Source organism: Pleurodeles waltl, chromosome 10, assembly GCF_031143425.1.
Source record: "Pleurodeles waltl isolate 20211129_DDA chromosome 10, aPleWal1.hap1.20221129, whole genome shotgun sequence".
NCBI lineage: Eukaryota > Metazoa > Chordata > Amphibia > Caudata > Salamandridae > Pleurodeles > Pleurodeles waltl.
This window is the reverse complement of record NC_090449.1, coordinates 916,035,454-917,099,706: the sequence shown is the minus strand read 5'-3', so window position 1 is coordinate 917,099,706 and position 1,064,253 is coordinate 916,035,454. Positions and strand designations below refer to the sequence as shown.

General features: G+C 45.2%; 1 protein-coding gene across 1 annotated transcript; it reads left to right on the top strand.

Annotated features, from left to right (window-relative positions):
- The first annotated feature begins 359,188 nt into the window (after positions 1–359,188).
- On the top strand, positions 359,189–1,050,754 carry LOC138262461 (ATP-dependent translocase ABCB1-like). Its single transcript, XM_069212356.1, has 24 exons — positions 359,189–359,235; positions 359,706–359,897; positions 382,923–383,094; positions 484,270–484,394; positions 496,897–497,074; positions 545,524–545,637; positions 579,414–579,524; positions 606,133–606,258; positions 609,860–610,063; positions 643,117–643,287; positions 659,980–660,141; positions 682,952–683,167; positions 728,439–728,582; positions 731,099–731,203; positions 733,767–733,844; positions 776,406–776,489; positions 776,576–776,779; positions 780,425–780,525; positions 851,766–851,906; positions 862,932–863,088; positions 899,962–900,159; positions 910,805–911,011; positions 999,831–999,977; positions 1,050,410–1,050,754. The coding sequence occupies exons 1-24, from the start codon at positions 359,189–359,191 to the stop codon at positions 1,050,608–1,050,610; spliced, it is 3,585 nt and encodes a 1,194-aa protein (XP_069068457.1). The 3' UTR covers positions 1,050,611–1,050,754.
- Positions 1,050,755–1,064,253: the final 13,499 nt, after the last annotated feature.

Here is a 1,064,253-nt window from a genome sequence, read left to right as displayed (position 1 = left end):
CCCACCTGGATACCACCCTACCATGAGTAAGCTGTAATGATGTGCACTGTACCTACCCCCTTGAGGTTGCTGTGATGCCCTCAAGCACCCATCCAGCTCAGGATAGGCCACCACCAGTATGCAGGACATCAGGGGGGGTCAAGGTTCGACGGGAACCCCTTCCTCATTGGGAGGCCATCCCCAGCTGGGCCTCCGCCGTCTTCAGTGCCCAACATCTCAGGTCCTCCGACAGTGGGTGCTCTACCTGCCGTAGACTCCCAGGGTCCGCACGTCCTTGGCGATGGCACGCCATAAACCCTTCTTTTGATGGGCGCTGACTGCAGAGGAAATACACACAGGAAAATAGATTTAGTCAAACAGTCTTGCCTGTTAAACTTATGGCTCATCATACTCTTTCACATCACCATTTACTGTCACGACCAACAGGAAGTACAAGTACACCATATTAGATAGGGAAAAACACATAGAACAGAATGGACTAGGAGCCATAGAGAGTAGGGAACAAGGAATGCTAGGAAGAGAAGGGTAATATGGGAAAGGCAGAAAAACATAAAGGAAGGTACAACCAGATGACAAGACAAAGAAGAAGAAAAGAACAGGTGAGTGGGGGGTCAGACCTGCCTGTGAGCATGGTGCGCTAAAGAAGAACGAGGCCCCATGCCCAATTTGTGGCCTCGGAGGGTGCAGAGCAGGCTGGGGACGTGGCGCGTTTTGGAACTGCATGCCACGGCCCGACATTTACACACACATGGCCCATCACACAAACAATACGCCACCCAGAGAACATCCACCCACCCCCCTTACACAAGGCCTTTAAACACACCACACCACTCCATGCATTCATGCCACATGCATTGTGCCCACAGTGTACTCAACTGTTGGTCTGGAGGCCCATACAGCAGTCCGTACTGGGGTAGTACCACTTCCACCAGTCTCTCCAACTCCGTAGAAGTGAAGGCTGGGGCCCTTTCCACAGTCACATGGGCCATGGTAAGTTCTACACACAGGTCATGGCAGCACATGTACTGTGGGTCCTCTCCTGTTGAAGATCAGGTAGTAAGTGAGGGATGAGATAGAAAATGGCGGTTACGTCCACGACGGTGCATACTGTCACCACCGGTGTAGATCACCATTGCCCCCGGTACACCATAGGGCCCAATGTTAACCAATAAGGAGTTGCAGGGCCGTTCCCGACCGCCTCCCACAACGGTGCACAATGTCAGCAGAATTACATCACTTCCACCTGTCCTTCCACACCGGACAGGCGGAAACTATTTCAGGTGGGGGGGTAGGCCCTGGATAATTGCTGCATCACTGGTGAAATTAGGTTATACTGTACAAATCACACTTACCCATTACAAGTTAACAGCATGCAAAGTTCTGTTGTAGCCCCATTGTTCAGATTGTGACCGGCTCCTCACTCTTTTGCCCCATAGATTGCTACCACTGTGGATGAATAGAAGATAGAGACATACCACTGTGTACAGACCCCTGGTGCACTTGGCAACAATGGAGGACAGGCACATTATCCTCACTTATAGACTTGACAGGGCCACAATCACAGAGCTGTGTGCACAATTGGAGCCTGACCTGACCTGATATCTGCTATCAGTCACCCCACTGGGATCCCCCCTCTTGCACAGGTTCTATCAGTGCTCCATTTCCTGGCAACTGACAGTGGGCTTGGCAGAAGGAATGTCACAGCCAATGTTCTGAATAGTGCTAACAAGAGTGTTGTCTGCCCGCATTAAATACATGTGCAGCTACATTGTATTTCCCCAGGTTGACGATTTGGCTACAGTGAAGGCCGAGTTCTATGCAATGGGACATATCCGCAACATAATTGGGGCGATTGATGGAACATATATTGGATTTGTACCCCCGTCAGAATGAACAGATGTTCAGAAATTGGAAGAGTTTCCACTCTATGAATGTATAGATGGTGTGCTTGACAGACCAGTGCATCTCCCATGTCGTTGCTAAGTATCCAGGGTTGTTGCATTACTTTTTTGTCTTGAGGAATAGCAGCATCCCAAATGTGATGGGCCAACTACAGAGGCACAGGATGTGGCTAATAGGCGAGCCCTTGTTCCCACCCAGTAGATGTTGGTGTAGGGGTATGGTGTGGGCCATATGGGATAGTGAGTGGCTAAATGTTGTCCCTCAAAATTTGCAGGTGACTCTTGTTACCCCAACCTATCATGGCTGCTGATCCCTGTGAGGAATTTCAGGACAAGGGCAGAAGAATGTTATACTGAGGCACATGGGCGAACCAGAAGGATAATAGAAAGGACCTTTGGACTCCTGAAAGCCATGTTCCAGTGCCTCCATCTAACAGGCGGATCCCTGTGCTACTCACCCAAGAAGGTCTGCCAGATAATAGTGGCATGCTGAATGTTGCACAGCCTTGCCCTGACAGGCCGTGTGCATTTTCTGCAGGAGGAGGAGGCTGGAGATGCCCGTGTGCCAGCAGTGGACCCTGTGGACAGTGAGGATGAGGAGGCAGAGGATGAGGATGAGGACAACAGAACAACAGAACATCAGTGATCAGACAATACTTCCAATGACACACAGGCAAGACAGTGTTACTTCACATTTCAATTACATTTGTTTGAATTTCTGTGGAACTGTCATTCTGTTATTTCCCACTTCTATGCCCACTTACTGTACCCTTTAACAAATCATTTTGCAGATGTAGGTGACCTCACATATGCTCCTGGTGTGATCACTGCAGCCAGCTACAGTTCATTAATCTATGCTAATTTTACGTACAGTTGAATTGCAATGTTTATACCTGTTTAAATGAATACATAATTGAAAGATTTGACATACTAAAAACGTGTTTTTTTCCAAGGGTGTTTAATGAAGTGCTAAAATATTGAAGGACAAGGGCAACGGGGTGGGGTGATGGTGGAGGAAAGTCCAGGGTATTGTTCCAGTCTTTTTGTAGCACAGGTGCATTGTCCAAGTGGGCATAGGAAGGGGAGCAATGGCAGTTCAAGGTGGACAGGGTGACAGAGTGGGACACAAGGGTGACAATCAGGAGAGTCTAATTTCCTGGCGGGGGTCTTGGCAAGCGTCTGTGGCTTCTGTCTGGATCACAGGGAACGTTTGCAGGGCGGTTCTCCTTCTGCAGGGGGGGGGTGCTGGTGGACTGTGAGTCCTGTGGCAGGGCCTCCTGGCTACTAGCGGCAGTGGAGGTGAAAGGCTGTTCAGATGTCTGGCTAGTGGCAGGGGCCAGCTGTTGTGTGCTTGCTTCCCTCATAATATTGGCCATGTCTGCCAGCAACCCTGCTGTGGGGATCAGGGTGTTGGTGATGGCCTGCAGGTCCTCCCAGATCCCCTGTTACTGTCCCTCCTGCAGCTGTCTGTTCTCCTGCACATTGTCCAGGATCTGGCCCATCGTGTCCTGGGAATGTCGGTATGCTCCCAGCATCTCTGCAAGTGCCTCCTGGAGAGTCGGTTCCTTGGGCCTGTCCTCTCCCTGGCACACAGCAGTCCTCCTAGTGTCCCTGTTGGCTTGTGCCTCTGTCCCCTGAACAGTGTGCCCACTGCCACTGACCTCAGGTCCCTGATTGTCATGGGTATGAGGTGTGGCCTGGGGTCCCTGTAGAGCTGGACACACTGCTGATTGATGTGTCCTGGGGACAGAGGTATGGGTACGCTGGGTGGGTGCTGTGGTGGTGTTTCCTGATGGGGGAGGCTCTGTGGTGGTGTGTGACTGGGCCTGGGTAACTGGCTGTCCAGAGGTCCCTGATAGGCCAGGTTGGTCATCCAGATCCTGAAGACCAGAGTTACTGTCATCACTGTGGGCCTCTTCTGTTGGGGCACTGGATGCTGCAGGAACCTCCTCTCCAGTGTCATTGGCTGGGGTACCTGTGGGGATGTAAATCATGTGTTATGGTTTCTGTGTCTAACATATTGTACATCCGTGGCTTGCCCTCTTTGGTTGGATTTGCCCTGGCAGCTTTCACTTGTGTACGGTGGTGTATGGTGGGATGATTAGTTCTCTATAGTGTGCATGCTTTAGTGATGAGTGTCCATGCAGGGCTGTGAACTGTCCATACATTGTTAGAGCTTGCAGGGATTGGCATTGGGATGAGTGAGATGTGATGGTGGGGTGTGTGAGTAGTGGTGGAGTTATGGGCGTGAGGGTGGGGGTATGTGATGGCATGCAGATGGGGGTGATAGTAGTAGAGAGTTGACTTACCAGAGTCCAGTCCTCCTCCTACTCTGGCCAGGCCCTCAGGATGCAGAATTGCCAATACTTGCTCCTCCCATGCTGTTAGTTGCGGGGGAGGAGGTGGGGGTCCAATGCCAGTCCTCTGTACAGTGAGTTGGTGTCTTGCTGCAATGGAACTTACCTTCCCCCGAAGGTCGTTCCACCTCTTCCTGATGTAATCCCTAGTTCTTGGGTGCTGTCCCACGGCGTTGACCCTGTCCACGATTCTCCGCCATATCTCCATCATCCTAGCTATCAACATCTGCTGAACATGTGCTCCAAATAGCTGTGGCTCTACCCTGATGATATCCTCCACCATTGTAGGAGGCTGGCCTGGCTTATAGTGGATACCTGATGGTACTTACACCTTGTACCAGGTCCAGTTATCCCTTATTAGTAGATTAGTAGTGTTCTAGCAGCTTAGGCTGATAGAGGTAGCTATAGCAGAACAGCTTAGGCTTAACTAGGAGACATGCAAAGCTCCTACTATACCACTTATATCATATAGCACTATATCATAAGAATCACAATACTCAGAGTTACTAAAAATAAAGGTACTTTATTTTAGTGACAATGTGCCAAAAATATCTCAGAGGATATCCTCCCTTAGGAGGTAAGTGAAATACACAAAATATACACACAAACCAAAATCAGGTAAGTAAACAGTTAGAAAAGTAGCGCAAACACTGTAGAATACAATAGGATGCAATAGGCTTAGGGGTAACACAAACCAAATACTAAGAAAGTGGAATGCAAGCCACTTAGAGACCCCAGGCCTAGCGTAGTGTGTAGAGGCTCACTGGGAGTGTAAGAAAACACTAAGGGTCAGATGTAGCAAGCAGTTTTGCCCATTCTGTGTCTATGGGAAAATGTGTTCGTACCTATGGCCCTGAGAGTGTCCAAGATACCCCACCCCAAGACCCTGAAAAGTAGGAGTAAAGTTACCCTACTTCCCCAGAACCACACTAAAATCATGATAGGAGATTCGGCAAAGACCTCAACAGACTGCAAAGCACTGAGGACAGATTCCTGGACCTGAGGACCTGTTAAGCAAGGGGAACAAGTCCAAGAGTCACAAAAGTGTCCGGGGGCAGGAGCTCACTAAACCCCGGGTGAAGGTGCAAAATGGCTGCCTCCGGGTGGAAGAAGCTGAAGATTCTACAACAAAGGAGGATGTCAGGAACTTCTCCTTTGCACAAAACATGTCCATGGCGTGCTGGAGGATGAAGATTTGTTTCCACGCAGAAAGACCGCAAACAAGCTTTGCTAGCTGCAAAAGTTGCGGTTGAAGGAAATGGGTGCTGCCCGGGCTCAGGAAGGACCAGGAGGTCGCACCTTGGAGGACGAGACAGAGAAGGTGCTCAGCAGCACAGAAAACTCATGCAGAAGCAGGCAGCACCCGCAGAAGCACCTGAACAGGCGTTCAAGAAAATCTGGGCACAGCAGTCATCTCAATGCTACAGAGGAGAGTCCCACAAAGCCGGTGGTCAACTCAACGAGTTGAGCAATGCAGAACAGAGTGTGTCTGGGACCTGGGCTATGCTGTGCCCAAAGGATTCCTTACAAAAGTGCACAGAAGCCTTAGCAGCTGTAGTTCACGCAGTACACAGGATTACTGTCTGGTGTGGGGTGGCAAGGACTTACCCCACCAAATTTGGACAGATGGACCACTGGACTGTCTGGGTCACTTGGATCCAGCTCCTGTGTTCCAGGGACCAGGCTCGTCAAGATGAGAGGGGACCCAGAGGACCAGTGATGCAGAAGTTTGGTGCCTGCGTTAACAGGGGGAAGATTCCTTCGAACCACAGGAGATTTCTTCTTGGTTTCCAGTGCAGGGTGAAGGCAGACAGCCCTCAGAGCATGCACCACCAGGAAACAGTTGAGAATGCCGACAGGAATAGGCGCTACAATGTTGCTGGTAGTCGTTTTGCTACTTTGTTGCGGTTGTGCAGGTGTCCTGGAGCAGTCAGCGGTCGATCCTTGGCAGAAGTCGAAGAGGGAGATGCAGAGGAACTCTGGTGAGCTCTTGCATTCATTATCTGACAAGAAACCCACAGGATAGACCCTAAATAGCCCTCTGAGGAGGATTGGCCACCTAAACAGGTAAGCACCTATCAGGCGGGGTCTCTGACGTCACCTACTGGCACTGGCCACTCAGAGGCCTCCTTTGTGCCCTCACACCTCTGCATTCAAGAGGTCTGGGACACACTGGAGGAGCTCTGGGAACCACCCCAGGGGTGGTCACTCCCCTTTTCTTTGTCCACTTTCACGCCAGAGCAGGGGCTGGGGGATCCCTGAACCGGTGTTTATGCAAGGAGAGCACTGTCTGTGCCCTTCAAAGCATTCCCAGAGGCCAGGAGAGGCTACTCCTCTCAGGCCCTTAACACCTATTTCCAAAGGGAGAGGGTGTATCACCCTCTCTCAGAGGAAATCCTTTGTTCTGCCTTCCTGGGACTGGGCTCCCCAGGCCCCAGGAGGGCAGAAGCTTGTCTGTGGGTTGGCAGCAGTGGTAGCTACAGTGAAAACCCCAGAGAGCTAGTTTGGCAGTACCCGGGGTCCATGCTGGAGCCCCAGGGATGCATGGGATTGGCACCCCAAATCCAGATTTGGCATGGGGGGACAATTCCATGATCTTAGACATGTTACAATGCCATATTCGGAGCTACCATTGTGAAGCTACATATAGGTATTGACCTATATGTAGTGCATGCGTGTAATGGTGTCCCCGCACTCACACAGTCCAGGGAAATTGCCTGAACAATGTGAGGGCACCTTTGCTAGTGCCAGGGTGCACTCACACTTAGTAACTTTGCACTTAACCTCCATATAGGTGACTTATAAGTTACTGAAGTGCAGTGTAAAATGGCTGTGAAATAACGTGGATGTTATTTCACTGAGGCTGCAGTGGCAGTCCTGTGTAAGAATTGTCTGAGCTCCCTATGGGTGGCAAAAGAAATGCGGCAGCCCATAGGGATCTCCTGGAACCCCAGTACCAAGGGAATTATAAGAGTGTTCCAGTGTGCTAATCAGAATTCGTAAACATTTGTAAAAATGGTCACTAGGCTGCAGTGACAATTTTAAAAGCAGAGATAGGATAAGCACTGCCTCAGTGACACAGTTAGGCACCACACAGGGAACACATTCAAGACATAAACTATGAGCACTGGGGTCCTGGCTAGCAGGGTCCCAGTGAGACATATAAAACACACTGACAAATAGGGTTTCCACTATGAGCACTGGGGTCCTGGCTACCCGGATCCCAGTGAGAGAGTAAAAACACCCTGACATATACTCACAAACAGGCCAAAAGTGGGGGTAACAAGGCTAGAAAGAGGCTACCTTCCTATAACCATGACCCTTAGATCCTCCTCTGTGAATCTGGGGTGTCTTTGTGGTGCCAAGGGTGTTGGGTGAGGTTTGAAGGTGAGGGTCTGTTGGGTAATGTGTTGGGGTGAGTGATGTGGGGTGCGTGAGTGGTGTATAAGTGGGAGTAGTGTGTGGCTCTGGTTGTCTCTGTGGTCTTGCTGTCTCTCTGGTGGCAATGGTTTGTAAAGGTAAAGGGTTGTGGGAAATGTGGGTGTGTTGTTTATGGTGGTGTGAGTGGCTGGGTGTGGTGTGTGTATGGGTGTCAGGTGTGTGTTGTTTGTATTGTCCAATGTGGTGTTTTGTTTGTGTATGTCCATTCTGAGCACGGCAGTAAGTACCGCCAATGATTTACCACCTTTGAATGTCCGCCATGGTGATTTGTGGGTCATAATGTGATGGGCGTTGTTCTGTTGGTGTAACAGTGTGGGTTTTGATGCCGCCAGTTTATCACTGATCTTTGGGCTGGCGGATTTGTGTATGTGGCTGAATACTGACGGATTGGTATATGTGTGTCGTAATATGGTGAACGGATATCCGCCGCGGCGGCGGTAAGTTGGCAGCAGTCAGCGTGGCGGTAAGTTGGACATACCAACAGTGTCATAAAGAGGGCCAAATTGATGGATGGAATGCTAGAATTAATTTCAGCCAACAGCAATCACTCAGGCTGCATCCCAATCCATCACGTCTGTGCCCCCATGTCACCTTAGTTTGGACCTATCCATATGTAAATCAGTCTTAACCCTACTCCTCATGGAAACAGTCCACGCCAGACTGCCAGGTCAGGTCCTCCCAACTCCCCAGAGCAGAGAATACCTATGACCTGTTTCTTCTAAGTTAGGTCTCTTAAGCCATTTGTAGCTTGGTTCTAGTAGTGCAGTGAGTCTGGAATCCATGTATGGCTATACTTAACACACTTAGGGTGTCAAATGCAAAAACAATAAGGTGATTGATAGAATTCTTGAATTAATATTAGACACTAGCACTCATTCTGGCCACATCCAAATCCATCATTTTCTTTGCCCACCATACCACCTCAAATCAGTCTTGACCCTGCTCCTTATAGGAACAGTCTAACCAAAACTTTCAGACCAGGTCCTCCTGAAGCAGAACACAAGCAACGTAGGACCGGTTTTGCCCTAGTTAGGGTTCTTCAGCCAGGTATTACATTGGATTTGTATGCAGCCATAGCTGATTGCAAGTAGCTGAGACTAATTCAAACATTCCATCCATTACTGTTTTGTATCCACAGAACAGTGACAACAAACCTTAAAAAGTTACAGAATAGAGAAACATCCTGAATATTGCTTCCTCGAAGAAACACAAATATTACATTACAAACACCACCGTATAAGCATCTTTTGCAATTATTTTTCCTGAAATGGATATGGAAAAACACACAAGCACAAAAAAAAGAAAGGCTTGAACATATAACATATAACAGAAATGTACACTATTAAATAAACAGCATGTAAAATATGTATAATTTCCTTATTAGCACTTCTTGTCATCACTACCTCCTCTGATATTTTTATCAAAACTGTTACCATAATACACTACTATGACATTTCCTACATCATTCTTGATTTTGTGGACTTCTCCTATGAGGCCTTCCTGTCATGCTAGGGTCTCACTTTTATCTCATCAACTACAATGTCTTCCTCTTTATGTGTATTGTTAATTTCTTACTGAAATTATGACCAATGCCTCTAGTAGAAATGTATTCTAAAACCTTAAAAATTAGCATGACAGCCATTATGATTAACATGGTTACCATTAATATTGTCAGTATTTTAATTAACAACACCTTACCCAATTCTGTAGGTGGTATACTGGTCGCGGATTGCTGACATAAGGAGACTGTTGCAGGAGCTAATGCACAGTGTACAATGGTGTAGCCATGGCATGGCCATGGAATATAGGTAAATTACACACACACACACACTCTATCTTAGTCCACCTGCACAACACACTACACAACACACTACACACACACTATTATCCATTGCGATTCTACTACAACACAACTGGTACATGCAGAAAACACACATTGTCATACATCCATAGCACACACACACTATTAATACTACACCCATATACAACACAACCACAACAACCAACACAACTACAAAGTAATCTACACACAGACAGTCACAGAAGAGCAGAAGTACACACACCACGACAACAACCACTACACAACAAAATACTCCTGAATGTTGCACACAACAACAAAAGGCACAACCAAACATACAGAACAAATGTCAGACCCACACGCAAGTGGCACACATACTGACACACCCACATCACCTACTCCAGCTCCCTGTGCCTCAACTAGTCAATCCACTAACATATACATACAACCACGGACTTACATACACAACTGGAAACACAATATTGCAAGTAAAGTTGCCATTGCTATCTGCACACATGGCTATAGTTGAAAAGTGTGATGTGATCGTTATTTTTGCTCAAGTATTCATTTGATAATGAATACTTACACTAAAATAACAATTATGGATGTGAGTGATTTGTGTATCATACCAGTGTGTCCCTATCAATGTCTGACATAAATGTTTTCCAGACATATGCATGTCACAAGTATTTTTAGAAAATTACTATGATGTATATGACTGCAGTGGTCCAGAGCTCATGTGCAGTGACCAAACAATGTACATAAGTAATGCGGAATGCTTATATTTAAGTCTGGTGACAGCGAGTCATGTGTCCTCCGTGGTCTAGTGGCAGGAGCAATGACAGGTCTTGTCCAGTTGTGTCCATTTGGAAACAGAAGTGAAAATGGGAAACAATATAGGTTTTTACCTCATTTACCTTCCAATCTGCCAACTCAGGTGTGGAGGTAACACTGCCACAGTTATCTTGGTGGGAAGGATCTTGTCCAGTTGTGTCCAGTTGGAAACAGAAGTGAAAATGGGATAAACTATAGGTTTTTACCTCATTTACCTTCCAATCTGCCAACTCAGGTGTGGAAGTAACACTGCCACAGTGCCTTGGTGGGAAGGCTCAACGTAATGTGCTTGCAGGTAAGGGTGGCTGGAGTCCTGCCGCCAGCCACTGTTTCCAATGGCACCATCAATATGCATGGGTTTTTCTGATGGAGTTGCAGGACTTGGTCAGTCTTTCGCCTATGTTACTGCCAACATCTTATTTGGGCAGGCAGACAGCCAAGGCATCAGATGGGTCTTCCAATGGACAAGCAACAGCAGGACCATTACTAACAAGATCTAAATCAGGACCTTTGTCACTTTATAACTTGGCAAGGATAATTCTGTGCTTAAAAACCTTTCTAGAAAAACAGACATTAGAGGTGAGCAGATTCAGAATGTCACTGGTGTTGTAGGGTGAAAAAGTAGCAGCAAGGAGCTCTTGGTAGTTCCTGAGTTTAGGTGAACAGTAGCTCCTGTATAGAGCACCCTACAATACCAGCAACACTCTGAATCTGCTCTTCTCAAATGTCTAGTTTTCTAGCAAAGTGTTAAAGAAGAATATACAAGGAATGGATTTACCTCAACTGTAAGTTTAAAACTGCAAATCATGAGACTGAATTTGATAAAGCATTGATGTATGGAAATGTTTCATAATTGTCCATGATCATCTCAGAAAAGCATGGATACTGTACTGTTCAGATACCTTTCGTTTTTAGGTGTGAGTGTGCCATTCGAGTTTGCAAAGTTTTCCCCACTCAGCGCACCGTGTGGAATTCCGGAAAAAACCTGAGTTTTTTCTCTTGATCGTGCTCACCAATGTTCAGTTGTCGAGTGAGAGAAATTGCTAAATTGGCAAGCGTGAGCAAGTTTTCTGAATGTGAGAGGTTGCAGTAGGCCGTGACCGCTCAAGATGAAAAAGCTGCCACTTACATTGAGGAAGCTGCCACTTGAGTAGAAAATCTATTTGAGCAGCAGAAAGAAGTTAGTGCCCTCTGGTGCTCCATGTGATGCCTTCCCCACTGATTTTACAGAGCAGGAGAAACTCCCGCACTGAAAATCAGTGTGCGCAGCGCAACTTTCCCAAACTCCGCTGCCCACAAAAATCCGCAAAGCGCGGTGGAGTTTTTTCAGCATTTCACAGAGTTCCGTGCAGCACAACTCTACAAACTCCACCCAGGCCTAGTCGTTTTTGCCAGCATGTGTTAGCTGATACTCCCAGCTCGACTTTAGTTATCCTTACTTGTAAGTTAGGGTTTGCATTACTGATATCTGTATTAGATATCTCACTGAAAATCTTTCTCACACTTTGTGCCCATCATATTTCACTATATATTATCTCATTTTGATACAGATTGACACTTTTTTAGGTTGAACAATTACTGATCTCACCCCAAAATCTAATCACTATCCACTCAGGCGAAGTAGTTCCAGGCAATTAGGTCAGTCTCCATTCTTATGGCTTAGATCATTCCTCAGAATTGCAGAGGAAAAAGGTTTTTGAAACATATTCCCTCTTCGAGGTACTTATCCTAAAATATTTGGCACTTAAACAAAGTAATTCTACATCATATTGAAATTGATGATGCTTGAAATCATATCAGGGTAGGTTGATAGAGCAGGTCTTTCAGATAGACAACCTTAGTTTTGTTACATTTTTTGAGCCCACACAGAGGGGAAAGTGCACTTACTTTGAGGAATTCAACATGCTTTTCTACTGCAATTTCTTCCCGAAGCACATCCCTAATAATTTATACCTATTAACTACTTCCTATTCTTCATAACCTAAGTGCAATTTATTATTTCCGCTTCTTTTTCCTAATGCCAGAACTTTGGTTTTGTACATATTTATCAACATTTTTTAAAAAACCTCTAGTTTCCTCAGGGTACCAATTTCTGTCATATCCATCATGACATGATATGATAGTCATTTAATTTAGGGCTGAAACCATTTGTTCCTGCTAAAGCTGTGTGTAAATCAGCTAAAAACAAATGAAAAGGAAAGTGGGACCAAATCAAATCAAATCATTAACATTTATAAAGCGCGCTACTCACCCGTGCGGGTCTCAAGGCGCTAGGGGAAAGAGGGGGTTACTGCTGCTCGAAAAGCCAGGTTTTTAGGAGTCTCCGGAAAGCGGAGTGGTCCTGGGTGGTCATGAGGCTGGTGGGGAGGGAGTTCCAGGTCTTGGCCGCCAGGAAGGAGAAAGATCTCCCACCCGCCGTGGAGCGGCGGATGCGAGAGACAGCAGCGAGTGCGAGGACAGAGGAACGGAGGAGGCGGGTGGGGACGTAGAAGCTGAGGCGTCGGTTGAGGTATTCCGGTCCCTTGTTGTGGAGGGCTTTGTGTGCGTGGGTGAGAAGTCGAAAGGTGATCCTTTTGCTGACTGGGAGCCAATGCAGGGGTCTCAGGTGTGCGGAGATGTGGCTGTTGCGGGGTACGTCGAGGATGAGGCGGGCCGAGGTGTTTTGAATGCGTTGCAGGCGATTTTGGAGTTTGGCTGTGGTCCCAGCGTAGAGGGTGTTGCCGTAGTCCAGGCGGCTCGTGACGAGGGCGTGGGTCACGGTTTTTCTAGAGTCGGCGGGGATCCAGCGGAAGATCTTGCGGAGCATGCGGAGGGTGAGGAAGCAGGCGGAGGACACGACGTTGACTTGCTTGGTCATGGTGAGAAGAGGGTCCAAGATGAAGCCGAGGTTGCGGGCATGGTCTGTGGGGGTCGGTGCGGTGCCGAGGGCCGTGGGCCACCAGGAGTCGTCCCAGGCGGATGGGGTGTTGCCGAGGATGATGACTTCCGTTTTTCCAGAGTTCAGCTTTAGGCGGCTGAGCCTCATCCAATCTGCGACGTCCTTCATACCCTCTTGTAGGTTGGGCTTGGCGCTGGCGGGGTCCTTGGTGAGGGAGAGTATAAGTTGGGTGTCGTCGGCGTAGGAGGTGATGATGATGTCGTGCTTGCGTACGATGTTGGCGAGGGGGCTTATGTAGACATTGAAGAGTGTCGGGCTGAGTGATGAGCCTTGAGGTACGCCGCAGATGATCTCGGTGGGTTCTGAGCGAAACGGAGGGAGGTAAACTCTTTGGGAACGGTTTGAGAGGAAGGAGGCGATCCAGTCCAGGGCCTGGCCTTGGATCCCGGTGGAGCGGAGGCGGGTGATTAGGGTGCGGTGACAGACGGTGTCGAAGGCAGCTGAGAGGTCGAGGAGAATGAGGGCGACTGTTTCACCGTTGTCCAACACTCACCCCAGAACTCAATCCATTCTTAATCAATATTTTATGCAGCAATGTTTCTTCTGGACCTACTTCTACTTGTGCTCACTGTTCTTGTGTAATTCTTGCAGAATTATAAGAAGGCCATTAGGCATTTTTTTTGTTGCTACCATTGCTCATAACTGTTTGTGGTACACCAGATCAAATGTGCAAGTCTACAAAACAACAGAATATGTTACCTCATGAACTTTAGGGCTACTGACCACAAACTAAATAAGTGTCCAACAGTGGAATGCTCCTCTTGTGAACTCCCCTGTTCAATTGTGATTATATTTGTGGTTTCTTTCCATTCTTTCGGTAAGCTCAAGATGATTTTAGAAAATCATTTTTCTCCCAAATCTAATAAACCTCTTGGCCACTCACCTCATCGCTCTTAAAAATTAGTTTTATGATAGCTCCATTGCAGCTTTCTGGGAATATTCCTGTCTTCTATGTTATTTGGAATGACAAATAATACGCCTAATCCACCAGTTGACATTTGTTTTAATAATAATTGTCAGTAGATTACCAGGACCGTTACTATCAGCTACTATCTCTTTTCTCATAAGAAAAGTTTTGCTGCACAGTAGATCAACATAGAAACTAGAATATGGTTTCTCCAAATAAGTTACCTGTGTATCTTACCCTACCAAGCATCTTCCCTAACTCCTTATCCATCCCATGTTAATCAAGATTCCAAAGCCTTTTTAACAATTTTAGTAGCTTTAACATCAATTATGTTTTTAACATTTTTCATGAAATGCATTATTCCTTTAATTATTAGTCTTTTGTAATCTCTTTTTAATGTGAGGAGGAATGCTTTGTTTCACTGTCCCCTGGGAAGATATAATCCACCATACCTAAGCAAAGGCCTAAAGTTGGGGATCTAGTATGTGAAAAGGTTGCTCTGAAAAAGCAGTTTGGTCCTTCTTATCGTGCACCGGTCCCAGTCTTCGGAATATATGGTATCAGAACTGTCATTCTACCACAGTTGGGTGGTGCTAAAGAAAGCCTCTTTCTATTTTGTGATAATGTCAACTTACACCATGTGGCCGATCCTGCACAGCAGATCAAGGGGAATAGCCAGAAGTTCCTGAATCCCTCTCAACACTGATCAAGAAGTTCCTCTACAAGTTGTGAGCAGCAACACTGACACCTCTCCGAGCTTGAGAAGGGTGGAAAATGATCTTGCATTAGTTACACTGACATGTTTCTAGAAATCAAAACAGAAATAATTGATCGGTTTGACACAACTTCAACACAGACGGATGGCGTCATTTATTCTGAACCACCATGGGAAACACCCACCAGTTCTCCACCTACAAACACAGCTCCAGCTTTTGTATGAACTGCTTCTGGATACCTTGCCGAAATCAACGACTTGAAGCAACGTACTTTATTCTTTATGGAATTATTTGTGGCTTTCCTTGACTGTACTGGCTTTGCTTCTTTGGACTGGGTTTGTTATAACATTCTTTTAATTAATACATGGCCATTTCTGAATTATAATATGTTGCTGCTGAAAGTTCACCAACAGAAGAAAATGCGTCTCTGTGATTCTTGTAGTTAGGAAAATTGGAAAGTCCGGACGTAAAGGGAGGACATTTTCTCTTGCATAATCAACCCATGCATTCATCACCAAATAAAGGGGACCTTTTCCTTCCTACTCAACTAGGTTAAAAAAAACATGCATGCAGAAAAAGATAATCTATTTGGCAACATTGTTTAACATTTATAAACGTTTACTCAGCTGGCCTCTCAGGAATGACACAACCATGCATGCTAAATATGCCATTTAAAAACAGAGCAATCCTAGCAAATTATTTTATAAAAATTGCCAATTCAGCTTTATAATTGTCTGCATTGTTGTATGTATATAAACATTTATAACAATAATGAATTCAGGATTAGGGGCAGAGTTATACAATTGTGATAGACACGCCAAAATCAATGTAATCTTAACCTTTAACACTGCACAATTGCAGGCAACCTTAGTTGGTGTCAAGGTCAACATGCTCCTAGAAGGTCAACCTGAGCTTCTTTTTTAAAGCATTTCTTTTTACTTGTAGAAATCCATCAATAGGGGAGGATTCTTTGTACAGAAAAGTCTACTTGAAACCTAAGATCCCAGATCAATAATTTCCTAAGTCCGTATACATTTCAGGAGAGTATTGGAATTCGGTGCAAAGTGGCAATATCTTATCACTCAAATTACCAAACTCATGATCTGTTTCATCAATGGAGGTCAAACAGGCAGATCGGTTTTAACCTGTGTATCCTGTTTACCTCTGCGATAATCTTCTGTTGGAATTGTGACCTTCACGGACCCTTAGTTGCCACTATCTACCTGTTTTATTCACTTTTTTATGCCTTTATGGTAAGATAGGGTAACTGGATTTTTCAGCAAAGAGAAATTGTCACCAGTGGATTCTCAATTCACAGTTTCTGTGAGATAAATGTGATACCTTGATTTAATATTTGCCCCTCTGCCTTTTGCAAAGCTTCTATTACTATCCGTGAGAAGAATAAAGTATTTGTGACCTGATTTCCTGTTTTACTTGTTTTACACCCCATGAAAACCTCCTAATTTATGTCATTTAAAGAAAGTGCTTTTAAGCTTAGGCATTTAGAAAAGGCATAGAGCAATTGTTACCTTCTCAATGGGTTTAATTGTCATGTTCTGTTGCTGATGCTTTCCATTTAGAGACCCTGAAGGGCAGATTTATACTTTTTGCAGCAAACCTGCGTTAGCGCAGGTTTGCTGCAAAAAGTACAGGGCTGGTTAGGTTCATTCCTAGACGCCGCCCGGGCGCCATATTTTAGGAATGGTGCTAGCCGGCGCTAAGGCCCTGTTAGCGTACCTTGAAAGGACACTAACAGGGCCTGGGAGGCAAAGGGGGAACCAATGTTTGTGCGCCAAATTATGGCGCTACACTGTTTAGAGGCAAAAAAATGCCTCTAAGCAGTGTAGTGCCATTTTCTGGCACTCAAGCCCCATGGACATGGCTCCTGTCTTAGTAAAGACAGGAGCCATGCTCACCACCCCAACGGCCATGCCTATGGGACAAATGTCCCCTTGGCATGGCCAATGGGGCCAGCGCTGTGCAGAGGGCCCCAAGTGCCATTGGACAGAAAACAAAATACATACCCATCAGTGGTTGACCTTCTGGTGTGGGTAGGGGTGGGTGGGGTGCCCCTGGGGACAGGGAAGGGCACCTGTGGGCAATTTCCATTGTCTATGACCAAGGAAATCTGCCTCCAGGTCCGCTTATGCCTGCCCTGACCCAGGCGTTAAATAATGGCGCTAAGCAGGGTTAGCGCCATTATTTAAGGCCCTCCTCCTCCTGTGTGTGATGTTTGCATGAGAGAATAAGTAGGGCTCCAGGGCCCTTGAGGCATTTTTTGCCCTGGAACACCTACCTTGCAGCTCATTGATGCAAAGTAGTTTTCCGCAGGCAAGAAATTATATTAACTCCAATATTTTGGCGCTAGATATGTCTAGCAACTAAATATAAATAAGTTTGCACCAGATTTGCGTAAAACAAAATAACGCAAATCCAGCGCAAACAGAGTAAAAATATGGGCCTGAGTGTCTTTTCAGCCTGTTACACTATTTCTTTATTTGAAACATTTTTTCTAGCCTCTCTTACATCTGTCAGGGGTCCTTCAAATCCATCTTATTAACTGTAGAACCATGCAGTCGTTCTCTACTACCTTTATTTTTAAAAACTGGGAAGATTTTATTATCAGTTTTTGATGCTCTTCTTCCTAACTGCAATGATTGTCACTTCTACTTACTTGGTTTTATCACACATGTAGGATATTCCTTTTGTTCTTGCAGTGTTCTTATTACTGCAGATTTCTTTTCACATTTACATTTAAGTGGACTTTATCTTGTTGCTCATCATTTTTTTAGGGTATTTAAATTTCCCTTCTTTAATTTAACATTCCTATATTTTTTGCTGCCCTCAAGTAAATTATCCTGGAGCATGTGGGATGTAACTTTTATAAGCCATGTTTGACCCCCAAGTTTTGATTAACATTAGCCCTTTGGAGGTGTAAACTGAGGGGTAGGTTCTACCCTTTTTAATAACTCTGCAATTTCCACCATTGACCCTTCTTACAATTTGTTCTCATCCTTTCTTTTATTTGGTCTCACTAATAATGGCATATAGGTAGTAATTTATTTGAGTTCTGATGCTAGTATCTATAAATGTGATTTGTGATAATTTAAAACATTTTTATTTAATATTATATCTTCAAAAATTCCTTGATGAGTTTTTTGCTGTGGCAACATTATATCTAACACATAAGAAATTGAGTAAACTGACATCTAAAGTTTCAGTGAAGAATTGGGGCCATGTACTTAGACTCTTCCTTTAACAGAAGAAACAGTTGATTGGGAGATCACATCACTATTACTTGGATGATTTTTTGGCACTTCCTATTTTGCATTTAAGTCATTAGAGCTCTCAGCCAAATCCCCTTTTTTCTCTTCCTTTATAAATCCATCTATCCGGGTCATAAATAAACATGGTAATGAGAAGAGTCTAGGTTTGGGTCGACCCTTGTTAATGTCTATCATATTTGTTAAACTCAAGTCTGCCCTGTAGTTGAACATGATACCGATAAACTCAAAGTCTTCACATTCACGTATATTGGATCCTGTCATTGATAATACATTATTTTGCTCCTCGCTCATTTTGCCTCTATAATTAGTAGTTGATGGCATTGGCTCATTCTGTTTGGATTTGCTTTAACTTTTTTTTTCTTTGATCCACTTATGTTGTTGATTACGGAAGTGCCACTTTCTCGTAACATTCTACCCTGATGTTGAAGATCACATTCTCATCCTACACTTCTCAGTTGAGATTTGTTACCTGCTGTCCTTTAACTTTATTTGGTGGTATTATTAAGAAAAAAAAGGAACTTATACAGTCCTTTTATTACTCCAAAAATATATTTCTCAAACCCCCCAAAACACCTAAAGGAGCCTATTACTATTCCTACCTTACTTCAAAAAGAGTGATCCTTTAACAATATCACTTGTTTGATCTCCCTTATGAGCTCTCAGGGGCTGCCAGTCTCTCAAGGCTGCAAGAAGGTATCTGGTTCCTTGCCCACAAAGCAACACAGCCACACAGGAGTCTCAATGTTTGTTGTCTCCTCAGAGACTTTCTCCCAGATATTTCTGACCTCTGTAAGTGACTGTGGTCAACTGTGAGCAGGCACATTCTCCAACTTGTCTCCCTGCTAATGCTGAGGTCTGAGCATAAGAAAGGAGCATTCGGTTCTGGCAGTGCAAAGTAGGCCGGGGCAGGGGTGAACTGCTGCCACCAAATCTACCAATATTATGTAGTCCTGTGATGGTTGTCACAACATGCTGTTCATGTTGTGGCCAGTCAATTCAGTGGGTACCATTGAGGATCCCCATGTGCCCCTGAGGACCATGGTGTACTCATTCTTCACCTTTATGTTTTTCCATTCATTTTCTGGTCACATAGAGCATTACCTTGAGTTATGTATCAGCTACCACAACATATTGTTTATGTTGTGACCATCCAGTCAAGATTGATTAGTCCCCTTGAAATTGGGCAATCACAACATACATGAAAACTAAGCGCCATATTTACAAGAGGCCTGTGTTTCTAGTGCGTCACTTTTTGTGACATAATGACAGTGCAGGCTGCCAGTATGCCACAAGGCATACAAGGAAACATAAAGCCATATTGCATGACTTTAAATGGCCTTCTAGATATGGAGTAAGGCAACATAGCACAAGTCGCTGCGCTGCCTCACTCTGCATCATAGAGGCGTTCCTTGGGTGCTACTGTGGGTGTTCCCACACAACACCCATGGATTTTAACGCATTCACAGATTTACAAGGTTTTGTAAACCTGGGAATGTGTCAAAAGCCTATGCCTCCCCAGGGGAATTGTATGGGAGGTGCAACAGGGAGAAATAACAGTATTTCCCCTCGTTTTAACTCTTTCTATGTGTGCTGCATTTTGCACCACACATAGAAGGATGAAACCACCTGAATTGTCTGTGTTTGAGCAGAAAGGTGCCCCTTCCTTCACAAAAACAATCGTCCCCGCAATGCAGATACCCTTGCCCCATGGTGCAATGATGCCTGCATTGGCGCATGGCAGGCCATTGTACACCAGCCCAGGGGGAGAGGACAGAAATGCACCCCATCTTCTAAATACAGCACATTTCTGCCTTTTCCCGGTGGTGCAGGGCAGGAAGCAAGGCACTTGCTGCGCCGCCCTTCACCTTGGTTCTTGTAAATACAGTATGGTCCTAACAGTCCAATTATACCTAGTATTTTAAATATGAGCCCCTCTTTAAACGTTTATTTCTTGAAAACTGCTGAAAATATTTACACCAAGTCACAAAATGCACATTTTCTGAGTAAATTGTAACTTTTTGCTAAAGTTGCTGTAATTCCAATTTGACGTTTTTATGTATCAGAGATCGAAATTTCCTATGGGAATTAACATGGGAAATTATACTTTTGGGCCACTCCTGTTTTTCGTAGCCCATGACTTTACAGATCAGCACAAAACTTCCAATGAAGTAGTTGAGGCCGATGATTTAGTTTTTGGAATGTTGTTGTAGATTGGTCAAACAGCACCAAAGCTATTAGTGAAACAATATACTCTCTTGTTATGGAAACTTTGATCTAACTACACAATACTATTTACTATTTATTCACACTGCTTGGTGAAGGTGCAGCATGGCAAAAGATGCATTGTAATGGTGGCTTACCCATTTAATTTAATTTAATTTAACCCATTTAATTTAACCCTGGTCAATTCTTCACTTTGTTTTTTAGGTGTGCTCCTCGCCCATTTCACACCTGTACATTATCTAAATGCAGTAAACACAAACAGCTTTTCTAAATCAGTTGTCAGATACGTTGCTCCATCCAAAAGGCTGGATCCTAGTTATATCTGACAAACAGGGCACCTTGGTGTGGAACTAACTGCAACTATAACAGTTAGGAAACTTTTCACAGCAGCATGCCTATGCCGCTGACGGGAACAAAAAAGATGGTAGCTGATATCTCTGGAAATAAAATAAAAAAGTATTTCCCTGAGAAAGATAACAAGCTTGCGCACTGGAAACAGTTTTGCTTTTATTTCCTATTCACTTCACTCACACCGTCCTCCACTCATCATGCACTACACTGACAGAGACACTCACTAGCAGACCCTACAGTCACACAGGTACAAGATATATCTTGCAGTCACACGTGCACAAGACTCACCCTTCACTCACGCGGGGACCCACTCATCCTGCATTCACAAGGGCACCCTCTGCGGTAACAAATGCACAAGATTCACCTTGCACTCATTGAAGCAAACTACTCATCCTGCACTTACTGTGAATCAGTAATAGTGAAGTTAGTGTTCTCATTATCTCAGTGGCATTTCATAAAAATTACAAGTTCCTTTTCTGTCAGCTCTGCACTGTCAGCTTTACAGGTACGGTTTCCATCTTTCGGAAGGGCCAGATCACATTAACTAATCAAGGGTCGACAATGTTGTGGTACAGTAATTTCATGTAGGGTCTCTTAGGGCTGCGTCTTATCTTTCTAATTGTTCAACATCTACATTATGCCTCTGATGGCTGTCATCCCCTGCTAAGGGCATAGGGTCTCATTTACGAGGCCCTAGCAGCACACTGCGCCACCGAATTGTCATTTTTTTTTACACTCTTGTGGTGCAGTATGCCAGTCCATATTTACAAGACCACGCAAAGCCACCTTGCATGGCTTTTTATGGCCTTGTAAATATGGACCCATTTCGTGCAGAACACTGCATGAAAGGGGCATTCTCTGGGTGTTGCTTGGGGTGTGCAGCTGATGCATTCCCAGATTTAAAAGACTGGGAATGCGTCAGATTCTTATGCCACCTGAGGGGTGGTGTCAGAATGATGCAATATGAAGAAATATCTTTTTTTACTCCTCATCTCATAGATACAGCACATTTCCACACTTTCCCGGTGAGGCAGAGCAGCACAGGAAGGCACTTGGTGCGCCACCCTGCACCACAGGCCTTGTATATGAGGCCCTTAGTGTCTGCATTTATTCTGATGATACCCAATTACCCTTTAGGCTCACAAATGTATCCACTGATGTTTCTTCTCATGGAGACTGCTTTTCAACAGTGGATACATGGGTGGGATGACTTTGGCTAAATCTCAACACTGATAAGACAGACTTGCTCATAAATAGAGGCAATCGTTATGTTTAGCATATTCATTGACACTCCTCTCTTTATCCTTCTAAATGTGGACCTGTTCCAAAGCCTGCTAAACATGTCATGAGAACTGTACCAAAATTGGTGGAGATGTGCACTAAGGCCCATATTTATGGGCTTTTGAAGTAGGGCAGCACAGCAAATCACCCTGCTGTGCTGCCCTGCGTCAACAGGAAAGGGCAAGAGTGTTCCATATCTATAGCATACTGTGCATTCCTGACCTTCCCCACTGCACTGGCACAATTTTGACAGCCTAGCACCAGCACAGGCAACTTGCACCATAGTGCAAGGGTGTCTGCATTGCATGCAGGATTGTATTTGTGCGAAAAGGGCACCTTTCTGCCCAAAAACAATCCTGGGAGGCTTTTTCATCTTTTTATTTGTTCTGCGGAATACAGTACACACAGAAAGAGGGCAAAACAAGGAAAAAAAAGATATTTCTCCTCATGCTCCTCCCTTGGGGAGGTGTAGGGCTTTGGCGCATCCCCAGGTTTACAAGGTTGTTGAGCGGGAACACCGTCCACAAGTTGCATAGAACACCTCTCTTAAACAGAGTAAAGCAACGCAAGGATTTGCCCTACTCGCCTTAATCCATGTCTATGAGGCCATTCAAAGCCACACAGAGTGGCTTTGCGTGGCCACATAGATATGAGTGCAAGGTTTACACCGTTGTTGCATCACAATGGGCTCAAAAAAATTTCCCCAAGTATCCTTAGTCACCTGAACATGTGTTTAATGCATGCATCATCTTCACCAATGCTATTAATTGAGAGTAGACAGGTGTGTGTGGCTTCTCTACATAGATTCAATGTCACATTACTTTAGTAGTCTCTATCAAGGTATTAAAACCTGATGTTTGACACAACTTCGAATTGGAATTGTTCAAAACCAGGCTGCACACATTGTACTGGTGCACCTAGCTGTGGTCACACTAAGTCAATTTTGAAGGCTTTACATTGTCTGCTGTTTTCTCACAACATCTGTATAGTCCATTGTATTCTCCATGGAATATCTGCCAATCAGACGGTTTTGTCCTCCTTCTTCTTTGAGCATATATAAAGGATTACTGGAATTATGAGATTTTGTGGCTGCTGTATTTCTGTCAAAATCCGTCATCTACTGTACAATTTGCAAATTTTTTAAAAAATGTTGTTTCTACTTCAAAAGTAAATAAAATAGTGGCAACACATGATGAGTGAAAAGGTTGACTAATAAGCTGACTCCTTTGCCCAGGTAATAATAACATATAAACATATAAAAACTCCAAAACAATGAGATAACGCTAACAGGGGCTTCATTTATGAGGCCCTACCAGCACACTGCACCTCCGGAGTGTAATTTCTTTTACGCTCTGATGGTGCAGCGTGCCATCCCATAGTTACAAGGCCATGCAAAGCCACCTAGAATGATGGAACAGGAGAAATATCTTTATAAAAACACCTCTTGTGGTTGTTTTTGTGCAGGAAGGTGTCCCCTTCTGCACAAAAAGAATCACCCCGAAAATGTGGACACTCTTGTACCATTCTGCAAGGTTTCCTGTCTTAGTGCATGGCAGCCATTTGTGCACCAGCTCAGGGGGAGAGGGCAGAAATTCATCATGTGTTGTATATACGGCGCATTTCTGCCCTTTCATCATGGTGCAAGGTGGCGCAGAAAGGCGCTTGCTGTGCTGCTCTGCGCCACAGGCAGGGGTGTAGCTTGGTTAACAAGATTGCGATGATGTGAGCTTCTAATTTTCTAACAGTCACATTATAGGAAAAGCAGGGTGTATGGCAGGGGCTTAAGGAGTAGTGGAAAGGGAGAGCAATGGGGTTTGGTAGGGGTAAAAAGTGGGAGAAACACAATGTTTTGTAAAACAACCAACCAAAACAAAGAGAGGAAGAGACTGTGTGCTTTTTGTCTGTGTATGTAAAACAACTCGGTGAAATCCACAAGACAACTCACTGTACTGAAACTGCTTGTATCCAACAATTTATCAGAAAATGCATTTATTAGGAGGTTATAGCACCCCAAACACCTCGTCTGAAGCTATGCCCCTGGCCACAGGCCTTAGAAATTAGGCCTCATAGTCTTCTCTGTGAATCATAAAAGGGATATATTGGAGGGTAATATGCTGCGGCATGAAGGATTTGGTGCAATAAACAGATGCTCACATTTAAAAAAATCTCATTATCCTGCTGTTGAGATTTCTATTGTTGAAATAATTTGTTTGCTTTTAAATACCCAAATGGAGAAGATAGGAATGTTCCATATCTTAGTAGATACGCCACATTCCTGCCTTCTCTCTGCTTTGGTGCACAAGTGGCTGCCAAGTGCCAAGCAGGCATCCTTTAACCATGGTCCAAGGGTTCCTGTGTTGCAGGCAGGATTATATTTGTGCAGAAAATGACATGTTTCTCTTTGTGTGCTGCAGAATGCAGCACATGTAAGATGAGATGAAAAAACAAGGATAAACCAATATATTCCTCCTTTTTATGACTCCCCTGGAAAGGTTAACCATTTTTATGCATTCCCATGTTTAAAAATGTTAGTATATTTGGGAACACTCTCGTTCTACCTATGAAATGCCTCCCAAGGACAGAGTAACACAAGGCAGCGACTTGTGTTGCCTTGTGTTACTTTAGATTATTATGTCATGCAGAGCCAGCAGGGTGGCTCTGTGTGACACGGTACATTTCAATTAAAGTCTTAGGTTGCCCTTCCATCAACTAGCATGATGCAAGGGCAGCACAAGACCTTGATAAATCTGACCCTCAATGTGCAATTGCACCCATCCTAGAGCTAAAATTGTATATAGCAGTTTGTTGAAGTATTGCAATTTCCGTATATAAATCATTTGAATGAAATTTGATTTTGCATTTTTGTACACAGATTTTTTTTGCTGGTACAATGGGTTTTGCCCTACTGCCTCAATTATGAACATTGTTCTTGGTGTTCTTGTGACTGTATATGAAAAATATAAGATTATCAAAAATATCAGAACCTTGACAAGTCACTCATTTTTAGTAACACTAGGTATATCATAATATCACAGTTTATATTATATGTGACCACACAAAAAATCAACACAAAAGGATGGTAGACAGAGTGATTAAACTTTTCAAACACTCACCCCTAGTCACAGATCTGGGTTTAATCCATTGTTCTTTTACTCACCATGACACCCCAGTTTGCACCCAATCATATACAAATCATTATTGACCCTACTCCCCATGGGAACAGTCCAGCCTGAACTAATGAAAGTGGCATGACAGTGGCATAGTGAGCAAGGGACCCCCTAGGCATTCCCTACCTAACTTACGGTGACCTTAACAACACAAACGGATGATGGATGGAGTGCTGAAACTTTTCAAACACTCCCCATCACAGATCTGGGCTTAATCCATTGTTGTTTTGCTCACCATGTCACCCCAGGTTGGACCCAGCCATATGCAAATCAGTCTTGACCCTGCTCCCTATGAGAACACTCCAGTATGAACTACAATGCCTCCTCTCAGTCAGACAAGTTTGATTCCAGTGACACAGTGAGCAAGGGACCCACATCTGGGCATACGCTGGCCAACATACAGTGACTCTAGCAAAACAAGAGTCACCCCAGTCACAGATCTGATTTTAATCCATCTTTCTCTCACTCACTATGCCCACCCCAGTTTGGACCAAGCCATATGCAAATCAGTCTTAACCCTGCTCCCCATGGGAACACTCCAGTACCAACTGCCAGGCCAGGTCCTCCTGGATTGGGTAAAAGCATCCTGGGACTGGCTTCAGGGAATCATCACTCATCAGCCAGGCTAACTTGATTCCAATGACAGAGTGAGCAAGGGACCCACATCTGGGCATACACTGGTCAACTTACTGTGACTCTAGTAACACAAAAGAATGATGGACAGAGTACTGAAACTTTTCAAACACTTACCCCAAGTCACAAGTCTCAGTTTAATCCATTGTTCTTTTGCTCATGATGCCACCCCGTACGTATGCAGCCAAATGCAAATCAAACTTGACCCTGCTCCCCATGGGAACAGTCGAGCCCAAACTGCCAGGCCAGGACCTCCCTCGACCTGAAACCAGCATCCTGGTACTGGTTTCAGAGTATCATCCCTCATCAGCCAGGCTAGCTTGTTTCCAGTGGCAAAGTGAACAAGGGACCCATATCGGGGCATACCCTGGCCAACTGATGGCAACTTTAGCAACACAAAAGGAGGAAGGACAGAGTGATGAAACTTTTCAAACATCCACCCACAGTAACAGATGTGGGTTTAATCCATTATTCTTTTGCTCACCATGCAACCACAGTGTACACCCAGTCATATTCAAATCAGTCTGTGACACAGCCGTATTAACTAGCTGTCTGAAAAATGATGCATGCTAAGGAAAAGTCACGCTAAGCGTGACTGGCGTCAAAATGTTAACGTCTGTTCAAACCAGGTGTTAAAATGACTCTTTGGTACAGATACATAAGGAGAACACACACAAAACACCCAGGCAACCTGTAAGACAACATGGATTTACTCTTTCTGCAGTTTGCAGCACCAAGAAGATCACCCCAAACCCTACCATCACCACAACATCCACCAACACACCTCAATCATCACCACCCGCACCACAGAGGCAGTGCAGGAAAAAGGAGTGCATCTACTACCAGCTGATATTCCTGATTGCCCTCAGGGAGGTAGAGGTCACCACCTTCTACCGGCTGCGAAGGGAATCCATCATCCAACTGCTCCAACTCATTGCATTCAGACTGCAGGCTACGGTTGACAGGGCGACCAACATGCCACCGCTGACCAAACACCAGGCCATGCTATATATGCACCTCCCAGACCACTGCAGCATGAGTGGGAGGAGTATCCCAGCCATCCCTGTCAGCATTCCTCTCCTCTGTCCTAGATGCTATCATCCGCCTCACACCCCACCACATCCTTTTCCCTAACACCCAGTAGCAGGAATTAAAACAAGACTTCTATGCCATTGCTGGATTTCTTAATAAGCTGGGTGCCATGGACTGCTTGGTCTACTCAAGGGGTGGTTTCGCTGCCTGGACTAGACTCCTGTATCCCCGCCCTTTGTCTGCAAGATAATATTGGCCTGTGCAATGCTGCACAATGTTTGTGTCAGGATGAATGTCCCCTGGGATGAAGAACAAGAGGCAACAAGAGATGGGAGGGATGATGAGCCACTGTTGGAAAGTGGATTAATTGTAAGGGCATGGAAGTACCTACATTTAGCAATAGGCCACTGACCCCCACTATGTCCAGTTAGGTCTTAATACATTAATCCTAGCTCAACCCTTGGTAGCTTGGCAATGAGCATCAAGGCTTAACTTAGGAGACAGATGGGTAAAGCATTTAAAAATCACAAAACAGTAAATAACTTTATTAAAAGCACCATACAAATCCAACACCAGTTTATGAAAATAGATTTTAGTTTTATCTTTAGAATGACACCAAAACAATTAAAATCGGGTAAGGGGAACCGGACACACAAACTATTAAAGAATTAATGTTTTTTAGCTCATAGAAACTAAAAGCACCAATCTGGTCATCTTGTCGCACTCAACAGTCAAAATTTGAGCTCTTCTCGGCTACAGCAAGTGGGAGGCATCGGTCAAAAGTTTAACTTCAAATTAGTCTTCTTTTGAAGATTTTTCTCACTGGGACGAAGTCACCAATCCAATCTTAACTCCTGGTGCCATCTTTGGGTACGTGTCACAAGAGACCTCCATGAAGAATTCTACCTTCAAACGTAGACAATTTTTCAGGATGGAAATCTTTGTCCGGGCCGAAGTTAAAATTGGATCTGACGTCCCTGAAGCCCTCCTCTGAAACGCTGCTTGGGAAGTCCTTGTCAACTTTTTACATTCAGACTTTGTCACTTCTTTGGAGTTTTTTCTCTCTGACGTCGGACAACCTTCCACAGCAAGCTGATTTCAAGTCAACGTCATGGGATTGCCTTTCCAGGTGTCCCAGGTGAATTCCTGGAAGTCTGAGGCTCTGGATCTTTTCAATGGTACGAACCTACAAGTCAGGCCAGGTCGCAGTTGAGGTAAGCCAACTTGACTTCTGACATCCCAGGGAGCAACATTCCTTAAAATCCAAAATGGCAGAAACTAAATTCTGGAGGTTAGGTCCACCCACTGGTGTGGCTAAAATTCCTTAACACACACCTTTCTTCCGCTCTCCTAATCTAATCAAGGTGGCACCTGATTGTCTGGGTTTGTAGAAAATGGGGGAGGTCCTGAGCTGCTCCAAAGTCCTTCCCTCCTTTGAAGACCGGTTTGGCTGCTCTCCCCCATCCTGTTTCACCATCTGCTGAGGCAGAACTCCTCCCCCAGGCACTTCCTTTGTCTTCAGCCAGGCCACTTCATACCTCATCAAGGAGGCTGGCCAAAAAGAGAAGGGCACTACAGAGCTGAAGTTGGCAACTTTCAGATAGAGTTCTAAAACTCTTTTCCTGAACTAGTTATATTAAATTCAACAATGGCAAGTTGTTGGATTTATTATAACAATATGTTTTATACCAAACTTGAAATGTTTAGCTCCTTTTGGGACATTATTAATTTAAAATAAAGTCTTTCAATTTTAGCCTATGGAGCCTATTCACTACAATGAGGGGGAATTAATTTGGCTATTTTTCCTCACTAGGGCCATCTTTTATAAGGCCCCTGCTTACTGTTACACTGCACCCCATCCTAAGAGCCTTAAGGGTTACCTATATTTAAAAATAAAGTCTTTTAGGACTTTTTGAAGTACTTTTAATTCCAGTCACATTTGGAGATAACATTAATTTAAAAGCAGCCAGCAAGGCAAGGCTGCCTTTAAAATGACACTGGGCACCTCAGCAGTGCACCTATGAGCACACTAGCTGTGCTGGGGTCCTTGAACCCACATGCCCTACTGTTATACTTTTCATCCTTGCCGTGGTCTCCCTTAACTTTTTGTCTCTGTTTCCTAGGTTGTTGATGAGTGCTGGACTCTATTTTTTCAGTTTTTGTTACTCTGGGCACTTTACCATTGCTATCCAGTGCTAATGCTCTTATACAAAATGTGTATGTAATTGGTTCATCCATGATTGGCATATTTGATTTACTGGTAAGTCCCTAGTACAGTGCACTGGAGGTGCCAGGGCCTGTAAATCAAATGCTACTAGTGAAATACTGCTAAATTTGTTTTTCACTGTTGCAAGGCCTATCCCTCTCGTAGGATAACATGAGGGCTAACTTTAAATATGATTAAAGTGTAGATTCCATTTGGGAGTAGATAGACATGTGGAGTTTGGGGTCTCTGAGCTCACAATTTAAAAATACATCTTTTAGTAAAGTTGATTTTAAGATTGTGTGTTTGAAAATGGCACTTTTAGAAAGTGAGCATTTCTTTCCTTAAACCATTCTGTGACTCTGCCTGTTTGTGGATTCCCTGTCTGGGTCAGTTTGATAGTTGGGCTGTATGCACCTCTCTCTAGACAGTGACACAAAGGGAGCTGCGGTGTAGCCTGCATATCCTGATGAGCCATCTGTGCTAGGAGGGATGGTAGGAGGGGTCACTCACACCTGAAAGGGCTGTGCCTGCCCTCACCCAATGCAGTTTCTACCCCCCTGGTGTGTGTCTGGGTCCTGGCCTGGGCAAGGCAGGATTTCGCAAACAAGAGAGACTTTTCTTTGAAGTAAGCCCACTCCAAAGGGCAAAATGGGTAAAAGAAGGGCACACAAAACCACAGACTTTAGGACACTTCAGGAAACCAAGAGGAACCTCTGCCTGGAGAAGAGCTGAAGAGCTGAGGAAGAAGAGCTGCCCTGCCTGTGACTGTGCTTTGTGGAGCTATCATGCAGTTGCTGCTTCTGCCTGTGCAGGAGGACAAAAACTGGCCTTTGTGTGCCTTCCTGCTTCTGAAGAGCTCTCCAAGGGCTTGAAATTGAGCTTGCCTCCTGTTGTTGAAGTCTCAGGGACAGCAAAGAATTCTCTCTGTTAGCACGTGGAGCATCTGCTGAGACTCCTGCCCTGCCAAGTGGTGCCCTATCCAGTTCCTGGGGCCTTGAAAGGAGAAGCTGGCAGGCCAAGTTTGAGAAATCCATGCACAGACTGCCGTGCAGGCAAAATTTCCACGCAACCTCCAGAAAAACAATGCACCACCGGCTTTGCGGCTGAAATCGACGCTCCACCTGCAGCACGGCTGGGTGATCGACTCATGCGGCTGGAGAAACGACATGCAGCATCGCTGACGGAGGCTGGTGAGATCGTAACCCAGACTGCACAGTTTTTGGATCACCGTGCAGCAGAATTTGTGACGCAAACATCGCTGGGCATGTAAAAACAACGCAAAGCCTGCCCGTACTCGAGAGTGCTTGTCCGGATCGACGCATCGCTCTCCTGTGGTGAGAAGAAACGATGAACGCCGACCCGACCGAAGGAGAAATGATGCACGGTCTTGCTTGTGAGTGATATCGACTCATCGCATGCTTCTTTCAATGCACATTCACCTGTGCGGAGTTATTTTTGACACGACCCACGTACATTTTCATGTTAACAGCATTAGCATAGTGTTTAAAAGAACATGAAGACTCTTTTTACATTTTAATTAATAACTTGACTGGTCTATGGTGGATTTTTTTCGTTTTGGTCTTGTTTTGTTTAGGTAAATATTTTCTATTTTTCTAAACCTGTATTGTGTCATTTTGCAGTGTTTTCATTAAGTTACTGTGTGTGTTGGTACAAATACTTTACACCTAGCACTCTGAAGTTAAGCCTGCCTGCTCATGCCAAGCTACCAAGGGGGTGAGCTAGGGTTAGCTGAGGGTGATTCTCTTTGGGCCTGACTAGAATGAGGGTCCTTGTTTGGACAGGGGGTAACCTGACTGCCAACCAAAGGCCCCATTTCTAACATTGGTGATCAGCAGATGGGATTGGACTTGAATTTGTACTTGACATACAATGATTAAGTATACACTACTGTTTTGAGTTCAGACCACTACGTGACCACATACTACTTGTGTTGCGATTTTTGCTTTTCTCTTTGGGGCTTCTTTTTTTTTTGTTCTACTCTTGCTGATCCCTTGATTGACTTTTTTGAAATTTCATTTGGGAACTTGTTTTTCTGCCTTTGGAAGTTTGCACGTTTTAACTCTTCATCATGTCTCAATCTGGAGATGCATCAGCTGGAGCTGCTTTAGATCTAGAGAAATTGGAGAGCAACATTGTGGCTCAGTTGAAGCAATTCTGTAAAGATTTTGCCTGTCCCATTAAGAGCTCATCCAAGAAGGAGGAGCTGCAAAAGGCGCTGAGGGCCTGGGTGACAGCCAAACAAGCTGAGGGGCACACAAAGGAGGAGCAGGAAGGGGAGGAAGAGGTGCAAGTCACTCACGGTGATGTAGTGGGTGGGGCTGTTATGTACAGAGAGATAGTCTCCAGGGCAGGGAACCGTGTGTCATCGATGGGTCTGACTCCTGAAGAGTTACAGGACAGACAGGCACAGAGAGAGTACCAATTGGAGCTGGAGAAGCTCAAGATCAAGATGGAGAGGGAGGACAGAAGGATGTCCACTGAGGAAAAGAAGATACTGCTGACTCATGAGCTTAGCTTGAGGGAGGTAGATCAGAGGAGCCAGTCCAGTAGAGATAGTGGCAGCAATGGCACAGTGCAGCCTGAGAGGAGGGTGCACATTCCAAAAGACCTTGTGAAGGATTACAAGAGGGAGGATGACATATACTTGTGGTTCAAGGGGTGTGAGTCTGCTCTCCACATGAATATGGTTCCTAAAGTTCATTGGGTTCAGCTCTGTGAAGTACTTTGAGGTAGAGGGGAAGGATACCCTGACAACCTTAGGGGATTCTCAGGAGCTCACTTACCCTGTCATGAAAGATGCCCTACTCACAAGATATGGTCTCACCCCTGAGCAGTATAAGGAAAAGTTCAGGTCATATAAGAGGAAGTAATCCCAAACATGGTTGGAATGTGTTGATTCTTATTGCAGGTCACTGGATGGTTGGGTGGAGGGCAGTAAGGTAACAATGTATGAGGGGCTTTAAAATTTGATTGCTTGGGAGCACTTGTACAGTTTATGTTTTCGAGAGGAGCCCCAGCATCTAATTGACAGCAAGCTGACTGATCCCCCCAGGAATCTTGCACAGGAAGGGGACTGCTGGGAGAGCACCAGGGTCCTCAAGAGGTATTGGGGAGACCACGCCAAGGGCGGGCAGGGTCCCTCTCAGAAGAAAGGGGGGGTAAGGGTAAACAGAGGGAGTTCTCTAAAGGGCCCCAATCTGATTCCCAGGGTAAGGATTCCCAGCTCCCCAGTGAGAAGAAGCCATGGTTCTCCAAAGGGAAGTCAGTGGCAGGGGGAACCCCACGTAAGTGTTATGCATGTGTCCAAGTGGGTCATGTGAGGTGGGACCCCAAATGCCCCAAGGGAACACCGGCACCCACAGGTGCACAGTCCCAGGTTTGGCTGGTGTAGCGCTTGGGGAGGAGTTGGTTCCAGGTGGGTGGGAGCCAGCTGAGATGACCCTTGTCTCACTTGGGGACAGTGAGATGGTCCAGAGAACCCTCATGCCTGAGAACACTAAGAAGTACAGGCAGTGGGTGACCATCAATGGACAGAGGGCGGAGGCTCTGAGAGACACTGGAGCCAGTGTGACTACAGTGAGGAGTCACCTGGTGTCTGAAGAGCAGATTTATCCCCGGCTACTTCACCAAGTAGTTGCAGTGGACAACTCAGAGCACCTGTGCAGAGTGGTGCAGGTTTCCTTTGAATGAGGGGGGAGGTTTCAGGTTCCTTGAAAGTAGCTGTGAGTCCAACCATGCCTGTAGATTGTTTGCTTGGCAGTGACCTAGAGCAGTGAATCCCAACCTTTTTATCGCCGTGGACCGGTAAATGTTTGATAATTTTTCCGTGGCCCGCTTGTTTTGATTTAATAATTTTAATTTAATTGTATTTAAACATGCCTTCAAGATTTGAAGACCTCGGGCGGCCCGGTGCCAATTGATCCGCGGCCCGGGGTTTGGGGAACACTGACCTAGAGGATTCCCCTTGGAAGGAGGTGGCACACAGCTCACACTTGGAGATGTTGGGTCTGCCTGGGTGCGTATACATATCCACCAAGTAAGTGGCAGCCCGTCAGGGTGGTCAAGAGCCCCAGGAGCCTGAAACAGTGGCCCAGGGGACTGCCAAAAAGAGGAAGGGCACGGGGTGGGGGAAACCGGCTCCAGAAGTTCCCACGGTCCGGGAGGAGGCGGAGCCTGAGGGTGACGCCCTGGAGCCTACATGGAAACAGGTAGCTGAACTGGGGGTGGTCCCTGAGCTGTCGCTGTGGCAGCAGGAAGGGGGGCTCACCAGGGAAGCATTCTGTGCAGTACAGAAGACATGCCCTACTCTGGAGGGTTGGCTGCAGACTAGGTGGCTGGCAAGGAACCAGGATCTCACCTGATCTACTGGGAGGACGATGTCCTGTATAGTGAGTCTAAGGTTCCTGAGCCTGGGTCAGCCCGTGTGCTGGTGGTACCCCAGTGCGTCAGGGCCTTCCTACTGGGGTTGGCTCATGATGTGCCTTTAGCTGTACATTTGGGGAGGAACAAGACCTTTGTGAGGCTTGTCCCCCACGTTCATTGGCCCCAATGCGCTGGCACTCAGATGCACATTGCAGGTTTTGCCAAACTTGTCAGGAAAGTGACAAGAGTAGGGGGAAATTTAAGGCTCCCCTCCAATCTTTTCCTGTTGTTACCATCCCCTTTGAAAGGGTTGGTATTTAGATTGTGGGGCCTCTGGATCCCAAGACAGACATGGGCAACAGGTTCATCCTGGTGGACCATGCTACCCGGTACCCAGAAGTCATTCCTCTATGGTCAATCACCTCCCCTGTGGTGGGTTGTGCGCTGATGGGGGTTTTTACCCGCATGGGGTTCCCCATGGAAGAGGTATCAACTTCATATCTACGTATGTGACGTCTCTGTGGAAGAAGTGTAGGGTAACCTACAAGTTCAACACCCCTTACCACTCCCAAAGTAATGGTCTGGTTGAGAAATTCAACCGCACCTTGAAAGGCATGATCATGGGCCTGTCAGAGCCCTTGAGGCAGAAGTGGGACAACCTCTTGTCATGCCTTCTTTTCGCTTACAGGGAGGTACCTCAAACTCAAAAGGGACTTGGGTTTAGTCCCTTTGAGCTGATCCATGGCTACCCTGTGAGGGGACCTTTAAGTCTGATGAAGGCGGCTTTGGAAAAAGCTCCTAGTAAACCCCCCCAGGATGTATTTAGCTACATTCTGGCTCTGAGAAACCAGACTGCCCACTTCAGGAGTCTCGCACAGGAGAACCTGGAAGTAAGCCAGGAGGATATGAAACGGTGGTATTACCAGAATGCCACTCTAGTTGAGTTTCAACCTGGTCAAAAAGTGTGGGTGATGGCGCCAGTGGAGCCTAGGGTGCTCCAAGACATCCGGACTGGGCCTTTTGAGGTGGTGGTGTACAAGAGTGAAGTCACCTATCTGGTGGACATGCAGACTGCCAGAACCCTTTAAGGGTCCACACTTTGAGCGGACTGAACTGTTCATGCTCCTTGCAACAGATGATGGGGTGGAGGAAGAGAGTTTGCCTCTTCCTGACCTCCTGTCTGCAGGAGAAATAGATTGGTCTGTGGAGGGAGTGATATTCACCCCCTCCCTGACTGCAGAACAGCAGAGAGACTGTCACCAGGTGTTGGACAGTTTGCCTTACTGTTTTCCCAGATCCCAGGGGTCACACACTTGTGCACACATGATGAGGACATTGGGGACAGTCCACCCATTAAAAAGAAATTTTACAGGGTGACTGACAGGGTCAGGGCTAGCATTAAGGATGAGGTATCCAAAATGTGAACCCTAGGGGTTATTGAGCATTCCAGCAGTCCTTGGGCCAGCCCAGTGGTATTGGTCCCAAAGGCTGCTGCACCTGGTGCCACTCCAGAACTTAGGTTCTGTGTGGAATACCAGGGACTCAATGCGGTCAGCAAGACTGACACACACCCCATCCCCTGAGCTGATGAGCTCATTGATTGGTTGGGAGCTGCCACCTACCTCAGCATGTTTGACTTAACGTCTGGGTACTGGCAGATTGCCTTGACTGAAGGGGCCAAGGAGAGGCCTGCATTTTCTACCACAGGTGGGCACTTTCAATTTAAAGTAATGCCATTTGGGATGAAGAATGCCCCAACCAACTTTCAGAGGTTGTTCAACCAGGTGTTGGCTGGGCTGGATGAGTTCAGTGCAGCCTACCTGGATGACATTGCTGTTTTTAGTTCTATATGGGAGGAATATCTGCAACACCTCTGCATAGTGTTGGAGGCCCTGCAGAAGGCAGGCCTCGCTATTAACGCAAGCAAGTGCCAAATAGGCCATGGTTCAGAGGATCCCTCGTCTACCGTCCTCCCGGACCTCGCGCCCCTTTCAGCGACACCATCGCCGACTTCATCTCCCCGCACGCCCTCGCCTCACCGGACTACATCCTCCTAGGCGACCTCAACTTCCATCTGGAACAAAACAACGACCCCAACACCACCACCCTGCTCGACAACCTCGCCAACCTCGGCCTCAAACAACTGGTGAACACTGCCACCCACATCGCCGGACACACACTCGACCCTATCTTCTCCGCCAGCAAACACGTCTTCTTCAGCCACGCCTCCGCCCTTCATTGGACCGACCACAGCTGCGTCCACTTCACATTCCGACGCGAGACCCGCCACCTCCGCACTCAACCCATCCCTCGCCGACAGTGGAACAAGATCCCTGAAGAGCAACTGTTCGCCGCACTCGCCACCAACCAACCCACCCTCACCACCGACCCCAACGTCGCAGCCCTCAACCTCACAAACTGGATCTCCAACTGCGCAGACAACCTTGTTCCCCTCAAACGCTCGCAGCGACAGAACAACACCAAGAAACCCCTCTGGTTCTCTGACACCCTCAAAGAATCAAAGAAAACTTGTCGCGCACTTGAGAAAGCCTGGCGCAAGGACCGCACCGCTGACAACATGACCGCCCTCAAGAACGCTACCCGCAAACACCACCACCTGATCCGCACTGCCAAAAGGAATTTTTTCACCGACAGACTGGACAAAAACAGCCACAACAGCAGAGAACTCTTCAGCATCGTCAAGGAGTTCTCCAACCCCAGCGCCAACGCCAACGCCGTCACGCCCTCACAGGATCTATGCGAATCCCTCGCCACTTTCTTCCATCGCAAGATCAGCGACCTCCACGACAGCTTCGGACACCAGACCCAACCTAACACCACCGAACCCACATCCCCGACCATCACCCTCAACAACTGGACCCACATCAGCACGGAAGAAACCAAATCCATCATGAACTCTATCCACTCCGGCGCCCCTTCGGACCCCTGCCCGCACTTCATCTTTAACAAAGCCGACAACATCATCGCCCCGCACCTCCAGACCGTCATCAACTCTTCTTTTTCTTCTGCTACCTTCCCCGAATGCTGGAAACACGCCGAAGTCAACGCCCTACTAAAGAAACCTACGGCTGACCCGAGCGACCTGAAAAACTTCCGCCCCATCTCCCTTCTGCCTTTCCCAGCCAAAGTATTAGAGAAGACCGTCAACAAACAGCTGACCACCTTCCTGGAAGACAACAACCTGCTCGACCCCTCACAGACCGGATTCCGAACCAACCACAGCACTGAAACCGCCCTCATCTCAGTCACAGACGACATCAGAACCCTGATGGACAACGGTGAAACAGTCGCCCTCATTCTTCTTGACCTCTCGGCTGCCTTTGACACCGTCTGTCACCGTACCCTAATCACCCGCCTCCGCTCCACCGGGATCCAAGACCAGGCCCTGGACTGGATCGCCTCCTTCCTCGTAAACCGCTCCCAAAGAGTCTACCTCCCTCCGTTTCGCTCAGAACCCACTGAGATCATCTGCGGCGTACCTCAAGGCTCATCACTCAGCCCGACACTCTTCAATGTCTACATGAGCCCCCTCGCTAACATCGTACGCAAGCACGACATCATCATCACCTCCTACGCCGACGACACCCAACTTATACTCTCCCTCACCAAGGACCCCGCCAGCGCCAAGACCAACCTACAAGAGGGTATGAAGGACGTCGCAGATTGGATGAGGCTCAGCCGCCTAAAGCTGAACTCTGAAAAAACTGAAGTCCTCATCCTCGGCAACACCCCGTCCGCCTGGGACGACTCCTGGTGGCCCACGGCCCTCGGCACCGCACCGACCCCCGCAGACCACGCCCGCAACCTCGGCTTCATCTTGGACCCCCTTCTCACCATGACCAAGCAAGTCAACGCCGTGTCCTCCGCCTGCTTCCTCACCCTCCGCATGCTCCGCAAGATCTTCCGCTGGATCCCCGCCGACACCAGAAAAACCGTGACCCACGCCCTCGTCACGAGCCGCCTGGACTACGGCAACACCCTCTACGCTGGGACCACCGCCAAACTCCAAAATCGCCTGCAACGCATTCAAAACGCCTCAGCCCGCCTCATCCTCGACGTACCCCGCAACAGCCACATCTCCGCACACCTGAGACACCTGCATTGGCTCCCAGTCAGCAAAAGGATCACCTTCCGACTTCTCACCCACGCACACAAAGCCCTCCACGACAAGGGACCGGAATACCTCAACAGACGGCTCAACTTCTACGTCCCCACCCGCCCCCTCCGCTCCTCTGGCCTCGCACTCGCCGCCGTCCCTCGCATCCGACGCTCTACGGCGGGTGGGAGATCTTTCTCCTTCCTGGCGGCCAAGACCTGGAACTCCCTCCCCACCAGCCTCAGGACCACCCAGGACCACTCCGCTTTCCGGAGACTCCTAAAGACCTGGCTGTTCGAGCAGCGATAACCACCCCCTTTGTCCCTAGCGCCTTGAGACCCGCACGGGTGAGTAGCGCGCTTTATAAATGCTAATGATTTGATTTACTTGGGACACCAGGTGGGGAGTGGCCAGGTGACACCCCTACAGCCAAAAATTGACACCATTCTGGCTTGGGAGCCTCCCAAAACCCAAACTGAGGTGAGAGGCTTTTAAAGTCTTACTGGTTACTACAGGAGGTTTGTCAAGGGATTTGGTACCACTGTTACCCCCTTGACTGAGTTGACTTCTAAGAAGCAACCCAAGAAGGTGATCTGGACAGAGGCTTGCCAGACCACTTTTGATGCCCTGAAGGCTGCCATGTGCACGGTGCCTGTGCTGAAGGCACCTGACTACTCCAAGGAGTTTGTTGTGCAAACAGATGCCTTAGAGCATGGATTGGAGCAGTAATCTCACAGCTTAATGAAGAGTGCTTAGATCAACCCGTAGCCTTCATTAGCAGGAAGTTACTTCCCAGGGAACGTAGGTGGATTGCCATAGAACATGAAGCGTTTGCTGTGGTCTGGGTGCTGAAGAAGCTAAGAACCTACTTGTTTGGGACTGACTTCTGGGTTCAGACCGACCACAGGCCCCTCAGATGGTTAATGCAGATGAGGGGTGAACATCCAAAACTGTTGAGGTGGTCCATTTCCCTACAGGGGATGTACTTTACGGTGAAACACCGCCCTGGTACAGAACACGCCAGTGCTGATGGTCTGTCCAGATTCTTCCGCCTTAGTGATGAGAACTCCAATGAGGTTGGGTAGTTGCTCCCCTCTTTCAGCTTGGGGGGGACATGTGTTAGACTTTTCATCCTTGGCGTGATCTCCCTTAACCTTTTGCCTAGGTTTCCCAGGTTGTTGATGTGTGCTGATCTCTGTTTTTGCTGTTTGTGTTACTCTGGGCACTTTACCACTGCTAACCAGTGCTAAAGTGCAAGTGCTCCTATACAAAATGTGTATGTAATTGGTTCATCCATGATTGGCATATTTGATTTACTGGTAAGTCCCTAGTACAGTGTAGTAGAGGTGCCCAGGCCCTGTAAATCAAATGCTACTAGTGGTAGCACTGGTTGTGCCACCCACACTAGTAGCTCTGTAAACATGGCTCATACCGCCACTGCAGTGTCTGTGTGCAGTTTTAAACGGCCAATTTGACTTGGCAAGTGTATCCACTTGCCAGGCCTGAACCTTCCCTTTTCTTATGTGCAAGACACCCTTAAGATAGGCCTTAGGTAGTCCCATGGGCAGAGTGCAAATTATATTTAAGGTAGGACATATGCTGAGGTGTTTTATATGTCCTAACAGTGAAATACTGCCAAATTTGGTTTTCACTGTTGCAAAGCCTAGCCCTCTCATAGGTTAACATGGGGGCTACCTTTTAATATGATTAAAGTGTAGATTCCCTTTGGGAGCGGATAGACATGTGGAGTTTGGGGTCTCTGAGCTCACAATTTAAAAATACATATTTTAGTAAAGTTGATTTTAAGATCGTGTGTTTGAAAATGCCTATTTTAGAAAGTGAGAATTTTCTTGCTTAAACCATTCTGTGATTCTGCCTGTTTGTGGATTCCCCGTCTGGGTCAGTTTGACAGTTGAGCTGTTTGCACCTCTCTCTAGACAGTGACACAAAGGGAGCTGCGGTGTAGCCTGCATATCCTGATGAGCCATCTGTGCTAGGAGGGATGGTAGGAGGGGTCACTCACACCTGAAAGGGCTGTGCCTGCCCTCACCCAATGCAGTTTCTACCCCCCTGGTGTGTGTCTGGGTCCTGGCCTGGGCAAGGCAGGATTTCGCAAACAAGAGAGACTTTTCTTTGAAGTAAGCCTTCTTCAAGGGGGAAAATGGATATAAGAAGGGCACCCAAAACCACAGACTTTAGATCACTTCTGGAAACCAAGAGGAACCTCTGCCTGGAGAAGAGCTGAAGAGCTGAGGACGAAGAGCTGCCCAACCTGTAACTGTTCTTTGTGGAGCTATCATACAGTTGCTGCTTCTGCCTGTGCAGGAGGACAAAGACTGGACTTTGTGTGCCTTCCTGCTTGTGAAGAACTTTCCAAGGGCTTGAAATTGGGCTTGCCTCCTGAAGTTGAAGTCTCAGGGACAGCAAAGAGTTCTCTCTGCCAGCACCTGGATCCTCTGCTGAGACTCCTGCCCTGCCAAGTGGTGCCCTATCTAGTTCCGGGGGCCTTGAAAGGAGAAGCTGGCAGGCCAAGTTTGAGAAACCAACGCACAGACAGCCGTGCGGGGAAAATTTTGACGCAACCTCCAGAAAAGAACACAAGGACTCTTTTTACATTTTAATTAATAACTTGACTAGTGTATGGTGGGTTTTGTTGTTTTGGTCTTGTTTTGTTTAGATAAATATTTTCTATTTTTCTAAAACTGTGTTGTGTCATTTTGTAGTGTTTTCATTAAGTTACTGTGTGTGTTGGTACAAATACTTTACAACTAGCACTCTGAAGTTAAGCCTGCCTGCTTGTGCCAAGCTACCAAGGGGGTGAGCGGGGGTTAGCTGAGGGTGATTCTCTTTTACCCTGACTAGAGTGAGTGACCTTGTGAGTGGACGGGGTTAACCTGACTGCCAACCAAAGACCCCATTTCTAACACCTACCATGTCCTGGGGACTTATAGGTAGGTAATTACTGCCAATTGTAATTTGCCTAATTCACGTATCCACTTTACACAGAGCACTGGCCAATTATAATTAGCCTAATTTGCATAACCATTTTAATCAGAGCACATGCCCTTAGACTGGTTAGCAGTGGCCAGGGCACCATCAGAGTCATGAAAACAACAGCAAAAATTGGAAAATGGAGGCAAAACGTTAGGGAAATTCTGCAATCAGCCCAGTTTTCCCACAGCCACCACATCAACCCGACCTTCAGAACACTGCTGGAGGTGCACTGAGACATGCACACGCTATGCAGAGCTTCTTTAGTTAACCACATGTGACTGTAGGCATGACTATCAAACATGTCAATAAATGAGTCAATCTAACATATGTCTTGGATTGTCAACCACAGCACCTCTTAAACAAAACGCACCCACATCCAGGAAACCATAAGTATGCCACACCAGTTGCCAATCAAGTGTGAACACTGTCATCATCCTCAAAGTACCAGACACAATGCACTGATCTCTGAAAAGTGTGATGTGTGATAAAAGCATTGCTTGTCAAACAAACATGTTGAACTGAAAATACTCATATCCGACAATGAATTGTCAGTACAAAAGGAAAATGGATAGATATTAATCCTGTGAGAAAACAGGGCTGATTGCAGAGGCCCCATAACTTTTTGCCCCCATTTTCCTCTTTTTGCTGGTGTTTTCCTGACTTTGATGGTGCCCTGGGTACTGCTAACCAGTCCCAGGGCCTGTGCTCTGTGTAAAATGGATATGCAAATTAGGCTAATTATAATTGGCTAAGTTAACCTACCTATAAGTCCCTAGTATATGGTAGGGCATGTAGGTTTAGGGACCACAGCATAGGTGGTGCACACCTAGGTGCATTGCTGAGGTGCCCAGTGTCATTTTAAAAGCAAGCCTGCCTTGCTGGCTGCTTTTAAATTAAAGTTATATGCAAATTCGACTTTGGAATTAAAGGTACTTCCAAAGTCTTAAACTACCTTATTTTTACATATAAGTCACCCCTAAGGTGTGCCCTATGTGCCCCTAGGGCTGGGTGCCATGTAACTATAAGCAGGGACTTTATAAAAATAGATTTATAAGCCCTGGTGAGGTAAAAACAGCCAAATTCGTTTTTCCCTCATTGAAGTAAATGGCCTTCATAGGCTAGAATGGGAAGACTTTATTTTAAATTTTAAAGTCTCCTTAAATGTTGCATACCAAGAATTTGGTATCAAATTAATTGTTGTAATAAATCCTACAACTTCCAGTTGTTGGATTTAATATAACTAGTTCAGGTAAAAAGTTTAGACTTTACCTAAAAAGTTGCCAATTTCAGCTCTGCATTGTTTTTGCTGCTGTGCTCTGATTGGCCAGCCTGCAGCAGCTTCTGCCAGGCTGCCTTGATGAGGTGTGAAGTGGCCAGACTTCACACAAAGGAATGTGCTTGGGGGAGAGAATCTCCCCTCAGCAGATGGTGAGGCAGGAAGGGGGAGGGCTGCCAAACTGGTCTTCAAAGGCAGAGAAGGACATTTGCAGCACCCAGCAACACCCCCACATCCTGCAACCCCAGACAGCTAGGTGCCCCCTTGATTAGATTAGGAGTGGGCAGGAGAGGGGTGTGTTTATGATTTTTAGCCACACCAGTGGGTGGGCTCAGCCAGATGTAACCTCCAAAAATCAGATTAATCCATGTTGGATTTTTAGAGACTGTTGCCTTCTGGGATGGATTTTTGCCACACTTCCCAGGAAGTGGTCATCACAGGGGGACGACCCTGTCCCTGATTGGAGAACCAGGGCCCCCCTGCTTTTCACCCAGTAGCAAGGATAAAACTGGCAGACCTGCACCCACACCTCAGATCCCCTCCAGAATTCAACAAGAAAGGAACTAAAGAAGAAGAAGGACTGCCCTGCTGGACCCCTGGCCTCCACCTGGACCCTGCACTCAGAAGGACTGCACCAGCTGCACACTTGGGCTTCACCACAAGAAGGACTTTGCCTGGCTTCAACTGGTTCAAGGAGGGACTCCCTGTTTGCTACAGGTGAAAAATTGCTAAACCAGAGTCCCCTGCACCAACTCCTGAAGAAAGCGACCAGCTGACCACTGTCCAGTGGCCAAAAAGGAGTTTGCGCCAGGTGCATTCTGGGAGTTGAAGTCCGCACCCCCCAAGGACCATCACAGAACTTCTGGACCCTTGGGGTGAGCTGTGGACCCCAAAAGAACCTTAAAAGAACATCTGGGTGAAGCCCCAGAAGTTTGGAAAAGATTTGAGAATTTTTGGAAAAAAGCTCCAGAGAGGGACCGACCCGCCGCGGAAATTCTAGCCGGCTTGCCTCAACCGCGACCCGGCCTGACTTCGTGGTTCGTCCCGGTAAAGAAAAACATCCAAGACTAAGTCCGAACGTAAAAAGTTGACCGGGACCTCCCAGCCATCGTTTCCGAGAAGGGCTCCATGGACGTTGGATCAAGATCCAGGTTTACCCCGGTCGAAGGATTTTCATCTCGAAAAAACGACTAAGTCCGAAGGTAAAAGTCTCCACCGAGGAAACCCACATCACGTATCCGGACAAGGGCTCCAGGAGGTCGGATTCAGCTGGCAGGTTCGTCCCGGTGAAGAAAAACTTCAAAATAAAGACTAAGTCAGAAGGTAACTTTTTAACCAAGGCCTCCCGCGACCTGTAGCCGAGCAGGGCTCCATCGCGGTCGGCCTGAAAGTTTGACTTTGCCCCGGTCGAGGTGCAACCAGATGACCCGATTGGCGCTTTTTGTTTCTAAGCGCTAGAAAAGTAATAATTCTTTAAAAATTCATATCTCCGGTTCCCCTGAACCGATTTTAATTGTTTTTGTGTCATTTTAAAGATAAAAATATAAACTATTTTTATAAATTGGTTTTGGATTTTTAAACTGTTTCCTGTGTTTTATTTAATTACTGTTTTGTGATATTTGAATGCTTTACACTTTGTCTCCTAAGTTAAGCCTTGACGCTCGTTGCCAAGCTACCAAGGGTTGAGCTGGGATTAATTTACTGAGACCTAACTGTACCTATGTGGAGGTTAGTGGCTTGTTGCTAGGTGTATGTACCTACCTGCCCTACCAATAACCCATTTTCCAACATAATTGGAAGCAGCGACGGGATCCTGTACTTGTGTTCAATATCACGTTACAGTTTTAGGTAAAACAAATAAAAAATCCTTTAAATTGTCCTAGTGCAAAAATTGTTTTTAATTTTTAATTTGGATTAATTTCAATTATTGAATTTTTTTAATTTTTCTAAATTCTTGTTTCCAATTTTTGCAAAAAGTTTTTGTTGACACAAAACTAGGGAACCATGGAGCTTGATCTGGCTAGCCTACCCACACTGACAGTAGTCCAGCTTAGGGGGTTGTGTATTGAAAGAGGGTTGCCTGCAACCACTGATCTCAGGAAGCAAATCCTGATCACATCCCTGACAGCATGGGCTGAGGCCCAAGAGGTAGAGTCAGAAGAAGCTCCAGAGGAGGGAGAAAGAAGGGAGGATGCAAGCTCTAACCACTCAGGGGAGGGAAGGCATCTGAGCCTAAGTGAGGATGAGGAAGAACGGTCCTCAGTAAACACAGTCACTAGGGGCAGATCCAAAGCTAGTGGTGGGAAGGGGGTCCTTTCAGGAGGAGAGAATCCATCCATCAGAGAAAGAGAGCTGGAAGCCCAGCTAGCATACATAGCTGTGGAAGCAGAGAAGCTGGCCCTAGAAAAGAAAAAGTGGGCATACAAAGAGAAAAGAGATGGAAGCAGCGATAAAGAAGCTGAGGTGTCCATGGGTGGGGGAGTTTGCCCCAGATTACCCAAAGGGGTGGTTCCTGCCTATGTAGAGGGGGATGGCATAGATAAGTGGCTGGGGGCCTTTGAGAGGGCACTCCAAATGAGAAGGGTTAGGCCCCAATACTGGGGTTCCCTTTTGTGGGAGTTGGTCCCCAACTCAGGGAGGGATAGGCTTCTGACCTTAAGGGGGGAGGAGGCAGATTCATACCCTAGTATGAAGAGGTGCTTAGCCAAGAAGTTTGGTCTGACCCCAGAGCAATATAGAATGAAGTTCAGGGACACCCAGAAGGTCAGTACCCAGTCTTGGGTTGACTTTGTGGACATTTCACTAAAGGCACTAGAGGGCTGGATTATTGGTAACAAAGTAGATACTTATGAGGGGTTATACAATCTGATCATGAGAGAGCACATCTTGACCAATTGTACCCAAGAAAGGTTACGCCAGCATCTAGTGGACTCTAAGCAGACCAACCCTAGAGAGCTAGGGGAGGCAGCTGATGAGTGGGTGAGAACCAGGGTGGTTGTCAAGTCCCAGGGGGGAGACTCCAAGAAGGGGGGGACAGGTCCCCAAAAACCTAAGGAGGGAGGTGGTAAGCCCACCACAGAGACTCCCTCTGTACCCCAGAACCCTAAGAGGGAGGAGAGTAAATCCCACTCCCACTCTGACAAGCAGAGACAGGGAGACCCAGGGTTAAAAAAACTCTTGGACAGTAGGGCTTGCTTTGACTGTCAGCAGACAGGTCACTTCAGAGGAGATGCAGCCAGTCCAAGGAAGGTGGTTAGCACTGGGCTGTCCAGTGTAGCCATAGAGGAGGATTCCTCAGATGATGAAGTCCTCCTAGCATTGAGCTGGGAAACAGGACCAGATGGTAAGCTGGTGATCCCTGAGGGTGGGAGTAGGCACTTCCACCACATTCAAGTGAATGGGATCCCTACCACTGGCCTGAGAGACACCTGTGCCAGTCACACTATAGTGAGTGACCGGTTAGTGACCCCAGACATGTATGTCCCAGGAAAGACAAAGAAAGTCAGGATAGCCACAGGGGAGGTCACCTCCAAACCTGTAGCCATAGTGCCCCTAGAGAGGGAGGGTATCCTTGACTGGATTAGGGTGGTAGTCAGTGCTGACCTTCCCCTAGATTGTATCCTGGGCAATGACCTCCCAGAGGTGAGTCTGGTCACAGATGGGGTGGTCGCCCAGGGCGCCCCCCCAACCCAAAGTCCTGGGGAGTCAGTCCCTACAGTTAGGAGACAGAAGTCCCCAAGAAAAGGAAAGAAGAAAAGGAAGGGTAGGCCACTCTTAAAGAGAGTTCCAGGGAGCCAAGGGCCTTCTGCCCAGTAAGGGGGGAGCCCAGAGTTGACACTGGTGAGGCCTCACCTGACCCCAAGGAAGTCCTGAGTAGTCAGGCAGCTGTCCAGATGCAAGGTGTTGCCCCTGCACTGACAGAAGGGAGAGTGGAAGGAGGGTGTCTGCCACAGGAGGTGGTAGCCCCACACTCTAGACAGCAAGAGGGGTGCCAGGACCCCAAAGTTGCCCCTAAAGCAGCTCAGCCACCTGTCAGTGGAGAGCTTAGGGTGTGGTTCTGGGTACTGACAGCTGTCAGTAGCCTCTGCTGGGTTCTAGCCTTCCTGGCAGCACTGTACTTGGCCTGGGAGGCAGACCCCAGGGCCAATGGCAAAGTAGGCCCCCTGACCCTATTGGTCATGCTGGGGTTGCTCAAGTGTTGGGTGACCTCTTTGGGTAAGCTAGGTGTTGCCCTAGCAAAGTTTGGAGTAGGGGAGGTGGGCACCTCACTACCCAAGTTGGCAGAGAGAAAGGAGGAAGACCCCCCTAGAGGAAAGTTTCAATTTGAGTTGGGTCCTTTGACTGTTAGGATGGCTTCACTACCCATAGGGAGTGATTCTGACAGGAGGATATAAGGCATAGTAGGCCCTGCAAAAGGACAGCCAGTTTTCTTCACTGTCTTCCTCGCCTAACAAGCCAGGAAGACTCTCCCAGGGTTGGGCTGAGTCTCCTGGGCGTGTGGGCTGGGGGGGGGGTTGTGTGAGAAAACAGGGCTGATTGAAGAGGCCCCATAACTTTTTGCCCCCATTTTCCTCTTTTTGCTGGTGTTTTCCTGACTTTGATGGTGCCCTGGGTACTGCTAACCAGTCCCAGGGCCTGTGCTCTGTGTAAAATGGATATGCAAATTAGGCTAATTATAATTGGCTAAGTTAACCTACCTATAAGTCCCTAGTATATGGTAGGGCATGTAGGTTTAGGGACCACAGCATAGGTGGTGCACACCTAGGTGCATTGCTGAGGTGCCCAGTGTCATTTTAAAAGCAAGCCTGCCTTGCTGGCTGCTTTTAAATTAAAGTTATATGCAAATTCGACTTTGGAATTAAAGGTACTTCCAAAGTCTTAAACTACCTTATTTTTACATATAAGTCACCCCTAAGGTGTGCCCTATGTGCCCCTAGGGCTGGGTGCCATGTAACTATAAGCAGGGACTTTATAAAAATAGATTTATAAGCCCTGGTGAGGTAAAAACAGCCAAATTCGTTTTTCCCTCATTGAAGTAAATGGCCTTCATAGGCTAGAATGGGCAGACTTTATTTTAAATTTTAAAGTCTCCTTAAATGTTGCATACCAAGAATTTGGGATCAAATTAATTGTTGTAATAAATCCTACAACTTCCAGTTGTTGGATTTAATATAACTAGTTCAGGTAAAAAGTTTAGACTTTACCTAAAAAGTTGCCAATTTCAGCTCTGCATTGTTTTTGCTGCTGTGCTCTGATTGGCCAGCCTGCAGCAGCTTCTGCCAGGCTGCTTTGATGAGGTGTGAAGTGGCCAGACTTCACACAAAGGAATGTGCTTGGGGGAGAGAATCTCCCCTCAGCAGATGGTGAGGCAGGAAGGGGGAGGGCTGCCAAACTGGTCTTCAAAGGCAGAGAAGGACATTTGCAGCACCCAGCAACACCCCCACATCCTGCAACCCCAGACAGCTAGGTGTCCACTTGATTAGATTAGGAGTGGGCAGGAGAGGGGTGTGTTTATGATTTTTAGCCACACCAGTGGGTGGGCTCAGCCAGATGTAACCTCCAAAAATCAGATTAATCCATTTTGGATTTTTAGAGACTGTTGCCTTCTGGGATGGATTTTTGCCACACTTCCCAGGAAGTGGTCATCACAGGGGGACGACCCTGTCCCTGATTGGAGAACCAGGGCCCCCCTGCATTTCAGCCAGGAGCAAGGATAAAACTGGCAGACCTGCACCCACACCTCAGATCCCCTCCAGAATTCAACAAGAAAGGAACTAAAGAAGAAGAAGGACTGCCCTGCTGGACCCCTGGCCTCCACCTGGACCCTGCACTCAGAAGGACTGCACCAGCTGCACACTTGGGCTTCACCACAAGAAGGACTTTGCCTGGCTTCAACTGGTTCAAGGAGGGACTCCCTGTTTGCTACAGGTGAAAAATTGCTAAACCAGAGTCCCCTGCACCAACTCCTGAAGAAAGCGACCAGCTGACCACTGTCCAGTGGCCAAAAAGGAGTTTGCGCCAGGTGCATTCTGGGAGTTGAAGTCCGCACCCCCCAAGGACCATCACAGAACTTCTGGACCCTTGGGGTGAGCTGTGGACCCCAAAGGAACCTTTAAAGAACATCTGGGTGAAGCCCCAGAAGTTTGGAAAAGATTTGAGAATTTTTGGAAAAAAGCTCCAGAGAGGGACCGACCCGCCGCGGAAATTCTAGCCGGCTTGCCTCAACCGCGACCCGGCCTGACTTCGTGGTTCATCCCGGTAAAGAAAAACATCCAAAAAAGAGACTAAGTCCGAACGTAAAAAGTTGACCGGGACCTCCCAGCCATCGTATCCGAGAAGGGCTCCATGGACGTCGGATCAAGATCCAGGTTTACCCCGGTCGAAGGATTTTCATCTCGAAAAAACGACTAAGTCCGAAGGTAAAAGTCTCCACCGAGGAAACCCACATCGCGTATCCGGACAAGGGCTCCAGGAGGTCGGATTCAACTGGCAGGTTCGTCCCGGTGAAGAAAAACTTCAAAATAAAGACTAAGTCAGAAGGTAACTTTTTAACCGAGGCCTCCCGCGACCTGTAGCCGAGCAGGGCTCCATCGCGGTCGGCCTGAAAGTTTGACTTTGCCCCGGTCGAGGTGCAACCAGATGACCCGATTGGCGCTTTTTGTTTCTAAGCGCTAGAAAAGTAATAATTCTTTAAAAATTCATATCTCCGGTTCCCCTGAACCGATTTTAATCGTTTTTGTGTCATTTTAAAGATAAAAATATAAACTATTTTTATAAATTGGTTTTGGATTTTTAAACTGTTTCCTGTGTTTTATTTAATTACTGTTTTGTGATATTTGAATGCTTTACACTTTGTCTCCTAAGTTAAGCCTTGACGCTCGTTGCCAAGCTACCAAGGGTTGAGCTGGGATTAATTTACTGAGACCTAACTGTACCTATGTGGAGGTTAGTGGCTTGTTGCTAGGTGTATGTACCTACCTGCCCTACCAATAACCCATTTTCCAACAAATCCCCATTTGATGCATTAGGGCCAAACTGCATGGCAAATTATATAAATAGTAGACATAAACTGTAACAGTGGATCAGTGTAAAATATATATTAAGTCAATGGTTCAAAGAATCATGAAACTGATGAGAACTCACAAATTCCACATCTTTTGCACTCACACGTATGACAAATAATATGTTTATTATGGATGACAGTACACCGGTATGTGTAGCACAGTGTCCAACAAATCTGTGATAATTTTGCATAGATGCCAATCAATGGCATAGCATGTCACACACTGCCGCCAAGATGTGTGAGTACAGCAGGACACAGAATGACTTGTAAATGTATGTCGGACTATGAGCTATAATTACCATTTGCCCAATCTACCTCTACTCACTGGGCTTCTGACAAAGGATATAGACTGCAGCTGTGGTGAGAACTCCTCACAAGCACACCCTTACATAAAATAAGTCATAATAATTACCCAAATGGGACATGCTACATTGTGGAGGAGACTTCCAGAGTGCCCAAGTATTACTTCGGTAGTCAGGATATGTTTAGGGGCTAATTAGCCTACTCTCCTCACCAAGAACAACTAAACCTATACTAGTGTGATGCAAATTTCAGAACACATGTGCAGGGCATAAACTTCCATGGCCCAATGACAATGAGGAGCATGAAGAATGGTGTGATGAGCATGGTGAAGATGGTGAGCAAGCACAAAATGTACCATCAATAGCAGCAACTTTGTAGATGTACCAAATACTAGTCACATTTGTGGTACATGTGTGAATGACTCACACATTATCAGAAGAGTGTGATTACAAAAAAAAGTGTTACTATGTAAGATAACACATATCATTACAATCAGTGTGTTACCTGCCAAGTCACAGTGTGAAAAAGACATCCTGTTTTCATATACCAAATTAAACTTTCTGAAAATGCTAGAGACTGACCGTGCCTATACCTTGGGGCTGCTGACCAGGCCTAAGGCTACTAAACTGAATAAAAGGCATATGCAGAAGCTGTATAAAGTACAACAGTAAATGACAGTCTCCTGTAAATCCCAAGTAGACTATAGGGCAAGGGGAAATCAAACTACCTATAAGTCTGTAGTAGATAATAGGGCAAGGGCGAATCTAACTACCTCTAATTACCTAGTAGATAATAGGGCAAAGGGGAATCAAACTACCTAAAAGTCCCTAGTCCCTTGCAGATAATAGGGCGGGGAAGTCTGCTGTATGTAAACTGTGATACCAGGTGCAAAGGCAATCTCCGAAGACAAACTGGCAATGTGACCCCTGATGGCAGGCCATTGGATGGGGGAACATGAACAAATTGCACCATTCATATATCCCTTCACATGTGTGTATTTGCTCTCGCAATACGTGCCTGCACTGAAGAATGTAAATCACCCTCCATTGCCTGACAGCCTGCTGTCTACACTGTGGGACACAGCACATACTGGCAGACGTCTGCACTGTCCTTGATGTGGGTGTGCGGCCCACATTCCAGGTCAATCAGATGGCATCCCTGGGGGTAAACTAAGCAATGGATTCAGGTACCAACACATAGTTGCCACATGGGGAAAGCCTTTAAAATTGTAGTGTCAAAGAACATAGGTAATATGCCCTATGTGTGATCTGATCCCTGTAATGCATGTACTTCCACCCATGTACACTTACAAAACATACATTGGACACATGGAAATAGAGGAGAGTGTATAACACTACTAATGACAGACAACACAGCAATCCACATGACTATAAAAGTGAATCCCACATGATACCATACATGGATACACATATTTTATCCATTGCATCAACAATATTGACACTTTGTACCAATTAGTGTTTTTTCAGCCATCAAGTATGCCAAAAATGTACACATCCCATTCAAAGCGTCAGAACTTCCTCATGGTGCTTCAGTATGCGTCCTAAAAAATCCACAAATTGACGTGTAGTGTCAAAAGAATTATGCATTGGCTCAAAATGTGCCCCATCAGCACAGGAAGTGATGCAATGAATCAGCCATGTTACAAACAAGGAAAAGTGAAGTTACTTTCACTTTCTCTTACACTCACAGTCTAAAGTTACTCTCACTTTCTCTTACACTCACGGTATAAAGTTACTTTCACTTTCTCTTACACACACAGGGGGTCATTCTGACCCTGGCGGCCGGTGGCCGCCAGGGCCACCGACCACGGGAGCACCGCCAACAGGCTGGCGGTGCTCCCACGAGCATTCTGACCGCGGCGGTTCAGCCGCGGTCAGAAGCGGCAAGTCGGCGGGCTCCCGCCGACTTACCGCTGCTCGGGGGAATCCTTCATGGCGGCGGAGCGCGCTCCGCCGCCATGAGGATTCTGACCCCCCCTACCGCCATCCTGTTCATGGCGGGAAAGCCGCCATGAACAGGATGGCGGTAGGGGGGGTCGCGGGCCCCTGGGGGCCCCTGCCGTGCCCAATGGCATGGGCACGGCAGGGGCCCCCGTAAGAGGGCCCCGCAAAGTATTTCAGTGTCTGCCTTGCAGACACTGAAATACGCGACGGGTGCCACTGCACCCGTCGCACCTTCCCACTCCGCCGGCTCGATTACGAGCCGGCATCCTCGTGGGAAGGGAGTTTTTCCCTGGGCTGGCGGGCGGTCTTTTGGAGACCGCCCGCCAGCCCAGGGAAAAACTCATAATACCCTCCGCGGTCTTCTGACCGCGGAGCGGTATAATGGGGGCGGAATTCTGGCGGGCGGCCTCCGCCGCCCGCCAGAATCAGAATCACCCCCACAGTCTTTGTTTCTGTGCTTGGGACTGGTTTTGTGGTGCTGTTAGTGGAGTGAGTAGTGCTGTTCATTGAGTCTTCTGTGCTGTCTGCTGTCCCTGTTGTGTCCCTGACGTCTGTTTTGTACTTTGTATTTGCATATTGTGTTGTATGTAACTGTCTATTGTTGGGTGTTTGTCCTTGGGGTAGATTAGTTCATAGTGGTAGTTGGGGGGTGTTTTTTTTTTCTTCAATCGTGAGTCTGGGGTGGAACATAAAGGGAAAGGGAAAGGCTATTGTCATGAGTGCAGAGGAGCTGGGGGCTTCATATGGCTGGTCACCCACTACCTGCCAAATATGGTGGCCATGGGCGGGTGACTGATCCTGGGCTAAAGGACGGAGTCATGGATGCTGTGGTGGGAGAAGGTTGCTTCCACATGCAGTGGACCTTGGAGGTGGAGCGGACAACCCACCAACTCAAGCATCGATGGGCAGACATCATCTCACAGGAAAGTGACCTCCTGGATTACCTCGGGATAGAGGCCAATGGAACTGTTGGTAAGTACACAATCTATGTGAGTGATTCCAGTATCACATTTGCAAGTAGATTTCTGCTGCCGATAGGGTCTCCTTTACTAAGTTTGGACAGAGTACAGGGTTGCAAGTCATGTTGCTGAGCTTAACAACATCACTGACAAGTACAGAAATGTGCTGTAAAAATGACATATGGCACATTCCTGTACTAGTCAACCTGTGATAACCCTCAAATTGATGATGAGTACCAATGCAGTCCCCTTTTTCTCATGTTGCAAGGCTACATGTTTGCCAAGGACAAGTGTACATGTGCTGAAAGGACATATTCCTGCCCATAAACAATCATCAATTGTGTTGTCCTTTGTCTATGTGTGCTGTAGATAGAATCACACATAGAAAGCTTGAAAATGTTGATCAATAAGGTATTCCATTCCCGTAGGGCCACTACAATGCTACTCCTGAGGTGATGTGTGACTCTGATGTGTTACCAGCCTTGTGTCAATGGCCAGACACACTGTGCCACATGAACACTCCAGACATGTTGCTCTGTTGATACAGGATGAAACTTGGACTAGTAACTGAGGCCCATTGTGTCAGTGGTTGATATATGTCAGGGATCAAATGCCATCACAACCTCTAAAATAATTCCACAGATAAATCATTATACAAAGGTTTACAAAAACTTGACTGTCACGCCCCCACACTGAGCTGTGTACCTAGTATACCTGTCGGCCACTTTTCTGTTAGCACCATGGTGCACATTTCACCAGATGTGCTTTGGGCAGCCTGGGGAAATGGGCACCATTCCTATTTTTGGCCTGTTGTCAGAGTATATGTTAACAGGTGCTGCCCTGGCAGATGTCCCTTAGCATTGGAGATCCAGTTTTGAGACACTTTAGTGGATCATGACTCATGTAGGTAACATACATAGTCATAACATGTTAAATGTCAGACATCTGATTATGTCACACATGTTTGTACCTGGAATGAGAATGTAGTGGTTTGGGGATGTAGAAAGCATGTATGTTTGTTGTCTTTGACCATGCAGCAATGGCATCCAACAATGTATGTTAAATGAGGAGAAAAAGATGTATAATTACTGTTCTATGTTGCATAGTCATGTACTTGTGATGACAGGAGTTCTGCTAGTCATAGCTGAGTGTGTTCTGTGAGTCATGTAGGTGCAGAGTGTCACTACACTCAACTAGCCTTCAATAATCTTGGGATAGTTAGTAATTTGTAAGCCTTACACTATGTACCTGAGACATGCATGAATGGTGTTATCATATATGTCTACATATCAGTATGGCCTAACAACGTATGACATTGAGACATGCCCAATGGCCCATTTGAGTTGTCACAACTACAAAGCTTTTATTCTTATTTGCAAGTCATGTGTACGTGCACTGTTTGACCACAGTGTTCATTGTTCAACATTCACAGTGCTATGTCGCATGTTATATCTTGCAGGTGGACTCAAGCCGTTTACTACTGAAGAGGTAGAAAGCTTCTGTGAGCCCAATGCTACCAATGATTGCCATCCTTTAGGTGTAATGGCTAGTGCAAGGATTGTGTGTGATGTTGTATGCTGTGTGCAATGCCATGTACAAAGTGCATGTTGACAACATGAAAGTGCATAGGCTATACATGTGTCTGAACAGTAAGGTGGAGGATGGTTCCAGGATGTGCCTTTGCATCTGACTAATGTCAAGGTGGTTCCAATTGCTGTAACTGAGGGCTCACAATTATGCTATTATGACCAAAGAGCAATGACCACAATGCCATGATCTGTGAGCATATGTGGTTGTGGCATCATAACTGAACATGGCAGGGCACTGTGTACCTGAGTAAAGCTTTCATATGCATAGATAGGCTGTTGTTACTCATGGTGCAATCTATGTCTGATGTGTCTGACTAGCCCACACATGGTGTATGATTAAAAACAATGATGACAGTAAGATCATGTGCCAGAAGTAAAGGGTCCTACACATCTATGCAGGGTGACAATATGTAGTTCACAGTGTGCCGCAGGAACATCACAGTAAGTAATGTACTTCCTGGACTGAGGACCATTTGAATATGGTCCTAAGATTAGCAGACAGTGGTCAACATGCCACACTTGGATTTGCATTTGAATTACCCACTCATGTGGTGTGATGCCCCATACTCTATGTTGTGTATGACAACATTGCTATCCACTGTAATCTTCAAAGATTTAGAAATGTGTGTTAGACAAGAGGGATGACCAAACCACAGTATCATATGACATGCCAGTACCACATTCAGCTTCAGATATGCTGGCCCTGATAGTCTACAGGATGTAATGCAAACAAGTACATACGTTGAACAGCATTAGCCATTGCTGTTCCAAAACCCCAAGGCAGATGAGATATAGGGTATGCATGCACCCACCTATTAAATGGCTGTGCTGCATGCTGGTTTGCAGCAAGGTGGCATGAATTGTGCACTCATATGTACAGGCAATGGGCTGCATAGTGGGAAACTTCCAGTTACTCAGGGAGTATGCTAGGTGTCATGGCACGGCTCACTATGTATGTATATGAGTGGATATGGGCGTAGTTTCATGTATCTGTGTGTGATGTGAGCGAGTTTTCCACCCTCCATTCTCACATATGATACATGGCACATGTTTATTTGGCCTTGCAATGTGTCCAGCTATGTGTCCTTGCCATATCAGGCACATAATTGTGTGAGACATGCCATCTAACCTACAGTCCTAGCTCAGATGACTTTGCTAAAATCCAATGGATCCAAGGGCACTGGAGTATGCAGAAGGGACATTGATGAGTAATGAAACATGATAAGTGTGCCATACCATGATCACAAAACAGCATCTATCATAAACATAGTCAGTGATCATTCAAAGATGTCACAAAATGTGCATTGCTATTGCATAACAGTTGTGTGGCCTTGATATATTGCCCCTAATCAACATGGAGATGATGGATACTGGGAAGATGTCTCTTCACTTTGCCCTCCAAGATTGTATTATGATTTGTGATATGCATCATATGATGTCTGCAGATAGTATTTACACTGAATGCTAGATCTTCATTATCAAATTAACCTTTGCATGACATGTATTCCTTCTTCTTACTCAGGAAACATGATCCCCTCCCAGAAGAGTAATTTGGTGAAAGGGCTGACTGCTATTGCCACATCCACCATGTACTAAAGGCCTTCAAGAGGATGGGGAGGACATATGACAGGGAGAGAGCATTGGGGTTCTTGAGTTCCTTTACCCAAGGAGGTCCAGCCATGGAACCAACCACCCACACCCGCCATGGAAAAGGCAGGTCTCAGGCCACAGACAGGGATGGGCCCGCAGGGGTAGGACCATCCATCTCCACTGCCACCACAACTGCCCCACCACACCACAGGCCCCACCAAATGTACTTTGGGAAGAATGTGAGTCGGACATTCAAGAGGAAATTGGCTACACAAAGTTACATTTGTCAACTCTGGAGCACAAGCTTGACCTGGTGATCATCATGCTCTGGGAGGCCAAGGCTGCTGTGATCAGGAAATGAGGAGCAGGATAGCCCAACTAGACACTTACCTCCCTTCCCCTTGTATATTGTTTTTTATAGTTGTGTTTTTTAGATACCTAGTGTTGGGAATTAAGTGTAGTGAATAATAGGTTTAGTCTGTAGTAGTTTTGATTAGGGGTGAGTACTTTAGTTGGGGTTTCTTATAATAGTTTGTTATTGGGGGTGATGTTTTAGGTCTGTGTACTTAAAAAAAAGATTTAAAAAAATCCCAAACAATATATATCTTTCTTTAGGCCTAGATGTTCAGTTAGATTACGTATAGCTGTAGTTACTGTTGTCCTTCTCTACAGATGTGTTTTAAGAGGGCTGGGGACTTGATGTTTATCATGTGGCATTAAATGTAGTTTTAGCGCAAGATCGATATTTATCCTAAAACATTTATTGTTTCATACATTATGGTCTTCATCATGATTTACCGTCTAGGATTTAGCATGTCTGCACTGGTTATGTTAGGTACCTGCATTTGGCTTCAAAACCAGTATTTGGAAATTTGTGTCAAGGTGCATTCCTTATGGGCAAGTACATGTCCGGTTGGTAATGAGATCCCACCAGTTATCTACAAACATCATTTAGCAATGTAAGTGACAATCTGGATGTGAATGGATACATATGCCATTATAGGTATTTATGTTAATTTGCTCTGTGTTGGTAAGTCATGGGACATGCATTTGTGGAATGTTGATGTCATTACACTCATGCTTAATCATCGATTTGTTGCACACCTACCTGCCCCTCACAGACTTAAACTTGCATCATTTTGTTGTCACACCAATGTGAGATTTACTGTCCTTGCTTAGACCAGCCACTTGTGGTGTGAGTTACATTAGCTGTCACTATGACTGCATGATACCTGTTGCATCACATGTTTAGGAGCCTTAAAAGCTGTTTTTTCATGAACTTGCGAATCATATTCATCAAGTATGTTCACTCAGTCTATGTGACTTTGTCCTGGAGTGCAATCCAAACGTATCCCTTTGGCTTCACACAATGCAACAGGTTCATGTTGTTCCTGCTTCAGACACACATACAACACCAAGGTTGTAGTAAGTGATTTTGTTTACATGTGTTAATTTACGTGCAATACTGATGTACATTCCATGAGACAACAACCCCAACTGATGTATTTAGCCATTGGATGTCCAGACAGAGTTCACGGGGGTGAACATGTCATGGAACACGTGTAGAAGAGGAGTGCTATAGTGAGGATGAGGGCCACATTGCCATTAGGGAAGGTTGGCCACAACAACAGTCCACATATGTGAGAGGTCAACAGTGGGAGATTCCAATTGAGGATGGTGCCAGGTGTTTTGACACTGGTATGATCTTAAGCACAGAGCAAAGGAGAAATGGGCCATGTGACACCAGCAGTTTTCCTGGTGAAAGATGTTCCTTCCATATCTTTATCCTCTGATGTATTTGGTGCCTCCAGTGACAGGGGTGTTGTAGGTGCTGAAGTTGAGAGAGGCACACACACATCAGGGGCTGAAGATGTGGATGCTGTGTCCATGGCAGCTCTCATCTGTGGGCACACATGAGGTAACACTACAGCAATGTCACCAGGAGCGACACCCAAGAAGGCAATGAGGAAGTCTTGTTTCCGCTCTTTGGACTCCAAGTAATTTTATATTGCCCCAGCCTGTTGGCAAAATTGCTTGTGGCACTTTGGTTGAGCATGTGCTCATGTCTCTGCGTCATGGCACTGGAAAAGTCAGCTAGGGAGAGTAAGTGCCTCGTATTCAAGTTGAGTTGTCCTTATTTGGACTGAGGCACCTCTGAACTGCCTCTAGGGTTCTCTCCAAAGTCTCCATTCCCATCCTCACCATATCTGCAAGCTCCTGCTGGACTCCCACCACAGTTCTTTGGAATGTAAGTGCTGGGTCCTCGGAGTCCAGGGCTGTGGTTGGGCTGGCTCGTGGTGTATATTGGGTGGCTCATCTGATGACCCTGCAAAACTGTCTAGCCTCCCTGGACTGGAGAAGGTGTCTCTATGGCACTCAGGATTTGCTGGAGGGTACCCGGATTAATGATTTGCAACTTGTCATCCACATCATAGGAGATGTCCAGGACAGACAGCTGGCCAGGAGGTATGGTGTCATCCTTTGCAATGAAATGGAGGTCAGTTAATTTTGAGCCTGCTAGATGTTGACATGAGTGATCAGGTTTACAATCAAGGTTTCCAAGGGAGCCCTTTACAGGCCTCATTTCCAAGGCCCTAGCAGCACACTGTGCAACAGCAGTGCCACTGAATTTGATACTCTGGTGGCACAGTGTGCAGGGCCCTAATTTTCAATGCCACACCACACCACACCAACTTGTGTAGCTTGTCATAGCCTTGTTATTGTGTACCCCTTTCATGCATTACACTGCATAAAAAGTGAGTTCCATGGGTGTTGATGTGGGTGTTCCTCTGAAACACCCATGGAATCCAAAGGAATGTGACACATTCCCAGATTGAGACATCTGGAAATGCACCAGATTCATATACAACCTCAGGAGTGGCACTGAAGTAGTGCAACGGAAAAATATTACATTTTAATCCCTTCTTTTTCTTATTGCAATATGTGCTGCATTCTTCAGCACACATAGAAAGTGGAAGACCTCAATCATGATTGTTCAAGTTCAAGAAAGTGTTCCTTTCAGCACATGAGCAATCATCCCTTCAACGCAGGCACCCCTACACTGTGGTGCAAGGGTGCAGTTGTTGGTGCTAGGATGCAATGAGTACACCATCATGAAAGAAAGTACAAGTACGTGTTGCATTTTGGTAAACACAATGCACCTCTGCACTTCCAAAATGATGCATCTCAGCACAGCAATCTGGCTTTAAGCATCACATTGCATATTTTCCTCATACATGGGGCCTTGAGTTGGACTGTGGGCATGGGTATTGATGCACAGTTTCACAAGATTTACATTACAAATGAATTGTTCTCACATGCACTGTGTGCCTGCTTGGAGGGGATGGGCTATGTCCTACTGTGTAGTTTATCTCACTTAAATTCCCCCATTTCATCCTAATGTGAGCTGTTTATCTGCAGAGTGTCACATATGATATGACTCAGGCCAATGCCATTGTATGTGTTCAGACCTCCTCAGATAAGGTAAGTGGCACACAGTGATCCTTCCCCAACTCATTCTTTCATTCTCACATGCCTACGACATGTTGATCATGCATGTCCACATTGAGTGGGACTACATGCTCTTTTGTAATAGACAGCAATTGTTGGCGCATCACCCCACAATGTAGTGGTGTTGTGATTGGTGGCAAGTCCCTACATCTGAATTCCACATCAGAGGGCCCACCCACTTCAGCCTAAATTCTTCCATGGGTCCCATGATTTGTGGTGTTTAGGTGTTTCTTCGTATCCCCTTGTTGAATCCCAGTTTAACATCCTCCAAATTGTACATGTGGCCATGAGAAATTGTTGCATCATAGTCCTTCCTGGATTGTGCTACATGCTCCCCCGGTCCACATGACATGCAGGTTGTGGTCACCAAATGGGTTTTTCTCTGCCATCGCTTCGCAGGTGTCCCACAAGCATTGCCCAGTCAAACCCAGTGGTGCATGTGCATATGTGTAGGTACCATGCAGTACACATGTCCATTACCGCTTACCAGTATGTACAAACTACCTATTCAAACCAAATGTAATTTTATGATGCGAAGTCAGCACCTAACATGCAGAGCAGTAGCAGTGTCCTACCATGCCCACAGATAATCATTAGTTTGTACACACATGGGCCAGTGTTGTACATTTTTCACAACACCCACCCTTAAAATGATAGCTTGTTATGAGTTCCTCTGGTCCCTTCCATGGCAGTTTACACCTCTGTGCACTCCTCTGCCAGCCATGTCAGCAGGGTGTAATTTAGTTTAATGAATGGCACAATAGACATGTCTCTTTCCATGTCCCTAAGTCTGTATGCCTCCTATTACCTATAGCTGACCCCTCTCAGATGAATTGTTTGCCCTGTGACACAACCATTCCATTCAGAGGATTTACATCCTCAATTAGTGGGCATAGGTCCAAGTGAGACCAAGTAGCTAAATGGTGCAAGGATACCTGCATTGGAGCTAGGCAGCAGTTTGTGCACCATAGCTGAGGAAAATACAGGGATGCCTTGAGTTTTAAGACATACTACACCTCCCTGCACTTTCTACATGACACAACACAGCAAAGCAAGCTGGCTGACTGCACTGCACCATTATCTCATACATGAGACACAAAGGGCCTCATTTACGTGGCCTGTGGTGCAGGGCAGTACAACAAATACCTTGCTGCACCGTGCTGTACCACCAGGAAAGGGGAGAAAAACACTATGGCCCTCATTAAAACCCTGGCGGTAAATCCTGCTTACCGCCGTGCAGAAGACCACCAACACACTGCTGCGGCGGCGGAATCCCGCTACAGCTCTTACGACCCACAGCTCCAAAATCCAGATACCCACACAAGTCCGCCATACCAAAGGTGAGTGATAAACTGGCGATAACAAAACCTCCACTGTCACACCAACAGGAATATGCCCACACTATCACAACCCACGAATCCACGTGGCGGTCTGTCAACCGCAGTATTCCATTGGTGGTACTCACCGCCGCATTCAAAATACACACACATTTACAAAACACAACAACATTGGACAAATCAAAATACACACACCTGATACACATTCACACACCACTCCCACACACCCAATCCAATATAAAACCCAAACCCACATCACCCACAAACCCTTACTACCAAAGTTGCGAAAGAAGGCCAGAGAGACACCACCAGAAACAAAACTAGCATCCACAGACACACAACATCATCACTCACACAACATCCACGCACCTCCGACAACACACACAAACACATTCCGTCACACATCACAACAGACACCACCCCACACATCACCCACACCACATCATGGCACGTCAACAACACCCCAGGTTCTCTGAGGAGGAGCTCAGGGTCATGGTGGAGGAAATCGTCCGGGTAGAGCCACAGCTCGGATCACAGATGCAGCACACCTCCATTGCCAGGAAGATGAAGCTAGGGCGCAGAATCGTCGACAGGGTCAACGCAGTGGGACAGCATCCAATAACAGGGGATGACATCAGGAAGAGGTAGAACGATCTACGGGGGAAGGTGCGTTCCGTGGTCTCCAGACACCAGATTGCAGTGCAGAGGACTGGTGGTGGACCCCCACCTACTCCCCCACAACTAACAACATGGGAGGAGCAAGTATTGGCAATACTGCATCCTGAGGGCCTCACAGGAGTAGCAGGAGGAATGGACTTTGGTAAGTCAACTCTTAACTACTATATCCCCCACCCTACCTGCATGCCATCACATACCCCCACCCTCACCCTCACTCCCATCACACCAACACCTCACATATGTCCCACTATCACAACCCACCCATCCCAACACCAAGCCCTGCATGCAACACCAAAGCATGGACACCCTTCACCAAAGCATGTCCACAACAGATACCCACACAGACCCCAAACCAAATATCACACAAGAACCTTGACAAGAATGAAACCACTGGAGTACAGGGTCACTCACGCATTGCACACGATGGCACACACAGATGCAATAATCATGCCTTTACACCCCTGCAGGACCCCTACCCAACGTCACCGGACAGGAGGTTCCAGACATGTCCACTCCCCCCACAGAAGAGGCCCACAGTGATGACAACAGCTCTGTACAACTGGATCAAGATGACCAGCCCGGTCCATCTGGGACCTCGGGACAGTCGGTTCCCCTTACACTGTCACAAGCCACCACAGAGCCTCCCCCTCAGGAAACACCAGCACAGCACCCACCCAGCGGGCCCATCCCTCTGTCCCCAGGACACGTCAAGCAGCAGTGTGTCCACCACTACAGGGAACCCAGGCAAACCCACCACCCCAAGAAAATCAGGAACCTGGGGGCAGTGGGCACATGGTTCAGGGGACAGAGGCACAGGAAGACAGGGGAACTGGGCGGACTGCTGTGCGACAGGGGGAGGACAGGCCCAGGGAACCCACTCTCCACGAGGCCCTTTCCAACATCATGGGAGCGTACCATCATTCACAGGAGACGATGGCAACGGTACTGGCCAACTTTCAGGAGACCCAGCGGCTGCAGGAGGAACACTATCTGGGATCAGAGAGGAACTGAAGTCCATCAACACCACCCTGGTCACCATTGTAGGGGTGCTGCAGGACCTTTTAGTCAACACCAGGAGGGACATTGTGGCACTGCAAGGGGCCCCTGACACTAGCCTGGATGATGAAACAGCCCACCACCTTTGCCGGCGCTAGTGGACAGGAGGTACCGCCACAGGACCACAACACCAGCACCACACCCCCTGCAGATGGAAAGCCACCCCGCAAACAGTCCCTGAGATCCAGGAACAAGACAGAGAACATTGCCAAGACCCCCACCAGGAAATGAGACCCCCGTAAATGTTATCCTTCTGTCCCACTTCGTCACCCTGTCCATCCTTAATCTGCCCTAGCTCCACTTCCTATGCCCCTTTGGACAATGCACCACTGAAACAAATAGACTGGACTCTGCAATAGACATTCCTCCACCATCAAACCTGACCATTTTACTACCCCCTCCACTTATTTGCACAAAAATAAACACACATTAATCACAAATCAATCTGGAGTCAGTCTGTGCTTTCACAAATGTGTATTTGCAACAACTATGGGATATAGCAATGTCAATTTTATTGTCAACCTACCGATGTAACACAGCTCTAGTCTGTAGGAAAGTCCTCCATTTTGACCTGGTCACCCCCGCACTTTTTGGACAGGTACTGGTGGTTACTGACTCTTGGCTGTGCCTTGGGTACTGCTTACCAGTCCCAGGGCCAGTGCTCTGTGTAAAGTGGATATGCAAATTAGTCTAATTATAATTGGCTAAGATAACCTACCTATAAGTCCCTAGTATATAGTAGGGCTTGTAGGTTTAGGGACCACAGCATAGGTAGTGCACCCATAGGTGCACTGCTAAGGTTCCCAGTGTCATTTTAAAGGCAGGCCTGTCTTGCTGGCTGCTTTTAAATTAAAGTTATATGCAAATTCAACTTTGGAATCAAAAGTAGTTCCAAAGTCTTAAACCACCTTATTTGTACATATAAGCCACCCCTAAGGTGCGCCCTATGTGCCCCTACGACTGGGTGCCATGTAACTATAAGCAGGGACCATATAAAAATAGTTTCATAAGCCCTGGTGAGGAAAAAACTGCCAAATGTGTTTGTCCCTCATTGTAGTAAATGGCCTTCATAGGCTAGAATGGGTAGACTTTATTTTAATTTTTAAAGTCCCCTTAAATGATGGGTACCAAGAGTTTGGTATCAAATTAATTGTTATAATAAATTCCACAACTTCCAGTTGTTGGGTTTAATATAACTTGTTCAGGTAAAGAGTTTTAAACTTTACCTGAAAAGTTGCTAATTTCAACCCTGCATGGTGTTTGCTGCTGTGCTCTGATTGGCCAGCCTGTGGCAGCCTGGCCAGGCTGCCTTGATGAGGTGTGAAGTGGCCTTTTTGATTCTAGGCGCTAAAAAAACAATAATTCTTTAAAAATTCATAACTCCGGTTCCCCTTATCTGATTTTATTCGTTTCTGTGTCATTTTAAACATAAAAATATAATCTATTTTTATAAATTGGTTTTGGATTTTCAATCTGTTTCCTGTGTTTTATTTAATTACTGTTTTGTGATATTTGAATGCTTTACACTCCGTCTCCTAAGTTAAGCCTTGTCGCTCGCTGCCAAGCTACCAAGGGTTGAGCTGGGTTTAATTTACTGAGACCTAACTGGACCTAAGTGGAGGTTAGTGGCCTATTGCTAAGTGTAGGTACTTACCTGCCCTTACCAATAACCCATTTTCCAACATAGTCCATGAGGTAATATAGCAGAGGTCACACAGTTGGACCCACATCTGTTAAATGGAAAGGCAAAGTGACAAGGTAGGGTCCATACACTAGGTGAAAGTGACAGACTTATGATAGTTCAAACAATAGTATGAGATGTGTGAGGCAGTGATATCTTCTTACCTGTGTCTCACTGGAAGTATTGCTGGATAACGTTGTTTCTGTTGTCAATATCTTCTTCTTCTGCTTCTTCTTCTTCACTGTCCACAGGCTCCACAGCTGCCACAAGACCTCCAGCTGGACCATCCTCCTGCAGAAAAGGCACCTGTTGTCGCAAAGCCAGGTTGTGCAGAACACAGCAGGCCACGATGATCTATCACATAACGTCTTAGGTGAGTAGTGGAGAGAACCACCTGTCATATGGAGGCACCGGAACCTAGCCTTCAGGAGGCCGAAGGTTCTTTCTATAACTCTCCTGGTTCGCCCATGTGCCTCATTGTAGCATTCCTCTGCCCTTGTCCTGGGATTTCTCACTGGGTCAGTAGCCATGACAGGTTGGGGTACCCAGAGTCACCTGCAAATGTCGAGGGACAACTGTTAGACACACACTAACCTGTAGGGACAACGCCAGACCCAGACAACTATTCACAGGGTATAGGGTCCTTGTCCTCACCTATTAGCCACACACGGTGCCTCTGGAGTTGTCCCATCACATAAGGGATGCTGCTATTCCTCAGAATGTAAGCGTCATGCACTGAGACAGGAAACTTGGCGTTCACATGGGAGATGTACTGGTCAGCCAAACACACCATTTGCACATTCATAGAATGGTAGCTCTTCCTGTTTCTGTACACCTGTTCACTCCTGCGGGGGGTACCAAGCCACATGTGTGCCATCAATGGCACCTATGATGTTGGGGATATGTCCCAGGGCATAGAAGTCACCTTTCACTGTAGGCAAATCCTCCACCTGAGGGAAAACGATGTAGCTGTGAATGTGTTTCAGCAGGGCAGACAACACTCTGGACAACACGTTAGAGAACATTGGCTGGGACATCCCTGATGCAATGGCCACTGTTGTTTGAAAAGACCCACTTGCCAGGAAATGGAGTACTGACAGGACCTGCAGTAGAGGGGGTATCCCTGTGGGATGGCAGATAGATGATATCAGGTCTGGCTCCAACTGGGCACACTGTTCATGGATTGCTGCACGATCAAGTCTGTAGGTGACTATTACGTGTCTCTCTTCCATTGTCGACAGGTCCACCAGCAGTCTGTACACCAGAGGATGCCGCCATCTCATCCAGAACCAGTGAAGAAAGGCATCCACTTGAGAGACTGTGGCTTTGCACTCCCCAGGTTAGAGCAGTGGGCAACCCACCCACTAGAAAGACTTGAGAGACTGTGGCTTTGCACTCCCCAGGACAGAGCAGTGGGCAACCCACCCATTGGAAAGACTTGAGAGACTGTGGCTTTGCACTCCCCAGGATAGAGCAGTGGGCAAACCACCCACTGGAAGTACTTGAGAGACTGTGGCTTTGCACTCCCCAGGATAGAAGTGGGCAACCCACCCACTGGAAAGACTTGAGAGACTGTGGCTTTGCACTCCCCAGGATAGAGCAGTGTGCAAACCACCCACTAGAAAGACTTGAGAGACTGTGGCTTTGCACTCCCCAGAATACAGCAGTGGGCATGGAGCCCCCTCGTGGAGCAGTGGCGTCGTGCATTCATCAGGCTGAGGTGCCCCCCCCCCGAGGTGCCTGTTTAATTTCGATCTGATGCCCCTGCAGTGTTCTCTCAATTTGGTGTCAGGTATCATGTGTGGGCCCAGTGGTCCACGAACAATGATTGGTGCACTATCCGGACATGTGTAGTTGGTGTACATAATTGTATATACTGTGTTTCAAGTTTTGACTACTGATTTATATTGATTACAATAGTTCAACTCATTTCCTTTTGTACTTGCGTTCTTCCAGGGGGAGGGTGGCGAGGTGTATATGTAATGTTGCAGCATGTATTTGTGTGTATGGTGTTGTGGGTGAGGGTGAGGGTGGGGGTGTTACGTGTTGCGGGTGTGTCACTCTCTTTTCCCTCCCCCCCTGTGTTGTAGGTGCAGTACTCACTGTGGTTGTCGCCACCGTCGTTGGAGCTCCTGATAAAGGAGCAGGAAGACCAGCGCTGGCAGTATCTGCAGTTCTGGCTCCATAGTGTCCTGGTTCCTCGTGGGGTGTGGATAGATGAGTGATTTTCCCTTCTGTGTACTATTTCAGCTGTGTTTTTGTTCGCATTGGTTCCGCCCTGGAAAAGGTGGCGGATTGGCATCTTGTGATAGGGTGGGCGGTACATTGTCTTCTGCCTGTCTGTTGGCGGTTACCGCTGTGCTGTTTGTTTGTACCGCTGTTGCAGTCGGAGTGTTAAAGTGGCTGTCTATGTTGGTGGTTTCCGCCGTGGTCGTAATCCCATTTTTTTTCCGCCGGCCTGTTGGCGGTATTACTGCCGCTTTAACACCAACCGCCAGGGTTGTAATGAGGGCCTATATCTACAAGATATCGTGCAGTTCTGTCCTCTCCCCAAGTGCTGGTGCACAAGTTGCTGCCTATGCCAATGCAGGCTTCCTTGCAGCATGGTTCAAGGATGCCTGCAATGTAGGGAAGATTGTTTTTGTGCAGAACGGGATACCTTACTGCACAAAAACAATCACAAGAGGTGTAGAATGCAGCACACATAGAAATAGGAAAAATGGGGAGAAATAAAGATATTTTGCCCCATTGCATCATTCTTACGCCACCCCTTGGGTGGCATAGGAATGTGAGACATTCCCAGCTGTAAATTTTTGAATGCATCAGGGCCCATATTTATACTTTTTGACGCTAAACTGCGCTAACGCAGTTTAGCGTCAAAAGATTTTGCGCCGTCTAACGCCATTCTGAAGCGCCATGCGGGCGCCGTATTTATGGAATGGCGTTAGCCGGCGCAAGCGGACCGGCGCTGCCTGGTGTGCGTGGAAAAAAACCACGTAGACCAGGCAGCGCCGGCGTAGGGGGAAAATGGCGTATGGGCGTCTTAAAATGGGGCAAGTCAGGTTACGTCGAAAAAATCGTCGTAACCCGACTTGCGCCATTTTTTTTCGACGCCCATCCCCCATCAACATGACTCCTATCATTGTAAAGATAGGAGTCATGCCCCCTTGCCCTATGGCCATGCCCAGGGGACTTCTGTCCCCTGGGCATGGTCATTGGGCATAGTGGCATGTAGGGGGGCACAAATCAGGCCCCCCTATGCCACAAAAAAAAAAAAAAAAAAATACTTACCTGAACTTACCTTAATGTCCATGGGATGGGTCCCTCCGTCCTTGGGTGTCCTCCTGGGGTGGGCAAGGGTGGCAGGGGGGGTCCCTGGGGGCAGGGGAGGGCACTCTGGGCTCATTTTGAGCCCACTTGTCCCTTAACGCCATGCCTGACCCAGGCGTTAAAAAGCGGCGCAAAAGCGCCGTTTTTGGCCACGCCCACTCCCGGGCGTCATTTTTGGCCGGGAGTATAAATTCCACGTAAAGGCCTGGGAGTCATTTTTTAAGACGGGAACGCCTCCCTTGCATATCATTAACGCAAGGAAGGGGTTCACGCTAAAAAATGACGCACTCTCCGGGCACTTTGGCGCCCGAAGCGTCTAACGCCATAGTATAAATATGGCGTTAGTTGGCGTTAGTTTAGCGTCGAATTTGCGTCGAAAAAAACGACGCAAATTCGGCGCAAACGGAGTATAAATACGGGCCCAGATTCCTTTAGGTTACATAGGTGTGGCAGAGAATCACCCCAAGCAACACCCATGGATTCCCCCTTTCATGCTGTGTTATCCATCAAAGGTGTCCATATTTACATAGCCATGAAAAGCCACGCAAGGTGGATTTGCGTGGGCTTGTAAATATGGGCGGCTACACTGCACCACCGGAGCATCAATAAAAATAACTGCTCAATTAGTGCAGTGTGCTGCTAGTGCCTCGCAAATGATGCCCAAAGTGAGGAAAAAAATAGAACAATGCTGCACTTCACACAATGAAGGAAGTGAGGTGATTGTTTTGGCCTGGGATGTGAAATGGTGGGAGGTCAGTGCACATTACATCTCTTTGCTCTTTAACCATAAGTGTACCAGCATACTATACTATAGCCTGCAGACAGTTCATTTTGGAACAGGGATGTGGCCCTTTTGACATTGCATAGATACCACATTGCCCCCTCCTGTGACTTATGCCGTGGTTGTTGTAGTTCATCATATGCTGCAGTGTCATGTCCTTGGACTCCTGTCACCAACTTGTCAGGGATGACAGCTGCCACAATCACCTCCATGTCATCTAGCTCCTCCTGGGGTGCTGGACTTCCACCTCCAGTCTGCAATGCTGGCCAATTTCTCTTCTGTTCTGATCAGTATGGGCTACCATATTGTCTCTTTCTTCCCTAACAGCAATTTTGAGGTGACGAAGAGCTGTTGTTGATGCTCCGTCACCTCACTGAACCTGCACTTCCTCTTCTTCTTTCCCTTCTCCTGGGAGTCTGTCTGGACATCCTGGCTGGTACTGAGATTGTTGGGCTGTCCTGGGACACTGGTCTCCAGGGGTCTCCATTTCTGCAGTGTCTCCCTTTTGTTCTGTTTGTAAAGCTACATTTTGCGGCTGTTTTTCTGACGCTTTTAGGCGCAAAAGTGCTGCTAGGCTTGCTGGTGTCATATTACGTGCCGCTAATCAAGCTAGCGTCACTTTCGCGGCACTAGCTTCTTTTTTTAATCTTTTTATTTTTTTGCAACGTGGTGCACAGACTTGAGGCACTTTTTGACACTGCCCCAATCCTAATGCCACGATACGCTGTTTTGTAAATACGGCACAAGGACGGTGTTACGATGTGTTGTTACACGTCGATAAAAGTTTTAACGCAACACTGCGCTGTGGTAGCGGTGCTTAATTTTTTGTACATTTTTTTGTGTGATGTTGAAACAAGTCAGCAGCATACGAGGGCAATATCCAAGGATGTTCACAGTCTGCAACCTTGTAAGCAACCTCAATAACATGGCCAAGAAAGCTGCTGATTAGAGATAACCGTCACGTTCAAGTCGAACAAACAATAAGGTCACCCTCAAATCAAGGTAATGCCATTGTTAGGTAAATCTAAAAAAAATTACATCGACACGATGCATTCGAAACAAATCTCCTTTTAGATAATCAAACAGAGTTACAAACCTCAGGTCTTGGATAGGTACATGTGATTTAGCTCTAACACGTGCTCCCAAATTAAACTTATAAAAATAGCTTTATTAAAGTTAAAATTGTGCTTGCCTCTCTGAATAGATACTTTCTTATCACCCACTAACAGTGCTACCTCTCAGCAAACTCTGCATAGGCACTCACCGTATCCAGCTACCATCATTTTTTAAAGAGATGTTGCTGACGTTTCTTGAGAAGACAAGCAGGCCTTAAACCTTAGTGATCTCTTCCATCATGTACAAAGATAACACAGTCCGCTGTAGAGTAAATCTAATAGCTGCCAGTTTATAGCTTTCAAAATAGTTAGTAATCTTAATTACTGGAAATGCTTGGAAATAACCTGGGGCTGATGTCTTTGCCTCCGTAAATGGTAAAGATTTAGGTGTTTTTATGCAGATAGAAATGCAATTTCCCAGTCTTTCAATATTTTGAGATTGTAATTATTCTTATATCCACTAGTCGGCGTTCTAGGATTTTCACTTCGCTCTGTTTCTTGTGTTTAGTATAATATTAATTTTTCACAAGCATTTCGAACAGATTAGAACGGTTGTTGTTAAGAATGTTTAATCCCATGTACAGGAACAAACGAAGATCAATAGCCCTGCTATATTTTTGCATCGAGCAACCATATAACACAATCGTGCTATATCATCCCTCAATCCGGTTCAACTTTAAAATTTCCTTTATCTTTGCTCATACGTGTTTGGAAAAACGCGGCACACCTGATTGTTTTGTGTATTGTAGCATGCAAATAATAATTAAAAATGCATTTACTTTCGTTTATCTACATTTGCTGAATATTAGTACCTCCTTGTATTTGCAACGTTGAAACTTCCTCCTGAACATTTTTTGATCCATTCATGAGGATTTCAAGAGAGTTGCAGAATTGAAAGAAATCGGTTATTCACAGCATCTATATATCAGTGAGTACTGCAGCTGTCACATAACTAGTAATAAAACAATAAAACATTGTTCTAATGAACTCTCAGAATTCACACTGATTTTGTATCTCGGGTGCAGGAGGCTGGTCTGGTTTGTAGTGGGTAGCTAAGGTACTTACTTGCACCTTATACCAGGTCCAGCTATCCCTTATTGGTGAAATGTAGGCAGTGTCTAGCAGCTTAGGCTGTCTAGAGGTAGCTGTAGCAGAGCAGCCAAGGCTGAACTAGGAGACATGCAAAGCTCCTGCAATACAACTATTGTTACAGAGTACTTATACACAAAAAAAGACAATACTCAGTGTTAACAAAAAAAGGTACTTTATTTTAGTGGCACAGGCCAAAAATATCTTACAGGCAATACTCCTACTGGAGGTAAGAATTATACACAATATAAACATTAGTAACCAAAATCAGGTAAGCAAACAGTCATCAAATAGTGCAAACAGTAGAAAATACATTCGATTGCAACGGGCCTAGGGGCAACACAAACCATATACTGAAGTAGTGGAATGCGAATGTCAAATTCCCCCCTGGGCAGGTGTTGTGTGTAGAGGGGCGCTGCAAGTGTAGGAAAACACCAAAGGTAAGTAAAGCACCCCACCCCAGAGCCCAGGAAAACAGGAGTAAAGTACAGCACGTTTCCTCAGAACACATTAAAAGTCGTGATGAAGAATTCTGCAAGAACCAGCAAGACTGCAAGCAACAAACAAAGGATTCCTGGACCTGAAAACCTGTGGAAAGAGGAGACCAAGTCCAGAAATCGAAGAAGAGTCTAAGAAGAGCAGGAGCCCCTGCCAACCTGGAGGAAGGTGCAAAAGTGGATTCTCAGATTAGAAGAAAAGTACAGAAATGCACCAAAGAAGATAGTTGGGGGTTCCTGCTTTGTGGAACAGATGTCCCATGTCGAGTTGATGGATGCAGGCTATTTGCATCGCTGGATTTCACCAACAAGCCTTGGCTCAAGCAAGTAAGCGGTTTGTGTCAAAAAGGAGCTGCCTTGACCCAGGAGGGACCTGGGGGTCTCAACTCAGGCTGAGCAGGCAGAGGGGGCTTTCAGCACTTCGGAGAGACCTCAGAAGACCAGGCAGCACTCTTGGGAGTCCCAGAACACATCGCAGAACTACACTGGAGGGTCCCACACTGCTATAGAGCAACTCGCAGGATGGAGTTCTGGGTACCTGGACTACGCTGTGCATGAAGAACGTTTGGAAGAAGTGCACAGAAGCCCAAGGAGCTGCAGAAGACGTGGTGCACAGGGGTACTGTTGCAGCACTGAGAGGCAAGCTCTTACCTCCACCAAATTTGGACAGCTGGACCTTTGGACAGTGTGGGTCACTTTGGTCTACCTCCTGTGTTCCAAGGAGCTTGCTTGTTGCCAGGAGAGGAGTCCCAGAGTACCGGTTGTCGTTGCAGAAGGGTGCTTGCGGAAGCAGGGAAGTGACTCTGTCACTCCACGGGAGATTCCTTCAGTTCTTCTAGTGCAGGGTGAAGACAGGCAATCCTCAGAGCATGCACACCTTGGAAACTGTTGCAAATGCTGACTGGAGCAGTAGTTGCAGGTAACAGGATTCGTCCTGGATACTTTGTTGCATTTACAGGAGTTCCTGGAGCAGTCTGCAGTTGATCCGACGGTTAGAAGCTGAAGCAGATGATGCAGAGGAATCCTGGAGGAATCTTTCCAACCGAATCTGAGGAAACACCCAGAGGAGAAACCCTAAATAGCCCTGACAGGGGGATTGGCTACCAACCCAGGTATGCACTATCAGGAGGGATCTCTGATGTCACCTGCTGGCACTGGCCGCTCAGAGGTCTCCAGAAGGTCCCCACACCTTGAAATCCAAGATTGCTAATGCTAGGGACACTCTGGAGGAGCTCTGGGTACCAACCCTGGGGTGGTGATGGACAGGGGATTAGTCATTCCCCTTTCCTTTGTCCAGTTTCACTGCAGAGCAGGGACTGGGGGTACATGAACCGGTGTAGACTGGATTATGGAAAGAGGACACCATTTGTGCCTGTCAAAGCATTTCCAGAGGCTCTGGAAGGACACCCCTCCCATGCCTGTAATACCTATTTCCAGTGGGAGAGGGTGTACCCCTCTCCTCAAGGAAATGCATTGTTCTGCCTTCCTGGGATTGAGCTGCTCAATCCCCAGGAGGGCAGAAACCTGTTTGTGAGGTGACAGTAGCTGGGGCTGCAGTGGAAACCTCAGAGTGCTGGTTTGGCAGTACTGGGGGTCATGGTGGAGCCCCCAGGGTGCATGGGATTGCCCCCCCAGTACCGGATTTGGTTTAGGCTGTCAATTCCATGATCTTAGACACCTCACATGGCCATTTTCGGAGTTACCATTGTGAAGCTACATATATGTAGTGACACATATGTAGTACATGCTTATAATGGTGTCCCTGCACTCACGAAGTCCGGGGAATTGGCCCTGGACAATCGGGGGCACCTTTGCTAGTGCAAGGGTGCCCTCATAAACAGTAACTTTGCACCTAGCCTTCAGTAAATGAAGGTTAGACATATACTTATAAGTTACCTGTGTAGTGAAAAATGTCTGTGAAATAGTCTGCGCACTATTTCACTCAGGCTGCAGTGGCAGTCCTGATGAAAAGTTTGTATGAGCTCCAAATGGATGGCAAAAGAAATGCTGCAGCCTAGAAGGATCTTCTGGAACCCCAAAGCCCTGAGTACCTAGGTACCAGATACTAGGGACTTATAAGGTGGGTCCAGTGTGTCAATCAGAATTGGAAAATGGGGTCACTAAACTATAGTGACAAATTCAGTAAGTAGAGAGAGAATGAGCACTGGAGTTCTGGTTAGCAGAACTTCAGTGACACAGTCAAGCATACTGACAACACATGTAGGCCGCAGACTATGAGCACTGGGGTCCAGGCTAGCAGGATCCCAGTGAGACAGTAAAAACACACTGCCAAATATGTTTTAAACTATGAGCACTGGGGTCCTGGCTAGCAGGATCCCAGTGAGACACTAAAACACACTGACAAACACTCACAAACAGGCCAAAAATAGGGGTAATCATGCTAGAAAGAGGTTACTTTCTCACATCGGGATATATTTTTTCTCACACTGTGGAATATATTAAATCAGCAATTCTTATTTTAGAAAACAATGCCTCATTCAGATTTATCTCTTAACCAATTATCCTGATATATGAAATTAAAATGCAATTATCTGATATACGTTGGAAGCATTGTGGTGTGCACAATAGCACATCCCTGACTGAAAACAGAGACCCGCAAAAGGCTTATTTCTTGATTGAGTTGAGAGAATTAGCCCCAGATATAAAACACAACAATTCTGTTATTTTTTATTACAAGTGGCTCACATATTCTTCATTTCATTTACTACATTGACGCATATTTATAAATTTTTCCCGGAAGCATACCTCTGCAGGCTAAAAGAGAACACGGATAGTGTTGGAAAATTCTTCTTTTTACTTGGTCACTCCCATTTGTATTGTGATCTGATGTTGCTGTTTTTTTGACTCACCTGGGGACTCTGATGACCATGTCCCAGTGCATGTGTTCTGAGCCCTGAAGCATGTTGGAAATGGCTATACTCTTAATTGGTAATTAGCCTATTTAACCCCTAGCCTGCTAAGCCTTTCCCTCTAGAATGCTGAGCCCTTTTATGGCTTTTTATGGTACTTCATACTTTTGCTTTCATATCTTTTATTTACACATAAGGTATCCTTGTCAAACTTGTGATCTCTTTACCCAACATGGTGAGGATTTTAAAGGTACCCAGGGATTCATTTACGAGGCCCTTGTGCCAGCGGAGCTTCACTTTTAGTGACGCTCCAGTGGCACAATGTCCTGTGACATATTAACAAGGCAGCATCAAGCCACTTTTTGTGGCTTAACAGGGGCCTTGAAAATACAGACCTTGACGTATATCACTTAGGGGGTCATTATGACTTTGGCGGATGGAAAAGCCCATCCACTGAAAAGACCTGACGGGTACGTTGCCTCCAGTGCAGCCCCCTCCCTGCTGGCCCCATTACGAGTTTCCCGCTGGGTCAGCAGGTGGAAACTGGGAAACAGCCTATAGCATTAACTCTGGCTCGTAATAGAGCCGGCGTCAATGCTGTAGTGCATAGAGTGCACCAGCACCCATTTCAAAGTTCACTGTCTGCAAAGCAGTCAGTGAACTTTGCAATGGGGCTGGCCAGGGGGGCCGCTGCACTGCTATGCCAATTGCATGGGCAGTGCAGGGGCCTCCTTGGGGCATCCTGCACCCTGTCTCCGCCAGCCTTTTCATGGTGGGATTACCACCATGAAACCACTGGCAGAGAGGGTGGTCGTAATCCCCAGGGTGATGTTGCTTGCAGCGCTGCCCTAACAGATTAGGACCGCTAGCACTGCCAGACCATCCTGTGGATGAAAACTGGCAGTGCTGGAAGTACGACTGTAGCACTACCGCTGAGGTCGTAATGTGACATTCGGACTGCCACAATGGCGGCGGTCAAACTGTCACCATGACCCTGGCGGTTAGGCGGCCAGGGTCATAATAAGGCCTTTATCATTAAAGGGGCGTGCAAAAGGAGTTGATGTGGGCATTCCACTGTAACACCCATTGGATTTTGATGCTACCCTAAATTCATGAGGAATCGCCAAAAACTAACGGCCCCCCAGGGGTGGCATTAGAATAGTGTGACAAGGGGAAATATTTTTGTTTCTCCTCATTTTTGTTTTTCTATGTGTGCTGCAGAATGCAGCACCGCATGTAGATCTCCGCATATTCTGGAACCTAATGTAACAGAAATGAAAGGAAAATGGGCTGTTTGAGATCTGCAGGCATTGTGGGTATTAAAATGTTGTTCATCCAGGCAAGGCACACCACCCTTTTCTCCTCCAGGTTTCCAGACTTCAAAAATGTCTGAGTTTGTTAGATTTCTTCAGGTGGAAGCCGAACCGAGCCCAAAAGTGCAGTCATTCAGCATGGTAAATTGGATTTTATTGGGATTTAGTGCCTCTCTGTTGGCCATAAGAGATGCTTTGGTCCCCAAAGAAGCAGGAAGATTGTTGAGGATTTAGGGTTAGGATAGGGCCTGATGTCAAGATGGACCAGACCTATCCCATTATTGTTTAAAAATTATTCCTGGTATCAAGACGTATTTCTGCCCACCCTTTCAGTGGTGGCAAATTGGAGCAAAACACATCTTGGGCACTGTAGGCACAAATAATGGTTTGCCACATTGAAGTCTCTTCCGCCTATTGGATGTTTTGCCCTCCAGGGGACACCCCCAATCAAAACCCAGAGGAACAAAAATTCTGATGCACCCATTCTGTGTGGGGGCACAGTGCAATGCTGGAATGAGTGGCCTCATGGCCCCCTTTTTTGCGTCTATTATTGACTTTTCTGTCCCACAGGTACAGATTGGAGGGCAGAAAGACTGTTTTACCTATTACAGGGTGATGAGACATCCCAACTCAATTATTTCAGTAGGGACTATTTTTCTCCTGATGTGTAGTAAGCTTTCAGTACCCCAGTAAACTCCTGCAATCTGCCCCAGGGTGGCAAAAACAAAGTTGCACCCATTCTGAGTTAGTGACAAGCCACAATGCCTAGCTGAGATGTCCATCTCAACCTTTTGGGCCTGTTTTCTCCCTGATGTTTGCTGCCCTTTCTGTCCCCTGGGAGAAGATTTTGAGTAAACATCCCTAATCTATCCCAAAGAGGCAGAAAGACTGATGCATCTGTTCTGGGGTAGGGGTATTATGCAATGCCTGGGAGAGCCTCCAAACCCCCTTTTTCTGGGAAGGGGCTATTTGTCCCCTGGTACCTAGAGGGTTTTCTACACCCCTGGGGCAGATGGGGGTAATATTTATGGGTTACAAAAACTGTTTTGCTAATCTGAGGTTTGGGCACAGGGCCTCATACATGGACAGATTGCCGCACCTGTTTTTTGTTATGAAAAGAAACTCCCTGGGGTCTAACTTCTTTCTGCCCCCCTGAGAGGGGCTGATTGGCTGTAAAGACCTCCTTTCTACCCAACAGGGGAGCAAGACTTTTTTTGGTAATATGACTGGTGGGGGCTCAGCTCAATGCCTAAGCTAGCTACCCAATCCTTCTTTGTTATACTAAAATTAGTTTCTGGGATCTATTGGGCTTTCTTCTCCCTCCTCAGGGGCAGATTGCAGGAAAGGATATCCTATCTGCCCTCTGGGGGGTGGGGACAAAAGTAAGACTTGTTAACTTGGGGTGGCTGCTACCTAACACATGATCTGTCAGGTGCAGGTAATAGGATGTACAGGGACATACACGCAAACAGATATCCTATATTTCTCTCACATGAATAAGCACTACTACACAATTCAAGCACACATTCAAATCTCATGCAGAACACTAAACACACTACACATAGGCTACATTATAAACTAACACTTTGGCAAATACACATCACTACTAATTTATTGAACTACCCAGGAAGCGTTTTAGGGGCCTCGTGAGGGTTATGATCCATTTTACAAACATTACAATGTAATACTATATGATACAGTACTTATGACCTACTTTGGTAAGGTCAATCCCTTGGTTATACTAGAAGCATTGGTGTGCCTACTGAATCCTTCCAATTAAGTGAGATGGCTTGAAATGAAAGTGCATTTCTGAGGACTATAGTGGAGGTCAGAAATTAAACGTTCATGACTGCATAGCATTTGGACATACAGCTTCAGACTATAAACGTGTGAAATCCTGAACTGGGAGGCAGTGGATGGCTCCACATGCTGTTGAAACATGGTCTAACTTTGTCAGCCATTAAGTGATGTTCTTTTTGCTTTGTGTCCCAGATAAAGAAAACAAAGGTGTACAATAGAAGGGGACGTCCAATAAATTTACAGAGAGAGTAATGCAGAGTTGAACCAAGGTTCTGGATCGGATCTAAGTGCCTGTGCACAAGCCGAGCCCTAAAATGTTTGCTATGTAAATCACACAAAAAACACCTGGCAAATATGCTAAAATTGCTTCAACATCCAAAAACTATATTTCTTTTCTGTGAAGCTTTGGCATTCATTTGTCACATTATAGTACTGTACTGAGAAGCACTTATTAAATGTAATGAAGGAAATAATGTTTTGGTGGCATTGCCTAAAAGCACACAAATTCAGTGGTGAAGCCATGATTTATCCAGGTTCTTTGGTTTCGCTTCATGCAAATCAGCCAGGAAATAAGTATTTTTTTGTCTTTCCTTATGTTAAGGCTTTATTTTTTTCTCTTTGTAAATTTTTTTTACGGTGAACTCGACCCAAGAGCTAAATTGGAGCACTTTACATGAGCACCAATTACATTACTCAAGGTCACATTCATTGCTTATAGGCACAGCAAGATTAAGTGATTTGCCCAGCATCCCAGAATTTTCAGCCGACATTGAGACTTGAACCTGGTTCCTCAGGTCCGAAGTCATCAGCATCAGCTCTGCAATGGTGAACTGTGCTGGATCTCATTCCAGCAGATATTTCTGGGCCGCGTCTGGCACATTGTCAGTAAGTGAGGGTGCTTTGTAATATTTAGATAAAGGTGGCTAAAAAACAAAGATCTGAAATAAAGTGCCATCGTCTCTCCTTTTATTCCCATTTCATCCGGGCTGGATCCATTTGGAAGCTAATACTTAGATAACACTAAAATAGAAGGGAACAAAGGTGCACAATCTATTACCATTTTAAAAGTACTTAAAAGAAACTATTGAAGACAGGATTTAAAATTTGTTCAAACCTCTCGGTACGAGATGTGCTTGCACTGTACAAATGTAGGCTTTATCTGTCTGTATGAGTAATTAGACAAATATTTATTTAAATAGCACACACTGTTTTTTTTTTTAATTGAATTCTTTTATGGCACTGTTCTTTACAATGCAGGAGTTCAGACCCGTTTTCAGGACATACAGAGGTACAATAAATCATACAAATGTGCAAATAGTGAACAGGAAATGTTACATAAGAGAATGAGGGTTCTAAGGTGTAGGAATCACATAGCATCCATACTTGTAAAAATGTTGTGTTAAGAGTCAATGGGCGGGGAAACAAAAAGTTATGATGTAAAATGTAACATGACTTTATTACTTCCCAAAGAAACCTTTCTTTGCAATTTTAAAATGACAGAATGAGAGGAAAACAATAAGGCTCTAAAACCATGACTTTCAATCTGTATGCAGCTTCTTGATGCTGATAAATAGATAACTGTGCTATATTAGAAGTATTGCAACTTATGAACTGGAAGCATCAAAAGCAGTTGCCCACTTACTTCTCTAAATAAAATACCAATCGGTGATCTGCAGATTACACAATGTGCAGGCACCTTAACCCTCTATGTTACTTTATGAGTGAAAACTAGACCCTGGCATAGTATTCCATTCTGTCAGTGGAATATAGGGAATCTGGGCACTTTGCGCTACGTAGGGTAATATGGAGTTCCCGAATTCCACATTCCAGCAGGGAGTGGAGTTCATTAGAACATGCGATATTTGGTTTTGGTGCTCGCAAGTGAAGGCCACGATACTTTCATGCTGCTAGCAAGCAATCTTGAGACTCTGAGTTCTCTCACACTGCTTCCAGCCCCATGAGACTTTGCATTCAATTGTGCTGCTTCCAGACACAATGGCAGCCAAAACAGTCCTGCTTGTGAGTAGATTTCTACTCGGGATGCATCTAAATCTAGTCAAAAAGAGGTTTTTGACTGTATTTTCTTTTCCAATGCACCCTTTAAGTTGTTGTTTAGTGTGAGAAGACATTTTCTTTTCGAAAAGGAAGGAAGTGCCCCAGAGACTCCAACTTCCTTTTCTTGTCCATCAGGTTCCTCCCAGTGCTTTGCCCATCTCTTGGTCACTTTTTCTCTTGGATTGTGAGGTGGAAAGATCACCCTCTTTGTCTCCTGGATATACCTTCAGATTTAAGGAATTCGTTTTTTTGTGAAATCACACAAGTAAGTTTCAAAACTATTGTATAAGGGTGGTGTTTGTTTGTTTGGGCATGCATCAGTATTTCTTTGTTCTTTAATGTGATTTTACCATGTTGTAGGGGTGTGTGGCCTGGAGTTTAATTATGGGCCTACTTATTATTTACTTTGCATTTTATTGATTTTTCCCCTTTTGTAAAGTAAAGTTGTTTCACAGCTCAGTATCTTTTCTGTATGTTTATAACATTTGCAATATTATTTTGCTATATGGCCTAGGTTTTCAATGGGCCATCCAGCCAGTAGGAGCCAGTACTAGTAGTCATCAGTGTTTTAAATCAATGTTTGTGTGGTATATGTTTTAAAACATCATTTAGGGCAGGGATGGCATTGGATTAAACTAAAATGTTGGCTATTGTTTGCATTTTATATACTTTTTGCAAACAGTGTATTTGTTGTGTGGTATGATGGCATAGGATCTGTGTTGTGAAATTTTTATAGCTCAGTTAATTTTCATGTTTTGAATTGCTAAATTAATGTTAGTGTTTTCTTCAGTCTTACCACCATGCCTCCTTATGGCCAGTGTGTGTGTGTGTGTGTGTATGTGTTTATGAACGTGTGTGTGTTTGTTACTGTACACCATTTGTTTTGTTCTCAATGCCGTGTGGTCACAGGCCATTTTGTGTAGTCTATGTCCATAGGCTTGCATGTGTTCTATGTTCTTCATGCCTCCTTGTTCACAGTTGATGTTTGACCATGTGGCTGGTGGCTATTGTGTGCATCCTGCCATGTCCTTTTGCCATAGGCTTGTATCTCTTCTTTGTTCCCCATGCCTCCTTGCGCTCTGTCATTGTTTGACCATGTGGCTAGCAGCCATTTTGTACATCCAGCAAGTGTCCCTTTGCCATAGGTTTGCATTTGTTCTTTGTTTGCCATGCTTTCTAGCTCCTTGTTGTTGTTTGACCATGTGGCTGGCAGCCATACTGTGCTCCAGCCAGTGTGTCTTTGACATAGGCTTGTGTGTGTTCTTTGTTTACCATGCCTCCTTGCTCTTTGTTGTTGTTTGACCATGTTGCATTGGTCATTTTGTGCATCCAGCCAGAGTTCCTTTGCCATAGACTTGCATGTGTAATTTGTTTGTCATGCCTCCTTGCTCCTTCTTGTTGTTTAACCATGTGGCTGGCAGCCATTTCATGCACCCAGCCAGTGTCACTTTGCCACAGGCTTGCATACAATCATTGGCAGTCATTGATCAATTTATGTGCTTAATTTAAGTTTATATTTACATGTCTTTTTTATTTCAATGTTTTTTAAATTTTCTATTTTAATTGTTGTCTATTATTTTTTTAGTTTATTTTATTATTTCAATGTCTGATTTTATTTTATTAATTCAATTTTTGATTTCATTTTATTTTACTTTTTAATTTTTTGTATACTTTTCTTTTTTTTTTTTAAATTTCTTGGTTTTATTTTAATTTTAATTTTAGTTTTTTAAATGTTTTTCAATTTTCTAATTTTTTTATTTATGTAATTTTATTTAATTTAGCAATAGGCCTTGTTCCATCCATCCATTCGTCCATCCATCCATCCATTCCTACATCCATCCACCAAAGGTGCACAGCTACGCTACAGCATTCGTTCCTTTAGGTGTATAATATTTCCATTTCCCCCGGATGCCCTTGATGCGGTGCACTGCAGACACATCAGCAACATAGTTACTTTTTTATTGATTGTTCCATTTTCCCTGCATGCCACTGTCGCAATAGGTTTTTTCAGGATCATTTCATTTACCCATGCACCTCTCTCTGAGTACCACAGGTGTCTCCTTTAAAACAGATGGAGATAAAGCAAAGAGTTATATCTGCATGTTGTGTGCCTGGTTTGAAATGCAATTTTATGGTGTAATAGTGTGTTTTGACTTTACAATGTTTGATTAAAATGGTATTTATTGCATAAGTGACCAACTGCAATAATATTGCATTTGTCTCTACTATTTCAACCTGCAACAATGCTGTATCACTAACTACATGTTTTTCTCACTTGGTTGCTTTTAGGTGCACAAGAGAAGAGTCATCACATTACCTGCAATATTGCCAAAGAGAAGCCTGTACAGTTACTTTGGTCCTCCAAATTCTTCCGTTTGTGCATCTTAGTGCTACTGCCAACTGAGAGCTAAAGATGGCCCCAAAGGAAGTTGCTCTTATGAAAGTGGTCAGTGAGAAGAAGCAGCTTTCCACCACCGATGTGCCAACTGTGATCTTTTTCAGGAGACGTGGTCCTGCCACACTGGCCTCCGGTAGGAACCTGGGACCAGCACTCCTGCATCAACAGCACCACCCCAATTGAAGCCCAAGACCATGCCTGCCACTGAGGCAGCAATTGCAAACATCGCGATCCCGATGAGCAGTGACGTTGAATTGGATTAGTCCCTTCACAAAGTAGTACCCAATCATTTCAGGAAAGAGAGCAAAGTTGACAGCAGCTGCAGCCAGCAATAGTAGGTCTTCCCAAAGATGGAGCACAAAGGAGGTCGAGCTTCCTGCTGAGCAAGAACCTCCACTTTTAGAATCCATGGCTCCCAGATCACCAGCAAGAAAAAGGAAGAGCGCTACTCCACCTTCTTCTAAAACTACCACTTCTGATGATAGGAGCATGGAGTGGACACAGGCAGAGTCTGTGAGCCGCCAAGAGAGGCAAGGGAACGGAAATGTTCCAGAAAGCCTTAGGGGCATATTTATAGTTTTTTGTTGCAAAACTGCACTAACGCTGTTTTGCATTGAAAGGTTTTGCACTGACTTGCATCATTCTTGAGTGCCAGCCGGGCACCATATTTATGGAATGGTGCAAGCTGGCACAAAGGTAGGCTAGTGTTAATATAAAATGACACCTGGGTGGGTGTGGCAGTATGGGAGAAGGGGGTTTTGCACCAAAAAATGACATTAGACAGGTTAGAGTAAAAAAAAAAGGACTCTAACCAGCCTATCATCATTTTCTGACGCAAGGCCATCCATACCATATGACTCCTGTCTTAGAAAAGACAGGAGTCATGCCCACCACCCAAATGGCCAGCACAAGGGACCAGGGTCCCCTGGTCATTGCCAATGCACCCAGTGCCATGTAGGGGGGCCCATTTCAGGGTCCCCAATGCCACTTTAAAAAAAATACTTACCTGTATTTACCTATACTTACCTGGGATGGGGTCCCCCATCCTCTGCTGTCCCTCTGGTGTGGGTGGGGGTGTCCCTGGGGCCCGAGGACAACACCTTTGTTCCACCATGGAAATAGGCCCACAGGTCCCCTAATGCCTGCCCTGACCCAGGCGTTAAAGTGAGCTTAGCGGCATTATTTAAGGCCTGTGCTTGATTTTAACATGGGGATAAATATGGCTCTAAGGCCATATTGTCATGTTTTGCATGGGAACGCCTACCTTGCATTTCATAGACACAAGGTAGTTTCCTGCAAGCAAAACATGACTTTAACTCCAAAACCTTGGCACTAGACAGGTCTAGCGCTAAAGTACAAATATGGAGTTAAGCTTGCGGCATATTTGCGTTAAAAAATTATGCAAATTCAGTGCAAACAGAGTATAAGTCTGGGCCTATATGGTTCAACGTCTGTTTCAGCAGTACAGACAGATCAATGATTTTGTCATTCTAAGAAGAGGGGGTGAAATTGGGAAAGCTATATCCATGGATATTGACAAATGGGGCCTAGTTAAATGCCTGAAACAGATGCTGCTCTCTTTTAAGGTTTTCATGTGGGAAGTTAGCAAGGAGGACAACATGATGAGCCAATCTATCCTATTGTTGCATCTGCTACAGGACCAACTAAAGAAGGTGTCTGAAAGATTCACATTTGGAGGTCTGAACAAAAACCCAGAAGTGCATGCCTTGGTTGAGAGTTTAAACTATCTGATGACTTGTAATGCAAGGATGCAAAATCACAGTTTCTCATCCAAAGAGTACATCTGTGCCACCCTACTTTATCTACACTACTAAAAAATCTTTCTTCTTTCATTCCTGAAGGGGATGTTTCAAAATAGGAGAGTTGGGTTGTTGAGCAAGCCAGAGAACTGGAAGAAGAATGGCTGGAACTTAGATCCCCTCTCCGCTGTTCTGGGGTCCCACCTTTAACTTCCAGAGAGGGCACTCTTGTTTCACAGCAGCCAACACTAACAACAAGAACAATGGCAACAACAGCATCATAAGAATCAGACCCTACCTCTGCATTGGCTTGGTTTCAAGTGACATGTCTTAAGTCCAGTGTAAAGGTGAAAGCAAAAGAGAATGAGCTAGAGGCAGCACCAATGATACTTCAGGGCATGTTCCAGGAGTAGTTGGATGACCCAAAAGCAGTATATGTGGATCAAAACCCATTGGTGTATTGGTATGGGAAGATGAGCTAACGGCCAGAGCTCAGCAGGTTGGTAATAAAATATCTGGCTTATGCTGTAGCCAGATTGTCTCCTGAATGTGTGTTCAGTGCAGTAGGTGCATTTGTTACAGTGAAAAGGACCAGACTCTTGCCTAAAAATGTGGAGAGGTTAACCTTGACCAAAATGAACTAGCATTTTATACCACCTGATTACACTGTTCCTGAAATACCACAAGAGAAAGGAGATGACAAATGCTGAGAATCAAGTGTGCTTGCTGAACATTTTCTGGGTGAACCACCTGAGTTGAAAACAAACATTTGAGGCATAAATGAAGTAAAATAAATATATCCCTTTTATTTTTAACAAACAGGAAAACAAACCCTTTCCACCCACAACAGGCACACCCCTTTTCCCAAACAAATAGCCATGTCCCCAAAATGTCCAATGAATGTCCAAAATGAAACCTGATCCCTACTCTCTCCCCATTCTCTCCACTCACAACATGTCCCTCCCACCCAAAAAAAGTATTAACAAAAAAGCTCAGAAGAGGGCATTGTAATTTTGGGCCCAGAGTTGGTCAGGGCTCTGCTTGATCCTGGTGAGCTGGCTCTCCATTGGGTCTATTCACTGCAGGATGCAGAGGAGTAATGCTGGAGGGGGTGGTAGCAGGTGCAGACAGGCCCCCGATAGCTGGTGGCGGTGCTGTTGATGAGATTTCTGGGAAGCTGGAGGCTGGGGCTGGCATGCTGCTGAGGAACTGGGTAATGGGTTAGAGGCAGAGTTTTCTGCCTCCTCATCTTCCAGGACCACCAGCCGTTCGCACTCAGCCCGGATGTTCTCCAGCCTCGGCCAATGCAGCAGGGTCACTATCTCCTGCCTGGTGGGTGGTGCTGGCTGACCAGCAGGAGTACCTATAGCAAAAAAAAAAAAAATGCCCCACATAAATACACTGACTGTCTGTTAGAAAAGGATTAAGGCAGAATAACAGTAGATTAAAAAAGCAGCAATTTGATTTTTTTCAAAAAGGCTTTTCTAATACCTAAGCAGACACTTTTAGTGGAAAAATAAAAATAAATTACCTCTCATTTATGCGAAAGGCATTATGCGCTATGAAGTATGTTACAGGGATGCTACCGCGATCCCGGGACTCGGCACAAAACAACTAGCAGACACCCGAAGGTGCCCCAGGGGAAATATGGAAATCCTTTTGCCTGATGTGCCTATAAACATCTGGGTCATAAGAGGAAGAGGTGTAGAGGAGGAGAACACCAGAAGTAGGCAGAGAGAGTAGACGGAGGAGAATGCTGGAAGGAGCCAGGGAATCCCAGAGAGTGAGAATGGGAAGCAAAGTGTATCCAGCAGCATCACCACCCGATAAGGAGGCTATTGTGTGGAGGAGTAGCGTGGACCCACCCATGATAGAACTCCACCTGCGGAAGCTAAGAGCACCGGAAAGCTCAAGGAGATGAGGCCGGCCTATACAGAGACCACTCAGGAGCTACAGAAGGACCAACCCTCCCACCACATCTCTGGAGGGATGTGACTGACCAAGGTACAGTCAGTGTTCAGGTGCACTGGACGGAGAGGGGGAGGAGGACGCAATGTGAAGGAAATGGTTGTGGGGGCGATAACTGGGAAAGAAAAGGAAGAGCATGCCAAAGCTCCCTCACGTAGCCTCTTAAGGAGGTCCCCCCCATTTTGTCATATATTACTTGTGTGACCACACTAGTGAAAACTTCCCTCTGTCCCTCCCACACAGGCCCTCACTATCCTTCCCAACCCTCCCATCTCAACCCCCTGTGTAAAAAGAAACCTTACCTGATGGGTGTTTCTTGATTATTCCGAGGGACAATTGCCTGTGATGTCCAGGAAGTCCAAGGAGATCGCTTGCAGACATTCTGGAGGAGAAAGAAATCAGAGGAAGAAGATAATTATCCAGAAAAAAGAAAGAGGGCAAAAAGGGCCTGACACCACATTAAGCAATTGAGATTTCTTGTCTATGAAAAGAAAAAGAAAAACCCTAAAGTCCTCTTCGTTGTAGCCCATTCTTACCTCCTTCAGCAAAGCGATCTAACCTCCATCTGAAGGCCATCCAGTGACAGTGGTGTCAGAAGTGGGATTTGGTCGCACTAGACTGGGGAAGAATGGAGCACCTCATAACTATGGATGAGATGGTATGACAACTTACAGAGGGGCAGAATGCTCTAGAGCTGGTAATAGTGGATCAAGTTAGGTCTTCCCAGAGAGATTGGGAACAAGTACAGGAGGCACTGAAATCACAAGTGACACTCATTGCCAATAATCAGTTGGAACATGAAACTATACTCCAAAAATTAACAAAGACCATCACCAGTTCCAAAATCCATCCCTAAGTACCGAGTTCAGTCCTTCAGAGATACTAAACCGGAGAAGACCCAGATACCTTCTTTGTCAATTTTGAATGGGTGGTCACAGAGAGATGGGGTCAGTATGTCACACCCCTGCTGACAGGGGAGATGCATACAGCATATCAAGCTGGCAACCCAGGGGGAGTAATCCCCTATGAACAAGTGAAGAAGGCCATCTTTGAGAGACGGGGATATGACCATGAGCATTACCATCTCATATTTAGGAGAGAGAAATGGAGCAATCATGAGAACCCTAGGGCTTTGTTCTATTTGGCACAGAACCTTGCCCTACGGTGGTTGAAACCCAGCAAAACCACAAAGGAAGAGACTATGAATAAAATTGTACTGGAACAATTTCTGGAGGCACTCCAAGTAGTACTAGGGGCTGGATTAGACAACACCTGATATAGCTGTCTAAGGGGCTGTGGATCTGGCATGTACCTACCATTGTTCTGTGGAATTCAAGGTAATACAAACATGTGGGCCAACACTCCAAGGTCTGACTGGAAAAAGCAACAGTCAACCCAAAACGACCCAGCCCGAACCACACAGTTTCACATGTCTATCAGGGAAAGAGATTAGTCAAAGTCTGCAATGTTACAACTGTGCCGAGTGGGGGCCACATTGCTTGAAATCATCAGCACAAAACATCCAATCCCGAACCCATGTAAGGAGGTCTCTAGGGCTATGGTATGGAATGCAGTGGAGACATAACCGAGCTATACATTAGAAATGAGGGTGAATGACAGTTGGTTTATGGATTTAATTGATTCCAGATATAAGCACTCCATAGTCAAAGCAGAATTAGTTTTGCCCAATCAGTGGAAAGGGAAAGAATAAACAGCTATAAGCTGTGTCCATGGGGCAACAAGGGGTTTACCCTGTGGCTCATATAGAGTTTGACTTGAGGGGCTAAAAAGAAGCACTAAAAGTTGGGACTATCCCACAGCTTATGCAAGATCTGATAATTGGCACAGATTATATTGATTTACCCTGCCTTAGAGCCCCCGGCCTCCCAATGGAGAAAGACCATGTTTGGCTTCAGCAAACCTCTTTTTCTGCCAAAGACATTTGAGGAGATAAGGAAAAGAAACAAATGAGTCACAGGGAAATAATAGACAGTACCTCTTGAGTGTTAGTGTCACCATCGGTGCCCTTTCTCCTGCAGACACACGGTAATATGGAAGCCCTGGGAATTTCCAAGCATGTCAAAGGGAGGATCCCACGTTGCAGCATGCCTGGGCTCAGACTGTACCCGCTTTCGAGGCCAAAGAAAAGGTAGGAACCTTTTTCTTTAAAAAACAAACTAATGTACAGAAACGTAGGAAACCAAAGGGATTCATGTTTTCAATTAGTGGTACCTCACACTTTTTTGCCACAATTTTTACATTTAGCTCACTGTCAGACGAGGGGATCATTGTGACTGAGAGAAAACAGAAGAATACCTTTTCTCCCAGTTTCATTGTCCGGGTGTCTATTCTGACATACGAAGATTGTGTGCCTCTTGTACAAGATGCCAAATGATCAATCCACCCAAGGTTCCTGAAGCACCCGACAACACCTACTGATCGTAAATGTAACTTTTACCCATGTACTGATGGGCTCAATAGGACCCTTACTGACGTCCTCTAAGGGATACCAATACATACTGTTTCTTGTTGATTATGCTAATCGCTAACCTGAAGCTCTCCCTTTAACTACTATGACTACCAGTTAGGTGGCCCAGGTGATTGAGTTATTTTCCAGAGTAGGATTGCCCAAAGAACTACTCACAGACCAGGGAACTCCTTTCATGTTCAAACTAATGGGTCAGATATGCCACATTCTGTGGATGAAACATCCTAGGACGTCGGTTTATCATCCACAAACAGACAGTCTGGTAGAAAGGTACAACCGAACAATCAAGACTCTAGTAAAAAAAAGTCATTTCAGATTCTGGGATAGACTGGGACAGAAAGCTACCCCTAGTACTCTATGTAAGTACCACCAATGCTCAATCATCTATCGGGTACAGCCCATTTGAATTAGTTTTTGGCCGGCAACCTAGAACCCTCTTAGATATGGCTGTAGAGCACTGAGAAGGAGAGGAGAATCAGGGGAAGGACCTCCTTGAATATGCTCATTTCCTTAAGGAGAAGGTTCACAACCTTTGGGCTGAGGTCCAGCTTCAAATGGAGAAAGACTAGGAGAAATATAACTATGATAGCAGGAATAAAGTAAAGGACCTTCAAATCGGTAGCAAAGTGCTAGTTTTATTGCCCTCTTCTGATATTAAGCTACTGGCCAAATGGCAGGGTCCCTTTTCCTTTATCTATAAAGTCACCCCTGTTACTTTTAGAGTGGATGTACCTCATGTCCACCATAGAGGACAGATCTATAACATCAATTTGTTAAAAGAATGGAAAGAGACCAAGTCTGAACCCATAGAAGCCAGGTCGACTCTTCTGGTGACTGACAAGCAACCCCTAGAGACTGCATTCCCCCAATAAAAAAAGATACAGTGACCACTATACCCCCTACAGGTGACAACTTAACCGAAACCCAGCAACAACAACTTCTAGAGTTGCTAAATCATAATGGAGATTTTTTTCCCAAACTCCGGGACAAACAACCCTTATACAAAATGAAATTAGCACCAAGACTAGGAAGACCATCCTGTTACAGCCATACCGGATTCCTGAAGCTAGATGAAAAACAGTAGAAGAAGAGGTTCAGAAAATGCTAGAGGGAGATATTATTGAACCCTCCAAAATCCCCTGGTGCTCACCCATAGCACTTGTACCGAAACAAAACAGCTCTGTTCAATTTTGCATGGATTTTTTAACAATTAAACTCAATATCCAAATTCATCACCTGCCCAATGCCATGAGCAGATGAGTTGATAGAACAACTAGGCACGGCTGAGTACCTCACGACACTAGATCACAGAAAGGGATATTGGCAGATACTCCTATCGATACAATATCAGGAAAAAAATGCCTTTGCCACCCCCTGGGGCCATACCATTTCAAAGCTATGCCTTCCGATTACATGGGCCCCTGCCACTTTTCAGAGACTAATGGACAACCTCTAACAGCGGCACAAAACATATGCTGCTGCCTACCTTGATGACATTGTCATCTATAGCCCCTTAAGGACCTCACACTTATACCATCTTGAGGCAGCTATAAGCGTCCTACGAGCCGCTGGCCTTACAGCAAACCCGGAAAAATGGTGTTTAGCCAAAGACTTGATTCAGTACTTGGGGTGCACCATTACTCAGGAACCATCACACCTCAAATAAACAAAGTAAAGGCTATCCAAGACCTTTCCCATCCAACCACAAAATGTGAAGTATGTTACTTCTTGGGTCTAGTTGGTTACTATAGTAGGTTTAGCCCTCGATTTGCAGACAAAGCAGCCCCCTCACTGATCTGTTACAAAAACAGAAGCCTAACAGAATAATTGAGTTAACGACGCAATAAAGAGAACGCTTTGACAATTTGAAGACTATTCTGTGTACTAGCCCTATACTAAGATGTCCAGATTTCTCCAAACCATTTATACTGCAAACTGATGCTTCCAATCAGAGCTGTACTCTCCCAGACTGACCATCTTGGTCTACTCCACCCAATAGTCTATAACAGTTGTAAATTACTACCTAGAGAACGACACTACCCTACTATTGAAAAAGAATCTCCATGTATCAAATGGGCACTAGAAGCCCTCCAGTACCACTTATTGGGTCGCCCCTTTTCACAGATTACAGACCATGCCCCGTTAACCTAGCTTGCCCACCATAAAGACACTAACCCAGGATTCTATGATGTCTCCTTGCCTTACAACATTTTTCGTTTCAGATCAGTCACTCACCTGGTAAAGATCTCAAAACGGCAGAATTTCTTTCTCGCATTCAGACTCCCTCATGGCCCGAACGTCCATGCCAGAAGGGGGAGTACTGTGACAGGGATGCTACCACGATCCCTGCACACGGAACAAAACAACCAACACCCGAAGGCGTCCCGGTGAAATTATGGAAATCCTGTTCCCTGAAGTGCCTATAAACATCCGGGTCATAAGAGGAGGGAGTGTAGAGGAGGAGAACACGGGAAGGAGCCAGGGAGAGCCAACAAAGGAGAAAGCCTGAAGAAACCAGGGAGAGCCGACAGAGGAGAAACCCAACAAATCCCGGAGAGTGAGACCAATAAGAAAATTGTATTCGGCAGCATCCCCACCCGACGAGGAGACCACAACCGAAAGCTTGAGGAGAAGAGGCCGCCCTATGCAGAGACCCCTCGGGAGCCACAGAAGGACCAACCCTCCCTCCGGAGGAAAATGGCTGACTGACGTAACCTCAGTGTTCAGTGGTACTTGTGGGAGAGAGGTTGGAGGACGCAATGTAAAGGGGCAGGGTTGTGGGGACGATAACCAGGAAGGAAAGGAACAGCATGCCAAAGCTCCCTCACGTAGCCTCAGTGCAATCATTAAGGAGGATTCCCCCCCCCCATTTTAGAACATATTACTTGTGTGACCACCCTGGTATTCACTTCCCTCTGTCCCTCCCACACAGGCCCTCCCTATTCTCCCCAACCCTCCAATCCCAACACCCCTGTTCAAAAATAAACCTTACCTGATGGGCGTTTCTTGAGTATTCCGAGGGACGGTCGCCTTTGATGTCCAGGAAGCCTGAGGAGACCACTTGCATACGCCCTGGGGGAGAAAGAAAGCAGAGGAAGAAGAGAATTATCAAGAGAAAAGAATGAAGGGAAAAGAGCCTGAAAACCCACTTTTGAGATTTCTTGTCTATGAAAAGAAAAAGAAAAACCCTATAATCCTCCTCGCTATAGCCCATTCTTACCTCCTTCTGCAAAGCGATCTAACCTCCATCTGAGGGCCACCCTGTGACAGAGTACAAGTTGTTCTGCCAAATTAATGGTGGCATCCTAGCCAGCGCTTCAGGTACTTTGCTAATGTCTGCAGCTGGGACAGCTCAGTTGACAATTATCTTTCTTTAATTCCAACAGCCCTGCTCTTCTCAAAATTCCATTCAATTATTTTCTACCCTGACTCCAAAGAAGTAGATGAATAACACATAAGATACTGATTTACCCAGATCACAAATGAAATGCAGATATATTATCCTGTCTGCTGTAAGTAGATGGTGGGGAAAATGATGCACTGCATTACAGGAAAAACTACAGGCTATATAGATTGTATTTTGCATGTTCGTCACTGAGTATCCCTAACACCAAACTTGAAATAAAAACAGGGACTTACTAGTCCCATTTTATTCACTGCCTTGCCTACCCCTCAAATTATTTCCAACAAATTTGTTTGCTGGGCAGTAAGGAAAGGAAACTTGACATACTCTATTGCAGGCAAGGCAAAGGGATTAGGCGGGTGGGTAGAGCTTTTTCTATAGAATAGAGGGGTTTCAATGATCATTGATTCATCATGTGCCTAAGCTTTGGCTTATTCAATCACTGTAATAGACATAAGTCTAAATAGAAAAAAATGTGAAGAGGCATAAAATAAATCTGTTATGGGAAACCATAAAATATATTTTGGAAACACTTCACATGGCCATAAAAATGTGCCACATGTCAAAAATAGATTTGTCATTACTTTTGGTAGTCTGGAATGGAATAACATAGGAAAAAATAAAGCAGTGAAGTACTAAGAGAGGTGCCTGAGTGGGCAGATGGAAACACACCTTGTGTGTTCGGTTAGCAATGCATTGAAAACGTTGTAAATGCTACATTAACTGAAGCAGACGCACATTGCACAGTCAACATTGCAGTCACAAATTGTACCATACTGTACTTCTTTGGTCATGGGTGGCGAAATTCCATGGGCAAGGAGGGCGTTGATGAATGATGATGGATAGGATACATATCTGCCTCACTTAACAGATACAGTAAGTATGGGGTTAGAAGAACACAAATTAAAATACCTCCCACTTTGAAGAATAGCTTTGATAACCAACCATAAAACAAAGCAAGCATAGGAGGTTAGCAGCATGTCCCTCTTCAGAAGAGCTTCCTTGTTTATTCATCCAAGTAATTATTCAAGTATTGTTTCATTCTTCATACTATATTAACCCATAGCCAATATGATTAAAGATTTACATTCTCTCATTCAGTCATTCACCAAAATGTCTAATTAATTATCCATTTATTCAGTACCCACCCTTTCTTTCAATCATCCTTTCATCCGTCCATCCATTTACCTAATACTCACCTACACATCCTTTCACCCACCCATGCATCCTTTTGTTTTACTCATTTCACCCATCCTTTCCTTTAACCTTCTGTTCTTTCTCATTTTCCATCAAGCCATCATTTTTAGCATTATGTGAGCTTTTGCTGAGTTGCAGATAGAAGAGGCCATAACTCAACCACCACTGTAGCTGGTAAAGTGAGGGGTTCGCCGATCACAAGTCACAAGGACACCCTTGTAGCTAGTGAGTATATTAGTAATTGTCAATAAGCAAGCAATATGACTTACCACTGCCAGTACCTGCCACCACTGCTCCCCCTGCTCCTGGAGCGGAACCTGAGCCGGCTGCACTCTGTGTGGCTAGAAAGAAAGATTATATATTTGCCTCCCCTTATTTTTTTTTATTAAAAAAATAAATCTGCACTACATCACTACAGATCGATTACCACTGCAGTATCTTCCATCAGAAATATCACTCTGGGCATTTTGTTGGTTTACTATGTTAGAAAACCCAGGTAGTCAAACCAATCAAAAACCTTTCGTAATGGAGGGGCAGAGCTATATAGCCTATGATGATGATGAGTTTGAATCATTGAAGTTCAATGAAGGGATGGAATAATTATGGTCAAAGAAAGACATATGGTGTCGGTTAGCAAAAGCAGTAGGACCTCACACTTTACCGCCCTGCTGCACTTTCATGGGAGCTGCTGGTATACTGTATAAATAAATTACAAGGCACAACAATGGAGGTTGGGGAGTGATCCATGGCCAAGGCCACTCTCTTGTTTCCTGTTAGAGCATGAGCAAGAAAATGAAATCCTTCTAAAAAAACATACGTGGTGAATATTATTAATAATACTAGCGTACTTGGGCCGGATATCTTAACAGTAGACTGTAACGTACTAAAAATCTGTTCTTAGTCTTACAGTACCACAAGACATTTAGGGGAGAGGGAAAGATTACCAACAAAGCAGAAGAAATCTACTGACTAGTAAAGACCGAAAAAAGTCAGCTACCCAAAAAAACATGAAATGAGGAAAATAAAGATAATGCTGGGATAACAGGATTTAAATAGAAATTGGATAGGGTAGTTGGGAAAAAAGGAGACAGTATAAACAAAGTACCAAAAGACAAATTAAAAGTAGTATAATAGTAGCAGGAGGTAAAAATGAGAGAAATATGAATAATAAATAATATAACTTACTGGGGTAACCAGAGCCCTCAGCAGAGCTGCTGGTGGTTGATGCCTTATCCCCAGCTCTTCCAGGACCCACCTTATCGCTGTCCCTTTTCTTGCCCTTGGGTACTGATATAAGAAATAAATAAGATTTAAAAAAAAATAGATGAATGGTTCAGTTAATCTCCATCAAATTATTATAACAGGCAATCACAGTAAAATTGTACTTATCAAAATCAAATTACTTATGGTGCTAGTAGCGACTATCGAGTTGGCTATACTAATCCTAAAACCCCTATTCCAAATGTCCTTAACAATAATGACATTTGGAACTAATGCATAGCAATGAATGATAGTTGATTCTATTCTAATTTCTCAAAACCCTTGACAGACCAAAACAGTATCCTTTTTTGAAATACATAGATGCATACTAGTCCTACACATCACTGTGAATATGCATGGGACTCTACAAGCTACACAAAAAAAGTGACAGAGAATGCTAACTCACTGATTTCACTAATTCACTATGGTGACAGGAGGACAGAGAAGTCTGCATTGCAATAGTTTCTTTAAAAAATCAGCCAAAGCAAGCGCCAGCGAGTATTATTACGTAGTGACGAGCACCTGCCTAGCTCCAACTGGATCAGATAATAATATTCTAAGCATAAACTAAATGAAACTTACCTCTGAGTGTGAGCAGCATGCTATTCAGAAAAAAGTTAGAACTGTAGAACACAAACACAATAATATAGTTAATACTTACAGAACTCTGGAATCTCTACGCCTAGCAGGTCAAGCTGGATTTGTTCGCAGTCGAGGATATCCGCCCAGTGGTGTGTCAGCTGCTGGGCGGTGCTCTGGACTTGGGTGGTGCACTGAACACACCTGCACACCCTCTTCCAATGCAGCCATTGCTCCCACAGGGTTACCACTGCCAGGCCTTCCGCCTGCTGCCAGCATGAAAGGGAGGTGGTACTGCATGTATAAAACTAATGCTGCCACCCCTACCTCACAGAAGATGGGTTAGGGCTGCACCCCTTGGTGGCACTGCTGCCCACAAGGTAGATGGCTGTTGCTGGCAGTTTGGGGGGCCTGGTGATCCCGCTCTCCTGTTCACCAGCACCGCCCTGCTCTGCCATTGGGCTGGGTGGTGGGGTGAATAAAAGAAACAGGAGAAGGAAGGAAGAAAGAAATAACTAAGGAAGTAAAGGGAAAAATAAACAAACATACACAACGTCACAAAAAGCCAGAAAAATGAAGACAATGTGAAAATACACAGACACAAATAAACACACTATCAGAATAAATAAAAATGAAGGGTGGATTAATTAGGAGGGTGGAAGATTGAAAAGATTGTTAAGGGATGAAAAAACAAGGCCCAGCATCAAAAACAAAGTAATAAACAAGATGGCCGCACCCATGTGAACTGCATTGTGACGTTTGTGCGTGATTGTGAATGCAAAATAACACTCCGCACTGCGTTTGATGCTAAACCTTTGCTCCCCCAGGTTAGGCAGGCACCAGTCCCAGTGGGAGAGGAGATGCCCCCAGAACACAGAGAAGGGGCTACTCATTTCCCTGGCTGAATCATTGGAATAGACACACAATCTCTGCTCCAGTGGAGAATGGGTTCATCATTCTGGGTTTAGGAAGGGGCATTGTGGGATTGTTTCAGTAGAGCACACAGGAAACAACACAAAAGTAGGTATGGTTACTCATGGGAACTTTTTCTCTATTGGTTAGGACGGGGCCATAAGTCTCTCCATCAACTGGCTTGAGCCAGACCTAAACATGGCACTCTGGGGCACCCTCCTCAAAACACTGCTGGAACCAAGCAAGGCAGAAGAGGGACTGAACCTGCTGTTAAGAACCTGTGAAGATTCCTAAATGCTTGTACCTACTCCTACTGGGCTGCAAGGGTCAGTCTGCTAACCTCCTGTTAAGCTACAGGGCTACACAAAACTGTAAAAAAACCTTTTCTCCTGAAGAGCCATGCTGAACACTTCTAACTGGACCTGCCCTAGTGCCCTGCTGGTGGCTTCTGCCTGATTGAGCCTTGGCCCCCAAGTGCTGTTACTGAGGTTCTGAGCCAAGGCTGTGTCAAAGTGTACCCTTGAACACATGGGACTCAGACACTTTTTGGCTTCAAAGACCTCCAGAGAATTGGGACAAACCTGCCAAGTGAATCTGATGAAAGTGCCTTGCCAATGGGCCAAAGATTAATGTAGCTCCCACTCTGAGCCTTTCTAAAGCAGCAAATCAGTTTCAGCAAGAGAATGCAGAAAGCGTATCTGTTATCAGATACAGCTTACAGTCTTGCACCACTAGAGGAATCTGAGCCCTAAAAAAGTGAATAAGGGCCAGATTTAGAGTTTGGTGGAGGGGCCACCATAATGTCCCCTTTGCAAAACTCTACATTAGACCCTAATCTTGATGTTTGGTGCTATTTGTATTAAAATAGCAGAAATAAATCATAAATCCCATTCCCTTAATCACATTTTTGCTCATTCAATTATTATCTATTTTTATAAATTGGAGTGGGATTTTTATTGTGTTTGTTCTTGATTTTTTAACTTCTTTTGTACTTCTAAATACATTATATATTTTCTTAAATTAATTTTGTCTTCTCTGTGTCATGGCTACCAAGGTTTCATTTGAGGATTAAATTATTGAAAGCTTTAGTTGACAAAACAAGAGTAGTGGCATTATTATTTGTCTTGGGCTTCCATGCACCACAACTAATAATACACTTTCTCACAAATAGTGCTACCAACAATTGCATGTCTATCTGACATATTACTTTTCTACCTTTCTATGGCTTATTTAACTATGAGTAGAGGGGTGCAACACCAAAAGAAAGTTAAATCATTTTCTATCATTTCCAGTTTTCTTTAGCAGGGGCTGTAATTTGGAAGTTTATGAGTGCATGACTTACTTAACTCTAAAGAGATCCTCGAGCCCTATGGTGTGGTACCACAATATTGTTGCAGTAAGATCGTCCTACATATCATTTCCCAAATATTGTTTGCAAAAATCTAGCTCTACTGGAGCAAATTACAGAATATCTACACCAAATAGAATCATAATTTTATATTCTAAATTTAAGACACAATAATAATGCCAGAGAATATTTCTGTAGGCAATATAGCATACCTAGAAAGCACCTATTTGTCGAATTGATTTTCACTGCATTTTCTTGAAAAAATAAACAGAACAGATCAGTAACAAGAGAAACAGCAGCATATCATTAACTCCATGGATCAGTTCAGTTTCACTTACGTATAATAGATGGCAGAATTCCACAGAGGCAGGTGTACAGTCAGTAACATGTGCACCAGTTCATGAGTTAGGTATGTTATCGATAGTGTGGGCATTTGGTATAAATCTGTGCAATAATTGGGTTCACATAGCTAAAGTGAGACAGTGCCAATCCATTGTAAATAGATTGATTGGAATTTGCAAAGCATACAAAGCATTTGAATGCAGGCAATTGAAGTTCTACAAAGGAAGATAGGCTGTTGTTCACCTGACAACATGGCATCTGCCTTCGAAGTCTTTCACACATGATGTGTGTAAGGGTCTCAGAAAGGTATCAGTGTAGGAACTTTTCCTATGCAATTTTAGATTTCCGTCACTCATCAGAAGCCAGCGATCACTTCAAATTTTGTTGGGTTCTTGGTTTAAGGAAGTATAGTATGATAAAGTGTGGATATTTTTTCATCCCATCATCAAGGTAAGCAATATTGTGGAGATAGAAAGTGTGTCTAAGGAGTGTTTCAGTGTCATTCTGTAGCAACTTTTCAATCTTCCTTGTTTGGTAACCTTGAAGAAGATAACCCTTGATCAAAACAGAGGACAGGATAATCCTTAAGCACATTGTTAACACAGAGAAAACTGATATGAATCCATCTGCTTTACTGGTTGAGAACATATATGCCAGAAAAGGGAAGGCAAGTTTACTATAACTAGGCATGTCAGGAATAGACAGTATGGAATGCCAGGTACATCAGTACTCTGTTCCAGAAGCACGAGAGAGAGTAAAGATATAGCCAGTATAGTAAGAAACCTGGATACTGGATATATACATGTTCACATTTTTTTTGTAATGATGATATGTGCTGATGCAAAGTCTGTAGCATGCCTCGCAGAGAACAGCGGTTGTTGGGCCATATATAAGGGTGTGAATCAAAATAGGCCAATGTTCAAGGAAGTAGAATCATTCCTTAGGAATAATCTTAGTGACTGCAGTATCTTTGCCAGTGATGTTTGTATTTTATATCCTTTCTAAAAACGCTTATTACAACAATGTGTCTCATCTGCTTAGTCAACATTGCTCATATTTGTTTTTGCAAGAATACAATCTCTTCAATAAACATTTGAAAATGTATTTTTGTATCTTTTCTTATTGACTCCTTAGGTATGCAAAAGTAACAAAAATGAAAGGTTTCACCCTGATTCCACTAATACCTTGGGGATCAGAGTGGTCCTGTTCGAGTTTACTAACATCTATTACCATGGACAGGCTAGGGGGTTAGATGTGGTACTATGTGTTAGCAAAAACAAACCAACATTTACTGATGATATAAGTAGATGTAGGGTCTAATTAAGATTTTGGCACAGGGGTTACTCCATCACAATAGTGACAGATATTCCGTCCACTGAAATCTAAATCTCATAGTTTGCCATGGGATTTAGGTTTCAGTGGATGGAATATCCATCACCGTTGTGCCGGTGTAACCCCTTTGGTGAAATCTAAATCAGCCCCTAACTCTCTATATTGTGAAGTTCTTGTTGACATTATACACAGTCCTACTAAACGTAGAGAAACCGAATCACATGGTGCCACCAATAGTCTAGGTCAAATACTTATTTAATGGGGCTCCTAAGTAGTTTTCTTGCATGTGCCCAAGGTTCATTTTTTCCTTTGATAAGGAGACGTCTGTGGTGATAAATATTTATCATTCTCAGCTTAATAGGAGGCACCTATTTACGTCTGTAGGTTGTTCAAGCATGACCTTTTAAAAGGGTTACTCCCACTATGGTGTTTCCATTCTTTGAATTCCATTCATTAAGTATGGCACAGAAACTCAATACTCCTCTTAATTGCAGACAAGCTATTACTATTCACTTCCCTTCTTGTTTGAGGCATACTAATAATAGAAGTATGGAAACAAGTTATCCAGTCTCTTGTTCTATTAAAATAAGCATACAGAATGCACTGCGCAATGGAATGCTTAAGCAACATGTTGTTCTCTGGAAGGAAGGCTTCATGCTGTAATAAGATTGGAACTGGTAGGTTTATATCATATTAATCACACTAATCCTAATCCCCCTGAATTTTCTCCTGATAAAAGAAAGAAGCACTGTACCGACCTACCTTAACCATATGACTCCCTGCTCCAATACTCAAAACTCTCTAATAAATACATTGGTCAGATGAGCAAAGAAGAATCTTCAGTTCAGGCACACCTTTCCTTGGATTTCTGATTTGAAGAAGGAAAGGACCTATAAAACGTTCTTTCTGTATGAGTTCCACTAATGTGTGGAAATTCTTCTAGCCTGATATTTCTTACTTACATGAGTGTCACCAGACCATTCAAGAGAGAATCAGATTGACCATGTCTGCATTGCCAAGACGTTCCTGAGGTCTCTGCAGGATGTGAGAGTGATAAGAGGAGCAGACATCGCATCAGTTCATCACCTTGTCATGGCCAGGCAAATGCTAAAGCTGAGAAAAAAAATGGATGGAACTGACAGACCAACAACAGTGATATAACATCACCTTCCTCAAAGATGCCCAGAAAGAAAGAGAGTGAACAGAGTTGATGCACAGAAACAGAGTGAATACTCAGTCACCCTCAAGTCCAGATTCCAAGTCCTGCAAGAACTAGAAGAGAACAGAGACCCAGCAAAATGTCAGTGGGAGAAGACCAAAGAAACAGTGACATCAACATACCAGGAGGTACTGGATACTAAGAAACCCCAGCATAATGAATGGATTTCCACTGAGACTTTGCAAAATCCAAGAGAGAAAGGAGAAGAAAGCTGCACTCAACATCAGCCAAATAAGAGCAGAAAAAGTGAAAGCTCAAGGCAAATACATCAAAACCAACAAGGGAACAAAAAGAAGCTTAAAAGCAGACAAGTGAAGACTCATTGATGGTATTTCCATAGGAGCCCAGGAAGCAGCAAGCCATGAAAACTTGAAAGAACTCTATGATATAACAAGAAAACTATCCAGCAGATACAACAAGCTAGAAAAACCTGTTTAAGACAAAGCTGTGAAGACAAGCATAGATAATGAAGGCCAAAAACAAAGATGTATAGAGGGCTTTAAAGAACCTCCCTGTCCCTCATTCTCTATCAGATATAAAGTCAGCTGCCAAAGACTTACCAATCGACTGCATTGAACCAGTCAAGGAAGAAATACGGCAAGCTATCAAACATCTGAGAAATGGAAAGGCAGCAGGACCTGACAACATTCCTGAAGAAGCACTATAGGCATACATTAAAACATCAGTAGGCATGCACTAACCCATATTTGGAAGCATCTGCAATTAGGAAAAGGTGCCATGAGACTATGAGGAGGGATAGATCATCAAGATCCCCAAGAAAAGTGAGCAGAATAACTACAAAAGCTCCAGAGGGATAACTCCTCTATAAACCACAAGCAAACAGAATAAAAGAACAAGTTGCTTCTCAGTTGAGAGACCAGCAAGCTGACTTCCGCAAAGATAGGTCCTGCACAGACCACACTGTGCATCATCATTGAGCATTTGGTGGAATGTTACTCTTCCCTCTATGTCAACTTCATCTGCCCTTTGGAAACTTCTCTGCCACTACAGAGTGCTAGATAAATTCATAAGAATCATCAGAAACTCTTATTAGGGAATGACCTCCAAGATTGTCTATGGAGGACAACTCACTGAAGCCTTCCAAGTGAGGACCAGAGTCCAGCATGGTGTTTAGCCCTTGCCTTTTCTCTTCATGCTGGCCATAAACTGGATCAGGAAGCATCCACAGCAAAAAGAAGAAGTGGGACCCAGTTAATACATTGAACGCAGCTCAACGGTCTGGACTTTGTTGATGATCTGAATCTACTCTCCCATACCCATCTGCAGATGCAAGAGAAGACTGGCAATGTGGCAGCCACAACATCAAAACTTGGCCTCGACATCCACAGAGGGAAAGCAAAGATCCTGAAAGCTAACACAGCCAGCACAATGGCAGTCACGCTTGCTGGTTCTGAACTGGATGAGGTTGAGGCCATCACCAGCCTGGGTAGTGTCATAGACAAGCAGGAATGCACAGACACTGACATCAAGGCAATAATTGGAAAAAGCAAGGGCTTCTTTCATTCAGCTAAAGAAGATCTGGTGCTCCAAGGAACCAACACTGCAAACTGCAAACCAAGATCAGGCTTTTTAGCACCAACATAAAATCAGTTCTTCTGTATGGACCTAAGCCCTGAAGAACCACAGTGACTACTACCAGGAAAATCTAGACTTTCATCAACACCTGTCTGAGGAAAATCCCTCATATCCCCCGGCTGAACAAAAGCACCATCAATGACTTATTGCAATAGACTTTCCAACACCCTGCTCATGAAGAAATCTTGAAAAGACACTGGGGATGGATAGGTCACACCCTCCACAACCCCACATCAAACACCACTAGTCCTGACCTAGAACCCTCAAGAGAAAATAAAAAGAGGAAGACAAAGAAACACCTGGTGTTGAGTCCTTGAGGCTGACTGCAAGGAGATGGGTTGTGTCTGCAGGCAGATTAAAAGAAAATCCCAGAAAAGAGATGGCTGGAGAATCCTGCTCAATAGCCTATAACCCATGTGAGGCAGTTGGAATTAGAAAGTAAGTAAGTTAGTTGAGTAAATCCATCCAGACTACTATTAGAACTGACAGTTTCCAGAAAGACTTCAACAACTAAAAGAAAAAGCTGTTATTGCATGTATATACAATTAAGCTGAAGTTGGAGATTTTCAACTTGCCAGATACAGAGAATCCATATAGCTTATTCCTCATTCAAACGTGGTTCACAGAAGAATATACCCCACATATTTGGCCAGATAGCTTGGTATTATATTCTTCTTTCTTATAGGCAATTGGTTAAGATTGGTGGAAGTGTGGCTTTGATTATTCTTAAAAAATTATTTTCATCACACTCCACCACCATAGCATTCCTGAAACTGACTTTTTAGCCATGAAAGTAGTTTGTTAATCAATTACTCAATTGTTTACTTATATATCGACCTCCAAATTACATGCCTTCTTTTTTTCCAGCAATTTTATGAAGCAATTTCTCCTTTTAAAGTAGATCATGAAAACATTATAATTAACGGAGATTTTAAGTGTTGGGTAATTGATGACAACATGTGCCAGAAGTCTAGAGACTTCATGAATCTCTTAATTAGTCTTAACCATGAATAACATTTGTCTACACCCACACATATCAAATTTCAAAGACCCAATCAGATTGGGGGGTCCTTCAGAGCCCCTCTTTATCACTGCATCCCATCAATATTGACATTAAGCCCCTCATTCAAGATTAAGGCAAAATGAATTGTAAAGTATATAATTACACCAATGACTCCCAGTTACTTTTAGACTGCGTGGTTCCCTTACATACCAGATACATTTTAACTCTCTTACTGGATGGGTAGTAACTTCCTAAAGCTTAATGCAAAAAAAAAATGTTATTTTGAATAACCAAATCAACTCATGGAATCCTTCAGCCTGGCCCTCTGAAATGGGGACACCTTAATCTCCTAAACATCATCAAAACGTTTGAGCATCATTTTTGACAACAAGCTTATGTTTAAACCTCAGATTGGCTCTGTAGCATCCTCTTCAGTGCAAGAGCATTCAAAGAATATGTCACATTTGGAGCTCTTCATTAGACATTTATATTCCTCTGCATACAATCACACACTAAATCACTGTCATTACCATTAATAAACACAACAGATTATGAAATCTCTCTTCTCGGTCTGCCTAGAACCATATGGGTCCTAGCGCACCTAGTCATGCGACATTGCATCTCACCCCTTGTTAAATAAAAAGTACAAAAAATAATTATATCAGAGCTCTTCGATAAGTCATCAAGGCCCTCAAAACAGTCAGCCAGATCGAATGGTATGAAATGGTTGAGAGACCAATGTTGTGGGTTCTGAAGCCTCATCTGGACTGTCAGGTGGCATTGCCTCATCAAATTTTGCAGGAGCTGCTGAACATTGAGATAAGTGCTTGAAGTATGACTAGTCCAGTGTGATGGTTTTTCAGGGAAATGGGCCATCACCATGTGTCCTTTACACGTCACCACCCTCAAAGGTTCAACATTAAATAGAGTGTTTGTTTCTCTGTTTTGTTTGTGCTTAACTAGAACCCAGTCACCTTCTTTGTTTACTGAGCTTGTTGATGCTGCATCTTCCTGTTCATAAGACATCAATAATGGTAATTTGTTACTTCTATGTGTGCTGCAGAATCCTTATTGCACCATGCTAAAGCCACTCTTGGGGTGGCGCTAGTTTTTGGCGCAGCCTCAGGTTTACAATATATCATAAATCTGGGGCAGCATCAAAATGCAATGGGTAATGTGTTGGAGCGCCCACAGCAACACCCATTGAATGCCCCTTCCACACTCAGTGATGTGTGTAAGGAGCCGTATTTACAAGGCGGCGATAAGCCACAAAAAGTGGCTTAACGCCGCCTTATAAAAATGGAGCAGGGCATTGCGCCACCAGAGCATCTCTAAGAATGATGCTCCTGTGGCGCAAGGGCCTCGTAAATGTGGCCCTCAGTCTCTTAGGCCTCTTTTGGCAGCTACACTGCACAATGTCCTTCATGGGCCTGTTCAAGGACTTGCTGTCATAGGCTCTCAGCTATGCTGATTATTGAGCCTCTCAGAACAACACCTTCATTGGTTACAGATCCTGTACATTCCTAAAATTTTGAAATTCAGGCCCATATTTATACTTTTTGACGCTAAACTGCGCTAACGCAGTTTAGCGTCAAAAGATTTTGCGCCGTCTAACGCCATTCTGAAGCGCCATGCGGGCGCCGTATTTATGGAATGGCGTTAGCCGGCGCAAGCGGACCGGCGCTGCCTGGTGTGCGTGGAAAAAAACCACGTAGACCAGGCAGCGCCGGCGTAGGGGGAAAATGGCGTATGGGCGTCTTAAAATGGGGCAAGTCAGGTTACGTCGAAAAAATCGTCGTAACCCGACTTGCGCCATTTTTTTTCGACGCCCATCCCCCATCAACATGACTCCTATCATTGTAAAGATAGGAGTCATGCCCCCTTGCCCTATGGCCATGCCCAGGGGACTTCTGTCCCCTGGGCATGGTCATTGGGCATAGTGGCATGTAGGGGGGCACAAATCAGGCCCCCCTATGCCACAAAAAAATAAAAAAAAAATACTTACCTGAACTTACCTTAATGTCCATGGGATGGGTCCCTCCGTCCTTGGGTGTCCTCCTGGGGTGGGCAAGGGTGGCAGGGGGGGGTCCCTGGGGGCAGGGGAGGGCACTCTGGGCTCATTTTGAGCCCACTTGTCCCTTAACGCCATGCCTGACCCAGGCGTTAAAAAGCGGCGCAAAAGCGCCGTTTTTGGCCACGCCCACTCCCGGGCGTCATTTTTGCCCAGGAGTATAAATACCACGTAAAGGCCTGGGAGTCATTTTTTAAGACGGGAACGCCTCCCTTGCATATCATTAACGCAAGGAAGGGGTTCACGCTAAAAAATGACGCACTCTCCGGGCACTTTGGCGCCCGAAGAGTCTAACGCCATAGTATAAATATGGCGTTAGTTGGCGTTAGTTTAGCGTCGAATTTGCGTCGAAAAAAACGACGCTAATTCGGCGCAAACGGAGTATAAATACGGGCCTCAATGTCATCCTCAAGAGGTCAAATACTCTTCTTCCACAACTGAGTTAAAATGATGTCTTTAAGAATGAGCATATTCTGTCGGCATTAGTAGTAGCAATAATGTATTCAAAGGATTAGCCTGAGAGCTTGCTGGACCTTACAATTAAATTAATGTGCTCTTCAGCTGTTTTGGATGTCAAACTGTGTCTGGGTAGAGGTACTTGTGAAAGTATCTGCAGAGTTCTGATTTTTACCTGGCTCATTTACAATCGCACATTGCAGTTGTAACCCCTACCTCTCAATAAGAGGGGGCATCTTGGCTTTCGGATTTCCAAAAATAGTGAGAAGCGCTTAATGGTCTTCAATGATGGTGAAATGTTTTCCATTTAGGTACAAATTAAAATGTTTGCAGGCCAAGACAACAGCCAGACTCTCCTTCTCTGGCTGAGAATAGGCATGTTCTGTGTCACACAGGCTTCAGCTGACATAGGCCACAATGTGCCTCTGAGCATTCAGATGGCCATTAGTTTGAGCATGGATAGCCCAAGGCCCTCTGTGTTTGCATTACCTTGATATCTGTGTGTAGCGTGGTGTTGAAATAGGCCATATCAGTTGCATTCTCATATGCATATTTTATTTTTCTGAGCTCTGATCACATTCAACAGACCACTAAAAAGGAACATCTTATTTTGTCAACTCTCTCAATGTGGCATTCATTGTAGCAAAGTCATGAATGTACTTTGAGCAATAACTGGCCATGTCCAGGACGGATGGCAGCATGGTAACATCTTGTGGGGGCTAGTAGCTGACAATATTTGTCATATCTGGATCATTAGTCATTTCCTATCAGATAAAATGTGCCTAAAGAATTTAAGCTTGTTCTTCTGAAACTTAGACTTTGCAGCGTTCAGAGTGAGACCTGCATCAGCAAGTAATTGGCACACTTGTGTAAGAGCTCTGTCATCCTCCTCCTGTGTCGCTCCAAATACAATTATGTCATCATTGTAGTTAAAAGCATGTGTGACAGGTTAAATTATCTGATGCAATACATCCTGAAAGATTTCTGCAGCTGATGAAACTCCAATGTTCAATCTTTTATATCTGAAAAAACCAACATGTTTTGAAAAAGTAGTTCTATACCTGCAGTTCTCTTCCAGCTCGAGTTGATGATATCATTTTTTCAGGTAAAGAAAATAAATGACTTTGGCACCATTCACCTGCATGATCATTCTGCTATGTGTGGACCAGGATGTCTTTCTCTCTATATAGCTTTGTTGGTCTGGTGCATATCAACACAGATTTTGACCTGGTGTACATCAACGCAGGTGTGCACAGCACTGCCTTTGTACTTTTGGAGCACCACCTCTAGGAGCAAAACCCATGGTGTAGCACTGGTGGAGAGCTCAATGATGTCATGCTTCAACAGCATTTTCAGTTCTTTCTCAACAGCTTCTTGCAAATGAAAGGCAATTCTGTGGTTCTGCTAAGCAACACAGTGAATGTCCTTGTTTATGTGAAGCCAGACTTTCATTGTTTTGAGTCTTCCTAGGCCATGGGATAACAATGGAAACTGACTTAAAATTTCAGACTGAGTGTGTAGATTGGAATTGAGCGATATCAGTACCATGTCAGCAGCTTTGACAAAGCTGAGTAGTCATGAATTGGATGAAGTTCATGGAAGTGCATGAATTGATGCTTGCACAGACACTGCTATGTATTTTATGGGCGCTGCAAATGATCCTTGAGTTTGCAATAGTTTAGAAGAAGCCATGTGTATACCTTTGTGTCTGATGGGTAAGTTATGGCACAGGAGACAGGTTAATTAACTTCTGAAGTGGCATGATGTTAATCGACACACCACTGTCAGTGATGAAGATTATGGGACAACCATTAACTTTTATTTTAATCTTGAGGTAGTGCCCAAATGAACTTAGTTGTTCCATTTGTCGATTTATATTTGCTATTTGTCTTTCCTTGCATGCAGTCAACATAACATGTCCTGGCGTCCTTTGGTTAACATCATCATTGGACATCCAGTTCCTTACTGGTGCTTAATAATGATGTCAGGGCACATTTGCCAGATGAGCTTGAATATGATCAAATCCGTCTGGTTTCTACTTGTTATATTGATATTGCTTTTTGGCCTTGACATGGTGAGAATGCTCCTGGAACTTTGGAGGTTCCACTTTATCTTCTTTCTGTGATGCAGTTGGTTTCTCTTTTGCTTTTGCATCTCTGTCCCATAGCTGGACATTTGCTCTTGTGGGAATATGAAAATCCACATTGGAAACATGCCTTTTCCTTCTTTGAAGATAACGAACTGTGTGCATCTGCTTGGTGCTGATACTTGCTTTTCAAGACCAGTGCTGATTTATTTTTTGCTGTTCCAGCTTCCATATCAGCAGCTTGTAGTCATTAGCATCTCTTGACATGCTTCTTCTGAAAGAGTTAGACCACAGCCATTGATAACTCTAAGGCATATGGCTCACTTATCATTAATTTCACTCAATTTACAGGGTTTGATGAGTACATCAGGTCTTTCAACAAACATGTTCATTGTTTCACCAGCTTGTTCTCCTGCCTGATTAAAAATGTACCTTTCATAGTCGATACTCAGCATCATATGGAACTTGGAATTCAAGGCTTCTTTGATCTGGTGGTATGATATTGCATCAGCCTGCAAGATTTTCAACAGTACTTCTTTTACTCCATCACTGTCAAGGTTCTTTAAACACCTTTTTAAATAACTGATTTTCTTATTGTCTACTTTTTCTAGGGCAATCATAAAGTCATTGAACATCTCAATCCATGTGGGCCACCTGGCACCAATATTCTGTTTTTTGACGGTGTTAAATGGTGGTTTCAGAAACACAGCTGAATCATACTTTGCTCCCTTTTCTACCACCTTTGAGAGTATATGCTGTTCAGATGATGGCTACTGCTGCCGACTGTATAAGGGCTGGTGTGGGGCCTCGATTCAAAACATGATGACTCTGAACTGCTTCTGATCGACTTGAATGCAAGTTTCTTTAGGGCACCTATCCCCTTACTCGTTGCCAGTTATAGAGTCATCGCCAGCCGAGGAGCATGCAAAGAACACATCACACATGGACCTCTTGATTAGATGCCTTTATTCCTCCACATACAATCACACACTAAATCACTGCTTTTGTCATAACAGTTTATACCCACAACTTAAAACTAGGTGTGGGTGGAGTTCACATAGCCATGCTACGTGGAACTCGGCAAAGTTGAAAAAAACACTGTTAAGCTAAGCAGAGATACGCTAGCTGGCGGAGTTTCTTGCCGTGCCTATTCGTGTGATGTTTAACCTCACTGTCAATTTGAAGTATGTCCTTGTGTTGGAATTCTCACGCAAACAACACTACGTGGTTCACATAGGCATGGCCATCTTGGTTCTTTTGCTTGCTATGGTGCTGGGGCCTACTTTTCTATCCCTTTATAGCTCTCTCATCCCTCTCTTTTAAAACCTATTTTTCCCTAATTTCTTTGTATTATATTACCTTTTCTCTTTTTATCTTTTAACAGTTCTCCTAATTTTCCTGTGTTTTTCTGTGACTTTTTTACTTTTTTAATCTTGCTTTACTTTTTTTCCCCTTCCTTTTTCCTAATCCTTCCTTATCTCTCCCCTCCCATCTCGAGTGCCGTGGCAAAGCACGGGAGCGGCAGCATCAGGCCCCAAAGCACAAGGTTCAGCCACCTTCCTTGCACGTGGCATGACATCAAGGGATGCAGTCCCACGCCTTATTTTCAGAGGTGGATGTGGCTGCCTTGGTGTTTTATGTGCAGTGCCCCCTTCCCCCACCTTGGCAACAACCAGCAGGCCTAGGCCTGGGTATGGCCTTCAGGAGTGCCAGCAACACTGAGAGAGGGTGCACTTGGCTGTGCATGGCTGCTCTGGTATCAGCTGACACACTGTTGGGAAGACACTTGAGATCGGGAGACAGACCTGCTCGACTTCCTAGGCATCAAGGTTGCAGGGCTTGGTGAGCAATAATTAATTATTAGTTGTGTTCTATGCTAATAATTTAGTTTCTTACCAAATAGCAAGCATGCTGATCACACGCATGTAAGTTAACTTTATGTTCCAAATATAATCATATGTGATCATCATCTAGACAGGTGTTCGGCACTACATAATTGTACTTGGTTTTGGCACTTGCTTGGGCTGATTAAAAAGTAATGCAGAGGCTCCTCCTGTGCCCTGTCTAAGATAGTCATCATTAATGCTATTGATATTAGTGAGTTTGCATGTTCTCTCACTTAATTTGTTTGTAGCTTGTACAGTGCCAACTGCCAAATAATTTCCCAGTGAAGTGTGGTAGTTTTTCATGCATCCAATCTATGCATTGAGAGTTTGAGAATGAGATGAGAACTGTAGAAATGATTCATTGTAATGTATTAGTAATTCCAAAATGTAATTTAGAAAATTTGGAATAAAGTTAGGACATTTGGAACAGGATGGTCCATGATACTAGTATTATTATTATACAGGCGGTCTGAACCTCTGATGTAGAAATGATACTGCGTTTGCCTTTTCCTTTAAAATATTCTTTGAGAGATTATTTATTAACAGTACCACAATCTTTTCTAAGTTTTTTCTTACATCATCCAGCATCCAGGGGCAGGAAGAGGGCTGATGATGAGGTGGGTGAGGCAGCTGAAGATGGCCCCTCCACAAATGCCGGGGAAGATGGCTCTGCTGGCACCAGTAAGTTCTCTTCTTGTTGTTAATATTAATATTTATTTCCGTAACTTTTACGGCTCTACACTTACACAATTATTTTCTACCTTTTTACTGTGCCTGTCTCCTATTTTTTTCCAACTCCACTTTGAATTATCTGTTTTGTGAATTCTTTTTATCCCTGCATTATTTACTTATCTTGTATATTTCAAGTTTCTATACTTCAAACTGTCTGTCTTCACTAGTCTGTCTGTAGCTTCCTTTCTTCTGCTTTGTCAGTGAGCTTTCCCTTTCCCCCTATGTGTCTAATCTTGTGGAGTGGTTGTAAGGATCAGAGAACACATGTACTGAAGAATGCATACCCATGACAAGTATTCTACACATGTTTCATGAGAAGGCTTTATTTTTCTTGCCCCAGCTCAATCATTAAAGAAAAGGTGTTTTTGAATATGGTCATGTAATTGTTTGTACCCTTCAGTGTTGTTAATATATTATTAGTATACCAGCAGTTGAAGACTGTGCACATTGGTTGGAAGTATGAAGAGGATGGCCCGTTGCATTAGCCATATGTCCTTCATTGAACAATTCTTGCAACCTTTTATTTCTCTTGAAAAACTCAGATTCATCATTGGCTATTTCTGCCCCTCCATTACCAACATTCTTTTGTTTTACTTGACTACCTGGCTTTTAAAAAATTGCCAACCACCAAAATGCCCATCTGATATTTTGATGAAGAGAAGTCTGTAACCAAAATATAGTGATGTATTGTGGTTGTATTTTGTAATTACACAAAAAAAATGGGGGAAAGCGTATGTGGCATTTAAATTGTTTAATGTTTTTTTTCTAGCTGCACCAACCACCAGTGCTGGGGCCAGCAGTGCAGACACAGCTGTTGGAGCGGATGAGAGAGGAGTCTCTGCGGTGGCAGTTGCAGGCGTTGGTGAGTCCTTTTGCTTGCATATTGACAATTAGTAATAGAGTTACTTCAAGGGTGTACTAGTGTTGTTGAGTCACTCATCAACACCTTACTTTAGCAGATGCAGTGGGAATTAAGTATGTATTAATGGCCTCTTCTATCTGCAACTCATCAGACTAAGGTTTAAATGAACTTGAACTATGATTTGTTTTGGAAAATTGAAAGAAGGATGGAAGTAGAATGGATGGATGAAATATAAAATGAGTGAAAGGATATGTGTGTGGATGAAAGGGTGCATAATAATCATATGGGTGGGGGATGAGGAGGATAATAGGATTCATGGATGGGTGAAGGATTGACAAAAGCATATATGGATAAAAGGATGCCAGCCCATATGGGTGAAAGGGTATGGGTGAAAGGATTCCATGCCTGGATGGGTGAATGGATACCTCAGTGGACTTGAGATCTTGTGTGGGTGAATGGGTAAAAGGATGCATAAGTGGTTTTTGGGTAAATGGATATTGGTGAAAGGTGAGTAGAAAGCCATGTTTGGAATTTGAATGGTTTTAAATGGCAAAAAACTGGAGAAGAACATTTAAAGCTTAGCTTAAATGGTGTGCATCAATGCCAAGGGTGATGAATAATAGCACTAGAAGAACACATTTGCAATGATGAATGGATACATGCTTGGAATTAAAAAATAAGGGAGCACTTCTGGATAGGGGGTTTCTTCTGACCTATTTTACAAACTTGGAATGATTTTTATCGGAGGTTTGATGCAAAGGTTTGGATGGTATTTCAGAATATTCCCTTAACTCACAATATTTTTCACGCGCGGCAGGTAAAATGTATCCCAGCATCCATTTACCATTGCCTACCTCCCTTGCTATGACCTTTCATCAGTGCGACCTTGATGACCTAATAGCTGCATGGTTCAATTCGGCAGAATCAGCACTACAATGTTAGTGGTGCAATATTCGTCTGTCAGCTTAAGTTAAGTTAATGTCTAACACTTTTCAATGCATGGCAATGCAAAAACAACATGTGTTTCCCTTTCCTCAAAGTGTCCACTGTGTCAGTCACTTCTTAGTACTTCGCTCATTAATTCTTCTTAAGTTATGTCCCAGTTTTCTAAATAATTTGAAAAATCCAAACTTTGTTTGTGCCACATTTCTCAAGGCAAGTGATAGATATAATTCATTATGGTTTTTATAATGGATTTATTTCTGTTCTAATTTTTCCCTTTCAACATTTGCCAACCACAATGAGTCACACTACTAACCAAACGTTAGGCACATAATGATGATGATGATGAGGTATTGATTGATCAGTAAAGTGTGTACTCTACTTACACATACTAATCCCCTTTACCTTACCCTGCAGTTGAGTATGTTAAGAAGATTCCTTTCCTTACTGCAAAGCAAATGTATTATTTTGGAAAAAAAAGTAGTTATTAGAAAGTATGGTAGAGAAGGGGCATGAGGATAGTGAGTAAAGTGGTCCATAAGTAAGTGCCTTGATTTTCTGGAATAGGATACTCTTTGACAAGGCGAATGCGCCAAACATAATCTATATCCCATTCCTTAATCCTTTCCCTGTACTGCAGTGTATCACTTTTCCCATTACCTACTTATGGCAGACAGGATGTCTGCATGATTGATCATCCTTTTAGTCCAGGTACAAATAAGAACAGGGCAATTGGAATTAAATAATTTTCTAGTACAGCTGACCCAGCTGCAGACAGTAACAAGTATGACTAGTGTTTACAATTTCTCATTTTTCTTTCTTGATATAGTTATTCCTGCTGGTCCACCATCACAACAGGAAATAGCAGCCCAGCTATGGTGGAAAAAGCTAGAGGTCATATGGGCTGAGTACCAGATGCTGGTGATCCTTAAGGAAGAAGAGGATGAGGCGACAGCAGTTGCTGCCAGTACTCAGGGTCCCAACCTGGTCCCAGCGCCTCAAGCCCAGCAAACTTACACCACAGTTAGAGGTCCATCAGGCACGTATGGAGGGCCTCCGCAAAAGAATCCTGGCCCGCGTTAACCTTTTGTTAGATGGGACTTGTTGTTGGTGGAGAGAGTGGGAATGGGTTTTTATGGGACTTTTCTTTTTGTCTGTTATTCTCAAACATTGACAAATGGACAGTTTTTCTTTGGAACATTGATTGGGGATAGAGGTGGGCCAGCTGTGGGTGGAAGAGGTGGGTATCTATTCTTTTTGTTAGGGACGGGTTAAAATAAATACTTGTTTACAGGTTCTTTATACCTAAAATCTGTTTTGTGGTGTTTTACTTTGCACTGCTGCCTTTACACAGCATGTTTTCAAAATCTGCTGATAGTGTATTCATTTTAGTGCAGCATGTTTTACAAATCTGCTGATAGTGTATAACAATTATTTATGCAGTTAGGTAATCTTGTCCTAATACTCACCTAGTCTCTGCACTGCATTCTACAAAAGTTTACTCATAGGAGTGTGGTGGTGAGATTTGCCATCGCTAATTATATTGCCTAAACTTAGAGTACAACAATGATCCATAATTCTCTTACCTAAATGGATGAAGAGAAGGCTGCGTGGTTTCTCAAGGTACCATGGCGGTGTAGTAGAAGCATGCTAACGCACTAACAGTGAACGCATCGGAAACGAGGTCCCACTCCACCTAGGTGAACTCAAATGAAGATCCTGCACACTGAGTTGTGGTTGCTTCTACCACATCCACCCCACCAAGTGTGTGATTAATCAATGGTGTAAATTATTAAGTAACACCTCAATGAATCACATGGTCCTGGAGAAGAGGGTTAGGGATTCGATTAATGGGTGAGAAAGAGATTTTGGGAAAGGTGTGACAAAAAGACAAACATTACACAAACACAATTTTACTTTGGGAAATGATCATCAGTCTGTTGTGGGAGGAATAGAGACACATGAATATGTATGACACAGATAACTTTACATTCTGTCAGCCCCAGTGAGACCTAAGTTGTATATACCTAAAAATGTTCGGTCACCTACTTTTCCAAAACAGTTCATATAATTATTCTTGGGGTGAAGCTAACACACACAGTTCTGAAAAAAGAAAAGAAAGTTGAAAGGAAAATGATACTAGTCTGTATTGCCAAATTGGGTGGTGCATCTGCAATCTTCTTGGATTGCTGCGTCAATCTTCTTCGGTGCTTTCCTGAAGCTGTCCGATAAGGTAAACATGAGTGTTATGGTGCAGGAGAAGAGAAGGCCTGCAGATTGTAAAACAGAACCGATAATCATGATATTGTAGAATCAAGAAGGATGGAATGAAAGGTAATCTTCATGAGGACTAGTGTACCAAGAAGACTCAGAGGTGGCAGAGCAACATCAAAGACCTTTTTGAACATTCACCAACATTCACAGACGAGTGTCAGCGTGTATCAGGATGATCATACTCACAACTGTCATGCTCATTAGAACATTTAGCCTAGAGCACTACATAAAGTCACATGTCTGTCTCCTCCAGTTTCCTAAAACAGGCCCCCTACCCAACCACATAGTTTCAAATTTGAGCCCACCAGCAGACAAACAAAGAAGCATTACATTTCCCAAATCAAGTAATTGACCCACCTCTTACCACTAGTCCACAGACTGGAGTAGGCCTCTCAGACTCATTCTCATTCCTCACATCATCCATGTTGATTTCCATGAAGTTGTTAACTTTCTTCGTCTGGCAGTTGTTTAAGTTGTCAAATCATGCTTGCTCTGATTCTTTCCTTCATGCTCCATACTCTGATTAAAGATTATTATGTCCAACTTCATAACAACTGCTCACGAGAGTCACAATCTCCCGACCCAATTGAGATAGAGTGACCTGTAACTTTTACAAGAGAAACATTGAGTAGTTTTGTTTTTCTGGACTAGAATTTTGTTTGGTAGCTAAATGGTCTGGTCGGGTCTTCTTTGACAAATGTGAACCAGAAAGCAAAGCACTAGAAAACCCAGCAGAGTGAGAATGCTAGCAAACAAATTTCCTAGGTGTCAAAGGGGAAGGGAAAAAAATCACCTTCAGAAAAAAATGTATCACCAATTGTTATTTTTATGCCACCAACATTGTAAATCGATCATGACACAAACACAAGCCATTGTAATATATTTAAACAATAAAAGCACTGACTCTCACCATCTGCCATCACTAGACATGTGCCACATGAACCATCTCAAGTCTCATCATTGAAACAAGAATCCCTCATAGAAATCGTCGAGGCATGTCACATTACTCACCTGTTCCAATCAAGCATAGTGGCACATTGCTGATTCTCTTCGATTCAGGACACGAAACACACATTGGCCAGTAAGTTATAAATCAAATATCTGGGGCAGTCCTGCTACTGGACAAAAAGGAAGGATAGGCACAGAATGGAGGAAGGCATTGTCTCTCAAATGTCCTTGAAATGATTTTTTTGCGGTTTGGGGGCTTCTTCAGTGCACTCTGGTCCAACTTCAATTTGGCCATAAATGTGCCTGAAACAGTCTAGTTCATTAGTCATTGAGGCAGCAACAAACAATAGAAAATAATAAGGTTCCACCAGCTAGTTTTTTTTTCTCAAAGCCGGTCATCAATAGTAGAAAGTAGAAAATTCTATGGTGCTCCCGGTCTAGTCAGAGAAGTGGAGATCATCCTCAAACTCAGGTAGTTCACCCAAAAGTTGGTCAGGTAACACACTACCATGACCTGAGTCCTAACTATCATCACCCTCATCCACCTGCTGTTACACTTCAGGTATGCTGTAATATTGTGGTATAAAGTGTTGATTCATTTTTATTGTGGTCACTCTCTTGATCTTTTGGTGAGAGAGATTGGTCCTTCTCACTGTGACAACCGCACCATCTGCACTGAACACACATTCAGCAGATGTGCTGGCTGCAAGGCAAGCCAGATACTTTATTGCCAGCCTGCTGAGCACTGGCCAATGGTGCTCCTGCCCATATTAAAACATCAATGTGTTTTGCTCGGGATAGACCTCCGAAGGGTCATCCAGGTAGGCCTGGACCAACCTCGCAATAGTCATTGGTGCTCTACCTTGCTCAAGCTCATTTTACTTCACCTCTGCAGTGGACATAAGCCCTGCCTTTAGAAACCAATCAAAAGCAGATTTTGGGGATGCTGCTTCTGTTCCTGTTGTTGTTTCTGGTGTTGATTCTGGTTACTGTGAGCCAAAAGCATTGTCCGCAGGCTCCATAGAAGTTGTAGGCAGAACCCCAGAAGAGGGCCTCAAATTTCCAGATTTACTTTTTCTAGGTCTCTGGCTTGCTCAGCAATCCATGTCTTGTAGGTTGAAAAAACCCCCATCAGAAAAAGGAATTAAAGTGGCTTTGTACCATGGGTCAAGAAATGTAGCACAGATGTAATGTTTGGATGACACAATGTTTCTTTGCAGCCTTGTATTAACAGATAAGCGAATGATGCAGCTCTCCACCAACTCCTGCACATCTGTTTTCTCATCCACACCTGCATATATTTTAGACACCCCTTTTAGCTGTTTCTGCAGCATATGCATTAGGATAGCTTGGCCCATGGTACAGTCCTCCTTGCTGACTTCCAGTGTGAAAATTTCAAAAGGAAGCAACTTCTCTATCAGACATTTGACCGGGCCCCATTGGTCCATCTCAGTGATCATGCCTTTCATAGTTGCATGATATATTCATTGATCGGTCTGTACTGTTTAAACAGATGTTGTAATATGTAATAAGTAGAATTTCAATGCACTGGCACCTCCTATATGAGGGCTTTAACTGCCATTCTATTATCAAGCTGGGTGATCCTCAACAGCTTGTGGGCTTTAAAAGAATGGCTAAATTGAGTGCAGATTCTTCTGCATGTGGTCAGTAAGTTGCTGACTCAAGTTTCTTTTTTGATGAATCCCTGTACAATGATGCGTATGCAGTGCGCCAAACACAGGTCCCTGAAATTACCACCGTCTAACATGGCCTTAACTATATTACTGCCACTGTCTGTGACAACACATCCATTGTTAAGCTGTCTGGGGCACAACCATTCAAAAACCTGTTGTTAAAGTCATCTAAGATGTTTGCAGCTGTATGTGATTCCTCCATGGTGAACATAGCTACTATTGCATGCTTCTGAGTGGCATTAAAAATGTCAGCTGTGTCAGCAGCTGCAGATATAATTTCTCTAACCCCCACAAAAGAGATCCAATATGCAGTGATGCACATGTAATCAGTGGCTTGGCAACTGGTTCATATGCTTGTTGTTAGGTGGATTGTGTGGACAGCACTCTGCTGCAAAGCTTATCCAACCAATTCCAGCACATTATGATGAAGCACTGGAACAGCAACTCTGGAGAAATATGTCCTGATGGAAACCTTCCATTTCAGGCAGATAGCCACCACAAATCCTAGATAACCCACTCCTTCCACAAAAAAAAGGGAGGTGGTCCAACACTAACATTTGAGCCAGCTTCCTGTTGTACAAACGTGCTCTAGAGTGGCTGTGTTCATACTGCCCCTCCTGCCTAAACATGGCAGTAATAGTAGCGAGGATTTTTTTCTTTCCTGGTGCCACTGATGCAGGTGACATAGAAGGTGGTGGTAGGCTCAATGTGCATCTCAGGGGGGAAGCCACTGTATGTTCTTGCCTTTATGTTTTGCCCTGACAGTGAGTCGTCCTGTGCCATTGCGATGTTGCTGATGTGGGTGACGATACTACTGCACTGCTGGGGATAGGACTGATTTGTGTAATGAAAATGTCACCCTATTTTTGACCTTCACTTTCCACTATCATCGGATCAGATTCCTTACTTTCAACACCTTCACTCACACCACTTGCTGGCTTTTGGCCGCTCAGGTGCTCCTCCCAGGGGATTGCATGATGTTTTCTCAAATGGGTTGTTTGGCCTCCGGTTTCATTGTTTGTACCAAGCTTACTCCAACTGGCACTTGCTTGGGAGATGGAGCATATGGCAATGTTTGGCTCCTTTTCACTAACTGCAAAGAAGTGCCAAACTTGGAAGGTAAACTTTCTAATACTAGGGCCACTGCCAATGTCTGAAGAAGTGGCAGTACGTGGATGTTGTTTTGATGACGTTTGCCTCACTACAATGCCTTCTTCTACTGAGGTGGTTGTGGATGTAGGTCGCACCTGGGGCCTTGTAAATATAGAATCTGGTGGAAGTGGTGGTATCTGTGCCACATCCCTCAGAGCAGGTTGAGAAGATGGGGTAATGTTTGACTTCGCTGGGCTAACATCCATGATGACTGGCTCATCATCAGACTCGTCATCCTCCTCTTCTTAATCCATAACTCTACAGCTTTCAGAAACGTTCCTTTCACACCTTGCCTCTCCTTGTGTGTCTCAGACTAAGGTGGCATCTAAATGGAGTCTTGATAATCAGAAGGGGGGCTTGAAGAAGAAGATGGCAGAGATATGGAAAGCAGGGGAGCTTGTGAAAGAGGGGCATCTTTGGCGTCTTGTGACTGAAGCTCAACATCCTGATGTGCTCCTACTTTGGAATGAACTGCTATTGCTGGCTGCGGCTATTATTGTCCACTGGCCCGAGTTTCCAGCAACAATTGGGTGCTACTTTGAGAAAGAGGTAAGTCCAATTCAATGTCACTGCTTATCAGCGTTCCGGTGAATAGAGAGGCTGCCTCTGTGCCAGACATGGGCTTGGACCTAGTTTGGCATGAGGTCGCTGATACGGGAGTGCTGCTCCCGGCTTGCTTGCCAGAAGCTGGTGCGGTAGGCACACATTTTTGCCCAAAAAAGGTCTGGAGTGACATACCAGTGGTGGGAAGCTCCTTTTTATCACTGGCTGATTTCTTGGTAGCAGCTTTCTTTGGGGCCATCTCAAAGCTGTCAGTTGGCAGTAGCAGTTATCTTCACAAGCTGAAGAGATATCCATTTGGTCGTGAGTGTGGTCAGCCATCACTTCATCATGCACAGGCCTTCTGTCTGGCAGTACTATGAGTGATGCTCTTACTCTTTGTGCACCTAAATGCAAACATCAAAGAAGGATCAGTGAAACGTGGCATTGTTGCAGTTGTATTAGTAGTAGAAACAATATCATTTAATGGTTAATTAACTAAAGGTATAAATAATTATGAAATACAGTGTATCCATTAGTAAAACCACACCAACATTAACTTTCATTATCATGTATAGTCATAAAGGATAAGAAAGAGCAACAACTCCAACATACAGAATGTAACTGTTAGCTTTATCGGTCTGCATCAAGTTAGCATGTGGCACTTAGGAAGGTGCTGGTGGCAAATGGAATAATAATCTTTGAATAATGTAATGTAGGGCAACTGTATGCCTATGACAGACATTGGGCTGATGAGGAAATGGGGAAAAAAATGAATGTCACTTATTTTTTAAAAATTCTAAAAACAAAAAACAAAATGTAAAATCCGTTTTAATATTATTATTATTATAAAACTTTTATTATAAAATTAAATAAAATAAGGTTTGTGAAATAAATTGGAAAAAAGGAATAATTTTTAATAAAAATAGATTTTAATTGCTGATGTACTAGGGGAAGGGGACGATCCTGAAAAAAAACACACAGGGATTTGAGAGGCAAGGATTGGTGGAAGTGAAAAATGCAAAAAAATTATATAATAAAATATAAAAATAACACACAAAAATCCCACCAGCCACATGGTCAAACAACAAGGATCAAGGAGGCATGGCCACCACAATAAAGAAGAGCATATGCAGACCTAAAACACACTGGGTGCATACACAAAATGGCCATCAGCCAGATGGTCAAACAGTAACCAGCAAGTAGGCATGGCCACCAGAACAAAGAGGAACACATGGAGGCCTAAAGCACACTGGCTTCCTACACAAAATGACCACCAGCCCCATGGTCAAACAGCAACTGGCAAGGAGGCATGGCCACCACAACAAAGAAGAACACATGCTGGCCTAAAGCACACTGACTGCCTACACAATATGGCTGCCAGCCACATGGTCAACAACAACCAGCAAGGAGGCATAGCCACTATAACAAAGAAAAACACTTGTATGCCTAAAGCACAATGGATGCCTATACCAAATGGTCACCAGCCACATGGTCAGACAACAACCAGCAGTGAGGCATGGCCACCACAACAAAGATGAACACATGCAGGCCTAACACACACTGGTTGCCTACATAAAATGGCCACCAGTCACATGGCCAAAAAACAACTAGCAAGGAGGCATGGCCACAGCAACAAAGAAGATCACATGCAGGACCACTTGCTGCCTACACAAAATGGCCACAAGCCACCTGTTCAAACAACAAGCAGGGTGAATAGAAAACAAAAAAACACATATAGGAAAAGGACTATAATTGACTATATAGAAAGGGCCCCTGGCCACGTGACATGGGGAACAAAGACAAATGGTGGCCTAACATTCTCATGCACTATTCAGAGAAGGGTGGCACTGGTACAGGAGAACAAAACAGCATTACGTCAGTAATTCCAGAAACTAAAATTAAAGGGACTAAACCATAATCCCACTATACACTGTTTGCAGAAAAGAAAATATATAATGCAGCCAAACAACTTTTTGTTATCTTTAATCCAATGCCATCCATGGAGTTTCAGTTCTACAGACAGCACAAACAGTTGTTTCATTATGCACCTATAACTTGTACTGGGCCTACAGCTGGAAGGCCTATTCCATTAGCAGGCTAGGCCACTTAACATTACCATGATGAATTTAATGAATATTTCACAATTTACAAAGCAAAACATGGAGAAAATGTAGTGAACTGTAAAACATTTTTCCTTTGTGGAACAAAAATACAAGTCAAATTTTAAATAGAACCCAAATGCAGGCCACCCCCCACAATACATACAAAATCGAAAAAAAAGTACAGATAAATCCAGGTGCATGGCCTCAATCAAACAAACAAGTTGTCCAGCACCTTTATCCAAGTGCTTTTTAACTTTCTTGTGAAATTTCAAATACAACAAAGTCCTTAAATCCAATGATATATCCAGGAGACAAAAAAGTGATCCTTTCAGCTTGAAATCCAAGTGAAAAGTGACCAGGAGATGGACAAGCCAGTGCTAGAGCCCCCTGGACAGGAACAGGAAGTTGGAGTCTCTGGGGCACATCCTGTTGCTGGTGAAAAAAAGTACTCTTCGCACAACAATATCGCAAAGGAGCAATTAAAGAATATTTTTCACTCAAAGTTGGAGATCTTGGCTGCTTTAGCTTCACCAGGTTGAAGCAGGAGTTGGTCGTGCTCACTCGTGCTCGCCTAAATCACAAAAGACTGCTCACAAGAGACAGTAGTATCTCATCTCACTTCTCGTGTGTGTGAAATGAAAGTAAGCATGGTTCAACAGCAGAAAAAACAGAAAAAAACTCTGCTACATTGCGGAGTCTAGCTGTAACTCTGCGTTTTCCGTGGATTGTGGAGTTGTCGAATTCCGCAAACTCCGCCAGCACAGCGAAGTTTTTCACCCAGGCCTCCTTAAAACATCCCATCCGATTGTACAATCTCTCTCCTAGGTTCTCCCAGAACCATTAGGGTCCTTGAACACACCTGCCCATATTTATAGTTTTTTAGCACCACATTTGTGCCGCTTTTTGACGCAAAAGAAGCCAAACTTACAAAATACAATTGTATTTTGTAAGTTTGCGCCACTTCTGCATATAAAAAACACAAATGCAGGACAAAAAAATTATACATATGGGCTCAAGTCTCACAACACTATAGGCTCTGTGATTTTAATCTGTTTCTTGAATCTTAGGAAAATCAAAATGGTATCCGGACACCTCACTCACAATGCCTTAATCTTAAAATCTTGGTGGTTATGGCATTAATCATATCTGGCTTGATTACAAAAATTCTTATAATCTTGGCCTTCCTAGGAACCCATCATGAAAATTCCAGATTGTTCAAAATCAGGCAGCCAGAGGTGTCTTTAAACAACATAGGAGCCAACATATCAGTCCTTTGTTGAGTCATCCTCACTGGCTCCCATTGGAACAAAGGATTACCTTCAAGGTCTGCTGCATCATCTACAAGGCTTTCCGCAATTAGGAACCTCCATTTTTACATAATAGAAATGTAAATACTTGCAAGCTATGAAATGCCTCTCTTCACGTTCCAATCTTTTGACTGTTGTACATTCAACAGGAATAGAATGGGTGGTGCTGGGATCTCCTCACAAACTCCCCCTGACTGTACAATCACATTCAGACTGATTATTTGAAATTTAGTTAAGAGCTTAAAATGTGGCTATTTAGACAAGCCTACTAGTCTTCATTCTCCCTTGGTGTGCATTCGGTTTGGTTTGGATTTCCTACTTTTGCCTAACACCAAGAAACAGTTTGTGGAACGTGTGCTTTACAAGTATATTTTAACTTAACACAACGTTTTCCAATCGGAATTACTACCTTGTCAGAACATGGTGACAGGTTCGACCAAAAGTGAGCTCACTTGTGTTCTCAGATAAAATGAGGGACACAGTAAAGATGGCCACCATGGAGCCATATGACCATTTATTTGTAGAATGAATTGTCATCTTCTGTATTATTCTGCATTGTATGTTTTGTCTCTTGCATATATAGTGTAGTATACACACGTAAATCACAATTGATCATCTTTTTTTGTTGATTTAGACCCTGTAGCTCACATGAAGGACCTGGCGACCCACTGAGACTGTCTGTGCTAGCAATAAATAAACTAAATATAACTGTGGTCACAATGCAGATAAAATGATGTTTGGATGAACGTTGAATGTGGGGTCTGGGCAAATTTGCAAGTGTCATGAATTGGATTATTGATTGAGGGGGGTTGTAGGAAAGTAGCCTCTTTCTAGCTTGGTTGCCCACACTTTTGGTCTGTTGGCCAGTGTGTTTGACTGTGTCTACTGGGATCCTGCTAATCAGGACCCCAGTAGTTCTGCTTTCTCCCTCTAAATTTGGCTGTTGCATACTGGTAATTCAGGATTTCGCCCACAATTGGCATACTGGTGTCCCCTTTTAAGTCCCTAGTATATGGTACCCAGGGCATTGGGGTTTCAGGGGATCCCTATGGCTGCAGCATATTTTTTGCCACCCATATGGAGCCATAGGGAGCCTATACAAAGGCTTCTTAAGGACTGCCATTTCGGCCTGCATGTAAAGGTGCATGCACCCTTTCACTGCCATTTACACTGCACCAGGTCACTTATAAGTCACCCCTATAGCAGGCCCTCCAGCCCTGAGGGGAGGGTGCAGAGTACCTGTGTGTGAGGGCACCCTTGCACTTGCAGAGGTGCCCCCATGACCTCCAGGACCATTTTCCTGGACTTCGTGAGTGCAGGGATGCCATTTTACACAGGTACTGGACATAGGTCAGTACCTTTGTACAGATACATAATGGTAACTCCAAACATAGGCCTGTTTGGTATCCAACATGTACGAATCATACACCCTTGCTTTTGTAAGCATTGGTTGGATGATTCAATGCACTCTGGTTGCTCCTTAAATGACTCCCAGTACTTCCATTACAGCCTTCTGAGGTTTTCCAAGCAGCCCTAGCTGCTGCCACCTCTCAGGCGACAGGTTAATGCCCTCTTGTTGCTCAAGCAGCTTGAGCTCTGGAAGGCAGAACAAAGGATTTCCTTTGGGAAAGGGGTGTCACACCCTCTCCCTTTGGAAACAGGTGTTACAGGCTTGGGAGGTGTAGCCTCCCAAACCCACTGGAAAAGCTTTGAAGGGCACATTTGGTCCCCTCCTTGCATAATCCAGTCTACACCAATTCAGGCACTCCCCAGTCCCTGCTCTGGCACGAAACTGGACAAAGGAAAGGGGAGTGACCACTCCCCTGTCCATCACCACCCCTGGGGTCGTGCTCAGAGCTCCTCCAGAGTGTCCCTGGGTTTCGTTATCTTGGATTTAAGGTTGGCAGGGAACTCTGGGAGCATCTGACTGGCCAGTGCCAGCAGGTGACATCAGAGCCCTCCCCTGATAGGTGCTTATATGTAAAGGTGACCTATTCCCCTTTCAGGGCTTTTTAGGATCTCTCTTTTGGGTGGTTCTTCAGATTTGGATTGCAAGACTCCAGCAGGAATCCTCGGCCTCCTCCACCTCAACTTCTCACTGAAGAAACTGTATCTGGACCCACCAGGGACTCAACAAACTGCAAAAAACAATGCCTTGGTCCCCTTCTTCCATAGGTCTTCAGGTCCAGGAATCTTTTGTTGTGTCTTGCAATCTCTTCTGGTTCTTTCATAGTCTTCTTTCTATTGTTTCTCTGTGTTCTGGGAAAGTTACTGTGATTTACTCCTGCTTTTTTAATCACTAGGGTGGGTTCTAGTACTTACCTTTGGGGTTTTCTAGTACTCCCAGCACCCATCTACACACTACGCTTGCCTAGGTGGGAAACAGACAGTTGAATGTCACTTTCCTAGGATATGGTTTGTGTTCCTCCAGGCCCATTTCGAACTATTGTGATTTTCACTATTTGCACTGTTTTCTAAATGTTTTTACAGCTATTTCTGCATTCTAGTGTATATAATTTGTGTATTACTTACCTCCTAAGGGAGTATAGTCTCTGTGGTATTTTTGGCATTTGTGTCACCAAAATAAAGTTCCTTTATTTTTATAACACTGAGGCCCATATTTATACTTTTTTTGTATACGCAAAAGTGACGCAAACTTGCAAAACACCATTATATTTAGTAAGTTTGCGCCGCTTTTGCATCAAAAAATTACACAAATGTGGCGCTAAAAAAGTATAAATATGGGCCTGAGGATTTTCTTTCATGTGTGTGAGCATTGTGTGACTACGATGGTATTACATGAGCTTGGCATGTCTCCTATTGAGGCGTTGGCTGCTCATCCACACTACCTCTAGAGAGCCTGGCCTCTAGACACTGACTACATTTCATTAATAAGTGATAACTGTACTTGGTATAAGGTGTAAGTACCTTTGGTACCCACTACAAACTAGGCCAGCCTCCTACACTTGCCATCTTTCATGTTGTGACCCACTTTGGACTTGAGGGCTAACATGTAATCAACTACATCCTGTGAGGGTTTTCTGGTAGCTTTTTCCCATCATTCATTGTACCACTGAGAGGTCCTCTTGTAAGGCTGAACATACATTCAAATGGGCTGAAACCCATGACCTTTTGTGGTACATTCATGTAAACAAATAGGAAGCATGGGAATTGGAAGTCCCACTTGTGTCTTAAGGGCTCTGGAATTCCTATAATCATACTTTTGAGGGTCTTGTTGAACCTTGCAATAAGCCCATTGGACTGGAGATGATGGGGTGTTTTGATCCTAGAGGTGACCCTACACTCATCCCACATTTCCTTCATGTATGCTGACATGAATGTAGTCCCTATGCCTGACAGTATCTCCCTGGGAAATCCTACTTGGGTAAAGATTTCTGCACAGAATGGACACTGCCTGTTTAATTTGCCCAGTGTTTTTGCTTTTTTGATCACCCAGTTTTAGACTTTTTACTGTTGGTGAATCTCACAACTAGTATCTCACCCATAGTAATCACATGGTAAATGGACTGCACACATTTACCACCAGTGTCCACCTTTTGAGATAAGGCTGCTGTGATGCAGTAAGGGTAAGGAGCACTTGACTCATTACATGTGGTCACATGTTCACATGTGTGAGGACTGCTCAGGTGAGACTACCATTGCGTGTGGCTTAGTAACTGCACATAGGTAGCCTGGCACCGAGGGAACTCTACAGGGTTAGATATTGAACTTTGATAGTCCTTATAATATTAGTGGGCACTCATGGATAAAGTCAGTATGGTTACTGATTTGTCTGTAGTGATACCTTACCATACACACAGTGGGAATCTGCCTTACAGTTCAGTTTTGCTTCCCTTTGGCCTACAATGCGCAGCAAGATATCAAACTGGGGTTAAAATGTGGACCCTTTTGAAATTTGCAATTCCCAAGCAGATGTATGTTAACTTTACGGATCCTCCAGTGTTTTCATATTTCTCTTGCTAAGCTCAGGATCAAAGCCCAGGTCTTCTGTCACTCTGCTGGGCCAAGTTAATTACATTGTTCCACAGCAGAGAGAACAAAGGCCTCCCCAAACAAAAAGTGTACTAAACAGTGTTTCACTCAGCGCCTGGGGAGGAAGGAATGGAGAAGAAAATCTGCATCCCTTAATTAGTTGTCACAGTATACCAGTGTTGTGACAGCCCAGGCTGCTAAACAAACAAGGAAGCCCTGACCTCTGAAGCTAACACAGGGAGGCTCCACTTTGAAGTTTTAGTTGAAATGTCCCTGGAAGTGATGTCAGTGAGAAGTAGAACTGAGGCCCAACAGGAGATGTGAGTGGTGACTTCTTGATGGCACCATCTTGAATTGTCCCAGCATGATGTGCAGGAGTGTTGGAATGGGGTAGAGGGGTGGTTGGCACACTATGATTGGCCAGAAGTACTAAGCTTCTAAAACTCTCCACCCTCATTCAAAACCTCTTGAACAAGGGAGAGTTGTTGCTATTGGAGGTGGACATTTTTACTGGATGGAGACAACACCATGGACAACTAGCCCCCCTGATGCCCTAATGGACTAAGGAATCTGACCCCATGACCAGTGGGTCTCATTGGGAAAAGGGAACCTGGTCCCCTTATACCTTCTGAGGACCATTTGGAGGAAGAACTGGACTTCTGTGCCCAATTAAGTGGAGAGAAGTCACAAATGGCAAGGAGAAAGGCTGGCACAGGGAGCAAATGGAACCAGATCCCTGCAAAGTGAGCCACCTTAGGGGCCAGGAAGGCCTGCTGGAAGGGCTTTAAGTGATTAATGCTCTCCACCAGGAGCAAATTAGTCCAGGTTTGTGTAAAATGGCCTGGTAAGACCTGAAAAATCACAGAGAAAATGATTTGAGCTTTGAGCATCAGTCAAGAAAAAAGTGTGGAGGTCCGCTGCAAGTCCTATTGATACACCTGGGGTGGGCCAGTGGCTTGTGGTTGACTCAGTTTTAGGGGATTGTTTCTTATACCCCCTGCCCACTTCCCACTTAATAGGAACATAGGCCACTATTTCAGGCTCCAGGTCCTTTTAAGCCCACTGAGGCAAACTTAATATCTTTGCATGGACCTTGAGCTCTACATCTTTATAAGTAGCATGTTTCAGGTCATTCCAAAACAGAGTCATAAGGTATGGCTGGTCAGACTACTATGTTTAAAGGAACAGAGACCTCACCTGACTCCAGGGAAAACAATGGCACAGGATGGTGACTGATATGGTTTTCAGAATTCGTCCCAAGATGGAGTAAGTTTAAATGATCTTCTCTGCAGAGGCTAGCTGACACTTGACACTACACTCTTCCCTTTGATGTAAGGACACTGCTTATAGTTCATAGTAGTTTCAGGGATGTTGGCCATGGGTTCCATCTTCATATCACTCAGCAACAATAGGGTAACCTCTGTCCACTTCCCAGTTCCCTCTGGGCCAACTTCCTTAGATTCAGGGCCCTCTCAGCATGTCTGTTCTCCTGCTCTAATGGGGACTAACTGTGAAATGAGACACTGCTCCCTGCCCTGGACAACACATTTGATGCCTCTCTTTGAGAAGAATACCCACTGGAGCATCCTCAATTTCATTTTTATTCTCCACTTCAATTTTATTCTCATTCTTCTCCAAGGTGAACTGTAGCTGGCTCACCTCTTCCCAATCTCTGATAACAATGTGGTAATCATCCTTCTAGCATTTCCTATTCAACTTCAGCCCTTGATGTTTGCTAACAAGCTCTCTAAAATGCTAAGGCTTTACATGTTAGCCAGATCCATCCCCATGTTCCCTGAAGCTTTAAGATGTAAAAATTGAGCACAAGACTTAATCAAAAAAGATCTAACAAAAACTAAAAGTCAATTAAAAATCTAAAAAGCCACTTTATTTTGTCAATTTTGAAAGGGGGTTTTAATTCCAACTTGAATCATTGTGTGGTAGTGGAAAACATAAACCCTAGATTCCACTGATGAGTACCAATATACACAAATGTATTATTATAATTTGGGGTCGGCAGTTACCCACCATCAGGAATAATAACACTAACTTCTCGGTGTGCTCCTAAAGTAACTAAATTAACTTGTGGTCAACCCCTTGGTAACTGGAGCAGAGCAAACAGGCTTAACTTAGAACAATGTTTAAAGTATTTATGAAGTACTGAAAGACTAATAAGGTCAAACTATCAAACAATGAAAATCTCAAACTATATTAAAATTAGAATAACATTTAATGAACAAATGACACTAAAACAATAAAAATCCAAAAAAGGGAACCAGAGATTTGAATTTTTAAACTTTTAGATAAAAACAGGGCCAAAAAGCACTAAGCATCAATGATGATCTCTGAAAGTGAAGACCAGGACATAAGTGCAATTTCAGGCCAACCATGATAGAGCTCGGTTCAGAAATACCAAATAGGTTCATTCCAAGCAAAGAGCCTACCTTCTAACTCAGGAGCAAGTTTGGTGATACAAGAGCGATTCAGGAAATAACACATTTGTTAAATGTTAAATAACACTGATTATGAGTGTTTACCACATACTGTGGAATCAGTATGTACTGCATGTGTTGAATACCAAGGGCATATTTATCAAAGTTTCGCATCGCCCTTGCTCTATGCAAGGTAAAGCAAGGGCAACACAAAACCTAGATGAGATTTACCAAACGACTCAAGGGCACATTGTGTGGCCCAGCTGTGCTTGGTAAATCTGAAGTAATGTAAGGCTCAGAGGTTGCTGCATTGCATTACTATGAATTATGCATTTGTGAAGGCATTTAGTGGGTGCAGTGTAGGTTTTCCCTTGCATCCACTCATAGATTATGGTCCATTGTTAGATTGCTAGATGAGTGGTAGACCCTGGAATGTGTCAATATACTACGTCTTACAAGGCAAGGCATAACAAAGAAAAACATCTTCACTTCTCCTTGTTTTATCTCTTTCAATGTGTACTGCATTCTGTAGTGCCCATAGAAAGAGGAAAATACCTCAATGGACTGTTTTTGTGCTGCAAGAAGTCCCTTAAAGAACTACCTGCCAGCAACACAAGCACCACTGCACCAAAGTGTATTCCCACTAGGCAGCCAAAAGAGTGCCAACATAAGGAGAGAGCAGGAATGTGCCATGTCTTGGTAGATGTGGCACACTCCTGCCCTCTACCTTTGACACAGTGCAGAGGATTAAGGTGTTTTGCTGCATTATGTGCAAAAATGATAGGTATGGGCCTAATGTGTGCTACTTACCTCATGTGGTAAATACCACACCAGATACATGTCACATGCACAAAACATCATAAAGTACCCATTTTCAGGCATTAGACATTTCTAGAGTTAGAAAATGAACTCTTAGACAGCATAAATATCCAGAGCAACACACAAAAGGACCTCAGGATGCACAGAAACAACCCCTTCCTGCGTGGGAATTTGCATTCATTCATTTCATTTTGAGTGGATAAATCAATTAGAGACTAGGTAAAGAGAATACTTTGCCATCCTTTGAGATCACTCAGTTACCACAAGCAGAAACCAACAAAGTATTTCATTAATGACCCTGGCAGGGAAAAGATGTACAAGGTCATGGATCCGGAGTAGATAGTCCTGGTGAAGAAGGTGGTAAGACAACTAATGTGCTGAAGGTGCCACGAAAACTAACACGAACATGCCTTTGAAAGGCGATAAAGGATAAAATAAATACTGTATCAACATATTAACATGATGTCATGAATATTAAAACAGTTTCCAACTTTTAAATGTTAGGTCCTCAAGAGAGTTGCCAAGTACACGCACTAAAGCATGGCAACTTGTGGTAGTTCTCTACTCAGCTATACCTGAAGCAGTAGGAAGAAAAAATTATGTCTATGCTCAACATGTGTGGAGTAGCAGACATGGAGAAAGGTTTTGAGATCAGTGGAATCCAAGATAACAGACATAAGTGTAAGGTTGTTAAAAATTGCTGCAAATCGTCATCGTTGTGAAGTGCTACCAATGTAATTTGGTACACATATTTACATTGTCCATGTTTGTGCTGCCATATGGGCTAACACCTCATTAACAGTAAAGTTGACATTTGGAGATTGTTCTGTGACAATCATAATACATTGTAATCATGATTATGAAGGATTGATTTGTCTGCTCAGTACATTCAGGGTGATGGGTAACCACAGTATGACTAATGTTGCTTCTCTGCAGGGTAATGGCATTATGGTTTGATCCGTGGCACGTAACACAACAATTCAGTATGCACAGGTGCACTTCACAAAGCATTTGCACATTAAGGCCTGGACTTACTAAGCCTTTGCGTCATCCTTGCATTGTGCAAGGCGTTGGAGGGCAACAAAAAGGCAATTTTGATTTACAAAGCCACGCAAGGCCTGAATTTCATGGCCTAACCTGGCTTGATAAATAATGTAACACAAAGAGGCAGCTTGCTGTGTGCTGCATTACATTTCTTCGTGGCATGCTTTCAGTGGATGGGGCATGGGTGCTTCCATATATCCACCAACGAATTTCACGCAAGTCCAGATATATTAAGGTGTGAAAGATGGAATTGTGTGACATCATCACACCTACCACTGAAAGGCATAATGTGGTGATATATGTTTATTTCTCCTTGTTACTTCCTCTTTTTATATGTGATGCATTTTTCATCTCACAATCAAACAGGCATATGCCTCTTTGGATTGTTTTTGTGCAGAAATGTGTCACTTACTGCCCAAAACAAAGCTGCCTTTAACACATACCACCTTGTACCATGCAGCAAGAGTGCCTGCAATGGTGCTAGGTAGCCCTAGGTGAGAGCTGAAAAGTGGCATATCTTATTAGATATGACACTTTACATCTTTCTCCCAATCATGCAATGCAGCAACTGTGATTGGTGCCCTGCAATGTGTGAACTTTTGATAAATATCTGCAGAATAGTGTTTTTTTTCCACAATTTAGCACCTGTGTTTCTGTTTTTGTGTGGCCAACAGGTGTACATGAGTGCAGTCAATTGACCCTAGAATGACTGAAAATCTTGCTTTAACATATTTGATTTGCTGGAATTGGCTGTGTGTGTGCCCACGGGGAACTGTGTTTGCTGGCTACTCATTCTGCACAAATCCTGCATCACTTCACAGAAATTTTCTGAAAGTCGACTAAGAAATGCATGGACCATTCCTACTGTCTGCAGTGTGGAGCCTGTTGAAAAGATTTGTAGCATTGCTAGCATTTTTTAGAGAGGGATATGGCAGTGGATCCCTATGTGTGGCTCCAGGGTATCCATAATGATGAAAAGATGTTTAGTATGGTGCCCATGTTAAGCCTGTATGTCCTCTGGATCTGAAACTGACTAATGCCTAGCTGTGTCAATCCTGGCTAAGCAGTTTTGGGGCACCATTTGAGGCCTGGTTCCATTTGCATGCTACATGGTTTATTGTAGCAAAATTTGGATCTGGCATAGCATAATATAGTACTGACCTAGAAGTGCTATAGCCACAGTGGTGCCTTGCTAAATGGAAGTGTGAACTGCTATAAACAGACTGTGAGAATTTCACCCATCCGTGGGTGTCTGTATAGGTTTGGCCGCATGTGTTGACTTTATTTGGTGACAGCATAAACACTGTGTTTTTGCATTATTGTTGGTTTTTAGTTTTTTGTATTATGTAATACCTGTTCTTTGATTTCCTACAATAGCAGCCTTTTTACCACCTTCTTTTGACTGGAGGTATTTTAATGTGGTATTTCCACAGATTTTCAATGACCTCTCATACATGTACTTGTATGTTATTTACCATACACATTATTTTTCACATGTGGGAAATATCACATGTGATACATAGCACATGAGATAAATAGGGAACGTCGACCACAGACATACTGTATTAAGCACATGTCATAAATACCACATGTGGTTTTTAACGTGATCTGACAAGTCTGTAACTTCATGCACATTTGGTAATGACTGCTATGTCTAACTCATACTCAGGGACTTTGAGCCTCATTTATGAGGCCGTATCAGCACACTGTGCCACCGGAGCGTAATTTTTAAAAGCTCTAGTAGCACAGTGTGCCAGCCCATATTTAAAAGGTGACACAAAGCCACCTTGTATTGCTTTTCATGGCCTTGTAAATATGGACCCCTTTCACGCATAACACTGAAGAAAGGAGCTTTCCATGGGTTTTGCTTGGGGTGTTTCCATGCAACACTCATGGAGCCCTAAGGAATCTGACACATTTCCAGATTTACAGGTCTGGGACTGTGTCAGATTCCTACGCCACCTCAGGGGTGGCATAATAGTGACATAACAGGGAGAAGCATATTTGCTTCTTCCTATCTCTTCCTCTTTCCATGTGTGCTGCATTCTGCAGCACAAATAGAAATAAGAAAACACCTCTTATGATTGTTTTTGTGCAGGAAGGTGTTCCTTCCTGCACAAAAACAATCATCCCCACAGGGCAGGCACCCTTGCACCATGGTACAAGGGTGCCTGGGTTGGTGCTAGGCAGCAATGTGTGCATCAGCACAGGGGGAGAGGACAGAAATGTGCCATATCTTGTAGATACAGCGCATTTCTTCCCTTTCCCTGTGGCGCAGGGTGGCGTAGCATGGCACCTGCTGCCTGCCATGTGCCATAGGCCTAGTAAATGTGGCCCCTAAGTTTTTATGGAGTTTAAAATCTTTCTGTGAAGCAAGCTTGAAGTTGAATGTTAGGATGGTGTTTCAAAACTGGACGCATTTGCTGTGGCGCCCTCCTGACAGCTTCAGAGATGTAATGCGGAGTTTCTGTCTCAGCCATGCAGTGCATGGCTAACTTTCATTCCCATTCGCACATGAGAGGCTTAGCAAATGAGCGTAAACAAGCTCAAATGATATTTGCCACATACTAGCACAATTTCTGGTCACCACGGAATCTTCAGGTGCCATTTAGTGATGCTTTGATCATGAGCAGTAACACAGCTGCTTCTCGAGTAGATAGAAAATACCTATACGAGCTAATGTTCTACTCAAATGAACAGTTCAGGCTTTTTAGTGCTGTTAGAAATGGGGTCTCTAGTTGGCAGAGGTATACACACTTGTCCAAGTAGAGACCCCATCTGGCTGCAATCCTTGTCAGGGTAAGTCACAACACAATCTAAATTATCCTGTGCCCACCCTCTGGTAGCTTGACACTGAGCAGTCGGGTTTAACTTAGAAGTCATTGTGTAAAGTATTTGTGCAGAACTTATACCATAACACAGTAAGAACACCACAAAAATACATCACACAGGTTTAGAAAAATAGAGAATATTTATCTGAATAGAATACTGTTGAAACAATGAAAATCCACTATACACAAGCAAAGTCAAACTTTTTAAAGATTAAATCCAACTAAAGCGCCTAGAAAACACAATAGCTCCAACTGGGGCTATCATGGCGTTGTTGACGGAGTCGTTCCCAACAATCTGACACTACTGGTGTCGGTCACGGAGTCACACAGACTCCCTGTTACAGTACCTTTTGAAAATGAAGAACAAGGTCTTGACACAGGGGCAGAAATGGGCATCGCCGGAGTCGGGGAGGTGCAAGTCCCTTACAGCTTCCAAGGAAAGAGGCGTCAATTCCATGCTGCGAAGCAAGTGCAGGTGAGGTGTCGGTTCTGTCCAGATGCAGGGGGAGATGATGCAGCGTTGATCTGTGATACGTCGATTCCTTGTGTGCTGGAGGGTCGCTAGCCCCAGTCTGTCAGGATGCGGTGTGTTGACTTTGCAGTGTCACAAAGACCCTGAGTGACGTTAGCGGTGTCGCAGCGACGGCAGACTTGCATTGCAGGCCGTAGTCATTGCATGCAGAGATGTCCATGGAGCGGGAGCAGGCTGTGGCATCGCTGGTGTCGCTGAAGTCATCCGAGAGTTACTGGAGTTGGGTACTAGCAGAAAGCTGTCCCTGAGACTTCAGAACAGGAGGCAAGCTCAATCCAAGCCCTTGGAAAACACTTTTGGGGAAAAGGCAGAGTCCTTCCAGCACAGCAGAAGCCAGCAGGTATCAAGTTAGCAGCAGGACAGCAGTCCTTCCCAGCAAACTAGTCCAGAGAGTACTTTGCCCAGCCAGGCAGGGCTTCAGGTGCAGGTCCAGAAGTGTCTGATTTGGTGGGGTCAGAGACTTCAAAGAGTGGTTTTGAAGTGCGCAAGTTCCCCTTTCAGCCCAGTCCTGTCTGACAAGGTCCCAGTGTGGAGTTATCATTCTATTGTGTGAGGGCAGGCCATTGGCCTTTGAAATATAAGTGTCAGGGCCTCCACCCTTCTAGCCCAGGAAGACCCTTCAGTATGCAGATGAATGCAGATGTGACCGAGTGTCTTGTGTTTGTGGTCGTCTGGGTGAAATGCACAAGGGAGCTGTCAACCAGCATAGACAAGACATTTGATTAGAGACAGGCTGTAAGGCACAGTTGGTTTTAATTGCAGAGAAATAATCACTTTCTAAATGTGGCATTTTTAAAATAGTAATATTAAATCCAACCTCGCCGATAAGCAGGATTTCCTATTACCATTCAGGCCAGACTAAATATGACCTGGTTACCCATTCAGATCAGAATCTACCACTCAAAAAAGTATATGAGGGCAGTCCTAATGCCAGTCTATGAAAGGAGCAGGTCTCACAGTATTGGAAAAACGACTTTAGGTGTTTTTCACTACCAGGACATATAAAACATGTACGTACAAGTCTTACCTTTTATCTACATAGCACCCTGCCCTATGGGTTATCTATGCCTACTTTAAGGGTGACTTATATGTAGAAAAAGAGGAGTTTAAGGCTTGGCAAGTATTTTTAAATGTTAAGTTGATGTGGCAGTGAAACTGCACACACAGGCCTTGCAGTGGCAGTCCTGATACATGGTTAAAGGGCTACCTATGTGGGTGGCACAATCTGTGATGCAGGCCCACTAGTATCATTTAATCTACAGGCCCTGGGCACATGTAGTGCACTTTACTGAGGACTTATAAGTAAATCAAATATGCCAATAGGGGATGAACCAATGTTACCATGTGTTAAGGGAGAGAGCATTTGCACTTTAGCACAAGTTAGCAGTGGTAAAATGCACAGAGTCCTAAAACCAGCAGAAACAGTGTCACAAAAGTGAAGGGAGGCAGGCAAAAAGTTGGGGGATGACTACTCTAAGGCTGTCAGGTCTAATAAGTGCGAAAAGCATTTATTTTTATTTTACTTTCTTTTCCAACAGGAATGAAGTGCCCCAAACACACCAACTTCCTCTTTCTGTCCGGAAGTCTCCTCTCAGTGCTTTTTCCATCTCCTGGTCACTTTTCATATAGCTTTCAAGGTGAAAGGATCACTCTCTTTGTCTGTTGGGACTCCACAACAAGTAAGTTAAAAAACCTTTGGGTAATGGTGTTGTTTCATAGAGGGCATGCACCAGTATTTGTATTTGCATTTTTATTACATTTTTTAATTCAATTGTAGTTGTTGGTAGCCTGGAGTTGCAGCAGGGACCTCTTATTTATTTTTGCATTTCATTTTTTATCTTTTGTAAAGGACGGCTGCACATATTTCTGTGGTGTATGTTGTTTTCAAACATCTATTATTATATGAGGGATGACATTGGATTAAATAAAAAGAAATGTTATTTTGTACTTGTTTGAAATGGGGTTTCTGGTTGGGAGTCAGTTTGTACTCTGTCCAAGCAGGGACCCTCACTCTAGTCAGGGTAAGGGAGATACACACCTAGGATAAACCCTGCTCTCCCCCTTGGTAGTTTGGCACAAGCAGTAGGGCTTATCTCGGAGGCAATGTGTAAAGTATTCATACCAACACACACAGTAATACAGTGAAAACACTACAAAATGGAAACCACACCAGTTTAGAAGAATAGCCAATATTGATCTAAATCAAACAAGACCAAAACAACAAAAATCCAACATACATAAGTCAAGTTATGAATTTTTAAATGAAAAAGCATCCTACTCCATAGAAAACAATGGCTGGGTTGGTGTTACCCAAAGTACTAGGTCTGCATCAAAAATAAAGATGCAAAAGCCAGAAAAGTTATGTGGCACTTTCTGGACAAGCACCTCGGGTCCAGGCAAGTTCATGTCGATTTTGATGCCCAGCAGTGATGCATGCGAAATCCGGTCACATGGTGATGAGGAACCGCAATGCATGGGGCTTGCATCGATTTCAGCAGCGGCAAGTAGGTGTTATGTCAATTGTCCAGCCGCAGTGCAGGTGACGCATAGCTTTCCCAGCAGCGACGCAGGTGGTACATCGATTTCTTAGCCACGATGCAGGTGGTGCTTCATTTTTTACAGTCGCGTTGCAGGTAGTACATATCATTTTTCCCTGCACGGCTCCTCTGCGTGGATTCCGCCTTGGTGCTACCAGCTTCACCTTTCAAGGTGCCAGGGACTGAAGTGGATACCACTTGGCAGGGTAGGAGTCTCAGCTGAGAGTCTAGGTGCTGGCAGAGGAAGTCGTTGATGGCCCTGAGACTTCAAAATAGGAAGCAAGCTCAGTCCAAGCCTTTGGAGACACTTCACAAGCAGGAATATATCACAAAGTCCTGTCTTTGTTCTCGTTCAGTCAGAAGAAGCAACTGCAGGCCAACCCAGCAAAGCAGTGTCACAGGCAGTACTCCTCCATATTTTTAGCTCTTCAGCTCTTCTCCTTGGCAAAGGTTCCTCTTGATTCCAGACGTAATCTAAAAGTCTGGGGTTTTGGGTCTACTACTTATACCCCTTTCTGCTTTTTTAAGTAGGTAAACTTCAATGGAAGTCTCTGTTGTTCACAAGATGCTCCCTTGCCCAGGCCTGCCCCAGACACACACCAGGGGGTTGGAGACTGCGTTGTCTAAGGGCAGGCAAAGCCCTTTCAGGTGTAAGTATAAGCTCCTCCCTCCCTACACTAGCTAAGGAGACTCATCAGGATGTGCAGGCTACACCCCAGCTCCCTTTGTGTAACTGTCAAGAGGGAATTCACAACAGCCCAACTGTCAGTCTGACACAGATGTGGAATACACAAGCAGGCAGAAGCACAGAATGGTTAAGCAAGAAAATGCCCACTTTCTAAAAGTGGCATTTCCAAGCTGACAGTCTAAAAAACAACTTTTACGAAAGTTGTATTTTTAAATTGTGAGTTAAAAGAGTGTCACAATCAATGCTGCAGATGCACTAGTAGCATCCGATTTATCAGCCCTGGGCACCTCTAGTGCACTTTACTAGGGACATACTAGCAAATCAAATATGCCAATTTTGAGAAAGCCCATTACACATACAGTTTACCCAGGAAGCACTTGCACTTTAGCACTGGTCAACAGTAGTAAAATGCCCAGAGTATCAAAACCAGCAAAAATAAGTCCAGCACACAGACAAAACATGGCAACCAGAGGCAAAAAAAAAAAAATGAAGATCATGCCAAGGATGCCAGGTCTAAGAGTACTTCAATTTTGTATGCAAAAAATGCTTTTTGGTGGAGCAATATCATGCCTTGGGAGAATGTTTCTTGCTGTAAAAATTGGCATACTTTACTTAATTTTAATTCTTGCCATTGATTGAAATAAAAGTAGTGTTTTCTGAAGCCTGCCTCAGTCTTGACAAGCAGCAGAGATCTGCTCCCAGACACCCAGAGATGGCATCATACCCTGCAGGGAGGGCCAAGGAACCCCTGATACTCTCCAGCACCAGCCAGCCCAGTCAGCAGCAACGACCACCTCTGCCTGCAGGGATACTGACCATGTGGGCCTGGGCCCCCGGGCATAATCTGGTCTAGTGCAGGTGGCCCAACCTTCCTCTCTGCCTGCTGCCTGGCAGCCACCACCTACAGAGGATAAGACTGGCCGTTTGCACCTGGGGTAGGGCCCAGTAGCTGGCTTTGAGTGGGGCATCCAGAGGCAAGAATGGGCAGCCCCGGAGGCCTAGCCGCTGCCCGCATATGCCATGAAACCAACGAGATGGCTCATCGGAGTCAAGATCTGTCCACTCACCCCGTCCTGCAAAGAAAACAGAGCATTGAGGCCATATAATCCCAGGGGACTACAGATGTAAAAAGGGGGGACACCCCCCAGAGCAGAGACACTCACACCCACACCAATAGTAGTAACATTAGTCTTCTTGGCCCAGCAACTCTGCGCTGCACCAGGCATTCAATCAACGTGTGACCAGCGCATGCCTAGGCCCTCGGCGAGAGTTGGAGTTGCCTAGTCCCCACCACTTATACGCTGAGAGGGCTAACCAAGCATCCCTGACAAGAGAGACATGAATACTTCCCTTACAGCCCATCATGCTCCATTTACTAAGAGTCAGATAGGGAGTGGAAGACTCGACTGCTGACACCCTGGCCTGCATGAGGTGAACCAAAAAAGAGTGGCACAGTGCCCTTTGCCACGATATGCTGACCCCACAAAAGAGCACCACCTAACACATCACTGACTGACTGGGGTGACTCTGCTGGACCAAAAATGAAGCCGCCCCTTGGTGCTCAAGATCTCCGTGCAAGACCCTGCATGGGAACAAGATATGAGGAGGTGAGGAGAAGACCCCCGGCGGAACGTATGTTCTCTCTGCCAGAGAACTGAAATACCAGCCTTTACTCACATCACATACTCTATGGGGATAATCCGCTTGTATACCAGCCAACCAGCATCAGGATACGAATAGCCTGGGAATCCGTCTTCAGGCTCACTGTATTCTCTCTTAGCATTACCCTTGGAGGTCAAGACTAACTACATAGGTGCAACTCTACCCACCTAACCCCAACAAGCATCCCCGACTGCCACAACCGTAATCAACCACCAAGGAGGTGCCAATGGCAACCACTCACTGCAGCAATGGGGACGCAGAAGATGGTAAAAACCCTTGTGCCCACCTTCATTAAGCCATTCATTGCCCCCGGAGTGGGAGACTAATGACTCACAACCTCTAGCTACCCCAAACCCGACTACCAAACTAGATACCATCCTACAAGCAATTGAATCTTCATGTACCTCAGTTGAGGTACGCATTGCAGAAATCTACGAGGAATTTGGACTCATCCGAGGTGACCTCAGAAAACTTGCTACAAGGGTTTCTAGAAATGAAACACACAATTGCCGAGCTAAAATTGCAAGCCACAACTCAGGAGCAGAACACACAGGATCTACTGCACAGAGTGCTAGGCTTGGAACACAGAGAAGAGGACGTAGAGGGCCGAGTCTGGTGCAGCAACATCTGCATGGTGGGCTTGCCTGGGGGAGCTGAAGGGACTGGCTCAATGATTGAATTCCTGGAAGAATGGGTGCTTCTAGGAGGCTGGCCTGGTTTGTAGTGGGTACCTTGGGTACTTACACCTTATACCAGGTCCAGCTATCCCTTATTAGTGAAGTAGTAGTGTTCTAGCAGCTTAGGCTGATAGAGGTAGCTATAGCAGAGCAGCTTAGGCTGAACTAGGAGACATGCAAAGCTCATGCAATACCACTTATACCTACACAGTACTTATACACAAGTAATGACAATACTCAGTGTTACCAAAAATAAAGGTATTTATTTGAGGTGACACAGTACCAAAATATCCTAGAGACAATACTCCTTCTGGAGGTAAGTATTATACACAATATATACACTAGACACCAAAATTAGACAAGTAAACAGTCATAGAACAATGCAAACAGTAGGAAATCCTATAGAATGCAACAGGAGAAAATAGGTCTAGGGGAAACACACACTATATACTAAAAAATTGAATGTGAATCATGAATTCCCCCCTAGACAAGTGTAGTGTGTGCAGAATCACTGGGAGAGTAAGAATACAGTAAAGGTAAGTAAATTATTCCACCCCAGAGCCCAGAAAAGCAGGAGTAAAGTACTGCACGTTTTCTTAGGAAACACTACACCTTATTTTTGGGATTTTGCAGCAGCCAATCAAGTCTGCAAAGAACAACTGCTGGATTATTGGACCTGAAGACCTGCAAAGGAAGGGGGCCAAGTCCAGAAGTTGAAAGAAGTTCCAGGAAGGACAGGAGCCCCTGCCAACCAAGTAGAGGCAGCAAAAGAAGCGTCCCTGGTTAGTAGAAGACTGCAGAAATGCACCGTAGAATGATGTAAAAGATGTCCCTCGTCATGAAGATTGTTGCAGATGAGATTTCGTGTTGGAAGGCACCAACAAGCCGTGGCTACGACAAAAGTGAAATTTTCATCTAAATGGCACTCGATTGACCCAGGAGGGTCCTGGGGGCCTCAACTCTGTGTGAGGAGGAAGAGAGGGCTCTCAGCACTTTAGAGAGCATCCAGGATGCCAGCCAGCACCTCCAGAAGCCACAGGATCCGGGTTCAAAGAAGGTGCAAAACATGGTTGATGCAGCACAACAAAAGAAGGCCCCACGCTGCCGGAGAACAACTCAGTGAGTTGAGCATCGCACGATAGAGTGCTGGGGACCTGGGCCAGGCTGTGCATGAAGGAATTTTGCAAAGAGTGCACAGAGGCCTCAGGAGGTGAAGAAGACACAATACACAGGGGTACTATCATTCTCAGGAAAGGGAAGTCTTACCTCCTCCAAATTGCATCAGCAGGACCTCAGTACAGTCTATGTCTATGATGTCCACCCTTTGTGTCCTTAGAAGCACACTCGTCACTGTGAGAGGAGTCCCAGGGTACCGGTCATCTCCTTGGAAGGTTCCTGCTTGGAGCAGGGGAGTGACTCTGTGTAGGAAAGTACCATCTTGCCTGGCATGTTACCCCCATTTTTTACTTGTGTGTCAGTTTGTTTTTGCCTGTCTCACTGGGATCCTGCTAGCCAGGACCCCAGTGTTCATAGTTGTGGCCTGAATGTGTTCCCTGTGTGGTGCCTAACTCTGTCACTGAGGCTCTGCTAATCAGAACCTCAGTGCTTATGCTCTCTCTGCTTTTAAATTTGTCACTGTAGGCCAGAGAATTAATTTACCAATTTCTATTGGCATACTGGACCCCCCTTATAAGTCCCTACTATATGTTACCAAGGTACCCAGGGCATTGGGGTTCCAGGAGATCCATATGGGCTGCAGCATTTCTTTTGCCTCTTATAGGGAGCTCAGACAAACCCTTGCACAGGTCTGCCATTGCAGCCTGCGTGAAATAACACACGCATTATTTCACAGCCATTTTCAGTGTACTTAAGTAACTTATAAGTCACCTATATGTCTAACCTTCACTTGCTGAAGGTTAGGTGCAAAGTTACTAAGTGTGAAGGCATCCTTGCACTAGCAAAGGTGCCCCCACATAGTTCAGGGTCATTTCCCTGGACTTTGTGAGTGTGGGACGCCTTTACATGCATGCACTACATATAGGTCAATATCTCTATGTAGTTTCACCATAATAACATCAGAATATGGCCATGTAACATGTCTAAGATCATGGAATTCCATGCATCCTGGGTGCTCCACCATGGACCCCAGTGCTGCCAAACCAGCTCTCTGAGGCTTGCACTGCAGCTACAGCTGCTGCCACCTCACAGACAGGGTGCTGCCCTCCTGGGGTCTGGGCATCCGAGTCCCAGGAAGGCAGAACAAAGCATTTCCTCTGAGAGCAGAGTGTTACACCCTCTCCCTTCAGAAAAGGTGTTACAGGCTGGGGAGGGGTAGCCTCCCCCAGCCTCTGGGAATGCTTTGAAGGGCACCAGATGCCTTTCCACATCATGGGCAAGGACTCACTGCAATACCTTTGGGGACTTTCCTTAATTCTAGACACCACCTCACACATCACCCACACCACATCATGGCACATCAAAGACACTCCAGGATCTCTGAGAAGGAGCTCAGGGTCATGGTGGAGGAAATCGTCCGGGTAGAGCCACAGCTATTCGTACCACAGGTGCAGCAGACATCCATTGCAAGGAAGATGGAGCGATGGCGGAGAATTGTCGACAGGGTCAACGCAGTGGGACAGCATCCAAGAACACAGGATGACATCAGGAAGAGGTGGAATGACCTACGGGGGAAGGTACGTTCTGTGGTATTCAATTACCAGATTGCTGTACAGAGGACTGGCGGTGGACCCCCACCTCCTTCCCCACAACTAACAACATGGGAGGAGCAAGTCTTGGCGATCCTGCATCCTGAGGGCCTCGCAGGAGTAGCTGGAGGACTGGACTCTGGTAAGGCAAATCTTTACTACTTCATTCCCCCCACCCCACCTGCATGCCATCACATACTCCCACCCTCACCCTCAGACACATCACCTCAACAACCCACAGATACCCCACTAACACAACCCACACATCCCAAAATCAAGCCCTGCATGTAACACCAATGCATGGACACCCATCACCAAAGCATGTCCAGTAGAGAGACTCACTCATGCCCCAAAATCAGCATTCACACAAGGGCCACGGCAATAACGCAAGCACAGGAGTAGAGGGTAACTCACCCATTGCACTAGATGGCACACAAAGATCCAATAACTATGCATTTACACCCCAACAGGACCCATACCCAACCTCACTGGACAGGAGGTACCAGACATATCCAGTCCCCCCACAGTAGAGGCCCACAGTGACAACAGCAGCTCTGCATGCCTGGATCAAAATCACCAGCCTGACCTCGGGACAGTCTGTTCCCCTGACACATTCACAAACCACCACTCAACCTCCCCCCTCAGGAAACACCACCACAGCACCCACCCAGCGGGCCCATCCCTCTGTCCCCAGGACACGTCAATCAGCAATGTGTCCACAACTACAGGGAACCCAGGCAACCCCACTAACACAGGAGGATCAGGGACATGGTTCAGGGGACAGAGGCACAGGATAACAGGGAAGCTGGGAGGACTGCTGTGCGACAGGGGGAGGACAGGACCAGGGAACCGACACTCCACGAGGCACTCTACAACATCATGGGAGCTCACCACCATTCCCAGGAGACCTTGGGCACGGTACTGGCCAAGTTTCAGGAGACACAGCGGCTGCAGGAGGAACACTACCTGGGGATCAGGGAGGACTTGAAGTCCATCAACACCACCATGGTCACCATTGCAGGGGTGCTGGCAGACCTTCTCAACACCAGGAGGGACACAGTAACACACCAACGGGCCCCTGACACTAGCCTGGAAGATGAACAGCCCTCCACTTCCGCCGGCGCTAGTGGACAGGAGGCACCGCCACAGGGACAACAGGTCATCAGCACCCCACCCCCTGCTGATGGAGAACCACCCCGCAAATGGTCCCTGAGATCCAGGAACAAGACAGAGAACATTGCCAAGACCCCCGCCAGGAAATAAGCCCCCCCCTGAATGTCACCCTTCTGTCCCACTTTGTCACCGTGTCCACCTTAAACTGCCATTGCTCTACTTCCTACGCCCCATTGGACAATGGACCTGTGAAACAAATAGACTGGACTCTGCCATGGACATTCCTCCACCATCACCCCAGCCCATTTCACACACCCCTCCACTTATTTGCACAGAAATGAACACACTTGAATCACAAAACAATCTGGAGTCGGCCTGTGGTTTCACTAATGTGTTATTGCAAAACCTCTGGAATATAGTAATGTCAATGTACTTGTTCACATACCAATATAACACAGCTGTAGGCCAGCAGTAAACATAGCAGAGGGCACAGTGTGGGACCCAGATCTGTGCAATGGAAAGGCAAAGTAAAAAGTCAGGGTCCATACACCGAGTGAAAATGACAGACTTATGCTAGCACCAACAACAGTATGAGATGTGGGAAGCAGTTACATCTCCTTACCTGTGTCTCACTGGAAGTATTGCATGATGATGTTGTTTCGGTGGTCGACATCCTCTTCTTCTGCCTCCTCTTCTTCACTGTCCATCGGCTCCACAGCTGCCACAAGACTACCATCTGGCCTATCCTCCTGCAGAAAAGGAACCTGGCGTCGCAAAGCCAGGTTGTGAAGCATACAGCAGGCCATGATTATCTGGCACACATTCTTCAGTGAGTAGAACAGGGAGCCACCTGTCAGATGGAGGCCCCCGAATCTGGCCTTCAGGAAGCCGAAGGTGCGTTCTATAATCCTCCTAGTTTGCCCATATGCCTAATTGTAGCATTCCTCTGCCCTTGTCCTGGGATTCCTCATGACAGGTTGGGGTAACCAGAGTGACCTGCAAATGTCAAGGGACAACTGTTAGACACACACTAACCCTTAGGGTCCACCCCATACCCAGACACCTATGTCAACTGTGTTGGGACCTTGGCCTCACCTATTAGCCACACACAGTGCTTCTGGAGTTGGCCCATCACATAAGGGATGCTGCTATTCCTCAAAATGTAAGTGTCATGCACAGAGCCAGGATACTTGGCATTCACATGGGAGATGTACTGGTCTGCCAAACACACCATCTGCACATTCATCGAATGGTAGCTTTTCCGGTTTCTGTGCACCTCTTCATTCCTGCGGGGGGACAAATGCCACATGTGTACCACGAATGGCACCAATGACGTTGATGATATGTCCCAGGGCATAGAAGTCACCTTTCACTGTGGGCAAATCCTCCACTTGAGGGAAAACGATGTAGCTGCACATGTGTTTCAGCACTCTGGACAACACGTTAGAGAACATTGGCAGTGACATCCCTGATGCCATGGCCACTGTTGTTTGAAAACACACACTAGCCAGGAAATGGAGTACAGACAAAACCTGCATTAGAGGGGGGATTCCTGTGGGATCGCGGATAACTGAAATCAGGTCTGCCTCCAACTGGGCACACAGTTCCATGATTGTTGCACGATCAAGTCTGTATGTGATAATGATGTGTCTCTCTTCCATTGTCGACAGGTACACCAGCGGTCTGTACACTGGAGGATGCCGCCATCTCATCACCTGCCCCATCAACGTGCCCTATGGAGGAGAACAGCGAGCAGAGGGTCATCCAACACTTAGGTATCAAATGTGTTAAATGCTAAAATGTAGGTAAATCGCAATGTGCTGGTATCTGTCTGTATTCCAGGCCTAGATAGGTGTGATGCAGTTGTTTCCCATCCCATGTGGCCCCCTGAAATGGCGGCTTCCTGACCTGTAAGGTGGGACAAGGGGAAATGAGGTAACTGTGCTGGCATTGTACACTGTCGCCGTGGGCGGTCGAAGACTGCGGTGCAATTCAGCATTGGTTAACATTGGGCCCTATGGGTCCCAGGAGCCAATGACGATGTACGCGGGCGGTGACGGTATGCACCGCCGGCGGACGTGACCATCATTTTCTTACTGTTCACTCACTTGATTCCTGACCTTCAACAGGAGAGGACCTACACTGCTAGCTGCTGCTGCGACCTGGGTCTGGAAGCGACAATGGCTATAGTGTCTGGGGAAAGGGCCCTTGCCTTCACTTGGGAGGAGTTGGAGAAACTGGTGGATGAGGTCCTCCCCCCAGTACACGCAACTGTACGGTCCCCCGGACAAACAGGTGAGTACACTGTGAGCATGGTGGATGGCACATGAGTGTATGGAGTGTTGTGGATGGAAGAGGGTGGGGAGGGGGACGGGCCAGTATGTCAGGATTGTGTGTGTATGTATGGCAGGGACAGGGTGGGAGGTGTTTGGCAATGCGTGAGATGAAATGTACAGGCTAGAAACATCCATTTTTATTTCACTTTTCCTCTAGGTCATCGCCCACCAGAAGAAGGCTATTTGGCATGCCATCGCCAAGGACGTCCGGACCTTGGGGGTCTACCATAGATGGAGCACCCACTGCCGTAAAAGATGGGAGGACCTGCGCCGCTGGAGCAAGAAGATGGCGGAGGCCCAGCTGGGGATGGCCACCCAAAGTAGAAGGGGTGCCCGTCGCACCATGACCCCCGTGATATACTGGATCCTGGCGGTGGCCTATCCCGAGTTGGATGGGTGCTTGAGGGCATCACAGCAGCCACAAGGGGGTGAGTACACTCTAATTCAGCTGACTGTGCGTGCATTACAAGGTGTCTGGGTGGGGGAGGTGGGCTGTGGGTTCTCCTAGGCCAGGGCGAACTTGGTAGGCAAGGTCCCTTGTCAGCCAGGCTCTGTGGCACCCCAACCCCACTACTGGTAATAGCCATCTACACCTAGTCAGACTCCTGTGACTTCTAGGTATGGAGCAGCAATTGGGCTTAGGCCTCCTCCCCATGGCCATGTGTATTTGCTAGGAAGTGTTAGTGCATGGCTTAGTGCAGAGGGCTGCTCCCTGTGTGTTGTGTCCTCCAACAGTAGTGGTGTTACATGCACTGAACATGTGTTTCTTCTGTCTTCCTCCCCCTTTTTGTTTTGTCTACCTGTTCTTGCGTGCAATAACATCATCTGGCGGAGGAGCAGTGGCACTGGAGCAGGAGGGAGCTGCAACCCACTTGGCCCTGGAGGGTGAAGTAACGTCATCTGAAGCCACCAGTGGGAAGGAGAGCGCGGGGAGCTCCACGACAGGGACAGGAGCATACACCAGCAACAGCGACTCCTCCTCTGATGGGAGCTCCCTTGCGGTGGCGGGCACCTCTGTGCCCACCGCATCAACAGGTACAGCCGCCACCCCCCTACCAGCACCGCCCTCCCAGCAGCCCCTCAGCGTGTGTCCCGTGCCCACTCACCCAGGAGGGTGGGCATCTCCTTCACCCCAGGCACCTCAGCCCCTGCCCCAGTCAGCCCTGCTGCCCTCAGTGAGGAGGCTATTGACCTTCCTGAGATCCGTCACTGTTGGGCAATCTATCATTTTGAATGCCATCCAGGGTGTCGGAAAGCATTTGCATCAAACAAATGCATACCTGGAGGGCATTCATTCTGGCCAGGCGACCCAACAGAGAGCATTTCAGGCTCTGGCCTCAGCACTGATGTCAGCCATTGTCCCTGTGTCCAGCCTCCCCCCTCTAACTTCCTCCACCGAGACCCAATCCCCTGTACCTCAGCCTATCCCAAGCACACCATCAGACCAGCATGCACACTCATCAACACACAAGAGTGGACATCCCAGAGGGAGAAGCCATGCCTTTCAGCCACCAAGGACTCCACCAAAACAAAAGGGGACAGTGGCAAGACACCTGTGGCACCATCAAAGGTGGGGAAGGGACAAAAGCAGAAGAGCAGGTCAGGACAGGGCATGGTGGCACCAACTGAGGGACTACTGTCACCCCTTCTGTCAACGACTACACCAACCTGTGCGCCGGCGAACACTTGTATCCTGCCCCAACACCAGCACAGCCACCAGCAACGGCACCAGCCCTGCCACCAGCATCGCCACCTGCACCGCCACATGTACCGCCACCTGCACGTCTGCAGCCTCAGCAACAGTCCCCAGCCATCCGAGGCTGCATGAAACGTCCTGCTGTGTCCCTCAACAGGTGCTGACACATGCACCACAGCCAGCACCGCCACCACAGACACCACAACAAGCACCGCCACAATCCCCACGACATGCTTGGACAGTGGCACCACTGCTGACATGGCTACCATCCCCAGTGGGCTGCCGTCCGAGGCTGGAGGAGACTTCCTTGACCCTGCCCAGCTTCCATGAGACATGACTCTCATTACTGTTTGCATCTGCAGGTGGAAGGCGAAGCCACAGCAGGGTTGGGTATGTCTCTGCCTCCATGGCATATCAAGCTACCTGTTCCTAGGCAATCTCGTAGCACACACACCCAGGTGAGGGAATGGGACCGGCCACACTGCATGTGGAGCACTCTGGGCACCATGCCCCCTCCAGAACCAATGGAGAAAGACATCCACTACCTCAGTCCTTGGCAGGATGAAGCACTCTGGGCACAATGCCCCCTCCTGAACCAGTGGAGTCTGTTATCCACTTGAGAGACTGTGACTTTGCACTCCCCAGGATAGAGCAGTGGGCAAACCACCCACTGGAAAGACTTGAGAGACTGTGGCTTTGCACTCCCCAGGATAGAGCAATGGGCAAAGCACCCACTGGAAAGACTTGAGAGACTTTGGCTTTGCACTCCCCAGGATACAGCAATGGGTATGGAGCCCCCTCGTGGAGCAGTGGCATTGTGTGTTCATCCGGCTGAGGTGCCCTCCTCCCCTTCCCCCTGATGTGCCTGTTTAATTTCGATCTGATTCTGCTTCAGTGTTCTCTCCGTTTCGAGTCAGGTATCTTGTGTGGGCTTTGCCCATGCATTTTGGGACCACTGGTTCACAGACAATGATTGGTACACTATCCGGACTTGTGTAGTTGGTGTACATATTTGTATATACTGTTTTTTGAACATTTACTATCTGATTTTTCATGATTACAATTGTTACAATCATTTAATTTTGTCCTTGCATTCTTCCAGGGGGTGGGTGGTGGATATGTAATGTTTGTGCATGTATTTGTGTGAATGGTGTTGTGGGTGAGGGTGTGGGTGGGGGTATTGCATGTTGCGTGTGTGTGTCACAATCTTTTCCCTCCCCCCTTCCCCTGTGTTGTAGGTGCAGTACTCACAGTGGTCGTCGTCACTGCCGTTGGTGCTCCTGATATATGAAAAGATACACCAGCATGGGCAGGACGTGCAGCTTGGGCTCTATGGCATCCTGGTTCTTCATTGAGTGTCGAGAGGTGAGTGGTTTCCCTTCTGTGTACTGTTTCCGCTGTGCTTTTGATAGCGTTGGTTCCGCCTCGGAAAAGGTGACGGATAGGCCTGTTGTTATACGGTGGGCGGTACTTTGTCATCCACCTGTCTGTTGGCTGTTACCGCCGCCATGGCGGTCAGAGTGTTAAAGTGGCTGTCTATGTTGGCGGTTTCCGCCATGGTCGTGATTCCATTTTTTTTACCTCCGGCCTGTTGGCGGTATTGCCGCTGCTTTAACACCGACCGCCAGGGTTGTAATGAGGGCCATAGTCTTTCACCTCATCTACCACTTTACAAATGTGCCAGTGGTCTCCAGTTGGCGATTCTTCCAGGAATTAAAAAAACTACTCAGAGATCTATTTTGGGTCAGGAGGTAATGGCAAGTGGCCTTGTGAAAACTCAATTTACCAGTAGGGGAGGGGGACTGTGTGCTCCATCAATTGAAAATTAATATTTGGTTGCCCAACTCCAATGGTTTGCCTGCTGGCTTGCAGGAAGGAACGTATATGAAACCAGTACAGGTGAGGGCCACTCCCCCTTCATGCCCTGCGCCAACCTCAGGCTTCCCTACGTCGCACAGCCATAATGTTGCACAAGGGTTTGCAAGGTTGCGCAATGCAAGCATTGCACCACTTTGTAAATGTGGGGAAAAGGCCACCGGATCGCCTCCTTAGCATAAAAAAAAAAATGTTGCTAGGGTGACTCAAAGTGGTGCAAGGGGCTTGAAAATGTGTCCCATAGTGTTTTCTTCATACTTTACCATTTTACCATGCCCTTTTCGTCTGGCTTATGTGTGTGTGTTTATGAAGAAAAACATTGTACACTTTATGTTATTATATATATAGGTGCGTTATCAGCCATCTGAATTTATAAAAGGTGGGATCAGATTCTCCAAGCTTTAGCTTCGGTTTTTTAATGCTAAACCAAACCTAAACTTTTTTTGGCATTCACAAACCAACATAAATAGGTATTTGCGTTGGTTTGTGTGGCAAAGTAACGAAAAGCAGTGTGAAATGCTGCTTCGTGTTACTTTGCATCAAGGATGCATTACATTGGTGGTACATGGACGTATCCGTGCTACCACCCATGCTTTTTGATGCTAAACCCTATTCTGAAACATCAGAGGAAAGGGTTTAGAGCCACCAATCAACACCTTTTAAAAGTAGGTGCAAACTTTTTTATTTCTACTGTCTTTTCTGATTTTGCATGTGTGCTGCACTGTACAGCACACATACATAGTGGGAAAAGCATTTGCACTTGTCTAGGCTTAGTATTTTGTACAGGAAGGATAATCTTCCTGTACAAAACCTATGCCAGACTCACGCACACAGACTAGCACTATGGCGCTAAGGTGTGTGCGTGGTGCACGGCAGCTGAAAACAGCACTGGCGCTAGGAAAAGGGGAGGAGAGTGTCATTTCTATCAGAATATGGCACTCTCCTGCTCTCTCCTTATCACACAATGGCCCTCAGCAACTTTGGATGCTGTGCTGCATTGCTTATCACCTACTAGAATCTGAGCCTTTGTTTAGAGTACCAACTGACTCTTCCAAACAAATCTTCTATTTAATTTCACATCTTGACACTGTTGACCAGTCGCATATATAACAGGTTGCTTAAAATAAACAATTTTCTAGCTTAGGCTTCAAGAATTTTCAGTTCTATTAAGGACACAGAGGCAAAGATTACTCTTTCATTATCTTTACTGTCATTTTTAGCAGCCATCAAAAGTCAGAAAAATAAAAGCTACATTACCCATGAACATGTTAATGCATATCACAGGGTACAATCACAATACAATATTCTTGTATAAATATTGTCTGCCAGAAAAGAGTGTCAACTTTCTTTGAAATGTCTCATAAGTACCAAAACCTCTTTATCAAAGTAAACTCAACCAAATTCAAAACTATTCTCAACAAGGATCTTGAAAAACTCTCAATCCCACGGTTCCAGAGACCCACCAGCCCAACATGAGCCTGCACATGAATGGATGGACAACCATCTTGAAGCAAAGAAAATCAAAGTCAACGGGACTTCGTCTCTTTGTCTACCTTTGTGAAATCACCAACTGACCTCAAACATCTTCTGGTCATTCACTGAAATAGTAAAAACTTATTGTAATATCCAAACAGCAAATACAACATCCAGTCAGTTACTACACTGTATTCAAATAACAATTAAATCAGAGTGGGAGATCCATAACAAATGTATTCAATAACATATGACAGCACATTGAATAAATGTGAAATATTATACAAATAGAACAGGTGGGGTAATCTGTGCCTCAGTGTCCTTAACAGAATTGACATTTCCTGATGTGTAAGCTAGAACAATTTGTTTTCTATGTCAGGACCGGAGGCTCCGAATATGCTTGTTTAAAGCTGCATTACTGCCACAGACGCTATGCCTACAATTGGTTTAGTAGACTTAGGTGACCAATCTGCAGCTTTCATAATGTCCTCTAAACTGGACACTGGAGCATATGATTCTGAAGCCATTGCTTCTCTGGCCGAATGCGCTCCAAAAACTGAGGAATCAATACCCACCTTCGCCAAGAACCATCTCAACCATCTGCCCAAATTAGCCGCTGACACTGGCTTAAAAGGTTTCTAAAGAGCAATTGGCAATTGACCCCTTAAGTCTTTTGTCAGTTCTTCAGAAACAGCCTCATAAGCCTTAAAGCATTGAACTACACACAGTTATGAATTATCTGGAAACAGGATAAGTTACCAACCAACAATTACACTCCAAATTACAAATTTACAAATTACAAATTACACTCATTACAAATGTCACACCCTCCATGGAATATACCCTACCTGCTAGATCCGCAGGCTCGAATGTCCGAAACCTGCTTACATGATATCAGACATAATAACATTGTCAACTTTGCTGAGATTTTCTTTTGCGATAGATATCAATTAGAAGGCCGTTTCTCCAAAAATCTCACCAATATATTAACATCCCAAAGTGAAGAATATTTAGGTTGAGGGGGAACAGATAAACAAATCCTTTTCATCACTTTCCAAAGCAAAGGATGTTCTCTTATTGGTTTGCCATCTACTGGTCATAGAGTTCATGTCCTTTGAAGAAATCGCTGCTGTTCTAACCCTTCCTATTCCGGGCCATAATGGTGTACGTTTATTGATAATCAGTAACAATTCCTGTGCAGAAATGAGGCAGGAGGAATGAAGAACAAGATGAGAAAAAAGATTCTGTAAAACTATAACATTGACTACAATTCACAGAATTCAACACACCACACCATGCACACGCCAATACTAGCAGATGGGTGTGGCACGAGGGGTTCATAGGTTGCACCCCAGCACTCAGAGGGGATCAACTGAGTGACTGACTGGATCGATTATTTAAGAAGTGCGAAGATACGTATGATTGCATGGAGGTTCCACAGCTGATCTTACATACCTCCCGCACACTGCCATGAGGATCTTCCTTTTGTTAAATATTCGGCCAGTTGCGATCGGGACTTACACCTGGTCGGCTGTTCCAGGAGGAGGGGCAGATACTATAAGTGCAGTTCTTCTTGGTGAAGTAAGTAGGGGGGGGCACGCATTTACCCCCTGGAGACATTTAAGATTTTGGGCACCAAGATAAAGGCAATGACCTTTTATAAAATATGTTCATACTATACAGGACATAAACCTTTCTCTTAACCTTGTTTCAATACATACTTGCATCCCAGCAAATACATGCATTACACCTGAGCCCAAAGCGGGACCGGGAAAATATATAAGTGGGGTGGCTGTGCATTTACCTGAAAAACTGTGGGGCACTGTGACAAATAAAAAATATTTTTTATTACAAAATATGTTATACAATAGAGGACATTGAATTCCCTCTTAACCTCGTCTAAATAGATACTTGTATTTCATCAAATACATTTGTCACCTCTGAGCCCAGAGCGGGACTAGGATAGAGAAAGAGGGGAGCCACACCCAGCTAGGTGAGTTCTACTATTACTTGCCACTGATATATATATAAGGTTATGACTCAAATACAAATAACGGGAGCAGTCTTAACCCCCTATCTTATTTGTTTTTGCATTTAGAGTGTGACAATAGGAGATGCCCACTTTGAACAGACCTGAGGTGAATAGGCCAAATAATCTATGTAATTTGCCATCTATGAACTAAAGTAAGATGGTGTGTAGGTGTTCTCTTTACTTCATGTGTGTCTTCTTTTTCATTCATGTGTGTACATTCATGTGTGTCTTTGTCACTGATACCTTGTATGTGAGTGTGATAATCCATAATGAGTACCACTATTCAGCTCCCAAATTGAATGAGAAGTCTCCCAATAATGGGGGACTAATACTACCGCCAGGTTGGGGCAAAAGTTTCTCAAAAAAACCTTAATTGCTTACACTTTCCAGTTTCTATTTTTTACTTATATTATTCCTCTCCATGGGGACTCTATTAAAAAGTAACAAAAAAAATAAGTTAGGTCAACCTTTGTTAGTGATTGCACCTACATGAAATATTTTTTTAGGTCTAGGATCTCAAATGAAGCCCTCACAAATGCCCAGGACCTTATTAGGCTAAAGAAATAATGGGCAGAAACATGTCGGCAGACAATATACATAGGGATAAAAGTGGACATTACATCCATTAAAACCTGTGGTCAACTTCTTGATGGAGGTGTTTTAATCATATCGGGGATGCCACCTTAATAAATGGACACTTTAGTGGTTTATCACTAGGTAGTTTTAAGTTTGTATCTGGACCTGAGTCTCTTGTCTAGTCAGAAAATATCTAAGAACTCCCTCAAGATAGCCCACTTGAAGGTTGAGTCCACCCAGGTAGTATCATCTTACCAGGGTGGGACAAGGGAGCCGATGATGAAGCATGCCACATTATGTGAGTAAGCCCACCTCATCCAAATGTTTTGGGATCCCTGGGTTTCCTAGAATAGGAAGGGCTAGAATGGAAGAGATTTCTTCAAAAGAGATGAACTCTAGGTCACAAATTTAGGAGTACTATGCAACAGATGTGCGAGTGATAGACATTGAGGCTAGCACGGCACACCTTTATGGCTCGGTCTTCCCCCTTTGTGTGTAATATTGCCATTTACTGGCACATGATCAGCAAAAATTGTGGACCAAAAATTGTAAACGGTCCTGTAAGCTAGACCCGAGACCGCTAGCTCAGACAAAAAATTCACAATCATGCTTACGTCTGCCTCCACGTGATCAAAACTCTGCACATCACATGAACCACTACTTGCCTCCAAGCAGAGGCATAACATTTATCGATGCCTGCTTCCCATGCCTGTCTGAGAAAATTAGCAGCCTTTAGAGAAAAGCCTCAGGTATTTTATCACTCTCTAAAACCATCCAGACCATTAATCATAGTTTTCCTGAGAGAATCAGTGGACTTTGGAGGCCCTCCGGGTTCAGCAGAAGATTTGGATGGGGAGAAAAAGAACCGGAGGAGCACAGGCTAACAGCAGGGCTACCGGAACCAAGGTTGAGCTCTCCAAAAGGCGGTCAGGAGAATAATCCCTCGCAATTTCCTACTGGAAATACCGAATCGCAAAATGTGACTCGCAAAAGCAGGTCGCAATGCAAAAAAATTGCTATTTTTGCGATTTCTTATTTTTGGTCTGCGAATGCCTTTCATGCATCGCAGACCACGTTTTTGCACTTGCAAACAGCCAAATTTTGCGAGTGCAAAAAAGTTTCATACATCTGGCCCTTAGCGTGTAAAATATATATATAGGGACGCAGATCCTCCGCAAATCCGGACCAGCGCATCCAGTCCCTGATTCACAGATCCGGTGGAAAAGCAAGCCTCTGATTGGCTGGTTGCAAACTGACAAAAAAGTTGCAGCCACCATTTTGTTTGTTGCATCGACTTAGGGGGTGGGAAAAGGAGAGTGTAAAAACACACAAAGGGTCAGGATACAGGTATCATGACCCCATAGGACAGGTAGAGGACAACTTGTGGGCAAAAAATTGCCCAATTATTATTTTGTCATCAATCCACAGAGTTGCAAACTTACAGGTGGAACTGTGGATCCGCGCCTGCAGTTCCATTGGTGGGACCGTGATTCCAGAGAAAATGAAAACAAAAAAAAACACTGCATCTAACCTCATGCCGCATACAGCCAAAGGTCATGTGAAGTATGGGTTTGGTTGCATTCAGGAGGGTTGGCCAATGGGCCTGGCTTTAGGCAGGGCCTATGGCCAACCCTTGTTGCGCACGGCCAAAGGTCGTGCGCAGCGCTACTTATATTTACATCTGTAAGTGGAAAAAAAATATAGAAAGTCACTGAAAAAAAACAAAGGTTGACGTTATTGTATAGTGAGTTAGTAACTCAAGTAACTATAACTCATGCCCTAAAGTACTATAACTTACGCCTGCGCCATGCACAGCTAATTACTCCACATATTACATTATTGATGACAACTTCTATGGCACAATTTATATTACTGCAACATTTTCAATAATATTATTGATGAGAAAACTGTGCATGGCGGGAGTGCAAGTTATCGATACTTTATGGTGCTAGTTATCATTACTTGAGTTACCCGTAACTATGACTGCTGGATTTCTATGGTTTTGTGCGAGGAATGTCGGAACCCAACTATAAAGTCCCTGTAAACCTTTAAACTTTGGTTTCTGTTTGTGAAAACACACATATATATATATATATATATATTTATATATATATATATATATATATATAGTTAGAAATGGGGTTTCTGGTTGGCTAGAGTATGCACCTAAGCTAGGCAGAACCCACCCACTCTAGTCAGGGCAATGGAGTTACACGTCCAAGATAAACCCCTGCTCACCCCCTTGGTAGCTTGGCACGAGCAGTCAGGCCTAACCCGGAAGCAATGTGTAAAGCGTTTGACCAACACACACAACACACATGGCACAATATACACTCCACAAAGTAAACACAACACTAAGCTATGTAAAAATAAACTGTATTTCAAAAAACATAATTAGACCAAACATTACATGTCAGTAATACCCTGTTACCTCAGCAGTTGTCAGACGTAACATAGGTTACTTATACTCTGCAAGAATAAGCAGTAGTCATAATAGAACACATAAGTACTCAGGATCCTGCAACATAAGCAGTAGTCAGGAATCACATTAAAGAAAGAAATGCTCTTGTCATAAACACATCATAAATATCCATAAAAGAAACATTAGAGAACATATGGCAAGTCATAAAATCATGTTAGCCTATTATGCACATAAAAGGAACATTAGCAAACATAAATGTAAAATCATAAAACTAGGCAGGTTAACATAATGTCCATACTAGGAGCATAAGAACTATTTAAGTCCTTTTTAAGTACCTGTATTATGATGCGGAGGCACATCCTAGTGCCAAGAAGATCGATATGGGGGGCTCCCAGCGTTTCTATGTGCAAAAACTGGGGCCGTTCATATCAAAGGGGGGGAGGCGGGACGCACCCCATCCGTTTCTTCTGGTGGTCTCCCTCCTGGGACCTGCACTCACTTGGGTGCCCCTCCCAGGGCCACTACGGGCCCCTCCACAAAAGGGGGGGCAAGAACCAAAAACCCCACAAAGGGGGAGAAGAAGAGATCTGGTGACACGGGGGCCTCCAATGAGGCATCAGCCCGCCTGTGATCTCTGGTGCTGGAAGGGAGGCGTGGAGCCTCCATTGAGGACTCCCTTCCCCCCTCACGCTCCTCAAAAGCGGAGGGGCCTGGTGGCGCTGGGACCTTCAGCGAGGCTTCCACCTGCTCTGAAACGGCCACACCTAATGCACTGCTCAAGCACACTGTCCCCGGCCACGGCAGTGAAGGTGTGCAAATAGGTGCCAGGTAGTGCCCCGTGGCTGCCTCTGGAGGGCCTTCCGTGCCCCAAGGGTACTGGTGGGATCACAGTGGCTCCAATCTTTGCCTGTTCCGGCACCAGAGGTACCAGAAGATGCGCTTGAGTAATCCGTGCTGCAGTGGTGATTCTCCCTCGCAGGGCCCTAGAAAGCTCTTCTCCAGGCGTGTTTTTTTTTCCCTGGGAACACAGCAAGGTGCTTATGAGCGCTTAAATGATGCAAAGAGGCACCTCTTGTGCTGGAAGCAAAGACAAGTGCCCTCAAGGCGCTATAGGACGCCAGGGAGCACTCCTGGTGCTGGTGATAGTTACAGGGATCAGGGGCCACAGCACACTGCCCCTGGAGACAGAAGAGGAGGGAAGCACAAGGCTAGCAGGCCCAAACCACAGGCCAGCACCAGGGATGCAGATGGTGGCAGTTCCTCCTAGTGACCTAGCAGGTCACAGGTCAACACAGCAGTGGCAGTCCAAGGTGGGTCCTGGTGAGTCCATTAAATAGCGTTCTGGTCCTGAAGATGTCCCAAGAATGTCTAAATTGTGGGGAAACATTCCCTGTACTTCTACTCAGTTTACAGTGTGTTTCACAAAGTGAGGGGAGAGGAGGGTCTGACCAGTTACAACTGTTTCTGGGAGTACCCCCTCTCTCCAGCACAGGCTCCAAACATCAGTTGAGTGTAAACGACCCTACTGTGTGAGGCCAGGGCACGGCCTGTACAAATGCAGGTGTGTCCCTCCTCTCCCTTCTCTCAGCGCCATGAAGACTATTAAGTATGCAGATGCACCTCTGTGACACTTCCACTCTCCCTGTGTACAGGCTGTCTGAAAAGCATGCACAAAGCCCAACTGCCACCCTGCCCAGATGTGGATTGGAGTCAGGCTGCAAAACATCATAGTCATAAACACAGAGAAATGCTCACTTTCTAGAAGTGGCATTTCTGTAATGATAATACAAAATCCACCTACACCAGTAAGCAGCAATTCTCAATATGATTACAACCATACCAAGCATGCCTATGCTACCCCTCATAAATCAGACAATACACCCTACACATAAGGCTGGGCATTTCCAATGCAATCCGATGAGAAGGCAGCACTCACAGTAGTGAGAAACCAAATAGGCTGTATGACACTACCAGGACAGACCACGCTACTAGGCACATGTCCTGTCTCCTACATACATGGCACCCTGCCCATGGGGCTAGCTAGGGCCTACCTTAGGGGTGATTAACATGTAGTAACAAGGGAGTTCTGGACCTGGCAAATAAATTTAGATGCCAGGTCCCTGTGGCAGAAAACTGTGCATACAGGCCTTGCGCTAGCAGGGCTGAGACAGGTTTGAAAGGTTACTGCAGTAGGTGGCGCTAGCAGCGCTGCAGGCCCACTTGTAGCATTGAATTTCTAGGCCCTGGATGTAGAGATACCACTTTACAAGGGACTTATGGGTAAATTAAATAAGCCAATTAGGTATAAGACAATCATACCAAGTTTACAAGGGAGAGCACATGCACTTCAGCACTGATTAGCAGTGATAAAGTGCCCAGAGTCATAACGTCAACCAGAAAGAGTCAGAAAAATAAGGAGGAAAAGGCAAAAAGTTTGGGGAATGACCCTGCAAAAGGGCCAGGTCCAACACACACACATATATATATATATATATATATATATATATATATATATATATATATATATATATATATATGTATATTTTAACCTGCTGACATGAACCCAGCATTGCTGTCCTTACCCTTCTGCTTTGATTCCTTATATTTTACTCCCAGCTTGTATCAATCTCTTTGCTGTTCAGCCCTCCTATGCATTACAACTAAGTTATAGTTCATAAATACAGGCATACACAGAAGAGGGCAAAAGCAATATTGATTTTATGTACTTCCAAAATAGCCATAATGCACAATAATGTATGCTCTAGGAAGCCCTTATTACTAAAGGCTTTAAGAGCAAGCGAAGCCACAAATCTGACTCACTCTATGTCCTTCGGAAAACTCAATTAATAGATATATCGATATCACAGTCTTATTTCAGGCAAAATGATAATAATTTGCCAGCTAAACCTTTGACATTCTTATAAGGTTCATTGAAGGTGCTGCTGATATCCAGTACTGATTCATTTGATTATAGAGCCCAGCTGGAAAATTCACTAAGTGCACAACACATCTCCGCTACATAATATTCCACATATTACCGACTTGATAATGATATGGAAAAAACATGATGATGCCTAACCAGTGCCTATGACATTCAGGCCATACAGACGGGTGACCCTGCTCACGCCACTCCTACAAGTGAAATCAATTCTTAGATCAATGTGGGTCTCATCAAAGCCGTTGTACACAGCCTGGATACAGCTGACCTAGTACCCTTGTATAATGAAGATCTGGTCATCTTAACAGAGACATAGTTCTGACAAAACACAATCACCACCTTCAATTACATTTCCACCAGACCACAAACTCATCCAGAGAAATCAAGGGCCAGATTTATGGAAAAGTGACGCGCTGCGTCACTTTAGAAACACAGGGATGCACCGATTTAAGTGAATAGGGCGCACCCCTGTGTTGCCCCCTGGGCTGATGCTAAATTTAGCTCCCAGCTCCAACTCAGGCATCCTTGCACCATCATGCAAGGATGTCTGCGTTGAGGGGTGTGATTGTTTATGTGCAGGAAGGTGTCCCTTCGCGCACATAAATAATCACTGATGGTGCTTTGGCACTTCTGTGTGTGCTGCACAAAGCATCACACACACAAGTGCCAAAATCTCATTTTCAAATGATTGTTTCTGTGCAGGAGGGACACCTTCTTGCACACAAACAATAATTTCTGGCATTTTGCTCTTTCTATGCGTGCTGCCTCAGGTTTTTTAAATTTCATAAATCTGAGCCAGCCTCAAAATGTACGCCCACAGCATCACCCATTGCACACCCCTTCCACGCACAGTGCTGCGTGGGAAGGGGCCGTATTTAAAAGTTGAGATTAAGCCACAAAATGTGGCTTAAAGCCACCTTGTAAATATGTTGCAGTGCTTAGTGCCACAGGAGTGGCACGAAAAGTGATGCTCCTTTGGCGCTTGGGGCCTATAAATATGCCCCCAAGAGTGTGTGACTGATAGAAAGCTAGTGCTGGGCTACAAGGTACAGCTTGCCTGTACTGAAGTGCCTGATGAACAAAACAAATATTCTAAGAGCATAATAGTCAGCTGCACAATGAACCATAGCAGATTATTCATCATGGCAATGACCTGGCAGCCACCAGGATACATTACCTCAACTTCGGATAAATTTAATAAGCTGAACCTTTATCTAAAGATCATGGCCAAGGCACTAATGGTACTGGGTGTCTTCAAACTGTGGTTCAACAAACCTTAAACAAATCGAGTAATGGATGACAATGCAAATGCTCTGTTATTCAACAAAGTAGTCAGTGGTCTAATGCACATGGCTGGATCAAACATTAGTGCCTAGATTCAACATAATATAGTCTATTGCAATGGTGCAGCCCCAGACCTGATCAGAACATTCTTTCATTTTTGTCAGCCTCTGAAATTGCTATATTTGCCCAAACCCAGAAGCTTATTCGATCTACAGCCAGTTCTGGTACGAAATTCTGAAAATTCAGCTCTGTGGAGTTCAAGACAGCCTATTGAGTATCCTAAACATACTCAATTATTGACAGAATTCAAGTTGTCTCACTAGGACAATTTTACAAGATCGTTTTCAGCTCAGCAGAGAAGCTATGCACATGCAGAACAAGCAAATCCAAATCAGACATCAAATTCACATATAAGGGTTAAGATGGGAGCTTGCTTAGCTGAGATACTGTTAATGGGCCTCATTCACAAGGCACAGAGTGGCACAGCAAGTGCCTTGCTGTGCCACCCTGCACCACTGGGAAAGGGCAGAAATGCGCCTTATCTACAAGATACGGCACAATTCTGTCCTCTCCCCCTTTGCTCACACACAAATTGCTGCCTAGTGTGGAATCACATTCTCCTGCATCCATTTTGGGCCTAGTAGGCCCTGTAATACACAATAAAAATACAGGCCTGTTTCTGTTGAACACCTTACAATGTTGAATTAGCTAGGCCTTGAAGAAATGTCTATTGTGCTTGAAACGCATTATGTTGCAAGGCTTGCTAAACTGACGGTCATCGCAATACACCACTGCATGCTAGCTTGCGAAATACTCACTGCTAAAAGTACCAACGTATGCACTTATGGTTCCTCTTTCTCCACATATAGATGTATCCCAAGACATTTGATTCAGTGGACATTGTGCAAGCTTCATGTCTATGATTCTAACCCTCATATGGAGCGTTATGAAGAATAAATGATAAATCACGTGTGCTGTATAGAAAAAATAATCATACGTGAATATCAAGAACCAATGAAATGTGTTAATGTGTCTGCGGTTTAATGCTATAAAAGATCAGGCATTACTTCCTTGTGCAGACTGTTCGAACTGGATTTAGGCTGCTCAGTCTCCATGTACATGTATTTCTCATTATGTCTTATTATTTCTGATTAAACCTTATCTAAGGAAGAGCGGGCTGGTCTTGGTTTGTTTCCTGAATTGTCTGGACCTGAAATACTCTAACTTGGCTTCGACGTCTGGTGGAGAATGCGGTTGGATTTATGGTTTAGTCTGCACGGCTCCTGCCTCTCTGCGGGGGAGGGGCAACGGTGCGTTGGGCAGGTCGGGCCCTCTCCGGGGCAGGGTGCTGGTGCTGTCGTGAGTATCTGTCATTTCCTCAGTCCCGTCTGTTTCTGTTTTAGTTTTTAGTTTTTTCTCTCTCTCCCTCTGTTGGGATTTGGGTGTTTGGCTTGTAAAGGGGGGAGGTGGGGGGTGATTCACGTTTGCATTTCTCAATGGAGTTGTGGATAATTGTAATTTATGCTATACCTATTAGCCTGCTGTTCTTTCTTGTTATGTTTTTTCTTTGTTTACGCTGGCATGCGGATGTTCCTGTCCCCATTAGTCCAGGCTCCTCTACAGTACCTCGTTCAGACATTCAGATGGGTGCCTATAGTTGTACATCGCATGCTGGAGTTTTGTGTTAATATTATTGTTTCTGCCTTATTGCGCCATTTCCTTCCCTCTTTTGTTCTCAGTGCCTAACGAATTTATGGTTCAGTAGTTGCTGTAAATATTAGCCAAGGGTTTCTCTTTATCCAGCGAGGCTACATGTGTGAGACTGTTGATGGTATGGTCTCGGTACACAGCGGGAGGCGCTGTGTGGCCACAACTTCCAACCGGAAAGGGTTGGTGCGGCATTTCCCAGCCAGAGGGGCTGGGGAGGAATACTCTGGCCGGAGGGAGTGGTAGTTGTCCACTCCAGCAGTGAGGGCAGGTGGTGCCCAGTGATTAGCGATTATCGAGTGGTAGTTGTCCACTACAGTGGAGTAGGCAGGCAGTGTTGTGTTCTTGCATATTTTTCTGCTCTGATAGCGTTGAAGTGTTGTGCTCAATGGGGGTGTCATATTTATTTATTTATTTATTTTTCCTGCTGGTTACATGAGGAGTTGGATGAAGTGAATGGATGAGGTGTAAGAAAAGGATGTTGGAGAAATCGACGGTGTGCATGACTTCTGTGTTAGGACAGTAGTGAGAATATAGTGAGGTAGGAGTGTGGGGTCCTGGTGGATGTACTGACATATAATAAAAGGGGTGTACTGACATGTGTATTAACTGACTGACTTAAGCTGCTATTCTATCAGAACTCGGAAGAAGTACTCGCCAATACCATTACAGTGACTGATTACTACAACTGACAGGGTCTGCCTGTGCACCACACTCTGCTGTCACCACGCAACAGCACAAAGGGTGGGAGGCACGACCATCACTTAGGGCAAGTACCTGTTTTTGTCTTATTGTTATCATATTGTCCTATATGTGATTGAGTGCACTGTTCACCATTGTTGGATTACCTGTGTGTCATCCGCCATGGATCTGGTCCGGGTTCTAATCCCATACAGCCGCACCCTGCCTCAGGGCAGGAAAGCAAGGGTGTTTGATCTTTGCCTTTCTCTCTTGACGTTTCTGTCATCTTTTATTCGCTAAAAGGATGCCGGTGTACGCCGTCACCAGCACCTTGGCACTGTTTTCATTCCAACTTGTGCTGCTTGCAGTGGACAAGGCTGCGTGTACTGTTGTGTGATTGAAGACAAGCTCTCCGCTTCACTAATAACAAATGCGGTTGGCAGTGCTGAGTTGAGTGCGGGTTTTCCTCATGTGCCATTTGATATGAGCGGCAAGGATAGCCGACTTCCTGGTGTTTCCTGGTGTGACCGATCTGTTTGCGTGAAGTGGTAAGGGAAAGCGATGACCTTTGTATTTAGCTATGGGGAACCCCTTTAGCAAGGAACATTTGAACACACACCAAACCACACCCCCTAGGGATAGTCCTGCCTACCAAGTAGCCGTTAAGCAAGGACTACATGCATTAATGTTTCTTGACAAATGGCTTAGACTGACGGCCAGGCGACCCGACTTACAGTTTTCAAGTAATGGCACATATGACATGAACAAGTTGTCATACTTGAGACAAATGCTGATTCAAAAGGGAAGTAAGATACGTAACCTCGAATGAGACTCTTTCTATTCCTGGGACTTTTGCCTAAGGGAACTCAGAGCAACAAATGATATCAAAGCTAAAGTGTGCAAGGAATTGGTTGTGCTGAAAGACGGATTATATTCTGAAAGACAGAGGAGCGAAGGGATAAAATGCTCGATGTGGTAGGAACATTCCCATGTTTTCCTGTGGTAGGTGCACCATCACAGGAACACAGTATGCATGGAACAACGAAGGAAGAGACCGAGGATGCACTAATTGAAGACATACTGATGGGGAGGTTGGGTAATGAGAATTAAACAGTGAGGTCGGGTAAAAAAGTGCACATTGAGCATTTAGTGACAGGCACAGAGCCTCCTGAGCTATCCCTGGCTTAGAAGGCTGCATCCCGTGAGCTCGCACATGGTTTAATAAAAGAGGAACTAACAAAAATGAACCTTGAACGAGTAACAGACTTTCAAATGCTGCAGGAAGTCAGAGAGGAAGCGGCCCACATTGCTCAGACAACGAACAAGGAAAGTGACAGTTTGTTGGCGCAGGATACAAAGAAAGGAAGTGGACCAAAATTGTTGAATACACATTGGAAACAGCAGTTCCAAGATGCCTCTAGGGACAGTAGTGTAGGGACAAAGGGATTGCATGAGATAATATGGGGATATGTGTTTTCACACATCACACGAAGCATTACATTAATATTATGACAAGGTTTTTAGACGGAAGTCTGTTTGAGAGGAGAAACAGCCTCACGGGGGGACTGGTGAAGGGGAATTCACCATAAAGTACTACGAGTGCTTCCCCCAGCACACTAAGAAAGACTAAGGGGGTTATTACAACTTTGGAGGAGGTGTTAATCTGTCCCAAAAGTGACGGTAAAGTGACGGATATACCACCATCCGTATTACGAGTTCCATAGGATATAATGGACTCGTAATATGGCTGGTGGTATATCCGTCACTTTTGGGACAGATTAACACCTCCTCCAAAGTTGTAATAACCCCCTAAGTTCCTGAAATCAGACAGAAAAAATTATTGTGCCATACTCACAGATCTCATTGATAGAAGACAGACATTTGCGGAGGTAGAAAGAGATAACAATAGAGAATACAGAGAGGAACTACTGGCCATGGCGCGATCAGAACTGATCGCCCTAGGCCGTAAGATGCACCAGATATATGCACACCACACCAACAGCACGAGTCCCCTGCTAACAGAATACAGTTGGGACACTTCTCAAATGAGTTTCACAGATGCAGATGTGCCATCCTGGGATAACGATAAATTGTCTGAAAAACTGGAATACGCTATATTAAAATTACAGAAATGGAAGGAATTGAAAGAAGGGTTAAAAGCAGCTCAGGTCCTGCAGAGCCTAGAGAAAACAAGGAAGGGACAGAACAGGTACAGACAAAGATGATGCCTCTGAGAGAAGTACCTTCGTCCTCCTTAGGAGAAGATGGCCATACCCCAACATATATCTATGTATCTTGGCACAGAGCTGACCTGTTTTCCTTCACCAAAGACTTCCCAAAATTATGCAATGAGCCACACAAATGATACACAGAATTGAATAGAATAGTGGCAATGGGAGAAATGCTCTGGAAGGATTTGAACATGTTATTCAGTATAATAATACCACCAGATTTATGGGAGGATTGTAAGAAGGTGGTAGGAGAGCAGGCAGAGGAACCAGTGAGGGGAAAAGGGGGGGCACCAGGACACGAGGTAGAGGCAGCAAGAGACAAGGTGATAAAATACATACGAGAAAAAGTACCAGAGGAAAATGTAGATTGATCTAAAATAATACATACAAAACAGGAGAAGAATGAGAGTGTGACAAGTTACTATAACCACCTTCTACAGGTCTACCAGCAGAGTAGTGGAATGAAGAACCCACTGGGTGAGGCGATGCCTGCGTTTGTGACCAACTTTGTATATGGATTACAGCATCCTATTCAAACTCATTTACAGACGTCTTTTGTGTGCTGGCAACAAGAACCCATTGACAAAGTGTTAGCAGCAGCAACGTATTGCGCAGACTATCAAACAAATATCCAAAAGGCAGATGATGAGAAATTGAAAAAGGATAAGGTAAAGCTAATGGTGGCACAAGAACTATTTTACAACAATAATCAAAGCCGGGGAAGGGGCAGGGGACAGGGTGAACGGGTGCCTTTCACACCCCCGCCAGGTACCACCTGTTTCCACTGTAACCAACAGGGACACTGGAAGGCAGATTGCCCCTTTTTAGCCAGGGGACAAAGAGGCAGGGGTCAGCAGAGACAACAACAGGGCAGTATACAACACGGGACACAACAGTTACCCCCACCTTATACTAACAATGCATATGATGTAGCCACTGTAAATGACCCGGCTTGTGCGGGTTGGGGGGTACATATCAAAACATTCCACAGGCCCCTCAAGGGGGGTATGGGTTTCCATATCCACCTCCTGTGGAGACGCATTTCACAGGCCCAGTACTGCTGGTTGATCAAGAAGGTCCATATGTAGATGGAACAGTGCTAAGCAGAACTGTGCCCTTCTTAGTTGACACTGGGGCCACTAGGCCAATGCTAAAGGTCTCTGATGTACCCAACGCACTATTATCAGCAACTCAAATAACAGCCATAGGTTTGACAGGACAACCTATGAATGAATACTTAATACATCCATTGAAATTCAAAGTAGGCCCTATCACTGTAAATCACCAATTCACTTTTGGGAGACACTGTTCAGTAAATTTGCTAGGAAGGGATCTCCTATGTAAATTACAGTGCACCATCAGCTGCTCACCTGAAGGGATCTTCCTGGAAAGCAAGGAGAATGGGATAGCATTGCAGGCTTTCATGAGATGTAACTCTGGAGGCAAGGGGCAAGAGCAAAGTCTCCCACAAGAGTTACCAGACTTGGTCCCCAGTGAAGTGTGGGCAAGGGGGCCAAATGATGTGGGAAGAATATTAGATTGTTCCCCCGTGCGAATGAAACTGTGCCCTGGAGCCCGTGTACCACGGGTGCCACAATACAAAATAGCCAAAGAGGGAGAGGAGGAGATAGCTCAAGTAATAGAAGAGCTTCTAAAGAAGGAAATACTGCGGGAGGTACGACACAGCCCCCGCAACACCCCTATTCTCCCCTTGACAAAGGCAACAAAAGGGCCAGATGGGTCCCCGGTATACCGATTTACTCAAGATCTTAGGCAACTGAACAAGGCAGTTATACCATCATTCCCTGTGGTTCCCAACCCAGCCACCATCATATCAAACATTCCCAGTACAGCTACGCACTTCACAGTCCTGGATCTCAGTAATGCATTTTTTTCAGTGCCTCTTCATAGGGAATCTCAGGGTCTATTCTGTTTCACATTAAAAAATAGAAAGCTAACATATACTTGTCTTCCACAGGGGTTTGTAGATAGCCCGACATTATTCTCGGACGCGTTAAGAGCAGACTTGGCATCATTGCACTTTGCAGGAGGATCAACTTTGATACAATATATTGATGATTTGTTGCTAGCCTCACCACCACGGGAAGCGTGTGTCCAGGACAGCGTGGCCCTACTCTGTCACCTTGCCATAAAAGGACATAAGATCTCCCCAAAGAAGTTGCAGTTTTGCCAATCAAGGTTGAGGTACCTAGGGCATGAACTGTCACCAGGGTCCAGGAGATTGCTACCAGATAGGATAGCAACAATAACTCAGTACCCCAGGCCACAAACAAAGAAGGAGGTGAGGGCTTTCCTTGGGGTGGCAGGTTACTGCAGACATTGGATACCGAATTTCTCCCTGATTGCCCGACCACTTTTGAATTGAACACACAAGGATGTGCCAGAAAAAGTACCATGGTCAGAAAACTGTGAAGAAGCTTTTCAAAAATTAAAGTTCGCATTGTGTGCGGCACCAGCATTAGGCCTCCCAGGTTACACCAAAGATTTCCACTTATTTTGCCATGAAGAGGGTGGTTGCTCCCTAGGGGTTTTGGCACAAAAACACAGCACCTTCTACCGCCCAGTGGCTTACTATTTGGCCACCCTGTAACCAGTAGCAGCAGGTCTTCCCCTGTGTCTGAGGGTGGTAGCAGTGGCTGCCTTAGCAGTGGAACAATCAGAGAACATTGTCCTGGCTCATACTTTGGTGTTACATGTCCCACACGCAATTGACACATTACTAACTACCACTAGGACCCAGCACCTGACAAATGCTCGCCTCTCACGCTATGAGTTGACACTATTGGCACCACATATAAGGATAAAGAGATGCACAACATTTAATCCCTCCTGCCTGTTGCCCACCGAAATGGCTCACGATGGTCCCACCATGGATAATTCTTTCCACGATTGTATTATGGCAGTCGACACACACACCAAGGTGAGGCCAGATCCCAGAGACATCCTATTCTCTGAGACCGAGGGAGATTTGTTTGTGGATGGTTCATACATTAGGGACCACACTGGGATGCTACAAGCAGCCTATGCCGTGGGGACGGCCAAAAGACTACTTGAAGGAGGAAGGCTACCAAAGATTAAAAGTGCCCAGGCAGCAGAATTAGTAGCACTAATCAGAGCATGCAAACTGGCAGCAGGAAAGACAACAAACATTTACACAGACAGCCAATATGCTTTTGGGGTCACTCATGATTTCGGTCAACTGTGGGCGATGAGGGGATTTCTCACTTCAGCAGGCCAACACACACAACATGCTTCATTGATTGTTGCCTTGTTGCAAGCTCTACTACTGCCCAGAAAAGTTGCAATTGTAAAATGCACAGCTCACACCTCTGCTAAGGACTATGTTTCTATGGGAAATGTTTTTGTTGACAAAGAGGCACGAAGAATAGCCCTCAGTGGGTGTGAGTATGTAATGGTCCAGGTTAAACCCACCACAATAGCTAAGGAGGAAAGTACATATTTTGATCCAAAATGTGTTCAACAGCAGGCTAACGAGTCAGAACTAACAGATTGGGAAAAGGGCGGTTGCAAGACAGATGGGGAGGGCGTGTGGGTGGGACCCAACAGTAAAATATATCTACCATCCACATTACTGTCCTCTATGGCACGCCTTTTCCATGGCCCCTCACATGTGGGTAGGGATGGAATGATACGACTGTTTTCACAATGTTGGTTTAATACTAAATTTCGGCAATATACAGAACATTTATGTAAGAGATGCACTGTTTGTGCACAGTACAACACGGGAAAAGGTACATCAACTGCTTCAGGCCACTTCCCACCGCCACATGGACTCCTTGAAAGCCTCCAAATGGACTTCATTGAGAGGTCCTGGGTATACAAGCTAAGATATGTTTTGGTAATAGTTTGCATGTTCAGCAAATGGACTGAGGCATACCCCACCAGGAACTGTGATGCACAAACTGTGGCTAAGTGCCTTTTAAAAGAGTTAATACCACGTTCTGGGGTACCGATTCTTTTATGTTCAGACAATATACCAGGATTCATTTAGCATGTTATTCAGGGCCTTTGGAAAGGGCTGGGAATAACACAAAAGTTGCATTGCGCATACCATCCACCCGCAGCAGGGGCAGTAGAGAGGAAAAATGGGGTATGGAAAAACAGAATAGGGAAGATATGCGCGGTGACTGAACTATCTTGGATTGATGCATTACCATTAGTGCTCCTTCCTTTGAGAAGTGCCCCTGATTTAGTCACAAAATTAAGTCCCCATGAGGTGCTATTTGGGCGCCATATGAACATTCCAGGCCACATGTCTGTTTCCCCATTGACAATAACAGATGATCTTTTGTTACAATATTGCAGGAAGATAACAGAGCCGTTACGCTGTCTTCACCGCCAGGTACTACAGGCCTTGGCAAAAGGAGGAATACCACCAGAACACAAACTACTGCCTGGCAACTGGGTTTGGGTCAAGGCCCACACTAGACGCCATTGCCTTCAACCACAGTGGAAAGGGCCTTACCAAGTCCTACTGACAACAGCCATAGCGGTCAAGTGTGAGGGTCTCAAATATTGGATCCACAGCTCACACACCAAGAGAGCCATTGGACCTGAGGACATCTAGCCACCACCTGCGGTACCCATAAAGATCACACCTGCACTGCAGGGGTACAACCTTCGATCAACAAGAAACACCAGACAACACTGACAGGGCTCCTCGTGCTGCACTCCTACAGGAGTCAGGAGGTGCAAGCGGGTCCTGCTGTGAGACTACTAGGGACTGCTCGTGCTGCGCTCCTACAGGAGTCAGGAGATGCAAGCGGGTCCATCAAGGAGTTCTTCATAGATTGCTCGTGCTGCACACCTCAGGAGAAGGATGGGTGCAAGCGGGTCTTTCCTGAATATCTACTTATATCAAGCAAGTTGTTTCAAGTGCTAGCAACCTCTGACACCACTCTGTGACGTGCCAACAAGAAGATACAAAGAATAAGAGAGTAACAGACAAGGAGTAAACAATGCAATTTGTGACACCTCGAGTATAATAATGCCTAGAAAAAGAAGAGAGGAGAAAAACTGGCCTATGGTACTAACTGCCATATGTACCCCAGTTCCAGCAATAATTATCACCATAGTGATTATTATATATCAAGGAGAAATATGAATCCCATATCTGGACCAAGAACAGTATATAAATAAATGGGTAAATGAAATAGGGATGACCATTGCTGTGAAACAAGAACAAGGGGAGAACTCTAGTGTGGTAGAAAGGGTGGGGAACAGGACACAGTGGATAAAATATACCAAATGGGAGGAATATGGGAACAATTACAAGGGTAATGCATTTGTGCAAATGGCGAAATGTATAAGGAAGTGGCAAATGTGTCAGATTGCTATATCTGTACACATTTACCCACCTCCGCCCAGGGAAGGACAGATTACGCTCAGATTCCTCTTCCCCAGTATGTTTCATGTCACATACTAAACAACATGTTTGCAAAGGAAGTGAATGGGACTATAAAGAGAAGGCCACCTAAAAGGAAGAGGAAGGTTGGAAAAGGGAGATTAAAGCGGGGAAACAGTAGGGGGGGAGAGAAAGTAAAGGAGGAGGTAGGATAAGTGTGTGTGGACAACTAATACCGGAAAAAGGTGAAACAGAGCTGCTGGAAGCATTCAACATAGGAAGAGATAAAGGTTATGCACGGGGAGAAGAACATAGATATATCACAAATGTCCCTTTCTATACATAAGGAGAAAAAGGGGTCATGGTGTTTTTGATACCTCAAAGGCAGCATCCCAAGGCCAAACACATTTTATGATAAGGTGTGTCGAATGGTTACACCAGTAATGAAATGCCCTGGCATACACTTCCCCAACCATAATAATAGCAGCATAAAGGTAGGAGATAGCACCTGCTCCAAATATTCTGATTTGGATAACATACGAAAGGGCCCAGAAGGTTTGTCTATAGGTCTCTCAGCTCCAAGGGGAATATTCATAGTATGCAGGACATCTGCATATTTTAGACTGCCTGCCGGGTGGCAGGGCTCCTGCTACCTGGTGTTCGTACTACCCCGAATTCTGCATATAACCAATTTGACCAATGCAACACAAGGGGCACCCGGTACGAAGAGGAAGGACACCTACTTGGTTGGATAGGTTCATAGCAGTGGAAGGAATATTTGTGATGCCATTAGAGATAGCACATTCAGAATATCAAATACACAAATTGGCAGAATTGGTGGAAACATTAGCAAGTTCTACAGCAGCAGCCCTAGGTAGCATTACTGAAGAACTTACAGACTTAACCCCTTCTGTGCCTTGGACGAGGTGACCTCGTCCAAGGCTACAGTTCACGTGTGCCTTGGACGAGGTCACCTTGTCCAAAGCACGGGAACTTGGGGGAGCGCTAGCGCGCCCCCTCTGTGCACCCCCCTCCAAGGCGGGGATGGAAGGGGAAGACCTTCCCCCGACCCCCCCAACCCCCCCTGTGACGTCAGCGCGCGAGCGCACGCTGATTTGTCACAGGGGCCTCCCCCATCGCGCTGGAAGCAGATGAAAAATAAATACTCAGCATTTCTCTTTCAATCACTGGGGGAGGCCCGGAGGGGCTTCAAAGGGAAGGAAATGTATTTCCTTCCCTTTGAAGTCTCTCTGAGGGTTTCAAAAGCCGGATTGCTTGCAGTCCGGCTTTTGAAACCCCACTAGACACCAGGGATTTTTTTTTGAAGAAAGTGACAAAAGGGAACGACCCCTAGGGCAAGGGTCGCTCCCGGGGGGGGGCATTTTTCAGGAAGGCCTTTTCTGCCCCCTGGGGGGGGGCAGAAACCTCTAGGCACCAGGGATCTTTTTTTTTTTTAGATGGGGAGCAACCCCTTAGGCAAGGGTCGCTCCCCTAGGGGGCAAATTATATTTAGGCCATTTCTGCCCCCCTTGGGGGCAGATTGGCCTATTTTGATGAGGCCAATCTGCCCCCAAGGGGGGCTGAAACCACTAGACACCAGGGAGTTTTTTTTCTTTGCGTGAATTTAACGCAAAGGGAGCGACCCCTTAGACAAGGGTCGCTCCCGGGGGGGGGAATTATTTTACGCCATTTCTGCCCCCATGGGGGCAGATCGGCCTATTATTAGGCTGATCTTCCCCCAGGGGGGGCAGAAAGCTCTAGGCGGCAGGGCAATTTTTTTTTGTTTTTTTTTTTTTGTTTGTTTGTTTTTTATAGAGATGGGTAGCGACCCATGAGGCAAGGGTTGCTGCCCTGGGGGGCAAATTGTATTTAGACCATTTCTTCCCCCCTTGGGGGCAGAAACCACTAGGCACCGGGGATTTGATTTGTTTTTTGGCGCCAATGTCACACAGGGGGAGAGACCCCGTAGGCAAGGGTCGCTCCGGGGCGGGGGTTGGGGGGGCAAATTTATTTTAGGCCATTTCTGCCCCCCCCTGGGGGCAGAAACCTCTAGGCGCCAGGGCAATTTTTTTTTTGTGTTTTTTTTTTTTTTGTTTGTTTTTTTTTAGATGGGGAGAGACCCATCAGGCAAGGGTCGCTTCCCTGGGGGGCAAATTGTATTTAGACCATTTCTGCCTTAGGTCAATCTGCCTCCAAGGGGGCAGAAACCACTAGGCACCGGGGATTTGTTTTTTGGTGCCAATGTCACGCAGGGGGAGTGACCCCGTAGGCAAGGGTCGCTCCCGGGGGTGGGGTCGTGGGGCAAATTTATTTTAGGCCATTTCGGACTATTATTAGGCCGATCTGCCCCCAGGGGGGGGGCAGAAACCTCTAGGCGCCAGGGCAAATTGTTTTTTTGTGTTTTTTTTTTTTTTGTCTGTTTGTTTTTTTAGAGATGGGGAGTGACCCCATCAGGCAAGGGTCTCTCCCCTGAGGGGAAAATTGTATTTAGACCATTTCTGCCCATCTTGAGGGCAGATTGGCCGATTTTAGGTCAATCTGCCCCCAAGGGGGCAGAAACCACTAGGCACCGGGGATTTGGTTTTTGGCGCCAATGTCACGCAGGGGGAGCGACCCCGTAGGCAAGGGGGGGTTGGGGGGGTCAAATTTATTTTAGGATATTTCTGCCCCCCCTGGGGCCAGCTGAGCTAGAGGGCAAAATCCACAGGTAGGCACTTTGCAAAAAAGACCTCTGTTTTCTGTGAAAAAATATGTTGTGTCCACGTTGTGTTTTGGGCCATTTCCTTTAGTGGGCGCTAGGCCTACCCACAGAAGTGAGGTACCATTTTTATCGAGAGACTTAGGGGAACGCTGGGTGGAAGTAAATTTGTGGCTCCTCTCAGATTCCAGAACTTTCAGTCACCGAAATGAGAGGAAAAAGTGTTTTTTTTGGCCAAATTTTGATGTTTGCAAAGGATTCTGGGTAACATAACCTGGTCCGAGCCCCATAAGTCACCCCATCTTGGATTCCCCTCGGTTTCTAGTTTTCAAAAATGCACTGGTTTGCTAGGTTTCCCCAGGTGCCGGCTGTGCTACTGGCCAAAATCCACAGGTAGGCACTGTTTTCTATGAAAAAATGGGATGTGTCCACGTTGTGCTTTGAGGCATTTCCTGTTGCGGGCGCTAGGCCTACCCACACAAGTGAGGTATCATTTTTATCGGGAGACTTGGGGGAACGCTGGGTGGAAGGAAATTTGTGGCTTCTCTCAGATTCCAGAACTTTCTGCCACAGAAATGTGAGGAATGTGTTTTTTAGCCAGATTTTGAGGTTTGCAAAGGATTCTGGGTAACAGAGCCTGGTCAGAGCCCCACAAGTCACCCCATCTTGGATTCCCCTAGGTCTCTAGTTTTCAGAAATGCACAGGTTTGGTAGGTTTCCCTAGGTGCCGGCTGAGCTAGAGGCCAAAATCTACAGGTAGTCACTTTGCAAAAAACAGCTCTGTTTTCTGTCAAAAAATGGGATGTGTCCACGTTGTGCTTTGGGGCATTTCCTGTCGCGGGCGCTAGGCCTACCCACACAAGTGAGGTATCATTTTTATCGGGAGACTTGGGGGAACGCTAGGTGGAAGGAAATTTGTGCCTCCTCTCAGATTCCAGAACTTTCTGCCACAGAAATGTGAGGAACATGTGTTTTTTTAGCCATATTTTGAGGTTTGCAAAGGATTCTGGGTAACAGAACCTGGTCAGAGCCCCACAAGTCACCCCATCTTGGATTCCCCTAGGTCTCTAGTTTTCAGAAATGCACAGGTCTCATAGGTTTCCCTAGGTGCCGGCTGAGCTAGAGGCCAAAATATACAGGTAGGCACTTTGCAAAAAACAGCTCTGTTTTCTGTCAAAAAATGGGATGTGTCCACGTTGTGCTTTGGGGCATTTCCTGTCGCGGGCGCTAGGCCTACCCACACAAGTGAGGTATCATTTCTATCGGGAGATTTGGGGGAACGCTGGGTGGAGGGAAATGTGTGCCTCCTCTCAGATTCCAGAACTTTCTGCCACAGAAATGTGAGGAACATGTGATTTTTTAGCCAGATTTTGAGGTTTGCAAAGGATTCTGGGTAACAGAACCTGGTCAGAGCCCCACAAGTCACCCCATCTTGGATTCCCCTAGGTCTCTAGTTTTCAGAAATGCACAGGTTTCGTAGGTTTCCCTAGGTGCCGGCTGAGCTAGAGGCCAAAATCTACAGGTAGGCACTTTGCAAAAAAGACCTCTGTTTTCTGTGAAAAAATATGTTGTGTCCACGTTGTGTTTTGGGCCATTTCCTTTAGTGGGCGCTAGGCCTACCCACAGAAGTGAGGTACCATTTTTATCGAGAGACTTAGGGGAACGCTGGGTGGAAGTAAATTTGTGGCTCCTCTCAGATTCCAGAACTTTCAGTCACCGAAATGAGAGGAAAAAGTGTTTTTTTTGGCCAAATTTTGATGTTTGCAAAGGATTCTGGGTAACATAACCTGGTCCGAGCCCCACAAGTCACCCCATCTTGGATTCCCCTCGGTTTCTAGTTTTCAAAAATGCACTGGTTTGCTAGGTTTCCCCAGGTGCCGGCTGTGCTACTGGCCAAAATCCACAGGTAGGCACTGTTTTCTATGAAAAAATGGGATGTGTCCTCGTTGTGCTTTGAGGCATTTCCTGTTGCGGGCGCTAGGCCTACCCACACAAGTGAGGAATCATTTTTATCGGGAGACTTGGGGGAACGCTGGGTGGAAGGAAATTTGTGGCTTCTCTCAGATTCCAGAACTTTCTGCCACAGAAATGTGAGGAACGTCTTTTTTTAGCCAGATTTTGAGGTTTGCAAAGGATTCTGGGTAACAGAACCTGGTCAGAGCCCCACAAGTCACCCCATCTTGGATTCCCCTAGGTCTCTAGTTTTCAGAACTGCACAGGTTTGGTAGGTTTCCCTAGGTGCCGGCTGAGCTAGAGGCCAAAATCTACAGGTAGTCACTTTGCAAAAAACAGCTCTGTTTTCTGTAAAAAAATGGGATGTGTCCACGTTGTGCTTTGGGGCATTTCCTGTCGCGGGCGCTAGGCCTACCCACACAAGTGAGGTATCGTTTTTATCAGGAGACTTGGGGGAACGCTGGGTGGAAGGAAATGTGTGCCTCCTCTCAGATTCCAGAACTTTCTGCCACAGAAATGTGAGGAACATGTGTTTTTTTAGCCATATTTTGAGGTTTGCAAAGCATTCTGGGTAACAGAACCTGGTCAGAGCCCCACAAGTCACCCCATCTTGGATTCCCCTAGGTCTCTAGTTTTCAGAAATGCACAGGTCTCGTAGGTTTCCTTAGGTGCCGGCTGAGCTAGAGGCCAAAATATACAGGTAGGCACTGTGCAAAAAACAGCTCTGTTTTCTGTCAAAAAATGGGATGTGTCCACGTTGTGCTTTGGGGCATTTCCTGTCGCGGGCGCTAGGCCTACCCACACAAGTGAGGTATAATTTTCATTGGGAGACTTGGGGGAACGCTGGGTGGAGGGAAATGTGTGCCTCCTCTCAGATTCCAGAACTTTCTGCCACAGAAATGTGAGGAACATGTGTTTTTTTAGCCATATTTTGAGGTTTGCAAAGCATTCTGGGAAACAGAACCTGGTCAGAGCCCCACAAGTCACCCCATCTTGGATTCCCCTAGGTCTCTAGTTTTCAATAATGCACAGGTTTGGTAGGTTTCCCTAGGTGCCGGCTGAGCTTGAGGCCAAAATCTACAGGTAGTCACTTTGCAAAATACACCTCTGGGATGTGTCCACGTTGTGCTTTGAGGCATTTCCTGTTGCGGGCGCTAGGCCTACCCACACAAGTGAGGTATCATTTTTATCGGGAGACTTGGGGGAACGCTGGGTGGAAGGAAATTTGTGGCTCCTCTCAGATTCCAGAACTTTCTGCCACAGAAATGTGAGGAACATGTGGTTTTGTTGCCAAATTTTGAGGTTTGCAAAGGATTCTGGGTAACAGAACCTGGTCAGAGCCCCACAAGTCACCCCATCTTGGATTCCCCTAGGTCTCTAGTTTTCAGAAATGCACAGGTTTGGCAGGTTTCACTAGGTGCCGGCTGAGCTAGATGCCAAAATCTACAGGTAGGCACTTTGCAAAAAACAGCTCTGTTTTCTGTCAAAAAATGGGATGTGCCCACGTTGTTTTTCGTGGCATTTTCTTTTGCGGGCGCTAGGCCTACCCACACAAGTGAGGTATAATTTTTATCAGGAGTCTTGGGGGAACGCTGGGTGGAAGGAAATTTGTGCCTCCTCTCAGATTCCAGAACTTTCTGCCACAGAAATGTGAGGAACATGTGTTTTTTTGCCAAATTTTGAGGTTTGCAAAGGATTCTGGGTAACAAAACCTGGTCAGAGCCCCACAAGTCACCACATCTTGGATTCCCCTAGGTCTCTAGTTTTAAAAAATGCACAGGTTTTGTGGGTTTCCCTTGGTGACGGCTGAGCTAGAGGCCAAAATCTACAGGTAGGCACTTTGCAAAAAACACCTCTGTTTTCTTTCAAAAAATGGGATGTGTCCACGTTGCGTTTTGGGGCATTTCCTTTCGCGGGCCCTAGGCCTACCCACACAAGTGAGGTATCATTTATAACGGGAGACTTGGGGGAACGCTGGGTGGAAGGAAATTTGTTGCTCCTCTCAGATTCCAGAACTTTCTGCCACAGAAATGTGAGGAACATGTTTTTTTAGCCAAATTTTGAAGTTTGCAAAGGATTCTGGGTAACAGAACCTGGTCAGAGCCCCACAAGTCACCCCATCTTGGATTCCCCTCGGTCTCTAGTTTTAAATAAAAGCACAGGTTTAGTTGGTTTCCCTAGGTGCCGGGTGAGCTGGAGGCCAAAATCTACAGGTACGCACTTTGCAAAAAACATCTCTGTTTTCTTTCAAAAAATGGGATGTGTCCACGTTGCGTTATGGGGCATTTCCTGTCGCAGGCACTAGGCCTACCCACACAAGTGAGGTATCATTTTTATCGGGAGACTAGGGGGAACGCTGGGTGGAATGAAATTTGTGCCTCCTCTCAGATTCCAGAACTTTCTGCCACAGAAATGTGAGGAACATGTGTTTTTTTTGCCACATTTTGAGGTTTGCAAAGGATTCTGGGTAACAGAACCTGGTCAGAGCCCCTAGGTCTCTAGTTTTAAAAAATGCACAGGTTTGGTAGGTTTCCCTAGGTGCCGGCTGAGCTAGAGGCCAAAATCTACAGGTAGGCACTTTGCAAAAAACACCTCTGTTTTCTTGCTGGCGTTGTACACAATTCTGCATTGGGTAACATTGGACCCTATGGGTCCCAGGAGCCAATGACGATGTTCGCCGGCGGTGACGGTATGTACCGCCCCGGACGTGACTGCCATTTTCTATCAGTTCAATCACTCAATACCTGATCTTCGACAGGAGAGTACCTACACTGCAAGTGCTGCTGTGACCTCGGTTTGGAAGAGACAATGGCTTGTGTGTCTGGGGAAAGGGCCCCTGCCTTCACATCGGAGGAGTTGGAGAAACTCGTAGATGGGGTCCTTCCCCAGTACACGCTACTCTACGGTCCTTCAGACAAACAGGTAAGTACAATGGGAGAATGCAGTATGGGCTACGCCTGTGTGGAGTGGGGTGGATGACAGATGGGGGGGAGATTGAGGCGTGCATGAAACAACGGTGAGTGCATGTGCCACATGGCAAGGGTAGGGATGGGGACCAATGACTGTGACGGTGCAGTTGGTAATAGCTTTTCTTTCCCCCTGTACAATTCATGTAGGTCAGCGCCCACCAGAAAAAGGATATTTGGCGTGCCATCGCCAAGGACATCTGGACCCTGGGGGTCTTCCACAGATGGAGCACCCACTGCCGTAAGAGATGGGAGGACATTCACCGCTGGAGCAAGAAGACGGCGGAGGCCCAGCTGGGGATGGCCTCCCAACGTGGGAGGGGTGCCCGTCGCACCATGATCCCCCTGACGTTTAGGATCCTGGCGGTGGCGTACCCGGAGTTGGATGGGCGCTTGAGGGCATCACAGCAGCCACAAGGGGGTGAATACACTCTCATTCTGCTGATTTTGCATTCAGTGGAGGTTTATGGGTGGGGGAGGTGGGCTGTGGGTTTTCCTAGGCCAGGGGGAGTGCGCTAGTTAGGTCCCCTTGTTCTGGCAGACCCTGTGGCACCCCACCCCACTTGTGTACAGTGCCAAGTACACCTAGTCAGGCTCCTGTGTCATCCATGTGTGCAGATGTAGGCCATAGCCTTGTAGGCCATGTCCCAGGGATTGAACAGTGGAGCTCAAGTGCGCGGCATAGTGCAGGGGGCTTCTGTGTCTGTCATGTCCGCCAACGGTAGCGGTAATGCATGCACTCAACATGTCTTTCTTCTGTCGTCCCCCCCCTATTTGTGGTCTCCCTGTTCTTGTGTGCATTAGCATCATCAGGCGGAGGAGCAGTGGCACCGGAGCAGGAGGGAGCTGCATTCCACATGGCCCTGGAGGGTGAGACAACGGACTCATAGGTCACCAGTGGGACGGAGGGCGAGGGGAGCTCCACGGCGGGGCAGGAGCTGACACCAGTGATACAGACTCATCCTCTGATGGGAGCTCCCTTGTGGTGGCGGCAACATCTGTGTCCCCCCATCTACAGGAACAGCCGCCACCCTCCCCTACCAGCACCGCCCTCCCAGCAGCCCCTCAGCCTTTGCCCCGTGCCCGCTCACCCAGGAGGGTGGGCATCACCTTCGCCCCAGGCACCTCAGCTCCTGCCCCTGTCACCCTTGCTGTCCTCAGTGAGGAGGCTATTGACCTCCTCAGGTCCCTCACTGTTGGGCAGTCTACCATTTTGAATGCCATCCAGGGTGTAGAAAGGTAGTTGCAACAAACAAATATATTCCTGGAGGGCATTCATTCTGGTCAGGCGGCCTTTCAGTGAGCTTTTCAGGCTCTGGCCTCAGCACTGATGGCAGCCATTGTCTCTGTCTCTAGCCTCCCCCCTCCAGCTTCCTCCACCTAGACCCAATCCCCTCAACCTCAGCATATCCCAAGCACACCTTCAGACCAGCATGCACACACGTCAACACACAAGGGAAGCTCTGCCAAAACATAAGCACCACACATCCCACAGGCACTCACGCAAGCGTCACACACATGCAGACACACCAACATCCACTGCCTCCACTGTGTCCCCCTCCTCCCTCCCAGTCTCGTCTACACTCACACCTGCATGCACTACATCTACAGCCACTACTTCCATCACCAGCACACCCACCACCACACCCCGCTCACGTGCAGTCACCACCCCCACTGCCATTCACACGTCCCCTGTGTCCTCTCCCAGTGTGTCTGTGACGCCACCTCCCAAGATACACAAACGCAGGCACACACCCACCCAACAGCAATCCACATCATGACAGCCTCCAGCACATGCACCTTCACCCAAAGTCACCAAACTGACACCTCCTACAACCACAACCTCTTCCTCCACTCCCAAACACCCTCCAGCTAACCGTCCCAGTGTTCCCAAGAAACTTTTCCTGTCCATCCTTGACCTCTTTCCCTCACCTCCCCCACCCCGTCAGTCTCCTAGGGCCCGACTCTCCAGGTCCCAACCTAGCACCTCAGCCACAACATCTCCGGGACCAGTGCTGCCTGAAGTCACCGGAATCTTAGAGTGCACCGGCCACCAGGGCAGCCAAGTGTGGCACGGAGCCACAGCACGGACAGCTCCTCACCTGTCAAGCATCAAAAGTTGGCCAGTGCCCGGCGGGAGAGGGGGAAGACTCCAGCCACCAAAGCCGCTCCCAGAGGTACAGGTGGGAGTGTGGATTCAGCTGCGACACCTTCCAAGGTGTGGAAGGGCCACAAGAAAGTCAGCAAGTCTGGGAAGAGCAGCACGGCAGAGAAGACCACCATCATCCCCGCTGCCCAGGAGGCCACCGCCATCATCCCCGCTGCCCAGGAGGCCACCGCCACCAGCCTTGCTGCCCAGGAGGCCACCGCCAGCACCAGCCCAGCTGCCCAGGAGGCCACCGCCATCATCCCCGCTGCCCAGGAGGCCACCGCCATCATCCCCGCTGCCCAGGAGGCCAGCACCAGCCCAGCTGCCCAGGAGGCCACCGTCATCATCCCTGCTGCCCAGGAGACCACCTCCACCAGCCCAGCTGCCCAGGAGGCCTCCGACAGCACCAGCCCAGCTGCCCGGGACACTACCGCCAGCACCAGCCCTGCTGGGCCAGACAGGACCGCCAGGACCAGCCCCGCTGGGCCATTAAGGACCGCCAGCACCAGCCCCCCTGGGCCAGACAGGAACGCCAGCACAGCACCAGCCCCGCTGGGCCATGAAGGACCGCCAGCACCAGCCCGCTGGGCCAGACAGGACCGCCAGCACCAGCCCCGCTGGGCCAGACAGTTCCACCAGCACCAGTCCCGCTGGGCCAGACAGGACCGCCAGCCCCGCTGGGCCATGAAGGACTGCCAGCACTAGCCCCACTGGGCCATGAAGAACCGCCAGCACCAGCCCCGATGGGCCAGACTGGACCGCCAGGACCAGACCCGCTGGCCATGAAGGACCTCCAGCACCAGCCCCGCTGGGCCAGACAGGACCGCCAGCACCAGCCCTGCTGGGCCAGACAGGACCACCATCAGCTGAGTCGCTGCCAAGGACCCCGCCGCCACAAGCACCGCTGAACAGGACACCGCTGCCTCAAACACCGCCGAACAGGACACAGCCACCAAAAGCACTGCTGAACAGGGCACCACCGCCACAAGCACCGCTGCCAAGGACACCGCCGCAACAAGCACCGCTGCCAAGGACACCGCTGCAACAAGCACCACTGGCCCATGAGGGCCAAGGGCACTGACGCTACTGAGTCCGTGACGAGCAGGATGAAGCACTCTGGTCACAAAGCCCCCTCCAGAACCAGTGGAGATTCACATCGACTACCTCTGTACTTGACAGGATGAAGCACTCTGGCCACAAAGCCCCCTCCAGAACCAGTGGAGATTCACATCCACTACCTCTGTCCTTGGCAGGATGAAGCACTCTGGGCACAAAACCCCCTCCAGAACCAATGGAGACTGTTATCCACTTGGTGACTGTGGCTTTGCACTCCCCAGGATTGAACAGTGGGCAAACCACCCACTGTAGAGACTTGAGAGACTGTGGCTTTGCACTTCCCAGGATGGAACAGTGGGCAAACCACCCACTGTAAAGACTTGAGAAACTGTGGCTTTGCACTCCCCAGGATGGAACAGTGGGCAAACCACCCACTGTAGAGACTTGAGAGACTGTGTCTTTGCACTCCCCAGGATGGAACAGTGGGCAAACCACCCACTGTAGAGACTTGAGAGACTGTGGCTTTGCACTCCCCAGGATTGAACAGTGGGCATGTGGCCCCCTCGTGGATTTGGCATTGTGCACTCAACTGACTGAGGTGCCCCCCCTTTCCCTTCCCCCTGAGGTGCCTGTTTTATTGCTATATGATGCCCCTGCAGTATTCTCTCCGTCATGTTCAGGGATTGAGTGTGGGCCTCACTCATACCTTGTGGGCCCAGTGTTCCACGGACTTCAATGGAGCACTACCTGGACTACTATTCTTGGTGTATATATTTGTTTATAGTGTATATATATTTTTGCGTACTGGATTTTAATATATTACAATGGTTACACTAATTTCCTTTTGCCCTTGCATTCTTCCAGAGGGGTTATGGGGTTTAACTGTAATGTATCATGCTGTATTAGTGTGTGTGTTGTCGTGGGTGAGGGTGGGGGCGTTGAGTGCTGCGTGTGTGTCCCTGTTTTTTCCCTCCCCCTCCCCAGTGTTGTCGGTGCAGTACTCACCGTGGTCTTCGCCGCCGGCGTTCGTGCTTCTGGTAGAGGAGCAAGAAGATAAGGGCTGGCAGGATCTGGAGTTCGGGTTCCATGGCATCCAGGTTCCTCGTGGGGTGTGTTGAGGTGAGCGTTTTCCCTTCGAAGTCCTGTTTCCGCCGTGTTTTTGTTCGCGGTGAATCCGCCTCGGAAAAGGTGGTGGATTGGTAGGTTGTGATACTGTGGGCAGTACATTGTCCTCCGCCTGTCTGTTGGCAGTGACCGCCAAGCTGTTTGTTTGTACCGCCGTGGCGGTCGGAGTGTTAAAGTGACTGTCTTTGTTGGCGGTTTCCGCCACGGTCGTGATTCCATTTTTTTTTTGCCGGCCTGATGGTGGTCTCACCGCTGCTTTAACACCGACCACCAGGGTTGTAATGACCACCTATGTGTGTTGATAAGGGTGTGCCCTTGCTGTTTGACCATGTTAATTAAGAAAATGTGTCATAAGGACACTGAGCACCATCGTAAGAGAAGGCATGATGATGAGGCCAGGAAAGATAATGCTATTGAAATGACACCTGTCCATCAGGATAATTAGACTGTCAATTAGTGTTTTCATTGGGTATCAGAGGGCGTAATGTGGAATCACATTCTCCTGGATCCATTTGGGCCTAGTAGGCCCTGTGATACACAATGAAAATACAGGCCTGTTTCTGTTGAACACCATACAATGTTGAATTAGCTAGGCCTTGAAGAAATGTCTATTGTGCTTGAAACGCATTATGTTGCAAGGCTTGCTAAACTGACGGCCATTACAAAACACCACCGCATGCTAGCTTGTGAAATCCTCACTGCTAAAAGTACTAACGTATGCACTTATGGTTCCTCTTTCTCCACATATAGATGTATCACAAGACATTTGATTCAGAGGACATTGTGCAAGCTTCTTGTCTATGATTCTAATCCTTATATGGAGCGTTATGAAGAATAAATGATAAATCACATGTGCTGTATAGAAAAAATTAATCACACGTGAATATCAAGAACCAATGAAATATGTTAATGTGTCTGCGGTTTAATGCTATAAAGGATCATGCATTACTTCCTTGTGCAGACTGTTCGAGCTGGATTTAGGCTGCTCAGTCTCCATGTACATGTATTTCTTATTATGTCTTATTATTTCTGATTAAACCTTATCTAAGAAAGAACGGGCTGGTCTTGGTATGTTTCCTGAATTGTCTGGATCGGAAATACTCTGACTTGGCATCTAAAGATCATGGCCAAGGCACTAATGGTCCTTGGTGTCTTCAAACTGTGGTTCAACAAACCGGAAACAAATCGAGTGATGGATGACAATGCAAATGCTCTGTTATTCAACAAAGTAGTCAGTGGCCTAATGCACATGGCTGGATCAAACATTAGTTCCTAGATTCAACATAATATAGTCTATTGAAATGGTGCAGCCCCAGACCTGATCAGAACATTCTTTCATTTTTGTCAGCCTCTGAAATTGCTATATTTGCCCAAACCCAGAAGCTTATTCGATCTGCAGCCAGTTCTGGTACGAAATTTTGAACATTCAGCTCTGTGGAGTTCAAGACAGCCTATTGAGTATCCTAAACATACTCAATTATTGACAGAATTCAAGTTGCCTCACTAGGACAATTTTACAAGATCGTTTTCAGCTCAGCAGAGAAGCTATGCACATGCAGAGCAAGCAAATCCAAATCAGACATCAAATTCACATATAAAAGTTAAGATGGGAGCTTGCTTAGCTGAGATACTGTTAATGGGCCTCATTCACAAGGCACAGAGCGGTGCAGCAAGTGCCTTGGTGTGCCACCCTGCACCAGAGGGAAAGGGCAGAAATGCACCTTATCTAAAAGATACGGCACAATTCTGTCCTCTCCCCCTTTGCTCACACACAAATTGCTGCCTAGTGCAACACAAGCATCCTTGTGCCATGGTGCAAGTATGGCTGCGTTGCAGGGATGACTGTTTTTGTGCAGGAAGGGACACACTTCTACACAAAAACAATCACAAGAGGAAAAAACAGGGAAAAATAAAGATATTTCTCCCCATTGCATCATTCTTATGCCGCCCCTGGGGTGACGGGGGAATCTGATGAATTCCCGGACTTGTAAATCTGAGAATGCATCAGATTCCTTCCAGTTCCATGAGTGTTGCATGGGAACATCCCAAGCAACACTTATGGGACACCCATTTACACAATGTTATGAGTGAAAGGGGTCCATATTTACAAAGCTGTGAAAAGTCATGCAAAGTGGCTTTGCGTGGCCTTGTAAATATATGGGCTGGCACACTGTGTGACTGTAGCTTAAAAAAATTATGCTCCGGTGGAGCAGTGTGCTACAAGGGTCTCGTAAATGAGGGCCAATGTATCTTGGAATACTTGTGGCACAGATTGATAAACAAGGAAGCAAAGGTCCGTTCTAAGAGACACAGCAGTGGCTGAGAAAATCCTGTCAGGATAACCAAAATGCTTTATTAGACAACATGCTTCAGAAAGACTCATAACCAAAAACAATCATTAATGTCTACCAAAACCAAGTTAATACATATGCTGTAAAAAATAACATTGGTTTCCTACTATCACTGTAGAGATCTATCACAGTTCAATGAGTCCAAAATAACCGAAAACTAAGACTAATACCAATAACCCAGATGGGTAATCTTACCTCACCATAATTTCATCAATGTCACCTGAAGAGTAACTAAATTCAACCACCTAGAAAAAGCCCACAAGAAATGTAAAGTAGTGATTTGTACTGCTTGTGCTGCTTTGCTTTAAGGAATTGGCATATCATGGGGGTTTCATGGGCATTCCCATGAAAGCACCCAAGGGTTTTGACATAAACTCTTCATCCACACTTTGAAGTCACTACATAATACTCACCCAGCATACCTCATCAATCGCGCCTGCTTTGATCTAGCTTCCAGACACCTCCACTTATCCTGACTCCTATTTGCACACGCATACGCAAAACCAGATATGGCAGTCGAGCCTTCTCCAACATTGCTCCTAAATCATGGAACGGTATACCATTACCTGCCACTACACATTAGAGCCTGCTCCTCACTTGTTGAATTCTGCAAGAATCTTAACTCCTAGATTTTTGACTAGCCCCACTAGATTCTAGGATCGACTGCGCTCACACTTATTCAGCAGCAGGACACCCTCCTGGGTGATAGTGCACTCTACAAATCTGCATAACATAACATAACATAACTGAAAGGGATTTGCATGATAAATGCATGCCTTCTCAAGGCAGGTGTAACTTTAAAGAAAAGTTTTATTTTCTCAAAAACTTTCTACTTTGTTTGTCTGCTATATTGAACAGCAAACATGCAAAGTTACTAAAGTGTTAAAATATGTCAAAGCATAGTAATCCTCTTCCAGTATAAATCCTATGCTTGACTTCACACACACAACTGCACTATGGTATAAGAAAGTGTGAATTGCCAGTACAACGGGAGAGAGAAACAGTGCCATGTCTGAGTAGGCTGTTATACTGTCTCTTTCACGCAATGCATCCCATCAACTTTGGTTGCTCTGCTGCTTTGTTTGAAAACATTTGCAAATTTGGCTTGTAGTTCGGATCCAATGGTACCAATGCTACTGTTCACACTTAAGTGAAAATACAAATGACAAGTATTGGGGTCAGCAGTAAACTAAGGGAAAAAGGAATGAGACAACAGAGAAAAAAACGGACTATAGATATCTTCAATGCACCAGACCTTCCTAACAGTCTCAACCTATGCTCTGAATGTGTGAATATCTACAATAAAAAAATATCTTTTAGATAACAGTCAACTGTAATATAATTCACTGATTCTACTATGTGATATGAAATACCTTGTGATAATCGCTGCATCACCCACTCTCCCAGGTTGTTGAGAACTGTATCATTCCTCAGAGCATAAAGGAGATAATCATTAGAAACACTACTTGGAAAGAACTGGGATGTAATATGTGTTCTAATATCTATAACAATATTCACCAGACATAGGCCCTGATTCCAACCCTGGCGGTCATGGACCGCCAGGGCCGGGGTTGGAGGATGCACCGCCAACAGGCTGGCGGTGCATCAAGGGCAATTCTGACTGCGGCGGTAAAGTGGTTTTCCCCTGCCCCTGTGAATCCTCCACGGCGGCGCTGCAAGCAGCGCCGCCATGGGGATTCCGACCCCCTTCCCGCCAGCCTGGTTCTGGCGGTTTTCACCGCCAGAACCAGGCTGGCGGGAACGCGTGTCGTGGGGCTGGGGGCCCCTGCAGTGCCCATGCCAATGGCATGGGCACTGCAGGGGCCCCCTAACAGGGCCCCACATTGATTTTCAGTGTCTGCCTAGCAGACACTGAAAATCACGACGGGTGCAACTGCACCCGTCGCACACCAGCAACTCCGCCGGCTCCATTCAGAGCCGGCTTCCTCGTTGCTGGTGCTTTCCCGCTGGGCGGGCGGGCGGCCTTTTGGCAGTCGCCCGTCCAGCGGGAAAGTCAGAATTACCGCGGCGGTCATTTGACCGCGCTGCGGTATTCTGGCGGGGGAACTTTGGCGGCGGCCTCCGCCATCCGCCGAAGTTAGAATGACCCCCATAATGTGGTGCAGGCATAATGTGGCACAAGGGGTTACAAAGTGGCGCAATGCAAGCATTGTGCCACTTTGTAAATATGGCACAGTGTTTCTGGCCTTCCAACGACACATTAGTGTAAAAAAATGACACAAATCTGGAGCTGGAACGGTGCTAGGCCCTCTTAAATCTGGGCCCAAGCCTTTTACTGTGCACCACACTTAGGTGGATGATCAAAGGAGGTATGTTGCACATCTGGCACCTAATTTGTGTGTCATATTTGTTCCACCCACATTGAAACTCTAGGAGATCTGGGGGAGCTACTCCTACAGTTTTCGAATTGAATCCTCCTACTAGGGGTAGATTTCAATCATATACTAGATGTGGAGATGGAATGGGATCCCCCAGGAGGTGGAGGATCTCACAGGCCGGGACTGCCAGCCTTCTTGGAGGCCATTTGGCAAACTCTCAACCAGGGGAGAAAGCAATTTACATACGGCTTGGGAGCACAGCACATCTCAATGTGCATTGATCACCACCTCGCCCCACATTCATTGTTGGTAGGCTTCCAAGATACCAGAATTATGGTGCGAGAGATTTCAGATCATGCACCTCTTTGTGTGGAACATTAGGGTCGGAGCACAGGGGTCAGAGAGGCTGGAAGCTGGACCCTTGGTATCTTAGAAATTAAGATATCATGGAAGACATCACAAAAAGCACAAAGATTTACTTCCAAGTAAACATGGGTACGGTGGAGTTAGTAGCCATGTTATAGAAGGCCTAGAAGATGGTCCTCCGGGGTTAAGCAATATCACTAATGGTAGGAGAGAAGCAGAAGAAAGGAGAAAGGGCTGACAGGCTTGCAGAGAAAATACTGCTGATGGAGGCTGATGGGGGCTCCTCCCATGCTGGGGTCGAGTGACAAACTATGGTTGAAACAACAGGAATTTAGGACCCTTGTGGAAAATAAGGCACCCAGCATCCGCCCTTGCCTCCCAAAGGAGAGTTTATGAAGTAGGAGATTAGGTGGTGTGGCTAATGGCGTGGCCATGCAGCAGAGAATGAGAGAGAAGTTGGGTGCATGAACTGCAAACTGAGGAGGATGAGGTAATTAGAGGCAATGGGGAAACTGCAGAAACATTTGCATGCTACTGCCGCTCCCTATATAGTTTACACACCACACAATCCCACACAGATATTAAAGAGTTCCTGGAGAGATCACTGTACAGGAGCTCACTGGGGAGGTTAGACAGGACATGGAGGTGAACATTAGTGAGTAAGGGATAAGTATGGCATTTAGGGGTATCCAGATGGGGAAAGCAGAGGGTCTGAATGGCCTGCCGTCAGAGCTTTAGAAAAAACTGGAGATTGAGCTAGTCCCGCATGTTGGAAGCTGGTTTATTAGTAGGGATTGCTAGATACCCACCACTAATAATAAGGTCACAATAACAATATAAGGTTCAGCTATGGTCTCAGTAAATTAATCCCTTGCCCAACCCTTGATGACTGGCAATGAGCAGGCAGGCTTAACTTAGGATATAATTGTCTAAAGCATTTACAAACACACATCAAACACAATACAAATCCAACACCATTTTATACAAATAAAAACGTATTTTTATGAGTAAAATGACACTAAACAAATAAAATCCAATGTAGGGAACCACAGATATGAATTTTTAAAGATTTAAAGTAAAACAATCCCTTTGAAGCAATTAGAGCTCAAAAGGTTACATCAGGCTGTGCTGGACAGGAATGAAGTCAAGAGTTTCCAGCTGCCTGCAATGTAACACTTTTACATTTACTTCCAGTAGTGTTTTTTGATGCAGGAAAGTGGTCAAAAACACCAATCAAAGGTCCCATAATCTCTGAATTGCTCCTTGAGATGTTGGGACTACAATTCCAAAAATGCACCTGGCCAAATCCTTAAAAGTCCTCTGAACACTGTCCAACTCCACTCATCTGGCAGGAGTTGATGCAGGTGACTCTTGGCAACTCCTCTATACCTGTCGCTTAGAGTTTTCTCCTGAATCCTTTTGAAGCCAGGCAAAGTCCTTTTTGGGCTGAAGAACAAAGTGTGCAGCAGGTGCAGTCATTGAGAGTGCAGTCCTCTCTTGTGAAGTCCAAGAGTCCAGCAGGGCAATGCTTCTTCTTCTTGTAGTTTACAGGCAGGGATCTTTTGGGGTCTACAGCACAAATTGAAGGGTCTAGAAACTCTGAGATGTTTCTTGGGATGTTGGGACTATGTTTCCCACAATGCACCTGGCCAGCTCCTTAATAGGCCACCTGAGGCTGTCTAGCTGGGGTCTTCTTGGTAGAAATGGTGCGGGTCGAGCTCTTTTAGCCTGTTGCTTTCAGGGAGTCCTCTACTTCACTTCTAAAAGCTAGGCAAATTCATTAGGGCTGCAGTTTCACAGTGTGAGTGCAGTCATTTGAGGTACAGACCACGTTTCCAGCAGGGCAGTCCTTCTTCTTGTAGTTTCTGGCAGTGTTCTGAGTTTCTGTGCAACTCTTCCATATTTATTCATATTTATCTAGTGTTCCTTGGCTGGCAAGCAGGAGGACATTCCTGCCCCTCTGAGGTGAACAAGTCCTGAAAACTGTGGCAAACATCAATCCCTGGAAGCACTATTCTTTCAAAATCCATGATGCAGAAGATCTCTCCTTGAGGTCAGGATCTGGCCCAATCTTCCTGACCCTCCCTCTTCAGCCCCTCTGCTAATCTAATTACTAGGGCTCCCATCTGGCTGGGGTGGCAGGAAGCGGGGGTGTAACTCTGGTTCCTGTCCAGCTGTCATCCCCTTTGAAGACCAGTTTGACCACCCAGTCCCATTCCTGCTTTTTGCAGATCTCGACCCACTAGATGTCTCATTGTCTCAATGAAGGCCACTTCAGGCCTTGTTAAAGCAGCTTGGCTCAGCCTTGCAGAGGCTGGACAATCAGAAAACGGCTGCTAGAAGGCTGGATTTTAGCTCACTGAAAAGAAAGTTTTATAAAGGATTTTCTGTGTCAGTTAGAATAAGCCTAACAGTGGCAAGTTATTGGATGTATTCTAACTATCATTTTGAGTCCAAGAAGGGCATTCTTAGCTTTTTCTATCAATAGTTATACTTTAATAAAGTGTTCCCATTGTAGCCTGTAGAGCTAATGTACTACAAAGGGGAAAAACTAAACTGGCAGTTTTTCCATCACCATGCCATATACAAGTCTTCATGTAGTTTACAGGCAGGGATCTTTTATAATGTCCCAGTTTATAGTTATAAGCACCCTGCCCTTGGGACATCTAGGGAAGGCCTAAAGAGTAACACATTTGTAAAAATAAGGTAGTTTGAGACTTTGGAAGTCCCTTTAATTCCAAAGTTGAATTTGCATATAACTTTACTTAAAAGTAGCTTGCAAGGCAGGGCTGGCTTTTAAATTGTCAGCAGGCACCATAGCAGTGCACACTTAAGTGCATTAATGTTGCTGGGCCGCTAAACCTACATGCCTTATCATATATTAGAAACTCACAGGTAGGTTGTCAGGCCAATTATAACTTTGCCTAATTTGCATATACTTGTAATCAGAGCACAGACCTTAATTAGCAGAGCCCAGGGCACTCTCAGAGTCAGAACCCCAATATCTAGTAGACACAAATGGGGTCACAAAGTGGGAGGACACTGTAAAAAAGCCCTGGTTCCTCACACTGCACCAAAGCACATGTTTTGAGAAGCTAGGCATCGGGGTGCTCTTGTGAAGGTCTAGAGACTAGTCACTATCTTCATAATCCACAAGGCCGGGAAGCTGCATAGAGATTGTGCATGTCTCCTACAAGCTCATTTTGTTCCTAAATGTAGAGGGGAAATTGCTTGCCAAACTCCTGGCCACGCACATTAGGAGAACTACAGAGAAGCTAAGGCACACCGATCAGTCAGTCTTTCTTCCACGCAGAGGGACACGGTTGAACCTTAGACAGTTATATGCCTATATTGAGGGCACTGAGGAGTGGTCTCAACTAGCAGTAGTCCTGTCGCTTGATGTGGCCAAGTCCTTTGACACAATTGAGTGGGAACACCTATGGGCTGGTTTGGAGAGTAGAGGCATTGGCCCTAACTATATTTGTTGGGTAAAACTGCTTTACAGTGAACCACTGTCACAAGTGAGAGTAAATGGGATTCAGTACTGTCCATTTCAGCTGCATCAGGGCACTCAGCAAGGGTGCCCATTATGACCAATGCTCTTTGCCCTGGTGCTGGAGCTATTGGCATGTTGAGAGCATACTGAACTGCTGGTGAGTGGCCTTATGTGGGGATGGAGTGGGAAGACAACATTTCTCTCTACGCAGATGATATCCTGCTATATGTGTCAGATCCCAAGATTTCCATTCCTAAACTGCTCCATAGATTTCACTTGCATGGTACCTACTCAGGGAACACAGTTACTTAGTGGAAGTCTCTTTCTATCCCATGTGTACATAGGCTGTGCAGAGAGATCTTCTGAAGGGCATGATGGTAGAAATGCTGGGATGTGCTGGATTGATTTAGAATGGATGTCCAGCATTGGAGATCACTCCCTCTTTCGCTTTTGGAGAGAGTGATAATGTTCAAAATGATTGCTTTACTGAAATTCCCTTATGTGCTGCAAAACACTCCATATCGGGTACCACCAATATTTTTCCAATGGGTAAATCAGATGCTTTGATGGCTTCTGTGGGATGGAGAAACATCCAGAATACCAATGAGTAACCTCATGCAAGGGTGGTATAGTGGGGGCATTGCTCTACCTGACCTGGAAAAGTGCTATTCCAGAACTGATACTGGTCAATGAGTGGGTTTTGCCCCTCTGATGAAGCCCTCGATCAGGGTGGACCTCAAGGCCCTAGGTCCCAGGGGTTTCCTGAGGGAACTATACTTCAGGAAGGGTTGCATGTCTCTCCCATCTCTGACAAGGGTTTTGGCTCCCGTATAGTAGATGGCAAATAGATACCTAGGATGGTAGGGTTGACCTAAGGAGATGACCCCTCTATGGGATAGCTGTTCTGTGCAAGCCACTCACCTGAATTCCAGGTGTTCGGATGGGATGATGAGAATTCCCCAATCCTGTTGAGTACTAATGTGACCGCGAAGAAGAGTACTTTACCCCATTGCTATTCCTCAAGGGGAAGGGGGCTTCAGAAGAGAAAAAAGAAAATACCAGTTTCTGCTTTGTGGACTGCAGAATAGCATTGCTGGACCCTGGACTATGTGTTGTGTTGGGCATCAGGACTTCTGATCCCTCAAAATAATGGGTTCTTGTTTTTTAGGATTCTTAGCTACAGTAGAATTACTTCATTAATACATTGAACTTGTATTAAGTATTGCGTAATTATTCATTGCATAATGTTAGTTATTGTTGACACATAGTGCATTCTTTACATATGTTTCTAGAAGGCTGAACAAATCTCTTCCTCTTTTGACAGTACTTTCACAGGGTCTCTGAAGCAATGTCCAAACTCCAAAGCAATCAACTTGATTAAAGGGCTTCTTTGTGTTCTAGCATAATCTCTAGCCAATATTAGTTTTGATAAACTTGCTCTATTTCCGATCTACTAATTCTCAGGGAAGCACTTATTACAGGAAATACGTCTTTCCTTAATGTCTATGTAGCCATATCTTTGATTCCTACCCTATTTATAAATCAAGCTAGTTTGTATTGTCATAAAATATTTAAAAGACAGAGCTCTGTTTTGTTTCATTGGTTTTAGTGCAGCATGCATTAAACAATTAATCTTTATTTAACTTGAAGTGAAGTTACTTGCTTGAAACCTTCAGAAGAACCCAAACTGTGTTTTTTCATCTTTTATATTTTCTCTCTTTTACAGTAAATACAGAATTGTTAGCAGAAGACTGAAGAGGAGAGCCAGGACTCCACAGGAAGCTAACAGAGGGCGAGGACTAGAGGCTGCCCGGAGGACAATCAATGATGGAACTCGATTGGAAGCAGGTCAGAGAACGAGGTACACTGGAACTCGTCTGGAGGTAGGCTGTGGGACAATGAACTTGACTTGCACTGGAACCTGACTGGACACAGGCTGGAGGACAACAAATTTGACCTGACTGGATACAGGGGAGCGGAGCAATAGTATGAAGTCAGACAAACCCTCAGACTCACAATCATCCTTAAATAATGAAATGTGCATGTGTGCCTTTTGGCAGTTGATTGCTTGTTAAGGAAATGAGCCATTATCCTCCTGATCATGGCACATGTTTAATACAGATCACATTGTGAAGAACACATGTTTTAGCAGTTACGGTTGGCACAAATTTAGGAGGTGAGATACAATGAGCATAATCAACAAGTATTGGTTATAATAAATTAGACATTTAACAAGCATTGGCTATTGTAAACTCGATATTCAAGGATGTAATGAATATACCCAAATAAGTCTGAATGTTGCAAGCAACAGCACCTTACTGTACTCAAGCTCTTGGACATGCTAGTGTACCCGCAACAATAATGATATCTTGGTAGAGGTGGGGAAACTCAATGGGATGGAACCTGTTAGGCATCTTGATTCTAGGAGATGTGTGGAGATGCAAGGACTTCATCAACTGGGAAGTGTTCCAAACAGAATATGTGAAGGCGCTCCAGGAAATTTTCAGGTATCATCAGCTGAAGTGTCTTCCCCAGTCTGGATACCCACTGATAACTACACCACACACAGAGAGATGGGTATTGCATCATTTTATTGGTCCGCATGTAACTGGAAACTCAATATTCTAAACCTGCACTCACTTCACTATGTTCTAACCCCTACGTCACAGTTCTATGGAGACCTTCCGGAGCCAAAAGGGTTTATTCATTCATAACTCGCACAACACTACATCTTCCCCTCTGTTAAATAAAAAATTACAATATGTTACAAATGAATTCACAATCATAGCTCTTGCATGCGCCTTCGTGATGCTCTGATTACTCATCCCGATTGTGTCTTAGGAAACTGGGTACTGGCAATAGTAGTGTCCTTGACAGTGCCTAATTTGTGCTTGTTGTTTCCGGTACGGAGCACCGGCACCTATTTTTGAGGGCCAACGCTTATTCTTCTTCTCAGGCATTTAGAGTGAGCTGAAAGGGTAGATGGTGGCTGTAAATGGATAGAGGAGGCCTGAGATGGCTTCAGGATTATGAAGCCTCAGTACTCAATGTTCCCACATTTAATGGCAGCAGCTGCGTGTTTAAGATTAGGGCTTTGAGCACCTGCACATTTTTATTTACAAATTAAGCACTAGTCCTTGATTTACATTGGTGATGGAAGAGCAACAGCAGAATGCTGAATCTTCAATTGTCCTTTCCAAATCAGTCTCTACATTGACATCAGTATCTGACGAGTATTGAGCCACGTATCTGAAATGTGAGGAATCTCATGTAATGGATTTTCAAGGACGTTGTGCAGTCACCATGTGTCCTTCACTGGTTATGACATGGAATGGCTCAGCATCAAATGGAGCATCAAAATTACATTTTCTCAGTTGATGGAGAAGCAAGCTATCTCCTCTTGTGAAAACAATGTATTTTGCATGTCCTCACTTGTCTGCATGGGCCTTCATTTTATTTATACTACCCAAGTTTTTGTTTGGTAGTTGTTTCTTCCTCTGTACTTGATCTTGTGGTGGCTCAATGAGGTGACTTGGTCATCATTGCTCTCCTGAACATCAAAGTTGCAGGGCTTTCACCTGTGGTCGAATGAGGAATTGAACTGTAAGCTCATAGGGTAGAATTCAAGACATTTTTACGTTTGAGCTTTTCCATTACAGCATGTTGAATAGTTTTCATTAATGTACTCATGAAATGTTTTACAAGGCCATTAGCCTGCGGCCAAACAGATGTGATCTTCTGATGCTTCATATGAAGAGACAGACAAAAGTCTGTTGAAAGGTGGATCATTTTCAGATTTTAAGATCGCAGGAATACCTTATGCCGCAAAGAAGATATCTAATCTCTCAGTTACTGTCTCTTGAGTTATTGATGGGAGATCTTCTATCAATGGAAAACAGCAGTATTCATCAAAAACCACCATCAGGTGATGTCCATTGTCAAGGGTTCCTAAAACGTCAACAGCAATTGTTTTCCACGCATGCTTTGGCAACTATGACATGCATGAAGGGTGTTGAGTAGTTTTTTGATGACATGCAGTTGCATAGATGACAGGCCTTCAACTCTCTTTCAACTCTTTCATCTGGATTAGAAAGGCAAACTTGGTCTCAGAGAGCTCATTTTGACGCAACGATTTCACAATGCCGTTCATGTGCCACTTTAGTTATCAGCTGTCACAGACTCTCTGGAATAACAATTCTCAAACCTCTCAGGATAATGCCTTCTTGAGTCATGGACAGTTCATATTTGCATTACTGAACTTCTTGTATTTGTTGTCACTGGCAAGAGGTTGAGTGTGCTGATTCCAAGGCTGTTATATAATAATGTTTTTTGGTTGTAAGATGTCATTATCTTGACTTATAGCTGTGAATATTTGCTTGAATGATTTGTCAGGAAGGGTGTTTAAATTCACAATGACGTTTATGTAGGCTTCAGCTGCTTTGAAAGTGGTACCCTGACACTGTATAGGCACTGTGGGTGGAGAAGTAGTCTAGGGGGTTTTGATCTTTTCCTAGATGATGCACAATTGTGTAGTTGTACTTTTGTAATTGTAGACCCCAAAGTTCAATGTGAGGTGGCATCTTGGCTTTTGGATTGGTAAAGGCAGTTGATCATCTGTCACAAGTGTAAAAGGCTTTCTATATAAGAACTTGTGCAAATATTCCAAGCCCACACCACTGCTAAATTTTCTGCTTCAAGTTGTGACTAAGAATGTTCAGTGTGGGACAAACATTTGCTTGCAGTTGCCACAATATTTTTTCAAGCATTTGGGTGTCTGCTGTGTTGTTCAAGGGTTCTGCCTAACTGACTGGGCTAGCATCAACAGCAACTTCTATATGGAGCTTTGGGTCAAAATATGCCATTTCAGTAGCATTCTCTATAGCCTGTTTGATTCTCTTAAAGCTTTGCTCGCATTCATGTGACCAACAAAATGAAACATTCTTGTTCCTTAAGGCTCTAAATGGAGCACTCACAGTGGCAAAAATTTGTATATAATTGGGACTGTAACTGGCCATGCCAAGAAAGGAATGTAACATGAAAACATGTTGTGGGGGACTTGCAGTTGACAATGCTTGCACTTTAGTGGGATCAGGTGTCATAAAGTTGATATCGGATTGATCAATGATGTTGCACATGACAAGATATTTTTATACACAAATGATACATTTTTAGATATACAAATGAAGTTGCATCATCACTGTTAGATTGCCCCGTCATGAACTCTCCGTCAGCCTCAGCATGTAGGTATGTGGCCAGGCAGACTCTGAGACCCAGGCCTGAAGGTTAATGACTGACAGGTTACAGGTGGAGTAACACTTAGCCAGCAGTCAAATGAACAAACAGGAAAACTTAGATCAGAACCCACAGATAGGCAGCGACACTACAATGGTCCCTAGAGATTGGCCCCAGTAAAGCACTTATTGCCAAAGGGACACATGCATTCTTAAAACACCATAAAGTTAGATGCCATATGTAGTAAGGTACACTTAGATATATTGGCACATACTCACTGGCCCACAATGTGTTCACTCCAGGTCAGGGCTCACCTGCATTCTATATCTGGAATTGTATCTATGATCCTTGACAACTGTTCACATTTTTATGGTTTTATTGCATCCAAAGCAATGTATAACATTAGCTTAAATTCAATGTACAACGGGAGACAGTCCTCAGACCCTGGTTCTGTAACTGCTCTTCCGGTCGTAATGTTTCATTGAATGATCTGTTTCCTGTTTTGCCAGATGCCTCTTGTCTTTTCTTTTTTCAGGTAAATTCTTATTCAAGCACCACACCAACACACCACTATAAAACACCCACCCACATTACCCACAACCCTTTACCATTACAAACAGGTGCCACAAGAGAGATAGCAAAACCACAGACACACACCACCATCGCCTATACACCATCCATGTACTCTACATCACATACCCCAAGACAGCACCCCACACACACTCACCCACACCACTCACACCACACGCATGGTACCTCAGCAACACCCCAGGTTCTCAGAGGAGGAGCTAAGGGTAATGGTGGAGCAAATCATCAAGGTAGAGCCACAGCTATTCAGATCACAGGTGCAGCAGATGTCCATTGCTAGGAAGATGGAGCTCTGGCAGAGAATCGTGGACAGGGTCAACGCTGTGGGACAGCACCCATGAACAAGGGATGACATCAGGAAGAGGTGGAACGACCTATGGGGGAAGGTACGTTCCAGAGCAGCAAGACACCAAATAGCTGTACAGAGGACTGGCTGTGGACCCCCAACTCCTCCCCCACAACTAACAACATGGGAAGAGCAAGTCTTGGCAATCATGCATCCTGAGGGCCTGGTAGGAGTAGGAGGAGGACTGGACTCTGTTAAGTCAAATCTATATTACTATCACCCCCCCTACCTTCATGCCATCACAAACCACCACCCTCAGCCTCACTCCCATCACTTCACCACCTCCCACATACCCCACCATCACACCCCACTCATCCCAATACCAAGCCCTGCCTGCAACACCAATGCATGGACACCACTCACAGACCTGAATGGACACCTATCACCACTGCATACACACTGGAGAGAATCACCTAGCCCACAAAATCACTACTCACACAAGGCAAAGCTGCCAGGGCATTAACAACCATACAGGGCAACAAACCTATGCGCAAAATGACACATGCAGAAACAATAACAGTGCATTTACATCCCCACAGGTCTCCCTCAGGTCCCCCACCCAAAGTCACCGAAGAGGAGGTGCCAGCAACATCCAGTCCACCCCCAGAAGAGGCCCACAGTGATGACAGCAGCTCTGGATGCCTGGATCTGTATGACCAACTAGGCCCATCAGGGATCTCTGGAAAGTCAGTAACCCAGGCACAGTCCCATACTAACACAGAGCCTCCCCCCTCAGAAAACACCAGCACAGCACCCACCCAGCGGGCCCATACCTCTGTCCCAAGGACACATCAATCAGCAGTGTGCCCAACACTACAGGGACCCCAGGACACCCCACAAACACAGGACGATCAGGGACCTGGGGTCAGTGGCAGCGGGCATTCGGTTCAGGGGAAGGGCACAGGACAACAGGGAAGCTGAGAGGGCTGGTTTGTGACAGGAGAGGGGGACAGGCCCAGGGAACTGACTCTCCAGGAGGCACTCAACAACATCATAGGAGCATACCACCATTCCCAGGAGACGATGGGCCAGATACTAGACAAGTTGCAGGAGACCCATCAGCTGCAGGAGGGACAGTACCTGGGGATCAGGGAGGACTTTAATTCCATTAACACCACCCTGATCACCATTGCAGGGGTGCTGGCAGACATGGCCAATGCCATGAGGGAGGCATTGGCACACCACCGGGCCGGTGACACTAGCCAAACCAATGAACAGCCTTCCACCTCCGCTGTTGCTAGTGGACAGGAGGCCCACCACAGGAACAACAGGTCACCAGCACCCCACCCCCTGCAGAAGGAGAACCACCCCACAAACGATCCCTGCGATCCAGGCAGAAGCCAGAGAATATTGCCAAGACCCCCTCCAGGAAATAAGACTCTCCTGAATGTCACCCTTGTGCCCCACTCCGTCACCCTGTCCACCTTGAACTGCCATTGCTCTGCTTCCTATGCCCCCGTGGACAATGCACCTGTGATACAAATAGACTGGACTCTATCCTGGAATTTCCTCCATCATAATCCCATCCCATTGCACATCCCCCTCTAATCATTAGCACTTAAATAAACACCTTTTGAATAAATACAAGTATGAAGTCTGTCAAATCATTTAACCATGTATTTGTTTAACAAGCTTTAAACACTACAATATAACTGTATAGTAATGTATACATAGGAATGGCCTGTAGTTGGCTGCAATCAGCACACCAGGAGCAATAGTGGTGCACAAATATCTGAAAATAGAGATGCCAAAGGGTACAGTAAGTGGCAGTAGAAGTGGGAAAATCAGCCTGCCAGTAACAATGTCAAATACAAAACTGTCAATGTAAAGTGTAATTACAGTGTCTTACCTGTGTGTCATTGGAAGTACTATCTTATTATAGCACTTCTGTTTTCCTCATCCTCATCCTCTGGCTCCTCATCTTCACTGTCCACAGGACCCACTGCTGCCACACGCCCATCTCCAGCCTCATCTTCCTGCAGAAAAGGCACCTGGAGACATAAGGCAATGTTGTGCAAAATACAGTATGCCACAATGATCTGGCACACCTTCTTCGGTGAGTAGTACAGGAATCCACCTGTTGGATGTAGGCAACGAAAGCTGGCCTTCAGGAGAATGAATGTTGTTTCTATTATTGTTCTTTTTCGTCCATGTGCCTCATTGTAATGTTCCTCTGCCCTTGTCCTGGGATTGCTCACAGGGGTCAGTAGCCATGAGAGGTTGGGATAACCAGAGTCACCTGTAAATATCGAGGGACAACTGTTAGACACACACTAACAATTAAGGCCCACACCATAGCCATACACCAACAACCTCTGGATGGGAACCAGGGCTCACCTATTAGCCACACCCAGTGCCTCTGGAGTTGAGCTATCACAGATGGAATGCTGTTCTTCCTCAGGATAAAGGCATCATTCACAGACCCAGGATACTTTGCATTGACATGGGAGATGTACTGGTCCACCAGGCACACTATCTGCACATTCATGGAGTGAAAGCTCTTTTGATTTCTGAACACCTGTTCATTTCTCCAGGGTGGGGACAAATGCTATATGTGCACTATCAATAGCTCCAATAATGTTGGGGATATGTCCCATAGCATAGAAATCAGCTTTCACTGTGGCCAAATCCTCCTCCTGGAGTAAAACGATGTAGCTGTGCATGTGTTTAATCAGGGCAGACAATACTCTGGTCAGCACTATTGAGAACATTAGCTGAGACATTCCTGCTGCCAAACCCACTGTCACTTGGAAGGAGCCACTTGCCAGGAAATGGAACACAGATAGGATTTGCACAAGAGGGGGATGCTGGTGGGCTGACACATAGCAGATATCAGGTCAGGTTCAAATTGGGCACACAGCTCTTTGAGTGTGGCCCTGTCCAGTCTATAGGTGATGATAATGTGCCTGTCCTTCATTGTTGCCAAGTCCACCAGGGGCCTGTACACAGGCGGATGTCTCCATCTCCTATTCATCCGCAGCAGTTGCAATCTAGGGTGCAAACGGTGAGTAGCTGGTCATTTCTCCATATTTCCAAACACTACACTGCATTGCATGTTGTGACTGTAACACAATATTGTTGTACAGGCCCAAATAATACCTATGTGTACTGTGATGCAGTTAGGTGCCATGGCCTGTCCCCCTCTTGAAATAGCATCCGCCTGTCCTGTATGGAGGGACATGTGGAAATTAAGGAATTCCGCTGATGTTGTGTGCCGTTGCGTGAGGCAGTCGAAAACTGTTGTGCAAATTCTCATTGGATCCCATTGGGCCCTATGGGTTACAGTGGCCAATGGTGAGGTACGCCGGCGGTGACAGTATGCACCGCCGCGGACGTGACCGCCATTTTCTATCTGTTCATCCACTTGCTACCTGACCTTCAACAGGAAAAGACCTACACTGCAAGTGCTACTGTGACCTGTGTTTGGAACGGACCATGGCTCGTGTCACTGGGGAAAGGGCCCCTGCCTTCACCGCTGCGGATTTGGAGAGACTGGTGGATGGGTCTTACCCCAGGACCAAATGCTGTATGGACCTCTAGACCAACAGGTGAGTACACTATGAGCACGATGAATGGGGCATGAGTGCATGGGGTGCAGTGTGTGAGGGCCTCTTGTGGGGGGGTTTGGGGTAAGGGCCCTGGGCAGCGTGCTGCATGTATGGTGGGCAATGTCTATGCGTAAGGGGATGTGAGGGCTATGGTGGGCCATGAGTGTAACAGGCAGGACGGTCTGACTGATACCTTTCCCTAAGTGTATTTCTCTGCAGGTCAGCCCCCATCAAAAAAAGGGTATATGGCATGCCATCGCCAAGGACGTGTGGACACTGGGGGTCTATGGCAGGCAGAGCACCCACTGTCACATACGGCGGGAGGACCTGAGATGCTGGGCACGGAAGACGGCAGAGGCCCAGCTGGGGATGGCCTACCAACGAGGAAGGGGTGCCCATCGAACCCTGACCCCTGATGGCCCGCATACTGGCAGTGGCCTATCCAGAGCTGGATGGGTGCTTGGGGGCATCACAGCAGCCACAAGGTGGTGAGTACAGTTCCCCAATATACTACTTGCGCGTGGTGGGCTGGCATCCGGGTGGGGGTTGTGGGCCTGTGGGTGCTCCTAGGCCAGGGCTGCCAGTACACGGTAGGGCCCATGTTGGGCAGGGTCTGATGTTAACCTCCTCCAAACAAGCTAGTAGGCCTCCACTAGTGGGCAGGGGTCTGTGAGTCTCAGGTATGCTGCAATTGGCATTAGGTATCCCTGTCCATGGTCTGGTGACTAGCATTGTGACTGGTAGTGCATTGCCTAGAGCGTAGGGCTGTTCCCTGTGTGTGAGTGTGTTGTGTACACCAATGGTGGTGTTGTTGCCACATTGACCAAGGGTATCCTTTGTCTCGTTTCCCCCCTTTTTGTTTTGTCACCCTGTCCTTAAGTGCATTAGCATCATCTGGCAGAGGAGCAGAGGCACCGGTGATGGGGAGAGCTGCATCCCACCGGTCCCAGGAGGCCGATCCACCGACGATGAGGGCACCAGTAGGACGGAGGGTGAGGGGAGCACCTCAGCGGAAACTGGAGAGGACCGTTCTGACAGTGATACCTCCTCCGATTGAAGCTCCCTGGTGGTGGCGAACACCTCTGTGCCCACCCCAACCACAGGTACAGCCGCCACCCCCGTATCAGGACCGCCCTCCCAGCAGCCCCTCAGCTTGTTTTCTGTAACTGCTCACCCAGGAGGGTGGGCATCTCCTTCACCCTAGGCACCTCAGGCCCTGCCCCAGTTAGCCCTGCTGCCCTGAGTGAGGAGGCTATTGACCTCCTGCGATCCATCTCTTTTGGGCAGTCAACCATTGTGAATGCCATCCAGGGGCTGGTTGCCTATTTGCAACAAACAAATGCATTCCTGGAGGGCATTCACTCTGGCGTGGAGGCCCAACAGAAATCAATCCAGGCTCTGGCCTCCTCCCTGATGGCAGCCATTGTTCCTGTTTGTAGCCTCCCCCCTCCAACACCTTCTGGCCAAAACCCATTCCTCTCAACCCCAACCTATCCCAAGCACACAGGCAGACCAGCATGCACCCAGAACAACACACAGGAGTGCTTCAGGCAAACACAAGCACCACACATCATCCCACAGGCACTTACACAAAATCCATCCAGAATCAGACATACCAACATCCACTGCCTCCACTGTGTCCCCCTCCTCGTCATCCACCTCCCTCCCAGTAGCGTCTACACTCACACCTGCATGCACTAAATCCTCATCCACATGCACCATCACGCCTATCACTACGCGCCCATCACTGGCAGTCACCACCCCCACTTCCATGCACACATCCACTGTGTCTGTGCCCCATCCTCCCAAGGTACACAAATGCAAGCACTCAACAGCCATCTACCTCACAACATCCAGCCCATGCACCTGCTCCCAAACACAGCAGACAGACACCTCCTACAACCACTTCCTCTTCCTCCACTCCCAAACCTTCACCCTCTTCCTGCCCCAAAGTCCCTAAGAAGCTTTTCCTCTCCACCATTGACCTCGTCCCTACCCCTCCACCCCCCATCCTTCACGTCAGGCCAGGGTGAAGAAAACCCAGGCAAGCACCTCAGTCACCCACTCCAGGGGCACGGTAGTGGTGACAGCTACGGCAGGTGGTTAAGCATCCCGGGCACCATGCAGCAACACTGACAGGGTGCATGCACCAGGTGCATCAAGGAAGGGTAAGGAGTCACCACGAGTTGCGACTAGGAAGGGTAAGGAGGCACCACCAGCTGCAGGTGTGAAGGGCAAGGGGCAATCCCCGGCTGCTGACAGGAAGGTCAAGGGGTCTGCACAAGCAAGCAGGAAGGACAGGAGGCCTGGTGCTGGGACTCATTCGGAGCCCCCACCACCAACCATGGTGGTTCAGCAGTCCGAAGCTGCAGAGGATGGGCTGAAGCCTCCCCCCACCACTGCCATCACCGGCACCAGCACCACTGCCAGCAGCAGCAGCCCCAGTGGGCAGCCGTCCGAGGCTGCAGGGGATGGCCTGGAGCCTCCCCCCACCACTGCCAGTACCGCCACCAGCACCGCTGCCAGCAGCAGCAGCCCCAGTGGGCAGCCGTCTGAGGCTGCAGGTGATGCCCTGGAGCCTCCCCTCACCACTGCCAGGACCGACACCAGCACCGCCACTGCCACCACTGAGCAACCATCACCGCTGTCAGACAGTGTGTAGTCCTGCCTCCATTGGCTGTTGTGCATCCTGGCCCCTGTAAATCCAGTGGGTCTAACACCCAGGAGAGAGACTGTGACCTTGCACTCCCCAGGATCTGCATCATAGGGCACAAGGCCCCCTCCAGAACAAATGGAAGAAGCCATCCACTCACCCCATCCTTCCCAGGATGAAGCACACTAGGCACAGGGCCCCTTCCCGAATTAGTGGAAGAAGCCATCCACTCACCCAATCCTTCCCAGGATGAAGAACCGTGGGCACAAGGCCCCCTCCAGAACTAGTGGAAGAAGCCATCCACTAACTCCATCCTTTCCAGAATGAAGCACACTGGGCACACGCCCCCCTCCAGAACCAGTGGAAGAAGCCATCCACTCATCCCATCCTTCCCAGGATGAAGCACACTGGGCACAAGGCCCCCTCAGAACCAGTGAAAGAAGCCATCCACTCTCCCCATCCTTCCCAGGATGAAGCACTCTGGGCACAATGCCCCCTCCAGAACCAGTGGAGAAGCCATCCACTAGAGAGACTGTGGCTTTGCACTCCTCAGGACCAAGCAGTGGGCAAACCACCCACTAGAGAGACTGTGGCTTTGCACTCCCTAGGACCAAGCAGTGGGCAAACCACCCACTAGAGAAATTGTGGCTTTGGACTCCCCAGGACCAAGCAGTGGGCAAACCACCCTCTAGAGAGACTGTGGCTTTGCACTCCCCAGGACAAAGCAGTGGGCAAACCACCCACTTGAGAGACTTTGGCATACTGTGGCCTTGCACTCCCCAGGACAGCGCAGAGGGCATTTTGCTCCCTCCAGTACCAGTGGTGTTTTGTCATCTTCGGGTGAGGTGCCCCCCCATTCCCTGTCCCCCTGAGGGGCCTGTGTATTTTTGACCAGATGCCCCAGCAGTGTTCTCTCTGTGTTGTTGCAGGAGTGAGGTTGGACCTTGGCCTATGTGTTGTGGCCCTGTGGCCCACAGACATTGAGTACTGGTCAGTGTCCCTCCATTTGTAAATGTATATATACGTTTGTAATTTAATGCACTTATTCATGTTCTTTAATCGATTTACACTCACTTTCTTCTGATCATTTTGTCCTTGCATTATTCCTGAGGGGTAAGGGGTAAATATGTAATGTTATTGCATCTGATTGTGTGTATGGTGTTGGGGATAGGGGGTGTTGAATGTTGCGTGTGTGTCACTCTCTTTTTCCTCCCCCCCTCCCTTGTGTGCTAGGCGGCAGTACTCACCATGGTCGTCTTCGCCAGCGTTGGTGTTCGTATTGCAGGAAAAGGTAGACAAGCACGGGAAATATGTGCAACTCGGGCTCCATGGCGTTGTTCCCTGTGTCTCCAGAGGTGAGTCCTTTGACTTCTGTATTCTGTTTCTGCCGTGCTTTTGATGTCGTTGGTACCGCCTCCGGAAAAGGTGGCGGATAGGCCTGTTGTAATACTGTGGGTGGTACACTATCTTTCGCCTGGCTGTTGGCGGTTACCGCCATGGTGCTTGTTGCTACCGCCGTGGCAGTCGGTGGGTTAAAGTGGCTGTCTGTCTGAGCGGTTTCCGCTGTGGTCATAATTCAATTTTTGTTACCGCCGGCCTGTTGGCGGTATTACTGCCGCTTTACCACTGACCACCATGGTTGTAATGAGGGCCATGGTCAAAGATCTTTAGCTTTGCTTTATTGAATTCACATTTCTCAGCATTCAAAGTAAAACCTGCATCAACTAGTAAATGACACACTTGCTTGAGAGCTATAGTGAAAAGCATTTTTGACACGCTGTATGATACATCGAATAACATCTTAAAAATCTCTGCAGCTGATGACACTCCAAAACTTCCTCAAGTTCCAACTGATAATGTCCTTAATTTAAATCAAAACAAGAGAAGACTTTCACACCATTCAATTTAATTAACATGTCAGCAATGTGCGGAACTGGATGATGTTCTTTCTGATTTGCCTTGTCCGCTTGACGCATATCTACACTGATGCATACACCTCCTTCAATGTCCTTTTTAGGTACTATCACTATGGGAGAAACCCATGGTATTGGACCAGTAGAGCACTTAATGATATCGTGTTTAAGTAATGATTCGAGTTCCTTTTCAACAGCTACTTGTAAATGAAATGCAATTCTTCTGTGTCTTTGTTCAACAGGACAGATATCCTCGTTCATAAGCAATTGTACTTTCAGTGACTTAGGTTTTCCTAACCCATGTAACAAAGAAGGGAACTGACTTACTATTTTGTGATGAGCATTCATGATGTAGTTCACTGAGATCAGTCCAATATTAGCATCTGTGCTGAAAATGAGTAAACAGGCTTTTGACGCCATAACTTGAAGCACATGGATGAACACTTGCACTTTTGTCTTCTTGTGTTTGATCGTCGCCATAACTGTTCAATAGCCCATGTGTATACTTTAGTGGTAATGGAAATAGTTCATTATATTTCCCTTCAAGCATAATGTTTATCAATGCACCGATGTTGACAATGAAAGGAATTCAACAACTGCATACTTTCAGTGTAATTTGCGGACAATGTTTGAATGATTTTGATGCTTTTTCATGTTGACTTCTCTTTGACTGCTATTTCTCTTGACATGTGGCCAGTCACATTTTTCGGAGGTGAACATCAACAGTGCACAATCACCTTCTTTATTTTCACTTGAAATTGATGCTGAAGCACTTTTTGATGATGATTTAGATGATGATCAACTTCTTTTGGTGTTGTTTCATCTCAAATAGTATTGTCCTAGGCTTGTTGTAATGCATTGAACAATGCTTCTCTTACTTTCAGGTGTCCATTTTTTCTTCCCCTGGTTACGCATTTACTTTTTCCTTCGCCTTGCAAACTGTTGCAAAATGGTTCTCCTTCCCACAGCCATTGCAAATCTCTCCAATGGAGGGACATTTACCTTTGTGTGTAAATGACAATCCACATCTGAAACAACAAATTATTTTTCTGTGGTGACATCACCTTGTGTCCTTCAACATTGTGTTTATGCTTGCTTTTCATGTTCATGACTGACTAACTTTGGGCACCTCAGGCCTCCATGTCAGCAGCTTGTCGACTGGCAAGCTCTTCAGCTTTGGCAATCTACAGGAGTTCATTGCACCATTTTTGGTATCATTTTTAACACCTGCTGAAAGCAGGCGATAAAAGGACACACCTATTGTAATCAATGGGCCTCCTTGCACTTTGCTCTACTAGTTTCAAAAGTGTTGAGGCTAGTGCAGTAAAGCAACACAATAGCATAAAAAATATTGACGTTTTTTTCCTAATACCGCCATGGTGCACTGTATCATAAATAAGGCATACACATGGTGGCATGGGGGGGGCACAAGAAAACTGGTGCTGCATTGGATGCAGCTCCAGTTTTCTTAAATTTGGCCCTAAGAGTTTCTCTCCACATTTGTTTTCTGAATGTATCTGACAGGCATATGTCAATACTCAGAGACCTATTGCTTTCTCAATATGGAATTCATGAAATGTACAGTGTTTGATGAGCCCATGTAGTCTCTAAACAAATGTGTCTATGGTTTCACCAACTCTCTGTCATTCTTAACTGAAAATGCACCTTTTGTAATCTACATTTGGCATTAGATTGAACTTGAGAATCAAGGCTTCTTTAATTTGACAGTTTAAAACTTCATCAGCTCGTGGCATTTTCTTTATGACTTCTTTTACACCTTCGCCAGCAACGTTCTTGAAGTATATGGTAATCTTCTTGCTATCTGTTTTTTCTAGCACATCACTGAAATTATCAAATGTCTCTATCCAAGCAGTCCATCTATTGGTAATAGTCTGCTTTTTGGTGGTATCAAATGGTGGTTGTGGCTTCTGGAAAGAAGCTGCATTATAACTATTACAGGATTGGCTGACACTGAAAATGGAGTTCTTTCTAATACTTTCTGCTGTCCACAAAGACCTGCTTCTTCTGAAATGAACCACCTCAATAGCTTTGGATTTTCCCCCCTCATCTCCATGAGCCACCCGAGAGGCCTGCGGTCAGTTTGCATACGAATGTGAGTACCAAATAGGTATGGTCCCAGCTTTTGAAGGGCAAAACCACAGCAAAGGCTTGCCTCTCAATGGCACTCAACCTTTGTTCTCTGGGGAGATGTTGTCTGCTAATGAAGGCAACTGGCTGATCAAGGCACTCCTCATTTATCCGTGACAGTTCTGCCCGAATCCCATGTTCTAAAACATCTGTCAAAACACACATTCCTGTGTGTAGTGAGTGGCCAGTAACAGTGGGGCTGAACATATAGCCTCTTTCAGAGTGTCAAAGGCCTTCTGACACTCAGGGCTTCACATGACGTTTGTGGCTTGTGTGTTCAAATGGGGGAGGTACACTGGTCCCATATTTGTGAACAAATCTTCTATAATACCCAGTCATACCAAGGAAGGCCCTGACCTGTGTCCGGGTTGTAGGAGCAGTCCAATCCAATATTGTTTGGATTTTGGCCTGGAAAGATTGTGCATGGCCTCCACCTAAAAGGTGACACAGGTACACAAGTGAACTCTTCCCTATTTGTCACTTACTGGCCTAAATAGTCAGGCTTGTCTGCTGCAGCACCTGAAGCTCTTCCTTCAGGTGGTTTAAGTGATCCTTCCAGGTAGAACTGTATACAGTTATGTCATCCAGATAAGTTGCACTGCGTTCTTCCAGGCCAGACAGGACCCTGTTCACCAACATTTGGAAGGTGGCAGGGACATTCTTTCAGCCAAAGGGTATTACTTCAAATTGATAATGTCCCTCTGGTGTGAAGAATGCTGACCTCTCCTTTGCTCTCTCACTGAAGACAATCTGCGAGTAGCCTGAAGTCAAATCAAATGTACTCAGGTACTTAGCAGCTCCTAACTTATCAATGAACTCATCAGCTCTTTGTGTAGGGTGAACATCATTCTTTGTGATTGCATTCAGTCCTATGTAGTTCACACAGAACCTTACCTTCTTCTTTTACCCCTGAGTCTTAGGTTTGGGTACCAGCACCACTTGACTGGCCCATGGACTGTCAGAAGGCTGAATTACCCAGAGTTCCAGCATCTTAGCTTCCTCTGCTTTGAAACTGGCCCTGACCTGGTCAGAAAACCTGTGCAACTTGCTTTGGAGAGGTAGACTGTCACCAGTGTCAATGTCATGGACCACCAAGATGTGAGACCAAGGGTCAGGGAGAACAGCCTGCAAACTGTTCCAACACTTGTTTGCAGTCTTTTTTCTACTGGTCTGTCAGCTTGGAAGAAAGTACAGCTCCCTTCACTGACCCATTTTGCGTAATGTGAGAGAGGAGGTTTGACTGTGGCTCAGTTTCCTCTTCTCCTCCTTTATCTGTGACAATAAGCATGGTCATGTCTGCCCTGTCTTAGAGAGGTTTCAACCCTATTGACATGCAGGACCCTGTGGACATTCATGGGGGTGTTCCGGTGGGTGTTAATGTCTACCAGACAGGTAACTTCACCCTTCTTCTCTAGGATTGGATGGGGCCCAGTCCACTTGTCCTGGGTGTCTCCAGGAGCTATAGGCTCCAATACCTACACCAATTGTCCGGTTGTGTTCCCAGGTATAGTAGCCTTCTTGTCATACCAGATCTTCATGAGTTCTTGCCTGGCCTCCAGGCTCCTGCTTGATTTTTAAATGTACTCTGCCATGCAAGTTTTCAGGCCTATTACATAGTCCAGCATATTGTCCTTGGCTTTCTTGTGAGGCTTTTTCCAAGACTCTTTCACCAGACACAATTGGCCTCTCTCAAAGTGCCCAGAAATCAATTCACAATGACTAAAACCAACCCCTTTTTGTGGGACCTCTCTGTAGGCAGACAGTATGCATGGTAAGAGAATATTCCATCTCCTCATGAATTTGTCAGACAAACCATTGACCATGCCTTTCAGGGTCTTATTGAAACCTTTAATCAGACCATTAGTCTGCTGATGATATGCAATGGTGAACTTGCAGGCGACACCAGTTTTTTCCGACATCACCTTCAGATAGCTCAACATGAAATTTGTGCCCCTATTTGTAACAGCATCCTTTGGAAAACCCACTCTGGTGAACACACCGAGTAGGGCTCTAGCCACTGCAGGAGCAGTGACTGTTCTGAGGGGAATTGCCTTAGGGTACTTTGTGCCACTGTCAGCTACCACCAAGATATATATGTTCCCTGATGCAGTTAGGGGGTCTAGGGGACAACAATATCTATCCCCACCCTCTTAAAGGGTGTTACAATCACTGGCAGTGGCATCAAGGGAGCCTTTGGTTGGCCACCTGTCTTGCCTCTGGCTTGCCAGATTGCACAGCAGCTACATAACTCCTTCACTTTGGCAGACATGTTGGAACAATAGAAATGGTTGACCAGCTGGTTCCAAGTCTTATTCTGGCCAAACTGACCTGCAAGAGGATGTCATAAGTTAGGGTGAGGAGGATTTCTCTGTACTTTTGGGGCACCACCAGCCTCCTGGTCGCTCCCTATTTGAGATCACTGGCCTCAGTACATATACTCCATCCTCTCAGTTGACTCTGTGGAATCGACTGATATCAGCCTTCTCTTGCCTAGAGGCTGTCTGCCTTAGGCCTTCAAGAGTGTGACACTCACTTTGTCCCGGACAAAACTCCTGTCTGTTGGGCACACCAGCTCCGGTCAATTCTGCCAAGTTGGACAGACCTTACAGGGGTGGAATTCCACCCTCAGAGATCCTATCCTCTCCCTAGGGTTAGATTCCTGCTGCACCTCTGGAGTTCTCTGGGTTCATTCACCAGACCAAGTGCTCTTTCTCTTGTCATAGAATGCTTGGTGCATTATTCCAGAGTTCAAAGTCCAGCCTTTCCCCTCCTGTTAAGCCTGTGACCTGGTCACAGCACATATCCACGCAGACGTAGTCATTTCTCTGGAGGATTTTCTCTCAACTTCAGGCGAGGCTCCTCATCAGGCCAGCATCTGATGCAACGCCATTGGCTTGCTTTTTCCTGGGGCCCCGGTCAAATCCTGAAAGTCTTGTCAACAGGGAAAATCTCCAGAACTTCAGCTGGGCATACCTGAAATTCAGGCCTGGTTGCTGTTCATTGGAAGTGACTTGACTCTCGTCAACTGATCAGTCACCTTGCATATCCTTTTCCTACAGTTGCTTCAAACGTCTCCAAACGTCTGGCACTTCTTCCTTGAGTTCGCCTTGATAGTTCAAAATGTCCCAATCACAAGTCCAAGGGTCTAGAAGCTCTGAGGTGGTCCTTGGAAGTTTATACTTCACTTCCCACAATGCACCTGGTGAAATCCTTAAAAGTCCACTGGAAATACTCCAGGCTGTGAACTTCTTCTGTAGATGGTGCAGGGAAGCTCTGTTAATCTGTTGCCTTTATTAAGTCCACTGCTTAATGTTTTAGAAACAAGAAAAAGTCCTCAGGGCTATAGTTCCCAGTGTGCAGCTGAAACAGTCCTTTCAGAGTGCAGACCTTTCGGGGTGCAGACCAGGTTTCCCAAAGGGCAGTCCTTCTTCTCCTTGTAGCTTCAGGCAGAAGATCTGAGTTGCTATGCAGCTCTCACAAATGTATTCAATGGTCTGTGGGACAAGCAGAGGGCACCCCAGTCCAGGGAAATGCAGGATGTCACCCAAAATCCTGGCAGCTTTCTCCAAAGTGTGGCATATTCTTGTCTCACAAAGCACTGCACTTCAAAAATCCAAGATGGAGGATTTCTCTCCAGCAGAGTAAGACCTGGCTAAATCAAATTACTGGTGTGGCTCATCTCCATTAAAACTAATTCTATTCTTTGGCCTGTGTTAGACCTGATAGCCTTAAGGTGGTCATCACCCAACTTTATGCCTCCATCCCTCCATTTATCTGATTCTGTTTTTGCTGGATTTAGGACTATTCACACTTTACCACTGCTGTTCAGTGCTAAAGTGAATATGCTCTCTCCCCTAAACAAGGTAGCATTGGTTACTACCCAAATGGCATGTTTAATTTACCTGTAAGTCTTTAGTAAAGTGCACTACATGTGCCCAGGGCCTGTAAATTAAATGATACTAGTTGGCCTGCAGCACTGATTGTGCCCCCACATAAGTTGCGTCTTAACCATGTCTCAGGCCTGGCATTCCAAGGCTTGTGTGTGCAGTTTCACTGCCACTTCAACTTGGTATTTAAAACGAATTGCCAAGCCTGAAACTCCCCCTTTTCTACATATAAGTCACCCCTAAAGTAGTCCCTAGGTATCCATAGGGTAGGGTGCTAGGTAGATAAAAGGTAGGACATGTACTTCTGTTTTTTACATGCCCTGGTGGTGAAAAACTCCTAAATTCATTTTCCACTACTGTGAGGCCTGCTCCTCTCTTAGACTAACATTAGAAATGCCCTCATAATGCACTCTTAAGTGGTAGATTCTGATCTAGAAGGAGCAGCCATTTCTTGTTTGGTATTGCCAGAATGGTAATCAATCAATCAATCAATCAGAGTATTTGTAAAGCGCACTACTCACCCATGAGGTTTTCCCTTACCAGGACATATAAAACATATTTTATAATGCCTCTGCTTATAGTTTCATGACACCTCACCCCTGGGGCAACTAGGGGAGCCAAATTTAAAAATAAGGTAGATTATCACGTTGGAAGTACCTTTAATTCCGAAGTCGAATTTGCATATATGTTATTTTTAAAGACAGTCTGCAAAACAGGGCTGCCTTTAAAATTGGCAGTAGGCAACCCAACAGCACTGCACATTCCAGTGCAGGAAATCGACTGGATTTCTAAACCTCCATGCCTATTATATAATAGGGACGTAAAGGTAGTTTGAATCCCCCTTGCCTTATTATATACTGGGGACTTACAGGGCTTTGTCATTGCCAATTGTAATTATACCTAATTACCATATAACATTTCGGTCAAAACACTGGACTTGGACCTGGTTAGCAGTGCCCAAGGCACAGTCAGAGTCAGTTACCACCATTATCAGTCAGAAGAAGTTGGGCTAAGAAGGGCTAAAAGGATGTCTTTCTCACAAGTGCATCTCTAAGGCTCTGTGACGTGCTGGCCTCTCGGTCATCTTGGAAAGTCTGTGGAATTGTGAACTCTTTCTTGGTCTCCATTGGACCCCTTCACTTTTTTGGAGACTTCTAGTGTTGTGTAGAGCCACCAACCGGCAGCTTTAGTGGTGTGCCACTTCAAGTATTGGACAGCTCAGTGAGAACAACCTCTGGGCTTCTTCTTGGATGAGGTAATAGAGCTATTATTCTCGAGACTCTGGTAAGTGTAATGACAGTTTGCTTTATTATAAATCGTTCTGTCAACTCGTGCTTTTATATATCCTTCTTGCATTTACCTAAGGCAGTTTTAGCTCTTTTTTTCTGTATCTGTTGGTGGCAACCTTTAGTGTTATCAATCCATACAATGTATGGTTTATGTTGCATAGTAGCACAGTACCTCTCCTTACAGCCTTGCCAGCAGGTTGTCAGCCAATGATGTGTAGACTCATCAGTGAAGCGTTCTTTATCTTCAAATGCTTCACACCTGCTGGAACTGTGCTTAATCTCCATATATGCCAAATTCTGGCTCTGCACTTTGACAGATGCACACATGGCACACACAAGCAGTTTGCTTGGACCACTGCAAACTCTTTTGGAGACCACTGTCAATCTTTGAGTTACTTGTCCCATATCTCATCACCAGTTGGAGTGTCTTCCCACGCCTGGGTATCCACCAATATCTGCATCAAACATGGAGATGGGTATTAAACATTTTTATCTATCTGTGAGTAACCACAAACTCAGCATTCCAAACCTGAATTTATTCACTACATTCTAACAATTACTTCACTGTTTTACTGAGTCCTTTGGGAGCCCTTTGGGTTCTGGCATTCATTACTCACCTGACACCACAGCCGCTAATCCTCTACTGAAGTTAAAACAGGTCTGAGAGGCAGATGCTGGGGAGCTAGAGGTGAAGGAGTGGGGAGAGGCTCTGCAGTCACCCAGAAAATTGGCAGGTGGGGACCAATTCAGGATAATCCAACTCTGTATACTTCACAGGTCCTATTCCATCACAATACTCAAACACAAGATGGACAAGGCCCATAGAGATAAGTGTGTCAGGGGTTACTAGGTGCTGGGGTGGTTTTACGTACTCTATGGAATTGCCCACGATTAGAGGGCTTTTGGATGGGAGTCTGGGAAGGTCTCAAGGAGGGAGTTGGCCTATCGACTGAGATCTCACAAAACAATTATTCAGAAAGTATACTGGATTGCTATCCACCCTGGGATTTGTGGTGGCTAAGAGAAATGTTGTTTGTCAGTGGAAACTGCTGCGCTGCCAAATGTTGAGAAGTGAAAATCGGATATGGACTAGTGCAGGGCTGCAGAATGCCAGGTCTATGAAAGTAGAGGATGTCCCCACAAGTGGGAGAAAATATGGAGCAGGTGGGTCAGCATTCCGGGGCCTAATGGATAGCCCATCAGGACAAGAGTAGCATCCTGCTTGTGATAAAGATTGTGACTTATAGATGCATTGTGTATGGAGAGGAGTTGTGAGGGGGAGAGGTTCCATACAGGAAATGAATGTAAAACTTGATTAAGTATCCTGTGAAATCAAAATGCTGCCATGGTGGTTTTGTTTGTATTTAATCACAAAATAAAAATTGGCCCAAAAAAAGTTTGTGAAATTAAGTTTGTAAGAATAATTGCAATACTGAGCTCATAGTTTCAGTCAAGATGATTCTAATATCAACTTGTTACAATCAAGAGGATGTGGCTCCAAAATAGAGTTCATAGCACAAAACCTGATGGTGCCCCTGTAGGATTCATAGTACAAAACCTGCTCACTCTAGCATAGAATATGCAGCAAAACCTGAGGACATCAACCAGAGTTCCAGACTATAGTGTTAATCGGTGTTCACTACTATTCTCTGACACGAAGAAATCCAACATGGCATAAAGATGCAAAAAAGCCTGACCCCTGACAACAAGTGTTCTGACTAAAACAATAAAATTAATTGCCAATAGTAGATGCCCTACAACACAAGGAATTTATAGCCAAAGAAGTAAGATGGCTTCCACCACTACAAGTATTGAGAAATGTCAGTGACATTTTGCAGTTTGTCTTCACTTTAGTTTTTTAGTTCCATTGTGTGCTTCTTGTAGCATAGACACCGGGTCCTCACACCCTTACTCCAAGCAGCACCTATGCTCTGTACAAATCTGTGGACTCCTCTGAAATTATGAACTTGTGGGCTCATGAAGTTCAGAGTTTTATAACATCTTCTTGCCCAATAACGCCAGGAGAATGGAGACCAGAGATCTTCACACATGTTATCACACAAACGTTCTAGAGGATATCACATATTCTATCATCTCTGAGCAGCAGATTTTGTAGTTTAAGAAGTTTATTGGTCTGTCGAATCCCTTCTTTGTATCAATTAAGGAGGCATTGAGCAAGGTCTCAGCATTTCTCCCCTTTACCTTGTTGATAAGCCATTCCTTTAGGACATAGGGAAGGTGACCTCTGTAAAGGGTCCCCTTTGGTTGCCAACTGCACTCTTTCATCACATATTGTAGGTTTAGCATGACCTGCGCAATGCTGGACTTAGGGGTGTTACTATTTTGGTAGCTGTCAAGAAAGATGATCTACAAGTTATGTGTCTTTGTGAGAAGAATGTGTTTCAAAAGAGTCTTCAGCTGCTCTTTTAAGTCCTTTACAAGTGTCCACTCATCCTTGGTAATTCAGTTCTATTGATTTTATTGTCATCCTATCTCTTTTTGGTAATTGTTCAGTTGTTATGGTAATCTTTAACAACTATAGCAAAATGGCTCATTTAATTTCATTAGCTGGTTTGACTACAGCACTGGAGATGGCTAAAGTCTTGGTGCATGATATCTTTTGTTTACATGTTCTTCAGAGAAATATGATTCTAATTGTTGCACTCAATATGTTTTTTATGTTTAGAAGGTCCTTGTGTAATAGTATGGGAATCGAACAAGAAGTCTCTTCTGGGTTTCACCCTCAGACAAATGAACAAACTAAATGATCAAGTGATGTTTGAATTCTAATTGGTCTAACTGGAAAAGTGTAATTTTATCTATGCAGTTTTTATATAATATTGTTGTTGATTTTTTTAATGGTTTCTCTCCCTTGATTATCATTTAAAGAATGCACCTTCTGGGTCTTCCTTATTGCTTATTGCATGGTGGTTCAGTTCCTACTTCATACCTCTCATCTCCATCAAGGAGACTAAAAATACTAATACTAATACTAATAAACCACTGTGGTTGCTCCAGATTCTGGGTGTGTGCATGAGGGACAGAGAAAGAGAGTGCTATTGCCTTGTGGGTTGGTAGAAGTGTAGACGGTGGTTGATGTAGTCTGGTACTTGATCATGTAGGGCTTTGTAGGCGTGCATGGGGAGCATTAAATTACATCTCTTCTGAATGGGAAGCCAGTGGAGGTTTTTGAGGTGGATGGTGATGTGGGTGCACCTTGGAATGTCCAGGATGAGTATGGCAACGATGTTCTGTAATGTGGGGAGTCCCTTTAGGAGCTTCGAGATCGGACCAGCATAGAGAGCAATACAGTAGTTGAGTCAGCTGGTGATAAGGGCCTGGGTGATGGTTTCCTGGTGCTGGCTGGGATACATCTGAATATATTGCAGAGCATGCAAATGGTGTGGAAGCAAGAGGAGGCAACTGCATTGATCTGCCGCTTTATGGTCTGCTCACTGACATGGATGATGCCAATGTTGTGAGTTTAGTCTGTAGGCAGGGTGAGTGGGTCCAAGTTCGGCTGGCCACCAGCTATGGTCTCATATAGAGGTGTTTTTCCCAAACATCAGGAATTCCGTCTTGTCAGAGTTGAGCTTTAGGGAGTTAGTTTTCATCCAGTCAGTTACGTTGGTCATGGCATTGCAGAAGTTGGTTCTAGTGGCGGCAGGGTCTTAAGTAAGCAAGAGGATCAGTTGAGTATCATCTACTTAGGAGGTGATGTTGACTCCGTGGGATCTAATGATGTCGGTCAATAGGGTTGTGTAGGTATTAAACGGAGTGAGGCTGAGGAATTAACCTTAGGGTACACCACAAATGATGCTCTTGGGTGCGGAGGTGAAAGGGGGTACTAGGATTCTCTGGGTGTGTCCTGTAAAAAAAGAGGTGATCCATTTGAGGGTGTCATTTTATTTTATATTCTGATGCTGTGGAGTCCGTTGATGAGGGTGTGGTGGAAGACAGTGTCAAACACAGCTGATAGGCCAAGGAGGATCAAGGGAGCAGTTTCCACAAAGTCAAGTAGTGCCCTGATATCATCAGTGGCAACGATGAGTGTGGTCTTGTACTGTGGGTCGAGAGAATGTCTGATTGGAAGGTGTCCAGTAAGTTGTTTTCTTCCAGGTAGCTTTTGAACTGTTGATTGGTGTCCTTCTTGAGTACTTTGGCCGGGTAGGGGAGTGGAGAGAAGGGTTGGTAACTCTTGAGTTTGTGAGGGTCGGTGGAGGTTTTTCAGGAGGGATTTGATTTCCCCATGTTTCAATTTGTTCAGAGTATCTGCCGAAGGGTTGGAGGTGTTAAGGATGCTGGTGATTTACATGCTGATTAGGTTGGTTCTGAGGCTGAATGAACATGTAGTGGCGGCATTGGTCGATGATTACCCTGGAGTAAATTTATGGTATGATGGCTGAGGTAGGTTGAGTAGTGAGAGGTGCTCATGCAGAGACAGTGTTGTTGGTGTGCACTGGGGCTGAGAGAGCTGAGGTTGGAGATCATGGGTTGGGGGGTCAAAGTTGTTGTACATGGTGGCGATCTTGCTGTGGAAGTAGTGTTGGAAATGGGGTCCTTCGTTGGCAGTCAGGTTACCCCCTGTCCAAGCAAGGATCCTCACTCTAGTCAGGGTAAGTCACACTCAATCCAAATTATCCTGCGCCCACCCTCTGGTAGCTATCCTGCACCCACCCTCTGGTAGCTTGGCACTGAGTAGTAAGGCTTAACTTAGAAGGCAATGTGTAAAGTATTTGTGCAATAAATCATACAATACCACCATATAGCACCACAAAAATACACCACACAGTGTCAAAATAATATAGAATATTTATCTGATAAGATGCAGGTCAAAATGATTAAAATGCAGTAAGTAAATGTTGAGCTATCACTGTAAAAGTGATATAAAGTGGCTTAAGTCTTTGCAAAACAAATACATGTCTGTTAAAAATAATAAAGGTATCTTGCAAGCACAAACACCTGGTTCACATTCAAATTCTCCAGAAGGGACCTGCAGACGAGGTGATGCGTGGAAAACAGGGAGGTGTGCATTGGTTTCGCCCCTTCGCACACCGACTTGTGCCATTAATTTCATGCAGGGGAAGGCTTTGTGTCGGTTTCCGGCATGCGGACTTTGTTCCTCTTCGGGTAGCAGGGTTTTCTGGTGCCCCGGGGACTGTGTGTGGAATCCTGGGCTTGCGGAGTGAAGTCACAAGTGCTGCACCGATCCAGTGGGCGTTGCATGGAAATTTCTCCCGCACGGCAGGCGCTGCGTCGATTCCTCTCTGGAAGTCGGTCTGCGTCATCCCGGGTCGGCTGTGCGTCGATCCGGTGGGCCATGCATCAAAGTTCCGGTCAAAGCACAGGTGCTGCGTCGATCTTCTCCTTGCAAAGTAGGGCTGCGTCATTCCAGTTTGACGTGCTGTGAATTTCTCACCACGGGGCAGGCTGTGCGTCGTTTTTAGCAGGCTGTGCATCGAATTTTCACCACACAAGGAGTCCAGTTGCAGGAGTGAAGTCTTTTTGGTCCTGAGACTCCAGGGAATAAGAGGCAAGCTCTATCCAAGCCCTTGGAGAGCACTTCTCAGCACAGCCAGGGAGCAGCAAGGCAGCAGGGCAACAGCAAGGCAGCTGTCCTTGTCAGAAAATCAGTCCCAGTGAGTCCTTTGGGCAGCCAGGCAGTTCCTCTTGGCAGGTCTGGTTCAGGAATACTTCACCAGCAGGTTTCTTGTCCAGAAGTGTCTGTGGGGTAGAGTGTCTACCCCAAGAAGTGTCTAAATTGGTAGGGTCAGAGACCCTGCTTAAATACCTAATTGTGCCTTTGAAGTGGGGGAGACTTCGAAGAGTGGCTTTGAAGTGCACAAGGTCCCCATTCAGTTCAGTCCTGTCTGCCAGGGTCCCAGTAGGGGGTGTGGCAGTCCTTTGTGTGAGGGCAGGCCCTCCACCCTCCCAGCCCAGGAAGACCCTTTCAAACTGCAGATGTATGCAAGTGAGGCTGAGTATCCTGTGTTTGGGGAGTGTCTGAGTGAATGCAAAATGGAGCTGTCAACTAAACCTAGCCAGGCGTGGTTTGGAAGGCACAGGGGGATTTAAGTGTAGAGAAATGCTCACTTTCTAAAAGTAGCATTTCCAAAATGGTAACATAAAATCCAACTTCACCGTTAAGCAGGATTTTGTATCACCATTCTGGCCATACTAAATATGACCTTGTTACTCCTTTCAGATCAGGATCTACCACTCAAACAGTATATGAGGTTAGCCCTAATGCTATCCTATGAAAGAAGCAGGCCTCACAGCAGTGTAAAAACACATTTAGGAGTTTTACACTACCAGGACATGTAGAACACACATGTTCATGTCCTGCCTTTTATATACATAGCACCCTGCCCTATGGGCTACCTAGGGCCTACCTTAGGGGTGACATATATGTAGAAAAAGGGGAGTTTAGAGCTTTGCAAGTACTTTTAAAAGCTACATACACAGGCCTTGCAATGGCAGGCCTGAGACATAGTTAAGGGGCGACTTATGTGGGTGGCACAACCAGTGCTGCAGGCCCACTAGTAGTATTCAATTTACCGGCCCTGAGCACATGTAGTGCACTTTACTAGGGACTTACAAGTAAATCAAATATGCCAATTGGGTATGATCTAATGTTACAATGTTTAAAGAAGAGAGCATATGCACTTTAGCACTAGTTAGCAGTGGTTAAGTGCACAGAGTCCCGAAACCAGCAAAAACAGTGTCAGAAAAGTGGAAGGAGGCAGGCAAAAAGTTGGGGGTCTAACACACAGCTGCTACAATTACTGCCAAGTATGTTCTGTGTGCCTCAGGAGTTTTCAACTCAGACTCTCACTCTAAGCAGTTTACAAATATTTCCTATTGAAAGAATGATTCAACAAAGAAGAAACAAACATTACTTTTCTGGAGCCTATTAACCATTTTAAGGAGCACGTTTTGATGAGTTAGAAGTATTTTTTTTCAGTACTATACAGCAATAGTTGCAAAGAGATTTTCTCAAAATCGAGAGACTCACACTAAATTATATTTGTAAATAAATATTTTCTTTTGCATCATTATGAACAGAATGTGTAAGAAATAACATTATAATCCTAACGTTATTGATAGATAGCTAATATACCTCATATGTCTGCATTTAGAACGAGCATTATAGGCTTTTTACTCCTTTCAATGCCCGTCCAGGAAGTCATCCTACTATCCATGTTAGGCTTGTCTCAAAGACAATGTGTAAAGTATTTGTACAATCACACACAGTAACACAGTTAAGACACCACAAAAATACTCAACACCAGTTTAGAAAAATAGCCAATATTTATCTGAGTAAAAACAAGACCAAAACAATAAAAATCCAGTATACACAAGCAAAGTTATGCATTTTAAAAGATTACATTTCAATATAGCACTTAGAAACACAAATGCTTCAATTGCGTGTTATCATTGGAGGCATGACAAAGTCGTTCCCCATAATGAGACGCCAATGGCACTGGTTACAGACATGCACGGACCCCTGGTACAGTATCGTTTAAAAGTCAGGAAATAAGCCTGTGCACGGAGTTGTGAGGCTAGGCATCACTGGATCAGGTGCGGCATCTGTCCCTTGCTGTGGGCAAGCTCAATCCAAGCACTTGGAGAAACTTAACAAGCAGAAAACACACAAAGTCCAGTCTTTGTCCCCTCTAAGGCAGAAGCAGCAAATGAAGGCCAATCCAGCAAAGCACACACAGCAAAGGGGCAGTACTCCTCCTCCAGCTCTTCAGCTCTTCTCCTTGGCAGAGGTTTCTCTTGATCCACAAGTATTCTAAAGGTCTGGGGTTTGGTGTCCAATACCCATTTCTGCCTTTGAAGTAGGCAAATTTCAAAGGAAAGTCTTTGTTGTTCACACGATCCTGCCTTGCCCAGGTCTGGCCCCAGACACACTCCAGGGGGTTGGAGACTGCAGTGTGTGAGGGCAGGATCAGCACTTTCAGGTGCGGGAGTCAGCTCCTCCCTCCCTACTCTATCCCAGGAGACTCATCAGGATATGCAGGACACTCCCTGGCTCCCTTTATGTCAATCTCTAGAGGGAATTCACAAACAGCCCAACTGTCAGTCTGACCCAGACATGGATTCCACAAGCAGGCAGATGCACATAATGGTTAAGCAAAAAAATGCCCACTTTCTAAAAGAAGCATTTTCAAACTGACAACCTAAAAACCAACTCTCACAAAAGATGTATGTTTAAACTGTGAGTTCAGAGACCCCCAACCTCTATATCTCTATCTACTCCCAATGGGAAACTGCACTTAAAAGATAGTTAAAGGCAGTCCCCAGGTTAACCTAAGGGAGATATAGTCCTTGCAATAGTGAAATCCAAATTTAGCAGTATTTCAATATCAGGGCATGTTTAAACACACCAGTACATGTCCTACCTTTTAAATATCCCACACCCTGCACATGGGGCTACCAAGGGCATTATTAGGGATGCTAAACATGTAGTTAAGGGGTGTCAGGAATCCCCAAGGTGCCTCCTGCATTATCTGTCAGCATCCCAGGGGATTAGGGTTAAATCATATCTCTGTTCTTGGTTAAACCTTCATGTTTCTAAGTAAACATAATGTGCTGTGTTACACAATTGTTTTTATCAATTCTTGTTTTTACCAATGCTTGTTTGCTAATGTGAGCAGGTGTAGACATGTGCTTCTAATTGGGTATGGTGTAGACATGTGCTTCTAATTGGGTGTGGTGACTCATCCACAAATGGAAACTCAACTGCTTTCCTGATTGGCTATAAATAACAGAGGGAAGCATGCCTCCTTGCTTGGCTTTGTTTTGCTTCCTGATCTCAGCATCTGATTTGGCAGTCCAGCCCCTGCTGTCATCCTCATATTCAGGACTTTTGAGGCAATTATTTGATCTGTTCCTGTACCAGATGACACCAGGCATTCGTCGAGCACTCTGGAAAAGACTGCAGCCAAGTGACTAGTATTCTCCAAAAAGTTTGTTCTTTGAGCGCCGCGCTTTCCTAGAACAGCTGGTGTATTTCAGACCTTGTATTTTGGCAAAGTGCTTATCTTGAAGAGACAAATGCACTTCTGAACATTCTACATTATTATTGTAGTTACTTGCCTAAATGTGCTTCTGGAAATCTGCTTGCGCTCAAGTACTCCAAAAAGAGACAGTGCAATTTTAAACAGAGCATTTACGTGACTTTTCTTTCTCTAATAACATAACTCTTGGATTTAAATTGTGTCATTCATGCCTGTGTTTCAGGTTTCAGGAATTTGCTTTTGAAGGGGTTTTCACACACACAGTGAAACCAAACCAAACTGTGCCACCCTAACTGTTTAAACCCAGAGTGGACATTTGTATTTCTTGGATTGTTGTTGTTACTTTTAATTTAACCTTATGCATGCAGGAAAGTTATATGTGATATAATTAATGCCCTTGTTTGTCTTTCTTGTGCATGATAAGTGCAACCACAGTACTAATTGTAGTGTGCAACATTGAATCTCTGTGAAGCCAGCCCTAGTGTTGCAGTACTTATTGATATGACATCCAGTTTGAGTTTTTGGTAATGCATTGGTGGTAATTGTGCCAACAGTTATTATTATCCAAGAAAAGTGCTGGAGCATCCAGGTGTTCTTCTACCGCTCCTGTGCCCATATAAGAAAGAGAGATTCAGTTTCAAGGAAGTTGAGTGCACTAACTCTACTATCACTCTGTCAACAACGACCTGCCCCCCGAAGATACAGGGTGCCTGGCTGGACCAGCAAGACGTGGCAGTGTTTTGTCTATTTCTCTTCTACTCCCCCTTTCCTTTTGGGACACCTGCTGGGGTTTCTGTGTCCACCAGGTAGCACCGAGAGATGTTCCAGGAGTTCAGGGGCATACCATCGCCCTTGCAGACATCCTACTTTTCAGGTCAGTGGCCCGTCTCAACAAAGGGAAGGTTTGGGCTATGCAAGTGCGTATACATGCCAGGTCAAATTGGCAGTTTAAAACGGCACACACAGACACTGCAGTGGCAGGTCTGAGCCATGTTTACAGAGATACTCATGTGGCTGCAGGCCCACTAGTAGCATTTGATTTAAGGCCCTGGGCACCTCTAGTGCACTTCACTAGGAAAGGGAAAGAGCAGACCATCACATGATATGGCACTGTTCTGTGCTCTCCGTGCATTGGCACGCTTTTGGCTGCCATGCAGGAATTCAGACAACCGTGCACTTTAAGTTTAGGGTGATTGTGTTGTGGAAAACATAGTTTCATTGCTGAAAAAGATATCTTCCAGTAAAAATAAAATATACTTTAAGGTATTTCCCAGTTTGAATGTATACTGTACCATCCAGCACACATGCGAAGTGGGAAAAACGAGGAGAAATTAAAACATTTCTCCACATTATGCCTTCCTGAAGGAGGCCCAGGACATTGGTGCATCTCCTTCTACAGTTCTTTGTAGCTAAGGATTAATATCAAAATAGATGGATAGTTTAATGGGAATGCCCATGCACCATTCATGGAATGCCCCCTTTTAACGCCTTAGCTGCTGAGCCTTCCCCCTCTGTGCTGAGCCCTTTTTTGGCTATTTGGGGTAGTTCATGCTTAGGCCTTCATACCTTTTTGTACACATAAGCTATCCATGCCAAATTTGAGTCCTTTTTACCAACATCCTAGGGATTCTAAAGGTACCCAGAGTTTGTGATTTCCTCTGGAGTAGACCAAGAAATTAGCCAAAATAGAGCAAACATTTTGTTTTTTTTTCAAAAAAATTGGAAAAAAGGGCTGCCGTAGAAGGCTTGTAGTTTTTCCTCTGAAAATGGCATCAACAAAGGGTTTGCGGTGCTAAAATCACCAGCTTCCCAGCTTTCGGGAAAAGGCAGACTTGAATCAGAAAAACACATTTTTCAACACAATTTTGGCATTTTTATGAGACATACCCCATTTTTACTATTTTTTGTGCTTTCAGCCTCCTTCCCGTTAGTGACAGAAATGGGTGTGAAACCAATGCTGGATCCCAGAAAGCTAAATATTTTTTAAAAACAAACACAATTCTGAATTCAGCAAAGGTTCCTTTGTGTAGATCCTACAAGGTTTTCCTACAGAAAATAACAGCTGAAATAATCAAAATATTGAAATTGAGCTGAAAACAACAGCCATTTTCCTTTATGTTTTACTCTGTAACTTTTTCCTGCGATGTCAGATTTTTTAAAGCAATATACCGTTATGTCTGCTGGACTCTTCTGGTTGCGGAGATATATAGGGCTTGTAGGTTCATCAAGAACCTTAGGTACCCAGAGCCAATAAATGAGCTGCACCCCGCAGTGGGTTTCCATTCTATACCGGGTAGGCAGCAAATCATTTGCTGAAATATAAAGAGTGAAAAATAGGTATCAAGAAAACCTTTGTATTTCCAAAATGGGCACAAGATAAGGTGTTGAGGAGCAGTGGTTATTTGCACATCTCTGAATTCCGGGGTGCCCATACTAGCATGTGGATTACAGGGCATTTCTCAAATAGACGTCTTTTTAACACACTCTCTTATAATTGGAAGGAAAAAATGTAGAGAAAGACAAGGGGCAATAACACTTGTTTTGCTATTCTATGTTCCCCTAAGTCTCCTGATAAAAACTGTACCTCACTTGTGTGGGCAGGCCTACCGCCTGCGACAGGAACTGCCCCAAAACACAACGTGGACACATCACATTTTTCCATAGGAAAACAGAGGTGTTTTTTGCAAAGTGCCTACCTGTGGATTTTGGCCTCTAGCTCAGCCGGCACCTAGGGAAACCTACCAAACCTGTGCATTATTTAAAACTAGAGACCTAGGGGAATCCAAGATGGGGTGACTTGTGGGGCTCTCTCCAGGTTCTGTTGCCCAGAATCCTTTGCAAACCTCACAATCTGGCTAAAAAAAACACTTTTTCGCCACATTTCGGTGACAGAAAGTTCTGGAATCTGGGAGGAGCCACTAATTTCCTTCCACGCAGCGTTCCCACAAGTCTCCCGACAAAAATGATACCTCCCTTGTGTGGGTAGGCCTAGTGCCCGCAACAGGAAATGCCCCAAAACACAATGTGGGCACATCACATTTTTCCACAGAAAACAGAGGTTTTTTTTGCAAAGTGCCTACCTGTGGATTTTGGCCTCTAGCTCAGCCGGCACCTAGGGAAATCTACCAAACCTGTGCATGTTTTAAAACTAGAGACCTAGGGAAATCCAAGATGGGGTGACTTGTGGGGCTTTCACCAGGTTCTGTCACCCAGAATCCTTTGCCAACCTCAAAATTCAGCTAAAAAACACCTTTTCCTCACATTTCGGTGACAGAAATTTCTGGAATCTGAGAGGAGCCACAAATTTCCTTCCACCCAGCGTTCCCCCAAGTCTCCCGATATAAATTATACCTCACTTGTGTGGGTAGGCCTAGTGCCCGCAACAGGAATGGATCACACAAGGGTCAATAGTAGTCCTTGCATGAGGGCTACTGTTAACCCTGGAGTGATCCATTCCTGAAGCAGGCACTAGGTGCAGGCACACAAGCAGGGTTGTGTTTTTATCAGGACAAGTGGAGAAACACTGGGTGGCAGGAATTTTGAGGACCCCTGCACATTCCTGTAGTTTCTGTGATAAAAAATAAAGGAAAAATAGTGGTTTTAATCAACGTTTCACTTTTGCAGGGTATTCTGGGTAAGAAAACTTTGTTAAATCCAAACACGCCACACTTACGTGGGCTGCCTAGGGTGTCTAGTTTTCTGAAATGTCTGCGTTTGGTAGGTTTCCCTCTATGGCTGCTGAGCCCTGGACCAAATACTTAGGTGACTGTCTTAAAAAACGAGGCTGTTTTGTGGTAGGTAATTTTAATGTCTCCACAATCCGTTTTTCGCTGGAGACTTAGTGAACTTGTGGCTCCCTGCAGATCTCTGGACTTCTGCTCATTGGAATGTAAGGCAAATGTGTTTTCTAAGCACATTTTGTGATTTCAATGGGATTCTGGGTGAAGGAAAACTGGTGAGAGCCACGCAAGTACTGCACCCTTAGACTCCCCTGGTACTAGTTTGTTAAAGTTAAAACACCACTCACACTGGTTGGTTTTAGCATCTCCAGAAATTATGGTTTCAAAGCATGAATACTTATCAAAGTATTTGAATATTGAAACCAAGCCTTTTGAAGGTGGGCCATAAAGCCACGTCCAGGCACCAACCTCTTTATGGTCCATTCACACGCCATTCACGCACAACAAACAACCTTTTCATACCGCCGGCCATGGGCCCAATCCAACCAATCACTGCACTCACATTCACCTACCACTGCCAGGCAAGAGCCCATCACATTCAATCGCCACAGAACGGAATAAGTTTGACTACATTTTACCACCTGTCAAGTAACTGCCTCCTTCTTCCTTAACATTACGAAATGCATGCGTAACAAACCTTTACTAATGACTCCTGTGACAGCCACCTGAGGCTCAGTAAGACATGTTTTTCATGCGCCTTTAACACAATCTCTGTGCTAAATCCAACTCCTTCCAGTTTGTGGATGCAAGTTGGGGGTGTCCAAGTATGCTGTACAAAGCGATTCCTCGAACTGAGTGAGCATATCTACCTTTGAAACTAAAGGAGACATGCTGGGGATTTCTCATGATGTTCCCTAAAGAGAAGGTCATAGGCTGTGAAAAAGGGTAGTGTTTGGCACACAGGGGAGTCCATGAGAATGTAGCATATGTCCCAGCCAACATTATGTGCAGTGATGTGACTGTAATGCACTTATACAGCAAACTGAACATCTACTACGTTCTGATGGAGGATGAACATGAAAAGCAGGTAAAACACTGACCTATGCAAGTCATTCTCCTTCAGTGCTGGAATGGCACCAATGGGTTTGAATCCAGAGATGTAGATGATGTACATCTGTAGTAACTTTACTATCTGCCTTCTAGCTGTGCAATATCCCTGTGAATGCACACTTACCATAAGCTTTCCTTACCCATTCATGTCTCTGTTCTCATCAGAGTCCTGACTAATCCTGTATAATTGCCAAGTGAACCTATACTAGTTTGTGGATGCAAGTTGGGGGTTTCCAAGTATGCCGTACAAAGTGATTCCTCGAACTGAGAGAGTATATCTACTGTTGAAAGTAAGGTAGACATGCTGGTGAAGAAAGGGTACTCCGTGACAATGTGGCATATGTTCTGTCCACTAGTATATGCAGTAGGGGGAATACAATGCATGTTAATGGAACAGAACACCTACCACGTTCTGATGGTGGATTTAGCTCTCAAGCAGTCCAAAAGGAAGTCCATGATGAAGTAGATGAAGTACAATTCTGTTGCTCCTTGCCTAACGAAGTAGTGGCCCATGGATGTTTGGTATCCATGCACTGCCACTGAAAGGATTACCCAACGGCAGCTCAAACTCAGTCAATTTCCCAGAACTTTGCTTTAGTATGATACAACGTAAAGCAAGTAGGGATACAGAGGCCTGGTTGTGATGGACACTGGGGACAGTAATACCGACTCTCCTGCTGCTTTCCATGCTTCGAGCACACTTTACAGCGACGACATGGACGATCCTTTTTGGGTGTTTTAGGAATGCGATCAGCAAAGTGTTGCTCCTGCAGCATTGCCACATCCTCCAGAACATGTGAGGTGGAGGATGCTGCTGCTTCTGTAACAGCAGTGAGGCTTTCAATTACAGACAACTGGAAGTCAAGGAAAGTCATGAGTCTTCCTGTGGTTGTCTGATGGTAAACAACATACGCATTATATGTTGCCATCTGAATCAGGTGGGTAAACAGTTTATTGTACCAAGGGCGAGTTTTCTGACACGCATTGTATGGTTGAAGAACCTGGTCGTTGTTGTTCACTCCGCCCATGTACTTAATGTGATCAAGTATTCAGATGGGCTTGTGGACTTCAGCCATCTCACCCCAAATCGTGATGGGAGAAGTGCTTTCATCATCAATTGTAGTGAGCACGTATACATCACGCCTGTCCAAGAACTTGACTGTAAGCAGTTCATTAGAACGCAATGCAGGACTCTCTGATTTCTGGAGCTTCTTGCAAACAAGCTCCTGCGGGAATCCTTTGCGGTTTCAACGAACTGTACCGAGAGCCACAGTGCCAGCTTTGTAGAGCTCATTAAACAGCTCTACTCCTGTATAGAACATGTCCACATAAAGGGCATAACCTTTGTAAAGAAGTGGCTGGACAAGTTCCCATACAATCTTACCTGTGTCCCGTAACGCGGGAGGGCAACCTACAGGGTTTAGGGTAGAATCCTTCCCTGTATGCACTGTCAAGCTGTACACATAGCCAGAAGAGCTCTCACATAGCATGTGCAGCTTTATGCCATAGCGAGCTCTTTTGCTCGCAATGTACTGTCTGAAAAGCAGCCGTCCTTTGTACAGGATCAAGGACTCATCGACTGCTATATTCTTTCCAGGAGTATAGATCTCTGGAAACCTGGCAGACAAATGTTCCACGACAAGCTGAATTTTGAACAACCTGTCATGGTCTGGATGGTCCCGGGGCAATGCAGCAGAATTGTCATTGAAATGCAGCATGCGCTGCAGTAGCAAAAAACGATCTCTACTCATGTATGGTGTGAAGATGGGAGTTGCCCAAACAGTGCGAGTCGTCCAGTAGGACTGCAAGGTGGGTTTCTGCACTAACCCCATTTTGAGTGTAAGGCCCAAAAATATCTTCAACTCTGCCAGCGAAGTGGGAGTCCACTGGCGTGCCCTAGAACGGGGCCCTAGAGTGCCTCCACGCTCCCTCAGAAAGTGGTCTGCACACAAATTTGTCTCTCTGTCTCTCTATGCTTGCGGCCGCAAGCATCTGCTCTCTGGGTTTGGCTAACCCAACGTTGTCCCGCTGCACAGAATGTGCTTGTGAAGGGACAGCATGGCTGTCGTCATTGTCTTCTTCAGACTCACTAGAAGAGGTGTCGTCGGATGGGACTCCGCCGACTGAAAAATCACTCCCAGATTCTGCCCCATTGTCCTCACCCTCAGATGCTGTCTCAGTATCTGCTGTCTCAGTCTCTGAGCCTACATCAGAACTGTCCTCCATAACCCGAGTTAGGGCTTGATCAGCAGTCATCCAACGAGATGCCATCTCCGCTACTGGCTAAACTGTCCCTCTAAATTACTAGCCTACGCAGAAGGTAGATAGTCACACAATTTCTTGTGGATATGTTTGGTGTGTACAATAGGAAATGTTGTCACCTTACCTTCGCTTCTTCTTCAATTCGGCAGAGTCTCTGAAAACACTGAAAAAAACAAAAAAGAATGTATTACTTCACCTTACCACATACCCATCATCACAGCCTTTAGCGCTGGTGGCACCCAGTGCGACAGTCATTTTTGGTGCTCTGCCTCCCATTACCTCCTCTTCCAGTTAGGCAAGGGTCGCTCCCCTGGGGGGAAAATTGTATTTAGACCATTTCTGCTCCCCTTGGGGGCAGATTGGCCGATTTTAGGTCAATCTGCCCCCAAGGGGGCAGAAACCACTAGGCACCGGGGATTTTTTTTTTGCCGGCAATGTCACGCGGGGGAGCGATCCCGTAGGCAAAGGTCACTCCCGGGGGGGAGTTGGGGGGGTGGGGGTGCAAATTTATTTTAGGCCGTTTCTGCCCCCCCTGGGGGCAGATCGGCCTATTGTTATTAGGCCGATCAGCCCCCAGGGGGGCAGAAACCTATAGGCGCCAGGGCAAAAAAAAATGTTGTGTTTTTTTTTTTTTTTTTTTTTTAGAGATGGGGAGCAACCCATTAAGCAAGGGTCGCTCCCCTGGGGGGCAAATTGTATTTAGACCATTTCTGACCCCCTTGGGGGCAGATTGGCCGATTTTAGGTCAATCTGCCCCCAAGGGGGCAGAAACCACTAGGGACCAGAGATTTGTTTTTGGGCGCCAATGTCATGCGGGGGAGCGATCCCGTAGGCAAGGGTCGCTCCGGGGTGGGTTGGAGGGCAAATTTATTTTAGGTCATTCCTGCCCCCCTGGGGCCGGCTGAGCTAGAGGCCAAAATCCACAGGTAGGCACTTTGCAAAAAACACCTCTGTTTTCTGTGAAGAAATGTGATGTGTCCATGTTGTGTTTTGGGCCATTTCCTTTTGTGGGCGCTAGGCCTACCCACACAAGTGAGGTACCATTTTTATCGGGGGGAACGCTGGGTGGAAGGAAATTTGTGGCTCCTCTCAGATTCCAGAACTTTCTGTCACCGAAATGAGAGGAAAAAGTGTTTTTTTAGCCAAATTTTGAGGTTTGCAAAGGATTCTGGGTAACAGAACCTGGTCAGAGCCCCACAAGTCACCCCATCTTGGATTCCCCTAGGTCTCTAGTTTTGAATAATGCACAGGTTTGGTAGGTTTCCCTAGATGCCAGCTGAGCTAGAGGTCAAAATCTACAGGTAGGCACTTTGCAAAAAACACCTCTGTTTTCTTTCAAAAATTGTGATGTGGCCACGTTGCGTTTTGGGGCATTTCCTGTCGCGGGCGCTAGGCCTACCCACACAAGTGAGGTATCATTTTTATCGGGAGACTTGGTGGAACGCTGGGTGGAAGGAACTTTGTGGCTCTTCTCTGATTCCAGAACTTTCTGTCACCAAAATTGAGGAAAATGTGTTTTTTTAGCCAAATTTTGAGATTTGCAAAGGATTCTGGGTAACAGAACCTGGTCAGAGCCCCACAATTCACCCCATCTTAGATTCCCCTAGGTCTCTAGTTTTAAAAAATGCACAGGTTTGGTAGCTTTCCCTAGGTGCCGGCTGAGGTAGAGGCCAAAATGTACAGGTAGGCACTTTGCATAAAACACCTCTGTTTTCTTTAAAAAAATGTGATGTGTCCACGTTAAGTTTTGGGGCGTTTTCTGTCGCGGGCGCTAGGCCTACCCACACAAGTGAGGTATCATTTATATTGGGAGACTTTGGGGGAACATAGATTAGCAAAACAAGTGTTATTGCCCCTTGTCTTTCTCTACATTTTGTCCTTCCAAATATAAGAGAGTGTGTAAAAAAGACATCTATTTGAGAAATGGCCTGTAATTCACATGCTAGTATGGTCACCCCGGAATTCAGAGATGTGCAAATAACCACTGCTTCTCAACACCTCATCTTGTGCCCATTTTGGAAATACAAAGGTTTTCTTGATAGCTATTTTTCACTCTTTATATTTCAGCAAATGAATTGCTGTACTGTATACATGGTATAGAATGAAAACGCACTGCAGGGTGCAGCTCATTTAATGGCTCTGGGTACTTAGGGTTCTTGATGAACCTACAAGCCCTATATATCCCCGCAACCAGAGGACTCCAGCAGACATAACGGTATATTGCTTTCGAAAATCTGACATTGCAGGAAAAAGTTACAGAGTAAAATGTAGAGAAAAATTTATGTTTTTTCACCTCAATTTCAATATTGTTCTTTTTCAGTTGTTATTTTCTGTAGGAAACCCTTGTAGGATATACACAAATGACCCCTTGCTGAATTCAGAATTTTGTCTACTTTACAGAAATGTTTAGGTATCTGGGATCCAGCACTGGTTTCATGCCCATTTCTGTCACTGACTGGAAGGAGGCTGAAAGCACAAAAAAAATTAAAAATGGGGTATGTCCCAGTAAAATGCCACATTTTTGTTGAAAAATTGGGTTTTCTGATTCAAGTCTACCTGTTCCTGAAAGCTGGGAAGCTGGTGATTGTAGCACCGCAAACCCTTTGTTGATGCCATTTTCAGGAGAAAAAAAACACAAGCCTTCTTCTGCAGCCACTGTTTCCCATTTTTTTGAAAAAAACGAAATTTTCACTGTATTTTGGCTAATTTCTTAGCCTCCTTCAAGGGAACCCACAAAGTCTGGGTACCTCTAGAATCCCTAGGATGTTGGAAAAAAAGGACGCAAATTTGGCTTGGCTAGCTTATGTGCACAAAAAGTTATGAGGGCCTAAGCGTGAACTGCCCCAAATAGCCAAAAAAAGGCCTGGCACAGGAGGGGGAAAAGGCCTGCCAGCGAAGGGGTTAAAGAGGCTTGATTTGAATCAAGACTACCAGCCTTGGTATTCACTGCACCAACATTTATTAGCGCTTTCTGACGGCTTCTGAGCAGAATTGTGGGCACCAGCAGCTGTTCTTTTTCAAAATACCCATTGAGGACTTCCAAGTTCCTTAATGAGTCAATCTAGGAATAGGCGAAAACAAAAATCCTGACAAAGCCGTCCTGGAAAGGCTCTCTTATAAAGCCTGTGTTTATATATGGCCCAAAACAGACCCATTTGTTATCGACGTACCGAACTACTTGACGCAGATGTCAGGGCTTTTGCAAAACATCTTTAATTTTTAGCACAATGGGCTGGTGTAAAAGAAAGAAGTCGACCTAACCAGGTAGGTTTTAGATGAAATTGTTTTACTGTGCACAATATATTTAGATTAGGTACCCTAGCTCACCCTTCAATGGAAAATAAAAGCCATGAAGTATATGTTTCACCAACTTTAATTGAGCTCGATGCAAATACTTGAATGCAACTTAAATTGACAAATGGAAATCGATTGACTTCAAAAATCTTTACTGTTAACAGCTTTGAGTTTGTACAAGGATGCATGTTGGCTCCTCTTTTTTTCACTTTCTAGAGTCTTAACCTATTATCAAATTGATAGCGATCCTCTTTAATTCGGAACAAGGAGATTGCAGAAGATATTTCTTTATTATATCCTACAGAGGGGGTTAGAAAGACAATTCAATTGCCAAGAGGAATATAATAAGTTCAACGGCCAGTCAAAAAATTAATAAAGTAAAAACAATGTCATTCTGGACTCCCAAACCGAGTTATGTCTGAATAATAGAAAATGAAAAACCAAAGAGCAAGTATACTTATATTGGACTAGAAATTGACTCGAAATTAAACTAGTTATTTCATAAGGAGAAGAAGAGAAGTAGATCAACTGAAACAACTCATGCAAGCATACCTTTTGGAAAAAAATAGAGAGGGGGTAAATGATCCTACATTTACTGTTTTAACCCCCAAAATACTTTATGTACTTTTATACGGAGCAATACTCTTGAAAAAAACAATATTGGATTTCTTGGATTTGCTATTTCTTAAAATTGTACGACAAACGTTTAGGAGGGGCTGCTGCTTTGCGGGGTTTAAATGTTAAAAATCACGTGCACTTTTCACCACAGCAGCAACAGTCGGACTACATTGCTTACAGTGCTGAGTGCCCCAGAGGAGCAAGGGGGTGCTGCTTTGCCCCAATTGGGCATTATAAATCCTGTTGCCGTGGTCAGGCGAAGACTGGGCCATGAGTGGTCCCATCTGCATCTGCGTCTGTCTGATCATGGAGGAGGCTGGGTCATCCCCCTTGGTCCTAGCTCTCAGGATCCTGATGTACTGCTTCTTCATTGTTTTCTTACTGTTGTATTCCTGTGATGGTGAAATGCAAAGTGCCTGCATCTGTTAAGGGTGAATGCAATTCTTTTTTCTTGGACAGATACATCAAACGCACAGTGGGCACTTTAAGCAAGGAACAGAACATGCTGAGTGCCATCTATCTGTTACTATCGCTGCTGGTCATGGGACAACTAACACCTGCAAAGACAGGCTGACAGGCTGTGTGTGGTACTGTCCCAGAGCCTGCCCAGGAGCAATTGCTTGTCATTGCCTTTCCATGCAGCTTCTCCAACTGAGCCTTGGCTGAACTCCAGTGTGGCCTTGACTTTGCCCCACAATAACTACTTCGGGCCAAACGAAATCACGCCAGGGAGTAAGGAAATTACACCCCTCTTTGGACTCTGAATCCAGCGTTCTTGATTCTGGCTCAATAGGTACTATTGTTTCCAGTGCTGTGGACTTAGACATTTTTCCAGGGAAATTACTGGACATTGTGAGGGGGTGGTTGAAAGCTTTCTTTATGCTATCCTTCCCCAGTTAGGGGTTATCGAGCTTTCAGGTTGCAAAAAAAATGGCACTTTACTTTCCCTGTCAGCCCAGTAGCCCAGCCAATTCACATGCAGGTGCCCAGGGTTTCCCATTTGTGACCCTGGATGCCTTTACATGATTATAATCTCCCCTTCAACTGCCTTGTGATAGCCAGATGGGTTGCATTCTCTCCGTCTGCACCATCATCTTCCACTACACTGCCAATCCCAAGTTGGTTCTGGGTCATGAAGTGTGGGAGGACTCCATATTGCAGTGGGTGACCCAAAGTCGGGCAGGTTGTCTGCCCTTGTGGTGGGCTTGCACCTCCCCCTGCTCCAAATGGCCGGCATTAATAACCCAATAAGGTTTACCAACAGTTCACTGGCTCTGTACGCCTCATCAGGGAATTTTACAAGCATACAGGAAATGTGTGGGTCCAAAACAAAAAGGGGGAGGGGCTTTCTAATGAGGTTGCTATTAATTTACCCCCTGCCAGTTGTCCTTATGTTGTGATAATGACAAATGTTTCTCCTCTGTTTCATGGCAATACTGAGTCACCAGACTAGTTAAGGAACAAAATCCTTCACTGGTTATTTTTCTGGTTTCCAAAGCCCACCAAAATTTGTTGACACATTGAATTGGGTGGATTGACCCTTCCAAATCTTTGAGGGGGACTGTGTTATTATTAATTTCAAACATACCAAGTTTGTGGATGAAATCATGCATAGGTCTTCATCTCACTTTCCAAATCCTAAGAATATTATGCTTCTCCCACTAGGTTTTTTCTATCACCACTTGATCCAAACACCTCATGGATCTGGTTGTCCATCTTCTGACCAGCTTGTTTCTGCCACTCACCCTTTTTTTCCTGCCCTTTCAAATAGGTTTAAGGGTTTGAATGACCTGCAGTTGGTTGATCGACACCCTGATTCTGAGGGTATTCCTCAACCAGCTCATTTGGACAGCTCTATTTATCATACTCATTCCCTTTGTCTTAACTGTGAGCCTATAGTCAAACCATTGCTCCTGTTTCATCTTTCTCTTAACCCTTCCCCACCAGCAAAGGTTATTGTCAACACCTTTTAGCCCACCTGTTTTAGCCACAGTACACATTGTCTTTGTTGGGATTTGTTGCTTCACCTCATAGACTATCTCTGGACTTCAAAATAAATGAACAGCCCCAGATTGGCTAAACATCATTTCTGCTGCACATACAAATTGCCTCCAGGAAACCTGGCATGTGCAGTTTACTAATTTTCAAGGTTTTTCGTGTTTATTTATTCTGCAATTCGGTCTCCATCATGCTGTGCCAAAGGTGGTTTGCAGATCTTAAGTTCCCATTTGTTACTTGATATCATTAGAGGGTCTGCTATTGTCTCTCCATATTGCCAGTTTGTGTTGTATTTAAGGGTTGGATCTGATTTAGTGATAATTCATTTCTATAATAATGTGTTTGACTCCACCCACAGTGATGTCATATTTGGTCTTGACGTAGACTTAGACATATTTCTGAGTTCAATTCATTCTAACTGTCTAATTTTATGGGCTGGTGATTTTAATATACAAAAAAGTTCTCTCCCAGCAAGACATATATGTGGCATAACTAATTCAGCAGGTGTGGGTGTTCCACATTTTCCACCCAACGCATATGAAAGTCTCTAAATTCTATAATGTTTAAACCTTATTTCCTCCTGTTGGAGAACCATACCATTTTGAATAGTGAAAAAGAGGTACAGGCACTACAATTGATCACTTTTATATCACTTTTTCTGTTAGTCACGTCATTTTTAATTTCAGAGTAATTCAAACTGCAGTGAGCAACCATAATCCAATTGTTTTGTCTGTGTCTCTTTGTGCCAAAAGCCGATTTTATGCTGTTAACCATGATTGCTACTAAATTTAAGTATTGTTTAGGCATCGAGGTGGATTATGTGGGACTGACTCATGCTTTAGAAACAATTGCTATACCCGTTAGACCGAGGACCTCCAAGTGACACAGTTGGTTTCACCACTCATGTACACAGGCCTCTAAGATGCAGCAGATCACCTTGCATATTTCTCCAAGTTACTATTCTGCTATTAAGCAACTAAGGAACCAATATAATGTGGTGTTAGCCTCTAGGAAAAAGATGCTTAGGGAAGAGGCTTTGTTTAATTTGGCTCAGGCAGCAGAAACCAATTATGTTATTTTGTTTTAGAGCATGATTAATGCCCCATTTTTAATAAAGCGATTGTGTCCCTGGATTACCCTTGTTTATACCTCTCCAAACACAGGTTGACCATTTCTCAAAGATCTTTGATCCATTCATTGAGAATGATTTGGAGTATGGTCAATCGACACCCAGGAACATATGCAAGAGCATCATTCTAACTAGTACTAGATCTGTTCTTTTTACCTTGGTTGAGGTCCCTTTAACTCTAGAGAGTAGTGTTAGGGGTAGAGCTGCCAGGGCTGATTGGGTGCTGGTTGATGCTTTGAGCTATAGGCGAATTATGAGGCCCCATTTTGACTTAAGAGTTTAAAGCTGTGGCTGAGGGTACAATACCTTCCAGTTGGGCTGATTCTATCATAGTACCCATTTCCAGGAACGGGGGATAGATCAGACCTGAAGTGCTACTGCCCAAACTCCCTTCTGGACTCCTCTGTGAAACTGCTGAGCAGGGTTCTTTGGAAGAGGTTGGAGCAATGGACCATAAATAATTCTATACTTTTGGAGGCACAGTATGGGTTCAGTAGGGGCTGGGGACAGTGGAGCAGTGTGTAAATTTAAATCTTCTCATTGGGAAATACACTAAGGCTAAGTCAGGTTCTCTTCACACGTGCTTTGCTGACCTTAGCTGTGCCTTTGATTTGGTTGATTATTCAGTTCTGTGGCATACATTGCTTTCACTTGGAGCCACTGAGAATATTTTTTTTTTCTCATACAAGTTGTATGAGAATTTATCTGCTAAGGTGTGCTACGGCCCACGGGGAATGATCTTCACCGTTCAATAACTTAAGAAGGAAGTTGGACGAGGCATTGTCCTGGCCCCATTTGTATTCTCCCTTTCTTATTCACTGTGCGTATGGTGCCCTCCAGACTCTGCAGGTCCATGTGCTCATAGATGCTGGATGTCCAGTTCCCATGTCCTTGTACGCCGATGATGCGGTTCTAATGTCCAGGACCACCATTGGTCTGCAGAGACTGCTGAACTACTTTGCTGAATTTATGGAGGTCAGAAAATTAAAGATAAATAAAACCAAAACATTCACTATGTTTTCTTGAAAACATCCAGAAGTGTAGGACATTTTCCATCAAGGGCACTCCTATTGGTCAATTCATTTTGTTATTTTGCCATCCTTTTTTGTAACAATAGATCATAGTCCAAACATATACAAAATGTTGAATCTAAAATGAGCAGTGTATGTGAGGGAGTTTCCAGGTTCTCCCATTAACTTGCCTGCCGCCCCTTCAGGGAAATGATTAATATCTATAAGGCTAGAGCAGTGTTAGCTGCTATGTATGATGGGGGCCTGTGGGGTCATACATCATGCGTTCCTCTTTAGGTCAGGGTGAATGCCTTTCTCAGGCGTCTCTTGTGTAGCCCCACTGCAACGCCATCTTCAGTTGTTCATAAGGAAGTGCGGTTAAAGAACTCGAAGGACCTGCTCTCACTTAGGGCGATTTTACTCTGTCATTCAATCTGGGTTAAAACCAAAAGGGCCTTCATGAAAGCTATAATTTCTGATTGTTTAGCATTAGACCATAACTTCAATATTCAGTGGTTTTTCTATACTACTGATATATGTGAATCATTGTTTGATTTCCTCATGCTTCAAGAACCTCTCAGCTTCCTTGCCTTTCGCAAGAGTGAGGTCAAGGCACCTTTTGTAGGTGTTAGTTTTGAAAACAGAGCCCGTATCAGTGGCAGAACAACTACTGTTGTTTCATATTTGGCGAATGCCTTCCTGGAGGGGTTTAAAATGTACCTGTCTCCGTGGACCAACATCGCTGTGTTTCAGCAAGACTGCAGTTAGATATAGTACATTATCTTGTTGTCTTCCTCACTATGAACCAGTGCTCAGGGACACGGTACCGTGCCCTTTTGATGGTATCTCAAAACAGAGAACCCATCACTATTATATTATTTTGTCAATTAAATGTTGGTTTAAGGAAATATATTCTGAAACTGATGGTTGTTGTGCAGATCATCAGGGATTACAATTTTGCCCTACGTTTTCTATGCACATATTTTTTATCATCTGCTCTTTTATGGCTTATTGTGACTGCGCCCAATACATTTTTCAATTCGACAAACTTTCAGTCTAAGCTTATCTACCCTTCATTGCAGGACTATGTAATTACAGGAGGCCGGTAATTTTTAACCACTTTAGACTGTTATCTTTTGCTGACAGACTGTGAGTTTTCTTTTACATAATTGTTAGTGTTTTTTACAGTTTGCAGCTACAGGCCGCGTTTTCCGTTCTAGGGCAGTTGTAGTTTACTCAACTGTCCACTTAGTTGCAAAGAGAGTCTTTTCTTTATATCCTATTGTGTCTTCCAGGTTTCCATTTTTGGGCTCCATCTTGAGGGCATTGCACACTCTATTTTGTGGCTGTTGTTATGTGCAGACCTACCTCTAATTATTTAGGGCAGTTGCACAGTAGATGCTGCCAGGGGAAAACCCGTCTAAACCCTTCCATGCCTCATCTCGGCCGAAGGGCAGGGACCTTTCTCAATATACTTTTGGGGTAAGGCTCATGTATTTTTTGGAGCTGGCTGTCTCCATTAAGAACTCGCTATTCTGCCTGTCTTGACTTTTAACAGCCTTTCTGCTCCTCTGAATCTATAAGCAAAGATATTATTATATTAAGAAAAGGATTTGTGGTATCTGATGATGAGTTAACCTATCTACTGAAAAACATTAATGGGCTTATTTACAAACCCGCATGCGCCACCACAGTGTTAAGTTTTTTGACACTCCTGTTGCGCACAATGCTGATCCACATCTACAAGGCCACCAAAGCCAACCTGGGTGGCTTTCGTGGCCTTGTAGATATGGTGTAAGGCAATGCTGCGCTAATCACTGTGTGGCCTCATAATGCTTCAGGGAGGTGTGCCTTGGGCATTGCTGTGGGTGTTCCCACTCAACACCCTTGGTTTTTGACACTGTACCAGATTTACAACATATCATAAAACTGGGGCAGCCCCAAAAACTTACGCCTACCCAGAGCAGGTGTAAGAAAGAAAAATGCATACATTTCTCCTTGTTTTTTCCTCTTTTCACAAGTGCTGCATTCTGCAGCACACAGGGAAGAGGTAAACACCTCTAGTGATTGTTATTGTGCAGGAAGACACCCCTTTCGGCACAAAAACAATCATACCAGTAATCATACCAACAACACAGACACCCAACGCCATGCGTTGGTGCTCGGTTGCAGTTTGTGCTCCTGCTGGGTGAAATGATAGCAATGCACTGTATCATGTAGATATGGTGCATTTCTTCCCTTTTGAATTGGCCTAGGGTGGCACAGCTAGATGACTTAAAATACAGAGGCAAAACTATTAGGAACTCGATTTGGAGTCACAGATTTAAAAAAACATTTCTCAGATTTAGATTGCTCTGTATTCCAATATTGAAATTTGAAAGGTCTTTGGAATGTTTTGCAAATAATGAAATGCACTGTCTGTATTATGCCACTGTGGAAACAATTGGGCACCTTTGATATCTTCAGCAATTTCACTTGCATACAACAAGCAAGTATTTAAAACCAATTTTTTTTTAAAGTTTTGTAAGGACGGTTAAAGACGCCACGCTTATGTGTTTCAAGGGTCCGAAAAATAAAAACATTGGCTGCACAATACAATTTCTAACTATCCTATAGAGCTTAATACACAGTGAAATCACACCGCACTTTAAGCTCATTAATTTTTTTGTTTTTTAAAAGCTAACTCCCGTGTTGTGAGTTTGTTCGTGAAAAACAAAACAAGTTTGCAGAGAGGGCACAGCAAACATGATACACTCTTTGCAAACGTTTCTGCCTTCTGAGAGAACCACAGTATTAGTGGCTGCTACGAAAGCTTAGCAATTCTTGAACATAGGGGGGGATCTTTAGCTAATGCAAGTTGTCCTTTTTGAGGTGAATGGTTCAAAGAGTGGTGCACGTTTGTCCTGTGTGCAACATGTTGGCTAGGTACAAGATGTTCAGAATGCTTCAAACACTGAAGCATATATTGAAGTTTGCATTCATTAAGTGTGGAGATGATAAGAGGAGTTACAGCTTAAATTCCCTACTTAGCCCTTTCTATGGATGATAACACATGCTTTACTTTTGAGGGTGTGCGCATTAAATATCCACCCGAGTATACTGATGGGACAGAATATTTAGGACAAACCATCAAAAAAACAACTGATAAGTAAGTTTAGATTTTCTACACCTAACTCCACATAGATACCTACACTGTACATATATAACATCAGGGCATATATATATGTGGAGTTATGACTAGGAAATCATTTCTTCCATATATGCACCAACTTTTCAGTATTTTGTCCCTTGATAACCTTGGCTTGATTTTCATCTACCACAATTTTCTTGGGGTCGATATTCAGTAATCCTCAAGGGAATGGACATGAATTTATGGGCTTGGAGGTGATCAATTATGCTTATACAAGCAAATCTTTAAATTCTATGCTTTGCCTTTCTAAACAGATAAAGAGGTTCCTACAGTTTAAACTGCCATTTCAACCTGGCAAAGTAAACGTTTTTGCCAGGCCCAAACCTTTCTTTTTAATACATATAATCCACTCATAATGTAGGCCCTGATCGGCCCATAGGGCATGGTGGGGTGTATTTAAAAATTGTACATGCACTTATAAAATGTAATAAGATAACAGCAATGTTATCCTATGGGAGAGATAGGCCTTGCATAAGTGAAATTAATGTAAGAGTTTTTTCACTATCAGGACATATAAAAAGTGAATGTCACACTTTTAAATACACCCCACCAAGCTCTCTAAGTCATTCAGAGCCTACCCTGGGGGTCACTTATATATGTTTTAGAAAAGAAGGTTTAGGCCTAGCAAAAGGTTTATTTTGCTAGGTTAAATGGCAGTTTAAAACTGCACACCTGCATGTCTCCTGCTTCTTTACGTTGGCACATCTCGACTGTTAAACTTAGGGCTTTCTATTGAATGTACACAGATCTAATGTCTTGGAGTTTACCTTGATGTACACGATGATCTAACAAGTTGTGTAGGTCAATGGGATTAATCTGATGATTTAACTTATGGTTCTAGCTGAAATGTTTTCCTACAGCCTTATAAATGGTCATATTTATTTTTACTTAGAAGCAAATCAGGTGCAACACAAACTTGATTCACAATGTTGTGTAGTCATTTTTTAGTATGCTCAGGCACAGCTATGATTTAAGTTGGTCTTACTTGCTTATGGAAGACATCTAGAGATATACTCTGTAAGACTCACATATGTGGGGGCATCTTTATGAGTCACTGGAGCGTCACATATTTTTGAGGTTCCGGCAGTGCAAGTCTCTCAACCATATCTATGTGGCCCGCCACTTGGCGAGGCTTTGCATCGCTCCATAGATATGGAGCAAGACAAAACAGAGCAAGTTGCTGCATTGCCCTTCTCTGAGCCCGGGAGGCATTCCACGAGCGTTGCAGTTGGTTTTCCCAACCAACACCCTTACATTTTAATGCTGCCCCAGATTTTCTAAATCATTTAAACCTGGGGAGCGCCAAAACATTACGCCTCCTCAGGGAAGGCGTATCGTGGAGGAAAACTTTAATTTTCCCTTAGTTTTTCCTCTTTCCATGAGTGCTGCAATTTGCAGCACATAAAGAAAGTGGAAAACACCTCTCAGGATTGTTTACATGTAGATAAGTATCCCTTCCTGCACAAAAAAAAATCCTGCATACAATGCAGGCACTCCTAGGCACCCTTGTCCCATGGTGCAAAGGGTGACTGCATGGGTGCTAGGCAGCCAATTGTGTGCCAGGATAGGACGAAAGGACAGGAATGCACAATATTTTATAAATACAGTGCATTCCTGCCCTTTCACATTGGCATAGGGCACTGCAACAAGAACACTTGTGGCGCTGCCCTATGCCAATTCTACATAAACATGGGCGGTGGAGACCTGATGCCTGGTTACGTTAGTACATCATGAGGGCTAGGCTGCGGTTGCTTTGAATCAGTGTATCTTCTATTCCATCTCTTCTAAAAGCAGGGGTTGAAATTGGGATCTTTAGAATAAATCTGGCAATTTAAGTAGATCTGGGTAAAAGTAATGCAGCTTTAAACGAAAAGGAATGTTTTTCACCCAAGCTTAATTGTGATGCACAACATGCAAAATGGGTCAATTCCCTGTTCTGGAGGCAGAGGGGGGCGTGGACCGATATTCATGTGTGTGATTTTGATAAGCCAGCTAGCTACAAAAGCAATCTGAATATAATTGTTACTGACAGAAAGGATTCAGGAAGGACCTTAAGACCTAGCTCTTTGACTGAAGCTCGGAGGACAAACCCGCTTAGCACCTTGAGACCCTTAAGGGTGAGTAGTTGACCTTTACAAACCCTGATTGATTGATTGATTGACAGAAAGCTAATTGTGCTGAACAAATTCATTAGGCAACAGGCCGTAACTGAAAGAAAACTATTAGAGCGTTTGCAGAATACATAAATGAGGTACATGTTAAAATGCTATGCTTTTGTGCAGAACGCTTTACACGTGGTGCAACTCATGGCAATTTCATTTTCATCTGGCAATATTTTGTTCGTTCCAACTAATTTCACACTGTGATCCAGAAGTTGTGCTCTGACCTTTGTACTGGAAATCATTGCAAACAACATTTGAACTGATTACCAAGTCTATACAATCTGTACTATTTGGATGATGTAAGACTGATACAGTACTGGCCAGCGTGTATGTAAAATTCTGAGGAACCAAAACAAATTGAAGAGAAGTAAAAAGAGGGAATTTATTGTTCTACTAAACTGTAAAAAATCTACATTAAGTATTGATTGACTGATACGTCCACTACAAATGTCTAAAATGTGATCATCGAGAGGCCAATGGTATTTTTATGACTTTTAATTGCAAACTCATCCCTGGTGAAACCAGGGTGTCTAAGCACTTATACCTTAGTTTTAAGTTACTAAATAGTTCCTGCTTTGAGTTTGCCATTTTGCGTTCCAATTGTGGACATATTTACAAGTCCAAGTATTTGAAGTGTATTTGTCAGGCCAATAGCACCACACCACACTGATGTGAGCAGTAAAGCATGCCAATTCTGCCAATAGCCAAGATTCCTTATTATCACACTGCTTTAACTCCCAGGCACGCTTCTCAGATCAAACCAATAATTTAGCCCATTCTAGCCTTGCCTGTCTTCAAAATTGGGCTAGTATGTGCACCCTCCACGTTTTACATATTGAGGGATATTCACAAACTGCTTTTGCAGGTGATGGAGATGTGTAAGTTGCATTTTTTGAGTAACTTACACTCAGATTTTGTGACTAATCAAAAATAGTAAAGTGTAAATTACTCAGAAATATAAGTTACTTTTTTGAATAGCCATAGCCTTATATATTACCTTTCTAGCACTTTTGTGGTCTGAAGAATGCACCTATCCCATTTGCATTGTCAGCGTTGATAGATCTAGCAGAAGCGGCCGGACAGTGCTCATGCCTGGCTGGTCTTCCTTGGCTCTTTGTCTTCCTGTCTCTGCTCCCTCTTTGTATTTGGGCCCCGGTCTTGCTCTCCTCCATTGTTTTCCAGTCCCCCGTTTTGCATTTGCTATCTCTTGGTGAAGACCAAGCAGTAGGTGTGGCCTGGGTGCAGTGGCGCAAACGGGGACACATAACGTACGGGTGAGAGAGAATGGGTTCAGCCAGGCGGCTGTGGCGAGGTTGGTTTTCTACCGTGCACAAGACCGGTCGAAGGGTGACCTCTTGTGTGGCTTGTGAGCAGTAATAGAGTCGGGTTGCATTGGACTAGGATGGTGCAATGGTATGCTCTGGGGAGACTCTTGCTGTCATCCAGGAGTGCGGCAAGCAGGTCTTTTAAGCAATAAGCCCCATTGGAGAGACTGGGAAAACTCCTGGGCTGTTCTGTTTTCCCTTTCTGTTTGCCTTGGCCTTTCTCGTCTCAACTTCAGCACATGAGCTGTATTATTTCTATTACATTTCATTCACATAGCTATCATCATCAAAGATCAATCTAATTAAGATATAATGAGAAATTGCCAGCAGTTGCTACCCAGGAATTCAGACAGAAAGTCAAACAGTGGCAAAATGACAAAACTGTACAAAGATAAAGCCCTCCCACAAACTGCTTCCCTAGCTTCTGCCCTGCTTTTGAAAAAAGGGCATCTAGATGCACTGGACTGTGAACTGGCCATGGCTATTGAATGGGAATTAGTGAACCTGCTCTTCATAGGACGCACTCTTGTTACGCCCCAGAAAAACTGACTTTGTCACTTGCTGTGGGCAATCCTTTACCTCTGCCCTTTTGACTTTGACCCTAACCATGAGGGAGATCAGTCTCCAGGATTCCCAGGACTTGACCATGATTTCACCTCGCTACTCAATAAGCGGCCAATCAAAGTCTGGCTTAAACAAGCAACATTCATCTGGCAGCTCTAAAGAACAACCTCTGACCCTTTTTCTGCCAAAGCTCTTACTGGTGGCAACCTTGCGCTATCATCTTATGTTGCTCCAGTAGCTCATCCATGGAAGTGAAACAGCTTATACCTGGTTACTTCAATCAGCAATGATACAGTGCAATGAGACACCACACATTCCTACTTTCAACCCAAAAGTGATTCTAATTATGGAAGGGAGGAGCTGGACTAGGATGTAGGAATAGACAGGTCAGATGAGGCATCACAAAGCACCTACTTAGACTCCTCTCAAGGTCAATTCTATTCAGGCATTCACTTTCCAGCAAAACCAGTCATAGTGGAGGTGGATCAACTTGGATGTTCACTGGACAATATGGACAGAATCGTTTTGAATTGAACCTTTCACTCTCTTGGGTTGGGTCGGAGTGAAGGGGAAAAAGAAAAAGCATTGGCTTGGATTGATTCATGTGTTCTTCACCCCATTGATGAATCAACTTGGCTTGTATATTCAGTACTTTCAGCAATGAGTGCAACAAGCATAATTCTTTTGAAAATGGCCGATACCCTACAGACCCAATTGATTCTCATGGGGCAAAAAATGTCACCCCTCTGAAAACTGTCCACTTAGCATTTGCGACACTGAACAATTCCAACACATTTTTTGCAAGCATAGAAGAGAAAGTCAACACCATTACAGAAAACACCTCAAATCAAACCTAACCAGGATGCACAACAAAATTAACCTTCAAATGAAACTATGTGCAACTTTAAAGGCAGAGGATTCTCTGAACTTTGTGACATCTGCCCAGCCTCCTTTAGAACCTTCATCTGACACACTAAAGCCAGCCAGTGACCTGAATGCTCCAACCATGTCAGACACAAATCAACATGAGCAGCTACTACCAAGGCACTTTCTGGACTTGCTAAGTGTAGGTCAGGCTAAACTGATCGCAAAGATATCCCTGCAGGAAATCAGTGATGACAGCAGACGTCCTCAAGAGTCTTCAACAGCCCCATGCCCTTTGAAATGTACATCAGTTAATGGCATCTGAAAAGGCTGAAAAAAGAACAAAAAACAAACCAAATTAAAGGTGTAGTGGATCCTATTAAGTGTTATTGGGAATTAGGAGTTTGCTTGGACTTCTTGCAGACTTGTACCCCTGTCAACTAGGGACTTTTAGCCTACTTAGCCTGCTCTGTTTTAGCACATTTATTTAATTATTTCTTCCAAGATGGCTGCTATGTTTATAGTTAGGAAGATGTTCTCATTTCATGTTATCAGTGCCACTCTGTGAAGGCGTCATTATCAGCATCAAAGACAAGTGTTATACGTAGGTATTCACATCATCCTACTTTTGGAAGATTTTTTTTATATAATTGCAGCCCCAAGCATGCCTTCTGATCCATTGTTTGGAACATACCTGGTCAGGTGTCCTACGAGACCTGTAAAAATAAATATAATGTAGACAAGGTTATCTGAGGGATTCCTACCAGATGCTCAATGCTATCAATGCTACATGTCGCCTTGATGCAGACCAAGCCTTTGTGTTCCCACAGAGTCTGATCTAGAGACCTCATTCTAAGGTAACAATGGTTGGGGGAACTTCTCATAGACACTGTACTGGCAGATTAGGTTTATCAAACTTAGTTCTCCTTAGGTTAGAAATTAGGTTCTCCATGCTAGGTTATTAGGGCATATTTCACATCTTATGTGTATTGCAAGATGGGGGGGGTCTTTGTATTCACGACTCTCATTCTCACAATTATGCTTCTTGCACTGTGCATTATCCTTCTCATTGCAGCTCATGCATTTTATTGCAGATTGCAGTCATTTCAATAAACATGTTGAAAACCTTCTGGCATCATTTTCCATTGCCTCTGGGTGATGGGACTTAATGCTCATTGTGAGAAAAGGGTATTCTCAGTTTAACCACAACTCCCCTGAGATGTTGCACTCTAGAGTCCATGTGTAAAGCTGCCAGAAATCACCTTTTCCTGTTTGAGTATTTAGTGCGGTACTGCTTGTGAGCCTGGAGGGTTGGGCCAACAGTTGCGACTCATTGTTGTATTGTCTTAGTCACCTACAAACAAAAGTGCTGTCATCTCTAAACCAGCAGTCTTGCCTAGAGCAAGAGTTCAGCTACGACAAATGTAGTACTTTTCTCCAGCACTACTTATCATCCACTGGGCCAACAAACCTGTCCCATTTTCAAGCCTAAGGGGCATGTTCTCACACATACATCTAGGCCTATTGCTTTACCACCAACATACATCAATGCCTTAAATTCAGTTGCCCCACAAGTGAACACTTGACATCACATTGATGTTCTCAATATTACCCCAACTTAACGCCAAGTAGTGACAAAGCTCCACCCATGCATCAACTGCTACTGGTCTTGTCAGCACTAGTTCAGGGCTGCAACCAACCACAACCTGCAGCAGGAGTCTCTCAACTTGTAATATCATTTAGTCCACAAAGCACAAGTAATTTACTAAACCTATCAATAGACCATTGTGATCCCAGGGAATCCTTAACGTCAATCATAGATCTACTGCATCACATCTTAGACAGATTCTCATTTTTAGTCAACAGACTATGAGGTCAGAACTCTAGGGACTGTCAGCCTTGAATAGAAATATCAATCTCTTGTAAGAAAACACAGATGTAACTGACTCTTGGTCACAAGTTGGATCATCTCTTCCTAGGCAAGCATCTATTCCACTGGACTTGGTCCTGAACCACTCCACTTTAGCAAACTGTCCGGAACCAAAGGCAGTCTTGGATAACAACGTTGGTGGCATTAATAGCCAAGCCCCTTCTGTAGTCCCTAAGAATTCCATCAAACCCTGGGTAGACCAGTCCTTAGAGTTCCTGCCCCTCTGTCACTTCAGAGGGTTGCAGGACATCCTGAATCACAAAGCATTCTGAAGATAACCAGATAATTCCCAGAATTCAACACAGTGGACTGTTTTGACCTTCTAACAGCACGATTTCTCCACGACAAGAAGCTCAGTTTTAAACAAACTGTATCAATGTGATCCTCAGAACAGATAGCCTTCAATCTATGGACCAGTAGAGAGATGCTAGTGGGGTGAGGAATCTTGGTTCACCAAACTGAAAGAGCAAAATATCTACCTATGTTTGCAAAACTTGAATCACCAAATCGTCTGTCACCCTCAGGAGCCTACATTACTCAAACTACTCAGCAGCATCAACCAGCATGCCTGATATCACTACACTGGAAAACAAGGGTTGACAACAAGATTTAGATTTGCTCATGTAATATTGTTGAAATTACATGTGAACTCAGCAGCTCTTATACAGATATGATCACTTTTTTAAACAGTCATCATATATTATGCTTGCAGTGAACCTGGGAGGAAGAAAGTTTTAACTTACCGAATGTCACTACCTTTAAGAAGAAGACATCTACGGCATCATTTGGTCAACTATTTGATGGCCTCGACATACTAGTAAAAAACAACTATGACTTTGTTGGCAATGTGGCTGTAACCACTTCCAAGTACATTTTGGTTGTTATGCGGAGCAATCCTCTAAGGACTTCAATACGGATCTATTTCCTTGTCACTATGCTGGCAAAGATGGGCCAGATGGAGTTTTGAACATCCCCCCACCCCTTTTCCATAGAAGTGACTGGAGACAAAAAGAAATCTAGACTCCTAAAAAACATGTACAAGGATCTTGCTTTCGCTGTCTCAATGAACATTTCCCAAATGATCCTTGGCTAATAAGACCTTCTCAAAAGCAAATAAAAAGTAGCAATGACTACAGAGTGTACTTTACTTCACTTTTTCCTTTTTTGCATCAGTGATGGCTATAAGATTGTGACAAAGGGAGAAAGGGACTGGTTTAGAGATTGACAGACTGGTTACTCTGTCACAAACATGACAGATATCCTGTTTATTGTATTACAACCTCCATATGCTATAATGGGATTGTAATATAACAGATGGGATATCCATTACATTTGTGCCAGAGGATCCTTCTCCGCCAAACTGTAAATCAGACCCAAAGTAATTTCTATCCCAAAGAAGGGTCTTGGACAGAGTCCTGTAAAATCATAGAGGCAGTCCTTGACCACTTGTTGACTTAGGCAAACTCCTACAGTACCAATGGACTTCAGCTTCCATTAGCCCATTGTTGGGATCCTTTGCTTGAAGAGGTTTTAGGTCAATGAGATGTATACACACTAGACTGAGGTTCTCAGAGCACACTTCATCAATCAGGCATCTCAAATCAGGATATACAAATTACATCAAGACCAGCAAAACAAATGAACTTGACAAACAATGGGCTGCGATGCATCAGGCAATTGCTACAAAGATTATGAAACTCTTTCGGGATTTAATTGGCAGAGGATCAGCATCACACAGGCCGGTAACAGACTATTACTTCTCCTATTACTTTTCCTTTGACCTTTGTGAGCAACATTTGATGGCTCATTTCCTTAGTCATATTTTGCTGCTGTGTATTAATATCTTGTATGTCCACAACACAATCTAAATTATAGAGAAGGAAATAGCAACACTTATAATTAAATGTAAGAACTCCTGACTCCAACAGGATCCCAATAGCCATTTTAAAACCTGACTCTCTATTGTGCAGCAGGATATTAAAGCCCATCTATGGCTGTGTACTATCCTATGGCAAAGTCCCTGTTTTTGGACAGGAGGTCCATTCAACCTCTACACAAAAAGGACTCCAGAGCCAACTTCCGGTTCATAGCTCTCCTGGATGATGAGGGAAAAGTATTTGCAAAATACCTAATGTCTCTTCTAATGGACTGGTCCATGACAAAAAACCTCCTGCAGGGTTCTTAAACAGGCTTCATAACTGGCTGTGCGACAATTGGCGAATAATGGCATTAATTCTACTCATCGGTAAGGTGGTACAACATGAAAAATCTTTAAACGTCTGCTTTGTAGACTATTCGGCAGCATTTGCTAAAGTAAACAAAAGTCTACTATGGTCTAAATTTCTGAGTTTTTGCATTGACATCACACAGCTACATTTGATCATGTCTAAGAACTGGCTGCAAGTTAAATTGTCAGGAAAATCAGCGATATCTCCAAGAGTCAAAACTGAAAATAGGCTCAAGCTAGGCTGTGTTTTAGCCCACTACTGTTTTCTGTGAATATCTCAGATATAGGCTCTTATATCCAGAAACATAGCTTTCTTCTCTAAAAACTGGGAAATCACTTGATCAGTTATTTAGCAAATGCTGACAACCTTGTTTTGAGGTCGTTAACATCAACAGGCCAGCAGAGTCAGCTATCAGCACTGTCTGTCAACATTACAAAGACAAAACATATTTTGTTTGGAAAGCCGACAAGTAAGTTCCAATGGAAACTCATCCAAAAAAAACTGTTGAAACAGCAGATTCTTACGATTACTTAGGCCTCACATTGGACACCAAGATCTCATCATTACCAAAGACTTGAAAAGGTTTGTATCATCATATGCCAGCAGGGGACTTAGTCCAGCAATTAAAGCTCTATAATCAAAACAAGTTCCAATTCTGTCTTAGTCAAGTCAAGATTTTATTAATGTTTAGGCACATCTTTAAAACAATAATACAATAATACTCTTGCTTAAATTTTCATAAAATAACCCAACCTCCCCATTGCCCCAACAATCAAATTCCACAAACCGTGAACTCTGCCATAAACATTTGGTCCTACAACCTCTTGAAACACTATAAAATGCTTCACACCCTCAACCTATGCACATATCAACAACGACCATCAAGTCTTAAAACTGCAGACATCACCAAATTATCAAAAGCTTAATTTTAAAAATATTGCCAAGGCACATGCAATATCCTAAATTCCATACTTCAAAATTGCAAGCAATTCATTCTGATGCCTTATACTGTATCCTATAAAAATGTGTTTTTAAATCATACAACGAGCTTCATAAAAATGAAGACAATAAAAAAAAAATTGGACATTAAAATTTGGAAACCTTTGCCCACACTTGCATACATTCTCAGTGACTAAAAGTGCAGCTAATTTTTCTGGCAGTTGGTACAGGAAATGTAGTGCTATCTGGAATTTTAATAATATTAAACAGAGCTGCAAGCCTTTAATTCCCCATGCTATGAAGCTTTTTGAATGGAATCTCCAATTTTGCACATTCATGCCAAAAAATCAACTACTTCTGTGATTGTGCTACTACAAGCAATGATATAATGAGGGGCTTGCTTTATTAGGAGATAATTAAAAACCCTTTGACCACTAGTGTCTTGTTAGGGAGCGATAATACCATCTTATTACCTGCACATAACTTGCTGAACATGGCAAAACCAAAACGCAAAAATCAACTGCGGCTCGTGGGTGTTAAAGGGGCCGTGGCGGTGCGGCACGCGGGGGGAGCACAGGGAGGTGGGGGCGATGAATTTATAAATAAAATGTATAAAAAAATACACTTACCTGAACGCCGCCCCCGCTCCTCTACTTGCTGTGGGCAGACACAGGCTCCCAGCCTACTCTGCGGCCAATCCTGATGCTGCTCAGAGCAGCGTCACTATTGGCTGGGAGCGCCCAGCCAGGACGCTCCCAGGGAGACTGGGAGCCTGTGCAGGCTCTCTCCAGTCCTGTGCACATATGTGTTTGGCCAGCCCGAGACAGCCGGCCAAACACACATGCACTCTGAGGGGGATTGGTGAGCACTCCCCCTCATATTTTCACCCCATGGCCCAGCCCCCCCCCCCTTTTTGTTGAAAGGTTTTGTAGCTGCACCTGCTGGCGGGGTGTGACACTCCTCCGCCCTCATGGAGGAGCCACCCCTGGCAAAAATGCTATCAGAAAAGGTTTACAAGAGTGTTGCTTGGAATTATGGGCCATATGTACCTAATGAATTTTCCCATAGACACAGATGGGGTAAAACCCTTTGCTACATCTGGCCCATATTTCTTATTTAAGCAATAGGATATCAAATCAAATTTGGACGCTATACCAAATCAAATATTTTTAAGGTTCATTATTTTACATTCCCTTGAAGCTGTTTGAAGGCTTTTGGAACATTAGCTATACTCATCCTACTTGTAGGCTCTATAGCAAATCTCGAAAACTACTAGTGCATATATGTCTTTGCCCCGGTTTCAGAGATATCCAAAGTAAGTATGTATCACTAACTTTCAGGAAGTCCTCACTTTGAACCATAAAAGAAACACCAAGGGGGTTCTTCACATTACAATCTAATGGCTCTACTGGCAAACTGATTAAGTTCTTGGATATAGCCAACAGCATACTCAGATCTACAGATGATCTCTGATAGAAGGTTACAGCAGTCTTTTAATTACTCATATTTCAGGAAGTCCTAGCTTCGAACCAAAAAAGAAGCAACAAAAGAGTTCTTCACATTACAATCTAATGGTTCTATTAGCAAATTGATAAATTCTTGGATATAGCCAAGCCAAGATTACTTTTCTCAATAGTGCTTAAGTGGTGTTTTAATCATAATTATTAATAGGTCATCCAAATAGTACATTGTAAACTACTTCCTTTTATTGTCTCCTTCAGTTGGCCATTGTCACGGTTCTCACCTGATTCACCCGAGCAGGACTATCATGACAAAACATAATTGTCCCCACTCCCCTACCAGAATCTCCAGCGGTTCACTTAAGGTGGAAAGGGGGTAAGGGAAAGGGAAGCACATGCTGGAAGTGTAGTGGGTTCTGATGTGCTTCTGATTGTGCCCTATCACCTTGAAAGCATTTCTGTACACTCAAAATATTGTAAACTTTCAGAATAGAATCAGATCAAATAGTCCAATAAAAGTTTATAGTAATTGAACCTTATTTGAATGCCTTTCAGAATATCTTATCTACCTCAGCATGGGTTTCTCTGACATTTGATCCATTTTAAATAATGTTTCTAAAAGATAAATAACAAATGTTAAATATATAATTAATTTGTAACAAATTAAAATAAACATAGACTTAGTACAACAGAAGTGTCAGTAGAAAAAAAGAATTGTCCATGGTAATGAAGAGTTAATCTTTGAAAAATAAAGAATCCGAATAAGAAAAGAAATGTTGGCCAAATTGCCTCAGAACTAATGTAGCTCTCTGTAAACAAACGTTATTTATCGCCTTTCTTGGCTTCCTCTAGAGTTCTAGGAAAGTACTTCTTTTTCTTCTGATCATAAAATCAATTACCTAAAATGATAGAGTTTCACCTCTTTAAAAAACACACCCATCAGGAAGAATGCATCAGTTTCTTTTTCACAGATCCCTGCAGACACCATGAGATGATTTGGACTCTGTCTTCCTGTATTTAACTGAATAAGAGCAAGTTAAGGTTTGAAACTTATTTTATCATTTTGAAGCCTGCTGTTTGCTTCAACCTGTAGGCTGTAGGCTTTTGTGTATATATGTTATATGCTGTAAAGCCTCCACTTTTAACCTACTTAACATTATTTTGTCATTTTTGCCTATTTCTTCCTGATGCTATATTTTATAAAATGCTTTTTTCTGTCTTCTTCTAGTGTATAGCAGGGCAGTAAATGTGTCTATGATTGTGGTAGCTATATGGTTTTATTTGTTTTGTTTAATAATGAATTAAAACAATTATTGCTACGCATTAGTACTATTGTAACACTACAAACATACTACACTATGCAGCTTGTGATTAGCCCCCGAGAGGACAACTAAGTATTTAAAATTCTATTTAGTCATACTTCAAATGTTAAGTTGAACCTAGTCACTATAATTAAATGAGGTAAAAACCGTCACCTATTCCACTCTCATTTTTAATTGACTATTTATCCAGATAGGCTTCTGGGAATTAGTGTCATATTCAATTATTAGTTTTTGTTTGTCTATATACTGAGAATTAAAAGTCATGGTCTTCAGAATGTGGTGTGAGAAAGGATACACATAAGCATCATCTGTCCAGCTTCTCAGATTAAATGCATAGATGAGCATTACTATTATGAGGATTCACACCCACTGACTGCATACTATTTCTGTAATATCAGAGAGAATTAATTAAGTAATTTCCTAATGTAATAATGTAGAATGCGATCTACATCACATCATTGCTTTTTCCATATGTTGCAATCAATTTCTCCTTAGTAAAGTGTTTTTTCAACCACAAGTACAAAGGTCAAAGATGATGTGAATAACTAAAAAACAAGGAAATGTATCTGTATTCAGTACAATAGTACTAACTCAAGTAAATGTGTTAAAGTTGCCTTTTATAGTTAATCCTTGAATAAAATACTTAATTTTAAAAGAGGAGGCTGGCAGCAGGATCAAATTGGGTAATTGTCATAAATACTGAGGGGCTGACTGATATCTTTGTGGTTGGATCATTTGTCCACCACAACTGAGGTGTTAGGGGAGGATGCCTAACTCCCAAAGCCCACTTAGCTGCCTATCGGACTGGTGGTGGTTCTCCAAGGCCTTTGATCTTGTTGCCCTGAGAGGAAAATGTGTATGGGGTCATACACACTGATGACTTTGCAGGAATCCAGGGTAAAGAGGAGACAGGTAAGTACAAGCGCACTATTTTAGCCACCAAATCTTAACTTTTTTCTTTAGGTATACTATATGGAATTGTACCACATGCATACATGTGAAATAAGAACATGCTTTCTACTTTTTGTATGGCCCTTGTCTAAAGCATTAGTAGTTCAAACACTAATAATTACTATTTATGTGTAAGATTGTTGCTAAATTATTACATATCCTACATTGAGTCATTCATTAGTGCAGTGCACAACAGCTGCTATCCCGTTAATAATCAATGACTATTGCTGTCCTAATACTTTCAAATAGATTCTATTGCCTTATGTGATGTGTCACTCTCATTATACCATATCTTGGACTCATAAGACATCTATTCAAGTGTCATTTTGTTCAAGCGATATATGTTCACCCTCTCCAAACCATGTATAGTTTACGGAGGGTTGCTTATGTCTGTGGTTCCACACCCACAATGTGTAACCTTTGAATTTGTATGTGTGCCATGGGGCCTATTGTGTATTTAACAATCTGAAATATGTACGTCGTTGCTCTCCTTAACTCCCGCCAAATCCCTAAAGAAAAGACCCACTCACCTTCCAAAATGGTAAATTGAGGTGCTACGATTCCTTCTGCCTATTCAAAGAGTGGCATATGCCCCTTTGGGAGGAGGCCATTTGGAAGCTATTGCTTTTGGAGCCAAGATTCAAATACATGTCATTGGGCATAAAATAAGATTTATGTGTTTTTGTAACATAATTATTTTTGTTTTATGATGATTATGAAAATTACAAAAACTGCACGAAAACTCATATTCCCTCCTGATGAAGTAGCCACGTAGGAGCTCCCGTCATGCTCCGCCGCTGAACACTGGCTCGGAAGGACGCACACTTGCAGGCAGACGTGGTTATGCCGTCGCCGTGTTATTGAAACACGATAGTTTGGATTCCTCTCACCCCTGCTATTCGCTGCTTGCCGTTTTTTGAGGCATTTTTGGGAGAAATTTCCCTCGGGTTCTTCTGGCTGTCAGGGGAATCTGTTTGCAGTCCCAAACAGGCCTGAGACTGCATGGTCGGAGTTTCATTTTTCAGGAGAGGAGGACTGGAAACGGAGGTGAGGTGGGGGTTATGGAGGGCATGACTTTTTTCCACTCAGGGACCTAATAAGTTACTTTGCTGTGAGTAGTGCCTGGTGTTGGTGCAGTACATTTTTGTAATTTTGTTTCCACATATATACGTTATGAGTGTTGGAAAGTGGCTGGTTAAAAGGACACTGCCCCCCTGCGGATTTTTTTTTTTTGCGCAAATTGGGGTGAGGGTAGTTTTCTTTTTTTTTTCCAAAGCCTGCTGCACTGGTGGGGAGAGGAAGGAGGCTGCAGGGCGCTTGTAAGGGCAAGGAGCAGCGCTGTATAATGCCCCGATCTCCGCACTATCTTCAGGGAAAAGGAAGCCCTGCTTCTAGGGCTCCTAAAGCTGCCCACACTGTTAAAGCAAAGTGCCCAGCCACACCCGACAATCACCTGAATATGGACTTATCTTCAAATACTGTCCCTCCATCAACTGTCGTCTTAGCTTCTAGCGACACTTCTCCTCACAGCTTACACCCCTCTATGACTAGCTTGCAAAATGCTGGTTCTGACTCTCCACTGGCAGAGGCTAGGATCTCGGAATTGGATTTAAATTCACAATCAATGAATAAGGCTAGCCCACCTCTGAATCAGTCAGCCTTGAGCTGTAGCCCCGAAGCTACTTACAGATGGGGTCTGGATATGGGTGCAGGCTCCAAAATGCTCCATCCTCTGTTCTCTGAACTTGTGAAGGGCCAAAAGAGCGATGCTCCTGCAGTGACTACTAACTCTGCCTTTGCTCCTCAAGCAAATAGTTCTCTACTTGATCTCTCTCGGGAGTCCTACGAGTGAGTTTCTGCGTCAGTGATAAGCACTACAGTTGGGCCCCCCTGAACTCCTCCGTTAATGGACCTCCTGAATCGGTCTAGGATCAGCTGAACTCTCAAATGGGTGTTTTCTCTCACGCACCTAAAGACAAGACAAGCTCCGATATTCTTTCGGAAAATCTGCTCCTTCAGATCTTGTCTGAGTTAAAAGACTTGAAAATCTCAGAAAACAAGGCAAATCAGAGGACGAAATCACAACTGAATTTAATTTCCAGTAATATACAGCAACTTAACTCACGCATCAAGGAGATTGAACAGCGAGTATCTGACCTGGAGGATGCTCGTGTCTCTGAGGAACCATCAGTGGCAAAATATCAAGTTGATTTATTAGACTTACAGATCCGGCTAGATGATGCTGAGAATTGCTCACGCAGATCAAACTTGAGATTTACAGGAATCCCTGAAGGGTGTGAAAACGGACAATCACAAACTTGGTGATTTTCAGGTCAAGGAACACATTCTTCAACAAGCAATTAAGAGTAAAATACATTAGGTTTCTGGCAATTTCACCTTCAACATTTTTTCAGATATGTCTGTGGCGGCTGCACATCGAAGGAGAGAATTGAAAGGGATGATTACAGCTTTCCAAAAAGCCGGTGCAGCAATCTAAACTTAAAGTGTTTTTTCAGGGGGATGCTGCTAAGACTTTGTTGCATTCAATTCAGAAGCAGTTGGGGAAAAGGGTAAGGGGACAGGGTGGGAAATATGATTAGGAGAGGGGGGGAGGAGGATGGACCTGGCACTGGGAGGGGAATTGCTCCTTCAGAAAGATGGATTTCACAGAGCGTAAATCAAATGCCTCTTTATGGTACTTACACTCCAGTCCTTTCCAAGTTTTTGGTGTAGGGCGTCATGTCAAGGCACCCTATTAAAGAAGGGTGGGGTTTGGGGGTGGAGGGTGGCCCTGGATCGCTCAGGTGGGAGGCCCAGGCTCTGGCCACCCACGGGTGGGGGTGTGGTTTGGGGTTGGGTGTCAGGAGGGTTGGTAGCAGGTGCAGGATCCTGGTTTGCCACACTAAATAGTAGCTATGTGTATTTCAGAATGGATAAGGTTATAGAAGGGGTGATGTTAATTGGACCAGGTTTAGATCATTTATTTCCTTGGCGATTTTCTTTGAGAATTCAATGGCAATGTTGAATCTTTCATTAAGAATAGTTTCCTGGAATGTCAACAGGTTAAATAATTGGAGGAAAAGTTCTGTAATAGAAGAAAGGGTAGCTGCCCTAAATCCCTCGGTTATTCTTTTACAGGAAACTCATATCCCAGTTAAAAAAATTGCGGGCTTCCATATGTTTAAAGAAATGGCCGATTTCAAGGTAGTGGCCGCAGCCCTCAGAAGACCATAGAGGTGTTGCGGTCTTTCTAGCTAGAGGTCTCAATGCACGGCCGCTTGACTTTCTTTGCGATCCCGAAGGATGATGGTGTTGGGTACACTGTTTAATTGCCAAAGAAAGATTTGTTTTTGTTAGTTTTTAACCACCCTTGTTAGATGATCCAGCTCCCTATGTAGGATTGTTCCAGTCCCTTTTTCTATTATCAGGTAAAATTATTATTGGAGGAGATTTTAACTTTCTTCAGGATCCAATTTTGGATACCACTGTTAGGGGCAAGAAACAACATAAGCCTAGAGTTACCAAAATCTTTAAAGACTATGTTAAAGTGTTGATGCTTTGCAATCCTTGGAGAATGAATGCCCCCCATGAGAGAGAGTATACATATATCTCAACCCGGTTCAAAAGTGCCTCTCGCATTGCATTTTTTCTGATATCTAAAACATTGCGCTTTAAGTCTCAGTCGGTGCGGCACTCTGGCTTATCTGACCATGCCTCCCTGGTGCTAGAAGTGTCTCTTTATTCAGAAGTCCCCATGTTTCAGACTAGAAGGTGGGGCTTTAACCAGCAGCTTCTTCAAGATGAGGGATGGGTGCAGATCTCTAAGAATGAAATTAGTGAGTTTTTCAAACATAATCAGGGATCTTCAACTCCGGCTATAATTTGGGATTCGTTTAAGGGCTTCTTCAGGGGCTTGGTAATCGCCAAGGAGGCAGCAGACAAATCTTCGCAGAGACAACAAACCAGGGCCCTGGAAGAGGCAGTGCAAAGGTGTTTAATTGTTTGTCTACATGCACCTTTGGAAAACAATGGACCGTCTTTTGAATTAGCTAAAAAGGCACTGACCGACAATTTTCTTAAGAAGGTTGATATAGGATATCAGACTTATAAACAAAAGGTATTTGAGCAGAGTAATTTCACAGGCAAATTTTTGGCATGGCAGGCTAGGGATCGAATTGCTGGTAATATCATACATGCCCTGAGATGCCCTATCACTGGTGTTAGCCATACTGACCCCAGAGCTGTGGATGCAATTACGCTAGAGCATTATAGGTGAATTTACAGCCATGCTCCGGATATTGACCCTAGGTCTATTAAGAGTTTCTTGGGTAAACTGGATATTCCTAGTCTTACAGAAGTGGACAGTGATGCTCTAATACAGCCGTTCACGAAGTTAGAACTCCTTAAGGTTGTCAAGAACCTCCCTATGGGGAAGGCTTGTGGACCTTATGGCTTTCTGGTTGAATTTTATTAAACTTTCATTAAGACATTCATTGATTTTCTCAATTTAATTATTGGCCTACTTAGGCCAATAATTAAATTCCAATTCTTGGCACCCAGGGAATGTGGTTAGTTTTCCCAAACAGAATAAGGACAGGGAAGATACTAATGCTCATCGTCCAATCTCTTTGCTAAATATAAATTATAAAATTATTACGAAACTTTTGGCTAATAGGCTCAATGGGGTTGTCAATAAACTGGTGCATCCCAATCAAAACAGGTTCATAGCTGGTCGGAAACTTGCAACTAATACGCATTTTTTGGCTGAGGCTCTTGACTATTTCACCTCTAATGAGATCTCTGCCATTGTTCTTTTATTAGATGCGGAAAAAGCATTTGATTTGGTTGTATGGGATACACTCTTCGCAGTATTGGTTAGCTAAAAGGTGCCCTCTCAAGTCTCTGTACTAATTCAAAGGTTGCTTTCAAACTCTGAAGCTAATATTATTATTAATTCCATGTGTGTTGGTCAACTTCAAGTACAATGAGGGACTCAGCAGGGTTGCCCTTTATCTCCTATACTTTTTGCTCTTTTCATTGAGCCTTTATCCATTCAATTTAGAGAAAATAGTCAGATACAACCCCCTTCAAAATCAATGGGAAAGATTAAACTATACGCTGAAGATATTATTATGCTATTGGATGAAGAACGTTCTCCGCAGGAAGTGGCTTTTAGTGTTTTTGCCGAATTTGAGCAAATTGGTGGCTACAAGATTAATATGAGTATTATTCTGTGTGACACCTCTTCTATTAAAATGCTCCCCGAATTAAGACATTGTGTGGCTACTAGGCCAAAGAGATACCTTGGGATTTATTGTTCAGCCGATATAGGAAAACTCCGGCTTTGCTTGCCCGATGGGGGTCTCTCCCCCTTTCTATACTAGGTCGAATTGCATTGATCAAAATGTCAGTTTTACCATTATTTAATTTTCTGTTCTCGGCCATTCTGTGTGTTTTAACAGAAAACTTTTTCAAAAAACTGGAGTCTATGTTTCGTCCTTTTATTTGGCAAAATCAGAAGGCTCGAGCTGCATTAAGCACATTATATGTGGATAAGGAAAAGGGGGGGGTTAGTTTTGCCCAATTAAAAAAATTATTACTTTGCCTTTTTTGCGCATTATCTCACTAGTTTTAAAGCAGAACAGTCTGTAGATTCTACATTCTCTAATGACTTTCGTGAGTTAATATGTAGGGAGCATGATATTCGGAATCCAGCACTTTTGGCGAAATCTCCCAAAAAAGTTCGCTATAAGTCTTAAATGGCTCTTTAAGAGAAAGTTAGATTTTTTTAGAAAATATTCAATCCCATATCTGCATTTCAACACCCCCTTACACAGTTCATGTTACGCTCTGGTGCTCAGCTCAATGTAGACTTAGTAAGGAGGTGGGGGCATGCAGGATTTAGTAAAATACTGGATTTACGCATCAATGACAACTGGGAAACTCCCTTAAACATCCAGACGGTTGTCAAAAATGACTTTCTTTTGGTGGGATCCTATAATACTATGCTATACAGTGTAAGGGATCTGGATATAAATTTAATCAATAATGCCTAGGCGTTAGTCTCAGAATTGATGGATCCTCCTGGAATAAGGAGCGCCGGGTCATGGAGAAGGTTATTGGTGGACAAGGATAAGGTTGATCTTGAGGCAAAGGCACAATGAAAATGGGCTCATCAGGAGAACTTTGATCTTTCAAGTGTGTGCTGGGAGATAATTAATCATCTACATTTCTCAGTTCTCAGAGGTGTGAATTGGCATCGAATTCTATTTTTCAGTAAATGACTATTAAATCGAACCCCGCAAGCCTTATCCCATGTGGTGCCCAGCTGTCCTGAACTCTGTTTTCAATGTAAGGCAGTAGGGGTGGCGGGTTGGATACATGTGATTGGGACATGTCGATGTATACAGGAGTATTGGGAGGGAATATTCAAGATGCTAACAACTATAGCTCAAGTTACTATAACTCCCAGTATCTGGTTGTTGTGCACAGGCTTCGACCCCGAGGCAAGGCTCCCTTCCAGGTGGGAGATTGTTATCGCTACTGCGGTTGCCACATCTCTCTTGTTGAGAAGCTGGCATTCTGAGTTATTTCCCACCCCTCAAGAATGGTGGAGCAAAATGGCGTAAGTCAGAAATCAGGAAATAAGATATGCTAGTAGAATAGGAAGTGGTAAAAGATTTTCCTCGATTTGGGGTGAATTATTTTTAGACAATCATGGGTAAATCAGTTCTTGAGTCACCTATTGAATTAATTTGCATAGCTACAATCTTAGTGTTTCTGTTTAGAGCTTTTTCTCTGGGAACCACTGGGGAAATTATTTAAGACAAAGTTTGGAATTGCAGTGTATTTTTTATTTTTTGTTATCATGGTGGATCCTCATAAAAACTCAATAAAACGAATAATATTTTATTTTTATTTTTTTTGTGAGACGTATTTGATAATGTAATAAAATGATTTTTTCCTTACAAGCTTATTTATTGTTCTAGTGTACACAGGGACATTGTTCAGACTTTATGTATTTCTCACCACTTAAATTTTGAGTACACACCTCACATATTTAGAAGTCTAAGTTGCCCTTTGGACTTCTGTTGTTACTAATAGATTCCTATGTGGTTTACACTAAGGGTAAGCAGGATTTGGGGGACTCTGATTCTGCTGAATTACAGTAAAATTCCATGGCCTGAGGCACAGGGTGGGCTTCGTAATGTGCAGTGTATACCCCTCGAAGCTCTTACATAGAATTGTAAGGGCACAAGGGGTATCCACTCCAATACATAGCACTCAGTGCCCTTACATACTTATGTAAGGATGCACAGAGGGGTATGCCGTACAGTGCATACCCCTTGCACCCTTACATAAGTATGTAACATCACCAATGGATATCCACTTCAGTGCATACCCCTCATGCCCTTACATACTTATGTAAGGGCACCAACAGGTATTTACTGCAGTGTAGTGCATTCCCCTCTGTGCCTTACATAAGTATGTAAGGGTACTGAGTATTATCCATGCCAGTGCATACCCCTCAGTGTCCTTACATACTTATGTAAAGGGCACCAAGGGGTGTGCAGTGCAGTGCACTGCAGTGCATACCCCTCCATTCCCTTAGATAATTATTGAAAGGCGCATAGAGGTGTGCACTGCTGTATATTATTCTCAGGACTGGAAGGGGGTAGTCCCTCTATGTTTAAAAAAACACTGCAGATTAAATTCTACCTTCAGTGAATTTTAACACAGAGGGACTGCTCCCTCTTCCAGCCCTTTTAAACAAAAAAAACCCTCAGAATAAATATCAGAGGAGTGGCAAAATTTACCAAGTAATTTGCGTTACAGGAGTAATACGGAATGAGCAAAGTCTTCCAACTCTGCCAGAGGACTACATTATTCTGCTTAGGCCTAGTTGTCACCACATTATTAGATAGCAACTCTAATTTTCCTTCCATTTGCAGTTGTATTTGTTTATTTGTAGATTGTTTGGTAGGTAAGCACATTGCTAAAGTACTGTACCTGCAAGCAAACTCCTTGTCAAGATACAAATAGATATTAATTATATAAGTGACTTATTGTAATTGTATAATAGGAAATATATACACTGCATATTTCCAAACTTGACTGTTCACAGCCTGTAATGATATGCGAATAGCTTTTGTTTACCACTACTTCTGTAGTTCCCACACCAACTGTCGTAAGGACACCAGTCACATCAGATGCATAGGCCCTGCCTACATTGATTTACAGTTTCCTGGACTTGTAAGAGTCAATGTGATCTTGCAAATAGATGTAAGGCAAATCAGTGTTGCACAATATGCTATAGTTGGATTCCATAGGTAAAGGAACAATATCACTAAAATATGACAGGAATGTTGAGATGACAGTAGAGGTGAATGTGAAAATTAAATGTGCTCACATTTCAAGGAGGGAAAAGAACAAGTATATTCAATATAATATTATGAAAATCCATGACATATATGTGTAGATTTTATAGGAAAACTGGGCTCTTTGCATATGCTCCCTACTTTTTGCCTTATTTTTGGACTACAAGATGTTGGTTTCTCAACTCAAACATTGTACTGAAATCTTCTAGCTAAGTCTCAGTGCCTGTGTTCTCTCCCTAACTTTACCCCAATGTTATCCCCTAGTAAATGGTACCCTGGGCACCTAGAACATAGGTGATAACAGGGTCCCCAGGGCTGCAGCACAAGTTTGTGCCACCCTAGGTGACCCACTCAAATTCCTGATGGCGAGCCTGCCATTGCAGACTGCTACAGCAATGCAAACTGCTTAAATTCAACTGTGCCCTCACCTTGAGTGGCACAGCCTCATGCACTGCTTTACATATATGTCAGACACCCCTAAGGAAGGTGTCTGCAGTCAGGAGGCAGGTTGCATTATATTTAAGGTGCAGGCATGTAACCACAAGCTTATATGTCTCTGTAGCATCCTTCCCATTAAGGTACCCTAAAAGTGCAGGCCGGTCGAAAGGATAACATAGGACTTCAGCACAGGCAGACCTGAGCTGCTAGTGCTATTATGGTACTACCTAGATATGTCAAGGTTAGTGCCAAACAACTTGCTTTCTTTCCTCCAACATGAATTTGGTGTCAAGGGGTGACTGTCATGTACCCAGGTGGCACAATAGAGTTTGCCCACCTGTTTGTCACACTTTTTGTGTTCTGGCCAGTCAGCTGGTGCTTTTCCCCATGCTTATTGCCTCCAAGACAGGTTTCTGGACTCCTACCAGGGAGCTTGGGTGCTCCCAAGAGTCAGAGACAAAGGTTGAGGCAGGAAAGAGGTTACAGCTCCCACCCCCAGCCTGGATGGTAAATAGAGCCATCAGGGCAGTGAGCTTTAAAGGTCTCACCAACCCTGATAGCCACCTGTACTGTCCCCTAGCAGAGAAGACAGCCCACCCCCTGTCCCAGGCACATTTGATCATGCTCAGGCAGGAAATTAGGTATGCAGGACTGTGCGCATCTCTGGCAGGCTGACCACACCTCTAGGGTGAGGAGCCAGGCCTGTGTAGTAAATGTTTATTTCTGTCATCTTAGGAGTGGTGGGAGAGAGGGTTCTGGGTAGCTAAAGGTGACCTACCCCATGGATGTGGTTACCTTTCAGGGCAGATTCGCTGTAGGAACTAGCTGCCCTTTGTCTACTAGTCTCCACACCCCTAGATCCCCCTAAATGCAGAATTTAAGGGACACTCCTGATACCAAAACCTCAGTTCTGACCAACCAACTTCGGAGAAGGACAAGGAGGAGCTCTGCATCACCAACAAACAGACTTTGCCCACTGAGGCAATTGACTGGTAATTGTGTGAACAAGCCTCGTCCTTGGCTGAAACTCATCACTTCCAACCAGGAGGCCCCTTGTGGAAGCCTGAAGCGCCCTCAGACTCTCTTGGACTAGTGGCCCTAGTTCCCTGCAAACTGCAGGTAAAATTGCTCACAGGGACCGAAGTTTCACCACCCAGCGGGCCTGCTGTATGATCATCAAAAGCCAGGTGGACCAGTGTCTTTTGGGAGTTGTTGTTCCACCTGCCCCCAAGCTTAAGGCAACATTGCTTCCCCAAAACCCTTGAAGTTCCTAAAGGATCTCTGGATCTTTACCTCTGCCAATGTTTGTTGGTTCCCAGTATGGTAACACACCCCCACACTTTATGCTGCAGGTGCAGGGCACAGCGCGTAGCCTACAACCAACATCTGCAACCTAGCCCCAGCTGAGATTTTGCATCCTTGTGTCAGCATCATCATGTAGGTGGTAAAACCAGCACCAGAGCGAGTCCCGTTCAGCACCACGGACAGCCAGGACAACTCTGCAATAGGATACAACAGGCCAGGTAAAAATTAATTGGCTGTCGTGACTTAGTCCCAGGTCCTGCACAACCTTAACAGTGGAAGGATTCCCTGTGCTCAACCTCTAAGTGGCCTTATGTCATCAGTGGCTTTATGGCATTGACTTTAGCGTGAGTCCTTTTCAGTACCACAGACAGCCAGGACAACTTGGCTCCCAGACGCCAAGGGCCAGGTGAATCTGAACTGAGTGTTGTGATCTGATCCTAGAGTCTGCACAACCTTAACCCTGTAAGGGTTTCACACAACTTGCTTTCTAAGTGCTATTTTGAAACCAGTAATATTTTCAGTCAAACTGCTGTGATTTAATATTGTTTCTAAAATCTGTAACTCTGGTTATACCAATTAAATTTGCTTTGTCTTGGTGTCTAAATTAAGATAAGAATAAGCTCTATTTTTATAAATTGGGGATGGGTTTATTTTGAGTTGTGTCAGTTACTTATAGTCCATGTTGGTGATCTGAAATGCTTAATACATGTTTATCTAAGTAAAGCCTGACTGCTCTTTCCACACTACCTGGACTGAGCTAGGGATGTACTATTATGAATCCAAGGACTGGCTTTGGGGTATTGTGAGAGTATTACACGGTGGTGAGGACTAAACCTCACACTACATAATACTCTACTTTTCTACACATTTATAATTAGTCATTGTGATTAGATAGTGGATCATGAAAATTTACAATTAGTTGTGTAAGTATTTCACAAATGTTTGAGCTACTTTGTTTTAAATTAGTCATATTTTCTGAAACACAGTCATCTACATGTGATTTTTTGTTTGTACTTCCATCACAATGATGGATGATGACATAACATACACAACTTGGTGGACATTGTATATGTCCAAAACATATTGTTTTATTCATTTTTCAGACAACACTATAAAAGCATAATTTTTAAATGTAAAGGATAAGATTTGTCATACATTCAACAGAGCACTTTCCATATGTGTGTAACCTAAATAAAGGAGATTTCAATATGATGACAAGTGCACAGATCGCCTATTACAGTGCTGACCAACCACCTTAGATGGATGGTCAGCCATATCCAAGAGCAGGTATGCAGCACATTGCAACATCAGGTTTATTGTGAGTAGTCAAGTGCAAAAGGCTGTTAAAGGTAGCATGGCCCATTTTTTCACCTTGGAACCTTCAGTTCAGGTGTAGAGGTTTGGCATGGGAATCCTGACAAAAACCAACATCATGATTAGGAGGACAGGGTTGTGGCTGGAATCCCGCAGCCAACCACTTTTTTCGGCTTAAACTCAGTCAACAGAGGAGTCTGCAGTCAAAGGTGACAGTGGGCGCCTGATGAACATTTGTCCATCAAACCACCAAGTTTTAAATCAGATGGGAGGACAGTTCTGACAGTGGATGGTTTGACCGTCAATTTATGATGGTCTAGATGCATGATGGGGCTTCGTTGGGTTGCTTGTCATGCACCTTTAGATCACCAATATGGAATGTAAAACAAGTGAGACAATGTTCCAAATTTCTCAATCTTCGTTTAATTTTGTCTGACATCAGCAGAAATAAGGTCTAAATGGTTTCCCCAAAGAGTATCTGTATTTTTGGATGATTTTTTCTTATGTTTTCTTAGAAATTGGGTATCTAGTTAGTAGAGCTATGCACCCTGTCCAAGTAGGGTACATAATCCTAGTCAGGGTCGGTCAGTGACACACAATAAATTAACCTGTGCTCACCATCTGGTGGGTTGGCACAGAGCAGGCAGGCTTAATTTAATGTGTAAAGTATTTGTTTGATACTTAATAGAGCAAACACAGTGGAAACACCACGCAAAAAGGAATCCCAACCAGGTTAGAAATATATATCCTTATTTAATAAAAAGAGACCAAAACAACAAAAGTCCAATCAGTTGAAGTCAAGATATGATTTTTTTTAAAGAATATCTGCCATTGTAGTGCTTAAAAAGCTAAGGCACCAACCAGAGCTATATGGTTGAACTAGACAGGAGTAAGTTCAAAGTTCATGCTGGAGCACAGGCAGGCTACAGGGACCAACCGCTGAAACAGTACCCTGTGTGGAAAGTTGCGTTGGCATTGAAGATCTAATGGGAGGAGCAAGTGAGATGATGCAAAGGCGATGCCCCAGGTCTGATCCGTGCAGTCTGGGATGCGTCATCCTTGAGTCATGTAGTAACTTGTTCGATGTCTTCGAGGTGCAGCGTCAAACCCTTTACAGTGATGGCAAGGCTTCATGATCGAGGTGCGCAGCCATCGATGCAAAGGTGATGCTTCAGGCTGAGGGCGAATCATCAATTATGAGCTATGCAATTGGTGCTGCAATGTCCTCGTCCTCACTGGCAGTGATGATGTGTCAACATGGAGGACAGATACAATGGTTTCGATCGTCAAAATTATGACAATGCATTGATTTCTCTGGAAAACCATTGCAAAACCCACTCCAGGGGCCAATAACTGGATCGGCACGATTTCACATCGTAGGACTCACAGCTGGCAAAGTTGCAGTCTTGAATAAAGTCTTTGATGTCCTGGAAACCTCAGAACAGGAGGCAAGCCAACAAGCCCTCGGAATCACTTTGCTTCAGGGGATGATGTTGGTCCAGTCTTTCTCACCCAGGTATGGAGGGCAGCAGGCAGCAGTTCAGTACAGACAAGAAATCTGTCCCTTCAGGTCAGCACTCCAGCAGAGTATCAGTGATTGTAGCAACACAGCAGTCTTTCTTCCTGCCAGAGTATCCACAGGTCCAAAGTATACTGTTTTAGTAGGATCAGAAGTCCAGTTCTAATACCCAGTGATGCATTTGAATTGAGGGTTACTACAAAGAGGGGCTGTGAGATGCACACAGATCCTCTCATTTCTGCCCTGGCTCCTGACACACTATGGAGGCTTATGCAGCTCTTTTTGTGGGGACAGGCACAACCTTATGCAAGTGCAGGTGCCAGCTCCTCCATCCAATTCTGCCCAGTATAGCACATCAGTACACCTCAGATCCCTTTGTGGGTGACTGTCCAGAGGGAATGCACAAAATCCAGCTGTCACCCAAGCCAGATGTGTATTTGAGGCAGGCAGCATGCACATAGGGTTTAAGAACAGAAAAATGGCAACTTTCTAAAAGTGGCATTTTTAAAGTTGTAATCATAAATCCACTTTACCATTAAGGAGGATTTATTATTACACATTCATAAGTACCAAACACTACAGTCCTATTCCTACTCATCAGGAATTACACTTAATAAATATTTTAAGGAATACCTGGTGTTACCCTATGAGAGGGGTAGGCGGCACAGTAGGGAAAAACACATTTTGGAGTTTTTCACTACAGGACATTGAAAAGTAAAACATTTATGTCCTGATTTTTACTTAAACCTCACCCTGTCCTTTGGGCTACCTAGGTCTTACCTTAGGGGTGTCTTATGTATAAAAAAAAGGGAAGTGTAAGACGTGGCAAGGGGTTTTAAATGGCAAGTCGTCATGGCAGTGAAACTGCACATACAGACTTGGCAGTGGTAGGCTTGAGACAAGTTAAAGGGCTACTTTGGGGTGTGGCACAATCAGTTCTGCAGGCTCAATGGTAGCTTTTAATTTACAGTCTCTGGCACAGATAGTGCACTTTACTAAGGAATTGTAAGTATATTAAAGATGCCAATTGTGGACATACCAATGTTATCATGTGTCAGGGCAGTGAATGCATGGACTTTAGCACTGGTTAGCAGTGGTGAAGTGCCCAGAGTCCTTAGCAATCAGAAGCAGATTAGCAAAGGTGAGGCAAAGCAGGCAAAACGTTTGGGTGACGACCACCCTAAGGCTGTCAGATCTAACATGTATCATATCTTTTTTCAGCCTATGAAAAGAGATTGAATTGTTACAACTCAAAATTTCTCATTATTGTCCATGTCAGACCTATGCGCCTTGTCTTATGTTATAATCTGATTCTCTAAATTGCCACCCTGCATATTAATCTGCTCCAGAAACAACATTCTTGATTTTCTTATTTAATAGCCTAGTAGCCCTTTCCAGAAAGCTATTAATGGCGGATAGAGAAAGATGTTTTTTACCTGAGTTTTTGCCAGAAGAGCAAATTTCTTCTATTTGTCTATGTTGACTATGAGCCTTACGGTGTCAAGGAAAGTCCCAAAACCCACGGCTATGAAACAGGGCCAGGCCAGACTCTTTTGGCCTCAAATTGGCCATGGAAAACCCTGGCCTGGGCATATTCCATGCTACAGGGACCAAAGGCTATTTAAGGCCTGTGACAATACTGTTCAGCAACACCAATTAGTGTTGGGGATTGCGTCTATTGAAGTCTGTTCAATAGGGCTAAAATAAGCAAGATTGCTAAAAGCTCTAGGACAAATCTCCTGATAATATGATTAGATGGGTCTCTTTAGCAAAGTATGTAATGACGGAAGGAAGGTAGCAGTTAGTTGTGTGATCAAAGAGGAGGTTAAGGATGTTAATTTAAGCCAAAATATAGATGAAATGGAAAGTCTGGAAAGTCGAGTGAGAATGGAATTATTAAGAAATGTTATGATCCCTTTATCCAAGCAAACATTATGTTTAGAAGTAAATAGATTTATTGATGAATTACAGGACTAAGAATCACAATCCTTTTGAACACTTTAGATGTAATAAATGTAAAAAATTTACAATTAATGTTTTGTTTCTATGTTAAATTGTATATATGTACTTGCAGTGACAACACTCTTCTGTGTGTGAATGCTGCCTTGGAATTTTTAAAACACAATGAAGGAAGACGCTGTAAATATAAATGAACTCGGTATGTATGTCTTTTATTTTTTTTGATTTTCTGAGATTTGGGAAAATCTAGCATTGTGGGTTGAACAAAGTCTAGGTTCCATTTGAGTATGAGCCTTTTACGGAGCATGAAGTTTCCTCACTTTTGCATCCTCACTCTTCAGTGATGTTTTTGCTTTAACAAGTGCACATGGTGTGAAACCTAAGAAAAAATCTCTACCTGGCAGAGACATGGAATCAAGTCATCAGGCAATTAGTACCAGCAAATTATTTATGGATTTTATTTTACCCAGTGTAGCACTTCATGAAGCTATTAAAATGGCTGTCCATTTTTCAGTTCAAATGTAAAGAGTCCTAATGCAGTTGTTCACATCAAAAAGCTTGTTCTTTCTTCATTTAAATGCTTTATAGAAAGAAGATGAGACAGAAAGGCAGAGGTGGCTACTGGCAACAGAAATGCTTGGAGCAGCGCGGGGGTGGGAGGGAACAATAATTTAACAATAAAAGTACCTACCTCTGCCACTTCCAGTCCTTCTAACAGCCACCTCAATACTCCTCTGCTCCCGGCTGCCACACAGCACAGGCTCTCATACTCCACACCCAATCTGGATGCTGTTCTCATGCTATTACCCAGCATGAGAGCAGTGCTGGGATTGGCCTGAGCAGGCTGTTTTAACGGTCCCTCAGGGACAGGGAGCCTGTGCCTTTTGTTTACCTGGCTGTACAACACAGCTGGGTTGGAGAAATGTAAATGTGAATGTCGGTTTGGCTGTCCTAAAGTAGCCAGCCAAACGGACATGTGCACTTATAGTGCCCACCACTGCTCCTCACTGCCATGGTCCAGCCCTGCCCCACCCTATACTCGCAAGGCTTAGTCAGGGAATTAAAAATAAAATACTAATCCAATTTTTTAATTATCATTTTATTTTTCATCTGCTGGCGCTGGGCAGTGGAGTGATGCTCCTCTGCCAATACGGAGGAGCCTCCGCTGCAGAAAGGGTGGATATGATAGAGAGTAAAAGAAGGAAACTTTGGGACAAACCATGGGTAGGATTTCTCAATGATTTACCAGACAGTTCTAACAGATTCACTGCAAGATTCGATCAAAGATTCTTACCTTTCAAAGATAGCAGACTGATGTTGTAAAAATTATTTTGTCAGTAGCGTACCGTCTTTTGGAATTCAAACTAGATGGGGTTTCTTTTTTTGATAAATTAACTACATCCTGATGAATGGGTGAGAGTTGGATTTGTTGCTGATAATGTGGTTCATCAAGGTTGACCTACTACAAAAGAACGTAGGTCGGTGCTGCAGATGATTAAGGTCCACTGTACACAAGAAAGAGGAGAGAGAGGAAATGTCTGCTGAAAAATCCTCCTAACTAAATATGTAATAAATAAAGGGTCATTGCTTTGAAAAATGGGGAGTGCTTATTACAAAATCTGAAGGATTTATGGACCTGTAAGGAGGGGTTTAGGAAAGGGCACGCTAATAGAAACACCCATCCACAAAAGAGTAAGCCCATCGCTATCCACAATCTACACTTCTGAAGTTATTACAGCCCCAAAAGCCACAAAACACTTGTGAATGTACTCTAGCCCAGTTTATTGGAAACTAATGAAATCAAACGTAAAGACATTTATCAAAAATTATCCATTAATTAAAATTAATTAGTGGGTAATTAATTGAATTTAATGTGCTGGTGTGGGTAAAAAAAATTTACATTTATTTTTACAATTATATTTACAAAATAAAATAATACATTTTAATTTTTAAGAATTTAGTAAAGACTTAATTTGGCACGTTAATGTGCTGTAACACTGTTTTAATATTTCTAGGCTTTTTATAAGTATTTTACATTTGTTTGCAATTGAATTCTACATTAAAATATGTTTTACATGAATTAATTTTGTGAATTAATACACTTTACTATTATCCTCCATACGGTAACATAATGAGATTGCTGCTTATGTGCAGAAAGTTACTAGTAGTCATTTTTTTCACATAACTTTACTTTTAGATTTCCCCGCTCTCGGATCTTAGGTGGTGGAGACATGCAATTCTACACATAAGTGTAAATCTACACCCAGAAATTGTAGATAGAGCCCAAATGTAGATTTTCATCTAAGCGCAGGAGTACATTTATACATTCAATGTAAATGTACCTTTGTGAATAGAGCCCACAAGTGTTTAGATATACCCATAGAAAATATAGAAGGAGAAGATGAGGAGATGGAGATTTCCACTCGCAGGGTTGTGAACTGCATTTTTAATTTAGTAAGTAGTACTACTGTAGCCCTACTTCATGTATAATTGAACTCTGGTTCGAGAATCTGATTGTATGTGATATTTGAATTTTTAACAATTCCTGTGAGGTATATACATGTAGTGACTAAACATAGGCCCAAAATGTATTGGAGATTAAGTTCTTCTGACGTCTGAGCACCTGTTTTGGTCCTGTGGTAGAAGATGTGAGACATGTAAAGTCTCAGTAAAAATAAACCCTTAACTGTAATGCTCTTTCAGTGAACAGAAAAATGAAGGAAAAAAATTACCTAGTGACTCAGGCCCGAGCATACAATAGTCACAGTTGAGATGGAATTGTTCATATTTTGTAGAGCATGCCATTAACTTAGTACAGTTTCTTCTAGCCACTGGTGTTCTAGTGGAGGAGTAACCCGAGGCTATTCTCTCTTACTACTCACAGAATACATTTTTTTAATATCGATTGCATGAATTTGAACTTTTTAGCTTAGTGCATGTTAGCAACTCTCATTTGTGACCTCTAAGAAGAATAAAGGCATGCTCTTGACTTCCTTTAGACCTGCTTCTTATTTCTGGCCTTTAACTATGGCTGGTGGGTTTCCAAGCCTCATTATTGCTCACCTATGGGGATGATGATTTAGACTTTTCTAGATCCATCAGCCTCACATTGTGGGAGTATCAATGATAAATTGTCTAATTTATAAGCTCTGTGTCAACCTCTTCACTGTTCATTGTGCAGGTAGAAACCAACCCTCCACCACTCTGTCAAGTATATGACTGGTCACTCTTTTCAGACAACATGTGTGAAGCTTTTGGGGGTTCCTGACATGACAACCTTGCAGAGGTATCATGGTGCAAAACAGTTAGTTACATCTTTCCAAGGACTGTAGATCAAAGTGCATTTGCGAAATAAAAACAAGTATAATCGGTGTGGCTGGAAAAGAGCATACATTTCAACTCCCCTGTGTAACATTAGGTGAAAACACAGTGTGTCACATTTATACTTTTAAAGTACAAAGGCATTCATAGCATATTGTTCTTCAGGTAGTGCCAAGAAACAGGATTAATGTGTTCCCTACTAAACTCTAATCCATTCCGTGCAACAGTTTAGGTAGTGTCTGATTTAGGTCTTGGTGGAGGGAAATCCTTTGTCACAAACTAGAGGGATTTCACGTCTTCCATATTATCTCTTGAATAGTGTAAAAGGTCGAATAGGACAGGATAACTTTGAACATTCCAGCTTTCCAGCTTCCTTTCCGAACCACCCTTTTTGAAACCCCTACCTTTCACTTTTCATTTTGTTCCTCCATTTTTGCTTCCGTTCACCCAGCCTCTACCTTCATTCACGTACTACCAACACTCTTCTTTCATACTCAGCCTCATTTGGGCATCCCCTACACTGTCATCCTTCACCTGCTTCTCTACCCTCCCCACCTACTCCCCACTCACTGCAACGTGCCCTCAACTGGCGACTAGAACCCAAACCCAAAACACCCCCTAACCATAACCTCTATCTAACTGCTCAACCTATGCAGAGTGGGTGGGTGGGCAAACTTCTACCATCGCAATGAGTTTTCACATGGAAGAGGCTGAGCCCTTCCTACCTACCTACCTATATATACCCACCACTAAAGCCCTCCCCTGCTTCCCACCCCTCCAATCCCTGTCCTTTGATGCCTTCATCATCACAAAGGATCCCATGGACAGAGTAGACTTTGTCCCTGCTCTCCACAAGGCCCGTCATCGTGACACAATCACCACCACACTCCTGAACAGTGTTAAAGTCCATTTATTAGGACAGGATTGCACTTAATAACAAAACATTTCAATAACTTTGAACATTCCAACTTTACAGCTCCCTTTGTGTGCCACTCCTTTTAAAATGCCCCACCTTTCACTTTTCATTTCGTTCCACCACTTTTTCCTCCATTTACCCAGCCTCCACTTTCATTCACCTACTACCCACACTCTTCTTTCATACCCTGCCTCATTCGGGCATTCCCCACACTGTCATCCTTCACCTGCTTCTTCTTACCCCCTGGAAGGGTGGCAAGGCCCGCATCTGACTCTCCATCTTTCCCCAGCTATTGCCATACAGCAAAACCCATTGGGACATTTTGCTACCCCACCAGCGAAACCACTGCAACACCTTTTAGGCAGAATCCCTGAGCCTCACCTTCTCATGCCACAAATCCTACAACACAACCCACAATTCCATTATGTAATATGCACTGCCCATGTCCGAAAGTTGCACCCCATCATCCCGGAAGAGGACTTCCTCTTCCTTCTTGATCCCTTAATGTGTCAATACCTTTCACAAGTGGCCTATGGAGGACTTGATGATTTCCCTATTGGGTGTGGTGCCAAAAAAGAAAAAAGGAGAGTCTGACTCATTCATCATTTATCATGGCGGAGGGGGCATCTTTGTATGACTTAATTGTGCCAGAGGACACGCGAGTGGTGTATGCGTCAGTTGACAATGCCATTCGTCTGATTTGTGGGTGTGGTAAGAGATCGGAGCTGGCTAAGTGGGACATCAAATTGTCTTTTCAACTTTTGCCCATTCACCCGAGGATTTCTCATTGCTGGGTATGCAGTGGGATGGTACTATCTATGTAGACAGGGTCTTCCCTGTGGGTTGTGCTATTTCATGTGCCTTGCTCAAAGCTTTTAGTACCCTTTTGCAGTGGGTTTTCATGAAGCTGAGTGGCCATTGGGCAGTCTCGCATTATTTGGACGATTCCCTGTTTGTGGGCACGGCAGAGTCTGGGACATGTGACATGGCATTGAGGTGCTTTGAACAACTGGCACTGGACATGGGGTTTACTTGGCTCCAGAAAAGACAGTGACCTTCCTCAGCATTGAAATGGACACTGTGACAGTCATCGCATGACTTCCAGCAGACAAAGCAGAAGAAATTGTGAACTTTTACCAGCACCTTTGGTTGCTACATAAGATTGAGTTGAAGGTGGTCCAGCAGCTATTGGGGTTTCTCAATTTTGCATGTAGGGTGGTTCGAGGGGGCAGGACATTTTGCCAGCACATCGGCCTTGTTATGTCAGGAGCATCAGTTCCTCATCAGAGGATTTGGATGTCTGTGGGGCTGAGAGAGGACATCATGCTCTGGGAGGTGTTCTTTACTTAGTTTATCAGGGTCTCCATGGTTTTTCGGGAGGTGGACACGGTGTGGCAGGTGCAAATATTCTCAGAGGTGGCAGAAGCCTCTGACTTTGGTCTGATTTGGGGCACCAGGTGGCACGCAGAAGCGTAGCCTCAACAGTAGGAGGCACAGGGCAGGAGTATAGCTTTCCTAGAATTTTCTTAATTTGCTATTGGTGCTGGAGTTGTGGGGGGACGAGCTCGCCACTGGGACTGTCATGTGTCATGTGGACAATTCAACAGTGGTGGAATTGGTAAATAAGCATAGAGTGAGGGATCTCAGGGTAATGAGGCTGCTAAGGCGATTTGTGCTTCACTGTTTAACTTTGAATATAATTTTTAAAGCTTCACACATTCCAGGTGTCAACAATTCTACTGCAGATTCCCTGTCTCGTTCACAGTGGCAACGTTTCTTCAGATTGGTACCTGGTGCCGGCGAGCACAAAATGGCAGTCCTAGCAGACATTTAGGAGTGGGGGTGCGTGATGGTTGTTAGGCTTGTGGAGCACTCCCTAGCAGAGTCTACTTGGAGGAGTTACTGTCAGGCATGGTTGGAGTTTCAATCTCTTAAGGGCACTGAGGGACATTTTTGGATTCAAGATCAGTTTGCGCTTGAGGCACCAGTGATAAGTACTGTTCTGTTTTTGATTTAAAAAGGTTTGTGGCCGGCAATGATTGGGTTCATGATAGCGAGGGTGCCCTTCTATGGGAAGTTATTTTTTTTGGTTTTGGCCCTTCGAAAGATGACATCTTGAGGAGAATGTTAAAAGGGTAGGGAAAGGAAAGGACAGGGACAAGTACAGCAGTGAGGGAGCCCATTACTTTTGAATTGTTACTGGAATTGTTACACGTGCTGCCAGTCTGCTGTACGGATGGATATGAGGTTGTGTTGTTTCAGTTGTGCATAATATGGATGGTTTTTGGGGCTTTTTCGTGTGTCTGAATGGTGGGTGTAGGCAAGGCTGCTGGCATGAAGCATGGAAAGATGCACCTGGAGGGTGAACGTTTGGGCATCTAGCTGAGGAAGACCAAGACGGATCGGCTTGGAAGGGGAAAATGGGTGTGGCTGTGCAAAGGAGGGAATGCTGCAGCGGGGTAGTTTTCAAGCACAGGTGGTGCATGGGTATGCAGGTGTTTTCTGTCACGCAAATGGTGTGAAGCTTCCAGCATTTCAGTTGTTGGCTGTTTTGTGCATGATTGTCAGGTGAGTAACTTTGGGACTCACTCATTCTGGATTGGGGCAGCAACTAAGGCAGTCCGACTTTGTTGTGATTGGACACAGATTAGGCAGATTGGAAGGTGGACTTTGCAATTCTTTGAGTGGTATGTGCAATCAGGAGCGGTCTTTGGGTCCCTGAGGGGGTGTAACAACATAAAGGGTGGCGTGAATGAAAAGGAGGCTTGTTTTTCCTCTACTGAAATTAGTTTTTTCCTTACAGGATGTGTGAGTGACCCGGAGAGGTCCAAAATGGTCACGTGGCTGGTCAGGCATACACTGGGTGGCAAAATACGCAGAAAAGCAGCTTTATGGATGCTGTCTTGGACTACCGGGCAGCAGTCATAAGGTTTTGTGGTGGAGGGAGAGCAGCATGAAATAGGGCAATTAGCTACCTTTTCTGACATATATGTTTCTAAATTGGGGTTGTCCTGATGTTTTAGTGCTTCACCTGAGAATGATCTGGTGCAACTCTCTGAGCTCACCCTACTGCAACACATGCAACAGGATCTAGAGTTGCTTCGGCAGAGGATGTCAGGAACTTGTGTGGTATGGACAGAATTTGTGCTCTGGAGGAAATGGAGGGGAGCGATGAAACATGGGGCAATCGACAGGGCAAGCAGGAAGCTCAATCGAGCCATGAAGGTTTTTTGCTGGGCCCATGAGATTTTCCAGTCGGGTAGGCAATGCATAATTTTTCTCTCCCACAGAAGAGAGATGCATCGATTTATGGATGAGCAGCCTTGGGTCCACACAGGTTCCCTGTGGTTTTGACACCGATGATGCGTGAGAAATCCTGATGCATGATGGTGAAGATCCACACTGCGTGGGTGATGTGGTGATTTCAACAGCTGCAAGCGAGTGTTGAGTTGATTTCCCAGCCATGATGCATGCGGTGTGTCAATTATTCAGCCGCGAGGCAGGTTCAGTATCAATTTTTCTCCCGCTCAGCTCCGGTGCATGGATTTCAGGCTTATTTCCACAAGCTTCTTCTTTTAGGGGCCCAGGGACTGGATAGGGCACCACTTGGCAGGGTAGTGATTAAGCAATAGAGTCCAGGTGCTGGCAGAGGAAGTATTTGATGTCCCTGAGACTTCAAAATGGGGGCAAGCTCAGTCCAAGCCCTTGGAGACACTTAACAAGCAGGAAAACATAGCAAAGTCCTGTCTTTGTCCAGGCAAAGGGGCAGTACTCCTCCTCCAGCTCTTCAGCTCCTCTTCATAGCAGAGGTTCCTCTTGATACAGGAGTAATCTAAAAGTCTGGGGTTTCGGTTCCACTACTTATACCATTTCTGCCTTTGAAGTAGGCAAACTTCAAAGGAAAGTCTCTGTTGTTGACACGATCCTGCCTGGCCCCAGACAGACATCAGGGGGTTGGAGACTGCATTGTGTGAGGGCAGGCATAGCCCTTTCAGGTGCAGGTTTCAGCATCTCTCTCCCCACCCTAGCCCATGAGTCTCATCAGGATATGCAAGGCGCTCCACAGCTCCCTTTGTGTCACTATCTAAAAGGAATTCACAAACAGCCCAACTGTCAGCCTGACCCAGACGTGGATTCCACAAGCAGGCAGAGGCACATAATGTTAAGCAACCAAAAGGCACACTTTCTAAATGTGCCATTTTCAAACTGACAATCTAAAAAACAACCTTACAAAAAAAGTTGTATTTTAAATTGTGATTTCAGAGACCACAAACTCCAAATCTCGACCTGCTCCTAATGGGTAATTGCACTTAAAAGATATTTAAAGGTAGTCCCCATGTTAACCTATGAGAGAGACAAACCTTTCAATAGTGAAAACCGAATATGGCAGTATTTAATTATCAGGAATTGTAAAACACACCAATACATGTCCAATCTTTTAAATACACTGCACCCTTCCCATGGGGCTACTTAGGGCCCACCTCAGGGGTGCATGTATTAGAAGGATAGGTTTGGGCCTGGCAATTTGCAAGATGCAAAATATGATGTACAACAGTGTCAATGGCATTGTTTGCGATTCCCAATGGGGTTGCTAATGGCCTACCTCATAAATATTCATGAGGTAGGTCGCAATTTGCAACCTGATGAGGAATGGCAGCACTCACAGGGATGGTGGCCTGCTGCTACATTTCAAATACAAAAATGATAGTTTTCTTTTCATTTTTTCAGAGCAGGCAGTGGGCTGTTGTGCAACTACCTTCTCCCAAAAAATATTTTCACTACCATTCACAAAGGATAAAGGGTCCCCTGGGGACCTCTTCCAGTTTGCGAATGGGTCAGCACCAATTTGAAATTGGTGCTAACTGAGATTGTTTTATGATTGCATTCACAGTCACAAAACAATCGTACAGTGCACTGTGACTCACAATTAGGAAGGGAGCTCCCCTTCCTAATTGCGAATCACAAACCATTTTTGTGATTTGGTAAATAGATTACCGAATCGCAAAAATGGGTCTGTACATCGCAAAATGCGTTTTTCACATCGCAAAAGGCTGGATTTTGCGAATCGGTCCATTTACAATGAGAAAAAAGTTTTGTATATGTGGCCCTAAATTTACTATTTCCACTCCAGGCTGTGCAACATAACAGTAGTGAAAGTGTTGGACTATTTAGGAGGAACGTATACTATTTTCACTCCAGTCTGTGTAACAGTAGGAAAGCGATGGACTTCTGAGTGCTAAGATTTACTATTTCCACTCCAGTCTGTGAGACATCAGGGAAAATGTTGGACTTCAGAGGGGCAAGATTTATTATTCCCACTCCAGTCTGTGCAACAGTAGGAAAAGTATTGGACTTTCAAAGGGGTTAAATTTACTATTCCAACTCCAGTCTGTGCAAAAGTAGTAAAAGTGTTGGACTTCGGAGTGGTAAAATGTACTAATCCCACTCCAGTCTGTGCAAAAGCAGGGAAAGCATTGAACTTTGGAGGGGTAATAGTTACTATTCCAATCTGTGCAACAATTAGGAAAACAATGGACTTCAGAGGGATTAAATGTAATATTCCCAATCCAATATGTGCAACAATAGGGAAAGCATTGGACTTTGTAGAGGTCACATTTACTATTCCCACTCTATTCTGTGCAATAGTAGGTGGAGCAATGAACTTCAGAGGGATTAGATTCACTATTCACACTCCAGTGTATACAAAAGTAGGGAAAGTACTTCACTTTAAACACAAAACACATCTAAATAACCCTATTAATTTACAAATCTTAATAAGAAATATATTAACTAACCATAAAATAAGTAATATGCAAATATAATAAAATTAAACAATTTACATGATTTGTAAACTATTTAATAATATATTATCAAAAATATTTTTATACTAAATTACCTTCTCCCGGAAACCTAGCAGCCCACACCTAAAATATAACTGAAATAATAAAGTGTAACACAATTAACATAATTAATAATAAATTAAATATGTAAATAATTATTTATTCATTATTACTTATTCAACTTCCCACCCTTTAACCCTATAACCCTATAAACCCAGCAACCTGCATCTTATAGGTAACAAAAAAAAAAAAATATTGCACAATTTACATAATGAACGGACAAAAATTGAAATAATTTAATACTTAATTGTTAATTAATTAACTTGTTAGCCTATACCTCTACAAACTCAGCAACCCACTACGACATTATAATGTGCTATTAGCAATTACATTAAAAATGATAAATCCCTTAAAATTGCAAACTATATTTAAAACTATTGTCAACAATTATGCAAACATTAGTAACACAAAATTAATATATGAACTAAAACACATAAGGATAATTAAAAAAAACAATATTTTTGACAAATATATTATTGAAAATGACAGTACTTACCTAACAAAACTGATATTCTTGGCAAAAATATTTCTGCATCACGATAATTGTGTATGAGAATGTTTACTTCTGATATTTATACGACTAGATATTTGCAACTCAATATTTTGTCTAAATACTATCTTTTACTCAGGTCTAAGCTAGTGTAATTATATTACTTCAGTGAATGTGTTATATAGCCCTGGGACCACACCCTTATAGGTCCCCAAGTTCTTAAGTGGGTCCCCAGGGGAGATTGCAGCAATGAGATAGGATGGGGTCCTAATACTGCAGCAAGACAGTGTGCACAGGCCAGCATCTAAGAAGTCTGATTACATGGGTTGTAGACTGCCTATCCATAGTTTATTATTTCCCCAGAATGATGCTCTTTCATGTATGTGTGTTTTTCTTAGCATAGACTGTCAACTTTAAAATCAGATAAGATTTGACCATCTTATGCTTGTCTATCATGTAGACATGCCACGAATTGTACCTATGAGAGTGTTTTCAATCTGGACACATTTTAGGGTCTTATTTAGATTTTGGCGGACAGGTTACTCCTGTCTACAGAAATATAAATCCCATAGGAAATAATGGGATTTATATTTTGGCAGATGGGATATCCATCACTGTTGTGATGGAGTAACTCATCAGCCCAAAAACTAAATCAGCCTCATTATGACTCTGGTGGTCCAAAGACTGCCAGGGCTGCGGTGGTGGTCTCACTGCCAAAGGGGCGAGTTGTGGAGCTTGACAGAAACCAAACCTCCACAACGCCGCCTGGCCCGTCGGTGCAGTCGCACAGACGCAGCTGGCACTGAGCTTCTCCAGCCCAGTGGCAGGCCTCTGCCTGCTGGATGGATTATGAAACTCCAGACCCCAAGGCCTTCCGTGGTAGTCACCCCACCATGAAAACCCTTACAGTAATGCAACTGGCGACAACAATCCCCATTCCTGTCCCTGGCACACACACCCCTACACGTCCACACACATGCAGATACCCCCCCACCCGTCCACACATTTACAAACACACCTCACCTCTTCACGCACTAATGCATTCACCCACACACCCCTCGGCATATGCATACATTCACACAGACACCCCCACTCATTTGCATACATGCAGACACACACAGCCACACGCTCACAAACACACACCCCTACTCGCTTGCAAACACAAACTCAGACATCCGGATTCACACACACATACACCACACATTCACATTCAATCGCATACACGCATGCATTCACCACCCCCTTCCCTCTCCACATTCTCACACCCACACACACAGACACTCTCCCCTGCCTCCTGTCAGACAATCAACTTACCTTTTCTGGTGAGCTAGTCGTCTGGGAGGGGATGGGTTTTGGTTTTCCATCGCCAGCACCACCATGCCAGCAAGACTCTGCCAAGCAGTATTACGGTTCGTAATATGTCAGGTGGAGTCTTGCTGATGTGGCAGTGCTGGCGATGCAACCGCCTCTTCAGAGTCGGACTTACACCCATAAATGGGCAGAAGTCCTCCAATGACTCCTAATATGACAGTCAGCATACCGCCAACAATGGCGGTCTGTTGGTTGCAGTGGAAGTCGCTAATGTGGCCCCTTAGTGTGTCCAGAGACTCATGCATGAAGTAGTGCGAGGCGCTACATAGAAGGAGAGCCAGTTAGGTCTGGATAGAGCAGTCAGATGCCACCGCTTGAATAAAGCTTGTCCAATTTTAGTCAAGGAAGGTATAACTCCCCTCCCAAGAGGAATAGTTTAATCATGAAAGAAATGTCTGCTGTGAAGGACTGTTTTGGTAGCATCAAGGGGAGCATTTCATTCAGATATGTGACACCTGGCATTACATTCGTTTGTACAACTTGTGCTTTCCCCCATAAGGAGAGCTTTAAGGCAGACACCTATCCATGGCATTACCTAGTTTACGGGTCAGGGTACTCAGGTTGACTTCCACCATGTTACCCAGTCCAGTATTAAGCAGAATTCCTAAACATTTTAATTTTTTAACTTTCATGTAAGTGTGGCTCCTCACTGTGGTTACTGTAGCTGTGTTGGCTTGGTGCTTGATACGGTATCCTGTAAAGTCAGAGAAGTGGGGATGAGATTATTGAGAGCAAGGGTAGCCTCAGGACTAGAAACCATTACCAGGGTGTCTGTGGTCTAGGAAAGGGGTTTGAGCTCACCTGCTGGGATCAAGATACTATGGGTGTCTATTTGGTTTCTAATAGCTATTGACCAGGGGCTTGAGGAGGAGAATAAAAAGTAAATGAGAGGGAAGACAAACCTGCCTCATGCCTCTGTAGATGGATAGTGGTTGGGATGCATGCCATTTACAGGATACCATTGTTGTGAGGTTGGTGTATAACCATCTCACTTTACTAAGGAATTCCCGGTCCAGGCTCATAGCTGCCAAAATTCAAAACAGGTAGACCCACTTCACTCCATCAAAAATCTTCTCTGTAACAAGTGAGATTACCAGATTTGCATCTTTATTGTGTTGTGCCTGCCAGATTGCACGTGTCTGTGTGATTAAGTGTGAGACCGAGGGAACAAATCCCCCTCTGGTCAGGTCGGACTTGTGAGTCGATGAAGCTCTTCACCTTATTGATAGAAATCTTTGTCAGAATCATGAGATCAACAATGATCAACGGTGGGTCTATAGCACGCACAACTATGGAAATCTTGTATGGGTTCAGGATCACTATGATCATAAGTAGAGTTTTATTCTGGCAGTGGGGAGGAACCATCTCATATCTCATTAAACAGTTTGAATAAGAAAAGGACCAGCAAGTGCTTCTTAATCTTATAAAATTTGGCTGAGTAACCATCTACCCTTGTAGTACGGTAATGCATTAATGTATTGCCATTCTTCTTCTTCTGTGGTGTCTTCTGAAATAGTGGAAGCCTCTTTTGAAGTGAGTCCAGGATCTGCGATGTGGAATAGAAACTGTATTAATGACTGGTTATTTTCAAGGCCTTCAAATATACAGCACAGACCATAAAATGAGCAGAAGGCTTGTAAGAAATCTGTCAGTGTGTAAGTTTTCTCCCTTGGTAATTCCTAAGGACTGCTATAATTTTGGAGGTCTCTTGCTGTCATAATTGGTCAGCGTGTTTTCTCCCCACCTTTTCTCCCCTCTCATAGTGTCTTTGTTTAAAGTCTAAAATAGAATTTTTCTGCTTGGGACACGTACATTTCACTGAGCATCATTTTTTAAAGAGGGTTTACGAGTGTAACTTGGAAGTGTCCTTGATTGTATTGTGACAAACATGTTATTTGTTGTACAATATCTATTTGGGTCACTTGAGCTTGCTGTTTTAAAATATCCGGGTCTTGCATCAGTTACCCTCTGATACATGCTTTGCCTGCCTCCCACTAGGTATGGTTAGAGGATATAGGCCCTCATTATAACATTGGCGATAACTACTGCCTACCGCCACAGCGACAGCCAGCAACATACTGCTGCCTTGGCTACCAGCCATCTAAGCGTATTATGACCACCAATGGTATTCCTCCAGAATGCTGGCGGACTGTCGGCGGACGGCGGTAAGGCGGCGCTGCTGACAGCAGCACTGCCACGCCAGCAAAACACTGCCGACTGTATCATGACCAATGATACAGCCTGGCGGTGTTTTGCTGGTGAAAGCTGCTGGTGAAAGCTGCTGCTGACAGCAGCGCCGCAGACCGTCTCCAGCCGAAGGACCCCATGCAAGCAGGTAAGTCGGGTTCTAAGACAGGAGAGGGGGTTGGGGGGGTGTTGTGTGTATGTGGGATGTGTGTGTGTATGTTTTGGAATGTGTGCAAGCGGGTGTGAGTCACGTTGAATGCGTGCATGAATGGCTGAATGTGAGTGTTGTGAATGCATGTTTGCCTCAAGGTATGTTGGTGTGTGGGTATGTATGTGTGTATGCGTGGGTGGTGGGTATGGATGTTTGCATGTGTGTATATGTGTGCGTGTGTGGGTGTGTATGTGTGGGGGGAGGAGAGGGAGGGTGAGGAGCAGGGGGAGGGGGTAGGGGACAGGAGAGACCCCTATAAGTGCCAGGAAAGGGATTCCCTGGCACTAATAGTGCCTACCGCCATGGTTTTCCTGCTGGTAAATTTGGCACGAAAACCATGGCGGTAGGCCGGGTCATAATCCCGAGGGTGGGATTGTGATGGCTGTCAGGCTGGAGACAGAAGTCTCCAGCCCAGTGGTCGTTACCACCCTGGCGGTCAGAGTGTTAAAGTGGCGGTCTTTGATGGCGGTTACCGGCAGGGTCCAAATCCCATTTTTTTACCGCTGGCCTGTTGGCGGTATTAACGCCGCTTTAACACCGACCGCCAGGGTTGTAATGAGGGCCATAGTCTTCTAGTTTTTGTAAAAATAACTGGTTACCATAATTTAGACTTTACTTTAAGCTTTAGGTGTTTTAGATCTACAGGAATTAAACTGCTAATGGCCTAATTGTTTTGTGAACATCCTGATTGCCCTCTTTATTAGCACTGCATTGTTGCCTGAGGTGGTGGTTCATGCAATTGGCATGGCCACAATGAGGGTTAGAAGGGGGAATGCTAGATGGAAATCAAGTGCTGGAGTTGTGAAGCCACTTTAGTGATAGATGTTGGCATGTTATTTTAGTAAATAGGCCTGCTGCCTGTACACTTCATACTAGTAACGTTTCATTTAATTTCATTTTATTTTTTACGAAATGGCTACATTTGTGGTGATGTTTTAGTTTCCTTTATCTTTCTGTCCTTTCACCTAGCAAAGCATTTACGTTCCTTAGCATGACATTTTTTCACTCTGTGCTTTCTTCAGTGCTGCAACGAGATTGGATTGTCGGCACAAGTGGTACACTGTGTCTCTAACATTTCACAGAAACATATCTATTTTCACTTGAGGACCCTTTCTCAGAACACTAGCTTTTTTATTATAAAAACATTTCTCTGTCCTATGCACATTAGAGGGAGGTTCCAGCGAGATGACCACAACCACATACTGACTGACTTCGCTACAGTTGCTTGCTTAGACTGCCAGTTCCCTGGCCTAAATGGGGATTTTGTCTCTATAGACAACAAGCTCCTTCACTACTGTTCTACTTAGGTAAGGGGGATGATGTCTTCCAGGGTGATCCTGAAGGGCGGATTTTGACTTATCCTGCTGTGCTGTAACAGAACATTAGTAGCATAGGTTGGAATCATACATCTTGCATAGTAACAGTATGGTGGGAGTTTTCTTGTGTTTCACTTTTCTTGTCACCATTTTGCTTCTAGTATGTTTCATCATCCTAATTATTGCATTTCATGTTACTATACCTAAAAAGCAGCTGATTCAATTAATCTTATTGAACCATTCCCTGCTTCTGTTTGCCTTTGCATGTGGGAGACAAATGTAGCTGAGAGAAAAGAATGAGATCTGATCCACCACAATTTGCCTGATAATTCACAATGTTATGCACCCGATTTCTCCAAATCATCCCTGCCTTTGGGCAGAGGTGAGGCACTACTGACTGGCCAGAAACGGATTAAGCCAACAGTTGTTAAATGGTGTGGGATTGGACTAAGTTCCCCATAATTCAGGTGAATCTGCTGCCCAAATCCAACAGCCTCATTGGTATAATGAAAGGCAATGTGACATTGTGCTGCCATCGTTTGATCAGGTACTGATTTTGGATCTTCCTGTGCATCTTTGTCTTACTACATACTAAAGGTACCTCAATACTGTATACGGAGGTGTCCGAGGTATTGCGGATTTCCTTCTCAGCTAGTTAGGTAGTACCTATTTGATGCTGTAGATTGTTCAAGCGTGAACCGTAAAAGGATCAATACCCATTTGGTGTCCTTATCTCTGAACAGGTACATTTGGCATGGTGAACCCGCAAGGGGTGGTAATTGCAGTAAACATGCAACCTCCCCTCAATGCTCATTTAGTAGCTAATGGCCTTACTGTCCAGGGGGGTCCTATTACATTTGTAGTTGAGGCTCATCCAGTCTATAGAACAGAAACATTTTATTCTTGTGTCAACTTTCCAGCAGTTTATGGGCACACTAACACCTTTCATCATTATACCCCTACAAATACACCTGCACAATACTGAGCATATGCATATTTAGAGATACCTCTATCCTTTCAAGGCCACAATAACTGGATTGATGGCACCCTACCCAACACAATGATACATCTTAGGTTAGGTCCTCTGAGTAATGATGGTCCTACCTGGCCTTCATTGCCCCCCTACACTGAATCCTGATGCAGGAACCTTGGCGGTAGCTGAGGTTCACCACTTATACATTGTACTTTCAGCAATATATAGACTTTTAGTGCAGTTTGTAATGCAAACATTAAATACTAACACAGTATGTTCTGCTGCAGTGCAACTACATGCAGTCACACCAGGCAATTATGGGTAAGGTACCCATCAAAGGGGAAGAAATTCAGTTTTGGTTATCCAAAAAAATAAATGCACTGGAGGCAGTATTTCCCCATACAGGACCTCAGGAAAAAAACAGAATTCTCACTATGTACCTGCCATTTGGGATGGTTTCCGCAGTATATAACTGCACTACTTGGGGCATGGTATTTGCCACACTCTAAACTACTGCACACGGTACACTAACACTTGCCTATCTTCCGGAAGTGTTTAAACAAATTTAAGATTATCACTGAGACCTAGGCTAGTAATGGTCGTGACAGTCTGGGAGCCAGACCTAGAAAACCACAATTACAAGGTAAATCCAGTAAGGATTCTACCAAGCAAGTACCTAAGGGTTCTAAAAAATGCATTCAGAGACCACTCAAAACAGCTATAATCTTAGAAATTGAGATAATAAAAAAATCTCCTGATAGATTGCAATATAATGATACACTCCAATCTTGTTCCTTTCAAAACTCAAAAAACAAGTGAGAGGGGTGGGTGGTCAGAGCAGCAAATTGAGTATGTGAAACATAGAAAGAGTGACAACGCTCATAAGATGTTTCTGTTAAGAAAAAAGAGCAACTTCCCGAAAAAGAAACTCAATTCAAAAATAAGAAAGCGGCAGCAAATTCTATACAAAATACCACTCAGGATGAGAGCTTTACAGAAGAACAGGAAGTGGCACTGGCCCTGCTAGACTTTGTGCAGAGGTCACAATAGTTTACCACAATCTTCAAGAGCATCTGGAGATGAAAGCAACAAAAACTTTTTGCAAGTCCAGACTGTGGACATGTACGTCTCCACACAATAGGGTGTGTAAACTGAAAATACAATTAGAAGGAGACATTGAGCGCACAATTGAGCTATCTTTTGAGATCGCGGAGTTAACACTTATGATATTTGTTTAGGCCGAAAAAGATTGGCCACCAGAGTTTGTCAGTAATCTCCCATATGGCGGAGAAGTGATTGAACCCTCTTTCTTGCCCCTTGTTCCAAGAGAAGCTCAGGGAGGCTTGTGCTATTGATTGGGTGAAGGCGCTGGCACCTGCATTATATTACAATCATGTAGGGTGGGATAAACATTCTCCCTGCAATATAATGGCAATTAGGTCCCAACCACAAGCTCAACCCCAATATCCAATAAAGCATGAATCTAGAGCACCCATGAGGGAAATCCTCATGCAATTAGAGTACCAGAGTGTAATTGAACCCTGTGTCTCACCAATGAACGACCCATTGCTCCCTGTAGCTAAACCTGACCATTCATATGGAATAGTCTTAGAGTACAGACATTTAAATTGCCATACACACACATTTGCCATTCAAAATGCACACAGTATAGTATACTTATTAACAATATAGTGTGCAAAAAATTCAAAACAACCTTGGATATTTTAACTGTTTTTTTCTGCCAAAATATAATGCCTGAAAGTAGGGATTTAACAAGTTTTAGCATCTTAGGCTCACAAAAAAAGTTTTGTAGAGTCCCACAGGGGTGTTAAAACAGCCGAGGATTGTTTTTAGCTCATGTTACTTCAATTTTACACAGCATTAATGATGAGGATTTGTCCTACGTAGATGATATCTCCCTAACGGATGATGATCTTGCTAAACATATAAGACGGGTGAGCCACATTGTTGTGGGATTTGCTGAATTAGGCTACAAATTCAATTTCAGAAAACAAAAATATCCTTCCTTAGTGTCTTATTTTTGGGATACAATTGATCAGACGAAGCCAAGAGCCCAGCACATCATTTTCTAGAAAAGTGTGCACAATTGCAACCACTGAACACTATCAAAAAGCTTCCAGTCATTGTTGGGCTTTTTGAACGTTGGCAAAACTTACATTCCAAATTATGCTCAACACATTAAACCATTGTATGACTTAATACATCCAGATTTTAGTAAATAGAAGTAAATATTGGACAGTTGAACACACACCAATTCGCAGAGCATCGCAAAAAGGCATGCTTGTAGCTAAACACACTCAAGAGACAACGAAACACATGTAGGCCCTCATTTTGATCCTGGCCATATTTTTTCCTCTAGGGTTAATGTGGCACTATCACCTCCAACAGGCTGGCGGTGTATACCGCCACATTATGAGTGGGGCGGGTTGGCCGCTGCCAACCCGCCACGTCACCGTTCATACTGCCATTGTGGTATGAGCTCCAGAGACGGAGATGTTCATCTTTGACACCGCGGCCCACGAAGTACCGCTTGCAGGATTATGAGCCGTACTACGGCCATTGTTTCAACAGCAGTAGCAATGCCATGAAAACCATGGTGGTAGGGCCTACCGAAATTTCTTCCCTGTCACCAGTAGACAGCTCCCCCACACCCCTCGCAAGCACCTAACCCCCTACCCACTCCTATCCAAACACACCCTCCCACAGCCATCTAAAATCACCCTCCCCTGATGCAAACACACGCCGTCTACTCCATCCGATCTATTCACACACCCACACCCCATCCAGTCCATTCACACACACCTCCACCCCTTCTGATCCATTCACACACACCCTTACCCCCTTCAATCCATTCACACACCCTCATACCCCATTAACGCATACACTCATAGACACACATAAACTTACACTCTTCCATACACGCATTCACTCACACATACTCACACACAATCAGGTACGCATACACACAGACATCCAAACACGCATACTCACACGCATTCACACTGACATTCAGACACACGCACACTTCAACATTCATACATTGATTGACTCACACGCACACACCACAGCACTCACATTCACACATGCACACACTCATTCATACAAACACGCAGACACCAAACACTCACAGCAATACCACCCACCCTCCCATCCCCCTCCCCTGTCGGACGATCACTGTAGTTGTTCCAGGAAAAAGCTCAACTGGCAGGGAACGGGACGGGGCTTTGCTACCACCAGCAGCGTCCTGCCATCAGGACACCGCCAGGCCATGTTAAAGATCTTAATACGGCTGGTGGCATCCTACTAACGGGCGGTGTACGTGGTTGCACCGCCAGGACACCACAGTCCGACAGCATGGCTACTGCCGGATTTCTGCCCTAAGTGTGGCGGACGGATGGTTGTTTCCGCAGTGGTATGTTGGCACCCATGGCATCGGCGGTATTGGAAAAATACCACCAATCTCATAATGACCCCCTTAGTCATCAGAGTAATAGTTGGTGCCATTGGTTTCACCTATGTAGCGTTCAATGTGTGTGATATCATTACTATCACATACAAATCACATTTGTACTCCACAGCTGAAAAACACTTTGCTCCCACAGAACAAATTCAGACTGCTGTTCAGGTTGATGTCAATAAAAAGAGACCTCTGACCAAGGGGAAATGCATTATTGCCATATCTCCAATTCCAGCCCTCGAGGCTGTCACAGACTACAGCGTTCCCAATGCCAAGGCACTACATCCACATTGGATTCAATGGGAAACATCTCTGATGGCCACTGATGTTGATTTTGTTTTTGACCCTAAATTACAAACTCAAGAATTCCTCCAATATGAACTAGAATACCCAGTGCCAGCAAATACTTTGCCCATTGAACAATATCATACAATATTTACACTGATGGTTCAGCCCAACCAGACATAGGACCTAAACATCAATACTCCACTGCATGTGCGATTGTGAGCGGTAACATGAAGGATGGTAAATTCCATCCACAACATACGTACATACAGACCTTAGGGGACTGCAATGCACAATTAACAGAGCTTAGGGCTCTGTTGATGGCACTGGAACACACGTATCCAGGACAGGTATCACTAATCATCTGTGATTCACACTACTGTGTCTAGTCCTTCAATGAATACCTGCATTACTGGCTCCAGAAATGGTTCATAGATTCAAAAGGCAATACCATGAAACAAAAACCACTGTGGGGGAAAGTAGCAGATCAGAAACAAAAGCTACCCAATGTCCATGTAGTACTTACATTGGGACATTAACGTGATGAAATATACATTAAAGGCAATACATTGGCTGATGTAGCAGCCAAATCAGCATTAGCCACAGCTTCTTTGCTGCAGTAATTTGTTCACGGAGGAGAGTGAATGATAAAACACTGGGGCCCATATTTATACTTTTTGACGCTAAACTGCGCTAACGCAGTTTAGCGTCAAAAAATTTAGCGCCGTCTAACGCCATTCCGAAGCGCCATGCGGGTGCCGTATTTATGGAATGGCGTTAGCCGGCGCAAGCAGACCGGCGCTGCCTGGTGTGCGTGGAAAAAAAACACGTAGACCAGGCAGCGCCGGCGTAGGGGGAAAATGGCGCTAGGGCGTCTTAAAATGGCGCAAGTCGGGTTGACGCTAAAAAATCGTCTTAACCCGATTTGCGCCATTTTTTCGACGCCCAGACGCCATTTAAATGACTCCTGTCTTAGTAAAGACAGGAGTCATGCCCCCTTGCCCAATGGCCATGCCCAGGGGACTTATGTCCCCTGGGCATGGTCATTGGGCATAGTGGCATGTAGGGGGGCACAAATAAGGCCCCCCTCTGCCACCCAAAAAAAATTGAAAAATATAAAAAATTATACTTACGTGAACTTACCTGAATGTCCCTGGGGTGGGTCCCTCCATCCTTGGGTGTCCTCCTGGGGTGGGCAGGGGTGGCAGGGGGGGTCCCTGGGGGCAGGGGAGGGCACCTGTGGGCTCATTTTGAGCCCACAGGCCCCTTAACGCCTACCCTGACCCAGGCGTTAAAAAGTGGCGCAAATGCGGGGTTTTTTGACCCGCCACCTCCCGGGCGTGATTTTTGCCCGGGAGTATAAATACGACGCATTTGCGTCGCCGTCATTTTTTTAGACGGGAACGCCTTCCTTGTATCTCATTAACGCAAGGAAGGCGTTCACGCTAAAAAATGACGCTCTTTGCCCATACTTTGGCGCTAGACGCGTCTAACGCCAAAGTATAAATATGGCGTTAGTTTTGCGCCGAATTTGCGGCGAAAAAAACGACGCTAATTCGGCGCAAACGGAGTATAAATACGGGCCTGGCTGCTCTGAAAGTGTTGGCTGAAAGCAAGTCCATGCCAAAGGTATATTCTGACAAATTTTCCTACCACATATCTAGCTTAAATACTGCCCTAGTAACAATACTAGGAATGGGTGATTGTGTGATCCCCAACCAAGATCAAAGACATGAGTTGATTAAAGCAGCGCATGAAGGAGTTGCTTCTGTCCAAACTGGTGTGGCTGCTACTATTTAACTAGTACAAGCACGTTACTCGTGCCCAGGTCATTACAAACAGACCAAACAATAGGTTCTTTGCTGTGACATTTGTTAGCAGATAAAAAAGGATCCACCTTCAAATGCCCCCCGCAGACTCCTAATTTCCAACAAACCTCTACAATGTGTGTACCTGGACCATTGTGGTCCCTTGACATCTGATGATGCATACAAATACATCTTAGTAGCTGTCGATTCATGCTTCAGATTTCTACAGGTATGGCCACAATGGTCAGCTGACGCTCAAAATGTTATTAAAGATTTGCAATTTTTTATGAGTACAAATGTAGTTGTAGCTTTCCACTCAAACCAGGGCTCTGCTTTTGACTCAAGGGCATTCAGGGACACCATGGCTTAGTTAGGGATCCAACTGTATTATTTGTCTCCTTACCATCCAGTGGGAAACAGTGTTGTTGAGTGAAGAAACCAGGACATAAAGCAATCCTTAACAACAAGAGTATTAGGCACGGTCATAGTTGGCTTATCACCTGTGTGGAGTTCACAGAGCACTTAATGATCTGCCCACAAGGTCTCTAGGAGAGCATACCCCATATGAAGTCCTGTTTGAAACAGTAGGAGGCTGGCCAGGTTTGTAGTGGGTACCAAAGGTGCTTACACCATATACCAGGTCCAGTTATCCCTTATTAGTGAAATGTAGTCAGTGTCTAGAAGCCAGACTATCTAGGTTTAGCTGCAGCTGAGCAGCCAAGGCTTATCTAGGAGGCATGCAAAGCTCATGCAATACCACTGTAGTCACACAGTACTTACACACATGAAAGAAAATACTCAGGCCCTCATTACTAGGTTGGCGGTCTTAAGGTGATCTCGGTCGGACTGCTGCAGACAGGACAGTCTTACTGCCCCATTATGAACCTGGCTGGTCCACCAGGATCACACCACCCAGCCTTTCTAATTCGTCAGGGCAGCGCTGGAAGCAGAGCTGCCCTGGTGATTATGAGTCCCCATCAGCCAGCCTTTCCATGGCAGTAAACAGCACCATGGAAAGTCTGGCGGAATGGGGGCATCGGGGGGCCCTGGATCCCCCATGCACAGCCCCATCGCGTATTGCAGTGTCCGAATTACGGACAGTGAAATACGCGACAGGTGCTGCTGCACCCGATGCACCTCAACATTGTCTTCAATGTTGTGGTGAGTTTTCCAGAGTGGCAGAAAGAGCAGTTTAGTAAGGACTAGGATTTAACAGAGCATGAAGACCATGTTGTTGTCACCTCCCTATTTCAATCTCTTAAACTCCAAGTTGATTCATTTGGGTTGCATCTGCCAGTGGTCCTGCACCCAATTTATAGTTGAGTCCCTCTCAGTTTCATTTCATTCATGGAATCTTCCGTTTTGGTAAATCTTGAGTTGAAGGCTACAAGATCTCTCTGTATTGAAACCACATTTAGGATGTTTTGGGGGTGTTTATGTTCTGGGCCAGAATCCTGTGACATGTGGGCTTGATCTTTCAAAGCTTTCTGCGACATGCTAATAACTGCCTCTGTGATCAGGAGTTGGAGAGCAGACTTCAGCATTAAAGCAGGATAGCAGGGGGGAATATTGTGTTGAGCTAGGTGAATGCATTGTCTTAGTGCTCAGACAGGGGATATTCAACTGCTTAAGCACCTGGCACCTCGAGTCAAGAAGTAGTAGGTATTGATCTCTCTTGAATAGTTAAATGGAACAATTGCTTGATATCCATGTTCTCGTGACCTGTCACCTGCTAGGCCAAAAACTTTAGGCAGGTCTCCTGCCACTGGGTTCATTCTCCTTCTGCTGCTTCACCTCTAGGGTCACAGGATGTATCTGGTAATTTTGCAGCTCAATGTGTTTATGAGGGTAATGAGTAGTGGAGTCCTGTTGGAATCATGATGCTAATGCCAATTTGTCTTGTTGTTTTTGGTAGATTTAGATCAAGTACATGGAACACTGCAAATGAGGTGACTGAGTGGTGAATATGCTGTCTGCATTCAGGATTGTGTAACAAGATTAGGCCACTCTAGCCCACCTGAGTCACCCTGTGGTCCTCCTGGAGCAGGATGAAATGCCACTGGTTGCCATGAACCTATGCACTCTTGAGAGACTGAGGTATAATGGCTGTTCCTCTGACTATTGCTGTCCTCTTTCTTTATTCATGCTCACCGCCAGGCCTGAGTATATCTTCTAGGCCTTTTACAGATTGCTGGCGAAAAATCTTCATGCGTTGGTGGTGCTAAAAAGCCATGTAAGGGCCGGTGGGAAATATGCTCCCCCAACTTGCCTCCTGCGCTATGAACATTGAACTGGAGGTGCAGATGAAGCAGTTTTCTACTCACCTCAGTTTAGCTCACCCCCTCTGGGTGTAACTGATCAGGCTATTGTGTCTTTGTATGGGGACCATTGATGTACGCTCAGGGTGGGTTATATTGTTAGTCTACCTTACCAGGCTTAATTGCTTTCTTCTTCGGGTTCAGCTGTAATCATTTGGTTTGCATTCCCTTTTGCAACATTGTCCTGCCACAGTATAGCTGTAAGAGAAAGCCACCATCTTTCTTGGTGGCTAACTTTGGCCTCCCATTGGTATGTTTAATAAGGGGCTAATTATCAAAAGCACTTATGAGTACAGGAAGTAGTACTAAAGGAGAGTACTTTTTCATACTCTTGAATGCATTTGATAATCAGCCCCAAAACGTACTTCATGGTATTGAAAGTTCAAAATGGCAATTCTTTACACTTTCACTAATCGTATGTGACTATTCATTGAATATTCCCCCTTTAGTCTCATTTTCCATTTTTTGGGGGTTATTCACAAAGACATGTAGGACTATATAAAAGGGAATTGCAGGAGTACTACTTTACATATTTGAGGATGCCCTTGTGACTTGGCATCTACGGGCCCTTTTATGAATATATTTTTCAATTTTCTGACCGGTCTTTGGCTCGAATGCTGATTTACCTTAAAGTAAAAAAAGACAGGAGGTGTTTGGTAAAACAGGAACAATTGGTTTAATTAAACGCAGAGGTCGGAAGGACAGTACAGAGTTGGGGTCGGATGGCTTTCTCTCAAAGTTACAGAGTTTTGAGCCCCATTAAATACAATTCTTGAGAGGTCATAAAACAATTCTATGCATTTTTTGATGAAAGGATTCTAGGCCTAGTCATGGAGTCATAAATCTGACCATCAGATTAAAGTGTGCAGGTGGGTCTCGACCTTGTGTAGACATAATGCGAGCCAGTAGGTAACATTTCCAGGTGACTGGCATTGGGAGCATGTGATCGATCTCTAAAGCCCATATTTATACTCCCTTTGTGCCGGATTAGCATAATTTGTTTTTACGCTATTCCGGCGCAAACTTAACACCACATTTATACTTTGACGCTAGACCCCACCCCCCCAGCCTTCCCATTCGTCCAGCCCTCCCCCTCCCAGCTGCCACTCCCTCCCTCCCCCCTTTTATGGAAGCCGCGGCGCGGACATGGCACGGCAAAGGCGCACCAAAGGCAAGCCCGTCTGCACCTGTCTGCGCCAATACTGCACCCAGCGGCAGTCCCCCTGGCCCTCGAAGACAAGCTTACCCCCCCTTCCTCCACTCACTCAACCCAGGCCCTCGCCCCACCTGCACACTTTCCAGCCCCACACACACTCATGGACCCTTCACTTGCCACAACTGTCATTTTTCCTGCTCCTCCTCTCTTACACCACACACCAACCAGAGCGACCCACCCGACTACACACACAACACCCCCAACGCAACACACACCGGCTCTGCCCCCACCCCCAAAAACCAGCCCCGCAGCACACCACCCCACAACCAGAACACACCCTGCAACAACACCCTCAAGCACCACACCAAAGCCACCCACCACAACCGCCTCAACTGCCTGCTCCTCAACACCCGCTCCCTTCACAAACATGCCATAGAACTCTGGGACCTCATCACATCACACTCACCTGAAATCGCTTTCCTCACGGAAACTTGGACCAACCCCTCCTCGGAACCCGACATAGCCATCGCCACCCCCAAGGGATACAAACTCCAACGCAAAGACCGCCTCAACAGGCCAGGGGGTGGCATCGCCATCCTACACAGGGACACCATCAAAGTCACCATCAGCTCCCAAGACACTACTGACAACACAGAACACATGCACTTCCTAGTCCACATTAACAACAACTCCACCATCAGAGGTACACTAATCTTCAGACCACCAGGACCACGGCCCGCCTTCTGCGACACCATCACAGACACCATCAGCTCGCACGCCCTCACCTCCACAGACTACATCCTCCTCGGTGATTTCAACTTTCACTTGGAGAACCTACAAGACCACAACTCATCATCCCTCATAGACAACCTCACCAACCTCTGGCTCAAACTAGTCACCGCACCCACCCACTCAGCAGGACACACGCTCAACACACTTTTCACCTCAAGCCAACACATAGCCTACACCCACACCACCAAACTCCTCTGGACTGACCACAACTGCGTCCACTTCTCCTTCAACAAACCTCCCACACACTACCATCAACACACCACACCCTACCGCATGTGGGACAAGATCCCCACAGAACGCCTGAACTCCCACCAACTTGCTCACAACCCCCATCCACACCAACGACCCCAACGCAGGAGCCCACAACCTCTCAAAATGAATCACCACCTGCACAGACACACTAGCCCCCCTCAGAAACCACATCGCCACATGCAACATCAAGAAGGCCCCATGATTCACCCTCGAACTCCAAGACTCCAAGTGCAAATGCCGCCAAGCAGAGAAAATATGGCGACAGGAACCCTCCACAATCAACTTCTCCACCCTCAAAGCCACCATTTGCATCCATCACCACTCATGCGCACCACCAAAAGAGACCACTACAAGACACGCCTTGACAACAACTCTCAAAACAGCAAAGAACTCTTCACCATCATTAATGAACTAGCCAAACCCAAAGTTAGCAACATAGACCCTTCACACACACAGTCGCTATGTGACACCCTCTCCAACCACTTCCACCACAAAATCCTGGACAACCACAACAGCTTCATACCACACACACCCACCACACACACCCCTCACTCACCCAACTCAACTCCCACACATGACACCCCCCACCACACTCACCACCTGGGCCCCCGCCACACACGAAGAAACCAAAAAATCCATGTACTCCATCCGCTCCGAATCCCCCTCTGACCCTGCCCACATCGCATTTATGGGTTCCGCAAAAACCACAGCATGGAAACCGCCCTCATCGCATGCACTGACGACATTAGGACCAAAGACGACAAAGGCGAGACCTTCGCACTCATCTTTCTAGACCTCTCCACAGCCTTTGACACTGTCTGCCACCACACACTCTGCACACGCCTCCACAACATAGGAATTCGCCACAAAGCCTTAGACTGGCTCACCTCCTTCCTCACTGACCGGACCCAGAGAGTCTGCCTCCCACCTTTCCACTCCACCACCACCAAGATCATCTGCAGAGTCCCCCAAGGGTCTTCTCTCAGCCCCACACTCTTCAACATTTACATGATCTCCCTAGCCAACATCCTCCGATCACACGGAATCACTATGCTCTCCTACGCAGATGACACCCAACTCATCCTCTCCCTCACACGCAACCCCACCACTGCCGAAACCAACCTACACGCAGCTCTCCTCGACACCGCCAACTGGATGAAAACTAACCACCAAAAGCTTAACTCCTCATCATTTTCGGTCCCAACAAAACCATATGGGACGACTCCTGGTGGCCCACCGCCCTAGGACCCGCACCCACCCCCGCAAACAACGCACGCAACCTCAGCATCATCCTGGACCCCTCCCTCTCCATGACACAACAAATCAATGCTCTTACCTCCTCCTGCTTCCTCACACTCCGCACTCTAAAAAAATCTTTCAAATGGATTCCCCCAGAGACCAGGAAGACAGTCACCCATGCACTCATCAACAGCAGACTAGACTACGGTGACGCCCTCTACACCGACACCACACTCAAACTCACATGAAAACTCCAGAGAATCCAGAACACAGCCGCGCGCCTCGTCCTTGGCCTCCCCGCCACAAAAGAATCTCACCACACCTCAAAACCCTTCACTGACTCCCCATAAACAAGAAAATCACATTCAAGATCCTCATCCACGCACACAAATCCCTCCACAACACCGGCCCGACATACCTCCACGAAAGAGTGAACTTTCACATTCCCACCCGCAACCTCCGATCAGCCAACCTCGCCGTAGCCACAGTCCCTCACATCCAACGCACCACCACAGGAGGCAGGTCCTTCTCCTACCTCACCCCCAAAACCTGGAACTCCCTTCCACCCACCTCTGCAAAACCAAAGACCTCCTGCTTTTCAGAAAAAAACTCAAAACATGGCTGTTCGAAAAGTGACACTCCTGCCCCCCCACCAAGCGCCTTGAGACCCTCACAGGTGAGTAGCGCGCTATATACATTTTTGATTGATTGCGTTTCTGTAAATAGATGCCACCAGTAAAAGGTGTGAGGTGATATAACCCACGTAAATGCAGAACAACATGGCTACATCATTTACCCGAATATATTAGTATTTAACAAAAATTGATTATCCAAAATGTACAAAGCAAAAGTTAATGTTGCCTATTTCTTATCCACAGCGGAATTTCCAATAGATGGGTACAACAACCCATGCTTCCAAAATGATGAAAATCATGACAAAAAAAATAAAGAAAAAAAGTATAAGAATAGGTCAGTATATTTTTACAATATGTAAAACAAACTTTAGAATCTTAATGAAAATATTTAATAATTGATTTGATTTGATTTGTTTTCTAGAGATGGAAATACCAACATCAAGGAAACAAATAAAAACATGGTTGGACTTCTGGAACTGGTACATTTATTAAAACATTAACGGTCATTTAAATATTTGGTGGAATTATGCACAGATGCCAGTGTGGTAGATAAAATACCTCTGACATATTAGCAGATACTAATGTCTGCAGCATGTAAATATCTCAGCCATTGTGTGGAAATCATTTTATATGAGTTCGTCCATGGTGTAATGTGGGTCACCAATAACATTTCTTTCCATACCATTCTGGTGCTGTAGAAGTGCAATTACCAATGTGGGTACTGGAAAAGCACCAGCAAGGTGGAGTCTAGTCGGATGATTTGAAATGTCTCTGTTTATTCTTGGGGACCTTTTTTTGCAGTTCCGTTGCAGTTCATCATGGCTTACATGGAGGAATACCGCAGAAGAGTAGCTGTTGGAAATGGGACAGGCCATTAGGCTACCGGACCTCCACCATTTTCAGAAGTCCCTCCCCTGCGGATTTCAAATTCTCAATCAAAAAACAGTAGTTGCTCTATCATTGGGAATGTGGCTTTCTAAATTGCACATGGGAATTCAGTAGTAGACCAATGAAATGTATATTCTGTTTGAAATGGCCTCTCTGCAGGGTCACCCCCAAACTTGTTCCCTTCTTCCTCTTCTTTTTCTGACCTCACATTTGCAGGCTTTAGGACTCTGAACACTTTACCAATGCTAACCAGTGCTAAAGTGCATGTGCCCTCTCCCTAAAATCATGGTAACATTGGATCATACCCAATTGGCATCTTTAATTTACTTGTAACTCCCCAGTAAAGTGCACTACATGTGCCAAGGGCCTGTAAATTAAATGCTACTAGTGGGCCTGCAGCACAGATTGTGCCACTGAAATAAGTAACCCCTTAACCATATCTCAGGCCTGCCATTGCAAGGCCTTTGTGTGCAGTTTCACTGCCACGTCCCTTGGCAATTAAAAGTACTTGCCAGTCCTTAAACTCCCCTTTTCCTACATATGTCACCCCTAAGGTGGGTCCTATGTAACCCATAGGGCAGGGTCCGATGTAGGTAAAAGGCAGGACATGTACATGTGCGTTTATATGCCCTGGTAGTGGAAAACTCCTACATTTGTTTTCCTCTACTGTGTGGCCTGCTCCTTTCATACGATAGCATTACGGCTACCCGCATATACAGTTTGAGTGGTACATTCTGATCAGAAAGGTGTAACCATGTCATATTTAGTGTGGCCTGAATGGTAATAGAAAATCTTGCTTCTTGGTGAAGTTGGATTTTATATTACTATTTTAGGAATGCCACTTTCAGAAAGTGAACATTTGTCTGCACTTAAAATCCATCTGTGCATTTCACCCAGACAACCTCTAACACAGGCTACACAGTCACACCTGCACTCATCTGCATACTGAATGGGTCTTCTTGGGCTCGAAGGGTGCAGGGCCTGACACTTACATTTCAAAGGGTAGTGGCCTGCCCTCACACAATGGACTGCCAACCCCCCTACTGGGACCCTGGCTGACAGACCTTTACTGAAAGAGGACCTTGAGCACTTCAAAACCACTCTTTGAAATCTCCCCCACCTCAAAGGCATTTTTGGGTATATAAACTAGGTCCCTGCCCACACCAACTCAGATACTTCTGGACCTTAACATGCAACCTGTCAAGAGGAAATACCTGGCTGCCCAAAGGACTCACATGGACTGCTTTGCTGAGAAGGACTGCTGCCCTTCTGTTGCACTGCTGCCTTGCTACCCTCTGAATTTGATGAGAAGTGCTCTCCAAGGGCTTGGTCTGAGCTTGCCTCCTGTTTTCTGAAGTCTCATGGCCAAAAAGACTTCACCTCTTCAGGATACTCGTTGCGCAACGAAAATTAACGCACAGCCTGCCGGAAACAACGCAGAGCCATGGTGTGACTGAGAAATCACTGCACCGCCAAAACAGAATGACTCAGCCCGACTTCCCGAGTGAAAAATCGATGCAGCACCTGCCATGCAACAGATCATTTAACGCATAGCCAAACCGGATCGACGCAACACCTGTGGCCTCTTCCCGCACACCCAGGATTTCCCTGCATCATCCCTGGTCATCAAAAAGATCCCTGTATCGCAATGAGGAACCAAGATTTGCGCCGGAGATCGGCACAAAGCTACTTGCGGCATGGAAGGAAATAACGCATTGTCTGTGCCGCGCTGAAAACGCACACCCTATTTTTCCTCGCACCTCCTCCTCTGTGGTCTCTGTGCGTGTTATTTTTGACACAAACCAGGTACTTTGTGCAAACAAGAGATAACTGATTTCTAAGGCTTAAGGCTCTTTTTAATCTTGCAAAACTGATATCTCAACTTGTGCTCATGGAATCTTTATCGTTTTGACCTTAATTTAACCAGATAAATATCCTATATTTTTCAAAACCTGTATGGGTATTTTTATGGTGTTTTCACTGTGTTACTGCATGATTTATTGCACAAGTACTTTACACATTGCCTTCTAAGTTGAGCCTGACTACTCAGTGCCAAGCTACGAGAGGGTAGGCACAGGATAATTTGGATTGTGTGTTACTTATCCTGACTACGATTGTGATCCCTACTTGGACAAGGGTGCATACCTCTGCCAACTAGAGACCCCATTTCTAACACATTCATTTTCTATTCATATTGCCCTCTGCCAAAACAGTTCTGAAGGCTTCTGTAGCTCCGGTGAAAATCTTCAATTTTAGTTAAGTATGTAGAAAGAAGCAAATGTATGCGTGGTACTTTATTGTTTGATTTTACAGAAAAATATACTTTTTAACTTCTTGATTTTTCATTTTACTTTCTTTTAGTTCACCTTCGCTGATGCTTTTGACATCTTCTTGATGACTGCGGGTTTTATCTGTTCTTTTCTGAATGGTCTTGGAATGCCAACTAGAATTGTCATCTTTGGCCAGATGACTGACATTTTTATCAAAAAAAGTATTACAAATTCTTCAGAAGGTAAATATTTATGGACAAACACTGCACCCTGAATTGCACATGTCGTTCCTGCCAATGAGCTGGTTGCAAAGTAATTAAGGAGCTTAAATATGTTATGCCACAATTTGGTATGTTATGTGCGTATTTGTATATTGCTAATTTTCAGCATTCCCATTGCTCAAACTCAAAACTTCACTTATGGAACTGGGAAGTTCATCAATTGAACTGATGGGTGTTAGGATTAGATTAGAATTAGATTGTGAATGATTAGTGGAGAGTACAGGCCAGATGTATGAAGGCTTTTTGCAGTTACAACTGGCCAGATTTGCAGACAGCAGCCGCCGCTGCAAATCTCAAGGGGAGGGGTGGCCGGGTGGGCGGGAAGTGGACGGGGGGTTGAATAAAAAAATGATTTTAAAAAACGTACTTCTTCTCATCTTCCTGTCGCCACCGTCTCCTGCCACCTCACTCCTCTTCCCTCGATGTGGTGTCACAGCATTCACTGAGACACCAGCACAAGATCCCAAGCAATGTTGGTGCTGCTTTAATGCTAAAGCTAGCATGAAAGCAGTGAAAAGATTGGTCTGAGCGGCTTGGACTGCTGCTCAGACACAACCCCAGGGTCTGTGCGGGCCTGAGATGGCCCGACAAACACACATGCACACAGGTTAATTCTCTCCTCCTTCCCCCTGTCACCTCCCGTGGCCCAGCCCACTCCTCTCTTCACATGCTGATGGCTCAGTTTGTGGCACAAAATCAATTTGGTATTTGTAAGCGACATGGTTATCCTGTCGCAAATCATTAATCCCCTGGGCCCTGCCTACTCTTATAAAATGTTACTTCGTTTTTTTGTTTTTTTAAATGCATCCCATTTTTAGGTTGAGCATATCAGTGAGCAAGCGCTGCTTTTCAGACATGTTGGTATGTATCTGGGCTTTTAACCACACACACCACACACCCATCACTACCACTCGTTCAAGGGCTTACTTTTCAAAAATCCTTTGTTACCATTGGTAAATGCTTTACATTTGTCCCTTCTTCTGGCGGTTTTGCTACCTCCTTGGCCATTGACCCTTTTACATGGATAATTGCACTTTTGCCAATAACTGTGACTGTGAGCGAACTTCTCTTTCCTTTTGTGTCTCTCCTTCCTGCTTATGCTCATGGCGATCGAGCACTTTGAATCGACCCTCTTATGTCAACTGTTTTACTTTTTATTTTCAGTTTGTGTGGCAAGAAAAGTCCACTTAGGAACTTACAATGCTAATAGCGCTAACTCAAGAAAATGCGATACCCATTGCATTGTAAATGCTTGAACTTTGTTTGTTTTTTTGTTTTCAATGCGCTCACTCGATGGGAGTTCAGATAACATCAAGTATTGCTGTATTGGTTATCATAGGAATTTTTAATGGCTTTGTCAACATCCCATTGAACATTCTTTCAGAACAAAAGGCATTTGCTCGAGTTCAGCCTTTTCTTAAATTGCTTCTCTCCATTGTCCCAAATCCTGTTTTTTCTCTGCCTCCCTTGCCCGTTTGCTTTCTCCCTCCCACACACATTTGTCTCGGTTCATTCTCCTTCTCTGAACTGAAGAACTGACTGCTTCATAAAGTTTGATTTTTGGTAGTGGACAGGTTGTGCTGAGAAGAAAGGAAAGAATTTCACACCAGAAAGTACAACAGCCGGCAGCAGGAACCTTTGCAGAGTGTCACAGGAGAAAGCTCTGCACACACTAGGAAGTACATGGTGGATTGCCACAGCTTTGTGCGACGTGTGCCTTTTCTTGATTTCTTTCTTGGTTTATTTTACTTGCACTCGTAAATTGAATAAACTATTCCTCTTGTCTTCAGTCGGATGACTTTATTGTGCAATAGTTCCAAGATAATACAGGAGCTATAGAAAAACACAGATTTCATTAATGCCCCTGGAAGAATGTCCTGCCACAAATGTCATCACAGCTGAGCATCTGTGAAGATAAAGAACATGCTTGATTGCATCCCCAAGTGTGATTTATTTTCTATAATTAATGTTGGAAATGCCCTAGTGATAACAACAGGGTGGTGTGGGAATTAGTTGCACAACATAATTCTTAAACAATATCTAATTCCCAATGCTCGCTAATTAAATTGCACTCTTTTAGGTTTCTATTATCTCAAAAATGTATTGTATCTATATGTAATCATTGTACGCATAAGTTTAGATTAGAACACACACTACCAAGACTTTGATAAACGAGCCAAAGTTTAAATAACGACTTTCCATAAAGAGACATCTTGACAAAACATTTTTCTGATTAAATATAAACTGAGTATTATCAGGTATTTGGCTAACAGCAATGAGGCTGGTGCATCTTTGATAAATACTATTTTCTAACTGAAAACAATGTCAGTTATATTATTACATTATATAGGTTGCTATGTGAAAATGTATTTTGGTAAGCTTTGCATAGCGCTTCGCGTCACCGAGGCCACTTCAGAGTGCTACATGGCATTCACTACCGACTGCAGTAGCTTGTCTCCGATTCTAAGCTCTTGATCACTGAAACATCTGCTGAAGTTAGATAGACAAAAAGGGACAGACTGGCTGACAGCGCTGAAACGTTCCTATGTTAATAGAATTGTACATCGAATGTCTGTAGTCATTGACTGCTCAGTCAGGAGCTGTAGGAATTCCAGTCCTGTTGCAGGGCCGAGACCCTTAAATTGCATAAATCGCTCCCAAACCTACACCTTTGATGACCTAAAAGTATTTTTACTTGAATAGTTCTGCAAGAACCAGGCACCACAAGTACAAAAAACGTGAACAACAAATATTATTTAGTTGGCACCCTAAAGACATTTAGGGGCATATTTATACTCTGTTTGCGCCGAATGTGCGTCAAAATGTTTGACGCACAATCAGCGCAAACTCTGCCCTATATTTATACTTTGACGTCCGACCCCGCGGGCGTCAAAATTCCACCATGTGCGTCATTTTTTGGAAGGGAGAACCAGCCGTGCGTTAATTATATGCAAGGTAGGCGTTCCCTTCCAAAAATTGACTTTAAGGCCTGTGCTCCTTATTTATACTCTGACGTCATTTTGACGCACAGGAGGGGGCAGGCCTTAAAAAACGGCACACAGCCTGATGGGCGCTGTTTTTTAACGCCTGGGTCAGGGTAGGCGTTAAGGGACCTGTGGGCTTGGAAGGAGCCCAGAGGTGCCCTTCCCTGCCCCCAGGGACACTCCCTGCCACCCTTGCCCACCCCAGGAGGACACCCAAGGTTGGAGGGACCCATCCCAGGGAAGTAAAGGTACGTTCGGGTAAGTATTTTTTTTCCGATTTTTTTTGTGGCATAGGGGGGCCTGATTTGGGCCCCCCTACATGCCACTATGCCCAATGACCATGCCCAGGGGACATAAGTCCCCTGGGCATGGCCATTGGGCAAGGGGGCATGACTCCTGTCTTTGCTAAGACAGGAGTCATGTCAATGGGGATTGTGCGTCAAAAAAAATGGCGTAAATCCGATTTGAGGCCTGCATTTTGCCTCAGACCTGACTTGCCCCATTTTTTGACACACAACCCCCATTTTCCCATACGCTGGCGCTGCCTGGTGTGAGTCATTTATTTTTACGCACACCAGTCCGCAGCGCCGGCTAACGTCATTCCATAAATAAGGCGCCCGCATGGCGCATTGGAATGGCGTTAGTTGGCGGTAAAATGTTTGACGCACAACTGCGTTGGCGCAGTATAAATATGGGCCTTAGTGTAACGTACATATTTCAAATACATCTAATATTTCTACATTTATTTTAGCTGAGAAACACTTGCTGTTGTGGGTTAATCGTGATAGGTTGCTTTATGTGTTACATTGTGTAGCGCTACAACCAAGGAACTGACATTGAACCGCCTGTTCGCTTGCAAGATATCTTGTGTTTGAAACATTCTGCGCCATTTAATCTTTTCCCTTGTCTCCCTTCTCACAGTCTGTTTACCTCCCTAGCACTCTGAAGCAGTCAGTCGTTGGAGTATTAATGGCAGGGCTTTGGGTGGGATGAATAAACTGGGGGGTCTCTCAGAGGGGCATGGCCTATGTAATCAAGGGCATGGCTTAAACACATACCCTAAAAATATGTGCTTATCATAGCATGTCACCAGACTGGTATTTTGCTGTCTCTTTCCATTTGCACTTGACACTTCACCTGAAACAAGCTCTTTCCTCTTTCCTTCACACTCATGCTTATGGTGGCCTTGGCTCTTTCTGGGCAAACTCAATTGGTGGTACTTGAGCGCTTTGCATGACTACCAGGTACCTCACATTGTTTTTGCCTCTACTTCGCGCTAAGTGGCGGCCGTGCCTTTATCACGCTTCATAGAGAGCAAACTTGTTTCCTGTGTAGATCATGGATTGTAGAGCAGAGTTCAAGGAGAGCCACAATTTTGCTGCTGCAATAGACAGTCAAGTTTATCATAAAATCTTGCTTTCGGATTCGGAACAATGCTGTAAAATGTTCCGAGCCTGTTGCTGATACCAGTCAATAACTGTTTGGTCAATCACATTTATATGAGGCTTGGCGTGATTACTTCATTAGCCCGTATCTCGTGACCATGACAAATTGCTGTGATCAGAGTAAATATGTTCAACCGTTTTTATCTGTAGTGAGGCGTAGGTTGGGTATCAGGTCATAAATATACTATCTGCTTGATCGCAGGCCATTTTAGACATTGGCTTTCCTCGATTCCTGTATGCTCACTGCATTCCCTAATAGTGTATATAGCATGTTATTGAGGTGTGAGTTTTCTTGTCCTCAGTTTCCTCTCGTAAATGCTGAAAGCTGGCTTCACAAATTTTTACCATTCTGGGTTGTCCGGGCTACGTGATCTTCTTGGGGTGAATTTCTTCTTCGAGTGCCAGAAATCACTGCTCTCCGCAACTTCTTGTTGTTTAGAGGTTTTCATTGAAGGACTATTTATTCCATTTTAATCAGTGACTTGTTCTGTGGTGTTGCAAAGTGTCGCGTAGAAAAATTGCAAGTGGCTCTTGTTAAGATTATTGTTAACAAAGTTTGTATCTGGGCTTTAATTGAAAATAGAGCCTTGCTTCTATTGTGTTAGGTTGCTTTTCTTTTTGTTTACCAAGCTATTAATGTTTGCTACGGTTTCTTAAATATTGCATTAAGGGGTAAAGGGAAGATTGACATTTATTTTTCTTAGTAATTTAGGCCCGTATTTATACTTTTTTTAGCGCCGCATTTGCGCCGCTTTTTGACGCAAAACGGCTCAAACCTACAAAATACAATGGTATTTTGCAAGTTTGCGCCGTTTTTGCGTCAAAAAACGACGCAAATGCGGCGCAAAAAAAGTATAAATACGGGCCTTAATGTTTTCCGTTCTCACACACTTTTTTATGCTCTCCTACTGAAAACGATGATCACGATTCACAGGCTAGTTTTTCTACTGCTTACTATTGCAATGGTATTTCGCTGACACAACTGTTGTTTTTTCAGTCAAGAAGCAGCTTTCCCCACCTCACCCTGGTGTCCAGGAGTCTTAGTGATGTGATGGTGTGGGGTCAGGTGCAGATCTGTCATACTGTTCTGACACTCAGGGGAATGGTGTGATGGTGGGTGTCTCAAACTAAACCACTTGCTCTCTCTCATTTGTGTCTGACTGTAGGCACCTGACGGAGAACGTTGACTGTGCTCTGTCCTCAACAGTGAGTGAGAAATTCACTACCATCACTGTGTCTGCTGTTTACTCTCTCATCAAGAGCAATGAACAGAGCCCTCGTATAGAAAGGGAGAAGCAATGCCATGGGCGGTGGGCGACGAGACAGAAAATCTGGTATCACTGCAGCATTTGAGAAGTATGAGCCAGCCGGAGGCAAAAGGTTGTGGTACGTCATAGGTGGGTGATTGCCCCATTATTGGCACACATATATAACACAACACTTTAGACAGACCTATGCACCAATAACTACACAAACATGCATTGGAACCCAAAACATCTGAACATATGTGGTCTCATAGCATTTTATGCACAAATATGAAATTTACACACTCCCACATAACCCACCATCTGCTGCATAATAAGCAGATCTTATCCATAAAATGGTTATAGCGCAAATGGCTCAAAAGCTATTAAAATTGCAACACCTTGGCTGCATTGCCCTGCCTTCACTTTGGAAAAGTTAACTTGCTGGTTTTAATTGGCTCATTTTGGTGTTTGTACATTAATATAGATTTTAGTTTAGCTCAGATAGTGATGGCATGGCCATTTGACATGCTGCTATCGGGCTTTTGTCTGCAAGCAGGAAGCAAAACAGAAGAAAATGTAATTCAAACAGGGTGTAAAGAATGAATCGTACTGTAGCATGAAAACAGATTGTTTAGTTTTCGTACAAAAGCATGGTTCCATCACAGACCCTGTTCTTAAACGGGCAGTTATTTTAAGAGCACACCTTGATTTTAAAAGGATTACAATAAATCATGTTGCATTATTTAATCCCTGATCTCTTGAATCCTTATTTGTTTCCTAGAGAGAAACATGTACATAAATATGAAATATACCTTCCTGTGCTGCAGGGCAGGTTCTTAATGGGAAAGGGGTGCTTTCAAAGGTCATGTAATGTGACCACAAAGAGGACCCAAATCTATATACACTTTTTAGAGTGATACTGGATTGAGCGGTATAAATGAGCAGGACTTTTTAGGTTGACCCCAAAATAATAATATAAATATAACAAATAATGAACATTTTCTAAAAATTTTCGCAGCAGACAGAGGAAGAAGGTCAATTAAAGTGATTTAGTTCTATGCAGGGCCACTGGCATTATGTGGCAGAGATGACCAAATTATGGTGCAGGCTTGATCAATTTATGTGGCAAAAAAGTCCAGTTATGTATTTACAATACCAATAGCTCGAAGTCAAGCAAATGCAAGAACTGTTGCATTACAAATGATTGTTCTTTATGGAAAATGGGCTACATTTGAGAAAAGATTGCTTTATTTAAAAACAATCACAGACATGGTTTGCTGACCTCAGAAGGACACCATTGATGGCTGAAATTCTTAGTGGGTCGAAAATCAAAACCTACCTAATTAATATTCACAATCTAGTTCAATTTGTGACCCGCTAGGAATTAGTATTTTGGGAACTGATCTTTTAGTACATGGCTCGGTTCACAAAATACCACACGTCACAAAAATACTGGTTGCAAATTTCAACTGATATTATCTGACCAGTGCTTCAGACATCTGGCCCCTATGTTTGATGCTTGTGTGTTTTGCCAATTAGTGTGAAGATATTTGTTGCCTGTTTTCAGGAGATTTTTGTAGAGTCTTACATGTTTGGATGAGTGTGTTGCAGGACTCTCCTGCTTTTCTGCATTGGGTGGCTGGATGTGCCCTGCTTGATCACAGTAAAATGCTCTATATGTACAAGTGAGGAAGAGGTGCATTTCTGCTACATTTATTTGAGTGGTTCTATTTTGCTAAGGTGTGTGCATGTGCTAATGGTTTGTCTATATTTTGTCTACTATACAGATATGTAGTCTTATGCACATAAAGATATATTGACTATGTTTATTTTGTGTGTTTTGAGAATGCTGATTTGAAGCTGTATCTGCAATGATGATATACAGTGACATTTTCCATTTAAATGTGCTATTGAGAGTCTGATTAAATCCTGATTAAGGGCTATTGTCCAAATTTTATGTATTGTAAAAGGTTTATACAATGTTACATCTAAAGTTATGCATGTGATGTACATACGGCCATTATCCAAGCACATTCGTTTTTTTTATATGTGTGACAGCACGGATTAGTTGAGCTCATCCTGTAAGAATGAATAGAGGGCCTCGTGTATAAAGTCCTTTTTTGACGGCACATCATCCGGTTTAAAAAATCGCAGGGTTTGTTACCACAAAAAGCCTTTTTCTTTATGTACAAAATCCCTCAATTAGGAGGGTGCATGAAAGGGTGATCCCCTTTCCATCTCTGAATAATAAAGAAATATATCAATGGTTTATAACTGCAGTTGAAGTCGCTAACCATTGTTGAGTTACCGATCACAAAGGGGAAGGGGTCCACTTAGGACTCGTTATTCTTGGGTATTGTGTTGCCAAACTCAAGGGGAGAAGGCAGTTGTCCAGGCAACTGTTAGCTTCTTCCCCTTTAATTTTCCAAAGGACAAAAATGTTTTATTTTCTAAAAAAAAATCAACACTTATTTCTTCAAGGACCACTTGCTTCTGTTATCAAAAAAGTTTGCAATTTTGGCATGCAATCACAGGTATGGTGGTTTGCTGTACCTTGCAGGCCCCCTCCTGTTACTGCGGCCAAACAGAGGGGGTCACAAATTGTAAGGTGTCTAATGAATAGTAATTAGGCAGATCATTCTGTGACCCCTCACCCATGGTATTTTATGAACTGACATATTGGAACATAAAATGGTTCACAAAATACTAATCAATCCGCCAAATGTTTGTGCATATTTTAAGGCCACTTTTTGTGAAAGGAATAATTGTACATAAAGCTAATAGTATGCAATACAGTGTGAGATATGACAATATTTGAATATAGTGTGTTAAGAAATCTTGCTTTGCCATAGTATTTATTATGAAATTACTATGGTATCTGAAAGCATAGGACTGTGCTTGATATAGATTATTGTATTGTATTGTATTGTAATAGTATTTATATAGAACTTATTACCCCTGACGAGGCGTCGAAGTGCTTTTCAGCGAGTAGCACGCTACTCCAGAACCCAACAAGAATTAGTGATGGATTAGTATCGAGAAATATGAGTACAGTTTTAGTATTATTATGAGTTAATTTGAGCCGCGGATGAGAGTTTGTTAGTTAGATTGACTGGAGTAATGGAGGGGTGGGGGAGGAAAGAAAAAGTGTTGATTGGGAGTATATCCCTCATTTACTCATCCCAAAGGCTGGGGTGATTAAAGGGGGATGGAGGAGGGAAGAGTCTGTGGAAGGGTTAGGGAGATCATAGTAGCAGGGTGAAATAAATGAGGGAGAATTTAGTAGGGTTGTTTGGGAGGTCATGGTTGTAGTGTGAGGTTTGGTGAGTTAGATGTGGAAGCGGAGGAAATAGCTTAGGTAGAGTTATTTAGGAGATGAAAGTAGTAGAATGGATTTGGGATGAGTCAGAGTGGGAATGGAGGATAGATTGATAGAGACATGACATATGATGATGGGTAGATAAGTGTGATAAGATGAGAGCAAGGATTCATAGATATCTAGTATAACAACCCACCCAGGAGCCATGCAATGACCCACAAACATGCCAAGCACAGAACAACATACACATGTATATATATATATATATATATATATATATATATATATATATATATATATATGTATATATATATATATATATATATACATGTGTATGTTGTTCTGTACACACACATACATACACACATGAATACCCACACATATGCACACATATATGTACATACAATACATAATTAGAACCATGGGTAAATATACTTAGTCAAACAGGTTTAAAGAGTGTGTGTGTATTTTATTGTTATGACATAGTAGTGATACATAGTTTCTAAAGAACTATACATAACTAGAAATAGGCACATAATCAGAAAAAATATTTATCAACATAGGCATATGCAGTTCATAGTTGCTTGAATATGGTGGTTATGAAGGAAAGAGCCAACTTTTGAGTAGTTTTCTGAAGACAAGAAATTTATCTGTGGCTCTTATACTTGGGGGTAATGAATTCCATAGTTTGGCTGCTTGAACGGAGAGGGATTTACCACCTATAGTCTTTTTCTTGTATGGTGGTGTTCTAAGGCGGGGTGCCAATCTTGAGTGGAGGTTTTTTGTTGGATGTATTTGGTTATTTTATTTCTGATAAAAATCAGTCCTGTTCCATGTATAGCTTAGTGGGTGATACAAAGCAGCTTGAAAGTGCATCTTCTGGCAACGAGTAACCACTGTAGTGCTCTCAAGGCAGGGGGGATGTGGGCTTGCGGCTTTACATGTAATAGTAGCCCGGCTGCAGAGTTCTGAATATGTTGTAGTTTTTTCATAATAGATAGAGATGATCCATGGTAGAGGCCACTGGCATAATCCAGTTTGGATAGTACAAGCGAAATAGTAGCTTGCACCTTGTGTGGAAATCCGAGGTGGGGGAAGATGCTTCGTAGAGTCTTCAAGGTGATGAAGCTTGTACTTGCTAATTTGTCCACTTGGGCATTCATAGTTAGCTTGGAATCCATGGTGACACACAGAGGGTCATAACTTTTCCAGTCACCACATATGAGTATTTCTGTTTTGGAGGTATTTAGTTTGAGATGGCTCCAGGTCATCCACTGATCAACGGCTCTGAGGCAACTGAAGATTTCTGAGTTTTCAATGTTTTTGGGGCATTCTAATTTAAGTAGTATTTGTATGTCATCTGCATTGTTGTAGCATGTGAGATGGAAATTATTGATCAGTTCTGGTAATTATATCATGTAGATGTTTAAAAGCAAAGGTGAGATGAAGTAATCCAGTTGAGAGCAGTCCCTTGTATGCCGGCTTTGTGGAGTCTTTAAATTCGGGTGTCATGGTCAACTGTATCAAAGGCAGCCGAGAGGTCCAAGAGAAGTAGTGCAGCAACTCCACTGCAGTCGACTGTGTTTTCAAAATCATCCCAGATTGCTATGAGTGCCGATTCAGTGCTTCTTCCTGGGCGGAATCCAGTTTGGAAGTCTGAAAGTATAGAATTGTCTTCAATGAAATGTGACATCTGGGTGAATGCTGCTCTTTCTATCAATTTGCCCAGGAAAGGTCCATTTGTGATTGGTCTGTAGTTGTTGGGGTTTTGCGGTCTAGGTTTGTTTTCTTTAATAACAGTCGTATGAATGTCTTTTTCAGGTCTACAGGAAAAGTTCCTGTAGTTCAAGAGTTGTTGATGATTCTTCTTATAGGTGTGGCAGCAGAAGTAGATAGAAGAATTTTCTTGAAGATTTGTGGTGGTCAAGGGTCAGAAGGGCAACCGGAAGGTCTGCTTGCATTGACCAAATCCATAAGTTCACCTTGGGATATTTGTTGGAAGAACTGTAGAGGCTGGGTTGGTTTATTTTTAGAGGGTATTTTAGGATAGGGGTTGGTGCTGATGGTTTTCTTCTGTTTTAAATAGGAGTCCAATGTGTCTGCCTTGGTTGTGTGGTGAGTTGCCAATTTGGTAGCGAAATCTTGAGAAGTGGGATGACTTCCTTCCATGCATGTAGGTTTTCGAAATTCATTGAGAATTTTATAAAATTCCTTGGTTGTAGATTTAGCGTTTGGAATTCTGTTTGAGTAGTACCTTTTTTTTTGCTTTTTTGATTAATGATTTGTATATTCTGTTAAGTTTGTGTCGCTGCAGTTTGTCTTGACTGTTGTTTGTTTTGAGCCAGGTCCACTGCAACTTTCTGATTTGTTGCTTTATCTTTTTAAGTTCTGTGTTTCTCCAAGTTGTTGGTTTTCTTTCGTCGTGTTTAGTTTTTCTGAGTGGTATTAGGATATCAAAAGCTTCCTGTAGCCACTCATAAAGTTTTAACACAGAATTAATTGTATCTAGATCTGTGTTGGCTGTTAGTTGTGTTTCTAAGTCATCAAAATTGAGTTTGCTCCATGGTCGACAGGTGCATGTATGTAAGTAGTTGTGGGGTGTGTTGATTAGTGGAGTTTTATGGCAGAAAGTTATCAAATGGTGGTCTGACCAAGTGTTTGGTGTGATGCTATGAATGGTAACTAGTTCAGGCTTAGCAAAAATGATATCTAGGATGTGTCCAGCGATGTGTGTGGGATTGTGTACAATCTGATGTAGGTTGAATGCGACTAGGCCAGTGGTGATAGCTTTTGGATGGGGCATATTGGGTTTGTCAAACCAAATGTTTAGATCCCCAAGAATGGATAGGCTGGAGTATAGTGTAATACGGTTTGAGACTGTAGCTAGAAAAGCATCTGGGAATGTGGAGTTGTTAGGTGGAGGTCTGTAAAGGAGGAGAAAGTTATAGGAGGAAGTTGGAGTAGGGTGGCATCTGGTGAGGAGGGCTTCACAACCTTTTATGGAAATGTTGTTTTTCTGAGGTTTATTGCCTGTTTGAGTATAATAGCTAGTCCACCTCCTCTCTTACCTATATAGTTTTGTGTGATGGTTTGATAGTCCGGGGGAAGGGCTTTGTGCAACACTGGGGGCATGTCATCTCCCAACCAGGATTCCGTTATGAATAGTAAGTCAGGTCTATTAGCAGGTCGTAGATGTGGTGCTTGTTTTTTTAGAGTGATCGAGCATTTATGAGCTGGCAGTTTAGAAAAGGTGTGTTAGTAGTAGTGTTGTTTTGTTTCGGAGAAAGGTAAGTAGTATATTCTGTTCTTGAAGCAGGAGTGCTTTTAGTTGTGATAACTGTGTGAGGCTCACCATAGTCTTGCTTTTCAATAATTCCAGAAGCTTAAGGAGGCATTTTGTTGGGTCTGAGTGGGTGGGTGGTGAACTTGGTGGCAGAGAGAGACATGAAGAGTGTACTGTTGTTTTGTAGGGTAGTCTTATTATGTAATAGACAAGGGGGGGTGAGGTTGTTCAGAGTGGCATGTTGTTTATTTTGTTTGCGTCTGTTTACTGTGGATGGAGTATGGGTTAGGGGTGGTGGAGAAGCATGTGGATCATGATGTAAGGCTCTAAATTGTGCAATGGAGGAGAGGCAAGTGAATGAAAGTTGCTGGTTTGGGGTGCTTGTGGTAGGTGTTTGTGAAGAGTGAGAAAGTAGGGGTAAAGATAGGACGGGACTTGTATTCTTTGTGTAGTCCTGAGGGTGGGAGTGGGTGTGATGATAAGTGTAATGAAAGTTTGTGTTGATTTGATGTGCTGATGTGTGTGGTCTGTATTCTTTTTGTGGAATAGTGAGAGGGGATATTGATGTTGTTGTTTTTGGTGAGAGATTTGTATGTGAGATAGTGCTGGTGAGAGGAATTAGAGTGTTAGATGGGGTGTTGATGTGTTTTGGAGATGAATGTGTGAGGTGTATAAGAGGCGATGGATGTGTGTCAGGGGAGTTAGTGTTAGTTGTGATGACTGGAAGAGGTAATATGTGTGGTGGAGTGAAGTGTGGGGATTGTATGGTTGTGTGTAATTGGTGAAGGGAGGGGAAGGGTGTTTGTAGATGGAAGGCTAGGTTTGAGCATTGTTATGATGAAAGGTGGTCTGTGTGGGGCAAACAGAGGATAGTGTTGTTGGTTAGTATGAACAGGGAGTGTGTATCTGGAAGACTGAGACTAACAGAAATGTATAGTGTGGTTTTGTGTTGTGTGGGTGATGGCAGGTTGTGTTAGTGGGAGTGGCCAAAGTAGTCTTTGTTGTGAGAATGCAGGTGTTTGACTGTTGTAGTGGAGGATATGTGTATATGTGTTGTATTATGGGTATTGTGTTTGGTGATGGGACATTGCAATCTGTCTGAGGTCAGTTTGTGATGCATGAGTTGGATGTCTTTGCAGATAATGTGTTTGCATGTTGATGAATGTGTAGGGGCTGAAATCAATCCTGGTCCGTAGTGAATTGGGCAGCATTTCTGGCCCTAGTCCCTACCTGTCCCGAACAGATCCAAAAAAGCAACGGCCCTTGTCCTCTCTGCCCTTAGCCTCGATGACCGGGCTGAGACGCCCTGAGTCCTAGGCTTAAATAACCCTACTGGCCAATAGGAACCTGGTCCTAACCCTAACCAATCCAATTTCTAACCCTGATTCAAACAACTAATGGGAGACCCAGCCCTAATCACTCATCATACCCCTAATCCTGACCGCCAATCACAGTTCCAGCCCTAGAACCAGCAACCAATCAGATTCCCAGCCCTATCCACCAATCACAGCCCTAGACTCAACAGCCAATCAGATTCTCAGCCCTATCCACCAATCACAGCCCTAGAACCAACAGCCTATCAGAATCTCAGCCCTATCCACCAATCACAGCCCTAGAACCAACAGCCAATCAGAATGTCAGCCCTATCCACCAATCACAGCCCTAGACCCAACAGCCAATCAGATTATCAGCCCTATCCACTAATCACAGCCCTAGAACCAACAGCCAATCAGATTCTCAGCCCTATCCAGAAATCACACCCCTAGAACCACCAGCCAATCAGAATCTCAGCCCTATCCACCAATCACAGCCCTAGAACTAACAGACAATCAGAATCTCAGCCCTATCCAACAATCACAGCCCTAGAACCAACAGCCAATCAGATTCTCAGCCCTATCCACCAATCACAGCCCTAAAACCAACAGTCTATCAGATTCCCAGCCCTATCCACTAATCACAGCCCTAGAATCAACAGCCAATCAGATTCTCAGCCCTATCTACCAATCACAGCCCCAGCCCTGGAGCCAGCAACCAATGGAAAGACCAGCTCCCAACAACCTATCACAACATCATATGCAACAACAAATAGGAACTTATATAAGAAGCAAGTTAACTGAAGTCCAGTCCCTGTGGCCAGGGATGAGGCAGCTGCTGCTCTATTCAGAATCTCCTTGGATACAGACAGGCTGAATCCACACTTCCAAGGTAGCAGAGTCTACTTTCCAGGTAACGGAGAGTTGTTTAAAAAACAAACACTGGAATACTGCTGGTCGTGCGCTCAGAAAAGTGTTTTTTTTTAAGGCAAAAACTGGGGGAGCAGACAGTTTCTAAACACAATTTAAATCACAGAAACAGATGAAAACAGTCTCCTAAAATACACTCTGCAAGATGTATGTAGCCATTTTACTTCGAAAAAGAGGGGGGTGGAGGGGGTTATGAAGTCATGTGCCACAAACTAGCAAGGTAATTCACACAGTCACGGCAAAAACAAAATGTAAAAAATCACCACTTTAAAAAGGCAAAGCCACAGTAAAATAGGCACAGGTAGCTGAAATAAACACTCTTGAACAAATAATACTATTTACCCAGGGGGCTCCTTACCTAGGTCTTTTAGCAATCCTTGAACACTGGGCTGTATTAGGACACAGGGAAGATGCTGAGGCTCACAAAATGGAGGTTATTAGTGTTCATGAGTACAATAAAGGGGTAACGGTTCTTATAAATATCAGTTAAAGAGAAAGCTATGTATGTTCTTTTAAACATCGCCATAGTTTTACAAAGTCTTCCATGAACCAGTTGTTTTTCTTGTGTTTGTTTGCGTGTCAGTGGAAGAACTCGGAAACCTGATCATAACTTTTGGTTGAACTCATTAAATAGTTCACATCCAACCTGTTTGTTATGATTTAACCCCTTCCCCGCCACGGACGTAATGGTTACGTCCATGGCAGCGCCCGTGTGGCGCCATGGACGTAACCATTACGTCCAGGGACTGGCAGTCGGGGGAAGCGCTAGCGCTTCCCCCGAGGGCCGCCCCCCAACACCCCCAGGCCAGGGCTGAAAGGGGAATTGCTTCCCCTTTCACGCCCCCCCCCCCATGACGTCAGCGCGCGATCGCGCGCTGATTTCATGGAAAGGGGGAATGACGCGCTGGAAGCCATTTGCTTCCAGCGCGTCAAGGGAGAAGGTGAGTATTTCACCTTCCTGCGGGGTGGGGGTGCTCTCAGAGAGGCATCGAGGGAAAGGAAAGGGTTTTCCTTTCCCTCGATGTCTCTTTGAGCATTCCTGCTGCCCGATCGCGATGCGATCGGGCAGCAGGAATGCCCACTAGACACCAGGGATTTCTGTATGTGTGTGTGTGTGTGTGAATATTAGTGTAGGGGAGCGACCCCTTGGCCAAGGGTCGCTCCCCTTTGGGGGCACATGCATTTTACGTCGTTTCTGCCCCCCCTGGGGGCAGATTGGCCCTATTTTTAGGCCGATCTGCCCCCAAGGGGGGCAGAAAGCCACTAGACACCAGGGATTTTATTGTTGCTTTGTATTTTTTGTGTTGGGGGGCGGCCCCTTGGGCAAGGGTCGCTCCCCTTTGGGAGCACATGTATTTTACGTCGTTTCTGCCCCCCCTGGGGGCAGATTGGCCCTATTTTTAGGCCGATCTGCCCCCAAGGGGGGCAGAAAGCCACTAGACACCAGGGATTTTATTGTTGATTTGTATTTTTTGTGTTGGGGGGCGGCCCCTTGGGCAAGGGTCGCTCCCCTTTGGGGGCACATGTATTTTACGTCGTTTCTGCCCCCCCTGGGGGCAGATTGGCCCTATTTTTAGGCCGATCTGCCCCCAAGGGGGGCAGAAAGCCACTAGACACCAGGGATTTTATTGTTGATGTGTATTTTTTGTGTTGGGGGGCGGCCCCTTGGGCAAGGGTCGCCCCCAGGGGCCCTCATGTATTTTTGGGCAGTTCTGCCCCCCTTGGGGGCAGAGAGGCCTATTTTTTTTAGGCCTTTCTGCCCCCAAGGGGGGCAGAATCCCAATAGCGCCAGAAATAGTATGTATGTATGTGTGCTTTGTGTTGGGGGGTGGCCCCTTGGGCAAGGGTCGCTCCCCCCAGGGGCGCAATGTATTTATTGTCGTTTCTGCCCCCCTTGGGGGCAGATTGGCCCTATTTTTAGGCCGATCTGCCCCCAAGGGGGGCAGAAAGCCACTAGACACCAGGGATTTTATTGTTGATTTTTTTTTTTTGTGTTGGGGGTGGCCCCTTGGGCAAGGGTCGCCCCCAGGGGCCCACATGTATTTTTGGGCAGTTCTGCCCCCATAGGGGGCAGATATGCCTATTTTTTAGGCCTTTCTGTCCCCAAGGGGGGCAGAATCCCCATAGCGCCAGGGATACTATGTATGTGTGTGTGTGCTTTGTGTGGGGGTGTGGCACCTTGGGCAAGGGTCGCCCCCCCAAAGGGTGCAATGTAATCTGGGCGATTTCTGCCCCCTCCCCTTGGGGGTAGATTGGCCTATTTTTTTTTAGGCCCATCTTCCCCCAAGCAGAGAAGACTAGACACGGGAAAATGAAAAAATGGTTAGTGGCGGAGTGTTTGTCAACTGGCGAAGTATTTACTTTTATGATAATAACAGTTTTTCTCCTTTTTGTTTTAGTTCAAAGCTTTTGCTGACTTTGCTGTGGCTTGTTGCAGTTTTGGCAGTAGTTGTCCTGCGGTTTGCGTAGTTGCATGTTTTAGGTAAGTAAATAAATTTACTCCAAGTGAGTATTGTTGCAATGCATGAATGACATGTTTGTAGGTGGTGTACTGAATGCAGGATTGTGTGTGAAATTGTCCTTAGAGTTATGCACAATGATTATTGTGTTGTCTTATGTCTAATTTGCTTTTTTTTTTCTCTTTTTAGTGGGATATCGTTGGTGATTGCTGTGGCTGTGCAGAGTAGTTGCTGGTGAGTCAAGCTTTTTCAGGCAAGTGAGCAGTATAGTTTTTGAGTTTATAATTCTTAGTGATAAACCTATACTTTGTTACTTATCTTACACAGTGCTGGTTGTTGGTGGTGTATTTGTCCAGTTAATTTTAGTAGGAAGGATCATGGCCAGCCGTAGGATGACCGCTCAGCAGGTTGTTAGTGTGCTTTTTGAGTCATCTTCTGACCATGAATATGAGACTGACTCTGCATCTGAGGCAGAGGAGGAAGTGCAGGATTCTGGAAGTGAATTTTCTGTCAGAGATGAATCATCTGATGATGAAGCCACTCTCAGTGCTGATGAAGGGCCTGTTTTAGAGGAGGACAGTGATGTGCCAATGGTGCAGGAGCCAGCGGCTGAAAGGCTTCCCATTGGAAGACCTGACGCATGGGTTGCACCAAACATGGAGCAGCCACAGTTGCCTGCGTTTACTGGTTTTCCAGGGTGTCGAGTTAATACGGAAAACTTTTTGCCCGTCAACTTTTTTGAGTTGTTTATGGACGATATATTTTTGGAAGAGATTGTTGAGCAGACTAATTTGTATGCAGAGCAGTTTTTGAGGGACAACGCTGCCAGACTTAGGCCACACTCTAGAGCTAGCCGGTGGATTCCCACAAATCTGGAAGAGTTGAAAAAGTTCTTGGGTTTAACTTTTTTGATGGGGCTGATAAGGAAGCCGTCGCTGTCTTCATATTGGTCTACTAGTCCCTTGATGGCAACTGCTATATTTCCTGCCATCATGAGTCGTAACCGGTATGAGCTTCTTCTTCGGATGTTGCATTTTGTAGATAATGCTTTAGCCTTGCCACGAGGTCATCCTGATTCTGACCGTCTTTTTAAGATTAGACCTGTCCTTGATCATTTGGTAGATTGGTTTTCAGAGATCTATGTTCCAGGGAAAGAAATATCTGTAGATGAGTCTTTGGTCCTGTTCAAGGGTCGTTTGGTTTTTAGGCAGTACATTCCTAGCAAGAGGGCACGGTATGGAATTAAATTGTATATGCTGTCAGAAAGTAGTACAGGATATGTTTATAATTTCCGGGTCTACACTGGTAGGGATTCCAATATTGACCCCCCTGGTTGTCCTCCCACTTTTGGAGTTAGTGAGAAAATTGTGTGGGAACTTGGTAGACGACTGTTTAACAAAGGTCACCATTTATATGTAGATAACTTCTACACTGGAGTTCGGTTGTTCAAGGAGTTGTTCAGAGTGGACACTGTTGCTTGTGGCACAATCCGCTCTAATCGGAAAGGCTATCCAAAAGAGCTTGTCTGTAAAAAACTTGAGAAGGGACAGTGCAGTGCCTTGCGGAATGATGAGCTGCTAGCTCTGAAATTTGTAGACAAGAGGGATGTATACATGCTAAGCACCATCCATGATGAGAGTACTTCACCTGTGGCTGTTTGGGGTCAGGTTGCCGAAGTGCGCAAACCTGTGTGCATCTTAGACTATAATAAGCACATGGGTGGTGTTGATAGAGTAGATCAGAGGTTAGAACCTTACACTGCTGCTCGTAAGTCTTATGTGTGGTATAAGAAATTAGCGCTTCACTTGTTCCACTTGGCAACTTTTAATGCTTTTGTTGTGTTTAAGGATAGTTCTCCAGAGTCAAGGATGACATTTGTGAAATTTCAGGAGTCTCTCATAGCTAGCCTTGTTGTGCTGGAACAGGCAAGAGTTCCTAGAGAAGCAGTGGTGGAGGATGTGGCTAGATTGAAAGATCGTCACTTTGCTGAGCACATTCCTCCCACGGCCAAAAAAAACTTTCCTGCTAAGAGATGTAGAGTCTGTGCTCGAAGAGGTATCAGGAAGGAGACTAGGATGTACTGCCCTGATTGTCCTTCAAAGCCTGGGCTGTGTGTGGGTGGCTGTTTCAGGAGCTACCACACACAGAAGAATTATTGGGAAATTCCGTGAGCGTAAACTGGTGTTTTATATTTTTATATGTTCGGTTTCACGGTTGGCATTAGTCATGTATTCAGTTAGAGCTTTTGTGTTTGTAGTTTTGTACTAATTTATGATTAGTGGTTTCTTTGTTGTTTAAAAACAAAAAAAAGGGGATGGCATGTGTAGAGTGGCGCTTGGCTGGCGGCGTGGGTGTGGTGGCGCTTGGCTGGCGGTGTGTGTGGGGTGGCGCTTGGCTGGCGGTGTGTGTGGGGTGGCGCTTGGCTGGCGGTGTGTGTGGGGTGGCGCTGGGCTGGCGGTGTGTGTGGGGTGGCGCTGGGCTGGCGGTGTGTGTGGGGTGGCGCTTGGCTGGTGGTGTGGGTGGGGTGGCGCTTGGCTGGTGGTGTGGCGCTTGGCTGGCAGTGCCGGCCAAACGCCAGTCCACACACTCATCAGCTGGTGTGATTGCTGTATCAGGCATGTGGGCGTATGAAAGTGATGGGCCCTTGACTGGCGCTGTCTGTGGATGCGAGTCTTGTAATGTGCTGGGCCCGTGGCTGGCGGCGTGAATGGTCTAGTGCATGTCATGTATGAAAGGTGTGTGAATGGACTGTAAAGCGGTTGGTGCCTTGTCGTGGCTTTACAGCTCACGAGCTGTGAGTCATTGGTTCAGTTTTTTGGCCTTTCAGTTATTACCAGTGCATTTCACTTTTGTGAAATCTCTTGTTAATAAAATTTGATCTACTGAACCATCACTCACCCTCGTGCCAAATCCAACCAGTATGTGTGGTACAAATGACAAAACCTGCTCCGCTGTAATCAGGCGTCGCAGCACACTTGAGACATGCTAGGTGCCTCAGGTGGGACCCCGATGATGAAGCATGCCACCAACTTGGTTGGTGGGTGAGGGGTCTTCTTCACATAACCTAAGTGTGTTTCTTTTCACAATTTTAGTGTTTGGCACATCACGGACGTATGTGCACACATCAAAGTGATATATTCCAAAAATACCTGTGTTTGGGGGGGAGGGCCCACCTATGTTTTTGGTCCTGGGTGCGGCCGTCATGTAGGGAAACCTACAAAACCCAGAAACTTTTTAAAACTAGGCACCCCAAGGAGTCTAGGGAGGTGTGGCTTGTGTGGCTCCCCCAACATTTTCTTACCCAGACTCCTCTGTAAACCTCACAATTTGCATAAAAAAGCATATTTTCCTGATTTTTTTTAGTAGGATCACTGCTCCAGCACAAAATTCCTACTCCCCAGTTTTCCCCTCAGTCTCCCAAGTAAAATGACACCTCACTTATGTGGGTCCCCAAAGCAGAGTCCGTCTAAAGATGTATAAAAGAATATGCCCTTATAAACTTGCTGTGCTATCCCTTCTATCCCTTCAGGTTTTGGGCCTTATTATGTTGCAGGCACCTGGGCCACCCACACAAGTGAGGTATCATTTTTATCGGGAGACTTGGGGGAACGCTGGGTGGAACGAAATTTGTGGCTCCTATCAGATTCCAGAACTTTCTGCCACAGAAATGTGAGGAACATGTGTTTTTTTAGCCAAATTTTGAGGTTTGCAAAGGATTCTGGGTAACAGAACCTGGTCCGAGCCCCGCAAGTCACCCCTCCTTGGATTCCCCTAGGTCTCTAGTTTTCAGAAATGCACTGGTTTGGTAGGTTTCCCTAGGCGCCGGGTGAGCTACAGGCCAAAATCCGCAGGTAGGCACTGTTTTTCCCAAAATTGTGGATGTGTCCACGTTGCGCTTTGGGGTGTTTCCTGTCGCAGGCGCTAGGCCTACCCACGCAAGTGAGGTATCATTTTTATCGGGAGACTTGGGGGAACGCTGGGTGGAAGGAAATTTGTAGCTCCTCTCAGATTCCAGAACTTTCTGCCACAGAAATGTGAGGAACATGTGTTTTTTTAGCCAAATTTTGAGGTTTGCAAAGGATTCTGGGTAACAGAACCTGGTCCGAGCCCCGCAAGTCACCCCTCCTTGGATCCCCCTAGGTCTCTAGTTTTCAGAAATGCACAGGTTTGGTAGGTTTCCCTAGGTGGCGGCTGAGCTAGAGGCCAAAATCTACAGGTAGTCACTTTGCTAAAAACAGCTCTGTTTTCTGTGATATGTCCACGTTGTGTTTTGGGGCATATCCTGTCGCGGGAGCTAGGCCTACCCACACAAGTGTGGTATCATTTTTATCGGGAGACGTGGGGGAACACTGGGTGGAAGGAAATTTGTGGCTCCTCTCAGATTCCAGAACTTTCTGCCACAGAAATGTGAGGAACATGTGTTTTTTTAGCCAAATTTTGAGGTTTGCAAAGGATTCTGGGTAACAGAACCTGGTCCGAGCCCCGCAAGTCACCCCTCCTTGGATCTCCCTACGTCTCTAGTTTTCAGAAATGCACAGGTTTGGTAGGTTTCCCTAGGTGGCGGCTGAGCTAGAGGCCAAAATCTACAGGTAGTCACTTTGCTAAAAACAGCTCTGTTTTCTGTGATATGTCCACGTTGTGTTTTGGGGCATATCCTGTCGCGGGCGCTAGGCCTACCCACACAAGTGAGGTATCATTTTTATCGGGAGACGTGGGGAAACGCTGGGTGGAAGGAAATTTGTAGCTCCTCTCAGATTCCAGAACTTTCTGCCACAGAAATGTGAGGAACATGTGTTATTTTAGCCAAATTTTGAGGTTTGCAAAGGATTCTGGGTAACAGAACCTGGTCCGAGCCCCGCAAGTCACCCCTCCTTGGATTCCCCTAGGTCTCTAGTTTTCAGAAATGCACAGGTTTGGTAGGTTTCCCTAGGTGCCGGCTGAGCTAGAGGCCAAAATCTACAGGTAGGCACTTCGCAAAAAACACCTCTGTTTTTTTCCAAAATTTAGGATGTGTCCACGTTGCGCTTTGGGGTGTTTCCTGTCGCCGGCGCTAGGCCTACCCACGCAAGTGAGGTATCATTTTTATCGGGAGACTTGGGGGAACGCTGGGTGGAAGGAAATTTGTAGCTCCTCTCAGATTCCAGAACTTTCTGCCACAGAAATGTGAGGGACATGTGTTTTTTTAGCCAAATTTTGAGGTTTGCAAAGGATTCTGGGTAACAGAACCTGGTCCGAGCCCCGCAAGTCACCCCTCCTTGGATCCCCCTAGGTCTCTAGTTTTCAGAAATGCACAGGTTTGGTAGGTTTCCCTAGGTGGCGGCTGAGCTAGAGGCCAAAATCTACAGGTAGTCACTTTGCTAAAAACAGCTCTGTTTTCTGTGATATGTCCACGTTGTGTTTTGGGGCATATCCTGTCGCGGGCGCTAGGCCTACCCACACAAGTGAGGTATCATTTTTATCGGGAGACGTGGGGGAACGCTGGGTGGAAGGAAATTTGTGGCTCCTCTCAGATTCCAGAACTTTCTGCCACAGAAATGTGAGGAACATGTGTTTTTTTAGCCAAATTTTGAGGTTTGCAAAGGATTCTGGGTAACAGAACCTGGTCCGAGCCCCGCAAGTCACCCCTCCTTGGATCCCCCTAGGTCTCTAGTTTTCAGAAATGCACAGGTTTGGTAGGTTTCCCTAGGTGGCGGCTGAGCTAGAGGCCAAAATCTACAGGTAGTCACTTTGCTAAAAACAGCTCTGTTTTCTGTGATATGTCCACGTTGTGTTTTGGGGCATATCCTGTCGCGGGCGCTAGGCCTACCCACACAAGTGAGGTATAATTTTTATCGGGAGACGTGGGGGAACGCTGGGTGGAAGGAAATTTGTAGCTCCTCTCAGATTCCAGAACTTTCTGCCACAGAAATGTGAGGAACATGTGTTTTTTTAGCCAAATTTTGAGGTTTGCAAAGGATTCTGGGTAACAGAACCTGGTCCGAGCCCCGCAAGTCACCCCTCCTTGGATTCCCCTAGGTCTCTAGTTTTCAGAAATGCACAGGTTTGGTAGGTTTCCCTAGGTGCCGGCTGAGCTAGAGGCCAAAATCTACAGGTAGGCACTTCGCAAAAAACACCTCTGTTTTTTTCCAAAATTTAGGATGTGTCCACGTTGCGCTTTGGGGTGTTTCCTGTCGCCGGCGCTAGGCCTACCCACGCAAGTGAGGTATCATTTTTATCGGGAGACTTGGGGGAACGCTGGGTGGAAGGAAATTTGTAGCTCCTCTCAGATTCCAGAACTTTCTGCCACAGAAATGTGAGGGACATGTGTTTTTTTAGCCAAATTTTGAGGTTTGCAAAGGATTCTGGGTAACAGAACCTGGTCCGAGCCCCGCAAGTCACCCCTCCTTGGATCCCCCTAGGTCTCTAGTTTTCAGAAATGCACAGGTTTGGTAGGTTTCCCTAGGTGGCGGCTGAGCTAGAGGCCAAAATCTACAGGTAGTCACTTTGCTAAAAACAGCTCTGTTTTCTGTGATATGTCCACGTTGTGTTTTGGGGCATATCCTGTCGCGGGCGCTAGGCCTACCCACACAAGTGAGGTATCATTTTTATCGGGAGACGTGGGGGAACGCTGGGTGGAAGGAAATTTGTGGCTCCTCTCAGATTCCAGAACTTTCTGCCACAGAAATGTGAGGAACATGTGTTTTTTTAGCCAAATTTTGAGGTTTGCAAAGGATTCTGGGTAACAGAACCTGGTCCGAGCCCCGCAAGTCACCCCTCCTTGGATCCCCCTAGGTCTCTAGTTTTCAGAAATGCACAGGTTTGGTAGGTTTCCCTAGGTGGCGGCTGAGCTAGAGGCCAAAATCTACAGGTAGTCACTTTGCTAAAAACAGCTCTGTTTTCTGTGATATGTCCACGTTGTGTTTTGGGGCATATCCTGTCGCGGGCGCTAGGCCTACCCACACAAGTGAGGTATAATTTTTATCGGGAGACGTGGGGGAACGCTGGGTGGAAGGAAATTTGTAGCTCCTCTCAGATTCCAGAACTTTCTGCCACAGAAATGTGAGGAACATGTGTTTTTTTAGCCAAATTTTGAGGTTTGCAAAGGATTCTGGGTAACAGAACCTGGTCCGAGCCCCGCAAGTCACCCCTCCTTGGATCCCCCTAGGTCTCTAGTTTTCAGAAATGCACAGGTTTGGTAGGTTTCCCTAGGTGGCGGCTGAGCTAGAGGCCAAAATCTACAGGTAGTCACTTTGCTAAAAACAGCTCTGTTTTCTGTTATATGTCCATGTTGTGTTTTGGGGCATATCCTGTCGCGGGCGCTAGGCCTACCCACACAAGTGAGGTATCATTTTTATCGGGAGACGTGGGGGAACGCTGGGTGGAAGGAAATTTGTAGCTCCTCTCAGATTCCAGAACTTTCTGCCACAGAAATGTGAGGAACATGTGTTTTTTTAGCCATATTTTGAGGTTTGCAAAGGATTCTGGGTAACAGAACCTGGTCCGTGCCCCGCAAGTCACCCCTCCTTGGATTCCCCTAGGTCTCTAGTTTTCAGAAATGCACAGGTTTGGTAGGTTTCCCTAGGTGCCGGCTGAGCTAGAGGCCAAAATCTACAGGTAGGCACTTCGCAAAAAACACCTCTGTTTTTTCCCAAAATTTAGGATGTGTCCACGTTGCGCTTTGGGGTGTTTCCTGTCGCCGGCGCTAGGCCTACCCACGCAAGTGAGGTATAATTTTTATCGGGAGACTTGGGGGAACGCTGGGTGGAAGGAAATTTGTAGCTCCTCTCAGATTCCAGAACTTTCTGCCACAGAAATGTGAGGAACATGTGTTTTTTTAGCCAAATTTTGAGGTTTGCAAAGGATTCTGGGTAACAGAACCTCGTCCGAGCCACACAAGTCACCCCTCCTTGGATTCCCCTAGGTCTCTAGTTTTCAGAAATGCATAGGTTTGGTAGGTTTCCCTAGGTGGCGGCTGAGCTAGAGGCCAAAATCTACAGGTAGTCACTTTGCTAAAAACAGCTCTGTTTTCTGTGATATGTCCACGTTGTGTTTTGGGGCATATCCTGTCGCGGGCGCTAGGCCTACCCACACAAGTGAGGTATCATTTTTATCGGGAGACTTGGGGGAACGCTGGGTGGAAGGAAATTTGTGGCTCCTCTCAGATTCCAGAACTTTCTGCCACAGAAATTTGAGGAACATGTGTGTTTTTAGCCAAATTTTGAAGTTTGCAAAGGATTCTGGGTAACAGAACCTGGTCTGAGCCCCACAAGTCACCCCATCTTGGATTCCACTCGGTCTCTAGTTTTCAAAAATGCACAGGTTTGGTAGGTTTCCCTAGGTGCCGGCTGAGCTAGAGGCCAAAATCTACAGGTAGGCACTTCGCAAAAAACACCTCTGTTTTTTTCCAAAATTTAGGATGTGTCCACGTTGCGCTTTGGGGTGTTTCCTGTCGCCGGCGCTAGGCCTACCCACGCAAGTGAGGTATCATTTTTATCGGGAGACTTGGGGGAACTCTGGGTGGAAGGAAATTTGTAGCTCCTCTCAGATTCCAGAACTTTCTGCCACAGAAATGTGAGGAACATGTGTTTTTTTAGCCAAATTTTGAGGTTTGCAAAGGATTCTGGGTAACAGAACCTCGTCCGAGCCACACAAGTCACCCCTCCTTGGATTCCCCTAGGTCTCTAGTTTTCAGAAATGCATAGGTTTGGTAGGTTTCCCTAGGTGGCGGCTGAGCTAGAGGCCAAAATCTACAGGTAGTCACTTTGCTAAAAACAGCTCTGTTTTCTGTGATATGTCCACGTTGTGTTTTGGGGCATATCCTGTCGCGGGCGCTAGGCCTACCCACACAAGTGAGGTATCATTTTTATCGGGAGACGTGGGGGAACGCTGGGTGGAAGGAAATTTGTGGCTCCTCTCAGATTCCAGAACTTTCTGCCACAGAAATGTGAGGGACATGTGTTTTTTTAGCCAAATTTTGAGGTTTGCAAAGGATTCTGGGTAACAGAACCTCGTCCGAGCCACACAAGTCACCCCTCCTTGGATTCCCCTAGGTCTCTAGTTTTCAGAAATGCATAGGTTTGGTAGGTTTCCCTAGGTGGCGGCTGAGCTAGAGGCCAAAATCTACAGGTAGTCACTTTGCTAAAAACAGCTCTGTTTTCTGTGATATGTCCACGTTGTGTTTTGGGGCATATCCTGTCGCGGGCGCTAGGCCTACCCACACAAGTGAGGTATCATTTTTATCGGGATACGTGGGGGAACGCTAGGTGGAAGGAAATTTGTGGCTCCTCTCAGATTCCAGAACTTTCTGCCACAGAAATGTGAGGAACATGTGTTTTTTTAGCCAAATTTTGAGGTTTGCAAAGGATTCTGGGTAACCGAACCTGGTCCGAGCCACACAAGTCACCCCTCCTTGGATTCCCCTAGGTCTCTAGTTTTCAGAAATGCACAGGTTTGGTAGGTTTCCCTAGGTGCCGGCTGAGCTAGAGGCCAAAATCTACAGGTAGTTACTATGCTAAAAACAGCTCTGTTTTTTGTGATGTGTCCAGGTTGTGTTTTGGGGCATATCCTGTCGCGGGCGCTAGGCCTACCCACACAAGTGAGGTATCATTTTTATCGGGAGACATGGGGGAATGCTGGGTGGAAGGAAATTTGTCGCTCCTCTCAGATTCCAGAACTTTCTGCCACAGAAATGTGAGGAACATGTGTTTTTTTAGCCAAATTTTGAGGTTTGCAAAGGATTCTGGGTAACAGAACCTGGTCCGAGCCACACAAGTCACCCCTCCTTGGATTCCCCTAGGTCTCTAGTTGTCAGAAATGCACAGGTTTGGTAGGTTTCCCTAGGTGCCGGCTGAGCTAGAGGTCTACAGGTAGTCACTTTGCTCAAAACAGCTCTGTTTTCTGTGATGTGTCCACGTTGTGTTTTGGGGCATATCCTGTCGCGGGCGCTAGGCCTACCCAAACAAGTGAGGTATCATTTTTATCGGGAGACTTGGGGGAACATAGAATAGCAAAACAAGTGTTATTGCCCCTTGTCTTTCTCTACATTTATTCCTTCCAAATATAGGGGTGTGTAAAAAAGACATCTATTTGAGAAATTCCATGTAATTCACGTGCTACTATGGTCACCCCGGAATTCAGAGATGTGCAAATAACCACTGCTCCTCAACACCTTATCTTGTGCCCTTTTTGGAAATGCAAAGGTTTTCTTGATAGCTATTTTTTACTCCTTATATTTCAGCAAATGAATTACTGTATACCCGGTATAGAATGAAAACGCACTGCAGGGTGCAGCTCATTTATTGGCTCTGGGTTCCTCGGGTTCTTGATGAACCTACAAACCCTATATATCCCCGCAACCAGAGGAGTCCAGCAGATGTAACGGTATATTGCTTTCGATAATCTGACATTGCAGGGAAAAGTTACAGAGTAAAAAGTAGAGAAAAATTGATGTTTTTTTCACCTCAATTTCAATATTTTTCTTTTTCAGCTGTTATTTTCTGTAGGAAACCCTTGTAGGATCTACACAAATGACCCCTTGCTGAATTCAGAATTTTGTCTACTTTTCAGAAATGTTTAGGTTTCTGGGATCCAGCATTGGTTTCATGACCATTCCGGTCACTGACTGGAAGGAGGCTGAAAGCACAAAAAATTGCACAAATGGGGTATGCCCCAGTAAAATGCCAAAATTGTGTTGAAAAATTGGGTTTTCGGATTCAAGTCTGCCTGTTCCTGAAAGCTGGGAAGCTGCTGAGTTTAGCACCGCAAACCCTTTGTTGATGCCATTTTCAGGGGAAAAACCACAAGCCTTCTTCTGCAGCCCCTTTTTCCAATTTTTTTGAAAAAAACGAAATTTTCACTGTATTTTGGCCAATTTCTTGGCCTCCTTCAGGGGAACCCACAAAGTCTGGGTACCTTTAGAATCGCTAGGATGTTGGAAAAAAAGGACGCAAATTTGGCTTGGTTAGCTTATGTGGACAAAAAGTTATGAGGGCCTATGCGCGAACTGCCCCAAATAGGCAAAAAAAGGCCTGGCACAGGAGGGGGAAAAGGCCTGGCAGCGAAGTGGTTAAATGTATGAGCATAGTATTTCATTCATATTAGAGCGAGAGGGATGGGATCCTCTAAGGTACCTAGTGGGTGCATAATGTAAAATGCCACTTTTTCTTTGATCACCCCCATTCCTTGTGGGATGACACTACTAGATTTTGAATCTGTGCATTGCAACCCTGCTAACCTGGCCCCAAGGCATGTAAATTAAACTGGCATAATTTGTGCAATTTGGGGAATTTTACATTACTCTTGTTATGTGAAATACTTGAAATTATGCAACTGCATGTAATTATACACCATTCGCTATATAAATGTACTGTGAATGATGTAATTCACACAAACTCATGGGAAAAAATGCACAAGAAAATAAAAACATGAGTGGCTGTTTGCGGTGGTCTTTTTTAAATGCATTTCACCCCAAAATAAAGTGATTTGCAATTCATGTAGTTCTGGATAATTTTGTTGTCATTTTGTGTTATTATGCAAAACCAAATTGCATTAATTTTGCAAACCCCTAAAAATAACCTTTTTGACAGGCATAAACCTTCCTTTTAAATATTAATGTCTCCTTAAGTAAGCTTACTTCTCCATAAGGAAGAGTGTGTGGTATTTAAATGTAGGACATGTAAAGGTGTAATGCTAAACATGCTTTAGAGTGAAAAGGGCCTCAAAAGCTATTTTCAGTGTTTTGGCGAGTCCATAGGAAAGCTTTATGATACTTTATTACATTTAATAATATTATCTCCGGCTGGGAAATACCTACAAAATTAATTCTTGGACTTTTTAAAATATTAATTACAAACCCAATTCACTGGTGAATATTTGAAATAAATATTTTGGAGAAAGTAATTTAAGAAAGTTAACTTTGGAGACATATTTGCATGTGCTACAACCATCACCTGGCAACTAAATAGCCTGCCATGGAGGTGTGAAAACTACTCCTCAAGCAGGACAAAGGACTCTGATGTGGGGGATGTGTTTATTCCTCTGACAGACTCACATATGAATTGTGCAGTAGAACTTGATTAACTTCAAGGAGGCCTACACTGTCACTGACAAATGTTAGCTGACCACTAGGCAAGGGCCTTACTTGGTCTCCTCAGTCCGACAGGCACCAGTTCCAGTGGGAGAGGACCTGCCCCCAGAACTGGTTATAGCAACCACAGAGGAGGGGTTGCTCATTTCCCCTGCCACACTTCTGGGATAAGTGCATAAACTCTGCACAAAGGGAGACATGTTTTCAGAATTGTGGCAGAAAGGGGGACTGTGGGAGTGTTTGTAGTAGAGCAATAAGGAAGAGAACTGCTGAAAGTGTGATGAGGGTTAACCCTGGGAACCTTTCCCTATTGGTTAGGGAGGAGTCAGGAATCAACCACACCCACAGACTAGTACCAGACATAAATGTTCACCCTCTTCAGAACACTACTAAACCTTTGGAAGAGAGAGGAAGAAGTGCACCTGCAAGTGAGACCTGTTAGGCGATCTAAAAATTAGAAGGGTTAGTTGGCTGACTATCAAATAAGCTTTAAGTCTACAAAAACTTGCAAGAAGCCCCTTTTCCTTAAGAGCCAAGCTAACCAGCCCCAACTGGACCTTATCAATAATTTGCTGATGATCAGGAGGCAGTGCAGAAAGCTGTGAACTTCTGATTTGGGGTCAGGTTTTCATAGTTCAGTTATGAGCTGAAACACCATATTTTTGATGTACTGGAAGTCCAGTTGTGCTAAAACAATATCAGCCATAGCAAATGCTCTCTTTTCATGGGAATAAACATTGTAACAGTCTTGAGCCGGCAAAACAAGGAAGCAAACTGACAGAATCTCTTATGCCTGAACCTAAAGGTGTAGGAAGCTGGCCTGGTGTGTGGTGGGTACCTATGGTACTTACACTTTATACCAGGCCCAGGTATCCCTTATTAGTGTAGTGTAGTCAGTTTCTAGAAGCCAGGCTCTCTAGATGTAGCTGTGGATGAGCAACCAAGGCTTATCTAGGAGACATGCAAAGCTCATGCAATACCACTGTAGTCACTCTATGTACTTACACACATGAAAGAAAACAGTGTTACAAAAATACTAGGTACTTTATTTTGGTGACACAAATACCAAAAACACTGTAGAGGCTATACCCCCTTGGGAGGTAAGTAAGACACAAATTATATACACTAGTGTGCAGAAACAGGCATAAAAGCAGTTAGAAAACAGTTCAATTAGTGAAAATCACAATAGGGAGAAATAGGACTGGGGGAGCACAAACCATATACTAAAAAAGAGGAATGTGAAATTCGGTTTCCCACCTAGGTAAGTGTAGTGTGTAGAGGGAGTTGGGAATACTAAGAAAGCCCAAAGGTAAGTACCACAACCCACCCCAGTGACCAGGAAAGCAGGAGTAAATCACTGTAAATTCCCCTGATCACACACAGAGAAGAGAAGAATAATTATGCAAAACCCAGAAGAGACTGCAAGACACAAATAATGGATTCCTGAACTAGAGAGCCTATGGAAGAAGGGGACCGAGTCCAGGGAGGGCAGGAGTCCCTACCCACATGGATGGAGGTGCAAGAAGTGAACGACTGGTGAAGAAGAAGAGGCAGCACTTCATCCAAAAAGGCGAAGTCGGGTTCCTGGAGGATGCAGGTGATGTTCCACATCAAAAGGAGGGTTGCAGATTGTATCTTCGGGTTCTGTGCACAAGCCTTGGCACACACAAAACTCACAGTTAGAGGAAAGTGGAGCTGCAGAGACCAGGAAGGACCAGGTGGACTCTACCCAGGAGAGGGAGTCAGAGAGGGCCCTCAACGACACAGAGAGCCCACAGAAGTCCAGGCAGCACCCGCAGGAGTCACACAGGAGGTGGACAGGAAAGTCGCAGAAGAGGCACATGCAGCACCATTAGAAAGACTCTCACGTTGCCGAAGAAACACTCAGAGAGCTGTGCATTGCAGGAAGGAGTCCTGGGGGCTAGAGCTTCAGGATGCCTGAAGATGTTGTGAAAAGGATGCCAACAAGCCTTGGCAGCTACAAAGGACACAGTGCATGGGGTACTGTCCTGCATGGGCAGGCAAGGGTTTACCTCAACCCAGGTTGGACAGCTGTAAGAAAGGAGCATTGGGACCACTTCAGTCTACCACCCAGGATGCAGGATCCATGCAGCTCAGCAGGAGAGGGGATCCTCGCAGCCAGTCATCGTCACAGTGGGTGTCTGCAGAAGCAGGGGAGTGACTCCTTCACTCCAAAGGAGATTCCTTCTTCCTTCGGATGCAGGCTGAAGATGGACTGTCCTCAGAGGATGCACGACTGGGGAAATGTAGCAGTTGCTGTAAGGAGCTGGAGATACGATGTTGCAGGAGGCGTCTTGCTTCTTTGTTGCAGCTTGTAGGGTCCTGAAGGGTCCAGATGCAGGTTCTTCAATCAGAAGTCGAAGTAGAGGTTGCAGAGGATTCCTGCTGGAGTCTTGCAATCCGAATCTGAGGAACCACCCAAGAGAGAGACCCTAAATCGCTCTGAAAGGGGGATTGGTCACCTATCTGGGTGACCAAATCAGGAGAAGGATCTGACATCACCTGCTGGCACTGGCCACTCAGATGCTTTCAGCCTTCTCTGCCAACCTTGACAGCAAAACCCAAGGACCCTCTGGAGGAACTCTGAGCACTACCCATGGAGTTCCCTGAACCAGTGTAGACTGATTTAAGCAAGGAGGGCACCAAGGGGCATATTTATACTTTTTGGTGCAAAACTGCACTAACGCAGTTTTGCATCAAAAAGTTTAGCACCGGCTTGCACCATTCTTGAGCACCAGCCGGTCACCGTATTTATGGAATGGTGCAAGTCAGCGCAAAGGGTAGGCCAGCATAAAAAAAAATGACGTTAGTAGGGTGGAGTAAAAAAAAATGACTCTACTCAGACTAGCAACATTTTCTGACACAAAACCATCCATACCACAAGACTCCTGTCTTTGAAAAGACAGGAGTAATGCCCACCTCCCCAGTGGCCAGCACAGGGAACCTGGGTCCCCTGGGCATGGCCATTGCACCTAGTGTCATGAAGGGGTGCCCATTTCAGGACCCCATCGCACTTTAATAGAAATAAAAGAATACTTACCTGTACTTACCTATACTTACCTGGTCCCCCATCCTCTGCTGTCCCTCTGATGTGGGTGAGGGTGTCCCTGGGTCCTGGGGAGGGCACCTGTGGGCTTATTCCATGGTTTACACCATTATGTTACCCCTCCTCTGCCCCATGTGTGATTTTAGCACAGGTGATAAATATGGCACTAAGGCCATAGAGTCATTTTTTGCACGGGAACGCCTACCTTGCATCTAATTTACACAAGGTAAGTTTCCACGTCTAAAAAATGACTTTAACTCCATAACTTTGGCACTAGACGGGTCTAGCACCAAAGTATAAATATGGAGTTAGTTTTGCACCAAATGTGGGTTAAAAAATTATGCAAGTTTGGTGCAAAACAAGTATAAATATGCCCCCAAATGTACCCTTCAAAGCATTGCCACTATCTTGGGGAGGCTACCCCTCCCCAGCCTGTGCAACATCTATTTCCTAAGGGAGGGGGAGTAACTCCCCTCTCCCAAAGGAAATATTTTGTTCTGCCTTCCTGGCCTTGAGCTTCTCAAGCATCAGGAGGGCAGAAACCTGTCTGGGTGGTGGCAGCAGCTTGGGCTGCCTGGAAACCCTCAGAAAGCTGGAATGGTAATACTCGCGGTCCTCTAAGGAGCCCTCAGAGTGCATGGAATCATACAACCAATTCTTGCAAAAGCACTGTGGTATGATTCCAACATGTTTGATACCAAGCATGCCCATGTTCGTAGTTACCATTATGTGGCTGTACATAGGTGTTGACTATGTCCAGTACACGCATAAACTGGCGTCCCTGCACTCACGAAGTCTTGGAAAATGGACCTCGAGTTTGTGGGGGCACCTCTGCTTACAGGGGTGCCCTCACACATAGGTGCACTGTGTTATCTGGGCTAGAAGGCCTGCCATAGGGGTGACTCAAAAGTGACCTTATGCAGTAAAAAGCAGAGGTGAAAGGGTGCTTGTACCTTTTCACACAGGCTGCAATGGTACTCCAGCAGAACCCTTTGCTTGGGCTCCCTATGGGTGGCAAAATATATGCTGCAGCCCATGTGGATCCTCTGGAACCCCAATGCCTTGGGCACCTAGGTACCATATACTAGGGAATTATAATGGGGCACCAGTGTGCCAATTATGGGTGAAATACAGAGTTTTGGGAGAGACAGCATACTCACTGGGGTCCTGGTTAGCATGATCCCAGTGAACACAGTCAAACACATTGACATCAGGCAGAAAAAGGGGGTAACTATGCCAAGAAATAGGGTACTTTCCAATAATATGTTGGTCAGATTTTTGTTAAACCAGACTTCAGAATTCTTTGTTCCAATATTCATTCACAGGTGGAATGTGACCTAGAGCATAGGGCCAAAACTTTTCTGACTGAACTGAGAGATTTTTCCTGTTCACCAAAATTGCCATCTTGTCTTGTTAAGTTTGAGGAAGTTATTTGATATTCCCAATTAGATGTATGCAGTCAGCAGTCTAGCTTGTGAAATGTCACTGAAAGGACAGGTCAAAGTTCATAATCAGCAGTGTGCCCTCAGTGTAAGAAAAAGCTTTAATTCAAAATCTAGGGATCAGCTAACACTGAAACTGAAAATAAATTTTAAATAGAATGGGTGACAGTGCCGATCCTGAATCCCTCCACTTATTAAGGTACATATTTTCTCCTTTTCATTGTGTAATTACTTCTTTTTAAATATTATGGCCCTCATTACAACATTGGCGGTAAAAGCCGCTTACCGCAGTGCAGAAGACCGCCAACACACCGCCGCAGCCACGGATTTCTGCCACAGCTAGTATGACCCACATTTCGGAATCCGCCAAAATTCAGACATCCACACAAGTCCGCCACACCAAAGGTCAGTGATAAACTGCTGAAAACAAAACCCCCACCGTCACACCAACAGAAATACGCCCACACTTTCACGGCACACGATTCCACGCGGCGGTCTTTCAACCGCAGTATTCCATTGGCGGTACACACTGCAGCGCTGAGAATGCATACACTCTTACAAAACACAGCCACATTGGACAGCTCAAAATACACACACCTGATACACATACACACACCACTCCCACACACCCATTACAATATAAAACACACACCCACATCACCCACAAACCCCTACAACCAAAAATTCCAAAAGAAGGCCAGAGAGACACAGCTCCAGCAAGAACAACAGCATCCATAGGCACACAACACCATCACCCACAGAATTTCCACACACCTCACACAACACCCCACTACATATCAGCACACTTATCACCACACACTCCACCCCACACATTACCTACACCACCCCATGGCACGGCAAGGACACCCCAGGTTCTCAGAGGAGGAGCTCAGGGTCATGGTGGAGGAAATCGTCCTGGTAGAGCCACAGCTATTCGTAGCACAGGTGCAGCACACCTCAATAGCAAGGAAGATGGAGCTATGGCGAAGAATAGTGGACAGGGTCAACACAGTGGGACAGAACCCAAGAAATTGGGAGGACATCAGGAAGAGGTGGAACGACCTACGGGGGAAGGTGCGTTCCATGGTCTCAAGACACCACCTGGTGGTTCAGCGGACTGGCGGCGGACCCCCACCTCCTCCCCACAACTAACAACATGGGAGGAGTAGGTCTTTGCGAATCAGAATCCTGAGGGCCTCGTAGGAGTAGTTGGAGGAATGGACTCTGGTAAGACAAATCTTAATTATTACATCCCCCACCCTACCTGCATGCCAGCACATACACCCACCCTCACCCTCACCCCCAGCACCCCAACTCCTCACATATGTCCCAACATCACAAACCACCCATCCCAACACCAAGCCCTGCATGCAACAACAAAGCATGGACACACATCACTAAAGCATGCCCACTGCACATACCCATACAACCCCCTAAACCATCATCACCCAAGGTCCCACACAGGAATGCAAGCACTGGGGTACACGGTGACCCACCCATTGCAAACCATGACACACACAGATGTAATAACCATTCTTTTATACCCCTGCAGGACCCCTACCCAACGTCACCGGACAGGAGGGTCCACACATGTCCACACCACCAACAGAAGAGGCCCACAGTGATGACAGCACCTCTGTCCAACTGGATCTAGATGACCAGCCTGGCCCATCTGGGACCTCAGGACAGTCGGTTCCCCTCACCCAGTCACAGGTGGCCACAGACCTTCCCCCCTCTGGAAACACCAGCACAGCACCCACCCAGCGGGCCCATACCTCCGTCCCCAGGACACGTCAATCAGCTGTGTCCACCACTACAGGGAACCCAGGATAACCCACCACCCCATCAACAACAGGGACCTGGGGGCAGTGGCAGTGGGCACACGGTCCAGGGGACGGAGGCCCAGGAACACAGGGGAACTGGGAGGGTTGCTGTGCAACAGGGGGCGGACAGGCCAAGGGAACCCACTCTCCACGAGGTCCTCTCCTCCATCATGGGAGCCTACCACCACTCCCAGGAGACAATGGCAACTGTACTGGCCAAGTTTCAGGAGACCCAGTGCCTGCAGGAGGAACTGTATATGGGCTTCAGGGAGGAACTCAGAACCATCAGCTCCACCCTGGGCACCATCGTAGGGATGCTGAAGGAACTTGTGAACACCAGGAGGGACACTGTGGCACTACAAGGGGCCCCTGACACTAGCATGGATGATGAACTGCCCACCACCTCCGCCGGCGCTAGTGGACAGGACGCCCCGTCACAGGACCACCACACCAGCACACCACCCTCTGCAGAGGGAGAACCACCCCGCAAACGGTCCCTGAGATCCAGGACAAAGACAGAGCACAATGCTAAGACCCCCGCCAAGAAATGAGACCACCCTGATTGTCATCCTACTGTCCCACTTTGTCACCCTGTCCATACTTAAACTGCCCCAGTTCCACTTCCTATGCCCATATGGGCAATGCACCTGTGAGACTAATAGACTGGACTCTGCCATGGACATTTCTCCGCCATCACTATTCACCATTTCACTACCCCCTCCAATATTGAACACTTAAATAAACACACTTAAAGCACAAAACAATCTGGAGTCTGTCTGTGATTTCGAAATAGTGTATTAGCAATTACAGTGACAAAATGCTCTTTCAATTGTAATGTCAACATACCTATGTCACACAGCTCTAGTCCATGAGGAATCTAAGCAGATGTCACACAGTGGGACCCACATATGTGAAATTGTAAGAGAAAGTGACAACTCAGTGACCATACACTGGGTGAAAACGACAGACAGTAGAGAGGTAGTAGTGTTAAAGTACATGTAGTAGGCAGGTCTGTACTCTTACCTGTGTCTCACTGGAAATATTGCTGGATCACTGAGTCCCTGTTGTTCATGTCTTCTTTCCCTGCTTCCTCGTCTTCACTGTCCACAGGCTCCACAGCTGCCACAATACCGCCATCTGGACCATCCTCCTGCAGAAAAGGCACCTGTTGTCGCAAAGTTGTGAAGCATACAGCAGGCCACGATGATCTGGCACACCTTCTTTGGTGAGTAGAATAGGGATCCACCTGTCATATGGAGGCACTGGAACCTGGCCTTCAGGAGTCCGAAGGTCCGCTCGATCACCCTCGTAGTTCACCCATGGGCCTCATTGTAGCGTTCCTCTGCCCTTGTCCTGGGATTCCTCACTGGGGTCAGTAGCCATGACAGGTTGGGGTAACCAGAGTCACCTGCAAATGGTGAGGGACAACTGTTAGACACGCACTAACCTGGAGGGATATCCCCAGACCCAGACAACCATTCCCACTGACTTACTTCCAGGTGCTCACCTAATAGCCACACACGGTGCCTCTGGAGTTGACCCATCACATAAGGGATGCTGCTATTCCGCAGGATGTAGGCATCATGCACTGAGTCAGGGAACATGGCATTCACCTGGGAGATGTGCTGGTCTGCAAAACCTACCATCTGTACATTCATCGAATTATAACTCTTCCGGTTTCTGTAAACCTGTTTACTCCTGTGGGGGGGGGGGACCAAAGCCACTTGGGTCCCATCAATGGCACCTATGATGTTGGGGATGTGTCCCAGGGCATAGAAATCACCTTTCACTGTATGCAAATCCTCTACCTGAGGAAAAACAATGTAGCTCCGCATGTGTTTCAGCAGGGCAGACAACACTCTGGACATTACGTTGGAAAACATACGCTGGGACCTCCCTGGTGCTATGGCCACTGTTGTTTGAAAAGACCCATGTGCAAGGAAATGGAGCACTGACAGCACTTGAGGGGGGATTCCTGTGGGATGGCGGATTGCTGACATCAGGTCTGGCTCCAACTGGGTACACAGTTCCTGGATTGTGGCACGGTCTAGCCTGTATGTGATAATCACATGTCGCTCCTCCATTGTCGACAGGTCCACCAATGGTCGGTACACCGGAGGATGCCGTCATCTCCTCACATGTCCCAGCGGACGGTGCCTATGAAGGACAACAGCGAGCACAGAGTCAAACAACTCAGAGGTACGTACCCATAGTTAACACAGAACAACATTCATACACAAAACATGGCCTGTATGTGTGTAGAGTCTAGGCCTAGGTATGTGGGACACATTTGAAAATGAAGCCATGTGGGCCCCTGAAATGGCGGCTGCCTGACCCCTAAAGTGGTACAATGGGATGTGAGGTAACTGCGCTGGCGTTGTACACCGTTGCTGTAGGCGGTCAAAGACAGCGGCGCAATGCTGCATTGGTTAACATTGGACCCTGTGGGTCCCAGGAGCCAATGACGATGTACGCCGGCGGTGACGGTACGCACCACCGCGGACGTGATCGCCATTTTCTATTTGTTCAATCACTCAATACCTGATCTTCGACAGGAGAGGACCTACACTGCAAGTGCTGCTGTGACCTCGGTCTGGAAGAGACAATGGCTCGAGTGTCTGGGGAAAGGGCCCCTGCCTTCACATCGGAGGAGTTGGAGAAGCTCGTGGATGGGGTCCTCCCCCAGTACACGCTACTCTACGGTCCTCCAGACAAACAGGTAAGTACACAGGGAGCATGTTGTATGGGCCATGCCTGTGTGGAGAGGGCTGGATGTAAGAAGGAAGGGGGGAGAGTGCTGCGTGCATGAAAAACGGTGAATGCATGTGCCACATGGCAAGGGTAGGGATGGGGGCCAATCACTTTGACGGTGCAGTTGGTAATAACTTCTCTTTTTCCCCTGTACATTTCATGTAGGTAAGGGCCCACCAGAAAAAATATATTTGGCGTGCCATCGCCAAGGACGTCCGGACCCTGGGGGTCTACCACAGACGGAGCAACCACTGCCGTAAAAGATGGGAGGACATTCGCCGCTGGAGCAAGAAGACGACGGAGGCTCAGCTGGGGAGGACCTCCCAACGTGGGAGGGGTGCCTGTCGCACCATCACCCCTCTGATGTTCAGGATCCTGGCGGTGGCCTACCCGGAGTTGGATGAGTGATTGAGGGCGTCACAGCAGCCACAAAGGGGTGAGTACACTATCATTCTGCTTACTTTGCGCACAGTGGAGGTGTCTGGGTGCGGGAGGTGAGCTGTGGGTTTCCCTAGGCCAGGGCGAGTTCCGTAGGCAAGGCCCCTCCATAAGGCAGGCCATGTGGCACCCAACCCCACCCCTGTACAGTGCCAAGTACACCTAGTCATGCCCCTGTGTCATCTATGTGTGCAGATGTCGTCCATAGCCTTGTAGGAAATTTCCCTGGAATTGAACAGTGGAGCCCAAGAGCGTGGCACAGTGCAGGGGGCTTCTGTGTCTGTCGTGTCCGCCAACGGTAGCGGTAATGCATGCACTCAACATGTCTTTCTTCTGTCGTCCCCCCCCTTTTTGTGGGCTCCCTGTTCTTGTGTGGAGGAGCAGTGGCACCGGAGCACGAGGGAGCTGCATCCCACATGGCCCTGGAGGGCGAGACTATGGACTCAGAGTTCACCAGTGGGATGGAGGGCAAGGGGAGCTCCACGGCGGGGACAGGAGCTGAAACCAACGACATGGACTCGTCCTCTGATGGGAGCTCCCTTGTGATGGCGGCAACATCTGTGCCCCGGCATCTACAGGTACAACCGCCATGCCCCTACCAGCAACACACTCCCAGCAGCCCCTCAGCCTTTGCCCCGTGCCCGCTCACCCAGGAGGGTGGGCATAACCTTCACCCCAGGCACCCCAGGCCCTGCCCCAGTCACTCCTGCTGCCCTCAGTGAGGAGGACATTGACCTCCTCAGGTCCCTCACTGTTGAGCAGTCTGCCATTTTGAATGCCATCCAGGGTGTAAAGAGGCAGTTGCAACAAACCAATGCATTCCTGGAGGGCATTCATTCTGGTCAGGTGGCCCTTCAGCGAGCTTTTCAGACTCTGGCCTCAGCACTGATGGCAGCCTTTGTCCCCGTCTCTAGCCTCCCCCCTCCAACTTCCTCCACCCAGACACAAACCCCTATACCTCAGCCTATCCCAAGCACACCTACAGACCAGTATGTACACACGTCAACACACAAGGGAAGCTCTGGCAAACATAAGCACCACACATCCCACAGGCACTCACGCAAGCATCACACACATGCAGACACACCACCATCCACTGCCTCCACTGTGTCCTCCTCCTCCTCATCTCCCTCCTCCCTCCCAGTCTCATCTACACTCACACCTGCATGCACTACCTCTACAGCCACTACATCCCTCTCCAGCACACCCACCACCACACCCTGCCCACGTGCAGTCACCACCCCCAATACCATTCACACGTCCCCTGTGTCCTCTCCCAGTGTGTCTGTGATGCCCCCTCCCAAGATACACAAACGCAGGCACACACCCACCCAGCAGCCATCCACCTCACGACAGCGTCCAGCGCATGCACCTTCACCCAAAGTCACCAAACGTATACCTCCTACAACCACCACCTCTTCCTCCACTCCCAAACCCCCTCCAGCTACCCGTCCCAGTGTCTCCAAAAAACTTTTCCTGTCCAACCTTGACCTCTTTCCCACACCTCCCCACCCCGTCCATCTCATAGGTCCTGAAGTAGCACCTCAGCCACAACATCTCCGGGACCAGTTGTGCCTGTAGTCACCGGAATCTGGAGTGCACCGGCCACCAGGGCAGCCAGTGTGGCACCGAGCCACAGCACAGACAGTCCCCCACCTGTGAAGCATCAGAAGTTGGCCAGTGCCCGGCGGGAGAGGGGGAAGAATCCAGCCACCAAAGCCGCTCCAGAGGTCCCGGTGGGAGTGTGGAGTCAGCTCTGACACCTTCCAAGGTGGAGAAGGGCCAGAAGAAACCCTGCAAGTCTGGGAAGAGCAGCACAGTGGAGAAGACTGCCATCATTCCCAATGCCCCGGAGCACACCTCCAGCACAAGCCCAGCTGCCCAGGACAGGACTGCTAGCTCCGGCCCACCTGCCCAGGAGGCCAGCACCAGCCCAGCTGCCCAGGAGGCCACCGCCAGCACCAGCCCACCTGCCCAGGAGGCCACCGCCAGCACCAGCCTACCTGCCCAGGAGGCCACTGCCAGCACTAGCCCCGCTGGACCATGAAGGACCGCCAGCAAAAGCCCCGCTGGGCCATGAAGGACCGCCAGCAAAAGCCCCGCTGGGCCATGAAGGACCGCCAGAAAAAGCCCCGCTGGGCCATGAAGGGCCACCAGCAGCTGAGACCCTGCACTGCTGAACAGGGCACCGCCATCTCAAGCACCGCTGAACAGGGCACCGCCATCTCAAGCACCGCTGAACAGGGCACCGCCAACTCAAGCACCGCTGAACAGGGCACCGCCAACTCAAGCACCGCTGAACAGGGCACCGCCATCTCAAGCACTGCTGAACAGGGCACCGCCATCTCAAGTACCGCTGGCCCAGGAGCGGCAAGGGCCCTGACGCAACTGAGTCCGTCACTGGGTGAATGATGCACTCTGGGCACCAAGCCCCCTCCAGAACCCGTGGAGACTGTCATCCACTGCATCTGTACTTAGCAGGATGAAGCACTCTGGGCACCATGCCCCCTCCAGAACCAGTGGAAATTCACATCCACTACCTCTGTCCTTGGCAGGATAAAGCACTCTGGGCACCATGCCCCCTCCAGAACCAGTGGAGATTCACATCCACATGTGAGACTGCAGCTTTGCACTCCCCAGGATTGAACAGTGGGAAACCCACCCACTGTACATACTTGAGAGACTGTGGCTTTGCACTCCCCAGGATTGAACAGTGGGCAAACCACCCACTGTAGAGACTTGAGAGACTGTGGCTTTGCACTCCCCAGGATTGAACAGTGGGCAAGCCACCCACTGTAGAGACTTGTGAGACTGTGGCTTTGCACTCCCCAGGATTGAACAGTGGGCAAACCACCCACTGCACAGACTTGAGAGACTGTGGCTTTGCACTCCCCAGGATGGAACAGTGGGCATGTGGCCCCCTCGTGGATTTGGTGTCATGCACTCAAGCGGCTGAGGTGCCCCCTTTCCCTCCCCCTGAGGTGCCGGTTAGTTGCTGTCTGATGCCCCTGCAGTGTTCTCTCCGTCATGGTCGGGGATCTTGTGTGGGCCTCGTCCATACCGTGTGGTCCCAGTGTCCCACAGACTTTCCTAGAGCTCTACCTGGACTACTATGCTTGGTATATATTATGTACATGGTGTAAATATATATATTTCTGCCTACTTGCTTTTAATATATTACAATGGTTACACTCGTTTCTATTGTCTTTGCATTCTTACGGGTGATTGGGGGGGTGTAACTGTGATGTATTGATATGCATTAGTGTGTGTGTTGTAGTGGGTAAGGGTGCGGGTGTTGCGTGTGTGTGTCCCTGTTTTTTCCCTCCCCCCTCACCTGTTTCGTAGGTGCAGTCCTCACCGTGGTCTTTGACGCCGGCGTTCGTGCTCCTGGTAGAAGAGCAGGAAGACTATCGTAGGGAGAATTTGGAGTTCCGGGTCCATGGCGTCCTCGTTCCTCGTGGGGTGTGCAGAGGTGAGCGTTTTCCATTCGGGATTCCTGTTTCCGCCGTGTTTTTATCTGCGGTGAATCCACCCCGGAAAAGGTGGCGGATTGGCCTGTCATAATAGTGTGAGTGGTACATTGACTCCCGCCTGTCTGTTGGCAGTGACCACCGCGTTGTTTGTTTGTACCGCCGTGGCGGTCGGAGTGTTAAAGTGGCTGTCTTTGCTGGCGGTTTCCGCCACGGTCGTAATTGCAAATTTTTTACCGCCGGCCTGTTGGCGGTCTTACCGCCGCTTTAACACCGACCGCCAGGGTTGTAATGACCACCTATGTTCGTTTTGATATCTAAAGAAGAACACTGTTCTACAGTGTAAAACAGTGAGTAACACCCAAAATTATGCATAGGATTTATGTGATAGACAATTTTACTGTATTGTGTTACAACATTTAAGTAGCTCTATGCGGGGTTTTGAAGTGTTTTTCTACATGATCAGTTTGCCACACGATGTAGGTTATGTGGTTGGAAGGGTGTTAATATTTTTTTCCGACCCTATGTTAGAAACGTTTCCATGTTAACCATCAGGCGAGGTTATTGTGTTATGGGACACAGCACCGATCAGTGCGATGTATAAAGCAGTGTTAGAGATAAATTCACACTTTTTTTTTTAAATATGCAAGGAGCTTTGGGCAGGTATTTTGGTCCCTTTACTGTGTTTTCTTATTATCGTAGTCTATTAGGTGGTTACTGGACTGGGTTGTCCTCTATGCTTTTAAGCTTCTGAGAGCTTCTTATTTCTGAATGAAATATGTGTTAGTTAAACAATCATAATGTGCCTAAAGATGATTGTATGAAATGCACATGCTAAATATGCTGTTAAGTTCTGAAAATGTATCATGCAAATATGTTAATCAAGTTTCCACAAGTACATTCGTGTTCTTTGTCCTGTATCTTATGGAACCTCATATATCAGGCAAAAGGATAGAGAGGAGCTTCAAGCCAGGCCTATCAAGATGAGGAGATGCATGATTACAGTACCTGTTTTAATCGAAGGTTGCTTTGAAGATGGTGTCCTTCTCTGGACACTGCTCATTCTCTAGCTCTGCACAACTGCGATAGTAGTAGCAGACTTGCTATATTTGATGAAACAATAGATCCTATTGTTTTAAAATAGGCATGCAGTGTGCAACCCCTTTTAAAATGCAGAAATATACATTTGTAAATCCGCTAGAGCCATCATAGTGACCTACATGAAGCAGGATGAGGGTGTAAGGGCTATAAAACAGAACACCCATGTTAGAATTTTTCCTAGTTTTTCATTATTCCTAAATTGCTTTGCTGCATTACTAATGTTTTTCTGTGTGGTTACTGTTAACATTTTATGTATTAGATTAGTATGTTAAAATAAATCATTTAAATGCATGTCCTGTTCCTAGTGGTCTTTGCAAGTATTATTCATTTACACAAACTAGTTTGAGGGTCCACTTGTTGTCCCTGACTAATTTTTATGGGGCTGATCATTACCAGAAACACTCTTACACAAACATTACCCTGTTACATTGACTGAGTTCTTAAGGCCAGGTGGTCAGATTACCGTGACTCTAGGAGACCGTAAAGAACATATCACTCCATTCTGAGACTTTTTGTTCGAAGTGGTGGCCCTGAGCAAGCTTAGGTTGGAACGAGAGATAGTAAAGAGATCTGCTGAAATGGACTTTGCTGCTATCATCCTGTATCTGATTGTCATTATGAGATGTCAAGAAGCGGTCTAATCTGTGCCTTTTTGAAACCTGCAGTGGTGGATAAAATTAAAGACCTCTGTTGGCCAGTAACATTTTCAACTCTATATGTATATGCTCCTGAATGCATCAAATCATGGACGATAGTGAGAGCTTCGCAGCATCTTCTGAGAAAATGGTGACTTCAATGTATTCCTTCAAGTAATGTGGTATGCTGATCCATGGTGTAAGCCTGGAGTGCAGTGTTCAATTTTATTTGTATTGTTTTTTTCACTTGTCGGTATAGTGGTCCTTTTCCGTGCCTTGCAAATTGCTTTTGGAGCTATAGGTAGCCAGTGGAGTGATTGGAGAATGGGAGTCAAGCATTCTCATGTGTGAATAAATAGACAAAGCTTTTTGTCAGCATTTTGGATGATTTGTATGTTGAGCATGATGAAACCTTGGCCACCATGTTACAAACTGCTGTCATACTCAAGATTGGAGAGTATGAATGTGACAGTAGCTTGTAGATTTTTGTATTCAGGTTATGCAAAGATGTGACCCAAATGTTTACTTCTATAGAAGGTTCTCTTGTGACTTTGACGTGGTAGTTAGGATAAATATAAATCCATGGTTACCTCTAGTTTTCTGACTTCTCTTAATGGTGTTGAAGGGACCTTGAGTTCTTTGGGTAATATGGCAGTAGTCAGGGTATTCTTGGCACTTTTTGCAAATCATAATCTCTTTCTTTGCAGTATTGCAGTGTAAGTAATCACTCATCATCCATGTATTCATGGTGCAAAGGCACATAGCAAGGTTTGTGTTGTAGAGGTCTTCTGAAGCATCTATTTTCAGGATGAATTGTGTGTCAAGTGCATACTTGTAACAAGTTTGGAGATCAGGTCTGGTAAGGACATTAGATAAATAGAAGAGATAAGATAGATCAATTTTCTTTTGTGAATGCTAGCAAAATGTTTTTTAGGGAGTAGTGGCTGGGATAAGGGGGTCTATTCTAAAATTGATTTGTAAAAGTTTGAAGTTTTTTTACGTCAAAGAAAATTGCATAATGCAATTGTTAGAAACTGGGTTGTTGGATGACTAGGGTGTGAGCCATGGTCAAGCAACAGCCACATTCCATTGCAGGGTGAACCACAAAGAGTCATTGACCCTGGATAGCTTGGCACAATAAACAGCCAGGCTTAACGTAGAGGCAATGCCCAAAGTATGTATGCAGCACACAAACAGTAACAAAGTGAAAACACAACACATGAAAAGTCCCAATCTAATCTAGGAGAATAGAGTGAATTTTAATAAATTATTTGGCACCAAAATGACAAAAATGCAAACAGTAGAACCAGAGTTCTAAATGTTTAAAGTTTTTAGTAAAAACTAGCACCTAAAGGATCAAAGCACCAATGCAAACATCTAGTCACACAAGACAGGGTCAAAGTTGAAAGATATGGCCAGCTGAGATGGAGTGAGGTTGGGTTACAAGAAGTGAATTGTGCTCGGCCAGTGCTTACCTTCAGTATTTAGAAAAAGTGTCTGAGAAGGTAAAGTTCAGCAGGGCAAAGCTAAAGTAGGTGTCCAACATGGGTGCATCATCTGTGGATAGCCTTGGGTTGAAGCAGTGATGGGGATTTATATAATCAGACTTAGTAGTTAAAATGGAAGTCAAAAATCTTCACTGAGATGAGGCAGAGGGCTGTAGCCAAATATATTCACTTTTGGATTGTGGCTATCTGGGCACCTTTAGAACCTCTTCCAAGAGTCCAGAGCTGGAGGGCCACCACTTTGAGGGTCAATACTCACTCAGTCTGGGTCCAGGTACAAGTTCTATATAGAAGAAACCTTTTGTGTCCCTATGGCTCTTAAACAGAAGGCCAGCAGAGTATCCCATGTTAGTCATTCTGGAGGTCTTGGGACAGTTGAAGGTCTAGTTCTTGTCCTCAGGATGAAGGGAGCAGAGCAGCAGGACAAACAGGGCAGCAATCCTGCAGGTCAGCAGTCTTGTAGATCAAATGTCCAGCAGAATTGCAGTCCTTCCAGCAGAAGAACCTGGAAAGTTCTTTGAAGTGTACATTTCCAGACTCTAATGTCTGGCTCCAAGTTGGCTGCAGAGACATTGTAGGGTTGTTAGGCCCTTTGTGACAAGGCAGAGCATTGGGGCTGTGTTCAGCTCAGCACCTGCCTGTAGATGGCCCATTGAGACACACCTAATTATTCTGTTGTGTGACAGTCTGAGAGGAATTCCCAAAGTGCAACTGTCAGTTACACCCAGTACTGTGACCCAAGACAAACCGAAAGCACAAAGGGCTAAGTGCAGGAAAATGCAAACTATCTAAAAGTGCAAAAAGCAAAACTGATGGACGACATGCTGAACAATGTCAAACATTCATCCAGAGTACAGAGATCTGGGCCTAAGCCCAGCATTTCTTTGCTACCTTGGGGAACAGTCCAGCCTGAACTGCCAGGCCAGGTCCACCGTATTCTGGAAACAAGCATCCTAGGACCCAGATCTCTGTAACTGGGGTTGAATATTTTATTGCTCATAATTTCAACCATTATCTGTTCTTTTAACTAAAAGTGGAATTTTCCAAAATGTAATGAAAAATCTGATTTTACCATTAAAGAGGGCCAAACATGAAATAACTACATGCTCCCAATTAGAAATTACAGCTTATTCAATGTAAAAAGGGAACCCAATTTCATCCTATCAAAGGGAAAGCCCTCACATTAGTGAAAAACAAATCTAAGAGTTTTTCACTATGGGGACATGTAAAACTAAGAGTACAGTTCCAACCTTTTAATTACACAGCACCCTGCCCTTGGGCTATTTAGGGCATACTTTAGTGGTGACTTATATTTCATAAAAGGGCTGTTTAAGGCTTGGTAACAGATTTTTAATGGCAAGTTGACTTGGCAGTGTAACACTGCATGCAGACTGCAGTGGTGGGCCTGGAACATGTTTTAAGGTGCTAATATTAGTGGGTGGCACAATAAGTGCTGCAGGCTCACTATTAGCATTTAATGTACAGACCCTGGGTATTTGGTATATAACTCTTCAAGGAACTTAAAAGTAAATTAAATATGCCAGTTGGGAATAAAACAATTAATCCATGTTTTAGGGGAGAGAGAACAAGCACTTTAACACAGGTTAGCCGTGGTGACATGCATATAGTCTTAAGGCCAAGAAAAAGGAATTAAGCAAAAAAGTGAAGAGTAAAGGCAAAATGTTTAGGGATGACCTTGTAAGCAGGGCCTAGTCCAAAAGCAGTCATGGACTTGGTGGATCATAGACATGCTGGGCTCCAGCAGGTTGTGATCTCTGTGATGGTCACCAATCATTGTGACCTGCCTCCTAAATATTGATGAGGTCAGATTACAACTCATTACGCTTTGGAATTTTGTGAATTGACCTGCTTGTAAATAGGTTCCTTTGCAAAATTCTACATTGGTTGACAAAATTCAAATCATTATTTTGAACAGTAATATGTGACTAATGTTTCATACATCTAGCTCTAAGTTCTGGTGACTTCATACTTCATTTTTTGCAGTTTCTAGGAAGTTGGGCTGTGTTGAGAGATGAAGCAACAGTATAAAGCGGCATGTCAGTCCTCAGTGTTTGTAGTACATCTTCTATAGCGAGGCAGTTCTGCTGCCCTAATAAAGATCAGCATGTTGGTGACCCAAAAGAAAGTTCACACGTCATAGTTTGCATCACCTATGCCCAAACATCAATGATGTGAACGACTAATTACACACAGTGAAAGTGTCATCTCATAAGCCTCTGACTCATTTTTGTTTACATACACAATCATCTCATTGCTAAAGGGGCTGATGAAAGTCTCTTCTGTGGAGCTTTGGCCAATATCTGGAGGGGGCATGCAATCTACAAATGCTACCATATTTTAATATTTGTATGTGTTTATTATGTAGATGTAGTATTTTATGTGTTTGAGATAATAGTCACAATATATTTTGTTTAGATAAATACATGTTCTTTGTTTAATTTCAGTTCCACTGGCAAACAGGTCTGAGTGCAGTATTTCTTCAGGAACAGATCTCGAATCTCAAATTTCAACGTAAGGAAAAAAATTCCCATTTTCCTGGTGTGCTGAAACAGATTGTGTGTAGCCCATAAATTATAATACATGGGAAAGTTTCTAAATAAGTATTGTTTTTGGAACATTTTCTTCAAGTAGCAAGTGATTAAGATGCTACAAGGTTTGATTTTATGCAGCTATGCACTGGACTTCTGAAACTTTAGACACTTTAGGTTAATGGAATATATCCACATTATTTTTGCATATGTTTCCTCATCTAAACAAATGCTGATGTACAACAATTTATACACACTCACTAGCTTCATGATGCAAAAATATTACATTCAAAGAGCAATAGTGTTGGGTGCTGAAAATCGCATATTTTTTACTTCTGAAATTTCATGAAGATTTGGGTGAAATTTCTCTCCGATCATGACATGTACATTGCGAATTTCTTGTATGAATCTTTCCATGCAAAGCCAGAACTGAAATTAAAGATTCCTACAAATTACCAGCAGGATGCTAAATTGATCAGAAAATGTCTCTTTGTGTGAACTAACAAAATCATATAATTCTTTTCATGCAATACAAAATTCTGGAATTTCTCAAATATTGCTGAGAAGCTGCAGGTGACCAGCCACCATATTCTGTCTGTTCCACTACTGGTTCTATGCCATACTTAGATCACTCAGAAACATCTCTAAACTGTGCTAATGTGTGTACCCAAATGGGCAATTACATATTATGGGAATTTATTCATAAATGTGTTCTTTTCACTGAAATAGGACGTTGCTTCTTCTACGAATTTGCACCTAAATATGTTTTTGCATCACAGTGAAATTCTGCTTCTTGTGGGAATCCGAACTTTAGTGTGTTTTTGCATCTTAACAGGTGTTTGCTTCTTTTGGGAATTTGCTCCTAATTGTGGTGCTGTAACGTAATGGGCTATTGCACCTTATGCAATTTAACCCCTGAATGTGTTCTTGCACCCAAGTGGACTTTTACTCCTCCAATGGATTTTGCACCTAAATGAAACTCAAAATGTAGCCTATATAAGCTTGTGAATAACACATATTTTACATTATGTATTGCCTAACCACCTCAACTCATTTTACACTTTATCCTTGTGCAATGAAATAGTTTGCTTACACACAACAGCACATACTTCCACCTCCAAAATATTGCCTTAACTCTCCACCAAAACATACACCCAAACAGACCACTGAGTTGCCAAGTAATACTAGTAATGAAGTCTATCTTATTTTTCCAAATGAAATGAATGGCCAGCCCCCAACAAAAGAATCTTTTACCACTGACCAGTTCCTCTCACAGAGTACTCCACTGTACTTTTTTGCCATCACCATTTCTCACCAACACCTGCAGCCCTCTACATTAACACTTGTTCACAGACATCCTCAGTGAACCACAAAAGTGTAAGAATGGGTAGCCTCATAAACAAGTCATTCAAAGCCATTTGCCCACCAACACATGCCCACCTTTCCATGTTCCACAACACAAACTGCTTCTCCCCATATACAAAAATTATGACAATCTAGTCCCCCTGGCATGAATGAAGATTTCTATGACCAACATAATACAGTCCTTGATTGGCTTCCACATGACAGTCTGATCTTCATTCCTATTCTCCAGGCACTCACTAACTGATACTCTCCTCATGCTTTGGCAACTCTGACATGTTTTAGGGTTGTTGAGTGGTTTTCAGTGACAAGCAGTTGCATAGTTGACAGGCCTTTAATTCTCTTTCAACTCTTTCATCAAGATGAGGAAACCAAACTCGATCTCGGAGAGCTTGTTATGTGGCAACAATTCCACAATGTCCTTCATGGACTACTTCAGTTATCTGTTGTCAAAGATTCTCTGGAATGACAATTGTCGAACACCTCAGGATTATGCCTTCTTGTGTCACAGAGCATTTCATCACTGACATTTTTTAACTTCTGGTACTCACTGTCACTGGTATGCAGTCAAGCATGTTGATCCCATAACTGATGTGTAATAATGTCTTTCATTTTTAACATCACTATATTGACTCATAGCAGTGACATGTTTTCCAATGCAATAGCAGCAGCATTGCTTGATTTCACAATAAAATGTATGTACCTTCACACTGTATAGGCACTCTAGAGAAATAGTGGGCAGTGTTTTGATCTTTCCCTGGACGATGCACAATTGTGAAGTTATACTCTTGTATATCATAATAATAATGTATATCATAAGCCTCAATGTCAAATTCATTGAGCCATCTTGGCCTTTGGATTGCTAAAGATGGTCAGCAATACTTGATGATCTGTCACAAGCAAAAAAGGTTTTCCATGTAGGAATATGTGGAATGTTCACAAGCCCAAACTACTGCTAAGCTTTCTTTTTCAGGTTGTAAATAAACACGTTCAGTGTGGGGCAAACTCCTGCTGCATATCCAGTATGTCTTTGAGCATTTGAGTGACCATTGTGCTGTGCAAGGACTGTGCCTAGCCCAACTAGGCTAGTGTCAAAATCAGTTTCTGCATGCAGCTATGGATCAAAATATGCCTGTTCAGAAGCACTTTCAATAGCTTGTTTGATTCTCTTAAAAGTTTGCTTGCATTCATTTGACCAGGGAAATGAAACTCTTTTTTGTCAACTCTTTCATTGGAGCACTCACAGTGGCAAAGTCTTGTATGTTTCTGGAACAGTAGCTGGCCATGCCAACAAACGAGCGTAACATGGAAACATCTTGTGGGGGACTGACAGTTGACAGCACTAGCACTTTACTTGGACTTGGTGTCATGCCCCCCCCCTTAGAAAAGATATGGCCAAAGAATTTTAGCTTTGTCTAATTAAATTCACATTTCTCAGCATTCAGTGTTAAACCTGTATCAATAAGTAATGATACACTTGTCAGAGAGCTTTATCGTGTGTCTTCCGAGTCACTCCAAAACCCAAGATGTCTTCACTATATTTGAAAGCATACATGACAGTCTCTATAATATGTTTAATTGCATCTTGAAAAATCTCTGCAGTTGATGACACTCCAAAATGGAGTCTTTTGTATTGACACAGACCAATATGGGTAGAACAGGTTGTAATGTACCTGACATTTTTCTCGAATTTCAACGAATGATATCCTTTATTTAAATCAAGGTCAGAGAAGACGTTTACACCAGTCACATGTGTTATCATGTCACCAATGTGTGGACCTGGATGTTGTTCTCTTTCAATTGCCTTGTTCACTTGACACATATCCACACAGATGTGTACAGCTCCTGCACTGTCCTTTGTGGGAACTACCACAGTGGGAGAAACCCATGGCAGTGAACCAGTGGAATGTTCAATGACATCATGCTTAAGTAATGATTCAAGTTCCTTTTAAACAGCTTCTTGTAAATGAATTGCAATTCTTATGTGTCTTTATGCAACAGAACAGACATCCTTAATAATATGCAATAGTACTTTCATAGTCTTAAGCTTTCCTAACCCATGAAATAATGAAGGAAACTGACATACTATTTTGTGATGAGCATTCATGTTGTAGTTCACCAAGCTCAATTCCATATCAGCAGCCGTGCTGAAAACTGAGTAAACAGACAATTGATGCCGTACCTTGAAGCACATGGACGGGCACTTGCACTTTTGTTTCTTCTGTTTTAGCTTTGCTATGAATTAACCTTTACTCTTCAACTGTGTCAATGCAGCCAATGTGTACACTTCAGTTTTTAATGATGTCAGTCATGGCAATGGAGATAGTTCATTGTATTTCTCATAAGACATAATATTAATTGATGCACAACTGTCAATAGTGAAAGTTATTGAACAGCCATTCTTTTTCAGTGTGATCTTTGGACAATGTTTGAATGACTTTGCCCCTTTTTCATGTTGACTTTTCTTTGAATGGTAATTTTCTTCACATGCAGTCAGTCCAACATGTGTGCATTTCTCTGAGGTAAAGATCGACATTGCATAATCATCTTCTCTCTCACTTGATACTGATGGACTTTTTGATGATGTTTTAGAGGACGATCAATTTCATTTAGTATCAATTTGTCTCCAATTAAGGTGTTGTTTGGCCTTGTGGACGTGTGTTGCTTCTGGAATGTTTGGTCAGCTATATTGTCAACTCTCCATGACGCACTTGCTTTTTCCTTTGCCTTGCAAACCATTGCAAAATGGTTCTTCTTACCACATCCTTTGCATATCTGTCCAATAGCAGGACATTTACCTTTGTGTGGAAATGATAATCCACACCTGAAACACAACTTCTTTTTCTGTGGAGACATCACCTTGTGTCTATCTGCTTTGTGTTTTTGCTTGCTTCTCACTTCCATGACTGACTCACTTTGGGCACCCGTGGCCTCCATGTCAGCAGCTTGTCAATCAGCACACTCTTCAGCTCTCGAACACTTGAAAACTCACTCCAGATTTAGAGTTTCTCTCAGCATTAATCATCTGAATGAATCTGACAGGCATCTGTCAATAACTCTGAGACTTTTTGCTTCTTCATCATTAAATTTATTAAATCTATAGTGTTAGATGAGTGTATCAAGTCTCTCAACAAATCTGTCTTTGTTTTCACCAACTGTTTGTCATTCTTGACTGAAACTGTACCTTTTGTAATCTACATTCAGCATTGGATTGCTCTTGAGATTCGAAACTTCACAGATTTGACTGTACATAGCTTCAAAAGCTTGCAGCATTTTCTTTATGACTTCTTTTACACCATGACCAGAAAGATTCCTCAGATACTTAATAATCTTTTTTCTTATCTGTTTCCTCTAGTGCATCAATGAAATAACCAAATGTCCCTATCCAAATGGTCCATCTATCGCCAATAGTTTGCTTTTTGGTGGTTTTGAATGGTTGTGGTGGTTTCAGGAAAATGGCAGCATTAAAACCATTTGTGGAACTTAATGACATTGATATTGAAGTTCTCCCCAGCCTCATCCGCTGTCCATCAGGACTCTTCAATTCATACCATGAGCCAGGCCCTCTGACATGCTGGCCTCAGGTTTATATTTTATCTCTGTGGGAAATGTGGCCTCTTTCTTGGTCTCCATTCGAAGAGCAGCCTTGTAAGTTGCCTCTCACTGCTTTAGGTATGAACGGCTCTGTAAGCACAAAAATGGCACTTCTCCTTGGACCTCTTTCCAGTGCTGCGGCATGATGACTCTCTTTAATCAGTTCTGGTAAACATGTGACCTTTCCTTGTATCTGAATTGCTGTGTTTTCAGCAATTCTTTTGAGCTATTGATACCTGGTTGATCTCTGGCTCTCAGCACTGTTGATCGCAACATTATTGTTTAATTTACTGCTCTTTCAAAACCTAGTTATATCCACCTTCAGGAGTAGTTTTCCATTTACTGTAGGGCTTTATATTGCATGGTAGCACGGTACCTTTCTGTATGACCATGCAGTAGGTTCTTGACCAATGATGCGTAGACTTTTCAGTGAAGCTTTTTTTTATCTTCAAATGCTTCACACTGCCTAGAGTTGTGCTTTGACTCCACATACACCAACCATTGATTCTGCACTTCGACAAAGGCACACATTGTACATAGGAGCAATTTGCTTGGACCATGGCAATCTCTCTGGGAGAGCACTGTCACTCTTTGGGCTACTTATCTCATATCTCATTGCCAGTTGTAACTTCATCCCCAGCCTTGGTACCGCCAATAAATATGCCACACACAGAGCTATGTATTACAATTCTTTTTTTGTCTTCATGTAATTTCAAACTCATCATTCTAAAACTACATTCACTTCACCTTGTTCTAATACTTATGTCACACCTCTACGGAGTCCTTCAGGAGCCAAAAGGGTTCCATCATTTGCACTCACATGACCCTCCACTTGGTAGAAGTGGAACTACAGTTTCTGTTCAAAATGAGCACATTTCTAGACAAGGTCTGATATATTTTCTGTTTCACATCACCGTTTAGGAAGGCTGATCACAACCAGGTGTAGTGCTTGTGTTTTGGATGCTATCAGTTGGAGCCAGCATCATTGCTATCTGTTCTGACAGCCGTCACCTTGCACAAAGGCTGTGTCTTAGATGCATCCAAACCAGCTCTGAACCCTTATTCAGTGGGTTCCATGTTGAGATATTGAGCTTAAAAGTTGGATCTCAACCACGCTAGTTTGTTCTAGTTCCTAGTTCTTCATGGACCAAGGAAGGAAGGATGCTTCAGACTACTTCAAGGACTGCTCTGTGATCAGGGCTGATGTCAGCATGAGTGTTGGCCTCCCAGGTCAGGGGACATCTGAAGTCTGCGGTTTGGCAAGTTAAACAAAGAGTGTCTAGAGCCTAGAAGCCTACTTAGTAAAGTAGTATTCATGTTCCTACATGAGAAAACACTGTCCTAGAGAAGGCACCTACCATGTTCCTTGTCGGAGGAACAACCAGAAGGAGAGGATAAATAAGATAGAGCAAAGATAGGAGTGACTCATGTTGTTAAGGGGTCAATATGACACCAAGAGCAGTTCCAGCAAAAGAGTTTGAAGTTCCAAACATTGCTGTTTTGTCTCTTCCTGCAGGGTGCCCAAGCGACTGGTGCTGTGACTGCCAATGTCAGAGATCTGTCATTACAGCTGTTGCAGATGCCCTGATTGGCCCAAGGGTGCAACTGCTATAGGCACTCACCTACTGATGACCTCCCCCATCCAAGTACCCATCTGCACCCTGTCTGGGAGGCTGCTACTTCCAAAGATGAGTGCCAATGAGTGATCCTGTTATGTTGGTCCAACTCAGCAATCAAGTTATGAGTGATGTCACTGCTGAGGCTGCTGTAGAACAAGATCTGAACCGGTAGGATTGGAGTAATCAAATGCACCTGCTTGCCCTGTCAGTGCTGCACCTACAGTGATACACATAATCTCAGGGACTAATTGTGAGCAGAATGGGAGTCTGAGAGAGCAGAACAAACTTAAGACTTTTGCTGGATGAACTCAAAAAGTGCACAGAGGTATTTTTTAAATGAAATGTAACTGTGCCCGATCCATGTCTAGATCCATGCTATAATATACGTAGGGGCCTCTTTTACAAAATGTTGGTGCAGGGCAGTGTCGCAAGCCATTTTGCTGCACTGCCCTGCATCAAAACAAAAGGCACTGTATCTACAAAGTATGGTGTATTCGTGTCCCTGTCCCCTGCGCTGGTGCACAAATTGCTGCCATGCTCCAACGCAGGCACCCTTGCACCATGGTGCAAAGGATGCCTGCGTTGTGGGGGTGATTGTTTTTCTGCGGGAAGGAGTACCTTCCAGCACAAAAATAATCACAAGAGGCATTTTCTTCCTTCTATGTGTACTGCGGAATGCTTGACCCTTACACCACCACTGGGATGGCGTAGGAAGCTGATGCATTTCCAGGTTTTTAAAAACTTGTAAATCTGGGAACATGTCAGATTCCATCAAAGTTGCATGGGAACACCCATCGCAACATCAATGGAATCCCCTTTTTATGCATAGAAATGCACGAAAGGGGGCCATAACTACAAGGCCATGTAAAGTCACTCAAAGTGGCTTTGAGTGGCCATGTAGATATGGCCCTGCAGCCTGCACTTCCAATGCATTAGAAAAAAGTGACACACCAGCAGTGCAGGTAGCTCGTAAATGAGGCCCTAGGTGTTGTAGACATGAAGAAAATTCAGCAATGGGGTGTAATGCCTCACTGAAGAATGCAAACAGGATTACAAACTGTAACTGAGAGCCACTAATGCCCTGTGAAGGAAACATTTGAACTAAAATATAAACACTGATATGATTAATAAATTATTGTGTCCATTGGTTGACTGTTGAGTTCCAAGCTCTTGCCCCACTATGTCATTGTCATCATCAGTTTTAATTCAGCTCTTGGAATGAACCATAAAAACATAATTACACCATAAACTCCAGAGGAAGTTCATCAATAAAAACAACAGCAGGCTGCGCAATACAGATGCTGAAAAACCCAGTAATTCAGCAACACACATAAAAGAGGACACCCATAAATATAAAGTGCATAAGAAAGTTAAAAACGCAATGCCAATAATGGACAAAGACAAAAATGGGAGCGCATTAAACATAACATTATTCAGTCAATTAAATCAATAAGGATTGCCTAAACTTTGAAGCACGTTTAAGAAAGTCGGCCACATCAAAACAGATCTAGGGGTGCAAAAGAATCTGTAGATACAGGAGAGCCAGGATATATCAGGAGTGAGGAGTTCCCCACTGCAGTGGGATTGGGAATCTCCTGGTGTAACTAATATAAGACCAGCAAAAAATAGTGAAATGAGCCAGAGTTTGCAAGGAGTGCACATCACAAGAGCAGATCAGGATTTCCTTTGAATTAAACTGACCCAGGTAAGGAAAGTTGACACCTAATAAATCCCAGCCTAAATCTGGTAAGGACAACCCTGTCCCTTCCCTTCAGCACCCTGGCCAGATAGGGTTTCATTCTATGGGTGGTTTGTATGAACAGGTACTCTCTATCTGCAGCTTTCCGCAGTTCCCACTCATCCCTGTCCTTAATCAAGTGGTCCCTAAAAGTGACTTTATACCAACTTTTCTCCTTTGCACTAATGTGACCAGGTGAGACAAAGATGTCCGGTCTACCCAACTAATTACACATACCTTTAACATACCTGAGCCACGGAATGTTAAGATCCAATGTGAAGACCAATGGCATGTCCAATTTCTCATGAATGGCATAGCTAGGTGAACCTTGGCTGAATGCCAAGTATGCATCTGCAAATTCTATTTTTCCCTGTCTGGCTGCCCTTAACGGCTTTGTACCGTCACAAACCAGCTCTATGAGTGAGGGTCAGGACAAATTTCTTAGAATAGATCTAAACCACAGCCATCACTGACTTACGTCCTATTTTGGATGCCAAACCAAAAAGGAACCCCACAGAATTACAGAACGTCTGGCATCTCTTTTCTTAACAGGGTCCCCAGGAACTATATGAGTCAAAAGTAACTCCCAAGTAAAAGAATTCATGAGATCGACTCAAGGGGGTACCATTTAGTGCAAAACAGTGCAATGTAGCATTTGTCTGCCCACAAAGCATCACAAACATTTTAGCAAGGTTCTTACACAATCCCAAACTGCACATACAATCAACAAAGATGTTCAGGAAAGCCTAGAGGCTGTTCAGTGTTCAAGACAAGAAAATGATGGGAACGTGCCTTCCTTTTAAGGCCAGTGGGTCCCCTGACTGTCAGCGCTGCTTCCAGGCCAATAATATGTAAAAGAAACAGGACTGGAGCAAGGATACATCTCTGCCAAACCCCACATCCCTGCCAAAAGCTCTCCTTACATTTGCCTTCCTGCCAAAATCTAACACATGCACTCATGTCCTGATGAAGGCCACATAAGATGTTCACCAGGCTGGGATCAAGCCCCAGAGACAGAAGAACCTCACAAACTTCAGACCTTGGAACTCTATTAAAAGCACAGGTCAGATCCATAAAAGCAAGGTACATTGGGCCATCTTTGACCATGGTGTATTTATTAATGTGAAGATAAAGAATAAGACATTGCTCCTGGGTCCCCAACCCATGGATGAAGGTGATTACCCAGGATGAGATTATATCCAAGATAACCCTGCCAATTAACTTGATAGTAGAATCAAGGAGGGAAATGGGCCTATAACAACAAGGATAGGCCCTGTCCTGTTTTTTAAAGATAGAAATGATCACGGCAGAGCTCTACGACCCAGGCAGCCCTACCTGGCAGGCTAGATGCAGGAAGATGGCCTGGCATGTGGTGGGTACCTAAGGTACTTACACCTCATACCAGGTCCAGGTATTCCCTATTAGTGTTGTGTAGGCAGTGTCTAGAAGCCAGTTGTTTATCTATAGATAGCTGTGTATGAGCAGCCAAAGCTTATCTAGGAGACATGCAAAGCTCATGCAATACAACTGTGGATTCCTGGATAGGAAGGCCTGTGAAAGGAGGTGACCAAGCCCATAAGACAAGCAGAGTCTAGTGAGGGAAGGAGCCCCTATTCACTAAGGTGATAATTGCATGAGTTGTAGACGGTACAGAGAGCGCACAGAAGCACAGGCAGCGCACACAGGAGTCCCACTGGGCAGGGAAATAGAAGGTGCAAATGGAGCCCATTCAACACTACAAAAAGGAGTCCCACGCTGCAGGAGAGTCACTCAGGAAGCTGTGTGTCACAGAAAGGAGTGCTGGCGGCTGGAGCTACACGAAGACTGGAGGCCCCATGGAAGAAGTGCCAGCAAGCCTTGGCAGCTGCAAAGGATGGGGTGCATGGGGTACTGTCCTACGTGGGCAGGCAAGGGCTTACCACTACCCAAGTTTGACAGCTGGTAGAGAAAACTGTCTGGACTACTTCTGACCATGACCCATGTTGCAAGGTTCATGCAGCTCAGCAAGAGAGGGGATCCATGCAGCCGGTCGTCTATGCTGTTGGTGCCTGCAGATGCAGGGGAGTGACTCCTTCACTCCAAGGAGGGATTCCTTCTTTTTTCCTGTGAAGATGGAAGACAGGCTGTCCTCAGAGGATGCTGGGAAATGTTGCAAAAGCTTGAAGGAGCCACAGAAACAAAGTTGCAGGCAAAGTCTTCTTCTTTTTTTGCAGATTGTTGGGTCCTGGAGAGTCCAGATGCATTTTCTTTGGTCAGAAGTCGAAGTAAGGGATGTAGAAGATCCCTGCTGGAATCATGCAAGCTGAATCTGAAGAACCACCCAAAGGAGAGGCCCTAAATAGCACTGAAAGGATGGTTGGTCCCACAGCTATCAGGAAGTGGCTCTGATGTCACCTGCCTGGTCTGGCTACTCAGCTGCTCCAAGAGTTCCCTGCCAACCTTGGATTCAAGATGGCAGAACCCAGGGACCCTCTGGGGGAGCTCTGGGCATCACACCTAGGGTGGTGACGGACAGGGACGTGGTCACTTCCCTTTCCATTGTCTAGTTTCGCACCAAAGCGGGGGCCGGAGGTTCCTGAAACAGTGTAGACTGGTTTATGCATGAGGGGCACCAAATGTGCCTTTCAAAGCATACCAGTGGCTTGGGGAGGCTACCACTCCCAAGCCAATTAGCCCCTATTTCCAAAGGGAGAGGGTGTAACACCCCTCTCCCAAAGGAAATCCTTTCATCTGCCTTCCTGTGCATGAGCTGCTCAAGCAACAGGACAACAGAAACCTATCTGTGAGGTGGGAGCAGCTGGGGCTGCCTGGAAAACCTCAGCAAGCTGTATGAGCTATGCTTGGGTTTCTCCAAGGAGCCCCAAGAGTGCATGGAATCATACACCCAATACTAACAAAAGTATTGGGATATGATTCCAACATGTTTGATACCAAACATGCCTAGGTTGGGAGTTACCATTTTGTAGCTGGACATAGGTAGTGACCTATGTCCAATACACACATCAAATGGTGTCCCCGCACTCACAAAGTCCAGAAAGGTGGGTCTGGAATTTGAGGGCGTACCTTTACTGGTGTACGGGTGCCCTCACACACAGATACCTGCACCCTGCCCTCTGGGCTGACAGGGCCTACCATAGGGGTGATATATAGTGACCTGCTGCAGTGAACTATATTGAAAATGGGTGCATGCTCCCAGTTCACACAGTCTGCAATGGCAGTCCGGCAGAACCCTTTGCATGGGCTCCCTATGGGTGGCAGTATTAACAGCTGCTGATAATAAGGATCCACTGGAACCCAATGCCCTGGGTACCTAGTTGCCATATACTTGAGGCTTACATGTTTTTTTGGGGAGAGAGAGCATAATCACTGGGGTCCTGCCTAGCAGGATTCCAGTGAACACAGTCAAACACACTGACATCAGGCAGAAAATTGGGTAACCATGCCTAAAAAGAGGGTACTTTCCTATACTAGATTGGAATAGTTAATTAGAATTGGGGACCACACACCCACCTCTAGTTTGTATAGATCCATAGGAACACTGTCAGGCCCTGGGGCTTCAAGCATCGGGCTGTTACAGATCACTTCGGCCACTTCTTCAACCGTAAACTCAATGTCAAGTAGAAAGGAGGGCAAGGCATGGCAAAATAAATACTATCATTCATATAGTAGACTTGTATAAAATGCCCGACCCAAGAATCAGCATTTATATTGTCGCTTATGCTATTGTTGTCAATATTGGTCAGCTGATTATGCACTACAGTTCATGTCAAACCAGCAATGAGCTTGGCGATTAGGAAGGGGGATCTGCACCATCAGGATATTCTTGATAATGTCCCCTAAAAGGTTCAAAACATGAGCACTACTTAAAAAGGGATGTTAGACTCAAACCATCGAAAAGCCAACCCAGATGTTCCATGCAAAGCAAACGCATGACATCATGCATATTGGCTGACTTCTAGGCCAATCTTAGCACATCATGGCTTGGAAAGAGTTGAGACGCCACCACAGCAATGTCTCGCAACTCAGGCTTTGGGCCGAGGAATGTAAAAGAAAGAGGGTTATGATTGTTGTGGAAGCTAGGACTAGCATTAAAATTTTCCACACAATCTAGGAGAGTCCTACTAACAATGATATAGTCGCTGACAGAGGAGCCTGTTCCGCGAACTCAAGTGGGAAATGTTGTACAGTGAGGGGAGAACCAGTCACAAACACTGCATAAATCAAACCTGGCCAGACAGGGAAATAGCAACATACCTCTGTTGTCACAGGAGTGGGTCAGGGTATCCACAGGGTTTGTAATAAGGAGAAACGGTTCAGAGTTAGGGCTGACCCCTCTCCCCTGAGCCCAGTTTAGCATTATGTGAAGGAATTGGAGAAATGGTGCGGTCGGGAGAAACTTTACATAAAACAGGCAGCCCAGCCCAAGCCCTATTGACACGAGATGAAGTAGCAGCGACTGACTGACAAAAAAAAATCACAAAAAGCTCCCTTATGACCCAAGCCTCCTGTAAAATCACAATATCATAGGAGACAACAACGTCCAGCCAAGTCTCGTCCAGAATTTTAGCAGCAAGGCCAGCCACATTCCAACTCAGCATTTTGACCCCAAATTGGTGTGTGACACCCCCTCTTTGGGACTGGACTGCGTAGAAGGTGCATCAATTGCCCTTTAAAGTGCTACTGGGTCAGAGCTGTTGATGGAGCACTCCACCCCCCCAGGGTCATCAGTTTGCGGAGAGGATGAGCCTTTTAGTCAGTCATTACTGCCAGAGCCAACCAGGGCCTAAAAGTGGTTGGTGACAGGTATGGAGAAGGAGACTCATGACGACTGTTCAGCAGAAACCAACTTTAGTAGGGACACACCCTGAGGCCCATCCCACTACAAAAATACCCCAGGGGAAGAACCTTCACCTCACATTACTAGGCAAGCCCTATGAATGAGGCACAGATCACCTCCTTGGCAGCTGATTGTTTGGCAAAGTTTGTAATGACACAATTCTCTTAAGTTCCTTTCTCATAGACCCTATCCAAGGAATCTGCATGTAAAGAGAACTTCAGCAAACAGGTTGCATTTGTGTCAAACATTTTGATTCAGCCAGTGGGTGATGTTAGACATCAGCTGCTCTGAGCTTTCAGTGGACTGTGGTTTTAGCTTTGGGACATTAGCTAGGATAACAACATCCATATGGTCCATATCATATTGTGTCCCTATCGAGGCAGGGTAACGCCTGCCCCTTCTAAAAGGGGTCTGGTTACCTGCAAAGGCATTCACTTGTGTTTTTCTGTGTAAATGTGTCCATGGATCACGAACCCAATAGAACCGCTGTGTCTGTCATACATTTGAGTTACCAAAAAGAATGACATTTGAAACCAAATATTGTGCACAGCATTGTGTCCATCCAGATATAATGTTCTGGCTTACAATAATAATTATGTTTTCATTCCAACAGTTATGCTTGGTATTATGCTGGACTTGGAATTATTTTATTCATATTGAGTTTCTTTCAAGTTTGGACATTTTTCCTTACTGCAACACGACAGACAGCCAGGATCCGATGCAAATTCTTTTATGCCGTTCTCCATCAGGAAGTGTCCTGGTTTGACACAGCTAAGACTGGAACACTGAATAAGAGACTAACAAAGTAAGAATGTCTTGCCTTTTTGAGCTTTTAAACAGGAATTGGATTAATATATTCAATTGTATTGTAATACTGTTGTTTTATTAAAAGGACAGAGTCAGACACACAAATTGGGCACTATTTTTATGGGGAAAAGTGTGTGAGCGGTAGATGATAGGACTTATTTGTATCCCTGCTAATTCTTAAACTTTTCCTCTGGAAACATTTAGGAAAATGTGTGATATTAGCTAAGGTCTGATGCTTACAGGGCATTCTGGGTACGTATACATGGGGGATTTGTACATGCCACGTCACCCTGGATTTGTCTGGATTGTAGGTTTCCCCATTTGTCAGCTGCCAAAGAGACTGAATAGGACAGCAATTCTCAACAGCAAGAGAATCTCTACTGGCCCATATGTCAAAACTAGATGCAAAATAATCTACATTTCCTATGTTTTATATAGAGATGGGGATGATCTAGGGCTCAAAGAGGCAGAAAGGCTGTTGGGCATTTAAAGGTTGAGTATATTCCAGATGCCTAGGCAGGCTGCCTCCACCCGATATTCTTTTCTGTCCCCTAATGTCATATTGTGGTAAGACCCTCAAATTGCCCCCCCAAGGAGCAGAGCCAGGGCCCTCAGTGTGGGGATCAGACACAACCTAACCCAATATCCATTTTCTTTAAAAAAAAAAAAAAAATCTGGTGTCTAGTGGCTATCTGTCCCCCAGAGTGGGATACACCCACCATTACCCCCAACCTGGAGGACAAAAATACTGTTGGGCCTGTTCTGGAGTGGGGAAACTGCCAGATACCTGGGTGGACCACCTACACTCATTCTCATTGTTTTGACCACTTATCCTGGTGTCTAATGGACATTCTGACCCCAAGTGGCAGATTGAGAGTAATCTAAACAAAGTAGTTTCACGAGATGGGCAGAAAGACAGTTGTATCTCTTCTGGTGGATTCACAGCCCAGCACTCAGAGAACTACCTCAAATGCCTTTTTTGTCTTTTTTGCCTTTTTTTCCTGGTGACTAGCAGGTTTTCTGAATCCTTGGATAGCAGAATGGGGGTAGCCCTGCAATTCTGCTTTAGCTGTGAAATATGGCTGCACCTGTTCTGAAGTGTAGGCAAGACCTCATACCTGTGCCTGCTGTCCCCACCACTGAAAGGCAGGAAGCAGAAAGACTGTTATACCTGGGGAAGTACTTGCCCATGCCAAACGGGGGTACTGAGCCAAAACATTTTTCACTGATGGCCTGTGGGTGGATTCTGCTTGTGGATCATGGACCTTGGGTGATCTCCAAGCATGGATCCGCTAATGAGGGACATTGTCCCCTTTTCAGAAAGGACATTATCCTAATTCCAGTGCTACCTCCCCTGTCTTGATCTTTGCTTGTAGGAATACATAAGACAAGACATTCACATCCTCCACATTTCAGGTTATGCATCCTCCACATTAGAAAGGCTAAATAATCACATAGTGTAGGTTCAGTAGGTCCCTTTGATTTTACAGTGAGTTCAGCATCAGCATGCTCTCAGCAGTTATGTATGGACTTTTTGAAGGTAAGCATCAATGCATTCAGGAGTTATTAGGCATCAGTGGTATCAACTGAGGCTGGTTACCCAAGTGGAAAATTTAGCACACCCTTTTAGCACTTGACTCCCAATGTAATGATGGCAAAGTAGAGTCTCCATCAGGGAGGTCAGATAAGGTGAGCTGGAAAATCAGGATTAGTAACCTAATAAGAGACAAGAAATTTTCATTCCAGCGCATTCTCTTTCACAAAGAAACAATATTTTAATGTACACAAAGTGAAGTACTCTGCATAAAGACACAACTGTATAGTCAATATGTGTTTTCAAAACAGTATGCTAAACAGTAAACTAAAGGGCAGCAGAAATAATATTTTACAACTTAGCCTAAGGATAAGGAACAATGTCGGTCCCCATTACGGGTGGGTGAAAAATTCCACTTGCGGAGTTTCCACAGTTTTGCCCACTCCAGCTCTCTTGGAGTGCGGAGTTCTTGCAAATCTCCCCCAATCTCCAGGTGAAGGAGTTTTTCTCTGCATTGCTCATGAACATTAAGTTGGGGAAAAAGAAATTGCATTATGCAGCATGATTTTTTGGTGCTAGAATGCGTCACGGTGAGATTTCTCCACTAAAGTGCCCATGGCCATGGCAGGTCTCAACCATTCACATTGAGAAACCTACAGCTCGAGGAAAAAATCTACTCAAGTGACAGAAAGAAGCAAAGCCCTCTGGTGCAGAGAGTGGTGCCCTTAGCATTGATTTTATAATGCAGAAGAAGCTTACAGTGCTAAAAATCAGAGCGAGCAGTGTCACAGGCCACATTCTGCCCGCTCATGGAACTCTATGGAATCTTGCAGAGGTTTCATGTAGCTCTGCAGAATTCATGTGAGTTTCACCCAGGCCTGCATGCTATTTCTCCAGGCAGAATATCTCCTTAGAACGTAATAAAACATTGTCGTGTCCCTGACATTCAGGGTGCACTACAACAAGGGATAGTAGCATTTAGGAAAGGCTCCAGTAGCTTAAAGGGGCTTTTTCACTCCAAGAGATTGTTCGTTCAGGTGGACAACACGCCAAAGTCACTACACTTTTCTTTCTGTTTCTGTTTCACCTGCCTCAGTGGGGTTTCCTTCCCACAAGGTTGCCCTGACTTCTGGGCAATGGAGTGCATTGATCAATGGGTTCCAGGAGCTGTGCTGTCTCTAATCTTTCTACCTTACCCTGCACTTCACGCATAGTGTCAGGTAGAGAGAATACTGCCTCGGGCTCTCCCTAATTGCTGCCCTTTAGAGGGAGATGAGGGTCATGTCAGTCATGCTCTGCGCTTGTGGGGTGCCACTTCACAGTCCTTCCAACATTGCAAACTGGCTCCCTAGGGACAGTTGTGAGATAGGTGGCCATAGGGCTTGGCCCCAAAACAGCAGAGAGGTAATAAAAGACAAAATGCACCCACCCATATAGGATCCATGTGAGACTCACAAACACCAGGGCCAAAGTAGTAGCCCAGGGACAAAGAGGTTCAGCCCACATCAGACTTGCACAGAGGAGGGGAAAACCAGCAAAATATGAAAATCCCATATTCTGGTAGTAACACAGAATATTGTCAATAGGGACCTTAGAGCAGGGATGCCCCATTCTACGGATTAGACTAACCAAACAATCAGAGATGCCTACCCAGCTGAATCAGAAAATAAGAAAAAAATGCTCCAACATCAATATGAGTCAGACCCAGGTGTCTGTAATGGAAGAGCATCAAGCAGCAGGTCAAACCAGGAGCAAGTGAGGAGACTCACTCAAGCAAGGTCACAACTCCTAACCAAATCAAGAGGAAAATTGACTGATACAACATGTCAAACACATCAAGAAAAGGAAAAAAGGTCACATGGAATGTAAATGGAAAGCACTCTGAGAGGCCAGCCAAGATCAGCTATGAGGTACATTGAAAACTGAGGTACTTGAAACACTGTGTGAATTGACACACCTTTCAGCAGACACTTGACCATAGTGACAGCAGAACTTGAACCTTTAATCTCTACACTGAAAATCAGAGACACCAACCACTAGGTCACGAGCAGTGCACCCCAAAGGAAGTAAGGAAAACACATCCTGAATCTGAGGGTCCACACACCAATATTGGAACAGAAGCCTCAGCAGTTATAGACAAGTATTGAAGTAGTGTCCCAATGCAAGAGACTGAAGCAAGGGAACCTAGGGTGCAGTAAACAATAAAAAGTTCAAAAGAGGAAGCAAACTGACATACTTAATGTCAAAACTCATAATTCACATGTTTTACATGTGCCTAGTCAAAAATGTTCATTGAAATGTCATGACACACAATCTGTCCAAGGAATACTTTAGAAGAAGAATGTAACTGAGACCTGAGTTCAAATGGAAAATGTTCTGATCAAAGAACCATTAACACTGCACAGCATCATGCAAATTATGATCATGGAAATCATTGATTTTTCACTTTATATAGAAAACGTTCAACAGTGTGTGATGTAACATAAGTTATTTAGGATATAGATTAAGGCCCTGACTATAAGTTGAGCAGGATTAACTAAATGTGAGCTTTTTTGCATACACTTAGTTCCATATAATAATGAGATATAGGTTGTTTGCTCACCAGTTTTACTGGATGTGTGAGAACCAAACACAAGCATTCTTTTCAGTAATTCTGCCCATAAAAAATCTCATGAGGATTTGGCCGTGCATTCTTTTTGTGACAGTGTGACCAGTGCTCCTTTTTGCTAGAAGATAATTTCCCCATCCTCCCCTTCTTTCCCCACCACTTTTCCCCCAGCAATATACTCAGGACAATATGAATAGATATTCTACTTGCTCAGAGAAAGTAGTAAATGTGTGTTGTAGTATTGCATGAATAGGGAATTCTCATTATTTTTATGACCAGAAACATTGCTCCACATGGTTATTATTATTCATTGGGCCGTAGTAGTAATTTCATGGTGCTGGGGAACTTTTAACAAGGTTTATTGTGTACAGTAATATTGCATGCCATTTTACTGCAGCCAATGCAACTCGGAATCAGGGCCATAACAATATCTGACTGCTCAGGTCTGAGACTGAGCAACTGATTTACTAAAAGATCACACAACACAGGGACCAATGTTGCTGCATTGCATGAGAGAGAGAGAGAGAGAGAGAGAGAGAGAGCAGTACAAAAACATGTCTACTAAAATATGTGTCTGCCCAGCTCTCTCCTTAAGACTAGTCAACAATCAGGCAGTCTACACATGTTTACACCATAGTGCAAAGGTGCATGTCATGCACATCATAGGCTTTGTGCCGGAGATGTTTCTTTTCATTACAAAATGTACTTAGATGAACTTTAAATTGTTGGCCACTTTAGGTCTGTGCTTTACAGTGCAGCACACATGCAAAGTCAGAAAGGTTTGAAGAATTAAAAACATGTCCCCTTTTTAGTGCATGTCTCAAAGAAGAGTTTTGTTGGTGCACAGACCTGTCTACCTTTGTTAAAAGATAGGGATTCTTTTATAAAACCATGAGTGACTGCATGGAAACGCCCATGCATTGCCAATGAAATGACTCTCTGACACAAGTTAAAGCAAAGGGGGTCAAGCTGGGAAATGAATCCAAACATTTTATGTCAGTTTTCTTCACTTTTGTGATGTAACCCTATGCAAAATGTTAGTAAACCTTCCGTGAGAGTCGAGGGCTTAATTGTCAATGATACACATGACCTTACCAAAGTAACAAACCTCTAAGCAGAGCACGTTTACATTACCAGAAGGGACCTTAGAACCTAATTGTAAGAAATTGAGGGATTAGTTGAGGAGCTAGATACCCACCTAAGCAAGAATCACTATTCTTGATGTGGTAAATCACTAAAGTAATTCAATTAACCTGAGCTCAACCTCATTGTAACTATGGGAAAGAGCAGACAGGTTTAACTTAGAGGCAGTAAGTACATTATTTATGCCAAGCAAAAGCTATAATAAAATCAAAACATAACAAAAGAAAACTCCCATCTCAATATAGAAAAAGAGAGAATATTTTTACTATTTATAATAACATCAAAACAGCAAAAATCCATTAAGGGAAACTGTAGAACGGAAACCTCACAGATTAAGTACGAAAATGTGCAGAGAAACATTAAATGCCAACCATGGTCATCCAGTTTTGCTTGACTGGTACCGAGGTGCAAGTTTGAGTGTGATGGAGAGCAGGTCGGGTGCTTTAACTAGGGTCAACCAGGTCAGACATTTTACCTTCTTACTGTATCTTTGAAATGGAATTTAAGAATTCTCAGCGGGGTAAGGCAGCAGGCTGTGGCTGAAGAGAGCTCTCTGACTTCAGATAGCTGCTGGACGATGACTCGGTGAAGCTGTTAATGGGAAAGCTCTTAGAATGAAAATGTGAATTTCATGCTCAAGGAATTTCTCTCGCTGGTCAGAGAATTTTAGTTCTTTCACCAAGTGAACAATTTTACCTTCAGACTTAGGGCTTGACTGAGAGTTTGGTGGACCAGTTACTTTATCGCAAATGTGATGGATATCCTGTCCGCTTTTACAATTCCCGTAGGATATAATGGCATTGTAATACAGTGGACAGGATATCCCTCACATTTGTGATGGAGTAACCCCAACCACAAACTTTTAAGCGCCTGATTATGACCTTGGCGGATAGAATATTCTGTCACAAACATGATGGATATTCTGTACACTGCACTACGATCTTCACTGGATATAATGGGATCATAATATGGTGGATGGGATATCTGTCACGTTAGCCACAGAGTTACCCTTGCCACGAAGATCACAATCAGACCTCAAATCAGGCCCTCAGTCATTTTGTTTGAAGCTCAGTTTTTTTAGTGAGACAAGGCTACAGGGTGAAGCTGAGGATGGCTCTATGAGGCTGGAAATCTTCTTTGCAAGGTCCCACTGAAATATATTTTCTGCTGCAGAAAAGCCTAGAGAGAAAGCAGCCTCAATCTTTGGCCCAACGGTGATGCACCTTTGTTGAATTGGCTTTACATGTTTGTCTCAGTTGTCTGAAGGTCTTTGTAGCCAAACAGCTTCAGGTTTCGTGAAATGATAGGAGGAGCATATTTTGACACCAGCTGAGGGTCCAGGACCTTGGGACAGCACTCAGGGGTCAAGACTAACTCTAGCAGAGGCCAGCATCAGAGTCCAGGGCAGGTCTATTTGGAACTGGTCAGCTGGGAAATTATAGGAAAGGACTCTTGTAGCTTGTTATGCCCCTCTATGTTGACCAAGAGGTCAGCCATATGACCCTCTGGAGACCACTTCTTTGTTCTGAATATAAGAGGGTGAGCAAGTCACGTCTTCTAGGCTCTGTTCAGGTCAAAGGCTGCATGACCTGTCATCTTCTGTTCTTCTAAAGGTCCAGAAAGATTTCAGAGGAGGTTACTGGAGATTCTACATTTATAGTTTTCACTAGCCTGTGGGTGGAGGAAACCCTTTGCTACTGCCTAACCAACTGGATAACATTTTCCAAGGCCAAGGGATAACCCTGCACACGTTCGCAACATTTCCTTTGTTCCATGCAGAAAATTCCAGCTGTGCTCCTCTTTACCTAAAACTACGATAGCAGACTACTTCTTCCACTATACAGAGCTTCTGTGCCCACCATGGAGAAACGGCCATACATTAAAACAGTTCCTTTTCTGTGATGCATCTAGATTAATTATGTGGGAATCTCACTTTCCTCTGGGATTGGTGCCTGCCTAGTTGGGAGTAGAAAGGAAGTAGGCAGACCTGGTTACAAATAACGTTTGCTTATGACATTGGAGGCTCTTTTGCAGATAATGAAGTTCTTGGGCTATCATCTCCCTAAACTGAAGCTTTAGGCAGAGAAAATGTAACTTTGTAAAACTACATTTTCAAAAATGTTTATTACAGATTTAACATCTCTAGTGAATTGATCTTGTAATAAATATTAGACTAGTCTAAGAATAGAATGTGTAGGTATTTCCTAGATGGAAATAACTTTATTAAATTAATATCATATCCCAATGCTTTCTTATGGAACAGCATACCCTGCTACAATGAAGATGGAGTTTGGGGCCTTTTCAGTGTAAGAACATATTTAACATTAAGGTGGTCATTATGACCTTGGTGGTCCTTCCCCGCCAAGCCTGCGGTCGCGGTCAGACCGCCGACAGCATGGTTATGCAGGACCGCCAAATTATGACAGCACTAGTGAACTGGTTGCATCACAGCCAGTTCACCACCTGTACCGCCAGGGGGTGGGACCGCCTGGCTGAAAGTTTACTACCTTCGACCCAGCAGTCCACCTAACACTGCCAGAGGTATATTGAGTATCCTTACTGCCAGGGATTCTGTGGCTGCAGCCCTGCCACGAAATCTCTGGCAGTAAGGATACTGAATGCAGGAATACTCATTCCAGTTGCTATAATAGGACTCCCAACACCCCTCCATGTAGGAGCCCCCCCAACCCGACTCCATCAGATGCCTCCTACCCCCCCAAGCAGCGACTCCCCCTCCCCAGTCCTTGTTCTGATACCCCTGATCCCCATTCTGACCCCAGCCCGATCCCTGTTCTGACCCCCCGCACCCCCATCCATGCACGCACACACCACACTTACATACATACATGTGCACATCCATACTCACTCATTCACAGACACATGCACACATGACTACAACACACCTCCCACCCCCTGCATACAGGCATTCATACAAGCACACAGACACTTGCACACATGCACACAAACACACCCAACACTCCCCCAACCCCCTTTATTCACACAGACACACCCCCATTCATGCACATAACACTCAACACCCCCTTCCCCTGTCAGACGATCACCTTACCTTGTGGTCGCGGTGGTCATCTGGGAGAGAACAGGGGTCCATGGAGCTTGCTCTGCCACCAGCGGCCGCCAACACAACACCACCACGCCGTTTGCAATGTAATGCGGGGGCAGTGTTGTGTTGACGTGGCGGTGGCAATGGAGCAAGCTCCACTACACTGCCGACCACCAATATGGCTTCTGGTGTCCTACCCACCAAATGATGGCAGAGAGCATCCGCAGCCACAATATGGCGGTCATATGGTAGCGGTGACTTTGGCGGTCTACGCAATAGACAGCCAATGTCAAAATGAGGGCCTTATGTTTACATGTTCTACTTTTTAATACTTTGCACCCGGCCGTACAGGCAGTAAGCCCTACTTAATCGTGACTCACCAATATTTAAAAGGAAGGTTTAGGCCTGGCAAATAGGGTTATTTTGACAGGTAACATTTGTATATTAAAACTGCAACAATCAGGCTACACATGCCTGAAGTCATGTTTGCATTAGCACTGCAGTGTGTGGCCAACAGGTGCTGTAGTCAACTGTTAACATTTAATTTACAGGCCCAAGTGCATGTTACATTAGATATACTAGAGACTTATGGATGAGGAAAATATACCAGTATGGCCTATGGTATTTTGATTGTGTTGAAGGGGATCACAGGCATCTAAACCCCTGCTTAGCAGGAGTAAAGTGAACCACATTCTACAGACCACAGAAACAGTCGCAAAATTGGGGTAGACCACACAAAAGATGGTTTATATTTAATATTAATAAGGAAAAAGCGACTGCGGAACGTGTAACAAAATCTTTCAGAATGAGAGTCAAAATATGAATCACTAATCGGAAGTCACACTAGTCAGGAACAAGTAAAAAAAATAAAACAAATTACCTGTATATAATACTACATAACAGAGAAGACAGCCCTCATAAAAGGAAGGCAGAGTGTAAAGTCAGAAGTTCAAAGAAATGCACTGAACTATACAAGTAATTAGAAGCATTGAGACAGCATGTACAGACGTAAAGCTGTAAAGCAATCAAATTGCTAACACCACAAATGGAAAATCCAAGCTATACACTTATTACCAGAACCCCTTTCAGAAGGCCACTGTGCAAGCAGGAGTTACTGGCCCAACCGTTTCCGTTTTTTCCTTCTACTCCTGATGTTTCACTGGGCCCTCAGAAGCTAGGCCAAATACTACCACTTGAGCATTTGATTCTGAATATTAGTGGTGGGTACAGCAGGTCAAGGCTTCTCAAGTAGGGGAGGTAATTGTAACATGTACACAGACTCACACCACATAACACGCTCAGCAACCTCAATAAATGAATGTCCTACCAAATTATTGCTTTTTGAATAAAGTGAAACACAGAATAAAACAAACATTAAACACAGTCTCATAAGGCCAGCACTCTAGCGATGTCTGGGTAAGACCCTGAGTGCCACATCCTTGTCCATGATTGTGGATATTCCGTATTCACATGAGGCAATCATTCAGGTTGGACCCTGATAGAAAGTACAAGTCTAGGATGTTCCACATTGACTTCTTAAAAGTCAAAGTGTCCCAGTACTATTGTGCTTTTAGTCACAATTATTTCCCCCTGGAGGCTCAGTGGTTCAGCAATCACTCTTACCTGCTGTCTCAGGAGCTGCAGTTTGGCAGACCCAGGAGTGCAATATTATCCATGGCAGTGAGCAGGATTCTGACACATGGCTGTTGTGAAAGCGGACTCTAGGTGACAGACCCTTTGGGTTACAACACTACATCGGGGCACTGCAATGGTCTGTGACAATGGCCCTTCTCTTCATCACGATCCCCACCTGGTATATATGGGTCACAAATAGCAGCAATGTGGCAGATGGCCCTACTGGTGCAATGGTCCTGAACAGAGGCCGGAAATCTCACTTGGACAGAATCCTCCCTGGACCTCACTTCTTCCAGGCGCTCACGTCCTTCTTAAAGGGTCCTCTGGTATTAGCAGACAGGCAGATGCTGGTGCTCCAGGTTCCAGGGGGAATGGCCTTGATTCTCCTGGGCTATGTCCCTTCACCCTCCAGGGAGATTGGAAAACAACAGTCTTAAATTCTGGTCAGAACAACCAGAAGTCCAGCTAATTTTCTCCACGCTGATGACCAGCTGAGGTTTAACTTTTGATAATCCCTTTCTAGACACAGATGTAATTTAGGGGGTGATTCTGACCTCGGCGGTAAAAGGCCCTTACCGTAGGTCAGAAGTCCGCCATTATACCGCCGCGGCCGCGGTAAACCGCCACGGGCATTCTGACCTCCAACTGCCAAACCGCCAAAAACCCGACATCCACGGAAGGCCGCCTCATCAGCGGGCAGCGATAAACTGGAGATGACCAAACCTCCACCGTCACGCCAACACAAACACGCCCATGTCATTCCGACCCACGAATCCACGCGGTGGTCTTTCAACCGCGGTATTCCATTGGCGGTACACACCGCCGCGCTCAAAATACACATACCCTTAGAAAACACAACCACATTGGACAATTCCAAATACACACACCTGATACACATACACGCAACACTCCCACACACCCATTACAATATAAAACACACACCCACATCACCCACAAACCCCCATAAATCGAAAATCAGAGACAAGGCACATTACACAGAGAGAGAGCACAGGGAAAGCAAACCACAACACACACAGGAATCCAACATCATCACCCACACTACATCTACGCACACATCACCACACATCACCACGCACATCACCACAAACACCACCCCACACCTCATCCACACCACCCCATGGCACCCCAAAGACACCCCAGGTTCTCGGACCAGGAACTCAGGGTCATGGTGGAGGAAATAATAAGGGTAGAGCCCCAGCTCTTCGGCACACAGGTGCAGCACACCACAATAGCCAGGAAGGCGGAGCTATGGCAAAGGATCGTAGACAGGGTCAACGCTGTGGGACAGCATCCCAGAAATCGGGAAGACATCCCAAAGCGCTGGAACGACCTACGGGGAAGGTGCGCTCGATCGTGTCAAGACACAACATCGCTGTGCAGAAGACTGGCGGCGGACCCCCACCCACTCCACCCGAATTCACAGCATGGGAGCAAGAGGTCTTCAACATCCTGCATCCTGACGGCCTCGCTGGAGTACCCGGAGGAATGGACTCTGGTAAGTCGATTCTCAACTACTGCCCCCCCCACCAGCATGCCAACCCACACCCCCACCCTCACCCCCAATCCCAACCCCCCAGCACACATCCTCCCTGCCAATGTCTCACCATCACAACCCACCCAAGACAACACCAACCCCTGAATGCCAACACAAACCATAGACACCCATCACCTATGCATGACCACTGCACATACCCATCCACCCCCCCCAACCACCCTCACATCTCCTCCCACAAGGGACTGCCAGCACTGGGGGACAAGGGCACCCACAAATTGGACGCCATGGCACACACAAAAGCAATAACCATACTCTTTTACCCCTGCAGGGCCCGAACGCCAACACACCGTCCAGGAGGGTCCAGATTTGTCCATCCCACCCCCAGAACAGGCCCCCAGTGAGGACAGCAGCTCTGTCGACCTCGAACCTGATGACCAGCCCGGACCATCGGGGACCTCTGGACAGTCGGTTACCCTCAGTCAGCCACAGGCCACAGCAGACCCAACCCCCTCTGTGAATATCAGCACAGCTCCCACCCAGAGGGCCCATGCCTCTGTCTCCAGGACGCGTCAATCAGTGGTGTGTCCGCCACTACAGGGCACCCAGGCTGACCCACCACCCCAACAACAAATGGGACCTGGGGGCAGTGGTAGTGGGCACACCGTCCAGGGGACAGAGGCCCGGGGAAACAGGGGAACTGGGAGGGCTGCTGTGCGACAGGGGGGGGAGGACAGGCCCAGGGAACCCACTCTCCAAGAGGCCCTCACCACCATCATGGGAGCATACCACCACTGACCCAGGGAACTTGGCATTTACATGGGAGATGTACTGGTCTGCCAAACAGACCACCTGGACATTCATCGAATGATAACTCTTTCTGTTTTTGTACACCTGCTCATTGTCTTTTGGGGGTACTAAAGCCACATGGGTCCCATCAATGGCACCAATGATATTGGGGATATGTCCAAGGGCATAGAAATCACCCTTCACTGTGGCCAAATCACCCTCCTCTGGGAAAACAATGTAGCTCCGCATGTATTTCATCAGGGCAGACAACACTCTGGACAAAACCTTTGAAAACATAGGCTGAGACATCCCTGATGACATGGCCACTGTTGTCTGAAAAGACCCACTTGCCAAAAAATGGAGGACTGACAGAACCTGCACCAGAGGGGGAATTCCTGTGGGTTGGCGGATGGGGGATATCAGGGCTGGCTCCAGCTGGGCACACAGTTCATGTATAGTGGCTCGGTCAAGTCGGTATCGAAGTATAATATGTCTTTCTTCCATTGTCGACAGGTCCACCAGCGGTCGGTACACTGGAGGATTCATCCTTCTCCTCGCAAGTCCCAGCGGACGGTGCCTAGGAAGGACAACATGGAGGACAGAGTCAAGCAACCCACAGGTTCGTCCACACTGCTTGCACAGTACACGATTATCTATGCATTGAAAGGCTTGTATGTGTGGCAATGCAAGGCCTAGGCCTGTGTGACGCAGCAGAAATTAAGCCATGTGGGCCCTTGAAATGGCGGCTGCCTGACCTGTGAAGTGTGACAGTGGGATGTGAGGTCATTGCGCTGGCGTGGCACACCGTGGCGGTAGGCGGTCGAAGACCGCTGTGCGAAGCCGCATTGGTTAACATTGAAGCCTATGGGTTTCAGGAGCCAATGACGAAGTGCGCCGGCGGTCGCGGTACGCACCGCCGCGGTACGCACCGCCGCGGGCGTGACCGCCATTTTCTAGCTGCTTAATCACTCGAGACCTGATCATCCACAGGAGAGGACCTATACTGCAAGTGCTGCTGTGACCTCGGTCTGGAAGAGACAATGGCTGCTGCGACTGGGGAAAGGGCCCCTGCCTTCACTTCTGAAGAGTTGGAGAAACTAGTGGATGGGGTCCTCCCCCAGTATGCGCTACTCTACGGTCCTCCAGACCAACAGGTAAGTACACTGGGTGCACATTGAATGGGCTATGCCTGTGTTGAGTGGGGTGGATGTAAGATGGTGGGGTGGGGAGAGAATGAGGAGTGCAACGCACGACAGATGAGAGCATGTGCCACATGGCAAGGTTGGGGAGGGGGGCCAATCACATCTAACATGCGGAAAAATTATGATATTTCCTTTCCCACCCTGTACATGTCAAATAGGTCAGCGCCCATCAGAAAGTCGACATTTGGCGTGCCATCGCCAAGGACGTCCGGGCCCTGGGGGTCCACAACAGACGGGGCACCCACTGCCGCAAGAGGTGGGAGGACATCCGCCGCGGGACCAGGAAGACCGCCGAGTCACTGCTGGGGAAGGCCTCCCAACCTAGGAGGGGTGCCAGTCGTACCCTGACCCCCCTGATGTCCCGGATCCTGGCGGTGGCCTACCCTGATTTGGATGGGCGCGTGAGGACATCACAGCAGACACAAGGGGGTGAGTACCAGCACACTCAGCTATCTTTACGCGCAGTGGAGTCATCTGGGTGGGGGAGGAGGGCTGTGGGTGACATTAGGCCAGGGTGCTTTCTGTAGTGTAGTCCTCTCCTTTAGGCATGGCCCTGTGCCCCCGCCCCCCACCTCTGTAGGGTGCCAAGTACAGCTATCCATGGTCCAGCATCACCCATGTGCGCATTTGTTGTCCCTAAACCTGTTGGCCTAGTCACAAGTACTGAGTAGTGTACCCTGATTGCACGGCGTAGTGCAGGAGGCTCCTGTGTCTGTCCTCTCCGCCAACGGTGTTGACAATGCATGCACTCAACCTGTTTTTTTTTCTCCCCCCACCCTTTTTCTTTATCTTCTTGTGCATGTGTGCATTAGCATCATCAGGCGGAGGAGAATTGGCATCGGAGCACGAGGGAGCTGCAAGTCACAAGGCCCCGGTGGGCCATGGTACAGGCACCGAGGGCACCAGTGATACGGAGGGTGAGGGGAGCACCACAACGGGGACCCGTGGTGACACCAGCAACACTGACACGTCCTCGAATGGGAGCTCCCTAGCGGTGGCGGCAACATCCGGGCCCCCCGCCTCTACAGGTACAGCCGCCACCCAGAGCACCAGCTCCGCCCTCCCAGCAGCCCCTCAGCCTTCGCTCCGTGCCCGGTCGCCCAAGAAGGCGGGCATCTCCTTCGCCCCAGGCACCTCAGGCCCTGCCCCTGTTACCCCTGCTGCCCTCAGTGAGGAGGTCATTGACCTCCTACAGACCATCATTGTTCGGCAGTCTACCCTTTTGAATGCCATCCAGGGGGTAGAAAGGGAGGTGCATCGGAGCAATGCCTACCTGGAGGGCATTCATTCGGGTCAGGCTGCCCATCAACGATCGTTCAATGCTCTGGCCTAGGCACTGATGGCAGCCATTGTCCCTGTTTCCCGCCTCCCTCTTCTAACTGCCTCCACCCTGTCTCTGTCTCCTGTTCCTCTGCCTATCCCATCCACACCATCAGACCAGCCTGCACACACCTCAACACCCAAGGGCAGCTCATCCAGACATAAGCACCACAGATCCCACAAACATTCACCCAAGCAACACCCAGATGCAGACATGCCAACAGTCACTACCACCTCTGTGTCCCCCTCCTCCTCGTCTCCCTCCTCCCTCCCTGTGACGTCTACACTCACACATGCATGCACACCGCCATCAGCCAGTACTTCCATCACCAGCACACCCTCCAGTACAGTCCGCACACGTGCAGTCACCACCCCCACTGCCATTTACACGTCCCCTGTGTCCTCTCCCACTGTGTCTGTCACATTCTCTTCCAAGACACACAAACGCAGGCAGCCACCCACCCAGCAGCCAACCACATCACCACAGCCTACGTCACAAGCACCTGCACCCAAAGACAGCACACCTGACTCTCCTACAACCACATCCTCTTCCTCCACTCCCATAACCACTACACCTACCTTTTACCTTGGTCCTAAAAAAGTTTACCTCTCCAATCTTAACCTCTTTGCCTCACCTGACCCACCCCTCCATCTGCTAAGAGTCCCAAGAGCACCTCAGCCACCACCAGCCCGGCTTCAAGTGTCACCATAGTGCATGGGTTTTGGAGTCCACCCTTTGGCAGCAGTGATACATCTGTCAGCAGCAAGGGGACAGCCAGCCCCCCCCCCCCTGGAAAGAGGACCCATAAAATCAAGGGCAGCCGTGAGAAGACTGACACGGCTGCCCCCAAGGACCAAAGTTTAGCCACTTCACCTGCCACAACATCCAGGGGAGGCAAGGGCCAGAGAGCCTCATCGAAGGAGGGCAAGGGCAGCAGGGCGGAGAAGTCAGCCAGCAGGAGCGCGGACCAGGAGGGCCCCACAAGCCCCATCCCTGGTGTGAGGGAGGACACCCAAGGGCCCAGGACTCCGTCACCGAAGGGTCCAGCAACTGCACGGTCGGAGGGCGACTAAGCATGGAGTCCTGGCCAGGTCTGGCTCCCTTGAATGACTGGACAAGCACCGCTGAAGAGGGCCCCGCCATGCAGAAAGGCACCGCTGAACAGGGCCCCGCCGTGCAGAAAGGCACCGCTGAACAGGGCCCCGCCGTGAAGAAAGGCACCGCTGAAGAGGGCCCCGCCGTGAAGAAAGGCACCACTGAACAGGGCCCCGCCGTGAAGAAAGGCACCGCTGAAGAGGGCCCTGCCGTGAAGAAAGGCACCGCTGAAGAGGGCCCCGCCGTGAAAAAAGGCACCGCTGAACTGGGCACCGCCGTCTCAAGCACCGCTCCCCTGGGTCCTTCATCTCAAGCACCGCTCCGCTGGGCACCGCCGTCTCAAACACCGCTCCGCTGGGCCCTTCCTGTCAAGCACCGCTCCGCTGGGCCCTTCATCTCAAGCACCGCTCCGCTGGGCACCGCCGTCTCAAACACCGCTCCGCTGGGCCCTTCCTGTCAAGCGCAGCTCCGCTGGGCCCTTCATCTCAAGCACCGCTCCGCTGGGCACCGCCGTCTCAAACACCGCTCCGCTGGGCCCTTCCTGTCAAGCACCGCTCCGCTGGGCCCTTCCTGTCAAGCACCGCTCCGCTGGGCCCCGCCGTCTCAAGCACCGCTGGCCCAATGACAGTGCCGGTTCTGTGTCGAGCTACTGTTCACGCTTCACTCTGCCCACCATGCCTCCTCCATGACCAGTGGTCTCTGTAATCCACCTGATGGACTGTGGCTTTGCACTCCCCAGGATGTAACAGTGGGCAACCCACCCACTGTAGAGACTTGAGAGACTGTGGCTTTGCACTCCCCAGGATGGCACAGTGGGCAAGCCACCCACTGTAGAGACTTGAGAGACTGTGGCTTTGCACTCCCCAGGATGGTCCAGTGGGCAAGCCACCCACTGTAGAGACTTGAGAGACTGTGGCTTTGCACTCCCCAGGATGGTCCAGTGGGCAAGCCACCCACTGTAGAGACTTGAGAGACTGTGGCTTTGCACTCCCCAGGATGGCACAGCGGGCATGGTGGCCCCTTCGTGGATCTGGCGTCGTGGACTCATGTGGCTGTGGTGCCCCCCCTTCCCTTCCCCCTGAGGTGCCTGTAGTTTTATCATCAGATGCCCCTGCAGTGTTCTCTCCAACGGACTCAGGTCTCCTGTGTGGGCTTTGCCCTTGTGTTGATACACTTTGGCCCACGGACACTTGAAATTTAAGTGACTGTGCAGGACTAATTGCCTCTGTTTATCGGTTACGCAATGTTTTTACTTGATTTATTAATATTTATATTGCTATTTGACCATGACTTCTAAGAACCTATTTTATACATAAAATTTGTTTCTCACTTTAATTATGTCTTTGCATTATTCCGGGGGGTTTGGGTGGTGTCACTGTGACTTGGCGCTCTGCATTGGTGTGTAGATAGTTGGGGGGTGGGTGTGTCGCGTATGTGTGTGCCCGTAACCCTTCCTCGTCCCCCTCCCCTGTGTCGTAGGTGCAGTACTCACCGTTGTCGTCTGCGCCGGAGTTCGTACTCGTGGTAGATGAGCAGGTAGACGAGAGCAGGTAGGATGTTTAATTCGGGTTCCATGCTGTCCAGATTCCTCGTGGAGTGTGTAGAGGTGAACGTTTTCCCGTTCGTAGTATGTTTCCGCCGTGTTTTTATCGGCGGTGCTCCCGCCCCGGAAAAGGTGGCGGATTGGTGAGTTTTGATAGGGTGGGCGGTACATGGTCTGCTGCCTGCCTGTTGGCGGTGACTGCCGCGCTGTTTGTTTGTCCCGCCGTGGCGGTCGGAGTGTTAAAGTGGCGGTCTGTGTTGGCGGTTCCCGCCAGGGTCAGAATTAATTTTTTGGGACCGCCGGCCTGTTGGCGGGTTGGCCGCCGCTTTATCACCGACCGCCAGGGTAGGAATGACCCCCTTAGTTTCTTACGGCCTGATTTAGAGTTTGGCAGACAGATTACTCCATCACAAATTAAATGGATATCTCGTTTGCCATAGTATGATAGCAGATGGGATATCCATAGAATAAAATGGAATCATAATACGGCGGATGAGATATCTGTCACGTTTGTGACAGAGTAACCCCATCCACCAAACTCTAAATCAGGCCCTTGGTCTTTGAAGTGTGTGATACTGAAGTTGCCCCCTTTAAAGAGCCCCCTCCTCTTTCCTGTCTTTTTTGCAGGAAACAGGCCATCACAGCAGCAGTTACTCCATACTAGCCCCACTCAGACCATAGAAGTAGTTAAAGGGTCACAGTTGGATAAACCTCACTGATATACTCCTATCAAAAGATTTCACATACCTTGTGCCCCATTCTTTATGTTTGCCTTATCAGCCCCATTACCTTCCTGGGATGTGCCAAGGCCCCACTGACCTGGGGCCTTTTTAGTATCTAAGAACCCTTTGAAGTGCACAAGAAAGCCCGACTCTCCATTGTGCAGCTCTCAGGAATGTAAGCAATCCACATATGTGTTTGCCATGGCTCCTCCTCCTTCACATGCCTTTTCCAAGAGCCTTTTCTTCCAGGATGAAATCTTTAGGCCTCAATGTATTTTACCATCTACAGGAACACATACATTACAGCACATATACACATGTGCTGCAAAGCGCTATATGCTGACCCCATGTAGACTAAGCGGGAGATAAGCACACAGCATTGGAAGTTTACATGAGTGAGCCAGCAGGCCTCATTCAGTGAAATAGGTAAAAAGACCTGTCCACTCGCAGATGACTAGTACAAATACACAGTATGTTGCCACCACTGTGCTCTTGCTACTCAACTCCACTTAAGGTAGCAGCCTATTACCACTTATGAAGGTAGTGCTGTGTGTTGCCCTCCCTGGTCTAACAAGACCACAATACATAAGACAGCCCTAAGGTATGATGCACACACATCCTCATTTGCTCACGTATGAAGATCAGCACCAGGGATTCAGACATTGCGACAGCTAGGGCACTAAGGGCAAGGGTGTGCGCCCATCACCATGCTGGGGACTTTTCTGTCCCAACAGATGCACTCTCAAATAAAACTACCCCAGACAAACTCCTAGCCTGGAAAGGTTTGGTGTTCACACCGGTAAAACCAGAAGGAATGTCCATCTGTCTTCCCCTGGATCAATCTGGCTCTGTGCTACATTACAAAATCTAACCCATGCAGAGAAATAGACCATTTTAATGGCTTATGATCCATTTGCAGTTCAACCCTAGAGCCAAACAAGTAAAGGTGGAACTTGTGCAAGGCCCACATGATGGCAAAGCACTACTTTTCAATTGCTGCCTCATTCTCTCTGGGTATCAAGCGCCTTCTATAAAGGGGTTGGGAACTGCACACACAAGGAGATGGTTCCTTCAGGTTACAAAACTGAAAGGAGTGATGGTCATCTTCAAGCCAGAGTGCTGCATCAGGTTTATGGCCTTTGCCTTCATGGTGGTCCCTCCTGGTACACACGGTTCGCAAACATGGCACTCCGGGTGACAGCCCCTCAGGTCACAACTCTGCATGGGGGCAATGGCTTTCTTCTTGTCACAGCCATGTATCAGGGAAACAGCCTTTTTCTTCATCATGGGATCCCTCCTGGCCTACTGTAGTCATGAACAGTACACATAAGTTGACAGCCCTTCAGGTCACAAAACTGCACAGGGGAGATTGCCCTCTTTTTGTACATCACTGTACCATGTTGACAACCATGATCTTCACCAAAGCCCCCACCTGGCAAACAGCAGCACTCTGGAAGACAGCCCAATTTGTGCAATGATTTGTCCTCAATGTGGACCTAACATTTTACACTCTGCTTAAGTGATCCACTCAACAAGATCCTCACTGGACCTCAAACCACTCACAGGGTCCTCTGGTCTCAGCAGATAGGCAGATGCAGGTGCAATAGGTTCCAGATAGAGTGGTCTTGATCCTCCTGTGTAATGCCTCCTCACCAAGCCGGTAGACTGGCAGACCTCAGTCCCCAGTCCCGGTCACAAGAGGCAGAGGTTGTACTGAACTTCTCTATGCTGACGTACAGTTACAGTTTGACAATTTTGGGAGGCTCACGCTCCCCCTTTCACAATCCATTTTAATAAGCAGATATGAATTAGCATCTTAGGGTCTGATTTAAAGCTCAGCGGAAAGGATTCTCCTTTGCAAAGGCAAAAGAGCAGCTCTTCCCCATGCGGTTACCATTAGTACTTCAACACGATTTCCCTTTGAACCTCACCTTTTGGAATCAAATCCCACTCTGGCCATCCTGCCAGGAGGAGATCACACCTCTTCCATCAGCAGGTCTATTGTTTCCCTTCCTGAGAGTCATTCCCAACTCTCCCCAGGAGGGCAGAATGCTATCTTGAGGATAGGTGCCTTGTGTGACTGTAAAAGGTCACTGGAACTTTGGACAGCAAAGTGGTGACTTTCTAAAGTTACCATTCATGAAATAGTCACATTAAATTCAACCTGAGCAACAAGTCAGGTTTAATGCAACAATTCTTTTGATATCTTGAAGTAACATTTTTAGTAGTCCCATTCAGCACTTCTCACTGATGAGACATCAGCCTGAAACTCTCTGCTTACCAATACAGCTATCAAGCTTTCCACAGTAAAAAAGGACAATGCTGGGTTTTTTAAGTCAGAACATGTAAAGTGAACAAAACACATAATTCAATTTAATAAAAATCACACTTTCTTTAGGGCTCAGTAAGCATAACGTATAGGTGAAAGTTTGGGCTTTATTATATATCTGAAAGCCAAAGCTGCATTAGCAGTGTAAAAAATGCTCTTCTAGTCAGCAATGGTGGATTGGGAGACACGCTTTGCTTTGCAACACTTGTGCTGGCAAAATGAGTGCTGAAGTCCACAAGAGATACTTAACTTACAGGCCCTAGGTATCCCCCTGTACAGTATACAAACGACGTGTAAGTCAGTTAACATTACAAATGTGGGTAAGCCAAGAAGGCATATACCTTTTAAGGGTCAGAGCACTGGCACAGAGGTCTGATTAGCGGAACTCAGTATACTCAGTCTAAGAATTAGCAGCATCAGACCTAAATTATAGGGTTGATCCTGCAAGAAGAAGCATTTCCTTACAATATCATTAGACCAAATAGTTGAGTATAAGAAAAGATCCAAATCTAAACATCCTGATATTGTAATATTCTTTAGTAAAATATAACTACATTTAGGAATAGGAAGCATTTTGATCTGAGTGCAATTTTATTAGGTTTCCGTTGGAGTTTTATTATACATGTGACTTGCAGGAAGGAATTAAGCAATGTATTACATTTTTTCTAAAATTCCAAATAAAATGTGACTTCAAGTCAATATTAAGGAATGGATGACATAAAATAGCTAGCCCAGCCTCAAGCCCTAAAGCGGGAGAAAAGCAAACATTGCTGAACCTATGTCAATGAAGATGTGAAGATTCAATGTCTGAAGAAGTCTTCTGAAGCAAGGCACTACATGTATTTGGTTTATTTAGATGTTTCACATGCTTTTGTTATTTAATTTTTGCAAACCCGTCATCCAAAATTCCAAGATACAGTATTAAACATTCAGCATTAAAAGAACTAAAAATAACAAAGTAAAAGAACATTTGTATTTGTAAAATCATTTACATTAAATATACTTTGACTATAACATAAGAGTTTTCACTTTCAATGCACAATGAAATAGAAAAAGGAAATAGATGAGAGATAAAAGAAAAGCACAAAGATAAAAAAGTGGAAAAAAGTATTAAAAACCGCTAAACATAAAGATAGCACAAATATGTATAACAGAGGAGTTGATCGAACAAAAACTTACAGCAAAACAAAGAGCGCAAGACAGGACAGACAATGAATGACGCTGATTAACAAGAGTATTCTACATAAAAAATAACATAGATATTAAAATTAATAAAAATTATAAATTATTGAATGAATACATACAAAACAGCAAACAATAGACTACACAAGAGAGGACTATACAAACAAGTGTGTGCATCTTGAGAGATTTCCATATATTTCACTTTGTAACCCATTTTCAACCCCTAGAGTCTTCAAATGATCATGTGTTAAGTATTGTTACGTATTGCTAATATAAATTGTTAAAAAAGGCAAATCAGTGCGAATCAAAATATATGTACATAACGTTCTTTAGCACAGTTTCAGCAGTTGCTCTAAAGATGTCTTGCAATATAGCTACCTTATGATCGTAGTGTCAAAACATACCTCTTTGAGAGTAGTTCTCCTCATTTTTTGTGACTGATGCTTCTGATGTGTTAACTCAATGTACTGCTGCACTGCTATCCAGATCCCAATGTATGTGCTCTAACCCCATAAAACATGACAGAAATCCTAATTATTAATTTACATATTTAACATTCCAGTGTGATCAAAGTATATGGCGCGGGAAATACATTAGTGACATTAGAAGTTAAATATCACCAATGGACTACAGCACATGATGTTCCATTAGCTAGGCTAACAAGGGATAGATGGCTTCAGCCTTCCCTGTAAAGCCTGCCTGCTGCAGCTCTGAAGCCTACAAATAAGGCTCTCAAAATAACCTTTTTTTTTACAGAAAATAACTCTCCTTTTAAAAGTTGAATAAGCCCCCCCCCGAGTAGGCTTTGCAGCCCACAAGGTAGGGTGCCTATCATTTAAATGTGGTAAATGCAAGAACTGAGGGTTAGCATGTACCTAGAGTGGCTAGCTTGAAAAATAATTTTTTGTTGTAAAAGACAGCATCTGTCTGAAGAGAAAAACTAAAATTCAGAATAAGATCATATTTCTGCTAACATGGGTTTGGGATAACATACTAGAATGATCCAACCACTAATATACTAATTTTAATATTTGTGAAAAAACAGTTCACCAGCAAAGTCATTTTTTGATAAATATTTTGGAAAAGTAACTTCACAAAATTAGATTTTATTTGCCCGAACCAGCTGTAGACTAATTAGTCTATAACAAATAAACTCCATCTCACCCAAAATACTTTAGAGTCCTTATGTGTAATAATCTCCAGTATGGGAAAGAAAAACATGTTCATTTGTGTTTCTCATTCCACTTTCTCTCTCTCCTTCTCTATCTCTTCCTAACTCTTTCTCTCATTCTATATCCCTATTCCTGTTTCTATCTATATTTCAATCCATATCTCTCCCTATATAGTGACATCAACACTATTCGTGACGGCCTTGGAGACAAAGTGAGCATGTTTGCACAAAACCTTTCTACATTTGTAGGATCAATGGTTGTTGGATTTGTTTATGGCTGGAAATTAACATTGGTGACCTTATCACTCTGTCCATTACTGGCAGCTTCAGCAGCAGTATGGTCAAAAGTAAGTGAAACAAAACAATGTGAAAAGATGAGTTTGCATGTTTTTGGAATCTGTTCAATGTTATATTAATAAAGATCTGATGATGTGGTGCTTATTTTTTTTAACAATAGGCTAAGCAGTGTAGCTACAAATTTGAAAATAACACATTGATGCAGAAATGTGAACAGTTAAACTATGGGTAAGCGAGTCATCAGTCTTGAAATGAGCTATCAATGACCTCCTACACCTAGCAGAAAAACATGTTTCTGTGAGCAACTCTGAGCTTATAATTGGCCCTATGGTACAGTCGTCAAGCAATCCTCAGGGAAACTTGTGTGATACATGAATAGCAACACTAAAATGAAATTACCAATAATAAACAAAGACATTTCTAATGTATAGTTAAAAAAATGTAGCTATTAAATTGGAACAAAGTACAATCAATGTAGACATCAAAATACCTCAATAAAACATGAATTGACACACAGTTTGCATCAAAGTTAATATCTGAAAGCAACCATTTAGAATCAAACTTACTAATATGTTACATCGGGGTTGCATCCCTTTTTTTGGTGCAGCCCTGAAGCAAAAATAAATTTGTCAATTACTAATCTGTGCAAAGTGAATTTGCATGGCTTTGTGAGGCTTAATACATGCACAGTAATGCAAGGCAGTGCATAGCGTGGAAGCCCAGATGGGAATGGGCTTCCACAAAAAAAAAAAGACACGTGATCGCATAGTCAAGTGGTGGGAGCTACCGGAGTGGAACATAGAGCAACCCAATATGTCCTGTGATGGCATTCTCTGAATTTATTTTCATCCCTGTGGTGCCCCAAGACTGAGCAGAGGTACCACCAATGCAGGCTAGGAGGCGCTGCAGTGAGTGCAGAGGCCTCAAGGGAATTTTAGTAAACACACTAAGGTCCTCATTATGACTTTGGCAGTCCTAAAAGTGGATTCTCAAAGACGGTGGCGTCCCCCCAAGTGTTTTACAATGTTTCTGCCAGGCAGACCAGCAGGAATATTGCCTCCGGATTGACAGGTGGAAACAATGCTACAATATTGGCCTTGGCTCAATTAAGGGGGGCAAGGTCAATGCCATAGCACACAGAAGCCTCGGAATGTTCACTGCCAGCCTAGCAGCCCCCAGCTCCCCCTTACCACCAGCCTTTCCATGGTGAGGTGATTGCCACGAAAAGGCTGTTGGTAAGGTGAGTTGTAATCAGCCAGGCTGCGCTGAGTTCAGCACAGCCCTGGCTGAGTACAACTCAGACCACCATCACCCCTTCGGGAACAATGTTCTTGGCGGGAATGGTGGTCTCCTGGCAGGTCAGCTCCCCAGGGATGTAATGTGGCGGTTGGACCGCCAAAGTTGCAGCGCTCTGACCGCCACAAAGAGGCCAGTGGTCCTTGGACTGCTAGCCTTGTAATGAGGCCCTAAGTCTCCTGCTTCACCAGGGTCATTGAATTCATGACCTCAGGAGAGGTTTCGCACTATATTCAAGTACATTCAGAGCTGGAAATGTTGTTTATAGACACCAGAGTGTAGAAACCCCTAGTGCTGAGTGTTTTGAATATAAATGTGTTATTGACAATTTAATTGACAAACATTTTATATATTAACATTGTTTATGAACGTATTTTAACAGGATTAATAACTGCATTGGTTTTACCGATGGATACCCTAACAAAAACAACGGGCCTGCTTTATACTGATGTGATGGTAATGTGACAAAGCCAATAGCCCTGTCATTCATAAAATTGCATGCTTTCATATTGTGATGTTGCATCTTATATAGGTGGAGAGTATTGTGATTATGCAAACAAGGACCTAATAGGATTCAAATATGATTCGAAGGTGTCACCAAAGTTATATCTGGCTACTGGATGTACAGATCCGTAATTTAATGCATAGTATCTGGTAGTGTGTGTCTAATGTATTTATTAAACTATAGCTTGAGAGTTTTAGTGAGCGTTTTTTAGTTTAAAATATTACGTTTTACCTGAAATTTACACCTAATTATAATGTCCCATTAAACCTTTGTTTTGTCACTGAATTTCTAAGGGTTTTAAGTGTAAGTGAATGTATTATTCTATACCTAACTATAACATCGTTAAAATATAGGATAAATGAAATTACACCAAATTTGGATTAAAGTTATAAACTTTACTCTGAAAGCATTTGTATTTAGTATAAATCTTTTCAGACATTTTGAGAAATTAGCATTTAAAAGGTGCTTGGGTAGGAATAAATGGGGTGATGATTGTAAAAACGTTAGCGCTAACAGGACAGTTGGTTTCCATAAATGCTCTGGTGCATTTAAAGTGAATGGGTAGATCCTGATTGGTTGTCCACAACATGGAGAATATGTTGGGGCAGCCATTAGAGTACTCCTAAAAAAATGCCATATAAAGAGGGCCTTATGGGGGGGCACCTGGTGGGTACTGCAGGCCAATACCCGAAACAGCCCATCTGGGTGGGGGAAATGTCAAAATAAGTTAAGCCACAAGTATCATTCTCCTTTTGGAGCTTTTTCAAACCCTGTTTGGTGCAAGAAGAAAAATTATAGAAGATGGGACATGCGTGAAGCCCCATGCCATGAATCTCTTCGCTCCTCAGGGTCCTCATCTCCCTGGGAGCAATAATGCTATGCTCTATTCCTATATGTCTCTGGGGTTCCCCTTACCCCCAGGAACCACAAGGATGGTAGAGACTGGGCTGGACACTCCTTTTACTTCCATGCCTGTAATGAGCGGGAGCCTCCGGACTCAAATCTTCTACCCGATCTTACTGAGGTTGGGGAGGGTGCTTTGTTTTTGCTCCCACCCACAGTCAGTATGGGCAGGATAAGGTAAGGATTCCAACTCGCACACAGCAGAAGACTGTGCTGTACTTTTTGTCGAGCTGCCAGGTGTGTTGGAGCTTTAAATCTCTCCTATGACCCCCATGCTGTTGGTGCCCCAAGTGGAACCAGGCACCTATTAACAACTTACTTACCTTCAGTAACTCCTTATCTCATGGAGACATAGACTAACCACAAATTCCTTATCTTAGAATTCTCCCTAGGCGCCAGACTGGATCTGGAAAAACTTCTTGGCAGTACCTCTGCCCGACAATGGAGGGTGCAGTGCGACTCTGCATCAACATCGTCCACTAGATATGATGTAGATGGAGTCCATATAATCTCTCCTCCGATTCGCTGATGTCAGTTTCTTCTGTGACCTGAATCAATGGAACAACGCAGATCCACCATAGAAACTGATAATGGAACAGTGTGCCAACAAGAGATATAAATGTAATTTTGAATTACAATTACTAAATCAAAATGCATAGAATGATGATACCAAGAAGAGATAATGAGGAAAAATAATTTGTTCAAAGAACGGGGAGGCTGGGTGGGTCGATAAGGAACCTGCTGCTTGTCTATGGCCCATATTTATACTTTTTGACGCGAACCAGCGCCTGCGCTGGTTTGAGTAAAAAATGTTACAGCCGGCTAACGCCATTCCTACTCGCCATGTGGGCGCCTTATTTAAGGATTGACATTAGCCGGTGCTGGTGTAGGGGAAAATGAGGGTTGTGCGTCAAAAAATGGTGCAAGTCAGGTTTGAGTCAAAAATCATGGCTCAAACTGGACTTGCGCCATTTTTTGACGCACAACCCCCATTGGAATGACTCCTGTCTTAGCAAAGACAGGAGCCATGTCCCCTTGCCCAATGGCCATGCCCAGGGGACTTCTGTCCCCTGGGCATGGCCATTGGGCACAGTGGCATGTAGGGGGGCCCAAATTAGTCTCCCCATGCCACTTAAAAAATAAATAAATAATACTTACCTCAACTTACCTGTACTTACCTGGGATGGGTCCCCCCCATCCATGAGTGCCCTCCAGGGGTGGGTGGGGGTGGCAGAGGGTGTCCTTGGGGGCAGTGAAGGGCACTTCTGGACTGGTTCCATGGTCAGATACCATGGAAGTGAGCCCACAGGTCCCTTAACTCCTGCCCTGACCCGGGCATTAAGAAACAGCGCACTTCAGGCTGTGTGCCATTTTTTAAGGCCCGCCCGAGTATAAATAAGGTGCACAGGCCTTAAAGTAATTTTTTGGGTGGTAATGCCTACCTTGCATGTCATTAACGCAAGGCGGTTTCCCGCATCCAAAAAATGACGCACACAGTGGAATTTTGACATCCGCGTGGTCAGGCGTCAAAGTATAAATATGGTGCACGGTTTGCGTTGAATGGAGTAGAAAATGTTTGATGCACATTCAGCTCAAATGGAGTATAAATATGCCCCTACGTCTCTACCAGATATGGCGTTACCAAAGGTAAGTAACTTGTTCATCTGTTAGAGACAACTAGCTTCAGATTCCTTCCGTTAGAATTAGGTGCCAAAGTAATATAAACCCAGGAGGTGGGTCTGCGAACATGTCCTACCCAATTCTCACATAGAAGTAACTGATCTAATTGAAGGTGGTGTAGACCAGTCACAAGAGAGACAAGGGTGTGAAAGAACATCTCACTGGAAAAAAGTGGAGAACCCACAAAACATTTCAAGAAGACATGGAAAGCCATGCTGAGCAGAGCACAGCCAATGACAAATGATTCTGTCATAGGCAACACGCAGTAGGAAAATAAACATGTGTAGCTCAAGGTTAGAGCTCTACTGGTAAAGGCTAAGGTACAAGCCCACCGCAAAAATCATTGAGACAATTTGGATGTAACACCTAATGGGGGGTCCACCGAGAATATGTAAAGGGGAGGAGTGATGCATGCATGCTGGCTCTATCAGGAAACATAGGCAAAACCAACAACAAGCAGAAAACTCAACTCTAGTAGGGAGAGTAAGCCGAAAAACAGAGTGCACTCCTCCAGGAACATCAAAAGAGAAGCTGTAGCAAGGTGTAACAGAACTGTAATACATATAAAAAAGTTTGACAGGGGACACGAAATGTGTGCCATATGCATGACAGCCGATTGAGAAACAAAGAGATCTGAATAGAGATATGCCAAAACACCGACCTCCATACATATAGATGTAATAACATAAATGTGTTTGTACAAAGGTATCCATAGATATGCATAAAGTTTAGCTACACACGGTTGTAGATATAAATTTAAAGACGTAGATCTATGAAGCTAATATATGTAGACATTTATATATACATATATATATATATATATATATATATATATATATAGAGAGAGAGAGATGCATAGTATATGAAAATAGAGAAAGAAAGGGGCTAAATAAATGGCAGCACAGTAGCAAAATAAAAGAAGGGAGAGAGAGAAAAATCATACCCGTCAAGGAAGAAAAAAACCTGCCAAGCAGGAAACTCATTGTCAGCAGACTAAATCTAGCGGACTATGAAACAAGCTCAAAACCAGGATGAAAATCACTACAGGAGAAATCGCCAACCGTACAAAGTCCAAGATAATGGTAATGAGTAGTCCAGCAGACGGGAAAAAGTTGCTGAAAGAAAGAGCCCAAAGAAACAAGCATTTACAATGAAATAAGTCTCGCATTTGCTTGAGTTTGAGCTAATGGCATTGTAAATTCATAACTGGACTTTTCTTGTCACATAAATTGGTCAACCCTGCCTCATAATTTCGTCATTTCCTGCCATAAATTCTAGAAGCCCAGCATTTAACTAAAGCACTTCCATTTACCCTCATTTACCAAACATAAAAACCTTTATCAGAAATAAACTTTTGGCATTAGAGTGTAGTGTTTAAAACACCATAACAAAAATATGATTTTGGACGAATTGGAAGGTGAAAGGAAAGAAGGAGTTGGGAGTAAAGATGGAAAGGACAAGTGGAGTAGAAATGGTGTCATGGGCCCTAGAGTTAGAAAGGAAATTGGTTGACTGGAATTTTGGTAGGAAAATACAGCAGTAATTAGAGTTGAGTGAGGTCCGTAGGTCTTGGGGCCCCAGTGCCACTGTTTCTTTTCCTCCATTGATAACGAGGCCTCAGGAGAGAAAGCGGATGGGTCCGGAAAGAGAAGCAAAAGGAGTACAACAGACAAAAGGAAGAAAGAGAAGGGGTTGCAAGGGAAAGAAAGAAGGGAAAGAAAGAGCGAGAAAATGAAAGCACAACTAAGAGATGAAATAGAGCAAACTTGTGCGACAAATTAAAAAAGGGAAGGAAGCTAGCAAACGAAAGATAAAGAGGAACAAATAACTAAAGAAGTGTTAAAACAAAGAGAAAAATTAATATTAGAGAAGTAAGAGAGATGGTGGGTGAAAAAAGCAGCGAAAGAACCAGGGCATGTCTGTACTGACACATTTCCCAGAGAAACACACAGAATGGGGAAACCACTTTAACACTTCGGGTCCCGACAAATAACTTGTGGCTTCCACATACAAACTGGCAAAAAAGGGATTTATAGTAAAACATGAATTGGCAGATAAAGATAAGAAAAACCCCAGAGAAACGAAGGAAGAAAGGTCTAAAAAATAAATGAATGGACGCATATTGAGTCAAAGAAAAGAGTAAATAAAAAAGACAAAGAAAGAATGAAGGGGAGAGAAAAAATTGTGAAAGAATGAACACCTGATGAAGAAAAAAGAGAGGAATACAAAAGGAAAGAAATACCTAAGGTTTTGCGAGTTTGAAAGAGGAGGTAGCAAGGGGAAGAGGAAATAAAAAAAAGGAAGAAGAGTAGAAATAAACAGTTGAAAGAAAGAGGGAAGCTGGTAATGTGGATTTTAAGAGCTGGAAAGAGAAAAGTGGGAGAGATCTAAAGCATTGTGAGTAAACAGAGTAAAGGAAAGAACGGAGTAATATAGGTGAAACAGACCCTCCAAAATAAAGATGGCAGCTGAGAAGAGATTTAATTGGCTCCCCTACATTCCAAAACAGAAGTCAGAGTGTGTAACAGCAGGGGGCGAAGCAGAGCAGCAGGAGGTACATTACCAGAGTTGTGTGTGATCCCCCAATACAGCAAGATTAGGGTACTTCAGATCAGGATTTGGGGTATAGACAAAGCTGTGTCTCGGCCCAGTGCTGGAATAACAGAAAGGCAGCAGGAGAGCTGTTTAATTCCTAGCATTGACATAATGGGGAGCTGCAGGTTAGGGTTGAGGTGCAATGATGGAGTTGTACATGGGCTACACTACTGGAATCGTAACAGACATACAAGATCAGAAGTGAGGTATATTAATGAAGCTATGTGCGGAACCTAGTATTAGCGTACAAGTGTTGCTGAATATTTGACTGGAGGTGCCCTGGTGAAGCTGCCAGTGGGGCCCAGCATGGGAGTGGCCTTGCCTCTAAACCACAAAAATGAGGAGTCCTGAAGGGGGTGTGTTTGGGCCTTTGTACTGAGAAGAAATGTGCACTGAATGTTAGAATTGATGGATTCTGTTGGAGCTGTGGTGGTTCCCATCAACAGTGGCTTTAGATGTTAGACTTGAAGTATCCTGGCTGAGCTGTTTTGCTCTTTTAAGTCCAGTATTAGCTTAGCAGTGGGACTGAATATCACAACTGAGCGGCTATAATGGAACTGTATGTGAGTGGGGTCCATGTATAGAAAAGGAAGTAACTTCGCTAGGGTAGAGCTGAGTTGCACTGATGGAGCTGCTCCAAAGGTCCCAGTACAGGAACTGCAGAGTGTACTGACTATAAGAACTGAGGTGCTCTGGCAGACAGTGTGTGTGTAAGGTTCTGGCACAGGCACGGATGAGGGGCTTGGAGTGTGTGAACCGAGGTGCACTGATGGAGCTGCGCCTGAGGTCCCAGTACTGAAACAGCAGAGTATACTGACTGTAAGAACTGAGATGCTCTGGCAGACAGTGTGTGGGTTTCTAGCATGGCTGAGGGGCTTGGAGTTTGCAAACTGAGGTGCACTGATGGAGCTGTGTCCAGGATCCCAGTACTGGAACAGCAGTGTGTAATGACTGTAAGAACTGAGGTGCTCTGGCAGACAGCATGTGTGTGGTTCTGGCATAGGCACAGCTGAGGGGCTTGGAGTATGTGAACTGAGGTGTACTGATGGAGCTGCACCCGAGGTCCCAGTGCTGGAGCAGCAGTGTATATTGACTGTAAGAACTGAGGTGCTCTGGCAGACAGTGTGTGTGGGGTTCTGGCACAGGCACAGCTGAGGGGCTTGGAGTGTGTGAACTGAGGTATACTGGTGGAGCTATACTCAAGGTCCCAGTACTAGAGCAGCAGAGAGTACTGACTTGATGAATTGAGGCCCTTTGGCAGATAGGGTGTGTTGGGTTTCTGGCACTGGCACAGCTGAGGGGCTTTGAGTATGTGAACTGAGATGCAATGATGGAGCTGCGCCCGAGGTCCCAGAACTGGAACAGCAGAGTATACTGACTGTAAGAACTGAGGTGCACTGGCAGACAGTGTGTGTGTGGTTCTGGCATGGGCACAGCTGAGGGGCTTGGAGTATGTGACCTGAGGTGCACTGATGGAGCTGCGCCTGATGTCCCAGTACTGGAGCAGCAGTGTATATTGAGTGTAAGAAATGAGGTGCTCTGGCAGGCAGCATGTGTAGGGTTTTGGCACAGGCACGGCTGAGGGGCTTGGAGTGTGTGAACTGAGGTGTACTGATGGAGCTGCACCCAAGGTCCCAGTACTAGAGCAGCAGAGTGTCCTGACTGGAAGAATTGAGGCACTCTGACAGACAGCTTGTGTTGGGTTTCTGGCACTGGCACAGCTGAGGGGCTTGGAGTAAGGGAGTATATTTTGGTCTGGCTCGGTCCAATGATTAAATATGCCTCCAATGTACCACCATCGACCGTTGTTGGAAGGTGGAGTCGGTATAGCGAGACCATACGCCTGAGCAGGTAAAGGTTTGGCAGAGTTGGGCAGCGATTGATCATAGAACACTCTGTATTAAATGATCTCCCCACCTTATACCCTCTCGTGGTGAGTGAGGGTGGTAGGAAAATGAGGACCGAAAAGAAAGAGGGCCTTGGAGTATGTGAACTGAGGTGCAATGATGGAGCTGCAGCCGAGGTCCCAGTACTGGAACAGCAGAGTATACTGACTGTAAGAACTGAGGTGCTCTGGCAGACAGCGTGTGTGGGGTTATAGCATGGCTAAGGGGCTTGGAGTGTGCAAACAGAGGTGCACTGATGAAGCTGTGTCCGAGATCCTAGTACTGGAACAGCAGTGTGTACTGACTGTAAGAACTGAGGTGCTCTGGCAGACAGCGTGTGTGTGGTTCTGGCATGGGCACAGCTGAGAGGCTTGGAGTAAGTGAACTGAGGTGCACTGATGGAGCTGCACCCGAGGTCCCAGTACCGGAGCAGCAATGTATATTGACTGTAAGAACTGAGGTGCTCTGGCAGACAGTGTGTGTGGGGTTCTGGCACAAGCACGGCTGAGAGACTTGGAGTGTGTGAACTGAGGTGTACTGATGGAGCTGCACCCAAGGTCCCAGTACTAGAGCAGCAGAGAGTACTGACTGGAAGAATTGAGGCACTCTGGCAGACAGCGTGTGTTGGGTTTCTGGCACTGGCACAGCTGAGGGGCTTGGAGTATGTGAACTGAGATGCAATGATGGAGCTGCGCCCGAGGTCCCAGTACTGGAACAGCAGAGTATACTGACCTTAAGAACTGAGGTGCTCTGGCAGACAGCATGTGTGGGGTTCTAGCATGGCTGAGGGGCTTGGAGTGTGCGAACGGAGGTGCGCTGATGTGGAGCTGTGTCCGAGATCCCAGTACTGGAACAGCAGTGTGTACTGACTGTAAGAACTGAGGTGCTCTGGCAGACATCATGTGTGTGGTTCTGGCATGGGCAGAGCTGAGGGACTTGGAGTATGTGAACTGAGGTACACTGATAGAGCAGCACCCGAGGTCCCAGTACTGGAGCAGCAGTGTATATTGACTGTAAGAGCTGAGGTGCTCTGGCAGACAGTGTGTGTGCGGTTCTGGCACAAGCAATGCTGAGGGGCTTGGAGTGTGTGAACTGAGGTGTACTGATGGAGCTGTACCCAAGGTCCCAGTACTAGAGCAGCAGAGAGTACTGACTGGAAGAATTGAGGCACTCTGGCAGACAGCGTGTGTTGGGTTTCTGGCACTGGCACAGCTGAGGGGCTTGGAGTATGTGATTACACATTATCGGAAGTGGTGGAAGAGTTGGATGAGGTCCTAGAAAAGTTATTCACCAATTTAAACTAACAGCCACTGTTATTATAAGCAGTGGATTTTAACTTAAAGTTTTGTCAATTCTGTATTACATCCATTTGTGGGTTGACTAACCCTGAGGGCAATCGAATTACACATTTTCAGCGTAAACGTAATGCATATGAGGAGGTGCTAAATAAGATGCTTATGAAATATCCTTTGGCATTTGTCTCAGATCTCTTTTTTAGCCCCTGTGCGACATCCCATGGGCAACCTTTCATGGCCATGGTAAACCTAGTAGTATTGACCACATTATAGTTTTAACTGAATTAATGTAGCTAGTGAAAGATTTTGTTAACAGGACGCATTGTATGAGCGATCATAGTGCCCTGGAATTGCAAGTTGAACTAAGGCATGATAGAGCCCAGGATAGATCTTAGGGCAATCTAACTGTTTCAGGTAATAGAGGTCTAAAGAGGAAATGAGATAAAGTGACGGTCGGGGAGGGGGTGTTTACAGAATTTGGTATTGAGGGTTGAAGATGCTATGGCTGTTTGTCCTAATCTGGAAGCTGACCCCTCTGCAATTATCAAGGGCTTTTCCTTCATCTGCGGCAATGTGTCAAAGTTACCATATATAAAAAAGAGGAAGGCTGATAATAATTACAGTGTCTGGTTTGATAGGGCTTGCAGGGTGGCTCATCAGGTGCTCCGCCAAGCCCTTAAGGTGGTTCCAAGGGATAAGGGTGAGTTTTAACGGGCTAAGAATGCTTACAAGGACATCCTGTCTTCAAGGAAAGCATATATTCAGAAAGTGGCCTGAGAAGAATTGAAGGAAGCCATGAAAGCAAGGGATCAGGCCAGTTTTTGGAAAGTCATTAACCATCCATTTTTTATGGAACATAGTTCGATGGGAATTTAGGCCCATATGTAGGAAAAGTTTGCATCACCTTTGCTTCATTTTTTACCTCAGGACGCAAAAACAATGCATACCAAGGAGGCGGACCGCAAAATTATGCTAAGTCCGATTAGTGTCAAAATGTAAAGCCTAGTCAGACCAGAAGCTAAAAAGAGGCCCACACCCACCACTCAAGGAAAACAAACAGAAGGAGCATTTGCTACCACCAGGACAACATGGCACACACTGCAGATGTCAGCGAAGACAGCAGGTCCCTCCACCTCCCCAGTAGCAACCCAAACGCCACCAGAGCAGCCACAAATGCTACACAGACACCATTCTTGGCCTCAGGGAACAAGATGCCATCAGGATGTACCGACTAAATCCGAAGTCCATCATATGCCTGCTGCACCACATTGCATGACACATCACAGCAAGGGTGCAAACTCCCACTACTTTTCCACCCATGAAAAAACTCCTCGCTGTCCTTCACATGCTGATGCTTGGATCTTTTCAGATAATGGGTGCACAAGTGGCTGGTATGTCCGAGCCATTGTTCTCGGTCCTCTTACCTAAGGTCCTGGACGCTATCATATGCTATCATATGCCTCACACCCCACCACATCTGCCACCCAAACACCCAGCATCCGCAGCATAAGACCAAGCAAGGTTTCTACCAAATTGCTGGTTTCCCACATGTGCTGGGTGCAATGGACTGCACCCATGAGCAACTGGGTCGACCTGCAGCAATGGACATCTATATAGAAACCGCAAGCACACCCATTCAATCAATGTGCAGGCCATTGTGGACCACCATGGTCTCTTCACTAATCCTAGCAAATTCTCGCGGCAGCGTCCATGATGCCTACATATTCTGCCACAACCTGACTGGCACACCACGTGTGGATAGGTGGAACCATGTGCTCTTTGCATACAGAAGCTGCCCACAAACCACTACAAGTGTCCACTGGCTGACAATTAAATACAGATCCCACACACATTCCACCAAACAAAAAATAGCTCAGGTATGACAATGGCATAGGTCATGGCCATTTAAAGAAAGTCACACATAGGCACCCCTCCATGGAAATCATAGTGGGCAAGCCTGTGGCAGCACCTATATCAAATGCCACCCAAGTGGTGCCATTACCAACTACATATCATCTACAAATACCTGACATACCTGTAGTGTTTACATACACTTGTTTGTTGCATTCTGTCACATACATACGAATACAAATTAACCTGCCATGAAAGACCCTGGAGCAGAATCATGAGAAATGGGGCAAGACCTACTCCAGTGCTACCTCACATGCACCCCTCAGTGCTCCCTAACACCACATGTCTGTTCCGTATACTACAAATGGTCCACCATGGTGAACAGTTTGTGCAAAACTATAGAGATCTTGGATGCCATAGTAGGACTCTGCAGGAATATAGAGGACATACCTGACCTCACATGTATCATACATAGGGACCCATGTGAAAAATAGGTGTGCCCCCTCACAAAGCCTGCACATGTGTTGAAAGTGTCTGTGATAAACTATGTATTGGAAGCAAGGAGATACTACTGTATCAAATTAAATAATCCTATAAATGTGTGATACACACACTCATACACTTGATGGCTGGTACAACCAACATCTGCCGCAAAGGGTAACAAAGTGTTGCACTACATGCATAGTGCTACATGGTAAAATGGACAGCACAGTGTGGCTTTCTAGGTGCTACTATGGTGTCTCTACATCTGACACCATTGTGGTGCAGGAAAGTGGTAGGTTCCATCCAACACTACGACACTGCCTCAAATATGGACTACAGAATGTATTTTTACGATAGTATAACCATTAGTTTAAAATGAATATGAAAAATACCAGGTCCTTGAGCCACTACCCAAGATTGTCATGTCCATCAACACAGACCTATGAAACCATTTCACAAGAATAGGAACATACACTATACCACAGGCAAGTTTGAGTCCTCACTCCACCTACAACTAACAACATCCATGGTATATTCCAAACCACTATCAAGCTTTACCAACACATCTTCTCTCTTTCCTTTGCAGCTGATAAAGGTTACAATACAGACAAGGGTAATGACTCAATTTGGCAGTCTCACAATGGTGGAAGAGCATGCATACAAGGAAGGGCACAGAAGAACATGAAATGTGGTGGAGAGGACATTTGGGCTTCTGAAGTCAAGGTTCAGGTGCCTTGCCTTGACAGGAGGAAGCCTCTCGTATGCTCCACCACTGGTAGGTAAAATCATACTGGCATGTGCAATCTTCCATAACGTGTGTAAGAACAAATGTTCCCTGGGATGTTCCCAACAGATTGACATCCCCAACGAGGAGGAGGATGATGATGGAGCAGCTAATTTGAAGGGGGAACAATAGAGCACTGCTGTAGGAGTTTGCAGGAGACTCAACATAGTAGAGAACTTTTATACATAGAGACTGGACTATCAACATTACATTGTGCGTAGCACAAATAAAATACTATGCACCTGACTCTCCTTGGTATAATCATTCTCCACTATATATACCATTGGAATGTGACTCAAACTACAGGGAGCAGGTGAGAAACACAATAGTTACAAGTATCATAGCAACATTGTTTGTGATGTGAGAGGGTCTTCCGCCTCTATTTCACATATCAGTGACACTAATTCGAGGGCATGTGACTCCTGAAGGCCTGGATCCATGCACCACTACATATAACATTCCGTCAAGTGGGCAAGGGGCTAATTCCTAGCCCTTACCCCACATCAATTCCACACCTATCAGGATGTATGCAATGGGGGTACACATAAGGTAGGGTCTGTGACCAAATATTGTTAAAGTAATGTCGGAAATGAACACTGTCACAGGTCAGGGTGATTGCTCCTTTGCCTGCACAGTGAATGTATGACAGGAGGGGGGCATGTTTGGTAACTATTTATCTTCAGTAATTCTACAGGGATTGTACCCAATGTTAGAGGCACAATGTATCCATGGGATTATGCCCTGGCACTGCCATTAGGCACAATCCTGACACATGGTGGACTCTACCTCACTTATGGCATACACACACACGTTGACTGTGGAGTACACTATGGGTTGCCAGACAAATTACCCATTGTCAGGATCTAAGAATGAAATGCGGCAATGCACCACCAAATAATTGTATGGGTTTAATGTAGGCAGAGTGTGTTACACTCCCTATGTACATAAAATGCAGACTTTTCACACAAATCTGCTGTCTTGAGACATGCCTATAGCAATTCTATATAAACAGATGAAGTCTAATGTACAGGTGTATGTCCTAGGTAGAAAAGATTTTGCCAACAATGTTTGACATGTGTCAGCATGTTTACCTAGTATGCTCTGTATAACAACATCACATAGCACATAGCAATACACACCGCTCATTATCGCTCACATGCTGGGACAAGTGCAAGATAGCAACAGTAACAAATTATCCCATGCATGGTTTGGACATGACAATCAAGTGTGTGATGTGCAACTATGTCCAGCAATGTTCAAAAAATGTCAGAGACCCATAAAAAAAAAATTATGGGAGTAGATCTTGCAATATATGTTGCATTTGGCTCATGAAAAAACAGCACTGAGATGATTTCACACCTTAAAATCATTCAGTCATGGTAATAGTTACCTAGGCTGTGGCATGCTGGAAGGATTACATACCCATGTTCAATGGAGGATGGGAATGGACAGCTGAGAGATACCCACAGATACTTGCAAATACAACATGGGATGTCACTTGGAAACAACGCAAGTGCTGGGGCAGGTGTAATATCATGTGAGCGTGGCACTTATTACATCTCACAAATACCGTCAATGAAACGGTTACTATCACGTAGCCAGTAGCAGAAGATGTGTAGATCTACAAATGACACAATTCACATGTTGCATCTTGTCCAATGTATGACCAGTCAATGTTGCTGTAGGAGATGTGTACAAAGTGCATGCAGCCTAAAGAAAGTGAGCAATGTAGGAGACAATACATACCTTACCAGTAATGTGGGAAAACGTGGAGAAAGAACACACATAGACCAATACTTAATGTCCAACACATCAATGTCTACATGTCAACATTCAACATATGTGCAGAGAGGGTGGCCAGGTCAGTACATAACCCAGTCATGTATGCCACTACCCTAACCTGATCTTTGCCTATCAGATGCCAACATGACAGGAGACAACACCATCTGTACCCTGGAACGTTCCCAAAATAGAAGTCACAATAGATATGCAACCTCTAACCAAGCTGGCCATGGAAATTACTAAGGACTTCAAATGATGAGACATGTCCTACACGTGCAAGTACCCAGTCCTCTGTACATGAGCGGGGAAGTCTGACATCAAGTACCGCAGAGGAAAATGTGATATCTCTGTATGTTTGATCACAATTGTTCATGTGTCTGTCTGCAGGGGAGCATGCATTGTTCTGCTGAGTAGCAATCATGAAGAGGCTAGATTCCCCGCTCAAAACACCCTAGCACCCCTGCTCTGGCTACATAAAGTTATGACGTTGTCAGGGGCCTGATGCATGTGCACAGGGGGCTGAGTAAGCTGGAGTTCTGTAAACCTGCTACTTCACATGCAACCAAGGGTTTGTGTTGCCATATAAACTCCTACAATAGTGATGGTGAGTAGGCCATCTATGCCAGACTGCAACACTGCTACACAGTGGTATGCCACTGTATGTGACAGTCATAACAAACATGATGTGGACAAATATGAGTGCCTACTTGGTGGCTTGCACACATATACCACATATCTCAGCACACATGTACCACTGTAATGGCTAAGGCATGGTAATGTGTATAGGATTCTGAGGAAAAGGAAACCGAGCACAAAAGTAAGGGCATAGGTATCACAAGATCAGTGACTGAAAGAAATTACCTTCACATGTGTTCTGACATATGGAAACTGATGTGACTACACATGAATTTGTCAAAGTCCAATATGTGTCCCTGAAGGAAGATAGTAATGTGAGGTTTCACATCCCATTAACTCACCACTGTGGTCAAATGTCCATATACACACACAACATATACGAGCCTTCAGTAACACATGTGTACATACCATCTCCTGCAACTAAGATGCATGAGAAACCATATGTCACATGTGTAGCAGAGCATCATGAAGTAAAAACCAACAACACAACACAGAGTGGATACACATGCACACACAAATTGGCAGTGGTAACATAATGTCGACCCAGTCCTGGTCAACTCCATACTCTGAGTACAAATTGTCATGGCTGTCACATGCCTTCTCATGTGATAAACATAGGCTATCATACATTTTGTGCTGTTGGTATGTGTACATTTGTATATCAGAAATAACAATGTAGTACTGCCACAAATTAGTTTTCAAAGACACTCATAGTAGACATGTCCTAACATGTAAGTGAACACAGTGTAGCTACACATGCACATATGTACAAGGTATGAATAATTGCATGCAGCAGACTCATAAACAAACCTATAGGTTCAACATACCAATGTAACTGAAATTACATGACTGGATAGTTATACACATGTAGCCGTACCCCATATACGACACTGTTGCATACCCCATGTGACATGGTAAATGAATCTGGGTGCACTCAAGGCATACATTGCAAAATTCCATGCTTTTTTGTCATGCCTAAAAAAAGTACGCAAACAGCTCAAATCTACTCTCTACAATGTCAGTAAAAGGATGCCTGGCTACTGAGTGTCTATCCGACGTTCACAGGCCTGTTCACGCACCACGATGAAAAATCGACGCATGACAGTCATGTGTCAAATAAAATTATGCTTGACTGGAAACTTGATGCACAGGCCCAGGAAGTGATGAAAAAGGTTATCCTGCCTGCAGATACGGTACAGGGAGGTCAGTTTCACTTCACAGTCTTATTGCCTGTGACTGTGTGAGGGTGTGTGGAGCTGGTGCTTTTGGAGGTTTAGATTGTTTGGAGTGTTTTTTGTGCTGTGTCCTGTAGCTGTTGTGTTTTATTTGTCACTTAATCTTTCTTTTGTATTTGCAAGCGTTCTGTTTCTGTCACTGTATTGTGGGTCTTTTATCTGTATTAGTATAGTTGTTTGGGTATTTGAGGTAGTATTAGGAAAATCTTTTGTTTTTTGGGTCAACTGCATTTGCAATCCATTACGTCAGGGAAAGGAAAAATGTCTAGTATGTCGGCAGATGAGCTGGGGGGGGTTGTTATGGCTGGTACAGCACTACCTCCCCATGATGCTGGTACTGGGTGGCCATGTCATACAAGGCTACCCCACAGCAGTCAGGAAGCTGTGGTGGGGCAAGGTGCTCCACTACCAGACAAGAGTGTTTGCCACAGGAAAAAATGACCACCAATTGAAGCACTGCTGGTCTGACCTCATAACAAGAGAAAAAGATCTGCTGGACCACCTGGGCATCAAGACTGGTGAAGCAATTGGTAAGTATCCCATTTCCATACAAAGTGCATTACTTGCATGTGCATCACAGGTGCTGATACTGTTGAGTGCTGCATGTCATTGTTATGGATTTGGGCATGTCGTAAGCTCCCTGTATGAAGAGCCCCAGCACCACCTTAGGGATGACATTCCAATGTACAATAATGAAGCTGAGGCAGGACAGATGTATCATTTTTCCTACACAACCATTTCAAAGGGTTGTGTTGTATGCATAGGGCAACTCAGTTTTGAGCAGCACAACATAAGGCCTGCGCCATGCATCATATGTTAGAGGGGGACCTAAAACATGTTTGGATAGGCAAATGTAAAAGCCTCTGGGAAAAATGAGCACTACCTCAATTCCATATTTCATGCACTTTGAACAGCTGCAGAGAGCAGGTGTCATATGGGGGCATATAAATGTATATGACCGGCCCCGTGTACTCAGCAGAAGTTGTGATGATCTGTTGTGTTGCAACTCCTGTGGAGTACATCATTTTCCCACACATAAGTAGATGCAGTTAGACCCTAGCTGCATCATGCTGTGCCTCAATTCTCTTTAATCACACAAGTGGTGTGGCAAGGGGTGCACTGAGGGCCACACGGACTGTAGTGATGCACTTGGTGCTGCACCACTGTCATTCAATCTGCCCCTTTGTGTCACTGGCCAAGGCCATCTAAGGGAGCTTGACTATGCACTGGGTCCAAAATACTGGCACTTTCCTCTTCCTGTACATTATGTATCACATAGTGCCTAATCTATGTCTATTACCACACACAGACATGCTGATTTAGTTTCACAGGCCTGCTGCATCTTACTGACAGTATGGGGCTGCCCTGCATCTGCTCCATCACTGGCACATTACTCAGTAACCTGCACCAAAAAATGCATCCTTGGACCACAGAACAAGTGTGTTTGTGTTAGGCATATGTCTATGCCCATGTTCTTATCCCTCCCTGGACAAATAATGGTATACCATGCCAACAATGGCTGGCTACACACTAATGGCAATATATCCATAATTTCAATCAGTCAATGTGCAGATAGGTACAACTATTTTAACACGAGTAAACTCCCATTGTATTATTGCTCGTGTGTGTGCCTTGTGATGGCACACACAAATTAGTTACTTCATACAAGGATGTATCACAGAATTCCTCAACACTTTGGAATACCCACACAACCCCTGGGCAGTTGTTTGTCAGTTTGTGGTGACAATGAGGTAGATGCCTACAACATCTGGGGCAGGCTCAAATGCTGTGGGTCTCACAATGGGATAGCCTCCCTAACAACCCTTGCATGCCCCTCAAATGCAGTATGCAATGTCATGCAGTCCCATATGGTCGTGGAGGTGTAGAGCCAACAAACACCTGCATGGCAACGCCATGTATAAATGGTGCAGTGAAAAGCACCATAGGAGTATCTGAGAAAGTGATGGTTTAAAGGTGCCTGGGTATACATTATCTGAGACTATGTGTGATTGACTGATTATAGATGCTTGTCAGTTGCTCTGATCTACCACTAGGATGACTTGCTCACACAGCCTAACAAGTTGATAGTGAACAATGTTGTCCATCAACTGATATGTACAAAGTTAACTAAGCAATGTTTTCTATTTATGTCTTGCAGGTGGACCTCCGCCCTACACCGTTGGTAAGGTCGCTTGATTTGAAGACCCCAATGCAGCCAGTAAGTGTCATCTTGTGTGTCATGTGTGCCAATCCAGGGTTTGGTGTGAGTCAGCCTGATGCATGGAATGTTACATTGCCTGACCAATGATGTGATATCATTGGAGTATGGATGGTAACATCATGTCTGTTGGAATTTTGTGCAATGGGAATGGCTTGTTTGCAGCACAAGGGTGTTAGCATGGAATTGTGTGTATTTGGAATTGGAAGGGCTGGCCACATATTCATTGATGTCTATAATGATAGGTATCAGGGCAGCTGTTTATGTACATAGCATGCCTGTTGACAACTACTTTGTCACAGCACTATTGACAACACTGTGTGCCACACAGCTTGAACTTACTCACAAGCCGGTACTGATGTGGGTTTTATCTTCAGAGGTCTCTAGGGGGCTTATACAGGAGACACACACCCCACAGGTGCCTCACTACCCTTCCTATATATATATATATATATATATATATATATATTGAGGTTATAGTAGTGCAAGGACCCATATTGTGCTGTACAACCGTCAGTAGCGTACACAGTCAGGAGACAACTGAACTCCAGATGGTTATGGGAAAAGTCTATGATTTTTCCAAGCCATATCATAGCAGTTTTCACAACATGGTCCTGCCACCATGATATTTGTGAGTGATATAGGTCACCTCATATATGCATATGATATGAATCCTGTGTGCGTACCTGGTACTTTCATGACATCTGACATGCATGTGCACATAATATTTAACATATCAGGATAATGTTGCAGCACCCAGTGCAGTGCCAAACTCACTGTGGGCCTAATGCAACCCATATAGTCACCATGTGTGTGCTGTTTTACACATGTAGCACAACATAGCACAGGGTAGGGGGCTTTAGTTATGTAATGTGTAGACAATTTTGATGTGCAGGTCAGGCTTTGGCTGAAATTTCTGGTGACATTGCATTAGGTGTACCAGTAGGCACATCATGGGCAATGGTGTGCCTCCTTGTAACGTATGCTCAGTCCAGGTCTTACACCAGAACACATGAATGATGATTTACCAAACCTTAGAATATCCTGTTGGAGGTTTCCAGACTCCCTCTCATATGGCCCCCACCTTGCATCCATAATGGCTGGGCAAGCCTTGATGTTTCACCAGGGGCGTCGAGGTGGTAAATTGCATACATAGTCCCACTTATGAACAGGGACACAAGAAATCCAGACTTGTGATCCTCACAAGTTTGATGACACAAATGTTGATCAAATGTTTAACGTTAGCCATGTGTAGCACAATCAGAGTCCAGGGTTGAGGGACATGGTTAGGAGCAGTATGCATTAGTGAGGAGTTAAAAAATTGCCAGTTGGTAAGAAAGAGACTATGACAGTACATAGCAGACAAGTCAACAGTGGTTGGGTGAAGAGGGCCCATTTCCTACTGTCACAACATTGGCATGATCTTAAGCCCAGAAGTAAGGAGATACTGTCCGTGTGCCACAGACTGGTGATTCTGGGTGCTTTTCCTTTGTGAATGTTATTCCTTCCACATCTTCATCCTCTGATGTGTGTGGTGCCTCCTGTGCCGTGGCTGGTGCTGTTGTAGAGGTAGAGAGGGTGACACATGCTAGAGATGTGGATTCAAAGGTCTCTGCAGCTGCCATTTGTGGGAACATATAAGGCATCATTGCAACAAGGAGGAACTGCTGTTTTTTCAACACTGCAGCAACATCACAGGTAGGCAGCCATGTTTTCCCTGAGTGAGGATACTTCCTGCTGTATGGACTCCAAGGTATTCTGCATAGCCCCAGGCCTGTTGTCTGTTATGCTGCTGCCAGTTTGGGAGGGTAATTGTTGTAGCCTCTGCCTCATTATATCAGCTATGTCGGCCAGAGACTACTGGAGTCCACGTGGCAGAGAGTGGGTGTCTCTGACGGCAGCAGCATTGTCCTTATTTGGACAGAGGCATGTCCACACTCCTTCTATACTGCCTGCCATGGTCTCCATGCCCACCCGCACCTGCTTGGCCAGCTCCTGCTGGACTCCTACCATTGTCCACTGAAAGGTGATCTCTGGGTCCTAGGAGTCCAGGACTGTGTGAGTACTGGAAATTGTTGTGTGTTGGTAGCTGGGTGGTTAATGTGGAAACCCTGCAGCACTGTGAGTCCTCCCTGCGACTGGAGGTGGTGTCTAGAGGGATACTACGACATCCTTGAGAGTCTGTTTATTGATGGCTGGCAGGTTATCAACCATGTAATCTGTAAAATCCAGGACAGGCAGCTCAGCAGGAGGTAAGCCATCATTATCTGCAAAGAGATAGTGTAAAATCAATATTAGATTGTTTTGGCTGTTTACGTGCACATCATTTGTTTGCCACTGAAGGCTCAGTGACCTGTTACTGACCCAAGATTGTAGTTGTACTTATGTGTAGCATTGTGCATCACACATGGGCCAAGTTCACAAGGTATTTTGGGACATATGTAGGTGCCCCAAGGGCCACCTGAGTGTCACTTTTGGAGAGGCTCAGGTGGCTAAATGCCCTCCGCCATATTTACAAGCCACTTTTTGTGCCTTAATACTACCTTGTATATATGGCCCCTTCACATGCAGCACTTTACGTGGAAGGTGTGTGCAGTGGGTGTTGGTGTGGGCATGCCTCAGATTTATGACTCTTTGTAAACTGAAAGGTGCACCAAAATCTAATACCAGCCCAGGGGTGGTGTTAGCATGCCAAAACTAGGAGTAATGCTTACATATCTACTAGATTTTTTGCTTTTTCTATGTGTGCTGCAGATTGCAACACCCATAGTAAGAGAAAATTGCCCTTTAAGTTTGTTGTTGTGTAGGAAGGTGTTCCTTCCTGTAAAAAAACAATCTCCCCCTCAACGCAGCCATCCTTGTGCAAGGGTGGCTGCTTTGGTGAACAATAGCTGATTTATAGTTTGCCAAAGGGGTACACAGGGTTGCGCAGTATTCTTATGAAAATGGCGCATCCCTGCATTTTGAAAATGATGGCGGTGATTCTGCTTAATTTGGCACAACAACATGCACCATCATTGCCAGTTTGATCTGGCCCACTGTCTTGTCAGATGGTGAGATTGCAGCTACTTGTACAGCTGCACACACGAAGTTTACAGACATGCTTCATGTGTTGTATGTGTTTTATTTAGTGGCCATTCCCATGTGGCCCATATGGTTACCTCTGAGTTGTTATGGGTTCACCCTGTATGGGTTGTGTTCCCCAGGTTGCAAGCTTTAGGGCAGACATTTCTCATGTGGCATGGCTCAGGGCAGCTGCAATATGTTTTGCACCAAATAGCACCAGTTTAGAAATGCAGGGATGTGCCATGTTTACTTGAATACAGTACAGCCCTGCAATTCCCCCTGTGCCTGCACAGATTTGTTCTCCCTGCACCAACACAGGCATTGTTGCAGCATGATGAAGGGGTGCCTGCCTTGAGGGGATGATTTGTTTACATGCAGGGAGATGTCCCTTCCTGCACGTGTACAAGCTATTTTTGCTAAAGTGGCATTTCAATGTGTGCGAGAAGATGCAGCACACATGAACAAAGGCAATATCACACGGAGGAAGGGAAGCATTTTGACCAGAGACACCACCTCTGGGGTGGTATTGACTTCCTTCTTAGTCTATGATGTATTTGTTGTGTTGGTACAGGGGCTTTGACAATATGCAATGGGTGTTGTAATGACACAGCCACACTGTTTGCACGTGCCTTCCAGACAGTGTGGTGCAAATTTACATGGTGGAGTATAGCCAGAGTGAGTGGCTATGTTGACATTGTGTATATGATGGAGTGCGTAGCACAACCAAAGTGTCAGTACATATGTGGCTTGGGTGGGGATGGCGCATCTTGATTCAGGGCCTGTGTGTCCTGATGCAATCCTTTATCAAGCATTGAGTATGTCCTATGTGCCTCTCACTTTTGCCATTTGTGGAATACCAGATATCCCCCCTGCAACTTACCCTGCATTAGTGGTAGTTGTTGGTAGCCTGCGCTGTCCTGTGATTCTAGTAATCAGCTCCTCCGGGATGACCGCTGCAACCATCTCCACCTTTATCCAGGTCCTCCTGTGGTGCGGGACTTCCACGTCCAGCCTGCGCAGCTGTTTTTTGGTTCCTCACGCGTTTCTCTTTGCAATAGTTTCTTGCACTCGGTGATAGTCCTCTTCGCCTCTGTGACGCTGTTGACTTTGTCTATAATTTGCAGCCTGTTAGAAATCGGGTCTTTGGTTGACAGTCAGGTTACCCCCTGTTCAAGTATTTGGGTGCCCTTCTTATACCCAATTTCACCTTTGAAGTAGGCCTACTTCAAAGTAGTCTCTTTTGAATGTGAAATCCTGCCTTGCCCAGGCCAAGCTCCAGCCACTCACCAGGGGGTCGGAGACTGCATTGTGTGAGGGCAGGCACAGCTCTTTCAGGTGTGAGTGACCACTCCTCCCCTCCCTCCTAGCACAGATGGCTCATTAGGAAATGTAGACTACACCCCAGCTCCCTTTGTGTCACTGTCTAGTGTGAGGTGCAACAAGCCCAACTGTCAAACTGACCAAACAGGGAATCCACAAACAGGCAGAGTCACAGAAATGGTATAAGTAAGAAAATGCCCACTTTCTAAAAGTGGCATTTTCAAACACTCAATCTTAAAATCAACTTTACTGAAAGATGTATTTTTAAATTGTGAGTTCAGAGACCCCAAACTCCACATGTCCATCCGTTCCCAAAGCGAATCTACACTTTAATCCGATTTAAAGGTAGCCCCCATGTTAACCTATGGGAGGGACAGGCCTTGCAACAGTGAAAAACTAATTTAGCAATATTTCACTGCCAGGACATATAAAACACATTACTATATGTCCTACCTTAACCATACATTACACTCTGCCCTTGGGGCTACCAAGGGCCTACCTTAGGGGTGTCTGACATGTAAGAAAGGGGAAGGTTTAGGCCTGGAAAGTGGGTACACTTACCAAGTCGAATTTACAGTTAAAACTGCCCACACAGACACTGCAGTGGCAGGTCTGAGACACGATTACATGATTACAGAGCTACTTGTGTGGGTGGTACAACCAGTGCTGCAGGCTCACTAGTAGTATTTGATTTACAGTCCCTGGCACCTCTAGTGTACTTTACTAGGGACTTACTAGTAAACCAAATATGCCATTCATGGATAAACCAATTACATACACATTTTGTAAAGGAGCACTGGCTAGCAGTGGTAAAGTGCCCAGAGTAAAAAAAACAGTAAAATCAGAGTCCAGCACACATCAACAACCTGGGGAGCAGATGCAAAAAGTTAAGGGAGACCCCTCCAAGGATGAAAAGTTTAACATAGCCATATTGCGTCTCTCATAGCAACTGGCAATTCTCCTTCTCCTGGGACTTTTCAGGAGCCTCCTGGCTGCTACTTGGGTGATTGGGGTCTCATTGGGGTCTCTCCTGACCTGAAAACTCCATCTTCTCTTAAAATTGCTATTTTTTCCAGCTTGTGCTTTTTGTTTTGGCTCTAATACAGTAAAAAAAATTGTGTTAACCCTTTTGCAACATATTTACATGCCGCAAAGTGATCCAGCACCACTTTTGCAGCATTAGCATAATTTTTTCCTTATGCTGTGTCACAAAGGTTAATGTAACTTTTTGGGGCGCTAACCATTCCTTAGCGTCATCGAACGTCAATTCTTAAATATGGTGCATGGATGGCACTCAGGAATGATGCTAGCTCGCATTAAAAAAATGATGCACGGCTGCGCCAGTGCAGTTGTGCGTCATTTTTATTAGATATGGGCCTTAATGTTTTATTCCAGCAGAAGCATGGGTGGCACATAATACAAATTTTGTTTGGCCAGGTTGATGACCAGGAATGCTGGATTTGGATGCATTAGAGGCTGGTAACATTAATCAGTCAGTCACGGGTGGTATTAAGTAACTCTATAGCTTGCAAGGAGGTAATATTGGCCATTAGAAAATCTTCTAATAAAGAAGCAGCCCCAAATGGTGTCCCCATGGATCTGTTTAAGACTAATATTGAATTGTAAGGCCCACTGCTAACAAATGTTTTAAGGGCAGCAATGTGGGGCCCTTTGCCCTCCTCTTGGCAAGAGGCAGTGGTAGTACCTATTTTTAAAAAGGGAAATAAAATGGATCTGGCCTGTTATAGGCTGATTTATTTACTGGATACTACATCTAAAGTTTTGGGCCGAGTTCTGCTATTACGTCTAGAGGTTTGGGCAGAAGAGCATAATATTCTTACTCCAGTACAGAATGGCTTTCACCCAGAAGCAGGTATGGAGCAATCTTTGAATTTAACCCTCCTGATGGCGAAGTACGTTGGTGCCACGGGAGGTGTTCTGCATCCAGGCTTTATGGGCCTCTCCTGTATGTTTAAACAATGTAAATAGGGCGAAGTTGTGAATAATATTGGAGTCCATGGGGGTGGAAATGGTTTTAATTGATTAACTGTAGAGATTGTACTTTAAAAGCAGTATTATTATTCGGTATGTGAAGAATGTACTGACCCAATTAGGACAAATAAAAGGGTCAGATAAGGGGGCCTTATTGCCCGTTTCTCTTTTTATTATATATCAATGGGTTGGATGTATATTTATTCACAAATGGTTTAGATCTGCCGAAGGTGGGGATGTCACTGGATACCTTGTCTCCTCTATACAGATGATGCAGTTCTTATTACCCACATGGCAAATGGTCTGCAGAGATTAATGGAATTATTTACGTCTTTCATGGTTAATATAGATCCTAAGGTTAACTTCACCAAGTCCTTTACGATGATCATGGGTCACAAAATCACAAAGTCGAGGACATATGTAGTTGAGGGGGTGAAAAGAAAATGAGTACTAAACTTTATTTACCTTGGTATTCAATTTCAGGGTGCCAAGCAAACAATTATTGGTTTCTCATCCAGGTTAGGCATCAAACAGATAAAATAATAACTACTTCTATATAACAGTGAAACTGTATCTGTTGGGGTTTATGGGGTGGGGGTCGGGGTACAAAACCTAGTTGTGTCCAGGTGTTTGAAAATCACTTTATTTGTTGAATCTTACAAAGCCCACCTATTTTTGCTTCATTTATTATACATCAGGATCTTGGCCTGGATTTGTTGAAGGATATGGCTCAGATTGCCGCTATAATGTAATGACTGAGGATCTGGCTAACGCCGGAACTTGCATTTACCAGAACTGTCATGGCAGATTGTTTAACCTTGGACAGAATGGAAAGGATTCCCTGGTTGAATCATATAAAGCAATCACTAAACAAAATAGGGTTGGTCGATTTGCTTACAATTCCTGCTTTAGTCACCCCAGCCTTTAGAGAAAGGGCAAAAACACTCTTAAATGAGCATCTACAAGACTGGAGACTGGCAAGAGTCGTGAATATGCAGATGGTGAGGGATTATATAGATCTGGGCCCATCCAATGAGGTCAAGACATATATATATATATATATATATATATATACATATGTGTATATATGTATATATATATATATATATATATATATGTGTGTATGTGTGTTTTTTAAACCCTCAGCACTGGTTTCATTCAACTAGATTATTTTTTTATGTGCATTTCCCATCTCTGGAACTTGGTTTAAAATGCTGTCAAATTTTCCTTGTGATGATTGCACACATCAGAGCACTTTGAACTTTGTTCTGCCTGTTGTGTGATAACCCATGCAGGAGGTTTTATTACCATGGTTGCAGACAGCAAATAGCAAATGTAAGACATTACAGGAGTGCATTTGCTTGATTTTCAATGGATAGAAACAATAGAAATCGGTATGGCCTTTGTGAATTTTATAAGGAGTGTGCGGGCCAGGAGAAGGAGATATGAGGGTTTATTATAGATTTGTTTGAATCAGACTGAAATGAATTTGAGATACCAAATGGATATTATTATGTTGTGTGTTATCTCTGTTTTAAAATTAAATATATATATATATATATATACATATATATATATATGTATATATATATATGTTAACTTTGTAAAACAAAGAAAGAAAGCACCCCATAGCAGATTGACTGTTTATTTAAAGTTATAAACAATGAACGCATTCCAACCACCACATTTCTTGTTCATGACTGTTAGTCCTACTTCCATGTCCATAATAAATACCTTTAGGAAAACAAAGCATTCTGGATCACGTAGTCAAGGCGCATATGTGAATAAAAGCATATACAAACATAACAATATATCAACATTTTTATAGATTTCCTAATGATGCTACATTCTAACAACAATTTTCAAAACATTAAGGTGGTCATTATGACATTGGCAGTGACTGTTAAAGTGGCAGTAATACCGCCAACAGGCTGGCAGTAATTGCTGCCAAATTAAGACCTTGGTGGTGATAACTCCCACAGACAGCCAATGTACCACACCAACCGCCAGGGCATTAAGACCACGCGCCACAGCAGTAGCCATCAACAGCCAGGCAGAAGACATGGTACAACCCACCATATCATGATGCAGAAACACCTCCATGATTTCCGGGGTGGTAACAAACGCCATCAAAAGCCTGGCGGAAACAGAACACAGAAGACCAAAGACTCACTAACAGAGACACAGAGAAGATCAATGCTGCCATGGAACCGGAAGTTTTCCTGATGCTCTTCAACGCCATGTTCCACGTGGAACACCAACGCTGACAAAGACGATGACGGTGAGTACAGACGCCTAGCACACAAGGGAAGCAGGGAGGAAGTGGAGAGTGACACACACACCATTCACACACACACCATACACACAACCAGCTGCACATGTGAACCAAAGGCACAGGACACACAGGATAATAATACAAGGACTACAGGTCAGCAGTACTGAAATTGTAAATGCATGGCAACAGCTACCATATGAACCAATTGGAGCACAAAGATATATGAACAATTGCCCAGAAAGGGCCAATGTCCAGTCCAAAAAGTACAAAAGGCCCACATGGCCACAGGGCACAATCCAAGCCCCAACTTGTTCCTGACTTACTCCGCACAAAACTGCAGAAGCAAAATCTCAGAAGTGGACAGGCACCTCAGGGGGAAGCAGGGTGGGGGCACCTCAGCTGAAGTCAGGAACCACTGGTTCTGGATGGGGCCCCATGCCCATTTCTCATTGCTGGGGAGTGCAAGGTCACAGTCTGTGATGTGGGGAACTTGCCCACTGGTCCTGGAGGGGGCTCCATGCCCATTATACTTTGCTGGGTAGTGCAAGGTCACAGTCTCTGAGGTGGGGAACTTGCCCACTGGTTCTGAAAGGGGCTCCATGCCCATTATCCTTTGCTGGGGAGTGCAAGGTCACAGTCTCTGAGGTGGGGAACTTGCCCACTGGTTCCGGATGGGGCTCTTTGTGCATCAGTCCCTGGAGGGTGGCCTACATGCGCTCTGCTGGAGATGAGGGCTGGTGTGTCTCAGCAGGAGATGAGGGCCCCGTGCCCACTGGTAATGATGGTGTTGGTACCCTGCCAGCCTCTGTTGGAGGTGGGGGCTGCTTTGTCTCAGCAGGAGAAGAGGGCACTGTGCCCACTGGTGGTGGTAGTGTTGGTATCCTACCAGCCTCTGCAGGAGGTAAGGGCTGCTGTGTCTCAGCTGGAGGTGTGATCCTTCGCTTTCCTGGCTGGTGGAGTGGGATCCTTCACTGTCTTGCCTCCACGACTAGGAGGTGCCTCCACTGTCCCTGTGGACTGTTTGGCTGAGGTACTGGGCTGGGTCATTGAGACCCTGCTCTTCTGGGTAGGATGTGGAAGGGAAGAGGTCAAGTGGGGCAAGGAAAAGCTTCTTAGGGATGTTGCGGCAGGATGAGGGAGGAGGGATGGGAGTGGAGGGTGAGGGAGTGGTAGATGGAGGATTACGTCTGCTGGACTTGGGTGCAGGTGCATGGGCAGTGTACTGATGTGAGGTGGATGGCTGTTGGGTGTCTGAGTGCCTGCATTTATGTCATTTAGGAGGGGCGACAGACAGGGTGGGAGAGGACACAGGGGACGCGTGCATGTATATTGTGGAGGTGTCTGCTAGTTAGGTGTGTGTGCTGCTTGGTGTGGTGATGCTGGTGGTGGCTGTTGAAGCAGTGCATGCAGGTGTGAGTGTGGACGTGACTGTGAGGGAGGTGGAGGAGGAGGAGGAGGGGGAGACAGTGGAGGCAGTGGATGTGGATGTGTGTGCAACTGTCTGTTATTTGTGTGAGTGCTTGTGGACTGAACTGAGGTGCCTGCATTTGACTGTGCCACTCTTGTGTGATGTCTTGTGTGCATGCTCGTCTGTATGTGTGCATGGGATGGGTTGGGGTTGAGGAGACCGGAACTGGGAAGTGGTATTTGGAGGGGGGGCGGTAGGAACAGGGACAATGGCTGCCATCAGAGAGGAGGCCAGAGCCTGAATCGATCTCTGTTAGGAGGCCAATCCACAGTGGATGACCTCCAGGAATGCATTGCATTGCTGCATCTGGGATGCCAGCTCCTGGAAGGCATTCACAATGGTTGACTGCCCTACAGAGATGGATCTCAGGAGGTCAAAAGCCTCCTTACTCAGGGCAGCAGGGCTTACTGGGGCATGGCCTGAGGTGCCTGGGGCAAAGGAGATGCCCTCCATCCTGGGTGAGCGGGCAACTTACTCAGAGGCTACTGGGAGGGCGGTGCTGGTACTGGGGTGACGGCTGTACCTGCAGCTGGGCTGGACACAGAGGTGTCCGCCACCACCAGGGAGCTTCCATTGGAGGAGGAATCAGAGTCAGTGTTGTCATCTCCTGTCTCTGCCATGGTACTCCCCTTGCCTTCTGTCCCACTGGGTCCCTCGGCGCTGGTGGATTCTGCCTCCTGGGTCCTGTGGGATGCAGCTCTCTCTTTAGCCAGTGCCCCTGCTCCTCCACCAGATGATGCTAATGCACACATGAACGAGATGGCAGAAGGAGAAAGGGGGGAAGGGAGAGAAAGGGAGCACTGGGTCAATTACAGCACCAACACCACAGTTGACATACACAGTACCATCACACACAGGGATCGGGATTGAGCACTATGCATTGCACTGGCATTCAATTGGCTAGATGCCACAGCAAGATGAGGGTCAACCACCGCCAACTGCATCCCTCCTGAGACCCACAAAGCCCTAACTGACATGGAATAAAACCGAGCTACGTTACCTGCATTTGCTATGCACCCATTACCCTTGAGCTGGATCACGCTGCAATGTCTGTCCTGGGATTAAGGGGCACCCACTAACTCACACCCACCACCTGGATCCTATGCCACCTACCAAATATTGTGGTAATGGCCACTGTACTCACCCCCATGTGGCTGCTGTAATGCGGTCAAGCGCCCATCCAGATCTGGGTAGGCCACCGCCAATATGTGGGCCATCAAGGGGTCAAGTTCTGACAGCACCCCTTCCTCATTGGGAGACTATCCCCAGCTGGGCCTCCACGGTCTTCTGTGCCCAGCGTCTCAGGTCCTCCCACCGTTTCCTGCAGTGGGTGCTCCATCTGCTGTAGACCTCCAGGTTCTGCGCGTCCTTGGCGATGGCACTCCACAATCCCTTCTTTTGATGGGTGCTGACCTGCAGAGGTAATACAGACAGGAGGACAGCATTACACATACCATCCAGGTCTGTCACACATAAGGCCCACAAATCCCATTTACAACTCCATTGGCACACACATTGCCCAGCACCCACCATGTATACTAACACCAGACATCCCCCCAAATGGCACGATGCCTGCACAAACATTTCCATGCAACCTTCCCACATGCATCGTGCCCAAGGTGTACTCACCTGTTGGTCTGGACGCCCATACAGCTGTCCATAATGGGGTATGACCCTATCCACCAAGCGCTCCAACTCCATTGAAGTGAAGGCAGGAGCCCTTTCCCCGGTCACACAGGCCATGGTAGATTCCAGACACAGGTCACAGCAGCTCACGCAGTGTAGGTGTTGTCCTGTGGAGAGTCAGGAATCAAGTGAGGTTTCAGATAGTAAATGGCAGTCACGAATGCAGAGGTGTACACTGTTACCACCGTCGCTGATCCCCATTGGCCACTGTACTCCATAGATCCCCATATTAGCTAATGAGGAATTGCACGGCGGTGCAAGACCACCTTCTGCCACGATCCCCAAAATTGGCAGAGTTACCTCACTTCCACCTGTCCCTAGATACAGGACAGGCGGTCACCATTTCATGGTGGTACACAACATTCAGATCTTCCATAACTGTGCCATTGCCGAAAACTGCACACACATTGCCATTCCCACTGTCCAATCACATTAATGCAGTATGTACACTAAGGTGGTAGCCCCAATGTTCAGATTGTTACAGCCTACTCACTCTTGTTTCCCTTAAATACCTACCACTGCAGATTAATAGGAGGAGGCAAACCCCCGTGTACAGACCCCTTGTGGACTTGGCTACACTGGAAGACAGGCACATAATACTCACCTATAGACTGGACAGGGCCACAATCACAGAGCTGTGTGCCCAACTAGAGCCTGACCTGATGTCAGCTATCCATCATCCCACTGTGCAGCTACATTGCTTTCCCCCAGGTGGAAGGCTGGCTACTATGAAGGCATGATTATATGTAATGGGACATATACCCAATATTATTGGGGTGATTGATAGTACACATATTGCATCTGTTGCCCCCCGCCAGAATGAACAGATGTTCAGGAATTCGAAGAATTTCCACTCATTGAATGTGCAAACGGTGTGCTTGGCAGACCAGTACATCTCCCAAGTCACTGCCAAGTATCCTGGATCAGTGCATGACACCTTTGTTCTGAGAAATAAAAGCATCCCAAATGTGATGGCCCAACTACAGAGGCACAAGGTGTGGCTAATAGGTGAGCCAGAGTCTCCACCCACTGTATGTCAGTGTATGCCTTTAGGTGTGATCCCCATATCATTATGTAAGGCTAATGTTTGTCCCTCAATACTTACATGTGACTCTGGCTACCCAAAACCTATCATGGCTCCTGACCCCTGTGAGGAATGCTAGGACAGTGGCTGAGAACCATTATAATGATGCACATGGGTGAACCAGTAGAATAATCGAAAGGACCTTTGGCCTCCTGAAGGCCAGGTTCAGATGCCTCCATCTGACAGATGGATCCCTGTGCTACCCACCTAAGAAGGTGTGCCAGATAATAGTGGCCCTCAGTGTCTTTTCAGCAGGAGGAGGAGCCTGGAGATGACCCTGTGGAAGCAGTGGACCATGAGGACAGTGAGGAGAAGGTGACAGAGGACAAGGATGTGGACAACAGAACATCAGTCATTCGTCAATACTTCCAATGACACACAGGTGAGACAGTGAAACTGACCATTACTCTAACTATTTATTTTATCTGAGTGACTATAGCATGAAGGCATTCACTTCCTTTACATCTCAACTTACTGTCACCTATGGCTTGTCATTTTACAGATGTTGGTGATATGACAACAGTGTCCTGTGTGATTACTACAGACAGCTATAGGTCATTATGTGTATGCTATCACAGTGTTCAGATAATTTGCACTAGATGTGACTATTCCTGTAAATGCACATTTTCAACACATAAAACAGTATCACTTACGTTGTGTTCAAGGGTGTTTATTGTAGTGCAAATAATTGAGGGAAAGGTGCAATGGAATGGGGTGATGGTAGAGGAATGTCCAGGGTATTGTTCCAGTCTGTTTGTAGCACAGGTCCAGTGTCCAAGGGGCCATAGGAAGGGGAGCAAAGGCAGTTCAATGTGGACAAGGGGACAGGGTGGGACAGAAGGGGGACAATCAGGAGGGTCCATTTCCTGGTGGTTGTCTTAGTCTTGGCAAGTGTCTCTGGCTTCTGTCTGGTTCGCAGGGAACATTTACAGGGTGGTTCACCTTCTGCAGGAGGATGGGTGCTGGTGGCCTGTCGGTCCTGGGGCAGGGCCTCCTCCCCACTAGCTGCAGTGGAAGTGGAGGGCTGATCAATAGACTGGCTAGTGGTAGGGGCCCGCTGCTGTGCTGTTGATTCCCTCATGAAGTTGGCCATGTCTACCAGCACCCTGCTATGGATATCATGGTGGTGTTGAGGGCCTGCAAGTCCTCCCTGATCTCCTGATAGTGTTCCACTGCAGCCATTTGTTCTCCTGCATGTTGGTAAGGATCTGGCCCATTGTGTCCTCGGATTGTTGGTAGGCCCCCAGGATCTTGATGAGTGCCTCCTGGAGAGTCGGGTCACTTGGCCTGTCCTGCCCATGGTGCACAGTGGTCCTCTCAGTGTTTCTTTTTCCCTGTGTCCCCTGAACGGTGTGCCCACTGCCACTGAGCCCAGGTCCCTAATTGTCTTGGGGGCTAGGTCTGGACTGGTTCCCTGTACAAGTGGGCACACTGCTGATTGACGTGTCCTGGGTACAGAGGTGTGGGGATGCTGGGTGGGTGCTGTGGTGTTGGATACTGATGCGGGAGGCTCTGTGGCTGACTGGGAGTGGGCTGAGGTGACTGACAGGCCAGTGGTCCCTGATGGGCCAGGTAGTTCATCCAGATCCAGAAGTCCAGAGTTACTGTCATCAACGGGGTCATCTTCTGTTGGGGGACTGGTTTGTCGTGGCACTTCCTCTCTGCTGACATTGGCTGGAGCACCTGTGGGGATGTAAATGGTGTATTATGCTTCATGTCTGTGAAATACTGTACATCCCTAGATTTTCCTCTATTGTTGCTGTATCCCTGCCACCTTTGTATGTGTATGGTGATGTATTATGGGACTGTTAGTTCCCCTATACTGTGCCTGCTTTTGTGATGGGTGTACATGCAGGGCTGTCCATGCATTGGTATGGCATGCAGTGCTTGGCATTGGGGTTAGTAATATGTGCAGGTGCAGTGTGTAGGATGGAGTGGAGTGATGGCAGTGAGGGTGAGGGGGTGAGATGGCATGTAGGTAGGGGGTTGATAAGTAGTAAATCTTGACTCACCAGTGTCCAGTCCTCCAGCTACTCCAGTGAGTCCCTCAGGATGCGGTATTGACAAGACTTGAACCTCCCATGCTGTGAGCTGTGGGGGAGGAGGTTGGGGTAAACCACCAGTCCTCAGTATGGCAAGCTGGTGCCTTGCTGCTATGGAAAGGACCTTCCCCCGTAGATCAATCCACCTTTCCCTGACTCATCCATTGTTCTTGGATGCTGTTCCACAGCATTCACCCTGTCCACGATTCTCTGCCATAGCTCTATCTTCCTGGCAATGAATATTTGCTGTAACTGTGCTCCAAGCAGCTGTGGCTCTACCCTGACTAATTCCTCCACCATGACCTGCAACTCCTCATCTGTGAAATAGGGGTGCCTTAGTGGGGACATGGGTATTGTGTGGTGTGTGTAGGTGTGAGGCTGTTGGGTAATGTGGTTGGATGTGTGAAGTGGGGTATGTGAGGGATGTATGGGTGTTTGTGGTGTGTGTCTAGTTGTTGAAGTGATGTGATGTCAGTCTTGTGGCAATAATTTGTATTCGTAAAGGGTTGTGGGTAATGTGGGTGTGTGTTTTATAGTGTTGTGGGTGGGTGTGGTGTGTGTATAAGTGTCAGATGTGTGTTTTTGGTATTGGCCAATGTCGTGTAGCTTAGTATTTGGGTGTCCATTCTGAGCGCGCTGGTGTGTGTACCGTCAATGGTTTACCGCCATTGAATGTCCACCATGGTGATTTGTGGGTCATGATGTGGTGGGCGTTGTTTTGTTGGCATAACGGTATGGGTCTTGGTACTGACACTTTAACACTGACCCTTGGGCTGGCGGATTTGTGTATGAAGCAATATTTTGTCAGATTGTTGTGTGTGTGTCATAATTTGACGAACGGACGTTCGCCTCTGTGGCTGTATGTTGACGGCCGTCAACGCAGCAGTAAGCGGGATTTACCGCCAATGTGAGGATGAGGGCCTAAATGTTTTAAAATGATTATTCATTTAAATATAATTACATTATTAATTAGGCTTTACCTCTCAGTGAGATTTGTGACCCTACCTGCGTACAACGTGTCCTTTTTTAATTGGAATTTCTTTCTTTTCCATACCTAATTTCACTTGTTATTTTGAAATTATTGCAATGATAACCTTTTCATCTTCAATTTTTAATTTAGCATAAAAATAATTATTTGCCTCAATATAATTACCTTCTTCATTTGACTTTAACCTCTCCGTGAGATTTATGACCTTACATGTCTTCAACACATCTTTTGCCAATTTGAATTGCTTTTTTGTTTTACCTTTTATATATCAATTTTTATTTGCTAGTTCTAAATTATTGCAACAACAATCCTTTTATCTTCAATTTTAGTTCATTATTAGATATGTACATAAAGTTCTTCATCCCGGTTCAAACCCCTTGGGTGTTTAGTTTTATTTCCTTAATGTTAAAACCCTATCTCCTCCTCTGGATAGTTGGGGTACTGTGTCTATACCATAATATCATACATTTCTCCATGTGAAATCTGTATGTGTCCTATTGATGTGTCTTGCTACAGCATATGTTGAATCTTTGTTTTCTATGGGTCTAATGTGTTCAAAGATTCTTTTTCTTAATTGGCAGATGGTCCTTCAAGCATATCTCCACCCACACTGACATTCCAGTACATCACACAACATATGTTGTTTTGCAGGGGATCCTTTGATGAATAAGCCTTTCCTCACCCTTTGCATCTCTGTATGATTTCATGTTCTTGCCAGTTATTCAGGCTTTACATTTTTTAGAACATTTTTTAAAACCTTTATTCATCTTCTCAAGCCAAACTTTACTCTGTTTATCCTCAAAATAGCTATATACTAGCATATCTTTGATTGTAGCTTTTTTTAAAGGTAATGGGAACTGATGGCCCTATTTTACCACTTATATCAGGATCTTCCCTTAGTATATGCCAATATTTTTAAAGAATATATCTAATTCTACTACTTTCTTTGCTGTAAGATAGTATAACCCTTGTTTTCGATATCTGTGATTTCTCTACAGTGAATCTATTCTGTTGACTGTACACTAGCATCTCATTCCGATTTTTGTACTCGCCTTCTCCAAACCTCTTTGTATGTCTCCTTGTTTGTATCATCTTGCTCCGAATCTATTTGTTTTCAAATTCTCTTTCAGTTGAGCAATTCCTTTTTAACCTTAAAAACTCACTATGTGGTATATGCTTTACTAAATGTTGGGGATGAAAAGTTGACCCATGTAAAATTGATTTAGCAGAGGTTTCCTTTCTATTTAAGGTTGCTTGTAATTGGTTATTCTCCACATACAAATTTATAATTAGAAAAATAATTTTCAGGTGATCGCTTACATTTGTAAATTTCAGACCAACAGAATTTGAATTTAAAATATTAAAGATGGTTACAGGTCCATTTTAGTTTCCAAATTAAAATAAAGTGGACACAAAAATTGATTTGTTCATATTTACAAGGAAATTGAGGTTAATGAAAGTTCATGCACAACATTCCAAAAAGGCCAAAGACAAAATTACAGAGTAATGAGTATTGTTACAAATGTGGTCTTTGGTTGGCAGTCAGGTTGCCCCTTGTCCAAGCAAGGACTCTCACTCTAGTCAGGGTGAAGGAGAATCATCCTCAGTTAAGCCCCACTCACCCTTTGGTAGCTTGGAACGAGAAGGCAGGCTTAACGTCAGAGTCACAGTAACTTAATGAAAACACTACAAAATCACACAACAGAGATTTAGAAAAATAGGAAATATTTATCTAAACAAAACAAGACCAAAACAACAAAAATCCAACATACACATGTCAAGTTATTAATTTTAAAAGCAAAAGAGTCTTAAATCCTTTTGTAAACAGTTAAAACACTGTTAGCATTGAAAAGTACCTGGGTAGCATCAAAATAGCATGTACGGGTGAGTATGCATCGAAAAAGGTTAGCGATGCGTCGATTTCTCACCCGCAAGCGAGACCGTGTGTCCTTTCTCCTTCTCCGGTTGGGTCGGTGTGAGTCGTTTTCCTCTCCACAGAAGAGCGATGCGTCAATCCAAGCATGCACTCTGGTCCACACAGGCTTTGCATCATTTTTTCACACCGAGCAAGGTTTACGTTGAAAATCCTGCCGCACGGTATCAGCAAAAGCACGCTGTGTGGGTTGTAATGTTACCAGCCTGCGTTAGCGGTGTGGTGCATCGTTTCTCCAGCCGCGTGCATAGATCTTCCATCTGCGCTGCTGACAGAGCGTCAGTTTCAGCTGTGAAGCCGGCAGCATGTCATTTCTTCAGCCGCGTCTCTGGAGGTTGCATCGGAAATTTCCCCGCACGGCGGTCTGTGCGTGGATTTTAAATCTTGGTCTGCCAGCTTCACCTGTCAAGGCCCCAGGAACTGGATAGGGCACCTCTTGACAGAACAGGAGTCTCGGCAGAGAGTCCAGGTGCTGGAAGGGGAAGTCTTTGATGTCCCTGAGACTTCAACAACAGAAGGCAAGCCCTTGGAGATTTCTTCACAAGCAGGAATGCACAACAAAGTCCAGTCTTTATCCCTTTCACCAGGCAAAAGCAACAACTGTAACAAAGCACAATCACAGGCAGGGCAGCACTTCTCCTCAGCTCTTCAGCTTTTCTCCAGGCAGAGGGTCCACCTGATGTTCAGAAGTGATCTAAAGTCTGCAGTTTTGGGAGCCCTTCTCATAACCATTGAGGCCTTTCAAGTAGGCTTACTTTAAAGGAAAGTCTCTCTCGTTTGTGAAATCCTGCCTTGCCCAGGCCAGGGTCCAGACCCACACCAAGGGGTTGGAGAATGCATTGTGTGAGGGCAGGCACAACTCTTTCAGGTGTCAGTGACCACTCCTCCCCTCCCATTTAGCACAGAGGGCTCATCAGGATATGCAGGTTACACCCCAACTCCCTTTCTGTCACTGTCTAGAGAAAGGTGCAAACAGCCCAACTGTCAAACTGACCCAGACAGGGAATCCACAAATAGGCAGAGTCACAGTATGGTTTAAAAGTGGCATTTTCAAACACACAATCTTAAAACCAACTTCACTAAAAGATGTATTTTTAAATTGTGAGTTCAGAGACCCTAAACTCCACATGTCTATCCGCTCCCAAAGGAAATCTACACTTTAATCATACTTAAAGGCAGCCCCCATGTTAACCTATGAGAGGGATAGGCCATGCAACAGTGAAAACTGAATTTGGCAGTATTTCACTTCGAGGACTTATAAAACACATTAGTATATGTCCTACCTTAAACATACACTGCACCCTGCCCATGGGGCTACCTAGGGCCTACGTTAGGGGTGTCTTACATGGAAGAAAAGGGAAGTTTTAGGCCTGGCAAGTGGGTACACTTGCCAAGCCGAATTAGTAGTTTTCAACTGCACACACAAACACTGCAGTGGTAGGTCTGAGCCATGTTTACAGAGCTACTAATGTGGGTGGCACAACCAGTGCTGCAGGCCTACTAGCACCATTTGATTAACAGGCATTGGGCATCTCTAGTGCACCGTACTAGGGACTTACCAGTAAATCAAATATGCCAATCATGGAAATCCAATCAACAATACAATTTACGCAATGAGCATATGCACTTTAGCACTGGTTAGCAGTGGTAAAGTGTTCAGAGTTCTACAGCCAACAAAAACAGGTCAGAAAAAATAGGAGGCAGGAGGCAAAAAGATTGGGGATGACCCTACATAGGGAAAAAAGTCCAACAAGGATCAACTAATTACCTGACTTGAGAACAGATTTGGAAATACAAGGTCACAATGAAATAGAGACCCTGACTAATACTCAGCTACTACAATATTGTGACATTGATACAGACAGACACTGATACCATAATTTGAAACCAAAGTTGAAATTATGTCCAATGTTACCACCAGGAAACAAAATAGATCACTTCTATGAATTGGTTAGAAAGAACATCGAGAAAATGACAAAAACTAAAAATAATGGGAGATCAGAAAATGTATTTATAGAGGAAAGACAAGCACTTCAAACATTAAAGGAGAACCAGATCATCATCATCATCAAACCTGCTGATAAAGGCCGTAACGTAGTAATTTGGGACACAAAAGCATACATTGTTGAGGCTATGGGATAACTAGACGATATAGGCAGTCATATTAAGTTATCAATCCAACAATGACTATTAGCAATAATATTGATACAAAATTAAAACAATGGCACTCTGACTTATTGATTAATGATGATGATTAAAATTCTTACAAGTGGAACATCCAATATTACTAACAATTTATTTCCTACCAAAAATTCACAAGAATTTGAGAAACCCTCCTGGCAGACCAATAATATCATCATGTGGTTCAGTTTTAGAAAATATTACAAAATACATTGAATATTATTTGTCTCCCATGGTACGAAATGTAAGCTCATGTATCAAAGATACTTGTGCCCTACTTCGCATCGTAGATGGCATCATGTGGCAGGAAGACTACTTCTAAGTCACTATGGATGTAATAGCCCTTTATACATCTTTTTTATTTTTTGTAGTTTTTTATTGAGCAGATAAGTCCATAATAATTCAAGTGAGACAGAGCATTAAAAAAAAGATTGACGATGTTGGGTAGATATAGCAGACACTAAAAAAAAAACTGAAGTCTTCCAACACCGCGAATGATTCTAAGATGGACAGACATTTTTTCTTAGCAATACGAAACAAAAGAAACACACCAGAGAGTAATCACTTTAAAGTCCTAAGGTGCCATATTATCATGTTGTGAGTCAGGAGTTGATCTTCATATACCCTTGAACTTTCATACTGCACCTATACGTTGAGCAGATCGTTTTTCCTTAAACGAACAGCTTTCATTTCGCCTCCCAAGCCTCATAAGATAGAAGAAGAGATGATTTCCAAGCTTGCAAAATTAGTGATTTGACAATCAGCATGGCTATAAATGAAATCTGCTTTGCCCGATTTGTTAGCTCAGGGTGGCAGGAGGTGCCAAACAATGCTCCCATAGAGCCAGGGATGAGTACAGCGCAGACATCCAGACTAATCCACTGGAATATTATATCCCAACAGTTTGCAAGCTTCAGGCAAATAAAGCATATAGGGGCCAGATGTACCAAACGTTTAGCGAGTCGCAAACGGCAAAATTTGCCGTTTGCGACTCGCTAAACGCGTATCCCAATGCAGAAATGCATTTTGAGAGTCGTTACCGACTCGCAAAATGCATTTCAGACTCGCAAATAGGAAGGGGTGTTCCCTTCCTATTTGCGAGTCGCATTGGGATGCAATACCATTTGCGACCGCATATGCGGTCGCAAATGGCATCGCAGTTACAATCCACTTCAAGTGGATGGTAACCCAATCGCAAATTGGAAGGGGTCCCCATGGGACCCCTTCCAGTTTGTGACTGGAGCCCAAAATATTTTTTCAGGGCAGGGAGTGGTCCAAGGGATGAGTACAGCGCAGACATCCAGACTAATCCACTGGAATATTATATCCCAACAGTTTGCAAGCTTCAGGCAAATAAAGCATATAGGGGCCAGATGTACCAAATGTTTAGCGAGTCGCAAACGGCAAAATTTGCCGTTTGCGACTCGCTAAACGCGTATCCCAATGCAGAAATGCATTTTGCGAGTCGTTACCGACTCGCAAAATGCATTTCAGACTCGCAAATAGGAAGGGGTGTTCCCTTCCTATTTGCGAGTCGCATTGGGATGCAATACCATTTGCGACCGCATATGCGGTCGCAAATGGCATCGCAGTTACCATCCACTTCAAGTAGATGGTAACCCAATCGCAAATTGGAAGGGGTCCCCATGGGACCCCTTCCAGTTTGTGACTGGAGCCCAAAATATTTTTTCAGGGCAGGGAGTGGTCCAAGGGACCACTCCCTGAAAAAAAAACGAAACTAAAGGTTTCGTTTTTTTTTAAGTGCAGCTCGTTTTCCTGTTAGGAAAACGGGCTACACTTCAAAAAAAAAAAACTGCTTTATTTAAAAGCAGGTTGCTAACATGGAGGTCTGCTGACGTCAGCAGGCCTCCATGTTAGCGAGTGCCTATACTCGCAATGGGGCCGCAATTTGCGACCCACCTCATGAATATTCATGAGGTGGGTCATTGCGACCCCATTGCGAATTGCAGTCGGTGTCTGAGACACCGTACTGCATAGCAATTTGCGACTTGCAAATTGCGAGTCGCAGGGACTCGCAATTTGCAAGTCGCAAATTGCTACGTTGCTACATCTGGCCCATAATGAGCCAGTCCCCTTTAAAATTGGTTCATCATAGACAAAGGCCTGAAGTGGCTGGAAATGCTTTCTTAATTTGTGCAGAGGTGTAATAAAGCATGCATTTTTAACAAAATTATATTCTCTTGAAATTAGCCCACCTATTGCCTTATGTGACATACTGTTATAGTGCCTCCCCAATTGTGGGTCTATCTTGCAACCGGTGGTGTTTTTGATATTTGTCAAAAAACGAGGGACTAATCGAGATGCTGCCTGAGAGCTCAAAATCCAATACCAGCTGACTATTCCCTTCTAGTTTCCATAAAAAAGCCTGAGAGATTAAGGGAGAAGATGGGTCATCAATTGGTATGACTGGGAGCAGAAAGTGCAAGATCTGAAGTTATGAAAATCTAAGGATATCTGGAATGAGTACTCCATTCCCATGACATTGTGCCCAGGTCTTGATTTGATTGTCTACTTTAAAATCAGAGAACCTAGTAAAACCCAGCCTTTTCCATTGAATAACTTGAGATGGAATCAGCTTTAAACCCATCATCCCTGAGTCCGAAATCAAAACTGCTGGGTGAAAAATGGGGACTTGGTATTTATCTAAAAATTGTGAGATCCTAGCACAGATTATAATGGGAACTTTGTATCTAGTGAGTTTGGGCTGCCGAGAAAACTTGAGAAATGGTACAAGCTTCATATTGTAGTCTGCTAACATAGTCTTGAGATAAAAGTTGCCCTGGTACCCCAATCCATAAAAGCAGCCTCATAGTACTTCCCAAAATGCGGTAGAGATAACCCTCTATCCTCAACTGATAAAGACAGAATTTTGAGCTGAGCCTGAGGTTTTCTGTTGGCCCATATGAACTGACAAAGCATCAAATTAACATCTTTAAAGAATTTTTGAGAATTTTAATAATCACATTAGTAAAAACAAACAAAAAGAGGGGAATAATCATACTTTTGACCAATGCCACATGTCCTATAATTGACAATGAAGAAGCTTGTCAGCAGTGTTTGCGCTTTCTTAAAGGTAGATAGATCATTTAAAAAAAAGATCTGAGAAGTTATGTGATACATATATGCCTAAATACCTAATGGGGCAAGAAAGTTGGAACTGGGCCCGCATATCAAGAGGAAGAGTTTTTTTGGTGGAATTAAATAGCAAAGCTTTCTATTTAGAGTGATTAATCCAGTATCCCCCTAAATCTTATAAAACCTTTATTTTCGCGAAGGCACTATCAATATTTGAGGGCTCCGCTGAAAGATAGAGAATCATATCATCAGCAAACTGTTTCAATTTGGGAGCATGTGGAACGGGAGGAAGAATAGAATTATCTTAGCGCAGCGCCACTGCTAAAGGTTCAATGAAAAGTACAAAAAGCACTGGAGAGAGGGGGCATCCCTGACACGTGCCTTGACGAACATGTAAAGTCCCGGCTATACGTGCATTGACCAGGATTTTTGCTTGGACCTTGTAATACAAATTTTGAAATACCTGGATAAACTGGCTGAAGAAGTTGAACCTATCTAAGATCTTAAATAGTACCTCCCATTGAACTAAATCAAACGCTTTCTCAGCATCCAGCATTAAAATGTTGGCTGGCTTATTATTATGGAAGTAATAATCAATGGCCTGAATTAAGAAGTTAGTATTGGTCACTAAAAGTCTTCCTGGTAGAAAGTCACACTGATCTTCATGAATTAGACCTTGTGCCACTGAGGCCGTTCTTTGGGCCAGAATCTTGGCTAGAAGTTTATAATAAAAAATTAAACAGACTAATCGGGTGATAAGAATCTCGTTTCTCAAATGGCCTATCTTTTTTTAAGAAGCTGATTACAGTGGCCCTTGTAAAGGATGCTGGAATCTCTGCCCCCAGGAGTATATTTTTAAAAAGACTAGCTAGAAACTAGACTAGCTGGCCTAGAAGAGCTTTATAGACTTCAGCTGGGAGGCCATATTTACCACAGGCTTTCCCACTCGATAAAGCCATAATTGACTCTTTAACTTCGAGACGTGAGATAGGTGTTAAAAGCTTCACCCAAGATGCCTTGTCAAGCACTGGTAGGTTAAGTGCATCAAGATATTGATTTATCAACTGAACATTAGTTGGAAGAGAGGAGGCATATACTTTTGAATAATGGGATTAAAAAAAAAAAATTCAATATCTTCAGAATGGTTGATGTGTATACCCTGTTTCTCATAAAAAATGGTCTTGCTAATGTCCTTATTAGATGTTTTTTCACAGGGCAAAAATTTGCCCACATGTTTGTTCTCTTCATACAGCCTCTGAGAGCTTGTGTGGTGATTGACTATCTCCCGAGATATATAACAGTCCCTTCGTTTAGCCTGTGCCTCTTTCAATCTTAAAGTTACCACTGGATCATTGGAAGTCTGGTAGGATCTTTGTGCTTGGTTAAGTTCATGTTGAAGCTCTATTACCTTTTCCTTGGCTAATTTAGCCGTATGAGATTTATAAGATATTGTTTCCTCTCTTATGTGAGCCTTAAGAGCTTCCCAGAGAGAAAATATGGGAGCTGAGTCTTTGTGGAACTTTAAAAAGTTGGTAGCTGATGTTTTAGGAATCTCAACCCACCTTTCATCTGCCAGAAGAGATTTGCGTAGGGGGACACGCATCTCACCAGGCAAGTTAAGATTAACTTGGGAAGCTGAATGATCAGAAAAGGGATTGGCAAGAATAGAAGTGCAGCACCTTGCCATACAAATTAGATTAATATAAAGTCAATTCTAGAGGCTGCATTATGTTTCTAGAGAAACAGGTGAATTCAATGTTCATAGTTCTGAGGGTGATCGTCCCTCCAGGCATCAACTAACGCTAAATCAGAGATGGTTTTACAAAGCCACTGGGAGACTCTAGATTTATTCTGAGTTTAATTCTTACGTGAATTGTCCATCTGAGTGTCTGGAATTGCATTAAAATCCCCACCAATAATAAACAGGTTCGGAAGTGTACTCAGAACATTAAAAAGACCTTGAAGAGGGCTATGATCGTCATCATTCGGACCGTAAAAGCTTGCTATGTGAATACAGTATGGTGGTTCGAGATAAGTGTGCTAATTATTACCCATTGTACCTGAGGGTCTCTATGAATCTGATAGACCACCACAGGAAATGTGTGCATCACTTGTATGGCCACCCCTCAAACTGTAGCATTGGCAGATGCATAATATGCATGTGTGATAAATTTAGGAAGTTTTGGCTGGTTACCTTGAAACTTTCAATTCCTGTAAGTGAAAAATCTGGGATTGAGATACCCTCAGCCAATTAAGTATGAAAGCAAACTTTACAGGATTATTGGCCTGTTTATATTACATGAGATAACCTTTAGCTTGCTCTCTGCTCCCCTTCTACCAGGTTCTAGCATCACGAGACAGAATTATAACCCTAACCCAACCAGAATCTCTGTGCTTCTTTTTGATGCATGCTCTTTTCCCACACCCAAGTGAAAGAATCCCCCCAACAGAATGGGGATAGCTCCCCCCTGCAAAGAGGTCCTAACCCGTCATGGCCCCCAACCTGTTATCTCGTCCCCTCCTCTATGTTCCTCCCCCAGAGCCCAAAGATAGAGTGCACTGACATGGCACTTTGGGAGACTAGACTTCAGGAAAGCAGTAATGCAGAGCAAAAAAAACCCGAACCAAACAGAGTGCCCGCTAATTGACCCCTTCCTTAATAGCACAATTTCCTGGCATCATATTGTTACTTTTTTAGCAATTCCAAGAACTTCTTTGTTTCCTGCAGCCATGAAAGCCATGCGCCTGCCCTTTTTGAAACACCTTAAGTTTGGGTAATTGCACAATACCAGCTGGGGCTCCAAGTTTCTTAAAATCATCAATGAGTCCTATGAATTCTCTACACCGTCGTGCGGCAGCAATAGACATGTCAGAAAAAAAATGAAAACTGAACTTAGCACCAGAATTAAAATGTCTCCTTGTGATAGCTTGGGACAGAATTTGTTCCTTTCTCCTATAGCCCCCAAAGTTTACCAATATGGTACGTGGATAATTTGAATTTTCGGTACGCATTGGAGGGACCCTATGTGCACTCATAATGGAGAGATCATCCTTAGAAACAGCTTTGTTTGGAAGAATGCATTTTTAAATGAGATCTAAGATCCCTTTAGTCTCTGACGATGATGGTTCCATCTCTTGAAGAACTCCTATAAACCTCAGATTCGAACGTCGGGACCTGTTTTGCACCTCATAAATTTGAAACTGTAGCTTCTCAAGTTCTGGCTGGATCCGTGATGTTGCTGACTCCTGTTACTATTTGGCATCCTCCAAATCTGAAATCCTCTGCTCTGCTTGAGAGACCCATGTAGAAAGATGGATTAGATTGGCATTTAGCTAACTGAGCTGTTCATTAGTTTCCTTACGTGCCTCCTCCTGGGATACTTTGATTGCCCGTAACTCTTCCAAGATCTGACCAAGCATGCCCTCCATTGATGAGACAACAGTTATGTCCCCCAAGGTTTTTGCCGGATTGAAGATGGGTGGAGGAGGAAAAGCCTGGATAGGAATAGTTTTGCCAATAGAAATTGAGTCGGACAGAGCACAGCACGAGCCTTCTGACATTGAATCTCCTACTGTGGTGGAAGGTAGTTGACTTTCATATGAGATCTCCTTAGCCATAATAATCACGCTCTCCTTCTCTTTCACTGCCCCTTTAACACTTATGCTACTCGTAGAGAACAGAGGTTTGGAGGGCTTGTCTTTGTGCTGCTCCATAACAAAAGGTAAGGCAAGACGTGAAGTAATGACTGCATTTGCACTAGAGAAGCTGACCTGCATATTACTGGCCGAGTTACCCAATGCAGAGATGAAGGGGAAGAAAGAAATACAGGCTTGGTGATCTGGAATGGCTGCGATATTGCTAATTCTGGGCCATTTGTTGGGCTGGACATGGGAAGAGCTGGAGGGGTAGTTGGTAGATCCTGTAGCCCCTCAGAGTCTTTTGATGACCCATGTAGGTCTTGCTTGTTGGAACCATGCCTTTGTCTTCTCATGGTCGGAGTCAGAGTTTTGGATTTGAACATTTGAGGGGTTTCACCAACTGTACATGACTTGGACCCTATATCACGTGTCATGCGCTTCATTGTGGGGTTGAGGAAAACTCATAAATGGTGCAAATATCGAGGGAGACACTGAAAGGGGGCTTGGGAGTAGCAAGCCGCATGGAAGGCTCAGCCACCGAGCATGACAGGAGTTCCACGTGACACCGCTGGTCAAAAAAGAACCCTTTATACATCAATACAACATGAAATAGGAATGCATGCCATTGAGTATTTTCTGAAAGAAAGAAGTGTGGAAGAATACCAACACTCTATGATGCTAATAGACATGATCAATTTATGTCTGAATAACAATTTTGATAAACAAATTTATAAACAAAAGTGTGGAACTGCAATGGGAATGTCCTTTCCTCCTAGTTACACAAATTGAACAAGGGGATGGTGGGAGAAAGAAATTGCTTGGAATGAATGTCATCAAGAATACATGGAAAAGGTTGTACCATGGACAAGATGCATTGATGATCTCTCTATTATTTGGAAAGGGACTCAAAAGGACTTTGTAAACGTGTTTAATATTTTGGATCATAATTCTGTTGATATGAAATTTACATTTGTAATTGATATGATGAACATTCATTTTCTATATATAAATTTGTGTGTAGAGTTTAACCAATTACAAACAAGCTTTTATAGAAAGGAAACCTCTACTCATTCAATTTTACATGGATCAAGTTTTTACCCTTAACATGTAGTAAAGAATATCCTACATCGTAATGACATGCTAGAGTGTAGTCAACAGAATAGATTCACTATAGAGAAATCACAGATATTGAAACTAAGGGTTATACTTACAGAAAAGAAAGTAGTAGAATTAGAGACATTCTTTGAGGAGCAGAGAACTGGTAAACGCATGAACTGAAGAATGCATCTTGAAGTATGATATGAGTGGGTGGTGAGAGTGATGTACCACCATGTGTTGTTTGTCACTTTTCACTTTATCTAAGCAATGGCTGCAAACATTTTAATGTCTATGCATCAGTGGAGCTATTGAAATGCTGTTTTCTGAGGGAATTCTAGGACTTGTAGCTGTCAGAACGGAAATGAGTAGATTTCACTATATTTGTTAAGAAAATATGCACTTGCATAATCATGACTAGCGAGCTAGGGGCCTTATAACTTTCTGTGAGAAGGTGAATGAATGGATTGGACAATGACCATTGTTGGTATGTTAGGGGCTGATTTTGCTGTTAGAGGTAATGTACCAGCTGCCGGTTTTCTAACTGAAAACCTGTCTGCTGACTTGGAGGTTCACCTGCCAGATTTAGATGTGGGCGATTCCATAGAAGATAACCCACCTGAGTCCCACCAAATCTGCCAAGGATTCCCATCGGCCTCCATGGCTCCAAAGGAAATAGTGCCTGGTGGCAGGACTCCAGCCACACTTACAGCCTTGCAGATTTGGATGTGCCTTACTGCTGTGCAGATTTGGATGTGCCTTACTGCCGAACAAAAAGTGGCGGTCTGCCCTGCAAGTCTGATTATTTCTGGCTGGACATGACTGGACAGCACACTCTGTCACAGCTACCACTCGACCACAGAGAATACATGACTCCCCTCATCACTGGCACGAAGGTATGGAACCTGCATTGGCTGGGTATGATGGAAGGGGGGGTCACTGCACATGAGCTTGGAATTACTGCAGACATATACATGTCACAGTCTTTTCTTAAGAAGCACACAAGTGGGTCAGAAACTGGTGGGGACAGACTAGTACACAGCACTGTCCATGTGTACACATCGCAAAGGGAGCAGTTCCTGTCATGTTGGGCTTCCACTTGTGTGTATGAGTCAGTACATGTCTGTATGTGTGCGATGAGGTTGACTGGTTGAGGTGGACAGAGGTGTAGTGGGTGCTGTGGATGGCTCAGTATGTATGCCACTTGCATGTGGCATTGCTTTTGTGTATGCTCTGTAGTGTGTTGTGTTGCTGAGTGCAACATACAGGTGAGTGTTGTTGTGTGACAGTTCTGATGTGTGTAGCTGTGATGTTGTCTGAGTGTGTTTATGAAGATGAGTGTGTAGGAGTGTTGGTTGTTGTGGTTGTTGCATGTGTGGGTACAGCATCACTCATGTGTATGCTGTAGTACAAATGTATGGCAATGTGCGTCTGCAGCATGTACATGCTGTGTTGTGGTGGAATGGCAATGAATAATGGTATGTATGTGGTATGTTGTGTTGTGTATGATACAGGGGAACAGATATGGTACAGTGTGGGTGTGTTGCTTGCCTCTATTCCATAGCCACTGCAATTGCCCCCTGACCATTGAGCCCAGTGATGCCCTTCCTATGTCAGAGAACTGCCACCAGTACACCGCCTGCAGGTATGCAACATCTAAATAATGCTGTTGGAACACTCAAATTAAAGGTATTCTCAGGTCCATCACCAAGACCAAAATCAGGCCCTTAGTATTTGCAAATTGTATGCTGTACCATGCATGTTTTTTGTGTGTGTTTGTCATAACAACTGTTATGTGTTATAAATAAAGTGAAGACTGATATTGTGTTGCCTGTCTCACTCAAATTGACATATACATATAAAATATGTAGTACTTGTATGCGTGTTCTAAATAGTAGCATGTATGTAATTTCCAATTCATATGTAGTTGTGCTGAGTACACACATGATCTACAGTATACAGCACAATACAAATCAGTTCTGTAATGTGAAATGTGGCTCTTGTCATGTGCAGTCTCTGATGTTTCCAAGTAATATAGAGAGAATTAGAATCACATTTTCGCAAAGATTATCTCCAAGGCCTTGTTTACATATGTACAACAAAATTAGCATTTTTGGTGTGTTTTGCTATGGTACATGTAGGAGGTTGGCCTGGTGAGTGATAGGTACCTATGGTACGTAGACCTTATCCCAGGTCCAGTTATCCCTTATTAATGTAGTGTAGGCAGTGTCCAGAAGCCAGGCTCTCTAGAGGTCGCTTTGGATGAGCAGCCAAGGTTTATCTAGGAGACATGCAAACCTCATGCAATACCACTGTAGTCACACAGTACTCACACACATGAAAGAAAATACTCAGTGTTACAAAAATAATTCTACTTTATTTTGGTGACTCCAATACTAAAAATACCCTAGAGACTAAGGGGGTCATTACAACATTGGCGGAAAATGCCGCTTACCACCGTGCGGAAGACCGCCAACACACCTCCGAGGCAGTGGAATTCCACCACAGCTATTATGACTCATAGCTCGGAATCCGCCAAAATTTAGACACCCACACGAGTCCGCCACACCAAAAGTCAGTAATAAACTGGAGATAACAAAACCTCCACCGTCACACCAACAGGAATACGCCCACCTTATCACGACCCACGAATCCATGCGGCGGTCTTTCAACCACAGTATTCCATTGGCGGTCCACACAGCCGCGCTCAAAATACACACACATTTACAAAACACTACCACATTGGGCAATTAAAAATACACACACCTGATACACATACACACCCACTCCCACACATCCAATACAATATAAAACACCCACCCACACCACCCACAAACCCTTACGACCACAATTGCGACTGAAGGCCAGAGAGAGACACCACCATCTACAAACTAGCATCCACAGGCACTCAACACCATCACTCACACAACATCCATGCACAAAACACCACACGCCCCTAAATATCACCCCACACATCACCCACACCACCCCATGGCACTGCAAAGACACCCCAGGTTCTCTGAGGAGGAGCTCAGGGTCATGGTGGAGGAAATTATCCGGGTAGAGCCACAGCTTTTCGGATCACAGGTGCAGCACACCACCATAGCTAGGAAGATGGAGCTATGGCGCAGAACCGTAGACCGGGTCAACGCAGTGGGACAGCACCCAAGAACACGGGATGACATCAGGAAGAGGTGGAACGACCTACGGGGGAAGGTACGTTCCGTGGTATCCAGACACCACATTGCGGTTCAGGGGACTGGCAGCGGACCCCCACCTCCTCCCCCACAACTAACAACATGGGAGGAGCAGATCTTGGCTATACTGAATCCTGAGGGCCTCACAGGAGTAGCTGGAGGAATGGACTCTGGTAAGTCAAATCTTAACTATTACATCCCCCACCCTACCTGCATGCTATCACATACCCCAACCCTCGCCCTCACCCCCATCACTCCAACTCCTCACATAAGCCCCACTATCACAAATCACCCATCCCAGCACCAAGCCCTGCATGCAACACCAAAGCATGGACACCCATCACCAATGCATGGCCACTGCACATACCCACACACACTCCTAAACAATTATCACACAAGGTACCACACAAGAATGCAAGCACTGGGGTACAGGGTCACCCACCGATTGCACACCATGGCACACACAGATGCGATAATCATGCCGTTACACCTCTGCGGACACCTACCCAACGTCACCGGAAAGGAGGGTCCAGACTTGTCCACTCCACCCACAGAAGAGGCCCACAGTGATGACAGCAGCTCTGTCCAACTGGATCTAGATGACCAGCCCGGCACATTTGGGACCTCGGGACAGTTGGTTCCCCTCACACTGGCACAAGCCACAACAGAGCCTCCTGCCTCTGGAAACACCAGCACAGCACCCACCCAGTGGGCCCATACCTCTGTCCCCAGGACACGTCAAGCAGCAGTGTGTCCACCACTACAGGGAACCCAGGCTAACCCACGACCCCAACACCAGGGACCTGGGGGCAGTGGTAGTGGGCACACGGTTCATGTGACAGAGGCCCAGGAACACAGGGGAACTGGGAGGGCTGCTTTGCGACAGGGGGAGAACAGGCCCAGGGAACCCACTCTCCACGAGGCCCTCTCCTACATCATGGGAGTCTACCACCATTCCCAGGAGACAATGGCAACGGTACTGGCCAAGTTTCAGGAGACCCAGCGGCTGCAGGGGGAACAGTATTTGGGGTTCAGGGAGGAACTCAAATCCATCAACACCACCCTGTTGAAGGAACTCGTCAACACCAGGAGGGACACTGTGGCACAACAAGGGGCCCCTCACACTAGCCTGGAAGATGAACTGCCCACCACCTCTGCCGGCGCTAGTGGACAGGAGGCACCGCCATAGGACCACAACACCAGCACCCCATCCCCTGCAGATGGAGAACCACCCCACAAACGGTCCCTGAGATCCAGGACAAAGACAGAGAACAATGCCAAGACCCCTGCCAAGAAATGGGACCACCCTGATTGTCATCCTTCTGTCCCATTTTGTCACCCTGTCCATCCTTAAATTGTCCTAGCTCCACTTCCCATGCCCCTTTGGACAATGCACCTGTGAGCCTAATAGACTGGACTCTGCCATGGACATTCCTCCACCATCACCCCTGACCATTTTACAACCCCTCCAATATTTAGCACTTAAGTAAACACCCTTAAAGCACAAAACAATCTGAAGTCAGTTTGTGCCTTCGAAAATGTGTATTTGCAATAACTGTGTAAAAATGATATATCCATTGTATTGTCAACATACCTATGTCACACAGCTCTAGTCCATGAGGAAACAAAGCAGATGTCAGACAGTGGGACCCACATCTGTGAAATTGAAATGGGAAGTGACACCTCAGGGTCCATACACTGGGTGAAGGTGACAGACAGATGTGAGGTCGAACAATTATATCAGATGTAGCAGGCAGTGATGTCTTCTTACCTGTGTCTCACTGGAAGTATTGTTGGATCACCGTGTTGCTGTTGTCGATGTCCTCTTCTTCTGCTTCCTCTTCTTCACTGTCCACAGGCTCCACAGCTGCCACAGCACCTCCATCTGGACCATCCTCCTGCAGAAAAGGCACCTGTCGTCGCAAAGCCAAGTTGTGAAGCATACAGCAGGCCACAATGATCTGGCACACCTTTTTTGGTGAGTAGAATAGGGAACCACCTGTCAGATGGAGGCACCTGAACCTGGCCTTCAAGAGGCCGAAGGTCCTCTCTATAACCCTTCTAGTTTGCCCATTGGCCTCATTGTAGCATTCCTCTGCCCTTGTCCTGGGATTCCTCACTGGGGTCAGTAGCCATGACAGGTTGGGGTAGGCAGAGTCACCTGCAAATGTCGAGGGAAATCTGTTAGACACACACTAACCCTTAGGGACATCCCCAGACCCAGACACCTAGTCACTGTATAGGCTCCATGTCCTCACCTAATAGCCACACACGGTGCCTTTGGAGTTGCCCCATCACAGAACGGATTCTGCTATTCCTCAAAATGTAAGCGTTATGCACTGATCCAGGAAACTTAGCATTCACATGGGAGATGTACTGGTCGGACAAACACACCATCTGCACATTCATTGAATGGTAACTCTTCCGGTTTCTGTACACCTGTTCATTCCTGCGGGGGACCAAGGCCACATGTGTCCCATCAATGGCACCTATGATGTTGGGGATATGTCCCAGGGCATAGAAGTCACCTTTCACCATTGACAAATCCTCCACCTGAGGGAAAACGATGTAGCTGCGTTTGTGTTTCAACAGGGCAGACAAAACTCTGGACAACACGTTGGAAAACATAGGCTGGGACATCCCTGATGCTATGGCCACTGTTGTTTGAAAATACCCACTTGCCGGTAAATGAAGTACTGACTCGACCTGCACTAGAGGGGGGATTTCTGTGGGATGGCGGATAGCTGACATCAGGTCTGGCTCCAACTGGGCACACAGTTCAAGGATTGTGGCACGATCAAGTCTGTAGGCTACTCCATTGTCGACAGGTTCACCAGCGGTCTGTACACCGGAGGATGCCACCACCTCCTCATCTGCCCCAGCGGACGTGCTCTATGGAGGAGAACAGCGAGCAGAGAGCCAACCAACACTGAGGTACGTTAACACAACTTTATTCCTCAATTTTTTAAAACTGCTATGTGCCTTTATTAGTGTGTATGCAAGGCCTAGATATGTGTGACGCATTTAAAATTAATGCCATGTGGCCCCCTGAAATGGTGGCTGCCTGACCTGTAATGTGGGACAAGGGGATATGAGGTAACTGCGCTGGTGTTGTACACCATCGCGGAAAGGCGGTTGTAGACCGCGGCGCAATCCTGCATTGGTTAACATTGGACCCTAGGGGTCCCAGGAGCCAACGCGATGTACGCCGGCGGTGACGGTACGCACCACCGCAGACATGACCGCCATTTTCTCTCTGTTTTATCACTTGATACCTGATCTTCGACAGGAGAGGACCTACACTGCAAGTGCTACTGTGACCTCAGTCTGGAAGAGACAATGGCTCATGTGTCTGGGGAAAGGGACCCTGCCTTCAGCACGGAGGAGTTGGAGAAACTAGTAGATGGGGTCCTCCCCCAGTGCACACTACTCTATGGTCCTCCAGACAAACAGGTAAGTACACTGTGAGCATGCCGAATGGGCAATGCCTGTGTGGAGTGGAGTGGATGGAAGATGGGGGGGGAGAATGAGGCGTACATGAAACGACGGTGAGTGCATGTGTGTCATGGCAAGGGTAGGGATGCAGGTCAATGACTGTGATGTGCGGACTGTTATATCTTCTCCTTTTCCCCTGTACTATTCCTCTAGGTCAGCGCCCACCAGAAGAAGGATATTTGGCGTGCCATTGTTAAGGAATTCCGGGCCCTGGGGGTCCATCACAGACTGAGCACCCACTGCCGTAAAGGATGGGAGGACATTCGCCGCTGGAGCAAGAAGACGGCAGAGGCCCAGCTGGGGATGGCCTCCCAACGTATGAGGGGTGCCTGTCGCACCATGACCCCCCTGATGTTCCGGATCCTGGCGGTGGCGTATCCGTAGTTGGATGGGTTCTTGAGGGCATCACAGCAGCCACAAGGGGGTGAGTACAGTCACATTCAGCTGAGTCTGCGTGCAGTGGTGGTGTCTGGGTGGGGGAGGTGGGCTGTGAGTTCCCCTAGGCCAGGGCGAGTTTAATAGGCAAGGTCCCGTCATAAGGCAGGCCATGTGGCACCCCACCCCACCTATGTTCAGAGCCAACTACACCTAGTCAGGCTCCTGTGACTTCCATGTGTGCAGCAATCTGGCATAGGCCTTGTAACCTATGTCCCTTTGATTAATTAGGGAACTCAAAGTGCACAGCGTAGTGCAGGGGGCTTCTGTATCTGTAGTGTTCGACCAACTGTAGCGGTATTGCATGCACTCAACATGTGCAGTGGCACCGGAGCAGGAGGGAGCTGCATCCCCCTTGGCCCTGGAGGGTGAGACAATTAATTCTGAAGCCACCAGTGGGACGGAGGGCGAGGGGAGCTTCACGGCAGGGACAGGAGCTGAGACCAGTGACACGGACTCCTCCTCTGATGGGAGCTCCCCTGCAGTGCCGGGCCCCTCTGTGCCCACCGCATCTACAGGTACAGCCGCCACTCCCCCTACCAGCACCCCCTCCCAGCAGCCCCTCAGCGTGTGCCCCGTGGCTGCGCACCCCGGAGGGTGGGCATCTCCTTCGCCCCAGGCACCTCAGCCCCTGCCCCAGTCAGCCCTGGTGCCCTCAGTTAGGAGGCCTTTAACCTCCTCGGGTCCCTCACTGTTGGGCAGTCTACCATTTTGAATGCCATCCAGGGAGTAGAGAGGCAGTTGCAACAGACCAATGCATCCCTGGAGGGCATTCATTCTGGTCAGGCAGCCCAATAGCGAGATTTTCAGACTCTGGCATCAGCACTGATGGCAGCCATTGTCCCTGTGTCCAGCTTCACCACTCCAACTTCCTCTACCCAGACCCAAACCCCTGTACCTCGGCCTATCACAAGCACACCATCAGACCAGCATGCACACACCTCAACACACAAGGGAAGCTCTGGCAAACATAAGCACCACACATCCCACAGGCACTCACACAAGCATCATACCCATGCACACATACCAACATCCACTGCCTCCACTGTGTCCCCCTTCTCCACATCTCCCTCCTCCCTCCCAGTCTTGTCTCCACTCACACCTGCATGCACTACATCTTCAGCCACCACCTCCATCACCAGTACACCCATCACCACACCCCGCTCACTTGCACTCACCACCCCCACTACCATTCACACATCCCCTGTGTCCTCTTCAAGTGTGTCTCTGAGCCCACCTCCCAAGGTACACAAACGCAGCCACACACCCACCCAACAGCCATCCACCTCACGACAGCCTCCAGCCCATGCACCTTCACCCAAAGTCACCAAACGTACACCTCCTACAACCACTACCTCTTCCTCCACTCCCAAACCCCCTCCATCTACCCGTCCCAGAGTGCCCAAAAAACTTTTCCTATCCAACCTTCACCTCTTCCCCTCACCTCCCCCACCCCTTCAGTCTCCTAGGGCCCGCCTTCCCAGGTCCCAACCCAGCACCTCAGCCACCACATCACCGGGCACAGTGGTGCCAGCAGTAACCGGCTTCTGGAGTGCACCAAGCAGCAGGGCAGCCAGTGTGCCAAGGAGCCAGACCACGGACAGTCCCCCACCTCAAAAGCATAAAAGGTTGGCCAGTGCCTGGCGGGAGAAAGGCAAAACATCTACCACCAAAGCCTCTCCCAGGAGTACAGTTGGGAGTGGGAAGACAGCTGCGCCACCACCCAAGGTGGGGAAGGGGCACAGAAAGACAGGCAAGTCACAGAAAACCTGCACGGCAGACATGACCGCCACCAGCACCGCTACCAAGGACACCGCCGCCACAAGCACCGCTGCCAAGGATACCGCTGCCACAAGTACCACTTCAGAGGACACTGCCGTCACAAGCACCGCTGCCGAGGACACCGCCACCACAAGCACTGTTGCCAAGGACACCGCCGCCACAAGCACCGCAGGCCAATGAGCACTAAAAGCTCCAGCGCTACTGGGGCCGCCACGAGCAGGATGAAGCACTCTGGGCACCAAGCCCACTCCAGAACCAGTGAAGTATCCCATCCACTACCTCAGTCCTTGGCAGGATGAAGCACTCTGGGCACAAAGTCCCCTCCAGAACCAGTGGAATATCCCATCCACTACCTCAGTCCTTGGCAGGATGAAGCACTCTGGGCACAAAGTCCCCTCCAGAACCAGAGGAATATCCCATCCACTACCTCAGTCCTTGGCAGGATGAAGCACTCTGGGTACAAAGCCCCCTCCAGAACCAGTGGAGACTGTGATCCACTTGAGAGACTGTGGCTTTGCACTCCCCAGGATAAAGCAGTGGGCAAACCACCCACTTGAGAATCTTGTGAGACTGTGGCTTTGCACTCCCCAGGACAAGACAGTAGGCAAACCACCCACTTGAGAGACTTGTGAGACTGTGGCTTTGCACTCCCCAGGATAAGACAGTGGGCAAACCACCCACTTGAGAGACTTGTGAGACTGTGGCTTTGCACTCCCCAGGATAAAGCAGTGGGCAAACCACCCACTTGAGAGACTTGTGAGACTGCGGCTTTGCACTCCCCAGGATAAAGCAGTGGGTAAACCACCCACTGTAGAGACTTGAGAGACTGTGGCTTTGCACTCCCCAGGATACATCAATGGGCATGGAGCCCCCTTGTGGATCTGGCGTTGTGCACTCATCTGGCTGAGGTGCCCCCATTCCCTTCCCCCTGAGGTGCCTGTTGTATTTCGAACTGATGCCCCAGCAGTGTTCTCTCCATTTTGATCGGGTATCTTGTGTGGGCTTCTCCCATGCATTTTGGGCCCAGTGGTCCACGGACTTTAATGGTGGAATACCTCAGACTTGTATTATTGGTGTATATATTTGTTAATAGTGTATATATATTTTTTCAATACTGAATTTTAATATATTACGAATGTTCAACTCATTTCCTTTTGTCTTTGCATTCTTCTGGGGGGTTGGGTGGTGTAACTGTAATGTATCATGATGTATTAGTGTGTGTGTTGTAGTGGGTGTGGGTGGGGGTGTTGTCACTCTCTTTTCCCTCCCCTACCCTGTGTCATAGGTGCAGTACTCACCGTGGTCTTCGCCACCGGCGTTCGTGCTCCTGGTAGAGGAGCAGGAAGACAAAGGCAGGGAGTATGTGGAGTTCCAGTTCCATGGCGTCCTGGTTCCTCGTGGGGTATGTAGAGGTGAGCGTTTTCCCTTCCAAGTCCTGTTTCCGCCGTGTTTTTGTTCGCGGTGAATCCGCCCCAGAAAAGGTGGCGGATTGGACTGTTGTAATACTGTGGGCAGTACTTTGTCCTCCGCCTGCCTGTTGGCAGTTACCGTTGCGGTGTTTGTTTGTACCGCTGTGGCCGTCGGAGTGTTAAAGTAGCTGTCTATGATGGCAGTTTCCGCCACGGTCGTGATTCAATTTTATTTTCCGCCGGCCTGTTGGGGGTTTTACCGTCGCTTTAACACCGACCGCCATGGTTGTAATGACCACCTATATTCCCTTAGGAGGTAAGTAAAACACACATTTTATACAGTAGTATGCGGAGATAGGCATGAAACAGCTAGAAAACACAGCAATTAGTCAAAATAACAATAGTTAGAAATGGGCCTAGAGGGAGCACAAACCATATCCTAAGAAAGTGGAATGCAAAAGTCAGTCCCCCACCTTGGCAAGTGTAATGTGTAGAGGGGAGCTGGGAGTACTAGAAAAGTCCATAGGTAAGTACCACAACCCTCCCCAGTGAGCAGGAAAGCAGGAGTGAATCACAGTAAGTTTGCCAGAACACTCACAGAAACGAGAAGAAGAATTCTGCAAAACCTAGAAGAGGCAGCAAGACACCAACAGTGGATTCCTGGACAAGAAGACCTGTGGAAGAAAGGGACCAAGTCCAAGAAGCACAGAAGAGTCCAGGAAGAGCAGGAGCCCCTGCTAACCCCGATGAAGGTGCAAAAGTAGAACCACCGGTAGAGGAGAAAAGTCAGTACTGCACCCAAGAAGATGAAGTCGGGTTCCTGAAGGGTGCAAGTGATGTCCCATGCCGAATAGAGGATTGCATCATCGGAGTCTGCCAACAAGCCTTGGCACACGCAAAGTTCGTGGTTAGCAGAAAATGGCGCTGCTGGGGACAGGTAGGACCAGGTGGACTCTACCCAAGAGTGAGAGTGAGAAGGGGCCCTCAGCAACACAGAAAGCCCACAGCACACCAGGCAGCGCACACAGGAGCCCATAGGACGGGGACAAGAAAATTGCAGAAGAGGCCCGTGCAGCACTACAACAAAGGCTCTCACACCATTGGAGAGCCACTCAGGAAGAGGTGTGTCACAGGGTAGAGTGCTGGGGGCCAGAGCTACAAGATTCACAAAGGACTTGGAGGAAGGATGCCAAGAAGCCTTGGCAGCTGCAAAAGACTCTGTGCATGGGGGTACTGTCTTGCGTGGGGAGGAAAGGTTTTACCTTGAGAGGACCATTGGGACCACTTCAGTCCACTACCCGTGATGCAGGATCCATGCAGCTCAGCAGGAGAGGGGATCCAGGCAGTCAGTTGTCATCACAGTTGGTGCCTGCAGAAAATAGCATAAAATAGCTTCCCCACACTCAAGAAGTCTGGGACAATGGGCCTGGAGTTTGTGGGGGCACCTCTGCTAGTGCAGGGGTGCCCTCACACACAAGTTAATTTGCTACCTGCCCTTAGGGCTGGAGAGCCTGCTATAGGATTGACTTCTAAGTGACCTGGTGCAGTGAAAATGACAGTGAAATGGTGCGTGCACCTTTTCACACAGGCTGCATTGGCAGTCCTGCAGAAGCCTTTGCATGGGGATCAAAATATATGCAGCAGCCCATAAGGATCCCCTGGAACCCCAATGACCTGGGTACCTAGGAACCATATACTAGGGACTTATAAGGGGCACCAGTATGCCATTTGTAGGTGAAATACAGACTTTTGGGAGAGAGAGCATAATAAATGGGGTCCTGGTTAGCAGGATCCCAGTGAACATAGTCAAACACTCTGACATCAGGCAGAAAATGCGGGTAACCATGCCAAAAAAGAGGGTACTTTCCTACATACCCCCCCAAACGAGAAACAATAAGGCTCACCTTGCCCAGATGAGTCTTCATTGTCTAAGTGGAATTATCTGGAGAGTCCATCTGCATTGGAATGGTTACTCCCAGATCTATGATCCACAGAAAAAGTCCATACTCTGTAGGGAAATAGACCACCTCAAAAATGTTGGGTTTTCTGCTTTCATCTGTTTAAGCCATAAGAGAGGTTTGTGGTCTATCTGAACAATGAAGTGAGTACCAAAAAGGTATGATCTCAGGTTCTTCAAGGCCCAGACCACATCAAATCCCTCTCTCTCTATGGCTGACCAATGTTTTTTTTTGGGGCCAACCTTCTGCTAATGAAAGCTACTGGTTGATCCTGGCCCTCTGTATTAAGCTGTGATAAAAATGCCCCCACCCCACCTCTAAAGCATCAGTCTGAACTATGAACTTCTTGGAGTAGTTTGGGCTCTTTAGAACAGGTGAAGAGCACATGTCCTGTTTAAGTTCCTCAAAGGTTTTTTGACAGCTGGCTGTTCATAATACTTTTTTAGGCATTTTCTTGCAGGTGAGGTCATTAAGAGGGGCAAAAATGGAGCCTTAGGTCTTAATGAACCTCCTATAAAACCCATTGAGACCTAAAATGGCTCTGACCTGGGTCTGTGTGGTGGTGTCCAATCCAAAATGGCACTTTAAAGCCGTAATAGTAGGCCCTGTTTTCTGCAGAGCATAGAAAACATTTCATAGTTGGACCAGGTGGTCATCCCAGGTGGGGCTAAAGATAGCTACATCTTTTAGGTATGCTGTACTGAAGGCTTCCAGACATTGGAGAACTGTATTCACCAACCTCTGAAAAGTGGCAGGTGCATTTTTCAAACCAATGGGCATTACTGTGAATTGGTAGGGCCTTCCAATAGTTGAAAATGCTGTTTTTGGTTTAGCATCTTCTGACAACTTAATCTACCAATAGCCTACAGTAAGGTTAAAGGTGCTGAGACACTTGGCAGTTGCCAGTGTATCTGTGAGTTTATCTGCCCTGGGGATTGGATGAGCATCTGTCTTGGTTACTGTATTGAGCCCCATATAGTCAACAAAAAACCTCATCTCTCTATTCCCACTCTGAGAGTGTGGTTTTGGGACCACCACCACTGGTCTATCCCAGGGGCTATCTGAGTGCTCAGTGACCCCCAGGTCAAGCATCTTTTGCACTTCTGCACTGATAAAATGCAGTTTCAGGTTGACTGTAAATTTTACTTTTGACCGGAAGACTGTCCCCTTTATCAATGGTATGTTCACACTATGTGGTTTGACCAGGTATAAGAGAAATCATTTCTGAGAACTGTCCCTGGAGATGTCTGCAGTCTTTCTTCTGAGACTGAGACAGACAATCTGCTAAAACCACCCCCTCAACTGAACCATCAGCTGCAGAATTAGAAAAGAGGTCAGAGAGAGGGTCACTCTCTTCTTCCTGTCCCTTATCAGTGGTCATGAGCAGGGTTAAGTCAGCCTTGTCATAGTAGGGCTTTCGGCGGTTCACATGAATTACTCTGAGAGGACGTCTTGGAGTGCCAATGTCCACTAAATAAGTGGCCTCACCCTTTTTCTCCACTATGATGTGTGATGCACTCCATTTGTCTTGAAGTGCTCTTGGTTTCACAGGCTCCAGGACCCACACTTTCTGCCCTGGTTGGTACACAGTCAGGACAACCTTCTGATCATGCCATTGCTTTTGCAATTCTTGGTTTGCCTGAAGGATCTTACTGGCCTTCTTCATATACTAAGCCATCCTTGATCTGAGGCCAGATACGTAGTCCACTATAGCTTGTTTAGGTGGCTTCAGGGTTTGCTCACTACCCTCCTTGACAAGAGCTAATGGACCCCTATCAGGGTGACCAAAGAAGAGTTCAAAGGGGCTGTAGCCCACTCCTTTTTTTGGGTACCTTCCTGTAGGCAAAGAGGATGCATGGTAACAGGACCTTCCAGCTCCTCCTGAGTTTTTAAGAGAGTTCTATTATCATTCCTTTGAATGTGTTATAAAAACGCTCAACTAACCCATGTTGAGGATTGCAAGGTGTAGTGAATTTGTATGGTATACCACACTCTTTCCACATTGCTTTTAAATATGCAGACATGAAGTTGCTACCCCTGCCTGATACTACCTCTTTTGAAAAACCCACCCTGAAAAAGATTCCCAGTAGGGCTTTGGCCACTCCAGGATCTGTAGTGGTCCTAAGAGGTGTGGCTTCTAGAAACCTGGTGGCCTGGTCCATCACCACCAGTATGAACCTGTTCTCAGAAACGGTGAAAGGGTCAAGGGGGGCAACAATGTCAACCCCTACCCTTTCAAAGGGTACTTGAACCACTGGCAATGGGATTAAGGGGGCCTTTGGAGTGCCACCTGTCTTGCCACTGGCTTGACGAGTGACACAGGAGGGACATAAGTCCATGTAGGAAAGTAGCCTCTTTCTAGCTTGGTTACCCCCACTTATGGCCTGTTTGTCAGTGTGTTTGACTGTGTCTACTGGGATCCTACTAATCAGGACCCCAGTAGTTATGCTCTCTCCCTTAAATTATAGTTGTTGCATATTGGTAACCCAGTATTTCACCCAAAACTGGCATACAGGTGCCCCCTTATATACCTAGGTACCCAGGGCATTGAGGTTTCGAGGGATCTCTTTGGGCAGCAGCATATCTTCTGCTAACCAGTATGGAGCCCATGCAAAAGCTTCCACAGGACTGCCATTGCAGCCTGTGTGAAACAGTGTATGCACCCTTTCACTGCCATTTACACTGCACCAGGTCACTTATAAGTCACCCCTATAGGATGCCCTCCAGCCCTGAGGTCAGGCTGCATAGTACCTGTGTGTAAGGGCACCCCTGCACTAGCAGAGGTGCCCCCACGACCTCCAGGACCATTTTCCCAGACTTCGTGAGTGCGGGGATGACATTTTACATGTGCACTGGACAGAGGTAACTACCTACGTCCAACTACATAATGGTAACTATGATCATAGGCATGTTTGGTATCAAACATGTTGAAATCATACCCCAATGCCTTTGCAAGCATTGTCTGTATGATTCCATGCACTCTGGGGGCTCCTTAGAGGACCCCCCTGTATTGCCATTCCAGCCTTCTGGAGATTTCCAGGCAGCCCGAGCTGCTGCCAGCTCTCAGACAGGTTTCTGCCCTCCTGTTGCTTGAGCAGCTCAAGCACAGATAGGCAGAACAGAGGATTTCCTTTTGGAGAGGAGTGTTACACCTTCTCCCTTTGGAAACAGGTGTTACAGGCTTTTGGAGGGGTAGCCTCCCCAAGCCACCGGAAATGCTTTGAAGGGCACATTTGGTGCCCTCCTTGCACAATACAATCTACACAGGTTCAGGAACCTCCAGTCCCTGCTCTGCCACAAAACTGGACAAAAGAAAGGGGAGTGACCACTCTCCTGTCCATCACCACCCCAGGAGTAGTGCTCAGAGCTCCTTCAGAGAGTCCCTAGGTTTTGACATCTTGGATTCAAGCTTGGCAGGGAACTCTGGGAGCATCTGAGTGTCTAGTGCCAGCAGGTGACATCAGAGCCCTCCCCTGATGGGTGTTACCTGTGTAGCTGACCAATCCCCCTTTCAGGGCTATTTAGGGTCTCTCTCTTGGGCACCTCTTCAGATTCGGATTGCAAGACTCCAGTAGGACACCTCTGCATCCTTTATTTCATCCTTTCACCAAAGGAACTGCATCTCGACTCTCCAGGAACTCCACAAACTGCAACAAAGAAGCAAAGATGGCTTCTGCAACATTGTATCTTCAGCTCCTGCCAGCAACTACAACTGTTTCATGGTTGTGCATCCTCAGAGGACTGCCTGCTCCAGAAGAATGAAGGAATCTCCCTTGGAGTGAATGAGTCACTCCTCTGCTTCACCAGGAACCTCTCTGCATCGACGGCCAGTGGCGTGGGTCTCCTCTCCTCATGAGTTGCCTAGATCCATCATCACAGGTGGTACACTGAAGTGGTCCTGATAGTCCTGACATCCTACTGTCTAACTTTGGTGGAGGTAAGAACTTGCCTCCCCCGCAAAACAGTACTCCAATGCACCATGTGCTTTGCAGTTGTTAAGGCTTGTTGACATCCTTCTACGAATTTCTTCATGCGCTGTGCAGCTTCTATGCCCAGCACTCTATCCTGTGATGCACAGCTTTCTGTGTTTTTCTACAGCGGCGTGGGACCCTTTTTGCAGTGCCGCATGGGCATCCTTTTGCACTTTCTATGCCCCTGTGCTGTCGGACTCCTGAGTGTGCTGGCTGGTCTTCTGAGGGCTCTCTGAGTTCCTGAGTTGCTGAGAGCCCCCTCTGGTCCCCCTCATGGTCCCGAGCAGCACCATTTTCCGCTAACCGCGAGCGTTGCGTGTGCCAAGGCTTGCTGGCGGAATCCAGTGTTGCAAACCAGACTGCAATCATCTATCGGAGTGGGACATCATCTGCACCAACCAGGAACCCGTATCCGTCTTCTTGGGTGCAGTACTGACTGCTTTTCTTTTCCAGTGGTTCCTCTTTTGCACCTTTATCTGGGTTAGCAGGGGCTCCTGTTCTCCTTGGACTCTTCTGTGCTTCTTGGACTTGGTCCCCTTCTTCCACAGGTCTTCCAGTCCAGGAGTCCACTGTAGGTGTCTTGCAGTCTCTTCTGGTTCTTGCAATATTTCTTCTTTCTCATGTTATTGTGTGTTCTAGGAAAGTTACTGTGATTTATACTCCTGCTTTTCTGGTCTCTGGGGTGTGTTCTATTACTTACCTTTGGTGTTTTTAGAATACTCCTAGTGCCCCTCTACACACTTCACTTGCCTAGGTGGTTAACCAAATTTCACATTCTACTTTCTTAGTATATGGTTTGTGTTTCCCCTAGGCCCATTTCTAACTATTGTTATGTGCACTGTTTTCTAACTGTTTATACAGGTTTCTGCATACTGGTGTATTTAATTCATGTATTACTTACCTCCTAAGGATGTATAGTCTCTATGGTATATATGGCATTTGTTTCACTAAAATAAAGTACCTTTATTTTTGTAACACTGAGTATTTTCTTTCATGTGTGTGAGTACTGTGTGACTATAGTGGTATAGCATGAGCTTTGCATGTCTCCTAGAAAATCCTTGACTGCTCAGCTCCAGCTACCCCTAGAGAGCCTGGCTTCTAGCCATTGCCTACATTTCACTAATAAGGGATAACTGAACCTGGGATAAGTGTTATACATGCATTAGATACCCACTACAAACCAGACCAGCCTTCTACAGGGCAGTGACAGTGAGGGACCAGTCTGTCCAAAGTTTAGCTTTGCTTCAAGTGATCAGCAAGGGGAATGTCATGTGCAAAAGTCAACTAAAACTCTCGGTATTGCAGAGGGATTACCAGTCTTCTGGTGGCACCAGGTTTGTGTTCCCTTGCTTCTGAATGCATTAGATTGTTTTCCCAGTGCACCCTGTGGGTGCCACTGACATCCGCTGCTTATTCTTTGACAGCTTGCTGTCTCAAACCCTCAAGTGTGGGTAAAGTCTGCTGTGCCACACTTAGCTCCTCCCTGGCAGCCCTCCCTGCACCTAATAGTTTAGTTATGTCAGCTTGAAGTTCTTCAGGTATAGGTTCTGTCCAAGGAGTTGACTCCTCCTCCTCAAAGGGGGAATCATCAGTGGAGGGAGGGATAGGGGATCATTTCTTCCTCTTCCTAGCCCTGCTTTTGGGAAGCTCTTGGTCCATATTTTTAGGATCCAAGTTTCCCTGTTCCCTTTTATTTTTGGCCTGGGCCCTTGTCAAAGGAAAGATATGCCCAGGAATGCCCAGCATGAATGCATGGACCTACAACTCTACTTCAGCCCAAGCTGAAGTCTCCAAGTTGTTCCCTAGTAGGCACTCTACAAACTTTTTTAGGACCAGTAACACCCCACCAGTTGAGATCAAAAACTGTCATGGGGTGGCTCACAGTATTGTTGTGGGTGTCAGTCACTTGGTACTGATGACTAAGTAGGAGTTGTTCAGGGGCCACCAGTTTTTCAGTCAACATTGTGACACTGCCACCAGTGTTCCTGCAGGCCTCAACCTGAACACCATTTACAAAGGGTCGTTGCTTGTACTTATCCATATTAAGGAAACAAGTAACAGGGGCGACAAGATCAATGCCACCATCAGAGACTAAAAAAGCCGAGGGGGCATGGCTAAGCCACCAAACATGGCGGGCACGAGCTGCTAGAGCTCTGTGCCGCAAATGGCCTAACTAGCATCCAGGTAGGGGTGCGGGGGGGCACAGCACCCTACATTGGCTGCCCGGGGACAAGGAACACGCGGGGGCCGCTTGATTGAGGCCGATCCCCCGGCGACCTCGGCCCCTGGACTTGCATCGCAGCTGACGCGGCTAGAGCTGCTTGCTGAAGCCGAGGCGCTCCTGACTCTCCCACCGCAGTTACCCTGTATAAACTGGTGAGAGACGACGCCCCCAGGCATAAAAATAATGAGGCTTGCGCACGTCCCACCGGGGAGCGGTGCCGGAGCTGTGAGCGAGGCCGAGGGGAGCCCACAGCCCCCTCTCCCCCCTCAATCCCCCGTATTCCTCTGCATCTTCATCTGGGGGGAATCCACGGGGCCTCAATGATCGGGACAGCTGAGTGGATGAGAGGAGGCCCCACTGAGTGGGGAGGAACGACTGCTGCGGCCAGTGCAGTGCATAGGGACTGGGGCGCCCCCCCGGCACCAAAATAAAGAAGCGTACACAGACCCCTCGAGGGAGCTGCACCGGAGCTGCAGAGAGAACCGGGGGTGCCTGTAGCCCCCTTTCCTCCCTCCCTCCCCCCCCTTATTCTCAACTGGGGGGAGGCGATGAGGCCTTGAAAACCGGACCTGTCGGCAAGGCTACAGGGAGACCTTATTACGGGAACAGAAACTATCGCTGCAACGGGGGTGCCCCCCCGGGCTCTGTTGCCCCCCTGCCCGGGACGCAGTTGCACCCCTGAGACGGAGACTGGGTCGCTAGCGGCGGCAGAGAAGCGGAGCGGGGGCGCGACCCATTCGGACCCTGTGCCCCACATAAAGGTGGGCCCTGACGACACACGCGGACTTTTGTGCGGGCTGGTGAAACCCAGGGGACCATGCCACCCACCATTGACAGAGACGTTTGAAAAGGGGGAAAATCCCACTTGGTGTCTGGGGCCTAGTGGGAAGCGCCCGGGGAGACACAGATGAGGACCCTGCCTGACAAATATTAAACCTGCTGAGACCGGTGAAATTAGACCCGCGCCGACGCTGGGCCCCCTCGACCTGCCAGGACCCCCTGATATACGTGGAGCACCACAAAAACAGAAATGGGTGGTGCAGGACTCTTAGGGAGGAACTGATCGACCGGGCTGCTCGTGCTGCCGTGGGGCTGCGATCTGCTGACCCCCGACAAGCGGGCCCAACCCTCCCTGAATAAACACAGGTGCATAACCGAGGGGAAACAGCATTGAAACCACAAGACCTGCTGATGATTAAAGATGAACTAAATATTTCTGAGGAGCTTCCGCTAAATGTGATTCCTTGCAGGACTAGACATGATGGGGACTCCACACTGAAGACCTAGGAACGATCGCTGATAGTGAGACCTCTCACGAAACAGCTGGGAACTGGCGTCAAACGGCATGCCTCCCTCACAACACTCTAATGGAAACTGATCCACGGTATGTAGTGTGAGCGGAGACTAGTCGAACGGAGAGCGCTGACCAGAAACCAAACAGAACTCCTCAACAATTTGTACTATGGCCGGAACGGGCACCTTCGCTCTGGAGCTGGATCCGGGAAAGCACAAGACCTCCCAACTCAAGATAACTAAAAACTAGATGCGGTGCTTGCTGCAGTAGAACACATTGGAGACTCGCTGGAGCGTGCCCGTATGTCTTTGGAAGCCAAGATAGACAGGGTGGCGAGTTACCTTATCCTTCTACACGTGGATCACTGCAAACTATCAGACAAGACCAAGGAGATTGAAGCCTCAGTAAAGGAACTAACGCCTGCGACCACCCAACTGATAGCAGGAATGGAAGACATACAAACCAGAATGGCGGAGCTGGAGCTCCGGGATGAGGATGCGGAGGGCCGCTCCAGAAGAAACAACATACGCGTGGTGAACCTGCCGGAAGGCAAGGAGGGCCGAGACCCGACGACTTACTCGGAGGGCTGGCTGCGAGCGCTGGTACCAGATGGAGTGCTTACCCCTTTTTTCTCTGTAGAGCTCGCTCACTGGATTCCGGCTCGGGCAAGACCGCCGGGAAGCGCTCCATGTCCATTCATCATTCGCCTCCTTCACTACACAGACAGAGATATCATACTGCGGACGGTAAGAGCTGCACCGCCAGCCCAGATAGACGACATGCAAATATTGCTATTCCCAGATTTCACCTTGGCGGTGCAAAGAGACTGGGCCTCTTACCTCCCCCTGAAACGTAAGCTACGATCACTGGGCCTAACCTATTCTCTGCTGTTCCCGACCAGACTACGAGTCGTGGTGGAGGACAAAACACACTTCTTCCCCACACCTGAGGCAGCTTGGGAATGGCTTGAGTCGACAGGACTGTCCACTGGTGGCCCGCCGGAGCGAGCCGGACAGGCGCCCGAGCCAAGCGCAGTCGAAACAGACGTGATCGGAGACGAAACACAACCCACGCAGGACCAACAAAATGCGCTCCAGACCTGGAACAACTAATTCAGGAGAGAAAAGAGGAAATCACACAGCGGCAGCGATGGGTGCATCCCCCCCAGGCTCTGGATCAGACACTGAACTCTCACAATTGACCAGCGACCATCCCCTCACACCGGATCGCTTATCGGAACCGGGCCTTATCGAGGGACCCCCTGTGACACCAGCCACAGCAGATTAACTTTCTAAAGCACTCTTGAACAATGCAGGGAAATAGCACCCTGCAGGAAACATCCAACTAGAGACACCTATGCGAATTGCCCTAAAAGATGAGCCAACAACAAACATAACTAAGAAGCACCCGTGTTGGCCGCGCAGAGCTGTGAGCGCGTAGACGGATGCAGTGCCCAACACTGCATACTACACCCCCCTCTTTTTGGTGAAAAAACGCAATGGGAACCCCCGTGCTCCCACCTATTATCTTAATTATCTGTTACAACTGGACTAAAAGGCCCAAGACTACACCATCTCCTCGTATATTTGGCCTACCCCCACACTCCTATCAGTGGAGCCACAAAATGTATAGATACGCGACTGCACGTTATTGTTACAGTTTTTGTTGTAGTTTTTGGGCGGTGACCTGTTGTTTAACTGCTCTGATGGCATTAGTTATGCTTTTTTTTTGCCGATGGTCACAGACAATCTCTCTGAATTTTAGCTGGGAACGGAAGACTAACGAAGTAGCACAGCGTAGAGAGCATGGGCGGGTGAAGCGGAAAAAAGACCCAACGCTCAAGACATTGGTACATACACAACAATTACCTGGAATGTAAGAGGCATATATACCCCCAGGCGATGCTATGCTATCTACTCCTACCTTAAAAGACACTCAGTTCAACTGGCGTTCCTACAGGAAACACACCTAACAAACCATGAGATTCCTCGACTGCGCCAGTGCTAGAGAGGGCAATTATACGCAACAGGTCACTCGGCCTACGCCAGTGGCACGGTTATCTGGATTAGGGCAGGCACTCCCTTTGCGGCGAAAAAGCAGATTATAGACCTGCAGGGTAGATTTGTACTCCTCAAGGGGAAGCTGGCAGGGCGCACAGTTGTATTGGGCTCCATATATGCCCCAAACACAGACCAAACTACCTTTCTACATATTCTATCACACCACCTGGCAAACTGGAGTACATTTCCATTGAACTGGATCGCTCCTTTCCCCCACTGCCTACATTCCCAGTGGTAGCTGCCTCGTGCGGTCTGATAAACTGGACTCAGCAATGGCAGCTGGTGGATGTATGGTGGCAGAGACACAGGGAGGACAGAGTCTACTCCTTCTACTCCGCCCGCACTCCTCACACGTGCGCCTATATCGCATATTTTACACTGCAAGCCTTGCCCCAGTGGTGGAGAGCTCGGAATACATGGGACGCACACACTCAGACCATAACCCTTTGATAGCATGATTGTGCTGGGGATCCCCTTGTTCACCCATCCCCATATGGAAGTTGAGGACAGAACTTCTAGAAGAAGCTGATTGCAGAGCATCATTAAGTGCTGCAATCCTAGAATGTTTTGAACAAAACGAAGGCACAGCTACCTCAGGGTTGATCGAGTGGGATGCATTCACGGTCTTCACCCGAGGACACTGTCTGGGAGCTCAGTGTAACATGCGCTGTTCTATTGAACGCGACCTGACCCGAATAGAGCGGACCCTACCGCAGTCAGAAGACAAAACCACTAATAACCAAACTGAAAAGGCGGGACTAGCAACAATACGCACAGAACACCAGACGCTACTAGAGCGTCTGAGATGTCTAAACTACACCGCACATTCCATGAGAACTCATGCATCAGCGGATAAAGCAGGTAAATTGCTGGCCTGGCAGATACGTCAGGGTTGTTATAGGAAACCGATAATGGAAATTCGCTCACAAACAGGGGAATTAGTATACACACCCGTAGAGATACAGGCCGAATTTATAAGACATTATACGCCACTCTCCACCTCAAAGACAACCCCTGGGGAGGACTCCAGTGCTGAATTTCTTACTAACGTGAAGCTCCCACATCTAGAAAATGACCAGATTGAAACGCTTGAGGCGCCCCTCGACCTCGAGGAGATCAAAGCCAGTATCCGGGAACTTAAGTCTGGCAAGACACCGGGCCCAGACGGGCTACAAGTCGACTTTTACGAAGCCTTCGCAGTGCAGTTAGCGCCCAAGCTACTTCAGGTATATGAGACAGCCGAGCAAGAGGGCCATCTATCGGATACACAAAGGGAGGTACTATTGGTCTCCCTTCCCAAACCTGGAAGAGATCCAATAGACATGGGCTCATACAGACCGATGGCAATGCTAAACACGATTATAAAATATTAGCCAAGGTGTTAGCGACAAGACTAGCGCCAAGCGTACCAGAACTAATACACCACGACCAAAACCGGTTTGTACCAGCTAGAGATACCTCCCATAATATCAGAAGACTATTCCGGGTTATGCAGTATGCGAGACATGATTGGCCGTGAGCGGGCTGCCTTGTCCTCGATCTAGAAAAGGCCTTCGACTCCCTGGAGTGGCCCTACCTGTTTAAAGTGCTGCAACAATACGGAATGGGAATGTCCTTCACTAGCCTAGTTAAACTATTATTTACCAGACCAATGATATGGGTGGGCCTGGGTTCCTAGATGTCAGAGCCAATCCGGGTGTGCAGAGGCACGAGACAGGGCTGTCCCCTCCCACCGTTACTGTTCTCACTTGCAATGGAGCCCCTGGCAGCGGCCTTACGCGAGGAGGGAAACAGCGGGGAAGTCCCTCTGGGAGATGACTTACACTTAGGGGGTCATTCTGACCCTGGCGGCCGGTGGCCGCCGGTGGCCGCCAGGGCCAACGACCACGGGAGCACCGCCAACAGGCTGGCGGTGCTCCCACGAGCATTCTGACCGCGGCGGTTCAGCCGCGGTCAGAAGCGGCAAGTTGCCCGCCGACTTACCGCTGCTCGGGAGAATCCTTCATGGCGGCGGAGCGCGCTCCGCCGCCATGAGGATTCTGACAGCCCCTACCGCCATCCTGTTCATGGCGGGAAACCCGCCATGAACAGGATGGCGGTAGGGGGTGCCGCGGGGCCCCTGGGGGCCACTGCCGTGCCCATGCCAATGGCATGGGCAAGGCAGTGGCCCCCGTAAGAGGGCCCGCAAAGTATTTCAGTGTCTGCCATGCAGACACTGAAATACGCGACGGGTGCAAACTGCACCCGTCGCACCCCTGCAACTACGCCGGCTCAATTCTGAGCCGGCGTCCTCGTTGCAGGGGCATTTCCTCTGGGCCGGCGGGCGCTCTTTTGGAGAGCGCCCGCCGGCCCAGAGGAAATGTTAGAATGGCCGCCGCAGTCTTGTGACCGCGGTGCGGTCATTTGGCGGCGGAACCTTGGCGGACGGCCTCCGCCGTCCGCCAAGGTTAAAATCAGGCCCTTAGAGTCACTGTACGCTGATGACCTCTTGCTATATTTCAGAGATATCACACAGATCCCGCATAGGGCCGGTTCGCTCCTACAACACTTCGCGTTGATATCAGGTCTAAAGGTCAACTGGTCTAAGTCATGCCTCTTCCCATTCCACCCGGACTTACCAGACCCAGGACTTATCCTAGCCGGGAGCCCTGTCCCATGGCAAACAAACACATTCAGATACCTGGGCGTCCGAGTCTATCATAGCGAAGAAGACATACATGTATTTGAGGGTAACCTTGTAAAAGCGGTATCCTCAGTCAGGTACCAAATGGCGTTCTGGAGGACGTTGCCACTATCTGTGTCGGGTAGGATAGCACTCCTAAAAATGGGGATACTTCCACGGCTCCTGTACTTCTTCTCTAACCACATTACGTTCCCCCCAGCTTCTTCAGGGCACTGGAGACAGGGCTGAGAGAATTTATATGGAACGGCGGCCGCTGCAGGGTTGCCCTTAAAAAACTGTACCTACAGCCCGATAAGGGCGGAATCGCGGTCCCCTACCTGGAGCACTATTATCTGGCAGCCCAACTTCAATGGAGATCTAGATGGTTGGCTGGTATGCAGCTTGAAGACACAGCAACAGAGGAAGGACCACGCCCACTCCAACAAATACAGCACTTATTCCACCCGCTCACACACGCACAAACCCCACAGCAACTGTTCCTTTGAACAGCTCATAAATGCTACCGCAGATCGCTCCACCTCACGAGATCGATGACGCATTAGCATTGGCGGGTACACCGAGGGGCCCTAGGGTCACGTCAGACTTAGAACTGCACACATGGCACGAATCAGAATTACACACACTGGGTGACATCTATGAAGAAAACCATTTGTTGTCGTTCGCTAGACTCCAGGAAATGGGACTCCCACCTGGCCAATTCCTTTTATACTGCTCACTGGTGAGGTCTCTGGGCTCCAAGTGGGGAGACATCACAACGGCTCCACCTACCCACCTGTTGGTCCAGTACCTGCAGGTGGTGGGTTGTGGCCAACACCAGGTCAGCTGGCTGGCGGATGCCTTGAGAATCCAAACAGCCTCCGACAAGGATGCACTACGTGTGGCATGGGAAATGGACACTGGCGATTCCATTGCGATAACGCGATGGAGATCTGCTCTCTCAGGCCACCTCAACATACCACGTAACTCGTGATTCAGACTAATCCAATATTATATAGTGAATAGAGACTATCTTACACCTGCACGCATGAACAAATACTTTACCCGTCAAGATGCGGCCTGCCCCAGATGCCATGAGATCGGGGCGGATATGCTGCACATGGTGTGGTCCTGTCCTAGCCTAAGCACCTATTGGAGGGCGGTAATTGACAACCTAGCTAACTGCATAGCACAAAAAATACCCTTCACATGGGAGACATGCATCCTGGGACTGTTCCCAAGAGACAAACAACACAGAGCAGAGGGGCGATTCACAGACCTAGGACTCATTGTCGCGAAACGACTAGTGCCCCGAAGGTGGAAATCGCCAGACCCTCCGCCGATACAGGCCTGGAGACGCTCACTTGGGGTGTGGGCGGGAGCAGATGGCTTAGCACTTAAACGAGAAGAAACCTTGGGACTACGACAATTTCAGATCTCCACCTGCTGGGATGGGTTCTTACTTCAACTGCATAACACGGAGGCACACCCGATAGGGGAGGGACTGGACTAAAGTGAATTAGTACCCATGGGCGAGAGGGTCACACCATATAGGGGGATAGAATGCAGAACACTACGGGATACGCTATGACATTGAGGAGCGGGAAAATCAAATTCACTAATCTTAACAAATGACCCACCCCCCAGCCTGTAAACTGATTCATCACAATTGATCCCCAACCCGGCACAAAAATAGCTAAGTCTAAAATAATCACATAGGTATTGACCTTGGCAGACGTTATTGTTATAGATGTTCTTATTTCCTCTTTTTTTCTTTCACTTTAAGGTTAATCTATATAAAACTCATATTATCTCCTTTTTTTAATCAAAATAAAATAATTGGACACTTGTGATAGAAACAATGTTATCCCAATAAGAGTCGCAACTGTGATGAACAACTGAAAAATTGCAGAAACTCCATGCAACATATGCCGTATAACCGTGTCGTCATTGTACTAAGCTTAATTTAGCAATGTGAGCACTACACGCTAAAATATGTTGTACTGAAACGAACGCCAACAATGACAAGATGTAAAGTTTAAACAAAAAGCTAATAATGAACAGATTTATGAAAAAAATCAGAGACTAAAACAGCCTCAGTGGTTTCCCCAACTAAACCAACCCTCATAGCAAGTACTGGTGCAACAGTCAGACACACAATTATTGAAAATAAGGCTGTCTCAGTAATAGATTATACAAGCCCTCATAGTCAGACATTTTGCTGCCATGTAACCAGCCTTCTAAAGCTTTAATAGAACAGTCCACATAGTCAACCCAATCCTGTGAGGCCTCTTTTCTGGTCTCCCTGAACTTGATTCGGTATTGTTCCGTGGAGAGGCCAAAACCATTTAAGAGTGTTTTTCTGAGTATGTTGTAGTTGTCTGCATCTTCCTCTCTGACAGCGAGAAGTCTATCCCTCCCCTTATCAGAAAAGGACAACCAGAGAATGGCAGCCCACTGCCTTTGAGGGACCCTCTGAACTTTTCAGACCCTCTCAACTGCAGCAAACAACTTGTAAATGTCATCTCCCACCTTGTATGGGTGAACACTTTTGTGCAAGATTCTTGAATTCAAGGAGTCCTCCCTGACTCTGTAATCCCTGAAACTTGAGCTATAGCTGCTGCCACCATGGAGTGCTAATCCCAACTTCTGTCTCTTCCTCTCCACTGCCACGGCCTCCTTATTTAGGGCAGCTGTTGCTGCTGCAGCCTCAGCCTGGCCTCATCCACCCTCAGCCTTCTGAGCCCTCTATCTATAGAGTCATCCCCTGGAGTTGTTTAGTGTGACCCTCAGACACTAAAGTGACATGAGAGTGGGCAGAAGTGGATCTTTCCATAATTGTAGATGGGAGGAAGGAGTACTAAAAAAGCCCAAAGGTAAGTACCACAACCCACCACAGTGACCAGGAAAGCAGTAGTACATCAAATTAACTTTCCCAGTACACACACAATCAATCAATCAATCTGAGTTTATATAGCGCAACTACTCACCCGCAAGGGTCTCAAGGTGGATGAGTTTCTTGTTGATCCCGGTGTAGAGCGCGTTGCCATAGTCCAGTCTGCTGGTAATGAGAGTGTGTGTGAAGGTCTTTCTGTGTTCGAGGGGCATCCATTTGAAGGTCTTGCGTAGGAGGCAGAGGATGTGGAAGCAGGTGGAAGTGACTGAGTTGATCTGGTTGTCCATGTTGAGTTTAGTGTCCAGGATGATCCATAGACTGCAGGCTTGGTTCGTGGAGGTAGGCGGGTTTCCGAGGGTGGGTGTCCACCAGGAGCGTTCCACACGTTGGGTTCAGGGCCCATGATGAGCACTTCTGTCTTGTTTGAGTTGAGTTGAAGGCAGCTATTTTTCATCCAGTTGGTGACTACTCCCATGCCTTCACGGAATTTGTATCTGGCTGTGTTGGGTTCGTTGGATAGGAGGAGGATGAGTTGGGTGCAGTCAGCATAGGAGATGATGTTGATTCCGTAGCTTATGACGATGGTGGCCAGAGATGTCACGTAGACGTTAGACGGCGTGGGGCTGAGGGAGGATCCTTGGGGAACGCCGCAGGTGGTGGGTGTGGGGTCTGAGAGGAACGGGGCGAGTCTCTCTTGTTGAGTTCTGCCTGAGAGGAAATATTGGATCCATTCGAGGGCCTTGTCTCTGATGCGGGCTTCGGGAATTCTGCATATCAGAATGTGGTGGGAGACTGTGTTGAAGGCCGCTAAGAGGTCCAGCAGGATGAGTGCTACCGTCTGTTCTCTCCCTTGTCCAGCAGGAAGCAGATGTCATCTGTTCCAGCGAGGAGTGCTGTTTCGGTGCAATTATTTTTTCTGAATCCAGATTGGGGGGCGTCAAGGATGCTGTGGTCTTCGATAAAGACGGCGAGTTGGCTGTTGATGGCTTTCTCGATGACTCGCTGGAAAAGAGAGCAGGGAGATGGGCCTGAAATTCTTGAGATTGGTAGGGTCTGTCAAGGGTTTCTTGAGGAGGGAGTTGATCTCACCGTGTTTCCAGTCACCGGAGAAGGCAGCTGCAGCTAGGGAGTGGTTGATGAAGAGTCGGAGTTTGGGGGTTATGGTGTTAGTGGCTCAGTTAAAGATGTGGTTAGGGCATGGGTCCGTGGGGGCCCGGAGTGTATGGACTTCATTGTCTTAGGTTTATCTTCTGTGGTGAGGGGGGTCCAGTTGGTGATCGTTGGTTTGTTGTTGTCGGGAATCGGTGTAGCGGGTTCTGAGTGTAGGTTGTTCTCGTTGAAACAGTCATAGATGGTCTTGATTTTGTGGTGGAAATAAACATTGAGTAGTCATAGTCAGACATTTTGCTGCAATGTAACCAGCCTTCTAAAGCTTTAATAGAACAGTCCACATAGTCAACCCAATCCTGTGAGGCCTCTTTTATGGTCTCCCTGAACCTGATTCTGTATTGTTCCGTGGTGAGACCAAAACCATCTAAGAGCGCTTTTTTGAGTATGTTGTAGTTGTCTGCATCTTCCTCTCTGACAGTGAAAAGTCTATCCCTCCCCTTATCAGAGAAGGACAACCAAAGAATAGCAGCCCACTGCCTTTGAGGGACCCTCTAGACATTACAGGCCCTCTCAAGTTCAGCAAACAACTTGTAAATGTCATCCCCAACCTTTTATGGGGAAACACTTTTGTGCAGGTTTCTGGCATTCAAGGAGTCCTCCCTGACTCTGTAATCCCTGAAACTTGAGCTATTGCTGCTGCCACCATGGGGAGCTTATCCCAACTCCTGTCTCTCCCTCTGCACTGCCAAGGCCTCCCTATTTAGGGCTAGCTGTTACTGCTGCAGCCTCAGCCTGCCCCCATCCACTCACAGCTTTCTGAGCCCTCAATCTATAGAGTCATCCCCTGGAGTTGTTTGGTGCAACCCCTCAGACACTGAAGTGACATGAGAGTGGGCAGAAGTGGATCTTTCCCTAATCGTAGAGGGGAGCTGGGAGTACTAGAAAAGCCCAAAGGTAAGTACCACAACCTACCACAGTGACCAGGAAAGCAGGAGTAAATCACAGTAACTTTCCCAGTACACACACAATCAATCAATCAATCTGGGTTTATATAGCACAACTACTCACCAGCAAGGGTCTCAAGGCACTGGTGTTGGTGGCATGTGGTGCTAGCAGTGAGGTGGCTTTTCAAAAAGCCATGTCTTCAACTCCTTTGTGAAGTTGAGGAGGGGGGTGGTCTGTCTGATGTGGAGTGGAAGGGTGTTCCACGAAGTGGCTGCGAGGTGGGAGAAGAAGCGTCCCCCTGTTCTTATTTTCTTGATACAGGATACTTTGGCGAGAGAGAGCTGGGCTGAGCGTAGGGTCCTGTGTAGTATGTGGAAGTTGAGTCGCCTGTTCCGATAGGCTGGTCCTGTGTTGTGGAGGGCTCTGTGTGCATGGGTGAGGATCTTGAAGGTGACTCTTTTTTCTATGGCAAACAAGTGTAGTGTGAGCAGGTGTAGAGAGATGTGGCAGTGTCGGGGCAGGTCTAGGACCAGTCAGGTGGCAACATTCTGGTTGTTCTGTAGTTTGGGGTGAGTTTCTTGTTGATCTCAGCGTAGAGTGTGTTGCCGTAGTCCAGTCTGCTGGTAATGAGGATGTGTGTGAAGGTTTTTCTTTGTTCGAGGGGCATCCATTTGAAGGTCTCGCGTAGGAGGAGGAGGATGTGGAAGCAGGTGGAAATGACTGAGTTGATCTGGTTGTCCATGTTGAGTTTAGAGTCCAGGTTGATGCTGAGGCTGCAGGCTTGGTTCGTGGAGGTAGGCAGGTTTCCGAGAGTGTGAGGCCACCAGGAGTCGTTCCACACATCGTATTCAGGGCCCATGATGAGCACTTCTGTCTTGTTTGAGTTGAGTTGAAGATAACTATTTTTCATCCAGTTGGTGACTACTCCCATGCCTATGCGGAAGTTGTGTCTGGCTGTGTTTGGTTCGCTGGATAGGAGGAGGATGAGTTGGGTGTCGTCAGCATAGGAGATGATGTTGATTCTGCAGCTTCTGACGATGGTGGCCAGAGGTGCCACGTAGATGTTAGATGGCGTGGGGCTGAGGAAGGACCCCTGGGGAACTCTGCAGGTGGTGGGTGTGGGGTCTGAGCGGAAAGGAGTGAATCTCTCTCGTTGAGTTCTGCCTGAGAGGAAGGATTGGATCCAGTCGAGGGGCTTGTCTCTGATGTGAACTTCAGAAATACTGCATTTCAGGGTGTGGTGGGAGACTGTGTCGAAGGCCGCTGAGAGGTCCAGCAGGATGAGTGCCACCGTCTCTTCTCTCCCTTGTCCATCAGGAAGCAGATGTCATCTGTTCCGGCCAGGAGTGCTGTTTCAGTGCTATTATTTTTTCTGTATCCAGATTGGGAAGCAACGAGGATGTTGTGGTCTTTGATAAAGGTGGCAAGTTGGCTGTTGATGGCTTTCTCAATGACTCCCTGGAAATGTGAGCAGGAAGATGGGCCTAAAATTCTTGAGGCCGGAAGGGTCTGCCAAACGTTTCTTGAGGAGGGGGTTGATCTCGCCATGTTTCCAGTCATTGGGGAAGGCGGCTGCAGCTAGGGAGTGGTTGATAGTGAGGCGGAGTTTGGGGGCGATGGTGTTAGTGGCTCAGTTAAAGATGTGATTAGGGCATGGGTCCGTGGGGGCCCCAGAGTGTATGGACTTCATTGTCTTCAGTTTATCTTCTGTGGTGAGGGGGTTCCAGTTGGTGATTGTTGTTTTGTTGTTGTCGTGATTCAGTGGAGGGGGTTCTGCGTCTACGTTGTTCTCGTTGAAGCTGTCATAGATGGTCTTGATTTTGTGTTGAGTCTGTCGTGGAGATCCTGTGAGGGTGGGATGTCCATTGTTTCACTGTTGGGCAAACCCCTTGATGATGCTGATTCCTTGCTGTTGTGTGAGAAGCTTATGGCCTTCATCACAACCCTGGCGGTAAATCCCGCTTTCCGCCGTGCAGATGACTGCCAACATACCGCTACAGGTATTACAACCCACAGCTCGGAATCCGCCACAATACAGACACCCACACAAGTCCGCCACAGCAAAGGTCAGTGATACCAAAACCAACACCTTCACGCCAACAGCAATACGCCCACAGTATCACGACCCACGAATCAACGCGGCGGTCTTTCAACCGCGGTATTCCATTGGCGGTACACACTGCAGCGCTCAAAATACACACACATTTGCAAAACACAACCACATTGGACAATTTGAAATACACATACCTGATATACATACACACCACTGCCACACACCCAATCCAATATAAAGCACACACCCACATCACCCACAACCCCTTACTACCAAATTTCCGAAAGAAGGCCAGGGAGAGAGACTACCTAAAACAACTCCAGCATCCACAGACACACAACACCATCACAAATACAACATCCACGCACCTGAAACAACACACACCAACACATCCCCTCACACATCACAACAGACACCACCTCATACATCATGGCACCTCAACGACACCCCAGGTTCTCTGAGGAGGAGCTCAGGGTCACGGTGGAGGAAATCGTCTGGGTAGAGCCACAGCTATTCAGATCACAGGAGCAGCAGACATCCGTTGCACGGAAGATGGAGCTATGGCGCAGAATTGTCAACAGGGTCAAGGCAGCGGGACAGCATCCAAGAACATGGGATGACATCAGGAAGAGGTGGAACGACCTACCGGGGAAGGTACGTTCTATGGTATCCAGACACCAGATTGCTGTACAGAGGTCTGGCGGTGTACCACCACCTCCTCCCCCACAACTTACAACATGGGAGGAGCAAGTCTTGGCAATTATGCATCGTGAGGGCCTCACAGGAGTTGCAGGAGGACTGGACTCTGGTAAGACATATCTTTACTACTTTATCCCCCACGCCCCAGCTGCATGTCATCTCATACCGCCACCTTTACCCTCACACCCATCACCCCAACAACCCACAGATACCCCACTAACACAACCCACACATCCCAAAATCAAGCCCTGCATGTAACACCAATGCATGGACACCCATCACCAAAGCATGTCTAGTACAGAGACTCACTCATGCCCCAAAATCACCAATCACACAAGGACCAAGCCAATAATGCAAGCAAAGGAGTAGAGGGTCGCTCACCCATTGCACAAGATGGCACACATAGATACAATAACTATGCATTTACACCTCAACAGGACCCATACCAAACGTCATCGGACAGGAGGTGTCAGACATATCCAGCCCCCCCCCCACAGAAGAGACCCACAGTGATGACAGCAGCTCTGCATGCCTGCATCTATATGACCAGCCCGGCCCATCAGGGACCTCGGGACAGTTGGTTCCCTGACACAGTCACAAACCACCACAGAGCCTCCCCCCTCAGGAAACACCAGCACAGCACCCACCCAGCAGACCCATCCCTCTGTCCCCAGGACACGTCAATCAGCAGTGTGTCCACCACTAGAGCGAACCCAGGAGACCCCACCAACACAGGACGATCAGGGACCTGGGGGCAGTAGCAGTGGGCACACGGTTCAGGGGACAGAGGCACAGGATAACAGGGAAGCTGGGAGGACTGCTGTGCGACAGGGGGAGGACAGGCCCAGGGAACCCACTCTCCACGAGGCACTCTCCAACATCATGGAAGCATACCACCATTCCCAGGAGACCATGGGCACTGTACTGGCCAAGTTTCAGGAGACCCAGCTGCTGCAGGAGGAACACTACCTGGGGATCAGGGAGGACTTGAAGTCCATCAACACCACACTGGTCACCATTGCAGGGGTGCTGGCAGACCTTCTCAACACCAGGAGGGACACAGTGGTACACTAACAGGCCCCTGACACTAGCTTGGACGATGAACAGCCCTCCACCCCCTGCTGGCGTTAGTGAACAGGAGGCACTGCCACAGAAACAACAGGACACCAGCCAGCACCCCACCCCCTGCAGATGGAGAATCACCCCGCAAACGGTCCCTGAGATCCAGGAACAAGACAGAGAACATTGCCAAGACCCCCGCCAGGAAATAGGTACCCCCTGAATGTCACCCTTCTGTCCCACTATGTCACCCTGTTCATCCTTAAACTGCCATTGCTCCACTTACTATGCCCCTTTGAACAATGCACCTGTGAAACAAATAGACTGGACTCTGCCATGGACATACCTCCACATTCACCCCAGCCCATTTTACAACCCCCTACACTTATTTGCACAGGAATAAACACACTTCAATCACAAAACAATCTGGAGTCAGTCTGTGCTTTCACAAATGTGTAATTGCAATATCTATGGAATATAGCAATGTCAATTTACTTGTTCACATACCAATGTAACACAGCTGTATGCTGGGAGTAAACATAGCAGAGGGCACAAAGTGGGACCCAGATCTGTGAAATGGAAAGTCAACGTGACAAGTCAGGATCCATACACTGAGTGAAAATGACAGACTTATGCTAGCTCCAACAATAGTATGAGATGTGGGAAGCAGTTACATCTTATTACCTGTGTCTTGCTGGAAGTATTGCATGATGATGTTGTTTCGGTTGTCGATATCCTCTTCTTCTGCCTCCTCTTCTTCACTGTCCACAGGCTCCACAGCTGCCACAAGACCACCATCTGGCCCATCATCCTGCAGAAAAGGCACCTGGTGTTGCAAAGCCAAGTTGCGCAGCATACAGCAGGCCACGATTATCTGGCACACCTTCTTCAGTGAATAGGATAGGGAACCACCTGTCAGATGGAGGCACCGGAATTGGGCCTTCAGGAGGCCAAAGGTGCATTCGATTATCCTCCTAGTTTGCCCATGTGCCTCATTGTAGCATTCCTCTGCCCTTGTCCTGGGATTCCTCACTGGGGTCAGTAGCCATGACAGGTTGGGGTAACCAGAGTCACCTGCAAATGTTGAGGGACAACTGTTAGACACACTAACCCTTAGGGACAATCCCATACCCAGACACTTATGTCAAGTGTATTGGGGCCTCGGCCTCACCTATTAGCCACACATGGTGCCTCAGGAGTTGTCCCATCACATAAGGGATGCTGCTATTTCTCAAAATGTAAGCGTCATGCACAGAGCAAGGATACTTGGCATTCACATGGGAGATGTACTAGTCTGCCAAACAAACCATCTGCCTATTCATCGAATGGTAGCCCTTCCGGTTTCTGTACACCTGTTCATTCCTGCGGGGGGGCAACTAATGCCACATGTGTACCATCAATGGCATTAATGATGTTGGGGATATGTCCCAGGGCATAGAAGTCACCTTTCACTGTGGGCAAATCCTCCACCTGAGGGAACACGATGTAGCTGTGCATGTGTTTCAGCAGGGCAGACAACACTCTGGACAACATGTTAGAGAACATTTGCTGGGACATCCCTGATGCCATGGCCACTGTTGTTTGAAAAGACCCACTGGCCATGAAATGGAGTACAGACAGGACCTGCACTAGAGGGGGTATCCCTGTGGGATGGCGGATAGCTGACATCGGGTCTGGCTCAAACTGGGCACACAGTTCCAGGATTGTTGCACGATGAAGTCTGTATGTGATTATGATGTGCCTCTCTTCCATTGTTCACAGGTCCACCAGGGGTCTGTACACCGGAGGATGCCACCATCTCATCACCTGCCCCAGCAGACGTGCCCTATTGAGGAGAACAGCGAGCAGAGACTCATCCAACGCTGAGGTATCACAATGTGTTATTTGCAGAAATGTTAGTAATCTGGTATGTGCTGGTATCTGTCTGTATTCCTGGCCTAGATAGGTGTGACGCAGTTTTTTTCCCTACCATGTGGCCCCCTGAAATGGCGGCTGCCTGACCTGTAAGGTGGGACAAGGGGAAATTAGGTAACTGTGCTGGCATTGTACACCGTTGCAGTGGGCGGTTGAAGACCGCAGCACAATTCTGCATTGGTTAACATTGGGCCCTATGGGTCCCAGGAGCCAATGACGATGTACACCGGTGGTGACGGTACGCACCGCCTTGGACGTGACCGCCATTTTCTGTCTGTTCACTCACTTGATACCTGACCTTCAACAGGAGAGGACCTACACTGCAAGTGCTGCTGTGACCTGTGTCTGGAAGCGAAGATGGCTACAGTGTCTGGGGAAAGGGCCCCAGCCTTCACTTCGGAGGAGTTGGAGAAACTAGTTGATGGGGTCCTCCCCAGTACACGCAACTGTACGGTCCTCCAGACAAACAAGTGAGTACACTGTGGGTATGCTGCATGGGCAATGCCTGCTTTGAGTGGTGTGGATGGAAGATACATGGGGGGGAGGCTGAGGCCTACATGTGCGGATGGGGAGTGTATGTGCGTCAGGGCATGGGTGGGAACTGTTGGGCAATGACTATAACGAGGTGTCTGGTTGGGGGAGGTGGGCAGTGGGTTCCCCTAGGCCAGGGTGAACTTTGTAGGCAAGGTCCCTTGTGAGGCAGGCTATATGGCACCCCAACCCCACTAGTGGTACTAGCCATCTACATCTAGTCAGGCTCCTGTGACATCCAGGTATGCAGCAATTGGGCTTAAGTCTTGTACCTCATGGTCAGGTGAAATTTCTAGGAACTGTTAGTGCGTGGCGTAGTGCTGAGGGCTACTCCCTGCGTGTTGTGTTCGCCAATGATAGTGGTATTGCATGCACTGAACATGTTTTTCTTCTGTCTTCCCCCCCTTTTTGTGGTCTCCATGTTCTTGTGTGCAATAGCATCATCATGCGGAGGAGCAGTGGCACCAGAGCAGGAGGGAGCTGCAACCCACTTGGCCCTGGAGGGTGAAGCAACCGATTCTGAAGCCACCAGTGGGACAAAGGACGAGGGGAGCTCCACGGTGGGGACAGGAGCAGACACCAGTGACAGCGACTCCTCCTCTGATGGGAGCTCCCTTGAGGTGGCGGGCACCTCTGTGCCCACAGCATAAACAGGTACACCCGCCAACCCCCGACCAGCACCGCCCTCCCAGCAGCCCCTCAGCGTGTGTCCCGTGCCCGTTCACCCAGGAGGGTGGACATCTCCTTCGCCCCAGGCAGCTCAGGCCCTGCCCCAGTCAGCCCTGCTGCCCTCAGTGAGAATGCTATTGACCTCCTGAAATCCCTCACTGTTGGGCAATCTACCAATTTGAATGCCATCCAGGGTGTTGTGAGGCATGTGCAACAAACAAATGCATACCTGGAGGGCATTCATTCTGGGCAGGCGGCCCAATAGAGAGCATTTCAGGCTCTGGCCTCAGCACTGATGGCAGCCATTGTCCCTGTGTCTAGCCTCCCCCTCCAACTTCCTCCACCCAGACCCATTCCCCTGTACCTCAGCCTATCCCAAGTACACCATCACACCAACATGCACACACATCAACACACAAGAGTGGCTCAGGCAAACATAAGCACCACACATCCCACAGGCACTCACACAAGCACCATCCCCATGCAGACACACCAACATCCACTGTCTCCACTGTGTCCCCCCTCCACGTCTTCCTCCTCCCTCTCTGTCTCGTCTACACTCACACCTGCATGCACTACATCCTGAGTCACTACCTCCATCACCAGCATACCCATCACCACACACTGCCCATGTGCAATCACCACCCCACTACCATTCACACATCCCCTGTGCCCTCTCCCAGTGTGTCTGTGAGCCCTCCTCCAAAAGTACACAAACGCAGGCACACACTCACCCAACAGCCATCCACCTCACAACAGCCTCTGGCCCATGTACCTTCACCCAAATTCATCAGACGTACACCTCCTACAACCACTACCTCTTCCTCCACTCGAAACCCCATCCATCTTCCCGTCCCAGTGTGTCTAAAAAACTTTTCCTGGGGCCAGGCTTTCCAGGTCCAAGCCCAGCACCTCAGCCACCAAATCCCCAGTCACAGTGATGCCAGTAACTGTGGGGTCATCGAGTGCGCCACCCATCAGGGCTGCCAGTGTGCCACGTAGTGAGGGCAAGGACATTCCGCCACCTGCCAAGGTGAAAAAGGTGCCCACATCCCAGAGGGAGAAGCCGAAACTAACAGCCACCAAGGGCTCAGCTAAAATAAAAGGGGATAGTGGCAAGACAACTGCAGCACCATCAAAGGTGGGGAAGGGCCAAAAGCAGAAGAGCAGGTCAGGAGAGGGCAAGGTGGCACCGACTGAGGGACCAGTGTCACAACTTCTGTCCATGACCACACCAACCTGTATGGTGGTGAACACCACTAACTGCCCTACTACCGCAACCACCACCTGCACTGCCACCAGCACGTCTACAACCTCATCGACAGTCCCCAGCCTCTTCCCCAGTGGGCAGCCATCCGAGGCTGCAGGAGACGTCCTGCTGTGTCCCTGAGCAGGTGCTGACCCATGCACCTCCGCCGCCACAGACACCGCCGCAAGCACCGTCGCCATAGACACCACCGCAAGCACCGCCACCGGCCCCACGACGTACTCGGACAGTGGCACCACCACTGACATGTCTACCATCCCCGGAGGTCAGTCGTCCGAGGCTGGAGGAGAGTTCCTGGACCCAGGGCAGTTTCAATGAGGCATGACTTCCATCACTGTTTGCACCTGCATGTGGAAGGCGCAGCCACAGCAGTGTGGGGTATGTCGCTGCCTCCATGGCGTATCATGCTACCTGAACCTCTCAAATCTCGTGGCACGCACACCCAGGTGAGGGAATTGTACTGGCCACACTGCACATGAAGCACTCTGGGCACCATGCCCCCTCCAGAACCAGTGGAGAGATACATCCACTACCTCAGTCCTTGGCAGGATGAAGCCCTCTGGGCACCAGGCCCCCTCCAGAACCAGTGGAAAGATACATCCACTACCTCAGTCCTTGGCAGGATGAAGCACTCTGGGCACAATGCCCCCTCCAGAACCAGTGGAGAATCACATCCACTACCCCAGTCCTTGGCAGGATGAAGCACTCTGGGCACCAGGCTCCCTCCAGAACCAGTGGAGAGATACATCCACTACCTCAGTCCTTGGCAGGATGAACCACTCTGGGCACCAGGCCCCATCCAGGACCAGTGGAGAGGTACATCACCTACCTCAGTCCTTGGCAGGATGAAGCACTCTGGGCACCAGGGCCCATCCAGAACCAGTGGAGAGATACATCCACTACCTCAGTCCTTTGCAGGATGAAGCACTCTGGGCACCAGGCCCCCTCAGGACCAGTGGAGAGATACATCCACTACCTCATTCCTTGGCAGGATGAAGCACTCTGGGCACCAAGCCCCCTCCAGAACCAGTGGAGAGATGCATCCACTACCTCATTCCTTGGCAGGATGAAGCACTCTGGGCACCAGGCCCCCTCCAGAACCAGTGGAGAGATACATCCACTACCTCAGTCCTTGGCAGGATGAAGCACTCTGGGCACCAGGCCCCCTCCATAACCAGTGGAGAGATACATCCACTACCTCATTCCTTGGCAGGATGAAGCACTCTGGGCACCAGGCGCCCTGCAGAACCAGTGGAGAGATACATCCACTACCTCAGTCCTTGGCAGGATGAAGCACTCTGGGACCATGCCCCCTCCAGAACCAGTGGAGATTGACATCCACTACCTCAGTCCTTGGCAGGATAAAGCACTCTGGGCACTAGGCCCCCTCCAGGACCAGTGGAGAGATACATCCACTACCTCAGTCCTTGGCAGGATGAAGCACTCTAGGCACCAGGCCCCCTCCAGAATCAGTGGAGAGATACATCCACTCACCCTATCCTTGTCAGGATGAAGCACTCTGGGCACCAGGTCCCCTCTTGAACCAGTGGAGAGATACATCCACTACCTCATTCCTTGGCAGGATGAAGCACTCTGGACACCAAGCCCCCTCCAGAACCAGTGGAGAGATGCATCCACTACCTCATTCCTTGGCAGGATGAAGCACTCTGGGCACCAGGCCCCCTCCAGAGCCAGTGGAGAGATACATCCACTACCTCAGTCCTTGGCAGGATGAAGCACTCTGGGCACCAGGCCCCCTCCATAACCAGTGGAGAGATACATCCACTACCTCATTCCTTGGCAGGATGAAGCACTCTGGGCACCAGGCACCCTCCAGAACCAGTGGAGAGATACATCCACTACCTCAGTCCTTGGCAGGATGAAGCACTCTGGGACCATGCCCCCTCCAGAACCAGTGGAGATTGACATCCACTACCTCAGTCCTTGGCAGGATAAAGCACTCTGGGCACTAGGCCCTCTCCAGAACCAGTGGAGAGATACATCCACTACCTCAGTCCTTGGCAGGATGAAACACTCTGGGCACCACACCCCCTCCTGAACCAGTGGAGAGATACATCCATTACCTCAGTCCTTGGCAGGATGAAGCGCTCTGGGCACCAGGCCCCCTCCAGAACCAGTGGAGACTGTTATCCACTTGAAAGACTGTGGCTTTGCACTCCCCAGGATAAAGCACTGGGCAAACCACCCACTTGAGAGACTTGAAAGACTGTGATTTTGTACTCCCCAGGATAAAGCAGTGGGCATACCACCCACTGGAGAGACTTGAGAGACTGTGGCTTTGCACTCCCCAGGATAAAGCAGTGGGAAAACCACCCACTTGAGAGACTTGAGAGACTGTGGCTTTGCACTCCCCAGGATAAATCAGTGGGCAAACCACCCACTTGAGAGACTTGAGAGACTGTGGTGTTGCACTCCCCAGGATAAAGCATAGGGCAAACCATCCACTTGAGAGACTGTGGCTTTGCACTCCACGGATAAAACAGTGGGCAAACCACCCACTTGAGAGACTTGAGAGACTGTGGCTTTGCACTCCCCAGGATACATAAATGGGCATGGAGCCCCCTCGTGCAGTAGTGCTCCACGGACAATGATTGGTACACTATCCGGACTTGTGTAGTTGGGGTACATATTTTTATATACTGAATTTAGAATTTTGACTATCTGATTTTTCATGATTACACTGGTTACAATCATTTCCTTTTGTCCTTGCATTCTTCAAGTGGTTGAGTGGTGTATATGTAATGTTGCTGCATGTATTTGTGTGTATGTTGTTGTGGGTGGGGGTGGGGGTATTACATGTTGCGTGTTTATGTCACTCTCTTCCCCCCTCCCCTGTGTTGTAGGTGTAGTACTCACCGTGGTCGTCGCCACCGTTCGTACTCATGGTAGATGAGAAGATACACTTGAAGTGGAGAATGCAGAGGATTCCTGCTGGAGTCTTGCAATCCAGATCTGAGGAACCACCTGAAGGAGAGACCCTAAATAGCACTGAAAGGGGGATTGCTCACCTATCCAGGTAAGCACCTATCAGGGGAGGGCTCTGATGTTACCTCCTGGCACTGGCCACTCAGATGCTCTCAGAGTTCACTGCCCAGCTTGAATCCAAGATGGCAAAATCCAGGGCCCTATGGAGGAGCTCTGAGCACCACCTGTGGGGTGGTGATGGACAGGGAAGTGGTCACTCCCCTTTCCTTTGTCCAGTTTCGCACCAGAGCAGGGACTGGGGGTCCCTGAACCAGTGTAGACTGGTTTATGCAAGGAGAGCATCAAATTTGCCCTTTAAAGCATTTCCGGTGGCTTGGGGAGACTACCCCTCCCAAGCCTGTAATACCTATTTCCAAAGGAAGAGGGTGTAACACCCCTCACCCAAAGGAAATTTGTTGTTCTGCCCTCCTGGGCTCGAGCTTTTCAAGCTACGGGAGGGCAGAAACCTGTCTGGGAGGTGACAGCAGCTTGGGCTGCCTGGAAATCTTCAGAAGGCTGAAATGACAATACTGGGGGTCCTCTAAGAAGCCCCAGAGTGCATGGAAGCATACAACCAATGCTAAAAAACAAATCCATGGGGTATGATTCCAACATGTATGATACCAAACATTCCTATGTTTGGAGTTACCATTATGTTGCTGGTCATAGGTAGTGACCTATGCCCAGTACACACATAAAATGGCGTCCCTGCACTCACGAAGTCCAGGAAAATAGGCCTGGAGTTTGTAGGGGCACCTCTGCTAGTGCAGGGGTGCCCTCACACAAAGGTACTTTGCACATTCCCCTCAGGACTGGAAGGCCTGCTATAGGGGTGACTTATAAGTGACCTGGTGCAGTGAAAATGGCAGTCCTGCAGAAGCGTTTGCAAGGGCTCCCTTTGGGTGGCAAAATATATGCTGCAGCCCATAGGGATCCCCTGGAACCGCAATGCCCAGACTACCTAGGTAATATATGCTAGGGATTTATAAGAGGGCACCAGTATGCAATTTGAAGGTGAACTACAGACTTTGTGGAGAGAGTGCATAATCACTGGGGTCCTGGTTAGTAGGATCCCAGTGAACACAGTCAAACACACTGACATCAGACAGAAAATGGGGGTAACCACGCCAAGAAAGAGGGTACTTTCCTACAGTACACAACTGATAACAGTTGATAGTAAGTGTTAGACTTTTGATGCTGTGCATTTGGGTGCATAAAAGGATGATCCTCAATCCACTTTGACTTGTGGAGGTCTCCATCCTGACTGTACAATCTTCACTTGTAAAATTATATGGGACGGTTACTATGTTACAATGTCAGGAACCTCACATTGCACTAGAGCTGAAGGAGAGGTTTATAAATACAGAAGATTATACTGACCTAAGTTGAGATATTTGTTATTGTTTAGTTTATTTCTTGACATTACAGTGACATAACACTTACTTTTGGATTCAAACAACATATTATTGGTTAGTGAGATTGAGGAAGTACAATGTCAGCACTTGCTTTATTTTGTGTCTACTGTTATTAGAAATTGTACACCAACTACAAAATAGTTTGACTTCATTTTCAGTGGACCAGACTAGCCAAGGACCATATCAACAGGACCTGGGGCAGACCAGGGTATCCGTGGCTTGTCAGTGGGCACTTCCTTTGGATGCCACCAGTGAAGAAGAGGAGAAAGAGGGAGATCAAGCAACATGCAGGGGTAGTTCGTCCACCCACACAGAAAAATCGTAATTGACATCACCAGCCGGGGTGGAGGCTGAGGAGACTGAAGTGGGCATTGAGAGGAACACTACCAGCCAGGAAGATGATGAATGTGGGTCTCCTCTTGCCTAAAAGAAGAAGAAATGAAGATGATATCACCTGAGCAGGACCCAATACCTTTTGACCCTGCCACCAAACCCTCTCCTGCATTACTTTGGGGCTTCCAGCTGCACCCTCTGCCAATACTCCCCCATCAATGCCTGCTAATAGAAGAGGGGCTGAGGGAGACATCTGATGCAAATCCCTCTGTAGAAACATGGGTTTCTGGTTGACACAGGTATGCACCCTGATTAGGCAGGAACCACACTCCTACTCAGGATAAGTCACAAAACACCCTATATTAACCTGTTCTTATTATCTGGGTGCTTGGCACAGAGCAGTCTTAACTTAAGAGGCAATGTATAAAGTATTAGTGCAACAGTTCAAACAGTAAAACAGTAAAAACACCACAAAAAAGATTCACATCGGGTTAGAAAAATAGAACTTAATTACTAAATAAAACAAGAACAAAACAGCTAAAAATCAGATTAGTAGAAATTGAGTTTTGAAATGTTAATGATTAAACTATAAAATAGTGCTTAGAAGCAATATGTGTCAGTCAGGGATGTCTGGTCTCGCCGGACCGGGACAAAGTCAAAAGTTCAGGCTGACTGGGATGGAGTACAGGCCAGATACAGGGATCCAGTGAAGACCGCTGAACAAAAGTACCTTAATTCTGGCTGAGTCGACGTAAAAAATGAGGGGTGCAGCAGAAGTGATACATAGGTGTCAATCCCTGTAGGACATGAGATGCATCAGTTTTCCCCACAAAGTAGAGGTGATGCATTGATTTTCTCAATGCAGCAGCGGTGATATGTTGTTTCTGAGTTATGGCATGTCCAGAGGTAATGTGCGGGGTCTGTTCCTGCAACAGCAGCAATGCGTAAGAGTTGAGTTTTGAAGCAGAGACAATGCACCATTTCTGATCAATGCAAAAGGATCGATGCACTAGTTCCGATACCTGCAACTGGAGCAATGTGCCGGTTACGATACATGCAGCAGGAGCAATGTGCTGGTTCTGATCTACACAGTGGTGGCCGTGTGTCAGGTTTACAGCAGATACATTAGATCTGCTGGAGCAAGGACCTTAATACCATTACCAAGAGTCCTGGACTGGGGAATCACCACTTGGCAGGGTAGAGTCACAGCTGGCAGAGTCCAGGTGCAGAAGTAGTTTGGTTGGAAGTATTTTATGTCTCTGCGACGTCAGATCAGTAGATGAGTCATCAGGCCCTTGGAGTCACTCTGGGTTCAAGTGATACATGTCCAGTACTTCTCATCCAGGCAGGGGAACAGCAGGTAGTTGGTCAGCACAGCAAGGCATAAGTCAATCAAAGCAGCAGTCCAGCAAAGCAGCGGTCCATCAGAGTGGCAGTTCTTCAGCAGCACAACAGTCCTTGTTCCAGGGAGAGTAATTTCAGGTCAAAGAGTGTACTAAGTTGTTGGTGTCAGAGGTCTAGTATTTATTCCCAGTTTAGCCTTTGAAGTGGGAGGGACTTCAAAGACAGCCCTTTGAAGTGCCCAGAGCGTATTCCCTTCCTGCTCTGGCTCCAGACTTACTATAGAGGTTTATGCAGCCCTTTGTGTGGGGACAGGGCAGAGCCTACTCAGGTGTGAGAATGGAGTGTGCTGCTCCCTCCCATCCTGCCAGGATGGCCCATCAATGACTCTCAAGTCACACCTAAGCTCTCATTGTGTGTGACTGTCTAGGGGGAATACACATAACCCAGCTGTCCCTCATCCCAGACAAGTAATCAGAGACAGGTAGCAGACACCAAATGGCTAAAGTAAGAAAATGGCAACTTTCCAAAAGTGGCATTTTCAGAATTACAATTTTCAGAATTACAATTTGAAATCCAACTTCATCGTGAGTTTTGAGTTTAAATTGTGATTCTAGAGACACCAAACACGAACACTGTCAAATCAAATCAGGGTTTATAAAACTCAACTACTCACCCGCAAGGGTCTCAAGTCACTAGGGGGGATTTGTCCTCTGAGCTTCAGTTGAAGAGCCAGGTTTTAAGGTCCTTCCTGAATTGAGTCAGCGATGGTGTCTTCCTGAGGTGCAGGGATAGATTGTATGAGCTCTTAGCCCCAAGGTAGGTGAAGGATCTTCCAGTAGCTGAGCCAATTTTGAATGCGGGGTACGGTGGCTAGTGCTTGTTGAGTGGAATGGAGAGGACTGGTGTGGGAATAGAAGATGATGTGGTGGTTGAGGTAGGCGGGAGGTTATTGTACATGTAGACGAGGAGCTTGAAGGTAATTCTTTCCTCAATAACAAGCCAGTAAGGCCTCTTAGGTGATTGGAGATATGTTTGGGGTGGAAAGTGACCAGGATGAGTCTGGCGGAGGCATTTTGGATGTGCTGTAATTTCTTCTGATTCTTCTGGGTGAAACTGGCGTGGAGGGCATTACTATATTCAAGTCTGCTGGTAACCAGGGCATGGGTTACAGTTTTGCGCAGCCCTCTGTGATCCATTTGTACATCTTCTGGAGGAGTACGAGTGTGTGAAAGCAGGAGGCTGCAATTGAGTTGACTTGGCGGGTCATGGTGAGCGATGAGTTCAGGATGAAGCTGAGGTTGTGTGCCAAGGGTTGATGGCCATCAGGAGTCATCCCAGGCTGAAGTAGATGTTCCTAGGATGAGGATCTTGGTCTTGTCGGAGATAAGCTTGAAGCAGCTGTCTTTCATCTAGGTGGTGATGGCTTCCATCCCTTTATGGAAATTCTTCTTGACAGTCGTGGGGTTTTCAGACAGTGAGATGTTCAGCTGGGTATTGCAGTGTAGGAGACAATGTTCAGCCCATGGTCCCTGATGATGGATGCAAGCAGGGCCATAGAGATGTTGTACATTGTGTGGGGCTCTGGGAGGAACCCCTGTGGAACATCACAGCTGATCTCAGTAGGTTCTGTCAGGTAAGGCGGAAGCTGATCTCGGTAGGTTCTGACAGGTAAGGCAGGAGCGTGACTCTGTGTTCTGCCAGACAGGAAAGAGCATATCCATTGTAGAGCATTTCCACGGATGTGAATTAAACTTTTAAGATATAATAAGGTAATGCCAAAGTTATCCTATTGGAGATACAGGCCTTCACTACCAGGGACAGTAAAACCTCATTGCACATGCCCTACCTTTTAAATATATTGCATCGTGCCCTCTTGGTTATTCAGGGCTACCTTACGGGTATCATATTTATTAAAGAGAAAGTTTGGGGCCTGGAAAAATGGTTACTTTACCAGGTCGACATGGCAGTGTAAAACTGCACATACAGGCTCTGCCGTGGCAGGCCTGAGACATAGTTAGAGGGCTACTTAAGTGGATGGCACAATCAGTGCTGCAGGGCCACAAGTAGCATTTAATTTTCAGGCCCTGGGCACACGTAGTGCACTGTACTAGAGATTTATAAGTAAATTAAATATGCCAATTGGAGATAAGCCAATACTACTATGCTTGGGGGAGAGAGCTTGAGCACTTTAGCACTGGTTAGCAGAGTCCAAAATCCAGCAAAAACAGAGTCAGAAAAGTGAAGGAGGAAGGCAAATAGTTTGGGGGTGACCACGCAGAAAGGGCCACTTTCAACACCCTCCACGTATGGTTTCTCTTATGGCTGCACCCCAGAGGGTGATGGTGGCAGATGATGATGCCCAGATTGTGTTCTCTTGTGGCATACAGGAGGTCTAAAATGAGCTCTATTTGTTCCAAGAGTCACTGTACAAACTTTTTTTTAAAACATCAATGCCTCCATCACTTCCTTGGTTGTAGCCATATTACATGCGTTGTCGCAAATACCCTCCCAGACCACTGTGTTTGTCTCCAAGTGTGTCTTTCCTCACTGTTTCTCCTGCTACCTCTCATTTTTTATGCTGCTGTGTGGTGCCTGGTCCTGCATCGGCCAGCCACAGTGAGTCCTCAAGTATGGAGAACCTGGTTATAGTCATCAACGAACTAGTTGTATCTTTGAACATATTGGTTTTACAACTTTGGGAGTCTTTGGTTTGAACCTTGTACATTGAGAGTGAAGACTATACCAACTATACATCGGCCAATGAGGGGCTGACCAAGTTTCGGCCTTGTTCTATTTTGCTTTCATTATTATTAATAGTGATATTTTTACATCAACTATATGGGGGACATTAGACCGGATAGTCAACTGATGTTCACTGACCAGGTGTTGGGTCTGACTTAATTTGCCTCTGTTAATAAAATGGGTGACACTTAAATGGTGTTGCTTTAGATTAGGTGGTGCCAGAATTTATGACTTTCTGATCTGACCCATCTTTTATCTGTAGCACAAGCTCTGCATGAAGAGAGTTGTTGAGGAGTACTTAGCTCTTGTATCTCTTGATATATTCCAGTGCGCTCTTTGTGTGATAAAACTAGTACCCAGCTATTGCATCTGATGTGGTGACAGACATCAGAACTATATAACTTTCATTCAGGCCACAAGTCATATTTATTTTTGGCCTATACATAAAATGCCACTCTTCTTAAATATTTGGGAGAATTGTGTGCAAGATGGAGTGGTCCTTAGTTATTGTATCCATTAATATACTGTAGTGTGAACTTTGTGTGATAAGTTTTTTAGAGTTAGAGTTTTAGAAGTTTTAGAGTTTGAAAGCCTTTGTAGTCAATGTGGTGACTGCTGTGTGGTTCATATCGTTCATGATGTGAATGATTTTGCTACATACTGATCGCTGTAAGGGATACTTATGTACAACATATACATAAAATGTTGCACCTCTAAAATATTGGGGAGATATATATGCGAGGTACATATGTAGGATACATACGTTGTAGGTAATATTTAACAATTTAAATAGGGTTAAGATGCTGGCTGCTGTAGTATAAGGACTATTGTCTGTTTTCATTGTTCATGCTGATCAGTAGGGAGAAAGATGGTACCCGCAAAGGGTGCTGATATTGCGTGGTGTACTCACGGCAACTGCTTGCATGCATATGGAGTGACTTAGAAATCGATCAGTGAGTAAGAGTGCAAAGTAATTGTTGACTGTAAAGATTTACTGTTGATGGTACCAACACTTATAGGACATATTACAATGTGTTTATTTGATATTACTAATAGCTATCACTTGACTAATATTCAAGCTGCTTCATATAGGTTTGGATCAGACTTGTGAGAGTTTTATTCTGATGAAGTATGAGCCGATTCCCATTGCGTGGTGGGGAACGGGGGTGACCCTTTAGAATTGGTTTTGATAGTAATTTGATTTTTTTAGATTTCAGTTATGCGTAACATGAATAAGGTATTCTGTGCACAATGGTTGGATCTTAAGTAGGGTCTATAGATTCAGTTGCATTGCATTTATTTGGATGGAGGGACAGTTAGAATTATGTGTTATATGACTTAATGCATGCATAGTTGGGTTGGAGGCATATTTGTGATCCACACTGGGTATGATATGTTCCTACATATACTTTTAACCTACGCACAGTAACTGTACACATTGATTATAACTTGTCTATGCCATAGGTCTCACAAAATGTCACACATTAGGTCTAATGTGGATATATGTTTCATGTCACAGGGAGATAGTATTCATGGTGAATAGATCTATCTAGCTGCTCTAAATTGAAGGCTTTGTTTTTTCAGCCCTGAGGAAGTCATGGGGCATATACACCCAATTGATGAAACACATTTTTGTAGTGGTAGTGGGAATTGGAACAATAAGGTATGAACATTTGACATCACTGAACTTGGAGACTTCTAAAGCAATTTACATTGGACTCTGGAGAAATGTTGTGTGCTTAAGGGCTTTTTTATATAGTCATCAACAAGGATAGTGAGGATGGCCAGTGACTGTGGCCCCAAGCCTGGACACCTGTATGCAAACTGCATGTGGTTTAGGGGGATAAGTATTATTTTTTATGTTGACCATGGACTCCTTTGTTAGGATAATGTTTTGATTGTGGAATTCATTTTGTTTAACCCTTGTACATAGACAGGTTCCCCTAATGCTTCCTGACAAGTTTTTGTTATGTTGTCCGGTCCCCTCCAATTTCCCTAATTTGTTTCCTTTCTCCATTTCCCGTGGACAGTATTTATTTAAAAATGTAGTTGAAGGATTATATTTTCAACTAAGATTTTCATTTTAATTTAAACTATTGTCCCAAACCATCTCTCTGTTTTATGTTTTCTTTTATATATGCTGTATTTAAAGTAAGGAAGTCTAAATCTGTAGGTGTTTTACTATGCTTTAAACATGGTACCTTGTAATAAGAATGGTCATACAATCAACATGTCAAACTCACACACTACAACCAGCGTAACCATTTGAGTGAGTCAACTATTAATCAACTGAGGAAAGAAGCACTTATTTGTGCAAAATATTAATTATTTTCACATATTTTTGAAGTATTTACATATTTATAGTGTTCTCAAGGGATCTCTCTTGCAACTTTTCAAATGTGGTGGTGAGGATCTTTTTACACATTCTTGGTTGGTGCAGATGTGTGGGTGGGTGTGCAGCCTATGCCTGTGCAGGTGGGATAGTTTGCAAAGCTGAGGACGGTGGTGCCTGCACAGTTGCTGGGGGTGCCTGTACAGGTTGGGGGTGGCTAAACAGGTGGGGGTTGTCTTAGAGCGGGGATGGTTCCTGTGCAGATGGGGGAGTACCTATACAGGGGGATGTGTCTGTACAAGGGATGCATGCCTGCACAGGTGGGGGACATGCCAGTAGCCTGTTAGGGTGGATGTACCTATACATGGGAGAGAGTGCTTCCACAAGGGGACATGCCAGTTCAGGGAGAGGGTGCCTGTACACAGAGGCATCCCTGTATAAGTGGAGGGATAGTGCACATGGGAGTGTCTGTGCAGGTGGTGATACAGATAGCTATGTGGGGTGGGGTATAGGTTGGTGTGTTGGGTTCCCTCAATATGTTGACTTTGAAGGAAGACATTTTCAACATTTTCAACATACCTTCATCGTCTTCATGGCAGAGGCATGGTGTCTTGCACTCCCTTTCCTATAGATTGATATTTGATCATGGTGCATCCTTGACATATTTTGGCAAGATTTCATAATTCTGTCCAAGACAGAGGTCTGTCTGTCATGTATCAGAGGAATCTATTGTAGTGGGTCTGAACTATCAGACAGAATAGTCCCTATTGCACAAATATCCTGCCTCACATCAGACTATTGTTGGAAAAACTCTTCCTCCCACTTGCCTCCCACTTGCCAACATGAGCATTTGCCATACATTTCTGCATGGGATGCCCTGTGGCACATGGGCAGTTGTTGGTAGGAGATTCATGACTAGAGGATACCTGCTTCTTACCGGAGGTGTTATGTCACTCAGATGCTTGAGGGAAGGCCTGGAATGCACAATAAGGGTAGTAGTATATAGGAGAAGCAACACATGGACCTTGAATGTGAGGGGTGTGAGAAGGTGGTGGTTGTGTCGGGGTGGTGAACTCTGTGGCTTGTTGGCTGACTGTTGGGAACAGGCAATCCTCAGAAGGGAAGTGGTAGGTACAATGCTGGCTAGACATAAAATTGCCTGCATTGTTTTGGCCAGAGGGCCAAAAATGCACTCCCCCTCATCCACATCCTTCTTGCAACTAGCACCTGCTCTTTTTCTTCCCCCTTCTTGTCCTGTTGAGCAGTTCTGGCCACTGACATTTCTGCCTGGAGGAGGATTAGGTTGTCTCCTCGGATTGCCTACCTCCCTTCGCTGATGGAAGGTTTACCTTCATCAAGCGACACATTGTCCCTAGCACCTGAAAGACTGAGTTTGCAACATAAAAAGTATTTGCCATAGCATATCATGTGCTACAACACAAGCGTTTGAACCATTTTTCTTTACATCTGTCTGAAGTTCTGCATGTGGTACAGCTTGAGGGAACCTACATGTGACGGCTCACACTGTAGCATAGAGGTGTTCAATGAAGATGTGCAAAGCAAAATCTCACTTACCAGTTCCAGCCACAGGTATTGAGTTACCCAGTGATGTCAGCTGCCGAACCTGGCTCCTTGATTGTATGGCAGAAGGCATGATCCTCCATTCAGAAGTTTCAGAAGGAAATTACACCTTAATTAATGTTCAGCATCAATAAGTAAACATGCAAAATAAACACTGACCAACATTATTCTGGGAACATAGCTCAAGCCAACATTAGGTGCTTCTAAAAAGTGGCTACATCTGCAAAATTATTTTCACAATGAATTTGTTATTGTGAATTTTTGGGAAAATAATAGTTTCCAACACAGTATGGCACACTTACCTGACAGACAGATGCTAGTGGGTCTGACTGCTGCAGCCTGAAGGACTCCCAGATCATTTGATGAGGTACTTTGGATGAGTGAGGTATTTTTGACAGTAGCCATATTGACACAAACATATGTATGTATGAAAATAATGCACTTTCAACACAGTTAGTGCTACTCTTCTTTAGATGGGATAATATGAGCAATTAGGTCCATATTTTATTACTTCAGTTTAAATGTAGAGTCAACAACTGGGATGTTTGTCACACACCACAAACTGCTAACATGTCATCCAGTATATTAGGCCCTGCGATTTATATAAACGTATATGTATGTGACTTTACTAGATTCTACCATCCACCCAGGTTGTCGTGCCTGATCATTTGTCACACAGTTCATTGTAGTATGTGTTGTCCTGGCCAACATCACAGGGCCTAAAAGGATATGGATATAATTTCATGATCATTCTAATCGACACATGTTAACACCAACATTTACTAGTTAATATCACATGTGTGAAACTAATGATGGAGTTTAAGAAAAAATATCTATATATTGTCTCCTAAGAATGTAGTACATGGGACCTACTTCCAGGCATAGTTACATAGCAGTTTGTGCCATAGGTAGTAGTTGATCTGCCCTAAGGCATTGCCTTCCTGCAAGTGCAAGAACCTCTGTTTCAATGGGTGGATCTATTCTGGCTATATATGGAAATTAAACGAAGAAGTCGACAAACAAATACAACAAATTATGGTTATGTATAATTTCAACATAGCAATTTACAATGCAACTATGCATTCACAACACTTCCTTAATATCACCAGCAGAGATGGTCAACTGTCTGTGAGAAAGAACTTGGTAGTTACAACTTGCAGTACTTGAGATTCTGGGACTTGTAGTGTGATAGACAAAACACATGAGAGTAGAATTCACCATGAATATTTGCAAAAACTTGAAGAGAGTTCCACAGTCACATTTGAACTTCATATTACAACTTTTTCTAATAAAATCATTGTTTAACTATTACATATTACATCGCACCACCATAAGGTGGTTGGTCAGTCACAGGCAGCTCATGCAGCAGGTGGGGATGTATAGTGGAGAGGACGTCCTCCTCAAGTGGAGTGAGATGGAGACGTGTTCCAGTTTGTCCGCCAGGGAGAGCTCATGCCACCTCTATCCTGATGAATTTCTCTTACACTCATCTCCTCTCATCCTGTCACTTTTCTTGTACATTGGTGATGGTCCGGACATCCTTCCCCAATACACTAATTGCACTAGTCAACTGCTGCCAAAGTTCTGCTACCTGTGTTGCACTGCTGAGTTGTGGAGGAAAACCACTCATTTGTTTAGATCTCCACTACGCATTAACATGTTATCTGGGTCCTGTACTCTGTAAAGTTTTTCTACCTGCTGATATTTACCATGCTGACACTTAGCAGGGAGTAAGGCAAGGTGCAGTGCAGCCAGGTGAAGTATGTGGAAAAAGACAGCCTTGGATGTGTGCTGCATTTATGCGGTTTGCAGTGCATGGGTTGCAGATGGAAAATTGCAGGTGTATGTCATTACACTTTCCCCGCTCTGGGTGTTCAGAATTCATCTCGAGTGTGGAGATTCCGCACACGGGGTAGAGAGTCCATCCCGAGTGCGGAACTTCAGCCCTGAGTGTGGAACCTCCACAGGCATAAAGGTACTGATAGCAAGTTCCTTTGTGAATACAAAAAGTAACAAAGTTATACGTTTAATCTAAGTTACACTCTCGGGAAAACGCTGAGGAAAAAGCGAGACAACACCATATCTCTGAAGATATGGTGATGTTCTGCTTTTGCCCTGTCATTCCATGCAACTCAACCTCTGTACTGTGTTGCGAGACAATTTAGTCAATATACCCCCATAGCAGCAGAGAGGCTGATCGCTAATTCTAGACATAGGCCCTCATTCTGACCTTGGCGGTCTTTTCGCAAGACCGCCGAGTTACCGCCGCGGTGAAGACCGCCGACCGCGGCGGTATGCCGCTGTGCGCATTCTGACCGCTGGGAGCGTTCCGCCGGAAAACCGCCAGCAGCCACACTGGCGGTCGGCGGGAAAGTGGAGACTGGTCAACCTCCACCGCCACGCCAGCAGAACACCGCCCACAGAATTACGACCCACATTTCTGTGTGGCGGTCTTCTGTTGGCGGTCTTCTGTTGGCGGTCACCTCCCCATGGCTCCCGTCGCCTCCCGGAGGACCAACGCACAAGGTAAGTTGACCGTCCGTGAGGGGAGGGGGTGGGGGGGTGTTGTGTGATGTGGGCGTGCATGGGGGTGTGCGTGTGAGTGTGTAGAGGGGGTGTGTGAGTGCGTGTATGCGGGCGGGGGGTGCTGCTGTGTCTATGGGTAATGTGTGCTGTTCGGCAGGTGCGCATGTCTGCATGTATGTGTGCGGGTATGTGTCCCCGTTGTGTATGTGTGTGTAGGGGGTGTGTATATGTGCATGTTGGGGGTGTGTGCATGTCGGGGGGCATGTATGTGCATGTCGGGGTGGGGGTGGGGAGGGGGTTCGTACCACCTCTGGGGGGTGGCAGGGGGGTGGAGGGTGTGGGGGGAGGACTCGGGTGGGTAGTGGGGGGTGGGGGAGACCCCTATCAGTGCCAGGGAAGGAATTCCCTGGCCCCGATAGTGCTTACCGCCATGGTTCGCACGGCGGTTCCCGCCCGCAAGAAACCGCGGCGGTAGGCAGGGTCATAATACCCTTGGCGGTCTTGGGACGACCGCCGGGCCGGAGTGCGCAAACTCCAGCCCCGCGGTCATGACCGCCGTGGCGGTCGGAGTGGAGAAGTGGCGGTCGGTCGCGGCGGGGACCGCCGCGGTCAGAATGCCATTTTTAATACCGCCGGTCTGTTCGCGGTCCGACCGCCGTCTCTCCGCCGACCGCCAGGGTCAGAATGAGGGCCATAGTGCCTGACTCATGACTCATAAAGTGCCTGACTAATGACTCATCAAATGGTGACAGTCTGTTAATTGTTATTGTTCTATTGTTTTTATGTGTGTCATTAGTTATCTCTTCTACACTTTATGAGTTGTATAATAATTATTACACCTTCACAGATTTCCTGGACATTTACAAATGATAACCTGGCAAATATATCAGGGAAATGCCTGGAAAAGAGGCAAAGCCTGACATCCATGTGGTATACCACATTCCCAGCAATTTATGAGAAGAGATGTTTGCTGCACTTGGTAAATACCACACCCTTGGTATTGAGAGCTACTTAGTGAGACATATAAAGCTCTTGCTCAACCCTCACTCCCCGAATTTAGTACATGGATCATTATCATATAATCCCTTTTTCAAGATACCTTTCTTTCAAATCCCTTTACCTTGTCTTCTATATTTGAAGTATTCTAATCATTTAGCTATCTTGATTTTTTTAGACCTGAAAACAGACATGCTTTGAATAGACCTAGATGATCTACTTACAACATAAAATATCTTGTATGAAAATAATGAAGTTAGTTGAAAGAATTCTAATAGAAAATGCAGTGGAAACCTTATAACGGAGTTTCATATTTTGATTCCTTGACAGCTCCTTGGATCATTGGCTGCTAAAGAAATGGCTGCATATGGAAAAGCAGGAGCTGTAGCCGAAGAAATTCTGTCAGCAATAAGGACAGTTGTTGCATACAATGGGCAGCACAAAGCAGTGGCAAAGTACACTTCTTTTTAAGTTACTGCATATGTATGTTTTTCAAATAAGTGTATGTTCATTTTTATAGCGCATACTATGAAATGAAGGGGCAGATTTATGAAAAGTGATGCTGCACTGAGTGCTACACCACTTTCCCTGAGCCCCTTAGCACCCCCCTACCGCCACCATGTGTGAGCCATATTTAAAATACAGCGCACCATGGCGCAGGGCAGGGGACAATTGCGTAATTTCTCATGACGCTATTGATGTACTCTGCAGGTGAAGTGCCACAATATTGGCGCTACTCCTGCAGAGTACATAGGGCCACATTCTAAAGAATGGAAGCTCCCTTTTAATGCCTGCTCTTGAGCAGGTGTTGAAAGTGCCGTACAAAATGGTACAAGGAATTATCATAGATTTTCTTATGTCATTTTTTCTGAACCTCCTTTGCATACATTATGCCTGGCACAGTCACTAATTACAACAGCCTTGAATATATGGAAGGTGCAATAATTGATTCTATAATTGCGATTTACAAACTTGGGTAGCAAAAAATAGCAATTTGCTAAATGTTTGCACCCTCAAAAACAAATTGCAAATTGCTTTCATACATTGTAAATAACCACTTTTTTCAGTCACAAAGCCATTTGAGACCAATTTGTGAACTGCAAATGCTTCATCCCTGTTCCTCCAAGTACTTCTTTTAACATTTGACTCTTAGGGTGGAAGAGCCATTGGACGACGTCAATAAAGACATGCGTAGCATTACATATCCAAATGGCATACTTTTAAATACCATAAACTGTGTCTAGTAGCAGTAAGGCCTATTCAGGGGTGAGTTATTAATGACTAAATTGAATGTTTAGTCCTATAAAAGAGACTGATATTGACAAGTTGAATTGCAGCTCAAAATCTGCTTTAGTCTGATTACAGACATAAGCCAGAAGCCACATTTTACAGTGACATTGTGGTGGATGGCACACACGGTAATGATTAACATAAAGAAGCTAAGTACATTCTCCACCATATTGTAGGGACTTATAGAAAAGGTAAATATGCCAAAAGGGGGATTTATATTTCATCACATTGAAACGAGAAGCAAAGACACTTTACCCCTGATTAGCAGAGGTGAAGTCTACAGAGTTCTACAACCAGCAAAGATGGTCAAGGTAGTTATCAGGGTTGGGATGTATTTATTATGCAAAATATGGCCATTTCGATCAGGAACCCTCTAAGCTCTCACTCAACTTGTCCATTCCTTAACTCTCTCTCAGAGGGGATAAGGTGACCAGTGCCAAAGTCTCTAAAGAAACACTCTCAGTCCCTGGGTGCCAGTTGGAGCCAAGGTCCTTAAGTCCATCCTTACAGTGTCAGGTGGTTCCTCCTTCCACCTGGGCATTGTCACTCCCAAGTCTAGTGAGCTCTCACCTCTCTCTCCTGTGCAGGACTTTTACCCCCACTGCTAATTGTCACTCTCCCTTGATCCCTTCCCACAGACACGTCAAAGGGAAACCACTTCTGCCTTGAGCTACGGAGGTCTGGTACTCCTCATTTGGGGCCAGATGTATCAAAGGGTTTTTCCCATTCTGTGTCTATGGGAAAACGCTTTAGTACATATGCCCCTTGATTCTGTTGATTTGGGTACACACATGCCAGGCACAGTGCGAGGAGTCCTCCTCATCCCTTTCTTTCTCATGAACTGGGTAAACAACCGTTAATAGTTCTATTGGTTAGAAGGCCTTTAATCTACCTTTTGGTGAGTATAGCAATTAACGTGGCCCAGAAGGGGTACCTAGGCCTGGAATGTGCTTATGCACTGAGCCAGGTGAATAGGATAATGCTAAAGTGCTATAAATACTACAGTTGTCACAAAGGTTACTTTGAATATGCACTTGGGGTGCCTGTTTATCCGAAAATTGATACCTGCCCCATATCTCTAGGCCTAAGCATGGCACAACTGTGTGGTTGCACAGATTTGACCCACAAAGTAGAATGCAGTAAACACCAGCTTTTTTGTTAATCAATGTAGATGCACACTATACATGCTCACTCATCTTATAGGACACACCAGGTCAACGCAACCTCTGAAGGGTCCCTTCTGTGACAGGCTACCTGTATGCAGATACTAGGCTGAACTAGGTGGTAGTTTTGGTGCTTACCTTGCACATATGTGCACATGTGTTTTCATGTATGCATCCAAAAGCCCCTTACCCTAGCTGCGCAGCAGCAACCTCATATTAAACATAAGCACCCTTATTCGATTTCCACAGAATTTACAGTGAGTTTGAATAAGGAGGTGAGACTCACGCATAGTGAAAGATCTCAACCAGGTGGTCAAAAGGCAAAATATACAGGGGACTAAATTGGCATTATGGTTGTGTCAATGCTTCATTTTAATTTGTGTAAGTTTGTTTAGCACATTTTTTAAAGGTGTCAGATACTTTATCAAGAATAATAATATTGGTGTACACAAATTTCGCCAAACACATATTGAAAAAATAAATGTTGCGACACCCCTTAAACAGTAAACACACAAATATCATTTCATTTTTTAGGAGTAGGCAGTGGTCTGTGGGACCACTGCGCCAGCTCTTAAACTTTTTTCACTAACATTCACAAAGGGGAAGGGGTCCATTGGAGACCCTTTCTCATCTGTGAATGGGTGTAGGGAAGTAGCCTCTTTCTATCTTGGTTACCCCCACTTTTGGCATGTTTGTTGGTGCGTTTGACTGTGTCTCCTGGGATCCTGCTAACCAGGACCTCAGTAGTTATGCTCTCTCCCTTAAATTATGGTTGTTAGTTACTGGTAACCCAGAATTTCAACCACAATTGGCATACTGGTGCCCCCTTATAAGTCCCTAGTAGATGGTACCTAGGTACCCAGGACTTTGGGGTTCCAGGGGATCCCCATGGGCTGCTACATATCTTTTGCCATCCATAGGGAGCCCATGCAAAGGTTTCTGTCTGACTTCCATTGCAGCCTGCGTGAAAAGGTGCACGCACCCTTTCACTGCTATTTATACTGCACCAGATCACTTATAAGCCACCCATTTAGCATGCCCTCCAGCCCTGAGGGCAGGGTGCAGAGTACCTGTGTGTGAGGGCACCACAACCTCCAGGATCATTTTCCCTGACGTTGTGAGGGCGGGGACGCCATTTTACACGTGAACTTGACATAGGTCACCACCTATGTCTAGCTACATAATGGTAACTCCGAACATAGGCATATTTGGTATCATACATGTTGGAATCATACCCTAAGGCTTTTGCAAGCATTGGTTGCATGATTCAATGCACTCTAGGGGCACCTTAGAGGACCACCAGTATTGCCATTCCAGCCTTCTGAGGTTTTCTAGGCAGCCCCAGTTGCTGCCACATGTGAGACAGGTTTCTGCCCTCCTGCTGGTTGAGCAGCTCAAGCCGAGGAAGGGAGAACAAATCTTAGATTTCAAGTTGGCAGGGAACTCTGGGTGCATCTAAGTGGCCAGTGCCTGCAGGGGACATCAGAGTCCTCCCTTGATAGGTGCTTACCTGTTTAGGTGACCAGTCCCCCTTCAGGGCTATTTAGGGTCTCTCTCTTGGGTGGTTCTTCACATATGGATTGCAAGACTCCAGTAGGAATTCTCTGCATCCTTTACTTCAACTTTTCACCGAAGAAACTACATCTGGACCCTCCAGGAACTCTACAAACTGCAACAAAGAAGCAAAGACGACTTCTGCAATATTGTATCTTCAGCTCCTGCCAGCAACTGCAACTGTTTCCTGGTTGTGCAGCCTCAGAGGACAGCCTGTCTTCAGCCTGCACCAGAAGAACAAAGGAATTGTCCTTGGAGTGAACGAGTCACTCCCCTGCTTCAGCAGGCCCCTCTCTGCATCAACCACCGACGGCGTGGGTCCCCTCTCCGGATGAGTTGCATGGATCATGAATCAGGGGTGGTGGACTGAAGTGGTCCAGACCGCCCTGATGTCATATTGTCCGACTTTGGTGAAGATAGGAGCTTGCATCCCCACGCAAGACAGGAATCCCATGCACCACGTCTTTTGCAGGTGCCAAGGCTTGTTGGCATCCTTTGATGCAGTTCTTTGTGCACCATGCAGCTTTGGCCCCCAGCACTCTATCCTGTGATGCCCAGCTTCCTGAGTGGTTCTTCGGCGGTGTGGGATCCTTTGTTGTCCTGCTGCATGGTTCTCCTTTTGCACCTTATTTGTCCCAATGCTGTGGGGCTCATGTGCATGCTGCCTGGTCTTCTGTGGGCTCTCTGAGTTTCTGAGAGCCCCCCATGACTCCTCCTCCTGGGTAGAGTCCACCAGGTCCCTCCTAGTCCAAGGCAGTGCCATTTTCTGCTAACCAAGAGCTTTGCGTGTGCCAAGGCTTGTTGGCGGAATCCAGTGACACAAATCAGACTACAATCTTACAGCCGGCGTCGGACATCATCTGCACTGTTAGACTTTTCATCCTTGGCGTGGTCTCTCTTAACTTTTTGCCTCTGTTCACCAGGTTGTTGATGGGTGCTGGACTCTGATTTTATTGTTTTTGTTACTCTGGGCACTTTACCACTGCTAACCAGTGCTAAAGTGCAAGTGCTCCTGTTTAAAATGTGTACGTAATTGGTTCTCCATGATTGGCATATTTGTTTTACTGTTAAGTCCCTAGTAAAGTGCACTAGAGGTGCCCAGGGCCTGTAAATCAAATGTTACTAGTGGGCCTGCAGCACTGGTTGTGCCACCCACACAAGTAACCCTGTAATCATGTCTCACACCTGCCACTGCAGTGTCTGTGCGTGTATTTTGACTCTGTAAATTCGACTTGGCAAGTGTACCCACTTGCCAGGCCTAAACCTTCCCTTTTCTTACATGTAAGGCATCCCTAAGGTAGGCCCTAGGTAGCCCCAAGGGCAGGGTGCAGTGTATGGATAAGGTAGGACATATAGGGGGTGATTCTGATTCTGGCGGGCGGCGGAGGCCGCCCGCCAGAATTCCGCCCCCAAAATACCGCGCCGCGGTCAAAAGACCGCGGCGGGTATTTCAAGTTTTCCCCTGGGCTGGCGGGCGGCCGCCAAAAGGCCGCCCGCCAGCCCAGGGGAAAACGACCTTCCCACGAGGATGCCAGCTCGTAATCGAGCCGGCGGAGTGGGAAGGTGCGACGGGTGCATTTGCACCCGTCGCGTATTTCACTGTCTGCCAAGCAGACAGTGAAATACTTGTAGGGGCCCTCTTACGGGTGCCCCTGCAGTGCCCATGCCAGTGGCATGGGCACTGCAGGGGCCCCCAGGGGCCCCGCGACCCCCCCTACCGCCATCCGGTTCCCGGCGGGCGGACCGCCGGGAACTGGATGGCGGTAGGGGGGGTCGGAATCCCCTCGGCGGCGACCGCCGCGGTCAGAATGCCCTGCGGGGCACCGCCGGCCTGTCGGCGGTGCTCCCGCCGACCCTGGCCCCGGCGGTCTAAGACCGCCGGGGTCAGAATCACCCCCATAGTAATGTGGTTTATATGTCCTGAAAGTGAAATACTGCCAACTTCGTTTTTCACTGTTGCAAGGCCTGTCTCTCTCATAGGATAACATGGGGGCTACCTTTACATATGATTAAAGTGTATATTCCCCTAGAGAGTAGATGGACATGTGGAGTTTGGGGTCCCTGAACTCACAATTTAAAAATACATCTTTTAGTAAAGTTGATTTTAAGATTGTGCGTTTGAAAATGCCACTTTTAGAAAGTGAACATTTTCTTGCTTAAACCATTCTGTGACTCTGCCGTGTTTGTGGATTCCCTGTCTGGGTGAGTTTGACAGTTGGGTTGTTTTTCACCTCACACCAGACAGTGACACAAAGGGGGCTGGGGTGTAACCTGCATTTCCTGATTAACCATCTCTGCTAGGAGGGAGGGGTGGAGTGGTCACTCTCATCTGAAAGGACTGTGCCTGCCTCTGACAATGCCGGCTCCAACCCTCTGCTGTGTGTCTGATGACTTGCCTGGGCAAGGCAGGATTTCACAAGTAGGTGTGAGTCCCCTTTGAAGAAAGGTGACTTCAAAGACTAAAATGGGTGTAAGAAGGGCACCCAAATCTACAGACTTGAGAAACACTTCTGGAACCAAGAGGAACCTCTGCCTGGAGAAGAGCTGATAGCTGAGGAAGAAGTGCTGCCCTGCCTGTGACTGTGCTTTGTGGAGCTATCCTGCAGTGCTGCTTCTGCCAGAGTAAGAGGGCAAAGACTGGACTTTGTGTGCCTTCCATCTTGTGAAGAAATCTCCAAGGGCTTGAGTTAGAGCTTGCCTCCTGTTGTTTGAAGTCTCAGGGACAGCAAAGACTTCTCTCTGCCATCACCTGGAGTCTCTGGAGAGACTCCTGCCCCGGCAAGTGGTGCCCTATCCAGTCCCTGGGCCCTTGAAAGGAAAGCTGGTGGAATCCAAGGAAATCGACTTCGGACGACTTCGGACCGACGCCGCTGCTGAATCCGGTAACGCCGCCTGCACCTGACGCCGTGACCTTCGCTGGAACGCGACGCTCTTCGCAGGCCCGACGCCACAGTAGCCCCGCTGAAGTCCACGACTCCGTGGAAGTCGCCGCACCACGTCGTGACCGACGCCGCTCGAAGTGCACGGATTCAACGTTTCGCACAGACGCCGCGATCCCTGACTTTGCGCATCGGCTTGTTTTCACTCTTCACCAAAGGTACTGTACTTGGGGGTCTACACGACTCCGTGTCCGGCGCCGCTGGTGTTGGCTTGTTGGGAACAACTCCGTCACAACGCCGTGTTAACATCTCATCGAAGCATTTTTGTTTCTAAGCGCTATTTTTGAGTTTAATCTCTAAAAATTCATAACTTGACTTTGGTATGTTGGATTTTTGTCGTTTTGGTCTTGTTTTGTTTAGATAAATATTTCCTATTTTTCTAAACCGGTGTTGTGTCATTTTGTAGTGTTTTCATTAAGTTACTGTGTGTGTTGGTACAAATACTTTACACCTAGCACTCTGAGGTTAAGCCTACTGCTCTGCCAAGCTACCAAGGGGGTAAGCAGGGGTTAGCTGAGGGTGATTCTCTTTTACCCTGACTAGAGTGAGGGTCCTTGCTTGAACAGGGGGTAACCTGACTGTCAACCAAAGACCCCATTTCTAACATGCACCAACCAGGAACCCACATCCATCTTCTTCAGTGCAGTACTGACTGCTGTTTGTCACCAGTGGGTCTTCCTTTGCACCTTCATCTGGGTTAGCAGGGGCTCCTGTTCTCCCTGCACTCTTCTGTGGTTCTTGGACTTAGTCCCCTTCTTCCACAGGTCTTCAGGTCCAGGAATCCACTATTGGTGTCTTGCAGCCTCTTCTGGTTCTTGCATTATCTTCTTTCTTGTGTTCTTGTGTGTTCTAGGAAAGTTACTATGCTTTACTCCTGCTTTCCTGGGCTCCAGCGTGAGTTCTATTACTCACCTTTGGTGTTTTCTAATACTCCCAGCGCCCCTCTACACACTACACTTGCCTAGGTGGGAAACCAACATTCGCATTCCACTTTCTAAGTATATGGTTTGTGTCCCCCTTAGGGCCATTTCGAACTATTGTGATTTTCACTAATTGCACTGTTTTCTAACTGTTTTTATGCTTACTTCTGCATACTAGTGTATATAATTTGTGAATTACTTACCTCCTAAGGGAGTATAGTCACTGGTATTTTTGGAGTTTGTGTCATCAAAATAAAGTACCTTTTTAACACTGAGTATTTTCTTTCATGTGTGTGAGTACTGTGTGACTATAGTGGTATTGCATGAGCTTTTCATGCCTCCTAGATGAACCTTGCCTGCTCAGCTACAGCTGCCCATAGAAAGCCTGGCTTCTAGACACTGCCTACATTTCACTAAAAATGGATAACTGGACCTGGTATATGGTGTAAGTTCCATAGCTACCCACGACAAACCAGGCCAGCCTCCTAAAATGGTTTACCAACAACTCGTATAAAATGTGAATGTTTTGATACTGCATTTCAATTGCAAAACATTCACACATTCCACTGCAAGTCAGTGTTAGGAAAGTGTGCCATAAACACACCCCGTCCTAATACTGAATATCAAATCCCGTTTGCGATTCGTTGATAGGTTACTGCATCGCAAATAGGGATCAGGACATCAGAAAAAGCATTTTTTGTTTGAAAATGGCCTTACTCTGCAAATCGGGCCATTTGTAACCAAAAAATAGCTTTGTATAGTTGGCCCTGAATTACTTGAAATACCATAATGACTACCTTGAAAGTACTATGGTAACCACTGAAAAAAAGTGAATATTAAACTGAAAATAACATTTTAAAATATTGAAATGATAACATAAAACAAACAACCAAATCCCTGGCTAAATTTTAAATGAAAAAATAGAAAGACACAACTGAAAAAACGTTCCTTTCAAATGAACACAAATTATAAAATTGCTAAAAAAATACTAAACAGAGTTGCGAGGAAAACCTCTACAGTGAAAACAAAGTGAAGTCAACATCCATAACATAAGTTAGCATGCCCACCTACGCTACAAAAATGAAACACTAAACATAACACCATGAGCTATTTGTTTTTAATATATAGATTTTCTTTTTGCTATAAAATCCAAAGATAAAATGTAGGAAACTTCAAATTACACCAAATGGCAAAAAGAAAAGCTGGTATTAAAATAAAGAGCTAAACATACAGTAAGGAGACGATAGCAAGTGACAAAATACATTGGAAATGCAACACATATCATTCAAATGCTTTCTCTGGCAGGGTTGCAACTTAAGATGAAATAGTTGAAAGTGTTAGGGAACATAACCATCCCTCCAATTTTACTGATGTCCAAAATGTTTTACAGAACCTAAAATAGTCTAGTAGAGCTCCAAGTCCTAACAGGAGTGATACTTAAATCTATGATACCAAACCTTTCTGAACAATTTATAGGCAAACTCTTTGGCATGCAAACTCTAAAAAATGAATTGCAAGAACACATAGAACAAGAAGAGAAACACCAGTTGGGCTTACAAATTTAAAGATATAGACATAACTAAACTCTCATAGAAAACACACCTTTTTGCTATGTGACAACCACAATAATAATGAAAATATGAATTTATGCTACCAAAAACAATTTACTAACCTTAATGCAGTGTGTAACGGATGTCACTTTGAAGTTGTGTCCTCTACTTTTCAACCGTATGTGTACAATACATGATCAATATCAAAATACACACATTCTGTCAATGTACATACCTTGCTAACAGCACCTGGGAGCTCACCCTCAGGGCTGAAATTGCAGCAGATTGTGAGGGGCTGAGCAGCTGCCCTCCCTGAGCCTGAAAATGCTCTGGGGAACCCACCTGGGTCCAGTTCCTTTGAGGGAGGTGGACCCTTTCCTGCACCAAAATTATGGTGATCACAATGCAGACACCCTTGTACTATGTTTCAAACATGTCTGCTTTGGCACATGGCTGCCAAGAGTGCTCCACCACAGGAAGAGAGCAGGACTGGGCTACTTCTGAGTCACATTTCTTCTCTCTCCCGTTCATGCAGGGAAGATCAGGCAATTTTTGTTGTTGCCCTGCATTGTATGTACTCTTGGTAAATGATAGCCCTTCTAAGTGTGTTCCATATAAAAAAGAAAGTAAAAGCCTATGGTCCTTAAGCTGAGGACTGCATAACTGGGGCTTGAGTATGCAAATCTTACCTATATTTCTATAGTCAGGACTTATTTATGGTCTGTGAATTGCCCTTCCAAACCCCAGAAAATAAACAAAAACTTTGAAAAAGGCTACTTCCTGGATGCATTTAAAACTTGTGACCCTAAAAGAAGAAATGACATTAGGATCTTGGACCCAGGGTATGACATTTGATCAGCCTCTCTAGGTAATATGGGTATACATAATGGACACAATTTATGGAATATGGCCAAAGCCTGGGTCTCATTGCTATAGGATAAAACTTTTAGCAGTGCCTTGAAGTTACAGCAGGCCTACATAATATGCACAGTGCATGCCCTTGAGCCATGCTCTCCAAGTACTGCTACTAAAGATACTTAGCACTCAGCTACACCTAGTTACTGTAAATATTCTAGGAATGGGTATTAGACATTTGCCATGCTAATGCTCAGTTACCAAAGCAAATGGGTGAACGGCAAGAAATGCTATGTTGTTGAGTATGAAGCCGTTAGAAATGGGGTCTCTGGCTGGTAGTCAGTTGGCACTCTGTCCGAGCAGAGACCCTCACTCTAGTCAAGCCAATGTAGATACACACTTAGATAACCCCTGCTCCCCCCCTTGGTAGCTTGGCTCAAGCGATCAGGCTTATCGCAAAGGCAATGTGTAAAGTAATTGTACCAACACACACTATAATACAGCGAAAACACCACACAATGGACACCACACCAATTTAGAAGAATAGACAATATTTATCTAAATCAAACAAGACCAAAACAACAAAGATCCAACATACACAAGTAAAGTTATGAATTTGTAAAATAATGGAATCTTGTTGTTACACAAAGTACCTGGTTTGCGTCAAAAATAAAGTTGCACGGGCAAGTGCGCGTTGAAAAATTCAGCTATACGTTGATTTATTATTTGCAAGTGAGGCCATGCACCACTTCTTCTATGGTCGAATAGGCCATGATTCGTTTTTCTCTCCAGCAAGAGAGCGATACGTCGATTTTCAGACAGGCACCTTGGGTCCCGGAAGGTTCACGCCGATTCTGATGTCCAGCGATGTTGCATGAGAAATTTGGCTGCACGAAAACAACAATCTGCACTGAATGGGGCTTGCATCGATTTCAGCAGCCGCAAGCAGATATTGCTTCGTTTCTCCAGCCAAGATGCGGGTGATCTGTGGATTTCCCAGCCACAATGCAGGTTGTGCATCAATTTCAGCTGTGATGCAGGTGGTGCATTGTCTTACAGCCACATTGCAGGTGGTGTGTAGAAAATTTCCCCAAACAGATCTTGTGCATGGATTTCTACCTTGGTTCCACTAGCTTCATCTTTTGAGGGCCCAGGGACTGGATACGGCACCACTTGACAGGGTAGGAGTCTCAGCAGAGGAAGTCTTTGATGGCCCTGAGACTTCAAAACAGGAGGTAAGCTCAGTTCAGTCTCTTGGAGACACTTCACAATCAGGAATATACCACAAAGTCCAGTCTTTGTACTCTTTCAGACTGAATCAGCAACTGCAGGCCAACCCAAAAAAGCACAGTCACAGGCAAAGGGCCAGTAATCCCCCTCCATCTCTTCAGCTTTTCTCTGTGACAGAGGTTTCTCTTGGTTCCAGAAGTAATCTGAAAATCTTGAGTTTTTGGTCTGCCATTTATACCCCTTTCTGCCTTTGAAGCAGGCAAACCTCAAAGGAAAGTCTCTGTTGTTCACAAGATCCTACCTTGCCCAGGCCTGGTCCCACACACACACCAGGGGGTTGGAGACTGTATTGTGTGAGGGCAAGCACACCCAATTCAGGTGTAATTATCGGCTCCTCTCTCCACTCTAGCCGAGATGAACCATCAGGATATGTAGGCTAGACCCCAGCTCCCTTTGTGTCACTGTCTACTGGAGATTCAAAAGCAGCCCAACTGTCAGTCTGACCCAGACAGGGAATAGACAAGCAGGTAGAGTCACAGAATGGTTTAAGCAAGAAAATGCCCACTTTCTAAAAGTGGCATTTTCAAACTGATAATCTAAAAAACAACTTTACGAAAATATGTATTTTTAAATTGTGAGTTCAGAGACCCCAAACTCCACATTTCCATCTGCTCTCAAAGGGAATCTGCACTTTAATAATATGTAAAGGCAGCCCCCATGTTAACCTACGAGGAAGATGGCCTCACAACAGTGAAAACAGAATTTAACAGTATTTCACTGTTAGGACATGTAAACCACATCGGTGCATGGCCCACCTTTAACATACATTGCACCCTGCCCATGGATCTACCTAAGGCCTACCTTAAGGATGCCTTACATGAATAAAACATTAAGGCTTGGGCCTGACAAGTGGGTACACTTGCCAGGTTGAAATGACAGTTTAAAACTGCACACACAGACACTGCAGTGGCAGGTCTGAGCCATGTTTCAAGGCCTACTCATGTGGGGGGCACAACTAGTGCTGCAGGCCCACTAGCAGCATTTGATCTACAGACCCTGGACACACATGGTGCACTTTACTAGGGACTTAGTAAAAAATAAAATATGCCAATCAGGAATAAACCAATCACCAATGCAACTTAGACAGAGAGCATATTAACTTTAACAATGGTTAGCAGTGGTAAAGTGCTAAGAGTCCTAAAGCTAACAAAAACTGGTCAGAAAAAATAGGTGGAAGGAGGCAAAAAGTTTGGGGATGACCCTGCAAGAAGGACCAGGTCCAACAGAAGCACAAAGAAGTCCGTAAACAAACGTGCAAAATAACATCTGGGCAATGTTCTTGATTCTTCCGATTCTTGTGAGGAATAATGATTAAAATTCACACCTTTAAGAAATTGTTCAAGAACCTTTCGAATCCTGGTGGTCTTAACACATAATGCTTTCTTCTCTTTCTCAGATATGAGATTAACTTGCAAGAAGTTCGAAATGCTGGTATGAAGAAATCGTTTGCAACATACTCATCAATGGGAATTTCTCAGTTGTTGTTCTATTCCACCTTTGGGCTTGGGCTTTGGTACGGAACAAAATTAACTGTAGATGAACCAGACAATTATTCAATTGGTAGTGTAATAACAGTAAGTACAAATGCATAAATACATGTTGTTTCACAATCTAAAAGTAGATTTTTTGTGCAAGTTCTTCAAAGACAAAATACACTTAAAAAGTTTAATGAAGTCATAAACTAATTTTGCTATTCAGGCTTACAGTAAAGGCATTGCTACATTTTTAAAGCACAGAATGCTAATGCTATTAAGTATAATTATACATATTTGTTTGTTTTATTTCTACTTGCCCTAATACAATTATAGCACTAAATATATTGCCATGTTATCCAGTTTTATAAAAGAACTTTCCAACTGCCCAATGGTGTGTTTTCACTACAAGGATGAAAAGTAGGCAGTGAGGGCTCAATTACTGTCCTTGTTCATGCAGAATGCTCGTTTAACTAGGTCACCCAATGCAGACCAGGGCAGTGTATCTGACTACAAAAAAACATGTGCTGTCCTCAGGAGAAGCGAATACTCTGACAATTCATTACTGCAGCAAGGAGAGCACATTAATTGAAGACACAGCTTAAAACCATGAATCCCCCTTTAACTGGGGGTGAACTGGTCTCTGTTTGAAGACAGGGAAGATGCTCCACTACAGGAGTTGTAGAACATTACCACACCCACCTCCATGGGGATTCTGTGGGGAGTCCCTCTGACCCCCATACATTGCTCCTTAGGGATGCCTTTATTGTGCACATTAATAGTGGGCCACCTCTATGTGGCTTACAGTCTGTGTGACTGTTATTGACTTCTTTGAACCTGTGCCCACATCTGTAAAATTACCCAGGAGGAAAGATTTCTCTCACTTCATGGTGCTGTATTATCATTCAAATGGGGGAATGCCCCCATGGTGATTGGTCCTGCATAATGCACACTAGTGCAATTCATTTGATAAAAGTGCTGTATAAGTATTGTATCCTATAATATAAAAATGCCCTAGTGGCACAAGAAGCAGCTGCCACAGCACATTGTTGCACTAGGGACCGTCCGGTAATACGGCTGCGATTTGGCATACTCAGTTCCCTTTTGTCAACCAACAAATCAGTGTATTATGAAATTAAACACATACTTCTATCATTAGTAAATATAAAATGAGTGGATTATTTTAGTAACTCCCTGCTGCGAATGTTGACAATGCATTTCCATACATTACAGTTGCAACAACTACCTAATATATTGAAGGCAACCAGGACACAAGGGATTTGCTATGCCATTGAAAAGTGTTCTCCCAAGCCTTTTTGATTCTCATGAAATCTTTGAAAAGGTAGAAAAGGCCTACATCCAAAGATGTGGTGCAGCATAACACATATGTTATCTTCTGAACTCATTTGCGCATACTACTGTTTACTATATGAGGTAGCTGACTTCTTCCCAGGCACTATGGGGCCTAGCTGCAACCAATCAAAAAACATAAAACAAAGACACCCCCATCCCTCCTCCATGCATCTTCTACAAATATGGCAATAAAGTTAGCCAGAGCCCATCCGACTTCATGCTCTTGTGTCTGCTCCACAGACATCTCAGGAGCTAAGGAGCCTGTGAGAACTTTAAGGTAAACTCTGGGGGGCGAGGTCTCCTGGGGTTAAGAAAGTACTGCGCTTCCCCTTGTCTCCTGGTAAGTAAAGCACTGTGCTGGGCTTTACTGAGGTTACCATTTCATTTAACATATAAATGTATATTGCTTCCCCTTATTGTTAGATTGTATGATGGGTGGGCGTCTGTTAATTTTAATGTTACTTTCGTTACATGCATTTTGTCTTGCTTATGCCTACCTGTTTGGCCTGATTACAGAAGTATTTATTTGAGTTAATCGAGTGGTAGGATGTACTTGTTTCTTTTAAATGATCCTCCTGATCCCTTATTGCAAAGGAGTTGGTGTGCTCTTTGTGCTCCTCCAGCATACTATGGATTACAATTAGCTGTTCTCCCCAGTCAAGAGATGCAACTCCAGAGCCATGCCCTGTGTTCTTTTTTTTCTGGCAAAAAACATACATCAAGAGACTCAGGCCCTCATTCCAACCCTGGCGGTCATAGACCGCCAGGGTGGCTGTCCCCGGAAGCACCGCCAACAGGCTGGCGGTGCTTCATTTGGTATTCCGACAGCCGCGGTCGCCCAGCCGGGTCCGGTGGTTTCCCGCCGGATTAGCCCCGGCTGGGACAATCCTCCATGGCAGCGCATTCCGACCCCCTTCCCGCCAGCCTGTTTCTGGCGGTTTTCACCGCCAGAAACAGGATGGCGGGAACGGGTGTTGTGGGGCCCCTGGGGGGCCCTGCACTGCCCATGCCACTGGCATGGGCCCCCTAACAGGGCCCCAGCATGATTTTCACTGTCTGCATAGCATTCGTAGCCGGTTTCTATGTTGCATGGCCTTTCCCGATGGGCCGGCGGGCGCTCCCTTGGCAGGCGCCCGCCGGCCCAGCGGGAAAGTCTGAATGGCCTCCGCGGTCTTTTGACCGCGGAGCGGCCAATTGGCGGGGTAAGTTTGGCGGGCGGCGACCACCGCCCGCCAGACTTGGAATGACCCCCTCAGAGCCTGATTTAGATATTGACAGATGGGTTACTCTATCACAACTGAAATCTAAATCCCATTTTGTTGTATGAAGTTTAGATTTCGGTGGACTGGATATCCGTCACCCGAATAACCTGTCTGCCAATAACTGAATCAGGACCTTGGTTTTGTTGATGTCTCAGCTCTTCTCTTATGTGGACTTTATGCAAGGCGGACTATGGTCCTCAACATGCCACTATGTAGGGGCAGTTTTCTTCCAGTTCTGTGTTCTCCGTCAATGAGCATGGGAAGCACTCCTCCAAGTTGCACCATTGCTCATAAGATGATCATGTGATTGGGAAAAGACATAAACAGGATAAGTCTACTGCTTGAACTACGTCTGCTGTTTTCAGCTCTTCGAAGAACAAATGCAATATTTGATTGCCTCTTTGTCTAAATCAAGACAAAGCTAGCAGTCATTCTCTTTTTTGTTGTCCCACTTCATCAATTTCTTCAATTAATGGTACTCTACATTCAACTGTTTCTTTATGGCCATCTCATGAGCATGAAGAGAAGGAGTTATATGTCCCTGAAACAAATCATAACAGAAAATTCATTCTAAAGTTGAACACTCATCTTTATTTTGGCCACTGGGTGCTAATCTCCAGTTTTGATGATAAAATGGCAAGCACTAGCACTGGGCTTTTAAGCAGTTGCAGTCTCACTTGCTGGCTTGTTTAGCTATAAATGAGGAAATTATGGATCTAGTTTCAAGAGAGTGGAAACATCCAGAGAAGGCTAAATTACGGAGGTTCTTAACCCAGGCTTTGGCCAAGGACGCTATGGAAAGTCCTTGCACCCATTATTATTGACCCAGTGTTAGCTGATCATGCAGTTACTGACTTTGTGGATTGGAAGGTGGAAAAGTCACTGAAGAGAAGGAGGCATATATGCAGTATATCCTTCTCAGTCTCTAGTGAAATAAATTCAAGCTTTAACTTCAGCCATACAGAATAGTATTGAGTGCTCTGAATTATTTTCCAATATGGAAATAGAAATGCAGGCCAAATTCCTTTCAGTCTTATCTTGTGGTATTTAAAAGGCCTCTGCATCCTCTGTGTCTTCTACCATAGCTGCCAGACACCAAATCTATCTAAGGGATTGGAAAGCAGAATGGGCTCAAAAAGTGGGGATTCTTGTCTTTTGGAAAGAGAGTGTTTGGAGTTCAATTAGAAGGCATGCTTCAAGAGCCTTTAAAAATAGAAATATGCACACTCATTCAGAGCCCAGGTCAAACCAACCTCTCTCAAAGAGCTGGAAGGAAGATGCGTTAAAAGGACTTTCAATTAATTTTTCAATCTTGAAGAAATAAGCCCCACTGGTCCTACCTGGGCAGGTGCCAGAGCTCAAATACTTCTTCTGCCTCCTCTGCCAAAGCCCAGTAAAGCACTCCTGACTATGCTGAGCTTCTAGTTGGAGAATGTCTGTCCATTTTTCTAAAGAAATGGCAAAAAACAGTTTCAGATGCCTGGGTTCTCAAGATTCAAGATCCAAGGAGATCCCTCCAGACTCTGAACTGATTCATCTATCATGTTCAAGAAAGCCAGCAAAAATCCAGGCTTTGTCTCAGGAGAGATCAGAACTGTTAATGAAAAATGTAATATGCCCCGTTCCAGAAAATCAGAGAGGAAAATGATCTTATTCCACTGTCTTTCTGGTCCAAAAATCTTAGGGTTATTACAGTTTAATATCCAACCTAAAGAAATTGAATGTGGTTCTCAAGAAAACCTGGTTGAAGGTAAAGACGCTTCAAAGAATATTTTCTCTGGCAACTGTGAGAGAATAGATGATATTGTTGGATATGAAAGATGCTTATTTGCGTATACCAATATATCCCCTTCATCAGACATTCCTCAGACTCTGTTTGGAAGTTTGACACTGACCATTTCGGCTGTGTCTGTTCAGACTGACATCATACTTGAGTGTGTTCACAAAGGTTCTAGCACTGATTGTGGCCAATTTGCACATCAGAAGAATATTAACCCACCCTTAGTTAGATGATTTACTCATCCATTCTCTGTCAAAGTTAGTGCTTCACTAGCACACCAATTCAGTTAGTCAAACAATGGAAGAATACGGCCTGTTAATAAACCTGCAGAAATTTCATCTGTCTCCCCCTCATTATTTGGAGATCATTGGAGCTCTGTTCCAGTCTCAGATGAAGATTGCAAGCTTACTACAACAAAACCTCACACTCTCCGCAGTCTTTTTCTTTCACTGGTCAGTGGTGGAAGTTCTCATGGTGAGCAATTTTTTTTGTTCTTTCGGTTATTTTTTCCTGATTTATTTTTTCATGATTCCTGTGTATTTGTCATTCATATCTCTACAGGTGTTGTGTGTGCTTATGGCGCCATGGACATGCCTTCTGCTGGGTTCTCTGGTTTGTCACCTCCTAGTCTACTGTAATTCAACATTACACAGTCTGGAGTGAATGGAGCATGTAACAAGTGGTATCGAGGGAACAACGCAGTGGAGGGTTGATCCCACATATATATCAAATGGAATCCCTTTGTCCTAGCCACTGCCATATATTCTGACTACTAATGCAAGCAAGATAGGTTGGGGACTACTTTAGGCAACCAATCAATTCAGCAGAGATGCCTATAGGAGGAGAACTCCCACTCATCAACTGGTGTTAGATGTTGGCCGTTGATTATGCTCTTCTTCACTTCTCCCACCTTTTGCAAAATCTGGCTAGGTAAAAGCTCTTCTGATGGGCCTTTATGCATCTTACATTTGGGGAAAGACCGTGTGTTGAGGACAGGTTAAGCAGGGCATTCCCTTATTCTGTCTATTTTTGTCTATGATTTTCAATCAAATTTGTCAAATATTTGTTACTCCTCGGCTAGAACTCTTTGCCAGTCCTCTGTTTCCAACATTTCTGTTGATGTTTCAAGAGGAGGGTCGTTGGGGGTAGAAGCACTTACTTGTCTATGACTCCTGTTCTGTTGTTCATTATTCAGCCCTTTCCTCTGATATGCAAAATATTAGCCAGGTTGAGGAAAGAGAAGGTGAACAGTGGAGTGGTTTCCTTTTTTCGGATGATGGTGAGTGCCACAGAGTGGATCTTTCTGGTAGGCCACTGTTCCATCGCCACTGCTTTCTCTATACCCATGCAGGAGATTGCGATTGTTGACATGGTTGTTGAAAGGAGGAGTGTAGAGAGACTGGGGCTCTCTTCACCTGTGGCCTGGTCTGTCCAGCACTGCAGTCAAGAAGTTGTCCACTAGAAAATCTTATGATCATCATTTCCCATCTTTCTCTCACTGGTGTATGAACACATTTTTATACCCGACTCTTTGTGAATCTAAATGGCTCCTTCAATTTTTACAGAAGGTTTTAGAAAAGATCCTAGCCGTTGCTTCTTTGAGAGTATGATAGACAGCAATAAGGACCATCAGGTAATCTTGGGGTGTTACTGAGATGGATTCCTTGGGTTTAAAACTGCTGAAGAGTATGTGTTTGACGAGGCCAAATCTGAAGTCAATTTTACTTTCTAGGGAACTTCCTTTGGTTCTCAAACTAATACACTCCTGACCCATGGAGCTCATGAAAGAGGTAGACTTGAAATATCTGTCTTTGAAAGTGAGCTTTTCGTGTCCATTGACTTGGAGAATTGGGCTGTTTGTCCATTAAATCTCTCATAAAAGAATCTCCTCTGATATGTTAGTGCTTAAATTAGGGCCCAGATTTGTCTCCAGGTTAATGCCTTCCTTTCATCAGGATCAGGAAATAATTTTACCTTCCTTTTCCAGTGCCTATTACTCGTGAAGAAGAGGCTTTACACATTTTTGAGGCATTAAGAGCTGTGAAAACGTATTTCTCCATGTCATAAAGCTATAGAAAATCATTAAAATTGTTTACAATTTTGGTAATTTTCATCATGGACAAAAGACTTCTACTCAAACTTTGAGCAGATGAGTTAAAACCTTTATTTCCATTTCTCATGGTTCACATAACCAGGTAAAATACAGGGTATGTCTACCCACGGAAAGGCTGCCTTTTGGACTGAGGTTTGCAGGGCTTCTGTTTTGGACAGATGCACAATCCACTACTTGGGCTACACCTTTTACCTTTTTTGGTCATTGTAGCCTGGGTGTAGGAAACTCTGCTTTACCCTGAATAGTTGCATCTCCTAATTTTGACAGTGAGTAATTTGTTCGCATTGTTTGGGAATGTGTTACTATATGCAATGAATCAGGTTGCTTTTAATTGCTCCGGTATTTCTTCATATAATAAGAAAATGGGTTACAGAGGTACTGATGCAATTACTTACACATATTATTCATTACTTCATTACTTTGAATATTTTTTTCTTGTACCAATAATTATCATAACCTTGATTACCTTATATATCTTGGGAATATAGAGGAAATGTGGTGGGGTCCAGCCCCCTCTATTGCCTTTTTCGTGGGAAGGGCACAGAGGAGTAATAGAGGAGTCTTTGGTTCATGTTTTTTTATTGGTTACAGCTCCATCATGTTGTGCCTTGGCATCGGTTAGACACCTCATATTGAAAGTATTGCTATGAGAATAAGGGTATTTGGAATAAGGAAGATTACGAGTAAATAACTGAAATATTATAGTTATTATAAAGATGGGAAGAGCATGTATTTAATAACATCTCAAGGTAAATGCATTTTTTCAAAGCTAAAACAGTAGTCAAAAGTGAAAAGCAGACATCAAATATTATTCCATAAACATATAACACAAATTAAAAAAGTGTTAAACAGAGCACATGAATTGTAAAAAAGATATAATATATGAAAATACATTTATAATTTTGTAACATGTAAATGCTAGTGCACACTGTATGATATTGGCAAGCATACATCACTTGCAACCCTTTTTATCTTTAGGCTGTTTGTAACTTGAAGCTCTTAAAAATATGGTACTTTGTACTTAATATAGCCAAACCTACACTGTTCAAAATCTGCATATACAGGTAACAAAATAAATAAAATGATAACCAGTAAGGTAATGTAAAAGTAGCTGAACACAATGGGAAAAAGTACTGTAGAGTTCAAAATTTGCAATGGAAAGTTTGTGAGGATCTGCCCAGGATTTACATTTTTCATTCTTCGAAAATAAAGGTAGCTCTAAGCATAGGAGCTCTTATGACAATGAGGCAATAGCTCCATGTTGAAGTGGTTTGAACCATGGCAGTTAAGAAGGCAGATTGCTGCATGACCCATGAGGACAAATCAGGGTGAACCCCAAGGCATAAGAGCATATGTTGTGCAACTCACATACGTCTTGGTGGTCTCTGACAAGCCATCTTACTTTGACAATCTAGTTGCTTCTTCTTTCTCCTGAGAGATAGAGATGCATTCTAGGTGGTCTATCAACATCTATGGACTCACTGGGCATTGCTGACTGTGGGCTTCCCCACACTGAAAATAGCCAGCTGCAGTAGCACAAGCCTCCAGAGCCATGTAAGAGCTTCCAGTGTGTTTATAAGCTTGTGGAAGGAGACAGTACTTAAATTCACTTTCTAGAATCACAATGTCTAGGTGTCTGTACTAATGCTGGTGTTCTCCTTGAAGCTTGAGTGAGCCTCCTAATTTTATGTCCAGTCCTTTGCAAACAGACATCACCCACCACCAATCAGTGCAAGTATATCTCTGGATGTGAATTCCAGGGCTCATTTCCACGCTTCTGAGGTTGAAGAAGTGGTGGGTGCAGGGTCCATTGGTGATCCAGAGTGGATGAAGTTCATGATGGTTGTAGTGCTTTGTGTGGTGAGCTGTTCCCATGCAGTTAGCGGATGGTTATGATTGGCATCCATTGGCATGAGGAGGCTGTGGAGATTGCTGGGTTGGGGGTTTGAAGTTTCTGTAGGTGTACATCTTGTTGTGGAAGTAGGCAGCATGGGAGTTGCATAGTTCCTGGGAAGGGGCGATCATGTTCTCAGGGGCTGATAGGCAGGAGAACTCTTTAAAGATGTTGAAGAGATGGTTTCTTTGAGGGTAGGAGGTCCTGAGTTGCAGGTGAAGAGACACTGGTAGCAGGTGAAAGGTTCTATTGTTGATCGAGGAGATGGGAGGCAGCAGTTGTTGTTGCAGCATCTGGGGTCCAGTGATCATAGATCTGCAGTGGAGTATCTGTGGGTGGCAGGAGAACCAGGTTTCCTGGTGCTATGCACAGTCCAGGTGCAGTCGGGTGCAGACGGACTAGCCTTGGGCACCCCAGGGGCACGCCTTAATTAGGTAAGTGCTGGGAGGGGGTGGGGCTCTTGGTGGGAGTGGTGAACAGACAGGAAAGGAGCAAGTGGCGAAGTGAGACAGCAAAGGAATAACAACAGTAGGCAAACAAAAAAGGCTTCATTTAAACTAATTTGAATTTACAGGGAAATGAAATTACAGGCAGCAAAATAGCAGAATTATAGGCAGCACAGTAACAAAATACAGGCAGCACAATAAGTAGATTGCAGGTGGCAAAATGAGCTGAGCAAGCAAAAAACTGCAATGACCATGAAATCCACAGCAGAATGCAAGTGACCATATGGCAGGGAAACCTACGGAGTAAGTGAGTGGGGAGTGGATCGGAGATCTCAATGGTGTTGCACTGCTGCCTCCATTAAGTAGGTCCTGGGAGTGGGGGCGGGTGCTGCGTGGGGGAAGCGGAGCGGCAAGGTGAGGCGTCTACCAAAAAACAGCTCAGCACTACAAAGAAAAAATAACTAAGTGAACAAATAAGGCAAAATGTAAACCAATTTAAACTTACAGGTAACAGAAACTAAATTACATACAGCACGATAACAAAATACAGGTATCACAATGACTAGATAGCAGATGGCAAAATGAGCTGAACAAGCAAAGGTACTGCAATAACCTTAAAACTCAAGGCATAATTTAAATGAGTGTGTTGCAGTGTTAGGAAGACCTGCTGAAGCAGCACGAGGGACATTTTATTCTATTTGTCGAGACTCTCAGGGAAAGGATAGTCCACAGAAAGAGGCAATCCTGGGTAAGCCTGTATTCCTTGCGTGTGTCTTTTTTTTTTTACTGTGGTAAACAAAGGACCAGTCACCCTGGCCTTGAGAATAGCACTCAGAAAAAGAGATTGAAGAGAGAGTTGAAGTTAATCACTCTGCAGCCAGCTCCTAGGAATCAAGAATTCTGTCTTACAGGTGTTCATTGATCCTTCCTGTTCCAGCATTGCTCTGGCTTTAAAGTGGCAGGATCATATTTTTCTAATATTAAACTACTAATTACTTGGATATTTCTCTAAACTGGGAAAACCCATGCAGTACTCATATTGTTCAGTGCTTGCTGAAGTTTGTGGTAATTTCTACAAATCATCAGTTTCCAAGATGGTTGTGGAGAGGTTTAGCATGTTCTCTATAGTAATCTCTTCCTAATATTTGCCAGCTCTCTCCTTGGCAAAGAAAAATACATCCCTCCTCGTCATTTGCCTGTCATCTGTACCATGGCACAGAGTACCAGGATCTCTCTGGTTCCCCCTCCTTCAACGCGATTCCCTTTTCAGAGGCGGAGTCAAGTTTAAAATGTATGGCATACATTGTGGGCTGACCAGAGATAATTGTCTGCCTTCCGTTCACAATTGTTTGTTAAGAATAAGGCAAAGTTGAGCTTTTAGACTTATTGAACCTTACTTTGAGTGGATCGTTATATTCTGAAACGTTTGTGAACTTCTGTTTCCGCATGGGTCGGGGGAGTCATTTATTGCATGCAAATATTTAACTGATGCATTATACCTTTGTTACATTTCTGCAGATCAAAACTGACGAAATTTAACAGTGGGAAATGTACACAGTATTTACTTAACTATGCTGGCTTTGGTGAGTTCAACACCAAAATCTGTATACTATTCCCTGAAAATTCACTATAGCAATTGATCGCACCTGATAAATAACGTATCTTGGGATATCAGTATTTATGAGGTACAATAAATAGCATCATGTTTTCCGACACATTTATTATCAGTCTTTGTGTCTTTGGCCCTTCAATCAATGACTCTCCAATTAGCTGATAGCAGTTACACAGAAAGATGCTTGTCAGTCAGCTTGTTGCTTCAAGGTCAACCATAATCATGAGGTATCTCATAAAACATTCAGAATTTTGGAGACAACCTAAACATTTAATATGCACTGTAGGAAGTAAAAAAAAAAAAAAAAAAAAAAAAAAATATATATATATATATATATATATATATATATATAGTTCTATACATAGTTTATTTCCTACAGTACATATATATATTCACTTAAAAAACAAAGGTAACAGGGATATTATAGTTAGGTTCTGAATTTACACGCACAAAACCATAGAAATTTAGCAGTTAGAGTTATTTCAAGAATTTCAAGCCTACAGGCCTCCCCCATGACAATAATTAATCTAACCCCGGGGAAGTGGTGGTCCCTGGAGTGCGCCCCCACACATAATTACAACTTTCCCCCAGGTAGGTGACAGTCCCCCAGGGCTGCAGTGGGGGTTCTACCCCCCTGCACTACAATAAAAGAATACCTCTGAGATTTGGCCCACCCAGGGGCTTAAAAAAGACAAAGCGCGGGAGCCCGCCATTCGTTTAAAAAAAAATGTTCATGGGATCTGCTGCGACTTGCAATGAAAATTTGAAAAAACATGCTTTATTGCCTGGAGGGGAGGGTCCCTCATGCCAGAGCTAAGGGGTCGGGGTGTCTGTTCCCTAGCCCCTTTTCTTTTTTTAATATTTGTTTCTGGGACTTAGCTGCTAAGTCCCAAGATGGCTTCCAACACTTCTTGGTTGAAGTATTGCCAGCCAATCTGATCTCAGCATGAGATTAGGAGGGGTTGCAAATCCTTTGCATCCCTATATATGCACATTTGTTTTCCCCTTAAATTCTCAAAAACTACTGAATGAATTTACACCAAAACATAAAAAGATTGCTTTCTGCACCTGGACCTATCTTTCTGCCAAGTTTGTTGTATTTCTGTCCAGTAGTTTTCTAGCTATCACTGTTAAACTTCTCCTAAGGAAAAATTAATTGGAAAAAGGTTTTTGGGGACCACCCCTTTTCTCGTCCCCTGGACAGATCACCCCGAAGCTTTCCAGACAGCAGGTCAAGTGACCGTTATATTTTCTTGGAAAATTTCCTGAAGATCCATCAAGCAGTGTGTTAGAAATGGGGTCTTTGGTTGACAGTCAGGTTACCCCCTGTTCAAGCAAGGACCCTCACTCTAGTCAGGGTAAAAGAGAATCACCCTCAGCTAACCCCTGCTTACCCCCTTGGTAGCTTGGCAGAGCAGTAGGCTTAACTTCAGAGCGCTAGGTGTAAAGTATTTGTACCAACACACACAGTAACTTAATGAAAACACTACAAAATGACACAACACTGGTTTAGAAAAATAGGAAATATTTATCTAAGCAAAACAAAACCAAAACAACAAACATCCGACATACACAAGTCAAGTTACGAATTTTTAGAGATTAACCTAAAAAATAGCGCTTAGAAACAAAAATGCTTCGATGAGATGTTAACACAGCGTCGTGAAGGAGATGTTCCCAACAAGCTGACACCAGCAGCGCCGGACACGAAGTCGTGTAGACCCCCAAGTACAGTACCTTTGGTGAAGAGGGAAAACAAGCCGATGCACGAAGTCAGGAATCGCGGCGTTTGTGCGAAACGTTGAATCCGCGCACTTCAAGCGGCGTCGGTCACGGCGTGGTGCAGCGACTTCCACGGAGTCGCGGACTTCAGCGGGGCTGCAGTGGCGTCACGCCTGCAAAGAGCGTCGCGTTCCAGCAAAGGTTACGCCATCGGGTGCAGGCGGCGTCACCAGATTCAGCAGCGGCGTCGGTCCGGAGTCGTCCGAAGTCGATTTCTTTGGATTTCCACCAGCTTTCCTTTCAAGGGCCCAGGGACTGGATAGGGCACCACTTGTCGGGGCAGGAGTCTCTCCAGGGACTCCAGGTGCTGGCAGAGAGAAGTCTTTGCTGTCCCTGAGACTTCAAACAACAGGAGGCAAGCTCTAACTCAAGCCCTTGGAGATTTCTTCACAAGCTGGAAGGCACACAAAGTCCAGTCTTTGCCCTCTTACTCTGGCAGAAGCAGCACTGCAGGAGAGCTCCACAAAGCACAGTCACAGGCAGGGCAGCACTTCTTACTCAACTATCAGCTCTTCTCCAGGCAGAGGTTCCTCTTGGTTCCAGAAGTGTTTCTCAAGTCTGTAGATTTGGGTGCCCTTCTTATACCCATTTTAGTCTTTGAATTCACCTTTCTTCAAAGGGGACTCACACCTACTTGTGAAATCCTGCCTTGCCCAGGCAAGGCCTCAGACATACACCAGGGGGTTGGAGCCCGCATTGTCAGAGATAGGCACGGTCCTTTCAGATGAGAGTGAACACTCCACCCCTCCCTCCTAGCAGAGATGGCTAATCAGGAAATGCAGGTTACACCCCAGCCCCCTTTGTGTCACTGTCTAGTGTGAGGTGAAAAACAACCCAACTGTCAAACTGACCAAGACAGGGAATCCACAAACAAGGCAGAGTCACAGAATGGTTTAATCAAGAAAATGCTCACTTTCTAAAAGTGGCATTTTCAAACGCACAATCTTAAAATCAACTTTACTAAAAGATGTATTTTTAAATTGTGAGTTCAGGGACCCCAAACTCCACATGTCCATCTACTCTCTAGGGGAATCTACACTTTAATCATATTTAAAGGTAGCCCCCATGTTATCCTATGAGAGAGACAGGCCTTGCAACAGTGAAAAACGAAGTTGGCAGTATTTCACTGTCAGGACATATAAACCACATTACTATATGTCCTACCTAATCCATACACTGCACCCTGCCCTTGGGGCTACCTAGGGCCTACCTTAGGGGTGCCTTACATGTAAGAAAATGGAAGGTTTAGGCCTGGCAAGTGGGTACACTTGCCAAGTTGAATTTACAGTGTAAAAGTACACACACAGACACTGCAGTGGCAGGTCTGACACATGATTACAGAGCTACTTATGTGGGTGGCACAATAAGTGCTGCAGGTCCACTAGTAGCATTTGATTTACAGGCCTTGGCACCTCTAGTGCACTTTACTAGGGACTTACTAATAAATTGAATATGCCAATCATGGATAAACCAATCAACAATACAATTTACACAGAGAGCATATGCACTTTAGCACTGGTTAGCAGTGGTAAAGTGCTCAGAGTTAAAAAACCAACAGCAACAGGTCAGAAAAAATATGAGGCAGGAGGCAAAAAGATTGGGGATGACCCTGCATAAACAAAAAAGTCCAACACAGTGCCAAAGTTATTAGCCTCCCCCACAGCCCTGGGGATCACCACCTCCCCAGAGCTGTAATGAATTATGAGCCATGGGCCCCAGTGCCCAAGGGACCACGCCAGATAGCTCAAAAAAAAGAAAAAGGTTAGGTCAGCATGAACGTCACAGACCTTCACACTGAGGTGCTCATTCCTGAGTTTGGCGGTAACCGAACTGCCACACCGATGGCGGTCTTGTGTCCGCCGGCAGGGTGGAGTTGCAGACTGCCAAATAACGAGTAAGGCAGTGAACCCAAAGCAATACAGACAACTCATTGCCAGACGAGCAGCATCCGCCTGCGGAAGACAACTTCAGGCAGGAGGGTGCCAATGTACCGCCCTCCATATTCCAAGAAACCACTCCGCCAGGATTTCCAGTGGGGCCTTACCACCATGAAAAACCTTGCGGAAACAGAAAGTATAAAAGGAAACACCCACCTCCAGGAACAGAGACGCCACTGAGGCCGCCATGGAAAGTACTGCTAATCTTCCCAGCATTGTATCTCTCCATACACCTTCAGGACCACCGACAGCGACGAAGACAACAACCTTAAGTATATCTAGCACAGAGGGGAGGGAAATGGCAGTGATACACTATCACAGAGAATACACATACCCCACATACACAGTGAAGGCCATACACATAACATATGTTAATGCCAAATACCCAATACACACACAAAGCCATGCAGATACGTGCCAAACATACAGCACAACACACAACACCACCAACACACCCCATAACCACTAAACAACAACTTCCCCACAAACACCCCAACGATGGCATAGACGGGCATGTTGTGCTGCACCACACATACACACACACTATAAACTCCATGTAGCAATGACACACAATCAGTAGTTGTGAACACACATCCAGACAATCATACAGGTGACACAACATGTATAACCAACAATCAAGGACACACACATGTGCAGCACTAGACACACAAATGCACACAACACCACATACAAACACACAAGCAAGCAGACACACACTTCACAACACCCCCATGGCCCAAACTATCCACCAACTGCATGCAACAACACAGACACAATCGACACACAGACCTCACACATAGATGTCACATCATCATGTAGAAGGAAACCAGGACAAGCATCTTATCTTTCCAACCACAGCAATGTGGGCAGAGGTATTCAACAATGAATTAACTATATACAAAAATGTGTCAATGGCATGTCCAAATGCCCAATTCAGCAGGACACATTGTCTATCAATAGGGCCCAACTTGGCTCCTGATTGAAAATAGGCCTCCACTTCATGGGGGCAGCAATGGGACAGGCAGGTAACTCAGGGTGTGGGGTTGGTAGGAGAGGCTTGGATGTGGAAGGGGCACATTTCAGCTTGGGCTTGGGAGTAGTGACCCTGGTACTGGGAGGGATGGATTTTGTGTTGGGTGGAGGAGCAGGGGAAGCACCAGAGGGGCTACCCAAGGAATCGGAGGTGAGGGCCTGTGAGGGTCAGGAGGACATGCTGTTTACGGGGAAGACAGGGTGGGAGAGGAGAGGGGAAGAGGTCAAGGGCATCAAGGAAAATTCTCTTAGGTACACAGGGCGGTCACATGATTGAGGGTTGGGAGTGGAGGTGGAGGGAGTGCTCGTCTGATGTGTCTGTATGCTGCACATAGATGCTGGTGTGTGCAGTGTCTGGATGTGTGTGGTGGCTGAATATTGGGTGAATGAATGGGTATGTATGCATTTCTTGGGACAGGGCAGAGATGCAGGGAGAGGGAATGGGTGATGTGTGAGTGAATGTCGTGGTGGTGTGTACAAGTGGCAGAGACTGTAGTCGTGGTGAGTGGGGATGTGGTGTGTGAGTTGTGTGACTGTGAGTCTGCTGTTGTGGTGAATGAGGGAATGACAGGAATGACAGCAGGACCAGTGTGTGATGATGCTGTGCTGGCAGGTTTGAGTGGAGATGTGACAGGATGGGAGGAGGTGGTGGGAGAAGAGTCTGTTGTTGTGTCTGCAGATGTGTGTTGTGTGCGTGCATGCCTGTGTGAATGTTTGTGATGCCCATGTCTGTCTTTGTGCACCTTTCTGTTGTAGTGGGTGTTTGCATGTGTGTTGGAGTACCATGGAGGGGTGTAGGGAGAGGGCTTGTGGATTGGGAACAGGTAGCTCAAGGGGGAATGGAAGATGAAGTGACACTGGCTGCCATCAAAGAGGAGGCCAGAGCCTGAAGCGATCTCTGGAGAACAGACAAGGCACCATTAATACCTTCCAGGAATGCATTGGTCTTCTGCATCTGGGATGCCAGTCCCTGGATGGCATTCACGATCATTGTCTGCCCCACAGAGAAAGCCCTCAGGTGTTCAATAGCCTCCTCATTGAGGGAAGCAGGGCTGACTGGGGCAGAGGTGCCTGCGGTGAAGGAGACGTCCACCTTCCTGGATGAGCGGGCACGGGCAACTGGGTGGGTGGCAGACAATGATGGTGTTGGTGTGGTACCAGAAGGTTCCGCCACTGCCAGGGATCCACCATCAGAGGAGGTATCAGAGTCAGATGTTGTGGTAACTCCAGTCTCCTCCGTCCCTCCGTCCCACTAGTCCCCTTGGCTTCACTGCTGGCCTCCTCCTAGATCTTGTGGGCTGCAGGATCCCCACTCGCTGGTGCCCTCCCTCCCCAGATGATGCTAATGCACACATAGACAGATGAGGTGAGAGAAAAGGAGGGTGGCAGAAACAGAAAGGGAGGAAAATATTAGAACCCACACATCCACTTCACATACAAACAATGCAGATAATAGTCCCTGCCTGTTAAACAATAGGCCAATTAGCCGTCATTCCCATATAGAGTCATGCAAGCTATGTCCAAACCCATCTCAACCCTGCAGACCAAACTCCTGCATGAAGACAACTACATGCCCATTAATGCCAAAATGACTACTACTAGAATCAAGCCCAGGACTAATCCAATCACATGTCATCCATTACAGGATGATCCTAATCTAAGCAGAGAGGGACTCAGGACACTAACTAACTGATAGGAATGTGAGGTACAGAGGATCCATTGATGTAGGAAGTGATGCAACTGCAACCTTCACGTAACATGCCTGTCATTAGCCATATACAGTACCATAAGGACCACTTCATACTACTACAGTACACGCAGAGATGGAGGATGGAGCCATTGACATGATAGCAGACTTGAGAGACCCATACCTACAGCTGAACGTGTGTCACTGTACCACCACTTCTCATCCTATATGGCTCAACATAGCGACTGTCACACACTCCTACTTGATGGGTGTGGCAACCAGGACTGTACATTCCCTAAATTACATCAGACTACATTCACTCCGCAATGATGATCTCACCGGTGGAACGAGGTAACTTCCAGCAGTCCAATTCATGCCAGACACGCGGATGCCATTTTAGTCTGTGACATTACTGTCCTGAGTTTATACAGCGCAACTACCTGCATGTCGTCCCAAATACATACTTCAGGCCTGACATGGTGAAAATAGACACATGTAGTGCGTGTCTAGTGACATTGACAGACTTGTCACAACAATTGTCAGCATATTTGATCAGTATAGTAAAACACAGGGAGGGTGTAGGTGTACAAGTTCTGTATACGTCCATTCACACAGCAATCATGTGTCATCGTCTGGTTAGGTAAAGAGGGTAGAGTAATGTGTACTCCTGCATTACAGTCAACTTGCATGACTATTACATAATGGCTGTTGTGTGTCATACTGAATAGCCTACATTGTGACAGATACCCTGATAGTTGTTTGTGTCCCCTCACAGATTTGGCTACAATGGAGTGAAGAGGAATGCACCAATTTACCGGCCATTCATAGATCTTGAAACCATGGAAGAGCACCACATCATCATGACCTATCGACTAAACTGTTTGTGCATCAAGAAACTGGTCGCCCAGTTGAAGCCAGACCTCCTGCTGGGTTTGAGGAATCCCCATGCCATCCCTCCAACAGTCCAGGTGTTGTCAGTCCTGAATTTCCAGGCAAGTGGCTCTTTTCAGGTCACAGTGGGACGGCTGCAGGGTTTTCCCAACCCAAATTCTGTAAGGTGTTGCAGGCTGTGCTGGATGCCCTACTCAAGCATGTGCACAGGTACATTAGGTTCCCACTACCTCCAGATTTCCCCACTGTGAAAGCAGCATTCTATAACATCTCAAATGTCCCACTAGTAATTAGGGCCATGGATGGGACTCACATTGCCCTGGTACCTCCGAGGATAAATGAACAGGTCTAAAGAAACAGTAAAAGTACATATCCACTCAATGTACAAGTGGTCTGTCTTGCAGACCAATACATTACACATGTGAACGCTAAATTCCCTGGATCAGTACATGATTCCTACATCCTGAGGAACAGCGGTGTCCCTGCAAACAACTACAGGGAGAAAGGGGCCTGGCTCATAGGTATGTGTACTGCTCTCCATGTCAGACGTCTATACCCCTCATGACACAGTCAGCACTCCGCCTAGGAATGTTACCTATGGCCAAGTTTCCTTTTCCACACAAGTGACTTCAGATACCCCAACCTGCCCTGGCTCCTGACACCTGTGAGACATCCAACTACATTAGGGGAGAACAGGTACAATGAAGCACATGGCCGGACGAGGCGTGTGATTGAACGTTCTTTCGGTCTCTTGAAAGCCAGATTTTGTTGTCTTCATGTGTCTGGTGGTGCTCTACAGTACAATCCAGGAAAAGTGTGCAAAAGCATTGTTGCATGCTGCATGCTTCATATTCTGGTCCTCAGAAGGCACATCCCACTTTTGGAGAAGGGGGATGTTGATGCTGGAGCAGTGTTTGTGGCCGGTGACTCTGATGCTGAGGGGGAGGCAGACGAAGATGAGGCACATGACAACAGGACGGACATGATTCATCACTACTTTCCATGATTTACGGGAATGTCTGCATTAAATATCATCTGCACATGGGAGATGTATTGCTAAAGCCAATCTGTAGCCAGTATTTGCATGCATCAAGGTATGTGGGGGGACTGGAGCCTTAAATATACCCTTGAAGGGTAGGTGACTCACCATGAGAGGTAGTGGAAATGCACAGCTGCTAAGTTAATTTATGGAATGCTGGTGCCATTGAGGTACGGCCTTCTAGTTGTACTAAAGGTTAAGGGTCCTCAGGCTGCCTATTTGGGGGTATGTTAGGAGGACTTATTAGTCTTGTCCTGCTGCATAGGCTTGTCATGCATTGGCGTCTGCTGGGTGTCAAGTACCTGTTCATGACTACTCAGCGAGTTGTGCAATTGAGGATGTTACCTATGTTTCATCTTTCTTGTCCCACACCTGTGTGAATGCCAATGCAGACCCTTACATATGGTGTAACATAGCTGCTGTGACACTCATCCTGTGTTTGTGTCTAACTGCTATTGATATATGACTGTGGATTACATTTCTTTCAATCTTGTACCTCATTCCATTTATTTGTCCCTCTTCAGGTAACATCTCTGTTTGCAGTCTGCTTGCTGATTTGCCTGTTGGCATAGTTGACAGTGGATGCTAAAACAATAAGGATGTACTTACACACCTGCTGGAGTATCCCACTATATCTGTAACTTGGTCATTTAGGTTGTGTAGACATGTATTCTTTTGTTGTTCTTCAACATATTTGGCAATACTAACAAGAAAGAGAAATGCACCACGACTTGCGATAATAGGTGTTTATTTATTGTTGTATTTCACAGTCCAGAGGAGTGGGGTAGTTCTCTAGGTGATGAACAGAGTGGGTGGCCCAGCTGTTAGGCTCATAGGTCCTGTGTCCAATTGCCTCGGAATGTTGTGACTTTGGTATTGGACAACCAACAGGGTGTAACAGTGGCACACAAAGGTGACATGTCAGAAGAGGGATCACTTCCTGGTAGGGGGATTGGTCTTGGACTGAGGTCCTGAAGGATGTCTGGATGGCTGACCTCTTTTATGGGGAGCTCCTCAGCTTCAGGGGTAGGGGTGCTGTTGTCCTGTGGGTCCTCCTGCTGTGCCTCCATTCCCGTAGCAGGTGCTGATGTTGAGGGCAATGGTGTTGACTGACCACTGGATGGGGCCTGCTGTTGGGTGGAGAGTGTCCGCAGGATGCAGTTGAGTTCCTTGAACTCCCCTAATATAGAGGCCATGGTGGCATTGTGTGCCTGCCACTGCTGCCTGGCCTCCTGATGGTATTCCTCTTGCAGCCTTTCTGTGTCCTGCAAGGTGGTGAGTATCTGGCCCAACTGGTCCTAGGTTTGCTGGTAGACTCCCAGGAACCTGGAGATGGTCTCCTGGCCAGTTGTGTCCTGTACCTGCCTCGCTCCTTGTCCCACGATTGGCCTCCCACTGGCCCTTGCCCCCTGTGCCTGTGCCCCCGGTGCAGTATGCCCTCTCCAACTGACACCAGTACTATCATTGTCTTGGGTTTGTACTGTTGTTTCCTGCCCCTGTCCTGTGGGGCACACTGATGATTGATGTGACCTTGGGACACAGGTATGGGAAGGTGAGCTCTGCTGTGCAGTGGCTGCCACAGGGGAGGTGGTTTGAGTTGTCAGCAGGGTGAGGCTAGTGGTGGTCAACTGACCACTCATGCCTGATGGGCCAGGTTCATTGTCTGACTCCAGTATTGCGTGTGAATCCTCCCCTATTGGTGCTGCATCCAGGCCTGGGCTTCCTGTCACTGAGCTCCTCTGCTGTGTGTCAGTACTTGGGAGACCTGTGAGATGAAAGGTATTGTGTCAGATGATGGTATTTTTGCAATGACACACATGGTTGTATCCCCCCTTTCACTGTATTTTCAGGGAAGTAATGGAATTGACAGTTTCCAGTCCACTGCTTGTGGTATCATCAGTGGAAGGTTTCAATGGCCCTAATTTGGAGTACAGTTTACATTTGTCTTGCTACTGTCATTGCAATGTGCTGATATGCATTCCTACCACATATTGGTGATGGTGAGTGACATGGTTGAACGTGCAATTGCAGAGATATGATATGGACGTAGTAGTCAGGAAAGGGTAGGGAGTGTTGCATTGTGGTAGTTGTACTTTCTGCTGTGTGAGGCATACATGCACTAGGTTGGGCTGTGAGAGAATGGCATCAGTGGGAAGATGTGGCATGCAAGGGTGGGTATAGGGCCAATGATGGGATTGTGCACGTTCGGGCGGTTTGAGGGGGTAATAAGGTGATGGGGATACATGCTGTGCCCAGGAACATGGTGGCCAGTGAGAACAATGGACTTACCAGTGTCCAGTCCAATAACAATTCCTGTCAGCCCTTCCAGTCCCAGTCCTCAAGACGGCCACTTGGTGCCTGGAAGCCATGGCCCGGACCTTCCCCCTAAGGTCGTTCCACCTCTTCCTAAGGTCCTCCCTTTTACGTGGGTGGTTCCCCACTGCATTCACCCTGTTGACTATCCTCTGCCATAAGTCGTTCTTCCAGGCTATGGATGACTGCTGGACCAGTGCCCCAAACAGTCTCACCTCCACTTTGACTATTTCTTCGACCATTACCCTGAGCTCCTCTTCTGTGAATCAGCGTTTTCTTTGGGGTGACATGGTGGTTGTGTTGTAGGTGGGGGTTTATGGTGTACAGGGATTCTGTGTGTGCTGTTTGTATTTGCGAATATGTGTAATGGTATGTGCGTGTGCACTGTGGTGTTTGTGTGCAGTGGTGTGTTGTGTTATGCATGCTTAGTATGATGGTGTCTGTGGTATCTAGGTGCCTCCTTTCAGTTTGCTCTTCTCTCGCTCTGTCAGGGTTTAAAGTTGCAAAGGGTTCTGGGTATGTGTGGAGATGTGTTTTGTAGTGCTGTGGACAGGTGTGTGTATGCGTTTCAGGTGTTGTTATTGGTGATATCCTATCTGGTGCAGTATTGCTGCAGTGGTGGCTACTTTTTTTCCTGTGGTGGTTTGGACCACCAATGGATTACCGCCGTGTGGGTTTCTGTGATGCTGATTTGTGTCTGGGAAGTTGGCGAGCTGCATTTTCTCCGTGTGGCGGTGGTGGTGGTGCAGCAGCCTCCGTCATACCGTCGTTTGGGCCAACAGGGTTGTTTTTTTCGGTCTAAATTTGGCGGTGTTGTGTTGGTCACTCGTAATGCGATGGGCTTCACTCCACCATCGCTGGCGGTGTATCGGCTACCATTTGCACGGCGGTCTTCAGTAATGACCGCCAAACTCGGAATGAGCACCTGAGTGTTCAGGGTTCGAGCCCAGCCAGACTCGTTTCCCTCTTTTTTTTAACTAAAAAATGTTTAAGGCTCATACTGAAAGGTGATCTTACTTTTTTTAAATGACAAATACATTTTTCTTTTCAATTGGTCCAGAAATATCTCATTGTAAGTATATCAAAGCCTAAAACCTCTCTATCTTTCTACCTCACACTCTCTTTCTCTCACTCTCTCTTTCAATCTTTCTCCCACTCACACACCCACTCAGACACTTACGCACGCACCCACAAACCCACTCAGACCCTCATGCACCCACTCACAGACCCACTCAGATAGTTACACACTCACTCACAGACCAACTCAGAATCTCACACACTCACTCAAAGACCCACTGACTCACTCATGCACCCACTCACAGATCCGCACACACACTGATGCACCCACTAAAACACTGATGTATGCATTCTCACATCCAGACAGACTCTCTCAAAGCCACTCTCAGCCACCAGATACACCCTCTCACACTTATACTCAATCCCAGAGAGGCCTCGGCCAACTCCCGCCACGCACACCCAAAGGGCAGTACACAGCATAGGGTTGGGTGGTTAGGGGGGTTGGCCACATGATTTGGTATGGAGCAAGTTTGGGTGCTCCTAAGGGATTGATCTCAGGGCCTGGCCACAGCCAAATTCTATGCGTGGCTGTGGTTCGATTAATGTATACTAATGAAAATTAATATACGTTAAAAAAACATAGAAATTCACTGCCAAAAAGTAAGGTAACATGGACTTTATAGTTAGGCTCACATTTTGAAAGAAAAAAACATTGATATTCACCGGTTATAGTTATAGTTACCGCAAGTAAGTATAACTTGTGCCCTAATGTACCTGTAACTCGCACCCTCATGCAGGGCTTGCAGCAAACTCCCTATAAGTGGGAAACATTGTGCCTTTGACAGTGATTGGTGGGGGTTGACCGCAGGGCTTGACCAAACCACTATAAGCGTATGGAAGAGGTTGGCCACAGGGCCCTGCCCCTACCCACTGTAAGCACCCAACCACAAGCCATGCATGGCCTTTGGGTGTGCACCGCAGGGGTTGGCCACAGGGCCTGGCCTACAGCCAGAACCTGCAACCTACCCCTACAAGCATCCAATGCCTTGGATGGTTTGTGACCTTGTGTGGCAGGTTTTGGCCCGAGGGCTGTGGACAACCCCTGCATTGCACACCCAAAGGCCATGCATGGCAGTGGGCCTGGCTGTGTCTATTAATCAGCCAACATACACCATGAACAGCCTTGAGAAAGAAAAGGAAAGGGGGCAGGGTAGGCATAATCTGACCCCCTGGCCTTGGTGCTGGGGACTCCCTGGGCCCCGCCAGGGCAGAAAAATATTATTTAATAAAAAAATGAAACTGCAGCGGATTCTCAAATCTGGAACAAAAATTAAAGAAAGACAAGCGCTGTCTCCTGCACTTGTTTTCAGTTGAGCCCCCAGGTGGGCCCGGTCCCGGGGGTTGAGGGTATTTTAAAAAAAGAAGGGGAGTGCACAGGCCCCCTCCTAGGGCTCTTCTGAGCCCCAGAGACTACCACCCCACCCAGAGCTTTTAAACAAAATTGGAGGGGGGCCGCATGGACTACCATGTCCTCTGAGCTTTATTTTAATAATGGAGGGGAGCCACATGGACCCTCCCTCCTGGGGCATACCCAAGCCCAGGGACCACCACCTTCGGGCACTAAATAAAAAAATACAAAAGGGGATGCGCGGACAACAGGGAGCACCACATCCCAGGGGCTAAACATGTAATTTAAACTGGGAGGGGTCCCACTTCTTGCTCTGATTTTAGCCCCAGTGAACCCATCCCTTGGGGCCCGGCATTATCACAGTCCCACATGGCCTGCAAAGGGCTTTTTATAAAAAATTTAAGTATTAATATTTATTTTTTTAAATAGTGACTGCCAAAGAGTCCCTGAGAGCTAAGCCTGCAGTTCCTACTTTTTTATTTTTATTTTGTTTGCTAAAAAGCCCACAAAGGGCTAAATAAAAGGCAAAAAAAAATAAAACTCCCATAGCTCAGTGTGAAGGTCACAAACCTGGGATGGGAGTTCGCATCCACCAAGACTCATTACCATTTTTTTAAATTGTTTACTAATAAAAAGAATAACACTTAAAAAAAAATATCAAATACAATTTTTTGTTAAATCCAACAAAAATATCTCAATATACGTAAATGAGATATTAAAGCCTAAAAATATCTCTCTCACTTTCTTTCTCTTTCTGTCTCTCTCACACACCCACTCAGAGACTTATGAACCCACTCACAGACCCACTCACTCATGCACCCACTCACAGACCAACTCAGACACTCACACACCCAGTCACAGACCAACTGACACCCTCATGCAGCCACTCACAGACCCTCACACAGACTGACGCACCCACTAAAACACTGATGTACTCACTCTCAGGCAAGACAGATAATCTGACAGCCCGTCTCACCCCCAGATATACCCTTTGACACCTATTCTCTCACCTAGAGAAGTTGTGGCTAACTCCCAGCATGCACAGCTAAAGACCTGTGCAAAGCGTGGGTTTGGGTAGTTGGGGTGTGTTGGCCACAGGGTCTGGCTTCAGGCCAGATGTTGCTGTATAAATGACAAAAGACTTTGGGGGTTATTCCAACTTTGGAGGAGGTGTTAATCCGTCCCAAAAGTGACGGAAAAGTGACGGATTTACCACCAGCCGTATTACGAGTCCATTATATCCTATGGAACTCATAATACGGCTGGTGGTATATCCGTCACTTTACCGTCACTTTTGGGACGGATTAACACCTCCTCCAAAGTTGGAATAACCCCCTTTGTCACTATCTAGCTCGGCGAGGATAGCACTGTGCTAATCCTATGCTTAAAGACTTTGCTAGATAAGCAGACATTTGAGGTGAGCAAATCTAGAGTGTCGCTGGTGTTGCAGGTGCTCCTTTCTAGAGCAGCTCTCCACCTAAAATTGGGAACTTCCCAGAGTTCTCCTTTGTTTTTTGCATAATTTATGTGTCGCTCTATCCCTGAAAGGGTTTTGGTTTGACTTATACTGGGTGCTCCCTTGTGTCTGGACCAAGCTATACCCCTCTGAAGAGCTCTAATGAGAGCGAAACACGTGTCAGGGGTTGCTTTACTCATTCCAGGTTGGCTTGGACGGTATTTGACCAGTCCAAAGCTGTAATACTGTGCCTGGAGTGGTAAATGGCTTTTGTCATTTTGCAGCTCGGCAAGGATGACACTATGTCAATCCTATGCTTAAAGATTTTGCTGTATAAATGGCAAAAGACTTTGTCACTATTTAGCTCGGCGAGGATAGCACTGTGCTAATCCTATGCTTAAAGACTTTGCTAGATAAGCAAACATTTGAGGTGAGCAAATCTAGAGTGTTGCTGGTGTTGCAGGGTGCTCCTTACTAGAGCAGCTCTCCACCTAAAATTGGGAACTTCCCAGAGTTCTCCTTTGTTTTTTGCATAATTTATGCGTCTCTCTATCCCTGAAAGGGTTTTGGTTTGATATATATATATATATATATATATATATATATATATATATATATTGTAATATTATATATCTATGTCTCTCTCTCTCTCTTTCTCTCTATATATGTGTGTATATATATATATATATATATATATATATATATATATATATATATATATATGTATTGGATTTCCAAATGAGTGAGACAGAAGAGTTATTATATGTTTCTGGGCATTTGAATCAAAACTTGCTGGTATTAAAGTCACATTGCTGTCAACCTCAAATGATGGGAAAGCTTAATCCTGTATTATCAGGGGATTGTTGTATTTTATTTTACTACATTATATGTTCAAGTATGTATTAGTGTTATGTTTAAATATGAGCACTAGGTGCACCAAAGAGATAATATGAGAGCCCACTTGGGCTATATTGCATTTATGGGTGAACTTTTACTAATGTATTTTTGTTGGGAATGCCCACTTGGGCTGGATCATGATTTGAAACAATGTAGTGATGTTAACTAGTAGGCTGGAGATGTAGTGTAACCTGTAAGGATCATTGTGTGGTTGGCAGTAGGGACTCAAACTACCTAGGTAGCAATATTGTTTTTCCCCATGGGAATGCTTGGGTTAATTCTGTCGGTGAAAGTAATGGGAAATGTTAAATTTTACTTTATTTGAATTCAATTGTATCAACTTTTCAGATGCACGGCCATATGCATGGAGTAAGTGCTTGTCTCACTGAAATGTATAGTCTATTTTTCATGTCAGTAAGGAACCAACCTATGTGACTATTTACGTTGCCTTGGTAAAAGTGAAATGGTAATTGTCAAAGGCTGCTAGTTCTGCAGAAACAGGTCTGATACTTTTGCCGCAATGGAAAGATTTTGAATTAAGAAGAAGCTTTTGTGTGTATGTATATATATATATATATAGATATATATCTATACATACATATATACATACATATACGTACATACACATATACACACCTATATATTTATATATATATATATATATATATATATACATTCAAATCCAAACATAGTTCAATAGATAACGCGCTCTCAGGAATCCAAGGATTCACCAATATTTATTAAACACAACGCGTTTCCGCTGTCTAGCAGCCTTGATCACGTGCCCGTTATCTATTGAACTTTGTTTGGTTTTGGATAATTGATTAACCGGCTTGCTCTGCCGGTACTACACGCCACCCCTCGCGGGCCGCCTGGAGCCCGCGTTCGAGCATTTGTTGCTGTATATATATATATATATATATACTGAGAAAACCAAAGGTTACAGGGACATTAGAGTTAGTACCGAATTTACTCGTAGAAAACCATAGAAATTCAGCAGTTTTAGTTAGAGTTCTTTCAAGTAACTAAAATTTGCGCCCTAAGGGTACTATACCTTGCAACCTTCACACTGAGCTTTGGTTTGTGGTATCCTTGTAACCTTTACTTTTTTAGTGAATTTCAATGTTTTTTAATGTAAAGCTGTTTCAATTACTTTATATTAATCCAACTGCAGCTGCCAGGCCCTAAAGTCAACCCCATATAACCACACAACACTATGCCAGGTGCAAGTCAGGCAGGCCCTGCTGCCGACCACCTATAATCACTCAACCCCTTGTGACGCTTGACGGTCAGCCGTGTGTGGCAGGGCTTGCCCTCAGGTCTTATAGCCAACCCACGGCACAAATGAAGTGCTTTTTTGTTTAGTCGCGATGGGATCATATTTCTGTGCATCAAGAGCGTGTCTCAAAAATTGGTGGGAACCACGTTCGTCCTTCTGTCAGTGGATGCACAAGTGTCTGTGTGGGTCTGTAAGTGCACGCATGAGTGTCTGAGTGGATCTGTGAGTGGGTGCATGAGTGTCTGAGTAGTCTGAGTGTGTGCATTGTTTTGTGATATTCAGGAATTTGTTGCAACATTACACAGGGAGGCTGCACTGAGCATCACAACATAGTTGCGAAAATCACACATGGTGGACAAAATATTTATTTTAAACTCATAATAGGACCCTCAAACACACCTATGTCTCACTCCAAGTGTTGGGGTACCTCCAACCTGACCCCTTATCACAATTTGCTTATTTTTTTCCATCCCCAGAGACTGTGCCCTGTTACATAAAACGGCAGCTGCATCTTTCTGTTCAGGTTGCAGCCAGCCAATAAGTGCCTTGCTGTGGCGCACAAGGATTCGCAAATTCGCAGTTAGTGGATTGTGTGAAGGGTTTATGCCTCTAGATATACACATTTGTTTGTCCTTTTGTTTCTCTAAAACTACTGAATGGATTGGATTTACACCAAATATCAAAAAGTGCGATCTCCAGACCAAAAGCTATCTTTATGTCACATTTGGTGGAATTTTGTCCAGCGGTTCGGGCTGCAGGCGTGTCTAAAGACTTTATTGGAAGTAACATGGGAAACACCATTTTTTTATCCCCCCCATTTCTCCGCTCTGCTTGACGGATCACCCCAAAACTTTCCATGCACAACAGGACCATAGAAGGCACATTTTTGGAAATGTTGTGAAGATTTGTCAAAGGATATCAAAGATCAAGGCAAGTCAAAACACTTTTTCTATGGGAAGTAGTTCCTAACTATAACTACATGGTGACTGCCAGTAGGTAATATGCAAACACAGTGTCCTAAGAAAATAGTTTTTTTTTTAATCCATTTTCAAAGTTTTAAATGTCGAGTTTTAAGCACTGTGCTTATCTACTAATGTGTAAGTTGCCACAGTCCCCTTGATTATAAGACTTTTATGGTCATCATATTCTTCTAAACATGCAAACGGGAATACCCTGCATGTTTTAAGTTTGAAATTGAACTTGCAGCTATAAGACCCACTTCAAGCTAGCTTAGGTAAAGGCAGATTTATTGATTAAGAGTCAAAATGGCTTCATATTGAAAATAAAACATTAAGGCTTATGTCATAATGTGACATGGCTGATATACCCTTTTCAATACTTTAGTATAATTTACAGTTGATAACGGTCCAGAGGTCCAAAATGTCAACAATCTAGGTATATAAAATTAGAAATAATAATCTGAGGAAAATATACAAAAAGAGCAGATTTCTCATAGTGTTCAGTTTTTACTTTACCCTCATTCCAAACTTTAACTTCATTACAGCAAACCATGCCCAAAATGTTAGGGACCATCCAGAGTGGGAGGCCAGTAGGCATCCTATATGCAACTACTGAGTCCCATCATTTGACATTGAAGGTACCAACAATCAGGGCATAGCAAACAGGCCATGAAGGACTATTTCATTTAGGCTATGTACATCTTCTCTTCTTAGAACACCTCAAGGGTGACTGTATCGATCTTGAGTTTTCATACTCATTTGTAGAGGTCCTAGAAGGTGTGTCAAAATGGAGAAATGCAGGAGGACCAAATAACAAAAAAAAGAAAAAAATGGAGAGGCTGGAACTGCTGCACTGGAGATCTGCAACTTACATCCTCACATGTGAGCATCATACCGGAAAATATTTTGCAGTAAGCAACCATGTTACATTGAACATCATAGGGACTATAGTTCCTAACCCATGTGGAACATAATCTCCATATTTTTGAGGCTAGACACCAGTAGGAGTGTCCTCATTTTCTTTTCTTTTAGTAATTATTCTTTATTGAGTTTTAAACCAAGCTTGAAGCTTACTCTGCACAACTACATATCATAGTTCACTATAATGTCCATAATAACATCAGTTACAGTCAATCATAATCAGAAATATCAAGAAAAAGGAACAAAAGAATGAGCAAACTGGACTGACCCCCACCTATTATACCACTGCGGCATCATCAATGGAAGCATATATAGCACCTCTCATGCACTGCATCTTCTAGTTCACGGTGTAAGCCTAGTGAGAACCTTGTATCCCTCCCTCTCAATAGATAAATCCCCACCTGGGTGAACATAAGCTAAATATGCCTCCCTCTGATCACCTGTCTCTGAGAAGGAAACACTGTTCCCTTTAAGGACCACTCCACAACCTAGCAGGCGTTTTTCATTGCTCCAAGCAGAGTTGATGGTTAAACCGAGCAGAGGGTGTTATGAATGTTGGGGTATGGAGGTGGCAGTCACATTGGGATATGTAATGGACATTGTAAATCCCCTCAACTAAGCTGGAGCATAACTCTATTGAGCTCCATATCGTTGGTTGTATAGTCACGACCCATCGACGGATTAGTAAAGGGTTCCCAGATTGCACCAATAATCACCATCTGATCATGACCAGGTGGATGACTCATTTGCATTCCCTGCCTGTGGCAGGCTCGGTCAGCAATTCTGAAAAGGTGAGATGGGTTGGTTTCTGCAATATGCAAAATCTGCAGACTGCACACATTGGCTGTAGCCAGTGGAGTTGTTAGGCAACATTGGGAGTGTTTATTTGGTACTGCACAATCCTCCATATCATGAGGGATGGTGAGCTAAATCAAGAGTGTGGTCTGAAGACCAGATGTGCTCCCCAGCAAAAACCACACAGCAGACCAGTAAGAAGTTAAAACTGTGCAGCTTCATAGGCTGCTGTTTAGGCCTCAAGTCCCCTTTCTGCAGCACCAGAAGATATTGGGGGTAAAAGGCATGTCCCATAATTTCTCACAGGAGTCCAGTCCAGTTGTGGAGAGAACTGAAGATGGTGAACCTTAGTTTAGGCTCTCAGAGTTTTGTGCTGCGAGTGCTCAGAAGGTTGGCCGATGCCTAGGGGTGTACTCCGGTGCCAGTGGAGGTACCAGTACACACTGGAAAGATCTCTTGTGCAGTAGAGAACCATTTGTCAATCAGCACATTTTTCAGGGGATATACCACTCCCCTGTATCTGCCCCAAGTCCATCGGTGCTGGATAGTGGAGCATTTGAGGTTATAAGTGGCCCCTCCCATATGACTCCATAGTCAGTGTTGCAGTTGGTTGTACACTCACCATTGACAATGGTCAAAGGGGAACTCAAGCTGGGGCTCCTGGAAGGTTTTGAGTGTGGCACAGCTAGTCTATATGCATGACTCCATTCTTGTGCTACACCTGCCAGGAGATCAGGGAGTGACCTATCCAGAGGCCTTTATACCTCCAAATAGGGGAAGATGCGGGTAGCCTAATGTGAACTTCCAGGAGGCCATATCCATTTTGCCACAGTGTCTGTGAGGCCCTGATCACCACATTACCATTCTGCGGAAGGGGAGGGCAGCGTCTGTAAAGGGCTCTGAGATTCCTATCACACAGGAGAAGCTCCCTTTCGATGGTGACAAAGGTGGGGGGGATCAAGCGCAGAGTGAATCCACTAACTGTGAGAGATGTGGTGTGTAGTAGGAGGCCATTTGGGGCAACCTGAACCAATCCATTTCATTCAGTGTGTGCATATAGTTTAGCCATTTTTAGGTGGGGACAATTGGTCCCCAAAATAAAAGTTTTAATGACAGAGTCAAATTGCACCAGCAGCGTTTTAGGATTAGGGTGGGGAACATCCCAAAGTTATAGTTGAATCCGGGTGGAATAATCATTCTGACAGTCTGGACTCATCCCCAAAGAGATAGCTGGAGCATGGCACATCTGTTGTATAAGGGTTTGGCTAAAAGGGGCATTAAGTTATCCTCAATCATGTTGGAAACACCTTAATTACAAAGTATCCCTTGGTACTTCATTAATTTTGGCATCCATTGGAGGTAAAAATTATCTATGCAGGCCAAGATAGTTATTTGAGACATCAGCATTGCCTCACATTTGTTTCAATTCACTGTGTTGCCAGAAAACAGGGAGGAAGTGCCCAATAAGTCTTTCAGAGCAGGTAAGGAGTCAGACAGTTTTTGTGCGGGTCATGAGAATGTTGTCAGTGTATAGAAGCACCTTCGCTGTCATGGAGTGAAATTATACCATGATAATACAAGGGAAGAACCTGAGGGCCATCATCAGGTGTTCTAAGACTAAAATAAATAAAAGTGGGAAAAGAGGACAGACTTGCCTTGTGTCCCCTTCAGATTGGGAAGCAATGGGATTGGAAGCCTCCACAGTTACTTTGTACTTTGTGGGTCTTGTACAGCCATTGGACCTTACTAATACATTTTTGCCCCAAGGCAAATCGACCTAAGACCTTCAACAGATAGGAGCATTCAACCCAGTCACATACCTTTCCCACAATCAGAGAAACAGTCCGTATTTCCTGGTTTGCATTTCTGGAGGCCCACAATAGATACAAAAACATCCTCATATGGTTCGTGGAAGAGAACCCTGGGAGAAACCCACCTGGGATGGGGGTATTAGTGATAGTATGACTTTGCTGACCTCAGTCGTTAGGATTTTGGCTACAATTTTTATGTCAATGCTTTTAAAGATTATATGGGTTTTTTAGGTTTCACAGTCCACAGTTCAGGGGGCATATGCCCTCCTTCAGTAAGAATATATGTTAGCTTTATTAGATAGGACCCCAAGGGAATGAGAATCCTGAGCCTCCCGAAAGGCCTCAAAGAGCAAGGGTGCTATCTTTAAACTGCAAATTTTAAAGAACACACCTGGAATGACATCCCCCTAGGGGACTGTAGGTCAAGATGTTTATGATGGCCTTGTCAACCTCCTCCACTGAGGTATCTCACTCCAACCGCTTTTGACCCTCCCTGATAGAGAAGGAAGGTGCAGTGATTCAAGGAATCTCTCTTCCAAGTGTAATTGATGGGATATGATGCCTCATATAGCGACTTCTATGTGGCAAATATCTCTTAGTTATCCTTTAGATGTATCCGAATGCTTCTCAGTGTGTTGCGCACAGCTGGGATTGCCAACTGTTCTTACCATTGTTGTAGTTGTAGAGCTAGCATTTTACCTCCCATTTTCTCAGTTTTCCTAATGATTCCATTTCAACTTTTGAAGAGCCCTTACAGCACTATTGGTGTGATTAATAATAAGAAGGATGATTTCTGCCTCAAATGAGTTTCACAAGTCAGGATTAGGGGTAGGTTTGGAATGAGCTGTCAAGTCCCTAATGGTATCATCCAGTCACTGTCTAGCCACCTGGGAGTTGCTCTTTTTGAGAGCTGTGACTTTAATCAGGAGGCATCTCCATGGCACTTTGCCCATTCCCATAGCATTTGGGAGTATGATACTGAGTTTTCTGCCCAATAAACACAGACATTTACAATCAGAGCTGGCTTTATTTCTGAGGTCTTATAGTTGGAGGTGGACATCCTCTAGTGTTCCCCTGTTGGTCTGCTGTGTCCAAGGTATATAAATAGCAGGATCAGGCAGTGGGCAAATATACCTCCTGGCACTGTGTCAGAACAGAATGGTTGTTGGACTAGTGGGTCCTGTGTGACCAAGAAATCGAATCTGAAGGAGGTACCATGTACCAGAAAGTAGTCTTTATCCCTGGGGTGAACCATGTGCCTTGCATCTACCAGCCCATGGTCATTGATAATGCCTGTCAGAACCAATCTGTCTGGTGCACTGAACATGTCCGGAGGACAAATGTGGTCCAGTTTGGGATCTATGTCAACATTCCAATCTTTCACCATGTCCTTTGTGTTTCAGAATTTGGTAAGGAGCCTGGATAACTGTGCAAAGAAGGGAGATCTATTATGGTAAGAACCGTATAGGGAACATAGCCTGATGTAGTGTTTATATCTTTGAAAAGACATAGAAGGTCATTACAACCCTGGCGGTCGGTGTTAAAGCGGTGGTAAGACCGCCAACAGGCCGGAGGAAAAAAAAATGGAATCACGACCGTGGCCGAAACCGCCAACAAAGACAGCCACATTAACACTCCAACCGCCACGGCGGTATAAACAAACACCGTGGCGGTAACCGCCAACAGACAGGCGGAAGACAATGTACCGCCCACAGTATTACAACAGGCCAATCCACCACTTTTTCCGGGGCGGTTTCACCGCAAAAGAAAACACGGCGGAAACAGAACTTGGAAGCGAAAACGCACACCTCTACACACCCCACGAGGAACCAGGATGCCATGGAGCCGGAACTAAATGTTCTCCCTGCCTTTGTCTTCCTGCTCCTCTACCAGGAGCACGAACACCGGCGGCGAAGACCACGGTGAGTACTGCATCTACGACACAGGGGAAGGGGGAGGGAAAAGAGAGTGACACATACACGCAACACCTCCACCCCCACCATCACCCACTACAACACACACACAAATACATGTTGATACATTACAGTTACACCCCCCAAGCCCCCTGGAAGAATGCAAAGACAAAAGGAAATTATTTGAATGATTGTAATCTATTACAATAAATCCAGTACTCAAAAATATATATACACTATAAACAAATATATACACCAACAATACAAGTCCAGGTTTTGCACCATTAAAGTCCGTGGACCACTGGTTCCAAAATGCATGGGCGAGGCCAACACTCGATACCTGATCAAAACGGAGAGAACACTGCTGGGGCATCAGATAGAAATACAACCTCAGGGGGAAGGGAAGGGGGGCACCTCAGCCGGATGAGTGCACGACACCAGATCCCCGAGGCGGCTCAATGCCCACTGCTGTATCCTGGGGAGTGCAAAGCAACAGTCTCTCAAGTCTCTCCAGTGGGTGGTTTGCCCACTGCTTTATCCTGGGGAGTGCAAAGCCACAGTCTCTCAAGTCTCTCAAGTGGGTGGTTTGCCCACTGCTTTATCCTGGGGAGTGCAAAGCCACAGTCTCTCTCGTCTCTCGCAAGTGGGTGGTTTGCCCACTGCTTTATCCTGGGGAGTGCAAAGCCACAGTCTCTCAAGTGGATAACAGTCTCCACTGGTTCTGGAGGGGGCTTTGTGCCCAGAGTGCTTCATCCTGTTAAGGACTGAGGTAGTGGATGCCTTTCTCCACTGGTTCTGGAGGGGGCTTTGTGCCCAGAGTGCTTCATCCTGCCAAGGACTGAGGTAGTGGATGTCATTCTCCACTGGTTCTGGAGGGCGCTTGGTGCCCAGAGTGCTTCATCCTGCCAAGGACAGAGGTAGTGGATGCCTTTCTCCACTGGTTCTGGAGGGGGCTTGGTGCCCAGAGTGCTCCATCCTGCCAAGGCCAGAGGTAGTGGATGCCTTTCTCCACTGGCTCAGGAGGGGGCTTTGTGCCCAGAGTTCTTCATCCTGCCAAGGACTGAGGTAGTGGATGCCTTTCTCCACTGGTTCTGGAGGGGGCTTGGTGCCCAGAGTGCTTCATCCTGCCAAGGACAGAGGTAGTGGATGCCTTTCTCACTTGTTCTGGATGGGTCTTTGTGCCCAGAGTGCTTCATCCTGCTCGTGGCGGCCTCAGTAGCGGTGGTGCTTGCGACGCACATTTGCCTGCAGTGCTGGTGGGTGGCTCAGTGAGCATGTTGGTGGCGGAGGTGTCCTGGGCAGCGGTGCTCGTGGCGGCGATGTCCTTGGCAGCGGTGCTGGTGGCGGGGGTGTCCTGGGCAGCGGTGCTGGTGGCGGCGGTGTCCTGGGCAGCAGTGTTGGTGGTGGCGGTGTCCTTGGCAGCGGTGCTGGTGGTGGCGGTGTCCTGGGCAGCGGTGCTAGTGGCGGTGGTGTCCTGGGCAGTGGTGCTGGTGGTGGTGGTGTCCTGAGAAGCGGTGCTAGTGGTGGCGGTGTCCTTGGCAGCGGTGCTGGTGGCGGCGGTGTCCTGGGCAGCAGTGCTGGTAGCGATCTTGTCCACCATGCAGGTTGGCAGTGACTTCCCTTTCTTCTGTGTCCCTTCCCCACCTTGGATGTTGGCACAGCTTTCTTCCCACTCCCAACTGTAGTCCTGGGAGGGCCTTTGGTGGCAGGTGTTTGACCCTTCTCCCTCCGAACAGTGGCAAACTTCTTATGCTTCTGAGGTGGGGGACTGTCCGTGGTCTGGCTCCTTGGCACACTGGCTGCCCTGCTGCTTGGCGCACTCCAGAAGCCGGTTACTGCTGGCACCACTGTTCCCTCTGATGTGGTGGCTGAGGTGCTGGGTTTTGACCTGGAAAGGCGGGCCCTAGGGGACTGAAGGGGTGGGGGAGGTGAGGGGAAGAGGTCAAGGTTGGACAGGAAAAGTTTTTTAGACACACAGGGACGGGTAGATGGAGGGGGTTTGAGAGTGGAGGAAGAGGTAGTGGTTGTAGGAGGTGTACGTTTGCTGACTTTGGGTGAAGGTCCATGGGCTGGAGGCTGTTGTGAGGTGGATGGCTGTTGGATGGGTGTGTGACTGCGTTTGTGTACCTTGGGAGGTGGGCTCATTGACACACTGGGAGAGGACACAGGGGATGTGTGAATGGTAGTGGGGGGTGGTGAGTGCACTTGAGTGGTGTGTGGTGATGGGTGTGCTGGTGATGGGCGTAGTGGATGAAAATGTAGTGCATGCAGGTGTAAGTGGAAACGTGACAGGGAGGGAGGAAGGAGACGAGATGGAGGGGGACACAGTGGAGACAGTGGATGTTGGTATGTCTGCATGGGTATGATTCTTGTATGAGTGCCTGTGGGATGTGTGGTGCTTATGTTTGCCAGAGCTTCCCTTGTGTGTTGAGGTGTGTGCATGCTGGTCTGATGGTGTGCTTGGGACAGGCTGAGGTACAGGGGTTTGGGTCTGGGTGGAGGAAGTTGGAGGGGGGAGGCTGGACACAGGGACAATGGCACCCATCAGTGCTGAGGCTAGAGTCTGAAAAGCTCGCTGTTGGGCTGCCTGACCAGAATGAATGCCCTCCAGGTATGCATTGGTCTGTTGCAACTGCCTCTCTACACCCTGGATGGCATTCAAAATGGTAGACTGCCCAACAGTGAGGGACCGGAGGAGGTCAATGGCCACGAAGGAGATGCCAACCCTCCTGGGTGAGCGGCCACAGGGCACACGCTGAGGGGCTGCTGGGAGGGTGGTGCTGGTAGGGGGGTGGCGGCTGTATCTGTAGATGCGGGGGGCACAGAGGGGCCCGCCACTGCAAGGGAGCTCCCATCAGAGGAGGAGTCTGTGTCGCTGGTCTCAGCTCCTGTCCCCGCTGTGGAGCTCCCCTCACCCTCTGTCCCACTGGTGCCTTCAGACTCCATTGTCTCGCCCTCCAGGGCCATGTGGGATGCAGTTCCCTCCTGCTCCAGTGCCACTGCTCCTCCGCCCGATGATGCTATTGCACACAAGAACAGGGAGACCAAAAAAAGGGGGGAAAGACCGAAGAAAGACATGTTGAGTGCATGCAATACCGCTACCGTTGGCGGACACTACAGACACAGAAGACCTCTGCACTACGCTGTGCACTTAGAGTTCCCTAATTAATCACAGGGACATTGGGTACAAGGCCTATGCCCGATTTATGCACACATGGAAGTCACACGAACCTGACTAGGTGCTGTTGCCTCTGAACACTGGTGAGGTGGGGTGCCACATGGCCTGCTTTACGAAGGGACCTTGCCAACCAAACTCGCCCTGGCCTAGGGGAACCCACAGACCACCTCCCCCACCCAGACACCTCATAATGCACGCTGAATCAACTGAATGAGACTGTACTCACCCCATTTAGGCTGCTCTGATGCCCTCAAGCGCCCATCCAACTCCGTATACGTCACCGCCAGGATCCGGAGCATCAGGGGGGTCATGGTGCGACGGGCACCCCTCCCACGTTGAGAGGCCATCCCCAGCTGGGCCTCCGCCGTCTTCTTGCTCCAGCAGCAAATGTCCTCCTGTCTTTTCCGTCAGTGGGTGCTCCATCTGTGGTGGACCCCCTGGGTCCGGTCTTCCTTGGCGATGGCATGCCAAATATCATTCTTCTGGTGGGCGCTGACCTAGAGGAATGGTACAGCCGGACCGTCAAAGTCATTGGCCCGCGTTCCTACCCTTGCCACGATGCACATGCACTCACCGTTGTTTCATGCACACCTCATTCTCCCCCCGCATCTTCCATCCACACCACTTCACACAGGCATTGCCCATAAAGCATGCTCACAGTGTACTTACCTGTTTGTCCGGAGGACCATAGAGTAGCATGTACTGGGGGAGGACTCCATCCACTAGTTTCTCCAACTCCTCCGTGGTGAAGGCAGAGGCTCTTTCCCCAGACACATGAGCCATTGTCTCTTCCAGACTGAGGTCACAGCAGCACTTGCAGTATAGGTCCTCTCGTGTCGAAGATCAGGTATCAAGTGAGTGAACAGACAGAAAATGGCGGTCACGTCCATGGCGGTGTGTACCGTCACCGTCGGAGTACATCGTCATTGGCTCTTAGGACCCATAGGGTATTATGTTAACCAATGCAGGATTGCGCCGCGATCTTCGACCACCTACCACGACGGTTTACAACGCCAGCGCAGTTACCTCATATCCCCTTGTCCCACATTACAGGTGAGGCAGCCGCCATTTCAGGGGGCCACATGGAATTAATTTTAAATGCATCACACATATCTAGGCCTTGCATACACATTACGACAGGGACATAGCGGATTGAAAAATGTGTGCAATAAAGTAGTGTTTTCGCACATTAGTGTTGGCTGACCCTCTGATCACTGTTCTCCTCCATAGAGCACGTCCGCTGAGGCAGGTGAGGAGATGGCAGCATCCTCCGGTGTACAGACCACTGGTGGACTTGTCGTCAATGGAAGAGCAACATGTAATTGTCACCAACAGACTGGACCGTGCCACAATCCTGGAACTGTGTGCCCAGTTGGAGCCGGACCTAATGTCAGCTATCCGCCATCCCACAGGTATCCCCCCTCTAGTGCAGGTGCTGTCAGTACTCCATTTCCTGGCAAGTGGGTCTTTTCAGACAACACAGGCCATAGCACCAGGTATGTCCCAGCTTATGTTTTCCAACATGTTGTCCAAAGTGTTGTCTGCCCTGCTAAACACATGCGCAGCTACATTGTTTTTCCTCAGGTGGAGGATTTGCCAACAGTGAAAGGTGACTTCTATGCCCTGGGACATATCTCCAACATCATAGGCGCCATTGATGAGACACATGTGGCCTTGGTCCCCCCCGCAGGTGTGAACCGGTGTACAGAAAATGGAAGAGTTACCATTCTATGAATGTGCAGATGGTGTGTTTGTCCGACCAGTACATCTCCCATGTGAACTCCAAGTTTCCTGGCTCAGTGCATGAAGCTTACATTCTAAGGAATAGAAGCATCCCTTATGTGATGGGGCAATTCCAGAGACACCGTATGTGGCTATTAGGTGAGGACATGGACCCTATACAGTGTGACTAGGTGCCTGGGTCTGGGGTTGTCCCTAAGGGTTAGTGTGTGTCTAACAGTTGTCCCTTGACATTTGCAGGTGACTCTGGCTACCCCAACCTGTCATGGCTACTGACCCCTGTGAGAAATCCCAGGACAAGGGCAGAAGAACGCTACAATGAGGCCTATGGGCAAACTAGGAGGGTTATAGAGAGGACCTTTGGCCTCATGAAGGCCAGGTTTAGGTGCCTCCATATGACAGGTGGTTCCCAATTCTACTCACCAAAGAAAGTGTGCCAGATCATCGTGGCCTCCTGTATGCCTTACAACTTGGCTTTGCGACGACAGGTGTCTTTTCTGCAGGAGGATGGTCCAGATGGAGGTCTTGTGGCAGCTGTGGAGCCTGTGAACAGTGAAGGCAAGGAAGCAGAAGAAGAGGATATCGACAACAGAAACACAGTGATTCATCAATACTTCCAGTGAGACACAGGTAAGAAGACATCACTGCCTGCTACATCTGATACACTTCTTCTACCTCTCATCTGTCTTTCACTTTCATCCAGTGTATGGACCCTGAGTTGTCACTTTCCCTTTCGATTTCACAGATGTGGGTCCCACTGTGTGACATCTGCTTTGTTTCCTCATGGACTAGAGGTGTGTGACATAGGTATGTTGACAATACAATGGATATATCATTTTTGCTCCGTTATTTCAAATACACATTTTCGAAAGCTCAGACTGACTCCACATAGTTTTGTGACTTAAGGGAGTTTATTTAAGTGCTAAATAGTGGAGGGGATTGTAAAATGGTCAGGTGTGATGGTGGAGGAATGTCCATGGCAGAGTCCAGTCTATTAGTCTCACAGGTGCATTGTCCAAAGGGGCATAGGAAGTGGAGCTGGGACAGTTTAAGGATGGATAAGGTGACAAAGTGGGACAAAAGGATGACAATCAGGGTGGTCTCATTTCTTGGCGGGGGTCTTGGCATTGTTCTCTGTCTTTGTCCTGGATCTCAGGGACCTCTTGTGGGGTGGTTCTCCATCTGCAGGGGGTGGGGTGCTGGTGTCGTGGTCCTGTGGCGGTGCCTCCTGTCCACTAACGCCGGCAGAGGTGGTGGGCAGTTCATCATCCAGGCTAGTGTCAGGGGCCCCTTGTTGTGCCACAGTGTCCCTCCTGGTGTTGACAAGTTCCTTCAGCACCCCTACAATGGTGCCTAGGGTGGAATTGATGGATTTGAGTTCCCTTCTGAACCCTAAATACTGTTCCTCCTGCAGCCGCTGGGTCTCCTGAAACTTGGCCAGTACCGTTGCCATCGTCTCCTGGAATTGGTTGTAGGCTCCCATGATGTTGGAGAGGGTCTCATGGAGAGTGGGTTTCCTGGGCCTGTCCTCACCCTGTCGCACAGCAGCCCTCCCAGTTCCCCTGTATTCCTGGGCCTCTGTCCCCTGAACCATGTGCCCACTGCCACTGCCCCCAGGTCCCTGCTGTTGTTGGGTTGGTGGGTTAGCCTGGGTTCCCTGTATTTGTAGACACACTGCTGCTTGACGTGTCCTGGGGACAGAGGTATGGGCCCTGTGGGTGAGTGCTGTGCTGATGTTTCCAGCGGGGAAAGGCTCTGTTGTGGCTTGTGGCAGTGTGAGGGGAACTGACTGTCCCGAGGTCCCATATGGGCCGGGCTGGTCATCTAGATCCAGTTGGACAGAGCTGCTGTCATCACTGTGGGCCTCTTCTGTGGGTCGAGTGGACATGTCTGGACCCTCCTGTCTGGTGACGTTGGGTAGGGGTCCTGCAGGGGTGTAAAGGCATGATTATTGCATCTGTGTGTGACATGGTGTGCAATGGGTGGGTGACCCTGTACCCCAGTGCTTGCATTCTTGTGTAGGACCTTGTGTGATAATTGTTTAGGGGTCTATGTGGGTATGTGTAGTGGACATGCATTGGTGATGGGTGTCCATGCTTTGTTGTTGCATGCAGGGCCTGGTGTTGGGATGGGTGGGTTGTGATAAAGGGACATATGTGAGGAGTTGGAGTGATGGGGGTGAGGGTAAGCGGCATTTCCCTCAATGTTGTAATGACCCCCATAGTTACTTCCCCCATCAGTCCACGTTTGCAATAGTTTGTGAAAAATACGTTTATTGATAAGTATAGTTACTCCACACTTCTTTGTTGTGTTGTTAGATCAGCTCAGCAGCTATGGTTAACTTCTCCCACCCAACCCCTTTTCACTTTGTCTGCCTCATCTGGGAAAATGTTTCCTGCAGCAAGGTGATGTATGCATGTCTGTGATGGAAATGAGGCACAGTTATTTGCAACTTAATGTAGCTATGTATGCAGATTACATTTATTGTGATGATATCCTGGGGGATGCAGCTGGTATATTTTGACCTAAGGATCCCTGGACAAAGAGACAATGATTCTCGGGGTTTGGGGAAGGGTCTCACTGAGACATCAGTCTAGGTTGTAGGACAGCGGAACGTGAAATGACTTGGTATAACAGCAGACTTGGAGAGTGGTGGGGGCCTGGAGAGGAGAAAGCATGACACCCCTCAGGCCGAGAATGTCTGAGAGAGGAACAATGACCCACTTCTCACTGACCGAACCATAGACTCTGTGCTATGCTCCTCTTCCTGCTGATGGGAATGTGCCATGTGGGGCCTCAATGTGTGTCTGTTTAGCTGTCTACGGGTGGAGTGGGTTGTGCGAAATGAGTTCCAAGTGTGCAAAGTGCACGGCTATAAGATAAAACTATAGAGACTATAAGAGGACTGAACAACACCCCCGTAGGTGCCACTGGCAGGACAGGGCAGAATTCTCTTTTTGGACACCTGTCATTTAAGCCGCCCAGTCCAAGTGACACATACAATAAAATAAACAAGGTACGTGAGACCTAGGAGATGAGAGAAGAAAAGAAACAAGAGACCAAGAGAAATCCAAAAGAAGTAGAGGAGGGAATAGAGAAGAGGAGGGGGTGAGAGCACTAAAAGTGGCAGTCCATAATGTCATCAGTGTGACATCTTGGGGAACAGATGTATACATTCTGGGACCACCTGGAAGGTCACTGTGGCTCACCATTTCCTGTCCTTCAGAGGTGACCTGGCTTCCACCACATTTGTGAGGCCTCTGCCACATATTTGCGTGTGAAAAGGGTGAGATCTACTGCAGGATCCGAGTGGTCCCAAACAATGGTTAGCACGTCCATCAGTTGATGGTCCAGCAGCTGATCATAAGGTTTAGGATTTCATCTTCATAGAGAGAGCACACTGGGAATATAGAAAGTCTGTGAAATCAACATAGTCTTGAAATTCTGTGACCCTTTTCTCAATGGTGATAATCATAGTTGCTGATTTAAGGAGACCACATTTGATGTTGAGCTGCCTGAGTAGCAGCCTTACAGCCAGGAACGTCTTCCATTTCAGCACTGCATTATGGTAGAAGTCTGACACAGTCTGTATTTATTGTGTGTGAGAAACTGGGGCTGATTGCAGAGGCCCCCTAACTTTTTGCCCCCATTTTCCACTTTATGCTGGTGTTTTCCTGACTCTGATGGTGCCCTGGGTACTGCTAACCAGTCCCAGGGCCTGTGCTCTGTGTAAAATGGATATGCAAATTAGGCTAATTATAATTGGCTAAGTTAACCTACCTATAAGTCCCTAGTATATGGTAGGGCATGTAGGTTTAGGGACCACAGCATAGGTGGTGCACACCTAGGTGCATTGCTGAGGTGCCCAGTGTCATTTTAAAAGCAAGCCTGCCTTGCTGGCTGCTTTTAAATTAAAGTTATATGCAAATTCGACTTTGGAATTAAAGGTACTTCCAAAGTCTTAAACTACCTTATTTTTACATATAAGTCACCCCTAAGGTGTGCCCTATGTGCCCCTAGGGCTGGGTGCCATGTAACTATAAGCAGGGACTTTATAAAAATAGATTTATAAGCCCTGGCGAGGTAAAAACAGCCAAATTTGTTTTTCCCTCATTGAAGTAAATGGCCTTCATAGGCTAGAATGGGCAGACTTTATTTTAAATTTTAAAGTCTCCTTAAATGTTACATACCAAGAATTTGGTATCAAATTGATTGTTATAATAAATCCCACAACTTCCAGTTGTTGGATTTAATATAACTAGTGCAGGTAAAAAGTTTAGACTTTACCTAAAAAGTTGCCAATTTCAGCTCTGCATTGTTTTTGCTCCTGTGCTCTGATTGGCCAGCCTGCAGCAGCTTCTGCAGGCTACTTTAATGAGGTGTGAAGTGGCCTGACTTCACACAAAGGAATGTGCTTGGGGGAGAGAATCTCCCCTCAGCAGATGGGGAAGCAGGAAGGGGGAGGGCTGCCAAACTGGTCTTCAAAGGCAGAGAAGGACATCTGGAGCACCCAGCAACACCCCCACATCCTGCAACCCCAGACAGCTAGGTGCCCCCTTGATTAGATTAGGAGAGGGCAGGAGAGGGGTGTGTTTATGATTTTTAGCCACACCAGTGGGTGGGCTCAGCCAGATCTCTCCTCTAAAAATCAGATTCATCCATTTTGGATTTTTAGAGACTGTTGCCTTCTGGGATGGATTTTTGCCACACTTCCCAGGAAGTGGTCATCACAGGGGGACGACCCTGTCCCTGATTGGAGGACCAGGGCCCCCCTGCTTTTCACCCAGGAGCAAGGATAAAACTGGCAGACCTGCACCCACGCCTCAGATCCCCTCCAGAAATCAACAAGAAAGGAACTAAAGAAGAAGAAGGACTGCCCTGCTGGACCCCTGGCCTGCACCTGGAACCTGCACTCAGAAGGACTGCACCAGCTGCACACTTGGGCTTCACCACAAGAAGGACTTTGCCTGGCTTCAACTGGTTCAAGGAGGGACTCCCTGTTTGCTACAGGTGAAAAATTGCTAACCAGAGTCCCCTGCACCAACTCCTGAAAGAAGCGACCAGCTGACCACTGCCCAGTGGCCAAAAAGGAGTTTGCGCCAGGTGCATTCTGGGAGTTGAAGTCCGCACCCCCAAGGACCATCACAGAACTTCTGGACCCTTGGGGTGAGCTGTGGACACCAAAAGAACCTTAAAAGAACATCTGGGTGAAGCCCCAGAAGTTTGGAAAAGATTGGAGAATTTTTGAAAAAAAGCTCCATAAAGTGACCGACCCGACGCGGAAATTCTAGCCGGCTTGCCTCAACCGCGACCCGGCCTGACTTCGTGGTTCGTCCCGGTAAAGAAAAACATCCAAAAAAGAGACTAAGTCCGAACGTAAAAAGTTGACCGGGACCTTCCAGCCATCGTATCCGAGAAGGGCTCCACGGACGTCGGATCAAGATCCAGGTTTACCCCGGTCGAAGGATTTTCATCTCGAAAAAACGACTAAGTCCGAAGGTAAAAATCACCACCGAGGAAACCGACTTCGCGTATCCGGACAAGGGCTCCAGGAGGTCGGATCCAACTGGCAGGTTCGTCCCGGTGAAGAAAAACTTCAAAATAAAGACTAAGTCAGAAGGTAACTTTTTAACCGAGGCCTCCCGTGACCTGTAGCCGAGCAGGGCTCCATCGCGGTCGGCCTGAAAGTTTGACTTTGCCCTGGTCCTGGTGCAACCAGATGACCCGATTGGCGCTTTTTGTTTCTAAGCGCTAGAAAATAATAATACTTTAAAAATTCATATCTCCGGTTCCCCTGAACCGATTTTAATCGTTTTTGTGTCATTTTAAAGATAAAAATATAAGCTATTTTTATAAATTGGTTTTGGATTTTTAAACTGTTTCCTGTGTTTTATTTAATTACTGTTTTGTGATATCTGAATGCTTTACACTTTGTCTCCTAAGTTAAGCCTTGACGCTCGATGCCAAGCTACCAAGAGTAGAGCTGGGATTAATTTACTGAGACCTAACTGTACTTTTGTGGAGGTTTGTGGCTTGTTGCTAGGTGTAGGTACCTACCTGCCCTACCAATAACCCATTTTCCAACATTGTGCATCTATTGACACCTCCGGCACACCAAGTACCAGCAAAGGTAAGTGCAATATTGAATTGTAACCCCATATGTGTATGCACAAAAGCCCATTAGGAATTAGCAAGTAATGTAAAAAATTGTGAGAAGTAGTCCATTCCACATCTTAGAAGCAGCACAACAATGCCTTATGGGAGTGGAAGTCCACAACCCAGAGCTGAAAGTAGCACATACAATGTAATTAAGTAGAGCGACACCCAGAAGAACACAACACCCACAACACAGTGAAGAGAAGTACCTGTACCTTTATTACCATTGTGTGACCGTAATTGTAACAAACATAACTGACATGCTGCATATTGTCGCTGCACGTGGGCCAGGCCCAGCAGCCACAGCATGTGCCAGTTTAGGGGAGACTGACACCCATCCTGCTTCAGACTCCAATTCGAGTGGGTCTCTGAACATTGTGCCACTCCGACGCAGGGCACTGCCACTGCCAGAACTCAGTCAGGACTCCGATGAACAGCAGGAAGGCCCACATACACCTTCCTCAACAGGCAGATGCACCATGATGCAGGAGCCCTGTTCGCAGCAGACCACAGCACCCCGCAGGATGGCTACTAATGCAGGTGCACAGGCATATGAGGCAGGTGAGGGAACCTCCTTCTTTGGTGGCCTGGGATCAGCTATGTTGCAGCAGCAGCACCTGCAGAATAAAAAGATCACTGCATTACAAAAACAGATGCAGCAACATAATGCCAACATGGGGGGCCTGCATCGCCAGCTGGAGTGCCTGAATGCAAACATTGAACAGCTGCATGAGGGACAGGTCCAGGCATCGCAGGACACAAGGGAGCTCACTTCTGCTGTGAGGGAACTATGTCAGGAGCTGCGCCATGACAGGGTGAGCCACCGCAGGCAGGAGCAACGCTTCATGAGCATGTTCGGGGGAATTTGTCACTCTGTTACTAGGCTGGCTAATTCCACCTCCCAAATTTCATGTCGTGCAGTGGCTGCACAGGTGGAGGCAGCACACAGCAGCAGGGATGTGGCTCACGGACTAGTCCAAATCACAAATGTGATTGACAATATCATGGGAAACAGGTCAGCAACACCTAGCGAGCTTGGACTGGGGACACGGAGGACACATCCAGCCTCAGCAGCCTAGCTGGGCCCGCAATGGCCACCAGACAGCACAGTGCCAGGCACAGCACTCCCACAGAGGCAGACAATCGAGGTGCCAGTGAGGCAACTGGGCACTCGAGTGGTGTGCATGGCCGCAAGAAGTGACTGTAGTGGCCAGAGGGGTAATGAGTACATTATGAAGGAATAGTGCTTTACTGTGAACTGCTATTGTTTTTTTTTAACTCAATTTTGTTGGTAGTCGTTAGACTAACATTACCTGACTTTAAGGTAATAAATTTACTCACTACAGGTACATTTGTCAGTGCATTTGTGTTTACATATTTACATCTGAAATGGTTGTGTGTGATGTCAGCACGCCTTTGCCTTCCCTCTGCTGCACTGGTCCTGTCTGCTGGCTGTAGGGGTGGTATGGGATCATCATCCTCATCTGAGTCTGGCTTTGATATTTCCACATGTATACCCCTGGTGGTAGATATATTGTGCAAGATTGCACAAGTAGCCACTATTCTACATGTTGTCTCTAGGCTGTACTGTAGTGCCCCTCCACTTTTGTGGAGGCACCGGAAGCGACTCTTCAGCAGGTCAAAGGTGCGCTCCACCATGTTGAGGGTCACCCTGTGTGCTGCATTGTATCTCCGTTCAACAGGTGTAGTAGGATTTAGGTACGGCGTCATCATGTAGGTGCGCATTGCGTAGGCACTGTCTCCTGAAAGGGACAGAGGGTATATTTAGTAACTGAGCCATCTGACATCAGCACGCCATCAATGCGCCAGTGTACAGAGGGACAATACCTAGTAGATATCCTTCTCCAAACTCCCCAGTTAGCAGTCTTGTATGAAAGCCACTAAGGCGAAAGATGTATGAATCATGGGTGCTCCCTGGGTACCTGGCCACGAGATCAGTTATGATGTAGGAGGCATTGCATATCACCTGTATGTTAATTGAATGTTGGTATTTACGGTTGCGGTACACATACTCTGTGGCTGATGGTGGACAGATTGCAACATGTGTCCCATCTATGGCACCTAGGACATGGGGGAACTGTGCTATCTGGTAAAAATCAATTTTTGTCTGCTGTATTTCCTGTGGGGTGTGGGGGGAATCTGATGTACGGGTGTATCCTGCTCAGCATGGTGTTAATAAATGCATTGAAAAATCTAGAGAGGGTACTCTGTGAGACCCCCCCAGCTGCTGCTATGACCCCTTGATAGCTCCCTGAGGCAAGTAGGTGGAGGGAGCATAATATCTGCACATGGGTGGGTATACTGTGAGTACTATGTGTTCTGCGCTGCAGTATGGGTTGTAGCTCAGCTATCAGATCAAGTGTCATGGCTGAGTTCAACCTATACCTCTCAAATATTTCCTCCTCAGTCTGGTCAAAAAGTGTAATGCGCACTCTGAAAATGCGCTCCTGTCGCCTCCTCCCTCTCCTCAAACCTGCCAAGATCCTCATCCTCCTCGCCATTACGTAGAGTGCAGCCATTGTGGAAAAGAGTCTGAGGCATTCTGGGCCTCTTTATATAGGTTGCACCTGGTTACCACCTGGTTTCACTTAGTGCTATTTTGCATGTGCAAAATGCCATTCTGCGAAAAATCGCAATTTGCGATTTTTGGGTTAATCGAATTGCGACTTGGATTTTAAGAATCGCATTTTGCGCCTCGCAATTTCCTACTGGAAATACCGAATCGCAAAATGCGACTCGCAAAACCAGGTTGCAACGCAAAAAATCGCAATTTTTGTGATTTCTTATTTTGGTCTGTGAATGCCTTTCATGCATTGCAGACCAAGTTTTTGCATTCACAAACAGCCGATTTTTGTGATTCGCACAGTTTGCGAATGCAAAAAAGTTTCATACATCTGGCCCAGAGTCCTTCCATCGGTATATCTGGTGCCTACTCTGTATTAGAAGACGTTTCTAGAGGTTTCTTGTTGAAGTGCTTGAAAATTCCTGACTCCCCTGCAGGAAATGAGCACTTTCTAAAAGGACGATTTTCTAAATTGGAATTCAAAATTTGACAAACCATTAAAGATGGTTTTTCATTACAAGTTCATTGATATCAAATGTGAAATGCTCACCTGGACCCAATCAAAGGTTAGCACTTATTAAATATAATCAGGCAGTCCAGTGTCACCCTTTAAGACTGGTAGACCTCACAAAAGTAAAAAAATAATTTAAGAGTTTTTCACTACCAGGGTAAAAGTAAATCTCCAACATTTAAATTACAGTGCACCCTGTCTTATGGGCTACACAAGGCCTACCTTAGGGGTGACCTATATGCAATAAATGGCAGTGTAAGGCTTGGCAGGGGGGTTAATTGACCAAGTTGAACTGGACGTTTAAAACTGTGTTTAGGCTGGAATGGCAGACCTGGTAAATATTTTAAGGTAGCTACCTAAGTGGGTGACGCAATAGGTGTTGCAGGCCTACTAGTAGCATTTAATTTACGGACTCTGAATATGTGGTATACCACACTACAAGGGTCTTATAAGTAAGTAAAACATGCCAATCAGGTGTAACACATGTCAGCAGAAGAATGGGGGCAAGTAGACAAAAGGTTTGGGGGAAGACTATCCCAAGGCTGACAAGTCTAACATTGTGTATGTGAGATAAAACATCAATAAACTAAAAAGGACATACAATACTATATGTACTGTAAAACTATGATAACTCTGTACATACTGCAATTCAACCACATACTTGCGGTCCATGTGTTCACTGACTGCTCAGTATGCACGTTATATCATATTTCAAGCATAAAAGTGTACTGGTTAATACAAAAAAAGAATTAGTTAAATTCACTACGTGCCTTCGCTTTTTCTCACAGAATCTTTCAGTTGTATTGTTTGGTTCCTTCACACTTGGCCAAACTGTCCCAAACTTGGAAAGTTTTGCCAGCTCTCGTGTGGCTGCCTATGATGTCTATCAGATTATCAAAAAGGTGAGTCACTTATGTCAGTATTATTTTACATTGTTGTTTACATCATAAATGCCTATGTATAAGAACAATGCTTAAGAAATATATTTTTTATCCAAAGAAAAGCTTTATGTTTTACTTTTCTCTATTAATAGTGGTGAGTTGACTTGCTTCTATTTATGGCATGAGTGTTGGTACTTCGATCCATCTTGCTTATGGTTTCAGGGGGGATAAACTGCCTCACATGTGAATTTCAATACAATTTTCCATCTGAATTTATGGAATCAGCATAGTGCATCGGTTCCTTATGGCATCAATTGTGGTGCATCAACCTCTATTGATTTATAATTTTAGCTGCTGGACATTGACCTACTTTTCTCAGAAATCACCAGCAGTGTTTAGGCCTGCTTTTATCATGGATGACAACCATGCTTTGATCTGCCCTCATTGAACTTGGTTGGGGTGTAATATTATTTGTCAGGTCTGCATGTTCTACCTCTCAAGAAACTTCTAGGGATAGTTATTGGGCTACAACTCTTTAAGCTTTTATATATTGAAGTGGCTATATTTTCTCAGTTAATTCCTAACGATAGTGAGACTTTTTTACAACTAAAAATTTTGAGGCACTCATTTCTAATGTTTGAGAAGTAGGTCTGGATGGGCATGCCTATTTTAGAATTCATCTAGTCTCTGAAACTGGGCTTATTCTGTTGTGTCCTGTGAGCAACATGGGGAAACATTTGTGAGTACTGAGTAGGAGGTGGCACTACAGATACATTCATCCAACTGCCATTTTACAGGGCTCTCTTCATACCTTGGTAAGGTTTCTCTCAGAGGCATACAGCGTGCTGAGTACCATGCAGTATCCCCCTCAATATAATTCAGAAGAACAATCAGATCATTCCTTCTTCCCAGTTTTCTCTCTTCAGTATCTTCTGCTTGGTCATCGCTGGATTTTGCTTCCTCTTCCTCCTGAGGGATAGGTATTCATAAGGAAAAATTGCAATTAGTAATCTCTCATTTATGATCAAATCTAAAGATTGGTTTAGATACAAATGTAGACAGTTAAAAGAGTTCCTGTGAGTCCTGCGATTCATCCTCTTTTAAGAAGTGATTGAACAGATTCTGATGGGCCTACAGGTTTTTGATTTATGGTAAGTAGGCAAGTCAATAATGTCAATTGTTTAAAAGAACTGCTCACAAGGCCTTTCTTCAATTCCTTCAGGTTCTCGTTGTATGTATACTGCTGGCCCAGGGATCCTATGAAGAAGAAGATTTTGGAAGAAAACATTTCTTCGCTTGTCCTGAAGATGGATATTCTCCCTGTGCCACATGAGAGAGGTCATGGTATGCAATACCCTTCATAGTGAAGAAAGTGTCAGGGGACTACAAAATAGTTGCAAACCTCAAAATGATGTATAATGGCATCTCATTTTAAGATGAATATATTTCAACCTTTCATTGCTCTGATTGGAAAATGAAATTTCCAATTTAAAATGTCCTTGTAGTATGCATAGCTATACACTCGTTTTAAATATTCTTATCAGAGTTTTCTCGGAGTTGCTCTAAAGGACCTTCACTGACGGTTCAGGACTCTGGCACAAAGAAGGTTTTAAGAGTACTTATAAGAGTACTCATGAGCATTCTGGTTCTAGTGAAGGCCATTCTGCATATGTCCATCAAATATCAGCCAGACCTGAATATTATTTTGATTCAGTCCCCCTCACCTGCCCAGGATCTGAAAGGAATGAAGACTGTGATGAAGATTCTACCAAAGTTGGGCTTCTTGATCAATTGTTCCAAATTGCACTTTTAGCCCTCGCAAAGCCTGAATACAAAAACTCTATTTAGGAGACAGATGTAGCCAAAGCCTTACTCACAGAGATAAGGAGAATGAAATTTTACTTGATGTCCAGCAGTTATGACTAACTTCTAGGAACTTCCTGCAAATAGTAGCCTACTCTCTTTGTACCACACATGACTTCACAATTGAACAAATTGTCCTATCACTTAATGCTGAGAAGGAATTTCACTGCATTGAATGGGGGTACCTTTTATGAATACTAGACAGAATGGGTTTGGGAAAGGATTTCAAATAGGTCTATGAACAACCTGTGACTCAAGTCAATTGATTTTCTATGAGGAGTGTGAAGTGGAAACAGGGGAAGACTTAAATGACCTCCGGTCCCATCATCGTACCTGAAACAAACAGTAAATAAAGCATTTTTGCTTTACAAGAAGTGGATCCACAGGAGGTTAACACAAAAGAAGGACATGCACAGGAGGGGCTCATAAAATAAAACAAGGACAGACTAAAAGGGACCAATAGGAAGGAAAAAAAGAAGCCACCCAGCACAAACCACAGAGGGTGGATGGAAAACGCAGAGGGAGAAGCAGCACTCTGATAACAGCAGACAACAATGCACACGACAGCAAAGAACTCTTCAGCATCGTGATAGAATTCTCCAACCCCAGCGCCAACGTCAATGACATCCCTCTATCCCAAGAACTCTGCAACACACTGTCCACCTTCTTCCACCGGAAGATCACCGACATCCACGACAGCTTCGACGCCACTCCCATGCCAGACCCCACCCCCGAACACTCCACATGTGCAATCCACCTGACCTCCTGGACCAACGTGAACGACACAGAGACACGCAAGATCATGAACTCCATCCACTCAGGAACTCCGGCAGACCCCTGCCCCCACCACGTATACAACAAAGCCGACTCCACCATCGCCCCCCAACTACGGAAGGTCATCAACATCTCCTTCGAAACAGCGACATTCCCTGAAAAATGGAAACACACGGAAATCCGCACCCTCCTCAAGAAGCCCAAAGCAGACCCCAACGACCTCAAGAACTTCCGACCCATCTCTCTGCTCCCTTTCCCTGCAAAGGTGATTGAAAAAATCGTCAACACACAACTAACCAGCCACCTCGAAGACAACGGGATCCTAGACCCCTCCCAGTCCGGATTCAGACGAAACCACAGCACCGAAACCGCCCTTATCGCCGCTACAGACGACGTCAGACACCAAATGGACAACGGTGAAACATCAGCCCTCATCCTCTTGGACCTATCTGCCGCCTTCAACACAGTCTGCCACCGCACCCTGAAATCACGCCTCCACTAAACCGGAATTCAAGGAAAAGTCCTTGACTGGATCGTCTCATTCCTCCCCTGCAGAACCCAGAGAGTCCGCCTCCACCCCTTCCGCTCCGAAGCCGGCGACATCATCTGCGGCGTCCCCCAAGGCTCATCCCTCAGCCCGACGCTGTTCATCATCTACATGGCCCCCCTCGCACAAGTGGCCCGACAACACATCCTCAACATTCTCACCCACGCCGACGACACCCAGCTCATCCTCTCACTCACCAAAGACCCGGGCACCGCCAAAACCAACCTCCACGAGGGAATGAAATCCATCGGCGAATGGATGAGAAACAGCCATCTGAAACTTATCTCAGACAAGACGGAGGTCCTCATCCTCGGACCCACCACCTCCACCTGGGACGACTCCTGGTGGCTCACCGCACTAGGAACCCCACCGACACCGTCCGACCACGCTCGCAACCTGGGCTTCATCCTCGACTCCTCCCTCACCTTGTCTAAACAGGTCAACGCAGTCTCCTCCTCCTGCTACAACACACTCCGCATGCTCCGCAGAATCTACAAGTGGATCCCGACAGAAACAAGAAGAACAGTGACACAGGCCCTCGTCAGCAGCAGGCTGGACTACGGCAACGCACCTACACAGGCATCCCAGCAAAAGTTCTACTACGCCTCCAACGCATCCAAAACACCTCCGCCTGGCTAATCCTCGACATCCCCCGCCACAGCAACATCTCCCACCACCTGAGAAACCTTCACTGGCTCCCCGTGGACAAAAGGATCACTTTCAAGCTTCTTACCCGTGCTCACAAAGCGCTCCAGGACACCGGACCAGCCTACCTAAACAACAGACTCAGGTTCTACACCCCCACCCGTCAGCTCAGCTCCACCAACCTCGCCCTCACTGTTGTCCCCCGCATCCGAAGAAAGACCTCCGGCGGCAGATCCTTCTCATACCTCGCCGCTAAAACCTGGAACACCCTCCCCATCACCCTGCGACAGGCTCAAGACCTACTCACCTTCCGAAGACACATCAAGACCTGGCTCTTCGACCAGTAACAACTTCTCCCCCCCCCAGCGCCTTGAAACCCTCACGGGTAGGTAGTGCGCTTTATAAATCCTATGATTGATTGATTGATTGACTCTGTACAGGCCCCCACTGTGAGGTGAGAGATCATCAAGAGCCCACTGTGAGATCCCAGCTGCAGGACACAAAGGAGGAGGAAACGACTAACTCTGCAGACCAAGAAAGCTGCTGGAAAAACTCTTTGCCCCATCACCCTGCCAGAGGAGCATGGATAACACAGGTGCATGATCGGATATGATTCTGGCAGGGGAGGCAGGGCGGAATAACAGGTAGTCTGGTCATTGGACAACGTTAAGAAAACATTTTCTGGACATTAGGAACAGACTACAAAAGATGCTTCAGAACTGAAGTCCGCTTTAAGTTAACCTTTTTTTGATAGTTGAATAATTCTTTTTGTGTACTTTTGAGTTTAGTTTTAAAGGAGTATTTCCTTATTTTTTCACTCCTCTTCATGATTACCTGGAAGTTAGGGAAAACAGGAAGAAACGAACACTAATATACAAGTCAACTCAAAGGACCAGGATTAAGGAAAGATAGCTCCATGGACAGTAGACAGGACAAAGTTACATAACAAGAGGATTGGAACTTATCTGTGATTTTTCCTTTTGTTTTCGAGGGTGCAGGAGTGGAGCTTCGGTCCCACCTGGGAGAAGAGGATTAAAAAGGCCTATTGAGAACAATAGAATTTTTAAATTTAACTCATGTTGCAAACTCTTCAAACCTAAATTTCAAAATAAAGATACAAAACAACTACCAACTGAACCCCAAACGTATGTAGCGTTTTACATGCCAAGTGACAGAGGGGAAACTTAGCTCTTACCATTACCCTTCCTAATAGCATTAGCATTTCTATGGATCACCATTTGTTTTTCGACTGACATCATAGTTATAAACACTCACACTGAACAAGTAAAGTCGGTTCTATTTGCAGATGACATTTTATTCATGCACATCAAAGCAAACATATCATTGCCAGCACTAATGACACTGCTGCAGTATTTCAGTTCTTGGAATAAAGGATCAATTGTATTACATTTGAAGCAATGCCCATGACCCATTCAGTTACTAAAGCCTATCTGTATGGGTATCACATGTGGGGCGGTGCCAAGAGGTTACAAATATCTAGTAGTCCTTGTCAGAAGAGGACTAGAAAACATAGTTGAAGATAAATCCACTGTTAACCCACACCCATAACACGTTGGTTTGGTGGAGGCTACTAGGTCCATCAGTATGGGGCTAGAGTACAGATAATCAAAATGACAGGGGTTCTTTGCTTCAACTATCTATTTGGTATGTTCCCAACCTATTCCATAAGTGTGCCCAACATAAATTGATAAAGACTTCCTATCATTCCTATGGAATATCTCTAGATTTAGACCACCCAAATTGTATTCAGGTACAGAATCAGGAGGCTTGTGTCTTTCACACCTCAGAAGTTACTACCTAGTCCATCAAATATCATGGATAATATACTTGGGAAAGAAACCTAATTGGCAATACATAAAATCTGGATATTCAGTACATATAGAGAACTACAAAAAAATCTTACTATCACATTCACAAACAGCATAGCACTTAACTGGAATCCTTCACATAAACCACTAGGCGTCAACACGCTTTCACTTAAAGAAGAACCCGTTGGAAACACTACTGACACCCTAGTGAAGTGAAAAAGTAAAGATATAGAGAAACTTGACTATTCAATCAGAGGTTAAACATTTAACACGTTTTAATACACATACATATGGACTTAAGGACCTTAACTAATTTCAAAATCACCAGCTAGCACACTATTTGAGACAAACATTAAAACCTGAAATGGTAACATTACTAGAATTCTGCAGGGCTTTTTACAGTATTCCTCTACTTTTTGCTCCAATTCTGACTACTAGATGATGGCTTTCTGACTTTGAGGGTGTCCGGGTCTCTGCTAACCAGACCATGGGCCTGTGCTCGGATTAAAGGTTTATGCAAATTAGGCATGATTATAATTGGCATGACAACTTAAGTCCATAGTACATGATAGGGCGTGTAGGTTTAGAGGCCCAACAGATTTAATCCACTTAAGTGTGCACTGTTGCGGTGCCAGCTGTAAATTTAAAAGCCAATCCAGCCTTGCAGGTTGTTTTTGAAATAAGTTATATGAAAAGCTGACTTTGGAATTAAAGGTACTTTCAAAGCCTCAAACTCCCTTATTTTGAAATATTTCACTCCTAAGGTCTACCCCAGGGGTAGCCTGCCTTGTAACTATAATCAAAGATATTATAAAAGATGCCAATTTAGTTTTTCTTCATTGTGGTATATTAGCTCCTTAGGCTAACATGGGAATACTTAATTAAAGTATAACTTCCTTGTTGGACTCAAAATGATGATTTCAATAAATCCAATACCTTGCCATTGTTCGATTTGTTATAACTTTCCTTTCTGTGAGCAAAAGTCCAGCCTTCCAGCAACTCTCCTCTGGTTGGCCACCCACTGCCAGCCTGAGCCTGAGCCAAGCTGTCTTAATGAGAGGAGAAGTAGTCTGCATTGAGACAAAGGATATCCTGTGAGAGGTGATTTGCTAGCTGCACAGCAAAAGGCAGAAAGGAGGTGGAAGGTTTAAACTGGTCTTCACAGATGGAGTGACAGTGTGGACGGAACAAAGCCTTACCCCCACATCCTGTGCCCCCAGTCAAACAGGAGCCCCAGGAATTAGATTAGTGAGGTAGCTGGAAGGGGAGTGTTAGGGAAAATTAGTCACACCAGTGGGATGGTTTAGCCTGATCTAACCCTTCAGGAGAAAATTTCCCCATCTTAGATTTTAGAAGAATAGTGCTTTCTTGTATTGATTTTTGACACACTTTGCTGGAACTGATCACCCCAGAGAGTGGCACACTGCCCCCTGTTGGTCAGGAGTGCCACTGGCTTGCCAGCCCAGGGACACTGAATAAATATGGAAGAGTTGCCCAGCAGCTCAGATACCTATCTGGAAAAATCAAGAGAAGAACAGACTGCCCTGCTGGAACCCCTGGCCTGCACCTCAAGAGAACTGCACTCATAAGGACTTCACCTATCGCACACTTTGGAATGGCAGCCCTAAAGACTTTGCCTTGTTTCAAAAGGATTAAGAAGGGACTTCCTGAAAGTAACAGGTACAAAAGAGCAACAAGAGATCCCTGCCTGAAACTACAACGAAAAGAAGGATTGCCCTGCTGGACTGCACAAGAGAGGTCTGCACTCTTAAGGACTGCACCTGCTGCACACTTGGGTCATCAGCCCAAAAAGGACTTTGGGCCTCATTACGACCTTGGCGGTCATGAGACCACCAGGCCACAGTGGAGGTCGGACCACCTCCAAAGCAGCGATCCCGCCTCCACATTACAACTGTGGTAGAGCTGCCATGGTCGGACCGCCGACACAGCCAGGTTGCCACCAGCCGCCAGCCTGGCGGTCTCAGAGGTCTCAATCTTCCAGGGTAGGGCTGCTTCCAGCACTGCCCAGAGGATTACGAGTCCCCTTTCCTCCAGCTTTGCATGGCGTTAGTCCTGCCATGCAAACGTTGGCAGAAAGGGTGTGCTAGGGGCCCCACAGGGGCCCCTGCACTACCCACGCACTTGGCATGGACAGCCCTGTTGTATTTTCCACTGCCCGAATTACCTCCTGGCAAGTGTAGCTCTTGCCAGGACCAAACCCTACCTTTTTATACTTGTAAGGCACCCCTAAAGAAGGCACTAGGTAGCCCGGGGGGGCAAGGTTCAGTGTATGTTAAAGGTGGGACATGTACTGATGTGTTTTACATGTCCTAACAGTGAAATACTGCCAAATTTGGTTTTAATGGTGCAAGGCCTATCCCTCTCATAGGTTACCATTGGGGCTGCCTTTAAATAACCTTAAGGCGCAGTTTCCCTTTGAGAGCAGATGTGGATATGCAATTTGGGTCTCTGAACTCACAATTTAAAAATACATCTTTTGGTGAAGGTGGTTTTTAGATTGTTAGTTTGAAAATGCCACTTTTAGAAAGTGGGATTTTTTTTCCTTAAACCATTCTGTGGCTCTCTCTGCTTGTATATTCCCTGTCTGGGTCATTCTGACAGTTTGGCTGTTTGTAAATCCCCTCTAGACAGTAACACAAAGGGATCTGTGGTGCAGCCTGCATATCCTGATGAGCCATCCGAGCTAGAGTGGAGAGAGGGGTGGTCACTTATACCTGAATGGGTTGTGCCTTTCCTCATGCAATGCATTCTCTAACCCCCTGGTGCGTGTCTTTGGCTAGGCCTGGGCAAGGCAGGATCTTGTGAACAACAGAGACTTTCCTTTAAAGTTTGCCTGCTTCAAAGGCAGAAAGGGGTATAAGTAGTAAATCCAAATCTACAGATTTTTAGATTACTTCTGGAACCATGAGGAACCTCTGCCAAGGAGAAGAGCTGAAGAGCTGGAGAGGAGTACTGCCCCTTTGCCTGTGACTATGCTTTGCTGGGTTGGCCTGCAGTTGATTCTTCTGCCTGAAAGAGGGCAAAGACTATACTTTGTGGCATTTCCCTGCTTGCGAAGAATCTCCAAGGGCTTGGACTGAGCTTGCCTCCTGTTTTGAAGTCTCAGGGTCATCAAAGACTTCCTCTGCCAGCACTGGGACTCTCTGCTGAGACTACTGCCCTGCCAAGTGCTGCCCTATCCAGTCCTTGGAACCTTGAAGGTGAAGTTGGTAGAGCAAGGACTGAAATCCACACACGGGAAGCCATGCAGGGAAAATTTTGAGGCACCACCTGCAACACGGCTGTAAAAAGATGCACCATCCACTTGGCAGCTGAAATCGATGCACCGCCTGTATCACCGCTGGGAAATCGACACATCACCTGGATCGCAGCTGGAGAAACAATTCAAACACCATTTGCCACTGCTAAAAACAATGCAAACCCCATTCAGTGTGGTTTTCCATCACCTTGCGACTAGGATTTCTCATGCATCACCGCTGGGCATCAAAATCATTCTGAACCTGGCGGATCTGAGGTGCCTTGTCTGGAAATTGACATATCGCTCTCTTGCAGGTGAGAAAAACAGCACATTGCCTACCCGACCAGAGAAGACACAACACACGGCCTCACTTGAGAGTAAGGAATCGACGCATCTCTGACTTTTTTGGGACATGCTCGTCCCTGTGGCCATATTGTTGACGCAAACCAGTTACTTTGTGTACCAATAACAATTCCATTGTTTTCTTTGGAGTAAGACTCTTTGTACTTTGAAAATTAATATCTTGACTGGTGTATGTTGGATTCTTTTCATTTTGCTCTTGTTTGATTTAGATAAATATTGTCTATTTTTCTAAACTGGTATGGTTGTCGGAAAGTACCCTCTTTTTGGTATGTTACCCCCAATTTCTGCCTGATGTCAGTGTGTTTGACTGTGTTCACTGGGATCCTGCTAACCAGGACCCCAGTGCGTATACGCTCTCTCCTCTAAATATTGTCACTGCATACTGGTAACCCAGTATTTAATCAAAATTGGCATACTGGTCACCCTTTATAAGTCCCTAGTATATGGTACCTGGTACTCAGGGCATAACGTTTCCAGGGGACCCCTACCTGCTCCAGCATTTCTTTTGCCACCCATATGAAACCCATGCAAAGGCTTCTACAGGACTGCCATTGCAGCCTGTGTGAAATGGTGCATGCACCCTTTCACTACCATTTACACTGCACCAGGTCACTTATATGTCACCTATATGTGAGGCATTCCAACCCTGAAGGCTAGGGACAGAGTACCTGTATGTGAGGGCACATCTGCACTAGCAGAGGTGCCCCCATGTCTTCCAGAACCATTTTCCCAGAGTACGGGGATGCCATTTTACATGTGCACTGGACATAGGTCACTAATTATGTACAGCTTCACAATAGTAACTTGGAATATGGCTATGTTTGGTATCAAACATTTTGGAATCATACCCCAATGCTTTTGCAAGCATTGGTTGTATGATTGCATGCACTCTGGGGGCTCCTTAGAGAACCCCCAGGATTGCCATCACAGCCGTCTGAGGATTTCCAGGCAGCCCCAGCTGCTGCCACCTGACAGACAGGTTTCTTCGCTCTTTTTGCTCAAGCAGCTCGAGCCCACAAAGGCAGAAGAAAATAATTCCTTTGGGAGAGGGGTGTTACAACATCTCCCTTTGGAAATAGATGTTACAGGCATGGGAGGGGTAGCCTCCCAGAGCCTCTGAAAATGCTTTGAAGGGCACAGATGGTGCCCTCCTTGCATAATCCAGTCTACACTGGTTCAGGGACCCCTAGTCCCTGCTCTGGCATGAAACTGACAAAGGAAAGGGGAGTGACCACTCCCCTGTCCATCACCACTCTAAGGGTGGTGCCCAGGGTTCCTCCAGAGTGTCCCTGGTTTTTGCCATCTTGGATTCCAAGTTGGCAGGACACTCTGGCAGCATCTGAGTGGCCAGTGCCAGCAGGTGACGTCAGAGCCCTCCCCTGATAGGTGCTTACCTGTGTAGCTGACCAATCCCCCTTTCAGGGCTATTTCTGGTCTCTCTTTTGGGTGATCCTTCAGATTCGGATTGCAAGACTACAGCAGAACTCCTCTTCATCCTTTACTTCACCTTCTTACCAAAGAAACTGCATCTGGACACTCCAGGAACTCTACAAACTGCAACAAAGAAGCAAATACGACTTCTGCTATATTGTATCTTCAGCTCCTGCCAGCAACTGCAACTGTTTCCAGGTCGTGCATCCTCTGAGGACTGCCTGTCTTCAGCCTGCACCAGAAGAACAGAGGAATCTCTCTTGAGTTGAAGGAGTCACTTCTCCGCTTCAGCAAGCACCCCTCTGCAGCGACAACCGGCTACTTGGTTCTACTGAAGAAGTGCGTGGATCCAGCAACACAGGTGTTGGACTGAAGTGGTTCCAATGATCCAGACACCCAGCTGTCCAACTTTAGTGGAGGTAAGAGCGTGCCTCCGCATCCAAGACAGTACCCCCAGCAGCATGTGTTTTGCAGTTGCCAAGGCATGTTGGCATCCTTCCACAAAGTTCTTCATGCACTGTGCAGCTCCTGCCCCCAGCACTCCATCCTGCAACGCACAGTTTCCTGAGTGGTTCTCCGGCAGCATGGGATATATTTGTGTAGTGCTGCACGGGCTTCCTTTTGCACCTTCTTTGTCCCCGTACTGTGGGACACCTGTGCATACTGCCTCGTCTACTGAGTGCTCTCTGCATTGCTCAGAGCCCCCTCTGCCTCCCATTCCAGGGTAGAAGCCACCAGGTCCCTCCTGGTGCCAGGCAGCACCATTTTCTGCTAACCATATGCTGTGTGTGTGCCAAGGGTTGTTGGCGGAATCCAGCAACGCAAATCAGACTGTATTCATCCATCCTGCATGGGACTGCACCAACCAGGCACCTGCTCTGTCTTCTTGAGTGCAATACTGACTGTTGTTCCTCACCGGTGGTTCTTCTTTTGCATCTTCATCCGGGTTAGCAGGGGTTCCTGTTCTACCTGGACCTTCAGTGCTTCTTGGACTTGGTCCCCTTCTTCCATAGGTCTTAAGGTCCAGGAATTCATCACTGGTGTCTTGCAGTCTCTGGTTCTTGCATAATCTTCTTTCTCATGTTCTTGTGTGTTCTAGGAAAGTTACTATGATTTACTCCTGCTTTCCTGGGCTCTGGGATAGGTTCTATTACTTACCTTTGGTGTTTTGTAGTACTCCCAGCGCCCCTCTACACACTACACTTGCCTAGGTGGGAAACCGACTTTCACATTCCACTTTCTTGGTATTTGGTTTGTGTTACCCCTGGGCCCATTTCTAACTGATGTGATTTGCACTGTTTTCAAACTGTTTTTAAAGCTAATTCTGCATTCTAGTGTAGATATTGTGGATATTACTTACCACCTAGAGGAGTATAGTCTCTAAGGTATTCTTGGCATTTGTGTCACTGAAATAAAGTCCTTTTATTTTTGTAACACTGAGTATTTTCTTTTATGTGTGTGAGTGCTGTGTGACTACAGTGGTATTGCATGAGCTTTGCATGTCTCCTAGTTAGGCCTTGGCTGCTCATCCACACTACCCCTGGAGAGTCTGACTTCTAGACACTGTGTACATTTCATTAATAAGGGATAACTGGACCTGGTATAAGATGTAAGTACCTTAGGTACCCACTACAAACCAAGTCATCCTCCTACATGCCTTGTCCAGAAAACGACACATTGCTCTCTTGCGGGAGATGAAAATGACATATTGCCTACCCAACCAAAGAAAAATGATCTACGGCCTCAATTGTGAGTAAGGAACTGACATATCACTGACTTTTTGCGGTGCACACTCGCCCGTGCGACCTTATTTTTGACACAAATATAGTACATTGTGTAACAACAACGTTTCCATTGCTTTCTATGGTGTTTGTTTCTTTTCTCTTTAAAATTTCATATCTTGACTTGTGTATGTTGGATTTTTGTTGTTTTGGTCTTGATTGGGTTAGTTGAATATTGCCTGTTTTTTGGTGTGGTGTCCATTTTGTAGTGTTTTCACTGTGTTACTGTGTGTGTTGGTACAAATACTTTATACGTTTCTTTTGAAATAAGCCTGATTCGTTGTGCCAAGCTACCAAGGAGGTGAACAGGGGTTTTCTTAGGAGTGTAACTCCCTTACCCTGACTAGAGTAAGGGTCCCTGCTTGGACAGAGTGCAAAATGACTGTCAACCAGAGACCTCATTTCTAACAAGCATCAATGATTTCAGAGATTAGTGATTATGTATGTAAATATGGTAATGTCAATCCTTAAAAGATACTACATGGGATGAGTAAAAAAGAAAGCGATGTGCAGATGGATTGGACAACCATAGGAAGATTGGGGAATTTGTGATTGACAACACCCTTTGGATGTTGTATCTCTTTGTGAAAATTGTTTCAATGTTTCTAATACTTTTGATTTGAATGATTAGCAGAAAAATTACAGAAAGCATTCACAAGTATAACATTAAGACCTATATTGTCTTTGGAGTATTAGACAACATGTTTCTAAGAATCAGAACACATTTTAAAAGCCTATAAGGAACTGATACTTAAAATAAATAAATGCTAATTTTGAGGATATTGGGGTGTGGGAACAGGCAATGTAAGAACGTGGCTTAATAGGTTATGTTATGTTATATTATGTTATGTTAATGAATTCATAATATGTATGGCTGCCCTGAAAAGAGGCTTCCCAGTGCTGGTGGAAAGGATGTGAGTGCTTCACAAGTAATATGTCCATAGCCTTCTGCCTAGTAGGAACCAAGTACCCTTTTATAGCATTCGAGTCTCTCAAGGTAACAAGGCAGAGAAGTCTAAGGCTTAGTTAGTGGAAGTGGTGCAGGACAGTACCCCAGTCGCTAGGTACACAACAAACAACACCAAATAAGTTATTAAAAATAAAAATACTTTATTACCTTCATACTACTAAACACTACACATTAATTTGCAAACATTACATGATGGTAGGTGGTAATACCTATGACAATACCCTCTTAAGATTTGACTCCCCTAGAGAGCTCTGAATCCTATAACCACAATATCATATACTGGATACCATAAAATGGGTGTAGTTTTCAAAAGGTAGGCCAAAGCCGTCTTAAGCACAAGATGGAGTGAAGTGCTTCCAAGCACAGCAGCACACAACTCTTTTCTTTTGCATTAGCATCAGCCACCGGAGTGACCGGGGACAGTTGATAATAAAATAAGGGGATGCACATGCCATTTTCCTCCCCTGGACCTTGACCCTCCTCGGTGATGTCTTGAATCTCAGGAACCAGAATGCTTCATGTCTATGCTGTGGCTGGTCCCCTGGGGATCCCAACTTCTCCCTCTGTTTTCTCTTCCCCTTTAGGCCATACTGGATAGTTTTGATTTTCCATTTTGCTTCTGGGTGCTTGTTATAACCAGTTGAACTGTTTGTTTATGTCCCCTTGACCTCTAAAAGTCTTCATCCGCTTTTAGAGCTTGCTCTTTCATTGCTTTTCCTCCAATGGGAGATAGCTCACAGCTTAAACTCCCCACAGCCCTCAAGGTACAATATCTTCCTTGCTTTCACTCTTCAGGTCCTATAGCATCATTTGGCTTATTGAAGGAAAAGTCCTTGTCCTACCCTCCTATAGGCCCATCCTCATCAATTCTAGGGGAACTATTCCTTTCTAGGTAACCAGCAGATCCATCATTCAAATGATATAAGGGGCATAAGGGGGCCATTGCCACTGGCAACAGATAAATTCATTCACAGGGTCCCATCCAGTCTAAGTCCAGGGTGCCTCACTGACAGAGACGGGTTCAATCTTCTTTAAGGACCTACAAAATTCATCTTCTTCCCTTCCTCTCACTGTTACAAAGGTTTTTAAGTGGGTGTGGACAACTCCAGAGGATATGAATCACTGTTCAAGGATAGTATGGCACATTATTGCATTTTAGAGCATTTCTAAATAGTGACTTGAAGTGGTCTGTTGCAAAAACCCCTCTGAGAGCCCAAAATCATATCCTTAAATTCCCTTTCCCTTCCCTCCAAAAATTCAAGGTGAGGACCCCTGCAGTGTTATTCTTGAGAGGTCTGCCCTTTCTTTTGTTCTTCTTGGAATGGGCTTTTCCAGGCCTGGCACAGTGAAATTAGTAATTAGCATATACAGATTATGTCCTCACACCTTCCTTTCAAAGGAACAGATCCCATCACTGGCAAATGGTTCTGTTTTGGAGGGAGGCCTTTGATCCTCTGAATGGAGTAATGAACTTGGACAAGCAGAGGGAACACATATTAGGAATATAAGTAGATGAGTAAGAGAAATATGATACATGATCAAGTACCTGAAGGACTGCAGAAATGACAAAAACAACATTGAAACTGCACACAGGACTGGTGCTTGTTGATAGACCTTATAGTGAAACTGTACTTTGCAGTCAATTTCACCCATAATGTACAATACAGTAAAGCACACACCTGATTCAGTGACCACTACAGAGGTACCCACTTATAATATAAGTCTGCACCAGGTCAGCACAGATCTCTGAAGGCCACCTCGTGCAACAGCTTTCCTGTTTACAGATACCGGGCTGATCTGGATATTGGCCTCACTCACAAAGCCCTCACATGCTTGTGCACATGCATGTATACACATGTTTACCTGCACCTGACCCAGAGTCTCTTACCTCAGCTGCACAGTACCATACTTTGTGTTAAAAGGTGGACAATGGTGACTAGTACACGCAATCCATTTTAATAGAGTTTACAGTTAGTGAGACTCAGTGTGTCAGACTTATTCACCCATTCTAAAAGTCCAAAACTGGGTAGTCAAAAAAACAATTAAGAAGTTAAGTGGGGTGGAACCCATTTTCCTAAATGCAGTATTCAGGCATGTAATCAGCTAGCACTTAAATAAATGTATTTATTCAAGACATTTCTGAACTGTAGATACCTAGTGGAGTTCTGGATGGTGAGACTTACTTTGGTGCCATGACATTTTTGTACCAGAATGCACTGCAAATGTAAACTTTTCTTAAAACAAAGAGGGTCTTATTTATAGTTTGGTGGATGGGATTCTACATCACATCCACCCTATTACAAGTGCATTACAGCCTGTGATACTTAAAATAAGGAAGGTGGGATATCTGCTACATTTTGAAGGAGTATTCAGTCTGCCAAACTCTGAAGAAGGCCCAGAGTTTCTTAATATTTCCTTGATGTAACAGTTCTGAGCTGGTGGGGAACATCAAAGTCCCAACACCTAGGGGGTCATTACGAGTTTGGTGGACTCAGGACCGCCATGTTGGTGGTCGTACCACCAGCAGGCTGGCGGAGAAGACTGCCAAATTGTGACTATGGGGTTGTTCACAACAGAATACAGCCAAACCATCTTTGGCACTGCTAGTGCGGTCAGGCTGAAACGGTCGACGGTAGCTGTCTGCAGGCCGGCGGAGGCCCGTGGACATATTATGAGTCTGCACACCACCAAACTTTCCACTGTGGTCGCACCACCACAGAAACCCTGGTAGAAACCAACAGCAGAAAAGAAGACACTCACCTTCAGGAAGATGCCCGTCCGGAGCCAGCATTGATCCAGAACTACACGTCTTCCCGCTACTCCTGCTTGCCCAATGACTTCGGAACCAGAGACGACGACAGCAACCATGAGTACACACACACTTACCTGTCATTGTTGAAATATGTCAAAGTACCTATACACACGCAGCATACCAATCGGGAACGGGTGGCGAGGGTGACATACACATGTAACCTCACACACTCACACACAGCCACATACCCACATGCACATACAGAGTACTCAGATTATGGCCAACACACACACACAGCTGAAACACAGACCAACCCCCAGATACACAGCAACGGCACAGTCACACTGAACAACATAGAACACCACTAAAAGATACAACTACGCCACAACCGCAACACCACAAAAGCATCATCAAGCACCCACAATATACACCACTACGTGACACATCATACATACACCACAACATACCAGCACCAGAGAACGAACACACACAATCCCACATTCAAACAATGCAGCATACGACATACCAAGCAAACACATATCACAACGGATCTGACATGCCATTCTCCACACACACTCAGGCATACAGTACAACCACACAAAGGCACACAACACTGCAAATAACACATGTCAACACAAACACCACACAATCCCAACACAAAAACATCTCCCCAACATACACATGCCCATCACACAATACACACTCATCACTGGGAGACAAATGCACTGCACACAACCACACATGCTGTCCAGACACAACTGGTAGAACAACCACCACTCATACAAAACGTACTCACACACATACAAAATTAGCCAAGACCAAAACTGCCTTACAAAATAAAAGCAGGACAACAACAGGTTGGCCCTGATATACATCAATTTTTAATTTAAAATATACATATAAATGAAATCATAAATAAGAAGAAGGTCATAGGTCAGTCCAAAGTAGACAAGTGCAACTTGCAGATATGGCACTTATATGTGCCCCTAACTTGACTCCTGACTGCCATGTAACCTTCACAGGTAGGGGCATCAAGTGAGTGGCAGGCATCTCAAGGATTGGGGGGACCACAAGGGGAGGTTGGGCTTAGTTTTGGGCGAGGGATCTTTGGGCTTGGGTTTGGGTGGGCTGGGCTGGGCTTAGGATGAGGCTTAGAGGAGGGTTGGGAGCTCTTGGAAAGGTCAGACTTCTTGTTGGGAAGGGGCATGGGTAATTGCAGGGAGCAGGGGAGGTAGTGGAGGTGGAAGGGCTGGACTTGGGGAGAGACACAGAGCGTTTTGGGGTCACATGGGGTGGGAGAGGAGTAGGGAAAGGTCTAACTCCAAGAGGAAAGCTTTCTTTGACGCACTGGGGCAGTCATGGCAAAAGGGTTTGGGTGTGGAGGGAGAGGGAGTGGTTGTCTGAGGTGTTTTGGTAAATGTCTTTGGTGCATGTGTGTGCGAGGTATGCTTATGGATGTTAGGTGTCTGTTGGGTGTGTGAGTGTGGGCATTTATGTCTCTTGGAAGGAGGGGGTGGAGGTGCTGGGAGATGGCATGGTGGATGGGTGACTGTCAGTTGGGGTAGTGACTGCAGGCATGATGGATATGCTGCACATAGGCATGTCTGTGGTTGTGGTGCCTGTGGATGTGGTGACTGGGGTGGATGTCAGAGGGTCTGCTATTGTGCTTATTGTGGGTAGGATAAGTGTAGTGGCTGTGCCAGTGAATGTTGATGTGGTGACTGCAGGTGTGTCAGGTATTGTGTATGTGATGCTGGGAGTGTTGGGGGTGTCAGGGCAAGTAGGGACTGTTGATGTGTCTGCAGGTGGATGTTGCTTGTGTGCATGCATTTGGTGGGTCTTGTGGATCTTGTGGTGCTTGTGTTTTTCAGCACCACCCTTGGATGTTGAGGTAGATGCATGCCTGTTTGTTTGTGTGCTGTCGCCGGATTGGGGAAGAGGGGTAGGGGTTTGGGAAGAGGAAGGTGGAGGGAGGACGGAAGACAAAGGGTGAGTGTGGAAGCCAGAGCCAGCAAGGATCTCTGTAGGCCAGCCAGTGCACCATTAATGCCCTTCAGGATGCATTGCTCTGTTGTATCTGAGTTGCCAGTCCCTGGATGGCATTCACAATCGTCGACTGAACCACAGAGATCAACCTCAGGAGGTCAATAGCCTCCTCACTGAAGGCAGCAGGGCTGACAGGGGCAGAGGTGCCTGCAGCAAAGGAGACGCCCACCCTCTTGGTGAGCGGGCACGGACAACTGGGTGGAGAGCTACACAGAGGGCAGTGGTAGAATGGGGGTGGTGGACAAAAATGGTGCTGTGATGGTCCCAGATGGGACAGCCACCACCAGGGATTGTCCACTGGAAGAGGATTTGAAGAGGATGTGATGGATCCAGTTTCCCACGTGGCAATCCCCTCGCCCTCCAGTCCACTAGGTCCCTCACTGTTGGTGGTATCAGCACTCCGGGTCCCATGGCCAGCAGGATCCCCACTTGCCAGTGCCCGTCTCCTTTGCCTGCCGATTCTGATGCACACAAACAGAGAGAGAGGGAGAGCAAGCTAGAGAGGTAGAGAGAGGGTCATTACATTCTTCAAATACACACATTGCAACATGCACAACGGTAGATATACATCTCCTGGCAAGGTAATCCTATACTGAAACCCACAGAACCTACATCATGTCAAAACATGTTAATAATTCCTACCCAATATTTCAATTCTCTCACCGACATCATAATCCATGTAAGGGGTCACAAAAGGAGCAACCCTTCAAATAACTAATAAGTCTAAGTCAGCATGATCATGATGTCCTGGCTAAAGCTGATATTGTCCTAATCTAGGTCATAATTTACCATAATCTTATCACCTTTAGGAAATGCTGTTAACTGATAACACCATATCATGCCTATTGCAAATGTACACCTATCAGTCCATGACCATAAGTCATGTTCCATGCAAGTAAAGACAACTCTCTTCACAAACGACACAGCACCTGCTTTTCCAATCACGTGCCTAGCTGATCCCTCTGTACATATATGATACAATGGCAACATTCTCTGCTGAAGACATGGCATGTGGCAGTCCCATAAGGTTGCCATCACATTTTTACATTTAATGTCTGGAGAACAGCTATGAGCCATATGTATTAACACATTTTCCCATGGACATAGAATGGGTAAAAACCTTTGATACATCTGGCCCTATGTCACTACATGTACCAAATCATAGAAGAACAGCTGCAGTCACTATACAGAGATATTCCATTTCACACCATAAATGCATGTACAGCTACGGTGGCCTACCTAGCACATGTGAGACATCCACTGACAATCACAGAGAGCATAGTTACAACTACTAAACGAAGGACAGCCTACTAATTCCTAGTGTAGAACATTACATTCCACCAGACATGCAGATACAGAGCCACAGCATTAGAACATGAGTACACCAACATCACTCACACCATTCCTTACATGTGATTACCAGTAGCTAAGCCCAGACAACACACATTTAGCTGGAAATACATGTACACATGATGTGCATATGGTCCTACACGACTGCCATTGCACTGACAACATATCCCACAACAACAACACCTGTATGAGAAATAGTAGTACAGCTCAACCATGACATCTTGAAATATAAGGTGACCTAATACCAATTCCTGTCCAAACTGCCCACATCAGCTAGGCTAAGGGTAGAAATGATTGTCCAACTCTACAAGATCTGCCCCCAAGTAACCATTAAGACATGATGTCGGCAGATGTTGCACTATTATTGGTAGGGCATTGGCACATATAGCATGGGCATTGTCAAAGGGAAGGACACTCTAGCCACTTACCTCCTCTACAACAAAAGCATTTGCATATAAGTGATTTGCCCACATGTCACTGGCATGTAAATGCTTGGTAAGGGCAAATAGACAAATTCAGACCCCTAAAGTTGGATGTCCCTTCTGTTACAACCTTTCAATACATCATAGTATGAATATGGAGGGACAATGGGGACACCTCCACAAACCCATTTGAGTAGTTCAATACTGCCCATATCTAACGACTAAATGAGATGCCACACTCGCATGGAGTCAATACATGTAACAGGACATAAGGCCCTGTACCAAATATGCCAGGTACTATGTAGCACATACAGTTGATCTTTACAGATGGGAGTGGACTGGCCACTTAGAGCTACATAATTATATTGTCCAATTAATGGACCTGTAAATACTAGATAGGCAGGATGATACAGCACCTTACACACATGTGTGTGGCTGAGTAGAGTCACACGTGGCTCTGTTAAATGGGCATCTCCACATGCCGTCATAGATATTCCTTGACCCAGGTGATCTAAATGTCCACATGTGCAACCCTAAGACCAGATTTTCATATTTTAGTCAGGCAACTTGAGTACTATGTATTCCCAGTAGTCAACATACATGTATAACTTACTACAGTGTCACGGCAGCTAAAGAATGACAGCAAACACCTAACTACCAGAGGAAAGGCCATGAAGTCAGTCAGCACTTAACTCCTTATGGATGCTGTGCTGCCCTCAAACGCCCATCCATGTCAGGAAAGACCACTGCCAAATTGCAGGCCATTAGAGGGGTCAGGGTCTGACGGGCACCCCTCCCTTGTTGGGAGGACATCTCCAACTTGCTCTCACTGGTCTTACAGACCCAGCATCTCCGGTCCTCCCACCACTTTCTGCAATGAGTTTTCTGCTGGCTGTGGACCCCCAGGGTCTGCACTTGCTTGGCGATGGCACGCCAAATCCCTTTCTTTTGATGGGCGTTGACCTGCATTGATGACACAGACAAAAGGATAAAGTCATGTACATATGCTCTCTACCAATAGGAGTGTTCAGTACACATCAGTCACAGCAAGTAGGTACACATACACATCGTTTCTGCACACACACCTTCAGATCATCCCATCTGCATGCATCTTCACACTCACAGGTTCACATGCATGAGCAATGTCACACAAAACACCTATCACACATAACTAGGACACTGGACTCACCTGCTTCTCTGGTGCCCCATATAGCTGTCCATAAAGGGTTAGGACCTCCTCCACAAGCGTCTCAAGCTCTTCTGGGGTGAAGGCACAGGCCCAATCACCTGCAGGACATGGCATAATGGGTCCCAGAGGCAGCACAAGCAGCTCATGTCATGGAGGTCTTCCTGGCAACAGTGTAAAGAGTCAAGTGAGCAATGGTGCAGAAGATGGCGGTGATGGCCGCCCTGTACATGACTGTCACTGTCGGCGGATATCGCCATTGACCGAAGTCCACCAAAGGCAGCAATGTTTACCAATGGCAGGTTACACAGCAGTTGCAACCACCCACCGCCATGACAACTTCCACTGGTCGACTTAAGCCACTTCAACTTGTCCAGTCCAGTAGGTCAGGCACCTGCCATTTTTGGCACATTTCATAGATGAAAGTGTTTACTAATCTGTGTCATCCACTTACTCTCCTAAAGTGCTATATATCTGTATATCTGTTTGTAGTACCATCATGTTTGTGTAACATATTGTGCAAATGTGAAGTAAAAGCTGTGATGAGTGAGTAAATATGGTGATAACTATGTACAGCTACTCAGAGGTTTCTAGTCCACATATGTGTGATTAGTGCAGGACAGCTAAGTCTTACACACATGTACTTTAACAGTAGTATCATTTGTACAATCCCATTGTCATAGTTGGCAATGTGCACCAAGGAGGGTAAAATCGGTGCATATCCATGGGCTGTACTGTATATGTCAGATGTGCAAGGTGTCCTCTACAGATGTTGGGTGTGAGGTAATAAACAAAGTGTACATGATCTGTGCATACTGCATTGCTGATAGTGTGTTCATTTGTCTTAACATAGTTATCCTGCCATGAGGAGAGTGAGACAACCACCAGTGTAGCGTCCACTGAAAGACCTGGAGACCATGGAGGAAAGGCATGGCATCCAGACATATTGTCTTAATCGTCATACTATCATGGATCGTTGTACTCAGTTGGAGCCAGATTTGATGCCTGCCATTCGCAATCCCTATGGCATAGCTCCCATCATTCAAGTCTTGTCAGTGCTACACGTCTAGGTCACAGGCTCCTTTCAGGAGCAGGGATGTCTCAGCCCATGTTCAGTGTAGTTTTGAGGGATATACTGTGTTCATTGTTGAGACACCCGGACAGCTACCTCAGGTTTTCCCATGAGCAGATTTGGCCTATGTGAAGGCAGACTTTTAAGAGATGGAACACATTCCTCACATGGTAGGCGCCATTGATGGCACCTATACAGCCTTGGTTCCTCTCAGTGCCAATGCAGAGGTGTATAGGAACAGGATGAACTACCATTTAATCAATGTTCAGGTGGTGTGACTGGCCGACCAGTACATCTCACAAGTCACAGCCAAGTATCCAGGATCTGTGCATGATTCCTACATCATGCAGAACAGCAATGTACCACCACTAATGGTACAACTCCACTCAGAGGGGTCCTGGCTGGTGGGTGAGTTTCCATTGTAGTGGGGCTTGTGAGGTATGTCTCCTGTGATCACAATATAGCAAGTCCCACATACATTTTTGAGTTGTCCAACCAATATGTGACTCAGGCTATCCAAACCAACCTTGGCTGTTGACATCAGTGAGGTACTTAACCACGCCAGAGGAACTTCCTTACAATGAGGCTCACAGGAGCACAAGGTGTGTAATAGAGTGAACATTTGGGCTCCTGAAGGCAAGATTTAGGTGCCTGGAACTATCTGGAGGAGCCCTCCTCTACTCGTTCCACACGGTATGCCAGATAATCATTTCCTGTAGCATGCCCCACAATCTAGCCCTGAGACATCAGATACCATTGATACAGGTGAGGGGGAGGCAGTTGGACCAGTGGCTGGAAGTGCTGATACGGCAAGTGATGAAGAGCCACTGGAAGGAGGAGCAGGTGACTCTAGGGCAGACCTCATCAGTCAGTACTTCAACTGACATACAGGTATGTGAAGTGCACCTTTTGTTGGGATGAATGTGTACAACTTGAAGTAGATGGCTACCATTACACCTCCTTTCTTGCTTCATCAGTGGGGGTGTAATGCGTTCCAATGGCTATGTGTGATTTGTGGATGCAGACTGATAGATTGTAATGTGTGCAGGACAGAATGTTTTGCTTTTTCATGTATTGTTACAGCAGATGCTAACTTACATTTCTGGTAAAGACTTCTCAGATGTGATGTGTGTTTCGTGAAATATTCTACCCTCTTTTCCTTCCACTCAATGATTTAGCCATATCCTGTTTGGCTCTGCAACCTAGGCTTAAGGTATTCCTTGTCAGTAGACAATAGTAATTGCTGAAAGACATGAAAGGTGTACTTGAGACATACCTGGTAAAATGAGATTAGCGTCAGTGGGGTGGTACCTCAATAGTTTATCCTTTCTAAAAGTGGGATGGTAAATGCATGCTTAGTTCTTTTCTTTTACCTGTGGTGTTGAGGAGGATGTAAAATGGTGTATGACCTGTCAAGTGAAGTTTGTGGCACATGTGTGAAAGCTGGATCATGTTCTCTCACTTCCCAATGGGGGGAGTACTTTGTAATGGCCATGGAACCTAGCTGTGTTTATGTACTAACTTTGCTGTCCAAGGTTCATGTAACTGCACTCATAGGGGAGTGACAATCCTACAGGTATGGGGCCAATGTAGGTGTATGTTTTCAGTACTGAGTTCCTCTATCATGCTCTTTGTGTGTTCCATGGGAAATGTGATTTTGTAGCAATGTTATGGGTATGTGAAGATCCAATACTTGGTGATATAGATGACCTATCCATGTGCCCCTACTTTGTAGGTAGACCTCTATGACCTATGTATGTACATTGTATGACACCATTGCTTACGTACTGATGGCACTATCTGTCATGTTCTATTTGCAGATTGGAAAACTTACTATACAATTGTGTTTACCTGCATTTCAATCTTTCTGACATCTGTCCTGTGATATCTCTGTTGTAATGTGTCTCCTTCTGAGGGAGCCTCTGTCTGATGACCATTACACTGGCTGTTCGATACGGGAGGCATGACCAGACCACAGTAGGCAAGCATGACAATTGTACATGTATTATAAAGGATACAAACACAGTAGCTGTTTTTAAGTGTGATTTATTATGCATATCAATTTACTATGAGTTACAATTAGAGAGCATAAAAGAAAAGAAAAGTGATGAGTAGCATCATGGTTGATGTATTCATCAGGATAGCTGCTACACCAGTTGATTACACAAGTCCAGTGTCCTTGTACCATGGTAAGATGGAGTTAGGTTTCAGAACAGCCAACAGGGTGTATCTGTGGCACACAAGGGTAAGGAGAGGGTCACTTCCTGGCAGTGGGTCTGGTCTTGGCATCTGCTGTAGCTGGATGTCTAGGTGGAGGTTTGCAGGGGGGGTTCTTGATCTACAGAGGGAGGGGTGTCTGAGGCATGTCCTTCCCCTGACACGGTTTCCATTTCACTGGCTGCTTCAGATGTAGAAAGGACAGATGTAATATTGCTAGAAGAAGGTGCCTGATGTTGTATGGAGAAACTAAGCAGGGCGGCACTGATGTCCCTCTGCACCCCTGCAATAGTAACCATGTGGGCATTTTGTGCCTGCAACTGCTGCATGACTTCCTGGTGGTATTCCCTCTGCAGCCATTTTCCACCAACATGGTGATGATTTGGCCCATCTTGTCTTAGGAACTTTGGAAAGCTCCCAAGACTTAGGAGATAGTTTCCTGGTCAGTTGTGTCCCTCTGGCCTACAGCATCCCTCCCATGCACCCTCCCCCACATGCCTGTGCACCTGGGACAATGTGCTGACTCACAGAGGTTGGAGGTCCATCATCATCAGGGGTTTCAAGGCTACATTCAGGTCCCTGTACTGTGGGGTACGCAATAGATTGAACAGTCCTTGGGACACAGGTTTGGGGGCTAATGGTTGCCTGTGATGTGGATGAAACAGTGTTCAGAGGAGTTGATGTGGGCAGGGTGAGGCTGGGAGTCGTTGACTGATGAGGTGTCCCAGTAGGGCCCGGTTGTTGATCAGTGTCCAGACATTCAAGCTTGTTGTTCCGACTGGGGCCTTCCTACTGAGCGGGAATGTGGCAATGGCAAGGTTACTTGTGGAGGGAATGAGACAGAGAGTTCAGGTTAGAATGTGTGTTTGGCTGCTTTTTTGTGAGTTGCAGACAGAGGCTTAACATGAGTCCCTGCAATGGCATGGGCGACAGATGCTGCACAGCATGCCTTAGTTGTACATACTACTCTGTGACTTGTTTTCCTTATTGCATTTTGAGAGCTGTCATACTAATTGGGTATAGAATTTTGTGCATATGCAATCTGAATATGTCTGATACATAACGTTGTTGTAATGCTATTTTAGCCATGTTTTAGACATGTTGTTTTAAGTTAACTAGACCTGTGCAGTTTAACCCTGTTACATTTTATTCTGCATTGCTTTATTTTTCTAGCAATAGCTACATTTGCGGTGCTGTTTTATTTTCTTTATCGCATTGTACTTTTGCTAAGGAAAGCAGCACCTTCTTAGTAGGTCACTCTGTGCTTTCTCCAATGCTACAGTCAGATAGGGCTTCCGACAAACATGGTATGCTGTGTTTGGAACATTCACAGAAAAGACACACTCATACATGGGGACTTTTTCTTAGAATGTCAGCTGTTTTATTATAAAACACCCCTTTGTCCTAGACACGTTAGAGGGAGATTCCAGCCAGATGACCATGACTGTATTCTGTATGTTGATTGCTTCGCTGCAGCTACTTGCTTAGATGGCTGGACCCCTGATCTGTATCACGCTAGACTACAGGCTTTTTCCTCCATGTATGAGGGATGATGTATCCCCAGGGGGGAAACCTGAAGGGCAGGTTAGGCTTATTATGCTGTCCTCAAACATAGTGCAAGTAGGAGAAATATATATCACTCCTATTGACAGTATGGTAGGACTGTTCTTGTGTTTTACACTATTAGTCATCTGCTTGTTTTTATTGTGTATTATCATCCTAGTTATTGCAATGCATGCCTTCTTATCTAAGATGTAGTCATTTCAATAAATACTTATTAAACTATATTCTGCCTCTGTTGGATTTGCCTGTATTAGACCTTTGGCAACTGAGAGAAAGGGATGGGATCTGATTGACCACGATTCTCCTGAGGAGTCTTTCTTGTCATGCGCCTGGTTGCCACAATCATCTTGGCCAGAGATGAGGCTAGCCAGAAAACTCGGATTAGGCCGACAGGTGTCATGTGGGGTGGAATCATACTCAGTACCCGCAATCCATGTGATCCTGTCTCCGAAATCCAGTAGCCTCATTAGCATAATGAGAACCTACGCAACAACATGACTATTCAGCTCTGTTACCTAGTGAATATTCAGGCTTGCTAGATGTCACACATTAAAGCTGCACAATGCACTGTGGTGTCATAGTGGGAACACAGTATGTGAGTATGCAGGGGACATTGTCCTGAACTAGATGTTGTGAATGTACATTGACTTTGCCATCTTACTTTCCAACCCAGATCTGTCGATTTCATGTTTGGAATCTGTGATCTGTGGCCATTGTGAATGGTCACTCAGCTGTAGCTGTGTTTTGCTTTGGTTGCTTTTGTGAGTGTGCCATTGCATTGCTGTCATTGCCCTGTACTGGTCCTTACTAGAACAATCTAGATGTTGTAGCTAGTACTTTAGTTGTACATATATAACATGTGATGTGCACATTCCAGGTTTTCACACTGATGGGTTATGGGAGTCGTAGTGATCTGATCAGCCTGTAGTTAATGATCCATTTGCAAGGCTGGTGTGGGCAGTTGGGCAGATTGGAGAGGAGGCATGCCAGAGAGAGGCTTTAGGCGATTAGGTGAGAGGTGTAGTGGCTATAATAGTTAAATAGGGAGGAATTGGGTGGTGAGGATGCATGCAGGACTAGTCAATTGTGTGACATACATGTTGTGGGTACTTACCAGACTCCCATCCCCCAGGTATTCTTGACAAGCCCTCAGGATACAGTATGTCCAAGACCTTCTCCTTCCCTGATGTCAACTGTGGAGGAGGATGTGGAGGCCCACCACCAGTCTTTTGCACAGCTATCTGGTGTCTGGATGCCATGGAACGGACCTTCGCCCATAGGTCATTCCACCTCTTCATGATGTCCTGCCTTGTGCGTGGATGACTGCCTACAGAATTGACCCTGTCAAGAATCCTTTGTCACAACTCCATTTTCCTGGAAATAGATGTTTGTTAGCTCTGTGCTCCAAACAAGTGTGGCTCTGCCCTGACAATTTCATCCACCATCCACCATGACCCTCAATTAATCATCATTGAAACGTGGGTGTTTTTGTGGGGACATTGCAGTGGTTGTGTAGACAGTGTGTGGGGGTATTGTGAGTGTAAGGGTGCAGTATTAGGTAGTTGGTGAGGTGTGGGTGCTGTGATGTGAGTTGGAGACAGTCATTGCAGATTGTATGGGCTAGTGATGTGTGTATTGTGTTAGTTGTGCTGATGTGCGGTGTGTGCTGAGTGAGATGTTTTTGTGTGCCTATAGTGTAAAAGTGCTATTTCAATATTATTGGCTACTTGGAGTATCTGAATGACATTCTGTTTGCAAAGGATTGTGGGTTGTGGGTATGTTATATAGTCCAGTGAGTAGGTGTGTTGGGTATGTGGATGTGTGTCAGGTGTGGAGTTTTAAAACTATCCAGTGTGGTGTGGCGTTCTGACTGAAGTGAGTTTGTGACTGCCGCGGTTCTCACTGCCAATGGTTTTCTGCCATGGAAGAACCCCTGTGGTGATTTGTGGCTCGTAATCTGATGGGTGGATTTTTGTCTGGCTGGCAGTGCTGGTGGTGGGACTGCCTCTTTTCTATCCTCCAGTGTCCTGGTGGTTTCAGATTTTTGGCTGTTTTTTGGCGGTCATCACAGTTTGAGTCGTAATACAGTGGTCGGAGTACTGCCAACATGGTGGTCTTCTGGCGGCCGCCACTGCGGCGGTCTTGGCAAGAGACCGCCCAACTCATAATGAGGCCCCCAGTGTTCCCTTCCTTGCATCAGTAGGAGAAGAAACTCAGATGTGTTGGTGGGCCTATTTTAAAGCACAGGAGCAGGCAAATACAGTGCCCCTGTGAAGCCAACATAGAGTCAATATGGTCTTCATATTGCCAATATTTTGGCCTTTTACCTATCACAGGCAATAGCCTCACCTACAAATGTGGAGTAGTGTTTTTATTGGTGTGGAACTGTTGGATGGTGGTTGTTCTGCCATTTGCCAGATGTTATTGAGATTTTTATCACAGAAAATAGACTTTTTTAATGGTAATATATTATATTGGTATTCTACTGGGTATCTGTTTTCAGAAATATCCAGGGTTGTAGGTAGGGGTGGGTGTGAATCATAGAGCTTCACTCTGCAGAACTCCATTGAATTCCATGAAAGCTCCACGAGATTCTGCTGGCTTCCGTGAGTGGGCTGAAATAGGCATGTTGCACTGATTTTTAGTGCTGGGAGATTGTTCAATGCAGAAAAATCAGCACAAACAGTACCATGCAACATGCCAGAGGGCTCTGCTTCTCAAGTTGATTTTTCTGAAGTTCGACTAGATTTATTACTTGATTGGCAGCTTTCTGACTATGAACAGTCCTGACCACCCACGACCACCCTCATTCGGGAAATCTCTTGGGTGCCCTCCTAGTGACCAACATCTGCCCTAGTGGACACCAAATTTCGCTATGACTCATCATCTTACCCTTGGCAAGCAGTGCACAAGAAAAAACTCTGCAAGGCTATGGTTGGCAGAATTTGCCCCAGAACTCTGCATTACATGTGTAATGCAGAGTGGCCAAAGTTTCACCAACTCCATTAGCAGAGTGGAATATATCACCCACCCCTACTTATAGGTTTCCATCGGTGTCAGCTGACGGCAGGCATACATACAACAGACATCTTCTACTGTAGCTCTCTCCATAAAAAAAAAAACATTACCTGGTGGCTAGTATGAAGGGTCCCTGCTAAAACTATTTAAAAGCCCACTAGTCTGATACTTGTACAATCGGACGACTCTGGAAAACATGTGCGTGTGTTGTCAAGGCTTGGTAATGATTTGCTCCTGTTTGAGGAATAATGGAAAAACTACCATAGTAGTGTAAATGGATGTTGAAAATATATGATTGTGGTAGATTTCCATACACCCCAGGGATGATGCCTGTGACCAAAAAAAAGGTCCTAAACTGGCCTTATACATTTAGTTGTTTTCCAAATTTTGAGAATGAACTGCACCCAGTGTATCACTCATGGGCATCCTAAACCCATAGAAAACCCACATGTTTGTGGTAGGCCCATGCCGAAGAGACATTAGGAACACAGGTAGGGATATGTTCCTAAGGAAAGGCATTGGTGGGAATTATAATGTTTAGAAAACAAATCCCCAAATCTGACAAAAGTTTTGTTCAAAACATTCTGTTGGCCAACCAGTAAGAATGAGGAAGGTCTGGCACACATTGTCAGGACCCCCAGGATGTGACTGTATATGCTGAAAATATATTGTTGTGTTATGTTTTCTTATGGCTCATGGGTGCTATCTGCTACCAAAAAGGCAGGCACTCTGAATAATCATTTCATTTTCAATTGCTTTCCAAATTTCCCAAGTGCACCATACCTAGTTTGGTACCTTTGGCCCCCCAGATCCCAAATAATCACTACCCATCTGGCACCCCATGCTCAGAGATGCAGAAAAGCATGTTCAGCTTTCACGCCTTACAAGAGATGTGTTCCTGCACTGTAAAGCATGTAGGGAATCCCACAAATCTTTAAAAAATGCAAAAAATCTAATAACCATCATGTCTAGTGTATTCCACTGGCCACCAAATTAGGGTGAAGGAAGTATGGCACCCAAAAATGTGTGGATCTTGAAAATAAAATATTTGGTTATGGGTTGTTTTCATGTGGCTTAGGGGTGATACTTCCAAAAAAAAGGAGGTACCCTAATTTGTCGGTTGACTTTCATTTGCTTTCCATATTTCATGATTAATTTAATTGCCTTTGGGCATCAAGGTCCTAAAAATCCTAAACATCACTAGTAGTCCATGCTGTGACCCTTGGAACACGGATGTGGGCGAAGCCTTCATAGGGACATGTTCCTGTGCGAGTTGGACTAGCAGGAATTTCTATGTTAAGGAAACCATACTGACAATCTGACAAATGTGACGTTCAATGCATTCTCTGGGACAGATAGTCATGTCAAGGGAGAAAGTAGTGTGTGGATTACAACAACACATAGAGCCAAATGTGCCAAAAAAAGATAGCTTACTTGGCTGAGACAGGCACTCCTGTCTGAAAAAACTAACACAGATTTTTTATTTTTTTTTTAAAGTCTCTCTACAAGACATATATAGGCCTATATCATTGGATCAGAAAGTAAACTATTCTCAAAGATCTAGCCGCACATTTACAGAAATCATTATTGAACGTAAGAACAAACGATTACCAGCACTTCTTAGTAAGATGGCAATTGGGTTAGAAGCATTTCATAATTTTTAGACTGAACTAAAGTCGTTCTTCATTACTCATACCCACATATGGCAAACTTGATGGGTCTGAAAAAAGATTTTGAGTTGTACCAGTGGGGTTATTTGTACAGCATTGTACATCAGTTGAATTTCCCTATAACATTTGTTCAAACAATTCTAACTTTATGTCAGCAGAAAATGTAATGCTTTCATTAATGAAAATCTATAATATAAATGCAGTGAAGAGGTTTTCATTGTATGTTTTTGTTCCGCTAATTGACTGATTCTTTTAAAATTGTTTGATTGATTAAGGTGCAACTGCTTCTTCCATGACAATATTGCGGAGCTGCATTCAGCCTGTACTCTGGCACCTTTGCTACATCATGTAAAATTGATGCCTTACTGTATTTAAGCTCTATTTGTAGTGTTCTACGACCCTGTGTCAGCTCCTTTATTTGTTTAATCAGCCAAGTAAGCTAACTTTTGTTTGGCACATTTAGCTCTATGTGTTCACATTCTACTCAAACTAGGCAAATAATTAAATGCATAAATCTGTGCAGTGACTTCAGAGAAACTGCATTATTAATCATGGTGGATGGTTGCCCGCCACAAACAATATAGTAAAAATCTTGTTAGGTCCAATTAAAGGTTTTATTAGTTTAAACCTGAGTTCAACCTGTGAAAGCTTTGGCACACAGTAGAAATGCTTAACTTGAGAAAATGAGTAAAACATTTAGAAATACCAAAATCTCAGCACTATAAAAATCCTCCAATTTATAAAAATAGAGAATAATCTAATGTACAAAATGACAAAAATTTAATAAGAGGATCTAGAGAATTTAATTTAAAAAAATGTGTATAAAAATAACCCAACAAGCACTAAGCACCAATGCGGACCAACTGGTTAAGTGACTGGCGTGTGTGCATGGGTCAGAAACACCAACCAGGTTCCAGCTGGCTGGAGGTTGTACCTTGGGATATAGTCTCAAAAAACAATGTTAAACTCCTTCAGCAAAGAAGGCTCCAGACTGGGTCAGAGGAGGGCTCCATAATGTTGGATGAGCATTCGGTGAGGTCACAAACTAGCAGTGGATTGTATTGGGAAAATTCCAGTGGCAGTGCACTTTGGCCAAATCGGTTTGGCAGGTTTATCATGGTCCTCCGGAAGTCTTTAAGTACAAAAAGATTTCAAGTCCAAGATTTTCAGGGATTTTAGATGAAGTACACTTACATACAGGGTTCCAGGGCCTCAAAAACATCACTTGGGGTCAAGAAGCAATCCAGCAGAAGCTAACAGCAGGGTTCAGGGCGGGTCACCTAGAACTGGCCAGCTGAGCTCTTCAGGAGAAGACCTCTTTCAGTTTGATGTGGCCCTGTAACTTATGCAGGAGGTAAGCCAACTGATCCCCAGTGTCCACTTCATTGTCTAGTTTACAAGTGGAAGCAGGTCCAACACTTCAAGTCTCCACAAAGGTCTCAAATAGCAGGTGAAGTCCATCTTCTGCTCTTCAAGTGGTCCAGAAGTGCCAGAAGAATGTGTCTTGGGGTACTATATTTATGCCTGCCACTAGCTAGTGCCTCATATAAATGTAGGATGACTCAGGACCTCTTCCTAAGCAATAGGGTAAAAGTTCCCTGGGGTAATCCTACCCTTTTTATCAGCAGTACCAGTGTGCCCAACTGCAAACAATCCTTTAGTGCCTCTCACACACTAAATGCAAGAGAAGCTCTTCTTCTCTAATGCTGCACATGCGTTCTCACCCATAAGGGCAGCCAGACCAACAAGCTATACCTCCTCTTTGGTTAGTCCAAACCAGTTCTGGAGTCTGCATTCCCCATTGGGTTCGGTGCGTGCTTGACTAGTAGGACAAAATAGGAGCCCTGTTCAGACCCCTTTAGAATAATTTAAGTTCCTGCACCAGCCCAACTTATCTCCCTGACATAGAAACAATACACACCCCAGACGAGGGCATTGTATCTTTTCATGGAGCAGATTTTACACCTCACCAAGGCCATTCACCAACTGCATGACAGCTGGAGGCTAATACAATTATCCTCCAGGAGCTCTAGGCAGTGAAAAAGTAACTTTCCAAAACTTCCTTTTCTCTAAATGTTGATAAAAACTAGACTTCACCATTACATTTGGCTTCTTAAAACAGTCCTTGAAATAGTTTCTAGCTGTTCCCCAGCCTGGGATTGTAGAATTAATATGTAACATTGCTTCACAGTAGTTCTCGATGGGCCAGCTAACATTCCTACAAGGAAATAACATTTGGGCGATAGTTATTTCAAGGACATTTTAATTTTAAATGTAAATACCGTACACCTTGTATTGTGGGCCACAAGGCCTTCATAGGGTTGACATTAATATTTAAAAGAGAGGTTTTCTCCTGTCAAAGGTGGTTAGTTATTCATGTTGAGTTGCCATTTTAAAAATTCAGAAGCCAGGCTATAGCTGTAGGTCAGAAATCATGCTTGTCTTATCAGACTAGTGGATGCCACAGGAGTGCTTAGTCCATATTTAACATTTAACATTCCATGGGTGTACATTAGACACCATATACTATGGCAATATGGGAAAGTTAAATACATCAATTAGGGTTTTAGCCAATTTCAACATCTTTTAGGGGTCAGTGCACATGCACCGTGGCCTAATTAGTGGTTTCCCAATGAACAGAGTCAAAACATTCAGCACCATCTATCCAAAAAATAGTTTGTGACCATGCACTTTCTCACAGTGGTCACAGTTGTGGCGCCTTCGATTTTGAAAACATTATGCCATTCATAAATAATTGAAAACTTCTACGTATGCATAGCATGCTCATTTGTTGGTCTGTGTTTATAATTCCTTCAATCTAAGTAAGTATCTGAACTGGTAAATAGTGTATTTTGCCAAAGCAGTTTTCACTAAAATTGATTGTGTATTGCTGTCACCAGTGAAACCAGTATCTAATTTGGCTCCCGTAAAACATACCATAATTCCAGGTGAAGGTCACCTTAAACTGGGATTCCAGAGTCCTAACATCAACAAATTATTAAAATTGTATTCTAACACATGGTAGGTTTTTTTTTTCAGAAACGACTTATTGATAGTAGCTCTACTGATGGACACAAGCCAGACAAGCTCACAGGAAGGATTGAATTTAAAGACATCCATTTCTCATACCAATCCCGACCTGATGTTCATGTAAGTTGGCAACAGCATTCAATGTTGATTCATTTATGATAATAATGGTGATCTTTGTTTTACAGGGTGTTCTTTGAAGTGGATTTGTGCTACCAAACATGCAGGTTCTCTCCCTTCAAAGACAATATTTGATAAGTCAAGTTAAGCTGATCTGCATCACATTGAAATAGATAGTCCCAGATTTACTATGATTTTGCACTAGTTTTTTTTTTCATTTTTGTGGCGCAGCCTTGGCACAAAATCACTTTTGCCATTTAATAAGCTACGCAAAGACACTTAGGTGGCTTTGCATAGATTAGAAAATGCAAAATAATGCAATGCAGCATGTAGCAGTCTTGCATTATTTTGCGTTGTGTAGGCATTAATTAACACTGTTATAGGCAGATTTAGAGGTGGGACATGAGCATTCCCATCCATCAAACCATGTGTTTCGATGCAAACCCAGATTTCCAAAGACGTGTAATCCTGGGTTTACAACAGAAAGTGTGCCAACCCACAGAGGCATCACAAGGAGAAACATCTTTATTTCTCTTTTTTTTTTTACTTTCTCACATTCCTGTCCATAATGCAGACATCCATGCCCTGTTATGCAGGGGTGCCTGTGCTGGCAAAAGACAGCAGAAAGAGGACTAGTACAAGGAGAGAGAAGAAATGTTCTTTATTTTTTATATGTGGAGCATTTCTGCTCTTTCCTCTTTCCCACAATGTAACAGCACAAGTTCCTTTCATGCACCATGTTACATGCAATCATAGTAAATATGCCCCCTAATCTTTAAAACATATTTATCTTTCAATCTACCTGAATTAAGTGTGGTCACTTACACATGGCACAACTAGCTAAATAGAAATCTGCGGATGTTGCAATGGTTAAAATGGAGAACACAAACCTTGTTTTCTTTGTCCATTTCATCAATTTCTTCAGATCATTCCCAGAGACATTTTAAGGTTTTAGTGAAATGGCCATTGCACAGGGACCTCCCGTTTCAAAGGGCCCCCAAGAAAGTGAACTTTCTCTCTTGCTGTCTATTCCTGTATGCCAACCTCTCTCCTCTCTGCTTAACTCTTCCTTGTTCACTCTTTTCCCAGTTTCATCTAAAGGACTATGGCCCCCCTGGCCAGACGTGGTTCAATTTTCTTGATTTACTCCTACTTCTGAAAGATCGTATGGCATCAGAGGGGCTTGATTTAGCCAAATATGGCTAGGAAAATTCTAAGTTTTTCAGAACAGAGCTCCCCCTAAATCTCTCCTGCCCCCAACCCCAAAATCCTCTAGACCACATTGGGCATTCCTGGAATACGGTAAACTGAGAAAATGTTGGCCAGATGAGAATTTTCCTTTGTTTACACAGCTCAGTCCCAACGCATTTGAATAGTTCGATGAAGTGAACTTTGTTTAACTGATGCTGAGACTGTCCTGATGAAATTGATGTATTGGGTGAGGATGAAGAGAAAATTCCTGTAATTCATGTGCATTTCTTTTTGTATGGTTTTTCAAATAAAAGCAGCCTCTTTAAAAGATTGCTGCCACTTGTAAATCGAGAAATTTGTTGTTTATTGGCATTCATCCCTTGAGCTATTCCTATATCAATTATCTGACCGTGTTTCTTATTCCACTTTGTTAATTAAAAATCTCCTACATTACAATATTCCTTAGTTACTGCCTTGGTTCATGTACGCATTCTCTCTAAAGACCCTCATGTGCAAGATTGTCATTACAGATATTGCAAATAACTTTCACTTCTGCTTCATTTCTCAGGGGATATTTATGTGTATGCTCTCTATAATGGAATGGAAGGGAATAGCAATTGACTTTGCAGTTGCTGCACACAAGTTGCAGTTACGCAGCTCATAGGTCATGATAGAACATATTCCTGATTAATGAATAATGACTAATTTTTAATGTGAATGGTGCACAAATTAAAATTATTTTCTTAATTCTGCAGAAGTCTGTTTTGCTTAAATTAGCCAACGAGGCGAAGACTCCATATTGAATTCAAAATGTTTCCATGTCTTCATTTCCTATTGTCCCCACAAGCAGCACTTTTGCACTGAAAAATTATTGAATGTAATATGTTTTGTAAGTCTGCTCATTTTCTATCAATGAAAATGTTGTTCTGTGTAAGGTCAAGAGAAAGCTCTCTTTCTCAAGTGTGATTGTTTAAGGATCTTCCTGTCTGACTTCAGTGAGCTCATGCATTTATTTCATAAGTCTATCGTTATTTTATGTATAACTAGATTTGTACTGTCATATGATGACAATACGGCAAAACGGGGCTAAATAGTATTCATTTCGGTCATGGTATTAGGTATTGTTGCATTGTGTTCTGTATTATGATGCACTGAGCCTATGTACCATTTTGCTCAACTCTTGCTGACGGTGTAATTTATACTGTGTATTTTTCTTTAAAAGAGGGAGCTTTCTTCTGGTTCTTAGAGAGCAGCCTCTCACTAGTCTATCTTCGAATTATTACACTTCAGGGAGACCTTCTATCAGCTTTGTGCTGCATTTATTAGCTTTTCAAAAGCTTTGTTTAACTGCATGCATGCTGAGTTCCTGAATATACCTTTGACTCAATTTGGGACCATTAATGACTAACCATTTCTTGCCTTCTGTAATGAACCTAAATAATTAATAAGCCTTTCTGGTTTAAACCTAAATCTAATCTCAAGGAAGTGTATTTAATGGAATATGTCACTGGATTTACTGACTAAAACCGAATGTGTTGAAGGGGCACATTTCCTCATATTCTTGATGACAACACTGCCCCGATCCTGCATAGGAACTTTAAAATTAAATAATCTTATACAATAGCATCAACAGTCACTAGGTTGTTGTAGGACCCCCCTGCTTTAGAAAGTGGCTGGTTATGAAGAGCGGGCAGGATTGCATAACAAACAAGTTTGAGGATTCTATTAGTGACCCAAGTTAAAGTTTTGCAGCCTCACTCCCATGCAAGCTTGTTAAGAGCTGCTCCATACTGTAACCATCATCAGATCCAAAAAAATGACGTAGTGCCTATTTTCAATACATGGCCCTGACGAAGGTGGCATACTCAATTTTGATTGAATGAGATGGTGTAAGTCCACTGAAATGCGCGTCAGCAAGGCAACTGTGAATTATCAGTCAGATGAGTGATGGTGTTTTGATTCCTATACCAGATTGGATATATATGTACTACTTTCTATCACCTTTAGAACATTTTCATAGTATTATGTAGACATACATTTCGGACATCCATCTCTGCACGAATTGGAACTGAATTTTCAGAGAAATTTGGATATTGATGATGACATTGACTTTAGTTTAGTTTTGAATAACGCTATATTTAGAATTTATGTTTGGTTATTTGACCAATTCTTTTTTTGTGTGTATGAAGTGTACATTACTTAGTATATGAGATATGTTATGTGAAGGCAAATATGTGTTTGTCTATATATATGTGATTATTTGTTTTTCTGGTGGCTTGGTGTTACTTTGGGCTCATTCTTTGGTGTTGTGTGGTCACCTATATGGTTGTCTATGTGTTGTCTTATGGCATTTTATGTATGGGATCTGTTATATGGGGGGATTGTTGTATATCAGTTTTGTCTCTTTTTGCAATTTTGTAACATTAGCATATATATTTTGCATAAATAAACCATTCTAGTGTAGTATATTGGATTTAATTACAACATCGAATGCATATATGGAATGAATAGGAGAGAGATGTGCTTTCTACTTTCTGTGTTGCAACATTCAAACATCAACCGGTGTGCCATCTGCTGATCATGTGCGTACTATTAAATTCACACTATTGTAGTAAAACAGATCATTTTCAGTGGATAACTTGAGTCATTTTACTTTCAGTCCATCTACATGTCAGGAGACTGTGGTTATGCACATAAGGAGTACTGCCAAACTCAACGATATCATCCACATACACAAGTACTTCTAAACATTTGTTTTTACTCTCTGACAGTCTAGTCCAAAGAATCCATGGGGACAGATGAAACCGATTATGTCTATGTTTTGTGAGCTCATCTTATAATATCCATCTTGCTCATCTTATAATATCCACCTTACTGAACCTATAATATCCACCCCACTAAACTAGAACTGAAAAACTTCTACTTCCTGATAGATATTCTAATACGTCATTCAAGCTGGGTGTTGTTAGAAAGTGGATTATTGGTACGGGCAGGTAAGTACCTATTCTTAGCAATAGGCCACTAACCTCCACTTAGGTCGACTTAGGTCTCAATAAGTTAAACCCAGCTCAAACCTTGGTAGCTTGGCAACGAGCAAAAAGGCTTAACTTAGGAGATACATGTGTAAAGCATTTAAAAATCACAAAACAGTAAATAAGTAAAACACAAAACACAATAAAAATACAACACTTATAAAAATAAATTATATTGATATCTTTAAAATGACATCAAAATGTTTAAAATTCAACTTATGGAGTTGCTCAAACGTCTCCAAACATTTGGATCTTCTTCCAGAGGTCTTTCTCGGGTCCTTGAAGTGTCCACAACGTGATCCAAGGTTCCAGAAGCTCTGAGTTGCTTCTTCAGAGTTGGAACTACAATTCACAGAATGCACCTGGTCAGAATCCTCAAATGGCCACTGGACGCTGGGCAGCTAGGCTCTGCTTGCAGGACTTGATGCAGGCGATTCTGGGCAGCTCCTTTGTACCTGTAGCAAACAGGGAGTCCCTTCTTGAAGCAGTAGAGGATAGGCAAAGTCCTTTTAGTGCTGAAGCCCAAAGTGTACAGCTTGTGCAGTCCTTCAGAGTGCAGTGTCCAGGTGTAGGTCAGGGGTCCAGCAGGTCAGTCCTTCTTCTTCTTATGTTCTTCCTTGTAGGGATCTGGTCGGAATTTGAGGTGTGGGTGCAGCTCTGCCATATTTATCCTTGCTCCTCGGTGAAAAACAGGGGGGGGGGGCTAGTTCTCCAATAAGATGCAGGATCCTTCCCCATGTGATGACCACTTCCTGAGAAGTGTGGCAAAAATCAGTCCTAGGGAGCTAAATTCTTCAAAAATCCATCATGGCTGAAACTGATTTTTGGAGGTTACATCTGGCTGAGCATACCCACTGGTGTAGCTAAAAATCTTAAACACACCCTTCTCCTGCCCTCTCCTGATCTAATCATGAGGGCACCTATTTGTCTGGGGGTGCAGGATGTGAGGGAGGTGCTGGGCTACTCCAAATGTCCTTCCAAGCCTTTGAAGACCAGTTTGGCTCAAATTATCCCCATCTGCTGCGGAAGTTCTCCTCCCCCAGGCACCTTCCTTTGTGTTCAGCCCAGGCCACCTCACACCTCATCAAGGCAGTCTGGCCAGGCTGCCAGAGGCTGGCCAATCAGAGAAGGGCACTACAGAGCTGAAGTTGGCAGCTTTTCAGATAGAGTTTAAAACTCTTTACCTGAACTAGTTATATTAAATCCAACAATTTTAAGTTCTGGATTTTTATTATAACAATTAATTCGATACCAAACTTGAGGTATCTGATACCTATGGGGACTTTGTTAATTAAATAAAGTCTCCCTTTTTTTTGCCTATGGAGGCCATTCACTGCAGTGAGGGAAAACAGATTTGGCTATTTTACCTCACCACAGCTTATAAAACTATTTTTGTAAGGTCCCTGCTTATAGTTACAGGGCACCCAACCCTAGGGGCACATAGGCCACACCTTAGAGGTGGCTTATATGCATAAATAAGGTAGTTTAAGACTGGAAGTACTTTTAATTCCTGTAGGAAAGTCCTTTTTTTTTGCCTGATCACCCCCACTCTTTCTGGATAGGTACTGGTGGTTACTGACTCTTGGCTGTGCCCTGGGTACTGCTTACCAGTCCCAGGGCCAGTGCTCTGTGTAAAATGGATATGCAAATTAGGCTAATTATAATTGGCTAAATTAACCTACCTATAAGTCCCTAGTATATGGTAGGGCATGTAGGTTTAGGGACCACAGCATAGGTGGTGCACACCTAGGTGCACTGCTGAGGTGCCCAGTGTCATTTTAAAAGCAAGCCTGCCTTGCTGGCTGCTTTTAAATTAAAGTTATATGCAAATTCAACTTTGGAATTAAAGGTACTTCCAAAGTCTTAAACTACCTTATTTTTACATATAAGTCACCCCTAAGGTGTGCCCTATGTGCCCCTAGGGCTGGGTGCCATGTAACTATAAGCAGGGACTTTATAAAAATAGATTTATAAGCCCTAGTGAGGTAAAAACAGCCAAATTCGTTTTTCCCTCATTGAAGTAAATGGCCTTCATAGGCTAGAATGGGCAGACTTTATTTTAAATTTTAAAGTCTCCTTAAATGTTACATACCAAGAATTTGGTATCAAATTAATTGTTGTAATAAATCCCACAACTTCCAGTTGTTGGATTTAATATAACTTGTTCAGGTAAAAAGTTTAGACTTTACCTAAAAAGTTGCCAATTTCAGCTCTGCATTGTTTTTGCTGCTGTGCTCTGATTGGCCAGCCTGCAGCAGCTTCTGCCAGGCTACCTTGATGAGGTGTGAAGTGGCCTGACTTCACACAAAGGAATGTGCTTGGGGGAGAGAAATCTCCCCTCAGCAGATGGTGAGGCAGGAAGGGGGAGGGCGGCCAAACTGGTCTTCAAAGGCAGTGAAGGACATTTGAAGCACCCAGCAACACCCCCACATCCTGCAACCCCAGACAATTAGGTGCCCCCTTGATTAGATTAGGAGAGGGCAGGAGAGGGGTGTGTTTATGATTTTTAGCCACACCAGTGGGTGGGCTCAGCCAGATGTAACCTCCAAAAATCAGATTCATCCATGTTGGATTTTTAGAGACTGTTGCCTTCTGGGATGGATTTTTGCCACACTTCCCAGGAAGTGGTCATCACAGGGGGACGACCCTGTTCCCGATTGGAGAAACAGGGCCCCCCTGCTTTTCACCCAGAAGCAAGGATAAAACTGGCAGACCTGCACCCACACCTCAGATCCCCTCCAGAAATCAACAAGAAAGGAACTAAAGAAGAAGAAGGACTGCCCTGCTGGAGCCCTGGCCTGCACCTGGACCCTGCACTCAGAAAGACTGCACCAGCTGCACACTTGGGCTTCACCACAAGAAGGACTTTGCCTGGCTTCAACTGGTTCAAGGAGGGACTCTCTGTTTGCTACAGGTGAAAAATTGCTATCCAGAGTCCCCTGCACCAACTCCTGAAAAAGTGACCAGCTGACCACTGTCCAGTGGCCAAAAAGGAGTTTGCGCCAGGTGCATTCTGGGAGTTGAAGTCCGCACTTCCCAAGGACCATCACAGAACTTCTGGACCCTTGGGGTGAGCTGCGGACCCCAAAGGAACCTTAAAAGAACATCTGGGTGAAGCCCCAGAAGTTTGGAAAAGATTTGAGAATTTTTGGAAAAAAGCTCCAGAGAGGGACCGACCCGCCGCGGAAATTCTAGCCGGCTTGCCTCAACCGCGACCCGGCCTGACTTCGTGGTTCGTCCCGGTAAAGAAAAACATCCAAAAAAGAGACTAAGTCCGAACGTAAAAAGTTGACCGGGACCTCCCAGCCATCGAATCCGAGAAGGGCTCCATGGACGTCGGATCAAGATCCAGGTTTACCCCGGTCGAAGGATTTTCATCTCGAAAAAATGACTACGTCCGAAGGTGAAAATCACCACCGAGGAAACCGACTTCGCGTATCCGGACAAGGGCTCCAGGAGGTCGGATTCAACTGGCAGGTTCGTCCCGGGGAAGAAAAACATCAAAAAAGAGACTAAGGGGGTTATTCTAACTTTGGAGGAGGGTTAATCCGTCCCAAAAGTGACGGTAGAGTGACGGATATACCACCAGCCGTATTACGAGTTCCATAGGATATAATGGACTCGTAATACGGCAGGTGGTAAATCCGTCACTTTTCCGTCACTTTTGGGACGGATTAACACCTCCTCCAAAGTTAGAATAACCCCCTAAGTCAGAAGGTAACTTTTTAACCGAGGCCTCCCGCGACTTGTAGCCGAGCAGGGCTCCATCGCGGTCGGCCTGAAAGTTTGACTTTGTCCCGGTCCTGGTGCAACCAGATGACCCGATTGGCGCTTTTTGTTTCTAAGCGCTAGAAAATAATAATACTTTAAAAATTCATATCTCCGGTTCCCCTGAACCGATTTTAATCGTTTTTGTGTCATTTTAAAGATAAAAATATAAGCTATTTTTATAAATTGGTTTTGGATTTTTAAACTGTTTCCTGTGTTTTATTTAATTACTGTTTTGTGATATTTGAATGCTTTACACTTTGTCTCCTAAATTAAGCCTTGACGCTCGTTGCCAAGCTACCAAGGGTTGAGCTGGGATTAATTTACTGAGACCTAACTGTACCTATGTGGAGGTTAGTGGCTTGTTGCTAGGTGTAGGTACCTACCTGCCCTACCAATAACCCATTTTCCAACATAATTGGAAGCAGCGACGGGATCCTGTACTTGTGTTCAATATCACGTTACAGTTTTAGGTAAAACAAATTAAAAATCCTTTAAATTGTCCTAGTGCAAAAATTGTTTTTAATTTGGATTAATTTCAATTATTGAATTTTTGTAATTTTTCTAAATTCTTGTTTCCAATTTTTGCAAAAAGTTTTTGTTGACACAAAACTAGGGAACCATGGAGCTTGATCTGGCTAGCCTACCCACACTGACAGTAGTCCAGCTTAGGGGGTTGTGTATTGAAAGAGGGTTGCCTGCAACCACTAATCTCAGGAAGGAAATCCTGATTAAATCCCTGACAGCATGGGCTGAGGCCCAAGAGGTAGAGACAGAGGAAGCTCCAGAGGAGAAAGAAAAAGGGGAAGATGCTAGCTCTAACCTTTCAGGGGAGGGAAGGCATCAGACCCCAAGTGAGGAAGAGGAGGAACGGTCCTCAGTGGATACAGTCACTAGGGGCAGACCCAAAGCTAGTGGTAGGAAGGGGGTCCTTTCAGGAGGAGAGAACCCATCCATCAGAGAAAGAGAGCTGGAAGCCCAGCTAGCCTACATAGCTTTGGAAGCAGATAAGCTTGCCCTAGAAAAGAAAAAGTGGGCAAGCAAAGAAAAAAAAGATGGAGGCAGCGAGAAAGAAACTGAGGTGTCCCTGGGTGGGGGTTTTGCCCCCAGATTACCCAAAGGGGTGGTTCCTGCCTATGTAGAGGGGGATGACATAGATAAGTGGCTGGGGGCCTTTGAGAGGGCCCTCCAGATGAGGAAAGTCAAGCCTCAGTACTGGGGTTCACTCCTTTGGGAGTTAGTTCCCAACTCTGGGAGGGATAGGCTCCTAACCATGAGTGGGGAGGATGCAGACTCATACCCCAGTATGAAGAGTTGCTTGACTAAAAAGTTTGGTCTAACCCCAGAGCAGTATAGGCTTAAGTTTAGGGACACCCAAAAGACAAGCACCCAGTCCTGGGTGGACTTTGTGGACATTTCAGTAAAAGCACTGGAGGGCTGGATACAGGGCAACAGGGTAAGTACCTTTGAGGGGCTGTACAATTTGATTATGAGGGAGCACCTTCTAACTAATTGTGTCCAAGAGAGGCTCCGCCAGTATCTAGTAGACTCTAGGTTGACCAACCCCAGAGAGCTGGGGGAGGCAGCAGATGACTGGTTAAGAACTAGGGTTAACCAGAAACCCCCAGGGGGTGATCAGAAAAAGGGAGGACATGGTTCTTCTCAGGGGAAGAACCAGGGGAAAGATGACAAAAAACCCAAAGAGTCCTCACAAGAGTCCCCAAAAACTTCTCAGGGAGGGGGAGCCCCGAGCCAATTCACTTTTAAAGGGAAAGGGTATCAGGGAAAGAATTATGATCCTGCTAAAGCAGGAAAGTTTCAGGAGCTTGCTAAGGCCGGCAAGTGTTTTGACTGTCATCAGCCAGGACATAAAAGAGGAGATGCTATCTGCTCCAAGAAGCTCCCCACTGGTGGGCAATCCCAGGGGATTGCTAGTGTAGGGTTGGGGGTGGAAGTTGGCCCAGGGGTGGAATCAGGGTACACTGAGGTCACCTTAGTATCCGTGGGTGGGGGGGACATTGCAACTATGGCCACCTTACCTCCCATCATGGAGAGGTATAGGCAGAGGCCTAAAGTCAATGGGACTGAAGTGGAAGCTCTGAGAGATACAGGAGCCAGTGTGACAATGGTCGCAGAAAAGCTGGTTTCTCCAGAGCAGGTCTTACCTGGTGTCTTCCACCAGGTGACTTATGCAGATACCAGAACCAAACTCCATCCCATGGCTATAGTGAGTCTGGAATGGGGAGGTGTGACTGGCCCTAAAAAAGTAGCTGTAGCTCCTGCCCTCCCAGTAGAGTGTCTACTGGGGAATGATCTTGAAGCATCTGAGTGGTCAGAAGTGGAAAGAAGGGTACATGCACAGATGCTGGACCTCCCTGAATGGGTGTGTGCTGTGACCAGGTCACAGGCGGCACAACAGGGGAATGCTGGACACTTGGACCCTGGAACAATGGGCCAAGCCTTCAAGAAAAAGAGAAAAGGCACTGGGTCTGGCTTGCCAGCCCCAACAAATACAGAGGGTCAGGAAGAATCCAACCCTGAGGGGAAGGATCTGAACTCTGAGGGAGGGACACCTTCCCTGCAAACTCTGCCTGACTTGGCAGAACTGCAAGGGGCAGGTGGGCCCACCAGAGAAGATTTGTGCCAGGGACAAAGAGAGTGTCCCACTCTTGAGGGCCTGAGGCAGACTGCTGCCAGGCAAGAACAAGGGGATACCAGTGGTACCCACAAGGTTTACTGGGAGGATGGAGTTCTCTACACTGAGGCAAGGGCCCTTAAAGAAGGGGCTACTAGGAGAGTAGTGGTCCCCCAAAAGTATAGAGAATTCCTCCTTACCTTAAGCCATGATATCCCCTTAGCTGGTCATTTGGGACAGACCAAGACCTGGAGCAGGCTGGTCAACCATTTTTATTGGCCCGAAATGTCAGAAAAAGTCAGGGAGTTTTGCAGCTCCTGTGTCACCTGTCAAGCCAGTGGCAAGACAGGGGGCAAGCCAAAGGCTCCCTTGATTCCACTGCCATTGGTTGGGACTCCCTTTGAGAGGGTGGGGATTGACATTGTTGGTCCCCTAGACCCACCAACTGCTTCAGGTAAGAGGTACATTGTGGTGGTAGTGCACCATGCCACCAGGTACCCTGAGGCAATACCCCTCTGGACAGTCACTGCTCCCACAGTGGCTAGGGCCCTACTTGGTGTGTTCACCAGAGTGGGATTCCCAAAGGAGGTGGTCTCAGATAGGGGCACAAACTTTATGTCAGCCTATCTGAAAGCCATGTGGGAGGAGTGTGGTGTTACTTATAAGTTCAGCACACCCTACCATCCACAGACCAATGGTCTGGTGGAAAGATTCAATAAGACCCTGAAGGGCATGATCATGGGTTTGTCTGACAAACTCAGGAGGAGATGGGATGTCCTCCTCCCATGCCTGCTGTTTGCCTACAGGGAGGTGCCACAGAAGGGGGTTGGATTCAGCCCCTTTGAGTTACTGTTTGGGCACCCTGTAAGAGGCCCATTGTGCTTGGTGAGAGAGTCTTGGGAAAAGCCTCTCAAGGAATCCAAGGAGAATGTGCTGGATTATGTACTAGGCCTGCGGTCTCGCATGGCTGAGTATATGAAGAAGGGAAGCAGAAACCTGGAGGCCAGTCAGGAGCTCATGAAGCTCTGGCATGATCAAAAGGCTACCATGCCTGAGTATCACCCAGGACAGCTGGTGTGGGTTTTGGAGCCCATGGCTCCTAGGGCACTACAGGCCAAATGGACTGGGCCCTATCCAATCCTAGAGAAAAAAGGTGAGGTCACCTACTTGGTGGACCTTGGCACCCCCAGGAATCCTCACAGGATCCTACATGTAAACAGGATGAAACCCCACCAGGACAGGGCAGACATGACCATGCTGATGGTCACTGATGAAGGGAAGGAGGAGGAGGGTGAACCTCTGCCAGACCTCCTGTCCTCAAAGGCAAAAGATGGGTCAGTGGAGGGAGTGGTACTCTCTCCCAAATTGACAGATCAGCAACAACAAGACTGTAAGCAAGTCTTGGGACAGTTTGCTAGTCTGTTCTCCCTGACCCCTGGACTCACCAATTGGTGTGTCCATGATGTTGACACTGGTGACAGCTTGCCTGTCAAGAACAAGCTGTACAGGCTGTCTGACCAGGTCAAGGCCAACATCAAAGCTGAAGTGGCTAAGATGTTGGACCTGAAGGTAATTGAGCCCTCTGATAGTCCTTGGTCCAGTCCAGTGGTACTGGTGCCCAAAGCAAATCCCCAAGGTGGGAAGAAAGAATTAAGATTCTGTGTGGACTACAGAGGTCTAAATGCAGTCACTAGGACTGATGCTCACCTCATACCTAGAGCTGATGAGCTCATTGACAGGTTGGGGGCTGCCAAATTCCTGAGCACATTTGATCTGACCTCAGGATATTGGCAGATTGCCTTAAGTCCAAGAGCTAAGGAGAGGTCAGCATTTTCCACACCAGAGGGCCACTTTCAGTTCAAGGTGATGCCCTTCGGGATGAAAAATGCTCCCGCCACCCTCCAACGGTTGGTGAATAGAGTCCTATCTGGGTTGGAATCTTTTAGTGCAGCTTATCTGGATGATATAGCTGTATTTAGTTCCACCTGGAGGGACCACCTGGTCCACCTGAAGGAAGTGCTTCAGGCCCTGCTTCAAGCAGGCCTGACTATCAAGGCAAGCAAGTGCCAGATAGGGCAAAGTTCTGTTGTGTACCTGGGCCACCTTGTTGGTGGAGGCCATGTACAACCTCTCCAGCCCAAGATCCAGACTATCCTGGATTGGGAGGCTCCAAAAACCCAGACTCAGGTCAGGGCCTTTCTTGGCCTGACTGGGTATTACAGGAGGTTTGTTCAAAATTTTGGGACCATAGTGGCCCCTCTAACTGAGCTTACCTCCAAGAAATAGCCCAAGAAGGTCATTTGGACCCCAAAGTGTCAAAAAGCTTTTGACACCCTAAAACAGGCTATGTGTTCAGCACCAGTGTTACTGGCCCCTGACTATAGCAAGGAATTTAGGCCCGTATTTATACTCCGTTTGCGCCGAATTTGCGTCGTTTTTTTCGACGCAAATTCGACGCTAAACTAACGCCAACTAACGCCATATTTATACTATGGCGTTAGAGGCGTCTAGCGCCAAAGTTCCCGGAATGTGCGTCATTTTTTAGCGTGAACCCCTTCCTTGCGTTAATGATATGCAAGGGAGGCGTTCCCGTCTTAAAAAATGACTCCCAGGCCTTTACGTGGTATTTATACTCCCGGGCAAAAGAGACGCCCGGGAGTGGGCGTGGCTAAAAACGGCGCATTTGCGCCGCTTTTTAACGCCTGGGTCAGGCATGGCGTTAAGGGACAAGTGGGCTCAAAATGAGCCCAGAGTGCCCTCCCCTGCCCCCAGGGACCCCCCCTGCCACCCTTGCCCACCCCAGGAGGACACCCAAGGCTGGAGGGACCCACCCCAGGGACATTCAGGTAAGTTCAGGTAAGTATTTTTTTTTTTTTTTTTTAATAATTTTTTTTGGCATAGGGGGGCCTGATTTGTGCCCCCCTACATGCCACTATGCCCAATGACCATGCCCAGGGGACAGAAGTCCCCTGGGCATGGCCATTGGGCAAGGGGGCATGACTCCTATCTTTACAATGATAGGAGTCATGTTGATGGGGGATGGGCGTCGTTAAAAAATGGCGCAAGTCGGGTTAAGACGATTTTTTTGCCTCAACCTGACTTGCCCCATTTTAAGACGCCCTAACGTCATTTTTGCCTAACGCCGGCGCTGCCTGGTCTACGTGGTTTTTTTCCACGCACACCAGGCAGCGCCGGTCTGCTTGCGCCGGCTAACGCCATTCCATAAATACGGCGCCCGCATGGCGCTTCAGAATGGCGTTAGACGGCGCAAATTTTTTTGACGCTAAACTGCGTTAGCGCAGTTTAGCGTCAAAAAGTATAAATATGGGCCTTATAGTGCAAACAGATGCTTCAGAGGAAGGGATTGGGGCAGTGTTAGCACAAGTTAATGAAGAGGGCCATGATCACCCAGTTGCCTTCATCAGCAGGCGACTACTCCCCAGAGAGAAAAAATGGAGTGCCATTGAGAGGGAGGCCTTTGCTGTGGTTTGGTCCCTGAAGAAGTTGAGGCCTTACTTGTTTGGCACTCACTTCCGTGTACAAACTGACCACAGACCTCTCAGATGGTTGATGCAGATGAGGGGGGAGAACCCAAAACTGTTAAGGTGGTCCATTTCCCTACAGGGGATGGACTTCACAGTGGAGCACAGACCTGGGACTGCTCATGCCAATGCAGATGGCCTTTCCAGGTTTTTCCACTTAGCTGATGAGGACTACCAGGGTGTAGGTTAGTACTCATCACCTTTCATCTGGGGGGGGGGGCAGTGTAGGAAAGTCCTTTTTTTTTGCCTGATCACCCCCACTCTTTCTGGATAGGTACTGGTGGTTACTGACTCTTGGCTGTGCCCTGGGTACTGCTTACCAGTCCCAGGGCCAGTGCTCTGTGTAAAATGGATATGCAAATTAGGCTAATTATAATTGGCTAAGTTAACCTACCTATAAGTCCCTAGTATATGGTAGGGCATGTAGGTTTAGGGACCACAGCATAGGTGGTGCACACCTAGGTGCACTGCTGAGGTGCCCAGTGTCATTTTAAAAGCAATCCTGCCTTGCTGGCTGCTTTTAAATTAAAGTTAAATGCAAATTCGACTTTGGAATTAAAGGTACTTCCAAAGTCTTAAACTACCTTATTTTTACATATAAGTCACCCCTAAGGTGTGCCCTATGTGCCCCTAGGGCTGGGTGCCATGTAACTATAAGCAGGGACTTTATAAAAATTGATTTATAAGCCCTAGTGAGGTAAAAACAGCCAAATTCGTTTTTCCCTCATTGAAGTAAATAGCCTTCATAGGCTAGAATGGGCAGACTTTATTTTAAATTTTAAAGTCTCCTTAAATGTTACATACCAAGAATTTGGTATCAAATTAATTGTTGTAATAAATCCCACAACTTCCAGTTGTTGGATTTAATATAACTTGTTCAGGTAAAAAGTTTAGACTTTACCTAAAAAGTTGCCAATTTCAGCTCTGCATTGTTTTTGCTGCTGTGCTCTGATTGGCCAGCCTGCAGCAGCTTCTGCCAGGCTACCTTGATGAGGTGTGAAGTGGCCTGACTTCACACAAAGGAATGTGCTTGGGGGAGAGAAATCTCCCCTCAGCAGATGGTGAGGCAGGAAGGGGGAGGGCGGCCAAACTGGTCTTCAAAGGCAGAGAAGGACATTTGAAGCACCCAGCAACACCCCCACATCCTGCAACCCCAGACAATTAGGTGCCCCCTTGATTAGATTAGGAGAGGGCAGGAGAGGGGTGTGTTTGTGATTTTTAGCCACACCAGTGGGTGGGCTCAGCCAGATGTAACCTCCAAAAATCAGATTCATCCATGTTGGATTTTTAGAGACTGTTGCCTTCTGGGATGGATTTTTGCCACACTTCCCAGGAAGTGGTCATCACAGGGGGACGACCCTGTTCCTGATTGGAGAACCAGGGCCCCCCTGCTTTTCACCCAGAAGCAAGGATAAAACTGGCAGACCTGCACCCACACCTCAGATCCCCTCCAGAAATCAACAAGAAAGGAACTAAAGAAGAAGAAGGACTGCCCTGCTGGACCCCTGGCCTGCACCTGGACCCTGCACTCAGAAAGACTGCACCAGCTGCACACTTGGGCTTCACCACAAGAAGGACTTTGCCTGGCTTCAACTGGTTCAAGGAGGGACTCCCTGTTTGCTACAGGTGAAAAATTGCTATCCAGAGTCCCCTGCACCAACTCCTGAAAAAGTGACCAGCTGACCACTGTCCAGTGGCCAAAAAGGAGTTTGCGCCAGGTGCATTCTGGGAGTTGAAGTCCGCACTTCCCAAGGACCATCACAGAACTTCTGGACCCTTGGGGTGAGCTGTGGACCCCAAAAGAACCTTAAAAGAACATCTGGGTGAAGCCCCAGAAGTTTGGAAAAGATTTGAGAATTTTTGGAAAAAAGCTCCAGAGAGGGACCGACCTGCCACGGAAATTCTAGCCGGCTTGCCTCAACCGCGACCCGGCCTGACTTCGTGGTACGTCCCGGTAAAGAAAAACATCCAAAAAAGAGACTAAGTCCGAACGTAAAAAGTTGACCGGGACCTCCCAGCCATCGGATCCGAGAAGGGCTCCACGGACGTCGGATCAAGATCCAGGTTTACCCCGGTCGAAGGATTTTCATCTCGAAAAAACGACTAAGTCCGAAGGTAAAAATCACCACCGAGGAAACCGACTTCGCGTATCCGGACAAGGGCTCCAGGAGGTCGGATTCAACTGGCAGGTTCATCCCGGGGAAGAAAAACATCAAAAAAGAGACTAAGTCAGAAGGTAACTTTTTAACCGAGGCCTCCCGCGACTTGTAGCCGAGCAGGGCTCCATCGCGGTCGGCCTGAAAGTTTGACTTTGTCCCGGTCCTGGTGCAACCAGACGACCTGATTGGCGCTTTTTGTTTCTAAGCGCTAGAAAATAATAATACTTTAAAAATTCATATCTCCGGTTCCCCTGAACCGATTTTAATCGTTTTTGTGTCATTTTAAAGATAAAAATATAAGCTATTTTTATAAATTGGTTTTGGATTTTTAAACTGTTTCCTGTGTTTTATTTAATTACTGTTTTGTGATATTTGAATGCTTTACACTTTGTCTCTGCTTAAGTTAAGCCTTGACGCTCGTTGCCAAGCTACCAAGGGTTGAGCTGGGATTAATTTACTGAGACCTAACTGTACCTATGTGGAGGTTAGTGGTTTGTTGCTAGGTGTAGGTACCTACCTGCCCTACCAATAACCCATTTTCCAACAATTCCAAAGTCGAATTTGCATATAATTTTAGTTTAAAACCAGGCAGCAAGGCAGCAAGGTAGGCCTGCCTCTAAAATGACACTGGGCACCTCAGCAGTGCACCTATGGGTCCCGCACCTATGCTGGGGTCCCATAACCTACATGCCCTTACTATATACGAGGGACTTATAGGCAGGTTGATATAGTCAATAATAATTAGCCTAATTTGCATACTCATTTTACACAGAGCACAGGCCCAGGGACTGGTTAGCAGCACCCAGGGAACCATCAGAGTCAGGAAACGCTAGCAACAAGTGAAAAATGGGGGCAAAACGTTAGGGGGCCTCTGCAATCAGCCCTGTTTTCTCACAAGTATTTTGTACCAATGAGGAATCGTCCTACTGTTAAACCTGTGATCACCTATACAAAGTCTACATTTCCACTCCATTTTTTTTCCTGCAACCAGCATGGAGGGATGCATGAGAATGTATGACTCTCTGATGAGTTTAGCTGACAGGAATCCTTATAAGTATTTTTGTAGTTTCTCCACATCAACATCAATCAAACATATGGACTGCTCTAACCCTTTTGCATTTACCCCGGGCACCCCTCCAACCCCCATCTACCCTAGTGCTGAGCCCTTTTTTGGCTATTTTGGGTAGTATGTGCTTAGGCCTCCATAATTATTTTCCACATAAGGTATCCATCCCAAATCTGTGTCCTTTTTTCTAATATCCTGGGGATTCAAAGGGTACCCAGGGTTTGTGGATTTCCCTGGAGGGGGCTACGGAACTGGCCAAAATATAGCAACACTTGTTTTTTTAGTGGGAAAAAATAGGAAAGAAACTCTTCAAAATAAGTTCTGTTTTATTTCTCGAAAAACGTCATCAACAAAAGGTTTGCTGTGGTAAAATCACCATGTTCCCTGCTATCAGGAACATGCAGAGCTAAATCAAAAAACTAATTTTGTTGCCACAGTTTTGTCAATTTTCAAAGAGGTAGCCTGTTTTTCCTAAATGTTGTGCCCTCAGCCTACTTCCAGTTTGTGATCGAAAACAGGGTGAAACCTATGAGTGAACTGGGAAAGCTTAAAATGGAATACAACTCTAAATTCAGCAAGGAGTCATTTGTGCAAATCCCTCAAGACTTTCCCTAAACAAAGAAACTGTTGAAATAAAAAATATAGGAAATGAATATGAAAAGACGGTCATTTGTGACAACATCTTCATTTATAATTTCTTGTCATGATGACCATTTTACAGAAGTAATAAACTATTATGCCTGCTAGACACTTCTGGCTGTGGAGATATATAGGGTTTGTAGGATCTCCAAGAACCTGAGGTACCCAGAGCCAACAACTGAACTGCACCTTACCTAGGTTTTCGATTATGTACCGGGTATAGATGAATTAATATGGTGAAAAATGTGAATCAACAGAATCTATTTAGTTCTGAAATAGACACTTGATACAGAGTTTATGAGCAGCAGATATTTGTACACCTGAATTTGTGGGTATGGCCTCCATTTTCTTTTTTGCTTGACCCCGGGGGAGGGAAAATATAACCTGTACAAAACATAAGAGGTCAGGATACCGGTATCCTGACCCCAGAAGACACATGGAGGGTTCACTCAGAGACCCCTCATGAGCCAAAATGTACCCAAAATGTTTTTTGGTTGATCCACAGATGCACTATGGTGCCCAGTGCAGCTCTCAGTGCAAGTTCACCATGGACCCATGGATCAGCCTAACAATGGGGAAACAAAGCCACTCAAACAATAAACTTCTGCCTCACATTTACAAAAGCCATGTGCAGTGTGGGGTTGAGTGCATATTAGAGGTGGAGCATATGTCCAATGTGTGAGTGGGTGGGCAGGCCAACCCTATACCATGTGGAAAAAAAAAAAAAACTCCCTTGTGTCTAGTGGGCTTTTGCCCCTCCCACCAGTGCAGGTTGGAGTCATAGACATCTCGTCTGCCCTCTGGGGGACGGAAAGACATTTGAGGGTCATTTGAGGGATGGGGTTATGCCCAGTGCCTAGGCAGGCTGCCCCATCCATGCTCCACTACAAAATCAGCCCTGTTGTCTAGTGGGATTTATGCCCCATGGGTGCAGATTGGAGGTAGCAACCTTCAATTTGATCCCAGGGAGGCAGAAAGACATTTGAGCCTGGAGGTAGGGAGAAGCATTAGACCATTGCCAGGGGGGCACTCCCCCTTCAAATATAATCCCTGGTGATCTAGTGCCCTTTGTGCCCCTGCTGGTGTCAGATTGGAGGAAAACATCTATTATTTGCCCCTGAATGGGGGCAGAAAGATTAGTGTGGGTATATTGGTGAGTTATATTGTTGTCTAGTGGGCTTTTTGCCCCCTGAGGCAGATTGGAGGTAAGAACCTTCAATCTGCCCCCTCTGATTTTGGGCCTTGGGAAGGGGGAGAGCACTTGCCAGGAGGGGTGGGGGGTCCCTCTTCAAATATAGTTCTGGTTCACTAGTGGGCTTTCTGCCCCTTGCTGTGGGCAGATTGGAGGAAGACACCTTCAATCGGCCCGACTGGGAGCAGAAAAGCTGCTGGGGTTATTTAAGAAGGGTAGGGGCTAGGCGAAATGCCTGCATAGGCTGTCCTCTACAATTCCCATTCAAAATCCCTGGTGTCTAGTAGGCTTAAAACCTCAAATGTGCCCTGGGTAGGGCAGAAAGAGGTTTGGGCCCGGGGAGGGGTAATACTATCCCATTGTGAGGGGGCAGCTCCAGACCCTAGCATCTAGTGACATTGATCCCTACTTGGGGATCACACTCCTGTGGTGATCCCTAAATAGGTATCCACAAGGGAAAGGTATCATTGGAAAGGGGAAGTTATCCCCTTTCCAACAATACCTCTCCCATGTGCTTGGGTGCTGGGGGGCGAGATATGCCCCTGAGCAACGAAGCAGTGAAAGTGAAATGCGCTGCCCTAAGCCAATGAACTTGTTTCACTTTCATTTACTCTGAAATTACATCAGAGCACCATGTGTGCTGGTTGTTTCAGAAAAAAATAGTCTCAGGAGCTGGGAAGCTCTTCCCTACTACACATGGCTAAAATAAATAAAAGGAAATCCTTCTGGTGCTCAACCCAGAGAGATTTCCTGCCTCAAGTGTGAGGACAACCTGGAGTTTCAGCACATGAGGACCGGTGCAGAGGATTGCATAGATCCGACCTCCTTACTGAAACGGTTAAGAACACCATGTCTTCAGACAGTCTGAAGTGATGTTCTACTGGATAGACCTGCTCATATCACATTTGAATGTAAAAGGGTGACAGCTCTCTGTATCAGGTTGGCTCTCATTTTTTTGCTCCTGCTCAGGCAGTGGAGAATCTTCAAAGTTCAACCTGTTAGGATCTTTGGAGCGTTCAAGACTCAGGGGCGGTGTTAAGTACAGGAGTCCCATCACTCGTCTAACTGGAGAGAGTTCATTGCAGTGATGTCAGCTCCAGCATTCTTTCTTCCCCTGATCAAGCATTAGTCTGCCTGTATTCAGACAGAACATCAGTTGGGGAGAGCATGGGTAAATCAATAGGAAGGATGCTTCACTCTCTATTCCTAATCTCCAGGGTGATTTATTTCCGGTTGGAGCTCAACTCCACTCTCTGGAAGCAGTCCATCCTCTCAGGAGGAAGAAGGGGCCTGCCAACCAGCTCATCAGGAAATTTCCCTCATCAATATCCATTTGTCTTTCTCTCTGTGTTTCAGGATCTAACTAGAAACACTCCCAGTGTTTCAGGATCTAACTAGAAGGATTGGTCGACCATGGCTTGACCTCCATAGAATAGAATTCCCTCCTAAGTCAGTTCTGCTCTCTGGCCCCATCACTAATGGTCTGAGCAGTAGATGCATTCTTGGTGAAATGGCTTCAGGTGTTCGATAATATTTCTCTCTGTTTCTTCTAGTTCTACAAAAGATTTGAGAGGATCAGTCCAGGGTTCTGTTACTGGTCCCAGGGAATTCAAGAAGGCCTCGGTTTCCCCTGCTATAACAGCACAAGATATCACCTCAATGAGTGTTTCTTCAAGAGGTCACGTAGCCACTTGAACTTGGAGGTTTGACTGCTGAATGGTTATTCTAGGAGAATGAGGTTGTTACTCAGAAGTGGCAGATTCTGGCTAGCAGACTTGCCATCACTCTTCTGGTAAAATGTACTTCTTCCATTGCCAGAATATTGATAGATGGTGTAGGTCTAAAGATTTGAACTCCAATCTTTGTAAACTGGTAAAAACATTGGACTTTTAATGATGGGCTTTTTTGGGTTTGGCATTGTAGTCAAGCCACTTTAGTGATACTTGTAGGTACTTTATTTTAGCAACTAGGCCTGTTGTCTGTGCCCTTTAGCCTAGTAACATTTCATTTTGTTTCATTTTATTCTTTTAGAAACTATCACGTTTATGGTGATGTTTCATTTTCCTTTATCTTGCTGTCCTTTCGCTTTGAAAGCATTCATTTTTTTTGGAACAACATTCTTTCACTCTGTGCTTTAGTCAAGGCTGTGACAAGATAGGGTTGCCGGCACAAAGGGGTACACTGCGTCTCTAACATTTCACAGAAACATACGTATTTTGACATGGGGACACTTTTCTTAGAACACTAGTTATTTTATTATAAAACTTCTCTCTGTTGCCTGCACGTTAAAGGGAGGTTCAAGCCAGATGACCACTACCACATGCTGTCTGACTTTGCTATAGCTGTTTACTGAGACCGCTGGTTCTCTGGCCTATTTGGGGAAGGTGGCTCAATAGACGACAGGCTCCTTCACTGCTGTCATACTCAGGTATAGGGGATTATGTCTTTCCAGGGGGTCTTGAAGGGCCGATTAGGACTTATCTTGCTGTGCTCTAACACAAAACATTAGTGTCATTGGTAGGAATCACACATCTTGCATAGTGACAGTATGGTGGGACCTTTCTTGTGCTGCACTTTTCTTGTCATCATTCTGCTTCTAGTATGTTTTATCATCCTAATTATTATAATTCATGTAATTGTATCTAGGACACAGCTAATTCAATAAATCTTACTGAGCCACTCCCTGCTTCTATTTGTCTTTGCATGTGTGAGACAAATGTAACTGACTGAAAAGGATGAGATCTGATTCACCACAATTTCCCTGAGAAGTGACAATGTCATGCACCTGGTTGCCACAAATCCTCTCTGCTCTTCAACATAGGTGAGGCACTGCTAGCTGGATGAAAATTGATTAGGCAACAGTTGTCACAAGGTGTGGGATAGAACTCAGTTCCCCGCAATTCAGGTGATGCTGCTTCCCAAATCCAACGCCCTCATTGGTACAATTATATCCAATGTGACATGGTGCCGCCAATGTTTGGTCAGGCACAGATTTTCCATCTAAAGGCACCTCAATACTATATTCAAAAGGTGGTATTGAGGATTTCCTCCTCACCTATTTGATGTGGTAGGTTGTTAAGTTTGAACCTTAAAAGAATCAATCCCCATTTGCTGTCCTTATTTCTAATAAGGTACATTTTTCATGGTGAACTCACAACAGGTGGTAATTACAGTAAACATGCAAACTCCCCTTAATGCTCATTTATTAGCTGAAGGCATTACAGCCCAAGGGGCTCCTGTTACCTTAGCAGTTAAGGCTCATCCAGCCTATAGAACAGAAACATTTTGTTCTTGGGTCAATTTACCATCATTTGATGGGAACACTAATACATTTCAGCATTATATACCTGCTAATGTACCTGCACAATACAGAGCATGCGCATACTTAGAGATAACTCTATCCTTTCAAGACCACCATAACTGGCTTGATGCCACCCTACCCCACACAATACTTTATGTTAGGTTAAGTACTCTGACTAATGTTTCTTCTGACAAAATATAACACATGAAATTTAATAAGTTTTAGTGCTTTAGGCTCACCAAAAAGGTTTTACTCCCACAGGGGTATAAAAACTCTCAAGGTTTGTTTTTGGCTTCTGTTACTCCAGTTTTACACGACATTGACCCTGAGGCATTGTCCTTCGTAGATGAGATCTACCTTATAGATGATGATCTCGTTCAACACATAAGACAGGTGAGCCTCATTGTGGTAGGATTTGTTGAATTAGGCTGCAAATTGAATTTCATAAAAGCAAAAATGGCCTCTTAAGTGTCCTATTTTGTGGATGCGAATCATCGAATGAAGGCAAGAGCCTAGCGCCCCACTTTCTAGAAAATTGTGCACAATTGCTACCACCGAACACCATCAAAAAGCTCCAGTCATTGTTAGACTGTTTAAACTTTGGCAGAACTTACATTCCAGATTATGCACATTGCATTAAATCATTATATGATTCATAGATCTTGACTTTTCAATTAAATACTGGACAGTCGAACACACATGTATTCTCAGAGCATTACAACAAGACATGCTTGCAGCTAAACACTTACACACAAGGGTCAACAAAATGCCTTTGGTCATCAGAGTAATCACTGGTACCATTTGTTTCACCCATGTAACGTTCAATGAGAGTGATACCATCCCTACAGCAAACAAATCACATCTGTATTCCACAGTTGAACAACGCTTTGACCCCACAGAAAAAAAATCTGACTTCTGTTCAGATGGCTGTCATTAAAGCGAGACCTCTGACCCAGATGAAATGCATTATTGTCATATCTTAGATCCCAGCCCTCAAGGCTGTCACAAAAGCTAGCGTTCCAAATGCCAAGGCGCTACATCAACGATGGATTCAATGAGCAATGTCTCTGATGGCCACTGATGTTGATTATGTTTTCAACCATGACTTACAAACTCAATAATGTCTCCAAAATGAACTAGAATATCCAGTTCCAGCAAATACTTTCCCTATTGAACAACATTATACAATCATTTACACTGATGATTCAGCCCAACCAGCAATAGGCACTAAACATCAACACTTCACCGCCTCTATTGTTGTGAGTGGCTACATGAAATATGGTGAATTCCATCCACAACATACACGCAGACCTAAGGGGACTGCACTGCACAATTAGCAGAGCTCAAGGCTCTGTTGATGGCACTGGAACACACAGGTTCAGGACAATTAGCATTAATTGTCAGTGATTTGTACTATTGTGTCCAGTCCTTCAATGAATACCTCCAATACTGGTGCCAGAATGGGTTCAGAGATTCCAACGGCAACACCATCAAGCAGAAGTTATTGTGTTTCTATTATAGGGACTCATTAGGCTGCAATTCTGGCTTTTAGAGGACATGTGGAATCTGGGATTGCCTAATTGGCTGCCGGGTTGTTATTCAGTTTCCTTCTGCAGCATCTGGCCATTTATCCCCCTGTTCCACCATGGGATTTGCCCTTGGTGCTTCAGGTCTAGAATAGTTCTCCACTTGAGCTGCTTGATGCAGTAGATTTGAACATCTTGACACAGAAGTGTTTGTGGTGACTCCTTTCATTTTGCTTTCTCCCTGATAAAGTGGCATTTCACGCCATTTCAACTTTTTTATCCAAAGTTCTACCTACCTTCCATTGTTCACAGGACATTGTTCTCCCGGTTTTTCAACTACCTCCATCTTCTGCTGAGGGAGAAAAACGTCATTATTTAGATATCCATAGGGCTCTCTCAATTTACGTGGCCAGATAATCTTTTCACAAGGTGAACACTTTGTGACTTTTGGAATTCCTAATAAGGGTTCACAACAATCCACAGTAACTCTCGCTAGATGGATTATATCAACCATAATCATGACATTTCTATGCACCTATGTGGAAATGCCCCACACTTTCCTTTTATATTATAACTGGGAGTCTAACTTTGCAGCTGGAGCTGCCTGCTAAACTCTGGTAATCAAAACAAATCACAAAAAACACACACATAGATATTTATTCTTAGAGGGATGATGTGGCAGTCATATTTAGTCATTGGTCTGTCCAAGAGCCATTCACATGTTGCATCCGCCCAAGACAGCAAAAAGCATGCGGGGAACATCCTTCAGCATGCAGTCTTCTCATTGCATGCCTTTACCACACATCCTTTAGCACGCACATGTCTTTACCATACATTGTACGCATAGATAAGGTGCGTGGAAAAGCCATGCATGTTAATTGCATGCATTCTAAAGTCAGTGGGTCACCCCACTTCAGTCACTGGCCCTGTGAGTACTGTAATTATGTCTGACCACATGTGCACATCAGTCAGAAAATCAGTGCAATTGATTGCCAGGGTTTCTGGAAAAGTCCTTGCATTTTCCATATTCTCCTTTTATGTGTGCCCTTTCATTATGCTCTACTCTTTTATTTTGCCCCTATATTCTATGCCACCTGATGATAAGCTGGTGATAAACACAGTATCCCTGATAGATGCCTTGTGGAAAAAGCTGTTGCTCAATGCAATATGTTTGTATTAGTTATGGTGACAAGCCAGTGATAAAGGTTAGAGGCTGGACTCATTTACTGCGAATAGTTATGTCTGATGCCATAGGTGTGATCTATTTATCAAGGAAAAAATTATGACAAAGAAAGTAAGGCCTGATTTATTAATTATGTAAAGCATATTTAAAAGGCAATATCCATTTAAGGGTTAGTTGTTAGTAAGCTGTGTTAACGTCTGATGTATTGTGTTATATGGATTTTTACATAAGATTGTAGTAGTAGAAGGTGATCGCTGCCCCCATTGACACACCCATTAATCCTTCTTAATCCCCTTTTGTAAGTGGTTGTATATTTTTTAGCCAACCGTTTATGGTATTTTTTCACTTTATAATACCTGATGCGTGTCTTGTGGGGAGGTTATGCTCAATACCGTGATCCTGAAATTGGTTATAGTGACATGCAAATAATAAAGGTTAAAGACCTGATTGGTTGATTGGGAAACATAATGGCAGATGCGTAGGTCTGATCTGTTCATAATGAAATGTATCACAAAGTCAGTAGGTCTGTCCTATTTATTGTGAGAGCATACGTTGAAGGCAGTAGAGCCCGTATTTATACTTTTTTTAGCGCCGCATTTGCGCTGCTTTTTGACGCAAAACGGCGCAAATGGTGAACTGTTATTATAATGTTTTAAACCCCAATGCATATTTTTTGCATGGGGCATTAGAGATTACCATAGCAGTCAAGAGATTTTTGTTAGCTACCCACTCTTACAATCACTATGGATAGAAGTATTGAATTGTTATAATTCTTTCTAGGGACTCTCAGGAGGGATTGTATATTTTTGTTAACTCTGAAAGGCTACATATTTATAATATAATCCATACTATATATGTATGTATTAAGGTACCTAGCCGTGCTGGGATGGTGAAACTACGATATAGTGTGCACAATATAAATCCAAGACGGCCTTCAACTGCTATATTTAAATGAGTAGTTATGTTTTATTGCAAGCATACATCTGCTGTGTTTAGGCAGCAACATGTTTTTGCGTTTTTTTTTTATTGTACTCATTTTAACTACGTAGTTTGCCAAGGCCGAAATATTGCCATGCCAATGCTTGTTGAGAATGTGATCAGGCACAATCAGCACTTTTATTTCCAATCAGAATTGCAGTTACTTAAAACATCATATGTGAATCAGATATATTAGTTATTACGATGATGATACCATTTATATTTGCACTGCATGCAGCCACACTACCACAGTCTATTAATTTTATTGTAGAAAAAATGTCATAATTTAATTTCGTTATTTTATAAAACTGTAAACAAGCTTTCCTCGTTTGCTTTTCTTTTGCGCTTTAGCACATAATGGTTATTGTAAAGTGTAACATATCTGCATGCTACTTTCAGATACTTAAAGGCCTCCATCTAAATATAGAACCTGGAAAGACCATTGCTCTTGTTGGTTCCAGCGGCTGTGGAAAAAGTACCTTGATTCACTTGTTACAAAGATTTTATGATCCGCTGCAAGGGGAGGTACAATTTTCATAATTCTTCATCATGTTGGAAATGTATTAGTTAAAATGTTGTTGCTTGATCTCCTTGTCAGGTTTGGCATGGTGTCTGATTAGTGCAGCGCACGTGACTTTCTGTAGAACAAATCAGATATAAACCTGTTGCAATACAAGTAACAATTCACAGCAATAGGTAACAAAAACATATGTACAATCGTGACTTACCTGTCCATAGTGATTTTGAGCCGTTACCTTACATCAAGTCAGTTGTTATACCACTTCTTGATGTAAGTCCAGATGTAATTGTCCTGTCATGTTGTATTATTTTGTTATGAGCATTAATCCACAGCTTTGCTTGTTCAACAGAGTTGTAGTTTTGTGTGACAACATATACACATTATTAGCCCCCTGGAGTGGTATTATACAAACTTAGACACCTTAGTCAGTTGTGAATGGTTGTATGCCACCGAAAATTAAAAGAATGTGCTGTTTTTGGCTAGAAATATAGCAGAATTGGGACTAAAAGAAACAACATAACAGAACACAACACATTAACGTAATACAAAGCAACATAACATTAGAACAGAAACATAAAGGGCACAACAAAAGAAAATGCACCATACCAATCATATGCAAAACAATGCAACAAAAAAACAATGAAGTAATGCAGCTCAACAGCACAACCAACATTACACATCACTAGCTCAACATACACACAATTTACCACATCCAGAAATGTAAATCTGTTTTTGTAATGTGGTGGTAAACGGTGCTTGCATTAAGCACTGATTAACTTATTGATAGCACACTCCATTAAGTAGGAAGTCTTTAATGTTACATTCGGCAGAGTTTCCAATTAGTGTTTTACACAAAGGTACTGTTAGAAATTGGGTTATTTTGTTGGCAGTCAGGTTGCCCCCTGTCCAAGCAAGGACCCTCACTCTAGTGAGGGCAAAGGAGAAACACACCTGGTCAACCCCTGTTCACCCCCTTGGTAGCTTGGCACAAGCAGGAAGGCTTAACTCAGAGATAATATGTGAAGTAATTGTACGAACACACACAGCAATACAGTGAAAACACTACAAAACGACTCAACACCACATTAGAAACATAGCCAATATTTATCTGAATAAAACAAGACCAAAACGACCAAAATTCAACATACACAAGTGAAGTTCTGAATTTTGCAAGATTAAGCACAGAAAAAGTGCTTAGAAACACAAATGCTTCAATTAAGTGATATCAAGGCGGCGTGACAAAGTTGTTCCCAACAATCTAATGCCAATGGCGCCCGTCACGGTGTCATACGGACCCCCAGGTACAGTACCTTGTGTAAATGTGGGTACAAGCCGGGGCACAGAGTCGGGGATCATGGCGTTGCTGGATCCAAGGTGGTGTGGGTTCCAGTGCTGCGAGGTGAAGGAGCAGAGACGTCACGAAGAGGCGTTGGGTCCTTGCTGCGGAGAGGTGGAGGTGAGGCAGCATTGGTGTGAAGCTCTGGATCCACTCACTTCTGGTGGAGTCGATGTCTCGTGGTCACGACGTGGTATGGTGACTTCCATGTAGTCATGGACTTCAGCGAGGCTGCAGCGGTATCAGGCCTGCAAAGTCGTCACACTTCAGTGAGGACCACGGCTTCGGTTGCAGGCAGCGTCACGGGATTTGGCAGTGGCATCATTCCGGAGACGTCTGAAGCTGATTTCCTTGAATTTTCTTGATTTTCCACCAGCTTCTCCTTTCAACTGCCCGACGATTGGATTAGGCACCACTTGGCATGGCTGGAGTCTCAGCAGAGCGACCAGGTGCTGGCAGAGAAAGTGTTTGATGGCCCTGAGACTTCAGAACATGGGGCACACTCAGTCAAAGCTCTTGGAGATTCTTCTCAAGCAGGAATATACCACAAACTCCAGTCTTTGTCCCCTTTCACAGGCAGAAGCAGCAACTGCAGGATAGCCCAACAAAGCACAGTCACAGGCAGAAGGGCACTTCTCCTTAGTTATTCAGCTCTTCTCCTTGGCAGAGGTTCCTCTTGGTTCTAGAAGCAAATCTTGAAGAAATCTAAAGTCTGGGGTTTTGGGTCCACTACTTACACCCCTTTCTGCCTTTGCCCAACTTCAAAGAAAAGTCTCTGTTGTTTACAGGATCCTGCCTTGCCCAGGTCAGGCCTCAGACACACACCAGGAAGTTGGCCACCGTTTTGTGTGAGGGCAGGCAGAGCCCATTCAAGTGTAAGTGACCACTCTTCCCTCCACTCTAGCCCAGATGGCTCATCAGGACATGCAGGCTACACCCAGCTCCCTTTGTGTCACTGTTTAGAGGAAACTCACAAACAGACCAACTGTCATTCTGACCCAGATAGGGAATCCACAAACAGGCAGTCACAGAATGATTAAAGCAAGAAAATGCCTACTTTCTAAAAGTGGAATTTTCAGACTTACAATCTAAAAGCCTACTTCACTGAAAGATGTATTTTTAAATTGTGAGTTCAGAGACCCCAAACTCACGATTTCTATCAGCTCTCAAAGGGAAACTGCACTTTAAGAATATTTAAAGGCAGCCCCCATGTTAACCTATGAGAGAGATAGGCCTTGCAACAATTAAAAACGAATTTGACAGTATTTCACTGTTACAAAACACATCAGTACATATCCCGCCTTTAAAATACACTGCACCCTGCCCATGGGGCTACCTAGGGCCTACCTTCTTCGGGGTGCCTTACATGTAGAAAAAGGGAAGGGTTGGACCTGGCAAGTGGGTACTCCTGCCAAGTCAAATTGGCAGTTTAAAACCTGCACACACAGACAGTGCAGTGGCAGATCTGAGTCATGTTTACAGGGCTACTTATGTGGGTGGCACAATCAGTGCTGCAGGCCCACTAGTAGCATTTGATTTACAGGCCCTGGGCACCTCCAGTGCACTTTACTAGGGACGTATGAGTAAATCAAATATGCCACTTGTGGAAAAGTCAATTACACATGTAATTTCACATGGAGAACACTTGCACTTTAGCACTGGACAGCAGTGCTAAAGTACCCATAGTAACTAAAAAAGCAAAAACAGAGTCCAACACAAAGCAACAATCTGGGAAGTAGAGGCAAAAGTTAGTGGAGACAACCCCAAGCACGCCAGGTCTAACACATACTCTAAAGTAAAGAAGCGTATACACTGACTGCTGTTTAAAGTCTACACAATTCACTAGAAAATTATGAAAAAAGCAATTAGCAGCCAACAAGCCACATTATTTAAAGAAAGCACATGAGTATTATTTTTCTAAATTTTAGAGCAAACAATTTTTACCAGGTGTAGTCTACATTTTAGAAAAGAAACCTCCCAAGAGGAATTAGAACTGTTACATTTTGACAAGATACCTAAAAACGCACTTTCCCGATCTTGCTACCCTTATTACTCTAATTGGCAGTAAGATGGCCCTCACTGACGCTAAAAAAGTGTTACTTAAAAGTTACAAATGGCAATTCATAAACTGGAACTTAATTCAGATTAACGTTTTATATTGTGCATTTTAAACAATACCAGTATGTCTTTTATGGATGGTAACCTTTTTAAGGCTAATACTAGTTAAAGAAGTGTTAAGAAATTGAGTGGCTACTTCTGTTATTTTGTAGATTACTCTGGATGGTCATGATATCCGAACCATCAATGTGAAATGGCTGAGAGAGAAGATTGGAGTTGTGAGTCAGGAGCCCGTCCTCTTTCGTACAACAATTGCAGACAACATTCGATACGGCAGAGAAGGCGTAACTGACTCTGAAATTCAGCAGGCTGCCATAGAAGCCAATGCTTATGACTTCATTTCCAACCTCCCAGAAGTAAGATGCTACACTGTTGTATTATGTAATGATAGTATCAAAAATACTAAGACACACACATGCATTATTTCTGTTTTGAGACATGCAGTGAGTTGCGTAGCAAAAAATGAAATCAGGACGAGTTTAGTGACGTTAATTTGTGGGATGAATTTGGTAATATTTTTTCAAAATTCCATTTTGATGAATGACAAAACGCATTAAGCAGTGCTTGCTTCATTAAAATTATAATTACAAGTATAACGGCGACAATGTTCTTCATAGAAGTAAAATGTTGCAAAGTAGAACACAGACAAGTATCTGACCTCCTAAAAAACAGCATAGCATACAGCATAGCAACTGTCATGTAGGTTAACAGATGTGCAACAGTTGCAAGGGTGGTAAATCTTGTAGTTTATCTGGTCATCAAGGCCCATAGTTATACTTTTTAGCGCCGGATTTGCGTCATTTTTATGACGCAAAAGCAAGCGCAAACTTACAAAATATCATTGTATTTTGTAAGTTCGTGCCACTTTTGTGTAAAAAAAAGACGCAAGTGTGGCGGTAAAAAAAGTATAAATATGGGCCCAAATATTTTGCTTTAGGGTTTCTAGGCAATCATATGTGTTTTCTGGTCCTAAACTTGATTTTGTGTTTTTTTTAGGCATTCAGCATTTGTACAGGACCTCTCTTCTAAATGCTTTTATGTATGTTAAATGGGGCCTAATTTCGAGAGTGATGGATAAGGGACATTTGTTGAAATCTGGTGGATGTCCCCCTCATCCACTCTTGTAGTTCCCACAAGTCTTGTAGAGAAGGAGGACCACTAGATTTCCTAAATAAAAAACTCAGCTCGCTCAGCTGCTGGAAATCACTTGTGAGCAAGATGGCAGCACTGGGCTAGCCAAGGCTGGGATCTGCCTCAGGCAGCTGGTCATGGTAAAAGACAGCGTGAGGTAATCAGAAGTCAAAGTTTAAGCTTCTCAACAGTGTCAGGATGATGAGACAGACACGAGGGCAAAGGAGAGGAAGAGCTAACTCTTTTGTGATGGTGTGATCGCTCCTACGGAGTCCCAGGGCAGCTCAAAAGTCAGAGCCCAGATGCTGTACACCTACCTGCCAGTCAAGACCTGGGCAGACCAGTGCTTATTACAGGGAATTAGAGATCTGCATGGCAGATCCCACAGCGAGGTCCTGATAAAAGGGAAGTTTTGTTTGGAGTGCTTGGACTGCCTGACCTGGCTGGGTTTGATCGATGCCTGAGGGAAGTCAGCTCACTAGTCTTTATCAGGTGTCTCACAGCGAGGAATGCTGCCCACAGAATCTGAGTGTCACTGATCGCCAGGAAGTCACTGTGAGAAAGCAACCTCTATCTAGCATGGTTACCTCAACTCTGGCCTGGTTGTGAGTGTGTGTCAGTGTGTTTTTACTGCCTCACTGGGATCCTGCTAGCCAGGACCCCAGTGCTCATAGTTGAAACCCTATCTGTCAGTGTGTTTTGCCTTTCTCACTGGAATCCTACTAGCCAGGACCCTAGTGCTCATAGTTTGTGGCCTAATGTGTGTGTTGTCAGTAGTGCTTAACTGTGTCACCGATGTTCTGCTAACCAGAAATCCAGTACTTATGCTTTATCTGCTTCCAAATTAGTCACTATAGTTTAGTGACTTCATATTCCAATTCCAATTGGCACACTGGACCCCCCTTATAAGTCCCTAGTATATGGTACCTAGGTACCCAGGGCAGGGGGTTCCAGGAGATCCTTATGGGCTGCAAAATTTATTTTGCCACCCATAAGGAGCTCAGACAAACCTTTCTTCAGGACTGCCATTGCAGCCTGAGTGAATTGGTGCACACACTATTTCACAGCCACTTTTACTGTATTAAAGTAACTTATAAGTCACCTATATATCTAACCTTCAGTTACTGAAGGCTAGGTGAAAAGTTACTAAGTGTGAGGGCACCCTTGCACTGGCAAAGGTGTCCCCACGCATTCCAGGGTGAATTCCCTGAACTTCATGAGTGCGGGGATATCCTTACACGTGTGCACTAGATATAGGTCAATACCTATATGTAGCTTCACAATGGTAACTCCGAATATGGCCATGTGAGGTGTCTAAGATCATGGAATTATCCCCCCATTCCAAATCTTGTATTCCTGGGGCCAAACCCATGCATCCTGGGGGCTCCACCATGGACACCCAGTACTGCCAAATCAGCTCTCTGAGGCTTGCACTGCAGCTAAAGCTGATGCCACCTCACAAACAGGTTTTTGCCCTCCTGGGGACTGAGCAGCTCAGTCCCAGGAATGCAGAATATTCGATTTCCTTTGGGAGGAGGGTGTTATACCTTCTCCCTTTGGTAATAGGTGTTACAGGGTTGGGAGGGGTAGCCTCCCAGTGCCTCTGGAAATGCTTTGAAGGTGCCCTCCTTTCATAAGCCAGCCTACACCAGTTCAGGGATCCTCAGTCCCTGCTCTGGCACGAAACTGGACAAAGGAAAGGGGAGTGACCATTCCCCTGTCCATCACCACCCCAGGGGTTGTGCCCAGAGCTCCTCCAGTCTGTCCCTGGCATTAGCCATCTTGTTTTCAAACATGTGGGGACACTCTGGAGATCTTTGTGTGGCCAGTGCCAGCAGGTGACACCAGAGGGCCCTCCTGATAGGTGCATACCTGGGTAGGTAGCCAATCCCCATCTCAGGGCTATTTAGGCTCTCTCCTGTGGGTTCCTCTTCAGATTGAGCTTGCAAGAATCCTCCAGGAATTCCCTGCATCCTCTGCTTCAGCTCCTGATCGTCAGATCAACTGCAGACTGCTCCAGGAACCGCTGTAACTGCAACAAAATATCCAGGACGACTCCTGTGACCTGCAACTTCAGGTCCAGCCAGCATTTGCAACATTTTCCAAGGTGTGCATGCTTTGAGGACTCCCTGTCTTCACCCTGCACCAGAAGAACTGAAGGAATCTCCAGTGGAGTGACGGGGTCACTTCCCTGCTTCTGCAAGCACCTTCTGTGATAACGATCGGTTCTCTGGGACACCTCTCCTGGCGATGAGCATGCTCCCTGGAACACAGGTGTTGGAACAACATGACCCAGACTGTCCTAAGGTCCAGCTGTCCAGGTTTGGTGGCGGTGAGAGCTTGCCTTCCAGGAATATGACAGTACCCCTGTGCACCGCATCATCTCCAGCTCCTTTGGCTTGTATGCACTACTTTCAAGAATCCTTCATGCACAATGTAGCCCAGGTCCCCAACACTCTATCCTGTGACACAGAACTCGCTGAGTTGTTCTCTGGCAGCGTTGGACCTTCTTTTGTTGTGCCGCACCAACTGCACTTTGCATCTTCTTTGTCCCTGTGTCCTGAGACTACTGTGGGTATTGCCTGGTCATCTGTGGGGTCTCTCCAGTGTGGGTAGTCCCCTCTGTCTCCTCAGTCTGAGTTGAGGCCCCCAGGTCTCTCCTTGGTTGATGAAGCGCCATTTTGACGGAAACCACGACCTTGCTTGAACCAAGGCTTGTTGGACAACTCCAGCGACGAAAACAGCTTGCCTCCAACATCTCAACGTGGGGCACCTCCTGCACCACGCAGGAACCTGCAACCATTTTCTTTGGTGCTCTTCTGCACACTTCTGCTAACCGGAGAATCCCCTTTTGCACCATCTTCTAGGTTGGCAGGGGCTCCTGTCCTTCCTGGAATCTTCTGCGACTTCTGGACTTGGTCTCCTCTCTTCACAGATCTTCAGGTCAATGAATCCACCATTTGTTGCTTGCAGTCTTGCTTGGTTCTTGCAATAACTCTTATCACGTCTTGTAGTGTGTCCTGAAGAAACTTGAAGTACTTTACTCCTACTTTCCTGGGCTCTGGGGTGGGTATTTTACTTACCATTGGTGTTTTCATACACTGCCAGCACCCCTCTATGCACTACACTTGCCTAGAGGGGAATTTGTGATTCACATTCCACTTTCTTAGTATATGGTTTGTGTTGCATTATATTGTATTTTCTACTGTTTGCACTGTTCTATGACTATTTACTTACCTGATTTTGGCCGCTAGTGTATATATTGTGATTAATACTTACCTCCAGAAGGAGTATTGCCTTTAAGATATTTTTGGCCTTCTGTAACTCAAATAAAGTACCTTTATTTTTGGTAACACTGAGTATTGTCTTTTATTGTGTATAAGTACTGTGTAAGTATAGTGGTATTGCAGGAGCTTTGCATGTCGCCTAGTTCAGCCTAAGGTGCTCTGCTACATCTACCTCTAGACAACCTAAGCTGCTAGAACACTGCCTACATTTCACTAATAAGGGATAACTGAACCTGGTATAAGGTGGAAGGACCTCAGGTACCCACCACAAAGCAGGCCAGCCTCCTACAGTCACATCACTTAAAACGTGGCTGCTTCACTGCAGAGCTCCTTATCCCCTAAATCTGAGGACTCTGGAATGGGAGGAGAAAAAAACACTGGCCCTACATCCCTAGAAGGTGTTGACCATGTTGCACCTAGGTAGAATTAGAGGTGTATCAGAAAGGTAAATATTCACACCATTCTCTATAAAACAGGACCCTCTTCGTCTGTAAATCCCTCTGAAAAAGCAATAAAAGACTTTGGTGCTGCTGGTATTTCCTGGGAGAGGGCTCCCTGAGTAGTGATAATTTAGACTCAGCAGTATTTTTGGCTTGGATGATCACCAGTATTCCTAAATGGGATTACCCTCTAGCTGTTTCCCAAATGGATAGACATTTTATGGAGGCCTCCATTGTCTGCTGGACAAGCAACCAAGTCTCCCGTCTTGAGCCAAACTGGAGGGGGGGTTTATTGAGGTTGACAATTGCAGGATGAGGGGCTTAGATACAAATATGGTGCTTCATTTATTCAAATGCAGGAGTCTATTTTAGAGGGTCTGCCCTTTCTATGGTCTCAGATGAGAAGGCTCAGACTTTTCTACCCCTGACTCAAGCAATGTAAAAAAAAGACAAAGATACGTTGATGGCCCAAGACAAGTAGTCCATTATACTTGTAGGATGAAGAGAGGGAGGGGATGAATATGGCAATTGATGTCTCTAAAGATGTACTATCAACATCAACTGACCTTCTGAAAGAAGGAGATGGCAATCCTAAGGACAGTAGGATTGCAATTTCAACCCACCCTTGACCAAACTGGTGGAGGAGTTAGTGACACAGGCCTTTGATGAAAGGTTCTTGGGTTGTATTGGTCCTGAGAGGGCGAGATATTGTGTTACCTTGAGGGAGTCCAATTTACCCCTCCTAGTCAACATCATCGTAAACCTCCAAAAACAGTGCTTAGACTGCCCAAGGTGCATACAGTTGTTACAATGCCCTTGGCCTCCCCCTCAGATATTGTGACAAAGCAGCAAGCTAATTTGGATCAGGCTGAGACATAGCTATGTTCCATTACTGAATTTATTCAGCTCTTTAGAGAAGAGAGCAGGAAGAATAACATCACTGAAAAACTGTGCATCCAAAAAAAAATAGGTTGTACCGTGTAAACTGTATAAAAATATGGACATCTTACAATCTAAGATATCTAAAATGGAAACCAGACACAGTGGACTGGTAGGGGTTGTTCAGAGCAGCCAAGCCCAGATGGACCACCAGGGGACAAGGCTGGAAAATTACTTTCGTAGAAATAATTTGTTACCTTCCTAGATCCCCGGGGGGCAATAAGGGAGATGATATAAAATCCGACAGTGTTTGCCTGTCTAAGGAAGTCTTTCCGCAGTTCCACGATTGGGACATGTGTAGTGCTATACAAAGAGCACACTGCTTCCTGCCCATAAACTGGTAAGGGCTGAGGTGCAGAGTATCCACATGCTATCCTAATCTAGGTTGGAAACTTAATCTTGAGACAGCTTATCTATCAGGTGGCACACCCAAAGACCCTGATTAGATCTCATAGGGTAGAGGTTCTAGTAAATTCTGACTTCTGTTGCGAAATTGTGAAGAAGAGATGGCAACTTTGAGAACAAATACCAGCACACCATCTTTTTTACTTGAACCTACTAATTTAAAAAAAAATATGCAGGCAAGAAAATGTTTGCAGTCGCTTAGCCCAAGTGCAGGAGCTACTTAGTCAATAGAAGAAGGATGCTAGTACAGGGGGTGGAGATTTGGTAGCGTAGCGCTACACGTTAGGCTGAATATTTCCTTTATGTATTGAGTGATCTCTGACGTATGCTTGACTTCTAACGTGTGATCTCAATGATAAGTGATGTGACACCTTCGTAGTTAGCAGGTTACATATTATACCTGAACCTGTAAGTCTTTAGTGTCTCTTTAAACTAGCTGATCTTCATTTCTCTTTTTCTTTGCTATATTTCCTCTTTATGCACTTCAGATTTTTGGAGCTTAATTTATCTTGTATGTTGTATTTAATTGCAGACTGTCGGCCCAGTGATGTCCCCTGCAGTGGCATGCCTTGGTTGAATGGGGATATTCTACTGATTAGGTGTTTCATTTATACCATACTGAGTGCTGACACTTGTTACCATGGTATGGGACTCGGTCATTGTGGGGGGCAAGGGTATCAGGCTGGATCGGAGGAGGAGCAAGAATCGGGAGTTCATGGCTTATTATCTTTGATAATGTGTTTTTTTTCCCACTCTGAACAAAGTTGAGGGATAGGTTCTGTGGCAAAAAGCCAAAAAAAGGAAGTAAAATGCCCGGCAGCATGAGGATGAAGGCAAAGAGCATCAGAATTCAAACATAGTATGTAAATGTTGACTAATAGTTTTGATGGTGCCAACCAGGATTTGCTCATTATGAGTGTAAGATTTGCTAAGCCGATTGGGTTCGTTAAAGAGGAGTTTCTCATGCTTAAATCACACATAAAATGCTTACAGGAGATACATCTGTCATTAAACGAGGCTCACAAACTTTCTAAGTTTGGCTATGAGGTCATGGTAGTTGCTGGGGTTGATGCCCCACAGCGAGAGGTTACCCTTCTGGTGCAGAGTAGGGAATAGCATCTAGTTACAGTAAAGGTGGATCATTTGGGACATTGGTTCATTTCTCAGTTAGGAAAAGATGGAATCTAGTTTACAATATCTGCTGCTTATGGCCCCAAGTTCGACGAACCCTTGGTCTTCAATATATTGCTAGGGAAGCTTCATCAGGGTTGAACCCCATCTTACAGCCAGGAATCAATGATTTTCTGTTGAATTTTCACGGAGAAAACTGCGTGCATAAAACAAAGGGAGCTATAAAACAGTTCTTGGAATCATACTCTTTAGTCAATGCGTGGCAAAACTGACAACAGTTAGAATATGGATTCATTTATTCTTCTTCACCACATTAGTCTATTTCCTGGATTGTTAATGGTTTTGCTCGCTAACCTTTGGCTTCATGTCTAGATATTCAGATCTCCCCACTGGTGAGCTCAAACCATAAAGTTTGGTTTCTAAATATAAAGGGAAAGTTGTTCTACACCTAGCAGAATCCTTCTTGCTGGACTTTTGATGAGAACCTTCAGCTTGATAAGTACTGAATAGATACTTTGGAAACTAAACTTGTTGACTCTTAATAGATAAATATGGGCACAACCTAAATCCTGATGGTGTTGAAAGCAATGAAAGATTTTGTCCCAGAGCAGACACTTAATTTTACCAATGGGAATGTGACCTTTAGGAAGCTAAAGGTAGTCTGCATGGTGCGGGCGTTGATACAGCAGGAAATTAAGTACGCCAATGGATTAGTCAGCGGCTAGCTCAAGGATCTTCTATTGTATTCAAACATCTCTTTAAAAATGGATATGGGCTAGGGCTAATACAAAGAGCCAGGCTTATTATCTTTCTTGTTTTGAAAATAAAACTTGAAAACAATGAAAAATTTGGATGCTAGCCTTTCAGATTAGATCTAATGTCAAGATTCAAAGTGAGGGGGTTTAATTATGAACCCTGATGAGGTAGCATTTTATGATAGCCTCTATACTGGGGATTGTGATGCCTCTCGGGAACAGATTGATGCCTATTTACAGTCATTTCCACCACAAGTAGTGTCTCTAAGCCACTGAGCCATTTTGTAGCCCTAAATTAAAACAGTTAAAACAGAAAACTCAATGCCCACATGACACTCAGATACCACTTTTTTTAGGGGAACCCACTCTGGTAAAAATCCACATTAGGGCCCCAGCTACTGCAGTTGCAGTCCTGATAGGTATAGTTTTTGGGTATCTCGCATTATGGTCCACCAAAACAAGTATAAACCTGTTGGCAGGGCCCAATAATGTTGATGCCCACCCTTTTGAAGAGGATGCCAACAACAAACAGGTAAGGGATGCAGGGGAGCTTTCAGCTTTTTCCCTGTCTCACCACTGACCTGGCAGGTCAAGCAAGTCCTGCGTAATGTATCTGAGAGCACCTTCATCCTGAGCCAGTGAGGGGGGGGTCAAACCTGGAAAAGGTATTATTCTGCCCTAGATGTCATGCCAATCACCTGAGACAGCCCCAGTAAGAAGGCCCTGTAGTATTGGGGATTAACTAGTGCCTATGTTGGCCCATGCATAGGTGCCTTAGACTCACTGTACAGAAGGTTGTTTTACAAACAGATGCAGTGATTCCCAGAAATATCACTAGCCCTCTCAGTGCCTTGCAGAACTCTGGTGGGCCTTCCTTTAGCTTGTCATCCTGCAACCTCAGGCAGGTCACCAGACGAGGCAATGTCCTCCACAGAAGGCTCTGGGGCAGCCTCTTACAGTGCCCCACCCATCTCCTCTAGGGAACACTCAGGGGCTGGCTTTTCACACCCCTTGCCACTCCTTCTGTTGGCAGCTGTCTGGGACATGTCCCAGGCTCCATACCTCTGACTCCCATTCTGGGTACTCATGGACCTGGTAGTCACACAAACTTGCTCAGACAACCCCAACATTCCCAGGTGTGACTTGAGCTCCACTTCCTTCCAGGCAGTGTGCACAAGATCATTCCCTGGCAAACAATCCACAGGCATGGCTGGGCTTACAGCAACTTTCAGAAGATCTGAGACCCCCCCCCACCCACCATTCAAAGGGAACTAGATTCACAAGGTAGTGGCTCTACTGGTTGTCTGGTACTACAACCTGGTAAATGTATTGAGAATCATTTGGTCTCAGGACACCAGATGACACCTTATCATAGTCATACAGGCTCCTGTGCCCCCACAGAGCATCCATCCTCTCTGCCAGTTGATGGTGATCTACTGCCTATGCTTTGCAGTATGGGAAGGCATGTGGGCATTGGACAACATCACCTCATCACCCAGGAACAATAGGGTAAGCACACTGACCCCCCCCCCTCACACTGGGGCCATCGCCTGCCTAAGCACTACACTAACTAACCCTGGGAGGTTTACCTCCAGTTGGAGGTTCTGTTTCTTGGGGCTCTTGGGATCACCCTTGTATGCCCATATTTATGACATTCACAGCAGTTGAGGTTAGTCTTGTTGTGATTCTTGTCAGAGAAGCCTTTCTTCTGGTAGCCAGATTGGGATTGGGTCCCTTTCCTTGAGAACTATTTTGGGGGGCCTTGAGAGTACTCGTTCTTTTTATCCCCCCTTCTTTATTCTGGTGGGAACCCTGACCACCCTTTTGGGAGTCCCCCCCAAGTACCTTCTTGCACACTCTGGCTCTGACCCGGAGGTCTGCCTTCTCAGCAAGCATCTTGGGCTCGGTCAGCTTGCTATCTATATTTTTTTAATGAAACTCTGAAAAAGTATTGAGCATGTGCTTCCTCAGAATTGTTGTACAGCCCAGTGAAATCATTTACCTTGCTGCCCCTCTCCCAGCCCTTAAGTCCCTTGCTGGCATAATCTATGAAGTTCACCAAGCCTGGTTTGGGAGTTTGTGACTGTCCCTGAACCTTTGCCTGTATTTTCCAGGGATCAAACAAATTTGGAAAGAAGATTGGCCAGCGCACTTGTTCTGGTCCTCTACCTTTCGTGTTAGTACTATGTCCCTCCCAATCTTGGGCATGTACCTCCACAAGCTACCCCCAGTACTCCTCTGGTATCCTGTGTACCGTCAGAGCAACTTCATTTGCTGGGAACCATTTAGCTATATTATTTTCCACCAACAGGCAACAGGTCTTTGTGGTTGTGGACTCTTACCTCTCCAGTAGACACTACGGATTCTCTGCCGCTATTTCTGCTGGACTCCAATTGGTTTACTTTAATATCCAGCTCCTTAAGTTTGAGTTCATGTGCCATCCTTTTCTCTTCCATTCTTAAATTGGTCTTCTCCAGCTTGAGTTTCCTCTCCTCCCTCCTGTTCTCCTGCTCCCCTGGGGTCAGGCCCCTGGCACACACACTGCTCCCTGTCCCATCCTGGTAATCTGCTGGGGTGGGTCAATGGAGGAGTTGAGGGCCCTGGCTTTGTCATCACTCTTCCCATTCTCTCTTTGTGCTTCCTCCTCCTCATTGTCTTCCATCTCATCCGCTTCTGAGGTGGCCAACGTTATCTGCTCTTCTCCAATGATCTTGAGGGCTACCTGAAAATCCAACTTGGTAGCCCCTTGGCTGCTTTTAGTCCCTTCTGTTAGCAGAGTTTCAGCAGCTCAGCCTTTTTGAAGGTATAAATGTTGCAGGCATCCACAGTGCAATAAAAAAAGAAGGTTAGGCACTTACGTTTAGAAAAAAGGGGGAAAAAGAGGAACTAAGTAGGAATTTAAAGAAAGTAAATCGGATGTCAAATTATTTATCTGGGATTTTAGTGTAACAGAAATCTCTGTATGGTACTGCACAAACACAAGTTCTGATCCATGGTGCTGAACACCAGTGTGGGAAATTGAGTTGTTGGTTGACTGACGTGTGAGCACCTGGTCAAGGAGCAACCATAAAAAGTCACCAAATTAACCTGTTCTCAACCCTGGGTAGCTTTCCACAGAAATCAGTCAGGCTCAACTTAGAAGCAAGGTGTGAAGTATTCATGTAGCACACAAACAATATTAAAGTGGAAACACTGCACAATAAAAATCCCAAACACATTTTGAAAAATAGAGTCAATTTATTAAATGACTTGACATCAAAATGACAAAATGCAATAATTTGAACCGGAGTCATGAATTTTTAAACCATGGACATCTGGTCATACTAGACCAGGGCAGAGTAAAAAGTTAAGGCTGAATGTGATGGGGGGCAGTTCAGATGCACAAAATTGATTGGGCCCGGTCAGCACTTACCTTCGGTCTTAGAATATTTTTTCATCAAAAGTATCTGAGAAGGTAGAAGTTCAGAGGGGCAAGGCTGCAGAGTGTCCGCAATATTAGTGTCATCAACAGATAGCCATGGAGTAGAGCTGCAGTAAAGATTTTTATCTTTGGATGTAATTGCCAAACTTCTCCAGTGGAATGAAGCAGGAGGCTGTAACAGAGGACAGCTCCGGGGGGATGGACACCCCTTTGGAGAAGGACCAATCAAATAGGTTAGCTGCTACAGAGAACAACATAGTGGGAGAAGTCGCAAAGTCCAATTTGACTGGCAATTCACCTCGGGTGGACAGACGAGTAGGCTGGTCTTGGTCTCCTCCTGATTCTCAGAGCACTTTTTGGGCAAATTTTGTGTGTCATCTGTTTTGGAAAATGGTTATCTGGGCACCTTTAGCACCACAACCAAGGGTCCTGGAGTGGATGAGACCCTTTGAAGGTTCAGGGCTCACTTAGGTTGGGTCCACTTGTGGGCTCAAGATGGTGACAGCCTGTTATGTCCTAGTGGCTTTGAACAGAAGGCCAGCAAACTAGCACTTGCAGTCACTTCTAGAAGTCCTGGGTACAGTTGAAGATGCAAGGCTCCTAGCAGGGCTGGCCTCTGGGGGTTCAGGACAGGCTCCAGGAACCAAAGCAATCCTTCCAGGATTAGCAGCAGTCTGGCAAAGTGCACAGCAGGTCACAGTAGCAGACAGTCTTCTGAGGGACCAAATGCAGGTCCAGTACTAAACAGAAAAGAGAAGCCCTATTTCTATACCCTGGTGCCCTGCTTCTAGAAGGTGGGTGAAGCTTCCAGAAAGGCTCTTTGATGTCCTGGGAGTTTCTGGTCTTCCCTCCCCTGTCTCCAAGCTGGCAGCAATGATAATACAGGGTCAGAAAGCCATTCAGATACAAGTGTCGCAGTGCTCAGCTCAGCTCCCCCCACCATCCTGCCAGTTGATGAGCAATTCAGGGTCTGCTAATCTCACTACTGCGTGTCTGTCTGGGAGGAATTCACAAAGTCCTAACTGTCAGCTACACCCAGTCATGTGACCTAAGACATGCTGCAGACACAGAGTGATAAGGGCAGGAAAATGCCACATTTCTAAAAGTGGCATTCTCCAACTTATATTGATAAATTTGACTTTAATATTAAAAAGCGTTATCATTACCTGTTCATAGGTAATAAAAATGACATATCTACCTCCTCTCATGTAGGAATTACAGCTTATTAAATGTAATAGGGAATCCTGAATGTTATCCTAAGGGAAGAAGAGGCCTCACAGTACTGAAAAACTATTTTAAGAGTTTTTCACTACTAGGACATGTAAAACATAAACTACATGTCCTACCTTTTAATTACATAGTACCCTGCCCTATGGGGTACCTAGAGATTACCTTAGGGGTAACATATGTAATAAACATGAAGTTAAAGTCTTGGCAAGGGGTTTCTAAATGCCAAGTTGACATGGCAGTGGGACACTGCACTTAGGCTGAAAGAGCAGGCCTGGGGCATGTTTTAAAGTGTTACTTAAGTGTGTGGCACAATAAGTATTGCAGGCTCACTGATAGCATTTAATTTACAGGCCCTGGGAATATGGTATACCACTCTACAAGGGACTTACATGTGAATTATATATGCCAATCCGGTATATATTGATCAAACAATCTTTAGGGGACAGAGTGCAATCACTTTATCACTGGTTGGCAGAGTAAATGTGCACAGATTCCTAAGGCCAACAGAAGCAAAAATCCAGAAAAAGTGGAGGCAAGCAGTCAAAAGACCACCCTAAGGCTGGCAGGCTTATCAGATGTTCACTGGATTTTTAATAAAGAACATAGGCCCTCAGTGCCGCCTGCCAAGTTGAAACCGCCGGGCAGCCGTCAATGCGGCCGCACTCCCGTGGGGTCAATTTGGAGATCCCCACTGGGCCAGCGGGCGGAAGCCTGGATTCCACCCGCTGGCCCAGCGGTGATCTCGGCCGCAACACGGGAGCCGGCTCCAAATGGAGCCGACGGTGTTGCAGCGGTGCGACGGGTGCAGTTGCAACCGTCGCGCTTTTTACTGTCTGCTATGCAGACAGTGAAAAGCTCCATGGGGCCGTGGCAGGGGCCCCTGCACTGGCCATGCCAGTGGCATGTGCAGTGCATGGACCCCAGGGGCCCTGCGACTCCCCTTTCCACCAGCCTGTTCATGGCGGTTCAGACCGCCATGAAAAGGCTGGCGGGAAGAGGACTTGTAATGCCCTGGGTAGCGCTGCCCTGGGGGATTACAGCCGCTGAGACAAAAGTGGCACGAAACCACCGGTCCTGGCGGTGCGACCGCGGTGCTTAGTATGTTGTGGGTATTTGTTGGGTTATAATTATGGCCTCTCAAATGTGGATGGCAAGTGGTCCTTGGTAAGGGCTTCATTGTATACATAGAAGAAGTGTGTGCATGAAATCTTGCCTTAGCTTAATAGAATTCCTCAGTGATGCCATTAAAACCCAGAACTTTTCCTAGAGCCAGGCCACCAATAGGCTCCAACATCTCCTTTGAGATAACAGTTCATCTAGATGTGACTGGCCATCATGATTAGGCCAGTACGCCATGCCGTAGTGATATCTTCAATGATATTCAGTGATTTGTGAAACAGGAAAATGTATCTTGTTAGAGTATAGAGTATAGGTCAGTGTAGTAGTTAGTAAATACTTTTGAGAATTCCTGTAAAGTTAATTTCAGGTTTCCTTGCTCATCGTATATTCCAGAGATAATGTTGCTGTTTGAAATAAAGTCTCTACTATTTTAGAAATGTCACTTTTAGAAAGTGAGCATTTCTCTGTACTTAAATCTATCTGTGCCTTACCTTCCATGTCCAGCAAAAACAGTATATCAAAAGTGGAGGGAGGCAGGCAAAAAGTTATGGGTGACCACCCTAAGGCTGTCAGGTCTAACATGTGTCTCCCCCAGCTGAAAGTGGCAAGAGCTACCCAACCTCCATGGAGCTCTCATTGCATTTGTAGAGACTATCAGAGTTGGCGTGGTCAATCCCCGGGCGATGCTCCACCGTAAAGTCAATCCCCTGTAGGGAAATGGACCACCTCAAGAGTTTTGGATTCTTACCCCTCATCTCCATGAGCCATCTGAGGGGCCTGTGGTCTGTCTGAACCCGGAAGTGAGTCCCAAATAGGTAGGGTCTTAACTTCTTCGGTGCCCAGACCACAGCAAATGCTTCTCTCCCAATAGCACTCCACCTCTGTTCCTGTGGTAATTGCCTTCTGCTAATAAAGGCTACTGATTGGCCTGAGTCTTCCTCATTTAGCTGTGTTAGAACAGCCCCTATGCCATGCTCTGATGCGTCTGCACAATAAATTCCTGGGAGTAGTCAGGGGCCTTGAGCACGGGGCAGTGCATATGGCTTCCTTCAGAAAATCGAAGGCTTTGTGACAAGCCTCTGGCCAATTTACCAACCTAGGTTGTTTTTTAGAAGTGAGTTCTGTTAAGGGTGACACCATGGTACCATAGCCCTAGAAAAATCTGTGGTAGTATCCAGTGAGGCCTAAAAAGGCTCTCACTTCAGTCTGTGTTCTAGGTGGTTGCCAGGTCTTGATAGTTTCAATCTGGGCCCGGAGTGGCTGCACCTTGCCACCACCTACTAGGTGTCCAAGTACACCACAGAACCCTGCCCAATCGGGCACTTACTAGCCTTGATGGTCAGGCCTGCCTGTTGCAGAGCCTGAAGCACCTCATTGAGGTGGAGCAGGTGTTCCTCCCAGCTGGAACTGTAGACAGCTATGTCATCCAAGTAGGCTGCACAGTAGGCATCCTTGCCAGCTAGGACCCCGTTAACCAACCGTTGGAAGGTAGCGGGAACGTAGCGGGCATTTTTCAACCCAAATGGCATTACCCTGAACTGGTAATGGCCATCAGGTGTAGAGAATGCTGATCTCTCTTTGGCCCCCTCAGTCAGGGCGATCTGCCAGTACCCTGAAGTAAGATCAAACGTATTCAGGAACTTGGCAGCGCCTAGTCTGTTAACAAGCTCATCAGCTCGGGCATGGGGTAAGCATCAGTCCATGTGACTGAGTTGAGACCCCAGTAGTCCACACAGAACCTGAATTCTGGCTTCGCACCGGGGGCATCAGCCTTAGGAACCAGCACCACAGGGCTTACCCAGGGACTACTGGATTTCTCAATATCTACTAAAGTCAACATCTTGGAGATCTGCTCCTTGATGCTGGCCTTCACCTTATCCGATAACCTGTACATTTTGTTCTTCACAGGGGGGCTGTCACCCGTGTCAATGTCATGAACACATAGGTGGGTCAGTCCAGGAGTAAGGGAGCACAAGGAGAACTGCTCTAACAGCTCATTGCAGTCTCCTCTCTGGTTTAGAGTCAGGGAGTTAGAATGAATGACTGACCCATCACCTTCTTTGGCAGAGAGGAGGACGAGGAGAGGTTCACTCTCCTCTCTATGCCCTCATCTGTGACCAGGAGCATACTGATCTCGGAACTCTCAAAGTGAGGTATGAGCCTGTTGTGATGGAGAACCCTTAGGGGGTGCCTAGGGGTCTTGAGGTCCACTAGGTAAGTGGCCTCCCCTTTACGCTCCATGATCTCAAAGGGGCCAGTCCAGCGTTCCTGGAGAGCCCTGGGCTGTACTGGCTCCATCACCCAAACCTTGTCTCCAGGTGAGAACTCAACCAGAGTGGTCTTCTAGTCATACCACTCTTCATCACCTCTTGACTGGCCTTGAGGTTACTCTTGGCCTGTTTCCAGAAGCGTTGGATTTGGTTGCAGAGGGCCGGCATGTAGCTGACCACATCCTGGGGAGGTGTCTTGGGAGCTTTCTCCGAGCCCTCTTTAACAATCCTTAGAGGTCCCCTGACAGGGTGACCATAGAGAAGCTCAAAGGGGCTGAACCCCACCCCTTTCTGGGGCACCTCTCTGTAAGCAAACAACAGGCATGGTAAAAGGACCTCCCACTTACGCCTCATGGCTTCAGTCAGGCCATTAATCATTCCCTTCAGGGTCTTGTTGAATCTCTCAACAAGCCCATTGCATTGAGGATGATAAGGGGTGGTAAACCGGAAGGTCACCCCACACTCATTCCACATGGACTTCATGTACGCAGACATGAGGTTTGTGCCCCTGTCAGACACAACCTCCTTAGGGAATCCCACATGGGTAAATATTCCCAACAGGGCTCTGGTCACCACAGGTGCAGTCATTGTTCTCAGAGGGATTGACTCTGGATAGCAGGTGGCATGGTCCACCAAAACCAGGATAAACCTGTTGCCCAAGGCAGTTTTGGGGTCCAAGGGACCAACAATGTCGATGCTCACTCTTTCAAAAGGAGTGCCAATGACGGGGAGTGGAAGCAGGGGAGCCTTAAGCTTTTTCCCTGTCTTCCCACTAGCTTGGCAAGTGGGGCAAGCTCTGAAGAAATTATCAGAGGCTAACCTCATTCTGGGCCAATGGAAGTGGGTGACAAGCCTGTTAAAGGTCTTGTCTTGGCCCAGATGTCCTGCCAGGGGAATGTTGCAAGCCAGTCCCGGTAGGAAGGCCCGGTAACACTGGGGGACCACCAGCACACGTGCTGCCCCAGGACCGGGAACCTTAGGCTCACTGTAAAGGAGATCATTCTCCCAGTAAATATGGTGTGTGTCAGAGGGTTCACCTGCTGCTTGGGCTGTGGCCTGTTGCCTCAGACCCTCAATGGTGGGACATTCCTTCTGCCCCTTGCAGAATTCTGCCCTGGTTGGCCCACCCTCTACTTGCCAGCCAGCAAGTTCAGGTATGTTACCCAGGTCAGCTATGTCCTCCCCAGTTGGCTAAGGGGCCTCTTCCTCCTCAGGGGTCCCGCCAACCACCGTGGGAACATCTGAGGTGGGTTTCCCGCGTCTCTTGCTCTTCCTCTTTGCAGCTGTCTGGGCCATTGTTCTAGGCTCCAGACGCCCTTAACTCCCTTCCCGGGCAGCCATGGACCGTTTGGTCATGCAGACCCACTCAGGCAAACCTAACATCTCCAGGTGGGATCTGAGCTCACTCAAAGGGAACCAGAGCCACTGGTAGGTGACTCTCACGATTGTCAGCAACTATGACCTGGTGAAATGTATCTGGGACTATCTGCTCTGATGACACCAGCTGACTCTTGACAGTAGTCATACTGGTCCTGTGTCATGTAGAGCCTCCACCCTTTGCCCATCATTGGTCACCCACTGCCTATATTTTGAAGTATTTTCTGGCATGTAGATTTTAGGCACCATCTCTCTTTCTCCCAGGGACACTAGGGAAACCCCTGCCTGTTCCCAAAAGCTAACTGGGACTGTCTCCCCCCTAGTTGTCTGTCCAGTGGTGGACTGTGCCCTCGTGAGGCACTGGGAGTCGCCTTTAGATTGTCCATTGCTGGTATCACTCTAAGCATTTGGGGATGGATTCCCCTACTGTTTTATCAAAATACCCTGGCTTCATTGCAAACCTAGAAGAGGAATGGTATCCACCCCCCCTTGGGAATTCTTTTGGGGGCCTTTTGAGAACTCCTTTTTTTGAAGTTTTTCTCCCCCCTCTTTCTTCTGTTGGGAACCCTGACCACCTTTGTGGGATTCCCCCCCCCAGATGCCTTTTTGGACACTCTGGCACTAACCCAGAGGTCTGCCTCCTCAGCAAGCTTCCTGGTGTCAGTCAGCTTACTATCTACCAAGTGCTGGCACAACTCTGTAAAAGAAAAATTGAGTATATGCTCTCTCAGAAGCAAGTCATATAACCCTTTATAATCATCTACTTTGCTGTCCCGCACCCATCCATTTAGTGCCTTACTGGAAAAGTCAAAGAAATCTACCCATGTTTGTGTGGACTGTTTGGTACTGTCCCCAAACCTCTGACGGTATTTCTCAGGGGTCAGCCCAAACTTGGCAAGTAAAATTGCTTTCTGAAGTGGGTTGTGACAAGTGTTTCCATCCCCAGTGCTGGCACATAACTCCACATAGCTGTGCCCCATTGCCCTTCAGGAACCTCATGAGCCCTTAGTGCAACTTCATAAGCAGCTAGCCATTTATCAATGTCATCTCCCACCACAAAACTGGGCACCACATTTTTGGGTATACGAACCTTCTTTTCTCCAGCAGGTCCTGTCTGTATGCTGCCTCCATTACTGCTGGACTCAGACTGTCTCACCTTGATCTCCAGCTCCTTGAGACTCAGTTCATGAGCCAACAATCGTTTTTTCTCTGAGCGGCAGATTAAGCTCTTTCAGCTTCAATCTCTTTGGCTGCTCTTTCAGCCTCAGCTTGCTTGGCTTCTCTCCCTGCCCTCCTTTCCTCCTGTTGAACCTCAATTTTTAGCCTTGCCATTTGCACCTGAAACTCTCTCTCCTCTCTCCTTTCCTCTGCGGTCAGGCCTTGATCAGAGACACTGCTCCCTGGTTTGGCAGGGGGCACAGTTGCAGTGGTAACATCCACTGATGGTAACAAATCCTCTGGAGGGCCATCTTCTGGCTCCTCCTCCTCAGCATCCTCCTCTGAATGGGCTTCTGCCCTGGCCCTCAGCACCATTTGAAATTCCTCCTTTCTGGAGGCACCTTGGGTGTGTACTCCCATATCACTGCAGAACCCTTTCAGCTGTTTGACAGTGTATGACTCCAAAAAGGCTAGGTCAAAATCTCCTGCTTGAGACCCAGCCTGAGACATGTTGAGTGAGGATTTTGGTAAAAAAGTGACAGGAAAAACGAAATTGCAGAAAAAAAGATAACAATCAAGTTGACCTTTAACCGTGGTTAGGTAGTGAAATACTTAGCTACTGTATGTCACTGCACAAATACAAGTCCTATCCTCCCCGCTGATCGTCAATGTTAGAAACAGGATAATTTGGATTGTGTGTGACTTACCCTGACTAGAATGAGGGTCCTTGCTTGGACAGGGGGTAACCTGACTGCCAACCAAAGACCCCATTTCTAACAGTCACTACAATGTGAGTTTTTGTTTTACTTTCCCCTTTTCCATTTTGAGTTCTATCATAGATAAGGCAATATTTTCCCTCAGACTTCAGAATTGTTCTAAAATATTTATGTATAAATTCAGCCATTAATTCATTCACTCAGTCATTGGTTTGTACATTCATTCACCCTTTCATTCACCTATTTTCATTCGTACTGTGTACTTTCATTTGTCATACAGTGATCATTTTATCAGCGGGGTCTAATTTATTGCAATGTACAACGTAGCAGCAAATGCCTTGTTTTAATCACATAATACTGTTATGAAAAGTTAGAGACAAAACATAGGGTTAAAGCATACTACTCCTCTGTAGAATGCTCTATCAGCAAATGAAATGGAGTATTTTTCAGCATACAGCAGGATTATATGGAATTCATATGTGTTTATCTTTGCAATGCGAGGGGCATATTTACAGTAAAGTGGCACAGCACGGGCCCAAAATTGTAGGCACCACGCTGTGTCACTTTAGAAATGCAGGAAATTTGCTACACAGTGCCAACACAGCTTTTGGATCCGGTCTCTCGTCTGGGACGAGTCGCAGTTGTGCAATTTCAGGGTGGTTTCAACAGGTGCAGAGTATCACAACTTTGCTTTGTGCAAGTCCTGAAGTCTCAGAATCAGTACTGCTTTTTGTCCTTTGGTTGCAAGTCAAACCAGATCTGAGGTTCTGGTGTGAGAGGTGTCTTTTAAGTCCTAGATTTAGGGGCATTGTAGATCTGGGTGCAAGTGGCCAATGGGCTACTAGTCCCAGCGGCTAATCCACTGCTGAAGTGACCACATCTCTGGGGGAATGGGGGCTGTCAGCTTTTCTACCAAGAACTCTCTTTTTTGCCACTAGTCAGACTGGCAGAACCCATCCTCAGCTGTACAGACCAGATAACCCACCCTAAGGGTGTGTCTAGCTATCTGGGGTGTATGTTTTACTGACTACCTAATTTTCCCACCTGCCTGGGTGCACATGTGCTTGCAGGCAGGGAGATGGCATTGTCTTCCTTTGGGAGTCCGCCTGATTGCATATCAGAGGCCGTGTAAGCTTTGACGCTCAACCCCTTGATGTGTCCCCTCATTAGCCATCCTGTCAAGGAGGTAGATGGCACTTCCCCCCAGGAAGGCCTTTGTTTCTGACTCCTGGGAGTGTTCACAACTCCTGGAAGGGGGTTAGATTCCTGACTCAGTGGCAGTAGCTAGTAGGTTGCCAGCCCGGTCACAGGAAAGTCATTGAGACCCAGGTGGGTAATCCCTAAGGTAGCGGCCTGGGTGCATGTCACATTAAATCTAACTTCAGATTAAAGTCAGGCTCAATGACACAAGTTGTTTGATACCATACATTAAATAAATCAGTGGGCCACAATGGAGTTGGCAACCTCAAGATGCCCAGGTGCCAGCCCATATTGGCCGATGCCTCCCAAACCACTTATAATAGTCCCAAATGGAGAAAGGCTACTATAATACATATAAGCTTACACTATTATGTCCACACCTTTAATATAATGCACCCTGCCTCCTGGGCTTAGGATGCCTACATTAGGAGTGACTGGCATATAATGAAAGTAGTGTCTTGACCTTGCCACAGATGGTGAGGGTAAAGTCGAGCTGGAGCTGTGCCATTTACCAGGGACTTCAAATGGGTTTAAAGTCTTTGCCAATTGCGTATACAATTAACATACATCAGTTTTAGGGACAAAACACTGACACTGGGGCCTGGTTAGCAGGCACTAGTGCTCTTTCAGAGTCATAACCATCAGCACTGGGACAAAAAGGGTGGGGGTGACTATGCAAAAAGGGCACTTCCTACAATGGGCAATATCGGCATAGACATGTAACTAATAGGCCTCAAAGCTTTGGCACATCAGTAGAATGCCTTGCTACTGCCACAAGTCTTCTATTTCAAATGTGCATGAATTTACAAGTAGAACTAAGATACGTTAGTGGCAATAAAGGCCTAGAAAATATAAGAAATGTGCTAGATGAAATAAAAAATAGACATGCAAGAAGTGCTGAGGGACGAGTACTAGAAGAGAATGAAGAGGCCACACTTCTCAGCAGTTTTTCTGTAGAAGAGCAGAGTACACTAAGGCACAGTAGTAGACAAACCCCAGATGTACATGCAACTAATATAACAACATCCAGTGACAGGAATGAAAGGAAAAACCTGAGTAAGACAGTAGAGTGAAAAATATATACATACCTTTATAATTTCATGTTGAATTGAACATCATTACTTGAAAGGAAAACAATACTTTGTTGTTCAATGGCCTGTGAAAAAAACAGAAAATTTGTGCAAGTAGAAAATGGCAATAATAAACAAACATGCTTTAAAAGTAGTTTTGGTGATTTATGTTCCAACATTCGTTCCATTATTGGCTCTGTTTGCATCCTCATCTTGATGTTTTTCATGAGGTGAAATATGTCATCATCATCACTATTGTCCTCCAGCATCTCTAAGGGAAGGCCTCTTTATGTTGCTATATTATGCAACATAGTCCACAACATGCCACAGTTTTTCAAAACACATATGATGCATACTGCAATGCCTCCCCCTCTAATGCAGGCCCATTGAGGAGGACATATGCCCGCTCTAACAAGGACCTGGTTTGTCAGTGTGCTATATTATATCTATCCTGGTGGGCTGAGTCAGGAATGGTGTCATAATCCATAGGCGAAGAGAATATGCACTCTCACCTAAAATTAAACTATTATAAGAAACCCAGCGCATTTATGAAAAGTGAATATGCATATCATTAAAATTATGTTGTATTACATGCCCAAATACAAACCATCTCCAACCTGTCCCATAGCCAGACAAGTGTACACACCAGATTGGTGCAATATGTAGGAATTATGGGTACAGCCTGGATAACAGGCTACAATATCACTAAATAAAAACTAACTATTACACACTACCTGTATATTTAACGAGATTCAGATCTACCTGAAGGAAAAAATGCAATGTGTTCCATCAATGTAGCCAATTACCTGCTTCTCTGAAAAATGCAACCCTGGTGTCTAGTAAGTCACCTGGTATATGAGTAAACACAATGCAACATTTAATTATTAGCAATATGGTGTCAAGAAAATTTCGAAAAGAAAGAGAAAGTGCACTTAGTGAAATGCCCCCTGCCTCATCCACAATAGCTTGTTAACTTCCTGAAGCTAAAAAATGCTCTATTTGTGATAATGGTTGCAGTTAATCTATTAAATTTAAAATAACACTACTAGTAACCCTTTTCTTTGTATAGCTGTCTTCCTCTGTTTGGTCAAAGACTGTAACTCTGACCCTATACTCTCTTGCCTATTCCTTCTCCTATGTACGGCAGCCAAAATGTGCCTCCGCCTCACCACAGCATACAACACAGTCATTGTGAAAAGAAATGAAGCTTTGGGGACCCATTTTAAAATTTGCATGTAGTTACCACCTGCCTCCACTCGGTGGTAATTTGCAAGAGCAAAATGCTCGTTTTGTGACCATCCACAGATTGCAAATGCTTTGAACACATAAATACCAATTCACTGAATTGAAACTGTGATTATCAATTTGCAATTCAGAACATGTTGACATTGCAAAATGTCAATCAGTAAACACTAGCTTCAAATCGCAAAAATAAGAAATGAATTAAAAAAAATGAGGAACACACATATACAGTGTTCTAGTAGTCGCAAACCAGTTTGTGACTGGTTTCCCACTTGCCCACAGTGCTCAGTGTTTTTACATTATGCAATGATAGTCAGTGCAAGGGTTGAGATACTGCTAATAGCACGCAGAGAACATTTGTAAAGGCAACATGATGGGCATTCAAACCTGCTCAAAGGCATTTAAAAACAATTGGCCAGATTTAATGGACAAATGACTCTGCTCCAAATTTGGCAGCATCATGCATCGTCATTTTCAAAACACAGGGATGCCCCGTTTTTACTAGAACATGGCGCACCTCTGGTTTCCACCTGCCCTGCTGCTAAATTTGCTGCTGTGGGTCAATGCAGCCAACCTTGCTCCATAGTAAGGTACACCTTCCAGCACAAAAACGATCTTAAGTGGCGATTTGCTCTTTATATGTGTGCTGAAAAATGCAGCACACATAGAAAGAGCAAAAAACGAGAAGAAATAAAAGCATTTCACCTCGTTGTGCCACTCTAACGCCACCCCTGGGGTGGTGTTATATTTTGGAGATGCCTTAGGTATACGAAAACTCATAAATCTGAGACACCGTCAAAATGTAATTGGTGTTGTTGTGCCACGCCCACAGCAATACCCATTGCACGCCCGTCTACGCAAAGTGCTGCATGTGAAGGTGCTGTATTAACAAGGTGGCGTAGAGCCACAAATAGTGACTTAACGCCACCTTGCAAAAATGGTGCAGGACATAGCGCCATCAGAGCGTCACGAAAACTGTGGCACTGGGGGATCTTAAATATGCCCCCAATATATATTGTCTCACGCACAGAATTTTGTTAACCACCTGTGTTGCTTTACTCTTCAGAATATCAAAACTATGCACTTCAGGATATTTTAAGGCACAATGTAAAGCAATCACTCTCAGACACCTTAGTGGGTAAAATAATCAAGTTTATTTAAGGGGCAAGTTCTCATATGGCAAAACTAACCACACTAATATATATATACATATATATCAAGAGAATAACATGAGAATAATGGTGAGAATATAAGCACTCTGTGAATAACTGCAAGAGTCAGTGCATATAATACACGCACACACAATATACTTCAATGCTCAATAGCATGAAAATGACTGCAAGAATAAGTGCATATTACGCACGCACACACAATATACTTCAATGCTCAATAGCATGAAAATGACTGCAAGAATAAGTGCATATTACGCACGCACACACAATATACTTCAATGCTCAATAGCATGAAAATGACTGCAAGAATAAGTGCATATTACGCACGCACACACAATATACTTAATAAATTGAAAAGCTTCACCGAAAAGAGCGTCTGCATCCCTCCGCCGTACACAAAGCCGGGGAACCCAAATCGGCTGGCACAGGGAGCCTCTTTCGGGACCATCAGTATTCCTGGCGTTGCGTCCAACCCAGAAGAGAGTTCCTAAAAGCTTCACCCAGACCTAGAAGAGAGTTCCTAAACCTGTCCATCCAGGCCCCCAACCTTTATAGTATTTACTAACGCCCAGGAGTCTTTTCTAGAAAAAGACCCCCTCCTTTACAAATTGTGCAATCGGCGGTACCTTGTTCACCCTTCGAGATGTCTCCTCAAAACGGGCCAAGTTCCCAGGAGAGGGCTCCAAGGTGAAGTTTGCATTCCTCCTTGAGTACAGGCGCATCCCCCTGTTGTTCTAACTGATAGCTCGTGGAATGTAAATAGCTCCCCTCGTATCAGGCAGATGGAGCAAAGTTGAGCAGAAAAACACCCCACCCGGTAGCTTGCCGAAGCTTGTGGAAAAACACAGAACAGTGCTTTACGCACAGAACCAGACTCGACAAAATGGAGTCGTGAACCAAAATGGAAGCAAAGGCCAATGGAAGCAGAGGCCAATGATCCACACCCTGCACCACTGTTTACCTTGCACGTAGTGCTGCTACATGCACGTAGTGCATGTAGCAATACATTTCCACCCTTGGACCATTTGGCCAACTTACAACTAAGTATATCCTATAAGCTGAAATGGCAATGCACTTGGGCGACACTGAGATAGAAGGTTAGGCACACACTGAATACAACAACATAACAAAATTAAAATAACTGTTATGATAATGATTACACCAAAGATATAACGCAGTTGGCCTAAATTAGGCTGCCATCCAAAAGCCCAATCCCACCACCCCTTGTCAACATCTTGCTGCACCCCCTTCACTAACTTATGCAGGGCTTCTATATGGGAGTTGATTGATATGGAGTGGTCGGATAAATTGAAGCAACACAACCCTTCAAAATCACTGCAGCCATGGTTGTGTTTAAGCAGTAAATAATCAATAGCAGCACGATTCTGCAAAGCGGCTCTTCTAATTCCCTGTACATCTAATAACAGCTCAGCTAAGGCAGCTGATGTATAGTTAATATTCTTGACTACTAAACATGCAAGTTTATTAATAACTCTGGTATTATATACTGCAAGTCCTGGCACCCCTACGATAGAACCAGCTAAACTAACATATTCTGTTTTGGAAAGCAATGAAATTTCAGAATCACAGTCCGTAGGTAATTGAATAGTGTCTCTGGTATAGCGAGGGTGTAGAGCAGTATCCATAGGAAACATGAGAAAGCCTAAGCGTGACCAGGCACAAGGCCCTCCGGTTAGATTGGCTGGAATATAACTAAAAGAAAGGTTACCACAAGAAAAGAGCCAACCTTTAGGCAACTTAACATTTTGAATGTGGCTGGCAGCAGGCACCACGTGCTGGCAAAACATCGAATTATTTACGTTCAAACAGGTCAGGTCATTTCGTGAGTGGCACAACGTCCGTTGTGCAGCAGTTAAGTTTTTGTCTCTTTTCTCCAATTTGAGCTGAGCACATTTACCTATTTTCATAGGATCACAGGTCAACGAATAGCACACATCCCGATTTGAGATGTTAAACGTGAGTATAGATGTCATGTTCCTCCACAACCGCCTGCCCACCTCCGGACAATGACGGCAGTACTCATAGAGTGACAGATGGGAGCAAACGTCATTCACATCCACCATTCCATCCTGGTTTGTATTGTTAAAGATGTGCAATAATACAGCAGCAGGAGTGGGCACTGCCACTAGACAAGTGGTAATCAGATCTTGAACGCTTTGCATGTTACTCATACAGAAGTGAGATATATTCAGCACTTCCTGCGCTAGATGAATCCAAACGTTGTTCGGTTGATGCAGTAGCGTCGGCATCTGCGACTGACGGTTGAATTTTTGGGCTATGAGCCCCTCCCGCTCCCCGGTGGAGTTTCCGAAACGGGCTCCATACACCACACTCATGGCACAGGCACTCCACAGGATGATCTGAAAAGAACAAAGGACAAAACACGTATTATCATTCTCGCAAATAGCATTTGTCAGCGGCAACATGTTCCCATTTGTCTTGACCAGGTCGCATAACTACCAGGACATTGTCTGGTCCAGTGGCGATGACATCAGCGGGTTGAGGAGGGTTATTTAGGGATTCAATCCACACTTTGGCCCCTGGGTTCTTGTCAGTAGATCCGATCCCTCCTTTGCCTCTTACAGTGAGAAGAGCTGGGGCGCTCCCCTTCTTAACAACACCTCCATAAACCGGCATGATGACAATTTGGGCAACGCGATCACCAGGTTGCACCACTAGGTCTGCGTCACCACCGTTCAAGAGAATGACTTTTGACTCGCCTTGGTAGTCTGCATCTATCACGCCTCCTAAAACTTGGATGCCTCTCAGGGCAAGCCCAGATCGAGGGGCGATCAGACCGTAATGCTCAGGGGGAATCTGAATTCCCACCCCAGTTTCAATCAGAGTGATGTCTCTAGGCTTCAATCGATGCATGTGTAAAGCATGTAAGTCAAGTCCTGCAGATTCTGGTGTAGCTCGATATGGGGCCAAAGCTCCTGGAGCTGTTTCCCAATACACAATGGTATTGCTCGTTGTAAACGGATTAATCTGTAAAGCAGGTGTGAGCATTCTCATGAGAGGTGTCTCGGCATTTGTAAGAGGTCGGTTGTTCAAAATTTGCAAAGCATCGTACAAATTATCCCTCCACCCCTTCAGTGTCCCATCAGACAGTTTACGCAATTGTTCTTTCAGCAACCCATTCATTCTCTCAATCAGTCCCGCTGCTTGTGGGTAGTAAGGTATGTGAAAAATCCACTCAATATTGTGTTGTGCACAATAGTCCTGCACTAGTCTGCCCTTGAAGTGGCTGGCGTTATCACTTTGAATCTGGAGTGGCACCCCATAGTACAGAATCAACAGATCTAATGTTTTCAGGGTGCTCTGCTGAGTTGCGCGCTTGCAGGGAAAGGCTATGATATAACCAGAGTAAGTGTCTACCACAGTGCAGGCATACTGACACCCTCTGCTCACTGGCATTGGTCCAATGTAATCAATCTGCCAAATTTGTCCTGGCAATTTACCTCTGCCTAGCTGGCCTCTCACCACCTGTGGGACCGGTCTGTGCTGTGCATGCTGACAAATGGGACATTCAATGATTGCTGTTTTAAATATATTCAAATCTAGGGGAAGATGCATCCCTCTAATCTCGGCCCACCTGTGAGTAGCCTTTTCTCCAAGATGTCCGCATTTCTGGTGTGCCCATTTAGCCATTTCCACCAAATCAGAATTCTGCGCCTCCACTTCAGCCTCTTGAATCTTGGCTCGATCGTCTGCAAGACAATTGAACCATCGGTCTAATGAATCAGTTGGACAGTGAGCGTCCACATGATAGACAGTCACGGTGCTTTGAGGTAACATTTCCCAGATCTCCTGCCATACCTCCTTCCCCCATACCTCTTTGTTATGGATTTTGTACTGATGTGCATGCCACGTGGGAAGCCAAGTAGCTAACCCATTGGCGGTAGACCAGGAATCTGTATAAATGTGACATTTTCCGGGTAGCTCTTGTTTCAAAGCCTGATACACAGCATAAAGCTCTGCAAACTGGCTACTTCTTCCCTGTCCTGTAGTTGTCAAAAGCTTCTTTGTAACAGGATTATAGGACACTGCCTGCCAGTGCCTTTTCGCTCCAACATATTTTGCTGAGCCATCTGTGAACCATACATGTTTTTTGTCATCTGCAGACAAGTCTGCGAACGGCTGGCCCCACCCTACTGAGGATTCACACACTGAAGGTACATCATGCAACTTTTCGGAATTCTCCACTGGAGCCTGCGCTACCTGCTCATGCAAAACGGCGGTTCCTTTTGGACCCGCTCGTGCCCTGTCCTGGACATACCATTTCCATTTTATAATGCTGGCTTCCTGCGCATGTCCAATTCTATGAGTTTTAGGGGAACTCATTACCCACTGCATGATGGGAATTTCAGGCCTTAAAATCACATTGTGTCCCAGTGTAATTTGCTCAGTATCAACCAGGGCCCAATAGCAGGCCAGCAGCTGCTTCTCAAAGGGAGTATACCGCTCTCCTGCTTCGGGTAACTTCTTTATCCAAAATCCCAGGGGCACCCTCTTTCTTCCTTGTTTTTGCCATAAACTCGAATTGGCATGCTGCCCCTGGACTGTCGCATTCAACTCAATGTCTCCCTCCCGAATCGGCCACAAATCCAAAGCATGCTGAATGGCGTCTTTCGTCAATTCAAACGCGCGCTGCTCCTGCTCTCCCCATTCAAACGCATTTTTCTTTCGTGTAACTTTGTACAATGGGGCTAAAATCTGAGACAAATGGGGTATATGCTGTCTCCAATACCCGAATAGTCCAATAAAACTCTGGGCTTCCTTCCGATTTCGCGGCACTGCAAATTCCTTTATCTTTTGTTTCACTTTTGGCAACACTTCTCTGTGTCCCTGATTCCACTGAATGCCCAAAAATTTCACGCTCTGAGACGGTCCCTGCACTTTTTCGGGGTTAATCTCCCACCCTTTATTCTGCAAATGTTCCACCACCCTGTCTAGCTGAATCTGCACCTGTTCTTGTGTCTCTCCCTGCATCATCACGTCATCTATATAGTGAGAAATTTGCACTCTAGGAACCACTGGTACTTCATCCAAATGCTCTGCCACCAGCCGGTGGCAGATAGTGGGGCTATGTAAATACCCCATGGGCAATCTACAGAAGGTGTACTGACGCCCCGCCCACTGGAATGCCAGCTGAGGCTGGCTCTCAGTAGCTATTGGTATCGTAAAAAACGCATTGGCAATGTCAATGGTGGCATACCAAGTCCCACTGTGTTTCTGTATGTTCTCAATCAAGGTAATGGTGTCTGGGACCGCTGCAGTCAGAGGAGGTGTATGTTTATTCAATTGGCGATAATCAATGCAAATCCTCCATCTATCACTTTTACGAACAGGCCAGAGGGCATTATTCCACGCAGTGGTGATGGGAACTATTACCCTGGCCTCCAGTAAATCATGTATAGTCTGGCTAATCTCCTCATGTCCTCCCGGTATTCTGTACTGTTTCATTTGAATCACCTTAGTAGCTTGGGGAAGTGTTACCGGAGGAATCTTCAACAGCCCCACCCTTGCGGCGGCTATTGATACAAATCTTTTGGAACCAAATTGATAACATCCATCTTCCAAATGTAGGGTCATCCCTTTCAAAATGTCAATTCCAATAATGTACTCGGGAATGGGCACAATCAAGACAGTGTATTCTCTCTTTGGAAGTGCCCCTATTTTCATGGGAACCACTATCTGCACTGTCGGGGTTTCTTTTCCGCCCAATCCCGTAATGGTGAAGTACTGTCCCCTGAATTTTCTTGGGTTGCCATGAATCAAAGTGGCCTCCGCTCCGGTGTCAACGAGGGCTCGAACTTTTTGAACATTTCCACGTTTCCAATAAATTTCTACTTTGACATGAGGTCTGTTATCTTTGCGAGCCCATCCCTGCACCGGAGTTTGACCTGTTTCCTAATCTATTTTCACTCTGCGCACATCCGAGTCTGCCCAAGTCAGATCTGGATACAGTTTGCGGTAATTCTCAGGGAACTCCTCCTCCCTGTCTCTGCTTCGCAACCTCTCTGAGCTTACCAGCTCCCTCTCCCACTCTCTTCCTCGAGTTTTCCCAGAACCTGTCAGTTCCCGGTCTCTCTCCCTGCTCCGGGTTCCCTCTGAGCTTTGGTGCTCTTCCTCCCAATCTCCATCATCTGGGGATCTCTCTCTACTGTGGGGCTCTCTCCCTCTCTCTCCCTTTTCACCCTCACGCTCCTCCCCTCCTGCCTTTCTCTGGTTCACCACTTTGTTATCCTTCTTGTTCCCTTTCCTGCTCCCCTCCTTTTTATCCAAACTGCGTTTGCGGTACATCTCCCACATGTCCTTGGTGGTTATCCCATCAATTTCATCCCTGGTCACCCCATCTCGCAGCAAGGCCTGAAACATGTCTCGCCTTCTCACCCTGTTGTTATCAGTACGATTCTCAGACCGTGAATTCCTCTCTGGCTTAGCCCATTCTCCTAAATCACTTAACTCACGCACCGCTTCTACCACCTGAGACAATGGGTTACCCGTCTGATTAATTAACAAAGTCATGATGACATGCTAATATGCAGGAGGAGCGGCCCTAATCAACCGGTTTCGCACAGACACATTTAAAATTCCATTCATCAAATCATGGGCATTACCCATAAAGATAGCTGTTTTCATCTCTTCTTCCTTCAGTCTCTGTACTGCATCTCTCAAAGTATACCAAGGTTTATCGTTAGGCGGCCAGTCTGACTCTGTCGGATACTTCTAAGCGCACCCTTGCGCAGCTAACTCTAACAAATTGGTCATGGGACCATTCCCTGGATAAGTTCTAAACTCATTTTGAATAACCAGGTCTGTACTTAACATACAAAGCCTCGGGGCGTCGCCGTGATCCAATTGGACCCCCTGACCCCCCATATCGTGCACACGCACCATCCACGTAAGCAATGTTTCCCCAGACCTCTGTCGAAATCTATCTATCACATCACTTAGTTCTTGTTGTGTATAATCCTCCAGGGCATCCAACATCACCCCTCCGGGGTTAGCTGGGCTATGCTGTTACTTTCGCCGATATATGGGCTGCGCACGGACAACATTCCTGCGCTCTGTCTTTCCCTGACTAACATCTTGACAGTTATCACCCCCGGACTCATCTGAAAAATCAGATGTATCCCAGATGTTTCCATCCCAAAATTCAGGGTCAAAGGCTAATCCTGCCTGAGAGATAGCTAAATGCACCTTCTTTTTATTAACTTTCCCTCTTCGTTTCTTGTGTTTATATTGAGCGACGCTAACGGCCGTTCTCTCTGCAACCAGTTGGTACATTTCAAGCTTATCACTTAATAATTTATTTTGACAAGCTAGCATGGTAGAGGAATTTCGGGCTCCTACTAACTCCTTCTCCAGCTGCTCGTGGTCTTTTTGTAACTGTAAAAAATTTTCATACAACTTTCGGTACGCAGAAAGCAAGATCCAGCCTCACCTCCCCAACGCACAAATCTCCCTTCCCTTATCAATTGATACCTTTTGTAAACATGTAAGAACATCTTCAGGTTCTGCATTTGACATACACACATTCCAATTTTCAAACAAACCAGCACAACGTGACCATTCCTGAGCTAAAAGTTTATACGGGGCAGTTTCCCTCCCCGGTATTTCTATGTCCGGATTTGCTACATGAGAACTTGCTTTTGAGTTCGCTTTGATCTTATTAAGCATTTTCCCTTTTTTTTTTTGAATCCTGCAAACGACTACGCCAATTTGTGTTGCTTTACTCTTCAGAATATCAAAACTATGCACTTCAGGATATTTTAAGGCACAATGTAAAGCAATCACTCTCAGACACCTTAGTGGGTAAAATAATCAAATTTATTTAAGGGGCAAGTTCTCATATGGCAAAACTAACTACACTAATATATATATACATATATATCAAGAGAATAACATGAGAATAATGGTGAGAATATAAGCACTCTGTGAATAACTGCAAGAGTCAGTGCATATAATACACGCACACACAATATACTTCAATGCTCAATAGCATGAAAATGACTGCAAGAATAAGTGCATATTACGCACGCACACACAATATACTTCAATGCTCAATAGCATGAAAATGACTGCAAGAATAAGTGCATATTACGCACGCACACACAATATACTTAATAAATTGAAAAGCTTCACTGAAAAGAGCGTCTGCATCCCTCCGCCGTACACAAAGCCGGGGAACCCAAATCGGCTGGCACAGGGAGCCTCTTTCGGGACAATCAGTCCTCCTGGCGTTGCGTCCAACCCAGAAGAGAGTTCCTAAACCTGTCCATCCAGGCCCCAACCTTTATAGTATTTACTAACGCCCAGGAGTCTTTTCTAGAAAAAGACCCCCTCCTTTACAAATTGTGCAATCGGCGGTACCTTGTTCACCCTTCAAGATGTCTCCTCAGAACGGGCCAAGTTCCCAGGAGAGGGCTCCAAGGTGAAGTTTGCATTCCTCCTTGAGTACAGGCGCTTCCCCCTGTTGTTCTAACTGATAGCTCGTGGAATGTAAGTAGCTCCCTTCGTATCAGGCAGATGGAGCAAAGTTGAGCAGAAAAACACCCCACCCTGTAGCTTGCCGAAGCTTGTGGAAAAACACAGAACAGTGCCTTACGCACAGAACCAGACTCGACAAAATGAAGTCGTGAACCAAAATGGAAGCGAAGGCCAATGGAAGCAGAGGCCAATGGCCAACACCCTGCACCACTGTTTACCTTGCACGTAGTGCTGCTACATGCACGTAGTGCATGTAGCAATACACCACCCACCTTGAATGTTTCTCCAGCCTCAACATTTGATGCATGACGCTTCAAATTAAAGTAGAGCATATTTGTGCTCCCTAACCACAGTCACAGATAGGCAGACTAAATCGCTGATTTGTGAGGGTGTGCAAGAGTGTAGGCAAGCCTCCTTCAGTGGCTGGGTGCGGGTGTTCAATGACACATAGCACATTGCTTTGCTGCGTAATCCAGTGCTTGTTTAGGTGTGGAGTGTGGAACAATTCTCGAGATCCTCTATGCCCTCCCAAAATGCTGTTTCCAGTGCCCTCACACTTTTTAAGATATATGCCTGTACTTTTTATGTAATAGATGTATACTTCTTAAATTCTTCAATATAAACAATACCCCAAGACTTTACTATGTAGATATAGAACATTTTTATCTCATAGTAGGGATGTCATATAGACCGCTGAACCATCATCACTGTATAAATTATCCGTGTAGGATGTTTGATGCAGTGCACTGACCTAATGCTCTCCCGAAGAGAAACAAATGAAGCTTGCATTATCCCTATGTATCATTACCCTTATTTATCTTTATTCAAGAAATTTAACACAATGGTCGGTGAAAGAGGAGCTAAGTTGAGCGGAGGACAAAAGCAGAGGATTGCTATTGCTCGAGCCCTAATAAGAAACCCGACGATTCTGTTGCTGGATGAAGCAACGTCTGCTTTGGACACTCAGAGTGAGTCTGTAGTACAAGAAGCTCTGGAAAAGGTAAGGGCATCTATCACCGATTGGTTTGACTTTTTGTGCATTAATGAGCTTGTGGTTTTGAATGAAAAATGTAATTATGACTTTTGTATGGATGAGCGGGTGTTATATTTCAACAACTGAAAATATGACACGGTAAAAAGAAGCATAATAATAATTTTCAATGTTTCGACCTATAACAAGAATAAGTAGATGCAAATAACTCACATGGAGCATGAAGCCAGTGTCTCATAACCCCTAACTTTTACATCACTGCTTGGCTATGCATGAGCTGCAAGGAAACAAGATACATCACTGTTAAAATCCTTGTCATTCATCAGTGAAACAAGATAACTTATCCAAGGGAAGTCGCTGAACATGTATGCAGGCGTACAGCGGAGTTTTGCACATTGTTTTGCACTTAACTGTGCTATCTGTAGTACATAATCTAACTTGCAAACCCTTTGACCCTCTGAAATAGAGAGCAAGCTGTAGGCAGCACGGATAGGAAACACAGTGACAGGCACAACTCAATTTTTTTTCCAACAGTGCTGTTTACAGCTCGTGCACTAGCTTGTAGCTACCAAGGCCCATTTATATACTTTTTGGCACAAACCTGCGCTAACGCAGGTTTGTGCCAAAAAGTATAGCACCGACTAGCGTCATTCCTAGATGCCAGCCTGGCGCCATATTTATGGAATGGCGCTAGCCGGCGTAAGGCCCTGCTAGCGTACTCAGGGTCTGGGACACGTAGGGGGAACCGGGGCTTGTGCACCAAATTATGGTGCTACACTGTTTAGAGGCAAAGAAATTGCCTCTAGGCAGTGTAGCACATTTTCTGGCAAAAAAGCCCCATGGACATGGCTCCTGTCTTAGTAAAGACAGGAGCCATGCCCACCATCCCAATGGCCATGCCCAGGGGATGAATGTCTCACGGGCATGGTCATTGGGGCCAGAGCCATGCAGGGGGCCCCAAGTCAGGCCCCCGAGCAGTGTTTGAAAAAAAAAAAAAATACTCACCTGGACTTACCATAGATGGGTCCCCCATCCTTAGATGACCTCCTGGTGTGGGTAGGGGTGGGTGGTGGTGTCCCTTGGGACAGGGAAGGGCATCTGTGAGCAACTTCCATGGTCTCCGACTATGGAAAACTGCCTACAGGTCCCCTTACACTTGCACCTACCCAGGCGTTAAATAATGGCGCTAAGCAAGCTGAGCACTATTATTTAAGGCACCCGTCCACCGTGCTGGATTTTGGCATGGTGGGATAAATATGGTGCAAAGGCCATACCATCCTTTTCTGGACAGGAACGCCTACCTTGCTTCCAATTGATGCAAGGTAGATTTTCCCCTACTGAAAACAATGTAAACTCCATAACTTTGGCTCTAGATGTGTCTAACGCCAAAGTATAAATAAAGAGGACACTAATTCAGCACAAACCAGGTATAAATATGGGCCCAAGTTAGTGCATCCACAACTAGACTGTCTGATTTCGGTCACATCTCTAATATGTGCCTACACTCCTTTTTTTGCCACATTGGATCAAGTTTTTTAAAGAAATGTAAAGAAACGTGGATTACAGTACCATAGGTTATTCCATTGTCCAGAGTCATATGATTTGATTCTTAATAAACCTCGTACATTTTGTAGAGTGAAAGACTCATCTCCATTTCAGAAGACTCTGGGGCGCTTTTGTCCATCATAAAAATGTGATTGGTCTATTACTTAGAGAATATTTCGATATGAAAATGTAAAATGCAGAGAGGTATGCAGTACTTAATTTGAGCCAGTGGTAACCACTAGCACTTATTTTGAGGGACCTGCACTATTTTTTCTCATCTGACTTTGTCCAAGATTTAAAAGAGTGGAGAAACAATAAAACGAAAGAAGGAAGAAGAGCATGAAGGAAAAAACTGAGGCAAAGTGAAAAATCATGGATGTAGAGTGAGATAAAAAGGCAGGTCGTGTTGGGTGGTGGATGAAAAAGGCATGAGATGGAGCCAAGACTACACTGCCATGGTTTTGTGCCCCTGACATTTTATAGTGCCTGCCGCGGGTCTCTGAGGAAAGCTTTGGCCAACAGAATTTAGAGGCATATATAAAAGCTCCTTGCAACTCCTTGCGCCACATAAGTATAATTGTTTAATGCTAAGGTGGCATTGAGGAGGCATTTTCCTCACACCATATTTAGCAAGTGTGCAATGTATGAATTGCGCCATTTAGTAAACCCTTGTGCCACATTATGTCTGCGCCAAGCAAAATGTATGCAAGGGGGGGAGTTCCAATGCAGGGAGGCCTGCAAAAATGGTGCAGTGAAACTTACAACATTTCATTGTGCCATTTTTGTCATCAATTTTAATGCCTGAGGAAGAAAGCCATTTAAAGTGACGACCCCCATGTTTTCAATGGGCCTCCCTTGACTTTGGTGGATTAGCACCATAATGTTTGCCGCTAATCCACTAAAAGAGCCAGAGGAAATGTCAACATTTTTGATGATATTGGCCTAACGTGCTCCATGGTGCATCGTATTGTAAATACGTTGCACACATGGTGGCATTGGGGGGGGCATAATGTGGTGCAAGAAAAGTCATGCAGCATCTATGATGCACCACTTTCTTGTAAATATGCCCCTTATTCTTTTACCAATCAAGCAATGGAGCTACTGTGAATGCTTTGCTTTGGCAGTGTAACATGTATTAAAAAGGTTGTATAATCTTGAGAAGTTCTTGACAGACAAGGTACCCTTGGATGAGTGAGGCAAAAGATTTATAGAAGCACTTACTTTATTTTATTTATTTTCATTGAAAACATATTTGCTGCATTGCTGCAGAGGTAGACCAGTGGTCTATTTTATTTAATCAGTTGTTAAAAGTGAACACTTAGCCTACATTTGTAAGTCACTGTTGTCCACCAAACACATCAACCCAAGATTTCTGGGACTCAGCAAGGTATTGCCATTTTGATATTCGCTAGACATATGATTGAGGTGGCATGTAACAAATTCATTTTGGGCATTAGGCAAATATAGTGCCCTTGTACTGCAAAAGTGCACATAATTGCTTTGAAGACAAACGGCCAGGATCTTCTTGGTTTTGTTCTTAACACCTTATTTGGGTATAAAGGGGACTTGCTTCAGAATGCAGAAGGAAAAAATCTACAGCAAGACAGACCTGCAATGTTGCAAAAAGGAACAGAAATCTACTTACAGAAATATTTGCTTTAAAAGTGGGAGTGGGCAAAGATAGTAGATTGTGTCTCGCAGTTCACCTCAACCTCCTGTCATTGTAAGGATGTCCTTGTTGAAGCCTTTAGGATTTAGATGGTTTATATGGAATATTCTCTTTGGTAAGGCATCACTGTTCACCAGGTAGTCAACCTTAGAAATCTTCTGAACTACCTCATATAGTTGATATCAGATTAATCATACCTTTATACATGATTGATACATTTTTATACACAACCAAAGTCACTTCACCTCTGTTGGATTCCCCCATCATGAACTCTCACTCAACCCCAGCATATCGGTACTTGGTCAAGCAGGCTGAAGGTTAATGCCTGACAGGTCACAGATGGGGAAGCCAACAGCCCAACACACAAAGCTTAGATCAGGTCCCACAGATGGGCAGCAACACTACAATGGTCCCAGGAGATTGGCCCCAAGAAAGCACAAATGGCTGGAGGGAAGTATTTATTCCCAAAACACCATAAAGTTAGATGCCACATGTAGTTAGCTACACTTAGCCAATAAGGACACCTCACACATAGCGCACGCAGTGAACATGTACCCACAGGCCGGACATCTGGACACATACTCGGTAGCCCACATAGTGTCCATGCAAGGTCTAGGCTTTGTTACATGGTGCAGGCATTGCTGGGGGGCATTACATTTTTATTTGGCCTCATTTGCTTGCACTACACTGACCCACTATAGTCAGCATGCTATTCATTCTCCATGCCATGCCCCCTTACATAGGATAGAAAACAGATACTGTGCGCTGGTGGTGAATACAGGTAGCATTCCATATGCATGCTCACATATTCACAAATAGAACCCATCACCAAAACCCCTTTCCCACCCAATTTGTCCCCTCAGATAATACTTCTCTACTTTCTTCTCTAATGTCTTCACAAAAATTACAGCTTTTTGATGCAGTGTTTATTTCCTGCAACTTGTATTCATTAGTATTTCTCAAAAATAATACAGTAGTCAGTAGACATTGAAGGGGAGGATGAGCAGCTGATTCAATTGTGAGCTGATGAAGCCAATAAAACTAAAACAACAATTCTAGTCTGGCCACACAGACAACTGAGCTGAGGAGATTTCTGCTGGCTAATTCTGGTCCTGTGCTGTTCCTTGGAGAAGTATTGAGGTATGAGGTCTGGCCTTATGTACCGTTTTAGGATACCTGGAGGGTGGGAGGAAGGGTCCTGGGGGTAGAAGTAGGGCAGGTGAGGAGAAGTAGAAGGCCTGTTGAGTAAGGGGACACACAGAGCTATACACAGGTAGTGAGGCATTCACATAATCAGCCACAGTGCGTGGACATGGGAGATGCCATTGTCTTTAGACCTCCAAGGTGGCAATCACAGCCAGCACTGTGCAGGCCATTCACCACTATATTTATTACAGATGTGAGCAATAGCTAATTTATATATATATAAAAAATATAGTGGGAAGGAAAACAAGGAAAAAAGGGAAAAACAAAAACAATCGCCTTTTAATTTGTACTAGGTGTGCCTGGAGACTGAGACCCTCTGTAGTTTATCTTGCCTGGCCTATTGTGGCATGTAGCTGAAGCATTCAGACAGGCATCCATAATCAATGAGGAGACAGCAATCAATGATTAGTGGGTAGGGTGGCTGGCATATTTTGGCTGATGCAGGCCAGGATCCAGCAGTCATAAGGTCAGGAAGGGCTTTTCAGGGATGGCAGTAGGCATGTGAATCTCTGAGTTATTCTTTGGGTATTTTACGTAGAGAGTGGAGGTACGGTGGGAATAGAGAACGTGTGGTCCCTAGCCATAGAGAGGAAGGGAAAGAAGTATTTAAGCTGATCTAGGCAGAACTCACTCCGAGAAATTATTCAAGAAGGCGGTGCTAATGCTTTAGAGGGTCTATGATTTATCTGCATGCATATGCATGAACTGTTTGTGCAAGACCAATTTGTGAAGTTCTACAGTCCATTCCAAGTGTAGAACAAGTAGGTTGGTGCAAGTGATGGAGGATGCACATCTTTTCTACTGCCAGCCCAGTGGCCACTCATTGATGTGTGTTGTATTTAATTTTGGAGCAAGAGAGATGTCATAGAGTAATCCTAAGTAGCCAAACTTTTCATAGCATGCGGCTGGAGTTGTTGCATGTGCTCATACAGCTACCTAATACAGTTGGATATCCCTACAATGCCATAGAGTCTGGTATAGGTCGCATCTATCTTCTGAGCATCTGAAACATCAGCCGTAAGGCAGTAGTCTTCCCAAGTGGAGCCTCCCAGGGTCCAGGTCCACCCATGATGTATTTTCAAGTACAGTGATTTAATTCAAGATTCTCTGAGGACTCTGTCATGGCTCTACAACAGCAACAGGGTCATACAGTCTTCTGAGGTGTATGCCCTGCCAAGGTTTACCTGCCTTATGGAGCAGGAGTGGTTGAGAGTAGGGCCCAAGTGATCATTGTTTATAAGGCTCTCCATAGGCTTCAAAGACAGGAGCCTTGAACCTTCCCCACAGATTGGGCCAGTTTAAAAAGGGTGGTTCTGAGATCTCTACTGGATGGGACCCAGCACTGAGAAGAGGCAGTGGTTCAATTGGTGATATCAATGGAGAGACAGAGGAAAACACTCCACTCAGCACCGGTAACAGTTTAAACACGCCCTCACATAGGAGATTGTCAATGTGGAGCATGCACTTTGCATTCCATGTGGCCCAATAAAAAGGTTTGCCAGCAATGTAGAGGGCTGTATTATGCCACATGAGCAGTGGAGGCATGGCTCTAGCCCTGATAGTTTATGAGCCACCTTCCACACAGTGGACGGTGCAGAGAGATTATGGTTGTCATGCCAGTATGGGGGCAATGGGTATGAAGTGCCTGTGAGATAGCTATGCCAGTGTCCTTGCTGAGCGAAGTAGCTAGAGCTCCAATTAGGAGAGGTGAAAAGCCATATTATAAAAAGTCATGTGGGGTAGGCAGAGGCCCCTGGCTGCTGTGTCAGTCCAAAGTACAGCAGCTTGTTTTTGCAGGCAATACCCACTACAAATATGCAACCTAATACCAGAGTCTACGTTCATGAGACACGTACGGGGGGAAAACATGCTGAAAATGTAATTTCACCTGGGTGCCGCCATCATCTTCACTGTTTGCACCGTGCCCCACAGGGAGAGGTTCAAATCCAATTTGGATGGCTGAGATACTGGAGACCCTTTGATGCCCACCTCATACCCTGGACACAGTGGTATGCCTTGATGGTCGCCTTGGGCACCAGATGGCTTCAAACTTTCATCAGTTAATCTCATATCCTGACATGCTTGAGACGCATTCTATGATGGACATAGCTGCCAGTAGGAAGGAATCTGGTCGGAAAGGAGAATATTGTTCATGTATAATAGTGCTTTCAATGTGGTTTCTCTAATGGTTATGCCGGACACATCCATTGAGTGGCGGAGGAGTTTCAGTGCTAGGAGGAACAACAAGGGAGAGAGCAGGCAGCCTTGAAAACTTCCCCTATGAATCTGAAATGTATTCAATAGAAAGCCCCCACATTGAATCTCCTCCATGGGTGCGCTGTATAGTGGTCAAACCCTAGAGTTCAAGTTGTCCTTTAGGTCCATTTTTGATATTACTCAATAAGGGTTGGGCCACAGCACCCGATCAAATGCCTTCATAGCATCAAGGGAGAGAGCCCATTTCTCTTCCGGGTCATTCTTAACATACAACTAGACATGAACAAGAGTCCACAGATGATCACACCATGTAAGGCCCGGGACAAAGCTAACTTGGAACCCATTGATCAGTTGAGGGATAACCTTTATAAATGTCATTTCCAGGATCTTTGCGTGGATCCTGAGCTCTACCTTGATCAACAAGATTGGTGGTAGCTGGTGCAGCCCCCAGGTGGGTCCTTACCTTTCATAGGGATAACTGTAATGGTGGCCTTGTTAGAAATCATTCCCAAGGAACCCTGTGTTGCAGTCTCATTGAATGCTTGGGCCAATAGGGGCAGTAGTAGGTGTTTGCTTGTTTTGTAGAGCTCACCAGGTAACCATCCTCTCCCAGAGACTGAGAGGTGGGTAGTGCCACTTTTTCCTCTATAATAAAACCCTCCAGATATGCTCACCCCCTGAGCCATGAGGGAGGGTAGTTAGAGGGACTCTGGAAAGTTGTCTATCTGCGCAAGAGGGGTGGAAGTATCCAAATGGCACAGTTCTGCAAAATATTTTGCAAATCGATCCACTATGTCCTGAGGGTAGGTAGGAGAGCACCACTCTCTTCCTGAATGGCTGGGAAAGCCATCTACGACTCCCATTGGTGAGCTGGACAGGCAAGAATCATCCAGATTTTTCACCCTGACGTATTTGCGCTATTTCAGTTTTACTAGTGTTTTTTTCAGCTGAAATAGTGAAGAAGGCATTTAGACCAAGCCAAGCAGTCCATTTTATAAGCGCACTGTGCCTCAGAAAAGAGGACTCTTGTGACAGAAGCACATTTGAAATGTCAATGTAGAAAGCACTTGGGGGATTTTGCACCTAATCCTTTCCAAGAGTGGAAGATTGTTGGAGAGATGAGCAGGACTTATCTCATTCTCTATTTCTGCTCAAAGCCTCCACCACCTGGTAAAAGCTTGTCTGGTCTGATTCCCGTGGCCACAGTTGCAGGGATTGATGATGCTGTCTGTTTGGTGTGAGCAGGAACAAGGCCATCTTATCCACAGGCAGGGCTCAGGGAGCATCTGATTGGGTCTCTGCATCCACTGAGGATGTCTCAAAGTCATCCAGAAGGGCTTCCACATCACCAGGGTATGTGAAGTTCCTGTTCCATCTGTTGTGAATGATCCTCATCTGTGCCGGGTCCAGCAAACCATATTTGGCTCTTGCTGCCAGAGTCTGGGTGGAAGGGTGACAAACTTCTTGTGCCTGATGTTGTTGGTTGGAAAGTAATCCACTGATATGGAGATACTATGGCCATTGAGAAGTAGTGGGTTGGAGGGTGCTTTGCTGCTTGGATAATGGCCATGGCCTGTTGGTGCTGAAGAAGACAAGGAATGATCTGACAGGGCAGTTGGTTAGGGGCCTTTGTGTGAGACCAAAGTCATCATGTCTTCTCCTTCTGACCACCCTAGCAACCCAATAATGTGGTTTTGGCCCCTCGTGATCTGTCCCCCAAATCCATGAAACTTTGCATTCCGTCTCCGCAGTATATTGTTTTTCAATTTGCTTCACACGACAATCAAATGTATCTAGATGGGAATGAAATGTTTTCACATCAAGGCCTAAGAATTTGACCTCCACTGTGAGTTTGGTTATTTGACCATTTATAGTTAAAAGGGTGATTCCAATAGCCGAGATATCTTTCATTATGGCTTCCATATCCATTGCTCAAGCTTGTGATGGCCCAGAGGATGGTGCGGACTAGGGCTTATGGAGTGCTATAGCTTCACATAAGAGCAATTGGTGGGCCACCCACTTGTGTTTCTGTATGAAGAGGACAATGAATGAGGCTAGCTGACATCCTGAGGTTTAGGTGTGTGCAGCACCCCCAAAATCAGGAGGCTGTGGCAGTTGGGGCTGGTGAAAGAGGATGATCACCCCCAAACAGGAGGTCTGCAGAGCTAGAGCCCTTTGGGTGGAAAAAACATTCTAGGGTTCAGTGCTCTGTTCCTCCTGTATGTCCATGCAGCAGCAAAAATGTGATGATAGCCATCTGCTATATGAGGTGGTTAGATGGCTCCCTGGAAGTTTGGGCCTTCCAGACGATGTATATGTCCCCAGTGATCCTGGCCCAGGTACATCACCAGGCATCACCTGAGAAGCAGTGTAGGCCCTCCATGGAGGAGACCAATGGTCACTGCAACCCACGCAGGAGTAGAGGGGTGGGATGAGGGAGAGAGACAGAGACACAGGGGCCTGTGACAGCCCACTCTATGGTTGCCACCTCCAGTCCTCCTGTAGGAGGTGTGTGTATCTCTGCCTGGGGGATGGCCCATTTCGGGTGGGGGGGAACATGCAAGTGTCCTCAAATTGCTGGGCCCAGAGGGGCCATTGCTCAGAATCCTGAACTGGTGTTCTGGTGGCATGGCCAAGGATTCCAGTTGTCTCCACATAAGCACTGTTTAGGGTCTCAGGCCCCTGTCTCCTGATGGTAGGGACAGCAGCCCCAATTGAGGAGAGGGCCAGTCCTAGACACAGGGGGGCAGGAGAGTACTCTTCTACAGCTCTGAATGCACTCTGCCCTTTCTGCACAACCCTCACCAGAGTGTAGCTCCTGTTGAAGAGAGGACTAGGTCTATGCGAAACAAGACCATCATTCGAGGGTGTAATCACAGCCAGTGCTGCACTGTTTGCAGGCAAATTGGGCATAGTGCAGGTGGGCCCAGACTGCTGTCCATGCTGGTAGGGGATCAGCCCAATACACGGGTAGATTAATTCTGGCTTACAGGAGTCTCCATCCAAGTGTTCTGCCCACACACTCCGCATAATAGTCACTGAGTTTTTTTGCCACGAGAGATTAACATCTTACCCTCACTCAACTTCTTCGTCTCTGCAGTCCTGGTATACTTATTGACCGGATTCTTGGCTAGGTTAAATACAACAATCACCAGCTTTATTTGGAATAAGAAATCACCACAGTTGAGCATAGAGAAATTAAATCTGTGCCTAGAAGTGGGGATGGCCCTTCCAGACTGGAAAGCATACTACCTTGCAGGCTTTTTAATCACGTAAGCCAGATATCATAATATTATGCATCAACAAACTTTTGACAACATTTATTTTGCAAAAATGCTTAAAGTAGCTTCTCCATGCCTTACCTCTGACCTTACTATTGTAACTCCAAATTGTAAAGGTATATCATTTATTTTAAACCAAACTAAAAGCAATTGTTGCAATATCCTAAAGTCTCTTCATTCACTCTTGTGAGAAAGTAGCCTCTTTCTAGCATGGTTACTCCCATTTTTGGCCTGTTTGTCAGTGTGTTTGACTGTGTCATGGGATCCTGCTAACCAGGACCCCAGTCATTATGATTTTTGACTTGTTTGTCAGTGTGTTTACCTGTGTCACTGGGTTTCTGCTAACCAGGACACCAGTGCTTATGCTCTACCCCCTTTCAAATTGATTGTTGGATGCTGATAACACAGTATTCAACTCATAATTGGCATACAGGTGCCTCTTATAAGTCCCTAGTAAATGGTACTCAGGTACCCAGGGCATTGGGGTTGCAGGGGATCCCTCTGGGCTGCAGCATTATATTTGCCACCCATAGGGAGCACATGCAATGGCATCTACAGGCCTGCCTTTGCAGCCTCGGTGAAAGGGTGCATGCACCCTTTCACAGCCATTTCCACTGTACCAGGTCACTTATAAGTCACCTATATGTCACGCCTTCCAACCCAGAAGGCTGGGTGCAAAGTACCTGTGTGTGAGGGCACCTCTGCACAGGACCATTTTCCCAGACATTGTGAGTGCGGGGGACGCTATTTCACACGTGCACTGAACATAGGTCAATACTTATTTCCAGCTTCACAATGCTAACTCCGAAAATGACCATGTAAGGTGTCTAACACCTGGGAATTGTACTCCAATACTGATTCTATTATTAGTTGTACAATTTCATGTACTCTGGGGGCTCCACAGTGGACCCCTGGTACTGCCATACAAGCCTTCTGAGGTTTGCTAGGCAGCCCAAGCTGCTGCCACCTCACAGACAGGTTTCTGTGCTCCGGTTGCTCAAGCAGTTCGAGCTCAGGAAGTCAGAACAAAGCATATCCTTTGGGAGAGGGGTATCACACCCTCGTCCTTTGGAAATAGGTGTTACAGGTATGGGAGGGGTGGCTTCCTAGAGCCTCTGGAAATGCTTTGAAGGGCACAGATGGTGTCCTCCTCACATAATCCAGTCTGAAATGGTTCAGGGACCCCCAGTCCCTGCTCTGGTGCGAAACTGGAAAAAGGAAAGGGAAGTGGCCACTCCCCTGTCCATCACCACCCCAGGGGTGGTGCCCAGAGCTCCTCCAGAGTGTCCATGGGTTTTGCTATCTTGGATTCCAAGGTGGTGGGGCACTTTGGGAGTATCTGAGTGGCCAGTGCCGACAGGTGACATCAGAGCCCTCCCCTGATAGGTGCTTATCTGTGTGCTTATCTGTGTAGTTGACTAATCCCCTTTCAGGGCTATTTAGGGTCTCTCTCCTGGGTGTTTCCTAAGATTCAGATTGCAAGACTCCAGCAGGAATCCACTGCATCCTTTACTTCATCTTCTACCAACAAAACTGCATCTGGACCCTCAAGGAACTCTACAAACTGCAACAAAGAAGCAACAATGACTTCTGCAACATTGCATCTTCAGCTCCTGCCAGCAACTGCAACTGTTTCCAGGTCATGCATCCTCCGAGGACTGCCTGTCCTCAGCCTGCACCAAAAGAAGCAAAGTAATGTCCCTTGAAGTGAAGGAGTAACTTCCCTGCTTCAGCAGGCACCTCTCTGCAGTGACAACCGGTAGTGTGGGTCCCCTCTCCTGACTACGAGCTTGGATCCAGCAACACGGGTGGTGGACTGAAGTGACCCCAACTGTCCCAAGGTCCAGCTGTCCAACTTTGGTGGAGGTAAGAGCTTGCCTCCCCATGCAAGACAGTACTCCTATGCCCTGTGTGAGTTGCAGTTGCCAAGGCTTGTGTGTGACCTTCCAAGACGTTCTTCATGCACAGCACAACTCAGGCCCCCAGCACTCCTTCCTGTGATGCACAGCTTCCTGAGTGGTTCTCTGGCGGTGTGGGATCCCTTTGGGTTGTGTTCTGTGGTCCTCCATTTACACCTTCTTTGTCCCTGTGCTGTGGGACTCCTGTGTGTGCTGTCTGGTCTTCTGAGGGCACTCTGAGTTGCTGTGAACTCCCTCTACCTCCCTTTCCTGGGTAGAGGCCACCAGGTCCCTTCTGGACCCGTGCAGCGCCATTTTCCACTAACCAGGTGGTTTGCGTGTGCCAAGGCTTATTGGCGGGATCTAGCAATGCAAACCAGACTGCAATCATCCGTCCGGCGTGGGACATCATCTGCACCACCCAGAAACCCACATCCATCTTCTTGGGTGCAGTACTGACTGTTCTTCTTCACTGGTGGTTCTTGTTTTGCACCTTCATGCGGGTTAACAGGGGCTCCTGTCATCCCTGGACTCTTCAGTGTTTCTTGGACTTGTTCCCCTTCTTCCACAGGTCTTCAGGTCCAAGAATCCATTGTTGATGTCTTGCAATCTCTTCTGGCTCTTGCATAATCTTCTATCACGTGTTCTTGTGGGTTCTAGGAAACTTACTGTGATTTGCTCCTGCTTTCCTGGGCTCTGAGGTGGGTTCTATTAGTTACCTTGTGTGTTTTCTTACACTCCCAGTGCCCCTCTACACACTACATTTGCCTAGGTTGGAAAACAACTTTCGTATTCCACTATTTTAGTATATGGTTTGTTTTCCCCCAAGGCCCTTTGCAACCTATTGTGATTTTCACTATTTCCACTGTTTTCTAACTGGTTTAACAGCTATTTCTGCATTCTGGTGTATATACTGTGTACATTACTTACCTCCTAAGGTAGTACAGTCCCTAATGTATTTTTGGCATTTGTGTTACCAAAATAAAGTACCTTTATTCTGGTAACACTGAGTATTTTCTTTCATGTCTGTAAGTATTGTGTGACTACAGTGGTATTGCATGAGCTTTGCATGTCTCCTAGATACGCCTTGGCTGCTCAGCTACAGCTACCCCTAGACAGCCTGACTTCTAGACACTGACTACATTTCACTAATAAGGGATAACTGGACCTGGTATAAGGTGTAAGTACATTTGGTACCCACTACAAACCAGCCCAGCCTCCTACAACTCTGAAACCCCATTTGAACTTCTATGCACAACTGAACTGCAAGGGACAATCCGGAGAAGGGAAAAAGCTCAAATGGGGACATTACAAGATTGAGTTAGTAATGACGAGGCTACTACATGGAAGTCTCTAAAGGCAGTGTTTCAACCAGCTCAAACAGAGAATGCTATGTATTCTTTACACATTCAGCTTATTATAAGAAAATGTCTTCATCTCCGGATAGAATACACAAGGAAAATTGTGAAGGAATTGTTTAAACCTCAGAGTGTAACAGGAAAGACTGGTAATTGGGCAAGCTAGCTGAATGGATGGAGCAATTCCAAGGACAAAGCCTTCCATCTGACACAAAGCTATGGATGAGAGATTGATATAAATCTTGCCAAAGAGGATTGCCAAGAAATGTCTATTTCTAATTGTCAGCGGCTGAGGGTGCCAACTTCCACCGTATGCAGATGCAGGACCAGTGGCTACACCACCAAAAGCTGCAAGGCTGGAATGCAAGTATACCTGACAGTTACCACAGGTGCAGCATGTTTGGCACATGTGATCACATGGTTTGAAGATGCGTTAAGCTACGGGGGTTCTGAGAGAAAGTTATTCTGTTTATTCAGGGCATGGTAGGAACCCAAATAACCCCGGGTTCAAACGCTATATTAACAGACAGGTTTGCATATTTAAAGTTGTGGGCAAAGAACCTGAGAACCTGGTGGATTATAGCACCCTTCAGTGATAACAAAAAATGCAAAACTAGTGAATAGCTAGACTTTTAGGTGTGGCTTGATAAAATACAAACACTTATAAGATGGAAAGCATATACGTCAATTAATTTGGAGGGGCGGGAGTTTAAAATTTTGAAATGTTTTAGGAACTATGCAGGATCTAGGTTGTGATAAATCTTTTCAGTCAGATGATGACGATGACAGTCAGCAGCACTGAAATCGCTGGACGGCAATGATGGAGTTAGCTATTGTATACAGACTTTAATAAATTAGAGGTTTTGCTTCATTATGCTTTTTTTGCACTGACAATGAAACACTTGTTGAATGAAATCCGCAATCATGTAATTTATTAAAGCATTTTTGCACTGTTTGTTTACTTTAAGCAAATGGATTATGAACAGATAAAGTGAATACTGAAGCTGCTATGGAACACTCCAATTTGAAGTGAGAGCACTAGAATTTGGGGGGTAAACGGGGAAGTAATGCTGCTATGGTAGACGTTGCAGTTGATGTTATATAGAAGGGCCATGTTGCACAGATTAGCTCTTGTAGTCCGGTATCTCTGATTGAAATGGCTATAGCACTTCATCTAATTCTATGATTGGAACACAATTCAGGTTAATGTGCACATTTTATGATATTTGGCCGCCTTGTACTGTATTTCGTTCCATGTTAACGTCTCCTTTTTCATGATTGGGAATTGTCATTAATAAATGAAGTGCAAAACACAGTCACCTGGACTGTAGAAATGGCATTTATGAAGTCATTCCCCCCTAGAATGAATCTTATTAGAAGCTTTCTTATTGATAGCCTGTGAGGTAACGCCTTTGAAAGTTACACAAGGTTCGTCAGCTTATCCTGTTGGGGTTTTCAGGTTCCCGAATCTCCATATATATTTTAGTCAACTAGCCTCCTTTCAGTATTACAGTTTTTGCAGATGCAAGATGGACTCTAGGAAAATAAGTATGTCAGCTGACTCTGCTAGGATTCCAAACCTTAAGTAGCACTGAGGTAATTGAGTCGCCAACACGTTAGCTAGTAGTAGGTCAGAGGACTGTTCGATTCTGACAAGTCACATGGTGTAGATGAGTGTGAAACTAGATGCAGGAGTCGTATAACTACCCCGTGTCCACAGTGAGTAAGTAATTGCTTGGCAATGAGGGCTGAGTAGTGATCATAACTTGGTAAGTATTGTACAATTGATCGTGAAGTCAATGAGCAAGAGATAAACTAAGAATTGTTCCATTCTTATATTTAAAACAATATTCCACGTTGATAATGCGTTTAGAGTGGGTTAAGCAACAGTGGTGTCTGTGATCTGTACATTTCTGATCCTTGTTCGCGTTGAAATTAGGGCCCATTTTTATACTTTTTTTTCACCGCATTTGCGTCATTGTTTGACGCAAAAGCAGTGCAAACGTACAAAATATAGGGGCATATTTATACCCCATTTGTGCCAAATTTGCGTCATTATACTACGCAAATTCAGTGTAAAACTAACTCCATATTTATATTTTGAAGTTAGACCAGTATAACGGAGTTTGGAGTTTGCAGTATTTTTTAGATGTGTGAACCTACCTTGTGTCAATGAAATACAAGGCTGGCGTTCCCATCTAAAGAATGGTACTAACCCCATAGTCCCATATTTATCACCCCATGCTAAAATGACGCACGGGTGGGAGGAGAGGCTAAATAATGGTGCAAAGCTTGCTTTGCACCATTATTTGACGTCTGAGTCAGACCAGGCGTTAAGGGACCTATGGATCAATTTTCATGGTTAAACACCATAGAATGGGTCCACAGGTGCTCTCCTCAAGCCCCAGGAACTCCCCCACCCACACCAGAGGGACACCAGAGGATGGGGAACCCATCCCACGTAAGTAGGGCAAGTATAGGTAAGTTATTGTTTTGTTAATTACAATGCCATTGGGGCCCAACTTGGGGCCCCCTGCTTGGCACAGGGTGCAATGGCCATGCCCAGGGGACACTGGTCCCCTGTGCTGGCCATTGGGGTGGTGGGCATGACTCCTGTCTTTTCTAAGACAGGAGTCATGCGGTATGGATGGTTTTGTTTGGAAAATGACGCTAGACTGGTTAGAGTCATCTTTTTTTAATCTAACCAGCCTAACACCATTTTTTGCTGCAAAGCCCCCTTCTTCCATACTGCCAGCCCCATCTGGCTAAAGTCATTTTCTTTTTACACTAGCCCACCCTTTGCACCAGATTGCGCCATTGCATAAATATGCAGCCTGGCTCGTGCTCAGGAATGGCTTTAGCCGGTGCTCAAGTTTTTGTGCAAAACTGTGTTAGTGCAGTTTTGCACCAAAATGTATAAATATGCTCCATAATTGTATTTTGTAAGTTTCCACCACTTTTATGTCAAAAAGTGACGCAAATGTGGTGCAAAAAAAGTATAAATATCCGTCTAAGTATTTTCTAAACCTGGTAGTATTATGTGCATACTTCCTATGACGTTTCCAAAGCGGGGAAACCAACTTAATCTCAGTAAACCTACCTCTCACATGAGTTTGTAGTTTACCTGCAGTGCACGTATCGAGCTGGAATAGGGTTTAGACATTGTTGTCTTCATTTCGAGTGGCCTGGAATTTTCAATCTTATGAGCACCACTGGAATTACCACTATGGGGAGTTTCAATAATTACGTGTGATGGTATTTACACCGCCTGCTTCCTGATGGAAAAGTATCCTTGATAAATACCCTGGATATGAGGTATTCTCGTAAAACGTGGAATTCCAAATGGACTGTTACTTTCTTTTCTGACATCTATGGAATTTGTGGGTCAATCGTAATGAGGGCTAAAATGTATACGCCATTCTTTTTATAACTTTTCTGTGATATCATTTGTAAAGCTTTTGACATTCTTGTTATAATATTTTTGTGATGTTGATTGTAAATCATTATTTATTTTCTTTATATTCAAGGCCAGAGCTGGCCGTACCACAATTTTAATTGCTCACCGCCTCTCCACAGTCAGGACAGCTGATGTTATTGCAGCAGTCGAGAATGGCATCATTATTGAGCAGGGATCGCACAGTGAGCTAATGGAGGAAAAAGGAGTCTATTACTCTCTTGTCATGCAACAGGTAATTAATAACAATTGCAGTGCTGAGTTTAATGTTTTGCAAATATGGCATATTTCTACTTTTTCCCTTTTACGCAACACATGGCATCAAGTTCCTTTGCTGTGTTGTGTTGCATGAAAAGTTAGTAAATCTGGGCCTGTATTCTTTTCAGTGAGGGCTGAAAGTTAGTCGGGATGATTTCATATGTGAGTGCAATAAGTGATACCTTTCATCTTAACTAATAAAAATATTCTTGGCAAATACGTTTGTTTGCACGGCCCAAAAAACCTGTGTCACAATGCAAATGAACCAGGCATCCCTATCATTCATGACTCCCCAGTTCTGAACTAAAAAGTAGAAACAGAATCGGTTAAGAGTGATCAAGTGAATGGACTTCTTTTAACTCCACTATTTATACTTTTTTAGTGCCCCATTTACGTCATTTTTTGATGCAAAAGCAGCGCAAAATTACAAAATACAATTGTATTTTGCTAGTTTGCGCCGATTTTGCATCAAAAAACGACGCTAACGCGTCGCAAAAGTATAAATCAGAGCCTTAGTCTCCTACATTTTTGTTGCAAGATCTATCAATGAGCTTTTAAATTGAAAAAATCTTAATATCTGTTATTGAAAGTGAAATCCCCATGGCTACTTGCCCTACAAAAGGCCAGTGTTAAAAGAATAATAGTATATCTAACTGTAGTGAGCTTGAAAATACATATACCACCTGAGCACTATTGCTATTCCAGACATCCCCTGTGCAGTATCAGGCAAAATGCGCACAAGGCAAAGGCACAGTTCATAGCAACAGCAGAGTGGTGGAGACTGAGGCCCATATTTATACTTTTTTAACGCCGCATTTGCGCCGCTTTTTGACGCAAATGCAGCGCAAACTTACAAAATACAATTGTATTTTGTAAGTTTGCGCCGCTTTTGCGTCAAAAAATTATGCAAATGCGGCGCTAAAAAATAATAAATATGGGCCTGAGTCTAACAAGGTCATGCCTAGAGGCAGGATCCCTTGTGTCGTTGCCCGGCTAGATTAACTTTTAGTTTTCTACTGCATTTTCCTCAAATTGTCAATGAGCAATCCTTACAGCAAGCGTTAGTGGGTGAAGATTCTGCAAAGAAGCCTAACACATTGTACTTTAACTTTTCTGACAGATGGCAAGTAATTTTCATCATGCTCAGGTGTACTGATAAAAAGAACAAGTTGACTTATTTCAAATGAAAACCATCTAGTGATGACTCTCAACAATAGCCCCTCACACTGATATTGTTTTTTTTAAATACAGTTACCACATGCAGCATGCAATATATTTTTATTATCTTCAAACAAGTACACTTGAGCTGAGACTTTACAGTGATAATAATTACCTGTAGCCCAAATAGATTTATTTAACATAATAATCCAGTTTTTGCTGTAACAGGTCCAGAACCAACAAGGTGAACTTTCACTACGAAATAGATATTCAGAACTTGAAAATAAAGTCCAGCTCAGTTTTCCCCATCAAAGAGCCTAGCAAAGTGATTTGTATTGTGCTGAATTGTCCTGATCCTCAAAACAGTGTATTGGATATCTAGTTGTAGCACAGCCGCATTGCACAATGATCTGCACTCCATTTTTACATGATGACGAGCGCATCTTTGTGCTTTCCCATGTTTGAAGTGGTTGAAATGCACCACTAGCACATGGTTTCTGCATTCTATGGCACACACACAAATACCCATTGTTACGTTTAATCTGTGACACGCACAAAAGTAATTATGGAGTATGTGATCTTTGGAGCATCTTCAAGTAATCTGTGACACACACACAAGAAGTAATTGTGGATATTGTGTGTCATTGTATTACAGCGTATCTTTTACTTAAATCTTCAGGTGGCAAATCTATAGTACTCAAACATGCACTCCTTGTCTCCACCACCACTGTTTTTAGACACTCCAGGGGAACCACCAATTGCATGGAAGCACTGCTTCAATGCCTTTGAAACCTATTTAGGAGCTATTGGCTCAACCAGATTCAGACCTGAGAAGAAGAAATTCTTGCTACTTAGGATTTGAAGGTAGATCCACATTTAAACATCTACCCAAATTGCCGCCCAAGAAGAGGAAGAACTGGATGAGTTTCATGAAGCAGTCAAAAAATTAGTCAACAGATTAGATGTTCCTCCTAGTTTGGTGGTCTCAAGATGTACATTTTTCAAAAGGTCACAGAAAGCCACTGAAGATGTTGACACATATATTTCTGCTTTAAGAAAAGTGGTTGTTGAAAGTGAATTTGAAAATTTTAGTGATCAACTTATTAGGGAACAGTTCATATGCCAGTGTAAGCATAAAACCATATGTCAGAAATTGCTGTCCTTGGGTAACCCGTCACTCAATGAATGTAATAGAATTGCTAAAAATATAAAGACTTCTTTTAAGTCTGTGAAAGAACTTGAGGATAAACAGGTTAATCCACTCAGGTGTAAGTCTGTACCAGAGTAGGGGTCAAAATTGTTTTAAATAGTTGAGAAATTGATAAACCTTTATCCCAGGGTTGTCCCAGCTGAACTGGGAAGGATCAAAAGATTTAAGCACAGGATAAATATTAAGGAGAGTGCTACACCTATATAACATAAGCTGAGAGGAATGCTTTTTAGTGTATGTGATGATCTAGAGAAGGCATTAGAAATCTTTACTAAGAAGGGCATTATTTGAACAGATCAATACTTAACTCTGGCTGTCTCCTTTGATGGCTGCACAGAAGAGGAATGGGGATTTGAGGGTATGTGTTGACCTTTGTGCTCCAAAGAAATAGATCTGGATTGACTCTCATACTCTTCCACAGATCAATAAGTTGTTGGCCATGGTTCCTGGAGTTAGGTTGTTTACCAAATTCGACTTAGCTTCAGCAGACCATCAGATAGAGTTGGAGCCATACTCTTGTCATTACACTGTGTTGTTATCAACATGGGGCACTTACCAGTACTGTCGGTTGCCATTTGGTCTGACATCTGTAGCATCAGTGTGCCAGAGAGTTGTGGTGAAACTTCTCAGAGATATTAAGAATGCTACAATATTCTAGGATGACATGTTGATATTTGGCCAAGATCGCCACTCACATTATAATACACTAACAAACAAGTTCTTTCAGTTTTCCAACAACAGGGAGCATTGATAGAAAGGGAAAAATTTGAGTTTGTGTAAAAAAAGGATTGCGTACTTTGGCCATGTGATTTCGAGTTCTGGCATCAGCCCAAAACCTGGGCTGATCAAAGCTACAGTACAAGCCCCATCACCCTTAGATAAAAGTGATGTAAAAAGTTTTTTAGGGTTCTGTGAGTATTATGCACATATCATCAAGGATTTTGCATCCATGACCAGACCCATGTCAAACCTCCTAAGGAAAGACACAGAGTTTAATTAGAGTGAATAGTGTGTGTCTGCTTTTGAACAGATCAAGTCTCAGTTGATGAAGGTTAAGACACTCAAAATATTTGATTCTGAACTCAAGTGTGTGCTGACAGTTGATGCCAGAAATGTAGGCTTTGGAGCTCGTCTAACTCAAAGAGCAGGTCTAATAGAGAACACCACTGGCTTTGCCTTCAGGCTTCTTAACAATCCAAAATGTCTCTATTTTGTGATTGACAAAAAACTGGTGGGCTATAGAAAAATGTCAGACCTACTTGTGGGGAACCAAGTTTGTAGTTCAGACTTATCATAAGCCCTTAGTATTCATTTTAGGAGAAACAATGTCAGAAACAACACATCTAGGATTGCTAGGTTTTCAGCTCTTTTGTTGCAGTTCCAATTTGACATTGAACACATCTCAGGTGGAAAGAATGGGTAAGCTGATTACCTTTCTTGTTTTCCGATCAAAAAAAGCTCATTAAATACAGAAGCCTATGGCCTAGAGGATAAAAGTTGTTTGATAGCTCCTGTTGAACTGGGTGAGGTGGGATCGATCCTTTTCTGAACTGGAATTGAAATTTGCCACATGTGATGATCCACTACTAAGCAAAGTGTCCAAGTATATCAGGGTAGCTTGGCCCAAAGAAAAGATGTTTGAGCAAAGTGTTCAGCCATTTTGTAAAGAAGCTGAAGATCTATCCTTAGATGATGGGTTAGCTATAAGATGCTATAAACTTGTTTCTCCAGTAAAAATCAGACCTTTAATTCTTAAACAAGTTTATGAGGGGCTACTTTCATGAAGAGCAGGGTGTGTTCCATATTCTGGTGGCCACAGATGGATGAAGAAATTGACATGCTAATCAAATAATGTGTTGTGTGTGTTCTACAAGTGGTAAATTATTGAAAACATCTGCACCACCCTTGTACCTATTGAACTCCCTGCGGGACCATAATGAAAAGAAGGTATTTACTTGAAAGGACCATTTAATTCACTTCTGTGTCATTCAAGGTTTGCCTTAGATCTCATAGATTACTACACTAAGGGGGTCATTTCGACCTCGGCGGTCTTTTCACAAGACCGCCAGTTGTGGCGGTTTTCCGCTCGGCGTATTATGACTGCTGGCAGCCCTCTGTCCTTTTCCGGACGGAGAGCCGCCAGCAGCCATACTGGCGGGTGGCGGGGAAGTGGAGGTTGCTCCACCTCCACTGCCACGTTAACAGAACACCGCCCACCGAATGACATTCTGTGATTCGGAGTGGCGGTGTTCTGTTGGGGGTGTGCTGGTGGCGGAGCAGCGCCCATTGGTTCCCGTCCCCTCCCGGAAGATCAACGGACAAGGTAAGTTGATCGTCCTTTAGGGGAGCGGGGTGGGGGGGTGTTGTGTGATGTGTGGGTGCATGGGGGTGTGCGTGTGAGTATGTAGAGGGGGTGTGTGAGTGCATGTATGCATGCAGGGGTGTAGTGTGAATGGAAATGTGTGCATGTCTGTCTGTATGTATGTCTGTATGCATGTTTGTCTGAATGAGGGTGTGCGTGTATGACTGTGTGTGTGTCTGTTGGCATGTTTGTTTGTGTGTGTGCGGGAATGTGTGAGGGTGGTGTCTGCATGCGTGTCGGGTGTATGTCTGTGTTGTGATGTCGGGGTAGGGGTGGGGAGGCGGGTCCTGCCATCTTTGGGGCATGGCAGGGGGGTGGAGGGTGTTGGGGACAGACTCAGGGGAGGGGGTGGGGTGTGGAGGAGACCCCTATCAGTGCCAGGAATGGAATTTCCTGGCACTGATAGTGCTTACCGCCATGGATTTCATAGCGGTTCCAAACCCCATGAAATCCATGGTGGTAAGCCGAGTCATGATACCATCGGCGGTCTTGTGACGGCCACCGGGATGGAGACGCAAGTCTCCAGCCCAGCGGTCGTCTCCGCCATGGCGGTCTGATCGGAGAAGTGGCAGATTACCATGGCGGTAACCGCCATGGTCATAATTCCAAATATTTTACCGCCAGCCTGTTGGCGGTAAAACCGCCACTTCTCCGTCAACCGCCAAATGACCCCTAAGTGGCCTGAAGTAAAGTTCATTGGGTAGCCAGATTCCACAACTGTGATATAATTTCTTAAGAATGTGTGCATAAGGGAAGGGTTCCCGGAATGCATTGTCTCAGATAACAGAGTACAAATTGTTTCTTCTGAAGTTAAGGAATTTCCTAAAGTTAGCAGTATAAAACATCTCAAAAGCTTGTTGCATCACCCCCAAACAAATGGTCTTATCATGCGCTTCAACTGTGGGTTGGGAGAGTGTGTACGTTGGACTTTACAGAACAAGTGTGAGGTCAGTCATGCCATACAAACCATGTTGTGCTTTTATAGGACCAAACTTTAGTCCTCTACTCAGGTTTTTCCTTTTAAACTTCTCAAGGGTGGGAAACAGGCTAATAATTTCAGGCCTGCTTGGATGTCAAAATGGCTGAAATAAAATGTGGATGTGGAAAGCATGGATGGACTGGTGAGGAAAAATTGTGACTCTCACCCAGCATAAGCATACAGTCTATTGTGACATGAAAAACAGTTTTTAACAAACCTATTAATGTTGTTGATTATGTGAGAACAAAGAAATATTTACCTGCCAGAAAAGGTGATTCAACGTTTTCCACACTAGTTCAAGTTGAAAAAGCAAGTGGGAATGCTGTTTGGGTAGATGGTGGCCATTAGTGGAATTGTTCTAAAATTGTTATGGGTTGTCCCCAACAAAATGGTACACAATCATGTACATAATAGTTCTCAAAGGATTCCCAATGGATCACTACCTGTACTAAGGAGCACAAGCAAACATACAGTGCTGCTCAGATATAGATGAATCATTTTTTTATTCTAGAATCTCCTCAGCTAAGTTATTGTAATATAAAGAGGATTTCTTTGGTTGATACAATACAATATTCAGCTATCTTATACTAAGGTGCCATTTTTGGAAAGTATGTTATTTATATATACTTTCGTCAATATTAGTTTATGTAGGCTGTTATATTTGTTCTGTCATTTAAGGGGTGATGTTCATCTTGTTTATATTTATATAAGGTCATGAGATTTTATTTTCTTGGTTACATAGCTCGCATCTGTTGTGTTATTTTTGTTTTTTTAAGAGAAGAACTTATTTAGTGTTCTGTGCTCCACCCCAGCTCAAAACACAACATTTGCTCTGCTGACATCCTGGTAGAATGCTGGTGTGGATTTGAGATTCTGTGGAGGACAGTTTAACAGTAATTATCCTAGCTGCTCTGTTCTTAGCTGCCCAGGGTGATTTTTAACTACAAAGAAATTCACTCTGAAGCAACGTTGTCTCGCAGCGTAATTTATTACCACAGCCTCCAAGTGCACAGCTGAGGATGCAAATGTACTCAGTAGATTAAGAAGTGTTTGTACATTTTGGGTATTTAAATAAAAAACATGAAAGGGAAGACCATATATTTTCTATTTCAGCAAAGATTTTAGGCATACAAAAATTTGGAGCTGTCCTATAGAAAGGTGAAAAATTATTATTGGTTAGAACCCTACAAAAGGAGGAGGATTCTAATGATTAGAAGTTAGAGCCCTCACACACCCAAATTGGTGACATGGTTCATCATCGGGCTGCTCATCATTGGGCTGGCGATGGAACGCCCAACAAACCCCACAGGGGCACTCTGTCAGAGGTCTTCTGATTTGCCACAATCATTAATGTCCTTGAGGGTATGGTGAGTGTAGGGTGGCATGCTAGGTTGGGTGCTAAGTGAAATAAAACTGTCTGAGGGATGCCTCGTCAATTTTAATGGAGTAGTCCCTTTGACAGAGATAAAAACAGAGAGGAGTACTATCAATTTGTCTCAATGAGCCTTGACAGCTTTACAGCTTTGTAGAATTGGCATGCTTCACGCCTTGTGGCCCAACTAGATATTCAGTGTTTCTTCAGGATTAAGAAAGCAATCCCTTACCTTAAACCTAAATGGGATATGTGGTGTATGAAATGGGCATCCTCAATAGACTTGTGTCTGCTCTACCTACTGTGGCACAGAAAAACAACAATGTTTAAACCCTTGTTTGATCATTCACTATTGCCCCATAGGTCAAGGCAGAGTACTGCACACAGCTGTGGGTGAAAGTGGCCCCATGCGGTGTTTAGCACGACACCTACCACTATCTGCCAGCCTGAAGGACGATGATTACAATGAGATAGAAACATAAATTGTGATTCTGTAACATGTTTCCAAATAGCAGTTTGGTTTTATGACCAATACCAGTATCCCTTCCCAAATGGAATTGTATATATTATTTTTGTGCAACCGAATTCCATTTGCAAACATTAATCTTTTACCGCCTCCTCACGGAAGGTGATAAATCATTTCTGAACAGAAAGTGGTCTCCAAGGGGCCCATTCCCCTTTGTGAATGCTGAGAAAAGTAATAATTAAGTTTAGACAAAGATCCTGCAGCCCTGCTAGATTAGACTGAGCTTGCACTACCTCCTGATTTCAAAACGGAACTAATTCAAATTAAAATTAGCTGGCAAATAAAATGAGAGAGGGGGAGCAGCCTTATTGGGTCCCTTCCTCAATATTCCTGAGACATAGCATTCTCCATCAACTGAGGATTTAGTAGAACCTTACTGCATAATGCTGTGATTAGCCCGGTGAACTGGGCAAGAAAATGCATCTGTCTTAGATCTACTTCCAAATATGCTCAGTTCACTGGATGAAATGCTTTTATCCAGGGAGATTGCTGCCAATGGCAGTCCCAGTGTTATTGCAATAATCAAGTTCCTTTATATGATGATGTATATTAGTTGCAATTGCGTATACAGGTATAAAGCATACTTGCTCAGGATGTATAATGTTTACAGGCTTCTCAACTATCCTCCCAGAAAGCTGTTTCATTAAGGTTTTATAACCTTTGATATTGGTCCATAAGATCCAAAAGACATACAGTTTGTTTTTCTTCCTTTAAAATTGAGAGTAAGGACCTGATTTACAGTTAGCAGACAAATGTCTCCATCCAAGTGTGGGAAATAGCGTGTCTACCTTTTTACAAGCATATTATGTCTTATGGTAAAATAGCATGCATGATCAGTAAAATCTTAGTTAAAGGAAAACTTGGGTTTGCAAGCTAGATATTTTGTCGCAGCACACAGGCATGTATTCTGTTGTCCCTGTAATTTAAAAACATGATTGAAGACTAGGAGATTTAATTAGCCAAGGGAGCACAGAATCGGATAAGGGGTGTTGGGAGCATAGCCTGGGCGCAAAAAAGAATGTGTAAAAAAATAGATTAAAAGTTTAGGGACACCGACAATGTAACTTTTTGTAACAAACATGTGGCTGCAGAGTAGCTTATTATTTGACCTCTTGTAAAAAGTGTTGTTCATGTTGCTTTATAAGTGGCTGCTTGTGAACCAGCAAGTTGAGACCAGCTGTTTTCCTGTATGGAGATAGCTACTCTCCCTTCCTCAACAGCAAAAAGCTGTGTTTACATTGTTGAGAGGAGTCTTGTCTTTTTTCATCTTATATTTCCCCACAATAATGCCTTGGGGACAATTCTAACTGGTATGATTTAATAAATTAAAAGACAAAGACCATCCTCTCCTGGGGCGTGATAGCTGCTTTCACTTATTCTACTGTGATGGTTGCTAGAAGAGTGAGCTGCTCTTCTGAGCTTATCTTTTTAATAATGTCTGCAGTTAGAATATGTTACATCTTATCTATATCTGGGTGAGAAAATTCCTGTAGAGTTTTTGAGAGCATATCAAATATATCTTAGCACTGGAAGGTCCTTCAACAGACTTCCCTATGTCATCATTCCGAATTTTAGTAACACAACATTTTGAGCATCATTTTCCAAGCTTTAAGTCTTCCAGTTATATGACACTTAACGTGTAGCATTTTTAGATGGCCTGCATACTGATTCACTAAAGTGGCAGATGTATGAACATTTAATTTTGCAAGTCTAATTGTGATTTTTTTGTGACTCGGAATTAGAGACTCACAAAATAAAATGTACTAATATGTCTCAGATACATTTAGTGAATACAAATGGGATGGAAAATGACTTCTCTCATCAATATTCATGAGGTAGGTCACAATTTGCAACCCCATTGGGAATGGCTGCACTCACAGGGAAGGTGGCCTGCTGGAGACAGCATACCACGATGCCTGTGACTGCTTGTTAAATAAAACAGTTTTTTATTTTATTTTAAATGCAACCAGTTTTCCTTAGAGGAAAAAGGGATGCATTTTAAACAAAAAATTAAATGTTTTCCATGGGGACACTACCTGTTCTGAAAAAATATTTTCATTTCCATTTACAAAGAGAAAATCCCCATTCCCCTTTGCGAATGGGTTACAACTAAAAATGAAGCTGGTGGTGACTGTCCACATTCGCAGTCGTAAAACAATCCATCATACTACTGTGACTCGCTCTTTTGAGGGAATGGCCTCAGCACGTCCCTTCCAAATAGTCACTCGCAAACCTATTTTGTGATCCGTTAAATAGATTACTGAATCCCAAAATAGCATAAGTACATGCCAAAATGCTATTTTCATGTTGCAAACGGCCTGATTCTTGTGATATGACAATTGCTGTGCATATCTGGCCTTATGTCTTTTGTGAGCCTAAATTGTTCACATAGTTTTCAGAGTGACGTTATATAACTTCCTGCTGAGCCAGGCTGTATTTTCTTTACTTTTGATATGCTATGTCTAGATTTCTTTTGAAAACTATCTCACAATTTTTCTGGCATGGCTGGAGCTTCATTAATTTTGAATAAATTCCTAAACACCTAAATAGAATCTGTTAAGTACTGAAATATCAATTCTACATTCAACCTACATACCAATATTCATGTTTGCACCAAGGTAAAGCTGAAGAGTCAAAGATATATGTTTTTGTTCTGAAAGAACAGCAGGCAACACACCTGATTTGACACATCATAGCTCCCTTGCTATAAACAATATCTATGGTAGTTGTGATCAGGTATTTCGTTTGACTATGTAAATTTAGCTACTTTTGTGTGTTGCTGATGCCATAGATCGATCAGTGTATAACTCTGTTGTAGTAGTTTAATGATCATACAGTATATAACTGTGACTACTTTCAGGTATTGTTAATGGCAGACTTCAATTAGTCCATATCTATATTGTAATAAATCAATTGTTGTATAGAATGTAAATTCAGTTACTTTGGGGTTTTGCTGATGTCACACATTGATCAGTCCATACCAGTGTTGTAATAAGTCAATGTATCAATGGCTGGTCTAATATTTGCACAATTGTAATTAGATAGTTATCATATTTATCTTAAGCTACTGTGGAAGCCATGTTATTGCTATAAAATGCAAGTTAAAATAGCCACCCATAATTATAGAAGATTGGAAGACCGCAACTCTAACTTCAATCCCTCTGGGTTCGCTTATAACTGGGAATACAGAACAGTAGCTGCCTACCCTGTAGCTTTACATTTGTATACATCCACTGATATTGAACTAGTCACAGCATAAATATTGAACCAGAGCTTATAATAACAGAAATTATTTCTATATTTTCTCACATTATTTTTTTAATAGTTGTTTCAGTATATTTTTCTCATATTGTCCACAAACTTACGGATCATTTGCGAAAAATAGTGTAAAGTTACAGAAAAGATATACATTGATTATTATATAATCAATTCTTATATACCAAGTTTAAACCAACCCTTCTCCATAAAACTCAACAAAACCTCAACACATCTTCATACATATCAGAATCATTCCTCACACACTAATGTGATGCACTGTAAGAAGGCAATGAATACCTCACAATACTCAAAATGTTTTAAACTGGTGACATCAAGATAGAAAAAAAGACATTCCATTATTGTACCAAAAATTATGAACTCTCCTGTGACGAGCAGTCTGTGCATTCTGATTAATAATTAGCAAAATTATGACCTTTCCGTAGGAATGAACTAATCAATTATGTTAGATGAAGGAATTTTCTTGGTGCCCTTTGCATTTTCTTTCAGTGTGGGTAGTCTTCTAGTTCCCACTTTATTGGGCAGATGTGTGTTTTGGTGTAAAACCAAATGCAGTAAACCATCTTCTTCAGTGCACAGTGAAAATAGAACTTCAGGGAGGAGCAATGGAAAGTAGTCTAAGGGAAATACCACCTGAATCGATATAGAGATACGAAAGGCTCCATTAACTAAAAGGAACTTTACTCATATTAAAATAGAACTGATGTGTTCGGAAGCCAGAAAAACCCATAAGAGGTTATAGAACTCCAGTATCAAGACTGATTGTAACCAACATCCAAGTATCATAGTGTTGTAAATAGGAGTATGAATGTGACACATACCAATAAACTTGCACACATAGCCCCTCATTAGGAGTTTGGCGGATGGAAAAGGCTGCCCGCCAAACTCCTGCAGTCAGGTTACTACCTGTATGGTCCCCTTCCCGCAGCCCCTAGTAAGAGTTTCCCACTGGGTCAGCAGGCAGGAACAGTTTCCTCCTGCTGTTCCAGTGGGAAGCCACCCATAAGGACGCCGGCTCAGAATTGAGCCAGTGGCAATGTTGCGGTGCATAGGGAGCACCAGCTCAAGTTTCTCTTTTCACTGTCTGCAAAGCAAAGCAGACAGTGAAAGGTGCGATGAGGCTGGCCATGGGGGCCCCTGCACTTCCCATGCCAAGTGCATGGGCACTACAGGGGCCCCAATGGGGCCCTCTGCACCCCATCTCCACCAACTTTTACATGGCAGAGCTGCTGCCATGTAAAAGCTGGTGGAGAGGAGACTTGTAATCCCCAGTGCAGCTCTGCGTGCAGCGCTGCCCTGGTGGATAAGGATCGCCACACCACCACACAGATGACAAGTTGTGATCTGGCAGTGCTAGTGGTCCAACCATGGCGCAACCACCACAGTCGGAATGTGGCTGCCCGACAATCACATTGGCGGCAGTCCGACCGCCACTGCGGCCCTTGCAGTCTGAAGCCTCCTAGGGTCATAATGACCACCATAGTGTGTCTAATTGTGAGAAAAAAGAAATTAAGATGGTGTTGGGTATGTAACCAAATGTAATCCTAGGGTATACAGTACATTCAGATGCTTCTCCACAAACTTACCTCTTGTTTAATGAATAAGCCCTGCTATTGAAGCAAGAAGCCGGAAATATCTCCAAACCCAAATACTGCTGTCAGAATAAATAACAAACTTATTAGTGACCACCTAAGTATACATGGAGAAAGACTAGATTCCCTATACTGTGTAATTTACATATCTAGTGTAAATTATAAGGAGCTCAATAACACCAACTAGGAAGATGGCTGGTATATTTAGAGATGAATGGCAATGTACATTCTTCAGAGTAGTAAGTGTATCCTAAGGATAGTTCAGCTACATGAATACAACATTGTCCTCAAGTAAATGCTGTAGAAGAAGAATGAAAACACAATCTGTGAAGTTGTTATGAGGTAATCTCTAACTGCTCTACAAAATGGGTACTGTGTGAAATCAAAAAGTACACGAGTTAAAACTAACTATGTTCGAAGACCATTGTTGGGGCCTACATGGTACAGATGAGGAACATGGGGGCTCACTAACATTAAGTGGGCCCAAGCAATTAAAGCAGTCACACAGTAAATGACATTCTTTTACATAGCTGGGACCTTACCTAGCACAATAAAGGAACATGTGGGGCTCACTAGCACTAAATATGCCCAAGCAACATATATAACATGGGGCACTCTCACTCATGAGTCAGAGCAAAAGAATAAGACTAACAAATATTCCCTACAAATGGAGATGTGACTAGAGAATACAGGAGGTCATCTCCCTGGTAAGGGAGGAGTAAACAAAAAGCAGCAACAGCAGAAATTGCAACACTGGAGGACTGTTGCCTCCGTCTTGAAACCTAGGCTAAAAATTATCTCTCTGAGGGATGAAATGCAGAGCTACAGACATGCAGAGTTTCCTCACCTTGAACAGATGGCATTGCGTTCAAATGCGATGTCTCTGATGCAAATCCCATGGCCAGAACAGCAGTAGTACAAGCTCGCTATATCATGGTCCATTGAAACACGTGACCATGCCAAGGAACCATGTAAATAGAAACGGGACTATCATGCCAAAGGATAAAAAAAAACAGAAATACAGCACCGCAATATTAAAGAGGTACAACATGTCTACTTAACAATAAATGATAACCTACACAGAAGTATGGAGGACAGAGATAAGCAAATACAGCTCAAACATTCCAATGGATAAAGTCCAATTAAAAAATGAAAGATATAACAAAAATGAATTAAAGAAGGAAGGAGGAGGATGTTAAAGGTGGTGTGTGAGACTATTTCGCACACAACAAAAGATCTAGAGGCCAAAAAGGAAGAAGGAAAAACTCAGTCAACCGAATATAGGGGAGATATCAGCTAGGTAACTCATAACTGGACCATAGCATGCCAGCCTACAGTGATGGTTTTGGAATGAGATATTGTTAGACCTGACAGCCCTAGAGTGGTCACCCCTAACTTTTTGCCTGCCTCTCTCCACTTGTTAGTTACTGTTTTTGCTGGTTTTAAGACTCTGCACACTTTACCACTGCTATCCAGTGCTAAAGTGCATATGCTCTCTCCCTTTGAACATGGTAACATTAGATCATACTCAATTGGATTATTTAATGTACTTATAAGTCCCTACCAAAGTGCACTATGTGTGCTCAGGGCCTGTAGATTAAATGCTACTAGTGGGCCTGCAGCATTGATTGTGCCACCCACTTAAGTAGCTCCTTAACCTTGTCTCAGGCCTGCCATTGCAAGGGCTGTGTGTGCAGTTTCACTGCCAATGCGACTTGGCATTTAAAAGTACTTGCCAAGCCTAAAACTCCCCTTTTTCTACATGTAAGTCACTCCAAGGTATTCCCTAGGCAATCCATAGGGCAGGGTGCTCTGTAGGCAAAAGGCAGGACATGTACATGTGTAGTTTACATGTCCTGGTAGTGTAAAACTCCTAAAATAGTTTTTTCACTGCTGTGAGGCCTGCTTCCTTCATAGGCTAACATTGGGGCTGCCCTCATACATTGTTTGAGTGGTAGTTGCTGATCTGGAGTAGGAAGGTTATATTTAGTATGGACAGAATGGTGGTACAAAATCCTGCTGACTGGTAAAGTTGGATTTAATATTACTATTTTCGAAATGCCACTTTTAGAAAGTGAGCATTTCTCTGCACTTAATCCCTTCTGTGTCTTTCAATCCACGTCTGGCTGGGTTTAGTTGACAGCTCCCTTGTGCATTCACTCAGACACACTCCAAACACAGGATACTCCGCCTCACTTGCATACATCTGCATTTTGAATGGGTCTTCCTGGGCTGGGAAGGTGGAGGGCCTGACACTTGCATGTCAAAGGACAGTGGCCTGCCCTCACACAAAGGACTGCCACACACCCTACTGGGACCCTGGCAGACAGGATTGAACTGAAAGGGGACCTTGTGCACTTCTAAGCCACTCTTTGAAGTCTCCCTCACTTCAAAGGCACATTTGGGTATTTAAACAGGGCCTCTGCCCCTACCAACTCAGGCACTTCCTGGAGAAGAACCTTGAACCAGAACCTGCATCCTGCCAAGAAGAACTGCCTGGCTGCCCAAAGGGCTCACCTGTCTGCTTTCTGTGAAGGACTGCTGCCTTGTTGTTGCCCTGCTGCCTTGCTGCTCTCTGGCTGTGGTGAAGAAGTGCTCTCCAAGGGCTTGGATGGAGCTTGCCTCCTGTTCCCTGAAGTCTCATGACCAAAAAGACTTCACCTCCACAAGAAGGACTCCTTGTGGGGCAAAATTCTACGCACAGCCTGCCAGAAACGACACACAGACTGCACCACTGTGAAAATTTCACAGCTCGCTGAACTGGAATGACACAGCACGACTTCGCATCGAGAAGATCGACGCAGCAGCAGTGTAGTGACAGGAAATTCCACGCATGGCACACCCGATCGATGCACAGCTGAGACGGAATGACATAGACCAACTTCCAGAGACAAATCGATGCAGTGCCTGCTGTGTGGTAGAAAATTTGACACAATGCCCACCGAATAGACACAGCATCTGTGACTTAGTCCTGCCAGGAGCATCCAAAAACCCCGCAACCGGAAGAGGATCCTCGACCGAGTGCCAGAAATCAATGCACAGCTGTCCCTGCAGGAAGACGCATCACCATGTGTGGCCAGAAAAATCGATACATACCCCCTTTGTTTCCACGCATCACCTCCTCTGCAGTTCTTTGCAGAGATTTTGCACGTGAACCAGGTACTTTGTGCTTGAAAGAGTCTTTGTTTGCTTTTAAAAGACTAAAGAACCTTTATCTCACTTTGACAGTGATATCTCAACATATACTTATTGCATTTGAATTGTTTTGACCTGCATTTATCCAGATAAATATTATATATTTTTCTAAACACTGTGTGGTGTATTTGTATGGGGCTGTATAGTGTTATTGTATGATTTATTGCACACATACTATACACATTGCCTTCTAAGTAAAGCATGACTGCTCAGTGCCAAGCTACCAGAGGGTGGGTACAGGATAATTTAGATTGTGTGTGACTTACCCTGACTAGTGAGGGCCCTTGCTTGGACAGGGGATAACCTGACTGCCAACCAAAGACCCCATTTCTAACAGATAATATTAGGTAGACATTTACTGAATCTATCTTATGTAACCTTATGGACTACAACTCTCCTATTTTCCCCTTACAGTTCAAGCAGCTCCCTAATGTTGGGCACTGACATTCTAATAAGATGCTTCTTGTACCCAAATTTATGTATACAAACATCACATTAAATGTGTTTTATATCTTAAGATTATTTATCCAGTTAATTTTCAAAATGATGAAAACAAGAATGGCATTTATGCTAATTTTGGAGCCCATTTACCATCACTGGTAACATTTTTACCATTCACGTTTTATGTATCGTATCACCTCAGTGTAGATGGGAACCTCAGCACAGGGAGTGGAGCCTAGGTCTCAGGGCTTTGCCTCAGATGTTGATGTAGATTCCTCATGGAGCTTGACACAATGTGTTGTCAGAGTGTTATACCACAGATAAACAAAGAATTCTTCATTAGAACTAATAATCTTCTTTCCTGAGCATGGAGGGCTTTGTCAAGGACATGTTGCTTTGAAGGTCTTTGTATTATCCCTATTGATTGGCCAAAAAAAAGGAGACACCTCTCAATAGCCAAAGGATGCATCTTGAACTTGATATACACGTCAACTGTGTCAGTTGTCTCCTTAAGATAGTCCCATTCAAGAGGAAATAGCCACAATGGGGCAAAACATTTCCTTGGCAAAAGAAGCATTTCTCCGTTGAAGATAAAAGATGATACAACAGTTGTCAGCTCAGGCACCAAAACCACCCATAAATCATGATTTAGAAAGAGTCACGTATAAGTCTGCCAAGGCAAGAATACAGAAACAATTCTGATGCTGAAAAAAGAAGTAAAACATTAGGGAAAAAAATGTCAAAGAATGTGATTAAAAATAGGGGAAAAATAATTGTAGTGCATACGTCTCTCTAAAAGACTCATTTTACATGAACCAGGCAGAAAATTACATATCAGAAAAAATGGTTGATACTATCTTGGATTGGGAACTCCAGGCAACAAATGCTTGTGAGCCATCTTAGATGGATTTAAGGCTAGTCACTCGTGCCCTGGTAAGGTGGCAGATTCCACCTGTGAGAAACAATAACCTGTGAGAACAATAACCCCTGTTTTAACCATTTTGACTCATTCAAGCTTCCACACTTCACGATCCCTTGCTTTTGTTCATTATTCCACACAATATGAAATGGTAGCGTTAGATGGCTAAAATGAAAGAAGACTCCTCAGCACGCAATAAACATGAGGACTCAGAAAGGACTGTCTTCTCTTACATGGTTGCAAGGTCAAGCAAGAACACCACCTCCTCTGGTGTATCTAGTCACCAGTTGTACTAGGTAGCCCTGGGCTGTGGCAAGTGTCATGGTCTTGATGTACTTACTTCAGATGTGTATGTGATCTTTCTGGAGCTTTCTGGAGACTAGTTTATGGTTTCCTTTCAGAGGAGCATGGGAATACTCAATGAACTTGTGGAACTATACCCTGGTAAGTGAGGGTTCAGTGATTGGAGCTCAGGTCGGAAATAGAGGTATACAAAATTTGGGTAAATTTCCTTACACAAAGTGAAAACAAAATTAAGTGTAATCAAGAAAAATGTGAATCTGTCATTTCAAGCTTTATTTTAACATAAAATGCTTTCTCATGTTAATTATTGGTGCAAGGTTGCATTTAAACAAGAGAACTGTGAATTACAGCATTGTTCATGTGCTGTAAATTGTACTACATGTTACCACTAATTGGACAATTTGCAGTAAAATGTTATCACGCATGATGAATATTACACACAGCAGACTGGGGGCATATTTATACTTTGTTTGAACCAGATTTGCATCATTTTCTTTGACATAAATCCGGCGCAAACTTAACTCCATATTTATATTTTGACGTTAGTCCCATTTAGCATCAAAATATTGGAGTTAACATACATTTTTGCCTGTGGAAAACTACCTTGACTCAATGAGTTGCAAGGTAGGCATTCCCGGGCAAATAATAACTCTAAGGCCTGTGCGCCTTATTTATCCTGTGCAAAAATCACGCACGGGAGGAGGAGGGCCTTAAATAATGGTGCTAAGCCTGTTTAGTGCCATTATTTAACGCCTGGGTCAGGGCAGGCATTAGGGGAGCTGTGGGCCATTTTCCATGGTCAGAGGCCATGGAAACAGCCCACAGGTGTCCTTCCCTGCACCCAGGAACACCCCACCCACACCTGGAGGACAGCTAAGGATGGGGGACCCATCCCAGGAAAGTCCAGGTAATTTAAAAAAAAAAAGTGTTATAGTGCCATAGGGGGGCCTAACCTGGGCCCCACTACATGGCCCTGTGCCCAATTGCCATGCCCAGGGGACATAACCCCCTGGGTATGGCCATTGGGCAGGGGGTCATGACTTCTGTCTTTACTAAGACAGGAGTCACATCCATGGGGTTTGTGCATCAAAAAATGACGCTAGTCAGGTTAGAGTAATTTTTCTGATTCTAACCTGACTAGCACCATTCTTTGTCTCACAACCTCCTGTTTCCCCAACACCTCCCCCACCCGGTTAGCATCATTTAGTTTTACGCTACTTGGGCCTCACCGCCGGCTAGCATCATTCCTTAAGTATCCAGGAATGGCGCTAGCCAATGTTAAACTTTTTGATGCAAACCAACGCTAACACAGGTTTACGTAAAAAATGAATAACTCAGAGCCTAATTCTGTAATTCCTGATGTTGCACAAATTATGCTGGAGTAATGTACATTTTGCCCACACCTAGTGAAGGATCCATATCCCAAAATTGAATGCTATTCTCTTTGAATGCTTAATGATGTCTTATCAAAGGTCCACACCTCAGAGGAGAAAACAACCCCTCACTGGGCATATGGATACTTGGCGTGGATATGGGTGCTGCTTATGGGTGGTTTCTGGAGTTCTGTTCATGATCAGTATGTTGTTTCTAACATAGAGCTCCACTCCCAAGATACCCGTGAAACCCAGACAGTCCAAAGCTAGTCTTGTCATGCACTTTTTCCTGGAGTACCATTGTGGGGGTGCTGTCACTTTCAGACCCAGCTTAAGGAAACATGTCCCTCAACATGAGTTTAGAAATGCCTGGGCAAATGGCTAATTCTGACCAATGGCTGGAATTCCAGGTCTAGGCCTGTACCCCCGGTTATATACAGGGTCATCTTGATGCTCTCTCAGGATTCTGTGATGGCCTATAACTTCAGACTGCCCTGGTCTCAGCCTTGCATTGGTTGCAGAATGTTTCCTGGCTGAGTGCTGGAGAATCAGGGTCAGATTAATCAAGGGATTGTGTTCTCCTTGTATCACACAGGGTGTTGAAAGGTCAACACAATCCCTAAGTCAGATTTCCCAAGCAACACAGGGCACCCTTGTGTGGCCTTGCATTGCTTGGTAAATCTGGAGTAAAACAAGGCAGCACAGCATGCATTACTCTGCCCTAGGATGGCCTTCCAGGGGAGGAGCATGGATGTTCTCCCACATATACCCATGGAATTTTCATGCATTCCCAGATTTACCAAGTCAGCTAAACCTGGGAATGTTTCAGAATATCACACTTTCAAGGGGAGGCATAACAAAAAGATATATATTTTTTTCTCCTGAATGGTTTTTCTTTCTCAGTATGTTGCATTCTGTAACACACTTAGAAAGTGAAAAATGTCTCTGAGGATTGTTTTTGTGAAGTAAGCTGCCCCTTCCTGCACAAAAACAATCCTGCTTGCATCACAGGCACCTTTGCACCACGGAGCAAAGTATGCCTACGTGGAGGAAAGGCAGCACTTTGTATGCCAGTGCAAGGAGCGGACAGGAGTACCCCATTCAATTTAATATGGAACATTCCTGCCCTCTCCACTTCACCCAGTGCAGCACAACAAGGTGTCTTGCTGCATTGTGATGCATGAAAGTTGGCCCTCAAGGTCCTGCTGACCATCTGGAAGTCTGCACTTAATAATGAGAGTTACTTTGGAAATGTGAGAGTATCCAGATAGTAACAGCAGGACTTCATACGCCAAAGCCAACTGACTCCATTCCACACTTCACATTATACTGGCAATATCATGGATACTTTGGAGACTGTGGAACTGGCATTTAGATGGTGGACTAGAGTGCACAATAGAGCATTTGTGGAATGGGGCAAGTCACTTGCATATCATATGTGCAGTGCAAGTACAGAGGATCCTGTCATAAATTTTTTTATGTGCCTGGCAAAATATTTTGGTTGTACTAGCATGTGCTCACCCTACTTGGGCATCTGGTGTTGCATTCTATCACTTTATTTTTTTCCTGTTTTTCTTCCCTCTCTGTTACCACTTTAATATTGAGTTATCTGTTAGGGTTTGGGGTTTGAGTTCTGCTGTGCTTCCTTACTCTCAAGAATCATTGCCTGTTCCACATTTATGTAATCTTGTGACTCTGGGGTTGATGGTCATTAGTCAAATGGGAGAGTTGACTCATGACTGCCACCTCGGCCTTTGTGATCGGTAAGAAAGATACCTTGTTCGATCTTGCTGACTTACATATTTACTATATGATCATTTTCCACTAAAATGTAACATGTGTTTGCTACACAGCATCCTGAGTAAAGCCACTTGCACCTTGCAGAGCGATGCCATTGTGACGAGCTTCCTAATGAGACACTGTTTTTTTTCCCCATTTTCCTCTTATTGCTTTGTGGGATGCTGTAGACATACTTTAGCATCAGGAGTGATTGGGGAGGGTAGGGGCCCTAGGCTTGTTATTTAGCCAATTATAGATGAATAACAAGATCTGACTTGGTAAAATACCTAAACTACATTGTTTTCACTATGGAGACCTGTAAGAACAATGGCCTGGATATACAAAGACCTTGCATTGCTGTTGTGTCACACAAGGCAGTGCAAGGCACAACAAGGGCTTCAGTGAGATATATAGGTGGTCATTATGAACTTGGCGGTGTGGCCCACCATGCTGACGGTGGCGGGAAACCGGCCAGACGGCATGGTGGGCCACACCGCCACATAAAAAACACCATGAGGGCCGCCATTGGCAGCTCTCGCTCACTGCCAGGCTGCCTCTGTCAGGCTGCCTCTGTCAGGCAACCTGGCGGCGGTTGGAATCATTATCCGACAGGGCTGCTACTCGGATAAAGATTCCTAAGCCTTTCCCTGGAGGGGTTTCCCCGCCAGGGAATGGCTGGCAGAAGGGGTGCACCGGGGCACCACTGGGGGCCCCTGCACTGCCCATGCACTTGGCATGGGCAGTGCATGGGCCCCTGTGCAGTGCCCCATCGCGCAAGTCACACCCGATTTTCGGGCGTCAATGTCCCGGCCAGGCATTCCTGTGGTTCGGTGGGCAGAAACAATGTTTTTGCCCGCTGACCAACAGGAATGTTCTTTATGTGGACGGCGGGGATCTGGGGATGCTGGCAGTTTTGACCTGTGTGACTCTTCATGGCATAGTAAAGCTGGAGTAACACAAGGCAGCGCAAGTTGCTGACTTACGTTATTCTGTGCTATGAAAGCGCTCCATCGCTGGAGCATGGGTGTTCCCATGTAACTACCCATGTGTTTTTTGCACATTCCCAGATTTACTTACACTAGCAAACCTGGGAATGCATCAAAATGTTATGCCTTCCCGTGTGAGGCGTAACCAAGAGGAATATGTTGATGCAGAATGCAGTAAAACATAGAAAGAGAGAAATGGGCTTCCAAGAATCTGGGGTTCCAAAGAAATCATTGGAGGGAGGCAGCTAATAAATGGTTCTGTTAGTCTTTTAGTTCTTGATGTATGTAGTTTGATTGAGTCTTGCCTTTAAGAGCTACTAAATACCTTAACTACAGTTTTTTATCCTTTCCCCTGCTAAGGCATAGTTCACCATGTTTCTGCTCCTATCAACCATGCTTCATATTCCCCAGTAGAGTACAAGAGACTTGACAAAGGTACACCCAACATGACATGTCAATGGAGTCCCTCATCAACGGGTGTATGCTATCTTTCACATTTGTTGCAGACCAGGATTTTGATTGACAATGGTTTTGCAAAAATTGACACATTTCTCTCACTCTAATAAATTCCATTGACAGTTCAGAATTTGATGATTCATGGCTATGTCATATTTCCTTGTGGTCCTTGAGTTGACAACTACCTTACAAATTAGCAGAGCTTTGGAACAATGTTCTGTCAGAACCCCTCTTGAAAATCCTCATTTTCACTTTGCACTGTGCTGGCTTTCTGAAATGTGTGCATATTCATGTAGGAAGTTAAATTTGCAGAACAATGCAAATGCTGTAGAACATCACAGTGTTTTGCTTTAATTAAGTAGTTAAGTGCCCCATGTTTACACTTGTTCTAAATCAATTGAGGCATTGGCGAAAGCACAATGTGGACACACACCCTTGAGAAAAAAGCTGGTATTCAGAGAGGCAACCACAACATCCTGGGAGGTCCACACAAATACAAATATAAATTCATCCGCAAGCTCAATCTATTTCTTAGAATTGTCATTAGCTGCCTTAGTTCACGGGTCTGTAGATTTGCAGGAAATATTAGCAAATGTCACAATTAAACATGTATTAATAAGACTGTATCCTGAATCGTGATACACTTTTTCTACAACAGAAATTTTATTTCATGACATACTGAATGTTGGTTGTTCAGAAATGCCTGAGGCTCTTGATAGACAGTGAAAACCCAGCCCTGATTTTATGAAGATAGACACAAATGTCTCTTATATCTGTAACCAATATACAATAATCTATCTTGTATTTGTGACAATCCTTAATGTTTCAAGTCTGCATCATGGGATGTATATATGTTGTAGGTTGAAAGGAAACCCAGTGAAGTACCTGAAGTGAAGTATACAGAAGATGAAGAAGATGATGTACTAGGCACCCTTAATGAAATTACACCACATGTCAGTCAAAATGAAAATTACTATCGAAGAAAAAGTGTATTTAGTGTACGGAGTAGAACCTCTGGCAGTACATCTTCCACCAAGAAAAGGAAACTTGAGAAAAAAAGAAACACAGAACAAAAGGTGAGATCTTTTTCATAAAAAAATTACATTTTCATCGTAAGATATTGTTTCAATATATTTATATGCATTAGTCTTGCAAGACGTTTATAAATACTGATATGACTAGGTCAGCACCTATGCTAGAAATGGTAGAGTTGTGATTAACATAGATGAAAAAAGGTGGCAGAGAATTACATTCAACTAAAGTCCTCATTTAGCCTGTCTCTGTCACTGTCCATGCCACCACTTCCTGCCCACTGAATTTAGGTTTCATCCAATATGAAAGTTTTTTTTTTTTACTGAAAGTCATCCAGCTGAGTTGAAAGAAACATGTTAGACATTATTAGAAATGGTGTCTTTGGTTGTCAGTCAGGTTACTTCTTGTCCAAGCAAGGACCTCTCACTCTAGTCAGGGTAAAGGAGAATAACCCTCAGTTAACCCCCTCTTGCCCCCTTGGTAGCTTGGCATGAACAGGCAGGCTTAACTTCAGAAGCAAAGTGTAAATTATTTGTACCAACACACACAGTAACTCAGTGAAAACACTACAAAATTACACAACACAGGTTTATAAAAATATATATTATTTATCTAAACAAAACAAGACCAAAACAGCAAAACTCCGACATACACAAGTCGAGTTATGAATTTAAAAGAGAATAGGAGTCTTAAACCTTAGAAAACAGTGAAAAAGCTGTTATTGCACAAATGTACATGAGTGAAATTAAAATAAAGCCACACAGGCGAGTGTGCGTTGGAAAAGGCCAGGTTTACTAGTAAGTCCCTAGTAAAGTGCACTAGAGGTGCCAGGGCCTATAAATCAAATGCTACTAGTGGGCCTGCAGCACTGGTTGTGCCACCCACATAAGTAACTCTGTAATCATGTCTCAGACCTGCCATTGCAGTGTCTGTGTGTGCAGTTTTAACTGTAAATTCGACTTGGCAAGTGTACCCACTTGCCAGGTCTAAACCTTCCCTTTTCCTACATGTCAGACACCCCTAAGGTAGGACCTAGGTAGCCCCAAGGGCAGGGTGCAGTGTGTGGTTAAAGTAGGACATATAGGTGGTCACTCCAACCTCGGCGGTAAAAGTCGCTTACTGCCGTTCAGAAGACGGCCATAACACCGCTGTGGCCGCGGTAAACCGCCACGGTCATTCTGACCCACAACAGGCAAACCACCAAAATACAGACATCCACAAAAATCCGCCACACCAAAGGGCAGCGAGAAACTGGCGATGACCAAACCTCCACCGTCACGCCAACAGAAATACGCCCACACTATCACGACACACGAATCCACACGGCGGTCTTTCAACCGCGGTATTCCATTGGCGGTACACACCGCTGCGCTAATAGTACACACACTCTTACAAAACACTACCACATTGGACAATTCGAAATACACACACCTGATACACATACACACACCACTCCCACACACCCAATACAATATAAAACACACACCCACATCACCCACAAACCTCCACTCCTAGAGATTCGTGAACACGCACCGAGAAATGACATCCGAGCACCCAGACGCCCAATGCACTGTCACCCAGCAAAATTTGCACGCACTTCACACAACACAACAATACACATCACCACACTTAGCACCACACAATCCACCCTACACATCAACCACACCACCCCATGGCACCGCAAAGACACCCCAGGTTCTCTGATGATGAACTCAGGGTCATGGTGGAGGAAATTGTATGAGTAGAGCCACAGCTGTTCTGGACACAGGTGCAGCACACCACCATTGCCAGGAAGATGGAGCTATGGAGCAGAATAGTGGACAGGGTCAACGCTGTGGGACAGCACCCAAGAAATAGGGACGACATCAGGAAGAGGTGGAACGACCTACGGGGGAAGGTGCGTTCCATGGTATCCAGGCACAACATTGCGGTGCAGCTGACTGGCGGCGGACCCCCACCTCCTCCCCCAGAACTTACAACATGGGAGGAGGAGGTCTTGAACATCCTGCATCCTGAGGGCCTCGCAGGAGTAGCTGGAGGAATGGACTCTGGTAAGTCTCATCTTCACTACTTCATCCCCCCCACCCCACCTGCATGCCAACTCATACCCCCACCCTCACCCCCACCCCCATCACACCTACTCCTTGCAAATGTCTCACCATCACAACCCACCCATCCCAACACCTAGCCCTGCATGCGTCCACAAAGCATGGACACCCATCACCAAAGCATGCCCACTGCACATACACATACAACCCCCCCCCCCCAAACCACCATCACAACAGCGCCCACAAAGGAATGCCAGCACTGGGGTAAACGGGCACCCAACCATTGCACGCTATGGCACACACAGATGCAATAACCATACTTTTATACCCCTGCAGGACCCGATCGCCAGGTCACCGCGCAGGAGGGTCCATAAATGTCCACTCCACCCCCAGAAGAGGCCCACAGTGAGGACAGCAGCTCTGTCTCCCTCGATCTAGATGACCAGCCCGGTCCATCGGGGACCTTGAGACAGTCGGTTCCCCTCAGACAGCCACAGGCCACAGCAGACCTTCCCCCCTCTGGGAACACCAGCACAGCACCCACCCAGCAGGCCCATACCTCTGTCCCCAGGACACGTCAATCAGCGGTGTGTCCACCACTACAGGGAACCTAGGCTAACCCAACACCCCAACAACAACAGGGACCTGGGGACAGTGGTGGTGGGCACACGGTCCAGGGGACAGAGGCCCATGGAAACAGGGGAACTGGGAGGGCTGCTGTGCGACAGGGGGGGACAGGCCCAGGGAACCCACTCTCCACGAGGCCCTCCTCCATCATGGGAGCATACCACCACTCCCAGGAGACGATGGCGACGGTCTTGGCAAGGTTTCAGGAGATCCAGCTTCTGCAGGAGCAACAGTATATGGGGTTCAGGGAGGAACTAAGAAATATCAGTTCCGCCATGGGTACCATCGTAGTGGCCCTGAATGAGGTAGTCACCACATTGCGGGACACTGTGGCAGCTCAAAGGGCCCCTGACACTAGCATGGACCATGAATTGCCTACCACCTCCGCCGGCGCTAGTGGACAGGAGGCCCCGACACAAGACCAACAGGCCACCAGAACCCCACCCCCTGCAGAAGGAGAACCACCCCGCAAGCGGGCCCTGAGATCCAGGAAGAAGACAGAGTAAGATGTCAAGACCCCCGCCAGCAAAGGAGACCGCCCTGATTGTCATCCCACTGTCCCACATTGTCACCCTGTCCAACCTTAAACTGCCCCTGCTCCACTTCCCACAGGCATTTGGACAATGCACCTGTGATACTGATAGTCTGGACTCTGCCATGGACAATCCTCCACCATCACCCCTCACCGATTTGCAACCACCCATCCAATTTAGAGCACTTGAATAAAAACACTTATTGCACAAAACAATCTGGAGTCTGACTGTGATTTAGAACAAATGTATTAGACATGACCATGCCAAAATGTTCATTCACATTGTGATGCCAACAAACCGCTGTCACGCAGCTGTAGTCCATGGGGAAACAAAGCAGATGTCACGCAGTGGGGCCCACATCTCTGAAAACGGAAGGGAAAGTCACAACACAGTTACCATACACTGGGGGAAAAAGTCAGACAGTAGAGAGGTAGGAGTCTTTAAGTAAATGTAATATGCCGGTGTGTACTCTTACATGTGTCATTGAAAATACTGCTGTATTACTGTGTTCCTGTTCTCTATGTCATCCTCTTCGGCTTCCTCCTCTTCACTCTCCACCGGCTGCACAGCTGCTACAACCCCACCATCTGGACCATATTCCTGCAGAAAAGGCACCTGGTGTCGCAAAGCCAGGTTGTGAAGCATACAGCAGGCCACGATGATCTGGCACACCTTCTTTGGTGAGTACATTAGGGATCCACCTCTCATATGGAGGCACCTGAACCTGGCCTTCAGGAGGCCAAAGGTTCGCTCGATCACCCTCCTAGTCCGCCCATGGGCCTCATTGTACCGTTCCTCTGCCCTTGTCCTGGGATTCCTCACTGGGGTCAGTAGCCATGACAGGTTGGGGTAACCAGAGTCCCCTAATAGCCACACCCGGTGCCTCTGGAGTTGACCCATCACATACGGGATGCTGCTATTCCGCAGGATGTAGCCGTCCTGCACTGTGCCAGGGAACTTGGCATTAACATGGGAGATGTACTGGTCAGCCAAACACACCATCTGTACATTCTTGGAATGAAAACTCTTCCGGTTCCTGTACACCTGTTCACTCCTGCTGGTGGGGACCAAAGCAACATGTGTCCCATCAATGGCACCAATGATGTTGGGAATATGTCCAAGGGCATAGAAGTCTCCTTTCACTGTAACCAAATCCCCCACCTCAGGGAAAATGATGTAGCTCCGCATGTGTTTGAGCAGGGCAGACAACACTCTGGACAACACCTTGGAAAACATGAGCTGGGACATCCCTGATGATATGGCCACTGTTGTTTGAAATGACCCACTTTCTAAGAAATGGAGTACTGACATCACCTGCACTAGAGGGGGGGATCCCTGTGGGTTGGCGGATGGGTGACATCAGGTCTGGCTCCAGCTGTGCACACAGTTCCTGTATAGTGGCTCGGTCAAGCCTGTATGTCAGTATGACATGTCGTTCCTCCATTGTCGACAGGTCCACCAGCGGTCTGTACATGGGAAGATTCCTCCATCTCCTCGCATGTCCCAGCGGACGGTGCCTATGAAGGACAACAGCGAGCACAGAGTCAATCAACCCACAGGTACGTAACCACAGCTTGCACATAACACGATTCCCAATGCATTGAAAGGTTTGTATGAGTGTTGATGCAAGGCCTAGGTATGTGCGACGCAGTAGAAATTAAACTATGTGGGCCCTTGAAATGGCGGCTGCCTGACCTGTGAAGTGCGACAGTGGGATGTGAGGTCAATGCGCTGGCGTGGCACACCGTGGCGGTAGGCGGTCGAAGACCGCGGCGCAAAGCTGCATTGGTTAACATTGAACCCTATGGGTTTCAGGAGCCAATGACAATGTGCGCCGGCGGTCGCGGTACGCACCGCCGCGGGCGTGACCACCATTTTCTATCTGCTTAATCACTCGATACCTGATCTTCCACAGGACAGGACCTACACTGCAAGTGCTGCTGTGACCTCGGTCTGGAAGAGACAATGGCTCATGCGACTGGGGAAAGGGCCCCTGCCTTCACTGCGGAGGAGTTGGAGAAACTTGTGGATGGGGTCCTCCCCCAGTATGCGCTACTCTACGGTCCTCCAGACCAACAGGTAAGTACACAGGGACCATGCTTAGTGGGCAATGCCTCGGTTGAGTGGGGTGGATGAAAGATGGTGGGGAGGGGAGCGATTGAGGCATGCATCAAACGACAGATGAGAGCATGTGCCACATGGCAAGGGTGGTGATGGGGGGCCACTCACATCGAGCATGCAGAAGGTGATGACAATTTTCTCCCCCTGTACATGTCACATAGGTCAGCGCCCACCAGAAAGTCGCTATTTGGCGTGCCATCGCCAAGGACGTCCGGACCCTGGTGGTCCACAACAGACAGGGCACCCACTGCCGGAAGAGGTGGGAGGACATCCGACGCTGGAGCAGGAAGACGGCCGAGGCTCAGCTGGGGATGGCCTCCCAACGTAGGAGGGGTGCCAGTCGTACTTTGACCCACCTGATGTCCCGGATCCTGGTGGTGGCCTACCCCGATTTGGATGGGCGCGTGAGGACATCACAGCATACACAAGGGGGTGAGTACAAATACATTCTGCTGACTTTGAGCGCAGTGGAGGTGTCTGGGTGGGGGAGGAGGGCTGTGGGTATCCCTAGGCCAGGGCGATTTCTGAAGGCTAGGACCCTCCGTATGGCATGGCCCTGTGCCCCCGCCCCCCACCTCTGTAGGGTGCCAAGTACAGGTATCCATGGCCCTGTGTCATCTATGTGTGCAGTTGTCGTCCCTAGGCTTGTAGGCCATGTCCCACGGATTGCGTAGTGGACCCCAAGTGCGCGGCGTAGTGCAGGGGGCTTCTGTGTCTGTCCTCTCCGCCAACGATGTCGCCAATGCATGCACTCAACATGTCTTTATTTCTCCCCCCCCCCTTTTTTGTGGTCTTCCTGTTCATGTGTGCATTAGCATCATCAGGCGGAGGAGAAGTGGCATCGGAGCACGAGGGAGCTGCATCCCACATGGCCCTGGAGGGCCATGCAACGGAGTCCGAATACTCCAGTGGGACGGAGGGTGAGGGAAGCTCCACAGCAGGGTCGTGCTGATGTCAGTGACAGCGACTCGTCCTCTGAAGGGAGCTCCCTTGTGGTGGCGGCAACATCCGTGCCCCCCGCAACAACAGGTGCAGCCGCCACCCAGCGCACCAGCACCGCCCTCCCAGCAGCCCCTCAGCGTTTGCCCGTGCCCGCTCACCCAGGAAGGTGGGCATCTCCTTCGCCCCAGGCACCTCAGGCCCTGCCCCTGTCACCCCTGCTGCCCTTAGTGAGGAGGTCATTGACCTCCTGAGGACGCTCACTGTTGGGCAGTCTACCCTTTTGAATGCCATCCAGGGTGTAGAAAGGGAGGTGCACCAGAGTAATGCATACCTGGAGGGCATTCATTCTGGTCAGGCTGCCCATCAGCGATCGTTCAACGCTCTGGCCTCAGCACTGACGGCAGCCATTGTCCCTGTCTCTAGCCTCCCGCCTCCAACGTCCTCCACCCAGACCCTATCACCTGTACCTCTGCCTATCCCAGACACACCATCAGACCAGCCTGCACACACCTCAACACCCAAGGGAAGCTCATCCAGACATAAGCACCACACATCACACAAGCATTCACACAAGCAACATCCACATGCAGACATACCAACACCCACTGCCTCCACTGTGTCCCCCTCCTCCTCGTCTCCCTCCTCCCTCCCTGTCACATCTCCACTCACACTTGCATGCACAACATCTTCAGCCACTACGTCCATCACCAGCACACCCACCAGAACACTCCGCACACGTGCAGTCACCACCCCCACTACCATTTACACGTCCCCTGTGTCCTCTCCCAGTGTGTCTGTCACCCCCTCTTCCAAACTACACAAACGCAGGCAGCCACCCACCCAACAGCCATCCACCTCACAACAGCCTCCAGCCCAAGCACCTGCACCCAAAGACACCAGACTTCACACTCCTACAACCACATCCTCTTCCTCCACTCCCATACCCACTACACCTACCCGTCCCTCTCTTTCGAAATTGCTTTTCCTTTCCAAACTTGACCTCTTTCCTACAACTCCCCCACCCCGTCCATCTCATAAGACTCCAATCAGCACCTCAGCCACCACAAAACCGGGACCTGTAAAGACTGTTTGCCATGGACTGTGGAGTCCCCCACCCTCAAGGGCATCCAGTTCAGCTAGGAGCCAAGGCACGGCCAGCCCACCCCCGGAAAAGCATCCGAAGATTGCCAGTGCCCGGCGTGAGAGACCAAAGACACCAGGGACCAAAATCCCTACATTGGCTCCGGCAGGAAGTCGGGTGCCACCTGGCACACCACCAAAGGTGGGAAAGGGCCACAGGCGTACAGGGAAGGGTGGGAAGGGCAGCACGACCGACAAGTCCGGCAGCAGGCCAGCTGGCCAGGAGGGCCCCACCAGCCCCATCCCAGGTGTGCAGGAGGACACCCACAGGCCCGGTACTGCAGCCCAGGAGGGCCCCGCAAGCCACGTCCCAGGTGGGCAGGAGGACACCCACAGGCCGGGTACTGCAGCCCAAGAGGGCCCCGCAAGCCACCAGACAGATGGGCAGGAAGGCCCCGCCAGCCACATGTCAGGTGGCGAGTGACATCCATGCCATGGCCGGATCTGCTGACCTGGACACTCATCTCAAGCACCGCTCCGCTGGGCACCGCCGTCTCAAGCACCGCTCCGCTGGGCCCTTCATCTCAAGCACCGCTGAACTGGGCCCTTCATCTCAAGCACCGCTGAACTGGGCACCGCCGTCTCAAGCACCGCTGAACTGGGCACCCCAGTCTCAAGCACCGCTGAACTGGGCACCACTGTCTCAAGCACCGCTGAACTGGGCACCGCCGTCTCAAGCACCGCTAAACTGGGCACCGACGTCTCAAGCACCGCTGAACTGGGCCCTTCATCTCAAGCACCGCTGAAATGGGCACCGCTGTCTCAAGCACCGCTGAACTGGGCACCGCCGTCTCAAGCACCGCTGAACTGGGCCCTTCATCTCAAGCACCGCTGAACTGGGCACCGCCGTCTCAAGCACCGCTGAACTGGGCCCTTCATCTCAAGCACCACTGAACTGGGCACCGCCGTCTCAAGCACCGCTGAACTGGGCACCGCCGTCTCAAGCACCGCTAAACTGGGCACCGCCGTCTCAAGCACCGCTGAACTGGGCCCTTCATCTCAAGCACCGCTGAACTGGGCCCTTCATCTCAAGCACTGCTGAACTGGGCACCGCCGTCTCAAGCACCGCTGAACTGGGCACCGCCGTCTCAAGCACCGCTGAACTGGGCCCTTCATCTCAAGCACCGCTGAACTGGGCACCGACGTCTCAAGCACAGCTGAACTGGGCCCTTCATCTCAAGCACAGCTGAACTGTGCACCGCCGTCTCAAGCACTGCTGAACTGGGCACCGCCGTCTCAAGCACCGCTGAACTGGGCTCTTCATCTCAAGCACTGCTCCGCTGGGCCCTTCATCTCAAGCACTGCTCCGCTGGGCCCTTCATCTCAAGCACTGCTCCGCTGAGCACCGCCGTCTAAAGCACCGCTGAACTGGGCCCTTCATCTCAAGAACCGCTGGCCCATTGGCGGAAGGGGCAGGCCCGCATCTGTGTTGGGCAGGGCTGCACGAAGCACTCTGGGCACTAGTCCCCCTCCAGTACCAGTGGAGACTGTCATCCACTTGAGAGACTGTGGCTTTGCACTCCCCAGGATGGCACAGTGGGCAACCCACACACTTGAGAGACTGTGGCTGTGCACTCCCCAGGATGGCACAGTGGGCAAGCCACCCACTGTAGAGACTTGATAGACTGTGGCTTTGCACTCCCCAGGATGGCACAGTGGCCTTGGAGGCCCCTCGTGGATCTGGTGTTGTGGACTCATCTGGCTGAGGTGCCCCCCCTTCCCTTCTCCCTGAGGTGCCTGTAGTTTTCCTATCTGATGCCCCTGCAGTGTTCTCTCCGTTGGAGGCAGGTATCCTGTGTGGGCTTTGCCCATGTGTTTTGGCCCAGTGGCCCACGAACAATGGCTGATACACATATCGGACTGGACAATTTATGTATTTAAAGTTATAGATGTTTGATATATTTTATACTCAGTCTTACAATATAATTATAAATTTATAATCATTTCCTTTTGTCTTTGCATTCTTCCGGGAGGGTTGGGGGGGTAACTGTGATGTGTTGCTATGCATTGATGTGTGTGTTGTAGTGGGTGAGGGTGAGGTTGGGTGTGTCGCATATGTGTGTCCCCGTAATTTTTTGCCTCTCCCCTCCCCTGTGTCGTAGGTGCAGTACTCACCGTTGTCTTCTGCGCCGGAGTTCGTGCTCCTGGTAGAGGAGCAGGAAGACAATGGCTGGTAGGATGTGGAGTTCAGGTTCCATGCTGTCCAGATTCCTCGTGGGGTGTATGGAGGTGAGCGTTTTCCGTTTGAAATGGCTGTTTCCGCCGTGTTTTTATCGGCGGGGCTACCGTCCCGGAAAAGGTGGCGGATTGGTGGGTTGTGATAGGGTGGGCGGTACATTGTCTCCCGCCTGTCTGTTGGCGGTGACCGCCGCGGTGTTTGTTTGTCCCGCCGTGGCGGGCGGTGTGTTAAAGTGGCGGTCTCTGTTGGCGGTTTCCGCCAGGGTCGGAATTGCATTTTTTTTACCGCCAGCCTGTTGGCGGTTTTGCCGCCACTTTAACACCGACCGCCAGGGTTGGAATGACCCCCATAGTAATGTGAAATATTGCTAAATTCATTTTTCACTGTTGCAAGGCCTGTCCCTCTCACAGGTTAACATGGGGGCTACCTTTAAATCTGATTAAAGTGTAGATTCGCTTTGGGGGGGATGGGCATGTGGAGTTTGGGGACTCTGAGCTCACAATTTAAAAATACATCTTTTAGTAAAGTTGATTTTAAGATTGTGTGTTTGAAAATGCCACTTTTAAAAATGAAAATTTTCTTGCTCATACCATTTCTGTGACTCTGCCTGTTTGTGGATTCCCTGTCTGGGTCAGTTTGACAGTTGGGCTGGTTGCACCTCACACTAGACAGTGACACAAAGGGAGCTGGGGTGTAGTCTGCATTTCCTGATGAGCCATCTGTGCTAGGAGGGAGCGGAGGAGTGGTCACTTACACCTGAAAGGGCTGTGCCTGCCCTCACACAATGCAGTCTACAACCCCCTGGTGAGTGTCTGGGGCCTTGCCTGGGCAAGGCAGGATTTCACATTCAAGAGAGACTTTACTTTGAAGTAGGCCTACTTCAAAGGAGAAATTGGATATAAGAAGGGCACCCAAAACCACAGACTTTAGAAAAACTTCTGGAAACAAGGGGTGCCTCTGCCTGGAGAAGAGCTGAGGAAGAAGAGCTGTCCTGCCTGTGACTGTGCTTTGTGGAGCTATCCTGCAGTTGCTGCTTCTGCCAGAGTAAGAGGCCAAAGACTGGACTTTTTGTGCCTTTCATCTTGAGAAGAAATTTCCAAGGGCTTGATTTAGAGCTTGCCTCCTGTTGTTTGAAGTCTCAGGGACAGCAAAGACGTCTCTCTGCCAGCACCTGGAGTCTCTGGAGAGACTCCTGCTCTAAAAAGTGGTGCCCTATCCAGTTCCTGGGCCCTTGAAAGGAAAGCTGGTGGAAATCCAAGATAATCGACTTCGGGCGACTTCGGACCGCCTCCACTGCTGAATCCGGTGACGCCGCCTGCAACCGACTCCTTGATCTTCGCTGGAACGCGACAACCTTCGCAGGCCCAACGCCGCTGCAGACCCGCTGAAGTCCGTGACTCAGTGGAAGTCTGCCCTGTGGTGCCCATCCAGTTCCTGGGACCCTGAAAGGAGAAGCTGGCAGCCTAAGTGGAGGAAATCCACGCACAGAGCAGCGTGCAGGAAAAAGATTGATGCAACTCCTATCTGCGGCTGAAGAAACGACGTGCAGCTGACTCTGCATCTGAAAATTGACGCTCGCCAGAAATGCGACCGAAGAAACGATGCACGGGGCAAGAGAAATGACGCGCAGCATCGCTGATGGAGTCTGGGAGATCGCAACCCACGCAGTGTGGTTTTCGGATCATCGTGCAGCTGGATTTCCGACGCAAGTACAGCTGGGCTTGTAAAAACAACTCAAGGCCTGCCAAGACCCAAGAGTGCTGACTGGATCGACGCATCACTCTCCTGGGGAAAGAAGAAACAATAAACCTGACAAAAGGAGAAACGACGCAAGGTCCCGCTCGTGAGTAGAATCGACGCATCGCAAGCCCTTTGTTGATGCACACTCACCCATGTGGGGTTATTTTTGACACACCCAAGGTACTTTTTCACGCTAACAGTGTTAGTGTGTGTTTAAAACTACTTAAAGACTCTTTTTGCATTTTTATTGATAACTTGACTTGTGTATTGTGGATTTTTGTTGTTATGGTCTTGTTTTGTTTAGATACATATTTCCTATTTGTCTAAACCTGTGTTGTGTCATTTTGTAGTGTTTTCATAAGGTTACTGTGTGTGTGTTCGTACAAATACTTTACACCTAGCACTCTGAAGTTAAGCCTACTGCTCTGCCAAGCTACCAAGGGGGTAAGCAGGGGTTAGCTGAGGGTGATTCTCTTTTACCCTGACTAGAGTGAGGGTCCTTGCTTGAATAGGGGGTAACCTGACTGTCAACTAAAGACCCCATTTCTAACAATTGTCTTCTGAAATTATGCATGCAGGCAGTGGTAAACAGTTAGGGGTGTTATAAGTCAACAGTGACTTGGCCTCAGGAACACAGATCCTCCCCCACCATAAATGAGTCAAGGCAATGGAGAGTTCGGCATAGGAATATTTTTGGTAGCTGTCCAGACCCAGATTTACTTTGCATTTACTGCCGGGTTTGCATTTCTTTGGTCACACAAACTTGATGCAAAGTTGCTGCTGGTAGTTACTATCCAAGTCAAATGCAAAGTTTCCCAAAATAACCCAAAGTTGTGAGATGTGCTACTTTGCGCTTTTTTGTGTCAAGAGGGCTTTCATGGGTGCTATATGGGTATTCCCAGTCAACCATCCATTGGTTGTGATGCAAGCCCCAATTTACCAATATTCATAGACAGGCAATAATTTCTCCTTGTTTTTCCCACTTTGCATGTGAGCTGCATTGTGCAGCACAACATACAAAGCAGAAAAAGTGTGAACTGTCGTTTTTTTACTAGAAGGGTTCCATTCCAGTACAATAACTATTCCTTACAAAATGTATACACCCATACACTACGGCTCAAGGCTACGTATGTTGAGCTATGGCAGTCTAAAGTGCATGAGCATAGGGAGAGGGGAGACATATCTTAGTATCTCTCTCCCTTTCATGCAAAGCAGCCTTGCCACTTGCAGGACACCGTTAGACTTGAGACTAAGAAGTGTGTAAAAGAGAAAACAAGGCAGCATGATTTTTCCATCTTTGCATCCAAGATGTGGAACAACTTCCACATATCCATCAGGACTGCCCCAGTGCTGCTAAGATGTTGGAAAGAGTTGAAAGCAGCTTTTGGAAGAACACAACATCACAATCCTTTAAGAGCTCGCTAACCACCTACCTCTTTTACCAGTTGTCGTTATGCTAGCTTTGAGCCTGTACAGTGCTCTGCTGCCTTTTGGATAGGTTTGTACTACATAAATTCCATATACATAAATACATATTTACACACATATTTAAACTTGGGACTATCGTTTTGCTACATGCCCTAGTTTGATGTGTTTTTCGATGCACATTCTTAGGTCTCAATACTTAGTCACTTGGCTTGCTTGTGGTACCAAATATCATTTTATTATCTCTTTTGAAAATTAATATATGTGCACAGTGACTCTCGAGTTCTGCAAGTGTCCTCTGCAGATCTGTTACCATAAAATCACAGAGAACAACATTGTCTTCATAAAATAGCAGAGATGCAAGCTTTGAGCTAAAAGACAGGGACTTGGGGCCATATTTATGGGCTGGTTTGCATCGCTCTTCCACTTCACAACAAGTGTAAGAGAGATGCAAACCTTAAGGGAGAGTTATGAAGCCACGCAAGGCCCTTATGTGGCCCTGCATGGTTTGATAAAGCTCAAAACAAGGTGTTACATTACTCTTCGTCAGGGCGACATTTCCAGGGGTGTTGTGTGGGTGTTCCCATGCAACATCCATGAATTGTTGCATGTTCCCAGAATTATAAGAACATGTAAACCTGGAAATGCACCAAAATAATACATGGCTCCACAGGAAAGTTGCAATGAGGAGAAAAATCTTTATTTATCCTTGTGATTTCCTCTTTCTATGCATAGAAAGAGAAAAAAGTATCTTGGGATTGTTTTTTTGCAGGAAGGTGTCCCTTCCTGTACAAAAACAATCTTGCATGCAGTGCAGGTACCCCTGCACCAAAGTGCAAGGGGGACTGTATTTGTGCTAGGCTCTCAAAAGGGCACCAGCTCAGGGGGAAAGGACAGGAGTGGTCCATAATGGATAAATATGGCACATACCTGCCCTTTCTCTGTGATGCAGGGCAATGCAGCAAGGTGACTTTCTGCGACGTCCTGCGCCACAGAGCCCATATATGGGCCTCAATGTCTAGATCACACAAATACAGAGTAATAACGCAGATCTGTCTAACTCATGTGGTGCAAACAGTAGCATCAATGATCAGGGGCGGCACCTTCGTTATGACAGAGGAGCGTCGGCCCACTGCTGAAAGGCATCAGAAAGCAGAAAAATAAAATGATAATAAAACTATTTTATTATAATTTTATTTTTCACTCCCTCTGCCAGCCTGCTGAGTTTAGGGTGGAGCAGGCCATCCTCTGCGTCAACAGGGGACAGAGGATTGGTCAGTGCACTCAAACTGACATGGGCATTTAGAACTGTCCACCCGAGCTGTGTGTTGCACAACCAGATAGAGAACCAGCACAGGATCCCAGTCCCAAACTGAGCGGCATTTCAGTCAGCTGAGACCAATCCCGGTGCTTCTCTCATGCTGGGTAACAGCATGAGAGAAGCATCTGGATTGGGTGGGGAGGTGAACAAGCACAGCAGCACTGAGGCAGCGGGGGCGACTGGAGCAGAGGAATACCGCAGTGGAAGGTAAGTCTTTTTATTTATTTGTTTTATTATTTCCAATATCTAATCCTTCGCCCTGCCCCACCAAGCATTACTGGCAGCAGACGTCACTGTAAATTATGCCTGCAAACTCTTAACAACAGCTAGTTCTCTATGTACATCTTGCTAATTGCTTAGGGGCTTGCAGCGCCTAGTCTAACAGATTTCTCACAGGATCCTCCTGTTTTGTTTCTGAAATACTGTAGAGAAGCCTGCAAACATAAATACACAGTACAGCGGTACAGCACTCAAAACTGATGCTCATTTAACCACTGCATCAAGTTCCACTGCTTTGTGCATTGTATGCATTTATTTTCTAAAGCCTGATTGCCTAATCACATTCACGTTAATATTCCCCACCATGTGTAGTACTTTTTCCTGTAGTGGTTTTAGAAAAGTTTAAGAAGAAGGGCATTGCATGCCCAGCAATTGATAATTGGTCTGCACACCTATATTGTCCTTTTTAGTAACAGTTACTCCTACTCATCTTTTTTAGCAGCCTACCAGTTTTTGCAATAGCAGCCAACCATAGCAAAACCAAGTCCCCCGAGGCATAATGAAGTCGCTGCAGCACAGGGATACCTAACCCGTCAAGGCACCCATTCAGCCTAAGACCAAGGGATATCTATGAAATAAGAGAAACTCATGACACCCCTTCAGATTTTGCATGGTGGGCATTATTTTACATTGAACCACTGGATACACCTGCAAACTCCGAGCAACATTCGCAATATTTCCCCCCTTGATACATTTTGGCAGGTACTTGCTGATTACATTTGTCAGGGAAAAATTGCTGGCTTGCAATACACATTGTATAACTAATTATTCCAATTATTGCACATACTCGTGTTAGTATAGTGATAGGATTTTATCCTCTAGCTCGTCATCAGGCCCTATATGAGCTTTCCTGGATTTAGTCCAAATTAGACTGTTTACCTAACAGTGCCTTCTCAGCTCAATTTCTACCAAACAGTCCCTTCTCTGCTCAGTTTCTTCAGATACCATTCTCGTAACTCACTTCAATTGTTATAATTTATGGAATCTATTTTCTTATCTAAGTTCCCTAACACCATCATCTTGTTGTTTTAGATTGTTCCACATTTTATAACCTTGCTTTTGCCTCCCACAGCTTTCTTAATCACCCAACTCATAGGCAACTCTCAGTAATTGTCTTGCCTGCACAACTACTGGAGTATATCAGTCATTGGAACATGTCAGAGGAAATCTGCTTAATTCCATGAGACAAAGGAAGCATATTCTTACTCAGTGCTTTTAAGGTTCGACTTCCATTGAGTATGTTAATCATGTCCGAAAGATGAACTATGTTCTTCTCTGCCCGTAAAGGTTTCCTCGTTTCAACCATAATCCTCTGTTATATGTCCTTCGTGATGTTCTACCTTTTCTTACTTTCATTGCTGCCACTGGATAGCAATCAGACTGCAATTTCATATGTGTGCTGGATAAATCTGGACCACTGCTTTCTTTTTCTCTTACTTAACATACCATCTGTTGGCTGCGGGACACATTTAGATCCTTATTATTACAACTATATGAACTAACAAGCATGTGCAGAAACTCCTAATGCAATATGTAAAACCATTCATAATAGTAAGGACAAATTCAGAGAGGTCTTACACGAAGAATTTCTCTTTTCCAATCATTTCACTCTTGACAAATAGGATAGGCACAAAAACAGTCGAATACACATTAGAATCAATCTTCAATCATATAGAAAAAATTGGCAAGTGGTGTATTTTATTTCAACTTGGAATCAATACAAATTATCGATAAATACAAAGAATTAAAAACATTTAACCCATTCTGTAAAGACACACGTAATGAGCATTTAAATGCTATGTACAATAACCACTTTACAAAAAAAGTTACAAAGTTGTGTTTCTCAAATACTGTACTAAAATAATCACGGTAACATTTCATGAAAATGTATGTGACCAAAACATTGTCATCCGTAATGCCATGAATAATGTAATTTCAGATGACATTGGTGGTGTCATGTATGAGGTCATGAAGAGTGTATAGCGGTGGTCATGATTTATGATTTGCATAGTTACCCATAACAGGCATATTTCAGGGGGAAGGTGCTTATTTCATAACACTTTTTTGTGGACCAACATTCCGTTCTTATGAGCAGAGGAGACCATAACTGTCCCTTAACAAAAATGGTTATTGACTTTAGTTTATAATGTTATGCATCCACATCCCATGAAACTAATAATGTTGCACATATACTTTGGGCTTGAACGGAAAAGTTTGGCTGAATGGCTGGCCCAGCTCACTGGGGAGCCTCCAGCTGAGGGGAGCTGCGGTTTAGTGCACGGACTGTCCTGAGGCCAGTGCCTGCACCCAAGCTCTCGAGCAACCAACCCCCACTGCATTTGACCTCTGCCTCTTTATTGCAGGATTTGGTCACAGGGCCCGGCCCTGTTGTAAAGCAAATCTGTACAAGCCAATGGATTAGATGTAGGGCTTGGTCATCATACATTGAACATATTGTGCACTCACTACAGTTATTAGTAAATCACTGCTGCATGCTTCTTCCTGCTAGAACAGTATCTATTAATCGTCACCTATTACCTACTAGCTTCAATTATATGTGAGCGTTAATAAAGTATCTGTTCGAGTCAATGAATACTACATTTAAGTAAATATTTCTACTTTGACGAAAAAGCCACGGTTTGAAAAATATTTTTGAGATTTCCTTCCTTTTCCTCTGTTTCTGCCCTCTGTGTCATGCCTCACTTGCAGAAGATCGGATAGCATGGTACCACCTGAACATCAGTTAAACTTTGCCCTGTTATTGTTTCCACAAAACTTACATACAACTTTTCAAGCATGAGCTTTCTTCCCATTAGGTGATGAGTTAAATACTCATACATCCGGAACTCCATGCGTAATTTATATTAACTATGTCAAAGCGGCTGAATCTAAGCTCTAGGATGTGACACTACTAGTACCCTTCTGGGTATCTATCTCCACTTCCTCAAAATGGAAAGCTAAGGTGTCAGGCAGATCTCCCAGAGGTGTTGCATTGTCCCCTCTGAAACTGGAATAATATCAATGCACATAGAGGCCCTCGTTACAACCCTGGCGGTCGGTGTTAAAACGGCAGTAATACCGCCAACAGGCCAGTGGTAAAAAAAATTGAATCACGACCATGGCGGAAACAGCCACTTTAACATTCCGCTCGCCATGGCGTAGAAACAAACACCGTGGAGGTAACCACCAACAGATAGGCGGAAGACAATGTACCGCTCACTGAAATTAAAAGGCACCGATCCGCCAGCTTTACCGGGGCGGTGCCAACGCCATCAAAAGCACAGCGGAAACAGTCTGTGGAACTGAAGTCACTCACCTCTCGACACCCACCGAGGAACCAGGAAGCCATGGAGCCTAAGTTACAGGTGTTACCAATGTTGGTTTACCTCCTCTTCTACCAGGAACATCAAAGACAGCGGCGACAACCATGGTGGGTACTGTACCTTGCACACAGGGGAGGGGAGAGGAAAAAGAGAGTGACACACACACACAACACACAACACCCCCACCCCCACCCTCACCCCCAACACCATACACACAAATACCTGCATTAACATTACATTTACACCCCATCACCCCCTGGAAGAACGCAAGGACCAAATGAAATGATTGTAACGAGTGTAATGAATGAAAATCCAGATAGGGAAACAGGTCTGTAAAAGATCAAAATATACAAATATTTACAGCAACTACACAAGTCCGGATAGTTTTCCATTTATTGTCCGTGGACCAGTGGTCCCAAAATGCATGGGCGAAGCCCACACATGATACCTGCCTCAAATCAGAGAGAACACTGCAGGGGCATCAGGTCGAAAATAAACAGGCACCTCAGGGGGAAGGAGAGGGGGGCACCTCAGCCGGATGAAGGGACGACGCCACCACTCCACGAGGGGGCTCCATGCCCACAGATTGGTCCTGGGGAGTGCAAAACCACAGTCTCACAAGTCTCTCAAGTGGGTGGTTTGCCCACTGATTGGTCCTGGAGAGTGCAAAGCCACAGTCTCTCTAGTGGATGCTGTTCTCCACTGGTTCTGGAGGGGGCTTTGTGCCCAGAGTGCTTCATCCTGCCAAGGAATGGGGTAGTGGATGCTTTTCTTCACTGGTTCTGGAGGGGGCTTTGTGCCCAGAGTGATTCATCCTGCCAAGGACTGGGGTAGTGGATGCATTTCTCCACTGGTTTCTGGAGGGGGCATGGTGCCCATAGTGCTTCATCCTGGTGCCCAGAGTGCTTCATCCTGCCAAGGACTGGGGTAGTGGATGCTTTTCTCCACTGGCTCTGGAGGGGGCATGGTGCCCAGAGTGCTGCACATGGTGTGTGGCAGTTCCCATTCCCTCACCTGGGTGTGTGTGTGCCACGAGATTTTCTGGGAACAGGTAGCATGATACTCCATGGAGGCAGAGACACACTTCACCCTGCGGCGACTTTGCCTGCCAACTGCTGGTACTAACATTGCTGGTTGTGGTGCCTCATGTAGTCTGTGCAGGGTCCAGGACATCTCCTTCAGCCTCAGATGGCTGCCCACTGGGAATGATGTTCATGTCGTCTGTGGTGGCACTGTCTGTGCACGTCGCGGGGCAGGCGGTGGTGGTGCAGCGGTGTCTGTGGCGAAGATGCTGCTGGTGGTGCATGTGTCAGCACCTGTGGAGGGAGAAAGCAAGACAGCCTCAGACAGCTGCCCACTGGGGATGATGCTGGAGACTGTTGCAGAGGCAGCAGACATGCAGGTGGCGATGCAGGTGGCAGTGCAGGTGGCAGTGGTTGCGGCGTGGCCACCGCCGTACAGGATGCTGTTCTGTTTGGCAGAAGGGGTGACACCAGTCCCTCACCTGGAGGCTCCGTGCTATGAGCTGACTTCCCTTTAGCCTTGTGTCCCTTCCCCACCTTGGAAGTTGCTGCTGGGACCTTGGCACTGTCCTCTTTTGTCTTGGATGAGGCCTTGCTGGGTGGTTGGTGTGGCTTTTCCCTACGGCATGTGGGCGCCTTCTTCACCTTGGCAGGTGGCGGAATAGGGTGATCCTTGGCCTCACTATGTGGCACACTGGCAGGCCTGATAGGTGCCGCCCGTAATGTTACTGGAGTTGCAGGGACCACAGTGCTCGAGGATTTTGTGGCTGAGGTGCTGGGATCTGGACATCCTGGCCCTAGGGGAAGGACAGGGGGGAGGTGTAGGGAAGTGGTCAATGTTAGCCAGGAAAAGTTTTTTAGACACACTGGGACAGGAAGATAGAGGGGGTTTGGGAGTGGAGGAATAGGTAGTGGTTGTAGGAGGTGCATGTCTGCTGAGTTTGGATGAGGGTGCATGGGCTGGAGGCTGTTGTGAGGTGGATGGCTATTGAGTGGGTGTGTGCCTTTCTTTGTGTGGTTTAGGAGGAGGGCTCACAGACACACTGGGAGAGGACACAGGGGACGTGTGAATGGTAGTGGAGGTAGTGATTGCACTTGAGTGGTGTGTGGTGATGGGCGTGCTGGTGATGGAGGTAGTGTCTGAGGATGTAGTGCATGCAGGTGTGAGTGGAGACGAGACTGGAAGGGAGGAGAGGGATGTGGAGGAGGAGGACACAGTGGAGGCAGTGGATGTTGGCGTGTCTGCATGGGGATGGTGCTTGTGTGAGTGCCTGTGGGATGTGTGTTGCTTATGTTTGCCATGTCCACTCTTGTGTGTTGATGAGTGTGCATGCTGGTCTGATGGTGTGCTTGAGATAGGCTGAGGTAGAGGGGATTGGGTCTGGGTAGTGGAAGTTGGAGGGGGGAGGCTGGACACCCCCCTCCAACTGCCATCAGTGCTGAGGCCAGAACCTGAAATGCTCTATGTTGGGCTGCCATGCCAGAAAGAATGCCCTCCAGGTATGCATTTGTTTGCTGCAATTGCCCACCATTAGGGGATCTCAGGAGGTTAATAGCCTCCTCATTGAGGGCAGCAGGGCTGACTGGGGCAGGGCCTGAGGGGCCTGGGGCGAAGGAGATGCCCACCCTCCTGGGTGAGCGGGCACCGGAACCATGCTGAGGGGCTGCTGGGAGGGTGGTGCTGGTAGGGGGGTGGTGGCTGTACCTGTTGATGCAGTGGGAACAGAGGTGCCCGCCACCGCAAGGGAGCTCCCATCAGAGGAGGAGTCGCTGTTGCTGGTGTCTCCTCCTGTCCCCGTCATGGAGCTTCCCTCGCCCTCCGTCCCACTGGTGCCTTCAGACTCTGTACATTCACCCTCCTGGGCCATGTGGGTTGCAGCTCCCTCCTGCTCCGGTGCCAATGCTCCTCGGCTAGATGATGCTAATGCACACAAGGACAGGGTGACAAAACAAAAAGGGGAGGAACAACAGAAGAGACACATGGTCAATGCCTTCAGCAACACCACCGTTGGCAGACACAACACACAGGGAGCAGCCCTATGCACTAACCCATGCACTAACAGTTCAGTGGAAAATCACATGCCCATGGGGGACTGTGCCTAGACCCATTTGATGCACACCTGGAACCTACAGGAGCCTGACTAGGTGTAGAGGGCCACTACCAAGTTTGGGTTTGGAGTGCCACTGAGCCTGCCTAACAATGTATCTACCCTGGGACGTTTGCCCTGGCCTAGGGGAACCCACAGCCCACTTCCCCCACCCAGAAACCTCATAAAGCCTGCAGAGTCAGCTGAATGAGACTGTACTCACCCCCTTGTGGCTGCTGTGATGCCTTCAAGAGCTCATCTAACTCAGGATATGCCACCGCCAGGATCCGGTACATCAGGGGGGTCATGGTTCAACAGACACCCCTTCCACATTGGGAGGTCATCCCCAGCTGGGCCTCGGACGTCTTCTTGCTCCAGTGGTGCAGATCCTCCCATCTTTTGCGGCGGTGGGTGCTCCGTCTATGATAGACCCCCAGGATCCGCACTTCCTTGTCGATGGCACGCCAAATATCCGTCTTCTGGTGGGCGCTGACCTAGAGGAACAGTGAAGTAAGAATGGATTTTACTCCCCTGTCCGGTTCTTCTTACTCAATGACCACAAACCTCCCACCCTGGCCCAGAAACACATACACTGACCATCCTCACATGCTGGCCTCTTCCCCCCACCCGTGTATCTTCCATCCACTCCACTCCATACATTTATGTCCCATCCATCATGCTCACAGTGTACTCACCTGTTTGTCTGGAGGACTGTAGAGTAGCGTGTACTGGGGGAGGACCCCAGCCACCAGGTTGTCCAACTCCTCTGCGGTGAAGGCAGGGGCCCTTTCCCCAGACACTATAGCCATTGTCGCTTCCAGACTCAGGTCATAGCAGCACTTGCAGTGTAGGTCCTCTCCTCTTGAAGGTCAGGTATCAAGTGAGTGAACAGATAGAAAATGGCGGTCACGTCCGTGGTGGTGCGTACCGTCACCACCGGCGTACATCGTCATTGGCTCCTTGAACCCATAGGGCCCAATGAGAACCAATGCTGATTTGCGCTGCGGTCTTTGACCGCCTACCGTGACGCAGCACAATGCCAGCACAGTTACCTCATTTCCCCTTGTCCCTCCTTACAGGTCAGGCAGCCACCGTTTCGGGGGGGGGCACATGGCAGGGCAACTAACTGCGTCACAGCACTTTTGGCAGGAATATGGACAGACAGCGCAACACACCGACTACATCACGATTGTTCTAAACACCCTTGTGAAACCTATGCTGTGTATGACCCTCTGCTCACCCTTCTCCTCCATAGGGCAGTCCACTGGGGCAGATGATGAGATAGTGTCATCCTCCGGTATACAGACCCCTGGTGGACCTGTCGACAATGGAAGACAAACACATCATTATCACCTACAGACTTGATCGTGCCACAATCCATGAACTGTGTGCCCAGTTGGAGCCAGACCTGATGTCAGCTATCTGCCATCCCACAGGAATCCCCCCTCTAGTGCCGGTCCTGTTAGTACTCCATTTCCTGGCCAGTGGGTCCTTTCAAACAACAGTGGCCATGGCATCAGGGACGTCACAGCCAATGTTCTCTAACGTGTTGTCCAGAGTGTTGTCTGCCCTGCTGAAACACATGCGCAGCTACATTGTTTTCCCTCAGGTGGAGGATTTGCCCACAGTGAAAGGTGAATTCTATGCCCTGGGACATATACCCAACATCATTGGTGCCATTGATGGTCCACATGTGGCATTTGTCCCCCCCCTGCAGGAATGAACAGGTGTACTGAAACCGCAAAAGCTACCATTCCATGAATGTGCAGCTGGTGTGTTTGGCAGACCAGTACATCTCCCATGTGAATGCCAAGTATCCTGGCTCAGTGCATGACGCTTACATTTTGAGGAATAGCAGCATCCCTTATGTGATGGGGCAACTCCAGAGGCACTGTGTGTGGCTAATAAGTGAGCCCAAGGTCCCAAAACAGTTGATGGGGGGAGTCCCTAAGTGTTGGTGTGTGTCTAACAGTTGTCCCTCGATATTTGCAGGTGACTCTGGTTACCCCAATCTGTCATGGCTACTGACCCCAGTGATGAATCCCAGGACAAGTGCAGAGGATTGCTACAATGAGGCACATGGGTGAACTGGGAGAATAGTTGAGATGACTTTCAGTCTCCTGAAGGCCAGGTTCCGGTGCCTCCATCTGACAGGTGGCTCCCTATACTACTCACCGAAGAAGGTGTGCCAGATCATTGTTGGATGCTGTATGTTGCACAACCTGGCTTTGCGACAGCAGGTGCCCTTTCTGCAGGAGGATGGCCCTGATGTTGGTCTTGTGGAAGATTTGGAGCCTGTGGACAGCGAAGATGAGGAGGCAGAAGAAGATATAGACAACCAAAACGTCATCATGCAATACTTCCAGTGAGACACAGGTAAGAGACTGGCACTGCTCCTCTCATATCATACTTCTGTAGGACATTGCATGATTCTGCCTTTTTACCTCTGTGTATGGACCCTGACATTTCACTTTGGCTTTCCATTTCACAGATCTCGGTACCACTTTCTGCCTTCTGCTATGTTTACTGATGCCCAACAACTGTCCAACATTGGTATGTGAAAACGAACATTGACATTGCTATTTTTCTGAGAGGTTGCAATTACACATTTGTGAAAGTACAGACTGACTCCAAATTGATTTGTTATTCAAGGGTGTTTATTTCTGTGCTAATAAGTGGAGGGGGCTGTGCAATGGGCTGGGATGATGGTGGAGGAATGTCCAGGGTAGAGTCCAGTCTATTGGTAACACAGGGGCATTGTCCAAGGTGGCATAGGAAGTGGAGTAATGGCAGTTCAAGTTTGTCAAGGTGAAATAGTGGGACAAAAGGGTGACAATCAGGAGAGTCTTATTTCCTGGCAGGGGTCTTGGCAATGCTCTCTGTCTTGTTCCTGGATCTCAGGGACTGTTTGCGGGCTGGTTCTCCTTCTGCAGGGGGTAGTGTGCTGGTGGTCTGTTGGTCCTGTGGTGGGACCTCCTGTCCACTAGCGCCGGCAGAGGTGGAGGGCTGTTCATCATTCAGGCTAGTGTCAGGGGTCAGTTGGTGTGCCACTGTGTCCCTTATGGTGTTGGCCATGTCTGCCAGCACCCCTGCAATGGTGACCAGGGTGGAGTTAATGGACTTCAAGTCCTCCCTGATCCCCAGGTACTGTTCCTCCTGCAGCTGCTGGGTCTCCTAAATCTTGGCCTGTACCGTGCCCATGGTCTCCTGGGAATGATGGTATGCTCCTATGATGTTGGAGAGTGCCTCGTGGAGAGTGCGTTCCCTGGGCCTGTCTTCCCCCTGTCGCACAGCAGTCCTCCCAGTTTACCTGTTATCCTGTGCCTCTGTCCCCTGAACCGTGTGCCCACTGCCACTGACCCCAGGTCCCTGATTGTCTTGGGTTGTGGGTTTGCCTGGGTTCCTTGTAGTGGTGGATACACTGCTGATTGACGTGTCCTGGGGACAGAGGGATGGGCCCGCTGGGTGGGTGCTGTTGGTGTTTCCTGAGTGGGGAGGTTCAGTGGTGGTTTGTGACTGTGGCAGGGGAACCAACTGTCCAGAGGTCCCTTGTGGACCGGGCGGGTCATCTTGATCTAGGTGTGCATAGCTGCTGTTGTCACTGTGGGCCTCTTCTGTGGGGGGACTAGATATGTCTGGCACCTCCTGTCCAGTGACGTTGGGTATGGGTCCTGTTGGCGTGTAGATGCATAGTTATTGTATCTGTGTGTGCCATCTTGTGCAATGGGTGAGTTACCCTCTACTCCTGTGCTTGCATTATTGTCTTGGCCCTTGTGTGATTAGTGATTTTGAGGCCTGGGTGAGTATCTGTACTGGACATGCTTTGGTGATGGGTGTCCATGCATTGGTGTGACATGCAGGCCTTGGTTTTGGGCTGTGTGGATTGTGATAGTGGGGTATCTGTGGAGTGTTGGGGTGATGGGTGTGAGGGTTGGGCTAGGAGTTTGTGATAGCATGCAGGTAGGGTGGGGGGGATATAGTAGTAAAGATATGACTTACCAAAGTCCAGTCCTCCTGCTACTCCTGCGAGGCTCTTAGGATGCATGATTGCCAAGACTTGCTCCTCCCATGTTGTTAGTTGTGGGGGAGGAGGTGGGGGTCCACCACCAGTCCTATGTACTGCTATCTGGTGTCTGGATACCACAGAGCGCACCTTCCCCGAAGGTCGTTACACCTCTTCCTGATGTCATCCCGTGTTCTGGGGTGCTGTCCCACTGCGTTGACCCTGTCGACAATTCTCCGCCATAGCTCCATCTTCCTTGCAATGGAGGTCTGCTGCACCTGTGATCCGAAAAGCTGTGGCTCTACCCGGATGATTTCCTCCACCATGACCCTGAGCTCCTCCTCAGAAAACCTGGGGTGTCTTTGAGGTGCCATAATGTGGTGTGGGTGATGTGTGATGTGATGTTTGTTGTGTGATGTGTTGTGTTGGTGTGTGTTTTTTGAGGTGCGTGGATGTTGTATCAGTGATGGTGTTGTGTGCCTGTGGATGCTGGGGTTATGTTTCCTATTCTCTCTCTCTCCATGTCTTCAAATAAATTCATTGTAAGGGGTTGTGGGTAATGTGGGTGTGTGTTTTATAGTGGTGTGAGTGTGTGGGTGTGGTGTGTGTAAGTGTGTCAGGTGTGTGTATTTTGAATTGTCCAATGTGGTTGTGTTTTGTAAGTGTGTGTGTATTTTGAGCACAGCGGTGTGTACCGCCAATGGATTACTGCGGTTGAAAGACCGCCGCGTTGATTCGTGGGTCATGATAGTGTGGGCATATTCCTGTTGGCTTGACAGTGTAGGTTTTGGTATCACCAGTTTATCACTGACCTTTGGTGTGGCAGACGTGTGGGTGTCTGTATTCTGGCAGATTACGAGATGTGGGTTGTAATACCTGTAGCGTATTTCCCTCACGGTACCTTGATGACCGGCAGCACGGCGGTAAGCAAGATTTACCACCAGGGTCTTTTCTTTCTTTTTCAAACAGGAACTATTTCCTACAGTGGAAGAACATTAATGTGTTAATCAATTTGGTTCCTCTTCCTGAACATTTTTCAAGATCTAGGACCGAGTAGCAGGTTTGCGAGCATGCATGAGGAGGTTTCAAAGCAAACATTGAAAATTGCAACGGGGCTGGCCATCGGGTCCCCTGCAATGCCCACGCCAATTGCATGCGCAATGCAGGGGCCCTCCTGGGGTTCCCTGCACTCCATCTCCACCAGCCTTGACATGGCAGGGCTACTACCATTTAATCGCTGGCAGAGAAGGGACTCGTAATCCCCCGGGATTAGGACAGCAAGACCGTTGAAAAGTTGTGATCTGGCAGTGCTGGCGGTCTGACCGTAGCGAGACCGCCACGGTTGTAATGTGTCTGCCGGACCACCATATTGGCGGAGGTCTGACTGCCACCGCAACCCTGGCATTCTCAAGATGGCCAGGGTCGAAATGATGCCCAAAGTGTTAATTAGCAGAAAGATATGTATCTATTGTGTTTATTGGTTATCCTGTGGGACATTATACAGTAGAGAAGTAGGATGTGGAGGCTGAGTAAAGGGAGCTATGCAGACAAAAAATACTGTGGGATCCATCATGTGGACTTTTTTCCAATTCCAGGAGGGAGAAAAAATTTAACACAAGATATGTCACTCACTTGTTACATGACCAGCGCATGAGCAGAAGCAAAATCACAATTATAGCTTTATCCTGGTCTTATTCATTCAGCAACTCAGTTCCAAGCCTAAACTTGCTATCGAACTGCAAGCTTGTTTCCATCCTTTGCAGGAATCAAATGCATCAACAAGGTTGATGGGCCTTTTGACCCAAAAAGAAGTGTGTTGAGCCATAAACCAAATTTACATCAATACTCAAATCAATTTAGACACCATGACCAATGTGGCCATGGAACGAAAACTCCAATCTGCATAAAGTTTTAAAACTTTATTACAACCACAAAGTTTGTGTACAAAACCAAATTGTAAAGATCACAGTAGGTTGCCCAAAGCAGCAAAATAAATTCAATTGAATTAGCATTAACACAATTAGGCATTCAAGAAGAATCATACATATCATCAATGATAGTATTTGGGATGTATCTGAGGTCAGATTTTATCAGCATTGATCAAATTCAATTAAGCCGCGTATGCAAATTTAGTCTGGGCATGGGTTGTCCCTACAGCTAACCAAATTAGGAAATGTATGGTTGGGGAGGGGTAAACACATGCGGGCAAAATGCAAAAGAAGACAAAAATTATTTAAAAAAATATACCTCGGGCTACAGAACACTAACTAGAAAAATAAAAGGACTAAGTATCAGCATATTAATTCCATTCTGGAAAAAGGGGCATGTTAGGGACGATGTGCATCACCCAAGAGGTATTCTTTCTGTAATGGACAAAGCATTCAAGGGTTCTTCATCAAGAAAGCATCTGAATCAGCAGCAAAGTTGTCATCAGGAAAGGTGCAGAAACAGGAATGAAAAGACTGAGTAAAACTTAGAAGTCCGTCCCTGATATCCATCCACAAATTGATTTGATTTGTCAGTTTGGCGGCACTACATCATACAAAAGAAACATTGTCCAATCACGTACATCTGCATATCCCAAAGTTGCAACAATCCGCAGTGGTCCCAGACTTCTCCTTCATACCATCTTCCATCAGTGTGACTTCATGCAGGGGTGCAACATTTTATTCTATGTTAAATCCACAGGCCAGGATGTTCCCATCCTAAGGACACTATACTAAAAGTCTTTATGAATTAAACAAACAACCATCTGCTACTTTTAAAGTTTCTCATGAGAACAAATCCTAAAGAAAAAGCTCATGTTAGGAAAAGATACAATTGCAGAACATAACTGTAAATGCAAATATTATGAGCTCTGCAGGCCTTGTTAAACTAACATAAGAAATTCAAATGTGTAATAATTTAATCATTGCAATTTAATAAAGCATGTGAAATATAAAAGCATATGTTAATGATTTGTTAATAAAACAATAAATATGCTGTAAACGATAATGTTGTCAGTGCATAATAGTAAATGTGACAAAGAAGTTAATTTCTTCATTTCTGCACGACTTCTCAAACTAATAAATCACATATTAAATGTTTAATAAACACTTTTGTTTCAATACATGTGATTAAACTCGGGCCTACATTATACTCTAACACTATTTTAATTGACTAACATGTTAATCAATGAGGTAGGCACAACTATGACCACCATCACAATGAAAACATTAACATATTTTATATGCATGTCACTGTAACTTTCTGTGTTAGGCTATTAACATGAGACATGTATAATCTCCTTTTTGCGGATGTCTGGGTCACTAAAAGCTTTACTAAAAGTTTATCTCCAACACTCCCAGGAAGGTTCATTATGAAATCACAAGAAAAGTGGATTGGGCCCCCAAAAGAAGAAAACAGAGGGGAACAAAGATAATAGAATGGCAGTCTATAAATAGTACCGGAGATAAAAGGGCTCAAAATCCATTCCATTTCTTGATAAAGAAAATGGTTGTATTCCATTCAACTTCTTGGTAAAAGAGAGATGAATACAAAGAGGGAAACCCCAAGACCCACATGTGAAGGATCACAGGACTGAATTTATGCAAACAGGGCAGAAGACAGGTAATTACCACGTTCAAAGACACCCCCCAATTGTGGCAATCTACATGGGTTAGTCTGTTAGGGCTGGTGAAGTCAGCACAAGAGGAAGAAAAGGATGGACAGAGACCACCTTGCTTTTCATAGGACGATTTATGATGTGCATTCTTCACATGTTCATTCATGCTAAAAAGTTTGAGGAGGTTTTCTGTTTGAAATAGTGGACTGAGAAACAAAGTAGATTCGTATGATTTGATAGTAGTGTGACTAAGGTGGGAAGATCTGGAGCATATTAAGATAGATATGTCGGACCTGGAAGAATTACCTGAGCAACAACATTTCAACCTATAGGAGGGCCACAGAAAGGGTGTCCATCTCTTAAAGGTATGCCTGAAGTATAGTATAATGGGGACACCAGGAGTGATCATTGGATCTAATGGGGGGGGGGGATGGTGTCCTCTATCATGAACCTAAAGTACTGGCCCAGAGATAGCAAGGTTACTTTTTATGCTGCAGTGCTACAGGGCTTTCCTACTGGCTTTAGCTCAAGATATTCTGTTGACTTGATATCTGGCAAAAGGCAAAACGTTTAATAAAATTTTCAACAGCAATTACTGGCCTCAAACAAAGCAAAAATTGAACAATTTTGTTGCTCCTCTATGACATGCCAAGCATGTAAAAGCCAAGAGAAAAAACATGAGCACCACTCGAGGCCTTTACAAGGGTAACAACTTGTTTTGAGAGGATTGGATTGGACAATGTTGGCTCTATTTAAAATATTACATTTACATGAAACATTTTCATCCTGGTAGGATAGATATGCATTGGATACCCTGACCCCATACCTGTTAAAAACAGTTGTGCAGTCTATAATCATTTGTGCACCCTGACTCTTGACAATTGTCTTTCTTGTTCCCAATACTGTCACAGATGGTACAGGCCTCCTTAGTGAGCTTTAAAGGCAGAATCAAACACACATTACTTGGTTCTCTATCTGAAAGAGTTTCCAGCACCGCATCCCTTACCAGCAGAATTACACACACATTATTTTGCATCCCTTAAAGAGTTCCTTGTGTTGTCCCCCTGATTTGTTTCTGGTCAACTTACCTTGCCAATTTGTAGCAAAATGGGTGGACACACAGATTTTGCAAGAACCCTCAGGATCTCATTTTGTTTATGTGACTGGGTGGCCCTCTTGGCTAGCACAAGGTAAAAATACCATGCCCTAGTCACGAGGCCATCCTCTTGGCTTTGTCATTCTGTGGGCATGGGCCTATGCCTGAGATTGGCCCTCAGTGAGATACCCTCCTAAGAATCAGGACCCACATTTAATGGAAAGAATTTGAATAAGCCTGGTTTCCAAGCAAGAGGTTCCAGTCAGAACCCCAAAAACAATAACAGAGAGGAACCTGTAAATAAGGAAAAAGGAAAGAGTTAAAGGGTGTCAACAATCCCACATAGGCAACCAGGGAACGGGGATTCCAAAGTTAGTGTACTAACCCAACTGGCACATATTTGTGATTTCAACAGATGAAAAGTAGTTCAAAATGAATCCTAGGGCCATACACCTTCAGAAACTGTGAACGGAAACGGTTTGCCAGAGAAACCTATCAAGCAAAACCTTTTTGACAGATCTAACACTTCCTTTCAAATATAAATCAGCCATCCCTAAGTAGGCCTTACTGCTCATGGGCCTGGGTACATGCTATTTAAAAGTAGGACATGTGGTAATTTAATGATAAATATGTCATTGTAGAGAAAAAGTCTGTAGGATATTTTCACTGTTAGAAAGGCTGACTGTTCCATAGGAAAACCCTGGGAAGCAATAATACATTTAATAATGCTATCTACAGCTAAGGAACGCCTACCAACTTAGGGCCATAGTACAATGTTGACGGAGGGGTTTCCTCCATCACAAATGTGGCGGATATACCATCTGCAGTATTATGATCCCTTTATTTTCAGTGGGCATCGGAAAACAGCGGACAGGATATCCGTCACATTTGTGATGGAGGAAAATACTCTGTCAAGGTCATAATAAGGTCCTTAATTTCTAGACTCTATGTAGTATTTATCAAAAACCCACTTCACTGATGAAGTTGGATTTTATTTAAATCTTATAGAAGCAGTACATTTAGAAAGTTATTCTTTGCTTGCCTAAAGCATATGGAGGCTACTTTGCACTAACTTCCAGCTATAACCTTATGAGTGCTTAATCCTGAATGAGATGTGAAAAATACTCCCAGAGCAGGAATCAACGACTTGTGGGTGGGGATGTATTTCTGTTCCTCTGGCTAGATGACTATTTGGCAAGTGCTCATGAGCTTTATTACATTTAAAGGAGCCTCTCCTGTCATAGGCAGATGCCAGATGACAACTACACAGTCCCCTTCCTTGCTCCCTCAGCCAGCCAGTCTCCAGTGCCAATGGGCAGGGAGCTGCACCCATAACTGGCTTGAAGTTACCACTGAGGAGGGACAGCTCATTTCCCTCGACATACCTCTGGAGTGAGCACACAGGTTCTGCACATGGGGAGAAACATATCACCATTTTGGATTAGGCAGAGAGAGAACATTTTACCACATTGGTTAGGGAGGGGCAAAGCATAGCCACACCCACACACAGAAAGTGGTGGAAGGTATATATGTGGCATCCCTGCTCCCCTCTCAGAACACTACTGGACCTTTGGAAGATCAAAAATGACTGAATCTGCTGTCTGAGACCTGAGAAGAGCCCTGAAGGCCTAGGCCTCCCCTCCCTTTTTTACTCATATCAAAGAAGTGAACTGTAGCAGTGATAAGGTTGGCCTCCTGTCCACGTTATGGGGTACACAACAAGCCACAAAATGCCTTTCCTTCAACTGCCCAGCTGACCAGTTCCAACTGGATCCTCCCCGGACCCTACTTGTGGATTCTACTAGAGTAAGCTATGACCACCAAGTGCTGTTTTTGAGATCCCAGAACCCCGGACTGTATCAAAGTATACTCCTCCTAGCATTCTAAGAACCCTGAGACTTGGAAGCTGTTTTGGCTCCAAAGAAAGAAAAATGTATTGCCCCAAACACCTCCATAGGACTGGGAACAATGTGCCAGCCCAATCAGAGGATTGTGTGTTGCAACTAGGCTTCAGATTCAGACTTCCAATTCAGCTGGGACTCATGGAGATGATATACAGACATGCGAGCCCTCATTTGCTATAGCCTACAGCCTTTCCTTGCTGGAGGAATGTAAGCATCAAAAGAGTGATTGAGTGTGAACTAGGGGTATCCGGGGAGCTCGGCTCTGCTGGCAGAGCTAACCAAGTTTTTGGAACTGGGAGTGCAGAGTTAGTCCAAAATCCCTGCTAGCCCTGCCAGCCGAGCGGAGCACACCCAGTGAGCACTGCAGCATAGTTAAGGGCTGTACAGCGCAAGTGCGGACAGTCTGTGCTTGCGCTGTGCAGCCCATAACTCGGCAGCAGTGCCCACCGGAACCCGGGAGCAGGGAGCAGATGCCAGAGGGAGACAGCCGCTGCAGACTAGTCGTAGGAAAACAAGAAGAGGAAGACCCCCTGGAAGACTCAGGTAAGACCTTGTCTATTCTATTTTGTTGTTTGTTCACACTGGTGCACAAACAAGGACTGAAACAGCAGCTTTCTCTGCCTACGGCCCTGTCCTGAATTCAGGCCAGGGCCGTAGGCAATGAAAGCTTCTGTTTCAGGACTTTTGTGCACCAGCCTGTCCCATGTGCAGTGCACACGGGACAGGCTGGTGCACAAGAGGCCTGGCAGCTTTTGCTACCTACGCCACTGGCCTGAATTCAGGCCAGGGCCATAGGCAGCAAAATAAAGTTGCTGTTTCAGGCCTCTTGTGCACTGGCCTGCCCTGTGCACACTGCACACTGGAGAGGCCAGTGCACAAGAGGCCTTAAAGGCAGCTTTTACTGCCTAGTGCCCTCTCCAGAATGTGCCCAATTTCAGAAGCGCTAAGCAGGGTCGGGCCTGGCTAACCAGGTCCAACCCTGCTTAGAGCTTCTGAGATCTGGTGTATTTAGGACGCTGCAGGCCAGGGAACTCCTCCTCTGCAGAATTCCACAGAGTTTTTATTCATTTCCACAGAATTCCATGGAGTTTGGACTCTGTGAACCCAACCCAGGCCTAGTGTGAATGTAGAACTCTTCACTGGTCGGAAGGTGCCTAAAGACCCTAGCCTGGAAAGGATCTTCCTTGGGTGTAAAGTTCAAAATTGTCCCCCTCAGACCGTTCCCGTTAAAAGGCAAATACTTCAATGGGACTTTGTCCAATGGCTATCCAATGTAGTAGAGCCCATCTCAGCTGCAATCTGATTTATTTGCCTGCTGAAGATTTTGGACTTCCATTTCAGAGACTATGGGCCTGATTTAGGGTTTAGCGGATGGGTTATTCCATCATAAACATGACGGATATTCAGTCCCTAAGTCTGAAGTTAAAAAAACTCAATTGGGTCATACCTGGCTCTGTAGCTGACCTGGTGAAGCTTCCCACCCTTTGACCCTATGTTTATTGAAAAATGTAATAAGTCACATCACTGATCCCCTTTATTAGATATTTGTTGATCTGGTGTCATTTTATTTATTAAAATTTACTCTATTTTGTCTGAATCAATGTGGGATTTGTCTTGTGCCTCTAAGTTAAGTCTGTCTACTCTGTGGCATAACTATTGAGAGGTTGAGCTCAGGTTAATTTAGTGACTTTGAGGCTTCACCATGACAAGGATTGTGATTATTACTTGAGGTGAGAAGGTAATCCTTCAACTCTGCACCCAAAAAGGGTTGGACCATGCTGAGCATGTTTTCTGACTATGGTACCCCAAAGACGTTGTGCATTACTTGGAGACATACATGGGAGCAAGTGCCCAGGTCCCACCTTCCACTTACCTGGACTGGTCCTCTGACAAGACTGAGGACCTTTAGGTCCAGGCCTTGCTGCCTGGAGGCTCTGCCTCCTTCTTGAGCTCCTTCTTCTTTCTCTCTCTCTCTTTCTCTCTCTCTCTCTCTCTCTCTCTCTTTGCTCCTTCCTCCCACCCTCACTTCTGTGTCATTCTCTTTGTGCTTTTCACTCTCCCTCTCAATCCTTGTGTCTGTTTTTTCAGTCTCCACTCTCTCTCTCTTTGTGACTGTTTTTTTCATTCTCTTCACTCTCTCTTGGTCTTTTTGTACACATTTTCCACTCTCCACTAACTCTCTTTGTGTCTCCTTGTGGCCATTTTTTACTCTCCGCTGTCTCCCTTTGTGACTCTTTGTGCTGTGTTTTACTCTTCTCTTTCTCTCTCTTTGTGCCTCTTTGTTCCCGTTCTCCATTTTCCACTCTCTTTGTTTTGCCTGTTTTCCTTGTGCATGCTTTTCCTTTGTGCTCCTTATCTGCATCTCCCTTGCATGCCTTGTCCCACCTTCTATGTCTTTCCCTTCTCCCTCCCAGGACCTACTTAATGGCAGTGCAGCAGGCATGCTGCTGGCAGGCCCAGCTGTGCATGTCGGTGCCTGTTACCCACCTAGTGCCACAGACCCTGGTCCAGCCACATCAGCATCAACCAGTGCCACCAATGTCACAGCCATTCCACTGGCCTACTGCACCACCTCCACCAATGAGAACACAATCTTCATTAATAATATGTACTTCCATCTAGATACTAACATCCACACCACCATCAAAGCCACCCTGGTACCCTGACCCCATATGCCATGTGCCCCCTTCACCAATCTCCTCACAGACTTCATCTTACTCAGCTACCTCAATTTCCATTTAAACAACCAAAGATATCCACATCCACTGCCACACTCAACCTCATTCTGCTCACCTCAACAGACCACTCCATCATCCACTCCTTCATTGATGCACCCTAACCACCCACAACCAAGACTACTAACATCTTGAGACGTAGCTGAAACATAATAAAGGACACTGACTGGACCAGCACCCTCAATTCCCACCACACAAACCTCATGAGTAACTTGCATGAAAAACTTACAAGTTTGCACTCAGGAAATACCACACCCAACTCTACGAGGCAAGAAAAGCAACCTTAGGTTTCGGACTGGAACACAGCTCCAACAACAGCAAATGGATCTTCAACATAATCAAAGAATTCTCCAACCTCCCAGTCACCACAAACCCCATCACCCCTTTGCACGACCTCTGTGACAACCTCTCTGATTTCCATCATAACAAAATCCTCAAGATCTACAGCACCATCAACCCCCAAACCAAGACGCAAGAACCTATCAACCAGCTGCTCATCACCACCAAATCGGACCTCCACAATCTAGAAACCCTTCACCCCAGAAGACAACACTGAAATCATGAGAGCAATCCACTCTATAGCACCTACCAACCCCTGGCCACACCATATCTGTAACCTAGGAGGAACTCTGACCATCTCCCACCTTACTACCATCCACACCTCCATCCAAAGTGGAACCTTCCCAGACAACTAGAAACATGCAGAAATCACAGATCTCCTGAAGAAATCCATGGCAGACCCAAAAGAGCTCAACAACTGCAGGCTCATCTCACTCCTGCCCTTACCATCTAAAATCGTGGAGAAAGCTATCAACAAAAAACTTTCAACCATAGTTATCAACACCACCTACTAAACATCTCACAGTCTGGATTCTACAGCAACCACAGCTCATAAATTGCTCTCATCACAGTAATGGATGACATCAGGACTATCATGGACACAGAGGAAACTGAAGCACTCATAGTACTCGACCTCGCCACAACCTTCTACACTGAATCCCACAGCATTCTCATCACAAGACTCTACAACTCAGGAGCACATAGACATGCCCTGAGACGGCTGATCTATTTTCACTCCAACAGGACCCAGCAAGTCAAGCTTCCTCCATAAACTTCTGTAACCCAGAACCTCATCTGTGGAGTCCCAGAAGGATCATCGCTGAGCCCTGCCCTCTTTGAGCTCTACATGGCACCTTTCACCCCTGTCATGAGATCCCAGGGAATCTACATTGTCTCCTATGCCGATTATACCCAGCTCATCCTCTCCCTCACAAAGAATAACCACACCACTAGGACCAACCACACCACCTGTATGTCAAACTTAGCAAACTGGATAAAACAGAACTGCTTTACACTCAACAAAGATAAAATAGCGGTCTTTATCTTTAAGAACAATAACTTTCCATGGGACCCCTCCTGGTTGGCCAGCAGACCTGGGACCCCTCCACTGATCACACCAAAAACCTCAGCATCATCTTAGATGACAGAATCATGATAACCAAACAGGTAAATGCATTCCCCTCGCCCTGCTTCATCCTATGTATGATCCACAAAACATTTCAATGGCTCTCCATTGACACCAGACACATGGTCACCTAAGCCCTAAACACCACCAGACTTGATTACAGTAACACACTCTATACTCACTCAGTCATTACTAATCAATTCATATGAAGACTTCAAACAACTCAGAATGCCATCACCAGCCTCATGATTCACGGAAGTGCGCACATTATACCCCACCTCAGTGAGATACAGTGGCCACCAAGCCAGAAGTGATGCCAATTCAAATTGCTTACCCAAACATGCAAAGCCCTCCATAACATTGGGCCTGCTTACTTGAATCACCACCTCAACTTTCACTAACCTACCAGGCCACTGCACTCAGCCACATTCCACCTCACGCAAATACCCTAAATCGGCAGAAGCACATTAGGAAGACGCGCCTTCTCCTACATCACAGCCTGATCCTGGAATTACCTTCCACACCACATCAGGACCTCTCCACCCCTACTTGAGTTCCACAAGAAGCCGAAGACTTGGTTATTCATCTAGGAGCCCGACCGGCCTACTCATCTGCTCCAGCACCTAAATACCACTTGGGTGATAACTGCATTATACAAATCCTCATGACATAGCATCATGTCAAGTTTTGTGAAGTTATTGTGGACATGGTAAATTATACTTTTTTCAAACCTTATCACCATCAACTAAAAGGCTCACCAAGGCAATGAAGGGTGTGATTGAAGGACTGGGCAGCCTCTTAGGAGTAAATGGGAGAACTTGCTACCGAGGCTGTTGTTTGCCATGAAGAAAGTAACATAGAAATAAGTTGTGTTTACATTTCTATTTCTGCACCTTGTAAGGGGGTTGGTTACTGAGCCTTAAAAGAGATATGTAGGAGAAACTGCTCAAAACGTAATCTAAGTTGTTTCGGAACACAAAGACTCCCATGAAAAATCTAGAGAGGGTGTCCTCGGAAAGTCTTCCGAGGGCTGAGTTTCGGTATAGCCAGGGTTCCTGCATGGCTCTATGCCGATGACTCACAACTGACCAGCTGAATCTCCCTAAGAGCAGGCATCCATTCTGACTTTTGTGTCACTGTAGCAGAAAATAATGGGACAACCATGTAACTTGTGGGGAGCAGTTCCAATTCATTGATTCCAATGAGGTATTTGAGTCTTTTTCCCCAAAAACGCATACACAATATATACTTCAGATGTTCTCCCAGATTCACGAATACTCAGAGAAGTTGTGTTAAAGTCCAATTTGTTGTCTGTGAAATTACTACTAATTGGAGAATTCTCAACACCAACTCCTTACCCTCAAAAATACAACCTATTTTTTCAGCATCTTCTCTCTCAAACTACTGTAAACCATCCCAGAGTTCCTAATTCAAGGTTATCCTGTCCTTTTCCTCTTGAAGAAGCCTGGTTATCTCTATAAGATCCAACTGTGTGGAACTGAGGGGACATCATCTCTGCCTTTGCTGGAAATATTTTCCATTCAGCAATAGACAGAGAGAAATGTGTGAAAGGGATCCAGGGTTCACTTCTTTGTCTGTCACCCAGATTTTTGGTTTGGAATTTCTGATTTAAAGAGGTTGTTTTTGTGGCAGCCCTTTGTTGTTGCCATCTGTTCTGGTTCTCACCCAGTTGATTCATGCCCTGCTTAGTGGCCACTGTTTACACAACTGTCTTTCTGAGAATTTTTTTCCTCTCAGAAATAGCTGCATTGGCTTCCAGTGGCCAACCATTAACACATCATTTACACATATTATGGGATGCTAATAACAGTCAGTGGTGGGAAAACAGATACCTAAACTGGTTTTAATTTTAGTTTAGTACTGATCAGCATAAAGTATACTTTAAAAATCTACTTTAAATCTGCTTTCAGCATTGAATTATATTTTTGACAAGTAGTGAACATTAAATTTAAATTAAGTGTACTTCATTTTCCCAAGAGAAGTTACATAAATGGCTTTTACTTATAACCATACCTATTGAGGCCTACACACTGACAAACAGCATTTGTGCAACCTTTTACCTGGGAGATATATTTTTTCTGAAAATGTATTATGTGCCACTTTTATACATTAACCACATGGCCCTGGTGGCTTACAGAGAACATTTAGCAGTAAATTAAAGTGTATAAAGGCAGGTTATCTATACCACACAATACTTTTCTTCTCAGTATAATGGTTTAAATTGTAGCCTAACTAGGACACAGTGGTGTAACTCATTTCACAGCAGTTGTTAACAGTCAGCACACAGATTATAGCATGGGATGGCAATGTCAAAGTTTAATTTAATTCTCAAAACAAACAGAAAAAATAGGATCACCAGTACAAATCATGCCATGCTCACACTGTCAACCTCAACTTGGAAACCGGGTAGAATTTAGTCATCCTACTTCATCAGCTACCTAAGTGGTCTCTAGACTGTTGACTTTAGAAATGTGTCAGCTTTGGTCACAATTTGTTCAGAGACCAATCCAACCACAATGGCAGAAACCTCTCTCATTGGCATTCCACCCCTGATCCAGGCTCATCAATGATACAAGTTAGACCTGTTCTTCATCATTATGTTGCACAAGTACAATCCCTATGCCATGATCCAATGCATCCCTCTACACCACAACCACTTTACTTTCCCTAAGATCTGGTTCAGTGCACATGCATGTCCTTCTGAGACTCTGCTGTCCAGATTAGTTTCCACTTATTAGAAGTCTGCTCTGTCAAAGGTACAGCAATGCTTCCATATCGTTTCACAAATATCCAGTAGTACCAGCCAAGGTCCAAAAAGCCTCTTACCTGAGTCTGATTCTAGGGATGGTTCTTGGCCATGATTGGTATCTTGCTTTTAAGAGGTTACATCATTATCTACTGAACTATTTGCAAAGGAACACAACAGATTCCTTCCTTATCAAACTATTTCTGGCCTTGACAGTCATCCCTGCCTACAACAGAGGTCAAAGGACTTCCTTAACATGTATTTGGTGGTCTTCTCAGCTGAAAATGCAGATTGCGACATCATTTAACTTGGTGACAACATCCTCTTAACTAACCTCTGAAAGGTCACAAGGCCATTCTTCTATCCAAAAAAAATAACGTTAATCTGAAAGTGCCTTTTGGTGTATAGATTACTAATGCTGAGAGGTTAATTTAAAGGTGAAAAGGAACATGGCAGGCCCTAACCAGTCAATGAGCTCATAATCTCTACATACATAGTGAGCATAAGACTTTGTGACTGAATGTATTCCCAAGAAGTCCAGACGCCTCACCAGACTTAACCAAGGACTGCTTCAGGTTTCTATCAATCCCAGGTCAAATATTTAAAAGACATTCCTGGTAATAACATCTTTCACTATTTCTGGTAGCCTGTATAATTTTTTGCAGACATTCTATGTTTCCTATCATTGTCATGGTTATGCTAATTAGTGAGCCAGAGTGTCACTAAGAACAACTAAGGAGAATAGCATATTCCACTGATCCATCCTTCTCACTGTCTGACAGGAGATTTGAAAGTGGTTTATCCTTCTCTTCTCAATCACTGGTCACCAGGAGCATCGTTAAAGGTCAACTTTAAAATCTGCATGGCCAAATCTCCTAGGAGGTCAGCAAACAGCTGATAGACCTAATTCGAAACCTGGGTTTGACAGATGTTTAAAAGGCCCAAGCCTGGCTCACAGAGGGACTACTCACTATGCCAAGAATAGAATGTACACTAGAATATATAGTGTATTTATGGACAAGGGGATGATGTGGAGAGTAACAAAGGGAGAGATGGAAGACCTGGTACTCTCATATCATCCCCATGTGAAGACAGAATGGTCATTTGGAGGCTGGGGGGCTGAATGGGAGAAAATGAAGGTGGTACCTCAAAGATTATTTGCTGAGCAACCTGCAACCATACAAAAACTATACACACAAATAAGGGAATTTCTACAATCACATACAGCCACTTACATAACTTTAAATGGGATGCACTAAAGGACCTCATTAGGAGCATTTGGATAGCACACAGTGCCCTGACAAATAGGTAATTGAAAATGGAGATAAGAAGACTACATAAGGAATTAAGGGCCATATTTATACTTTTTGGTGCAAAACTCCACTAACGCAGTTTTGCACCAAAAAGTTCAGCACTGGCTTTTCGCCTTTCCTGAGCACCATCCGGGCGCCATATTTATAGAATGGCGCAAGCCAGTGCAAAGGGTGGGCTAGCATTAAAAAAATGACGTTAGCCGGGTGGGGCTGGCCGTATAGGAGAAGGTGGTTTTGCACCAAAATATGACATTAGTTATATGGAGTTAGTTTTGCGCTGAACTTGCATTAATAAAAAATGATGCAAAATTGGCACTAACATTGCAGAGACAATTTCAAACGATGACAGGTAAAGTGAGGGAAATCAATGGACTAAAGGGACAAGTAACACTAATTGAACTTAATAAAGCAGAAACAATGTCACTGAAGTTGTAACAAAAAAGAATTACGATCAATAGAACAGATATACATTTAGCCCTATTGTTGAAAACCAAGCAAAATAAACATTTACATGACAGTGGGTGGGAAGATGATAAAGATGGAGAGTAATATTTACAGGCTTTCCATTTAGCAGCTTTACTGCTGAGGAGAAGGAATACATAGAGAGATCCATAGATAATCAGGAGAGTGACAGAGATTCTATAAAAAGCCTTATGTAAAGGAAGGTCCTGGAACCAGATGATTCACAGCTACCCTTCATAGAACTCTGGAGGATGTATTTCTCTCAAACATTAAGTAAAAAAAAAAGTGATGGGTGGGATGCTTGAATTCATCTAAGCCATTGGAAAATACCATGCTCACATCCAACTACATAGTTTTTTTAAACCATGAGTCTTCAGATTAGATGCAACCATATGCAAATAAGCTTTGAATCTCCCAAGTAGGAAGAGTCCAGCCAGAATTGCTACTCCAGGCCCTCTGAGAACCGGAACACAAGCAACCCTGGATTGGTTAAAATCTTGTTGGGGTTCTTTGGGCATGAGCAGCTTGATTCCAGGCTCAGTAAGATGGGACCCACTGCACTTAGTGTGTCCCAATGAAATAAATAAACAAGTGATGATTTGTGATGCTTGAATTAATCTTAGCTATATGCAATTACTCAAGTCTGCATCCCAGTCTATTGCCAAATATGAGATCTCAGATTAGAGCTGGGCATATAAAAATAAGCCTTGATCCTGTTCCAGTAATAACAGTCCATCCTGCAGTGCCAAGGCAGGTCCTCTCTGAACTGGAACACAAGCAACTCAGGACTGGTTTGGGCTGTTCACTTGGGTACATCTTGGTGTCAGTGGCAAAGTGAGCACAGGACCCATGTCTGAGCATACACCCCACACTTAGGGCGCTGCACTGAAATAAACTAAAAAGTCATGTATGGATCCTTCAATTAATCTCAACCATTGGAAATTACTAGGGGCTGCACCTTAGTGCATTGTTTTTTGCTCAAGATGTTACTTCACATTAGACCCAGCCACATGCAAATCAGCCTTAACCCTGCCTCAGTTGGAACACTCCAGCTCGAACTGTCAAGCCAGGTCCTCTGAACTGCAACACAAAAAAAATCTAAGACCAATTTGAAGATCATCAGTCAGGTGTAGCTTGGTTCCAGTGGCAAAATGAGCATTTGTTCCTAGTGCCCACAGACCTGAACAGGTCAGTGTTGGCCTTTAGTCTGCTACTAAAGACATTTGAAAAGGTGTCTATATTTAAAACCAACAAAGACAAATCTGAGATATTAACTTTCACTGTGCCCAGAGAGGAGACAAATATATTGCAAGAAGAATCTCCCTTCAGATGGGTATGGAAAAACATATGGTACTTAAATTTCAATAACCCTGTCTCATTTGCTGAAATGCTTGATGCTCTGAAAAAGAAAATACAATTTGATCTTACTAGATGGAAATGTTTGCCTCTGCCATGGCCTGGGATATTATGCATGGGTAAAATGAATGACAATTCCAATACCTATTTAAGGCAATGCCCACTCCTATTTCTGCAGTAAGTTCTCCAAAGGTCTTTTTTACGCAGACCTTTGGCGATTTACCCTGTGGCACATATGAGATTTCTGCAGGCTTGGACATCTTTGGAAACTAGAGTGATGGTTGGAAGAACCCTGGGGGTGTTCAATGGTTAACCAGAGATATAGGGCCTAAAACAGATATGTGAGCAGTGTAATAAGCACAATAATGTGGATATAGAAATCTATTGGAAAGAAATTGGGAATGACCACATAACCTCTCCCATTTAAATTGATTCACCATAATCCAAATTATACCCTATCCTTCCAGGGTTCCATGATTCAAGTGTGGAAAGGGGCAAATGCTGAACACATAGGGGCAGATTTAAGAGCCCCTTGCTCCACTTTAGCACCACTTTAGCATCATTTTGTTGATGCTAAGGTGGTGCTAAGGTGGCCTTTTCCCTGAACCATATTTACAAAGGGGCACAATGCATACATTGCGCCACTTTGTAAAGTTTTGCTCCACATTCTACATGTGCCATGCATAAAGTATGCAAAGGGGGCGTTCCGGCACAAGGAGGCCCACAAAAATGGCGCAATTAAATCTACAAGATTTCATTGAACCATTTTTGGTGTCATTTTTAATGCCTACTGGAAGCAGGCGTAAAAAGGATGCACTCATTGTAATCAATGGGCCTCCTTGCACTTTGCTTCACTAGCATCAACTTAGGCAAGGGTCGCTCCCCTGGAGGGGCAAATTGTATTTAGGCCATTTCTGCCCGCTTTGGGGGCATATTGGCAGATTTTCGGTCAATCTGCCCTCCGCCAGGCATCTTTTTTTTGCGCCGTCTCGCAAGGGGAGCGATTTTGTAGGCAAGGGTCGCTCCCCGGGGGGTTTAGGGAAATTTATTTTAGGCCATTTCTGCCCCCCCTGTTGTTATTAGGCTGATCTGCCCCCAGGGGGGGCAGAAACCTCTAGGTGCCAGGGCAACTTTTTTTTTTTTTTTAGATGGCGAGCGACCCCGTAGGCAAGGGTCGCTCCCCTGGAGGGGCTAATTGTATTTAGGCCATTTCTGCCTGCTTTGGGGCAGATTGGCCAATTTTAGGTCAATCTGCTCCCCACCAGGCATCTTTTTTTTGTGCCGTCACGCAAGGGGAGCGACTTTGTAGGCAAGGGTCGCTCCCTGGGCGGGGGTGGGGGGCAAATTTATTTTAGGCCATTTCTGCCCCCCCGGGGGCAGATCGGCCTATTGTTATTAGGCAGATCTGCCCCCAGGGGGGACAGAAACCTCTAGGCGCCTGGGCAATTTTTGTTTTTGTTTTTAGAGATGGGGAGCGACCCTTTAGGCAAGGGTCACTCCCCTGGAGGGACAAATTGTATTTAGGCCATTTCTGCCCGCTTTGGGGGCAGATTGGCAGATTTTAGGTACCACTATGCACCAGGGATCTTTTTTTTTTGTGCCGTCACGCAAGGGGAGCGACCCCATCGGCAAGGGTCACTCCCCGGGGGGGGGGGGGGGGAATTTATTTTAGGCTATTTCTGCCCCCCCCTGGGGCCGGCTGAGCTAGAGGCCAAAATCCACAGGTAGGCACTTTGCAAAAAACACCTCTTTCTGTGAAAAAATTTGATGTGTCCACGTTGTGTTTTGGGCCCTTTCCTTTCGTGGGCGCTAGGCCCTCCCACACAAGTGAGGTACCATTTGTATCGGGAGACTTGGGGGAATGCTGGGTGGAAGCAAATTTGTGTCTCCTCTCTGATTCCAGAACTTTCTGTCACCGAAATGAGAGGAAAAAGTGTTTTTTTTGCCACATTTTGAGGTTGGCAAAGGATTCTGGGTAACAGAACCTGGTCAGAGCCCCACAAGTCACCCCATCTTGGATTCCCTAGTTTTCAAAAATGCACAGGTTTGGTAGGTTTCCCTATGTGCCGGCTGAGCTAGGGGCCAAAATCTACAGGTAGGCACTTGGCAAAAAACACCTCTGTTTTCTGTCAAAAAATGGGTTGTGTCCATGTTGTGTTTTGGGGCATTTCCTGTCGCGGGCGCTAGGCCTACCCGCACAAGTGAGGTATCATTTTTATCGGGAGACTTGGAACATAGAATAGCAAAACAAGTGTTATTGCCCCTTGTCTTTCTCTACATTTTTTTCCTTCCAAATATAAGAGAGTGTGTAAAAAAGACATCTATTTGAGAAATGCCCTGTAATTCACATGCTAGTATGGGCACCCCGGAATTCAGAGATTTGCAAATAACCACTGCTCCTCAACACCTTATCTTGTGCCCATTTTGGAAATACAAAGGTTTTCTTGATAGCTATTTTTTACTCTTTATATTTCAGCAAATTAATTGCTGTATACCCGGTATAGAATGAAAACCCACTGCAGGGTGCAGGTCATTTATTGGCTCTGGGTACCTAGAGTTCTTGATGAACCTACAAGCCCTATATATCCCCGCAGCCAGAAGAGTCCAGCAGACGTAACAGTATATTTCTTTCAAAAATCTGACATTGCAGGAAAAAGTTACAGAGTAAAAGGTAGAGAAAAATTGCAGATTTTTTCACCTCAATTTCAATAATTTTTTTTTTCAGTTGTTATTTTCTGTAGGAAACCCTTGTAGGATCTACACAACTTACCCCTTGCTGAATTCAGAATTTTGTCCACTATATAGATATGTTGTGGTTTCTGGGATCCAGCATTGGTTTCATGCCCATTTCTGTCACTAACTGGAAGGAGGCTGAAAGCAAAAAAAATCGTAAAAATGGGGTATGTCCCAGTAAAATACCAAAATTGTGTTGATAAATTAGGTTTTCTGATTCAAGTCTGCCTGTTCCTGAAAGCTGGGAAGCTGGTGATTTTAGCACAGCAAACCCTTTGTTGATGCCATGTTCAGGAAAAAAAAACACAAGCCTTCTTCTGCAGCCCCTTTTTCCCATTTTGTTTTTTAAAAACGAAATTTTCACTGTATTTTGGCTAATTTCTTGGCCTCCTTCGGGGGAACCCACAAAGTCTGGGTACCTCTAGAATCCCTAGTATGTTGGAAAAAAAGGACGCACATTTGGTGTGGGTAGCTTATGTGAACAAAAAGTTATGAGGGCCTAAGCGCGAACTGCCCCAAATAGCCAAAAAAAGGCTTGGCACAGGAGGGGGAAAAGGCCTGGCAGCGAAGGGGTTAAAGTGGTTGTGATAGTAAAAACAAATCAGAAAACTTCACACGCCTTCTACAGTGGTTACGTTTCTGACTTTGTCAGGGAACTTAAAAATTCACGTTCCCCCAGGTATGAAAAATAATGAGAGGACGAATTGAACTGCAGAAAGAGGGACAGATGGTGGACATATCACTATACTTTTCAACTGTGACTTGTAGATGTAAGGTTGGTAAGGGTCAATCACCAGTGTTACCTCTGCTGTGAATACAATAGTATTTTTATAGTATTTTAAGAGAATATACAATAAGTGTAATTAAACTTGAAAATCCCTGATGAAGTACAATTAATGTTTAACTTGCACTGTTTAGATACTCGTCTTGGGTCTGTGTGAAATCAAAATAATTGTTCACTTTGTTGCATAGGATCTCAAAACACAGTACAAGAAGATATTGGAATACATCACCTATATCATAACTTTTGCTATATATATTATTTTTACTTGCCGAGTTTAAACATATTTTGCATCCTTTCTCATTGTAGGAGGATCTTCCTGAGGTGCCTTTTACCAGAATTCTTGCTTGGAACAAACCAGAGTGGTTTTATCTTATTATTTGTCTACTTTCTTCTGTGATTGCTGGGGGTGTTTCCCCAGCATTTTCTTTATTGCATGGAATGCTTATTGGGGTATGTAAAAAACATAGTATCACCCATTTTACAAATCATAATAATGTACATAGCTTGTCAGCTATTTCAATGATTGCCTTATGTTCCTCACTGCACATTTGTATTGTAACGTATTTCACTGCAAACTCACCCATGTTTTTATTCATACAAAACTTTGTTACTCTTCAGATACAATTTCATGTAGGTTATATATTTGATTTATGTCTTCTCTCATCTTTTTATGTTTAATTTAAGTTACATATTCGAACATAAGCGGCAAATCTAAAAAGAGAAAAGGTGTGACACAGAGACATAGAAAAAGAGTTGTGAAAGGAAACTAGGAAGGTGAGAGAGAGAGAGAACGAGAAAGTGGGAGGCATAAAGAGGTGAGAAGAGAGACAGAGAAAGTAAGAAACTAAAATTAAACTAGACAGAGTGAGAGAAACAATGTGTGAGAAGAGAGAAGGTAGTGCAAGAAAGAGAAAAGCTAGAAACAGTGTTAAAGTGAGAGAGAGTTATAGAGAGAGACAGAAACACAGTAGTTGAAACAGAAATTGAAAGAGAAAATAAATAACTATGGAGACATTGAGGAATAGAGAGCTATAAAGCAAAAGATGGAGTTTGAAGGTGAGAGTATGTAGCAGAGAGAAATTGAAGGAAGAGAGTATTCTCTAGGGAGAATGAAAGAGAAGCAGAGAAAATGGAAGAAAACAAGCCAAAGGGAGAGAGAGAGAAAGGGAAAGAGAATACAAGAGGGAGAGGCCATTTGAGGGAAGCAAGGTAAATGGAGATGAAGAAAGGCAAGGAGAGAGGAAAAAGCCACGAGGAACCTAGCAGAGGGGGAGAGGTGATAGCAACAAAGAAAGAGAGAGAAATGTGAGAGAGATGAGAAGTCAAAGAGATTGGAGAAATGTCATAGAAGAGAGGAGAGAGAAATATGGTGAGGGAGGCAGCAACTTTAACAAAGATATGATATTGAGGAAAATAAATATCACAGAGATAGATAGATAGATAGATAGATAGATAGATAGATAGATAGATAGATAGATAGATAGATAGATAGATAGATAAGCATGAGAAAGCACAATGTAGAGTACATTAATATCATAGGCAAAACTTCAGCTATACAACTACTGCAATTCATTGTGTGTTTTTGTTTGGACAATATTGATTACACTTGTGCCTTAGGGCAAAATATCGCTTTTGGTATAAAGATACCATAGATGTATAGACAATGTCATTCTAAAAAGCTTAGCATATACTAAAGGTATTATTCAACATCTAGATCTAAACCCTGCTCTAAACATAACCCCAACCCCTACCCTTGACTTAGCTTTGAATCTAATCTTACTCTGAACTCAATCTTAGTCATAAACCTAACCATACTGCTGTACCTAAACCTAAACTGGAATCTAACATTCACCCTAAGCCTAACCTCAACCATTAACTTAATCCTTTATCTACATCAAAGGTTAAATCTAGTTCTAAATTTAACCCTAAGACTGAACAGAATTGTTTTCCTCAACATAGCACTGTCCCTAGCCCTTAATCAATACTTATCGTAATAACGACCTGACGATAAAATTACATTTTGCCTACAATTCTTTTGTTCAACAACACTCAAAGTTAAATTTATGTAGGGCACCCTTTGAGAAAATACTTCCTGCTTTGCTTTATAATCAAGACATTGTGAGTTGATAAATTTTTTATTCTTTAAACAGTACTACTTGTAAGTGGTAGTAATCTGTTATCAATAATTGAACAAGGTTTTGTTTTTGATACTGACTGATACTAGTTTTCAAACGGAGATGTTTATGTGAATTATGTTGATTATTTTCTAAATAATACATCTATTAGCATGTATTGTGGGGCAGTCTGTTTTGTCTGCTTGAAACAAAAATGTAGCGTGTATTTTCCCAGATGAAGTTTGTATACTTCTGATAGTGAAAGTCATCCCTGTCTCTCAAATTCTCTTCCTGAAAATGATCTTTGAAACTACTATCAGTTTGTCTCGTGAGCAGCTGAAGACATACTTCTTCCTGCACACATTGAGGGCCTGATTTAGACTGCGGCGGATGGGTTACTCTATCACATCGGTGACAGATAGCCCATCCTCCAAAACATAAATCCCATTATATCCTATTGGATTTACATTTTGGTGGACTAGCTATCCATCACCGTTGTGATGGAGTAAGCCATACACCAAATCATGAATAAGGCCCTTAGTCCTTAATGGCTTGACCAATCCACAGTCTTTTCTCCCCTACTACCTTGGGTGCTTGAGTGCTTCATTCCGTAACATCCTTTGGTCACATGAGAGGATTCTAGAAACAATTAACAAAAATAGATGTGGAGTGGAGTTGTATAGAGACAACTGATTTGTACTCAGAACTGTACCTCTTTTAGAGTTCACATATACAGTTGTTGACAAGCTGCAGGAACAACTAATATTTGCTGCAAAAAACAGTATGCCCAATGTACTGAGAGTGCTGCCAAAACTATTGTTCGTGCAAAGACTTGTGTATTTTAATTCACAGGCTTTTCAAGAAACCGTTGGTGAGGAAAGAGGCAAGGAGACATCTTTGATTTCGCTGATAATCTTCCTCATGGGAATAATCACCCTATTTTCCTACATTATAATTGTAAGTGAATCATGTTCATTAACTATTGTGATTTAATTTAGTCGAGGTAATTATGGAAAGTTTTTTAGGCAATTTTAAGAAAACAGTTTTCTATAAAACCCTATCTTTGTGTGTGAAATCTAAGTTGATGCAAAATCAATGTGTTTTCAGCTAGATGAGCGTACAATGGAAGGTTTTTTGTGGCTATGCAGATTTACGGGAGCCTGATCTGTACACGAACCGCCATCGTTGGGACTGAGCGGTATCAGGAAAAATAGTGGATTTGAGATATATATACATATATATCTATATATACAAATCCATACTCCAATGCTCCTAATAGGCTAAGGCGATCTGTGAGAGGTGGCGCGTAACCGGCTAAGAGCAAGCTGGTAATAATCATAAACTCCAAACAAAATGATAAATAACACGCACTCAGGACTTCAAAAATAGAAAAGCAAAGCTTTTAATCACAACGCATTTCGGCTGATAGCACAGCCTTGATCATGTGAATTTCAGCACCAATCGAACAACAGTTTAAATATATCGTATTCAGTTGTATAAAAATAGGACTAAATAACTGAAAGGAAGCTCAGAACACCGGAAAAAATTAATTACTTAACATAAAATCTCTTAGTAATCTACGATTGCACAGATGACATTAAAAATATAATCTTCCTTAATTTATCACTGTATTAAACATTAATATAACACATCATGAAATATCTTTCAATTAATTTATACAATTATATATATATATATATATATATATATATATATATATATATATATATATATATATATATATGTATATGTATATATATATATATATATATACATCGTTTTTGGAATAATTCAGTTAATTGAAATTCATTCTGTACACATCTTTCAGTTACTTGAAACCCACAAGAAATTAATATAAATCTTCCCTTTAGTTGATTTTTCAATTAATTAAAACAATAATTTCATGTTAAGTGAAATTACATTTTAATTTACATGTAGTTCAAAATCAAACAAATAGAACTATTCATTTTAAAATAAATATTTAAAATGAACTTACAATGACATCTAACATGAAATATTGTAATTTTTTAAAAAGCTTTTATATATTTTAAAATATTTTCCCTACATGTTCTCATAGACAATCTCGTCCCAGATTGCAGAAGTCTTCACTATGTGTGTGGAACATTAAACATGGTCATAAAGTCACTACTAGTAGTAACTTTAGATCGTACATCATATATTCACTGATTCCACTCACTATTTCAAGGAAGCTTATATGTTTGAGTAACTTTACATTAGAATGGTGAATACCCAAAAGTAGTAAAGTTACATAAAAGTGTAAGAGTTAACTTATAAATGTTGATTTAATTAAGTTAACCTTTATGTATAGACCCCTTATGTGTGACTGACAACATTATGGGCCTGATTCTAACTTTGGAGGACGGTGTTAAACCGTCCCAAAAGTGGCGGATATACCACCTACCGTATTACGAGTTCCATAGGATATAATGGACTCGTAATACGGTCGGTGGTATATCCGCCACTTTTGGGACGGTTTAACACCGTCCTCCAAAGTTAGAATCAGGCCCTATATGTGCTTCTAACATAGCTTTCTTAGTGGAAATGGCAGAAGTTATAACTGTTATGGAAAAGTTGACCTAACAGTCATAGATTAATTTATTCACCACACTGTATTACCCCACAAAAGTGTCCTACTAAAAGCAATATATCACGTCCACCACTAATAATAAACTTAAAGATACAGAAAATAGGAGTATAATGAAGTTTTTCCAAATGTAAGTGGAAGATGTGTACCTGGACAATTAAAAAAGCTTTTTAGTGACGTTCTGATTAATAAATTCATCTTACATACAGGAAATGTTGTGTAAATCAAGCCAACTTTGGAAAGTGAGGTGCACATTATTGCTTTCTATGAAATACCCATTAGCTCTGATGTGAAAGGAAAGTATACTATTATTGGCCTGTAAAAAAAGCCTATAGCATTTTAATTTAGTATATCATTGGAAAGGAACTTGGGCGTTATCTCTCAATAACTCTATCAATAATGCTAGTATTGTACCTTAATAGTCTCACCCTACCTGCAATCAATGAACATGCTTTCTGATCTCCTAAATATATGTTTCTAAATAATGCATAGTGTGGAATACATACTCGTACAGTTAGTCACAGTTTTTGATTTGGAATGTTGTCACTCCTTGGATACCAGTGTATCTCACTTTATTTAGATCTGCATTTTACACACTCATTGATGAGAAAATATGGATTCCTAAATTCAAAAGTGTCAGTGTTAATCTACAGATCTTTTTGTGTTTCAATTTTCTTTCACTTGTGATTAGAATAAAAGTAAACAAATACAAATTAAATTGTAAAACCTATATTAACTTCCACACATTTGCACATGTTTGCGTCAGTTTACACGAACCCTCACAAGTTATGCACCTTAATCTGCGTGATCTATCAAAACAAAAGTATGCAACATACTGGATTCTGCCATGAACAGTTACTGCCAGGAATGAACCAAACAATGCCCACTTTAAAGATTATATTTTACTCTTTATAGGGATATGCCCTGGGAAAGGCTGGTGAAAATCTGATAATGAGACTGCGTTTCTTATCATTCAAAGCACTGCTGCGACAGGTCTGTATGGTGTATCAAACATAAGGTTCACCTAAATTTTAGTATTAGTGTATACATCCACCAAAGCACCTGCAAACATTTTGGGAGAAACTAAATCCCAACATTTTTTAAAACTAATGATACAACAAAACCTGCCCCCGCCAACTCCAAAATAAACGTATTCCTTCATTAACTCCAACAAAGTTCTTTGAATTTGACTTTCTGTACTGGACACCTGCCAGACTTTCTGAACTCACTCTAATTGATTCTGACAACTGCTGGTCATGCAAATCAACACACAGTGACCTGAACGTATGTGCCTATGGTGTCTGGGTCTGTCTCAGTTCTTGTAGGTCACAGTGATGTAATAGCAATTGGAATACATTCATTTGATGTTATGTTCTATATTGGAATGTGTTATGTGTGTATCTGAATCAAGGGTTAGTTGGATGCTGTCCTCTGGGTCTTTCACTTGTAACCTGCATTTTTACTCTCCAATAAACTATATGAAGAATAAATGTTGGATGGATGCATGACTTTCAAATATTGACGATGAGTGAACTGGGTTTTTGTGGGTCATCAATAGTAATGGTAATGGTAAATGTTACACTTAGCATCATTCGCGTGGTCTCCCCTAACTTTGTGCCTCTATTTCATAGGTTGTTTCTGTGTGCTGGACTCTGTTTTTGCTGTTTTGTTTGCTCTGGACACTTTACCACTGCTGACCAGTGCTAAAGTGTAAGTGTTCCCTGTTTAACTTGTATGTGTAGATTGGCTTATCCATGATTGGCATATTTGATTTACTTGTAAGTCCCTAGTAAAGTGTACTAGAGATGCCCAGGGACTGTATATCAAATGCTAATAGTGGGCCTGCAGCACTGGTTGTGCCACCCACGTTAGTAGTCCTGTAAACATGACTCAGACCTACCACTGCAGTGCCTGAGAGTGCAGTTTTAAACTGCCATTTTGACTTGGCAAGTGTACCCACTTGCCAGGCCTAAACCTTCCTTCCCTTTTTATACATGTAAGGCACCCCTAAGGTAGGCCATAGTTAGCCTCATGGGCAGGGTGCAGTGGATGTTAAAGGTAGGACATGTACTTCTGTGTTTTACATGTCCTGACAGTGGTACAGCCAAATTCATATTATACTTTTGCAAGGTCCATCTCTTTCATAGGTTAAAATGGGGGCTGTCTTTAAAAATAATTAAAGCACAGATTCCCTTTGGGAGCAGATACACATGTGGAGTGAGTTTGGGGTCTCTGAACTCACAATTAAAAAATACATCTTTTAGTGACGTTGGTTTTTAGATTGTGTGTTTGAAAATGCCACTTTTAGAATGTAGGCATTTTATTGCTTAAACCATTCTGTGACTCTGCTTCTCTGTGGATTCCCTGTTTGGGTCAGTTTGACAGTTGAGCTATTTGTACCTCTTCTGTAGACAGTGATATAAAGGGAGCTGGGGTGCAGCCTGCATATCCTCATTGGCCCTATGGGCTGAGGGGAGGGGAGAAGTGATCACTTAAACCTGAAAGGGCTGTGCCTGCCTTTACACAATGCAGTCTCCAACCCCCTGGTGTGTGTCTGGGGCCTTGCCTGAGCAAAGTAGGATCTTGAAAACAACAGAGACTTTCCTTTAAAGTAGGCCTACTTCAAATGCAGAAAGAGGTATAAGAAGAGCACCCAAACCCCCCTGAAGATCAGATTACTTCTGAAACCAAGAGGAACCTCTGCCAAGGAGAAGAGCTGGAGAAACTGGAGGAGGAGTACTGCACCTTTGCCTGTGACTGTGCTTTGCTGGGCTGGTCTGCAGTAGCTGTTTCTGCCTGAGAGAGGACAAAGACTGACTTTTGTGTGACTTCCCACTGGTGAAGAATCTCCAAGGGCTTGAACTGAGCTTGCCTCCTGTTGTTGAAGTATCAGGGAGAGCAAAGACTTCTCTCTGCCAGCACTTGGGCTTTCTGCTGAGAGTTCTGACTGCCAAGGGGTGCCCTAACCTGTCTCTGGGCCCTTGAAATCTACAGCTGGTGGAAGAGGACAGAAATCCACGAAAAGACCGCCACACGGGGAAACTTTCGACACACCACCCACTTCGCGGCTGAAAATCGATGCTCCACCTGCATCGCGGCTGGGAGATCGACGCAACGTGGCTGGAGAAACAATGCGCAACACCTGCAGCAGCTGCTGTTAATGACTCAAGCCCCCACGCAGCTCAGTTTCTTGACATTGTGCGACCGGATTTCAAAGCAACCTCGCTGGGCCTGAAAATCAACTCAAAGCCTGCTTAGACCCGAGGTTCCCTTCCGGATCAGCGTATCGCTCTCTTGTGGGAGAGAAGAAATGACACACGCCTCCCCAACTGGAGGAGGAACGACGCACGCTCTTGCTTGCACCTGAGAAATAGACGCATCGGTGGCCTTTTCCGACACACACTCTACCGTGAATTTTACTTTGATGCTACCCAGGTACTTTTGTACGCTAACAATGTTCTCACTGTTTTCTATAGGATTTTAGACTCTTTTGCTTTTTCAATTCATAACTTGACTTGTGTATGTTGGATTTTTGTTGTTTTGGTCTTGTTTTGTTTAGATAAATATTATCTATTTTTCTAAACCTATGTTATGTCATTTTGTATAGTTTTCACCGAGTTACTATGTGTGTGTTGGTACAAATACTTTACACCTTGCTTCTGAAGTTAAGCCTGCCTGCTCGTGCCAAGCTACCAAGGGGGGTAGCGGGGTTAACTGAGGGTGATTCTCCTTTACCCTGACTAGAGTGAGGGTCCTTGCTTGGACGGGGGTAACCTGACTGCCAACCAAATACCCCATTTCTAATAGTAAGGCATTCATTTGATGCTGGTATGTTTTATTTTGGAATGTATCATGTGTGGATTTGAATCAAGGGTCAGTTGAATGCTGTTCTCTGGGCCTTTCGCTTGTATGCTGCATTTTTATTTTCCAATAAAATATATGAAGAATAAATGCCGGATAGATGCATGACTTTCACACCTCTCAACTATGTAAAATTTCAAAACTTCCCTTTCATTGGAGTTTTCAAAGATAGCTCTTGGACCCTTTGCATCTCCTACCCCAATTGATTTTGCAGAACCAAACTTAGCCTTTCCAGATTTACTAATCACCACTGAAAATAATTCTTCTTGATTGGATGTCCAATAATAATGTATCATATCACACATGGTGGAGATTAGTCTCCTACCTAAAGACTACTCACTTTGCCCAATCAAAGTGCTTTGGCAGCTCCATCACATTAGAGCAGTACAGGAAACAATAGACTCTTTTATACACACTGGGCAGAAGAATTGTTGGCCCCTTAGGATAGGTTTTCTGATCTTTCCTTCAATACTGAAGTGTTTATCTTAGGTCCCCCTTAGTTCAGCATGGCTCTCATCCCTTCTTAACTTTTCTTCCTACTTTTCGTCTATTTTCTTTCCTCCCCCTCCTTATTTTTCAACTGTCTGTGCTCTCCTTTCAGCTATCCTGTTCATTGCTCATTCATCTCTCTTTTATCCCTAATATTGCAAATAACCTTATTGGGTAGATACATTAGGCTCTGTATACCAATGATTATTATCTTGCACTCAGGTGCTTACCTCTTGCTGGTAATTTTAATTTTGCAAACCTGAGTTGATGTGTTGTTTTTCATTGCGTATGTCAGCTCTCTTAGATTATTTGTATCTCAATTGAATTAATTAATCTTTCCACCCTACAGTATCATACAATATAATTGTAAGTGTGTATGTTTTACTGTAATCAAGCAAAACATGAATGATGCATCTATGCATAGTCTAGCAGTCTGTTGATGTAAAACAAGGATCTTCAAATATAAAACAATAGAAACGTTCAGCTGTGCAACATACTTTAGTATGTGAAGACTGATGCATGCCCTACACCAGCATTTATTACAAGTTTCAATTTGAATTATTTCAAAAGAGTATGTGATACCAAAGTGAACATCTGGCATCATATAAATGTTAAAAATATGAACATTTGCCATATCTCATTTAAAGCATGAGTACCCTCACTTAGGTTAGTGTCAACAATCCAAATTGCCCCTAAAGGTGTTTAAGTTTGTGTTTTATTCCCTTTATCAGCACAGTGTTTTGCTTTGCTCTTTTTTGTGGTTTAAAGTGGTAGACTAACCAACCCTACATTCTGCACAACAATCGTGCTCCCAATTTACTGAGTGGGAACATACAAAAACTGAATTTGAAATGTAATGTTAAGCATTTCACATATTATTAGTATATTTTCATTCTTAAATGTTAATAACTAAGAATTCAGGATTAACCAAGTCTGCAGTAAACTTGCAAATAGAAAAATCAAACTGAAGAATGTAACTTAATCAAGCATTAGCAAAGCCAGTAGGTCTTGCCTGTATTTTTAAATATAAACCATACTGTCAACAAGATCTCCAGATGCTGTTTGTAGTTAAAGTCTTTATTTCCACCAATAATTTATGCACAACAGGGCTCAAACTCCAGTCCTTTCAACAGCCCACTCACAACTTGACACTCACATTCCACTTTAACTATGGTGGACCCAAGCATCACATAGAACATGGAAATACCAGGGTTCCACCATGACATAGGTTATAACACATACTAAATAGCTAAGCCATTGTTTGTGTCTAATGGAAATGAGACCAATACTCCTGAAGTATGTTAATGTATATAGAACTTTACTTTAATATGTCACATAGCTCTCATACTGAGGGTGTGATCCTCTCTCCAACCATATATTAGCCCATTGTATTCCAGTGGATATTTTATGTTGGTCAAGCAGTCCACAGCTGGACACTTATTACAATACAACTGCTTAGCGTGGTCTTTCCATAAAAAACTTCACTGAGGCACTCATTGTAAGTAGTTTGGTTATATGTGCGGTAATCCATGTTACCAGACATGTCACAAATAAAATTTTAGTGGTTAACAGGGCTTCCACAATTTTCTTCTGATAAATTTCTACAAGTTAACCTTGCTGAAATATATCTAGTGCAAAATGCCCAATAATTGTCGGGTGCTGGACCTTTTAGTTTATGCAGTGTCATCCCCAATCTTTTTGCCTCCTGCCACCTATTTTTTCTGACCCGTTGCTGTTGGTTTTTAAACTCTGAGCACTTTACCACTGCTAACCAGTGCTAAAGTACATATGCCCTCTGTGTAAATTGTATTGTTGATTGGTTTATCCATGATTGGCACATTTGATTTATTAGTAAGTCCCTAGTAAAGTGCACTAGAGGTGCTAGGGCCTGTACATCAAATGCTACTAGTGGGCCTGCAGCACTGGTTGTGCCACCCACATAAGTAGCTCTGTAATCATGTCTCAGATCTGCCACTTCAGTGTCTGTGTGTGCAGTTTTGACTGTAAATTCGACTTGGCAAATGTACCCACTTTCCAGGCCTAAACCTTCCCTTTTCTTACATGTCAGAAACCCCTAAGGTAGGCCCTTGGTAGCCCCAAGGGCAGGGTGCAGTGTATGGTTAAGGTAGTACATATAGTGACGTGTTCTATATGTCCTGAAATATTGCTAAATTAGTTTTTCACTGCTGCAAGTCCTGTCCCTCTCATAGGTTAACATGGGGGCTACCTTTAAATCTGATTAAAGTGTAGATTCCCTTTGGGAGCGGATGGACATGTGTAGTCTCTGAGCTCACAAAAAAAAAAAACATATTTTAGTAAAGTTGATTTTAAGACTGTGTGTTTGGAAATGCGACTTTTAGAAAGTGAGCATTTTCTTGCTTATACCATTTTTGTGACTTTGCCTGTTTGTGGATTCCCTGTCTGGGTCAGGTTGACAGTTGGGCTGGTTGCACCTCACACTAGAAAGTGACACAAAGGGAGCTGGGGTGTAGTCAGCATTTCCTGATGAGCCATCTGTGCTAGGAGGGAGGGGGGAGTGCTCACTTATACATGAAAGGGCTGTGTCTGTCCTCACACAATGCAGTCTCTGACCCCCTGGTGAGTGTCTGGAGCCTGGCCTGGGCAAGGCAGGATTTCACATTCACGAAAGACTTTACTTTGAAGTAGGCCTACTTCAAAGGAAAAATTGGGTATAAGAAGGGCACCCAAAACCACATACTTTAGATCACTCCTGGACATCAAGAGAAACCTCTGTCCGGAGAAGAGCTGAAGAGCTGAGGAGAAGTGCTGCCCTGCCTGTGACTGTGCTTTGTGGAGCTATCCTGCAGTTGTTGCTTCTGCCAGAGTAAGAGGGCAAAGACTGGACTTTGCGTGCCTTCCATCTTGTGAAGAAATCTCCAAGGGCTTGATTTAGAGCTTGCCTCCTGTTGTTTGAAGTCTCAGGGACAGCAAAGATTTCTTTCTGCCAGCACCTGGAGTCTCTGGAGAGACTCCTGCTCTGACAAGTGGTGCCCTATCCAGTCCCTGGGCCCTTGAAAGGAAAGCTGGTGGAAATCCAAGGAAATCGACTTCCGACGACTTCGGACCGCCACCACTGCTGAATCCGGTGATGCCGCCTGCAAGCGGCTCCTTGATCTTCGCTAGAACGCAACAACCTTCGCAGGCCCGACGCCGCTGCAGCCCCGCTGAAGTCCATGACTCAGTGGAAGTCGCCGCACCACGTCGTGACCGACCCCTCTCGAATCACGCGGATTCAACATTTCGCACAGATGCCGGGATCCCAGACTTCGCACATCAACTTGTTTTTACTCTTCACCAAAGGCACTGTACTTGGGGGTCTACGCGACTCCGTGTCTGGCGCCGCTGGTGTCGGCTTGTTGGGAACGACTCCGTCACGACGCAGTGTTAACACCTCATCGAAGCATTTTGTGTTTCTAAGTGCTATTTTTGAGTTTAATCTTTAAAAATTCATAACTTGACTTGTGAATGTCGGATTTCTGTCGTTTAGGTCTTGTTTTGTTTAGCTAAATATTTCCTATTTGTCTAAACTGGTGTCATTTTGTAGTGTTTTCATTAAGTACTGTGTGTGTTGGTACAAATACTTTACACCTAGCACTCTGAAGTTAGGCCTACTGCTCTACCAAGCTACCAAGGGGGTAAACAGGGGTTAGCTGAGGATGATTCTCTTTTACCCTGACTAGAGTGAGGGTCCTTGCTTGAACAGGGGGTAACCTCACTGTCAATCAAAGACCTAATTTCTAACATCGGGAGATAAGGATTCTGCTATGTTAACTAACAAAAACTACATATTATTCCTCTTTTCCTGAGTCTCTAATTGGGACCTATTTATCAGAGCAAATAAGAATGGACCCACTGCAGTCAAATATTATCAGGTTTCAAATATATTGGCTCATAAACCATGCCACTCATAATGAAGGCCTTGTCTGATTTGAAAATAGTCTAACATGATTTAAAAGACACATTTCAAATGTGACATCTTACTCAAGTGGTGGATTTCCACTCTATTGCCGATGCCCCAAGAACCAGCGCATCTCTAGCTGAAGGTTCAGGGACACATAACAATTGGTGGGGTTTTACAGTGCCAGGGGCTGGGCTATGTGTTCAGTCCCTTTGGTTTCATTAGCATGGTTACTGGAGGACAACACCACAACATTTGAGGCCATAGTTATCATGACTCAGGAGGTTCAATGTGGTGCTTAATGGTGGATGAGACCAGCATTTCTGTCTTAAAGTTTTCCTCTTTGTCCTGGCCTAGAAATTGCTGTGACAACATGTGCCAGCAAAGTAGGCTGGCGAGCTAAACTGAAAAAATGTTGTGTCCTGTTCGAGTGGTACTTAGAAAAGAGTAAAAATTACTGAAACTGGAGACAACCTGCAGCAGTATTTCCCATTACCTTCTAGAGATAGGGAAGCAGAATGTACTGGTGCGATCAGAAAATATGATTTTACTTTCAAAGGAATTCATCAATCATCAAGGATCCCGTTCTACATCTCTAGAATACGGACATCTTAGGTGCAAGCTTGGGCAGAAATATTTTTGTTTTAACCTGCCAGCCTCTTGTATGAAGGAATTGGACAATGTCAGAGCAAATCAGTTAAACCAGATATTTTCATCACCATGAGACCTATAATTAAGTCTAAATTAAATAATATTTCGGACAATGTTAGACATTTGAGATTCCATATCAGTATATGTCACCTCAGTCAACTTCCCTAGTTTTGGTCTCAGTCTCCAGTGGAGGGATCATGGGTACATGTGGTGTTTTTACAGTGGTCTGGCCAATGAATGTGATACATGCTTTCTGTTTGTTTTCAATATGCCCCAAATTATTGGCAAGGATAGAAGGAGCAAAGTGGAGAACAAAGAAGCAATGTTCCGTTTTGGCCAAGGAGCCAATGGTTTCCAACTCTACAGTCACTAGCTATACTGCCACACTGAATGCTTCTAGTATATTCTTACTTTCTCCATTCAGTGAAAGTTATTGGTCTCGGTCTGGTAGTTAAGAAGAACTGGTTGCAGTATAATATGCTTGCTTTAATGCAGCTGAAGTCATGCAGGCCCTCAGCATTAAAATCCCATGTGAAACATTTTTTTAATTTCAGAAGTGGTATTTGAGTCATTGTCTAATCATCTGGGGCCATATTACTTAAAGTGCCCTGGGGCAGGGCAGGCATGTGCACCTGTTTTCTGCACCATAAGGGCCATTCAATATGACAAATGGGACTGAAGATACTGGTGTGACCCCTTTTATAATGCAGTTAGCACAAGCGCACATGTAGCCATACATGAACCCATCTTGCTCAGTAGAAACGCAAGAGGTAAAATTACTCTCAATGATAATAACTACCCCCTCACCCTCATGCTTAGTGTCTCACATCTTTACTCATATGTAAACTGCAATGATGGTGGAACATGGTGTGTGATACAATTGTGAAAGTGACTTGGGAATTATGCTTATAGATGACAAATAGCTTTTCTGTTGCCTGCAAACAAATGAAGTATCTGTAAAGGGATGGTGTTAAAAACTGGGGGCCAGATTTATACTTTTTGATGCAAACCTGCGTTAGCACAGGTTTGCGTGAAAAAGTATAGCGCAGGCTAGTGGCATTCCAGGATGCCAGCCGGGCGCCATATTTAAAGAATTGCGTAAGCTAGCGCTAAGGCCCGGTTTGCACCAAAATACATGATGCTAACCGGGTAGGGGAGGCATAGGGAAAACTGGAAGTTGTGTGGCAAAGAATGAAGCCAGTCAGGTTAGAGTCAAAAAATTACTCTAACCTGACTAGCATCACGTTTTTGATGCACAAACCCATGGACATGACTCCTGTCTTAGTAAAGACAGGAGTCATGCCCCCCTTGCCCAATGGCCATGCCCAGGGGACTTATGTCCACTGGGCATGGCCATTGGGCACAATGCCATGTATGGGGGCCCAAGTTAGCCCCCAGTATGGCACTTTAAAAAACAAATAAAAATACTTACCTGGACTTACCTGGGATGGGTCCTCCCATCCTTAGGTGTCCTCCAGGTGTGGGTGCCGGTGGGTGGGGATGTCACTGGGGGCAAGGAAGGGCACCTGTGGGCTGTTTCCATGGTCTGTGACCATGGAAAAAGGCCCACAGGTCCCCTAACACCCCCTAACCCAGGTGTTAAATAATGGTGTTAAGGAGGCTAAGCTTCATTATTTAAGGCACTCCTCCTCCCGTGCGTGATTTTTGCATGGGAGGGTGAATAAGGTGCTAGGGCCTTTGAGCCATTTTTTGCCCTGGAACACCTATCTTGCATCTCATAGATGCAAGGTAGGTTTTCACTGTATAAAAATTACGCTAACTCCATAACTTTGGCTCTAGACCTGGAGTTAGGTTTGCGTCAAATTAGCGTAAATACAAATTACACTAATTCGATGCAAACAGAGCATAATTATGGGCCTGGGTCTCTACTTGGCAGAGGTATGCACCCTGTTAAAGTAGTTAAAGTAGGGTAAGTCAGATACACACCTTAAACTAACCTTTGATCACCCTCTGGTAGCTCAGCACAAAGCAGTCAGGTTTAACTTAAGAGCCAATTTGTAAAGTATGTGTGCAATACTCAATTACAGTAATACAGTGAAGGACACCACAAATAAAGTATGAGCTTTACACTGGATAGTGATCCAAGCATTGGATCGTCAAATTGTGTAGGTATAAAGGGTGTTGAAGCCTCCTTTTCTATCTGCCCTCAGGAACAAACCAGAGACCAGCCAGCCTTAAGGTACAAGCAGAAATATTTAATAATACGTGCACGGAGACTGTGGCTTGAAAGGCCAAGGCCAAGCAGTCTGAATTGCGGAACTCCAATACAATCTTTTATGCATGAGAACCACAAAAGGGTGAAAATACATCATCCAATCAGAACAACTAAAAGCTAATTTCTTCTTCAAGTACATGGTGTGATGTTGATGAGGAGATGCATGGTATTACACGTATACTAGGCATCTATCCAATCACAGTAGAATAACATTTCATGGTGGCAGCGTGATACAAGATGACCACAAGGGTGACCTTCACATTTCTCAGACGGTTGGGACTTTCTAAGGCGTCACCAATTCAGCTTCCTCATAACCTCTCCTCAGACATATATGGACATTGAGATGTCTGTCTGTTGCTGGGTGAATGAAGCAATGCATGTCGCATGAGCTTTCTCTTTTAAGCAAGCCTTGCTTTACAAGCTGCCTGTCAGGGTTAATGTACTAAAGGTCATCCAACCTTCTGCATATGTTTTTCAGGCCTGTACATCATTGAGTATCACAGGATGAGGTCATGCCTGGGGGATAATAAAATGGTTTCCTTAGCCAGTTTCCACTCATAGATGCAAGGTAGGTTTTCACTGTAAAAAAATGACTCTAACTCCATAACTTTGGCTCTAGACCTGGAGTTAGGTTTGCGTCAAATTAGCATAAAAACAAATGACACTAATTTGATGCAAACAACACATAAATATGGGCTTGGATCTCTACTTGACAGAGGTATGCACCCTGTTAAAGTAGGGTAAGTCAGATACACACCTTAAACTAACCTTTGATCACCCTCTGGTAGCTCAGCACAAAGCAGTCAGGTTTAACTTAAGAGCCAATTTGTAAAGTATTTGTGCAATACTCAATTACAGTTATACAGTGAAGGACACCACAAAGAAATTATGAGCTTTACACTGGATAGTGATCCAAGCAGTGGATCGTCAAATTGTGTAAGTATAAAAGGTATCTGTAGGTAAATGCAGAATAGCCCCTAGATAGGGAAGCAGAAAGAAAATCCTTCACGGGTCCCTCTGGACCACTTTACTGAGATCAAGTCAGCCACCTGAGAGAAAGTGCAGTGGCACTGCAGGGACTACATGGTTCCAATCACACACACACTACCTGGTTCAAGATGGCAGGTACAGAGTGCTGTGGCCACTGGGTGTCCTGAAGCTGGGCTCCCAATGTTGCAATGATCCAGTTTTCTGGTGGCACTGTGGCAGTGTCACCTCAGGACTGTAGACGGGGCATAACGTTGCTCCAACAAGATCTCAGCATAGGAAGACTGTGTTCTAGGGTGATGCGTTGCTGTCAAGCGAGGGTCTAGTGAAGGGTTTAACACTGAGCCTTAAGCTAAACTGATGATTAGGGCAACCGTTACTAACAACCAGGACTCCGCGGCATTGAGAGATAAAGAATGGGTCCTTTGAGGTGACGAGTGGGGAGCGCCAAACTCTGCTTGCAGGAATCGCCACCTGTGTAGGATAACAAGCTGATTGAGGTAGGCTCAAATGCTGGTTTTACAGATAGCAGATTATGGTAGTTGTTTAGGAGTTAGGAAAGTCTTTGTTGGCCGTGAGACTTTGAGAACAGGGGGCAAGCCAACAAGCCCTTAGAGAGTCTTGGTATAAAGAATGTAGAGACAGGTCTAGTTCTTCTCACTCCAGGCAAGAAGCAGCAGGCAGCAGACCAACACAACAAAGCAAGTAGCAAAGTGGCAGTCCCTTCTACTGCACAGCACACCTCAAGGAGAAGGCTAGCATACAAATGCAATTAGCAAAATGGCACTCCCTCCTAGCAGCACAGCAGTCCTTCTTCCTGGAAGAATGTCCTTGGTTCCAGTAGAGTTCTGATTCAGTGCAGTTTGGGATCCAGTATTTATATCCAAATGTGCCTTTGAAGTGGGGGAGACTTCAAAGAGGCCTTTGAAGATCAAAAGGTCCCTGTCTTTCTTCCCTGTCTCAAAACATTCTACAGGGGGTATGCAGCCCTTTGTGTTAGGACAAACATAGCCCTATCAAGGTGTGTCAGCTCCTCCCTCCCATCTATCTCAGGAAAACCCATCAGCCTGGTGATGGACCATCAGGATGCAAATGTCGCACCCCAGCTCTCTACGTGTATGACTGTCTAGGGGGAATGCACAAAGCCCAGCTGTCATCCACCCCAAGCGTATATTCAGAGACACGCAGTGGCACAAAATGGTTAAAGTAAGAAAATGCCAGCTTTCTAAAAGTAAATTTTCAAACTTACAAATTAAAATCTGACTTCAGCATAATTATTCAAAATATACCATAATACTTAATAATATATTAAGTATAGTAGCATTTAATTTACAGGCCCTGGGCATATACAGTGCACTTTACTAGGGACTTAACAGTAAATTATAAATGCCAATTTTGGATAAGCCACTTTTACCATGTTTAGAGTACAGAGCACCTGCACTTTAGCACTGGTCAGCAGTGGTAATGTGAACGGAATCCTAAAGGCAGTAAAAATGATGTTAAAAAAGCAGGAGATCAGAGGGGAAAAAGTTAGGGTAAACCACACCAAGAATGCCAGGTCTAACAGATGCCATTAAAGTATCCCTTACAAATTCTTCCACAACAACTATTGCACTGTGAAGGGAATTTTAAGTCAATATGAGATGCAAAAAATTTGTTTCCTCAAGACTGACTTCATGCATCTAGCGTGGGAGTGCCTGGGAGTACCACAGTCATATTCCAAGTTAGAAACGGTTATATAAAAAATGATTGACTGTGACCTACAAGCAACCCATCAGTAATGTTAGACTTGGCATCCTTGGCGTGGTCTCCCCTAACTTTCTGCCTCTGTTTCCCAGGTTGTTCATGTGGATGGATTCTATTTTTGCTGTTTTTGTTACCCTGGGCACTTTACCACTGCTATCCAGGGCTACAGTGCAAGTAAAATGAATGTGTAATTGGCTTTCCATGATTGGCATAATGGATTTACTAGTAAGTCCCTTGTACCGTGCACTAGAGGTGCCCAATGCCTGTAAATCAAATGAATGCTAATAGTGGGCCTGCAGCACTGGTTGTGCTACCCACATTAGTAGCTCTTTAAACATGGCTCAGACCTGCCACTGCAGTGTCTGTGAGTGCAGTTTTAATGTGCCAATACAACTTGGCAAGTGTACACACTTGCAGGCCTAAACCTTCCCTTTTTATACATGTAAGGCACCCCCAAGGTAGGTCGTAGGTAGCCCCAGGGGCAGGGTGCAGGGTATGATAAAGGTGGTGCGGTTTTCACTGTTACAATGCCTACCTCTCTTGTAGGTTAACATGGAGGATGCCTTTACAAATAATTAAAGTGCAGATTCCCTTTGAGAGCACAGAGACGTGGAGTTTGTAGTCTCTGAACTCACAGTTTAAAAATACATCTTTTAGTGAGGTTATTTTTAGATTGTGTGTTTCAAAATGCCACTTTTTAGAAAGTAGGCATTTTCTTGCTTAATCCATTGTGTGACTCTGCTTGTTTGTGGATTCCCTGTCTGGGACAGTTTGACAGTTGGGCTGTTTGCACCTCTCTCTAGACAGTGACACAAAGGGAGCAGGGGTGCAGCCTGCATATCCTGACGAGCCATCTGTACCAGGAGGGAGGGGAGGAGTGGTCACTAACACCTGAAAGGTCCGTGTCTGCCCTCACACAATGCAGTCTCCAACCCCCTGGTGTGTGTCTGGAGTCTGGCCTCCGCATGGCAGGATCTTGAAGGCAGAAAGGAGTATAAGAAGACGACCCACAACCTCTGAAAATTGGATTACTTCAAGGATTCAAGAGGAACGTCTGCCTGAGAAGAGCTAAAGAGCTGAGGAGAAAGGCTGCCCTGGCCTGTGACTGTGCTGTGTTATTCTATCCTGCAGTTGCTGCTTCTGCCTGTGCAAGGGTACAGAGACTGGACTTTGTGGTATATTCCTGCTTGAAAAGTAACTCCAGGGACTTGGAGTAGAGCTTGCCTCCAGTTTTGAAGCCTCAGGGACAGCAAAGGCTTTACCAACCAGACCTGAGTCTACTTGTTGTGGACTCTAGCTTGTCAGTGTGCCATTCCAGTTCCTGGATCCCTGAATGTGAATTCCTGGAGAAAAACCAGTCTACCGATGCCGGATGATGCCGTGTGACTTCGCAAAGGATGCCGCTGCCTGGAACCACAACGCCGCTTGCCCAGAGGCCATGGACCTTGCTGAGTGCAAATCCGATGACCCTGTGAACTGACGCCACTACCCCGGTACCGTGACAATGCCTGCCCTGAGACCGTGGACCCCGTAGAAGTCCGACAACCCTGTAGGCCCTATGTCACTGCTACTGTCGATCCCGCCCGACTTCGCTGACACTGAAGTGTTGTAAGTCCAACATCCGTGATAACCTGACGCCATTGCAGTGGCTGCGGCCGTATAATGTCATCGCGACCCCGTGATGTCACCTGGCAGCATTGTGACTCTGCCGGACTTCACATCTAACGGAACTAAAGGACCGACCTCAGCATCTCTGACACAGCTTCACCTCCACCGCCCTGCAGTGAGGACCCGACGCTGCTGTCCTTCTTCCCCGTGGTACCGGAATCAACACCACATCGGACCTGGTGATGCTGCTCTCCCCGACTCTGTGCACCGGCCTGTTTTCTACTTTTTTTAAGGTACTGTACCGATGGGGTCAAACGTCTCTGTAAAGGGCGTCATTGGCATCACATTGTATGAAACAGCTCCATTACGACAGCATGTTTTACCAACTTACAGTGTTTTCACCTCAGATCACTATTTTCTTGCTTTTAAGTGCTAAATTCATATTTGGAACTGTATATTGTGGATTTTTATCGTATTTTGTCCTACTTTGTTTAAATAAATAGTATCTATTTTTCTAAACCATGTCATTTTGTAATGATTGCACTGAGTTACTGTGTGTGTTGGTACAAATACTTTACACTTAATCTCTGAAGTTAAGCCTGCCTGCTCGTGCCAAGCTACCAAGGAGGGAAGCGGGGGTTAAATAACGGTGATTCTCCTTTACCCTGACTAGAGTGAGACTCCCTTGCTTGGACAGGGAGTAACCTGACTGCCGACCATTGACCCCATTTCTAACAAGTAATATAACATTTGACTGCAAACTGCATCAACCCATCCAGTACAACCATTAATGAGATTTGTGTCGTTTTACAGAAAAATGAACAAGCAATTTATTTCACTGGTGGTCGTTATAGTCAAGGGACAAGTAGCAATTCAGTGAGATGGGGGTCCACAGCCTAAAATTATTGAATGTTTCAAACACCTAATTCTTTGCAACAATAGCTTAGAGATAAATGCTTCCCTCCACCCCTTGGAATCCAGGCCCACAGATATTTGCATGCAACTGCTTCAACATGAAGACAATAAAGTGAGAATTAAAGTTGAAAGTAAGGTTGCATTATAATAGAAGAAATATGCAGGAATTATTAAATGGCAGAAATTAATCTAAATTATATAAAAAGACAAAATATAATGCATAGAACAGTGGTGACGATGCACTTTGATACGTTTACTAAATTGAATTTCAATCTACTTTAATAGAAAAAACAATAATGATATGCATAACGAAATGCACCTTGAGCACCGACTGAATTCCACAGGAGACAAAAATAATTGTAGTGTCTTGCGGTGCTGTGTTTTAATTTTTGGTTAAAATAAAACAAAAAAAAAAAACTTTTTTATTTAAAAAAAGAAAATAGGATAGTTCTATCTCCCTATCCAACCTTTCGTTCGCAAGTAGCTTCTACATTACATAGAGCTCATGTGGTTGTGTTATCATTGTGGGAATAATTATGACATTTATTAGATGCAAAAGAAAGACTTTTTTAGATCTATTAGGGCAGGACTTTCACTTGTCTGACTACTTATGTGTAATGTTTGAGACAACAGGGCAAGAATATAGGGCATCATCAATGTCAATAAGTAGATTGGTGTGTTTCTTGAATGAAATTCCTCCAACGGTTGGGATTCAAGGTCAATCCAGAAGAAGCCTGTGCACTTCTTGGGAAAATATTCAGAGGGTGATTTTAGCTGAAATTTGCACTGCAGCTTCCTGGGCCAAAGACATGGGAAAGTTGGCAATTGCCCAGGGCCTCTACCTTCCCAGGGGCTCCTTGTGAAGTGAACGTTCTCTCTATTTGTTCCTGTCTATTCTATTTCTCTCGCACTCGCCCTCTGCCTACATCTACCCCTGACCCAGTCTCTCTACCCAGTGTAATTTCAAGAGTGTTTCAAGTCTCTTACAACTGTTGTTGTGTGACCCTCTTAAAATTTAACATTTAATTTTGTTTTGTTTGTCATCATGCTCCTCTATATTGAGGTGAATACCATACTCGCTCTGTTTTTTGCACTTCTTCAATTAGCTTTTTGCCTAACAAATGAAATCACATTTGATATTTACACTAAGTAGTGTTCTGTTGTACACATTTTCACAACTTTGCTCAGATAATTACATAAATCTAGGCAATTTATCAACATCAACCATAAGGTGCATATGTTGTGTAAAGGCTCAGGCATGCTATTGTAGGTAGATGTGTGTTTCAATGAATGAATATTATTTACAATACAGCTTCAGAAAAATGTTGCTTTACTGTGGTGAAGTCAGTGTCAGATCAAAGTGACAAAGATTGTAGAGGTCCCTAAATATTCCTGTGCCTTGAACCATGTGGAATCTCCTTCTTATAAAATTCTAATTGCTCATCACAGTATGCAGTCATTGAACCAAATTTTAGGTGTTGGCATCAAATCACTTCCCTGGAATTGGGTGACCTACTCTTTTGCCAGAAGCAATGCAAGTGCAGTGTACTTCTAAACTCCCACCTGGATGTCTCTCACAACCGCCAGCTAGGCTGTTTTAGGTGTCAGCTGAATGGTGTGGTAAATCACATTGGATATGTTTATGAATACTTCTTGCCAATATTTACTTATTGGAGAGATAGAGAACTCTCTTATGCATGGTCTGACACTTACTATATGTGGAATCCTTCCTCAGCCCATATTTCACCAGACATAATGGTGTGTGACATATTCTATGGATGAATATGATGTGTACATTTTTAGTACATAGGCAATTTAGTTATAAAATATTTAGCAACCTTTTTTTGTTTCAATATTTTTTTTATATTCACACTAGTCTACTTTATACTGTATAATTAAATAATAAATAATTACTATGTTTAAATATTGCTTTAACATTCCTTTATATTTATATTTTTATCTTTTCTAAATAACTTGATTTAACTTTATTTCACATGAGATTTTATCTTAAGTAACTACCTCATTGTTTTTTAAGTTTGGGTGTTGCAGTACCAGTGGTTGGCCATGAGTAGTGCTGAACCTACCACTAAAGTATATGTTACTACAAAAACGAGGTTTGTGGACAGTGAAAAGTAGTAAGCAGTTTCTGAATTAGGCCCCCGTTCCTCAGCATTGCACCATCTCGCGTAATATTTTCATAAAATTCTGATCTAGAACCAAAATGTACAGTGACTTGATTCCAGTCTATTTTAACATTATTGGTTGTTAAAGGGGTAAAGACCACAAGCCTTATATTCCTGGTACAGCACTGAAAGGTGCTAACAGCCTCTTACCTAAGTTAAAACCTGTGCACCCATTTCCAGGCTCTCTTCTTCTGTGGCTGGAATGGACATTCCCTGGGGGTCTGAATATGAAGATAACTGAATGATATGCAGATTTCCAATAATGAAATCATTTGAGCTGCATATTCACTTTCTTGTTTCTCTCACTTTATGTCACTATTTTCACAAATCTATTAATACAGCACAAGAATCACCCTCCTCTACTCACACCATTTATCATCTTCTCTCCAACATTGTCCAAGTATTAACAAAGATGCAACATCTGAACGCATGTGGTTTTTGCTGGTATATTTTATATTACATGAATGGAACCAAGGCTTGTCCTACTCATTTTGGGGGTCATTTTGACCTCGACCGCCGAGGGACCGCCGTGCGTAAGACCGCCATTGGTGGCGGTTTGCCGCTCGGCCTATTATGACCGTTGGCAGCTCTCCGTCCTTTTACGGATGGAGAGCCGCCAACAGCCATACTGGCGGGAGGCAGGGAAGTGGAGGTTGCTCCACCTCCACCGCCACGCCAACAGAACACCGCCCAGTGAATCACGTCCTGTGATTCGCTGGACGGTGTTATGTTGGTGGTGTGGTGTCAGCTGAGCTGCCCCCATGGCTCCCGTCCCCTCCCGGAGGATCGTCGGACCAGGTAAGTTGATCGTCTGTGAGGGGAGTGGGGGTGGGGGGGTGTTTTGTGGGTGCATGGGGGTGTGTATGTAGAGGGGGTGTGTGAGTGCGTGTATGCCTGCGGGGGTGTTGTGTGTATGGGAATGAGTGCGTGTATGTCTGTGGGTATGTCTCTATGGATGTGTGCGTGTATGTTTGAATGTGGGTTTGCATGTGTGACTGTGTGTGTGGATGTAGGCATGTATGTCGTCGTGTGTGCGTGTAAGTATGTAAGTATGTAGGTGGTGCATGCGTGCGTGTCATGTGGGTATGTGTTGTGTGTGTTCCTTCGATCCAGGAAAGAAACAGCAAACTTCGTAAGTGGTATTCTTCTTTATTTGTAAGCCGTAAGCAAGAACAGGTCATTCCTTCTCTGCCCTCCTCAACTGTCCCCCGTCCTCCCGTTCCACCCGCGTTCACCATCCATGACGTGGTGTCTCCATGACTCCCGTACATTCCACCCTCTCGTGCATTCCAGCCCACAATTCCAACCCACGATACAGTACATCCCAACACAACACATCCCCCTTCCTTAATAAGACCTGGTTCAATAAGACTTGACTAAGACTTACATTCCAACACACCCCCCTTCCTTAATACAATGAAAAAGAGAAAGAGAAAAAAATAAAAATAAAAAAATAAAAAAATAAATAAAACAAAAGAACCCCAAAAAGGAAATACAAAAGAAGAACTACTAAATAGTGAAATCCTTAATCTAAAACAAAGTCTTTTAGCCACAGAGGTAAATTTCTTCTTCTCTTGTCAGTGTCCAAAATCTGGTTGTGTTTCAACTCTTGTGAAACCAATTGTGACTCTTGTTTACTCTGAATTTGATCCCTTGCTTCACCAATTCCTTCCATATCATCGCCACCATTCGATTCGCTGGTTGATCCGTTATAGGAACTTTCAAGCGTACTACAATTACTGTCTCTCAAAACTGGTGTGCCTGGTTTATAGGTCTCACCATCATCCACTCCAAAAGGGTCATTCATCTTATTATCTAGATTCTCCACATCCTCACTTTCATGTACTTCTGGACATAATGCAATCCGTTTCAAATTCCACACTTTTCCATTTTGTAACTTCACAGCATTGTGTAATACCTCCTTTACTTGTTCCGGTTCAAAATATTGGCTCTCACCATTGACTACTTTGAAAGGTTTTTTAATTCTTTCCCAATCTCCAACCTTGACCTGGGTTTCTTTCGCACCATGAGCCTTATCAAAATATGATTTGCTTCTATCCTGTGTTTTTTCCATCCTCCTACGTACATCATTCACAGACCAAAAATCCATACCACATTTGTATAACCATGCTGGATTAAACTTGCACCTAGGCTTTCTACCCCTCATGGCAACAAATGGAATAATGCCAGTAACTTCGTTTTCTGTTACCCTATATGCCCAAACCGCTTTCCAAACAGCCGTATGCCAATCGTACTGTTTTCTCATAGCTGCTTGAATGACTCCCTTTAACACTCTGTTAAACCTCTCAACACAACCGTTACCACTAGGGTTGTACAATGAAGTGGTTTTGTGTGAAACTCCAACTCTATCGAAATAAACCTTAGCAATGTTTGAGACAAATTGTGCCCCATTGTCACTTAAGAGTAAAGCCGGAATACCTTCCGAACAAAATGTTTGGTCCAAACATTCCAACACAGATGCAGTATCAGCCTTTTTAACTACTTTAAACACAGGCCATTTTGAAAAAAAGGTCCATGATGACCACCAAATACTCCTGCTGTTCTCCAATAGGCCCCATTAAGTCTATGGCCACACATTCCCAAGGTACTACTGGAACTAACTTCTGATCCATAGGTGGTCTCAAAGTGTGTAAAGTTTTGTCAGCAGATGCACACACATGGCAATTACGCACAATTCTCTCCACTGCGCTATCAATTCCTGGCCACCAAAAATATTCTTTAACAATTGTTTTAGTACGTACTATCCCAAAATGACCCTCATGGCATAATTCTATGATGCTTGCACGTAAGTTCTTAGGAGGAACAAACCTATTGCCCCTCAAAATTAAATCATTCTCTATAGATAGCTCCGCTCTGACTTCCCAAAAATGTCTACTCCTTTCAGACAATAAATCTTTTTTGGGCCACCCTACCCGCAAAAATTTTAGCACACTTTGCAATTCCTCATCCTTTTTTTGTTCCACTTCCCACCTGTCCTTACTTAAAGCAGGTAAGACTGAATCAAAAATAAACGCTATTTTAAACTGATCCCAAGGGTCCTCCACACATTCTTCTAAAGGACATGGCATTCTAGAGAAACAGTCAGCCAACACATTCTTCTTCCCTGGTACGTACACCATCTTGTAAATGTACTCTCTCATCCTCATATAAATCCTCGCAATTCTTGGCGAGGCTATAACGCTACCCTCTGAAGACAAAAGTTTCATTAGTGGTTTATGATCACATTGGATGATGACACTCCTACCCCACACAAATGAACGAAAATGCTCCAAACCCCACGCACAAGCAAGTGCCTCTCTTTCAATAATGGGATATTTTTCCTCAGCAGATGTCAAAGATCTAGATGCAAACAGGATAATGTTCTCCGTACCACAATCATCCTTTTGTGACAACACTGCACCCAGACCTTTATCGCTCGCATCTGTGGTCAAGTAGCACTGGAGTTGCGGATCGAAACCACTCAAATTAGGGACCTTGCACAAACATTCTTTGATATGTTTGAATTCCACGTCACACTCTGAGTTCCAATCAAATTTTGCATTTTTTTAAAGAAGTTGTCTTATGTTGAATACTTTCTCTGCAAAATTTGGAATAAACTTTGCACAAAATTCTGCCATGCCCAAGAATGACCTAACGTCATCCTTACATGATTGTGGTGACATTTCCTTAATAGTGCTTACTAAAGATGGCTTAGGTTTAACTCCCTCGCCGCTAATAACGTGCCCCAAATATGTCACACTTCTCTCTGCAAACTTGCACTTACTCATTTCAACAGTCAATCCATTGTCATCCAAAATACGTAACACACGTTGCACTCTACCATCGTGACATTCTCTTTTGTTTCCAAACACAAGGATGTCGTCCTGGAAGAACATTACTCCTTTTTCCTTTCCAAATAGTTTGTGCATCAAACGCTGGAAAACAGCAGCGGCAGATGCGAAACCGAAAGGCATTCTTTTAAATTGAAAACACCCTATATGAGTGATAAAGGTTGTTAATTTCCTCGATTGTAGTGACAGAGGAATCTGATGGTACGCCGCTGATAAGTCAATACTAGAAAACCAATAGCGCCATTAAGACTGGATACCATTTCAGTAATTTTTGGCAACGGAAATTGGTCTATGACAATGTTATTGTTGAGGTGACGCAAATCCACACAAAGACGGATCTTCCCGTTACTGCATCGTGCTACGACCACCGGTGAAACCCATTCCGAGCTCTCAATGGGCTCAATTACGTTCATTTGTACCAATTTCTCCAATTAGTTCGACACTTCTTCTCTTACCATTATAGGTACAGGTCGTAATTTATGTACTTTAGGCTGTGCATCATGTTTCAATACAATCTCATGCTCAAACCCGCATAGTTTCCCGAGTTGATTGTTAAAGACTTTAGGAAACTTCTTTTCCAGTTCCTCTTCCATTGAATTTCCTAAATCTGCCAGAAGTACTTTATCCTCACTGTTGGGATCTAAAATCATATGTAATCTACCTTGGTCTTGCCAACCCAGGACTGAAGGTCCTTTTTTTGCTACATATAATTTACCTCTGGCACTCCTTCCTTTGAATTGAAAAACTAGCCATCTGTACCCAAGTACATTGATTTTTTCGCCCGTATAACTCTCCGGTTCAATGTCAGGAGTTAATAAATGTTTCCCTACTTTTGGCAAAAATTTATCTTCCCACACGTTCTCGTTAATTATGGTAAATGGCGATCCCGAATCAGCATGAATATTGATATCTATCCCTCCAATCTTCATTTCGCACATTGGTTTTTTTGACAAATAACTTCCATTAATGTTCAATACGAATTTGTTCTGTACATTCTTGATCATGTTAATATTTTCACATTCGTCTTCTGTATCGCTGTTGACTTTATTCTCATACACGCATTTAACGCTATTTCTTTTCTTTTGACATACTTTGCCAAAATGGCCAACTACGCCACAGTTGTTGCACCTTTGTTTCGCAGCGGGACACGATTTTGAAAATGCCAAGTGTTCTTTACTGCCACAACAATAACATCTTTTATCTCTGTGTTCTACCTTCTCCTTGTAGCTGAACGTTGGAGTTTTTTTTGATGCTCTCTCTTTGTAGTTAGATGTTGATTTGCGATTATTTATTTTGAAAACACTACAATCCTCTTTATCCAAAGGTTTCAATTCCGTCGCACACCTTCCCGAAATCTCAGCTTTACGAATAATCGCTAGAACATCTTCCAGTGGTGCATCGCCATTTATCCATAGGCGTTCCTATATGGACTGATTACGAGCATGCATGACTAATTGATCTCTAATGAGATCATCATGTAAAATGCCAAATTTACAATCAATGGCTAACTTCTTTAATTCCACTACGTAATCATCTACCTCTTCTTCTTTATGCTGTTTGCGTTGAAAAAATTTGAAACGTGTGATGCCAATGCATACTTTTGGTGCGAAATACTTGTCAAGATCCATTAATGCTGCATTAAAAATGTTTCCATCTCCAATAGGTAAATTTTTCTGCATTCTACTATACGTTTTCAATCCTACTGGACCAAGCGAATGTAACAGGATTCTTTTTTTCTGTTCTGGAGACATTTTTTTTCCTTCGTCTATAGCCTCAATGTAATTAGTAAAGTAATCCTTCCACTCTGTCCATTTGATTGAGGGTTCAGTACCTGAAGCCCAAAATGCATGTGGTGGGCTTATGCTAAAATTCTGTTGTGCCATTGTGATGATAGGAGCTGACCTGTTCCTTACAATGTTATAGTAGTGCTATTTTATTATTATTATTTTTTTTTTTTTAAATATATATATATATATTCCTCCGTAGGTCCTAGTGGTTGTTTTAACTTTAACTTGTTCGACTCAGCACACTAGTAAGGGAACTTCTTGGAAACAAAGTAGCTCAATTCATTGCGACGTCACATAAAGAGAAAAAATAAATAAATTGCTTGGCAACTTCCTAGACTGTTTATGCAGTTGCCTTGACGACGCCCGTCAACATACAGTGCGTCATGCCGCATTGACGTTGAGCTCGTAGCAACGCACGCGCCAGTAAGGGCGTGCGTATGTGAAACTTGTCTCGAGCACCCAACGGACGTCGCGCGTGCTGCTTTTTATGTCCTGAAGCAAACTTTGCACTGTAGCACTGCTACTCCACCCTCACAAGCCCGGCTCACTGCAAGGATTAGCCAGTTTCCTCGAAGATCCTCGGCGTTCGTCGGCGTTCGTTCCCAAAAATGGAAACGCTGGATTACGCTGGATTCCGATCCCACCTTCGTCGCCACTTTTTGTTGTGGTGTGTTCCTTCGATCCAGGAAAGAAACAGCAAACTTCGTAAGTGGTATTCTTCTTTATTTGTAAGCCGTAAGCCAGAACAGGTCATTCCTTCTCTGCCCTCCTCAACTGTCCCCCGTCCTCCCGTTCCACCCGCGTTCACCATCCATGACGTGGTGTCTCCATGACTCCCGTACATTCCACCCTCTTGTGCATTCCAGCCCACAATTCCAACCCACGATACAGTACATCCCAACACAACAGTATGGGTGAAGTGATGTTGGGGGTCGGGGTGGAGAGGGGGGCCCTGCCACCTTTGGGGGGGGCAGGGGTGGTGGGGGGGTAGGGGAAGGAGTCGGGGTGGGGGAGACCCCTATCAGTGCCAGGGAAGGAATTCCCTGGCACTGATAGTGCTTACTGCCATGGATTTCATGGCGGTTCAAACCGCTGGAAATCCACGGCGGTAAGCCGGGTCCAAATACCGCCGGCGATATAGAGACCCAGGTCTCGAGGCCAGCGGGCGGAATGGAGAACTGGCGGATGACCATGGCGGTAACCGCCATGGTCATAATTCCACAAAGTAAGACCGCCAGCCTGTTGGCGGTGTTACTGCCGGTTCTTCGCCTTCCGCCAGGGTTGTAATGACCCCCTTTGTGTCTAATCTCCCAGCAGCCCTAGGTCAGTAAAGGCACAAAAGGGCTCTAATGTTTGTGATGTTTTTATTTTTCATTATATTGTTTCAGGCCATGAGCAAAGATGTCCACTGCATCCTTGACCTTACGCAAGAGTAGCCTTCACATGGTCTCTCATTTCCTGTAGAGAGGATGGGGCTGAGAGAAGCCAGGTAGCCAGTAACAAGAAACCCGCGAGGACAAGCTAAGAGGAGCTGGGCAGAATAGAGCAGGGGAAGAGTGAGTGGATTCAGAGTGAGGAGTGCTGACTTGGTGTGAGAGGAGCAGTAAAGGACAGCACAAACATGCACAGAAGCAGGTCCAGAAGGAGTAGAAGCCCAGAGAGGATGGGAGAGGTCACCATAGACAAATTATCTTGTGGCACCCAATTCCAGGGGGCACTGCAGAAGGTACATGACACCTGACAGTGCACCGTTACACTAACTATTCTGTAAAACATGAAGAGATGTTGAACTGTTTCCACTGGTACCTGACCGATGATTGAGTGGTGGGCAGGGCTGTATCCATGTAGAAGCTACTGTTTAACAAAAAAGCTGTGGCTTGCTGTACTTTGCATTGCCAAAGCTTGTTGAATTGTAATTCAACAAGCACTATCAAAACCAACATACAAAAAAGGGTCTTTGACCAGTAAAGTGTGCAGTAAGGGAAAGATGGGAAAATCCTGGGAAGCTCTGGCTGCTGGACAGCAAGGTGGTAGGCAGAACAGTGGAGAGATTATCACGAGAGTCTGTAACGCCCCTTGTAACCTTCCATGTAACCTTCCATAAAACTGCAAGAACAGCCCACTCAACAAGTGAAAACATTTAAAAAGTGCCACCAGCTGAATGGTGCTAACCTAAGCTCACTCTCCTGTACGTTATGTATTAATGTAGGTATGTACGTTTGTTTGTATATATGAATGTGTATGAGTGTTAGTAATATGAGAACTGTGACAGACAGTTACATCTGTCTGTTAGCAGGACTTAAAAAAGGAAACAAATAGAAAGACAAGCACATGAGAAGATGAGAAGAACAGATTTAGGGGAACTAAGGCACTGGAGCGGTTTATTGCATCCGTGCCCTCTTCCTTAGTCCAAGGGACGAAGGGCAATTGAAAAGTGCACAGTGGATTTACCTCTCACTCATCACCTTTCCCAAGGCCATAAGGGGATTTAGAGTCAACCACTTTGCCCAGCCCACTGATGAGGGGAGGGATACATGTCCTTTTCACCTTGTATAGCCCATTTGAGAGGGGTTATGCATTCAATTCCCCTCATCTTGCTAAAGGAAGAGAAGAGAAGTGAAATGCCACTTCTTCCCTCGCCTTGCACATGGGAAAGGGATAAATAGCCCTTGTTGTAATTTAAACAAAAGGGACAATTACAGGCCTCTACTCCACAACAATTATTACAACTGTCACTATTCCCACCATCAGCACTTCAATCATAATAACCACCCCTAGTACTACCATCACCACAAGCGTTACTGGCAGTGTCCTTACCACCAACACCAATACAATAAACATTGCCACCAAAGCCAGTACATGTTGTACAACCCTTACCATGACCCATACTTATGATTATTAATGCTACAACCATTATTCCCAATACTAATACCATCACCATCATTATTATCACAAACACCATTACCACAAACACAGATATCACCACTAACATGATTAACACTCATTCTACATCACCATTGCCAACATCATCACCATTAAGACACGGTTCTACCATAAAACACCACTATTACTACCAGTACAATTACCACTACCATTTCCAGCAACATAAGCCCAACCATTACCTCCAAAAACCTTATTATCAACACCATGATTTCCACCACCGTTACTACCACAAAATCCATTTGCCAACAAAACCATCACGTTTAACACCTACCACACAATTGTCATCATTAGCATCACTTCCAGTACCAAACCATTTCAACATTACTATTGTTTACCATAGGCTGTTGGGGGATACCCATGGGAAAGTGGATGCAGAGGCAAACTATCCTAATTTTGTTGACAAGTGATGTTCTAATAGATCTAAAATGAATTATAAAAGTCCCTGAAATTCAAAACTTATAATAAGCTGTACAAACCATAATTCCTTCAAAAATGACCTAATTTACTCCCAAATATACTATTTGTCAATTCACAATATTTATTCTAATAGAAAGCAAAAGCTAAAACAAAATCACTAAACGTTTACACATATTGAACCAGAATGTATAGTGTATCTACAGTAATGGTGTCAATAGCGGCAAATCTAGAACCTGATTTTATTGAAATCTGTAAAAAATAAATCTGTTTCTTGAGGATGTTTTTGCATGAGGTGATCACATTGAAGTCTAGAGTTGGCATTTCCATTGTGTGAAGTACTAAGATGAGTCCAAGGAGGTGGCACAAACTAGGTAGGCCTTTACACTATGAACTTCTTTATGGGAGTCCTGTTAATCCACCAACATAGTCATTCACATTGGGGGTACTGTTGACATGGGGGAGGCAGTTCATACACTTGGCTTAATGTGATAACAGTCTGCCAAATATCATGCAGATTCATTAAAGATTGCCAACATTATCAGCATAAAAATTATTTTTGCTGCCCCTTTTAACTTTTCCCCCCACCTTTGATGGATATGTATGAAACCTGTCATACCCATCAAAGCCTAAACATGATAAACATTTGTAAGTTTTAATGGTGATTGCTCAAACTACGCCAATGATGTCCAAATGGATCACAAGGGACCTGCCTCATCAATATTCATGAGGCAGGTCACAATTTGCGACCCATTGGGAATTGTCAGCACTCACAGGGATGATGGCCTGCTGTGTTCTACAGACCACTATGGCTGTGACTGCTTTTTAAATAAACAGTTTATTTTGCAATGCAGCCTGTTTTCCTTAAAAGAAAACAGGATGCATTACAAAAATAAAATTAGAAAGTTCAGTTTTCATTTTTTAAGAGTAGAGAGTGGTCCATGGGACCACTACCTGCTCCTAAAAAGCATTTTCACCCTCATTCACAAAGGGGAAAGGGCCATTGGGGACCACTTGCCTTTTGCAAATTGGATACTGCCTCCTTTATGAAGTCGGTAAAATATTAATGTTTTGCAACCGTGTTCCGGTCGCAAACCATTCATACATGCCACTGCTATTCGGTATTAGGAAGGTACACCCTAAACACACCTCTTCCTAAAACCAAATCACAAAAGCAAAATGTGATTTGGTAGGAAGTTACCAAGTCACATTTTGCCATTTGTACATGGCAAAATGCATTTTCCTAGTCACAAACGGTCACCAGTAAAATGGTTTGTACATCTGGCCAAAACTCCGAAATGGTTGCACGATAGGCCAAATAATAACTGTGGCCTCTGTGATTATCCACAGCAGACTTTAGGGCTGTATTTATAGGACCCTTGTGACGCTCCTGTGGCGCTAAGCACAGCACCGTATTTACAAGGTGGTATTAAGCCACTTTTTGTGGCTTAATGCCACCTTGTAAATACGGCCCCTTCCCACGCAGCACTGTGCATGGAAGGGGCGTGCACTGGGTGTTGCTGCAACACCCATTGCATTTTGACGCTGCCTCAGATTTATGAAATTTTCTAAACCTGAGGCAGCGCCAAAATCTAACATCACCCCCAGGGGTGACATTAGCAGGGCGCAACGAGGAGGAATCCTTTTATTCCTCCTCATTTTTTGCTTTTTCTATGCATGCTGCATTCTGCCGCACGCATAGAAAAAGCAAAATGCCCGAAATTATTACCTATGTGCAGGAAGTTGTCCCTTCCTGTACATAAACAATGATTTGAAAATGACGATTTGGCACTTCTGTGTGTGCTGCATTGTGCAGCACACACAGAAGTTTCAAAGCGCCGTAAGTGATTGTTTATGTGCAGGAAGGGTACCTTCCCGCTCATAAACAATTGCACCCCTCAACACAGACATTCTTGCACGATGCTGCAAGAATGCCTGCGTTGGTGCTGGCAGCTAAAATTAGCGCCAGCGCAGGGGGAAACGCAGGTGTGCGCCATATTTCCTTAAATGCGGTGCATCCTTACATTTCTAAAGTGACGCAGCGTGGTGCTGCCAATTTTGGCGTAGCACCGCCCTGCGCCACTTTTCTTGAAATCCGGTCCTTATTGCCTAGAGTATGCACTTGCCCAAGCCTATTGAGCGCTCCTCAGAATTTGCTCAAGCTTTATTTTTAGAAGTTGGAGTAACTTATCTTATGTTTATCAAGTAATTCTATCCCACTCACTTGTCAATTTGTTACATTTTAGAGAGAGGCTTAGGAAAAAAAACTGTCTACTTTACCTTGATATGGTTTTCTATAAGGGAATACTGCTGATTATTTGTTGATAGTCTACCAATTAGGTATTCAAAAGGGACTCTGAATTATCTTTCCTGAGGTTTGTTGCATTTGAGAGTTAAACAAAGAGAATTGTTTAACGCTATGCTCCTTAGCAAGTTTGTGCAAGTTTTGGGAGTGATTTGCACACGTTTCACTGATCAGTACTGACTTTTCATCCAGGGTTGAACAATGAGAATCAGAGAATGCTCTGTAGCTAGTTTGCACAATTTTTTTGAATGTTTTGCACATGTTTTTATCAACAGTAATGATTGTTTTGAACTAGCAGATATAGAGTTCAAGGACCTATGAAACAAATCTGCCAAATGATTTACTATTAGCTATGCTTCCATTGTTAGGAAATGTTGAGATTATTTGTTCCTATATGAACAATGCACTTTTGGGATCTGCTTTGAAGTACACGATTCTAAGATTTGTTTGCTAGACTATCATCGTTTATAGCAATGTTGCCCTTAATGAATGACCACTTTAAAAAAAGGCTCTTTAAGTCACATACCAGTCATATATTGAGTAGGAATTTATTTAACAATATGTATTTAAGCCTATTTGCACGTTACTTAAAGGATTTGCACTGATATTCTGATAAGGAAATTTGGGCCAGATGTAGGAACCGTTTTGCATGTCGCAAACTGCGAAAAACGCAGTTTACGACATGCAAAACGGCCATCGCGATGCTTATCCTCAAATTGCGAGTCGGGACCGACTCGCAATTTGAGGATGCAACTCGCAAATAGGAAGGGGTGTTCCCTTACTATTTGCGACCGCATCGCCATGCTGAGTTGCTTTGTGACAGTGAATGCGGTTGCAAACCAACTCACAGTTACCACCCACTTGAAGTGGGTGGTAACGCATTCGCAAACGGGAAGGGGTCCCCATGGGAGCCCTTCCCCTTTGTGAATGTCGCTGAAAAGATTTTTTCAGAGCAGGCAGTGGTCCAATGGACCACTGCCTACTCTGAAAAAATGAAACCAAATGGTTTCATTATTTTTTTGAATTGCGACTCGTTTTCCTTTAAGGAAAACGGGCTGCAATTAAAAAAAAAAAAAAACTGCTTTATTAAAAAAAGCAGTCACAGACATGGAGGTCTGCTGTCTCCAGCAGGCCACCATCCCTGTGAGTGCAGGGATTCGCTATGGGGTCGCAATTTGCAACCGACCTCATTAATATTCATGAGGTGGGTCTTTGCGACCGCATAGCGAGTCGCAGAAGGTGTCTGAGACACCTTTCTGCATACCAGTTTGCGAGTTGCAATTTACGAGTTGGTATGACTCGCAATTTGCAAGTCACAATTGTTTTTCTTGCTACATCTGGCCCTTAGTTTGTAATTTGGTAATTCTCTCCACCTTTGCTTTTAGAGGTTTTTTAACTTCTTCTTCTTCATCTTCTTCATCTTCTTCTTCTTCTTCTTCTTCTTCTTCTTATTATTATTATTATTATGTTGCTTGAAAAGCATTTTTACCTTACAAAAACAAAAGACAAGAGGCAACTGGCAGAGCAGAAAACAGTTTGTTTAATCAAACATTATGGCTGGGAGAGCAATCAAAGAATGGGTCTGAGGACTGCCTTTCAGAATATGTCGTCTCAGAATACATTTTATACCATTCTCTTCTCGGGGACCATAAAACTATAAAATGGGAACAGCTGTCCTAGATCACAAACATAAATTCTACAGAGAGAAGGCAGATGGACTTCAACCTGGTGTGGGCACAAATGTTGGCCAGTGAGTTCTTGTCCAGCTGTCTGGTCTGAGGGGTGCATGGTCACCTCGTATGCTGTGTGTGTTGCGTCCTGATTGGCTAGGATCCATGATCCTTCACCTATAATACACTGGCTGCATCAATTTATTAATAATATTAAATAGGATGTGTTATTACACAGTTTAAGCAACATTATGAATTAAAGGTGTTGTTGTGATCACCCTCCAACTGCTTAGCCATTCTGTTATTCCGTCCTACATGCTAGACATGAGTTTGTCATTCATTATCATAGACTGACATTCTTTTTATTCTAGAATCAGTTTTCCACGTTTGTTTCCCCGTTATTTTTCTGGTTGTGTTGTGCTGTTAACGCGTCCCTTTATGACAATTTTATACACATTGGGACTCGTTTTAGGCCGATGAATCTTTTGACCCAGTGGTGAGACACCGTAGAACAAGATAACTGATCAATATGTCAAGCAATATATCAATGATGTTATCAACATATATCACCACAATATACTTTACTTTGGATAAAGACATTCATTAAACTGTTGGCGCAACCATGACCTTTCAGTCATAAATAACCACACCTTTTCTTGAAGTTTTGTGAATTTTATTCCCTATTGATTACAATCTAACAATAAGAGTATCAATCTCAAAACCAAGAAGCAAAAGAGCATAGTTACGATATGGCAACTATGATAAGATTTTGACAATGCAAAGATCACGAACATAAAAGCACCAACGTAAGATAAACATAGGTTAGAATACATATAATAACTTATACATCTCAGTTCAGCACAGTACAATGTCAGTCTTGTTTATTGTGTCAGTCAGGATAAATACCTACTCTCAACCACTAATTAGCATCAGCATGTTGGGCTTCATGCAAAACAATTTAGAACACCAATTTAGAAAACATCTAACTAAGGTCTCTATTCAAAAATAAATTAGTTGGTACCTAGAAAGGAAAAGCAAATAGACAAATTACAATAGCAATTGTCATAATTACCCTCCTCGGAATAAGTCAGCATACAGGATCAGTCTTCGTCTTCAGGACATCAGTTAGATCGCCAACAGTCAGCTTCGTCTAAAGGGACAGGGGACACTTCCCTCATAGGGAGGAGAAATGTAAAGGACAGTCTATGGATGAGGATAGTTTATTTAAGTCTCAAGTCACCAAACAGAGTGACAGAGTTTCTGGATGCAATTGATATAATTCCCTACCTAGTTCTGATGACCCATCTGTGTCATGAGTTTTTATCCCTTTTCACAATACATTCCCCCGAAATTCTATTGGATAATCGTTATACCCCACTATCTTTAACCTATCAAACTATACATTAGGTAATACAAACTGTCACCCCACGATAAATTATAACGTTTTGATTGGTCTTTATAATTGACGTCTTCGTAGGTGGCACATCCGGGGTTACTTCATTCTCTGGCACGTTCATCAGGTCAAAAGTTCTCTTTTCCATGGCAAATCGTTCTTGAATGTTTCTAATATTGTTGCAAAACATATAAAACTTATACTAAAGCAGCTAGCATGCGGATGAGAAAATTTAGCATTGTCACATAAAGTGAAGAAGAAGAACAAATGCTGGGTCATGGCCCTTTACGAGTCAGCACACTGGAAAACAGAGAATATGCTTTAATATGAGAGCTACAAGGCTAAGCCTTTGGCTCATGCTAACTTATGGGTTCTAATACAAATGCGATTTTCGTAGGTTTTAACATATTCAATTAATCATATTGCAAGCAATTATTTCTTACGGTTGACATTAATATATGTGCACGATAATAACTTCACACTTATAATCATGTTAAGAATACATTTAAACAAATAATTTTTTTATGATCGTTTTTGTATGCAGCATTGTTAGATATAAGTATGAGCATTTTCATATCTAATATATGTAATATTCAAACTACGCTCTCTCAGTGCCTTCAAACAGCAGATCTTCCTCGCTTCCTTTCTCTTTCTGTGTTTATTCCATCTTTATAATGACTGACTGAGGGGGGCAAAATGTACACTAAAGTGGCTACACAAGGACACTGTTCAGTGAGCTTACCATGCGGGAGTCAGAAACCTCGTTCCAACACCCTTGAGGTGTGAAGTTGGAAGTCAGTCAGCGGAATCTGAAGGCGAGGCGGTGTGGAAGCACTGAGTAAGGAGTGTTATCCAGAGACCAGAGACCCGAGGTGGGCCTTGCAGAAGACTCACCCAGTGAAAGATGGTAGTTGCTGTTGCCGGAACACTGGAAAACGAACAACTGAAGGACTGAAAGGTCCGAAGTGGTGAGGTGCAGTGTGCAGCACTGGGAATGAGCGGAGCAGCATTGAGGCTTCTTGCTGGGCTGCCAACTCCCTCGCATGCGGAGGCTAACCTGCTCACTCGTTCCCGCTTCTAGGTTCTTCCCGGGCTCCTCCTGGCCGCCTCCTGAACTCCCCTGACTTGCCTGCCTGCCTGCCCAAGGGGGGTCATCTGCAGGGTAGATCAAGCCCATACCCTTTGACCTGCTGCACTCACGCTTGCCCGGCTGCCCTACCAGCCGCTTACACATATTCACACCGTTGCCTGTGCCTGGCACCCACTGCCATCTGCTGCCCTGCAACAGCATCATCAGCCATTAAAAGTATCAATATTAACAATATTAACAATACCATCAATATCATCAAAATGAAATAAACAACGATAAATAAATCTGTGCATGCTCGTGCCCCCCTATTTAGCATTCTGGTTGAGTGGAAAGGCAGCACATAATTGGGACAAACCAGGTCCTCAGGACACCCCTGCAACTGCGACCTCAAGCATGGGAAGCTAAGGCTTAGGAAGGCCTGGATCAGCAATCCTCTCCACAGAACTCCCTGCAAAACCCTCTTTTTTAGCTGCATACTCAAAGCTAGGTTTTTGTGCAGCTTGGCGACTCTGCGTCCCCGAGGACAACTTGTCAAAGGAAACCACATCGATCGCCCATCAGGAATAAATGAATACACAGACAAACAACATTTCAGAGACTGCACTTTCATGCTACCCAGCATAACGCTCTGCTTTGCTCTGGACTGTGCTGCTGGGCAAACAGGAGACCCCCTGCTGATCCCCCTGCAGACTTCCCGGTTGGTCTTACTGAGGGCCCCAAGTGGTTTAAACTCATAGCAACTACCTGAGGAGCAGACTGCATCTAGCGGCAGGCATGCTCATGCCCCCATAGCCCACAAGATAATCTAGGGCAGGCACAAGAGGTGTTGTGGTGCACAGAACAGCTAAGCTAAGACCTAGTTTGCTGTTTGCAAACAGAAGGAGACCTAAAAGCAACTAATTGAGGAGTGGGCAGAGTAATTAGTGGCAGTGTGCCTGCTTGTGCCCCCCCATAATGCGTAGGATGATCTAGGGAGGTACAAGGAATGTGGCAGCGCACCGAGCGTCCAAGCTAAGCCCCTGCTTGCTTACAGAAGGAGACACCAAAGCAATCCAGCTCTCCTGTTGGCTGACAAACGAACATGAGATTAGGCAGAGAAAGAGGGCCAGTCCCCACAGCAGTCAGTAGAAAGAAAGGAGGTCAGCAGAGGGCCAACACTACTAACAGTCAAGGGACATGAAGGGGCGAGGAGCCTTTAGTATAGCTGGCACAGGACCTGGCAAAAGACCTGACACAGGATGTGGCACAGGTCTTGGCAGTCCCAAGATCAATAACAGGCCCAGGAAGGGCCAACTCAGGAGGGAAACTGATGAGGGTGAAGTGCTGCAGCCATCAACCAAAAACCTATACAAAATTTGCCATTCTAAAGGATGCTGGTTTACTGATATTCTCTAACAACGATGAAGCTATGGGGCTCCCATTTCCCCTGCAGCCTGAAGTGATAATACCAATGCCAGATGGTAATTCTGTCAGGGAATTGGCTCCCGCTATGAACTGCTCCCTGGAACTTATGGAGATTAGTGGCTCAAAGGATATAAATGACACAAAAGAGGCCGAGGAAGGGACGGATCGTCTCCTACTCTACCCACTCTAGAAAACAGTAGACAAAACTTCACAGCCCTGGGTCACGGAGGTCTCCATGGCCCAGTACTCTCCAGTTTTACAGAAGGGTACTGAGGGGCAGGTAAAATGATCACATAGCTTCAGCGTCTCTTGCGACAGCCTTCAAGAGTCCCGGAGGGAGCAACCGATGGTGGCTGAGGCTCTCTGTTGAAGGCTCATGGTTCAAGACACCAGTGGTTCTCCTGCCTATGAGGACGCCATCAGTCCAGGTCTCAGTCAAGTCAACTCACCAACTAATAAGTCTTAGCAAAGAAGAAGCAACTGAGTGAAAGGTGAAGAGCTTAATGACACCAGCTGCAATATTCTTTTATCTAACGACCCAAGATTGGGAAGAACTAACATCATACCTACAAAATTACCCCAATAAATTCCCAAGGGTCCTGCCTAGAGCAAGTCAAGGAACCAACTTGAATAACGATCAAAGTAGGGAAAAGAAGGATCAACACCCTGATGCCATCTGGCCATCCCTATTAAACACCAGGCGTCTCTCAGTGAGCGCCCTCCAATATCAGGCAGACAAGATGGCCATTCAGCTATCTATCCTCAACTCCTTAGCTGCTTTAGTAGCAGATATAGATGTCAAGCTTGCTGATTTAAACCGCCTGATAAAGCAAGCTCAAACTGACTCCTAACTATCGCAAGTAGGCTGTTCTTGTGCTTGCAGCCAGAGCCATCATCTCCCCTGAACCGAGCACAATCTACTGCCAGTCAAAGCCAGGTCCAACAACAGCGGCCCAATGAATGCACTGCAACTCCCCTGCACCTAAAGTCACAAGGCAAAGGAATGAGCACCTCAACAAAAGCACTGTAAATCAACTGAATACCTCTGTGGTAGATCCCTGCACAAGATCAGAAAGCAATCAAGACCTTAACCAGGGAGGCAAATTAAGGGCACACAAGCAAAGGAACAATGTACGGTCCCACCAGAAACAGAAAAGGAAGGGTAGAAACGACAAAAAAAGGCATGCAGTACTTCTAATCGGACCTCACAAGTTCCCCAGCCACTAGGGAGTCACGAGAGGATAACAATCTAGCCATCAAGCAGGCAGAAGTAGGGGACAGGCCAAAGAAAATCAGTGTCCAAAAGAGTGAGGTATCAGTCCACCCCATAAGGAAGGTAGTTGATGTGCCAGAACAGAGCTTCCCATGCAAAAAATGGATGTGACTGCAATGTCAGAATCAGGAACCCTACAAGCTGACATTCCAATCTGGGTTGGGGAAGGAGAATCCCCATGAATAGGGGTCTACAACCCAACTGCCCACCTAGCAGCAGGAAGGGCCATGGAGGCAATCCAGCCAGCAGAGTCAACTCCAGATACATAGCATCTACCTCTCCCCAACTTCATGAGCAGATACTTTGTTCAGCAGGAACAACACACCACTGCACCTCCCTTAAATGCCTTCCTCAACACCAATACCCTACTCCTCCGACCAGAATATAAATCACAAGGAAACCACAATATTTTGAACAGAGGAAACAACCAATGCCTCCTAGCAATGACTAGGGATCTGAACCACTTGAAATCATCGGACTTGCTGGCAATAGAATTTGTGCAAACTGGAAGCACCACAGCAAATGAAGTAACAAAAGCTACATGGGCTACTGCTGAAGTAGCCAGGAAGATATTGGAAAAACTAGTTTTGTTAAAATGGGGCATAACAGTGACTCCATTCCATGCCACGGGCTACCCATGACCCCTTCTAACCACAAAACAGCCTACCATGTCTCAAACACTTAAAAAAACACAAATTTACTTCTCAAGGGGGCATGGAGGTCCTCATCAGCTGGAACAACAAGGCATAACTCTCAATCAGGCACAAATATAATTAGATTGGACACACAAGGTTGGCACTGGATATCTCACACTCCAAACAGTATAACTGCATGACAAAGCTTACCTGCTGCGACTGGATCACAGATTAAGAAAATCATTCCGTCTTTGGAAAAATGGGCACACAAGCAATGCCCTATATGCATTTGCTCTTGGAACAATAATGGGCTAGGAAACAAAATATTGGACATATATGTTCCACTCTTTCTCCAATCTTTTGATATCATTGTTCTCCAGGAAACATGACTGTAACAGCCATTCCACATGGAGGGCTTCACAGAACACCAAGTCCCGGCTCATAAAGTCACCAGATTTAAACGCTCAAAAGGTGGCATGTCAATTTATGCTTCCATAACAAGCATTACAAAAGTAAAGCAACTAGAAATGAAGTCAGTGGAAAACATCAAGATGAAAAACGTCAGAGTAATGATCCAGAGCCATGATAAATATACACAGGTCTAGATTGTAAAGGTCTACCTGCCCCCCAAAGGCAGGGCAAAGGGTTCCAAACTGGGGACCAGCAAAATCAAATGGCTGATGAGTGAAGAACCAGACCCTAACCTTATCCTCTCGGGGGACTGTAACTTACATCTCCTGGGAACAACTGATGATGACATCTTTGCCGTCTTCAGGGCCTAAATAGGCGCTTTACCAATGAAGACCCTCCAGCAGCAACGTTCCATTCCCTAGGGGCTGCATCTACGTTGAATTATAACTTTATTAGCCTAGCATTTTTTCCACAAAATCCTTTCATATCAACTGGTGGTGGAGGCCTCTAGCAACCATCATCCTCAGATGTTCATGCTCAGCAGAAGGTCTGTAACCACCTGTATTTCAGTTGAACCTCAGATTGCAGCATACACCATTAACAATAAAAGAATCAAATACAATGCCACATCCATAGACACCCTCCTGGCAGCTGAATATCCTATAGGGTCAGCAAGCTGTGACACCAAATCCATTAGCCGATTGGTAGTCTTTCTCCGATGAAATTGGAGAAACATTTGCTACAACCGTAAAAGGTTTCCACATGGAACAAAAAGAAAGGAGTCATTTCTCCCTCTCACAACAAAAACAAGTAAAAGCATACAAAAAACTGATCAAGCAAACCATCAGGAAACTGAGCTGGCAACCAAGCAACATCTATCTGCATCAGGTTCTCAGGCAAAGAAAGGCTGCCCTGAAAAAGCTAATTTGGACATACAAAAGGGAAGGAGATGAATCATTGTGGGCATAACTCCTCTGCAACATCAAAGGGATTGACCACACAGAATTCTGGGGGAAGGTAAAGTCATACAACTCCCATTTCATCGAGGGGTGAATTCACAACTGTCCGAAGCCGCCTGTGTGATTTTCTTGCAGGAGCAATTCTACTCCGACGAGTGGGGCAAAGCACCTTGGAGGCAGAAGGGGCCAGACAACCAGACCCCCCACAGCACTCAAATGTGGGGTGAGGAAAGGCCTGCTGCTATCTAGGGGTTGGTCAAGCTCATACTATGGCCACAGTGGCAATATCAAGCCAACTAATTCAGAAGCAGATATGTAAAGGAAGACGGGAGGGGGCCGTGGGCTGTGATGAGATACCTCCGGCACTCTTCAAGCAAGATTCCAACTATTGGTCAGAGCACCCGGAGCCATTTTTCTTGCAGATTGTGGAAGAAACCAACATCCCAGCTTCATGGAGAGGGGCCATCATCTCTCCGATGTACAAGCATGGTGATAAGAACAGCACAAAACAATTATAGGCTTGTGGCACTAATCGATAATGAGGATAAATGCTTTTCCTGCACTATTCTGGAGGAGTTAACAGCCTGTGCCTGGGCAACAAATATCACCCTGATAAATCAGATTGGCTTCAACAAGAATGTGGGAGCCATAACAAATATAATGCTCTGTCCCTGTTGATCGATGGAGCTGTTGGTGCAAAGTCCTCTTTCCACCTCTGCTTCATCGACTTTCAGGCCACCTTCGACCACATTATTCGTGGCATGTAATGGAGGAAACTGGTTGCACTGAAAATACCACCTACTCTCCTGAGGCTCCTAATCACGCTACATATGTATACCTGGGTGCAAGTTAAGCTGGGGTTGGGGATGCATCTCTCAAGGCACATACAAACTATCAAACGATTGAAGCAGAGTTGCGTCCTCACCCCCACGCTATTTAATCTTTTTCTTACTGACCTAACAGAAACTTTGGAACAATGTAATTCTCATGCTCCTAAGTTGGGCAAACTAGCAATTTCAAATCTTTACGCAGATGACCTGGAGCTAACAAACCAGACCCTGGTTGGGCTGCAACGTCTTCTCAATGCCACCCATGCTTCTTCCACTGTAAATGGCTTAAAAATGAATTTTGCTAAAACTAAATGAATATCTGTAGTAGCTGGAAAAGGAAGATCTCAAGCTGGTGTATTGCCACCCAACCCCTTGAGACGGTGTCCTTCAATAAATATCTGGGTGTCACTGTTGACAACAAAGGATCCTTTATATTGCAATGCGATACCCTCTAGAGAAAGGGCACTGCTCTCGCACTAGTCATAAAGAATCTAAAAATGAAAATGTCCGGACTGAACTTAGCCTCACTATTGCAAGTAATCCTGGCAAAATTGATTCTGCTTCTAACCTACGGCAGTGAGGGTCTACGAGGGAGGGATGCTGTAAAACCTGACTGGGGGGTCACAAAGGCCTACAGAACGATCTTTTGTCTTCCGAAGTGTCCCTCTCCTGCTCAGAAAATGTTAGAGTTTAGACTCCAAAGACGGGCTCTCCCCAGAAGAGGTATGTAATCAACTGCTGGTTTAAAACAAAGAATGCCTGTTCTAATTCACTTAAATTGCCTCCTGTGGGTGGAACTGAAAACCAGAAGTGGCTCCTTCGCTTGAGCATGTCTCAATAATCCCTTAACAAAACTTAGACTTCAGGAACTGTGGGCAATGTCAGCCTCACTTACCAGCTTTAAAACCACACTAAAGAAAACCATCAATCACACATCTCTGATAAAGGACAAGGCAGTAGTTGCCAAAAGAAGTCATAGCTGGGTGGTGCTGCAAGGCTAACGTAAAGTTGAACCACAACTTTATCACTGTTCAGGCTTTTCTAATCTACTCAAGGGAAAAAGTTTGAGATACCGGCTGGGCATCTTACCCTCACATCTACGTTTACTCCCCTGGAAGTGTACATTGTCAGTAATGCTCTGCTGGCTGTGCGAGAATGGAAAAGAAGATCCAGTCCATCTTATATGCATTTGTAAGGAGCTAGTAGTGGAGATAAAAGCAATGCTGCTGCCTGTCTTTATGCAAAGAGGTCTTTGGACCGGCAGGCAACTAATCCTGTCTTGTTTCTTACCCATGGACATACAACTTTCCTTCTGTTTTGGAAAATACCTCATCAAGGTTGTAAAGAAACTGCAGGAAATGCAAGACAATGGTCAATAAGGGCTTGGAATGAAAGGATGCACTTCTGGTCACTCCAGTGGGTAACAGGGACTTTTTGGTTATCTCCCTTAGCTCGACAAGTAGGCACAAGCTTTGCTCCTGCATGTTTATGCTTAAAGTGCCATGCAAGCACACTCATAGGCTAATTGAGCACATCAATGGGACATATTGCAGTAAATGCTTATGTGCCAGTGAATGGAAGGAATTTTGTAAAAATCACCTCTGGCCTACATTGTGCACAGTGGCCTCTGCACTCAGCTTTGGCTAGAACTACATGAGACCATCATTTTGTGCACTGCACTTTTCATTCTAGAGCTGAGCATTTAGGCAGGGCTCCACCTCAGTTTAATATGCAGATTTTAAGTCTACTAGTTTGTTCTATTACAACTTTCACCAATTAACCCTGCCTGCATCAATAACAAATATGTGGGACATTTCCAAGGAATTGTCTTTGTCTCCAGAAATGCTGTCTGTCTCCTACGGCCGGCAGAGCCATGTATTGGGATCGGCACGACCGCTATTCAACGTTTGCCTGACTAATGCAGTATTGCTTACCTTATAGTATAAAGGCCTTCTGACCCAACATATTGTGCACTTTTGTAAATAAGCTAATTTTGGCAGCTTTTATTCTGCTTGGTCTGAAGAATTTTTCATCAATGCATGAGAGATACTTATTCAATTCTCTGTTTCTTCTACTGTATTTGTTTAAATGTTGTAAATCAGTCCAGGAAAACAAAGGCAGCAAGAAGCTCAAATCTTTGCAATCTTTGCTGAGTCCATCTGACCTGTTCCAACTAGATGTGCCCTTTACCATGCTGGAGGCTTCTGGGAGAAACACCAAGTAGAAATAAAAGGTCCTAGACCCTTTGCTTATGTTAGAGTGTACTCCCCACCGCTTTCAAAATTGTAAGACAGGTATTTAAAAACATTTTCAGAACTTTTTCACAAAAAGAAGCAGAGACTGCCACCGGTCCACTCTGAAGCCACAGCCGCCAGTGTCGAAATGCCTGCCAGACTCAACTTAATGCTTTTTTCCCGCTGAAAGGATCTTGATTTCCAGAAAAAGTTTCTAAGCCCGAACGTAGAGGAGTTCACCATGACCAATGATGAGCAGCACACATGAAGACAACAACGCCTTCCTGGACCTTGACTTTGGACTTCACCAGCTCAGAGTTTTGCTGCCTTGGACATCTAGAGCCTTGAAATGCATTCCAGAGCTGAGGCTCCCACCAAGGTCCTCCACTTCAGCATGGCTGACATTGATGAGCCCTTGTTTGGATTGAGCCCGATTCACTGACAACCAAAGCAATGAAGCCTTTTATCCAGAAAAATTACTTATCAAGTAAACTTTCCGCTAGCATAAACAAGGGCCCCTTGCCTCACCCCTTCTACACCGAGATAGGCCTAATTTGGATTTTATCCTGGTCTATCGTGACCAGATGTCCATGGTTGTCTTTATGTGCTTTTTGGTTCTAGAAACATCCAAAACTTTGTAAAATTACATCTTTGGTTCCCTACATCAGATGATTGTCTTTCTAGTATCTACTTGTTCATTAAATTGTTCTCAATGTTTATAAATTGCAGGATATTTATTGTGTGGTATTTTATGTTTTTTAACTGATTTGGTACTGATACATTCTTTACACATTTCTCCTAATCAAAGTTGTATGCTTGTTGCTACAGCTACCAAGGCTTGAATTCAGGTTTATACTATTGATACGTAACTGGTCCTAGTGGGGAATGGTACAAGTTTTACTTGAGGGCACTACCACCTACTTCAACTAATGATCCACTTTATCACAAATACAAAATAGCAGATTGTAAAATCATGAATTTTTCAAAAGCTCCCATTGTAATACACTGAACCATTTAAACATACATTGCTTGAATGGGATAAACTGTTGTGCCAATGTAGAAAGTACGTTATGGGACTCTCTTCAGTGAGCTCTACAAAGTGGTTAGCCTCTGGACAAGCTGCAATATATTATTTTCCACTCAAACCTGTGTAGTGCAATGCATTATCATGTAGTACATTACCTTATTTAAAACTCTGTGAAACATTAGCACTAAGAACCGACTGACAAGCATGGAGAAGGCAAATATTTGACCACACCTGTGACGCCTGGGGCTACGGAAAACAGGCACACATGGAGTGACAGCTCATATTTTGAGATGAACCTTTCAGTCCTGTACATAGTAAAGACCAGTTCCTTATTTTACATTAACCACATACATTAACTCCTCTCTAATTAAGTCTAAATCTTAATGCGTGACATTGACGTACACATGGAAACAGTCATCGGTAAACTGATAAGAAGAGGTAAGTGCTGAACAGATTGACCATAACAACCTGCATTCGTGGGACATAAATAAAGAAGTTAGGGGGAAATGCACATACTGTAGAAATCAATATATAAATTAAATATGTTAGTCTGCTCACCAAAACGGGAACACTAATCATTACTAAACAGAAAATGCATTCAAATATTCTTTGCGAAAATCTAGATGCTCCCAAAAGTGTGAAAACCATGCCACGGACTTTGTACCTTTGAAAGTTCACAATTTGTATATAAATTCATTCCCATTGAATGTTATTTATTATCTTTTTTTTCAAGGACATTGGATGGTTTGATGATCCCAAGAATGCAATAGGGGTATGGATCACTCGCCTTGCCACAGATGCGTCACAAGCCAAAGGGGTATGCCTCAAATGACCTTAGTATATTATTCCAAAAATCAGACGACTGCATACCAGTAAATGACTTAAGTATTCTATTTTTTCCAGGCTTCTGGAGGACGTTGGGTGACACTAACGTTGACTGTGTGCACCTTGCTGACAGCTATCATAATTGAGTTTGTTTATGCGTGGCAACTATCTCTACTTGTTCTTGCAATTCTTCCTGTCTTGATTGGTGCATTCGTTATTAAAACGAAATCGCTGTCTGGACATGCCGCAGAAGACCAAGTTGCATTAGAAGAAGCTGGAAGAGTAAGTTTCTTTGATGTCTCGTTGTTACACAATTTTAAATAACATATTATTAAATCAAATTTCAGAGGGGTTTTTCTGCAGCCAATGTATCTAGATTGATTGAACTGAAAAGTAAATTATCCCATTTTATCACATAATAGACAGTATATCCTATCAGTGGCAAAAGCCGTTCTTTGTGGCTAATTATCCACTTTTGGGGAAAAAAGTAAAACAAGATTTTCCAGAGAAAGGTGCTTCCTCCAGCCAAGGTACATACTGGTGAAAGGTGGGCTTTTTATCAGGAAATTGGATTGGATTTTAAGTAATGTGTTTGCCTTTTTTATTTAACAATTGAAATTGGTTTAAACTCATATATCATTTATTCATTTTTTTTAAATCGAATTGCTTGTTATAAAGTCATAATACACTTTCTTTTCTATTGTCTAAAAAATTGGATATAATTGTTTATAATATATAATAATAAACTGGTGATTTCAGAAATAGGATTGTCTGCTAAATAGTTACCTCTCTTTATATAAAGTTATTCGTTCTTTCTACTTCTTTAAAGAGTTTAGATATTATTGTTTCATCGCTTTTGAAGTCATCAGTTTAAAAATGTGCAACCTTATTTGGAGTTTTAAAATTTGTTATTTATTTCTAGACGTTTACAGTTTCTGAAATCAGTTGTTAGGATAACTAGCAATGTGTTGAAAATATGCATTTCTGCATGGTAACCACCAGATACCATGGGTTTTATTAGAATCTGTATATTTCTGGTACAGATAATCTCTATTTATTACTGTAGAGACTGAAGTATTAGTTGAGGGGGGTGGGATACCAAAATAACAAAAATCCAGTAATTATAACCAGAGTTATTAATGTTAAATTTAAATATAAAAATAGCACAAAAAAATCATCAAAAGCATTAACAACCGTTAACTAGTTGCAATTGATTGGTACCTAGGCACTAGCTAAGGCTGACACCAATGGAGCTCCGGCTGAATACGGAAACGAGGAACAAGCTGCTTGGAAGTTTCACTTTTGGACTAAGGGCCTCATTCAAAACTCAGCAGATGGGTTACTCTGTCACAACAATGACAAATCTTAATCCAATTGGATAGATGGGATGTAGATTGTGTCGGACACAATATACGTCATCATTGTGACAGAGTAGCTCATAGGCCCTTAATCTCTGAAACGAAAGTGAAAAATCTTCAGTGGGGCAAAACACAGGCTGTGACTTAAGTGGGCTCTACATTGTTAGAGAGCTGCTGGGCCAGGCCTGGTGACGTAGTTAACATTTGGTGGGAAAACTCTTGTGGACAATATTTGGGCCCTGTTTTATGAAAAGTGGTGCAGCACCTAGTGCAGCACCACTTTTCTTGCGCCCCTTAGCGCTCCCTAAAGCCACTATGTGTGCGCCGTATTTAAAATACGGTGCACCGTGGTGGTAGTCAGAGGGGCTGACATCATAATTTTTAATGCTAGTCCGGTGCTTTGCAGGACTAGCATAAACGTTTTTGATACCAAACCTGTAAGACACCCAGAGGCCCGTTAAACACAATAGGGGCCTCTTTTTAACACCTGCTCTTAAAAAGTGCAGACAAAAATGGTGCAAAGGAATCTCATAGATTCCTTTGTGCCATTGTTCGGGTCCCCCTAGTGCCAGAACGCCTCCTTGCATAGATTATGCCTGATGCAGGCATAATGTGGCACAAGGGGTTACAAAGTGGTGCAATGCAAGCATTGCATTCCATGGCATAGAAATTCAGTGTCACCAGTGGACTGAAGAACATATTGAGCCACCCACTAGACTGACAAGGCAAACCTGGCCTCAAGCCTAAATGTGCAGCGTGACTGCTGAAGCTTTTACACCTACAGGCACACCTGTCAAAATATCCCATTATAACTTGTAAGTATTAATTGGGGCACCCCAAGCAGGCCTTGTAGTCCACATGCTATGGTGCCGTCTATTTAAAAGTATAACATGCAAGAATATAAAGTTGGCAAGTTACTACAGTGGCCAGCCCCAGAAGCTATTTTCACTGCATTGCGTTGTAGCTGTTTCTATGAGAAAAACTAAAGTACACTTATAATGTTATTTGTATACCTTTGTGTTAGAACAAGTTACAGAGGACATTCAAAAACAGTTTTATTCATTATGAATATAATGCATTTTAGGTCCATGAAAAGAGAGTGCATTACGTGCTGAAGAAAAGAAACAATGTCCCTCATTAAGAGTTTGACAAATGTGTGACATCTGAAAAAACGAAACAGGTTCTTGTATCTGATAAATTCATGGTTAGTCCACTCTGTTTAAATTCTGGCAAGCTCCATATTTCTGACACCAGTGGAAACCTTTGACCAATGGCACAGCTGACATTGGATGGTTGGTTGTTGTACCTCATTCAACCTAATTGAGGCAGACAATTCAACATACATTTATAGGACCTCCACTTAATGCCAAGTGGTCCCGAAGCAAAGACCAAAGAAATGATACCCATACACTGGGAGCGCTGCCTCTTCTGATTTGGATGTTTGTTTTTGGAAAAATACTTGGAGATGCAATAAACAAGGTGCTTTTTCAGCAAAATGTCAGTGCCCTTAGTCAAGGTTTGGCAATAGCGCCTCTTCTGAAGGCACTGTGACCTCTGTCTGCCTTCTAGAGATCTGTAAGAATGGTGGTTGGTCTTTCGCCATGTCGGCAGAATACATCCCTTTTCTGCCCTGACAGACCCGGTAATGGCTGCCATACTGTAAATGAAAGCCTGTGTTTCCAATCAATTCAACCTCTAACTAGATACCAAGCATGATCTTACAAATCAATTACGTAACATCGAAACTCACATTCCTGCATGTGCCTGATTCCTCTAATTGTGGCTTCACGAACAAATTAAACTTTCCACTGTACATTGCTTTAACATTAGTCAAAATATTGCATTATGTTGTGTACCTTTCTAATAAATCTCTCTTGAACTTCATATAGTTAATAAGTGAAACAAATGAAAAACTGTCTACTTCTACTTTAACCAGTACATATCTTCGTTGAGCACATATAGCACCTCTACTACCTTGTGTCAAAGAACAGTCTTTCCCAGAATTTCTCAGTTAATATTATAGGAACCTTGTTATGGCAAAGCTATTACTTCAAACATAAAATATACTTCCTTGACTAGTTTCCCGTTTGGAAAAGCTAGAGACATGGCTCCGTTTAGCAGTACATTAACTCCTTTTACAAGAAACAACCTTAACTATGGATGTTATATAGAAAACCATTTCCCCACATCTCTTCAGAACAGAGCAATATGAGAAAAAACTGAAATAAAAAATCATGACAAAGAAAATAATAAATAAAGAACAATAAACAATAAATAACAATACAAAGTAAAATAGTAGGGGAAAATAAATAAAGACATTTTGCACCACAGGGTAATCATGCTGTCTTGTAACTTTTATTTGCTATTTCTCTCCTGGCCACATACATTTCTTAAAGCATTTCAGCACTTCAGTATTTATTTCTGTATAGTTAGGTTCTGCTAGTGTCAAACCAGGGTTCTCTAATGTAACAGCATTCTCAATCAAATTGTATTAAATGCATCACTTATTTAACATAACACATCAACTTATTAGCTATTGTGTTTTCTGCTCGTTCTCATGTCATGTTAGATTTCAACAGAGGCTGTGGAAAACATCAGAACTGTGGCATCATTAACTCGAGAGAATACATTATATGAAAGATATAATGAAAGCCTGAAGAAACCATACAGGTGAGAATTTCTCAGGAATGTGGCTGATAGCCTTTTTCCTTTCATCCCTTCATCCATTAATACATTAGTCACTTTTTAAGCATGAATAATTAGAATTAATATCACAAATTAATTTCAACATCATGAAAGATAATTATATCATGAGTGTGACTATAAACATGTCGACAAAGGATGAAGATATAGTTAAAACGGGCAGTTTTGGAGATTATTACGGTACCACCAATATTTCACAAAATAATATATGCAGCATTCAAATGACAGTTGGGCAGTTTTAGAGATTATTACGGTACCACCAATATTTTACAAAATAATATATGCAGCATTAAAATGACAGTTATGAAGGGTAAAATATCCTCTGGATGTAGTAAAAGGCCTCGATTAGAAGGGGTTTTGAACGCTCTGTCTCTGCACAAGCAAATGTTTGTCGAATCATAGGAATTATGACTAGTGCTGTAACAATCTCAGTGTTCTATTTTCCCCTTGTATATTTTGGCAGGCAAAAGCTGGTAATAGTTATTAGGAGAAAGTGGATGAAAAAAAGGAAAAAACATGCAGAAATTGGTGTGGTAAACACTGGTTATCTATCGTGTGCTGGGAATGGACTTTTATCACGTTAGGCAAACTTGTTTTGTGCATAATAGAAATGTACCTTCACTTTGGGGGTACTTTCCCAGGACCCACTTATGGTTGTCACAAGTCCACCGTGGCGCACATTCAAGATGAAATTTACATCACTTTCTTATACTAGAAGCGACTCCTACTATGACACTACAGGACCCCTGAGAAGAAAAGTCGCCGACCCACACGCAAATTATTCTTATGACTACAGGTCTTCCTCTGACAGCGCAATGCATCAACAACCCAGGGCTTCAATTTAGTCCATCATTATTTTTTTCTCGAAGCTGTATATGGCATATTGGATACATCTTTAACATGACACACACTTTCCTGAAGAATAGGTATTGGTTGGTATTTTCCATTCTGTTATGGAATATTGTTAGTAGTGTGGTACAGTCTGCAGAGTAATAGGTATTGTAACATGCATCTGTGGCTGGGGTGACATTAAACCTAAACCCATTTGATTTTAATCCTGAATGCAGTGTTTTATGTCAGGGTACTCTCTGTAATACAGGAGGATTTATACTGGGAGTGTTCAAGTGGAATTGACTATAGAACAAATCTTATTATTCATTTCCATGTGAGTTCAGATGCTTGAAGAAAAGTGGTAAGAAATAGCAGCCAGCATCACACCAGTTTACACAAATGATATAAGGATGAAGAGGGAATCTGTTTTGTGACATTTAATTTCTAAGGAATTCTCTTCAGGAACAAAAATACGTTTTTTAGTGTGGAGAATACCTAGAAAATACAGTATCAACGACAGAAGACAGTGGTAACCAAGTCTATAGTTCTTTTGAATGTGTTGTTGTAATGTTCTAATTAATTATTCAACAGAATTATATTTGGAAATAAAAATAAGGAATTATTTAAGGCATAAAGTATCCCCTACTATACATTATATGGAAATTGCAAGTCACTAAGGAGTTCCATAACCATGTAAGATAGTTTTTGAACTCTGAAAGTATGTGTAGAAACATGCAGAAAGATTCTAGCTTTTCTCTATTTAATGAGTACAAAAAATGAAGGTGAAATAAACGTGTTTTCCCTGTTTGACATTGGAAGCTAAAAAAGAAGAAAGAAAAGCAACCCATTTTCATTGCTTGAAACAGCTGCTTCCATTATGCTCTGTGAACTGATCTACCTTTCAGCTTGGCTGCTGGCTATATCTGCAGTCATTATGATCAGAACTCAACTGTAATAACATATAAGAGTTGGGTTCTGGTGTCTTTTCTTTATAATTGATGACTCAGTGTGTCACAAGTTGTTGATTATAAAACAAATTAGAGACAGGAGTTTATGCAGTGATTGTATAATCCCATGTATTATACTGTTCTATTGTACAAGGAAGATCACTAGTCATCTTCTAGAGACTTGAGTATATAAAAGACATATCATATAGCATTTTGGTGCACAGTCTCCTGAGGTTGAAAAGGACAAATCACATAATTTAGAATGAGTGCTCCCTGTTAGGAAAGGTAATTTGGTCATTAATGTAAATGTATGATGGAATTTTCTTGTTCATGCCTGTTAGGAATTACCAAAGGGACTCCTGGCAGTTATAAGCACATTCCATTGCACAGGGATCTCTGCACCCATATATCTGACTCAAGTGATTGGAAAATATTCATTCAAAGTGAATTCAGACTTTTAAGTTTGTGTATGTCAATAAATAACTAAATTTGGGGGCACTCACAAACTCCTCTTGTTACCTTTTTCCTTGTTGAAAATGGTAGGATTGTTACTTCAGCCAGTGTAAATCCCTTTCCAGGTTGGGAAGGGGAATGGATCACACACATATTTGATAAGGGTTTAAGGAAAGGGCTTCCTCCAAACTATTTTCTTATTCTAGTCCTACAGAATCCTGATTGAAAAGTCATGCAATCATTCCAAAAGTAAAATTGTAGAACTTCACCTGACATAGTTCACCAGGAGAATAAATTCTGAAAAATACATGCAGGGAGAGGTAGTGCTCTCCATCTGTACCTTTCTGGCCTGATTGTGAATGGAGGGCACAGCTTTCACAATAATAAATCGGTTAACATTTTTTTTTCAAATTTGAAAACGTCTGATCCTAATCAGTTTGCAGCTGAAAAGCTGAGAAGATTTTCCTACTTATATTCTTCAATGGTGAAAATTGACCACTGTAAAATATTTAGTTGTTTCCTTTTTTCCAGCCAGCAAAATGAAATGCATTTGAATTGTGTTCAGAGGCAAATATTGTATCATTGAGAAAAATAAAACACATTAAATAGTTTGAGACTTTTTGCTGGGAAATAAATCCTCTAGGTGTTATTTTGATGCAAGTTATTCCAGGAAGCAAGACAAAACGGTCAATTATGTTCATTTTCTTCTTCAATAAAGTCATTTGTTTTTTTGCTGCAAGTAAAAGATTTTATTAACTTATTTTATAAATTTGTTTTTTTCCTCTGGCAAAAGTATTCACCCTTTTCATGTCAATCAATCAATCATAATTTGTAGAGTGCAAGTATTCACCTGTAAGGGTCTCAAGGTGCCGAGGGGGACGATCCTCTGTGCTTCAGTCAAAGAGCCAGGTCTTAAAGTCCTTCCTGAATTGAGGCAATAATGGTGACTGCCTGAGGTTAAGAGGCAAGTTGTTCCAGCTCTTTGCCACAAGGCAGACAAAGGTAGACAAGGTTGGCAAGTTCCACCAGAAAGGTGAGGTAGGGGATGTTGAAGAAGTGCAAATACTAAAAGATTTTAGCAGAACTGAAAAACTCATGTACAATTAAAAAGATTCTACTTCACTTTATTTACACAGATAGAAGAAAATAGAAATTAATAATTAGCAAAAAAGCACTACAATTTAAAAAAATTATGAAATCACTGATGTAATTTGAGATGTCATCAGTGATGTCATAATTGATGTAAAAAAACATGTAATGAGTGTAGTACTATGTGAGGTCATACGCAGGGAATGGCAGGGACGCAAGTATGTAAGGGCACCAAGATGTATGCCCTGTAGTGGTTTCTAAACAGTGCCACAATGAAATGCTTGTGATCCTTGAACTATGGGTAAAAACATGTGATTTTAAAAAAAGACAATACTGAGCATGTCAGATTATATATGGCTAAGAGTAGAAACTGTACACCACTATCAGACACATATTATTTTTAGGCTTGTGTAAAGCTCATGGAGTTTTTCTTTGTGGAATTCTGCAGATTAAAAAAAAACTCCACAAGATGTTCACCTGGTCATTTGTGCTGCTTTTTTATGCCAGTAGTTTGTTCCACACTGAAAAAACAGCACGGATGGCATAACATGGTGCACAAGGGCGTAGCCATTTTGTTTTGCCTGCTTCTGTTCCCTTCTCCTTGTTGCCTTTCCTTTTTCCTCTATGCAATCAAATCCAACACCATTTGCTCTTCCCTATTCGCAACCCCAACTTTTTGTACGTATTTTGGTTTAATTTTGCTTGGTGTATTATTGAAGTTATTTTACATTTCAGTGACTTTTTTGTATTTTACGTTCCTAACCTGCCTCTGTCTGTTCTGCTGTTTCTTACTTTCTTTGTATATATATATATATATATATATATATACATATATATATACATACACATTGCCAAGCTAGAGATAGATAGATAGATAGATAGATAGATAGATAGATAGATAGATAGATAGATAGATAGATAGATAGATAGATAGATAGACAGTTAGACAGACAGATCAATAGTAACATATAGATAAAGATCTTTGCAGTAATAATTGTGCCCCGTGGCCACATGTGCCCTCTGGTGCAAAGGCAAAAAAGGCATTTTGATTATGAGCATGCTATGTTAGTGCCATTAGCATGATTATCTGCACTTTTAGCATCAGAGAGTGCTTGCAGTTGTATTCACTGTCTTAGTTCCAAAAGGACAAATACACCAGTTTATCAATACAGTGCTGAAGGGCCCGAGTTATCAAAAGTGTGTGCAGGGCGGCAAGAGACCTTGCTGTGGTTCATCAAAGGAAGAGGGCAGGAATGTGACATTTATTGATTAAGATGTCTCATTCCTGGTCTCTCCCTGCACTGCCACGCTGAGTACTGCCTAGAGTGCAAAAGCAGGCTCCCTTGTGCCATGAGAGTGCAAGGGTGTCATGTTACACTGCGCAGCACCTTAGATTGTTTTGTGCAGGAAGGGGCACCTCACTGCACAAAAACAATACTTAAAGGTAAGGGCAAGACAAACCCTTGATAGAGTAGTGATGCATGGTGCCAGCCTAATGGGGAGGAGTTAGGAGGTTAGGAACATAGAAGGGGGGTGGAAGTCAAGTGAATGAGACTACCAGGATTCTGTTCCTGTTAGAGCTAGGCATGAGCTCGCTTGGGCTAATTTAAGGCATGATTGTAAACTGATCATGTCACTCACTTTTACAATGGGGTGTTGCATATGTTATGTTCTTCTCTGTGGCTTTATGTAGGTCATAGTCCTAGTCTCCCAGATGTGCAGTATGTAAAGGGAAACTGACTTGACTTAACAAAAGGGGGTGGAGAAGCATATATCATTTTTTTGGAATATTTCAAAATGGTAATGTTTGAGGTTCAGAATCATGAAACATAGATTAGGCTATCTGATTCAAAGGGTACAATGCTTTGCCTGGTGCCTGTAAAAAGTATTTTTTTGGTCTTCTTTCCTAAGAACCCACCGGCAAGAGGGCATCTGGACTGGCTGCCTCCAGCACTACGGCAGATGTGACTGGTTCCAACACCACCACCAGTGCCACAGCTGCAGCAGATGATTCTGCTGCCCCATGTAAATCATTTATAGTCCCCACTACTGAAAATATACCCTTGTGTATAGTTACTTGTTTTTTCATGTTGGATGTTTGTATCCCTGCATTTCTCTGTGTTTTTTCTAAATTTCTTGACTCCGCAGCTGACTTTCTTCTGTCTACCTTTCTTCTGCTCCTCTTCTTCATATGCTTTCATTTGCCATTCTTTCACATGTCTTTGTGTGTAAAATTAAGAGGTGAAAGGATTTTGGTAACATAAAGAGGATCTCACAGCCAGGCCCAAGTAGTACTCGAGTACCTGGTGGTTTTTGTGATCAAACATTCATAAAGTACAATGGAAAAAACAGAGTGATCATCACAGTCAGGGACATAATGTTGTTTTATTCTTGCAGTTTCTATGACAGTGCAACATTGCAGGAATGACATACCACAACCAATGCTGAGGGCCAGATATACGACCCTATGTTTTGTGACTCGCAATTTGCAATCTGTTCGCAAATTGTGAGTTGCAAAACAAAATGTTCACCACACTGCTTGCGATTCCCAAATGGATCACAAGGTACCTGCCTCATAAATAATCATGAGGCAGGTCACAATTTGTAAAGCATATGGGAATGGCTGCACTCACAGGGATGGTAGCCTGCTAGGGTCAGCAGACCATGATGTCCATGACTACTTTTCAATCAAGCATTTTTTTAAAATGCAGTCCATTTTCCCTGAAGGAAAACGGTGCATTTTTTAAAAATTAAAAGTTTCCTTCTAATTTTTTCAGATTTGGATGTGGTCCTTGAGACCGCTTCCTGCTCTGAAAAAACATGTTCACTACCATTCGTAGAGACCCCTTCCCATTTGTGAATAGGTTAGCATCAATTTAAAATTGTTAACTGCAATTGTTTTGCGACTGCATTCATGGTCACAAAACAGTCATACATCCCGCTGCGAGTCACAGTTAGGAAAAGACGCCCTTGGGATTTCCTAAATGCGAGTTGTAATCCCTATTTTGCGAGTCGGTCACTGGATACCGACTCGCAAAATAGGGATGGTACATTGTACAAGGCCATTTTGTGATCACAAATGGCGATTTCACCTTTTGGGACTGCAAAATTGTGTCATACATCTAGCCCCATATGTCTTGCATTCCCATCTACCCCAAATCTATGTGTAGCCTTGCCTTATGCCCTTCATTTTTCCTGAATCCTAATCCTATCCCTCTACTAGGAGAAAATGTTTTTGGTTTACTCAATGGCTACCTGGTTTTAAAATGTTGTCAAGCAATAACACAAACCTCCCAAGTGATTTTGTTTGATACAAGAAGATACTGATAGATAGCTAAACTGATTGTATTGAGGTATTGCTGTTGTACCTTGTACAGAATAATACTTAGGTGGCAAGCTGGTATCTAAAATGAGTGCATTATTAAGCTCTATAGGTGCACTTACCACCAGCAGTGCCATAATCCCAGGGACAATGGAGGAAGCCCAGACAGTTGAGGGAGCGGGAGAAGCCCCAGTGGTGGCAGTGATAGGTCACCTTGCTTTCTCATTGAGAATACTGTATTGGTTAAGTGAGGCAGATATCTCGCCCATCATCTCCACAGTCCAGTCCATGCCCTTGGCATCTTGTCACCTAAAACTACAATGCAGTGTAATCTGCTGCTACTATAGCACTAAGTGCATGTAGTGAAATCATGTGCATCTGCTGCAGCACAGTGGCGCAACAGAATGAAGTCTGCAATGCAAATATCACAAACTGAAGACAAGACAAGGCATGTTTCCCAGGGGCCACTCAGTTGCCTATTAGTGATTTACTTCATCATCCTGTCTTTCTGTGCCAGTTCTATCTTGTCATGTGATGTCTGTTCCACATTTCTCGGCCCAAGTGAAATTATATTTCATGTCTTCCATTACGGATTGCCAATTCCAATATTTTTCCTCCATTCAATCAATGTAACTAAGAAGCATAATAGTTGTACATGATCAGTGACACCCAAACATTCCATAGCTAAACCTCTACCTAGCCCAATCTCTATAACTTACCTCTCTTTGAACTAATTTTATTCACTGCAAAATGAAGGTATTTTTTGATAATAATCTGTTGGGTGTGATGTGGGATGAAGGGCCTGACTTAGAGTCTGGAGGATGGGATACTCTACAAAAAATAAAATACCCTTTTCGTTGCACTACAGTTCGTCATTTATATTCTTCTATGCACTGTCTCCTAGTCTACTATAATACAGTGGGTAGGATGTCCATTATACTTCAAGAGTGTCCCATCTGCCAGACTCTATCTGCCTAAGCCTATAAACAAAGTTTGGACGTATAGTAGTAGAATTGAAGATGGAGCTGAAGAAGATCATGGCGATATGAATTACAAGTTCATAAAATGCTATATCTGCACTTCCCCAAAAGCATGCTGGAGAGTAAAGAGACCTGCCAGCATAGCTCGGTGAATGTGGCATAGTGAAGTGTTAATTGTGCAGCATATGAGATATAAACATATCTATATGTGCCTTGCTCATTAATGGCAGGTAGTTCATTTTAACACACATAAAGGCAGTCATTATGAACATGGAGGGAAAGACCACCAACCGCCGTGTCAGCGGTGAACAGAATCCATCCGGTGGGGGCGAATGGAAACCCGCCATATAATGATTGTAAAACCCAACCCCGCCAAAAATTCCCAGACCACCACTCCCCGCCAGGACCCTGTCAGCGGGAATCCCGGCCCACCCCACCCCGTAACCGCCAAGCACACCCACATTCCGCCCTCCAAATAATGATGCACAAATCACCTCGGCGGACAGTAGAGGCCAGACGACCATTGGCGGCTGCGACCGCCACGGGCGGCAAGTTGACTCAACAGCAACAAGTGCACTCATTGGATAGGCCTATCACCCACACACCTGACACACATCCAGAACCCCATAAAACACCCCCAGACACACCCCACAATCCCTTGCAATGAAACCAGGACCAGAAGACAGAGAGCACTAGAGCCAGACAGCAAATGCCATAATACAGGACACGCATATTGACCCACACAGGAGCACCCATACCCCCTCCCCAGTCCAGATGCCATCCACCAGCCTCACCATGTCCCCCCCAAAAATCCACGCTTCACCGAAAGTGAGCTAAGGACCATGGTGGACAAGATCCTGAAGGTGGAGCCACAAATATTCAGGTCAGAGGTGCAGCACACACCCATTGCACGGAAATTGGAGCTGTGGCAGACCATTGTCAACAGGGTGAATGCAGTGGGACACCATCCACGCACCAGGGACAACATCCGCAAGAGATGGAATGACCTGGGGGGAAGGTCCGTGGCATGGCATCCAGGCACAACATAGCATTGCAGAAGACTGGGGGAGGACCACCACCAACACCACCCAACTACTCCGACTGGGAGGAGAAGGTACTCGCCATCCTGCACCCCGAGGGACTCACTGGACTCACTGGAGGAATGGACTCGGGTAAGTCATCTACAATTATCCCATATACAACACATCTTCAATGCATGCACCACCCTACCCCACCCAAACCCACCTCGACCCACACCCCACCCAGCCATTACCCACCACATCCACCACCCTGCATTACCCACAACTCACTACCAGGCCCACATCACTCCCGCTGTGCACAGCCAACCACCCCTGCACGTACCCACAATGGAATAATACCCCCCACCACAATGTAACCCCACCACTGCCACTAGGGTCGGTACCTATGAGGGGTTACAAAAGGGAGTGATGTGCACACATACATTGGCATATTTGCTAAATACATGCAGTGCATTGTTCATAGTAGTGTCTGTACAGTAATTGCAACCTGACAGATGTACATGTACATCACTAGGAGGGAACAGAGTAAATCATGTGTGCTACTGTACGTAATGGATAGAGGTGTGGGTGCTTCATGTGGCTAGTAGGCCCTGCATTGTAAGCAGTATGAATTTCAAGATGCGTAGGATGGAAAAATGTCTGCCCACTGTAGTTCTGCCCCTTCGTTGTGGAAGTGACCTAATATCGCTAGCGGTTGACGTCACCGCGTACAGCGGTGTTGACCGCTGCTCGCACCCTCATTGGCTAACATGGATGCCAATGGGGAATCCTGGCGTATCATGCTCGCCGCCGGCGGTGACGGTGCAGACCGCCGTGGAACGTACGTGTGTTCGTCATCATTTGATCGTTTGACTCCCTGATCTCGTGCAGACAGGTACTCACTCTGTGTACTGCTGTCGCCTGCCTCTGGCTATGGATGTTCCACGTGGTGCAGGGGAAAGGGCCCCGGCCTTCACCCAGGAAGAACTGGAGAAACTAGTGGAAGGGGTCCTGCCCCTCTACGGCAGACTCTAAAGACGGCCAAAGGTAAAGGTGAGTCCGGGTTTGGGGGGCACTGTGTGGGTAATGGATGGAGTGGATTGCACATATGTGTGCTCCTGTGAGCCAGGATGGGCCATGGTGCATGGAATGCTGCGTGCCACTGTCCTCCATGTCTGAGAGTACTGTCACTCCTATGTTTGACAATCTGCCAGCTGTTACCATCGTGCAAGTGCGTGACCATTTCTGTGTCACCCTACTAGATCAGCGCCCACGAGAAGAGGGCACATTGGCATGCCATCACCAAGGAGGTATGGACCCTGGGGGTCTACAACCGGTTGAGCACCCACTGTCGAAAGTGGTGGGAGGACCTGCAGCGCTGGGCCTGAAAGATCACTGAGGCCCAGCTGGGGAAGTCCTCCCAATGTAGAAGGGGTGCACATCGGGCACTGACCCCCCTCATGCGTCGGTTCCTGGCGGTGGTGTACCCAGATCTGGATGGGTGCTTGAAGGCTGCACAGCAGTCACAAGGGGGGTGAGTACTCACAGACCATACTTCAGTCTGGAAGAATGAGTGTGTGTGTGATAGGGCTCATGCTGCTTAGAGCAGGGAATGTGTCTGGTGTCCATCTACTGTATGTTCCCCAAAGGGTGTAGGGGTGTCCCTGTCAGGTTTCACCTACCTCAGCTCCAAAACTATTTCAGGGGATGGGTGTTGGTCAGTATTCTGCTTAGTAATCAAGGTCATGGCCATGGGAATAGTGCAAAGTGCTGCCTGTTGGGTGTGTCTGCTGGGTGGGTGTATGTCTGGCCATTGTGTATCAGCATTCAGCTATTTACAAGTGTCTCTCCCGTTTTGTATCCCCATCCCTGTTCTCTTGTATTGGCTTGGTACAGCATCAACATCAGATAAGGGAGCTGAGTCATCGGCAAGTGGGGAGGCAGCGACCTACAGATCCTCCGAGGCAGAGACAACGGACGCCCAGGGGACCAGTGGGTGGGAGGGTGAGGGGACTTCCACGGGGGAGGCTACTACCACAGGAGGTAGTGACTCTGAGACCTTCTCCGATTGGGGTCCTCCGGCGGTGGCGGACCTTAGTGGACACACCACTACCGTGAGATCTTCCGCCATCCCCACATCATCACCGCCCTCCCTTCTGCTCCCCACCGAGTTGCCCGTGCCCGCCTACCCAGTAAGGTGGGCATTTCCTTCTCCCCAGGCACCTCCTCCCCTGCCCCAGTCAGCCCTGCTGCCCTCACAGTGGAGGCTATTGACCTCGTAAGAACCATCTCTATAGGGCAGACAACCATCATCAATGCCATCCAGGGTCTGGCATCAGAGGTGCAGTAGACCAATGCCTATATGGATGGCATTCACGGTGCCATGTCTGCCCTATGGAGATCATTTCAGACTCTGGCCTCCTCTTGGACGGCAGCCAGTTTCCCTGGCCATTCTGCCCCCCCTCCAACCTCCAACCTCCTCTACCCCTTCCAGCACCCCACTCCCTTCACCCATCCAAAGCACACAATCAGACCTGCTTACAGGCACATCAACACACAAGAAGCACACTTCAAAACACAAGCACCACACCTCCCACCACAAGCATTCACACAGCCAACAGACACGTGCACACACAACAACGTCCACTTCCCCCAGTGTGTCCACCTCTTCCGCCTCCCTGTCTGTCCCCTTTACATCCACAACCTCATGCACTGCACCTTCACTCACTGTTACTGCTCCTCTTCCTGCACTCACCATGATAGCAGACAGCCATCCATGCACCCCATACACCACACCTGCACTCACCACCTCTACTGTAGTTGACACATGCAGCACACACACCAGACTTGCAGACACCCACCCAACATACATCCACACTAGCTGCCTGTCTTCTCTCACTGTGTCCACCCCCCACCTCCCAAAACACACAAACGCACCAAGACACCCACCCATTAGACATCAACTACGCCACAGCATACTGAACAGTCACCTGCACCCACTACATGCACTCCTACACCTCATACATCAACTACCTCTGCTTCCACTCCCACACCCTCATCCATGCCCACCCTAATTGCCCCCAAGAAACTTTTCCTCTCCTGTGCAGACCTGTTCCAACCCACTAGCCCACCCTGTCTTGTCCCCAAACGTGCCCACCTCCTTGCCCTTTCCGCTCCTTCCACATCACAGCCCACCCCGGTCCAGCCTTCCCATTCCCGTGCCCCTTCCCCGGTGAAGAAGAAGGCCCGCTCAGAGCCTCAGAAGTTGGAGGAAATGGTGCTGAGTATCTCTCGCTGGTGGCCATGGAGAAAGAAGAGGAGGAAGCACAGGCCTTAAGTTGCTTGGGCTGCCAGCCAGACCTGCCTCCAACTCAGCCAAGTCATGGACTCTTGCAGCTGCTGCCAGGGACCACTGCTGCCCATAGTACCACCAGCCTCCCCTCCTAGGACTCAACACCACACTACACAAGCTATCACACCTCAGGCAAGAGAGGGCACTGCTCCAACGTGAGCAGAAAAACTTGGCCAATGAGATAGATGCCCTCAATGCCCTTTTTTTCATTTTAGTGGGAGGGCATGTTGTGGGTGGGAAGGGCAGAAAGTTGCGGAAAGAGTTTTGGATTTTTGGCCATCTGGACTTTGTTTTGGGACACTTTTGTGCTTGGGGATGGGGTAGGACTGTTGTGGTTGTAAGGGTGTGTCCTAGAAAAAGTACATTGGTTTTACTTTTTTCTTTGTCATCATTATCTGTCTTTCCATTGCTAGTTGGTGTAGTATAGCATTGTTGAGTTTAATGTATTCTTCATTAGGTTGCATACCTCTTCCTGCAGGAGTGGCACTGTTTGGGAATAGAAGAATGGTTAATTTAGTTCTGTTCCACTTGCTGAGGCTTTGCAGCACCTAGTCACCTATCAGTTATACAGTATACTAATTTGTTTAGTAACTGCCACTGTCCTCCCCTCTGTAACTATTTGCCCAATAAAAGATCTGCCAACATATACAAAACTATAATATTATTATTTCTGTTTCCAACGGACAACTTCACTACTAAGTCATCAACTGGTTCTTCAAGTTTTTACCTGAATTAATTAAACAGTGGTACCTCTCACAATCTTCCCAAATCGTATTGCAGGGTTTCACAAAAGGACCTTCTTATTGATGATGGCGGTGGTAGTAGTATTCTCGTGCTAACAGAGAAGACATCACAAAACTCACTCCCACCTATTCCTAATGAGGTGAACTCCAACTGACATATTATTCAGAAAGAGTATTCTTCATAGGCAACTAGACTGAAAGAAAAAACAGAGATAGTGGGTTATCAAAGACTTGAAGTGTAAGTTTACGACTCACAATTTTTCTGCCAATACCTTTAGAAATATTAACTTTGTAGTTAGTAATCCCAATCACTTTGCAAAGGAGTTACTACTACTTGTTAGTTACCACTCATAAGGTTACTACATCTAATGGTAAACGTCTGGTAGTTCAGATAAACTGCAAGAGTCAACTTACAGCAAAATTGCAACTTTACATTTGTGAATCAGGCCTAAGAGTTGACATTAGTACTATCTATCATGGAACACTGGAACAAACTTTTGTTCTGACTCTGCACTATGATGATGTAGTTATTTTCCCTTTCCTGCCTGGGTGAGTAAGTGTGGCTGACATGGGCTATTGTTCAGATGAGAACTAAGGTCCTGTAGTGTGGCTTTCACCACATCTGCTCCACCAAGTGTGTGATCTATTTCTGGTGTAAATTCATAAGTCACGCCTCCATATACTACACAGCGAGGGGGAAGAGTTGATGAATGGATGGGAATGGAGAGCTGGGGACAGGCGTAACAAAGGCAAACACTATACAACAGCACTATTCATCAAGTTGATGAGCAGCATTTCATCATCATCAAATCTGTTGTGGAAGGAAATAAAGAAATGACACAGTTTACTTAATTGCATTGCAAACAGCCCTTCAGCCCCAGAGACTCAAGTTATACTTATTATCTAATTGATCTGTCATCTAGGTTTGAAAAGTACAATCTAGGGAGCAGCGAACCCACACATTTCTAAAAGTTATAATTACTAAAAACAAAATGATACTATATATAAATGCCAAATTGGGCAGTGCATCTGTATTCTTCTTAGAATGTCCGTCTTGGGTGAATGGCTGAACCGGTCCGGTAAGGTAAGCAGGAGTTCTTATGCTATGGAGACTTCATGCAGATGAAAAGAAGGCATGTGGATTGTAAAACATTAGGGCCCATATTCAAAAGGGCCTAGCACCTCCTTGCGCCACATTAGAGTATTTTTTTATTACTCTAATGTGGTGCAGTGATGCCAAAATCGCCACACTAGATTTACAAAGTGGCACAATGCATGCATTGCACCACTTTGTAACACCATGCGCCACATTATGCCTGTGCCAGGCACAATATATGCAAGGGGGCATTCCCTTGTTAGGGGGCTGAAAACAAATGGGGCAAATAAATCTAAAAGAATTCTTTGTGACATTTTTTGTGGCATTTTTACGCCTGCACAGAGCAGGTGTTAAATGAAAGGAGGCACACCATTATTCATAATGGACCTCATTGTGCTTTGCAGGATTAGCATAAACATTTTTTATGCTAATCCTGCAAAGCGCCAAACTAGTGTCAACATTTTTGATGCTAGTTCCCTAACTACCACCATGGTGTGCTGTATCTTAAATAGGGTGCAAACATGGTGGCATTAGCGGGGGCCCTAAGGGGTGCAAGAAAAGTGACGCTGCAGTCGATGCAGTGTCACTTTTCTTAAATTTCCCCCTAAACGTCAGTATTGTAGAATCAAGGAGAAGTTAAGCTTCTTGATGAGTAGAATAAGAAGCAGAGCAAGAGCATAGGCTATTGCAGTACAATCATGATGACTTGTGTGATTATCTAGAAGTGAGAACAATTTTACAACAAATTCCAGACAAGTAAATACTTCTACCTGGTGATCAATCTCACAACTATCATAACAGTGTATCTATCAAGTGACATGTATGTCTCCATTTACAGTCCCCCTACAACAATCACTTAATTAGAGAAGTTTGATATTTGAGCCAGCACACTACTCGGCATTTCCCAAATCAACGCATCTCTCCCCAGTACACGTCAGAGTCCGCTTATTTCAGTCATGTTGGTTAATGGTTCCCTTTGAAGTTCATAGGTATTATTCATAACTTCCTCCTTCTGACTGTTTAGGTAGTCCTGCCCTGAGCCATGACTCCGTCTAATTTCCAATTTTCCAATTCCAAGAGATTGAGATGGATAGAACTGTAGTGCACTGATGTTGATGAACAAGAAGCACAAAATATTTAAACTTTTTGTTTAAATTTGTTAAGCAAAATGCCTGAACTCGGAAGAAACCGAAAAAAGTACAGCAAGATGTCGACCATTCAAGTAAATCTAGCTAAGTGTGAAAGGGGCAATCACATTCAGGCAAATTCACCCATCAGCCACCAAACACTGCAAATCATCAAAAACAAGTTTACAAATTAGTTGAACAACAGCCGCACTGTATGCCGCCACATTAATCATCATCACTCACATTCACTCAATAGATGTTACTCATTGGGACAATAGTTACCTGTTCCAGTCCAAGCATGGTTGTACACATTTGTCAATTTTATCTCTTCTTTGCCCCTGAAAGCAACACAAGGATATTCTAAATGCATTGCAAACAACCCTTCAGCACCAGCAACCCCAGTTATACTTATGTTCTAATTATTCTGTCATCTAGGTTTGAAAAATACAAAATGTATTGCAAATAGCACTACAGCCCCAGCGACTCAAGTTTTACTTATTATCTAATTGTTCTGTCATCTTGGTTTTTAAAAAACAAATTAGGGAGGAGTGAACCCACACAGTTCTGAAAGTCATGATTGTACAGATACTGTATTGCCAGCCTCCTGAGCGCTAGCCATTGGCACATCTCCCATACCAAAAAATGGATTTTGATCCAGGTAGACCTCTTTTGGGTCATCCAGATAGTCTTGTACCATCTTCTGTATGGTTACTGGTGCAGTCTCTTGCGCAACCTCTCTTTCCTTCGCCTCTGCTCTTGACTTAAACCCTGCCACTTGAAACCAAGCCATTGCAGAAGGTTGAGTCCAATTCTTCTGTTGCAGGTATTGCTGATGTTGTTGCTGGTCTTGTTGGTGTTGGCTGCTATGGGGCAACAGCACATCCCTCTCAGGAGGTTGAAGGCTGTACACCAGAACTTTTGACTCTAACTTCTAGCCATTCTTCTTCCAGGATCCTTGTTTGCTCAACAATTGATGTTTTGTTTAGTGAAACATTCCCTTCTGAAAACAAAATGAATATGGTCTTTATTTTTTTGTACTTTGGACCAAGTATTTGGGCACAGATGTATTCTTTGAAAGACAAGATCTCTCTTGGCAGCCTTGAATTAACAGCCATGTGAAGGATTAAGTTCTTAAACAACTTATGCTCTTCTTTGTTCACACCGGTGAAGCTTTGCGGCATCTTTTTTCACTGGTCCTGTAGGAGATGCAACAAGATTGCTTGGCTCACTGGGCTGTCCTCCATGCTGAGTACTCATGTGAAAACCTTAAAAGGAAGTAGCATTTGTGTCATGCATCTGACTAGGCCCTGTTTGTCCATCTCTGTGGTCATGCATTTCCTATTTCCATCCCCTCCTCTTTGAAGGACATAGTCAATGATCAGGCTGTACTGCTCAAACAGATGTTGCAGCATAAAGCAGGTCAAATTCCAATGTGTTGGCTTCTTATGTATGACGGCTTTAACTGGTACTCTATTAGCACATGATCCTTAACTGCTTCTGGGCTTTAAAAGAATCCCTAGAATGAGTGCAGATTATTTTGCAGGTGGCCAGTATGTTGCTGACTATATCTTCTTGTTTGAGAAAGTCCTTCACAATCAGGTTGATACAATATGTCAAACACAAGACTCTGAAATATCAACCGGCCTTGGCTATATTTCTGCCATTGCCCTTGGCAACAAATCCATTTAGGAGACCTCTGGGTCAGAGCCATTCAAACACCTTTCTGTTTAAGTCTTCCAAGATGTTTGCAGCAATATGGGATTTCTCTATGGTGAACACCACTTCTGTTGCATGCTACCAAATGCCCTTAAAAGCTTCTCAAGCATTGAGACCCGCAGATAGCTCTTGTCTGAACCCAACAAAAGAGTTTCAGTGTGTGGTGATATAAATGTAATCAGCTGCTTGACAACTGGTCCACACATCTGTTAATCAGGTGGATAGTGTGAATAGCACATTGTTGCAAAGCCTATTTAATGAATTGCAGCACATAATGCTGGAATGCTGGAACAGCAACTCTGTCAAATCGGATCTGGCTGGGAAACATCCATCTTGAGCTGATGACCGTCACAAGTTCTAAAAATCCTACTCCTTCCAAAAAACACAATAGGGAGGAGGTCCAGAGCTAACATTTTAGCCAGCTTACCATTGTGCCAAAATGCAATTGAGTAGTTGCATTTGTAGGGTCACTCCTTCCTAAGCATCCTGGTAAAGGTAGCCTGGAATTTTTTCTTTTATGATGCCACTAACGCAGGAGATTTCTGAGAACTTGGAGGTGCTAGACTCAATGTGTGTCTTGGGGAAGTTATTATATGCTATGGTGTCTCCATCTGACTCCTGTGCCAATTTGAGGTTGCTGAGGCTGGTGATACTGGCGCACTGCTGGGGGCAGGGCTGCTTTGAGTAAAGCTGCCACCCTTTTCTTGCTCATCACTTTGACATCCATGATCAGACCTGATTTCCCTCTCTCATCACCACCTTCACCAAGTGTAGTAATTTTTTAAGGTGCTCTTCCCACCGGATTATGTGATGTTTTTTTCGTATGAGTTGTTTGGCCTCAAGTAGTATAATGTGAGCAAAGTTTACCTCAACAAACTCTTGTGTTGCAAATGGAGTATATTCCAATGTTATCCTCCTACTTGTTACTTATAAAAACATCCCAAACTGGGGAGGATAACTTTTTTAGTAAGATACAGGTGCCAATGCCTGAAGAACTGTAGGTCGGTGGGTGTGTCAATGACTGCCTCTCTGCAGTTCATACTTTGACTGAGGTAAGTGGTGGATACAGGTCTCAGTGGGGGCCTTGTTAACATGAAAGCTGGTAGTGGGGGTGGTGGTACCAGTGCCACATCCCTCAGAGCAGGCTGAATAGGAGGGGCAATGTTGTTGCCCCTGTACCAGCTTTCCTGTCAATGTCTGTCTCCTCCTCCTCCTCATCTTCCATAATTTCAAGACTTTCTGGTACTTTTCTTTTCCCTTGTCTCTCGTGGCGGGTCTTAGACTTAACTAGCCAATCCATGTCCAGATCATTACAGAGAGGGCTTGGAGGAGATGGTGGAGTACCGTCCTTTGTTCTTGCTGGAGATTGGGAAGCCAGTGATTCAGGAAGAGATACATCTTGCTCAGCAGGAAGCTCAACCTCCTGTTCTGCTTCTAACTCAGGAAGATCTATTACTGCTTGCTGCAGCTCCTGTTCTCAACTTTGCTGAGTTTCCCGGCATGACTAGGTAGCAGTTTGTGGCTGAGCCAAATCCAGTTCAGACTCATTGCTCTTTAACATGATTACAGTGGGGTCCTCACTGAGAGACACGCCTTTGGGCTTAGGTTGGGGTGGTGCCAATGATGCAGGAGTGCTGCTCCCAGCTCACTGGCTGGAAGACTCTATGGCTGACACATGTTTCCTGAAAACGGTTTGGCATGGGACGCCAGTGGAGGAAATCTGCTTCTTCTTCTCCTCACTGGCCACTTTCTTGGCAGTAGCTTTCTTGGAAGCCATCTTCAATCTCTTTCAGTTGGCAGTGGCACTTCACTGTACAAGTGGAAGAGACTGGAGGACTCGCATGTTGTGGCTTGCCACTTTGTGCCGGCCCTCTTTAAGGCAGTAGTCTGTGAGTGATGTTGCTTGTGCACCTAGAAGCAAATAAGAAAAAATATTTAGTGAAATGTGGTAATTTTGCAGTTTTAATTCTTCATAGAACAGACAATATAATTTAGTGTGGTTAGTTTATCCATCACAAAGTTAAACCACACCACCATAACAAATATATTCATTTTCAATCAGGATAACAATATAGAGATGTAACTGCTTGCTTTAGGTAGATGCAAGAGGAGACACCTGTTAAAGGCAGATGGAGCCCAAGGGAAAATGGAATAATCCTTACTAAATTAATGCTGGTGTGCACCTAAGGCCCAGGGGTTCCAGAAGAAAATGGAATAATATTGCCTATGGCAGGCAGTGGGTCCGGGGGAAAGTTGAATAATCCTTAAAAAATGAATGCTGGTGTGCGCCTGTGGCAGATAGCGGGTCCAGGGGAAAATTCAATAATCCTGCCTGTGGCGGGTAGTGGGTTAAGGGGAAAACTGAATAATCCTTAAAATATAAATGCTGATATGCATGTACAGCAGGCAGGGTGATCCAGAGGAAAATGGAATAATCATTAAAAAATGAATACTAGTGTGTACAGCTGTGAGCCTATTGCAGACAGGGGATCCGGGGGAAAATGAGTAATAACAATCCGTGAAAAATGAATGTTGGTGTGCAGCATGCGCCTATGGCAGGCATGGGGTGGATAGAGTGCAAATTGTAAAAAGCAAAAAATAAATAAATAAATAAAAAATAAGACATTTAAAACATGCTGAAAAAATAAACAAAAATCTTTTTCAGGAGTAAATAAAAAATACTTGCTTGTGTACTTGAGGAGTATGATGAACCCATTGGGATTTGAGAGGGGCAGGTGTAAAATGGAAAAATACATATAATAGTAATCATTGTTAATACATATACTACAATGATCCTCAAGCACATTAAACCGACATCAGATGAAAGTTAAAAAAAAGAACAAATTCAAAAAGACAAAGGCCCTCATTATGACCCTGGCGGTGTTGCACCGCCAGGGCCAACGGGGGCGGGAGCACCGCCGACAGTCCGGCAGTGCTCCCTTGGGCATTCTGACCGCGGCGCTTTGGCCGCGGTCAGAAATGGAAAACCGGCGGTCTCCCGCCGGTTTTCCGTTTGACACCCCCTACCGCCATCCTGTTCCTGGCGGTTCGCCCGCCAGGAACAGGATGGCGGTAGGGGGTGTCGCGGGGCCCCCGTAAGAGGGCCCCGCTAGTATTTCACTGTCTGCATAGCAGACAGTGAAATACGCGACGGGTGCAGTAGCACCCGTCGCACCTTCCCACTCCGCCGGCTCGATTACGAGCCGGCTTCATGGTGGGAAGGTCGTTTTCCCCTGGGCTGGCGGGCGGCCTTTCGGCGGCCGCCCGTCAGCCCAGGGGAAAAGTCAAAATACCCGCCGCGGTCTTGCGACCGCGGTACGGTATTTTGATGGTGGGACTTTGGCGGGCGGCCTCCGCCGCCCGCCAAGGTCCGAATGAGGGCCAAAGTCCTTTCCTATTACTCTCCCTAGAAAATGTCTTTTAAAACTGGAAAAAAGGATTAAATTGGCTGGGTCCACAAAATAGCGAGCCACATGGTCAACCAACAACAACAAGCAAGGAAGCCTGGCCATACCAAAGCTCACAATAAAGTAAAAAACACAACACAGGACAAATCCCACACCAATTTAGAAACATAGAGTAAAGGTATAGGTAAAAATAGTGCTTAAAAGCACAAAGTGACAACTGTGGTTATGTGACTGCGTTGGACTGAGTAAAAGTCACAAGTTCAGACCAACCCAGATGCAGCACCAGCCTGATATAGGAACAAGGTGAGGCCTTACCTTATGTCTTTGATGTGGGGTTTGTCCTGCTCAACTGTGGTTCTGCAGAGGGATGTGGGGTCCTGCATCAAAATGTATTGAAATGAGTTGGTTCCGATGAGGAGCTGCGATGGAAGCTCCATGTCAAGTTGTGTCATGTTGCTTGCTTCCAATGAGGGGCTGTGAGTGCTCTGTTGGGTTGTGTCTTGCTGTGTCAGTTCTTACTGGGGAAGCACCACGTATAGGGTTAGGACTCACAGCGGGCAGACTCTAGTTGCGGGTTAAAGATTTTTGGAGCCTTTTCTATCCCGAGGCTCTGTTCAGAAGGCAAGCCAACTAGCCATAGGCATTCGTCTGGTGGTTCTAGGTTCAAGGTGCAGGTCCTGTCCTTCTTCCTCTGCTAGCAAGGCAGCAGAGCAGTCTCTCTTGCAAGTAGAAAGCAGAGGAGCAGTGCAGCAAAACAGTCCTTCTGAGTCTTATAACAGGTCTAGAAGTGATCTGAAGAGTGGGCCTGAGGGTCACATTTTTGTAGCTGGTACGCATGTTGAAGTGGGGGAAATGCCTGGTGACTTCCTTTTCTCAGAAGTGCCTAGAAACAGGCACAAAAGGGTAGTGTGAAGATCTTTTTGTGGGAGCATGGTACTGCATACTGAACTGCAAATGGGGCTGCTCACAGCTCTGCCCCTCTAGCCAGTCTAAGAGAAATATACAAAAGCCACCTGCGACTCACACCTAGTCATGTGACCTAGGAACAGGCTGCATATACCAAATGGTTAGTGTAGAAAAAGGCCATCATTCTAAAAGTGGCTTTTTCATATTGTGACTTAAAAGAGTATTACTATTTAAGAGGATTTTAAAATATAATTTCTCAGACACCAAACATGACTTTCCTACCTGCTCTCAATCAGAAGTTAGCACTTAATAAATACAATATGGGAGAGGTATGCCTCTAAGTAGTGAAACATGAAATTGTGGGTTTTTTACTATCACAACCTGGAAAACTTAAACGTACATGTCTAAAATTTTAATTACAATTCACCCAGACCTGTGGGCTGTTTTGGACCACCTTAGGGGTGAGATAATTGTATTAAAGAGAGTTTTAGGATTGGCAAAGGGGCTATTTTGTCAAGTTGAATTGCAGTTACAAACTGATGGCAGGCTGCATTGGCAGGCTTGAGGCATGTTTTAAAGGGCTAATTGAATGGGTGACACAATAATTGATGTCGGCACACTATTAGCACTTCATTTACAGGCTGTGTGTATACGGCATACCACTTTCCTAGGGACTTATAAGTAAATTAAATATGCCAATAAGAAGTAAGTCTAGTATTCGATTTTGAGAGAGTGAGTACAAGCGCTTTTGCAATGGTTAGCAGTGGTGAAGTGCACAGAGTCCTAGATCCATTAAGTAAATTCTGAAAAATAGGAGGGGTGAAGGTAAATAGTTTGGGTGAAGACCACCCTAACACTGGCAGATCTAACAGCAACTGTAAAGCATAGGTTTTCACTGAAAGTGAAACCTGACCAGCTTTAACGTTAACTGCTGGTGTTCTAGCTCCCCCCCCCCCAACTACACTGAGCTGTTTTATGGCTATTTGTGTAGTTCATGCCTAGGGCTCCATAACTTTTTTCACATAAGGTATCCATGCAACATTTGTGTTTTTTTTCCATCATCCTGGGGATCCTCACAGTAACCAGGGTTTGTGGATTACCAGGCAGGAAAGAGAAAATGGGCGAAGAGTTCTACATTTTGAGTCTTTTAAGGAACAATAGGGAAAAGGAGTTCTGGATAAAAATGTCTGTTTTTCCTAAAAATTGGCTCAATAGAACATTTTGATGTGCTAAAATCACCATCTTTACAGCTTTCAGGAACATGCAGAGCTGAAACAAATATGTTTTACACCTGTTTTGGCTTTTCTCAAAGAGGTAGCCCATGTTTCCTATTTTTTGTGTTCTCAACCTACTTCCAGTTTGTAGTGGAAACCAGTGTGAAACCCATGGATGATCTAAAAAAGCTATAGATTTCTGAAATGTAGACAAAAACCTAAATTCAACGAGTGGTTGTATGTGTAGATCCCTCAAGGATAACTGGTGAAATAAAGAAATACTGAAAACGAGTAGGAAAAACTGCCATTTGTGTTAGTGTTTTCATCTAAAACTTTTGTCATAATAGCCGGATTACAAATATAATATATCATTATGTTGGCTAGATCCTTCTGATTGTGGGGATATACCTAAGTATTAATTTTTCAAAGAACTCATGGTATCCAGAGCCAGCAACTAATTTGCTCCGTACAATGTTTTTTCATTGTTTACCAAGTAAAGATCAATTCATATGATGAAATATAAGTATCAAGCACATCTATATATCCCTGAAATGGGCAAAAGATATGAAGTTTAGGAGCCATGTTTGTTTGTACATCTCTGAATGTGTGGGTACCCATACTTGCAAAAGATTTAGAAGGTATCTTTTTAAATATCTCTTGTATTACATACTAACTTACAATTGCATTTCACAAGTTCAGAAAAATCCAATTGATAATACAAATGTTCTAATATTCTGAGCTTCCACCTGATTAAAATGATACCTAATTTGTGTGGGTAGTGTCTGCAACAGGAAACAGCCCAAAACACAACATATACAAATCACATTTTCCACTGAAAACTAACCCTTTTTTGCAAGGGTAGCTTGTATTTTAGGCCTTAGCTCAGCCAGCCTAGCAAACTTGCCCAATCCAGATTGGGGGTGACTTTCAAGGTTTTGTTGCCCAGAATCCCTTGCTAAAAGCATTTTCCTAACAGTTCTATGATAGAAAGTTCTGCAATCTGTGGTGAGCCACAAACTTTCATAAACCTACCATTCCCCTAAATCCCCTGATAAAAATGGTTCCTCAGTCATATGGTTAGGCATAGTGCCAGTGACAAGAAATGTCCCAAAACACAATGTGGATACATCATATTTTTCCTCCCAAACCTGAACTTTTTTGCAAAGTGGGTAGCTGTGGATTTTGGGCCCTAACTCAGCCAGCACCTCATGAAACCTAGAAAGCTTGCATACTTTTAAAAGCTAGACAGCTGGGGTAATACAGGATGTGGTAACTTGCATGGCTCTCATTAGGTAATTGTATCCAGAAGCCCTTGCAAACGTCAACCTTTGGTAGAAACTACACATTTTCCTTACATTTCTGTGATGGAAAGTTCTGGAATATGTGGGGAGCCATCACTACCCATCGCTCTGAGTTCTCACTTGTCCCCTGATAAGAACAGTACCCCACTTGTGTGGGTAGACCACAAGACCACAACATAAAAAGGCCCTATTTGCTACATAGAGAGAAAATCAATCGGAGTAGCTGAAGTATTTGGGGCAGTGTTGTGGTGCCACCCATGCAAACCTGGACGCCACAGACATTTTTTAAATCTAGACACCCAGAGGATTCTAGAATGGTTAGCCTTGCATGAATACCATGAGGTTTCTTACCCACAAATCTCAAACTATGCCTGAACTCACACATTATACTTTCATTTCTGTGATGAAATCTTCTGGAATCTGCAGGAATCCACAACAATCCTACCACTCATGGTTAATCTACTTGTGAAGATAACAATGCTGCGCCACTTGTGTGGCTAGAACTAGTGCCAGTGACAGGAATGGGTCCAACAAAGGCCAATGGGAGGCCCCTCGCAAGAGCTACCATAGACCGTGTTGATGTCATAGTTTAAGAATTGCAGGGCATTGTGGGTAAGAAAACCTCATGGGATCCATGCAAGGCACACCACCCTGGAATTCCCTTGTTGTCTAGTTTTAAGAAATGTCTGTAGTTTTTAGGTTTCCATGGGTGGCAGCCAAGCACAGCCCCAAAGCCCACAAATACCCTTCATTGTGGATCTTTCCACAGAGCTTTGGAGCCTGCTCTGTCAAGGTCTCTTGACCTACCCTCACAAGTGAGGTACCATTGTTATCAGAAGACTTGAGGGAATGCTGGGTGATCAGAGATTAATGCTCTACACAGGTTCCAGAAGTTTTCCCCAAAGACATTAGGAAAGTTTGAAGTTTTAGTCAAACTTTGCAGTTTGCAGGGCATTGTGAGTAAGAAAAGGTTGTAGAATCCATGTGAAACACACCACCCTGGACTGAACTGTCTGGGTCCGGCAGGATTCCCAGGTGGTAGCCTATCCAAGCCATTCACCATTACATGTGGAACAATATTGGGAGTTATGTATACTCTCCTGGCCAATGTGTAAAACCAATTCCCAAAGGAATCAAGGCCCAGATTTGGGAGGACCTAGCACCATTCCAAAGCCACATTAGCATCATTCTTTTCCACTAATGTGGCGTTGGAAGGCCAAAAACGCTGTGCCATATTTACAAGGTGGACAATGCCTGCATTCTGCCACTTTGTAACCTCTTGCGCCAGACATAGGGGGTCATTTTGACCTTGGCGGACGGCGGACGCCGCCCGCCAAGGTACCGCCGCTGAATGACAGCACCGCGGTCAAAAGACCGCGGCGGCCATTCAGACATTTCCTCTGGGCCGGCGGGCGCTCTCCAAAAGAGCGCCCGCCGGCCCAGAGGAAATGCCCCTGCAACGAGGACGCCGGCTCAGAATTGAGCCGGCGTAGTTGCAGGGGTGCGACGGGTGCAGTTGCACCCGTCGCGTATTTCAGTGTCTGCTTAGCAGACACTGAAATATTTGCGGGGCCCTCTTACGGGGGCCCCTGCAGTGCCCATGCCATTGGCATGGGCACTGCAGGGGCCCCCAGGTCTCCCGCCGGTTTACCGCTGCCCTTAGAATCCCCCATGGCGGCGCCGCCATGGGGGATTCTGACACCCCCTACCGCCATCCTGTTCCTGGCGGTTCGCCCAAACCTCCCTTTTTATTGCATGTAGGTCACCCTTAAGGTAGGCCCTGGACAGCCCCAGGGACAGGGAAAGGGTGCAGTGCTTTTAAAAAGTTAGACATGTATGTTCAAGCTTTACATGTCTGGGTAGTAAAAAACTCTTATATTTGTTTTTCACTACTGTAAGGCACATCTCTTCCATAGGGTAACATTGGCGTTCCCTTGTTACACTTTATAAGCGTAATTTCTAATTGGGTAATGATAAGCCCCCCAAGTTTGGTGTCACTCAAATCACTATTTAAAATCACAACTGATGGTGATGTCTGATCTTAAATTTTAATTAAAACAATTCTACTTTTAGGAAGTTGGCATTTTATTAACTTAAATCATCTAGTGCCGCTGTCTGTCTCTGAATACACATCCGGGTTGGATGATAGCTGGGCTTTGTGCATTCCCTCTAGATAGCCACACACAAAGGGAGCTTAGGTGTGCCCGATGGACCATTGAAATCCTGATGGGCCATTAACATCCTGATTGGTCATCCTGGACAGGACAGGAGGGAGGAGCTCACACTTGTACCTAAATGCGCTGTGCCTGTCCCCACATAAACAGCTGCATAATCTCCTGTAGTGAATGTAAAGCCAGGTCAGGAAGAGAAGGGACTCTGTGCACTTCAAAGGCCTCTCCTTGAGGTCTCCCCCACTTCATTGGTATCACTGGGTATAAGAACTGGACCTCTCACCCTACCAAATCTGGACCTAAGGACATTCTTACTGGAAGTACTGCTGTGTTGCTGAAAGCACTGTCACCCTGCTGGACCTTACTGGACTCTGCTGGACTATTTCTCTGCTGTGACTGCCCTGCTGCCCTGGGTGCCTTGAAATTAGAAGGAATGTACCTGCATTACTATATACCCAGAACCAAAGTGACTCCAAGTTAACGTTGGCTTGCCTCCTGCTCTGATGTCTCAGGGACTTCAAAGATGTCACTCTGTCCTGGAGCAGCACCTGGACTTCCTTTCCTCCAACTCTTGCCCTTCCCAGTAGTGCAGATCCAGTCCTGGGCCCTTGGAAGTGGGAATGAAGTACTGCAACTGTAAAATGTATGCATCACTATCTTTTAGTTTTCAGAACAGCCACATATCTTTCAACAGTGATGCTTAACTGTTTCTGGAGACATCCATGATTGCATTGTTTGGAACCACCGCATCGCCTACACTTGCAGGATCGATGATCAATGACAATGCATCGGATCAGCTGCTCCTTCCATCCTCGCAATGGCATTAAAACCCTGAACCAAAGTACTGTTGTCATTGGGGCATGGTTAGTCCCTGTATCCAACCCATGCTCCGTTGCAGTCATCCTTTCGTTTGAGATTTTACCCAGTCTAGTGCGACCAGATAGACCCGGTTGGGGGTTCATGCTTTTGAGCTCTATATTTGCAGACATCATTTAAAATTTCAAATCTCAGCTTTTACTTATTATTTATTACTTATTATCTCTATTGCCCTTGAAAATCAATCCAATCTTCAAGGGTGGCAATATAGGCAATCCAGGCGACGATAGTTAATTGCTCCTATTGTCGCTGAGGCAAAGAACTATACCTCCCTGCTCTTTGCTGAACTAACAACAATGGTCTGAAAAACATAAAATCATCCCGGTCAACCAAACAGGCTTCAGGAAAGGAGTGGGTACTACAACGAATATCTGAATAACTTTGCTCCTGGTAGAGTAGCGCATCTTGGTTTCATTGATTTGAAGTCCGTCTTCAACTGAGTAAATAGACACCTGCTCTGGAGTAAGCTGAAGCAATGGGGCCTTCCGACCTCCCCTCCTCAACGCAATAATTGCTTTATACTCAGACACATGGGTACACATAACGATCGGAGATGGGCCAAGACTTTCAAGGAAAATCTCCACAACCCTCGGCCTGAAACAAGGCTGCGTACTCGCCCCGCCTCTGTTCAACCTATTCATGGCAGACCTGACCTCAGCTCTGGATGCCGGAAATGTTCAACCCCCCTTGCCTGGGAGGGCTCTTGTTGACACACCTTCTTTATGCTGATGATCTTGTATTGTTTAGCTGCACTAAGGTTGGGCTACAAAGATCCCTAAACATTCTTGCACCCTCAAATCAAGGATGGCCTTAAGCAATGTTTCATTAGAGATGGTGCCATACTACAAATATCTTGGAGTAATTTAAGACACCCAGGGCTCCTTCTGTCAAAAGAACAAATACATTGTGCAAAGAGTCCTAGCACTAATTTACGTTTTCTCCCTACTGGCCAAATGGCTACACAATCCATCACTTTGTCCTCTGCTAACAGTCATTTCATTCAAACTGCTTCCCACACTAACCTATGCAAGATGAGCTCCTGATAGACAAAGCACAGCTCAAAGTATTCAGAGGAGTCTTCAAATTACCAAACTCCACTGCTCTAGCCCAGCTCCGCCTTAATCTGGACTTGAATGGCAAGACTTGGCTGCAAGAGCAGAGGCGGTTAAAACCTGCTACAAAATCAGTCACTCTGCAGACAAATTGAACAAGGCTATTTAGCAGGCCCTAGAATATGACCAGCACTCAGCCTACCATAAGTACCTTTGATCATCAATTGCCAAATTACGACATAAGGATCTGTGGGAGGCAGCCCCCATATAAAATTATTTTTCTAGAGGGGCTACCAAGACCATTAAAATCCTTTCGTTCATAGAAGATAAAGCCAAATTCAGTGCCCGGGCACGTGCATGGATGATGGATGACCATAAAACACTATGCCAAACTTGAATTGACGCCTATCTCTCCACAACGTTTGCACCACACATGAATCATAATCTTATGACAATGTGACTGGGCAAACGGCCAACCCTGTCCAAAGCTCAGTCCTGGAAGAACATTACCTCACAGCAGTGCAGGCACTGTGCATGTCAGAAGGAAGATCTAATACACATAATCTGTGTCTGTCCAGGCCTGTTAGATCTCCGAAAGAGATTTCTTAAGAGGATGTTCACCAACAGAGCCATCAGGACCTACAGGGGAGCCATAGTAGCCTGCTCCAATCCGCATGACCTCCAGCTAATGTGTAAGTTTGTCAAGTTCTTGAAACACATCATACAAACTGTTCCCCCCAGCAAAACTATAAGTTTATCAAGTTCTTGAAATATGTTATGTACAAAAGCGATGTTCAGGTTTTTACCTCCATTGGGTCAGGCAGTCACACCCATGGAAGACCCATACATGTTCATGACACTTCGTAAGTCCGGACAGTAATAAATGTATTTATCCCATCTAAAGACATCTTGAACTCCTGGCCTGTACATCTTTTATCTCTCACTATGAGCGAGTCATTCTTCAAAGATTTATTTATTTTAACTCTTAACTCTTTAATCTACATTACATTTCTCTGTACTACAATCTTAATTTATTTTCTTTCTTCAGAATGTTTTTATCATGTAATTTGGAAAAATTGTTATGGTTTTAATCAACTGAAACAATAAATAAAAAAACTATACGTAATGAAAAAAAATATATATATTAGATTTATATTGTTTTGGTCTTAGTTTGTTCATTAAATTGAGCTCTATTTTCCAACAAGGTGTAATATCTTTTTGTGTGGCCTTTTCACTGTTTTACTGTTTTTAGTGTCGCACAAATACTTTACACATTGCCTTTTAAGTTAAGCCTGCCTGCCAAACTACCAGACGGTGAGCATAGGCTAATTTAGCATGCGTAACTGGCTTACACTGAGTAGTTCCTGCTAAGAGCATTGTGCCCCTTGTGGGCAAATTGGGGGGCAAATAACCCTATCTAACCTCCAGGGGGACAGAAATTCTATGGGGCTGAGAGGTAGACGAGAGCATGGGCCTATGCCCAGGTGAACTGTTCCCTTGAAAATATACTGCATAAATGTAGTGCCCGGTGTCTAGTGTGTTTACTGCCCCCTGAGGGGGACAAATTGTGGTACATGCCCCAATCCACACAGAGAGTGGCAGAAAGGCTGTCTAGTCTCTTGTTGGCGTGGGGGCATGACCATTTCCATGGTAGGCAGTTTTACCCCTATATTCTTTTGAAAATATTTCTTAGTATCTAGTGGACTTTCTGCTGCCCTGGAGGGCAGATTCGGGTAATTAACCCCAACTGCCCTTTGGGTGGGCAGAAAGACTGTCACTGTAGTTTTTGCAGGGGTTGTGGGCTTTCTGTCCCACCAAGGGAGCGGATCACAAGTCATTACCTCCATCCACTAAAGGAAGGGCAAAAAGACTGATTCAATATGGGGGTGGGGGAGCACAACCCATTGCCGAAGAGGCTGCTCTCCCAAAATCCCTGGTGTCTAGTGGACGGATCCTTGCTTGGGGATCACTCTCCTATGGTGATCCCCAAGCAGGGATTTACTGGGAAGACATTGTAAAGTAGGGATTCTCCCCTTTCCAGTGTTATCTCACCCACTCCAATCATGGCTCAGGGGGGCCCTTAAGAACTGATGCAGTGAAAGTAAAACAAACCCATTAGCTCCTTTTACTTTTACTTTATTGTAATTATATCAGCATTTCCAGTGTGCCCTGAGCAGTCTGAGTTTAAAAACTGAACCCCTCTATTGCTGAGGGGCTTTTATTTACCTCCCTAAAATTGGCCAATGTCTGACCTATGCACGAAAGTGGCTAAGATGATAAGGTGAGAAGGGTTACACCCCTTCAAAAGGTATCCCAATTTCTTACACTTTGGTATTGCTGTACTTGATTCACCTCATGTGACCGACCATTTGTGTCAACATCAAACAATAAGATATTGGTTTGATAGAAGCTTTCTTCATTAAAAGAAGTCTCAGTACTGAAAGTGTGTTTCCACTCCCTCTCAAACATGCTCAAAAGTTGATCTTATCGATGTGCAGCATTTGACAGTGTTTGTTTTTTAAACATGAAACTAAGTTTTCTAAAGTTTTCATTCATTTAAGGGTGAGAATAAACAACTTCCTTTTTACACCAAAAACCTTCTTTACGATACTATCTACAAATCCTATTTCTCAAATTTAAGTTCACCTCCTCTTTACTTGCTTATTGATTCCATAATATTGTGAACTATCCTTGTGCAAAAGAAAATCTATCCAAGTTCCTTTAATTTCCTATTCCCTGAAGAAGAATTGTCATATCCCTTTTTCAAAACATTGTCTACTTTAGATGTACCCTTTGCCCAAATTTCAGTGTGGCAAGGCCATCATTCTTCTTGACACCTTCACTACTAACTCTAGTTGTTTCAATAATTTCTAAGAAATATTTGAGTACTCCTCCTCTTCCTCTTTCTCTACCCATTTGAGTTATAGATTCATTCGCTTGATGATAATATGCATGTCTATTATTCTTACTCTTCTCTTGTTTAGTAGCATTTTCCAATAGGTTGAATACATGAAGAACAAGTATGAGACAATCAAAAAAATGTTTTAAAATGTGTATACCTTTACCAATTACACACATTATAATTTTTGGGACAATGTACAGTGTACAAATCATATATTTGCTTTGGCGTGGTCAGTGACTGGTGCCTCCATAGAGCTTTGTTCAGGGAAACAGATGTATGTAGATGATGCATTACTTACTAGTAGATGATGTATGTACTCGAGGACTGGTACTTTCATATAGAGTGTTGCTCAGGCTGACATCTGTTTGAACGAGACGCTTGGTCAACTAATGCGTGATGTGTATGATGAGAGGTGTTGAGCTTTGTTCAGGGTGAAAACTTTATGTAGAGGAAGCCTGCACTGCTAATAAATAATGTGTGTGGTGGGAGTCTGGCCTTTATCAATAGCTATGTTTAGGGTGAAAGATGTCTGTTGAAGACACTTACTAATAATGTTTGTGTCTGATGTAGGATTAGCATCTTGAAGCAGACTTTTGCTCTGGGTAAAAGTTGGATGTAGAAGAGGCCTACCAATAGGTGAAGTGTCTGGTGATGGACTGGACTCTTCATGCTGAGGTTTGTTCAGGATGAAAGTGGTATGTAAAAAAGGGTTGGCATACTAATAAGTGATGTGTCTGGTAGGAGACTGACCTCTTCATGCTGATCTTTCTTCAGGGGAAGCTGTATGTAGAAGAGGGTCGGCATACTAATAAATTATGGCCTCATTATGATCTTGGCGGTCTGAAGACTGCCAGGGCTGCGGTGGCAGTCCCACTGCCGGCGGCCGGCAGGGAAGTCCGCCACATTATGAGTGTTGCGGTTTGACCTCTGCCAAACTGCCACATCTCTGCTGTTACTGCCAGGGCGGTAGGACTGCCAGGCCGGAGGACAGCACCTCTGGGCTGGTGGACCTCTGAAGACCACCAGAAGTAGCACAAGTCGCCTTTCCCCCAGGGTTTGTGTGTTGGTAGCACTGCCACGAAAACCCTGGGGGAAAGGCTGCTGGCGACAGGAAATTCCTTTCCTGCCGCCGACAGATGACTCCCCCAAGACCCCCTTCATTTACATGACCCCCACTCCTTCCATGACAGTACCCCACTCCCCCACCCTTAACTCACCACAGACATGCCCACACATGCCCACATGCACCCCAGATATACGCATTCACCAACACTTACATACATGCATTCGCCAATGCTTACATACACACATTCACCCACATACATACCTATACTCATTCACTCGCACCAACAGACATGCATTCACACGAACATACATCACTTCAACAATCACATACACATTCACACATGCATACACACATGCATACACACTTACAAGCAAACATGCAGACATACACCCACTCACACACGCACACACAACACCCCCCACTCTCCCAGACCCCTCCCCTGTTGGACGATCAACTTACCTTGTCCAGCGAGGAGGTCGTCCGCCAGGGAATTGGACCCGGCGCTTCCACAACTGGCAATGCCGCACCATCAGGACACCCCCACGCAGCATTACTGCTCATAATATGGTTGGCTGAGTCCTTGTGATGTTTCGGTGATGGCTGTGGAACTGCCTCTGCGCCGCTGACTGCTAGCACGACCGCTGACGTATTTCCACCCAAATTGTTTTGAAATCCTTCAGTAGTCGTTATAAGGTGGTCGGAAGACCACCAGCACTGGCGGTCTTCTGTCACCTGCGGCTTTGACCACCAAAGTCGTAATGAGGGCCTAAGTGTCTAGTGGGGTATTGGTGGCTTGAAGCAAAACTTTGTTAAGGGCAAAATCTGTATGTAGAAGAGTTGTGGCATACTAATAGGTGTTGTATGTGATAGGGGACTGGCCTCTCTATATCATTTGCTCCCTTCAGGGTGAGAGTTATTTGTAGATGTGGCTCAGCATAACAATAGGTAATGTGTCTGGTGGGGGACTGGCCTTTTCATGATGACATTTCTTCATGGCAAAAGTTGTATATAGAAGAGGTTCACCCCCACTAGTAAGTGATGTAGCTTTTGGGAGGCTGGCATCTGGGTGCACAATTTTGTTCTGATGTATATAGAAGAGGATTGGCCTATTAATCAGTAATGTATGTGATGTGGGACTGATCTCTCTATGAACAGCACAGTTCAGGGCAAAGGGTGTATCTAGAAAAGGCTTGGCATAGAAATGGTGATATATTTGATGGGGAACTGGCCTGTATATATCCATAGTTCATTTCCCGGTGAAACCTGCATATAGAAGAGGCTTGGCATACTAATACATGATGTGCCTGGTGGGGGAATTACTTGATTGAGTTTTGTTTATGGGGACACTGGTGTGTACAAAGGATTGGCCTAATAAAGGTGGGGTGTTTGGTGGAGGACTGGTTTCTTGGGGCATGACTTTGTTCACTGCGACAGCTGAATGTAGAAGAGACTTTGCCTACTAGTTGATGATGTGTGTAGTGAGGTGACAGGCATCTTCATGGTATTCTTAGTTCAGGGCCAAATCTGTATCTAGTATAGGCTTGTCCTACTAACAGGTCAGGTGATGTGTTTGGGAGGTACTGGCCTCTTCTGTCTGAATTTTGTCCAGAATTAATACTATATGTAGAACAGGATTGGCATACAAATAAGTAATGGCTTACCTCTTCATGCTGGGCTTAGTGCAGAGTAAAAGTTATGTGTAGAACAGGCTTGGCCTACTAAGATGCCTACTAATAGGTGGTGTGTGGGGTTTTAGCCTCTTAATGCTCAGCTTTGTTCAAGGGGACAGCAGTATGTTGAAATAACTGGGGAAACTAATAGGTGATGTGGGTAGAGAGGGATTGGCCTCTTCATGCTGAGCTATGTTCAGGAAAAAGATTGTATGTAGAAGAGTCTAGGCTTACTAATTGGTCTTTTGTATGATGGGGTACAGTTCTCTTGATGCAGAACTTAGTTCAGGGTGACAACTGTATGTAGAAGAGGTTTGCCTACTGATAGGTGATGTGTCTAGTGAGGGAGTGACTTTTCCATGCTGATCTTTGTTTAAGGGGCACCTGCATGTTCAAGAGGCCCGACATTCTAGTTGGTGGTGTGTGTATTAGGGTACTAGCCTCTTCATTCTAGGTTTTTATCAGGATGAAAGCTCTATGTAGAAGTCCCTCGGGCTACTGCTAGTTGATATGTGTTGTGAGGGACTGGCTTCTTCATTCTAAGCTTTTTTTCTGGGAAAACTTTGTAAGTAGAAGAAGCTTGGCCTACTAGTACATGATCGGTGTGGTAGGAGACGTACCTCTTAATGCTGAGCCTTGTTCAGGTTGACAGCTTATGTAGAGTAGGCTTGGTCTATTATTAGGTGGGATGCCTGATAGAGAGCAGGCCTCTTTATGCTAAGCTTTGATCATGTTCAAAGCTGTATGTACACGACCCTCATTCTATATACTTGTGTTGTGGGAAAGTGGACACCTCGTGCTCAGTTGTGATAAGGCTGAAAGGTGTATTCAGAAGAGGCTTGGGCTACCAATCTTTGGTGTGTGTGGTAGATGACTGGTCTCTTCTTGCTGAGCTTCGGACAGGGATTTTTCTACATAGATATTTCTGCCTGAATAGAGGTTGTCATGCACAGGCCAGTCCGTCACCACAGATAACTGTTATTAGTTAGCTAAACCTCTTCCCATATAAAGTTTTCAGCCTGAACACAATTCATTGTAGAAGCTGGTCACCATGGACATCACTTATCACTCAAACAACTTTCTTCTTCATATAGTCATAGCTTTCTGCTAAGATCTTCAAATGGAGGTCAATTCCCCACTAGTGTCAATCCCTACTGCTTAGTCACACCACTTCTAAATACATATTTCCTCATGAACTAAGCTCTTCAAAGAGAGGCCATCCTCCACCACAGACATCACCTATTACTTGCTCAATCTTCTTCCACCTATATGGAGATTTCAGTTCCCCACTACAGACGACTCTTCATTAGTTGTCCAAGGTTCTAAAACAAACAGCTTTCACACTGGACTAAGCTTTTCACAGACTGACCAGTACCACACTACAAATAATACCTTCATGTTTGCCAAGCCTTTTCAACAAACAACTTTTGCCCTGAACAGAGAGATGCCAGTACCTTGCTCCATACAATGGATATTAGTCAACAAAGCGTCTTTTGAATATAGTTGTCATTCGCCTTGAACGCATCTGTTCATAAGGAGAACAGTGTCACAGTGTCCTTTCCTCAGGATCTGCACGTTGCTGAACAAAAGGCCCACCTCCCAGCAACACCAACTCAGAAAGCTATTATAGCACAGAGTTATGATGAAGCCAGTTGAGGGGAAGAGAATTAGGGTAGGGAACAACAGGGAGAGAGATCTGAAAAGAAAAGGTTAGAACAAATATGCACTCACTCATTCATAGCAGTATAATTCATCAATACACTCATGACTAAATGTGTCTCTGAAATATCAGATGGGGACCCCTTTTGAAGAGAGGGCAAAGCCCCTTCTTTGAATTATGGAACAAGAACAAACTACTACCTCAGAACCAAGAGATGGCAAGAGCTTTGGACTATGATCATACTCTGAATATCAATCCTGTAACATCTATGCATTCATAACATAAACCTTTGATCATGGCCTAGAAAATCTCAAAGAATTAAATGTGCTTTTCACGAATTATGCTTTCCAAAAAACAATGAAAACTATCATTTGCTAATCTCCAAAAATGCTTTCACATTCACAACTATAAGGCCGGAACGTTTTTACTCATTGAACTTGAAGCGCTTTGTCCCTTATGACAGATAGCGCATTCATTTGTTTCATCTGAAGCGCTACGCTCATTATGCTAAGGGGCGCCACTCTTGTGGCCTGAATCACTTTGATTGTTGAGCCAAGGGCTTTTTATGCATGTGGATTGAAGCGCTTTGATTGCTGAGTAAAGGGCGCTTTCCACATGTGTACTGATGTGCTTTGATTTCCGCGCCAAGAGCACTTTACTCATGTGGACTGAAGCGCTTTGATTGTTGTGTCAGGGGCGCTTTACTCATGTGGACTGAAGCGCTTTAATTATTGTGCCAAGGGCGCTTTACTCATGTGGACTGAAGTGCTTTAATTACCGTGCCAAGGCCGCTTTCCTCATGTGGACTGAAGCGCTTTAGTTACCGTGCCAAGGTCGCTTTCCTCATGTGGACTGAAGCGCTTTAATTTCCGTGCCAAGTATGCTTTCCTCATGTGGACTGAAGCGCTTTAGTTACCGTGCCAATGCTGCTTTCCTCATGTGGACTGAAGCACTTTAATTACTGTGCCAAGGGTGCTTTACTCATGCGGACTGAAGCGATTTGATTGCCGTGCCAAGGGCGCTTTACATGTGTGTCCTGAAGCACTTTGGGGCATATTTATACTCCGTTTGCGCCGAATGTGCCTCAAAAGTTTTGATGCACATTCAGCGCAAACGTTGCCCCATATTTAAACCCTGACGCCCGAGCCGGCGCAAAAGGAAAATGGTGCTATGTGCGTCAGTTTCTGGAAGCGGCACCCCGCCCTGCGTTAATGACATGCAGGGTAGGCGTTCCCGTCCAAAAAACGACGCACACAGCGGTGCGTCGTATTTATGCTTCCGGGCAAAAATGACTCCCGGGCGGTAGGCGGAGCTAAAAAATTACGCAAAGCACGAATAGCGGCAAATTTTAACGCCTGGGTCAGGGCAGGCGTTAAAATGGGGCAAACACACCTGAACTTAATCAGAACACACAGAACAAACAACAGAGCAGCAGAGCAGCAGAGCAGCAACAGGGAGACATGGAGGTGCTTTTTCTTCAGCGTGCACGTAGACGCAGAGCCCTGCAGCAACAACTGCAGCTACAACAACAACAGCAGGGACCCCAAAGACAGCGCAGAAGGCAGGAGAGGATATTTCGCCCAAGAACAACCCTGCATGGCCTCAGGAAACGGGACATCATCCAGAGGTACCGGTTGAACTGGCAGGCCATTCAGCAGCTGCTGAGAAATATTGAACAGTAGTTGGCCCCCACTTTAGTGACTCCCCGCACTATCCCAACAGAAACAAAGCTGCTTGCCGTACTTCACCTGCTGGCAAGTGGCTCGTTTCAGACAACTGGTGCCCTGGTTGGTGGAATATCACAACCATCATTCTCTGCATTCCTGCCTAAAGTACTGGATGCCATCATTCGCCTGACACCTCGCCACATCTGCTTCCCTAACACACTGCAGAAGCAGCAGGAAACTAAACAGGGGTTCTACGCCATCAGTGGCTTCCCGCACGTCCTTGGTGCGATCGACTGCACACACGTACGCCTTGTGCCACCTGCTGCAACAGAACACCTCTACCGCAACAGGAAGCACACACATTCAATCAAAGTGCAGGCCATAGTCGATCACCAAGGATTGATCACCAACATTGTGGCAAAATATCCTGGGAGTGTACATGACGCATTCATCTTCCGTCACTGCACCATCAACCAACACTTCCAGGATGAACGGTATGGCAATGTTGGTAAGGACAAAAACCAAACTGATATACACACTGCACAGAAACCCTCTAGGACAAACAACACATACACCACAATAGCAACACCTAACCAGGAACACACTGAGGTACTCACATCACTAGCCATGTTTCAAAAGTCACCATTGAACCTGTCACACATTGGAATTTACTCTACAGCTTAATGTGAAGACATTAATGACTGTGGTTGCCTAAATGTCACCTTGCAAATTGGAAGTCTCACAATAACCTGTACACTAATACATTGCATAAGTTTAAAGGTATGGGATGGCCTGGGTACTTTCATATGAACGTTTCAACTACACTTTCATGTTTCAACTCTGCATGGAACTATCATCTCACCCCCAGTGAGGACACACGGACACCTGTATCACAAGTCACAATGCTAGGGAGGGCACACTGTACTGGAAAAACAAATACATACTGCTGACAAACGGTTAGCCAACAAACACTTGCTCAGCCAAGGCAAAAAACTCAATGCAAAAGTTTTCACCAACAACCATAGGTTATCACATTAGTACACAAAAGAGTCACAGACAACACAAGACAACTACTGCCATCAAAGATCTGTACAACAGTGCCTCCTACATCTAATTGATCCCATTCTGTGTTTCTCTTTCAGCTGATCAGGGGTATGGCATCCAGCCTTGGATAATGACACCATTTGGGAACCCAAATACTGCTGCAGAGCGGGCATACAATGACGCCCACAAGAGGACACGCAGCATTGTGGAGCGGACCTTTGGGATCCTAAAGTCAAGGTTCCGCTGCCTTGACATCACTGGCGGTAGCCTACTCTATTCCCCAGAGATGGTCTGTAAGATCATACTCACTTGTGCCATATTGCACAATATTTGTGTAAAAAGGAACATTCCCCTCCTTGAACCGGACCCAGACATGCCTGAGGATGACGAAGAGGAGGATGCTGGCCTGCAACAGGAGGGGGAACAACCTAACACAGCAGCAGGAGTGCGTAGGCGCCAACAGCTTGTCAATAATTTTTTTTCTTAATGTATCATAATAACTTGTATTGCACAATTGTAAATAAACACAGATAACAAACACCACATCATGCTTTGGCCTATGCATTTCTGACCACCTTTATTTTGAAATTGCTGAAGAAGAATGTTGTCTCATTGAGCAAGAATGCTATAACAATCCTCACACCAAAAATAAACATCACAAATGTATGCACAGAGGGTAGGATGTGACATGATACATTACCATACACAGAGGCCAACAGGAGTACAAATGTGGCAATTACACATGCCTGATCCAGACACCTGAGACAGTCTCTCAGCCAGCCCAAAAATGTAGATCATTTGAAAGTCTCATCACACGTGTTCAGAGACAGGGTGGGACCATCCATGTGTACGTGACCATGTCATCAATGCCTTCTCTCAAGTGTGTGATATGAGCAATACCCAATTGGAACAAAATTAGCTGCCACTAAGTCAGGAGGAGACCTTGAAGTTACAGTGACAACATACACCCAGACAGGTGATAGTGGATCCACATACCCACACACATGTACAGATATGTCATACAATCAACCTAATATTTGAAAGCAGACCATCACAGTTGTGTCCCAGTTTGAACCTAGCAGGAAGAATGTAACATGCCACTAAACCAGGTAATGCAGAAAGGGACACACACAACAACTAAATAATTTTCATCAGCACATGAGGAATGCTGAGAGTTTTGCAAACATAGTCATTGGAAAATGGAATGCAAGATTGCTCCAAATCATCAATACTGCAAACGTCAAATGGGCTAATGAGATGAATGAATGGTTAACAGTCATTCATACCATATGGCCTTACATTAGCCTGCTGCTGCAGGTTTGCCATAATATAATAAATAAAAGCCATGGATACAGTAGCTAATCTGGATGGGCAAATCCTAGGGTGCTGGGGGCCTAAGTCCACCTCTACCGCCCCCCAAATATACAACGATCTTGTACTTGTGAACTAAACACATGCATAAGGCACATGTGTGGGCTACATGTCAAAAGTCAAACACAAATCAGAAACACAAATTCATAATGGGACATGGTTAGCCCCATAAAAAATGTAAGTGACTATTGCACTCCCTGTTCGAACTATAGATAAAAGCATCACCATCCTAATTGTGGACACATTTTGGAGAAGGAATACATCATGGTATCCCATCCATCATTTCAAAATAGCCATCAGCAATTACCCAAAATATGAGGTCAAATATGGTTAATACATTATTTTATGTATCCTAAATATTACAGTGTGAATGGCTTCTATACATACAACAACGGACATGTGTCATATCTAACCACAAATGTGTATCACATAGCACCGTTTGCCCATGACAAATCACCTTCCCCAAGTTAAAAACATGAAGACATAAAAACAAAAATTGCTCAAAATTCTACGCATACAGGATGGGCGTCATAATTTGTTCACGTACATGAGTGCACAGAATGCAGAGTCAAATATAAATTTATCCAAAAGTTTCTCATATTTAGCCATCAAATTTTTATTTACATCATATATATTTTTTGACTCAGCATCATGTGCACTCCTGTACGTGGAAAAAATATGACGCCCATGATGTATGCGTGGTAAATTTGACACAACATGGACAATATGTTGGACATCTCATGTACATTAATAAATTATTAATATTCATATCATATTTTTTGACTCAGCATCATGTGCACTCCTGTACGTGGAAAAAATATGACGCCCATGATGTATGCGTGGTAAATTTGACGCAACATGGACAATATGTTGGACATCTCATGTACATTATTAATTTATTAATATTCATATCATATTTTTTGACTCAGCATCATGTGCAATGTTATGCGTAAAAAAAAAAATGACGCACAATTGTGTATGTGTGAAAGCATGACGCATAATGGACAATATGTTGGACATCTCATGTACATTAATAAATTATTAATATTCATATCATATTTTTTGACTCAGCATCATGTGCACTCCTGTACGTGGACAAAATATGACGCCCATGATGTATGCGTGGTAAATTTGACGCAACATGGACAATATGTTGGACATCTCATGTACATTAATAAATTATTAATATTCCTATCATATTTTTTGACTCAGCATCATGTGCACTCCTGTACGTGGAAAAAATATGACGCCCATGATGTATGCGTGGTAAATTTGACGCAACATGGACAATATGTTGGACATCTCATGTACATTAATAAATTATTAATATTCATATCATATTTTTTGACTCAGCATCATGTGCACTCCTGTACGTAGAAAAAATATGACGCCCATGATGTATGCGTGGTAAATTTGACGCAACATGGACAATATGTTGGACATCTCATGTACATTATTAATTTATTAATATTCATATCATATTTTTTGACTCAGCATCATGTGCAATGTTATGCGTAAAAAAAAAAATGACGCACAATTGTGTATGTGTGAAAGCATGACGCATAACGGGAAAATAAAAACGGCTGCCATTTTCTGCAGGAAGTGATGTAATAGGATATCCTGTTTACAAAATCTGTACTGGGAGTTAACTTTCACTTTCGCTTTGCAGTCTCAGATTTATCTAGACTGTGTGGTTGTGTGAAAGGTGTTGTCCTGTGTTTAACTGCTTTTGTGTCCTGTGTACCTTGTATTTTGTCTTTTTGTGATTCTATTCTTGTTGCATGACATTGTCTCATTCTGTTTAGTCTAGTTTTGTCTATTCCTTTTTTTGTTTGTATTGTCTGTGGGAGTCTGTTGTGGGTAGCATAGTTTTTGGGCTTATTTGGGCTATTTTTCTCCTTTTTCTTTTTCCTTCACACCTCTACCTTTCCCCATTTCCCACTTTTACTTTATTATTTCATTTGTCTATTTTTCTTTCTGTCAATATGTCAGGTAGGCCTCGCCTGTCCAGGATGGGTGAGGATGAATTGGGGGGATTCATATGGCTAGTTTGCCATTTCCTCCCACTGATGCTGGAGGCTGGGGGCCGTGTGATACAGGGGTATCACACGGAGGCAAGGAAAATCCGGTGGGGGAAGGTGCGCCATCACCTGGTCCGGGTGTATGGGAGCATGCGCAATGTCCATCAATTGAAGCACCGCTGGGCAGATCTGATAACCAGGGAACAGGACCTGCTGGACCACCTGGGAATCAGGATTGGTGGCCATGTTGGTGAGTACAAATCAATTACATGGGAATAATAGAAATCTGTGTGGGAACATGTGATGATTGTTACCCAATCTGCTAGATACGTAGCTGACTGTGTGTAATGCTAGGGAAACCTAGGCCAATGTTTATACATTTCTATCCCCATTTTTGCACCACATTTTCACGCAAAAACAGCAGCAACTTACAACATATATCTGTATTTTGCTAGTTTGCCCCGTCTCTGCGTGACAAAATGATGCAAATGCTGCGCTACAAATGTATACATATGTGCCCTAATGTGTATTTGTTGTACAATGTGTATGAAGACCAATGCTAGCAGTCAGATGGCTCATTTTTTCAACACATATCAGATGCCTGTAGCTGTATGTAATGTAGTGTTGCATTTGTGTCAGACAAGCAACACGTTAACGGCTCTATTTCTACTCTACAGGTCATATTGGCCAGTGAGTAAGTCATGTAGAAACAACATACCTACATATGTAGACGCCATAGCTAGACAGAAAATTAGAAACCCATGATGATGCTATACATGTGTGTTGCCTTCACGTCACATGAAGTTAGATATGTTGTCCACAGATATGTCACATGTGTGTGTGGTTGCTGTGTGTTGAACATGTCCACCTAACCTGTTTGATTGTGAGTGGTCATGCAGTCCTCATGGAACCAGTTTTTGGATGTCTCTCTGGGATGCACATGCTGAGATGTATGGATAACATTATTGTTGGGGCATACTAATGGAGGGGTAACTTGGACGACACCTGACTGTCCTGGCCACTGCATGTTTGTAGTAGGGTGTGTAACTGTAGCAGGAGACTCATCCAATGTTAATGTTGAATACAAAGTCATCCATGCAGTATGAGCATGTGGGAAAGTGTATCATTACCATGTCATATTCACACAGTGTCATTCTAACTGAAATTATTTGTCAGTTCACCCAGTCTGAGTATATCCTTCCTTTCATGCTTTACAGGTGGACCAGCCCCGTACACCGTGGGAGAGGTGGCACATTTTGAGGACCCCGATACCTACAGTGAGTGTCGCCTGAGTGCTATTTTCATTGTTTGGTAATGATGCATGATGGACTACTGTGTGTTCAAGAGAATTCATGATTTGATGCGCTGGCCGTTCATTGGCATTGTTGCTTTAGTGTGATATCAAATAGGACTTCTGTTTCTGTAAAGCAATACCTCGCCATCTCTCAGATTTAGGGGCTGTAGGTCATTCCAGTTGGGCCGCAATGGGGAATGGGATGAGTCATTTGGAATACACTGGTCAATGTAAGACTTGGTCGGGGACTTGGCATGAACTGAGTCTGCATATCAGACTGACAGTCTCCCATATAGCTTAGGCAAATGGCTTTGATGACAAGTGCTTCTTCCTAGTTGAGGATGCACTGTGTACACTGTAGGTTGGATCTTCCGGGGGCATGTACTTCCACAAGGTGAACTAGAAGTGTGTGTGACTTGAGTGCAATGGCCTAGGTGTTCTGTCGACTCATGAGAATGGGTGTTCTAGCTCCTCTGTGTGTGTTGTAAAACATGCCTCACTGATAGTATGTCATGTTGGCCTAAGTCATATCATTTTGACATGTGTGGACCTTGGATGTGACAATGTTTGGCTGACTCCAACGTGTTGCTAGCCATTCATAGGTGTTGTGTGTGAAGGCACATACTTGTTGAACTTTCTATACACTCCTGGGTGTGCATTGAACATGGGATTGTTGGTTGTTCTTCCCACACCACCCTCAAAGACTGGCATGTTAATGTGAAACAGGGTACCTAGGACTGTAGCAACCAGTATGTTACACGTACTTGCCACCTTTTGTGACTTGAGTTAGAACCTAGGGCCAGATGTAGCAAACTGTTTACAAGTTGCAAATGTCATAAATTTCTGTTTGTGAGTTGCAAACCTCTGTTTCCTATTCCGAAATGTATTTGGTGATTATGAACATATTTGCAAAATGCTTTTCCAAATCCCAAATAGGAAGGGGTTTTCCCGTCCTATTTGCAACTCACAGTGGTATGCAATTCCATTTGCAACCGAGTACGTGGTTGCAAAGTGAGTCGCAGTTATCATCCACTTGAAGTGGATGGTAACCCACCTGCTAACTGGAAGGGGTCTCCATAGGAACCCTTCACCTTTGTGAGTGGACCTAAATAATCCTGTACAAAACAGCCAGTGGTCCAAGGGACCACTAACTGCCCTGAAATAATCCAAGATTGAAGTTGTTGTAATTTATTTCTAAGTGCAGCTCATTTTCCTTTCAGGTAAACGGCCTACACTTGGGGAAAAATTACCTGCTTTATTTAAAAGCAGTCACGGCCATGGAGGTCTGCTGTTCCCAGCAGGCCTCCATCCCCGTGAGTGCCCATAGTCGCTAAGGTGGCGCAACTTGGAACCCACCTCATTGATGTTAATGAGGTGGGTCTTAGCGACCCCATAGCGACTCGCAGACGGTGTCAGAGACACCGTTCTGCATTGCAAATTGCTAGTCGCAATTTTCCATCTTCCTACATCTGGCCCCTAGTGTAGACATTTGGTTATGGCCCATGGGTTCAATCTTAGCACACAACTAATTACAAATGGCATTGAGTGAGGAGTGTGATTGTTATCACATAGAGTGACATATGTAGTGAAGTCAGTATGCGGAAGAGGTGCAGCCATGATGTCAGATGCCTTAGGTATGATTTGGATGAGTAGTTTAGGGTGATGTCATCCATCATGTAGAGACATGGATATGCTAGGTGTGATATGCCCTTATGTATGCATGCTTCACATGTACTTCCTCTGAGCCTTTCCGTGAACTATGTTGTGACAATTGCTGCAACCAATACATTTCTAGTAATGTACAAATAACCCATTGTGCTATTCCACCCAATGCAATTCCAAAGGTAAATATTTGCCTTTTCTCTTCACAGCTGAAAACATGAGTGCCGCAGATCGCCACCATTTTGAGCGCCGTGCCATGAGATACAGGCACATCCTGCAGGTGCAGTGTGGGTACCGGAGGATGGCCTGCAAGTACCATTCCGATCAGGCCTCCGGGGCGTGGTGGGCCACACCACAGGCTCCCCCTACATTGCCACCAACAACCACCAACACCACATCCACCAGGTCTGCTCAAGTGGCCCCACAAACGTCTGCAACAATGGACCCTGCATCTTCCTCCAGACCTGGACCCAGCCGTGTTGTGGTAGCAGGACTGTCCCGTGGTCAACCAACTCCTGCCACAACCTCATCCTCCGCCGGCACACAAACCAGCACAGACCCTCCTGTGGACCCAGCTGCCTTCCTGGCATTGACCAGAAAAATGGACAAGTTGGTCAAGAAGGTGGACAACCTGAGGGAGGACAGGAGCTACATTAAAAAGAGGGTCCGCTCCATCAGGCGCACACTAGGGAGGGCGAACCTGTAGCACTTTTGCCCTCTAGAACTTTTACCCCTCCTCTCTCACCTCTTTCCTATTTTCTACTGTTAGTTGGGTTTTGGGGATTAGTATTAGGATAAGTATAGGTAATTAGCTTAGTTAGTGTTAGGGAAGAGGGTGGGGGGTCCTTATTCTTTCTATCTTATTTTTTTGTGTGGGTGGGTGGGGGGCAATGTTGGGATTCCTGTTTAAACAAAATTAAATAAATAAATAAAAATAAAAAAATAAAAATTCCCAAAAAATATATGTTTGTTTAGGATAGTATAGTATGTGTGTAGGTTAGTAAGTGTTGTCCTGCATGTGTCCTGTCTCATAATGGTGGGTGGGGGGTTGATGTTTAGATCGTTTTGTTACATGTGTAGAGTAAGTTTAGCTTAGGTAAGTTAGGGACAGTTGTGGGTTAGTAGTAGTCAGGTTAGATTAGTGTAGGTTTACCTTTCCCTTAGTTGCCTCTTGTATTACTCGATTGAAATAAATATATAGTTAACCCTTTACATGATGCGTTAGGTGCTACTTTATCATGGCCTTGACATCAGTGTAGCAGAATGTTTTAGTATGACATTTGTGTCCTATGTTCGCCATCCCCAGGAAATTGAGGTTTCATATGCCAGCTACCCGTGTGCTAACTTGTTAAGTATCCACCATTTGGGAGACCCACCATTGGTAGTGTGCATTGATCACCAAGGTTTTGTTTTGGTATGTATCCTACTTCACAAAGAGTGCTTCCAGACTTGTTATTGTGGGTAAATTGATAGGTCGGACAGCAGTGTGAAGTTCAGGGAGATCTTTGTAGATGAGGAGTTGTTCACACTCTTGTCTTGTTGCTTTCATTGCTGACCTACATCATGTGTGTACTGATTCAGCATGACTTTCCTTCATGGAAGTATACTCCGTAAGGGTGATTGATGCAGTGTAATTTGTTCATGATTCCTTACATTATGCGGCATTAATTCTTATTTAAGTATTGCATGGTGCCTACATTTCTCAGCCACCATTAGTTGTCTAGAATAGCGATAGATGGTGCATCATTCTGTCCAACACAGCATGATTGTGTGTGGTTAGTCCCTTCATCAGTTATTTTCCTCAGTATGGTAAGGCTATGATGCAATCCTGGCCACTGCACAGATGTTTCAGTATACATGAAATCAGGACAGTAGTATAGAGAATCTACATGGTTGCCACACAGCCACTTTGGAGTTAGGTACTGCACAGTTGAAGTGTGAAATAACACGGAGACACAATAGGTGTGCAAGTGCTATTTATTTATAGGTGGTGTAGTGCAAAATGTCCATTCACCATGTTTGCTGAGTCCGTTCTGGTGCATTCTTACATGGTGATCCTACAGAAGGGGTGTGGATGATGCTCCTGACATGCTGGGGTGATGTCACAGACAGTGCAGAGGGACAGGAATTGGCAAATAGTAGGAGAGAGACATTCACTGGCAATGGGGACAAGTCATACAGTGGATTGCCGAACAGTCATTGAGTGTAGTTGTTGTGAGACTGGCATTTGACAAAACGTAGGACCTTGGTCAAAGTAGGCCATGGTGCAGGGACTAGGGCTTCCGGGTACTCTTCCGTGTGAATGTTATCTGTTCCATGTCTTCTTCTTCTGATGTGTGTGTTGCCTGATGTGTCCTTGTTGTTGTTGGTTGTGAAGGGGCAACACACACCTCAGTGTTAGAAGACATGGAGGCAGACATCCCGGGGGCTGCTCCCTGTGGAGTTATGAAGGGCAGTACTGCAGCAAGGAGGGCCTGCTGGTTTTTGAGAATGGCAGCCACATCACGATGGTAGGCAGCCAGGTCGGCCCTGAGGGGTTCTATGTTGCATTTGTGCACACGTTGACTGGATTGCAGTTGTAGTTGTTGTGTCAACTGGATGACAGCTGTGCAGATTTCCTTCTGTGTTTTGACAAGTTCCTGCAAGAGCGATGTTCGGCCTTGCATAGCAGCTGCCTGATCAGCAGTAGACATCATGCACGAACGCACCCCCTCAAGGCTGACTGCCATAGTTTGCATCCCCACCCGCACCTCCTTGGCCAGCTCCCGCTGTACCCCAACGACGGTTCTTTCGAAGCTGGTGACAGTGTCGTCAGAGTCCTCAGCTGTGTTGGAGCTGGCAGGTCTTACAATTGGGGTGGCGGGTGGTTCTCCTTTGGTGGCTGCTTCTTCTGTGCTCCTCCTTGTGACTGAAGGTGGGGTTTGGAGGCTTTCAAGGACCATTTGAATGGTCTCCTGTGGGATGTTTATGGGCTCGTCATCCATGTCATCAGGGAACTCAGGGACAGGCATATCGGCAGGAGATCCATGTTCCTCTGCAATGAAACAGGGTACAATTAGTGTGTCTGTGTTGTGACAATTTTGCACTAAGATACAAACCTTTGGATGCCTTAACTTTGTGCTCTGTGTTTGTCTTGGTATCTGCTGTCCGTCATAGGGCATTGTTGTAGGCCTATGGCCCACCTGTGTGTCACATGTATGATATGGAGCTATCAGACTTGTCTGCCTGATTGCCTCTAGCTGTTGCTTTGTAATTATTTAGGAATAGGCATGTTTTTGTCCTACTCCTCCCTCTGTGTTTAACTATCGTTATGGAGGGACATTTTGTTGGGTGGGCTCTCATTATCCTACATGAGATTACTGGCTTTCTAGGCAGCAGGATAGCTAATGGTGTGGGGGACTAAGTCTGACCCACTTGTAAATAACTCTGTCACCCTGATATTTATTTTTGCTCTGACTAACTAGCAGTGCCTCTGGTCTCCCACAGCAAAGGAATGTTTAGACATCCGAGCGCATGACATCTTTGGAACTTCTCAGGGAAGTCGTGGTCACTCAGATCATACACAATTCTCTCTTTTCCGGTATGTTCCCATACACAAATGACAAAGACAGTATTTGTTTAATATGAGATTTCATTGTACAACTGACTTGTTGAATTTTAGGTGTGAGCCACAATAACCCAAACAATACAAACTGTTAGAATTGAAATAGTCCGCAGGAGAGTAATACATTAGTACACAGCTATCATGGTGCCTAACAGTTTCTACTCTCCCTCTGCTTGTTCTATTTATAGCACAGCATGTTAAGTTTGGAGCTTGCCTGTCTGAATCACTGGGGAGACATCATCCCTCATATCAGAGGAATGGCCTGTGATCTGGTTGTGCATCAGCAGCAAGGCAGGCAGCGTCTAGTTGTGATTCTCTGTTTGGAAACTCCCTCTTGCGTGTCTTGGGACAAGGAAGTGATTTTATAAGTCATATGTCATCGTGATGACAAAGTTTCCCTACGCAGGAATGCCAAATCTTAACCCCTACCACATCTATCGGCAAAATACCAGACTGTATCCTTGACTGGGGCACAGAGTGAATATGTTCTGGCAAACTCCAGTGCAGAAGTAGGCAAAACAGTGTGATTTGACTAATTAACAACACCCTAGGACTGGCTATTTGCTAAATTAACTGATAGGAAGGCCAATAAGAAGCATTTAGTGCAAAGTGCTCTGAGGCTCTTAGATGTGAGCAAATGAGTAAAAGTACATTCAGGGTAAGGTGCACAAAGGCCTACAGCCTGAGACTAATGCGCAAAGTATACGTTACACTAACCACAATACACTTTGACTGACTGTGGGTGTTGTGAATGGCCTGGCAGCACACTTGCCTCTCAGGACCTGCCCCATACACTTTTTATTCACATTGCCCGAAATGTACATGTGATGTGGCATTTCCTATGCATGTCAATGTTAGGATGTGGTATGGATGTAAACATTGTTGATGTTTGAAGATGATGTTGGGTCATGTGTGTTTCATTGGATTGGCCTGTTTATCGTATGAAGGTCCTATTTGGTTGTCAGACTTTGCAGGTGTGTTTCAGTGACCAGTTGCCTGTGTCCCCTCCTCAGGTGTTGTCTGAGCAGTATGACATTAGTGATGTAGCCTTGTTAGCCAGGCACGTGAGGGACCCTGACGTATGTAGCATGTGTGTGTCGTTAGTGCTGTGTGGCTCCTATTGCTGTTTACTTTGGCTTATGTATGTGTCAGGTATGGACATTCGGTATTTGAGTGTACTGGTGCCTTTTTCTTATTTCTATGAATAGTTGCGGATGTCATCCACACACCCTAATTTGGGTATGTATGTTCCATGGGGAGGTTCCTGCCATTTGGTACTATAGCTGCACAGAGATGAGAGGTGTTATTGTCAACTGTTGTGGCAGTTACATTGCAGTTCTTGTTTTGGCTACTGGATTACTGATAGGGACCTAGTTGATGTAGGATAGATTTTGCAAGACAAGTGCCTGGATGTGAGTTTGAGGTAGTGGCCTTCCCACCTGTCACTGCTTTCCCTTGGCTCTATTGTTGTACTTACAGGATGTCCCCATGGGACTGATGTTGTTGCTGTATTTTGTCGTGCCCCAGCTTCAGTCTGTGCTAGCCATGCCCCCCTGCCGTGCCCCTTTACCCATGCCAGTTCATATATGTGCAGACTTACATGCATTGTGTAGTAGGTATTTCCCCCCCTGTTACAGTCAACATTATAGCATATTAATTTCCCATGCGACTTACCCTGCATGTGCGTTGTGTCGTGATAGTCTGCGCTGTACTGTCCTTGAATCCCTGTGACGATCTCCTCCGGGATTTCGGCTGCGACCATCTCCTCCATGTGGTCCAGGGCCTCCTGTTGTGCTGGACTCCCCCCTCCAGTCTGCATTGCTGCCTTCCTGTTCCTGGCCATTTTCTCTTTTGTCCTACGTTTGCAGTCATGCCAGCGTTTCTTACACTCAGTGACTGTGCGACGTTCTTCAGCCACACTGTTGATCTTGTCCACTATTTGTTTCCATATGGCTGCTCTCCTACTGAGTGGCAATTTAGAGGTGATGAACAGTTGGTGCTGGTGTTCCGTCACCTCTTTCACCAGGATTTCCTGCTCCTCTTCACTGAAGCGACACTTTCTTTTTTTTCTAAAAATGTCCTGGTTCCTGTATGGATCCTCCTGGCTGGTTCCTGGTCTGCTGTCATCCTCCTGGGGTCTGTAGTGGCATCTGGGATCCATTTTGGCTCTCCTCTGCAGAAAGGGCAGTTTTCGCACTAATATTTGACGCAATAGCGTGAAAAAAAACAGCGCTTTCCGGATTGCGCTGTCGTAAATCGACCCACAGTGACGTGCGTCGCCTTAACGTTGGTTTCCTTTACGACGGAACACCGCTGTGTGCGTCACGAAATAATGACTCCCACCTGTTGGTTGCGCCGCCGTACGTCAAAGTATAAATTTGACGCCCGCACGGCGCTTCAAAATGGCGTTAGCCAGCGCTAATTTTTTTGACGCAAAACTGCGTTAGCGCAGTTTTGCGTCAAAAAGTATAAATATGCCCCTTTGTTCGTTGTACTTAAGGGGCGCTTTACTTCTGTGCTCTGAAGCGCTTTAATTGTCACGCCAAGGCAGATTTACTCTGACAACTGAAAACACTTTGCTTGTTGTGCTAAGGGGCACTTTACCTTTTGGAAGTAACAACTCCCTTCAAGATTTGGCTCATCAAGACCTTACCACTATGAGTACGACCTACTCGTATCTGAATTCACCCTGGAAACAAGGGTACTCCGATTTCCAATCCATCTGCCATTCAGGAAATCTGCTCTTCTTCAGAGGGACCCCCAAAAGGTCTGACTGCATCAAAGTCTTCAAAATAGTGAGCAACGTGCTTGGGTGTGGCTGGGCTTTATAGGCCTGCCACACACTAAGATGGCTGCTGCCTCTAAAAACATGGGAATTGTAGTCCCTTCATCGAATAGCACTGATAAGTGCATCTTGTCCACCAATGCCCTGAACCTGCAGCTCTATGAGCTTTGCCACAGGGCAGACAACGCTGACGGCCACCTTTGGAACAAGAGGGGATGACAAATGTTGCTCATTAAGCGCTGCAAAGCCGCACAGCAGAGTTTCGGCCAGGACCTGGACTGCGCATGGCCTTTTTCTTGACAAACAGTTGTTCAATAGAGAGATTACCTAGTTGGCTATGCCTCTTCTCCATGTACTTTCACCCTGAACAGAGCTCTTCAGGGAGACACCGGTCACGCACCACAGGCATCACATAATATTAGGTCAAGACTCATGTACATACAGCATTCACTTTCAACAGACTTGATTATGAAGAGGCCAGTTTCACACCACAGCAAGCACATTCTACTTGACCAGGCCTGTTCTATATACGCCTTTTACCCGAGCAGAGCTCTTCAAGGGAGGCGAGACCCCCACCAAAGATGTCACCTGTAAATTCTACACACAGATTTTACTTTGGACAGAGTCCCTCAGTGACAGACCAGTCCCCCAGTGCAGACTCCAGCTATTAGTTGGCTAAGACTTTTTTACACACAGCATTTGTCCTCTAAAGACGTGTTTATGAATAGGCCAGTTGCCTGCAACATACATCATCTATTACTTGGCCAAATCTCTTCTGCATGCAGTGTTTGCCCTGAACACAGCTATTAATATAGTGAGTATAGTTTCCTTCCACAGACATCACCTATTGTTTTCCAATTGTCTTCTACATACAATGTTTACCCTGAATACAGGTTTTCAGGGAGAGACCAGTCAACCATTTCAGAGTGAATACCATCTTACATAACAATATATTATGTTAGAATCATGCAATCCCTTCTTTAAAGTGTTTGATAGCTTTATTGTGTACACATTCAATTTCAATTGTTAAAATGATCTTGCTGTCCTACATGTCTCCTTAGCAAACTATCCAGTCTACAATATAGTTGCATTTCTGAAGCAGAAACCTGTAAAGCAACACATATAGGTACATATGATATGACTTGGATGTCATATAATCTTAACATTGAGAAAGAATGTTGATAATAATACACTTATGTGTTCTATAACCTGAGGTTCTGTAAACATTACGTCCATTACTAATGACAGACAATAAAGTGTGCTCACAAAAATACATATCATAATCATACATATATACACATCAAATGCATTCTTCTGCATTAATCAAGTGTATGAGACATTTGGATCCATTCTCTACATATTTTACATTGTAATATGTTAATACACACAATTTCAAAACTGTTCAGAATGTGCAGTCGGTACACATTCATATAAAAGAAGCTGTTGGGTTAAACTTGATCAATCAAGATATTTGTACAATGCTCAAATCAGCACACTTCTGGAAACCGGAGGGAAAAGAGTGTCACTTCTATTTCTCCTCAACAACTAGAGATAAGCTCACAATGCAAATGGTATACTTAAGGTGTAAATATTTGTAGGTGTGATCTCACCCAATCACAACACAGAAGAATTAAAAATGTTTAACTGGGAATAGCTGCTATTGGTTTAAATGCTGTGTAACCCATCTTCAGATGAGGTGCTAAATTCACGTTGGATCCATGAATCGTCACAATGCATGCTTCATTGACCAAAGGCTATGTAATGGGATCTGTAAATCTATTGTGGCACTCAGCACGGCCCCTGTGGAGCTCCAGGATGGATCTGCAGATTGACAAAATACCCTAACAAAAGGAGAGAACTAAGTGAAAGGGATAGATAGGTTACTTTAATCTATTCCTATTCACTCACTTTCACTTTAAAAGTGACCAGCATGGTATGGCAAACCATTTTCCTGCTTAATTTGGAATATAACTGTACACTCTCCACAACAGTCTTCCCCATACACCTTTGACCACCTCAGGTTTTATGGTAGCCAATTCAAAAATGTTCACAAGCAAGCTATATTTCACAAAGCTTTGTCAGCCTTGCAGGCCTGTTAAAAAATATAAATCAAGGAGAATACAAGTGCATTCACTGCTTACAGTGAGGACCTCTACAGTTCATATCCTTCTGGCCTTCAGGCAGACTTTAGCCATTTATTGGTGGACCTAACAGTGCCACACCTCTCCCAGACAGAGCATGACTCCTCTGAGGAAGAGTTCATCAGTGAGAAGCTTATTTCTGGTCTTCTGCAGGTCCAGGCGGGCAAAGTGCCAGGACTCAATGGGTATCCAGCACTTACTCTGGCCCCATTTGCCCCTCTTGTTGGTAAATGCTTTTCATGAGGTTCTGACAACAGGTGAGTTGCCCTGGGATCTTTGGTCGGTGAAATATTGGTGATCCCGAAACTGGATCTCACTGGACTAGCTGCGAGGAATATCATCCGATCTCCTTGCTAAACTAGGAGGTCAAAATTTAGGCTAGGATGCTGGCTAACTGACTTTTGGGAATGGTTACCCATCGTGTGCATCCAGACCAGTCTGGGTTTCTGCCACATTGAGCTACAAGGAACAATAGAGTCCACAATGCCACTGAGCTGAGTGGTCGAATGCAGGGAGCACCAGGCCCTCCTCAGGGTAGATTTTAGAAAGGCATTTGATTTTGTCAATCGGTACTATCTTTTCACCTTTCTGGATTGCTTTGATTTTGTATGCCTTCTATATGCTAATCACATAGTGAGGGTAAGGGCCGGTAATGATGTGTCAAATTGGTTCTGTATAAGAAGGGGCACTCAGCAGGGGTGTCCCCTTTCTTACCTCTTATTCACCTTCAACTTTGAGCCATTGGCAGCAGGGGTGCACGTAGATTCCTTTTGCTGTGGGTTTCAATGGTCCCTGTAGATCAGAGATAGGATCTTTCTTAATGCAGACAACTTCCTGATGTTCTTAGATAATCCTCAACAGATTATCCTCAGATCTTCCTAATCCGGACCCATCATGAACAAGGTCAAGTCTTCGATATACCCCATCATTCAGTGCCTCTCCACCATGCAGTTGACGCCCGAGCTGCAGGTGCTCCTACTGGGCTTTGAGTATCTGGGTGTCCTCATTTCCAATCATAGGTGGCAGGCATATGACTCCAACCTCCAGCCCCAGATCGATGTCTTTCCAGAGATGTTAAATTTTGGTTCACCCTCCCGCTGTCCTGATTAGGACGTTCGGACATATTTAAGATGGTCTACCTCCCCAGACTCCTTTATCAGCTCCAGAACTACCAGGTTCTGGTGAACTGAACCTTCTTTATCAAAGTTGATCCTCTGATTTGAGACTTGCTATGGAATGGGGGAGTACCCCAAATTTCCCTCAATAAATGTTGTGATGGCTGAAAGGAGGGAGTAGTCCGCCAGGCATGCTGAAATGCTGCCTTGGGAAATTGGTAATTGACAAATGTTGTACTCCCTCTCGGGAGGGTAACTGGAGAACTCACTTGATGTAATTTTTTTTTTTAATTTTTTTTTTAAAGCATTAGGCTGTCTTTGCATCAGGCTGTACCCCTTACTGTAAAGACACCAATAGTATTTCAACCCCCATGGGGCAGATCAAAGGCTTTACTGACAATCAGCTGTCGTGGAGGTGTAGGTAGAAAGCCTACTAGACACCAAGATAGCGTTTCTGCCCTCTCAAGATCTAGAGCACAAATACTGCAGTCATCCCCATGCCATTTGGGAGGAAATCTGAATTCTTTTGGATGCAATTTTGACACACTGGATCAGCAAATGGGCCAACACTATTCTGCCTCCCCTGGGTGGTAGTAATATTATCTGATACCTGGAAGATTGAGGGGGGGGGAATTTACAATGCAGTGCCAGGACATGTAATCCCTGTACACCATAGTGTTTGTTATCTTTTTTCTCTGGTGGCCTAGAAGGCTTTCTGACCACCCCTTTTCCCTCAGCCCAGACCATGGGGGATGAAAGTGCACCAGACCATAAGGCATAACACATGAGAAAAGGAATTTATGGGGAGTGCTGGTCCATCTCGGTTTCAGGCCCCATACATGGTCACCAGACTCTATATTTTCTATCAGGTGCATGTCGATTGGAGAGGTAATGAGGTAGCGTGACTTGTATAGACCCCAGCATGTGTTGTCACACATAGGCCCTCATTACATCCCTGGCGGTCGGTGTTAAAGCAGCAGTAATACCGCCAACAGGCCAGCGGAAAAAAAAATGGAATCACGACCTTGGCGGAAACTGCCAACATAGACAGCCACTTTAACACTCCGACCGCCACGGCGGTAGAAACAAACACCACCACGGTAACCGCCAACAGACAGGCGGAACACAAGGTTGCGCCCACTGTATTACTACACGCCTATCTGCCACCTTTTCCGGGGCGGTACCAGCACTATCAAAAGCATGGCGGAAACAGGACTTAGAACGGAAATCACTGACCTTTCCACACTCAAGAAACAACCAGGACGCCATGGAGCCCGAACTACAGGTCATGCCCATGCTGGTCTACCTCCTCTTGTATCAGGAGCAGGAAAGGCGCCGGCGATGACAACGGGGAGTACTGCACCTAGCACACAGGTGAGGGGGGAGGGAAAAGAGAGTGACACACACATGCAACACCCCATCCCCCAACCTCACCCACAACACCATACACACAAATACATGCAGCAACATTACATATACACCCCATCACCCCCTGGAAGAACGCAAAGACAAAAAGAAATGATTGTAACAATTGTAATCTATTGAATATTAGATAGGCCAAATTCAAAAATGAGTATATACAAATATGTACACCAACTGCACAAGTCCGGATATAAATTAAATCATTGTCCATGGATCAGTGTCCCAAAATGCATGGGCGAAGCCCACACAAGACACCTGACTTGAAACAGAGAGAACACTGCAGGGGCATCAGATTGAAAATAAACAGGCACCTCAGGGGAGGGGGGCACCTCAGCCGGATGTACGGATGACGCCACAGCTCCACGAGGGGGCTCCATGCCACCTGATTGGTCCTGGGGAGTGCAAAGCCACAGTCTCTCAAGTCTCTCCAGTGGGTGGTTTGCCCACTGCATTATCCTGGGGAGTGCAAAGCCACAGTCTCTCAAGTCTCTCCAGTGGGTGGTTTGCCCACTGCTTTATCATGGGGAGTGCAAAGCCACAGTCTCTCAAGTGGATAACAGTCTCCACTTGTTCTGGAGGGGGCTTTGTGCCCAGAGTGTTTCATCCTGCCAAGGACTGAGGTAGTGGATGTTTATCTCCAATGGTTATGGAGGGGGCTTGGTGCCCAGAGTGCTTCATCCTGCCAAGGACTGAGGTAGTGGATGTGAATTTCCACTGGTTCTTGAGGGGGCTTGGTGTCAAGAGTGCTTCACATGCAGTGTGGCAGGTCCCATTCTCTCACCTGGGTGTGTGTGCCACAAGATTGCCTGGGAGCATGATACTCCATGGAGGCAGGGACACACTTCACCCTGCTGCGACTTCACCTGCCACCTGCAGGTACAAACAGTGCTAGGAGTCAGGCCTCATGTACGCTGGGCAGGGTCCAGGACGTCTCTTGCAGCCTCGGACGGCTGCCCACTGGGGATGATTGCCATGTCAGCTGTGGTCGCACTGTATGAGCACGTCGTGGGGCTGGTGGTGGTGCTTGCGGCGGTGTCTGTGGCTGAGGTGCTGGCAGTGGTGCATGTGTCAGCACCTGTTGAGGGACACAGCAGGACGTCTCCTGCAGCCTCGGACAGCTGCCCACTGGGGATGATGCTGGGGACTGTTGCTGAGGCAGCAGACGTGCAGGTGGCGGTGTTGGTGGCGGTTCAGGTGGCGGTGCTGGTGGCGGTGCAGGTGGCGGTGTCCACCGCCGTACAGGTTGATGTTGTAGTTGACAGACGGGATGACTGTGGTCCCTCATCTGGAGCCACCGTGACCTTCCTGACCTGCTCTTCAGCTTGTGTCCCTTCCCCACCTTTGATGTCTCTGCTGGTGCCTTGCCACTGTCCCCTTTTTGGCTTGGAAGAGCCCTTGCTTGCTAGTAGGTGCGGCCTATCCCTCCGGCATGTGGGCACCTTCTTCACCTTGGCAGGTGGCAAAATGGCCTGCTCCTTGGCCTCGCTAGCTGGCACACTGGCAGCCCTAATGGGTGGTGCCCACGATGAGACCGGACGTGCTGGGACTACTGTGCTGGAGGATTTGGTGGCTGAGGTCCTGGGCTGGGACCTGGACAGCCTGGCCCTAGGGGAAGGACGGGGGTGGAGGTGTAGGAAAGAGGTCAAAGTTTGCGAGGAAGAGTTTCTTAGACACACTGGAACAGGAAGATGGAGAGGGTTTGGGAGTGGATGAAGAGGTAGTGGTTGTAGGATGTGTACGTTTGCTGAATTTGGGTGAAGGTGCATGGGCCAGAGGCTGTTGTGAGGTGGATGGCTGTTGGGTGGGTGTGTGCCTGTGTTTGTGTAGTCTGGGATCAGGGCTCACAGACACACTGGGAGAGGACACAGGGGATGTGTGAATGGTAGTGGAGGTGGTGATTGCACATGAGCGGTGTGTGGTGATGGGCGTGCTGGTGATGAAGGTAGTGGCTGAGGATGTAGGGCATGCAGGTGTGAGTGGAGACGAGACTCGGAGGGAGGAGGAGGATGTGGAGGAGGGGGACACAGTGGAGGCAGTGGATGTTGGTGTGTCTGCATGGGCATGGTGCTTGTATGAGTACCAGTGGGGTGGGTGGTGCTTATGTTTGCCATGTCCAATCTTGTGTGTTGATGAGTGTGCATGCTGATCAGATGGTGTGCCTGGGATAGGCTGAGGTACAGGGGATTGGGTCTGGGTGGAGGAAGTTGGAGGGGGGAGGCTGGACACAGTGACAATGGCTGCCATCAGTGCTGAGGCCAGAGCCTGAAATGCTCTCTGTTGAACCGCCTGGCCAAAATGAATGCCCTCCAGGGATGCATTTGTTTGCTGCAAATGCCTCTCAACACCCTGGATGGCATTCAAAATGGTAGATTGACCAACAGTGAGGGATCTCAGGAGGTCAATAGCCTCCTCACTGAGGGCAGCAGGGCTGACTGGGACAGGGCCTGAGGTGCCTGGGGTGAAGGAGATGCCCACCCTCCTGGGTGAGCGGGCACAGGAAACTCGATGAGGGGTTGATGGGAGGGCAGTGCAGATGGAGGTGGTAACTGCTGTACCTGTTGATGCGGTAGGCACAGAGGTGCCCGCCACCGCAAGGGAGCTCCCATCAGAGGAGGATTCGCTGTCGCTGGTGTTTGCTCCTGTCCCTGTTGTGGAGCTCCCCTCACCCTCCGTCCCACTGGTGCCTTCTGACTCGGTTACTGAACCCTCCAGGGCCATGTGGATTGCAGCTCCCTCCTGCTCCGGTGCCACTGCTCCTCTGCCAGATGATGCTAATGCACACAAGGACAGGGTGACAAAACAAAAGGGGGAGTGGAGGATAGAGGGGACACATGGTCAATGCATGCAACACCACTACCGTTAGCAGACACAACACACAGGGAGAAGCCCTATGCACTAAACCATGCAATGACAGGGCAAAGGAAAAGCACATGCCCAAGGGGGACTCTGTCTAGACCCATTTTATGCACAGCAAGAACCCATGGGAGCCTGACTAGGTGTAGGAGGCAAATACCACCTTTGGGGTTGGAGTGGGAATGAGCCTGCAAATCAATGGATCTACCTTTGCGCATCTGCCCTGGCCTAGTAAAACCCACATTCCACCTCCTCCACCCAGACACCTCGTCAAGCGTGCAGAGTCATCTGAATGAGAGTGTACTCACCCCTTGAGGCTGCTGTGATGCCCTCAAGCGCCCATCCAACTCAGGATATGCCACCGCCAGGATCCGGTACATCAGGGGGGTCATGGTGCAATGAGCACCCCTTCCACGTTGGGAGGCCATCCCCAGCTGGGCCTCTGACGTCTTCTTGCTCCAGCTGCACAGGTCCTCCCATCTTTTATGGCAGTGGGTGCTCTGTCTATGGAAGACCCCCAGGGTCCGCACTCCCTTGGCGATGGCACGACAAATACCATTCTTCTGGTGGGCTCTGTCCTAGAGGCAAAGTGAAGTTATAATGGATGTTACTTTCCCGTACAGTTCTTCTCACACATTGCCCACAAACCTCCCACCCTGGACCAGACATACATACACACCATTCTCACATGCTGGCCTGTCCCCCTCTCTCTTCTACCCACAACACTCCATACAATCGTGTGCCATCCACCATGCACATAATTGACTCACCTGTTTGTCTGGAGGACCGTACAGTTGCGTGTACTGGGAAAGGACCCCATCCACCAGTTTCTCCAACTCCTCTGCAGTGAAGGCAGGGGCCCTTTCCCCAGACACTGTAGCCATTGTCGCTTCCAGACTCAGGTCACAGCAGCACTTGCAGTGTAGGTCCTATCCTGTATCCTGTAGAAGGTCAGGTATCAAGTGAGGGCACTGATAGAAAATGGCGGTCACGTCAGCGGCGGTGCGTACCGTCACTGCCGGCGTACATCATCATTGGCTCCTGGAACCCACAGGAGCCAATGATAACCAATGCTGAATTGCGCTGAGGTCTTCAACCGCCTACTGCGATGGTGTACAACGCCAGCGCAGTTACCTCATTTCCCCTTCTCCCACCTTACAGGTCAGGCAGCCGCCATTTCAGAGGGCCACATGGCAGGCCAAATAACTGCATCACACATATTTAGGCCAAGAATACGGACAGACAATGGTACATAAAGACAATTTAACGTTTGTGCTAAAAAGCCTGATGAAACCTAAGTGTTGTATGACCCTCTGCTCACCGTTCTCCTCCATAGGGCACGTCCGCTGGGGCAGGTGATGAGATGGCGGCATCCTCTGGTGTACAGACCCCTGGTGGACCTGTCGACAATGGAAGACAGACACATCATTATCACTTACAGACTTGATTGTGCAACAATCCAGGAACTGTGTGCCCAGTTGGAGCCTGACCTGATGTCAGCTATCCGCCATGCCACAGGAATCCCCCCTCTAGTGCCGGTCCTGTCTGTAATCCATTTTCTGGCCAGTAGGTCTTTTCAAACAACAGTGGCCATGGCATCAGGGATGTCCCAGCCAATGTTCTCTAACGTGTTGTCCAGAGTGTTATCTGCTCTGCTGAAACACATGCACAGCTACATCGTTTTCCCTCAGGCAGAGGATTTGCCCACAGTGAAAGGTGACTTTTATGCCCTAGGACTTATCCCCAACATCTTTGGTGCCATTGATGGGACACATGTGGCATTTGTCCCCCCGCAGGAATGAACAGGTGAAAAGCTACCATTCTATGAATGTGCAGATCGTGTGTTTGGCAGACCAGTACATCTCCCATGTGAATGCCAAGTATCCTGGCTCAGTGCATGACTCTTACATTTTAAGGAATAGCAGCATCCCCTTATGTGATGGGCCAGCTCCAGAGGCCCTGTGTGTGGCTAATAGGTGAGCCTAAAGTCCCCACACAGTTTCATTTGCTGTCTGGGTTGGGAGATTCCCTAATGTTTGGAGGATGTCTAACAGTTGTCCCTTGATATTTGCAGGTGACTCTGGTTACCCCAACCTGTCATGGCTACTGACCCCAGTGAGTAATCCCAGGACAAGGGCAGAGGAAGGCTATAATGAGGCACATGGGTGAACTAGGAAGATAATAGAGCGCACCTTAGGCCTCCTGAAGGCCAGATTCAGGTGCCTCCATCTGACAGGTGGATCCCTATACTACTCACCGAAGAAGGTGTGCCAGATCATCGTGGCATGCTGTATGTTGCACAACCTGGCTTTGCGATGCTAGGTGCCTTTTCTGCAGGAGGATGGGCCTGATGGTGGTCTTGTGGCATCTGTGAAGCCTGTGGACAGTGAAGAAGAGGAGGCAGAAGAAGAAGACGTAGACAACTGAAACAACATCATCATGCAATACTTACAGTGAGACACAGGTAAGAGGATGGAACTGCTTCCCACATCTCATACTATTGTAGGACCTAGCATAGTCTGCATTTTTAACTATGTGTATGGACCCTGACTTGTCACTTTGGCTTTCCATTTTACACATCTGGGTCCCCATTTGTGCCCTCTGCTATGTTTACTGCTGGCCTGCAGCTGTGTAACATTGGTATGTGAACAAGTACATTGACATTGCTATATTTCAGAGATTTTGCAATTACACATTTGTGAAAGCACAGACTGATTCCAGATTTTTTATTGATTCAAGTGTGTTTATTTCTGTGCTAATAAGTGGGGGGGGGTGCAATGGGCTAGGGTTATGGTGGAGGAACTTCCATGGCAGAGTCCAGTCTCTTGGTCTCACAGGTGCATTGTCCAATGGAGCATAGGAAGGGGAGTAATGGCAGTTTAAGGAGGACAGGGTGACAAAGTGGGACAGAAGGGTGACATTCAGGAGGCTCTTATTTCCTGGCGAGGGTCTTGGCAATGTTTTCTGTCTTGTTCCTGGATCTCAGGGACCGTTTGACGGGTGGTTCTTCTTCTGCAGGGGTGGGATGCTGGTGGCCTGTTGGTCCTGTGGCTGTGCCTCCTATCCACTAGCGCCGGCGGAGATGGAGGGCTGTTCATCGTTCAGGCTAGTGTCAGGGGCCCGTTTGTATCCCACTGTGTCCCTCATGGTATTGACAAGGTCTGCCAGCACCCCTGCAATGGTGACCAGGGTGGTGTTGACGCACTTCAAGTCCTCCCTGATCCCAAGGTAGTGTTCCTCCTGCAGCCGCTGGGTCTCCTTAAACTTGACCAGTACCGTGCTCATGGTCTCCTGGAAATGGTGGTAATCTCCCATGATGTTGGAGAGTGCCTCGTGCAGTGTTGGTTCCCTGGGCCTGTCCTCCCCCATCACACAGCAGTCCTCCCAGCTTCCCTGTTATCCTGTGCCTCTGTCCCCTGAACCGTGTGCCCACTGCCACTGACCCCAGGTCCCTGATTTTCTTGGGTTGGCTGGTTTGCGTGGGTTCCCTGTAGTGGTGGACACACTGCTGATTGACGTGTCCTGGGGATAGAGGGATGGGCCCGCTGGGTGGGTGCTGTGCTGGTGTTTCCTGAGGGGTGAAGCTCTGTGGTGGCTAGTGACAGTGGCAGGGGAACCGACTGTCCAGAGGTCCCTGATGGGCTGGGCTGGTCATCTTGATCCAGGCATGCAGAGCTGCTGTCGTGACTGTGGGCCTCTTCTGTTGGGGGACTGGATATGTCTGGCACCTCCTGTCTGGTGACATTGGGTATGGGTCCTGTTGGGGTGTAAATGCATAGTGTTAGTATCTGTGTGTGCCATCTTGTGCATTGGGTGAGGTACCCTCTACTCCTGTGCTTGCATCATTGTGTTTGCCCTTTTGTGGTAGTTGGTTTGGGGTCTGTGTGGGAATCTGTACTGGACATGCTTTGTGATATAGGCCATGTATAGGTGTTTTTGTGTTGATTGTCAGTTTAGAGTTTTTCATTTTGGGTCTTTTTCAGTCTACTATATGTATTCGTTTGTTCATTAAATATTATGTATATATGTTTGCCACATATGAGTCATTGCACCCATTATTTTTTGGAATTGTGATAGTTAGATTTAATTATGGAGTATGCCTTAATCCATTATTGGTGACAGGTCATTATGTACATATTTTGAGTGCTCCACAGAATGTTTTCTATATGATTGCATGCAGGCCCTTGGTACTGAGATGTGTGGGTTGTGATAGTGGGACATATGTGAGATGATGGAGTGATAGGAGTGAGGGTAAGGGTGGGGGTATGTGTTGGCATGCAGGTAGGGTGGGTGATATGGTAGTAAAGATATGACTTACCAGAGTCCATTCCTCCTGCTACTCCTGCGAGGCCTTCATGATGCATGATTGCCAAGACTTGCTCCTCCCATGTTGTTAGTTGTGGGGGAGGAGGTGGGGGTCCACCGCCATTCCTCTGTACAGCAATCTGGTGTCTTGAAACCACGGAACGTACCTTCCCCTGTAGGTCATTCCACCTCTTTCTGATATCATCCCGTGTTCTGGGGTGCTGTCCCACTGTGTTGGCCCTGTCAACAGTTCTCTGCCATAGCTCCATCTTCCTAGCAACGGAGGTCTGCTGCACCTGTGATCAGGAAAGCTGTGACTCTACCTGGATGATTTCCTCCACCATGACCCTGAGCTCCTCCTCAGAAAACCTGGGGTGTCTTTGAGGTGCCATGATCTGTTGTGGGTGATGTGTGAGGTGCTGTCTGTTGTGATGTGTGGGGGGATGTGTTGGTGTGTGGGGGCTTGTGGGTAATGTGGGTGCGTGATTTATAGTGTTGTGGGTGTGGTGTGTGTATGTGTGTCAGGTGTGTGTATTTTGAATTGTCCAATGTGGTTGTGTTTTGTAAGTGTGTGTATATTTTGAGCGGTGCAGAGTGTACCGCCAATGGATTACCGCGGTTGAAAGACCGCCACATTGATGCGTTGGTCGTGATAGTGTGGGCGTATTCTTGTTGGCGTGACAGTGTAGGTTTTGGTATCGCCAGTTTATCACTGACCTTTGGTGTGGCAGACTTGTGTGGGTGTCTGTATTGTGGCGGATTCCGAGATGTGGGTCGTAATACCTGTAGCAGAATTCCGCCGCCGCAATGGTATGTTGGCAATCTTCAGCACGGCGGAAATCGGGATTTACCGGCAAAGTTGTAATGAGGGCCATAATGTCTTGCAGGTCAAAAAGTTTAAGTCAAAAAAGACTATTGTCCCCAATATTTATGTGACAGAAAATTTGAGAACCTCCAGTCAGTGTCCAAAGTTTTACCACCATCATTTCAAACCTTCTTTTAATTGAAACATGCTTTCTATGTGTGTATGGACATCAGAATAATCATAGGTATGGACTAACTCTGCAACTAGACCTCGTTAAAACCATATTGACTTCACACAGTCCTAGCTTTTACCATTTCCTTTATTAGGCAATAGCCCCACACAACATTAGTACCATATTTTATCAGGAGAACACTGGCTGGTAGGAAATTTATCTATTATCAGAGATACCATAATGTGAGAAAAATAGTACTATATCCAAGTTTATAATTTTAGGGTATTCTGGGTATGCAACAGTAGTCTGATCCACACAAACTATACCACACTGGACACCCTTGGAGTCTTGTTTTCAGAAAGGTCTGGCTTTGATAGTCTTCCCTGGGTGCCAGCTCAGTCTAGACCCAAATACTGTAGCTAACCACATAGTGAGAATGAATAAATGTCAAAAGAAAAGTCTTGATGTTTCCATTTGGTAAATTGCAGCCATTCCTGTTGCAGGTGGTTAGCCCACCACACAACTGGGGTATTGTCTTAATGGGAAGAAGGTGGGAACACAGCATTGTCAAATGTTTGCTATTATTAAATCAATTTATCTCTTTTTTGCCTACCAAATGTTAGCCAATATACAAGAAGGAAAACATCTTGCAAAATACCTTCTGAATCACATAACATTGCAGGTAATCCAAAATTCAGGTACGTTAAAAGAACCATTGTTGCTCAGCCCCATACATAGGGCATATTTAAAAGAGGCATAGTTTTCCTTCATAAACATGTTTCATTGAGTAGATTTAGTAGATTAATTGATACATGGTCATCATTGTAAGATGCAGCTCAATTGATGGCTCCGGGCATTGCATGTTTTCTAACAAATAACAAACAGCATATATCCCTGAGACCATTAACCCTGACACACCTAACCGCACATTACTTTTGTAGCTCTGCCGTCAGGGAAAAAAAAATAATATAAAAATATTTTCACCTTATGTACTTTTTCCCATTTTCTTTCAATAGTTTTTGATTTCAAAAATTATTTGCTTTTTGAAAAACACAGTGATCTCCTTGCTTAACTTAGAGATTTGTTTTCTTTTCAGAAATGCATAGTTTTGTGAGTTCACCTATGGTTGTCACACCTTTTCCCACCACAAAATACAAAACCACAAAACAGTATAAAATGACTACTACTTATAAAACTGCAAAAACAGTGGTAACAATATTTTTTTTTAATCTGCCTGTTCCTGAAAGCCAAGGAGAGTATTATGGCAGCAGAGCAAAGTTTTTCTTGTTATTCCAAGAAAAAATCTGCATACCTACTTCACAGCAAATGTTCCCATTTTTACAAAGATTGTTTTTGCCTACTTTCTTGGTTTCCCACTAGGAGAGTCTACATACTCTGACTACCTCTAGAATCCATATACCCTGAAAGAATTTAGAATGTGGGAAAATAAGGTTGCATATTTGTCCTGCATGTGTTTTGTGGAAAATATTATGAAAAGTGAATCCATATTTCCTGAAGCATCAAACAATGGGCTCAGCTCCGGAAAGGGGCAAAGTCGTAGCACCTATGTGGCTATTAGATTATCAAGATTACCTTGAGAATCACACACATCCAATCTTCCAAAGCAGAAGAGTCCTTTGCCTTACACTGACTAGTGAAGAACCACACACCATACATAGAGTTCATGATGTATTCTTAGGGATTGTATAGGGAAACTACTTCTATCACTTTGTCAAAGCTGTAATGCTGGCCAGTCTTGTTTGTTAAGCCTGCATTTTTCTTTGTAATTCAAAACTTCACAAATGTAATGGTCCCTACGTGAAGGGCGCTTATCATGAGCTTGGAAGTCATGGATCATTTTTCCTGCTTAAGGAGCCATATTAGTTACGGCAAATGACAGACATGAAAAACATCCTAAGAATGCCTGTAGCAAATATGGCGGTGCTTCTTCTGCTAGCTTTGTGGCTTTCTATGTTAAAGTTCCAGAAAACCTTGTGCTCTATTACTGCTAACTATGCTTGGATGGTTTAAATGTATGTATGTTGCCATGTTTGATCTATGCAATTGGTTAGTATTTGTAGAATGTGAAACTTCCAAAAGGAGGTGAAATGGTGTACAGGGCAAAAGACAAGCATACTGTCAATGAGAGATAGGAAAGGTAGTTGGTTTATAGAAGCAGATGTACATTGTTACTGCATTGTGATATACTTGTCTTTCCAGAGGTGTGTCTTCAACTCTTTCCTAAATTGGAGCAACACTTAGAAGGTTTTGACAGATACTGGGATGCTGGTACAGATCCTGAGTGAATAGATGGAAAAGGCCTTTTGTCTTACTTTGTTCTACACTTTTTAGGGGCTGATTTAGAGTTTGGGAGTCAGGGTTCCCTGGGAAAAAACAATAATGAACCCCTCACTGTGGGAGAAAACCCTCAGATTGGGGTGCTCATTAGTTTATTTTTCAGAAAGAAATTTGCACTTTGGAAGTTTGTTTCCGAAAAACCTGCCAATTTTTAGGACACTTAAAGGAAAGCGCAAAGACAGTGGTTCCTTTCTTTATAGAGAGATGACTGCTGGATTGATGTTTATTTCTTCTAAGATTGGTGGATTGGGTACTGTTGGGATGATGGTGATAATGTCTTCAGCCATCCTGACTGACACTACTCAATCCATCAAACCCTAAGTAAGGCCTCTACTCCCCAACTGGATGGTATGCTGGATACCAGTGCACTGAGAGCCACCAGAGATGGGAGGATTGTCTATAGCATAATTTGAGATGCCAGCCACGAGGATTTGTAAATGATGCAGCTTGTTTAAAAGGTTTAAATGCAAGCTAATGGAGTTCCATCAGAATGGTGGTCATATGATCATACTTTCTTAAGGGCCAGGATGAAACATGCTACAACATGTAGGATACAAATATGGAATCCAGGATGTCATGGAGCAGGTAGTGGTCACTGTTGTAATGCAAGAGTGCACAGGTTTGAACAGTAGTTCTGAAGTCTCTTTCTGGAAGAAACAGTTTCACTTTCATTAGAAGAGAGAGCTGGTACCTGACTATTTTTGTTATTTTGTTGATGTGCTTTTCGAGGGGGAGGTTGATTCCCAGGGCCAATCCAAGTGACGTGCCATTCTGTGAAAGGTGGGATTCAAAACCATAAAGATTTGTGTAATTGAGTCAGGTTTTCAGTATTTCTTCCTTGTTGTTCTGGGAAAATAAAATTAATTCTGTGTTGGTGGTGGGGCGTTTCTGGTAGACACTGGACATCCAGGTCAGAATGAGGTGCACTCAGTGTTTGAGGCATTGGATATCTGGAGCAGAGGTGACTCAAGGAGTTTCATGTTGAGGCGGAAGATGACAGTGGACAGTATGGAACCCTAGGGTCTACACAAGTGATATAGATCTTTTAGGACTTTGAGGTGCCATGTCATTGAACTGGTGCCAGATGAAAAGGTAGGTGGAGAAAAAATAACGTACATTGCAAGTAAATCCCTTTTGAGACTCCAGGGTGTGAATTAGGGTGAGATGGCCAACTGTGATGAGAGCAGGTATAAGGTACAGCAATATCAAGAGGCAGGGGTCATCTTCTTCTGTGGACAGGTGAAAATCATTGATAATGCATAAGATTGTGGCCTCTGTGCTACAGCATTATCTGAAGCCTGATTAGTTGTACAGGTGAGCGTTAGTACTAATATGACCCTAGCCTTTAGAGTAGACTGCTTTTTTGATGATCCTGCCAATGAAGGATAGGTAAGTGACAGGTGGTTATCAGGGTCCAGATTAGGTTCATGAGTGCAGGGATCTTGCCTGTCTTATATTCTGTGAACTGGGGTAAGCATTGACAATGGTAAGTAGGGGTGAGAGAGCTTCACTGGAAAGAGCTGTGAGGAAAGAGAAAGGTAAGACATAATCTCATTAGAAAGTAGCTTTGAGGGAGTTAGATGTATAGGTGAATTGGGGAGAGAGATAGGGCTGTTAAGGATGGCTGTGTGAGATTCTCTGAGAAGAGAAGGATGTAAGATTAGAAACAGGCAAAGTGCTGTTGTATGTTCGTTTTTTTTCACTTACTATGCCAATTATGGCATTGCACATCTGTGTAGTGTGGCTTAGGAGGGTCAGGCATAAGGTTGATGTAGTGATTGGTTGTACCGATGACTTTTCTGAATCTGTTGGTGGTTTTATTGATGATAGTGGTATAGTACTTTGTTTTGGCTGATGTTATGGGCTGACTGTTGTGTAGATGGATGTAAGCATCAGAAAGTCATCAGGAGTTCTATTTTTTCTTTTATTTTTTTCCTGTTTGTGAGTGGTGTATTTATTGTCAGAAAGGAATTTAAAGCAATTTAAGGCACCAAGAAGCTGTAGGGTTCATCTTGTACTTGAGTTTTAATTTGGAGCGTGAATAGTTTTTCCCAAATATTATTAATGTCATTTTGAAGGTGGGAGTGGGGAACGTGGAGTTGGGAAGGCAAAAAATTAGTCCAGGCTTTAGGTTGTGATTGGAGAAGTCTTCAAGGATCTGTAGTTTTGGACCTCTCTTTTGGGTTAGCCTTGGTTTGTTGGTAGGACTCTGAGCAGGGAGATAAGGATGTGAGGGGCTCAATACAGCCCACTGGTATGAGTAGTTTGCAAATGATTATTAGATGAGGTTGAGGATGTGGCCTTTGCAGGTTTATTGGGTGACGTGCCATGCCATATTGACCTTGTTGATAAGGCTTAGGATAGTGTCTCAAATTTTTTAATTAGCTTTATTAGGAGGTTAAAGTCACTCAAGAGAGTGGCGTGGGCATGTCAGATAGATGAGGTGGTAAGGAGGTCCAAGGATTCATCAAAGCAGTCTTATTCTGCCTCAGAGGCCTGTAGATAAGATGGAAGGTGGCAGTCCGTGTTGAAGAGAGTGGGAAATTGCCTGTTATGAGCTATATGTGGTTGAGTATCACTTGCTTGCCTAGAGTGGAGGGCTATGAAACAGGCAATGTGCTGTTGTATATTTTGTTTTTTTCACTAACTATGCCAATGATGGCATTGCACATATGTGGAGTGTAGCATAGTAGGATCAGGCACAGGGTTGATGTAGTGATTGGTTGCACTGATGACTGTTCTGAGTTTGTTAGTGGTTTTATTGCTGATAGTTGTATAGTACTTTGCGTTGGCTGATGTGATGGGCTGACTGTCGTCTAGATGGACTTCAACTTCATAAAGTCATCAGGAGTTCTTTTTTTTCTTCTATTTGTTTTCCTGTTTGTAAGAGATGCATTTATTGTCAGAAAGGAATTTAGAGCACCAAGGAGCTGTAGGGTTCATCTTGTACTGGACTTATGAATGACAGTTAGGCCTTTTTCTTTCTTACATGCATGGTCCTCAGGCAGTATGTAGTAGCCTATAGGAAAAAGATAGCCTAAGATGTGCGAGGAGCTTTTCATTAACTATGCTTATTTGGTGAAGAGGGTGTCAAGCTTGTAATAGGTAATGAGGTTTGGCATGTCTTGTGCGTGGAGTACTGCAGAGCGAGTCTTGATGAGCTTGTGTTAGAATATGTTTTCCGTAGTTTGAGGGTGTATAGTCATAATTGGGATGTGTATGAGGTTGGGTCTCTGTGTTGAAAGGTTGCTATGTGAGGATTTGTACGGCCCTTATGTGAACTGGCAGTATGGGGGCCTGCATGATGCACATGATTTATCTCACCTTTTAGGTTTCAGTAGAACAGGACCCAAGACTCATCCTGGCCCTAACAGGCCCAAACAGGCAATTCTCTTTACTTTGTTTAGCCTTTGCTGGTATGTATGGGTGGTAGGAGATGGTGAGTAGTTGATTGAAGTAGAGAAAATGCAGGAAGTCATGTCATTTTTCTGTGGAGAGGGATTGTGGGTATAGAAGTCCACTTGCCTAGCTCCTTCCTTTAAAGATGGTTTTAGAGGTGAACCAGTCATGTTAAGTCCTATTGAGACAGATGATGTGGAATGAAGTCTACTTACATGGCTTCTTTTAAAGATGGTATTGGCAGGAAACCAGCCTCAGTGGTATTCCATATTTTACTCTACTACACAATTCATTCTCTCACTCATAGACAAGATGCCCGGTACTCAGATGAAGTTAAATGCCTGCATGACTGAAACTGCCCACTGGATTAAGACCAGCTGTCTAAAAATGAATACCAAGAAGACTAAAATGGTGATCTTTGGGAAGAGCATGTCACTGTGGGACACCACGTGGTGGCCAACTGATTTTGAACTGACATCCCCTTGCCACCACCCATGCCAAGAACATCAGGATCATCATTGGTAGCAAATTCAACATAACTGCCTAAGTGAATGGCGTCACTGCCTCATGCTTCCAAACCTTGAAAATTCGAGGAAGACCTTCAAATGGCTCAACAATGGATCAGTTTAAACTCATCAGAAGGCTGCAGACCATTCAGAACTCACTGGTCTGAATCTCTCTCAACCTCCTATGGTGCTCTCACATCACACCACACTGAAGGAGCTTCACTGGCTTCCCATTCACAAATGAGTACAGTTGAAACTCCTCACCCCCACTTTCAAGGCACTACATAACACTGGTTCAGCATATCATAACAGTTGCATCTGCTTTCACAAACCGTCCAGACACCTCCGCTCGTCCGGACTCCTACTTGTACAATTCTCATGCAAAAGGAAACCAGATCCATTGGCTGAATCTTCTACTACATTGCTCAAAAAATGTAGAACAACCTACTGCTGCACCTAGGAGCCTCCTCCTCACTTCTGAATTCTGCAAGGAGATATACGATTTGTCTTTTTGAGTATTCTCACTAGGCCTTAGGTCTGGCTAGACTAACACCTGCTCAGCACCAGGCTACCCCCCATGGTGATAGTGTGCCCTCCAAATCTGCATAACATAGCATAGTTATTAAAATACAAGCATGCCATTGAATTGGACTTTAAATAATGATTAAAAATAGTGGTTTAGTTAATTTTTTAAGCTAGTTCTTTTCTGAGACACAGTAGTAGTATTTTAATCTTAACTCCGATATTCTATATAGGCCTGCTACAGTAAAATAACTCTTAGGACCTTGTCACTGTAGGGTCATAGTAACATTAATTTTCCCCATGTCCCAACTTTAAATACCATGCACCATGCCTTGTAGTCTATAATACTTGCAGAGGGGTCATCTACTAAAATTTAAAAGAAAGGTTTTTACAAGTCGAAAAGTGTATTTTGACAAGTCAAACTGCAGTTTTAGCACTGAATAAGTCAGTCTATACAGGGTAAAGCTGTAGCCATGTTTTCACTGCCTCTTAAGTGGATGGAACAATAGGTGATGTGGTGCACATTTGGTTGACTTTCAGGTGCTAGGTGCACTTTCTACACCATATGTAAGGACTTAAGAGCACATCAAATGTGCCAATCAGGAATAAGCCACTGGAACAATGTGTGAAGAGGAAGCACAGGCAGTTTATTCTTGGGGAGAGTTCTGAATCCAACAAAAAATAAGGCCCAGAAAAAGGATAAAAATCTGTGGCGACCCCTTTGTAAAAGCGAAATTCCTACACTCACTATTAAAAGAACAGAAAACAAAATCTTAAGATCCTAGGAGTTAGAGCCCTCTTATCACACGAGACAGTCCATGTTTTCCATCCTGCACTTGTTAGTGTTATCCTCGGGCTAGTGTAATCATATGTATTATGTTGGCTGACTTTTAACCAACTATCCCTTGCTAGAAGTATTTTATGCAAATGTTATGATGTCACCACTTTTGCACATATAGACCTAATTTAAGGGATAAAGACATTCTAAGGATTGACACTAGGTTCTTCATACTGAACGAATGAGGAAAAAAATAAGTGAGTGTGCAGTATGGACTAGAATACATTAAATCATGATTCACATGTAAGAAAGCGTGGTCAGTTCACTAGTCTTGCAATGTTGTGGTTTCTGAGCTGCAACAATAACCAAAAACCCAAACACAATTGTTTTTGTTTTCTTAATGATACTCTTTCTAATGTGCGTTGTTAATCATGTTGCTTGGTTTCATATATATGTATTTTTTCCCCTTTTGGTGTTGTACAGGATTGCATTGAAGGGTGCCCCCCTGCATGGATTTGTTTATGGAGTGTCCCAGTCCATTCAGTACTTTCTTTATTCCGCTATTTTCAGATTTTCAGCCTGGTTAATTGTGCACTGCTACACAAATTTCGAAAACATGTTTATGTAAGTATTTTATTGTGGATTCTTAAAATATGCCTAAATATAGTCTGGTTTGCTTACATGTTTCTTTAAGAGGTCGGTGGCAGTGTGCTAAGATAATGCCTTTGCACTTAGACCCTTATGTCAAAACAAAAACACCTGACAAAGAATACCTCATAGTATCATGAAACCGCTAAAATGAGAAGTTAACAGTTTAAAATGTTTCTATTTGTTATTAAATTCTACGAATCTTCTGACCTTGCAAACACTAGTGAAATGGGTTTAATTGAATTGCGTCCTTTTTTAGAACTTGCGTCAGCAAAAAAAACAATAATCATTGATATCAATCGTTCATATACATAAAATATATGCTTTAATGAGAGATGCAGATGAAAGATAGAATAAGAAGACCTGGACCAGATATGGAAATAGATTTAGTGCTAAAAAAGCAAATCAACTAGTGAGAAGACAGGAAATTACCACAGGAGATATCTGAAATATGTCTCAAATAAGGCGAGATGTAGAAAATTAAAAGGCAAAAGAAGAGAAGGCAGCGTGCAAACTGGATGGAAAATGAATGAAGCATTAGCTACCTGACCTTTTTAGTGAGCGCCCCTTTTCTAACACAAGAACACAAATGTTTTTTAAAAACTCTGAATGCCGCTTCTCAACCCCATGTTATTTAGATATATTTTTCAATAACCGTCTTAAAGCACCAAACAATAAAATTAAAAAACAATATTTGTTTCAAGCTTCTCAGGTACACCAATATAATCATACATGTCAGAAAACAACTCACTCTTTGTAAAGGCAATCGTTTAGTCAATTCAAGCTATCAAAAAGGGTTATGGTTTGTAAAACAGGACCATATTTGCTTCTAAAACCGCAAAAATGTGTTAGGCTTTGAAAAATCTCTGGGAATGCCTCTGAAGATGATTTACGTGGAGGTCTTGCAACCATCACATATTCAGCTTTGTGTTTTAGACGGATATTGCAGGTCCGTGAAGCTTTCTCAATGAAAAATATTTTTTTCTGGTTGACGATACCATTCCAGTAACACTGTGGTGCCTTTCTCTCAGATCGCTCTTATTCTCTCTTCTTCTTGATAGGTTTCTCTAGCATTCCCTAGCCACGCCGTTGAATAATTGTCTTTTTTTCGCGAAGTATCACCTTTGTAGAAGGAACATTCTTTGAAAGGTCTACTACAGTGATCTTTTGCCAGTTTTTAGAACGAACTTTGCTTGAGAGATAACTGGTGAAATGCTTCCTTTCTTAAATAGAGTATTTTGTACCTGGATAAAATTAGTTCCCTATCCACCTTCTTCATGTGTCTTAGGCACAAGATCACACGTTTATGCCGCTTTATCCTCGTTTGTAAGGAGCAACATTCCCATCAAGGATTTCGAGTATTAGATATAGAGTTATACTAAACTCTGACCTGCCATTCCTCTTTGTGTTACTGTCTTGACTTAGAATACTCTAAAGGTAACGAGAAAAAAGAAGGTGCTGTACAGGACTCATTATCTGTAATTTTCATTTAATGTGCATTCCCTTCAAATTTGAGAGGGAGTCTGTGTACCTTCCCTTGATGGCAATATTTGCCTTTTTGCAGGGTTTAATCCTTTCTATAGTTTAGCACTGGCCCACTGGTGTGGCTACCCTCTGTCCTAGCCTTCACAGTATCATGCACTGGTAGTGAGGCTAAACAATTTGTCCATCCTCCTAACAAATGGACAAAGACTAGCCTCTTTTGTCTGATTACCTCCTACCGATAACTCAGTTTCTCTCTATGGTGAATACACACCTTAAAGAATGAAATAACACAGCATTGGTCCCCTTGACTGCAGAATAATTAGGCTATGTGTTCATTTACCATATTGTAACTTTGAGTATAATCATATTATGTTGCATCTTACCTAAAAGTAGCACAGTAACTTACATTTAATTAATGTTGATCATCCAAGAGATTGTCATGTTTTAAACAATAATTCTACTTCAGTACAAATATAAAAAAAGTAACAAATTAAAACATTTTGAAACATTTCATTTAATTTTCCGGAACTGATAAAAGTTGCAGAGCTTTTTCGAAAGGTCATGCATTAGTTCTGATAAAAAGTGACTACAAGAATTGACATCTCATAAAGTGCAATGCTGGACAAATAAAATGTACATGGTCAAGTTCCTGTATACCATAGTGACAAAATACTTGGCTTTTCCTTAAGTTATGGCTGTTTTCCAATGAATTACTCTGTCAAACAAAGGTGAAGACAGTGTACCAAATGTGTTTCTATGATATCCTAATCAAAGATGGCCCATCTTGTTCAAGGTTAGACTATGGTTCCATGATAGTTTTTCACTCCAGTCTCAGCCTGGGCTACAGGGTTTACATTACAATGATTCAAATTTATTTTTGCCAATTGATTCATTGACCCTTCTCAAGGGATATCTTTACTCCATATTTTCCCCTATGCATCATTCCTACTTCAAGTTCAGTCTCTAGGTCCTCTATAACGAGGTGCAATTCATCTTGACGATTTTCAGCTATTTCCAGTGTTCCTGGGTGAAATGTATTTGATCATTTAGGAATTTCCCTTACTCTTAACTACTTGAAGGAAGCATTTTATGTTGAATCGACTAATATTATTTCAAAGCACATTATTTTCGAGAAACTAACAAGCCTTTCATACTTTTACTAAGCTGAATGCATTTTCTCCGAACACCAAAAACATAACAGACAAATGACCATCGTGCTCAGCCCTTCACTATCGTTATCTTCTACGTAGCCACTTGACTACAACAAAAGAGAAGGAAGGCAAAGGGGGCAATTATCTGCAGAACTGATGGGATCTTTGTAGAGTCCATAGCCTTTGATGTAAATGCAGAAACAAACTAGAAACACCCCCTCTTAAGAAATAGAACATTCAGGGTAAGAGTCCATATTACTGGACGAGTATACCCTCCTCAAGGGGCCCTTTGGCTGGTTTTACATAAGCTTGTAAACTGTTAGACCTGACACCCTTTGGTGGTAGTGGTAGTCCCCCATTTTGCCTTCACCCCTACTGTTCTTCAGGATTTGTCTTTGTTGGCTTTAGGACTCTCTGCACTTTATCAACACAGATCAGTGCTAAAGTGCTTGAATGTAAACATAATAAAATTGGTTTATACCCAATTGGCACATTTAACTTACCTGCACATACATAGTATAGTAGTACTACTTGTACACAAGGCCTGTAAATGAAATGCTACTAGTGGGCCTGCAGCACATATGGAGCCACCCATTTACGTAGCCTTTTTAAACATGCATCATGCTTGACATTGCAGCCTTTGTGTGCAGTTTTAAACTACCATTTTGACTTAGCAAAATAAACCTCTTTTAAGCCCTAAACTCTCCTTTTTAATACATATATCACTATAAGGTAGGGCCTAAGCTGCCCATAAGGTAGGGCACACACATTGTATTTAAAAGGTTAGATAATTACATTTATGTTTAACATGCCCTAGGAGTAAAACAAACCTCCCAAATTGTTTTTTCACTATTGCAAGACCTACCTCCCTTTTAGAATAACATAGGGTTTCCTTAGTCCAGTTAACATGTCATAACGTTTGTTTGGGAGCTGGTAGGAATGGCACACTTGGTGTCTGAGGAATTGTAGATTATAACTCTCTTTAACGGTAAAGATGGATTTAAGTCACAATTTAAATATGCCTCTTTTAGGAAGTTGGCATTCTCTTGTTCTAACCATTTGGTCTCAGCAATGTGTTTCCTGGCTCACATGACTAGTTGAAGTTGGCCTTTGGATATTCCTCCCACACAGTATCACGATAGAGGTGTCGTAGGACTCTCATCATGTGGACAAGACTGCTGCATTCATGTGGCAGCACCACCGCATGTGGAGGATTGAGACTTATCCCACACCGTCTGGTAACTGTCAGCCTAACCCTTTTGGCTAGCTATCAGCATCTCACCAAAACCTAAAAGTAAAGGGGATTTGTGGCAGCCAGACACATGACACTCTGTAACCTCTCAGGGAAGCAGTGGTGGAAAAGACCTTGCCCGTTTCTCTCAGTTACATAAGTTTAATACATGTAGAAGACAAAAAGAAACATAATTTGAGTCAATATATTTTATTGAAGTAACTGCATGCTAAGTAATGAGAAATGAATTGCGATTATGACGACAACACATTATTATCATTGTGACCAAAAATGTGGAACAGATAAGTCCAAAAATTAAGTCACACTAGTGAATCCTAAATCCCTTACTACACTACTAAAAATCTATAATAGATTAATATCAGTGTTAGCCCTACTCTGCACGTTCTAGGTTTCTGCAGGGCAGACCCACCCCCATACCTGGATAATGAGCAGTGGGCTACATGTTGGTCTGCTGGCAGTCCTCCCAGGTGTTTGGACCTACGAGGCGGAGTCTAGCAGTAATGCAACAACATGGTCCAGCATAGGATGACTGGCTGGCTGGAATGTCTCCTCTAACCCGGTTATTGGCAGTCTGTTGTTTTATCATGAAATGTATTGTTGTTCTGAGAACTGCCCTGACGTGATAAAATGTATTTTCTGTGCAGGGTAGATATTGTACTCTTTGAACTGACAATACTCAGTAAAATATAATCTACACCTTCATTCATCCTGGGGCTGAGCATAAGATGATCGTGCAAAAGAACTAATAATAAATTGTGCGTGGAAGGGCAGATAATAAAAATAATAAAACACCACCTCTAAAATTGAGCTTCTACTAAAATAATAAAAGAAATACAATGAAATGCAATTATGTGCAATGGCACAGGCCTCAGGCCCAGAAGTAGATTGAATGTGCCGTTGCAAAGCGCTAAAATATCCCCACAAAAGACTCTCTAAGCTACCATCCTCAACATTTGCATATTAGGTTTGGCGAACATATTTCTGTGTATTTTACACCCTTGAAAAAGTCACCAGTTGGCTATGATTGTGGAACAATACTCATCTTGCTACATTAATGTCCATATCTATAAATAAATGGAACCTACTACAACCAAACTCATCTGGATGACTTGTTGATTATGAATTATTCTGGAGTACTGCGGTATCTTTAAAAAAAACAACCCAGCTGTCAGTGCCTAGCCAATCCTGAATGGCATCTTCAAATGGGGGTAGTGCAAGGTCTCTTTCAAGATTGGGAGAAGCCTTGGTTAGATCTGTTTGCCACTGTGGGAAAGTCATTCTTTTTTCCCTGGTCACCCCCAAACATTTTGGACCGACACTGCTGGTTACTGACTCTTGGCTGAGTACTGCTTACCAGGTCCAATGCTCTGTGTAAAGTGGATATGCAAATTAGGCTAATTAAAATTGGCAGTGTCAACCTACCTATAAGTCCCTTGTATATGCTAGGGCATGTGGGTTTAGGGACCCCAGCATTTGTAGTGCACCCCTAGGTGCACTGCTGAGGTGTCCAGTGTCATTGTAAAGGCAGGCTTGCCTTGCTGGCTGCTTGTAAACTAAAGGTATATGCAAATTCAACTTTGGAATTAAAAGTACTTCCAAAGTTTTAAACTACCTTATTTTTACATATAAGTCACCCCTAAGGTGCGCCCTATATGCCCCTAGGGTTGGGTGCCACGCAACTATAAGCAGGGACCTTATAAACATTGTTTTATAAACTCTAGTGAGGTAAAAAGCCAAATTTGTTTTTCCCTCACTGTAGTGAATGGCCTCCATAGGCTAAAACGGGGAGACTTTATTTTAATTAACAAAGTCCCCTTAAGTGTCACATACCTCAAGTTTGGTATCAAATAATTGTTATAATAAATCCCACAACTTACAATTGTTGGATTTAATATAACTTGTTCAGGTAAAAAGATTTACATTCTACTTAGAAAGTTACCAGCTTCAGCTCTGTAGCGTCCTTCTTTTATTGGCCAGCCTCTGGCAGTCTGGCCAGGCAGCATTGATGAGGTGTGAAGTGGCCTGGCTCCACACAAAGAGATGTGCTTGTTGGAGGAGATCTCCACTCAGCAGATGGTGAAGCAGGAAGGGGGAGGGCTGCCAAACTGGTCTTTAAATGCAGAGAAGGAAATTTGAAGCAACCCAGCAAAACCCTCACATCCTGCAACCCCAGACAATTATGTGCCCTATTGATTAGATTAAGAGAGGGCAGGAGAGGGGTGTGTTTAGGATTTCTAGCCACACACGTGGGTGGTCTCAGACAGATGTAACCTCCAAAAATCAGTTTCAGCCATGATGGATTTTTGAAGAATGTTACTACCTGGGATTTATTTTTGCCACACTTCAAGGAAGTGGTCATCACAGGGGGAAGGACCCAGCATCTGGTTGGAGAACCAGGACCCCCTGTTTTTCACCCAGGACAAGGATAAATATGGCAGAGCTGCCCCCACACCTCAGTTCCTTACAAGGAAGAACATCAGAAGAAGAAAGCCTGTCCTGCTGTACCCCTAACCTGCACCTCGACACTGCACTCTGAAGGACTGCACCAGCTGCGTACTTGAGCTTCACCACAAGAACGACTTTGCCTAGCTTCAACTGGTTCAAGGAGGGGCTCCCTGTTTGCTACAGGTGAAAAACAGCTAACCAGAATCCCCTGTCTCAGATCCTGAAGAAACTGACCAGCTGACCACTGTCCAGTGGCCAATTTGGAGTTTGAGCCAGGTGCATTTTGGGAGTTGTAGTCCGCACCCCTCAAGAAGCAACTAAGAAATTCTGGAACCTTGGGGTGAGCTGTGGATTCCAGAACCTTAAAATACCTCCAGGAAGAAGATACAGAAGTTTGGAGAAGAATGGAGAACGTTTTTGCAAAAAGCTCCAACGAGGGACCGACCCACCGCTGCAACTCTAGCCAGCTTGCCTCAACTGTGATCCGGCCTGACTTGCAGGTTCATCCCACTGAAGAACATATCCGAAAAAGTGAGTAAGTCTGAATGTAGAAAGCTGACCCGGACCTCCCGAGCAGTGTATTTGAAGAGGGTTTCAGGGACTTTGGATCACGGTTCAGATTCAGCCAGGTCAAAGGATTTTCATCTTGAAAAATCATGTAAGTCCGAACATAGAAATCTTCAACAAGGGCTCCCACGACATGTATTTGAGAAAGGGCTCCAGGGAGAAAATCTTCAAGAAAACAACTAAGTCTGAAGGTTAACTTTTGAACGAGGTCTCCAGCTTGCTGTAGCCGAGCAGGGCTCCATCACAGTCGGCCTTAAACTTTGACTTTGTCCCAGTCAAGGTGTGACCAGATGACCAGATTGGCACTATTCATTTGTAAGTGCTAAAAAACACTAAGGTCCTCATTATGACTTTGGTGGTCTTCCTTAAAGACCGCCAAAACCATGGGTGCCTGAAGACCACCAGGGCTGGCAGTGTTTTGTCGACCATATTACAGGTACTGCTGGATTTTCACCACATTTTTTGCAGAAATCCAGCAGTAGTTGTGCTGGTGGGCAGAGGCAATGGTGAGGGTCTACCACTAGCCCTCCTCACCAGAAGGACTCCACCTGCTGTATTATGTGCAATAATACAGTGTGGTGGTGTTCTGACAGTGAGGCACTGTCGGAGGTGGAAGCGCCCCTTCCTGTTCCCTGCCGGACGACCTCCTCCGTGGACCAGGTAAGTTGATTGTCCAACAGGGGAGTGAGGTGGGAAGGTGGGGAGTGTGTGGTGTGTGCATATGTGAGTTTGTGTTGTCTGCGTGTGTGCATGAATGTGTGTTTGCGTCGTTCTATGCAAGTCTGAACATTGAAGCGAATGCTTGTATGCATGTGTTTGTGCTTGTCTGTATGTGAGTATGCGTGTTTGGATGGGTGTGAGTTTGTGTGTTTGGATGGGTGTGGGCATGCATGTTTAGATGGGTGTGAATATGCGTGTTTAGATGAGTGTGTGCATGCATGCTTGAATGCATGTATAAGTGATGAAGTGAAAGATAGTATGGATGCATGTGAGTGAATTCTTGTATGTATGTGTAGGTGAATGAGTGTATGCGTGGTGCATGTGGGTGTCTGTGTGCGTGTGCATGTATGCGGGGAGGGGGGCCCTGTACATGGAGGGGTATGGGGTGCTATGCCTCTAGGGGGATAGGGGATTTAGAGCTTGCTGGGGGCTGGGTGAGTCATCTACCAGTGACAGTTAAGAAATTCCCTGTCACCGGTAGCCTTTGGGCCAATGTTTTTGTAGAGGTGCTACCACTGCGGAAACCCTGGTGGAAAGGCGGCTCCTAATACTACCAGCAGTCTGCTGTGGACCGCCACGTTGGAAATGCTCATCTCCGGCCCAGCGGGTCCGACCGCCATAGCAGTATGAGTGGAGATGTGGGGTGCAGGCAGAGGCCAACCCGCCACACTCATAATGTGGCAGTCTTCACTGCCAGCCTGTATACGCTGAACACGCCACCTTTTACCTATTTAAAAAATAGTTTTTAAACTGTTTCCTATGTTTTATTTAATTATATTTTGGTGATATTTGAATGCTTTACACTTTGTATCCTAAGTTAAGCTTTGTCGCTCATTGCCAAGCTACCAGGGGGTTGAGCTGGGGTTCATTTATTGAGATCTAACTGAACCTAGTGGGGGTTAGTGGCCTATTGCTAAGTGTAGGTACTTACCTGTCCTCACCAATAATCCACTTACCAACAACCACCTTGGAGAACAAGCAATGCCAGCAGTTCGTCATGTTGGAGTTTCTAAGGCTATTCTCCCTCAGAGATGCATTTTGTCTCTAGTGGAGTCTCCTGTATGCATTTCCACTGATACCACTCCTGTCCAGAATACTCAAGAAGATCAGGAAGGACAGGTCTTAAGTCATTCTTGTGACTTAGCTTGGCAGCCATGCATCTCTCTACCAAGAAGTATACGCCTGCAGTTGGAACACATTTGTGACATGTTGTGAATACAAGAACAGTGACCCTTTTTCTGCACCCCTCCCCAAATATTGTTGTTTGGGGTTTTTCTGGTCCAACAGAGCTTTACTCTGGTCACTGTTAAAGGTCATTTGTCAGCCATTTCTGCTTTCTTCTGCTGTTACAGACCAGCCTTCTCTGTTCAAGTCACCTATTGTGACACGTTTACTTGATAGACTTCAAAACTATTCCCTCCAAAACCATTCCTATGATACAATGTGACCTCAGCCTGGTCTTAACTTTCCTCATGTGCATGTCCTTCTCACCCCTGCATAATTACCAATTTGCCTACTTACCATCAAAACAGCTTTACTAGTGCCATAACATTGGTTAGGAGGGTCATGAGCTGCAAGCACTCTTTGGGCAAATTGGTTCTAAGAAACCACGCTTCCTTCCTCGTGAAGGTCGTGACACCCTTCTAAGTAGGCCTGAATATCACCTAGTCTACCTTTTCTGCTCTACCTTACCCTTCTAAAGAAAGGAACAAACTTTTACCTTGATTGTACAAACAAGTTCTGGATGGACAATCATCTGTTTTGCTGGGTATGTCGGGTGAAGAAAGGAAAAGCTGTGCAGAAATTAACGTCTCATAATGGATAGTGCTTTGCATAATAATCTGTTATATATTGGGCAAGAAGCAACCCCCTGAGGGCTTGCACCCTCGTTCCACCAGAGCCAAGAAGGCAACAACTGCAGTAGCTCATGGAAACTTGGGCATCACTTCACATGTTCACAAAATATTACTGTTTGCTCCATGAGGTCTGACATGATAGGCATTTTGTCCATTCTGTGCTCCAGGACTTTTTGTTCAAATTTGTTTGCAGACCCACCTCCAGGGAGCTAATGCTTGTGTATCTATTCTAAGGTAATTAATATGTGGCTAGTAGTCTCTATCAGGTGAACAAGTTTTTTACCTTTGATAGCACCTTATCTAGTAAAGACTGTATGTAGCCACAGATTCCTCACAGGCCCTCCCGTCCTACTAGTTCTGTAAACTAATTTCTGTATACGGTTACCTTTTGAGACCCTTAACATTGTACACCAGTGCCTCAGCATTCTTCGTGGCTCCCCTTTCTAGTATAGAAAGCTGCAAAAATCAGCTGAAGTTGGTGCACTGGGGTGGCACCTAAATAGGCACTGTGCACACTACATCTGGTGTGAAGAATGCCAATGATGTGAAGCACCTACTGGCACACAGTGGTAATGCTCTTTAATTTTCAAATCAAGCCTTTTGCCTGTCGAATATTCTAAGGAATCTGTAACTAGAGTATCTCCCATTATCGTAGTTACGCAACTTTTTCATTTACGTCAAAGGAAACATACAAACATGATCAGACATTCTAATGTGAATATGCACATTTACATATTGAAGTTGTGCCTTCCCTAAGATCAACCTGAACCATGATCAGACATTCTAAAGTAAATATGCACTTTTACAGATTGAAGTTGTGCCTTACCTATGATCAGCCAGCTGAAAATAACAGCACTGTTGAGAGTTGTTTCAACAAAAGAATTAAATCTGTTCTTAATTCTCTTTAACTCTGAGATTGAGGGGACAGTAATGGAAGAGTATGTCAGCCTTGTGTCTGACTTAAAGGACCTCAAGTAAGGGCTTCACATAATACAGCCTCTTATATCATATTCCTGTCTAACTCAAAGGACAAGGCAGTAGGTACTGTATTATCAACAAGCCTTTGTATCTGACTCGAGGGATCACTAATAATAACTTAAGGTACTGCAGCCTGTCTAAGGGAGCATTTGTGTTTGGCTCAAGAAAACTTTAGTAAGAACATCTTTTAACTCTACAGTAAAAACTTGAGTCTGTCTCAGGAGACCTGCAATAACCTAAGATACTATAACTTTCATTATTCATTCAACCATTGGATCTTTTTCTCTCATTCCCTCACCCATCTACATAACTGCACATGGAAGCAATCAAAAGGGAAGTACTTTCACTAATAATGCAGTTGTACTGTTTTGCCATCATTCTTATTAAACTTTCAATAGCAATTTTGAAGACTGCCTTGTGGTGTTTTATAGGTTGTAATAGACCATCAAGTTTGCAAGTATAAATCAAAATCAGTCATTGCTGTGAAAAAATGCTTCAAGTATGAGTTACATTTAAAAAAATAAATACTTTTTTATTTTTTTTGTAGTGTGTTCTTTTCTGTTCTATTTCCTTCTATGAGTATTGGACAGTACAGTATACTTGCACCAGACTTTAAAAAAGCACAGCTTGCTCTTCAGAGAATTGCTAAACTTTTGGATAGACAACCCCAAATTGACAGCTACAGTGAAGATGGAAAAATATTGGTAAGTCTATAACTTTAACTCCACTCATAAATTAGAAAATCACTTTTGTTATTTCTTGCTTCTGTTTTCTGGATTCTACTTTTAAATGTCACTTAGAGTTCCATGTTTCATACACATTTATCTCTTGCAAGTAATTGTAGAACATTCTATAAAGTAATGAAGTTTATAGTGATAGTTGTGCCTTATTGGTGTTCCTTAGACAGTGTTAAGAATATAAATTGCTCAAAGCAACTCATTCACTTTATATATCTGCATCAAAAATATACACTTCAAAAACATTTTCTCTTTTAACAGTGAATTATATTAATCATGGTTGTTATTTTCATCCTTCCTTCAGGTGAATGGGTGGGTACCTTATTTTTTCAAGTTTGCTGCATTTGGCTTCCTTCTCAACTGACTTTCTGTGGCTTTGCAAATAATTCCTGGTACTATGTCATGCTTTCCACACCACTTCTCTTGCAGTAACCCCACAAAATGTATGCAATATTTGTATCCTCTTGATGTGACTTACATATATACGTTTCATATCTTCATATCTAGTTTCTGATATGCTAAATCTCTAGAAACAGCTGCAGTGATTTGCATTCACATCCTTTTAAAGGTGCCGTTAGACTTTAATTTCAGATATTGAGGGTACACTGCAGCTTTCTGTGTTTTATTGTGCCTCTTTAATCTTAACCCATATGTCCTCCCACCACCACCCCATCAATATCTTTGGTGATTGTGTATACTGTGCTCAGTTTCATTCACTTTTGGTAAAGAATTGAGAATTACCCATGGCTCCATTTATAAACATATTTTGCATTAGAAGTATTAAATGGTGAATTTAAATTACACAAACTCAGTCATAATACATACCAATTGCTCCTCATTGAAAGTGATTCCAATTCCTGAACCATAAATTATTTTCAATGGACATACACCCTCAACGTTAATGTTAATAAGTAATTTGAGATCCTCACCTATTTACATTCATTCAATAATTCTCAAATTTGACCCATTTTGAGAAGTTTTTCTATCTTCAGAGACTCCTCAGATGAACCTATATTTTTTTTTATAGTTTTATTAGAATGTCTCAGTGCTCAGGGAATTACCTTTTCAATCTAGAATGGAACCTGTATTGAAACCAGTTACATGTCATAGAGAATATGCATCCTAGCTCTTGTATATTAAAGATGATGTTCATGGAAGTATGCCACCAGATAATGACATTCTTAGCTCACGTTTCAATCATACACACATTTGGCTACATATCTTTGTGACATCACACTAATATAATTTCATTATCTCCATACCAATTGGTCAAGGTGAAAAATATAGTATAGCTCGTAGCAACAACAATAATCATCTTAATCAAACCAAAGTGGGAATATCATCAATAGTGTACTAGAAATACAGCCCAAGTGGACTCAAATAAACTATTAACTGCAAGGAATCTTTAAAAAAGATATGCTTCTTCTCCTTGTGCCTTTTTATCAGCAGTGCCACCTGAAATCAAAAAGAAAATAATAATGGATATGTTAATGAATTGTTCCCCAATTCTTGTATTGTGACAATAACAATAATAAAACACATTTATTTTAAAATGTCTAGATACATGTTAATGTTGGATGCATGTTTTAAAATATGGTGAATGCATAGATCCTTTTAATTTTAAGTGGTTACTAAGGGCCTCATTTCAAGTATGGCGGTCCAAGGACCGCCAGACTTATGGTGGTAGTCAGACTACTGCATTCCAGGTGGTCTGACTGCCACATTACGACCATGACAGTCGGATGGCCAGGGGATCACCGTCGACTCCAGAAACAAGGTTCCTGATGGGCTAACGGCAGTCAGACTCGTAGTCATCCACGGCGGCGGTGAACTCAGTGCCACTGTGCTGATCACAACTCCTGTTTCTGCCAGCATTTCCATGGTGGGGATCCCACCATGGAAAGGCTGGTAGAAACACAGTGCAGGGCCAATTCCGAGGGATCTGTAGTGCTATGGTATTGGCCTCGGTTCCCTTAAGGGAGCAGAGACCAATAGCGCAGCACTATTCCCACTGGTCTGAGCGTGTGAACGTGGTAATACCATGTTCCCGCAAGTCAGCCCGGTGTGAACATCGTAATAGGACCTGTGGCAGGAATGCAAAGGGTAGCGGAAATGGGATGCCGAGGGCCCCACTGTCCATGCACTTGGCATGGGCAGTGCAGGGGCCCCCAAGGACAGCCCTGTCGCGCTTTCAACTGCCTGAATTACGGGCAGTGGAAAGCCTGATGGGTGCTGTTGCACCCGCCGCACTGTCACATTGGTGCCGGTTTGATTACGAGCTGGCATCAATTTTAAGTCCTTGTTCACCACAGGGGAGGTGGGTGTAAAAGCTGTTTCCACCTGCCGGCCCTGCGGTGATCTCCTAATAGGTCCTGCGGTGTTCTGGCACACAGGTGGCCTGATGGTGCTATGAGTTTGGCCGGCGGCTTCCACCGCCCGCCAAACTTGAAATGAGGGCCTAAATGGCCTTGTTAAGGATTCTCTATCGCTTTATCAGGTTGAAAATGGCTACGATTGAACTCATCTTTTAAAGGCCAACCTCATCTATATGTAAAAGTGGATGATGTGTCAATGATTTTAGTTCGTTTTTTGACTGTGATTAACAGACCCCAGTGTTTGTTCAATATGTTTCTAATCCTAGGTGCCTGTGAATTGTATTCGGTAATGGAGAGATTAACCTGTTTAAGCACCCTAAAATCAAAAGTCTATTTTATTAAGTCATACAATGCAATGTTAAACAACAATGATTATTATAAAAATGTTTAATTAAGTTTTAATTGAAAAAAATAATAAAATCAACCTGGCTTTCTTTTGTTTAACAGAGTTTTTATGATAGTTTTTTTGTGGGATGAAAAATGTTATAAACAGGGCTCAAAAATATTTTGGTTTTAATTTAAAAAAAAAGAAAACCAACATGTCTCTGAGTTTTTCTTTCAACATTTTTCACCCCATTAAAAAACACAAAAGGGTATTGTACTTCAGGTGAAGAGCATCAATCAAACTTCAGCTAGGAGTGCTTTAAAAAGTATGGTAAGCTCTCCTTTACTTATGGATGTAATCAACCAGGAGACTTAAGGGCTGATTACGAGTTTGGTGGTTAAACTGCCCAAACTCGTAATCAGCCCAAATTACGTCAGCGGTGAGGTGGGCGTCAAGCCGGTGGCCTAACCACCGTCATATTACAATGTTTCCAAAGGGCTGAGGAGCAGAAACATCATATTATGACATTCCCACAGCCTACCAGAAAACGTGTGGTGGCATGGGCTTTGGCTCCCTCGGAGAGCTGAGGCCAATGCTGTAGTGCACAGCACCCTCGCAATGCGCACTGTCTGTCGTAGCACAATAATGAAGTCCAAGGCCATCGGCCAGTCCTTTTGGTTTTGTACATGGACATCACTTTGCCATTGCTTGACTCCTAAGTACCGGGAAAACTCCCCAGGAAGGGGCATCAAGTGGAAAGGCAGGCATCTCAGGGATCATCTTTGGAAGATGGGGGTCAGATTTTGGATGGGTGAGTTTGGGTTTGGGAGGTGTGTACTGCTTCTTTGAAGAGGTGGGCTTCTTTTTGGGGGAGGGGTCTGGTCTAGGTCTATGCAGGGGGGCAGGTGCGACAGGGGAGGACTTGGAGGTGGAAGGGAGGGGTCGAGAGGTGGGTCAGGGCCTCTTGAACTTGGGACAGAGGTGGAGCAAACAGTGGAAAGGTCAACGTCAAACAAAAAACGTTCTTAGGGACGGTATGTAGAAGGGGTGGGGATTTGGAAGTTGTGGGAGTGATTGTCTGTTGTGTCTGTGTATGTCATGGGTGTGTTCCTGTGGGAAGTATGCTTGAGTTTGGGTAGTGTCTGTTGCATGGGTGAGTGTGTGCATTTGTGTGTCTTGGGGGGCTGGGAGGTGGAGGTGCTGGGCGATGGAGTAAAGGATGTGTGTGTGTGTGTGTGTGCTGTGGTGGTGTCTGTGAGTATGCTGGATGTGGTGGATGTCTGTGTGTTTGTTTGGGTGGTGTCTGTGAGTATGGTGGTTGTGGTGGATGTCTCTGTGTCTGGTGGGTTGGTGTCTGCAGGTATGCTGGGTGTGGTGGGTGTGTCACTGACTGTTGTGGTGGTGCCTGTGGGTATGCTTGATGTAGTGTGTGGGCTGGTGAGGGTAATGGGGGTGTCTGGGGAAGAGGTAACTGATGTTGTGTCTGTCGGTGTCTGTTGCTTGCTTGAGTGCCGATGTATTTTATTGTGTGTGTGTCTGTGTGTGCTGCTCTTGTGTGTTGAGGTGGGTGTGTGCAGATCGGTCTGTGTGCTTGGGGTATGTAGGGGAATGGGGGATTTGGTTTGGGAAGAGGAAGGTGGAGGTGGGACAGAAGGTGGTGGTGACTGGCTCCAGTCCATGTGGAGGCCAGAGCCTGAAAAGATCTCTGCATTCCAGACATTGCACCATGAATATCTTCCAGGAATGCATTTGTCTGCTGCAGTTGGGTTGCCGATCCCTGAAGGGCATACGCAATGGATGTCTGACCCATAGAGATTTTTCTCAGGAGGTCAATAGCGTCCCCAATGAGGGCAGCAGTGGTAACGGGGCTGGGGGCAGGTGCCTGTGGCAAAGGAGACGCCCACCCTTTTGGGTGAATGCACACAGCTAGCTAGGTCAGGACCAACAGGGAAGGTGGTGATAGAACAGGGGTGATGGACAAAGATGGTATAGGGGTATGCCCCGATGGGTCCGCCACCACTAGGAAGTGTTAACTGGAGGAAGATTCTGATGATGAAGATGATGTTTCAGTCCCCCCCTGGTATTCCCCTCAGCCTTCTGGCCACTAGGTCCCTCTGTGTCTGTGGTGTCTTGACCCAATGTCCCATGGCCAGATGCATTCCCACTTGGCTGTGGGCTGTGCCCTGTCTCCTTTGCTTCCCTGGGCTGATGCTGCAAATACAAAGAGAAATAGGATCTCATGCCCATGATCACACTTGAACAACAGCTCTGAGTAGCAAACATTGCCCTGATGACAAGTAGGCCCCAGTAACAAACTCCAACTGAGTGGCCCATTCATTTGCCATACCATAAGCATCCACCCCATCTGAACTGTCAACAGTTGCCCACAGGAAAATCAGGACCTCAGACACCTGCAGTTGCATGGCTGAAGTTATGCAATCACAGAAACCATTGAGCTAGTAGGAGACCTCAAAGCTTTGCCACATGGAGCAGACCTGTTGTCGTACAATAGTAGGCCAATGCCTAGTCCATTCACACAGATCCCACGTAAGGTCATACACACATCTATTTGTCACATAGGTAATGATCCAACAAAAGGAAATGATGCACCTGGAGAAGGTGACATGGGAATACTCATGTCACACTGGAAGCAGTTCCAAAATCCACACTTCACCAAGTGATCTTTATCCCAATGTAGTCATGGAGGTAGTACTAATGTTGCTCAGATAGGCTACATATGTGGCATGGAAATAGACACTGTGGCATCATGTGCAATATATCAGGGAGAAACGTCCCCAAAATCCACAACATAATGAATTAGCAAGCCCCAGGATAATCACCACTGATGTCTGGCAGCCCTTACAATGACATACTCTGAGTGCTTCAGTAGACTTCATTAGTCCCTTGGATGTTGAAGAGGCTCAGAGATTTGCAAATGCTTGTTGAAAGCCTTCAACATATTGCAAAATTGGACGCTAAATCATTGGCACCAATATGGTCATGCTGACCCAGACATCTGTCTGTGGATGAATGTGTGTACCCAAACATGTGGTTTCAACATAAGTGCAAGACACTCCATGATGCATATCAACAGTCAGGTTACTTATACCATTTCACATGTGCAAAGCACTTTTTTACATGCTGCTACAACAATGGCACAGAAATGCACATTGTGACTCAATACTCTAGAGCTACCTGTCATGTCCCTCATTGCTACTGCAGGTGCACATGCCAAATGATGTCATGACACATGAGGGAATGTGTCAGCCAATAAACAATGGTGACACACTCCTGTATGGTGTACAACGTGAAATTGTACCCACATTTTAAATGACTTATTTCACACACAGGTTGCCATGCACATATATGTGAGGTAATACAACATTATGGGGGTCATTGCAACCCTGGCGGATGGCGGAGAACCGGCGGTAAGACCGCCAACAGGCTGGTGGTCTTACCTTGGTGAATTATGACCATGGCGGTTACCGCCATGGTCATCCGCCGGTTCTCCATCCCGCTTACCAGGGCGGAGACGACCGCTGGGCTGGAGACCTGGGTCCCCAGCCCGGCGGCCGTCACTATACCGCCGAGGGTATTTGGACCCGGCTTTCCGCCGTGGATTTCATGCGGTTTCAACCGCCATGAAATCCATGGCGGTAAGCACTATCAGTGCCAGGGAATTCCTTCACTGGCACTGATAGGAGTCTCCACCACCCCCCACCCCCACCCGACTCCCTCCCCTATACCCCCCACCACCCCTGCCACCCCCCAAAGGTGGGAGGGCCCCCCTCCCCACCCCGACCCCCAACATAACATTACTCGCACACACCTGACACGCATGCAGGCACCACCAAAACACACACGCACACACCCCGACACACATGCCTACATCCACACACACAGGGGGTTATTACAACTTTGGAGGAGGTGTTAATCCGTCCCAAAAGTGGCGGTAAAGTGACGGATATACCACCAGCCGTATTACAAGTCCATTATATCCAATGGAACACGTAATACGGCTGGTGGTATATCCGTCACATTTGGGATGGATTAACACCTCCTCCAAAGTTGTAATAACCCCCACAGTCAGACACGCACACCCACATTCAAACATATACGCACACATCCATACAGCCTTACCCACAACCATGCACGCACTCATTCCCATACACACGACACCCCCGCAAGCATACACGCACCCACACACCCCCTCTACATACACACACGCACACCCCCATGCACGCACACAACACACAACACCCCCCCACCCCTAACAGACGATCGACTTACCTGGTCCGTCGATCATCCGGGAGGGGATGGGAGCCATGGGAGACGTGATTCGCTGGGCGGTGTTCTATTGGCGTGGCGGTGGAGGTGGAGCAACCTCCACTTCCCCGCTGCCCGCAAGTATGGCTGTTGGCGGCTCTCCGTCTGAATAACGACGGAGAGCAGCCAACAGTCATAATACGCCGAGCGGCAAACTGCCTGCACAGGTGGTCTTCCGCACGGCGGTCCCTCTGCGGTCTTGCAAAAATCGTAATGACCCCCTATATATGTGAGGTAATACAACATTATCCCATCAACACAGGTAGACCATGCATGAAACAGCAGCTTACAAATATTTTGGTAATGAGAAAGGGACACATGCTGACATGTAGGCACAAGGAATGTTGGCAACAGTGATAGCACATACATCATGTCAATAGACATTCCCCACTTACTGAGGGAAAATAGTAGCACCCAAAGTACAATGCATGCTCTGCGATACGTATGATGGCCATTTTCACATTACAGACTGTAGTGAGGCACAAGTACCCGTCATATGCTTAAGACAACTAACATATACTCATTTATCAAGACACATGGCTGAGGACAGTAATCTATCACGCTTTGACTTTGGCCTGTAACATTGAAGAATAGTGGTCAGGGGAACTGTCCGAACCTAGCAAATTCACTTGGCACTGTGACAGGCAGAAATATGCCATTTAATCACTCACTTGTGGCTGCCGTGCTGTACTCAAATACCCATCAAAGCCTGGGTAGGCCACCACCAGGATGTGGGCTACTAGTGAGGTAATGGTCTGATGGGCATCCCATCTGCCTTTGGAGAACTGCTCCAGTTGGACCCCTGAGATTTTCTGGACTCAGCATGTCAGGTCCTACCACCTTTTCCTGCAGTGAGCGCTCCGCTGGCTATGAACCCCAGGTCCCGGACCTTCTTGACGATGGCTCACCATAGTACCTTCTTTTGATAGGCATTTACCTTTGTGGATGCAAAGAGAAAACAAGAGATAATAATCACATGTTTAATTACAAATGGCTGAGTCACATACATGTCAGTAACATCAAGCTATGGCTTTTCTATTTGTCAATACTCCCCAAGTGTGAGACACACAAGCCAGTTAGTAAAGGGACATGATTACTAACATATATATTTTCATCTGCAGACTAACGCACTATTCTGCTTATGGCCTCCAATGACTAAGCAAGCTTACTGATATCAGGTACCCATGCTCTAGCAGCCTATATTGTGATGGGAGCCAGAATGAAACTCTACACACATATGTGTCTTCTGAAGGCTAATCTCCTTAGGCCTGAATGAACCAGCACATTCACACTCTGTGAGAATGACTCACTGCATGCAGTCCCTACGGGCAACTGCTAGAGTATAAACTTCAACATCACACATGAGGAACAATCGTAGTATTGGGGTGCCAATCCCATGCATCTCGGGGGCCCCAGCATGGACCCCGGGAACTGCCAAACTAGCTCTCTGGGGTATTCACTGCAGCCACCGCTGCTGCCAACCCACAGACAGGCTTCTGCCCTCTTGGGGTCTGGGCAGCCCAGCCCCAGGAAAGCAGAAGAAAGGATATCCTCTGAGAGAGTGTGTTACACCTTCTCCCTTTGGAAATAGGTGTTAAGGGCTGGGTAGGAGTAGTCTCCCTCAGCCCCTGGAAATGCTTTGAAGGGCACAGATGGTGCTCTCCTTACATAAGCCAGTCTACACCGGTTCAGGGAACCCCCAGCTCCTGCTCCGTCGCGAAACTGGGCAAAGGAGAGGGGACTGACCACTCCCCTGTCCATCACCACTCCAGGGGTGGTGCCCAGAGCTCCTCCAGTGTGTCCCAGACCTCTGCCATCTTGAATACAGAGGTTTGAGGGCACAGTGGAAGCCTCTGAGTGGCCAGTGCCAGCAGGTGACGTCAGAGACCCCTCCTGTTTTGTGCTTACCTGGTTAGGTGGCCAATCCTCCTCTGAGGGCTATTTAGGGTCTCCCCTGTGGGTTTCTCTTCAGATAACGAATGCAAGAGCTCACCAGAGTTCCTCTGCATCTCTCTCTTCAACTTCTGCCAAGGATCGACCGCTCCAGGACACCTGCAAAACCGCAACAAAGTAGCAAGACGTCTACCAGCAAGATTGTAGCGCCTAATCCTGCCGGCTTTCTCGACTGTTTCTTGGTGGTGCATGCTCTGAGGACTGTCTGCCTTCAACCTGCACTGGAAGCCAAGAACAAATCCCTGTGGGCCAACGGAATCTTCCCTCTGCTAACACAGGCGCCAAACTTCTGCATCACCTGTCCTCTGGGTCCCCTCTCATCTTGGCAAGCATGGTCCCTGGAACACATGAGCTGGATCCAAGTGACCTCGACCTTCCAGTGGTCCTTCTGTCCAAATTTGGTGGATGTAAGTCCTTGCCTCCCCACGCCAGACAGTAATCCTGTGTACTACATGCTCTGCAGCTTCTTGGGCTTCTGTGCACTTTTGCAAGGAATCCTTTGTGCAAAGCATAGCCCAGGTCCCAAGCACTCCGTCCTGCGTTGCTCAACTCGCTGAGTTGACCACCGCCTTCGTGGGATCCTCTGTTGTAGTGTTGAGAAAACCGCCGTGCTCAGATTTCTTAAATGCCTGTTCAAGTGCTTCTGGGGGTGCTGCCTGCTTCTGCATGGGCTCTCTGTGATGCTGAGCACCCCCTCTGTCTTCTCCTCTAAGGGGTGACTTCCTGGTCCTTCCTGGGCCCGGGCAGCACTCATTTTCTTCAACCATGACTCTTGCAGCTAGCAAGGCTTGTTTGTGGTCTTTCTGCGTGAAAACAACTCTACTTTGTTTCTGGGGTAGTAGGGTAACTTTACTCCTACTTTCCAGGGTCTTGGGGTGGGGTATCTTGGACACCCTTAGTGTTTTCTTACACTCCCAGTGACCCTCTGCACACTACAATAGGCCTGGGGTCCATTCGTGGTTCACATTCCATTTTTGGAGTATATGATTTGTGTTGCCCCTGGGCCTATTGCATCCTATTCTATTATGCAGTGCTTGCACTACTTTTCTAACTGTTTACTTACCTGATTTTGGTTTGTGTGTATATTTTGTGTATTTTACTTACCTCCTAAGGGAGTATATCCTCTGAGATAGTTTTGCCTCATTGTCACTAAAATAAAGTACCTTTATTTTTAGTAACTCTGAGTATTGTGTTTCTTATGATATAGTGCTATGTGATATAAGTGGTATAGTAGGAGCTTTGAATGTCTCCTAGTTCAGCCTAAGCTGCTCTGCTATAGCTACCTCTATCAGCCTAAGCTGCTAGATAACTACTAATCTACTAATAAGGGATAACTGGATGTGGCACAAGGTGTAAGTACCATCAGGTACCCACTGTAAGCCAGGCCAGCCTCCTACACATAATAACATACTACCGCCTGGATAGGCAAACAATAGTAGACTTATGTGATCAGTTGGAGCCAGATCTGATACAAGCCATTCGTTATCCAACCAGTATAACACGTATTGTACAAGTCATGTTAGTATTGTACTTCCTAGCCACATGGTCCTTCCAACATACAGTGGCCCTATCTTCTGGTGTGTCCCAACCTATTTTCAGTCTGGTATTGAAAGATGTCCTCTCAGCAATGTTGAAACACCTGGACAGCTATATCCGGTTTTCCCAGCGTGAGGATTTAGCCCATGTGAAGACTGGCATTTATGGTTTTGCACACATGCCACATGTAGTGGGGTCCACTGATGGTACACATGTTAGTTTGGTCCCACCGCAGGCCAATGAACAAGTGTCTCACAACAGAAAGAACTTCCATTCCATCAATGTGCAAGTTGTCTGTTTGGTGGATCTCTACATTTCACATGTCTGTGCTTGTTATGAAGTTCAGTCCGTGATTCCTTCATAATACAGAACAGCACCATACCCCAGCTGATGTCACAATTGTACCCAGAGAGGGCCCGGCTGGTTGGTAAGTCACATCTGCCCTCTTTGTGTGTGTGCTATGTCTGGTGCTACAATCATGAGGTGAGTAACTTGTTGCACATATGTCCCATTCTTTAACAGGGGACTCTGCATAGCCGAACCATCCTTGGTTGTTGACGCCAGTGAGGAATCCTACTACGCCAGGGTAAGTTTACTTAAATGAGGCCCATGGAAGAACAGGAGGGTACTGTAGCAGGCAGGCTTTTGGGTTCCTGAATGCCTGATTTAGGTGACTTGACCGGACTGGAGGAACCCTCTTCTACTCACCAGAAAAAGTGTGTTAGATCACTGAGGCATGCTGCATGTTCCACAACATTACCCTTAGGAGAAATATCCCATATATCCCAGAGAAGGGGGAGTATGCAGTACCACCAGATGAGAATCCTGAAATGCCAAGTGAGCATGACAATGTTGAAGAGGAAGGAGCTGACTTGTGAGAAGATTTCATCAACAGTAAAATTGTCATGTGGTGTAATGCCTATGACTGTACATTGAACTGTAGTTGTGAGAATGTATGGAGCTGAGTGTTTCAACAACAACGAGGGAGCTGTTACTCTGCAGTAAGGCTGCCTGAGAGTTAGCCTTTGACGTGTCCCCAACTTGAAACTTTTGCATCGTTTGTGCCAGTTTCATTGCAGTTTAATTACATTTCCAGCAGCTTGCTATGTGATTTAGTGTAATAGGTATCTTTGCAACCCTATGTTCCTTGCTTTGCTTTGCTAAGGGCCTGGTGCTTATGTGCCAAAGGAAGGTATAGAGTGGTAGAGTGGTGTTGTAGAGCCCTCCTCAGGGTGGTGTTAATGTCTCTCATCAACCCTGTTAGGGATGCCATGTTGGTATTGTGAGCCTCCCACTGTTCATGCATATCCCTATGTACGTCCCTCTGTGCTAATTTATTTCCTGGAATTTGATCAAGACCTGGTCCATCATGCTTTAGGACTCATGATAGACCCCCAAGACTCAGCTGGTGGTGTTCTGGCCAGGAGCAGCCCAAGTATGCTCACCCAATTGGCCCACAGCATCCTTCCAATGCACCCTACCCCCACGGTCCTGTGCCTTTGCCACAGGGTGCCATCTCCCACTGGTTCCTGGACTATCATTGTTGAAAGTGGTGAGCTACAACTCAGGATCCAGGACTCAGGGGCACAAGATGGTAGGCGATGTGTTTGGAACACAGGTTGGAGGGGGGCAAATGCTTGCCTGTTATGTAGAGGCAACTGGGCTGTGAGGTGTTGATGTGGCCACAGTGAGACTCACTGTTGCACTCTGACTAGGTTGCCCAGATGGGCCAGAACCGTCTTCCATATCCAAATGTCCAGGAGTGTCTTCACTGAGTGCCTCATCAAGGACAATAGTGGCAGTCTGGTCTGTGACCTTTGTGTGCCCAGTGGCAGCTCGACCTGTTGATGTGAAAGATACAATGTTACTGGTTGTTTTGTGACATCTACCTCCAACTATTTAGTGTGACAATAAGCATAGACCTTGTACAAAGTTATAATCTTGTTGTGGCAAGTAACCATTGTAGGAAGTTGGCTCTGTATGTGCTATTTCAAAGTAAGGAATAGCATGCACAGAGTCCAAGGGTTCCCCTTAGAGGTAAGATAGTGGCAAAAAGAGATAATACTAATGCTCTATTTTGTGGTAGTGTGGTCGAGAAGTAGGCTTATCAAAGGAGTAGTGTTAAGTATTTGTTGTACATACACACAGGCAATAAATGAGGAACACACACTCAGAGACAATTCCAGCCAATAGGTTTTTGTATAGAAAAATATATTTTCTTAGTTTATTTTAAGAACCACAGGTTCAAATTCTACATGTAATATCTCATTTGAAAGGTATTGCAGGTAAGTATTTTAGGAACTTTGAATAATTACAGTAGCATATATACTTTTCACATAAAACACAAATAGCTGTTTTAAAAGTGGACACAGTGCAATTTTCACAGTTCCTGGGGGAGGTAAAGTATTGTTATTTTTAGCAGGTAAGTAAATCACTTACAGGTCTCAGTTTTGGGTCCAAGGTAGCCCACCCTTGGGGGTTCAGAGCAACCCCAAAGTTACCACACCAGCAGCTCAGGGCCGGTCAGGTGCAGAGGTCAAAGAGGTGCCCAAAACACATAGGCTTCAATGGAGTGAAGGGGGTGCCCCGGTTCCAGTCTGCCAGCAGGTAAGTACCCGTGTCTTCGGAGGGCAGACCAGGGGGGTTTTGTAGGGCACCGGGGGGGACACAAGTCCACACAAAAAGTACACCCTCAGCAGCGCGGGGGCGGCCGGGTGCAGTGTGCAAACAAGCGTCGGGTTCTCTGTAGGTTTCAATGGGAGACCAAGGGGTCTCTTCAGCGGTGCAGGCAGGCAAGGGGGGGCTCCTCGGGGTAGCCACCACCTGGGCAAGGGAGAGGGCCTCCTGGGGGTCACTCCTGCACAGAAGTTCCGATCCTTCTGGTGCTGGGGGCTGCGGGTGCAGGGTCTTTTCCAGCCGTCGGGAAATTAGAGTTCAGGCAGTCGCGGTCAGGGGGAGCCTCGGGATTCCCTCTGCAGGCGTCGCTGTGGGGGCTCAGGGGGGACAACTTTGGTTACTCACGGTCTTGGAGTCGCCGGAGGGTCCTCCCTGAGGTGTTGGTTCCCCACCAGTCGAGTCGGGGTCGCCGGGTGCAGTGTTGCAAGTCTCAAGCTTCTTGCGGGGAGTTGCAGGGGTCTTCAAATCTGCTCCTTTGAAACAAAGTTGCAGTTCTTTTGGAGCAGTGCCGCTGTCCTCGGGAATTTCTTGTCTTTCTTGAAGCAGGGCAGTCCTCTGAGGATTCAGAGGTCGCTGGTCCTTTGGAAAGCGTCGCTGGAGCAGGTTTCTTTGGAAGGCAGGAGACAGGCTGGTAGGACTGGGGCCAAAGCAGTTGGTGTCTTCTTTTCTTCTTCTGCAGGGGTCTTTCAGCTCAGCAGTCCTCTCCTTCAGGTAAGTTGCAGGAATCTAAATTCTTAGGTTCAGGGGAGCCCTTAAATACTAAATTTAAGGGCGTGTTTAGGTCTGGGGGGGTTAGTAGCCAATGGCTACTAGCCCTGAGGGTGGGTACACCCTCTTTGTGCCTCCTCCCAAGGGGAGGGGGTCACATCCCTAATCCTATTGGGGGAATCCTCCATCTGCAAGATGGAGGATTTCTAAAAGTTAGAGTCACTTCAGCTCAGGACACCTTAGGGGCTGTCCTGACTGGCCAGTGACTCCTCCTTGTTGTTCGCATTATTTCCTCCGGCCTTGCCACCAAAAGTGGGGGCCGTGGCCGGAGGGGGCGGGCAACTCCACTAGCTGGAGTGTCCTGCGGTGCTGGAACAAAGGGGTGAGCCTTTGAGGCTCACCGCCAGGTGTTACAGCTCCTGCCTGGGGGAGGTGTTAGCATCTCCACCCAGTGCAGGCTTTGTTACTGGCCTCAGAGTGACAAAGGCACTCTCCCCATGGGGCCAGCAACATGTCTCTAGTGTGGCAGGCTGCTGGAACCAGTCAGCCTACACAGATAGTTGGATACAGTTTCAGGGGGCACCTCTAAGGTGCCCTCTGGGGTGTGTTTCACAATAAAATGTACACTGGCATCAGTGTGCATTTATTGTGCTGAGAAGTTTGATACCAAACTTCCGAGTTTTCAGTGTAGCCATTATGGTGCTGTGGAGTTCGTGTTTGACAAACTCCCAGACCATATACTCTTATGGCTACCCTGCACTTACAATGTCTAAGGTTTGGCTTAGACACTGTAGGGGCACAGTGCTCTTGGACTGGTGCCCTCACCTATGGTATAGTGCACCCTGCCTTAGGGCTGTAAGGCCTGCTAGAGGGGTGACTTATCTATACTTGCATAGGCAGTGAGAGGCTGGCATGGCACCCTGAGGGGAGTGCCATGTCAACTTACTCATTTTGTTCTCACCAGCACACACAAGCTGGCAAGCAGTGTGTCTGTGCTGAGTGAGGGGTCCCCAGGGTGGCATAAGACATGCTGCAGCCCTTAGATACCTTCCCTGGCATCAGGGCCCTTGGTACCAGAGTTACCAGTTACAAGGGACTTACCTGGATGCCAGGGTGTGTCAATTGTGGATACAAAATTACAGGTAAGGGAAAGAACACTGGTGCTGGGGCCTGGTTAGCAGGCCTCAGCACACTTTCAATTCAAAACATAGCATCAGCAAAGGCAAAAAGTCAGGGGGTAATCATGCCAAGGAGGCATTTCCTTACAACCATGATATTGGTTTATTGATCTGACATTTGGGAAGCATGACAATTCCATCTGAGACAAGCAGATGTTAGCCCTTGGGAGGATGGCCTGAGAATGCCATCTTGCCAACAGCGCAGGCAGAACAGTTGCTAGGCAAGATATGAGTTTGGCAATTTGAAAACAACTAGTTGTTATGCAGGCAGACCAAAGAGTTTGTTGTATCTGTGACTGGAGTTACCATTTGCCTAACGCAGTGTGAATGTGTCTGACGCCAATACCTTTCTTGTGATGCATTTTGAGGCCTTTGGGATCATTGTTTTACACATTGGGTAAGCTGTCCTTCCTGCCCTCAATAGTTTTATTTGGGGTTAGCTGGTCAAGATGGGGCAAGGAGTCCAGACACATCTCTGATTTGAGCATGATCTATATTTTGGTCCCTCCTAGGTGAGTAAACTTCAATTAAGAGTTAAGACACAGGGGTGTTTGAGCATGAGAACATTGGGCTTGTGTTTTGATTTGAAGAGACAGAGCCTCCTGGCATTAACAGTCATGTTACTCCCCCTACGTACACTTGATACATGTCATCCCTATAAGTGAGTATACTTCATTTGTGAGTTTATAAAGAAGGGTATTTGGAGAACTGAACATTGGACTGGTGTTTTGAGTTAGTGAAACTGAGCCTTCTAACCTTAGCAGTCATGTAAGCCTCTGTACTACACACACTTTAGAAATATTATACCCCCAGGTGACTACACTTCATGTGTGAGTTACCAGACTGGTGTCTTTGGAGGAGAGGAAACTGGACAGAAGGTTGGGGTCACAGTAGGAGAGCCTCCTAAGAGTTGTAGTCATGCAACTCCCCATACTACACACACAATATGAATGGTATCATCCCAAGTGAGGACACTTCAATTGAGAGTTAAGACTCAGGTGTCCTTGCACAAGAATACACTGGGCTGGTATTTGGAGTTACAGACTGTAGGAAAGTACCATCTTGCCTGGCATGTTACCCCCATATTTCACTGTATATATGTTGTTATAGTTGTATGTGTCACTGGGACCCTGCCAGCCAGGGCCCCAGTACTCATAAGTGTGCCCTGTATGTGTTACCTGTGTTATGACTAACTGTCTCACTGAGGCTCTGCTATCCAGGACCTCAGTGGTTATGCTCTCTCATTTCTTTCCAAATTGTAACTAACAGGCTAGTGGCCAATTTCACCAATTTACATTGGCATACTGGAACACCCTTATAATTCCCTATTATATGGTACTGAGGTACCCAGGGTATTGGGGTTCCAGGAGATCCCTATGGGCTGCAGCATTTCTTGTGCCACCCATAGGGAGATCTGACAATTCTTACACAGGCCTGCCAGTGCAGCCTGAGGGAAATAACGTCCACGTTATTTCACAGCCATTTACCACTGCACTTAAGTAACTTATAAGTCACCTATATGTCTAACCTTTACCTGATAAAGGTTGGGTGCTAAGTTACTTAGTGTGTGGGCACCCTGGCACTAGCCAAGGTGCCCCCACATTGTTCAGGGCAAATTCCCCGGACTTTGTGAGTGCAGGGACACCATTACACGTGTGCACTATACATATGTCACGACATATGTATAGCGTCACAATGGTACCTCCGAACATGGCCATGTAACATGTCTAAGATCATAGAATTGTCACCCCAATGCCATTCTGGCATTGGGGAGGCAATTCCATGATCCCCCGAGTCTCTAGCTCAGACCTGGGCACTGCCAAACTGCCTTTCCCGGGGTTTCACTGCAGCTGCTGCTGCTGCCAACCCCTCAGACAGGTTTCTGCCCTCCTGGGGTCCAGCCAGGCTTGGCCCAGGAAGGCAGAACAAAGGACTTCCTCAGAGAGAGGGTGTTACACCCTCTCACTTTGGAAAAAGGTGTTAGGGCTGGGGAGGAGTAGCCTCTCCCAGCCTCTGGAAATGCTTTCATGGGCACAGATGGTGCCCATTTCTGCATAAGCCAGTCTACACCGGTTCAGGGATCCCCCAGCCCTGCTCTGGTGTGAAACTGGACAAAGGGAAGGGGAGTGACCACTCCCCTGACCTGCACCTCCCCTGGGAGGTGCCCAGAGCTCCTCCAGTGTGCTCCAGACCTCTGCCATCTTGGAAACAGAGGTGCTGCTGGCACACTAGACTGCTCTGAGTGGCCAGTGCCAGCAGGTGACGTCAGAGACTCCTTCTGATAGGCTCCTCCAGGTGTTGCTAGCCCATCCTCTCTCCTAAGTAGCCAAACCTCCTTTTCTGGCTATTTAGGGTCTCTGCTTTGGGGAATTCCTTAGATAACGAATGCAAGAGCTCATCAGAGTTCCTCTGCATCTCTCTCTTCACCTTCTGCTAAGGAATCGACTATTGACCGTGCTGGAAGCCTGCAAAACTGCAACAAAGTAGCAAAGACGACTACTGCGACCTTGTAACGCTGATCCTGCTGCCTTCTCGACTGTTTTCCGGGTGGTGCATGATATGGGGGAAGTCTGCCTCCTCTCTGCACTAGAAGCTCCGAAGAAATCTCCAGTGGGTTGACGGACTCTTCCCCCTGCAACCGCAGGTACCAAAGAACTGCATCACCAGTCCTCTGGGTCTCCTCTCAGCACGACGAGCGAGGTCCCTTGAACTCAACAACTCTGTCTAAGTGACTCCCACAGTCCAGTGACTCTTCAGTCCAAGTTTTCCTTTGTGCACAGCCAAGCCTGGGTCCCCGGCACTCTAACCTGCAGTGCACGACCTCCTGAGTTGTCCTCCGGCGTCGTGGGACCGTCCTTTGTGACTTCGGGTGAGCTCCGGTTCACTCCACTTTGTAGTGCCTGTTCCGGCACTTCTGTGGGTACTGCTTGCTTCTGAGTGGGCTCCTTGTCTTGCTAGACGCCCCCTCTGTCTCCTCACGCAATTGGCGACATCCTGGTCCATCCTGGGCCATAGCAGCATCCAAAAACCCTAACTGGGACCCTTGCAGCTAGCAAGGCTTGTTTGTGGTCTGTCTGCACAGAAACACCTCTGCACGACTCTTCACGACGTGGGACATCCATCCTCCAAAGGGGAAGTTTCTAGCCCTTGTCCTTGCAGAATCAACAGCTTCTACCATCCGGTGGCAGCTTCTTTGCACCCACAGCTGGCATTTCCTGGGCATCTGCACACTCCCGACTTGATCGTGACTTTTGGACTTGGTCCCCTTGTTCCACAGGTACTCTCATCAGGAAATCCATCATTGTTGCATTGCTGGTGTTGGACTTCCTTGCAGAATTCCCCTATCACTACTTCTGTGCTCTTTGGGGAACTTAGGTGCACTTTGCAGCCACTTTTCAGGGTCTTGGGGTGGGCTATTTTTCTAACCCTCACTGTTTTCTTACAGTCAGAGCGACCCTCTACAAGGTCACATAGGTTTGGGGTCCATTTTTTGTTCGCATTCCACTTCTAGAGTATATGGTTTGTGTTGCCCCTATCCCTATGTGCCCCCATTGCATTCTATTGTGACTATACATTGTTTGCACTGTTTTCTATTGCCATTACTGAATATTTTGGTATTGTGTACATATATCTTGTGTATATTTGCTATCCTCATACTGAGGGTACTCACTGAGATACTTTGGCATATTGTCATAAAAATAAAGTACCTTTATTTTTAGTATATCTGTGTATTGTGTTTTCTTATGATATTGTGCATATGACACCAGTGGTACTGTAGGAGCTTCACTCGTCTCCTAGTTCAGCCTAAGCTGCTCTGCTAAGCTACCTTTTCTATCAGCCTAAGCTGCTAGACACCCCTCTAAACTAATGAGGGATACCTGGGCCTGGTGCAAAGTGTAAGTACCCCTTGGTACCCACTACAAGCCAGTCCAGCCTCCTGCATTGGTTGTGCAGCGGTGGGATAAGTACTTGCAACTACTTACCACTTTGTCATTTTGTACTTTTCATAAGAGAAAAATATACAAAACAATTTCAGTGTATGAACACCTAACCAAAAAGTTTTGCTTTTCTTCTCTTACTCTTTTGCTAAGTGTTGAAAAGTACCTCTAAAACTTTCAAAAAGTTCTTAAAAAGTTTAAAAAGTTTTCTTTTTTTCTGTTCTTTAAAAAGTTCTGAAACTTTTTCTTTCTTTTTCTGTCCCTTAAACCTTTTCTATAATGTCTGGCACAGGTCAAACTGTTGATCTGACCAAACTTGCTTATGATCACCTTAGCTGGAAAGGAGCAAGGAGTCTCTGCATTGAAAGAGGTTTAGGGGTACGGAAGAATCCCTCAAGAGAACTGTTAGTTATTATGCTCATTGAACAAGATAAGACGAATGTTGGCACTTCTGGTGAGAGATTAGCTGATGGTTCCCACTCTGATTCTGGGGCACCCCCAGTAAAGGATTTAGAAGGGAACCTTCCCAACCTGCTCATTAGCAGACCACCTAGCAGGGCTGGTACTGAGGTGAGTTCTCATCATAGTATAGAGATAGCTCCTTTAGGCCAGGTTGTTAGAGTGCCATCTGTTGGGGACAGGTCTCCCTCTGTTCATTCTCACCATTATTCTGTGTCAAGGCATGCCCAACCCACCCACCCTGATGACAGAGTGTTAGAAAGGGAGCTCAATAGATTGAGAGTGGAAGAATCCAGGCTGAAGCTCAAGAAGCAACAGCTGGATTTAGATAGGCAAACATTTGATTTAGAAAAAGAAAGACAGAGGTTGGGGTTTGGACCCCATGGTGGCAGCAGCAGTATTACAGATAGTAATCCTGTAAAAGAGCATGATTCTAGGATTCTGCACAAGATAGTTCCCCCTTACAAGGAGGGGGATGACATTAACAAGTGGTTTGCTGCACTTGAGAGGGCCTGTAATGTACAGGGGGTCCCTCAAAGGCAGTGGGCTGCTATCCTATGGCTATCTTTCAGTGGAAAGGGTAGGGATAGGCTCCTTACTGTTAAGGAAAGTGATGCCAATGATTTTGCAGTTCTTAAGAATGCACTCCTTGATGGTTATGGCGTAACCACTGAACAGTACAGGATCAAGTTCAGAGAAACCAAAAAGGAGTCTTCACAAGACTGGGTAGACTTTGTTGACCATTCAGTGAAGGCCTTGGAGGGGTGGTTACATGGCAGTAAAGTTTCTGACTATGAAAGCCTGTATAACTTAATCCTGAGAGAGCATATTCTTAATAATTGTGTGTCTGATTAGTTACACCAGTACCTGGTAGACTCTGATCTGACCTCTCCCCAAGAATTGGGAAAGAAGGCAGACAAATGGGTCAGAACAAGGGTGAACAGAAAAGTTCATACAGGGGGTGACAAGGATGGCAAGAAGAAGGATGGTAAGTCTTCTGACAAGTGTGGGGACAAATCTAAAAATGAGTCTTCATCAGGCCCACAAAAACACTCTGGTGGGGTTGGTGGGCCCAAATCCTCTTCAAATCAAAATAAGGAAAAGAAACCATGGTGCTATTTATGTAAAAAACTGATCCCAGTTGCCCAAAGAAAAGCACCAAGCCTCCTACCACTACAACCCCTGCTGCTACACCTAGTGCCCCTAGTAATAGCAGTGGTGGTGGGAGCAAACCTACTAATAGCCAATCCAAGGGAGTAGCTGGGCTCACTTTTGGTAATTTAGTTAGGGTTGGTCTTGTTAGGGAGACCACAGAGGCTGTGGTAGTCTCTGAGGGGGCCATTGATTTGGCCACCTTGGTTGCTTGACCCTTAATATGGATAAGTACAAGCAACTACCCCTAATAAATGGTGTTGAGGTTCAGGCCTACAGGGACACAGGTGCCAGTGTTACAATGGTAATAGAGAAACTGGTCTACCCTGAACAACACCTACTTGGTCACCAGTACCAAGTGACTGATGCTCATAACAACACTCTTAGCCACCCCATAGCTGTTGTGAATCTCAACTGGGGGGGGCGGGTTTACTGGTTCAAAGAAAGTTGTTGTTGCCTCATATTTACCTGTAGACTCTCTACTAGGGATCGATTTAGAGACATCAGCTTGGGCAGAAGTGGAGTTGGAGGCTCATGCAGCAATGCTGGGCATTCCAGGGCATATTTTTGCTTTGACCAGGGCTCAGGCCAAAAAGCAAAAAGGACAGGGTGACTTGGATCCTGGAAGAATGGACCAAGTGCTACCTAAAAGCTAGGGTTAGTAAAGGTAAAACACTACCTACTATCCCTCCCTCTACAGTGAATTCAACTTCTGAGGAAGAAGAATTTCCACCCTGTGCAGAACCTACACCAGAGGAGCTGGAAGCAGACACTGCTGAGCTTTTGGGAGAAGGGGTGCCTGCCAGGGAGGAACTGAGTGTGGGACAGCATACCTGTCCCACACTAGAGGGTCTAAGGCAGCAAGCTGTCAAACAAGCAAATGGGGATGTCAGTGACTCTCACAGAGTTTACTGGGAGGACAACCTCTTGTATACTGAGGCAAGCGATCCAAAACCTGGAGCTGCCAGGAGATTGGTGATTCCTCAGCAATACAGAAAATTCCTCCTAACTCTAGCCCATGACATTCCCTTGGCTGGACATTTAGGGCAAATGAAAACTTGGGACAGGCTTGTTCCCTTGTTTCATTGGCCTAGAATGTCAGAGGACACAAAGGAATTTTGTAAGGCCTGTGAAACCTGTGAAGCCAGTGGCAAGACAGGTGGCACCCCAAAGGCACCCCTTATTCCACTACCTGTGGTTGGGGTTCCCTTTGAAAGGGTAGGGGTTGACATAGTTGGCCCCCTTGACCCTCCTACTGCTTCAGGCAATAGGTTTATCTTGGTGGTAGTGGACCATGCCACCAGATATCCTGAAGCAATTCCTCTAAGGACCACTACAGCTCCTGCAGTGGCAAAGGCCCTCCTGGGAATCTGATCCAGAGTGGGCTTCCCAAAAGAGGTAGTATCAGACAGGGGAAGCAATTTCATGTCTGCTTACTTAACGGCCATGTGGAAGGAATGTGGTGTGACATACAAGTTCACCACACCCTATCATCCACAAACAAATGGACTGGTTGAGAGGTTTAATAAAACTCTCAAAGGAATGATAATGGGACTCCCTGAAAAACTCAGGAGGAGATGGGATGTCCTGTTACCTTGCTTCCTTTTTGCTTACAGGGAGGTACCCCAAAAAGGAGTGGGCTTCAGCCCCTTTGAACTCCCTGTAAGAGGTCCTCTAACACTTGTGAAGGAGGGTTGGGAACAACCTTTAAACGCTCCTAAGCAAGACATAGTGGACTATGTACTTGGCCTAAGATCTAGGATGGCTGAGTACATGAAAAAGGCCAGTAAAAACCTTCAGGCCAGCCAAGAGCTCCAAAAGCAATGGTGTGACCAGAAGGCTGTTCTGATTCAGTACCAACCAGGGCAGAAAGTGTGGGTCTTGGAGCCTGTGGCCCCAAGAGCACTCCAAGACAAATGGAGTGGACCCCACATTATTGTTGAGAAAAAGGGAGAAGTCACCTACTTGGTTTACTTAGGCACTGCCAGGAGTCCCCTTAGGGTGCTCCATGTCAATCGCCTGAAACCCTACTATGACAGGGCTGATCTCACCCTGCTCATGGCAACAGATGAAGGACAGGAAGAAGAGAGTGACCCTCTCCCTGATCTCTTCTCTTCCACAGAAGAAGATGCTCTAGTGGAAGGTGTAGTTTTGGCAGATTGTCTTACTGCTGAGCAGAAAGACCACTGCATAAACCCTTCTGGGTCAGTTTTCTACTGTGCCAGGCACCACTTCTTGGTGTAAGCACACTATAGATACTGGAGACAGCTTGCCTGTCAAAAGTAAGATCTATAGGCAGCCTGACCATGTCAGAGACTGCATAAAACAAGAGGTTCAGAAAATGCTTGAACTGGGAGTGGTTGAGCACTCTGAAAGTCCATGGGCCTCTCCTGTGGTACTTGTACCAAAACCTCATTCCAAAGATGGTAAAAGGGAAATGAGATTTTGTGTTGACTACAGAGGTCTCAACCAGGTAACCAAAACTGATGCTCACCCTATACCCAGGGCAGATGAGCTAATAGATACACTGGCATCTGCCAAGTATCTAAGCACCTTTGATTTGACTGCAGGGTATTGGCAGATCAAGTTATCAGAGGATGCAAAAGCAAAAACTGCATTTTCCACCATTGGAGGGCACTACCAATTCACAGTAATGCCCTTTGGTTTGAAAAATGCACCTGCCACTTTTCAAAGGTTGGTGAACACAGTCCTGCAAGGGCTGGAAGCTTTTAGTGCATCATATCTAGATGATATAGCTGTCTTTAGCTCCAGCTGGGATGATCACCTGGTCCACCTATGGAAAGTTTTGGAGGCCCTGCAAAAGGCAGACCTCACTATCAAGGCTTCAAAATGCCAGATAGGGCAGGGAAAAGTGGTTTATCTGGGACACCTGGTAGGTGGAGAACAGATTGCACCACTTCAGGGGAAAATCCAAACTATTATAGATGGGGTTCCCCCTACAACTAAGACTCAGGTGAGAGCCCTTGTAGGCCTCACTGGGTACTACAGGAGGTTCATAAAGAACTATGGCTCCATAACAGCCCCTCTTAATGACCTCACTTCAAAGAAAATGCCTAAGAAGGTATTATGGACAGCAAACTGTCAGAAAGCTTTTGAGGAGCTAAAGTAGGCCATGTGCTCTGCACCTGTCCTGAAAAGCCCCTGTTACTCCAAAAAATTAATTGTCCAAACTGATGCATCTGAATTAGGGGTAGGGGCAGTCTTATCACAACTTAATTCTGAGGGCCAGGATCAACCTGTTGCTTTTATCAGCAGGAGGTTGACCCCTAGAGAAAAGCGTTGGTCTGCCATAGAGAGGGAGGCCTTTGCTGTGGTCTGGGCACTGAAGAAGTTGAGGCCATACCTGTTTGGCACTCACTTCATTGTTCAGACAGACCACAAACCTCTACTTTGGCTAAAACAAATGAAAGGTGAAAACCCTAAATTGTTGAGGTGGTCCATATCCCTACAGGGAATGGACTATAAAGTGGAACATAGACCTGGGAGTACCCACTCCAATGCAGATGGACTCATCAGATATTTCCACTTAGACAATGAAGACTCATCAGGGCATGGCTAGTCTTATTGTCCTTCGTTTGGGGGAGGTTGTGTAGGAAAGTACCATCTTGCCTGGCATGTTACCCCCATAATTCACTGTATATATGTTGTTTTAGTTGTATGTGTCACTGGGACCCTGCCAGCCAGGGCCCCAGTGCTCATAAGTGTGCCCTGTATGTGTTACCTGTGTTATGACTAACTGTCTCACTGAGGCTCTGCTATCCAGAACCTCAGTGGTTATGCATTCTCATTTCTTTCCAAATTGTCACTAACAGGCTAGTGACCAATTTCACCAATTTACATTGGCATACTGGAACACCCTTATAATTCCCTAGTATATGGCACTGAGGTACCCAGGGTATTGGGGTTCCAGGAGATCCCTATGGGCTGCAGCATTTCTTGTGCCACCCATAGGGAGATCTGACAATTCTTACACAGGCCTGCCAGTGCAGCCTGAGTGAAATAACGTCCACGTTATTTCACAGCCATTTACCACTGCACTTAAGTAACTTATAAGTCACCTATATGTCTAACCTTTACCTGGTAAAGGTTGGGTGCTAAGTTACTTAGTGTGTGGGCACCCTGGCACTAGCCAAGGTGCCCCCACATAGTTCAGGGCAAATTCCCCCGACTTTGTGAGTGCGGGGACACCATTACACGCGTGCACTATACATATGTCACAACATATGTATAGCGTCACAATGGTAACTCCGAACATGGCCATGTAACATGTCTAAGATCATGGAATTGTCACCCCAATGCCATTCTGGCATTGGGGAGACAATTCCATGATCCCCCGAGTCTCTAGCTCAGAGTCGGGTACTGCCAAACTGCCTTTCCCGGGGTTTCACTGCAGCTGCTGCCAACCCCTCAGACAGGCTTCTGCCCTCCTGGGGTCCAGCCAGGCTTGGCTCAGGAAGGCAGAACAAAGGACTTCCTCAGAGAGACGGTGTTACACCCTCTCCCTTTGGAAAAAGGTGTTAGGGCTGGGGAGGAGTAGCCTCCCCCAGCCTCTGGAAATGCTTTCATGGGCACAGATGGTGCCCATTTCTGCATAAGCCAGTGTACACCGGTTCAGGGATCCCCCAGCCCTGCCTTGGGCGAAACTGGACAAAGGGAAGGGGAGTGACCACTCCCCTGACCTGCACCTCCCCTGGGAGGTGCCCAGAGCTCCTCCAGTGTGCGCCAGACCTCTGCCATCTTGGAAACAGAGGTGCTGCTGGCACACTGGACTGCTCTGAGTGGCTAGTGCCAGCAGGTGACGTCAGAGACTCCTTCTGATAGGCTCCTCCAGGTGTTGCTAGCCCATCCTCTTTCCTAAGTAGCCAAACCTCCTTTTCTGGCTATTTAGGGTCTCTGCTTTGGGGAATTCCTTAGATAACGAATGCAAGAGCTCATCAGAGTTCCTCTGCATCTCTCTCTTCACCTTCTGCTAAGGAATCGACTGCTGACTGCGCTGGAAGCCTGCAAAACTGCAACAAAGTAGCAAAGACGACTACTGCGACCTTGTAACGCTGATCCTGCCGCCTTCTCAACTGTTTTCCTGGTGGTGCATGCTGTGGGGGTAGTCTGCCTCCTCTCTGCACTAGAAGCTCCGAAGAAATCTCCTGTGGGTCGTCGGAATCTTCCCCCTGCAACCGCAGGCACCAAAGAACTGCATCACCAGTCCTCTGGGTCTCCTCTCAGCACAACGAGCGAGGTCCCTTGAACTCAGCAACTCTGTCCAAGTGACTCCCACAGTCCAGTGACTCTTCAGTCCAAGTTTGGTGGAGGTAAGTCCTTGCATCCCCACGCTAGACTGCATTGCTGGGAACCACGTGTTTTGCAGCTACTCCGGCTCCTGTGCACTCTTCCAGGATTTCCTTTGTGCACAGCCAAGCCTGGGGAAGTTTCTAGCCCTTGTCGTTCTTGCAGAATCCACAGCTTCTACCATCTGGTGGCAGCTTCTTTGCACCCACAGCTGGCATTTCCTGGGCATCTGCCCACTCCCGACTTGATCGTGACTTTTGGACTTGGTCCCCTTGTTCCACAGGTACTCTCGTCAGGAAATCCATCGTTGTTGCATTGCTGGTGTTGGTCTTCCTTGCAGAATTCCCCTATCACTAATTCTGTGCTCTTTGGGGAACTTAGGTGTACTTTGCACCCCCTTTTCTGGGTCTTGGGGTGGGCTATTTTTCTAACCCTCACTGTTTTCTTACAGTCCCAGCGACCCTCTACAAGGTCACATAGGTTTGGGGTCCATTCGTGGTTCACATTCCACTTCTAGAATATATGGTTTGTGTTGCCCCTATCCCTATGTGCCCCCATTGCATTCTATTTGTGACTATATATTGTTTACACTGTTTTCTATTGCTATTACTCCATATTTTGGTATTGTGTACATATATCTTGTGTATATTTGCTATCCTCATACTGAGGGTACTCACTGAGATACTTTGGCATGTTGTCATAAAAATAAAGTACCTTTATTTTTAGTATATCTGTGTATTGTGTTTTCTTATGATATTGTGCATATGACACCAGTGTAGGAGCTTCACTCGTCTCCTAGTTCAGCCTAAGCTGCTCTGCTAAGCTACCTTTTCTATCAGCCTAAGCTGTTAGACACCCCTCTACACTAATAAGGGATACCTGGGCCTGGTGCAAAGTGTAAGTGCCCCTTGGTACCCACTACAAGCCAGTCCAGCCTTCTACACAGACACAAGGCCTGCTGGGAGTTGCAGTCATGTCACTCTCTGTAGCACACATACTATACAAATATTATCCCCTGAGGTGAGTACACTCGATGTGTGAGTTACCAAACATGACTCTTTGAAGAAGAGAATACTGTGCTGGAGGTTGGAGTGACAGTGACAGAGTCTCCTGGGAATTACGGTCATGTAAATCCCTTTACCACACACACTATACAAATGTTGTTCTCCCAGGTGGGTATACTTCAATTAAGAGTTACCAAATAATGGTATTTTTACAAGAGACCACTGGGCTGGTGGTTGGTTTTACAGACACAGGGCCTTCCCGGCCTTAGTATTAATGTCACTCCCTCTACTTCCCACATTTGAGAAATATTATCCTCCCAGCTGAGTAAACTTAAATTGTGAGTTGGCAACCAGTGGTATTTAGACAAGTGACTATTGCTTGCATGTTTATGGTTGCTGAAACAGTGCCTCCTGTGAGTTGCAGTCATGTCACTCTCCCTAGTACACACACTTGACCAATATTCTGCCCCAGGTGAGTACACTTCAATTGAGAGTTCACTAACAGATGTGTAGTAGCATGTGACTACTGTGCTAATGTTTGTAGTTGCAGGGCTAGTGCCTGCTGGGAGTTGCAGTCATGCCAGTGCCTGCACTACAGACACTTGACAAATGTTATCTCCCCAAGTGATATGTACCAATCAGGGTGTGTGGAGAGGTGCCCACTGGTCTGGTGTTTAGAGTTGTAGAACAGTGCGTGCCTCCTGGGAGTTGTAGTCATGTCAGTCCCTGTACTACAAGCACTATACAAATATCATCTTCCCAAGTGAGTACACTTCAAATGTGAGTTGTCAAATGGAGCTCTGCCGGATGGTGGACACTCGGCTGGTGTGTAGAGTGACAATAGGTGAGTGGTGTGCATGCATGACATAGCATTTTGGTGACATTTTTAGTGTTTGGACTTACCAGATTCTACTCTCTGAAGTATTCCTGTCAAGGTCTCAGGATGCAACCTATACATGCTGTTCCTCCCTCCAACCCATAAATATACCAGCATAGCTAGGCGCAGAGCATCTGCCCATTAAAGTCCTGACCAGTTGCCTGTACCACCAGTCTTCACAGAAAGAAAAAATGTTCTCTAGGCAAAATCTAAGCCTGTCCAGCAACATCATTGAGTGATCATATAAGTACATAGGTTTATCGCTGAAAAAATGCCCACACGCCTTACTCCCCAGATCTTCCTTTCATGTGCAAGGTGTCCCTCTTCGATGCAATATATCTGATGTGGATAGATATACTTCGTGTTTTTAGTTTGCAGCATTATATTTTTTTTTTCCAAAAAGATTCCAATTTTCATGCAATGAGGAGGCAGGTCTGTTTGATTAGGTCACGTGACCTCTATTTCTAACAAGTGATTTTATTTGCTTAGACCTTGATGATTAAGGGCGTGCTGGTATGATTTTAGGTCACTTGACCTTAATTCTGTTTAAACTTGAGTCTGTAAAGCGATGATAATTAGACAATGTGTACAGTATGAAATACCTGTTTTTTAAGTGTGATTTATGACAGTATTGGATATTTTTGGGCAGTCTCTATTGATAATGTGTGAATATGAGCCCCTCTCCCATAATTTTCACCTAAAACACACCTATATCACACCCATCGGGTGAGGGCGCCCCTGGGGTGAGGGTACCTCCATCCTGCCCCCTTATGCCACTATCATTTAGGATTTTTAAACCTGGGGACCATGTCCTGTGTAATAAAATGGCAGCCACAACTTTCTAGTCAGGTTACAGTCAACCAATTACAGCGCTTCTTCCTGCATGCGCATTTGTGAAAATTAACAAATATTAGCAAATTATTTGTGAGCCCAGATTTACAAATTTGGCTTTCCTTTAATATCTCAAAAACTACTGAACAGATTTACACCAAATAAGTGAAGATATAATCTGTGTACCTAAAGTTAGCTTTCTGCCAAATATGGTGTAATTCCGTCCAGTGGTTCGTGCTGTAGGCATGTCTAAAGGTCCTATGGGAATTAACACGAGAAATACAATTTGTTTGACCCCCTTTTTTTCTCAGCCCCCACTTAATGGATGACCCCCAAACTTTCCATGTGCAGCAAGAATCACCAGGGCACTTTTTTCTGGAAAATGTTGTCAAACGGTACCAAAGATATAGGTAAGTCAAAAACGCTGTCCTAACTATAACTACCTACTGGTGACCGCAAATAGGTAGTTATAGTGAGGACCTAGTTTCCATAGGAAATATAGGTACATATACACATGCACACACACATATATATACATATATTCTTTATTTCAAATGTTCAAATATTATTTCCTACAGTGTGTTATTTTTATTCTATTGCCCAATGCAGTGCTGGACTTACTACAGGGCTTGGCTGGAGTATATTTACAACTGTGTTTGGACCTTTTATTGCTGTAGTACTATAGATGTGTAGTTTATGAATAGGAATGGGCTTACTTTTTTGAGGGTGGGTGCATGTCAATCCCTAAACCCCTCCTTACTCCTCTGGAAAAAGCCATTTTCCTGTTTTTCAATTTTTTTAGTACATGATTAGTACTATTATAGTACTATTAACGTACTACAAAATGCAATTTTGAATTGACCCTAATAAGTTTTCTGTGAAGTCTTACCACCTTCGTAGGGATGTCACATAACATAAACTTTACCCGTATCCAGGTGATTGTTACTTGACATTGCCTGTTCCTACAGATTTGTTTCTAGATGCTAGTATTGTGCCAACTAATGCAGCATGATCATTTTGCCCATATATGTCACAGTCACATTTTGTTGAATCTCATATTTGACCAGCATTAATGATATTTCTGATGAGTCTAGATGGCCTTACTATTTAAAGCTTCAGTAGTGAACTTGTAGACCCATATATTGCCTGACAGGCAGGTATTATTTTAGATTTTAACACATATCTTTCCTCAAAACATTAATGATATCTTGTTTTAGAATCACACTTGTCATGACCTTGAGAATTGATCTCTTAACTCTTCTTCTAATTAATCTGCACTTTGGTTGTTAATTTCCTTGCCTCTCAGCTACTATGTTTCTTTGGCACCCTGAGCTCCTTTTAAGCATACTCTAGATAGTATAGGGTGGGCCAGGATCCTCCTCAGTGTTCTCTGAGTGGGGATGTCGAAAAATACGAATTTTCATATTTCTCAGCTGCACATATTGATTGAGTGTTCAATTTAGTGTTTGACCACTCTATTGTGGTCGTGATATTTTCACATTGATGGTTCTTTGATCAGTGAACCATCACTTTCTCTGGGATTTCTAGACTTTGTTTTTTCTGTCATGTAACCAAAGGTTATTTCCTGTATCAAAGTCTTCTTCTGTATCCTTTACAATCATGGCTGTTAGGCCCTGTGAATCAGTGAATTTCAGGGATGAAGCAGTAGTCACATGCTGGAGTAAGACTGAAAATGCATTTATGCCGCAGTTGGAAAATACCTATAAGTTGGTTAACAAGATCTATTTCACTTCTAATGTTTTCCGTTTCCTTTTTACTTTTCTCCACTGGTTATTGTTGATATAAAGAATAAGGAGATTGAGAATGTAGGTGTTGCACTTTACCTTTTCTCCAGGGTCATCCCCAAACTTTTTGCCTTCCCCTTTCTGTTTTCTGAACCCATTTTTGTTGCACACTTTACCCTGCTTATCAGTGCTAAAGTGGTTGTGTTCATTTATTTAAACATGGTAACATTGTCTTACACCCAACTGGCAAATTCATTTTACCTTTAATTCCATAGTAAGGTAGTACTGCATGTAAATTAAATGCTACTAGTGGGCCTAAATCACTGATTGCGCCACCCAGTAAGCAGTTCTTTGAACATGTCTCAGGCCTGCATTGGAAGGCTGCGTATGCAGTTTATACTACTATTTAGACCTGGAAAAATGTAATAACTTTCAATTGGGAGCAGACAGGAATTTTATGTTTGGAGTTTGACAGATTGTAATTAAAAATCTTCTTTGATGGTGAATTCGGATTTTAAGTTACAATTTTGAAAATCCCACTTTTAGTGATGTCCTCAGCCTTTTCCTGGGCCACATGACTGGGTTGGCAGCTGGACTTTGTTTATTCCCCAAAGACAGTCACACAATAGAGGGATTAGTAATGCCTGGATGGACCATCATGTTGCAGGATGGGAGGATGGGGTGGTAGAGGTGCGCAGAGCCCCACTTGAAACTGAATATTCTTTGCCTTGCCTTCACATGAAGGACTTTTCACCACTGCATTGTTCATGCAGCCAGCTTGCAGCTAGGGAACAGGGAGCAGAGAACTTCAAGGACTTCAAAAGGAAACCTCCAGAACCTTCTCCTACTTCAAAATGGGCACCAGGTATAAATATTGGACCTTCTGACCCAACTCTTCAATACACTCTCAGACCTGTGGATAATGCAGAAGACAGACTTCTGTGCTGCTTTACTGCTTTTCTGCTTGAAGGACTACCATTCTACTGCCCTGTGTGGGAAAACTGGGCTGATTGCAGAAGCCCCCTAACCTTTCACCCTCATTTATCACTCACACTGGTACTTTGTTACTTTGATGGTGTCCTGGGCACTACAAACAGTCCCAGGGTCTGTGTTCTGATTAAAATGGTATATGCAAATTAAGCTAATTGTAATTGGCTGCATCAACCTACCTACAAGTCCCTAGTACATGGTAGGAAATGTAGGTTTAGGAACCCCAGCATAGGTAGTACACCCATAGGAGCAATGCTGTGGTGCCCAGTGTCATTTCAAAGGCAGTCTGAGTAGCTGGCTGCTTTTAATTAAAGTTAACCCCAAGTTTGACTTTGCAATTAAGAGTACTTCCAAAGTCCTAAGCTACTTTAGTTTTCCATATAGATCGTCCCTAAGGAGTGCCCTAAGTGTCCCCCGGGTTCAGTACAGTGTAACTATAAGCAGGGACTTTATAAAGATGTTTTGTAAGTACTGGTGAGGGAGAATAGCCAAATTTGTTTTCCTTACTGTAGTGACTGGGTTCCATAGGTTGACATGGAGAGACTTTATTTTAAAATAATAAAGTCTACATTTCAGTAGGAAGGAGCTAAATATAGCAAGTCTGGCCTCAAAATAAAAGTTATAATAAATCCAACAATTTGCCACTGTTGAATTTAAAATCACTTGAACAGTGAAAGAGTTTTAGAACTTGTTCTAAAGGGTACCAGTTTCAGCCCTGTAGTGCCCTTCTCTGATTGGTCATCCTCTGGCACCCTGAGCCAGGCTGCCCTGATGAAGTGTGTAGTGGCCTGGGCAGGAGCAAAGGAAGCATCTGGTGGGAGGAGCTTTGTCTCAGCAGAAAGTAGAACAGGATGTGGGAGAGCAGCCAAACTGGACTTCAAAGGAGGGAAGGACATGTGGGACAGCAACAGGACCTCCCCCATTTCCTGCAGCCTCAGACAACCAGGTGCCCCCAGATTAGATTCAGAAAGGGGTGTGTTAAGGGAAAAGTAGCCACACCAGTGGGTGGGCTCAGCCAGATCTAAGATTGAATTTTTGCCATCTTGGATTTTGTAGGAATGTTGTACCCCTGGATTGATTTTGCCAAACTTTCCAGGAAATGGTCACTCAAGAGGGTGGTGGCCTCCATGTGATTGGACAGGAGCACCCCCTTGCTTTCCCCTGCCAGGAGCAAAGATAAATATGGCAGATCTACACCCCACTTTAGATCCCTATTGGAACAAGACAAGAAGAAGAAGGACTGACCTGCATCAGGACACTGCAATCAGAAGGACTACACCAGCTGTCCACTTTAGGCTTCACTAAGAAAATTACTTTGCCTGGCTTCTACTACTCCAAGAAGGGAATTTCTGTAAACTACAAATAGAAAAGAGCTGACCAGACTCCCTTGCATCAAGCCCTGAAATAATTTCATAGCTGAGCAGTGACCAGTGGTCATTTAATGATTTGAACCAGGTGGATTCTGAGAGTTGGATTCCTAACTCCCAAGGAGCACCTTAGAGCTTCTGGAATCTTGGAGTGAGTTGAGGACACCTAAAGGGCCTTAGCATACTTCTGGAAGAAGATATAGAAGTTTGGAGCAACTTTGAAAACAAGCTCCATAGGTGGACTGACCTGATGTTGTGAGTCAAGCCGGCCAACGTTGGCCCGCGATCCGGTCTGACTTGCAGGTTCGTCCCGCTGAAAAACTCTGAAGCCCCAGCCTTCTAGGTTTTGACGTGGCAGCACGGAAAGGCAATCCAATGGCGTTGCATCAAAACTGGCTTGCTGAGGAGAGTCGTCCAACGTTGTTAAAGTAAAGCTCCCAAAAAGTTTCTCAGTTCAAGGTGAAAGTTTGACTGCGGCTTCCTGCATAATGTATCCAAGGAGAGTTCCATCAAGGTTGTGCTTCAACTTTCAACTTGGTCCCGGATAAAGATTTCCATCCGGAAAAGGTTTCTAAGTCTGAACCTAGAACACATGAACAACGCCCCCCAAACGTGCATCAGAAGAGGGCTCCTGCGAGGTCGGCCTCAGCTTGTTACTTCAACCCCTCGGTGAGAGATCTTCAAAAATTTGTCTAAGTGTGAAGGTAAAACTTTGATCGAGGCCTCCAACTCAGAGAAGCTGGGCAGAGCTCAGTCACGGTTGGCCTCAACTTTTGACTTTGCCCTGGTCGAGAGCCACTCCAGTTCTCTTTATTGGATTTTTATCATTTTAGTGCCATTTTAAAGATAAAAATATAAACTATTTTAATAAAGTGGTGTAGGATTTTTATTGTTTTATGTTTTTACTGTTTTGTTGATATTAAATGCTTTACACACCTGTCTCCTAAGGTACTCCCAACTGCTCATTGCCAACCTACAAAGGTTTGTGCCAGGATTCATTTATTGAGAACTTGACTGGACCTAGTTGAGGTTTGTGGCCTATTGCTAAGTGTAGGAACCTACCTGCCCTCACCAATAATCCACTTTCCAACACCCTGGTACTCTGCTGCTCTTCTGCTTGCTCACCTGCTTATGAAAAAAGACTGGACCTACACCCTTCATCCCAGGCTTAAGTGACTCCAAGGGTCAGCTGATTGATCTCCTGCTTTGAGCTACAGGAACATAATACGATCCAGAGTCTTCCTGTAACTGACCAGCTGAGCTGTTACCTGGAATACCAACTGGAACTTCCTGAGCCCTGCTAGTCTCTGCTGGAGTGTGGGCCCATTCACACCAAGATCGTGCCACCTCCACCACCCACCAACACAAAGTTCTGGCAAATCCAACTCTTCGTGCCACAGCAATCGCCAACATTTACAAGCGACTCAAAATCTTCACTTCACTCCACTACATTAACTGCTCATGAGGAATGTGAAGCTCCAGTAATGACCATATGCGATGCCTGGCAGGATCATTCTTACAACAGTGTTCACCATCAGAGACACTTGGCCTGCTCTTCTTGCTACCTCGACAATCATTCACAATGCTCTTCCTGCTTCTCGTGGCCTCTACCACTGTGAACAGAACTCTTCGCACTGAGCTTTAAAGGTAACATTTTCAGCAGGATTAACCTGGTCCCTGTATATGGCCTAGGGTCGTTCGTGATTGGCCTGAATCTGTGACTTTCACCTGGTGTCGAATGACCAGTTAACTGTGAGTGGCGCTTTACATTTTTATGTGTTTACCTACCTGAAGTCATTAACTATGCATATCTCCAGTTCTACTAATTAGATTTTCATCATTTTGGTGTCAAATAATTTATTACAATATATTCTGTTTTTTTCTAAATTGGTGTGTGATTTTTCTACTAGAGGGTAATGCCCAGTTTAATTTGGGGTTTACTTGTACTTAAAACTGACAGAGATTGTGGTTGCTGCACGAGTTGATACTTAGCCCCCCACAACTAGTAACCCACTTTCTATAAGTAGGACTTTAAAGCTGAACTTGAATTGTTTTTCAAGCCATATTGCTACTCAACTACTTTGCATACAAATGTCAGAAAACTGATTTTTCCTTTGAAAATGTGAAGGCCTTACAACCATTTCAGATCTTGCACTGCAATTTCATATTAGGGTTCAGTGTTACATTTTTTCTGTAATAATGTCTAAAGTATACAATACCATCTGAATGATCTGACTTGGTTGGGTTGTGATGACATCTCTGTAGTGTGGTTAGAAAATTCTCCAGTATGCAATGTTTTTCTAATAATTTTGTTCTGTGGCCCATTGTTAAATTGCAAAATGATTGCTCATATCTATGGATTTGTCTACTGCTAGTTCTTGTATCTGGCTCAAAAGTTTTTATTTTACAAAATTATTGGTGCCATTAAGATCAAGAAACTGAGGGCCAGATGTTTAAAGCATTTTTGAGGTTGCAAACAGCCCAATGTCCAGACTCAGGCTTTTTTGCTAAAGCAAAAATGCATTTTCTTATGTACAAACCTTAAACTGCAATTCAATTTGGGTTCGCAAGTCAATACCGATTCAGTATTTGAAAGGGGCGTTTGTAGGGCGTACGTTCCAGACACCAAATTGCAGTGGTATGTACTAATGTTTTGAGACTAATTTCCGGTCACAACACACCAATTATTTCTACCTCGCTAAAGGAGGTGGTAATCTATTCTTAAATTGAAAGGGGCCCGTAAGGGACCACTTTCTCTATGTAAAGATTTAACAAAATATTTTTAAGAGTAGGTGGTGATCCATAGACCTCTGCCTTCTCTTTAAAAGTGAAACTTCCCGTTTTAACACCTTCCGTTTTCCTTGAAGGAAAATGGGTTGCATTAAAAAAAATGCTTTATTTAAAAGCAGAGAAAGACATGGAGTTCGGCTGACCCCAGCAGAACTCCATTTATGTGATGGCTGTCTTTTCTAAGGTTATATTTAGTGAGATTTTATACTGGCTTTGCATCACAAAAGTGACGCAAATCAATGCAAAATCTTTTTTTAACTATTTACTTTACAGCCCAAAAACAACACTAAAGTATAACACAAAGCAGTGTGAAGCACTACTTTGTGTTACTTAGTGCCAAGAGGGTGTTACATGAGTGGTACATGGGTGTTCCCATGCAACCACCCCTGCCATTTTGATGTCAAGCCCTATATACAAACAATAGAAGGCAGGGTGTTGCACCAAATGTTATCTCCATGTGAAAGTAGGCGTTAAAAGGAGAAATATGTTCACTTCTTTCTTTTCTGATGTTGCATGTGTGCTGCACTGTTAAAAGGAAAAGGTTTAAAGTGTGTCTACGCATATTATTTTGTACTAGAAGGTTATCCTTCCATTACAAAAGCTATGCTAGACTCACGCACACCTCCTTCCACTATGGCTCAAAGGTGTGTGTGGGGGTCACGGCAGCAGATTTCTGTGTCTTTGCAAAGGGGTGGGGAGGAGAGTGCCATATTTCTGTAAATATGGTGCTATCTCCTTCTCATGCAGCACAGCTCAGATTTTTTGGCTTCTGTGATGCGTGAGAATCTATTAAATCTGGGCCTTATTATTCAGCAATTTGCGACCTACCTCATTAATATAAATGAGGTAGGTCAAATTGCAATCCAGTAGGAATCAGTAATTTGTAAGCTGACCTATTAGTAAATAGATCAGCTCACAAATGACCTACCTGGTCACAAAAATACTTTTCAAATACTTTAGAATCAGTGAAAATAAAAAAAACATAATGGAAGAGATCATTAGGAAAACAGAATCTGTTTGGGGCTTGTGCTTCATGTCACACTGACGCAAGGCTCAGTTCATTCCCTGAGTTGTGCAATAGCAATGTTGTACTATTCTGAAGTGAATGGTTCTGAAGATACTTTGGATGATAGAGCCATGATAAACGTGTCCATTTCAATTAGAAAGTAGCCACAAGTCAGAGTAGGTAACCGAACAAAATGTTATTTTATTTTCCTCCGCAACCATAAGATTGCCTTCCTGTCATATTAAATTAAATTAACCTCTTGCAATTGTAAACTTCCAATTTTCTGTTTCTTTCAAGGACTCCTTTGATGGTAACATTGAATTTAGAGACGTCAAATTTGTTTACCCAACAAGACCAACAGATCACATTTTGAGAGGACTTAACATACAGGTTGGGAAGGGCCAAACCCTTGCTCTGGTTGGAAGCAGTGGCTGTGGGAAGAGTACCATAATTCAACTTTTGGAGAGATTTTATGATCCCATTGAAGGGCATGTGGTAAGTTGAAACACTATATCTTTCTTGTTTGAATTGTAATGTAAAAGTAAATGTGTTAATTATGCAATCCTGTCCAGTTGAATGCTCATCAATCTTTTCTAACTCCCCAGAGATGTGTTAAGGAAGTGTAAAATGAAGAAAAACAAGTATCAATATTCTTAGTAAACGTTGAAAAGACTTAGGGCCTTATTTAGAGTTTGGCAGATGGGGTTACTCAATAACAAACATGACAGATCTTCTGTCAGCCATTTTATGATCCCAATATATTCTCTGGAAATCATAATACGGCAGAGAGGATATCCGTCACCCTTGTGTTGAAGTAACCCATCCACCAAACTCTAAATCAGGCCCTTACACAGTCATTTCTTTGATCTTTAATCTTGATTAAACTAACAAAGTGAAGCAACAAATGGCCAGATTTGTAATCTGGCAGATGGCTCATTTCTCCTCTAGAAAGATCGAGTAAACTGGAGTACGTTTTAGTAAATTGAAGTAAAGTGGTTTGTCACCCTCGCAGAAGTGCCATATACCAGATTTGAAAATGACCACTAAGGCATTGCCAGGAGCCATTGTCTCGACGGTTCCCGCCAATGATATTTGCAATTCGGTGCACGGCTCCGATAAAGTGTATTTGTTTTTTTTTTAATTTGAATGGGGTTTTCTAAATGAAAAAAAAAAAGAAAATGCTCCCCTAAACATGAGAGGCCTCTCCATGGCGTGGGGGACATTTAGCAGTTTTCACTGCCCTTTACCGCCAGGGTTTTTTTTGGCAATGATTGGCAGTGAAAATTGACCTATAATTCCCCCCATCTAAATTGGGTGAGTGGAATCAGAGTTCTGACTCCTTACTTCACAGGGTCATCAGAGGGGTTTAAACAGGGCAGGGATGGAAAAGTCTCTGTAATGATTAAAACAAAGGTCCTCCCACATCTAAATACTTTGTCACACTGGAGTATACTTACTGCCAAGATATAAATTAGACCCTAAATTCCCCTGAGGCGTTTTGCAGCTCTATGAGCTTTTACAACTTGCTTCCATCATTGTGGGGTTCTGCAAATCCTTACTGGCTACAGGAATATAATCCTGTACCACGAACATGGCCATTGCTTAGATAATGCTTTAATTTTCCCTTTTGTTTGTCAACTTTTTTACACTTGCCTTGAAACTAATATGTCTATCTGAGACAACTGTCTGAGGATATGTTGCAATGCATGGCATTAGCGTAAAAGTTTAAGAAGCACTTTAACTAAGCATATGACACTCTTTAGAGGAGAACTGAATTATAATGATATTCGGCTCTGAGAGTTTTGGTGATGAATAGCAACATTGCCACTTTAATAAGGACAACAAATGTAAGAGCTATTGAACACATCTTCAGTGTTTGCGTTAAGCTTCTCTGCACATTTGGGCACAATACCTGGTAAGATGTAGGCACAGACAGTCACAGATTGGCTTGCTGTACCTACACCTCCAATTGCTCCTACGTTTGGAAAACTGAATAAGTAGCCAATGAATGCCTTGAAGTCCGGCTTTGCACTGTGACCCACTTGCAGTGCAAGCCTTGTTCCTTAATTGTACCTTAACAAATACCTAACTGATGACTGCCCAGCTCTCACCTTAAAAACAAAACTTCTCCAAGTGTCTTGCTGGGCCATTGATTTATTTCACATTACATTGTAATATTCACTCCATCAATTCATATACAGTCTTCTTCCACCCAAAATGTTGCTGATGCTAAAGCCAACTTTAGTCTGTGAGCATTGAGAGCAGTTGTCTCACCTACAGTTGCACAGCTTCTCTACACTAAAATTCCTGGAGATTTACACTTGATTTTCAATGAATAAACAGGATTTATACAAATACTATTAGAATATATAGTGTGTAAGCAATAAAGTATCAGAAGCATACTTGATCCTGTCAAAACACTTCCTTAGATTGTATAACAGCGTATGGGGAAATCTAAGAAAGCAGAACACTGAATAGCTTCCATCTTGTCTTAAGTATTTACATATTAGTGTTCTGTGCATGCACATGTCGCTCCTCCCTTTAAAACATGACGTCTGATCTAACAGATGTAAGGGTATAGTTATAAATAATTCCTGGAACACATCGCAGAAAGGCAAGTTGCGGCATAGCGGAGCATGGACAGAAGAGAGCTGAACAGCACCACTGTTACCAAGCTATAGCACTGTTTAGCTTCCTCTATGTCCCGGCGCACTTATGGCTGCCTTGAGCTAGCACATGAACCCTTGCACCATGGTGAAAGGGTGCCTGTATTAAAATCAGGATTGTTTTTGTGCAGGAATGGATATCTTCTTGCACAAAAACAATCCTTGGAGGCATAGTTCTGTTTCTATTTGTCATCTTTGGTAAATGAATGGAAAGTAATTGCATTATGGCTTTTCAGGGACAGGGAGAGTAATCAGTAATTGTATTATGCCCAGAAACCCTTAACTGAAACAATCGCTCAAATGATCGTGTTCATGACCCAAAGTAGAATTATAAAATTGCTAAAATCCATAAACTGCTTCTTCAAAGGCAGAAATGTTCTAAAGTTTGAAATAACCCCAGAGGAGAAGAGTTTCCATTTTTTAGTGAAGCAATATCCATTTGCTTAATAAGTAACCCATTACTGGTGGGCCAGATTCATTCTGGATTTATCCCCATCCCCAGAACAGCAAAGTTATTTTTCACTTAGACACTTCAGTCTGCATTTCCGAAGATTTTGCATTGGGGTTGCATCACTTTTGTGGTACAGTTGCCATGAAAAATCCATTTGGCATTTACTAAGCCACACACACAAAGTATATTTGCACATTTGTGCAGCTCTGAAAGGAATACTAGATAGAAAGTTAAGTAACACAGTTCAAAGGACTACCTTGTGTTACTTTGAGTCAATAAATCACTTGTAAAGTGCGCTACTCACCCTTTAGGGTCTCAAGGTGCTGGGGGGGTTGTTACTGCTCGAATAGCCAGGTCTTGAGTCGTTTCCTGAATGTCAGGAGGTCTTGGGTCAGACGTAGGTTGACAGGGAGTGAGTTCCAGGTTTTGGCTGTAAGGTGGGAGAAGAATCTGCCGCTGGATGTGGTACGATGGATGCGGGTACGGTTGTGAGGGCGTGGTTGGCGGAGCGGAGCTGGCGAGTGGGTACGTGGAAGCTGAGATGCTCATTGAGGTAGGCAGGGCCTGCGTCGTGGAGAGCCTTGTGAGCGTGGATGAGGAGTTTGAAGGTGATCCTACTAGGAAAGCACCATCTTGCCTGGCATGTTACCCCCATTTTTACATGTATGTAAGTTTTATTTTGCCTGTCTCACTGGGATCCTGGTAACCAGGACCCCAGTGCTCATAGTTTGTGTCCTGAATGTGTGTACCTGTGTAGTGACTAACTGTGTCACTGAGGCTCTGCTAATCAGAACCTCAGTGCTTTTTGCCGGTCTCACTGGGATCCTGCTAGCCAGGACCCCAGTGCTCGTAGTTTGTGGCCTGAATGTGTGTACCTATGTAGTGACTAACTGTGTCACTGAGGCTTTGCTAATCAGAACCTCAGTGCTTATGCTCTCTCTGCCTGTAAAATTGTCACTATAGGCTAGTGACCATTTTCATCAATTCTAATTGGCACACTGGAACACCCTTATAATTCCCTAGTATATGGTACCTAGGTACCCAGGGTATTGGGGTTCCAGGAGATCCCTATGGGCTGCCGCATTTCTTTTGCCACCCATAGGGAGCTCAGACAAATCTTACACAGGACTACCACTGCAGTCTGAGTGAAATAACGCACATGTTATTTCACAGCCATTTTTTACTGCACTTAAGTAACTTATAAGTCAACTATATGTCTAACCTTCACTTGCTGAAGGTTAGGTGCAAAGTTACTAAGTGTGAGGGCACCCTTGCACTAGCAAAGGTGCCCCCACATAGTTCAGTGCAATTTCTCCGGGCTTTGTGAGTGCGGGGACACCATTACACGCTTGCACTACATAGAGGTCAATACCTATATGTAGTTTCACAATGGTAACTCCGAATATGCCCATGTAACATGTCTAAGATCATGGAATTGTTCCCCCATGCCAAATATGGTATTGGGGTGCCAATCCCATGCATCCCCGGGGCTCCACCATGAACCCCGAGTACAGCCAAACCAGCTCTCTGGGGTATTCTCTGCAGCTACCGCTGCTGCCACCCCAAAGACAGGGTTCTGCCCTACTGGGGTCTGGGCAGCCCACTCCTAGGAAGGCAGAACAAACAATTTCCTCTGAGAGAGGGTGTTACACACTTTCCCTTTGGAAAAAGGTGTTACAGGTTGGGAAGGGGTAGCCTCTCCCAGCCTCTGGAAATGCTTTGAAGGGCACAGATGGCGCCCTCCTTGCATAGGCCAGTCTACACCAGTTTAGGGAACCCCCAGTCCCTGCTCTGGCACGAAACTGGACAAAGGAAAGGGGAGTGACCACTCCCCTGTCCATCACCACCCCAGGGGTGGTGCCCAGAGCTCCTCCAGTGTATCCCAGACCTCTGTCATCTTGGATCCAGAGGTGTGAGGGCACTCTGGAGGCCTCTGAGTGGCCAGTGCCAGTAGGTGATATCAGAAACCCCTCCTGATAGGTGCTTACCTGACTAGGTGGGCAATCCTCCTCTGAGGACTATTTAGGGTCTCTCCAGTGGGCTTTTCCTCAGATAACGAATAGCAAGAATTCACCAGAGTTCCTCTGCACCTCTCTCTTCAACTTCTGTCAAGGATTGACCGCTGACTGCTCCAGGACGCCTGCAAAACTGCAACAAAGTAGCAAGAAGACTACCAGCGACATTGTAGCACCTAATCCTGCTGACTTTCTCAACTGTTTCCTGGTGGTGCATGCTTTGAGGGCTGCCTGCCTTCATCCTGCACTGGAAGCCACGAAGAAATCTCCCGTGGGCTGACGGAATCTTTCCCCTGCTCCAGCAGGCACCAAACTTCAGCATCACCGGTACTCTGGGACCCCTCTCATCCTGACGAGCGTGGTCCCTGAAACACAAGTGTGGACCCAAGTGACCCAGACTGTCCAGTGGTCCAACTGTCCAAATTTGGAGGAGGTAAGTCCTTGCCTCCCGTCTACAGACAGTAATCCTGTGCACCACTTGAACTGCAGCGGCTAGGGCTTCTGTGCATATTTCCAAGGAATCCTTTGTGCACAGCCAAGCCCAAGTCCCCAGCACTCCGTCCTGCATTGCTCAACTCCCTGAGTTGACATCCGGCTTTGTGGGACTCTCTTTTGTAGTGTTGAGACGACTGATCTGTTCAGTCTTCTTGAACTCGTGTTCAAGGACTTCTGCAGGTGCTACCTTCTTGTGCATGGGCTCTCGACTTTGCTGAGGGCCCCCTCTGTCTCTTCTCCCAAGTGGCAATATCCTGGTTCTTCCTGGGCCCAGGCAGCACCCTTTTTTATCAACCGTTACTCTTGCATCTAGCAAGGCGTGTTAGTGGTCTTTTGCCAAAGAAACAACTCTGCATTCTCCAGCACTCCATGGGACATATTCTGCATGAAGGAGAAGTTCCTAGCTCCTTTCGTTGTTGCAGAATCTTCAGCTTCTTCCATTCGGAGGCAGCCATTTTGCATCTTCATCTGCAGTTTAGTGGGCACTTTAATGACTCTTGGACTTGGTCCCCTTCCTTTGCAGGTCCTCAGGTCCAGGAATTCGTCTTCAATGCTTTGCAATCTGTTGTGGTCTTTGCAAAATCCTCTATCACCACTTTAGTGTGGTTCTGGGGAAATAGTAGTACTTTACTCCTACTTTCCAGGGTCTTGCGGTGGGGTATCTTGGACACCCTTAGTGTTTTACTACACTCCCAGTGACCCTCTACATAATACACTAGCCTAGGGGTCCAATCCTGTTTTGCAGTCCACTTTCTTAGTATATGGTTTGTGTTGCCCCTAGGCCTTTTGCATACTATTGTATTCTACAGTGTTTGCACTACTTTCTGACTGTTTTACTTATCTGATTTTGGTTTGTGTGTATATTTTGTGTGTTTTACTTACCTCCTAAGGGAGTATGTCCATTGAGATATTTTTGGCACATTGTCACTAAAATAAAGTACCTTTATTTTTAGTAACTCTGAGTATTGTCTTTCCTATGATATAGGGGGTCATTACAACCCTGGCGGACGGTGTTAAAGCGGCGGTAAGACCGTCAACAGGCTGGCGTTCTATTTTTTGGAATTATGACCATGGCGGTTACTGCCATGGTCATCCACCGCTTCCCCGTTTCGCCCGCCAGGGCGGAGACGACCGGTGGGCTGGAGGCCTGGGTCTCCAGCCCGGCGGCCGTGACAATACCGCCACCGGTATTGTGACCCGGCTTACCGCCGTGGATTTCCAGCGGTAGGAACCGCCATGAAATCCATGGCGGTAAGCACTATCAGTGCCAGGGAATTCATTCCCTGGCACTGATAGGGGTCTCCCCCACCACCCTGCCCCCACCCTGACTCCCTCTCTTACACCCCCCACCGCCCCTGCCACCCCCAAAGGGTGGCAGGACCCCCTCCCCACCCCGACCCCCGACATTACCGTACACATACACACCTGACACGCACCAGGCACCACCAACACACATACAAGCACACAACCCGACACACATGCCAACATCCACACACACAGTCAGACAAGCACACCCACATTCAAACATACACGTGCACATCCATACAGACATACACGCACTCATTCCCAAAACACACAACACCCCCGCAAGCATACACGCAGTCACACACCCCCTCTACATACACCCACGCACACCCCCATGTACACACACAACACACAATACACTCCCACCCCCTCCCCTAACGGACGATCGACTTACCTGTTCCGTCGATCCTCCAGGAGGGGACGGGAGCCATGGGGGCAGCTCCGCCGACACCACACCGCCAACAGAACACCGCCGCGCAGTATCACAGGACGTGATTCGCTGGGCGGTGTTCTGTTGGCGTGGTGGTGGAGTTGGAGCAACCTCCACTTCCCCGCCGCCCGTCACTATGGCTGTTGGCGGCTCTCCATCGGAAAAACGACGTAGAGCTGCCAACAGTCATCATACGCCGAGCGGAAAACCGCCACCACTGGCGGTCTTCGGCACGGCGGTCCCTCGGCGGTCTTGTCAAAAGACCGCCGAGGTTGCAATGACCCCCATAGTACCTATATGATATAAGTGGTATAGTAGGAGCTTTGCCTGTCTCAGATTTCAGCCTACGCTGCTCTTCTATAGCTACCTCTATCAGCCTAAGCTGCTAGAACACTACTAATCTACTAATAAGGGATAACTGGACCTGGCACAAGGTGTAAGTACCATCAAGTACTCACTATGAGCCAGGCCAGCCTCCTACAATCCTCTTGTTGACTGGGAGCCAGTGTAGGTCTCTGAGGTGGGCTGAGATGTGTTCCTGGCACAGGACATTGAGGATGAAGCATGCAGAGGCATTCTGAATACGTTGAAGTTTCCTCTGGAGCTTGGCCATTGTTTCCCACGTAGTGTGCGTTGCCATACTACAGTCTGCTGCTGACAAGTGCGTGGGTGACAGTTCTTCTGGTTTAGATGGGAAACCATCCAAAGGTCTTGTGAATCATGCGGAGCGTGTTGAAACATGAGGATGAGACGGAGTTGACTTGCTGGGTCATGGTGAGCGATGGGTCTAGTGTGAAGCTGAGGTTGCGTGCGTGGGTGGTGGGAGTTGGTGTGGTTCTAAGGATGACTGGCCACCAGGAGTCGTCCCATGCCGAACTGTTGGAGCCGAGGATGAGGATCTCAGTCTTATCCGAGTTCAGTTTGAGGCGGCTTATCTCCATCCAGTTGGCGTTGGCATGCAGTCCATTGTGAAGATTGATCTTAGTGGTGGCGGGGTCCTTTGTGAGTGAGAGGATCAGTTGGGTGTCATTCGCGTAGGAGACAATGTTGAGGCTGTGAGATCAGACAATGTTGGTTAGCGGCGCCATGTAGACGTTAAACAGTGTTGGGCTGAGAGAGGATCCTTGGGGGACTCCGCAGATGGTCTTGGCTTTTGACAGGAACGGAGGGAGGCGGACTCTCTGAGTCCTACTGGAGAGGAAGGATGTGATCCAATCCAGGGCCTTGTGGCGGCCGCGGTGGTCACGGGGATCGGGGAGGGGAAGCTGGCATGGATATCCATGATCTTGCGGTGAAAAAAGGTGGCAAGGGAGTTGCAGAGGTCTTGCGATGGGGGGGTCGATGGAGCAGGACTCAGGGGTGGCGAGTTATTTGATGATGCTGAAGAGCTCTTTGCTGTTGTGTGCGTTGTTGTAGATGCAGTCTTTGTAGAGAGCTCTTTTGGTAGTCCGGATGAGCTGATGATGCTTGCGGATGGCTGTCTTGAGGGCAGCGTGGTTGCTCTCTGTTTGATCGTGGCACCATTTCTTCCCAATTTCCTGGCACTCCCGCTTGGAGGCCTGAAGGTCGACGGTGAACCAGAGTGTTTTCGTGCTGGTGCGGTTGTTGGGTGGTTTCCTAAGTGGGACAAGGATTTTGGCACAGTTGTCTAACCACTGTTTGAGGTTGGGGGTGGCAGTGTTGGGGTCGCAGGTGCTGAATGGCGGGGTATGGGCGAGTCAGGTAGGTGGGTGTTCCTATACATCAACCCATGTATATTCACACAAATACTTGTAAACCTGGGTTTGACCAAAAAGGAGAAAAGGTATCTACAGTTCTCCTCATTGCATCCTCTTTTCATGGTGATAACCACAGTAGTAATCCTCATGGCTCTGTTAGTCCTGTTACACGCTCAATCCGGGTTAACAGGGAAACTCCTTTTGAGGCCCTGCGAATGTACACTTGATTCTGCTTAAAAGGAGAGCTTTGGGATGACATGTTTAGTCCATCGTTGTTTGGATATCATCAATTAAAGTTACTTTTGATCACTTTTGATAGCGCGTCCAGTCCTTAAAAATTACTTGCACTTGGACACGCTGGAGGTCGGTGAACCTTTTAACCGAGTTGGGCTCTCCTCATCCAAGAATAGTCGGATCAATCAAATCAATAATCGATAACCATTGTAGTCAATACCCAATACTCAATTAATAGATCAAAATAACACATTAGGAATCAATAACAGTTGGTATTTTGACGCACCATGACCTTTCAGTCATGAATAATCACACCAGTTTATTAAAAGTGAATGAGTTTATTTACCTATATTAACAAAGCTAACACAATATATATGAGTCTCAAAATCAAATTATATATGTATATGAACATTACTAGCTGTCCATAACGGCGGAAGAAACGCAATCTACGCAAAATCTGGATTATAATGCACTCGGTTATAGCAATGTAAATCACTAATATAAGCAACTGAATTTGACTAATTTCATACATCGGTCAGCATTACAAGATTTCAATTCAACATGGTGCATCAAGTGAATACCTCAACTAACCTTTAATTAGCATTGGCATGTGGGGCTTCATGCAAAACGAATTTAGTCAACACAAATTTAGAAAACTTCTAGCTTGGGCCCTATCAAAATAGCAGTTGGTACCTAAAAGGAAAAAACACAATACATAATACAATTATCCTTTCATAATTACCAAATACAATCAGCATTCAAGAAAGTCTTCGTCCCTCAGATACCGGTTCGATCAGCATGGGGCAGATTTCAAAGGGGCAAAGTTAAGGGCAAGTTTCCTTGCGGCAGCAAGGAGCATGGGGCAAAGTTACTGCATCGGCAAGACGGGGCAAAATCTGAGTTAAAGTCTCTAGGGTGAGAATTCTTAAAGTCTCTTTCTCTGCGACAGAGAAAGCATCAAAGGGCTCATTCCAAAATGGCTTCTTGAATCTTGCTTCAAAATGGCATCAAGGAAAATGGCGCACTTCTCTTTGTCCGGTGGGTTTAAGTAAGAAACATTCCAAATTCTTCAGGGTCTTCCATTGGACGGTTCATAGGGTGGCTTCAATTTGACCAATGAATAGTGTCTTTCTCCTAGTACTCCTTTATGCATACATTGTCCTTGGAGCCTTGGAACACAAGTTGTAACAAAGTTTGCCAATTAATTTTATCTTAGTGCCTTTATTGTCTGCACCTGCAGGAGCTGACCTTGCATCAAAGAGGATGAAACCATCCTAGCACGAAACCTTGAGATAAGTGTATTAGTCATCTCTACTGGAAAAATACAGCCTAAAAGTAAAATAATATGTCTTTGTTAATGCAAATGAAAACCACGCAGTTACATTTGAGACCAGGCAACTAGGCCAAAGCCTCTGCTAAATTTAAGCTAAACATAAAACAGTTTTAACAAGAAAATCATAGAATACATTTGCAATTATGACGGATTACTACATTTGTCAATTCTTCATGATTAATTAAGCCTGTTTATAATAATGGCGAACTACCCCGTGGGCAGAATTTCCCACGTACATTATTTTTCTTTGCTAAAATCACACTACCTTATTCGATTTTGTTTACATGATATATGAATATTTGTTAGTCCTTCTTTTTCTGCGTCATCACTTTTTCACTCAATAAGATTACTGTTTCAAGTCATAACAATTGTTTATAAATTGATTTTTAAACTGTATCATTATATTTTAAATGATATGGTTTTTGTTGCATTATTCAGTGTGGGTGCAGATTCCTCTTTTCCTGAAATAAACTCCACTTTTCTTTCTATCTAGTTTGCAGATGGAATTGACATAAAATCCTTGAACTTGCAGTGGTTCAGGTCGCAGTTGGGTATTGTGTCTCAAGAACCCATTCTGCTTGATTGCAGCATTGCTGAATGTATCCAGTATGGTGACAACAACAGAATTGTTACTCAGGTGGAAATTGAAGAGGCAGCGAAAGCAGCGAATATTCACAGTTTCATTGAAACACTTCCTGAGGTGAATATAGCAGATTCTTTCATTTCAAAAGGGACACTTTTGTTTCACAAAATGAAAAGTGTGATCATATAAAGCATATGTGACTTTTAGAATAAACAAAAAGTAAGGAATCTTAAAAAGTATTGTCAAATTTCCCCTAGTTTTTGAACCCTAAGTTGAAGGGGCAGCGTAACACATCATGAGAACTAATGACAGTTGCTTAAGTGGGAGATGTTTTAATTTCTGCTTAATGGATTGCATGACACTATTTCGAAAAAAACTGAAGAAAAATTCAGCAAAATCAAAATAAAGTGTCCTATACATAAACAAGACAATCACATATCGCCCACAAAAATGTTGAAATAAATATAGAACAATAATACCTCATATTGTCAATATCTTAAGATCTATGAAACAATTGCCATGGAATAAAAAATACTTAACTAATGGAAATAGACATTTTTGAAACAGAAACTTTATTTATAGTCTGAAAACTCTCTATACATATTCTGAAAACTTAGGTTAAAGGATGTTTTAGTAAGGTCATCAGAGGGGCACAACTTACAGTTAACTACGATTGTGGAATTTCAGTGTTTTTTCAGGTTTAAAACATTGCATTATGACTGATATTGTCACTGCACTATACCATCTCTTTAATCTTCAATACTTATTTTTTATGTTAGCAAATATCTTCTTCTATGCCTAACTATAATGTCACTTTAACCTTAAGTTTTTTCAGTTAATTACTAGGGTTTTTTCTTTGAATAAAGTAAGATTTTACTACAGGTAATAGGTCCACAAGTGTCTTCCTTCTCAGACCTACACTATTGTAGCACTTGACACTCTCAGGGTAGCAAAGCAACACAGCCCGAGACCAACAAAGGGCAGGTGCTAGGGTCTAGCAATCCCAATACACTAGACTGCAACAGCAGCACTCATAAAATATTTTCCAGCCAGGGCTTTATTTTTTTTTTACAAAAAAGAAAGTTACATTTAGTATACCCACACCACTAAATCCTATGCATTACATTGCAATTAGATACATGTGGTAGCTGGAAATAACTTTGATGGCATCCTCATATTACACTTCCCCCTAGTGGGTCACTGTGTGAGGAGACTCTTTACTGCGTGAGGACGTTAAGCCCCATCAATCACCAAGCCAGGCACAGTCACCGTCACCAAATGGGGAGGAGAAGCAAGCCCCCATAGCACTATATAGTGCCAACGCAGTTCCCGAGCCAAGGATGGGCCCATCGTTACCAAAAAGGGACAGGGCAGTGCCCCACCCTCCTTGTCTCTTATTCCTACAACAATCTTTGCAGTTTTTGTCTGATTTATTATTATATTGCATGTGAGATCAAATCAAATCAAATCATTAACATTTATAAAGCGCGCTACTCACCCGTGCGGGTCTCAAGGCGCTAGGGGGGAAAGGGGGGGTTATCGCTGCTCGAACAGCCAAGTCTTTAGGAGTCTCCGGAAAGCGGAGTGGTCCTGGGTGGTCCTGAGGCTGGTGGGGAGGGAGTTCCAGGTCTTGGCCGCCAGGAAGGAGAAAGATCTCCCACCCGCCGTGGAGCGGCGGGTGCGAGGGACGGCAGCAAGTGCGAGGCCAGCGGAGCGGAGGGGGCGGGTGGGGACGTAGAAGCTGAGGCGTCTGTTGAGGTATTCCGGTCCCTTGTTGTGGAGGGCTTTGTGTGCGTGGGTGAGAAGACGGAAGGTGATCCTTTTGCTGACTGGGAGCCAATGCAGGTGTCTCAGGTGTGCGGAGATGTGGCTGTTGCGGGGTACGTCGAGGATGAGGCGGGCCGAGGCGTTTTGGATGCGTTGCAGGCGGTTTTGGAGTTTGGCGGTGGTCCCGGCGTAGAGGGTGTTGCCGTAGTCCAGGCGACTCGTGACAAGGGCGTGGGTCACGGTTTTTCTGGTGTCGGCGGGGATCCAGCGGAAGATCTTGCGGAGCATGCGGAGAGTGAGGAAGCAGGCGGAGGACACGGCGTTGACTTGCTTGGTCATGGTGAGAAGAGGGTCCAAGATGAAGCCGAGGTTGCGGGCGTGGTCTGCGGGGGTCGGTGCGGTGCCGAGGGCCGTGGGCCACCAGGAGTCGTCCCAGGCGGACGGGGTGTTGCCGAGGATGAGGACTTCCGTTTTTTCAGAGTTCAGCTTTAGGCGGCTGAGCCTCATCCAATCTGCGACGTCCTTCATACCCTCTTGTAGGTTGGTCTTGGCGCTGGCGGGGTCCTTGGTGAGGGAGAGTACAAGTTGGGTGTCGTCGGCGTAGGAGGTGATGATGATGTCGTGCTTGCGTACGATGTCGGCGAGGGGGCTCATGTAGACATTGAAGAGTGTCGGGCTGAGCGATGAGCCTTGAGGTACGCCGCAGATGATCTTGGTGGGTTCTGAGCGAAACGGAGGGAGGTAAACTCTTTGGGAGCGGTTAGCGAGGAAGGAGGCGATCCAGTCCAGGGCCTGGCCTTGGATCCCGGTGGAGCGTAGGCGGGTGATTAGGGTGCGGTGACAGACGGTGTCAAAGGCAGCCGAGAGGTCGAGGAGAATGAGGGCGACTGTTTCACCGTTGTCCATCAGGGTTCTGATGTCGTCTGTGACTGAGATGAGGGCGGTTTCCGTGCTGTGGTTGGTTCGGAATCCGGTTTGTGAAGGGTCGAGCAGGTTGTTGTCTTCCAGGAAGGTGGTCAGCTGTTTGTTAGACACTGCTCTGGTTTTATGACATTAAGGTCATTGCAGTGACATTAAGGTCATTGCAGTGAGGGGCCTACACACAAGAGGAAGCAAAGAATGGTAAATGCCCCAGAGAAAGGGAAGCACTAAACCTTAATGCAAAGAGAAGTCTTCTGACACAGTAGATGTCCCAACAGCCTCTCCCTTCACCATAAATCAGAGGTCTTCAAACTTTTTGATGCCAAGAATCTCTGTCAAAATCTTTTAGCTGTATGGACCCCCTCCAGACAAAAGTTTCTTGAACCTGCTACTCCTCAACATCAACAACCATAAATGTCCCCAATTCCCACAGCAAATCAGTTTTACGGTAGAGAAATAATATTAAGCCAATGTTTAGCAAACCAAAGTGTTGTGGATGACTCCTAGTTATGTTAGTTTGATGCTGTTGTTGGCTTCACTCAAGTTTGGGGGGAGGCTGGAGGACCTTGAGAGTCTGAGCACAGAGAAACATGTGATAGCTCTTCCGGACCCGGTGGTATAACATCCTGTGCTGTGCCCCCATTCACCATAGGGCTTAATTAATGTGTGCACCTGTGACACACTGCTTTCTTTTTTGCTGCTGTCTGGAAGTGAGAGCAGGCCTAGGTGCAAGGGTGTAGCCATATGCTGAGGCAGGCACTGTCTGGGCAGGAGAGCAGCTGCGGCAGCAGCTAGCACAGTACTGTAGAACAATGAATATCTGCATAACGTGAGGTGAGGTGCCCCTCACATTAACAAAACAATGGTATAGGGTTTCAATGTAGCCCCGAATTAAGTCAGTGGTTGCACATTGTCAATTAGGCATGCACCAAACTGGAGGGACAGACAGCAGCACGAAAAAGAAACCTAACAGACGCTTGTCACCCGGGCTGAGTGAGTCTCAGCTGTGGTCAGACTGCTGCAGCCCGTGCAGCTGAGCCCCCAAGCCAGTGCTACTAGTGAAAGCTATATTGTGATGAGTGAACTGTACACACTGAGACGTCAGTGTTGTGTGCAGTGTAGAGCTCCTATTCTTGTCAACCTCCTGCCATCCGCACATGAATGGGCAGCCAGGCAAACCAGCAGTAAGACTGGGGAATGCGCAACCCCTTTCCTATGACTCCACGCCCCTCACCCATGGGGGGCCATGCCCCACACATTGAAGTCCTCTGCCATAAATGGAGACGGAGGAGCAAGAAATGCTTCTGAGACAAATCATTCACAGACAACTAACCTGTTTAAAGTGAATGCACTTCCTCTAGATGATTGCAGGCGTTCACCTAAAATGCCAAGCAAACCAAACCAACTCAGCCACAATAGTTTGGAGTAGCCATTTTGCTCTGCTGGCAAGCTTTCAAAGACAGCTTTAACTCATTTGAGAATCTGTAACCGCTATCAAAGTCAGCGAAGAGACTTATATTAAAGCTACACTGGTCTTACTAAGAAAGCACCTAAGTTAAGTTAAATTAGCTGTTTTGAAAGTGAATTGTAGGGTTACTAAGATCCTGGAGATCATTAGAAAATAAGTCAAATTGCCCCTGCGTCAAACAGAGAAGACTTTTTGAGCACTTTTTGCCCTACATTTCCAGGAAATACAATCTCCATAAAAACTCATATGGCCATGAATCATAGGCAATTGGAATGATTTTTTCTAAAGCACCTAAAACGACAGCGGGTTCTTGTAACATGGGAAAATCACAGGCGCCAAGAACCACACACTCGTAGGTAGCTCCGTATCAGCCCACACATCAAATTCATACACAAGCAGAAGCATGGACTGGATGGGTAACCCGCACTGAGAGAGAGTAGGGAAGATAGGTTGAAGAAAACACCCTTTGGTTGAAAAGTCCAGCTTTGTTAAAAACCCTCAAGCCAGGACTGAAAATCCGAAGCAGCCCTGGCAATTTTGTCAGACCAGCCTCCGCAAGGAGGTTGGAAATTAGATTAAGTGGATTATGCTGGTTTGCTGCTTTTGTTACTGGGGGATGATATTGCAGCACCAGTGCAAAATGGCCAGTCCGGCTCTGCCCATGATAATTACTTACCAAAGTTTAAGACTGGGCAAGATGAAACTATGAGTTCTTTGATTAACAAGGTTGTGCATCGGATTTGTCCCTAGGGCCACTGTTATACACTCACACTTTCTGATATAATGCAGGCACAACGCTTATCTTGACTCCGTGAGACCCATGATTACATCAAACTGGCCTTAAATTACAATATCCTGTTCTTGTGGATGGGCTATTGGTGCTGGATGCCCAAGCCAATCGAATTACAGACTCAAGCATACAGTCCAAAAGAAACATAAAACTTTCAGAAGATTAAAATTCAATTATAGCGAACCGTTTTCCAATTAATCAAGAAGCCAGAGGTGAACTCCTTCTAAGGGCTTTTTAGGCCCATGCAATAACAGGAAGCAGGGGACGTACCTCCTAACGAACCTATCTGCTCGGTCATTAGGAGAAGTAAATTAACTGCTCAATTCCCAGCATTGGGCGTTGGGACAGAGTACTATCTGCCTCGATAACATTTCTCAGTCTGTGGACAAAATCTTCCTTCACAACTCTGCGTCTGAGACTAAACTCTTGACAATGACAACTGTACAGAAGAAACAACTTATACTGGGCAAGTTTCCAAGCTCAAAACCCTCCACGGACAAGGATGCATGGCTCATGAGATCGTAATGCAAGTAGTAGGGATTTAACATTCAAGTACAATTATCGTCATGGAACATGGCAAGTTTAACATTACCAAACTAATGAACCCTTATGAGGCAACTTCATAGATAAACACGACAAAATATTGCTGCAGGAAAGCTGGTACTTAAAACCGATATATAGATCTGTTTATACGAATTATAGCCACAAAGCATCTCCATCTAGACATCTTGGCAGAATTCTAATTTGGATTAAAATATCCCTCAATTTAGTAATTAAATAAACGGTGATAAATAGCCCTGATATCATTGGCATACCAATTAAGGGGAGCTTTCTTTGCTCAATCATAATCTATTAAGTACTTCAGTAAGATCTCCCCCTTTTGCTAAGTAGGGACTTTAATGTAATCTACATGCCATTAGAATGTAGGGGCACTCTTATCGTTCCCGAAGATGAAACAAGAGGTATTCAAAAGTTAGATGGCTGACACTGATAAATCATGGACGGCAGCTGTCTTCCATCTACCACCCTTAACACTCTCACACAGCCTACACACATGCAATGGATGCTCTAAGTCTGACACACACAGATCTTACACCTTTTGCAGAGGGGGGTGTTAAAAAGGGGGTCTCTAGTTGGCAGTCATTTTACAACTTGTCCAAGTAGGAACCATTACTCTAATGAGGGTAAGGGAGATACACAGCTCATATAACCACTGCTCACCCCCTTAGTGGCTTGGCGCAAGTAGTCAGGCTTATCTCAGAGGCAATGTGTGTGAAGTATTTGGACTAACACACTATAACACAGTGAAAAACACCACATAAGACGTCCACACCATTTTAGAAAAATCGACAATATTCATCTAAATCAAACAAGACCAAACCAACAAAAGTCCAACATACACAAGCAAAGATAAGAATTTTTAAAGTACAGAGTCTTAATACATAGAAATCAATGGATGCGTTGTTTTAGCACAAAGTACCTGGTGTGTGTCAAAAGTAAAGCCTCATGGGCGAGCGTGCGTCAGAAAAGCAAGCGATGCATTGATTTCTTACTGAGCGCCTTGAGACCCTCATGGGTGAGCAGTGCGCTTTACAAATCCCTGATTGCTTGATTGATTTACTCACAAGTGAGGCCGTGCATTGATTCTTTCTCTGTCGGGTAAGCAATCCACACAGGGAAAGAATGCGTCACTTTCTGGACAAGCAGCCTTAGGTCTGTGTGGTGATGTTGAAGATTTTTAGGCCCGGGTCGATGCATGGAAAATTCCAACGTGCTATGTGGAGGCTCCACGTTGAAAACAGGTGATGCGTTGATTCTCTGGCTGCGAGGCAGGTACTGCATCTAAGTTGTCAGCCACGGGACAGGTACTGCATCGATTTTTCTGATGTGCACACAGCGGTGCATGTTTTCTGCCGTTCAGACTACCAGCTTCTACTTCTAAGGGTGCAGGGACTGGATTTGGCACCATTTAGCAAGTCAGGACTCTTGGATGAAGAGCCCAGGCACTGGCAGATGAAGACTTTGATGTCCCTGAGACTTCAGAACAGAGGGCAAGCTCAGTTCAAGCTTTCGGAGGAAATTCATAAGCAGGGTTTCAGAAAGCAAAGTCTAGTCCTTTCAATCTCAAGGCAGAAGCAGCAGCAGACCAGAACAGCAAACCAACAGGCAGAGTGACAGGTCCTCCTCAAGCATCAAGCTCTTCTCCTTGGCATAGGTTCCTCCTGATCCAAAAGTAATCTGAAAGTCTGGGGATTCGGGTCCACTACTTCTACTCATTTCTGCCTTTGAAGTAGGCACACTTCAAAGGAAAGTATTTGTAGGGTACAAGACCCTACCTCTTCCTTGCCCTGCCAAAGACACACACTAGGGGGTTAGAGAATGTATTGTGTGAGGGCAGGCACAGCCCTTTTCAAGTGCAGGTGTCAGCTCCTCCCTTCCGCTCTAGCTCAGGAATACTCATCAGGATATGCAGGACACACTTCAGCTCTCTTTGTGTCACTGTCTAGAGTGAATTCACAAACAGCCCAACTGTCAGTCTAACCCAGACGTGTTTTCAGCAGCCAGGTGAGGCACAGAATGGTTAAGCAAGAAACACCCACTTTCTATAAGTGGCATTTTCAAACAGACAATGTAAAAACCAACTACACCAAAAGATGTATTTTTAAATTGTGAGTTCAGAGATACAAAACTCCACATCTCTATCTGCACCCAAAAGGAAACTGCACTTAAAAGATGTTTAAAGGCAGTCTCCATGTTAACCTAAAAGAGAGATAGGCCTTTCAACAGTGAATAATGGATTCAGCAGTATTTCACTGTCAGAACATGTAAAAAACATCCGTACAAATCCCACCTTTAACATGCACTGCAACCTACCCAAGGGGCTATGTAGGGCCTATCTTAGGGGTGCCTTACATGTAACAAAAGGGAATGTTTGGGCCTGGCAAGTGGGTACACTTGCCAGGTCAAATTGGCAGTGCAAAACTGCACACACAGACACTGCAGTGGAAGGTCTGAGACATGTATATCAGGCTACTCATGTGTGTGGCGCAATCAGTGCTGCTGGCCCACCAGTATCATTTGATTTACAGGCCCTGTGCACACATAGTGCACTTTACTAGGGACTTACCAGTAAATCAAAGGTGCCAATTATGGAAAGCCAATCATTAACATCTTTTAGACAGAGAGCATTCACACTTTAGCACTGGTTAGCAGTGGTAAAGTGCCCAGAGTATCAAAACCAGCAAAAACTATTTACAGCATAGGATCCAAAAACACGGGGCCAGAATCAAAAAAGTACAGGGAAACCATGTCAAGAGCAGTCAGGTCTAACAGGGGAATAACAGCACAATAGATTATATCATCCTGGATGTGAAATTATGGCCCTCCATGGTAGACTTTGTTGAAGAAGACAGAGGCCCTCATTACGAGTCTGGTGGTCCTAGAGCCACCAGACTCACGGTGTCGGTCGGACCCGGCCAATGCGGTGGTCCGGCCTCCACATTATGACGTGGCAAATGCGCCATGGTCAGACCACTGATACTACCACTTTATTGCCTGCTGGCAGCCTGGCAATGCCAGCCGTCTTAATCCACCATGGCAGTCCCCTCTCCGCCGGCTTTTACATGGCGGTTGCACCACCATGTAAAATCTGACAGATGTGCCCATGCACTTGACATGGGCAATTCTGGGGACCCATCTCACGTTTCACAGACAGTGAAAAGCGTGACGGTTGGTACTGCACCTGACGCACTGCAACATTGCCTCCGACTCGATTACACTGACCCAGGTGGAAACACGTAATACGGACTGCAGGAGGGTTACATAGGCGGTAACCCAACCGCAGGAGTTTGATGGGCCGGCTTTTCGATCCGCCAAACTCATAATCAGGGCCAGAAAGATTAGTGATCATAATGTGCTTAAATTAACATTGAGGGGTAATATATTTTCTGATTCAATATCTTTTCGAAATTTAATAGATTTTATTTACCAATTGAGATGACACAAAAGATGAAAGCACAAGTATATACACCTGGTATGGTGTGCATAGTACGAGAGATCTTATAAAGCTCTAGAAAATAGTTCTGGAATAGAAAGATAAAAAGGAAAAGGAAAGAGAGCGAAACGTAGAATAATGATATCTTATTAGAAAGAATTGACAAAGGGATAATATAATTGCTAAAACATATGCATCAAAAGTGTTACAAGAAACAGCAGGTAAAGAGTCATGGCAGTTTAGGTACCTCTTCAATCTGAGGGTTATGAAGGTAAGCATTTTTTGCGGAGGATTCTAGGAAATTCATCACAGGTAACCAAAGATCTCTCTTGAAAACAAGACAATTAGGTTGACGTATGATCTGCCCAGTCTGTGATTATAGCAGACACCATACAACAAAGCTTTATAAGATATAGGTCTAGAAGTAGGATGGTCAGATTTTGGAACTCACAAATTGCAATTTTTAGCAACTTGCCATTTGGGAGTCACAAAAGGTGATGTACAACAGTGTCTCAGACACTCTTTGTGATTCGCAAATGGGTTGCAAGGGATCTGTCTCATTAATATTCATGAAGCAGGTCACAATTTGCGACCAATTCAGGAATGGCCAACACTCAAAGGAATGGTGGCCTTCTGGGGTCTGCTGGGGTCAGCAGACCACCATGTCTGTGACTACTTTTTAAATAAAGCATTTTTTCAAATGCAGCCTCTTTTCAGTAAAGGAAAACAAGATACATTACAAAAAATGAAAAGTGTACCACTGCCCACTCTAAAAAAATGTTGGCTCCCTCATTCACAAAGGGGATCCATTTGTGTTTGCGAATGGGATACAACCAATTTGAAATTGGTGGTAACTGCAATTAATTTACGACCGCAATCCCGGTCGCAAAACAGTCATACAGCCCCCATCATCTCCATATTAGGAAGGAATGCCCTTGGCATGCCCCCTCCTAATAGCAAACCAAAATTTGCGAGTAGGTAATAGGTTAATGACTCACAAAATAGTTTGGTACATGGTACAAGGCTATTTAGCGGTCTCAAATGGCAAATTTAGCAGTTTACAACTGCTAAATAACTTTGTACATCTGGCCATAGTCTTTTCATACTTTGGTGATCTGTCAAAATGCAACTGCAATAGGTAAATCTAGTGCTCAAACATTATCTAAGTGAGAAGACCAGTCCTCTGAAATACTTCCAAGAAAAATACTGGCGAAAGTAAAGAGTATATGTGTATCCAAAATTGGTGGGTAAGAGGATATTTGAATAACATATTATTATTGCATGGCCAACAGGAGGAGGGGAGTGTAAGATTAATTTTATGGAGATTAGTCGGAGTGATCACAAGACTTTTGTAAATAAAAAATAATGTTTGGCATTAGTTGCTCTAGAGCATTTCAGTATTTTGATCTTGATGTTGTTCCATATAGGGATTGAAAAAGAAATATGTAGGTCAGACTCCAATTGAAATTCCACAACTGCTTTGTCTCAATGATCTGGTGAAGCAATTAGGTTCTTATATAATTGGAATGCTGAGGGAGAATGGGACAACAGAGGGGCTATGCGAGGGTCGGGAGGGGTAGAAATAATAACATGCTGTAGCTGATCATATATTGATTGGACCACCGATATTAGTTTGATATGAGGGGGGGAGTGGAAAGCGTGTTAGAGCTACTATCAAAGGAAGACAAGAATCATTATCAAAAAGTTGATAAATCCATCTGAGAACTTTTTCTGTGCCAAGTTCTCCAAGAAATGGTTTTATTATTTATTGTAATGCCAAATTGATGACTGGATACTTTGTTCTGTCTTATTCTGATGAGAGTTAAAAATAGGTTGAAGGAGCTTAGACACATTTTTTAGTATGGAGAAAGATAAGGATGAAGGTTTGTGAGTATATGATAAGAATTCTTGAAAAGAAAAAGAGTGAAGATTTTTTTTTTGGGCATTGACGTATTTCAGATTGAGGTAATCAGTGTCTTTTATTGAAGCATTAAACCATAATCCAAGTTATTCGATTTGTGAGAAAACAGGGCTGATTGCAGAGGCCCCCTAACTTTTTGCCCCCATTTTTCACTTTTTGCTGGTATTTTCCTGACTCTGATGGTGCCCTGGGTACTGCTAACCAGTCCCAGGGCCTGTGCTCTGTGTAAAATGGATATGAAAATTAGGCTAATTATAATTGGCTAAGTTAACCTACCTATAAGTCCCTAGTATATGGTAGGGCATGTAGGTTTAGGGACCACAGCATAGGTAGTGCTCCAGGCCTGCCTTGCTGGCTGCTTTTAAGTTAAAGTTACATGCAAATTCGACTTTGGAATTAAAGTAGTTCCAAAGTCTTAAACTACCTTATTTTTACATATAAGTCACCCCTAGGGCTGGGTGCCATGTAACTATAAGCAGGGACTTTATAAAAATAGTTTTATAAGCCCTGGTGAGGTAAAAACAGCAAAATTTGTTTTTCCCTCATTGAAGTAAATGGCCTTCATAGGCTAGAATGGGGAGACTTTATTTTAATTTTTTAAGTCTCCTTAAATGATGCATACCAAGAGTCTGGTATCAAATTAATTGTTGTAATAAATCCCACAACTTCCAGTTGTGGGATTTAATATAACTTGTTCAGGTAAAGAGTTTTAAACTTTACCTGAAAAGTTGCCAATTTCAGCCCTGCATTGTTTTTGCTGCTGTGCTCTGATTGGCCAGCCTGAGCAGCTTGGCCAAGCTGCCTTGATGAGGTGTGAAGTGGCCTGGCTTCACACAAAGGAATGTGCCTGTGGGAAGGAATCTCCCCTCAGCAGATGGTGAGGCAGGAAGGGGGAGGGCTGCCAAACTGGTCTTCAAAGGCAGAGAAGGACATTTGGAGCAACCAGCAACACCCCCACATCCTGCAACCCCAGACAACTAGGTGCCCCCTTGATTAGATTAGGAGAGGGCAGGAGAGGGGTGTGTTTATGATTTTTAGCCACACCAGTGGGTGGGCTCAGCCAGATGGAACCTCCAAAAATCAGATTCAGCCATGATGGATTTTTAGAGAATGTTGCCTCCTGGGATTGATTTTTGCCACACTTCCCAGGAAGTGGTCATCACAGGGGGAAGGACCCTGCACCTGATTGGAGAACCAGGACCCCCCTGCTTTTCAACCAGGAGCAAGAATAAAACTGGCAGACCTGCACCCACACCTCAGTTCCCTACCACATCCAAACTGGAAGAACAACAGAAGAAGAAGGACTGCCCTGCTGGACCCCTGGCCTGCACCTGGAACCTGCACTCAGAAGGACTGCACCAGCTGCACACTTGGGCTTCACCACAAGAAGGACTTTGCCTGGCTTCAACTGTTTCAAGGATGGACTCCCTGTTTGCTACAGGTGAAAAATTGCTATCCAGAGTCCCCTGCACCAACTCCTGAAGAAAGCGACCAGCTGACCACTGTCCAGTGGCCAAAAAGGAGTTTGCGCCAGGTGCATTCTGGGAGTTGTAGTCCGCACCCCCCAAGGACCATCTCAGAACTTCTGGACCCTTGGGGTGAGCTGTGGACCCCAAAAGAACCTTAAAAGGACATCTGGGAGAAGCCCCAGAAGTTTGGAGAAGTTTGGACAACTTTTGTAAAAAAGCTCCATAGAGGGACCGACCCGCCGCGGCAACTCTAGCTGGCTTGCCTCAACCGCGACCCGGCCTGATTTGCTGGTTCGTCCCGGTAAAGAAAAAAAGAGACTGTGAGAAAGTAGCCTCTTTCTAGCCTTGTTACCCCCACTTTTGGCCTGTTTGTGAGTGTATGTCAGAGTATTTTCACTGTCTCACTGGGATCCTGCTAGCCAGGGCCCAGTGCTCATAGTGAAAACCTTATGTTTTCAGTACGTTTGTTATGTGTCACTGGGACCCTGACAGCCAGGGCCCCAGTGCTCATAAGTGTGCCTGAATGTGTTACCTGTGTAGTGACTAACTGTCTCACTGAGGCTCTGCTAACCAGAACCTCAGTGGTTATGCTCTCTCATTTCTTTCCAAATTGTCACTAACAGGCTAGTGACCAATTTTACCAATTTAAATTGGCTTACTGGAACACCCTTATAATTCCCTAGTATATGGTACTGAGGTACCCAGGGTATTGGGGTTCCAGGAGATCCCTATGGGCTGCAGCATTTCTTTTGCCACCCATAGGGAGCTCTAACAATTCTTACACAGGCCTGCCACTGCAGCCTGAGTGAAATAACGTCCACGTTATTTCACAGCCATTTTACACTGCACTTAAGTAACTTATACGTCACCTATATGTCTAACCTTTACCTGGTAAAGGTTAGATGCAAAGTTACTTAGTGTGAGGGCACCCTGGCACTAGCCAAGGTGCCCCCACATTGTTCAGGGCCAATTCTCCGGACTTTGTGAGTGCGGGGACACCATTACACGCATGCACTACATATAGGTCACTACCTATATGTAGCTTCACAATGGTAACTCCGAATATGGCCATGTAACATGTCTATGATCATGGAATTGCCCCCTCTATGCCATCCTGGCATAGTTGGCACAATCCCATGATCCCAGTGGTCTGTAGCACAGACCCTGGTACTGCCAAACTGCCTTTCCTGGGGTTTCACTGCAGCTGCTGCTGCTGCCAACCCCTCAGACAGGCTTCTTCCCTCCTGGGGTCCAGCCAGGCCTGGCCCAGGATGGCAGAACAAAGGACTTCCTCTGAGAGAGGGTGTTACACCCTCTCCCTTTGGAAAATGGTGTGAAGGCAGGGGGAGGAGTAGCCTCCCACAGCCTCTGGAAATGCTTTCATGGGCACATTTGGTGCCCATTTCTGCATAAGCCAGTCTACACCGGTTCAGGGACCCCTTAGCCCTGCTCTGGCGCGAAACTGGACAAAGGAAAGGGGAGTGACCACTCCCCTGACCTGCACCTCCCCTGGGAGGTGTCCAGAGCTCCTCCAGTGTGCTCCAGACCTCTGCCATCTTGGAAACAGAGGTGCTGCTGGCACACTGGACTGCTCTGAGTGGCCAGGGCCACCAGGTGACGTCAGAGACTCCTTCTGATAGGCTCCTTCAGGTGTTGCTAGCCTATCCTCTCTCCTAGGTAGCCAAACCCTCTTTTCTGGCTATTTAGGGTCTCTGTCTCTGGGGAAACTTTAGATAACGAATGCAAGAGCTCATCCGAGTTCCTCTGCATCTCTCTCTTCACCTTCTGCCAAGGAATCGACTGCTGACCGCGCTGGAAGCCTGCAAAACTGCAACATAGTAGCAAAGACGACTACTGCAACTCTGTAACGCTGATCCTGCCGCCTTCTCGACTGTTTTCCTGGTGGTGCATGCTGTGGGGGTAGTCTGCCTCCTCTCTGCACTAGAAGCTCCGAAGAAATCTCCCGTGGGTCAACGGAATCGTCCCCCTGCAACCGCAGGCACCAAAGAACTGCATCACCGGTCCCCTGGGTCTCCTCTCAGCACGACGAGCGAGGTCCCTTGAATCCAGCAACTCTGTCCAAGTGACTCCTACAGTCCAGTGACTCTTCAGTCCAAGTTTGGTGGAGGTAAGTCCTTGCCTCCCCACGCCAGACTGCATTGCTGGGAACCGCGACTTTTGCAGCTATTCCGGCCTCCGTGCACTTCCGGCGGAAATCCTTTGTGCACCGTCCAGCCTGGGTCCATGGCACTCTAACCTGCATTGCACGACCTCCTAAGTTGTTCTCCGGCGACGTGGGACTCCTTTGTGCGACTTCGGGTGAGCACCATTTCACACATCCTTGTAGTGCCTGTTTCTGGCACTTCTCCTGGTGCTACCTGCTGCTGAGAGGGCTCCTTTTCTTGCACGATATCCCCTCTGTCACCTGACGCAATTTGCGACATCCTGGTCCCTCCTGGGCCACAGCAGTGTCCAAAAACCCTTACCGCACGATTTGCAGCTAGCAAGGCTTGTTGGCAGTCTTTTGGCGAGAAAACACTTCTGCACAACTCTCCACAGCGTGTGGGATCCGTCCTCCAAAGGGGAAGTCTCTAGCCCTTGTTGTTCCTGCAGAAACCTAAGCTTCTACAGTCCAGTAGCAGCTTCTTTGCACCCACAGCTGGCATTTCCTGGGCATCTGCCCATCTCCGACTTGCTTGTGACTTTTGGACTTGGTCCCCTTGTTCCACAGGTACCCTCGACTGGAAATCCATCATTGTTGCATTGCTGGTTTGTGTCTTTCCTGCAGTATTCCCCTATCACGACTTCTATGTCCTTTGGGTAACTTTAGTGCACTTTGCACTCACTTTTCAGGGTCTTGGGGTGGGCTATTTTTCTAACCCTTACTATTTTCTAATAGTCCCAGCGACCCTCTACAAGGTCACATAGGTTTGGGGTCCATTCGTGGTTCGCATTCCACTTTTGGAGTATATGGTTTGTGTTGCCCCTATCCCTATGTGTCCCCATTGCATCCTATTGTAACTATACATTGCTTGCACTGTTTTCTAAGACTATACTGCATATTTTTGGTATTGTGTATATATATCTTGTGTATATTTCCTATCCTCTCACTGAGGGTACACTCTGAGATACTTTGGCATATTGTCATAAAAATAAAGTACCTTTATTTTTAGTATAACTGTGTATTGTGTTTTCTTATGATATTGTGCATATGACACTAAGTGGTACTGTAGGAGCTTCACTCGTCTCCTAGTTCAGCCTAAGATGCTCTGCTAAGCTACCATTATCTATCAGCCTATGCTGCTAGACACCCTTTACACTAATAAGGGATAACTGGGCCTGGTGCAAGGTGCAAGTACCCCTTGGTACTCACTACAAGCCAGTCCAGCCTCCTACAGAGACTAAGGGGGTCATTCTGACCCTGGCGGTAATTACCGCCATGGCGGAGGTTGGCGGTAGCACCGCCAACATGCCGGCGGTGCTCCGCCGGGCATTCTGACCGCAGCGGTACAGCCGCGGCCAGAAGCGGAAAGCCGGCGGTGTACCGCCGACTTTCCGCTGCCCATGAGAATCCGCCATGGCGGCGCAGCTTGCTGCGCTGCCATGGGGATTCTGACAGCCCATACCGCCATCTTGTTCCTGGCGGTTCACCCGCCATGAACAGGATGGCGGTATGGGGTGTCGTGGGGCCCCTGGGTGCTTTGCAGACACTGAAATTCGCGACGGGTGCAAGTGCACCCGTCGCACCTTCCCACTCCGCCGGCCCCATTCTGAGCCGGCTTCCTCGTGGGAAGGGTGTTTCTCGCTGGGCTGGCGGGCAGACTTTCGGCAGTCGCCCGCCAGCCCAGTGGGAAAGCCAGAATGACCGCCGCGGTCTTTTGACCGCGGAGAGGTCTTTCGGCGGGAACCGCTTGGCGGGCGGCGACCGCCGTCCGCCGCGGTCAGAATCACCCCCTAAGTCCGAAGGTAAAAAGTTGACCGGGACCTCCCAGCCAGCGTATCCGAGAAGGGCTCCATGGACGTCGGATCAAGATCCAGGTTTACCCCGGTCGAAGGATTTTCACCTCGAAAAACCGACTAAGTACGAAGGTAAAAATCTCCACCGAGGATTCCAGCATTGCGTATCCGGAGAAGGGCTCCAGGAGGTCGGATTGGACTGGCAGGTTCGTCCCGCTGAAGAAAATCTTCGAAAAAAAAGACTAAGGGGGTCATTCTGACCTCGGCGGTAAAAGGCGCTTAACACCGGTCAGAAGGCCGCCATAACACCGCCGCGGTCGCGGTAAACCGCCACGGTCATTCTGACCCGCAAATGGCAAACCGCCAAAAACCCGACACCAACAAAAGTCCGCCACACCAAAGGTGAGCGAAAAAATGGCGATGACCAAACCTCCACCGTCACGCCAACAGAAATACGCCCATGCCATTACGACCCACGAATCCACGCGGCGGTCTTTCATCCGCGGTATTCTATTTGCGGTACACACCGCCGCAGTCGAAATTCACACACCTTTACAAAACATCCCCACATTGGTCAATTTGAAACACACACACCTGAGATACATATACACACCACTCCCACACACCCAATACAGAATAAAACACACACCCACATCACCCACAAACCCCTACGACAACAATTGCGAATGAAGGACAGAGAGAGACAGCACTGCTTAGAGTAGACCATCACACCGAGGCAAATCACAACATCACCCACACAATTACCACGCACAAAACACCATACACCACCACACACATTACACTCCACAACACATACACTACCCCTCACCTCATCCACACCACCCCATGGCACCCCAAAGACACCCCAGGTTCTCTGACGCAGAACTCTGGGTCATGGTGGAGGAAATAGTACGTGTAGAGCCCCAGCTATTCGGGGCACAGGTGCAGCACACCACAATAGCTAGGAAGATGGAGCTCTGGCAAAGGATAGTGGACAGGGTCAACGCGGTGGGACAGCATCCACGCAATCGGGATGACATCAGGAAGCGATGGAACGACCTACGGGGGAAGGTGCGTTCCATGGTATCAAGGCACAACATTGCGGTGCAGAAGACTGGCGGCGGACCCCCACCCGCTCCCCCAGAATTTACAGCATGGGAGGAGGAAGTCTTGCATATCCTGCATCCTGAGGGCCTCGCAGGAGTATCTGGAGGAATGGACTCTCGTAAGTCAAATCTTAACTACTACTTCCCACCCCCACCCCACCTGCATGCCAAATCATACCCCCACCCTCACCCCCACCCCCATCACACCAACTCCTTGCAAAAGGCTCACCATCACAACCCACCCATCCAAACACCAAGCCCTGCATGCGAGCACAAAGCATGGACACGCATCACCAAAGCATGCCCACTGCACACACACATCACCCCCACAAGCCACCCTCACAAAAGCCCCCACAAGGGAATGCCTGCACTTGGGTACACGGACATCCACCCATCACACGAAATGCCACACACAGAAGCTATAACCATACCTTAATACCGGTGCAGGACCCTAACGCCAACCCCCCGCCACGGAGGGTCCAGAGATTTCCATCCCACCCCCAGATGAGGCCCCCAGCGATGACAGCAGCTCTGTCTCCCTGGAGCCAGATGACCAGCCCTGCCCATCGGGGACCTCTGGACAGTCGGTTCCCCACAGACAGCCACAGGCTACACCAGACCCAACCCCCTCTGGGAACACCAGCACAGCTCCCACCCAGGGGGCCCATGCCTCTGTCTCCAGGACACGTCAATCAGCAGTGTGTCTGCCACTACAGGGCACCCAGGTTGACCCACCACCCCAACAACCACAGGGACCTGGGGGCAGTGGTAGTGGGCACACCGTCCAGGGGACAGAGGCCCAGGAACACAGGGGAACTGGGAGGGCTGCTGTGCGACAGGGGGGGGGCAGGCCCAGGGAACCCACTCTCCAAGAGGCCCTCTCCACCATCATGGGAGCATACCACCACTCCCAGGAGACGATGGCGACGGTACTGGCCAGGTTCCAGGAGATCCAGGCACAGCAGGAGGAACGGTACATGGGGTTCAGAGAGGAACTGAGGAACATCGGTTCCGCAATGGGGACCATCGTCCTGGCCCTTAACCAGATAGTCACCACATTGCGGGACCATGTGGCACCACAAAGGGCCCCTGTCACTAGCCAGGACCAGGAACAGGCTACAACATCCGCCGGAGCTAGTGGACAGGAGGCCCCCACACAACGACAGTCCACCAGAACCCCACCTCCTGCTGAAGAAGAACCACCCCGCAAGCGGAACCTGAGATCTCACAAGAAGACAGAGTAGGATTGCAAGACCCCCGCCAGCATATGATACCCCCTGATGTCATCCCACTGTCCCACATAGTCACCCTGTCCAACCTTGAATTGCCCCTGCTCCATCCTTCCACAGGCATATGGACAATGCACCTGTGCGACTGAGAACTGGACTCTGCCATGGACATTCCTCCACCCCCACCCATCCCCGCTTCCCAATCATTTACCTATATGTAGCACTTGAAATAAATCGCTCATTGCACTTAAAATAACAGGAGTCTGCTTCTATTTTTCACAAATGTATTACACATAACGGTGCAATTATGTTCAGTAACATTGTGATGACAACATACCAATGTCAATAAGCTTTAGTCCATGGGCAAACAAAGCAGTAGTCACGCAGTCGGTCATACAGCTCTGAAAAGGGAAAGTCACAATTAACTTTAAAGGAACTGGGGGGAAACACAGACAGTAGAGACGCAGGAGGCCTTAAGTAAATGTAAATTGGGGTGGCTGTCTCTTACCTGTGTGCTACTGAAAGTATTGTTGTATGACTGTATCCCTGTTGTCCGTGTCGTCCCCGTCGTCTTCCTCCTCTTCACTCTCCACAGGCTCCACAGCTGCAACAACACCACCATCTGGACCATCCTCCTGCAGAAAAGGCACCTGGCGTCGCAAAGCAAGATTGTGAAGCATACAGCAGGCCACGATGATCTGGCACACCTTCTTTGGTGATTACATTAGGGATCCACCTGTCATATGGAGGCACCTAAAACTGGCTTTCAGGAGGCCGAAGGTCCTTTCTATGATCCTCCTAGTTCGCCCATGGGCCTCATTGTACCGTTCCTCTGCCCTGGTCCTGGGATTCCTCACTGGGGTCAATAGCCAGGAGAGGTTGGGGTAACCAGAGTCACCCAATAACCCCACACGGTGTCTCTGTAGCTGTTCCATCACATAAGGGATGCTGCTATTTCCCATGACATAAATTTGTTACTTCATTTTAATTATGTCTTTGCATTCTTCCGGGGGGTTTGGGGGGTGTCACTCTGACTTGTTGCTCTGCATTGGTGTGTAGGTATTGGGGGGGTGGGTGTATCGCGTATGTGTGTGCACGTAACCTTTCCTCCTCCCCCCTCCCCTGTGTCGTAGGTGCAGTACTCACCGTTGTCGTCTGCGCCGGAGTTCGTACTCGTGGTAGATGAGCAGGTAGACAAGAGCTGGTAGTATGTTTAATTCGGGTTCCATGCTGTCCAGCTTCCTCGTGGAGTGTGTGGAGGTGAGCGTTTTCCCGTTCGTAGTCTGTTTCCGCCGTGTTTTTATCGGCGGGGCTCCCGCCCCGGAAAAGGTGGCGGATTGGTGAGTTGTGATAGGGTGGGCGGTACATTGTCTGCCACCTGCCTGTTGGCGGTGACCGCCGTGCTGTTTGTCGGTCCCGCCGTGCGGTCGGTGTGTTAAAGTGGCGGGCTGTGTTGGCGGTTCCCGCCAGGGTCAGAATTGCATTTTTTGGACCGCCTGCCTGTTGGCGGGTTGGCCGCCGCTTTATCACCGACCGCCAGGGTTGGAATGACCCCCTAAGTGTGAAGGTAAACTTTTAACCGAGGGCTCCCGCGACCTGTAGCCGAGCAGGGCTCCATCGCGGTTGGCCTGAAACTTTGACTTTGCCCCGGTCGAGGTGCAACCAGATGACCCAATTGGCGCTTTTTGTTTCTAGGCGCTAAAAACTAATAATTTTTTAAAATTCCTATCTCCGGTTCCCCTTATTCGATTTTATTCGTTTTGGTGTCATTTTAAAGATAAAAATATAATCTATTTTTATAAATTGGTTTTGGATTTTTAAACAGTTTCCTGTGTTTTATTTAATTACTGTTTTGTGATATTTGAATGCTTTACACTCTGTCTCCTAAGTTAAGCCTTGACGCTCGTTGCCAAGCTACCAAGGGTTGAGCTGGGTTTAATTTACTGAGACCTAACTGGACCTAAGTGGAGGTGAGTGGCCTATTGCTAAGTGTAGGTACCTTCCTGCCCTTACCAATAACCCATTTTCCAACACGATTGTATCTGTATTCCAGTGAAAGGAAGAAGACGTGAAGTCTGCATGAAAATATAGCTTAAAGGAGAATTTCACACTTATCAGCATTTAATTTATATTCTGAGATAGAGGCAAAGTTTGCGACTTTATCTAATCAGGCTGACATAGACGTTTGTAACTGTGAGATGAAAAGGAGAATGCCATCTGCATCAACTGAACATTTTTAATGTTTGTCCCCATATTGGAAACACTTAGGGGGTCATTCCGACCCTGGCGGTCATGGAGCGCCAGGGCCGGGGACCGCGGGAGCACCGCCAACAGGCTGGCGGTGCTCCCTTGGGCATTCTGACCGCGGCGGTACAGCCGCGGTCAGAAACGGAAAACCGGCGGTGTACCGCCGGTTTTCCGCTGCCCAGGGGAATCCTCCATGGCGGCGCAGCTTGCTGCACCGCCATGGGGATTACGACCCCCATACCGCCATCCTGTTCCTGGCGGTTTTGGCCGCCAGGAACAGGATGGCGGTATGGGGTGTCGTGGGGCCCCTGGGGGCCCCTGCAGTGCCCATGCCAATGGCATGGGCACTGCAGGGGCCCCCGTAAGAGGGCCCCACTGAGAATTTCAGTGTCTGCATAGCAGACACTGAAATTCGCGACGGGTGCAACTGCACCCGTCGCACCCTTTCCACTCCGCCGGCTCCATTCGGAGCCGGCATCCTCGTGGAAAGGGGTTTCCCGCTGGGCGGGCGGGCGGCCTTCTGGCGGTCGCCCGCCCGCCCAGCGTGAAACACAGAATAACCGCGGCGGTCTTCTGATCGCGCAGCGGTATTCTGGGGGCTCCCGCCGGCACCGCGGTTACCGCGGCCGGCGGGAGTCAGAATGACCCCCTTAATGTAGTGTGGGTATGAGAAATGTGGAGAATTGTGTGTAAACTTTTGTAGTGAATCTGGCAGACCCTGGGGCCTTCCCCTTTATGATGGAACGAAAAGTAGTAAGAATGTCATTAATGCAGATGTCATATACTAATGCAGCGAAATTTATATTAGGATTGTAAGATCATTCAATTTAATATAATCGCTGTCTCCACCAAAGTAGGAGGCTCTTCAATTAAAGGTCTCTTATTTGAGGACAATATTCTTCTTACCTTGCAAACTCTGGTGGGTTTGCACAATCTGCTAAACAAATGTAATGAGTCCTGCAGTCTCCTTGCTCTAGAGGCGATCAGGTTTAAAACCCAGGGGCAGATATAAGAAAAGTGGTATTGCACCTAGTGCAGCACCACTTTTCTTGCACACCTTAGCACCCCCTCTACCACCACAGTGTGTGTGCTGTATTTAAATACAGCCAATCATGCTCAGGGTAGTGGGTAATCACATCAAAATTTATGATGCTATTAATGTACTGTTCAGGGTTAGCATCAATATTTGGCACTAACCCTGAACAGTACATAGGGGTCCATAGTAACCAATGGTGTGACCCCTTTTAATGCTGCAAAAATGGCACAAAGACATTTTTTATATTTCTTCACATCTTTTGTAGGCCCCCCCTAATGAGGGAACGCCCCCCTTGCATACATTATGTATGGCAAAGGCATATTGGGGCACAAGGGGTAACAAAGTGATTCAATGCACACACTGCGCCACTTTGTAAATCTGGTGCGTCGATTTTGGCCTTGTTGGGCCATATTAGTGTAAAAACCCTAAAGTGGCACAAAGAGGCACTAGGCCCTCTTAAATCATGGCCATAGTATATGGCATTCAGTCCCCACAAATCCACAGATGAAGGTTCACGATGAAGCCCACTCATATCCAAAAGGTAAATGGCCATGATTACCTTGGGAGCAGGGTCCGCAACACTCATGTCTAGAAATCACACATACTAAAAAGTGTGGTAACCTAGTTACACAGCTCTTCGGTAGTTGTCAAGTAGTAAAAGCCTCAATACCAAGATCTCTTTCATCTGTAATTGAGATCTACAGTGGCAAGGCGCAAAGTGCATCATTGTATGTGGTAGAAACATCAAAGATGTGGCATATAAGGAGACTGGATTTCTAAAATCCCTTTTCAACCTTCCCAAAGTACTTCCATCATACCCCTATTTTTCTACATAGAGCTAAAGAGAATTGGGGATTTATCTGCTCTGAAACACCTTCGTTCTTGGATCAGATTGTGTTCAATCCCTGAACTTATGTCAGATAGAGTAAGTCTTCATCCTTTGATACCTTGGATTCACCATGTAAAATCTTTTTATCAGTTTTTGGACTATATCATTTTTTGGAACAATCCCTTAACCATAAAAAGGAGCACCAGGGACATTGCAAAATTGATATTTTAGAGCCATTTCTTTGAACAATACCATAGAAATATAAATAAATGTAAATAGTACAATGAACAGATCCCTAAAGCTGTCCCAACTTTTAAATCCTATATGTCACACATCATTTCTTTTCAAGCTAGAACTTTACACATTAAATACTGAATGGGTATATTAGCAAGTAACAGGTTCACTTGCAAGTGGAAGCATTGCATCAATGATCAAGGCTTTTGCCACTTCAGGAAAGATACAATCAAAGACCCAAATCTTCTACTATTCTTCTGTGTGCTGTAGAAAAGGGACAGAAGGAAGTGTATTGGACCATTGTGTCTGAACTTGTACATCAAACACTATTGTACTGCTTTAAGGATACTTCAAATGAACACAATCCCACTTGTGCTTTTTAACACAAGTACATTTTAATTGATCTTTGGATCTGGAGGAAGCAGCTTGGGCTCTCTATTTGATATACGACCATCTAAAATCATTCTTATCACATCTTCCTTCTTAGCTCTGATTAAGCCCACATTTGTTTTTTGATCTTATTTATACTTTCATTTGTATGGGGAAATTTGGCCAGATAAGCCAGTTGTATTTTGGGAAAGGGACCAATGCTGGTATTGTGGTGACTGAATTGTAATGGGAGCCACAACTAGACTCCTGCCCTGTCAGATTGCTAATAATGTGCTACAGATCACTCATAAATACACTGTATTTTATATTTTTATCTCATATCAGTTTTATAATGTACATTATTTTTATGTGTTCTACAGAGCTTTGTCCCCCAAATAAACTAATGAACTAACAAAGTCTACAAATGGCAACCACACAGGTAGCATTGTAACCCATTGTTCTTATGCCCACCATGTTACCTCAGTTTTTACCGAGGCCACAAACATGTCATGTTTGAACCTGCTCCAATAGGATCAATTCATCCTGAATTGCCTGGTCAGGTCCTCCCTGAACAAGAACAAAAGTAGCACAATATTGATTTTGTGCTCATTGGGGTCTGACAGTCTGGTATATCTTGGTTACAGTGGCAAAGTGAGCAGGGTACACATGCCTTGTTATACCTTTGAAATTAGGACATTAGATCACACACACAAAAGGTGACAGAATTAATGCTTTTAGTAATTCTAACCACTGGCAATCACCCATGTTTGACCTGTCAGCTTTAGGGTGGTCTTCCTCCAAACCTTTTGCCTTCTTACCTCAATCTTTGTGCTGAATTTTTTTTTTGTTGGCCTTAGGACTCTACACAATTTACCACTGCTAACGAGTGCTCACTCCTCTAAACATGGCTACATTTGTTTACACATGATTTACATATTTAATTTACTTATAAGTCCCTTGCAGAGTAGTAATTAATATTCTTAGTGCATATAAATTAAATACTCCTAGTGGGCCTGCAGCATATATGATGCCACCCACTTAAGGAGCTCCTTAAAACATGTCCCCTTTTTGCCAGTGCAGCCTGATTGTAGTTTTCATCTGCCTATTCAACTTGGCAATATCCCTACCTTGCCAAGCCTTAAACTCCCATTTTATTGTATATAGGTAACCCATAAAGTAGGTCTTAGATTGCCCACAGGGCAGAATACATTGTAATTACAAGTTTGGACGTGTACATTTAAGTTTTGTATGTCTGGGTATTGAAAAACTCTTACATTCGTTTTTTACTACTGTGAGGTGTGCCTATCACAAAGGATAACGTTGGGTTGCGTTATTACAATTAATAAGTGCCAAATTTTGATTGAGGACAGATAAGTATTTCAAGTTTGGTATCTATGGAATTGTAATTAAAAGTCCTCTCTAATGGTTGGATTTTAAATTGCTATTCTGAAAATGCCACATTTAGAAAGTTGCCATTTTCCTGCCGTTAGCCATTTGCTGCGTGCAGACACCCTGGGTCACATGACCTGGTGTAACTGACAGTTGGACTTTGTGAATTCTGCCCAGATAGTCACAATATAGGCATTTGGTGTGCCTGAAATGGCCATCTGATAGCAGGGTGTAGGGAGGAGCTGGGCACAACCTTAGTTGCAACGGCACAGGCTTTGCTTGCCTCCACACAAAGGGCGTATCACTTCTACATTGATTCTGCAGTGAGCCTGAAGATAGGACAGGGAAGTCAGGAAATTCCAAGCACTTCAAAGAAAAACCTCTAGAAACATCTCCCAACTTTAAAGGAGGCATCGGGTATACCAATAGGGCCTCCAGACACACTTTTCAGACTGCAGAAGGACTCTCAGAAGACTGTGGCGTGCTATGCACTCCACAAGACTGCTTTGCTGCACCTGGAAGGCCTGGTTTGCTTCCTGGAGACCACCTTGCATTCTCAGAGGTGAGCACTACTATTTGAGCCATTGAACTTTTCCTGGTCCCAGGAATGCCTGAATGATTCCAAGGGCTAGTTTTATGTCCTTTTGTTCGGAGCCACAGGGACAAAAAAGGCTCCCACCATCTTCAACTCACAGCTGGATCCAGCCGGAGTAAGTACTGATCCTCCAAATGGTGTCCCACCAGTCCTGGACCTTGGTTGTAGTGCTACAGGTACCCAGACAAACAAAAGCCAAAACTTTAGACTTAAACATTTTTTGGCTACAAACAGCTCTGAGAACTGAGGGGAGACTAGGACCACCCTGCTTGTGGACACAGCCAAGGTGCATTGAGGGTTGGCCTGATTTTGCAACTGCTCCCACTACAATCTTCTCCACAGCAGCAAATCCTTTCCAGATGTCCTTCATGAAAGTGATATCCAACCTCCTGGAATTGTCTTCAGTTACAGCCTCCTGCCTCAACCCGCTGGAGATTTTTGACTTTGAAAAAAGTAACTAAGTCTGAATGTAGGAATCTTCACTGCGACTTTGGCCAGCGTCTCCCTGATGTCAATGCTCCCTCCTTGGACACCGTCTGCAGGCTCACCCCACTTAACTTTACTTTCTCAGAACATTTTTCTTGAAAATCCTTCTAAGTGTGAAGGTAAATGACGACCAGGCCCAATACACTTCTTGTATCCATACTTCATTTTGTTTTCTAAATTGATGTAGGAATTTTCAATGTGTTGCATTTTCACTTTGTCATTGTTTGTGTGCTGTATAAATACTTCACATATTGCCTTTAACCCTTTTGATGCTAAGCCTTTCACCATTGTTGTGCTGAGTCTTTTCTTTTGGCTATTTGGATTAGTTTGCATCCTTTTTTCTAACGTCTTCACGATTCTAAATCTACCCAGGGTTTGTAGATTTGTGAGAAATTAGACAAATTATAGCTGTTATTTGGTATTTTGGGTAATTGTGTTTTTTAAACGGTGCTGCAGAAGAAAGCATCTGTTTTTTTCCCATGCAAATGGCATCAACAAAGGGTTTGCAGTGTTAAAATCACTGTCTTTCCAGCTTTCAGAAACAGGAAGACTGGAATCAGAAAACCAAAGTTTGCATTTTACTGAGACAAACCCCATTTTTCCTTTTTTTGTGCTTTCAAACTCCTTCCAATTAGTTACAGAAATGGGTGTGAAACCATTGGTGGATCCTAGAAAACTATATATTTCTAAAAAAGTAGACATCATTTACAATTCAGCCAGGGGTCATTTGTGAATATTCTTCAAGGTTTTCCTTTAGAAAGTAACTGTCCATTTCTGTCTACATGTTCATTTGTACTTTTTCCATCAATGGCAGATTTCAAAAGCACAATACCATTACATCCACTGGACCCTTCTGGACGTGGGGATATATAGGGCTTGTAGGTTCACAAAGAACCCAAGGTACCCAGAGCCAATAAACAAGCTGCACCTTGCAGTGGGTTTTCATTTTGTACCTGGTAAACAGCAATTAATCTGGTAAAATATAAAGAGTGAAAAATAGGTATCATGGAAACCTATGTATTTCCTAAATGGGCACAAGATGTGGAGTTTAGAAGTAGTGGTTATTTGCACATCTCTGAATTTGGGTGTACCCATACTAGCAAGTGAATTACAGGGCAGTTCTCAAAACAACTTCTTTCTTAGACATTGTTTTAAATTTAGAAGGCACAAATGCCAAGAAAAACAATTGGTAATAACACTTTGTTCTGCTATTCTGTGTTCCCCCTCATCTCCCAATAAAAATGATACCTTACTTGGGTGGGGGGGCCTAGTGCACAGGCAGGAAATGCCCCAAAACACAATATGGGCACACTAAATTTTTCCCCTGAAAAAACTGATGCATTTTTTGCAAAGTGCCTAGCTGTGGATTTTGGGCTTTGGCTCAGCTGGCACATAGAGAAACCTAGCAAACCTGTACATTTTTTAAAACTAGATACCTAGGGGAACCCAGGATGGGGTGACTTGTTGGGTGCTCATGAGGTTCTGTCTCCTCAAATCCATTACAAACTTCAATATTTGTCTAAAAAACATATTTTCCTCATGTCTTGGTGATGCAGAGTTCTGAGGGAGTCACAAACATCTTTCCACTCAGCATTCCCACAAGTCTCCCAATACAAATGCTTTCTTACTTGTATGAGTAGACGTAGTGGACGCGACAAGAAATGCCCCAAAACACAACATGAACACATGACATTTTTCCACTGGAAACAGACACATTTTTACAGTGCCAACTGTGGATTTTGGGCTCTAATTCAGCCGGCACTTAAGAAGTCCTAGCAAACCTGTACAAGTTTTAAAATTAGGCACCTAGGGGAATGTAGAACAGTGTGACTTTTGGGGCTTTCACTAAGTTCTGCTTCCCAGAATTCTTTGCAAACCTCACAATCTGTCTAAAAAAATCACATCTCCCTCATATTTCGGTGATACAAAGTTCTGAAATCTGAGGGGAGCCACAAACTTCCTTCCACCTAGCATTTCCTCAAGTCTCCTGATATAGATGGTACCTCACTATTGCTGATAGGCCTAATGCCTGTGGCAGGAATCATCCCAAAACACAATGTGGACACAACACATTTTTCCACTGAAAATTGGCACATTTTTTGCAAAGTACCTAGCAGTGGATTTTGCGCTCTAGCTCAGTCAGCACAAAGGGAAACCTAGCAAACCTGTACATTTTTAAAAAATAGACACCCAAGGTGTTCCAGGATGGGGTGGCTTGTGTGGCTCTAACCAGGTTCTGTTACCCAGAATCCTTTGCAAGCCTCCGAATTTGTCTAAAAAACACCCTTTCCTCAAATTCCGGTGATGCAAAGTTCTGGAATCTGGGGAGAGCAACAAACTTTCTTCCACTGAGCATTCCCCCATTTCTCCCAATAAAAATGCTACTTCACATGTGTGGGTGGGTCAAGTGGCAATGAAAGGGAAGGACCAAAACACAACATGAACACATCAAAATTATCTACCACAAAACAACCTGTTTTTTCAAAAGGGCACCTTTGTTTTGGAGCCTAGACCATCCAGGGAAAGCTAACAAACCCAGGCATTTCTGAAAACTAGACACCAGGGGAGTCCAGGGAGGTATGGCTTGTGTGGATCCCCCGTTTTCTTACCCAGAGCCCCCTGCAAATGCCAAATTTAGATAACAAAAATTAAATTTTCCTCACTTTACTGTGTGGGACCACTGCACTGGCACAAATTCCCCACCACCCAGCATTCCCACTGGTCTCCTTAAAAAAGTGTGATTATGAACACACTTGGTGCTCTAAACGTTTTTGACCCTCCCCTGTCGTAGGCACTTGGCCCACCAAGTGATGTATCATTTTTATCGCAAGACCAATGCTGGGTGGAATGCTGGGTGGTAGGAAATGTTTATTTCTGTTTCTGGAAGAATATGGCACAGAAATACAAGGAAAATGTGTGACTTCAGTCACATTTTGAGGTTTGCAGGGCATTGTGGGTAAAAAAATGTGTTGTAATTCACAAAAGGTACACAACCCTGTACTCACCAGGGTGTTAAGTAATTCAACATATCTAGAGTTGGCAGATTTCTTCTAGACAAGAAACAAGCACACTACCAACCAAGTCTCTTACTTCTGTGATGTCCCAAACACTTAAATTGTACAAAAAAACACCCTTAGGTTTTGTTAAAAAAAGACCCCTCACCTACCTACTAAGTTGGTTGCATGTTTCATCATTGTGGTCTTATCAGAGTCACCTACCATGTTGGGGTGTGCTTCAACACCTGATTACAGCTGAGCTGTTTTTTTTGCATGATAACACGCAGACACTGGTTGGATTTGGCACAAGAGTGAGTGATGGTTCAATATATAAAATGTAATTCATCAGAGATTTCACAAAAATTAAATGCTTTGTTAATAATTTATAGGTCAAAAAACTGAACCAATGACTCACAGCCCGTGAGCTGTAAAGCCATGACAAGGCACAACCTCTTTACAGGCCATTCACACTCCATTTATTCCTGACACACACAAGATCATTCACACCACTAGGCGTGGGCCCAGGACATTACAACATTCAAAAGAGACAATGTAGAGACAATGTATACCTGGGTTGAGAAAGACAGAAAAGACAATTATTACTGCACAACCATGTAGTCATCAAGTACACACACATACTGGTATGATTTGGCACGAGGGTGAGTGATGGTTCAATAGATTCATTTTCATTAACAAGAGTTTCCACAAAAATGAAATGCACTGTTTATAATTGAAAGGTAAAAAGACTGAACTTATGACAATGACTCACAGCTCATGAGCGGTAAAGCCGCATCAAAGCACAAATCACTTTACAGTCTAATCACACACCTTTCATACATGACACACACAAGACCATACACGCCACCAGCTGCAAGCCCAGCACATTACAACACTCACGTCAACAGACAGTGCCAATCAAGGGCCTATTACGTCCATACGCCCACATGACTGACACAGCAACCACACTGTCTAATGGAATGTGTGGACTAGCATTTGGCAGCAGTGTGTGTAGTGACCAGCAGTGAGTCACTATTTACAGTAGTATCTGCCATTTCTTAAATCTCTATATCATTTAATTTATTGTTTTAATATTGAGTAAATTGGTGCTGCAATTTCTCACAGCATAGAGAAATTCACTATACAGGATACTTGATCTAAAACTTGGAGGATGACTGTTTGATGCATATAATACTGACAATTTCATACTTCGAAAATTAATTGAGGTGCCACTCTTGTTCATTGTGAATTTGAGGTTACTCATGTTGGAATTAATATAAATGACAGCAGCTAGGAGATCCAGAAATGTATATTTCCATATCAGAAATAGGTAATCTATCTACCTTGACTGAACCACAATATAGTAGTGTATTTTTTAAGTTGTTTGTCCTAACCACCAAGTCCTTCGACTGCCCATATATACATTTGCATTGTTGGGGCTTTGCAACTTCTTATTGCAGTTTCATATTTTTTTTTTTTATATTTGGACTCAAAAAGAAATATGTTTTTTCATGTTTAATATCATGCATATTTGTTCCAACAGATTAATGCCCCTTGCTCTCAGACATTGTCTACAAGCCTTCATCCCATCTTAATGTTTAATGCTTGCACATGGTATTGTCATCTACCGTTACCAAAGTCTTCCAAAAAGATATTTTGAATATTTGAAATAGACTGTCTTTAAGAAATGACTGAAGGGTTTCTATAAATGAAAACAAAAATGGACTACATATATTATTGTGTTTTCTAGTAAAATGCCTTTCAAATAAATCATTGCTATACCTTGTGGTTGATTGGGAACCTTGTGTATTTGTGATAATAGGTAAGAGGTGGGGGTGGTTGGTGTTTATTTCCTCAAAAAATACTACATTTCTGATCTGTCAGCATTTCTTAAAACTTATGTTGAAGATCAAGATAATATTGGAGGAGGTTTCTCTGGGACCCCACATTCAGGCCTAGGGGTTCAGTCTATCCTTAACCTGCCCCTAAGATTTTCTCTACTTTTGCTTAAGGACTCAGTACTGAGACTACCACCACTTTCTGTGTGTTCACAGGCAATCTCAGCAGGAGATCTCTCAGGTCCACGGAGGTTCTGCAGAATGAATTATTCAACTTTTTGAGCATAGATTGATCAGAATTGACTGACTGGACCAAATCACAAAACAGTCTCTTTCAGGGGGTAGCTTTTTGGCAGATTTGGTAAATATCAGGAACAGGAACAGGAATAGTGGCCAAACCATAGAACAGATTCACACCAAATTTGCCAGAAATCTAGATCTTGGTCCAGAAAGTAACCTTTTTGTCATTTGGTGTAAATCCATTAACTATTTTTGAGATATTAAAGAAAATTCTAAATTGTATAAATAAGAATGTGAAGGCTCTGTGAACCCTCGAGATCTTGTGGTGAGATTTGATTTGCTGTCAACATTTCAACAAGAAAGTGTTGGCAGTCATCTTGGAACTCTGCTTCAGCTGAGTACCTGAAAAAAAGATAAAAAATGAGAAAAGGAGACTAGGTTAGGGATGGTGCTGGGCTCCCCCTCCAGGGCAAAAAAAGTATTTTTGTTAAATTCCTTGCAATTCTTGAAGGGGTCACAAATCTGCAGTAACATTTTTTTTTAAAAAGAAGTGCAGTCTCCTGCACTTACTTTAAGCAAGTCCCCGGGTGGGCCAGGTCCCAGGGGCATGTTAAAAACAAAGGACATACAGGGGACCCACTCCTGGCCTATTTATGCCCTGTGGACCGCCACCTTTCACAGATTAATTTATACAAAGTTTGGATGGGACTGAGTGGAGGAGGCTGCGTGAAATGGTGCTAAGTTCACAGAAATTAAACGTCAGCAATAAGCACATACAAATATAAATGTAGCAGGTATGCCAGCTGAAGCCCCACCTCAAGGACAAATGGTCTTAACTTCTGTGCTTCGCAAGGGCAAAGTAATTGTGTTTACTCTGTGATTTCATGTTGAAAAATGATCTGAAATCCTATGTGGAGGTGAATGCATCTTTCATGTATTGGAGTGCAATCAAAACTCTCACAGCCACTCTCACATCCACATAGACCCTCTCGCACCCACTCACACCCAAAGGGTCAGGCCCTGTGGCCAACTCCCACTGTAGATAGTCAAAGGCTGGGCACAGTATGGGGTTGGGAGGCTGGGGGGTTTGGCTGCCGGACCAGGACCAGCGGCCAACCCCACTATGCACTGCTGAACACTGTGTGCGGAGGGGGTTAGATTAACATATAGTAAGAAAAGAAGTTTGGCTGTTATACTTAGAGTTATTTCAAGTAACTATAACTCGTGCACTAAGGTAACTATAACACTCACCCTTGCCATGCACAGTTTTCTCATCAATAATTTTACTGCAAATTTTACAGTGGTGTTATCAGTGATGTCAAAGAAGATGTCATGAGTGATGTAATAACCGGGGTAATTAGCAGTCCATGGTGAAGGTGTGATATAGTTATCCTAGGGCATGATTGATAGTTGCTTGAAAAACCTCTGACTTGTTATGGTTTTGTGCGTGTAAAATAGTAACCTAACTATAACAAACCTATAACCTTTGTTTTTTAGTGTATTTCTGAGGGATTTTTTGTTCTGTTTCCTAACTATGACATCCCTCCAACCTTTGCTTTTTTAGTGAATTTCTAGCGTTTTTTTAATGTTAAGATGCCCATACCATTGTAAGGTGGGTGGGGTTGGATGCAGGGCCTGGCCTGGCATTGTGATGCCCCCACCCAAGCGTGCTGCTCATGATCCCCTCCTCCTTGCTATCCATTGTCCAAGGCCATACCCCTCCTCCCTCATTACAGCCCTGCGTGAGTATTGTTCTGCCACTATTCTGCCTGACCTGAACAGTTAGCTTGCTGCCCCATTCACCACCTCCCTACTCTCTATTGTCCCTCCTACCCTGCATGGTCAGATGTACTGCCATTGTACTCTCCCTCCTGCCCTTCATGGTCCTTTATGCTGCAGCTGTCCCTCCTGTGTGTCTAGTATGGTGAGTTTCTAGCCCTTACCTCTTTCCCTCTGCTGTCTGTTGTCCATGCGCATAGCCCTGTCTCCTTCCTATTGCTTTCCATAGACAGTTTTGCTGCACTACTGTCCTGCTTTCCCTGTGTTGTGTATAGTGCTGCGGCAGCTCTTGATGCTTGCCTTGTAAGGTCAGTTTGGTGCCCCTGCCCATCTCCCTCCTGCCCTCTGTTATCTGAGTCCATGTCCCTACTCTATTTTTTTGGCCCTCTGTGATCCACTGTGCCATACTTGCCAACATTATGAACTTGGTAAAAGGACGAGGTTTAAAATAAAAACTGGGGGATTGATTTTTCCCTTTAGCGCACATTGAAAGAGAGGCAAATTTAGACCAGAAGTAGTTAAAATAATGCCCTTTTTGCCTTAAAAACATTGGGAGTCTCCTGCCTGAATTGGGTGTGTTGGTATATATGGTTGTTATGCCTCTGCCTCTTCCTTCTGATCTCAATGGTATTTTATATTGCCACAGCCTCTCTGACCTGTCCTGCATGATTGGTTTGTTGTCCCTGCCTCCCTTTCACCTGCCTTTCATGGTCCAGTGTATTGCCACTGCCCCTCCCGCCTGCCCAGCATTGTCAACTTGTTGCCTCTGCACCCTCCTTCCTACCTTCAATTATCCTAGTCTGCGCACCTGACCTCAGCTTCCCCACAGTATTCTAATGACCAATTAGATTGTTAACTGTCTATTGTTAGAAATTGGGTTTTTGGTTGGCAGTCAGGTTACCCCCTGTCCAAGCAAAAGCCCTCACTCTAGTCAGGGTAAGTCACACACAATCCAAGATTATCCTGTGCCCACCCTCTGGTAGCTTGGCACGAGCAGTCAGGCTTAACTTAGAAGGCAATGTGTAAAGTATTTGTGCAATAACTCATACAATACCACCATATAGCACCACAAAAATACACCACACAGTGTTTAGAAAAATATCTAATATTTATCAGGATAATTGTAGGTCAAAACGAATAAAGTTGCAATGTGAATTTGTAGAGATATCACTGAAAAGTGATATAAAGGGGGTCATTCCTACCCTGGCGGTAGGGGACAGAGGAAGCACCGCCAACAGGCTGGCGGTGCTTCTGGGGCAATTCTGACTGCGGCGGTAAAGCCGCGGTCAGAAAAGGGAAGCCGGCGGTTTCCCGCCGGTTTCCCACTGCCCCAGGGAATCCTCCACGGCGGCGCTGCATGCAGCGCCGCCATGGGGATTCCGACCCCCTTCCCGCCAGCCTGGTTCTGGCGGTTTTCACCGCCAGAACCAGGCTGGCGGGAACGGGTGTCGTAGGGCCCCTGGGGGCCCCTGCAGTGCCCCACATTGATTTTCAGTGTCTGCTTGGCAGACACTGAAAATCGCGACGGGTGCAACTGCACCCGTCGCACACCAGCAACTCCGCCGGCTCCATTCGGAGCCAGCTTCCTCGTTGCTGGTGCTTTCCCGCTGGGCGGGCGGGCGGCCTTTTGGCGGTTGCCCGCCAGCCCAGCGGGAAAGTCAGAATGACCGCCGCGGTCTTTTGACCGCGGTACGGTCTTCTGGCGGGGGAACTTTGGCGGGCGGCCTCCGCCGCCCGCCGAAGTAAGAATGACCCCCAAAGTGTCTTAAGTCTTTAAATTTAACAAGCAAACTAAGGGGGTGATTCTGACCTCGGCGGTAAAATGCCCTTACCGCCGGTCAGAAGACCGCCATAACACCGCCGCGGCCGCGGTCAACCGCCACGGTCATTCTGACCCACAACGGCCAAACCTCCAAAAATCCGTCCTCCACTGCAGCCCGCCACATCGGCGGGCAGCGATAAACTGGAGATGACCAAACCTCCACCGTCACGCCAACAGAAACACGCCCATGCCATTACGACCCACGAATCCACACGGCGGTCATTCAAACGCGGTATTCAGAATACACACACATCACCAAAACACAGCCACATTGGACAATTTGAAAAACACACACCTGATACACATACACACACCACTCCCACACAATCAACCAACTATAAAACACACACCCACATCACCCACAAACCCCTGCGACCCCAATTACTGAGAGAAGGAGAGAGAGACACAGCAGACAATCCAAAGCAAGACACACTGAGGCACACTACACCATCACACACACCACATAGTAGCACAAAGCACCACTCACCAACACACTCCTCATCACATACACCACCCCACACCTCACCCACACCACCCCATGGCACCCCAAAGGCATCCACGATTTTCGGACCAAGAACTCCGGGTCATGGTGGAGGAAATCCTAAGAGTGGAACCCCAGCTCTTCGGCTCGCAGGTGCAGCACACCAGTATAGCCAGGAAGGCGGAGCTATGGCAGCGGATCGTGGACAGGGTCAACGCGGTGGGACAGCATCCCAGGAATAGGGAGGACATCCGCAAAAGATGGAACGACCTACGGGGGAAGGTCCGGTCGATGGTCTCCAGGCACAACATCGCGGTCCAGAAGACTGGCGGCGGACCCCCACCCACCCCTCCCGAATTTACATCGTGGGAGCAAGAGGTCTTGACCATCCTGCATCCTCAGGGCCTCGCAGGAGTAGCCGGAGGAATGGACTCTGGTAAGTCCCATCTCAACTACTATATCCCCCACACCCCACCAGCATGCCAACCCACACCCCCACCCTCACCCCCAACCCCCCAGCACACATCCTTCCTGACAATGTCTCACCAGCACAACCCACCCATCCCAACACCAACTCCTGCATGCCAACTCAAACCATGAGCACCCATCACCTAAGCATGACCACTGCACTAACCCCTCCCCCCCACTAAATACCCTCACAACACCTCCCTCCAGGGAATGCCTGCACTGGGGGACAAGGGCACCCACAACACGCATGCTATTGTACACACAGAAACAATAACCAAACTCTCTTACCCCATGCAGGACCCGAACGACAACACACCAGCCAGGAGGGTCCAGAAGTGTCCATCCCACCACCGGAACAGGCCCACACTGAGGATAGCAGCTCTGTCGACAGTGAACCTGATGACCAGCCCGGACCATCGGGGACCTCTGGGCAGTCGGTTCCCCTCACCCAGACACAGGCCACACCAGACCCGACCCCCTCTGCCGACACCAGCACAGCTCCCACCCAGCGGGCCCATGCCTCTGTCTCTAGGACAGCTCAATCAGCGGTGTGTCTGCCACTACAGGGCACCCAGGCTAACCCGACACCCCAACAACAACAGGGACCTGGGGGCAGTGGGAGCGGGCACACCGGCCAGGGGACAGAGGCCGGGGGAAACCGGGCAGCTCGGAGGGCTGCTGTGCGACAGGGGGGGGAGGAGAGGCCCAGGGAACCCACTCTCCAAGAGGCCCTCACCACCCTCATGGGGGCCTACCACCACTCCCAAGAAACGATGGCGACGGTACTGGCCAGGTTCACTGAGATCCAGGCACAGCAGGAGGAACGCTACATGGGGTTCAGGGAGGAGCTGAGAATCATCGGGACCGCAATGGGGACCATCGTCCTGGCCCTCCACAGGATAGAGGACGCGTTGCGGGACCATGGTGCACCACACAGGGCCCCTGTCACTAGGCCGGACCAGGGACAGCCTACCACCTCCGCCGGCGCTAGTGGACAGGAGGTCCCAACACCTCGACAGCCCCCCAGAACCCCACCTCCTGCTGAAGAACAACCACCCCGTAAGAGGAGCCTGAGACCAAAGAAAAAGACAGAGTAGGATGTCAAGACCCCCGCCAGCAGGACATACCCCCTCAAGTCTTCCCACTGTCCCACATTGCCACCCTGTCCAACCATGAACTGCCTATGCTCCATCCTTCCACAGGCAAAAGAACAATGCACCTGTGAGACTGAGAACTGGACTCTGCCATGGATATTCCTCCACCCCCACCCATCACCCTTAGAATCACATGTACTGGTATCTAGCACTGTAAATAAATCACATTTTGCACACAAACCTGTTTTGAGTCATGCTGTATTATTAACAAAGGGATAACATATTACTGTTCAATTTCTGTTCTGTCAATTAGTCATGACAACATACCAATGTCAATACGCTGTATTTCATGGGCGAACCAAGCAGAAGTCAGGTACTGAGTCAGACAGCACTGAGAAGGGAAGGGAAAGGCATAAATTAATAAAAAACATCTGTGGGGAACTACAGAAAGTACAGATGCAGGAGGCTAGAAGCAATTGTGAAATGGCGTGGGTGATTCTTACCTGGGTGTTACTGGAAATACTGTTGTATCACTCTGTCCCTATTGTCTGTGTCGTCCTCAGAGTCTTCCTCCTCTTCACTCTCCACAGGCTCCACGGCTTCTACAACACCACCATCTGGACCATCCTCCTGCAGGAAAGGCACCTGGCGTCGCAAAGCCAGGTTGTGAAGCATACAGCACGCCACGATGATATGGCACACCTTCTTTGGTGAGTACATTAGGGATCCACCAGTCATATGCAGGCACCTAAACCTGGCCTTCAGGAGGCCAAAGGTTCGCTCAATCACCCTCCTTGTACGCCCATGGGCCTCATTGTACCGTTCCTCTGCCCTTGTCCGGGGATTCCTTACTGGGGTCTGTAGCCACGGCAGGTTGGGGTAACCAGAGTCACCTATTAGCCACACACGTTGTCTCTGTAGCTGCTCCATCACATAGGGGATGCTGCTATTTCGCATCACATACGCGTCATGCACTGACCCTGGGAACTTGGCATTTACATGGGAGATGTACTGGTCAGCCAAACAGACCACCTGGACATTCATCGAATGATAATTCTTTCTGTTTCGGTACACCTGCTCATCGTCTTTTGGGGGTACCAAAGTCACATGGGTCCCATCAATGGCACCAATGATGTTGGGGATATGTCCAAGGGCATAGAAATCACCCTTCACTGTGGGCAAGTCACCCTCCTCGGGGAAAATGATGTAGCTCCGCATGAGTTTCATCAGGGCAGACAACACTCTGCTCAAAATCTTTGAAAACATAGGCTGAGACATTCCAGATGACATGGCCACTGTGGTCTGGAATGACCCACTGGCCAAAAAATGGAGGACTGACAAAACCTGCACCAGAGGGGGAATCCCTGTGGGTTGGCGGATGGGGGACATCAGGGCTGGTTCCAGCTGGGCACACAGTTCATGGATAGTGGCACGGTCAAGTCGGTATCGAAGGATTATATGGCGTTCTTCCATTGTCGACAGGTCCACCAGCGGTCGGTACGCGCGAGGATTCCTCCTTCTCATCCCAAGTCCCAGCGGACGGTGCCTAGGAAGGACAACATGGAGCACAGAGTCAGCCAAACCACAGGTACGGACAGACAGCTTGCACAGTTAAAGAATGGCAATGGGTTGAAAGGCGTGTATGTGTGGCAATGCAAGGCCTAGGCCTGTGTGTCGCAGTCAAAATTAAGCTATGTGGGCCCTTGAAATGGCGGCTGCCTGACCTGTGAAGTGGGACAATGGGATGTGAGGTCACTGCGCTGGCGGGGCACACCGTGGCGGTAGGCGGTCGAAGACCGCGGCGCAAAGCCGCATTGGTTAACATTGAAGCCTATGGGTTTCAGGAGCCAATAACGAAGTGCGCCGGCGGTCGCGGTACGCACCGCCGCGGTACGCACCGCCGCGGACGTGACCGCCATTTTCTATCTGCTTAATCACTCGAGACCTGATCATCCACAGGAGAGGACCTATACTGCAAGTGCTGCTGTGACCTCGGTCTGGAAGATACAATGGCTGCTGTGACTGGGGAAAGGGCCCCTGCCTTCACGTCTGAAGAATTGAACAAGCTCGTGGATGGGGTCCTCCCCCAGCATGCGCTACTCTACGGTCCTCCAGACCAACAAGTGAGTACCCCGGGTGCTAATGGAATGGGCTATGCCTGTGTGGATTGGGGTGGATGTAAGTTGGTGGGGTGGGGGGCGAATGAGGAGTGCAACGCCCGACAGATGAGAGCATGTGCCATATGGCAAAGTGGGTGGGGGGGGGGCAATTACATCTAACATGCAGGCCATTGATGATTTCCTCCTTTCCACCCTGTACATGTCTAATAGGTCAGCGCCCATCAGAAGATCGAGATTTGGCGTGCCATCGCCAAGGAAGTCCGGACCTTGGGGGTCCACAACAGACGGGGCACCCACTGCCGCAAGAGGTGGGAGGACATCCGCCGCGGAACAAGGAAGACCGCAGAAACACTGCTGGGGATGGCCTCCCAACCTAGGAGGGGTGCCAGTCGCACCATGACCCCCCTGATGTCCCGGATCCTGGCGGTGGCCTACCCTGAATTGGATGGGCGCTTTAAGACATCACAGCAGACACAAGGGGGTGAGTATCAGCACATTCTCCTATCTTTCTGCGCAGTGGAGGCGTCTGGGTGGGGGAGGAGGGCTGTGGGTGACATTAGGCCAGGGCGCTTTCTGTAGTGTAGTCCTCTCCCTTAGGCATGGCCCTGTACCCCCGGCCCCCACCTCTGTAGGGTGACAAGTACAGCCATTGAAGGTCCAGCATCTCCCATGTGCGCGTTTGACGTCTCTTGGCCTGTTGTCCTAGTCAGTAGTACTGAGTAGTGTACCCCGAATGCGCGGCTTAGTGCATTAGGCTCCTGTGTCTGTCCTCTCCGCCAACGGTGTTGACATTGCATGCACTCAACCTGGTCTTCTTTTTTCTCCCCCCACCCTTTCTCTTCATCTTCTTGTGCATGTGTGCATTAGCATCATCAGGCGGAGGAGATATGGCATCGGAGCACGAGGGAGCTGCAGGACACAAGGCCCCGGTGGGCCCAGGAACAGACACCGAGGGCACCAGTGATCCGGAAGGCGAGGGGAGCACCACGACGGGGACCGCTGGTGAGAGCAGCGAAAGCGACACGTCCTCGGATGGGAGCTCCCTAGGGGTGGCGGCAACATCCGTGCCCCCCGCCTCTACAGGTACAGCCGCCACCCAGCGCACCAGCCCCGCCCTCCCAGCAGCCCCTCAGTCTTCGCTCCGTGCCGCTTCGCCCAGGAAGGCGCGTGTCTCCTTCGCCCCAGGCACCTCAGCCCCTGCCCCTGTTGCCCCTGCTGCCCTCAGTGCGGAGCTCATTGACCTGGTAAGGACGCTCATTGTTGGGCAGACGACCCTTCTGAATGCCATCCAGGGTGTGCAAAGGGAGGTGCAACAGAGCAATGCGTACCTGGAGGGCATTCATTCGGGTCAGGCTGCCCATCAACGAGCGTTCACTGCTCTGGCCTCAGCACTGACGGCAGCCATTGTCCCTGTTTCCAGCCTCCCTCTTCTGACTGCCTCCAGCCTGTCTCTGTCTCCTGTTCCTCAGCCTATCCCATCCACACCATCAGACCAGCCTGCACACACCTCAACACCCAAGAGCAGCTCATCCAAACACAAGCACCACAGATCCTGCAAACACTCACCCGAGCAACACCCAGATGCAGACATGCCAACAGCCACTGCCACCCCTGTGTCCCCCTCCTCCTCGTCTCCCTCCTCCCTCCCTGTGACGTCTACACTCACACCTGCATGCACCCCAACATCAGCCAGTGCTTCCGTCACCACCTCACCCTCCAGTACAGTCCACACTCGTGCAGTCACCACCCCCACTGCCAAGTACACGTCCCCTGTGTCCTCTCCCACTGTGTCTGTCACCCCCTCTTCCAAGACACACAAACGCAGGCAGCCACCCACCCAACAGCCATCCACCTCACGACAGCCTACAGCACCAGCACCTTCACCCAATGACAGCACACCTGACTCTCCTACAACCACCTCCTCTACCTCCACTTCCATCTCCACTTCTCCTACCCTTTACCTTGGCCCTAAAAAACTTTTCCTGGCTAACCTTAACCTCTTTCCTCCCGATGACCTCCCCCATCCATCTTCAAAGAGTCCCAAGAGCACCGCAGCCACCACCAGCCCAGCTTCGGGTGTCACTGTTGTGCCTGGGTTCTGGGGCCCACCCTTTGGCAGCAGTGACACATCGATCAGCAGCAAGGACACGTCCAGCCCCTCCCCGGCAAGAGGACCCGCAAAACCAAGGACCGCCGTGCGAGGACCGACAGGGCTGCCCCCAAGGAGCAATGTGCGGCCACTTCACCACCCACACCATCTGGGGGAGGGAAGGGCCCGAGAGCCCCATCAAAGGAGCGGAAGGGCAGCAGGAGCGCGGAGAAGGTGGACCCCACATGCCACATCCCAGCTGGGAAGGAGGACACTAAGGAGGCCAGGAATCCGTCCCCGAAGGGTCCAGAAACGTCACGGTCCGAGGGCGACTGAACAGGGAGTCCAGGCCAGGTCTGGCTCCCTTGACCTGCTGGATGGGCACAGCTGAACAGGGCCCGCGGTGCAGAAGAGCACCGCTGAACAGGGCCTCCCCGCCGTGGAGATAGGCACCGCTGAACAGGGCCCGCGGTGCAGAAGAGCACCGCTGAACAGGGCCCCGCCGTGGAGATAGGCACCGCTGAACAGGGCCCGCGGTGCAGAAGAGCACCGCTGAACAGGGCCCCGCCGTGGAGATAGGCACCGCTGAACAGGGCCCGCGGGGCAGAAGAGCACCGCTGAACAGGGCCCGCCGTGGAGATAGACACCGCTGAACAGGGCCCGCGGTGCAGAAGAGCACCGCTGAACAGGGCCCCGCCGTGGAGATAGGCACCGCTGAACAGGGCCCGCGGTGCAGAAGAGTACCGCTGAACAGGGCCCCGCCGTGGAGATAGGCACCGCTGAACAGGGCCCGCGGTGCAGAAGAGTACCGCTGAACAGGGCCCCGCCGTGGAGATAGGCACCGCTGAACAGGGCCCGCGGTGCAGAAGAGCACCGCTGAACAGGGCCCCGCCGTGGAGATAGGCACCGCTGAACAGGGCCCGCGGTGCAGAAGAGCACCGCTGAACAGGGCCCCGCCGTGGAGATAGGCACCGCTGAACAGGGCCCGCGGTGCAGAAGAGTACCGCTGAACAGGGCCCCGCCGTCTCAAGCACCGCTCCGCTGGGCCCTTCATTTCAAGCACCGCTCCGCTGGGCCCTTCCTGTCAAGCACCGCTCCGCTGGGCCCCGCCGTCTCAAGCACCGCTCCGCTGGGCCCCGCCGTCTCAAGCACCGCTCCGCTGGGCCCTTCCTGTCAAGCACCGCTCCGCTGGGCCCCGCCGTCTCAAGCACCGCTCCGCTGGGCCCTTCCTCTCAAGCACCGCTCCGCTGGGCCCTTCCTCTCAAGCACCGCTCCGCTGGGCCCCGCCGTCTCAAGCACCCCTCCGCTGGGCCCTTCCTCTCAAGCACCGCTCCGCTGGGCCCTTCCTCTCAAGCACCGCTCCGCTGGGCCCCGCCGTCTCAAGCACCGCTGAACAGGGCACCGCCGTCTCAAGCACCGTTGATGGTTCATTGTGCCCACCATGCCTCCTCCTTGACCAGTGGAGACTGTCATCCACCTGATGGACTGTGGCTTTGCACTCCCCAGGATGGTCCAGTGGGCAATCCACCCACTGCAGAGACTTGAGAGACTGTGGCTTTGCACTCCCCAGGATGGCCCAGTGGGCAGCCCACCCACTGTAGAGACATTGAGAGACTGTGGCTTTGCACTCCCCAGGATGGTCCAGTGGGCAATCCACCCACTGCAGAGACTTGAGAGACTGTGGCTTTGCACTCCCCAGGATGGTCCCGTGGGCATGGTGGCTCCTCGTGGATCTGGCGTCGTGGACTCATGTGGCTGTGGTGCCCCCCCCTTCCCTTCCCTTTGAGGTGCCTGTAGTTTTTACATCTGATGCCCCTGCAGTGTTCTCTCCAAAGGACTCAGGTCTCCTGTGTGGGCTTTGCCCTTGTTTCTCAAGACTTTGGCCCACGGACATGCTGAATTCGTAGGATGTGCAGGACTTGGTACTTCAGTTATACACTGATGTGTATGTCATTTGTTTTGTTGTGGATATCTTTCATGGTTGTACGCTAATTTTCTGGAGCTTTTTGGTACATAAATATTTATTCCAAATATGATTATGTCCTAGCATTTTTCAGGGGTGTTTGGGTGGTGTCACTGTGACTTGGTGCTCTGCATTGGTGAGTACATGATTGGGGGGGGGGGTCGCATATGTGTGTGCCCGTAACCTTTCGTCCTCCCCCTCCCGTGTGTCGTAGGTGCAGTACTCACCGTTGTCGTCTGCGCCGGACTTCGTACTCGTGGTAGATGAGAAGGTAGACGAGAGCAGGTAGGATGTTTAATTCGGGTTCCATGCTGTCCTCCGTACTCGTGGAGTGTGTTTTGGTGAGCGTTTTCCCGTTCGTAGTCTGTTTCCGCCGTGTTTTTATCGGCGGTGCTCCCGCCCCGGAAAAGGTGGCGAATTGGTGAGTTATGATAGTGTGGGCGGTACATTGTCTGCCGCCTGCCTGTTGGCGGTGACCGCCGCGCTGTTTGTCTGTACCGCCGCGGCGGTCGGAGTGTTAAGTTGGCGGGCTGTGTTGGCGGTTCCCGCCAGGGTCAGAATTCCATTTTTTGGACCGCCAGCCTGTTGGCGGGTTGGCCGCCACTTTAACACCGACCGCCAGGGTTAGAATCACCCCCTAAGTCTCTTTCAAGCACAAAGTACCTGGTTTGGAGTGGAAAATCTCCTCAGAGGGCCACAGAAGAAGAGATACGTGGAAAAAGTGTGTGTGCGTCGATTTCTCCCCAGCACACACGGACCTGCGTCGTTATTTTTCACGCGGGGAAGTCGTGCGTCGATTTCCTGCGCGCGGACAGTCTCTTTCTGTGGATCGCGGGGATTACCAGATGTCCCGGGTCTGTGCGTGGATTTTCCTGCTTGTTTTCCGGCTGTGCATCGTTCTGCGGGGCTGCGCGGCGAAATTTCGATCTCACGGCAGGCGTCGCGTCGATTGCTCCTCTGGAGGTCGGGCGGCATTGTCCTTGTGAAGCCGTGCATCGAAGTTCCGGTCGTCCCGAAGGCGTCGCGTCGATCACCGTCAGTGTGCGGCGTTTTTCTCGCTGCGGAACAAGCTGTGCGTCGAAAATTTCGGCGCAAGGGGGGTCCAAGTGAAAAAGAGAAGTCTTTTTGGTCCTGAGACTTCAGGGAACAGGAGGCAAGCTCTATCCAAGCCCTTGGAGAACACTTTCACAGCCAGACAAGAGTTCAGCAAGGCAGCAGGCCAACAGCAAGGCAGCAGTCCTTTGTAGAAAGCAGACAGGTGAGTCCTTTGAGCAGCCAGGCAGTTCTTTGTGGCAGGATGTAGTTTCTGGTCCAGGTTTCTTCTCCAGCAAGTGTCTGATGATGTAGGGCAGAGGCCCTGTTTTATACCCAAATGTGCCTTTGAAGCGGGGGAGACTTCAAAGAGTGGCTAAGAAGTGCACCAGGTCCCCTTTCAGTTCAATCCTGTCTGCCAGGGTCCCAGTAGGGGGTGTGGCAGTCCTTTGTGTGAGAGCAGGCCCTCCACCCTCCCAGCCCAGGAAGACCCATTCAAAATGCAGATGTATGCAAGTGAGGCTGAGTACCCTGTGTATGGGGTGTGTCTGAGTGAATGCACAAGGAGCTGTCAACTAAGCCCAGCCAGACGTGGATTGTAAGGCACAGAAAGATTTAAGTGCAAAGAAATGCTCACTTTCTAAAAGTGCCATTTCTAGAATAGTAATATTAAATCCAACTTCTCCAGTCAGCAGGATTTTATATTACCATTCTGGCCATACTAAATATGACCTTCCTACTCCCTTCAGATCAGCAGCTACCACTTCAATACTGTATGAGGGCAGCCCCAATGTTAGCCTATGAAGGGAGCAGGCCTCACAGTAGTGCAAAAACAAATTTAGGAGTTTTACACTACCAGGACATGTAAACTACACAGGTACATGTCCTGCCTTTCACCCACACATCACATCACCCCGCTCTAGCGGTTACCTAGGGCACACATTAGAGGTGACTTATATGTGGAGAAAGGGGAGGTTTAGGCTTGGCAAGTACTTTTAAATGCCAAGTCGAGGTGACAGTGAAATTGCACACACAGGCCTTGCAATGGCAGGCCTGAGACAAGGGAAAGGGGCTAATTAAGTGGGTGGCACAACCATTGCTGCAGGCCCACTAGTAGCATTTAATCTACCGGCCCTATGCACATAGAGTGCACATTACTAGGGACTTATAAGTAAATTAATAGTCCAATCAGGTTTGATTCAAGGTTACCATGTTTTAAGGGAGAGAGCATATGCACTTTAGCACTGGTTAGCAGTGGTAAAGTGCGCAGAGTCTAAAAGCCAGCAAAAACAGTGTCAAAAAAGTGAAGGGAGGCAGGCAAAAAGTTAGGGGTGACCACCCTAAGGCTGTCAGGTCTAACATCTATATTTATCACAAAAGTGTGACAAACCTGACATCATCTTGATGTAATCAAAACTGTAATACCTAAAGCATTTCTCTTAGAAATTATAAAAATGAGAGGGTCTTATTCCCATAGAAATTATGGTTAGTGCTCTTAAGAATGAAAATGAGGGAAATAGTTCTCAAATAGCGATAAAGCACTTTTAAATTATTTGTTATCTTTATGTATCAAAATTTTGTTTTTTTTATCCTTTTTATTTGGCAAGGTATAAACTGAAAACATGATCTTATCATTAAAAAAAACAGCGCAATTGATCCAATTACACCAACTCATAACAACAGAAAATTAAGAAGCAAGACAGCAATAATGACCACTGATAACTTTAAACATTTCACCTAAAATAAAGTGCGCCGACAATGCTCAGATTATACTAAAGTGCCTAAATACCTAAAAATCATCGGCAAAACATTAAAATAGCTACATGCATATATAAGCAATAAATCGGTTAGTAAATACCTCACCCTAAGAAACATACTGAGATACTGATTAACTGTGAACTCTAAGCCAGAAAATCACCATTGTATGCGAGCAGGAATGATTCTTTGAAATGTTACAGTAGTGTCCACCCACATGTATTGTGCCTGTATATGATTCCTTAATCCTACTCTTAGAAGCATAAATTACACTATTTGATAATTTTTAACTAAAAATCATCAGACTCCCACTCCCCCCACATTTAAAAAAACCTTGAAACAGCTCCCACTTGTTTTGCATACACTTCTTCAAATAATTTTGTTCTATGCATCTTTTCAGACCACATAAAAATAGTGGGAACATTTGGGGTTTTTCACAATTGGAGTATTAACGAACAAAGCAAACCATTTGGAGAATTTTTTTCATTAATTCATTGCAGGGAAGGAGCCAAATAGAGCCCGAGTGAACTGGGGGGATACAGGATCATGAATTGTATTTCTTATCTAAAGAAAAATGCTTTCCAAAAACCCTACACTTTTGGGTAACTAAAGAAGATGTGTTACCAATCTTCATGACCCACCGCCTTACAACGAAATACGCCAACCATCGTGCAAGAAATGCCATCCTTTTATAAGTGCTGCTGTCAGTGGCCTATACTCCATCTCACTAATATCCTGCCATTCTCTTGGTGTGATCTTAAACCCGGTTTCCCTAGTTATTTTTTCTAAAAACACTGGCACCACTGTTTGGGCAATAGCTTTCTTAAGCAATCTGTACCAGTTATCCAGCCCTAAAGCCTTGTTCTAAGAGTGTCTTAATCAACACAGATGATTCAGACTTTAATTCCCTATAATTATCCTTTAAGAAACTCTTTATCTTTCTAAAACTTAACTGTAACTGTAACTCAAGACTGCCATTCCCAAAGGACTGTCCCAAGATATTACAGTTGGACTAACACAACATCCCCCAACTGCCTAAAGCTCTTCTTTTCCCACCAGGAATGAATAGATTGCAGGACTGTCATCCCCACATACATGTATCCTTAAGTCGAGTATAGGCATGGCATGGAGGCACAGTCCATTGCTTAAAAACAGCCGGTAGGCATTGTGCCACTAGACATAAAGGCCCTCATTATGACATTGGCGGTAAATCCCGCTTACCGCCACACTGACGGCCGCCAACCTATCGCAGCGGTGGTGTATCCGTTCACCAGATTATGACACACACACACCAACCCGACAGAATACAGCTGCATACACAAATCCACCAGCCCAAAGGTCAGTGCAAAAGTGGCGGTACCAAAACCCATACTGTTACACCAACAAAACAACGTCCACCACATCATGACCCATGAATCACCATGGCGGACATTCAATGGCAGTAAACCACTGGCAGTACATACTGCCGTGCTCAGAATGGACACCCACATACAAAACAACACTACATTGGCCAATATGAAAAACCCTTACCTGATACTCATACACACACCAAACCTACACACCCACTCCACTATAAAACACACATCCACATTGCCCACAACCCCTTACAAACAACAATTGCCACCAGGAGACTGAGAAAAAGGGCACAGAGACAACTAGACACACACACCACTTACACCCATACACTCCTCACGCACTCCACATTAGACACCCCACCACATTACCCACCACACCCTCACCAAAACACATTACACTACACCCATGGCACCACAAAGGCACCCCCTTTTCACTGAGAAGGAGTTAAGGATCATGGTGGAGGAAATTGTCAGGGTAGAGCCACAGCTCTTTGGAGCGCAGGTACAGCAGATTTCCATTCCAAGGATGATGGAGGTATGGCAGAGAATCGTGGACAGGGTCAACGCCGTGAGATAGCACACAAGAACAAGGGACGACATCAGGAGGAGGTGGAACAACCTACAGGGGAAGGTACATTCCATAGTAGCAAGACACCAGCTCGCCATATAGACGACTGGCGGTGGACCCCCACCTCCTCCCCCACAGCTCACAGCATAGGAGGAGCAAGTACTGTCAATACTGCATCCTGAGGGACTCGCTGCAGTTGCCGGAGGCCTGGACACTGGCAAGTCAATATTTACTACCTATCACCCACCCAATACCTGCAAGCCATCTCATACCCACAACCTCACTCCCATCACTCTACTCCATCCCACACACTGCACCCACACATCTCACTAATCCCAATGCCAAGCCCTGCATGCCATACCAAGGCATGGACACCCCTCCCAGCCCTGCATGGATACCCATCACTAAAGCATGCACAGCATAGGGAAGCTAACAATCACAGAATACATCACCAACACAAGCAAAAGCTGGCAGGATACCACCAACCATAGAGGGGAAGCTACGGAAGGACAAATGTCATAAACTTGAAGCATAATACATCATTTACATCCCCACAGGTACCCTAGCAAATGTCAGTGGAAAGGAGGTGCCACCACTATACAGTCTCCAACAGAAGAGGCAGCCAGTGATGACAGTAACTCTGGACTTCAGGATCTAGAGGACCTACCTGGCCCATCAGGGACCACTGGACAGTCGGTCACCCAAGCCCACTCACAGACCACCACAGAGCCTCCCCCATCAGGAACCAACACCATAGCACCCACCCAGCGCACCCACACCTCTGTCCTCAGGACATGTCAATCAGCAGTGTGACCATCCGTAGAGGGACCCCAGGTCACACCCCGCCCACAAGGCAATCAGGGACCTGGGGTCAGTGGCAGTGGGCACATCATTCAGGGGACAGAGGCACAGGCCAACAGGGATACTAGGAGGACTGCTGTGCACCAGGGGGTGGACAGGACCAGGGAACCGACTCTCCAGCAGGCACTCTCCGAGATCCTTAACAACGTGCAGAAGAACAGGCGGCTGCAGGAGGTACAGTATCAGGGGATCAGGAAGGACTTGCAGGCCATTAACAACACCCTGATCTCCATAGCAGGAGTGCTGGCAGACATGGCCAACATCATGAGGGAAGCAACAGCACACCAGCAGGCCCCTACCACTAGCCAGTGCATCGACCAGCCCTTCACTTCTACTGCCGCTAGTGGGCAGGAGGACCCACCACACGACCCAAAGACCACCAGCATCCCCCCCTGCAGAAGGTAAACCACCCCACAAATGTTCCCTGCATCCCAGACATGAGCCAGAGACACTTGCCAAGACCACCAACAGGAAATGAGACTCTCCTGATTGTCCCTCTTGTGTCCCACTCTGCCACCTTGTCCACCTTGAATTGCTCCACTTCCTATGTCCCCCTTGGATCACCAACATCTGTAAAATGACAATCCATAGGTAGCAGTAAGTAGAGGAAACAAGTGAGTAATGCCAGCATGCCAATACCACACAGAATACAACAATAGTAATAAAAATGTGAAGTTGCACTGTCTCACCTGTGTCTTCACTGGAGGTACTGAAGGATCACTAATGTTCTGTTGTTTACATCTTCATCCTCTGCCTCCTCATTCTCACTGTCCTCAGGGTCAACTGCTGCCACAGGGGCATCTCCTCTCTCCTCCTCCTGCAGAAAAGGTACATGGCGTCTGAGGGCCAGGTTGTGCAACATGCAGCATGCCTCTACTATCTGGTAGACCTTCTCGGGTGAGTAGCACAGGGATATACCAGTCAGATGGAAGCACCTGAACCTGACCTTCAGAAGGCCGAAGGTTCTCTCAATTATCCTTCTGGTTCAACGTTGTTCTGCCCTTGTCCTGGCATTCCTCACTGGGGTCAGCAGCCATGATAGGGGTAACCAGAGTCACCTGTAAATATTGAGGGACAACATTTAGCCATACACTATTTTATTTGCCCAACAGCATAGTCATACACCAACATCTACTGGGTGAAGACCAAGGCTCACCCATACGCCACACCCTGTGCCTCTGTTTTTGGGCCATCACATTTGGGATGCTGCTATTCCTCAGGTCAAAGGCATCAAGCACCGATCCAGGATACTTAACATTGACGTGGGAGATGTACTGGTCCGCCAAGCACACCATCTGTACATTCATGGAGTGGAAACTCTTACGATTCCTGTACACCTGTTCACCTGGACAAACGCAATATGTGTACCGTCAATCGCCCCAATTAAATTGTTGATATGTCCCATTGCATAAAACCCGGCCTTCATAGTGGCCAAATCTTCCACCTTGGGGAAAGCAATGTAGCTGCACATGTGGTTTTATCAAGACTCTTGACAGCACTATTGATAACATTGGCTGTGACATTCCAGCTGCCAAGCCCACTGTCAATTTGAAAGAACCAGTTGCCAGGAAATGGAGCACTGATAGAACTTGCACAAGGGGGGGATCCCAGTGGGTTGACAGATAGCTGATATCAGGTCAGGCTCCAGCTGGAAACACAGCTCTGTGATTGTGGCCCTGTCCAGTCTAGAAGTGAGTATTATGTGCCTGTTCTCCAGTGTAGCCACCAGGGGTCTGTACACGGGGGTATGTCTCCATCTCCTATTCATCTGCGGTGATAGGTATCTAAGGGACACAAGAGTGAGTAGCTGTCACAATTTGAACAACTATACCACAACAGCAGTCCACATCGTGCAATCATGTTTTGGGACAGTGGAATTTAAAAGTATGTGATTTTTATCCTGTGATGCAGTAATTATCGATAGGGCTGTTCCCCTCCTGAAATGGCGACCGCCTTGCCTGTGTGGAAGGACAGGTGGAAGTGAGGTAATTTCGCTGATGTTGTACACCGTGGAGTTATGTGGTTGTGAACCGCCGTGCAATTCTTCATTGGATAATATTGGGCCCTATTGAGTACAGTGGCAAATGGGCAATGGGCATGTACGCCAGCAGTGATGTGACCGCCATTTTAATTCTCAATCATCACTTGTTTGCTGACCTTCCATAGGAGAAGACCTACACTGCATGTGCTGCTGTGACCTGTGTCAGGAACCTACCATGGACCATGCGACCGGGGAAAGGGCCCCAGCCTTCACTTCTGAGGAGTTGGAGAGACTGCTGGATGGAGTTCTACCCCAGTACGGACTTCCGTATAGGCCTCCAGACCAACAGGTGAGTACACTGTGGGCACGATGCATGTGGCATAAATGCATGGAGTTGTGTGTGAAGGCATAGTGTAAGGGTGGGTATGGTGTGTTTTTTTTTTCGCTTGGCGGTGTTCATGTTGTGACCTGGCCTATGTGTTTTGCAATGATAATGGGATCGGGTAGGGTGGGCCATGTGTGTGACAGGCTGGACTGTTGGTTTAATGGAGTTCTCCTATATGTATTACCTCTGCAGGTCAGCGCCCATCAACAGAAGGGATTATGGTGTGCCATCGTCAAGGAGGTGTGGACCCTGGGGGTCTATGGCAGGTGGAGCACCCACTGTCGCGAACAGTGGGAGTACCTGAGATGCTGGGCCCGGAAGACCGTGGAGGTCCAGCTGGGGATGGCCTCCCAACAAGGAAGGGTTGCCCGTCGGACAATGAGCCCCCTGATGTCTCCTATACTGGCGGTGGCCTACCCTGACCTGGTTGGGCAGTTGAGGGCATCACAGCAGCCACAAGGGGGTGAGTACAGTTGGTATAGTTACAATTCATGGCTGGTGGGGTGGTATCTGGGTTGTGGTGGTTGTGTGTTAGTGGGTGCCCCTAAGGCCAGGCCAGACATAGCAGTGTAGGTCCTCTGAAGGGTAAGGGTTGCATAGCAAATGCAGGTAACCTAGCTTGTTAGTATTCTAGCAGGGCTGTGTGGGTCCCAGGTGTGCTGCAGTTGGTGGTGTGTGCTCCTCCTCATGCCTTGGTGACTAGTGATATCTCTGGTAGTGCAGTGCATAGTGTTTAGGCCTGTTCCGTGTGTATGAGGGTTCTGTGCACGCCAATGGTGGTGTTGGTGCACTCATTCACCCAGTGTATCCTTTGTCTCTCTCCCTCCCTTTCTTGTTTTGTCATCCTGTCCTAATGTGCATTAGCATCATCTGATGGAGGAGCAGAGGAACCGGCGACAGAGAGAGCTGCATCCCACCAGGACCTGGAGGCAGGGTCAACCGACACAGAGGGAACCAGTGGGACGGAGGGCAAGGGGAGCACCCCGGCGGAGACTAGAGGGGACAACACAGACTAAGGTACCTCCTCCGATGGGAGCTCCCTGGTGGTGGCGGACACCTCTGTGACCACCCCAGCTGCAGGTACAGCCGCCACCCCCGTACCAGCACTTCCCTCCCAGTAGCCCCTCAGAGATGCCCGTGCCCACTCACCCAGGAGGGTGGGCATTTCCTTCGCCCCAGGCACCTCAGGCCCTGCCCCAGTGAGCCCTGCTGCCCTGAGTGAGGAGGCTATTGACCTCCTGAGATCCATCTCTGTAGGGCAGTCAACCATTATGAATGCCATCCAGGGGCAGGCATCCCAGATGCAGCAATGCAATGCATTCCTGGAGGGCATCCATGGTGGTTTGGCGGCCCAACAGAGATCGATTCAGGCTCTGGCCTCCTCTCTGATGGCAGCCATTGTCCCTGTTTCAACCATCCTCCCACCAACTCTCACTTCCCAGTCCCATTCTCCTCTACCCCAACACATCCCTAGGACACAAACAGACAAGCATGCACACAAAGCAACACCCAAGAGTGGCACAGGCAAACACAAGCACCACACTTCATCCCACAGACACTCACACAAACACAATACCGTTGCAGGCACAACAACATCCACAGCCTCCACTGCCTTCCCCTCTTCTTCCTCCTCCACCTCCCTCCCAGTTAAGTCAGCATTCACACCTGCATGCACTACATCAACATCCACTACTAGCATCACCACACCAAGCAGAACACACACCTCACTGGCAGACACCGCCACAACATCCATGCACACGTCCCCTGTGTCCTCTCCCACTGTGTCTGTCCCCCCTCCTAAAGGACACAAACTCAAGCACTCAGACATCCAACAGCCATCAACCTCACATCAGCATACAGCCCATGCAATTGCACCCAAATCCTGCAGACACATATCTCCAACAACCACTCCCTCATCCTCCACTCCGATTACTCCTCCCTCCTCCCACCCCAACGTCCCTAAAAGGCTTTTCCTTGCCCAACTTGACCTCTTCCCTACCCATCCCCACATCCTGCACATATGGGCAGGGTACCAAGGACACAGCCCAGCATCTCAGCCATACAGTCCACGGGGACGTGCTACCACCACCCACTTATGGTGATAAGGATACAAGACCTACAAAGCTGAAGGGGAAGGAATCAGGACCACCATGTATGAAAGGGAAGAGTCATGCACCAGCAGTGAGGAAGGGGAAGGGGCCTGCACCAGCTGTGAGGAAGGGGAAGGAGCCAGAACCAGCTGTGAAGAAGGGGAAGGAGCCTGCACCACCAGGCAGAGAGGGGAAGAGCCCATCCACCCCTGCCAGGAAGGGTAAGGGATCCCCAACCCATGAACAGGAGGAGAAGAGGCGCTCAATGCCAGAGGAAGCTGTCAGGCTAACACAGCCACCACCACCAGCTGTCACGTAGCCCACACTGCCAGCTGTGGATGTGCAGCCATCAGTGTGTGCAGGGGCTGCCCAGGAACCTCCTACAACCACCACCACCATGTAGTCATCACCGCCGGTGGACGCCATGTAGTCCACCCTCCAGGGGCTACTGTGCGGGATGTCCCCTCCAGAACCAGTGGGCAAGTCACCCACTCCAGAGGCTGTGGCCTTGCACTCCCCAAGACAAAGCAATGGGCATGTTGCCCCCTCAAGAACCAATGGGCAAGTCACCCACTTGAAAGACTGTGGCCTTGTACTCCCCAGGACAAAGCAATGGGCATGTTACCCCCTCCAGAACCAGTGGGCTTCTTCCCACATCCAGCTGAGGTGCACCCCACTGCCCTTAAGGTGCCTGCCTATTTGCAAACAGATGCCCCTGCAGTGTTCCATCCGGATGTGCTCAGGATTCGAGTTGGGCCTTTGACTGTGCCCTGTTGCCATGTGGGCCCTTTGAACTTTGGACTGGGCAGTGTCTCATTTTTGTACATGTGTATGTATCTGTTTCATTACCAAATCAAATTACAAATTTTGATGTTGATCTGATTGCAATCACTTTAGTCAATTCCTGTTGTCATTGCATTATTCTGCTGTTTTTCAGGGACAAATTGTTTTTCTTGTGCAGCTGCTTGTGTGTATGGTGTGTGTGTGTCGGGTGTGTGTCGTCATGTGTGTGTCACTGTCATTTTCCTCCCTCCTTCCCTTGTGTGCTAGGTGGCTGTACTCACCATTGTCGTTTTCGTCAGCGTTGGTGTTCCAGGTGGAGCATAACGTAGAAGATCATCGGAAAAACTTGCAGTTTGGGTTCCAGGGTGGCGTGGTTCCTCCCTGTGTCTCCAATGGTGAGTCCTTTTACTTCTGAGCTCTGTTTCCACCAGGGTTTTGTTGGCGTTGGTACCGCCCCGGAAAAGGTGATGGTTTCCTGTGTTAAAATATGGTGGCAGTACTTTGCCTTCTTCCTGGCTGTTGTTGGCTACCACCGTGGTGGCTGTTGTTTCCACCCTGGTGGATGGTGTGGTACAAAGGCTGTCTAATGGAGATATCACCGTCATGGTCATATTTTGGCAGTAATTACCACCAGCCTGTTGGCGGTATTGCCACCACTTTATCACACACCGGCAGGGTCGTAATGAGGGTCAAAGTCTTGTACCTCATTTTGTTTTTGGGGTAATTTTGCAGTCTTGAGAAAAAACAGGAGATGTACTGAACTTTCCTTTACCATTAGATTCAAGATAAAACAATTGAATCCAGACTCTCTAGTAGAGAGCCTAATAAGACTATTAAAGAGAGCCTCCTGATAGTAGGTCTTGTTATGGGGAAGCACCAAACCCCTTTGCTCTACCTCCAATTCTAATATAGGTATTTTGACCCTAGTGTTCCTATTCTGCCATATAAATGTTTGAAAAGCTGACTCAATTTTGAAAAATAGGCACTAGGGACTAACATAGGCTGATTAATAGACAGAGAATAAAAAATAGAATAAATTGCCATTTCAATTAAGGCCACTTTCCCTTTAACTTCAGCGGCAACAAAGTCCATCTTGCTGAAAGAGATGTAATTGTATTTAAAGTTACAATGTAATCTTGTTGAAAAAGTTCTGCAGGGTTATTGGTCACATATCTCCTTAAATACCTGACTGTATGCTGAGAGGGTGTTTGCAAGCATGATGGCAATTCAGCTTTAGAGGCTTTAAATAGGAGACATTCAGGTTTTGCCCTATTTAGTCTGTAACTGCCTATTTTTGAGTATTCTGTAGTTGCATCTAATAACCGCTGAATATTATCTCTCTATCTCCTTTTATTTAACTGATATTGCATTGTTCGCAAATAGTTTTATCTTAGACATGCCTTCCAATGTTGGGAATAATAAATTATTCCCCTGAATTTTAATAGCCAGATGTTCGATAAAAAATGTAAACGAAATACAAGACAAAGGACATCCTTGCCTGAAATCTTGTTTAATCCTAAAAAATAAATTGAGCTGGGAAGCCAAACCTATCTAAGCTGAAAAACAGAGCCTGCAAGTTCATCAAATCAAAAGCCTTTTCAGCATTTAGCATTAAAATGGCTGCTTGCTGCTGATTAGTTGAAAAGTAGTCTGTAACTTAAACCAAGAACTGGGTATTAGCAGCCAAAGTTCTTTGTGGTAGAAATCTCAACTGATCTTGATGAATAACTACTTGTGCCGCAAGTAGCACTCGGTCAGCCCATACTTTCATTAACAGTTTATAGTATGCATTTAATAGACTAATAGGGTGATATGAATTAGCATCTATAGCGCTTGTATCTTTTTTTAAACAAGCTTGCTATAAAAGATTCCTTAAAAGATTTGGGAGCCACCACTTTTTCTTTAATTTCATTAAGCAGCCTTGTAAAAAATGGAAGGAGCCCTCCAATAAACATTTTATAAAATTCAGTTGGAACTCCACGAGTTCCTGAGGCTTTTGCATTCAGCATTTTTTAAGTGCATTTTCCAGAACCTCTTTACAGCTTGAAGGAAGCTGCGGTAAATCAAGACATTTGAAATAAGACTCCAGCTGAGGACAACTAGTCCAGAATCATACTTAATTACTTGCAGAAACCTAGCAGTTTTTGGCTTAAGCTGTTTTTTACCCAACTTGGATGAGTCCTTTTAATGTCCTGTATAAAACTGAAATCTCCAACCCAGTTATATCAGCCTCTCTGCCGCTAGAGTTAGATCATAAATTTGGACCAGAGATTGCATATCATCAGATAACAAGCCATAATAATTCATAATGTTTACCTTTACTCCCTTGATTATTACTTCCACCCAAATCCTTCTGCCCTGTGTATCTCTATGAACCTCCTTTAATCCACATATTAAAGAGTCTGCAAGTAATATTGCAACACCCCCCAGTGCGGCCCCTGCCGAAGAAAAAAACATATGCAAATAGCTCTGTAAAAAATTCCTTTTTGTGGTATTATTTCTTAGATGGGTCTCCTGCAAAGATATAATATCTGTTTGAAGAAACAAAAGCCATTTCATCAAAACATCAGTTTTTCACTTATTCCCCAATCCTATTCACATTACATGACATGATTTTTAGATTTTGCATCATATCTTAGTCAACAACTAGAATAAACTATGTGGCCACCTATCCTACTCATGCTGTCTAGCTGATATTCGTGATTAATGATTAGCATATCATACACAAAAATCCCTTGCCATCGGTCTCACTTAATTGCTACCCTACCATTTTGAATTGCAAAAAAAAAAAAGAAAAAAAAACTCCACCGTGCTGATCCATCACTTGCTCTTTGTGCTGAGGGTAGTCCACTTTCCCCATCCTCAAGATTCCCACTCTTGAAAAAGGTTCCCCGACACAGCCCCCTTCCCTTGTGTGTAGGATCCCTCCTTGCAATAAAGCAAACGGATTAAACTAATTATAAACAAAACAGCATCTGACTCAGCCGCCAACATTTTTTGAGAAGAATGATTCCATGGTTCCCATATCGCTATCTTATCAAAAGCGTAGCCAATCATGATTTTCTCATTTTGTCAGTTCAGTCAATTTTGCCAAAAAAGCTTGAGCTTCCTCTACACCTTGTAGTACATGGAAGCGGCCCTCAGCAAATACTTTACGTTTTTACTGCTGAAACAGTGAAACTTGTACCCCTATCAGTTTAAAATCTTTAGCCAAGCACACAAATGTCCTTCTGCGACGAGCTGTGGATGTGGCAAGATCCGAGAATATTCTCATATGGATACTGTCTACTAATGGAAAACATTTTTTATTGCTCGCTACTTTCAGGATCTGCTCTTTGATCCTATAATTTGAAAAATCCACTACAATAAGCCAAGGAAGCTTCAAATTTATTGATTGGGCTACAGGTACTCTAGGCGCTCTAATGATTGACAAGATAGTGGGTGCATCCGGACATACATGTTGTTGGATAACGGAGTCAATTAGCTGTGCTACAGCCTATCCCAAGCCTTGTGACTCGGACCCTTCTAGAACTCTGATAAACCGGGGGTTAGATCAGCTTAAATGATTCTCCATCACTTCAACTTTACATTCTAGATAACACAGGTGTTTTTTCTCCTCCTGTGCTTGCTCATTTTATCCTCTAAGTCTGAAATTTATTGTTCTGCTTCCTGCATGCTTTTTGTCAATTGTTCGGGTATCATAAATTTCTGCTTGATTTTAGACAGCCTTTGTTATAATTTTTCAATTTCCTGAACGTAGGGCTGTAAGCGTCTAACTTCTGACAGAATCAATTCCACCAGGGCTTTCATTGACTCATATGACTCCTTTTGTGACTCATTTTGTGTTGATGGATAGGACTTTACTCGGTTGCAAACGGGGCTGGCATTTCCCTGGGCTGCTGGTTGAGACTCTGCAACGGATAGCATAGTGTACCCTTAATCTTCTGCACCCATCTCTGACTACTGTTGCCATATCACCAAACGTAATGAATGCAGAAGTAGATGCAGGGGAGAAGTGGATGCGGACCCCGCTGTGAGAGACCCGGGTCTAGCTGTCTTCTCGCCCTGGTTATTCACAGTTGCATTGATGTCTGCTAGCTCAGCAGCGCTGTTCTGTCCTTCACCACTGAAATGAAGGATAGTCTTTGGTACCTATTACAGGACGCTGTCTCCTGGATAGGGGAGATAGACCTTGGTTAGCCGTCAAATTTCCATTGCTTGGCCGAGAGTCTTTATTGTGTGGCCCATCTTGGTCCTCCCCTGAATGATCACCTTGTAAAGTGGGTCCTGAAAAAACTGCCTAATGGGTCTGTGACAGCTGCACTGTCTGCATACTTATCCCAGGGGTTCTTACTGATATGCCATGTAGGAGGCTGGTCTGGCTTATAGTGGGTACCAATGGTACTTAAACCTTGTGCCAGGTCCAGTTATCCCTTATTAGTAGATTAGTAGTGTTCTATCAGCTTAGGCTGACAGAGGTAGCTATAGCAGAGCAGCTTAGGCTAACATAGGAGACATGCAAAGCTCCTACTATTCCACTTATATCATATAGTTACTATATCATAGGAAAGACAATACTCAGAGTTACTAAAAATAAAGGTACTTTATTTTAGTGACAATGTGCCAAAAATATCTCAGAGAATATACTCCCTTAGGAGCTAAGTAAAATACATAAAATATACACAAAAAACCAAAATAAGGTAAGTAACACAGTCAGAAAATAGTGCAAACACTGTCGAATAGAATAGGATACAATAGGCCTAGGGGCAACACAAACCATATACTAAGAAAGTGGAATGAGAACCACGAATGGACCCCTAGGCTAGTGTAGTGTGTAGAGGGTCACTGGGAGTGTAAGAAAACACTAATGGTGTTCAAGAAACCCCTCCCCAAGACCCTCGACAGTAGGAGTAAATTACTACTTTTTTCCCTAGAAACACACTAAAGTTGTGATAGAGGATTTTGCAAAGACCACAACAAACTGCAAAGCACTGAAGATGGACTCCTGGACCTGCGGACCTGCAAAGGAAGGGGACCAAGTCCAAGAGTCGTAAAGGTGTCCCGGGAGTGCCAGGAGCCCACTAAACCCCAGATGAAGGTGCAAAATGGCTGCTACGGATGGAAGAAGCTGAAGATTCTGCAACAACAAAAGGTGCTAGGAACTTCTCCTTCATGCAGAAGATGTCCCACAGAGTGCTGGAGGATGCAGAGTTGTTTCCTTGGAAAAATACTGCAAACAAGCCTTGCTAGCTACAAGAGTCATTGTTGAAGAAAGAGGGTGCTGCCCGTGCCCAGGAAGGACCAGGGTGTCACCACTTGGGAGAGGAGACAGAGGGGGCCCTCATCAAAGTAGAGAGCACACGCACAAGAAGGTAGCACCCACAGAAGTACTTGAACCTGGGTTCAAGAGGTCTGAACACGGGGTCATTTCTACACTGCAAAAGAGGGTCCCACGACATCGGAGATCAACTCTGGGAGCTGAGCATCGCAGGACAGAGTGCTGGCAATCTGGGCTTGGCTGTGCATGCATGATTCTATGGAAATGTGCAAAGAAGCCCTCGTAGCTGCAGTTCACGTGGTGCACAGGATTACTGTCTTGAGAGGGGAGGCAGTTGGACCACTGAACAGTCTGGGTCACTTGGGTCCACCACCTGTGTTCCAAGGCTGCGCTCATCAGGTTGAGATGGGTCCCAGAGTACCGGTGATGCTGAAGTTTGGTGCCTGCTGAAGCAGGGGGAAGATTCCGTCGACCCACGGGAGATTTCTTCCTGGCTTCCAGTGCAGGATGAAGGCAGTCAGCCCCTAAAGCATGCACCACCAGTGAACAGTTGAGAAAGCAGGCAGGATTAGGCGCTACAATGTCACTGGTAGTCTTCTTGCTACTTTGTTGCAGTTTTGCAGGCGTTGTGGAGCAGTCAGCGGTCGATCCTTGGCCGAAGTCGAAGAGAGAGGTGCAGAGGAAGTCTGGTGAATTCTTGCAAGTCGTTTACTGAGAAAAAGCCCACAGGAGAGACCCTAAATAGCCCTCAGAGGAGGATTGACCACCTAGTCAGGTAAGCACCTATCAGGAGGGGTCTCTGATGTCACCTGCTGGCACTGGCCACTCAGAGGCATCCAGAGTGCCCTCACACCTCTGGATCCAAGATGTCAGAGGTCTGGGACACACTGGAGGATGTTTAGCACCACCCCTGGGGTGGTGATGGACAGGGGAGTGGTCACTCACCTTTACCTTGTCCAGTTTCACCCCAGAGCAGGGACTGGGTGGTTCTCTGAACCGGTGTAGATTGGCTTATGCAAGGAGGGCATAATCTGTGCCCTTCAAAGCATTTCCAGAGGCTAGGAGAGGCTACCCCTCACCAGCCTTTAACACCTATTTCCAAAGGGAGAGGGTGTAACACCCTCTCTCAGAGGAAATTTGTTGTTCTACCCTCCTGGGACCGGGCTTCCCAGACCCCAGGAGGGCAGAACCCTGTCTGTGGGGTGGCAGCAGCAGTAGCTGCAGAGAAAACCCCAGAGAGCTGGTTTGGCAGTACCCGGGGCCCATAGTGGAGCCCCCAGGATGCATGGAATTGGCTCCCCAATACCAGAGTTGGAAGAGGGGGACAATTCCAAGATCTTGGACATGTTACATGGCCATATTCGGAGTTACCATTGTGAAGCTACATAGAGGTATTGACCTATATGTAGTGCACGCATGTAATGGTGTCCCCGCACTCACAAAGTCTAGGGAAATGGCCCTGAACTATGTGGGGGCACCTTTGCTAGTGCAATGGTGCCCTCACACTTAGTAACTTGGCACCTAACCTTCAGCAAGTGAAGGTTAGACATATAGGTGACTTATAAGTTACTTAAGTGCATTGAAAATGGCTGTGAAATAATGTGTGCGTTATTTCACTCAGGCTGCAGTGGCTCCCTATGGGTGGCAAAAGAAATTCTGCAGCCCATAGGGATCTCCTGGAACCCCAATTCCCTGGGTGCCTAGGTACCATATACTAGGGAATTATAAGGGTGTTAAGGGTGTTCCAGTGTGCCAATTGAAATTGGCAAAAGTGGTCACTAGCCTATAGTGACAGATTTAAAGGAAGAGAGAGCATAAGCACTGAGGTTCTGCATAGTGGAGCCTCAGTGACACAGTTAGTCACTACACAGGTATACACATTCATGCCACAAACTATGAGCACTGGGGTCCTGGCTAGCAGAATCCCAGTGAGACAGGCAAAAACAAACTTACATACATGTAAAAATGGGGGTAACATGCCAGGTAATATGGTACTTTCCTACATGCCACCACTATCTCATAAAGTTGCTTTTTCAATTGCCTCCATGGCTTTACGCGATGTTACTGAGCGGACTTATCCCACCCAACTTTTTTGCCTTGTGAACCGATAAATTTGGGGGGAGTTCAACGTGAGTTTCCTCAGACCTTCACTGAGCCTTAGTAACCCACCTCTCTCTCCAAATGACCACACTTAGCCACTGGAACTCCTCATGGTAATAAACGCTTACCTCCGGGGGGAGTGGAAGGCCTTTTCAACTGTGCATTGGCAGGCCTGCAAGCCTGTGAACAGTCTGCTGGCCTGCTGCCTCTTATGCTTTTATTAGTTGTCTCCATCTCTCTCAGGCACTCTCCTGCTGCAGCCTTCGCTTCTGATGCTAGGGCTTTGCTTTAACATCCGCCATCATTCGCTGCCATCCGCCTCTCTCATGCCATATCCGTTGCAGTCCCCTGCTGGGGGCAAATCAAATCAAAGCTCCTCAACGTTGCATGGAACGCATTCTTGCACACAACATATTACAGTGGCCATCATCTTCGCCATCTCTGAAAGTGGAGGGGCCATCTCTCATAAATGTTAGCAGCGCAGCATGTGGGCCCCACTTGCCGCTGCCTTCATTTATGTACCAAAATGAATGTGTTCTTGTGTATTGTGACAAATACACAGGTAAAGCACTTCAATACCTTTGGGTCAAGTCTGAGCTATATAAAACTGCAAAAAACAAAATAATAATGTGTTTTGCGCACTTCTGTCATTGGGATATACTTGTGCTACATTTTGGTGATATGTGTGCTATATTTTGGCTCTTTTTTCTCTGGTGGTCATCTTGGGATATTCATTTGTGATGTGTTAGACCTGACAGCCTTAAGGTGGTCACCCTAACTATTTGCCTGCCTCCCTCCACTTTATGGACACTGTTTTTGCTGGTTTTAGGACTCTGCACACTTTGCCCCTGCTAACCAATGCTAAAGTGCATATGCTCTCTCCCTTAAAACAAGGTGACATTGGATCATACCCAATTGGCTTATTTAATTTACTTATAAGTCCCTAGTAAAGTGCACTATATGTGCCCAGGACCTGTAGATTAAATGCTACTAGTGGGCTTGCAGCACTGATTGCGCCACCCACTTAAGTAGCCCCTTAACCATTTCTCAAACCTGCCATTGAAAAGTCCTGTGTGTGCAGTTTCACTGCCAAATCGACTTGGCATTTAAAAGTACTTGCCAAGCCTAAAACTCCCCTTTTTCTACATATTAGTAACCCCTAAGGTGGGCCCTCGGTAACCCCTTTGGCAGGGTGCTGTGCAGACAAAAGGCAGACATGTACCTGTGTAGTTTACATGTCCTGGTAGTGTAAAACTCCTAAATTTGTTTTTACTCTGATGTGAGGCCTGCTCCTTTCATAGGCTAGCACTAGGGCTACTCTCATATACTGTTTGGGTGGTAGCTTCTGATCTGAAAGGAGTAACCAGGTCATATTTAGTATGGCTAGAATGGTAGTACAAAATCCTGCTGACTGGTGAAGTTGTATTTAATATTACTAATCTAGAAGTGCCACTTTTAGAAAGTGGACATTTCTGTGTGCTTACATCTTTCTGTGCCTTACAATCCACCTCTGGCTAGGTTTAGTTGACAGCTCCCTTGTGCATTCACTCAGACATCCCCAAATACAGGATGCTTAGTCACACTTGCACACACAAGCATATTGAATGGTTTTTCCTGGGCTGGGAGGGTGGAGGGCCTGACACTTACATGTCAAAGTACAATAGCCAGCGCTCACACAAAGGACTGTCACACCCCCTACTGGGACCCTGGCAGATTGGATGGAACTGAAAGGGGACCTTGTGTACTTCTAAGCCACTCTTTAAGGCACATTTGGGTATTTAAACAGGGTTTCTGACCGGATCGACGCAGCCCCTGTGACTTCATCCTGCAATAACTGGATTCCAATGCATCGTCCCCGGGGCGTCCGAAAACCCCACAACCCGAAGAGGATCCAAGTCCGAGCACCGCAAATCAATGCAAAGCCTTCCCTGCGTGAAAAATAAACGACGCATCGCCATGCGCGGCCTGAAAAATCGACACACACCTCCTTGCTTCCCACTTATCTCCATCTCTGCAATTCCTTTGGGAAAATTTGAACGCAAACCAGACACTTTGCACTTGCAAAAGACATTTGTTGCCTTTAAGAGACTAAGGGGGTCATTCTGACTTTGGCGGGCGGCGGAGGCCGCCCGCCAAAGTTCCCCCGACAGAATACCGCTGCGCGGTCAAAAGACCGCCGCGGTAATTCTGAGTTTCCCGCTGGGCCGTCGGGCGACCGCCAGAAGGCCGCCCGTCCGCCCAGCGGGAAACCCCCTTCCACGAGGATGCCGGCTCCGAATGGAGCCGGCGGAGTGGAAAGGGTGCAATGGGTACAGTTACACCCGTCGCGATTTTCAGTGTCTGCTATGCAGACACTGAAAATCTGTGTTGGGCCCTGTTAGGGGGCCCCACGACATCCCTTTCCCGCCAGCAAGGTTCTGGCGGTCAAAACTGCTAGAACCAGCTGGCGGGAAGGGGGTCAGAATCCCCATGGCGGCGCTGCCTGCAGCGCCGCCATGGAGGATTCCTCAGGCCAGGGGAAAACCGGCGGGAAACCGCCGGTTTCCCTTTTCTGACCACGGCTTTACCGCCGCGGTCAGAATTGGCCTGGATGCACCGCCAGCCTGTTGGCGGTGCATCCGCAGTCCCCGGCCCTGGCGGTCTATGACCGCCAAGGTCGGAATGACCCCCTAAGAGACTAAAGACACTTTATATCATTCTTACAGTGATATTTCAACATATACTTATTGCATCTTAATCATTTTCACCTACATCTTACCAGATAAATATTATATATTTTTCTAAACACTGTGTGGTGTATTTTTGTGGTGTTCTACTGTGTTATTGCATGAAGTATCGCACAAATACTTTGCACATTACCTCCTAAGTTAAGCCTGACTGCTCAGTGCCAAGCAACTAGAGGGTGGGCACAGGATAACTTGGATTGTGTGTGACACCCTCACTAGAGTGAAGGTCCTTGCTTGGAAAGGGGGTTACCTGACTGCCAACCAAAGACCCCATTTCTAACATGATGAAACTCCATAATGTTCCTATTTATTGCAGTTTCCTTAGTAGAAAATGCTTTCAGTTTCTTACTTCAATGCCATCAAGATCGTGTTCAGATGTGCCATATTCTTGGCATAAATTTAGAATGTTAACACTCTAGTTGCTCTTTAGAACTGTAAGCTGCTGATCACCAGGGAGTTAACTGGTGTTGAAAGAGGATGTTTCAGTCCATTTATCAGAATGTTTTTATGAAATAGAAGAGAAAGATATTCGAGAACTCACTTAAAACATGTCCTAATCCTTCTTTCCACAGCACTAACCATAATTCCTATGACAAAATGATACCACTCATGTTGTTCCTCCCTAAATAAAATGTTTTAAGTTATATCAATTTGATTCAATCAAGATAACTTCAAGTGTACCATACTTTTGTCTCAGGTAAGACTGCTCTAGCAGTTCTATTGAACACTCAGGCTGCAGTAGAATGCAAGGGAATCAACTGACAGGCTGAACCTGTTGGAAGTACACGTTTTACTAAAAATATCAGACTTCATTTTACTATGGTTGAGCAGGATAGTGTAAATTTATAGAAAATAAGCTCTCATTTGAGCTTCTGGAGCACTTTCCATCACTTCTATGAGATATTATGAGAAAACATGATTCACAATATCCCAGTGGAAGGCTTTCTCACAGGGTAAAATCACCTTAGAACACACCACAAATCCTAAAATTATTATGGTACCATTAGCAAATGATTTGTAATGTAGCTAAAATGTGTTGTCACCCTTTATATGGTCTGTTTTTGTGAACCTCAAAACCTACCATTCACTACAATGCATTTCAGTTGGGTGCTTTCCTTCCTGGTTGAAGTGCTGGCATCCAATCAGATCTCCCCATTAGATATGTGTTTAAGGTCTGCCCAGATATGCAAAATTGGATTTCCTTTAGTATCTTAAAAACTACTGAACAGATTTACACCCAAAAAAGAAAAAGTGGGATCCCTGGACCAAAATCTACTTTTCTGTCACAATTAGTGTTATTCCATTCAGCGCTTTGGGCTGCAGGCGTGTCTAAAGACTCTGTGGGAATTAACAAGGGAAATGCACTTAGATATAAGCAAGTCAAAAAAAATATTTTCCTGTGGAAACTAGGTCCTAGATACTGCCAGCCCCCAATATGTAGAGAGACAGATAAATAGATAGATAGGTAGATGGATAGATAGATAGATATTTATTACTTAGTGCTGATTGCCACTATGGCCCTCATTCTGACCTTGGCGGGCGGCGGAGGCCGCCCGCCAAAGTCCCGCCGTCAGGTTACCGTTCCGCGGTCGAAAGACCGCGGCGGTAATTCTGACATTCCCGCTGGGCTGGCGGGCGGCCGCCTTCAGGCCGCCCGCCAGCCCAGCGGGAAAGAGGCTTCCACGATGAAGCCGGCTCGGAATCGAGCCGGCGGAGTGAAAGCTGTGCGACGGGTGCAGTTGCACCCGTCGCGTATTTCACTGTCTGCACAGCAGACAGTGAAATACATTTAGGGGCCCTCTTACGGGGGCCCCTGCAGTGCCCATGCCAGTGGCATGGGCACTGCAGGGGCCCCCAGGGGCCCCGCGACCCCCCCTACCGCCATCCGGTTCCCGGCGGGCGGACCGCCGGGAACTGGATGGCGGTAGGGGGGGTCGGAATCCCCTCAGCGGCGCAGCTAGCTGCGCCGCCTTGGAGGATTCCAATGGGCGGCGGTACACTGGCGGGTGACCGCCAGTGTTGCCGGTCCGACCGCGGCTTTACCGCCGCGGTCGGAATGCCCATTGGAGCACCGCCGGCCTGTCGGCGGTGCTCCCGCGGTCCTCCAACCCGGCGGTCATGGACCGCCAGGGTTGGAATGACCACCTATGTATTTTTAGTTAGGAACTACTTTCTATAATAAAAGCATTTTTGGTTTTGCTAACAACTTTGGTGCCATTTGATGAATCTTCACAACATTTTCTAAGAACATATGGTGCTCACTTCAGCATCTGAAAAGTTTCAGGATGATCCGTCAAGTGGGGGCTGAAAAAAAGGGGGGGGGGTCCCAAAACACTTTTTCTCCATTCATTTTTTCATTGGGATTTTGAACTGTGATAACGTCGGAAACCCTAGACAGAATTTCGCTAAATTTGACAGAAAGATAGCTGTTGGTCCAGAAAGAGGTGCTTTTGTTATTCGGTGTAAATATGTTCAGTAGTTTTTGAAATATTAAAGAAAATTCAAATATGTTTATATAGGGGCTCGAAGGATTCAGAAACCCTCCCGATTTTGTGCTGAGATCTGGATGGATGCCAACACTTCAGCAGGGAAGAGCGGGCAGCCATTTTGGTACTCCCTTTGAGCAAACTCAACAAGAAAACTTGACAAAAACAAAAAGGTCCAGGGTAGTGACACCCTGACCCCTTAATTCCAGTGCTGGTGTCCAAGAGGGACCCCAGAGAGCTAAAATGCCTTTTTTAAAATTTTCATGACAAACCACAACAGAAACACAGATCTGGCAAAAAAAAAAGCTCTTATTCCTGACATTTCCTTTTTAATGCAGTGGGGCTGTACAGCTCCTCCCCAGGGCACATCGCTCTATCTAATGCGGGGGCACGCAGCCCCTTCACAGCCTTAGGGACCGTCACCTCCCGGGGCACCAATGTAAAACTAAAGTGAGGGGCTGTCCAGCCCACCTCCACAGCTCCAGGGACTGCCACCTCCGCAGGGCACTTTTCTAAAACTAATGCGGAGAGCAAGGTGGCCAACCCGCATCCTCAAGGACCACCACTTCCCTGGGCCTGAAAAATACAATGTGGGAGGCACCTTGCCCCCTGCAGACCCCAGCGACCACCACTTCCCCAGTGCTTTAAATAAATAAAAAGTGGGTAGCTACCTGGCCCTGTTGCAGCTTCTGGGACTGCCACCTCTCCGGGGATAATTTAAAACCCATTGCAGACCAGAGGCCCCAGGAACCACTACCTTCCCAGCACTACAAATGGTGGAGGAGGGCCATGTTGCTCCCCTTAAGGAGCTACTGATGACCCTGGGCACTGCTAGGTCCCGGGATTCCCACCCCGGGACACCGCTGCTTGCTGTGACTTGTCACAGTACACACTCCCCTCAGATGATTTGAGAGCTGTCAAACATCTTTCGCTTCATGCAAGGGGAGGTTTCCACTGTTTCCCTGCCAACAGAGATGCAGACATGGAAACAGAGGAAACTGCTCTCAAATAGGGGGATCTGCAATGTTGACTCCCAGAGGAGGTAGGGAGACAGCTGATAACACAGGGGCCTTCAGGATCCCCATGCAATCCCTAACATTGTCACTCGGTGCCATGGGGGCCACCAAGGCAGTGCCCTCACGAAAAGAAATGCAATTATTTAGCACAGGCTAAAGGCTGTGCACAGCATGGTGTAGGGCTGTTATAGGGGTTGGCTGCAGGGTCTGACAGCAGGCCAGGCTTTGTGGTCAAGCGCCGCCACACACAGCCAAAGCCAGTTCACGGTGGTGGTTGAATTAACGTATAATAAGGAAAATTATATTTAAAGAAACATAGAAATTCACTTAGAAAACAAAAGGTTACTGGGATGTTATAGTTAGGCTCAAATTTGAAATGTACCAAGCCACAGAAATTCACTTGTTATAGTTAGAGTTCTTTCAAGTAACTATAACTTGTTTCCTAAGGTAACTATAACTCGCGCCCTCGCATGCACTGCTAATTACCCCACAAATTACAGCACTCATGACATCTTTGATAACATCATTGATCTGCAGTGAAATTATTGATCAGATAACTGTGCAGGGCACAATAAAGATGTTTTTTTGCTCTGGTGGGGTCCCTCCAGCACCAGAGCTAAGGGGTCAGGATGTCAGTACCCTGGCCCTTTCCTTTTTTTTCACTTTTTATTATGGGATTCAGCCTGTCCGAGTCCCAAGATACTTACCAGCACTTCCTGGTTTGAATCACAGCTGTGCATTTCCCTCCATTAGCTTCTCTCTTTGTGTGAATAATCATAAACGATCTGTGGCCTTTGATATACAAATGTATTTTCCCTTTCATTTCTAAAAACCTAGTGAACAGATTTCCACCAAATAGGCAAAAGTGTGATCCGCATACCGAAAGTTAGCTTTCTGTCAAATTTGGTGTAGTTCAGTCCAGCAGTTCGGGGTGTAATCATGTCTAAAAGTTCTATGGGAATTAATATGGGAAACGCCAAGTTTTTCGACCCCCCTTTTTTCCAACCTTTGCTTGACGGATCTCCCCGAAACTTTCCATGCACAACAACAATCACCTGGCCACAAGTTTTGGAACAGCTTGTGAAGATTCATCAAATGGCGGTAAAGATATAATCAAGTAAAATAATGCTGTTTCTATGGCAACTTGGTCCTAACTACAACTACCTTATATATATATATATATATATATATATATATATATATATATATATATATATATATATATATATATATATATATATAAATATATATATATATATATATATATATTTATATATATATATATATATATGAATATATATATGAATATGTGTCCACAAAACACTCCTCGCAGTTCTCCAAGAAATACATGAACTCTGCAACGTTAAGCATCGTATTCATTTCTTTAATCTTTATCATTTCCATAATCTGGAATGCCCATGTAAATCATGGTATGTAGGTAGCACTAAACATGCCACTAGAAAATGTATATTGTAACATATGAGAGCAATAATTAGGGTGGATACACACTACCCTGTTGCAAGACATGTTGATCAGATCAACATGAAAGATTTATCCAAATTGAGCATTTTCATCATTGATAGGATACCTCCTCTAAAGCGAGGAGGACATAGGGAGTTATTATTGAGGAGACAAGAGTCCCAGTTAATAATATCCTTAAATGCAAAAACACTGAATGGATTGAATACGGATGAGGAATTAGAGATACATCTTGGAGAATGAGAGATGGTTGTCCTTTGAAAATAAAAAAGAAGAAAAATAAGAATAGGAATTGAAAGAATAAACTGGTGATTCCTGTAGATTCTGTTTGTGAAAGGCCACATAAGAGGTTTTCTTATAGATCTCTACATCCATTGTAAACAATTTTGTGTAAAATGGTAAATGCAGTCTGTGGGTGATAAGTCAGTAGACAACATATGGAAGTGTCTCATCTGTGTCCAGATAAGCCCGTGTGGGGCTTTATGAAAAATTATTTCAGAATTCCACGGTTTAAAATTTGGGGGTTAGGATCAATGTCTGTTGGGATGAGCCGTTTCTTGGCATGCCTTCTATAATTTGCAATGATTTTGAATTTAAGTCCTTATATTTGTGATGATTTTTATGTATAATTTTGTTCTGTTTTAAAATCTCCTATGTGGTTGCTGGGTTAATTCTGTTTAAGAGATTAAATAGGAGAAGATAAAACATTAAATTGAATAATGATATGACACAGCAGTGGGTGATAAATTGTTAGGAACAATGTATATGCCCACTGGGGTGATTTAAAACTGTGTAAAATAATAAGATGTAGAGAATATTAAGGTGACATAATATTGGGGGATATCATGTTAGGAGTAATGTATATGCCCACTGGGGCGATATCAAATTATTTATTTATTTTTTAAATGAGAATTAAAAAAATTGAAGAATTTGAGAAAATATTGAAAGAGAGAAGAAATTGAGACAAAACATTGGGATTTGTGTAAATAGAGAAATGTAAATTGATAATGCGGAAAAGGTTAATGAAATTGAATGAAATGAGAATTATAATTATTTCGAAAATATTTAACTAAGCACATAGATGGGAATAGAAGGCATGTTCTAAGATGGCTCCCGTATTAAGATGCACTTTGGGTGTTGTTGTTGGTCCTTTGTTTATTTTAACTGTTAGATGTAAGTTTTAAATTACGAATGAATTATGTTAATGGAATACCCATGAGCAAGACAGAGGACGCCGAAAAGCATTGGGTTGGTTTCATGGTGTTAGCGTTCATGAGATTATGGAAATGATGAAGATTAAATAAATGAATACGATGCTTAACGTTGGGGAGTTCATGTACTTCCTTTAGAAATGGGAGGAGGGTTTTGTGGACAATTATGTAATGGAAGCCTGATCGGAACACGAACCGCTATTGCGGGAACTCGCCTGAGGCAGGCAACAGCGTGAATTTCAAATATATATACTGTATATATATATATATATATATATATATATATATATATATGCATGTATATATATATACATATACACATACATATATATACATATGTACAGATATATATATATATATATATATATATATATATATATAGTTTATTCGTTTCTGTCAGAAAAGCCGCCACACCTCTCACACAGCGGGTGCCGTGAACGTGAGGACGACCTCAAGCTATCTCCGTCTTATCAAACCAAAAGTCTTACACTCTAGATGATTTCCAAATTATTTATTATGCCAAATAGCACAGTAAAACTCTTGTTGACAAACGTGTTTCGGCATGAACCCTTCCGCAATGTTAAAGAGACAAAAGGCCTCCTTACGAGTTTGGCGGTCCGCAGTGGCAGCCGCCAAAAGATCACCATGTTGATGGCAATCCAACCACCGTATTAAGAGTCACATTGTGAAGTCTGCCAAAAAACAGCCAAAATCCCAAAACTGCCAGGATAGTGGAGGACGAAAAAGAGGAGGACCCACCACCAGCACCGCCAGCCCGACAAAAATCCTCCCATCAGATTACAATCCACAAATGACAGCAGCGGTTCTTCCATAGCAGAAAACCATTGACGGTGGGAACCGCAGTGGTTTCAACTCACTTCTGTCAGAACACCACACCACATTGGCGAGTTTGAATACCCCACATCTGATACACATTCACACACCGACACACCTACTCATGGCACTATATAATACATCCCTACACAACCCACAATCCTTTGCAATCAAAACACCACACAAAGCCACAGACAGCTAGCATCCTAGAGAGTTAAAATGAGCAAGAATAGGCACCCATATACACTTCACTAGGCACACATCACACACAGCCACAACATAGAGGACACACATATTTGTACCACACACAGTCCACAACACCCATCACCCACTCACATCATAGCATCCACACCTCACCATTTACTCAACTCTGCACCCTTTCACTTTGAACACAACTTTGAACACAACCACACCGTCTTCACAACTACTACCAGGTCCCCACAAAAACACCCACATTTCACAGATGAGGAGTTGAGGGGTGGGTGAACTTGCCAGGGTAGGGCCACGCCTGTCAGAAGCATATGCCCAACAAACATCTATTGCCAGGAAAATGGAGTTGTGGCAAAGGATAGTCAACAGGGTCAATTCTATAGGCAGTTAAACATGCACTAGGGACGAGATCAGGAAAAGGTAGAACTACCTCAAGGGGATGGTCTGTTCCATGGCTTCCGGGACACCAGCTTGTGGTACAGAAGACTGGCAGTGGGTCCCCACCTCCTCTCCCATAGTTCACATCTTGTGAGGGGAAGGTATTGGCATCCTGCATCCTGAGGCCCTGACAGGAATCCCTGGGGGAGTGAAGTCTGGTAAGTACCAACCACATGCATGTCACACAATTGTCTTGTCCTGCATGCTACCTCAACACCTATACACAACTCAATTAACACTCCACCCACTACAAATCTCTCCTAATCACCTAATACCCCTCCCTGGCATGTTACATGTCCACTAAACACATCTAGCCCTACAACCCTTGGAAATGGCACTTGAAGCACAGGCTAATGATTGCACCACAACTCCTAGAATTCAAAAGCCCAACAAATTCACACCAGTAGTTTGTGCCAAATATTGTTTGTCATGCATGTTAAACCAGTATCTGGTATAACCCATCTTGATTCTGCTAGTGTGGAACAGTACATGACAATGACAGCAATGCAATGCCTCACACACACTAACATATCAAGCAAAATACAACTATAGCTAAGTGCCCATATATAATTGTCACAGATCAAAGTTTCCAAACTACAAATATACTTACCTGGTTTGGAAAGTCAGAAGGCTGAGGGGATGCACATGCAGTACAACAAGATACAGGTCAATGGGGGTTATTCTAACTTTGGAGGAGGTGTTAATCCGTCCCAAAAGTGACGGAAAAGTGACGGATTTACCACCAGCCGTATTACGAGTCCATTATATCCTATGGAACTCGTAATACGGCTGGTGGTATATCCGTCACTTTACTGTCACTTTTGGGACGGATTAACACTCCTCCAAAGTTAGAATAACCCCCAATGTCCTTTGTGAACTCATATTCTGTTTTCCTACAAGAACACTAATGTGCATTCTACAGCTCTTATTTATGCCAACAAACATACTAGACAGTTCACTAGGAAACAGAGGTGAACAGCCATGTTAATCATCAGACAATAACAGATGCCAACAGCTTTACTATCACTACCAACATAGTTTACCAGCATTAAACATGGTGTATGGAATTGAAGTTATAGAGTTCCATGCCATACCAAGTTACATAGTGTATCAGCTGTCAATGTAATTTCTGGGGATCATGCCAAGGCACTGTCTGCATCTCACACAACTGCTACAATACCCCCATTGTAACTTGAACTCTGTATTACTCCCTCCACTCACTCCACAGATAACCTTGCCATTGTCAGCATGGAGATGATACCAGAGACTGTCATTACCCATGTGGGTAAAGGCACCAGGGAGGAAAACACACCTGAATGTCTGGACAGTTGGTCAGTCAACTATTGCCAGCCTCACCCGTCCCATATCAATTCCTCCCAGCCCTGTTGCTTCTACCTCACAGGCAACCATTCCCCCCCAACCTGTGTCCCAAGGATTGTTTTATCCATTGTGTGCCCCACAGTAATGGTACCTGAGTCTCATCTTGCCACCCCTGACAATGATGGACCTGCCACCACTGGGACTGGGCACACTGTACAAGGGGAACAAGCATGTGGGGGCAGGGTGTGCGGGAGGGTTGCTGAGGGCCAGATGATGGGGTCTGGAAGGGGCACTACTGACCCGGAAACCATCTCCCAAGTCTTGGGAGCCTACTAAAGTTCCCAGAGCATGCAGGGCCAGGTTATCACCATGTTGGGGGACATCCAAAAGCTGCAGAGGGACAACAACCAGGAAGTCATGCAGCAGTGGCAGGCACTAAATGCCCACTTGGCTTCCATTGCAGGTGTGCTGACTTGAATACCACACTGAATAGGTCTTGTATCCAGCACCTGACCCCTTCTACTAGCAATGATACATCAGGCCCTCCTACATCAGCGGCTTCTAGTGGAATGGAGGCCCTGCCAGGGGAAGGACATGCCTCAGTCACCCTACCTTCTGTAGCTGAAGAACACCCTGCAAACATGAATGTCCACCCAGACATCCAGCAGGAGCAGATACCAAGAGCAAACCCACTGCCAGGAAGTAAGGCTCTCCTGAACTGTTGCCCGTGTGTACCACAGATACACCCTGTTGACTGTTCTATAACCAATATCCATTTTCCTATTTTGCAAGGACACATTGGACCTCTGTCCTGAATGGTGTAGCAACTACCCTGATGATATCATCCACCATGACTAAACCTATCACCATTATTTTGTGTGTTTAATGTTTATTGTCACACATGTTTTTGTATTTCTACAATAAATCACAGATTAACACAGGTCCTGTTCATGTCTCATGTATCAAACATTTACAATAGATAAGAATGCAAACTCTATACTGTCCCTCTGTATTGTACACCCATTGTTATGGACCCCATACGTTGCCTCCATCAGCAGGAGACTCATTATAATAAGAATGTAACAGGACAGATAACAAATAGGTCATATACTACAACTAAACACAGTCAGTGAAATAAATACTAAGAGCACAAACAGCATGACTGAGAGTAGCATCTCAATGTCTGATAAGGTTGAACACAAAGCTAAACTACACGATTCAGAAGTTAGGGTCATGCCACTCTACCAACAAGGCAGGAGGCATACAGATTGGTTTGTTGCATCACCTAGCAAAGCCTTATCACATACCCATACCATAGCTTCAAAATATACATATCCAATGGTACAGACAGAGATCAGTACTGATTTACCCATACCTGGAAACTTTCAGTTGCATTGGTCACATACCTGTAGGCATGTAACTCACCTATGCCAGTCCACAGTGACATGGACATTTGTCTGCAAAGAAGGAACCCACTGACAGCTAGATTTAAGGTAGGATACATAAAACTGTTACTATTGTGCAGGGAGAGGCTATGGTAATATATTTACACATGTCTGACACATATTCAGACACAAAAACCAGCTTTTGACAATTGCATGTACCCTATAGGTGATCTAGACGTGGAAACACTTTTCCACCACAGTGTCCTGACAGTCTACGAATGTCAGTCACACTCACCATAATCAAGACTCAAAGTACCTCGTATCAGCCATGTCTACTTATCCTGTCTGTCTGAAATTCCCATTTGCTTCTGACACTCCAAACCAGATTGAACATGGGCTGAAGCTTTCCTGCAGTTAGGGCCACTGCATTCTGAAAGGACCCAGCGGCCAGGAAGTGCAGCACTGACGAGACTTGAACAATGGGAGGTATGCAATAGGGACTGTGAATGGCAGGCATTATATCTGGCTCTAATTGATCACAAAGATCCCTGATAGTGCGATAATTCAGCCGATAGGTCTAGATACAATGTCTCTCTTCCATGGTGTGCAGGTCTACTAGTGGAGGATACACTTGTGGTTGCTATCCTCTCCTCGAGGCAGGAAGATTATGTGAAGAAATTTCAACATAGTATGTGACATGCAGCATGCAGACATCCTATAAAGTTAGATACACAACTCACACATATCTGCTGCTGGGGTTGGTTACAAACTCAGATATCTACATTGCAGCCATAGGAATGAACCCGATGACATCCTCCTCGGGGCACATTCCCACACTTAACTATTTAGCTACACATACAGATTTATCTGTGACTGTACATGGTTCTAAGTCCAACATATTTGACATGACTTACACATATTGTTGCACATTATCTGCTTGTTCTAGAAACCATGGGAACATCCGAGTAGGTGTACATTGCTAGCAACACGTGTCCTCATGTATCACAGTATATACTGCACAGATGCACAAATTGACAACTAAACATGAAGACAGTACTTACAGTTGTACTGCACTATATGGGGTATAGTTGATGATACAGATGATAAAACTCTTCCACACATGTAATGTACTTAAAATAGCACTCGCCTGACCTGCTGTACTGGACACATGGAGGTGACCTAAGTATGCCTGTGGAAGTCACCATGGTGATAAGTGGTGGACTTTGCCATTGGGAAACATTGCTGCCTTTGGTGGACTTGGGCCAATGGCGATGTCCGCTAGCAGTTACAGTCCTGTACGTGGCAGACATGATGGCAATTTTCTGCAGTACTTCCCACTTGTCTCTTGACACTGCTGCCAGCAAGACCTCCGCTACTAGAGCTTCTGTGTACTGCCTCTGAGAGCTGTCATGCCATGTCCTGCTGGTAAGAGAGCCCCAGCCTTCACCCCTGAGGAGCTGCAAACTTGTGAAGAAGGTCTTACCCCTGTATGGACAGCCATATGGTGCGCCAGAGGAGCAGGTGAGTCCAATGCAATACCAATGTGTGATAGGTGTGGTGAATGATGGTGTATCTAAGACTTAGGGACAGATGTAGCTAGGCTTTTGCGCCTCGCAAACAGCAAAAATCGCTGTTTGCGAGGCGCAAAAGCACATCGCGATGCCCATTCCCATTTTGCGAGTCGGTAACCTGGTAACCGACTCGCAAAATGGGACTGCGAGTCGCAAATAGGAAGGGGTGTTCCCCTTCATATTTGCGAGTCGCATCGCGATGTAGGATTGCTTTGTGACCGCGAACGAGGTCGCAAACCAATTTGCAGTTACCACCAGTATTACACTGGTGGTAACCCATTTGTAAAATGCAAGGGGTCCCCATGGGACCCCTGCCCCTTTGTGAATGGCCGTGAAAACATTTTTTCAGAGCTGGCAGTGGTCCATAGGAAAATGTTTCATTTTTCATTTTGTAATGCATCTCGTTTTCCCTTAAGGAAAACGGGCTGCCTTACAAACCAAAAAAACTGCTTTATTTAAAAAGCAGTCACAGACGTGGTGGTCTGCTGTCTCCAGTAGGCCACCATCCCTGTGAGTGCTGCGACTCACAAGGGAGTCGCAAATTGCGACCCACCTCATTAATATTAATGAGGTGGGCCTTTGCGACCCCCTTGCGACTCGCAGATGATGTCAGGAACACCATCCTGCATCCTGCATTGCGACTCGCAAATTGTGAGTCGCTCAGACTCGCAATTTGCGAGTCGCAATGCCAGAATTTCATACATCTGGCCCTTAAAGTAGTGAAGGTGCCTTGCAATGGAGTCACTCCTTCTTCACCGGAAGAAAACAGAAAGTCAGAATCCCACCCTTCATATCCAACCACCAGACGTCAGCTGAGGAGTCCCTCAGGGATCTTCCCTGAGCCTAACGCTCTTCAACATCTACATGGCCCCGCTTGCAGCCATCATCAGAGTCCACGGAAAGAACATTGTGTCATACACGGATGACACATAATTCATCATATCCCTCACTGAAGACGCAGACAAAGCCAAGAGGAACTTTCACACCAGAATGAAAGCCGTTGCTGTCTGGATGAGGAAGAGCTACTTCAAGCTCAACTCAGACAAGACCAAGCTCATCATCTTCGGAAACTTCACTTCAGCCTGGGATGATTTCTGTTGGCCCACATCACTCAGCGTCCCACCTAATCCGACTGACCACGCCCACAACCTGAGAATCATCCTCAACTCCTCCCTAACAATGACCTGACAAGTAAATGCAGTCATCTCTTCCTGCTGGCATACTTTCTGCCAACTACGCAAAATCTTCAAATGGATCCTGCATGACTGCTGAAAGATAGTCACCCACACCCTAGCCACAAACAAGCTCAACTATGGAAATGCACTCTACACCGGCACCATGACAAAGAACATCAGGAAACTACAACTCATCCAAAATGCTGCAGCGAGACTTGTCCTGAACCTTCCCCACCAGGAACACATATCCTAACACCTGAGGACTCCTCCACTCGCTCCCAGTGGAGAAGCGAATCAACTTCAAACTACTCACCCATACCTACAAGGCCCTTCACAACATCAGACCGGCCTACCTGAATCATTACATCTCTTTCCATAACCCCGCCAGACCCCTCCCATCTGCCCAGCAGGCACTACCCGCCGTTCCGCACACCCAGGAAGCCACCGCTGGAGGAAAATCTTTCACCTACCTCGCAGCCAAGAGCTGCAATAACCTACCCATGCACCTCAGACAAAGCCCATCACTTACGATCTTCAGGAAGAACCTCAAGACATGGTTCTTTGAATGAGGCCCAGACCTCCACCAGCGCCTTGAGACCCTCCAGGGTGAGTAGTTTGCTTTATAAAAACTGATTGATTGATTAATTGATTGAAGATGTTGATGCATGCAGATGATAATCTATAAATGATTGTGAGTTGAGAGGATAGGAATGTTTGCCTACTTGCTGTCACTGATGTGTACTGTCCACTACAATTGGTATGGTGCATGTGGACATGACTTTTTTCTTTTGTTTTTGTCATCCATGCAGGTCAACACCCATCAGACGAAGGGAATTTGGTGTGCCATCGCCAAGCAAGTGTGGACCATGGGGGTCCACAGCTGGAAGTGCACCCACTGTAGGAAGCAGTGGGAGGGTCTGAGGCGCTGGGCCCGGAAGACTGCAGAGGCCCAGCTGATGTCGTCCCAATGAGGGAGGGGTGGCTGCTGGACCATGAACCCCCTAATGGCCTGCATTTTGGCTGTTGCCTACCCTGAGTTATATGACCATTTGAGGGCAGCACAGCAGACACAAGGGGGTAAGTACTGACAGAAAATATGTACTTGCCTCTTAAAGTTCAAAGTATGATGTTGAAAATTGCAGCTTTGACGATGTGGTATGTGCTACAGGTATGGTGACTACTATGAAGACATGGTGTTACGGTTGCCAATAACAAACTGTGTAAAAATGTGGCCACTGAATTGTGCATGGGAACATGTTAATCACCTTTGTCTACCAAATAGTATGACTGTAACGCCGCGCTCTGACTCGGCGTCTCTTTCTGTCCTCGCGGGTGGAACGTGCTACCGATATTCGGAGCGCCGTTCCCCGCGTTTTTTGACTAAGCTTTCTGGGAAGCATATATTTCACTCCCGGTCGCGCTACACTTACTTGTAGCCTTTTTTCTTCTTTTATTGTTGGTGGTGGGTTTTTTTGTTGGGCCTTTTGCCTGTCTCTATCCATGTTGTGTCCATCTTGTCTTCTTCGTGTTTTTGTCCCAGCATGCTCTGTCTTTCGTTTATACTACTTCCTTTTTCCTATACTGGTCAATGGGCTTTTCCCAATCCAAGATGGTGTTACTTCCCTTTCCTGTGATGTCACTTCCCTTTTCTCAGTATATAAGTCAGTCAGTCTTGTTCCTCCTTGCGTTGCAAACACTTCCTTCTGGTTGTGCTGTTCGCTCCTGTTCTTTGTTCCTGCTTTTTTGCCTTGCAAGATTTTTTGCCTGTTCTTTGTTCCTGCTTTTGCCTTGGGATATTTTTGCCTGTTCCTTTTTTCCTGCCTTGTACCCTGGATATTGCCTATTTTTGTTTCCTGTTGTCAAGTCCAGTTTTTTCTTGTTTTCCTTCTGGAGTTCCTGTTAGAGGTTTTTTCCCCAGTGTTGGGGTTTTTTCCCTCTGGGACTCCTTCTGGAGGGTACAGTCTGATTTGGCGTAGCCTGTCAAGCGGCACCGTGGCTACTAGAAGGGGTCGCCCTTATCTGGGAGCATCCAGGACCTATAGAAGACTTGGTGTATTCGCCAATCCGAAATCCAGAGGTGAGAAGTCCAGTGCAGTAAGTGACAATGACTGCATGTAGAGATGCACATGTAACTGAGTCATATGTGTCACTCTACTCAGCCATTCATATTTGTAACCTGGTGTGTCATCCTTCCCACCTAGTATTCCCAAGTCCATTTACCCAAAGGGTGAGTTGTATAGCTCTTTGGTCTCCAAGCACTGCTGTTCCACTGGATCGGCTGCATTTGCAACACTGAGTCTGACATATGAGTAACGGGCCAAGTAATCCTGTGTCCTGTAAAAGTTAAACACTTCATGTGAGGCTGTCATCCAAATCAAGTTTTTGGTATGGCCAACTTATTACAATTCCAATGAGGTCTAAGGAATTGTCCCATTTGTCATGTCAGATTCATACATTGTGAAAGGGGAAGTTTGATAAGAGTGGACATTCAACAATGTGGAACTTATGGTGACAGTAAGACATTGACATTTCATGGTATCACAGTGACATGTGTACAAATACCTTTTATCCTAATGTATTTGGTGTAGAGAAGGTAAGTGGCTAGGCTGCTGAACCCTTTGCCCATGTGTATTACACATGCTACATAGGTCAATTCTCTACCTATGTGAGTGCAACATATGTTGTCCACTGTCTACATCATGTTACAATTGATACTGCGTGCCTGATTTGATACTGTAGCCTCTTTTTTTCCAGACTTACCTTTGCAAGTCAGAGGCTGTTTGGACACTTGGTTATGGCTCGTTAATTTCTACCTGACTTAATGGTGGAGCAGGTGTTCCATTTCACATACACCTATTGGTGTTGTGGAATATTTTGTTATTAAATTAGCTTGACACTAGGTATATGTGTCATTCACGGGTACATTAGTAATCAGTTGTATAAGTGTTAGGTCTAGACTTAGGTAGTAGGAATCACATCTGGACAGTTGATAGTAGTGTAAGTGTTCAAATGTTGTCATGAAGAGGTTTCTATTCAGCATTTATAGTGGAACGGTATGAGCCCTTCATTCACGTCGTGTGGTGTTTATTGTTTTGTTGGTGTAACTATGCTCCCTGTGGTTCTGTGGATGTTTCATGTGTGCTAGGTAGGCCCCTATTGCAGTACATAGAATTCTTGTCTATGTGACAGTGTATTAGATTAGTGGGTGCTGAAACTCCTGAGGTATCTTTTCAAAGTATTTAGATAGATGTTTCAATGACATGCTATGCCATTTTGTGATGCACGCGGTATTGAAATGCCACATGTAGTGTATTCATCTGAGGTTTTTGCCATTGTGTAAGCTGTGTACAGAATGATCAGCTAGGCATGTGATTTGTAGGCAACATGCTGTGTCGTATCTGAAGTGAGATGAGTTTAATATCATGGGGCATGAGTTTTGTTGATGGAATGGGCATTTGTGGAGTCGGAGAAGGCATGATATTGTGTTATTAGTCAGGTGGATTTCCATAGGCTGATTTGATGATGGACAGTGAAGATCTGTATGGGGATAGTTGTTTGATGTAGGCAATCCATCTTGTGCATGATGCTTTTGGGTCACAGCTGAATTGATGCAATTGTGAAGTAGTGGTCAGATGGTTGGCTTATGTTGTGGGTGAGACTGTTGTCATATGGGAAATTTGGAACTATATTGTTATATGTTGTAATGTATGAGTATGTGAAGAATGTGATAACCCTCTTTCTCTCTGTCTCTCTCCTTCTGTGCATCAGCAGGCAAAGGAGACGGGGAACAGCCAAGTGGGGAAGCTGCCAGCCACGGGATCCGGAGTGCTGAGACTCCCAACACTGAGGGATCCAGTGGCCCGGCAGGCGAGGGGAGTGCCACTGGGGAGACAGGATCTACATCATATTCATGGGAATCCTCTTCCAGTATACATGCCCTGGCAGTGTCAGACCAATCTGGGACCACCCCAGAACCATCTCTGTCTACCACCTCCCTTACTACCACTGCCCTCCATGTAGCTCCCCTCCCAGTTGGCCGTGCCTGCTCAACCAAGAGGGTGGGCGTCTCCTTGCCTGCAGGCACCTCTGCCTCTGCCCCTGTCAACCCTGCTGCCCTCAGTGAGGAGTTGTAAGCTGTCCAGCAGAAACATGATCTCTGCCGGCTTACAAGTCTCTTCCGTCGTCCGTGGCTGCTGGACCGCAGTAGCGGTGTCAGCAGTATTTGGCCTTATTCTGTTATGAATACCTCCATGGCCATAATATGAAGGTCTTTTCTGCCAGCCTGTTGGTGGTGAGACTGCCACCACCAACATGGCAATCTTGGAACCGCCAAACTCGTAATGAGGCCCACAGTCACTTTCTTTTGGCAGCTTAATGAAGGAAATAGAGGACACACTCATATTACAAATTGTTGCTACTTTGCAAATGTTTTGTGGCAGCCATACTGTAACATATTACAAAGAAAATGCCTGTATTGCCATGGGTAATTTTCTGGAAAAAGAAATGATAAATTATACAAATACCACCTTTGCAAATTATATCCATCTTATTTGCAAGTAACTGGAAATCTAAAATCTGCACTACTATGGCGAACACTTGCAATTTATGTATAAACTCTACCAGTGCTCCCTGTACTTCTGAAATAAAAAATTCACTAACTACAAAGCATCTACTATAACCAAATCATCGGCATCCTGCCATATATCAAGAAAAAAGAATTAAGCCCTGAAGGGCATAGGTTACACTCCCAACTGTCTAGCATCCTTCGGTCTCCCAATAGCAACTCCTTTTCTCCCTGACACTAACCGACATGGGTCCATATCTCCTCATCCATTTTTAACCCATTTGGGGTTTTAGTTTGCATCTCAATAATGTAATGTGATTCAATTAATCTTAGTTTATGTGTGCTGTCCCCACCCCACTCATCATTAATGACATGATCCACAGAACAAACGTAGCAGGTTCCTATTACTCTCATGTGTCATGTGAAAGTGTTGTGCCACTGGGCATGTTGGGTCACCCTTCGCTATTGCACGCATGTGTTCCAACACTCTATTCTTGACTGCCTTCACTGTGCTACCCATGTATTTCATGTCCCACAGGAAAATTAAGCAATACACTGTAGAGTTTGAATTGCAATTCAAAAGCTTAATAATGGGTTTCTTCCCATTTGCCGCTGGGACCTCATACTAGGGTCACCATATAGTGTGTCTGAGAATGTACTGTGAATTTTGTCAGGTAGCTCCAGCAGTGTCTTCTAATCTGCTCACACAAGTCTGGGATGGTACCAGTAAGGTCAATGAGGTGTGACTCAGACACCCTCAACAATCAAACAAATAACATTCAACCAAAGTTCTAGGTAGTGCAGCGTGTGGCACCCTTCTACCCTTTCAGGTGTCACAATTACTTACATTTTGCTACGACACGTGTTTTTCATGTCTTTCGCTTTCGCCTCCTTTGTTCTAACTTTGGCCCCCATCTCTGTGAATTTCTCCTTCATGGTCGACAACATCAGAAGGACCTCAGGTAGCTCGCGTTCTGCTATCATGACTCATTCCACCAGTCATCTGTGATCATCTTTCAAGATCTCCATATCAGCCACTAAAGTATCGATTTTCATTTTTAGGAACTGACTAGAGGCTGGTATGGCATTGGGGGATATCGTAGAGGGAGGGGCTGTCAGGGGCTCCATTTGGGAAGTAGTTACCCCTTCATCTTGGGGGCACTCCCCAGATTCTCAAGATATTGGGCACCCCAATGTCTAAATCTTTTTAACAGGTGGTCTTCCTCATTGCGCCTATGTGGTCATACAGAATGAAGCGAGATGAGTAACACTCCTCCTGCTACAAGTGTGCAAGCCAGGTTCCAAGATGTTAAAGGAAGGAGGAGATTGGACCCCCTACATCAGGAACCCACTAACAGGGTATGATATGTCTCAGGGCAATGTGTTGTACTGGTCATTACTGTTGCAGTCTCTGGTTCTCCCCCAGGAGCGCAAAGCTCATAAGCAGTTGATCGATCCCCAAAAAGCATCCCCCAGTGCTACATAACAGTTCAGCAAGGCTCAGGGTGGGGCAGGGCACGGGCAGGTTTCAGGACAGGGTGGGGGAGTTTTAGAGAAGGGTAGGTTTTGGGATTTAGAGCAGAGGTCAGGGTAGTTTTTAGGATGGGACAGTGTAGGTTTTAGGATAAGGCAGGTTAGCTTTTAGGGATAAGAGTGGGAGTGGGTGGTCAGGGCAATTTTTAGGACAGGGCAGGGCAGTTTTAAATGCTTAGTGTGGGGTTCAGGGTAGATTTTAGGACCGGGTGGGGTCATTTTTAGGACAGGGTAGGTTTTAGGGTTTAGGGGCTCCGGGTACTTTTTAGGAAAGGGTGGGGTAGGATTTAGGACAGGGTAAATTTCAGGGTTTAGGGCAGTGGTCAGGGTACTTTTTATGATAGGGTGGGGTAGTTTTAGGACAGACTAGATTTTAGCGTTTATGACGGGGTTGAAGTAATTTCTAGGACAGGGCGAAATAGTTTTTAGGACAGGCCATGGTAGCTTTTACGGTTAAGGGTGGGGGAGGTGTAGTTTTCAGGACAGGGAAGGGTAGCTTTTAGAGTTTAGGGCAAAGATTGTGGAGGTTTTTAGGATAGGGAGGAGTAGGGTTTGGGACAGGGTAGGTTTTACTGTTTAAGGTTGGGGCTCAGGGTAGTTTTTAGGACAGGGTGGAGTAGTTTTTAGGACTGGGTAGATGTTAGGGTTTAGGGCGGAGGAAGTGGGCTGGGTAGTTTCTAGGACAGGGCTGGGGAAGTTTTAGGGCAGGACAGGTTAGTATCTAGGGTTTAGGGTGGTGGGTCGGGGTTGTTTTTAGGACAGTGCGTGGAAGGTTTAAGGTTTCAGGGCTTGGGTCAGGGTAGTTTTTAGGGCAGGGAGGGTTTCTTTTTAGGACAGGGTAGGTTTTACTGTTTAGGATGGGAGTCAGGGTAGATTTTAGGCCAGGGCAGGGTAGCTTTTAGAGTTTAGGATGGAGGCACAGGGTTGAGGTAGTTTTTAGGACAGGGCAGGGTAGGTTTTAGGGTTTAGGGTGGGGTGGGGGGTCATGGTAGTTTTTAGGACAGAGTGCAGTTGGTTTTTGGACAGGACAGGGTAGGTTGAACGGTTAGGGCTCAGGGCAGGGTGTGGAAGGGGCAGTTTTAAGAGCTTGGGCTGGTGGAGTATGGTGTCAGGTGTAGGGGGCAGGGTGGGGAAGAGTTTACCATGCATGTTCCTTTACTAAACATGCTTTTACAACAAACTTAGTTGTAAAGGCATTAGTGGCAAAGGCATGCGTGGTAAAGACGCACTCGTTGTAGATATACGCATTCTTGGTTCCATCATATATCCTAATGCATGTCATTCCACTTTAATAGGGAATTAAAAGTAAGTTAAACAAGCCAATTGGGTATAAGCCAGTCTAACATGTTTTAGGGAGAGGGCACAAGCACTTTAGCACTGCTTAGCAGGGGTACAATGCCCAGGGTCTAAAGGTCAACAAAAACAGGTTTAGCAAAATGGAGGAGGGAAAGACCACCCTAAGGCCGACAGGTCCAACATTCAGGTTTCTATCATAAGTGCACCCTTAGTAAAAAGAAAGGAGCTTTACAAGTCACTCCAGCAGTAGAGTTTGAGTAAGGATGCCAACCAGTGGCAGTCATGCTGAAGTGAAAAAGACAACTTTGTTGGAAATCAAGCTGGGCTCACGTACAAAAAAATGCATTTTTCAGCTTTTGTCACACAGACCAAAACATCCCTGACACTAACCTAATATTAAGATCTATTCCATCCCCTCTGCCCTTAATGCTCTGGATCTACCCCTTCCCTTCAATTTAAATATCCTCTACTCTTACCTCCCAGCTTTTTCCAGATTTCCATTTGCACCCTTCTTCTTCAATCACTTGTCATATTTGTTTTCACCCTGTCCACACTAGGTCCAGGACTGCATTCTTGCCCTTTTTACCCTGACATAAAGACCTTCCTGCTTCCCTCATGGAGAGTGTGAGCTCTCCCTATCCACCTGCTTGCAGTGACACAAAAAAACATGCAACAGAAAATTCTGTTTAGCAAGGTTGAAATGTCTTCAATCGAATTGGGCTACCTAAAAGTGTATCCAATGAGTAGAAATAATGTTTTTCCCTCTGTGCATTCTTGTGATGATACGACCCAACACGATGGCCAACAACTTCCATGTCACACTTGATGTTGCTCCCTGCTCAGCCCCAAATGCCATGAGAAGAGAATGTGTGTGGTGCCCTCCCTCATCGAGAAAGGGAAAAGAATCAACATCAACTTAATCAAGCTCTACCCTTACCTCCCTGTTTTTACCAGATTTCTATTTCTATCAATCCGTGCCCACATATGTATCCAGCCTTCCCACTCTAGGTCTAATATTGCCTCTTACACGCCTTAAGAACCATACCCTCTGAGTATCCCACATGTCCACATGCTGCCCCTCTGTCTGCCAACATAAAAACTCACCATTGAGGCAGCCCTACTGTCACTACCCACCGCACCATCTTCAAGGACCTGATGCAACCTTAACAATGACTTCCTGTTTCCAGCATTCACCGTTGGACTCCTGTATTTACAAACAAATAAGAAATCTCTCTGTTCTCCTCTAGCCCCTTGTTAACAGCCACCATTTTCCTAGCATCCTTCTAAACTCTCCTGGGTAACAGCTGGGTCCAAAACAATTCTGCCCATTCTCACTTGTCAAGTACTGTTTTCAAGTCACTATTAACTACTTTAATTAACTCCAAACCTGGAACCTGTGTCAAATAATTTTCACCCTGATGGACAAATAAAGTGTCTGGTTTCGGCTTAGAACCTCTCAAAAGCTACATTATGGTAACAATTGCTCACATCTCATGTCACATCTGCTAAACCAATTGACATCTACCATCTTCTGATCTAGCACCAGCTGTTTCCAGTAACTTGCACGTTCTCTAGCCGCTCCACAGTCAAATGACCACAGACCCAGACTTATTTTTTGCTCTATGTCTTTAACACAAAGTTTGCCAACAGAATTTACGCATTAGCCATTAGCTTTACAGCTCCTTGCAGGACAAATATAAAACCATCTAGACTTTAAGTTCAGCTTTGTCATCCTATGCCATATTAAACCTGTAACAGCTGCTCAGCTTTTCTAGCACTTATTTTTTCACCATTTCCTTCTATTTTCCATCCAACCTCCTTCCCTCTTAGTAGCACATATCTCCTGAATGTTCCTAACTTGGCCACCACTTGAAAGCTTCAAAGACACTCTTAAACCAGAATTCCTCTGATCTGTATCTTGCCCCTACATAACTCTGTTTGCACTCTATCTCTTTCTAAATAAGGGGCAGATGTAGCAAAGTAAAATTTTGCGAGTTGCAAATTGCGAGTCATACCGACTCGCAATTTGCAACTCGCAAAATTTTATGCAGAAAGGTGTCTCAGACACCTTCTGCGACTCGCTATGGGGTCGCAAAGACCCACCTCATGAATATAAATGAGGTGGGTTGCCTTTTGCGACCCCATAGCGAGTCCATGCTCTCACAGGGATGGTGGACTGCTGGAGACAGCAGACCTCCATGTCTGTGACTGCTTTTTTAATAAAGCAGTTTTTTTTTTCTTTTTGCAGCCCGTTTTCCTTAAAGGAAAATGAGTTGCAAAAAGAAAAACTTCCGAAACCATTTGGTTTCGTTTTTTTCAGAGTAGGCAGTGGTCCATAGGACCGCAGCCTGCTCTGAAAAAACGTTTTTTTTTGGCATTCACAAAGGGGAAGGGGTCCCTTAGGGACCCCCTTCCCTTTTGTAAATAAGTTACCACCCACTTCAAGTGGGTGGTAACTGTGAGTTGGTTTGCGACCGCATTCGCGGTCACAAAGCAACTCAGCATGGCGATGCGGTCGCAAATAGGAAGGGAACACCCCTTCATATTTGCGAGTCGCATCCCCAAATTGCGAGTCGGTACCGACTTGCAATTTGGGAATGAGCATCGCGTTAGGCTGTTTGCATGGCGCAAACTGCATTTTTCATAGTTTGCGACATGCAAACAGCTACCTACATCTGGCCCTAAATGTCCTCTAGACACCACATTTTCTGGTGTTTATCCCCCACCATCACCGCCACCTGAAAACTTCTGAAAAATAGCACGGTAAAGTCAACTTGAAGGCCAAAATTCTGAGATGGATGCGCGTGCATAGATTACTCAACATTTGAATGCTACCAGTCTCATATCACGTTGCCTAACAATCTCTTTAGGCTACACTTCCAAAATGTGTTTCCTTATTTCTCTACCCCAGTGCTCATACCCCAAGCACATTTTCCTTAGAATGTCATGCATGTCATTTCCTTGCAATATTAACTGACACTGGGTTCCTTTTGATCATCTACCTCAGTACAAAAAAGCTTCTCCTCTGCCCAACAAGACTTCTGCTGCTGTTCCACTATTTGCTCAACTGTGTATAAATTCTTCCCATGCCTACTGATATGCCAGGCTTCCGAATTCTGTACCTTTATGCCAGTCTCAATATCCCCACAAATATATGGCTCACATGTCCTTTGAAATTGGTCGGAAAAAAGGCAATTCTGAAAGTTTTCTCTTCATTCTTTTTTAAGTTCATATATGCTACTATATTGATCCCACTTCACTTATGTTATGCACCATTCTTCTCTTTGTGATCCCTTGTTCTGGCTTATTTCATCCTTGTTGAGGAAAATCAATCAGCTCAAGAGGCAACCAATTTTGATCTTTTATATACATCACAATGTTTTGAGATTTTCTTATTGTTCTTGTAGCTTCTCTTGAGAAAGGCACTCTGCTATCCCAGGAGATCAGGCTCGCACTACAGAAAGCCACGAATGAATGAATAAATAAACAAATAAATATCTCAAAAAGAGCACATTACACTTTTTATTCCAAGGACACCACTTTGTCCACAAATATCTGTTCCTGAAATTGTATACCTAATAGCTGAAAATCCTCTGAATGCACTAGTACTGGGCGTAAAGCCAGTTTTATATCAGTCTTCCCCCTTTTCTGTGCTATTGCAACTCCACTGTCATATATTACCGAGTTTCCCTCGAGATAAGATATGTAATGCATAAGACTATGCTCTCCATTTGTTTTCTTGGACACACTGTCCAACGGGAAAATAGGTTCTGGTCTGCAATAATTGGTCCTGCGTGCTATTCTCTCGTACTGTTTTCAGTGCATTGCCCTGCACAATATCCGTTTTATCCTTAACAGAGTGAAGTTCTCTGCCCAATTAGGGGTGTGAGAGCCAGTGTACGGCCCATGATTAGATATATGTATGGCTCTCCTACTAAAACATCAGTACATGTGATGCCACATATTACATTCTTTTTATCCCAGGCATGAATAATGCAATTCTGGTTCATTAAATGGATGATGTTGTCAATGTCTAAATCCTATTATGTTGTTATAGGAGATTTAGGGCTAGATGTATCAAAAAACCAAATTGCATTTCTTAAATAGCGAATCTTAAGAAATCGCTATTTAAGAAATGCAAAATGGTATGTATGATTTTTGCAATTCGGTAATAGCGATTTCTTAAAATTCGCAGATGCTATTACCGAATCGCAAATAGAGAATCCAACTCCATTTGCACCTATGGGCCTGCTGCGAATGGTTTTGCATTTCCTAAATTGTGAATTCCAGTTAGGAATTTGCAATTTAGGAAATGCAAATCCCAGGGTGTTGGGGGCCTAAGGCCCCCTCTGCTGCACCCCAAAAATAGTTTTACGGACATGTAAAGCACACACATGCCTTAGGGTGATGTGTGCGCTACATGTCAATTTAAAAAATGCATTTAAAATTTGCACATGGTTACCACCAAACTTTTGTTGGTGGTAATTGCATTTCCTAAATGCCCAATTCGCATTTAGGAAATGCTTGATACATGTGCTAAAGAAATCGCAAATAAGGATTCCTTATTTGCGATTTCCTATTTAGAGTATCGCAATTTGCGATTCTCTAAATGGGGTCGCAATTTTAAGGAATCGCTATTTTAGCGATAAAATTGCACTGTGAATGCCTTTCATACATTCTAAAAGGCATTTTTGCATTCGCAAACGGCCGAATTTTGCGATTCGCACCGTTTGCAAATGCAAAATCGCTTGATACATCTGGCCCTTAATACATTAAATATATTTTTGTTTCTTCCTCTCTTAACATACAGAAATACAACACACGAGTTGGAGATAAAGGAACCCAGCTCTCAGGAGGGCAGAAGCAAAGAATTGCAATTGCTCGAGCTCTTGTCCGAAAGCCGAAAGTGCTGCTTCTTGATGAAGCTACCTCTGCCCTTGACACTGAAAGTGAAAAGGTTAGTGAAATGGTTTTACTGGTAAACGTGTGTTCCTTATTGTACACATTATATGGGTTTGAATCTTGAACAATGTTAACCCCGGTTCTCCCTCCATGCATAGACTTCATCTCAAAATCCAGATTTCACATTCTAAATTTCTGTTGCAATTTTCAATTATAATGTAATTCTAGCGATGTGCAAAATTATAATTTTGCAATAAGGTTTTTCTACACAAAGAAACTGTACAATTCACAGAGTTGCAAACGTTCTTCAATTTTGCATTCTCGCACAGGTGGGTCAGAATTGGTGAAACGCATTTAGAAACTATGCTTGTGGGGGAGAATTCCTTGAACAGATTTAACGTTTTTATGAAGAAATTCCTATAAAGCATGGCTTGTGAAACGTGTATTGCAGTAATCCGTCATTACGAGCATGGTAGTGTTCAAGGTGGGTACAGTTTTGCTATACAATATTTGCCTTGTATTTCCAGACCCAGCTTTAACAGGTGCAAGTCAGCACCTTCTAAAGCCATGGGTGCTTTGAGCAGGAGCTCTGGGTAGCTGCACAATTTAACCCTAGCATGGCCTCACCAATGTCATGCAGTGCAGGCAAATTTGCAGCTAGCATTGAAAGACCTATTCCACCCAGATGACTTCTTGACCCACTCCCAACTCTTCCCGTAAGAGCAGTTAGACGTCTGAGTGGATATGTCCCCCCGAATGAGGGATAACCAGCAAAACAGGACCCAGCATTTCTAGGTCCACATGTTTATTCCCCATTATAGGCATGAATACTCACAATGGTCAGGTTTGGTTCCAGTGATACCAGCCACAATCGATGATTCCTGCCCTATGATATTCTGACTCCTAAATCTGGCCTATTCTATACCAGCCACAATCGATGATTCCTGCCCCATGATATTCTGACTCCTAAATCTGTCCTATTCTTAATGAGAACATAAGAGTACCTGTTTGAGAGAGCGATGTTGTGTCTTCAAAAGTTACTTCTAGTTGTTATTTACACATTTTTTCAAATTTTGTATAAATGTGAACTGTATTAAGTTTGCAATTGATTTGAAAAAGAGTTTGCAAAATAATAGCTTCAATACACCACAAACTGCTACCTATTATAATGTTTAAACTATCCAAGATGTCCTCTGTTGAAAATATTGCAGAACGCTAACTTGGCAGGATACCACTGGGAATTAGCAATACTATGCAGCTGTTTCCCCAACTAGCCTTTACCACTCATGCCTTACAACGCATGCGTCATTACAACAAATAGCCTTTACCACGCATACCATTCCAACAATTGTAATGGTATGCATGGTAAGGGGTGTGCGTGGTAATGATGGTAAAGGCTATTGGTGTCATTAGAGGAAACTGAAAGATCATTCTGTTTCCTCCGAACGAGCTGCATATGCCTTAGGAGGAAGGTAAGAGGGATTGGGTCTGGGGGTGGGAGGTACTGTTTTAAGGAGGAGGAGGGGGTTATGTTTTAGGATGGGGGAGGTTTTCAGTTTAAATGCAGAGGGGCGGGCTTGGGGGGACTGTTTTAGGGAGGGGGTAGAGGGTGGAGGTTAGTTGTTAGGGCGGGGTTGATTTTCAGGCTTGGGGATATTGGGTCTGGGGGTCTTCTGTTTTAAGGAGGGGCGAGGTGAGGGTTTATGTTTTAGGCGGGGTGGTTTTCAGGTTAGGTGCGAATGGAGGGTTGGGCTTGAGGGTGTGAGGCATTTAGGTTTTAGGGCATGGGGTCAGGTTTCGGGATTCGGTGGGGGATAGGGTCTGGGGTGGAGGTTCTGTTTAAGAAAGTGGTGGGTGGGGAGTTAGGTATTAAGGTGGGCATGGTTTTTGGGCTTGGGGGAATTGGGCCTGGGTGGTACTGTTTTTATGAGGGGGTGGAGGGTTATGATTTAAGGGGAGGGCAATTTTCAGGTTAAGTGTGGAGGGGGTTGGGGTTGGGGAGACTATTTCAGGGAGGGGCAGAGGGTGAGGGGAGTTTTTTAGGTCTTAGAGCAGAGGGTTGATTTTCAGGATTAAGGTGGGGAGATTGAGTCTGGGGTTGGGGGGTACTGTTTTAGGGAAGGGCGAGGGTGGGGGGTTAGGTTTTAGGAAATGTGGATGGTTTTTGGGCTTGGGGGGTATTGAGCCTGGGGGGGACTGTTTTAGGGAGGGTGTGGGGTTTAGGTTTTCTGGCAGGGGGTCAGTTTTTGAATTAGGGCAGGAAGATGATTTTAAGGCTCAGGGTGGGGGATAGAGTTGGACAAATTTAGGGTTCAGGTTGAGGGAGGGGCATTTTGAATGACTGAGGGGGGACGTTAGCACTAGGACTTTTACCACGCATATGCCTTTAAAACACATGCTTGTACAACATAATTCGTTGCAAAGGCATACATGGTAAGGAAAATGCGTAGTAATGGCATTCTCGTTGTAATGCACTCATGGTAACAACATGCATTGCAATGGAATGCGTGGTTCCAACATACAACCAATACCACTCAATTATATTAAAAGTGATCAATCGTTTCTGGTCACAAAACTATTGTGTGCAAAAACAACATCTAAATCCATTCAACTATTTTATGAATCTTTAATTCATTAGCAAAATATTCTCCAAATGCTGAGGAATTTAATATTTGTACATAACATTTTTCATTTTACTGTGATTCTGTACATTCTATTTTACTGGTCCAGGCAAGTGGTTGAAGAGGGGTCCATCAAGATCTTCCAAGAAAATTGGATTCCTGGTTCTTTTTTTCTTGTCAGCTTTGTGGTACAGGCTGCTTACAATCTTCATTCAAAAATGTGTTCAGGTGGACTTTTACAAAAATGCAATTTGAAAAATTGTACTATCAAACACAAGCATCATTGTAGTCGAATAGCTTCTATGTTCATTGTCTATTTTCACTTACAATAAATACAACAAAATAAACAAAATCAGCACAGTCCAATGTATGTATCTGATCATACTTATGTATATGGAAAGTATAAATAATTATGACTATAACTCTTAAGGAGTGATTTAGAGTTTGGCGGACAGATACATTGTGAAAAGTGTGAAATATATACACTCTGCCTTATTACAAGTCTATTAGTATATGATGCGCTTGTAATAATGTGGATGTCTGTATAATAAATAATTAAGTACTTCTATATTTATTTCTTGGGTTGGTTATTACACTAATTACTACTAATAATGTCCATGTTACAAGCAGCAGGCGTTTTTACAAGGAAATGTGTGTTAATTCAAAGCAGTACCACACAATAATAAATGTAAGGAAACAAAAAAAGACAACTTCCAAATCAATGTAGAAAAATGTAGAAAAAATGTACTAAGAAAAGTGACACAAAATGGTTACATCTGTCTCAGGAAACATAAAAGGTGAAGTTTTGAAGAAAATGTCAAAAAATGCTCATGGAAACAACACCATCATTCATTGTTTTTGTCTTACCCAAAGTTTTTCAGCAAGGGTTGCTAATACGCCATAAATTAAAAAAAGAACTTCAGGTGGGAGGAAGAATCAGCAATCTTCTGAGCTGGTGTACTTCAATGTTTTCAATCTTCTTAGTAGTATTCCGTGGCACTTTACAGCTACAAGTATGTCATACTTTTCAGCTAATGCTTCCTTCTACAACCAGCATTCCAGTTTCTTTAAGATGTGATAATGCCGTTGATGGCCTTTTCAACATCTCGGTGTGCTCACAGCTGGCCTTTATATTCCAGGTATCACTTAAGTCAGGACCAAAGGTTCCTGTTAGTTACACTCCCAACTGAGCAGCTAGTTCTTCCATACATGTAGGAGCTCATTTTCAGCCTTTCCTGTTCCTGAGGTTGAGAACATTAAACCAGTGAGCTGACCATTGAAGAATAGGGGTAGGTGCAACTCACATAGGGCCAGATGTATAAAAAAAACGATTTGCGTTTCTTAAATAGCGAATTTTAAGAAATCGCTATTTAAGAAATGCAAAATGGTATGTATGATTTTTGCGATTCGGTAATAGCGATTTCTTAAAATTCGCAAATGCTATTACTGAATCGCAAATAGAGAATCCAACCCCATTTGCACCTCTGGGCCTGCTGCGAATGGTTTTGCATTTCCTAAATTGCGAATTCCAGTTAAGAATTTGCAAATTAGGAAATGCAAATCCCAGGGTGCTGGGGGCCTAAGGCCCCCTCTGCTGCACCCCAAAAATTTTTTTACGGGCATGTGAAGCACACACATGCCTTAGGGGCATGTGTGCGCTACATGTCAATTTTTAAAAGGCATTTTTAAAATGTGCACATGGTTACCACCAAACTTTTGTTTGTGGTAATTGCATTTCCTAAATGCCCAATTTGCATTTAGGAAATGCTTGATACATGTGCTTAAGAAATCGCAAATAAGGATTCCTTATTTGCGATTTCTTATTTAGAGAGTCGCAATTTGCGATTCTCTAAATGGAGTCGCAATTTTAAGGAATCGCTATTTTTGCGATTCCTTAAAATTGCACTGCGAATGCCTTTCATACATTCTGAAAGGCATTTTTGCATTAGCAAACGGCCGAATTTAGCAATTCTCACCGTTTGCGAATGCAAAATCGCTTGATACATCTGGCCCATAGTCCCATATTTATACTTTTTTTGTGACGCATTTGCGTCATTTTTTATGCAAAAGTGGCACAAACATACAAAATACAATTATATTTTGTATGTTTGTGCCGCTTTTGTGTCACAAAATGACACAAACACGGTGCAAAAAAAGTATAAATATGTGCCAAAATTCAGTGTAGCATAATCATGCAGAATTACCCAAGAATTCTGTAAGATTACACTTGAATTTTGCAAGGTGAGTAATTTTGTAATTTGTGCTATTTCTTACTGCAAAAATGACCCTTTGTGTCTATTTTGGCTAGGAAGTAGTGCTAAATGTAACAGGACTCCCACAAATTACTCTTAATTACACCAGCATGAGTGACCACTGAATTATTGGCAATTCTGCTTCAAAGAGTAACACTGAATTATCTAAATTACTCTGATTACTCCAGCATAATTGAACTTCTGCCCACGCCTACTGAAGAACAGACCCAGATCTAATTTACCAGAACAGATATCTTCAGGGTGTGAAGTGACTTCAAATGGTCAGATTCCTGTTTTAATAACACTGCATCAGTCCTTGTGCTTGGGTTTTGGTGGAGGAGGAATTCTAACACATTGCAGGCTATACATGACGCATCTTGAAGAAGCGTCAAATGAGGAAAAGTTTGTAAATACAACTGTACCAGCTCTAAGTGACTTTTTCAGAAGTAACTCTCACTCTGCATACATTAAATTCAAGGTGACCCTGCCGGATCCCGTCCATGCATGTTTTGATGCAGGGACAGGAAAAGTGACACATTTGGCCAAATGTGTCATGTTGTAAGTATGGAGCTAGCACAGCGTCGCTGTGTAAAAACAAATGTAACAGCGGTGTAAGCTCCTAGTAAATAAGCTCACCAGTTCCTAGAGATAGCTGGGGGGTTTCAGGCTTCTGTCCCCACCATATGGGTCAGGAGTATTCTTTCTTCAGGGTTTTTTTCCAGAGTGAAGTGAAGTTCTGAAGAGTTCATGGAGGTGTTAACTTCATCCATTGCACTGCCCATTTCACTGCCCAATGATTGGAAGTGTCCCTAGGCCCAGTCCCTGCAGAGTTGCCAACAGAAGCTAACCCACTTTTTTGGCGCTTACAGTCTTACTTGAATATAAACCCTCTAAGAGCCAACAACTTAAGAGGGAAAAATTCACTCTTCCTTCTATGGAGCACTGAGTCCCCTTACAGATTCAGCCCTGTGGACATGAGAAATTACACTCTCTTCCTGGCATGAGAACAGCGTCCCCTCCTCCTACGACTAGATGCAAATGTCTGAAAGACCCCTGTAAAAGAAGGGATTTGCTAACTGGGTATCCTTTTTGAAGCTTGAAGTGAAAGGCGAAGGCTGCTGCTCTTGTGCTTTGTGATGCTATGAGTCCCTGCCCTCTTCCAAATGGCTCATCCTAGCTATTTAGTTTAGTGTATGTCCAACAAAATTATATGTATTGCCCTCTAGCAACACAACACTTAATGCCTAATTGGGAAGCAAATTGTTGAAAAGGTCAGCCAACAGAATTAGTTTACTGAGTTTAGCTTTTAGGTAGCACAAAGTGTTATTTAAAAAAAATCCTTTTCTGCTACAGGTATCCTAAAATTGCTTCCAATCATGAGCTAGGTTTTTCATAAATTCATAAAGTTACTATTTCTGTCCTACGTAAAATTGTAAAAATAGACTTGTATTCCCTTTCTGGCTCTCTAACAAGAATGGGTAGCTTTACCTGCACAGTGACTAACAGATTTTGGTAGTTGTTCACTATAAGAACATCAGGGCCTATTCAGAATTTTGCAGATGTGGGACATCTGTCAAAAAGGGGTGTATGACCATCTGCTAAGCTCCCGATTCCTCATCTGTATTTAGAGTAAGGAAAAGTGCTAGGTTTCCAATGACAGGACCTTTGACAAATAGCATATCTGTCATTGAACAAGAACTTAATACACATCACACCATGTGCCTTATTTAGGCTAGATGTTCCTGCATACATTTTTCCTGCACACCTAAGGGTGACACCTAATTTAAGTTTTTGTACATAGCAGAGTCCTTTTCTTTGGGATGTATTACTGCTGGCTTTGGAGCTGGATAATTTTGACATACAGACTGGTAGTGTAAAGTGAATTGCAACTGAAGAATGACTTTTAACTTTCATTCTATTGGTGCAATTCCTTCACCAACTTACTAGGACCTTATTGCATATGTAAATAAGCAAATTGGTTGTGGGCATTGTTCCCTCCCCTAAAAATAAAAAAGCTTAATAGACACTTTGTATCATTAGGGCTCCTACTAGCTAAAAGATGAATAACCATGCCATGACTCGCAAATAACCAACCAATGATCAAGGCCTGTGTTAGGGATGTATTGGAGTGGAATCTAGATGAAAAGCGGTATACGAAGGAAGCACAACCAGATGAAAAAGTATAGACTGATTGTGTACTATGGGTTGAAATTGTACAGGATTTGGTAGCACCTATATCAGTTACATTGGCTTTGGAAGAGACAGATGTAAATCACTATACTGTGGATGCAATCACATCCACTGTAATTGTTCTGTGATTTACACAGTAGTGTGGAGGTGTCTCAAAAGCACAAACCTCTGGATGCATAGATGGATCTAACTTGTACCTTTACAAAAAAGTGTAGTCCCATGAACAAGAATTATGCTCACTTGCTGAAGAATATTTGTGTCATTGGTATGCCTACCTGAAAAGAAACTGTGCATAGAATTGATGTTTGTATCATACCTGGATCAACATTGAAAAAAACAACTGTGGGCATGTATTTACTTCCAATGCTTTAATCACTGTTTGTGGAAAGTAAAAAAAACAAAATTGCAAAAACAAATGCACCATTTGGGTGTAAATATTTTACTTGTTTGCAAGGAAAGCAACTCATATCCATATTCATATGCATGGTCGGATGTTCCATCTAATATTTAAAAAGGACATCTGATGCTACAGTGAAAGCAAGATTCTCCCAGATCATGTGTCTTTCATACCCTCTCAGCAGGTGCAGATGCCATCAATCTAGTTGATCTAGTTTTTGACTTTCCATGAAGGGAGTCTAGTTTAAGGTATCCATGTCCCATCCAGATGAATAGTTTTTCCTTGGGTAATATTGTCAAAACTCAAAAATAGCCTTCATGTACTAACTGGAGCCTCTCAAGATTAATCAGGAAATACTGGATGTTACACCTGACAGCCTTAAGGTAGTCATCCCCCAACTTTTTGCTTGCCTCCCTCTATTTGTCTGACCCTGTTTTTGCTGGTTTTAGGACTCTGCACACTTTACCAATGCTGACCAGTGGTAAAGTGCATGTGCTCTCTCACCTTAACATGGTAACATTGGTTCCTACCCATTGTCATATTTGATTTACCTGTAGGCCCCTAGTAAAGTATAGAACGTGCTCCTTCGGCCTGTAAATTAAATGCTACCTGTGGGCCTGCAGCACCGATTGTGCCACCCACATAAGTAGCCCTTAACCATGTCTCAGGTCTGCCATTGCAAAGCCTTTGTTGCAGTTTCACTGCCACTTCGACTTTGCATTTAAAACTACTTGCTAGTCTGAAACGCCCCTTTTTCTACATGTAAATCACCTCTTAGGTAGGCCCTGGGGGAAACGCCCTCTACGCTGACTCCTAAACAACGAAGTCCTGGTTAACGAAAGCGGAACTACGCTTTCCTTAACCACGACTTTGTTGTTTTGTGCCTAAACCAAGCATGTGCTGAACAACGAACATGCGTGGTTAAGGCACAAACAAGGGAGTCGTCTGAGGAGGACGACGCAGACGACAAGGCGACGACTCAGGTAAGTGGGGGGTTTTAGGTTTTGGGGCGGGGCGGGGTGGGGTGGGGGTTCAGGGGTTTTAGGTTTTGGGGCGGGGGTTGGGGGATGTGGTTTTTTAGGTTTTGGGGCGGGGTTTTTAGGTTTTGGGGTTGGGCAGGGGGTCGGGGGCTTTTAGGTTTTGAGGCGGGTGGGGTGTCGGGGGGTTTTAGGTTTTGGGGCAGGGTTGGGGGGTTTTAGGTTTTGGGGTGGGGGTGGTGGTAGGGGGGTTTTAGGTTTGGGGGCGGGGTCGGGGTTTTAGGTTTTGGGGCAGGGACGGGGGTCGGGGGGTTTTAGGTTTTGGGGCGGGGATCGGGGGGTTTTAGGTTTTGGGGCGGGGTGGGGGAGGGGTGACGCATGCAGGAACAATGGATGCCTATTACTAATGCCTTTACCAGGAATGCCTTTACAACGCAATCTCGTTGTTAAGGCATTCGTGGTAAAGGCATTAGTGGTAACAACGAGGTCGTTGTTCCAACCTCGTTGTTTAGGCACTCGTTGTTCCGGTAGGTGGCGTTCCGACATACAACCCCAAAAGAGCATTGGCAAAGCCAATCGGTTTGTGCTACAATGTCAGTAGCGAGACGTATTTGGTTTGCCAATGCTTGTTTCAAGTGTATTAACTGTGTGATCTTACAAGTGAGTAGTATGAACTCTTCTATTCAAAAGTGAAAATATAGTCAGTCCCTAATTCGGGAACTCACATCTTCTTTGAAAATAAAGTCACCCTAAACTTAGTTGGTTAGGACCCCCATGGAACTGGGTGGCTTAACACTCTTTGGTCCACTAATTTGGAGGAAATGGTGTGCCGGATTCTTGCCTACCCAAGTCTACTACTCTACTTAAAACAGTCCTATCAGAATAGATTAGAGTTATTTTCATGAGGTCCTGAAAAAATGCCATTACCCCTCCTGGGAAAAAAGAAATTAAACATGCTGACCACATAGCAGATTCATAAACATCAAATGTTCATGAATGAACTGATCTTTAGTTCAATTTTGTCACAGACAATGCTCAGCATGAAATAATATTTTTATGGTTATTTATAGTCAGTTTTACTATCACTATATCCCTAACCCCCAATCTAATGTCATTTTACCATTCTAAAGTAACAAGAGCAAGAAAAATATCTTCTTCAAAGAGCCGTCACTAATGGGCTCTTTGGGTACTGCACTGCTCATTTAACATGGATCACAATTTGAGGATGAAATATGCCACCATGGGTGGGTGAGGGTCTGTGCAACCTGGAAAACATACTGACAGGAGCCTAGATATGGCAAACAACTTGAGGCATCTCTCACTGCCGTTTCTTTACTATGTATCAAAAACCAAACTGAATGTAAATTTTTTTTGATTGCACAGAATATTAGATCAGTATATATTTAAGTAGAAGTCAATGGGGCTCAATCACATGACTATTGTTACTCTCAGCGAAACTCTATCCAGTGAGTAGGTGGTAGAATTGTTGCCCAGAATGTCCTTGTGGGGAAGGTATCATTCATACATACAGCACTAGGCTCATTATCCTTCTGAAATCCCAGCTCCACATGCCAGATTCAAAAGTGAGGTTGCACTTCCAAGAAACCTGCAAATGTACACGCCTGAGAACTCTGGCTCGTGGGCCTACTAGAACCATGACACCTAGAAAGGATATCCAATGCCAGATGAATCTCCAAACTAACTATAATAAACTGACATTAATATCTGATGATAATATATTGGTACATTCTTGGTTATATGCACTGCATAGGAGTATATGGCCATGCTACAAACAGAAATTAAGGGACAGATTTACAAAGAATTGATGTAGGGCAGCATCACAGGTCTTTTTGCGGTGCTGCCCTGTGCAAATTCAAAAGGGCAGTAACACACTATATTCACACAAAAGGATGCATTTGAGTCATATTAGCCAGAACGGACGCATAATTTGGTGCACGGGTGTCTGCATTATAGGTAGGATTGTTTATGTGCAGGAAGGGAGCACTTTCCTGTACAAAAACAATCTATGTAGTCATTTTCCTCTTTCTATGTGTGCTGCAGAATGTAGGACTCCTCACAATGCACAATAAGATATTTAATGAAAGAGTACTTGAATGGGATGCAAGTTATAAAGAAATACCTAAAACACTCTAAAGTGCTGAGAGCCCCCTTTTTTTCCTCACACAGAGTTGAGGCCCCCACATCCCTCCTGGGTCCATCCAGTGCCATTTTGACACAAAACACACTTTTGTGATAGCCAAGGCTTGTTGGTGCCTTCCAACAAGAAATCTCATCTGCAACAATCTTCACGCCCTGGGACATCTTTTGCATCATGCATGAACCCCCTGGCATCTTCCTAGGGTGCATTTCTGCGGTCTTCGACTAACTGGGGACTCTTCTTTTGCACCCTCTTCTGGGTTGGCCAGAACTTCTTTCGACTTCTGGACTTGTTCCCCTTCCTTTGCAGGTCTTCAGGTCCAATAATCCAGCAGTTCTTCTTTGCAGACTTGGTTGGCAGCTGCAAAATCCCCAAAACGAGGTGTAGTGTGTCCTAAGGAAACTTGCAGTACTTCACTCCTGCTTTTCTGGGCTCTGGGGTGGGGTAATTTACTTACCTTTACTCTATTCTTACTCTCCCAGTGATTCTGCACACACTACACTTGTCTAGGGGGGAATTAGTGATTTACATTCCACTTTCTTAGTATATGGGTTGTGTTGTCCCTAGACCTATTTTCTCCCATTGCCTTATATAGGATTTCCTACTGGTTGCATTGTTCTATGGCTATTTACTTTCTAATGTTGGTATCCAGTGTATATATTGTGTATAATACTTACCTCCAGAAGGAGTATTGTCTCTAAGATATGTTTGGTACTGTGCCACCCAAATAAATACCTTTATTTTTGGTAACACTGAGGGGGTCATTCTGACCCCGGCGGTCTTAGACCGCCGGGGCCAGGGTCGGCGGGAGCACCGCCGACAGGCCGGCGGTGCCCCGCAGGGCATTCTGACCGCGAGACCGGCAACACTGGCGGTCTCCCGCCAGTGTACCGCCGCCCTTCGAAATCCTCCAAGGCGGCGCAGCTAGCTGCGCCGCCGAGGGGATTCCGACCCCCCCCTACCGCCATCCAGTTCCCGGCGGTCCGCCCGCTGGGAACCGGATGGCGGTAGGGGGGGTCGCGGGGCCCCTGGGGGCCCCTGCAGTGCCCATGCCACTGGCATGGGCACTGCTGGGGCCTCCGTAAGAGGGCCCCTACAAGTATTTCACTGTCTGCTTGCATTTCCTAATTTGCAAATTCTTAACTGGAATTCGCAATTTAGGAAATGCAAAACCATTCGCAGCAGGCCCAGAGGTGCAAATGGGGTTGGATTCTCTATTTGCGATTCAGTAATAGCATTTGCGAATTTTAAGAAATCGCTATTACCGAATCGCAAAAATCATACATACCATTTTGCATTTCTTAAATAGCGATTTCTTAAAATTCGCTATTTAAGAAACGCAAATCGTTTTTTTTATACATCTGGCCCTATGTGAGTTGCACCTACCCCAATTCTTCAATGGTCAGCTCACTGGTTTAATGTTCTCAACCTCAGGAACAGGAAAGGCTGAAAATGAGCTCCTACATGTATGGAAGAACTAGCTGCTCAGTTGGGAGTGTAACTAACAGGAACCTTTGGTCCTGACTGAAGTGATACCTGGAATATAAAGGCCAGCTGTGAGCACACCGAGATGTTGAAAAGGCCATCAACGGCATTATCACATCTTAAAGAAACTGGAATGCTGGTTGTAGAAGGAAGCATTAGCTGAAAAGTATGACATACTTGTAGCTGTAAAGTGCCACGGAATACTACTAAGAAGATTGAAAACATTGAAGTACACCAGCTCAGAAGATTGCTGATTCTTCCTCCCACCTGAAGTTCTTTTTTTAATTTATGGCGTATTAGCAACCCTTGCTGAAAAACTTTGGGTAAGACAAAAACAATGAATGATGGTGTTGTTTCCATGAGCATTTTTTGACATTTTCTTCAAAACTTCACCTTTTATGTTTCCTGAGACAGATGTAACCATTTTGTGTAATCACTATACTGTGGATGCAATCACATCCACTGTAATTGTTCTGTGATTTACACAGTAGTGTGGAGGTGTCTCAAAAGCACAAACCTCTGGATGCATAGATGGATCTAACTTGTACCTTTACAAAAAAGTGTAGTCCCATGAACAAGAATTATGCTCACTTGCTGAAGAATATTTGTGTCATTGGTATGCCTACCTGAAAAGAAACTGTGCATAGAATTGATGTTTGTATCATACCTGGATCAACATTGAAAAAAACAACTGTGGGCATGTATTTACTTCCAATGCTTTAATCACTGTTTGTGGAAAGTAAAAAAAACAAAATTGCAAAAACAAATGCACCATTTGGGTGTAAATATTTTACTTGTTTGCAAGGAAAGCAACTCATATCCATATTCATATGCATGGTCGGATGTTCCATCTAATATTTAAAAAGGACATCTGATGCTACAGTGAAAGCAAGATTCTCCCAGATCATGTGTCTTTCATACCCTCTCAGCAGGTGCAGATGCCATCAATCTAGTTGATCTAGTTTTTGACTTTCCATGAAGGGAGTCTAGTTTAAGGTATCCATGTCCCATCCAGATGAATAGTTTTTCCTTGGGTAATATTGTCAAAACTCAAAAATAGCCTTCATGTACTAACTGGAGCCTCTCAAGATTAATCAGGAAATACTGGATGTTACACCTGACAGCCTTAAGGTAGTCATCCCCCAACTTTTTGCTTGCCTCCCTCTATTTGTCTGACCCTGTTTTTGCTGGTTTTAGGACTCTGCACACTTTACCAATGCTGACCAGTGCTAAAGTGCATGTGCTCTCTCACCTTAACATGGTAACATTGGTTCCTACCCATTGTCATATTTGATTTACCTGTAGGCCCCTAGTAAAGTATAGAACGTGCTCCTTCGGCCTGTAAATTAAATGCTACCTGTGGGCCTGCAGCACCGATTGTGCCACCCACATAAGTAGCCCTTAACCATGTCTCAGGTCTGCCATTGCAAAGCCTTTGTTGCAGTTTCACTGCCACTTCGACTTTGCATTTAAAACTACTTGCTAGTCTGAAACGCCCCTTTTTCTACATGTAAATCACCTCTTAGGTAGGCCCTGGGGGAAACGCCCTCTACGCTGACTCCTAAACAACGAAGTCCTGGTTAACGAAAGCGGAACTACGCTTTCCTTAACCACGACTTTGTTGTTTTGTGCCTAAACCAAGCATGTGCTGAACAACGAACATGCGTGGTTAAGGCACAAACAAGGGAGTTGTCTGAGGAGGACGACGCAGACGACAAGGCGACGACTCAGGTAAGTGGGGGGCTTTAGGTTTTGGGGCGGGGCGGGGTGGGGTGGGGGTTCAGGGGTTTTAGGTTTTGGGGCGGGGGTTGGGGGATGTGTTTTTTTAGGTTTTGGGGCGGGGTTTTTAGGTTTTGGGGTGGGGCAGGGGGTCGGGGGCTTTTAGGTTTTGAGGCGGGTGGGGTGTCGGGGGGTTTTAGGTTTTGGGGCAGGGTTGGGGGGTTTTAGGTTTTGGGGTGGGGGTGGTGGTAGGGGGGTTTTAGGTTTGGGGGCGGGGTCGGGGTTTTAGGTTTTGGGGCAGGGACGGGGGTCGGGGGGTTTTAGGTTTTGGGGCGGGGATCGGGGGGTTTTAGGTTTTGGGGCGGGGTGGGGGAGGGGTGACGCATGCAGGAACAATGGATGCCTATTACTAATGCCTTTACCAGGAATGCCTTTACAACGCAATCTCGTTGTTAAGGCATTCGTGGTAAAGGCATTAGTGGTAACAACGAGGTCGTTGTTCCAACCTCGTTGTTTAGGCACTCGTTGTTCCGGTAGGTGGCGTTCCGACATACAACCCCAAAAGAGCATTGGCAAAGCCAATCGGTTTGTGCTACAATGTCAGTAGCGAGACGTATTTGGTTTGCCAATGCTTGTTTCAAGTGTATTAACTGTGTGATCTTACAAGTGAGTAGTATGAACACTTCTATTCAAAAGTGAAAATATAGTCAGTCCCTAATTCGGGAACTCACATCTTCTTTGAAAATAAAGTCACCCTAAACTTAGTTGGTTAGGACCCCCATGGAACTGGGTGGCTTAACACTCTTTGGTCCACTAATTTGGAGGAAATGGTGTGCCGGATTCTTGCCTACCCAAGTCTACTACTCTACTTAAAACAGTCCTATCAGAATAGATTAGAGTTATTTTCATGAGGTCCTGAAAAAATGCCATTACCCCTCCTGGGAAAAAAGAAATTAAACATGCTGACCACATAGCAGATTCATAAACATCAAATGTTCATGAATGAACTGATCTTTAGTTCAATTTTGTCACAGACAATGCTCAGCATGAAATAATATTTTTATGGTTATTTATAGTCAGTTTTACTATCACTATATCCCTAACCCCCAATCTAATGTCATTTTACCATTCTAAAGTAACAAGAGCAAGAAAAATATCTTCTTCAAAGAGCCGTCACTAATGGGCTCTTTGGGTACTGCACTGCTCATTTAACATGGATCACAATTTGAGGATGAAATATGCCACCATGGGTGGGTGAGGGTCTGTGCATCCTGGAAAACATACTGACAGGAACCTAGATATGGCAAACAACTTGAGGCATCTCTCACTGCCGTTTCTTTACTATGTATCAAAAACCAAACTGAATGTCAATTTTTTTTGATTGCACAGAATATTAGATCAGTATATATTTAAGTACAAGTCAATGGGGCTCAATCACATGACTATTGTTACTCTCAGCGAAACTCTATCCAGTGAGTAGGTGGTAGAATTGTTGCCCAGAATGTCCTTGTGGGGAAGGTATCATTCATACATACAGCACTAGGCTCATTATCCTTCTGAAATCCCAGCTCCACATGCCAGATTCAAAAGTGAGGTTGCACTTCCAAGAAACCTGCAAATGTACACGCCTGAGAACTCTGGCTCGTGGGCCTACTAGAACCATGACACCTAGAAAGGATATCCAATGCCAGATGAATCTCCAAACTAACTATAATAAACTGACATTAATATCTGATGATAATATATTGGTACATTCTTGGTTATATGCACTGCATAGGAGTATATGGCCATGCTACAAACAGAAATTAAGGGACAGATTTACAAAGAATTGATGTAGGGCAGCATCACAGGTCTTTTTGCGGTGCTGCCCTGTGCAAATTCAAAAGGGCAGTAACACACTATATTCACACAAAAGGATGCATTTGAGTCATATTAGCCAGAACGGACGCATAATTTGGTGCACGGGTGTCTGCATTATAGGTAGGATTGTTTATGTGCAGGAAGGGAGCACTTTCCTGTACAAAAACAATCTATGTAGTCATTTTCCTCTTTCTATGTGTGCTGCAGAATGTAGGACTCCTCACAATGCACAATAAGATATTTAATGAAAGAGTACTTGAATGGGATGCAAGTTATAAAGAAATACCTAAAACACTCTAAAGTGCTGAGAGCCCCCTTTTTTTCCTCACACAGAGTTGAGGCCCCCACATCCCTCCTGGGTCCATCCAGCGCCATTTTGACACAAAACACACTTTTGTGATAGCCAAGGCTTGTTGGTGCCTTCCAACAAGAAATCTCATCTGCAACAATCTTCACGCCCTGGGACATCTTTTGCATCATGCATGAACCCCCTGGCATCTTCCTAGGGTGCATTTCTGCGGTCTTCGACTAACTGGGGACTCTTCTTTTGCACCCTCTTCTGGGTTGGCCAGAACTTCTTTCGACTTCTGGACTTGTTCCCCTTCCTTTGCAGGTCTTCAGGTCCAATAATCCAGCAGTTCTTCTTTGCAGACTTGGTTGGCAGCTGCAAAATCCCCAAAACGAGGTGTAGTGTGTCCTAAGGAAACTTGCAGTACTTCACTCCTGCTTTTCTGGGCTCTGGGGTGGGGTAATTTACTTACCTTTACTCTATTCTTACTCTCCCAGTGATTCTGCACACACTACACTTGTCTAGGGGGGAATTAGTGATTTACATTCCACTTTCTTAGTATATGGGTTGTGTTGTCCCTAGACCTATTTTCTCCCATTGCCTTATATAGGATTTCCTACTGGTTGCATTGTTCTATGGCTATTTACTTTCTAATGTTGGTATCCAGTGTATATATTGTGTATAATACTTACCTCCAGAAGGAGTATTGTCTCTAAGATATGTTTGGTACTGTGCCACCCAAATAAATACCTTTATTTTTGGTAACACTGAGGGGGTCATTCTGACCCCGGCGGTCTTAGACCGCCGGGGCCAGGGTCGGCGGGAGCACCGCCGACAGGCCGGCGGTGCCCCGCAGGGCATTCTGACCGCGAGACCGGCAACACTGGCGGTCTCCCGCCAGTGTACCGCCGCCCTTCGAAATCCTCCAAGGCGGCGCAGCTAGCTGCGCCGCCGAGGGGATTCCGACCCCCCCTACCGCCATCCAGTTCCCGGCGGTCCGCCCGCCGGGAACCGGATGGCGGTAGGGGGGGTCGCGGGGCCCCTGGGGGCCCCTGCAGTGCCCATGCCACTGGCATGGGCACTGCTGGGGCCCCCGTAAGAGGGCCCCTACAAGTATTTCACTGTCTGCTTGCATTTCCTAATTTGCAAATTCTTAACTGGAATTCGCAATTTAGGAAATGCAAAACCATTCGCAGCAGGCCCAGAGGTGCAAATGGGGTTGGATTCTCTATTTGCGATTCAGTAATAGCATTTGCGAATTTTAAGAAATCGCTATTACCGAATCGCAAAAATCATACATACCATTTTGCATTTCTTAAATAGCGATTTCTTAAAATTCGCTATTTAAGAAACGCAAATCGTTTTTTTTATACATCTGGCCCTATGTGAGTTGCACCTACCCCTATTCTTCAATGGTCAGCTCACTGGTTTAATGTTCTCAACCTCAGGAACAGGAAAGGCTGAAAATGAGCTCCTACATGTATGGAAGAACTAGCTGCTCAGTTGGGAGTGTAACTAACAGGAACCTTTGGTCCTGACTGAAGTGATACCTGGAATATAAAGGCCAGCTGTGAGCACACCGAGATGTTGAAAAGGCCATCAACGGCATTATCACATCTTAAAGAAACTGGAATGCTGGTTGTAGAAGGAAGCATTAGCTGAAAAGTATGACATACTTGTAGCTGTAAAGTGCCACGGAATACTACTAAGAAGATTGAAAACATTGAAGTACACCAGCTCAGAAGATTGCTGATTCTTCCTCCCACCTGAAGTTCTTTTTTTAATTTATGGCGTATTAGCAACCCTTGCTGAAAAACTTTGGGTAAGACAAAAACAATGAATGATGGTGTTGTTTCCATGAGCATTTTTTGACATTTTCTTCAAAACTTCACCTTTTATGTTTCCTGAGACAGATGTAACCATTTTGTGTAATCACTATACTGTGGATGCAATCACATCCACTGTAATTGTTCTGTGATTTACACAGTAGTGTGGAGGTGTCTCAAAAGCACAAACCTCTGGATGCATAGATGGATCTAACTTGTACCTTTACAAAAAAGTGTAGTCCCATGAACAAGAATTATGCTCACTTGCTGAAGAATATTTGTGTCATTGGTATGCCTACCTGAAAAGAAACTGTGCATAGAATTGATGTTTGTATCATACCTGGATCAACGGTGAAAAAAACAACTGTGGGCATGTATTTACTTCCAATGCTTTAATCACTGTTTGTGGAAAGTAAAAAAAACAAAATTGCAAAAACAAATGCACCATTTGGGTGTAAATATTTTACTTGTTTGCAAGGAAAGCAACTCATATCCATATTCATATGCATGGTCGGATGTTCCATCTAATATTTAAAAAGGACATCTGATGCTACAGTGAAAGCAAGATTCTCCCAGATCATGTGTCTTTCATACCCTCTCAGCAGGTGCAGATGCCATCAATCTAGTTGATCTAGTTTTTGACTTTCCATGAAGGGAGTCTAGTTTAAGGTATCCATGTCCCATCCAGATGAATAGTTTTTCCTTGGGTAATATTGTCAAAACTCAAAAATAGCCTTCATGTACTAACTGGAGCCTCTCAAGATTAATAAGGAAATACTGGATGTTACACCTGACAGCCTTAAGGTAGTCATCCCCCAACTTTTTGCTTGCCTCCCTCTATTTGTCTGACCCTGTTTTTGCTGGTTTTAGGACTCTGCACACTTTACCAATGCTGACCAGTGGTAAAGTGCATGTGCTCTCTCACCTTAACATGGTAACATTGGTTCCTACCCATTGTCATATTTGATTTACCTGTAGGCCCCTAGTAAAGTATAGAACGTGCTCCTTCGGCCTGTAAATTAAATGCTACCTGTGGGCCTGCAGCACCGATTGTGCCACCCACATAAGTAGCCCTTAACCATGTCTCAGGTCTGCCATTGCAAAGCCTTTGTTGCAGTTTCACTGCCACTTCGACTTTGCATTTAAAACTACTTGCTAGTCTGAAACGCCCCTTTTTCTACATGTAAATCACCTCTTAGGTAGGCCCTGGGGGAAACGCCCTCTACGCTGACTCCTAAACAACGAAGTCCTGGTTAACGAAAGCGGAACTACGCTTTCCTTAACCACGACTTTGTTGTTTTGTGCCTAAACCAAGCATGTGCTGAACAACGAACATGCGTGGTTAAGGCACAAACAAGGGAGTCGTCTGAGGAGGACGACGCAGACGACAAGGCGACGACTCAGGTTAGTGGGGGGCTTTAGGTTTTGGGGCGGGGCGGGGTGGGGTGGGGGTTCAGGGGTTTTAGGTTTTGGGGCGGGGGTTGGGGGATGTGTTTTTTTAGGTTTTGGGGCGGGGTTTTTAGGTTTTGGGGTGGGGCAGGGGGTCGGGGGCTTTTAGGTTTTGAGGCGGGTGGGGTGTCGGGGGGTTTTAGGTTTTGGGGCAGGGTTGGGGGGTTTTAGGTTTTGGGGTGGGGGTGGTGGTAGGGGGGTTTTAGGTTTGGGGGCGGGGTCGGGGTTTTAGGTTTTGGGGCAGGGACGGGGGTCGGGGGGTTTTAGGTTTTGGGGCGGGGATCGGGGGGTTTTAGGTTTTGGGGCGGGGTGGGGGAGGGGTGACGCATGCAGGAACAATGGATGCCTATTACTAATGCCTTTACCAGGAATGCCTTTACAACGCAATCTCGTTGTTAAGGCATTCGTGGTAAAGGCATTAGTGGTAACAACGAGGTCGTTGTTCCAACCTCGTTGTTTAGGCACTCGTTGTTCCGGTAGGTGGCGTTCCGACATACAACCCCAAAAGAGCATTGGCAAAGCCAATCGGTTTGTGCTACAATGTCAGTAGCGAGACGTATTTGGTTTGCCAATGCTTGTTTCAAGTGTATTAACTGTGTGATCTTACAAGTGAGTAGTATGAACACTTCTATTCAAAAGTGAAAATATAGTCAGTCCCTAATTCGGGAACTCACATCTTCTTTGAAAATAAAGTCACCCTAAACTTAGTTGGTTAGGACCCCCATGGAACTGGGTGGCTTAACACTCTTTGGTCCACTAATTTGGAGGAAATGGTGTGCCGGATTGTTGCCTACCCAAGTCTACTACTCTACTTAAAACAGTCCTATCAGAATAGATTAGAGTTATTTTCATGAGGTCCTGAAAAAATGCCATTACCCCTCCTGGGAAAAAAGAAATTAAACATGCTGACCACATAGCAGATTCATAAACATCAAATGTTCATGAATGAACTGATCTTTAGTTCAATTTTGTCACAGACAATGCTCAGCATGAAATAATATTTTTATGGTTATTTATAGTCAGTTTTACTATCACTATATCCCTAACCCCCAATCTAATGTCATTTTACCATTCTAAAGTAACAAGAGCAAGAAAAATATCTTCTTCAAAGAGCCGTCACTAATGGGCTCTTTGGGTACTGCACTGCTCATTTAACATGGATCACAATTTGAGGATGAAATATGCCACCATGGGTGGGTGAGGGTCTGTGCATCCTGGAAAACATACTGACAGGAGCCTAGATATGGCAAACAACTTGAGGCATCTCTCACTGCCGTTTCTTTACTATGTATCAAAAACCAAACTGAATGTCAATTTTTTTTGATTGCACAGAATATTAGATCAGTATATATTTAAGTACAAGTCAATGGGGCTCAATCACATGACTATTGTTACTCTCAGCGAAACTCTATCCAGTGAGTAGGTGGTAGAATTGTTGCCCAGAATGTCCTTGTGGGGAAGGTATCATTCATACATACAGCACTAGGCTCATTATCCTTCTGAAATCCCAGCTCCACATGCCAGATTCAAAAGTGAGGTTGCACTTCCAAGAAACCTGCAAATGTACACGCCTGAGAACTCTGGCTCGTGGGCCTACTAGAACCATGACACCTAGAAAGGATATCCAATGCCAGATGAATCTCCAAACTAACTATAATAAACTGACATTAATATCTGATGATAATATATTGGTACATTCTTGGTTATATGCACTGCATAGGAGTATATGGCCATGCTACAAACAGAAATTAAGGGACAGATTTACAAAGAATTGATGTAGGGCAGCATCACAGGTCTTTTTGCGGTGCTGCCCTGTGCAAATTCAAAAGGGCAGTAACACACTATATTCACACAAAAGGATGCATTTGAGTCATATTAGCCAGAACGGACGCATAATTTGGTGCACGGGTGTCTGCATTATAGGTAGGATTGTTTATGTGCAGGAAGGGAGCACTTTCCTGTACAAAAAAAATCTATGTAGTCATTTTCCTCTTTCTATGTGTGCTGCAGAATGTAGGACTCCTCACAATGCACAATAAGATATTTAATGAAAGAGTACTTGAATGGGATGCAAGTTATAAAGAAATACCTAAAACACTCTAAAGTGCTGAGAGCCCCCTTTTTTTCCTCACACAGAGTTGAGGCCCCCACATCCCTCCTGGGTCCATCCAGCGCCATTTTGACACAAAACACACTTTTGTGATAGCCAAGGCTTGTTGGTGCCTTCCAACAAGAAATCTCATCTGCAACAATCTTCACGCCCTGGGACATCTTTTGCATCATGCATGAACCCCCTGGCATCTTCCTAGGGTGCATTTCTGCGGTCTTCGACTAACTGGGGACTCTTCTTTTGCACCCTCTTCTGGGTTGGCCAGAACTTCTTTCGACTTCTGGACTTGTTCCCCTTCCTTTGCAGGTCTTCAGGTCCAATAATCCAGCAGTTCTTCTTTGCAGACTTGGTTGGCAGCTGCAAAATCCCCAAAACGAGGTGTAGTGTGTCCTAAGGAAACTTGCAGTACTTCACTCCTGCTTTTCTGGGCTCTGGGGTGGGGTAATTTACTTACCTTTACTCTATTCTTACTCTCCCAGTGATTCTGCACACACTACACTTGTCTAGGGGGGAATTAGTGATTTACATTCCACTTTCTTAGTATATGGGTTGTGTTGTCCCTAGACCTATTTTCTCCCATTGCCTTATATAGGATTTCCTACTGGTTGCATTGTTCTATGGCTATTTACTTTCTAATGTTGGTATCCAGTGTATATATTGTGTATAATACTTACCTCCAGAAGGATTATTGTCTCTAAGATATGTTTGGTACTGTGCCACCCAAATAAATACCTTTATTTTTGGTAACACTGAGGGGGTCATTCTGACCCCGGCGGTCTTAGACCGCCGGGGCCAGGGTCGGCGGGAGCACCGCCGACAGGCCGGCGGTGCCCCGCAGGGCATTCTGACCGCGAGACCGGCAACACTGGCGGTCTCCCGCCAGTGTACCGCCGCCCTTCGAAATCCTCCAAGGCGGCGCAGCCAACCGGCGCCGCCGAGGGGATTCCGACCCCCCCTACCGCCATCCAGTTCCCGGCGGTCCGCCCGCCGGGAACCGGATGGCGGTAGGGGGGGTCGCGGGGCCCCTGGGGGCCCCTGCAGTGCCCATGCCACTGGCATGGGCACTGCTGGGGCCCCCGTAAGAGGGCCCCTACAAGTATTTCACTGTCTGCTTGCATTTCCTAATTTGCAAATTCTTAACTGGAATTCGCAATTTAGGAAATGCAAAACCATTCGCAGCAGGCCCAGAGGTGCAAATGGGGTTGGATTCTCTATTTGCGATTCAGTAATAGCATTTGCGAATTTTAAGAAATCGCTATTACCGAATCGCAAAAATCATACATACCATTTTGCATTTCTTAAATAGCGATTTCTTAAAATTCGCTATTTAAGAAACGCAAATCGTTTTTTTTATACATCTGGCCCTATGTGAGTTGCACCTACCCCTATTCTTCAATGGTCAGCTCACTGGTTTAATGTTCTCAACCTCAGGAACAGGAAAGGCTGAAAATGAGCTCCTACATGTATGGAAGAACTAGCTGCTCAGTTGGGAGTGTAACTAACAGGAACCTTTGGTCCTGACTGAAGTGATACCTGGAATATAAAGGCCAGCTGTGAGCACACCGAGATGTTGAAAAGGCCATCAACGGCATTATCACATCTTAAAGAAACTGGAATGCTGGTTGTAGAAGGAAGCATTAGCTGAAAAGTATGACATACTTGTAGCTGTAAAGTGCCATGGAATACTACTAAGAAGATTGAAAACATTGAAGTACACCAGCTCAGAAGATTGCTGATTCTTCCTCCCACCTGAAGTTCTTTTTTTAATGTATGGCGTATTAGCAACCCTTGCTGAAAAACTTTGGGTAAGACAAAAACAATGAATGATGGTGTTGTTTCCATGAGCATTTTTTGACATTTTCTTCAAAACTTCACCTTTTATGTTTCCTGAGACAGATGTAACCATTTTGTGTAATCACTATACTGTGGATGCAATCACATCCACTGTAATTGTTCTGTGATTTACACAGTAGTGTGGAGGTGTCTCAAAAGCACAAACCTCTGGATGCATAGATGGATCTAACTTGTACCTTTACAAAAAAGTGTAGTCCCATGAACAAGAATTATGCTCACTTGCTGAAGAATATTTGTGTCATTGGTATGCCTACCTGAAAAGAAACTGTGCATAGAATTGATGTTTGTATCATACCTGGATCAACGGTGAAAAAAACAACTGTGGGCATGTATTTACTTCCAATGCTTTAATCACTGTTTGTGGAAAGTAAAAAAAACAAAATTGCAAAAACAAATGCACCATTTGGGTGTAAATATTTTACTTGTTTGCAAGGAAAGCAACTCATATCCATATTCATATGCATGGTCGGATGTTCCATCTAATATTTAAAAAGGACATCTGATGCTACAGTGAAAGCAAGATTCTCCCAGATCATGTGTCTTTCATACCCTCTCAGCAGGTGCAGATGCCATCAATCTAGTTGATCTAGTTTTTGACTTTCCATGAAGGGAGTCTAGTTTAAGGTATCCATGTCCCATCCAGATGAATAGTTTTTCCTTGGGTAATATTGTCAAAACTCAAAAATAGCCTTCATGTACTAACTGGAGCCTCTCAAGATTAATCAGGAAATACTGGATGTTACACCTGACAGCCTTAAGGTAGTCATCCCCCAACTTTTTGCTTGCCTCCCTCTATTTGTCTGACCCTGTTTTTGCTGGTTTTAGGACTCTGCACACTTTACCAATGCTGACCAGTGGTAAAGTGCATGTGCTCTCTCACCTTAACATGGTAACATTGGTTCCTACCCATTGTCATATTTGATTTACCTGTAGGCCCCTAGTAAAGTATAGAACGTGCTCCTTCGGCCTGTAAATTAAATGCTACCTGTGGGCCTGCAGCACCGATTGTGCCACCCACATAAGTAGCCCTTAACCATGTCTCAGGTCTGCCATTGCAAAGCCTTTGTTGCAGTTTCACTGCCACTTCGACTTTGCATTTAAAACTACTTGCTAGTCTGAAACGCCCCTTTTTCTACATGTAAATCACCTCTTAGGTAGGCCCTGGGGGAAACGCCCTCTACGCTGACTCCTAAACAACGAAGTCCTGGTTAACGAAAGCGGAACTACGCTTTCCTTAACCACGACTTTGTTGTTTTGTGCCTAAACCAAGCATGTGCTGAACAACGAACATGCGTGGTTAAGGCACAAACAAGGGAGTCGTCTGAGGAGGACGACGCAGACGACAAGGCGACGACTCAGGTAAGTGGGGGGCTTTAGGTTTTGGGGCGGGGCGGGGTGGGGTGGGGGTTCAGGGGTTTTAGGTTTTGGGGCGGGGGTTGGGGGATGTGTTTTTTTAGGTTTTGGGGCGGGGTTTTTAGGTTTTGGGGTGGGGCAGGGGGTCGGGGGCTTTTAGGTTTTGAGGCGGGTGGGGTGTCGGGGGGTTTTAGGTTTTGGGGCAGGGTTGGGGGGTTTTAGGTTTTGGGGTGGGGGTGGTGGTAGGGGGGTTTTAGGTTTGGGGGCGGGGTCGGGGTTTTAGGTTTTGGGGCAGGGACGGGGGTCGGGGGGTTTTAGGTTTTGGGGCGGGGATCGGGGGGTTTTAGGTTTTGGGGCGGGGTGGGGGAGGGGTGACGCATGCAGGAACAATGGATGCCTATTACTAATGCCTTTACCAGGAATGCCTTTACAACGCAATCTCGTTGTTAAGGCATTCGTGGTAAAGGCATTAGTGGTAACAACGAGGTCGTTGTTCCAACCTCGTTGTTTAGGCACTCGTTGTTCCGGTAGGTGGCGTTCCGACATACAACCCCAAAAGAGCATTGGCAAAGCCAATCGGTTTGTGCTACAATGTCAGTAGCGAGACGTATTTGGTTTGCCAATGCTTGTTTCAAGTGTATTAACTGTGTGATCTTACAAGTGAGTAGTATGAACACTTCTATTCAAAAGTGAAAATATAGTCAGTCCCTAATTCGGGAACTCACATCTTCTTTGAAAATAAAGTCACCCTAAACTTAGTTGGTTAGGACCCCCATGGAACTGGGTGGCTTAACACTCTTTGGTCCACTAATTTGGAGGAAATGGTGTGCCGGATTGTTGCCTACCCAAGTCTACTACTCTACTTAAAACAGTCCTATCAGAATAGATTAGAGTTATTTTCATGAGGTCCTGAAAAAATGCCATTACCCCTCCTGGGAAAAAAGAAATTAAACATGCTGACCACATAGCAGATTCATAAACATCAAATGTTCATGAATGAACTGATCTTTAGTTCAATTTTGTCACAGACAATGCTCAGCATGAAATAATATTTTTATGGTTATTTATAGTCAGTTTTACTATCACTATATCCCTAACCCCCAATCTAATGTCATTTTACCATTCTAAAGTAACAAGAGCAAGAAAAATATCTTCTTCAAAGAGCCGTCACTAATGGGCTCTTTGGGTACTGCACTGCTCATTTAACATGGATCACAATTTGAGGATGAAATATGCCACCATGGGTGGGTGAGGGTCTGTGCATCCTGGAAAACATACTGACAGGAGCCTAGATATGGCAAACAACTTGAGGCATCTCTCACTGCCGTTTCTTTACTATGTATCAAAAACCAAACTGAATGTCAATTTTTTTTGATTGCACAGAATATTAGATCAGTATATATTTAAGTACAAGTCAATGGGGCTCAATCACATGACTATTGTTACTCTCAGCGAAACTCTATCCAGTGAGTAGGTGGTAGAATTGTTGCCCAGAATGTCCTTGTGGGGAAGGTATCATTCATACATACAGCACTAGGCTCATTATCCTTCTGAAATCCCAGCTCCACATGCCAGATTCAAAAGTGAGGTTGCACTTCCAAGAAACCTGCAAATGTACACGCCTGAGAACTCTGGCTCGTGGGCCTACTAGAACCATGACACCTAGAAAGGATATCCAATGCCAGATGAATCTCCAAACTAACTATAATAAACTGACATTAATATCTGATGATAATATATTGGTACATTCTTGGTTATATGCACTGCATAGGAGTATATGGCCATGCTACAAACAGAAATTAAGGGACAGATTTACAAAGAATTGATGTAGGGCAGCATCACAGGTCTTTTTGCGGTGCTGCCCTGTGCAAATTCAAAAGGGCAGTAACACACTATATTCACACAAAAGGATGCATTTGAGTCATATTAGCCAGAACGGACGCATAATTTGGTGCACGGGTGTCTGCATTATAGGTAGGATTGTTTATGTGCAGGAAGGGAGCACTTTCCTGTACAAAAACAATCTATGTAGTCATTTTCCTCTTTCTATGTGTGCTGCAGAATGTAGGACTCCTCACAATGCACAATAAGATATTTAATGAAAGAGTACTTGAATGGGATGCAAGTTATAAAGAAATACCTAAAACTAGTCCCATTTTGGCATCAGTGAAAGGTATTTATTGTTATACTCGTGTGGTATTTACCACTCTCAGATATCTGATAGCAGGATAGCAGTACTGTTCAGATATAGGAATTGCTCAGCATTCTGAGTTGCACTTTGAGAATTAGGTAATTACAATGGGTATTAGTGTTTCTGTACCTGATTCCCAAGTAATTCCTTGTTTTTGCATCATTTGCCTTTGATGCATTTTACTTAATTTTAGTAGGTGGAATGTGTAGGGTGGGAAACATTGTGAATGCTGTTTTTATGCTACACTTGTGTCTTATCCAGCAACTACTGTTACTGACTCAATCAGGATAACTCATGATCTTTGGATGAAATCCTTTGTCACTTAGCTGGTATATATGCACCGCAAACATACAGCATAGGGGAGTGGTTCATTAACTAATGACTATTCTTTTGTACCTCACATTTACCAGTCAAATCAGCACTTTTGATGACAGTATGGCAATTACTGACTCACAACAAACCATGCAACCTGAGTCGTCGTCCGCATCGTCCTCCTCAGCCGACTCCCTTGTTTGTGCCTTAACCACGCATGTTCGTTGTTCAGCACATGCGTGGTTAAGGCACAAAACAACGAAGTCGTGGTTAACGAAAGCGTTGTTCCGCTTTCGTTAACCAGGACTTCGTTGTTTAGGAGTAGGCGTAGAGGGCGTTTCCCTTATAGAAGTATCAAGATGTATAAATGAACTATACCATCAGCTCACTATACTTTGATGCAAACAAGCAAGGTAAATGATAATCATGTGAGTTATTCTAACATAGGCACAATTTATGAACATATTCAAAGCTCTCTTATTAAGAAAGTGGCAGTCTTTACCTTTCTATAGTTGCCAGTATTAGACAATGCCACTCTCCCAGTGCTTAAGAAATACAAATCTGCGCAGAAATGTCATATTGAAAAAAGCATGTCTCTATTGGGACGGGTTGGTCAGATGATGTTGTCCAACACTGCATGTCTCCTGGGTAGATTGCGGGCTGTCTGATTGTAGGAGACTGGCCTGGTTTGTAGTGGGTATTTACACCTTATATCAGGTTCATTTATCCCTTATTAGTGAAATAGTAGTGTTCTAGCAGCTTAGACTGATAGAAGTAGCTATAGCAGAGCAGCTTAGACTGAACTAGGAGACATGCAAAGCTCATGAAATACCACATATAGTAACACCTATACAAGTATAGACAACACTCAGGGGGTCATTCTAACTCTGGCGGGCGGCGGAGGCCGCCCGCCAGAGTTCCCCCCTCCGAAATACCGCACCGCGGTCAGTAGACCGCGGAGGGTATTCTGAGTTTTTCCCTGGGCTGGCGGGCGGTCGCCAAAAGACCGCCCGCCAGCCCAGGGAAAAACTCCCTTCCCACGAGGATGCCGGCTCGTAATCGAGCCGGCGGAGTGGGAAGGTGCGACGGGTGCTGTTGCACCCGTCGCGTATTTCACTGTCTGCCAAGCAGACAGTGAAATACTTGTAGGGGCCCTCTTACGGGGGCCCCAGCAGTGCCCATGCCAGTGGCATGGGCACTGCAGGGGCCCCCAGGGGCCCCGCGACCCCCCCTACCGCCATCCGGTTCCCGGCGGGCGGACCGCCGGGAACTGGATGGCGGTAGGGGGGGTCGGAATCCCCTCGGCGGCGCAGCTAGCTGCGCCGCCTTGGAGGATTTCGAAGGGCGGCGGTACACTGGCGGGAGACCGCCAGTGTTGCCGGTCTCGCGGTCAGAATGCCCTGCGGGGCACCGCCGGCCTGTCGGCGGTGCTCCCGCCGACCCTGGCCCCGGCGGTCTAAGACCGCCGGGGTCAGAATGACCCCCTCAGTGTTACCAAAAATAAAGGTATTTATTTGGGTGGCACAGTACCAAACATATCTTAGAGACAATACTCCTTCTGGAGGTAAGTATTATACACAATATATACACTGGATACCAACATTAGAAAGTAAATAGCCATAGAACAATGCAACCAGTAGGAAATCCTATATAAGGCAATGGGAGAAAATAGGTCTAGGGACAACACAACCCATATACTAAGAAAGTGGAATGTAAATCACTAATTCCCCCCTAGACAAGTGTAGTGTGTGCAGAATCACTGGGAGAGTAAGAATAGAGTAAAGGTAAGTAAATTACCCCACCCCAGAGCCCAGAAAAGCAGGAGTGAAGTACTGCAAGTTTCCTTAGGACACACTACACCTCGTTTTGGGGATTTTGCAGCTGCCAACCAAGTCTGCAAAGAAGAACTGCTGGATTATTGGACCTGAAGACCTGCAAAGGAAGGGGAACAAGTCCAGAAGTCGAAAGAAGTTCTGGCCAACCCAGAAGAGGGTGCAAAAGAAGAGTCCCCAGTTAGTCGAAGACCGCAGAAATGCACCCTAGGAAGATGCCAGGGGGTTCATGCATGATGCAAAAGATGTCCCAGGGCGTGAAGATTGTTGCAGATGAGATTTCTTGTTGGAAGGCACCAACAAGCCTTGGCTATCACAAAAGTGTGTTTTGTGTCAAAATGGCGCTGGATGGACCCAGGAGGGATGTGGGGGCCTCAACTCTGTGTGAGGAAAAAAAGGGGGCTCTCAGCACTTTAGAGAGCCCTCAGGATGCCAGTCAGCAACCCCAGAAGCCGCAGGATCCAGGTGCAAAGGAGGTGCAAAACGTGGTTGATGGAGCACAACAAAAGAAGGTCCCACGCCACCGGAGAACAACTCAGCGAGTTGAGCATCGCAGGATGGCGTGCTGGGGACCTGGGCCAGGCTGTGCATGAAGGAATTTTGCAAAGAGTGCACAGAGGCCTCAGGAGGCAAAGAAGATGCAGTACACAGGGGTACCATCGCTCTCTGGGAAGGCAAGGTCTTGCCTCCTCCAAATTGTGTCAGCAGGACCTCAGGACAGTCTATGTCGATGATGTTGACCCTCTGTCTCCTTAGGAGCACACTTGTCACTGTGAGAAGAGTCCCAGGGTGCCAGTCGTCGTCTAGGAAGGTGTCTTCTTGGAGCAGGGGAGTGACTCTGTCACTCCACAGGAGATTTCTTCAGTCCTTCTGGTGCAGGATGAAGACAGGGAGAGTCCCCAGAGCATGCATACAGTGGAAACTGTTGCAGTTGCTGACTTGGATCTGAGGTTGCTGAAGAAAAGTATTTCTTGTAGACACTTTGTTGCATTTACAGCATTTCTTGGAGCAGGCTGCGGTTGATCCAAGGTCAGAAGAGTCTGAAGTTGTTGCAGAGGATTCCTGAAGGAAACTTGCAAGCAGAATCTCAAGAGAACCCACAGGAGAGACCCTAAATAGCCCTGAGAGGGGGATTGGCTACCTTATCAGGTACGGACTTTGACGTCACCTGCTGGTACTGGCCACTAAGAGCCCTCCAGAGTGCCCCCACACCTTGCAAAGAAAGATGGCTGAAGTCTGGGACACACCGGAGGAGCTCTGGGCACCACCCCTGGGGTGGTGATGGACAGGGGAGTGGTCACTCCCCTTTCCTTTGTCCAGTTTCCTACCAGAGCAGGGGACAAAGTGTCCCTGAACCGTTGTAGACTGGTTTATGCAAGGAGGGCACCATCTGTGCCCTTCAAAGCATTCCCAGAGGCTGGGGAGGCTACCCCTCCCACCCTGTAACACCTATCTCCAATGGGAGAGGGTGTGACACCCTGTTCTCAGAGGAAATGATTTGTTCTGCCTTTCTGGGACAGGTCTGCCCAGACCCCAGGAGGGCAGAACCCTGACTGTGAGGTGGCAGCAGCTATAGCTGCAGTGCAAGTCTCAGGGAGCTGGTTTGGCAGTACTGGGGGTCCATGGTGGAGCCCCCGGGATGCAATGAACTGGCTCCAAATACCAGATTTAGAATGGGGGGACAACTCCATGATCTTAGACATGTTACATGGCCATATTCAGAGTTACCATTGAGAAGCTACATATAGGTATTGACATATATGTAGTGCAGGTGTGTAATGGTGTCCCTGCACTCACAAAGTCCAGGGAAATGGCCCTGAACTATGTGGGGCACCTTTGCTAGTGCAAGGGTGCCCTCACACTTAGTAACATTGCACTTAACCTTCAGCAAGTGAAGGTTATACATATAGATGACTTATAAGTTACTTAAGTGCAGTGAAAATGGCTGTGAAATAGTGTCTGCACTAGTTCACTCAGGCTGCAATGGCAGTCCTGTGTAAGGGTTCAGCTGAGCTCCCTATGGGTGGCAAAAGTAATGCTGCAGCCCATATAGATCTCCTGGAACCCCAATGCCTTGGGTACCTAGGTACCATATACTAGGGACTTATAAGGGGGGTCCATTATTCCAATTGAAATTGGTAAATGAAGTCACTGGCCTACAGTGACAAATATAAAAGCAGAGAGAGCATAAGCACTGAGGTTCTGATTAGCAGAGCCTCAGTGACACAGTTAGGCACTACACATGCATACACATTAGGCCACAAACTATGAGCACTGGGGTCATGGCTAGCAGGATCCCAGTGACACAGGCAAAACATACTGACATATAGGTTTTTATCTATGAGCACTGGGGTCCTGGCTAGCAGGATCCCAGTGACACAGTAAAAACTCACTGACACACACTCACAAACAGGCCAAAAGTGGGGGTAGCCATGCTGGAAAGAGGCTAATTTTTCACATTGATCTGCTAAAAAGGAAGCACTGGTACTTGTTCAGTCCTGCAGGTAACACCTTTAACAATAGTAAACAGTGCGTTCCTCTTTCCAACATAGACAAGGTCAGAGCAATGTGCGTTTCTTTGTTGCCCAGCTCGCTGAGCTACAATAAATCAGTTGGTACAAGCTTGATTCATGTTGCAATGGCAGCAGAGTCCGCAATGATGTACATGTATCTGGATGCACATGACACACATAGTGCAAAGTCAGCAGTGCTCAGCACCCACTCTCATAAACAATTACTGTCACATTCTTTTATACATTCATTCAATTTTTAACGGGCTAATTTTAAATGTCAGTGAAAGACGTACAGGCATATTTAAAGATGCTCAAGGACCCTGTCTAAATGAAACTAAACAAGTACGGACCCGCCACTGCTAGTGCTGTGTCTGAGAAGGGGAAGAAGGAAGAAAATAATTAATAATAGCACCTCAATCACTACGCCAGCTGTGGAAGGATCCCTACTTAAAATTAAACGATCATTACTCGGTCCCTGCTCCAGCTGAAAGAAGAGGCAGTACAGACAACTTGTGCTGCCCAATTAGAAAGCAAAAAAGAACAAATGATGGATGGAATGCTGAACAAATCAAAGATTCACCCCCAGTCAAAGAGATGTTTAATCAATCATTGTTGTGCCCACCATGTTGTAATTTAGTAGCGATTAGATTAAGCATTAGCAGAAGACATCTTGTATTTAGCAACTATTGTGAACATTTTGCGGAATCCATTTTGTATTCATGGCAGCCATAATCTCTGCCACATGCTGCCATGTGCTCGCCATGTGCTCTGTCCTACCTACCTGTTAACTACTCTTGAAAATCTGTCTAGTGACAAGTTATATTTAGCATCTCCCACTTTGCACATGCCCAGTAAGGTCTGCAGCTGTTAGTAATTAGTAATCAACAGTAATGTGTCTACTAGTCCTTGAAAACTGTTAGCCCCTCCTACCTGTCGACTGTGCATTTCCATATGACCTTATATGTAGATAAGTCTTGCTTCTATAATTGTACCACCTTCTTTTAGCCCCTGTGTGGGTATAAAAGGACCATGCTCTCTTAGTTCAGTGTCCTACTTCAAACATTACCGAAGGGTGCTGTTTGAACTGTGGTACCACCTCATGAGGTTTAATAAACTTTGTCTTTTATTTCAGTTTCTGTGCCAACTTCTTCCTATATGGTCTGAGGACTTTGTGCAGAGAAGGGCGAACCCCTTACACTAGTAGGCCTTGCTGAGGCTTACTTCGACAAATTGGCGCCTCAACAGGGACTCATCGGCGACTCAGGCGCCCAACGGATTGGTCACGACGAAGGATTGGGATCTCGCTGCGGACGATCAATGCCTGAGGAGACCCGAGTCTTGGCAACCACGGCGTTTTTCCCTTCTTTCTGATTTGACCATCCAGATGGAGCCGGTCCTTGAATGAGATCCTTTTTGTTCATTCGTCGTGGAGTGACCATTTGGTCGATTTTAGAACTTGGCAGTTGGAACCTGGACGCCCTGTGATTGGTAAGAGCCGTTTTACGGCACTTGCTGTGGGTTTTGATGCCTTTGTTTTACCACTTATTGTGGCTCTCGTGTTTTGGGTGACTAGTCAATTTGGGTCCTTTGAATTGATATATAAATTGCAATTTATATAGTAATGAGGAGAATTTTCTCCAATTTAATTTTGATTTCAACTGCACCTTAAGTGCTACTTTGATTATAATACTGTATATTCTGCACTATTTTTGGCATGCCTGTTTTTAGTGCACGTCGTAGGATGTGTTGCTTTTGTAATGGTACCAATTTGAGACTGGAAGAATCACAACCGGCACCCCCAGAGGGGATGCCCAATAGAGATATGTATGTTAAACATGGTCTTTCTTCTATAATGTACTGTACATTATGGAATAAATACACTTGTGTGGATCCTGAGTTACGTTGGCCTATGCATGGGTCATTTGATTTGCGAAAGATTGAGTATGTGGAACAATGTATGTGTAAGCGAAGGTCTAGGCAAGATATGTTTGACTGTGTACGAATGTGGGAGAAAGAAGTGCGTGGACGAGTGAAGCGTGAGCAGGCCTTGCTTGAGAAAGAGCAGCAGAAGAATGTATATGTCAAAGCTTTGGAAATGAGAAAGAAAGAAATAAATGATTTAAAGGAGCTAGAAGAGAAAGAACGTAAATTACAGGTTCGAGAAGCACTTCCTGACAGATCTACAGGTGAAGGCCATGAACTCCGACATGATGACCAGGTGATGATTAAGGGCCTGATTACAACTTTGGAGGAGGTGTTAATCCGTCCCAAATGTGACGGATATACACCAGCTGTATTACGAGTTCCATAGGATATAATGGACTCGTAATACTGCAGGTGGTATATCCGCCACATTTGGGACGGATTACCACCTTCCTCCAAAGTTGTAATCAGGCCCTAAGTCCTTTGAAAGATCAAGCAGCTTGGAACCAAGGCGGCGAGGCCCAGAACAGGTGCTCCTTGTGACAAGGACAGCAGTTCGAGTGACGAACCGAAAGAATTGGGTCCATAATACTCACTGCAAGAGAGTGCTACCTACCTCGTGGAACCTGCTGTGCTGACCGATCATCAAGAGATTTTGACTACGGAGAAAGGCCATGCTAGATCACCTGACAAATCTGCGGAGTTGTTCCCGGACCATATGATTTCTGGAGTGTCGCAATATAATTTGAGACTGAGGAAGGATTCTCTAGTGCTGAAAAAAACTGGTTGAGCTACCGCCCTGGGTTAGTGAAACGGAGAGCCAATGTGGCAAGGGGGGGATCAGCCATGCATTAGAGTAGTGACACCCGTCTTGGCCCGTGGTGAAGAAATCAGCGGCTTCCCAGGAATAAGAGCTCCAACGATTGTTTTTAATTAATTTCTGGAAGGGTCGATTATCACTGTTGCTAAAATGAATAACAAAGTGATCATTATTACTATGGGGTTTGTTGTTGTTTTGTTGGTTATAGCAATAATCACCTGGTTTGTTGAAAAGATGGCTCCTGCTCGTGAATTTTTTGTTGCCACTACTCCAGTACCAGAGGATCACTATTACTTTACGCTTCCCTATCAGGAGCAGAAGCACTGTCAATCGTACTTCGATAATACTTTCATTCAGATGTTGCATCATACTCATAATGCCACAAATACTACTAACTGTTGGGTATGTGGAATGATACCTGCGCATCAAAAGAAAGGAGGAACACCTTTCAGTCCTCTTCCTTTTTCACACAATGGTTCTTGTCAAGCTTGGTATACGCTTTTGTTTGCATCTGGAAAACGTACAGAGGGCGAACTTCTTTTTTGCCTTAATAAAGTATGCTACCAAGACAAAGATGGGTATCCCCAAACCAAAGGAACTAAATGGGAATGGGAAGAGTATCAACCGGACAATGTTTCAATACCATATGTCTTCACAAATATAAGAGACTCTGACAAGAAAGAACAATTTGTGATTTCTGTTACAAAAACTAAAGCAGATTTAGGTATACGTAGCATTGGGCGAATTCCAGTGGGGACAAGCGATTGTACCTTGATTTTAACTATTGAGGGTGTAAATAATAGTAGTTTTACAGCTTCAAAAAACACATATTTTGTTTGTGGTAACTATGGATATCACCAACCACCTGTTGGGTGGTCAGGTGTGTGTTATTTCTATTACCCCCTGGGTTTTTGGCACCTGTATCATATCACCGAGATTTTAAACTGTTCAATGACATCATTAAAAATAGATATAAAAGGACAATAAGTACAAATGAGGTAGATCAAACAACACTAGCCAGCAAAATATATGTTGATTTTAATTTAGGGTTGTTCTCCTTTGTGGGTGCTGCGTTAAACAGTAGGAAAGTGAGACGATTGAGAAGGGTTGTGGAAGCTGTTACCAATCAGGCAGCTCTGGCACTTGGGAATATTACAGAGGAGCTCCAAATTGCGAGGATTGTAGCGCTCCAAAATCGTATGGTACTAGATGTGATATTAGCTGATCGAGGTGGTGCATGTCGCATCATCGGTAGTAGTTGCTGTGTTTTCATTCCAGATCACTCACTTTCAGTATATGATGCAATATCTAAATTGCATAAAATTGCTGCAGAAATTCACACAGAGACTGGTACTTGGACTTTTTCTGGATGGTTTTGGGATCTTGTTTCCGCTTGGGACTGGAAACTACTGACTATCCTGTGTGTAATGATTGCAATATTTTTCACATGCTGTATCTGTATTCAGTGTGGTCCAATGTTCTGCTCCATGTGTATTACTGCATGTATGCCTACCAAAAGAAATATTACAGAAATGAAAGCACAACACATGTTAGATAAGGAAATGATGAGCATAAATATACAAGATGAATATTTATATTATCCCAGAAAGACGAATTTCTTCAGCTAATGCTGAAAGGGTCGTCTGTTGTAATTTAGTGGCGATTAGATTAAGCATTAGCAGAAGACATCTTGTATTTAGCAACTATTGAGAACATTTCGCAGAATCCATTTTGTATTCATGGCAGCCATAATCTCTGCTACATGCTGCCATGTGCTCGCCATGTACTCTGTCCTACCTTCCTGTTAACTACTCTTGAAAATCTGTCTAGTGACAAGTTATATTTAGCATCTCCCACTTTGCACATGCCCAGTAAGGTATGCAGCTGTTAGTAATTAGTAACCGACAGTAATGTGTCTACTAGTCCTTGTAAACTGTTAGCCCCTCCTACCTTTCGACTGTGCATTTCCATATGACCTTATATGTATATAAGTATTGCTTCTATAATTGTACCACCTTCTTTTAGCCCCTGTGTGGGTATAAAAGGACCATGCTCTGTTAGTTCAGTGTGCTACTTCAAACATTACCGAAGGATGCTGTTTGAACTGTGGTACCACCTCATGAGGTTTAATAAACTTTGTCTTTTATTTCAGTTTCTGTGCCAACTTCTTCCCATATGGTCTGAGAACTTTGTGAAGAGAAGGGTGAACCCCTTGCACTAGTAGGTTCAGAGGCTTGCTTCAACAACCATAGCACCCCAGTTTGGACCCAGCCATATGCAAATCAGTCTTGACCCTGCTCCCCGTGGGAGCAGTCCAACCCTAAATGCCAAGCAAGGTCCTCTGTGAACTCAAAACAAGAATCCTAGGACAGTTTCGGTGTCACAGCCCTCCTTAGTTAGGCTAGCATGAATCCAGCAGCACAGTGAACATGGGACCCACATCTGGACATAGCCTTCCTACTTTGGATGAAAAAAGCAAAAAGAACCGATAATAGACAGAATGCTGAACAAATCAAACAAACCTCATTAGCCAAGCTGGCTTGAATCCAGTAGCGCAATCAGCATGGGATCCACATCTAGGCATACCCTTCCCACTTAGGGGGACAAAACCAAACTTGGTGGCATGGTGGTCAAAAAATCTATGGATTGTGATGTGGCCCAAGCGATTGCCAGTGGCTGAGATTAATTCAAGCATGCCATCCATTACATTGTTGTTTTTGTCCAATTAGAAAGCAGCAAACGAGAGTGACAACAAAGCCCCATGGATAGTAAGTGATGGGTAGGCTCCAAGCCATTCAACACAATGGGGTTCATTACAACATTGGCGGTAAAAGCCGCTTACCGCCGTGCAGAAGACCGCCAATACACCACCGCGGAATTCCGCCACAGCTATTATAACCCACATCTCGGAATCCGCCGAAATTCAGACACCCACACAAGTCCGCCACACCATAGGACAGTGATAAACTGGCGAAAACAAAACCTCCACCGTCACGCCAACAGAAACACACCCATGCTATTACGACCCACGAATCCACGCAGCGGTCTTTCAACCGCGGTATTCCATTGGCGGTACACAACGCCGCGCTCAAATACACAGACACCTCCAAAACACCGCCACATTGGACAATTCCAAAAACACACCCCATACACATATAAACACCACTCCCACACACCCATTACAATATAAAACACACACCCACATCACCCACAAACCCCTATGACCAAAAATGATAGACGAAGGCGACAGAGAGAGCACAGCATAGACAACCCCACCACACAGAGGCACACAACACCATCACCCACACAACATCCACGCAGAAAACACCACACACCACTACACATCACCACACTCACCACCACAAACACCACCCCACACATCACCTACACCACCCCATGGCACGGCAAAGACATCCCAGGTTTTCGGAGGAGGAGCTCAGGGTCATGGTGGAGGAAATCGTACGGGTAGAGCCACAGCTATTTGGATCCCAGGTGCAGCACACCTCCATTTCAAGGAAGATGGAGCTATGGCGATGAATAGTCGACAGGGTCAATGCAGTGGGACAGCACCCAAGAAATCGGGAGGACATCAGGAAGAGGTGGAACGACCTACGGAGGAAGGTGCGATCCGTGGTCTCGAGGCACAACATCGCGGTTAAGCGGACTGGCGGCGGACCCCCCCCTCCCTTCTCCCCCACAACAAACAACAAGGGAGAAGCAGGTCTTGACCATTATGCATCAAGAGGGCCTCTGAGGAGTCGGTGGAGGAATGGACACTGGTAAGTCAATTCTTAACTATCTTTTCCCCTACCCTACCTGCATGCTATCACACACCCCCACCCTCACCCCCTTCCCTATCACTCCAACTCCTCACTAATGTACTAATAAGACAAACCACCCATTCCAACACCAAGCCCTGCATGACACAACAAAGCATGGACACCCATAACTAAAGCATGCCCACTACACATACCCATACACACCCCCTAGCCATCCTCACACAAGCCCCCCACACAGGAATGCTAGCACTGGGGTACACGGTCACCCACCCATTGCACACCATGACACACACAGATGCAATAATCATGCTTTTACACCCCTGCAGGACCACAACCTAACGTCACCAGACAGGAGGGTCCAGACATCTCTACCCCACCCACAGAAGAGGCCCACAGTGATGACAGCATGTCTGGCCAACTGGATCCAGATGACCAGCCCGGACCATCGTGGGCCTCGGGGCAGTCGGTTCCCCTCGCACAGGCACAGCCCAACACTGACCTTCCACCCTCTGGAAACACCAGTACAGCAACCATCCAGCGGGCCCATACCTCCGTCCCCAGGACACGTCAATCAGCTGTGTGTCCACCACTACAGGGAACCCAGGATAACCCACCACCCCAACAACAACAGGGACCTGGGGGCAGTGGTAGTGATCACACGGTCCAGGGGACGGAGGCACAGGAACACAGGGGAACTGGGAGGGCTGCTGTGCAACAGGGGGCGGACAGGCCAAGGGAACCCACTCTCCATGAGGCCCTCTCCTCCATCATGGGAGCATACCACCACTCCCAGGAGACGATGGTTACGGTCCTGGCCAAGTTTCAGGAGACCCAGCGCCGGCAGGAGGAACAGTATTTGGGCTTCATTGAGGAACTCAGAACCATCATCTCCGCCCTGGGCACTATTTTAGGGGTTCTGAAGGACATACAGAACACCATGAGGGACACCTTGGCACTCCTAGGGGCCCCTGACACTAGCCTGGACGATGAACTGCCCACCACCTCTGCCGGTGCTAGTGGACAGGACACCCCGCCACAGGACCACCACACCAGCACCCCACCCCCTGCAGACGGAGAACCACCCCGCAAGCGGTCCCTGAGATCCAGGAACAGGACAGAGCACAATGGCAAGACCCCGCCAAGAATTGAGACCACCCTGATTGTCATCCCACTATCCCACTTTGTAACCCTGTCCATATTGGAACTGCCCCAGCTCCACTTCCTATTGCCATATGGGTAATGCACCTGTGAGACTAATAGACTGGACTCTGCCATGGACATTCCTCCACCATCACCCATTACCATTTTACCACCCCCTCCAATAATTAGCACTTCAATAAACACCCTTGAAGCACAAAAATATCTGGAGTCAGTCTGTGATTTTGAAAATGTGTATTAGCTATGACAAAATGTAATGTCAACATACCTATGTCACACATGTAAATGTAAATTAGCACTTGTATAGCGCACTACTCACCCGTTAGGGTCTCAAGGCGCTGTACTCATACCGCTATGGAACCCCTCCTGGCTTTTCCCTGTGAGGCGCCCACTCCTGAGCACCCCCAGGGTGAAGCCAGGCATCCAAGCGCTGTTGGGGCCGTTGTGGAGATTAAGCAAGCTATTGCCCAGAGTTGCAGAGTGGGACCCATGAATTATATTAGGCACCGAGGGGAGAATTATCTGCTTAAGGGGAATTGAGCCCAAGACCTGCCGAAGCAGGACTTGAACCCTGGTCTTGAGCCAGATCTCTGCTTCAGGGTCTGCCGCTCTAACCATTGAGCCACACTTCTCCACATCACAAGTCCATGAAGGATGCAAGCAGATGACACACGTTGGTAACCACACCTGTGAAACCGTAATGGAAATGTACAACTCAGTTACAAAATACTGCTTGAAATTGACACACAGGATAAAGGTAGAAGTGTGAAAGTAAATGTAGTAGTCAAGAAAGTGTTCTCACCTGTGTGTCACTGGAAATATTGCTGTATGACTGAGTCCCTGTTGTCAATGTCTTCTTCCTCTGCTTCCTCCTCATCACTGTCCACAGGCTCCACAGCTGCCACAACACCGTCATCTGGACATCCACCTGCAGAAAAGGCACCTGGCGTCCCAAAGCAAGATTGTGAAGCATAGAGCAGGCGATGATGATCTGGCACACCTTCCTTGGTGAGTAGAATAGGGAACCACCTGTCATATGGAGGCACCTGAAGCTGGCCTTCAGGAGGCCGAAGGTGCGTTCGATCACCTCCTAGTCCGCCCATGGGCCTCATTGTAGCGTTCTTCTGCCCTGGTCCTGGGATTCCTCACTGGGGTCAATAGCCATGACAGGTTGGGGTAACCAGAGTCCCCTAATAGCCACATCCGGTGCCTCTGGAGTTGACCCATCACATAAGGGATGCTGCTATTCCGCAGGATGTAGGCGTCATGCACTGAGCCATGGAACATAGCATTTACCTGCGAGATGTACTGGTCTGCCAAACATACCATCTGTACATTCTGGGAATGATAACTCTTCCGGTTCCTGTACACCTGTTCACTCCTGTGGGGGGGGACCAGAGCTACATGGGCCCCATAAATGGCACCTATGATGTTAGGGATATGTCCAAGGGCATAGAAGTCACCTTTAACAGTAGCCAAATTTTCCACCTGAGGGAAAACGATGTAGCTCCTCATTTGTTTCAGCAGGGCAGACAACACTCTGGACACCACGTTGGAAAACATAGGCTGGGACATCCCTGATGCCATGGCCACTGTTGTTTGAACTTACCCACTTGCTAGGAAATGGAGCACTGATAGCACCTGCACTTGAGGGGGGATTCCTGTGGGATGGCGGATTGGTGACATAACGTCTGGCTCCAACTGGGTACACAGTTCCTGGATTGTGGCACGGTCAAACCTGTAAGTGATGATTAAATGTCGCTCCTCCATTGTCAACAGGTCCACCAGCGGTCGGTACACCGGAGGATTCCGCCATCTCCTCACATGTCCCAGCTGACAGTGCCTAGGAAGGACAACAGCGACCACAGAGTCAAGCAACTCAGAGGTATGTACCCACAGCTACACAGAACACGAAACAAAATCCAAAAAGTTGTCTGTATGTGTGTTGAGTCCAGGCCTAGGTATGTGTGACGCAGTTGAAAATGAAGCCATGTGGGCCCCTGAAAAGGCAGCTGCCTGACCTCTAAACTGGGACAATGGGATGTGAGGTAACTGCGCTGGCGTTGTACACCGTCGCAGTAGGTGGTCAAAGACCGCTGCGCAATGCTGCATTGGTTAACATTGGACGCTATGGGTCCCAGGAGCCAATGACGAAGTGCGCCGGCGGTGATGATACGCACCACCGCGGACATCACCGCCGCGGACGTGAAAGCCATTTTCTATCTGTTGAATCACTCAATACCTGATCTTCAACAGGAGAGGACCTATACTGTAAGTGCTGCTGTGACCTCGCTCTGGAAGAGACAATGGCACGTGCGTCTGGGGAAAGGGCACCTGCCTTCACTGCACAGGAGTTGGAGAAGCTCGTGGACGGGGTCCTCCCCCAGTACACGCTACTTTACGGTCCTCCAGACCAACAGGTGAGTACATAGGGTGCAAGTTGTATGGGCTATGCCTGGGTGGAGAGGGCTGGATGTAAGAAGGAAGGGGGCAGAGTTCTGCGAGCATGAAGGACTGTGAATCAATGTGCCACATGGCAAGGGTAGGGATGTGGGCCACTCACTTCGACGGTGCAGTTGGTAATGACTTCTCTTCTTCCCCTGTACATGTCATGTAGGTCAGAGCCCACCAGAAGAAGGCTATTTGGCATGCCATCGCCAAGGACGTCCGGACCCTGGGGGTCCACCAGAGACGGAGCACCCAATGCCGTAAAAGATGGGTGGACATTCGCCGCTGGAGCAAGAAGACGGCGGAGGCTCAGCTGGGGATGGCCTCCCAACGTGGGAGGGGTGCCCGTCGCACCATGACCCCCCTGATGTTCTGGATCCTGGCGGTGGCCTACCCTGAGTTGGATGGGCGCTTGAGGGCATCACAGCAGACACAAGGGGGTGCGTACACTCTCATTCTGCTGACTTTGCGCACAGTGGAGGGGTCTGGGTGGGGAAGGAGGGCTGTGGGTTTCCCTAGGCCAGGGCGAGATCCATAGGCTAGGCGCCTCCGTAATGCAGGCCATGTGCCACTCCACCCAACCTCTGTAGAGTGCCAAGTACAGGTATACATGACCCTGTGTCATCTATGTGTGCAGATGTCCACCATAGCCATGTAGGCCATATCCCAGGAACTGCATCTATAGAGCCCAACAGCGCGGCGTAGTGCAGGGGGCTGCTGTGTCTGTATTGTCCGCCAATGGTAGCGGTAAGCCATGCACTCAACCTGCCTTTCTTCTGTCGTCCACCTCCCCTTTTTGTGCTCTCCCTGTTCTTTTGTGCATCAGAATCATCAGGCTGAGGTACAGTGGCATCGGAGCACGAGGGGGCTGCATCCCACATGGCCATGGACGGCCACACCACGGACTCTGAATACACCAGTGGGACGGAGGGCGAGGGGAGCTTCACGGCGGTCACTGGATCAGCAACCAGCGACACAGACTCGTCCTCCGATGGGAGCTCCCTTGTGGTGGCGGCAACATCTGTGCCCCCCACTTCTACAGGTACAGCCGCCACCCCCCCCCCACCAGCACCGCCCTCCCAGCAGCCCCTCAGCCTTCGCCCGAGCCCGCTCACCCAGGAAGGTGGGCATCACCTTCGCCCCAGGCACCTCAGCCCCTGCCCCTGTCACCTCTGCTGCCCTCAGTGAGGAGGCCATTGACCTCCTCAGGTCACTCACTGTTGGGCAGTCTACCACTGTGAATGCCATCCAGGGTGTAGAAAGGGAGTTGCAACACACTAATGCATTCCTGGAGGGCATTCATTCTGGTCAGGCTGCCCATCATCGAACCCTGCAATCTCTGACCTCAGCACTGATGGCAGCCATTGTCCCTGTGTCTAGCCTGCCCCCCCTCCAACTTCCTCCACCCAGACCCAATCCCCTGTACCTCTGCCTATCCCAAGCACACCATCAGACCAGCCTGCACACACCTCAACACACAAGGGCTGCTCAGGCAAACATAGGCACCACACATCCCACAGGCACTCACACAAGCATCACCCACTTACAGACACAGCAACATACACTGCCTCCACTGTGTCCCCCTCCTTATCGTCTCCCTCCTCCCTCCCAGTGTCATCTACACTCTCACCTGCATGCACTACCATTACAGCCAGTAGGACTCGCACCATCACACCAAACCACCACACCCCGCTCACCTGCACTCACCACCCCCACTACCATTTACATGTCCCCTGTGTCCTCTCCCAGTGTGTCTGTGACGCCCCCTCCCAAAGTACACAAACACGGGTATACACACACCCAACATCCATCCACCTCACGACAGCCTCCAGAACATGCACCTGCACCCAAATCATCAAAAGTTACACCTCCTACAACCACTTCCTCTTCCTCCACTCCCAGACCCCCTTCAGCTACCCGTCCCAGTGTTCGTCAGAAACTTTTCCTGAGCAACGTTGACCTCTTTCCCACCACCCCCCCTCCAATTCATAGGTCCCATACTAGCACCTCAGCCAAAAAATCTTCGGTACCAGTTGTGCCTGTTAGAGGTATGTGGAGTGCACCGGGCACCAGGGCAGCCAGTGTGACACGGAGCCAAAGCACAGCCCATACCCCCCCTGTGAAGCACCAGAAGTTGGACAGTGCCCGACGGGAGAGGGGGAAGACTCCTGCCGGCAAAGCCGCTCACAAGGGTCCCGGGGGGAGTGTTGAGTCAGTTCTGACTCCTCCCAAGGTGGGGAAGGGGCAGAAGAAAGTACCAAAGTCTGGGAAGAGCAGCACGGCGGAGAAGGCCGCCATCATCCCCGCTGCCCAGGACACCACCGCCAGCCCGATCGTCACTAGTCAGGAGACCACCGCCAGAGTCAGTGCCCAGGAGGGCAGTCCCATCGTCACTGGTCAGGAGAAAACCGCCAGAGTCAGTGCCCAGGAGGGCGGTCCAATCGTCACTGGTCAGGAGACCACCACCAGAGTCAGTGCCCAGGAGGGCAGTCCCATCGTCACTGCTCAGGAGACCACCGCCAGAGTCAGTGCCCAGGAGGGCAGTCCCATCGTCACTGGTCAGGAGACCACCGCCAGAGTCAGTGCCCAGGAGGGCAGTCCAATCTTCAGTGGTCAGGAGACCAACGCCAGAGTCAGTGCCAAGGAGGGCAGTCCCATCGTCAGTGGTCAGGAGACCACAGCCAGAGTCAGTGCCCAGTAGGGGGGCCCCGGCAGCCACAGCCCCGCTGGGCAATGAGGGACCGCAATGGCAAACACCGCTGCACAGGTCAGAGACAGCAAAGTCAAGCACCGCTGAACAGGGCAAGCACCGCTGGACAGGGCAAAGACCGCAATGGCAAGCACCGCTGCACAGGTCAGAGACAGCAAAGTCAAGCACCGCTGAACAGGGCAAGCACCGCTGAATAGGGCAAAGACCGCCATGGCAAGCACCTCTGAACAGGTCAGAAACTGCAAAGTCAAGCACTGATGAACAGGGCAAAGACTGCTGAACAGGGCAAAGACCGCAAGGGCAAGCACAGCTGAACAGGGCAGAGACCGCCATGGCAAGCAGCGCAGAACAGGTCAGAAACTGCAAAGTCAAGCACCGCTGAACAGGGCATAGACCGCTGAACAGGGCAAAGACCGCCAGGGCAAGCACCGCTGAACAGGGCAAAGACCGCCATGGCAAGCACTGCTGAACAGGTCAGAAACTGCAAAGTCAAGCACCGCTGAACAGGGCAAAGACCGCCATGGCAAGCACCGCAAAATCAAGCACCGGTAGCCCATGTGCGGCAGGGGCAGTGACGGAACTGGGACCATCACGGGGAGAGTGATGCACTGTGGGCACCAGTCCCCCTCCAGAACCAGTGGAGAACAGCATCCACTACCTCAGTCCTTAACAGGATGATGCACCCTGGGCACCAGTCCCCCTCCAGAACCAGTGGAGAACCAGCATCCACTACCTCAGTCCTTAACAGGATGAAGCCTGTGGGCACCAGTCCCCCTCCAGAGCCAGTGGAGAACAGCATCCACTACCTCAGTCCTTAACAGGATGAAGCACTCTGGGCACCAGTCCCCCTCCAGAACCAGTGGAGACTGTTATCCACTTGTGAGACTGTGGCTTTGCACTCCCCAGGATGGTACAGTGGGCAAACCACCCACTGAAAAGACTTGTGAGACTGTGGCTTTGCACTCCCCAGGATGGTACAGTGGGCAAACCACCCACTGATAAGACTTGTGAGACTGTGGCTTTGCACTCCCCAGGATGGTAGAGTGGGCAAACCACCCACTGAAAAGACTTGTGAGACTGTGGCTTTGCACTCCCCAGGATGGTACAGTGGGCAAACCACCCACTGAAAGGACTTGTGAGACTGTGGCTTTGCACTCCCCAGGATACATCATTGGGCATGGAGCCCCGTTGTGAATCTGGCGTGGTGCTGTCATCCGGCTGAGGTGCCCCCCATTCCCTTCCCCTTGATGTGCCTGTTGTATTTCTATCTGATGCCCCAGCAGTTTTTTCTCTGTTTCTAGTCAGGTATCTGATGTGGGCCTAGCCCATGCATTTTGGGCCCAGTTGTCCACGGACATTGAATGGTGCATACCTGCACTACTAATCGTGATGTATAATTTATTTAATGTGTATATATATCTGTATATATTAGCTTACTGTATTTTGATACATTACAATGGTTGAACTCATTTCCTTTTGTCTTTGCATTCTTCCGGGGGGGTTGGGGGTTGTTACTGTGATGTTTGGAAATGCATTGGTGTGTGTGTTGTAGTGTGCGAGGGTCGGGGTGGGGGTGTTGCGTGTGTCCCTGACTTTTGCCTTCCCCCTCCCCTATGTCGTAGGCGCAGTACTCACCGTTGTCTTCGGTGCCGGCGTTGCTGATGATCTTAGAGGAGCAGTAAGACTATCGCAGGGAGTATTTAGAGTTCCGGATCCATGGTGCCCTCCTTCCTCGTGGAGTGTGTTAAGGTGAGCGTTTTCCAATTGAAATGGCTGTTTCCGTCGTGTTTTTATCCACGGTGAATCTGCCCCAGAAAAGGTGGCGGATTGGCATGTTGTAATACTGTGGGCAGTACTTTGTCTCCCGCCTGTCTGTTGGCGGTGACTGCCGCGCTGCTTGTCTGTACCGCTGTGGTGGTCGGAGTGTTAAAGTGGCTGTCTTTGTTGGCGGTTTCCGCCACGGTCATAATTCTTTTTTTTTTTCGCCGGCCTGTTTGCGGTCTTACCGCCACTTTAACACCATCCGCCAGGGTTGTAATGGCCCCCAATATCTCTTGCAAGTGAGAGTGCATGCACTAGCGTTGATGCTCTCACACAGGTAAGAAGTAAAAAAAAATGTTTTATTGTTTGAGGGTAGGAGTTTCCTAAAAAGAACATAAATCATAGACATGTAGGAATACATTTTAAAATGTCCACATTATCCACGAGGATGTCAACAATGTGTTCAACCAAAGCATAATTGTCTCCCGGAGGGTGGTTTATTAGGTAAAATTTGTTATAGATGGAGACTCAGAAGAACGGCATTGGAAGGTGGGGCCTTTATCATTCTTCAGACTATTGCATTGCATTGAGCGTACAGTCTATACCCATCACGTCAGAAACATGACTGACTAACAAGCCCAGCCAGTATATATGAGTTTTAATTCCTACATGCCTGGCGTTAATAGAACACAAATAAGCTCATGTGTGAGACGCAGCATGTCACTATTCACAACGCTGACTTGTAATATTCGCACGTAGACCGTATAATGCCTGGCACCCTGGAAGGTTAGGTATTCTATCCAACAATCATGTGACTAACCATGACCCTACAAGGGCATTCATAACATGACTCAATGAAAATAAAAAATGACCTCAGCCTAAATCAGCCTGTGGTCTAAGAAACCAGCAATATCAGGCTGGAAAAAATGGGAGTGACCGCCCAAAAAGAGGCATTTTCTCACATATGCTTTTCATTTACAATTGTTTTTCTTTTGAGGAGATGAATGTATTACACGCAAACATTAACTGTTCTGCCTAGTCTATGGCAAGTATTGTGTTTTTCTAATGTCTGCTCCACAGGAAGATGATCCATTTTTTTCTGAGATCCCATGAACTTTGGGTATAGTTGAAGGTATCAGTAGGTTTTGACCTCACCTTTTATGTAGCGTGATTTAGTTAGGAAGAATAAAAAGACCAGAGTCTGTTCCAGGTTATTTCAGGTGATGTGAAGTATATGAATCTGGATCATTTGGACAAAATTGTTCGAGTTCAGAAGTTAGTTGTACGTCAGCTTCAGAGTTACAATGTGGATATGAGCGTTAGTTGTTTTACAAGCCAGTGAATGTCTGCATATCACAGCATTCCTGCCAAGTACCATGCATCAGGCGTCAGTCTAAAGTATTTCGGTGCAGTGCTCGGCATCACTGCACTGAAATGCATTGATCATGCATTATACCACTGATCAGCTGTCAAGTGGAGCACTGCTATAATGCACCATCATGACTGTGAGCTGCAGTGCAGAGTGCGAGGCATGGTGCTCCCGGGGCTGGCAAGCTAAGGGGGCTAGCTCAATCTACTAACAGCTCTGCGAGTAGTCATCACAGTCAGTGCCCAATCATGACTAGTAAAAGACTTTGGGGCATATTTATACTCTGTTTGCGCCGGAATTGCGTTGTTTTTTTTGACGCAATTCCGACGCAAAACTAACTCCATATTTATACTTTGGCTTTAGACGCGTCTAACGCCAAAGTCCATGGAGTTTGCGTCATTTTTTAGCGTGGACACCTACTTTGCGTTAATGAGTTGCAAGGTAGGCGTTCCCGTCTAAAAAATTGACTCCGAGGCATGTGCGCCGTATTTACACTCCTGGGCAAAATTCACGCCCGGGAGTGGGCGGGTAAAAAAAAATGACGTACGCCGCTTTTGCGCCGTTTTTTAGCGCCTGGACAAGGCAGGCGTTAAGGGACCTGTGGGCTCTGAAGGAGCCCAGAAGTGCCCTCCCATGCGCCCAGGGACACCCCCTGTCACCCTTGCCCACCCCAGGAGGACACCCAAGGCTGGAGGGACCCATCCCAGGGACATTAAGGTAAGTTCCGGTAAGTACTTTTTTTGTATTTTTTTTTGTGGCATAGGGGGGCCTGATTTGTGCCCCCCTACATGCCACTATGCCCAATGACCATGCCCAGGGGACAGAAGTCCCCTGGGCATGGCCATTGGGCAAGGGGGCATGACTCCTGTCTTTGCTAAGACAGGAGTCATTTCTATGGGGGTTGGGAGTCGAAAAAAATGGCGCAAATCGGGTTGAGTCGAAAATTTTGCCTCAGCCTGACTTGCCCCATTTTTTGATGCCCAAGCTCCATATCCCCCTACGCCGGTGCTGCCTGGTGTACGTCGTTTTTTTCCACGCACACCAGGCAGCGCCGGCGGCTAACGCCGGCTAACGTCATTGATTAAATACGGCGCCCGCATGGTGCTTCAGAATGGCGTTAGCCGGTGCTAATTTTTTTGAGGCAAAACTGCGTTAGCGCAGTTTTGCATCAAAAAGTATAAATATGGCCCTTTGTGCATGAGAAACAGTTACAGGGTAAAGTGGGGGATGAGTCACACGTGCGGCATTTCAGAAAGTTTCGGCTGTGCTTTTATTTGGGCAAGTGATGAGCACTGCAGCTCCTCTTGCCTCTCCAATCGTACCGTGGTTGGGGGTCGGTGCGGATGGGGGGATCGATCCAGGTCCCGGGAAAATTCGCTCTGGAGTGGTTTGGCCCTTGCTGGAGGTGTGGGGCCTCTCTGTGGCCCCTGAGGCACTGCGCCTGAATGAATCAGACTCATTTATTGTAGTAATGATGCACTGAGGTGGCCGGTGCCCCTGGGGTACAGCTGACTCCTCAGACCTACATGCTGATAGCCAGCTACTCACTGCCACTGCCCGTGGCGGCAATTATGGATTTGATGGTCTGATGCATCTTGAAATGGTAACCCGCCAGTGCGATTTGACCCAAGGCCCACCAACTCAGGCTGATGTGACTTGATTCAGTGAGGCAGGTCAATGACTAAGTCCAGTCACTGTGAACACACAAGAGTGCAGCAATATAGCAGCTCAGGTGCTGGGTCGAAGGGCAGTGCACCACGGCGGTGGTATAATGACTGAACACATAGGGCCTGAATATCACTTTGGTGGAGGATATTACTCTGTCCCAAATGTGACGGACATCCCGCCCGCCGTCTTACGAGTTCCATAGGCTATAATGGACTTGTAATTCGGCTGGCGGGATATCCGTTACATTTGGAATGGAGTAATCCCCTCTGCCAGAGTCGTAATCAGGACCATAATCCTGAGAGCTGGAGGGAACCAACTCCACCCCACAGGGCCATGGCTCCTGCAGCCAGGCGCAGGTTCCACAGTCAGCAGCATGATCATCAAGTATGGCCTGAGAGAGTGAGCTCCTGCATTCAAATAATTCCCCAATTAAAATACTTCTGTGGCGTAATGTTAACTGCTTAGTCTACTAGCTGTGCAACTCTGAGCCTCAGATTAAGCTGCGTGCCAAACTATGAAGGTTGACTGGCAGCTGGTGAGAGATCCGTTTTGGGGCCTCTCACATGCTCTTTCAGACTCCTTGGCACTGTCATGTCCTACGTGGGACAGAGCAGCCTCAGCCAGTGATGCTCCTTTGTATTATGATTGCCAGGGAAGTGCTTGGGGCATAAGCGGTGTTAATAAGGCAGGTAAAAGTTCATTGGCAGGCATAGTAATTGTTTTTCTGCCGCCCCCCGGCAAGAGGGGTCCAATCGCATGTCCCACGTTTAACTTCCTGTCTGTGCCCTGGGCGTTTAATTTCCCGTTTGTGCCCCAGCCTGGGACTCCTGGTCCAAATGGGTGTAATTTCTATTTGTTTCCCTCGTCTTCTTTGCTTGATTTTGCCCGTCAGAAAGTGTCACTCATCATCGTTTAAATGTCCCTCCCAATTACACTGAAATTATGAAAATGTCACACATCGCAATTTGAAACCTTGGCAGCTGTCACAGGATAAGTGTTTATGTATATGGCAGACCAATTAACAATATTACTCGTGTTTGTTTATGATTCCTGAGTATACAGAGCTAAAATATGTCTAAACTAATGAGTATTTGAGCATAAACGTGGAGTCCTGAAAAACCTGCTAAAATGCCTGGTGTGTTAGAATGACATGGTTCACCTCTCACAGACATTTGATGGACTGCAAGTATGTTTGTGTAGCACACTTCTTCCCACTAACTGATGACAATGCTTTAGATTATTGCCTATATGGGTTCATGTTTCTCAAACATACAACAGCAATTAAATCCATATTTTTAGGAATGCGTATTAACTTCTCCAGGTTTTGGTGTTTCTCTAATTAAATTATTATGGCTATGGTACACATAAAACAAAAACTCCTGAAGAGCAAACTGTTGACAAGTAGGCACCCATTGTGCATGACTTTCAAATAAACATCTCAATTTACCCTGTGTTATTTGCAGATAGTCCAGAGAGCGTTGGACGATGCAAGAATGGGACGAACCTGCATTGTTATTGCTCATCGCTTGTCAACTGTGAAGAATGCTGATGTTATTGCTGTCATTCATCAAGGAAAAATAGTGGAGAAAGGAACCCACAGCGAGCTGCTAGCAAAGCAAGGACTTTACTTTGATTTAGTAAATGCCCAGGTTTCTCATAATTAATTGAAAGTCTTAATTCTTTCAAATATATGTCTCATTCGGGCATACAGATGTGAATTTGTATGTGCTAGTATTTGTATCACAGCACAATAACGTGCTTGGACAGGAAGAATTGATTTAATAGCCTTAGGCCCATCTTTATACCTTTTTAGTGCCGCATTTGTGCCACTTTTTGACGCGAAAACGGCGCAAACTTACAAAATACAATTGCATTTTGCAAGTTTGTGCCGCTTTTCGTCAAAAAATGACGCAAATGCGGCGCTAAAAAAAGTATAAATATGGGCCTTAGTGGACTAATAAGAAACTTCCAAGTAAATTAGGTTTCTACAATTGCACTTACATTCATGGAGAGTCAGCTATACGTGGGTTGCTATGTTTTGAAGTCTTGCAAAACCCCTATGTTATTTGATATTCTAATTCTCTTTTTATTAGTCGATTCCACGTACCAGGGAATCATTTTGATCATACTTTTTGAAAAAAGAGCAATTAGCTACAATAATCAGAAAAAGCATGTCACATTTTGAAAATCTTTTTAAATGACTGCTTTACTGTAAGAGATTGGGTTATTAATTATGCACAAGTTGAGACCCATGCAATTAATAGATACACAATTGTCTTCTTGCTGGGAACCAAGCACCCCACTGTAGTACTTGACTCTCTCACAATAGTGAAGCAGAGCAACCCAAGGCCTACTCACTGTAGGTAATGTGGGTTAGGAGTCCCATTTTGCTGGCATGCAGTAACAACACTTAATAAATTATTGTCCTGTCAGAGCATTTTCTTTGAAAAGTGAACCACTAAATACTATGCATTAATTCAGACAAATATATACACAAGGTAGGTGGAAATACCATTGGTAACATTTTAAATCATTTGACCCTCAATTGGTCATGACCCCCAAAATCACAGCATCCCCCTACCTATACAAGATAGAACCATTTTAAATAAAACAGGCCCATTGGCTTTGTCACACATCAATCTATAAGGCACCCCATTGGCTTTATCAAAGAGTAACCACATATAAAAGGTATTGGTAACTGTGTAAACATGCAATCATTACCGTCAATAAACGCAAAAGCAGCACAATGTTTATCAAAAGTCTTTGTCAGCAATATACTTTAAATAAAACATTTAAAGTCAATGTAACGAGTCTGAATCTTGTTTTTTTACACTCAGTCCCCATAAAATGCAGCATTGAGACTAGCCAGTAGAGGTCTCTGCAGTTTAGACCTGTAGAGCAAAATCACCATCCCAGAGACTACCTTGTAAATGGAATGATTTTGTCGATGGGGGTCATACTTTCTGTAATCACAGAAACTCAGGGCAATTTTGGAAAGTTTGCCCGAAGGGAGATGCTGTGCCTCCTGAAGCCTCCATAACTTTGTAAAATCCTGCTTCTGGTCCCCCCAAACCGCCTAGGGACACCACACGTAACGAGAACATTTAAATAGGCCATTCTAATTGCATTACAGGGCGTACCAGGCTGCAGAACAATTACTTTTCTATGAGTGGCTTTTGTTGCTTTCTTTTTCTTCTGCGTCCACTACACCACAATATTCCCTTTCGTTTCTTTTCCTTGAGAGGAGTGGCCCAGTTCCTCCTGGACACGTTTCCATACCATTTATGTAGTTAAACTGCGATTACAGTGATTTCATGTGTTTCCATTCACGCATAGTATTAGTGTACACTCTAATTCTGTGTGGTTTTACCACATACCTAAAATCCACATGATGATAATATTGTGCATGGTAAAATCGCTCAAATTTGATAAATGTGCTAAGATCACTTAAATATAATTACTTGCTTTATATGTTGTATTATAGCACTATATTGCTTTTTGGAAATGCATTTTTTCAAGCTTCTGTACCAATCTACTTGAAATGATGATGTGCTGGTTCATTCTCAAGCAATTCCTTTGTTCTCGGCCTACAACTCATAAAGAGCTGGAAAACCCAGTAACATTTGATGGAACAAGTAAGAGAAAAAAATATGCGTTAAATAGGGGGAAATAAATTAACTTATTTTGCTTTTACCTAATTTTGACAAAATTAAACAAAATTGCACATTATTCTGTGAAATGCAAATCTTCGATTTCACATTATAGTTTAACGTGATATGTGTCCTTGCCTTCATTTTTGATGCGATGCACGACTGAAAAAAATACCAGCAAACAACTGCTACATGTGTTGTGTTCCTGCATATTCACGGTACCTTTTTATCATAAATTGTGCATTTTGCAGCATATTTTTAACCTGAATGGCGTGTAATGATATAAAATGAGGTAATGACGGAATGTCGCATTCCAAGCGTTATACGAGATTCCTAAAATTACATGAAGTACTCAAACATAATTTTAATTCCGTCTACTATGAAATATTTATACCTTTGCAACCCTCCACTTAAAAATAGGTTTATTATGAAATACCAGTGATATTTTCAAAATATTGCTGAGTTGTCTAAGTATTTATCTAAGTGTTTATTTTTTGTTTTACATAGAGCATACTGCAGGTACCTGTGTTTTACATAGTGCATACCATGCCAACTTCCATGATAGTCTCAGTCCAGCTTGACCTCTGCCACCTTCTGCTGCCGGGTTCTGCTCATTGTCTGCTCCTTTTCTCCTAAGCTCCTTTTCTGCACCTTTTCCTCCTCTTTCTCTGCACCTTTCCCTCCTCTTTTCTGCACCTTTCCCTCCTCTTTTTGCTCATATCAGCACTTTCTTCTATTTTCTGCCTTTTTCTGCACCTTTTCCTCCTCTTAACTGCTCGTTTTCTGCAACTTTTCCTCTGCTTGTTTTTGCCCTGCTTTTGCCTTTTCTGCTCCTTATCCTCTCTTTCCCATTTCCTGCCTCCTGCAACCAATCTCCCTGCCACCCCCCAGGACCTACTTAAGGGAGTCTGCAGTGCGTCCGCACAGTGGGCAATCACAGTGGGTGCACCTCTCGTGTGCCAAAGGCGTGCCAAAAACAAGCCCGGCTGTGCCCATCCACAACTGGACCACGGCCAGTGGTAGGAGCCCTGGATGCCTAACCACCCACCTCTACTCCACCGAGGAGCTCACAGCCTTGAATCCTGGACGCCACAACAACTGCTGCACCACATCACCTTGTGCTACCAAAGGACCCTTCACATACTGAAACTACCACTTCTTCTGCAGCACACAGCCCCCAGCTCACACATGACCCCGCACCACACCCGTCTGGAAGGCCACAGTCAATCCGGAACCTCTCCGATGTATCCTGCTCAACACCCGATCCCTCAGCAAACATGCCACAGAAATCTGGGACACCTTCATCTCCCTCTCACCAGACATTGCTTTCATCACCGAAACCAGGCAAAACCCCTCCTCGAACCCCGACATTGTCACTGCAACATCCAACAGCTACAAGATCATACACCAAGACCGCACCAACAAAATGGTGGGAGCTTCGCCACCATATTCAAGAACATAATTTGATCCATCGCCACCAACGATGACACCTCACCCCTCAGAGAACACCTCAATTTCCAACTACAAACTGATGCCAAATCTACTGTAGAAGGCATCCTCGTATACAGACTCCCATGACCCCGACCAGCCTTCTGCGACGCCATCCCCAACATCATTACACCACTAACCATCAACTCCAACCACTACGTTCTACTCAGTGACTTAAATTTCCATGTCAAAGACCCCAACTACGCCAACTCAACCACCCTCCTCGAGAACTTGAGCAAGATATGCCTCACTCAACTAATCAATGTACTCACCACAAGGCCGGACACACTCTTGTCCTATTCTTCACCTCCAGCAACAGAGTCAGATTCATCCACATTACAGAACTCTCCTGGTCCGACCACAGCATTGTCCACTTCTCCATCGCTGTCACCTTCACACAACCATCAGGAACCACAGAGCCGACAACTGTAACTCAAACAGAGTAACTGAATCACTGTGGATGCATGCCCTCTGCTCATCCAAATCCAAGGCCTTATCCGACCTCAACCAGACCATCCTGAATGTCTCCTACTGGATCACCAAAGGCACTGACTCAGTTGCCTCTCTTAAACCAGCCAGAACCAACAAAACCTCTACAAATGCCAGCTGGTACACTCTGGAGTTCAAGGCTAACATGCCCAGCTGCTACAAACTGGAGAAACAATGACGATCCACCAGGAAGCCCTCTGACAGAACAGCTCACAAAGCAGCCCTCAGCAACTACAACAGACAAGCCAAAAAGGCCAAGAGCATGGTCATTACGACCTGCATCAACTCAGCATCCAACCACACAAAATAACTTTTCAAGATAGTCAAAGAATACTCCAACCGAGCAGCCACAGAGAAAACCATCCATTACTCCCAATAACTCTGGGACACCAACAGTACAATCTCCACATGGGCACCGCTCACCACTCAAGCCACTTCAGCCTTCACGTCATCAATTCACTCTGGGGCACCCACCTACCCATACCATCACCACCTGTTCAACCTCAGAACCAACCCCATCAGCACAGAACTCACCAGCATCCTCAACACTTCGCTTCCATCACCTCAGCAGTTTTTCAGGATAAATGGAAATGTGTGGAAATCAAACCCCTCCTGAGAAAACCCTCTGCCGACCCCAAACGATCTCAAGAATTACCAGCACATCTCTCCCCTCCTATACCTAGCCAAACTACTCAAGAAAGCCATCAATCAGCAGCTCACCAACTACCTGGAAGAAAATAACCTACTGGACACCTCTCAATCAGGTTTCCGTTCCAAGCACATCACCAAGACTGCACTCATCACAGCCATTGATGACATCAGAGCACTCTTCAACCACAGGGACACCACCGGCCTGGTCCTCCTCGACCTGTTGCGTTCAACTCCGTCTCCCAGTACACCCTCATTAACAGACTCCACAGCATCAGAATACAAAATGACACCCTCAAATGCACTCAGAGCATCGAGTACCCTCTTTCACCTCTGCACCCAAGAGCATCAATTGCAGTGTACCCCAAGGTTCATCCCTCAGTGCCACTCTGTTCAATACCTACATGACCCCCCCTCGCTGGCATTGTTAGTTCCCATGGCCTCAATATTATCCACTGCGCAGATGATACTCAACTAAGCCTCTCACTTATTGAAGACCCCTCCACCACCAGAAACAACTTCCGCAATGCCATAACCACCATAGCCAACTGGATGAAAACCAACTGCCTTAAGCTCAACTCTGACACGACAGAAGTCCTGTTCTTCAGGATAAACACTTCTATTTGGGACCATAGTTGGTGGTCAGCCAAACTCGGACCCACTACCATGCCTACAGACCATGCTTGCAACCTTGGCATCATCCTCAACAGTGAGCTGACTATGAAGCAGCAGAATAATGCAGTTGCCTCCTCCTGCTTCCATACCTATGGCATGCTCTGCATAATCTACAGATGGATCATTGCAAACACCAGGAAAAGCATCACCCAGGCCCTCCTCACCTGCCGCCTCGACTAGGGCAATGCTTTCTATGCGGCAGGTCCTCGCAGCTCCTAAAGAGACTCCAGGCAATACAGAACACCACTGCCAGACTCAACCTGGACCTTCCCAGGCACACCCACATTACCCTTCAACTCAGAAACCTTCACTGGCTCACCATCCAGCAGAGATGTACTTCAAGCACCTCACACACGCATACAAAACCCTATACGATCAAGGACTAGACTGCACCAACTACCGTCTACACTTCCACCAACCCACCAGACACCTGTGCTCTTCCTCTCTGGCCCTCGCACACACACCCAGAATCCGGTGCAGCCACAGTGGCCGCCGCTCTTTTTCTTACATCGCCACCAATGCCTGGAACCTCCCGCCCTGAACTGCACCCTCATTTGCAGACTTCAGAAAGAGACTCAAGACATGACTCTTCAACAGAGACATCTCATCCCAGTGCCCAGATACCCCCAGGGGTGACAGCGATGCACTCTACAAACTGATTGATTGATTACAGATGATATTTTCCCAGGTATCGAGCACTGTAAAATGTTTGTGATCTTCTGACTAGCATATACAGAAAGAGTTTCATATACAAAGTGTTTGCGTAGGAAATTAAATTATAATCTACCTGTGAAAACACCTTCTAGACCAATGGTATATAACATTTATTGTGCAGCTTCCATATTAATTTGTATCCGATATTATTCTTTGTGATAACTGGTTGTGAGCAGTGACTTCTGATGCCCACCTTTCAGTTAAAGGTCAACTACCTGTAGACAGCTGACATAATAGTCTCTGAGGAGGTTTGTGCAATATGTATGACTATAAATGCATAAATAGGCTGAGTAAGAGAACGTTCTACGTGGCCTGCACATAGCCAGCTAAGGCTTTGTATTTTGGTTTGAGTACTAAAATAGACTGTGCCTTAACATATGGGTAACGTGTATAAGAGTAGTACATTTCACATTGTGTACGTTATGACAAAAATGTATTCAATAATTTTTGATTAGTGCATGGTAGAAGGACTAAAGTCAGTACCTGTATACAATTTGAAGAATTTATGATTATTATATATGGTCAGTTTTACCCTAACTGAATAGTTTCATTCACTGTGTACAATCTATGTTTCTAAGTCTCCCACTGCTGAAGTTTGCTTTTGAGCTGCTTTGCTGGTTGAAAATAATTGCTGTGGCCATCAGCCAGCAGATCAAAGATCCATACAACAATAGGTCTATTTCTGGTCCCATACAGCGGTAGGTCTATTTCTGAACGGATTAATAATCTTGGTGGAGGAAGATTTCAGGTTTTTTTTATTTTAAAGGCTGTTTGAAGTAACTTTCTAATAATTAGCTCAGGGAATGCTCCATGTCTAATCAATAGAGAGGACAGACTAGGTAAAGAAGTCAGAGGAAGATATGTGTAGGCGGGGACAAGCACAGAAGACCTGATGTGACTGAAGACCTGATGTGACTAATCGCTGGAATGATTTAGTTTGTTGTTTTTATTGAACATTGTGGCAGGGGTTGGACAATCAGTGAAATATTCCCTGATAGTTTCACTTCAAGGTGGAAGGGTGATGTTGTAACATTAGATTGCTTAAGGATCCTTGCAAAGCCAGTATTTTCCACTTCCCTTTTTAACACACTCCACATTAAACAAGGAGCTGAGAAGAATACAGACGTTTTGGAGAGGGCTCTGAAGAAACAGGAGGGGCAAGTTTTGTTGAGTTACTCCTACCTGTTGCACAAATGGGTCCAGGCTTGCATTTCTGATTGACTCTCTTCAAAACTGATGGCACCGGCAGTAGTGTCTAGCATGATTTAAAACAGAACCTTTCTGACTCCACAGGACTCCGTATCAATGTGACATAATTGTTGAATAGAATGTATGAAAGCTTGGCTTAGAATGTTGGAGTTCACAGGTACATGCAGAGGAATAAAGGGGTGTGATTTAACGCTCTGTATGTGGCCTAGTTATTCAGCGGTTAGCAGGCTGGGAAAGACACTATTCCAGACCCTTAATTTTCATTCAAGGCTATTTTGCCCAGTGGGAGTCCTGCAGGATTGATCTCTGAAAGAGTGGGCACAATGGGTTATCCTCACTGTTCTCTAACCCCTAGGAAAAGGATGTGATCTTGAGCAGCTAGAGAGCGCAGGCACTGAGTGTGGTTTGTGAATAAAATGCACGGAGGCTCCAGGAGCAGGAAGAGGAGTAGGGAGTGGGTCAGAGGATATGAGTCTTCATCTAAAGTATCCTTGGTAGTGGCTGGTTCTAAGAAAAGGAGAGAGGAGTTTAACACTATAAAATGGGTCTGAATCTGATGCACAATGCTCTACTTCCAAACTCAGAATGTAACTAATTAGCAATGACTTTAATAATTTTCATCAGTTGGGTATACTGCGCAAACACATGCATGTAAATGTATCTGTGTTTGAAAGAGTTTTTAGCAACTCATCTACTGAGAAAGTGAAGACAAATAAGCAACATCCGGTTTTGCAAAACGCCATATTTCAATATAGATTCTGACTAGGTTGTTAAGTACAGACCGAAACCAATGGGCATCAGTTACACAGATGTTTGCATCTGTGAGTAGGTTTGATAATAGTTTAATTTATGAGTGGAAAATAATTGTTACATTTCGCAAAACTAAACTTGGGTGGTTTCTTTGGGAGTAAACATGCTGTTGTTAAGGCGGGAGAATATTCAATGGCAGGAATGCCCTTAAAGTTTGTAACAAGCCACACATACACATGTTTTTGTTATTCACAAATTCCTATTGGGGCCCAGTCTGCTTTCTGTCGAGGACACATGTAAATTGTTTTTTAGAAGGGAAATCACCTTTCATGGGAGACATTAGTTAGCACCTTGCCTGGGAGATGTTAGCTAGGTGCTCATCGAGAGCAAAAATTGCTTTCCCCAAGGAGAAAAAAATAAAAAGTTTATTTCTTTGTATACTGTATATTTTTGTATTATGGAAGTCATAATGCTGCACCAACATGGAATTATTACCCTGAAGAGATCCGCCCCGAATGCGGACCTAAGATACTACTTGTAAATGTCCTAACGTAGGCATTTGGTATACGTTTACTAGTGGTGCAAATAACAGCTATAAAACTGAGAAAGGTAAAAACAACTAAATATTCTCTACTACGCCAAAATATTGTTTCACAATACACCTTCTTTTCTTCTCCTAACCTGTGAGAATAATGTAGAGTGCAATTCCTTCACACATGATCACTTCCATGGTATTTGGACTGTGCATCTTTACCATCAGTGTCACCTTTTAAGATAAGATAAGTACTCTGCAATGCATCTAGGGTAAGGAGCACTGGTCTGGTTACATGTGAACTTGTGTGCACATGTGTGTCCAGGAGTACTACCTGAGCACCATCAGATCAAAAACAGAAACAAAGGGCATTCATGATGTTTGAACACTGCTCAAATGTTACAGATTGAGCAAACAGCCATTTTGAGAGTACCAAACATACATAAAAACATTGAATGCCAATATCATTATCTGGCGCCTTGGAGAGCAACTGGACCTACCTCCCTGCCTCAGAATCTACAATGGAGTCTACAATGGTGTCCACATCTGCCTGCCAGACGGAAATGTGCTTACCAGAAAATTGCTGTGTTAACAGAGTAGGTCTTGAAGAAGGATGGCAGTTTTTTTTTGACCAGCTCAAGTTCAGGATATTTTCAAAAAGGACATCCAACCTACTGCAGCTCTTCACTAACTCTTCAGGAAGTGGATCATAAAAAATGTAATGGAATGACTTCAATAAATGGATGTGGGAGACCATGTCATTTTACTGCCTTCACAGGCTGAAGAAAGGTGGTGGATTCCATCCTAACAAGCCCTCCAGTCCTGGCAGGAGAGGGCCTTGCCTCAGCAACCAGAAGTTGTCCTCACAAAGCATATACCTCTATGTATTACCTGGAAGGTGAAAGCAGTGCAGTAAGTGGAATGCCTTACTGTAAGAAAATCATCCTTTTGACCCTGATCACCCTATTTCTTGACTGATGCTGGTGGTTACTGACTCTGACTGTGCCCTGGGCTCTGCTAACCAGGCCCAGTGGCAGTGCTCTGTTTAAAAAGTATATGCTAATTAGGCATAATTATAATTGACTCTGACAACCTACCTGTAAGTCCCTGGTATATGGTAGGACATGTAGGTTTAGGGACCACAGAGGAGTTAGGGCACCCATGGGTGCACTGCTGTGGTGTATGTTGTCGTTTTAAAGGCAGGCCTCCCTTGCTGGCTTTCTTTTAAAATAAAATAAAGCCCAAATTCGACTTTAGAATTCAAAGTACTTCCAAAGTCTTAAACTACCTTTTTTACCCTTAGGGTATTCCCTATGTTCCCCAAGGGTAGGGTGCAGTGTAATTATAAGCGGGGATACTATAAAAGTTGTTTTAAAAGCCCTGGTGAGGGAAAAACTACCAATTTCATTTTCCCCATTGTAGTGCTTTAGTGCATAGGCTAACATGGAAGGAGTCATTTTAAATTAATAAAGTCTTACTTTTGATAGGAGCAAGCTAAAAAAGTCATTCACGATATCACAGTGCCTCGCATCACAGCAGAGTTTGTCCCTTTGTATTGTGCAGCACAAAGATTGAGCTTACCAACTCTGGTGAAAAACTACAGCAAATATTCCAGTAAGAGCAAACTTTATGCTGCATTAATAGCAAGGCAAAGGGGTGAATTGACCAATGATGTGAGACTGTTGCTCCCACCCCCCTTCTGTTTAAAAAGGCACCCTTGAGCCAACAAGCTGACAAGCTTTTGGTGAAGCACCTCTGTGCCAGTGAGAGGTAATGAGACCTGAGAGGACTGTGGCAGCATTCTCAGCAACCCCTGATGAAATTAGTTTTGTGATATCTCTACTGTTGAAGGATAAAATTCAGAAACATGTGTCCAGAGATGTACAACACTATCTGCACCAGCTCTGGTGAGAAACTACAGCTAATATTCAAGGAAGCACAAACTTTGTACTGGATTTAATACACTGCAAAAAGATGAACTGTGTTGAGATGTGACACAGTGTGCGCCCATCCCTCTTCTCTTTGAAAAGCCTCCCTTGAGCGAATAAGCTGATGAGCTTTTGGCAATGTACCTGTGCGCCAGTAAGAGGTACTGAGTCCAAAGAGGACTGTGGCAGCATTCCCAGCAACCCCTAATGAAATTCGTTTTTTGTTCTCAATGTGTCTAGAGATGTACAGCACTATCTGCACAAACTTCAGTAAAACACTACAACTAATAATCAAGCATGTGCAAACTTTGAACTACAATGCAAAGTGGCGAAGAGTTCTGATGTGAGTCAGTGTGCTACCTTCTCCCCTCTGTTTAAAAAGGCTCCCTGACAAACTTTTGGCGATACACCTGTGTGCCACTGAGAGGTACTGAGACCTGTCAGGACTAACTGCATTCTTAGCAACCCCTGATGACATTTTTTTATCTCTACTGATGAAGGATGAAATCCAGAAATGCTTGTGTCTAGAGGTGTACAGCACTATCTACACCAACTCTGATGAAAAGCTACAGCCAATATTCAAGTAAGGTCAAACGTTGTCCTGCATTAACAGCAATGCAAATGAGTGTGCTATGATGTGAGGTAGTGTTCTCTCATCCCCCTTCTGTTTCTAAATTACTGACTTAATTTTTGCAAAGTTTTTTTATGTGACCTAAAACCTGGGGATACCATGGAGCTTGAGCTGGCTAGCTTACCCAGACTCACTGTAATTCAGCTGAGGGAGTTGTGGAAGGACAGAGTATTACCAGCAGCTACTAACCTTAGAATGTCCGAACTGGTAAAGTTCTGTAGAGCCTGGGCAGAGGCCCAGCATATAAGTACAGAGGAAGCTCCAGAGATGGTAAAGGAGGGGCAGGATGGCCTCGCCAATTACCAGGGGATGGAAGCCCTCAGTGATGAGGAGGCAGAAAGGTTTTCTATTAACACAGTGACCAGAGTCCTACCTAGAGCTAGTGGGAGGAGAAGATCAACTACAGGAGGAGTAGGCCTTTCCCACGTGGAAAATGTCAGGTCTCCCTAAACGCTGGCCCTGAACTTTGCAGTTCCTTTAAGGGGAGGAGCACATAGCCTTTAAGGCTACTAGCCACCCTGCAGGAAGTTGTTTGCCTTATGGTGGTTGTTAGACCTGACATGCCTTAGGGTGGTCACCCCTAATGTTTTGCCTGCCTCCCACCACTTTTTGGACTCTGTTTTTGCTGGCTATTAGACTCTGCACACTTTACCACTGCTAACCAGTGCTAAGGTGCACATGCTCTCTCCCTTTAAACATGGTAACTTTGTAGAATACCCAATTGGACTATTTAATCTACTTATAAGTCCCTAGTAATGTGCACTGTATGTGCCTAGGGCCTGTAGATTAAATGCTACTAGTGGGCATGCAGCACTGGTTGTGCCACCCACTCAGTAGCCCCTTTAGCTTGTCCCAGGCCTGCCATTGCAAGGCCTGTGTGTGCAGTTTCACTGCCAATTCGACTTGGCATTTAAAAGTACTTGCCAAGCCTAAAACTCCCCTTTTTCTATACATAAGTCACCTCTAATGTGTGCCCTAGATAACCCCTAGAGCAGGGTGCTGTGTGGGTAAAAGGCAGGACATGTACATGTGTAGTTTACATGTCCTTGTAGTGTAAAACTCCTAAATTCGTTTTTACACTACTGTGAGGCCTGCTCCCTTCATAGGCTAACATTGGGACTGCCCTCATACATTATTGAAGTGGTAGCTGCTGATCTGAAAGGAGCAGGAAGGTCATATTTAGTATGGCCAGAATGGTAATACAAAATCCTGCTGGCTGGTGAAGTTGGATTTAATATTACTATTCTAGAAATGCCACTTTTAGAAAGTGAGCATTTCTTTGCACTTAACTCTTTCTGTGCCTTACAATCCACGTCTGGCTGGGTTTAGTTGACAGCTCCTTGTGCATTCACTCAGACACACCCCAAACACAGGGTACTCAGCCTCACTTGCATACATCTGCATTTTGAATGGGTCTTACTGGGCTGGGAGGGTGGAGGGCCTGCTCTGACACAAAGGACTACCACACCCCCTACTGGGACCCTGGCAGACAGGGTTGAACTGAAAGGGGACCTGGTGCACTTCTAAGCCACTCTTTGAAGTCTCCCCCACTTTAAAGGCACATTTGGATATAAAACATGGCCTCTGCCCTACCACCTCAGACACTTGCTGGAGAAGAAACCTGAACCAGAACCTGCATTCTGCCCAGAAGAACTGCCTGGCTGCTCAAAGGATTCACCTGACTGCTTTCTACAAAGGACTGCTGCCTTGCTGTTGGCCTGCTGCCTTGCTGAACTCTTGCCTTGCTGCAGAAGTGCTCTCCAAGGGCTTGGATAGAGCTTGCCTCCTGTTTCCTGAAGTCTCAGGACCAAAAAGACTTCCATCTTTCAACTGGACTCCTTGTGCGCAGAAACATTCGACGCACAGCTTGCTCCGTGGTGAAAAATTCACCGCACTCCGATACCGAAAGACGCCGCTCGACCCCGCACGGAAAAGATCGACGCGACGCCTGTGGTGCGACCTGAACTTCGACGCACGGCCCGCCTAGACAACGCCGCCCGACTTCCAGAGAAGAAATCAACACGACGCCTGCCGTGAGGGAGAAAATTCCACGCACAGCCCACTGGAACGATGCACAGCCAGATAACAGGCCCAGGATTCCACGCACAGACCCCGGGACATCTGGTAATCCCGCGACCCACAGAAGGAGACTGTCCGTGTGCCGGAGAACAACGCACGTCTTCCCCACATGAAAAATAACAACGCAAGTCTGTGTGTGAAGGGGCGAAACCGACGTACACATCATTTTTCCACGCATCTCCTCCTCTGCTGCCCTTTGCGGAGATTTTCCACTCCAAACCAGGTACCCTGGGTTTGAAAGAGTCTTTGTTTGCTTTTTAAAGACTTAAGATACTTTATATCACTTTTCAGTGATATCTCTACAATTTCATATTGCATCTTTTATTGTTTCGACCTGCAAATACCCAGATAAATATTATATATTTTTCTAAACACTGTGTGGTGTATTTTTGTGGTGCTATATTGTGTTATTGTATGATCTATTGCACAAATACTTTACACATTGCCTTCTAAGTTAAGCCTGACTGCTCAGTGCCAAACTACCAGAGGGTGGGCACAGGATAATATGGATTGT

Coding starts and splice junctions, on each gene's coding strand:
- LOC138262461 (XM_069212356.1), top strand. CDS start 359,189: ATGAATGAGGCACAGATCACCTCCTTGGCAGCTGATTGTTTGGCAAA. Junction 731,204..733,766: donor TATTTTCCTACATTATAATT/GTAAGTGAATCA, acceptor TACTCTTTATAG/GGATATGCCCTGGGAAAGGC. Junction 900,160..910,804: donor ATCCCATTGAAGGGCATGTG/GTAAGTTGAAAC, acceptor CTTTCTATCTAG/TTTGCAGATGGAATTGACAT.